This window comes from Canis lupus, chromosome 34 (assembly GCF_003254725.2).
Source record: "Canis lupus dingo isolate Sandy chromosome 34, ASM325472v2, whole genome shotgun sequence".
Classification (NCBI taxonomy): domain Eukaryota; kingdom Metazoa; phylum Chordata; class Mammalia; order Carnivora; family Canidae; genus Canis; species Canis lupus.
The window spans coordinates 32,892,590-34,046,022 of NC_064276.1; the positions used below are offsets into that span (position 1 = coordinate 32,892,590).

The following is a 1,153,433-nucleotide window of genomic DNA, read 5'->3' on the forward strand; positions in this document are numbered from 1 at the left end:
TTGTACCTGGTTATCATTTCTTCCCCAAGAACTAGCACAAATAACAATTCTTAGCTCTTTCTTTAGGAAAAGGGGGAAAATAAAGTACCACTCCAATTAAAGAGAGAAGGAAAGTAGGAAAAGGTTGGGGAGGGCATTTTATAATTCATTCATATAGGCTGGTGCCTCCTAAAATGTTTCTCCTTATGAAAAACAACTGAAGAATAAGATCAGAAATAAGAAATCAAGGACTTTAAAAGATTTACCACTTGCTTTTTATAGCTTTATTGATGATTACCAAGTTTCAAGGTGGTTCAAATAATTAAATACTGCAACTGGGACATTAAAAATACAAACTAATTTACCAAAATAATTGTATTCTGAATATTATGTACAATATTATACATTTTACATTACATAAAGGGTTTTTATACATAAAGGTAAAATTTGATTCATGATTATTGAAAATCCAAAATACATTTGAACAAAACATTCCTATGCATACATACACAATCACTCCACCGGGATAATCAAAACCATACATGAGTGTGGTTATTAAAAACTAACATTACATTCATACAATGGTAGAAATTAAATTTGTCTTTACTAATTTGAGTGTATTACTATAAAAACCACACACATATGAATTATATAACCTAATTCTAGATATTTAAAAATCTTTATGTAAAAAGACAAATATGTCTTGATCTCAAAAGAAATTTTTTATTTTATTTTTTTTTTTAATTTTAGGGGACTTTTGTAGTCATTAAAATGCCATCCATGGGCATCACACAGGCCCGGGTCCCTGAAAATAGAAAAATCATGAGGGTCTATCATATATATCATCATGGGTACTTCATTGTATAGTTTTCAAAAAATAATCCTATTCAATTGTATCATCTGAAATGCCTTCATATTCATACTTGTCATCAAAGAGATTACATAATGAGGAACAGAGCTGATGGGGAAATACATATATTACTGTAGAGAACTAGATATTGAAACAAGGATATCACTAGATGATTTCAGTAGAACTGAATGGGTGTGCTCCCGAAGACCATACCACCCACACACACACACTAAATTAGTTACTAAACAAGGTGTCAGTCCTTCAAGAAGGTTAATACACTGCTGTGTCCCATCTTGTTTGAATACCGGAATATCAAAGTCCAGAACACTGTGGCGCGAGTTTAGGTACCATCTCCTTTTAAAATCCAATTCCTTTCCAGAACGGCTGTGATTTGAGGTAAAGCCAAACATTTTTCTAACTGATATGAAGAGTCTGAAAAACAACGTCTGTATAATCAAAATGCCCTTCCAGTTGTACGTCAGTCTGCAGTGGATCTTATTCCAGAGACAGAGGGACGAAGATTCCATCAGAACTATACGCAAGAACCTCAGAAAGGCAGCAGTTAATAAACTGACCATTCTCCTCAAAGGCTACACAGCGCTTTGCAATATTCCCTATTTGAAATCCTGTATTTTCTTCAAGGCTAACAACCGAACACCTGGAAACTAGAAGATAGAAAAGGAACAAGCTGAAATATACAAAATCGGTGCCCTTTCCAACATCACATGATCTATGAAAATGAGATTCAAAGGCTAAGGTTTGCTTTATTGTTTTTCTTCTCCTTTGTGTTTAGCTTAAATATAAAAGAAGCTCTAAACCTAGGTTATCAAAATATATTCATATAAATGTATGAGCATTTCTAATACAAAAGTTAAAAAAAAGTCTAAATTTTTAATTTTTGTAATTAAATATCCTAGAGTTTCAGTAGGCAGATTTGTTTCTGAGCAGCTTGAAAATAATCCGTTGGCTGAGCACCGTCCGTGAGGTGGGGCACTGCTACATTTCCGCTCTTCGCTGTGATTTCTCTGCAGCCCCAACCCCATCTTCTTCTTCCTCCTCCTCCTCCTCATAGGGTTCCTCTCGGCCTTTGGGGCGGTTGTCATCTCGAACTTCTTGTTCTTCGCCATCGTTGTTTTTTTCATCAGCCTTAAAGATAAAAGGAAAAACAAAGAGATAGGGGATAGAGTGGGTGATATAAATAATTCCTTTTTTTAAAAAAATGTGAAGTTATTCATTTGTAGAGAAAGGAAATGAGTGCAGAAAAATGTTCAGATACGCAGCAGTGCTAGTCTTTCCTAATCCTCATACTGTCACAGTTTTCCTAATTCTAGGTTGGCCTGTTAAACCGCTAGCACGTGAAACGTACCCACTGGTATCTACCCAACTGGCCATACGTATCTCCTACACATGCACAAGCACGCAGTGGACATCTCTGTCCTGTACGTACGTTTTCCTCATTTTCCCCATAGGTCTCTTCAGCATTATGCTCCAATTCCCTTTTTTTCTCTTCAGTCAAATCTTCCTGAGCCTGAAAGAAACCAGAGATACTAGGTGACCCTTTTTATCATTTAATATATTATGATATGAACATATGATAATACGTTCTTATGCAAGAACATATTTTGATTTCTAAAATGTTCGTTAAAAGTAGCAGAAATGAGGAGTCTGGGTGGCTCAGCTGTTTGAGTGTCAGTCTGCCTTCAGCTGAGGTCATTATCCCAGGGTCCCGGGATCCAGCCCCATGTGGGTTCCCTGCTCAGCCAGGAGTCTGCTTCTCCCTCCCTCTGCCCCTCCTTTCCGCTTGTGCATGCACTCTCTTTCTCACTCTCTCAAATAAACAAACAGAATCCTAAAAAAATAAGTAGCAGAAACTAAAAATAAGCTTGAAAAAAAGACAAGTCTTTTTGAATCAGAGACCTGATTTGTCTATTAGCTATGGAGAGATGTGTAATACACCCCCTACAAAAAATCATTGCCACTGATTTAGAGCCTAGGACTTACGTGTCTGAATTTCTCATTTCTTTGAATAAGTGTTAATCCTGCAAGTATAGCACCTGAAGAAATTCAGCTTATAAAATTAAAAACTCCCCTTTTCCAAATGGAGGAACTCTAGAAGTCTCAAGGCTCTGATAGAAGTGAGTTCTAGGAAGGAAAGAACCGTCTCTCTTACACTCAATTGTCTTCCATGCCTAGATGCATACCTGGCACACTGCAGCTGCTTAATAAATATTGATGAATGTATGAGGCAATGAATGCATAAGTGAATGAACACAAAAAACATCTGCTCTGTTAAAGACACAGAAAACAGACACCCTTATTACATGCACATGATGTAGTAAAAAAAAAAAAAAAAAGGTGTACATCTAATCCTATAATTAAGAATATAAAGTTCTCTGGCTAACATATCTAGAACCCAGAACACAAGCATTTCAATTTCTTCTTGAAATAGTTACTAAACTGCCCCAAATCCCTACATCTCTTCATTGTTCTAAGTAGTTTTCTACTTAAGTAGAAATAGTTCTTTTAAAAAATATTTTATTTATTTATTCATGACAGAGAGAGAGAGAGGCAGAGACACAGGCAGAGGGAGAAGCAGGTTCCATGCAGGGAGCCCAACGTGGGACTCGATCCCAGGTCTCCAGGATCATGCCCTGGGCTGAAGAGTGCCCTAAACCACTGAGCCACCCGGGCTGCCCAAGTAGAAGTAGTTTTAAGTAGTTTTCCTTTATGTGTGCTATTACTGTTTTAAGTAGTTTTAAGTGCACTATTTCTATTTTAGCCATTACTATTATGTATCTGTCATGGGTCCCAACTATTTTTTTCAAAACACAGGTCAAAGAAAGCGTCCGAATATTTTTGCAGACTAGTCTCTATTTAATGGTTACATTCCACAAAAATACAAGGTAAAATATTTTCTAGCTTAACCATTCTGAAAACCATATGTATGCCAAAAGACTGGAGTCACTTGAATTTCAAAAAATTGCTGCCCATCCATTAAGCGTCATGTGGAGTCCTGGGACTACAAGAAAATCTAACCTGTCCTACGACAGGGGTGTAAGAGTAGGTCTTCCTGAACAACACAGAGAATTACCAAATTTGGTTGGTGGGGGAGGAGTGTTAAAAATCCCAGAAATGGGCAGGGGAAGGAAAGCACGCAGGTGTTACAATGCAAGAGGAACAAATCAGGGGCTGCCTCAAGGTGTCCAGCCCAGGTGTGACAGGAATGAAGCACAACCCACCGCACAAGCTTTGGCAGGAACCTGGCTTCTTATGAGCTGACAACGATGACCCTTCAAAGACGCCCTAGACAGAGCCCAGCTTTTACGAACTTCTTCTAATCAGCCCAGTGTCGGCCAGACTCACAGCCACTGAACTACAATGGCATCCAATAAATACATTCTGGGGACAGAGGCACAGGGCATTCTTTGTATTTACATGTCCCGGTGGCGGAGCTTAAGAGACAGACAGACCTGGATTAAAACCTTGGCTCCCAAATGCTGGCTGTATAAAAATAAGGTCACTTGTTTCTATTAGGAAAATTTGCAAGCAAGCACAAGCAAGGCAAGTAATTCACTGAACTCCTTACAGCCATCCACAAGGCTCAAAAGTTAGCTCAACGTTGCCACTCCCGCATGACCTATCAATCAGTATTCTTTATGTTTTTGATGACCTATTATTTAAAAATTTGGCGTTGCCAAAAAGAGTTATGGGTGCTTAAAAGTGACTGAAATGCTCAAATATATATATATATATATATATATATTAAGTGACTGCTTGAAAGCCCTGAGTGCTCATTTTCTCCAACTATAATTGGAAATAGGTCAATCTGAACACTCATGGGAGAGCGCGTACAAGGTTATTTGGCTACGTTCAGTGGCACTGGCAGCCTGTGGATGTCTGCCTACAGCATGGACATCTGGACGTCCTGTAATTTCACCCCTACCCACCTCACCGTGTCTCTCTAAAAACAAGGTCGTTTTCTTATATAATCGTAATGCCATTGTCACCTGATAAATAATCCCATGGTACCATCTAAAGTCTAGCTCCTACTTAGCATTTTCCTGATTATCTTCAAAATGTCTATTGACAGCTGGTTTAGCCTAATCATTATCCAAACAAAGGCCATGCCTAACATCAGTTCCGCCCTGGCAAGATGCACTCCCTCCCTAGGAGAAAATGCTGATGGAAGGCATTTTTGCCTTAATGCTATTGACTTGTTTTGCTATAGAATGACCCACACTCTGGACTCACCAGCTTCTTTAAAGTTATGACTTAACTCATTCCTCTAGACCTCACATTTCTTACAAAAGGAAGTTAAAGACTTACATGAATTCAATTTGCAAAGCAAGAATTTTTCAAAGGTGATGCTGCAGATTTATTTTTTCATCACACCAAAAGGCACGTAACACTCGTCCCACTTTTCTTGAGACTGAAGTCGGACAGCGCACTCAGAAGGCAACTGCCTCATCCGGATGCTCCATGATAAAATTCCCTGACCTCCATTCACCTAGTGATATCATCCATTGATGACTGGCTCCTAAGTCACTTGTTTTAATTAGGGGTTACAGAAATGGTGACTCTCTAATTTCACCATTCCTTCTGCATTCACTAACTTCTACAAAGAACTTGCCCGTATCCATTACTTAGTTACTGTGCTTGTTATACTAAAGTACAGTAGCCTCTAAAATCAGACGTGGGGGGCGGGGGGGGGGGCTCCAATCATGGTTCCAACAATAACAAGCTGGTGAGTTCCAAAAACTTAGCCAACCTCTCCGAGGCTCAAATTCCTCATCTGTAAAATAAAAAGGTTTGATAAAACCAGTGATTTTTAAGTTTCTGTCAGGGGGAGGGAGGGCGGGGGGTCATGGGCCCTTTTAAGACTTTGGGAAGAAATGCAAATGTATGTACATAGGCACAAATACACATCATTTTACACAGTAGTTTCAGGAGATTCAGACTCCCCTGAGTCTACCTGTGGCCACCTGTCCGAGGAATGCTTCTCCAAACAGTGTGTTCCTGGAATAATTCCTAGGTTCCTCCACAGGTAAGATCAAAATCTTCAAGGGTAAGGTCTGAGCCAGGAATTTGTGCCTTTCACACACACTCTCCAAGGTGACTCTTAGCCACAGCTAATAGTGAGAGCTACTAGCTTGAGTGACAATGACTAGGGGATTAAGAACGTTTCTGGCTAGAGATGAACACCCTTGCATAAATTCCTTCTTTTATTCCCTGGAGATCTATTTATAGAAAATTTGGGTTGTTTACCAGCTGTCAATAGAATCTGAGGTAAGAAGCCCTCTGTAAGTTACTCTTTAGAGAGAACCACAAATAAAGATTTTGTGATTTTCAAATTTATTGATAAATACAAGATATATTCTTCATGTTTGGGACAAAAGTAATGCAAATTCATCTCACAAGGCACTACTGAAAAGGAACAAAATGATACGGCATTTCTAATTTTCAAAGATACTTAGACTTAAAAAGAGAAGCCAAAGGTTACTCCTTTCTAATGGAGACACACCAATTAGGTCTTCCACATTCGACCCTCCTTAGCATCTTGATAAAGCTGATGCAAACATCTTGTCAGAGATTTACAACACTACTCCTCATTACTCATTTTGAATTCACTGAAATCTAGTGTCTGGGGCATTTTAGAAATGGTCCCTATATGATGCAGCAAAGTTTAACTGTCAAAATAAGACAGATCTACTGAGGCCAAAATGGGCTTTGGTGTTACACATCAAAGATGCCATAGGATGAGACACCACGGACCAGAAGGCTGAACTTGAAGCAATCCAGAATTCTGGGGTCCAAACACGGGGATGGAATGTGACAAAGGAAAGGCCTTCAGCACCAGTGGCTCTCGTGAGGGACACCACTGCTGGCTGAGTCAGGGGTCACGGGTCACGTGTGCGCTGCCTGGCCGGCTCTGTGCCATGGGCACCCACAGGCTCCCAGTCCCACTGAACGTACCAAATAACCTAGTGCGCGCTCTCCCACGAGTGTTCAGATGGACCTATTTCCAATTATATTTGGAGAAAATGAGCACTCAGGGTTTTCAAGTGGTCATGTAGCGTATATATATTTTTGAGCATTTCAATCACTTTTAAGCACCCATAACTCTTTTTGGAAATGCCATAATTTGTCTTGTTTACTCATGAGCAGATAAAAAGTCTAGAAAGTAAGCAACATAGGGATGGGATCCCCACATGAATGTCCCAAACAAGAAGCCACGAACGCTTGTTCATAACCATCATTTTTCTGTCTTAGAAGGGTAATGCTATGGCACCAAGATTAAAAAAAAAAAAAATGTGGGGATAGTGCAAATTTCCAAATGGCACACTCGTCTTGGGTCCTATTCTCTGAGCTCAAGTCACAAGTGTGATGGGCTATACCTCTGAGCAGGGAGGGCCCTGGCAAGACGCACTCCCTCCCTAGGAGCAAATGCTGATGGAAGGCAGGTGACACGGGATGGACGGGAGGGGGACCGTACCTCCCTGTGGTCTGCTGGGGCAGCTAGAAGACTCTGAGGCTCAGTGAAGATAAGGACGCATATGACATGGTGGTGCATGGTCTTCAGAGCATCCCACAAATGTCTCACGTGCATCACTTACAAACAACATGAAATGGGTTTGCACATATTGCCTTCCTCTCTTTCTCATTTTGCTGCAGTCTGGTGAGAACTGCATCTCTATTGTTAGTCCTTAAATGGTATTTGGGAACCACTCTTCTCCCTTTTCCAGGGAAGAACTGGGAATAATGGGAAAAGGTGGGAAGATCCAACAGCTGACCATCTCAGGAACTGCCTGAGGAAGGCAACACAGCCTGTGCAAGGGCCTCTGGGGATGGGGAGGGGAAAGGCAGGCTGAGAGCACCCCTACATGGGAGGGTGCACAAACTTGAGCCTATATAAGAGCAAGAGAGGGTCAGAAAGTGGGGCCGAGACACCAAACAGGAATTCAGAGCAGGGAACCAGAGAAGGAGAAGCAGGATCTGGGGCCCAGTGCAGGGAGAGTAAAGGGCTCTGGTGGGTTCAGCCCACATGAGGGACAAAGAGCAGTGGTCCTCACGTCGACCTGTCACCACTCTCCACCCCTCATGTCTCTTTCTTTTTTCCCCTATCCTTGATCCCTCTCGGATACAGGAGTGCTCTCTTCACCTTAATTGACATCATATGAAGGTAAAAAAGTAACCAGTAAATACTGATTAAAATTTTATGTTTACCCTTCTGCATTTTTAAAAAGAAGCCAAGGTGAACCTCCTCTCTTTTAATCCCTCCCAGATTCCTGGCATCTGACCCAATGAAACAGAATAATATTTGTCCAGACATCCTGTTACAAGAGAAGTCCAGACAAATACCTTTTTCTTGCCAAATGCCTTAATATTCAAGACTGCTAATTTTTCTAACTCTCTCTTGTGACAACATAGCTCAGGCTCTTGATAGGGATGAACAGTAGGATGAGAACAGAGAAAGAACAGAAAGTCCAAACCAGTTAGAGTGCGTGTGACTAGAGCTATGTGTCGCCAATGGCTGTAAAGAGCACCATCCTTTTCTATTTTTCCAGGATAAGTGCAAATTTTAGCATTAGGTCTGCGAAGTGGACAACAAATACGGCAAAAATAAAAAAGCAGGGCTGGTTGGGGGAACTGTGCACACGAGTGTAGTGGCGCATGTATTCTGAGCGGGATCCCCAGGGGTGGTGGGGGGATTGGTCTAGGCTGCCACTTGTCCATCTATTCATGCAGTTCCCCTTCGGGCCAAAGCCCCACAAAGGCAAGAAGCCTGGCTGAGAAACCCCTCTGAACTAGAGTTTGAATTTAGTGGACCATTTACTGGGCCGGAGAGAGACGAAACATGGGGCGTTGGCCTCTTTCATAGCAGGTCCCCAGGTACGGAGCTTCGGTGATCCATAGAGTAGAGCACTGTGACTCACCAGCCACAACCAACTGCACCCATCCATCACTTGCACAGATGTGCCACCCCGATAGGTGCTCTATAAAACTAACAATAATCTGCCAGAAGTTTCCAATGAAAAGGAAACCAAAATGAAATTTAAGAAATTCCATCCATGGGGCGCCTAGGTGGCACAGTCAATTAAAGCAGCTGACTCTGGATTGCGGCTCAGGTCCTGATCTCAGGGTGGTGAGACCGAGGCCTGTGTCAGGCTCTGTGCTCAGCATGGAGTCTGCTTGAGATTCTCGCTCCTTCTCCCTCTGCTCCTTCTCCCCACTCCATGCGCGTGTGCTGTCTCTAATAACATGAACTAAATAACATCTTAAAAAAAAAAAAGAAAGAAAGAAATTCCACCCAAATGCATTTTATTCAACTGAGCTCCTTACATATTTTTCCCTTTCTGTATTGTTAAATTTCATCATGACATGAAATTCTTAGGAGGGAAGCAGCAAAATGTAGAGACTCTAACAATTTTTTTGGAGGCTGCCAAGTGTACCCTGATGGACACTGTAGGGCACCCCTGTGAGACGGAATTATGGCAATGTCTACAGAGCAAGTTACAGGAGTTACACCAGACCCCCCCACAATAGGCAAAGCTTTGCTCTTCTCTCTCTTTTTTTTTTTTTTTTTTTTTTTGCTCTTCTCTCTTTTATAAGGAACAGAAACAGGAGAAAATATTCTTACAAAGATCACACAGACCTAAGTCTACCGTTCCTAGAAGGCCGAATGTCTCTCTTAGTTCAAAATTTCTAGTGAGCACCAGAAGGAAGGAGTCTATGGCCCTGTTTTTGTTACCTCCTAACCAAATGTCTCTACTTCCACGGTCCATTTCCTCTTGAAAGCACCCTTTTCTCATCCTGCCTATGTTTTTCTGCAGGTGTCTACAGAGGCGTGTCAAAGCCGATGCCGCCGCTTAAGGTGAGTGCGATGCACCAAGCAGCCTGATCAGGGGCCTGCGTTTGGCCTCCCTACCTCCTCTTCTCCCTCTTCCTGGTACTGCTCATCAACATTATCCTCCTGCTGGTCTGGGTTTCCTGCCATCTGTTGAAACAAAAAGGGGAAGCTCAGGTTACTGAACACTGGAGATGAGTTTTACAATACGCTCAAAGGGAGGGCAGGCTTGCTGCCATAAAAAATGTACTTTTGATGCATCGGTGGCCAGGAAATGATGACTAATCCTTCCCAACACAAAACCTAGGAGGTGTGTCACCCTCTCTCTCTCTCAGTGTGGGCCTAACATTTCACACAATGGCTCAAAAACCAACCAAAGAGGCAAACCTTCCGTCAGTGTGTGTTCGGACTAACCCTGCATCCACCAAGCAGTTACTACTAAGATGCCCGGATTTAAACCCTCTGTAGTAGCATCTGCTTACCACTAAATGCTCCTCCATTTCTCCGTTCTCTTGCTTTTGACTGCTTTGCTTTGGTTCTTCATTTTCATCTGGCAAATTTTCTTCTCTCACTTGCTCAGCTTCCTCAAATTCATCTTCGCCTTGATTATTGGGGTCATCTGCTGGGTTTATATCCTCTACAGCTGCCCTCTGCAAAATTTTAATAAAAAGCAACCACTACTTCGACATCCAGGATCAAATTTAATGTCACTGGAAAGACCACACACTGGCGGAAAATGAAATCGTCCTTCACCAGACTGTTCAGATCTATCCCTGCCAAGACTGGCAAGTACACATCCCACTGTCAGAAGAGAAAACCTTGGCTTTGTTTGTCAGAGGCTGACGGAATCAGAACAAACAGCGCCTGCTGTCTGCAAGCGATTCTAAAACGGTCCCCCAAATTCGATCACGAGAAATGTGAGCATGACAAACGGACAGCGAGAGAAGTAGTTAATAAAAGCTAAGGGGATCCCTGGGTGGCGCAGCGGTTTAGCGCCTGCCTTTGGCCCAGGGCGCGATCCTGGAGACCCGGGATCGAATCCCACGTTGGGCTCCCGGTGCATGGAGCCTGCTTCTCCCTCTGCCTATGTGCTCTCCCTCTGCCTATGTCTCTCTCTCTCTCTCTGTGACTATCATAAAAAAAAAAAAAAGCTAAAAGACCAAGTAGGAGAAATCATTAAGATGAGGGATGGAGATGGGCAAACTGTAACTCCTTTCGTGAGTATGTTGATTTTGATACAGACACAAGCAATGTTTCACGTGTTAAGTGGGTGGACAGTAGGCAAAGAGCGAGGAGGCCCCACCACAGAGGACCCAAGAAAGCGGCTGTGGAGGAGACAAGGGGCTAAGCCAAATGCAAGCACTCAGTTTCTAGCATGGAACAAATTTCTGTACGACACACACCACCATGAAAGAGAGACACTGCAGCAGCCAGAGACAGGAGGAAACACACAAACACACACACACACACACACACAAACGAGCTAACCCAGTCTTCAGCAACGTATCTTGAAAAACCTCTCCCCCGCCCGCCGTCCCGCACAGCAGCTCTCGGGTTTGCTGTTCCACAAATGCCCTTCACGATATCAACCTGAGAATCATCTCTATTTTCCTCCACTCAAACTCCCAGAGCACCTCTCAAAATAATGCATGTCCTCATAAAGATTCAGATTTTAAAGCCCGAGCTGGGCAGAAACGGTAATGCTTGCGGGAGCTTCTTGATCACTCCAGGGTCACCAACAGGACACTTAACCGAAGTGGCAAATGCTGCCCAGAGAGGAGGCCTCAGAGTGAGATTTGGTCTCCGTCGGTGTTCTCCGGACAACACGATTCTACTCCAATCCAATTCACCTCGGAGCCTTGAACGTGGTCAAGAGCTCAGCGCGCGGTCTCGCTGACTTATTGTGCGCACACCCCCGGTTGTACACTTCTTGCAAGTGCAGATGACACTCTTCTTGGGAATATAGAGTGACAAAGCATCACCTTCACACGACGCCAATCACTCCACAATCTCTTGTTGTAAAGATTTCTTTTTGTGCATTATCGATAGTGCGTGTGAAAGCATGGGGAAAACGTAACACATTCTCTTCAGGAAAAAAAGTACCCAAAGCTTTTGCAAGGGCCCACAAAACGTACACACCAAGTACGTTTGGGTCCAACCCTAACCAAGTAATAAATAAAGTTGAATAGGCAAGGTTGTTCCATCCAAATCAAACGGACGACCAGTTATAACTCAGTGAAGCCAGACAAAATTTTTTTAATTATATAAAAAAATTGAAAATAGATGAGACAGAGAGACAATTAGACTAACACTTTCTAATTAAAAGAAGGAATGGGAGGAAGGCCACCAGTGTGTTCTCCAGAGCCTGTCAACCGCTGACGGGAGAGTCAAGGGTTATAGTCAAGTAGCCAAGGTACACGGCAGGCCCCAGAGGCCGGTGCCTGGAACAGGCGTCCTTTTGCTGCCCCTCCATCCCTCTCAGACAGGCACACCTGCTCCCCTGCCGCTGTGACTACAGACTCTCTTCCTGTCACAGTCTCTAGCTGTGTCCTGCTCTCTGGAGCACCTGCTCTTTCCTGAGCGAACTGTCACAAGCGCGGCTCCAGTGACCACAGAAGGACTGTGCTTTGCCACAGCCTCGCACACGTAGAAAAGTCACCCGGGGACTTGAGGTGGCTATCAGGAAGCTTTCCCAATGACTGTCACAGAGCCATATGGATCCCTCTTTCCATACAAGCAAGACCCATATGACAGCATCGACTGAATTTCACAAGCACAGTAGTTGACTTACTAGCACAAGAGGACAGTAAGTTGTAAAACGCATCTACACACATGCACGAGAACACACTCACTGGACACTTGCTTGCCTGGTCGGGGTCCTCTCCCAGGAAACACAAAGAACATTCCCCGTTAGTAGGTCTCTACCAATTTATATTCTAATTCTGCTACAGCCCCATGGTACCTGAGCAGTTTTGTCTTTTTTTTTTTTTTCATTTCTCAAGCTACACGTCCTTACCGATGTTATTAATTAAAATGGTCCCTGCCTGCTGGGAGATGACAGTCACACGACACACACAGTGCTCCAGCGCGCTGGTCAATGGGCCCCTAATGGTCAGCTTCCTTCCTCCAGTTCTCTAACTCCCACACTTGCTCTTTTTTTTTTTTTAAATCTTTCAGAATGACTGCATATTTCGAGCCTCTCAATATTGCTTTTCTCAGTCTTACTTTTACTAATATAGAAGTTGGCAGAGGGAAACTCCTCCTACGTTTTCCCGGAACAACTTCTGGGCCGGTCTCCTCACACAAGCACCCTCGGTTTACAGTTAGCGACACTGCTTATGCCATCACACAAGCCACCTTCCTTCTGCGCCGACATAACAGACACATCTGCAGCCGGAGCTGGAGCCAGAGGCTTGGTGTCGGGCAAACCTTCGAGTTTCCTTCCCGCCTTGGGGGCTTCCAAGTGCGGTGACCAAGAGAGGGGACACTTACATCTGCCTCAGACTCCGGATCGGCTTCGTGGGGCCCGTGATCTTGAGGCTCACGTCCATTCTCTGGGTCGTCCTCTGCTTCATCTTGGTGATGGTTGTCCCTCTCATAGGCTAGCAAATCGAAGGGATGACATCAGTGCAGGTGAACCGGACGGGACTGTGCCCCTTCAGTCCCAGAAAAGCCCCCAGTGGGCTTTCCTCCAGACCACTTCACCCAATCTCTCCTCCAGAGAGGCTAGTTCACTGCAAAGCATACATCTCAGCTTTTCTGAATAAAACTATGTTCCCTTCCCCAGACTGTGTGTCTCAGGAGATAGCGTGGGTAAGCGATGCCATGCTTACCTTCTAAAACAAATATTTATGAGGGCAGCTGCATCCCCCCCTCCTTGTGATGCAAACGATAACCAGAACTTCCTCACTACAGGAAAGCCCAGTCCACTGGATGCTGCTGCTATTATCAGCTGATTTGGGGTACCATGAGAGGAAACAGCAGGGAACCAGAAGAAGATGGTAACGTCTCAGGAGACGGAAGAAAGAACAACCCCATCTGTGGAGCTCAAAGCCAATCTAGCCCATCCTGTGTGGTCCGATATGGCAACGATGAGGGCGGCCACCACAAAGATGCATCTCGCACACACATTTACTTGCTGCTTAAAGCAAAACGTAATTTTTTTTTTCCGGGGGAAAAAAAAAATTTCCATAAAGGAAATTTAGATAAGAGCGTACAAAGCGAAGAACAAACAACTTTTTAAGTAAGTTGTGAGAGGAAAGGTTAAGTATATAGAGAGTATTTAGCTTACAGAAAATAGGGATGCAAGGTAACTTACCATCAGGTTTCAAGTGCACCAAGGGATTCATTAAATAAATAAGAGAGCAAACTGTTCTCCCGTCTTACTGATAATGGAACAAAAAAGCTTAAAGTGCCGTACAGGGGGACATAAGGAAAACGATTCCTTGACTATAAGGGCTATAAAATATCAGAAGAGGCTATGCAGAGAGTTTGGGTAATCACCTTCTTTTAGGCTCTTTTAAAAAAAGGATACCTGTCTGAGTGTTAGAGTTGCCAGAGAGGCTACTTTCTAGTTGTTACACAGCAAGTGATATTTGATAAATTACACAGGAGCCGCTCACCACCAGTGAAAGCTACTATTGCCTTAATTTGAAAAACTTTTAAAGGCAATGATCCAAAGGCTTTCAAGGTAAGGTGAAAATGGAGCCATTTCCCAGAGTACAGCAGCCCGGGGATAATGTGTCAGAAATAACAGTTCCGTATACAAAAAGCCTAAACGACAGGAAAAACATCAGAAAGGAAATACATGATCTCGAATAGTCTGGGCCACCAACGAGCACCGTTCCGGAGGACTGGCAAACACCTAACACCGACAACAAAAAAAGACACGCAGCACACAGACCTCCCTTGTGTGTACTCACACGTGCCCACTGCACTGGGTTGATAATCTGTATTACCAAGTAATCCAATTAACATATGCATCATCTAAGAAGTCTCACCACCTCCTTCCTCTTCTTGGATGCCCTGGTCCTCCGCGCCCTGGACGATATCATGATCCATAGCATCGTAGCGAGCTTGCTGCCTGTAACGGCACAAACATGATCAGTCCAGTGACAAATTAAGGAGCACAACTGGCCATAAGTCAGTTATATTTAACGGTAGTAATAAATGCATTTTTCCCCGTTTTCTTAAAGAGTCAGATTTTTTTTTTTTTTACACCTTTTGCTATCAGGCTTCGTAAGGATTCCAGATACGATTTCAAAGGATGCCTTGAAAGAGTGAAGACACCTTTGAAGTGATGAAGTAAAACACAGTCATCACCAAACCTGCTAGGTTATTTTGAGAGCTACACTAAGCTTAGAGACCTAACATTTTTAATCGGGGGGGGGGGGGGAGGGACATTTATTTTAAAATGTTTAAAAAAACATTTGTTTTAAAAATGAAACATCTGGACGTTTAACTTTCAAGTCGTCGTCCTGCCCCAGCCAGGGGAGCCCCTCAGGCTCACAGGTAACACACACACAAAGCTACTGCCATCTGCTGATGGGATCAAGGGGGGGGGTGTGCCCAGGTCATGATCCCAGGGTCCCGGGTTCGAGTCCTCCGTGTTGGGCTCCCAGCTCAGGGCGGAGTCTGCGTGCAGAGTCCGCTTCTCCCCCTCCCCTGTCCCTCCTGTGTCCCCTCTCTCGCTCACTCTGTCTCTCTATTAATAAGATCTTCAGAAATTAAAAATAAGTAAGGAGGACACGGGGCGGGGCCAGGAGGCTACCGGAGCTGCTCGGGGGGCCGCGGCCGCCCGTCCTCGGGGCCCGCCTGCCTCTGCCGGGCCGCCCCGGCCAGGAGCTGCTGCTGCCGCTGCCTCCACGCGTGGCCCTGCAGCCTCTGCTGGCGCCCGGCCTCCTGCTGCTCCCTCGGCCGCTGCTCCAGCTGCTCCTCGGACGCCGGTCGGAGTCTGGTGGCCGGCCCGGCCGAAGGACGCACCTGGGGGACAACGAGCTGCAGCTGAGCAAGGCATCGGGACCTCTGGGGCGCCTCCGCCTCGTTTCTCACGACAGGCTCAGGAGGCAGGGCCGGCGGAGCGAACCCCTGGAGTCAGTGAGTAGATGCAAAGGCCCCGGGCGCCTGCCTCCCACCCTCGATCGCCCGGAGTGGCCGGCGTCCCGGCAGGTGTTCAGTGTGCTCCCTCTCACGAGGAAGGGGACACAACAGAAGAACGCCGTTTTGGACCGTAATTAAGTGTTATGTTCGCAAGGCTCTGCCGTAAGCGGGTGCTTGGGGACCTCACGTTAACTGGGGCAGTGCTTCCAGGAAGAGTTGAAGATGCAAGGATGCCAATTAATACTAGGAGTGCATAACCAATCTCAGGCTACCCTGAGCCAAGAAAGAAGAAAAGAAAAAAGAGAAAAGAGAAAAGGGAAAAGAAAAATAAAAAAATGAAAGAAGAAAAGATAAAAGGAAAAGAAAAGAAAAAAGAAAGCCAATTTCAGATATTTGTGGAGAGACAAAGACCAAATTCTTCAGGACGCCAGGGTGGTGGGTGGCTTAGCACTTGAGCATCTGCCTTCAGCTCAAGGCGTGATCCTGAGGTCCTGGGATCGAGTCCCACATCGGGCTCCCTGCATGGAGCCTGCTTCGCCCTCTGCCTGTGTCTGTCTCTCTGTGTGTCTCATGAATAAATAAAATCTTAAAAAAAAAAAAGTCTTCAAAGAAAAAGAGAATGCATGAGAACAAAGTACCTTCCAATGAAAGGAAGAACTGATGCAGGAATCCTTAAACTCTGCTCCCCACTGGGCTACCCACCACTCTCTCCTGCCCACCCTCTCTCCCAACCAACACAAGCACAAGCAATTTTCACCAAAGGAAAGAAGGTGCAGGGGTGAGGGAAATCAAACCGACGGGGGAATTACTTTTGAAGAAAGCTATGAGGGACACAAGGCTGGGAGAGGCTTCTCCATGCGAAGTGTGCAACAATGTGGAAGTACAACAGAGGCCTTTGCATCTACTCAGCCCAGAGCCTCAACCAGCTTGAAGTCTTAGAGTCTGAGGCCACACAAAGCTTCAGAGTCATAAATAAAAGGTGATCAGCATCTATGGAAAGGCCAAGTAGCCCACGGCTAGGTATCGGCTTAGAGACAGCAGAAGAGAGACAGCCCTCTGCGTTCAGTGTTGCTTCCAGTTCTTTTAAAGTATGATGTCTCATAAAAATGGATTTTCTAAAGGGAAAAAGCCTTACTTCTGTGAGAAGGCAGGCTCTGTAGGGGGAGCCAGAGCAGGGACTGGTTAAACATACTCACCCAGTGGGGCATTCTTAAGTGCTAAGATCAGCCTTTTGACAACCTAATAACCACCTTGAAGATGAATGTGCAAAAGCCAACCTACCATTTGATAGTAAATGAACAGGGAGAGGGAGGCTTTTGAGTCTAGAAAATGAGACCCTTCTCGGCCTCAAGATGCTGGTGGGACTTGAGCACGTTCTGGGAAGTGCCCAGTCAGGCGCTCATGCCTCCTCCTACTGCTCAAGGAAGGGAGCGTGATGCTCCCTTGTGATGTGCTGCTCGCAAAGAAAATACACACACCGACAATAGCCTTCTCCTCCCACCGGGCATCTTCCTGAGCCACGTGAGCAGCTAAGCCACGAACATTACAATAGAAAGCTTAAGCATGTGCATTCAACGTTTAGTGAAGTCCCTCAATTTTTATTTGAGAGACTGTCAGATATGGGGAGGCTTTTTCAGTGTTTACAAGCAAAGCCACGTTCCCTATCCCAGCTGACAAAACATCATCCTGGTGGACAGGAAGCGGATGACCTCTTACCTCAGCCGGAGCGTGACCCCCTAGAAGGTTGGCTTCTTCTCTGGCTTCATGCTGTTCCTTCCATTCCCGATGCTGTTCCTTCCATTCCCGATCCTGCTCCTCTGGAGATGGATCGTGTTCCTCCTCCAGATGCTCAGCCTGCCCGACCTGCTCCATCGCTTCCTCTTCCAGGGCCTTTCTGTGCTCCTCTTCCACCTGCCGCTCCTCGGGTTCTCGGGGTTCCGCGTCGTGCTGGTTCAGATCTGCTGGAGCCTGAAAGTCTGCCTCCTTCTGGGTGGGAGGGTAAAGTTTTGATTCTTCTGTTCTCCTGCGAACTGCTTCATGTGTCTGCCACGCATCACTATTTCGAGACACCTAGGCCAAGCACATCACTGGAAATGACACTCTTCCATTTTGAAAACAGTGACATAATCTCTATGGGGTTACAACATAAGCAAAACCCTGGCGTCTAGAAGTAGAGAGTCCTCACTGAAAAGTATGGCTGCAGTGGAATCACTTAACGCTTCTCACTATGTAATCTCACTTATAAAAGAGAGAGAACATAAGCAAAATTTCATCTCAGAAACAATACGGTTAAGTAGTTCAAAAGTAAAGCCTGCACGTGACCACATCTCAGCAGACCCTTCCCTCAAAAGCAATCTAACTCCTGTTTCTCCTTTAAAACAAAAGGGAAAAAATCCCTCAGCCTTCAAGTAATGCAGTGTCTATGTCACCTGCTTCAATGTAAATTCTGTTTTCAATAAGGATTTGAAAGAGTGGGACACCTGGCTGGCTCAGTTGGAAGAAGGTGTGACTCCTGACCTCAGGGTTGTGAGTTCGAGCCCCATGGAGGTGTGTAAAGATCACTTAAATGAATAAAACTTTAAAAAAATATATAATTTGAAAAGAGAAGGACAAGATCAAGTTGAAGATGAATTGGGTTTATTTTTTATTAACTAATAAAAAAAATTGCCATTACTAATAGATGCCCATGGTAGCTGCAAATAGTGCTCATTAAACCAAATATAAGAAAATATTTTTTTTATGTACTAAATAGCATTTCCTCGTAGATCAGAGGAAATATTTTGTATTTTGTATCGCTAATACAGAAAAGTCAACATAAAAAAAGGCATATCTTTTTACAGAGGACTCCTCTTCTAAAATTGGTTGATTTAAATGGATTTTCCTGGATTTAAAGTTTCAGAGATTTCCATGTGATCTTCATTACTTAGAAAAGAGGGGCAAAGAAGAGATGATACAATATCATAAGAAAATATATCACTCCTCCCCTCGTCCAATCTTCTTTGGTCAGACTGTTCTTCCAAATTGAAATAAACGTGAAGCCCTCTTCTTAAATTAGCAGAACTATAACTGAGAAACTGGATTGATTAATTGAATGAATGAATGAATGAGTGAAATGAATGGAGGAAGAAAGCCCTCTCTCAGACATCTGAGGACAACTTCTGGAGATATGTCTTACCAATGTCCTCACATACCTGGCACGTTTGACCTAATACTGCCCTGGCTTTATACGAAATATTTCTCTAAGGGGCCCTAAGTGCTTTCAGATACGTGCCAATTATCTCCACAGCCATTCCCATGAGAAAGGTGACAGCAGAGAACTACCAACCCCACCTCCCAGATGAAAAAACTGAAGGTCTAAGGCATTAAAAGATAAATTAATCCAGTAAACTGGTAGTGAGACCAGGAGAGAGAACAGAACCAATTCCCAGGCCAGGGATCTGGTCATGTCTTCTTAATAGTAGCAGACAAGGGTCCAGAAGGACACAGAAGGTCCCGTCTGTAAAGGAATGAAGGCTTCCATGAGGTCCTCTCACAGCAACTGAATGATTCCCATAAGATGGTAACTCAGGACACAGCTCTCAAACATTCACTGTTAAAAACAACTTCCTTGGGGAGACACATAGACATATTTGCCATTTTTTATGCATGTGATTAAAACAACAATATGTGAGAATTAAAGATAAGGATGACCCTACTTTGGATGTCCCTCTTATAAGATAGTCTTCGGCAAAACCTCAATTTTTATGAAAAGCAGAAATTAAAAAAAAAAAAAGGGTGGATTAAGAGACTAGCACTCATACCTTTGATGGCTTTATAAAGACCTCTTAAATACAACGTTTGGCTTGTTCTGTGTGGACCTAGCAGTGCATCAAGTTCGACTGTATCAGCAACTTCAACACGAGTGGGCTGTCAACACCCTCATGATCATTCAGTCTTCTCACTCCACCCCCCCAAAAAGCCAAACGACAAGAACAACAAAAAGAGGTTAAAAAAAAGCTTCAGACACAACAGCTTCTTCAAACCAATAAACCCACCTGAATAAACAAAGCCAGTATTTCCTTCCCAGAAAACACTATAGCAGGAGTTCTCAAAGCATCCTCCCCAGACCAGCTGAATCAGTTACAAATGCAAATCGTCAGGCCTCATCCCAAAATAACTGAACTGGAAATTCTGGGCTAGGGCCCAACTATCTGCGTTAAAACAGCTCTGCCGGGGGCTCCGATATACGTGCAAATTTGAGAACCACTGTTGCACAGGAAGAGGTGGCAATATATAGAGCCGTTCACCTGGTGACAGCATGACGGGGAAGTGACCCGACCGTGGAAGAGCAGTTGGCGCCTCTTACCTCCCGTGGCTCTCCGGCTGTGTTCTCCCTGGCTGTGTTGTCGCCTCGTGGAGAATGTGTCACCTGGGTCACATTCGGCTGCTCTGCTTGTTCTGGCTTTCGAAGGCTTGGAATCCGATTCAGAGTATCTTTCAACTGTTTATACTCTGCAACTTGCGTCTGTGTATACATTGCACAACCGGATGCCAATTGTACAATGTGAGGAGGGAAAGAGACATGATCGTTCATGGATGGACATTAGGGTTCACTGGAAGCCTAGGCTAAGATATTTTACGTACGTACAAATTAGGAAAAATATGCAGATTATTTCCATGCATTAGCTATTCTTACTTGGACATGCTTACCCATTTTTAAGCACATGCAAATGAGAATTAGACATCAAGGGAACAGAGAAAAAATATCTAAGACAGATGTTAGTTTCTCATGCTATGTTAAACAGTCAGAATTCTTATAAATAACTTTGTGGTATAAATACCATTATTCACAAGGCAGTTTGCAACCAGCGTTATAGCATTAAAAAAAAATCTGTTTAAAAATTCACACAATTATATAAATACAAGCGCAGATATCTTTTACCAAATTGGTCTGAGTAATGTTTTCCAGTGAAAAGGAATCCGAAGTTTAAAATAAGTAAATATATATATAAATCGCTCAGGCCACCCCCTTACTCCCCACCCCCTCCATCAACCTGTACTCAAATAGGGTCCCTCACTCTCCAGAAGGCTTCTGGTATTGTGCTCTGCAGATTTAGGAAGGCAACAGCGTAGGCATGAAATGAGCCTAGATTTTTATTCCTCGTTGTGAACCTTCCCTCTTCTAAGGTGATAAAGGTACTCATGTAAGTATTAAATACAATATACTCATATGGGCGTATCTGTGTATATGTGGTGCAGTGTGTATGTGTGTGTGTGTGTGCACAATATTTTTCATACCAGGAGCTAGAAAGGCAGGGAAAAAAAATCAAATACCTTAACTAAGAAAATCAATAGACACTGCTCATACTTAGCTCATCATATGCACCAACACTGTTGTCCTAAAACAGAGATTCTGTGTGTGTAAACACACACCTACATAGACACACACACAAAAACCACAGAACTCTTTTCTGGACAAATTTCCCAGACAGTGCGCACAACAGAGCAGCTGAGTGGAGGCTGGAATCCAGCTGGCGCTCCCGCTGCCCCAGCCGTGCACCCTGGCATAGCGAGTGCTCTTCCACCCTGACGAAGAGGGGCCTTTTTAAATTCTTTTTCCAACTCACACAAAGGTGAAGAAGTTTTCTTATGAAATCTGTCTCAGGGGAGCGCTTCCTTATAATTCGTACAAAGGTATGCCACATGGCTAACAGTGAGTGGCCCTTATCCCAGAGATCTATCAAAACACTTGCATACCAACTTTAGAGGGTCAAAGGCAATCTTTAAAAAAAGACATCTGTGCACATAGTGACACTTTTCGTAAATATTTCTTCTTTCTCCTCCTCCGAGATACATATTTGAAAGCAGTTATGCTGCAGCTCTCAAACATTAGTGTGCATTGAGAATCATGAAGGATCGTGTTAAAAATGCAATCTCCGGGGCCCCCATCCTAGGAACTATGACTCGGTAGGTCTGGGACAAGGCCCAGCTAACTTGATGCAGGGAAGTCTCCAAAAACACCAGCTTATGAGTTACCCGTGACCGTGATGTCAAGAGGACCTAAGCTCTAACCTCAGTTCTGGTCGCTGATCTTAGGCCAGCTATTTTCCCTTTGACTTCCTTGCATTTGGTTATAAAAAAGGGCACAATGTTATAAAGTAGACTGTGAACATTAAATAAAATCCTGTATGAAAAGTTCTTATGATGATCCCAGACACACTGTAAACTCAAATTCTATTTTGTTCTTGCTTTCCCCCACTCGGCTACATTTAAAAATTGGGCTGTTGCTTAGTCTGAGATTTGTGGCCATCACAGCACACAGAATATTCAAATCGGTTTGTCACAATGTTTGCATGAAAAACGGCCTCAAATAAAGTAATACTTGGTAAAAATTGTATAAAGAAGGTTTTAAGTGAAACAATCTCCTAAAGTCCATTTAATTTGTACACGTGTAAAATAATACCACACAGCTATCGCTTCATAGGGAGATATTATATCCAATGACTACCTTGAAAACAAGTCCCACAAACAGATGCTACAGCCTGTGAGATGGGTCAGGGCCCAGCATGTTATGCTTTTCATAATTTTATAAAGACAAAAAATAATACACGGTCTCCTGATTAAGGACAGATAGCTGGTTTTCCTCTTAAATCTTTCCACAGTAGAAAAGTGCAAACCCAGTGGCTAAGCTAGCCATTCCTATTTACTTGCATCTCCTAGAAAGCTGTAAAACACAGTATGGTATCGCTTTCATAAGCTCTCCGACACCCGTATTCGTGCGCTTGCACATTCAGTGCATAAGCACGGAGGGCCTGCTCTGTGCCAGGGGCTGTTCTAGGCTTTGAACAAACAGAATTTATGACTCCTGTTTTTCCTTCTCCATTGACATGAGGTCTCTTATTTTCCATAATTTGACCAAGAACACCTAAGGCTGGTCATAAAAGGAGCGTGCGTAGGCTGGAATATGGGAGCGAAGGAGGGGGGAATGGAAGAAAAAGTCTGACAGTCATGTAGTTGGGAGCTAGCATCATAAAATCCTGTAGATCCTAGAAGAAGAGTCACCACAGGTCAGAGAGTGGCAAAAGACCATACAGATGGGACCATCTCTGGGATTTAAACAAGCATTAGCCCATTGCGTGTAGGATAGAAGTGGTCACAGGTACCACACTACCGGTGCAAAACCTCATCAAAGACTGATTTCATATTCTCTTGATTGAATTTCGAAAGCATGCATGATCCTCAGGATCAGGAGAGCTGTGTGTCCGAAGGAACTCACTCAAGATTGGCTTGTCAGAGACCACATGCATAAAGGAATTCGGAAATGTTAAGCAGATTGTGACAAGAACCCACAGAGGCGGCTACCCTTCTAACCTGTGCAGCCGCTAGTGCACTCTTGTGGTCTTCCAAAGTCACTACAAGCTGTTCATGCTCCGAGAGTAAATTCTTATGCTGTTGCTACACAAAAAAGAATGTTACATGTTGAGATTTAGCATTCCCAGACAGATTCTTCTTCCGCTGCTGACAGTGGTATGAACACCCAAAGGCAGCTTGCTTGTCTGCTTGTCTGCTGTTCTGGTGACACTTGCTACGTTTAAGAAATCGTCGGAGAGAGAGGACGATTTGCTGAAACCGAAAATGTGCTACACCTAAGTATCACAATCCTTTACAATGAGATCAAAACCAAAGGAATGAATATTTCATTATTAATAAACCTTGGCAAATAAAATGCTTATTACAAGGCAACCACGTAGCCAAAGAATCATTTCGCTACTAATGAAAACGTTTGGATTTTTCAGACCATCTTTTAGCTTACAGGGCAGAAGTGGTCAAAGTACTGGGCACATTCTAGTTTATGCAAAGCCCAGAATAACAGTGTGGATTTGTAATGCAGGTCACTTAAGGGCTGACTGGTCAAGCCATTCTACAGAGTAAAGCAGGTCAATGCCAAGCAAATGCTCCGTCTTGTTTTACCTTGACGTCTTGAAGCTGTGTGTGCATGTCTTGGTGTGCTTTCCTTAGTTGTCTGTTTTCTTCTCTCAAATTGTACACGGTTTCTATTTGCGGGAAAAAAAAATCATGCATAAAGCCTTAGGATTTTTTTTTTTTGGCTTTGGATCCCATTATTTTCATATCTAGAACTTCACATAACTATTTTTAGGATTTGTTTTGAACTCTGTACAGTATGCCCAATCAACGACAACTGTATCACTTTGGGATGTGGCATGGATTCAGCTTGATATTCCAATACAATCTGGTTCGGGAGTTTAAATACTTTTAAGGAAGCTACACAGTGTGGAAGTTAAGAATTTCTAATTAGTCAGGAGTTGAAAATGAAGGATTTCTGTCAATAAGCAGGTCCTCAGGAACAAAGTGTAATGGGCATGGATGCTATAAGATTTGAGTCTCTCCACAAATTAAAAAGAAAGTTTCAAAGAGTACAAATCCTTTTTCTCACAGAACCAATAATCTCCACAGACCCCATCAAGTACTTCAAGTACAAAGACAACTCAAGAAATGAAGAGACAGAGAGAAACTCCACTTACCTGTTTAAAAATTCTAAGTATATTTTCTTATTTCTTACATATTTCTTATTTTCTTTCCTGCCTGATGCAAATTCCCCCTCCAACAGCGACAGGACAGTTTTTTCCAGGGCAACAATGTGAGACTATAGCTGCCCAAGGGAAGTCCTATAATCTCTCCCACCTCAAGCCCACTGCTCAAGGAACAGCCTCAGTGACGTAAAGACGCCAGGCCCACCTCTCTTACCCTCTTGGTGATTTTCTCACTTTTGCTGTTTCTGGACACTGGATGTTATAAACTGGCAGCCCCAGGGCTGAATCCAACTCATTTTCTCTTTTTTTTTTTTTTTTTTTGGCCCTTGCAGTCTTGCAGTGTTGGCCTATGCAGAGTGTTCCACATTTGAACCATTTAGAAATCAAGGATCTGGGTCTACTAAGACCTGGCAACACGAGGCCAATTCTCATGTGACAATACTCAGCAGAGGTTGAATGGTGGCAGGGAACATTCTAATTCATTTTGCAACGGGAGACACCTCTGAAAGTGAAAGGGGATGCTGTTAACGACACTGCTGGGACAGGAGGTCTGAGTCTACACTGCGCTGGGCTAACAATCCCTGAGTGGACGTCACCCCCTGCAGACAAAATCCTAATCCTCCAGCGCGGCACTCAGCACTGAGAAAAGTGTCCGTCACCATCTCTTACCATATTTTCTGCCCACTTTTACTCCTTTAGGGTCCCCGCCTCGCCCCTGAGCTCTGGATTGCTGACTGGGTGTAGGGGAGAGGTCAAGAACAAGTAGGAAAGGTTTCGACTCGAAGGTCAAAATACCACTGGGAATCAAGGGGGAATACCATGGGTACTGTCAACGTGCTGTTGGCTGGATGAGGCTTTAGGACACACACACACACACACACACACACACACACACACACACACACACACAGAGACAGGTGCACTCAACACCCAAACTGCTAGCTTCTAAAGGAGTTTTCCATCATAAACTCAATGGTGGTTTCTTCTGTGCCTTAAATGTATTGCCCTTGAGTAAGTTCTTTAACTTTATGAAGGTTTCAATTTCGTCATTTGTTAAATTAGGCTAAACACAATGCCCAGCTTACAGGCTGTTATGAGAATTAAATAAAATAACCGCATGAAGAGCTTCACCTGGTCCTGGCACATGGTAAACATTAGCTGAGTGTCAGCTATTATTATAACAGGGAAGGAAAAGAATAATTATCTAAGCTTATAGGCTACTGGCTCATCTCCCTAGGGAGTCTAAACTCTCTCCTGGCATCACACTGAACTTTACCAGAGACTACCTGGATTATACGCCTGAGTTGCCACTACTGACCTGCCTCCATCGCAATATGCTTTAACTTACTGTCCGCAGCTTTTATCAAAGGATCATAATTGAACGGAAGTGCTGACGGAGGAACTGCTCATAAAAGTGCCATCAAAGGCATTGTCACACCCTATTGTTTAAGGCCTCTCAGAAACTTCTCCCAAAAACTAACTGATACTGGAAATACTGTTCTCTCTCCCCCCTTCTCTCTCCCTCTCTCTGTTTCTCCCTCCCTTGCCCCACCCACAGGGTAGGTACACTCTCTTTCTGATAAGAGGCCCATAACTTACTGCATTTCCCTTTCTGTCCTGGCTGCCAGGAAATTTAGGCCAGGTTACGAGGCTTAAATTCTCTTAGTACGCAGAACTCACGTACAGGTGTCCTCCTCTTTTCCACGGTTCTGATTTATAACCTCTACATATAATTTGTTAAAATTTTACTCTAAATTGCCCTTTGTTTCAAAGAAAATAATACCAAGTAGACGTAAGAAGACACGCTTTATATTACCTTTGTGAGGACTTTTCTCTGTTATCTTCATGATCTCCACCATGTGCCCATACCACCAACAAGCCAACCGACGGCCCTGCGTGTCCTGCGTGTCTATGGCTCGTGGGTATTATCGGCTGACACCTGGCCCAGATCTCTCAGGACCATGTTAACCCTCTGCAATCTGCCTCAATGGCTACTTAACTCTCATGTGCCTTTTTGTTATAACTTATTATTTTGAAATACTTATAGACATAACAATGCAAAAAAAAAATGTACAGAGAGGTCTAAAGTACCTATCACTCAGATTCCTTCCCTCTATGACGGTATCTTATATAAAATAAAAATAGAGTTTGGCACAGTATAACTAACTGGACCACAGACGTTCCTTGGATTTCACCATTGTTTTCACGAGCACCATGTGACTTTTTAAACCAACTGTCGCACTTCAAACTTATTAAGCACCTGGATAATTGATTGCAGAATATTTCCCTTTCTTCCAGACTTTACATACACTCAGAGTGATACATTTGTTTCAGAATACCATGAAAATACCTCATGCTGACAGTGATCATGTATCAGAAACTGTCCTAGGTGCTTTACATAAAACCCTGCGAGGTTGGTAACTTTTTTTGAATATCCCAGTTTGACAGATGATGACGATGAGGCCCATGGTGATCATACAACTTGCCCATGGTCGTAGAACCAGTAATTGAAGAGGCCAAGTCTCGCCAGGGCAGTCTGACTCTAGATCCTGAGCTTTTCCAAGCTACTACTAGCGATCAACAGGTAGATTTCTTGGCCCCTTGGAGACTAGGAAATGCACGGGGCAATTTTGATCGTTGCACTGAATGTGAAGCATTGATGGCATTTTGTGGGTAGAGGTCAGAGATACTAAATATCCTACAGCACACATAAAAATGGCCCTGCCCGATGTGGCCAGTGTACCCCATCGAGAAACACCAAGTACTCTATCCTGTTTCTCTAAACAAACCCAAAGAGATAAGGATCAATGTGACATGTTACAAAGAAATACGTGCCTATAAATAGCCACATGATAAATGTGAACCAATCACCATGCAAAAAAAAAAAAAAAAAAAAACACAAAAACCAAAATTCTACTTTACTGAAACATTACAGGAGTAGTTATTTCCATGTAAACTAGCTAATCAGACTCGCAAATACCTTTTAGCTTAGAAAGTTCTTGTTCTTTCTCCTGCTGTAGCTGCAGGTATTTCTGCTTATGGTCATTAAATGTCCTACTGAAGTCTTCTCCTTGTCTGCGGTGCTCTTCCTCCAAGTCGCTGTGCTGCTTCTTCAGCTCTTCGTGTTGACTCTGCGAAGATGAGAACCTGAGCAGAGATGCACATTCTCGAAATGACACCCCAGCTGACAGCGCCTCAATCTCTCCCTCCCCCCCCACCCCCTCACCCCCACCCCCGGCCCACCGACAGATGAAGCGGGAGGCTTTGTCTTCCTCAGGCTTGCTGTTAATTTGGGCAGCTCCCCCTCCATTTCCCTCACATTTCAAATCAAGTGTTGGGTATCCTGGCCAAAAATAATCTTCTCCTCAATTTCCAACGTCGGTAAAGACAACAAGAAGTTAGAAGTCAGCAAGGAGAGAAGGGGAGGGGAAGGATCCGGGGCAACTCCCTGGACTCACACTGCTGTGGAGACAGGGTAAAGCTAATGGAAAAACTATCCTTCTATGGATATTCCAGGCTTCCTCTTTCAATCTAATGTTTTCCCAGCAACATTTTTTATTTCCCTTCTTTAAATTTCAGCCCTCTGGGTAACCCAGTTTAAAGAAAAAGAAAGAGAAAAAAAGAACAGATTTCCTTCCCTTTGGGGGAAATAATACATTGTTTATAGAATGATTATTTGCCCTACTTCTGGGTCAGAACACCATGCTGTGATCACAGTTTAGATAAATCCCACGGTCTCCAAATGCTTAAATGTGAAAGGACAGTGTGCCTTAATCCACACACAGCTTTCTGGATAGTAGGAAAGGTTCTGGCTTCAATAAAAAGCACTTGCTCTCCTGATATGGGAGGAAAGACAACGCCAAACCAAAAGTGAGGCAGAGGAGGAAGGGAGGCTGGAGGCCTAGAGATCAGGGCATGGTTTCCCCGCTGTGCAGAACACTGGATGGCATCCACTCCTCTCTTCTAGCTTGACAGAAATAATGAATCTCTCCCCTCCACTCACTCTCTCTCTTTCTAAGTCTTCTTGACACACAATAATGAGTTTTACCCCAGAACCAAGGAAGGAGAATCTTTAAATATAAATTGTGTTCCTGGGGTAGGTGAAAGGACACATTAAGTATCGGTAACATGAAGGAGGCGTTTCATTGTCTGCTGCCTCTGGTGCACCGGGGATCACAGAAACGTCTAAGGAAGACCACTGTGAGACATGAAACAAGCAGACACAAACAAAAAAAGCCTTAAAGGATAAAGAGAAGAATAAAATTTTAAATGAGGTGACCAGACAGACTGATTTACAAGAAAATGTATTAATAAGCTGACCGTGATTTTTGCAACTGGGGTGATTAGAGGAGGGGACACGTCACAATTCTACATCGTGTTTACTGCAAATGTGACTTTAATGTTCCACGTTACCACACAAATCAATCTTCTGTAAAAGCTTTCCCTGATCACTTAAGTTACTCAGTTAATTCTTTCATTCATTCATGAGGAACAACGTTAAATGACTCACTTTCAACATCTGATGCTGCACGTTCAACGCACTGTATCTACTATTGGAATCTTGCTGCAAATTGAAAAGAAAATAGTTAACACGATGATAACGATTCTGGCTCTCTTGCTAAACTAGCTTAAAGCACTTAACAGAAGAATTCCATTTGTTTCACTCATAGAAGCTATGATGAATGCCCTGCTCGAACCAGGACGTCTCCAGGGCCGGCTCTTTATTTAACGGCAGGAATGAAGTTTTAACATTCCTGGAAGTTTGCTAGACTTTAGTTAAAGAAAAAGCAAGGCATGGCTTCATAAACGAGCAGCTTGGCAGGGCCCTGGAAATGATTTATGTCCCCTCTCAAGTTGCGAAGAACCAGGGCTCAGAGGCACAAGGCACTTGTCCCGAGACACAGTCACCGCGCGCAGCTAACACCCTGTGCCAGGGGCTCCGGGGGGCTGTGGCGATGAACCAGCGAAGGCCAGGCCAGGCCTCACAGGCTTTGCAAGGCTTAAGGAAGGGGAGAGAGAAGGCGCTTTCCTTCCCGGGGCTTCGGGGGTACGGCATTCTCCATCTATCACTCCACCCAAATGAGAATCTATTTCACAGACTGAAGAAACTGAGAAAGGATAAGCAATAAGCGGAGGGCAAGCATTTCCTTTAGAAGTCGAGCCAGGACTGAAACTTGAGTCTGGGCCATGTTCCATGCAGTGGGTTCGTCTGTGTCCCAGCAGGACACGGTTACACACGGACCCCCCACATTTCCATTGTCCGCCACGCCCCTCGCTCTATCCCACCTCCAGCCCAAGGACACCCTCAACCCTTTAGAGTTGGGTTTTTTTTTCTCCCCTTTTTTTTTTTTTTTTACAATTCCTAAAATGAACTGCAATTTTGCTCCATCGCTTTATTTTACTGCTTTACTCTTTTACTTGACAGAGAAACTGTGTTACGAAATGCACAACAGAAAGCACACAGTTTTAGTTGGGGCTTTTAAAAGCAAGTACGAGTTGAAAGCGGACAGCCTCCCAGCTATGCAAGGAACGGACCCTTCTCGATTTTAATACCCCCAAGATGCCAATGGTTCACCCAACTAATGCTTATATGATTTTCTTAGAGTAAGAGAAAAAGTTGCTTTGGTCTCCAGTTAATTTGGACTGTGCAAGTGACAGTAATGTTGTGGGATTCTTTTAGCAGCAAAAAATAAATAAATTACACACACACACACACACTCCAGCCCTATAGTCCTATGATCAACATAGTAAAAGATTTTGCCACTATTATTTCCCTCTCTTTTTCATAAAATAATTAAGAAAAAACCCCCAACTTACCCTTCCTTTATTTAGTGTTTCTTGTGCTTCTAACTTATAAACAAGAAAATCTAGAAAATAAAAAAAAATGGAGAAAATGGGGTGTAATTAACTCATTATGGAATTTTTAAACATCTAAAAGAATAAAAGCACATTTCGTACACACTTGTGGGAAATATTTTAGGTTTAAAAACAATCGGCTTGGTAGCCTACTTTGTTTTGCCTCTCAATGCTTTAGAAAGACTAGGAAAAAAACTATTAGATAATTTTCAGCTTTATTTTAAAGCTGTACATCTTGAATAAATAATGTATACATTATAACCAATTAGTTAGAAGTGAATTTATAACGTGCACTCTGTGATTAACTCTCCTTGAAATTAAGGAGGAAAAAAAAATGAGGCACATCTGAAGACAGAGATGATTTACTGCTGTCCACTAGATGGCACGCTAAAATCATTCAGGACTTGAAAAGAGAAATCAAGCCACAGAACCCATCTCTAATGCTCTTAAGGCTTTATTATCCACTAGATGGCTCTATAAAATCACTCTGCATTTAAAGACAAGGAAAATCCAAATCCTATCAAAGCATTTTAATGATGCTAAACTCCTCTTCTTCATACAGGCTTAAACCGAGGGTCAGTAAAACATCCTAACCCATCCTGCCCTCCCACACTCCCTCCCTCCGTCCCACGCCAACATAATGAGACAAAATACCTAACTTATATTTCCTCACAGGATTTCACAATACACGAGCAAATAAATCAAACGAAGAATGTGGATGATTTCCAATCACGAGCTGTATAGAGCCTATGCTTTATAGAAAAATTCTGTTAAAAGTCAATGGGTTGCCCAATGCCTGTGCTAGACGCTAATTTTCCAAATTGAACCAATCAGCTGTGCCAACAAACGCCTTCACAAGATAAAAACAAGTGTGTAACTTAAAAGATACCCTGCAGAGGAAAACAAAAGAGACACCATAAGATGTGATCAATGTGTTATGTTGTAAACATAGATAAATGTCTGTATGCCTGTGTATGTGTATGAATGTATAAAATGTGTCATATTCCGGGCAACACATGCTGTTGCTTCTCGGATATCTATGGCCAGAATTTTCGGGGATGAGTGACATATGTGTGTAATATTCAGAGTTAAAGCTGTTTATTTCTGATATAATATGTGTAACCAATGCTATGAACTGCCTCAAGGTGGCAGTGAATGAAAGATTCGGGATCCAATCTTAAGCAGGAATTACCGTATTGTTCAATGCGTAACATACTGCTTGACTTTCTCTGTCTACTTATAAAACTGACTCAGGGCTGATCTGAGAAAGTTCTTAACAACAACAAAGAAATAGTAAAGCAAGCACGCAATGTTTCAAAGAGGAGTATGATAAAAACACAGAACACAAACTGCATTTCATATTTACCTTCCTTTGCTTTTTTATGTTCAAGTCTTTCCTTTTGCAAGGATTTCTCTAATCTTGATCTGTGTTCATACACAACTGAAAGAAAAAAGTTAAAATTTGTCGGCAAAGAATTAGAAACTCTAAAGTAAAGGTAACATCAAATTTTCCAAACAGGGGGAGGAAAACACTTTGGGGTCTTCACGATTGAAATAAAAATGTATACATGTTTAAGTTCCACGTTCTGGGTTAAAAAAAAAAAAAAAAGTCACAACAGACCTAATTCTGAGCTGACTTCTGCACAGTCCGCACCTTTGAAAACAATACTCTGAAAGAGGCTTCCTTCCACCTTCTTTTTCCAGCTCCTTCTCCTGCTTCTCAAATACGAGCATCTGTCGAATACGAGGCTCCACGTCTTCTCCTGGGCCAATGTGTCCACTGTCTGGACCTCTCCCACCATGTGCCCCACAGCTCTATTTCTAGCTCCCACCTCTCTTAGTTTGCTGGAGACCCCGGGGCTTTTCCACCTAGCTACCCCCTAAGTGCTGCCAAGTCCACGGGATCTGAACCTGAACGAAGGCCGCACCCCCACTGGCATGAAAGAGACCGTGCGTCTCCCCTACATCAAGGAAAACACAGTGAGGGAGCCACAGAAGCCAAGAGGGGAGGGACCCTACAGAGAACCTACAGACGTCAGCTTCACATCTGCAGGAAGCCAACAGCAAAGTGAGGTCAGGCTGGAAGACGCCCCTGGACTTGGCCTGTCCCCACCTGCCCTGTCTACTCTGAAGAGCCAGCGATGCCCGGGGAAGAGAGAGGTAGTCTGGATGTCCTAGAGGGAAAACAGGGACGAGGAGCTCAGCAGAACTCTTCCCCACCTCGGCCTTCACATCTACAGCAAACAAGAGCTGGAGGAGTGGGAAAAGCTTTACTTTGGAACGAATAAAATAATTAAATGGCTATTTTATTTCTATAATAAAATGTATGCAGATGGACTAAACCAGACATAATACTTACTAGGCCGAGACTGTGTTTGTGGATACAAGTTATTAATACTTTTTTTTTTTTTTTTTTTTAAATCTGAGATGTCAAGAAGCATCCAGGTCTGTGCTAAGATTTCATTCCAGGACTGAAAACCCAACCTCACAGAGTGGTTTGTACAGGCCAAGAAGGGTGAGGGGGGGAATGGCAAAAACTGAATTTCTGGTATTTGCTTTGAATCCTCTGTTTGTGCAGCATTATGGTCACATATGACCTCAATCCCGTGCCAAACTAAGCCAAACCTGTCATTTGGTTCATCTACCAGCGTCTGGCTTCCCTTGGCTACCCTAAGACACAACTGAATCACCCATCGCTGACTCGCCAGATACAACACATACAACTGCCTGACACTACTGGCCATCCCAAAGCGCCGAGGTCACAGCAACTCCACCCACCCACCCCCACGCCTGCTCTAACTCCTTGTTACTTGAAGGGACGCCCTGTCCCTCCTGCCCTTTCTCCAGTGTCACAGCTGCCAGTTGCCAGCCACTACTGTCCTCCTCCCAGGGTGCCTGCCATCTCCTGGGAGAAGTCCATCTGCCAGTGTCCAAACCCTCGGGCTTCTCCCTACCCTGCATGTCTCATCTTGTCATCCCAGAGAAACCTTCCACTCTCCAGGCTCCCTCTACCACTACCACAACCCCTATCTCTACTCACACCTCTAACATCTCTGGGCACAACTCTCAGAATGCCTACTACCACCCAAACTGGCTTGGTGTCATCCCCTGGCAGGTGTATGCCTCAATCTCAACTTCCTCGTCCTCCCCAGCCTCTTACAAGTCATCGCAGCAATCCCTGCCTTGGTCTTTTTTTCCACCAGTGTTCTGTTTTCTTTGCCAGATGACCCCTTCCCCCCAGTGCTATGGTTATAAAGGATCTAATACAACTTTGCACGTACTGAGCCCCTATGTATCTGGAAGCACATTATGAGTAGGAATGCGAAATGAATCGCCATGCGCCTTGGCCATAAGCAGCTCAAGTGTAACACAGTGGACAGGGGAGGTAAATTTTAAATAATTAGAGCTAAATACACTTAGCACAATAAAAGCATATTTAAGCCCAAGGAAAGTCAAGGAAGAGCCCTGGATGGGAGAGGGGTGAGGGAAGACTTCTCAGAGGTGGTCATCTCTTGGCTGGCTTTGAGAAGGAAGAGCAATTCGATAGAAAAGTGTGCCACGGGAGACAGGCACCTCTGGAAGACATCACAGGGACGAAGGCACGGGGGTATGAAATTGAGCTAACCGTAGCTGTACTCTAAGCTTGCTTGTAAGTCCATTGTTAAAAAATCACATTTTTTCCCCCAAATAAGTCTCTATGGCAGATAAGTCCATCTGCCAGTGTCCAAACCCTACTAAAACCAAGAAGTTCCTTGAATGGGTACTAACAGTATCATCTGGAATGATGTTTGGAACAAGGCAAGGGAAGAAAAGATTAGCCCTACAGAACCTCACTAAGCCAAGCCCTAAACTGCAGGCGCATGGACTTTGAGAATTTCAATCAGGTGGGAAACATTTACAGGGGAACAAGTCCGTGACGGTGCTATCATGACATCCCAGAGGCAAGAACAGGATGCCCCAGGCACACCTGAGCTCCCCAGTGGGAAGGAAATATCCTGCCTCTCCTCTAATCCACTGGCCAAAGTTCCCAGGTCTGGGTAGAGAGTCGTGGGAACACAAACATGCCCGGTACCCTGGAACTGTGGTGCACTAGCTGGATATGGGGTAGATGATTTCAGCAAGCGTGTGCACCACTTCCAAAGGAAACAACAGGAAGAACTGTCAAGGTCTTTTTCCAATGGAACTGCAGTGGCAGAGGGTGTGGGGAGGTCTTGAGGTTGGGGGGCTGCCAAGGAGGTCAGGACCACTAGAGGGAAACAATTCCAGCCTATAAACACCCGTGAGGGGGCTCCTGGGTGGCTCAGTGGCTGAGCATTGGCCTTCAGCTCAGGTCGTGACCCCGGGGTCCTGGGATCAAGTCCCACATCAGGCTCCTTGCATGGAGCCTGCTTCTCCCTCTGCCTTTCTCTCTGTGTCTCTCATGAATAAATAAATAAAATCTTAAAAAAAAAAAAAAAAAGAAAGAAAGAAACATCCGTGATTTTAAAAGACAGCAGCAGAGCCAACAAGACAAATTCGAGAGGACGGCTCACCACCTCAAACTCCCAAGTATCAGACCTTACTGTGGAATAGAGGGGAAGTAACGGCAGGGGAAAGCTGCACTTACGAATCACAATCCTGCACAATCCTCTACTGCAGCAACCACTGGCAATCACTTTGCAAACTTGCTGTGGCAAAGGAGTCTTGTATGGGACTTGGTAAGTGGGTAACGATGGTCTTTGCCCTGGGAAGCAGGGTTATGTCATCTCCCGGTAGAGTGGAGGGCCCACTGGATTGCAGCAGGCAGAGAGGGAGTCTAGGGGATGGAGTGAGAGGGTGGGAGGCTGTGCTCCACTCCCTCGGTCTCTTCCCCGCGACGCAGTCAGGTAGGTGATGTGCCAACAGCTGGCCCAAAGTGCCCATTTATCATACTGAGTCACACAACCGTCTCTTGACAGTCTGACACTCAGTGGGAATTTACACGTTCCACATCCTATTAGCAGTGTTGTCTCAAGAGCCAGAGAATCCTAGGACACTCCGTTACAAACTTTCATAAATACCCTAAACAGATGCTACACAACGTCCACGAAGCCAGGACGCGTTCGTGGATCACAGTCAAAATTCAAAGGCCGTGAGACACCTGAGCTATTCAAGGATGAATAAAATGGCATCGCTCATCAATAACAAGATCTGAGGCATGAAGAATGTGGTTTTGCAAAGGAAGTAAAAAAATAAAATAAAAAATTAAAAAAATTAAAAAAAAAAAAGATGTGATAAACAGGAACAGAGGATGTACGTACACACCAGGAGGTGATTGTACTATTGATATTATCCAACTCAGAACTGGCCAAGCCCTTATTACATGGCACTCGCTTCTAACCCCAACGTAAAGTAACTTAAGAGTGCAGAAATGGGAAAATAACAAAAATAAGTAAATAGAATAAATGTAAACAATTTTTAAAAATAGCAAAAAAAAAATGCAGCAATGGTTGCAGGCTGAGGAGGAGGCGAGAGGCGGGGAGAAGTGGGGTTCCTTCCCCGAGTTCCAAGAAGGGAAAACCATGACAAGGGGAGCCTTAAAAGATCTATAAGGGAAAGGGAATGGGTCGGTGAAAATTTACCCTCGGGATTGCAAATTCTAGAAAGAATGGGCGAGGGAAAGAGGCAGGTGGCAGCCTAATGGTTGAGAGCAGGATTCAAACCCCGGATCCGTGCCTTCTGGGGCGAGCTGCTGAACCTGCGCTTCGGCTTCCTCACCTGCTGTGGGTGAATAAGGGGAGCATCCACCTGTGAGCGGGTGTCGGGGTTACATGAGTGGGTCACTTGCGCCAAGTGCGCAGAACATGAGCTGGCACAGAGGAAATGCTGGGGCACCCCAAGATACTCACTCTCCTCCCTGTGGGGCTTAAGATTGCCAGGGAAGCAATCAGAGGATTCCCTGAGCCCTTTCAACCCTACAGTTAAATTCTAATAATAATAAAGTAATTACAGATATAGATATATGATTATGCATAGAGGGAGGGGGGACTCAGAAAGGCAATAAAATATTAATCTCAGTTCCCTTTTACTTAAAAGGAATCTTTCCCTTAAAAAAAAAAAAAAAAAAAAAAGATCAGTCCAACGGCTCCAAACTTCAGAAGCCTTTAAAAAAAAAATAATAAAATGCACACACACACATACACCCACACTGCCCTTAATTCTTTTAACATGCATTCTCCCGGCTTTGGAGCTAGTGATTTATCTAGAGAGGTTTACTGTTTCACTTAGGAGGAGGATCGCTAATCAATCCTTGTCACCTATCTCTATTTTTCTATTTATACTCTGAAGTCAAGGGCATCAGTCAAGATGAACTAATACCGCTAGAGGTACATAATGATTCAATCTGGGCATTCAGGATTTTTTTTTTTTTTTTTTTTTTTGCATTCAGGATTTTTAATGCAGAATTAACAGTGCAATGGGGGTAGGATTTGAATCACAAGAACCCATGAGAAAGAGATGAAAATGCATAATACTCATCATCTCCCCTGCGTCCTGAAAGGGAGTTTAATATTTTCCATGCAGTGGAAAACGGAAAGAGGTTTTACTCCTCCTTCAAGAGTTTAAAATCATGCCAGCTTCCTACAGCAATTTTCCATCTCAACTCTGACTTGCTCTGAAAGCCACAAGAGAAATTAGCTGTATACATCCACTATGGGCAAAACACAAATCCATGGCATTTCAGGGCAAACTGCTCCAATTCAGAATTTGAAAGCAACACTCCAAAATTAGACATAAAACACTGCTAAGTGTTTTAACACCTTAAGCCAAGAGAGGGCAATGTTTCTTTGGCAGAAGCAACAGCTCATAAAATTTTGCTTTCTGTCCTGACGATAACGTAAGGTTTTATCTTTATAAAAAAAAAAAAAAATTGTATGAAAGTCACACAATTCAGCTTGTGAAAACATTAAGAATTGCAAGTATCTTTAGAGCTGATAAAAATGAAAATGAACAAATCTGTGCTTTTGACTATTTGGTTGAAGGTTTGTTTTTTGGGTTTTTCTTTTAAAGATTTTATTTATTTTAGAGAGAGAGAGAAGGCAGGGGGAGGTGCACAGGGAAAGAGAGAGGGAGATTCAAGAAGTTGCTGTGCTGACTACAGAGCCGGACCTGAAGCTTGATCTCATCACCCTGAGATCACGATCAGCTTGATCACGAAATCAAGAATCAGCCACTTAACCGACTGAGACACCCAGGCGCCCTGGTGGTTGAAGATCTTCAAGTAGGAGGCAAGAGGGATGACAAAGAGGAAGATAAACTGAAATCACCTTAGTTCCCAGAACATAATACTTTTGAAGATTTGTTTTGTCTTTGTTTTTAGGCCTAGAATAGCAGATATTGTGGTTCTCAGCCACCAGATGTGGGATGGAGGACAGTCGCCCCCTCTTCTGTAGAACAATGACTCAGGAATTAACACGAAGACAGAGTTTTCCAATTCCCTTTCCTTCCTTCCTTCATAATTCTACCTCCTAAGGAGTCTGAGGAAGAATAGAGGAGATCTTGGAAAACAACGCACATACAACAAGGAAGCAAAAGAACAAGGTGGTGGTGACATTTTGAAGATCTCACTGGATCCCCCCCTCCAGCCCCTGGGAGTAGACAAGGGACACCCTGTGGCTATCGTCAGTGGTCAGAGTCTCAGCCCAGCTCTTTCCCTGGTGTCTCCCCGACTCCTGCACCATCTTCAGAAGGTCGCTACGACCTCTCACAGGTAACTCCTCAAAAGTTAGGCCCAGGTTGGACTTCTCGCTCATCCTAGTTTTACGTCTTCCAGCACAGTTTAACCTTTCCAGTCAGCTTGACAATTTATGGTTGAATTCAATTATTAATTAACCTTTCCCTGCGGTTAGCTCCCTTTACTAAATTACATATTCACATTCCAGGCCTGCGGCGCAGAACCTTGCAGTGGCTTCCCATCATGCTCCGAGTGACACCCAACCCCCTCCGCAAGGCTTCGCCAGGCTGTTGGTCCCGCTGCAGCCTGCCCTTCCTCGAACAGCCCAGGCACCCTCTCCCCCCAGCACCTTGCACCGCCTCTTCCTGCTGCCGCCACTGCTCCTTCTCCAGGCACTTGCACAACAGACCCCCTTATTTCTTGCAGACCTTTACTAAAAAGATACCTTCCCCCCAAGTCCTTTCCCGGACAATCTATTGAAAATTGCAACCTGCTCCCCACTCTCAACACTTCTAGTCTCCATTCCTACTTTATTTTTCTCCTTAGGGCATAACACCCTACCAAAAAAAAATTATATATATATATACATACACACACGTGTCTGTTATTTGTCTTATTTATTGCTTTTCTACATATATTTATATATATATTCTATATATTTTTAATATATATACTTATATATATATATTAACACACACACACATATATCTTCTTATTTGTCTTTGTCTTATTTATTGCTTTTCTATCCCACTAGAATATAAGTTTTGTCAGGGCAAGAATATCTGGTTTGCCTTATTTCCCTTCTGTACCCCTGGTACGTTGGATTGTCAACATTCGATAGATAATGAATGAATAAATGAATGAATGAATGAATGAACGAACTATAGGTGCCTTGAAGGCTGGGATTTGCTAGCTCCTTAATCCTCCTCTTCAATATCCCAAACCTTCATTACTACTTCAGTCCTGATACTCTAGTTCCTAATATCTGGTGGTATTCAATAGCTGTTAAATGAATGGGTGCATTTAGAAGATATTTCATACTTTTGCTCATTTGCCTGCCATCCTTTATGGCTGGGCACTTTTAAGCTAAATTTCCACATTTGTTGGCTCATTAGTACTTGCCTATTGCAGAGAAGAGAGAGGTAACAGAAAAAGAGATTAAATATAAATTTATCTGTTGATGTGCAGGCTCATAAGATTAGCATTAGTTAACTCCCAGCTCTGGAATACAGACGCTTTCAGGATGCTGAGAGAAAAAAGGACAGTCTGATTAGGTATTTTTCTACTGCATAGCAATTAAAGTTTTTTTGTTTTTGTTTTTGTTTTGTTTTGCTGCACAATAAAGTTCCTATAATAGCTCACACAAGTGTCTATTTTTAAGTTTGCTAATGCATACAGTTTATGAAGTCATTTAAATGGAAATTTTAACCATGATTTCAATGGTGCTTAACTGCCTTTTTTATTTTGGATAAAACTATACCCAGGCTTTCCCTCATGACACTCTCTGAGATTTGGCTTTCTCAAATAAGTATTACATTAGCTGACTTAAGATATATTTCTTCATAGAGGAGTCTTCTTTCAAGTGGTGAGCTACTAATCATCATTCTTATTATTAGATGAAATCTACTCACTCCTCATGAAAGGATTCTTCTCTTAGCTGCTTAGAGCTATTCTATTACAGCCCGGCAGTGTTCCTTCCAGACATCTTGAAAAACACAAAAGTGTAGGATTGACTCTTATAAAAAGCTTATAATCAATAAATTTGGGCTGTGAGGAGAGGTAAAGTCAGGTAAAACAGTAAGAAGACAATTAGCAGTCACCAAAGGTTACGTGAGCTGACATCATGTATCTGCTGAGCCAACAGATTTTTAAAAAGAACCTCTTTGCAAGCGGAGAGGAAAAATATCCTCCTGCCCCATGAAATGCTACACCTTACAAAGCAAAACTTATATATATATATATATATAATATGTATATATATGTGCATATATACTAAAAAATATATACATATATTTGCATATATATGGGGAACTTAAGAACTTACGGTAATAGAAGCAAAATTATTCTAAAATAGATGTATATAAATAGGCCCTGTACAGTAATATTCTTATTTAGCAGTCAGATATTAGCAGGACAGCATCATAGTGTTTCAGGACACAATGCAGGAGAGAAAGAGAAAGAGGGGAAGAGGCTTCTGGTCACCCCCAATTGACTCAAGGATGTAGAATGCCCTTTAGATGAGCTAAAATATGCAAAAGCACATTGGTTTTATAATAGGACTATGCATTTATGCATATACTTTTCAAAATTGATGTGCTTGAACCAACCATAAGACATTTCATTTTCCTAGGTGATCTGATTTATTCATGGGAACCTGTCTCTGAGGATAGTACCACTAACCCCAGCAAGGAGGGAACAAACACTCAGGTATCTACCTGGAGAGGTTTTTAACTTTGCATAAGCCTGTATCCCAAAGAATAGCCCCAAGAGCAGTAGGCTGAGCCAGCCTATAACACACTTCTTCAAATCAACCCAGCAGCACACAAGCAACCCCAGCTTCATCCAAACTCCCAATATCACATTTTCACTTCAAGATGTGAAAATATACAATATAGCTTGGAGAAGTTTTTCCTAAAATTCTGGCTTCTACAGAGATATTATTTAAGGTTACATCTCTAACGCATCCTGAATACTTCAGTGAACAAATCAAACAAGTATTCAGTGAACACTTACTATGTGCCAGGCACTGGTCCTGATATCCTTGGGCATACGTTATGAGCACAACAGTAAAAAAAAAAAAAAAATTTTAAAATGTCTCCGGGGAGTTCATATTCTGGGAGATATATAAATGATTCGGAACTAATGAGTGTCATGGGGTGGGGGGCAGGGAGAGCAGGGTAAAGGAACTAGAGGTATGGGAAGGATGGGTCACATCTCTAAATCGGGTAGTCAAGGCAGGACTCACTGAGAAGAAGACATCTGAGCCAAGACTTGAAAAAAGTGCAAGAGTTACTACTACAGACACGTAGAGGAAAATGTTCTGGAGAGAAGGAATGGGCAACGCAAAAACTCTACAGGGCAAGCATACTTCGGGACGTTCTAAGAAATGTAGAAAAGCCACTGTAGCTGAGTAGCTGGAAGATCAAAGGGCAAAAGTGGGGAAGGGGACAGGGTGGGATGGGCCTCATAGGACCTAGTGAAGAAGACTCTAGCTTTTACTCCAAAATCCTCTGGAGAGTTTGAGCAGGAGTACAGGGTTCAGATGATTTAGATCTTAAAATAATGATCACTCTGACCGCATAGGTGCAAGATGCCAGCAGGGAAAGAGGTTATTAGCAGGCTTCTGCAATAATCTAGGCATGAGGTGATGGTGGAATAGGACCGATGTGCAGGCTGTGGCAGGTTCTGCATTTATACTGAGGCTAACACCAGTGCATGCCATCAGCTGAGATGGGCAGGCCACTAGAGCAAGAGGTCTGTGAGGAAGATTTATGGGATAAGCAATTTGTTGATTATGGAGTGATTCACTCAGCCTACAGGAGTCAATTAGACTCCTACAGGTAACATCTGGTGTGGATGTTTAAAGATGACAATGGAGGAAAGAACGCAGAAAGATACAGTGGAGACAGAATGTGCGAGCGCACTGAGGCAAAAACAAGAAATCTGCTTATGGTATTCTTCAAACTGAGTAAGAATAACCTTGTTAATAGCACAGATTCCTGGGGCCCAGCCTGCACCTACTGAATCAGAATTTCCAGGGACGATGCCTGATAATTGGAATACTCAGCAAGTGCGCACCACCTGCCTCCCCTGCTGTGTGCTTTCACAGGGGAGTTCTTTTTTTGTTTGTTTGTTTAAAGATTTATTTATTTATTCATGAGAAACACAGAGAGAGGAAGAGACACGGACAGAGGGAGAAGCAGGCTCCATGCAGGGAGCCCAACAGGGGACTCGATCCAGGATCTCCAGGATCACACCCTGGGCTGAAGGTGGCGCTAAGCCGCCCAGCCACTGGGGTTGCCCTCACAGGGGAGTTCTGGAAACATTGTTTAGCATAGGGATGATAGGAAAGTAGGCGGCAGCGTGGGGAGAGAATGGGTGAGACAGGGCTGCGATGGACTTGGCCTGCAAGGTTGCCAGAAAATAAGTTTATGGGTGGTGCAGAAGATAGAGAATCCAAGATAGCATAGAGGTTGATGGATTCATCAGTTAGGAGGTCATTGCAATAACCTGGAACAAAATAGTATGAAGAGTAAAATTTCATATTGCCCAAATAGAAGATGATCTCCAGTTATGCAAATAGGACAATCCAATAATAATAATAAAAAAAAGCTGATTATTTTACCACCTGGAATATACAACATTTTAGAGCAGTGGAAAGGAGTAGGAGGTGAAAAAGAATACAAACCGACACTTAAATTAAATGTACGAAAAAGTGGCCAACTAACTTAATCATCAGGGAAATCAAATTAAAATCAGGTAATACCACTATCCTCCCAACAAAATGGTGAAAACTCTCAAAGACAGACAATACCAAAGGTTGGCACGACGTCGCTGACGGATGTGAGTCAGTACAACCACTTCAGAAAACTGCCTGGCAGCGTCCGCCAGGGCTGACGAATGCAGACCTCGTGGCCAATGAATCCCACACCTCGGCATGCACCCAACCCAATATTTTAATTTATTTACCATTTACCTCACATAGGAGGGTCTTAAGAACAGCACTATTCATAGTAGTCCCAAGATGAAAAACAACAGGATCATGGGGCACAGGAGAATGAGGAGGCGCGGTTGTTCAGGAACCTGTTGGCGTCACCCAGCGGGGCGAAGGAGCGGACTGCGAGAACAGGCGAGTTCCACACACGAAAGGAAAGCAGCCAGACGGCAGGACGGTGCTTCCTAAGTCAGGCTACTCACAAGCAGCTCAAAGCCAGGCGAGAGCTGACGGCGGTGACAGGAGACGGGAGGCCGCGGAGGCGCGCAGGGCCTGGGAGAGCGCGAGACAGCCTTTCTGGGTGCCGGAGACGCCCGCTTTGTGCAAATCCACTGAGTTCTCTACTTAAAGCTTCCTCTACTTTGCTGACTGTGTACTGGTTTAGGTGAAAGGTGAAGGGTGTTTGTTCAGTGACAGGAATAGTGAAATGGAAAACACAGCTAGATGTGTTCCCCTCCCACCCGCCATCCACATCTCTCCCAACACCATGATTCAAACTCTTCAGGCGGGTTTTAGAATTTAGAATTTTAGTCCTCGGAGGTTCCTGAAGCATCCCCGTCTCCCCTGAGAGGCAACATCTGGGGACGCTCTGTCTGCTGCTACTGCCAGAACCGTCCTAAGCTGCACACATCTGTAAAAGCGAGGAGATCCCTCCTCACCCCAGTGAGAATGGGGGAAATGAACAAGACAGGAAACAACACATGTTGGAGAGGATGTGGAGAAAGGGGAACCCTCCTGCACTGTTGGTGGGAATGTGAACTGGTGCAGCCACTCTGGAAAACTGTGTGGAGGTTCCTCAAAGAGGTAAAAATAGACCTGCCCTACGACCCAGCAATTGCACTGCTGGGGATTTACCCCAAAGATACAGATGCAGTGAAACGCCGGGACACCTGCACCCCGATGTTTATAGCAGCAATGGCCACGATAGCCAAACTGTGGAAGGAGCCTCGGTGTCCAACGAAAGATGAATGGATAAAGAAGATGTGGTTTATGTATACAATGGAATATTCCTCAGCTATTAGAAATGACAAATACCCACCATTTGCTTCAACGTGGATGGAACTGGAGGGTATTATGCTGAGTGATGCAAGTCAACTGGAGAAGAACCAACATTATATGGTCTCATTCGTTTGGGGAATATAAATAATAGTGAAAGGGAATAAAGAGAAAGGAGAGAAAATGAGTGAAAATATCAATGAGGTTGACAAAACATGAGACCCCTAACTCTGGGAAATGAACAAGGGGTAGTGGAAAGGGAGGTGGGTGGGGGTGGGGGTGACTGGGTGACGGGTACTGAGGGGGGCACTTGGCGGGATAAGCACGGGGTGTTATGCTAGATGTTGGCAAATTAAACTCCAATAAAAAAAAAATAGCAAGGAGGGCCAGTGGTTTCAGTCGTCCTGTAGGTGAATATTCATGCTTTCTGTATTGTTGACTCGAGTGTACTGGGGTGCTTTTGGCGGGGGCTCGTGGTAAAGAGGCTTGTTTATAAAAACATTTTGCATTTGCAACCGGAGGAGGACACATTCCTGGGAATAAATACACCATTCTAAGTGTTATTTCGTTCTTAAAAAAAAAAAAAAATTGGTCAGGTGCCTTCCATAAATATCTAACCACATCAAACGAGGTCATTTTGGGCTAATGTGTCTTCCTCACACAGTGCTCTGCTGTTTAAAATAAAGCAGTTGGGAAAGCACCCAGAAATAGCAGAGGCTTTGTGCTGACTCCAATACAACAAGACTCCCTCTTTTTCTGAGGGGTAATTTTGCAGAATGAAGGGAACCTTGCCTTATAATATCCAAGGGTATGCAATCATCACTGACAGAGGGAGAGGAATGCCCAGAAGCAAAATATATTTAAGGAAATCAAATCAAAATGCCTGAGTGATGGATTCAAAGTGCACCATGCGAGTGAATCCAGGGATGGTGCAAATATTTTTGACTGAGGCTACCGTGTGCAAGACGGATCCAGGATCAAGGAGGCCTGGGGCGAGGCAAACCATGTCCCCCACGGTGGACAGGTTTAATGTTTGATAGGGATGTCCAGATGGCACAGAGGACCTTAAAGATAATCCAAGAGGGACGCCCGGGTGGCTCAGTGGTTGAGCATCTGCCCTCGGCTCAGGGCGTGACCCCAGGGTCCTGGGATCGAGTCCCGCGTGGGGCTCCCCGCAGGGAGTCTGCTTCTCCCTCTGCTTGTGTCTCTGCCCCAATCTCTGTGTCTCTCATGAATGAATGAATGAATGAATAGTAATCTAACCAGCACTCACGTTGCTGGCAGCTGGAAGGTCCTTGCTGGGAAGGGCCACCATCTCTTACAGGCCTAAGACCAACACAAGGACCCCTCCGGGGCAAACCTCAGCCTATTCCCCACAGCCACTCTTACTCCTCCTGACATAGCTCTCTGTCCACCACCACCAACCTGCCTGACTGCTTATGGTTACAACTGTGGGAACTTACAAAAAGAGAGACAGAGACAGAGACAGAGACAGAGACAGAGACAGACTGTGGGAACAAAATCAGCACTGACTGTCTGAAAGCTACTTCACCAGTTTCGCTGGAACTCTTAATGATAGTCTGAATTCTCTTTTCACTTTTGGCCATTCATTTTCAAGCTTTCCTTTGGGATAAAAATATACTTAAGTATATTTCTTTATACCTCCTGCTACAGAAAATGAATATTTTCCTAGCGGTCTCAGAAGAACACATGTGACTCCAAACAGGAATATCTTCTGCACGGAGATGTCGGGCACCACCAGATGCGGCAGGGGGTGACAGCTTAGTCACTGATCCCTGCACCCGATGTAAGAAGAGTCCTTCAGCCACTAGGCTGGCCTCACTGGGTGAGACCCTCAATTTCAGATGAAGGTGTTATCCCTTCTTCATCCTTTAGGAAAGGGCATGGTGCTTACGAGGAGCTGTGGACTCGAGGGGGGCAGTGAGAGATTTCTGACGACCATACGATGCAAGAAGGATACAGAGGGTTTTGCGGGGGCATATTCTGGTGAGTAGCCCTTGCGATACTTCCATTACGCTGGTCTGGGTCCTGTAAGGAAGGTCATGGGTCACATGACACCCAACCCTCAAGATCAGCATCTGCCTTCACCGTGATCCCTGGAGGCCCAAGGCACAGCTCTACCCACAGTCTTCTTATCTTTTTATATACAGACTTGCCACTCCTCCTGCACGTGGATTCCTCCTGAGAAAGTTGGTCTCCTTGCTGTTTGCACACTAGCCTTGGTCTGGTACAAAGTGGGCACCTGCTGAATGTTTATCAAGCGACCGAACTAAGGCAGACAAATGAATGCCAGGATCAAAGGTTGCACGTAATGTTAATAATGTACCCTTCACATCAACTATTCTATAAAATGCATGTACGTAAAGCTTTAATGATTACATGTCAAGGTAGATTTCCAAGAGTCTCATTTTTAGATACTTTAAATTTGATACAGCTGACCTGCACCAAAAGAAGCCTGGGAATTCATTGGCACCCTCTAAAGCTTCTCTATCAAAAGCAGAGATGATATATCTATATTGTTTAAATTAACAAAGTACACGGGGACTTTTGAAAACACAGAAAAATCAATAAATAGTCCTGATCTGTAGAAAGGAGCATGACTGGATGCTGAAAGAAAAAAAAGAAAAAGAAAAGAAAAGAAAAGAAAAAATCTTTTCAAACTCATTCCATAGTTTGAATTCAGATTAAATCCATTGAAAATAACTTAAATAGGACTGAGATGAATTCTCCTGAAAGAAAAAAGCAAGCAAGAAAAAAGAGACAGGCTGACAAATGGAATCAGATGGAGACAAGAGATAGTTTTAAAAGGATTTTTCAAATAATTTAGGGAAAATAACAGTAGCCTGAGCCAAGTTTCCTGAGTTCCATGCTGCCTGACACTAACCAGTTCTGTGCTCACGATCGAGATACTTCACCTAAGTCTGTTTCTTCAGCAATAAAATGTAGTTGGACAGTTGAGTGGTTATTGCTAAAATTCTAACCATGCATATCTGCAGTAATTACTAGGAGAAGAGTGGGGACATTGACAGTACATAAATCATTTCAAATTGGTATTGTGTATTTTCAATATATGATATTTAAGAATGAAAGGACCCAGAGTTTAGCAGAATGCTGAGAAAGGCTCTGATTTTTTTTTTAAGATTTATTTATTTATGATAGACAGAGAGAGAGAGAGAGAGAGAGGCAGAGACACAGGCAGAGGGAGAAGCAGGCTCCATGCCAGGAGCCCGACGCGGGACTTGATCCCAGGACTCCAGGATTGCGCCCTGGGCCAAAGGCAGGCACCAAACCACTGAACCACCCAGGGATCCCCTGATTTTTTTTTTTTTTTAAGGAAAAAGCTTTTGACAGAAGGATATTATTTCAGATTTATCTCCCATGATTTTCAAAAGTTGAAAACTTTCATACAAGCTAAGACCCTTTGCCATCCTTAAGGTTGTCCTATAGTGGGGTTCTCCTTTTCTATAGGTTTGGCTCTGAGAAATACAACACGTTAACCTTTTTTGACACTGAATGAGTAATAAAAGCAGCAAAGTACATAAAATATAACTGCTACCCTAATCGCAAATGGATCTGTGAAGTGTGCTTGCTCAGTTTTCCTCTGCCTAACATATGTTTCAATTTGCTCTCCCCATACCAACTTTATAAATTCCCATAATTCTTATACACATTGGGACATAATCAGGCATATCTGGTGGACAGCCTGGACACAGAGATGAGAGATGCAAGTGCTAGGTGTTCCTTTGGAGGAAGCAGATTTCTGCTCATGCCTACTTGCATGTATCTGCAGGCAACATGTGATGGTAGAAGGGGCCAAAGGCTAGACGTCCAGAGATTTGGGCTTAATTTTTAATCTGATAAGTATTTATTTAATGCCATATATTTTATCATTTGTAAAGTGAGAGGGCTTACCAACTGATTACTAAAAGCCTCTCCTACATCTAAAATTCTGATGCTCTGATGTGGTTTAGCAGGCAAGGGCACAGAATCAGAACTGTGGCATGACCTGGATAAATGTTTAAGATCTTAGAGCATAATGGTGATGTACAGAAAGCATGCTGGCCTGACTACAACACAGGGACCCAGCAGGGCAATAAAGGGAGATGAGAAGGGGTAACACCTTTTTGGCTGAAGGGCTTAAGGCCCTTTTCTCTTGCAAAGTATCTGAAAATGATTAAAATTATTTTGACAGCTGCAAGTAATTGGGAGGTAGGTGAAAACAGGAAGTTCAGGCATAGAATAACCCCACTAGTTCCAGATTCAACCAATTCAATATTTATAGTAATTTGGACCTAAGTAACTGACATTTATTATTATACTGCATAGTTTTTTCACGCAGCAGAGAACAAAACTAATTATAACCATAGCCTTTAAAATAAGATCCATTAGCATATGAGACACATCGCCTCTGATTTTTATGTTATTTCTCCATTGACAAAGTGTAAATCAGAATTTCTCAGGAAGAGCAAAGTTATTTCACTAAAGATCTCAGTTCTATTCTTTATAATCTTGTAAATAAACCTGTCTCTAAGAGGTTAAAAATATTTGTAGGTGAGTGTCCATTTAATCAAGGATTCATTCGAAACCTACTTTCATAGCAATCATAATAAATTATGTTTTTATAGTCTTTACAGCTTATATACAAAGAGCTTTTACAACCAATTCATGTGTAATTTGTGAGGGAACAAGGTGCTAATTAGAAATTACTTCCATCTATTCATTAGAAGATACAGTGACCTTTCTTTAGCCATTGGTTCATCTTACATTTTGTAGCATTTAAAAGTGCATTTACTTAAAAGGCATTGAACTTTTTGGTGATTTAGTATGGTCTTGTTCCATTATTCAGGATTCCTTAAGAGTTACTTCATTAGAAAAGGAATCCACTTACTATGGCAATTTTGTGAGCGTCATTCAAGAGGCCGGGAGAAAGAAAAGAGACTATTTAAATTTACCTTAAAATTGTTGATACAACATAGCCCCCCCCCCCATAAAGCTGTGTGAATAGAAGTATACAGATAAAAGAAAAAAAATTGTAATTACCACTGAGTACGAATTACCATAGAAAAATTAGGACAATTTTTAGTTAATATTCATGCTTGGTTCTCTCGTCTCTGCTTTAGAATCTTGAGAACACACTCGGTAAATTTTTTGTTTGACATTTTAAAGAATCCACTTCTGAGCACTACTTTCAATGAAGATAATTGTGTGCCTACTTTATTACCTACTCAGTGGTGGTATAAAAACTACAGTACTTACAAGTAGCCAATCCCTTCGGCACCACAAATTTACCAATTAAGAATTCTAGTCCTTGATCCAACGCAATGAACCTAGGAATACACATATTGAGCTGTTATCTAAGCAAATACATAATTAGTAGTATGTGCAGGCAAACAAAAAAAAATAGAATTAAATAGTTATCAGCTTTTCCTCCAAGGCTACCAAACGCACAGACACACACGTGACACAGCAAAATCAAAACCAAAACAAAACCACCTCTGATCTTAAATGGAGTGGCCAGTGTACTGACCATATTCAGTAAATCATCCCCGGACTAACTACACTAGAGATATAATGCAGCCATTCAAGAAATAAGAAAAAGGCCAGGGCTCACAAAAAAAAAAAAAAAAAGGCCTTTTAAGGCAGAAAGGACAATTTACATTATCAATATGGAAATGTACATGAATTTACATTATCAATATGGAAATGTACATGATATTTATATGAGGTGCAGAAAATGAGTATTTTCATCATCTTGTCTCTAGAGTTCCATGAATCTGAAAAAAAAACAGAGATGAAATCTTGACGGGCATGTCAATATTTTCTGGCCTGCTATTTCACCAGGGATATATAAAAATAATTTTGTAATTCCTTAACTATAGAGCTAAGAAATAAAGGATGCTATGAGCTAAATTTCTACTCCAAATTTTCCTCACAAAGTCAATGATCAGGAATTAATCTATGTTAAGATATATTGATAACTTATGGATGCATTTTTCTGGTGAGGCTTAAATTCCCTGCTGTCATACAAAACACTTGAAAGTAAACCAACAAAAAATTACTGTAATGAAATTGCTCATTCAACATTGAGTAAAAAAATAAGGCAGAAAAAAAAAATCTCTTAAAATCTGGCTTCTGAATGGTCCTATTTGTTAGAGCATTTTTCCCCCTGAATTTCCCCCTGAATTCTGAAAGGGATATGTGATTTACTATTTACATATCAACTTCTTGTAGAACAAAAACATGGGGGAGGGGGGTTAGATTTTTTTATTTATTTGAGAAAGAGAGAGAGCAGAGCAGGAGGGGCAGAGGGAGAGAGAATCCGAAGCAGCCTTGCGCTGAGGGCGGAGCCCACGTGGGACTTGATCTCAGGACCCTGAGCTGAAACCAAGAGGTGGGCACTTAACCAACTGCATCATCTAGGCATCCCAGAACAAAAAACTTTTAAAAATAATTTATCTTTTTCTGTATGCCAATTAAGATACAGCAATGTTAAGGACATATTTTTTTAAAAGCATAAAGGAAAGCTTTATTTCTGCTCCTTTTGTCCATTTTTTCTTATTTCTCTAAAACTTAAAATAGAAATAAGAATACATAAAGCAAAACACGAACTTAAGCATTTAAAAAAAAGAAAATAAATAAAAAATAAAAATACAAAAAAGAATTGCACATCCATTTGCTTTTGATTCTGTAAATAAAGACTAAACACTGAAGTTTTATGAGATTGCTCTGGTTATTGAGATTATCAATTACTTTTTCCTTTTGCCTCTTAAAAATTTTCTTTACTTTCCAAATTTCCACACAAACATAAACTACTCTTTCAAGTCCATATTCTATCAATTCTGTTGATGCTCATTTCACCATAACTGAGTGGATTTTTTTTTTTTTCTGGACTCAAGTTCTAGAAAAAAGGGAAAGATCAAAATCCATTGATTAAGTCAGTTCATGGCTACGCTCATTTAAATTGAATCTTCTTTATATCTAATCTACGTTGGAAATTGATGTTTCCAATGATGATCATTTGTACCAATTAAGTAAAGCAATCAGGATAGTTTGGAATGCTTTTCTATAATGTAACTTGAAACAAAAAGGCTCTCCTTTCATTGATTTCCCTTCTTTTTTCTAGAAAAACAAACAAACTTGGCATAGACCTTTCAATATGAACTCAAATTGAACAGAATGCTTCAAATACAGAGACCAGAAACCATATGGGTGGAGAATGTAAGAAGTTTTCTATTTAACATTGACAACGAAATTCACCAGAATATTCCATTTCCTGACTATTTCACTTAATTGAGTTTTGCTGCTTTGATGTTCAAAGTCTCTGAGTAAAATGAATTAACGATTGAAACAGCAGCCTTTCAAAATCATTCCAAAATATGCTTCCTGAGAAAACTAAAAATGCCTGTTAAAAGCATCATGTCTTAATGGGAATCTTAAAAGGGTGTCATTACAGCTTTAGGCCATCTCTGTTTTCACTTTTCAAGTTGGTGCTACATAAAACCTTTGATATAATGTAGCAAATTTTGAACTATGAAGCCTCTGCCACTACCAACTCATCATGGGTAAGGCAAATACTTTGTTTTGCTAGTAATTATAATTTATCAACTAATCAAAATGCTGGACTTTTGCAGTATGTCTACCACGTACTAGGCACAAGACAGATGCTTTCATCAGACTGCTAGCTCCAGAAAAAAAGCAGTGTAGTCCCTATTACTGAATAGGCAATGAAACAGGCCAAGTGCTAGGTAACCTGCCAAAGGTCATCCAAGTCTTTAGTTACAGAGTCCAAATTGGAACCCAGGTCTATATTCACTCCAAATTTTGGGAAAGTGCATAGTTTCCTCAACTTCCTGAGTTGGGTGTTCAATACTGTGGCTTCATTAAAGTCTCTGATGTGGTCTTCAAATGTCATCAAATGCAGATTCTAATGTAAACTCTAAAATCACAATATGAAATGCAAAATGAGTTATTTTTAATATTATCCTCCAATAATACAATTAATCCATACTATCTATTTTTCAACTCACAGAAACCACCTTCATTTTCATTAAGGTTATTTAAGAAATATAAAAAAAAAAGAATGAGAAGGCATATAGCTTTAAAACCTGAAAGCGAATGCTTCCTCAATGTAATAAGGTAGTACCTTTCTACTTTTCTGATTAAAGATTAAATCCATATCCTGAATAAACTGAAATCAAGGAGTTCCCTCAACCTCTTTACATTTAGAAAATTTACTCTTCTTAGTGAGTGGAGGTTTTCTATCCTGAATTGCTAAACCTAAGCAATTTTTTTTTTGTTTTTTGTTTTTGGTTTTTTTTTTTTTCTAAGCAATTTTTTAAGACCAATCTTTTTTTTAAGATTTTATCTATTTATTCGTGAGAGACACAGAGTGAGAGGCAGAGACAGGCAGAGGGAGAAGCAGACTCCCTGAGGTAGCCCGATGTGGGGCTCAATCCCAGGACCCCAGAACCCATGACCAGATGCTCAACTACTGAGCCACCGAGGCACCCCTTTTTCTATTTTTTTTTTTTAATCGATGGTGAGTCTATCTTTCCTTCCATCCTATAGGCCTGGCCCCTGCACATCTGCCACATGCTGCTTGCAGCAGACACCCGAGCTAGAGAAGAGGTGATGGCCAGTGGCACAGACCCAAGCATGACCTAATGAAACTTTAGAGCTCACATCATCAGTGTTTCTCAGCATTGGTCTGGAGGAAAGGGGGGTTGTGCTAAGTCAGAAGTAAAACTGCATTTGGAATCAGCAGATTTGCATTCAAATTCCCACCACTGATTACTTTTGTCATTCTGGACACATAACCTTTTTGAACCTCATTCCTCTAATCCATAATGTAGGTACAGGGACCTAATTCAGTGTGTGGCACATAAGAGGTCCTTTGAAACAAGAAAAAGGGTGAATCTCAGCAGTTTTCTCAGGGCTTGGAGGTAAATGAATACAAAAAGTGCAACACTAGGCAAGAACACCCTGAAGTGAAGAAGCTGGCCATGGTGAGAAGTTCTTGATGGTCGGTGGAAGCCAGTCTAAGGAGAAAGCAAGGAAACATGGAAGCAAGAGGCGGCCCAGTTGAAATGAGATTCTCTGGGACACACCAGACGATCCAGTAGGCCAAGGAGATGACCCACTTTTGCTCGACGACTAGAAGAGAATGCTGATTTCACTGATTTTGCTCCTGAATGAGTCACAAGGGTGGGTAAACTGAGAAAACATGTGAGGGAGTAGAAAAATGTAAGTAATTACAAGGATGCCCCAGAACTTACTCTAATTAAAAAATTCCTTGCTCTGGAAGTGCCGTTAACTTTGAGTGTGTGTACAGTGAGTGATTCATCCTCCCATGAAACCCCCACGTCCTTAATTCTTCTCAAAAGCTGTGATGCCTCCGAGTTCCACTGCTGTAAATCCCAGGGAGGGAGTGAAATACCACATAGCAGGTAACAAATCTCTGGTGGATACCTAAAGAGCATGTTCACTTTTATGGCCAGTCTTGGGGACTGGGTTTTCTCTAGGGTCATGTCCTAGGTACCACTCTGCAGTGAAACTCAACGTTGGATCACTCCCTGAGTTACGCTGCCAACCTCGGGGAACAGAGGTGAGCTGCAGGACTGGGCTTCCTTCCTGGCCCAGCCCTCCACTGCCAGAGATACACTGGGACATCCCTGTCAAAGTGCTCACGCCTTATGGGTGATGCTGGCACTAAGCACTAGGTGATGTCGTGTGAAGCCCCTTCAACCTGGTGGGGAATAACCAGCAAAGGAGGAAAGCAGGGAGCAGATGGCCAGGTAACATTCTAGGGCCTTGCTGTATTCATTTACTCTTCAAACTCCCACCGTGAGGAAGAACTGACTTTTCTTCTTTTTCTTACATGACTCAGAAGGATCCAGCACTTATTTAAGGATGTAAAACTAAAATGTGGTGGACCTATGTGTCGGTCTGACTTTAAAGCCAACTTTGATGATGCTGCGTGAGACAGAAAGTTTAATGGGAAACCCAAGGTAAAATAACCCCCTGTCTATCAAAGGGGGGTACTCAAATAGGTGAGAACTAGAAAGATGTAAAAATGGGCCACAAACGGTTAAACTAAAAACAAAACCTCCCCGAAAACTTCATTACTTGAAAAGCAAATTTTTAAGAGCCTTCTTTATTCTTCTTACATATAATTCTTTCAAGCTTGGGTATTGGGCTTTCAAGTCCACAGCAATTAGGTGAAGCAACCTGAAGATGAGGGAGGCAGAGGGGCTACAGTGAATAAGCTAAGAAGAAAGAAGAAACCTATAAAAAAATCATCACTACTCCGAGAACTAATTCCGACAGTACATTGGCCTGGAGCTATTTGATGGACTGGTACACTGCTCCACATATGACCACATATAATAATAAAACACAATTCCATACGTTTTCAGTCATTTCAGCAAAGCGATTTTTTAAAAAATATATAACTAATCCACCATTTCTATTTAATTCTATTTCCTGATTTTGTTGTTTAGAACATACGGTTTCTTTCCTTCTTACATTCTGAGCGTGCTAAGAGGAACACAGTATTACAGCACAAAATCACTGTACTGACCCTAAGACATCTAGAGGGCACCCCGCTGTGCAGCCTCCTCCAAGGGCCATCGTCCCCCTGGCCCTGTACTCCCCTCTCTTCTGGTTTACCTGTTGCCATGTGACCCACACTGCATCTGCCCTTCTCTTGTGGGGGCAGGGACTGTGTCTTACCTGTGTGTGTAACTTCAGACTATCTAGCAGAGTGCCTCCTACATAAGGTAAACTCAGCGAATATTAAACTAATGAAATTTATGCACAATATACTCAATTTTAGAATATAGAGAGGCACATAGAAAGTTTCTTACAGAATGGTCACCATAAAACTTCTAGGCCTTCGGGGGCAACCAGGTGGCTCAGTAGGTTAAGCACCTGCCTTGGGCTCAGGTCATGATCTCAGGGTCCTAGGATAGAGCCCCGTATCAGGCTCCCTGCTCAGCAGAGAATCTGCTTGTCCCTCGGCCCCACCCCTGACTGGGGTGGCCCTTGCTCTCTAATAAATGAATAAATCTTAAAAAAAAAAAAAAAAAAAAAAAAACTTCTAGGGCTTGAAAAGGCAAACCCACTTTTCATTTATCAAATAACTATTACATTTCAGGCATTGTTGTAAGCTCAAGGATTAAAACAGTGGACATGAAATACCAGTTTCCTGAACTCAAGGTCCTATATAATCTCACAGAGGAAGACAGATAACTTCGAGATACAACATTTCAGCGAGTCATCGGTACAAATAAGAAAATCATGGAGTGAGGCACCTGGGTGGCTCAGTCGGTTAAGTGTCCGCCTTCAGCTCAGGTCATGATTCTGAAGTCCTAGGACTGAAGCCTGTGTCAGGCTCCCTGCTCAGTGGAGAGTCAGCTTCTCCCTCTCCCTCTGTGTCCCCTACCCTAGCTCATGTTCATGTTATCTTTCTCTCTCAAATAAAACCAAGAAAAGAAAGAAAGAAAGAAAGAAAGAAAGAAAGAAAGAAAGAAAGGAAGGAAGGAAGGAAGGAAGGAAGGAAGGAAGGAAGGAAGGAAGGAAGGAAGGAAGGAAGGAAGGAAGGAAAAAGAAAAGAAAGAAAAGAAAAGAAAAGAAAAGAAAAGAAAGAAAGAAAGAAAGAAAGAAAGAAAGAAAGAAAGAAAGAAAGAAAGAAAGGAAAAGAAAATATCATAGAGGATAATGGGATACAGTACTTAGAAGAACTATTACCATTTTTCTGCTTATATGGGGTATGACCCTATATCAAGGAATAGATGTAGTTACAAAGTCTAGAGATTGTTCAGAGGTTAAATATATATATATATGAAAGGTACAGGCTTCTTGAAAGTAACCAGTGAAATCTCAATGGGAGGCAGGGCTACAGTAGTTGCCAGCCTTTCAGATTGTTCCCTGTGATCCCACCTCCTGGTGCTCTAACCCTGTGTACTCCCTTCTAACACTGTAGTAGGTTGGTCTGTGTGACCAATCGCATCCAGCACAAGAGATATTATTTCACTTCCAAGATTAGTTTATGAAAGCCTCCGCCTTCCATGTTGGACTCTTCCTCTCTTAGATCCCTCACCCTGTGGGATGCCAGCTGCCAGGTCACGAGGTCATTCAGGCAATCTATGGACTCCCATATGGAAGGGTATTCCACAGTGAGGAACTGAAGCCTACCAACAACCATGTAAATGAACTTGGAAGCAGACCCTCCCCTCGATGAATTTTAGATGACTGAAGCCCAGCCAGCACTTGGTTACAGGCTCATGAGAGACGCGGAGCCAGAACCATCCAGCAAAACTGCTCCCAGATTCATGAACAGTGTGAAATGGTTAATGTGTATAGACTTGTCGCTTGAAGATGCTAAATTTGCAGGTAATTTGTTATACAGCAATAGGTAACACAGCTACCCTTCTAGTAGTACAAATTGAGCCGAGGCCTGAATAAAGAGGAGCTAGTGAAGGCTAGATCTCAGAGACGAATATTCCAGACAGAAAGCAGCAAGTATAAAGACTCTTAAGAATTAGAATGTGTGCTTGCAGTGTCACTTAAAATAGCTAGAAGGCCCATGTGGCTGGAATCTTGTTAGTAAAGTAAAATAAAGTAGTAAAAGAGGAGGTGAATTTTCCTTCAGAGAGAAATAGAAGATAACATTACCCAATTTATATTTCACAAAGAATAACCTTTATAAACTACTGGACCACCATGTGGGAGGTAAGGGTGGAGGCAAGAAAACCAGGTGGAGGCCTACTACAATTAGTCCAGTCAAGAGATGATGGTCAGCCTAGGATGTTAGTCTACTTGAAATATAACTCAAAATTCAAGAAATAGTTTTATATATAAAGAGAGAGAAAGATTTTATTTATCCATTTAAAAGATTTTATTCATTTTATTTATTCATTTTTTTCATTCAAAAAAAAGGGGGGAGGAGAAAATTTTAACTTAAAAGAAACAGATGTTTTGGGTCACCTGGGTGGCCCAGTTGATTGTGTCTGACTCTTGGTTTTGGCTCAGGTAGTGATCTCAGGGTCACAGGATCGAGTCCTGCCAGGGCTCTGTGCTTAGTGGGGACTCTGCTTGACATTCTTTCCCTCTCCCTCTGCCCCGCCCCCCTCCTTTATATGAATAAGCTTCTAAATTATTTGAGAGAGAGCAAGAGCAGGGAGGAGCAAACAGAGAGGGAGAAAGAATCTGCAGCAGACTCCGCACTGTGCACAGAGCCCAACTCGGGGATGGATCCCACCATCACCGAGATCATGACCTGAGCTGAAACCAAGAGTCGGATGTTCAACTGACTGAGCCACCCAGACACCCCAAAATTTGGAATATGTATTGTGAAACGCACAATCAACACAACTATATGAAAAACGTATCCATGTAGATAACACCACGCAGTAGGTTTCTGAGGCACCTGGGTAAAACCAGAACAGCCCTAGAAAGAAGGGAAATGAGATATGACCTACTTGAATATAACTTAAAATTCAAGAAATAGTTTTAGGTGAGGTAGTTAAAAACTAATCTTTTGTAGTTAAAATTCAATGAGGAATGGAAATAAAGATTTTTCCCTTATAAAAGAATTAATAAGCAGGGAAGCCCGGGTGGCTCAGAGGTTTAGCGCAGCCTTGGGCCCAGGGCCTGAACCTGGAGTCCCGGGATCGAGTCCCACATCGGGCTCCCTGCATGGAGCCTGCTTCTCCCTCTGCCTGTGTCTCAGCCTCTCTCTCTCTCTCTCTCTCTCTCTCTCTCTCTCTCTCTCTGTCTCTCATGAATAAATACATAAAATCTTAAAAAAAAAAAAAGAATTAAGCAGACAATAAAAATGTTCTTTTCAGCATCTATTCTGATTTGTGCCATTAGACTGTTAAAAAAAAAAAAAAAGGTTGTTTAGACTTAGGCAATCAACTAGTGAGGTTAAAAAAAATAAAATAAAATAAAATAAAACAGAGACGAGGAAGACCAAAAATAAAGCCAGATTTTCCTTCCACATCAACGTATTTCCAAAGTATTTCCAACGTATTTCCTTTAGGTTAGAGAATACTTACACTAGGAACATGCAGACTTCTCACTGGTTTCACAGAGCTTTAGAGCTTCACTTATTAAAGCTTAACAAGAATCTACATGTTCCTACTCTGCAAATTTTCTGAGCAGGCAATGTTCACAAAAAGTACATTAATGAACTTGTCGGAAAAAAAACCTTGCCTCTCTTACTGCTGCCTGCTGCTTCTATGTGCACAAAAAGCATGTCAGGACATCTCACAGGAAATATCCATTTCCAAATCAAGACCATATTTGTATACCTAGGGACCAGCTTTCAGCTTCCCATTTTTACTACAGAATTCTGATGTTCTTAAAGCTGAAATAAATTTTAAAAAATCAAGCTTGAAAAATAAAAAATCTAAAGACATTGCTATTTAAAGAAATAGCTCTTGGGATTAGCTTACTGAAGAATGTCAATATAATAAGTAATTACACACACATATATACGATCTTATACACACACAATCTCACATTAAATGGAAATAATGAGCAACTTTTTTTTTTTTTAAGAGAAATTGAGAGAGCCAGCAGAGTGGGGAGGGGCAGGGAGGGGAAGAGCAGAGGGAGAAAGAGAATCTTAAGCAGCATAGAGCCTGACACAGGGCTCCTCAGGGGGCTCCACACAAGGCTCCAGGCTTCATCTCATGACCCTGAGATATGATCTGAGTCAAAATCAAGAGTCGCATACTTAACCTACTTGAGCCACCTGGGTGCCCCATAAATGTGAAACTTTTTAAAAGAAATGTTTAAAATCAGGTAAGTTCTTTAAAAAAACAGAAAGACAAACTGACCAAAAGAACATCTGTATGTATGAATTTTCCATAGTTTTCCCCCCAAGGCTTTGGGTATAAACATATGTAGTTACCATAGTAGGTGCTAGACCTTTTAAATAAATACTAATTGCATATTTTTTTCATTTAATTTTGTTTTCACAAAAGAAACTCAGTAAATATGCAAAAAAAAAAATTTAAGTACTATATATGTTCATAAGAAGTGCACAAAAACTTAAAATCCTAAATTCTATTCACGGGTGCATGTTCTAAATTGCTTTAGTTTTTTTTTTCTTTTTAATCCACATAAATTAACATATAAAAATAATTCTATGTTTTATTACATCTGCTTTTGCTGCTAAAATCATTATATTAAGTGTTGAAATGCTTTGGTAGAGAAGTTCTACTTTGTCAGTGAAAGAGCAGAGTGATAAAAAAAATCCAACAGAAAAGGCTTTAGCTTTACTGGATACTTCATTTACATTCTCTCTCTTGATGGCAGCACCTGTATAATCAAATTTATGTCCCCCAAGAAAGCCTGTGGCCAGTAAGTGCTTCAGGAAAAGTCTGCTGCTTAAAAGAACATACTTACTTATTGCATTTTTAGAATTGATGGGAAGTGCTTGTTCGTTATTAACTTAAGAAACCTGTCCAAGAGATACACAAAAATAACTAACAATATGTTATTTAATGTTACTCTTCTGAAAAGTTTGTATCAAATCACTGCAAAATGATTCTTCAAATAAAAGCAGCTTTCTTCCTTTATCTCACATTGTACCAATTTTGAAACTGACTTATGGTGTAGATGGAACCATTATGCTACATCCTTCATCCCTTATTACTGCACTATAACCACACCCCACTGCTCACTGCTACAGGGAGAGGATGTCCTGCACCCCAACCCACTAATGTTGGGATTGACCATGTAACTTGTTTGGCCAATGGGAATTGCACAAAAATAACAGCGCACCAGCTCCAAGCCCGGGCTTTGAGAGGCATTGTGGGTTAACACTCACTCTCTTGTGCTCTTGTAATCCACTGAGAAGGGAACCCCCAGGTAGATGGAATCTTTTCAGCACAGGTTGTAGAAAGGAGGCATTCAGAGTCTACTTGAAACGAACCAAAAACCTGTTGCCCAGGCCTAGGTTCAGGCATGTCGGGCCCAGCCAAGCCCAGTCCCCAATGGCCAAACCACAGCCAAATTGCAGAACTTGAACATGAATATGTTTGTTATTGTAAGTCACTGAGATTTTGAAATCCACACAAAACAAAAACTAGTGTACTGACTCTCGGTATCGTTATATGGTGACTCGTGTAACATTAGTTGCATGGAACCACACCTCCTTGATCTACCTATCCTAAACTAATAGTCATTTTCTTCAGCTACCTTCCATTTCAGAAAGTCAGATATTTTTCAAATAAAGGAATTTTTAAAAATTGTCATACAAAGACATCTGTTCTAGAACTAAAGTATAATTTCCAGAAATAAACTATAATATACTGAAGAAACAATATTTTAACACATCCAAGTTATAATTTTGTGATCTCAGAGGTTTCTATAATTTACCAGTCTTCCAAGTGAACTGAACATAAAGGGCTTCCCTGAATGTCTGATATACTCTAGAACTTTTTGTCTGTTTTTGCTTTGTTTTGCTTCGTTTGAGCAATTTCTGAAAAGCTTCCCATCAAAACCTCACAAGAAAAAAAAATAAATAAAAAAATAAATAAAAAAATAAAATAAAATAAAAAAACCTCACAAGTGTGAACTAACTTGTGTTGGGAGGAGAAGCCAGGACGAATTAGCAAAAGTTTCCAAGAAAGTTTTAATATGCGCAATTTTATTACTTATGAGTACTAATAGTATCAGGGCCTGCCTGAAACTAGAAGGGAATCATTTGTTAATTCTTGAGTTAGGAGGATATCTTTTCATGTTCCTACATGATTTAGAAATCTATTGTTTTAGAAAGTGGGGTAGATTTTTCTTTACACAGATATTTTATTAATTTTTTCTGTCATAATTTGAATGAAGATAAAGTATAATCTAACAGAAGTTCAGTTATGTTATAAAAGTAACATTAATGAGATTTTCATGGATCAATTCCAAGAATGTCATTGCCCTTTCTGTCATTTATATTTAGTAAGGCAAAGCTATACTGTGAAAACTATGTACTAAAAGGTGGTAAGTAGGAGTCACTATAGGTAATTCTTATTTTCATTATTATTCACTTAACCTATCATCTTAGAATTTAAAAATTACAAAATTTTAGCTTAGAGGAATCCTAAGGCTAGTTCAACTACCCACCAGGTCTCTGAGCTAACTCCATACCATTCCTCCAGAGTGCTCAGTTATACCTTGGCCCATTGCAGTGAGAGGCAGTGTTTCCAAACTAGTGGGACTGCCAATATGTTTCAGGAAATTAATTTAGCAAAAGGCAGTAATTGGGCGTGCTGTAATTTCTACTTTTTAAATAAATTACTTCTAAATGACCCCTTTACACAACACAAATGGGAAAAAAAAAATGTACCAAAATGAGCATGAATGATGGTTTACATGAGAATAGATAACGCCAATTCACATCCAGGCAGTCCTATGGTCAGCTTATACTTGGCTGAACAATGATACCACTGCTTGTGTCTCGAACATTAAATTATAGTTGCTCTTACTTGGGTCATATTTTAAAGTCTGTACCGATAATAGGCCAGCCCTTGTAGACAGGATCCTAAGAATATTAAATTGGCACTAGTAGAGGGGCAATAATCATGATTTTGCAAATGCACTCAAAATTGTCCTTAAGTGGCATTATCTAACTCAAAATAGTCATCAAGCACATCAAGAAGCTGCTAGTCCTAAAAAGGCAAAAGAACCAGAGCCTTCACAGCAGCAGGAATTGGTATTACCCAACTGTCCATCAACAGAAGAATGAATAAATTCTAATGGCATAGTAACAGAAATGAGCAATCTGTAACTACAAGTAACTGCTTGGATGAAGCTCACAAATAACATTAAACAAAAGAAGCCAGACACAAGAGAACATATTGTTTGGTTTCACTTATGGTACAAGAACAGGCAAATTAATCCATGGGGATTATCCACAGAGGGAGGGGCAGTTAGTGACTTGAAAGGGGCTCAACAAAACTAGGGGCTGCTGATATTGTCATGTGTCTTGATCTGGTTGCTGGTTACACAAGCATGCTTGTGAATGTTCCTGAAGCTGTATGCTTACAATATGCGCACTTTTATGTATATAAGTGACACTTCATAATTCAATAACTAAAATGTCAAAAAAAAAAAAGTGTTAGGTTTGATTAAGCAATCCACAAGCCCAATGTTCTATGTGCAGAGTATTTGATTCTTTCTTACCATGCTGAATATAAGAACTCAATATAATAGGTCTACAAGTAATTTTGGCTAATTTTAATGTTACAATAGGTAACTAATTTTAGACTACATTTTAATATACATCTGTGCCAAAATCAAATACAATGTTATTTTGAATGCATTAAACATTGTTCTCATTAAAAAAAAAAAAAAAAAAAAAAAACCTTTTCTAACACAATAATTCAGAAAAAGTTGAATGGTCAGTGTCACTAACAATAGAAAATAATTAAAAATAGTCTTTATGTGTCATGAATATTAATTTTATTATCTTTTGGATTAGCTTTATTATAAAATTGTTGATGATATACAGAGCTGAATTTTCCTTCACATAAAATAACTTCTGTATCACGTACCATGTAAAAATGATGAAAAACACATTTCTGTAGGAAATGAAAAAGATTTTGAGAATTAGAAGGAAAAAAAAGGATACTACTTTAGTAAAGGAGAAAAAATAGGACTAGAACGGTGGATATCTACTGACAAATTCCAGACCTGCCACGAGCAATCTATGTGAACTCAGTCAAATCAGCACTGTCCAACAGAAACACACTGTGAGTCACATCTGTAATTTTTAAATTTCTAGTCACTATATTTTAAAAAGAAGTATTTATGTGCACTGTAATATACCATAATATTTAATGCAACATAGCACTTCACTGAAATGTAGTGTCACCAAAATAATAAAGTCGTTTTCCAGAAAAATATTTCACAACGCTTCTGTTTTATGACTTTTTTTTAAATCTTACTTACTAATTTAGAAAAAGAAAGTAAGTGAGCATGAGCACAGGAAGGGGCAGAGGCAAGAGAATCTCAACTTGTGTAGCTCAACTTGTGTTGAGCACAGAGCCTGACTCAGGGCTCCATTCACCACCCTGAGATCATGACCTGAGCAGAAATCAGGAGCCCAGTGCTTAACCGACTGAGCCACCCCGCACCCCCACCTCCACCGGCTCCCCAACAATGCTTTGGTTTTAACTTTTAAATTTAAATTAGTTAAAATGTGGAATTCAGTTCCTTAGTCACACCAGCTGCATTTTATTTTATTTATTTACTTTTATTTATTATTTATTTATTTTTTTACCAGCTGCATTTTAATGCTTCTGCCACACATGACCAGGGGCTACCATATTGGAAGGTACAGTTGTCAGGTCATTCCATCTCTTGAAGTTTCACTTTCTTCATCGATAAACTAAAGAAGTTATTATTCGAGATACAGAATTCCCAGTGAGAATCTCTGCCAACTGAAGCCCACATGCTCCAATCAATATGTGGGCCAATCCCCAAATTGAACTTCAATAGAAACAAATGAAAAAAAAAAAAAAATGTGGGTCATTCACCATGCAGGAATGTAGACCAGTGTCAAGGAATCTTTGGACTTTTCAAATAAAGTCAGAAATCTGGATGTTTACATGAAATATCTTTCTTTTTCCATGTAGACAACTACCGTGAAATTTTTCAGAGCACGGTGTGGGCCAAACCAAAACATATCCATATGCTACTCTTTGCAACCTGGGTTCTATAAACATTCTTCCCTGCTCTACCAATCTATGATTTATTTAGGAGTGACTTGACATCTACATCTGGAAGCTAAAAAGCACAGCTGGAGAATCAGTTGAATGGTGAGATTCAAAGCCCTCCTGTGAAGTCAAGGTGAAGCTACAGATGCTTTCAGGAGGTGACAGCCTCTGGTCAAAGTCAGCAGGATCCCAGTGTAAGCTTAAGCTCTGTCTATATCCCAGAATGTAGAGGAGTCTTAAAAAAAAAAGATTTATGATGATGATGATGATGATGATGATGATGATAAGGGACAGCCTAAGACTCCAAATTTAAATCATTGGCAATGTGCCAGGGACAGATGGAAAGGATAATGAAGCCAAGTTCATCACTCTTCTTGCCCTGGGACCCAGTCCCTGTGATGCCTGCTTAGATCCTCCAGGACATGTAAGGTCTCAAAACAGAAAAAGGTAAACTTGCCTCTGACCATGAGAAGCTGCAGAGGTGAAGCAGGGAAGTAGCAGTTTGAGCAGCTATTGCTCAACACAAGTTGAGCTACACAAGCTATTGGTACCTTGTGTGGACAAAAAGATGGGGGTGGGGGGTGAGGCTGGACCTTAAGAGTTCAGATGTAAGAATGAACCCTGGGAAGAACCTGACAACCAAGGAACACACAGGCCTAGGCTCAAGGCATAGGAATGCTTGCTTATCATTCAAAGGAACCTGTAGGACAAGAAATTAATCAGCACTACTGAAAACTCTCACATCTAGAACAAAGATAATTCTCAACTTTCAAGTCTCTTGAGATGGAACAGACATTGGGGGGACCAGATGAAGTGGTGCCGTAAGTTGTTAAGTCACATCTCCTAGCATGACCTCATGGGCCTCCAATCAATAGCATCCACCTCCCAGAAGACCTCTGTCCCCAATTTTGTCCTTAAAATCCCTCACATGCAAACAATCAGGGAGTTCCAGGCTTTTGAGCATCAGCTCCCGAATGCCCTGGGTGTTGCCACCCCAATAAACAGCCTATCTTTCTTCACTGCAAAAACCCCCATGTCAGTTCATAGCAGTTTGCTCTGTAGCAGGTGGACAAATGCTCATTGGTTTGGTTACAGTGGCAGGTAGACACCTCAAGTCCAGGTGAGTCACCATCTGGGGATATTCTTAATTTCTTAGAATCTAAAAGGGACAGAGTTCCCTCTGAAGAGAGAAAGTCAAAAACTCTGTTCTGTGAATATTGTTAAGGCCTCGTTTTGGTTTCCAGGGTGAGGGGACCTTGGAAACCTTGGATAACTAAGAGCCCTGAGTTAAGAGTCAAGCAATCTGAACATTAATCCCAAGTGTGTCGCCGTCTTGCTGTGTGACTTCTGCTTCCTCAAATTCAAAATGGTAATAATTTAGCATATTGCTTTTCTCTATATCCTGCTTCCAGGACCAAATGATATCATGAATGTAAATTTGGAAGGTATAAATTCCTCATGTAATTACAAGGCATTTTTTATTATTTACTAAGCAATTACTAGTGGATTCTAGGAATGTAGTTTATGAAGTGCCTTTTAAGTCTCTATTCAGGAATCTCAAATTTGAGAAAGGTGGGGTAGGTTAGGGCTTTTGGGAAATAGCAGTGAGCACAGACTACCCCATTACAAATTCAGCCACTTTCTAGAGGATTCATGGGGTAGGACCAAAGGAGGTCAAATTCCAAGATGGACTTAAAAAGACCTCAGAGGAAGGAATGTGCCCTAAAGCATAACCTTTTTTAGGTCACTGCTGCTTTGAGGATCTGATAAAAGCTAAGGCTTCTGTCTTGGAAAAAGGCACCTATAAGGAACTGACATATATCTTCAGGAAGTTCATGGACCCCCATGGACCCCAAATTGAAAATGCCACCCTTAAAGAAGAGAAGGTCACAGATGAGACGCACAATGTGGCCTTAGGAATGAGTTGTTGCTGCGTAGGAGGCAGTTTTGAGAACAGCTGGAGGCCAACAATAAAACAAAGTAGTATTTCTTTAAAGGCTCAGCCTCTACTCAAAGTATTGCTACCATGGGACCCTCTGATGAAGACTTCTTGGGGTATGCACTCCCAGAAGGATCATTCTAGCTAAATAGGTTAGTAGCTACTGCTTCCTTGGACAGTTTAACAACGGAGTGCATCCCCTACCTTAATCCAAATGGATACTAATCAACCAATGGAGCAAAAGATAATCAGAGGAAAAAAACCAGTATGCAACCTCTAAGTCTCCCTCAGAACCACACTGCACATGTTAATAGTACATCGTAGAACATGTAGAGAATAGGTCACATTTTGGTTTGGGGGACTATGAACAAAGACTGATGAAGGTTAGTTGGAAGAAAGGCAGGGAGGGACAAGCTCCTCCCCCCCAACTCCCTCTCTAAGAGGAAACCACCCTTAAAAGGATTTTATCCTACCCTGGAAGGAGCCCTCCATCCTTTCGCATGTGATAGATGGATGACAAAAACCCATTGGGTGACAGGTTCATGGAGACTTAATCAGATTAAAACAGTCCATCAACAACCCCATAAAAGCCCCTAGACTTAGAAACTCCGATGGCAACCCTCTTTGGTCCCCACCCTCTTCAGGAGCTTTGTACTATCACTCAGTAAACTCAATAAACGTGGCTTTGGTGTCCATCACTCTCTCTGGTCTACCTCTTCATTATTCACAGTGGCATGACCAGGCACTTCGGGCACTAAAGGAACAGAAATCCTGTAACAATGACCACATATCACAAGGGACTTAACTGGATGAATGCGAATATCACAAAGGAAGAGATGGCCACAGCGACCCAGAGTATGGGCGAGTACCACGGCAGCAATCTGGCACCCACATAGGTAGCAGTGGGGCAGGAAGAGAATCACCGATACTGCAGAAATTCAACAGCAACGTTTCATTGACAAAGAAGAGACCTCTTCTTCATTCTTGAATGGAATATGGCCTCAAACACATTTTGACAAGATATTCCCTATCCACGTCCCAATTCTATCTCTTATGGCACTACATTTAGGAAGGTATAACAAAGTTAAATGGAAAACAGAAATATTTGAGGTGCTTGGGTGGCTCCGTTGGTTAAGCAACCGACCCTTGATCACAGCTCAGGTATTGATCTCAGGGTCCTAGGAAATATTTATCTCGTATTTCTAATTACTACAGTATATTAAGAAGGGGGAGGTCAAACCATGAATTTGGAATAATAATTGTTTAGAAAATATTTAGTGATTTGTTCGTAATATATGCTCTTATGATCTATTTTAATTAATAGTATGAAAGAATCCTCTTACATTGCAAACTTTTAAACTTGATTTTCAAAGTAGAGACCAAAGAACAAGTTGAAATCACCAGTCACGTAATTAAATATCCTCGATACAAAGAAAGAATATTATCTTTCTAAAACCAGCAAAACCCATCCTCCCGAAATTTATCTTCTAACAAGATCTTCATCAAGGACAGCAGTCTATAAAATCAGAAGGAATAATCAGAAGTAAAAATATTATATGGGATCCCTGGGTGGTGCAGCGGTTTGGCGCTTGCCTTTGGCCCAGGGCACGATCCTGGAGACCCAGGATCGAATCCCACGTCGGGCTCCCGGTGCATGGAGCCTGCTTCTCCCTCTGCCTAGGTCTCTGCCTCTCTCTCTCTCTCTGTGTGACTATCATAAATAAATAAAAATTTAAAAAAAAATATATATATATATATGAACAAATACGTTACACTGCCTTCCTATGGACTTGCCAAAGAAATACAGTCAATTGTATGAATGAGAGCTCTTCACATATTGTCAACGGATTCTGAAACTCCTCAAGGACATGATACTTTCCGCTGTGGGAATTCCCTTGTTGGTGTGGTGGTTGGGTTTATATTTCAGAGAGTTACCTGGAACTCTTTTCATTTCAATCTTCACAGGTCAAATGGTTTAAATACCAGATAATTTCTCTCTCAACTGCCATGATTTCAAATGGCACTTCTTGCTAATTTGCTTTAAATTAAATAATAAATCACATTAAAATATGTAGTAATGCAGTTTTACAAAAGTATTATGTTGGATTACCCAAGAAAATCATTTAGAACAGTACCTGCTATAGAGCTAGTGCTCAACGTCAGTGTGTGATGACCTTAGTAATGATACTGCCAACAATGACAATAATGACATTATTACCTCCACTTGGTGGCAGGCAGCTACCAAGATGACCCCAATGACCCCCACCTTCTGTTACTCACATACTCACAAACCCTTTCCCTTGAGCATGGACTGAACGTGGTGATTCAATTCTTTTTTTTTTTTTTTTTTTTTTTAATGATAGTCACACAGAGAGAGAGAGAGAGAGAGAGGCAGAGACACAGGCAGAGGGAGAAGCAGGCTCCATGCACCGGGAGGCCGACGTGGGATTCGATCCCGGGTCTCCAGGACCGCGCCCTGGGCCAAAGGCAGGCGCCAAACTGCTGCGCCACCCAGGGATCCCCTGGTGATTCAATTCTAATGAACAGAACATGGCAGATGTGATGGGTTATCACTTTCAAGACTGAGGTTATTAAAATACTTTCACTTTCATCTTAGGTTCTTGCACACTCTCTCTTTAGGTGTGCCTTGGATCTCTTGCCCTGAGAGATACCAGCTATCTTTTTTTTTTTTTAAGTCCCAGGGTGGAACTGTAGGAAGTCCTAGGGAAAGGCCCAGATGAATGAGATTAAAAGCAGATCTTCTGAGGCCTGCCAACAACCACATTAGTGAATTCTGAAGCAGATCATCCAATCCCAGGCAAGTTTTGAGATCACTACAATCCTGGACAGTAGCTTGATTGCAACACCATGAGAGATCTTGGGGGGAAAAAAAATCACCCAGCTAAAACCAGAATCCTTTCCCACAGTAACTGTGAAATCACGTCTGTGTTCTACACCAATTCAGCTTGGGGATAATTTGCTATGCAACAGGATAACCAATAGAGATTTTGGAGTAGGGTGTAGCCATCACCAAAATGTGAAAGGTGAACAGCTTTCGAACTGTGTAAGTAATGGACCCTAAGAAGAGTGTGAGTCGGGATCCCTGGGTGGCGCAGCAGTTTAGCACCTGACTTTGGCCCAGGGCGCGATCCTGGAGACCCGGGATCGAATCCCACGTCAGGCTCCCTGCATGGAGCCTGCTTCTCCCTCTGCCTGTGTCTCTGTCTCTCTCTCTCTCTCTCTCTTTCTCTGTGTGACTATCATGAATCAATAAATAAAATCTTAAAAAAAAAAAAGAAGAAGAGTGTGAGTCAACATGCAAAGTGCTTCAAACAAATATGTATATTGTTGACAGAATTTTGGACTTTGAAGAGATTGCTAGGAAGGGCATGCATGAAAATGAGGAAAATTTTATTGGAAACTGGAAATTACATAGTGGCAGGGGTTTAACAATACCCACGCTTTCATGGAGTTACATGACCTGCACTCACTTGGAGTTCTATGAGAAGTAAAAAATGTGCTGAATGAACTGGGTAATTTAGCTGAGAAGATTTCCCAGCAAAGTGCTGAAGATGCTATCCAGTTTCTTCTTGCTGATTATAGTAAACTCTGAGAAGGTAAATTGAGGGAAGGACTATTAAACAAAAAGGAGCCAGGACTTGACGGTTTTGAAAGTTCTCAGAGTTTCTGGATAGCAAACGATGCTGAAATTAAGAAACAGTTTCTTAATTTCAATTAAGAAACATCAATTTCAGGGAACTGTCAAAGAAAACATGGCCTAAAGATGAGACAGAGGATGTGGCTCCTTGCTAAGACCTTGGAAATGTGGCTCTTTTTTTCTTTTTTGGGAGAGAGAGCATGCATGCATGGGCACATGTGCGAGCAGGGGGAGGGGCAGAGGGAGAAGGAGAAAGAGAATCCCAAGCAGGCTGCATGCCCAACATGGAGCCTGACGTGGGGCTCAATATCAGGACCCTGAGATCATGACCTGAGCTGAAATCAAGAGTTGGAGGCTTAACCGACTGAGCCATCTAGGTGCCCCAGAAATGTGCCTCTTAAAGAGCTGTGGGACCAACGTGTCTCCTAAAAGTTTAAGGGTATGACACAGAGATCCTGTCAACAGGCCTTTGGAAAGTGAAAGAGCACTGCATATCCCTTGTCTCAGCAGAAGCCCCAGGAAGAGATGGATTTCGCTCCAAGAAATATGTGGGTGTGGTTTTTGTCTAATAGATAAACCCCAACATGTTTCACAGGAGACTGACAAAAGTTTTGAGATTTTATCAGCAGAAACTCTGCCAGTTTAGAAAGAAAGGAACAGAGATTGTATAAGTGAAAAGCCATTCATCCCCCAAATTCTACTGGCAGGAAGCAGGCTGAGAAAACCCAGCTGCAAAACACATGCTACCTTTCATGAAAAAGGAAAGATGAGTCAGAGGGTAGAGCCAATCACCCAAGGAGCACAATCAAGAGCCAGGGAGAATTATCTCCAGCTCTGAAATCCTAGTCAAAGAATGTCTGCCTTGTTGGATTTCAGAATTGCTATGGACCAGTGGCCCCTACATACCATGCATCTTACCCTTTTTTGAACAAGAAGACGTAGGTATCTTAGGCCTGTCTCATTGCTGTATGTTAGCTGTACTGAGGTCAGATATCTTGCCTTTTTAGTTTCACAGATATACGGATGATGAGGAACTGTACTCAAGGAGTCTCACCCACAGCCAGATGAAACCTGATGACCTCTGGATTTAGAGCTGATGCTCACCTACATAGTAAAGACATGTTATTTTTCATCTTCTAATGAGAGTGATGCTTGACATCAGTGCAAATTAACAGGTTTTATAGCATCAAACCTTTAAAAAAGGATAAAAAATCCTTTTAAGAATCAACATGTGTTAATAGGTGGAAAGATTACAGATTTAATCTCACTAATGTAAAACTTAATGAACTATTCTACACTAACCAAGTTAAGTGAAAAAGTAATTAGCAGCTGCCCAACTTTAATGTTTAGAATATCCATTATAAAGCATCAGAGCTATTGTTGAGATCATACAAGGCATGCAAAAGCTCTCTTAAACATCTTGATTTGCATTTTTTGTTGCTGTTTATAACAAAAATTCCCCTTAAAGAAGGGGTTTAAATGATATGTGAAATAGGAAATAAAATGTTCCACTCTCCTGAAATGATTATATATTTTTCTTAAACTCGCTCTCAACGAAAAGGAAATAGTGTCATTCAAATGTGCTATGATGCCTTATCTTTCAGAATGACAGCCCATCTTTTACTTTTCCATTCACAATCTATCATATTTGTGACATTTTATATATGAAAAATAGTTAAGGCAATATTTTTTAAAATGTCATACTGTTTTAAAGGGCAATTTATTTCATGCCCACATCCCTCCAGGCCATGAGCCTATTTAGTGAGGTTTATTAGTGAAGGGTGATGACTGGCATGTCCTCTGAATAAGCACTCGCTGGCCAATAAAAACAAAGAACACAAATATGCCATTCAGAAATACACAGCATTGTTTAAAAATAGCAACACCCATTGCTGCTGGAATTAAGAAGAGGGTGCTGGTCTCAAGGGACAGCAGAGCACAGCAGAGGAACGCTATGTTGTACTGGAAGTCAGGATATGTGGGCTTGAGATACACAATACATGATTCACCTGCTTCAGGATTGTTTCTTTGGCTGTCAAATTCAACATCTGTATCGGATTCAATCAGTTAATGCATTCCTGCACCCAGACATGCAGGTACTCAAACACCAGTTCTTACTTTATGCATGCAAAACCTACACAGGTTGCCAGATTTCACTTTTTCCCCTAACATAGACTTCTAAAAAAAAAATCAAAACTACCTGTACACCACTATCTTGTAAATGAAAAACATGACTGACATGGCATTAATGGATAGTGACCGTAAATTTTAAATGCAATAAAACAACAATCAATTATTAAATTCTAGCAATCAAACTGTTGGCTGCCCTTATTCATCTCTGAGAAAAACAAATGAGTAACTAAATCTAGAAGAGAGATTCGAGCAACAAACTGAGAGTTTCGCCTTGACTTGTCAAGAAAACACCAAAAGAGAATTCAAAAGGGCTTAAGGTTTTTATTATGTGATTCAGCATTATTTAATACAGCATCTGACACCACCTAAAATCAACTCCGTATCAACCAAAATTACCTTTTGTAATAGCAGTAAATGTCCTACACTCTGGAAATGCTGCATCAAATAATCACTACTATTACTTCTGATTCTGAATTTTATCTTGACTCTTCATACAACCCACCTAACCTACTTTCTCAAAACCATCAATATTCTCCTGAGACACTCTAAAATAATTTTGAGGGCAATGGAGCACTGTGGAAAGAACAGGGCCGGGAAGTTGCATTACGGTTCTAGGCTCAGTTTCATTAGATTTGACCTTGACACTAGCAAGTTAATTAACCCCTCTGAGCCTCAGATAGCTCACTCACATTAGCATGCTCTTGTCACTGTTAAAAAGAGAAAATGCATTAATGCGCTTAGCACAGCACCTGAACTTGGTAGACTCAACAAATGTTACGTATTTAAAATCATTTAATTTCTTCAAATAAATTTTCAAAAGTCTATCAAAACACATTCACTTTAAATAACAGTGGCTTGAAAGGAAAACACAGTTTGCCACTTTTCTTTTATAATAACGTTATATTTTATACAACTTTTACTTCCAAAGCTACAAAATCCACAAAGCACTGACTGGCAAAAGTAGCAAAAACATTTTGTCCTCAATGATAAATAAAAACACTTACTGGTCAAAATGGAAAAGCAGCAACTCTAAGTCGCTACCATGTAAAGTGTACTCAGGCCTTTTCTTTCCCCCCAAGGAAGCGTTAATACAATAGAAAAGAGTGAGGGTGTCTTAAATCAAATAAAAGTTTCAGCCAAGTTGGGCGCTTAGCTCTGAAAAGAGCCACAATTAGGCCACAACTAATAACACCAATCCCTGCTTTGATGCAGTAAACAGTGAGCAAAATAAAAAGCAGCCCAATGCCCATGCAGCAAACAGAGGTCATGGCCACCTAATAAGTGCAGTAGTGGTGCGCTCCAGGATCCGTGCTAGTCATTTTGGAGGTATTATTTATAATCTACACAAGTGTGCAAAACAGACAGTGTTGTCCCCAATTCGACCTGAAGAAACCCAAGTCCAGAGGTGTTACATGCCTGTTCAAGGTCTCTGCCTGTGAGCACCAGAGCTGTGTTCAAACAGTACTTGATGCCAAAGCCAATCGCCCTTCACTAGTCCCTGTTTCTCTTTCAACACAAACGTGTGAGCAAAGAATATTCCTTGATGCTTTTGAAAAGTCAGCAACTAGTAGCAGTCCCCCGTTCTCTCTCCCTCCCTTCTAGTTTCTCTCAAATCTGTTGCATATCAGTTCCCCAACTCCAAGTCACTCGTCCCTTAGGTGGCTGAAACCTGTCTTGTGCCCCAGCCCTATAAGACACTGTCCTTGGAAAAAAAAAAAAAAAAAAAGACACTGTCCTTGGAGAGGCAGAAGAGGATGAAGTCAAGGTAAGGCTTCCAATTTGCCTGGGACTTAAACCAAAGGCTCACAAATAATGAAATTCTCTTACATGGTCAACCGATATGGGCCTGTTCCAATTTACAGGGATGACTAACGCAGACACAGTGTGTGGAACCATATAAATACGTGCAAGTCATATATATTTAACAGAAGGCTTAATGGAGTCAGATTTTCACTAAGTACCTAGAAGCTTCCGTTACTGTACTATAGGCAGGGAATGCCTTTTAAGGTAGGGTTTTACATATAAATAAAAACTACTGAACTTAAAGAGCATTTACTTCTGTTCTATTTTTTAAATGAAAGTGTCCATCCAATGGACAGTATCTAGTCGATGTGTATAAAGCCTACCTTTGGGATCCCTGGGTGGCGCAGCGGTTTGGCTCCTGCCTTTGGCCCAGGGCGCGATCCTGGAGACCCAGGATCGAATCCCATATCGGGCTCCTGGTGCATGGAGCCTGCTTCTCCCTCTGCCTGTGTCTCTGCCTCTCTCTCCTTCTCTCTCTCTCTCTGTGACTATCATAAATAAATAAATTTTAAAAATAAAATAAAATAAAGCCTAACTTTGCGCTTGAAAGTGAGTGTACCTACCCTCGGACAGCCCACACTCGTGGGTCTTAAAACCACTGTGTCCGGGGAGCCACCCAGTTGTACATCAAGTCCAAACAGTCCAAAATGTAAGCTTATACCCCTAAGCATTGTACGCCAGCTAATGCGATGGATCCTCATGACAACCTATTAGAAGCATTATTATTCTGATTGTTACACATGATGAAAGTGGATCACAGGGAAGTAACGTGTCCAAGATCACACAGCTGATAAAAAATAAGACAGCGAGACTCGAAACCCAAGTGCTCTGACTCCTCAGCCTGTATCCACTACACTTCACTGCCCACCGTATGTGTGTAAGCACATTCCTACGCAGATGGAAATACCACACGGGTATAGACCTACACTCTCCGGAGGGCCTACTCGATGCCAGGCGCCAGGCACTGGAGATGAAGGAATAAAGAAAGCCGGGCCCTGAGCTGAAGGGGACCTTTATTCTTTTTAAAGCAGATTCAGGGTAGGCTGAAAACAAAGAAGTCACCAGTTCCAATGTGTATGGTCATGCTCAGGCCAGCGTGCCATCCTGTGTTAGGGGAACACAATGCAAGGGACAACTAACTTAAGTCACAGTAGGAACCTCAGAAGCACCAAACAGTTTTTACTTTTTTTTTTAAAGATCTTATTTATTTGACAAAGCACATGCACGCTCAAGGGCAAGGGGAGGAGCAGAGAGAGCAGCAGACTCTCCACTGAGCAGGGAGCTCTGTATGGGGCTCGATCCCAGGATCCCAGGATCATGAGCTGAAGGCAGATGCCTAACCGACTGAGCCACCCCACCGCCCACTTTTTTTTTTTTTTTTTTTTACTTCGAATACCTGTAATACCCTTCTCTGGAACAGGAGCACAGGAAACGTAATATAAACCTTTTCTTAATGGTTTCTGGCCATCACTGGGAAGACCAACAGCACTGCAATACTGTGATACGGTGCTTCCGGAATGAGGGGTTATTTGCCCCTAGTTTTAAAAAATATAAACAGTTCTATCTCGATTCCAGATCCTATTACACAAGGTTATTGCCTACCACTAGGGGTTACACCCTTCTCTTATCTGATCTGATACAGATCAGAGTTAATCGGTAACCCTACTTTAATTTTTTAAGTTTAAATTGTCAGTGAAGGTCCCTTCTCCAGAGGAAAGTACTCGGGTCTGTGTCGTCCACCTGTTTCCTTTGATGTTCAATCAGGTACAACCAAAGGAGGTAGCTGATTAGGAAAACAAATCTTGTGAAGTTCAAAACTTACACCCATGACAAACCTGGGAAGAGAAAGACATGAAATATTATCTCACCTCAAACTGGGACCCTGATGATAACAACAGGTCACCTTTCATGAGAGGTATCTACTATGTGCCAGGTATGCGCTGGGAGCTTATTAGGAATTCATCGTTTTATCTTCACGTTAACCCTATGAAATAGGTCATTCTAATCTCCGTTGTATAAATTAAGAAAAATGAGGGCCAAGTTCACGCAGAAAGTTGCAGGACTAGAATTTGAATCACATGCTCAGGGTAAAAGCAACAACAACAAACCCCTCAGATGTCTTTGCAGCCAAGCAAGTAAATGTGTGAAACGGCTTCGTTTTTAGGGTGACAGGGCTGTAGTTCTCAACCTTGGCCACATATTGCAGTCACCTGGGGAGGACACCATCACCCACAGGTTGTGACTTCACTGGTTTGGGAGCTGCCGGTGGGATTCCAATGGGCAGTCAGCGCTAAGAACCACCGCGTATGGACACAGAGACTGGGGCATGGCCCACCTGAAAGCAGTTTTTAAAAAATTTAAGAGGTTACGTAAACACTGTGCCGGTCAAAGGTTGTTAACTACTGCCTCTGCCACCAAGATGTAACCTCTGCCCCCACTGGCTCAGGATAATTAATGTGCAGTAGAAGTGGGAGCTGGATAAGTAAATAGATATCCTGGCTGGCAGACACAGACGTTTGTTTTTACTGGAGAAAAGGTTGCCTAGCCTTGGAGCTTTCCCCAGGTTACCCCTCACCGTCTCCTATTTATGGATCGGGTCTTTACTGCAAAATGCATTTGGAGTCAGACATAACCTACTTTCAAAATAATTTCTGGAGTACAACCCATTCTTAAACTGAAGATGACCTAAATATGCTCACTTAACAAATGTATACCTTCAGATGAAAGGGCTAAACTACTTAAAACATTTCAAGAGTCATAGATATACACACACACACATATATATTTTGAAGAGGGCCACTCATAATTAACTCTGATCTTAATCCAAGCCAGGTCAAGAGATCTCACTTAACTAAACAAGTCCTAAGAATGGAGAGCCTAATGCCCTCAAAACAAATCTATGCAGGTGGTACAACACAGCACTGCTGAGGCAAATGTCATTTGTCATTGGAAGAGGGAAGCAAAGGCTGCATGCCATCAGAAAATCTTCATTAAATGGCCTGCAGATGTAAAATCCAAAATAAAAGCTAAAGGAGTCAATCGTGAATCCATGAAAGAAAGAAGAAAGAAAGAAAAGAAAAAGAAAGAAAGAAAGAAAGAAAGAAAGAAAGAAAGAAAGAAAGAAAGAAAGAAAAGAAGAAAGAAAGAAAGAGAGAGAGAGAGAGAGAAAGAAAGAAAGAAAGAAAGAAAGAAAGAAAGAAAGAAAGAAAGAAAGAAAGAAAGAAAGAAAGAAAGAAAGAAACTGTAGCCTGCTTAGGGAACCACTCTTCATGCATGACCATATTGTTGCAGCACCAAAATTCAAGAGGAAATGGCAAAATACATTAAGAAACAGACTTTAAGGCCACTCAAACTAGCTACATTTTCTTTTCCTCTCCTGCTACAAAACAAATGTTGTGTATTTTAATGGCCTCGTATTACCACTTAGCACCACCAAAAAGAAGGCAAATAAAAGGAGAAAAGAAATTGAGATTGATTTTCAAAATGACATACTGCAAATACAGGCCATGACTCAGAAATCAGGGCCTCATCAATCAGTTCCAGCATTGTCTGCTGAGGAAATGCTCTACTCGGGCCGAATATTTTGTTGTTATTTTGTTTTTGTTTTTTCAAAAAGCAGAGACAGGGAAAAAGCCTGAGGAAGCAGACAAAAGTGCGTAAGATTAATTTTCACATCAATTAATTTTCACTGTTCAGGTAACCGTTTGTTGACTGAACAAATACATATTGATGCCCTCCTGAGTGTCAGGCACTGTGCAGTGCTGAGGATGTATGAACTTGACGGTGAACTTGACGGTGTCTATTTGCATGGGTCACCTAAACCAAGAGACCAAAGCACCAACCTCCTATAATCCACCACACACACCCCTTCCAGCCACAGGGTAAAAATCCAGTCTTGCCCTTGTAGTAGCGGAAGGCAAATTTTCCCCTTTGTCTAACTGCACTGAACTTCACAGGGAAACCACTCATGTCTTCTAAGTAAATAATACATAAATATCCAGATTCCGCATCCCAACAAGAAGTCATGGGTAAATTTCGACAAGTTTAAAGAAAAAAAAATTTTCCCCCTAAGTCTGTATCAAAACAGGTTTTCCTTTTGAACCAAACCCAGCTCCACATATTTTCACTGCCTGTGGCTGTGCAGCTTCAGTAAGCTAAAAATACTTCCCTTTCTTCTAAGTTGGGAAGAGAAAATAAGACCAAGCAAATCAGCCGCATGTCATTTTCTCTCATTTTAATTTTTTTTTTTTTTTACTAGAAAACACTCAAAATAGCCGAAGCAACGAAAAGGCATCTGTTTTCTATTTGTACACGCATACACGGACACCAACATCCATCCAGCTCGTCTCTTCCCAGTAATAGGAAATACGCTTTATTTGCATTATCAGCAAAGACTGTCAACATTTCACTACTCACAGCTTTCGGTCATTATATTTGTGGTTGCGGGGCGGGGGGGGGGGGCGCCTAAGTGTTGAAAACCAGACACAAGTACAAGCTTTCGAAAAATACGTATATAGGATGACTGCGCTCCTAAGACCACATGGTGCTTGCTTTGCAGTCCAAGCGTCATTGAGGTCTCCGAAATGTACATTCAGGGAGATTCTAGAACAGAAGGATGGGAACTTTGCATCTTCTCGAGGGTCTTGCTCAAGTTGTGTTCATTGCATCCCACCAAATGAAAAAACTGTTTCTCCCCTTGGACTTCTGCAGGCTCACTGGAAAACACACACACGCACACGCCCCTACGTCTGTGACAAACGAAAAGTTACTCAAGGAAGAGAAACTCTGCACCCCCACCGCCACCCCCACCAGCCCCCAAAGCAAACTGCAGGACGGTGACCCGGTAGCCGTGGGTGCACTTCTCCAACTCTCCCAACATCCCTAAAGCCACCCTATTAAGTTAACGCAAACTGGCAGCGCCGGGCTCCGTGCGCCTGGGCCGTTAGTCTGGGCAGCCAGGTCCTGGCTAAATCTCACTTCAGAGAAAGAAAAAGAAAAAAGAAAGCACAGCTGGGGGGGTCCCTGCCGAGCAGCCCCGTTTCTCGAGCTCCGGGCCGAGCCGGGTGCAGAGCGCACCGCCCGCGCCGGGACCGCGCGCCCCCGGGCCGCGCAGGCGGACGCGGCAGGACGGGCGCCCGCGGCGGGACCGACCTCGGAGGCCGCGGCCGGGGGAGCTGGGAGGCGCGGGTGTCACGTCCCCGGACCCCGGGGCCCCGCCGGCCGTACCTTGCAGCTGGGCGGACAGGGACTCCTGGTGCTGCTGGTACTTGAGCGCCACCGCCTCGGCTTTGCGCAGCTGCGTCTGCAGCTCGTAGTAGAGCATCGCGCCGTAGAGGAAGCCGAACACCACGGTGAGCAGCAGCAGCGTCTGGAAGATCCGCTTCTGCTTGCGGGAGCACATCCCGTTCCCCATAGTCCCGCCGCCGCCCCGCGGCCGCCCGCCGCCGCCCCTTCCCCCGCTGCGCCCCGAGCGAGCGTCTCAGCAGCCGCCGCCGCCGCCGCCGGAGGAGGAGGAGGGGGAGGGGGAGGGGGAGGAGGGGGAGGAGGCGGCCGGACGCGGCATGGGGAGGGGACGCGACACACAAAGCGGGGCCCGGGGGGAGCGCACACCCGTCCACGCCGCCCGGGCCGCGGCCGCCAAACTTCCGCGGGGCGGGCTGCGGGCGGGGGCGCGGGCCGAGGCGCGGGCGGGGGCGCGGGGGGCGCGGGCGGGGGCGCGGGGGGCCGCCCTGCGCATACTTCCGAGCGGGCCGCGGCCGCGCCGGTCCCCAGGCGCCGCCTGCCTTGTGTGCTTGGGTATTTTTTTTTTTTTCCCCTTTTCCTCCTCCTCCTCCCCACTTTTTGGCTCGGCTGCCCCCGGCGGCGCTCGGAGTCCCGCCCCGGCCGCTCCCGCCGCGCGCCTCTGCCGCCACCCAGAGGAGGGGGCGCGCCCAACAAAGGCCCCGGCCCGGGCGGCGGGGGATGGGCGGGGCGGGGCGGGGCGGGGCGGGGGCCGGGGCCACGGCGGCCGCCGCCTCCCGCCCAACTTACGTGTCACCCGCGGCCCCGCCAGCCCGGCCGCCGGGACTCCGGGAGGAAGTCCCCCTCGGGCTCCCCGCTCATTGGGCCCGCCCGAGCCGCCGCGCCCTCCCTTCGGGCCCCATTGGACGCCCGCCTTGTCCGTCCGACCCGGCGCCGCGCCTCCCCTCCGTCCGCGGGGGCCCGCGAGGGGCGCGGGGGGGCCACGCGGGGAGGTCGGGGCGCCCGGGGCCGGCCTGCGGCTGGGAGAGGTGCGGGGAGCGCACTGCGCGGGGTGCAGGACCCCCCGGGACGCCCGTGGGGACGGGGCAGGGGGGCCACGCGGGGAGGTCGGGGCGCCCGGGCCGGCCTGCGTCTGGGAGAGGTGCGGGGAGCGCACTGCGTGGGCTGCAGGACCCCCCGGGACGCCCGTGGGGACGGGGCAGGGGGGCCACGCGGGGAGGTCGGGGCGCCCGGGGCCGGCCTGCGGCGGAGAGGTGCGGGGAGCGCACTGCGTGGGCTGCAGGACCCCCCGGGACGCCCGTGGGGACGGGGCAGGGGGGCCACGCGGGGAGGTCGGGGCGCCCGGGGCCGGCCTGCGTCTGGGAGAGGTGCGGGGAGCGCACTGCGTGGGCTGCAGGACCCCCCGGGACGCCCGTGGGGACGGGGCAGGGGGGCCACGCGGGGAGGTCGGGGCGCCCGGGCCGGCCTGCGGCTGGGAGAGGTGCGGGGAGCGCACGTGCGCGGGTGCAAGCGCGGGCGGGTCCGGGACCCGGGACGCCCGTGGGGACCCGGCAGTGGGTGCAGGTGGGAGAGGAAGGGGGGCGGTGGGAGCAGCCGCCCGCGCCCTCCCGGGCTCCCCGGGGTCCTTGCCCGCGGCGGGCGCGGGTCGGGAGACTGAGGCACGCTGACACGCTGCGCTGCCGCTCGGCTGCCCGCGGGGCTGGGGAGACCGTGGGGACACCAGCTTCCTTTGGCCGAGGGGAACGGAGTGATCTCATGTCCCCCCACACACACCCATTCCCCCGGGGGCGGGGGGGGGCTCCTAACCGAAGAACTTAGAAAACTAATCTCCAAAATCAGTATTGCCTACGTTTTGTCTCATGCATCTGGCAGCTTGGTGCAAAAATACATGAGTGACGTTGCTAGATCACACAGGGAGGGGTTCCCTACGTGAGGCAAAGTAAGACGCGAGAACCACAAACCTCTTCAAAGAAAATCAAAGTCTAAGAAAACCGTGCTTTTGTTCTTGCACGCGTCCCTGGGGGGGGGGGGGGGGGGAGGCCGGCGTGGATGATGATTCTGTTTCTGCTCTTGAGCTGACTTCGAAGAAGGTAAATTGTTTTCTCAAATGGCTCGGTGGCGCCTTGGGATTTGTTTCGCACTGCGTGGTTTTTAGGAGGCTCTAACCAGGTTTCAGTTATCACCGTCAATAATGGACAGTGAGGGTGGACCTGCGTGGCCAAGTTAGACTTAAAGATGGTCCCTGGTGTAGAACTTTTTTAGGGAGACTCTGGAATTAGAGAATGCCCCAACCGTAAAATAAACCCCATTACCTTGGCCCAGCTAGCCTATGACATTTATACTGCCATGAAAACTTAAGTTTGCCTGGCGTGTGCTTTTCCCTAATACGTAATAACTCACGATATAACAATGATTATATAACCGTAATCCTGTTGTTCAAGATGCTTTCGTTTATAAATATGCTCTCTCACTTATCACACCCAGGTTAAGTATTAGCTTTACGTTTTGGTAAAGAAATGAAGGTTTCTTGAAGGGGCTGTGATAGCTCTAGGACCTACAACGTGCAGAAATTTAGGAGTTCAGCAGGATTAGATCCAGGTGACAGTCCTGCTGATTTTATCTCTTCTCCTAATGGAAGCCAAGTTCTTACTCTTTTTAAACAAGTGACATTAACAAACTGTTGTATCTGGCCTGTTAAAATGAGACCCTAGCTTAAAAAGAGAATGATTTAGGGGATCCCTGGGTGGCTCAGCGGTTTAGTGCCTGCCTTCAGCCCAGGGCGTGATCCTGGAGTCCTGGGATCAAGTCCCCTCATTGGGCTCCCTGCAGGGAGCCTGCTTCTCCCTCTGCCTGTGTCTCTGCCTGTGTGTGTGTGTGTCTGTGTCTTTCATGAATAAATAAATAAAATCTTTAAAAAAAGAATGATTTAAGGAAGTTTTAAGATTTGGTTCTGTCGTATAGATCGTCTATAGCCTTACTTGCGATGCAGTCTACCACTGTTTAAATTTCCCTCTTTCAGTTTTACTCTTAGAAATCCAGACTGGATAATTGCTGCACTCTTGTTAAAATTCCTCATAACTAAAAAAAGTCCCTAACGTCATCAGTGTACAATCTGCTAAATAAACTCTCCAAAAATACTAGCAGAACCACTCTGGAGGAAATGGAAATTTTATAGCAACCATCCTGGCCCAATACTAGAGGAGAAAATTAACTGAAAAAAGAAGGAAGGAAAGGAAGGGAGGGTGGGGAAAGAAAGACAAAGGGAAAAGAGAAAGGAAGGAAGAAAGAAATTGTACAGAGGATTGGGAAATTATTACTCATGTTACATAGTGTGCAGTATTTAGTTGCAGTTCAGAATCTTTGGAAAATTCTTACACTTCTGGAATACATGATTACTCTGTTTAAACCTCTGATTCCTTTGCATCTGATTTCAGACTCCAAAAGTATTCTTTGCCTAAAGCTGCTGGCTGACTACAGAATATAATAAATGTAGGCCATAAAACACAACTCAATATTTTAGTCATAAAATTTGAAAGAGAACAAAAATTATTACCTGGACTTATCCATTATTTCAAATTCAGGAAGGGTAAGTAGAAGTACATAAAATCACTAATGGCAGTGTCTTTATAAAATTACTTTCCAAGGTGAAGTATGCTGCTAGTTTCTTAAAAATATCAGTATAAAGCTTTTGAGAGGCCAACATTGGGGAAGCTATCCAGGGCCTATAAATTGAATTTACATAACATTGCCTTTGGGTAGAACTTGTAATAGATGAGCTATTTCTACTGGTCTTGCGAGGTCCATTGTTAGTTCTATTTTATTTTTATTTATCATTTTTAAAATAGTATTATATAATTATATTTCCATATGTCATATATTTAGCAATATATATATATGTAATTTAAGAATAATATATCCTGAGGTATTTCACCAGTTTAATGTTTTATTTCTGGGGCAGGGAGAAATTAACTTAAAGATTCAAAGTCTAACATTTGAGAAGGACTAAGGTAACATTTGGGAACCTTAGCATTCTTTCCAGTTTTATTAAATTTGTCATTTTAATAAAATGTGTTCATTTTCAAAATAGGGGAAGGCGAGAAAAATATAGTCGGGGGATACAGCCTGTATATAATTTGTGAAAATAGATGATCCCTCCTAGAGTTAAGTAGTTTCCGTTGTGAGTGGAATTTTTCAGTTAAATCTCTTTACTATAAATTGAATTCAATAGTTTGCAAGAGATATCAACATCTAAGAAAAGGTGATGAACATTAAATAATTTTTTGAAAAACTTTATAACTGTAGTAATGGGGACGTCTGGGTGGCTCAGTGGTTGAGGTCTCCCTTTGGCATAGGTCATGATCCCCGGGTCCTGGGATCGAGTCCCACGTCAGGCTCCCTGCAGGGAGCCTGCTTCTCCCTCTGCCTCTGTCTCTGCTTCTCTCTCTCTGTCTCTCGTGAATAAATAAAATCTTAAAAATAAAATAATAAATAATAAAATAATAATAATAAAATCTTTTATTAAACCTGTGTGGTAATGGATGTTACCTAGAATTATTGTGGGATCATTTTGCAGTAAGTATTTATTTTGAATCATAATGTCATACACTTAAACTAATCCATGAAAAAAAAACTAATCCAGTGTTATATGTCAATTATATCTCGATAAAAAAATAAAATTGTAAATGGCGTTTCAGTATTAATAAAGCACAGCTTTGGCCTTTTCATGTAAATATTTCTGGAATCAGGGATCCCTGGGTGGCACAGCGGTTTGGCGCCTGTCTTTGGCCCAGGGCGTGATCCTGGAGATCCGGGATCGAATCCCACGTCGGGCTCCCGGTGCATGGAGCCTGCTTCTCCCTCTGCCTGTGTCTCTGCCTTTCTCTCTCTCTCTCCCTGTGTGACTATCATAAATAAATAAAAATTTAAAAAACAAAATAAATAAATAAATAAATAAATAAATAAATAAATAAATAAATATTTCTGGAATCAACTATCCTTTTTCCTCTGTAGGAATCTATGCTCCCCATCTCTGTCTCTTTACCACTTTACCATTTGCTACACCTAATTAACACACAGGCTTCCTGCTTGCCACTTTAGGGCCACTCTGTTTTGAGAGATAAAGGGAGCTACATTCAAGGTTTTCTGCTTTTTTGAGGACTCTGTGAGAGATGTTTTGAAACTCCTTTTCCACAAAATGTTGCTAATGACCTGGTAGTAATTGGTAGCAGATTAACAGAGTTATGAAAATTACTTAGGAGGCCCTAAATGTGCAGGTGTGTAGCTGAACAAGAACTACCTACCATTTCAAGGGTCTTTAACGTCCTTCTTAAGTAGCACAACTTTGCATACCATAAACTTCCAAATTCTAAGGTGGTGGCACAAGAAATTATTTACGTGTGTTGCTTAATACTTATCATTGCTACATGTCACTTTTAGAAAAGAGTTCCCCAGAATGTTAGAATAAATGGAAAAAGACTGTATGTGAGACTCAAGTGAAGTGGATTTCCCACATCTTCCATTGGCTCTTTCAGGCCACTTTTCACCAGTTCACTGTCTTTGGCAACTCAGACTTCAGACAGACAGACTGTGGGAAGATCAATAGCCAAATGAAACATTACATTTTTAATGCCCCCCCGCCCCGCACAAATGTATAGGTTGTTGGATTCCTTTGCATAAAAGACATGCTTGGTTTATCCATGACCATTTTATAGAATTGGTTTTAAAATTTAGCGTTATGTGGTAGGTACGTGTAGTAATTTCTTAGTTGTCATGAGACATGGCTGATCATATTTATGATGTATCTAATGCTAAATTCTGGGTCAGAAATTCAACATTCAATTCCAGAACTTTTCCGAAGGGAAATCCTATTCTGCTCCATAAATATGTGTTATGCTCTAGTTTCAGGAATATTTTGAGTCAAAACAAAAGGACAATCAATGGTTTTACTTAAAAATTAAGAAGAGCAAACTTAAAAAAAAAAGAAGATTATGAGAGTCAAGTTACCTCAGCATTAAGTTCAGCTCACGTTAAAATTGTGAAATAAAAACACGTTATCTTTCCTCACTCTGCTCCTTCTCATTCTGTTCTGTAGTGCAACTCTTCACATCCTGGCACCCAACATCCTAGTAATCCCCTATTGTTTCCCAGGATCTTTTTTTTTTTTTTTTTTTAAGATTTTATTTATTTATTCATGAGAGACACAGAGAGAGAGGCAGAGACAGGCAGAGAGAGACGCAAGCTCCCTATAGGGAGCCCGATATGGGACTTGATCCCGGGACTCCAGGATCACTCCCAGAACCAAAGGCAGGTACTCAACCACTGAGCCAACTAGGCGTCCCATTTCCCAGGATCTTTGTCTACTACTGTGTCCTCCACTCCCTACCACCCACCCGCATACATTGTCCTTCCCTTCTTGAAGACAGAGGACGAATCTAAAATAATTTTCCTCAAAACACCTATTCCTGTTCTTCATATAATCACTCAAAGGAAAGCAAGTAGGACAATATTAAAGGATGGATTACCTTATTGCTCTCAAGAATTTTGTGAGAAAATACATTAAACCAAAGGACTGAGCTCTAATGGCATAATCCTAGACAGGCTGGTGGGCAGATGAGTCATAATTATGGGTTAAAGAGTTTCACTTTTTGCTACTTACTTCCTGATTCTCCTGCCTAGTTGTAAAGGGGCTCAGGAACAAAAGGTGACACAAGATGCCTACTGCCAGGTTACAAATCCCACGTAAGTTACAAACTATCTCTGAAGTCAGAGATATAAGGTCAGTCACTGTTAGGACCTTAATTCTCTCATCTGTAAAATGGGAGGGATGATCATATCTGTGCTGCCTAGCTTCAGAGAGAATAAACCCATCATTTCAAAAAAAGAAGATAAACTTTAGACTTCAATTTAGATAAAATTGAACGTTGTAGTGATACTTGTCAACCTAAATTTGTACACTTGTGGAAAAACTACAGTTGATTAAAAACAAAAACAAAAGACATCAGCTACCCAGTTTAAAATGATAATTTTCCAATCACAATTATTAACTGAGCTTCTTTCATAGTCGAGAAGGAATGAATTATGACCTTAAAACAAAGGTCTTTCCTTGTAATCCACTTATTCAAGCCAGATTTCTAATTCTTGGGTTATAATTTACAGACTAATGTTTTCATTATGCTTTATCTCAACAATTCTCTTAAGTAGTTATTCTGTGCAAGGCACAATGCGGGGAGGGAAGTGGGGGGTGGAGGATATAATGCTGAGTGAACCATAGACCCTTTCTGTGAACAGTTTACGAGTATGGCCCTTGTTGATTTAAAGGGTAAATCAGGGGCACCTGGGTGGCTCAGTCGGTAAAGCATCTGCCTTCGGCTCAGGTCATGATCCCAGGGTCCTGGGATCAAGCACCTATTGGGTTCCCCACTCAGCGGGGTGTCTGCTTCTCCCCCTGTTCTTGCTCTCTCTCTCTCTCACTCTCTCAACTAAATTAATTAATTAAATATTTTTTTAAGAAATGGCTAAATTGAAGTTCTGGTTGGAAATTAAATAACCCAAGGAGAGATCAGAGCAAGAGAGCAAGAGACGTCATGATGTAATCATGATAGTTCTAGAGAAGGAGGCCTGTTGGACAAGACAATGGGATAGGTTAATCAGTAGAGTGAGCTCAAGCTGGGAAAAAGGAAAGCGATGCCCAGACTCCTTAAAACATATAAACGTTACTTCATTTTTATTCTCTTTTGATGAAGGACAAGGCCTTTGCTCTGTGTGCGGGCCTGTTGTTGGTTGGAGCTCTGCTTAGTCTCTTAAGCCAAACAACATCGTTCAGATTCCAGTTTCGGCTTCACTGAGTGGGGCAAGACCTTCAGGATGTTTGTTTGGTAAGGTCATTCAATGTAAATATGTCTAGATTTGAAGGCGGTTTTATCTTGGTTTTGTTTTTCATCTAACCTGACTGCAATTTTTCTTTCAGATACCAGCCACCATGGAGCTTTTCCAAATCACTCATCTTAATTTTCATAGAAACAACTCTTTTATTTTTTCACTCTCATATTTCATTAGTTTACGTAACAGTTGATTAAATTACATAATTAAAATAGCAAGTGGAATTGCATAAACAGCTTTTAGAACAAACCACTAGTCTGTAGGAGGCATTCTGTTCAGTAGACAGACAAGCCAAGCAGAGATTAAGGGATGTGCCAGGAGTCTTCAGCCCAGAAGTGCACAGGGGAGAGACCAACTAACAGAGTGGAAAGCCTTCCATCATCCAGTGAGTTGGCGAAGTGGAGTCTAGGGCTTCTCCCATACATTGAGGTGACTAGTGAGGTAAAAGGAGGAATTGGTGATCAAGAAAAGGTATGTGAGAGATAATAGGGCCACCAGTGGTGTTAAGAAGAGAACTTTGAGCATTGTTGGTAGAACTACCAAGAGGATGTTGAGATGACACCTACAAGGAGGATGGAACTGTTGTGGGGTGGGTTGGGGTAGAAGATGACAGTGGGTTGGGGATAAATGGGTGACAGATAAATAAGGGAAGAGGAGTGGTAGGGTGCACTCTGCTTTTGATGGTTTGCCCACAAAGGAAGATAGATTGGGTGGAGCTTGAGGAAACAATGCGGTTGAGAGAAAGTTTGCTATGGGGCCTTTTGTTTTGGGGTTAGTACACACAAGAATTTTTTCAAGGAGCTAGTAGAGAGGGATAGGTCAAAGATTTGAAATGCCACATTAAATATATTGGAATGTATGGAACGTTATTTCTTAAGGCAATGCCCTATTATAGTTCATTTTTCATTTTAGAGGCTCAATAAATTATGGAATGAATGGTCTTCAGAGTCACTAAGAGGAAGAAAATTGAAAAGATTGCCTGGCTAATTGAAAAAGAAATTTGTTTGAGGGCCTCAGGTGGTATGTACTTGTGTTAATTTACTCTGATTAAATGTGAATGTCCCCCCAAAATGGGCACAATCGTATGATAATATCCCAAATAGAGAATCTGTTAAACAGTATGTATTTAAGAAGAAAAACAAACTCTGCTTTGAATAACAATAATTGGTCCATTTAAAACCTTTTATGTACAACTGTTATATATGTTTACTAAGCAGTTTATGACATTTACAAATGTTTCATAACATTAAGTGCAAACAGGAGAATGTGAAATTGTATAAATAATATTACTGTAATCCTGTTAAATTACTTACAAAAATAATTTGTTATATATTACTACTTTTAAGGAATTAGATGGAAAGGGAAAAAAAGGTGGATATTTTCAATAACTCATGAAAATCTATTCTCTTCAGGATAATGATGCTTTCCGCTCATTTGCTGGTTTTAACATTGTTGAACATATCCCTGATCATAAGATCTGTTTTTCCATAGGAGTGAGTTGATATCACACCATGAAAAAGGAGAGTAAAATACCCAGCCCTGAGAGACCATTTTCCACGTCTTCCCTCTCTCTCTCTTCCACCATCAGTAATGAATTAAGTCAGCTGTCACTGCGTGACTTTGGGACAGAGAAACTAAAGTAAAAGCAAAACCATGAAAAACTGGTTTTTTGCTCCTTTTCCTGCTTCTATTCTTGCTGGGACCTACACCCCCACCTTATATAAGCCTTATAAAACAGATAGTGTATGTCCTCTTTTTAAAGGTCAAGAAGGTAATGATTTTTTGGAGTCTTCCAGCACAATCAATAACACCTAAGTTGTGACTAGGTGGGGTCTTCATGAAAGTTTTCTAAGACCGCTGACTCATCAGGACCCTTGGCTCCGGGGCATAAGTGACTATTATGAAGAGCACCTAAACACTTGGCTTTGTTCCTGGATCCTGAGAAGACACTACACTGGACCACAATTCTCAATAAAAACCCCACGCCCCACACAAAGTCAAAATTCACTCTTTCTTCCTTTCTGAGGTTCCCAGATGCTCTGTCTGTATCTATACTCTCTCTCTCTGAATCTATGATAAACTCTGTTCTCACTTCCTCTCAGCCCACATTTGATTTCTGTCCTGCACCTGAAGTCAAGGATCCTCTTGGCTTGTCCAGTGGGACCCCTGTAGGTCCTCGGACCTAGCCAGCCTGTATCAACCTCAGATGTGACTTCAGTGTCCCTCTCAACATCAGCCCGTGCCAACAGTGTACAGCACTACGCCTAGTATCTAGTAAACACTGAACACATTTTAATGGAGTGAGCGAATAAACTTAGCATACAATGGAATCTATTTCTATTCTCTGGTGAAAATCAAAAGAAATAACAAGGGAATTTACAAGATAAATGAAAGAGATAGAAAAGAAAAAATTCTGGGGAAAAATATAGAATAAAATTTATCTGATTTTAAAAGTAGTGCAATTTCTAAGTAGGGAAGTGTTACAAGAAATCAGAAATGAAAATAATTAAATACATTGGATTACTTGAAATTCAAAATTGTTGCATCTCAAACAATACTAAAAAGGTTAAAAAGCAGACATTTACAGAATATTATTTGCATAGATTGAATAGATTGCATAAATTACATAGATTCAACTTCATATAATTGTATACACATTGTTAAAACACTAAGATAATTAAAAAATTGCAAAGTTCATAAGCATATAATAGTCCATAAACAGTTCGTAAACAGGTAAACAGACAGTAAATATGTGAGAAAGTATTCAATCTCAGTAATCAAAGAAATGAAAACAATACTAATAATCTCATAACTAAAAAAACAAAAAGCAAGATTTTTTTTTTAAAGTTTAAGATTGGCTTCATGTGATCAAAAATATTTCAAACAAAAATATGCTGCAAAGGAAGCTGTGAATTGATACATTTTCTGGAAGGCAAAACGGCGATTCAGATCAAGGACCATAAAATATTCATACCTTTTTTTCAATAATCTGTCTTCTAGGAATCTAACCATAGAAAGTAGTCTAGAACTCAAGAATACATTTTTACATGCAAAGATAATTATCACAAGGAGTGCCTGGCTGGCTCAGATGGTAGATCATGCAACTCGGACCTCAGGGTTGTGGGTTTAAGCCCCATGTTGGATATAGAGATTACTTAAATAAATAAGCTTAAAACAACAACAAAACAGATAATTATCACAAAATCTGTTATTATAAAAAAAAAAGTAGAAACAACCTAAATGCTGAACTATTGGGAAATAGTTAAATAAACTATAGTATAAATGATATATAAAGAATAGAATATTGTGATATAATAATTTATAAGAAATATACATTTGATCATTCAGATGACCAAAATACATTTCTCAGATATATTTGGTCTCCATCCACATTCCCTGAAAATGCTTCAGAGCCATAAAGGTGAAATAGATGTCTTGTTAAGAATGAAGGTGACTTTTGGACCCCACCCAAGGTCAAGGTCAAGGACTAGGTGCCAGGAGGACCAAACATGTGAATAAAGGACTGAAACTCAGTCCCATCCCCCAGTGTCAGGGAGAGGGGCTGGAGATTAAATCAGGCTATGAGCAATGACTTAGGCGATTATGACTTTGTAAAGGAAGCTGCCAGGAAAAACGTAAGAACGCAGCTTTTTGGTCCTTTATTTCAGAGATCTTCCTGGTTGGTGAACAGGTGAAGCTCTGTGGAGAGTGACGTGCCTAGAATGGGCATGGAAGCTCCCTGCCCTATGGATCTCTTCCTTTAGCTGTTGATTTGTATCTTTTATCATATCCCTTAATAAACTGGTAAACAGGTGTTTTCCTGAGTTCTGTGAGCTGCTCTAGCAAAGTCATCCAATTTAAAGGGGAGGTTGTTGGAACCTCCAATTTGTAATAGGTTGGTCAGAAGCGTAAGTAACAGCCTGGGGCTTGAGACAAGTGTCCGAAGGGGTTAGGAGTGGGGGTGCAGTCTTGTAGAGCTGAGCCCTTCAACCTGTGGAATCTGATGCTCTCTCCAGGTAGATAGGATCAGACTTGAGTTGAATTCTCCAACTGCCTGCTGGTGTGAAAGAATTCTTTGGCGTTGTGGGTGAGAGAAACACAACCCCATGTTGGAATTGGGTCCAGATTCTCTAATAGAAATATTAGACATTAAAACCAGCTGTTTAGCTTAGAATCCTCAGAAAAGGACCCCGAATAAAACTTTCATGTAAGGTTTTTAGGTTATTAGGAAGGTTATTAGGAAGAATTCCCATGAAAAATCAGGATAGCAGGAAGGGATGGCAAATGAGAGGTCCCAAAGTAACTTTTGCTCACTCAGAAGAGCTCTGGAAAAAGTGTAGATCATACCTCAGAGTTGATCCCATAAGGAGCAAGAGAGCTGGCATATCTGTATTTCTGCTCCATGGATTCATTAACTAAGGGTTTGGTTTAGGGGTATAAAATCCCAGATATTTCCCCATCCTCTGTGCAAACAGCAAAGTGGCCACAGCAGCCCGAGTCCCAGATACTGGCTACCACAGGAGTGAAATCACACTAGAAGCTTAGATGCAGGAAAATGGCAAAAGTTCCCCCCAGATATGCATGCGGCGCTGACATATCTGCTAAACATATCTGCTAAAAGAGGGGTATTTGTAAAGAGTACCCAAGATATGATGAATGCTAAATTATGAAAAAAAATAAAAACAAGGTAGAAAATACTGCATAAGGGATCCAGATTTGCACCGCAGCTTGAAATAACTAAAAAATGAACAAAATATATGACACAGTGGTTCAGACAGAAGACATGGGGCAAGAGTGATCCTAGAAAGAGAGGAAACAAAAGAGGTCAACCTAAGAATGACTGCTCTAACTACTGCCTGACGAGAAGGCTGCCATACAGAGAAGGAGGAGCCCAATGGAGCATGGCCATCGCCCCAACAGAAGACAACCCCAGGAGACTAAAGAGACGTTTTGTGTTAGGGAAAGTTGGTAGAAGGTACACGACAATTTGTGCAATTTTTCTGTAGGTCTAAAATTACTTCAAAATAAAAAGTCTTAAAAATCCAAAAAAGGGAAAAAACAAACCATGAGAATGCTAATCAAAATAAAGATGGGGTGGCTATATTAATAATAGAGAAAGTAGATTTTATTTTACTTTTTAATTTTTTTAGAGAAAGTAGATTTTCGAGAAAAAATATGATCAAGAAGAAAGTTAAAAAAAAAAGAATAAAGTTGATCATTTCAGAATGATAAAGGAGTCCATTTATCAAGACGACCTAATAATCCTGAATGATTATGTGCCTAATGGTAGGCCTTCTAAATGCACGAAGCAAAAAGTAATAGAACAAAGAGAAGTAGACCAGTCCACAAGTACAGTTGGAGTCTTCAACTCTTTTCTTCTGGGACTTGATAAAAGGAGTAGCTAGAAAATCTGTAAGGATTTAAAAGACCAGAACAATGTTATTGACTAACAAGACCTAATTGACATTTATAGAACATTCCACTCGACAACAGAATCACATCCTTTTTAAGTGCTTATGGACCATTTACCAATATGGACCACATTCTGAGATATAAATGAGTCTCAGTGCATTTACGCCACCCCACACACATTTCTTTTTGTTGTGGAGTGCTGTTGGTGGGTCAGATAACATCCAGTGCATCATGGGTAGCTTCTGCTGGTTCCTGCTAACAGGTGGGGAGAAAAAGCATCTGCCAAATCAATAGCCGTATATCTGATATCAGGTGATGTGTTAATTTGCTCAAGCAATTGGAACCCATAGTTGGTACAGCAGCTACAGTTAGTTACCACCTGGATAAAGCTTACAAAATCTACCACTATGCTCCAATACCTATCCGTCTCTAGCAGAGACCAAGTAGGTGAGTTGAATGGGATTGTCATGGGATTGCCATGCCTGCGTCCTTTAAGTCCTCGGTATTGGCACAAATCTCTGCAGTCCCTTCATGAACGCAATTTTGCTTTGTTTTACTATTTTCCTAGTTAGAGGCAGTTCCAGGGGTTCCCACTTGGCCCTTCCCACCATAATAGTTCTCCCTCCACAGGTCAAGAAGCCAATATGGGGAGTCCACCTGCTATAATTATATCTATTCCAATTATGCATCCCAGAACTGGAAAAATAGCCACAGGATGGGTTCAAGGACCTGCAGGCCCACTGTGAGAGGTTACCTAGGCCAAAATCCCCAGACTACGTGACGTCCATAAGCCCTTCTTCCAATGGTGGATCACAGTGATATTTCGGGGCTTCTAGAATTAGTATGTCAGTTCAGAGCCAGTGTTCAGTAGTGCTAAAAGTTTTCATTATTTTCTTTCCTCATTGCAGAGCTATATGTCCTTTGGGTGAAGGCTTGGGAAGATTATCAGTTTTTGGCAGTGTACAGGGGCTCTGTCTCAAGGGGACTCAGTGTCTTCTCTCTTCAAGGGGTTCTGGGTCTAAAAGCCAGTCAAGTCCAGGGATTGGCTGAGAAGCCATGACTCTATTTTTTATGATTTAGCTTAGACTTCTGTCCACTTGACCTAAAACATTTCTGTTGTGATAGATCAAGTAAGAGTTTAGCAGGCTTCCTATCTATCTCACTTCTTGGAACACCATGATCGACCAGCCAATGCCATGGTTTTGTGCAAGTCAGACCATTCTGATGGCTGCTTAAGTGCTATCCATTATGGTAACCAGGCCCACCTTGCCTTTGGTGGTTGAGTGCTACCACTTGGCCCTTACTACCCAGGATCCAATCACTCTGATTGCATTTCAGTTTCCTGATTCAGTGCCTATAGTCCGCACTGTAAGGACTGGCCTACAGAGAAGAGTGTCAAATCCACTAATTTGACAAATCTACATTCCAAATTCCTAAGCATTTAAATCTCTTCCTCTGCATTTAAGCAAAGGAGGTCAAGTGTTTCTAGTTTGCTCATAGTAGGCCACCTTCTGGTCCAGGTTTCATCCCATCAACCAAAACTGTTAGAAACCTTTTCCAACTCCCTGAGCTCCAACGTTAAATCCAGATCTCTGCTTAGTTAACCCCATATTGATAATAACGACCTGATCCAATTTTGCTTCTTCCATCATTACCCCATGCCCTCAGTATCCATTCCCATACATATTTTCCACATTTTAGTCTGTATAAGTTAGAAAAGTCACTTCCTTCTTTGGAAGTGTAGCACACCACCTCATAGGTCACATTTTGAACCTCACCCTTAGGAGCCTTCTGGAATTTGAGTCTAGGTGTAGGCCCAGAAGCAAAGAGGGGTAGTAGAGTTGGGTCCTAAGGAGAATCAGTTTTGTACTGCATAGTGTTAGGGTTTCCTCAGGCAATGCAGAGTTAAATCCCTCCAACGGAGATTAAGGGGGAGTTGAAGAGGCCAATACCACTGGGGGTAAGGAGGCCACTTCCACCAGGAAAGAAAACTAGCCAGAATTTAGAGGTTCAATGTCCCCAGTCTCATCAGGCAATTCCAACAGGTCCCCATTCCAATTGACAAGATTCTATTCTTTGCCAAGCAATGCCATCATTTGGATAGTAGACACCCTGTAGAGCTGGGAGTTCAGCTAGTGTGGTAATTCAGCCACAGCAGGATGAAATTCTGTGTTTGGTTTTCAACAATCTCAGCCCTGAGGCTACAGGAGATAAGGGTCTCCTTTAGGGCACACACAAAAATGTTTAGGTCATTTATGTGACACTTGAACTGAGATTTCATAACCCCGAGCTCATCCTTTCTTTTATCACTTTGTCCACCAACATGAGGAGCAACCAACCAACCTCATTAAATTCTCTAGATTTCCAAAAATGTCTGAAATTATCATATATGCAGTTACGAAGCTCTTTACTTCTTACGAGTTGTTGATTAGAATATCTAATGAAGATATCTTGCATATCTCTGTTGCTAGATCTTGCCAGGGACTATCAGTACTCTCTTCACTACTGGAAATAGGGTCGTTTCCATCTTTCAATCTAATGAGATTAGAGAGCCAATGTTAGAAACCTCTGAACTAATTGAGGAAACTCATCCTTAAAATTGTGGTCCTCTAGATCCACTGTTGGTACCAAAATCTGAACCAGTCAGGGTTCTCCAGAGAAGTGAAACCAAAAGTATATTTGTATATTTTTCTATATTAAGAGATGTACTACAAAGAATTGTCTCATGCGATTAGGGAGACAGAAGTTCAAGATCTGCAGTCGGCAAGCTCAAGACCCAGAAGAACTGATGGTAAATTTCCAGTCTTAGGCCAAAGGCCTGAGAAGCAGGAGAGAAGTTGATGTACGTCTCAAGCTGAGTTTGAGTCCAAGGTAGAAGACTGAGGTTTCAGCTTGAAGACATGAAGTGTAAGAATACTTTTTTTTTTTTTTTTTTAAGAATTCTTTCTTACTCAGCCTTTTATTCTATTTAGGCCTTTCATGGATTAGATATGAGGAGGGCAATCTGTTTTATTAAGTCCACCAAGTTAGATGTTAACCTCATCCAGAAACACCCTCACAGACACAACCAGAAATGTTTAGTCAAATATCTGCATACCCTGTGGCCCAATCATGTTGACACATAAAATTAACTGTCACGTACAGGTTGGAGAAGAATCAAGGACACCTCTATGTTCTGTCATAGTACCTTGCCTGAGTGGTGGTTCCATAAAATCAAAAGAGAATATGGAAGGAAGAATGGACCTGAGGTACTGGTAAGAAGTTCAGTGCTGGACCTGTTTTGTGGAACATCTTTGGAACATCCAATTGTAACCATATGGCTTTCGGTCTGGATTGGAGATGTAGACCTGACAGCCATCAGTATATAAGCTTTAGAAGGAATGAATGAACTTTCTCAGATAAAATGTGTATACCAAGAAAGAGTAGAGTGTGAAGGATGGAACCCGGGAGGACTATTAACATGAAAGGACAAGAAAAAGTCAAAGGCAGAAAGGCAGCATATTTCAGACACAATGAAATCAGAAATCTAAGTCAGGAGATTCAAGAATGGAGGAAAGGAAAACTATTATCCACTGTAGAGAGGTCAAAGATGGTAAATACTGAAAACTACCCGATAGAAATCACAAATAGGAAGTTTGTGTTATCTTCAGGGAGAAAAGTTGCGGAAGTGGGATGGACTGAGAAGTGACCGAGTGCAAAGGAGGCAGAGACATGAAGTGTACACTTGCTCCACTGGCAGCCTGGACTGATGGAAAGTGAGATGACCCAGGATGGTTAAGGAATGTTTTTCTAAATGCTGAAGGAAACTCGGTGATGGGAAAAGCAGAGATAGGGAATAAGGTCCTTGAAGAATGGGATCCAGAAAAGAATGGGATCCAAAGCACATGAAAAGTCTGATTTTGTCCCGCTGGTGTCACCGCCCATTTATGCTTTTCTAGTCCAAGTAAATAAAGGGGGAGTTGTCACTAGAATATTACACTGCGCTCTGTCATAGGCAATGCATCGCAATTTCTATATGTTAGACGTGATTTTTTATGTAAGCTCAGGACATTGTTTAATTTCATTATTTCAAGAAGTGTATTTGAAATTACTGTAAAAAGCTATAAAGCTGCCAGCAGTAAAGTCAATGGGAGTGATCTGAAAGAAACGTAATTTTTTTTAAGAAATGTAATTTTTGTCTTTTATTCTTTACCTAAATAATAATAATAATAATAATAATAATAATAATAATGTCCCAGGGCACATATTTCTTTTATAAGAGATTCATAAAATCCCTCTTTCTTGCCTTTCCTTCTTTTTCCTTAAAAACCAATACCAAGCCAAAGCCAAACCAAACTCCCAAATCTCTCCTTTGCATACGGTCCACTTTCTCTGCCCTACTCTAATGATCTTTTAATTGTTCACTATTTGCTAATTTCTGCTCCTCAATTTGTAGCCTAAATTTCATTCACTTAAAACACTGATTGCAACTTCACTATTCTATTCAAAATCCTTCAATGGCTTCCCTAATCTCTCCCTTGCATTAAACACAGAACAAACTCTATATTGCTTAGCCTGGAATTTGAGGCACTCCATAATCTAGTCCCCAGTTTTCAACCTTCTCTTTAAGTTCTACTTAACACCTACCTATGTTCTACCAATGTCAGATTGATGTGTTCTTTGTTTCTTGAAAGTCATCCAGATGGGCCATGTTAAAAAAAAAAAAAAAAAAGAGTCAATTTGAAGATCTAATTGACTTTATTAATTGATTCATGTATCAGGAGTCATTCCATCTAGCAAGTAGAGTTACTCTGAGGAATTGTACAAATTGGAAGGTTTTTATAGGAAGGAGGGTGGGGCAAGAAGTTATTAGCAAAAGAAAAGAAAGGGTTGTTCCAGGCAAGGTCACCTTCCCTTACAGAGAAGGGCAAGGGGATTTACTAGGTGGATTACCTCATCTTCCTTTGGGGGATAGAGAGGGCCCATGTAGCCGATTACCTCATTGGTGCTGACCACAAAAATCTAAATTGACTGGTTTAAAATTCTACTCCTAGAGAAGTTGAAATTGCAATTAGGTCCTCGTTCACAGTCCGGGGGGCAAATGACTTCACCTCAGGTTTGTGGGTTTCTTTTTAATAGCCAGTGTTATAAGGGTTGTGCACTGCACAACCTCAAGAGGCTGCAATGTCATCGGTCTAGGGCTGTGCAGCCCACAACCTGCATAAATGGAGATGTTGGCCCCTATTTCACAGTTGAAATATTATTCCAACTTTATGGAATTGAACCTAATTTTATCCTGACCTGCAGTTTGATTTCCCTTTCAATTCTTCTTTCAACCTACATATAGTGGAAACTAGAACTAGATAAAATTCAAACTTAGAGACCCAGTATCCAAAATCTGCTTTAAGTTGACTTAAGTATAACCATTTTTACCTCATTCTAGACATGAATTATCCATTATAAGTGAGGTGTTGTCTACAATTATGTCTCTATAAATAGATTGTCTACCTCCAGACCATTTAATTTTCTTTCCTTCCACCCTAATTTCTTCCCACCCTCTTCCAACAATTCAAAGACAATCCATTTTTCGTTGAACAAAACAGTTTTCACAATCTGTAAAACCTTCAAAGATTACTCTATTCCACAATCATCCTGTCTTTCCTGAGTTGTTATTTTTATTATTAAGATTTTATTTATTTGATTTATTCTCTTTCTAGAGAGAGAGACGGAGAGTGGATGCATGAATGGGGAGAATCAGAGGGAGAGAGAGAATCTTCAAGCAGACTCAATGCTCAGTGTGGAGCCCTCATAGGGCTCAATCTCACAACCCCAATATCATGACCTGAGCTGAAACCAGAGTCGGATGCTTAGTTGAATGAGCCACCCGGGTGCCCCTCTGAGTTATTACTAAAGTTTCATTTGCGCTGCTATTTTAACACTTGGTTAATATGATGTCTTATATTCACTTATTTGTCATGCATCAGATTTTTTTTAACCACTAGCCAGACTGGATTTCCTCAATGGTTGAGTTTGGCTTCTATATCATTTGCGTCCATTGAGCATAATACAGTTATATACTATGTGCTTGTTGACTTGATATTTTCACTAAAATTTAAAAATGGTAAGGCTAGCCCTTATGCTAGTCTGTATATTCTTTGCAAGTTGATTTGTAATTTTTTAGTGTAATCTTATAGCGTTTTTTTTTTCTCCTGTCCAGCGTGCTTTCTTATCATTTGTCTTTGAGTTCCATTAGGAAACGATGCTTTCATGCTTTATCTGGTGTAACTTTATGAAACCCAGGAAGAGCCAATAGTTCTCTTCCCTGGGGTATGTGACCCGAGGTTGTATGTGCCTTTCTCGAAAACCACGTGGAAAATATCTCCTTGAAAAATGAAGACAAAGAGATATAGAAAAAGCAGAGAGTTGAGGAGAGATAACAGTAATGACATTCTTTGAGCCCCTCAATCCTTTTATACTTGAAGTCAGCTGCATCCCTGGATTGGCCATTTATAGGAGTCAATACATTCCCCTTTTAGAAACTAACCCAGTGTGAATTAGGTTTCTGTTATTTTGCCACTGAAAGTGACCTGCTGCATATATATGTAGTATCATCTGATTATTGTGTATATGTAAAGCACCGTGTTAGGTATTGTGAGTGACACTCCTATAAGAAATTAACTCCTGTTCTGCCTTTAAGGTACTTTACAATATAGTAAGAGAGATAAGATGGATACAGATAACAATACAACACCGTATGTGACGGATGGCACATGGGAAGTACAAAGGACTCCAGAAGTTCAGATAAAGGACCAATCTCTTATTTGGAAGGATCATAGAGGCTTCACAGAGAAGATGGCATTAGAAATGGCCCAAGATCACTGCAAGGCTTTCTTAAGGAATGATGAAATGTCTAATAATGTGAGAGTATAGGTTTGTATAGCGAGGGTAAGAAACTAAATTGGAAAGACAAATTGGGGTCAAGGAGTGGACAAATTTAAAAATGCTGAGGCAATGAATATGAGCTTCAATAGGAAAAGGGGAGCCATGACTGGATTTTGAACAGGCTCAAAGTATTGTAAAATACACCAAGTATTCAAAAAAGAAACACGAAGTCCGTCTACAATGCAGGAAGTCAGGAAAGGAGGCTTTGATGGAATGAATGGTAAGCTTTGCAAATCTCTTTTTGTTCACAATGGTTTCTCAAATATCATTATCAGCATCTAGCAACAAAACGTATTTCTAGCACACTGTCTCCAAGCACACGGACAAGTTTTAATTAGTATGTCTCTCCCAGATATTTTAATTATTCATAGTATCTGTATTCTTCAAAGATTAACTCTTTGCCCGAATTATACAACAATCATTACTCTGACTGAGTTTAAATTATTTTTCGGTACTTTAAAGCATCTTTAGAACCTTTCTATTACCCACTTAATTCAAGAGTGGTGAGGATTACATTTACTTGAAATAGGCATAGACTTGAAGATAGAGAGCATTCTTTGGGTTGTATTGCTCAAGGTATTCTTGAAGAATAGATCATCCTATTCCTTTGTCCTTTATCTAGTTACACAAGGCTGTCTTCGCATTGCACACACATGCTTGGAGAGGAGCTCCGAAAAGTTCTCTTTCACCAAGTTGTGGGCAGAAAATGACATACTGTGCAGTGCAAGCCAAGTAAAGAAGCAAACTTCCCACAGAATCACGAGAGAGCCCCATCTGTAATTCTGGGTGTAGCTACAGTCGAGTGCCAATTCTTTGCTCTGGAGGAGTTAAATAGGACCCTTTCCCAGAACTTCTGAGAACAGTCACGTCGGGGCCCCAGGTAAAGGTCCTGATGCCAAGTATCTGACGACCACTGGCCTTCAACTCACAAGTCCTTCCCACCTGGCAGCTGCCTGGCTCGCCACAAGGCACTTAGGAGAGGCCGTGTGCCTCTTCGGTGAAGAAATGTCCTAATCCCAAAGACCACACTGCACTCTCATACTTTTGAGATTGGTAATGAATTAAATTACGTTGTGTTTACCCTACTGGTAGAGTCATAAAAACTCGTTATGCATTTTCAAAAGATTTCCACTTAAAATGTGTCCAACTAAAACATTCTCTTGGAAAGAATAATTGATATCTGAAAGAAAAAAAAAATAGTTCCTTGGCAGGTGACCAGATACAAACCACCAGATAGGCATTTCTCTACTGAATTTATCCTGCAAGCAGAAAATCTCAACCAGTTTCACGTTTGATCATCATCAGGGAGCCGTGTTATTTGATTTCAGTTAGCAGATGACATATGCTATGCTTCTGATCCTAGTCTTCTGTGTGAGTGACCAGAGGCAGGCTAGTTCACCCTGGAATAACCCGGAACTGGGGAGGGGAGGGGGAGCAGTAGAAGGTGTGAAATTTTAGAAGCAGGGGGGCTTGAGGGAGAAAGCTGTTTCTTTTCTTTCTTTCTTTCTTTTTAAGATTTTGTTTATTCATGAGAGACACAGAAAGAGGCAGAGACATAGGCAGAGGGAGAAGCGGGCTCCCTGCGGGGATCCTGATGTGGGATTTGATCCCAGGACCCCGGGATCATGCCCTGGGTCAAAGGCAGATGCCCAACCACTGAGCCACCCAGGTGCCCAGGAGAAGATTGTTTCTCTGGGCCGCACTTACAGAGAATAGTGGCTTTATTGTTGCTCGCTGTGCCTAAAGGGCTTCTTCCTTTTGTTTATTTCTTTTTGTTCCTATGGACTCCTCTGTGTGAGTATTAATAAATTAGTCTTTGCCTAAGCACTCCAGGTAGGGGCCTATTCTCCCCACGGCTGGGAACAACGCTCCCACTACCACAAGATGAAACAGGCACGCAAGATTGAGACGTGCTGCGGTGAAGCAACATTCGGCTTTATTTTCTTTGCTCTTCAGATAATAACGACTCTGGGGAAGGAAGGGAAAACTCCAGAACTACTTTGTTCTCTTCAAAGCCCGAGCCTCAGGAGAAAAAGAAGACGGGACACCTCACAGGCCAGGGGGGCCACAGCACAAGCCGGCCCTGTGCTTTTATTTTATTATATGGATAATAGGAAATTCAAAAAGTACTCACTTAAAAAAAAAAAAAGGGTAGTGGATGGGTAGAGCCTTCATGGTGGCATTTAAATCAAAAACTTAGTTTGCTCATCTACATTTTCAATTACATTTCCTGTTGAAGAATGTGGAATTTTAATGTCCAAGGGCGGGGGGGAGTGAAGGAAAAGTCTTTGTTCTCATCAGGCAATCAAGAAATAAAATGAGGGTGTCTTTGTAATTGCTGGATGTACACAGATGAGTGAAGAATTGCTGGGATTTGCTCGTAGCTGATGAGCTGGCTGCCAGTAAAAAGGCGAACATGAACCCTTGGGCGATCCCTAAGAGCACCTCAGGGTGATGACGGGCAGGGTGATGGGCACCTGGGCCACAGGGGGAGGAGGAAAGGGAGAGGGAGGGGAGGACTGTCTCCAGGAGTTCAGTCTTCCCAAGTCAGTTTCCTCCCCAAGCTCACCCACGGCCAGCTCTTGTCCTAACCACGGGCTCTTCAGCTTTGGGCTTGCCCATCTCTCACCAACTCTGCACACTCCATGACCTTGAACAAGCAACTTGGCCTCTCCTGTCCTTGGTTGCACACCTGTGGTTATGAACTGAATGTTTGTGTCCCCCAGATTCTCTATGGTGAAGCCCTTCCCATGCCCCACCCCCCATGGCTGTGTTTGGAGGAAGGGCCTGAGAGGAGGCTAAACGAGGTTATAGGAGCAGGGGCCCTACTCTTAGAGCACTAGTGACCTTAGAAGAGGAAGAACCTGAGAGCCCCCTCTCTCTCTCTGCCACATGAGGACACGGAAGTCTACAAACCACTGATGATAGCATCCCAAAATGACCAAGATGACTGTAAAATATGAGAAAAATGCGGTAATCTTCCCTGCTGTTTTCAACACTAACATTTTACCATTGACATTGACGTTTTGAAGTAAATAATTGGATATCATGTTTACATCTCTTCTTAGCTGGATAATATGTGTGTGTGTGTCTCTAGATCATTCTAGATCCTGTTGTGATTCCTCATGATTTCTCTAAATGTCCATATTCTCCTACATATCCCTCCATGTCTAAGTAGAATGTATTGGCCCTCAAACTGATTTATTGTTCAATTATGTCTTTCCCATATTCAAACCACATTAGTCCACTTTAATTTCAGCTGGACTAGTCAACCCTATGAGAGTTGCCATGAAGATGTTCAAGAAAAGGATCTAGTGATCAGGGTATGACAGCAGGAAAGCTTTGGAAGCATGGATGATCTTAGGACGATTAATGAATATAATTGACGTGGCTTAGGTAGCTAGAACTCAAATATTGCTCATGCCACTATATTTTCCTTATCATTTTTGGATGCTTGTTAAACATGAATGTTGCCAGAATTCCCTCAGCGTCCATGAAATACATCTCCTTTTGCTGATGAGGTAGTTTTTTGGTTTTGTTTTTGTTTTTGTTTTTTTTCCAAATTACTCCTGGCAAGATTTGGAGCTATGATTACTTTTCTTTGAATCTTGAATGGACTTAAGAAATCCAATTTAAGGTGTTTTTCTTTTAAATGAAATTTATACCATGAGAAATGCTAGTTGTGATATTAAAACCTTAATATGTGACAGTAAAACCTATAGGTTTTGTTAGGTATCATTAAGTTTTATATATTAAGTATAGGTTTTAAAAAAAAGTATAGGTTTTATTAAGTATAGGCTTATAAGCCCTGTAATAACAGAATTCTTTTCTTATAAGCAATATTTTTAAAAGCAGCCCCAAACCCTTTTTTGAAAATAGGCAAGAATATATGCTTTTGTGCGTTTATTTATACAAACACATATTATCATTATTTCTGTATTTATTCTTGTGTCCTTTTTTTTCTTAACTTTTGGGAAGAAAAAGTGAGCCCTGAGACCGGGGAAATTCGGGTTGGGTCAGGAGGCCGAGCTGCTCCTTGCACGTATGCAGAGTTGCATCTCTGACTCTTTCTGCACTCCGGTGTAGCCTATTTAGAGAATAAACCTTTGTGCTGGGAATTTCAATATAGACTGGTTTCACATAGAGTCCATGAATTGGTTTCTGAAAGAAGAGGGCTCTATGTCACTTCATAAAGTTTTATAGGAAAGTACTTAATCCTTGCATGGAAAACTCATGGCTGCTTATTTTATGAGACTGGAAAAGGTCAAGTCTTCTGAACACCAAGGAAGAGGTCTTTCAAATGGCTAGGTGGCTCCAAAGGAGGAGAGGCGCGAAGAGACTCCATACTGAGTGTGGAACCCTATGCAGGGTTGGATCCCAGGACCCTGAGATCATGACCTGACCCGAATCAAATGGGTTGCTTGATCGACTGGGCCACCCAAGCACCCCAAAATACTGATATTTCTTAAGTGAACCAGTTAATGAGTTAACACAATTGTTTGTTTTACCACCTTTGGAGAAAAAAAGGAACAATTATCAATCAATCATTCTCACTTAATTACAATATATGATAGGTGAGTTTGGGCTAAACTCTGAGAAGATCATGACCAGGTCTGCTTTTGAATGAAGTGATGAATAAATTTATAAACCTCTTAGGGCTTCCTATTCCCTCTAATGATCCTGAAAAATTTTTTCCTACCCCTCCTCTGAAACCCTACCAAGAGTTTTTATTTATTTATTTTTACCTAATATTTACCAGTTTGACCAGAGGGAACAGGGACATTCCTTCTCATCAATCCATCTGATCCTGTTTGAAATAATACCTTTGTTTGTATTGTAAGGTACAGATCGTAAGGGACATTCACATACTTCTCATAAAATCCTCACCGCCACCTCCTACAGTAGCTTATAGGGTCAAGTTATGCCTTCTCTTAACACCTGCCTTTCCTTTGCAGGATTTAGTAATGGCTTATGTAATATCTATCCGTGTGCCTTGCACAGTGCTTGGCACACAGTTACTGGCCAATCAGTCCTTGTCAAATAGATGAATTGATGAATGAATATAAGTTTCTGTCCTAATTTTAGAGTTGAGAATTGAGACTCAGGACATCTGAATGACTTGCCTAAATTTAAAGAGTTAAAAATAGGCTGAGCCAGGGCTTTAGCTCTTCTGGACTTGGAGCCCTTCCTTTCCATCCCACAGCTGCTAGGCTGGAGACAAAGTACTAAGAAAAATTTTGAGTACAAACAGAGTCGATGGAAGCCAAATAGGAAGTATGATGGTGTACTCATTCCCTTGGGTTGAGGTAATAAAGTGCCACAAACTAGGCTTAAAAAAACAGATTTTTTTTTCTCCCAGAGTTCTGGAGGCTATTAAGTCAAAAATCATGGTGTTTGCAGGGTTGATTCTTTCCTGGAGGCTCAGGGGAGAACCTGTCCTATGGGCTTCTCCTTGCTCATGGTGGTGACTGGCAATCCCTGGCATTCTTTCCTTTGTAGCTGTGTCCCTCCCATCTCTACCTCTGTCTTCACTTGGCTTTCTGCTTTTTGTATCCATATATCTCCTTTGTTCATCTTATCAGGACACCAGTGATTTCATTTAGAGTTCACCCTAATCTAGTATGGCCTCGTCTTAATTTACATCTTAATTACATCTACGAAGACCCTACTTCCAAATGAGGGCACACGCACAGCTTTTATTGTTAGGACATCCACGTATCTTTTAGGGGGACCTAATTCAACCCACACCGATTTTTTTTTTAAAAGAGACTCATATATAAATAATTTAAGTATGGCTGATTTATTTCCACTGGTTAACACTTGCCATAGTACTAAGGTTATAGCTTTGTTAAATCATTTGCTACAGCATTTCCTCAAGTGTGTTTTTTGAACATTAGTCTGAAGGATTTTAAGAGATACTGGCTAGGGAGAAAAAAAGGGTTTAATTATTAGTTTTAAGAAACAGTGGGTCAGAGAAAGTTAGTAGCCTTCTAGTTACAAGGCTCCTTGGAGTCTTTAACGTGCCAGAGTGCATTTGGAGGTAGATTAAGTTTCCTGAGCTTCTAAGACAGCAAATCATTTTCTAACTTGAGTGTTATTCTAAGGCACATTCTTTATGAAACCCTGACATCCCAGATAACATTACGCTGTAACTCTCCCTTTACAAATTTGTCTCGTTAGGTTGTAAGCTCCTGATCGGCAGAAACCGTATTTCACTAATTCTTGGATCCCCAGAACTTGCTTACTACCTGGCAGCTCTGGGACCACGTGGTTGTACAGGATACAAGGAAATGACACTCCCTGGGCTAGTGTGGTGCAGTGGCCCTGGCCCCACACACCCGCAGGGTGTTTGATCAATTAGGATCTCTTTCGGCCCCATGTCATAAAGCCTAGACTCTCCCTTGAACACAGAGAGTTTCTTTTTCTCACATAATAAGAAATCTGGGAGGAGGAGGCATAGTTGCTCAAAAGGAATCATGAAGGCCACAGATTATCTTGTTTCTTTCTCCACTTTCTGCAATTAGGAGGTTTTCATCTCAATGTTGCACAATGGTTGCTGCACCACCAGCCACCATGTCTGGACTGCAGGCAGGAAGGGAAAGTTCGTTTGCTCTTTCTTTTTCTTTCTTTTCTTTCTTTTCTTTTCTTTCTTTTCTTTTCTTTTCTTTTCTTTCTTATCTTTTCTTTTCTTTTTCTTTTCCTTTTTTCCTTTCCTTTCCTTTCCTTTCCTTTCCTTTCCTTTCCTTTCCTTTCCTTTTCCTTTTCCCTTCCCTTCCCTTTCTTTTCTTTTCTTTCCTTTTCTTTTCTTTTCTTTTCTTTTTTTCTTTTCTTTTCTTTTCTTTTCGATTTTTCTTTTTAAAATAATCTCTGCACCCAATATGGGGCTTGAAACCACAACCAGGAGATCAAGAGTCATATATGCTCCACTGACTGAACCAACCAGGGCCCCTCCCTCCCTTCTTCCCTTCCTCTCACCCTTCCTTCTCTCCTTCCTTTCTTCTTCCCTCTTCCTTCCCTCCCTCCCTCCCTCCCTTCTTTCCTTCCTTCCTTCCTTCCCTTTCTCCCTCCTTTTCTTTTTCTTTCTTTCTTTCTTTCTTTCTTTCTTTCTTTCTTTCTTTCTTTCTTCTTTCTTTTCTTTCCAGCACTCGGGAAAACAATGGCTTTCCTAGAAGCCATACCAAGAATTACAGCCTATATATTCTATTGTCTAGCACCAGGTCACATGGTCTCCCCCCAAATGCAAGAGGGTCTAAGAAGGTATGTACCTTTAGGCTCATTGTCAAGCCAAAAACAAATGAACAAACCAAAAAAATGGAATCTTATTGATAAAAAAGAACGAAAGTCTTTTGAGTAGCAGGGTCTTGAATCATGTGCAATATATGTTTGTCACTATTGTCATTGTTAACTGTATTGGGCTTGTGGCTGGCTACGGCTGGACTATGGTTTTTATTAAGGAAAGGAAGTTTTTTTGTTTGTTTGTTTGTTTGTTTTAGTTAAATATTGCCAGATTTAAGATTCTATGAAGAAGACATTTGTTTCAGTAATCACTTAGGCTGTTAGGTTACATAACCTATTAGTAATAAACTGTCTTGATGAGAGAGAAGAATGTGCTGGAGAGTGTCCCAGGAGCTCTGGACCCAGAATAGTAGGCTGATTGAGTGATTATGCAATATTTTGATAAACTCACAATACAACTGAACAAGGAATTAAATATGTGACTTTAAAATATTCCATTGATTCCCTGCTTTGGGAATCAGCATTAACTTGCTGCATCTTATTGACTTGGCATCATAAACAGAGCATTTTCCTGGGAACTTTGATGCCATAATGATTCAGTTTCTAACATCTGTAGAATTCTTCAGAAAGCCAGAAAAACAACTAGCAAGACTTGAGCCATGCTGCTATGATGATTTGCTTTACAAAGTCGGTGCCCTTTCCCTCTTAGATACAGCCACGCTCGATGAAAATCATGCGATGCTGGCAAAGTAACGGGGCAGCAACCAATATTTAAATCATGGAGGAAAAATTCCAAAGTGTGTCTGCATAATTGAAAGCAGGAACTCAAAAATAGAAACTGCTTTCTGCTGTGACCCCACTGTGTAGCTGTCAGAGATTTTTCCATTGATTTGGGGGAGCATAGGAGACGCAAGTTAAAAATAGGCAACTGTAGCAGCATTGCTGTGACTTTTTTGGTCACATTTAATTACTTAGAAGTTTGAAAACCTTACGACTTTGCTATAGCTGCTTTATTTGTCTTTCATTATATTTTTAAGCTTCCTATTCATATTTAGGAGGTGGATTTCTGAGATACAGAACTAGCTGCCCTTCAGGGTTTTTTTTTTTTTCTTCTTCTTTTAAATCTTAGTATCAAGGCAAGTAATTGAGGGATGGCTCATGATTGAAGATGATGCTATGGCACCTCTGACTTCTCAGACATGAATCAAGTGGGGCCGACCTCATTCCCTCTCAGATGTCAGCTCATGAAACCTTATTTTAGGGAGAGAATGAAGAAGCTTTTACCTCTGTCACATCTCCCAAAGATTATGAGATGGAAAAGAATATAAGACCTCCAGAAAACTCATTCAGCAGGATCCGGATGCTGGGTGAAACCTCAGCCCCTAACTATGGTCATTCTCAGGAATTCCCTGATAGACACAAGGGTACATCTTCACTGCTTTTTACTTCTTCAGGTTCTCAATAAAGCCCTGTGTATTGTGCAGGCGACGTGCTCAGACTTTAGGCTCCTAAGGGATTTCCCAAGGCCCTTTCTCTGCTTACTCCTGCCTGCGGGCCTTTGCACAGGCTGTTCTTTTTGCCTAGAACACTCTTCTCTCTCCTATTTCCTCTTGTCCTATATCCCTTTCCTCTTTTCTTTTCAGGCCGAAAACTTAGCTTATTTCAGCATCAGCACCGTCTTAGCCATCACAAAAATAAACTCTACTTAGGCCACCAGAAGTCTCTCCAGCGAGGCTAAGGGCTCAGCCAACAAGTGGCGAACATCAGAGGGGTGCACGGTGGGCGGGCACTGCCCAGGCCATGAGTTAGGAAGCCGCAGGGCTGGTGGTGGTGGCAGGTGCGGGCTCGGGCCTCACTTCTGGGCAGGCAAGAGGTCATCAGTGGCCTGGCCCTGCTCCAGCCGCTGCTCCATCTCGATGAGCAGCTTCACACCGTCCACCACCATCTGTACCAGCTCCACCCCCGAGAAGCCAGGTGCTGTGCATTGGAGACATCAAGGATGATACCCGCAGCAGCTGTGTCCACACCACCTGGGCCTCAGGTCTCATTTTACATTTCATTTGTGAGCTGGTGAGTTTTTCCCAGTGATGAGCTCCCTAATACCCTTCTTCTTTGTACTTACCCTATTTATCATTACTCCCTTTGAATTATTTGGCTACTACCTGAATTTCTTCCTTGGTTGCAACTTAATGGGGGCAGACCTGGGAAATGCAGGGGGGCTGTAGAGAGCCATGGAGTATCATGCTTCCATTTCTACTTTAACCCTGAGAATGCTATATTGTAATAACCTCTGTGCATGATGCTTGTTTACTGTCAGGGTCTTTGTGTTCTAGCCCCGAGTACTTACTCTTGTATTCAAATCCTTCCAGGAGTGGCTATTCCCATACCTCAGGAACTGACAACCTAGTTATCTACTCATGAAATATGGTTAATTTTTCAAGCCAGCATATGCCAAATACTGAACAAATCAATAAAGGTGATAAGCTGGTGGTACCCATTATTGTGGCCTCTCGTCATGTGTTGCTCTTAAGCATTAGAAGTGTGGCTAATATGAACTGGGATATGTTGGGCCTATAAAATACACAGTGGATTTCAAAGGCTTAGAATGAAAACAAAAGGAATATAGAAACATCTCATTAATCATTTTAATATTTCATGTTTAAGTGGTATTTTGGATACATTGGATAAAATAAAATCTAAAATTCATTTCAGCTATTTCTTTTTACTTTTATAATATGGCTACTACATTTTTTTTCTTTTTTAGGTAGGCTCCAGCATAGAGCCCAGTGTGGGGCTTGAACTCATGACTCTGAGATCAAGACCTGAGCTGAAGTCAAGACTTGGGCACTCAACGGACTGAGCCACCCAGGCTACCCTGGCTACTACAATTTTTAAATTAGATACATGGTTTATATTTGTGACACACATCCTATTTCTATTTGAAGCAGTTATATATTTCAAAGAAAGTTTCTTTATGGGTAATATTCAGGTAATTTTCATGGGCACTGAAGTGAAAAAAAAAAAAGTGTGCTCAATGAAGAGAGTTAGGGAGGACATTCCCAGGCTGTGTTAACTAAAATCAAAACTAGAGATGTTTGAGCCAACATAGGGGACGTCGCATTGCCTACACATCCAGGAGTGAGGGCTCATGGCTACTAGAAGTAGTAGTGTGTAAAGTTTGTGAGTAGACAGGACAAAGTCAAGAGTAGATAGGAGAGAAAGAATATGACAGTACAGTGGCTAGATTGTTGCTCCAGGATAAAGAAGAATGTTTATCTTGTGTGGCTAAATTTAGCAGTCAAAGCCAAAAACTTGAGGAGAGGTGGTTGGAGAGTTGAAAGAACAGGAATGGCAAAAAGTATCAGTTCTAGGGAAATTTAATTGCAAGGGCAAGTGCTGTAAGGACCACAGCACGCCAGAGTGAATCAGCTGGGATGGGTCAGATAAAGTGGTTCAGGACTAAGTGTCTTGTAGGTTCACTGTTATTGAATATTAGCTATGTGGTATGGAGCAGACCTCAAAAAGCTCAAAGGTTGGGGATCCCTGGATGGCTCAGCGGTTTGGCGCCTGCCTTTGGCCCAGGGCATGATCCTGGAGTCCCGGGATCAAGTCCCGTGTCGGGCACCCAGTGTGGAGCCTGCTTTTCCCTCCTCCTGTGTCTCTGCGTCTCTCTCTCTCTCTCTATCATAAATAGATAAATAAATCTTTTTAAAAAAAAGGCTCAAAGGTTACATGGAAGATGAAACCACTGGGATGTGCATGGCCTTCGATGCCAGATTAAATGCTTTGGATGTAGAGTGAGGGAATTTGAAGGGTTTGAGTAAGAGAATATCAAGCGATTGAAAGTATTGTACACAAAGGTGCACCTGGAGGTAATGTGAATGGGTCTATTAACCAAGGGTGGGGGTAAAAAGTGGAAGACAACAATTTCAGAGTTTCATATAATATTCAAAGTATTAAATGGGCTGGGAGAAAAGTATTAGACAACTGGGCTGGGAGTAAAAAGAGGACAATGAGATAAAGATAACTTATGGAGAAGGTCTATAAAGGTTAGGTTTGAAATATGTTTTGGAAATGTAGATAAAGAATCAAAGAGGGGTGCCTGGGTGGCTCAGTTGGTTAAGCATCCGACTCTTGATTTTGGCTCAGGTCATGGCTTCAAGGTCATGGAATTGAATCCCATGTTAGGCTCCACACAGAGCATGGGTCCTGCTTAAGATTCCCTCTCTCTTCCTCTGCCCCTCCCCTGCAATGGCCCTTGCAGTCTCTCTCAAAATAAAAAATAATAAAAATAAAAACATAAATTAATTAATAAAAAAAGAATAAAAGAAGACTCCAAGGTTTTGAACCTGATTTATTGGAAGGACAAAAGAAGCAAGGAAGTTAGGAGACCTTTTATAAGGGAGAAAAAAAAATCACTTTAAACAAGTTGGATTTGAGGTACTTGCAGGACATTCAGACGGAGGCTATCCATGGGCAGTTGGAAGTATAAGCCAGGATGAAGGTCAACAAAAGGGCAGGAAGGGGAAATTTGAACAACATCTATAGGGAAAAATATAGTAAACATGCATGAATCCTAATGAAAGAAAGTTTGAGTAGCAGATGGCCTAAGTGAAAAGCTATAAATATGGAAGCAGAGAGGGAGAGAAGTCAAGAAAAGAGTCAAAAAAGATGGCCCAGACAAGACAGTGTACAGAGAGCAGGGAGTGGAGATGGTCAGCTTTGAGGGCCGGCCGCCCCTGAGTGGACTGTAAGGTATGGCCATCCCCAAGAGAGCTCCAATTTAACAGAGTAGAGAGGGCCGGTAACTGGGTGGCAAATTTGATGATAGCCTGCAAACATCTCTAATTTCTTTGGGAAGTTATTATATCATCCACGAATTTATCTAATTCCTTCATTAACCAATTCATCTCTTCTCACAAAGATACAAGGGAACCTCTGTCTATTCATAACTTGAAAATAGACCATCTTTGTAGGTCATTCCAAGGCAAAGTGCATGAAAGGAAGTGATTTGGACGGCAAAATGAGATCAGGATTGGGAGTCCAGAAACTAGGTTCCAGTCTCAGATCTTGGATTCATAAGTTCTGTGAAACTGAGCAAGCTGCTTCATTTCTCCGGGCCTAAATCTCCTCATCTATAACCAGGTGGGCTTAGACGACATGCTCAATTAGGTGCTTTCTAAATTTGTCTTTAATTTGTTTCTTCAGGGTACTGTTTCTGGTTATAAAATTTTAAAGGCATACATTTTTTTTAGCGTAAGAATTTTAAAACTGGGCATGTTCCTCAATATTATCACACCTTCTCCTATAAACCACCACCTACCTATTCGTGTTACACCCCTTACCCATGGTCTCCAAATGAGAGGGAAAAGCAACCTGCTTTAGTAGTCATTTGGTGCCTAAAAGGGATGACACGTTAGAATAGAGATGGTAAAAGTCTATAAATATAAATTTAAGTGCTACAGAGTTTGTAAAGCATGTCATAATGACATTCTGCATATTGGTTGAAATTATGCCTCCGAATATCAAAGTTATACACACAGAGTAAAAACTAGAGACTGAAATATTATAACAAGATATGGAAGAGATAAGACATGATATTATAAGGATGCTTGCTATTTTTAGGACTTGCTTGGGGCATAGTCATGTCTCTCAATAATAGATAAAAGTTTGTAAAATATTATTAGCTTCTGAATTTCATACTATGTGAATGAATTAGCTATGCAAAAATAAAGTGAAGAGCAAAAAAGAAAGAAAAATGGTAACATTTGTATGTTTTAACTTTTGATTAACCAATACATCTCTTCAGGTGGATTATACACACATTATTATATTCTTCAAGGATTTTTTGAGGTTATAAACGTATTTTAACAAAGGTATATTTTGAAGGTGGGCTTTGGGAAACCCAGGTAGAAATACGTAGCTTATATGACAAAAGGGATAATTGATCAATAACTAGTACACAAATAAATTATGAAGACTTGCTAAAAGCACAGTTACAGAACTTCTTCCCAGATCCAGTTTCATGAAGTCCTTCCATGATTCTTTTTTTTTTAAGATTTTATTTACTTATTTATTCATGAGAGACACAGAGAGAGAGAGAGGCAGAGACACAGGCAGGGGGAGAAGCAGGCTCCATGCAGGGAGCCCGATGCAGGACTCGATCCCGGGTCTCCAGGATCACGCCCTGGGCTGAAGGCAGACGCTAAAACGCTGAGCCACCCAGGCGTCCCTCCTTCCATGATTCTGTGGCAATTCTGATTTTTGTCATCATTGTTCTATACTAAAAAAGCTGTGTTTTTTGTGTTTTGTTTTGCTTTCTAATAATCTCTATGCCCAATGTGGGGCTGGAACTCAGAACCCTGAGATCAAGAGTCACATGCAATACTGACTGAGCCAGCCAGGTGCCCCAAAAGCTGTGGGGGTTTTGTGAGTTTTTCCCCTTGATCCATTTTGATCCATTCTGTCCTTATTATTCTTCACCCTCCAGTCAGTTTTCCATCTGATTATTTTTTTAGTATTAAGGAATTTAACATTTTAGAAATTTCTCTATGACAGAAATGTTAAGAATATGTCTGTTTTTATAATGAACGTGATGAATGCACATGTTCTAGTCAATATTTCTGTTTTAAAGCCTGGTGGATGTTTTTTTTTTTTTTTCTGGTGGATGTTTAATGCACCTGATGAATGCTACTGATTGCATTAATGTGCTCCACTTAAAACATAACTGCACTTTCTAGTCAGTATAGCTATATTAGTTCCCAAATAAATCCTCCAAACCCCCAAATGAGAAAGTTGAGCTTTCTTTTGTGATACTGCAGAAACACATTTCTCTCAAGACTCATGATGACTTCAAACAGTTTTAAGTTTGTTTTTTGTTTCCAGCTTATATAGAACAGTTGGACGATTCTTTACCAATTTTATGTTGAATGGGAAGTTTCCTCTACTTAGATTGAGAATCCATGTATGAGAAAATATTAAATTCTCAGATTTGCTTTTGTATACTTGAGACACTGCTCTTGTTTGGCTCTTCATGTCACGTGGGATTTCAGTGAGGCAATGTTTGTCGTGGCAGATTTGGCCACTTTTGTAATGACCGTATGCAGGCGACAAAAAAAATCCTACGCAATTGCATTTTAATTAGCTGTAGAGTGTGGAGGTTCACAACCATTAAAATAGTTATTTCTCAATAATATACTTTAATAAAAACACACAGTGGACATATCTTTCAAAACATTATGGGTTACAGTGAAATACGGTTTATTGGTCACTCTATTAACTTTGCATTTCTCTTAATAATGACGCTTGTGTTTTGGAAGTAACAAGTTAAATTGTGTTAATTGGTGTTTATTTTGGTGACCTTGAAAATGCATAAAATTTTAGAATACTGGGGCTCCCGGATGGCTGTCAGTTAAGCGTCTGCCCTCAGCTTGGGTCATGATCTCAGGGTCCTGGATAGAGCTCTGGGTCAGGATCCCCGCTTAGCAGAAAATCTGCTTCTCCCTCACTCTCTGTTCCTCCCCTCTGCTCCTGCTTTCTCTCTCTCTCTCTTAGAGAAATAAATAAAAAATCTTTTTTAAAAAGTTTTAAAATATCTTCTGATCACCAAAGAAAGATTAAATCATATTTTCTAAGTCACCTCAGTGTTCAGAAAATTCTAATTCTTCAGAAGTATTTAATTCATATACAGTATAGACAATAATCTGTTTATCAAAAATACCTTATTCTTAGGCCATGTTAAAAAAAATACCTTGGAATTCGCAGTCATTTTCCATTTTAAGTACTTCTTCACAGCATTTTGAAAATTCCTAACATACTAATTAATGAATAGGACTATGTTTTTTCCTTTTATTCTATTCATATATTCTGTGAAAAGCATACAGTTAAAATAAAAAGGTTTCAATAGTTTTCTGTTTAGGAAAACCCCAAGTGATGAAACACTATTGAGTGACTTGGTTCTCTTAAGAGTATCATTATCAGTGATTTTCTTTCTTCTAACACAGGGACTTCTAACTGAATAAGAAATAATTGGACTTTTCCAAGTGTGAAAACTAGATTTTCTGAAAATTTTAACTGGGGGTAAAGTTCTTTTTCTTCCATGTAGCCAAACCAAGAGGAACATGTTAGGTTCAACATTAAAAGTAGGAAATGAAAAAAAAAAAAAAAGTAGGAAATGTAATCAGTGAATTACATAAATCGGGATATGCAAAGGGTCTCATGGCCTAAAGAGATAGAGATTAAAACCACAGGCCAGGGGTTCTGCTCAGACTATTCTGTTCTGCTCAGACATGAGTAAGTAAATAGATCCAACTTTAGATTCACTAAACTCTGAGTGTTACATCAACCGTCTTTCAGGGCCCTGGATTCATCTTTCCCACTGGGTAAACCTCCTTCACCTAACAGGAGCTCAGTGGCCCGATGGGATTTACACTCATGAGAGCAGTGTTGGCAACTCCAGCAACCTCTGTTCTAGTACAGGACGAAGCCAGGGGCGGAATTCAAGCTATTGGTTGAGTTTTCACCTTGACTTGCTCTGCAGGGCAGACATTCTTCTCCAAACATGCCTTAAAACAAAAGAAGGGACGTTGCACACCTGGCTGGCATCAAGCCTACAAGGCTGGCAGGTAAGGAGGTCGACTACCTTGGTCACGTCCCAGGACTTACCCTCTCCATAAAACTAAGAGGGGGAATGTGTCTTTGGCACAATTTCAGCTGTTTTATATGTTCATTCCTGCTTCGCTTTGCCCTGGCTTGTTAGTTATTATGTGACCTTAAGCTTGATTTTAACTTGAGAAAGCTCAGATCTGGAGGCTCTTTCGAAGTCTGTTTCAGGAGACGGGACTAACTAGTAACAGAATGTACACTGACAGGAGATTCGGATCCCAGCTCTGCCAAATCAGAGTCTGACAAGGACGACCCTCCTCTCAGCTTCCTCAACTGTAAAGTGAGCTTCACCATGCCTTCCGCAGAGAGTGTTACGGGACGTTTACAACTTGAATATATTTGAAGCCATTGGCACATAGTAAGGACTCAATAATGATTGTTTTTGAACCTCTTTTTTTTTCCTTATCCCCCTTTCCCTTTCTTTTTATAAATATTTATTTGTTTAGGTAATTCTCTACACCCATCACGGGGCTCGAACTCACGACCCTGAGATCAAGAGTTGCACGCTCTACAGACTGATGCAGCCAGGCGCCCCTCTCCTTCTCCTATTTAAGGTAACACAAGGCTCCTAATAATGTCAGATTTTCTGTTTGCCTGTTTGTTTGTTTTTGTTGTTTTCTTCTACTCTCTGATGCTTCTCTTCCTTCTTCTTTGGAACTGAGCCCTATGCTTGCTCTGAGAGTGTTTCAGGTTGGGGCGATTCCTTCTTGCATTCTGACGACTCCCCAAAACTTTCACACTCCTCTTTGAAAACCCAATTGTCTTGCTGAAGAACTGCTATCTTAGTGTCAGGAAATAAGCTTTGAACCTTATTATTCAAAGAATAGTGTGATTTTGTGCTGAGAGTTAAGCTGTACCGAGTGTCCATTTGTATCTTCTGGCCAGAAGTGGGTTTTAATCCTTGCAAGTCACTTTTTCTGACACGGTAACATTCTGTATTTTCAATGTTGCAATGGGGCAGTGACGAAAAAGCAGAAAATGATGGGACTGAAGAGTGGCAAGCTGAATTTTTTTCTCTCTTCTGATCTTTTCTTTGCCTATGGATCTAGTATTTGTTTTTCAGTCAAAGGAAGAAAAAATATCTTCTCTTCACTGTTTTCAAGATTAAAAAAAAAAGAAAAATCAGTGCTCTTGACAAATAGAACTGATCCCTTCTGAAACTAATTAACTGAAAAGAAGTATATATATATGTGTGTGTATATATATATATACATATATATATATAGTGTTAATATGTATTGGCTTATTACATGTGAGGCACCATTGTAAGGATTGCACATGAATTAACTCATTAATTTCACCAAAAAACTCTATTGTTATCCCTCTGCTACTGATGAAGAAGTTGAGGCACAAATATGTTAGGATGACTCATGGTCTTAATGGGAGTGTCAGGGCCAGGATCTGACCCAGGCAGTCTGGTGCTAAGGATTACCTTCTCTGCCTTATAATGTATGATGGGAACTCAGGGAAGGCTAGGATCTGCCTCCATCCCCTAAAATTATGCTACCCAAAGTGTCATCGCTGACCAGATACAACTTGAGAGCTTAGTCAAAGTACAGAACCTCAGGCCTCACCACAGACCTGTCCAATTATAATTTGCATTTTAACAAGATGCTAGGCAGATAGAGTACATATGAAAGTTTGGGAAATGCAAAGGAGTCCAAGCCTAATGCATTATTTCTGGAATCATATGTATATATTTTATGTGATATAAAGAGAAAAAAAATCACTGAGTTTCAGATCTCAAAGGGATTAAGATTTAGAGACAACACAGTTCAATCTTTTTTTTTTTTTTTTTTTTGCTTTTTGGATTTTATTTATTTATTTGACAGAAAGAGAACACAAGCAGAGGAAGCAGCAGAGGGAAAAGGAGAAGGAGAAGCAGACTCTCCACTGAGTAGGGAGACTGAGTTGGGGGGCTCCCTCCCAGGACCCTGAGATCATGACCTGAACCGAAGGCAGACACTTAACCGACTGAGCCATCCAGGTGCCCTGATTTTTTACTTTAATAAATGTTGAGAATGAGCTACATAGAGATCCCTGGGTGAATCAGCGGTTTGGCGCCTGCCTTTGGCCCAGGGCGCGATCCTGGAGTCCCGGGATCGAGTCCCACGTCGGGCTCCCAGCGTAGAACCTGCTTTTCCCTCCTCCTGTGTCTCTGCCTCTCCCTCTCTCTATGTCTATCATAAATAAATAAATCAATAAATCTTTAAAAAAAAAAGAAAATAAGCTACATAGTGGTTAAATATGTATTTAAGAATAAATAAGTATTTACTGGGTTCTTAAGAATTCAATAAACTTTTATTGAGGGTCTGTTACCTTCCAGACAATATGCCAAGTGGGACCAGGATATGAAACCATATGAGTCATGCCCTTGGGGATCCCAGTGAAGGAGACAGGTAAGTGCATAGAGTTAACAGGTGCCGTGATGACACCATATCTACATATCAGCACACGGGAAGAAAGAGATTGGAGTGGGGATCAGGAAAGACATCATTACAAGCATGATATTGGAGCTGTGTCTTGAAAGACCAGTAAGTCCTGACCAAAGGTACTGGAATTTGAGCCTTTTCATTTGCAGTTGGGCCAATGAATGTCATCAGTCAGGGCAACAGGCTATTCAGAGAAAGGAGGTATTTAGAGGAGTGGATCTCAACGTTGGCTTCACGTAGAATCACCTGGAGCACTTTGAGACTACCTATCCTTGGGTCCACTTCCGGGGTTACTGATGTAGTGCACCTGGCACCTGGGCACTAGTATTATTATTTTGTTGTTGTTGCTGTTGTTGCTGTTAAATTCTGCAGGTGACCCTAGTGTCCACTTAACACCAGTCTAGCTCTCATGTGCCTACCTGGTTTCCCTCTTGTCTGTATCTTCTGACTGTTACTTCTGGTTCCTGACGTAGCTTTCTGCTCCAGACTTGAGAGCCACTCTTTGCATTAATCTTAACCTTGTTATCTGTTAGAACCTGAACTTAAATCTGATGATAAATGTCATATTCTTGTAACCTCCGTGAGCATGGAGGGCTCTTCGTGCAAATCCCTCCATGCCGGGGCCAGAGCCAGCCCACAGTCAGGGAAGTTAGCTACATAGCAGCCTGAGAGAGGGGCCTCCTGGCGTCTAATAGTCTGCAGCCCTACTCACGGTATTTGAGGTCATAATTAATTTTCTGTAGCCCTACCCATGGTATTTGAGGTCACAATTTTCTCCCCAAAATAAATAAAACATCAAAAGATTTTCCTTTGCAGTTTTGATGAGCATGATTTCCAAATGGATTCAGGGAGGAGGGAATGAAAAATCGATGTCGATGACACAGAGGTCAGAAACATTTGGCTGGAGGCGCTAGTAACCAAGTGCAAAAGAAGGTTTCCCAAAGCATGGCTTATGGGCTACTCACATAAGTACCTGAGGAAGCTAAATGCAATTCAGTTTCCAGCTCCTTCTCTAATTTTACTAAGAATTTGAGAACAGACTCCAGAAGGTGAGTGTTCAGCATCTACCAGCTGTAATTCTGATGGACATCAGATGGGAGGGTGACGGAACCAGTACGCTATTTTATCTGAAATCGTTTTATTCATCTGACAAGTTTATGTTTTTCATTATTCTTTGCGAATTCTCCTTTTAATTATATCCCCAAGAAAACATGTCATAAGCAGTCAGTGGAACACTATAAATAGCCATAAAACAAGGAGTACATTTCAAATATTTGAACAGGAAAATATGCTGCTCATTTTTATGTTGGACATTTTAAAAATGCGTGGTTTAGCAAGGCCTTTGAAGAGTTAAGGAAAATTTATCTTTCTAATGTCTGGAGCGTGTGCTTGACAGTGTGGTTTCATCTCAAAGCAGCAATTTTGTTGACCAAGAGCACCCAACAGAATTGGCAACGAGAAGAGCGTGGCGCAGTACCCGGGAAGCGTTAAATGCTAGAAAGCTCCGTAGGTGATGCTGACAGATGACACTGGTAAGAAGCTCTGCTTTAAATGGCTGGATCTGTAGAGCCCGTAAAAGAAGTCCTACCCTGTAAGCTTGTTAGGTTTTGGGGAAGCTAAGTGAAATTAGACCACCTGGTTGGAGTTAGGGAAGAAAGATCTCCTACTACCATTACCATTCCTCTTATCTAGTTTTTCCCTTTCTCTCGTTGATCTTTTCACCACCAAACTGTTCCTTCCTGCTGCCTGAATTTGGACTCTAGAATATCTACTCTGGATTTTTGCCAAAACATCCCAACTGTTCTCCTGGTCTTTATTCTCTCTATCTGCTGCCCATGTCCCCTCCCTAAAACCAGATCTGTTTCACTATTGAGCTTAACCCTTTCAATGCATGGTTTCTTTTTTTTTTTTTAAGATTTTATTTATTCATGAGACACACACACACACAGAGGCAGAGACACAGCCAGAGAAGCAGGCTCCATGCAGGGAGCCCTGTGTGGGACTCGATCCCGGGACTCCAGGATCACACCCTGGGCATGAAGGCAGGCGCTAAACCACCGGACCACCCAGGGATCCCCAATGAATGCTTTCGAGTTGCCTGTACAGAGTCAAGTCCAAAATCGTGTCCATCCAGGGAAGATACCCTGGCTCCTGCCGACCCTTCCTCTCCTGACTCCAGTCACTGGCTCTCTTACATGCATCCGGAAGCCTCCTTCCACTACACCAGTACACGCAGCCATTCATGACATTTCATCGCTCTATTTCTGCCTCATTGACTAGAGATAGGCAATGCAGCAAATCAAATCCCTCAAAAGTATGCATTTCTGGCCAAGGCTTTAAAGGTTAAAAATGTAATATTTTTCCTCTTAACATCAGTTCATGAGCTCCCAAATTATATGACTGCTATTGGAAGAGAGAGTACACTTTATCTTGATTCCAAGGCTTTTCACCTTGGATTTGTGAATTTGTCCTGGGTAGTCCCTCTGATCTTTGTATGAGCTGCAAATGTGGCTAAAAACAGTGTTTTTAGCAGTGGGGGGACTTTTCTTAGCTACCTTAGCACAAATACCCTCCCCCATGACCAGCCTCACCCCATGGGGACATTATCCGAGATATCCTAGGTCTCACATATTTGCTGGGAGAGAGGGATAGCACTTAAGACAAAGGGAAAGGGTTAGAGCACGGTGTCAGCATAGATTAGAAAACAGGAAGAAAGGGATTTAATGTTATTTAATCTTGGGACATTTATTACTCCAGGCTCCTTATTTTATCTAAGTCGAGAGTCTAGGATACTTAGAATATTCAATTAAAGGACAGGGAACTTTAATATTCTCTCTTCTGTTTTCTTAAGATATACCTAGGATTAAACATTAATGAGACACAAAGTTAATAATTCTGTTCAATTCCTAACATTTCTCCTTTTCTTCAAAAAATCCTCAGCTGTCTGCAGATGCTTAGATGCTTGCTTTCCAACAAGATTCTTTGATGCTTTAGGACAAATATTCTATTTCTCAAACAAAAATTCTTTTATTAGTTTTTTTTTTAATTAAAAAATTATGTGGTAAGTTTTGGGTGCCGCATGTTTTTGTAAGACAGACAGAGACAGGCCAAGAGCAGAATGTGGTTTGAAACAGTATAAAATAGTGCAATTAAAGACAGCCCTTCCCTCCTTCCTTCCTTCCTTCCTGCCTTTCTTCCTTCCTTTCCTCTGCTCCCACTGTCGTTCTCCCTCCCCTCTTCCTTTCCTTTCTTTCTTTCTTTTTTTATTCTCTCTCAGTTTCTTTTTCTTTTTTCTTTCTTTCTCTTGCACCATTTCCTTTTATTTTCTCTCATTTCTATCCCCCTTTGTTTGGTTTTGGCTTCCATGGCATTTATGAAACATTGCAATAGGCCAGGCACCATGCTAAACATTCGAGATAAAAATATGAACAAAAATTCCTCCACTGCCTTCAGGGACCACACAATGAACAATGATGTTTGGAATTAAACTGATGGTTTTTAAGGGAAGGAAGGCTTTGTTCTCTGCTTTTTCTTGATATATATATATATATTCTTTCCTGCTGCAGAATATTCTCATGGGACTGAGGCTATAACTCCTGTAGTTATAGCCTGAGGACTGAGTTGGAGGGTACTGGTAAAGAGCCTAGAAAGCAAAGCAGGAGCAGATAATAATGGCCTTATAGTTCATGGTAAGGAATTTGGCATTTGTCTTGAAGTCTGTGAGAAGGCACTACTGAAGAATCTTAAGCAAGGAGATGAGATTATCATATCACTAGAAAAAACAGTTATCTGGAAATAGGAGAATAGACAGGCAGTAGGAAGGGAGTGGGACACTAGACTGAGGTGAAGGAGACCCTTTGGGGGGGGTGTTGCCACCACCCAGACAATAATAAAAACCTGAACTAGATCAGTAGACACTGGGCCTTTAGAGAAGGCATAGGGTTTTAACCCATAGAAGAAATGGGGGTCAGTAAGGGAAAGGGAGAAGTTCAGATGCCCTCAGGTATGTGAACATAGTAGCATTAACTGAGATAAAGATCACAGGGGAAGAAGGCCTAGAGTTGGGGTGGGTGAGTGTTATTTGGAGTTCAATTTTTATCATGTTGGGGTTGAAGTCTCTTACTGGATATCCAATGTTTATTTGGGGTAGGGGGCTGGGTTAGGACCTGAGAAGAGAGATGGGCACTAAAGGTATGGCTTTGGAAGTTGGCAATCTGTAGGGGCTAATTGAGATCATGGAGGGGGGTTGAATCACTCAAAAGTGGGACAAAGATAGAAGAGGAAAGGGAAAAGACCAGAGTCTTGGGGAACACTAATACTTGAGGAAATAAGAGATGACGACTAGGGACACTGAGACTAAATGGCCTGGGGGCAGAAAGAGTGACTAAACCCAGTGATTTCATGGGAAGTAAGGAAGAAAACGTTCAAGAGACGACCAATAAAACCCAGCAACAGATATTGTAGAGAATTCAAGTAAGAAAGGGCTTGGAGAATGTTAATTGAATTTGCAATAATGTGGTCATTGGGGAACCTCAGTGATGGAGATTCCCATGGAACAGGGCAGGGGGTGGAATGTGAAATTGGCTGAGGAGAGAAGAGGTGAGGGCATTGGGAAGCTGATGAGGGCCACACCGTGGCAACATTGGCAAAACCAACTGACAGTAGAGCAGCTGTGAATTGGGGGCCTGCTGGGATGAGTGTGGCCCTTCTGGGGAGGCCCAGGAGCTGGAATGAAAGAGGACAAGGTTCTGTCCATGCTGAGCCCCCCTGGAACAGACAGAAAGGGCTGGCCAATCTTGGCCAGCTGAAAGCCCACCCCGTGCTGCAGTCCGAGAGCACTTAGGCTGGAAGACCCTATATTCTTGTCTTTTGTAATCCCACTCCAATACTGTAGAAGGATGAGGAGAAGATGGAAAATATGCGGTTGGCTTCTATCTCTGTTCACTTTACTATACTCCTCACATCAAACACTTAAAAAATAAAAAAAAAAGATTGCTGTTGCATAGCCAATTCTACTTTTAATACTCAAAGGAAAAAGAGAGATATGAGCTTATTTATGGAGGAGGATTTACATTAGATTCTACTCCAGGGCACATTTTTATTAGTTTATGCCACTGGGTCAAGAAATTTAAAAACAAAATCTTGTTCTATTATTTCTTAGGGGCATTGGCAAGATTCGAGTATGCATATATGCACAAAGAGAAAAATCCCTCCCTATCCCCCAAGAGGATGAAGGTTCTGGAGAGAAATGGGCTCTGAACAGGTAGGAGGTGTCGGGCACAGAACAGTGGTGAAGATAGGGAGAGATGCCTCCTGAGGAGTTGGAAGAGCAGGGAGGAGAGGCTCAGATGTGCTTGGCCAGGAATTTGACTTCTTATTCATTAGCTCCTAGTTTTCCAGGTGGAAGAGATTCACCTTGGGCCTAAGTTGTGTTTGCGGCTAGGGGCGAGGCATGCCTAGGCATGATGCAGAAATAGGGAAATAGACCCTATGGCATGATCAGTTATATAAGCCAGTTTCTGGGAAAGCTCTATCATTTGGTGAAATGATGAAGAAGGTTTTGGTTGCCCAAGGTGAGTGTGGGATCAGTGGCAATGAAGGTGGGATGGTAAAAAAGAGAAGATACATTAACGTCCAGCCTCTCTGAAGGGATTCCACCAGCGAAAGCTGAAGGATTGGTTTTTCTTGAGATAGGGAGGCACTAGCTGGCACCAGGTAACAGTTTGGTTGGAACACAGCTGTGCCTGTAACCCAGAGGACCCTGGCACTTTGGTTGTTTATTCTGCAATGACAGAGGTATTGGAACCAAAGGGATTCATGAAAAACATGGAGGTCCTCCAAGGATGCCCAGTTGGAGATGCTTGTTGGCTTCCACAGGTCTCAATATCTCTCAGTTTGGGATGGAAACCCCATGGGGATGTCCAGAAAATTAGGTAGCTGGGTTCCTGAGAGAGATGAAGACAAGGGCTCTATGTTAATTCAGATTATATTTTCATGAAGAAAGAGGTTAGGTCCACAGAGAGAAGGGAGGTGTGGGTCTCGAGAAAAGGAGGGAAAGGTAATGAGCAAGAGGACAGAGCCCTGTCTTGGGATAATGAAAGGCTGTTGAATAGTATGGAGGGGTCTAGCTGGAGGTAACGGTGGTGACTTTGTAGTGCTATCATTTATTTTCTTTAGTGTTTATTTAGTAGCTTGAGTATGAAAATGTGAAATAGCAGCCAGCCAGCTAGCTTCATCCATGGCGGAAATAGTTTCTAAAAGAAAGTAGAGGGACAGGCTCACAATAAGATTCCAAAAGATTCTCAGAAAGAGATGGTGGGGGAGGTCGTCTAGAATTTCCATGGGCTAAACAGGAGAACACAGGTGGTTATAAAAGTAGAAAAATCCTGTTTTGTAAAAGGTTATTATGGCTGGTGTGGCCTGAGGGAGATCTTTGTTACACTTCTAGTAAGGCAGCCTACAATAGCATTAGCATTTTTGGCAACCACATCACACCGTTGGCTTGTATTGAGTTTACAGTCAACCAAAATCCCTAAATCTTTCACACGTGCGGCTCTTAAGCCATGTTTCCGCCATCTTGCACTTGTGAAAGTAATGACAGTTTTGGGCCTAAATGTAGGGCTTTACATTTATTGGCATTAAATTTCATCTTGTTACCTTTAGGTCCTTATGCCAGCTTTCATAGAATATTTGACATATTCCTTCAGGTTTTCATACGTTTTCCCCCATCACTTCCGGTAAAATAGAACCCGGAAGAACTTAGGCACATTGGAAAGTGACGGATTTGCCCTGCTATCCTGTTTCTCAGCCCACACCTTCATTTTGTCTGAAAGCGACTTTGTCATGGTGCTTCCGAACACCTCGGTTTGCCAAACTGCACTGGTTAGAATGTTTTTGCACGCAAGGGTGGAACCCTAAATCAACCTGGAATAAACAATAAGGACCTTTATTAGCGCACAGAGGTAGGGAGGGCCCCGGGCACGTACCACCAGGCCTGCAACTCTGTTCTGCTGTTTGTAGTTTGTTCTAGCTTCTCCCGTGTGTTGTCCTCGGGCCAGCTTCCCTTGCGGTTGTATGATGGCTGCCAACAGCAGTGGGGGACAACATGCTGCCTTGTTTGTGCCCAGAGGAGGGTGAGAAGGGAAGAAAGTGTGAATAGAAGAGTATTTTTCCAGTTGGACAACCTCCTAGATCACCTCTGAAGTGACCAATAATCCCGAGTTGCTTGGGAGTGAGGAGTGTCCTGGGATGTGGGCTTGCAGCACCAAAACCAAGGAAATCTGGAGCAAACATGGAAGTGAGTCACCCGGGATCCCTGGGTGGCGCAGCGGTTTGTCCCAGACCGCGATCCTGGAGACCCGGGATCGAATCCCACATCGGGCTCCCTGCATGGAGCCTGCTTCTCCCTCTGCCTATGTCTCTGCCTCTCTCTCTCTGTGTGTGACTATCATGAATAAATAAATAAAATCTTAAAAAAAAAAAAAAAAAGGAAGTGAGTCACCCTAGCACTTATGCCTAGACCAGGAACCATTACCAGGATAAAACCAGATTCTGATTGGCTTAAACTGAGGGTCCCAGCAAGGGGTGGTGTTCTCGTGATTGGTTTCGAGACACGTTTCTGAAGTGTAGTTCTCGCCTACCTTTGTCAGTTCCTCTGGGAGAAGATTCCCGGGCACCTGGACTTACTGACTCAGAATCTCTAAGCACCGAAATAAGAAATTAGTTTTTTTAAGTTTGATTTATTTAAGCGATGTCTGCACCCAACATGGGGCTTGAACTCATGACCCTGAGATCAACAGTCGCATGCTCCTCCAACTGAGCCAGCCAGGCGCCCCAAGAAACGAATTTTTATCAAGCATGCAGATAATCCTATAAACCAGTCCTTGGAGAAACACTAGTTTCGTCTAGTTTAGACAGTACACACCCCTAAAGTTGGCTTCAACATCCAAAGTGGCATGGCTGCTGTGCCATGGGGCAGGGTTGGGGAGGATGGGGGTGAGTCACTCTACTTCCCTAGATTTAGGTTCAAGGAATCCTGCCTCCCAGAACAGAAGGAAGCTGGTTGGGAATTGCTTATTTCTAGAGAAACCATGCTGCTTCCTGGCAATGCCCAAGGGTATTAGTGAGATCCCCTCACTAAATGTTCACAAGCCAGGCTTAAAAGTCACTCTTGCCTTTTTTCTAGAATCAGGGTCAAGCTCTCAAGTGGTTAGCTTAACAGAAGCCATGACCTTCTTCTTAAAAAAATTGTTTTGGGTGTCAGAATAGTATTTCCTTCTATCCGGGTTCTTGGAGAAGCAGCATAGGTCTGAGTGAAGAGATTCAGTTCTGGGAGGCAAACTAAACAAAGAATTGAGCCCTTAATTTGCATGTATTGATTTTGCATGTATTTCTTAACTTCCTGAAATGTATCAGCTGCCAAACAGAGTAATTACAGAACCTGTGACTGTTGGACTGTTGAATTCGATGAGATAAAGCTTCCGAAGGTTTCGCAAAGTGCTTGTCTCATTAAGCAGTCAGTAAATTTTGATCATTAATATCCTGCCTTCTTCATTTATTCCCTGTTCAAGGTATTCAGAGCCCTGAGTAGGGCCAGGCACCGTGCTCGTCACTAAACACAAAAATAAGGAGCTGTTAGGGGACTCATAGTGTTGGCATGAGAGGACAATGGCACTCGGATTGGTTTATATACAAGGTACCAACACAGGACAGAGAAAAGAATGGTCAACTGGGAGGATGATCTGGGTCTCGGAGAATGATAAGGAGTTTTCTAGATGAAGGAGGGAGGAGATAAAGGACATTGTGGAGAGGGGATGTAGCCTGAGCACTAATTAAAGCGTGGGGCATGGAGGAAGGGGGCCCCTTGGTGGACGTCAGTAGTTTAGAAGATTGGAATGCAGGGTTCAGGTCAGGAGGAGGGGTGGATGATGTTACAGGAGGTGAGGGCTGACTCCGGAAGGAGGAGTTTGGACTTCTAGGAGTTGGTTGCACCATCACACCTGTGTTGGCACCAGTCTGGAGGCCGTGGGTGAGGAGTGGAGGGTGGTGAGGCAGGGAAGCGCGTTTAGAGCTTGCAGCATTACTCAGAGTAGAAGAGACCAGGGCTTAAACCAAGACGAGGATATTAAGACTCGAGTGGAAAGGATGGGAGTGGGAACTGCAGAGTAGATCCCCGTGCCAGGGCCAGGTGACCGATTAGGTAGGAGGCAGGGAGAAGGCACATTGGCGATGAATTCCCATGTCCCTGTCTTGAGTGGGTGGCGGTGTCGTTGTCCACCAAGGACAAGGGGGCAGTGGTGGTAGTGGCAGGGTCCAACGCTGGGCTTGGGGAATTTTAGTTCCCCGGGAGGTGGAGGTGGGCAGTAGGTTGTCTGTAGCTGGTGAGTAAGAGCTATTCTAGAAGGATGACTGGCAGTCACCCAGGAACAGCCTGCAGGTACTGGAATCTGGGGTGATTGATCTGCCTGGGATGATGCCTAGAAAGAGCCCAGGAGCCCCAGGAACGGTGACAGTCCACGAGGTTCACGGACAACCATTTAGTGTCTCCCAAGTAGAGGCCAGGAAAGTAAACCTGTGCAGGCTCTCGTCTCCCACTCTCCTCTTCCCAGGATCCTTCTCCTCATCTTCAAGTCCCTGAGATCCGTCTTTGTTTTATTTCTCAGAGAGGGATATTTTTCAATGTTCGAAAAATTTAAGTCATTTTTTTTTTTTGAGAAGCTTTGTTTCCAAAGGAAGGTTTTCTAAGCTGCTCTAGCATCTCTCGTAGCCGTTTTCTGATGTTTTTGTCCGGAATGCCAACAGTTTTAAACAGAAAGCTTTAAAATACGTATTTAAGTCAAAATAGAATGTTACTTCTCACGAAGTAATGGGGGCGGAGAGCACAAAACTGAGATGGGCCCGAGAGACGTATGCAGAAGGGAGGACAATGCCCTAAAGTCTGTGTCCGAAGAACATGTTCCAGAAAGTGCCATGGACCTGTCCTCAGCAGCTGCTCTGGTGCTTAGGTGAGCTGCAACTAGATAGTTCTTTTTTCTTTTTTCTTTTTTCTTTTTTTTTTTTTTTTCCCTCCCTCTGCAGTTGCAGAAGCAAGCTGGGAAAGATTGGAGGGGAAAGCCCAGCAGTTTTGCATGAGAAGAGCAAGTTTAAGTCTCTAGTGAAATAGTCGGAAACATCTCTGCCAACTGTGAACAAGGAAGCACGGATCACAGGGGAGAAAAATCCGGGAGCAACCCGGGAAGTGAAGAATTCCAGATGCTGGACGCCACCTGGTGGGGACCTGGAGGTTTTTGGAAAAAAAAACAAAAAAAAACAAAATAAATGCCTGGATTTCAGAACTGGGGGATGGCTTAAAATCATTATTATGCCTTTTATTCATTCTCACAATAAACACCCATCGAGGACTTGCTGTGCACTGAGAACGTTAGGAAGCTCTAAGTTATAGGAATTATTTGTAGTTGAGTCTACACAGCTAATAACCAAGAATTCTAAGCTTGCTTTCCTGTGACATGATTAATGTCTAGATTAAGCCTCCATTCTGGGGACGCCTGGGGGGCTCAGTGGTTGAGCATCTGCCTGGGGCTCAGGTGGTGATCCCCGGGTCCTGGGATCGAGTCCCCCGTGGGCTCCCTGGGTGGAGCCTGCTTCTCCGCCTCTCTCTGTGTGTCTCTCAGGAGTAAATAAATAAAATCTTTAAAAACCCCACAAACCCTCCACTTTGTTCGGTGATGAAGAGTCATCTCAGCCCCTTGAGCGCCCCTACACTCGTGCCTGGTTAGGCCTGAAGGCTGGGCGTTAGCTGGTGACAGGTGTCCCGGCAGGGCTCTGTGCTGACCTGCCCTGGTTTCTGTCTGCCCTTTGGCCTCGGCCCACAGGTCATCGCTGAATCTGCTCTTGTTCCCCTCTCAGGGTTTCTCCACGTCTGCCTCTGTCTCAGCCAGTCCATTGCCTTCCCAGACCTTCTGCTGCTTCTAGAAGCCTCTCGACTGCGCTGTGCGATTAGGCACATGGAACCTTCGCTTCCGTGCCGGCGTCTTGATGCTTCCCTGGGTTTTACCTAGGAACTGAGTCACCGGTCCCTTTGACCTCAGAGTCTCCAGATGTCCCTTGGGCTTCTTCTGCCCCATGTTCTAGAAGCACGGAAGGGCTGCTTACGTTCAAATATCCCTGTGAGGCTAAATCACGGTCCGCGTGTTGGACAGCAAAGGCAGGTAGGACCAACGGGGTAAACTGAGGCCAGGTGGTAACAGATCTTATCTGTTATGCTAGAGAATTTGTGTAAGTGCATTGCAATCAGAAGACTATTTCAGTCTCTAGCATCTCTCATAGCCGTTTTCTGATGTTTTGGTCCGAAATTCAGGCAGTTTTAAGCAGAAAGCTTTAAAATGTATATTATGGAGTTTATTGTCGCCCATTATTAAATCATACTTTGAGATATATTTTAGATACGTCTCTTATCACATACGGGCTTCATAAATATCCTCTCACTCTCCGTGACTTGCTTTTCTGTTTTCCTTCCCCAGCATTTTCTCTCTCTTTCTCGTTTAACCTGCAGAGATGGCCCTACTCCAAACCTTATTCCAAACTAGAACTTGAAATCTGTCTCTCACCCTTTTCTCCTTTCTTTTATTTTTATTTTTTGTACATATTTCCGTGTGTGTGTGTGTGTGTGTGTGTGTGTGTGTGTGTGGCTTGACTCTGTAATGTTCAGCTCTACATGTGTCTAGCTTCGGGTATCCACCACCAGTCAGAGCACTGCGGTCACCAGAGACTCCAGGTGTGGCTCTTTTAAAACCATATCCACGGACACCCCCGCCCTTACCCACCCCGCCTGGCCCTAGACAATCATTAAAGTTTGTCATTTCAAACGTTACATAAATAGATCCATACAGTAGGGAAACTTTTTTTTAAAATAAATTTATTTTTTATTGGTGTTCAGTTTGTCAACATACAGAATAACACCCAGTGCTCATCCCGCCAAGTGCCCCCCTCAGTGCCCACCACCCAGTCACCCCCACCCCCCGCCCTCCTCCCTTTCCCCCACCCCTAGTTCGTTTCCCAGAGTTAGGAGTCTTCCATGCTCTGTCTCCCCTTCTGATACAGTAGGGAAACTTTTGAGATTTTTTTTTCACTCATCATAATTCTCTAAAGATTGTTATGTATCACTAGTTTTGCTTCTTTTAAATGCTGAGGTTTTTTTACACAATATGCTGGTACTGTAGTTACTTGAACCAGTCACTCATTGAAGGACACCTGAGTTGTTTTCAGTTTGTGGTGATTAGGAGTAAAGCTGATATGGGGCCACCTGGGTGGCTCAGGGGTTGAGGTCTGCCTTCAGCTCAGGGCGTGACCCTGGGGTCCCAGGATCAAGTCTTGCATCAGGCTCTCTGCAGGGAACCTCCTTTTCCCCCTGCCTGTGTCTCTGCCTCTCTCTCTGTGTCTCTCATGAATAAATGAGATCTTAAAAAAAGAAAAGGAGTAAAGCTGATATGAACATTCGTGTGCAGATTTTTGTGTTGATCCAGTTTTCATTTCTTTGGGATAAACGCCAACAGCATAATTGCTGAGTCATGCGGTGATTGCATGTTTCTCCCTATAGGAAACTGTCAAGCTGCCTTCCAGGATGGGTGCACCACTTGCCAGCAGTGCATGGGTGATGCGCTCTCCACGTTCTCACCAGCCTGGGGTTTTGTCACTGTGTTTTATTTCTGTCATCCTGCTGGGTGCATAGTGATATCAGAGTTTTAATTGGTACTTTCCCGGGACTTAGTGATGTTGAACACCTTTTCGGGTGTTAATTGTCATCTGTACATTCTCTTCAATAAAATGTCTGTTCATGCCATTTGCTCATTTTCTAGTTGGATTATTGATTTATTGCTAAGTTTTGTAGTTTTTTTATGTACTCTAGATACCAGGCACTTGTGAGATAAGCGATGGGCAAAATGTTTTTCCTGTGGTGTAGCTCGTCTTTTCTTTCTCTTCACACAGTCTTTCGGAAAGCAAAAGTTTTTAGTTTTGTTGAGGTTTAATTTATGGATTTTTCCTTTTATGGATTATGTTCTTGATGTCAAGCCTAAGAACTCTTTGCCTCATGCTAGAGCCCAAAGATTTTCTCTTTATTTTCTAAAAGATTTTTTTTTTAAGATTTTATTTATTTATTTGTCAGAGAGAGAGCACAAGCAGGGGGAATGGCAGGCAGAGGGAGAAGCAGGCTCCCTCGGGAGCAGGGAGCCCAATGTGGGACTCGATCCCACAACTTTGGGATCATGACTTGAGCCAGAGGCAGACACTTAACCGACTGAGCCACCCAAGGCATCCCTATTTTCTAGAAGTTTTATAGTTTTATGTTTTACATTTAAATCAATGATCCATTTTGAGTTAATTTTTGTATAGTTATGTGGCTCAGTTTGAGATTTTTTTTTTCTTTTGCCTATGGATGCTTAATTGTTGAAAAGGTTATCCTTCCAGGGCACCTGGGTGCCTTTCCTTATAAGTTTTAGAATAAGCTTGTCTACGTCTACAGAAAAATGTGCTAGTATCTTAATAGGAATCGCATGAGATCTATAGATCAATTTGAGGAGAACTGAAACTATACCTATATTGAGACTTCCAATTCATGAACACAGGATATTATTTATTTAGGTCTTTGACTTCTGTCATCAGCATTTTGCAATTTTCAGAGAGGGAGAGAGAATCTCAAGCCGACTTCCCACCCAGTGCGGAGCCCGACATGGGACTTGATCTCATGATGGTGAGATCATGACCTGAGCTGAAATCAAGAGAACGAAGCTCAACTGACTGAGCCACCAAGGTACCCCTAGCTGTAGATTTTTTGTAGATGCTTTTAATCAGGTTGAGACAATTCTCCTTTATCTATAATTTGATGATTAAGGAAGGATAGTAAATAGGATACTTACTATTGGTATGAATTTCATCTATTGAAATTTGAATACTGAACCAGGCTTGAATATCTGAAATAAACTTCATTTAGTCATGGTGTATGATTCTTTTTCATACATTGGTGTATTTGGGTTTGCTGATTTTTTGGTGAGGATTTCTTTTTCATTGAAGTTCATAGTAGTTTTCTTTTTTTGTACTCTCTTTGTCTGGTTTTGGTATCAGGGTAATATCGACCCCATAAAATAGGCTGGGAAATGTTTCCTGTTCTCTGTTCAGGAAGAAACTGTGTAAAATTGGTGTTAATTCTTTAAATGAAAAAAAATTCTTTAAATGTTTAGTAGGATTCTCTAGTAAAGTATCTGAGCCTGGAGAATTTTTTTTTTTTCTTGAGAGTCTTTTAATTACTAATACATTAACTTAATAATTAAAAAATAAATTAAGCTATTTCATCTAGGTTAAGTTTTGGTAGTTTGTGAGTTTTGAAAAATTGGTCCATTTCTTTTAATGAATATATGAATATTTGAATAGAGGAGTTGCTTGCAGTATTCCCTTATTATGCTTTGTAATAGCTTTAAGACCTGTCATGGATATGCTTGTTTCATTCTTTAGATGGAGACTGTGATTTGTATTCTCTCCTTTGATTCTTGTCAGACTTGCTAGAAGTTTATCAATGTCATCGAATTTTTTAAAAGAACTAGGCTTTATTTCGTTGAGTTTTCTCTACCCATTTCCTTTTACCAATTCTATTGATTTCTAGTCATGCTTTAATATTTCCATCTTTTTGCCTTTATTTTACTTTCATTTTTCTAGTTTGTTTAGGTAAGAAATCAGATGATTAACTTGAGACCTTTTCCTATTTTTAAGGTAAACATTGAATGTAATAAATTTTCCTCTCAGCGTTGCTTTAGCCTCATTCTACATTTTCGATATGTTGTATTTTCATTCAACTCTCCGCATTTTTAAAATTTCCTTTGAGATTTTTCTTTCAGCAGGCTTTAGTTTAGAATCCAGGTCACAGGCTACTTTTGTGGGCTGTGGTTCCAATGACAATTCAAGTTTCAGGCACTCTGTGGTGTTTTTTTGTTCTTTCTGTTTATCTGGGGCTCCCACTGGTCTCTGCTGGTGCTGAGGGAGTAAAAGTGCTTCCCCAGGCTGGGCAGGCTGGTGTCTCCTGGTGGGAAGAGAGCAAGCATCTCAGGGCTGCAAGGCAAAGAGGCTTCCAGGCTTGGACAGTTTGTTGTGGCAGATCCTTCTTGCTGAAGCTCCCTGCTACTCTGTCTTACCAAGTTGTAGGAGGGAAGTCTCAGGCCTGGAGGGGAGGAAAAGTGCTTCCTTGGCCAATTATTGTGAATAGGGCTCTGAGATCTAACCTCCTCTCCAATGGTGCCAGGCTCATCCAGACTTCATTTCAATCCAGGTTTGGAATAGGCTTATCTGGGCTGCCTCCCATTGCTAGGTTAGGAGTTGGGAAACACCAGATCTTGATTACCTTCTTTGTTGGGTAGGAAGAGAGGTGAGATGTCCTTTCCCTGTGTCATTCTCCAGTACTATGATCTCAAACTAGTTTCCCTTACTATCTTCCAGGTTTCTCCTTTGGTTGCCTCTTGTATTATTTCAGTGTTTATAGTTGTAGTGTATATGGTTGAGGAGCAGTGAGAAATGAGTCTATGTCATCTTGTCTGGACAAGAAGTGTACAAGTGTCTTTTTATTTTTATTTTTTAAATATTTTATTTATTTATTTATTTATTTATTTAAGAGAGAGTGGGGGAGGGGCAGAGGGAGAAAGAGAGAATCTTAAACAGACTCTGCACTGGCCTGAAGCAGGGCTCCATCTCATGATCCTGAGATCATGACCTGAGCTAAAACCAAGGGTCAGATGCCTATCTGACTGAGCCACACAGCCACCCACCAGTGTTGTCGTTGTCGTCTTCTTCTTCTTCTTCTTCTTTTTAAAGATTTCATTTATCTGTTCATGAGAAACACAGAGAGAGAGGCAGAGACATAGGCACAGGAGAAGCAGGCTCCTAGCAGGGAGCCCGATGCAAGACTCGATCCCAGAGCTCTGGGATCAGGCCTGGAGCCAAAGGCAGACGCTCAACCACTGAGCCACTCAGGCATCCCCTCACCAGTGTCTTTTAAAAAGCAAACATTTGGGATACCTCTCTGTGTTTCTCATGAGTAAGTAAATAAAATATTTTTAAAATATTTAAAAAATAAATAAAAAGCAAACATTTTAAAAACTTTTGATGAAGTTCAAATTATAGATTTTTTGTCTTTTATGGTTTGTGCTTTTTGAATCTTAAGTAGGAAATCTTTGCCTAAACCAATGCTACATGGATTTTCTCTTATGTTTTCTTTTAGAAATTTGATAGTTTTAGCTCTTATATTTTAGTTCATGATATATTTCACAATCATTTTTGTATATGCTGTGAGGTAGCGATCAAGGTTCATTTTTTTGCATATGGCTATCCAGTTGTTCCAGCACCATTTGTTGGAGATTTTTCCTTATTTATTGAGTTGCCTCCAGATATTTGTCAAAAATCAATTCACCAATGGACTCTATCTGTTCTATTGATCTATATTTTTACCTTTACGCCAGCAAAAGTCTTCCAACTTTATTCTTCATTGTATTTCCATATTAGTTATAAAATCACCTTGCCGATTTCAACAACAAAAGCCTGCTAGGATTTTGAGATTAAATCCACAGATCAATATAGGAGGAATTGACACCTTAACAAAATTGAACTTTCTGATGCATGAATATAGTATATCTCCCCATTTACTTAGAAATTCTTTTATTTCTATTAGCAATGGTTTGTAATTTTCATGTGACATGTCTTGCACATTATTATTAAATTTACTCCTAAGTTTTTATGGTTTTCGATGCTATTGCATATGTTATTAAAATTAAATTTTAATTTCCAGTGGTTTCTAGTGTATAGATTATAATTTATTTCTTTATTAACCTTGTGTCCTGCAACCTTGCTAAATTCATTAGTTCTAACACCTCTTTTGCAGAGGATTTAAGATTTTTTTAGAGACAGAGACAATTTGTCTCTGCCTCTCTCTGTCTCTCATGAATGAATAAATTTTAAAAATCTTTAAAAAAAAGAGTGGAGGGATCCCTGGGTAGCGCAGCGGTTTAGCGCCTGCCTTTGGCCCAGGGCGTGATCCTGGAGACCCGGGATCGAATCCCACATTGGGCTCCTGGTGCATGGAGCCTGCTTCTCCCTCTGCCTATGTCTCTGCCTCTCTCTCTGTGTGACTATCATAAATAAATAAAAATTAAAAAAAAATAAAATAAAGAAAAAAAAAGAGTGGAAGTTCATATGCTTGCCTTGTTGGAATTTTAGGGGTGAAGTATTCAATTTTCCACCATTGAATATTATGTTAAATAAAGAAATTTCCTTTTGCTTTTTACTTTGGTGAGGATTCTTTTTTTTAAGATTTTATTTATTTATTCATGAGAGACACAGACACACACAGAGAGGCAGAGACACAGGCAGAGGGAGAAGCAGGCTCCATGCAGGGAGCCCATTTGGGACTCAATCCCGGACACCAGGATCATGCCCTGAGCCAAAGGTAGACGCTCAACCGCTGAGCCATCCAGGTGTCCCTGGTGAGGATTCTAAATCAGAAATAGTTTACCTTTTATTAATTTTTTTAAAAAGATTTTATTTATTTATTCATGAGAGACAGAGAGAAAGAGAGAAAGAGAGAGAGACAAACACACACACAGGCAGAGGGAGAGGAAGAAGCAGGCTCCATGCAGGGAGCCCATGTGGGACCCGATCCCGGATCTCCAGGATCAACGCCCTGGGCTGAAGGCGACGCTAAACACACTGAGCCACCCAGGGATCCCCTAGGTTTACATTTTTAAAAATGCTTTTTCTGTACCTATTAGGATGATCACCTGATCTTTTTAGGTTTGTTAATATTGTACATTCCTGGGATAGATGCCAGCTGTCAAACTATATTATCTTTTTATATATTGATGATTTTTATTTGCTAATATTTTGTTAAAGATTTTTACATATTTTCATGAAGGATATTGGTGTGTAATTTTCTATTCTTATCATCTGTGTGTTTGGTTTTAAGATTAGGATAATTCTGGCCTTATAAAATGAATTGAGAAGTATTTCCTCCTACCTTATATTCTGAGAGTTTGTACAGAACTAGTTTTATCTATTCCTTAAATATTAGGTAGAATGCCTCTGTGAAGGAATCTGAGCCTAGAGGGTTTGGGGGGGATCATGGGAGGAGAGAGGTAGGGGTAATAAGGAAGATTCTTTTTAATTGTTACCTTAATATTTCCTATTATATTTTGCAGCAATCATTAGTGTTAACATTTTCAGGCCCATTAAATTCTTTGAGGTTGAGACCTTTACTACAGTACAGTATTTGTAGACATTAAGCAATTTGCTTTGGTCAGCTTTTCTTTTTTTCTTTTTCTTTGTAATGCCTCATATTTATGGTCTTCCAAATACTACCACACTCAATTTTGTCTTTAAATAAGTCTGGTTTTCCTGTGGCTGGGAAACCATTAAGATCCAAGAAGAAGTTCCCCTTGACAGTTGACTTTTCTCTCCATGACAATGTGGGTGACTAGCCTTCATCACCTTTCATTTTACCCACTGGGAAGTTGAAGTATTTTATTGCAGCAGCAAGATAAGAGCTTACGAGACTCATCTATTCTGAAAAATGAATTTAACTTCTTGGTCAGTTGAATGCTGACCTTTTTCTTCTCACTCTTCCTTCACTGTTGACCCTTTGCAACTTACTCTTTCACCATTTACTTTTTCTGCCATTTTACTTTTAAGTAAAAATTAGAACATAGACTGTTTCAAGATGTGATCACCTTGGCTATACAGGTACTTAAAGAAAATAAATGTCTTTGAATCACAGAATGCTGACCTTTTTCTTCTCACTCTTCCTTCACTGTTGACTCTTTGCAACTTACTCTTTCACCATTTACTTTTTCTGCCATTTTACTTTTAAGTAAAAATTAGAACATAGACTGTTTCAAGACGTGATCACCTTGGCTATACACGTACTTAAAAAAAATAAATGTCTTTGAATCACAGAAACTTTTCTCTACACCGACCTTGAGCTGTGTTCTTTATATACATTTTCACTACCACATCTTTTTTTCTCTTCCTCTTTCATACCCATAAATACCTAAACAACTCCAAATAAAGCTGGAAACTATGGACTAATGCCAGTGACGGAGATAAATCAAAGTAAAGCACAGTCATTTGTTGAGAAGTGAAATTAAACACAATGAAAAAATAAACTTAAGGCCTTAGAAGTTGCTGGAAGTTCATATCAGAGTTTTTATATAAACTATCTGCCAACTCAAAATCCTTAAATAAAACCTCTCTTCCCAAGTGACCAGCGTTCAAGACACATAAAAAGTAATTGGTTATTAACATATATTATTTTTTGTTTTGTTTTATTACAAGAGTTGCAACAGCATCTCTCTCCTCTAGCATTAATTCTAAATCTGCACTTTCAGCATTTCATTAATGGACTAAATAAGTGCTGGAGGCTGACTTCTACTGTAGCATTTTTTTCCCGGTGAAAACTTGCATTTGCAACAATAGTCTCTCTTGATTCAAAACCAGATTTCTTAAGAATCCAATCTATATTTATTATTATTAGATATTCACTTTCCATTCCCTCTGCAACTCATTGCAATTTAATTCCCACACCAATTCCTCCATAGAGTTTACTCTTTTCAATCCTCATTCTCCTTGACCTGTCTTTCCTCTTGACAGTATGGATTGTCTATTCCTTGTAAGAGTTTTTTTTTTGTTGGTGTTTTCATGATCTTATTTCTTCTGTCCTCCTAATACTTTGACCATCTTCTATTTGTGTTTCTGACTACATTTCCCCTCCTTCTGCCTCTTCGGGGCTAGGTTATTGATTTCCTTATTTCCAAGTATATTTTTGTATTTTTGTTCACATGTACATCATCTATTTTATTGGTCTCATTTACTCTCACAAATTCACCCCTCTAGAATTTCAACCCCTATTTTTTTTTCTGAGTTCCAGTCTTATATTTCCAATTGTGAAGTATAACTTATCCTTTTCTTCCTTTCCCTCTCTTTCTCAGTTAGTGACATCATTCTATATCAACACACCCTCTCTTAGTTATCGAAGTATTTGCTAGGGCATTTCAAAGTTGAATTTATAAGTGACCGTGGTTAGTCCTAGGGCTGCTAGAAGTTCACACGATGTCTTTTTGTAAATTAGACAAAGTCACTCCCTTACATGAGGCATTCTACTTCCTAAAACAAGGTATAATAATTTCAACTTGTAATTATTATTTATAATGAAACATGTTACACAAATCTAGTGACTAGGATATAAATGGCACTCTCTTAGATATCACGCTATCTTTTGTCAAGCAGTGCACAACCTATACAACAGCAGAATAATATTTCATATCCTACTGGCTAAGACAGAAATAGTCAAGATGTTATTCATCATGCCTATGGGGCTCTACCAAAATTTAAAAGATGCTCTAAGAAATCTTAATGACTCCTGCTACCTCCCAGTAGTTCATGGAGAAAATATTAGTGTTGTGAATTAATGGGAAGAATAAGTTTAAATAGATAATATAATTATATTAGCAGTATCTTGCCAGCATGTGAATAAACATCTTGGTGATATAACCTCAGTGTTGCTCCTTGAATGATGCCATAAAATATGTAAGATGGTCAGTGTCCAAATAGGTGGTAAGCACAAATCCTAAGAAAATAGAGCTCATAATCTTGCTGCCATGCCCTATAACAAATGTCTGAGAGTTCAAAACATTTTTGAGAGTTAGTGATTTGCTAGGGCTTTCAGTAGCTTGAACTATAGGTTCCAGACAATCAACAAACCATCATGAAAATAATATCTGAAAACAGGCAACTAGACTACTTTAGGGAATTAGAACTTATTATCCATTGGAGCTGTTGGAAGCTTGCAAGCTTTCTTTTTCTATTTTGAGCATTACGTAGTCACTTGAGAATAGTGTCTGATGAAAGGTAGTGGTGGCAGTTTCTGGCAGAAGACTGAAATGCTTAGTAGGGCAGCCCTAGAGAAAACATAGTGGATGTAGTAGCATGGTAGTAAAAGTAGCATATTCCTGTGTACTTCCATACAACTTTCAGAAATACTTGTGGAAAGTTTTGCAGGGGGCTAGATAATACCATATATATATATATATATATATATATATATATATATTTCAGAAATACTTGAATTTCCTGAATATGTATAAGTACTTGAATATACAGATGACCCTTGGACAATGTAGGGGTTAAAAGTACTGACTCTTTGCATAGTTGAAAATCCATATATAACTTTTGACTCCCCTAAAACTTAACTACTGATAGTCCACTATTAACCAGAAGCCTTACTGATGATATAAAGTCAATTAACACATCTTTTGTATGTTAAATGTATTATAAACTGTATTCTTATAATAAAGAAAATGTTATTAAGAAAAGCATAAGGAAAAGAAAATATATTTACAATACTATGCAGTATTTATTGAAAACAAATCCACATGCTTAGTGGACCTGAGCAGTCAAACCTGTGTTGCTCAAGGGTCAACTGTTTATTTCAGAAATATATTTAAATTACTTGAATTCAGAAATATATAGATATATATTTTGGAAATACTTTTAGTATTTTGGAAATACTTGAGGACAGCTTTGCAGGAGGTTGGATAATCCAGTAAAAAATGTATATGAATATATATATTCATTAGAGCTACAGACTAATGAAACATAGGAAAGTCTAGTTATTTAGTGTATGTACATAATACACATCATTTATACATATTAAATATACATTAGAAATTAGATCAAACTTTATGCATTTGCATCTTTGCTTTTCACTTGTGTTATGAGCATTTTGCCCATGTCAATGTATATTTTCAAAATCAATATTTAAAAGTCTGTGTAGCAATTCATTATGTGCTGCAACATGACTTGTAATTCTGCTTTTACTATGCTTGCTGTTTTACCTTTCTAAATAACACAGAATACAAAAATAGAAATATTATAAAAGAATCTGAAATCTAGAAAAAAGACTTATGTACAAAAAGCTGAATTATTTCCTTGGCACATATTTCTGAAGGGAAATTTTATGAGATGGTTGAAATAAGAGCATTTTTGTGAGCCTTGGCATGTACTTCTGAATTGTTTTCTGGAAAGGTTATACAACTTTTTTGACAGAGTAATTTGACTGTTCTATCAGGGGAAAATTGTAGGCACAATGTAAGTGGACTTGAACAAGGATTTGGAAAAGACTTATTTCATTCTTATGGAAAAGCTTAGAAATGCAGAGTAGATACTATTTCAGTATTACTGGATTCAATAAAGTGGATTTAATGCACCCATGGGTACTGATTAAAATAAAGATATCAACCTTTTTTTATTCAAGTTTTTATTTAAATTCCAATTGGTTAACATACAGCACAACACTTGCTTCATATGTTAAATCGAGTGATTCATCACCCACATACAACACCTAGTGCTCATCACAAGTGCCCTTCTTAATACCCATCACCTATTTATCCTTCCCCCCCACCCCCCCACATTTCTCCCCTGGTAACCAACAGTTTATTCTCTATAATTAAGAGCTAAGAATTTCTTGGTTTGTCTATTGTTTTTTTTTTTCTCTCCTATGTTAATTTGCTTTGTTTCTTAAATTCCACATGTAAGTGAAATCATGTAGTATTTGCATTTCTCCGACTGCCTTATTTAGCTTAGCATAGGACTCTGTAGCTCCATCCATGTCATTGCAAATGGCAAGATTTCATTCTTTTTATGGCTAAAATTCCATTGTAAGTATGTATGTATATATATCTAGATGTATGTATACTATAGCTTCTTTATCTACTCATTAATTGATGGACATTTGGGCTTTTTCCATAATTTGGCTATTGTTGATAATGCTGCTATAAGCATCAAGGTGTATGTATTCCTTTGAATCAGTATTTTTGTATCCTCTGGATAAATACCTAGTAGTGCAATTGTTGGATTGTGTGGTATTTCTATTTTTAACTTTGTGAAGAACATTCATATTGTTTTCCAGACACTATGGTACCTGCACAAAAATAGACACATGAATCAATGGAACAGAATAGAAAACCTAGAAATAAACCCACCAACTGTATGGGCAATTAATCTTCAACAAAGCAAGCAAGAATACCCAATGGAAAAAAAAAAAAGACAGTCTCTTCAACAAATGGTGTTGGGCAAACTGGACAGTAACATGCAGAAGAATTAAACTGGACCGCTTTTCTTATACCATACACAGAAATAAATTCAAATGAAAGATGTAAATGTGAGATAAGAATCCATCAAAATCCTAGAAGAGAAGAAGAAATATAATACTTACAATAGGGGAGGTGATAGTACTGTCTTACTCTGTGCTGATCATACCATGCCTGAGCATTGCGTTCAATTCTTGACACAAGAATTTGGAGAGGCTGAGGTTAGAGGTTAGGATTAGATTATATTTTTTAAAAATGTATCTGTTTAGATAGCTGGGATTTTTCTTCCCCAGTAAAATTATTTTGAGGAAAGAATTAATAAAATAAGTACCCTTCATGTGGGAGAAAGAAAATTTAGAGGGCTACAATAACTATCCTTAAGTGTTTGAAAAGGTACCATCTGGACAAGTTATTAAGTTCCTTTGGATACAAGCAATAGAAATTAGGAAAAGATGGAGAATTCACAGGAGCTAAGGAAATTCTGGACAACGAGGTTTCAGTGAGGCAGGAATCGGGGCAGCTCTGGTTTTTCACTCAGCAGCACAGCTCAAGCCTCCTTTTCCTGGGGATTCCATTTGTGAGTCTGAGAACCAACATTCCAGGGTATTCCCAATTCTCTGGAGACTGAATCTGATAGCCAACCCATACCAGGTCCACTCTTGGATCAAGCAAGTATGGCCCGATAGTAAAGTCAGCCTCAAATTTAGGCTCCTAGGAGTCAAACCTGGGAATGGACACTCTTCACATAGTCACAGCTGGGATTGGCTCCCTTTGCTTTCATTTGCTGCCTTCTCTGAAGTCCAAGCAGTTGGAAAGGTTTTTAAAGAAGCTTTATTGACATTCTCATCCTTTGCTTGTGGTGCATTGTCCTAAATCCATTACATGATAGTTGCTGCTGATCTGGACTTAAAGACTGAGCAGAAGGAAATGTTCTTTATCGAGAGATTGCTTTTCCTTTGAAGTTAATGATTAATGTGATGCACCGTAAAAGGTAGGAGACAGTGTTTACAAATCCTTGTGTAAAAAGATGGCTGTTAGGGAATGGATTTATTTTAGATCTGGGCCTTGCTGGCAGTTCCTTTTTAGACTCATATTTTAGGGAGTATGAGTATGTAGTACTTAATTTATACAAGAGATGAGCTTTAGCTAGCTAAAGTTGGCAACGCAGCTTAACGCAGCTAATCTGTTATATGGAAATATAGACACAAATTTTATGCAAAAATATCACATCCATTTTGAGAAAGATAAACATGTTAATATCAATGCCTTTTAATAACAAAAATGGTTGTGTTTTTAAAAAACTCACCAAGGGGATCCCTGGGTGGCTCAGCAGTTTAGCGCCTGCCTGCCTTTGGCCCAGGGTGTGATCCTGGAGTCCTGGGATCAAGTCCCACATCAGGTTCCCTGCATGGAGCCTGCTTCTCCCTCTGCTTGTGTCTCTGCCTCTCTCTCTCTCTCTCTGTCTCTCATAAATAAATAAATAAATAAATAAATAAATAAATAAATAAATAAAATCTTTAAAAAAATAAAAAACTCACCAAGCCAGTAGAGTTTTGAAAATCTTTTAATTGCTGTGATGTTGTAACTCAGGACTTGGCAAACTTTTTCTTACGGGTCGTACTGTCTCTGTTGCAGCCACTCAATCCTTCCCCCATCGTGGACAAACAGCTATAGACAATATAGAAACAAATGAGCATGGCTGTGTGCCAGTGAAACTATTTACAAAACCAGGCGGCAGATGGGATTTGGCCCAAGGGCCATAGTTTGCCACCCCCGTTGTAACTAATTACACATTTGTGTTTATTTTGGCTGTTAGGAAGCTTATCCACAACTTTGCAGTCTACTGCCAGCATGGACCACGCGGTCTGCAGACTATATACCATGATATCCATGATGTCTTTCCTTTATGCCAATGTGCTTAATTGCATTTAAAAAATGGTATTGTGTTGTTTGTGTCTGAAACCATCATGTGAATTTATTTTCGAAAGAAGACTAATATAATTAAATAGAATTAAACCTCGCTTTTAATTGGGAATTGATTTTGTATTACTGTAGATGTAATTCTCAATTTGTAAGGTGTAAATGTGTCAAGCAAATACCAAGACGTCTGTATTTCGCATGGTTTGCTGACTCATTATATCTGTTTCTAGCTAATATTTAAAGTTGTCACACCTGGACTGATGAATTTTGATTGTCTTTATTCATTTTCATTCTAGACATTGGAGAGATGATATCTTTTTCTGTTTATTATCAGTCAGACTACTTGATAGGAACTTAAGAATTTAGATGCACAAAGATAAAAATTAAAATCCAGACACCCCTCCCCGCCAAATCCAGTGGTTCTGACAGGTTTAGAATGTCAATTCACATGCCTAGGACCTCACAGGGTTAGATGTACTTCAATTTAAAAAACTACCTGCCTTCGTAATTGAAATGAATGTTTCACAAACCGGTCCTTCATACACAACCTTTGCAATGTTTGGCACGTTTCATAAAACTTTACCATTTTGTTTTTTTAAATTAAAACTTTTTTCATTTGGTCAGATAAATCTAAAACGAAAGCACATGTCATCAATATAAGTAGAAGGTCAGTATCACTTGTCATAAAAAGGTAATTAAAAATATTAGTATATCATATATAGGTGACCTTAATTCATCTGTTTAATAAGTGCTATAATTCTGGAAATATTGGTTTAAATGATTCCTGCCTCCTGCTCCCCTGCTAAATCATTGCCTAATCAAGCAATCAATCAGAAACTAGGACCTCACTCCCCACAATTTTGTTCTTACACCTATGGAATCAATACCCTTATTAATTTCTTGACACTCAAGATCTAATAGAAACTAGCTCAACTCAAGTTCCCTGCTTAAGGGAACCGAGTCCAGAACTGTTCTGTAGGAATCACATCCTTCTTGTCAACATTACACCTACTTCCATGCAAGTCAAGGCTCACTGAAAACCCTAAGGAAAAGACTTAATAAGAGAAATAACAGTTTCAGACTTGATTGTTTTTCCCTTTGGTATATTGTGTTCTAAAAATCAGATTTTTTTCCCCTTAACTAATTCAAGTCAATTATTTAAATAGAGAGACATTTAATTTCTGGAAACGATGTTAGATTTTTATCATTAATGTACACAGAGCTAATCAGAAAATAGAATTTTAAGGAGTAAAAGATGGCCCTTTCCCCCATTTCACATTAAACAGAGCACATTCCTTTTCAAAAACATGGAGATTATTTAAGATTATATAACAGCTAAGACTTGGGGTCATATCTTTAAATCTTTCTTTATGATGCAAAATTCATTTTAAGTAGACCAAAAACATTGTTTGTATTATGGAGGTGTTGGTATAATTCTCTGTTGGTCTTAAATTTTTAGATGATTATTAAAGATATTTGAAAAAGTGAAATCTAAACTTTGTCAAATCAACAAGTGCCCCTGAATTTTCACTCTCTGCTTGGCAGAGGACTTTATGGAAAAGGTACAAAAATTTGACCTACTTAGTCTGACACAGAAGTTGTCCTTCTCAATTTGAGATCTATCCAGTTGGCAGTGTGACACTGACAGGCTTAATCCCTCCACTAACTGCCATTTCCACAACGAAAAGGGATTACAGGGGGTCACACTGTCCATCTGTCATCCTTTCCAATGAGTAAAATTATTTAGATTTAATTTAAAAAACCATGACCATTCCTCTCAACTAGTGGTAAAGTGCTTCATAGACGTTTGTAAGAACACCTCTCTCCTTCTATTGAGGGTCTACTAAACCCCTTGAGGATGTGCCATGCCACTTTATGGTGTCCTACCTGCACCCAGCAGGGAATAGAAAGGCAGTCCAGAAAGCAAATGTCTATCCTAGGAGTATTGACTTAAACTCTGTTGAAAACAAAAAAATAACTGTCGATACCAGTCTCATTATTATAATAATTCATAGTTAATAATTTTTATGTTGTGCCAGGTATTATAGAAATAATATCTACAATTCTACAATTCTAACAAGAATCAAGCACAATGAGTAATTCTATTGATTTTCTTAGGGAAGAATCTGAGACGAAAACATTAAGTATTGAGCTTCAAGCTGAGTTCCAATTGGCATCATCTCTGACATCATCCTATTTTACCCTATATCTTTCTTTCTTTTTCTTTTTTTAAATCCTCCGTGTTTTTTTAGGTCTACAGACTACTTGATTTCCACCTTTGAAGTTCTTTTCTCTATTCTCTACTTTCTAGGATTTTCTAGAACATCGGGCTTAGTTTTCCTGTCAAAACCATGATTCTAACAGGCTCTCTCCACAGGATTCTATGTCCTTGACTGGGTTTATGAATTTGATGACCTAGTTCAATTCCTTGTCTTCCTAGAAAACATCTTGATAGGCCCCTTCTTTTAATCAAACTTCTATCTATGCCTCTTCTCTCTCTTCACATCAGAATAGAGCCTATTAACTGGTGATGGGCGGGCCATACCCACCCTGACACGTTTATCTAACCCAATATTGTTGTTTATTGTTTTTTAGCATTGATAACATATTTAAAATGGAGTTATTTCAGAAGCCAGATACAAAAGATCACATATTGTATAATTCCATTCGTAGAAACTACCCAGAATAGGTAAATCCACCTATTTACCTATTTGATGGGTGACTGCCAGTTGCTAGAAGGAAGGGGGAATAGAGAGCTGTGTAATGGGCACAAGGTTTTATTTTGGAACGATGGAAATTTTTGGAACTAGATAGAGGTGGTGATTGCACAACATTGTGAATATACTAAATGTTACTGAATTTTTCACCTGAAAATGGTTAATTTTATGCTGTGTGACTTTTACACAAATGAATGAATGAATGAATGAACAGAATTATTTCAGATTTTCTACCTTTTTCTTATACTTACCATGTAACCATTAGCTAGAGCTGAGTGGACACTACTCCTTTAGATGAGAAGATGTGTTTTAAGGACCACCATCACCAGGTTCTATTGTTGACTTACACCTTAGAGTAAGAGTCAGGGACAAGTTTCTACTCATCCCAGCTGTAAATTTTATTATAGCAGAGAACTATTTCTCTGCATGTGCCACAAAAGAAGAAAAAGAAAAGATTTGCTGAAAGATCTATCCCTTTCAAGAAAAAAAAGGGGAGGTTCAGTGGGGAAGGAAGGAAACAGATTTCCTTTCTGGAAAAAAATGTATATTTTTTTATGTGTAATACGTGAACAAAGTATATCAATGTTGAGCCAACCTCAAATGGGAGATTTACTCCTTTATCTACCTCTGTGGACATTGTATAGGCGATCCCTAACTCAGAGTGACATTTTAGTAATGGAAACTAACTGCAGTGGATTGGAGGAAGCCAAGGGACAGAAAGGAAAAAAAAAAAAAAAAAGACAAACAGCAAAAGCATAAAATGAATAGTATCCCATTTCTCCCACTGCCCCTACTATTCTATGATGGCAAAAAAAGACAATTACTGTTCCCTCTTCTAAAATATATATATGTAATATTATGAAATATTACATATATTGTATATATATAATACCGTATATATAATGGAATAATGTCTGAAATCAGCTGAAAGAAAACATAAGCCTGGGTGCTCATACTCTAATAGTTTTTCACTTAGAGGCCTATGTAGTAAAGAATTTAACCTTGCCCCCTCCCCCACAAATTCTGGCCTTTAACTTTGGCTTCGTGGGGATTAATCACTAAGCCTTTGGAATGACAGGTCAGAAAGGAGTGCCTTTGTTTTCCTGAACCTTCGTTCACCAGATGGTCTAACAATACGATGTGTGGTGGAGGCTGGCTGTGCCCAGGAGCTGGCCACACCAGACAACCCAGCAACGTTACCTAGGGTCATGCTGTGTCAGGCCACCTGGAGGCTGAGCTCAACTATGTGGGCAAGGAGCCTATCCATCATACCTACATGATAGAACTCCAGTAAAAACTTTGAACACTGAGGCTTGGGTGAATTTCCCTTGTTGGCAAAACTCCATGTATATTGTCTCACCTTGATGCCAGGAAAGTAAAGTGACCTGACATTCTAGGGGGAGGGCAATGGGAGCTCTGCATCTGGTACTTCCCCAGACTCCCCCCTATGTGCTTCCTCCATTGGGTGATTTTTATTTGTATCCTCGCCCTGAAATAAACTATGAGTATAATGGCTTTCAGTGAGCTCTAAGTCCTAGAAAATTTTCAAATCTGAAGGTGGCTTTGGGATACCCACAAACTTAAGGTTGGTGTCAGAAGTGAGAGCAGTCTTGTGTGGACTATGTGTCCTCTAGTTTTGTAGTTGGCTAAAACTCTTCACAGAGTCCCATTCTTGACTTTTTTTTTTTAACACACATGCATGTGCACACACACATACACACACTTCATATTTTAATTACTTCATGGGTGTAGAATTCAAGGGGACAGAGACAAACTTCACCCATTTTATCCACTTTCTGCTGCTTTAAATTTTTCTAAGTCTACTTTTAAAATAGAAACATTTAAAAAACTTAGAATCTCATCTTTTGACATCATCCTTTTATCAAGCAAGAAATACCGTGGAGAAGAAAGATGATTTACAAAGAAAACAGAAATAGTGAAACTGAAAACCAATCACAGAAATACATAATTAAGGTGAAATTACACAGTATACACGATAATTTATTTTAATCCTTTGCAATATTTTCAAGAAGTATATTGAATTGGATGTATGATGTGTTGATATTGAATAGCAATTAAGTTATTTAAACTATAATTAGAATTTTAAAAGAATTCATCGTAATTTCTCTAAAAATGCACCCTGAGTCATAATATTGCTTTATGGGAACTACATCAAAGAGATTTTTAATACCTTTTTAATAAAACTTGGAAAGTTTCATGAGTTTATGTCTAGGCATGTATTGTGCAAAATAAAGATCAGTTGGGGAAAAAAAAAAAGAACTCCTCTAAGAGTCAAATTGGGGGTAAAATGAAATAAGTATTTGGATTTAGTACTGAAGGATAACAGACTTTAAGAAGCATAGAGAATACAAAAATAAAATAATAAATAAATAAGAATCTGCTGATTTCTCCCCCTCTTCCCTCTCCATTTCAGGAGCTGGGGAAAGGTAGGATCCCCTACTTAGGCCAAAGGTGTAAATGTCTCATGATGTCGAAGACCAAACTGTGTCAGAGATAAATGAGCAAAGTCTGCTTCTTCCTAAACTGGACAAGGGAACCCAGCTGTCATCACTTTTGTTTAGCAGGAGTTCTAAGGTGGCAAAAAGTAGAGTTAGTTTATGGTATAAAAAGAGGAAACAGTCTCTAATTGACAAACATTCTATTCTGGTGGGATTTTTTGGAAGTAGGGGAGACTTTCTATTTGAACTTTAGGAATACTCCGCATTCTTTGGTTGGCCTTAGGGGCAGGTGAGCCAGCTGGGGACATCTCAAAAGAGGTGAATTGTTCAGTGTTAAGGGGTGAGGCTATACCACAGCTGACCATTTCCTGGAACAGGTGGGGACCCATGGAATCCTTTTTTTTTTTTTTTTCTTTTGATGTCAAACTATCATAATGGTCCTTTGGTGATAGATAGGGATGGTGACCGTGGCAGGCAATTCCTCAATGAGTTAGGGTTGGCCAGCGATCAACTATTATTCTAGGCGAGGTCCCTGGCCTTTCCCTTCCTTTCTGCCTTGTTTTCCTGCCACACTCTCCTTCATGCAGTCTGATTTTCCTTTGACCTTCACTTTGAGCCTCACTTTGACATTCTTCCTTGCTTTGACTTTACTTCTGATCCTTAAACACATGACACCAGTTCCTGCCTTGAAGCCTCTGGTCTCTCTTTCCTCTCCCTGGAACATTTTCCTCCTGGGTCTGCACGAGGCTGTCTTCCTACTACTCATGCCTTACTTACCTAATGACCCCACTTAAATCTTTTAAAGGATGGGAAGAGAAAGAATCCATATTCAAATTTGCTTATGTATGCAGAGTGATACTCTGAAAGTTACGTGAGAGTCTAACAGCAGTGGTTACTTCTGGAAATAAGCAGTAAGAACAATTTGGGAATATGGGAGTGAGCATTGGAGGGGGAGTTTTACCATATATATCTTTTTATGTATTCTGATTTTTGAACCATGTGAATTATCTATTCAAAATATTTTTTTAAAACTGCAAATACATTAACATGAACATCTGCCCCCTTAGCTACCATGACTATACCTGTGCATATGTGTGTGTTTTTCTGAAAATGACTTTTTCCATTTTCACAGGTAATTAATGTGTCTGAGTATAGAAGGCTAAGTTGAAGATAATTTCAGCACAGAATTTTTTTTTCCAAGCACAGAATTTTGAATACACTTTTCTTCCCTATTATCTAGTATCCAGTTTCTGATTAGAAATTGAATATTCTTTTTTTTCTTTTTTTTTTTTTTTTGTGGGTGACTTGTCTTTTGTTTTTTGTTTCTTGTTTTTTTTTTTCTCTTTAGGGAAACTTTTAGAACCATTTCTTTACTTTCTATTGTTTTTTTTCCCCAATTTAAAACATCATGGTAAAATACAAATAGCATGACATTTGCCATGTTAGCCACTTTTAAGTTACAGTTCAGTGGCATCAAGTACATGCATATTGTGTACCCATCACCACCATTCACCTCCAGAACTCTTTCCATTTGCTGAAATTTATACTCTGTAGCCACTAAGTAATGACATACTCTTCCCACCTCTCCTCAATTCCTAGCAACCACCATTCTCTTTCTGTCTTTGTGAATCTGACCACTCTAAGTACTTCATATGAGTGGAATCATGGTTTTTTATATCTTGCTTTTTTAGAGCACTTTTCCGCATTTCTTCCTTTATTCATTTGCTTATTGTTTGTCACCTGCATTGCATCTTAGGTTCCGTGAGAGCACCGGGAGTGCTTTCCTGATCATCCCTGTATCCTCAGAACTGACCGAAATGCCTGCAACAGAGCAGGAAGTGAAGAGATGAATGTTGAGGTACCAAATGTGGCAGTTCCTCCTGGGGGAGGAATGCTTTACATCACTTTCCCAGAAGAGCTGTGAACCTGGTGGGTATTTAACATGTCACCAACTGCCTGGGATGTGGGGTGGGCCTGTGTTTGGTCTCAACTGCCTGAATTTCTGACTCATCTTCTGTGTAATATCATAATGGAATAACCCATTTAATATAATTAGGATCCATCTATCACTACAGAAAATTTGGAAAAGTTCTTATGATGAGCAATCCTAACGTGGAGTTTCTTAGTCGGCAAATAACTGGTCTTTCTTCTTTTTCTCTCTTGTCTTGAAGCAGAAGATTATTCTACAGTCATCAGATAAACACCAGCTTGTCCTCTGCCTAATAGAACTTTGCCTATAATCCTGTTAGTGTGCCAATCTCCATTCTTTCTGGGACAGATTTAGGCTGGGGGGGGGGGGGGGCGGGTGTCAGCAACATTTTCTTAAAGGGCTAGATACTAAATATTTTAGGCTTTGGGATCCCTGGGTGGCGCAGCGGTTTGGCGCCTGCCTTTGGCCCAGGGCGCGATCCGGGAGACCTGGGATCAAATCCCACGTCGGGCTCCCAGTGCATGGAGCCTGCTTCTCCCTCTGCCTATGTCTCTGCCTCTCTCTCTCTCTCTCTGTGTGACTATCATAAATAAATTAATGAATTAAAAAAAATAAATATTTTAGGCTTTGTGGACCATATGATTTCTATACTAATTATTCAACTCTGCTGTGGTAGCACAAAGGTAGCCAAGAAAATAGACAATATGTAAGTGGATGAGTATGGCTGTGTTCCAGTAACACGTTTTTAAATGGATACTGAAATTTTAATTTCACATCATTTTCGCATGTCACAAAATATAATTCTTCTTTAGATTTTTCTACCCATTTAATCAAAACCATTCTCAGCTCAGAGGCCATATAAAAAACTGGTGGTGAGCTCAATTTGGTGGGAGTTTACCTACCTCTGGGCTAGACCATTATCACCTTGAAGGAAGAATTATAGGTGAAATGTAAAACATAAACCCGGGTAGTGAAGGTCACCCAGAAGACAATATATAAATACTCATATTTCATGGAGTATGAATGTTCCTGAAACCACCAGGAAAAAAAGAACTCTAGGGCTAAATTTAGACACCAACTGAAAAGCCTACCTTGAGCCAAGTTGAATAAAGTATTACCTTCTTACTAGAAAGGAAAAATATGTCAGATTGGTTGTACCAAGAGTTTGTGCACATATATAAATTCTTCTGCTGGGCCTCATTATTGTCCTTTACATCCTTTATTTTTAATCACTCAGCTTAAGGATTAAATCGGCAGCATTGCACGAGTTTGCACATACATGCCACAGAGTTTAAAGATGAGAAGACTGAGGCACAGAGTTATTAAAAATCTTGCCTAACTGTTGGGGATTTACCCCAAAGATACAGATGCAGTGAAACGCTGGGACACCTGCACCCCGATGTTTCTAGCAGCAATGTCCACAATAGCCAAACTGTGGAAGGAGCCTCGGTGTCCATCGACAGATGAATGGATAAAGAAGATGTGGTTTATGTATACAATGGAATATTCCTCAGCTATTAGAAATGACAAATACCCACCATTTGCTTCAACGTGGATGGAACTGGAGGGTATTATGCTGAGTGAAGTAAGCCAGTCGGAGAAGGACAAACATTATATGTTCTCATTCATTTGGGGAATATAAATAATAGTGAAAGGGAATATAAGGGAAGGGGGAAGAAATGTGTGGGAAATATCAGAAAGGGAGACAGAACGTAAAGACTGCTAACTCTGGGAAACGAACTAGGGGTGGTGGAAGGGGAGGAGGGCGGGGGGTGGGAGTGAATGGGTGACGGGCACTGGGGGTTATTCTGTATGTTGGTAAATTGAACACCAATAAAAAACAAATTAAAATAAATAAATAAATACCACTGAATTGTACACTTAAAGTGAGAGACTTGTCTGGTATGTGAATTATATCTCAATAAAGCTGTTTTTCAAGAAAAAAAAAAAATCTTGCCTAAAGTCACACAGCCACCACAAGCAGAGTCTGCCACAGACCCAGGCAGTCTGACCCTAGAACTTACTCTTTTCACTCCTCTGCTATTTTTAAATCATCATACCTTTTAATTTCCATGCTAATAATATTCTTTCTAAGGGAAATTGTTCCCTCTATAAAGCAGAGTGGGAGTTAAAAATATTTCACCCATTTCAATAAATAAACTGTGATATATAAATATTCAAGTCTTACATATGGGCTATAATAGTCTCATCAGCCTGGCAAAGCAAGTCCTACCCAAGACCTACTCAAGGAAACCATGTGAGTTCTACGTACGAAATCAAAATAGCCTTTTTGGAAGGAAGCATAGGGTTTTTGTTTTTTGTGGGTTTTTTTTTTTTTTTTTTTTTTTGGTAAAAACATAGGATAAAAGTTCATTTGTCTGTAGAAATGCTCACTTTGCTGGGTTTCAATATATATATATACAAAGCATACTTAAATAAAGATTTTATTTATTCCTGAGAGACACAGAGAGAGGCGAGACATAGGCAGAGGGAGAAGCAGGCTCGATCCCAGAACCCCAGGATCACAACCTGAGCCAAAGGCAGATGCTCAACCACTGAGCCGCCCAGGCATCTCTACATAAATATAATTTCAAATCAATGCTAGTAAAATACCTGCAGAGAGAAGTCATTCCATCAATATAAAAAGCTAAGCAAAATCCATTTAAAATATTAATTGTAGTATATATTTCAGTCTCTTTTGAAGGAAGGATTTTGGTCGGTCTGTTCCGGAATGCTAAATATAGGGTCTGGCAGGTAAGATCATATGGTGGTTTAGGTGATTTTTCTCATCAAACTTACCTAGGAAGCCAAATGATAAAGATAGGAGACACTGTAATGATAATAGTTCCTTCTTTCCCAGTAGTTAATATATTTTTAATCTCATAATTTGTCATTGCCAGTGATAAGTTAAAAAAAAAGTGGTGTAGGTTGACCTTGAGTAATAAGGGGGATAAAATTAGAAAGTGCCACTTTTTGATGAGGCAGCTATTCAGTGTTCTTTAGTTAAAATTGCTTCTTATACCTTCAATCCATCCCTTCTGTCCCAAATAAGAAATAAAAATATCATGTAATTTTTTAAAAAAGATTTTATTTGTTTATTCATGAGAGACACACAGAAAGAGGCAGAGGGAGAAGCAGGCTCCCTGTGGGGAGCCCAATGTGGGACTCGATCCCAGGACCCCAGCATCACAACCTCAACCAAAGGCAGACGCTCAAACACTGAACCACCCAGGTGCCCCAAATATCATGTAATTTTTTAAAAAGATTTATTTATTTATTTGGTGGGGGGAGAGTGTAAGTAGGAGGGAGGGGCAGAGGAAGAAGAAAGAGAATCTTAAGCAGGTTCCACATCCAGCGAGGAGCCCCACACAGGGCTTGATCTCATCACCCTGATGTTATGACCCGAACCAAAATCAAGAGTCAGATTCCTAACACGGTGAGCCCCCCCGGTGTCCCTGCATCATGTAATTTAGGGAGTATTTTCACATAATGAAGTAAGTTTATCTGCTGATAACCACTGATAGGTGTTCTTGCTCCTTTTTACAGATGAGCAAATTGAGAAAGGTCAGATCAGATTGCTAGGATAATTTTCTTCATATGTTCTCATTTTTTTGAGGTGAATCACTTTATTACCCAAAGCCTCATAAAAAGACATTGTGGAGAAATGAGACTATGATGAATATTCCATAATTCTTCCTGGTAAGTGGATAAAGATACATAACTGTGGGTGGGATAGGAGAAATATTGCTGTTTGTCATTTGACTTACTTTTCTTAAGAATATGGGACACCATCTACTGAGTGCTCACTCTATGGCCGGCTGTATAAAAAGCATTTGATGGACATTAACACTTTAGTCATCAGGATACTTGAGTGGTAGGTTCATAGAGACGCAGAAACTGTGTAGGTTTGGAGATACTAATTTACCCAAGATTATACATCCTGTAAATGGTTAAACAGGGTTCAACCCGGGGTCAGCTGATTCTAAATCCCAAGCTGTTCTATGCTCTTTACTAATTCTTTAGAATTATACTATATAATATTATATTCTATATTTTGCTTAGCTGCATCATTTTATGGCCCTTGTAGGGAACTAAGTTTCCTACATCTTATATAAAAATTAAATAACTTAAAAAGATCTAAGGTTGGTTGTAGGCTATTGGTTTTTTTTTTTTTTTTTTTCTCAACTTTGTTTTGTTTTCAATAACATTATATACTGTGGAGTTTGGAGAGACGAGGCTCTGAAAAGCCACAGAAGCTTCTAGTCACTGGTGTTCACTTTGGCGATGACAACTGGCAGAGACGCGCGAGAGAGATTAGGGAGCTACAGGAGAGAACATCGAAAAAGTGGGTGAGTTCTCATCAATTAAATTTTAGTGAAATTCTCCTTTTATGAGTCGGCCTTAAGGTAGGGCCAGCTTGCTCCCCTTAGGTGTCATGGGGCCATGTGCTCTCCTAAGACTGTCGACCACAGCTCCTGACCTTAAGCCTGACCACTACGCACGGGTTCCAGCAGCAGGGACAGATTTGGCCAACTTGACCCACTTGGAACGGGGCGGAGGCAAGCCTCAAGCCTCAGGTTTTTTCATTCATTCAAGATTGTATTTATTTACTCATGAGCGACACAGAGAGAGGCAGAGACCCAGGCAGAGGGAGCAGCAGGCTCCACGCAGGGAGCCCGACGCGGGACTCGAACCCGGGTCTCCAGGGTCACGCCCTGGGCTGAAGGCGGCGATAACCGCTGGGCCACCCGGGCTGCCCACATTTTTTTATTTTTATAAAAATAAAACTACCTTCCCCAGTTTGGTTTTACCGAGGGGCTTGTCTGGGGCGACTTGGGACGGGAGGCCCTGCTCCTACACGGCGGGCGGGGGGGTGCGGGGGCTCAGCCGGGCCTGGACCGACCCTGCACGGGCTCGCGGCTCCGCGGGGCGCCGGCTTCCCCCCGCCCCGTCCCGTGGGGCCTCCCTCCGCGTCTCCCTCTCAGATAAACTCACGAATAAGCCCTGTAAGGACTCGGGAGCCGCGAGCCGGCGGGGCCGCTGGGGGCGACCCAGGCCCGGGGGCAGCGGGGCCCAGCAGGGACGGCCGGGCGGCCCCTCCGCGTCCTGACCCGGACCGCGCCCCCCGCCCCGCGCCCCGCAGGGCCAGGTCTGGGCCGCGCCTCGTGACGGTGCCCGCGGGGGGGGGGGGGGGGAGGCTGCACCTGTGGCTTCCGCGGCCCGAGCCCCAGCGGGGCCTCCACCTGGGCCCGGGTCCCGCACACCTGTCCGCGGTGGGTAACGCCTCGGAAGACTTCGTCGTGGTCTTCAGCGGGGGCGACCACGTGACGCGATGCAAAGATTTGCATGTGATGGTTGGGGGAGGTGAGCGGCTGGGGGGTAGGTGAGGGGGTTGGTGGGGGGTGAGCAGGGTGGGTGGGGGGAGGTGAGTGGGCTGAGGGTAGGTGAGCAGGGTGGGGATAGGTGAGCAAGGTGGGTGGGGGTGAGGGGGTAGGTGAGTGGGCTGGGAATAGGTGAGCAGGGTGGGTGGGGGGTAGGTGAGTGGGGTGGGGGTAGGTGAGCAAGGTGGGTGGGGGTAGGTGAGTAGGGTGGGGGTAGGTGAGCAGGGTGGGTGGGGGTAGGTGAGCAAGGTGGGTGGGGGTTGGTGAGTGGGGTGGGTGGGGAGTAGGTGAGCGGGGTGGGTGGGGGTAGGTGAGCAAGGTGGGTGGGGGTAGGTGAGTGGGGTGGGGGTAGGTGAGTGGGGTGGGGGTAGGTGAGTGGGGTGGGGGTAGGTGAGCAGGGTGGGTGGGGGTAGGTGAGCAGGGTGGGTGGGGGTAGGTGAGTGGGGTGGGGGTAGGTGAGCAGGGTGGGTGGGGGTAGGTGAGTGGGGTGGGGGTAGGTGAGTGGGGTGGGGGTAGGTGAGCAAGGTGGGTGGGGGTAGGTGAGTGGGGTGGGGGTAGGTGAGCAGGGTGGGTGGGGGTAGGTGAGTGGGGTGGGGGTAGGTGAGCAGGGTGGGTGGGGGTAGGTGAGTGGGGTGGGGGGTAGGTGAGCAAGGTGGGTGGGGAGTAGGTGAGCAGGGTGGGTGGGGGTAGGTGGGTAGGTGGGGGGGTAGGTGAGTGGGCTGGGGGTAGGTGAGCAGGGTGGGTGGGGGTAGGTGAGCGGGCTGGAGGTAGGCGGGGGGGAGGGGGCTGCCTTTGCAGGTGGCGGGGTGGCCACAGGCCCGGGGAGGGGGGGCAGCGTGCGGAGGCCTCCACAGCGCGCTCCGCTCTCCCCGGCGCCCACGAAAGGCCCAAGTTCTTAAAGCCTGTGTTTGAAAGTAGAGCACCTGGTGCAAGCGGCCCAGTGCAGGCGACCGCAGCGGTTCCCTTAGGACTGGGGGTGTGGCCCGCGCTCGGCCCCGGGGCTCGGGGCTTCGAACACCCGGTGGGAGCCGGGGGGCCTGTGCCGCGCTTGCCTCCGTCCTCGGCCTCTCAGGCGCTTTGCTTTCATCAGTTCGGCAGGTGGCACAGGTTCCACGGGCAACTCTTCAGTTTGGAAGGCGGGGCCCTAGCCGCCCGCGTCAGGGCTCTAATGCAGGTGGGAACGAGGATGCTTGGTTAGCAATCGCCCTCCCCACAGAAACTAATTCTGGATGGTGGGATTCAGTAGTGATATGGGGCTGAGCGCGAGGAATGGGGTATGGAGAAGGACACATCCTTTTTGGAGGGAGTTCGCCTTTGGGCCAGAAAAGTCGGAACTCAATTTGAACCCAGGGCTGTACAATCCCTTAGGCTGTGTGTGTGTTTTAAGATTTTATTTATTTATTTTATTTATTTATCAGAGACACACAGAGAAAGAGAGACAGGCAGAGGGAGAAGCAGGCTCCAGGCAGGGAGCTGGATGAAGGACTCGATCCCGGGCCTCCAGCATCAGGCCCTGGGCCAAAGGCAGGTGCTAAACCGCTGAGCCACCGCACTACCCAGGCTGTGTGTTTCCTATAAGTGATGTCACTTGTCTAATTCCTAGCTTCTTTACCTGTAAAATGGGACCAATAATGAAATCTGTCTCAAAGGGTTGTCGTGTGTGATTAGGTGATGCTAATTAAGTACTTTACGATGATTTGACAAAAAGGCCCGTGTGCACTTCCAGCCCTCCACAACACAGCCACAGCCAAGGCTGTGGCTTGAGCCTAATGGGTCAAAGTATTGCGTGTGTGTGTGTGTGTGTGATGAATCCTCAGGATCTTACATTTTTTTTTAAAGATTTACTTATTTATTCATGAGAGACACACAGAGAGAGGCACACACAGGCAGAGGGAGAAGCAGGCTCCCCACAGGGAGCCTGATGAGGGACCTGATCCTGGATCCCAGGACCACACCCTGAGCCGAAGGCAGACACTCAACCACTGAGCCACCTGGGCGTCCCAGGATCTTACATTTCAAATTTCATTTCATCCATCGAACAAACACCAGAACAAAGCATCTTCCTATCTCTTGTTCAAAAGTCTTAATGCCGTTACCTATCTCTAGGCCTCCCTAGAGTTTTAAAGACACCAGCAAGGTCTTGGGTTTAGGGACACATTCTGAATTGAACTAGAAGTTAAAAGCCGATGAGATGCTTTTAACTCCGTTCAATGACTGTGTGACTTGGAACGAGTCACTTCACGTTTTTGAGTTTTGATCCCACCTTTATTAAACATGAGTCGTTAAGAATTGATGAGACGATATTTAAAACACATGCAAAATATTTAGCGATTGGTGGCTAATCGGTGGGGTAGATACCATTGTATTTGCTGAGTCCAGCTGACGAGCCAGTTACAACTTCTATGTCTGCTAAGGGATCTGGGCTTCCAAACAGCAAGTGCGATCTGAAAATATAGACTCCCATATTAGTTCTTATAAGCCACCTATGATTCAATCCTTGAAGTATTTTGTCCTGTGGAAAAACTAAAAAAGGATGAAGGAAGGTGGTTTGGAAAGCTGGCAGTAGGTTGCTTTTGCTGAGCTGCACTAGTAGCAAAAGCCAGCAGTAGAGAGAATTCTTGGATAAGCAGCCTATAATTAACTGTGAGGGCAACGAATCCTTTCAAACATCTTCATTTTATAGAGTGTTCTTGTTTTCGACACTTCCCTGCTATCCTTTTCTCTTTCGTGGGTCCAGATATACATACATCGAATTACTTTGAAAATTTAGCCAAAGAGCATGGACGCTCCTTTTACTGACAAGTCAGGAGCATTGATACCCAGAGGAAATCCCAGGTTACTGAATTTCTCCAGGTCCCTTTTCAGAATCCTTTGTGACTTTGTCTAGATTTGATCCCATACAGATGGCACATCTGGGATAAAGTGACAGCTTTCTAAAGACTTCTTTTTTAAATAATGTTCTAGGGCCCAGAGAACTAATTACTTTGCCAGCAATCAAAGATGTCGTTTTCAGGGATCCCTGGGTGGTGCAGCGGTTTGGCGCCTGCCTTTGGCCCAGGGCGCGATCCTGGAGACCCGGGATCGAATCCCACATCGGGCTCCCGGTGCATGGAGCCTGCTTCTCCCTCTGCCTGTGTCTCTGCCTCTCTCTCTCTCTCTCTATGTGACTATCATAAATAAATAAAATTTAAAAAAAAAAAAAAAGATGTCGTTTTCACTTGTGTGCTTTGCAACTCCAAAGGATAACAGTTGGCACGTTTGTTAGTGCGTGTGAATCTAGAATACAATTAAAATTCCTAGAACAAATCCTTGTTTGTGTGTAGGCATGGATGCTGATCTTTAATATTTTTGTGCTAATCTACTCAGGAACAGCAGAACAACTTGATTCAGTAAATATTTATTGAAGGCCTACTTGGTTCGTTGCGGAATGTTGAATATAGCCCTTATATCTCAGTGGGAGCAGGTGTGCATTCAGATACCCAGTTAGGGTGTACAAGAATGGAAATGAACTTTCTTTACTAGGGAGAAGTAGCAGACCAAATTTTGAGGGATTTTTTTTTCCCTCCTCACCCTGAATTTTTTCCTCCTGTCATCCAGAAAGGTAGTTTGTTTTGCTTCATCCCTTCCAGGGAGGATTATGACACTTTCCAAAGAAGAAGTCACAGCAAACCTTCCTGGATTTTGTTTCCAAAAGCCTAAGCCAAGGTTAACAAATCCAAACGCTTAGAAGGGTCTGGCAGATAAAATGATGGGAGGAGTGAGCTGGAAGGGTCTGTGGTGAGCTGGAGGGCATGTGGTTTGGATAAAGAAGGCAGCTGTTGCACTGTCCCAACTTTTGTTCTGTGGGATGTGAGCCCAGAAAGGCCAGACTTCCAATTTTTTAAAGGGAAACTGGAAATCCAGCTTTTTTAATACAAAGAAATTCCAGCGCCAGCCCTCTTGGGAGAAGAGAATTAGACAAAGAGATAGGTTCTCCAAGACTAAATATTAATTTTCCTAGACTCAGATATATAACTTTGTGACTTCCATAGAAATAGAGATCTTTAGCCAGAGCCCCATGGCAGCCCCACTTTGGATTGAGAAGGGAAAAGCAGCTTCATGGTTTTCTATGGAGGAGGGATCTCAGGCTTTGGGATTTCCGGGGAAGACTCCAAAAATTTCAGCCAACCAATAAAATGACTTTTTGGTATGGAATCCCATGTTAAGGAAAGAAAAGAAACCATGAGTATAAAAAATTAACTTAAAATGCTTAATGTGATTGTATACAATAATATTATTATTGTAAGTTCAACTACTTACAGCAGAGCAGTTTAACCTAACCTGGTTTCAGGTATTGAGGAAACTTATGTAAACTCTCAATGTATCAGTTTCCTCATCTTTTTAAAAAAAAAATTATTTAAGAGAGAGAGAGAAAGAGAATGAGTGAGAGGGGCAGAGGGAGAGGGAGAGAGAATCCCAAGCAGACTCCTTGCTGAACACAGAGCCCAACATGGGACTTGCTCTCACACCCTTAAGATCATGACCTGAGTTGAAACAAGCATTGGGACAGAACATGAGAGACTCCTAACTCTGGGAAACGAACTAGGGGTGGTGGAAGGGGAGGTGGATGGGGGGTGGGGGTGACTGGGTGACGGGCACTGAGGTGGGCACCTGACGGGATGAGCACTGGGTGTTATTCTATATGTTGGCAAACTGAATACCAATAAAAAATAAATTTATTAAAAAAATTAATAATAAAATTTTAAAAAAAGAAACAAGGATTGGATTATAGCTTAACCAACTGAGCCAGCCAGGTGCCCCTCAGTTTCCTCATCTTTAAAATGGAAATGATGCATAATAATACTAGGCCTACCTCACAGTATTATGAGAATTAAGGTAAATATTAGTGTATATCTGGTACATTAAACAAGCAGGACTCGAGATATACTCAGAAATCATCTTTATTTTAATCTCCCGTCGTCCTTTTCAAATTTATTTGACAGGCAAGTCCTTGCTTGCCTGCTGGTTAAAAATAGAGGTTGCTCAATGAATTCTCTGCTTCATTTTAGAAATTAAGTTTTTCAGTTATTCAAATACTATTTCTTTTTTTTCCCTATTTTTTTTAAAGATTTTATTTATTTATTCATGAGAGACACACACACAGAGAGAGCGAGAGAGAGAGAGAGAGAGGCAGAGAGGCAGAGACACAGGCAGAGGGAGAAGCAGGCTCCATGCAGGGAGCCCGACATGGGATTTGATCCCGGGTCTCCAGGATCACACCCTAGGCCGAAGGTGGCGCTAAACCACTGAGCCACCCAGGCTGCCCTCAAATACTATTTCAATTCTGAAAATGGTCTGATCCCATATAGAAATAAAAGCTCCAAATTTGATTTGAAATTGGATCTTTTCCTCTGTCATCTGGAGGATGGGAAGGGGAAAGGAAAACTGTCTGTCATTTGGTCCCACTGTAAGATGGCATTGTGCCCATTGGGCCTGCAGGCAGCTATATATGGACTGTTTCTTGGCCATTTTCATAGGTCCCTTAGCGGCCTCCACTGAGAGAATCTTCTAGAGATGCAGGCAACACACTGTCCTCCGCCAGCTACATCCTCTCACTGTCCTTGGTTTCTTTTTTCTTTTTTCTTCTGGTGGCCCACAGCGCGGACTGTACTTCTTGCTGTCCTATTACTTCCCCTAGACAATCCTCTAAAGGTAGGTTTTCAAATAGTCCCATGTTGATACAGGTGAAGCATTATTACTAGAGTTGGAAATAATAGCTTAAAAGAACTATACAAAAATGGCATATTTATCTAGTTCCAAACTAGGCATCTTGTATTATAGGTACACTTTAAGGATTTTTCAAATAAAAGTTTCACAATTTGTGGTGTTTTTCCCATGGATCTGTCATAAGTGCCACGTGTGAGTTTACAAAGTGTGAATGGGCTAACACAGGATACCTTAACTAAATATATGTGGATTTTCATGAAAGGGGCATAGGAGACTTCCTGAAAGGAGCAGCATTTGAATTGGGCCTTTGAGGATGAGGAGAGTTTTGCCAGGATAGGCCCAGATAGCTGGGAGGGGGAAGGGGCGGAAGCAGAAGCAAGTGTAACGCGTCTAGACTGATGTCCATGGGACAATGTGTTACAGCACAGTTCAATTATGGGGGATGATAAAAGCTAGTATTGGTGACGGGTTTACTGAATGCTCCATTTGAGCCCAAAGAGACCCGATTTCCTCTCAACTCTGTGAGGCAAGTACTATTATTATCTTCCTCTTAGGCGTAAGGAAATGGAGCCACAGTGAGGTGGAGGTAGTTGCCTCAGATCTCCCAGCTGGGCTTGGACCTCTGGCTGTCTGATCTGAGCAGCACCACGACTAACTACTACATTACCCAGGACTCTTAGTAGTTAGGGACCACAGAGGGCATTCACACACAATACATACTGGATCATAAAGAAGGGTCAGGATGGCCTTCTTAAGAAAAAAAAAATTAATTACATACTTAAATCTTAGAAAAACCTTTAGTTTTTTATGATAGTAATCACATTTATAATTTCCAGCCATTCCTCTTCCTTTCCTTCCTCCCTCCCTTCTTTCTTCCTTTATCGCATATATGTTAAGCCAGAGACTGTGTTAGTCCCAGGATATACAACGGTAAAGCAAAACATATGCAGTCTTTGCCTTCCTGGGAATTATATTCTAATGGTGGAGATAGATATTCAAATTATTTCTAAGAGTAAAATTACAGGTATGATTTTTATCCAATAAGAGGAATTTGGAGCTCCTAGAGCTTAACATGAAGGGCTTTGATTGGAAAAGCCAGGGGCGGATCAGTGACCTAGAACTGAGTTCTGAAACATAGGAGTTAACTAGATGAGGCCGGAAGAGAGGAGTGCCCAAGTGGCAGGAGTAGTATATGCAAAGGTCCTGTGGTAGGAAGAAGAATGGGCAGTAAAGACAGCCTGAGTGGTCAGAGCCGAGTACACCACTCGGTGTGTGTGAGACACACCTGCAGAGTAAGGGAGACAGCGTGCAGAGTAAGATGGTACAGTGGGAGTCTGGTCACATAGAGTCTTGCAGTTCAGGTTAAAATTTGATCTTTACCCTAAAGGGAAAGGGTCCTGATAATAGTATTTTCAGCTGGGGTGGAATCATGGTCAATTTGCATTTTGAAAATACGGGACTGAGAGTAGATTGGAAGTGAGAGAAGTGAAAGGAGGTGGAAGGGTGAAGAGGTAGTCAACCAGGTGAAGGAGTCGTTGCTTGAACCGGGAGGTGGCAACGAGGAAGAGACCAGGTTCAAGAGATACACGGGGGGTGAAATCAGCACAACTTGTGGGATGAAATATGGGGGTGGCATCAAGCTGACCTGGATGGTTTTGCCGTCATTGAAAAGGGGAAACTAGAAATAGGTTTCTGTTTTGTTTTTATTTTTTTAAGGATTAGGTTGAGAGTGGCAGGGAAGAGCATGAATTTTGAGTGAAGGCACCTTTGAGACCTCAAAGATCTTTGGTGATGCAGTTCTAGCTTTGACTTTTCAACTCAGTTCCTGTCAACACCGTGACCTCTGATCTTCCCACTCACGGTTCAGTCCTTGTCACTTGGGGTAACTCGGTCTTCACAGACTGAGCATCAAGGGCTCCTGCCTGGTGCCCTTCCGCCCCTTGGCCACGACTTCTCTCTCCCACAGACCCCACGCCTAATGAACACTCATGGTGCTGATGACATGTGCAGTTTTAAAAATTGGAGTTTGGGGGTTTTTTTCTCCCCCCCACCAAGCATTATTTCAATGACTTTTAAAAAACACACCCCGCACTTTATAAAGTAACACTTTTTCCTGGGCAATCAAGTATCCATCTGGCAAAACTTTACCTGAGGAAGTAGCTATCAGGAGTTATTCTTTCAGGAGGAAAAATGAGTGGGAAATATCAAAAAGGGAGACAGAACATGAGAGACTCCTAACTCTGGAAAACGAACTAGGGGGGATGGAAGAGGAGGTGGGCGGGGGGTGGGGGTGACGGGGGGGGCACTTGATGGGATGAGCACTGGGTGTTATTCTATATGTTGGCAAATTGAACACCAATAAAAAATAAATTTATTTAAAAAAAGGAGTTATTCTTTGAGATTTGCAGATGTGGGCACTCAGTGATGACTTGCGGAGACTGACCATTTATTTCTTCATTCTTCCCTCCTGCGCCTTTCTGCGGCCCTTCCTTCTTGTCCTTTCCTCTTTTTTATTTTATTTTATTTTTATTTTATTTTATTTTATTTAAATTTATTTATTTATTTATTATTTTTTAATAAATTTATTTTTTATTGGTGTTCAATTTGCCAACATACAGAATAACACCCAGTGCTCATCCCATCAAGTGCCCCCCTCAGTGCCCGTCACCCATTCACCCCCACCCCCCGCCCTCCTCCCCGTCCACCACCCCTAGTTCGTTTCCCAAAGTTAGGAGTCTCTCATGTTCTGTCTCCCTTTCTGATATTTCCACTTGTTTTTTCTCCTTTCCCCTTTATTCCCTTTCACTATTTTTTATATTCCCTTTCCTCGGAAACATTTCTTTAGGTTCTTAAGTGAAGCTGCTAAACTGTCAATTATCCACCAGATGGCACCAAAACATTACATTCCAAGTAAGAGGCCTTCTCCACACCTTCCAGGAAAAGAACCCAGACCGTGGAGAAATAAATGCTTAGATGATGACTCTACGTGCAAGTTCAACAGAATTTAAAATTCCCACTCCAACTTCTTGAAATATTTGGTGTTGGATTCTCTCAGGAGACGGAGAGAGAGAATGAGACCTTCTCAGGAAAAGATCATTATTTTTTGAGTTTTTCCTCTTTATATTGTGGCCAACAACAGGCTGTGATGGACATCACATTCCCAGGGACCCTGTCATTTGCACTCGGTGCTTGCTTCCCTGTTCTTTCATGAGCGCTAGAGCTCCACTTGTTACAGAACCAAGCATCTCGAAGAATAGAAACGCAATACCTCCCTCCTATCAAAATAACAATTGAGAAAAGTGAAAACCAATCTATGCATCCGGTGGCATCCTAAACAGAAGAGTAAAACCATTTTCTCCTATTTTAAAATGTTAGTGTCATTTTTCTTCAATTTCAAAAATTTAGTTATCATTGATGTAGCAAAAATAGTATGGGGAGCCGCCTAAATTATTAAGACTATAAAGTTAGAATATACCGTCTCATATCATGTTCTGAGTGCAGGATAGTTGTTTCTTAAAGCAACATCATTAACAATTCTGTTGCTGATGATATGTGCGGTTTAAGAAACTTTGAGGGTTTTTTATTATTTTATTATTACTATTTATTATTTTTCTTTATTATTATTTCAATGGCTTAGAAAACACCCCCAACGCTTTATAAATGAAAGTTTTTTATTGGGCGATCAAGTATCCATTTGACAAAGTTTCATGTGAGGAAGTAGCTATAAGCAGTTTTTTTGTTTGTTTGTTTTTGTTTTTCAAATTTGGAGATGGGGGTACTAAGTAAGGAATGATTTTGCTAGGGTGACTGAAAATGGATAAAGGGGCAATAGGTATTAATTTTTTATTATTTTTCTTCTTCCTTAGAAGGGAGAAATGAATAAGTGAGCATCATGAAGTGAATTTTAAAAAGGAAGGCATGCTAAAAATAGATTTAATGTTATTAGTTTTACGTAGGTACTTTTATAATATTTTATATGTGTACTCTTTTGTAAAATTTTGCCACCGATTGTAACACGCACATACATATACACAAAGTACATAAATATCCGTTGTTTGACCAAGGTGCGGGTGCACGGGGGTGGGTGCTGTGTTTTTCCCACTGCACAGAAAGACACGTGTCTCACTCTAGATCTTGGATGAGTGTTTGACTGTTTCCCTACCCCGAGGAGTCATCTGAATGTCCACAGGTCCCAAAGTGCTTTGGGATCACTTAGGCTAAAAGATGCTATTTACTGTGAAGCTATCTTATTTTATTCCCAAGGGAATTTCATCATTTTTGTATTTGTGAAAACTGTCAATGTGTCTTTCTCAAAATGCAATTATCTGCAAGAAGCAAACCAACACAGAGTGGACCCCTTGTCTTCAAAGTCATTTTATTAAGAGTAAATTAGACTGGAAAAATGATAGTCTAAAATGCATTTTCAATAGATTGCTGTCTAAAATGCATTTTCAATAGATTGCTGTCAGGCTCGCTACCTGTCAAACAGAGAGGCCTGAAGCTTCATAGTGACATATGGATTAGCCCAGTCTTCCCTGCAGCGTGAAAACAAAAGACAATTGGTGATGCATGGGGCAAACTCATCTTAAAACAGAGATATCAACAAAGGAATATGACAGCATGAAAAGACAGAGTGCAGTCTGCTGTCCACATTTGCAAAGAGATTCCTTCTGAATCCATAACTTCAATATGCTGTGAGACAGAAAAAGACAAAATACACATTACGTGTAATTGTTCGTCGGCTACTTCGTTTGAGCAAATGCTGAATTTCATTCTCTAAAGTGAGGAGCAAGTGGGAACAATGGATAAAATAGCTGCTGTTGTAAAAAGTCATTAAGAACCATATGGAATTAGAATTATTCGATTTTAAAAAAGCATCCATCCTTTAGAGACTTTAAAAGAGTGCTCAAATTTCTCGACTACTAATCAACTGCAAAAGCCTGAAGTCACAAAAAGACCTCAAGAGCAAACACTCTCTTCCCAGTTAGAGCTTCTAACTGGACTGGTGGGGTCACTTAGTTCAGAGTTGGTTTGGAAAAGACAGGCATATCAAAGTTAAAGAAAATCATACAGATCTGCTTAGGTTTGGGAAAACACAGTACAGATTGTTTCAGCATCCCATGTGAACAATTACATAGAACACTTGTCTGACCAGTAACTCTCAATTAAATAGAAATGAAAGTTTCTCTCATAGCCATTTTAATCCAGATATCCTAAGGGACTCCGCAAACAAGTGTAATAACACGATGCAAAAGTTAGTGAAGGAAAATGGTGCGTTGAATGATAGAAGCCGCTGAGTTTCCAGGCTTGAGACCAGGTGCTAAAAATACAAAGCAAGGTAGTGTTAGAGTCACACAGTGCCCACCGGAGAACCATGCAGAGCTCACTAGGGAAAGTTCAGGAAAGGGCACCTTTGGGGTACACCGAAGGAGTCTGTCTGTGGCACAGGGGTCAGTGATGACTGCTGTTTTGCCAAGCTATCATCTGTGTGATGGCCTGTTCCTCTGGCGACAGGGCTGGCCCTGCAAATAGGAATAAGCAGATCCCTACAGAGGGTCGTATAAGGGGAGCTGGAAGGCTCATGGGGGTGTCAGGGTGTCAGCTGTGTCCTGATGACCCACCAGAAGCAGCTGTTAAGTGTTTGTGGATACTTTATGTAAGTAGGGAGAAGGGCATATTTTCCAATTAACCCATTAGGGTACTTTGGCACATCCATGCCCTTTCTAGCAAAGTGCAGGGTCCTGGGGTTTTGAAAAATGGGGCAGCTCTGAAAGATGAGTTTTGAGTGCTGTCCTTGCCTGACAGGGCAAACATAAAAGGCACTATGTTAGAAGTCATGATGGGTGCCTGGGTGGCTCAGTCGGTAAGCCTCCGGCTTGCGATTTTGGCTCAGGTTACCATCTCATGGCTCATGGGATCGAGCCCCGTGACAGGCTCCAGGCTCATGGAGCTTCTGCTTGAGAGTCTCTCCATCTGTGCCCCACCCCTCCTTGTGCATATGACTCTCTCTCAAATAAATACAGAAATCTTAAAAAAAAAAAAAAAGAAAAGTCATGAGGTTTGGGGCTGAGACTATTAGAAATTGGTAGAGAAGTAGCAAGAAATTAGGGACACCAGTGAAAGCATTTCTGAAATTCATAATTTTGCCTTTACAGAATTCTGGCCAGATAATTTAGTCTATTGATTTTTGCTTTAGTGGTATGTAGGGTTAAACGTGTAGAAAAATTTCACATGAGTAAAATAAACGTTAGTTGTACATTGTACATCACTTTTTACACTTCTGTTTTCATTTAACGTCTCTTTGTTTTCTCTATTGATTGTATCTCTTGTCAATAAATGTCTCTTTTTTTTTCCCCCCGCAAGCCCATAGGAACCAGCTTTGATTTCTCATTTTTGGAGCATAAACTCACACCTTTGAAACCACAGTGTGTACTCTTCTGATATAATTGCTGTTGATTTTGTTGCTATGAGATTTGCTTTTCTTGTTTTTGTACCAGTGCGGTTACACTATTATGTCGGCATTAGCGCACTGTGTCAGATAAGATTGTTTTCACCCACATAAAACAAATCATAGTCAATTATCCAAATAAGGCTTTCTTTTTCTTTCACAGAGAACAGACTGGGGTTCAGTCATCCAGGACCATTGCAGCGGCTCTTGGTGACATCAAAGTCTAGGTGCTTTCCCAGTCTGCTCCTCCACTTTGGCCCTTGACTTACCCACATGGTCACCTCATGAATCCCACATGTTTGATCTCTGGCCTTCCCTGAGAATTGCAGGTGGAAGAAAAAGAAATCTACAAGGAGAAAGAGTAGTGTTTCTCCTTATCAGGAAAGCAAAACTCTCCCAATTAGTCCCAGTCACCTTACATACATCTTGTTAGTCAGATCTCGGCCTGATGACCACCCCTACTCTGAGAATGCTTGCAAATAGAGTATTTGAGTGGGGCACAAAACCAATGTTCTTTTTTTTTTTTTTTTTTTTTTTTTTTAGAAGAAGGAGAGCTGGATACTGGTAGGTAACTGGTAGACTTGATCCCACACTCAGAGTGTGTCTAGAGTGGAATAGAAGACTGCATTTTTTGAAAGATCCCGCATTTAATTGCTTGGGGGATAGAGAAAATGTATTGGATGGAAACGTAGGCCGATGGAAGCATGGTTGGAAATCTTAGTTGGGGACATAAAGAGGTGTGCTTGACCCAAGTACATCAAGAAACCTTTTTTTTTTTTTTTTTTTTTTTAAGGATTTGAAGTTGACTCGTGTAGAACGAAGCAGGAAAGAATACTGAAGTGAAGGAATAGAAAAATGTAACCATTTTGTTCCTCCATCATGTTTGAAAAATCAAGACGGGCAGAGGAATTTTACCTGTCTACACTGCATATGGGACTGTGAGGATGAAGAGCAAAGGCAAGTTCCAGCCCCCAATTCTGGCTCCTTGACTCTTTGCTACCTGGGTGGTGTAGCCAAGTTGCTACGCTTTCATCCCTGCGTCTGTGAAGCTGAGCCAATGACAATTCCTATCCACTGGTTTGGAAGATTCAGTGTTATAATGCCCAATATCTAGCAGTCTATCAAAGTATGTTAAATATCATCATCATTAATGTTATGACTGTAGGATGGGAATTATTTCATTGATTCTGGCCTAATCTTCATACAGCTGTTCTGGCTGATCTTGGACAAGTGATGTGTCCCTGGGCCCAGATTTTTTCCACCAGCAAAATCAATGAAGTAACACCAACCTCGTGGGCTGCCTGTAACAAGCAAATAACAGAATTATGTAAAAATGCTTTAAATAGGGAAGTGTTATAGCCAAGTGGGAGATATTATTAGTGTCACCATATTGTCTGTACTTCCCACCCGCCTCCTCTTCTATTTGTTACGTCTCTTCTTCCCTACCTTCTACTTACTCTCTCGGATGAAACTGGCACAGGGTGGAGTAGATGATATTTGGGATCTCTCTAAAAATTAGAGTTGACAAGTATGGACGGTATTCCTTCAGTCTGTGGCTACTCGTGCTTGAATATTTATCCATAAAAAACTGAGCCATGGTCTAAAATATTCCTTGTGATTTTTAGCTCAAGTGGAAAAATTGTGTTTTCAAGCTGTGTGTGTGCCAGAGACCAACATATTATTCTGACATGTTACAACTTCAGATTGCTTCCTTTCAGCTTTGAAAAGTATTAAAATTGTCTATCTTTATAATAAACAATTCCCATTAAAAACAATCTCAGCTTGGAGAGTCCCCAGAGGAGAATAGGGCAGATTATCTGCCTGTGATTGTAAGAGTTGTCACGATCTGCATTACCACCAGCCTCAGGCCCTGGGGCAATTTCAAATGCAGTTGGCCTTAAAGACACCACGGTTCCCACATAGATTGTCAGCTGTAGTCACTTTGAGTGGTCTCTGGTAAGTAGTAAAGAAATGGTTTCAGTAGGATATTCTTAATTTTTAGAGCCTAGGTAGATTCCAACACGTTTCTTTTATGCCTCCTACATAATTTTCTATTTGCGCAATATATTGAATTTCTATTCCAATTTTCCATAATTTCACTTAGGGGACACTTAGTACTTGATAACAGCTTTTTCCAAATTGATGCATCAGAACTTTTGCTTTTTTGCCATTAATACTAAACCTTTGAAATGAGACTGAGTAATAGCTGACATTTTTCCTTTTTATGTATTAGAAAGATGAATTCTTTATGTCTGGCTTCAGCTCTCCTTTAGCTTATCCTTCTTTTCTGCTATTCTTTCTCACCCTCCTTAGAGACAAGATCAATATTGTCCAAGATGCCACATAGCACTGAGGCAAATCGGGTGGGTGCCATTGTCTTCATGTGGTCCCTATGGTTTGGATCTAGTTCTCAAGGACACAGGACTAGGGAACTCATGAGATTGCATGATGGGGAAGTGGTTTACAATCAGGAAACCCACCACAAATTTATTTATAAATAAGAAGGCCACTATACTAACTTACAATAGACAATATTTATTATCATGACCAGAATATTTATGACTAAACCATTCCTAGTATTAGCGGGCTCACCTCTAACTTGTATGGAGCCTAGGGCAAGAGTACAAACCAAGGCCTACATTCCATCTAAGTGTTTATAAATGACTAATTAGCATATCATTAATTAAAACATGTCCTGTCTTCCTACTTTGACAGATATACCTTCATTATGACCTAGAGGGCCAGTACAGGATTAGAATTTTTCACTTTCCTTCTGGGAAGGAATCAGCTTCATGGCTCCCAGCCTCCATCCTATGGTCCTCATCCCTGATTCTTTCTCTTACTTGTTAAGGGTCTCACATCCATGTTGGGAAAGACTTCTGCTGACACAGCGTTCAGTCCATCCCACCAACAGTCACTCACTCATTGGCCATTCCTCTGCCTGTCCTAAGGGGGTGAGACCCCAGGGAGAACCGTATAGACTCTTGAAGTTGGAGCCATTTGGGCAGGTAACTCTAGGGTCTTGGGCACCGAGAATGTGATGCTACAGCTAGCCCCATTGCCCAGAAGAGATTTCAGTTGGCTCAGGTTCTTTACACTTGTGACCTGGCCTGAGATCACAATGTGGGACTCCTCCTGACACTAATTAGAGTTTTCAGCTGCTCTGTCTTTGTTTCAGCCCTTGCTAGTTTGGCTTCATCACCACTTACTTTCTCCCTCCCCAGTCCTGACTGCTGCCTCCCCTTCACCTTCCTGCCAGTATTCCCAGCTTCCCACACTCTCCCTGCCCCTTCACTCTGCCTAGAAGTCTTGGCATATACAGTCACATTTTGTTTCTAGAAAAGGCAAAAATGAGTAAGCTGAACCAAACAAATTATAAGTCTGCAATCTTGAAATTCCCCTGAGTCACCTTGCCTGGATTTGGGATGGGCTTCTCAACTCCTCAGTCACCTGTTTTCAGGAATTTTCTGGGTTTATATACCTATTATTAATCTTGCTTATTGCATAAGCTTCCTTAATCATTATCAGAAATCATTAATGGATATTTCACTGGTTACCAAGATACTTTTAATGTAATCACTCCCCATATTCTTAAGTAAATGCAATATAAATTCCTCCTCATTATAATTAAATAAATACTTCAAGTTCATCACAAGAACCAATAGTTCTCAAACTCTAGCAAGCATCAGAGTCATTTGGAGGGTTCATGAAAACCCAGACTGATGGCTGGGGGATACGTGTGTATGTGTGAGAATTTGCATTTCTAACAAATTCCCAGGTCATGCTAATGCTGCTGGTCTACACTGTAAGAACCATAGCTCTCCATGTGGATGGCTCACTTTCTCTCACTCCCTCTCCTCTAGTCCACTCTTCAGTATGGCACAATCCATCTTCCAGTATTACTGTCCACTGGCAGTGCTCTGACCTATGTTCTCCTATGGCTAAATTCAATGGCAAAATCTAAAAATCACTTTTTACTGTCCATCAAATTCCTAGAGAGAATTTCTGATTTCTTTTGATGTGACTACTCCTTCTATATTCCCTCTTTGAATTTTATGTCATACAACTCTCTGGTTCTTCTACTTCTCTGGATGCCATGCCTTTTTTAAAAAAAAAAATTTATCTAAATTCAATTTGCCAACATCTAATATAATACCCAATGCTCATCTTATCATGTGCCCTCCTTAATGCTAGTTACCTAGTCACCCTTTATCCCCACCCACCTCCCCTTTTGCAACCCTTTGTTTCCCAGAGTCACAGTTTGTCTTCCTCTCTAATTTTTCCCCACTCAGTTTCCCCCCTTCCCTCAAGGTCCCTTTCTCTATTTCTTATATTCCACATATGAGTGAAACCATATGATAATTGTCTTTCTCCAGTTGACTTATTTTATTCAGCAATACCCTCCAGTTCCATCCACATTGATGTAAATGATAGGTATTCATCCTTTCTGATGGCTGAGTAATATACCACATCTTCTTTATCCATTCATCTGTCGAAGGACATCGTGGCTCCTTCCACAGTTTGATACCATGGTTTCCTTGCTGCACTCCCCATGTGGAAGTCTCCTGTCATCCTAGACTAGAGTTCAGTGTCATTTCCTCAAAGAAGCAGTTACTTTTCTTGTCCCAGGAACATGAATGACATCCCCGCCCCCATTCCCATTCTACTCTACTTGTGCTTATATCATTCTTCTCTAACATTTCTATGGGATATATTGACTAGTCTCCTTGCTCAGGGAGAATTTTGACCAAGTTTTGTTTTGTCCTCTTAAGGATTGCTAAACAACAGATGTGAAGACTTTTTATGGCCCATTATCACCCTGCTAGGTACCAGTGCCCATCTCATTCTTCGGGATGTAGCAAAGGGGTGTCTATGTGAGGCACATCAAAGGGTGAAAGCAAAGTCTCTGGGTTGGGACAGATGTCAAATGCTGGGTATCCACTTGACAAAGTGCTAGTTGCCTGTGAAGGGAGGCCCTTCACAGATGCAGGTGCCAGTGGCAGGAAGTACTAGTGTGATCTCGGGAGCATGCAGTGTTTTGCAGGCCTGGTAGTTTGAGGATGTAAAGTCAGCCCCCATTCATCTCTTGGATGCCTGAACAATGTCATGGTTGTCTTTCGCTAAGAATACTTTTCAGTTTACATGGCTTTCATGGAGTTGGTGTTCTCTTCTTTTTCTCATTAAACTCTCTGCTCTCATCCTTTCCCCTTTCATCTCTCCTCCCTGCTTCAGAAAAAGAGAATCTGTCTCTGCATCTTCAGAAAGGAAGCAAATGTTTTATCCATTATAGGAGTTCACTGTGTCCTCTAGGCTTAAATCTTTGGAAGCAAAGTCAGGAAGAAGAAAGACTTTTTTCTTCTTTGCTTTTTTCACCCAATTATGTCGCTTTCCTAAGTAATACGCCCAGTGCTTCTCTGTAGGATGACATGAGGGTGAGAAGTACTGTGTCTGCAAAAAGGAAATATGTTGGTTACTATGCTGGAACAGAGCCTATGATTTAATTTATCATGCTGCTAGAGGGCTCGACTACAACCACTCTGTGGCCAGGAACTCTGTGCTGTTCACCCTCATGGTCATCTCGCCTGTCACAGCTGTCTGTGCTGTTCTTGTTTACTAGGGAATCAGGAGACATCATCATCTTACATAAAATGATAGCCTATTGCCACAGCTTTAGAATTTCAAAGAGCACACAGTTAACCCCTTAGTACTGATGCACTCTTGGGGCTTTTAGATCTGCAGGTCCAAAAAGAGCCCCTTAAATAATGATCCCCGCCCCCCCTCCAAAGCCCTGTTTCTCCGTATAATCCAGGGTCAGTAGCAGCAGTAGGAAAGCCAGCAGCAGTCACATATGTGTAAGTCAAGCTTCTCTCCATCTGCTTCCTCCTTAGGGAAAATCTAACGCTAAAATGACTTTCTAAGGGAGGAAGCACAGCTGCTGTCACCACCATCTCTACAGAGTCGCGGGATAAAAAAACCTGCTTCCTCTCCCCCTAAACCCTGGTTTCTTTTGGACACGTTTTGAATGGCAGCGGTGATTCACTTTGCTGCTAGGAGGCTGGCTCCAGCAGCACCTCCCTCGCGGCTCTGGCCCCCACCCATTTGTCTTCTGGCCCTGGGAGCCAGGAAGACAGGACTATTTCTATCTTAGGCATCTGTGTTTCTGATCAGCTGGTGTTTTAGGCCAATTGAAGTGTGAGGAGGAACTGGAACTACTTCACATTTCTCTGAAGTCGTGCTTTCATTTGAGTGAAGGGCAGAGAAGTGTATACTGATACTGAAATGCCAGAGTCACGGGGCAGGGAATTTGGGGGAGACACGACTGCTGTCTTTGAGAATTCTCCTGGAGTTCAGGGCACTTAAAATGTGGGCTCTGGAGGACAACTTTGGACAAATCTGGCAAAGTCTTCCTGTTTCACATCAAAAAATGAAACGGTCTAAATAGAATCACTTCTGATTTCCCTGGCCCTGAAAATAAGATTGCCAGGTGGGCAAGTGATCTCAGGTTTTTACATTAGTTAACCTATCCATGTGGAAGTCCTGATTTTCCAGAAGGGCTCTAACTTTTAATACCAAAAATTTTATATTAACAATTTTTAGCTTCTTTCATTTTTTTTTCATGTAATGTCATTCTTCTCAAGAAGGAACATTTAATCTAATGTAGTGGATTTGAACGTAGGCCCAGGGCATCTGCATTAGTTCTGTCCTCCCCAGATGATTCTGTTGTACAGCAAAGGCAGAGAACCATTGACTAAAAATCTGTGAGATTGTCTCACTCTAAAATGCTACTTCATGAGTCAAAGACTTACTAAGAATCTACTAATATAATTTATTGATTGGTTTCTTGCTCCATACTGTAGTAGTACACAGTTGGCATCTTTTAACTCCATAATTTGTTTTCAGTACAGATGTATATTGCAATTGAAATATGGGGCTACATGGATTGTTTCCTTTGTGACTTAATAATAATACTATGACATCTTACTTTTTATTGTAATTTCCATTTTATCAACAGCTTTTATCCAATCTCATTTTATTCTCAAAACAATTCCATACGGTCAATGTGCTGACATTTGTAATGGGATGGGAGAATTATTTCTGTAATGCTTCATGAGAAATATGCTCAAAAAAGTAGCTTTTCTCTCCATACCCAATCCACTCTAGGGTCCCAGGAAGAGGTCAAAGTCAGAGATGTGAATACACAAACAAAAGGAAGTGTAAATCCTGCCCTTCCACTCCATGTGGGAGTGAGGAGGAAAGGCTAAGAAATGCGGCAAAGCAACTGGTCAGACATGATTACATACCTTCCCTTCTCTGTGTTGGAAACCCAAGAGGGCATCTGGGAGAGTGGTAGTCATTTTGAGAGGAAATCTAAAAGCAGATCTGTACACTGGCCTCCCACTGAAATATAGGGATGGAATAAAAGTGGAAGCAAGACATAATTATGCAAAGTTTCATGTGACACGGAAAAAATGTAGATGTTCTCTTGGCCCCCACAGGGAAGCACAAGGTTGAGAGCCATTGGCCTGTTCTAAGGCAATGTGGTGGAGATGGTAGATAAGACACAGAGAGCCCTGCAGAACCAGCAAGTGCCTCAAAGGGCCAAGTCACCAGGGGAGGGCAACTCTATATTTAGTTTAGTTGTCCTTTAAACTCATGGAAACTACTGCAGACTCCTGGATTATATAACTGCTCCCCCTCCCCCTCATCAAAACTTACCTAATTGTGTCTTTTCTGTGTGAGCACTGGAAGCTGAATAATTTAAGATGGCTGGGTCAAATAGAGAGGCGTGGAATAGAAAGACCGTGTGATCCAGCAGATCTAGTCCAGCTCGAACACTTCCTAGTTTGGTCTCTTTAAACAAGTTGCTTAACATCTCTCAGCTGAGAATTCTTGTCAGCGTCAGACACATACATCTCACTCTTAGAGTGATAGGAAGATTTTAGCTACAAGCAGCAGAAATCCTAACCCAAAGTCCCTTCAAAATGAACAAATATACTGGATAACATAATTGAGAAAGTCCAGAAGATTGGCAACGGTCAGGTAGGATTGAATCGATGGCCTCATTTCTTTGTAATTCTTTAATTTTACCTTCCTGCCTGTGATGACTTCTTCCTCATACCACTATTGAGATGGTTGCAAGAGTTCTAGACCTTATAATGCATAAGGAAAATTCAGAGAAAAAAAGGCCATTATAGGCAACTCTCTGGTGTGAGGAAATATTGCTCCCAGAACTGCCATCAAATTGCTCTTCAGGTCTCATTTGGCCAAATTGTGGCACATGCTTATTTGTGAGCCAAAGTCTTAATTAATGCTTATCACTGAAGGCTTAATGGATTATTCTTACAATGGTGAGTCCTAACAACCCTCAAACAATCTGAAGCTAGCAGTAGGGTCAGCTCTGCCTGAAGCACATGGGTTATGTCTAGGAGGGGTGGATACTTGAACCCAAATTAAAGTGCTTTTAGAAAAGAGAAAATGGATGGTGATGAGACAGCCAATCATTAATATTTACCACAATTATGTAAGCCACATTCACCATATTTGACATGTGGTAAGCTTGCAATCAATGCCACCTCTATTTCTCTTCTAAGCAGAACTTGTACAAAGATGCAAAGAAAGTAAGCAGGTTTTAAGAGGTGGACAGTAAATAGTTTGGTAGGATCGGGGAAGAATATCCGTTAGTGTCCCAATAGCAAACACTTAACACACTGAACCGAGACAACTGAGGACAATTTTAGTAAAAGAGCTGTTTACAAAAGCAAAGGAACCAGAATAGAGACAGACCCACTGTAGTGTTAGCAGTGAGGGGTATGTTATTACTTCTAGGCCTGAAGGGGCAAAGGGAGGGAACTGTTAATAAAACCTGAGAAGAGTAGCTTCCAGTTGTTCTTAATGGTAGGGGTGAGTGAAGGGAGGGCATTTTTTCCTCCTGGGGGACATTTGGCAACATCTGGAAACATTTTGGATTGCCATGACTGAGGGGATGCTATTGGCATCTAGTGGATAGAGGCCAGGGATGCTGTTAAACAGATGCAGGCAACAAAGTGTTATATCTGGCCCAAGATGTCAGTGGTGTTAATGTTGAGAACCCCTTTACTAGAGAAAGCATTGTGAAAACTGGGCTCTGAGAATGTGGTCTTTGTGTATAACTCAAAGGGAGAGGGTTGGGGCAAGAGGTATCTTTCCCTCCATCCTACCTGCCCATATCTCAGTGGCTCTCATTGGGCAAACCCAACCTGAAGCTAGAAAGCAAGGAACTTCATGGATCATAAGACCATAAATGCCAACCACATAGAACATGGTATAAGGTGAAGAAGGGTAGAGGATACACCTGGGAATCAAATGAAAAATATGCTAAAACATGTCTGAAAGAGAGGACAGAGAAGGACAATAGTAAGGAAACATGAAATAACATGCAACTATATATTTCAATAACTGCACAGAATACCAAAAATACACAATAAATAGTGGAGTCTTTCCCTTAAGTCAGCCATTATTGAACTGTTCTTTGTGGTCTTTGGAAACCTATCAGGGGGTTGGAGACCAAGCCTATTGGAGAAAGATTCATCATATGAGTTTTATCTTCCTTAGTTAGAGATAGGGATTAATAGCTTACTTTCATTAGTAAAACACACACTTGAGGCAGACTTCTCTTCCCATTAATAGAGACCTTGTTTTTTGTAGTGACAGATGAATCGGACAGGTGATCCATTTAGTCCATTCTGTTATTGCCAAATATTCATGGATTACAAAGGGTTAGGAAGACTCTATAGGGCATGCATAAGTATTACTGGTAAGCACTTTTTCCATTTCTACTGACCAGAAATTCACCTATAGCAGACATAAGTGTAAAAGAAACTCATGGGTTGACATAATAGAAAAGTTTACAGGTTGTTTTGGCTTTGGGTGAAGTTGGAGTCAGGGGATCAAATGGTGCTGTCAATACTCAGTTTATCCCTTTTTGTTTGCTCAGCCTTCTGCCTGTTGGCTTTATAATCTAATTCTAGCAGTTCCTGTCTCTTACATCCCAAGAATTGTCCCAACAGTCCTAAGTATCACTGTATCTATTGGCTTTGACTGGAACACATGACAATGGCTGGAGGTATTTGAAGCCTGGATTGGCAAGGGCTGACCATATGCTAACCCGGGAACAAGAAGGGGAGTCAACTCCATCAAAAAACACATAGAAGAGAGAGAGGAAGGAAGGAAAAATTCACATGGCATGGAAGCTTGGAGACAAGTACAGCAGAGGTGCACTTGAACAGGTATCTTTCCTAAGGATAGCTCATCACAGTTTAGGGTAAGAGAGGCCCTCAGGGCTTATAGAGTCTAACCTGTTATTACACAGATGAGACAACTAAGAGGTAAAGAAGTTAGCTGGGTTTTTCGAAACTCACAAATCTGCTGGCAAAAGGTAGGTTAAGAAATCAGAGATTCCTAATTTTTAGTTCTGACTCCATTCTATTCACCATTACATTCAACTGCACGAAGGTGAGCGCCTACTTTGTGCAAGGCACCACGGACGAATAGGGTAGGGGCATCACATTTGCAAAACTGTGGCAAAGGAGGTATGAGGCTAGCAAGAGGCCAGATGCAGATGCCTTTCCAACTCTCTTACCCTGAGTTTACAACAGCCCTATTTCCTCACCCTTGTACATTTGGCAAAATATCTCTCTTCATGCTGATAATGCTTGAGACATGTATCAGCAAGCTTGATTAGCATCAGGATATGTATGCCATTAAATTAGGCTTTATATTGCTAATCAGTTAGAATGCATGCCTGTGTAAACTAATTATAGCGGTGGCCACAGAGATGCACTGCCCACTTTATGCAGCAAGGTTCATATTTCTTTTTGCCCTTAGAATAATTTTGTTTGTCTTGGTCACCACAGAGTGCTGATGCTGATATTAGCTTCCTTTAGAATCTTTTATAGTTAAAGCTTAATAGCCAGCTTTGGTTCATCTCCTAGGGAGAAAACATTCCTGATATGATCTTTCATTAGTTGTTTAGTACTGAGTCTCTAGGTAAAAATGACAAGGAATGGAAGCAGGCTCCACTCTTAGAAAAACTGTAAAGAGAATTAAACGATTAGTTATCTTTCATTTCTCTTGCCTTCTGCATCTTCCTCCGTCACCTCTTGTGTGACAGTATTCAATGTCATCTGCATTTGCAGGGCTATCCCTTAAAGCTGAGATTTCTTGAACTCTGTCTGAAGACAAGTGAGCTTTTGAGACTTAGAAAGGCCTATTTCTAACGTATTGCGACAAAACTTACAATTTGATTCTTTCAGGTGGATATGAGTCACCTTGTGGAGATTCAGATGTGCTAAATGCAATACTGATACCTGTTGGATGAGCTATTTTAAACCGAATGTTCTTTGGCCCAAGTAAGAGTCTCTCTCTTCAAATTTTACTCTCATCAAAACCTTGGATCCCTTCCAATATTGACAATTTAGGAAAGGGAGAGAGACCTTGAAATTATCTTAAACTAGAGAGGTAGACCCAAGACATAGCAATTTCTATGATTGCAACTTGCAAATTTCTTTGCAGATTAAGGTGACAGATACTGGTAGGTAAAGCTTGATCATAAATGTGAGTCAGTCTCCTCAAATATGAAATTAAAAGAACAAATTATGTCACAGCCATCTTCTCTAATACATATGTGTTTTCTCTATAGTCTTACATGGTCCTCCAAGGTCACTTGAGATCAACTTCTCTATCTTATGTATAGGCAGATTCGTCTACTTCTCTCTGTCCTGGGCAAAAAAAGGAAAGACTTTCCTATGCAAATTTTTGCCACTCTGGCCTCTAACCAGTGCATAAGAAAATTAGATGTTTCTTTTTCCTTCTTACAGAAGTTTTTTGCCTTTGAACAAGTATGGATGGCCTTGAATATAGTTTATTACAATTATTGTCCAAACTTGTACAATACTTAACGAAAAATACAAATGGAAAATATTTGCAATGCTTACTCCTTTCTTATGCAATGCGGTTTTTTTTGAAGGTGTTCATCCTATTGTACAAGACATTCCACTTTAAGATATTCAATTGGAGGAAGACTTGAAAGAAGATGCTCTGAAACTTAAGCAAATTAAGGTATTTCAAGACCTTGTGGCTTTTGGATAAGTAGTAAAGCATGCCAGATAGAATTATCTATGACTGGGACAATGTTAACATGTTCAAGGCTCTTTTGAGTGAGAATCAAAAAGCATACTTAGGAGTTAAGAAATCTTATTTCATGGTTCTGATATTTAGCTTCTTTGCTTCTTTTTGGAATTCTTAGTATCAGATTTATTTTTTTCAGTATATGAACAAAGTCATCTAACACACTGTAAACAAATATGGACATATTTATCAAATTGTATCTGTGGAATGTCTTGGAGACTCGTAATTATTTTATCTTGAGACTCAAACCAAAACAACTACTCAGTTCATGCTTTTCTAATAAACTGGTGGCAGCATTGTACAGAAGGCCCAGTCTAGAGGAGACCCTTAAAACTCATTTAGGATGTCACCCTGTATGTACAAAATTATGAGAATGACACATGTATCTCCATAGAAAAAATGCACTGACAGAAACATCCTAGACCTGGAAATAACTCTGCAGGAAAACAAATCTGAGAGACTTGTAGCATTTTTTTTTCCTTTTTGGTTATTTCACCTGAATTTCTGTTGTAGTCTTTTTTTTTTTTCCTTAAAATGAATAACAACTTATTAACTAACTACAGACCACGAAAACATCAAGGAAGTATGCAGAGTTCATTTAGCCTGCTGCTTATTGCTCATCTGAAGGAGTATGGTCTCTGTTTTGCTTTTGATATTGCAGGGAATTGAAATTAAGATTTCTATATAAAAAAGAAGCTATAGGGGATCCCTAGGTGGCGCAGCAGTTTGGCGCCTGCCTTTGGCCCAGGGCGTGATCCTGGAGACCTGGGATCGAATCCCACATCGGGCTCCCGGTGCATGGAGCCTGCTTCTTCCTCTGCCTGTGTCTCTGCCTCTCTCTCTCTCTCTTTCTCTCTCTCTGTGACTATCATAAAAAAAAAAAATGAAGCTATAATTTCAGGAGATAAACAAGTAACCAAAGCTGCTATAAAATCCCAAAAGATAAAAAGATGTTCTTTTTAAATGTCATTAGTGCCCCTCCGTTTCCGACCTCCCTGCTGTCCAACTACAACAAAATCCTTGAGAAAGTAGCTGCATGTAAAAACCAAACATAATGCACCACACTTTTTCCTAAAGCAAATATACTAAAAATATTTGTTAAGGTTTTCAAAGAAGAGAGACAGATCGTGACAACCTTGATGGCTTGCAGCGAGAGTTCAGGGATGGGTTTAGCAGAGAACCTCCTACACGACACCCACATGAGCCACCCAAGATGTTTGGTTAGAGGACATTACATTGTGAATATAGATGCCAAGCCTTTACCCCTACTCCCCCATCCTCTTGCAATGGGAAACTTGCTTTGGGCAACCACATACACTCAGCCTAAGCTCCAGTGTTTTTCAGTGAAGTAGCCTATCAGTTCTACACTCAGCCACTCCCTCTACCCCCTGTAACTCCAGTCTAATACCTCTGGTCGCAACGTATGACACTCCAATGACTCCTATACATGCCTGTGTATGTGTAGACCATCCGTGATACATGCTGTTTTAGGGTGGGGATGTTGCTATGGACTCCAAGTTGTCTCAGTGTATTTCATGTGATGAATGAGCTGATAACTTTCTGCTATTATTCTATTTGGCCAGTCACCTCTCAGTATGTCTTCTAAGCTCCCATGGCACATCATCAGCTTATCTCTTACTCATACATCGTAGCTCACCAGTTTAATCCCTGAAACTATGTACTAAAGCAGATTTATCCCCTATTAAATTTTTGCTCTTTTTACTCATTTTTCCTGGACTGGGAATCCTTGAAGTGGCAATCCTGGAAAGCAGGGTAATGAATCACAGGTCCTATGACACATCTGCTCTCTCTCCCGAGCATATAAAAGTGCTTGCTATAAAAGTAGCAGAGTCCTTAAGCTTGTGGTTCCTTTCCTATGGCACCCTCTGTTCCATGCTCAGGTTCTATCTGGCTTTACTTATCGCCCTGTGGAACCTGAAGCTCAGAGAACTGGCACAAATATGTTGATGCTCCTGCTATTGCTTTTGTTGTAAAAGTAATAAAGCACTTTGTGTCTGAAGTGTCTTGTGTCATTTGTTAGCATCCATGGAACTGTGGAAGGCTACTTATTAGATTGTATAGTTTGGTGTTCTAGGGCTTCTGACTATTGTCCACTCTGTCAAACTCTTTAAGTAGGTAGAGTAAAATTCTCCACAGTTGTGAGCCTGTACATTTGCCTAATAATGCCTTTCTTTCCTCCATGCCTTCTTTCCTTTCTTCTTAGTTTCCTACCAGTATTATCTATCATCTATCAATCTATCATCTATCTATCTCTCATCCATCAATTCTATCTACTTATCTATCATCTACCATTTTTTCATTTATTCAACAAATATTGAGCATCTTCTCTATTTCAGGCACTCTTCTTGGTTCTGCAAATGCAGTAGCAAACAAACAAAAACAAGCCAATTTCTCTCTTCTGTCTATATCTTTATTTGAAAAGTAATAGAAACAGAGTTCGAGGAATACATACAACTAGCATAATCCTATCAGAAATAAGTAAAGAAGAGATGAAATACAAGGAGGGAAAGGGTAAAGAAATAAAATAGTGCTTAGAGATGAGATTAATACTAAAAGAGAAAACATTTTGTTTTTGCTGCAAATTTGACTCTAAGGTCTATGCTGAAATCTTCTAAGTTCTATTGGTATGAAAAAGGTCCCTAGAATGGTCATATATTTTAAGAAGGCCCAATGCCGAGGCACATAAATATTTTCCCTTGAGATTGCTTCACAATTGAAAGTACTTTACTATTTTATGGGAACATCTAATCATAAGGACCACATCTAGAAATCACAGAGTAGGAGCCTACTTAAGCCATGTCCATTTCTTTTTTTTTTTTTTAAAGATTTTATTTATTTATTCATGATAGACACAGAGAGAGAGAGGCAGAGACACAGGCAGAGAGAGAAGCAGGCTCCATGCACCGGGAGCCTGACGTGGGATTCGATCCCGGGTCTCCAGGATCGCGCCCTGGGTCAAAGGCAGGCGCTAAACCGCTGCGCCACCCAGGGATCCCGCCATGTCCATTTCTGAGCTTTAGTTCCTCATTCAGAAACTGCTTTGTTTTTTTTTTTTTTAAAGATTTTATTTATTTATCTGAGAGAGATATGAAAGAGAAACAGAAAGAGAGAGAGAGAGTGTGAGAGCAAGAGAAAGCATTAGCTGGGAGAAGAGGGACAAGCAGGCTCCCTGCCCAGCAGGAAGCGCAACTGCCAGGGATCATGACCTGAGCCTGAAGGCAGAAACTTAACTGACTGAGCCATCCAAGTGCCCCGATAAATTGCTTTATTATAAATCTACAGCTTGTGTCTCTTCACTGGTATGGCATTATGTGTGTTATACAAATGCAGAGACATATAAAGGTGAAAAGTGATCATGATTCTAATAAGGGACATGAAACATGACCCTTCAGATAACGGCCTTTGCATATAGAAAATTCAAATTTATTCCTTCACTTGTCCTTCATTGTACCCACGTTCTAGCATTTCAGCTCCTTAAGATTCTAACTTGGTCCTTAAGATAGCTCTCATATATTAAACTATTGCAATAAGGGTTGCTCAGCATGTTACTTGTTAATAAAGGACATCTGCATTTGTTTTAATGCTTATTTAAAAAGAAATTGGGATTTAGTGCTTGTCGGCACTAATGGAATCAATGGTACTTTAATATGTGTTAATGGCACTTCAGTTCCCTTAACAGCAGAAAACAGTAAGGTTATTAACCAAACACACTGTTCTAAATGAAAGAGAAAGTATATGGAATCTAGAAAAGGCAAAGATGGCACATGGTTTTGCTAGCGTAAGGTCGTTTCAACCTAAATGAAATGTGTACATTTTTTCTTTTGCTATATTTTAATTCAAAGAGCAAACAAAATCGTAACAGCAGGTGTTGGTAAATCTATCATGCATCTTAGCAAAACTGAAGGAAAATGAACATGCTCAGTGCTCCTTCTTATGAAATTTCAATGAGCTACTATCAGTTGCTAGCTTTAGGAAGGGATTTTTCCTCCCCATTGATAGAAATATCTTCAAAAGCCAACTGATTAAGAGAGAAGTAAGAGAAGATGTGTTCTGAAAGAACAGAAAAAGGCACTATATTGAGCTAGGCCTTAAGTTACTGTATTAAACTTAATAAAGCAGGAAGGTACATTAGTGGTGAGAGCCTTGATTTGTTTGTATACCTTGCTTTTGGACCACCAAAAGCATCTGTATAGTTTTATTTTTTAGTGTTCACTTCTGGGCGCATTCTGTACATCTGGAGGAAAATTTTGTAATTTAGGCACTGGAGCCTGGTAAGTGCTTATAAGAAAGTAAGCCAAAATTACCCTCCAAAAGAAAGAAACTATTCATCCATTTGATATCTGTATCAAAATGATCCTAAACATTTCCTAAGATGGCTAATCCTTAGCTTTTTAAAAGATTGGTGAACATTTTTACAGTTAAAAGATTAGCCAACCATTTTGAATTAGTAATGATTATGCTTAACTTTCGGAATATTTTGTGTAGTTACTGGAAAATATCTATTTTATTGATCTTTTCTTAACATTCACTTTATTCTTCTATAAAAGGATGAAATAATAGACTTAAATCCTTAGCTAAAAGAAAGTCACTTGAATTCTTATACAATTGATTTTTAAACTTTTACTTAATGGTTTAGAGACTCTAAAAGAAACTTCTCTGAAATATAACCTTTTTCAAGCCTTGTACAGAATGAATAATTTTTGGCATTTTTGGAAACTGGAAGGATGACTAATGATTAAACATTTGAAATACTAGATTAGGAATCGGGAAACTGGTATTATCTCAGCCCAACACATTGTGGTCTCAGACACTGTGCATTGCTGAGTTGTTACAAAACCCAATAAGACAATTTCAAGAAAGTGCTTTTTACTTTTTGGAAGAAAGGTTTTGCATCAATATAAAGCATTAATACAAGTTGGCTTGGAGTGCCATTGCCTGATATCTGGGAGTTCATACTGTATTCTCTATTGCTAGTGTCTCGTTACATAAAACACTCTAGGATTATGCTGTCAATTTAATAGCTGTGCAGGGTTTTGTTAATGCACAACTCAAAGGCGACACTAAACAGTCAGATCAATGAACTGTTAGAAATCACTCTATATGCGGGCAACATTACTTCCTGTATCACTCCTACCAGTTTCCTAAAGGAATGTATCCCTATCTTGAATTTCAACAGGTTATATTTACTTTCACATCACAAAGATAAACGTGCTCCTTAAATTTTCTCGCTTTTGAAGAACAATGACAAATAAATGAACAAATAACATCAGTGGTCTTGAATGTGTCACAAAGGAGGGCAGTAATTCTATTGTGAATCTACAGCAGATTGCTAGACATGAGTCGAACAGCAATGAATTAAGTCAATAATAATACTGCAGCTTCAATCCAGAAAGAATGGATTGCCTAAAAGGCAAGTTTATATATAGCACAATTTCTGCCATAAGACTGTAGCTATTTTCAAATCTTTTAAAATGTATTTCAGGTAGCATTCTTAGCACTTTAATGTGGGGCCATTTTCTTCAATGTTCTCTTCGGGGTGAATAGCTATCATCCTACAAAATAAGAATTCAGGCTGCATGTCCAACTTTCAAGGAGGTGCAATGGGAGGTGATAATGCCCAAAAGATAAATTGGAAAGATACCATGGGTATTAGCTTGTGTAAATGCTGCTTTCAATTTGTGTAGCAGCCACTGTAGTGCTTTCAGAACAAGATAATGAATTAAATGTAATTCTTGGCTGTCCCCTCAAGTCCTAATAAGGACCAAATAGCTGGATTCAAACTGATTTGAAACCTATCTTGGAACCATTCCATGGATGCCTCACTTTCACTCCATAATTGGGCCAAGACAAGCTTTAATATAGCTTAATTTCTACCCTCTTTAAAGCACTGATGGAATGGCTCTTGGATTATACCAAAACCTCATGTGTTTTCTTGCTTATGAAGGACTCACCAAAATGCCAAGACTTTTGTCCTTGGTTCTTATTTCTGAAGTAGTGTAGTATTTGTATTTTAGCCAAAGAAGCACTGCTGTTATCTATGCTTCCCTTTGCTTCCCCTCTGTTAACGGAGGTCATAATGACAATCCAAGTCAGCTCTTTTGTTCCAAAGTGTTCTAGGTTGGCCTTAAAAGAAACTTTAGTTACTTTTTCTTATTTTTTTAAAAAATATTTTATTTATTTATTCATGAGACACACACAGAGAGAGGAAGAAACATAAGCAGAGGGAGAAGCAGGCCCCTAGCGGGGAGCCCAATGCAAGACTTGATCCCAGGACCTCAAGATCATGCCCTGAGCCAAAGGCAAAAGCTCAACCATTGAGCCACCCAGGTGTCCCAAAACCTTAGTTTAAACTAAGACACTTCAATCATTCAACAGACCTCACCCAATACAATTGGGTCACTTGAATAATATAAATAAGTATAAAACATGTTTCCCAGCTTAAGGAGCTCAAAATAAATTTGGATGGGCAAAGGGGACAGTTAAATCAAAATACTTGGATACTAATTTGAAATGATCAACTCGGATTTTCTCTATGAAAATAGAGAAAATCCATTTTAAAATCCATTTTCTCTCTCCATTTTAAGTGGACAGGAAATATAGATATTATTTTTGCATAGCCTTCCCCTGCTAGTTATTGCCAGGAGTATATTGAGAAGGGTTTTCTGTAAGGGAGAATTGTGAGGGCAAGTTAAGAAGAGCTTATCTCCTTTGGAATATGCAAGCTGATATTTTCTAAACTCAATTTTTATTTTAATTCATGCTTTGCAGGGCTTTTCCAAAATTGGTTCAACCAACCAGTAAATCAAAAAGGATTCATTAAAGCATTTCCCTGCAAGGCACTGTTTATAAAAAATTAAGCAGATAGCATCATTTAGATTTGAATGCTATACAGAGAGAATGAACCCATGGAGTCAAGGTTTTCTAGAGGAAGAGGCAGGATAACTCAGGGCTTCTTTGTCCACAGCCAAGTGGTTAGAGCAACTTCTCTCCTATGAGGGCATCCTGGTTATGGCCTTGCTCTTTCTGGAAGCTTTCATTGACCCTGAGGATCACAGGCTAACACTTCTCTGCCTGATGCCTTACCTCCAACTGCTTTGAGGCTTGTCTTCTTGAATGCATCTACACCAGGCTCTAGTGTCTTGTTGACCTCTTCCAGTTCATGGTCCAGGCTCCCAGTGGGATTTCCATAATAGAAATTTCTGAATGAAAAGTTTTCTTTACAGTACACCATAGCCTTGTTTGCCTTCAAACCCTTGATAAATTACACTCTTCAAAATACAAGGGAGACCTTTGAGACTTGCAGAGTTTAGACTCAGGAGCATGATCTCTAATGGGTGAGTCTCCCTTTTGAGCAGTGACACTAAGGGGCTGGCCCCAGTGAGCCGTGCTGAGCTACCCACCGCTAACCAAGGCAGAGTGGGTCAGGGTCTTGTATCTTATCGGAGGGGGAGGGAAAGCTGTGGTGTGCCTCATTCACCAGAGGGCCTGGAGTGCTCTTCTTTGTGTAGCTTCTGTGGCATAAATTGAAATCAGATAGCATTCTTCCCATTGAGGTTCTCACAACCACACACTCTGACAAATCCAGAGCTTTTCTGGATTTAAAGAAAAGGGAGTAATTTTAAGAAGAAAGAAAATTCTCACCTCTGGAAAAGCAGGACAAAAAAAAAAAAAAAGAAAGAAAAAGCAAGGAGATCTGAACAGTAGTGAATTTATTATTTTATTCAACAAGAGGGAAGATAAAGAATTCTTATATACCTAAAAATTTCCCCAAAGCCTAGCTTTTTTAATAAAAAAAAATGTACTTAGTCTCGACTTGTGGTTTGAGACATTTTGTTTTAAAAAATATGTTAAATAAAATGTTCCCTGTTTAAAAAAAGAAGACGAACGCCTTTGCACTAACAAAAGGCATGCTGTAGAACAGAACTTGGCAGAGATGGAGTGGAGTCCAGGCAACAGCAGAGTCGGTTAGTAGAATCTGGGGTCAAAATATCTGATTTCGCATATAGTCTTGAGAGAGGGGCCACGTGAGACAGTGAGAAAACCTTACGAGCAAGCACCAAGCGTCCCAGAGGGAGGTTCAGGATACTAAAATCAAGGGCCAGAGCTGAGTTAACGACCACATGGGAATTCAGGTATCATGAAAAGGAATAGAGCTATCAGGCAGTGGCTCCCAAAGTTTTACTGAACAGATTTTTTTCAGTACCGGCCAGCTTTTACTGGTCCAATCTAATTTGTAAACAGATAAACCAGTGGTGTCTTCAGGGTAGCTCGCGCTTCTGACACAATCACTGCGACAAAATTTCATTATGTGAAGATACTAAGAGAAATATGCACAGAAAAACTAGTCAGATAAGTCCATATATCTAAAAGGCATTCTACATTTCTCATCATCTATTCATCACATGTGTGAGAAAGAATCCTTTCGACAAGAAAAAAAAATCATTTTAAATTGGATATCCATTCCAAAGTGCAAACACCCCGTATCTTTTATGCCTCTGTCTTACATTACCCATCAAACAGCAAATAAAGCCATGTGCGAAGGTTTGGGGAGAGTCCCCAGTGAGGGCTACTGTGAAGACAAATGGTTAATGTCTGCTCTCCCAGCTGCTCAGTTAATTACTGTAATAGAAAACATCTTGAGGGAAAACACTGCATACAGTTATTAGCAATTAACCCACAACTCTAAAAATCACAATTCTTACTAATAATAGAACATTGCCCAGCCAGCCTAATTATAATTTCCACACAAGACTCTTGTATTTTCAGAAAATGTGAAATCTCGTAGGTTACTACTCTTGAAAATGTGAATAGGAAACTGGGATGATGATCACGTGGAGAAATCCAAAATGGAGCAGAGGAGAGAGAAACAGAGGGGGCATGATTTATGTGGTAATAGACTAAATCCCAGACATGCAAAAGACCCAGATATGTTAGCCAGAAGAACTTTTCTCTGAGTGTTTACTACAGTACTGGGCCCTGTGGTGTTAGTGGTTGATGGTACTAAAGTGGTGAAGAAGGCAGGACAGAATTGTGCAGGGCAGGATAAATCCATGAAATAAAATAAACAGATGTGGTATTGCTTTGTTTTTCTTTGAACCACATAATCTTCTTAGATACAGCACACTTTTGAAGTGCAAATGGTTTTCTCTCATTTAGCTATGTCTCTTCTACTGTTCCCATATGCTGATTTTGCCCAATGCTTACTGGTCTTCTTGCCTTTCTAGAACACACCAAGTTTAGCATTACCTCAAAATCTTAACTCTTGCTATTACTTTTGCCTGGAGGATTGGTCCTCGAGATTTGGCATGATTGGCTCCTTCTAAGAGTTCAGATACTCTTCAGAAAAGCCTGCCTCTCCTTTCTTTCCATCCTAGGACATTCTTTTATTTTTCCATACATATACCACCATCTGATAGACTAGCCTATTCTTTCTTTCTTTCTTTTATTTTTTTTAAAGGTTTATTTATTTTAGGGTGGGAGGGGCAGAGGCAGAGAATCTCAGGCAGACTCCCCATTGAACAAGAAGCTCGATCCCATGACCCTGAGATCATGACCTGAGCTGAAGTCAAGAGTTGGATGCTTAACCGACTAAGCCACCCAAGTGCCCCGATTCTGTTATTTCTTAATTTGTCCTATCAAGCTGTGTTTATTGACTTCCTTTTTATTTTTATTTATTTTAAAGATTTTATTTATCTATTAGAGAGAGAGTGAGAGAGTGAGCTCACATGCACAGAAGGAGGGGGCAGGGCAGAGGGAGAAGCAGACTCCCCACTTAGCTGGGAGCCCCACCCAGGGCTCCATTGGAGGACCCTGAGATCATGACCTGAGCTGAAGGCAAATGCTTAACTGAGTCACCCAGGTACCCCGACTTCCTTTTCATTTGGCATCTGTTAAGCCCCTACTTCCACAACCTTCCTTTCTGCTCTCAGTAGTTTATCACAAATATGCATGAATATTTATGTTATTTTATATGTAGCATATTGTTTGCAGCTACACCAAATAATGTCTTAAGATATTTCCTTTCTCATTTGAGCTTTGGTTTTTGTTGTTGTTTTATAGTTAATCATTTTCTTTTATTTTTTTTTTAATTTTTATTTATTTATGATAGTCACAGAGAGAGAGAGAGAGAGAGAGAGAGGCAGAGACATAGTCAGAGGGAGAAGCAGGCTCCATGCACCGGGAGCCCGATGTGGGATTCAATCCCGGGTCTCCAGGATCACGCCCTGGGCCAAAGGCAGGCGCCAAACCGCTGCGCCACCCAGGGATCCCATAGTTAATCATTTTCTTGTGTATTTTTTTCTCATTTGTTGGTAGTTAATTTTCTTCCCAAATGCTCTAATACCTAGAAATAATTGCTATATCCCCCAAACATGTTAAATGACCCTTGCCTTTCATTTTCCAGAGATTTTCACCTTATTCCCCCTGCTTATCCCCAGCTGGTAGGATGCTTTTTTAGTTCTGGCTCACAGCTTATGTTGTAAAAATTCCCTTTTTTGGGGTGCCGGGATGGCTCAAGTCAGTTAAACGTCTGACTCTTGATTTTGGTTCAGGTCATGGCCTAAGGGTCCTTAGACTGAGTCCTGTGTTAGGCTCCATGCTCAGTGGGGAGTCTGCTTGGGATCTCTCTCTCTCTCTCTCCCTCTCCCTCCACTCTTATGTGCTTTCTCTCAAATAAATAAAAAATCTTTTTAAAAAATTCCTTTGCCAACTTCCTCGAGATTCTCTTTGTCTCATGTCCTCATTTTGCTGAGATATTTCCTCTAATAGTTTCCTAAGAAATGGTAGAGGAATGGGTCCATTTTTTGAGTATTTTTATGTCTGAAATTGTCTTTCTTTTATACTAGATTGATAGTTTGATTGAGCATGGAATTCTAGGTTGAAAACATTTCATAATGTTATAATTGGCAAATCACTATGTTGTACACCTGAAACTAATATTGTATGTCAACTGTATTGCAATTGAAAATCATTGTAAAGAACAATTTCTCATCTTTCTGAGTTTTTCTTTTTTATAGCAAAACATTTTTTGGTGTATGCGAATGTCAAATAGTCTCCTTCTGAAGTTACTAAGTATAATTTCAGGGGGAGGGGACATTTTTTCCTTTTTTTTTTTTTAAGTTTCCTTTTATCTGCTCTTTTCCTATAGCTCTCTACATGCTGGAAGCTCTCTTTGCATCTGGTAATTCTCAGCTGATGATGTTAAAGCACAAACATATAAATATTATTGAAATAAAGCTCTGTTTTTGTAGGTAGGAGTATATAAGTGGTAGACTTCACTGGAAGGTTATCAATCACTGGCCTTGCCATTGCGCTTTGCAGGGGACAATCTTCCAACCTCCACATAGTGCATGATATACACTTGAATACAGGTTTTCTGGGGACGACAGGTGACAAGGGCCATGAAGGACCGCCTGTTCATCTCGTAGACTTTTACTTAACATTCGTGTGCTCTTTGCCTCGCCCCTGTTCAGCACTGTGTCACGGATAGACCCTTGCAGTTCAGTTTCTCCAGGAAATACATCTCCTGTCTCTTGAGGGACAGGTGAGGGGAAGGTAACATCAGAGAGTCAACTACTCTCCATACTTCAGAACCAGATTCCTCATTTTAGGCTCACACATCACCTACTCCTTCCAGGTGCCTTCAAGTATCAAGTTCCTTTGCATTCTTTCTGGGGCAGTGGCTCACTTCTCTTCTGGGCATTGCCTTCTGCAGGCACCTGGCTTGTGACAGTTATGACTTTTCTCTACCAAGGCAATTAGGAAAGGATTCATCAGGTTTCTACTTTCCCAACTCTTCTGGATATAGTTGGCTAGTTGTTGTCTCCTCTCCCACTCGTCTTGGTGGAAAATATCTTAAAACATTTCTTTATTCTTCATTTAGTGAGGTTTTCTGAGCGAGAAGAGGTAAAAGACTGTTAAAGTAGAACACTCTCTTGGCTTTTTTCCCCAAGACTCAGTATATATATTTTAAAACTATTTTCTGTATTTATCTAAAATAGTGGTTTTCAAACTTTAATGTGTATCAGAATCACTTGGGCAGCCGGGGGGCTCGGCGGTTTAGCGCTGCCTTCAACCCAGGGCGTGATCCTGGAGACCTGGGATCGAGTCCCACGTCAGGCTCCCTGCATGGAGCCTGCTTCTCCCTCTGCCTGTGTCTCTGCCTCTCTCTCTCTCTCTCTGTCTCTCATGAAAAAACAAATAAAATCTTTAAAAATAATCACTCAAGAGGCTTGTTAAAACAGATTGCAGTGCCTCACCTCCAGACTATATGATTCCTTATTTAAAGGTATTAGCCTAAGAATTATTTCTAACAAGTTCCCAGGCAATGCTGCTGCTGCTGGTTCGGGAACCACACCTTGACAAGCACTGGTTTGCATGTATGGCCTTAGTTAGTTTAATTAACTCTGGTTCTATTCCTCCATATTCCAAGATATGTGCCTGTTAAACACCTACTCATCCTTTATGACACACCTCATATGCATATTCTAGATTTTTCTGACCACATACAAAACACTCTGTCTCAAATAACTTCTTCCTACTCTTTATTTTATTCCTATTTCTCTTGTTACACTCATCACCTTGGACAAGTCACATATTTAACTCCCAGAATAAATTGTTTAAACATGTAGCACCTGTGTGTTATTATTTCAGCTCCTTTTCCCTTTTCCTCCACTTTCCTTTCTTCTCCACTTCTCCTCCTCCTCCTCCTCCTCCAGCTCTTCCTCTTGCCCTCCTCCTCCTTAACTTCTATTACCTGACCCACTGCAAGATATATAGAGGCATGATGAACTAAATTGAAGTTATGTTACCATGTACAATAAAATGTAAGACATAAGTTTGGAATGGTTTCTCTCTGAAATTGTGAATGTCTTAATTCATTTATCGGTGTGTCACGTTTCCAAGTCAGGCATGCAGATTACAGCGGCTTTGCCTAAAGCAGCTGATCTGTGAACTCCTCATTACCTGGCCCCACGGATGATAAGGAGCTTACCTCTGAAGGAGAATCAATGGGCTGCTTACTTCATTGAGAAAGTCTTGCCATGAAAAAAAAAGTCATCTGAGCTAAGCAGAGTGCTTAGTGATGTAGTCTGCTTCCATTGTGGCATAGACTTCTCATCTTGTCAAGGACTGATATGAAAACACTGCAGTTTGGTACTGGTCTATAAACTCAACTTAAAAAAAAAGGGATATAATACACATGTCAGAAAATTCATCCTTTTAAAGTATATAATTCAGTGCCTTTTAGGATCTTCACAATGTTGTACAACTATCACCACTACTTAACCCAGAACATTTTTATTACCTCAAAAAGAGGTAATTTTATTACCTCAGAAAGAAACTCCATACCCTACTTCCCCCTCTCTCCTAGCTCCTGGTAGCCACTAATTTACTTTCTATCTCTATGGATTTCTCTGTTCTGTACCTTTTACTTAAGCGGAATCCTAAAACAATAGGTGGCCTCTTTTGTCTGACTTCTTTCACTTGGCATGTAGTTTTTAAGAGTTCATCTATGTTGTAGCATGTGTCAGTACTTCATTCCTTTTTATGGGTGAATAATATATTTTGTGGATATACCATATTTTGCTTGTGTATTTATCAATTGATAGTTATTTATATCAATGTATCAAGTGGATAGTTTCCACTTTTGGGCTCTTATAAATAATGCTCTTATGAATATTCTTGTACAAGCTTTTGTGTGGATGTATGTTTTCTGTTGTCTCGCAGAATTGCTGGGTCATGTGGTCATCCAGCATTTGGAAGAGCTGCCAATCATTTTCCAAAGTGGCTGCACTGTTTTCCATTCCCACCAGCAATGTATGAGAGTTCTAATTTCTCCCCACCACTGTCAACACTTGTTAGAGTCTCTTTGATTATAACCATCCTAGGAGGTGGGAGGTGGATCCCATTGTGGTTTCAGGTTGCAATTCTCTAGTGACTAAAGATACTTAGCATCTTTTCATGTGCTTATTGGCTATTTATGTATCTTCTTGGAGAAATGTCTATTCTAATTACTTCCCCCTTTATTTCTTTTTACTGTTGAACTGTAAGCTTTATATATGCTGGATACTAGTCCCTTCTCAGATGATGTATGATTTACAAATATTTTCTCCCATTCTGTGGGTTGTTCACTTTTTGAATAATATACTGATGGGACTTCGGATACTGATACTCCATAGCTACATAGTAATCATGCCTACTCATATGCCACATAAAACACACAGCCAAAACTATAAAAAATATTCCAGGTGCAAATGTGCACTATGTTTGTGTGTAAGTATAGAATAATGAGTTTCTAAGTATAGTGGCTTTAGGCTGCTGATTTGGGGCCTTAGCCACAATTTGGGCTTAACCTTCCAGATAACAGCTGACAATGCTTCACATCTTCTTACATGGAGTTGAAACAGATAGGCTTGAGACTGTATTGGGTTTGATCACTTTTCCTTAGGTAGATATTTTTCCTTATTTACAGAGTTTCATCAGCTACTATTTTGTTCACTTACCCACTTTTGTGAAATCTTCTTCTGCCTTAACCATATTGGGTTGGAAAAGGAATGGAAAACTCTACTCTCAAGGACTGTTTTTGATCTTTCCTGGATATGAATGGCATTGATAATGACTGTTTGGATTTGATCAGTTACTCAAGGCATTTAGACACACAAAAAAATAGGAATTCAGAATAAGAGTTGCCAGGGGAGATATTTTGATGTTCATTTTTTTCCTCCGACAGAAAAGATGTAGAAAAATTGTGCCTTACTCAAATAACAATAAGGAGCATCTCTGCATACGCAAATTAGCTTTAAGGGATCCTGCAGGGAGCCTGCAGGGAGCCTGCTTCTCCCTCTGCCTGTGTCTCTGCCTCTCTCTCATCTCTCATGAATAAATAAATAAAATCTTAAAAAAAAAAAGATTATGTGGTGCTGGCAAAAGGATGAATATCCTTTTGTGTGGATGTATGTTTTTTACAGATGAATAGAATAGAGGGCCCAGAAATAAACCTTGTATATATGGCCAAATAATTTTGACAAGGGTGCCATGACTATACAATAGAGAAAGGACAGTTTCTTCAAGAAATGGTGGTGGGATAACTGTATATCCACATACAAACAATTAAAGTTATACCCTTACCTTACACCATATGTAAAAATTAATTCAAAGTAGATGGAAGACCTAAACATAAGCCCTAAAATAAGACTGCAAAACAAAGGCAACAAAAATAAAAATAGACAAAAGAGACAAAAATAGACAAAATAATTACATAGAACTCAAGAACTCCTGGGTATCAAAGGAAACAATCAACAGAGTGAAAGAGAACCTATGGAATGGGAAAAAATATTTGTAAATCATGTATTTGATAAGGGGTTGATTTCTACGCCAAAAAACAAAATAAAACAACAAAAAACAACAAATAACTCAATCAAAAATATGGGCAAAGGATGGATAATTCTCTAAAGAAGATATATAGGAGCAGCCCAGGTGGCTCAGTGGTTTAGCGCTGCCTTCAGCCCAGGGCCTGATCCTGGAGACCCGGGATCAAGTGCCACGTCAGGCTCCCTGCATGGAGTCTGCTTCTTCCTCTGCCTGTGTCTCTGCCATTCTCTCTCTCTCTCTTTCTCTCTGTGTCTCATGAATAAATAAAATCTTTAAAAAAATAAAGAAGATATACAGATGGCCAGCAAATATATGAAAAGATGCTCAACATCTCAACTTATAAGAGACATTCGATTAAAATCACAATGAGATGTCTAACACCCATTAGAATGGCCAAGAACAGAAAATATACAGAAAATAAGAACAGAACAGAAAATATGAAGTGTTGGGAAGGATGAAGAGACAATGGAACTTTTGTGCACTGCTGATAGGAATATAAAATGGTACAGCCTTTATGGAAATCAGTAGGGAGATTCCTCTGAAAATTAAAAAAAAAAAATTGGAATTACCATATGATCCAGCAATCTCACTTCTGAGTATATATCCAAAAGAATTCATAGCAGGATCCCAAAGAGATACATGCACATCCGGGTTCATTGCAATGTTGTGCACAAAAGGCAAGAGGAGGAAGCAATCCAAATATCTATCAACAGATGAATGGGTAAACAAAATGTGTATAATACAATGGAATATTACATAGCCTTAAAAAAGGAAATCCTATGCTACAACCTAGATGAACCCTGAGGACTTTATGGTAAGCAAAATAAGCCAGTGATTCTACTTATGAAGAATCTAACTAATCAAAATCATAGAAACAGAAAATAGAGAGGTATTTGTGAAGGTCTAGATAGAGAATAGGAGGAAGAATTAGTGTTGAATAGGAATAGAGTTTCAGTTCTGCTACATGAAAGATCTGTTGCACAACAATGTGAGTATATATAACACTACTGAATTGTCTAAAATGATTAAGATGCTAATATTAATGTTACATATTTTATTTTAATCACACACACACATACACAAAAGAATTAGCTGTGCAAGGTGTAGTTTCCAAAAAGTACAAGTCAACGTATATCTGGGCTAATCTTCTAAGTATGTTCTCATAAAAATATACAATTCTGATGTTGGTAATTTTATCTTACATCTTATTGGCCAAGTCTTTATGGTCGGTGGGTAGCACAGCACTGAGAAATTACGTGTAAATCACTAGACAGATATCCTAGGAATTTTATGTTGAATTTACCATTTTCCTTAAAAAGAGAGAGAACTATTGGTTTATAGGGACAAAATTTAGTAGCAGATGAAACCAAAGTGAGAACGATTATTCACATCTTGGTGTGACAATCCCAGTTGGTTCCTGGGTGAATTTCATTCTATTTTGCCTGACATCAAGATTTCAATGTACATGGCTCATTAGTGCTTGTAGGCATTTCTATAATGGCAATTTATTACACTTTCAGGTGACAGAAGCTGTCCTTTGAAGAATTACTTTTTGACCTCCTCCTCTTTCAACCCACAACACCTGCCGAATGAAGTGGCCTGCTCTCTTTTCCTGTCCCTATACAGACACTGGAAGTTTTTGTGTGCAAAAGGAGAGCAGGGCTGAAAAGCTTTGGCAGGAAGGCTTTTGCAGCAGCCTGCCTGTCGAACTGCATGGATCAACAATTTCTCAATTAGAAGGAGATAGACGAGAAGATAAAGTATGCGGTGACTGTAAAGCTTCAAGCAGCAGCTGAGGAAGATTTTGAGAACATCTGGTCAGAATCTATTTCTTTTTAGGTAAGCATTCCTTTTTACAACCAGCATACATAAAGCATGAAATTGGCTTACCCCGCCTCCTCCTAACAAGGGAAAAGCTGGTTAGATTTATTACTCCTTTGATGCAGGTCTGGAGAGAGTGGGGTGGCATGTGGCATTCCCAGTGGAGGTCCCCCCAAATCTTTTGGACTCCTCTCAGAGAGAACATTTGTCTGCTAGATCAAATCCATTTTTAAGAGCTTGTCCAGGTTGACAGTGTAAAAAAAAAAATCATTCACAAGAATAAAACGCAATTCATGATGTTTCTATTTTTCCCCCCCAATGAAATTTATGTCTGAGCAAGGGATTCCATCAACACAAAACTTTTCTCTTGATTTAAAAAAATTGTCTCTTTGTGTATTTGGCTCATTCTTTTGCTTTGCTAATTTTAAAATTTCTTGCACTTTAGGCAATAAGGGCCGAGTGAATTGTTTTGTCTGTATCTGGCTTCACTTTATGTGCTCATAGCATCCCCAAGCCACCAAGTGGTGTTGCTCTTTTAATATATAAGCCTGTAACTAACAGGTTTCCTGATATTCCCCTGTTTTAGAGATAAAGCATAGGCAACCAATCAAACCAAATCACCAGGTATTCTTAAATTGTATGAATAGACTGCAGAAGGAGAGCTGAATTAAAATGAGAGTTTCCTAGGTCATGGCAAAATTTTAAATCCTAACGCTGGAAGAGTACGTTTTATTTAATGATAATTGCTTAAATGACATTGTGTTCATATTATTATCCGTGCTAGAATAATCTGAAATCAACCTCACGTCACAGACTATACATTAATCATATTTAGCCTGTTACAAAGTGCTTAAAAATCTTCATCTATAATAAACATGTTTTTAAACTGATGTACATTTAAAAGGAAATTCTCCTAATTGGTGATTTTCAATTTACCGATTCACTTCTCATGTGCCTAAGCTGACCTTTACTAAACAACCATGCAATCAGATACTTTACACATGTTCCAGCATTTCCCCATCATTCTTCAGTTCTTAAAATAGTTCTGAGTTTCAGCTGTGGCTGATAGAAAATTTAGCCTTGTAATAAAGGTGGTCTATTATTTATGCAAGGGTTTCTGTATTACAAAGGAAGAAAATGAGTAGAAACTTTTCACACTCCAGGAAGGAATGAGATTAGTTTCAGATAGAGCCCTGCAGAGTTAAAGCTAGTCCAGAAGCAAAGAAAGGCTTATCGAGTCCTGGGAAATTTCAGGGTACAGATTAATCGATACTGTCATCTTTAGGTGCGCTATAAATTTTCATTGAAACAATTAGGATCAAACTGTATTGAAATAACCTAGAGTCTTTAGGTTTCATGCACAAGATAAACTAGAAATTGAATCAATGGAGAGGATTAATCTTTTCACGGATACTCAAACCCAGAAGGAGAGAAAAACGGCCCCACCTTATACAGTCTTTACACTTGGTTCAGGAGCCACCATCATTGTGAATTATCCAGTTTCCTTTTTTTTTTTTTTCCTTTCCCCACACAGTTCCCTGCCTGCCTTTGGTCATTTTACTGTTTATTAGCACCTTACCAGAAGAGGGAGAGGAAAAAAAGAAGGGGAAGTGAAATTAAGTACTGCACTTTGTTACTTGTTAACAAGGGTGGCAAAGAGATTTAGAGGAAATTATGGGAGTTAACAATAGATTTAAAAATTATCAATGTGTTTTAGCAACACAGACGAGGCCTGCCATTATCAGAACTAGTTAAAAGTTAGCCAAGTGACAATGTAACTCTATGACAGGTATCAGCACTGTCCCCAAGTCCACTCCCTCTGGGATTGGAGAAGGCCTGGTTCATAACTGGTGTTTAGAAAATGAAGAACGAATCCCTCTTTGATGAAGTAAGGAATTTCCAAGAATGATTTCCACACAAATGACTAAAATTCTGTTCTTAAAGACATTTGTTGAAAGAGATAGTATCTTGTTCTGTTTTACATTTATGATTTTTCACTTTGTTAGGCCTCGGTAAAAAACCCAAAATATGTAGCTATGTCTGAGAGCAATAGGAGACGCTGCAGGTGGGTATGAATTCCAATTCAAGGAAGACAGGATCGTAGAAGGGTAAATATTTCAGCAGTGGGATGGATCCATCTCACCCTCATTTTCCCCCCTCTCTTTTCAGAGAAACTCCAAAAGTTTGCTCCTCAGTCCCTCCTTCAGAATGCCCAATTGCTTCTTTAGTTGCAGAAAAAGCAGAAAGAAAAGAGAGAACAAAGGCTCAGAATACTGAAACGAAGCCAGATGGTTAATTCAAATATGAAGGGCAAAAGGGAGCCCAAAAGACCATTTGGGGGATCGTTTTAGGGCTCCTCGGACTGAGGAAATCAGATGTTACCACTTTAAGTTTCGGACTATGAATGAGTCCTTGGAGAGCCACTTTGGGTAAGTTTAGGGACGGAAGGAAAAAAAAAAAGTTGTCCGGCTGCAGATCGATCGGCGTCCTACAGGGGCGGAGCTGCGGACCGCGGCCTCGGAACCCGGGCTGCCCTTGTGGGAGGGCACGAGGCACCGTCGGGTTTGATTTCCGCGAGGCCGACTCCGGAGGTTGGTGGCCGTGGGGCGCGGGCCCAGCCGCGGCGGAGCTCGCGGGGCGTCCCGGGCGGGGGCGGGGGCGGGGGCGCAGCTCCCCAGGGGCCGAGGGCGGCCGCACGCTGCTCCGCGGACACCCGGGGCGGGGGGGGCGGGGGGGTGAGTAAGGGGGCCTGCTCCTCCTTGCACCTCCGGGCCCGGAGGAGCGGGGGTCACCCCACTGGGAGCAAGGAGCGGGGGTGCGGCGGGTCCCGGGCTGTCGGGGTGCAGGAGCTGGGCCCCGGTCCCCGGCCGGGGGTCCCACTTGCGGCGCGGCTGCCCCGGGCCCGGGCGGGAGCGGGCGGAGCCGGAGAGGAGGCGCGGCGGCGGGCTGGGCGCGAGCAGGTCGGGCGCCGGGAGCCGAGGGGCCTGGTCCGCGCGGCGGGGTCGGGCGAGGGCGAGGGCGCGGGGAGGCGCGAGGCGCGGGGAGGCGCTGGGGTGCGCGGGGGCGGCGCGGGGCTCGCCCCCTGGGTGTCGCCCCCTCCGCCCCCGGGCATGCAGCCCCCGCCCGCGGGCTCGGGCTCGGGGGCGGGGGTGGGGACGGGGGCGGGGGCGGGGGTCCCCGCGGCTGGCCCGGCGGGCGCTGGCGGCGCGGCTGTCGCTTTAAGCGCTCGGCAGGGGCCGGGGCGGGCGGGCGGCGAGCGCGTTTCCATGGCACCGAGGCTGCGGGGGCTGCGGGGCCGCGCGGCTCGCCGGGCTCCGGGGCTCCCGGCGGAGCAGGGGCGCAGCTCGGCGGCCGCGGCGCCTCCGGGGCTCGGACGCCGCCCCCGCGCTCGCCGCCGCCGCGCCCCCCTCGGCGCCCCGCGCCCCGCGCCCCGCCGGCCCCGCGCGCCAACTTCTGCCCCGCGAGCCCAACTTGTGCGCGGGGCGCGCCGCCGGGGTCCCCGGCCACTCGGGCTGCGCCGCCTGCGCGCTCCTGCCGCCGCCCGCAGCGCCCTGCAGCTCCGCTCGGCCGGGTGAGTGGCGCCCGCGCCCGGGACGCGGAGGGGGAGCCGGGGCCCCGCGCCCCGCCCCGCCCCGCCCCGCCCGGCCTCGGCCCGGCCCGCTCCCTCGGGGACGGACGGACGGAGGGACGGTGGGACGGAGGGACGGGGGCGAGGGACAGAGGGATGGAGGGGAGGGGACGGACGGAGGGATGGAGGGACTGGAGCGAGGGACAGAGGGATGGAGGGGAGGGGACGGACGGAGGGATGGAGGGGCGGCGGGGAGGGAGGGGAGGGGCGGACGGAGGGACGGAGGGACTGGAGCGAGGGACAGAGGGATGGAGGGGAGGAGACGGACGGAGGGACGGAGGGATGGAGGGGACGGCGGGGAGGGAGGGGAGGGACGGACGGAGGGATGGAGAAGAGGGAGGGAAGGGGACGGAGGGGAGGGAGGGATGGAGGAGAGGGAGGGAAGGGACGGAGGGACGGAGGAGAGGGAGGGGAGGGGACGGAGGGAGGGAGGGGAGGGGACGGAGGGAGGGGGGCCGGGGCTGCGGGCCACCGGGTGCGGGATGCGCGGGCACAGCCCGATCCCTCGGGGAGGGACGGCCGGAGGGAGGGGGGGATGGAGGGAGGGAGGGAGGGAGGGAGGGGGGCAGGGGCCGCCCCCACGCCTCGCACCTCCGGACAGGTGTGCCCCCGCCCCCGCCCGGCCTCGGCGGTGCGCGTGCGTGCGTGCGCTTTCAGGTAATTTCCGAGTAATTGGCTCAGGACAACTTTCCACTTTGGGAAGCGGTTTCAGCGAAATCCTGTCGAGCAGCTAGTTTTCGACACGTTCTTTCGGAGACCAGTGACTTCGCGTACATTTTTTTTTCTTTTTTTTTTTTTTTGGAGCAGCGGGTGCGAGGCGGGCGGAGCGCGCGGTGCCACAGGTTCGCGGAGGGGCGGGGCGGGGCGGGGCGGGGCGGGGGCCGCGGGCGGGCGGAGGGGGCGGCGCGGGGCGCGGGGCGCGGGGCGCGGGGCGGGGGCAGCCGCAGGCCGTGCGCGCCGCCGGGCCCTGAGGCTTCTCGGGCTGGAGAAGTTCCCGCGGTTTTGTGCGGCCCCGCAAGGAGCATCGCCCAGGCGCCCGGAGAGAGGGGGAGGGAGAAGCCGGACCCGACCCCGCGCCTCCCTGCGCCCTGGAGCCGTCGTGCACGGACACCAGGGTATTTTGAACATTTTGCCATCTTGGCTGCTCCGCTGCTTCTTTGCTTCATCTGTGATTTTCCGAAACGGGACTATTTTACAAGAGCAAAATGATGTAGATAAGGGCGTAGAGCCACGTCTCCGTTTTTCTGGGGGCTTTACGGTCTCGTGTAAGAAAAATCCGATTTTGGCGGGGGGTGGGGGTCGCTTTGCATTCCCATGTGTCTTGCTTCTCACTTGAGATTAAATTTGCTACCTGGTTACTGCAGATGCCACTGACTGTGAATCTCGAGACATGGGCAAGGTGTGGGTGGCTTTGCTGAACACCTTGTTTTCTAGTTTGTAAGTCCGTATTGGGCAGAAGTGCAAGGAGTTTCTGGGGAGGTGATTCCTCCTGCCTGGATGAAATGGGTCTTGTTTATTTTGAAGACAAGGCTGATTTATGATTTAGACTCGGCCTCTCCAGGGTATCCCAGAAAACACATCTTTCTTCGGATACCTTTGTGACTCCACAAGGCTTCACTTCTTGGGGACTGCTTTCTATGTAACAAGCTTGCCAGCTAGCTATGCTTTTCCCTTTATTTGCCGTTATTAAAGTTCCAGGTTAGCATATTAGGTAGCCGCAGAGTCATCCATGTGACAGGAGACCGAACGATCCCTTTGTAGGGCCTGAGAAACAATAGAAATGCTATGTAACTTTTTACATTGCTTAACTGTTTTATGTTTTACTCCATGTTTCAATATTGACACTTTTGTGGAAGAGGCTGGAAGGATGACATTGCATTTTTTTTTTTAAAGGACACTGCTATTGAAGCTCATTTATTTAGTAGGTGACATGAGGTAAGATATTAAAACCAAGATGAATTTTGGGGTGTTTAATAGAGATGCTCTTTCTGTGGATTTTTGAGATTACTCTGCTGACTTAGTATCTTCTGAAATCTAGATGGGAAAGACCCATCAAATTTGTACTTTAGTCTTCCCTGGTATTAGAGTTGGGGGTTTCTTCAGGAGGAACCATGTTGGGATTTAGAAGTAGGGTTCTGCAGAGGCCTTTGCGATTGTTACGGGCATGTGGAAGGCAGTCGTGTATAGCACATGGCTTCCATGTACCTGTCCATCTATTAAATTAAGGAGAAATCTTCCTGAGATTTTTTTATTGACCTCTGAGGTCCATTATCAGTGAGAACAGGCTTCTAATGAGGAGAGGACCACTAATGAGAATGCATCATCTTACTGACTGGCACTTATAGGTCATTAACACAGGCAAAACTTTTATGTAGCTGATCTTGTACTTGAGCAGATTTTGGAGCTGGGGTGACAGCTGAAAAGGGGAAATGATTGTGCAGCTAAATAATGGCCAGCCTAAACTTAATGCATTGTATTTATGGTACATGCTTCCACAGGTGAGCTCATTTCCAAAGGAAACTTTGTTATTGGAACAAAAGATGTATGACAAGGGGATGCCCCAACTCTAAGGATATCTGAACTGTTTGATGACCTTGTATTATCATATGTAGGAAACCTTGGAGAAGTAAAGATAGGCAGGTTTATAAAGTCGGTATTCCACAGAGAGGTCCCTAAGGACCTACCATGTAAAGAAACGTTGAGAATCACAGGTTATAATTAATCTGTTTGAATTCTTATTTAAATGTCCGACAATTATTTTTAGGTACTTTACATGTATGATTTCACTTTATTCTGGAAATAAAGTAGGTAGTGCCTACAAGGTAGGCACTATTGTCACCTCCATTTTACGATGAAGAAAGAGACACAGGTTAAATTCACACTCCGAAAATTCACAAGATTTGGGTCAAGGTAGTTTGAATTCCAGCGTTGGAGTTCTTAGTAGATATGCTCCATTTCAGAACACCCAGGCCCAGTATCTGAATTTTTTTGAAGTTCTTTTTATCACTGCCAGGGGTTTTCAGCGGGAGTGGGGCTCATGAGTATTGAGAAACTTTAACCCGCCCCCCCCTGCCAAAGTGGGACTATTTTTATTGTTGTAAAAACTACAAGGTTCCATTGGTACTTTGGTGCTGGGTATGGAGAGGGCCTGGGGTGTTAAGTGTCGAAAAATGGGTAAGATAGGTCCTCACAAAGAAGATCTGATTTCTTTCCTCACTGAGACTTTTCATAAGAAATGCTGCTCTCGCATGGCTGTCTGGTGTTTAAGTATTAAATGATGGGCAGGGCTTAAACTGGGAATTGTGGAATGGAGAAATCCTTGGCAAGTGCATTATGAATTGGAGAGTTGTCTGGTGATGGCATTTTGATAAAGGGATATTGAAGAGTTTACTTATGTTAATGGGACTCTGCAAATGTTTTCTAAAGGATTAAATAGGAGGAAATAAACTCTACTCCAGATCTTTGAGACATCAAAGGAAAATGACTGGCAGTAAGACACTCTATTAAAATTTATCCTTTGTGATGCTGTCTTGTAAACACTTGCATAATTATTGTATGCAACGTGATTAAAAGTAGTGAACTTGGAAGTAAGTATTGTAGGTATCAAGCAAGCAGAAGTGCATAAGGGCAGATCCAGTAGCTTAAGCTCCTGGAACTAGAGATACTTGAATTCCTCTGGCATTTGGGGGAAATTTCAAAAAAGGTGTGGCCACTTTGTGACTCAGCAGTCTCCTAATTGTTTAGGACATCTTGTGATCATTTCCTAACACCAGTATCTGACGTGGGCAGTTTGACACACAAATCCAAAATATGCCTTCTATGATACTGTTTATCCATCTTCCTCCCACCCCCAACACACCTATGGGGAACTATATTTTACCTCAGGCTTCTGTAGTTGATATAGAAACTTGTGGTCTGGGCAGCCCCAGGTGGCTCAGCGGTTTGGTGCCTGCCTTCGGCCCAGGGTGTGATCCTGGGGACTCGGGATCAAGTCCCACGTCGGGCTCCCTGCATGGAGCCTGCTTCTCCCTCTGCCTGTGTCTCTGCCTCTCTCTCTCTCTCTCTCAAGAATAAATAAATAAAATCTTAAAAAAAAAAAAAAGAAAAAAAAGAAACTTGTCAGAGTGCAGAGATTTAGATTTTTGAGAAATCACTAAATTTAGAAGTAGACAAAGGCAGGAAGCTATAATAATCCAAAATCATGAAGGGGAATTGACAAAATCGTCTATGTACCACAACATAATGGAATTTGCTTTATTTTGTTTTGGTTCTGGTTTATATATTTATTTTTTTAATTTTCTCATGATAACGTCCGAAATTGAGCTAACTAGAGTTGTCTGGGGCTATTAACAGTTCACTTTTAAAATTTTCAAAGAACTTAAGCATGGCCTGTGGTCTGTCACTTACTCATTACTGTAAATCAGTCCAAAAATATTTTTCTTTCTTGTGAGATCAACCAGGCCAAATGAGCATAAAGTGTACCAGAGAAGTCTGTGTGTACTCTCTATGGACAAGGCATTATTTTCAGCATTTTGTATTTATTAATGCCTCGAGTCCTAACAGCCGTCATTATGTAGATAACTATCATCTCCACTTTTCAGGTGAGGAATTGAGGTAGAGAGAGGTTAAGTAACTTGCCTGAAGTTTCATAGCTGGGAAATGGTGGGATGGGCTTTGGACCCTTTCTGTCTCACTCTAGAGCTCTGTCCCTAATCGCTGTTCTCTGTGGTGGTCCCTTAGCCCTTGACCTCTCATTCCTTGGCTCTCACTTTACCAGCCTCCCTGGTCTTCCTACTTTAGTCTGAATCTGCTTACCTATATTCAACAGTAGCTAAGTCTTTCTCTTACTTCTCCAAGCAGACCAAAACCTCAGCTCTAACTTGGAGTTTTAGCAGTCAACTTCGTTCTACCCTTTTATTGATTAAATTGACATTATGTTCTGTGAATTTCGTCAGGCTCCCTGTTGTTGGTCTCAAAATATATTTTTCCTATATTTTTGCTTCTTTCTTCTATGTCTCATAGGAATATGTTTCCCACTCTTTTTTTCAAGATACCTTCCCTGTATGTTCCAGATCCCATCCTTAAATTTTTTTTCTATCATTTCTCTATTTTATTGCCAACACTTTCTTTTCTGTTTGCTTTTCCCTTTTCTCCTCAATGTATCCAAGTGTCCCTTTCTACGTCTCTATTTCTCTATTTCGTGTTTATCATATGTCTGTATCTGTTTGCAGATCCGTCTTGACCTTGCTTCTCTCTTTCATCTTCAGTTTCTCAAGAACAGCTCTTGATGCTGCTTCTTTCTTATTGTTGATCAGTTAACCCACTGCAGTCTGGCTTCCTCTGCCAAAATTTCTTCTCAGAGACTGCCTTCTTTTCAAAACTCACCCTACTCTCATTTTTCTGTAGTATATGATATTACTGGCTATTTCTATTTCCTACTTCTCTACTTCCTCACTTACGCTTTTTCATTTGTACCTTGGTTATCACCTGCGGTTCTCCTCGGTTGGCCCCTGTACTCTTTTACCTTCTATCTTCATTCCTCTCCCCATTTTTTATTCTTTACCTGATTTATCTCTTCTTTCCACTGGCTCTTATCAGATCCTCTATTCTGATGAGACTCAGATCTATACATGTAGCTCCAGTCTCTTTGGAATCACAGACTTGCATTTTCAGCTATAGATTTACCACCTCCATTGGCTTCAGACTCAAAATATCCATAAATCATCTTTAGTCTTCATTGCCTCCCTCGCATTTTCTCCTCCTTGGGAATATTGCTCATCTTCCCCTTCCTTCATGTTTGAAATCTTTTATCTGTCACCTTTCTCCCAGTTTACTTTGTACTTAATGATGATGAGCTTTAGGTGAGAGGATTGTGAAAAGGCCTTTGTATGTGTTGACTGGATAACTATAAGTTAATATTAATATTCCCATCAATTGACAAATCCTATAAACACAAGCAATGAAATATCTCTTGAATTAGTTCTCTTTCTTCTTGCCAACACTCAAGCCCAGCTAAACTGTTTTTACCCTTAGACTATTATAGTTGTCTCTTGGTTGGTCTTCTCTTTTATATTCTCTTGCTCCTTATTTTTATTATAAATATGATTTAATTTTCATCAAAGTTGGTTTCCCAAGCAAAAACCTACTAATGTGTATCATTTCCTTCCATAAAACTTTGATTATCCATGAAATAAAATTCAAAGCATCAGAATATTATTAAATAGAACTTCTTATATGCCAGGAACAATTTACGTACTTTACATTTTTTAACTCCTTTAATCCTCACAACAGCCCTACTGGAAGGTAATATTAATAACCACATTTCATGAAAAGGAAATTGAGATTCAAGGGAAGTTAAGGTTTTCTGGAGAAATAGCATAGAAGAGAGTGTGAAGCTCAGGGGAGTTTATGTAGTTAGTTAAGATTTTACTCCACCTACAAGGTAACAAGGTAGTGTGCCACAGTTCATAGCTGCTAAAGGAAGACGTGAGACCCCTGGGTCAAAGACAAAGGACTTTATTAGTCACGTCATAACAGGTGGCGTGGGCTTCGTGTTTGAATTGGTTTCCATTGCTTCTACTTCCCCTTCTCCCAAATTCCACAGGGATAATGAAGAATGACCCCAATGCATACTGTGCACACAGTGGAATTTATGTCACAGCTGCAGAATCTAGGCTTTAAAAAAATGTCTAGTCTATAAGGGGACTATTAGCAAACCTGGCCAATTTTTGCCCTTAGAGGGAGACATCATCTTTATTATCCTGCTCATTAAACAACTCTTTGCTCAGCTCTGGCAGGAGACACTCTAAATCTTCCAAGGCTATTTGCTATACAAACATCCTTCCAGAACAAAAGCCATCTAAGCTTCACAAGATATGTAGAAATGCAAGAGACCTTGAAGAATTGTCTCCCAACGCTCCTAACATTTTCCTTCCCAGTTTCAGCGCGTGAGCTTTGCTAAGGCATCTAGTTTTGTTCTCTTTTGTCAAATCCAGCCCTTGATTTTCCCATTCTTTTTCCATAGGTAGGAAGACTCTGGAACTAGATGAACACATAGGTTTAGTGAGCCGATCCAAGGGATATATTTAAATCCCAAATATGTGTCTTTTTTTCTACTGAAGCTGAAATCAAATCACTAACCCAGTTGCTTAACATGTAGCTGGATTCTTTTCTTGTTACTTCCATTCAACAAATGCTTATTCAGTCTCAAGTACTTTGCTTGGCTTTGGGGATGCAGAGAAGATAGATCTTTGAGCACCTCGTAGGGAAACCAAAAGACAGACTAGAACCTACCTACTTACCTACCTACCTACTTACATAAATAAATAAATAAACAAAAAACCAAACTTGGCCGAGATGGGAGAAGTAACTTAACTCGAGATGGGAGAAGTAACTTAACTCGAGGGAAGAAAGAATCTAGGTCCTCAGTGTCAGTTTTCAGGATTTTAATTTTCTTAGGCAGATTCTTTAGGTAGAGGTTAGATGGTTGGTAAGGGTGGTGCTGGTGGTGGTGGGTTCCAGTTGATGAGAAGAGCATATGCCAGAAGGAAGCCCCATCTCTCTTTTAGGAAAATCATAAGCCATTTCCTTAATGATATATCCAGAGGAAAGAATATGAAAGTGGGTCTCAGTAGAAGATGAGCTTAGGGGAGCTGAGAGGGGATAGCTCAGGAAGGGTCTTTCATATCAAGATGAGAATTTTGGACTTTGCATTGTAGTAGCGAGGAGCCAGGAAGTGACTGACTGAGAGCAGGGGAAGTAACCTCATCATATTTGTGTTTTTGAATGAGGAATGGGCTGAAGAGGGAAGGAGCCAGAGGCAGGGAGCCTGGCCAGAGGGTTCTTTCAATAGTAGAGGGAGAAGTAACATGAGACTATTCAACAAAGGAAATACTGGTGGTAATAAAAAGAAGGAACAGATTTGAAAGATTTTTATAATTTTTTAAAATTTTATTTATGATAGTCGCACAGAGAGAGAGAGAGAGAGAGGCAGAGACACAGGCAGAGGGAGAAGCAGGCTCCATGCACCGGGAGCCTGACGTGGGATTCGATCCCGGGTCTCCAGGATCGCGCCCTGGGCCAAAGGCAGGCGCTAAACCACTGCGCCACCCAGGGATCCCCCAGATTTGAAAGATTAATCGCAAGAAGAGCTGATGAATGAGTGGAAGTCAAGGGGACAGAAGACTCTAGGGTGGCTGGGTAATAGAGAAAATCAGACACCCAGAAGAAGGAGGATGAGTTCAGCAGTGACCACGTAAGCCCTATGGGCTTGTGGAACCTCAGATGGAGATGTTCTGGAGAAGCTCCATGCAAGGGTCTGAGGCCAGAAGAGCCATCTGGGTTAGAACTATACTTGGATGCTGAAGCAGAAAAACACAAGTATGTATAAAAGTGAGGAGACAAGCTTTTGAAGAAGGAAACCTGTCAAATTTTATTTTTCTTATTATTTTAAAAAATTATTTATTCAGAGAGAGAAGGGCAGAGACACAGGCAGAGGAAGAAGCAGGCTCCATGCAGGGAGCCCGATGTGGGACTCGATCCCGGGTCTCCAGGATCACACCCCGGGCTGCAGGCGGCACTAAATCACTGAGCCACTGGGGCTACCCGGAAACCTGTCAAATTTTAATGAGAGGAGAACAGATAAAGAAGGACCCATGGAAGAGATTAAGAAACTGCCTGAGAGGAGAGAGAGAGAGAGAGAGAGAGAGAGAGAGAGAGGTAGATGCTATGGAAGGCTTCCCGAAAGTTAAACAGGAACTTGGCAAGTAGAAAGATGTCATTACTGAAAAAAAATTGACTTAGAGTTATCTAGATCTACCTGATGAAAGAACCTTGTTCTAGTTGAGAGGTTAACTCTAGCAGGTATCACTCTTAATGACAAGAAGTGACAGTGACAAGAAGTGGAGATGTCTAGAGTGGTTACGTGTATTGGAGGTCTGCATTTTTGCATGACTAGACATTTACTATGTATCTGCCATCATCCTCAGCCTCATTATTCTTATGGCCAGAAAGGACAGGGGACAGTACTACTCCAGCAGAGTTGATCACAGATGGGCCACAATTTAAGATCAGTTCACAATCATCAAGGCGTTTTCTGCAGGGAGTGTAAAGATGGGTAAAATAAAGCCTCCACTTCCCAGGAGCTTATGATCAAGTACTTCTTTGTTGTGGATAATTAAGCGTTGTAAAGGACTTAGACCAAAATATTACTATAATTAAAAAGTAATAAGCCAAATTCATGACAAGGAATCATGAAAAGCTTCATGAACATGGTGGCATTTGAAAGTGAGGATTGGGAGCAGAAGAACGTTCATTGCAGGAATAGAGCACAGTATGGCAAGGCCTTGGAGGCTGTTGGAAGGGGACAGTACCTTCCGGAAATGTTATTCACTACCCTTAACTGGTATTGCCACCCTTGCGTCCATGCACCTGCAGCTCTACTTCACCAGGAGATATCCCAGGGTCCCCAAATGCACTCCACACATTCCTGCCATGTGACCTTTGTTCTCAGTGAACTTTCTGCCTCCTTCTTTTCTTCCAGGCTAATCTCTAAGACCCAGCACAAAAGTCATCTATTTCACAATTAATTCTAGGTCCCTCAGATAGAATTAATTGCATGTCTGTCAGTCTCAGCAATCTTAACTGACATTTGTGTTTGACTTAGGTATCTGGAGATCTCTAGTTTCTTTAAAGAAATCTATTTGATAACCATATGATAATGATGGGGACGTGTTCAGAATTAGTAAAAGCATTTCCAATCAGCTTTTTGTAAGTCAGGTCCTTGGCTATAAATTATGTGGCTTGTCAACTTTTGATTTGGGAAGTGTTTTTTTGGTCATTCTTCAGTGGACAGTTTTCAGTGGTGTTTAAAGTTTCTTCTCACCGACATGGACAGTCAAGAATTGACAGTGATTCTGGACTTTTGTGGATTTGGCTCTTGAAGGAAGAGGGAACACCAGGAGATTTACACTTTTGGTTTTCTGAATTATTAAGAAAACTATTTTTATGGTTTAGTGTAGTGACCAGGAGAAAGGCAATCTAATTTTGAATGGTTTTCCTTTGCAGAGCTCAGAGTACTAATGTTCCTTTGCAGTACTTCCAAATTTTTGTTATAGCGGAAAGGATTTTGTTTATAGTTAAAAGTATGTGACAATAAAATAATAGTAAATTATACGGCTTCATTATTTAGTGTGGAATTTAAATTTTGGCTATCCCAGCTTATAAACTCTAAAAGATTAAAAAAAATACTATTCTCAGCATGAATAAACTGCGAATGTATCTTGACATCAAAAATTTATTTTCCAATGCATTTCACGGTTTACTCATGCTGAGAACCACTTCTTATCTTTTGAACTTTTGAACTCTCTCTGAATTGGGATGAGCAAAAATGAACATGAGTTTCCTTTCAATGTACTGGTATACCACATGTAAAATAAAACAAGTAGAAACTCAAGACACAGCAATACACACTGGCCAATTATGTGATAACAGAATAGTATTTGTATTGGGCTTTAGGCATGTTATATGCAATACTGAAATGAATTTTGAAATAGGAAACACAGTGGGTAGCAGCCATTAAAAGGTATGTCTTACATCTCTTGTAAAGCACATCTTGCTTGAATTCAATCGACAGTAACAAGTCGGGGCCAGGAAACAACTCAGTCAGCATTCTCCTTCTTTCATAAATCTATTTACAGTAGAAACCCCATTAACATTTTAATTGTTTCACAGCTCAAGTTGATCTCCGGTGCCACCTTTAAAGGGCTCAGGTTCATTAAAATTTAAGGGACCAGGGAGTCCATAGTCTAATGACCTAGTGATGGTTGTAAAGCCTCTAAATATATTTTTGGCTCAGGGAACAGTTGGGAGATTCTTTGTAGCAGCTAAGTGTCCTCCCAGGTATATTGTTGCATTGTCTCATTTCAATCCCCCCTGAAAACTCTCCCCCTCTTTTCCCTCATCTGAATCCTAGGGTCTCCCAAGGTCCTGTTGAACATTTTCTGCCGACATTTATTTAGTTGTGTTAATTCTACAGCTAGTTTTTACTCTCATTGAGGTCAAAGTATGAAGCCAATGATTGTTGAAATAAAACTAGACACCGATAACTTGCTTTCAACCCATGTTTGTTTGCCCCCTATGTTGTACTCCTGCCCCCAATAAAAAACATATCCAAACTTAAATTATTTCTAACTATTGGGAGTTCTTGTTCTGTTTGTGCCAAAAATTAGCTGGGAGTAATCTCTGTGATGTCTAGTTTCTCATTTGTTAAAACTTTGGTATATGTTTCAGAAGATACATATGCTTCAAGGATCCACCAGCCTTAAAATATGTTCCTAATGTGACTTGTTATATACAATTATTTAACATTCAGCACTTAAATGTAGGGAGCTTTCTGCCCAAGACAACAGTTTTCTGTTTGGCTCTCGTCTCTGCTAAGCTCTCCCTGATAAAATACAGTTAAAGGATCCTTTTAATCTAAATAATATTTCTGGTTGATAATAAACCCTCCCATTTGCTGGTAGAAAAATATTTGGTTTTCTGTGGGAAAACTTGAGATTGGAAAAAGGTAAAGACGAACATCAAAACGACTCAAAAAACCTTACAAAAGCCAGGAATTCTCAAGATCATGTTACTATAAATTGGTATTTGGGGTGTTAAGGATCTATTCTTAATCCTGAGATTTGGCAGTCGTAATAGGATGTAGGTTATACAAAAACAGTAATAACTGGGAGCATGTGTTCACTTATTCATTTTACCATGTGATTTCTGTATATTTATAAACTTGAAGAGTGAGGTGAACTATATTTGTGTGGTTGTCAGTTTCTGGAAGTGCCTTTGTTGGGCTTTGCCCTCCCCGTGTGTTCGATTTCCAAGTACTCTCTTTTCTCTTTGCCTTCACGAAAATGTGGCTTTAGAGTCATAGACAGATTTTGGTTAGTGGCAGGAAATAATGATCAGAATAGATCTGAAGGCATCTTATGCCAAGACAGTGCTTTTACAGGCCAGGTCTATATGAGAGGCTCTTGAAACCCTTTTGTTTTAAGGGGTGCATACTTTGGTTTCACCAATTCTTTTTCGTCTTGTAATTTTCATAAAAGTTCTTTCTATTCGTGGCGGTATTTTGTCTAGATGACATCAGCATATAACCTGTCCTTTTTATCACCTAATTATTTATCCTTCTTAAATTTACACAGTAGACAGGTTTATCTGATAGTGTGTGTTCATATCAAAAATAGTTTCATAATTCCTTATTCATAAGTCTGAAATTAAAAAAATCTCTAAACAGTGGCAGGTACTTTTTTGTTGCTGTTACTTGTCACAGGCTAATTTGGTGGCATAACTCACAGAGCAGACAGGAGTCTAATTATGGACTTTATTTATTTTATTCAATATGAAAATCCTGAAGTTTCCCTGAAGAAATATTCATGTATTTGATTAGGATGTGACTCTTGAGACAGTTCTGGGCATGTATGCATCATATTGCCTTTCTAAAATGTGAAAAATTCTGAACTCTAAAACAATTTGGCCCCTCGGCATTCAAATACTTCAAACCTGTATTTGCAAATATGACATTTGAAGAACATACTGAATTTCAAAGGGTTATTTAAACTTCTAAAAGTTTGCTTATTTGTATGGATTTCTTTTTTAATAAGGCAAATTTTGTTTTTAAGCAACGGAGTGCCTACCGATTTTTGTTTGTTTAAACTCTGGATGTTGGCTGGTGTAAAGTAAGGAAGATTTAGCTTCTTGTGTCCTCCATGCCCCTGCCAAAAAAAAAAAAAAAAAAAAAAAAGAAAGAAAAAAAAGCTGTATTATTAAGTGGATTTTTTAAGATCTAAAATCCCACCATTTTATGACATACCCTGTCAAAAATATAATATATGTACATATAACTTCCCATCCTAATAATCAAGAAATATGGACTAGATGAGTCACTGGGTAATACATGAAACAAGTTCTGTTGTTATTCTCTTAACCCCATTTCTTCTTTATAGAAGAAAAGAATCAGTTGACATCCATTGAACAGGAACTTCATGCCAGGCAACATGGCAAGGGCTTTCTGTATTATTTCATCTGAACACCAATTGTGTTCAGTTGTGCAATTGTACTGTGCTTCCAATGTTGAAAAAACATTATTTAGGAATAGTGATAAAGGAAGAAAAACCCATTTTCTACAGTTTAGATATTTTATTCATTCCCATTCCATTCTCTGTGCAGGAAGGATAAAACTTCTTTGGTCATCATACTTTTTATGATGTTTAATTCCTGAAGGTATATAGTCTTTTGAAGGGTAAGGTGGTCTGGTTAGGATCAGTCTGTTAGATCCCCCAGTACCAGATTCAATATTAATAGAAATAGACTTTGAAGTCTTTTGCTCTCTTCTGATTCACAAACTTTCCTATTTCCTATTTTTCATACATTTTAATTTGTTTTGTGAAATCTGCATTTTGACCCCAACAAGTTGTTATCTTTTTTAGATTGCATTTGTGATCAATCTGTAGCTGTTTAGACTGGTAAGTGATTAGTTTCTCAGGAGAATCAACTGAAATTCCTAACTCACTCTGCTGTAGTTCTTGTATTTCGTATTAAATATGCTTATAATATTCTCTTTTGTACCTGCAATCTGCATGACCACATGTTGCATTATTAATGGCCTCCCCAAGGCTTTGCTTCTTGCTGTGACTACTTCAATTATCTCAAGGTTTAAGCTCTTCATCTGGAGGCATAGGTGGGGCATTTAGATTTCTGGCATGACTTTCTGGTATAGCAGGAAAGAGGCCTATTGTAAAGGAAATTGGGATCCTCTAAAGGTGGGATGGAGTCTCTTGATATGGAGTTCTGATCCCCATGGAGACACACATTTCAAGGGAGCCTAAGGGCCTAGGAAGAAAAGTTAATTCTGAAGTACCCAGAAGCCCAAGGAAGACACTTTTACATTTGACAGAGGAGCCAAGAATTGAGCTTGAAGAGGAGGTAAATATTCTCACAAAGGAGGAGGGTTACACTTGGGCAGGATTGTTAAGTGAGGCTTCCTGCTTCTGTTCAGCGTGGCAACAAGAGATAGTAGGGCTTTTGACCTACAGACAAATTAAATGCCACCTGTCAAAAAGTGAGCTTTATGGCTGACTCTTTGCAATTGTGTGAGATGGAAAACATATTTGTGAGAAAGCAGCTAGGAATGGAAAGTTTGAATTAAAATGAATTATTGCTTGAAGGAAAGATAAATGCCTATTCTGATTGAACCTGAGGCTAGCAGTGAATCTATTACACTAACATAGCATCACTGTCTGTTTCATTGTGTACTTCATTTGCCTACGAAATAAAACTTGTTTTCTCTTGAAAATCATCTTTAAAATTTCTGTGTTAGCAAAAAAAAAAAAAAAAGGGAGAATAGTCTAAATGTCCAACAATGAGGAAACACTTAGGTAAATTATGGCATATCTTTACAGTGGAGCATTTATGCAGCTATTAAAAACGATGTTTACAAAGAATTTTAATGCTCTATAAAATGCTTACATTATAATAAGTCAAAAAAGAAGCAGGATACAAATGCCTATAACAGCATGATTTTATATATAAATGTATAAGTATAAAGATAATAAGCACAAAAGGAGGAAAATACATCAAAATGTTTTAATAGTGTTTATCTCTTGGTGGTGAATTATGGGTAAGTTTTATTCTCTCATCTATAGTCTTAGTTTTTGCCAACTTCTCTGTAATGTATGTCTACTACTATTTTTCTTAGAAAAATGGTTGAAACAATTTTATTTGCTTTAGAAATAGTTTTCTGACCTGTAATATATTACTGACCAGAGCTTCCTGACAACAACTTTGTAAGACCATTATTGAGGCCACCAGTACCACCAAACTTCATTTCTAATAAGAACCTTTTTGGTTCATTTGTATTTTAGTAAAAGTTTGTCAACATGTATTCTATATCTGGGTTGCTATTATTTATCCCAGCGATGGTCAAAAAAATATATATGAAGGCAATATCCTCTGTTTAAAGGCTCTGGAAGCATTCCAGAATAGGGGGGAAGAGCTAACCTTATCACATGAGCTCCAGTCTTGTGACCTCTGAAGCAACTGACATAAGCATTTTGAAGAACAAGTTGCCATAAACATGGCTTCTTCAGATCTGAAGTTAGTGATTCAGTTAGTCTTGTGTTTTATTTACTGTACATTATATGTACTGTAAATTGCTAACTCTTTAACAGGTTTAACACCTCTTTTCCTACTTCTCAGGATGAGAGTAGCCTGATTTGGCTTTTAGGTGACTCATTTCTGTAACCAGTTGCTTATACATAGAAATATTTTGCTTCCCTAGAGCTCAATCTGGAAGCTTATATACCTGGAAAATAATTGAGAATTAGGAAGTGAACAATAACAGTAGCATAAATAATATACCTAACACTAATAATAGTAAAATAAATAACGTACCTAAACACAAGTACTTGCTATTGTTTTCAACTCTCTGTGGAGCACTTTACCTCATTCTTATTTGTGTTCATAACAAACATATACAGTTGTTATTGGTCTCCCTTCTTGTAGATGAGAAAACTGAGGCTCAGAAAAGTTGAGTAGTTTGTCCAGGGTCTCATATCTAGTTGCTGTGAAGCTAGAAGTCGAAGTACATTCCAAAGCCTAAACATACTCTTAACTATTATAGTAAATACAAAGTGCAAACAGATGCCACAAAGTCTGTGTTCAAAAAGCTCAGACTTTACACTTCAGGGTCTCAAGAAAGAAATCACTCTGCTTTTCAAATGACTTTAGCAAATTTACAAATAACATATTTGAAAGAGGAAAAGGAAACTTCTAGAAGCAGGAACTGATAGCAAAAAAGAAGTATGGCTGTAGATTAAATGAGAAGGCCTGAAAAATCTAGACTATATGCTCAAGAATTCTGAAAGCATTAGATTTTGAATTAGTTTGTTAAGGCTCTTGTTAACTTTAAGAGCTTCCAAATGTTGTACCAATGGGTAAATATGGAACTTGATTGTGATAATTTATCTTGTCAACAAAATCTTAAATTCAATATAGTACTATTTTGTTTGCAAATTTCTATTTCTGTTATATAATTTATGCATTTTATTGTGAAAAGATTAGAATATACAGATGAAACAACAAAATAAAAATCTGTCATAATTTCACAACCAGAGATACCCACTGTTAACATTTTGGAAGAGCTAAATAACATAAACACAAATGTAAATATAAACGTAAATATATATGTTTCTGTTTTAACAAAATGGGACTATGCTTACTTTTAAAAATCGTATTTACTTACTATGATATGAATGTATTTTAAAATATTCTTTGATTCTAAAAGTAGAGATGTATATATTTGAGAATGATTTTCTTCCAGAAACGATTAAAAACACCCCTTTATTTGGTGCTTTAAGGACAAATACATATTTACCTAGAAAATTTTGTTATGTGAATCAATTTCTTTCTTAATGTTGCTTGTATCAGTGAGGAGATATTCTACTTCAGTTATCTTCACTCCGTAGAGCTGTCATTACTCCTCTATTTAAACACGTTAAAGTGACCTTTCTTTCTTTTTTATCTTTTTTGTAAAGTAGAAGGGATCAATAATGAAAGTGATAATTTAAGGATGTTTTGAAAGGAAAAGAGTATACATTCCCTGGCTGGAGTTGATGTGATTTAAAGCCATCTGCTTCTTTCACTTCAAATGCAGTTAGCTTTGTCTCCATCTGCCTACTTAATTCAGAAGGAGGGGCAAAACCAGCTTCTAAAAGCTGTGTTTCCATTTGCTATTTCATCTGACAAAGATTTATTGAGCACCTACTTCATGTGAGTCCTGTGTTAAATGCTTATTTAATACATGGAGGTCTAAGATGTGCCCTCTGTATTCAGAGAAGTCCAGTTTAATGATAAGAAAACAAATATGAAGGTGATTCTAATTCAGTATGGTGGGTAACAGGGGACAAGTGGATGGATGCAGGGGGCTATTGGGCAGGAAAGGCTATTTTGGGCATAGTCACTTGAGTGGAGAAACAGACTGAAAGTGAGCCAAAGACGATAGGTGAGTGGCAAGGGGATGAAGGGTGATGGAGTATGTTTCAAGATGAGGGACCACATGTATACAGATTTGAGGACTAGAGGTTAGGACAGAAAGCTACTTGAAAAAGTAGCCATGACCTATCAGGAAGGTATTGTGCGCTGTGCTGAGGAGTTGGAATTTTATCCTGAAGGGATGAGGAGTCATTGGAAATATCACCAGTGGAGATACGAGAGCAGCTGTGGTTTTGAGAAATCACTCTGGCAGCTGTGTGAAGAGGCTGAAAGTTGTGCTCAGGGAATGATCAGCATCTGAACTAAGGTGTTGGAGACGAAGTTGTTAAACTGATGAACTTGCTGATTGGGAGGTGTGGGAGGCAAGGCAGTGGATGGCAAAGAATGGCATCATTATCTTCAGGCTAGGTGACTGCCTGCTAGGTGGTGTCTTCTGCAAGTGAAGAATGCTCTAAATCAAGCACACTGCTAGGGAAGGTCAAAGGTGAGATGTTTGGATGTGTTTGCTGGCAGTTGGATGTGTGGATCTTGCGCTGAGAGATCTTGAGCTGTGGACTAGTACAACAGATTGGGGTTGTCTGGGAGTGTAAGTATGAAACCAGGGAAGGGTAGGATCATGCAGGTAGTAATTGTAGATTCAGAGAGCTCCTTGAGGACTGCCACCATTTAAAGGATGAGCACAGACTAGTAGTAAGGGTGTGGGCTCTGCTGTTTAGGTTCAAATCCTAGTTCTCTCAGGTACTGGGGCAAGTTACTTATTCTCTCTGTCCCTCAATTTTCTCACCCATGCTATAGAGATGATATTTATTTGAGTTGTAGACAGATTGTGAATCATAAAATGAGTTAATATATTAAAGTATACATAATAGGACTGGTTCTTAGTAAAAATGGAATGGATTTAGCTTTACTATAATATTATAACGATTAAAGGGAATTTGGCCAAACAAATTTCACTTTTTTTTTTTTTACAGTGAAGAATGCCGAATAGGTGTTGTCGAAAGGGCAGAGGAGAAGTCTATGAGAGGAGTCGTAAGAATTAAAGTGTGCCAGATGGAAAGTGAGTTGTATTAAACATTATAGGAAAGACAAGCTGAGTAAGTGCTGGGAAGTGTCCTTTTGTTGTTGTTGTTGTGTTGTTGTTATAATACTTTGCTGGTGGCATTGGTGGGGTGGGACTCAGATCCTCATCCAGTGGTCTGAGGGATGACCAACAGGTTAGGGTGGAGTAAGCAGGTGGAAACTACTTGGATAGCTTGGTTGAAATCGGAGTTAGGATAATGGTTGGAGGGAGAGGTCAGTTTGAGGGAGTGTTTGTGGTTGTTGTGAAGGAGGGGTGAGTCTGAAGCATTTTATGTTAGTGCGGGAAGACTAGCTAGTGCAGGGCAGACAGCTGAGCTTTGAATTAAAAGAGCTCCTAGGCGATCCCTGGATGGCTCAGCGGTTCAGCACCTGCCTTTGGCCCAGGGCGTGATCCTGGAGTCCTGGGATCGAGTCCCGCGTCGGGCTCCGGGCATGGCACCTGCTTCTCCCTCTGTCTGTCTGTCTGTCTCTCCTCTCTGTCTCTGTCTATCATGAATAAATAAATTAAAAAAAAGGAGCTCCTCATTTATTCATCACATTTCCCTCAGGATATTCTGTGTGTGGCACTGAGCCAGGAGCTGAGTGAACTCTCAAGGAACTACAGTCTGAGGCTGTGGATAAAGGGAGGTGGCCACGACTCTTCCATCCTTGTACTCTGGCTGAGTGTGACGTGAGGCACTGGGAGGGACATTGCCTCCTGTGGCCAGTCCACTCTCCTGAGAATATTGGTCTGAGTTAGGGATGGTAGGACCCCTGGGTGAGAGGCCAGGCATGGTGTTGGCCTGAAGTATGTGAGGACGTTTCAGTGTCTTCAGCAGGTCAGACCGGAGTCAGCGAGCCTCCTGAGTGAGGCGAACCCCCTACAAAGTTGACTACTCTGCTGTTGTGCCGACCACGCTATTCCCTATGTGACTGTTGATGACACCTCTTATTTGAATTCATAGAAAGAGGAGAGTATTGGAAAGAACAGGGAAGTAAGATAACGGAAAACATATTTGTTTCATTCACTCAAAAATATTCCTTGAGCACCTACCAGACAATATGCTCTAGGCTGGAATTACGATGGAGTCGGGAGAGGAAAGGTGCCTGCCCAAAAGAACTTTCGTTTCAGAGAGAAAGACCAGCAGTTCAACAGTCATACTTCCATCGGGCGAGTAGAGGTCCACAACTCTGCTGAGAGGTCAGGGCCTCTTCCTGGGGGAAGTGATGGTAAGACGTAGCTGGAAGATAGATAGGTTGGCAGTAGCCAGGTGCAGGAAACAGGGCAGAAGAATTTCCTAAGTAGAGGAAACAGCATGTGAGGAGGCTATAGAGTTATGAGTCTGGTGCTTTCCAGGACCTGAAAGAGGTTTGCTTAGGCTGGAATATGGAGAGTGCTGTCCCTCCAACTAGGTGGGGATGAAACTGGGATATGAGGAAAACAACTCTGATCTGAGGCCATAAATAAGATGGATTTGGATACAGGGAGGGCAGGAGAGGAACTAGAATCAGGATAGTCCTTTGGGAAGTTGCGTTGTTGAGACCACTGGCCTGGAAACAGAAATGGAGAAATGAGTGGGTGGAAGAAGAGACCCATTTGCTAAAGAACAGCTGCTGGACTGAACAATTCCTTGGAAGGTCCTGGAAGGGTACTCATTTGAGAAGGATCTCCATAAAGTGATGAAAATAAACTGAATTTACAAAGGAAGAAATTCTATTTATTTATTTATTTATTTATTTATTTATTTATTTATTTATTTATTTATTTAAAGATTTTTACCTTGTCAAGTAATTTCTATACCCAAAGTGGGGCTGGAACCTACAACCCCGAGATCAACAGTTGCATGCTCCACCGACCCAGCCAGCTAGGTGCCCCCAAAGGGAGAAATTTTACTTTTAACTTTTTAAATTTTTAAAAATCTCTAATCTGTTTTATTCATACATTTTTATATTTATGTATCAGGTCATTTTTCTTTTTTTCCCCCCCAAATTTTCATTTAAATTCTAGTTAGTCAACATATAGTATAATATTGGGGTAGAATTTAGAATAGAATTTAGTGGTTCACCACTTACAAAGAACACCCAGGGCTCGGCATAACAGGTGCCCTCCTGAATGCCCATCACCCATTGAGCTCAGCCCCCACCTAGCTCCCTCCATCAACCGAAGGGAGAAATTTTAGAGGACAGGAGCGGGGAAGTCAATGAAGGAGACACCAAGAGGTACACAGCACCTAAGGGAGAACTCAATGCTTTTGTGTCAAGGGCTGTTAGTTAGAAGGGAGTGTTTACAAAAAGTAGATCGAACTCTAAGTTTCCTTGGATAAATGCTCTTTTCAATCCAATCAATTGGGTACATTTTAGGCTTACACAGAAGGAACTCCAGAGTGGTGTTTGTGGCTGGCCAAAGGATACCTGCTAAGTCATAGAGGCTGTTTTTCTAGCAGCTTTAGAGCTGATTTAGTCTATTTCATTTTATTACCAGTTTGTGAATACAGATGCTCCACGTTTCCCCTATTCTGCTTAAGGTCACATAGCAAGAGGCGTTCACGTGCCTTAGTAGAGTAGTTCCCCAGCAAATCAGGGGAGACTTGAATCTTACCTGAAAGGCTTCTGGCAATAAATTTCAAGAGAAGTGCGCGGAAATGTAGTTCTGTGGGTACACGTTTGAATTCTGAAAGAGATGAAAGATTCTGTGAAAATGCAGCGCGCTGGATGTTAGGAAATGGGGTTGCCCGAAAGAGCACAGCCAAGGCCTGGTGCGGGTTCTCTGCTGACCCCCAGGTGCGGCCAGGACGCTGGGCGCAGCCTGCTCCATAGGCAATCCGGGGCGCGGCGGGGGGCGCCTCCCGCCTGCTGCTCTCCCCTCGCAATTCAAGGTTTCCTGGGCCTGCGATGTCCTGTCTGCTTCAGCATTAATACTGCCGGAGAGAAGAAGCTTGGGACCTTTAAAACAAGCCTATCTTGGGTTACTATGATTTGGCTCTGGTTTCATTTTTCTCAGTGGTCAAAGAATGTTGTTTCCAGCCAGAATATCCTTCCTATGTGTCCTTCAAACAACTGATTTATGGTTGCTATGGGAACTGGGTTATCAAATTTTGAAAATTAGTATATTTTAGGCCCTGGAGATTACAACACTGTGTGTGTGTGTTTCTTCCATTTGGGAAAGGAAGGAATATAGTCTTTTTCATCTACTGTCATTAAATAAAGTGAAACTTGATTTTTTTTTTTTTTGTTTTGTTTTTGAGTTGTGAGTGTGTGATGTAGCAGGTTTCACTCATTCATTCACATTTAAAAGCGCGTCTTCACTATCTCATTCCCCTAGACACAAAGCAACAAAAATGCTGGGGAAGAGGGAGGTTCCTTTGATGTGATTATAGCTCTTTTCAAAGTTTCCTTTTTTTTTTTTTCTTCTTTTAATGAGAAGTTAACTGTTTTCCCATGGTCACAGAATAAGTAGGTTCTCTGTGTCTCTCTTGCTTTTGCTCTTTTTCTGCATATATAAATGGAGAGATACACTGTGTGTGTGTGTGTATGTCACCTTATGAGGACTTTTGAAGATTTGATTACACACAATTTTGCTTTCCATCTCCCACTCTGGAATGCTGTATGCTGGGGTTTAGGGTTGGTGGAGCGGGCGAATAGGTATGGACACCAGCTTCCCTGAGATTCTCTTAAAAACAATATAAGATCCTTTTTGCTTCCAAAGTCCTGTCATTGGTTTCCTTCCAAGGATGAGGACATTTTGCATTTGCTTATTGTTTCTTCCTGCCCTTACTACCGCAGGGTATTGTGTCCAGCAACCATAGGGAACTCTGGATTTCTGTTTCTTTGATTGATTGGGATCATCCCCTCTTCCAGTTGTCCCCTCACACCCTGATTCCTTGACTCCTTCACTCCTCAGCACCTTTGATACGTGTTCTTCATACTTCATAAGAAGTATGAATATCTTCTTAACATCCAGCCTCAGGGAAGTGGGGACATCACACTATTGAATATACCCTCCACTTTATACTTCCATGTTTTTTTTTTTTTTTTTTTAAGCTGTGGGCAAAAGGTTATTTTTCAAAAGCGATTGCTATGTTTTGTCCATTTAGGTCCTAGCCAGTAGTCATTCTTCATTCCTCAGAAGTTGCCACCTGCATTTTAATTTCAGAACCCTGTATAACTCATTTTTCATTAAACTCATTCTTTGCCTTTCAAAGTGCATAGACTCCTCTCTAGTTTGCACATTAGATCCAAACCTGTGAGCTCTACCTTCGAAATGTATCTAGACTTTGACCTCTACTTGCCACCTTCACTGTAGTTACCCTAGTCCAAACCATTATCATATCCTAGCTGAGTTATTAATGTAGCCTCCCAACTGGACACCCTATTTATATCCTTGCCCTTTTTCTCCACCGTGTCCCTGGAGTGAATCTGTTAAAATATAAGTCAGATAATGTTAATTCTATGCTCAAAACCTTTTCTTGACTCCCACCTCACTGAGAGAAAAGCCAGTGTCTTTACTGTGGCCCACCAAGCCTTATATGATCAAGCACCCACCTGCTCCCCACAGCCTATTTCTCTGAACTCTCTAACATGTTTACCCTCCTCTACACACTCTTGCAAGGAATTTTGCCTCACGGCTTCGGAATGTATTCTTTCTGCCTAGGATGTTTTCCCCCTAGACATATATACCGCTCCCTCCCTCATCAGGTCTTTGCTCAAATGTCATTTTCTCAGTGAAGCTTTCCAAGATCTTGACCTTTCTTCTCCCCTTTTCTTATTCCATGTTTTCCATACCACTTACAATGATCTCATATATTACATATTTTGCTGATGTCATTTATTTATTATCCATTTCCTGCATTAGGATGTAGACTCCATTAAGGTAGGGCATTTTGTCCATTTTGTTTATTGCTGTATGCCCCGCATTTGGAAACGTACCTAGCAGGCAGTAGTTGCTAATAAATACTGTTGTTGAATAAATTGTTGAATAAATAAATGAGTTTCATGTTGTCACATTAACATTAATTATATTGCTACATCGCTTTGCATATTCTCCACAGTGGTATCGATTTCTTTTGAAAAAAGCTATTCCATTCCTATTCAAGTGTTGATGACGTATTAATCTCCAAACAATGGCACCTAACACCAGGCACTAGGATACGAAGATGTGTAAGTGGAGGGAGGAGTCAGGTGGTTAGAGTATTTGGTGGTGAGTGCTTTGGTGGAGGTGAGCTCAGGTGGCCTTGGGAGAAAAGTACAGCTGTTTACACAGAATCAATCGTACGCCAGGCACCATTCCTTTCTTGATTTTCTAATGAGGAAACCCAGCTTCAGTGAGGTAACATAAATTTCCAAGATCCTACTACCACCTGCAGGTTAGAATGTTCAGACTGGCTCAGTATGGTTCTAAAGCCCCAGCTATAATAGATGCCAATTTGTCTCTTTATGGAGAGGCGTGTTGATCACTACGAATGCCTGTTTGCTTCTTTGCTGGAAGTCCTGGATGTAGGTGACAATGTGTGATTTTAGGAGATTTTAGCTTAAAGACCTTTAAGAGAGAAGAGGTTATGTAAATGTGGATGTTTGAATAAATGTATGTTTATTTAAATACTCCATCAGATGGGGTAACAACTTAAGGTGTTTTTGTCTTATGTTTCTGTGTTCAGTGTCCCTGAAAATGAGGATAACAAATTTTTTTTTTAAGATTTTATTTATTCAGAGAGAGAGAGAGAGAGGCAGAGACACACAGAGGGAGAAGCAGGCTCCATGCAGGGGGCCCGACATGGGACTCGATCCCAGGTCTCCAGGATCACACCCCGGGCTGAAGGCAGCACTAAACTGCTGAGCCAGGAAAACAAATCTATAGGAAAAAATCCACAATTCAATCTAGTCTCTTTTAAGTCTCCAGCTAACATTGCAGGAGTTGGAGACAAAGAAAAATTGTCTGATATTTGTGAACCATCCATGCAGAACTGAACAGTAACAAGATTCAGGAAAAAAAAAAAGGTTTCAAAAGTGGAAATACTGATTACATGTGAAGGAAGTAAAAAAAAAAAAAAGGATTCATAATTAGAATCCATAGATTATAATTAACTAAGTGCTTTCACAAACATTAATTATCACAAAACTCAGCGAGCTAGAGAGTTATAATCCCATTTTACAGATGAGGAACCTTTGGAGAAGTTAAGATAACAGTGAACTTGATCAAGTTACACAAATCTTCCAGTGTACCACGTTCTTTTCAGAATATCAGATTTTTGTGTCATTAAGCCTATGTAGGACTCTGACTTATGTCCTCCATTCACATTATCTACAGAAATAGTTGCATATTATTTGTTTCATATCTTTGTTTTTCCTGTTCCAAGATGCTTTGGTAGACGATTTGATAAGATTCTAAAATATGTTGAACCAAATTTTATATTTTGTTTTCTTCTTCCATTTGTAAGATTGTATTATACCTCTCTGTCTCACTGAGTGACTAGAAGTGCTTTAGAAGAGATAATCTCCAGCAAAATCCAGATAAGCACAACTATTTTATGAATTTAGAAAAGGTTTATATATTTATTTATTTATGAGTTCTGTCTTGCATATCATGACCTTTCAAAGGTTTGTGGTTAAACCCAGGATAACACAGTTCTAATGTTATTTGCCCCAGAAGCTATTAGTATGAGATTTAGAGATGACAGGAAATAGATGTAGTCTTTGCAGATAAATGTTAGTAATATGAAGTAACATATATTAATATGAAAAATGACAATTTCCTTAAAAATATCAAGTGAACTTTTGATGTAAAGTTAATACATCAGGCCTCCAGGGACAGCAGAGAATAGACAGGAAGTCATGTTTCACACCTGTATACTTAAAACATCCAAGTCTGATTTCCCTCCAGCATTACCAATTATATTGATTATAGTTCTTAGTTTTCTTTGCACTTCAACCAAGTTTACAGACAATTCAAAGTAGTTAGATGATCGATCTGTGTATATTTGCAGATTGATTGCATTTATCACAAACCACAATGGAAAAAGTTGTCATAAAGGTCTCGATTAAATAATATACAAACTGCCATGGACAAACTTCTCATAGTTGAATTTTGGCTGAATACACTGGGCTGCGATTTTTCATTTCATATTGATTGGACAGCCTAGTGATTGCAGATGGGGGCTGAAAATCGCTCTCTAGAGAAACTCCATCCATACTGTGTATGTGCAAGTGTGTTTATCTGGGAAGCAAGGGTGAGAGTGCTGGAAAGGTTCATGAATTAACTATTGATCTAGAATCTGGAATTCACTCAAGATGATCTTTGAGGAGCACAAGAGCCTCTGTGAAGATGACAAAATGACATAATCTGAAACACCGGCTACAGTTACTGGTAATTAGTACTACTGGAGTAACCCACACACACTCTTCATTGGTGAGTGCAGAACTAGATTTCTACTTCTGGTGTTAAAAGACAAGAACAATGTTCAGGCCCTTTATGGTGTCGGCAATCCTCTATAGGGAAGCTCCTTACGTGTAAAGGAATCATCCAAAATATGAAGAAATACCATCAGCAGGATGGTATATTCATAACTGCCTTGTTTCCAAAAAAGAGAAACTGAGGGCAGCAGCATAGGAATGTGATGCAAGCACTGGACGGAATTGTTGCAGACATTGAAAGTCAGGAAGCCTCAACAGCATGGAAACTGCTTGGATATGATGCAAGGTGAAAACTAATGTTATGCAGTTAAAATTGTAGGTAGCTTACTGTTGTATTTGGTTTTAAATATGCATTAAAAGTAGATTTGTGGAGAAATAGTATTCATTTGATAACTCTTACGATAAAGTGCCACAGATGGGAAAACCAAGGCTCAGTGCAGTGAAGAAGCTTGTTCTGTTCACATGGTTGCTCACGGACCGAGCGGACCAGGTGGCAGGGTTGTTTGCCTCCAAAGCCATGCCTTTAACATTTTGCTAAACTTGTAATACTGCTTTTACATTTAAAACACACTTATAGATTATAAGGGAAATTAAGGAAAAATCCAGAATAGTATCCATAAAAATGGGCTATTCTTTGAGTTAATTCGTTCAACTTTGATTTTCTTTCCACCTTCATCCTGCCCCTATAGTTCTTCATTAATTTTTCCCTTTCCTTTCTCTTCTTTTCCTCTTCTCTTCTCCTTCCCCATACTTTTGTGGGGGAGGAAAAGGTTTCTTCAACTCTCTTAGGGTCCTTGGCTGGGCCTGAAAATTAGACTGACAAAGATAACCAGGAGAAAAGCACACACATTTATTTATTATCAGTTTTATGTGATATAAGGACTTTCATAAGGAAGAGAAGTCCCAGAGAAATGCTTAGAGCTGAGTTTTTATGCTAGGTTTGATAAAAAGTAGATATTTATGGGAAGATATGGTAGGACAAAGAGTATGAGGTAAATGTAATAAATTGGGAGAAACTTGGTTAAGGACCATGTGTGCCCATCCTTCTTGGTTTCCTGCATCTAGGAGATAAAGATGCTCCTTTTCTCTGGGCAAAGGAAGGGCACCTTCATGTGATGATCTTAAGGGCTGCTTCAGGGCAGAAGGGAAGGTGGGGGGTCAGGTCAGAGAGACCTTCCTGCTTCTTTTGTTTTCTCTCTTTTAGCTTGAAATATTCAAATACCAATGTGCCATATATGGGGGTAGTGCATTTTAAACCCCATCACTTTCAATTTTCAGGCAGCAAGAATCATATTTCTAACTACACTGTATTTTGGTGCAAAATCAAATCACCCAGTCTCCCCCTCCTGTTCCTGACTGGTCTTCTCCCAACTTTGACATTCCCTCTTGGATATCCCAGCTGTCTCAGTTTATTTCTTTTTGGTCGAGACCCCTGGAAATAGCCAAGGGAACTTCAGAGCCCCTTTGGGTCTCATGTATTTTAAATCTGAGCAATTGGAAATTTCTATTCCTGCTCTTTAGCTCTGATTTTAGGAGTTGTGTTTCTTGAGGGTAATGAGTGTATGGAGCAAATGTTAACTGTTTCTGGAGAATTCATACTAATTTGGCCCTTTAAAAGTTTAAAGCAGGAAGACTATTTTCCCTGGCCTCCCAGGGGTAGTGGGTAAAGGTGGAAGATGCTGGTGTTTATCTCATGTTTTTAATTAACATGTTTGTTTTTAGGGTGTCTTTTCTTCTCTGACATTTCTCCCTCTGGACTCAGCAAGTTTTTGAATCGCTGGTTCTCCTGCCATGAGAACATCCTTTGTGAGAGGCCCTAGAGATGTTAAGAGACCCTGGAGATCTCAAGAGATGTTAATTAGTAGAAGTAAATAAATGGCCTGTTTATTTGTATGCGCATTTTAATGCCGTCCTTTCCTTTTTTAAATTAAGAAGTAGAAAATGTGCTTGTGTTTAAATGTAGTGTAAAGTTTCCCATATTCCTTTGGGTGCTGGTGTATTTTCTCTGGTCGCAGAAAATATGTTCAAAAGAGTTTTTATCTCTTGAGAATGTCCCTCCTCCATTTTATTGCCTTATATTGCCACCCCTGCCCTTGCACAAAATGATGTTTGAATAATAATAATATTTTATAATCTGTTATAGTAACCATACTTACTTATTTCCAACAATTACAAAGGGCTAGAGTTGAAGAAACAGAGGTGTGGGAATTGACCATCATTTGCATAAAACTCTTTTGACTCGAAATTGTAAAAATTAGAGTGACTGAGCAGGAAGGAACCTTTACAATGTCTTCCCCATTCTTATCTTCAGGCAGCCTCACACTTAAATAGCTCAAGAAAATGAAATACTGTCTTATTTAGGAAGCCATTAAAATTGTTTTCAAAACTTTACCTGGTATCCTTTTAAAATATAAGTCATGCTATTATAACTTTCTTATTAATATTTTACTTAATCTCTTGCAGCAGAATTCAAGCGTCTTATTTTATAGGCTGTTTCACAGGAGCAATATAGAATAGTGGTTAAGAGCAGGGACCTTGGAGTTAGACCACCTGGGGTCAAATTGTGGCTTTGCCACTTATTACTGCAGGAGCCTGGGTAAGATACTTAACTTCATTTGGTCGTAGTGTTCTCATCTGTAACAATGGGTGATACTAGTTTTGAGAATTTAGTGAGGTATTATACATTCTTAGATACTTAGAATAGTGCCTGATATATAGTATGCACTAAATGATGATGATTAGATTTACCATTAAAAGAGGAAAATGATCTTCAGACTGTGAAGGATAGAACAATAGTTGAGAGGGAATTAAATCTCAAGATGTCAGGGGGTAGTAAGAAAGCCCCAGTGAGGTTTTCAATCCTAGAATAATGACATTACAGATTACTGAAATGCTGTGTATGTTATGATAGAACCATTTTTTGGTAATCTTTCTAAAAGCTTGGAGATATTTATGAAGACAGGCAAGAAATAAGTAGGGAGCCTGACATGGGACTTGATCCCATGTCTCCAGGACCATAGCCTAGGCTGAAGGCGGCGCTAAACCGCTGAGCCACCTGGGCTGCCCAGAAATATTTTCAGAAGGCATCCAACAAAAGCTAATGATAATGTGGGCATGATGGGGCAGTATTGACTTAATTATAATATTGTTAGCTGGGTTTACAGATCTGTACCAGTACAATTACAGTGTTAGTTAATGGCTCATGAACAATTATTATTCCATCAGGAATTTGAAGGAGTTTACAATTAGAATACTTATAATGAAAGAAATAAGTTGTATGTAAAAGTAGAAGTTGGTGCTATGGTGCAACAAAACTCAAGTGTGAGACTTAAGGTCTAACATGTACGTTACCTACTGAACCACAGACTTAGCTCTGAGGTCCTTGGTAGCCAAGATGACAAAGGAGATATGATCAATTTTGTTTCTGTTATTATCCAAAAGAAGTAAGTAAATAGGTTTCTCAAGGGTTCCTAGTACTGATTTTTAAGAGATTTATCATATGAGACCATAAATAATGAACACTGATTTCATAGGCAATTGCTTCAATAATATTTTTTGAAGCAAATGCTCTTTTTAAAAGCAGTCTTAAGAAAAAAAAATCTAGAGGTGTTTAAGAGTCAGTTCAGCAAAGGCACTCTTATGAAAAACTAAGCTAATTTGGTCTGTATATGTAAACTTCATGTGGTCTCATTTGATCCAAAGTATAATTTAGAGATTGCCTATTATATCCTTCAACAATGTTCTTTAAAGTCACTTCTTCCAGCCAGAGTTTGAGAGGAGCTGGATAGTGGGTTCTAGTTCAAAAAAAAGAACAGAGAGGTAGGAATATGTTTAGTTGGGTGTTTTTTGAACAGGACCAGTATGCTTTAGAAATCAGTTAGGAAGCTAGTGAAGTCAGCTTCCTAAGAGGAAAATTATAGTATGTTTCTATACTGAGTCATGAAGCTCTGAGTTCATTAGAGGTACCTTGGGGCACTTGGTTGAGTGAGAGTGGGGAGGGAAGGGAAAGACTTGAGGGGGTAAGATTAAGGGGTTCAGCCTTACTTATTTTTTATACATTGAGGCTCTGCAAAGGACTGAAGGACAAGCAGTAAAAGAAATTATTTTGCTTAAGTTTTTGAAAAACTACTATTTTGCATGGTCATAGTGATTTTGGTCTAATTACTCATCATGGCAATATAAAATCCACAATAAACTCTTGTGGATTGATTGATTTTAAGAAGAGCTTTCTAGCTGAGTGAATTAGTTGCACAGTGTACCACCTGGAAGGAATGTGGAAATGGGCAAATGGAAGAAAGAGTTCCAAAGATACTGATTTTAGTTTCAGAGTAATTAATATTAATCCATAATCTATTATTTTTTACTTTGGATAGAAAACAGAACACATTATATATTCCTAAACCAATCTAGGGTTCTGGGTTCTTAGACCAATCTAGGAAAATGAAAATAAAATCATGTTTTAGCATACAGGAAAATAATTATTTATAAAATTTGTTTGGAAATGGTGAATGCATCCAATTTAGCCGATTATTTACTATAAACTTAGGATACTAAAACACAGCCTTTCTCCACACACCAATAGAGATTACAGTTGATCTTGAACAATGTAGGGGTTAGGGGCACCTCTTCCCCTTACCTCCCACCCACAGTGAAAAATCCATATATAACTTGATTTTCAGAAAACTTCACTACTGATAGCCTACTGTTGACTAGAAGCCTTGCTGATAACATAAACAGTTGATTGACACATATTTTGTAAGTTATGAATGTTATGTACTGTGTTCTTATGATACAGTAAGCTAGAGAAAAGAAAATGTTAAGAAAATCGTAAGGAGGAGAAAATACATGTCTATACTATATTTATCAAAAAAATTCACATGTAAGTGGACTCATGCAGTTCAAACCTGTGTTGTTCAGGAATGAATTGTCTTTGTTCTGCTTTGATAACCTTTCTTTCGGTGTATAAAAATGCAAGTTTTTAAGAGTATCAGTAATTAGGTGGCTGTACTGCTATCATGCACCTGAGGTCACACCTGGTTCCTGACCTTAAAATTCAAGACAATTCGAAGTGGATAAAAGTGATCTCTAATCTGTTCTGAAATGGCAAAATATAGGTAAGTAGAGATCAGGCCTCTTTCTCAATCCCTTCTCTGTTCTTAAAATAGAGCTTCTGCATATCTTTAGACAGAAGATTGGTCATATTTTAGAGAGTGTTTTGTCCCTCCTTCAGCTTTTATATCTCTAATCCTACAATTTTAGTTAGGATAGGGTCAGCATTGATTTATTATATAAACCAGGACACCTTTGAGTATGGAAATGGTTAATGACAGGGCAACAAGCAAAAATGAAAGAAATTCTCTTGGGCAAACTTCATGTATCATCTCCCAAAGCCTGGGTAGAAATAGATAAAGAAATCCTAGTGTGCCAAGGGTTAGGGAGATGGAAAAATTGTTGATTAAAATTAGGAAAATAAAACACATTCACTAATGACCATTTTGAATATCTAAAAATATAAATAATAAAATCTAAATCACTTGTAAACCTACTTCCTAGAGATTACCATTGTTAATATTTGACTTTGCATATAGAATCTTCATGCATAAGAACATATATCTTTCTTGCATTCTTTTTAAAAAAGTCAAGATCTTATTTAATCATTGCTTTGTATCTGTTGTTTTACTTGACTTTAATCATAAACATTTCCCCATGTGAAATATTATTTAAAAATATGCTCTTTTAGAGTTGTAGAGTATTTTATCTGTAGTTGTACTATAACTTATCAATGTTTCCCTATCATTGGTATTTTGACTTATTTCTTTTTTTTAGCATTGTAAAATACTATAAACATCTTTGTACCTTAATTTTTTTTGTACCTCAATTTTTAAGTGGAATTCTCATAATTTCTTAAGAATAAATTCCCAGGGCAGCCCCTGTGGCGCAGCGGTTTAGCGCTGCCTGCAGCTCAGGGTTTGATCATGGAGACCTAGGATCAAGTCTCACATCAGGCTCCTTGCATGGAGCCTGCTTCTCCCTCTGCCTGTGTCTCTGCCTCTCTCTCTCTCTCTCTCTCTCTCTCTCTCTCTCTCTGTGTCTCTCATTAATAAATAAATAAAATCTTTAAAAAAAAAAGAATAAATTCCCAGAAGTAGAATTACTGAGTCACATTTTAGAGGCTCTTGATATATGTGTGTGTAATTTAAGTTTTCTTTCTTTCTCTTTCTTTCTCTCTTTTCTTTTCTTTCTTTCTTTTCTTTTTTCTTCTTTCTTTCTTTCTTTCTTTCTTTCTTTCTTTCTTTCTTTCTTCTTTCTTTTCTTTCTTTCTTTCTTTCTTTCTTTCTTTCTTTCTTTCTTTCTCTTCTCTTCTTTCTTTCTTTCTTTCTTTCTTTCTTTCTTTCTTTCTTTCTTTCTTTCTTCTTTCTCCTTTCTTTCTTTCTCTAACTTGTCCATCTTTCAAAGTATAGCACCTAAAAATACCTCTAGTAATATATTAGATTTCCCTGAAAAGTTGACTTTTTAAAAACATAACATGTATATATTTCCAGTGCCTAAAATGGAAAAAAGAAATGTGTGTATGTATGCATGCATGCATATGTATGTATGTATGTGTGTGTATACATTCCCCCAGACAGATATATCTCATAAATTGCTATGTGGCAATTATTACTTATGAGTAGAAAATAATTACTGAGATAAACTTTGCTTTATTAACTTCGGAGAAATCATAAAATCTTTTATTTTTATCTCAGTATTTTTACAAAATGACAAGCAGTGTGACTGGGGTTGGTTATGAAAATACAAAAATGTGCAGAAGTTTCTTACATGTTCAAGCAGGTTGAAAAATGAAGGGGAATTAGGCTTCTAAGGAAGTGTTCAGCTGGTACTTTAGACTTAAGTGCCAATCGGGTGGAGTATGTGATATGATGGTCAGAATATCAGGGCTTCTAACTTTCATGAACCTTCCAAACAGACTAAGTGGGCAGTCTAATGTATGAGAGCAACATTAAGTTGGGAGTGTTCTCTTTGCTTAGTTGCAGAAGATAAATCAGGTTATTTTTCAGGAGCTTGAGCCTGTTTGACTGGCATTATTCTTTATTGAAAAGATGGACAGACAATTTACAGGAGCTCATCCTCAGGGGGCTACTGTGATCAAAACTCAGGAAGTGAATGAAACATGCACTACATTCTAATGGATTGCAGGAGCTCTAAGCAGATCTTCAACTGCCCATTAATGATTATTATTTGTTTTTTAATTTATGGGTGCCATCTGCCAAGTTTCTTCTCACTCAATTCTAAATAATCTGCTGAGAAAAATTCAGTTCTAGGTAGCTTTGTTTTATTCCTCCAATTGAAGGAAGAGAATTGGATAGTCCACCATTCTGAAAGAATCCATAAATAGCCATGTTACGTCCGAGGCACATAAAACAAGAAAGCTTCTAGATATGGTTAGAGAACCTCCATAGTTCTTTTCACAGACTTCTCTGAGTGCGTCCTCTCACCTTCTCTCCGTGAGGCTTATATCGTGTCTAGGGTTGTGTGGGACAGAGCCTTTAGACTCAGGTGAGTGAACTCTCTATTAGGGCTTGGTTGGTATATAATATAATTAATCGAACACTTTGAGTGTGCTACTAAAACATGTAAATCCTCTAAGCTAATAAGCTCTTTTGGATTTCTCCATTAAAATCATGCATATCTTAAGATGAGTTGGCCACACTACTGTAGTGTGTGGAAGTTGGATTAGCAACCACAATTCACCAAGCTTAGAGCTGACTCTTTCAATCCTTCATAGACTTCCAAAATAGGAGCCATCAGCTCATACAAGATAACTGTGCAGACAGGATAAAAGAAATTGGATGTCATTGGCAGAGACAAATTTTGACGTATTCTATATTTTGACTGGATAAATAATATAAATGGCAATATTGTTCAAGAGCAAAGCAAAGTAATATCAAGAGTTTCTTGGGACAGCCCTTGAACTGGGGGTCTATAATTCCCCCTAATTCTACAGAGGAAAATTATTGTACTCCACATGCACTAAGGTTAGAAAAAGGAGAGAAAACTGCAGTGTGAGAAATTTAGGTTGGGTATAAGGAATTATATTCTGGTAGAGAAAGAGTTACAGGAGAGGCAATGCAGGCCTCAAAGTAGGGTGGAAGAGCTGTGAGCATACCTGGCCTCGGAATATATTATAGTACAAGTCTTTAGAGAGCTGCCGGCAAAGGTTATGTGAAAGAAGTAGACAAGCCGTGGCTATAAAGAATTTGCAGGACTTGTTAGAAAGTAAGAGGGACAGCAAATAATCACTCCTAGGCAAAAAAAAAAAGAAAATCATCTTGGGGGCAGCTGAAGAATGGAGGTGCCAATGCACATCAAAATATAAAGGAGGCACCAAAGGAACTGTATACACAAGCAAACACACTGTGGAAAAAGGATAAAGAAAGGAGGGGAATTAGGACACTGGCTTGCTGGGTTTATAGAAAAGAGTTGGTGTTTGTCAAAACGTTTTGGTTGGGTGGCTGGAAAATATGTATAACATGTAAATATCTTTTGTATTTAAAGTATTTTGACTTAACTATTTTAGGAGAGTACTAAATATTGATAAATTCTTAACTGGCCGAGATATTTTTGTCCTTAAAGATAGAAGGCTTAAAATCAGTTGTTTTCTAGAGTCAATTCTTAAATTATGATTCCCTCATCATCACTGAGATTGTTGGTGCTGAGTGTATGGATACAAGTTCTGAAGGCATATGAGTATCATTAAACAAATGTTTATTTTTATTTTTATTTTTTTTTTAAAGATTTTATTTATTTGTTCATGAGACACACACACACACACACACACACACACACACACAGAGAGAGGCTGGCAGGGGGAGAAGCAGGCTCCATGCAGGGAGCCCGACGTGGGACTTGATCTGGGGTCTCCAAGATCAGGCCCTGGGCTGAAGGCGGTGCTAAACTGCTGAGCCACCCGAGCTGCCCCTAAACAAATGTTTACTAAGCAACTACTGTGGAAAAGGCACGGGATACAAAGTTTAACGAGACGTGGTGGCACTTTTTATGAGACGCTTGCAATATCCTCAGGTTGATTTGGCAGTGACAGATACCATAAAGGCCGCCTGAGAAGTGCAGGGCATTTCTATAAAGGGAGAGAGCTCTGGACATGATGAGAACGTACAAGGCTTTCCTGGAGGCCTGGCCTTTGGGCTGAGCCTTTAAGGGGAGATGGAGCAAGATGGGGTTGTGGAGGCCAGGGACAGCACAGAGGACAGCGGGTGGTAGTACGTACAAACTTTATGTGTAATGTGTGGTGTTTTCTTTCTTTCTTTCTTTTTTTTTTTTTTTTGAAGATTTTATTTATTCATGAGAGACAGAGGGAGAGAGAGAGAGGCAGAGAGAGAAGCAGGCTCCATGCAGGGAGCCTGATGTGGGACTCGATCCCAGGTCTCCAGGATCATGCCCTGGGCTGAAGGCAAATGCTTAACGCTAGGCACCCAGGCGTCCCTGTGTGGTGTTTTCTAAAAGCCATTGAAGGGATCCCTGGGTGGCGCAGCGGTTTAGCGCCTGCCTTTGGCCCAGGGCGCGATCCTGGAGACCCGGGATCGAATCCCACGTCGGGCTCCCGGTGCATGGAGCCTGCTTCTCCCTCTGCCTGTGTCTCTGCCTCTCTCTCTCTCTCTCTCTGTGACTATCATAAATAAATAAAAAAAAAATTTAAAAAAAAAAAAGCCATTGAAGACTTTCAAGGAGGCAAGAGCACCAACAGAGTTAGGTGATAACCGTGAGGGAAAAGTCAAGACAAGAAGACAAGGTGGGCAGACGCTGCAGTCGCTTATGCAGGAGAAGTGGCTGCTGTGCTTGGTGAGAGGCTGAGGAAGCAAAAGTGGTGGAGTCATGAGGAAGAATTTGTGGAGACAGACCTGGATAGAGAGAAGTCAGAACCAAAGACTATAGGATGGTGCGTAGAATACTGAGGCCATTGATAAAAACTAGAGAGAAGGAAAGTATGTCGATAAGCTTGGCACCAAAACTTGCTTCACTTCTGGCTGCTTTTCTTTCTTTCTTCCCAGCCTTCCTTCCATCGCCCACATAGAACCTCTGCTTTGTGCCTGACTCTGTGCAACGTGAAGTAAGGAAGGGGAAAAAAACATGCAGGAGACACCCTCCTGCCCTTTAGGTGCGCACTGTCCAGTTTGGGGAATAGGATCTAGCCATACTTAGGAAATAATCAGCACACAGTTATAGATAATATAACTACTGTGTGAATGCAGAAGAGAAAAATGATGGGTTGGAATCTCTGTCCTGCAGAAGCTAAACTTAGAAACAAATACACAAAGTGTACTGTATTTTAGTTGTGCATCAGGTAATAAATGGGGTCAAGATCCTCAGTCCTGGCTCCAGTTTGCTATTAGCGGATTTCTCAGGTATCCTTGAAGATGTTAGCAGGTCCCCATGTGTTGTCACCCTCATATTCAGAGATCAGAGGAATATTAAATAAGTTTATGACAAGCTATTCCTGCCTTCTTGTTATTTATGGAGATTTCTTTCCCCTAGGAATTACTTTGCAGATGCTTCTTTTTGAAAGCTTTTCTGTATTTCATAAATATTTGTTGAATGAATGGAGTGACTTTTTAAATTAATTTAGCCCAACTTTCAAATATGGCATCGGCAGATGAAGTGAAGACTTCAGATGACTTTAGGGTCAGATTTGTCATGGTAAAAAAAAAAAAAAAAGAAAAGAAAAAAAAAGATTTGTCATGGTAACTTCTTAGCATAGGATTCAAGCATTGGATTTCACATCTGGGAGTTATGAACTTAGATACTTAAACACCACCTAACCACCCTCTATCTTTAAAGGCTCTGTGACTTCAGTAGAAGCTGTAAGAATTCACTTTATTCAAAACTCTTTAAAGAATCCAAAATGGGCTGGTTATTTTGCACTTTTCTCTTAATAGGATCCATGGATAAATACCGGTATCTTTTGTTGCCATCTGTTTTCTAGTTTCTAGGACTATTTTTATGTCCTCTTTCTATTCTGTTAAAAATTCTATTCTATTTATAAAAAAGTACATATAGTTGGCAATAAAGATTTTTTTGCATCTTCTTGTCTTTGATGAGACAAACTACTAGATCATTTTGGAAGACATATTGGTTTGTGAAATTTGAATATGAAAACCAGTAGCAAAGGGAGGAAAAGCAGTCAGGGTATTTGCCAGATGGGAGATGCCTCACTGCTCTTTCGAAGGCTGGTGAGGGCCACTTAATAGGAAAAGACTCACTGTATCTAATCTTTTGGTGTTCACTCGTGGCAGCCATGGACTTGAGACAGGTATTGCCTAGAGAAGGAGTAGATAGGGATCCCTGTGGACACTAGAAGGCATTTTTTTTTTCCCTCTATTTCTACTCTTTTGGGTCTCTGTTCTCTAATTAAAATTGGTGTTTTGGAAAAAGAGAACATGAATTCTGAATACAGTAATAAATTATATCCTTGCCTCAGATGGAATTAAAATGACTGCAGACTTGAGATTTCCCTGCCTCTGAAAACTTAATTTGATATTTTCTGTTACACACCAAGTAGTGATTTGCAGAGGCACAGACTGTAAGATTAATTGAGGCAGCCATCTCTTCTGGCGCATCTAATCTTACATCTAATTATCTGATCATCTGAATCGCAAATACAGTAGTTAAAGGGTGTCTGTTGAAAGGGCAGCCACAAAATGTAAATATTAAAAAGGAACTCTCTGGTTTTCAGGGAGCAGGCGTAGAGAGTTAACAATAGCCATTATGTTATTCATGATATTAGGTCAGCAGGTCACATAAAAATGTGGTTATGTTGTTCGATCACTAAAATGTGAAGATAATTCTGAAGTCTTAGCAGGCTTGTTTTGACAATTAACCTCCATTAGTATTCTAGACCACATAAGAGCAAAACTCTTAAAAGGCTCTCTTTTTTCATGAATGTACTGTCAAATTGACTTCATCATTTAAATAGGACTGTAGTCACAGCAAATGATGAGTTGATATTTATACAAAGCATAGCCTTAATTAAAATATTATGAGCAATTAAACCTAGTGTTCACAGAATTATTGTACATTTATATGTAATAGAATAAAAACATTGCATAGGACTGTTAAGCTTTTTGTATGAATCTAGTTAATTTTGACAGGCTTTGGTCTTTTCTTCCCCTTATCTTTAGAAGTGCTGTGGATAAATGTACTTGCATCTGGAAAACTTCAAACAGTTTTGATCAGCAATTCAGGTCTGATTTAAAATGTATGTATTGAGGTGCCCTCTTAAATACAGAGTTGATAGGCATGCAGTGCACACCTTGTTGTAACAGGAAGGCAGATGTGGAAGGAAGAACAGCTGTAGTCGAGTTGCCAGTGGGTATTGTTTTTGTCACAATTTAATGTCAGGCTGCTACTGCTGTGAGGTCTTTGTATATTTGGCTCTGGTTAATGAAAAGGTGAACTCATACTGCTCGCTCCCTGGAAGGCAATTAGGAGGGAGATATTTCTCCTCACCCTAACACTTCCATAACCCTACGGGAACAGAGGCAGTAGGAACAAATCCAAGTTCCCTTGGAGTCCCGGGGACTTCCTGTGTTTTGCAAATGAGGGAATGAAGTCCTCCTGCAAAGGGTGAATTACGACATTGAGGATACCATAGTTCTTAGTCTACTGTTGATTTCCTAAAATCCCAGTAAGGATCTTCCTCCAGAGGAAGCTAGGGATTTGCCAGTGTAATTTCTGTGGTTCCAAAGTAATAACAGTAACAACAACAATGGTGACATTTTATTTGGTACCAATTATTTAGGTGATTTGCGTGCATTATTTTATTTAATCTTTGCCCACCTTTTTGAAGCAGATACCATTTCCAATTTAATCTGCTGCCCAGAGCGTTTATGTCCTTCTCAAAAGCACATAACTACAAAGTGTTGATGCTGTTAAAGTGCAGTTCTTCTAGGAATTGTAGAAGAAGGTTTCGTAAGGAAATAAATTACGTTACCAGTATTTTTTCTGCTTAACAGTTGCTCTACAAATATAAATATACATTTATATATATAAATTGATGTTAAATATTGAATGAGGTAAATTAAGTGAAATTGTAAAAAAAGCAATATGTGTATAATATGGACCTAGTTATGTAAAAAATAGAAAAGAATAAGTGTGGATCCATCTACCTATCTATCCATCTGTCTGTACACACCCTCACACATGTGTAAGTGCTGATAAAGAGAACCAGAACTGAGCACACTAGACGGCTGATGGTGGTTATTTGAGGTAGCTGCACAGGAGGAAGGAAAAGCAAATGATTTTTTTCACGTTTTTTTCAGGAATCTTTTATGTTGTTTAAATCCTTAATTCATGTGTTGCTTGGGTAATTACAAACTTAAAGATTGAGAAGGGACTTTTGCTGCGCAGGTGAACATTTGAAGTGAAAATCCCTTAAAAAAAGTGTTGGCTGCTCTGATGTCACCTAGAGCCGTTTGACCCCAACATTTGTGCTTTTTCTACAAAACCATGTGGCTTTTTAAAGCCTGTGATCAATGTTTAAAAAATCCCATGAAAGGAGGTGGATCTCCTCAATCCCCTTGGTCCTTAGAAGACCCTGCTTGTGTGCAGCTGAGTTGGGGATACATCAGAATTCCATCCTTTTTTTTTTTTTTTTTTTTTTTTTTTCAGAATTCCATCCTTAATCTATTTGAGCCAATCAATATATATCCAGTACCTATGATGTGCCAGGTGCACTGTGAAGCCTAGAGGGGGCCGTGGAGATGAGTAAGGTACTGGCTCTGCCCTTAAGGTATTTAAGCATCATGAACAGACAGACTGGTATCCAAACCACTGACAGAGCCCTAGTGTTACACCTGTGGTGGCAGTTGGAGGAGGAACATGCCATGGATCATTCCGGAGGGGCAATAATAAGGCTGGGGCTTCCATTACAATTTATTGAGTATCTACGTTGATATCCAGGAAGTAGGCATGATGGAAGATACTAAGATGTAGCCATGACCTCAATGACTATGTATTGTTGTAGGAAAGGGAACATTAAAATATGGGGAAATAATAAAGAGCAAGAAAAGCCAGAAATAATATGTAATTGATTGCTGAGCAACGCAAGTTAGGCCCTCAGCGAAATAGGAATTCAGAAAAGGAAGTGTTCGCTGTGGCTAGGAATTGTAGAAGAAGGTTTCATAAGGAAATAAATTACGGTACCAGTATTTTTTCTGCTTAGCAGTTGCTCTACAAAAAAGCAGTGGCCACTCTTGAAATTTATACTTTGAAATTAGCCTTTGAGTAGACTGTCTTCATTCTCTGACCCTTGTTCAAAAAAAATGAACAGAGGGACACCTGGATGGCTCAGCGGTTGAGCGTCTGCCTTTGGCTCAGGTCCTGATCCCAGGATCAAGCCCTACATCGGGTTCCTTGCAGGGAGCCTGCTCCTCCCTCTGCCTGTGTCTCTGCTTCTCTCTCTGTGTCTCTCATGAATAAATAAATAAAATCTTAAAAAAAAAACTGAACAGAATAACAAATGCATCCATAGCTTTACTTGATGCATATAACTATTGATATATATGAAGGATCACAGATGTCTCTCTTATTTTTTTCTCCCTCCTCCCTTGCTGTCTCTATCCGTCTCCTCTGTCTCTGCCTCCTCCCATCCTTCCCTTTTTTCCTGTTTGTATTTCTAAGACATTGGGCATAGTCCATCACACCTCGGAAAAAAAAAATCTACCATGAAGAATAGGAGAATAGAAGTGTAGAGGAGCTAGCTGTTTGGGGAGTATTCCTTTAATAGACAGTAAACCTGTGTTCTGAATCCTCCTAGTAGTACTGTGCTGACGTATCTAAGTACCTAGCACAGTGCTAGATCATACTAGATGCTTAGTAAGCTTTGCTTCTCTTCTGCACCCTCTTCTCCTACCTCTTCCATAAGCCTTTAGTGATTCAGTTTGGGAAGAAGAAAGAAAAACTTATGTGGGAGAGACTGTAAAAAATAATCTAAGACTGAGGGTTGTGTATTTGGAACAAATTTGATTTTCAGCAGTCAATTCTTGCCAGTGTCTCAAATATTACAGTGACTGGGTCAGTTATTACTGAGCAACTCTGAACTTCTTAGAGGGAAGATAACAATGCAAGTATATTAAAAAATACATATGCAGCTAGAGAAACCACATACACCGTTAAGTAATTGGGATGGCTGTTTTTGAAAAAGATATTTCTATCATACCAACTTTTTTTTCTATCTTTTTTTTTGTTTTTAATCATTTTAAAACAGATAAAAATCTTCCACAGCCAGTCTGACTCATACTTATTTAATTAAAGACTAAAATCGAAACTCAGCCCTTCCATGCATTTTCAAAAAAATGATAATTTAAAAAATTATGTAAGTATGCACTCTCACCATAGGAAGTCTGTAAAATAGATAAAATGAGTATAAACAAACAAACCAAAAAGACATAATGTTACAAACCAGAGAAAACTACTATTAGTGTTTGGTTCCAGGTTCTCTTAGTCTTTGTCATACTTTTCTATAATATAAGCATTACATGTATTTAGTTGGGATCATATTTTCTGGATTTATAATTTTTATTTCACAGTAGTCTGAGGTGGCCCTAGAGAAGAGGCCCGTCTTTGAACCTGGCTGTATAGTCCATGCCAAGGCCTTGCTCTTTTATTGTCCAGAGCGTGGAAGGCCAGCGAGGGGTGCCGGAGGAACTTCTGCTCTGTGCCTGGCAGGGCCGACTGTGGGAGCAGTTGCTCAGGCTGGGAATGGATCATGGCAGCTGCTACAGAGGTTCTGGGAAGGCTGACTGGACAGGGTCAAAAAAAAAAAAAAAAAAAAAAAAAGGAAACACTTAATTGACACCTATCCTGGGATCCATATTAAAGCAAAGTGACAAATTAGGACTTGATGTGACCTGAAGGTGATGGACCACGGGGCCAAAAACAGGCAGGAGGAGAGAAAACATTCCAAGAGCACCATTAGACAGACACAAAACTTTTACCCTTAGCACTCTTTGCTCTTTCCTGGGTGCCTGAATCTATGCCAGGTTGCGGTGGCCCAGAGCTTTTATGTATGAAGGGGTAGGATGGCAGCATGTTTGGAAGGGAGACAAGGTCTTCATACTAGAATTTTTGCGTGCCTATATTTCTTTGGGATAGTTTTGGGGATCTGATGGAAATTGTAGGGGCAGGTTAAAGGCTCCCTCTCCTAACCACCCGTAACTGATTATTGCCCTTATTGATTATTTCTTTGGAGCCCAAGAACCACCCTTAGTTCAGGAGACCCCTTAGCGCCTTGTTTGAGTGGGGTCCTTATTATCTGAACTGACTGGAGATGCCATGCAATGTCCCAAGGCCCATGGTGGCTTAGGGAATCCACGTCCTTCTATGTTGGATAGCTGATAGTAATACTCTTTGATTTAGTGTGTATTTTTTTTTTTTAAGATTTATTTATTATGATAGGGAGAGAGAGAGAGGCAGAGACACAGGAGGAGGGAGAAGCAGGCTCCATGCAGGGAGCCCGATGTAGGACTCGATCCCGGGACTCCAGGATCGCGCCCTGGGCCAAAGGCAGGTGCCAAACTGCTGAGCCACCCAGGGATCCCCGATTTAGTGTGTATTTATTATGCACCCACCATGTGTTGTCAGATACTGTGCAGAATACTGAGGATATAAAGACTAATAGAAATGGTCATTGTGCCCAGGAAACAATATATAGAGAGACAGATTTATAAAGACATTAATATAAATCTTGGAATTAGTGGTAGAGTCATGCTGTTTGTCCAGTTGTGAGAGTTGAATAGTGAGTGGGTCCTAACGGATGATTGTTGAATGATTGTACATTGTAGTTACCTACTATCTATACCTACTAGAGCCTTTTATCAAAAGCTGCATTTTGCACATGACTTCTATTATGTGGAGCATCTCATGCTCAAAACTTGTGTTTTGAATTTGAGCAAAATACACGACTGTCATTTTTTTCCTGCTGTTTCTACAATGTACTTTCTTTGGAACAGTCCCTTTTGACATACTGCTTTCTTCTTAATTCAACATTTTATCTCATTTTATAATCCAGCACACTGGGAACTTGATGTGAGAAATTGCCAATTTTATTATTCCTCCAGTGATCTTTAGAGGTGGGTTCAAGATTGTAGCAGTATTTCCTGAAACTCGGAAACGATAGGCTCACTGAGCAATAGTTCTCCACCTTTCATATTTGACAGGCTCCTGAGATGGTCAGATCCTTGTCACAGTTGGAGAATCCCTGGGGCCTTTGATCTACAACTGCAGATTTTTTTCTGTGCATGTGTCAATAAAATGTTTATTTCAAGATTGCAAATTGTACAACATTGTGAATGTGCCACTTAGACAAAACCAGATCTAGGCTTTTGATCTTTTTAGAGTAAAATAAAAATTTAAAAGTTTATAGAAGTTGCCTAGTTCTCTTAGAGACCATAGGCAGAGGCTGTGTGTGCTATTGACTGGGTTTATCTTCAGTAGTCTTTAGGGTATGGCTCTCAAACTGTAGCATGTAGAACAATCCCCTGGGGGGCAGGTTAAAACACAGATTGCTGGGCTCCATCTCCACAGTTTCTGATTCAGTGCATCTAGATGGGGCCCAAGAATTCCATTTCTAGGAAGTCCCAAGCATTGCTGCTGCTGCTATTTCAGAGACCACACTTTGAGAACCACTGATTTAGGAGATTCCCTTACTATGTAAAACAATTATTACTTTTTAAAATGTAAATTTGAAAACAAAAACCTACTGCAGGTTGAATTCTCATGTGGAATAGCCATGATTCTTCTTAAAAAAAGGGGGGGTGCCTGGGTGGCTCAGTTGGTTGCCCATCTGCCTTCTGCTGGGGTCGAGATTCCAGGGTTCTGGGATTGAGCCCCGCATCTGGGCTTCTCTCTCTTCCTCTGCCTGCTATTCCCCATGCTTGTGCTTTCTCTCTTTCTCTCTCTCTGTCAAATAAATAAGAAAAAAAAAATTTTTTTTTTAAAGGAATAGCCATGATTCTGTGGAAGATTAGAGAATCTGCTGTGTTTAAGTGGTTTCAGGGAGGGAGATAACAACTTTCCTCATCACTTACTCAAATAGCTTTTCAGTGGAAAAAAACATCTCTTATAAAACCTTTACTTGAAACTTACCTCATCTTTGTTGTAAGGTCACAAAGATGCCTTTCTGATCTTGGAAAGATGGCATCATATAGTAATTAAAGATCATTATTAGTCTTCTCTATTTCCTCCTACCTCATGTCCCTAGTCTAAGTAATATATTGCTTTAGGACCCTAATACTGACCTTAATTTAATTTTGATAAACAAAAGGATGTTGAATAGTAAGGCCAATTATCTTTGATGAAAGAAGGCTGAACTTCTTTAACCTATACAAGAAAGATTTAACAGAAGGCCTCCAAGTTACTGGAAGGAAATTTATCGGACCCGGACATGATAAGTGACTTTAACTTAGCACGCCTCTTTTGAGTAAGCCTTTATATTAGATTTACTGAGATGCATTTTGGTGCCATTTATGTGTTCTAGTTAGTAAATTAATACTCCGTGTAACACCTTGCTTATGAAATAGTTGTGCAACTTTTCCTTGGACATCAAGCAGAAATCGCAGTTTTTATGTAGCTGAGATTTACAAAATCTGGGGAGCCTTCTTCAAGAGTACAAATGTATCTTCTAGTTGCAAGTTTTATAAAAATATATGCTAATATGAAAATATTATTTGACTTCTTCTAGGGCTGGAAGTGACCCATGGAAGTGAGGGGGCCCTGAAGGTTAAATTTCATTAGCCTCAAGGACTGTTCACTTCTAAATGTATTCCAGGCCTCTGACACAATTGCTGATACATTGTTGTTGCTCAAGGAAATGTTGTGGAATGGATTCACGAATTCTTCATTACAGTATCTTTAAAGCAGTATGATTTCCACTATTTTTGTGCAATTTATGTCACTATCTAGGACTTGATATTGAATGCATATTAGCACTAACATTGTTTTTTTTTTTTTGGTAAAGGAAATACAGGATCTAAATCAACCAATATTTTTCTGTGTTGAATCAATAATGTATTCATAAGGGGCTGCTTATCATAAGCTAAAGAGATGAGCAATGAAGACAAAATGGTGATGAATGTCTTAGGCCAAGGAAGATGTCAGTTGCATAGATCAGACAAAAGAATGCAAGACTGGTTACTTTGGAATTCTGAAGAATCTATTCTACCTTCTAATTTTTTTTAGAGGAGACAGGGCTGGGGAGTTTTGAATCGTGGAGAATTTGCACTAGTGAAATCCTCAAGTCAAAATGATTTTAGTAGAGCTTTGGTGTGGGAGGCCAGGTTTGGCTGAGGATGGACTATAGTAGAACACATGCAGTCTGACCCTGGGGCATGGTCAATGTGGTCAGAGCTGTTTGCCTCTTTCTCTCTTGAGTATATGTGGTCAGGTGAAGATTCTTGAGTGTTTCTGGGATGAGATGAGATGAGATGAGATGGCAGTAAAAAATAAGTGAAGAATAAATAGTTGTGGCTTTCTCTTGATTGAGGTCAATGCGGTGGCCCAGGTCTTCCCAGAGATTCTGAAAGAAAATATAATAAAAGTAGAGGATTAATGAGATAGGCAAAACAATTTTAAGATAGCCACAAACATGGAAAAGGTTTCTCTTAATGATTTGGTTGGAGTTGTGAGGGGATCATTTAAAAGGAAGGAGGACTACATTATTAGCTCATTATATCCCTGATCAATATAGACCACCCATTTCTTTTAAATAGTTTATGCATAAAAGCTAATAGATTGCCCAGGGAAAACAAAGTATCATTTATAATTGCTATTTGAATATTTTATGTAAAAGCTAATCTTCTGGAGACTTAGAGAAATCATTGTAGATTAAAATAAGAAATAAAGATTTGCATTTATAAGAAATTAATGATCGCTCTGAAATTGAAGAACCATTTAGTGCTTGGAGAAATAAATACAAATTGTAACATCTATCTGATGGAGTTTTGTTTAGATTGCTTCTGGTGATAAACCATCTATAATAATATAAATCAAGGGCTGGTGTTTGCCATAAATTTGCAATGTTTAGCATAATTTTCGTTTGCATTTCATACTAAAGTGACATCAAGAAATATGAGATTAATAGTTATTAAGTGAGAATGACTTTCATGTCTGTAGTCATTTTTAGAAATAGTTACGTGTAATTCATTTAGGGAGCAGAGAAAATTAATTTGCAGCTGTAGTGGGATCTAGTACATTAAAACAAAGAGAAAAGTGACAGTAATAAACTTTTGGAACATAAGGGTGGATTCATTTTTAACCCCTCATTTTGATTTCTCTCTAAATTCTCAATACCTTATGATGCCCTTCAGTGCACCACACTTTTGTTTGTTGATTCTAGAACGTTATACTAACAGCTTGAGGAACATGAGAGTTGGTACTTGTTCTCAAATTATGTCCTAACATTGGAGAGCACAGGCTTATCTATACCTAGGGGGATAGAGGGTCAGATGGTAACAGCAGCAGTATGGTGCCTTTTATTAATTTTAATTAGTGTTTTCATTAAGAAGTGTCATATTAAATTCTGATTTTAAAAAAATGACACGTTATCTACTTTCATTTGTCTCACTGCATTACAAATTGGCAGTGATGTTGAAGTTACATTGTATAAATAATTTTTCTTTGAGAAATCTAGTCTCAGACTTTATGAGCTTAAAAAATATATAGCTAATATTTCCTAAACATTTATCATGTTTTAGACACTATTCTAAATGTGTCATATGTGTTAATTCATTTGTGTTATTGTGATTACTGGAGCCCTTTTTAAGCAAAGTCATGCATTCATTCATTTAGGTTCTTCTTACTGAATACCTTCTTTGTGCCAATCACTGAATTAGGTTGGAAGCACTAATGTTTTAGAAGAAAGTAAAGGAAAAAAGATCATATTTAAGAGTTTATAAAAAGAAGACCAGCTTCTAGTCAACATGGTATTATAAGTTCATATTTTGAGGTCCCTCTGGTCAAAGTATCTATCAAAGCTAGATAAAATATTTTTAAAAATACTCTAATAAAAAAAACAGTATTATATGAAATTTGAAAATTGAACCCCTGGGTGGACCAGTGAGGTCTAGAGATGCCAACCAGCGGGGAGTTGAGGTACAGTTTGGGCTTGCTGGGCTCTGGGTCTGGAAGCATTTGGAGATCATTTAGAGGCTTGGTCTAGCTCTGAGACAGCTTGTTCTCCCATTTCCTTAATAACTCCAGCCCTTCTGGGGTTGGGAAGGGTAAGGAGAAAGGGTGGGGGACTCTTAACTTTCTTATAGTGATGGAGGCAGTGCCTGATGTTACTTAAATTTGGCTTGGTCCTGTCTGAAGTTGGTGCCATTTTAGGTGGTGTGCCCTGTGTTCTTGTGGAAAGAATTCATCTTCAACCCAGCCTATCTCTGAGGATCATCATACAGAGAGGCTGCATGGGTTGCCTTTGGGTCTTTCCAGTGGTACACATGCCTAACTGTTTCTTTGCTTGGATATGTCATCACTTGACCTAGTAGTCACATGAAGCCTGACTTCTTCTTCTCTTCTCATCTTGATGAAGCCAAAGTAACTCTCCTAAATTTGTGGAGAACTGAGAAGGTGTAGGCTTACTACAACTTGGTTCTGCAAGCCCTACTTTCTTCCAGCAGGGCCTTTTAACTATGGTTCACACATCTGTGGACCCGAATCAGGCACTCATTTACATAAGACTTCAAAACATCAGGGGACTCATAAGTACTTCCAAGAAGTACCTGCTAATGTGAAGGTAACCATTAAAATCTAGGAAATATACTTTAGAACTAGGCCAGATATAACACAGAGAACAGAAAGTATAGAAAACATTTCCATCCACCTGACAAGAAAGAGTGGAAAGGAATAAATACAAATGACTAGTATTAGAAGCCACAAAATGAGATGGGAAAAACAAGTACAGTCATACTTGTAATGAAAATGTATGTAACTATATTTACTTTACCTATTAAAAAACAGAAACTGGTGAATTAGCTTTTTAAACAATGCAGCTGTAGATATAAAAGAATGTATATATAAAGAATGTAGATATAAAAGAAGTAACAGAACAAGATATGAGTAAGAAAATGCTAACCAAATGAAAGTAGTTCTAAAAATGTTAAAATCAGAAAAATTATTTTAAGGTAAAACAAAAATCAAAACACATTAGCATGGGTTAGGAGACACACTACATGATGATAAAAAGAGAAATAATACACCAAGTATATGCAATAATCATCAACTTATAAACTCTTAACAATATAGCATCAAAATAAAGAACTAAATAGTTACAGTTGTAAAGAGTAATGTCCAAGATAACTAATGGGAGGTTTCAGTACATCTTTTATGATCCAAAACCAGAGAAAAACATGTAGTAGGTATAGAGATTTGATCAACAAAATGCACAAGCTTAAATGTGTAATTTGTGTGTGTACATACACATGCATTTGCCTATGTTCCATTAACAAAGAATACATATTATTGAGTATACAGGTACACAAAACTTTTAAACACAATTGCACAAAATTTTCCATATACTAAATGATATTGTTATATTTATAGAGTTTGAGGAATCACTATTTTCCAGTTGATAGTCTTTGACATCTGTATAATTTAATTGCAAATCAGAAATACTCAGCTCTTTCATGTGATGGGAGGAAAAACTTGTCCTTTGTCAACTTATATTTGTTTGGGGACCTGCAAATTAACCGACAACATTCAGATTAAAGTTCACTGTTCATACGCGCAGGAGTACTCTAAAGGGAGTAGCACACCAAACATCTGGGGGTAAATTTATATACCAGTTTATTAAGAGAGAGGAGGCATTTAAGGCTTGAAAGCATGAAAGATTCTGATGATGTTCTTTTGCACAATTTTTTGGAATTCTCAGTGCTCAAGGTCAGTTGCATCCCTGACTAGAGATCTCTCTGGAGTGGAGGAGCTGGGGTTTGAGACAGATGACTCTCACCAATCTCTCTTTAGTCATATAGGAAAAGTTCATAAAAGATTCTTTTTGTTGTTGTTGGATGTTTAGCTCAGATGTTTTTACCTTGAAGTAATCTTTACACCATTCCATTAATGGTTGGAGCAGATTCTAAACCTGGTTTCTGAGTCTATACTGCAGCCAGTCGAGAAGATTTTAAACATTAGGTTTGAAGTATTTTTAGGTGGTGGAGTGAGGATGTCAGCGTCAGGTCAATAGGTTTCCTGGTTTGAAGGCTGAGTGTCTCTCGTGATGGCATAGACATCCTATTGTCATGGTTATTTCCTGGGGCAGAGCATGAAAAAATGAAAGTGTTCCAGTGAATTTCCTGAGCAGTCCATACAGCAGTAGTTCCAGGCACAAAGGTTGCCCATATATGATCTGTTGTGGTGATGAATTCTTTGAAGTTTACATCAAGTCATTCAGCTTCAGCTTGAAGAGCTTCTTGAGATCTCGGTGGAAGGGGTGGCGACAAGACAACCTAGAGTTGTCTGGGTTAGTCAGGTTTTAGTTCACAGTGGTGTCCAGTCAGAAGGGTGGGAGAAAAACTGGAAATGTTAACTTAGAGGGACGTAGCCAGATATTGAAGGAAACTAGAAGAATCGAGAATTTGGTAAGGACTGACAAAATGTGTAAGATGGCAGATAGACAGTAAAACCTCAGACAGTGATCAGGACTAGACTCTGATAAATCTACATAAGAGACATGTAGCTGTCCATTGAAATATAACATTTTCCTCCATAATAATATCCATTTTAATAAAAAATAAAGTAAGATTGGTCTTGTTTATAATTTCCTCCATAATAATATCCATTTTAATAAAAAATAAAGTAAGATTGGTCTTGTTTATAAAATAAGTCTTACATTTGGCCTGATTATTTGTGTAAGTGCTGCTAGGATAGTAATTGACTACATAGATAGGCCTTTTAAAATTTTTCTTTGTTGAAATTCTTATAAGGAGTCTCAGATTGGACTTTAAAAGCCTCTCCAGCTAGGAAGCCAAGCCAGAAACCTTTTACCTTCAGTATCGATTTAAGTGGATTTCTCTGTTCTCAAGGTCCCCCAAATATCCTGATTCCTAGGCCAAGAAGTGACCTTTCTTATTCACTTCTAAGGCTGGGAACCCTAAATGCCAGATACCAGGCTAGTTCTCCCAAGAGAGCTTTGTAAGCATTGGCTCCATAAAGTCAGCCTTAGTTCTTTAAACTCTTTGATCGTATGTGCCTTACGCATCATTTAAAAACATGACATTCCAGCCGAAGCCTTGGTTACATAACCAACGTTTCTGATTATGTCCTGTAACAAGGGGAACAGATTCTTATCGAATTTACGCAAATAACTATGTTGCCACAAGAACAAGAATACCTAATGAGCGTTTTTAAATACTGGAGGGGTCAGGCAGGGAAAAAAAGATCAATGTTTTAAGTGTTTCATTCTGTTTGTCTAGTTTATAAAATTTTTGTAAATTGTAGATAGCTTAAGAGAAAAGACAAAGGGGTTCTTTTAATCCTGCAGCAATATTCCAAACAAAAGCCATAATCATCCTTTATCAGTTCATTCAGTCTCCTGTAATTAATTCTTGTTCTCCTTGATCTTGGATTAGTGGTTTCATGAATCTATCAGCTTCTCCGCTAGAGTTTCGGAAATCCTGACTTAGTTTAACGTATGATCTCGAAGTTATTTGAGCAATGCAGTTAGAAGCCTGTACCCTAAAGTACCTGGCATAGTCCTTTTTCATGGGTCTTTGAGAAAATTCTTTTTCATTGAAGATGAGCACTCTGGCCTGTAGCTGATTCCCAGCGCCTGCAGGAAGCATCAGCGTAAAACAATGACTGTGGCTGACAAGAGACTTAGAAGAGCTGTGGTCAAAGATCTGATGAGAGTTCATTATAAAAGTAATACAGCTGATGAAGGCATTTTTTTTTCCCTGTGACATGCAATATTCAAAAAATAAAAACTGGAGGTAAGACTAAGAACACGTACTGTTGTTTTCTAGTATCAGTCAAAAGTACCAGGACGTATCATGGACAGCTCAGAGAACACTGGCAGATTGAGGAACTTCATACAATTTCTGAGTACTTGTATTAATAATATTTACCTGTAAAATAGAACCTAGGGAAGGTTAAGCATCTCTTCTTTTGTGACAATGCTTTTCGTGCAATTCAACGTATCTAATTAATTTTTAGCATCTCTCTTTTCACAAGGTGAAAGAAAAAAAAATCATTTGAGATTTTCCAGGGATGCTCTCAGAAATTTCAAAGTCAGCTCAAGATCAAGATTTTATTTAGGATTTGATTTTGAGGAGGCAAAATATGTATCAAAGGTGTCAAAATGTCAAAAGGTTTGAACACTTGATTAGGTAGGATCACAGGTCAGTATGAAAAAAAATACTTAGCTATCTGTTCAACAGTGTGACAATGAAAGATTGTAAAGGTAATTATAGGAAGTGACATGATTATAAAAAAGAGCTTAGCTTTTTCAGTTGTGAGAAGACTCAGTTCTCTTAAATAGTCAAGAACATGACAACACAGGAACTTATCCTGCTATGACACAGAATCTTTTTTTTTTTTTTTTAAGGCAGATTACTTAAAAGGTAAAGAAAGACCTTAGATAACCCCTTACCAAGAGCAGACCAAGAGCCCAAAAAAAGTTGTTTTAATGGAAGGAGAAAACCAGACTCTAATTTTGCATTCAGGTACTATTAATACTACACAGCTCATTTAAAACAAAACAAAACAAAACAAAACCTCACCCAAACCAACAACCTTATAAATAAACCCATCCAACCTGAACCAGCTTTGACCATGAAGCATAAAATTCTTTTTCTGTGAACCTTCTACAACTATATACATCCAATCAGGTTTATCCTATTCTTTTCTTCTTTTTCATTGTGAAACAACCCATCATTTTACTTTAGGACAAGATTACTCTTATTTTTCTTTTTTTTTCTTCCTTTTTTTTTCTTATTTTTCCTTTAGCAATAACACAACTTAAATTCCTTGCATACTTTTAATATAAAGTCATTTCCCTTCATCATTATTATTTATAGTATTTTCATCTAATTTTTAAATAATTTATTTTTATCATTAAACATGATGTAGAACTCCCTCAAATGCATATGTGGAAACTCTAACTCTCAGTGTGACTGTATTTGGAGATAGGGTCATAAAGGAGGTTATTCGGGTTAAAGGGGGTTATAAAGGTTAGACCATAATATTATAGAACAAAATCCTTTTAAGAAGTGGAAGAGAGGGATGCTTGGGTGGCTCAGTGGTTGAGTGTCTGCCTTTGGCTCAGGGCATGAACCTGGTGTCTGGGCTCCCTGCAGGGAGCCTGCTTCTCCCTTTGCCTATGTCTCTGCCTCTCGAGTCTCTGTGTCTCTCAGGAATAAATAAATAAAATCTTAAAAAAAAAAAAAGAAGAAGAGATACCAGAAACCTCTCTCTGTGTACACACAGAGGAAAAACTGGGAAGACATTGTGGGAAGGCAACTGCCAGGAAGAAGGTTCTCACCAGAAACTAGCCTTGCTGGCACCTTGATCTTGGAATTCTAGTCTCTAGAACTGTGACAAAATAAATGAATATTGCCTAAACTGCCCAGTCTGTGATTTCTTGTTAGGATAGCCTGGATGAGTAACAGAGAAGACTCTTTTACAGAGAAATCTGGAAGTAGATGATTATGAATTGTATGTCATATACCAGCATTTTGTAGCAGATTAGCAAAATTTATAACTATAACACTTCTTTATAGAATAATTTCTCACTGTGGCAAAAAGATTGTTTATTTACAGACTATATTTTTAACCTCTCTGTACCATTTAGAAATAAGGAGCCAAAGTATATATACTTTTACTTATGCTTAGTAATGAATGTGTCAGCATTTGATCTTAGAAATAATGTATCTACTTAATGAATATCTATTACTTAGCATCTTTAGTGAAAAGATGATAAAAACTATCTTTAGGCAGACATTAGAAAATGTTTTTATTGAAATAGAGTTTTAAAAATAATGACTCAAAATTCATTATTTTTGTAATTTTAAATATTTAGTAGACACAATATTAGTTCATTTGACTAGTTAACCTAGGTAAGATAAAATTTATGCTTGTATTATACTTAATGTTGATAAATCAGAAAATATAAGCATTTTTATTAAACCAAAGATAATATTATATTAGTCTTATTTACCAAATCACACACATCTGAAAAATGTTTGGGTTAGTTCCTTTACTTCTGGGAGATTTAGGGGTATTTAATTTTTATAAAAGCTTATTTTTCTCTAAGCAAATTAGAATAGAACTCTTTTAAGGGATTTTATAAATTGATTTTGTAATACCTCTGGAGGTAGGAAAAAATACAACAAACAAACATAGACACAGATGCAAATAAGACTCTTATGGCTTTCCTTCTCAAATTTAGCCATCAGTTAGGCATACATGGCAATGGAAAATTCACTAGTTTATGTAAGAGTTGGTTCTGGTCTTTGCCCCACTTTGCATTTTTATCCTAATTGTGTTTCTGACAGATGGAACAAGTTGTTATATGTTTAGTATGAGAGCAAAAGTTTTCCACCAATATTTACAGAGAAGATTTTTTTTTTTAATTTTTTTTTTTTTTTTTTTTTTTATTTATTCATGATAGGCACACAGTGAGAGAGAGAGAGGCAGAGACACAGGCAGAGGGAGAAGCAGGCTCCATGCACCGGGAGCCCGATGTGGGATTCGATCCCGGATCTCCAGGATCGCGCCCTGGGCCAAAGGCAGGCGCCAAACCGCTGCGCCACCCAGGGATCCCTACAGAGAAGATTTTTTAAAAGAGTTTTCTTTTGCCCTGGTATATCTTATGGAGGCTGTAGTCTAAAATTTGGGTGAAGGATTGGAGTCATCATATGGCCATCTGGGTATCTCCAAATTTATCTGAGAGGATAAAGTACCAGTCTGTTTCAATCAGTGCCCCTCTCCCCCTTACCAGCCTCAGATGGTTGCTTTTGGGGGTCCTTTGGAACCTCTGATGGGGTGAGGGACCTAAAGCTTGAGTGATTTCTGTTTTTTAATTTTGTAAAGGGAGTATTTTAGGCTAAGCCATGATACTTTTTATGTTCGTTTCAGTTAGGTCTTCTTATAGGAATCAATAGCACATTTGTTCAGGATGAAAGCTCTTGAAAAGTCTTTTAAATAGGAAAAGTTTTTCTAAGTCAAAGAATCCATCATTTAGCCATTGGTGTTTAGGATCTGCATAGGTACCCCCATTCCAAATGTGACTCACACCAGTAGGCTGTTTTATGGCTTAGTCTAATGAATGCAATAGACATCTCTGAAGAGAGTGCATAAGATGCAACTCCCATAATCCAAAATCACTATCAGCTATAGCTGAAAAGATGGGAACCATTTCCGTTGGCAGAAGTTGCCATTGGCAGAAAGAATGCTTAGTTCAAACTCTCCCACAAAAGTGAGACACTTCTAGTCACAGAGCTGCTCTTCTGTGATACCAGCAGGGCAAAACTGAGATGAGAAGTATCAGTGCTACAAGGACAATGGGGAAAGACATGACAAGGGTCTTTATGGGCTAAGATCCTTTAGAATTTAGACCTAGATGGCCTTCCTAAAGAGATGGCAATGGCACCATCTCTTGGTGCAGAGAGATTTGCTTGTGCACCTCCTACCTCAGGCCCCAACCTAATGGCTGGCCACCTCTGAGCACAGAACTGACAATCTATACCTGCTGGCAGGCCGAAAATCAGAGAGAGTATTCTCTCTGGTTCCAAGCCAAGTCTCCACACACAAAAGTTAGACTGAAGGGGAAACTCATCTGGTTTCATTGGTGACCAACTCAGTTTGTCCCAGGCAGACATTAGTCTGGCAAGAACCATTAAGTCGCCGGTCTGTGGGAGGCTGGCTTGAATAACAGGCTTATGAGACCTATGCCTTTGTTCGATCCTATGATTCTCCCTGTTATGAAAAGCAACATTTATAGACAGCATGACACAAAACAGTAGCACAAAAGACAGTGACAAATAGAACGCAGTGGCTGTCGTGGGAGATCCAAACCAAGGGTCACAATACCCAGAGAACTAGATTAGTTCTAACCAAAATGTTTTCTACTGCAAAACTAAACTTTGAAAAATTCCTTTTTTGATAAGACGAGAGGTGACCTTTACCCAACTGGACCTGAAGCAGAGACCTGGGATCTGACTCGTAAGAAAGCTTACTTTGGCCAGCTTGGTCAGAGATCCCAAGAGCCATCCCATCCTTGCTGCAGAGACTGTTGGGAGGAAAATATTTTCTTCTACCAACTTAGGTCATGTGTTTGAGGGCCTGCAAATTAACTGACAACAGAAAGATTAATAGAAAAATTTATTACTCATACATGCAGGAGTATTCTGTAGGGAGTAGCTCTCTGAACAGAGAGTGGTAAGAGTTTTTATATCAGCTTAATAAAGGCTGAAGGGCTAGGGCTTCAAAAGATGGACGGTTCTGATGAGGTTTATTTGCATCACTTTGCTTTGAAATGTCCCAAGCTCAGTCTCCCTGACTGAAGGGAGACTTCCCTGGAGTGGTATTTGTGGGAGGGGATAGTGGTAGCAGATGACTCTTAAATCTCTGCTTGAGTCACACAGGGGAAGTTCAGATAAGATTTCTTTCTGTCTTTGTAGCTCAGATATTTTCACTTTGTTGTAATCTTTATACCATTCTATCTGGTTGTTGGCCCCTTCGCATGCAACCCTGGAGAGGTTCAATGTTTAGCATTTAGAGTGAAGGAATGAATGCACAGGGGAGATGGGTGGGGTGCAGAGGGTTGTATGTAAGACTGTAGGTAAAGTTGTTGAAATCTCTAGGCCCCTTCCCCCATGTCGGAGGGCTGGACAGATAGCTCTGCTCATCTCCCACTCAGCCACCATTGTTCGCTTCCCCAGGCAGGAGATTGGGATACTTTTCTGGAAGAAAAATGGCTCTAGAAATCAGATTTTCATGCATTGACATCTAAGAGCTTCTAAAAAAAAAAAAAAAAAAAGGAAAAGAAAAAGATTCACTCCTAATCATCTTATGGTGAGCCTACCCATTATAAACTCTTCCTATCATTCATAGCTTCCAATGAACTTCTGGTGCCTCATGCCTCAAAAAAAAAGGCTGATAACCTGATACTTGAGAAAGCATAACACGTATAGGAGAAAGGCTAGGAAAAAAAAAAAAAATCTGAGCTAGGAGGATGCAGGGGAAACTAATATTTCATAAAATCTAAGAAGAAAAATAATCTGTAATTCAGTTGTTTACATAAGGGAGTTGATATATGAGTTATTTATAGTTACAAATTATTACAAACAAATGCCTATCAATAACGATGTTCAGTAAATTAATTCCAATAAATTTTCTGATAAGTTCATATTCTGGAAAAAAACAAGTTAAAGTAATTCTGTATTTTTGAAAATGAAAAAAAAAATCATACTGTGTTGTTTGCTAGCTTAAAAAAATACTTGTTGCACAATTTAAAGAAAAGTAAGTAGATATAATCCCATTTATGCAAATATGTTTGTATGTCCCTAAAAAGTATCGTGTATGAAGACATCAGATTGTTAGCATATTTATATCTGGGAGCATCTTGGGGGCAGTTTTGACTTTCTGTATTTATCTATTGTTGAGGCTTTGTTTTTTTTACTATTAACATCTATAGCTTTCATAGTTAAGAAAGGAGAGTAATTCTTTTAAAAGTGGAATATACTTAGGACACCTGCAGGATAACCAAATGGCTGACTTTACTTAGCCACATGTGCTTGGGAATCAAGAATGATACTGTTTTACCAAAACAGTCCCCAGAATGAGTTAAACTGAAATAAAAACTCCTCCTAATCAAAACTATCCTGCTTATTAACTATGTGGTGTGGGAGTATAATGTGAATCTCTGAAGTCACATTAATATTTCTTGAGATGTTAGCAGAAAAATTACTTGGTGGCAATCTGGATTACAGGTAGTTCCCTGGAAACTTTATTTAGTCGAATGCGATTTCCTTGTGATGCATAAAACATTTTCTGTGCCTTTCCATGTTCACTAGTGCTGCTGGCTTTGGTTTTCTCTGAAAGTACAGATTTCCCTGGAGGACTTATTTCTTTGTAGGAATCAGGAAAACCCTGGCCGGGGGTGGGGGTGGGGGTGGGGGGTGGGTTGACTCCTCTGGGAATTTGGGGGATTTGGGGCTGGTTGGATTGGGCTAGGCTGTCACTCCTGTTGCCCGGGAGCAGATACAGCCTAAGTCATTGTCAAGAAGGGGAGCTGCAGTTGGTAGCACAGATCCTGGCTGTGAGAAAGGAGGCTAGAAATCAGAATTCTAAAAATGTTTTGTGGCTTCCAGGGCCCTGAGAAAAGAAATCAAAACTTTTCAGCCTGAAAGGCCCTGTCTACCTTACCAAGCATCTCATCATTTGAGCCGATTTGGCCTTCTTTCAGACCCTCTGGAAGCCAAACCTTTTCACATTTTAGAGCCTCTGCTCATTCCGTTTCTTCTGCCTGAATGGCACCTGGGGGCTCTTCTATGACTGGCTTCTCTTCACCTTTTCAGATCACAATGTCACCTCCTCATGACGTTTTTCCTATTTAACGGATGTGAGTAAGCTTCCCCCTCTGTGTTTCAGGTCTCTGCTTCCGTCTTAGCAGTTCATATTTTGTATTTATTTAGGTGCTTTTACTTTCTCTTCTCTACTTGGATCGTCAATGCAAAGTGAATATATGGACTTTCCTTTTGTACCTGCAGCTGGAACCGTCAGTGCAGCACCCATGTCCCCTCTCCTTTATGATTACACACTTGGCAGGTTTTCAACTGCCAACATTTGCATTTCTTTGCCTGGAGACCTACTTTGACTTCTAGAAGCCAATTTTGCTACCTGTGTTTCCTCCTAAAATGTGAGAGAGGAAGTAGCCTTCAACAATCACTGATAGGAATTAGCATATAAATGCCCAAGCTCCCTCACTCATTTGGGGCACTGGTTATCTGAAGTAGTGGCTGGCTTCATAATACATTTTTTAATTGGCTAACTCTTTTCCCCTGTCTGACTTCACTACTCCCTTACTAGTGTTTTCTGCATCTCCCCCAAAAAGCTGCTGATACTCAAATCCTCATGTGGAGAAATGCTTCTGGTACATGTAGATGGCAGTCTTTGTTGGATGGATGGATGGATGGATGGATGGATGGATGGGTGGATGAGTGGGTGGCTGGATGGATAATAGATGAAGGGTAGGTTACAAAATGAAGTTCAAGGCTGCATAAGGTATAAAGTTTCAAACTATGAAAAAACAAAGGCATGGTGAGCTCATTCTAACTGGAGCTGGTTGGGAACTATGGAAAGCCCACATAAAGATGTAGGTATAGGCAAAGAATCTGATACGGAGTTTTTGAAAGGTAAGGTTTTCTTTTCTTTAGGCCCACTACCCAATTCTTTTTTTTTTTTTTTTTGTAAATTTATTTTTTATTGGTGTTTAATTTGCCAATATATAGAATAACACCCAGTGCTCATCCCATCAAGTGCCCCCCCCAGTCACCCCCACCCCCCGCCCACCTCCTCTTCCACCCCCCTAGTTCGTTTTCCAGAGTTAGGAGTCTCTCATGTTCTGTCTCCCTTTCTGATATTCCCCATCATTTTTTCTCCTTTCCCCTTTATTCCCATTCACTATTTTTTATATTCCCCAAATGAATGAGACCATATAATGTTTGTCCTTCTCCAATTGACTTATTTCACTCAGCATCATACCCTCCAGTTCCATCCACGTTGAAGCAAATGGTGGGTATTTGTCATTTCTAATGGCTGAGGAATATTCCATTGTATACATAGACCACAGCTTCTTTATCCATCATCTTTCGATGGACACCGAGGCTCCTTCCACAGTTTGGCTATTGTGAACATTGCTGCTAGAAACATTGGGGTGCAGGTGTCCCGGCGTTTCACTGCATCTCTATCTTTCCACTACCCAATTCTTGATGACATTATGGATGCCCAACTTATGTGCAGTTTTTATATTTATTGCTTTATTTCAGTATCTACTTAAAGCATTAAAATGAGCTATGCAAGCTCATAAATAAAGATCAACGGGAATTTTGTTCAATTTAGGTGAAGTTAATCATCCAAACAGTCCTCTTTCAGAAATATCTCTGGAAGTAAGAATTGCTATAAGTGAAGTCAGATGGTGAGATTTGGTCAGAGCCATGGAAGGAAGTGACCCTCAGAAAGAGACCACAGCTGTACAGGGTGGGTAGCTGGTTCCAGTGTGGGCAGTACTGTCGATGCTCTTATCAGTATCATTATTGTGCTGCTGGAAAGGTTTCGAGCATTAGCTAGGGGCTGACTAGAACTCCTGAATCAGAAATCATTTTGATTTTCAGCAGATTATGAGTATGCAGATTTAGCTAGGTGGTGAGTTTTCTGAAGATAAGAACATCAAAGTCTGACCCCAGTGAGGTCTGTGCATGGAATTCAGGTGACTTTGACTGTATGAGAAGTAAGAGTGTAGTTGGGCCAGCTGGCTTTTATAGTTGGTATTGTTTTCATATGTAAAACAGTCGATATGGACTAGTAAATCATTCATTTCTAAGTAAAGTATTCCTCAAATTAAAAAAAGATTTTAGGGGTGTCTGGATGGCTTAATCAGTTAAGTGACCAGCCCTGGGTTTTGGCTCAGGTCATGATCTCAGGATTGTGAGATTGAGCCCTGAGTTGGGCTCTGTGCTGTAGGAAGTCTGTTAAAGATTCTCTCCCACTCCCTCCTGCCTCCCTCCGTGCACTCCCACATGTGTGTGCTCTCTCTCCTGTCTCTCAAATAAATAAATAAATAAATAAATAAATAAATAAATAACATCTTTAAAAAAGAAGAAAGATTTTAACTCTGATATTCCAGGCTGTCAATGTTATCTAGCTCCACACATTTAAAAATTAATGTTTTAAAGCCTGTAAATTTCTATAAGCTTTCTGAGGGAATATTAATATGATGCTGCCAGTTGAAAAACATTTGTGCTTAAACAAGCATTATGAATGAGATTGCACTACACATGCCAATGGAAAATATCGTTCAGAAATAATTTCCAGGAAACATTTAACTTCTTTTGATAAATCGGACGGCTTTTTTTTTTTCATGGATGTTAAGAATCGTGCAGTTACTTCTTTTTTTAATTTTAGCTACCCAAGAGCTCAGAACTTAATTCACAGCTCAGTTTTTCTAAGCACGAGGTAGCTTATGACATTTATATTTATCTTCAAAATGTCTCCTTGTTTTTTTTTTCGTCTCCTTGTTTTTAAAGTTTATTCTGATTATTCTTTTTTCCCGAGCCTGAATTTTTTTTTATATTGACTATTTTTTTTCTCTTTTTAAAATATATTTATGTAAGTCAGCACCAGCTTTTGTGGAAAATGGGGGAATAAATGATTCATGTATAAAACACGAAGAGACAATCTACTTTTATTACATCATTACTCCTCCCCCCTGCCCCCCCCCCCCCGCCCCCGCCCAAGGCCAAATGTTTGTGAAAAACAGCAACTGAATGCTGTGGAACTCCCACACCTGTGTGTGCAGGTGTCCATGCAGACTGTCAGATCTGGAGGCAGGGCTGTGCTGGCCTCAGGTGATAGGTGGGTCATGAAAGAAGGCAAGTATGCTTCCACTTATTGCCTTTTGATTACTAAAATTCAAAACCAAAGGGTCCACTGCATCTAAAGTTTTCATCTAGTAAGTTTTAGAAGATAGTTACATAATTAAGTAAATGAGCCTAAGATAGACCCTCCAGGAACGTCCAGAGTTATTATATACTTTCCTTTAGAGATGGGATATATTATTACTTTAGTTGGGGCCTCATTTATGTGTGGGTTATTTTGGGTTAGATGCCACTAATTTTACCTCATAGCATGATGGACTGTTGAAAGCTGAAGATCAGAAGACTGAGAAACAAGGAATATTGTGTTGGTTTGCTAAATTTAGCCCGAGTTGGATCCAGGGCATCTCGGGTTGTGAACCACTCTCTGACCTGCCCTTGGTTCTCTTGTAACACTTTGAAACCTAGAGCTTCTTTAACTTTATTATGGCCTTTGAATTAGGATTAACTCGGCAGGCTGGAAGAAGAGAGAAAAAAAGCCAGTACAGTGCTTTCTGAGTGAAGCCTTCATATGGACTTTTTTATTCAAAACGTTATAATAGTTTTACCAAACATCTGAGTACCTCTTAATCCAAATAGTTGCTCATGGATTAAGTTTTATGTAAATGAGTCAACTGGGTCTGAGTTCAGGATATTTAAAATTAAAAAAATATGGTTTTATGAAATTATCGTTATTATTATTACTATGGTCAGGAAAAGTTGGGGACATTTATAAATAACTGGATTTGTCATTGGATAGAAATAGCAGAACACTGGTAATATAGGACTAAATAAAATATTATAAGACTAAATCATTTATAATTGTGAATATGTACGCATACATTTTATGTGTGTGTGTGTGTGTTTAACCTTCAGATAGATAGAGAGATAGTCCTTTTTTTTTTTTTTTTTTTTTTTTTTTAGTCTGCACTCAAGAACTTTTAAGTTTAAATCAGAAAACTTTCCGGGATCCCTGGGTGGCGCAGCGGTTTGGCGCCTGCCTTTGGCCCAGGGCGCGATCCTGGAGACCCGGGATCGAATCCCACGTCAGGCTCCCGGTGCATGGAGCCTGCTTCTCCCTCTGCCTATGTCTCTGCCTCTCTCTCTCTCTCTCTCTCTCTGTATGACTATCATAAATAAAAAAATTATTAAAAAAAAAAAAAAAAAGAAAACTTTCCCTGGTTCTTACGAGCAGTTTGGCCCTAAGCAAAGTTCTTATATTTCTTTGTGCCTTAGTCTGTAAAATTAGAAAAGTAATACCATGCATGGAATTATGAAGATTAACTGCAAACATATTTAGTATATATGGCACCACACTTGGTACACAGTAGGTGCTCAATATGTTTGTTCTTTAGAGTGCTTGCTTTTGAAAATGGCTTTTCATTTAGATTTTCTGTTCTTCCCCCATGGGTTTAAATCATTGTTGATATTAGATTGAACCAAGGAAAATTTGCTACTACATAGACATTCACACTTGGGAAAATGAACACAAATAAGTAAAACATGTTTCGTATTTTTATTCTCAAAAGCCTGGTAGTTTTATATGTTTTTTTTTTTTTTTTTTCAGCAAATACTATGACACTGGGTTTGGAGGTAGGCGGTGTTCAGAGAGGTTTGGCATCTTTGCCAAACTAATATCCCTTTTGTTGTATATATGTATGCAAACCTGTACTTCTATCCCTATTGTAGACATACATATACAAGAATATGAGGTTACACTTCAACATGGTGAATCGTTGTGTCATGAAAAATGGCATGTCCAATAAATTCCATTTTTGAGTGAGGAGAAAGATACTGGCATGGTGGGGAAAGGAAGATTGAAGGGAGTAGGGCTTGGCCTTGGCCTTGAATAATGATCACTTGGGCTGGGATATGAGGAGAGGTATGTGAAGGGAAGAAAATATGTCAATACTTTGGGGATAAAGAATATATATGACATAGGTTTGATGGGAAGAAAATTAGTTTAGAGATATTTGGTATTTTGGACTATTAAGTACTGAAGAGTGTTATGTTTTTAACTCTGTGCTCATTATTGATGCCTTAAGGGGCTTTTGTAAACCCTCTTATATATATTATATATTATATGTATATATAATATATGTTATTTTTAACGATTATTCCCTTCCCCTGTGAAGTTTTTTAACCACAGGTATACTTTTATCTGTTTGTGTATTGTGTATTGTATATAGGGCCCAAACCAATTGCATTAGCTATGATTTTTTTTCACCCCTCCCACCCCCAATTATCACCAATTGGTGAACCAATTATCACCCCCTTATGAGTGATACCAGCACTGCTAATAAAGCATGCTATAGTGGGGCCAACATATGAGGGGCCTTCCCTGTTCAATGGAAAACCTGTACCTTATTTTCCTTCAGGATTTCATTATTCTCTTCATAATTTTGGATTTCATTCTTGATAGCTTGAGTGACACTTTGGATAGCTTATACCATAGGACATGGTGATCCTTCTTAATTTTCATTAACCTATACCTGTTTTGAATCTTAGTTGTATAATCTCGGTTGTATATGTAGTGAGTGATGTGTGTGGGGGGGCATGTGTGTCTGTGCGCGCGCACACACACATGTATAATATAAGCGATGTATTTGTGTATAATATAAACAAATAAATGGCAGGATTTGGATTGGAGGGAAAAATGGTTCAGTGGTCTTAAGATAACAGCTTTGCCTTCAGAGGAAGCATTACTCATCTAGATTCTTGTATTTTGTAGGATCCAGTACTACACCACCTACAGACAAGCGTACCACATGGAGCAACAGCCCGTCTACAAGTGCTGCCCTGGTTGGAGCCAGTGGGACAATGAACCTGGCTGCCTATGCTGTAAGTTATCATCCTTCCTGTCTAAGTCTGTCACTAGAAGTAATGGTTCCCCTGTTTTAGGCTTCAGTCATATCATGCCTGTCAAGTTTTAGGCAATCTTTAGAATCACCACAGATTCAGAGCAACTCTTTGGACTGAAAATTCATACTTGACATATGCAAAAAATGCACAAAAAGCTTTCCTGTTAAGCATTCCTAATGATAGGTCAGAACTCAAAGCCCATAAAACTGTTGCTTTATATTCTGTCTCTTTATTTAAAAGACAGTTTATTTAAAGCCAGACAGGTTACACCTTGACTTTTATCTCCCTTTTCTGTTTGCCCCTTTCCATATCATCAAATTTGTAATCCACAGTTGATTCAAAAGTCTAGAGGGAAATCACTGTACTAAATCTAAATGGGATTTCTCAACTTGTGCTTGTCATGATTAATTGCAGAACTCTGGAGGCAGTTTACTTTTTAAGATGAGGTATGCAGTCCTTTTACAAACCTTGAGTGAGGATATTCCAGAACCTTTGGAGTATGTTTGACAGCACTCAAGCAGCCACCCCAGTAACATTATATAGTTCATTCATGCCAGGAGAAATGGCTCTGTTTAGCTACTCCTTACTCCTTTCCCTATGTGTTTATGGTTATTGCAAAGTCACTTAAAATGCTTCAGTGTGTTGCAATCAATGCAGCACCACAGCACAACCATTCATCTCTCCTGCTATCCTATACCCTGGGGAGTTTGCAGGCATCCGGCTTCCTTCCCCACTGTGCTCTCTGCTCTTGAAATATCTTAGTGAAGTTGCCGCAGGCGCCCCATGTTAAGCAGGCTTAGTGTTGAGTGGTGCACCAAGGGTCAGGTGTATTTGCATGCTCTGTGAGGCCACTGCAGCTGGCTAGTTTAAGCTCAGTGAAAACATCTGCCCACAATGTCATCTCAACTATGCTATAAACTCCTGGAAATTAATGACTATGAGATGAATGCTTTATATTGTTGATGACACCTGTCACAGTCCTTTGCCTCTGGTAAGTATGAGTATTTCTCACTTGACTTTTAGATTGTTTTGGCCACATGATCATCTTCTCTATGGCATTTTTTAGACTAGCGCTATTCAGACTTGAAAGTGAATACGAATTGTATCCAGTTAAAATGTGGACTCTGATTCAGTAGGTCTGGGGTAGAGTCCGAGATCCTGCATTTGTGCAAACTTCTAGGTGATGTGGATGCTACTACATACAGAGTTCTACAGGGCTTTAAACAGCAAGGCCTTAACGATGAAAACATGGTGTCGTCTTGTCTTGGAGGGGCTGGTGGGAATTTCTAGATTGCATTTACATTAGCAATGTGCTAATGAGTATTTTCGTTTTCTCCTTTAACTGCAGTTTGTTCTCTTACCCTCCTTGTCTACCCTCATATAGGCGGTGGGAACATGTTTCAAAGGAAGGAGGTGCTCAGACGGCGAGGCCCAGCAGAGCCAGTATTCAGAGGGTTTTCAAGGCCCCCACTGTCAATATGGTGAGTAGCCAACAAGACTATTTTGTTATGATTTGGAGCTGTCTGCTTTGCTTTTAGGGCCAGCCAATTTTGTCGATTCAGACTAATGGCAGGGTTATCCCTCCAGGGACTGGTGAGCATTTAAAATGAGCCACTAAGCAAAAACCTACAACCTACAGTGTGCTCAGCATCACAAAATATGCTTTGCAGTTTAGTTTTAATTATTCACTGTAAGAGTTCAAAGGGTAGCAGTAAGTACAAAATAGTCTGTTTTGTAAAGGAAATGGCAGCTTAATAAGAAAACCTCATTCTGACCTCAGATGCTAAATCTTTAACAGAGCAATGGTTTGAAAGTGCTGGCATAGTATTTTTCTGTGAGGTATCTGTGGTTTGTGGATGAATAAAGTGGGGATTAACACACTTCCATGTGATGTGATATTTACTACTTTTGTGCCCTTTATTGGGAACAAACAAAATGAAAAACCCAACACTTGCTTAATTCTCAAAGTATCAAAACTTGGTAACCTAATTTTCAAGGTTGGAGCTCTATCAGCTGTCAGTTTTGGACATGTGCGTTTGAAATATTTCTTGTACAGCACATTTTCCAAATGGCCAATGATTTATCTTTTACTGCATCTGCCATGAGATCAGGTGCTTTCCAAAGGATTAGTTTTGACTTGATCATCTGATTCTAGTCTCCAGAGAATGTGAATGCATCTGCATTTATCTTTCCAGGGAAGAAAAAAAAAAAACAAAATAAAATCTATCTTACAGAAGTGAAAGAAATAGGTGTAAAAAGCTAACAAAAATATTGTAGTCATTATCTTTTGTTGATGCCTTTGCCTTCTCTTATCTGTACTTGAATCTTTGTAAATGAAATTGGAAGTTGCTGAGAGCTCATCACTGGTGCCCATTTATCTCCTCTGCTCTTGGCATAAGGTTAAGGCTCACGTTTTTCATGGGTCACCTCGAAGCTATTCTTGCAAATTAGTCCTGAGACTCTTTTCTGGGTTGTTTGGTTTTCTTTTCTTTTTCTTTTTCTTTTTTTTTTAAACAAATCTGTGAATTAACAAAAGCTGATTTTCAACCACAACTTATTCTTTTACTGTGGAACATTGATTCTGAAACAAGGGTTGGTGTACTCTTAGAGCTCCAGTGTATATCTTTAACTGTTCTCATTGTTTTTCAGAAGCTAATAGAAATTATACATTGGTCCATGATAACAAGTTATTTTCCTTTAAATAAATTGTTTCAACAACATCTGTAACACTGGTTTCCTCATCTTGATCAATAGCTGTGATGGGCTAATTGCACATGTCATTGTTTCATTAAGAATTTAAAAAATAATTCATTATTACTTTATTAATTCATTTGTTTCGGCAGAACAAATCTTATAAAACACCATGTCCCTGAGGAGAAAGGTAATTAAAGAGACATATGGTAATGATAATGACCTAGAAATTACACCTGGGTTAATTTATTCCTTGTTTTCTACATCAGTACTTGGATATTTTGATTATTTTAATCTCTTAACTTTTATATACTAAAGTAATTAAAATGCTTTCTGAAATTCAAGTTAGATTTTTTTATTTTTCAATTTTGAGTTGATGAGAATACTGGATTATCTTTTTTTTTTATATATATATATGATAGTTACAGAGAGAGAGAGAGAGGCAGAGACACAGGCAGAGGGAGAAGCAGGCTCCATGCACCGGGAGCCTGATGTGGGATTCGATCCCGGGTCTCCGGGATCACGCCCTGGGCCAAAGGCAGGCGCCAAACCGCTGCGCCACCCAGGGATCCCGAATACTGGATTATCTTAAATGTAGGCAGAGTCAGTGGATTTTTTTCCCCACAGGTTTGTTGGAATGCTAAAAAAGTTCCGGAAGTCATGAGAGACCAACCATAAAAAATACCTTTGCAAAGCCTGCATTTCAATTTTTTGGCATTATTGTCCATATGTGTTTATCTTTAGATTTTGACACATTTCTTCTCTCACTGTAGATCCGCTGTGTTGAATTTAAAAAGAAAAATAATGAACTCTGAGGGATATACAACCTAAAGTAGGAGTTCTGACATCTCCTACGTGGTATCACATGTATCCAGCAACATGAGATATCATAAAGTATGTAGATTTAAAAGGATTTCATGGATGGATTTTGAAAACTTCCTAGGAAATCAAACATTTGGGTAAACAAGTGGAGACTACAATTAAGAAGGAATGACATTAACTAGGTCTTTAGTGGATTAAACATGAAAATCAGCAAAGAATGCTTTTTAAAAGGAATGTAATTGTGAGGACATATACCCTATCAAATGGGTTGAATATAGTGTGGTGGTACTGCCTATAACCTATCTCTTACTCAGCTGGACTTGTGTTCTGATGGTTGAGTACATGATCTTTGATGTGATTGACACTAGTTTTTCTATATCACAATGAAAATAACTTTAATGTTGTTTTCAAATTGTACAAACAATAATTCAAATGATAAAATTAATTCAAATTTTGAAAAACATTAAATTATAAAACATTATCATATATACAATAAAGTAAAAATGCAGTCCTATTGCCCTCAGGTCATTCTTTTATGTTTATTTATTAATAGTAATACACATATATGCAATTTTACATAAATGAGATTATATCCTATATATGGTTTGCTATGAATGCCCCCCCTTTTTTTAAAACTTTCTCCTTTCTTCTCCCTCTTCTCTTCCACCTTCTTTTCTCCTCCCCAGTAACAACCTGCTGAATCCTCTTTTCTATCTTTCTCTGTGCTCACGTATTCATATACAAACAGCTGTATAAATAGTATAGAGGTACCGAACATTTTCAACCAACCATTTTTTAATGACCATTCTTATTGTTTCCAAGTTTTTGACACAATAATATGGTACTTTATTTCTGTGATACAGATTTTCAGAAGTAGAATTGTTAGAGTCAACAAATATGTGTATTTTTTATTTTAATGTACTTAAGTATCAAAATTTCATTTAAATTATTTGTAAAATTTTTGCGGGCCATGGTAATGACTTTACCAACTTATTTGGTTAGGATGGATTAAAATCTAGATAAATGCTAATTATTTACTTATTTTTTTGACATGTTAACAAAATAGGGAATCACTTGCATCTTCATTCAAAACCAGAGATATGATAAATCAAAGTTTCTGGGATCGGGGTTATTGTAAACATGGATTGGGCTTAGGATAGAGTAATGTTAACTTAATTAGAGATGTTTGAGGGAAAAAGTCTAGAAAATGAACCAGATGGCCTATTAAAAATGGAGAAAATAATCTAGTCCTGGAGAGAGAAGGGACATGCTAATAACTGAGAGAAATGCTTGAAGTTAATAATGATTCTAAAATTGCTGATCTACTTAACTCATTTGAAAAATCTGCCTCTAATAAGGAAAAATGAAGAAAATGAATTTGGACAATTAGGAAGTAATGAAGAGCTTTCTAAAATAGTTATTGATTAAAGGAATCAAAGGGAATACTTTGAAGATTTGAACACATGCAAATCAGGCTGGATAGATGGTGGAGTTTTCTCTCTTTTTTAATTCTATGAATCCAGACGGAACAACTTGGAGCTTCATTAACTGATTAATATCACACACAAAGTCACACCTTTTCTCCTCATTTATTCTATCTTCCTTGTCTCTGGTCAGAAGTCAAGTTGAATCATAATGTGCCTAATGGTTGGATGCTAAGACTCTGAGGTCTTCTTGTCTCTTTTATTCATATATTAATTAATGAATTAATTAATTCTTCTAGTCAATCTTCTAGTTAGTAAATATATACCATGCTCTGTGCAAGATACCGCAGCTACCAAAACAAATATGGTGTCCTTAGTGTGGTGGGGAATAGAGACCAGGAAATCAGGGATTATAATGTAGCTCACAAGGGCTATGATGCAGTATGATTCTATCCTAGAACAAAACAGGGGCAGGTCCATCTGTATCATGCCAGGCAATCAGAGAAGTTATTTCAGAAGAGTTAAAAATACAAAATACAACTCATTCTTAAAGATAAACAGAACATGAATATGAAATTGGGACATAGGATATAGAATATTTCCTGGACATATGAAAAGCACAGCAAATTCAAGAAATAATAATAATAATAATATTAATATTATAATTATAATAATGGTAGTTTTCTTGGCTGCAATAAGAGATGTGTGCAGGATATGGCAAAAAGAAAAAAAAAATGAGCCTTGTTTAGAGCCAGGGCAGCAATTCCTTAGCTTTTCTTGGTGCAGCCAAACCAGCTGTTTTGGAACTGGCTGCACAAGTTGCTAATTGATGGGGCTCTGCAGGGACTTTGCCTTCCCTAAATTTAGCATCTGAGCAGGCAGTTGGTATTTATTTTATTTTATTTTTTTTTTAAGATTTACTTATTTTTGCTCGAAAGAGAGAGGGAGAGAGAGAGACAGAGAGAGACAATGAGTGCTTGGGGGAGGGGCTGAGGGAGAGGAAGAGAGAGAATCTCAAACAGACTCCCTGCTGAGCACCCAGTCCAATGTGGGGCTGGATTCCCATGACCCAGAGATCATGACCTGAGCCAAAATCAAGTCAGATGCTTACCTGACTGAGGCACCCAGGTGCCCTGAGCATTTGGGATTTCTTGAGCTTACAACAGTATTCAGTGTTTCTCTACTCCTATGTCAGAGTACCCAATGTCTCCATTACTTCCAAGTGTGATGTTTTTGCACTTTAAAGATGGTGGAATCCTATTTGGTGACATGGAGAGCCTGCAGAAGTTCTGGAGTTGAGGTTGGTTTTCATTACTGACTTCTTATCTTGAGGAAGTCATTTTATGTCCCTGAGCTTTAATATTATCATTTGTAAAATGACATCTCACATTTTTAACCCCTTTCATGTACCAGACACCATTCTGAACAAATTATGTGGATTAAATTATTAATCCTTACAAGTCTATGAAGTGAGTACTCTTATTTGCCCCATTTTTGTACCTGACAAAGAGATACAGACTTGTCCAAGGTCAAACAACCAGGAAGCAGGAGATATGGGATCCATATCCATGTGTTCTATCTTCAGAGCCTGGAAGCTTAACCTTCAACTCATGGTCCCCTTATAAAAGTACTTGACATAATTGCCTGTCTGTCTGCTAGGTTGTTACTTGTGAGAGTCATATGTGATAATGCATGTGATCTGTAATTTGGAAAACATTATCCAAGCATTACTACCTTTGGACTGCAAATTCTCTGAGGTTTTTTTTTTTTTTTTTTTTTTTAGAAGGAAGGAGAAGGGGCAGAGGGAGAGGGAGAGAAACATTCTTAAGCAGGCTCCATGCCCAGTGCAGAGCATGACTAGGGGCTTGATCTCACAACCCTGAGATCATGACCTGAGCTGATATCAAGAGTCAGATGTTTAACCAACTGAGCCACCCAAATTCTCTGAGAATCTTTAGAGAAAGTGCATGAAGTAAAGCAGAAAAGGCTCCTGTTGTTACTTTGCTTCCTATCCTGTGGGAAATCTGAGCAAACCCTAAGTATTGGATCACAGGTATGATTTAGAGTCAATCAGTAGGTTTCTCAAGGAGTCCAGTGAGCTCTCTGCATGATATATCTGTTCTATGTGAATAGGTGGTTGGACCAAAGGATTTTCAAAGTGATTTGTCTATAAAAGCATTTTGAATCTGGGAAGTAGCATAGGTTGGCATAGGTCCCCCTGCCAATTCATATGTTGCATTCCTAATCCCTAGTAGTTCAGAATGTGACTTTATGTGGAAATATGGATTTTGCAGATGTAATTAGTTAAGATACTGGGGTAGGGCAGTCCCCTAATCCAATATGACTGATGTCTTTATAAAAAGGGGAAACTCGAGGGCACCTGGGTGGCTCAGTCAGTTAAGCATCTGCCTTTGACTCACGTCAGGATCCTGGAGTCCTGGGATGGAGCCAGTCCTGCATTAGGCTCGCTGCTTGGCCGGGAGTCTGCTTCTCCTTCTCTCTTTGCTTGTGCCAGCTGCTCCCCCTGCTTGTGCTCTCTCTCTCTGTCAAATAAGCAAATGAAATATTTTTATTTTTATTTTTTTTAAGATTTTATTTATTTATTTATGAGAGACACACAGAGAGAGAGAGACACACACACACACAGACAAGCAGAGAGAGAAGCAGGCTCCATGCAGGGAGTCCGACGTGGGCCTCGATCCCGGGTCTCCAGGATCACACCCTGGACCGAAGGTGGACCTGAACCGCTGAGCCACCCAGGCTGCCCCAAATAAAATATTTTTAAAAAGAGAGGGTGAAATTTGGGCACAGAGGCATGCACTTAGGGAGAACATCACGGGAAGATGTTCAGGCCGATGCATCCACAAGCAAAGGAAAGCCGAGGACTGATAGCAAACTACTAGAAGTTTTCCTTACAGCCCTCCAAAGGAAGCAGCTCTGCTGACAACTTCATCTCAGACTTCTAGCTTCCAGAACTGTGAGACAATAAAATTCTGAGCCTTAAGCCTCAAAGTCTGTGGTACTTTGTTACAGCAGCTCTGGCAAAGTAATATAGGAAGTTTAGAAAACATTTCCTTTTTAACCACAGCTACATTTCAGCAGTAGGCCTAGTAAAACAATGACAATGGAGAAAAAAATGGCAGGGGGTTTATAAAAAGCAAATCATGCTAAGAAAACTTGATGGCTTATTTTAATTGAATTATAAAATTAGTGTGGGAAGGAGATTTAATTTGGAAAAAATGCAAAGTCATTAATTGAACACACTTATTAATCTGCAGTCATAAATGAGCATTGTTAGGCAATCCTATGAAATGGAACAGGTTATATTATGGAGATAAATTGATATGTGTTCTTGACATGAGCTGACCGTGTAAAATCCAGTGTCCTTTTGTTTGCCACATAAAGATGCATTGAATTAGAGCCTTAAGCCCTCCAAAAGGTTCTAGCAGGTTTGTGTTAAGGTTAAGCAGAGTTTCTTCTGCTTTACATAATTTGGCAGGAAGATAGGGCCATATTGACAGGGATTGGGACAAGTGCAGTGAGGGGATGGGTAGAACATTTATGAGGAAAGTAAAGCATTAACTGTCTGACATCTTCTTGTGAGCCGACTAAAAGGGTTTTCTACTCTTTAGAATCCATGCAGGAAATTTACTGCCCTGGCACTGATTTGAAAACAGCAGCTTTAAAAGTGCTTTTATGAGTACACTCTTGCTGGTATGCCTTGCATGGCCAATGTTAGTAAACATAAGATGCAATTTAAAAAAGGCTGCATGAGAATTGCCTGATATTGTGAATATGACAACCTTAGAGCAGAATGACCTAACACTCTTGAGGCTTATATGATTCATGCTAAGAGTTTTATGCATGTGGGCTCATTTAATACAACAATCCTATAAGGTAAGTGCCATGAATAGTCCCCTTTTAGAGATGACACCTCTGTAGGTAAAGGAAGGTTAAGTAACTTAGCTGAGATGCATGTAGTAAATGATGGGGCCAGGGTGTGGACTCAGGCATTCCAGTTCTCCAGTTTGTCCTTTCGACAACTGTGCGTGCTGTTTCTTTAAAGTGTATGTACTTTTTTATTTATGAAAAAAGTAGTTGATGTCCTATTTCTAAAAGGGACTTAATCTTTTTAGCGTTTAAGCCTGGTCAGGATACTGAGAAAACAATCTTCCTACAGAAAGTATGAGCTTAATGAGTCTCTTCAATTAAGACTTTGCTCATTAAATGTGCGTATGTATTGAGTGTTTCTAAGCTGTGTAAGAAATATGTATCTCTATTATCAAAAAGCTTATATTCCAGTTATGGAGACAAGAAAACAAATCATTATAATATGATGAACAGTATTCTCAAAAACACACTAAAAGGGATGCAGAAATGAGGTCATGATGGGGGGAGTTGGACTTAGTAATTGTGGCAAATACAATTGTAGATTAATGCCATGCCACCCATTATTGCCAAGCTAAGTAATTTGGATTGCAAATCCTCAGATATGTAATGCCACTGAAGATTTTAAGAGGGGCATTTCATAGGCAAAGTGTGTCTTAAAGGTAGAGCTACGTGTAGGTATCTCAATTCCAGATTTCAAGATATACTATGGAGTTATAGGAATAAAAATAGTCTGATATTGGCACAACAATAGACTCACATCAATGGATCAGGGTAGAGAGCTCAGAGATATACCCATACTCATATATGGTCACTTAATCTATGACAAAGGAGACAAGAGTACAATGGGGGAAAAGACAGTCTCTTCAACATACAGTAGGAAAACTGGACAGCTAGACACAGAAGAATGAAACTAGACCACTTTCTTATGCCATACACAAAAATAAACTTAAGATGATTTAAAGATCTAAATATGAGCCCTGAAACCTTAAAACCCCTAAAAGAAGACATAGGCAGTAATCTCTTGGACATTGCCATTAGCAGCATATTTTTGGATATGTCTCCTGAGGCAAGGGAAACAAAAGCAAAAATAAACTATTGGGACTACTTCAAAATAAAAGGCTTCTGCACAATAACAAGGAGGGAAATAACAAGACTAAAAGGCAACCTGATGAATGGGAGAAGATATTAGCAAATCATATGTCCAGTAAATGGAAAATACAAAAAATATATGAAGAACTTCTACAACTCAATGTCAAAAGCCAAACAATCTGATTAAAAATGGGGCAGAGGATCTGAATAGGCACTTTTCCAAAGAAGATATACAGATGGCCAATAGAAGAGGTGCTCAACATCACCCATCAGGGAAATGCAAATCAAAACCACAATGAAATATGACCTTGTACAAGTCAGAATGGCTACTATAAAAATACAAGAAATAGTAGTGTTGGCAAAGATGTGGGGAAAATGGAACTTTTGTGCATTGTTGGTGGGACTGTAATTTTGTGCAGCCACTGTGGAAAACAGTGTGAAGCTTTCTTAAAAAATGAAAAATAGGGATCCCTGGGTGGCGCAGCGGTTTGGCGCCTGCCTTTGGCCCAGGGCGCAATCCTGGAGACCCGGGATCGAATCCCACGTCGGGCTCCCGGTGCATGGAGCCTGCTTCTCCCTCTGCCAGTGTCTCTGCGCCTCTCTCTCTCTCTCTGTGACTATCATAAATAAATAAAAATTAAAAAAAAAATTAAAAAAAAAAAAATGAAAAATAGAAATACCTCAGGATCCGGTAATTCCACTACTCGATATTTAGCTAAAGAAAACAAAAAACACTAAGTCAAAAGATGTGTGCACCTGAATGTATATTGCAGCATTATTTCCAACAGTCAAGATATGGAAGCAGCCCAAATGTCTATTGATAGATGAATGAATAAAGAAGAGTGGTATATGTATACAATGGAATATTATTCAACCATAAAAATAATGAGATCTTGCCATTTTCAACAGCATGGATAGACCTAGAGGGCTAAGTGAAATAAATCAGACAGAGACAGACAAATACCATGAAATTTAACTTAGATGTAGAATATAAAGAACAAAACAAAAAAGAGACACTTAAATACAGAGACAAACTGATGGTTGCCAAAAGGAAGGCGGGTATGGGAATGGGTGAACTAAATGAAGGGGATTAAGAGGTACTGACTTCTAGTTATAAAATAAATCATGGGGATGAAAAGTACAATATAGGGAATATAATCAATAATACTGTAATAACGTTTTATGGTGACAGATGGTGACTATACTTATCATGGTGAGCATTGAGTAATAGAATTCTTTTTTTTTAAGGTTTTATTTATTCATGAAAGACACACAGAGAGAGAGGAACAGACACAGGCAGAGGGAGAAGCAGGCTCCATGCAGGGAGCCTGACATGGGACCCGATCCCTGGACTCCAGGATCACACCCTGGGCTGAAGGCGGTGCTAAACCGCTGAGCCACCAGGGATGCCCATACATAGAATTCTTGAATCAATGTTGTACACTTTAAACTAGTATAATTTTGTATGTTTTAATTTTTTTTTCTTTTTTTAAAAATTTTTATTTATTTATGATAGTCACACACACAGAGAGAGAGAGAGGGGCGGAGACACAGGCAGAGGGAGAAACAGGCTCCATGCACTGGGAGCCCGACGTGGGATTTGATCCAGGGTCTCCCGGATCGCGCCCTGGGCCAAAGGCAGGCGCCAAACCACTGCGCCACTCAGGGATCCCAATTTTGTATGTTAATTATACTTAAAAGACAAAAAAGTAAAGATACAGCTACAAGATAATGGAAAGAGGCTGAAAACTCAAAGGAAAAGGAAATGTTATATCATTGAAATGGCCAAATCTTGTATGCACTCATTTCTTCTTTTTCATTTCTTGCTGCCATAAGTGGTTTGTTTCTTTAATTAATTTTTTAAAAATATGAGACTAATTTATTCTAGTAGGTACAAGGTAAGATGTAAAACTTCTCCTTTTTTTTTTTTTTTTTTTTAATTACAAGTTCAAGTCCTATTTTCTCTTATGGAACCTGATGAACATAGTTTGAAAAAAGAAATCCTGGATAAAAATGTTAACATGCTCTACTGCAGAATATGGTTCACTGTTTTTGAAGAATAGTATAGATGAGTTTTTGCTTGCCGTTTGAAGTGTATGATGCGTGTGTGTGTGTGTGTGTGTGTGTGTGTGTCTTGTGAGATTTTACTCAGGCTTATTTATATTTAGGTATAGTGAACTAGAAATGCCCTATCAACATCACTGTCAACAGAGACCATGGGTATGTATCACTTGGATTGGGTAGTGCAACTTTATTTCTTAGTTATTTTTGAAAACATAAATTCCTCAGTTGATAATAAAAGTCTGTTAGTAATGGCTATAGATGGAATGGAGCATCCCACTCTGCTCTGCTTGAGTTTAGGCTGGTCAGTGTTAGAAACTACTGGTATGATAGTCAATTATTAAAATTCCCTTAAGTGATTAGGATGTTTTATGTTTTCCAAAGAAAAATGAAACTTCTCTCCGGGATTCTTGATCTCAGGGCAGTCTGGTGAGTATGTATGTGGAAGGTAGGGATAGGAGACAGGAGGAAGCCCCTGGAGGGCCTACTCCCTCAGGGGTTTTCTCCAGACAAGACAGTACTGGTAGCTGGTGAAATGATCACAGGCTTTTTTGATGGCGATTTAAGGGTGCATTTCCTGAAGGAGACAAAATAGAAGACCCGAGAAGACAGCACCAAACAGAAAATCAAATTCTAGATAAAACAAAGGGAGGAGAGTAGCGATCATCAAGAGAATTGAGAGACTGAGTGTTATCAAAGGTGCAGATTAAACTGCACAGATTCAGACCTTGTTCTCAACAGAAGCATCTGCGTGGAGCATCTTCTTCCTTACTGGTCAAGCATAGTAAAAAGCTGGATGTGCAGAACATGATGCTTTAATATTATATTTTTTTAAACATTAAGAATCAGCTTTTACTGTATTACTCAAAAAATGTGTTTTTTGAGATTTGGTGTCTGATTGTATTTATTTGTTACTCTTAGACAATCTAATTTTTGACTGGATTCAGACTTGGAGGTAGAGGCTGTCAGAGAGGACAACCTCTGACTCTTGGCAATCTGTTGCTGGTGTGTTTCTTCGGCCTCCTTCATTCTCTTGGCCAAAAGTTTAGCATATTCTGCAGCCTCTTCCATGTTTTTCATAGTACATTGTTTCTTCAGAGCAATATGCCAACATTTATGTTGGAGGTCATGCTGAGTAACAGGATGCTGAATCTTGGGTGCTATGGTTCTGGGTTTCTTACCTTCTTTGTTTAAGGCCTTTCTCATAACATACTGGCAGATCACATCTTCTTTAGAGAGATTAAAAAGTTTGCAGATTCTGCTATTTTCTTTTGGCCCCGGGACACAAGGCACAGTCGTATCAGTGAGTCTAGAACATTCTTCTGCCCTCGCCCCCCCCCCCTTTTTTGTTTTACAATGACCAAGTTGGGAATACTGAGGTTGGTATTCACCCTACAACCCTGAACAGATTTGCACCTTCTTTGTTCAGTCCTCCTTGGTCTGTAACTGGAATGCCCCTTACTCAGCAGCAGGTGGACACCCTGCTTCATGGGGAAGCCTTGTTTGTCATCACCATCACTGATTTGAACCCCATAAACCTTCCATTCTTCACCCAGAGCATTAGCTGCAACTTCTATGGCCATATACTTCTCATAAAAGGTATGAAGTCTGTGTTCACCATCCACTTCAGTGAGTTTCTGGCAGCTAGTAGCTGGTAAAGAGATGTTCAGCTTCATTTTAAAGCAGCCTACCACCCCTGAGATGCTATGAAAAACAGCTGGTTTTCTCAAAATTTATTTTTTGAATCACTGTTTCCATTGGATTTGAAGAAGTGTTAGAGGAAAGGAAGTTTCTGTGTTTCAAACAGTTTGGAAAATTCCATATCAAATAGCCTTATATTGGGTTCATTCTTGTAGGACTCTCTAGAGCCTTCAATGTGCTAAGGTATATTGTGATTCTCCCAGAAGAGAATCTAGATTCCTCTGTATTCCCGACCCACGACTATATAACCCTTTTCCCTGCTTTTCCTGGGGCTATCTTGAAGTATTTCTTAAAATAATATTTTAAGTAGTATTATTTTGTAGAATGCAGTTATACACACACACACACACACACACACACATATATATAATCTCAAAATTGGAAATCAAAAAGCTAAAGCTATTTTTCCAATCTGCTCAACTAATAATAACTTATTTATATAGCAGTTAAAAAAACACATTTAACAAGGTGCTTTCCCATATGTTATCTCATTTAAGCCTCACACCCACTCTGTGAGGGGGTTCACATTAATCCCAAATTAGAATTGAGGTGACGGAGACTTAGAAAGTTTGATGTGCCCAAGTCACAGCTTGTTAGTAGCTGAGCCAGGATTTCAACCCAGGTCTTTGCTCTAGTGTTCTATGGTGTTGTTGCCCAGCTACCTGGGGGGTAAGCAGGGCTTGCCATGGGCCCCTGGAAGCCCCTCTTTTGAGGAGCTGAGAAGGGGAGGAGGCAGAGTGGGTTTGGGGAATTCCTTCTCATCTCTCTCCATTCAGGGGCATCTCTCAACTGCCCAATGCAATTTTCATAATTCATATTTTTTTCCTTTCCTCCTTTTCATCCATCAGAATTTAGTTCCATTACTTTTCCCAGCGAACAACATCAAACTATTCATGGATACTACTAGTTTAACATATTTGTTTTTTAGCAGTGACAACACAATGCTTAACCTAAATGATGACACAGTCCTGGCAGTCAGCAGATGGGAAAGTCTTGTAGCGGGAGCTTTGAGGAACCCCTCCAAATGTGTTCATGCTCTTTGCACCCAGAGGTGCAGAACTAGTTGTGTCTGTTGCCTTCCAGGCAGGTAGTAGTAGTTTTTGGCAGTTCACTCCTTCATTATTGCCAGTGAGGGAAAGAACTCTTGTTATGTTTGTTCAAACTCATAATGCCAAGGTCTGCTTCTAACCTGGCTTCATTTTATACCCACTACCCTCCCTTCTCTCACCTGCAGGCATTTCCACTATAAATTAGCTTTCTTAATCTCTAGTTTATTAAATAAATATCCCTTGACCTTCAGAATGCCTAAGGGCATAGTTACAACCATAATGAATATGCTTACCATTGAGATAAATGCTCCAAATCAAAAGCTAATGAGAAAGATGCACAAAGAATTTGACCTTATGTAAAAAGAGTTCTGCCCTTTGACCTCAGCTTCTAGAAGGTAATCTCTCAGCCCTCGTAACAATCATATCTGTTAGGGGCTTTGCGTCCAACTGTATGACTTAAGGTGAGGGCGGGACACACTTGGATAGTCTTTGGTTGGAGTTCTCGCCACACCAGAAAGACTAACAACATTGGTAGGGGCTTTGGGTCATTACTAAAGGGGCTGGAAACTGGGGATTGAAATCAACTAAATGGGCAATCAATCAATCAATCACGTCTATGTAATGGAGTCTCAGTAAAAACTCTACACATGGGACTCAGCTGAGCTTCTCTGATTGGCAGCAGTCTATGCACATGGTGATGCCAGGGGAGTAACATGCTCTGATTTCACAGAGGACAATGGAGGCTTTACTGGTGGTACTTTCCAACTCTGCCCTATGCACTTCTTTCCTTGGATGATTTTAATGCAATAGCTTTTAGTGATGATTGTGAGTCCTTCTAACAAATCGTTGCACATGAGGGTGGTTTTGGGAACCCCCTGAACTTGCAGTTGGTGTCAAGTGAGGGTAACCTTTTGTGGGGGTTGTTCCCTATAACTTCTTAGCTGGCTAAACTCTGTTAGAGGAAAAGTCTCTTCTTGCTTTTTTTCTCCTTCAGAAATAAAGTACTTTGAATCTTTGTTCTGCTTCCTAGTGAGTGTGGGGCACAAGGAGAATTAAGTAGCATTCTAGGGCTGCCCAGTTGTGCAGGATGGTACTGGATGAGGGCTTTCCTCACTGTTGCTGAAGAACAGTAGTGTCTGCATTGCCTAAGTGGGTTGAAAGTAATGGCTTAACTCACTCATTTATTGAATCAGATGGCAAGCCACAGAAGGCAAGTGCAAAAATAACATTGGTTAGTTCTGAACAATGCTGGAGACTGGGGAATGTGGGGGAGTAGGAGGATAAAGTACAAGGGACCTCAAGTTTTACGAGACTTCCTGTATTTTGAATGACTATTTGTTGAAGATATTGTAATGATTTTAAAGACAAATGCTAAAGAATATTTAACAACTGGAGATTTAGTCAGGTAACTCAAATAAAGGCTATGTTTTCCATTTTGACAGAAGAGATGATGATATGTTTGTTCTGTTGTGAGTTCTAGTGACCCCTGCGTAGCTTTCATTTATCACAAATAATCTTCTCTAGGATACTGCAATTGCTGCAATGTTGAGATGCTTATGTTACATCTGACCTTGGAGAAGGGTCAAAATAAATCTGTGAATTAAGCAAGAATATATTACAGCTGGTTGAAAGCATGTCAGGAATACCTAAAGAGAAAACTAAAACTATTTTTCCCCTGGAGTCTACGTACAAGTTGTTGTGGCTACTTTTCCATTTACTTGGACTTTAGTAGAGAAATACTGTTTTTTGTTTTAGTTCTAATGTGAGTAAATGTCCACTGTGGACAGAAGACCCCTCACAGAATGGAGAAAGCATGTGGTTGCTGGCCTTGAGTTACATATACAAGAAGGAAATATTCAGATAAGACATCAGTTGTGATAATTTCCACTTAACTAGAAACAAAAAAAGTACAATGAAAAGCTCAAATACCTGGACTATATAAATGTATAGTTAGCAGTGGGTTAGAGAAAGTCTTAATGTCAGACAATCTCAGTGGTAACTTCCTTACTAATTTAAAGAATTATGTATAAATGCTGATGGCACCTGAAAGCCACATTGCAAAAAGATAAAAAGTAAGGAGTGAGCAAGATGTATATTAAAATTGAAAGGAAACAAATCCTATTAATACTGGAGGAAATGGAAATTAAGACTAATGTGCTATTGCAGGAAATATAAAAGTTAATAGATTGAGTATATCTTGAAAAATGTGATTCAAAGTCTTTTTTCCTTCCTCAAGTTTTTTTTTTTTTCTCATTTAGATAGTCCCACTTTATGACTCAGGCACAGTTAAAGAAGGAAACGTGTTTTGTACAAGTGTCACTTGAAAAAAATGTTCATTACAAGCAGAGATTAAAATTTTATAAATACATTAGGGCAAATATACTTTAGGGTGAAGAAGCCTCTTCCATAGCCAATTAACAAATAAGAAAAGTTAGTTAGATAATAAAGGAATTAAAGCTGAACAAGACTCATAGTTTAATAAATAGGAAATGATAGTTGGTATTTTTGAACTGAAAAAAATGAAGTTTAATGAAGTCACTGGCGTGATGGTACTTAAAGGCTAGTGCTGCAACTCTGTGGGAGGTGCTATATATATTTGTCACTCATCCTTGAGTACATATATCCATTCATTTATTCATTAATTCAACAAATCATTGTAGCAGACGTTTGTACAGGTCTTTTTTTTTTTTTTGTACCAGATCTTTTGACCACAAAAGTGAAATGCTCCAAATGGCTAAGAAATTTTCTTGGTGGTTAAGAGAAATGGTTAAGTGCCCTCTGAAGCTTTAAACAGTATTTGTTTGGCATAAGCTGGTAATAAATGTCTCATTGCCTTCTCAAATATTTTGAAATCCTTCTAAACTGTATGTGACCTTAAGGTAATCAAATTGTTAAGAGAATGAGAACTGTCTTCAACTATTCTGGATCATTTGTATTTTACTATAATGGGATAGTGAAGACTATGTTCAAGAAAAATAATGGCAACAACAGCAACCATACATTTCAAAAATCAAGAAAGGTAGTCCCCATCATATCCAAAGGTCTACTGTTATAATAGTAAAAATATTCCCTATTTGTTTTAAAAGGTATTTTCTGACTTCCCTACCCTGTTGTGTAGAAATAAAGGATTTATTATCCTGGCCCTGTTGAGTCCTAGAAGTTGTTAAGGTCAGACAGAAAATAGACTTTCAGGAGATTTCTTTGTGGCTTTAAACTACATCATACTTCTTCTGGCTTTAGCTTATCTCGGTTATGAAATGTGACCTGTGGGAACCATCTGGGAATCTGTAGGTGAGACTCAATATTGTGATTCTAAACAGGCCTTCACATTAAAGACAATCTTTTGATATCTGATCATTAACAAAGAGAATGTATGTATGTCATTTTCCAAGTTCCAACTTGGAAAATGCAGGAGATCCAATTCTAGAGGCTTTATTAAAACGATTATTTCTTCCCTTGGTTTGTTTGTTGATTTATCTAGTGGCATGACTTTGAGCCCAGCTCTATGTTTTTTTTTTTTTTTAACTTTTTTTTTTTTTTTTTAACAAAAAAAGGAATAACTTTTAGCCAGGGAACTAGAAAGTTTCCTCTTGCTGAAGATACAGAACTAGATTATGAGTGACCACGTGGTATGGTTGGCGTAAAGGAGACTGCAAAGCTACACTGACTAGTGGAGGGAACACCATCCCCAAGATCACTTCAGAGTCTCAGGTTCTGTGATCTCTAGGTGGCAGTTTTGAAGCCAGGATGGAACCTTAGCATCTTTGTATCTGGCTCCCAGCCAGGAGCCCGAAACAAATTCAGCTTTAAAGGTATGTATTGGATGAGTAAATTAACAGAGTGATCAGAAACTTGCCGTGTGGCTGTGCGTTTGAGGCTGCAAAATTAGACTTAAAAGGCAGTTTCTTTTTCTCTGAGTCATTATGCCAGCAGTTTGGGTCCTTGTCTTGGGAGGAACGGCACAGCAAGGCTGTGACTGTCTGATCCGCCCCAGCTGAGCTTTCCCCAGGATGGGTAGCTGTGGCTCACTTTATACCACGTGACCCAATCAATAATGTTCTTTTGAGAAATAAATTTCTATTCAAATAAAACATTTACATCAACTAATCACCACCATTGGCATATATATTTTTAGAGATGTAAAAACTTGAGAGCCAAATCTAAAGAAATATAAATGCCTAATCCAAAGTAAATGGCATCACTCAATTTCAGAAGCAGCTAATCACTACCTAATCCCACTCCCGTATCCTCCCAGGGATTAAGGAACCAATTCATTCCACACTTTTTTTGGAGTTAACAATCTTCCTGGCTGCGCTCCTGGCTCCGCAGTGCTTTGGGGCTGCAGAGCAACTTGGGCATCAAAGCTTTTATTTTCATCTTTGATCCTTCTCTTCAGGTTAGACCTTTTTCTGCCTGCTTGCAATTTCTCAAAGAGAAGGTATTAATAATTTGCCATCGGAAGACTTCCAATTTCATTCTCTTGTGCCTTTGTCTACTCTGCAAGTTTTTTTTTTTTTCCCCCTCACAGGGAGAGACAGCCTTTTTTGACACCATGTGCTTGGCTTCAGTAACTCGGAGGATTGCAGAAGCCTTCCTATGGCTGTCTCAAGTACGACTCCCCTGGGTTAGCAGTCTCACACCCTTGACCTGCTTCTCCTGCCTAATTCCTAACTCCTAGCGGTTATAAAGTTACTATGCATTGAACTGAGAATCCATTTTCACAACTCTTGCAGGTTGACAGCAGTTGTAATGGACAGTTTCAAGCCAGAATCTTTTTTTTTTTTTTTAAAGTCTGATCTCCCTTTGACCTGTAAACATTTACGCAGAATATAACTAAATTTTAAAATGTAGATCTAGTGGATTATGAAATAATAATTTTGGATGATGCTTCTCCCACGGTGGGAACTTAATGTATATTTCTTTATTGAGTATATGTGAGTGAGAATCTCAGATGTCTGCCTTAGTTTTCTTTACTGATTTCAGAGTGAAACTGTTGGGTTAAGAGAGAAAAATATGCATTTGTGGCTTATGCTTCTTTTGTATTTCTCTAGAGGTGATCTTAGTACTTAAATGAAATTGTAATGGACATTTGAAAATGAAATCTTTTTCCACATTGGCTTATTTCAGACTGAAGCTAGTTGGATGCAAATCTGCCTATCTAATCTTCTTAGTATAAATTTGCCTTTGATGTTGTGGTTTCATAGTCTAGATCTGCCTTTCTCGTTATGTCTTCTGGCACACTGGTATTTGGGGAGACATTTTCATTTCCTGTTCTAGCCTGACTAGGGTTGGGGGGGATTGATCTACCAGATGCCCCTGCTTGATAGTTGCTCACAAATGCCTGCCTGTATTGAATGTGCATGTCCATATCTGTGGGCATAAATTTTTGGAAAGCATCTCTTCTTAGACTGTCCTAGTGGCACCTTTTATCTTTAGTTCTGCCCATCTAGGAGGCTTTTCCTCAAAGAAGTATAAGCATAAAACACTTGCTGCTCCTGCCAGCAGTTTAAATCTGTACCAAATTTCTGTAAAGCATTTTTATAAATTCCTATGACATAATGACATTATTGTTGTATTTTCTGACATTTTTCAGGTTAAGATGTGAATGTTGAAGACTGAGATTATAATTATTCAAATTTTCTAAAGTACTAAGATACCAGTTTAAACAGCAGACATCTAGCTCTTCATATGCTTTATCATAAAACATGACTTATCCAGTACTGCAAATACATTTTGTATTTGAGAACAAGAAGGAAACAGACATATTTTGAAGGTAAAACATTTGAAATGAAAAGGAAGCACCAAAAGAGATTTATTTGAAAAAGTCAAAGATAAGAGGGGGAAAAAGTCTGCCAATTTTTTTGTAGTTCTTCAAAGGTATTTCTCCAGGCTGGTCGCAGTTGCAAGAGGATTGATTAACCATGCTGAGTGGCTTTATATTTTCTGTATTGAAATGGACGGGTACTAGGCATAAGCACAAGATTGGATATAATAGAGCCGATCCACTGCTATAGTTCACTTTAATTTAAACCTCTGGGTGACCTCCAATTTCATATATAGGAATTAAAATATATTTGGCATTTACTATGTGCCATACAATAAGTATAAGTCTTTTAGAAAAGCCTATAGTAGTTTGCATTTTTCTCCTAATCAAAATGGGAGAGACATCATGAGATATTTTTTAGCACATGCACCCCTCAAGCAGTTCTATGAAAGAAGCATTTTACGATCATCCCTATTTTAGAGATGAGGAGATGGAGGCAAGGAGCAATTAAATAAATTGTTCAAAATCAGTGTGCACATGGGTGATGGTACTCAAAGAGTCCACGATCTCATCCTAGCATTATTATTTTGCTTAGACGTGATGCTTCTGTGAATTCATGTTTGTTGTTTGTGGTTGACGTGGCTGTGTTTCTCATTCCACAGAGCTCTTGTCATTCATCTTGGTAGAGATCCCATAGTTAAACTGGGCAATGCAAATTCACCTTTTCTCTTGCCTCTGGCTTTTAAAATGATCCCTAGCCAACAGGAATGTCATCTATAGATTTGAAGAGCTGTTTCAGGTTTTTACCACATTATAAATCATAGTTAGTGCCATTCATCAGAAATAGTTTTGTGACTTGAAAGTGCACTTGCCACCCATTCAGATGCTTTGTGGAATCTGTTTAAAAATGAGGAACTTCGGGGATCCCTGGGTGGTTCAGTGGTTTAGCCCCTGCCTTCGGCCCAGGGCATGATCCTGGAGACCCGGGATCGAGTCCCACATTGGGCTCCCTGCATGGAGCCTGCTTCTCCCTCTGCCTGTGTCTCTGCCTCTCTCTCTCTGTGTCTCTCATGAATAAATAAATAAAATCTTTAAAAAAAAAATGAGGAACTTCTGTCACTTTTACTCTTTTGAGAAAGGAAACAGCAAAATGGTGATTGAAAAATCATTAGCTGGCGAAGTTCTGGTGGTAATAGTCCATCTTGAGGAAGCACTCACAAGTTTCTGAAATTCTGCAGCTGTTCATTCAAAGATGGAGGGAGATAGACTGCACAAAATAGCAAACAAAGGCACTGCAGCCTGCAGGAGAATTGGGATTTCATTGTGTGTGTCAAAAGTAAATGAATTCAAGAATAACCACTTGAAAAGGAATTCTCCCTTAATGTCTTTGGTGCAAAAATGTGCTCAGATTGTACTGGCTCTGAAGAGTGAGACTCAAAGAAGTAAATTACTTTCTAGCTACTAGCTTTCAATTGCTACTGGCTCAAAGTGCTAGCTAACCTTGTGAAAAGGGGAGTAGAGAAGAGAGTAGTTTGCATTTTTCTCCTCATCAAAACGGGACAGACTGAGTGAGATACCATAGTGGCACCCAGATTTCTGATGACAGAAGCTTATAAATAGGCATAAACATCCCATTGCAAGCCTCAACAAGAACCACTTAAATGTCCTGTATTCATTTTTCAAGCAATTTCTATTTGGAATAAAGGGTCTAGGAAATGGTTTTGAGGTGTGAAAACTGATATTTATAGAGAGTAAACTGTTTTCTTTGAAGGCTTTTAAAGTATGTATTCTGCAGCCTTGTCATTATGTAAATTTGTCTGGGACAGAACAGTTAGAAGCCAGTACTAATGAAGTGATGGGTCACAGGTTCAACCATGGTCTGGGTCAGTGCGTTCCAGCTAAAGAGAAGTCTTTAGCATCATTGAGGGTGCCCTGCAATTTGTTGGGCTTATTTGGTCACAAGAGGACTGAGGACGTGAAAATCAAACCCCTTTTCTGAGAGATCTGCCCGAACTGCTTGGCAGTTGCATCCTTTGTATCTCAACAGGTAGCCCTGAAAAAATATATTTTTTCAAAGGAGGGAGATGGTATTTTTTAATCTCAAGGGAGGGGTGCCTGGGTGGCTCAGCAGTTGACCTTCTGGCTTTGGCTCAGATTGTGATCCTGGGATCCTGGGATCGAGTCCCACATTGGGCTTCCCATAGGGAGCCTGCTTCTCCCTCTGCCTGTGTCTCTGCCTCTCTCTGTGTGTCTCTCATGAATAAATAAAAATCTTAAAAAAAAAAACCCAAAACCAAAAGCACTCCAAGGGATTTCACACTTTTTTGAATTGCTTCTACTTTGTTCCAATCTGTAAAATGGAGGCAATAACGTCTAGATTCCGGGTTATTGAGATGATTAAGTAAGATAATGGATGGGGAGTACCTATTTCAGTACCTGGCAGATAGTAAGTACCCAATAAATGGTGCCTATCATTGCTGTTTTTACGGATCTCCAACAAATGCCAGCGTTAACTAGATGCAACAAACACAACTTTGAAGCACCTGTATGAATTCATGAAAACACTAACCATCAGGTATACAGAACATTAATACCTCAGTTTTATAGACCTCAGAAAATAGGCTTACCCTACTGCATTGTTGCAGATCGTATGGGCTTAGTAAAGAATTATTTGACCATTAGTATAATGTGGTTCATGCCAGGTATTGAGAAGCCAAGAAGTAGACACATATAACATGCAGTGCTTGGATGAAAATGTGTTAGGGGTCTAAGATGCAGACCCCTAAGAGATGAGTGCTGATAAAAATACAAATGCATTTCAAGAGCCTACTAGAAGCTGTTAAGCAGAGTGTATGAAAGAGCAGGAAAAAGAAATGCAGATTGAATAGACCAGCAAGGTGGCATATCTTGTAGATAATTTTTTTTTGACAGGGTATCAACAGGGAATTTGAGCAATACATTCAAAAGGTTATGGGTTTAGAAGTTCTATGTTCTAGCCCTGTTTCCATTATAAAATCTATGTGTTTTCCTTGGGAAAGTGACTTGATTTCCTGGACATGTCATCCTCCTTCAAATAAAGAAGAAATTAAACATTTATTTTTTAAAGATTTTATTTATTAATTCATCACACACACACACACACACACACACACACACACACACACACACAGAGGCAGAGACACAGGCAGAGGGAGAAGCAGGCTCCATGCAGGGAGCCCGATGAGGGACTCAGTCCCAGGACTCCAGGATCCTACTCTGGGCTGAAGGCAGGCGCTAAACCTCTGAGCCACCCAGGGATCCCCAAAATTAAACATTTCTAAGGTCTCTTCCTGCTCTCACATTCTATGGGTTCTATGGATCTGGGTGAAGCAGACATTAGCTTGGGTGGTTTGTTGTGTCAGAATTTGCAACCTTTATGCTCTTTTCATCATGTAAAGCTAAGTAGTTGATATGCCAGTGATCACAGTGATAAACATTTGGGTTCTCAAATTGCAAAACCAGGGGTGAGGGACTGGTTGCTAGAGATAGCTGAGAACATCTGAAGCTTGAGGATTGAATGGGATATGGTGTTTAGTTGGTTTACTAACAGAAAAAAAAAAAAGAAAGAAAAGAAAAAAAAGAGATAACTTTGTTGATTTTCTAGAAAAACTGAGAAAAATGAGAGAAGATGAGAAAAGAGGAAGAGCAGAGGGAGAGAGTTCAGTAGCTAGTAGCTCCAAAGGAACAACAGAAGAGTAGGAAGCAGAGCTGGTCAAAAAGGATGGAGGTGGGTTCTCCTCCATTCTGCTTCCCTGTAGATGTTAATACCAATTATAGAATTCTTTCTCATCAATGATTCCACATTAGCCTTCAGAATCCTTCTGAACACAAAATTCCACAAAGGCACGCTCAACAGGAGTTATTGCATTGGAAGGAAATTTCATTTTAGGGTTAGAGAATGAGTCCAAGTTTACAGGTTGTGAATTTTTCAGGAGTTAGTCCCAATTTTTATACAAAATCCACTTTGATTTCACCAACTCACTTTTATTTTTCTTTCCTCTTCAGTCTTACAGCATTTGTAAATCTGTCAGTTATTTGGCTTTTCCCCCTTCTGTGGTCAGTAATCTGTTTGTGGTCTGAGTCTTGTTCTTTCAACTAGATATAAACTCTTTAAGCCTGAGATTATGTCTTCCATGCCTTTGCTTTCCTCACAGTATATACACTTGAGACTGAAAATGTCATGGTTTATTTGCGATTATCTTTATTGTATTTTGTATAAGAACTCAAAGATTATATAACTAATTTTGGTAAAGTTTTTATAGATAGTTGAAGTCCAAGTTTAGCACCAAAATAAAATGGTCTAGAATATATATATTTCATTAACTATTCTGAACATGGGCATGTTAATACAAAATGCTGAGAACAGACTAATCAGCAGAGGCAACACTCATTTGCTGAACATTGTAAGTCATTTACTAGTTTCTGCATAAGGCACATGTGCCCCAAGATGCAAGGGCAAACCCATGGGAGATTTCAGGATCTTCTGGCACATCTGAGAGATGATTATGATTAAGTGACATTAAGGGTCACTTAATTAAGCCTTGATCTCAGGTTGCTTGACTTCAAGTATAAGCTTCCTGGAATCCCTGTAAAGTGTGTTCTGATTTCCTTCTGTTATGATGGATTTTCCAGTTGCCAAATTTGTTAAAGAAAACTATCCCAGGCAGCCCGGGTAGCTCAGAGGTTTAGCACCACCTTTGGCCCAGGGCGTGATCCTGGAGACCCGGGATCGAGTCCCACGTTGGGCTCCCTGCATGGAGCCTGCTTCTCTCTCTGCCTGTGTCTCTGCCTCTCTCTCTCTCTCTCTCTGTGTGTGTCTCTGATGAATAAATAAATAAAATCTTTTAAAAAATAAATAAAAAAATTTGTGTAATAATATTGCGAGGATAGCTTTCTTATTTATTTATTTATTTATTTATTTATTTATTTATTTATTTATTTATTTATTTACAACAGAGAGAGAGAGAGAGAGAGAGAGCGCGCGCAGGCTCCATGCAAGGAGCCCGACGTGGGACTCGATTCCGGGTCTCCAGGATCAGGCCCTGGGCTGAAGGTGGCACTAAACCGTTGAGCCACTCGGGCTGCTGCTTTCGTCATCATTAGTGTAGATGAAGCACTAATAGCTTGTTTCTTGAGCTCTTAATATTTTCCAGACACTATTTAGAGCACTTTGCATGTAAACTACTTATTTAATCCTTGCAATGTCTCAATGAACTAAATAGTTATTATCACTTCTTAAAGCTAAAGCACGGAGTAGTTATGTAACTTGCCCTAGGTCACACAGCTAGTAAGAAGAAAAGCCTAGATTCAAAGGTGCCCTGGCTCCAGAGTCCAGACTCTTCACCACTACGCTGTATGTCTCTCCAGGTGAGTATGAGCCCCAGACGGCTTGTCTTTGATTGGCTTCATTAGCTAGTCAACATTAGCTGATGTTCTTTGCTGCTCAGATTGATGGTGAACAGAAAACAACAGTGAATGGGGGATCCCTAGGTGGCTCAGTGGTTTAGCGACTGCCTTGGGTCCAGGGCATGATCCTGGAGTCCCGGGATTGAGTCCCACATTGGGCTCCCTGCATGGGGCCTGCTTCTCCCTCTGCCCACCCTCGCCCCCGTCTGTCTCTCATGAATAAATAAATAAAATCTTTTTTTTTTTTTTTTTTTTTAAAGAAAGCAACAGTGAATAAAATAATTACTTTCTGGAAGGTGACCATATAAAGATTGCTTTATTCTTCAGTTTGAGACAGTAGAGTGTAGTGGTTAAAACAGTGTCCTGGCATTAGATTGTATGAGTCTTTAATGAGTTCTGCAGGTTTCTTGGTGACTTGAGAAGAGTTATTTACTCTCTCTGTAACTTAGTTTCTTTATCTGTAAAATAGAAAAAGAGAAAAGAATCAGTTCTTACCTGATAAAATTGAATGATTAAATGAGAAAATTTATATAAATGACTAGATACTGGTTTTGACATGTAACAAGCACCCAACAAATGCTACCATCATCATCATCATTATATGGTCATTGCCATGGTCCATGTCAGCACCATCATCATCTTCATTGCCATCATCACTGATTTGGCAGAAAGGTAGCTCTGCTGCAATGTCTGACTGCCAGGTACATTTTCCTTTGCTTTTATGTGAAAGGAACAGGTCAGTCATCGCGTGTCCTGATTGAGTGGACTTTTTATAGGCCTGTTATCTTCATAGGACACACTATATGTTCATCTCTATTCACAAGCACATACTGAACACAGTGAGTAGTTAATGACCCAATGATGGTCCTGAGTAGTGAAGATATTATCCAATGTTCACTCAGTGTCTTATATATAAGATTCATGGTATATTTTAAAGTGTTTCTATTAAAACATATTTAATAGGTTAGCTACTTAGAAATATTTTTTTTTAAACTTAGAATGGTTCATTTTCAAAGAATTCTAAATAATATCCACTTTACTTTTAATGAGGTGTCTTTTTCAAATCCAAATGTAGTATAGATTATCAGGTTATAAAAAAACACCCAGGAAGGCATGATTTATCCCTTAGCTGCTCTGACCAAATTAGGAGAAGTACTGTGATAATCTTTTGCCAGAGTGGGGAGTTGGGGAATAGGGAGTGGATGAAGCCACCAGCTCCAGATGTACCTTGCTGGGGAGGGGGACCCAAGTTTTGCAGAGCTCCTGCCTTTATGCTTATTAGCTGTGTAATCTCAGGGAGATGATTCAGTCTTTCCCAGCCTGGTTTATTGCCTATAAAATAAGGACTGTAAGTCCCGCCTTGTAAGGTTGAAAGGAGGATTATGCTGCATGTTGTATGATACAGGAGAGGTTACATAGTCAATAAATATTTACAGAGCACCAACTGTATATCATGTGTTGCCATTCAGAAATGGTGGCTACTCCTGTGATTTAGAGTGAACACGCCATGCATAATGCTGTTAAAACACAACTCTCCCATTGCCAAAAAGAGAGATTTAAAAGATTATTTTGAAAGTGCATGCAATGGAGGAGAGTGTGGCTCTTTGTATGTAACTGTGTTCTAGTAAATAGTTATAGAAATAGCCAAAGTTACTGAGACACAGTGGACTTTAAAGACTAAGCTTTGGAAAACTATTAGTATGGAAAGAGAAGTATCAGGGATTGATGATACAGATCACCGTGACACGAACAAGCCAAGATGAATATGGGATTTGTTCCAATATGGGATTCCGAAGACCATCAGCAGGTGACACCTGACTAAAATGTCAATAGGAGAATAGGAGTCAGAGCAGATGGTGGGAAAAAGTGGTTCCCTGAGCTAGTCCTGCTTAGTGAGGTAAGGTTGTCAGTCCATACTGAACACTGTGACTTTCTCTGCGAGGCTTGCCCTGGGCCGCCTTGTTTGAAATTTCACCCCGTCACTGCTCACTGCTCAGGCTTCCTGCCTCTACTCAACTTTATTATTTTTTTAGCATTTAACACTGTCTAATGTACTGTATATCTTGCTTATTGACTGTTTATCCCACCAGAAGGGAAACTTTAAGAATAGAATTTTTGGCTCTTTTGTTCACTGGGGTATCTAGGCTAATACCCCAGTGCCTAGAATAGTACTTCTCACATAGGAAGACCCACTCAATGAATATTTGCTGAATGAATGAGCCCCATCAAAGTTTATATTTGCATAATTCTTAATTTCTGTGGGTGTATAATCCATTTAAGTGAACTGCAGGTCTCCATTGCCTAGTGCTGATTTTGTCATCTTCAGTTAGTCTCTTCTTGACTTTATAAACCTTTTTGGGGTATTGCTAAAAAGAAATATATTAACTGTTAGATCAAAACCTGATACTTGTGTTTCAGTTTCTACACCGGCAGAATGGCAGAATAGGCACCTCAGACAAAGGCCCCACCCACCAAATGGTACCTAAAGAAAGCATCATTCCAACCGACCTTGATGTTGTACACATAGTAAAAAACTACATATATTTCATGGGATCAAGAAGGATGAAAATTAGATTATAAAGTCATAGGATATTCTCAAGTAGGTAGGAGAATGATTACTGGATGTGAAGTTCATCACCAAGCATTCTGAATATGGTGACATTCTGTTTATGTCACTACATCCTCAAGACTCACAACACCTATGATGGCAGAAAAATGTGCAGCAGACGGTCCTGTGGGACTCCAGATCAAACAGGTCCATTACAGTTTCTTTCTTTTAAAGATTTTATTTATTTATTCATGAAAGACACAGAGAAAGAGGGAGGCAGAGACACAGGCAGAGGGAGAAGCAGGCTCCATGCAGGGAGCCCCATGTGGGACTCGATCCCGGGACTCCAGGATCACACACTGGGCCAAAGGCAGGCACTAACCACAGAGCCACCCAGGGATCCCCTCCATTACAGTTTCTTTCTGTCACTTTCTTCTATGATGTTTAAGTTGTTTTCAATTATGCTGTTACTGCTTTTAATATCATTGTCAGTGTTTCCAAAAAACGATACTTTTTTCTTTCTTTCCTAAAATGTGATTAAAGGAAAAAATAATTTTGAATTATTAAAGGTAAATATTCCTATATTGAGAGTCTCGTACCTTTGGTTTCGGTAACTTGTTTGATGTGAAAATTTAATAAATAGTCACTGTGGTAGACTGTGTAATGGCCCCTGAAAGATGTGTGTGTCCTAATCTCCGGGACCTGTGAATATGCTACCTTACAAGGCAGAAGGGACTGTGTGGCTGTGATGAAAGTTAAGGACTTTGAAATGGGGAGACTATCCTGGATTATCAAGGTGGATGTGATCTAAGGACACAAATCTTTAAAAGTAGAGAACTTTTCCCAGCTATGGTCAGAGAGAAAAATATGGAAAGTTTATGCTGCTCCCTTTGAAGATGGGGGTAGAGGACCGCTGGCCAAGGAATGCAGGTGGCCTCTACAAGTTGGAAAAAGCAAGTGAACACATTCTTCTCTAGAACCTCCAGAAAGAACCCTGCCCTGCTGAAAACTTGAGTTTAGCCCAGTGAGACCTGTGCAGTATTTCTTATCTTCAGAATTAGAAAATGGTAATCTGTGTCTTGTTAAGCCACTAAATTTTTGGTAATTTGTTACAGTAGTAATAGTAATAGCATACTAAGGCATCCACTGACTGTTGAGTTAACTACTTATAATAAGGTCATAGTAATAGTTGTTTGTCTTTTTATTCATTTTAAAAAAGTCTGTAAACAGAAAATAACTGTTGTTGCACTTGTGCAAGTAAACATGTTACTCAGTGCAGAAAAATACTCTTTCTTGCTAATAATGTCAAATGCTAATTACACGGCTTATATTCAAGTGCATTTTGGGCTAAGTACTCATATGATACCATCATTATTTTAAAATAGGTTGGTTTTAAAATATTTGAACTGTGACAGATTTTTTTTATTAATTTTGTTCTTTATTCCTTTCTCATAGGTTACATTAATATAATTTAAGACACAGCTTAGTGCCGACATGGTGATAAATATCTGATTTGTGCTGTATAATTAGCTGCTATATATTCTTTTTTAAAAATTGAGGTATAGTTGACCCACAATGTTACATTAATTTCATATGTGCAACATAGTGTTTTGACAAATCTGTACATTATGCTATGCTCATAAGTGTAGCTATCATCAGTCACCATACAATAGTATTACATTATCATTGACTGTATTCCTTATGCTATGCCTTTTATTCTCACGACTTATTCATTCCATAACTGGAAGCCTGTATCTCGCACTCCCCTTCACCCATTTTTGCCCATTCTTCCACCACACCTCCTCCCACAACTATCAGTTTGTTCTCTCTATTTATGGGTCTGTTATGGGTCTGTTTCTGCTTTTTGTTTATTCCTGTTTTGTTTTTTAGATTCCACATATCAGTAAAATTATATGGTATTTGTCTTTCTCTGAATTACTTAGCATAATGCCCTCTAGGTCCATCCATGTTGTCACAAATGACAAGATCTTTATATATATATTTTTTTCTCTCTACACCCTCACCAATACTTGTTAGGTCTTGTCCCTTTTATTTTAGCCATTCTGACAGGAATAATGTGATATCTCATGTAGTTTTGATTTGTATTTCCCTGATGATTAGTGATGTTGAGCACCTTCTCGTGTCTGTTGGCCATCTGTGTGTCTTCTTTGGAAAAATGTCTATTCAGATCCTCATAGATGTTTTAAATTGGATTGCTTGTTTTTTTGTTGTTGAATTATTTAAGTTCTTTATATATTTTGGATATATTAACCCCATATTGGATATATTATTTGCAAATGTCTTCTTCCATTCGGTAGGTTGCCTTTTCCTTTGTTGACAGTTTCTTTTGCTGTGAAAAAGCCTTTTATTTTGATGTAGTTCCAACAGTTTAATTTTACTTTTGTTTCCCTTGCCTGAAGAGCTAAATCTAGAAAAATGTTGCAAAAGTGAATGTCAAAGAAATGACTGCCTATGCTTTCTTCTCGGTGTTTTATGGTTTCATGTCTCACATTTAGATCTTTAGTCCATTCTGACATTATTTTCAGGTATGGTGTTAGAAAATGGTCCAGTTTCATTCTTTTGCATGTGGCTGTCTAGTTTTCCAAGCACTATTTATTAAAGAGGCTGTTTTTCCCTCATTGTATATTCCTGCTTCCTTTGTGGTAGATTAATTGACCATGTAAGGGTGGGTTTATTTCTGAGCTCTCTATTCTGTTCTGTTGATCTATGTCAACTTGTGTGAGTACCAGACTATCTTGATTACTACAGCTTTGTAGTGTATTTTGAAATCTGGGATTGTGGTAGCTCCAAGTTTGTTCTTTCTCAGTATTGCTTTGTCAAATTGGGGTCTTCAAATTTTAGCATCATTTTTTCAAGTACTGTGAAAAATGCTGTTAGTCAGGATTGTATTGAATCTGTAGATTTCTTGGACATTTTAGATTGTATGGACATTTTAACAATATTAATTCTTCTGATCCAAGAGCATAGAATATACTTTCATTTGTGTCATCTTGAATTTTTTTTGTTCAGTGTTTTATAGTTTTCAGAATACAGGTCTTTTACTTTCTTGGTTAACTTTATATCTAGGTATTTTATTCTTTTTGGTACAATTATAAATAAGATTTTTTAGAAGTTATCTTTCTGCTACTTTTATTAGCGTATAGAAACAGGGCTGATTTCTATGAAGTAATTTTGCATCCTGCAACTTTACTGAATTCATTTATTACTTCTAAGAGTTTTTGGTGAAGTCTTTAGGGTTTTCTATGTAGGATGATGCCATCTGCTAATAGTGACAGTTTAATTCTTCTTTACTAATTTGGATACATTTTATTGCTTTTTCTGTCTTACTGATGTGGCAAGTACTTCCAGTACCATGTTGAATAAAAGTGGCAAGAGCAGCCATCCTTTGTCTTGTTTCTGATCTTAAAGGAAAAGCTCTCAGTTTTTCATCATTGACTATGATGTTAGTCGTTGCTTTTTGTAGATGGCCTGTATCGTGTTGAGGTGTGTTCCTTCTAAACCCATTTTGTTGAGAGTTTTTTATCATGAATAGATGTTGAATTTTGTCAGATGTTTTTTCTGATCTATGGAGATAATACTATGATTTTCATCCTTTGATTTTTGATGTAGTGTATCGTGTTGACTGGTTTGCAAATATTGAGCCATTTTTGCATCGTTGCACTAGTTCTCACTCGATCATGGTGAAAGATCCTTTTGATGTAGTGTTGAATGTGGATTGCTAAAATTTTGTTGAAGATTTTGTATTTATGTTCTTCAGGGATATTAGACTATTCTTTTCTTTTTTTGTGCCATCTTTTTGGTTTTGGTGTTAGGATAACTTTGGCCTCATAGGATGTACTTGGAAGCTTTTCTTCCTCTTCTATTTTCTGGAATAGTTTGAGGAGAATACTTATTAACTCTTTAAATGTTTGGTATAATTTACCTGTGAATCCATCTGGTTCCATCCTGGACTTCTGTTTGTTGGGAGTTTTTGATTATTGTTTCAATTTTATTGCTAGTTATTGGTCTATTCAGACTTTCTATTTCTTCCTGTTTTGGTTTTGGACAATTATATATTTCTAGGAATTTATCCATTTCTTCCAGGCTGTCCGATTTTTGGCATATATTTTTTCATGGTGTTCTCTTATATGTGACAGATTAAAGTTAATTAAAACATTTCTTTTACATTATTAGTTCAAATAATATAAAAGCACTTTGATATTGTTTTAGTGGGTACATTTCAGTGTTTGACAAGTTGGCTTTTTTGCATTGTGAACTATGTCTTATTTACATGTACTAGAGTTAATATTTCATGAGTAGTAAATTGTCGGTTGACATGAGCTTTTGTAATTGAAATCTGAAACTACACCGATAGGTAAAACATAATATTAATGTGTATTGGGTCAAATGGCTAGACCCAAATAAGCAATGCATTGGCACCATTTCAGAATCCTGATGATCTAACTGCAATTCTTTGCACAAATAGTATTTATAGTAGTTTAATTCATAGTATTCTTTAGCTCTGAGTTTTGTTTAATGTAAGGAGGCTAGTGAAGTTAATTATGTTGTCTAGAAATTGAAAAAGAAACCCACCAACAACCACCAAGATTGCTGCTAATGTTGATATGATTGAATTCATAGTAGAGGCAGCTGGATTTAATTATCAGTTTGCAACGTTGTGGTTTCAGCAGCAATTGCTGAGGAATGGATAATGCAAGTAGCCTTCAAAGCCACTCACATTAGAGATAAAAACCTTGTCATTCAGGCAGACAGCTGACTGAACAAGTATTAAAATGAACAAAGATTTCCCAAGGGAGGTTGCAGACCAAGGTTTGGTTTTGTCTCCTTGGCTTCGATTCAAATATGTCAGAGACATAGGATCTTGTTCTTTTTAACTTAATAAAATATTAGCCATTCTTATCATGAAGGGGTGTGTTGGGGGAGAGGTTGATGGTGGGGGGCATTAAGTGGCAATTATAGAAATTCTTAGTTAGCTAATTACTCCATTCCTTATTTGGCTCATTTATGGGGAGAAATGTAGAAAAGAATCCCTAGGTTCTAATTATCTTAGTAGCATTACCTAAGTACCAACTTAAATTCTTTCACAGCTATGACTGAGCTAGCCAAGAACAATGGCTACTGGTAGCAGAAATCTACTATTTTCTCTCTAAATCAGTGTTTCTTAACAGTGGCAAAATTGACATTTTTGGGGGTCAATTTTAGCATTATAGGATAGCCTGGCTTCCTTGCACTGAGTGCTTGTGCTTGTAGCCCCTTTCCCCAGTTGCAAAGACTTAAGTCATCTTCAAATATTTGGGGTGCCTGGATGGCTCAGTTTGTTGAGCAGCCAACTCTTGGTTACAGCTCAGGTCATGATCTCATGGGCCTTGGGATTCAGCCCCATTGGGTTTTGCACTCAGTGGGGAGTCTGTTTGGGATTATCTTTTTCCTTCTCCCTCTGTCCCTCTCCCTGCTTGTGCTCTCTCTCTCTTTCTCTCTCTAAAATAAATAAATAAATCTTTTAAAAAAAAGTCTCTAAATATTTGCCAAGTGTCCTGGGAAGCAAAATTGCCTCTCTTTTTGAGAACTACTGCTATAAATGCATGAGAGGAATATAGGCAAGTTACTTTTGGAAGCTATAACCTCTTAGTTTAACAAGCCGTTGGTGTTGTCAGTTTACTACTCTTCGCTAAGAAGGACAGTTCTTGTGCTTAGTATTCCCAAGAGAGTGGAATACTTGCAGGAAATACTAACATTTTAGAGTCTTTAAAATTTTTAAAATGCTTTTAATCTAACATTTTAGAGTTTAAATGCTTGTGGATTCACACAGACACACACACACACAAACACTAGACCTCTATATATTAGTTCTATTCACTTTTATAGGTAGCATCCTTATGATATTTAGATGGAACATTCAGAAGTGTAACATCTCAACATAAATTCTATAGTTGCTGTTGCTTCTCTGCACAGCAGTACCTCATATTCTGGGAAGCAGCCCTTTAGCTACATAAGATATGAAACAGCGGGATGCAATAAGGAATGAATGAATCTTTAATGAATAGTTTTTAATAGAAGTCGCATTGTTTTAATATGCAGAAGATAACATGGTATTAGTGCTGGCAATTAATTAAGGAATCCTTGCCAAGATAATTGGTAATCATTTTCTTAATTTCTTTGTGTGATTCAATAAATACATTTTTTTTTTTTAAGCGTGATAACATTAGCTGACTGAATCAGAGCTCCCTTTGCATGTAGTTTAGAGTTACCAGATTGAAGTTCACAATTGTTAGGGAATTTGTCCTGCACTGTGTTAACTACTGAATCAAAAGAATAATTAAAATAAAAAGATCTCTCTGTTTTTAAAAATATGATTCAAAAGAAAAAGCCCTCTTAGACCCCATCTGAATGATTTTACTTTGTTATTATATTTTTCATCTCCACTCATCTCAGAACTTCCACCTGAAGAATAAAGAAGACCATAGGAGCTCATGAATCTTGTGGTGTTTGGGTACAGGAGACAGAACCCAGAAATCTGAATTCTGTTTTTGGCTTCCTCACCTGTATGACCTTGAGCAGACTGGGATTCACTACCTATATTCTTATATATAATAGGAGGTAACTCTTCTCACCCCAGCCAACCCTTCATAAAATTTTCTAGAGATTAATTAGGGAAGTCATTTGAGGTGTTTTGTAAACCTAGAAGAAAAGCACTCTCTGTACCATATTACTCAGGCTTTTTTCTTCTTGCACTTCTCTATGCCAGGCAGCCCTGCTTCTCCTGTCTACTCTCATCTATCCATTTAGCTGTTGGGGGTTGATTAAACTGTTACTCACACTCTCCTTCCCAGCTTGCATTAAAGGAACAGTATTAGATTTCATTTTGTGGAGAGATTTAAACCCTACCTTGTCTGACAGACTTTGAATTCACCTTTTAAATGCATTCCTACAGGCCCCAGTCACAGTATCAACAAAGTTGAAAACACCAACTTTATTTCTTAGTCACCTTGAATGAAAATGATGCCATTTATTTTTAACAAGTTTGGAATATTCTGATACAAACGCTATCAGTTGTGATGTACTTCAGTAATGGGAATGGTGTCTGTGCTGTTTTTGTTTTTGTTTTTTTCTCTTTATGGAAAACTTATTTCTAACAGTTTCCTTTTTTTGTAAATCTAATTGCTTTTGGTTCACCAAGAATTCATGGGCAATTGCTTTTCTCACTATTACAAATATATTGCAAGTGGAGCTTTTATATTCAGGGTTGCTGACCTGAATCTGTTTTCCTTCACAGTAATCTTGTGCTGTTTCCAAGCTTAGGGAAGCTGACACAGTTTGAAAGGACAATATTCATCCGTCAGACTATGGGTGCTGCTTTTGCATCTTTTACACATAATTGTCAAAAAATCTTATTAATATCCAACTATGGGCCAATGCATGAAAATATATTTGGAACATTGCAGAAAAGATTCAGAGACAAACAGGAACCCTCATTTTTGACCTCAATTTACTGCTATCCCACACAAATTTGGTATTCTCAATTTCTGAAGAAATTATCTGTGTCACACATGTAGACTTATGGTCCAGAGGTTATAGGAAATGTCACTTTCTATTAAAAAGGAACCTACCTCATACCTGGCTTTGTGCTTTAGTCCTTGTATTACCAATGGTGTGTCTCCAGCCTTAATTCTGCTTTCCAGTCCTGGGCGGGGGGCACTATATTTTAATTTTTTATTGGTTGTGGTAGAGTTTCAGTAGATGCATATGAAGCCCTCCCTATATCCTTCTGGATCCATTCACTCTGCAGAGAACTATATATGCTTCCGTGTGTGTTTGTGTGTGTGTACGTGTGTGTGTGTGTGTACGTGTGTGTATTGGTTGATGAGAAGGAAATGTCAACAGTTCATTTCAATTGAAGCAGCACATTTGTATTCCTACTTTAAGTTGATTCAAAACAGGATATTTTTATGTGCTTAGCCATTTTCTTCTTCCCAGTAGGTCTCCGACTCTGAAATTTGTTGGTAAAATGGGTTAGGAAGATGAAAATAATAAAGAAAAAGTCAGTTTACCAATGATTTAATCTGTACAGTAAAATACATGGAAATTCAAAGCTTTATAAGGTCAAATTTTAGTAAAAAAGGATCACTACTGATATAGTGCAGTTTCCACCCTTTATATGATTGCCTGGACTGGGATTGGCAGCATTTAAAAGGTAGGGCACTGTGTCTGCATTGGCATGTAGTTTCAATTTATCCTCCATAAAATTTTTATGTGTAACTATTTTTTAATTTAAATGTCTAATCATAAAATGTTCTTAAAGGCTTGAAAAACCTCAAAAGACTTAGATGTATGAATAAAACAGAAAATACAATATATATGATAACTTGCCATTTTGAGAAATGAAAGGGAGCTTTTTATATAAGTAATTGTCTGGCTTTTCAGGTGAGGACAGCTTTGTTGCTCATTGGTCAAGTAGACTGAGTTTGTCCAAGGAGTCCATTTTGAATCCAAGTGAAAAATCATCTAGTGGGGCAGAAAACAAATATAAAATGTGTGGTGCAGGTATTTAAATCCAATTTCTAATATTCTTACCTAAGCTACAGTGCATTCTGGAAAAGGGCCTCTGGTTCCCTTCTTTACCCACGTGCATCATATTACTCAATGATTTTATGTTAGATTGGTCCAAAAGGTTTTTGTGACCAGATTTGGGTCCTATTTTCTAATAGAATCTTGATGACTTTTTAAAAAAAATCTGAAACTCTGCTTTTCATGTATATAAGTGGAGTGTCTTTACTTCCCAGACATCCCTAAAGCATGTTTGTGGTATATGTTTTGATATCCAACTTAGAGCTTTTTAAACTTTAGCACTAGCCCTTAATTTTATTCTTGAATCATTCTAACTGTACGAAGTTTGCTTCCTCATAATACAGTGGGAATGATAGAGCTTGCACATGTGATAACCTCTTTGATGATAGGGAATGAGTGGTGTTTAGCATTCTCTTAGGCTGGAATGTTTTAAAAACTGAAATAGTTTTCAATAGCCATTTCCCCTATTTCTGGTTTGTTTTGTTTTTGCCTTTTTTTTTTTTTTTAAAGAGGACTGGACATGTCCAAACTGAGCTCCTCATCTTCCTCTGAACTTACTATTCCTAGGGGTTTCCTCTTCCTTGATGATAACAACTTCCAGTTGCTCAGGCCAAACATCTGGATGTCATCCTTGACTTCTTTCTTTCCTTTATGTCCCATGCTTAATCTTTCAAAAAATTCTTTTGAGTCTATGTTCAAATCATGTCCAGAACAATCACTTTTCACCACCTCTACCGCTATTACCCTCATCCAAACCACCGTCATCTTTTGCTTTGATTATTGTAGTGGCCTCCTTAACTGGCTCCCTGCTTTCACCTTTGCTCTCTTTTCTCTTCCTACAAAGCAGCCAGAGCAATCCTGGTGAAAGCATAGACAGAGCGTACCTCCTCCTTTGATCATATGCTGCAGTGGCTTCCCACTGCCCCCACCACATAGAAGAATCTGCGTGGTGTGCCCCTGCCATCCTGTTGTCTGTCTGAATTCATCTCCTCTGACTTCTCTTCCCTCTCCCCTTTCCAACCACAGTGACCTCATTGCTGTTCCTCACATATGCTGGGTATTTTCCTGCCTCGGGTGTTTGCTGTGACCCTGCTTTACCTCTATCACTCTTAGATACCTTCTAGATATTCCTCTGCTAGATACATATGTTCCTGATGGGCTCCCCCATCTAACGTCTCCTTCCCATGAAAGCGTCTTCACCATCTTTAAAACTACAGCTGTTTCCCTGGCACTCTCTCCATCCTTCTTACCCTGCTTAGTTTGCTGTTTTCCTCTCTGATGCTTACCACTGTCTAGAAGACTTTTACAGTTTACTTATTTTATATTTTCCGTCATTGTTTCTGAGAATGCCAGTTTTCTGAAGGCAGGGATTTTTGTTGATAATGTTCAGTATCATAGTTCCAGCCTGGAACTGTGCTTGTCATATAGCGTATGATAAATAAAAATTACTCATTCATTTCCTGATTATTGTGGGTAGATTTTTCATTTCTATCAGTTAACTTGATTCTCCTCTGTGCTCCCAGGACCATTTGACCTAGAATTAGGTCTTGACTCAAGAGTAGACCCTGAAGAGATAAAGAGAAACAAGAGGCATTTAGGGACCATGAAGAGTTTGCAAAGACACCAATAAGTGAGAGAGCAGTGTGAAGATTTGGGGGATGAATAACTGAAGGAACACAAGAAAGGAAATGGTAGGAGAACAACATTTGAAGGTTTATAGCAAGCATATTATCAAGGGACCTGTGTATTTTGCCAGGATACCTGGATTTATCCTGTGGTCAGTGGTAAATCATTAAAAGATTACACAGGGTTTAACTTACTCAGATTAGTATTTTGAGGGGGAAAAAAAATCACTGCGGTATAAATTCTTTTCAAAAATTGTGAACTTCTCAAATTGATAGATGGGTATAGAAAATGATTTTTCTTACAACATATCATGAAGCAGCATCCTGGAAAGGCTTATACCTTAAATAAGTTTGGATCAAAGTTGCAAACACAGCTGCATTTGCACATCTGAGCATGAACAAGGGCATATGTGACCTGTGTAAAATAAATGCCTTTGGAACCCTTAACACAGTTTTAGGAACTTTGTACCACTGATGTGATGTTCCTCTTTTACCATCACAACAGGCTAGTTATTACTGCACTTGTTATCTCTGAATGTGCTTTGATATTATTTGTAGCTAAAGGGCAAATGGTAACTTTCCTTTAATTAACAGTATTTTCGATTACTTTTCATTCTACATTTATAAAGAAAAATTGACTAAGTGAAATCCACTTGCTCTGTGAAAACAAAGACTTTTCTTAGTGGCAGAAAAATAGCCCCTAGGGGAAGAAATTTTATTTTTGGAGAAGTGTTGGAGGGTGGTATTTTAGAGATAGTATGTGGGTTGCCAACAGTGACTGCACTTTTCCAGGTAAGGAGAGCCTCTACCAGGTGGACAGTCTCTGGAAACAGCCACATGTTCAATTAAAATGTTCTAGCGAATGTAGTGAGAGTTGGGTAGTTTTTCATCTTTATCTCAATTTCCAGCACATCAAAAGAATTTAGCTTTAATTGCCTCTTATAGGAATTAATCTGTATGGAAGCCTATCTCTAAATAGCCAGAGAGGCCATGCCCAAACGTGAAGCCAATCTTCTCTCCACACTTGCAAGTGCCCCAGAGAGATTTGCTCACATGTAAACAGACCCCTATTGGGTTCCTATTAGTAGAGCTAACAGTAACTTACTTTAAATTGAGATTTTAGGAATTCTAATAACTTTTTGTCAGGATTTTTGGTTCCAAGCAACAGAAACAGGCTGATTATTTTAAGACTAAAAGGATTTCACTGGAAGGCTAGTAGGGGAGGAGAGGGACATGCTAATTGATGGGGAGGTAGAAGGTCTGGCAGGGTAAATTGGCAGCAACCAGGGACCTCTAGGGGAAGCAGGAACTATAGTCGGTAGCAAAAGTCTGGTTTGTTGCAAGGAATTTGGCTTCTGGAAATTCTTCTTTACTCATGATTCAAGCTGCCAGAAGCAAGTACCCGATAGACTCTCAGGGAGTGGATAATGGAAAACTCTGTCCTCTTCTACTCCTTAGTAGGGAGCCACAGTTACAATGCAGGCCCTACTGCCTAGACTAAACCAAATGGATAATTTGCCTCAAAGAGAGATCACGGTGTTCATAGGAAATGGGGCTTGGGGGAAGATTGAATGCTATCAAAGTGACCAATATATGTTACTCTTGCTATTTGATTGTTTGTTGCTTTGCTTTTTTTCAAGTGACTAGTATGGTGAGGGGTAAGGGTTCTTCCTTTTCCAAATTGGTTGACTATCCATATATCTATAGCTATCCATGTGTGTGTGTGTGTGTGTGTGTATGTGTGTGTGTGTGTGTGTGTGTGTGTGTGTGTATATATATATATATATATATACTTTTTCTCTTGTGGAAAAGGAGTTGTGGATTTGGATGGAAAAGAAAGAAGGTTAGATACAGGCCAATGTACTGTCTACCTGTAGTAACTCAGGATTGTCTGTAATACTGTAGACTCAAAATTGTTCTGAATTATCCTGGAACTGCTCTATTTTTTTCCTTACCCACTGCTCCTAAATTCCTAACAAAAGGGAGCTAGGGTAAACCAAAAAGTCTTTATATGTTTTTCTTATTTCAAGTCAGGTTGGGATCAAAGGTGACCATTGATTAAAACAGGCAGATGTATGTGCATATACACACACATAAATATTTATGTATCTTATTTAATACTTATTTAGAGTCCATTGTAGGTCTAATGTCTCTAAATGCTTTAGTGTTTATTTCTGAAGAACAAATACGTTTCTTTTACATAATCATAGGATAATTATTCAAAATCAGGAGGTTAACATAGACATAATATTGTAATCTATAGATCCCATTCAAAATTCACCAATTGTCCAAATGTCCTTTATAGAAAAATAAATCTTAGAGCCTGTGTTGTATTTTGCTCTCGTGTCTCTTTGGTCTTTGTAATATGGAAGTATTCTTCATTAATCTCAAACAAAGAGTTTTTTTTTTTAAATAGTGGTATTTTTGAATATTTTGCAGAATGTCCCTTATTTTGAGTTTGATTAATTTTCTTATGAATGGGTTTAGGTTTTGTGCTTTTGGCAAAAGGATAACAAAAATGATGTGTTTTCAGTGCACTATTTCAGAAAGCACATGAGGTCAGTTTCTATGGCTAATAATGTTTACTTTGATCATTTTTCTCAAGGTGGTTCTTAATAAGTTACTGTCCATCTTCAAAAGGTTTACAGGATCGAGTGAGTAATAATGGCCTTGTGTCTGAGGTGTTCTGAGGATGATAGAGAGGTACTCTTTTTACCCAGAGGAGGCTGGTTACTGCGATGCTTTGGAAAATAAATGCAGGATTCGATGTGGTGCTTGATCCCAGGACCCTGAAATCAGGACTTAAGCCAAAATCAAGAGTCTGATGCTTAACCGACTGAGCCATCCAGGCATCCTAAGTTCTAATCATTTTAAATGAAAACAAAGAATGTTATATAACTACTGTTAGGAGTTTGTGAACTTGTTCTGTCTGGAAAACTTGCTCTTTTATAATGAGGTGACATAATGGTTACATAAATGGGTGAAAGAAGTAAAGAAATCTATCTAGAATATTATAAAGGAAAAAAAATAGAATATTATAAAGGCTTCAGTGATTTTTTTATATAATATAATTGGAGGATTGTGGGTTCTTCATAAGGAAAATTCAAAATATATTAAACCTGGTGTCCATGACTCCCTACGCATATGCAAGTTTAATCTTCATGAGTTTATGAAATCCTTTAAATGATAAGCCAACTTTTTGTGAGTTTATATCTTATGTGAATTTTTCTCTCATAGGGCCCATAGCTTTTATCAGACTCTTAGTGGGTCCTTTGAATTCCTCTAAATTAATGGGCAGCCCGGGTGGCTCAACGGTTTAGCGCTGCCTTCAGCCCAGGGCCTGATCCTGAAGACCTGGGATCGAGTCCCACGTCAGGCTCCCTGCATGGAGCCTGCTTCTCCTTCTGCCTGTGTCCGTGCCTCTCTCTCTCTCCTCTCTGTGTATTCTCATGAATAAATAAATAAAATATTAAAAAAAAATTCCTCTAAATTAAGAAGTATTTGTAGAGTGGTATGTTAGAAGTAGAATTATAACCCTAGACCATCTATACTCAGTGCAATCTTAAACCAAGTAATTTAATCTTCCTAAGCTTCACTTTCTTCTTTTATAAGATAAGGGTTTTAATTAAGTTGAAGTTTCCTCACTAAGTGTATCTCAATCAAAAAGTATTTCTTAAAGACTTTCGCGCTCTAGGTGAACACAGGTCAGGTTTTTTGGCCATTGTAGAGTTGGCCCACACAGTGTATTAATAAATCTGGATCTTGATTTTCAATTTACCTTGAAAAAATATGCAAAAATATCTACTCTGGACCCAAATAATAGCACAGCAATCATTTGGAGCAGATCAGTGCTAATGTGTTTGGATAGATGTATGCAGTGAGACTCTCCACAGTCGTCACCATACCCTATAGTCTCATACCAGATTGCTCCACTCATTTATATGGTTTTCCTGCCCCTGAAAGCATTTGAGATCATGTCCTCAGATATATACAACATATTCTTTAGCTGGAGAGGAGAATGGGTCATAGGGAGGTGACACGATGTCAGGAAGGTAGGCCTCTGTGTGCCTTTATTGAGGGAATGCTGAAACTCTCCCTATTTCTATATGTGCCCTGATTATAGAGGAAGACTTAACACTTTTTACAGAAAGGGGCTTCTCTGCACAGAGTGGATGTTGGAAAATTATCACCAACTTGTATTGCACATCTTGCATTATACTCTTAAGTATTTGCTATCCGTCAGTATTTTAGGATGTTATATTACATGGGGCTTACTATATCCCAAGTCAGAGTTGAGATTTCTGGAAAAATTGGAAAGAGTATGAAAAAGCTTCTCAGGCCCTGATTGTTCACAAGTAAGATGAAACCTGAAGTGATGTGCATTTTAGATGACTTCATTGACTAGGTCAGCAAATTTTTCTGTAAAGGGCCAGAGAGTATTTTTAACTTTGTAGGCCACACAGTCTCTGTTGCAAGCATATAAGCTACTTTAGACAATACATAAATATATAAATAACTGATCATGGCTGCGTTCCAATAGAAGTATATTTTAAAAAAAGGCAAATTTGGCCTGTGGGTTGTAGTTTGCCAACCCCTGGGCTAGGTACTCATTAGAATATGGAGTCTGCTCTTAAGAGAGGCTTAAAAATCTTAAAGAGATTAAAGATTAAAATAAGGTGCTAATACAGGAGATATTAGAAAAGATGGCTCATAAGAAAAGCAGACTGGGATTGTTTAACTCCACCAAGAGGAGGTGGTTGGGTGAAATAATTTATGTTTGACATGAAATATAATTTCCTGACAATGAGAGTGGTTACAGTGTTGAATGAATTATTAAGGCAGTTTGTGGACTCTCCCTGAAAGGTTTTAAAAATAGTATAAATTTTCATCTTTGTGAGATGGCTTTCTTTGGAAATGTAAACAGGATAATCTGTAGGTACTGGGAGATAAACAGTGTGGCATGCAGAACTGTATTTGAAAATGAAATTGGAATAAGATTGGACAGAAGCAGACCAACGATTCAGAATTCTGATCTTTATATCAGTACTTGGTTCTTTTGTATTATCAGGTATAGATTTTTATTTTTATTTATTTATTTATTTCTATTTTTTATTTTTTAAAGATTGATTTTATTTATTTATTTATTTATTTATTTATTTATTTATTTATTTATTTATTTATGAGAGACACAGAGAGAGAGGCAGAGACACAGGCAGAGGGAGAAGCAGGCTCCATGCAGGGAGCCTGACGTGGGACTCGATACCAGGTCTCCAGGATCACGCCCTGGGCTGAAGGCAGATGCTCAACCGCTGAGCCACCCAGGCGTCCCAGGCATAGATTTTTAAAACCATTTTGCTAATTTCTGAAAAGCCCAGTGTTCCAGGGAATATGATTGGTTAACATCTAATAAAACCATTAGTAGTGTATTTAATGATTATGAAATGGTATGTAAAATTTAAATAAAAGATATAATATTTCACTTAACAGAATTATCCTTAAATTCTTCTGAAAGCCCACAATACATTTACCCATTCTATTGAGTAACCCATAGAGAACACTATGATTTTGTGAAGGGAGAATAAAGATTGTGCATCTATACTTTATTTATTTGGTCACATTGTGTGTCAGTAACTTAAGGCAGTAATTGAAGCAACTTTAGTCAATTTTGGGTTATTATTTCATCTATATTGAATAGATTTATAGAAAAATATGACAGCATTGTCAGGAACTTTGGAGGATGTCTATTTCAAACTTTTAATATTTAAGATAGAGAAATTATAACCCTCTCTTGGGTTTTATTACACCTCTAAAAAGCCTAGAACTTCAACTATATTGCTTATTCCACAAAACTAACTTTTTCAATTGGTATGCTTTTTCTTTTCATCCAAAAAAACTACCATAAGACAATAAATTCAAGTTTCATAGATCTACTTAGCTAAAGAATTTTTCATTGTGTAAAAACTTAAGTTTAAATACCTAGTCCTTTTCCAGGGGTGAGCTATGATCATCCTGTCACTTTCTTCTTTTATTGTCTTAACATGTGTGGTGTATTATGAGAATCTATGCTATTCATTCCAATAATGGAATAAAAGAAGGCATGATAGTCGAGACTACTTACTATCCCATGTGATGAGTCAAAGATTTATTCTATCCTGTTACAGTCTTGTGGGTGAGGAGTAACTGGGGAGCAAATGTGATCACAGTGTTCTGCATATTAGAGGGTAAATAAAATCTAATAGAGAAGACCTTCCTTGTTAGTAGGGATTAAACTGAATGTAATTGCAAATTAAAATTTCATCTGAGGGATGCCTGCGTGGCTCAACGGTTGAGTGTCTGCCTTCTGCTCAGGGTGTGATCTCGGGTTCCTGGATGGAGTCCCACATCAGGCTCTCTGCAATGAGCCTGCTTCTCCCTCTGCCTGTGTCTCTGCCTCTCTCTCTGTATCTCATGAATAAATAAAATCTTAAAAAAAATAAAATTTCATCTGAAAATGTCTGTGTCTTTCAGACATCATATAATGAAAAAAATATGAAATATTTCTTTTTCAGTCTAATGTATCACAGAATAGATATAATTAACTTATCAGAGCAGTTTTACTCTACCATCCTTTCCTCATGTGATTAAAGTTGCTTCCTTTAAAAGAAGTGAATTAGGGAGGCTTTGCCACTTATTTCAGAGATTCTGCATTTAAACAAAAAGTTTTCAGAATCCTTAAATTGAACCTACCATAACAGTAGGCTGTATTTATGTTTATATTTGTGTTTGTGTCAGAGAAAGCAGTTTGTGAAAAAAAAAAAAAATCAGGCTCATTTAGCTACTTACCACTCCAGCATGACAAGCAAAAGTGTTCCTTTCTGGCATTATCACTTAAAATAAACTGACTTGACCCTGAATGATGCTGGATATTTCGGAAAGTTAATTTCACCCTTAGGAGATTTGCTGCCATTGATATCCAGGAAATGTGTTGTAGCCACTGACTACAGCTCCAAAGGAAGAGTTCCAAAATCTCTGAGCTATATAGCAACATCATACTTGGAGGACTAATCTTCTTAAGATCAATTATGTCTGGCACATATACTTATTTGCTTTTTAAAGCCTGAAGTATAATCTACACACAGTAAAATGCACACATCATAAGTACGCAGTTCAGTGAGTTTTAAAAATTGCACACACCTGTGTTACGCCTATCAAAATATAGAACAGTCTCATCATCATAGGGTTTTTCCTGCTCCTTTCCATCATTCCCTGAATTGACCACCCACCACAACCCAGGTAACCACTGTTCTGATCTCCTTCACCGTAGCTTAATTATGCTGTTCCAGGACTTCTTATAAATGACATCATAAAGTGTGCTGTCTATTGTGCCTGGCTTCTTTCCTACAGCAAAATATTTTCTGAGGTTCATCTGTGATGTTGCATGTATGATGTATGCTGTTGGCAGTTCATTCCTTTTTATTGCTGAGTAAGAGGGCTTTTGTTATAACTTGTGTTTTATGATGTAAGTAACAACATGAGAGAAATGGACTGTCCCCTTGTAAGTTAGAGAATAATGCCACATTCGAGTATTCCATAGAGACCAGTTCTTACTATCACGTATCCTATTATAAAAAGTATTTCTGTATACACAAAATTATTCGATCACAATGACAACTAATGGTTCACATATTTTGCAATAGTTTAGGATAAAATTGTATGAGAGTCTTAAGGGTTTTTAATTGATACCTATCTAATATTTACTAATTTTATTAAATAGATATTAGGTGTCCAATATGTGACAGACATAATACTGTATGATTTGTTTATGTATTTTGAAATTATGTGTGAAACTCTAGAAGAAATTAAATGTCAGTAATTGATCTAAACCTATATGTTTATTTATTATTGATGATTACTAGTTTTGGTACGTATCTGTCACTCTATAGACTGATGCAAGTAAAAAAGAAATGTGAAGATTCAAGATCTGTTAGAAAGTACTGAGAAAAGTGAGCTCTTATACACCATATTTCATACTTCAGTTTGTCCTGAAGGCTTTCTTTGCTGCTTGCTGTTGAAAAATGGACTCCATGGGGTTGAAGCATCATGGAGATTTTAATTAAGTTTTAATTAAATGTTTTCCATGGTTTTGCATAATAAGGAGATAATATCAAATCTAATTCCTGCAAAATCTAACATACATCTGGGTAATCAACACATGAGGAACCTCTAAGCATCCAGATAGCTGAGTACTATTTCTATTAAGTATATTTTAAAAGGATGATCCTTACAATGTCTCTAAATGTGTTTATTAGAATCAGTGAACTTCAGAACTCTCCAGGGGAGAAAATTTTTGTTTTAACTTTTACTTCAAATTTCAATGGCTTACTATAATGACAATTTAATGATTTAATGTCTCTGAAATTAGTGTGTTTTGTGTTTGCTAATTAAAAAAAAATCTTATATAAGCACTCTTTTGGACTTTTGAAAATCTAAGGGGATAGACTATAACATTTTGCATCACTTTCAAATGTGTAAACAGGGTAGGAGTTGCCTAAAGTCTTTGTTGTCTAATTGGGGATAATGATACATCAAGACAGTAAGGTTGTGGTAAGGCTTACATGAGATATTATCTCATAGTATTTCATTGTCACACACTGGCTAAAACTCATCCTTTAGGCCTTATATACAAATGGAATTATAGGAATAATTACAGAGATCAGCTAACAGGAATAAACATTTAAAATATATCACAATTTTATCATTTCTTCATTTTTAATATACCATGAGCTTTAAACAAATGAAAGTAGATCATCCCTCTCTTGACCTTTGGAAAACTCTAGTTTAAAAAGTCTATAACATGCAATATAATCCAGGTGACCAAACGTATATTGAATTTTCCCTAGTTGCCAACGATTGTATTAAGTACTAGGATTACAAAGATGAATAATTCAAGATTCCTCACTTCCTTTTCCCTGTTCAGCTTTTTTCCTTACTTCTTTTAGCTTTTCATTCAATATGTATTTTTACCCTTAATTTCAAGACCTACATTTTAACTGTAAATGAATAGGTCAGACTGGATGGTTTCTAAAATATCTTCCATTTCTGCAATTCTGTGCCTTCTAAATCTATGCCTTGAATACTGACTGAAGCAGGATTTGCTGAGAAATGCAGGAAGTTTGAAATTATTTTATATCCAAATTAAAGAAACTAAGCTTTAGAGTCAGATGGACCCACGTACAAATATTTACCATTTGGATAAGCTACCAAATCTCCTTGAATTTATCTCTATGGAGTAATCAATCCATAAAATAGGGATACAAATACTACTTACTTTATAAAGTGTTAGGAAGATTAAATGAGATAATGCATGTAAGGCTCTTAAACAGATGTGTTCAGAATATAATAAGTTTAAAATAAGTATTACTCCTTGTTATTCAGGCAGTGTAAATATAGGTAATTTACCTATCTGGAAAAGTATCCCTAAATATTCTTAAGTTAAATAAAATGTGTTTGTCCTGGGGTGCCTGGATGGCTCAATTGCTTAAGTGGCTGCCTTTGGCTCAAGTCATGATCTCAGGGTCCTGGAACGGAGCCCCACATTGGTCCCTACTCAGCAGGGAGTCTGCTTGTCCCTCTCCCTCTGCTTCTCCTCTTGCTTGTGCTCTCTTGCTCACTCTCTCTCAAATAAATGAATGAAAACTTAAAAAAAATATGTTTGTCCTCATTTTACAAGAAAAGTAAGTGAACTTGGTAATGATAACAAAATAAATGTGTTTTCTGCTCATTCCAGTCATGTATTTGTCAAGAGCAGCATTCTGACATGCTTTGGTGGCAGAGGATTAGAGCACAGAAGAGCCATCTTATATCTGGCATCCTCATTACTCAGCATAATACTGAACACAACAACCCTAACACATGTTTGCTGAATGGATGAACAAATGATTGATTAGATGAATGGATGAAAAGGATTCCACAAGATAATTTGTCCTTTATACACTAGGGAAAAAGTCTTACTCAAGGCAACATTAGTAAATGGTTGAGTAGGGACCAGAATCCAGATTTGCCTATTCATTGGTATTTTTCTATAATTCTATAGTCTTCCATTTCTTACAGTGATACAAATTCATGCCCATGTTGCATTGTGATGATTTCACAAAACATGTGATACTATCACATTTTTGACTTACCCACAGCAAGAATTTCAAGTACTAAGTGAGGTAGTTAGCATTAGTTTTCCTATTTTATTTTCAGAAAATGTGGGACTAGGAAAAAAGGAGATGACGGAGAATTACAGACCAATTTTTAGTATCCAGTAAATGTTTGCTCCAGAGGAGTAGTTTTGCCCCAATGTTATAATATTATCCCATCTTTCTGAGTTAATGATGGCCTTATGACTCTGAGTAACAGCACTCTGGCTCTTTTGCATTCCACTGGACCTGTTATGATTATGGAATCTTATTAAGAACATTCCCTTTGAGATATTGAGATAAAAGACCCTAAACGTGTATCATTAAGAGTTATAACATTGGGCAAAAGTCATGTTTCCTTTTATGTATCTTTGATCTTAATGATCTGTTTGGGCCAAAATGGAGTTATATGCTCTCAGAACAGCTGCAGGGGTAAGAAAAAAATTTTGAGAAGGATAGAAATTAGGAAATATGAATTGAAATCAGGACTAGTGAAGTCACTTCAACAGTAAATGTGAAGGAGCAATTTGAAATCTAGCAATGTACCAATACTTGGGTGCCAGGTGTTTTTAATTAAACATATCTTAAAGTATTAAAAATTAGAAATGCATATATCCTTCAGGATTTTGTCCTCCATATTTTGTGTGTGGGTTTAGATAGAAAGTAAAAAAATAACAAGGAACTAAAGAAACTGCTAGTAGGAAAATCAGTTGAAATAATCCAGATGCTTCTACCATTTTAAAGGTCAAATCTGGTTTGCTCATAAAGCTCAGAGCAGTATGAGAGGAGATGTTTAATAAATCTTGGAATTTGGTAGTAGAAGAAAAGTGGTGAATTTACAACTTAAGCTTGGTTGTTTGGATTTTCACATTATGCCATCTAAGAGTAGAAAAGATTTCTTCCAGCTGTAAAATTGTGGGTTAAAAGAAATGTCACACTTTCACTTTTTTCCCAATTTAAATGAATATCCATATGTTCTGAATGTTACCAGATTTTCAGGCTTTAGAAACTGAAGGCTTTTATTCATAGGACAGGCTTTGCAGGAGCTACTATAGTACAAATTCGTCCTTATAACTCTCCAACATACATATATTTCTCTTTGGAAATAACAGCTCTTGGGTAGCAAGAATAATTTCATTGTGGCCTTCAGAGCTTTTGGCTTTTGTTTGAAAAATCCAGAAAGTGCAGAGGTTATGATGTATTGCTTCGGTGACACGAACACTTGTCCCTTAGGATTGACATTTCAGGAACTTCTTCATGTGTTACAAAGCCACCTGCAGAGAGTATTTGAAAGTCACTGGATAGCTGACTTCACCCACAGGGAAAGTGACAGGGACCTGGAGTAGAGCCTTTTCAGTGGAAACCTTTAGGCATAATTAGATTATTCTAGCAGGTAGTGGATTCATGTCAATCCAGCCATCTCTGGAGGGTGCTGGGAGTTACCAGCATCACAGGACAGCTTTGACTGGCTGGTTGCCACAGTACTCTGAGTTAACTTCAGGGACCTTTTGAACTGCCTTCAGGATGTGGGGTAGAATTGCAGCAGGCTCTAGAGATATTTTAAAGATTCATTCTTTATCTGAGCTGGCCCTTAGGGATCTGGAGAGAACCTGGTATGCTGGAGATAATTCGAGGGTCCTTTGAAATATGAACTATCTATAAAATACTGGTTTGGCATATAGTGACTTATTCATATAATACTGTAATGCATTATTCATAAAAATATTCATAAAATGCTGTGCTGACATATAGTAAAATATACATAAAATATTGGTGTTGAAACATGATTGATACTATGTGTGATGGTTAATTGTATGTGTCAGTTTGGGCTAATGGATGCCCAGATAGTTGATAGAAAAACATAAGCTCTACGTTTGTCCTTGAAATTGTTTCTGGAAGATATTAGCACTTGCATTAGTTAACTGAATAAGGATCTCCCTCACATGTGTTGGTGGGCATCATCCTGTTGAGGGCCTGAATGGGAGGGGGCAGAGGGAAGCTCAGCTTTCTGTTGAGCTGGGACATCCATCTTTCCCTGCCTTTGGAGAACATCAGTACTCCTGGGTCTTGGGCCTTCAGATTTGGATCAGAGCTTATACCATCAGTTCCCTACCTCCCCATTCTTGTGTCTTTGGAGTCCGAATGGAGGAATGGAGCTTACACTCTTGGCTTCTCTGGTTTTCTGGCCTTTGGACTTGAACTGAATTATACCACCAATTTAGAGGGCAAATAGTGGGACTTCCAGGCCTCCATAATTACATGAGCCAATTTCTATAATCCTCTTAAAAAAATCTGTATCTATCTATCTATCTATCTATCTATCTATCTATCTATCTATCATCAATCATCTATCTCCTGTTCTGTTTCTTTGGAGAACCTTGATGAATATAGATTCAGGTACGAATATTTGTTCTAGAGGAGCAGAATTTTAAGGATAAATCTTCTGAATTGGTTATTGTTCCTGGAATTGGCTCTCTAATTTGATTAGATTAAAAGGCACTAATGACTATTTCAGGTAGTACAGAGAGCATGGACAGTCCATGGTATGAACTGTGTATAGAGATATATAAAATATCAGCACTGAATAATTCAAATCAACCATTTATAAGAATCAAGGAGCCAAGTGATTTTGTATATGATAGATTTAACATTTTTGGAAGACTAAGCAATATAATGACATTGGTTGGCTGCTCCTAATGTCTCTGGACAAAGTGGTGAAAGAAAAGGATGAGCTCAGGGATTCAAATTCCCAGCTCAAGCGCCAGCTGCTTAAATGACCCAAGAGCTTCTATGTGTGCCTTGAAGGAAAACCTTATCTCTTCTAGCTAGCTGCAGGGCTGAAATTGCTGAAACTCAGAGTCTCATGCTGTGGTTGGCCAAATTATAATGCAAGTTGACCTCTCAGCCTCAAGGGGTGTCTACTATTAATGTGAGGACATTGATTGGAAAGAATGGGATCCTGTAAGTTAGGATGAGGATGTGTGGGGAGACTCTGATTAAGCTGGGAACATTGAGTGCCTAAATTCTGATGACTCTTTTTTCCTAGTGGAAGCAGCCTCCTCACCCCCAGTGGCAGCTGCTTCTTTATTCCCAATAGTATAAATCTCTCCACCCCTGACTGAAGGGATTAACCCTGTTTTGTCCAAAGAAACTACACTGGCATCCCCGAAGCAGTTGCCATTCAAGGCAATGCTGATTCTCCTCAGGACACACTCCTACCACTCTTCTTTGTTTCTACACTTAAAACTAAACTCAAGTCCCAGCAGGCCTTTAAAAATGAGGTAAAAGTATGACCTATGGGAAGGAACCTATGGGAAGGAAACTACAGTAAATTAGAGTTTTCTAATTTATGCAGGCAGAAATTCAGGAAACATGGATGGGAATTCATGCTAAAGATGTGGAATAATGATGGAAGAAACATAAAATTGGATCAGGCCAAGTGTATTGATATCTCACTAAGTAAAGATTTTGCATTTAATATTGTAGTTTGGGGAATTAGAAGGGGCTCTAACAGTTTGGTTGGTTGTACTGAAAGATGGCTCACTGTGAACAAATTGGAAATGCCTGACTTCCCTTGGTTTAATGTAGAGGAGGGGATCCAAATACTTAGGGAGATTGAAATGTTAGTGTGGATTTGTCATTTAAGACCCACTCACCTGCACAGGGAGGTTCCAGAAGACAGAGCACTTGTTACTACTGTGGGAAATGAATTTGTGGAGGGATCCCCAGCATCTTTGAAGAGCTTCATGATCACTCTCCTCTGTAGGCCAGAGAGAACCTTGCAGTGAGAACCACAGCCACTCAATTGGAAAACCTAAATGTTATGGGAATAATTGGATCCTGGGATGGCAGGAACCAAGTGGTGACACTCAATTGGCAAAAGCAAGGTGGGCACAGTTACCATGATGGAGAGCAGATACAGTGATCAACAAATAACAGAGGACACATTTTAGATGTTCAGCTTCAATTGTCTATAGTCCCTTAAAACTGATTTTAATAAGATATTTATTTGGACCAAGACTTGGCACAAAGACTAATGAGTTTGAAATACCTCAGTAGACTGTATAATTGCTTTAGAAATGGTTAATTCTACATCTCATAAGCCACTGTCCTGTCTTCAAAAAATCCAGTCTGATGTGTCAAAATACATTTTTCATATCCAGATAAACGCTGGTGGCTATTTCATTATTGCAGCAGGGCCTGGTGTAGGTGAGGTGTTACAAATACCAACAGTGAGGAAATCTGGTTCTTTCAAGTCTGTTTTTGGCTGAGGCTACAGAGTTTCCCAGTGGTGTCTGTTATAAAGCAACAACACAGGACTTGGCAGCAAGTTAGAGATAATAAGACTTCTATCCCAAAGATCATCCAAGCTGCATGCTAAATTTTGCCCATCTGTCACCTGTCTCCTCTGTCCCATGTCAGAGTCAGATTTGGAACTGGTGACACTGGAGGTACTTGATATGCCAAGCAGAACAAAACCCAAAGGTCTTATTGTTCATGACAGTTCAGATGTACTTGAATAGTAATTACTGTTTATATGGATTTCCTTGTGGTATTCTCCAGTTTCATGAGCTTCCATCTTTCCTTAGATGGGTCGCAGTGTACATGGTACTAAATATTAGAATCAGCAAGATATGGTACCACAGAGTGGTTTTTTCAATATTACTTAGAGTGAAAGCCAAAGAATGCTAGTACATATTTGATTGGACTGTATTTGTTATGTATGAACCAAGTAGGTAAGGGTAAGTATATAGAGCTATAACTGTATTTCCAGAGAATTGTGATTTGAAACATGGAAGTTTTATGAATATGTAATTGAAAATATCACATTAAAATGTATCTGTTTACACACAACAATATAGGTGAATTTGGAAACAGTATTGAATAAAAGAACCATACACAAGTAAGTAGGTACAATATGGTTCCATTTAAATAACTATAAAAAAAATAGCGATCAAACACAGGCAAAACTATTGTGTGGTCCAAGAAATTAGATTAATGGTTACCCTAGGTAGTAATATCTGGAAGTGGGGCAAAGTAGGGGGCTTTTGAGATGCCAGTAATGTTCTTTTCTTGATCTGGGTGATGGTTACACGATTCATTCAAATTTATCATTTTTATTGATATTATATTCTGTACTTTTCTGTTTATATATTATTCTTCAATTGGAAAAGTAAAAAAAAGAATTGCCTTCTAAGGTAAAATAACAGTTTTTTGTCACAAAAGTGGAAAGCAAAAGAATGATTTTTCAATATTGTTTAGAATTATCAATGATAATGATAATCATTTACTTAGCGCATCTCCTATGTTAGATATAGTTCTAAGTGTTAGAATTATATTACTTAATGATTATACCAGGTTTTGAGGTTCTTATCTCATTTTTTTGGTTTGTTAAGGAGGAATTGGGGCTTGGGGAAATTAAGCAGCTTGCTCAAGGTCACATAGTAAGTTGGTGGTCATGCATGAATTTAAATGCTTTGTTTAACTTCAAAGGAGGAGGAGCTCTTGTACTCTTTGACTTGATTCCGTTCACCATCCTGGTCGCGCATTGAGACAAGTTGTTAATTTCAGAATCTGGACTGAATTTTCATTTTGTGGACAGGCAGTTTTCTTTCTGGATTTTACTTTCTGTTCCCATGATAATGAATGGTTATTATTACTAACATTTTGTTCTCAATCTGTACTCAAAATTTATAGAACGCAGACAAAATCAAATATTAAGTTTAACCCTAAAGTTCAGAAAAACCAAACCAAAGAGTTAGTAGTATTTCACAAACAAGTCAAACAGGTAGATTTGGGAATATTTTTGACTGGCAGTCTCATATTTATTTTTTATTATTTTAGGAAGCTGTTTCCTAGCTTTGGCCTTTTTGCTTCTTAAGCTTATGGTTAAGAGAGAGAACAAGTGAGAGATATTAAGACAAAAGACTTTGAATTTAAGAAGGGTAGTTTTTAATTTATTAGGGCACTATCAAGTAATTGGATTTTGAGAAGGCTGGTATTTAAGGAGTCATTTCATTTCTCTTTAGAAAACTTATTTGTTCTCCTGGGCCACACATAGTACTGGTATAGGGGCAAGGTCTAGGAAAAAAGGGATATAGAGAGGTATAACCATGCCTTGGGGGATACAGGAAATAATTTACCTGCAAGTCAGAATTAGGAGGTTTTCATAGTCTTCTTGGGTTGCTGTAACAAAAATGTCATTTATTGGATGACTTAAGCAACAAACATTTATTTCCCACAATTCTGGAGGCTAGGAAGCCTAAGATGCAGGTCCCAGCAGAGAGGTAGAAGAAGTGGGACATTTATGTTGTATAGTTTTAAAAGCGCTGTCACCTCCTCCCATTATACTCTCATGATTCTGTGAGATTGATATCACTGTTATATCAGTTTTATAGTTTACAAATCTGAGGCTCGGAGAGGCTAATTAGCACAAACACATTTAGCTAGTAAGCAACAGACTGGGAATGAAGGAGGAGGAGCGATTCATTATGACTAGCTAAATTGGGAAAACTTTATGAAGGAAATGTATGAATTAGGGCTTTGAGGAGCAAGTCAGATTTAAGCACAAGAAAGTAAAGGGACAGGTACTGTTGGTTAGATCAACTGTGGGAGCCCAAAGCATGAGGAAACTTGGCTCTTTTGGTTTGTGGCCAATCATCCACTGTGGGGGGACAGTAGGTACCCAGGCCAGTATAATTTGGCTGCTTATAAAACTCTTTTGTGATTGCATTATGAGGTCCTGGTTCTGTAGATTGCAGGAAGGAGTTCATTTCTTCTGGCTTGTAGGCAAGTGAATGCCTGTCTCCCCCAAGTCATGGGTCTTCCTTCTCTATTCTTCCTTAGGGGAGGAAATAAATGCTGATGTTGTGGATGGCCAGGACAGCGAAGTGATGAAGGAAGAGACCAGGTAGTGAGTTACTGCATTAGTGCAACATAGGCTTAAATGAGGAGAGGTTAGTAGAATTAGGAAACGGGGACATCGGAGAAAATTCCAGCTGCTTCCCAGTGAAGGCCTAGGTGTTCCTGACTTTATGTAACTTCCTATTTGATTACCTTTACTGAGTGATCCTGAGGGATCTCATTAAAAATTTTCATTGTAACTCTGTTTACTCACTGTTTGGAGAAATTGTGGTTCTTTATAAATTTATTAAGATCACAGAAAGAGTAAATGTGGCACTTTTATTATTTTGTTTTCTGTTGTATATACATAAATTATGAAATAGAATTTTGAATTATAAAGCCTTGGCCTTTAAACTATTTGAGGTAAATATAACTGGCTATACTACCTATCACTATGATTTCCTGTCTTCATAGTGGGCATATCTTGCATAGTTGTCACTCAGTGTAGATCAATATTTTTTTTTACACCCTGTCTTCTGTAAAACAAGATTATTTTCAGTAATAATCATGCAATATCAGTAATATAATTATTTTTTGATTTGCTGTTTAGTTTTGAACAATTAAATTGAATACATTTAACTTGAAGTTTTAATACAAATATTATGAAGATATTTACCTTTGTAGTTTATACTCTTTAACTGCTTTAAATTTTTAACACAAATAAAAATTCCATGTAGTTGCATAGAATGCCAGAATTAAAGTAACTCAAGCTCTCTGTTTCTTCTTTACAAAGACTATGCTACTATTATATATTTTGAGTATACTGATTAAATACAGAAACATTTAGTATTACATATGTTAAAGACATGAATTGCACTTGAAGGAGCCTCAAATGATTCTGAACTATTGTATATTTATACTTGAATTGATGCAGTATAGTTCTTAACTATTAGGGATCAGCTGTGTAAGTGGCATTTAGTTGCATGCTGTAAGTTCTCTGAAATTCTATGTGGAATCCAATATTTATGAAAAAAATAAAGGACAAAAGTATGTGATTCTGAAACTTACATATATTATTAAAACTCAACAGTAACTGTCATTATTTAGAAACTAGACCAACAAGATATTTTTTCAGGTATTTTGTCACTGAGTGTTTTTAATTTACAATTAAAAACTTGACCTCACTGATTAATGTTTTTAGAGTATCCACAGGCATTGTAATCTCTAACTACCTGTGTCCAGGGTGGACTGCTTCTCCAGCCTCATCCTTGTACACTATTGCCTTGACTGGTGCCTCTACTTTTCCCCTCACCCAGCCTCCTGCCATATATCTTCATTGTCCTTCTAGTCTCAGTCAGATAACCACGTACATTATGTATGTACATTATGCCCGTGACTGAATGCTGTGTCTCCTCCCTTTGAACTCACCATGCAGTATTATCATTACTTTGTGGACCACCTGGTGATTTTAACTTTATAAATATTGTTATTAAGAGTAGTCGTCACTTTTTATTTTTAAGCACCTAGCATTAGATACTTTTTTCACTTAGTCAAACTTGTCCTTAGACATATCATATTGATTAAACAGAAAGGGAACTATTACAGTGATCACATTTTGTTTCTGTTTTTGTTTGTTGTTGTTGTTGTTATAGAAGCTCAATAACAGGGCAGCCCAGGTGGCTCAGTGGTTTAGCACTGCCTTCAGCCCAGGGTGTGATCCCGGGGACCTGGGATCGAGTCCCACATTGGGCTCCCTGCATGGAGCCTGCTTCTCCCTCTGCCTGTGTCTCTGCCTCTCTCTCTTTCTCTCTCATGAATAAATAAATAAAATCTTAAAAAAAAAAGAAAGAAAAGGATTATCTATCTGGTTCTATTAAAGGGCTAGTTTTTTTTTTTTTTTAAAGAAACTCAATAACAAGATTTGGGGGAATATTAATACATAAAAACCTTTCAATATGCATATTTATAACTTTTCTAGAAAAATTTAAACTTATTTAGTATTTCTTTTTCCAGAACAAGACAAGCAACTCTGTTCCCTGATCTAGCCCCACTGTCTTTTCCTACTATCTTCCTGATGTATAGACTTTAGTTCTATTTACCTTTTTTACTGTTCCAAGTTTAATTTTCTACACTCAATGTTTAATTAGAATTATCAACAATTTTTGTAATCACCTTTGTCATTCTTTTATACAATCTATTCCTTCTTTCTATGCCTTTCTTCTCCCTGAAATATGTCTTTAATAATTCTTGAAGGGAGGGTCTATTGGTGGTAAACTCTCTTAGCTTTTACAGTCTAAAAGAATCTGTTTTACTTTCACTGTTAAAGGTTAGTTTAGCTGGATATGTAAGTTTAGACTGATAGTTACTTTCAGTATTTTGAAATACTCTAGCTGCCGTTGTAGCTGTTGAGATATATACTGTCAGTCTAATTGTCACTTATCTAAAGATTATTTTTCTTGTTTCTTAGGAGGCTTTTAAAATATTCTCTTTATCTTTAATATGTTCTGGTTTCATTAGGATGGATTTATATGAGTTTATTTTATTTATTTTTAGTTTATTCCATTTTCTCCCAGTTTTCACTTTCTGAGAGTACATTTTCTTTAATTCTTGAAGTTTCTCAGGCATGATTATAATTATTTTCATTTGAATATTGCTTCTTTAATCTCTCAACATGCTGCTTTGGAACTTCTATTTTCAATGTATGGGAGCACAGTTTGATTTCTGGTGGTTACCAGTATTTTAATATTTACTTTGTCAAGGGCAAATGAGTGACTATACCTTTTTGCTTCTTGCAGTTAAACAGAACTATGTAACTAATTATAGGCAATAAAATGCAAGCATAAGTGATTGGTATTACTTCTAAGCTGAGGTAGGGAAAAGCCGTTGTGCAACTCTCTGGGCTGTCTTGCCTCCTGCTTCAGCATTATGGAAGAAGGCCTTGATAAATGATAAATAAACTTTTATTAAGCCACTAAGATTTGGGAGCTGTTTGTTACTGAAATGTAGCCTATTCTATCTTGAAGGAGACTATGGAGCCTTTCAATCTATTGCATGTCATATAAAGTTATCTTTCGTAGTTTTCACTCATTTATTAATTCAGTACAGTCTTTCAGGTGAATAATTACTCCTTTAACTATGTTCAGCTCAGGATTAGTGAGCTGGTTTCATTTTAGTAGCTACTTTTTTTAAAAACAGAATTTATAATTCTTTATTCATCCTTGCCATCTGTTCTTGTTTTATAAATGATTATAATTTCTTGTAGTTGAGTTAGTTCAGAAGTAGGTCACATATTGGTATATTGGATCTCTAGTCCTGCAGGGATATTGGTATGTTATACATCTTGTTTCTGAATTAGAGAATGATAAGATCCAGGGTCAGAGAGAGAAGTGTTGGCTCCCACTCATTGCTCTGACTGCAGCTTGATAGAGTGTCATCCTGGGCAGTGGTCACCATTTTATTGAGGCTCCTTTCATAAGTCAGGGAAGCTAAACTCAGTCTCTTGTTTTATAGTCTCTGACCCAGTCCTCTGACACAAGTGGAACACTTTGGGCTCCTGTAACTCCTATTCTCACCTTGAAATTTCTTTTGTGATCCAGGATTCTAGTAGGCTACTGTTACTGTTTGTGTTTCTGTTCCAAGATGTTTATCTTGCTCTTGAGTCCAGTTTTATCATTTCAAATAGCATATATATATAAAACATAACATAAAATTATAAATATCCTGATGTGTGTGTTTCTCTCATTACTATGTATTTGACACAGGAGTGAATATTTATACCTGAACTCACAATTTCATCTTAATAAGAAGTCAAAGCCTTTAATTTAAATGAGATTACACCTCTGATTCATCCTGTGGTGATCTTTTTCTTTTTACAAATTACAGATATTTCATTTTTGTTTAGATCTCTCCCAGTGGTTTTCATTTTATTTTTATTTTTTTATTTATTTATTTTTTCATTTTATTTTTAAAAAGATTTCCAAGAAATAAGTGATCTTTTTGGTGTGAAGTTGGGCAGTTTATTGAAACCAAAAGATCATCAGAACAGCATTAAATACACCATCTTATTTACTAAGCGAGTGAACATGGGTTAACTAAGTTTTTCAGTCTTCCTATATTTGTGTTTCTTTTTACATTTCATTCAGCAATAGAATTAATAATAGCTCAAGAGGAAAAAAAATAAAGAGATATGTGAACATCCAGAGTAAAATTACTGAATATAATGTCAGTGGTAGCTAAGAGAAGAGGTTATGCTACTTTCATTTTTTGTGTTACTCTGAGTGAGATGAAAATCAGACTCTGTTTCATTCTGTGATGGTGAGCCTTTAGGTGCCAGATCTCTGAGATTGCATAGAATATAAAATGCAATTTTTTCCAAAGGATCACCCATAGAGATGGAACAATGTTTACTTTCAAGATTAGGTTTTCTTTTATCCTTCCATTGGTAAGTGTTTGCTATCACACATGTGACTCCTTTGAGAATATTTTTACAGGGAATCAAAACATTCAAAACAATTTCATGGATAATTTTCCACATTATTACAGAAGCCTTTCCTTTATTAAAATACTTAAAAATAAGCTTCCCTAGTGCATTTATTTGCTTTTAAATCATTTTTTAACCCAAAATATTTTATATTACAAAAGATAATAATTTTAGTGAAAATAATTCTAAAATGCATGCCTTGTATGTTACCTGCTGTATAGGTTAAATAGTGTTTCTCTGAAATCCATGTCCACTCAGAAGCTGTGAATATGACTTTCTTTAGACATAGGATCTGTGCAGATATAATTAATTTCAGATGAGGTCATACTAGATTATGGCGAACCACTATAATGGTCATCTTTATAAGAAAAGGGAAATTTGGACATAGGCACACAGAAAAGACAATGCTATGTGAAGACAGAGATTGAGTGATGCATCTAAAAGCCAAGGAATGCCAAGAGTTGCCAGCCATCATCAGAAGCTAGATATGGAAGTATGGAATAGATTTTCCCTTAGAGCCTCCAGAAGGAACCGACCTCGCTGATATCTTGATTTTGGACTTCCAGCCTTCAGAACAATAGAAGAATACATTTTTGTTGTTATAAGCCCACCAGGTTGTGGCACATTTGTCATAGAAACCATATGAAAATAATACATCTTTTTATACCGCATATTCTGAACAAAATACAACCTTTATCTATGGTGTAAACAATTTGAGCTTATCATAATGTTATGATGTTTCAAAGGGCCATTGAAGTGTTCTGGACTAATCTTGCCCCTCAAACAAAATAACTGATGAAACTGATGTTCTTACTGGCTATATTGTCTTATGTTCATCAGCTGTCTATACATATACCAATATAAATATATACGTATATATTTATATATAAAATATATATTTATATAGCTCTCACAGAGAGAGGGAGGGAAATATATATATGTATATGTATATATATATATATTTCTCTTTTTGTCTCTATGTCTAAATATATGTTATACTCTAAGAAGGATCAGAAGTTTTCAGGAGAAAAAACTCAAGCAACCTAAGTTTGTTAAATTAGTTCTTGATTTTTACACACAGTTCTAAGTTCGAAGGCTGGTGTAAGGATCCTCGGTTTCTCAAAGTGTACCTGGCCATGGATGCCCTCAGAGAAAAATGGTGGGTGATGATAAGTGTGGTGGTTGTGCTATTCATGGTCAAAAGTAGTTTACGAAATGCTGCCTACTGTGTATTTCCTTTGCAAATTTTTACTGTTTTGCTATATGTATTAAAGACTCCAAGAAGTTCAAATGTAAAGAAAGAATCTTGTTTAAAGTAGTTCTTGACACCAGAACACTTCTTTGATATCATCTATAAATATCTCAAGATTCTACAGAAATCACTTTGAAGAACACTGTCTTAAGAGAAAAATGTCTGTTCCTTGATAAGCAGTTTTCTCTAAGCTCAGAGCTGAGGAGTTCTTTGTGGGCCTTACACTGTGTGACTTTGTTTAAATATTTGAGGTTACTGAAAGTAGGAGTGTCAGAGACATGAGGAGTTGTTTTAATTTTTTCTTAACAATAATTAATCTTCTAAACTATCCTTTATTTAGATAGGATTTTTCTTGTTTGTTTTTTTTTTTTTTTTTGCATTTATTTTTCTGTCATAATTCAGGTGCTGAGGAAGATTAGGTAAATCTCTATTTGGAAAGTGCTGTCTAAAATTGAAATTGAAGACAATGTTACAAATGAACTAATTTTTTTTTTCTTTCTCATTTCTTTCTGAAAATTCATTCCTTCACATTTTCCATGTTGTCTTGCTTTTGAGGCCACTTTTGAGTTAGTGCCAATGCTTAATTATGTATCATCATGTCTTAAATCTAATTATTTTAATTCGGAAACTGAACAGAGTTGCTGAGGTTGTGTCGTGGCCAGTCTTGTGAGAAGTTAAAACAGTGCATTCAATCAGTCAGTGTAATGAGATGTTTTTGATGTGCCAAGTGCTGTTCTAGGTGCTGATGATATAGATCCTAATGGTGCCCATATCCTAGTACTGGAGAGACCAATAATAATAAATTGGCAAAATTTGTTGCGTGTCAGTCAGTAGTAAGTGTTATAGAGAACAATACAATAGGAATATGGGTGAGAGTAGGTGAAAATTTGTAGTTTGGATGATGGTAGTCAGAAAAGGTATCACTGAGAAGATGGAATTTGATAAAACAAAAACAAAAATACCCAAAGAAGGTAAGAGAGCAAGCCACACAGCTATGTGGTGGGAGAACATTCTAGGAAAAAGGAACAGCCAGTGCAAGGCTCAGTGGCAGTGATGTGTTTGATGTCAGGAACAGCACAGGATTGTATGTATAGACCAGAGGGAACAGGGCATGAATAAAAGGGTATAAGATCAGTGAAATGATGGTGGGCATGGTGTGGAGACCTTGTAGGTCATTATAAGAATTTTAGCTCTTACTCTGAGTGAGATGGGAAGTCACTGAAGAGATGAGAGTAGAGAAATGACATGATCTAGCTTATATTTTAAAAGAGCATGATGACTGTTGAGTTGTATTCCAGCCTTCATAAAGGCATTTTGAAATAGACTGAGGTAGTTTCTCATGGAGAGGAACTCCTACTGTGGAGGCAGATGTCATAGGAACTATAGGAGTGAATTAGACTCTTTCATTTTCTCTTTAGAGAAAAATGACTTAGGGATAACAAAGGAGTCACTGTGGTGGGAAAATGTTTTTAGAAAATCTGAGCTGAGAGCCTGTTTTCTTTTCTTTAGCTTGCTGGTAAGAAGGACCTGCTCAGGTTGATATGTATCACTATCAGTTTTGAATTCATCATTTGTGCTCTGGCACTTAATTGCCACCAGAATAAAAAAAAGTCTTGTCATAAAAAGTTATATGTTATCGAGGATTCTAGGTGATGTTAGAAACCCAAGATATAAGCCTTTGTACTTTTATCTTGTTTGAATTTCCCATCATTAAATAGAATTTTGAAAACTGGCAAGTAGAGAAATAGAATGAAGAATTTGTCCTGTTTTTCTTAAACTAACTATACCTTAGGATAAATAGTTGATGAAAAGAATATTCTTTTTCCAGAACTATACTAGTTAATGAAAAAAACGAGAGGTCATATTATGAACCTTTCCTTAATTAACCAACCACTTATATAAAATGTATCGCCACTCAGATATCCCTTCTTGCAGATGTCTTTTCTTATTCCATCCCATCCCATCAACTGATTTTTTTCTGATCAGTATATTTCATATTGTTATATGTGGCTATGTTGAGTGGCAAAATGCAAATCATTTCATCATTTCTAAATGAAGATAGTCATTGTTCAAAATACCTGGGCTTTCATGCAGACTACAAAAGCAGTTCTAGGGAACTATTTGAATCACTGTTTAAATTATCAACAAACTAGGGTCTGGAAGAGCTATGCCAGTTATTTGAAGAAAAGAAAAAATATCACAGATGATCATAGATGGTGCTATAAAGTGACATTTTAAAAATGTCAAAGATTAATAATAGTAATAGTTATCAATTATTAAGGTATACCATATGCCAAGTGCTATTCCAAGTGCTTCACGTGTAGTCTCAATGAGGCTATTGATTTGGCTACACTTGTGGCAAAAGGTCATAATAATGGAAGTGCAGATAAACCAGAAGCTTATTTTTCTTTAATGCTAAAACACGAACTGATAAATTTGCTCAACAAAATTCTTGAGGCCCAGCTCCTTCATGCTGTTCTCTTTCCCTACAGTGTTTGCTTCATTGGCACAATGCAACAGTTCTCATTCTCTATGCGCATTTCTCCCAGTCATCATTTTCCCTCCTTTAAGAGTCCAGCCTGGAGGTTGCACATGCCATCTTTGCTTACATGCCACCATTGAGTACTTGCTTTTTTTTTTTTTTTTAATTTATTTTTTTATGAGTACTTGCTTCTTGGCCACATGTAGCTTCACTAAGGGTAGATGGTGAGGAGGTGTAGTATTCGTTCTTGCTGGCTACATGTTCAGGTGACCACTGGTAGGCTCTGGCCCTTGGGCATGATTTTATTTTATCCCCATAATAATCCTATGAGAAAGGTGCTATTATGATCCCTGTATTATAAATGACATATTGTAGTCACGGAAAGGTTTGATCGTTTCCCCAAAGTCAGGGAATTCCACAAATGCTTTTACCCAATATGATCTTTGTTATAATCGTGCTGTAAGTATCACAAGGAATGTCATTGTTTTTCAAACTTCCTGTGGTGTTTATGAAGAAGCATTTTTTTTCAAACATCGTAGATGGATACTTTTATAAAATGCAATAAAAATGGAGGCAATTGTGGTAAAATTCCCAAACATCTATTCTCAGTTATGCTCATATCTTGTTGTAGACCAGGAGAAGTAGTCTGTGAGCTAGCACCAGTCCTCAGATCACAACTGTGTAGACCAGAATGAGATTATATATTTTTAACGATTAACTTTATTGGAAAAAAAACAACATGGCTCTCTTACTCTTGGTACACTGGATGTAGTCATTGTTCACTCTAAGTACTATTGCAATTACAATGACATGTTTTTTAAAATGTAAACTTATTTTAATAATTTTTACTGTAAAGAAGTATAAATTTGTGAACCTGATTTTATTTGAATTTGCTGCCAGTTATTTGTGTGTGTGTGTGTGTGTGTGTGTGTGTAAGTACTAATTATCTTCAGGGACTTCTTGTACATTCACAAGTATACTCAATCTTTGGCATTCACAGAACTATGGGATCCTTGAATTTCAAAAAATATTTTGGTTATAGTTATAAGACATATGTCAGTAAATCTATCAAATAGACATAGGACAGATTTAAGAAATTATATTCAGGAGGGGTAGTGAATGTAATTATCATCTAAGCTGGTTGAAGCCATTTCATATCATGTGTAGATATTGCTCAATTGGTCGTGGATACCTAGAATATAATATTGAGAAAGATTCTGAGCCCAAGTGGGTTCAGCTGGGGAAGCCTGTCATGCTTGATTAATGATGGCTGGAAGAGGAGCAGGTGGGGTGGCACACATGCCATGTAGTTTCCTACATTAACTATTATTCTGATTCTTAGCTTCCAGCAACAAAGAGAAAGCATTCAACATAGTGGGTTATGAATTATCTAATGAAAAAGAAATATTTATATTTGTAAGAAAGATTGACTTTTTCTAAGTTCTAAGATAATTTTGTTTTTCTAGATGGAAAGGATATTGAAAAACAAAATGAATATTACACTAAACAATGTTTTTTCAGTAAATGTGCAGTAATATAACCTTTAAAAATATATCAAATCTTGATAATCCAAGAGCATGTCAGTAAAAAGAAACAAGGCTTATGTTTACGTGTGAGAATTTCCACAAATATTGCATTGTACTTACACATAGTAACAAAGAAGGTTAGAATAAATGTATGGAAAGTTAAATGATCAATCGATTATACCCTCTTTTCTCTATATACAAAGTTATAGCTTTATATATTTCTCTTTTTAAGAAATCCTTTCATTTTTCCTTTGTGACCAAACAGATGACTTGACATTGTACTGAAGAAGAAGAGGTTCAGTAATGAGGTGTGGATTGAACATGTCAGGGAGATTAGACAGCTCTGGAAGGTGGTATTTGCAAACTTCCAACCATCATCGATGTCCTAACATTGGTTTTGACAACCTGTAACTATGACAAAAGCAGCAAGGAGATGAGTTTTAATAATGCGCACAGGCAGTAGGTATAATTGTGTATCCTGTGCCCTGCTACTTTCTTCTCTAGACACCTTTTCCACTTCTCACGTTCTCTTCCATTCTTCCAGATACTTTTATCTCTTAGTTCATCCCATGTCTAACATTTTCTCCACCTTTCTCCTAGTCCCGATCTTCCCAGAAGTAGAAAGTTTTTGAATTTTGTACAAGACAGATTAAAGATCATCTCCAGCCTTGTCAGTTGATAAGACTGAGTTTAAGTTGTTAATTGCTTCAGGAATTACTTCTTAATAGTAAAAGCAAGTACTGATTCTGTTTCAGCTTGCTGCTTTTCTAACACTGCAATGCCTCAAGCTTAAAGTAGCACCTTCTTACTAGATTTTCTCTATTTAAAATGAAAAGCCCACTGTTGCTATTCATACAGTAAGTAACACTATATTATAAGTACTCTTTTAAAGGGTAAGTGAATTTTAAACTATTTTAAAATGTTAATTAGGGAGACTTCCAGTTTAAGATAGAGTGGCAAGCACTGGATTTAGGGTCCTACCTGAGATAGTACCCTAAAAATAGGTAAGATGTATGAAACAACGGCTTTCAAGACACAGGGCATCAGGCCCTGTAAGACTTTAATCTGAGTGACGGAGCATAAATGAAGTGTTGCCTATGACCACCCAGTTTATAGCCCTGAGAATTTCAAGGCCATTGCACTGGGAGGAGGAACCCAGGCAGAGCCTGTCAGACTCATTACATTGAGAAGACAGAGCTGAGTATCCAGAGAGACTTAGCAGTCTACTACACAGGGAGAGGATGCTGAACATCTTCAGAGGGCACCCCCTCCAGTCAGAGTACGAATGATCAATTTCATGGGAAAAAGAACCACCTGAAAGGATTAGAAAGAACAGTGTCTGATGCTCACAGGGTAAAATGTCTGTTCCTACCAGCCACACTGAAAAAGTCATAATTAATAGATCATTGAATAAAATACTCAGTAATGAGGGATAATTAACCCTAGACTAAGCAGTGCTCTGAACTATCTAATAAATCATAAAAGCAAGACCTGAAAGAATCAAGCTGTCATTAAATAACAACTTTTCAAGTAGCTCAGAACAGTGAACAAAACACATCAAATTTGTGCCATAAAACAATTCTTAATACACATAAGAGGATTCAAATCAGACAAACATGTTACCTGATCACAGAGGAAATTAATGTAAAATCAGTAATAGATACTTGAGAAATCCTCCAAATGTTTGAAAACCAATTATAACATACTCTTAAATAATCCATAGATCAAAGGAGAAATCACAGGAGGCAATAAAAAGTAGTTTGAATTGAATGCAAATGGAAATACAGCTTAACCAGAACTTGCAAGATGCTGCTAAAGCAGTTCTTAGGGAGAAAATTTTAGCACTAAGTGACAGTACTGGAAATGAAGAAAGATCTCCAATCAATGACTTTAGCTCCCAAATTAAGAAACTAAAAAAGAAGTACAGACTAAACCCAAAGTGAGCAGGAAAAAGAAATACTAAAAGTCAGAGAGAGAATCAATGAAATAGAAAACGGAAAAAAGCAGAGAAAATCAATGAAGCAAAAAACTGATTCATTGATAAAAATCAATAATATTGATAAACTTCTAGCAAGGCTGATAAGAAAAAAGAGTGAAGACATAATTACCAGTATCAGAAATGAGAGAGGTGACATCAGTGTAGATTCTGCACATATTACAAGGACCGTAAGGGAGTATTTTATAAATAACTTTATGTAATACATTCAACAACTTAGATGCAATGGACATATTCACTTAAAGACATGAAACTCATTCAAGAAATTAATAAGCTTAAGAGCCCTTTATAAAGAAATCACATTTGTAGTTCAAAACCTCCAAAAAAGAAAACTCTATGCCCACAAAGCTTCACTGGTGAATTCACTGGTAAATTCAAACATTTAAGGGGGAAATAATGCTAACTCTCACAAACTCTTCCGTAAAATTCAGAAGAATATTGCCCAGCTCATCCTTTGAGACTGGCATTATCTTGATACCAAAATAAGACAAAGACATTGCTAACAAACATAAAGGAGTATTGATGTAAAATTTTAAATTCTAAATAAAAGCATTAGAAAATCAAATTCAACAATATATAAAGAATATTATACATAATGACCAACTGGGGCTTATCCCAGGATTGTAACCTAATGTAGTTCACCATATTGACAAAATAAAAAAGAAAATATATGATCATTTCAATAGATATATAAAAAGTGTTAGACAAATCCAGTGTTCCTTTTGATAAAGCTTTGAACAAAGTGAGACTAGAAGAGAAACTCCTTTTTCTAATAAATGGCATCTACAAAAAATGACAACTAACATCATAATTAATGGTGAAAAAACTAAGTATTTTCCCAGAAAGATGAAGACTAAGAGAAGAATGTTCTCTTTCACAACTTCCATTTGACATTGTATAGAAGGTCTAGCTGTAAAATCAGTCAAGGAAAAGAAATAAAAGATATCTTGATTGGGGAAAAAAGTAAAACCATCTTTATGTGCAGATGGCCTTATTGTCTATGTAGAAAATTTGATAAAATTTATGAAAAAGGTACTAGAACTAAAAAGTGCGTTTAGCTTAAAATGACAAAAACAAAAACAAAAAAACAAAAACCAGGGATCCCTGGGTGACGCAGCGGTTTGGCGCCTGCCTTTGGCCCAGGGCACGATCCTGGAGACCCGGGATCAAATCCCACGTCGGGCTCCCGGTGCATGGAGCCTGCTTCTCCCTCTGCCTGTGTCTCTGCCTCTCTCTCTCTGTGTGACTATCATAAATAAATAAAAGTTAAAAAAAAAAAAAAAAACCCCAAAAACCAGCAACCATCAGAGCCAGCCCATTTGTGCATCAATTTGTAGATCATGCCACTGCTGGTAGACTGGAATGAGGTTAGCTTACATTAAATCATTAGTAACTGTAGTCCTCAGGGATATTATTTGTCCCATGTTATAGATGAAGAACTGAAGCTCAGAGACTTGACAAGGAAAGTGAGTTTAGCAAGCTTGCAGGGTATGAGACTTTTAAAAATTAAATATGTATATTCACAATGAAGCATATAATTAAACTAACAAAGTAAAACCTATACAATTGGATGAAAAATACTAAATACTTTAAGATTAATCTGACAAAAGATGTGAAAGAATTATACACTGAAAATTACAAACCTTCTTGACAAGAATTTAAAAACATCTCAACAAAGGGAAGGATAGGCTTAGTTCATGAGTCAGAAGATGCAGCAGTGCTAAGAAGTCAAATCTCTCCAAGCTGATTTATGGATTCAGTGAAATCCCAATAAAAATCCCAGCAGAGAGGCACCTGGGTGGCTCAATTAAGTGTCTGACTCTTGGTTTTGGCTCAGGTCATGATCTAGCTGTCCTGCGATTGAGCCCTGCATCAGGCTCCATGCTCAGTGTCGAGTCTGCTTCAGATTCTTTTTCCCTCTCCCACTCCCTTACAGAGCATGTTCTCTCTCTCTCTCTCTAAGATAAATAAATAAAATCTTAAAAAAAAATCCCAGCAGAATGTGTGTGTGTGTGTGTGTGTGTGTGTAAATTGACTATTTCTAAAGTCATATGAAGCTTTGCAGTGGAAGACAAGTTGGAAAACTAACATAGCCCAATATCAAGGCCTACTCTCAATGTATAATAATCAAAACAGTATGGTATTGAAACAAAGAGAGACTAATATATCAGTGGAACATAAAAGACAGTTCAGAAATAGGCCTATTCATAGGCAGCTGATTTTCTACAAAGCTGCAAACCCAATTCAGTGGATAAGGGATACGTTTGTCTTTTCCCTCCTCCTTCCCTTCCCTTCCCTTCCCTTCCCTTCCCTTCCCTTCCCTTCCCTTCCCTTCCCTTCCCTTCCCTTCCCTTCCCTTCCCTTCCCTTCCCTTCCCTTCCCTTCCCCTTCCCCTTCCCCTTCCCCTTCCCCTTCCCTTCCCCTTCCCCTTCCCCTTCCCCTTCCTCTTCCTCTTCCTCTTTCTTTCTCTTTCTCTTCTCTTTCTCAACAAACAGTGCTAGAACTTGGATATCCATGCAACACAAAAGGACAAAAAAGAAAAGAATCAAATGGATTATAGACCTATGTGTAAAACAAAAATTGTAAAATTTCTTAAAGGAAGCACAGATGAAAATCTTTGCGATCTTGGGTGAGGTAGAAGTTTGTTAGATATGACACCAGAAGTGCAACTCTTAAAAAAACAAATTGATAGGGATGCCTGGATGGCTTAGTAGTTGAGTGTCTGCCTTAGGCTCAGAGTGTGGTCCCAAAGTGCTGGATCGGGTCCACATCAGGCTCCCTGTGGGGAGCCTGCTTCTCCCTCTGCCTGTGTCTCTGCCTCTCTCTGTGTCTCGAATGAATGAATAATGAATGAATAAATAAAATCTTTAAAAGAACCCAAATTGATAAATTAGACTTCATCAAAATTAAAAACTTGGTGTTGATGTGGAAAAGATACTGTTAGAATGAAAAGTTAAGTCACAAAATGGGATGCTATTTTTACAAACATACATCTGATAAAGGATATGTATCCTGAATATATAAAGGACTCTCCAAAATCAACAATGAGAAATCAACCTAACTTTAAATATTGGCAGGAGATTTAAACATACACGTCATGAAAGGATATATACAGATGGCAAATAAGCACATAAAAATATGTTCGACATAATGTCATTCAAGAAATGCAAATTAAAATCACAAGAAGATCACTACACACCTACTAGAATGTCAACAAAAAGGAAGAGTGACAATGTTGGCAAGAATTTGGGGGATCTGGAACTTCCATATGCTGATGATGGAAATGTAGAATTGTACCACTTTGCAAACAATTTGGCAGTTTCTTAAAAATTTAAACATACACCTGTCACGTCACCCAGCCATTCTCCTGGTCACTGACTCAAGAGAAATGAAAGCGTAAGTTCATACAAAGATTTGTACATTAATGTTCAAAGCCATAACTGTAAAAAGCCCTGAATTTTATTAACAGATGAGTGCCTAAAAAACTACAATGTATTCATACAGTGTAATGCTACTCAGCAATACAAAGGAGAGAACTATTGCTGCACATAACAGGGATGAATTGCAAAATAATTATGCTGACTGAAAGAAGCCAGACAAAAAAGGGATACTGCATACATACTGCCTGATTTCATTATATAGAATTATAGGAAATGTAAATAAATATCAGTCACAGAAAGTAGATTGGTTTTTGCTTGGTGAGGCTTGAGGAATGGTAATGGTGGAGCAGGGCGTAGAGGGAGAAATTACCAAGGGGCTCTGGGAAACTTTCGGGGTAATAAATATATTCAGTATGTTGATTTTGATGGTGGTACCCTGAACATTTCTATATGCCAAAATTTATGAAATGTATGTATTAAATACGTGTGGTTTATTTAAATATGTGTGGTTTATTCTGTTTATCAATTATAGCTCAATAATTCCATTAAAAATGCTAATTGTGAGGGCTCTCTGCTGTCATTTGCCAGCTCTTAGGGAGTATCTTTCCAAACAGACAATTTCAGCTGTAAGTAAAATGGGTAATCAATATTGCTTAGTACCAAGCAGACATACTCTCTGGTGAATCCTTTTTCATCTTTGGAAGTGACTCTGTAACACCGAAAAACTCTGCAAATTCGATTTTTAATCCCAGGTGTAGATGAGACCTTAATGTCCTCAACACCAGCCTTGCCAGGTGCTTTGTCATCCCAGCTCTGCTTGAATAGGAAACCTACCCCTTTGTAAGAGTATATTATGACTTTGCAAAGTTCTCACTCTTAGAAAGTTCTGGGGTATATTGATAAGTTTCTCTGTATATGCTTATTGATTTTTTTTAAAGATTTTATTTATTTATTCATGACGGACACACAGAGAGAGGCAGAGACACAGGCAGAGGGAGAAGCAGGCTCCATGCAGGGAGCCTGACGTGGGACTCGATCCCGGGTCTCCAAGATCACAGCCCAGTCTGAAGGCAGCCCTAAACCGCTGGGCCACCAGGGCTGCCCTGGTTATTGATTTTTAAGAAAATATTAATTGTTACAAAAAATCTTGAATATTTAAAAGCCCAAACCTGGGAATGAGATAAGCCTCCTTAGAGCTGCAGCAGCACCGTACCCCACAGTGACTTCCCTACTGGATCCCTCCTTAACTGCCACCAACAAGAGGATCAGTGTGGGGAGTGTCAAAGGAATGGCCCTGCTGGTGGGGTGTGAAGGGTTCCTGAGCTTCACCTGTGCTTTATTCAAAATCAAATCATATTTATGTGTTTTAATATTCTGTTTTTGTGCAAGTTATCTCTTGACAACTCCTTCTTCCCCCCTCCTCTGGAGCGAAAATTACTGGAGTGGTGGAAAGAGCTTGTTTTTTGAGAAGGGAATGGATTTACATTTTTCTCAGCTATTTCCTAGTTTTTTTTTTTTTTTTTTTTACAAGTTAGTAATGTTGGTAGACCAGGTTAAGGGAAATTCTTAGCTGTAAGAATTGAGTTACTAGATCAACATAATTGTCTTTTCTTTTCTTTTCTTTTCTTTTCTTTTCTTTTCTTTCTTTTCTTTTCTTTTCTTTTCTTTTTTTTTTTTGTTTATATGACATTGTTTCTGTATTAGTTTGCTGGGGCTGCCATAACAAACCACCACAGATTGGGTGGCTTAAACAACAAAAAATTATTCTCTCACAGTTCTGGAAGCTGAAAGTCCAAAATCAAGGTGTCAGTAGGTTTAAAAGTTTCTTCTTTTTTAAAAATTTTTTAGAAGATTATATTTATTTGAGAGAAAGAGGCAAGAGAGAAAGAGAGCACACAGAGGGAGAGAGAGAGAAGCAGACTCCATGATGAGCAGAGAACCCAATGTGGGGCTCCATCCCAGGACCTGAGCTGACGGCAGATGATTAACCGACTGAGCCACACAGGAATCACTGACCCCGCCCCCCCCCAGCCACTGTTTTAAAAATTTTAAAATCTTTATTTTATTTTATTTATTTATTTAAGAGAGTGAGAGGTTTCATTTCTTCTGAGGCTTCTCTCCTTGGCTTGTAGGCAGCCAGCCTCTCACTGTGTCCTCATGTAGTTGCTCTTTTGTCTGCATGTTCTGTGTGTGCCAATTTCTTCCTTTTGTAGGGACATTGCTGGTTGTATTGGATTCAGATCCACCCTTGTAGCCTCATTTTACCTTAATTACCTGCTCAAAAGTCCTATCTCCAAAACAGTCCCATTCTAAGGTATTGAGTGTTAGGACTTCAACGTAAGAATTTGGGAGTGGGATAAACATCAGCCCGTAATGGTTTCCTTCTTTATAAAATGAGGACCTATCTTTCAAGATTCTTTTCAGCAATAATGCGATAATCTATATAAAGCAATAATAAGGCATCTGACACATTTTCAGTACTCAGTGGATGATAGCTACTATAATTGTGAAAAAAATATGTAAATCTGTGCTTCTATACAGAAAATGTTTCTAGCCCATTGATGTCCTGACTGTAAGTGCAAGATTTTCTCTTGTAATTTAAAATGTACTAAGATGTAATAGGAATCTATAAAGACATCATGGAAAATGCTATTCGGGTTACAAGGCATGTCTATTTTTAACAAGTTAAATTCCATAGAAATGGCAAGACTCTACTTTTATTTACACAGCTCTGCAGTCAAATGAAGAAGAACAATAGTTCTCAATACTCTAGAGCTCTTAAATAAAGAAGCACAATGAGAAGGGCAGGGTATGCAGAATGTAAGGGTGGCAGTGGTGGCAATTTATAGAGCTTCCAATCCCCCTCAAGTTTACGATTTCAAAGGAGAAATGATAAATTTGCTCCATTGCATTTTAAGCTGTGGTCATAGGATCATTTGTTTTATTTTTTTCCCCTAGTGAGAAATTTAAGTCTGAAATTCAAATATATTTGTTAAATGCAAATAGTTTTATTTATTAATGGCCACTAATGGCCTGTAATCATCACAGCTGATTAAGTAAATAAGCAAATCACTTATTAGAAGAGTTGGTAGAAATGAATTCACAAATTTTCTAAATGTTTTCGCTTCATATGGATTTAGCAATATCTGATCTTGAGTTAAGGAACCAAGCTTCAAAAGAATACAATTTGAAGGAACAGAGGAGTATCTTATAATTATAAAACATCATGATACTCTTTAAAATTCTATATGTTACTCATAATTTCTAAGTTCAATGATCTGTACTGTTATATTAATTAACTCTCAAAATTCTAATAGCTGAGCAGATCACTTGATTTCGCTTGCCTACACTACTTTATGTTAATTAATGAAAACCATAAATTCGGAGCCCTTGCAAATTGTGTTGCTTCATTGCATTTAGTGCTCTTGTAATTCCTACTCTTAATTAAATAATGAGCCTCCAGAGCACTTTCCTAGCTGTGAGTTATACTATGTTGTAGACATAGCTGGGATTCCCACTAGCCAGTCAGGCCAACCAGTGTATGTCTTTTCTAACGGGTAGAAGAATTTATTATTCAGCCTTGAAGCCTAATGTGGAAAAAGACGTGTTATAGGGTAACCCACCTTTGTTTTGACCAAGTTGCCTGGGTTGGATTTTCATCTGTTCTTTCCTGTTGAGCCCACTTGGACTGGAAAAGGTAAATTCTCTCCTTATGGTTTGTGTAAGTCACACATAGAAAAATGGAGCAATCAGAGATAGTGTACTCTTTTCCTTCTTTGAAGGAACTTCTCTTTGTCATCCAGAAGTCAACACATGTGGATTAATATCTAGTGAGTACCCAGGGATACAGCAGTAAACAGGATTTCCTATGAGAAAGCAGTTAAATCTCCATTTATATCAGTTTCTGAGTCCTGAACCATTTCAATGAAGAGAACCTATCTAGTATTTTGAGAGTCTCCTTCTACAAAGAAATCTTAAAAACACATATTTTTAAGAGGTTGTCATAGTAAAAATGCATGATAATGAAATAATAATTTAAGCAGAAGGATCTTAAAAGCTAGATTTTTGTTTTCACCAGTGCTTATGGTATTTATGCACTTCCTTCCTCATTTCCTAAATACATTTCCTAACCTATTTATCATATTTTTAACCTTTGCTTGCAAGATATTTAATTTTTTTATGGCGTTGTTTAGCACAGAGTGAGATAGGTAGGCCGTGTTTTATTTTTTATGCCATAAGTTACTCATTTTTATCATGAAGAAGCAAACCTCAGTTACAGTTTATTTTTAATAAGTGACCAAGTCTATCTCACATGCAGGGTTTACTACAGAAGAAAAGCAAGTGTTCCACCAGTGACAAAATAGCTCAAGGACCAAAGTAACCCAGAATAGCTGATAGGAGATACTAAATGGCTACTTGGAAGCAAGAAATCTTTAATTTGACGGGCAGAACTCATTCTTGATTATTCGTAAATCATGTCTCAAATAGGTGGATTATCCAATATCTCTCTTTCTTCTCGATCCCTGCCTTTAACCATTTAATTTATTTCTGGCAAAGAAAGTGAAATAGTCAGTTTTACAACTCCTCCTAATTTAAGAAAATATATTTATTATTCATATTCAAAATTATATATAATTAAATATTGATTAAAAAGGATTCTAAATGATATGTAGTAAACTTTGGTTATTACACTATTTAATTGACTCTAACCCAGTGCTACTGAAAATGTGGTTCACAAACCGTTACAGCATGCATTAAAAGAATTTTAGAGAAGCATTTAGAAGTGCTAATAGCAGTTTGCCTTTCTCACACACCCACATGCGTGATGAGTGGACTCTCACTGAACAGAGTAGAGCTATGAAAGAATTAAGGGTAAACAAAGAAACAAGCAAGCATTAGTTCTTCACTGCAGATAGCTTAAGAAGTTCTGTTTTAAGATGTCCTAGATTGCTAAATGCTTTATCAATTTAAAGATGTATCTCAACTCTAGCGATATTAAAATATGAATAAACTTATGTTAGAATGCTTGCTAAGGTTTTAATTATTGATTTATTCCTTTATTTTTCCATAGGGAATTTTTTATGGGATATTCTGAGGATGATTATTTCATATTTTTTGCAGTAATTTCAATATTTTTGTGATGTAGTAGGAAGTATGTTGGCTTTGATGGCAGACAGACTGTCATTTACTGGATTTATGACTTTGGACGAGGCTCATATTCCTTAATGGTAAAGAGAAATAAAAGATATGTATCTTAAGTTGTTCAAACTACTTTCGATCTCAACTTCACTAATGGAAGAGGGCACTTGAAGCATGTTTCTTTTTATTCATAATAAAAAAATAAACCAAGTATGTGTACACACACACACACACACTGTTTGGTTACTTAATAGAATATAAATTGATAGTTTCAGGATGAAGCTATGACATTTTAAATATTTATTCTAGAAAAATTAGACTGTAATTATATGAATACTGGGGTCAAATTTTTAAAATGAGGTCAGGAATTACCTCTCACAATTTTGACTCTTCTGATTCCCATTATAAGTAAGAGCTCCTTGAATAAATATTGGAAATAAATTAAGTTGCAGCATTCTCTTAATTTTAATTAGTTTTTAAATTATTCACATGTTGAACCAAAATATTTGATATATATCTTCTACAGAAATAAAATTTTGTCGCTCTGAACTTTGAATTATTTGGAGTAATTACATAATCCTGATTTCTTGCTAATTTTTACTCTGAGTCTTATTTTTAAAACTTTAATACTGATTATTCACTAATGATTTCTTTGGAGCATGTAATATTTTCGTTAAGAAAATAAAATGCTAGCAAATAGTGCTAAGTAATCTTGACCATCACACTTAAATAAACAGATTTATGTTTAGATAGTATCATTTTGAACTCTTATTTTATCAGCAGAATTATATGCTAACATCTGAGTAAATTAAATGAACTAAATTAATATTATACTTACCTTATGCTTGATATGTATTAAAATTTTGATATCTCAAATTGTAATATTTGAATCATATCACTAAGATTGTTCGGAAATTTGAACTTATATTTGAAAATGAAACAAACTGCAGAGAATAGACTTTCTTTATTTACCTTTATCTTTATTCAAGTAATTTTATTAACTATCACATATTTTGGTGTATTTTTGATGTACAGAGTATGTTGCATATATTTTAACTATTTTTGTAATTCTAGAAATGTATATTAGTTTCTTGAATAGTAAAATAATTAAAATTGACATTTTTTCTGTTGCATGTGACTTTTATTATTTATTTATTTATTTTATTTATTATTTATTTATATTTTAAAAAGATCTTATTATTGAGAGACAGAGAGAGAGAGAGAGAGAGAGAGAGAGGCAGAGACACAGGCAGAGGGAGGAGCAGGCTCCCTACATGGAGCCTGACATGGGACTCAATCCTGGGTTCCAGAATCACACCCTGGGCAGGCGCTAAACCGCTGAGCCACCGGGCTGCCCTATTTTTTTTTATTTTTCCAGCTTAATTCAAAAAATTATTATTTGTTAACTATCATCTGACTATCCACTGAGAGCTACTGTTAACACTATGGTGTATTTTCTTTCAGGAGTCTTTTTTTTTTTTTTTAAGATTTTATTCATTTATTCATGAGAGACAGAGAGAGAGAGAGAGGCAGAGACACAGGCAGAGGGAGAAACAAGCTCCACCTAGGGAGCCCAACGTGGGACTCGATCCCGGGTCCCCAGGATCACGCCCTCGGCTGAACGCGGCACTAAACTGCTGAGCCACCGGGGCTGCCCTCTTTCAGGATTCTAAAAAAATATATTTTTTGCATAATTAGATGATATTGTATCATTTAAACATAATATTACGTAACATTTATTCAATTTAATTAAAATCTCTTAAGAAACATAATCTATCATATGGATGTGCTAGCATTTAGTACACCATTCACCTTTTATTGGATATTTAGATTGGTTTCCATTTTTGAGTACTTTAAATAATGTTCTGCGTGTATCTTTACAATATGTTTCACATGGTCTCTTTTGATTACCACAGTGACTCCGTAGGGTAGGCAAGGACTGGTTTATAATTTTTTTTCACTGCTAGCAAAGAACTGAGAGGCCAAGACACTGACTCAATTCCACAAAAATCAGGAAATTTATGTCAGTAGATAAGCCCAGATGTTTGGTATATAATTAATTGCTTATTCCCTTAAAATGCTGTCATCACTGAAGGGTTTAAGATAGAGATGGTGCTAAGGAGGGCCCTTGAGGGGATGAGCATTGGGTGTTATACTCTATGTTGGCAAATTGAATTTAAATTAAAAAAAAAAGATAGAGGTGTTGTTCATAAAATATGTACAACAGCTGTATAGCTGCTGCCTCTGTACAAAGCTGATGGCAATGTCATGGATTATTCAGCATTTTTTACATGAGAATCCCAGTGTTGGTGGAGATTGTGACCTATTGAGCAATGAGACTGAATATAACATGAAATTAGTAAATGTAGAGAACAGAATTTTTGACAGAATAATGATGACCCTGTGCAGTCAGTGACAATGGAAGGGATTCTATGTAACCCAACCAGGTTAGCTGAAATCACATTTGGTAATCAAACAGATGTGTGCGTAATTCTGACCTCATATACGATTAACCAGAAACAAAATATATGACTCAGAAAGTAATTATGTGTACAAATTGAAGAATTGGCATTCCAGATATGCATTTTATTTTTTACATTTGTTTTTATTTAAGTTTGATTTGCCGGGGATCCCTGGGTGGCTCAGCGATTTGGCGCCTGTCTTCGGCCAGGGCGTGATCCTGGGGTCCCGGGGTCGAGTCCCGCGTCGGGCTCCCTGCATGGAGCCTGCTTCTCCCTCTGCCTGTGTCTCAGCCTCTCTCTCTCTCTGTGTTTCCTCATGAATAAATAAATAAAATCTTAAAAAAAAATAAGTTTGATTTGCCAACATATAGTATAACACCCAATGCAGATATGCATTTTAAATTAAACTAAAAAGGTGTAACTTAGAGATATGTGTATTTAGAGAAACTGAAATATACATATTTTATATGCTTAGGTAGGTTAGCATTGTTATTTTCCCTCATACCCAGTAAAAGTGTAGCCATTTCTTACTATACCATTTCCCCATAATGGTATGGATTTAATCCTATCTTCTATTTTAGGGGTTGCTCTTTAACTGAATCTTGGGAGTTATTTGTGTTTCACATGACAAAATAGGCACACATCACAAGCAGTGGACAAGCAGATAGGGCTATAAAGAGCATATACTTAGCCCTGAGCGAAATGGTAACTGGCTCATTGGGACCTTCCACTTCCCAAAATGCTGAGGGCAGCTGAGAGCATAGCCATACAGAGAGGAGTGATTTACAGTACTTATAAAAGTGGGAAGTGCTGATGTTCTACTGCGTCCCACCCTGACAGCCAAACGAGAGAGCCACAGCAGAATAATACACATACTCATCTCCTTGTGCCCATCTTGGCCTGGTCCCTCTGACCAAGAGAGCTCTCTTTGTTTTTTTCTGCTTTCTGAAATAAGAATTCGGACTTGATTTTTCTACCCCCAAATTTCCAAACAATAGTGCTGTTCTTTAAAGGTATTTCAAGTCAGAATTCATGCTTACTGTCTGGGCAAGTCACAGGTATAGTGATGTGGAGTGATACGCATTGTCATTCTTTTGTGAGTTTCTGATATAATACAATACATTTAAATTTTCCTAAGCCTCAGTTTCCTCTCTGCAAAATGGGAAAAATAAGCCTACCTAAGAGGGTTGTAAGAAAGAAGTGAATATGATTATGTGGATAAAGTATAGTTAATACTCAATACTTGTTTATATAAGTAGTCAAAATCATAACAGAAAGAACACAGGCTTGGGTATCATGTTTTATCTTTGCCACTTAATAGCTATATGATTCACTAAGCTGAAATATTATATTTTTTGAAATTTCTCTTAAGTGTTTTAGATAGCAGAGAAACTGACTATAAGTATTTTGGGGGAATGCTTACAGTGTCAGAACTCTTCTGGAATTATTTAAGAGCAACCTAAGAATAATTTAATAGCAGTTGTTAATTTTTAGAAAGAACATGGTTCTTGGTCATCAATATTTTGTGATGAAGGTATATATCATATGTATCATGAATGGTTGACATTCACTGTTGCAATAATAATTTAGGCTCGTATAGTGAATCAGTTCAAATCACTGAGCATATTTACCAAGCTGTACACATAATTAACATTTTAATTCCCCTGAATATCTTATCTCATTATCCACACTGCTTAGGAAAATATATTAAATAGACTCTGGCAACCAGCAAGCTTAGGCTCTATTAGACCAGAAGACAAGGACATTGAGTTTCTATTAGTGACCATGTGAGTTTGAGTTAATTTTTGAAATGAGGTTAGAGAGAGTTGTACATGTTTTTAGGATTGCACTCACTATAGAGAGCTTTGAAGGAATGGGAGTTGGAATTTGGACAGAGTGGGTGAGATTTGGAAATGGGTTTTTTGTTTAGAAACATTAATTGGTTCTATCTAGTATAAATTAAACATTTTGCCAAGCCAACAAACTGATAATTTTACCAATGTCCTTTCTACTTGTAGTCACCACTTTCACACCCTCTGCACATGCTACTTTTAGTATTAAATAGTTGAAACTGCCATCCAGATTCTAAGCTTTGATTCTTCTCTAGGTATTATTTGCTTTCTGTATTACTTCTTTTTTTTCTGAGACTTATTTTCAAAAGAAAAAAGTCAATGTTCAGCAATAAGACCAAATTGTCAAATATTCAAATGTTGAGGTTAAAATGACAGTCTCTGAATTCCTGCTAAAATTCCCATTAGGACACTGAGGGGGAAAAAAGGCCAACTCATAACATTAAAAGCCAAGATTCACAATCAATGTATTGCCAGGATGTGGGGACAATTTGTGATAATTGGTAAAGTGAAAAAAAATAAACATGTTAACTTGGATAGGATTCATTTCAATTCGCGAAAATGTTGAGAAGATACGTATATTTAGCTACTCACTAATAAAGATTTTGAATTGAAAAGATAAATAAAAAAACTGCTTTGAAAAATTTAATCTCGAGGCACCTGGATGGCTGAGTGACCCTTTGGCTCAGGTTGTGATCCCAGCATCTTGGGATCCAGTCCCACATCAGGCTCCCTGTAGAAAGCCTACTTCTCCCTCTGCCTCTGTCTCTGCCTCGCCTCTCTCTGTGTCTTTCATGAATAAATGGATAAAAATCTTAAAAAAATTTTAATCTCTTTAAGAAGTATTTTTACCAATTGAGAGGCATTAAAAATTGAGACATTAAAAATGAGGAAATCTTTGTTTAAAAAATGGAAATAAATTTGAGTTAAGTTTAATTAGTTAAAGGCTTAAATCTAAATAACAATGGTTGTTCTAAATTTGATAATAAAATTCAATAGAAAAGTTAAGAAATTCTTAAAGTGCTATGGAAATAGAAACATAATAATTTAATTGAAAATAGATTAAACCTACAGATAATATTAGCTAAGATCTGAAAATAAGAGAGCACAAGATAAAGAGAGGTCAAAGTATTCTTAATTCTTTATCTTGTGAAGTGAGTTGTCGATGGCTATGCTCTGTCTTTGGTTTTTGCTAATTTCAGATCTATAGCTTAAATATTTAAAGGTAACTACTAGTGGAGTTAGACTATTCTGCACCTCCTGGAGAATGTAAGTTACTGGAGAATATAATATCAAAGTAAATATCAGAGTAAGCATTTTAAAACAGCATAAAACTATATAATGGAAGACCAAATATAATAGCTCTGGTAATAAAAATAAATACACTGAACTCCTCAGTTAATATATTAATACTTTCACATTTGGCTAAAATCTAAAGTGTGACATTTTTTATTTATCCAAACAGAGAATTGTAAAAAGAATCAATGGTTAGGGTAATATGCAGACAAATGCAAATAGAAAGAGAACAGAAATAGCTAAATTTCAGCAAATTTATTTCACAGGAAGAATTTATTTTTCTTTGATTTAAAGAAAAATTATAACCTTGATAAAGCTGTAACAGAAAAATAAATGTAATCATTGTTAGAAGTACAAGCAAAATTGACAAAAATCAATGACAAAATTAAAAATTGATTATTTTTAGAAGAATTGAATATTCTATTCAGCCAATAAGCAATTAAATAAAATAAACACAGTAGAATAAATTAATCAGACTACCTAATATACCTAAAATTGAACTTTCTTCAAAGACTATATTCTCTTCAATAATTGAGAAACACTGATTTATAAATTTACAAATGTACAAAGTACATTCTTTGATAACATAAATATTAACTGAATGAGTATATAGGATGACAAATGGATTAGAGAAAAAATAATTCTCTAATACTAGAAAGCTATACTTTAAGTAAGAAAATGGGTCAGAACTAATTTAAGCTAAGCTGTGTAGCTAAAACAGAATGTAAGAAAAAACTCTTAACTTTAAGTCCTTTCATGATTTAATAGGAACTGTTAACTATTTGTAATAGTACAAACTATTTGTAATAGTACAAATTAAGTAAGAATTTAAATCACAAAATTAGAAAAAAAATACAAGCCTAAAGAAATTAGATGAAAATAATAAACTTAAAGGCAGACTTCATTAGGTTATTAAAAAATACATTGAAAAACTTGTTTTTTTAAAATTACTTTAAAGAATTTGTTCTACTAAAAATATAATTAATAAGGATAAAATAGATAAAACCAATGTTGAAAATTATAGAGGATACAGATACTATAGATGATGTATTAATTTGTTTTAATAATATCATGTTAGACTCCAAGGTCTTTTTTTTTTTTTTTTTTTTTTTTTTTTTTTACTCCAAGGTCTTATACTTGAAAATATAAAGGAAATATTTCTGAAAATACATCAAGTATCAAAATTAATTCCAGCAGAAATCAAAGATTAGATAGACCAATAATCTTAGCAAAATAGTAAATAAAATTCAGATTATTCCCTCCATTAAAGTTTATAAAATTAGATGAGTTCTGAAGACATACTGTGCATTCCATTGCAGAGCATGGGGAATTTAGAATACTGAACATCCCATTTTAGGAAACAAGCATTAATTTTGATTACTGAATATGATAAATTTAGTATAAAAAGTCTATGCATCTGACTCATAAATGAAAATACAGTAGATTTGGTGGCAGCCATATTACTAATTTTATCCTTGAACTATTTCCATTCCATCTCTTTCTTTGCTAATAGAATTTTTATTTTCTTTGTACCTTAATCTTCTGAGTCCATGGTGATTAATCATGATTGTTCTAACTATAAGAATGACAATTATGTTTCTTTTTGGCAGTAGTTCACTTTCCCAGCCTTCCTTACAGGGTGTGTCCTGCTGATTGACCTGGGTCTGGCCAATGGAACTAAAAAGAAACTCTCCTGAAGAGCATCTGAGAAAAGCTGAATTGGTGTCCTAATATAAGGATCAGATAGAAGAGGAAGGTTTATTGGTGTTAGCAAGAATAGCAGCAACCATTTTGCAAATTTAAGGTGTCAAGTGTGAAAAACAAAGCCTTTGGCTGTCTAGTCCTGAAATAACCTCTTGGATTTTTCCTGAAACCCAACACTGAGATAAAACACCACACATGCGCGTGTACACACACACACACACACACACACACGCAAGCACACACAGCATGCTACTGCCACTGTTACAGGTTTTTTATTTTTGTTTTGTTTCTTTGGCAAAGAAAAAAAGGCATCGATTCATCCAGAGAATCATTCACCACATTTTGATAAAATTATTTTAACCTGGAAAGTTACTTTCAGAAGCAAAGGTGGTCTAACAGTAGCAACTTTATTAACATAATGGCACATCACTAATCTCATGATGCTGCAAAAATTAACACCCATTACTAACTTTTAAAAATGTGAGTAAATTTATAATGAAAGTGTTAAGTTAGAAGAATAAAATTCTAGTGATTTTTTTTCCCCCACTGGGTATAGTTGAGGCAAGCTGAAATTACTCATTATTATTTTAATTTAAATGTTCTAGAAGTTATCGTCAATGAAATATAACCTGAAATAAAGACAAAATTATAAATTTTGAAAATAAAAACTGTTATTTTAATGCAATGTAATTATATGCCTATAAATCCCAAGAGGATACACTAAATTGATAAGAATGCTCATTAAAGTGTCTCTTGATCAAATGGGTATTTTCTAATCTAACAGAATTAACAGAATATACATAGTCCCCATAGAATATGGTAAGGATAGCATTGATATCTAAAATTAAGGAAATTTATCAAGAGACAAAAACTATAATGAGGAGACAGACATTGGCTCTGAGACAAAATAATTTCAGTCACTGTGAAGGTCTGTTGTGCGTATGTTGTAAGGTTATTTTATCATCTTTCGTAAGACATAGGATGGAATATCCTTAAAAGCATTTATCATCTTTCATTCTGATTTCATTTCTGCCTAACGAAATTCTGATAAATTATTTGGCTTCTAGATAACTTGATCCATTGAAGGGGTGTGTGAGTTTGTGTGTCCTCTGAATAAAGCCTTTGAGTGCTATTATAACTAATAAAGGGCCATTCCCATAAATACAGCAGTAAGTTAGAACTTTGATTAACACAAAAGAACAAGGAAAATGTAAATTGTTCAACAAATGATGTTGCAAAAATTGATTATATGATGATAAGTCAAATGATTACATATTCGTATAAAATACATCAAAATGAATATCACTAGGATTAAACAGAAAACTTTAAAATAACTAGGTAAATAATTAAAAAGACTTAAAAAATTAGGAAGAGCATATACATGAATATTTAACTTATTATCCCAGGTTTTAGAAGAACTTCCTAATAGGAAAATTATTTCAGATGTAATGAGATTTTTCCTAGGTTACTAGATAATATTATTTTAAAATGTATTTGAAATTTAAATGTCCCAAAGTAGACCAGTTAGACCAGTTCTTTTGGGAGGAGTGTCCTCTCAAAAAGTTTTTTTAAAAATGATATAGTTCCAAATATGGTTTCTGCTCACTGTCTTTCTGGGATCAGGGAAATGTAGAGGGCTCTTAAGATCTTTTCCTGGCCTTAGAATTCTTTGGCAGCTGCCTTTGTGTCTCCTCATCATTCTTGCTTTCCTCTAGGATTGAGCAAGTCAGGACAAAAATCTCTTCCTGTTCATGACTGTCCCCTCATATCTCCACAGGCTGAGACCAGATAAACCTCAGTTTTTAAACTTCTGTACCAGGACTGGCTAGGTTCCTGGAGCAGGTAGAGAGAGAGAAGGATGGGCTTTCTGGATCTCAGGTTGGGTTGACAGGGTATTCTGTGGTCTTCACCCTACCGCCTGCCCCAGCATTTCCATATCCTCCTGTGTATTTCACCTTTATTGTTCATCATCGCATGCCACCTCGTGGTGCCTTCTCACAATGAAAATGAAGAAAAGAAAGACATGAAGAGAGGGGTGAGGAAATTAAGTATCTTGGATATGATCAGTGATCTTATGTGAAACCCCCCTCCCCAACACACACACCTAAGGATCTGTCCGGGAGAAATTCTGTCCATATATAATGTCACCAGCAGAATCATATCTTACCTGTCCTGCTCTGCCCCTCTGGGTACCTTGTCAGGTACCTTGTCATGCATGAAATGGCTCAGAATTATTCTTTATTGCCTAATGTATAAAATATAGATTCAGGTATAGGAAAGGTATTTTAAGGATATCAATGTACAATGTATGAAAGTATAGGGTGTCTGAAAACTGTACACAGAAGAGCCAAAGTGAAGTATACTTAAAGAAAAAAACTTTTGTAATGTCAAAAGATACCCTAGAAATAATATTAAAAGATAAATGAAGAAATGTGGGCAGCCTGGGTAGCTCAGTGGTTTAGCACCGCCTTTCAGCCCAGGGCGTGATCCTGGAGACTTGGGATCGAGTCCCATATCAGGCTCCCTGCATGGAGCCTGCTTCTCCCTCTGCCTGTCTCTGCCTCTCTCTCTCTCTCTGTGTCTCTCATGAATAGATAAATAAATAAAAATCTTTAAAAAAATAAATAAATGAGGAAATAGAGTATATAACAAAAAAAAAAGGCAGGCAAAAGTTTATCTTAATTTAAAAATCAATAAAATAAAATGTTATGTTGTTGGTGGGAGTGCAAGGCAAACTGTTGTAGCCACTCTGGAAAACAATATGGAAGTTCCTCAAAAGTTAAAAATTGAACTACCCTATTTTCCAGTATACACATTACTGGGTTTTTAACACCAGAATGCAAAAACATGAATTCAAAGGGATGCATGCCTCCCTATGTTTATTACAGCATTATTTACAATAGACAAATTATGGAAGCAGCTCAAGTATCCATCAACAGATGATTGGATAAAGGAGTGGTACATATATACAGTGGAATATTATTTAACTCTAAAAAAGAATGAAATCTTGCCATTTGCAACAATAAGGATAGAGCTAGAGAGTATTATGCTAAGCTAAATCAGTCAGAGAAAGACAAATATTGTATGATTTCACTCATGTGTGGAATTTTTTTAAGAGAGGGAGAGAAGAGGGAGGAGGAGTAGCAGAGGAGGGAGAGGGAGAGAGAGAGAGAGAGAGAGTGTGCAAGAATCCTAAGTGGGATCCAAGCTCAGCATGGAGCCCAATGTGGGGTTTGATCAAAACCCTGAGATCATGACCTGAGCTGACATTGAGAGTCAGATGCTTAATGAATTGCACCAGTCAGCTGCCATTCAATCATATGTGGAATTTAAGAGACAAGACAGGGGCGCCTGTATGGCTGAGTTGGTTGAGTGTCCACCTCTTGGTTTCAGTTCAGGTCATGATCTCGGGGTTGTAGAATCCAGTCCTGCATTGGGCTCCATGCTCAGCGGGAGTCTTCTTGAGATTCTCACTCTCCCTCTGTCTCTCTGCTCCTCTTCTTGCTCTCACACACACACACACACACACACACACACACACTCTCTCTCTCTCTCTCCCTCTCAATAAATGAATATAATCTTAAAAAGAAACAAAACAAATGAGCAAAAGAAAAAAGAGAGAGAGAGATAAACCAAGAAACAAACTTTTAACTATAGAAAACAGATGGTTACCGGGGGGGAGTTGGGGGTATGGATGAAACATGTGATGGGGATTAAGGAGTGTGCTTTTCATGATAAACACCAGGTGATGTATGGAAGTGTTGAATCACTAAGTTGTATACATGAGACTAATATAATGTTGTATATTAACTAACTGGATTTGAAATGAAACGAAATAAAAGCAAGGAAAAAAATGCTATGGACCAATGGCAAAAATAAACATTTCACAAATAAAATCCAAAAGGCAATTACAGATGTTTGAAATTATTTAAATGAAATTGAAAACATTTTTCTCATATTGGGTTAAGCAAAAATGCCTATTTTTCAAGAAAGATAGGGTAAACTGGTAAGATCTTTCCTTTTTTATAAAAAAAAGTGTATATGTATATATGTCTAAACACACACATGCTTCCATATGGTTAAAAAAAACGAACAGTGTAGAAGGGGAAAACGTACATATAGTTCTCTACCCTTCATCCTGACAGTCCCAATCAATAGAGACAATCATTGTTATCAGCACTTTTAGGTTTTTTGGTGATGACTGTTAAAAGCTTAAAATCCTCATATCTTTGTTTATCAGCTTTAGACAGTATTTATCAACTTCCCTTATGAAAAATGAGGGGTTTAAAAGACCTGAACTTCCTGCCAATCTTTGTAAGCTCTTATTTTTCAACTCTTCTGGGTTTCTTGTTTTGTGACATATGTTTAATATTATATATCACAATCCAGAAAAAGAATTAGTAGTCTTCATTACATTCCCCTTCTTTTTCATCCTCTGATTTGTAAAATTTGCTACATTGTTATTATATAGTCAAGTTTTATAATATTTAAATGATCTTATGTAAGAATATTTATTTTGTGCTCTGCCTGTGGATTATAAAACCTAAAAACAAAGCAATATTACTGAAAATGTTATGATTCTGTATACATTCTGTGTATGTGTATATATATATCACTGTAAGTTTATAGTATAATTGAACCCATAGGAAAAGAAGTTACATTCTTTGTCTCCAAAATTTTGTTGTTCAAAGGATACTTTTCCAGACATCAAGCTGTCATTGATTCTTTCAATTCTTTCCTATTTTCTTGCCACTTTCTGTTTTTTCTTCCTCCAGCTGCCCATTTTCTTGTACCTTTGTTATCATCTTTCTTGGAATTTTTTTGGTTTTGATGCATGATCTGGCATATATAAATACACACACACACACACACACACATATATATACATACATACATATATATATATGCACACCCATAAGCACACGTACTATGTGTATGTAAAATGTTTTCAGTGGAAAGCTTTCTGTTTGCTTGAATCTGTAAAAATTTATTTTATTTTCCCTGTATTCCCCTTTTCCACTAATTTGTCAGGGTATGAAATTTTAAATTTAATATAATTTTCCTTCAAGTGAAAATTTTTGCTTTTTCTGTGTTCTTGCATACCTTATTGCTGAAGAGAAACTGTTGATTAATGCCGAGTGTGATGTCAAGTATAATATCGATTCTTGTTGCTTTGTATATATCATTGGTTTACTCTGTCTGGAAGCGTTTAGGATCTTTTCTTTCTTTGTAATTCTGAAATCAACAAGGAGTCTGAAATCAACAGGTGTGTGTCTATGTTTTTTAAAATTTTGTTAATTTTGCTCAGTCATAGTAGAGCCCATTCCCATTCAAAAACACATTTCTTGGGGTGCCTGAGTGATGCTGTCAGTTAAGCATCGGACTTGGTTTCAGCTCAGGTCATGATCATGATCAGGATGGTGGGATCAAGCCCCCAGTTGGAGGCTCAGTTTGGAGACTCCTTGAGATTCTCCCTCCCTCTCCCTCTGCCCCTCCTGCTTGTGCTCTCTCTTCCTCTACAATAAATAAATATGTCTTTAAACAAACAAACGAACAAAAAACATGTCTTTCTGTTTTATTATTATTTCTTTTCTGTTTTTCATTGATTCATTTCTTTTCTACCTGGATGTTGTGTCTCTTGGATTTTCATTTGTGACTATTAACTTTTTATCCTCACTCTCCACTTCTTTGTTATTTTGCTTTTCATCCTGTGAGACTTCCTTACATTCATCCTAGAGACCAACCCCCATTGGTTTTCAGTTATTTTATCATTAAACCAACTATTTTCAAACTCTGGATTATAATGTGGGTCCTTTGGGTTCATGAGTCCTTTCTAAAAAATACATAGAATTGTCACTGAAATTATATGGTTGAATGGGGAGTTATTTGGTGAAACTTCATACATATATACACACACACAATATATCATAATGTTAAATATATTTGTCAAAAGAGTTTAAAAGCCACTGAGTTAGCCTATAATTAATTAGTTTTGTTAAAGAATTTCCAAATCTTTCCCTTTTTGTTCATGAATTGCTGCTCCCATTCGTAGAAGGCTCTTCATGATTTATGGATATAATATCCTTCTTGGCTCTCTCTGAAGATACTAAGAATATTTTTGGAAAACTATTCACCCCCATCCCCTGACTGGACTCTGTTTTCTCCCAGGTTTGTTTTTGTATTTCTTTGTTTTGATTCCTTATTTTCATCCTTTCTGTATTCTTCCAATATCTGATGGTCTTTGTTTGACTTTGTGTATTTATGAATAAAGGACTAGTTTAATTAGAATATCTATCTTGCTTGGAATATTCATATAGTTTTTATAGTTCTGTTTTCCCAACATCTGTTGCATGAGATTTTACTTTCTAACTCTAAAGGATACAGTTTGTTGGTAGGAGGCACCGCACAATGGTATTGCTGCACTGAGCTTACTGTCCCATGATACTTTTCATTGCCAGGTAGGGATCTCACTTAGGGAGTAAAGAATTTTAATGAATTTCATTTCTGAGTCAGCATATTCTTTCTTGCCATATATTGTAGAGGCTTGTTGTTACCTTAAATCCTATTCTTTTTTTTTTTCTTAGCCTTTTTTTTTTATTTTCTAAGATTTTTATTTATTTATTTGACACACAGAGAGAGAAAGCACAAACAAGGGGAGCAGCAGTCAGAGGGAGCAGGAGAAGTAGGTTCCTCGCTGAGCAAGGAGCAAGGAGCTCAATGCAGGGCTCAATCCCAGGACCCCGGGATCATGACCTGAGCCCAAGGCAGCCACCCAGGCGACCCTTCGCTCCGACTTTCACACCCATGTGTGGAGATCTTCCCTGGGAGATGATGACCCATTTTCTGAGGAGGAAAGTTCCTTGGGGTTAATCCTTTTTTTTAAAAAAAAATATTTTATTGGAGTTCAGTTTGCCAATTTATAGCATAACACCCAGTGCTTATCCCGCCAAGTGTTCCCCCCCACCAGTGCCCATCACTCAGTCACCCCAACCCCCCGTCCACCTCTCCTTCCACTATCCCTGGGGTTAATCCTGAGGGAAAAAGTCACTAGCCTCTATCTGCAGTGGAATGGCTATTTGTCTGGTCCAGCCATTCTAAATATAGTACTTTAATTAATCTACTCATATTATGTATCCTGGCTCCCTCTGTCATTGTACTCACTGGCTTTGAACTTGAAGTGTCTACAGAGCTCCCTTGGGAAGAATCCTGTGAATCACTACTGTTTCACACTGATTTTCTCTGCCCTGTATTATTCTATAATCAGATTACATCTGATTTTTATGTTTCAGGAATCCTCCAAATATATGCAGTATGTTGGTACTCTTTCTTCCATTTTCAAAAATGTTATGGTTTCTTTCTTTCAAAAATATCTTGTCTGTATTTTCAATAGGAACTTGTGAGAGAGGGAAGGAAGGCACCTGTTTGGTCTGTGTCTTAAACTGAACAAGCATAACATTCCTTGAAATAAATTTGGCTTTTTTATGGCAAGAACCTTTAAACTCTTCTTACCGTTTACACAGTGATTCCATTTCGGTGAACAAATCCTGAGAGATATGAGTGGACATGCAGAAACAGACTTAAGTTTATGTGGAATTATAAGAATACTGCATAATATAAAAAATGTCATATAGCAAGATAATTTATGTGAGTTTTGATTTACCCATCCAATAGCATGCCATAATATCATTAAAAGTCATGAGTCTGAGGTTCGTTCATATTATTTGAAAACTCTTTGAGATATTATGTTAAGTTAAAAACTGCATACAAATCTGCATATATGTAAGATAATCACAAAGCTATAAATAAAGAATTGTGTATATACAATGATAGAATAATCCAATATGTCAAACTACTAGCAGCAGTTAAATCTGAGTGGGATCCTACTTATTATCCTTTATTTTGTAGTGTTAAAAAATATTTTTTTAGGAGCACATGGGTGGCTTGGTTGGTTTAACGTCTGCCTTTAGCTCAGGTCATGATCTCAGGGTCCTGGGATCGAGCCCTGAGTCAGGCTTTCTGCTCAGCAAAGAGTCTGCTTTCTGTGTTACTTTATATTAATAAATTATTTAAAATATTTTATTTTATTTATTTATTTATTTTTTTATTTATGATAGTCACACACAGAGAGAGAGAGAGAGAGAGAGAGAGAGAGAGAGAGAGGCAGAGACACAGGCAGAGGGAGAAGCAGGCTCCATGCACTGGGAGCCCGACGTGGGACTCGATCCCGGTCTCCAGGATCGCGCCCTGGGCCAAAGGCAGGCGCCAAACCGCTGCGCCACCCAGGGATCCCTATTTAAAATATTTTAAAGATATTTTACATTTTTATGTGCTTGATCCTTGAGAGGAGAGGCCTACCTTCGTTCTTTACCTCTATCAATACTTCTCTATAATGTGACAGCACTTATCATCTTATCATACATAATCTTAAGATACTCTTTGTATCTGTTTCCCCAGCACAACCTGACTGTAAGTGCTTTGAAGGTAGGAGTAATAGTACTGTTTTTTAAAAAATAGTATTTAGCATAGAATATGTGATCAGATTTTCCCCCCATGTTTGTTCCAGGTTTTGTTTTTTTCTGAATTAAAAAAGGGAGATCTCAAAATGTGGTCAATTGACCCCTTGAGTGTTCTCAAGATATTTTATGGCATTTTTTGAAGGGAAATTTTTTCTGTAATAATACCAAGGCTTAGTATTTGCCTTTTTCACTGTGGTGGCAATTGCCCTGGTTGTACAAAGCAAAAATGAGTAAGATACATCTTAGCACAATAATAAATAAGGCAGTGGCTCTGTATTTATAGTTTTTGTATTCTTCATTGCCATTATACACTTAGAGTAAAAGAAAAAAAAGTTTGCCATTTTTATTTAAGAATGTCTGATGAAACTATAAAACTACTAACTCGATTAAATCATAATTCTTGAATACACAATTTTTTAATCTTCTGTGTGATAAAATTGAGTGTTTGCAAAAAGCGCTTCTGCATTGGTAAACGCTCCATTTGAAGGGCAAGGTAGACCAATGGACTGCGGTATAGGATACAAAAGAATTCACTGAAATGGCTTCAGATTATTCACTGCAACTAAGCTTTTTTTTTTTTTTTTTAAGATTTTATTCATTTATTCATGAGAGACACAGACAGAGATAGAGACATAGGCAGAGGGAGAAGCAGGCTCCATGCAATAAGCCTGATGCAGGACTCGATCCCAGGATTCCAGGATCACGCCCTGCGCTGAAGGCAGGCGCCAAACTGCCGAGCCACCCAGGGATACCCATTGCAACTAATCTTTAAGGAACTACCACTTGTCAACTTTTGGTGTAGTGTCAAAGAACAGTATCCATAGTTATCTAAAAAGGCTATTAAAATATTCCTCTCTTTATAGCATATCTATGGGTAGCTGGGTTTTCATTATATACTTCCACCAAAACAAGTTGTTGTGACAGATTGAATGCAGAGGCAAATGAAAGAATTGAACTGTCTTCTTTTAAGTCAGAAATGAAAGATATGTACAAAATTATGAAATATGACAATCTATTTTTTGAACAATGTAGTTATTTTTCATTAAAAATGTACTGTAACATGTAATGGATTTATTATTGTTATATTTACATAAATTAATGACTAAATAGCTTTTTAAATTCTCAGTCCAAATTTCTAATATGATGAATACTGATAGCTATAATCCACATAGAAACTCTGGATTCCTCAATAATTTTTAAAAATGTAAAAGGAATGTTCAGTATTTACACAATGTGATCCTTGTTAAATTATTATCACTATAAAATGTTAAGTGACTTGCCCAAAGCTACATGCTACTGAAGGGCGAGGGCAGAATTTTTTTTTTATAATAAATTTATTTTTTATTGGTGTTCAATTTACCAACATACAGAAAAACACCCAGTGCTCATCACATCAAGTGCAAGGGCAGAATCTGAACTAATATCTGATTGCTCCAAAGCTCTTCATCCTTTCCGCGTTCACTCCTTTGAATGCCACTGGCTTTTTCCAGATCTTTGCCAATATTTAATCTTAAATAATTTCCTGCTTGATTATCACTTTCATCAAGTTGACATCCAGCAGGTTCTGTGTAATGATAGAGTGTATTTGTAAGTAAAGTTTTGAGGAATCTTGCACACGTTTCTGAAATACCCGTGACATCCCAAGCAGTTATCAGCCATTCTCTCTTCAGAGTTGACTTTCAGCTATCACACCTGTGCCTATTCAGGCCTTCAGACACTCTAAAAACAATCTTTTCATTTCTTTGTCTCTTCTGCATTTGGATGTTCTCAGTTCTTAGTGCGCATATTGTTACCACAATCGCTGTTAACATTGCTATTGTAAGTTACAAGTAAAACAGGTATTGTTCAGTGGCTCCTGTAATTTGCTACTAATCACTATTATAATGCATCTCATGCAGTATTAACAATCAGCATTGAAATTTCAAAATTCCTATATGGCGTTCATTGTGACTGTTCAGTGTCCAGCGTTTTGTAATAACTCCCCCTTGTTATAGTTTCAGTTTTCATATGAGAATACACCAAATATGATACCCATCAGTTTGGCTTCTTTCCCAAGCCATGAATCAGGCAGTGCTGCAGCTACTGCTGGCTCTTCTGGGACTACCCCCTGTGTCTTATCCATTCTAGGTGGATCACTTGCTATCTTCCTGCCACCCCCTTTCTCTGCCTGGACTCTGGTTCCGTTCTCCTTTTTGGCCCAGAGCTCTGGCAGCCTTTATGTAATATTTGCCATAATTGGAAAAAAGGGCTCCATCCTCATGGTACAGGTTGTCTTAAAACAGAGACACATGGAAAGGTCCCACTTACCCCACTTGCCAGGCCCTCATGGAGACCACACTCCATGACTCTGATTGACCTCTGAGAGGTCATATGGGGAAACTGGTGTAGAAATTTTGTGACACTGATTTTGAACACCATCATGATGTTCCAAATGCCTTCTGGGTAGTCTCACACTTTTGGCGTAGGAGTGTAAGCTAGTTTTCAAAAGAAAATGTCATCTTCACCATTTGCATTTCTGATCTCTATAGAAAAAGATATGTTACTTTGGTAGAGACTACCTGTGTGTTTCAAGCATTCACCCCCTGGGACTTTAGTCTCTAATTGTCTGTTCTTCAGATTTTTACCAAAAAAAATTTAGATCCCTTATCTTATTTATTTATTTATTTATTTATTTATGAATTTATTTATTTATTCATGAGACACACACAGAGAGAGAGAGAGAGAGAGAGAGAGAGAGGCAGAGACACAGGCAGAGGGAGAAGCAAGCTCCATGCAGGGAGCCTGAGGATCCTAGGACTCCAGGGTCACACCCTGGACTGAAGGAGGCGCTAAACCGCTGAGCCACCCGGGCTGCCCACTTCGCTTTATTTAATTGTCAGTCCAGAGAGGTTCTATGGAACCTAAATAAAGTAAATTTTCTCAGGAAAATGTGGTTTGCTAATGAGCATTGCCTCCTCATCACTTGTATCACTTCTTTAGTCTCTTTTTCCTACTTTTACCCTGACGTATTTGCTTGCTTCTCAGTATCAACCTTTGCTTGCCTGGACCCTTCCCCGTTGATAATTTCTTGACCCTGACTGTTTTTTATCTATCCTTCTGGCCCCTTGATCTTGGATTTCTCCATCTGACAAACTTCCATGGAGAGATCTACTAGCAACCTTTATTCTCACTTTAGGAAGCCTGGTCACCTTTCCTCATAGACAGTTCCTTGTAGACCATCTGTACCATATCTGAATTATTCCTGATGTGAATGTGGAGGTGCCAAATACCCATGTTTTGTGGATCCTCAAGTCTGGGTAAAGTCAGACCTCCAGAGATCTGTATATTTGGACTTTTAATGATTTTACTCTGCTCTAACATAATGCATTTGTCTTCACTGAGAAATTGCAATATGTGCATTTGAAGAAGGTTTCTGCAGCCTTTATTAGCCTATTAGAAGACCTTGACCATTATTATTTTTGGCCATCCTTACATAAAGATCCACATGATACATTTTTTAAAAGATTTTATTTATTTAATCACGAAAGACACACACACACACACACAAAGAGAGAGAGAGAGAGAGAGAGAGGAGAGAGAGAGGCAGAAGCACAGGCAGAGGGAGAAGCAGGCTCCATGCAGGGAGCCGGACGTGGGACTTGATCCCAGGAGAGAGAGAGAGAGAGAGAGAGAGAGAGAGGAGAGAGAGAGGCAGAAGCACAGGCAGAGGGAGAAGCAGGCTCCATGCAGGGAGCCGGACGTGGGACTTGATCCCAGGTCTCCAGGATCACGCCCTGTGCAGAAGGCAGCGCTAAACCGCTGAGCCACCGGGGCTGTCCCACATGATACATTTATCATAAAATATCCTGGGTAAAATTTGTCTTATCTAATGAAATGGTACTTGTGAATTGTGACTAGTGTATCATATTTTGTCATTTGCATCGTCCACTAGGAGGCACAAAACTTTTTTTTGTTGCACTCATTGTGCTGTAAGTCTACTCAGAGTCAGTTTATTTGATACTTACCTACTTATTTTATATTTGTTAAATTCCTTAACTCAAGGTGATGACTTAAATTACTCTCTGATTTTATGTCTTGCCTTATTCCAACAGATACCTAAGCACACAAATATAAAAATAGTAACAGAGAAGAGCCATGTAATAAAAAGAGGAAATAGTTATTGAGACCTTGCAGAGTCCAGAGAAAATAAAGGCAATTAGGGATAATAAAATAAGCTTATTTTATCTGGGCCAGTGATAGGATAACTCCAGATCATGTTTTCTCCAATAACTTGAAGTATTTCCACCAGCTTCACTTTACTTCACTCAGTGGCATTTTATCTTGGATTTGGGATGAGTGTATTCAGATTATGGCTTTTCCTTGAAGTCCTTCTGTTCTGGCCCCCTCCCATTTGGTCATTGGAAGGAGCATTGCAGAAGGAAGAAAGTGGTATTAAGCATTTTCCAAGGCACAGCTCTAATGGACAATGCTGTGGCACCAGTGTGTATAACAATGTATACGAATGATGATAAGTAGAGGGGTTTGGATCTTGTCAGTACTGGCTTATTGCATGGGGAGTGTATAGACCGAATTCATTTTTGTGTTGTCATATTTTATTCATCTTTATTTGTCCTTTGTGATTGCTTTTTATTTGTAGAGGGAACCTCCTCTTTTCTTTTTCTGTATGGTCACATCTACTAGAGGGCTCTGGGAGCTCCCTCTAAGTCCCAGTGATCTTCATGTCACGGCTTAGGTTATTTTTTAATTGATTATTATTTGAGATTAACTGAAATGGGGGAAACTTATTTCTAAAATAAGAAGCTGGGAGACACAAGAGTTAAGTGTTTATCAAAGCTTCCTAGCAAGGAGAGCCAGAGTGAGAAGTCACAGCTATGAATGATGAGTCTACTGCTTATCTCCAGGGACTTGTGGTACAGGTTTCTAGCCTGTTTCTTGACATTTCTGTGGACTTGTTTGTAACCTTGGAAGTCACAGTGTGGGAGGGAGAAAGGGGCAGAGGTGAGCTAAGTAAATAACAGTCTAATACATACCATCTCTCTCTAGATGGAATTTTATGATCTTTAATGTATTCTTATGAAGAGAATTTTTTCTTTAGAAATTGACATAGAAATCCACAGAACCACTGCATGTGAAATTATCCTTTTAATTTCACATATATGTATATGTATATATGTAAACATGTACATTTCCTTTTTATTTACCTGATCCCCCCATCCCTCCCAACAAAATTTAAATTGTATTTTAAGTGTTCTGCTCTTGGTTGTGGCTGCTGCCATTTTCAGAAAATTTTTCATTAATTTTTCTTTTTCAAAATTTGTTGCTTTGAAAGGCTCCCTAGGGTTATGTAGGGTGTAGGTACACACAATTATTATCCTCTGTCAGCAAAACTGAGTAGCTGGGAGGGAATAATTATACACTCCCTGGTGCCATAAGCCACTTCTGAACATATTGCAATATATACTGGATTCATTTTAAAGTGGTTGTAACTAAATGAATCACAACCTTTTGGGGATAGGGTAATAGATAGTATATTAAGACTGTGTAAAGTCTGTAAGAAGTCAGTATATTAAAATCTGTCAGAAAAGGTCATCACTGACTATGGGTTAATATCTGTAGTCAGTGCCTTGGATAGTGCCAATATGTGTTGCCCTTATCTTTCACGTGGCTCAAGGCAGGAAATGAGATCTGAAATTTCAGCTGTAGGGATATGAACTAGATAGCCAAATTATTCTTGTGAAGAGAAGTGTTTCTTATTTTTTAAAAATGGTTTTTGGTATTTTAGTGTTGAGGTATAATATAGGATTTTTTAGTTTTTGGACTTTGGGATCCAGGGAGAAAAAGGATATACCCCTTTTCTGTCACCCTACCCCCAACCAATTACCTTTGGAGAGGTATCAGCTGTGTTTTGCTAATGAGCATTGCCTGAGGATGTTCTGGAAGCTCTCAGAATGCGGGGACTTGTAAGAGTCACAGTGGAATCAGACAACCTGTCAGTCTGTTTATACATGTGCTGGCGTTTTCTTTGCAAGGCATGCAAACCAATTAGAGTGAGGCTCTCTTAGAACATTTTTGAGGGGGTGGACACTTCCTTTAATGTCTGGCATGAGCATCTGTTGTATTGGGAAGAGTGAGATCAACAATTTTTTGATCAATTTTTGGAGGAAAATTTAGGATGAAGGTAGAAGCGAAGTTTTGTTTAACAAGGATTAGCAGAGAAAATTGTCTGAGTCCCATATCTCTGTACAGTTTGAAAGTTCAAAAGAATGAGGACAAACATGTTTCCTTGGCCATGCTTTTCATTAAGTGCCTATTGTTTTGATAATTAGTTCATTAGAGAGGAGAGATGTGAATAGCGACCTCTGTCCAGTCTGGCTCATGAAAAACAAATGGACTGATTTCCTTTGGGCAGTGTGATCAATTGCCAGTAATGAAGCTGAAATGAATGATCCTGATATGCCTTTGCACATTTTATTTTGCAAAGAAACCAGGGTCTTATACAGTTTGAGAAAAGGCGAGGACTTAGTATTAGCACCACGATGCTCTGCCTTCCGACCCGACCCTTCCCAAATCAAGACTTACTGTCACATAAATTCGCCTGGTGCCTTGAGGAAGAAGCAGGTGAATATGGGGCAGAGACAGCAGAATTCCGAAGGTTTCCTACTATGTGAGTAGCAACCAGTTATAGAACAGGTAACTGTCAGCAGTTTTAATTCTTTGCTAGATGGAATCTTTGGGAGGAAATGTTCTTGTATGTAGTGAAGGATTCCTTTTTTTCTGAATTGTGCCATGATTGAAAATTGTAGCTATCGTTGCTTGTACTTTTACTATCTGCAATTACAGTAAAGTGATGGCAATAATATTTAGAAGTTGATACGGAGGATCTATAAACATTTATTGCAAAATCTTGTACTTAGTGTTAGCATTCCAGAATTACTGCCACCGCATCCCATTGAAAAACCAAATAGGATCTGTTACAGTGGATGGAACCTGGGTGTTATCATCTCCTTCTTTGTCAGTTTCCCTCTGGCTGCAAGTGCTGGAGTTAGTAATTGCAATTTTCTACTTAGGAGACATGGGATAGCAGAGATAAATTTTAACTTCACTCTTGTTTTGTGTATCCTGTTTCCTGCCTTTTTTTTTTTTTTTTTTTTATGATTCTACTTATTTATTTGAGAGAGAGGGAGAGCACGAGCAGGGGGAAGGAGAAGCAGGCTCTCCACTGGGTAGCGAGCTCCATGCAGGACTCTGATCCCAGGACCTTGGAATCATAACCCCTGAGCGAGCAGAAGGCAGACGCTTACCTGACTGAGCCACCCAGGCAACCCTGTTTCTTGCTTTGACCAAAACCTACTTTGAAAAATTTATGTATTTGCTTTGTTTATAATAGTGATGAGCAAAAACAAAAGGTGTATAAAGAGTTAACTTCATTATTTACGTCTGATGATCTGAGCAAGAAAATTCTGGGATCTTTTAGTTACTGATCCATCATTATCACAGGGTGAGGAATATTATAGGTATTGGTTTAATACTCTCAATGGTAGGTGTATCTTATTAAAATTGTGAATGACAGTGTAGCAGACCATAGTGTTTTATAGCGAAAAGAGCTTAATAACCCTCAAGAGTAGGCTCATTCTGTGTCTTCAAGACTCTGTCACTTATTAGCTCTGTGATTGTGAGAAAGTTGCCTACCTTTGAGAATGTAGTCTCCTGATCTGTTCCATAAGATGAATATACCAAACTATCCTTAATATGACTTCTAACTCTAATATTCTATCCTTTAGTGATCCATAACTGTAACCATCCATTAATATGTTTGGTAGATGAAATTTATAGTCATCAGGGTCCTGGTACCGGGACTTCACTTGTACCATCTAATAGTATGACTAAGAAGATTGTAAATGAGTAGTAACAAATTATTTTTCAGAAGCTTACAGCTTAGAAGAGAAGACGGCCGGGTAATAACTCACTCTAATACAGTGTGGCAAGTACTGGGTAAGACCCATCTGCTTGTCTTCCTCTGGGATACTTGTTTAAGGAGGCATCTCAGCCTGTGGACTTCAGGGGTCTTCTGGGAAGACAGATTTAAGAAGACTTAAATCCCTGACCCTCTGGCTGTAGGATTCTTTGTGGGACTTTTGAAAATAGGCAAGGAGCTCATCCTGGAATAAAATAGATGCCAGACTTTTATCTTAAAAAGCACATCAGGTAGGGACACCTGGGTGGCTCAGCAGTTGAGCATCTGCCTCTGGCTCAGGGTGTGATCCCAGGGTCCCGGGATTGAGTCCCGCATCAGGCTCCCCACAGGGAGCCTGCTTCTCCCTCTCCTAATGTCTCTGCCTCTCTCTCTGTGTCTCTCATAAATAAATAAATAAAATCTTTAAAAAATTCTCTTTAAAAAAAAAAAGAGTATCAGTTTTCAGAGTTGCGAGACATCTTTTTGTGACCTTGGATGGTATGCCTCTTAAAATGTTCTCCAACCTAACTCTGTGGAGATGTATCCAGTTTTATCAAGAGAGACCATTGAAAAAAAGACAGCATCAACATTGGCAGCCTTTGGAGAACCTACTGGAAGAGCTGCTACACTGTTGGAAACAGCAGGTTCCCTTTTCCATGTGGGCTGCATTGATGAACATAGAAGTGGCATGATTGGATTCATGGCTGTGGAGACAATCCCCCAGAAATGAAATTGAGGTCAGTCTCTAGGTAAGAAGTGGCAATAGCTTCTGCTGGAGGTTTCAGGTACTATACCAGCAGGGATAAAATTAAGAAAATTAATTTAAGAATCTTAAACTTTTCTGTGTATGTGTGCCATAGCCCACTTAAAAAGGCTACAGATCAGGGCACCTGGGTGGCTCACTGGCTGAGTGTCTGCCTTCGGCTCAGGTCATGATCCGAGGGTCCTGGGATTAAGTCCTGTGTCAGGCTCCCCTCAGGGAGCCTGCTTCTCCCGCTCCCTATATCTCTGCCTCTCTCTGTGTCTCTCTCATGAATAAATAAATAACAGCTTTTTAAAAGAAAAAGAACACTCGATACCTTTAAAAAAAGAAAATAGAAGGCTACAGATCTTATGCTCCTCCCATCCCACTGGTTTGCATTTATAAACTTTGCATTTATAAAGTTTGTCCCTAGCCCTTATATTTTATCAGAACTAACATGCCATTAAATGTAGGACATGCCATTATCTTAGATATCACTAAGAAAGAAAAATACACCAAATAAACTAAGGCTTTGTTATCACTCTGCTTTGAATGTACTGAAAGAGTTCTTTAAAGGGCCTTTCACTGCTACGTGACTTTTCTAGCTCTCTCCTACCCAACTTGAAACAAAGAAGAGTCTGTAATGGTTGCAACCACCTGAGTTGGCATATATCATAGACATGCAGTGGTGCAAAGAAATCTGCATGGTCCTACAACATGTTTGCTTGGCATAAAACTCCCAAGTTTACAGGTCAGGGGTTCTCAAGATTGGTTTGGAAAGGGAAGTATGAAAAAAGCAACAGCTCTAATATCACAGGGGAGAACTGGGGAAGTAGTGACAGAGCAATTTACAGGTGCTTGAAAGGGCCAAACAGTTGTAAGATACAAACTAATTTCAGAAATACTAAAATGTAAAAAAAAAAAAAAAAAAAAAAAGTTTCTTAGTGTAGATGAAATAGAAATATGTGTGTTGTGCAATAAATAGGAGCTTTATAATGTAACCAGGTATTGAATGTTGAAAAGCAGCTAGGCTACATAGACTCCTACAGCCAGAGGCTCAGATCCTAAGTCTTCTTAAATCTGTCTTTCCAGAAGACCCCTGAGGTTCACAGGCTGAGATGCCTCCTTAAACAAGTATCCCAGAGGAAGACAAGCAGATGGGTCTTACCCAGTACTTGCCACACTGTATTAGAGTGAGTTATTACCTGGCCGTCTTCTCTTCTAGGCTCTAAACTTCTGAAAAATAGTTTGTTACTTCTCATTTATAGTCTTCTTACTTCTAGTCATACTAGTAGATGGTACAAGTGAAGTCCTAGTACCAGTACCTGGAAACTGATGGAACTGGGCTCCGTAGGTCTTATGGCTAATGGTAAATTCTCCTCTGTGAAAGAGAGGGGAGAGAAAGAGAGACCGTAGAAGCAGAGAGACAGAGAGACTGGCTGTCTTATTTGAGGACAAGTTTGCTGGGTTGATTTTCAGTCCATTTTGGAGAGCCTAATAGTGGTCAAGGATTTGACTTTGATAATCATTTGATGGTTTTAAAGATCACCATGTGCTTAAGAGGCATCTGGGACTAAGTGGTGTGGTAGATGGAGGGTCTAAGTTTAGAAATTATTTTTATTTTTGCTAGAATTCATGTGCTTCATTGACTTATCTCAGGTTTTGCTTGAGCTGGAGAATCATGGATGACATGATGGAGTAAGATTAAAATAATGTACATTCCTTTCATTTCCCTATCAGTTGAGTCAGAATTAGTTGGAGATGGGAAGCCTGGGTGGCTCAGTGGTTGAGCCGCTGCCTGTGGCTCAGATCGTGATCCCATGATACCGGGATTGAGTCCCGCATCAGGCTCTCCATAGGGAGCCTGTTTCTCCCTCTGCCTGTGTCTCTGCTTCTCTCTCTGTGCCTCTCATGAATAAATATATAAAATTAGAAAAAAAAAGGAAAGAATCAGTTGGAGAGCTGGTTAGAAAATGCTCAGTCCTGGCCCTGATCTCAGAGATTTTAGAATTCAGTGAAGGGCCTGGAATCTGTATTTTTCAAAAGCATCCTACCCCTAGTTATTTCTAATAAAGATGGTGTAGGTATTACATTTTAAGAAACATGGCCTCATGGCTATTGGTAAATTGTTTTATTTCGATGGTCTGTCTATCCCTAGCACCCCTCAATTAAAAGTTTTCTTTCTTCTCCAAGAATCCTCAGAATCAGAAAGATTTCCCCACCACCCCCAGAAAGTCTCTTCAGTGGCTCTTTGGCTCAGTTTAAACTAGATGGATATTTCAAAATATATCTATATGAACACACGCTTTCTTTGCACAGAAATACACTTCTTCCTGGAAGTTTTTGGATTTCACATTATGGAGGCAATTAAGTGTCTAGCAATGCCTTTCATTACTCATTGCAGGCAGGCAGTCACCGCTGGGCTGCTTAATTGCGAACAACATCCCAACCTGCAATCCTCCTTAGTTTTGGAGTTTACCAAGGTACCATTTGGTCTATCCTGAAAAAAAAAAAACAAAAAAAAAAACTACAGAAGACCCATTCTTGTGCCCACTTATTTGCCAGGTAATACATTTGGAGAGAAGAAGAAATATATGATGACATTGTTAAGTGGGTGACACAAACATTTGTGATCACCTTCAAGCACCCCATGCAGAGTAACGAAGGTGGACGGGTGTGTGGCGAAGACGGCGGCACGTCAGCTGGCTTTTAGCCCACTGACAAAAGGTTTGGACCATTTGTGTTGGATAATTTGTGGATCGAAGAGAATTTGTTTTCGTTCAAGAAGGAAATGATGCGTGCAATATTCCATACATAATTTGTGGAGTAAGAGATAATTGCTGTACACATTAACCAACTATTTGCATTTAATTAGCAACGGTCTCTGCTGCTGTAATGTTTCTTTTAAGTAAATGTTTGGAAGTATGTTTATTTTATTTAGTGACTTTTTAAAGATGCTGCCACATCTCAGTGCTTCTCAAAGGTTATCTGAATATCCTACTCAAGGAAAACATTTTCCAATTACTCAGTGTCGTGGGCTTCCGTTTCCTCATCTGTCTGAGGGCTTGCACGCCGTGATGTGTGATATTCAGAGCAGCGCTGAGGTACGGTTGCAATTATGTTTATGGTGTTACGTGACGTATTTTAGAACTGCGACCTGTTAACAGTTTGGTTTGCGTTCCTTTTAGGAAGGATGCATGAAAATGTATTGTAAAGGTGGGATGTTGGAGTGTCTGCCTCTGACTCACCTAGGATGCTGGCTGAAAATGTGGATTTCCTCGGTGCTCTGGGCTCAGTTGTGTCCACAGCACCCCTCCCCGTTCATATTTTGAAGCCTTTAGTCTCACTATGCCTGTATTTGGAGATAGGATGGTAATTATTTTTAAGTGGGATTATAAGGGTGGGGTCCTAATCTGATAGAATCCGTTGACCTTATGTGAAGAGAAAGAGAGATCTCTGTTTCCCTTTGTGCCAAGGAAAGGCCGTGTGAGGGAGGACACAGAAAGAAGAGGGCCATCTGGCAGCCGGAAAGAGAGCTGTCACCAGGAACTGAATCATCTGGCACCTTGATCTTGGACTTCCCAGTCTTCAGAACTGTGAGAAATAAATTCATGCTGTTTAAGGCATCCAGCTTATGGTATTTTGTTACAGCAGCCTGAGTGGACACTTGGTCCCACCTCAGTTTTACTAGATCCAAAATGCCAGAAATGCAGGGGCATAAGAATCTGTAGTATAAAGAAGCTCCTACCCCTGACACATGTAGGAGCAACACATGCTCCCCACGTATTGAAGGAGAGGAGGGGGCAGCTGGTGTTACAGCAGCGGGGTAGCAGGGGTTGGAGACCGAGGTTTGGTGGGAGTATTTGGTCTTCAGGTTTAAATGTTCGAGTGTCTAAGGCCCAGAGCAGGGCCAGGGAGGGATTGATGGTAGCCTGGGAGTGGTCTCCGCTCAGTCAGCCAGTCAAATGTCTTGATGGTGTAGGGAAAATCCTGATGGAAGAAGTCAGCCTTGCCCTGAGCCAATCTTGTTACCAGGGAACGTGAGCCCAATTGTGCAGTCATGGAAGCTGGTAATCTCAGGACTTTTGCATTTCCTTCTTCTATTGGGTTTGATACTGCAGGTATCTCGAAGATAACTTTCTGCTCTCTCCTTTCAGGTTCTTAGTATCTTTATATTGTTCCCGACACGATCCTCTTAGTGTTTTGTGTTCCAGACTCTGTTTCCTTTTTCTGTTCTGTAATAACCCCTCTCTCACGAAAATTGGGGCATGTACTTATGTGTACACACTCACTCTCAGTGCTCTCACGGTGAACTTGTCCTGAACAACTGATAAACGAATCCTTCCAAATATATTAATGGATTTGCAGATGATGACTTTTCAGGTAACTTATTTACATTTTAATAGAGAGTCTTCAGGAGGCAAAGCCTGGAAAAACCAAAGAGTTGTTTTACTGACAAAAATTTCAGGCCATTTTCCTCCCAGATTATCATGTAGGCAGCTGTCTCATTGGCTTAAGTCCGGGAATGACCGGACTGAAAGGTATAAATAAAACAGAATCAGACCAGTTCTAATCAAGGTCATTATAAGTGATAAAAGAGACCTACTATCCTCTGGCCCACTGGACACACGTGCTTGGATACTGTCCCTTTCTGTTCCTATTTGTTACAGGACCCTGCTTTATCAAAATTCTCATTCTTTCTCTCTCTCTCTCTTTCTCTCTCAATCTCTGTCCCCTTAGCCCAGTTCCTGTTTCTCTGACAATTTCCATGTAAACTTGTTCAAATCTCTTTCCTTTTAAGACCAGTCCTGCATGCTCTTCTCTCTCTTCTGTATTCTTGTACCAAATGTCTAGAAAAATGGTTTTGTGGAATCACTGTCCCTATGTTTCATCTCCTGCTCCTTCTTTAATCTGGCTTCTGCTTGCAACTCTCACCCTCGATATAGTCCCAGCTAAGGTCATCAAGGACTTCCCCTTTACTAAACGTGATCAACACTTCCTAATCTTTAGACCTTGAGAGACATTGCCTGCTGCTAACCATCCCCACATTGTCTAAAACAATACCCATGCGAACACTCTTAGAAATTATGCGTTCACTACATCCCAAAGAGAAAAGTTCTAGATGAAATCTAACTCTAACAGTTGTAAGAATATACTCCTGATCCCTGATCCCTTATTCTCCTGGGCCCAAATCTGAGGACTGGAAACCACTAGAAGGAATTGAAACTAAATGAGAAGGAAGGATGTTAACATCCCTCCACTGCTTTTAGAGATTTCCAGGCCTGGGGTCCCTGGGGGGCTCAGCGGTGTAGCACCTGCCTTAGGCCCAGGGCATGATCCTGGAGACCCGGGATTGAGTCCCACATTGGGCTCCCTGCATGGAGCCTGCTTCTTCTTCTGCCTGTGTCTGTGCCTCTCTCTGTCTCTCTCTCTCTCTCTCTCTCTCTCTCAGTGTGTGTCTCTTATGAATAAATAAATAAAATCTTTTTAAAAAATAAAGATTCCCAAGCCCAAAGTAAGCTCCCAGTTGGATAGAGCAGCTCATGTCCTAGGACAGTGTTTCCTAACCTTGGCACCACTGAGATTTGGGCACAGATGATTTGTTGTTGTGGGGACCTGTCCTGTCACTGTAGAACGCTGAGCATCAGCCCTGGCATTGACTCACTAGGTGCCAGTAGCATCCCCTCTTTCTAGTTGAGATAGTTAAAAATGTCTCCAAATTACCACTTATTCCTGGAAGACAAAATATCTATCTTCTTTCACACTTTCCCCTGGTTGAGAACCGCTGTTAAGGGAAATGAAGTTGGAGTTTTAAATATGACACATTCAAAGTACTGAAACAAACTGTTCCGGTGACCAAAGAGGATAGGAGAAGCTATAGGATCTGCCAAAATTTCATAGAGTAGTATGAAGTAGTAGAGGAACAAAGCTTCAAAAGACCCATATGAAGAAAAAAACAACTATTTTCAGGATTGCATCCTCCTCTTGTCACATTTTGAATAAAGTTTTTATACCTCTTTCTTTATCTAAAAGGGTAAATACGTGAATGTTGATTCTACTTTGTCCCAGACAGTTTGGCCCCACCTTCATTATTAATAGAATCTTTTATCATTTTAAAAAGTGTCCCAATTTGGATGACAAATTACATGGTAATCAACTATCTATTTTCTCAACTACACTCTAAGCATTAGGAGGCAAGCTAATTCTTTCTTATGCGCTGACGTGTGCCCACGGTGCTGTCATTGTAGTAGTTAATTTTATGTGTCAACTTGATTGGCCCAAGAGTTGCCCAGATTAAACATTATTTCTGGATGTGTCTGTGGGGATGTTTCTGGATGAGATTATCGTTTGAATCTGTAGACGGATAGTACACTTGACCCTTGAACAACACGAGTATGGACTGTGAAGTTCCATTTATATGTGGGTTTTTAAAAAATATAAATGCAGTAGTGTAAATGTAAATTTTCTCTTCCTTATGATTTTCTTAATAATATTTTCTTTTCTCTAGCTTACTTTATAGTAAGAATACAGTATATAATACATAGAAGACACAAAACACATGTTAAATGACTATATGTGTTATCTGTAAGGCTCCTGACCTCAGGCTATTAGTGGTTAAGTTTTGGGGCAGTTAAATGTTATATGCGCATTTCTTAAAAAATTTTTTTATTGGAGTTCAATTTGCCAACATATAGCGTAACACCCCGTGCTCATCCCGCCAAGTGCCCCCCCCTCAGTGCCTGTCACCCAGTCACCCCAACCCCCCCCCACCTCCCCTTTCCACTACCCCTTGTTCATTTCCCAGAGTTAGGAGTCTCTCATGTTTTGTCTCCCTCACTGATATTTTCACTCATTTTCTCTCCTTTCCCTTTATTCCCTTTCACTAATTTTTGTATTCCCCCAATGAATGATACCATATAATGTTTGTCCTTCTCCGATTGACTTATTTCACTCAGCATCATACCCTCCAGTTCCATCCACGTCGAAGCAAATGGTGGGTATTTGTCATTTCTAATAGCTGAGTAATATTCCATTGTATACATAAACCACATCTTCTTTATATCATCTTTTGATGGACACTGAGGCTCCTTCCACAGTGTGGCTATTGTGGACATTGCTGCTATAAACACTGGGGTGCAGGTGTCCCGGCGTTTCACTGCATCTGTATCTTTGGGATAAATCCCCATGTATGCACATTTCTGCGTGCAGGATGGGTCAGTGCCCCTCACCCTCATGTTGTTCAAGAGTCAATAACGTGGGTAGTCCTCATCCAATCTTTTGAGTGTCTAAATAGAGCAAAAAGTCAGGAGAAGGAAGAATTTTGCCCATTTTGTTTCCTCCCTGCTGGCTGATCTGTGTCATTGATCTTCTCCTGCCCTTGGGCTGGAGTTTATACCATCAGCTAGCTCCTTGGTTCCTAAGCCTTCAGTCTTGAGCTAGCATTATGCCACCAGCTTTCCTGGGTCTCCAGCTTACAGGCGGCACATCATGGGACTTTGCAGTGTTTGTAATTATGTGAACCAATTCTGCATAATAAATCCCTTCCCATACGTATATCCTGTTGGTTTAGTTTCCCTGGAGAATCCTGCTTAATACAGTCGTGTAGTGGTCAATCAATAAATATTGGTTGAACCTACAGTAAAAAAAACCTCACTTAATCATGAGGTTTCTATCAGGTAATCTATCAGCAGGATTGGCCAGAGCCCTGGAAAAACGAGGCAAGCATACATACAGGGAGTTTCCCTCTATCAGCATGGTACTGTTTCCAGGTCCTTCTTAGGAAATACCAGGTTTTCTGCTAGATTTCAACCAGAGCACCTTGCTCAAATACAATGAGGGAAGCAGGCTGGTTACACACCCAGGAGAGTGCATTTTATTGCCATTGCTCTACGAGTCTAATTATATTCTGAAAAGATCATCATTGTTCAGACTTTATACATTATAGTTAGGGCAGTTCACATGATTTTCTTCCCAAAGGAGAATAAATGAATAAAGAATTTAGATACTAAAGATAATTTCTCAAGCAAGAATTCAGTGCCAAAGGGGTATGCCTTGAAGAATTGTTCTAGATTAACATCTTTGTTCCTTCATCCTTCTTTCCACCCCTACAGACACATGCATGCTCACAGAAACTTCTACTTTACCTTGGGTGTCATTTTCAAGTTCCTATTTTGAAGTTACTTGCTGGATAAATTGAGAAATACTCTGTATTTAGGAACAAATCAGGAGTGACATGTAATGTGACTGGTAAAATTCTCACCTTGGCCTTTAATTAGAACAAGATGGCATAATTAGGATGCCTTTATCATCTCTTTGAAGAAAAGCTTAACATCCTAAGATTGTAGTAAATATAGATCTGTACTAATACCCTGAAAATTGCCTTAGCACATCTGGAATTACTGATATGTTCCCTTCCAAAAATAATGGTAAACTCCTGGAAGCATTTATGATTCAAGTAGAGAGAGAATGAAATAATATTATTTTCCTCCTGCGGCTGGAAGCTTTTGATTATATTAATTTTTCATGCCCCTGTGAATCAGGTATTATTAGCTTCATTGTATATTTGAGTAAACTGTGATTCTGAGAGTTTAGGATTTAAACACAGATCTTCCTGCCTCTGAGTGATTTTATCTTCGAGTATTTGATTAGAAGTCTTTTGGCCAATATTAGAAGGTAAAGGAACAAATGTTCTAACAAATTTATTGCATTTACTATGCAGAAATCCTCCTGAAATTGGACAAATTATGTAAACACACAAAACATCTATTTTTTTATCTGCAAAGTGAAGATGATAAGAGTTAACTGTCTTAGAGGACTGTTAAGAGAATAAGATTAGATAACATATGTATAGAACTCCTCAGAATCTCTGCACACAGCAAGTGTTCAGCAACTTTGATTTTGATAGATCAGTAAGTGATTTTAATGTTTTAATATTTTTTCATCCAAGTTTTTATTTAAATTCCAGTTAGTCAACATACAATGTAATATTAGTTTCAAGTGTAGAATTCAGTGATTCAGTACTTCCATACAACACCCAGTGCTCGTCACAAGTGCACTCCTTAATCCCCATCACCTATGCATCCACCCCCCCCTCACCTCCCCTCTACTAACCATTAGTTCTCTAAAATTAAGAGTCTGTTTCTTGGTTTGCCTCTGTCTCTCTTTGTCCCTTTCCTTATTTGTTTTGTTTCTGAAATTCCACACACATGAAATCATATGGTATTTGTCTTGTAGTGAATTATTTTTAACATAAGTAGGAAATAATTTTAGGACATTAATAGTTCTTTAAAAATGATTTTGCTTCGTGCCATAATTAGACATTTAATAAGAATCTGTTACTTTTGCAGAAGTATGCTAGACATCATAGAGAGAGAACATAGAGAATCATCTTGTCTGATATTGAGTCATGTAGGTCCTGGCTGTGAGGATAAAATACACACATAAGTTAGAGAAACCAAGTTGTGAGATCCCACCGGTAAGTGCACTAGGAGTTTGGTAAAGGGAGAAATTGTTGTGGGCTCAAGCCTCAGATAGGAATGATGCCATTATTGGCTCCAAAAGAAGTGTAGAATATTGAAAGAGAGAGAGCCCAGGTGTAAGGATGGAGATCATGAGTAAAGTTATGAAGATATGAGGAGCAAGGCCCTTTAGGGAGAAGCAACCAGAAGAGTCAAAGACTCTGCCTTGTTGGAATGAAAAAGGAAAGAACAGTGTTTTCAGGTTGTTATCTGTTAAGTGCTTTATAATTTTCCTTACGGAAATTTTGAGAAGTAAATTTGTAAACTATGCTTATTTGGAAATTGTAGCCCATTTTCTTCATTTCTTACAGCAACCCTTACTGTGGTGAAGGAAATGGGGGACCTGGGGCCAGAAGGGAATTTGAACAATTAATAGTCTTCCAGTATGGATTTTCTCTATGGTAAGGTAACATATGCAAAAATGCAAAGATCACCCTCTGAAATATTTTATATTTACATGTGAAATAGCCTAAATTGTTTGAAAATATTACTTGATTAATATGCACCTCCAAGTAGCATCCCTGCTCATTCTTTGGATATTGCTTTCACCAAACAGATGACGAATCTTTGTTGGACTGACTAGACTTTTTTGTTCCTCTGCCCAGATATTTACCTATCACCAAAGTCTTCTAGTGCCTGTTGCCATGGGTGGACGATTACTTTTCTTTAGATAAAACTTCAGAGAGATTTTTAATAAGTTTTAAACCTTTGTACTTGCATTTATCTTATCTATACCTTCAAGTGTCCTTTCATATCATCTTTTAGCAGCTTTATTTAGGTATAAGTCACATATCAACCTCATTTAAATTCGCTCATTTAAAGTATACTTTTCTGTGACCTTTAGTGCAATCATAGAATCATGCAGGCATTACCACAATCAGTTTTGGAAAGTTTTCATCACCTCAGAGAGAAACCCTGTAGGCTCCCTCATTCCTTCCATCTCCCCACCCAGGCAACCAAAAAACTTCCTAATTCTGTTTGCCTACTGTGGACATTTCATATACATGGAATCATATAATAACTGGCTGGCTTCGTTCACTTAACATAATGTTTTTAAGTTCATCCCTCTTGTTGCATGCATCCGTACTTCATTTCTTTAACATTTCATTGTACAGAGGCACCACATTTTATTTATCTTTTCATTAGTTCTGGACATTGGGGGTATTTTGACTTTTTGGCTATCATGAATAATGTTACTAAGAACATGCAATTTTTGTGTGACCATTTTTAAATTACTTTTGAGTATATTTCTAGGAGGAGTGCAATAGTTGGATCACATGGTAACTATGTTTATCCTTTTCATGCCCTTCTGAGCCTGGGGCTGGCTTCATGATATCCCTAAACCAGGCATGGAAACCAAAGCATCTGCCCTCAAACGTCCTTGTTTGCTTGGCTCCATCTTAGGCCCTCTGATCTTCTTGTACTCATATTCTCCTTTTTGTCTTCATGCAAATCCAGTGGTTAGAATAGAACCCAAATGCATATCCCTAGCCTGGACTGCTTCTCTGGACTCTAAATCTATATATCCAAATGCCCAATACGAGTTCTTTTTGAACACCCCACAGGGACTTCTAAATCAATCTTTTATTCTTCTCCCTGCCACTGTGCTCCTCCTCTTGTATATTCTAAGTGGGTGAATGACACATCCTAATAAGAAATCCAATAGCCATACGAGGCTCATTCTTTCCCTTATATAATCCGTCACCAAACCCTATTGATTCAGCCTCCTAAGCATCATGAATCTGTCCCCTCATTCCGCGCTTACTGTCATCACTTTGCTTTAATCTCTCAAGTCTTCTCCAAGCAGTAACCTCTTAACTTATCACTGTGCAGATCATCCCCTTCTTCCTCCATCTGTTCTTCCGAAGGCTGCCAGCAGAGTTGCTCTGAAGCACACATCTAATCATATCACTCTGCTGCATAAAGCCTCTCAATGTTTCCCCACAGTCTGCGGAATAAAAAAGCAAACTCCAGGGCTTGGTGCCCCAAACATTTCATAGACCCTCATAATCTCTTGAGCTTCTTCTTTAATTATTTCTGTCCTGTGTCCAGAAACCAAATTCTGTAGAGGACTCCAGATGAGCTTGTGGGTATTTTCACTTTCACGGCGTCACATCAGTTTCCTCTAGACTGTCCTGTCTCTAAGCACCTTTGTGATCAAACTAAATTCTACAGTTCTTTGTGGGACAAATAGAAATGTATTATAAAAAGTAATATCTCTTTTGTTCTTCAAGACATCTTGAGCCTTTGGGAACAATTGTCTATAATCTCAGTTTGAATTGGTTTGCTTCTCAAAGCATCTTATACTTTCTTTCATCACAGATATTACTAAGCTATATTTTAAGTGTCCCTTTATTAGCCTGACTTACTTAGTTCACTGTTAGTTCTTTGAGGCATAAGACCACATCTGTTTTATCTTTGTCATCTCAGCACTCTGTACAATAGTAGGTTCCTGAATAATATATTGAGTGAATGCATGAATTCTGTATCTGCAAATATTCCAAGAATCCTCAGATCTTATATGTTGCAGGTTCCCTGCCTGTGTTTCATCTGACCCAACTTCTTCCAGGCCTGGAGCTAGTGACAATATTAAGTACTTGATATGCATTACTGGTAGTACTCTAATTCTGACAGCCTTTTCTTACACCTGCTTTCCTGCCAGCTGCTAGCTTTGCTTTTCTTTCCGGTTCTCATGGATACTCTTGCTGTTTTGCCTCAGATTTGGCAAGGATGGCTGCTTAGAATGATCTCCAAAGGCCACAAGACCTGAAATCACTCTATGACCTAAGAGGGTGCCATGTGTACTTGGTCTTCACGCTGTGACCTTATTATTCTATGCAGCCCTGCAGGTGATTCTCTTTGCACATGGATATAATGGAAAGTGAAACATTTGCCCCTATTAATGGCTATTGCTTTATGGTCAAAAGTCCAAATATTTTTTATAAGCTTTCTGTAGGTTTCTTTGTGTCTTCCTTTAAACAGTTGAATTTACTAGTTACAACTTTAAAAAGAAAAGAGAGTAGAGTGATACAGGAATTCAACCCCTGCATATGTCTCTCTCCACACACAGTTCTGAGAATCACTTTTTTAAACATCTGCTTCTGTTGTAAGGAAAATGGCTTTTATTTCAGTATTTCCCATGGGGCTTTCGAATCCTCTCATTAAAATGAATGTATTTGCAGTTTGGAGGAAGAATTAATAGGGCTGTCCTGTTGAATGTTGAATGAAAGAGTGAATGCATTAAAGGCAGAAGAAGCTCTTGCTTATATTCATGTAAAATGTGAAATATTGTACGAAAAACATAGCTGACATCTAGTTCCAAAAATGTATTACTAGCCAGTTAATTTAACAAAATATTTCAAAATTTTTTGATCATTTGAATTTTGATTGGCAGCTTTATAGTTCTTTGTATTTAGGTATTGGCTAACATGAAAAAGTATAGGATAAAACTTAAAATCTTTTTTAGCTTTTTTACATTTCATACAGTGTTCCAAATAGATGAAATAAATGATTACATTGGTGATTGTGTAATTTAATGTTCATTATCAAAAAAAGCTGTATCCCTGGGAAGTTTATGGTTTATTTATTTATTTTTTTAAGTTTATGGTTTAAAGACATTTGTAAAGATTTCAGACAAAGATTGGAAATCTATTTCATAAAGCAAAGAGAGATAATTATTGTAAGGATTAGTCGTAGTTACTCCACAGAATTGTTTTCAGTTTTAAATACACAATTTTGAACAAAGATAAGTTTTCAAGCCTACCGGCTCTCTCAGACATTGCCAATAAGGACAAGTCTGGGGAAAATGAAAGCAAAAGATATAAAAGAGTAACTTTCATAATGAGACTTTGTTTATTCCAGGAGATAAATGAGATTCACAGATGGGTACGGGAGATATCTGCATTAAATGTAATACGCTGAATGGCTGGTTTTTACTTTGCTTCAGAGGTTTCGTTTTTGAACATCTGAATTAATTCTCAATTCTGAAAATTTCCACAGGTTGTTTCAGAATTGTTTCCTTCATTACTCGTAAATATGTTTCTTGAGATTGCCACCCGGAGAGTCTTAAACTGAGAAAAATCAAACAGAATCTGTTTTCCAAGTCTGTTGAAGAAATCAAACATTCCTCTAAGTTCTGTTTGTACATCTCCCCATCCTCTGCTGGAAGGAGAGTTATGTTAGGAGAGAAGTAAGGATTCAGAACCGCAGATTGATTGCATAGGCCTGTGAACCACCCCTTATCCGTTATCACAGTGGGAGAACATCACCACGCACACCGCAAAGCAGTGGGGGTTGAGGAAGGGTGAGGGGCTGCAGCTTCTTCTGTTTTGTTGGTGATTGTCAAGTGGGAGTCTCTAAGTACAACTCAGGGTACAGAAAGAGTCAACAGGTACTTGACTTTTATGGCGTAACATGTGAATACAGAACACACTGGGAAAGATGTTTTATGAGAAAGTAGTCTTTTGATGGAAGGCATCCCTTAAATTTTATGCTTGGCTATATAAAAAGAAATAAACTGAAAGACCAAATCATCTTCTAAGTTAAGAGCAAAGACTTATTGAAATGACATGGTTTTCCTTTGCTCTGGGGTTTAAGCAATGAAGCGAGGCTCCCAGAGAGCTGGATAAGATCTTTTCCAGGATATTGACAATAGCAAGAGATATTTTGTTTAGCTCCTGAGTATGTTTTCTTCTCTTTTTATGTGTTATTGTTAAATACCACTTCCTGTTTGTTGTATCAGAATGAAAATGAGTTAGTTCTTACCGCCAATGGTTCAAACTTTGATGTAGGAATATTCATTGAGATGAAACAACAACTCTGACTTTTTTTTTTGTTTTTTTAACTCTGACTCTTATTATTAAAAACAACTAATAAGCTGATTATCAGGTATGTAAGTAGTAAACCATGGGCTTGAAGGACGTTGAAAGTGATTCCATTCCCCCCTTTTCCCAGCTAATATTTCACAGTAATCTGAAGTCTAATATTCCCAATGTATTTACTTATTTTATTTATCTGCTCAGTTATGTGACACACTTTTATATGACACTTACTATATGTCAGGCACTGTTCTAAATACTTAAGAAAACTCCGTGAGATAGATACTCTTACTATCATTAATTTGCAGGTGAGAAAAAGGAGGCAAAGTGGCAAAATATTACTTTCCCAGTGCTACACACTGTAGGTATTAGAACTCAGGTAGGCTGACTCTGCTAAGCTATGTTCTACTTTTCCTAGCTGAGAGTTTATATACATGGGCTGTGTTTGAAAGATGAAACTACTATGATAAAACAGGCACAATATATTTAAATAGCCATAAATACTCTAAACAATGTAAAAGTCCTTTAAAGAGTTGACTGGTCTTCCTAGAGGGAAACTGAGATGTAGAAATTTAGTGGAGGAAAGGAGGGGTGGAAAGGTTTAAAACTCAGGCTACAAATGAACAAGAAGACTTTGGAAAGTCTCTAGGTACATGTGGGAAGGGGAGTTCTAGAAAGTCATGTGGGTGCTCAGCGGGGCTTCTAAACGGACTTGGCTGTTTTAGAATACTAATTGCCCTAATCAGTTTTTTTATTTTGCCTACTTGTCATTCCATTTTTTGTTTTCCTCTTCTTCCTCCACCCCTCACTCCCTTACTTCTGTCTCCTTTCCCTTCCTCTTTCCCCTGTTTCTTCTGTAGTTAATGCCAGGGTCATATATTCTAGGAAGTGATCTAAGTGATCTAAGAATCAGATGCATTCTCTTATTAAGCACATTCAGTGTGTTTTACAATTTCTAAAAAAGATTTTACTTATTTATTCATGACAGAGAGAGAGAGAGAGAGAGACAGGCAGAGGGAGAAGCAGGCTCCATGCAGAGAACCTGACGTGGGACTCGATCCTGGGTCTCTAGGATCACACCCCGGGCTGAAGGCAGCGCTAAACCACTGAGCCACGGGGGCTCAAAAAAAAAAAAAAAGATTTTATTTATTCATGAGAGGCACAGAGAGAGGCAGAGACATAGGCAGAGGGAGAAGCAGGTTCCATGCAGGGAGCCTGATGTGGGACTCGATCCCAGGACCCTGGGATCACGCATGAGCCACAGGCAGATGCTCAACCAATGAGCCACCCAGGTGCCCCTCATTCAGTGTGTTTTAGACTGAAAATTGATGGTCCTTTGGTGAATCCTGGCCCACACTGGTGTGTGGATTTCTGTTAATCCACATACTACTCTACTTGTGTTTTTAATTGGGTTAGTAGCTATATCAGCCAGCATAAGCTTTTTATAGCTATCACAATCACACACACACACACACACACACACACACATACACATCTCAGTAGTTTAAAGTAACAAAATTTTATCTCTCACTCATGTAGCACATACATCACGGGAGGACAATTGCATTGAATTGCCTTCACTGTGGACCTGCCTTGATAAAGCAGCCACTATCTGGGATATTATTAATTGCTACAGCAGAAAGGAAAGAGCTTTGGAAGGTCATACACCCATAATTAAAATCTGGCTTACAAATCATTGAGCAGAACTGGTCACATGGCCCCGATCTAGCCACAAAAGAACTAGGCGGTATATACTCCTACTATTTGGCCAGAAGGTGAAGACCCCGTGACTCCTTTAGTTGCAAGCATTTAAAATTCAGAAGAATTCACATAAAAACTGGGATTTTTTTTAAATCAGAGAATTTGTTATTACTCTCCAATCTCTACTAGAACAGTCGGTTAAAGCTAAATAGCAAGTGTCTTGTTGGTATAAGTTATCTGGCAAGTATCTCATTTACTGACTCCCCTCAGTCATTCTGATTAGGTAATATCACCACCCTTAATTGTTCCGGCATGGGTCTTTTTCTTATATAGGGTTTAAGAGGCAAGTATTGTAGCCACATCTATAGAAAGTAGAAAAATAAATGATTTAAAAAAAGAAAAAAAAAAAGCCCAGGTTTGAAGAAGGATGGAATAGCGTGTGCATGGATGTGTGTATTTATTTTTGAAGCCAAAAAACTGTTTCTAGCTTAATATTTCTTTAATCTGAAAAAAGTCCATGTCAATTTTTTTAAATTTGTCCCTTTAAATTATCCACTATCAGTCTAAATTAATCTAAAGATGAGGTACATGTGGATTAATTTGTTCTTAAAACATCTTTTAAAGTTTTACTTGGGTTTAGGTTTAAAGATTATTGTTTAATATGCATGATTTGTTGCAAACAAGAGTTCATGGTAGTTCAGATTTGAGAAGTACAATAATCCACATGGAATTTAAAAATAATCTATGCATATGATGTCATGTTTTTTTTCTACCTGCTATTTTACATATTTTCGAGGATCTTATTTTCTCTAGGAGAATTCATTTATATTCATATTGAAGGGGTTCAGAAAAAGCCCCCCCTAAATGTGCTATTTTGGCATGTGGATTGCTTTGAGCTGAACTCAATCAAGGCCCCAAAGACTCGGGAATAATTTTTATCTCCCTCTCACCTGCCTAAAAAAATTTAGATGGAGGTCCTGGTTTAGGAAGAGAGCTATCACCAGAGGTAACTCCAAGAAAATAGGCTAGGTGGTGGTATATTAGAGAAAAGATCAGAAGGGCCTCGAGATCAAATTTCTCTCTCTGTCTCATTATCTCTGTATGACATGGCAAACATTTACTTACCAAACATTTGTTCTTCCCATTTTCCTGTGAACAGTCTTCCTTCCCTTTGATGTCTCAGACCCCTTCTTAGTTCAGGGTGGCATAGAAGCCTCAATTGCCTGACTGCCTGTGGGTCTCCTATTTTATGGGGCTTCTATAGGTATGTAATTAGCTTTGTTTTTCTCCTGTTAATCTGTCATATGTCAATTTAATTAGTAGACCAGCCAAAAGAGCCTAGAAGGATAAAGAGAGAATTTTCTCCCCCTATATTATGCATTTTATTCTTGACAGTGATAGGGAAAGAATTGCAGTTACTTAATATTTACCTGTCAGACAAAAACAGTTATTAATGTAAATAAACTCAATGTGAGTTTTGTTTAAAACAAAAATTGGTCAACCTGATGTTTTTGAAGTTTAGATAAATCATTTTTGGGATTTTTTGAGTGCATGGTTAGAAGTAAGATGAAAAGATTTTCCAAATGGCTCTGGACACTCTTATAACAAAATACCATTTACCATTTCATATCAGAGGGTGATAAATTCTAAATGATCTACGTATTTGGAATTGGCTTAAAGAGTCTAAAATTTGATATTTCACTTACCATTTCAGTGGGAAGACCTTAACATATTGCAGAGAACAAATACATATATTTTTAACCTTTTACTATTAAACTGGGATGAAATATGCTATTTTACTCTGAATATGAAGTGTCATACTTTAAAGTATATTAAAATTTAGTTGGCTCACTATGTATTGCCAAATCATATGAATGGCCATGAACAGCTGAGTGGATAAGTTTGAGGAATGACAACTCAATGTGTTATTCCCTTCAAATGAAAGCTGTAAAAGCTCATTGCCTAGTCTACTTTTAGAAGTTAATATAAGGTCAATCTATTTTTGTATTTCAATTGTACTGAATTTAAAATGCCAAGTTTCATCCATCTCTTATGGTAACTTTTAAGTATAACCATTTCCCAAAATATTTTCTAAAGTGCATATAAAACCTATTGGAAAAAAAAAAAAAGCAGATTGGCTCTTGTGTAGGTTAATCAAAGTATGGATAGCTAAAAATACTTTCCTTAAAACAAGGTTATTATCATTTGGATGAAAGTACATCTAGTGAAATGTGATAGGTTCTAATTTTCTTTTGCTAAGAGAGTAGAATTGAAATTACAGCATATTCAGGAAAATATACGTATCCATAGTTTCTGGAGGAGAGAGGATTTGGGGATGGTGAGCCCTTTAAGAATTTTTATCATGTACAATACCAAAAAGAAAAACTCTCTATATCCACAACCCTTCTGACACCACATGTGTGGGGCTTTTCCTCTAATGAACTAATTCACTAACTCTCTGAATACTAATTAGGTACCCTACAGGTCACCTCTGGCACTGTCTGGAGTTAGTACAGACTTCCCAGATTAATTTAGGCTCGATTTCACAAGGCTGCTCCTCACTTCTGATGCAGTCTCAAATCCTGTACTTCTCCCTGACCTGTTATAATTTGGGAATTCCAAGATCCCATTCTTGGATTTTTTAAATTTAAATTTAAATTTTTATTTTTTGGATTTTATAGTTTACTAGAATAGCTCACAAAACTCAGAAAAGTGCTTTACTTACAATTACCAGTTTATTACAAAGAACACAACCCACGAACACCCAAAGAGAAGAGATGCACTTGATAAGGTGTATGGGAAAGGGTGCAGAACTTCAATACCCTAGGGAGGAACACCATCCTGCCAGTGCTACATATTTTTATCAACCTGGAAGCTCTTTGAACCCCTATGCTTAGAGTTTTTTAAAAATTTATTTATTTATTATTTATTTATTTATTTATTTATTTATTTATTTATGATAGTCATACAGAGAGAGAGAGAGAGAGAGAGAGGCAGAGACACAGGCAGAGGGAGAAGCAGGCTCCATGCACCGGGAGCCTGACGTGGGATTCGATCCCGGGTCTCCAGGATCGCGCCCAGGGCCAAAGGCAGGCGCCAAACTGCTGCGCCACCCAGGGATCCCATGTTTAGAGTTTTTTTATATAGGTTCCATTATGTAGTCAAGATTGATGAAATCATTGGCCATTGGTGAGTGAACTCAATCTCCCATTTCCTCTCCCGTCTCCTGAGGTCTTGGAGAGGGGGCTAAAAGTTCCATCCCTCTAACAGTGTGGTTGGTTTCTCTGGCAATCTCCCCAACTCCAAGAGTCACCTAGTAGCATTAACTCTGCTATAGGTGAAAGGAGCTTATTATGAATAACAAGAGGCACTACTCCTCTGACCCCTACAGGAAGTTACCAGGGATCTAGAAGCTATATGCCAGCAACTAGAGAAGATAAAATAAACATATTTTTAATTATATCACAATAAGATAATTACATCATCTTCGCATATTAAGGGCAATTTGGCCACAATATAGAGAATCCCTAAGCAAGCATTTTTTTCTTGTTATTTTTTCCACATATTTATTATCATCTGCGATATCCCATGTGCTATTTTTGCTAGGTACTTCTTTGTCTCCATCAAATTTAGTTTCCTAATTTCAGCATTTTGATCTATGTTGAATTTCTTGTGATATACATCTTTGCTAGTTTTGTGAAGTGCACATAATCTCTTGATAGGAACACACCCATTATTGTAGTACTTAGGATATAGTCTAGAAAATCCTGAATCTCTCTTTTTACAACTTTTCCTTAGTTTTCCTCTGAAATCTTAGAACTTTACTTTCCTGAATTTTGGAGCTATTAAGTGTCATAGGTGTGATACACTACTTAAATCCTGTACAATGGTGTGATCATTTTATCCCAAGGTCTCAACTATTTCCTTAACCATCCATTGAATCAGAATGATGTTGAGAGAGATACTTCATGCTTTTTCAACTTCCTGAGAAATTAAGTTGTCAGACTAGGCAAGGAAAGCATTTATCAGATTTACTCTTAGTTGGATGAGAGCATCCAGCTAGTTGAAGGCTTTTTCTACCTGGCGTCATATTTGAGTTAATTTTCTTTTTCACTATTAGGAAAATATTATTGACACAAACTCTTGGTGCTCCATCCTTCAACTGTCTGTAGCCTTGTTGCATAGTGTGGTGTCTGATAAATAGTTATTCAATAAATATTTGTTGAATAGTGTAATAAATGATTGATTCTAGCCCAATCTTTATGTACTAAGGTATCCTCTGTTTCTCGCATTCTTACCTATGTGCTGCCTCCATTCTCTACACTCAGGTTTGCAGATTTCAGTACGAATCTTCTACATGTCACACAGCATGTTGTACAAGGTGCTCCTATTTTTTATTGTTTTGTTGAGTCATGAGTCCTCTCCAGTGTGCTGGAGAAACAAAGGAGAGTTTTACTAATGCCTTGTGTTTTCAACTTAATTTCATTGGTTATTCACATTCTGTATGTTTTCGTTCTCCTATTTCCAGTTTTTAGGGTCCTACTTCTCAGCCTTTCCAGTTATTTGTGCCTGAGAATGGATAAGTTCCTCCCCACATTGTTCTTTTTAGCCTATACAAGTTTCTCTTCATAAAATCATCATACAGTTTTTTTTTAAGATTTTTTTTTAGCCTACACAAGTTTCTCTTCATAAAATCATCATACAGTTTTTTTTTAAGATTTTTTTTTAAGATTTTATTTATTTATTCTTGAGAGACAGAGAGAGTGAGGCAGAGACTCAGGCAGAGGGAGAAGCAGGCTCCCTACTGGGAGCCCAGCGTGAGACTCCATCCCGGGTCTCCAGGATCCTGCACTGAGCTGAAGGCTGTGCTAAACTGTTAAGCCACCTAGGCTGCCCCATTGTACAGTTTTATTTGAATATTTTATCACTTCTCTTCTACACTTCAGTTTAAAAGATCTTATTGAATGTCTAGTTTATAATCTTATGTCTTTGAATTTTAACTTGCTTTTACTAAAGATACTGGATATACCATAAGAATTCACATATTTAAAAGATGTTTTCAGCATGTGAAAATACCAGTGTATGTATATTGCACAAATAGAAAAAACATGTGTGTTGTGGATTTGAACAAAGACCCTTCACCTTAGACTCAGATTATCTGATTATTAAAACACACTCACACCTCAAATCCTCAGTTCTCTTATAATGTCATGACCTTTAACTGGAAGAAGAGATGCAAATACCACTTGTTCTCACAAATATTTAAGCCATTAGAGGAGCATTTTAGTTTTCTTTAGGCTTTTCCCTTTATTCTCAGAGGATTACCTAAATTGATGAGCATCTGATGGCTTACATGCATTTGGGCAGAAAGAGAGCAAATCTCTCTATTAGCTGTCAAGTATGTATGGTGTCTTTCCTGTATTTAGCAGCAATTTACTAAATCGTCACCCAGAATTCTGTTCATCCGCTAGCACCTTGAAGTTATGTGGCATTACAAAATGCTATAGCTTAATCAAAAGGTCAGTGGCTACCTTCTTTGATAAAGGCCAATGTCTATAACGTAACTTCAAAACTCCAAGGATATAAAGCAGTGGTCTTCAACCTTGGCCACACATAGAGAACTTTAATAAAATTGCTGAAGCCTGGGATCCATTCCCAGCGATTCTGGAGTACAGAATTTTGGGCACCTGAAGTTTAAAAAGCCTCTCAGGTGATTTTAATGTGTAGCCAATTTTAAGAACCACTGATGTGGGTCAGTGCTTCCCAATCTTAGTGTGAAAACAAATCACCTGGGGATCTTGTTAAGATTCCTTCCTAGGGAATTATGGGAGCCTAAGAGTCTGCATTCCTACAAAGCTCCCAGAGGAAACCGATGCGTTGGTTCATGGATCACACTGTAATAAGCATGCAGAATTCCCCTTTCTTTTCTCTCTTTGTCATATTCCTCTGCTCTCCAGAAGTTTGACACCAGTTTTACTTCCATACCACCTTCTTAGAATCTTTTTCTTTCTTACTTTGTTGGTGCGTTGTTGCTCACTTTTTCTAAGGATTTGTTCCTTTCTAATAAGCCACGGCATAGAGAAGCATTCCTCGACCCTTGTGCCTTCCTTTCTAGCAGAGAGGCCAACTTACATTTACAGTGCACATAATTGGTGAGTGCCTTAGGCAGGGAGATAAATATAGCTCTGGTCACTGGAAGGTTTCCTTCAGTGGCCCTATCTTCCAGGTCTTGTGTTGAAAAACTGCCTTTTATAGCTCCCCTGGGAGTCCTTTTTTGTTAACTTAGGGGAAAAACTGTATCCAAGTGATCCAGCCAACTGTCTTCCCCTGTACCTAACCTGTGCTTAATTGCTTGTTGTTGATAATTAGCTCTAATTTGCCATAGCCCTCTTGAACTTTGAAAGCAATATTCTAAATTCAGTATTCTGTTTTAAAACTCATAGCCTTATCTGTCTCTTTTGCTCTAACTCACCAAGGTCTAGCTCTCAGCTCTTTGAATCATGGTGAGCGAGCCATGGTGGTTCTCAGCTTTTATTATGTATGAGCATCACCTGGGCTGCTGATTAATAATGATGATTCCTGGCTTCATATTCAGAGATTCTCATTCAGTGAGTCTGAAGTAGGCCCAGGTATCTGGATATTAAGTATCCAACTAGGATGATTCTGTTGTACTTGATCCAACCTTGGGGCAACACGATTTTTGACCTGGTTTCTCAAGATTTATTGTGTATTTTAATCATCTGGGGATCTTGTTACAATGTAGATTCTGGTTTAGTAGTTTGGGGATGGGATATTTCTAACAAGCCTTTTGATTCTAGGAGCCATAATATTCTGAGTAGAAAGGCTTTAGATTAAATAGTTAATATCAGGGGCACCCAGGTGGCTCAGTGGTTGAGCATCTGCCTTCGGCCCAGGGTGTGATCATGGGATCCTGGGATGGAGCCCCACATCAGTCTCCCCACAGGGAGCCTGCTTCTCCCTCTGCCTATGTCTCTGCCACTCTCTCTCTGTGTCTCATGAATAAAAAAGAAAATAGTTAATATCATACGATTCAAACTTGTATGTGTATATTACCTTAAATCTAATTTAATGTGTTTTTAAGATTGTGCCTGTGTAGTTAAAACATAAGCATCTTAAGGGCAAAAGTCCCAAATTATAGGATGCCAGACTTGAAAGAGATCTTTTTTTTTTTGAATTTTTTTTGAAAGACATCTATATAACTAATCCAAAGATTTTTTTTTTTTTTTTTTTTGCCAAGTTTAACCCAAAGATCCAAACCTTCAGCTCTACCTCATTCTGTTTAAAGGAAATATTCTATACGAATGTCTTAAAAATCTGTGACTTGCCAGTTTTCATCAGGCTTCACCTAGCCTCTGAAGGCCTTTGAGTTTGGCAGTCTGCTAAAATCTATTTCTTTCTTTTGAGGTTCCAGAAGAGGAGGTTATTGGTCAATTTCACACTGCTCATTGTTGAAGAGCTGGGGATGGCCTTAAAATGCTGGCAAGCCTGGGTACATATTGGCTGCAGTGCTTCTTTGTTTATTGCTTAAATAAAATCTGCATCATAGTGCTGGTTTTGAGGGTTCTTTGAATCTGTAAATTTATACAGAAGACTCATTCCCTGTTTTGCTTTAGTATTAAAACATTAAAAATGATAGGGAAAAACAAAACAAAAATAAAAACTGTCCTGGATTTCTTGTTGCTGCACGTAAGGTCGGTCTTTGCCGTTGGTTTGTTTTAATAACTTTAACATAAGACTGATCTAAAAATGAGTGGAAATATCAGAAAGGGAGACAGAACATGAGAGACTCCTCTAACTCTGGGAAACAAACAAGGGGTGGTAGAAAGGGAGGTGGGCGGGGGGTGGGGGTGACTGGGTGACGGGTACTGAGGGGGGCACTTGATGGGATGAGCACTGGGTGTTATTCTATATGTTGGCAAATTGAACACCAATCAAAAATAAATTTAAAAAAAAAAACCCATAAGACTGATCTAACCAAAGCATCAATAACATGACATTTCTCATGTTGAAAGGAAGCCTAAGCTTTTCAAAACGTCCCTCTTTATCAGTAAGATGAAATTATTTTCCATCATCTTCTGTGGAATTTATTAGAGTGATGGAAAAGATTTTTATTTAAGAGGAAAACTAAATCTGAAAGCCTTGTGTGGACTGAGCAGAAATTTTGGTGATAAGGGCGAAAAATTGGATAAGGGTGAACTTAATTAAGATCCTGCCACTGGTTGTGTGACAAGTCATAGGCAACTTATTTAGCACTTCTGAACTGATTTCCATCTGTGAAATGGACAAAATAATAGCTACCTGCATACAGAGCTATGTGCAATTAAAAAACATAAGTATCTACAACATAATTCACAGCAAAGAGTAATCATTAACTCTTACTAGATTTGCTTTTTTACATGTTATATTTACTGTAAATTCTCATTGTTTTTACATATTTGCTCTCTGTGAGTCTAATGTGTGCTTTTTGTATATTTAGACTAAATCTGGGAAATTTTACATAGACGACTTTAAAGACATAGATGGATGGAGGGCTGTGGTAAAGACAGTCAATGTTATTTATTGTTACTGAACCTTTTAAATAAAATTCAGGTCAGATGTTCAGAACACAATTTATGAGAGAAAAAAGACGTGATTAGTTTGTACTGAATTATAAAATTGAAGATCATTAGCTTTTTAGAAAACAATTTGCTAAGGTAAATCATTTCTCTAACATTTGCTATAAACTGTATAGTGTTCTTTTTGAAGACATTTTTGGGCCATGGAAAAACTACTAGTTTATAGAGGAGAGTTTCTTATTCTTCCTGTGTCCTTGGAAAAATAGCTTAATTCCTTTATGCCCACTTTTTAAACCCAGGAACTCTGAATTAAGGAAAATTTCTTCCCCTTATCCCCAAAAAGGGACATTTGGCCATGTCTAGAGACATTTTTGTTGCCATGACTGGAGGGAGTGCTGGGGGCCTCTAAGGTAGAGGCTAGAGATGCTGTTCCATAGCCTACAGCATGCAGGACAAACCCAACACAAAAAAAGAATTATTGAATCCAAAAAATCAGTAGTGTTGAGATTGAGAAATCCTACTTTAATCTATAGATTGATTAAAATAAATGGCACAGTGTTTAAAATGGGTAGCTCTACACCATGCTTTCTCAAAGGGAGCAATATGGCAATAAGGGAAAAAAATGATTCTTGGTGGGCAAAAACTATTGATATTATTATGGGTTGTGGCCCTCCAAAAGTCCATTCTCCTCAGTAAAGAGACAAACAGTGTATCTGTGATGTTAAAATTTCATAGGCATGGGGTGGCCAATCATGGAAAAATTGTCTAAATGGGCTTCTTACGTGGGCGCCACTGAAAAAAAAAAAAAGTTGAGAAACATTGCTTAACCAAATGAGTGAATGACCCCAGGTAGGTCCCTTCAGTTCCCCCATGTGTCCTTAGCTCATGGGGTTGTTGTGATGGTTAAAGTAATATTAAACACCATTTATTTATAGAGTGCCCACCATATGTTAGTCTAGATATTCTCTTATGTTGTCAGTAACTGACACAACAACCCACAAGATACATAGAATCTCCATTTTATGAACGAAGAAACTGAGGCTCATGTAACTATAAAAGCAAGCCAGTGGAAAGGACCACATATGATTTCATGTCTGTCTCCAAAGCCTGTTCTATTTCATCTGCCTTTCATTAGCTCACATCATAACCAACACGTGTTATCTCAACATAGCGAGTTATACAAGCACAAGTTCAGGATTTTCTCTGGGGAAGTAAACATTATGGGTAGTGTTTGTGGCTTTTCTTAGTTACCCCCAGCCTCAGGAAATGTATCTCTTCTTCCTTCCAACACTCTCTTGCCATCTTTCTTCTTGATTCCAGCATTTCCCTTCTCCTCAAGGACCTAGATCACATACCAAATGTCTCTCTCCTGAACTTTTTATTCCATCCCCTGGCTCATTCCCCACTGCCTGTAAGAATAGGAGCGCTTCTCATTCCCTAGTGCCTGTAACAAGCTGAAGTCCTTTGAACTTTACAAAACTCTTCCTCAACCCTATGACTCACTTTAGATACTTACCCTGTTCTTTTTTCCTCCCAGGCATCTTCTTTACAAGACTCATTTACAACTTCTGCCTTTACTTCTTCAGCTGCTGTTTGTTCTTCAACATGTCCAAATTATGTTTTCACCTCTTTTCAGCAGGTCTCTTTAGATGACTGTCTCTGGTATTTTCACTGTGGACCCTTTCTTTTACTCAAAAGTCCCTGCTGTCTTAGTTTCTGGGACGTCCTTCTCTCCTTGTATTCCTTCTACTTTTCTGACCATTCCTTGTCAGCTTCTTATGCCCATACCGAAGTGATGGTAGTCCACTGGGTTTCAATCTCATGGCTTTGAATCTCCAGCCAGGTGTCACCCTGACCCATGTATTATCCTACTGAAGATCTTCACAGGACTCTCCAGGTTCCCCAGAGAAATGAAGCTTATCCTCTCCCTTCCCTTGCAAATTCACTTCTCTGGTTCTTATCTTGGGTATTGATACTACCAAGATAATATATGTACCTGTTCTAGTCTAACACATGGTGGCCACTCAAAAATAGTTGTTGTTATTAATTTAATCTTTATACAGCACTGTGAGATAAGTACTATTATTATTCCCATTTTATAAATGAGAAATTGAGGCACAAAGTGATTAAGTGGCCTGCCTAGAGTCATTCTACTTTCTTTTTCTTTTAAACTTTAAAAAAAAAACATATATTTATTTGAAAGAGAGGGAGCATGAATAGGAAGGGCAGAGAGAGGGAGAGGGAATGTCAAGCAGACTCTGCACTGAACATGGAGTCTGAAGCGAGGCTTGATCTCATGACCCTGAGATCATGACCTGAGCTGAAACCAAGAGTCAGATGCTTAACCGATGGTAGCACCCAGGTGTCCCTACTCTTACTTTCTTCTTATCTCTAACAATAGCCAGTTAGTAATCAAGCCCTTTTCATTATATGGCATGTCTCCATCTCCTTCTGAGTACACTCAGATCCTCTTTACTTCTCATATTGATAAAGTTTTGGAATATAGGTGAGGTCTGGAGCTGAGGACCAAGAAAGAATTCTTGAGATGTCTTTGGTGCAAAATTGTGTTTTTATTAAAGCCGGGGACAGGACCCCTGGGCAGGACCCATGGGCAGGAAGAGTGGCTGCCCCAGGCCTGTGAGGAGTGGCTGATTATATACTTGGAGAGTTTCAGGAGGTAAGGAAAAGGGAGATTTCAAAAGGATTTTTGTATGCTAAGGTGGACCTAGAAGATACTGGAGGCCTTGCCTTTATCAAGTTAAAAATTGTTTTTTCCCTCTAGCAAGGCACCAATATTAAGATAAGTGGAAACTTCCTGAGGAATGTCACACATATCCCACCCTGGGCAGGGATCCTCAACTGTGCCTTGTCGTCAGCTAGCCCTGGTCCCTCATTAATGTGACGTATGGCAGTAACCCTCAATGCTATTTCTTCCTGCAACAGTACCTCACCCCCATCAAACCATCTGCACTATGGTCAGATCAGAGGTATCTTTCCAAAAATATTTACCTGTTCATAATACTCCTTCTCTTGAAACTCCTCAGTGGCTTCCATTTCTTGCAGTTAATCCAAAATACCATGTCAGAGCATGATATGCCCTCCTGAGCTAGCCTGTTCTTGTTTCATTTCTCTCCATGACCCTGCTTTAGAACTCATTCTCAGGCCACACAGAATAATGATATAATTCTTTGAAATTTTTATTTATTTATTTAAGACAGAAAGAGAGAGAGAGGAAGCAAGAGCATGCATGTGTGTGCCAGTGGGAGAAGGCACAGAAGAGGAGAGAGAGGGACAAGCAGACTCTGTGCTGAGCAGTGAGCCCAAGTTGGGGCTCAGTCTTAGGACCCTGGTATCATGACCTGAGCCAAAACCAAGAGTCAGGCATTCAACTGACTAAGCCACCCGGGTGTCCCAAATAATGATGTAATTCTTTTTTTTTTTTAATGATATAATTCTTAAATGCATCATGCTGTCTCATATTTCCATGATTTTATTCATACTGCATACTCTACTCAAAATGCCTTTTTCTTCTTTGTCTTCCTAAAGAATCCCCACTCTTCCTCTATGGCTGACATAAAATGTCAACTGCTTTAGGAAGTATTTCTACCTGAAATCTCAAGGGCAAATGAGCCCTATTTCCTCCAGTGAACAGTGTATTTATAGTTAGCATAGTATGTTTAACAGTTAAGTTGTACCCCTTTGGGTTACAGAGGGGTTCAGAGGTTGGACTTTGGGTTTGAACCCTTAGTCTAACTCTTAATATAATGTGTCTCTTGGCAAATTACTCTTCCCCTTATCTACATCTATAAAATGGGAATCAAATATGGCTACTTAGGATCATTTAGAGCATTAGCTGAGATAATTACAGAAAGTGGTACATCAGGTCATGTGACTTTCCTGCTCTCAACATTCTAATGGGTTCCCATTATATGTAAATATAAACTATGGTTACCTTTTCTGCTTTTCAATTTAGATGTATTCAGACGTGATTTCAGAGAGAGAGTGAATTTGGAAGGTGAGGGGTATCAGTACTTATTGATGCCTTTACTATTTTTTATGACCCAACTGTTGGCTCCGGTTTCCTTCACTCTATCACTCTACCCTCATTGATATCCCTGCCCTTCCTTGACCTTGACATCTAAACTCCTGCCTCAGAAGCGTTGCTTCTCTACCTGGAATGTTCTTCCCACTAACCTCCAAATGGTTCCATACAAGCTGTTATTCAAAGGTCACTTAACAATTTATCTAAGATGAAACCCCCTCACTTTATTTCTCTTTAATTTTCTTCATCACAGTTGTTATTGCTTACTGTATTATTCATTTGTTTGCTTGTTTTTGGCCCCATTTGCTGCAATATAAATGTCATGGCTTTGTTTTGTTTACTGCTATGTCTTCAGAACTAAAATGTTTGACTTATAGTAGGTACTTAAATGCATTTGTTGAATAAATAAATGAGTAAATTAGTGGATTATATTAATACTATTGTTATTCTTTAATAGATGTGTCCTGAAAAGCTGAGACTGGATCCTTTTTGTCCTTATATGGCAAATTCATTGTTTTTTAAACTGTGTTCTTCAGAGCTTTAGAGTTTCTATGAACATTCTGCTGGGGGCTGGCTGTCTTGATTTTAGCTCCAATTTTATTTGTGTTACATAATGATTTGTGGTAATGGTTTCATTGCTAAAAGGCTTTGAAATCCACTGGCCTAGTGTATCTCTAACACATTCAGTAAGTCATTCAATAAATGTTTGCTGGATGGATGAATGAAACTGCCATAAATGTCATCTTCAACCGGAAAAATAACATAGAGCTGACATTTTCTTGAATAGCCTATCCATAATAAAATATCATCAACAGCATTAACTTTTATTTGTGCATCCTTGCAAAACTAATTTAGATTTGATTTAAAAATTAAAATATAGATATATTTAAAATATTTTTCTAATATAGCCTAGTGGCCTTTCTGTTTTTGTGGCATTAATTTTATAGTTTCTTCATATAATTCAGCGAATAGCAGTGCTAGATATGGAAGCAGTAGGCACTAATTAAATTATCTACCACAAGATAATTACTTTATTATTAGCAAACTAAAAGAAGAGGATGATTCAACATTTTTCACAACTTAGTAAAATGTTCTACATCTTTAAGATATTGGTAATATTTGACTTGGACAGTGTTAAAATTTTTACTTGTGCTTGATGATTCTTGAAAAAATTACATAATTATGCTTGAGATACATATATGTATAGTAATAAACTCATTTGGTTTGATAGGATTAGGGATGACCTCAATGAAGTAAATTTTTCAGTTTATCTATTTTAACAACTAATAGTGCAAATATTATGGCCATAAAAGGAGTTCCATATTTTAATACAGAGGTGATTTCTGATACTTTTGACTGGAAGAATTCAGATTGTTCAAGGTCGTTCCACCACAAGAATTTTGAAGAAACTGTTTTAAGTCTCCTCATGTCCCACCTTCCCCACTGCCTCAAGAAGTAGTAATAGGGACAGGAAGTAGTAACAATGACATTGAGGATTTGAGGTGTGAGTTGAGAATATACAGAAATCAGGGTAAAGGTAGATGACATGGTCATCACAGGAAGGAGGAACTAATTCTGGCCATGAAACAAGATGTCTGTTAGCCAGAGCTGGTTTGCAGTGGAAACAGGTAGGGGGATTGAGAATCGCTGGGAAGCATTTGCCCCACGTTGGAGAAAAAATGTTACTATGTCCCATGGCTAAAGTAAACTGAAGAAAAATGAGTTGAGGACATATAAACTGCTTATTAATGATTAGAGAAAGTAAAGAAAGATTAGATTAGGTGATCTGATTAAGTAGTAGTATCTTTCTAATCAGATTGAAAAGTAGGAAAAGTGATATGAATGACCTCAGAAATGCATTTGACTGTTTTGCACATTGACAGAAAACATGTTTTGGTAGCTTTGGATTATCTGAATGGGTTGCTAGTGATCTAGATCACTCTCAGATCCCAGTGATATTTTTACTTTTAAATGTTTACCCTTAAAAAATTAAACGCATATTTAAACTATTTTTTTGTTTAGCATCTAATGCTAATCAATATTTATACCTGCATACCTCCTGTGTTACCATCTGCAATTTCACCAAGAGGTTAATAATTCTCTTCTAAAAAATAGTTTTTATTAAAGTATAGCTGACACACAATGTTACATTAGTTTCAGGTATACAACATAATGATTTGACAACTCTATGTTATGCTGTGCTCACCACAATTGTGGCTACCATATGTCACCATATAATGCCATTACAATACCATTGACTATATTTCCTATATTGTACCTAATAATTCCTTTGTATTATGCCTCCACTTTCTTGTATATCTTTAAAATTACCAAAAGTTTCATAAACATCTTTAGAATTAATGACCACATTTATGATGCTTTTCTTTATCCTCTTTTCTTATAGTCAACATTTCTTTTTCCTGGATGAGTTTTTCATTTATTGAAGTGAATTCTCAAGGTAGCCTTTCAAATAATACTTGATTGCTTTCAAAATCATCTTGATTTTCTTCTACCTTGAATGCTAATTTGGTGGGTTAGGGCATTTTAAGCTCCTCAGTATTTTCACTCAGAATGTTAAAGACCTTTTTCAGGTCTTTATAAGTAAGCCAACAGTATTGAAATCTATGATGTAAGTAGAGAAATTCGAGGCAGACAGTAAAGGAGGTTACTGGACACAGAGTCAAAGAGCTGATAGAAGTTAAGTGAAAGCACTGAACTCAAAGGTCACCACAACATCCGCAGGGATTCAGGATCTGACTACAGTCTCCCCAAAGAATATGACTGAGTTGCCAGGTGCCAAGGATCCAAAAGAAGAGCCAGTTAGAGGGATCCCCCATCATTGTTGGGTAGCATTGAAGGGAAAGTTAAGGATCTGGTGCTTATGTATATGGCCTAGAAGTTAAGTTCCTTTTAGAGGTACATCAAATAGCAGACTGTTTCCAGATTGACCTTGCTAGTGGGAAAGATCTGTCTGTAGGAAGCAGGCATCTGACAAGGAAAAGCTAGTTCAGCCAAGCTAAACAGAAAATAATTCAAGAGGAAGAGCCAAGGTTTTCATAATATAATGGCATATTATGTTAAACATTGGAATGCACAGATGAATTAGAAACTGAATTTGTCAGAATGAATTTCTATAAAATTGGTGGCCTAAAACAACAAGAATTTATCCTAGACTTCTGAAGGTCTGAAGTCTGGTATCAAGGGGTTATTAGGGCCATACTCCCCTTGGGAGAATCATTCCTTGCCTCTTCCAGCTTCTGGTGGCTCTCAATATTCTGTGTGGCTTATTTCAGTCTCTGCCTGTGTCATCTTCACATGGCTTTTCCCTCTTCTCTGTTCATGTCTTCTCATCTATCTCTTATAGGACACTTGTTATTGGATTTAGGGCTGGCATTGGTACTTTAGGATGATCTCCTTTTGAGTTCCTTATCTTAATTAATTACATCTACAAAGATTCTTTCTCCAAAGGTCACATTCCCAGATTCTGGGTTGTCCTGTCTTTGGAGGCAGGGAACAATTAAAATCACTACAACAAACAAGTTCATGTTCAAAAATAAGTATCAGCACAAATAATGATATATAAATGAGGATAGGTTTCGGGCTTATTTACACTGCTGTAATGTGAATAATGGAGAGTTAGTAATGAAATGAATAAACATAATGTTCAGTATTTTGCAATTCATATTATATCTCTAGGACATCGATTCTCAAAAATGTAATGTTCATATAAAATCACCTCGGGTCTACAATGAAAAATAAAGACATTTTAGGCTCCATTCCCAGAGATTTGCTTTTAATAAGTCTACATGGGACCCAGGAATCTGCAATTGGATAGGCAGAAAGAGGGGGGTGGGTAGAAATCTAAGTGTTATAGGACCTAAGACAATTTTGAGAGGGGTCTTAATGAAAGAAATAACCTGAACTTCAAAGTATAACCGTAGGTATGATGTCACAGTAAGTTTCCCAGAGGCTTCAACTGAGCTGACTTTTTGGCAAATCTGCCCTGTCAGTCACTCTAAGAATCTAGCATGTAATCTGTAGACCCACTTTATGGAAAACTGTTTTAGTATACTTTTCCAACCTTTCCTTCATTGTTGTTAAGCATCATTTCTTGCTGGAATGCTGGGGCCACAATTTGAACTTCTCTTTAAGATCTTAACTGAAAGTTAGTTATTAAGACAAAACCTTTAATGTTGATTAGAATTATGACCAAATTAGGAGATGGTTTGGTCCCTGGTTTAAATGTAAATCTTACGAACTTCAAAAATTCCTTATTGTTACTGTTAGTATTACATATTTATAGTTTCTTTCTTGGAAGCATTATGAGATGGAAAAGGGGGGGCACGGATTAAAAATCCCAGGTACCTTTCTTTGAGACTCTTTATGCATGAAATGAACATCTCACCAAATTGTTCCAAGGGTTGAATGTGATAATATATGGATACCTGATGTGGGGAATGCACAGATTCTTGTTAATATTTCTTTCCCCACTTTAGTTTTTTCTTCTTTTCTCCTTCCTTACCTCTCCCCACTTTCTCTAACAGCTTTGCTTCTAGATTATTGAATAACTGAAAAAAAAAAACTATAAAGTTCTTTTTGCAGTTTTACATTTTAGTTATTCTCTATTTCATTTATGAAAAGACCAGTGAGATTGTGACTTTTCCTATGTTGATCATTTCTTCTTTTGTGGTGGGCTGAAGTAAGATCTAGTCTTTTACCAACTTTGAAGTTTATAATACACTATTGTCTAAAATCACTATGCAGTGCATTAGATCTCCAGGACTTACTTGCCTACCGGTTCCAAGTTTGTATCTTTAAACAACATATTTTATTTCCTATCTTTACAGTGAAAAAACTGAGGCTTACAAAGCTCTATGTAACTTTTCTCAGAAGACACACCATGAGGAAGTAGCAAAACACAGGCTGACCTGCAATCCTGCTCTTGGCCACTGCTGCAATTCTGAGATAATATTCCTGAATTAGCTAAATCAACTTTATCCATAGCAACCAATTTCTATTACTTAACAATACACTTCTGTGTGTATTAGTAGCCAGTGGTAATAGAATGCTCTTTGCTTTATTTTTTAAATGGTACAGATGTATTGTAGTTGTGGGCACTTTAACCCAGGAAATTACAGAGAATACAATTTTCAGTGATTGGATAGAAATGCTTTTAATTTCCATCTTCCTTTGGCAGTTAAACTTTTTTAATAAAATTCTTTGCTGTACATTTCAGTTTTTACTAATGTGATTATGTGGTCTAACATCAAAAGGGTTCATTGCTTAATGACCAAGAACCAAGCATATGAGGATGTAGAAGTTGGAAATGGTTTTAAACAAATCAATTTCAAGTGAATTAATCTTTGAAAACAGTGCTTGAGCATTTTCCATATGAAAGTCATTTCCATTATGACTTCACAGAGCCATTCAAAGTGTCTTTTTGATGTTTATTGTCTTTATGGTACCAAGAGTAGCTATATTGCGTTATAATAACATGGTTTATTTCTGCCTCTAAATTATCTACGGAGGAGAGTGGATTTATATGGTTGTGTATATTTGCTCAGCATCTCTTCGGTATCCTTCTCGAATCACTTATACATTGCCTTTGGTTGTATATGTATCTTTGTGAAAACGACAGCAAGCACTGAATCAGAGTGATGCACCATTTACTCTGTGGGGCTTTATGTCACTACAGTTGCATGTTCACAGGCAGCTTGGTGTACTTAAGATTTACAAGTCATTTGTTTGCTTCCAAGGAGTCATCTTCCGTGACACTGTATATTAAAGTTGCTAAACAAATTACATATTTTTGTGCCAAAAACTTCAGTGATGCAAGATGAATCTTCCTTCTTCTTTCTTTCTTTCTCTTTCTTTCTTTCTTTCTTTCTTTCTTTCTTTCTTTCTTTCTTTCTTTCTTTCTTTCTTCCTTCCTTCCTTCCTTCCTTCCTTCCTTCCTTCCTTCCTTCCTTCCTTCCTTCCTTCCTTCCTTCTCTCTTTTTTCAAAAAGTGTATCTTTTATAATTCATTGGGTAACTTTAATGAGAACCTGAAATCATTTTTCTTAGAAATCTTCCTTTCTTCCAATTTTTACCTTTGTATTTATAATGTTTCTGTGGCGCAACTTAATATTTAAGTCTCAAAGTAATCCACACTTTTCAAGTGTTCTCTTCATTGGTGTTAATTAAACTTAGATTTTATCTTCTCCCACCCAATCACTAGATTGATAAAATCAAAAGTACACTTATAGATGCGAGGCCTTTAAGAACAAATTTTCTAAGCACTTAGTGTATACAAAAAAAGAAGCTAGGTCTGAGGAGAAAAAAGATGTTAGAAAAATCTAATATTCTTCACAAACTCATAAAATCATTTGTTCAATTTCTGTTTTAAAAGAACACAGGAAATTCTTGTAAATATTTTAGGTAAACATTTACAGCAAGCAGCTCATTATTAAAAGACTACTTAAACTTTTTTTTGAATAATCTTTTTGAGTAGTTTGTTGATTTTATTCAAGCCAGCTTCTGGCATTGAACCTGAAACCATTAAGTATCCATGTTGTAATGTCAGATGGAGATATTTTAAAATTTTTGGCATTTACGTAGGCAGTTCTTCCTCTGTCTCCCAATATGACAAAAGTGTTGCTTATTATTTGATTCAAAGTAAAATTGTGCCATGATGACAGTGTTTTATGTAGAAGAATGCGATGAGTGATAGCCTATGCCGCAGGCTGAATTATAGACGCCTATATCATATTTATAATTTTTTGCTCATGAAATACTTCTAATTCTGATTCTGTATAGTTCCAAGTAGGTAAATACTGAAAACATAATAAATATTCTTTTATTTCTTCTTCCTCTGTTCCTTCCTGCTTCCTTTTATCTTTCCACCACAAATAGAGTTTTGAGTTAGAAATGAAAGTACAGAAGTGATGAGCACCAGTATTCTAGGGTTGCTTTCAGATGTAGACTTCTGGTGCCTATGAAGAACTCCATCACACGATTCAAAGTCTTTTTCAAATTGTATAGGCTTTGAATCATCAAATTTGAAGGAATTTGGCAGTTATTCAGTCCTCCATCTGCCTCCAATAAAAGCTGCTTTATTAAGTCACCCAGTGAGATGGGAATCTATGCTTTCTTTTAGGCTTTGAGAGAAAATGATTCAATAATCTCTTTTATAACTTATTTCGGTGTTTAATAACTCGAACTGTCAAAAAAGATTTTTTCATCATTAGCTTAAATTCTTTTTGTTGTCATTTAAACCCAGGAATCAGATGAACAGCCTCATAGAATTAATCTATGAATGCAACATCAAAGGACACAATAATTACAATCCAGGCTGTTTTGCCTCACTCGAGCCATCCTAATTCTAAAAGTCCAGAACTGGGACTCTTATTAACAGTGCTTAAATTTTAGTATTTAATACTCCTAATATTTATAAGACAAAATCTGTTGGATATGCCTCTGAATGCCTAAAACCATATTAAGAATGATATTTCTTAATAATGTGCATATTGTTACCCTTTCCGTTTACTGTGTCTCCATTTAGACCTGCTTCCTCTGATCAGCTTCCTGAGCTCTATGCTTCCGGTTCTAAACCTTTTTGTTGTCTCCCTCAATTCCAGCCTAGTTCTACAGCTCCAAACCTGTTAGTTCTTCTCTCTCCCTTTGTCCAGTTCTAGGTTTTGCGCCCCCCCACCCACCCCGACTTCCGTCATTATTGTCAGTATACTATTAATTGACCCACTGCCAGTCCTGGAGAACCAGTAGTTTATACTCTCATTCCTTGACTACTTTTATTGCTGCTACTACACTTAATGCCACCTGGTCAATAGGTCCCAGAAGCATGAACAGTGCTGGACCTGATCTTGGAATAAGAACCAGAACTAGAAATGCATATAATATCTGGATGTTTTACTTATATGTATTATCCAAAAGGGATTCGATTATGTTTAAAGAAAAATGAATACCTGTTAGAGTTTACCCAAGAAAAGATAAGGAAGGGAGTGTACTTATCTGATTTTAACATTCATCCCAGAGTATGACACGTTGATGAGAAGTGTTGAGATTCCATGCAAGTGAGAGAAATCCAATTTAGAATAGCTCCGGCAGAAAAGAAGATTGGATTAGCCTGTGTAATCAAATGATGTGATGGAGAAGGTGCATCTGGCATCAGGAACATCAGGGATAAAGATAATAAAGTGATACCAGAATTCTGTCCCATCTTCCTATCCCTTCCTCTTTGACTGAGAGATCTCTTCTCTCAAGGCAAGTGTCCTATACTGGACAGCTCTGGTGCTTCACAACTCATAGCAAGGCTAGAGTACCAGAATTCCTTCCTTAGCTTCAATTTGGAGAATTCTGATTTTTGATGGGATGATTTTTGATGATGTTAAGCAGGAGTGTGTCTTGACCTGTTTTATATCTTAAAAGGCTCATATTGACTGCCCTGTTTGATTGTGGGGAATGGAGGTTAGAGAAAAAAGGAAACCAATTAGGAGGTCATTGCAGTAGTTCAGGTGAGAAATAATGGTGGCTTGTGGTAAAATGATCAGAATAAAGAGTGTGAAAATGGTTTAATTGGGATATATTTTGGAGGACAACAGACAGGTCAGAATAATGGATTGGTAGTGAGATGTTAAGAATCAAAGAGGAAACCAGATAAATCATGTTTTCCAACTAAACAGTTAGATGGTGATATCACTTAATGAGAAAAGAAAATGCCCCAATATAAAATATGTAATACATATCTTCCAGCAAGTATTTGTAGATTTCTTTCATATATTTAAACAAATAGAGAAATACTAGTCTTTATATCTAAAGACAGACTATTATCAACATTCTACGCAATTTCAATTGATACCCAATTTTGCCTTTTAGCAAAACCAGTATGAGTCAGAGTAACTGGTAGGAAGTGCTTTATAAAACACAAGACTGTGCCACTCTCTGCCCACAGATAATTGGACTGGAGGTGATGCCATAGAAAACCAGTACTGTGCCAACTGTATAATTTAGTGTGCGATTTGAAAAAAATAATACAAAAACTATCCCAGTTAAGTTGAGGAAGAAGAAACTTGGGTTTAATATGAGGGTTGAGATGGTATGAGGAGTCTGGAATAACTTAAAAACTGAGTTTTGGGGGAACAGGACTTACAAGGGAGCAAATGAAGTGGCTCTGCAGAGAAAATCAGGACATTGAAACAGACTAGAAATGAGGAAGAGAAAGATACTGCCTTATGCTCTGAAAGAATGATTTGTTTTCACTCCTGAGTTTCCCCTTCAGACCCTCTGTGGACAGCCTCTTCTTGGGTATCAGTGTTTCCTGGCTTAGGTATAGACTTGAAATATTCCCCTTAGACAGAGTTGGGAATTCTGATTCAGATAAAAAAATTATCAGAGATACAGAAAAATATTTATTTATAAAGATATATGTAGCTAAATTATTGAACTGGAAAATAATAACTTAAGCCCTAACTAAGGGGAGATGATTAATTTGTAGTATTCACACAGGGGAATATTATGCAACCAATAAAATTACATATCCAGTGACAATTCAGTTACATATACAGATGTTCATATTATGGTGTTAAATTTAAAACAAAAGCAGAACACAAAAGTGGAAATAGCAGGAACCTGGATGGTTCAGTGGCTGAACATCTGCCTTTGGCTTGGGTTGTGATCCCATGGTCCTGGCATCGAGTCCTGCATCAGGCTCCCCTCAAGGACCTTGCTTGTCCCTCTGCCTAAGTCTCTGCCTCTCCCTCTGTGTTTCTCATGAATAAATAAAATTTAAAAAAATCTTCAAAAGTGGAAGTACCTGGGACCCTAAAATATGATTCTATGTCATTTCTATACATCAGCCAATCTATAAGACTCAGAGTTTCTCATGGGTTTGTCCATGCCTGATAACATGCCCTTTTCTAGCCTTTGTTCTGGCCTTCATGCCTTGACCTTGCTGCTGATGGACTTTGTGAGTTCTCCATGTCACAGGGACTTAATTTTTTTCATCTTGGTGATTGTGGCCAACACTGCTCCCTTAGTCTTGAAGTGGGGCTCTTCTCTTCTTAGAACCCCACAGCACAATCATTCTAGACTTTACTAAAGGTACTGGAATAAGAGGAGAAGAACATGGATTTGCTTCTGTCTGTGGTAGCTCATACCACTTATAACCTAAATGTACCTTATATCTAACCTTCTTAGAAGGTCTCCATGTACTATCTCAACTTCCAGAGACAGGAATTTCCAGATGGCTCCATATCTAGAGTCTCTGTCTTAATGCATAGCAGCCATAGAGAGAGGAGGAAGACTTTTCTATCTCAAGTCCAATTTCCCCTGAATATCCTGATTGAGAATGATTGATAATGAAAATATAGAAATTCAGATATAATGATACAATCTTGCCAATAGAACCGATTTATAAGTGCAAAGAAGACTCAGTGCCTCGAGTATACTGATAACAGTGGAGGGTACCAACCAAATGCCTCATTAGCTAAAAGCCTTGCAAAGTGGCTCCTTGAAGAAGGAAATTTCCCTTAAGGGAAAATTCACTTTTCTACTCTAGAATTCATAAACTACTTATAATCCCAAAAATAATAGTATTGAAAGTAAAATAATTAAATAAGAGTCTTCAGTGGTCATTTGTGAAGAGTGATTTTCTCTGAGAAATGAGAGTATATTTTTAAATAATTTTATATATTTTCCAAATTTACTGTTTTGAACATGTATTATTAAAAAAATAATTTTAAAAAGCTTACATTGGAGTTTACTTTCATTTACTGTAATAAGTAATAGTTGTTTGCCTAGCTAGCTTATTAATGGCTGGAATACCACTGACTTAGAGTTTTAATTTAAATGAAAATTTCTTATTCTAAAGAAAATGCTTCTATTAGTGTGGTGACAATTATGTCTTTGAGGATTGCAGTCAGAATTATTAGCAGGAAAAGAGATCAAAACTTCTAAAAAGTACCAAAAAGGTAAACTCTCACCCCCCTTCAATTAAATCAGAACATTATCAACACCATTATTTTAACTCATTTGTGTGTGTGTGTGGGTGTGGGTGTGGGTGAGTGGGTAGGAAGGTAGGTGGGGGTTCTGTTTTGATGGTGAGGGAAAGCTTTATCCAAATGGGGTTAGTTATTGAACTACCAAATAAACTGTTTTTAAAATATGAAACTAGGGATAATTCTATGGCATGGACTCTAGGGTCATCAAAAATTTTCGGCATTAATGAGATTATTATATCATTATATTATCAATTGTGATAACATTTTATATCATGGGTTTCAGTAACCATCTCAGCACTAATTTTTGAACCAATTAATTTTATATGCCAACAGAATTCAAGTTGAGTTAGTTTCAGACTCAATTCCCTTTACTGTGGTGGAAGTAGGCAAGAAACTTTAATTCAATTTTAAGTGCAAAATAATTAAATGAATTGAGTTTGTGAATGGAATCTTCTGATTGGAAATGCCAAGAGGTCAATCATATAGTTTCATAGGATTTCTGTGAATTAAAATAATATCTCCAAGTAATGTGATAAATATTCACTCTATAGGACTGAAAACATTGTTGATTTAATTGCCTTTGTAAAAAAATTAGTTTGGAGTAGATAATTTCATTAAATTTTACAGAAACCATTAATACTTTTAAAAGCATGATTTCTTAACATATATTTTGTGGGGAAGCCTTTATCATCCCCCTTTTCTTGACCAAAATAGGACTCTTTGGGGGCATTTTATTTTAATTTTCTTTCTTTCTTTCTTTCTTTCTTTCTTTCTTTCTTTCTTTCTTTCTTTCTTTCTTTCTTTCTTTCTTTCTTTTTCTTTCTTTCTTATGTAATGTTTCTTTGGGTTATATTGCAAAATATATACAAACCATGTAGCTTTAGATACTGAGATTCAATTCAAATGTGTATCCTCTATCTACAATGAAATATCTTTTTCATAAATGCCCTGAAAACAATGGTTAGAATTATACTTAAAACAGCATGATCTTCTGATTTGTTTGAGGTATTTTAAAAGAACTCACATAGAACTGTTGCCCTTGGACTCTTAGCTCCTTCCATCAGTTGAAATGTCAACTTTTAAATCACTTCTTAATTTTACTTTCTCACTTTCTTTTTTAGTATGAAACTTATCCATCCTTTTACTGACCTTTATAAATGATTTTCTTTGTTATAAGAACAAAGTGACAGTGCCCTCTTACTTGGTAATTATCAGGAAAACTATTAGATCAAGGAAGGAATAGTAATTTTATGTCTTCTTCTTACTCTAAATCCCCTATGCTCTTTGATGTCAGTCTTTATAGATCAGAAAACAAAACAAAACCTTACATCAGGTAGGGGTATGGAGCATCAAATACAGCTTCTGAATTCTGGCAAGGGCCATCTCTTAAAATAGGAATAGAGTTTTCCTTTAATTATTCTTGAACAGGTTAACTGTTTATTTTTTTTCCATCAAGCAAATGGCAAACAGATCAAATTGAAATTGTTTCTACTAAAATTCACATCATTTTTGTAATAGTATATTGAATTTGCCTATGTTAATTAGCTGAAGACAAGTCTATTTCTTACAGAATAAATATATTAGGCCAAAAACTATAATCCCTGTCTTCATTTTATGATTATCTATACATAGACAGCAAAAGGAGTGAATTCACTGTGTGTGTGTGTGTTTTTTTTTTTTTTTTGTTTTTTTTTTCTAGGTACATTCTTAGGCATTAGGTAGCTATCTGTTCTGCTGGATAATTTCTGTTAATTAAAGTTGATAATCCCAGAAAATGAAGTTCGTTACATTCATCTCTTGAGTCATTATCGCTTCCTCTAAGTTTTGGATAATGAGGTCATCTTCTTTGAAATGCCTCATGACTCTTAGCTGTTCAAAGAGATTGTCCATCTAAAACAGATAGCAGAAGGTAATGAGACTCCTTTCCCACCTCATAGTGAAAGGGAATTTTTTTTTTTTTTTTTTTTTTGCTTAGGAACTCTGTAGAAATGAAATTATACATCTAATATTTTATGATTAACCTTTTTTTTCCTTCAGGGTTACTGTTTTTCATATTTTTACTCTAATATACCTTGCTAAAATGAAACAGGTAACTCTACCATTTGGCTTTAATAACTGGCTTCTGAAAAGTGTAATTATTCATCAAATTTATTTTTTAATTATGGTTCCCTAGGCCATTCACAAATATTCATTGAAACAGTTCATTAGTGTAAAAGTTAATTGTGGTGTTTTCATTGTCTAGGAACCAAGTAAAAAGACCTTCAAAAACTCTTTTTGATGAAAATAAGTAATAAAATATAGAAACAACCAGATCTGTGGTACAATATGTATATGTCTGTGCTAGAATCTTTATACAAATTTGAAAACTTTTTATAGGCTTTTTTTTTTTAGTATGAAAATATGCCAGTACTTTGGACACATTTTTAATAAACCCCTCTTGTCTTCAATCTCATTGGCTATGTTCAATAAAGTTTGATATCTCCTAGAGGACCATTATGGTTTATTGGCTTAATGAAGCAAGCTGGAAAAAGTTTTGTACAGCACCTTTTCTGTGCTCTGAGTGTTTTATAAAATTGCAAAGTATGTTCCATGCTTTGTTCCATAAACAATTCCCAATGATGGGTTTATTTCCAGTGTGGCAAAACTGGACCTGAGGGAGGAACTACATGAGTGTCTTATACCTATATACATGAGCTCTATCACTTCAAATGCTCCAAAGAGAGTATCCTTCAAGCAATGGTGAGCAGAGTATTAATTTCCTCTTTTGGAAATTTGCCAGGATTTCATGGTCAAGATAATTATATGGAGAATGGTTTGGGAATCTGATGATTAACATTTTGTCATACAGGAGAAGATCTCTTAAAAAAATAGATTCATTCTTTATCTTGCAGATTCTTTTTCAGTATACAGATTTTCACAGCTAGATCATTGGTACTGAACACTGAATAATTCTTGTTTTCCTCACCAAGATCAATTTCTAAAACAAAATCTTAAAGTCTATGTCTTAATTTAGAGAAGGGAAATAGGAAAACAATGTACAGGTCTGCTTAGTGTTTAAATAGATTCGGAAAGGTGATCTGGAAAATGTCCTTCCAACAAACATGAGTAGGAATAGAAGCTGTTCCTCTCCAATTTGTTGTTGTGACTTTAAAACACTGATTCCTAGGCTGTCGTTTGTAACATAAAGGATAAATTTTAAAGGATACTTTTTCTGTTATTTTACATATTTGCTTTCTTAGTATATATCAAATAATTATATTCAGGTACAATTTAAGAACTTCAGGTCAGAAAATATATTCACTATTCCCTGAAGAAGTGAGTAAAGTCTCCAAAACCACTTATTAAGTTTGGGACTTGCATGATCTGGCTAGAAAAAAAAAAAAAAAAAAAAGAAGGTATTATTGAAAGATGATTTACAAAAAAGATAAAATTGCAGCTCTCATATAAATACAAAATGAACATATATCAGAGATTTTATTTGACTCATTAATTAGTGGGAAAATTAGTAAGATGTTACATCTAGTTCAAAGGAAATTTGAAAGAAACATCCCTATGAGCAATAAGGAAAGCTGAAATGAATGTACAGGTAGAGGCAAAACTGCTCTATCCACAAGGCAAAAATGAATCACATTTCATGAGACTCAGTTCATTTGCATTTCTATAGATAGGAATGATTTGCATTATTTTCAGTTTCCTACAGTTTACGGGATTATAAAATACCTCTAAGACAATGAAAGGCAAAGTAACTAAGAAAGGTGCACTAAATAGGACATCCAGCTGCCTTTTTGCCCTATTCCAACTTTTCTCAATGTTTCCGGTTAGTAAAAAAATTGGCCAGATGTCATCTTCCTATAAGCTTGCTCACTGGGCGAAAACCATGAATTTTTCCTACTAATTTTTTTTTTTAAGATTTTATTTATGTATTCATGAGAGACACACAGAGAGAGAGACAGAAAGAGAGAGAGAGAGAGGCAGAGACACAGGCAGAGGGAGAAGCAGGCTCCATGTAGGGAGCCTGATGTGGGACTCGAACCTGGGACTCCAGGATCATGCCCTGGGTCAAAGGCAGGCACTAAACCACTGAGCCACCCACGGATCCCCCCCTATTAATTTTTAATAAGAAAATAGCTGGCAAATAATTGTAAATTAGATTCAAGCCAATAAGAACTATGATTCCAAGGTGAATAGAATATGCTTCCTGCCACCCAAGACCAGTTAACCTATTCAATGAGAGCAGCAAGGTGTTGGCATGATATGCACTCTTAGTAAATTATAAACCGTGGGGCGAGTGTTACAGAAGTTTTTACTTAGGAGGATCCAAGAGGGTGACACTTAATGATATTAAATATTGACCTGACTGCAAGTGAAGGGGAATCTTTCCTTATCCTCCATATCTGATTTTCCTCATGTCTAACTGTTGCAGCTGAGAAGGACTCTCCTCTCCAAGAAGGCAAGCTAATAGAGTGTGTTGGTTGGTCTATGCCTCAAACATATATACAAACATTGAGCGCAAAATAGCAGACTAAATAGAGAATTTCTAGATCCAAGATACTATACTCTGAAGAATTAGAAAAAAATTATGAATTTTTGTTGTTTTTGTTGCTAAATCAGAGGTGGAAGGTGAGAAGCCCAGTTTGAACGATGCTGTGCCCAAACCTGGGGATAGACAAGTGGGAGCATGTCTGAAAACCAGTGGGTGAGGCTGTCAGTAAACCTAATAAATGCTAAAGAGTAGAAATTCTTTGAATCTAAGACTATATGTTGTGTTTCTACTCAACCTTGGGTGCATTTTGAAAGAGTTTAGTAAAATTCAGTAGTAACTTAAAATAGTTTTCAGGATGCTGCTATAATCATTGAGTTCATTAGAACAGATGCATATTTTTCTTGCTTTACATAGTTTTTGCCTTGAACGTCAGTATCAAAATATAGCAGACTTTACCCGTGACCTTTCATTTGTTACAAGGATTAAAAGTTTCCTGTGTTCATTTTACTGAGCTCAGGGATTCACATGGTAGCAGATAAAATAGATGAGTCCTGTCCTACTCATTAGAAGGGGCAGATGTTTCCCCAGGACTACTGAGAGGTGTTCTTAGTAATAATAATTATAATAAAAAAATCTCTGCTTTATTAAGATGTACTTCTGAGGGAAAGTCTTTCATTTTAAAAGATAAAGAGCTTCTAACTTGTCCTATTCATCGGAATCTAAAAAATCTAGTGAGTACTAGTAAAGGGTTTCAAATACGATGTATAGGATCACTTTGTCTTGACTGGCATGTGATAAATTACCAAAATGAATAAAATAAAGGTGGCTGATAAATTAATTTTGTCTTTTGCTAAACTTCATGGCAGACTTTAAATAGTGAATTGCATATACTGATTAATTTACACTGTTGCTATTTATAAAATCCTGCAGTTGTTGCCTGAATGTTACCGAAGCATTTTGGTCTAGTACAGAGATTGGATTTTTATTTCTCACATTGCCTTTCCTAACTTTTGCAACTTTCTTCTTGATTGCAAAAAGGACAAGTGTTAGATAAGAGTTTTTTGTTTTGTTTTGTTTTGGGTTAAAAATATGCATTTTCCAGTAGACAAGAGTAGGGCACAAGATTAAAGAGAATTTTTGCATTAGAGCTTCCTTAAAAATTTTAATATGTTTGAGCACCGTAGATACGGCCATAGAAATTACGGGCGCAGTTAAAAATTGTCACCTGATAAAAATAAAGTTAATAAGAATCAATTAAAAACATATGAGATTCACATCTGCAGCTGGATTGCCACCTAAAAGGAGAGGTTGCATATAATTTGCTGATGCTTTTATAGAACGAATCAGGTATCTTCTAAATATCAGGAAAAGATTATAGTATCATTCTGATATTATCTAAAATACCAACAATATGAGATTTTTCTTTCATTGTGAGGAGATGTAATAATAAATGTTTTGGTTGCTGGTAGTAAGGGATATATAGAAAACTGTGACGTTATAAAGTAGTAATTTACCCTTGTGTTGGGGAGACACCCCTAACAGATATAAGTATACGGCACATAGAAAAGTGTACTCTGTAGTACAAAACCGATACTTGATTTCAGAATAAGAAGACTTTTGTTCCAGATCATCTTGCCATGTGTTAACCATTTATCCTTAGAAATGTTGCCAAATCTTGTCCTCTTCCCACATTTTTGAAATGATATCATTTTGATATCATTAAACTTAATGATATCACCACAAGATCATTGTGAGGAATTAATGAAATAAAATTACCTGGCCTAATGCCTGGCATGTAACAAGTGTTCAGGAAGTATTTATTGGCCTGTCCTTTTTTCTAGAATCTGGCTGGAATGACCCATGAAACAATTCACTTCCTTTTCTATGATACTGCGATAGACTTCCTTGTCCGTCTTACTACAGCAGACTTCCTGTCATATTAGTAACTGAGGCACGTGCCAGCAGTTTCTCGAGTGGTACGAGGATGTCTAAGTGAAGTAGTGGGAACCACAGAGATGAATAATTTGAAAAAAAAAAAAAAAGCCTCTCAATTGATTCTGATATGATTTTCTCTAATTGAAGAATTGGCAATTTAATTACAGATCTTTTTTCTGAAGTACACTGATGACAAGCAGAGGGTCTATGAATGAAATGTGTAATTTTTCTGGCTCTAGAAATATACAAAGTAAAATTGTCACATTATAATTGTGGGTTATAATCAGTCACTGATCGTCTTCAGGTGAGCTATTAAGACTTCCATCTGTAGACCTGAGGACCAAGAGCATCCAGGTGCAGTGGCCAGGGAATTGATTTTTTTTTCTACATTTTTGTAGAAACACACTTCTGAGTATAAACACATTTTTATCTACATTTGTGACTAGAAATGGACCGTACTTTTCTCTTAGTAATCTGTGCTGTCTAATCCAGCAGCCATTTCAAACCAGAGATAGTCGTAGGCCCCATTTTTAAATAAGTAACATCCCATCAGCGGCCAGAAACATTTCTTGAAGGCAACTTGCTGGTTTCAAGTAAGAGGGAGAAAAATTTAATAATACAGAATAGACTTCTAAGTAAGTTGTTTTTCTTGGGCACATTGTATATGCTGAAAAGTTAATGCTGTTTTTAAAGTTAATTCATGATAATTGAATTGAAGTGCTTGGAAAGTGCTGTTAGAGAGTCTATTTATGAACCCTGTGCCCTCTTTGTCCATTCAGTAAAAGCACCGTTCAGTAAAAGAAAGGAGAGTGAGCTGGCTGCATGGTGTGCACTTAGCCATATTTGCGTCCTTTCCCTCAAAAGTATCTGTTTTTCTAAGTGCTTTTTTTTTTCTTCTTTTAATCCATCCACCTCATTGAGTCAGCAGGCCTGTGAGGCCCATTATCACTCCACTCTGAAGACTGTGAAGGGCTGATAAAATGTATTTTTGTAGTGATTCACTGCAAATCACTTTTGCTGCTTGGAGGCATAGGTGGGAGACAGCAGTATAAGTTAGGAAGAGAAGAATATGTGGCACAAGTGAATTAAATAAATGATCTACTGCTTAGATGATTACATTGACAAACATCTTAAATAAATACAATGACAAGTCTTTGTTACAGCAGAGGACGTTAATTTTTATCATGAGAGCTGTTGGGAGGTGAGTCATATATGGGAAGGGTATGCTTTTACCTAGCAATTCCATTTTATAATAGCAAAAAGTTGGTAACCACCTTGTATCTTCAGCAATAGAAGGTTCATCGAATTATGCCCTATTTAAACAGTAGAATACTAAATAGGTATTAATACTATGATCTAAAATGATTTAATTACATAGAAAATTATTCTTGATAAATTAAGTCAAAAAGAAAACTATAGACCATACTTTTTGTTTTAAGGAAAATATTTTTCTATGTGAAAGAAAGGAGGCCACAAATACACAAATAATATTAACAGTATTTTTTTTATTATGGGATCTAAAATTTTCTTATTTGTTCTTATTACATTTAATAACTACAAGTTATAATGCATTTTAATAAAGTTATAAGAAAATTATAAATAAATAATTTTTATAAAGAGTATGTGCATGTCTAAAGAACAGAAAAGAAATTAAAAGGCTTGTAAACAAAAAGAAATTAAAAGGCTTATTTCAGGACATTCCTAATTAATTACTTAACTGTATTACATTGTTCAAGAATTGAGCCTTCCAAAAGCCTCTGCAAATAAACCATATTAAAGAAGAAACATAGAAGAACCAAGAACATGTAATTGTGAAAAAAAACGTAGAGACCTCATCAATGTGTAAAGGCTTAAGAATTAATTGAATCCACAATAGCTTCTTAGTCTGAAAATGGAATCAGGTTGTAATTATTTAGAGGTAATAAATGACAGTATTACTGTGCATAAAACTGTGTTTTAAAATATGTGTAATACAAGGGATCCCTGGGTGGCTCAGCGGTTTAGCGCCTGCCTTCGGCCCAGGGCATGATCCTGGAGTCCCGGGATCAAGTCCCGCGTCGGGCTCTCTGCATGGAGCCTGCTTCTACCTCTGCCTGTGTCTCTGCCTCTCTCTCTCTCTGTCTTTCATTAATAAATAAATGAAATATTTTTTAAAAATATGTGTAATACAAGAGAGGAGTTAAGATGGTGGAGGAATAGGGGGACCCTAAGCTTGCCTCCTCCCTTGAACATATCTAGATAATTATCAAGTCATTCTGAATAGTCAAGAAATCAACCAGAAGACCAAGAGAAAAAAGAACCTGCAAGTCTACAGGTAGAAAAGTGACCACCTTCTAGGAGGTAGGAGGTGTGGAGAGTAGATCTGGAGAAGATAAGATAAATTGCTGCAGAGGGGAGGGAGCCTGCTTACAGAGATTACCACAAGGAATTATAAGCAGCAGAGCACAAAATCTGCAGTTCTCATTCTTGAAGCCTACCTCGGCAGGGGTCATGCCTGACTTAAAGGTGCTCAGGTGGGGAGGGGGGACAGAGACCTGGAGTGGACAGCGTGCTCTGAGGAGCCCCTGGGTCACAAGAACATGCTGCATAAGAGCATAGGAGCAGTGACTCCAGCTGAGGGCAGTGAGTTGGGTACCTGCTCGGCCTTGATATAAACTCTGAACCACTGCCCAGTCCTGCCACCGCTTTCTGGGCACTGGTGGGCAAATGGCGAGAGCGTGGGAAGACCCTCCCCCAGAGGATCAGTGCAGGTCCTTGTGGTGGGAGTTGCTAAAATTTGGAGTTTTGAAACCCAGTCGCACACCAGAGATAAACTCAAGACACAGGAAGGGTGAAGGCAGGGATTTGACAGAAGCCAGGGACACAAGAGAGGTGATTGATTGTTTGCTCTTCTGTGAGGGCTTCCTGAAGAGTAGAGGGCGGGAAGTGTTAGCCCATCACATCAGCTGTGAGAGTCTTCAGCGAGCAAAACAGCTCCACCTCGTGGAGGCCAGAGGTGCTTACACGAAGCCCTGTCCCCCTGTGCCCTGCAGGCCCATCTCCACTAGGGCAAGTCAGCCTGAGGATTAGAGCAACAGGCCTCTTCCCCAGAAGACTAATGCAAACACCTCCCTCGCACCAGGCTTACTGATTATAGAGTGCTGCAAAGCTTCAGCTCTAGAGGAAGTAGGATCTAGCTTCCTTTTTATTTTTTATTTTTCTATTTAAAAAATATTTTTTGTTTCTTTTAAAAATTTTAATATATTTATTATTATTGATTATTATTATTATTATTTTAATTTTTGGATCTAGCTTATTTTAACCAGCAGACCAAAACACACCCAAGATCTAGTTTGTTTGTTTGTTTCTTTTTTCCTGGACAAAATGACACGATAGAGGAATTCATCCCTAAAGAAAGAGTAGGAAGTAGAACTAGCAGCTATGGATTTAATCAATACAGATATAAGTAAGATGTCTGAAGTAGAATTTAAAATAACAATTAGAAGGATACTAGCTGGGCTTGAAATAAGCATAGAAGACACTAGAAAATCCCTTACTACAGAGCTAAAAGAACTAAAATCTAGTCAGGCTGAAATTAAAAATGCTATAACTGAGATGCAAACCCTATTGGATGATATAATGATGAGGATGGACCAGGCAGAGGAAGAAATCAATGATGCAGAAGATAAAATTATGGAAAATAATGAAGCTGAAAAGAAGAGGGAAAGAAAGGTTATGGATCACAAAAGTAGACTTAGCTGAAAAGAAGAGGGAAAGAAAGGTTATGGATCACTTAGTAGACTAAGAATTCAGCAACTTCTTAAAATGTAATAACATTCGTATCATAGGAGTCCCAGAAGATGAAGACAAAGAAAAGGGGGCAGAAGGTTTATTTGAGCAAATTATAGCTGAACATTTTCTTACCTTGGGGAAGGACACAGACATCAAAATCCAAGAATCATGGAGAACTCCCATTAAAATAAAGGGAACAACATAAAAATTCCCTCCCAATAAAAGCCAGGCAATGCTAAGGCATATCACAGCCAAATTCACAAAAATATACACAGAATCCTGAAAGCAGCAAGAGGGGGGGAAAAAAGCCCTTACCCTCCAAGGGAAGACAGATGAGGTTCACAGCAGATCTGTCCACAGAAATCTGGCAGGCCAGAAGAGAATGGCAGGATATATTTAATGGGCTGAATGGGAAAAATAAGCAGTCAAGAATACTTTATCCAGCAAGGCTGTCTGTCATTCAGAATTGAAGGAGATAAAGAGTTTCTTAGACAAAAACTGAAGGAGCTCCTGACCACTAAACCAGTCCTGTAAGAAATATTAAGGGATACTCTGAGAGGAGGAAGAAAAGACCAAAAGCAACAGAGTAGAAAAGACCAGAAAATATTGCCAGAAACACCAACAGGTAACACAATGGCACTAAATTCATATCTTTCTATACTCACTCTGAATATAAATAGACTAATTACCCCAATCAAAAGACTTAGAGTATCAGAATAGATTAAATAAAAAATCCATGTATATGTTGCCTACCACAGACTCATTTTAGACTTAAAGGTACCTGCATATTGAAAGTGAGGAGTTGGAGAACAACTAGAGTATTGCTAATGGACATCAAAAGAAAGCCAGAGTCATCATACTTATAACAGACAAACTAGATTTTAAAACAAAGACTGTAATTAGATGAAGAAGGGCATTATAGCATAATTATGTGGTCTATCCCTCAAGAAGATCTAACAATTGTAATATTTATACTCCCAACTTGGGAGCACCCAAATATAAAAATCAATTAATAATAAAGGAACTCATTGATAATAAGATAATAATAGTAGGGGGACTTTAATCCCTTACTTACAGCAATGGATAATCATCTAAGGGAACAAACAATAAAGAAACAATGGCTTCGAGTGACACGCTAGACCAGATGGACTTAACAGGTTCCAAAAAATGTTCCAAATTCAGAACATTTCATCCTAAAGCAGCAGAATACACATTCTTTTTGATGCACCTGGAACATTCTCTGGAATAGATCACATACTGTGTCACAAATCAGCCTTCAACAAGTACAAAAAGATTGAGATCATATCATGCGTATTTTCAGATGAAATGCTCTGAAACTTAAATTCAACCGGAAGAAAAAATTTGGAAAGACCAGAAATACATGGAGGTTAAAGAACATCCTACTAAAGAATGAATGGGTTAACCAGGAAATTAAAGAAGAAATGGAAACAAATGAAAATCAAAACATGACAGCCCAAAACCTTTGGGATGTAGCAAAGGCAGTCTAAGAGGGAAGTATATTGCAATACAGGCCAACCTCAAGAAGAAAGAAAAGTCTCAAATGCATAAACTAATCTTATACCCAAAGGAGCTAGAAAGGGAACAGCAAATAAAACCTATAGCCAGCAGAAGGTAAATAATAAATATCAGAGCAGAAATAAATGATAAAATGGAAACAACAAGAAAAGACATAGAACAGATCAACAAAACGAAGAATTGATTATTTGAAATAATTAATAAAATTGATAATCCCCTAGCTAGACATATCAAAAAAGAAAAGAGAAAGGTCCCAAATAAATTAAATCATGAGTGAGAGAGGAGAGATCACAACCAACAAACAAATATAAATTATCATAAGAGACCTGAAAAATTATATGCCAACAAACTGGGCAATCTGGAGAAGTGGAAAAATTCCTATAAACCAACAAACTACCAGCAAAGACATTGAATAAGTAATCAAAAATCTCCCAACAAACAAAAGTCCAGGGCCATATAGCTTCCCAGGGTAATTCCACCAGATATTTAAAGAAAAGTTAATACCCATTATTCTTAAACTGTTTAAAAATATACAAATGGAAGGAAAACTTCCAAACTCCTTCTTTGTGGCCAGCATTACCTTGATTCCAAAACCAAAGACCCCACTAAAATGAGAATTACATGCCAATATCCCTGATGAACATGGATGCAGAAATTCGCAACAAGGTACTAGCAAATCAAATCCAACAGTACATTAAGATTATTCACCATGATCAAGTGGGATTTACTCCTGGGCTGCAGGGGTGATTCCATATTCACAAATCAATCAACATTATACACCATTAATAAAAGAAAGGATAAGAACCATATGATCCTCTCATTAGATTCAGAAAAAGCATTTGACAAAATACAGCATTCATTCTTGATAAAAATTCTCAATAAAGTAGGGATAGATGGTACATACCTCAACATCATAAGGGCCATATACAAAAGACCCACAGCTAATATCATCCTCAATGGGGAAAAACTGAAAGTTTTTTTCTCTACAGTCATGATATTCTATGTAGAGAACCCCAAAAACTCCACCAAAAACTTGCTAGAACTACTACATGAATTAAGCAAAGTCTCAGGATATAAAAACAATGTACAGAAATCTTGCATTTCTTTACACTGATAATGAAGGAACAGAAAGAGAAATGAAGGAATTGATTGCATTTACAATGGCACCAAAAACCGTAAGACACCTAGGAATAAACCTAACCAAAGAGATAAAAGATCTGTACTCTGAAAACTAAAGAACACTTATGAAAGAAATTGAAGAAGATACAAAGAAACGGAAAAACATTCCATCCTCATAGATTGGAAGAACAAATATTGTTAAAATGTCTATGCCTCTCAAAGCTATCTACATATTCAATGCAATCCCTATCAAAATATCACCAGCATTTTTCACAAAGCTGGAACAAACAATCCTAAAATTTTATGGAACCACAAAAGACCCTAAATAGCCCAAGCAATCTTAGGAAGAAAAGCAAAGCTGGTCGCATCACAATTCTGGACTTCAAGCTGTATTATAAAGCTGTAGTCATCAAGACAGTATGGTACTGGCACAAAAACAGATACATAGATCAATAGAACAGAATAGAAAACTAAAAAAATGGGTCCACAGCTATATGGTCAACTAACCTTCGACAAAGAAGTAAAGAATAAACGATGGAAAAAAAGTGTCTTCAAGAAACGGTGTTGGAAAAACCAGACAGCACTATGTAGAAGAATGGAACTGCACCACTTTCTTACACAAACATGAATTCAAAATAGATGAAAGACCTAAGTGTGAGATAGGAAACCATCAAAATCCTAGAGGAGAACACAGGCAGCAACCTCTTTGACCTTGGCCATAGGAACTTCTTACTAAACATGTCTTCAGAGGCAAGGGAAACAAAAACTAAAATGAACTATTGGGACTTCATCAAGTTAAAACGCTTCTGCACAGCAAAGGAAACAACAAAACTAAAAGGCAATCCGCAGAATGGGAGAAGATATTTACAAATGACATGTCAGATAAAGGGTTAGTAGCCAAAATCTATAAAGAATGTATAAAACTCAACACCCAAAATGCAAATAACCCAATTAAGAAATGGGCAGCAGACATGAATAGACACTTTTCTAAAGAAGACATCCTGGTAGCTAACAGACACATAAAAAGTTGCTTAGAGAGGCTTCACCGCACTGTCTATATAAAATTGTATAGTCTGTGGGCATTGCGTTTGTGGCAATGGAAAAAACAAGTTGAAATGGCTTTCCACTCACCTCATTTGGCTGTGTGACCTGTTTGCACCTTGGTTTGGTAATCTGAAAATTGGGGAAAATAATAATAAATAACTATTAAAGTTGTTAACTAAAAAGCATATTTAAAGTGCCTAGGAAAATGCTTGCCAAATAGCAGTGACTCAATGAGTATTAGCTCTATACTTGAATTTGGAGTCTCCCTTGGTGATTCAAATTTAATTATTGAAAAAGCTAATGGCTTCAAAAGTGGCCATTTTAGAGAATGAATTCACAGTGAGGAGAAAAACTCAAGCAGTTATTTTTATTTTTATTTTTTTTTACAGAACTCCATGAAGAGGTCTTGGGCTAATTTATTCAATATAGTGCCAAATGGCCGTGGAACAGTGAGTTTTCAAATTTCTATTATTTGTTTGGGTTCAGATTTGACTTTGATAAGTTCACAAGTACAGAGATTCTTTTAGCTGAGGAACAAGTTGGGTTCCCATCCTAGAAACTTCATATTCAGTAGGTTGACTTGATTGGCAGCCATTCTAAGGAAAAGATTCAGAAGTAGAATAACAAATCTATGGCAATTAAGGCCTGAATTACTGAATAGGGAAATTAGGTTGGAGTTTCGTCATTATGACATCTATTAACTTCCATAATCTTTACCTCAGGAAAAAAAAATTGGAAAAAAAAAAAAAAACTCTTTTTGAAAGAATGATCATTGTACGGGAAAGGAAGTGCTAAAATAACGATATAAAATTACATATTCTGAAGTGTTTGTATAAAACAGTTTTCTCTAACATGCAATTTGCCTTTAAACAATCCAGAACAGTTTGAAGGGTGATTGTTACCTGAGTCTATCCAGATGGGTGATAGGACAGCACCGAGACTTTGCTATGTGTCTCGTGGTACATCCACTTGACTAAGACCTGGAGGTGAGGTCTTCTTATGAGGTCACATTGATCCGAAAATTTAATTCAGCTTATAAAAGTAGATTCTTACAGGCTTTCAGTTCTACCCTTTTAGTCCGTTTTGTTTAAAATCATTCATTGCAGCCTAGATTTTCTGTTTACCTGTTTTCAAGTCCCAATAATGCTGAAATAATCATTTCACCATCCACCACAAAAATGTGCTCTAAGGCTTTCAGACTACTCTATAAAACAAAGCAATTCTATGATTATTAAAAGATTTAAACATCTGAATATGGTCTGGAAAAATCACGCTGTGTAATATCTCTTCAGACTTGTAAAGCACATAGAAATGGATAGTATTGGACATATGGAGTTGTTCATTTTGCAGAACACTTGCTATCAGATGTTCTTAAATAACAGGATGAAGAACACATGCTTAATTAGCTCGATTGTCTGTGGATAACTGTGATGATGCTCAACTTTTCTTTCAGTTTCAAGTTTACGAGGCCTTGGAAATTCTCTCTGAAATTTGCCATAGTGTTCAATGCTTGCACATTGTGCTTTAATCAAATTATTCAGCCCTACTGAAATCCTGCTGTACTCCATCAAGATATTTCTACTCAGCAATAATATTATCACATAAAGCTACAGCCAGCCCTTAAACTTCAATTCTAGGGGCTGTATTTTGAAGATATAATATTCTAGAATTCTTATTCAACCATGTCAGCACATTTTCCCACTACCTTTTATTTAAACAATAACAAAAACCAGAAAATAACCACACTCCCCAAAAAACTGCAGCTTTTAATATTAGACCTAATGGCGCTAATATTTCTTTTAGCCATCCAGTTATTGAATGCTGTTTAGGAGTCATGAAGTCAAATGCTTATTATGATAACGGTAGGAAGAGGCAGTAACCATAGTGAACTGGGAAGTGTACAGTTACCACTTACTTCCCAGGGTTTGTTGCGTTGTAGCAACAGAGACCTGATGTGTGTATGTGTATTAGTTTCCTATTGTTCTGATAAATTACTACAAACTTGGTTACTTAAACCAACATAAACCAACATAAATGTATTATCTTACAGTCCTAGAGGTGAGAAATCTGAAGGTCTCATTAAGTTAAAGCCAGGGTGTTGGCACAGGTGCCTTTCTTCTGAAGGCTCTAAGGGAAAAATCAATTTCCTTACCTTTTTCATCTTCTAGATGCCATCTGCATTCCTTGGCTCCTGGCCCCTTCAATCTCTAAAGTCAGCAGTCCACCTTGTATCACTCTGACACTAGTTCTTTTGTTTCCTTTTTCCCACAATTAAAGGACTCTTGTGATTGTCTTGAGCCCAGCTGGATAATCTGCGATAATCTCTTTTAATGTCAGTTTATTAGGAATCATATGGTATATAATAATCTCTTATTAGGAACCTTCATTCCTGCTTGCCATGTAATATAACATATTCACAGGTTCTAAAGATTATGGCATGGATTTTGGAGGGAGGGGGATTATTCTGCCTATTTGGAATGTATTCCCAGTTTTAAAAGAAGGTGGAAACCCGTGTTTTAGATGAAATATCTAGATATTTAAATGTTTAAAATAACTATATATATGTTGTGTGTGTGTGTGTGTGTGTATGTTAACCTTATGAGATACATAGCATCTCAGTCTATTTTGACCAGTAGACTGCCTATTTACAACCACTGGTCTGTTGTATGCCTGACCCCATGAAAATCATTGTGTCTCTTTTACGCCTAGTCTTTCAATCTAATCAAGGAAGTAAACATTCAAGAACATCTGTAAAGCAATATCAACAACATAGTATAAGGAACCCTATGTAGGGGCTTAGGGAATGGTCATTGAAGAGTGAAGCAAGATAGGTCTTAAAAAAAATGTGATGGAGCTAGTTGGGAAAGGGGATTAAAAAGATATGATGAGCTGGAACATGACTGTCAGTAGTATGAACAGGAAAAAAAAAAAAAAAAGAAGAAGCTGGTCTTGCTGGAGTAGGAGGGACCAGACTGAGGATAGATTATATGGTGCAGTGTTCCAGTTAATATACAGCTTTCAAATCTTTCTTTAGAGTTTGGCTTTATTTTGAGATGCAATAGTTGTCTTGGTTTCTTGGACCAGAGAAACAGGTTGATATAATATTGGCTAAGGAAGTTATTTTTGAGAGTTACCATGACAGAAATGAAAGCATGAAGACTAGAAAAATGACTATTCTAGTTATCCAGGTGTGCTGTAATGAGAAACCTATACTAGGGTGCTCAGTGTGGCTTGAAAAAAATGTAAAGACATTGCAAAGAAAGGATCAGCAGGGTATGGTGAATGACTGGCAGTGAGGAGCTAATGAGATAAAGGTAATGACAAGATTTGAAGCATGGGGGCTAGGAGGACAATGGAATCAATGGCTGAGCTATATAGATTTGAGTAATTAAAACCATTGAATTAGATGCATTTTATTCCCCAAGGGAAAAGAGCTAAAAGGTGAGAGAGTAGGAGAAGGAAGAGCAGAACCATTTTAACGCAATGTCTCAACAGCCAAGAGAGGAGGGAGTTTTAGGATAGGAAAAGAAAGGATCCCATGATAACAAATACAGCTTTTTTTTTTTTTTTTTTTTGTAGTGTGAGAGTTGTTGGACTGATTCAGAAGTTGACAAAGCAAGACAACGAACACTTGTTCAAAAGGGTTTGCAATGGATTTTGAGGCAGAAATGAAATGCATGGAAAGAGTGAGGTGGTGAATTTCTAGATGTGTTAGTCTTGAAGTGATTACAAGACAGAAAAAGGCCAAGAGAAGAGTAGGGAATAATATTCCTGAAGAGGTAGATATGGTAGACACTTTTGATGTGTCTATGGCATCAGCTTCTTTGTATGAGATGTGGTCATCCTACCTTCAGGATGAGCCCAGGAGACCCTCCTCTACTCCATGACCTCACCCTGTTGGCCACAACGGATTTTCAGAGAGGAAATGAGCACCTCATACAAGTAAGGCCAATCAGAATCTATTTTCAAACACATGTGTTGTTGAGCCTGAGAAATGGGTGTTATGAAATGACAACATATGAACGCAGGCTCGGAAGGTACTACTCAGCTGTGTACATGTACATCATAGCAGTGGGAATCCATCAGGAGACAGGGGAGAGAGAGGAAGCAAGAGAAACAGAATCAAAGTGGGAGCAGAGAGGAGGGAGGGAGAGAAAGAGGCAGAACTTGCCTACATGTCTGCTGTTTTCCTATTCCTTCTTTGAGCTCCTTCTGGTTTTCCCCCTTCCTTAGATTTCAGTGATTATCTCATATTTTTTCTAGACATTCCCTTCTTTGCTTTAACTAGGTTGAAGTGATTCTGTTACTTTTAACCAAAAGAATGATGAATAAGACACTAGGAATAGTTAAATATAGAATACTGGTTGACATTTTGAGGGCACTTCCTCAGGTTAAGAGGAAAGTGGAGAGATTTGGTACCGTGAATATCTGGGAAACCTGAAGACCAAAGGAGGTGCTTTGGAAGCCTCATATTCTTTGTCCTAGGATTAATTCAAGCCTCAGTTACTCAGTACTTTCTCTAAGTAGACTTCCTTAAACTACTGCTCTTAAGTGGGGTGCCACTTTAATATGTCCCCTCCCATAATAATGTCCCCTATCGCAGGATTTATTTTACTGTATTTAATTGTATGTGTACTTGTCTGCAACAGGTTCTAGATGTTAAGTTCTGTAGAGTCAGGGACCATGTATATTTGGTAAAAGAATAGCTCATATCTTCCCAGTAGAAACCAATAATTTTCCATTCTGCACAGTATAAGTTTTATACAATTAAAACAGCTCTTCCCTGAAATGTTTAGAATAGAAACTTAGGGTCAATCCATGCAACATCATGAGAACATGCCTAAAGATTGCAAATATGTTGTTTAATTTGCTATTTCCATCAGGAAGTGCTTAAAATTATTTTGGGAAGTTTTTGATTTCTTAAAGTATTAATGAATTACTTTCACAGAAATCTTGAAATTTTATTACATGATGATTTTGGGGGTCTAGATCTTCTAGATACAAATATGCTGGGAAAGGGAAAAGACATAAGATTCCTAAAGGTTTATGCTTGTTTTATCAAAATAATTTTTAAGTGGTGTAATGTGTATTTAGGGGACATGTAATAATAAAATCAAAGGAGGAAATACAGGCATCTCATAAAATGAGTTGGGCACTTGACTAGTCAAGAAGCTTTTCCAAGCAAGTCTTCAACCCCATTGCTGGAACAAGGGATGTTCACACCTCTGATAATCTCAAAAGTAAAGAAATCAGCTCTAGCCTTTCTTTCCTCTCAATAAGGCCAAATTCCTTTGGTGATAAGAAAATGTGTAATAGTGATGTTACTATGGATATAGTTCAGGTCTAGTGCAGATTATTTTGGATTTTTAAATTGTAGAAGAGATGGTATGCTTAACCATTATTTCTAGGGCTTGATTATTGTGGATGCACATGAGGCATTAGACAAATCTGCCATCCCATTAGAACTAATTTTAGCAGAATTGACTCATGTGTTTGAAGTTGAAGATTCAAAGGCTTTGGCTCTGAAAATAACACATTTATTCATTCATACCCATAGCCTGCTTTATCTTGTACTGAAAAGCAGCCAATGTATAAGGGACAGGACCTCTACTTGTCTCCCACATCATTTGCATCAATGTTGGCAGGTGTCAGGTTACCAGTCCTCTTGGTCTTCCTGCACACACTTGAGCTCTCTGAATCATTCTTTTCCCTCATTGAAACCCATTCCATCATCTTCTGAGCATATTGATCTTCAGTCATGCACATACTCATCATACTCTTCATGGTGTTTCTGCCTTCAGGCCTCCCCTTCTCATTATTTCTATATTGGTCACTCTGTCCTCACAGCTGATGCCAATCACGTTTCTTACAAGTACATTTCAAAGACATTGAGCCTCTCGTGTTTCACTCACAGGAAAATAACACTGAATCTGTCTTTTGTACCTGTATATAGATTCACTTAGCTGATTTAATTTGACTGCTAGTCAAAAATTTTAAGAACTTTTTATAAAAGTACATGCATTTTCAATCCCTCCCCAATACTCCCTTTTCACCCTATATACAAGTAGAAAGAGAAGAATTTCATGTAATGAGCACAGAGAACAATTGTACCACACAAGAAAGAAAGGATCAATATTAATCATGACCTGCAGTCATACTACCTTTGGCTATGATCATCTCAGGTCTCCTAGTTGAGAGGGGCCCAGCTGGCTGCATTTTTTAAAATAGAGGACCCTGTGGGAGAGCCAAGAAGTGGTCAGAAACATTCTGGTGATTCTGTTTGTGGCACCGCATTCTGGTAATTCTGCAACTCTGCTTTTCTCAAGAAGATTGTGTAAGCTCACTGGATTTGTAGTAGAAATTTTCATAAGATTGTTTACTAGTCTACTGTGGTCAAAGTGCAATGATCCTACCTCACATATTGGATAGATTCTTTAAGACACTTGGCTCAAGTATATTCAATTAAAAACAACAACAGCAATAGTGAAACCTGATTGGAAGGTTATGAAACATTAGCTGCTGTGCAGCCCACTTCATCTAATTAAATTCTCAAGAATGTAAATCAGCCTCTAGCCACGTAATAAGGTAGAGATAGGTAAGATGATGTGGCTTAGAGGCACTGAGGCTCATGTTTCATCCATTTTGAAATCCATGTGTCTTGGTCCATTGGGGTTGCCATCACAAAATACCACAGACTAGATGGCTTGTAAACCACAAACACTTATTTCTAATAGTTCTAGAGGCTAGAATTCCAAGATCAGGGTACCAGATCAGGTTCTGATGAAGGCCCTCTTTTGGCTTACAGATTTCCTTCTACTTTCTCACTGTGTCCTCACATGGTAGAGAGGCTATAAAGCTTTGCCGGACCTATAAGGGCACTAATCCCGTTCGCCCTCATGCCCTAATTGCCTCACAAAGGTCCCATCTCCTAATTATAGCACCTTGGGCATTAGGTTTTGAACATATGAATTTGGGGAGGGACACAAACATTCAGACCACAGCACACATTTTTCACATCTTCCAAATTGGTTCAGGTCTTACTATCAGTGTATGTTATAATGGTAACTGGCAGTTTTGTTTTCTTTTTCTGAGTGGCACATAAAATACTAGTTTATCTTACACTCACTGGTGGTTTCAATTTCACAAAATGTGACACATTGTCCAAAGCCATCCAGTTAAAATGTGGTAAAAGCAGACTAGAAATCCCATGCTATGTTCTCAAACATTACACTTCCAAGACAGGAAAACTGGGAATGGGGTAGAGGCACTCTAGCTGATTAAAAGTAGCATGTTCTTTTTGAAGTTATGGCATCCTTTCTGCTGCTAGAGTTGACATCGATGAAATATTTGTAAAGACCTTTACTATTCTGGGCCCAGTTCTTATCAAGAGCAATTATGCAGGTTAAAGGACGTGATCTCAGTGGCCCTGGATGGAGAAGATAATAATCTTGAAAACTCCTTTCAGTTTTCTGTCTTTCTTATTCTGATATTTGATATGAGGATAAGAAGAGGACCTTTGAGTCTCTTTGTTTTTAGAATCTTATTTCTCTGAACTTTTTCTATCCTCTCTTCTGCGTCCTGAGCAGTCCTTGAATATACAGGTTGATCCTCTCAGGACTCATAACCTAATTAATCAAAGACAAGGGCAGCCATCTCTTTGCTTAGGGACTGATAGTTTTCTGTTACACGTTAGGAAATGTGTCTCAAAAGGCACTTATCTTTCTTTACTTGCTGTTCACATTGAAGAGTGAGAGAGTGAGAAGAGCAATAAATGGCTTCTCCTCTTCGAAGTGTTTCAGCATTCTTTGTGTGGCTTCTCATGTTCCCCTGCCTGTGGGAAGTGCTGTTTTACTAGCACTTCAGAATGTCTGCCAGTCTGTTTTAGAGACAGTTTATTGGCTGTGATGCTGAGAAACATGCAACTTATGTTTCTTAATTTTTTTCTGCTCTATTTTCCTTTCCAAATTAATACCAGAAATGGCAACCATTTTATAAGTGGGAACTTGTCAAGAGAACTGGAAAAAAAAATCATCCAATCCCAGACTTTTGTGATATGATGTTAATGAAATATTTTGGTAAGCTGAAACCTTAATATAACACTGGCCCGGTGAGTGAAACTGTCTTGTAATGAGTATCTTCGAGTCACAAAAACTCTTGAAATGTTTCCAGAGATAGAGTTCTGTAACACTAAATTTCATCTCAGGGTAAATCACATAAAGAATTCCAAATATTTAGCACACTATGTCTTAGCAAAGATCAACCTCACTCTGGTTGTTAGATCAAACTCTTTACTGACCTTTGATAAAGGTGAATGCTGATCTTGGGAATCTTCATGTAATTGAGTCATTTGTCACACGATGAATATTCTTAAAACCAGGAATTAGATGCTGAATTTGAATACTCTAATAACAGATTTTAAATCAGAAGATTCTTTTTTTGTGTGACTTGGGGGTTATTTTAAGATATTTTAAAACCGTTACCCCAACTTTTCAACCTATTCTTGCCTGAGATTTGTTTCTTTGTTTATTTATTCCAATTTACAAAAAGACAAAGGTCAAATTCCCAGTTGAAAAAGTTGGGGAATTTCTAATTCCAAATAGGAGAAATTATTTCTTGTTTCATCTTTCTCCTGCCTGTCTGGTACTTTCTCATCACTTGTCTGCCATCCAATTAATGCACATCAGTTTTGTTTTGTCATCTGTGTTGAGAAATGTGATTGAGTGATTAGTCCAATTTTATGCTATTACCTAACACATCACACATACGTAATTGAAACAAAATGCTGTAGATAGACTTGCCTGAGTTTGTGATTTAGTAATTTCTCACAGAGTGTTGATGTAAGCATCACTTTTTCAGAAGCAAAGATAATACATTATTTGTGGAGCTAAGTGCAAAAGTAAAGTGGAGGGGCAAGGCCTCACCTAAGAGTGAGGAAGTCAATGTTCCTTTCCTACAGTTTTGTGGACAGGTGACTCCCAAGGGACTGCATCCTCTAGCACTATACCTGGACTAGGGGTGGACAAGGGTTGACAAGAGATTCTCATCAGGTGGACTGCTAAGTGCATTGTGAGGCCGGCAGTCCACCTGAATGTTGGGGCATACCTGACTTGCCTCCTTGTGCCTACACACAGGTTCCCTATCAGCAACCCTGTCATCCCTGCCCCTGGCAGAGAGCAGCAAAAGCCCATAGTAGGGTGGGAGCTGGTCTTGGAGGAAAAGGTAAAAGCTTATCCAGTGGTTTGCAGGACACTGTGTGATTGGGGCTCCAAGCTTGTGATCCATTGGCCTATTGGATTTCACTTATAAAACACAAGCTCAAATGATAAAATGATTAAGAATTTCAGGATGGCAACCACAGAGCATTAAAGCCATTTGCAATTGCCCTGGTTGCATGCCCTTGAGGCTTTCCTTGAATGATAACCCTTTTGTGAACTACTTACTCCAATTACTGTATTTTTGCTTAATTTTTTGAATATTTATTCACAAGTATTTATCTTTACTAGATTACGCACTAATGAACAATCTCATGGAAGAAGTAGTATCTTTTTGGAATTCCTACTATTATATATTATTAAATTTATGCACATAATAGGTTTATTAATTAGACAAGTAAAACAAAAATACATGACTCGAGGAATATTACTTAGGCCCTGTCTTCAAGTTTATTATAATAATGGGACACTTGTGTATACAATTTTCTAATATCTGCTTATTATTTTTCAGGTTTATAGGTCTAGAGGGAGTATACGGAGATTGGTTATTTCCATCTGAGGGATGTTCATGCTACAAGTCAGTGGTTCTAGCCCTGGCTGCAGATTTCAATTACCTGGAATTATTATTATTATTATTATTATTATTTTTTTAAAGATTTTATTTATTTATGCATGAGAGACTCAGAGAGAGAGAGGCAGAGACATAGGCAGAGAGAGAAGCAGGCTCCATGCAGGGAGCCTGATGCAGGACTTGATCTGGGGTTTCCAGGATCATGCCCTGGGCTGAAGGCAGATGCCCAACTGCTGAGCCACCCAGGCATCCCCCTGGAAATTACTTTATAAACACTGATGCTTGGGGCCTTCACTCAGAGTTTCTGATTTCACTGACTATAAGTGAGAGTCTGATCTTTATAGCTTTTCAAAAGGTTAGAGGGTGAAAGGGGAATAGGGGGAGAGATTAATGCTGGTTGTGGGCCAGGGCTGTCAACCAGAGCCCCTACACAAGCTTCTCCATTTGGCTTGGCAAATGGAGAACCCACAAAGCTGCCTGTGACTGAGCCTCAGAAATCCCAATGCATTGCTTCTGATGTCTTCAGTTTGTCAAGCAAATCACTAAGGCCAACCCAGAAAAAAGAAGAGGAAAAGTTAGACTCCTCTTCTTGTTGGTGGAGTGTCAAGTTCACATTTGAGAAGAGCATGTGGGATGTAAAAATTGTTGCAGTTATCTTTGGAAATACAATCTGCTGCAGAGGTCATGAACCTTTTAAAATCGTTTTAGGCAGAATTGTAATATTAAAAAAAACCAAAAAAACCAAAAAACAAAAACAAGGAGATAGCCCAAGGTGTAGTTTGTTCCCCGTTGGTTTTTTTGAGTTCCCAAGCTAGGCTTTTAAGAGTTACTAACCCATGATTCTTAACTCTGGTTGTAAAAATTCTATTCATTTTTTAAAATGTTATGATGATAAAAGTACATTGCTGATTTTTAAAAATGAAAAATGATAAATTAAATGACAAAACCTTCTAATTCTGCTGCATTTTCTTTCCTAGCCCCAATTCAATAAAAGCAATGTATAAAACCTAGGATTTGGAATGCCAGTCAATACAACTCTCTAGTTTTATATCCACACATGTGAACAAAAAAGAACACTGAAAAGCCTAGATTTTATCAAACTTAAGTTGATACTACCTCTTGGTATCTATCTGATACCTCAATTAAAAGACCTCATAAATTCTTTGTCCAACCTGATGCAAGTCAGCTACCAGGTTTATATGGCAACAAGTGTTCTTCCACACCTCCCTGGCTTTAGGTCTTCCCTGGGCATGGCGATGTCCTGGAACCTTGTGGAGGAACACATTTAAGTTCAGTTTTTAGAACCACAATGATATATATATTTTTTTATGTTATGAATGTTCAACAAAAGATAGAAAACAGTAACATAAAGTTTTCTCATTCAGCTGTATTTATAATGCCCACTGAGCAACCTAAACCCATTTAGGCAACCCTAAACTGAGTGTATGGTGCACAGAATATATAGATATTTTATGAGACTCTAAGGAGTTTCTCTTTGGTGAGAGCATACTCAGCAGCAGGCTACAGAAACATCTGTGCATTCGTTTTATCCTAGGTAAATTTACACTTATGCCATATATTCTTTCCAAGAACTATGAGCTATAATTAGTAGCAGAATTTTTGGAATAGATTACTAGGCCCAAAGATTCTGCCTTTGGCGAGAATCATGAAATTATCTGCACTCCAAGTGGTCAGAGTTACAGATACAGTTCAGCTACTGATACAGTTGGGCTCTCATTAAAATTTGAGCCTTTTTTTTTCCTTTCTTAAGATCTTATTTATTCATGAGAAAAAGAGAGAGAGAGAGAGAGAGAGAGAGAGAGAGAGGCAGAGACACAGGCAGAGGGAGAAGCAGGCTCCATGCAGGGAGCCCGATGTGGGACTCCATCCCGGGTCTCCAGGATCACACCCTGGGCTGAAGGCAGTGCTAAACCACTGAGCCGGGCTACCCAACACTTTTCTTCCTGATTGAAGCTTTTCTTTTTTCTTTTTCTTTTTTTTTTGTTTGTTTTTATTGGAGTTCAGTCTGCCAACATATAGCATAACACCCAGTGCTCATCCTGTCAAGTGCCCCCTCAGTGCCCGTCACCCAATCACCTCAACCCCCCCGCCCACCTCCCCTTCTGCTATCCCTTGTTCGTTTCCCAGAGTTAGGAGTCTCTCATGTTCTGTCTCCCTTACTGATACTTCCCACTCATTTTCTCTCCTTTTCCCTTTATTCTCTTTCTCTATTTTTTATATTCCCCGAATGAATGAAACCATATAATGTTTGTCCTTCTCTGATTGACTTGCTTCACTCAGCATAATACCCTCCAGCTCCACCCACATTGAAGCAAATGGTGGGTATTTGTCATTTCTAATGGCTGAGTAACATGCCATTGTATATATAGACCACATCTTCTTTATCCATCATCTTTCGATGGACACCGAGGCTCCTTCCACAGTTTGGCTATTGTGGACATTGCTGTTATAAACATCGGGGTGCAGGTGTCTCGGCGTTTCACTGCATCTGTATCTTTGGGGTAAATCCCCAGCAATGCAATTGCTGGGTCATAGGGCAGATCTACTTTTACCTCTTTGAGGAACCTCCACACAGTTTTCCAGAGTGGCTGCTCTAGTTCACATTCCCACCAACAGTGCAAGAGGGTTCCCCTGTCTCCACATCCTCTCCAACAGTTGTTTCCTGTCTTGTTAACGTTCACCATTCTCACTGGTGTGAGGTGGTATCTCATTGTGGTTTTGATTTGTATCTCCCTGATGGCAAGTGATGCAGAGTATTTTCTCATGTTCTTGTTGGCCATGTCTATGTCTTCCTCTGTAAGATTTTACCCATGTCTTTTACCCATTTTATGTTCATGTCTTTTACCCATTTTATGATTGGATTGTTTGTTTCTTTGTTGTTGACTTTAGTAAGTTCTTTATAGATCTTGGATGCTAGCCTTTATCTGATACGTCATTTGGAAATATCTTCTCCCATTCTGTAGGTTGTCTCTTAGTTTTGTTGACTGTTTCTTTTGCTGTGCAGAAGCTTTTTATCTTAAGTCCCAATAGTTCATTTTTGCTTTTGTTTCCCTTGCCTTCATAGATGTGACTTGCAAGAAGTTGCTGTGGCCAAGTACCAAAATGGTGTTGCCTGTGTGCTCCTCTAGGATTTTGATGGATTCTTGTCTCACATTTAGATCTTTGATCCATTTTGAGTTTATCTTTGTGTTTGGTGTAAAAGAATGGTCTAGTTTCATTATTCTGCACGTGGCTGTCCAATTGTCCCAACACCATTTATTGAAGAGACTGTCATTTTTCCAGTGGATAGTCTTTCTTGCTTTGTCAAATATTAGTGGACTATAGAGTTGAGGGCCCATTTCTGGATTCTCTATTCTGTTCCATTGATCTATGTGTTTGTTTTTTTGCGAGTACCACACTGTCTTGATGACCACAGCTTTGTAGTACAACCTGAAATCCGGCATTTTGATGCTCCCGGCTCTGGTTTTCTTTTTCAAATTCCCCTGGCTATTTGGGGTCTTTTCTGATTCCACACAAATCTTAAGATGATTTGTTCCAACTCTCTGAAGAAAGTCCATGGTATTTTGATAGGGATTGCATTAAATGAGCATGGAATATTTTTCCATCTCTTTGTGTTTTCATCAGTTTATTTCAGAAGTGTTCTGTAGTTTTTAGGGTATAGATCCTTTACCTCTTTGGTTAGGTTTATTCCTAGGTATCTTATGCTTTTGGGTGCAATCGTAAATGGAATTGACTCCTTAATTTTTCTTTCTTCAGTCTCATTGTTAGTGTATAGAAATGCCACTGATTTCTGGGCATTGATTTTATATCCTGCCACACTGCTGAATTGCTGTATGAGTTCTAGCAATCTTGGGGTGGAGTCTTTTGGGTTTTCTATGTACAGTATCATGTCATCTGCAAAGAGGGAGAGTTTGACTAATTGAAGCTTTTCTTGTATACTTCCATGTGGTCCTTTCCTTACCTTTTTGTTGTTGTTATTCTTTTTAAATAAACAATCAATATTCTTCACCCTTCTTTTATCTTGACATCCTTTGGCTTTTTACAATGAAAGAATGAGCACCTCCCTACTCTCTACTTTTCAGTGTGTCCCCTGGTGAAGGACCACCTCCTTCAATACCACTTGGGGTACTCACAAAAAACATGTGGTTCTTGGACTTACAACAGATCTTATGGGATCAGTAAACTGCCCACAGATCTTCATTTCAACAGGTTTCACAGGAGATTCTTATTCACAAGAAATTTTGAGACCCACTCCCCTAGAGTCTTGTTGCTCAATGGATAAGTCTTGTTGCTCCTAGGACTGACAGTGTGGACATCGTTGGGGGGCTTGTTAGGAATGCAGAATATCAGGCCCCACCCCATACCTACTCAATTAGAATCTGGACTTTAGCAGCCTGCCCCAATAATTGCTGTGCTCTCAAAGTCTGGGAATCACTGATAAAGAAGGCTTAGTTTAAATTCCTAAGCATGCCAAACATGGCTCAACATAAATGTTGCTTGTGTCTCCAGCTCCTTCTTCTGCCTCTTTCCCTCAGGTGTACATTACATTGAGTCACTCCTAAGTAGGAAAATGAGTCTGAAAAGTGTAGATATCTTGCCTTTTTTAGCTGCAAAATAAGTGTTCTATGGTTCAACGTAAATCCTTGCAGTTCCTTGTCGGAGAGTTGCCATTTTAGGATTCCTTGCCTTTGTCTTCTGCTGCAATTACTTCTCTTCTGACTTGGTGGATTGTTATTCACTCTTGAGGCTATTTTGTCATAAAGCTTGACTAATATCTGTAAAGCTGAGATCCTGGTAGTTTTTATCTGCCCATAACCAATTGCAATGACTAGAATATATATAAGGAGTTCAATTACTATTTAATGAATGTTAAATGAATGAGTGAATAAATGAAGGAATATTTCAAATGTTTTCTAACTATCTTTTCCAGCACCAGAAATCCACTACTGGTGATGGAAGCTTTTATTATAGTTTCCCTTATAACAGCTAATGTCAGAAAATAGAGTAGAAATATGTTTTCCATTTTTTAATATAAAAGTGATAAATAATATGCTTTGCATGATACAAAATATATGTCCCTAAAAATTTGTCACTAATTATGGTTTTAGTCAAACAAATTATACCTTTAAGGGAAATGCTCATCTTTCTCAGTTTGAATCCCATCCTTTTTAATAAAGCGTTGATTCTTCTTAAGATAATAATAGTAATAGTCACTTCTAAATTTATCAGTTTTTAACTTGGTTTGTTGCTACTTCTACTGATATAGGATAGGGTTAGCAGGGCACTTCTGATTTCAGAAGAAATAGGAAACTAGAGGACATTTTTACATCTCAAATTTTTCATCTGTGATATGACTCTAGCAAAGAACATAGCTTGGATAAGTTTCAGCTTGGCTAGAGAATATATACTTCACATATGCTCTTTGACTTTGGCAATGTTTTCTAGTGATTTAAGGATTTTCCTTTTGGTTGGAAAGTTTTTCTTCAGATAAATGTATCTTTGATGAAAATGAGATCTTAATAAAATTTTAATTCAGCCATTGTGAAATTAAATACATATTCTATTTTAAAAAAAGAAAAGACATTTTCATTCTATACCAAATACTAACAGATAGATTCCCCCAAATTACTTGCCCAGAGATTACCTGAACAGTTCTGATTGTCCATTTCAATGAACACTTTCCTTGATTATTTTTCTCTGCTTGCAAGACTAATTTATTAGCTTACTATAAAAAAACATGAATTCTTTGGAGATGCAATAGAAAGTTTGAGTCTGTGATAATAATCCCTGTTAACATTTTAACATATATTCTCCCAGATTTGTTTCTCTGTAGATACTTTATATATATGTTATGATCCATAAAAAACGTGGGCCACGGGATCTAAAATGCACTAAAGGGAACCTATGTGTTTCTAGTCCACAACTCTGAAGCATTTTTGATTTAGTAGATCATGCTATAAATGGGCTGTGCTCCTTGAGAGTAAGGGATGTACTTTTTGTGTTTTGCACAAAACACAAATATACGTTTTAAATATTTTATTAATATACACTTAAGGTAGTAAAATATTATAAGTTAATATAGTGCTAAATGAAATGATCACTTGAGTTTTATTTACCTCTTATCTTCTTCTAAAATACAAAGTTTTAATTTTTATTCTTTTTCATGAACAAATGATTAGTGGATTTTGTGAAAAATTACTATTAAATAATTATTTTTCTCACCACTGGGGAACATATCTAAACTAAGAGCACTAATTTGTCTAGGATTCTTTGAAGTATATTGTTTCCAAAGGAAAAAAAAAGGAAACTAATGGTCCCATTCTAGTGGGCTTTGTTAAGCAAGAAACAATGTTAAGTCTTTTTCATTCTCATATTCTGAATTTCATTTATTTTTATTTGAGAATAGCTTATGTCTGTTCAGTCATTGATGTTCTCCAATTGTGTAAGTTCATATTTTTTGTGAGTTCATATTCTAATTGCTTAAATTGTCATCATTATTTAGAAGTTACCGTGAGTGAAAATTTCCCTTTGCCATGTTCTTTTCCCAAATATGTATGACTTATACAAAATCTACTAAATCCACTATGCACACACACACACACACACACATATTCACTTACAAATATTGGAAGCATATTTTGAGTTCAGGGTCAAGGCCTAAAAATTTCAATTGATTAAACTTAATGAGGATAAGGCATTTGAGACACTTGAATAGAGGATACTATTCATAGTTCCAGTGATTATATGATAATTATAAAAAGTAGACCCAATGCCCTTTACTCTGTGGAATTCTTTAAAGAAGGAAAAAAATCAAGTTATTATCCTAGTATGATATTGTTCTTTAAGATGACTCTTAAAATGGACTTTTCATAATAATTACCTTGGAAAACTTTTCAAATATAATTCATCAGTAGCTTTGGGCTAGATTTAAGGCTTGGATCAAGGTCAGAATAAAATCACTTTGCTCAGCAAGAATGTTACCTTTGTGACTGATATCTGAAAGGACATATGCTAAGTATCTGTACTTGATTTCTCTCATGAGTATGAGATTCTTTCTGTTATTATTTCCTTCTATAATTTTAAGAAACTGAAAGGTAACTATTTTATCCTCTCCCTGAGACTGTATGGTCTATATTCTGAAGGGTGAGAGGCCAGATTCACCTGTATTTTGGTGCCTGAAACTTTGAAGAGATTGGATTTTTAAAAATGAAGTGCATTCCGTCATTGGGAGGCATTTCCTTATGAACCTTTACATTTTTAATTGTCTTAAATATTTGCTGAATTTATGAAAATAAGAAATATCTTTGATAAATTGATTAGTTTGTGACAGAGAAGCTAGACTTCATAGTGTTCTGTTTGAATTAGAATTGTTACAGCTATGATAATCCTCTGCTCAATAGTGACAATGATCCCTTGGCATCTTTGAGTAGTCTGGAGATCTGAGGCCAGTACAACACAGGATGTTATGTTGATGCCTTGATAGCTACTATTGAAAAAGGGTGCAGTTTTTAAATTCAATAACCATATATACAAAGCACTGTAATAGAGATGCTTCTTGCCCTTATGGGGCTTTTAGTATGCAGAATTATATATTGAGATTAGGGGGCCTCTGGGTAGCTCAGTTGGTTGGGCATCTGACTCTTGGTTTCGGCTCAGGATATGATCTTGGGGTCATGGTATCAAGTTCCACATCAGGCTCCAAGTTGGTATGGAGTCTTCTTGTCCCTCTCCCTCTGCCCGCCCCCCTCCCCCCCGCAAATAAATAAATAAAATCTTAATTAATTAATTAATTAATTAAATTGAGTTAAGGGTTTATGAAAGAAAAGAACAGGATACTGTGAGAGAAAATAATGGTGTGTATGGATATAGTAGGATGAGTGAGAGGTATTTAAGTTTGGTTAAGAAAGAGCTTTTTGAAAAGGTGTTGTCATAGATTGGGTTCCTAGGAAATAGACTGTACAATTTGAGATCAAGGGATTGATTGACATAAAGATGACATGAAGAAAGCTAAGGGAAGCAAAACTGGGCAGAGGTTGAAATATAATAGAGTTGAAAGGCTCTTAGACAATCTGATGGGAAGCACTTGAGTTGTCCCTGTGTTGAAGAAAAAGGGCCTGGCATGGCATTTATACAACATCCTCCCACTACCAGCACACAGATACTTTACTTGGCATTGGGTATGGACTGCTCTTTCAGAAAGAGCATGATTTCTGACAAGAGCTTTTCTGAAACAGGGATAATGCCTAGTTAGGAACTCAGCTGAGAGCCCTTTGTCACTGACATTCCCAGTGGCATGGGAATAAGCACCTCAGTTCTAAAGAGGAATCTAAGCAGCACACTAGAGCATCTACTACAGTGAGAAAGCCACAACGAAATGAAAATGGAGGGGAAGGGGTTTTTAGACAGATAAAGTACCATGAGTAAAGGCCCTGGATTGGCAAAAAGCTTGAGTTATTGAAGTAACTGAGTGTCAATGGAACTACTGTTCCAGTTCCATTGGAACTACTGTTACTACTGTATGGAGAATGGGTTTAGTAAGAATATGAATAAAGATCAGCACATCGCAGTGACTCAAGGAAAATGAAACTGTGGTGGATACGATAGTAACAATAAATATGAAGACACGCATATATTTTCAGAATATATTTGAAGGTAGAATCAACAAACTTGGTGATGGGTTCAGTGACGCTGGAGTGAGTGAGGAGGAGAGGTCAAGAAGATTTTCCACATTTCTGGCTTAATCAGTTAAATGGTAAGTGGTACAGTTTACTAAGATAGGGTTAATATAAATCAAAATACACATAAACCACAATTATATTGGAACATTTTACAGCCATTATGTTTCTCCTTCCCATCACTAAAACGTTTCCTGAGAAACAGAGGGGTAAATATTGGGAACCACAAGAGAAACAACATACCAATGTCAGGTTTGTATCACTTTAGAAATGTTTATCCTCAGAGATTTCATTGAGCACCTGTATAAGGTAACAACAAGAAGAATATTTCAGATGATTCTGGCCACACTGTATGGATGTCATGACACAGAGCATATCCCTTTGGACACCCACTATGCAAATCATCCCTATTTGATCACTTATTCAACTGTATTTGTGTTTGTGTGTGTGTGTGTGTGTGAGTGTGTGTGTGTGCATGCACGCGTGCGTGCGTACCTACAAGCTGGCAGGGAGTGTCCTAAGGTGTGAGAGGACACAGTTCTGAACGTGGCAGAAAAGGTCCCTGAGCTTCTCATGAAGCTTTCACGGCCTTGTTAAGGGAAAAAAGATGAGAAACTAGTTAGTAACTATTTAAATAGGATCATTTCAGATAATGGTTAATATATAAAAATAAAAAAGGTAGCGTAGTGAATGAGGAGCGCTAGGGGTAATGGGGAGTGCAGCACACCACAGGACAGGCACAGGAGGCCTCTCTGGGGAGGGGGTAGGCAGGCTGAGAACTGCACAGTAAGATGCCCCACCATGAGAGATGTGGGAGATCTTCCGGGGCCAGAAAAAAAGAAAACTTGACTGCCTGATGTGGGAACAAGCTTGGCATAGCCAAGAAACAGGCCGAAGCTCTGTAACAAGGGGATGCCAGGAAATGAAGTCAGACAAGTAGACTGTAAGTGTCTGGAACCCACAGAAAGAACTTGGTTATTCCAAGAGCACTGAAAAGCCTCTTAAAAATCTAAGCAGCTGAGTAACCTGTTCTAATTCTGTTTTCCAAAGGTCATTTTGGCTGGCATGAAGAATGGATTTCCAAGGGGAAATGGATAAAGCAGGAGGAAGCTATTTAGGAGGACCTGGCAGTTGGCAGAAACACAATTGTGACTCAGACCAGGGTAGTAGTAGGGGGATCGAGATGAATGCTTTAAAATACATTTCAGAGGTAAATCCAATGAGTATTGCTGATAGCTCAGATCTGGGGTGAAAGAAAAGGTCACTCCCCAGTTTTTAACTTGAGTAGCAGTGTAGAGAGTACAATAAGAAATGGAGGCTGTGGGGGAAAAAAAACGTTTTACAAATAGAACCCAAACATTCTCTTGTGGAGATGTCAAGGATCCTATTGGACTTTGTCTGGAGATGAAGGAGAGAAGTTCAAGTTGAAGTTATAAATATAGGCACCTTCAATGGATAGGTCTTAGTTAATGCTATGGTGCTCTATGGCATCCAATAAATAAAAGAAGAAATAGACTCCTAGAAGAGCAGAGTTCAGCAAAGACCATATGTACCTTCTCCCCCAAGATGTAGGTACATCTAAGAGTACCTTTTCGTTAGGTAGTCTAGAAGGAAGAGTGCACAGTCACAGAAACCAACTGGAAGAAAATGTTCGAATGAAAAGAAGACTGTTAAAAAGTATTGGCTCCTAATTGAATAATTTAGGCTGGTAATATGCAAGTCACAGTTGGGGATGGTAAAAGCAGTCTCAGTGGAGGAGAGGAAATTGAAACCATGATTGCAGAAGAGTAAACAGCAGGCATTGAAAGGCATATGCCAGTAGACCACTCTTGTGACAGGTCATCTGAGAAAGTGGAGCAGAGGAGGGCAGTGGTCAATAGAGAAGGATGAGAAAACTAGAAATAGGCTTTCTGAAGAAGAGATCTTAGAGCAATTTGCATGCTGGTGGAAATACTCCAGCTGAAAGAAAAGAAATATTAATGCAGGAATGATAGGGGATAATTGCTAAAATGATGTCCCTGGAGGTAAATTTAGGAGAGAACAAGAGCTCAAGTAGAGGGGTATAGCCATCTGAGTAGGGGCTGAATGTGTCTTCCACAGGAGGAAGGTCAAGAAAATGGGTACAGATGCAGAGAGACTGGCAGGTTTGGTGACGAGAAGGTGCAAATGTTCTTGCTGGGTTTCCTGCCATGAACTATGAGGCACTAACAGCCTCACAGGGGGTTGTCAAAGAAGTAACAATTAGTGCTGGGAGGACTAAAGAGGCTGATGTGTTGGAAATGCAGATCAAGGGATACTGAAACTATTCATATGTATATCTTCTGGGAGAAGATTGAAGGGAAACATTTTCAGGTTATCACCAATTAACCACATTTAACAGGTAAGAAAATATGTAATCATAGCAACCTGTAAGAGTGCCTGACACTAATCATAAAGAGCAAGAGATACTAACCATAATAGTGTAGTTCCTTCAGGTCAGACTGATGCATTTCTATTGTTTCTCAGCAGAAGGAAGTATTTTTTTTCTTTTTTTCCAGAAGTAACTATTTCTAATCATTGAAAATTATGGACATGTCCATTTATGTTTAATATGACTTTCTTTTAAGAGAAGTTTCTAAATTTAGTGGGAATATTTTCACTATTAGTTATATTGTGACGTTACTGAAACCAAGAAAATATTTCTTCCTCACAAAAGAGAGTTTTCAACTTGCCTTCTTCTTCCCCATAAATAAGGGGTGAGCACCCCTTTCAGAGCCCATGTAAGGTAGGTTATAAAGTATCTATTCTTAGGGCCATAAAACTCGCATAGAATGATCCTGTATCTCTACATCCTCAACTCATTTTCTTCTTTCAGCTTTGTGTAAAGATCACAAGGGGGATACAACCTGCCCACAGAAGTGCTTTTATGAGCAGATTTTATCATGCTTGACAAAAATCCCTGTTCTAGAACATAGTCTGTCATCATGAGAGCAGATCGTTCTGATGTTATAGTTTCTCAGGCATGGGTTTTGTCCCTTTCTGCGTAACTCTGAAAAAGTAGGCAAGAAGATCAACTCTGACTGGAAATAATCATCTGTCCTGTTTTTATTGTTGTTGCTTGTTTACCTAATAACTGATGGCTGGAAAGCAAGCCTGGGTTTTGTGATAAATAGAAGGGAAAAAAGGGACCTGCCCCAAATTTCTACCACCCACAAATCTGTGCCTGTATTTATATACGCTTGTGTGTATACATTTATGTATTTCTCTTGTCCCTCGATGTTGATTTTCTAAGGATGACTTTTTACTGTGCAGCGTGATTGCTTTTCTTGAGATTATGAGCATTTAGTGGTTCTGTTTATTTGTGTTTTTAATATTCTTAAATTACAGAAAATAACTTGAGGATTTAAATTCCACTTCACCCAATGTAAAAAAGGAAAATGGGTGATAGGGCCTCACTGAAATTGATATTGAGGAAGTACAGATTTTGAACTTAGTAATTTTTACTTAAGTTTTAATATATTTTTTTGAGAGCTGAGGTCTGATTTACAAGGTGATAGTAATGGGAGTTTAGCTTAAAGCCAGTCCTAACTTTGCAGTAATCTGAAATCTGTATCCTCTCGAGAAAAACGGGAGCAAACACCTGAAAAGTTGAAATGGTTCTTGGGTGCATAGGGTAAAGGCAAATATGACCGTCATTTTTAAAGATTTGTGGACTGGAGCCAATTTGTAAAACATTTCTGAGTGTTCAGTGATCTTATTAAAATGCAAACTCACATATAGTGTTTTGTAATGATATGCATTTAAGCGTTAACTTTGTATGCCTCCAAATCTGTTATTCTCATCTGCGAAAGGGTTTAAAATATAAAAGTCTGTTTTTTAATTTAATAATTATTTTATACCCAAGTATTAGAATGTTTGTTATTGGTTAACATTATACTCATCATATGTACACATATTATATTACTACTCTTTGGAGACATAATATTTTATAGGTTTAAGAAATAAATATCTATTATTAATGTATAGCTGCCATTGTATATTTATGATACATGATATTTTTCTTTGCTATTTTAGAATGATTGATTTTTGTCTCTATGTTGCTTTTATAGTTAGATTGAGTGATGATTTTCTCTCTCAGAGATGTCAGTGGAAACATTCCTAACTGCCCGAGGCAGTCATATGCCACAGCTGGCACCGTATTTAAACTACTTCCCCACGTAAGTGCATAATTTTGTCACCTGGTGATAAAGAGCAAAGAGCTACAAAAGGAAATTTTGCAAAAAATAGTCTTATTTTCACTTAGCTAATGCTGCAACTCTGTCAATTAGGCCTTTTTAGGTAGATGAAAACATTTGTGTGCCAATTAAATAACTTAGCAAATTTCAGCAAGACTCAGCAAAATTCAGAATGCCATTTCCTAAAGATGCAGCCCCATTCTTGTTAAACACAGATGATCAGATGCCATCTAGGACATTTAGTGGCTCCTCAGATACTGAAAAATTTTAAGTCAAAGAAAAAGCACCACTCTTAACTAAGGAAAGCCAAAAAAAGGTAACAAGGGAAACCAAAATATTAAAAACATGAAATAATTTTTCAAAAATATGTATACTGGAGGAGAAATGATAAATTAACTTGAAATGGTAAATCTTTTCATTTTTTATTTCAAAGTGTAGCTCTGATTTTCTTGTTGCTAAATGATAAGATTTCTTAATGAAATAACAAATATTTACTGTCTAGATTAACATGGTGTCAATAGTTTAAATCCAAAATAATGATTTAATTAAAACAAAACAAAACAGACATCTGCTTAAAATGACATTTGGGGAATTACCTTTAAAAAAGTCTACTTTTAAAGTTTTGTGCTTTTATAAGACACCTGAGTGGCCAGTGGTTGAGCATCTGCCTTCAGGTCAGGGCGTGATCCCAGGGTCCTGGGATTGAGTCCCACATCAGGCTCCTTACAAGGAGCCTGCTTCTCCCTCTGCGTGTGTCTCTGCCTCTCTCTTTCTGTCTCTCATGAATAAATAAATAAAATCTTTTTTAAAAATAATAAAAATAAAGTTTTGTGCTTTTGAAATCGCTGCCTATTTCTGAACAGCCCCCTCAAAGTATGTTTCTGTTCCAAAGAGAAAAAAAAAAAGAAAATATTTGTGGTCACACCATGCCCAACCACCATTTAGTATGATGTTTCCTTGCTTTACCAAGGCTCTCTCTACTAGGACACCCAAGGCCTGCTTTCATACCATTCCTAAGCTTTTCTCCCTTTCAGTATTTCCCATTCTGGGTCCCATTCCTTAGATTCCTTGCTTTCTGCCTATTAATTTTGCTTTTAATGTAGAATAATGCCCTCATTCAATGGATATATGTTTCATTGAAAAAAAATATCAGCAGACATGTTTGTCCCTGTAGAAGCTAGTGGAATGATTTGCAGCCCCTTTTCCCCTCTGTCCTCACCAAATTACACTGGGTTGGAATCTGCTACTTCTGCTCATGCATCTTGACCCTACATCTTTCTACAGAGAATTGAACTGTCAGCCTTTGAAATAACAGAATAATTTAGGTGATGAGGTTTTATTTTTTTCCCTCAGAGGATCATACTGAAAAACATACTACTTTATAGAGATAAGCCCCAAATATAAAAGAATAGTAAGAACAATGCCTCTTAAAACAGCATTTATGAATAAAATGAGTAGTTCATGCAATTATTTTGGGGTAGAAATTTCTTTCAGAAAATGGACAACAAAATAACTAAGCTTTCTGGGGAATAGGAGTTTGAGAGAAATGGAACAATTTCTGATTCTGGATAGACAAAGAAAATTACTTATAAAAATTATGATTATTTCCATTGGGGAGATAACATACTATATTGGAAGTCACTGAGCAGCGTTACTTTTAGGAAATGTTAATTTTTACTCTTGAGTTCTGGGCAAAGACCCAGAATTATAGTCAGTTTGTTACAAATGTCCTCCTCATTCTCCCAAGCCACCAGTGAGGGTGCATGTCTACGAGTATGGCGTAGCCAGGTTAGCCCTTAGCTGGTGGTTGATACAGTTTCTCTAGCTGGACCGTTTGGTAGCCTAAAAACAAAAAGTTTAGAAAAGTGAACTTTACAAGACAAAGGACTCAATAAGAGTTAATGGGAATTCAAGGTAATGTCAACACTTCAAATATTAAGGGAAGATCAACAAATAGTGCAATCAATGCCAAGTTTGTATAGCACATTCAGTCCAGGCACAAGCTAAGCATTTGAGGCTCATTATTTACATCAAGGGAAATTGAGCAGAGTTTCAGGGATTTGGGTTGCATACAGCCTGAAACTAAGCCAATGCAGGAGAACACACTTAATAAAAATTATGCAAAATTATGAATATTAATTAGTTTTAGTCTTGGAAGGGGCTCATGGAAGTGAGGGGGCTTCAAGCTTACATTTCAGAAACTTCATGTTAAATCCTCCTCTGAGTACAGAAGTGTTGTCCCTTTTGGTTTTAAAGGCAGGTCATTCCAGAGGGAGTCAGAACTGTTGTAGGAACAAGAGTCGACTCAAAATGGAGCAGTAGTAGTTCTCAACAAGAAGTGAATATTAGAGCACCTGGGAGACTTTATAATAAAACCTGCCTTGGGTCCATCTCTACAGATTTCCACCAGTCTGGAACCTGGTGCCAGGTTATTGGTATTATATAACCTTTGTCCTCCATGTAGACCTAAAAATGAAGCCAAGATGGAAAGCTACTCAGAGCTAATAATAATGAGGGTGAGGTGATTTTATTGCTACCCTGTATGGAACATGTACTTTGTAGAAGAAGATATTGCGTCAAACATTTCTCAGTATTCATAACCCTCAGAGGTATATGTACCAACACCATTTTAACAAGAAAGATTCAGAGGCTCAAGGAAGTGCCTTGGATCATACAGAAATGTGAGTTCTAGATGCAGATGCCAGGATCTAAACTCTAGTCTGGCCAGCTCCCTTTTTATTGCCACATATTCTTCCTCCTTAGATACAGCATCTTTGAGGGAACAAGAGAAAGTACAAGACTTCACAGCAGGAGCTAACTGACTGCCACTAGAGAAATTTGTAAGAATTGCCTGCCAAGGGATCCCTGGGTGGCGCAGCGGTTTAGCGCCTGCCTTTGGCCCAGGGCGTGATCCTGGAGACCCGGGATCGAATCCCACGTCGGGCTCCCGGTGCATGGAGCCTGCTTCTCCCTCTGCCTGTGTCTCTGCCTCTCTCTCTCTCACTGTGTGCCTATCATAAATAAAATAAAAATTAGATCTTTAAAAAAAAAAAAAAAAGAACTGCCTGCCAAATTAGGTCTTGGAAGTCCAGGAACATCCACACATCTCCACCATGGAAACAGAGATAACGATTTCTGGATCTTGAAAGAGTTCCTATGGAGGCTTAAGTTAGTCTCTTTTACTTCTTTTCTTTTTTTTCTTTGCTTTCTTCTCTTCTCTCTCTCTCTCTCTCTCTCTTTTTTTTTTTTTTTTGTTCTTCTTCTTACCCCATCCCCCAACTCCAACACTGAGGGTTAAATTCACCATCAGGAATGGTGACACAAGCCTTTCTCACATCTCTTCTCATTCACTGGGTCTCCTGTGTTGCTCACAGAGTATTTCTTGCTTCCCAGGTGATGTCACTGTCCCTGTCCATGGATTCCTTTTCTAGTTCCTGTATTAATGCCTTCCATGCCTCTCTCCTCTTCTCTCTCTCTAACAATTATAAGCTAATGAAGTATGTTCATATCTACCTTGTGAGTACATGGATACATGCCCAGCTTGCCTCCTAATTCCTGGCTGAAACTATTGAGCTCTATTATTCAGTTACCAAAAAGTGGGGTCTGCGGCTATTCTAGATTTCTTATAGCACCTAATTTTAACTTACTTGCTTATGTTTTTAGTAACTCCCTTTTTCCTGACAACTGGACAATTTTGTGTCCTAGGAACGAGGTGAGTCCATGCCAGGCCATGAGCAATTTGAGAAGCCTCATACCAGATTGCACTCTCAGAGTCCCCTGTGGCTACTGACCATCGATCCATGTCCCTAGAGCAAGTTTATACACCATATTTTTTTTCCCATCCAGCTGGCTAATGGCTTTAAAATCAGCCAACAAGGATTCTTATTGGCCAGTAGAATTTATGATGTCCATCCAAGCTTCCTAACTTGCCTGTCTATAGAAGAATCTCCATGGTGAATGTGACTTGGTGATTTGTTCTGATTCTCTTCCTCCGTGGCTAAGTAGGCAGGAGAGATGCAGAGGGAAGGACATGGGAGGTAGAGCCAGAATCCCGGATTCAGGTCTGCCTCCAGTGCTTTCCAGTTACAGGATTTTTGGCAAGTTAATTGCCTCTGTCATCTCCTATATAAAACAGAAATAGAATGACTGTCTAATGCAATTTTAAATGTGGCCATGTGAAAAAACTCTTTTGAAACGTGGTTGGCACAGGGGGATATCAAATGTATTTTCAAATTTTGTTTTTAAATGCAGATGCTTTCCTTTCACAGGAAAGGTGTCTGCTATTCTAATTCCTTCACTGAAGTCCCCTTTCCTAGAGATTTTTTTTTAAAGTTAGATGACCATGGTTATGTTTCTCTTGTGTGATTCCAATGAGCCATCAAAAAAATCAGTGCACATATTTTGAGCGATGAGGTATAGATTTAGAGATTCCAGATATTACTAAGTTTTGTCCCTCCTTACCTGCTGATTTGAGGTACAAAATCAACTCTAATACATAAATCAAAAGAAATCACTAGAAATATCTCAAAGTCTCCTTTCTTGTTAGTGTAACATGTGATCAGTCAGTACTGATTTATACACAGTATTGAACTTCTCTTTCTATTCTGAGAATGTGTTCTTGTATTGCTTTCAGGCAATTGATTAAATTAAACGACATTTATGCTTTATTCTGTATAGGGAGCAGAAATAAAATATACTTTTGTATTAGATATATATGTTTTAGGAAAAAACAGAAGAGAAAGTAACAGACACATTACATATTCATTCATTTATTGCACCAGCAAACTTACTGAGTTCCTATTCTGTGCCAGGAATTATTCAAGGTGATATAGCAATGAAAACCCGAGAGAGAGAAATCCCTGCCCTCATCTAACATAAATTCTGCAATTAAAAGGATAAAACATGACAATGATTTGTTTCTCCTTAAATGGCATACTTATTATAACCAGTTAGCATGTATTTGTTTTCTATTTTATAACATGTTTTTACATAATTTTTCTGATGAAATATTCCTAATAAATTTGCAAGGCATTGATTATACTTAGTCCATTCTGTATATAAGAAAGGGTCAGCTTTGCGTGGCCTATGTTCTCTAGCAAAGCCAAGAGTAAAGCTGACCATGGACTTACACGTTCTGATGCTTTTACAACCTCTATTCTAATATTCTTTCTTCTTATGATGAAACACTATATACCAACCCCAGAGAAAAAGAATGATAGAAATCTATTTCCTTCTTGCTTTGTTGTACTGCAAGTACAAAAGCTGCAATCATATTCATCTCAATTGATGGATGTAGCTAAATCTCAGCATTTTAGAAGAGGAACAAAAACAAAATTAGTTGTATTAGCAAAGCAATCTTACATATCTGGCAGTTGCTTATGTCTGATATGAATTTTCTTTTTAAAGCATTCTGGCTTTTAGTGGTCTAGAGACCACAAGGATGTTATGGTAACCACAGAGGCAATTCAAGCTAGGTTTCAGCCTAGGCTTTTATTTTTCTGTTGCTGTTAGTTTTACTAGGAGTGTCCTGCAACCACTGGCTTTTCCTCATATGTAGCTTCAGTGGCCTCCTGCATTGTTGGTTAACATTGCATAAAGTCTTTATAGATAGGTATAGATATTCTCTCAAGGAGATGATGATATTGGTGGTGGTTGTGGTGGTAGTTGTGGTGGTGGTGGTAGTGGTGGTGATAATTTAGAGGATTTTAGGATATGACTCAGGGAATAAGAACCATCTTCTAAAAATATTTCGCATTATAACATTTTTACATGAAATTGAATAACCTTTTTGTGAACTGCTTCGTAGATGCATTTCAACAGAGAATCTGTGGGTTGAGGGGAGACACACTTTTCTCTCATCTGTAAAACAGTAGTGACTTTAGTTCTTATTATCAGGAGAAATTGCTGAGCAGCTAAAACAGATTCTTTTAAATCGATTTTGCATAACTAAATGCTGATAACATAATATAGTGTTCTTGTGACCATGCAACCAGAAATAACCCTATATTCACTCTCTAGAAAGCATCCTTTAAGAAAGAATGGGAAAATGTCAGTCTGAGAAAGCCAGAAACAAATATTCATAATTGACTACTAAAGAAAATGACTTAGGTTTCAAATATATATACTCATATTTCTATGCTGGCCTTTTTCATGTTACCTGCTTAGTGCCCTAAGAGCCAGTAGTCATTCCACGAAATGTATGGAGGGGAAGTAGAAAAGTCAAGGACGCTCAGACCTTGATTCCATTCTGCTCTGAGCAGTGGCACTCAATATGAAGGAAGGAACAAGTCAAGTCACAATGAAGTGAAGTGAATGTATGGGAGGGTTGCTTCAGAAAAAGACATCAATACAGGTTTGTTTAAATGTTTTTAAGCTGTACACTTGGCATATTATATGACAACTAACATTTAGAAAGAAAAATTATAAACATAATTCCACTATAGTAATGCTTTTATATCATTTTAATCCACTGGTCTCACTAACTCCAACCAAAATTAGAGAGGAGATACCATTCACCTCTGCAACTTTCTTATCATGTTCTTTAAATTATCTTTGTTATCCAGGCAATATTGCTTTTTTAAAAAAATAATCTTACAGTCTCTCCAAAAGTACCAGAGTTCCATAATAATTAGGTCTTCTCCATATCTCTAGGGACTATCAAAATGCCTGGCACACAGCAGGTGCTCAATAAATGTTTGTGGAATAACTGAGTGGAAACATAGCCTTATGTTCAAACTATTTTCCCTTCCAAGATACATTTCCTGAACCCAACCTGCCCTCCCAATCTATGTTTGCTTTCTTTCCTGAGGTATAATTTACATAAACTATAAAACTGACAATTTTGAAGTATACAAATCAGTGATTCCTAGTATATTCAAAGAATTGTCTAATAACTATTACCACCATCTAGTTCTAGAATATTTTCTAAAAAGAAACTCCATACCCATTCACTGTCACTCTCTACTCTCGCCTCCCTTCAGCTCCTTGCAACCACGGGTCTACTCTCTGTCTCTATCGATTTACCTGTCCTTGACATTTCATATAAATGGAATCATATAATACGTAGCCTTTTTCTCTCTGGCTTCTTTCATTTAGCATAATGTTTTCAACATTTGTTTATATTTTAACTCCTATCAGTACTTCATTCCTTTGTATGGCTGAATAACATTCTTTTGTGCAAGTATACCACATTTTGTTTATTGATTAATTTGTTAATGGAAATTTTATTTACTCATCAGTTGATAGTCATTTGAGTTGTTTCTACTTTTTGGCTAGTAAGAATAATGCTGCCATGAACATTTGTGTACGATATTTCGAGAACATATGTTTTGATTTCTCTTGGGAAGATGCCTAGTTGTGGAAATGCTGGGTCATATGGTAACTCTGAACTTTTTAAGGAGCTGATTTTCCACAGTAGCCGCACCACTTTGCATTTCCATTAGCAATGTATGGAAGTACCTAAATCTCCACACCTTCCTCAAAACCTTTTTCCACTTAAAAAAAAGTGTATAGCTATCACAGTGGTATGAAGTGATAGCTCTTGATACTTTTGATTTACAGTTCCTTAAGGGCTAATGAGGTTGAGCATCTTTTCATGTGCTTACTGGCCATTAGTATATCGTACTTGGAGAAATGTCTATTCACATTTTTTGCCCATTTTTTTCTTTCTTTTTTTTAAAAGATTTATTTATTTATACATGAGACACACACAGACACACACACACACAGAGAGAGAGAGAGAGAGAGAGAGGCAGAGACATAAGCTAGGGAGAAGTAGGCTCCATGCGGGGATCCTGATGTGGAACTCCATCCCGAGAGAGAGAGAGAGAGAGAGAGAGAGAGAGAGAGAGGCAGAGACATAAGCTAGGGAGAAGTAGGCTCCATGCGGGGGATCCTGATGTGGAACTCCATCCCGGATCCCAGGATCATGCCCTGAGCCAAAGGCAGATGCTCAACGTCTGAGCCTCCCAGGGTTCCATTTTTGCCCATTTTTCAATTGGGTTGTCTTTTTGTTGTTGAGCTAAGTATTCTTTATATATTCTGGATACTAGACCCTTATCAGAAATGTGATTTGGAAATATTTCTCCCATTGGCTTTTCACTATCTTTATAGTGTCCTTTGAAACACAAAAGTTTTTACTTGTGATGAAGTCTAATTTTTCTAATTTTTTCCTTTGGTGGCTTGTGTTTCTGGTGTCAGGTTGAAAGAACCATTGCGTAGTCCAAGGTCATAAAGATTTATGTCTATAATACCCTCTAAGAGGGTTTTTATTTTTAAGGGATTTTATTTATTTATGAGAGAGAGAGAGAGAGAGAGAGAGAGAGAGAGAGAGTGCGCGCAAGTGCATGGAGGGAGGGGACAAAGGGAGAGGGAGAGAGGGAATCCCAGTCAGACTCCTTGATGAGTGTGGAGCCCAAAATGGGGCTTGATCTCAGGATCCTGAGATCAGAACCTGAGCCAAAATCAAGAGTTGGACGCTTAACCAACTGTATCACCCAGACACCCCGCCTTTAAGAGTATTATAGTTTGAGCTATCTTTAGTTCTTTTTTTAAAAATTAAAAAGAAATTTAAAAAGATTTTTATTTATTCATTCATGAGAGACACAGAGAGAGGCAGAGACATACGCAGAGGGAGAAGAAGCAGGCTCCATGCAGGACCCCAATGTGGGACTCGATCCCAGGACCCTGGGATCATGCCCTGAGCCAAAGGCAGACATTCAGCCGTTGAGCCACCCAGGCGTCCCTAGTTCTTTAATTCACTTTGAGTTAATTTTTGTATATATCATGAGGTACAGGTTCAAATTCATTCTTTTGAATGTTTTGTGTTTCATTCTCCTGAGAGGTAATGGAAACATTGGCTTTTCAGTCTAAATTCTGAGACATTTCACTAATTATTAAATCTTTCAGAACTTTGTGTTTCTTATAAAATGGAAGCCATAAAATCTACCTCATAGGATTGTTCTGAAAATTAAATGAGATAAAGTTATAGTGCCTACTCATATAGTGGGTTACCCAGAGAAATGCAGCTATCATTAATTTTGTTGCATATCGTATTATCATCATTATCATCAAACCAAATATTTTGACAAAACTTAAAGTGCTTAAAAATCCATATATGATGAGAAATATTGGGTGTTCTGTTGATTGTTAACTAGCTCCCTCTACAGATAGTATAAGAATCTTGGCTTTAATGGAAACCAATAACTAGTGTTCAGAATGTACAGATATTGGAAGTGTGCTTGTGGTTCTCCAAAGATGCTTGTTGCCCTTTTCATATTGAACATGATCTTAATTAAATATGTTGGCAACACTGGTTTATATTTTTATTTTTTTATTATTTTTTTTTTAACTTTTTTTTTTTTTATTGGTGTTCAATTTACTAACATACAGAATAACACCCAGTGCCCGTCACCCATTCACTCCCACCCCCTTACCAGAGATATATTAGCTAGAATCAAAATTGTCATGTTTCTTGACTAATTTATTTCTCAAACAAATTGGGTTTTGCATATTTTCTTTGGATTAAGTGACCTACACTATGCAAAATTTGTAATTATATTGTAATTATATTTTTATAGAAGAATTCCAAAACAACTTGCAAACCATGATCCTCTGAGCACAGAGAGATAAGTTGTAGGTATTATTTTGTCACTAATTTTGGCCTAGTACACAGTAAATAATACATTTTATATTACTAGTACATATACATTTTTAATTTAAAAAAGCCTTAACTTTGTTATGTGCAATGCCGGCCTATATTTTCTGATGCGTTCTACTCTATTCAATTTCATTAACCAAAGTCACTAAAGTGGTTTCACAACCTGCTACGATATTGTAACCTGCAATTGGATAAACACTATGCTTCAAGAAGTCACCACTTCACTTTGGACTTCCTTTCAGGATCAGACCAAGCAATTACTTGAAACACTTAGAAAAACCTTAAGAATTAAAGATTTTTAGTACTTTGGTGTTAATAAATCTTTCGTAGCATACATTTTTGTGCCGGACCATTTTCTTTGGTAATATTCCCCTCCTCCCTTCCCTTTGTTTAAAAGCACTCTATATACTTTTGTTTAAAATTAGAGTACAAAAGCATTCAAATGCCTGTAAAACTGTACTCACTTTAAGTACAAAAAAATAATTCCACCGAATCTTTATACTGCTTTCATTTTTTCCTCCATGATTTCTATTTATTTTCCTACATTTGACAAGTTTTACATTTCGTATAAAGTTCTTCTTAACGAGTGATTTGTATTGAATGTCTCATGTTTTAAATGTAAAAAAGAGTATATTATTACAATGAAAAGGAAGCATGTCGAATAAAAGAGCAGACGGACAGGGCTTGATTGATGTTCGGAAGTTATTTTTTCTGTGAACTCCCGTCAGCCTAGAAATCATAAAACAGAAAAGAGGCTTGGTTCAGCTCACACGCCCTTAGGGGATGTATGGAAAAGGATTTAAAATTCTGATAGAGTAACTTCAAAAATGTAGCAGCTGAAATAATTTATTTCACTACAGAGCGACCAACTGAACTTTTACATTGAAATTATTCTTTTTGAACTTGCACATGTTAGCAGGAAGGCTCAGTGGTCTCTGCACTTCAGTGCGAAGGATGCCAGGCTACATAGCTCAGCCTTTCTGCCCCAAATCAAACAGTGGCTGTTCTGGTCCCTCCTGTACTTTCTCACTGACCATTTCCTGAATAATGGGTAAAAATAAGCCAAAGCCCATGATTTCAAAAAAAAGATTGAAGAAGAAGGAGGCTGAGAGTAGGGAAGTTTTTTTTCTTCTTTAGGAAAATTTTCCAAAGATTAGTTTGGAGCATTGTGTAAAAATAACAGAAAAAAAAATATAGGGCTACTCAACTCTTGGACATTTTTACCCATGAAGACTGCTACATTCCATTAGCTGTTCAAGTGTGATCTTTGATCTGGACAGACCTTGAGGTTATTTTAGAAGAGGAAAGACAAAAGTAGTGAACCAGGTAAGGGCCATTGCTAGTTGTTGATACATTGCATTCATTCTTTTTCATTATCTTTTCTCCTTACCAAACTATACTTGGGCAGCATGAAGCTGCTCTTGGTTCTGAGTGACACTGAGATGACAATCACCAAGAAAAATGTCACCTCTGGACAATATTTCCCAACATGACCCAATCTATGATAGTTATATGTTTAATCTTGGTCACTGAGAATATACAGAATAATAATAATGAGGCTAATAAACTGTCAAATGAATTTTCATTGTATTAGTCAAAAGCAACAACCTAGACATTTGGTAAACAATGTATTTATCCTTGTATATGTATGAGAATGTATGGCCTGTCATGCAACCAATATAAAAAAGAATTCAAGCATATTTACACAAAAGAATTTCCAGACTCTACAATCATTCCACTTATTGCCAGTGGTCTAAAACTCACAAGTTGAAAACCATTGCTCTAAAATTTTAAAGATCATTATTCTAATCAGATGAGAAAAATGAAGTCCAGAGATATCCCTGAGTTAATCATTTAATTGATCAGAAACTAAAGCAATAAAAATAAAAGGAGTATGCATAAAGAAAAATGTGTTATCTAATTTGCCTTTATTGGTATCCACACCTTGAGGCAGGTGGAAAAAGCCCACAAGCTTCTTTATTTTTAGATGAACATTTTCCTGGGATCTAGTTGTGTGTGTGTGTGTGTGTGTGTGTGTGTGTTTTCCAGATGAGATTCGTCTTGCTTTAATGTAAAGAAACATCAGAAAAATGCTTAGTATGAATATGAATAGTATTTGTAATTTTAATAAGTGCCTATGCTAATCACTTAAATATGTGTCTTATTATTAAAAATTACAAAGGCAGATAATTGGGACCAAAAAAAAAAGATACCATGTCAACAGTAACAACAAAAAACAAAGTTTCATATATACTTCTAGCAAAGGCAAAAGAATTAGAATTATATAGAGTACTTCTTAAATTTACATTATTGAAATTTTAGTTACAATATATTTTTATTTATGGAAGAAATATTCCTATTCTGAGCAAAGAAGAAAGTTTTATAATCAGGTACAGAACTTGAAACCTGGAAAATACTGCTTTGGGGTGCAGGTTAGTATTGAATCATTTCATGGCTCATAGTTAATTAGCATTTATCTAATGTTGAATAGGGATAGTCCAACTGAAAAGCGATCTCTAGTTAACAAGCTTTTACAATTGAGGATAATTTTTGTCCCCCACCAAGGAACAGCTAGATTGCATTCTATGCTAATGAAACTTTTTCAGTGGAGCATGCAGTGATTTTCATAATTCTAGTCCTGGCTGGGATGTTGGAAAAATGGTGCATGTCCAGAATAATTAAAATGGGATTTAAGGCCATACTTTGGAAGGCTTTTATTTTTCAAGACGGTTATGTTTATGACTGCAGTTACTTCCAAAGTCTCAAAAATTTCAGACCTAAGAGTAAACTTGGTGTCAAGAAAAGTTGTGATCTTTGATTCAAATCCCAACTGTGCTACGACTAGCTCTGTGATCTTGGCCAATTTGCTTAAATCTTAGGAGACAACTTCTTAAACGTAAAATAATGTGGTACTTACCTAGCGGCATTGTTAGGAAAGGTTTTTAAAACATATCTAAAGTCACTGTCATGCTATATTCAATAAATTATTGTTGCTATTATTATCATCATCATCAGGATTATTACCAGTATAATTCACATAGTGATGATTATTATTCCTATATTATTTAGCAGTTCTCCTTTAAAAATATACTGAAAAGAACCTCCTTTGTAATGAAAGCGTCAGATTAAATAAATCTAACAAAATAAATGAGTGGGTCTCTGAATGCATTGGTATGATGAGCCCATGGTTATGAAATTTGGAAATGCTGAATCTAATAAACTGTCTCAATTTCTTTAACATGACAGGGCTGATGAGATTCAAGAGGGATCCAGACTGTCACACACATAGTTGTTTTGTCACCATTAGAATCTGCCCTTTTTTGAATGAATATTTCTGCTTTGGTAATTGCATATACAGTAGTAAAACGTCTGTACATTCTTCTGAATGTTCCAGCATCCCAGCCAGGACTTCTTTCTTAACATTGTCCAGACTGCAGTAGTGATTTTTCCATGCATATTCCAACCTATAGTATTCTTTCCATTGGAAAAATAATGTATTTCCTTTCTACTAAGAAAAAAAAGCAAGGTACATGAAGGTAAAAGGAAGTCCTGGTTTTGTTTGGGAAAAAAAAAAACAAGAGCTTAGGGCAGAGATTGCTTGGATATGGTAGGTCTCTCCACAAGATGGCACTCCTTCTCCCTCCTTTTTTTTTTTTTTTAATTGACAAATATAAATTGTCATTGTTTAATTACACAATCACAGAACAAATATATTGTTGGATTGTGTATCAAATATAGATTGTTTGAAGTTTTTTAAAAAACATATAATCATATTTCTTTTAGTAGTATAATTTTATCTTTAAGGCTCTGTTTGGATGTGAATACACTATTAAGTCTTAAGAGGACATACTTACCCCCACTCCCACTCCCAAATGTAACAAACTCATATGAACCTTTTTTTTTTAAGATTTTATTTATTTATTTGAGAGAGAAAGACAGTGAGAGAGACAGAGAGAGAGCATGAGCAAGGAGGAAGGACAGAAGGAGAAGCAGGTTCCCCACTGAGCAAGGAACCAGTGCAAGGAGTTCATCCCAGGACCCTGGAATTGTGACCTGAGCTGAAGGCGGATGCTTAACTGACCGACCCAACCAGATGCCCTCAGATGAATCTTCTAACAGATTTCCACTGAAACCTCTGTGGAGTGGAAACATTTAAAGTCACAAATGAAGACTAAAAAGAATCAGAATGTCCCTTCATTTTGTTTTTATCATCACTTTCAATTTTAAGTGGATGTATCTTTCCATTTGAAAGACAATGTCTTTTTTTAAAGATTTTATTTATTTATTTGAGAGAGGGCACAAGTAGGGGAGCGGCAGAGAGAAGGAAAGGGAGAACCAGGCTCCCCACCCAGCAGGGAGCCCTGTGCAGGGCTCAATCCCAGGACCCTGGGATCATGACCTGAGTGGAAGGCAATGCTTAACTGGTGGAGCCACCAAGGCACCCCTGAAAGAAAATATCTATGATAATTTTATTTGGACATGAGTCAGAAGCATGTTTGCCTCCAAAGAGTAAGGGACTCCTTACTGATTTAATGATGTGGATGTCACAAATATATTCTTGTCACTTTATGTTAATTTCAATTGGAGTCTGTATTATTATTTCATTTTAAAACAGAAAAGGAAAGCTGATTCATTATAAGATTTTTAAGATCAAATGCAAAGAAACACATGTTACCTATTAAAGCATTAGAGAAAAAAAATGTTAGACGGCTTCATTAAAAACAGAATTTGATGAGGAACCAGTAAATAAACATAATAAGTAAATAAATAGAATTTAATTGACAATTTCACGCTTACATCTTTAGCATTTGTATCAGATTATATTTCCTGTCTACTGGTTTTCTTTCAAGAGAGAAGGTGTGGAGTGCATGAGGACAAAATTACAGCTTACTTGATTTCTTAATGTGGTGATAATGATCTCCTAAGAAACACTTATTCTCATATAGTCTTCAGTTTCTAGATTTTTTTTTTTTGTAAACTTCAGAGAAGCTTAAGGTTTCTATAAGACAAATAGTAAAATTTGTCATGCCTTGGACATAACAACTATTATTTTGGAATCTTTACCTTACTCTTTAGGATACCAACACTGTGTTAGAAGCTAACAGTACAGAATGCTTGCCTCCTATAGCAAAAGTCACACTTGGAAAGGAGGAAGAAAAATTCTAAGAGCGTCCTAAGAAGAGAAAAAGACTACTGCAGAGAGAAAACTAAGATTTATATCAGATTTTTCATAGGAAAGCAAAACTAACACATAGTATTTTAATAAAAATAATCACGATTGCTGTAATAACTTGTTAAAACTGGACACTAAACTAAGCACTTCATATTTCACACTTACTGGCTCATTTTACACTCCCCAAATTCCTCATGAGACCAAAATTGTTATCCCCCTTTTTACAGACAGATACGATGACTGATAACCAGAAAGGTTAAGTGGCTTGGATTTGGCGATAGGATTGAAATGCAATTATATCTTGTTTTAAAGCCTATACCTTTGGGGCACCTGGGTGGTCAGTGGACCAGCATCTTCCTTCAGCTCAGGGCATGATCCTGGGGTTCTGAAATCAAGTCCCACATCGGGCTCCCCAAGAGGAGTCTGCTTCTCCCTCTGCCTATGTCTCTGCCTCTCTTTCTGTGCCTCTCATGAATAAATCAATTAAAATTTAAAAATCTCTCTAAAAAAAAATAAGGGTAAAAAAAAAAAAAAGCCTAGGCCTTTAACCATTGCACATCCCTGCCTCACTGCCTTGTAAGGGCATAGAATATTTAGAATTTGACTACTGGCTTCAAACATAAGTAATGTCTTTATATGAGTGTAGGTCAGTTGTTCCATCCTTTCAAATTTTCAGGTCATTGAAAAAAATTTTTTTCAATGAACTCAGGAGAGATTTCAATTTGATATATCAGAAGAAGTATGTGATCCTCAGGGTGTGGACACAGTAAACAACCTACAAAAGGGGCCACATGGACTCTGAGCGAGAGGTCTGCAACAAGCAAGTGGTCATAACTGCCTGTCCTAGTTGTACGACTCGATCCTCTAAAGGACTTGAGGAACTGCACAGGTATCCCCTCTTGGAGTGTTTATTATGACTGCAAATACCTTTATGTGAAAGATATCTCTTACGTGTTGAACTCAGTCAGCACCCTTCCACATTCACTTCTCTCTATCAGTATAAAGTCCGAGACCTTTAGCTACTTGGTATTACCTGATATGATCATTTTTCTCAATAATTACCTTTTTCACATTTTCATCAAATTAGGCACCTAGTCTCCTTTCATTTGTAGTAGTACCTGAAAGCTTCTCTAGTTGCTATGCCTTAGTTTATTTAGCCATTCATATACTGTTAGGACATTTAGATTTTTCCATTTTTTGCCACTGTGAGTGAGCATTTGCTGTTTCTTTTTGGGAAAGGCAGGGAGGGGTGTTTGAGAGATGCATGCTGGTTTCTTTGAAATAAAGTCCCCAAAGTAAAATGATTATATCAAAGGATATTAATATCAAGGGATATTAATAGATTTTAAACTCTTGCTTAAAATTTCAAGATAGCTTTTTAGAAAGAGCAACTTTTTAGTGACTTTGGCAAGGTGTAAATCATGAATCTCAAACTCAGCTCCTAAGTGAGCTAGGGAAGCTCCCCTCTCCCCTCTCATGATAGAAAAGTGATTGCAGCTGCCCAGACATTTGACAGCAGAGTGTGGGGGGTGGGGGGGGGTGACAGCTCACCTGGTTGGGGACCATCTAGCAGGAACAGCGGCCCTGCTCAGCTCTGCCTAGGTGTTAACTTACAGGAAATACAGTTGCAGTGCTAGCATAGGACTTCCAGTTTTGTTCAGTTTTTTATAGAGACTCTGGAAATCCAGGATTTATATGAAATTTCACAACTTTTACACATTAGCAAGAACTTTAAAGTGTTTTTGAATATTGTGTGTGTGTGTGTGTGTGTGTGTGTGTTGGGGGAAAGTTGCTGCTGGCTTGCTCCTGCCTGTGGATGGGCTTCCAGGTGGAGACCTCTAAGGTCTATATTCTAATTCCTCAAAGCCTCACATTGAGCTTTATCATTTTCTGTCTCATTTGCCATGTTAGTAGGTGAGCAGTGATACCGTAGCATTACTTTAGTTATCATTTTTAGTTGTTCGTAAAGCTGTGTTGCCTACCTCCTCCCTCCCCACTTCCAGTAGTCCTTTCTTTCTTCCTGTGAGAGTTTATCTACTTTATTTATGAGGGGAAGTCTGGACACTGGTGTAAATGGCACATTAATACTTTACACCATCACAAACATGTGTATACAGATGTATATGCACATACACACAGATATATGACAATGTGTTTTCATTAGATATATTTCATGCATGGCCTCATTATGCTGTCTTCTTCCTTCACATGGTACAGTTCAGAGGGACTTAGGTTTACATAATGTGCTCATCCATCTTGCCTCTGAGAAGATCCTAATATACTCCATTTCTTTCATATCAGGAGTTTATCTCTTCTCCATAGCTAGAAAGAGACTCTTCCCCTCTCCTATCTAGTTTTCAATGAAACATTTAATTCTGACTTATCTGGACTTAATACATTGTGTGATACAAGAAAGGTAATTTCTCTATACTAATATTGCATCAGATCAGTATCATTTATTAACTAGCAATTTGTTTTTCTATTTTTGAGGATTCTTATAATAATCATTTAAATTGATTTTACCAGTCTCAGTTGTATTTCACTGGTCTGTTTTTTGTGGATTCTGAATTGTTTCTTACTATGTGATTATTGCTTTGTGATTTTAATCTCTGACAGAATAACATACAGAGATATGTCAGACTTCTTTATTATTTAGACAAGGTGATCCCTACATGACCTCTAATGTTTCCTTTGCCAAAAAAAAAAAAAAAAAAAAGAAAGTGTTAACTTCTAAAATGAACTAATATGGTCAAAGAGAATTAGGTGTTTTGAATGGGGAATGAACGACAGATTATGTGGTATAACATGTTTTGCCAAGTGAGTGGTATCCATTATGATGTTACGATTAACAGTTTTCATTGAGTCATTTTATGAGTCTATGAAATTAGGAACTGAAATAGATGGTCTCTAAATTCCCTTAAAATGCTGGAGTTCTGTGACTTTTTTCTGCCCTGAAAAAACTATAATCATGCAGATGACCCCAATGTCTGACAACACATTTCCTTTGTGAGGTGAAGACAATCTCCGACATCTGAAGAACCTCCCCCAAGGGCTATCACAGCCCCCCATGCTTTAATCTCCGATAGCATCTCCCACTCATCCTCTTTGCCTACTTGACATCCTGCACATATTACTGCACAGGCCCCGAAACAACACTTTAGGAGAAGAATAATTTATTCAATGACTTCAGCCCATGAGAGGCCTGTTAGGGCATTTCTCTCTGTCGGGGGGAAGCAAGAATAAGTTTCCAACCCTGGAGAGTTGGAGATTCAGGCATCTCAGGAGTCTACCCAGGCTGTTTTCAGGAGGCAGCTTCATCATGGCCAAGGCTCAGGTGTTTGGGATCGGAGTGAAAGCTAAAATGAGAATCGAAGTGCCTGATAACCATAGTGACACCACGAACACATGCGGATTCTTTGAGTTATCTTCTTAGTCCAGGATGAAGAGCAGGACCTGTACATATATACAGAATTAGAAACTTAGAATATTTTTGGTTCTCTTTCCAGAAAACCGTAGAGAATATCCTAAAGTTTAAAACAAAGCCACTGCATCTTTGCGCCGTTATTTATTGTTCACTGCCAGTGATAAACTGGCTGTTCCTGTTATAAGAGTGTGCTGTGCTGAGACTCCGGGAACTATATTTATCTAGACAATGATAATATATAACCTAGTAAATAGAAATGAAATTTTCCCATCTAGCATGTTTTCTGATTACATCTTAAAGAAGAACATTTTGGTAAATATATCTAAAATGAAGGTAGGGATATTTTACAACTGTAAACCATCCTTGCATAGCAGGGATGTAGTCCATTAATTCTCAGAGCTCGAGGCAAGGCTGACAATTCATAAGTGGTAAATCCAGGGAGTTATGAAGATATTAAATCTCACATCTGGTGAGAAAATGTGTTATTTCACTGGGTTGATTGATGGACACTTTTCCATTACAGTGCAATTTGGGAAATTGCACTGTTAATTGCTAAGGTTTTAGCAAAGCTCTGTAGTTCAATTCCAATTACTTTCATTTTGAAAAACAGAACAGCTGGATGGTAAAATTGCCTGGAGCTGTCACCAAGGGAGGGTACGAGCCAGCAACCCGACCTCTGTCATTCCTGACTTGGATTTTCTACAGAACTGTTAGTGGAATCAAAGGCTCCAGGCAAATGAGGTCTCCTTACCATGTACTTTCTTCAGGCTCCAGAACATATCAGTTTGCTGCCTTCTCAGGTAGTGGCCACCCTATCAGAGATGTGCACCCATTATTACTCATTTGCCTCTCTCCGTAGGGGAGAGATGAGAAACGCAAATTTCGTCATACCTTGATCCCTTCCCACAAGGTGATCACTTCCTTGCTTTAGAGGCAAGCAGAGTTTTAAATCTTTGCCTCAGAGATTTCTTTTGCTGTCACATTGACCCTTGGGGCCTATGGCTATGGGCCAAATTACATGTCTCCTTGCACAACGTCTCTGTCTCTGGCTAAATATAGGAAGAACAATTCCAGTCGTGATTTGGAAACGACCTGGTGCTACCAGCAGCTAACGAATAAAACTGGATGATTCAGCCCTCAATTCCCACATCTAGCCCAGCTCACTGTTTGAGCCACAGATGGATCAGATGTTTTTTGGTTAATGTCACACAGGCTCCAGGAGGCTCTACTTTGCTTGGTGTAGCCATGAATACGTAAGGGGCTTTCTTCAGTAATTTCAGGGTCTGGGAGGTAAAACGAAATGAAGGCATGGCATGTCTGACAAAATTGTGATGAGGACAAATTTGGGGAAGGATTTCAAGGGGAAATATTTGTGAAGAGAAAGAAAACGTAGTTGTGCAGATGGGAAATTTAGAGAAAATGGTGTGTTGCCTTTCCAGAACCTCTTCTTACTATTCAATATACATTTTTGATATTGTAAATGCAGATTAGTAAATTTTAATGCCTTTTCAAATCTATACTCTTGAAATGTGTGATCAACATATTTCAAAAAATGGGCCTTTCCTCTCTGGTGGTTGGTCCTAAGCAATGCACTCTGGCCAAAGACCTGAATAAAACTCAGCTAAACAGATAACCTGGCTAAACTACTGTTACTCTTAAGGGAAATGCTTTCTGGGCATTACTCCCTCTCCCTACCTGAGAGATTTTGAATAAGTGACTACATATGTATTTGGTCTGTGTCCTGTTCTAACGTAATTATTAATAACCTTCCCCTTAGGATTCTCAAAAGAGTCCCAAGTTGAATCATAAATTATATAGTCACCCTACTTATCAATATATGTCTTCTGAACCATATGTAATATGAACACTGGTAAGTAAAATGTTCTCAGTCTCACTAGATTTCCTGCCATGTTCTTAGCCTTTGTAGAACAGCTATCCCCAGGGAGTAGTTCATCCCTAAGTCAAGCCATACATCAAATCTCAGACTCATAGAAATTTATGTCTGATGGGGCCCTTAAAGCAAGCAAACAAAACTCCTTGGCAAGTTAAAAAGCTTGACTTACTTTCAAAATCTAAGACTTTATGTTGTACAAAAACATGGGTTGTTTTCATTTGTCATTATTCCTTACTTTGTCTTTTGCATTGATGACAAGCCTGGCTGCTGAAATACTTGAAATCTGTTCTGAAGTGTTGTCTCCTGTAATCTTCTTTCCTTATACTTAACAACCCGTTTCTTTCACGCTTCTCTTGTTCCTCTTTTCCATCTTCTTACCCCTGTGGGTCTATCCTGTTACTCTTTCATGTGAGCCTCTAGCTCATCCACCTTCTGAAGACTGAGCAGAGCCCTTTGGACAAAGTCTATCTGGTGTTGGCAGAGGTAAAATTGTTTATGTGTGTGCACCATTTTTTAGTGAACCTGAACACTGCCAACTTCATTACGAACATGCATTTTACCAATGAGGAGCCAGACTCTTTATTTCATTATATCCCTCCAAAGCCATTCGTTGAAGGATGTGATAGCTCTTGTTTAAGTGTATGTATGCACTAAGTACTTTTCTTCACTGAAATTCATTTACTCCTACTCCATTGATTTAGATTCTAGTTTGTGCTCAATCGTGATATTCCTCCAGAAAGTCTCTGAGATTTAGTTCTCTTCCAGTCTTTCCCTCTCTAGAACTGTCGTTGCACAGAAAATTAGGGCCTATTTTTTTCTTAGTAACTTAGTTATTCCTAGTTCTGTAACCATATCCCATGTGTGATTTCTCTGTCCCTAGCTATATTTAAAGCTTACTGGAGAGAGAGAGAAACCATGTCTTCATAACACTTTTTGGATTTCTTACAGAACTGAGCTTCTCCTCAAGAACACACAAAAAAATTGCATTGATCATCTTGACCAAAGGTATCTGCACCATAGCTATTTACCATTCTTGGTCACAGGACTTCTTTTAGTTAGGGCTCTTTGACTGTAGGAATCAGAAACCACTTCTAACCTAAAAGTGAAAGAACACTGGAATTTGTTGAAAGATTATGGGGGTTGCCCAGAAAATTGAGGGGGAAAATCGAAAACTTAATTTTAGAAACAGCAGAACCCAGGGAAGCCCTACGGTTCTACATATAATTATTATTAATGGGCAAAATTTTGATCTTTGTTGTTTGACTGAATATTCAAATTCTAGAATGGAGCTGAGGCCTTCCATTCATTTTTTGAACAAGAAAGGGTGGACTTTCAGAATTGGTGTTGCTTTCATGATGAGAACAATGAGTGGATAAAGGCTTCAAAAAGCTTTTTCACTTTAGCCCTCATTTTTCGGTGTGCTACTTTAGACTCCACACATCTAAAGGTGCAATTACACATTTACTAGTCTAGTGAGAGTCCTTCGTTCCATGCCACTTTTATTTCCTTTATATTTCTTACCCAGGCAAACAAATATGCCCTCTCTACAACTCCACCTTTATAGATCATCCTATGGTTTTTCTAAATTTATAGATATTCTTTAAGCTGTTATATTCCTGTGACATCTAATAGGTTTCTTTGCATGTTAAGGAAATGAAAGAACATACCAAGTTGCTAGTTTTAATAAAATGCTATTAACCAGAGAAAAAAGATTTCTATGCATAATTGGAAACTTGAAGTTATAATATTTTTAAATCCCCTTTAAGTACATTTTCAAAGTAATGTGCTGTCCTATTATTTTTTGTAGCTAAATTTTAATTTTTTAAAAAACTGGATGATTGTGGGTAAACAAAAAAAGAAAGTAACATCTCCTATGTTTTCAAATCACCTCTTCTCAAGTAAGATCAACCTCTTTGTGCCCACAAATTAGCAGTTTCCAGAGCTAATACATAGGGCAAATATAGCCAAAGGTAATCTCTTGGGGGCATTAAAGAGAATGGGTGATAGACTCTGAATTCATTATGTCCTACATAGTAAGATTGTTGCTTTATCTTTGGACCTTCAAGATATTGTACAAGATATAAAAATAGCTTTTATTGGTTCATGTCATATTGTAATGCATTTCATTGAGATTTTACTTATTAATACGCAACATAATAATTAATTGCAAAACTGTCAATTTTCCATGAATAATGGATTTAAAAGAATTTCTGAATATTAAAGCATGATTTAATTATATTACAGCATGGTGCTTTTTTTTTGGTAGGACTTTCCAATTTTTTAAGAAAAAACATAGGAAAAAAGCTAGTAATTAGTTTGTAATGCAATTGTGATCTTTTGAAGTACCTTTATATCTATTACTTCATTGTTTGATCATAATTAGGATGTAAGAAAGACAGGCAATTTAGGATAGGGGCTTTGAATCATATGGTACCACTCAACCAGGTGATAGAAGCCAACCATGTAGGCAATGAATCAGTCATACCATATAATGGAGCCCCAATAAAAACTCTGAACACTGGAGTACCAGGTGAGCTTCCCTTGTTGGCAGCATTCTGTGTGCATTGTCCCATAAGGCCAGGAAGGTAGCATCTACTGAGGATGATGGAAACTCCGTGTTTGCCACTTTCCTGACTGAATTCTTTGTGCTTCGTCCCTTGACTGATACTCATCTGTATCCTTTTGCTGTAATAAACTGTAACCATGGATACAGCTGCTTTCAGTGAGTTCTGTGAGTCCTTTTTGGGAATTATCAAGGAAGAGAGTAGTTTTGGAATATCCCAAATATCCTTGCAATTAGTGTCAGAAGTGAGGGCAGTCTGGGAACTATACTCCTAACTTTGCAGTTGCCTGAACTCCTATGAATTGGCCTAAACTCTGAAAATAAGGTACTTATTGGTACCATTGGATTTTGAATCAATATAATATTGAAATCCTGACGTTATTAATTTCCCTATCCTATCATGTAAATTATTTTGTAAAATAAATGAATTATGGATTCAACTTTGGTGTATTTATCCCCGAATTTGCCGCAAATTAATTATTTTCCGCTTATTAAAATAGATGTAGAAGCTAGTCAGTTGGGACTATAACACTTAAAAATCTTTTATATTCTTTTAAAAAACTGGTTTACTAGAACTTTAAAAAAATAAGTAGAGAAAGAGAAGAAAGGAAAAGAAAGAGGAAAAAAAAAAAGAAGAAAGGAAAAGAAAAACTCCCATATCTAGTAAAAGTGAAATAATCTATAGTAAACCTCCTGTCTTCTTCCTCTGATGGAACTTTTTTAAGTTTCTTAAAACAAGAATTACTTTCCCTCCTCTTCTAGTTTTTACATTTATGTTTTTACTAATGTTAAAGGATCACTTTTAGAATGATTGAAGTCCTTAAGGTTCTATTGTTTGTGTGTGAAATTTCACGCCGCAGATTCACTCACAATTTCTCAGTGTTCTTTCTGTTTCCTTATCAGTAATTAGCAGGCCTCACTTCATTTTGTTTCTAATCTCTATTTACATTGCTGCTTTATTACCCTTCTTTTCATGCCTGCCAGCTACCATTTCTTTCGCCTTTTTGATTTGGTGCCTCTTTTAAAAATATTTGTCCCTCCCTTACCATATCAGTTCAATTAATTGGCTAGTGAGTGCCTACTGTGTGTGAAATACGCTTCATACTGTAAGAGTCACATTTCGGAAAAATCCAAATCCTAGGGAATGAGTCTTTTTACTATGCTCTCCATTATGATGTTAGATTTGGGGTGTGTGTGTGTGTGTGTGTGTGTGTATGTGTGTTGCCTGCCTTTGGGAATGAACTGTATGATCATCTCAGCAAATATTGCCATGTGTTAGCTATACAAAGCTGAGCAAATTAAATGACAGCTAGTTTAAGGCAAAACAGGAACCAGGGTTCAGGTCTCTGGACTTCAGTTTACTGCATTATGATTGCATTTCTTTTTCTTTCTACGTGTTATTAGCTCAAAATAACCCCCAGTCTTAGAACTTTCAAACTGGAGAAATAAATTATCACTCCCCCTGAAACTTATAATACAAAGCTATATATATTCAAGAAACAACAGGATCCATGGCTGTAAATATTTAGGTTACTTAGGAATTGTGAAAACTTCTCAGCTCACTTAGAAATTATGAAAACTTCTTTTTTTTTTTTTTTGAAAACTCTTCTTAATGTTGTTGCTAATTGATCTCTAACAGACTCTCTGCAAGTTCCTAGTTGACAGAATTGAACACTTACCCTAAAACAGATGTAAAAGATTCATACCTGAGCTTGTTTAAATCCGAGTAACTAAGACTACAGTTTGCATTCACAATGACAACAAAATATGTGGCTCCGTGGAAGATCAGTGGGCAAACAAGCTTTCTTTAACGGTGTGTTACTTTAGGCTTCTTTTTCTCTTGATCTCTTTCTTTTTATTTTTAACTGATAAATCCAGATCTGATGAGGTGCTCAAGTTGCCTTGACTGTTGGACATGCCAATTCTTTCCAGGTTTCAGATACCGTTCCTTCTCAAACATTTCCATGGAAATAATCTTCATTGCAGAGGGAGGTGGACTCTTACTCCCAGATGTATGGGTGTGAGGTGGAGCAGCCTTCATCAGCAAAATGCTTTGGAGCAACAGTCTTTTGGTTGTTTTAATTTAAAAATAATGCTTTACATCCTTTTTATTCACTGGTAAAATAACAATAGTGTCATTCCATGTACCATACTTATTTTGTAGTTTTGGGTATTTCTGTTTTATGATAGTCTATCCTTGACTCAGGTAAATGTATACCCTAGTTTAAGAATCACAGAGATAGAATATGTGAATTTTGGAGGCCATTAGACAAGTTTCTGGCTTCAGATATTCTCAGAGTTTTTTTGCATGTTATATAGATTGCGAGTTAAAAAGAAAAGACCTACCAAGCAGTGTTTCCGAAATATGTTTTACCGTACAATGTTTTTCATGCAGCTTCCTGGAATCTTATGGAATGAGTGTTCTAAGGGATACGGTTCGAGAAAGGTTTGTCTACTTCATTGTTACTTCTCCATTTTATTATAGAAATACATTTTTCTTAAAATTATGTTATTGATTTAGTAGTTAAGTACCATAAATATTAATTCTATTGTGATATTAGACGAAATTTTTTTTTTCCAGTTTCTTTCAAAGCTTTCCACAAAACTCCCTCTGTTATTTGGGTAAAAATGTTTAAAAGATCTACTCAGTATTTGGAAAATAGTATCATTAGGTCACTAGTCTAGAAATTAGAAGAATCTAGATTCTGACACCCGTCAGCTCTGGGATTCCAACCTTTCTAATCATATAATTTCTTTGCCCAAATTGCTTGTTTGAAATTTTTGAAAAAAGACAAAATAGCTACCCCTCCAAAAAATAAAGATAGCACCTGTCTTATGCACTTCACAGCATGTTGAGTATTAAATTAGAGAGTTTGGGCACCTGAATGGCACAGTTGGTTGAGTGTCCAGACTCTTGGTTTCAGCTCAGGTCATGATCTCCTAGTCAAGAGTGGAACTCTGCATCTAGCTCAAGCTCAGCATGGAGTCTGCTTGAGATTCTGTCTCCCTCTGCCCCTCCTCCTGCTCACACTCTCTCTCTTTCTCAAACAAATCAATAAATCTCATTAAAAAATTAGATAAATTTACTGTATAAACTGGAAAGTATAATAGTAATGTAAGGTAATATCAGTATTACCATTATTATATGACAATCTCACTTTTATTTAATTTTTTGCAAATGTTGGATAGAGTTGGTGGGATGTACAGCCTTGCTGAAACCATTTGAAATAAGGAAAGAATGATTATTTGAATCAAATGTGAGTTTCTTCTAGTAGTTTCCTCCAACATCTTTTTAAAAGTGCCCGCTCTATATGTTTATATGGGTTAGTTTTAATTTGTTTCTTTTTATTTGCTCTTGGCCATCACAGCTACCGTTCCCAGGAGAGGCTTTGTCTTATGATTTATTTTTAAGCTAGATGGCAAAACTGTTTTAGTTTAATGCATTTTTTTCTTCTAGTTTCTTGTAAGTAGCATTTATGAGCAATTTCAGATTTATTCTGTTATAATGGCATTTTAAAAAGATTATCCTTAGGCATTATGATGGCTTTAGAATAAATCTAGCTAAAAAATTTGTCATTGTTGTGGAAAAAAATCTCCTAAATGTCTTTAAATGTAGTCCATCTTTTTGAGACCTTCTGTTTGGAGACAAGTTTGTCTCCTGAGTATATTGAACAACAGTAATTCATGGTGTTTATTCAGCATTGTGTATTTTCAAAGCAATTTGCAATCATCAATTCATTTAACCACCCAGCAATTCCAGCACTGAGAAGCAAATGTAACCTGACTACCACCTGAGCTGGTATTAGCGCCCCAAATTGCCTCTGTGCTCACATCATCGAGACTTGCTTTGATTAAAAATCACCCTTGGAACAAATGAAAGGCTAAATATAAGCTACTCCCCTCTATTTCTTTGTCCATTATTTGCTTATAAGTGGAATAATCTATCGCTACTTCAGTGAGAGCTGTCTGTGACCCTGATACTCCTTAGAGATGGTTGGCCTGTATAAATATGAAGGCAAGCTGTTGTGGTAAGATCGTTTCAGGGAACTCTTTGTACTCACCCTTTAAGGTCTAACTCAGAGGTTATTTTATAACTGAAATGTTCCAGAAAACTTCTCCTTCTGTCTTCCTACAATTTATTAATGTCCTCTTCCTGTGTTCTCACAGAATTTTATACATACTTCTGTTTATAGCTCTTGCTACAATTTTGGTGTAGCTCTAAGTCTAGACTGGGAGCATTTCTATGGCCTGTAATCATGTCTCATTTATTCATCTGTCCTCATCCCTTATCACAGTTCTGGATCATATAGAAACCCAATCATCTCTAAATCCCATTGTAGTACTTGCCTTCCTGAAGCGGCTTTCGCTGAGCCATCTACGCTTTGCTGTGGTTGATGTAAAGAGTAGAAGAGGGACATCCAAATCAGATGGACTCAGGTCATGCCTCTCCCCGGAGGCATTAATGCTTTGGCTAATTTCTCAGAAGGAGGAGGTGTTATGTTGGTGAAGCAAATAAAAGGGAACAAATGGGGTCTATAAAAGCTCCAGGGCAAGAAACAGCATGACACACTGGATGGATTATGAGTAGTCTTCATAATAGTGGCCATCACATGCCAGCATCCTTTTCATTACCATCACCACCATTGTTACCTTACACTTACCATTTATTGAGCACTTTCTAGAAGCCTCATGCTGTCCTCAGTTCTTACGGACTTTACCTCACGTGACAATCACAGTAGCCATGCAATGTAGGAGTTAGCATTGTCCTTTGTCAGGTGAAAAAAGTCAGATTCAGAGAGACCTAAAGACATTCTCAAGTTCCTGTGGTTAGTAAGCAACGGAGCCAGGATTTAAACCTCATTGCATGAGGATTGTGTCTTTTTGTGTCGCATTGTGCCACTTGGATACCATCTCAGGCCTGCTTGCTTCTTGGAATACCTGCTGATTGTATCGCTTCTTTTTTCTCCGTTGTCTATGAATCTGCAAGTGGTGAGCAGCCCACAGGCTACATTCAGTGACACTTTTCAGTTCTCTGATTCTGTTCAGAATCCACACATCCTCTAAAAGACCTCCTATAGAAGGAGTTGCCATTAACTGCAAATGGAGCTCTGATCACAGGAGGAATGGGGACAGGAGCTGAGACCATTATTCTCTATTCTAAGATGTCTAAAGCAGACCATAACACCTTTTATGTTTTCATTCCTTGCTTTGAGGCCTACACCTTGAAGGCTACCTTTCTTCTCAGGTCCCCCAAATGGTTTTTATTCTCAAAATTATAAAAGGCAATGCTATTAGTTCATGCTCTTGCTGTTTAAGGAAGCAAAAACTTTTCAATTCTTGAGCACAATTACTTAGGGGGTGTTTAATTTAAAACAAGGCAGATTGAGCTCTATTGCTTGAGGTTAAAGATGTGATGTGTTCCTTACAGTGCTTTGGACCATGTAGTGAGTCATTGCAGAGTCAGCAGGAACCATTTGAGAGTTGCCTGACACAATAACAGAGTCACTTGCAATTTACATCAATCAAAGAAATCAATGTAATTTGCAAAACTTTGTGGCTCTCAGAAGATTCAGGTGTTATCTAAGATTCCAGCAGAGTGTAGCTTACTACATTAAAGGGCTCTATTCCATCTTCCATCTCAAACATACTATGTCACAAAATTAGTTCAGGGGGCATTTAATCAATATGAAAAGGATATGGAAGTGTGTGATCTGGGGTGGGTGTATATATGCATGCATTCCTGTCATTTTCTACTGTGGTACAGGCATTGGGAGATTAAGAAAACGTGGTAGGGATTATTTTTTTCCTTTTCCTGTCCTTTTCTTTCATTTATATTTTAATTCTCATCAGTTGCTTACATACTCTTGAATAGATCTTCATCCTTTGGCAACTGAAAATAATTATTTGTAAATTAATCTTACATGATTCATTTTATATATAGTTTGTTAAAAATTTATCATTAAAGATTACACATTCCTTTGATCTTGCCCTATAAGCTCTCTTCTTAGATTGTAAAAGTCTAGGTTAGAGGGCATGGGTAATGGCAAGACACCAATCTTTGGAAGCATTGAAATTCACAAAGTCCTTTACAAGTGATTTTACATTTGGTCTTGCAGGATTTTACATTTGGTCTTGCAAGGTTCCGTCTTCTACTATAAGATGGCATTGGACTAAAAACAGACTACTAGGGAAATAATACAGAGCATTGAATCCATGGCTGCCTCACATTAATGGCTAGAAAACTATTTATTGGTATTAAAATGAGGCGTTGAGTGCTATAAGTTTTGTGGCAGTAACTTGGACATTGTCAATCTGATTAGATTAAAAAAAAACCATCCTGAATAAGACAAAAAATATGGTGGCCTTTCCAAAATATATGGAGGCTCTATGAAATATCAACATGATTTATAAAAGTTCTGCTCGATAAGGATAAAACAAATGAGTGTCTTTCAGGTAATGGCATGTGAAGAGTGAGTCTTGGAAATTTCTTAATTGGGGTGGGAAAATCATAATCTTTTAATACATCAGAGAAGATTTAGTAGAATGGTTGGATTTCAGAAACAATTTAACAAAGGCAATAATGATAAATTACAAAGCAGAAAATATGTGAGACATATTTATCATAATGATTAGGGTTCTGAAAAACTCTTGCGTAAGCAACTTAGAGTTTGAATTATTTGAGATTTAATGAGAAAATAGAGGATTAGGGGACAGAGGTAAGGAGTAATCCACTGAATGCTTTTACATAAATATTTTATGAATATTAAATTAAAGCAATTTTAAGGAAGCACACTAAATATGCATCATATTAATGAATTAAAATTCATTAAAAAATTTACTATATTTAAGAATTTCCATCTACTGATTCCCTTCCCATAGTAAATATTTTACTATCTCCATCCATTGTTTTAATAAAATGGTTTTAAATGTGTTGTGCTCTGTTTCAGTTATGAAGTTATGGCTCCTCCAGCCACCATCCCAAAATTTAAGGGGTTCTGATTGAATCACTTGGAATTGCTGACCCTTTGTTCCAGGTTCTAGGGGTCTATTTTATCTCTCTTTCTCTGTGAGTCTTTGTCCCTCCCATCTTCCTTCCCTCTCCCTCCCTCTTGATTTCTGAAATATATATGTTTTAAGACTTCATAGGGATAAGGGAATCAGAGAAGTCCTCTCATTTGCCTTTCCCCATTTATCAAATGAAGATCCACAGCTCTCCTCATTATCCTCAATTGTAAAGTCATCTAGGCATATTTAAACCATTTTTCATAGTTACTGACCAAATAGTTAAGAATATATTTACATAACTGATACTTGAATTTAGAATAAAGAACTGGTTGGCAATAGATTTAGTACAGTATCTGTGTACCAATAAAAATAAATAAATCTAATTTATTCTCTAGAGCTCTCAAAAAATGATAGTTTCAGAAAAATTTTTATTGTGCTAGGCTCCATATGTTATATTTTTAGACATTACAGAATAACCTTCAAAGGAAGGAACTAATGGTTTGAAAATATATATATATTTTTTTGATTTGTTGATGGGGGTCTGAGTGGCTCAGTCAGTTAAGCATCTGGTTCTTGATTTCAACTCAAGTCTTAATCTCAGGGTCAGGAGTTCAAGCCCCATGTTGGACTCCGTGGTAGGCATGGAGCCTTCTTAAAATAAAAAAAGTTAAAAAAATAAATAAAAATAAAAATTTGTTGCTGATAACAAAAGTAGGCATTCACACCTGTAATTCATTCCATCTTTAAAGTTCCCTAATGCTGGCTTTCTTACTTTCCCTCTACTATCTTCCCTTTCCCATACTTTGACTTGCTTCTAGAGCATAAAGCAGACATGAAGCTTTATGGCCAATGGATGATCACCAACTGCTATGACTCCTCTGAGAAAACATTCCTAAAAAGGTCTCAGAATTGATGCCCAGACAGCCCAAGCTTCAATGGAAACTGTGGCATTACATATTTCTGAAGGGTCCAGTTTGATGTGCTCACGTTTTAGCTCACAATTCTAGGGAGATTAAGGTTGGTGAGGGCCTTTTTAAACTTGTGAAGAACAATAAATTTGTGGAGAAATGACAGGATAAAGAAGAGGGATTTTAGCCTTTCAAAGGTGGCAGACTGTAGGAAGGTAAATATATGAGAGGATACTAATGGAGTTAAGTGTGTCCACAAATTCCTCTGGTGCCAACTCTGGGTTGATAAGAGTCTGTCTCCAGTAAAAGGAGAATTTATTTTTATTTTTTAAGATTTTATTTATTCATTCATGAGACACACGCGAGACATAGGCAGAAAGAGAAGCAGGGTCCCTGCGGGGATCCCAGTGTGGGACTCGATTCGGGACTCTCCAGGATCAAGACCTGAGCCAAAGGCAGTGGATCAACCACTGAGCCACCCAAGTGCCCCATAAAAGGAGAATTTATATCCTGCCTTTAGGTATGACAGGGGGAGGGTGGAAAGAGCTTTTCCTGCATTTACTACCTCCTAATTGTCTTCAGTTCAAAATAATTTTTATGTCAAGGAGGCAGATCTTGAGGTGATATATTTTGGTTTCCTTCATGTGCATAAATGGAATCCCTACTTCAACATACTTTAGAATATTGCACATTTGCTCATCTTGAATTATTAGGGATTAAGACTCCAGGAGCAGGTGATTTCAGCAGTAATTGGAATTCAGAGAGAAAAGATGGCTATTCCCTGAGTCTTTTCCACACTTTGAGTTTTTACAGCGTTGATGTCCACATATAACATGCACTCCCTGCAGCTTTTCTCTCAGTTCATATTCAGGATGAGCAATGGCTAAAAGTCAGGCTTCTGGAGTCTAGTCCCAGCAGACTATTAATTAGCTTTGTGGTGTGTGCAAAGGCACTTAAACTCTCTGGGCTTTAGTTCCTACAAATGTAAAATGACTCCTTCTTCATGACCTTTAAGAGAATTTACAGCTTAAAAGGTCTTTAATTCCATACATTTTTGGTCTTTAGATATATATTACTATCTCCATGAGGCCATGGCTTTTATATCGGACATATCTAGAACAGTGCTGGTTATGATTAAGGCACTCAAGAAATTGAATTCATTCAAAGGAAATAAAGTATTAAAGAATACATTCCTGCTGTAAGCTAAGGTCTATCCATCATATTTCCTTGTTCTCAGTGATGCACATATTGTTGGCATATGGGACAGGGTTAACTCTGAGACTGTTTATGTTGGGACCAGCTTTCTTTAGACGTCAAATTAAGATTGTAATAGTGAATGTTTTAAGCCTATGGGCTATATGTCTACACAGATGAAAAATAGAGAAGAGTGGCAGGATTGGGATGAATTTGTACCATTTCCTACCAAAGCAGCAGAGAAAATCTAAAATCCTCCTCTCACCCTCCAAAAAGTCCTTCTAAAAATAAAAAAAAAAAATAATTATAACTAATCCAATATTCACCAGAGAATTACAATACTTTATTTCACTTAATTGGACATTATATAAATTAAGAATCATTTTCTGGTGAAATGGCAAATGGACTCAGTTTCTGATTAAAGGGTTTTCATTGATTTTCTTCTTTCTTTCTTTCTTTCTTTCTTTCTTTCTTTCTTTCTTTCTTTCTTTCTTTCTTTCTTTCTTTCTTTCTTTCTTTCTTTCTTCTTTCTTTCTTTCTTTCTTTTTCTTTCTTTCTTTCTTTCTTTCTTTCTTTCTTTCTTCTTTCTTTCTTTCTTCTTTCTTCCTTTCTTTTCTTTCTTCCTTCCTCCTTCTTCCTCCTTCTCTCCTCCTCCTCCTCCTCCTCCTCCTCCTCCTCCTCCTTCTTCTTCTTCTTCTTCTTCTTCTTCTTCTTCTTCTTCTTCTTCTTCTTCTATCAAGAGCTCCTGAACTTTGCTAGTTGAAACCACACCTCCCAAGGCTACAGTTAGGTGTGTGGGAATATTATTAAAAGTACATTTTTAGTGGAGGATGTCTCCAGAATGTGTTACTGCTAATCTTCAGGAGCCATTAGTGGTATTCATGTGATAAAATGTTAATGTTTCTCTTCTAATTTAAGTGCATTTCTGAACATACCTCAAAGCCAAGCCATGCTGGGTTGAAATGAAGAATGTGATTGGATTTGATTTTAATAGAACATAACATTGATGGAATTGAGATTGACCTCATTATGATTCTCAATTCCATACTAGATCTTTGCTTTAGGCATTAAAGAGCATATGGTAATAACTTTTTTTTAAGCTTTGCTGTTAAAGATTTAGTGGAAAGATTATCTGAAATACTTTTTATCAAATATCTTATTTAAATAAGAGGGATTCTTTAAAGCATTAGCATTAAAAATTCACAGAACGCATGAAATTAAAAATAGAAAAATCTATTAGGTTATCTTTCCTCTCCCAGAAAAGGATTACTTCAGAGAAAAGAAGCTATGAAAATGAAAAATCATAACTGAAACAATTATAATATTAACATTACAGATGAAAGAGGAAAGGATGTATTGGATTGGTTAGAGAAATCAACTGAAATAAATATTTTATTCTTTGAAAAGTCTTTTACTCCATTTTTATATATTAAATTTACATATCTGGAACATTTACAATTAAGCCATCAGTCCTTTTTGTTGTTTTTAAACTTCGTGATTTTGAGGTGTTTTTATTACAAACAAACAACTGGAATTAAAATTTGGCTGAAAATTCTTAATGCAAATCATCTGCTTAAAGTACCTTGTGAATATTTTCTGCCTTTTTTGGTTTTAGATTTTCAACAAGAATTCTGTATAAGTACACATATCTGAATTTTCATTGTGTTATATAATAAATACATAGATTGATATGACTTGAAGTCTTACATATGTATTATAAAGTAATTATTAGCAGACATATATAGAATTGTTTCTGATTTTATTTTATTTTTAAAAAAGATTTATTTATTCATGAGAGATAGAGAGAGCGAGAGACATAGGCAGAAGTAGAAGCAGGATCCCCACAGGGAGCCCAGTGCGGAACTCAGTCCCAGGACCCGGGATCAAGCCCTGAGCCAAGGGAAGATGCTCGACCACTGAGCCACCCAAGCGTTCCCTGACTTTATTTTTAAGAATTAATAAGCTCTCATTGAACTGAACATAAGGAAGATGGGTGTAAGGAAGGAAAAACTTGACGTTTTCCCCCTCTGTCCATCTTAATTCATTGCCCGGGCCCCTGCAAATTAGACTGACAAAAGATATTGAAGAAACATTGAGTTCATTAACATGTACATTGGACATACACAGAATTTAGTAATGAATAACTCAAAGAGGTAGCTAAAACTTGGGCATATACATCTGTCTTTGGCTCAGGTCATGATCCTGGGATTGAGCCCCACACTGGGGCATGCCTGCTCAATGGGGAGTCTATTTCTCCCTCCCCTTCTCCTACTACCCCTCCCCATAGTCATGTGCGTGCTCTCTCTCTCTCTCTCTCTCTATATATATATATATATATATATATATCACCCGTCTCTCTCTCTCAAATAAATAAATAAAATCCTAAACAAACAAACAAAACCTTGGGCTCATATAGCATCTTAATAGAAGAACAATAAATTTGTAGAGAAGTGTCAAGACAAAAGAGAAGGTCTTTTGAGTTTCTAGAGGTTGCAAACTGTAGCAAGGTAAATATATGGTGAAACGAATTGTAGGTATGGACCAGTTAGCAAGATCTGTTGGTGTAGACACTCTTGACATTATTTTGTCTCCAGTGATGTTGTTATTCTCCTTTCTGGTGTGTGGAGTGAATGGGGAACACCTTCACAAGTGGAATGCATGTATTTACAATCTGCTTTCAGGCATATGTGGTGGGAGAGTGGGGTGGGAGAGAGAGCCTGCAAAAACCTTACCCTATGTTTAGTTCTTCTAAATTGCCTTCAGCACAAAATAATCTTTATGCCAGAGTGATATATTTTGGGGTAGCATGCTCTGAACCCCTTCATGGCTACGCAACAAACTTTAATTTGTCAACTTAGAGCATCACTGATGCTTTCAGGTTTAATGATTTATTTTGGATGACTCAGTATCTTTTAGGAAAATGTTCAATCTTTTAGATACTCTCTACCCCAGTCCTGCTCCTCTCCAGCTGTATAGTTTTGTTTCTTCTGGTGGGGGTATATCTTATCTAGCAACAATGTGGCTGGTCTTGTCTACTCATAGGGTCAGCACTTATGAAGTATGACTGGTCCCACCTAGACATTTGGGGGGAATTCTGGACCCCATGGTGGGAAACTTAGCCTAGTGAAGTGTTAATTCATCTTGATATTCCTTGTTCTATAGTGTTTTACATTTCTTGTTTGATTTCAAAACTGGTCCTACGGATTAGGTGGAATTGATATGGGCCGAGCAGCAGTCTCAGCCCTGGAGAGAGAAAAAATGACTGAGAAAAATAAATCAGATGGCTCTGATTTTTAAAACATTATTAATTTCATACCTGAAAGATATTAAACTTTCTGTGTGCCTATAAACTTACAGGTCCTAGTAAACTATGACCAAGCAACAACAAGGTCCTATAGGTTTTACCCTACCTGTCTCCCGAAACTTGTCTTCCTCACTCTCTGTTGTCTGCTAGCCACCCTGGCCTCTTTTCCATTACTCTATCTTGTCAGACTCCTTCTACACTTGCCGGCTTCTCAGCCTAGAGTGTTCTTTGCTTGGATGGTTCCATTTTATCCTTCATTGTCTCAGGACAAATGTCACCACCTCAATGGTCTGTCTTTGATTCATTACTGTATCCCTAGTACCTAGAATACTGCCTGACATATGTCATAATATAGACTAACTTAATGAAATTTGAATGAATAGAATACCCACCATTTGCTTCAACGTGGATGGAATAACTGAGTATTCAGTATTATGGGTATTATGCTGAGTGAAGAAAGTCTGTGGGAAATATCAGAAAGGGAGACAGAACATAAAGACTCCTAACTCTGGGAAACGAACTAGGGGTGGTGGAAGGGGAGGAGGGCGGGGGGTGGGGGTGAATGGGTGACGGGCACTGAGGGGGACACTTGACGGGATGAGCACTGGGTGTTATTCTGTATGTTGGTAAATTGAACACCAATAAAAAATAAATTTATTATAAAAACAAAGAAATTTGAATGAATAGAGTGATGTCATTTAGTTTCCATAATAACTTGATAAAGTATACACTATTATCCCCAGTTCACAATGGAAAAACTGAGTTTCAGGGAGGTTGGGTGACTTGTCTAAATTTATCATACTAGTGTGAGGCAGGAATGGAATTCTAATGGAGGTCTGTATGAATGCAAAGCTCATCTTGGGACATTAAGCTATACTGTTCGCTTCTGTAGTGCAGATTTTGTCACTTATTTTAATAGCTTGGTTTATATGCTAATAGACTAATGTGTTGTTTTTTTTCTCTATGTGCTACCCATCATAAGCATATTATGCATATAATTTGAAGTAGATTCTCCTCCCTACATCTTATGTGAAAGCAGAACCATATCTGCATATTCATTTTTCATAAAGCCTCATAAAAGGGGCTGTTGAGTTGTGCTCTTAACTGTAAAGCTGAAAATGTCATATCCACTCAGGTATGGAAATAATTTTCATAAATTATTCAAAGAGATGGAAACACTTTTAGGTAACAACTTTCTGCAATCTCAGAAATTTGAAGTTTTTTTTTTTAAATAATATTTGGCTTTTATGTTCAACTCCAATTGGAAAATGCAACCATGTTATACTATTTCATTTCAGTGAAGGAAAAGTTCAGGTAGAACAAAATAGAGTTACTAAGGAATGACCGAAAACTTTGCTGATAAATTAACATGAGTTTATTTGGTTCTGGAAAAAGGTCCAGGTCCTCTTCATGACCATGATTGGACACATGGCTGCTTGCTCTCTAGGCCACTGACACATCTGCAGCATAGATGATGGATAACTCCATCACAAAGATTTTATCACTCTTCTCATAGTGAGGGATTTTTGTGTGTGTGTGTGTGTGTGTGCCTCTACTTTATATAGTTACTTGGAGTACTTCTGGCTGAATACCTCTCCTCTTTTTTTTAGGAATGAGAGAAGGAAAAATATAATTTTTTCCATCAAATTTCCAGCCTTTACATGCTTTGCTTCAACAACTTGTGCAAACAGCAGATAGAAAACCTGAGCAGTTGCTAGGTAGCACGTTTCTGTAGATCGATCCACAAAGGACAGAAGAGAGTGCATTCTGAAGGGGTAGGGACTAGAAAACAAAGCCAAATCAGCAAAACAAAATAATACAAAAAGCCTGAAGCAAATTAACCATGACAGAACCTATATAAAATCTGGAGAACAAGTTACTGTACCTTGAACCTTCAATAAACAAATTCATTTTGAATTTTTCTATGATGGAAAATCTAAATGCAGACTGATTTTAGATGTAAAACAAAGTATCTCAGAAATAGAGAGATTTATTTTGAGAGAAATTAATAGCAATAATGGAATACTATAAGTATTTTACAGTTTAAAGAGAGCATTTACAAAAATATTAATTTTATGTGATCATAAAAGTGACAGACTTTTCCTTAGAAAATAACTTCATTGTCCCTTATTTAAGTGAACATGAGTCCACTAAAATTAAATGCTCATGTTTGGTAAGATCATGATATTTTGGACTTAATTTTTGACATAAAAATCTTAACAGTTTTTACTTTTATGTTGATGAAGAAGAGAAAATCCTATCTATTAAAAACAATCTAATTCTTGTTTTTTACTACCATCCATTTCAGTTTGTAAGAATTTTTCCATTAGTAGAACCAACTTTATTAGTAATCACTTACCCTGGTAACCATCTGTATTGATTGCATGGTAAAGAACATCAGATTTGCTTATTTGTTTGCTTTTACATCTCTTGGTGAAAAACCAACTGCTAAATTATTAGTGACATGCTTGAGGATTCAAAAACGTGTCTTTGTGACATCTTGTTTCTTCTTCTCAAACTAGTAACTGGTTGTAATTAGAGATTTCTCTTTTGAGTGAGAAGCATAGATGCAAGTATTCTTAGAACAAAACTGGCTCATGATAATTCCATGCACAGGAAAATAGGTAAAGATATGAGGTAGAATTTGATGAAATGCCCATTTAAGTAGCGAGGCTAATGACACTTAATATGTGAAAACTCTAAGAAGATATCTTTGGTATTTCTAAAGATATAGGCAGGAAACTGAAGATTTTGGGAGCATGACTTGAAGTTTCATTGTTTCTTTCAGTAAATGGCTGGGACGATGGAAGAGAGAGGAAGGGTTGGGAAATAAATGGTTGGCTCTGAATTACAGAGGCTTGCCTTATCTGGATAAGGATCAAAAGAATAGGGAGGCTTGTATCCTCTCTCACAATAATTCTGTAATAGTTTTTTCTAAAAATGAAATAGGGCTGCGTTAGAAGGTAAAATTCCTTACTTCTGGGAAATGTTGAAACCAGTGAACAACTTCTTGGTCAGAGAATTGTAAAGAGGGTTCAAGCATGAGTGATAGAAACAGATGATTTTTTAAAAAATTTTATTTATTTATTCATGAGAGACACAGACTTAGAGAGAGAAGCAGAGACATAGGCAGAGGGAGAAGCAGGCTCCTTTCAGGGAGCCCAACGTGGGACTCGATCCTGGATCCCAGGATCACGACCTGAGCCGAAGGCAGGAGCCCAACCCCTGAGCCACCGAGGTGTCCCAGAATAGATGATTTTTAAATGTCCATACAGTCTGATGTTTTATGATTTTGTTAATTTTTCTATATTTAATTTTTTAGAAGGATGCAATTTTATAAAACACCATACTAGTTAATAACCTAGGTTACAGGATATGAATATAAATTTCTCTTTTTTGAAAAGAGTTAGGTTGCATCCCCTATGTTCTAATGCAATACACAGAATATAATATTTACAGAATTGAAAGAAAACCCTATTTTATGTAACTCATCATTTCAAATTTAAGAATATTTAGAGAGTATTATTTCATGTGACCCCGCAGTGGGAAATTGTGATATTACAGGTTAGCTCTATTAGCCAACTCTTAGGAGGACAAAAGTAGAGAGCAAAATCTGGAATGTGGAGTAGCATGGAGAAAGGCATAGATCTCCCAGAAGAGAGGAATGACTGATGAGGAAGGGGAATTTTCAGATGCTGGTGAAACCATATGCGGAAAGTGAAGTAAACTGTGAGGCCAGTGTTCCAACTCTTGTGAGGCCAAACATATTCTTCTATGACAATTGTCATAACACTTCAAGTTCAATTCAGAATTTATACAATATTTTAAGCCAATCTAGTATGAATCTACCATGTGGGACAATGCCTTTGATTTATTTTTTTTTTTTGGTCCAATGCCTTTGATTTATAATGAAAATTGATAGAAAATGAGAATTTAACTGGGATTTCTGAGATATATTCCATAAAATTGAAGGATCTTTGTTTTATGTTGCAGGGCTGGATTTTGACATTCCCTAAATATAGTTAATAAGAGTTATTTGAGTTAATATAGTCTAATTTAATTAAACATAAATAAGAATCAAAGGAAGTAAAATATAAGTTGTCTACCATATTTATTTTTAATTTTTTTATTTTGAATCATTTCAAGGAAATCTAAGTTGTCACATGGAAAATGCTATAGCTTGCAAACTTCTCCTCATGATGGCCAAAATCAAAGCCTTTGACCTAATAGGTAAAGATGTGAGGCGACATATTTTCTATTGCCATCAGAAAACACTCACTATTGCCATGGGCACTTAGAACTGTGTTCTCCCTTTTCTCCAGTTTTGGGTGTATCTCTAGCCTTAATGAATTGAATAGGTTATATGACAAAGATCATTCTAACCTGATGTTCTAGTATTCAATTCTCTTTTATGTTCCTTTTCTTGATAATCTGCATATTTTTTCTTTGATAGAATTTACTTTTTTCTATGTTAATACTCAGCTCAGTGCTTTAGAAAATCGTTTTCAAATGGATGCGATCTTATGTGAAATCCTTAAAATTGGGTCAGTTTTTGGTTTGTTGTGTTTCTGTGTTTTTGTTTATTTGTTTTTGCTAATCATTGCCAGCCACCTTGCAAATGCACCTTATCAATTAGTTTTACAGAACACAACTGGGGACATAAGGTGAAAGAATATGACTAGAACAGTATATCCATCAGCACTCCAAGGAAATCTGTTATAAACACATCCTCTCAGGATCCAAGTGACTTCTGCAAACAGAGGAAGCTCTCTTATTCAGTAAGATCAGAACTGTAGTTGGCTGGTTAATGGACCAATGGCTAGAGTATGGAAAGTCAATACATACAACTAAGATTAATGATACATACAACTTTAAGTGTTTATTTAAAGCTAAGACATATAAATATACTTCTGATGATTCATCTTTGAATGAAGAATTGAGGCTTTTTCTTTGAATGCGGGCCCTCTCTGGGATGTTTTGTGTTGTATTTTTAGTATAAACCTCATCCATTTTGTACCCTCTCCTTATCCAGTTTCATTTTCTTGAAAAAGAAGCAAATGTGTAAAGATGTTTATAAAGTTAAGTGAAAAATCCTTCTGTGTTTTTATGACTTTTTTTCCCCATATCTAATTGAACAGCATTTTTTCAACTTTTCACCTTTAGCAAGGCTCCCTAAAACTTTAATTTTATTAAATTTAATTTCCAAATTGCATTTTTTAATAATATGTAATCAAAATATATAATTTAAAATATGTTCTAAAAGAAAAACATAAATTCTCGTAGTGAAGATGTTCTCCCCTCCATTTCCCATACCAAGAAGTAGATAAGAACTTAATCGGTGAAAAAAGATGCCACTGAGAGTCTGTCTACACAAGCAAATCTTACTAACTAGCCTTTACCTACCATTAATGTTCCCATATATTTATCTTCCTGTGATTGGTCACCCTTAAAGTCTAAGCTCCTTTTCCTTCATCTTGTCACTTATGTAAAAAATTATTGTTCTTTGTTAAGATGCTACATAAGCCCAAGTTATAACCACTTCTTTGAGTTACTCATCACTGAGTTTTCCCATGTATATGCTCAATATACACATTAATAAATTCTGTATGTTTTTCTCTTGCTAATCCATTTTCTGCCGGTTTATTTCGCAGGCCTACCTACCAAACCTAAAAGGGTAGAAGAAAATTTTTCCTCCCCCAAATAGGCATACAACTCAGTTGGTGGGCTAAGAAGCTAATGGTGAAAGAGCAGTCACTAGTTTGAGTGTTCAGTATGTCATGGACATCAGTCATTGTGTTTAAAGGAGGAAAATGGCTAGGGAGGGTTAGTATGACAGGTCACATAAATGGAGGTCAGTTAAGAGAACTTCTAGTGTTTTAATTTCCTTGATTTTAAACTTCATGAATGAAATGTCTGCATCTTATGTATCTTTGTATAACCTATTTACCTAGCACCATACCTGGCACATAATAGATGCATTTGTTTCTGCATTTGAATTAATACATTTGACAACATAATTATCCCAAAAGGTAACTGTTCCTTCTAAGGATAGGAGTAGTAGTTGTACTTTGTCTTGTTTTCCCACGTGCTCACTGAGCAATCAGACAATATTAACATCCTGTCTGTATTTCATTTTGACTGCCATTTGGTCAGCTTGAGCCTGAGAAAATTTATGCACAGTGTTTAAGAGGGCCAATTTATGCTGAAAGCTTTGGAATTATCTTAGAGCCATCTTGAAGCTACTGCAAATTACAATTGCAGTCCTAAAAATGCTAGAAATCAAATGAATCAAGTGACATTTGGTATACAATGTCGAAACATGTTTGGATTACTCTCTTCAATACAAGCATTGAAAAGAGCTGGTCATTAATGGATTATAGGGTTTTCACTAGATGTTAACTTTCTATAAAAATGTATTTGTATTTTATGGAAGTTGTACCTGTTCACAGTTTTAAAAGTCAGACTAATACAAGGTCTAAGATTCCTATTTTAACAAGCTATCTGCTGACTCACCACTCCCATTCCTTGGTCTCTATTCCTTAGATTGGACCTAATTTCAACTCTTTCGCAGCTGTTTCTTCCCATGTATTTCTATATTTCTAAATAATATGACCTTATCACTGTTTTCTGATATTCCTATTCCAATTATGGTTCATCTTTCTACTATACAAAATGAGAATTGAGCTCTCTTACTTTGTATCTTTTTTTTCTTACTTCATGTCTAACTCCACCTCATCTTATATACATTTTTCTCTCTTCCACCCTCCAAAACTTATGTTACATGTTGTTATTAAAGCAATATTTTTGGGGGGAGCCAGTAATTGCTTCATTTTTCTTGTTTGTTTATTTTCCTTTGTAACTAACCCTAATTTAGCACAAACTTTCAGAGAAAATTTATAGGCCCTCTTCAGTAAGGCCAAATCAGCAAGAAATCTAACAGTCCTATTTTCTCTTTAAAGACAGTTCTTCTGAGGCCTTCCAGCCACTGCTCCAGTGGGGCTGCTTTCCCTTGACTTTGTCACAGTTGATGCTTGGGATTTCTCTTCATCACTGCTCTGGAAATTGTTTCTGTTTTTTCCTTATATTAGGTTCCCTATTTTCTGAATCTCCTAATTATTTCTTGTGAGAACACTTCTTAGTAACTATCCAGAAAGACTGATTGAGGGGTAAATTCCTTAAAATCCTCACTTTCTCAAAAAAAAGCTTTCTTATACCACCACAGGTAATTGATCATGCTTAAAGAATACTAGGTTGAAAGCAGTTGTTCCTCACAATTTTAAAAGCAATGCTGCATTCTATTCTCATCTAGCTTCTGGTTTGAGAAGCCTAATACCTCTATTGTATCTGATTGGTTATTTTTAAAGGCTTTTCTAATTTTTTTCTTTCTACCTGGTGTTCTGAAGTTTTACAATATTGTATCCTGATGTGGGCCTTTTTTTCATTCATTTGTGCTCTGCACTTGGCTGACTCTTTAATACAGAAATGCATGCCTTCAGTACTGGAAAATTGTATTCTATTTTCTTGGATCATTCTGACCCTCTGTATTGTCTCTTTTCTCTTTCTGGAACTGCCATTAATCAGATGTTGATCTTCTGGATTGATTCTCTACTATATGTAAGTTTTTGATATCCTATTTTCTATTATCTGTTTTATTTATATGCTTTTTAAAAAGATTTTATTTATTTATTCATAGACACACAGAGAGAGGCAGAGACACAGGCAGAGGGAGAAGTAGGCTCCATGCAGGGAGCCCGATGTGGGACTCGATCCCGGGTCTCCAGGATCACACCCCAGGCTGCAGGTGGCGCCAAACCGCTGGGCCACTGGGGTTGCCCCTATTTATATGCTTTGAGATATTTCTTCAACCTTTATATTGGATTTTTTTATTGGACCATCTTTTAATTTCTAAGAGTCCTTTCCTATTTCTAAATGCTTTTGTTATGGTTTACTGATCAAATTACATAGGTGCAATATCTACACATCTTTCCTTCTTTTATGTCTGAGGATACATGTACCAAATATGTGCATGCACACACACACACAGACTTTAGTTTCTTCTTGTCTTATCTGTTTCCTCCGAGGTTTTTGTGTTGTTTTTGGTCCTGATCTTGGTACCAAACAGTACAGAAAAGACTGATGGGAAACTCCATATGTTTGTGCATGAAGGAAGCTATCTTTGGGTAAATGGACAGGGACAGAGACCAGCTTTTTTTTTTTTTTTTTTTTTTTTTTGATGACACACAAATGTCAGTCAGAATCTCTAGTTCTTTTTTCTTGGGCCATTTAATTTCCCCAGAAAAGAATCCTCTGCTCTCATTCCATATGGACAAGTATATTTAAGCTGTTTTCAGTATAGTAGTTCACCCCCACCCCTGCTAGTGTCCCTGAATCTTTTTAGTAAGTCAACTTCCAATTTTCAGTGAAGGTGGAAAAAGGGCAATTAATGAGTGAAAAATAGGATCTGAGAGTCTGAATTTTCTTCTATGTACTTAAAAATAATCCTCCTGTACCCTGGACTTCCTAGGTCCTGGTAACTAATTCCCCAAGCCTAGCAGAAATTGTGCATCTGTGTGTGGTTTTCATCTGACTGGCAAATAGCCTTCCTCTCCCCAGGCAGTGAAATTTCTCTGGCTAACACAGTACCCTGTGTCCATCCATGTTGCTCCTTGCAGAATTGACTGCCATATATTGTCTGCTGATGTCCCAGGTCCTATTTTCTTTGCACTTCTGTGTTTACAGTTGAGCTCTTTGATTTTAGTAAAATTTGCGGAGAGAATAGGATAAAGACTTGAGTTTCTTCTCTCACTAGTAAGAAGAAACTAATATTGCCTTTTAAAAAAATGCTAAATATATTGTATAGTAACTGCTATTAATTTATATTTATTAGTTCTGACCTTTGGTTAATATATTTTGACTTTGGATATTAACTTTCCTAAATCTGTACTCTTAAAACCACTACAACCATTTATTGTTTATTTCCATTACCTGAAAAATAAACAGTCTGAGAGATACCTTAAAATGTGAACAGTTAATTTTCACATTGTTGCTTTTGAATGTACTTTAGATTATGTTCTTAAGTTTATCTTATCTATTCTATAATAAGACATTTTAATGCACATCTGATTTCCTATCATTCTCATAAGTATTTGCATTTAATGCTTTGTTTTCTTTATCTGATTTACTTTATGAAATATTCCCTTTATCAGAGATTAGAAGTAGTTTATTACTTATTCTCTGAGTCAATGAGATTGCATACATGTAAATATTGTAATCTAGTTATATGGTTAGAATACTTCTGCATACATGCTCGGATCATTCTCTGCTAACGTAATTTTCAATGGAAATATATTACTTTCTTTTGCAGATAAAATGTATTAAGGATATCTTCTTTTTAAATAATGTATGAATTATAAATCTGTGCTTATAAGTTTATGATGCTTTCAAGTAGGCAACATTGTCAGTGGAAAAATTATTGTGTGAGATTGTTTTTATGCTGCTAATAAAATGAAACTGTGTTAGGTAAGAATACATTTAAAAAGTGATAGTTAAAGTTAAACAGGAAACTACTGACTTGTGTTTGTGTTGAAATTGAAACAAAAAGCAATATTTACCGAGCATTCTCTGAAGCAACCATTCCAGCTGAAGTTCTTATTGAATTTGGCAAGCAAATGATGACAATCTTTTTTTTTTTTTTTTTTACAATCATATTTTTAAGTAGAATAAGTGGCTGGAAAAATAACAGTTCACCTAAATGACTTTTTAACTAATCATTCTTTTTAACTAGTCACATTTTGACTTTAGATAAGCTTCAGTGATGACTTGATTGTCACTTGGTTTAAGTGGAAAGTTTACTCTCTACCATGTGGGGTGAGTAAACTTAAAAACTAAACTTTTCATTGTTTTTCCTTAATTAAGCTAATTCAACACAAATTACTTGAAGAATCCTGACCCCCGTAGCAAACAGAATCAAAGATAGTGATAGCATAAGTAATGCCTACTACACTCACATTCCAATTTTCCAGACCCCATGAATATGTGGCAGAAGGGACTTCGCAGATGTAATTAAAGATCTGGAGATGGGAAGACTACCTGGAATTATCCAGGTGAGTCCAATGATGTAAGCACAAGTGTACTTACAAGGGGAAAACAGAGGGAGAGGAGACCACAGAAGAGGAGAAGGTGATGTGATGATAAGAGCAAAGACAGACTGGAGATGCTGCACTGCTGGCTTTGAAGATGAAGAAGGTCCCATGAACTAAGAAAAGCAAGGAGTGCAGCTCTAGAAGCTGGAAAGGGCCAGGTGAGGATTCTCTTATAGAGTTTCCAGAGGGAACGTGGCTCTTCCAACACCTTCACTTTGACTCAGGGAAATTGATTTCAGACTTCTGGCCTCTAGGAGTGTAAGAGATAGATTTGTGATGTTTAAGTGTATTTTGTTAATTTCGTTATAGCAGCAATAGGAAATGAATACAGAAAGTTACTCCCCAAATCCCTACAAAAATATATACGTATATATATATATAAAACCAAAAATAGGAAAAGAAAGCCACAAAGCCTCCATTCAACCATAACCTAGGTCCATGCTGAAGGAAGATTCTGATGGAATATTTGCAAAATATTCCAGTTACCACTCTTTTTTGTAGGAATGTTTGTGAGATTTTTTTCCATTAGGTGAAACGGTTTGTAAAAGTTATTGGAGGTAGCCAAGCTTGGAAATATCCTCAGGTTCAGCAACAGAACAATTTTGTTTTAAACCCTCCTGGAATTTTTCTTTTTATACCTTGTTCTCTAAGTGAAAATGAAGTGAATTATATTAGTAATTACAGGGGAACTTCAGGCTAATTTGTTTACTGACTTTTTTAGAGATGACTATGGTAGTTGTTTATTTTCTTACGAGTAATCATGGAAGAACATGAGAATCACATGTTCAAATGTGTGGTATTCATGAAGCTTAATGGGGAGAGATTGAACTGAAAAAATGCTTTATGAAGAGTGTTTCAAAATGAGACTTCAAAAATGTGCTACTTACAAATAGCGTACAACAGAGGTGTATGAAAACAAGCACAGTAGTCATTGATTCTTTGAATATTACATAAACGTCCATATCAGTTCTCTTTTGGTACATGACAAACCACACCAGGACTTAGTAGCTTGAAACCACAGCCATTTATTTGTTAATGATTCTGCAGTTTGGGTCTCTGCTCAACCGGTGGGTTCTCTTGCACATCTTGCCAATGATCCTGCCTAGGCTCACTCATGGCAGTTGTAGAAGTTTGACAGCTTAACCGAGGCTGCAAGGATCCAAAAGAATCTCACTCACAAGCCTGGCAGTTGATGCTGCCTGTTGACTGTGGCACCCTCCTCTATACTGCCTCTTATTTGCTATTAGGCTAGATAGGTTTCTTCAGATAGTGGAAGCATTCCAAAAGGGAAAAACAGAAGCTGCATTTCTCTTAAGGCTTAGCCTTAGAAGTCATACAATGGTTCTTCCATCATATTCTCTTTGATAATAGCAAATCACAACACCAGCCTTTTTTTTTTTTTTTAATCAGCCCATTTTTAAGGGGGGTAGAAAAAGTTCACATCTCAATGGACAGATTGTAAAGTCACATTGCAAAGGATATAGTTATAGGGTAGAGCATTTCTCGTTAGGGGACACTACTGTATTGACCTTCCTCACATCTCTAAAGTACAAGATCCCCACCTTTTATTTTTAACCAAGCAAGGTGGGTTTTTCTGTGTGTGTGTGTGTGTGTGTGTGTTTCTTAATTAATGATGAATAACTGTGGGAAATAGTAGGCATGGAAATTGTGGAAATTTGGTTTGGAAAAACAAAATATTTGAATATTTGAGGGCATGTATAATAGATATTTGTTTTCTATTGTTTTTTTCCCCCTTGTTTTTAAATATGTTGTTTGAAAATAGAAACTACAGAAGTTCTCTTCTGTTGGTATATAGAAAATGCTGTGAGGTTGTTCAAATTACTTGATAGAAGTGCATTGGAAATCAGAATGCTTGGATCTCTCATTCTATGTGTTTGTGAAGGGAAAGTGGTTAGATATACAGTTTGGGGAAATAGGCAGTAAAAACGGATGATGGAGCTACTAGGCGATTGCTTTGGGGCAGTGGTACTCTCAACCTGTCTGCACCTTAGATCACCTGGGGAACTTATAAAAATGTTGATGCTTAAGTCCTATCCCAGCCCAATTACATCAGAATTTCCAGGTATCCATATTTTGTAAAAGCTTCCCAGGAGAGTCTAATGTGCAGCCAGGATTTAGGACCACTCACTGCTTTAAGGGTTAGAGATTTGAGGAATGGTTTGAAATAATGAGGTTTGGGGATATAGTATAGAAAGGTTGGGTTTGGGCAGGGGCCTCCAGCCAGAGCTGATAAATTGGCAGTGCCTCAAGGTGGAAAAATTATTAACCTTCCTGTTTGATTGGATAGGAGAGGAAGTGTCCTAATTTTCTGATGGGGCTACTAATTTCTTAATATATTTATAGAGGGCAAAATAGCATCAGTGAGAGGACATTATTTTGAGCTAATATAAGTATTGAAACTCTGATAATAGAATGGCTAGAGATAAAATAATGGTAAAAGGATTTTCATATATCAATTGCTTTTTTATGTTCTCTGTTTAAAAGAACAAAATTCATAACTAGAGATTTGTAATTTGTACTCTCTTTCCCCAGTGGGATTATTCTTAACTCACTTATAGCTAGAGTTGAAAGTACATTGTTTAAAAGTTGGTGAGGCTTTTCAAAGGAACTAGGGACTATGCTACCTTCTTTTTAATAATTCTTAAATATATTACCCCCAGGAAATGGAAAAACATATTTGCAAATAGTATGCAAACCATTTGTCCAGTTGCAGGGTTTTATATAGGAGAGAATTCTTAGCCACTATAGTTAGGGAATTTACAAGGCTCTAGAGTAATCTGGGATGGATAGAAATGTAGCTTGTATAATGATGCTGTTGCAATTTTGCTTGTTACTAGCAAAGCTCCTTTCTCACTAATATTTTCCATAGCTAACAGAATAAGTGTTTGCATCTGAGCTACTCACAAAAGACTTGAAATAATCGAACTATTTATTTGTTGACCTTCAAAAGTAGCTGATTAAAAAGTGTCGCGATGGCTCAACAGTGTCATCCCAAATCAAGACTTGATTGCGAGTGGGGAGAGTAATCTAATACTGTATCTGAAGTGAAAGATTAATGTCTCAGACTGGGTGAAGCCATCAAATAGGTAATATTTCTTTTTCTCTTTTTTTCCTTAAAAAGTAATTACAGGTGGAGTAAAGAATACATACAGGTATTCAAAGATTTAAGATGACATGAGATCTTTGGCGTTAGAGTTATAAAAGTTGATTTATTCCAGAAGATCCAGAAAAGTGGTTCAATGAAGCCTTCTCTGTATGTTGAGACTATTTGCTTCAACGCATGTCTCCAGGATTTTCTTAAAAAAATCAGCATTGAAATGAAAAATTCCAACTACGGAAAAAACAAAACTCAAAGTTAAGGCCAACGATCAAAAATAAAATAAAATAAAATTATCCCTTTGATCCTAAAGCTAAATCTAAAGTAATCTGCAGCAAAAGGCCTTTTTAGTTTAAGGATTCCAAGTCCTTTTAGGTGAGGTGTGTGCTGTGCTTAATAAAGATTATGTGAATGGTTACTTTTCACATATAATCAGCTTCCTGTGGTGTCTTTTATGTGTATGTGTGTATGGGAGGGTTGGTATATTAAAGTTTTGTTTCTTTGTGTGATGGTCACCTGTTCTTAAAAAGGTATGTATCAGACTTTCCTGGAAATAATGTTAGGTGTCCAAAGCATAATGCAGAAACTGATGAGACTTATCTGCATGTAATCCGTGCAGTACCGTAAATAGCAATGAAGTGGGGAGATTAGAGCCCCCGGCAAGGTGAGATCTGCCAGTTGTTATATTTCTCAAGAATTATACTGAAACTTAATTCTGCTTATGGACAAAGTGCTATGTCCTGAAGTATAGATGATGAGTAAACAAGAACAAGAAAGAATCTTCTTTTCTGTGATGTGTGTGCATAAATGAGCTCTACAAATTTATTTTATTTCCCTAATTGATTTCATGGAGGAATCCTATTGAGTGAATATGGGAAAAGCAATTTTTACACTAAACTTTAGCGTAAAGGAAAGCAAATGATTACTAGAGGTCCTCAAGTTAATTATACTACAGAGAAATCAATACAAAACCATATTGCAATGTTTATTTCAGTTATGGACCTGTATGTGTATGGTTGGAAATTGTTTCAATCTTGCTATAAACTAAGTGGAAGTTTACTTTCAAGATAACAGAAAGGTAAATATCATCTATGTCAACATCAAAAACAGTTAAAAACTGAGATCTGATAACACAATACAAATGCTTTGTGCTAAAGTATTTCTAGTATGATAAAATGACTTCCTGTTGCCTGTGCAAAAGTTAGCATGTTCTTTCTTTTGATTTTTTTCCCCTTTACTTTCTCATTACATTCCATTTGAAGTACCTGTTTTTTCTTCCTCCAGTCATCACTCTGTCTTTACATGTCCTTGGGTTAGTCTTGACTATTACTCGGGGTTTAAAAGCCAGTATTTTCTGTTATTTCCAATTTACCATATTTTAAATCAAGCTATTGCCTGCATTCTTTAAACCCCTTTGTGTTTTCTCTATTGCTCTCAATCAATGGCCTTGCAGCCCCATGTTCAGATGAGCTAGAAACCCGGATATTATCATGCATTCTTCCTCCATCCCAACACCCAGTCTTCAGCCTCAGTGGATGTTCAACATTCTTTCACTGCTACAAATCAAAATTCAGGTTCTTTTTCACCTGAACATTGCTGCTACTTTCTAACTAGTTGCTAGTATCTTACCACTTCTGGTAAAACACCCACACTCTCTGGCATTGTGTTCATGGCCTGTCCCAGTGTGGCCTCTGCAATCCTAATCTTCCACCAGTTTCTGCATCTCTCCCCAGACCCTCCCTCTTCCTTGTTCTCTGGTGATAATGGACTTCTAGGAGCTCCTTAATTTTTCATCTCCCTTCTCCCTCTTCTTGAGAGGCTCATTTTATTTTAATTACTCGTTGGTGAGTCCCTTTTCATCTCCTGTGTCATTAGTTCCACTCTCTCACCCCACGTCCTGTATGAGTGATAGTCTGCGCAATGACCCTGTTATGTGGCCTGTGCCCTTTGAGCAAATGCTACCTTGACATGAAACTTTCTTTTTCTTTTTAAATTTTTTAAATTTATTTATGATAGTCACACACAGAGAGAGAGAGAGAGAGAGAGAGAGAGAGAGAGAGAGAAAGAGGCAGAGACACAGGCAGAGGGAGAAGCAGGCTCCATGCACCGGGAGCCCGATGTGGGATTCGATCCCGGGTCTCCAGGATTGCGCCCTGGGCCAAAGGCAGGAGCCAAACCGCTGCGCCACCCAGGGATCCCGACATGAAACTTTCTACAAAGAAGTCAGTGTTAGTGAAATGCCAGGTGGGAATTAAAGCATAGTGTTTTGAGAAGTAAAGTCCAATGACCTTGTAAAGAACTAGAAATAGTAAAGAAATATATATATATTTATATATATATAAAATAATTATATTATATATATATATATAATAAATCAAGAGTTGTTGTTGGATGTTTACTTGTCACTTCGGGGTATGATGTCTATAACAGAGTCTGAGATCATGGTGTGTTGGGGGTAGAGGGGTGGTGGTCCTGGTGGTTAGAGTGGAGGTGAGAGGCCCAGGCAAGATGGATCTTTCTGTCTCAAGATGCCAGAAAGGTAAAAGCCAAAGAAGCAACCACAAAACTAAGTTTTTAGAGGACACTGAAGATCAAGGTAAGATACAAAGTACAATCCCTAGGTTTAAATGTTAGTGTAAGGCTGATAATGAACTGAAGCTGAGCAGAGAATCAGGTAGAAATGGAACTGCGTAGGAACAGAGAGGGAATGGAGTGAGGGGGTTTCTGGACCATTGTCAGGATCAAGCATGAAATGTCCTTAGTTTGTCCTTTTTTTGGAAGGAACATAAAGCATGAAGCTTGGGCACATTGGACTGACACAGGCCACTGATTTCAGCAACCTCTGGTGTCCCATTTCCAAATTCAGATTAAAATGAAGGCCGATAAATCCTGCTCTGCTGTCTCTAAATAATTGGGATTGGAATTGGATTATGGGGTTTATTCTTTTTTTTTGGGGGGGGGTTATTTCTAAGGTATCCTTTAGCTCAACTGTGTTTCACATCTATGATTTTATTTTATTTGGTTATCTGTGGTAAACCATAATTGTATTTTGCTAATTTGGAAATAAGTCATATCAGCATGCTTTTTCTCTGTAACTTAGTTTCTGTTTTCCTTTTAATATTGAAAGTTTGTGATACATATGTATAATATCCTAAATTAATAAAAATTACTTGAGTCTTTAGAGTTTCTTAAAATTACATGGTATGATTTTTGGAAAGCTCTACATTTTCTAAAATCAGATTCGTCAGGTGAAGCTTAAGGTAGTTTGAAGAGATTCGGTGGACTTATATTTTGGCAATATACCTTAGATTGTGTTTTTATATCTTTTCTCTTTTGGTAGCACATGCGAATGTATGCCAACATTAGATAGACTATATTAAAATGCAGGCCTTGTAAATACAGCTTGGCGATGGAGAAAGTTAGACATTTAAGTTTGGAATGATTGGTATAAAGTATGTTGAATGAAACTGTGTAGTTGGATTTCCCAAATGATAGGAAATAGGCAATAAAGAAATATATATAAAATAAATCAAGAGTTGTTGGATGTTTACTTGTCATTACAAATTATTTTGGAGATAGTACAGATAATCTGAATGGAAAATTGTACCAGAAATATCTTCCTCTGAGCCATTTATACCAGCTGTTTTGTAAAATGTTACTTATCCAATGATTTTGTTGTATCTTCTCTTGCTTTATTCCTTTACCTTCTTCTGCTGATTTTCCTGACTTCAGAGAGCTCTGTAAGAAGTTCCAGATGTGCTCTCCTGGCCCATGAAATCAAGTGTGGGTGAGACCTGGTGCACAGCGGGAAGGCGACCCATACTTGGTTTCAGAGGCTGCGAGAATATCTACAGTTTTGAGATGAGAGGATGCCACACATGTTTATACAGGCCTTTCAGAGAACAAAAACTTCAGGGCGACTTTGTTTTATTAAAGAGAGAGAGAAATAAGAAACAGAGATAAACTCATAATTATTTTATATTTCTGGTCCAATAGAATTTTTTAGAACCTTTTAAATAACAGGAACCGGTTGACACATAATGATTTGACACCTGTCAATGATTTTTAAAACATTGTACAAATACGAAGCTTCTTCCTCCTTAAGCACATACCTCTTCTCCCCACACCACTTCAACTGTGGTGGTCAGTTTGCCCATGATCCTGGACTAGCTCCTTGGGAGTGAACAGAGGTGGACAGAGATGCAAGGGCAAGAGAACAGCTTTGACTGGGGTCCTCATTTATGCTTTGGCATCTACCCACTATTTTTCTAACCACATCTTTTTCACATACCGAGCCCCACTCACAGCTGATTACCTATAGGGCCAAATATACTGAGTTAGTGATTTGCTAGAATTGCATTTTTTTTTCTGTATAAAAGATTGGGATATATATGAATGGATAAATAATTATAGATATAGATATCATAGATATATACGGAATAAATATATATATTCCAATCAATATATTCATATATATATGTGTGTGTGTTTGTGTGATTTCTTTTTTATCCTATACTTTTAAATTTAATTTAATTTTGCTTGGAGGGGAGCACATAGTAGTGTTGATATGGGTTGTCATCCGTTAAGCTATAGAAACCCTTTCAAAATTGCTTTTTAGGGATCCCTGGGTAACGCAGCGGTTTAGCGCCTGCCTTTGGCCCAGGGCGCGATCCTGGGGACCCGGGATCGAGTCCCACATTGGGCTCCGGGTGCATGGAGCCTGCTTCTCCCTCTGCCTGTGTCTCTGCCTGTCTCTCTCTCTCTGTGTGACTATCATAAATAAATAAAAATTTTAAAAAAAGATTTTAAAAAAATTGCTTTTTATTTTTTCAACTAGAATTCTGAAGACCTGGATTCTTGGCATAAAAATTTAAGCTAGAAAAGCAAGTTCTGTTAAGTATATATTATATACCTCCTGGCCATGGATTTTGGTAGGTTTACTTAGAGAAATACGAAATTTGTTTCCAATGAAGACTTCTTCTGTATTGCCTTACTTGATTTTCATGCTTGTAATACATTTTCTCTTTACAAATGGTATTCCTTTGTCTCACTTATGATAATTTAATCTATAAATATGCAAAATTAATAAAGGACACATCTCCATTTTGTTAGACTCTGATACTTAGAGCAAATTCTTTGCTCAGGCTTTTTCTTGGTTGAGAAATGAGTTGGAGCAACTCAGCTCCCTTTTAACTGTCTTCTCAATTAAAGAACCTCTCTTGGATGATCTAGAGAAGTACTGTCCAATAGATTTTTCTCCAGTGATGGAAGTGACCTACCAGATTTTAGGTCTAATATGGTAGCCAATAGTCATGGATTTGAAATATGGCTAGGACAATTGAGGAGCTTTTTTTTTTTCTTCATTTATATAGCTATAGGTCCTTAATAACACTTTATTGGACAGCACAGTTCTAGAATATGTCATTTAGACAATTTCCTTTAGGTTAAGATTTCACCAATGCACCTTTTTTTAGTTTTCTTATGAATATGGTAGGTTTTGATTAGTAGCCTAAGTTTATATATTTGGAACAATTTTAATTTGTCACTAGTACTTATATGATAAACAGTCTACAAAATAGTGAACCAAAACTATTTTCCAATTTTTACGCTATTTCTATGGATGTCACATTATTTTATTTTATTTTATTTTAACTTTTATTTATTTATGATAGTCACAGAGAGAGAGAGGCAGAGACACAGGCAGAGGGAGAAGCAGGCTCCATGCACTGGGAGCCCGACGTGGGATTCGATCCAGGGTCTCCAGGATCGCGCCCTGGGCCAAAGGCAGGCACCAAACCGCTGCGCCACCCAGAGATCCTGTCACTTTATTTTTAAGAAAAACACTCATCAGATTTTTGCTGAATGGTAACAGCTAGCCAATTACCAAACAATGACCACAGAGTAATTGACTTTGTCCAGTATTGCATAAACTATTCCTTAAATTACAAAAAGACGATTTGATGTAATTCCTCTTTTCAACCATCTTAAAGTATTGCTGGAAAGATAAAACTAGCAGGCATGAAATAATTAAAAATCAATCAGTGCTAAACTCTATTATGCAAAATAGGAGTGTAAAAGAGGGTGAATCAGTGTAACCATAGTAGCCAATTTCTGCACTTTAAAGTCTAAAAGATCCTTAGAAATCAAGTGTTCTGAATTTTGGACATGATAAAGTTGTTGTCCAGTGGTTTTACCCACTTAGGATTTCACAGCCAGGTAATGACATGTCCAGAATATGAATGGAAGGTTTTCCTCACCCTCAAACCATTGGTCTTTCCACACTACTGTGCCTATAAGACTGCGGTCCAGAGAGGATTGTTTTTAATAATTCACTAAAAAGAAAGCTTGAGGTCAAGCAATTATAAAGCAAGACCTGTTTTAAATATCCGTTTTCTCTGAGTGTTCCTCAAACTTTAGTTACTTAACGCATTCATAAGTTTTGCAATATCATTCTACTATCTGTACTATCATGTTATTTTATTTGTTTAAATTTAAATTTATTACAAGGAAAATGGAAAACCAGTATCATTTATTGTAAGTAAAGATAACTGGAAAATAAATACCTGGAAAAGAAAAATTAAACTGTGCTATACATTGCCAGCCAGATTCTTCACCTAAGCCAGAGGGGCCTGTTGTCTTTTTTAGAGGAATTTAGCAAGTGCTGGAGAGCATTAGATGTAATAGTCACACATTACTATAAAAAGCAATCCATTCCTTCACTTCCAGTTTTAAAACTGTGAGACTTGCAGGGTCTCATTGCTGAATCTAATCCCTTTCATTCCACATCCCTACAACCATGGCTGTTTTATTACAGCTTCAGGAAGAATTTAGCCAGGGACCCTTATGTCTGTACCAGCATTCATGCATGTTTACATCAGCATAGTAGTTCGTATGTGTGCTGCTTGGTGGTGGGGTTAGTAGTGGTTACTTTTTAAAGTTGTATGGTAATTGTGTTAAGTGTTCTAATTTGTTCTGTTAGCTGAAACAAAGCTTGTTTTGTCTACTGGTTGCTGCTTTTACTGTGGTCTTCCTCCATACGGACAGTAATTGTATTATTAAGTAATTTTATTTTTTAATGTTAAATAGAACTTATATAGATTCTTTATCTACAAATATATAATTCTTATCATTCATTTAGTGAAAAAAATTACAGTTGTTAGTATAGCAGTCAGGAACCCATAGGTAACTGTGGCTTATGAAAGTGGTTTATTAAGGGAAACGATGATACGCATATTTCTTTTAAAAGGACCTGTTGTCAAAGTATCATTAAAATTTTTTAAAAACCTGACTTTCATGCAAGTACCAAATAAGGATACATCATGGTTTATTTAACTCATTAATGAGAGAACTCTTAGGAGGTAGAGTTGATTCAAAGAGCCTTAAAGGAAGAGAGACTATTTAGTTGATTGCGAATTATGTGAAGTTTGCTGAATTTATAGAAAATACTGATGAATGTCCAGTAGGGCAATAAAATCATAACCTTTGAGTATATCTGTTCTACCAGAGAAAAACCATTTGTACCTCTACTATATATATTAAAAAAAAAAACTACAAAAGTAATTTGACCAACTCTTGGCCTTAACAAAAGTAAATAGTATATGAAACAATGGTAAATTTCCCAAGAGCAGTATTTCTTGTACTTCTTGGGAATCCAGGTGATTTTGCTCCAACAGATATTTGGCAAAGGCTGGGGTTATTTTGATCCTGGCAACCTGGAAGGTGCTACTAGCTTCTGGCATGTAGAGTCCAGGAATACTGCTAAACATCTTACAATGCACAGGACAACTTCCTTGCCTCCTCTACACTCCCAAGAAAGGGTCATCCAGCTCAAAATCTCAGTGATGTTCCAATTGAGAAACTGCTCTAGAGAATTGAATAATCTTTGTGCAGTCCTCTTAGGACTCCAGCATGACCCTGAAAGGAACCAAGTAATTTTTCTTGTTTTCTTTCCAAGTTTTGGGTAATTTTTCTCAACACTGCAAAGATTTTCCATGCAATTCAAATTTGGTGTGTGTGTGTGTGTGTGTTTAAATAAACACTTGATTTATATTTTCTGAACATACCTAGAGGAAGTAGACATGGCGAGCTGGTCTAGAGTTCTCCCTTTCACATTTCTTATCCCTTTCTTTCATTCTATGGCTGCTTTCTTACATTTGATTTTTTTTATCTTTTGAAATAAATGGTAAAGAAATGTTAAAACATGTATTATCTGTCACTGTGACCATTTTAATGAATGCTTCATTCCATTTTCTACAGGACAACGTTTTTCTCAGCTGACTGTATCTTTTCCTGATTGACACTTTTGATACTTGAAAAAGAAATAGAAGCTGATGCATAATAATGCAGGATAGGAAAGAAGTACATATTAGTAAAGCATAGATTTTCCTCACTTCTGACTAAATTTCCTCTGCAGTTGGGAAGTTAAGGAAAACTGACCTATTCTCTATACGGAAATAGGGAGTTGAAAGCATCATACCTTAATCTTTATAACACTTCAGTGAATTGAACTGAGGGTCAGAAATCAAGGACAGTCTTCTCTTATACCCGTAATTTAGTGAAAAGTTGAAAACAATGGAAAATTTATTCATAATCTAGTTGATAACCCAACAGCAACCATTATCATTTTTGTATATTAGTTCAGGCTTTTAAGAAGTACTAGCTTCATGTTTTTTTTTTTCCCCTTCTTAATGTGATTTAATTCAACATGTGCTTCTTAGTTGAGACAGAGACACACAGAGATGAAGATGATAAGGATGAAGACATCAAAGAAACTCTTAGGCTAGTACCTCAAGTTGTAGTTATGGAAGAGATGCAATTTTATAGTCTGGTTTTTCATTTAATATTACACTATCAGCATTTTTCATGTTGCCATATTGTTTTCCTGATTATTATTTTAATGCTGTGATTTAGATGGATTTAAAAATAGACCATTTCCCACAGAATATATGGTATAATTTATGATTATGTCTCTATATCAGTCTTAGCAATAGGATCAACACTCTTATTCAAGAGTAAAATTCTCTTCTGAGTCACAGCACAGCACCTGCTACTGGGTAGGTGCTCAGAAAATGTTCCTTATCTTCTGTTCAAATCCTCCAATTTTAATACTGGAAGGAACCTTGAGCATTTTAATTAAATGAAACCTAGCTAAATTAATTAAAATAATGTCAAGCTCTATATTTGAATTGAAAAGAGTGGATTCAAGTCCTATCTCTGCCCCTCATTGACTGCATGATGTTAGATAAGTCACTTTACACCTTGGGGAATATTTCTGTGTGTAAGTGGGGACAGTTGTACTAGATAATGTAAAACCTTTCTTTAAGATTTAACATGTTTTGCTTCTATCCACGATATCATGCTAATAAAATTAAGATAAAGATCCATGGTCTTTTAAAGAAAAATAAAACTAATAAAGTGAATCTTAATCTATCAAACAAGCTTTCCATATAAGGCACCCCAGAATACTATAAAGTAATACACATTCATTTGGAAACAGAAAAAAATAACATTTTAAGAGCCCACTATATATTAAGGAGGCATTTAAATATTTTATGTGGGTTTTCACCATTAGTCTTCAGTTATGCTCTCAGGTAGGTAGTATGCTTCTCAGCTTATCTGAAGAAACTGAGGAGGTTACCACATTGTCCCAAACAACCTGCCAGGTATACTTTACCGTATAGATATCGGCATACAGTATAGATATTGGCCAATATCTAGAAAACTGATGTGTTCATTTAAAAACATTACTTAACCCAGTAAGTAGCAGTATTCCTTACTTCTTAAAAGTTCTGAAAGGACCTTTTGAAACTGGTTTTGTGGACTATGCTTATTAAAAAAAAAAAAAAAAAAACTTCAGAAAAGTGGGAAATCATGTCTTTCTTATCTCACAAGAATTGTTCCTGTAGTAAGGAGACTGTAAAACTCATTTTTCAGGAAAATGTCAGGGTGTGAAGACTAGGTGGATGTATGAACTGGTGATGTAGTGGAAAACCTGCTAGAGTTAAGGCCAGTGTTTTACACTCTTGCTGACTTGGTATGTGAGTTAATTAATTTCCGGAAGGCCATTTATAAGTGAGGGAGATATACCAGGTGATCTCTAAGACTTTACATTCTGTCTTCTGCCTCTTCTTGCACAACTTTCTCTTTCTCTCTGTGTCTCTCTGCTGTTCTATGTGTAGTGGGCTTGGGAGTTTACAGTTCTGTTGGCAATCTTCCGGTTAATCCTCTGTTTATTAGCCCCTATCTGATACTACAAGTCCCAAATCTTTTGTCTGGCAATTCCCCTTTCTGTCTGGCCTTTTCCCCTTTTGTGATCACTTCAGGTTTTGACTTCTACTCCTTTTTTAAGTGTTCTCTATCTACTCATTGTAACGAGAGCTCTCACGCAGAGATGTCCCCTTCTTCATTCTTTTGTGTGTGTGTGTGTGTGTGTGTGTGTGTGTGTTAGGTATTATTATTATTATTACTTATTTATTTCCAATGATTTCAATGTCATTTCTGAACAGAAAGGAGATAAACACATGTAGGGGTACACTATGTTGCAGCCTTGGGAATGTAAGTGGAGAATGGAAATTATTGATAAATTGGGGTAAGAGGCCAATAATGTCACTGGAATGTTCCAAAGGAAATGTGCCTAGTGGTGGTGGGCATAGTGAGACAAGGGTTGTCCATAGATGGCTAGAAAGCATTGAGAGGAGAGGGGGAAATTAGGATGAACCACACAAGAATTATAGGCTTTTATTTTTTCACTGTGAACATCTGGGGGAGCAGGGAAAGTTATTCATCAACTCAACAGATAATACTGACAGCCTATTTTATGTAAACTCCACCCTGGGTACCCATGCTGTGAAGACCAATAGGTACAGCTTCTGTCTTCCATTTGCTCATGGCACTGAGGTTGAGTTAGAGGCTTAAACAAATAGAATAGAAAATGCAACCCAGTAAGTGTTAAAAAGGAGATATTATAATTTAGAAGTAACTAATTGCCCAAACTGAAAGAGAAATCTTGTAACACATATTCTGGTTAATATTTTATAGAGTAGATGCTAATTATTTTTAAACTAATCAGGGGTTTGAAAAATGTTCATCAAAGAGTGGCTTCTATGATATGTACATAAACTAATCAGAGGTTTGAAAAATATTCATTAGAGAGTAGTTTCTATGATACATCCAATCTAAGATTAATATGTGGCACATGATTCCAAGAATCATGTTTTGAGTGTCTAATCATAAGGCATATGAAATGTGGAGCTTTAGAAGGGAGAGTTAATTATGATTGGGATTCATTCCTATTTTGGAAAATACAATAAATAAAAGGCAATGATGCATCATTATGCAGCAACTATAACAGCTCAAAGCATAGACAGTGCTGTACCAGGAGGTACATTTTAGCGCAAAGATAATACCTTGCAAGGGTGGAGGGCACAGATGTCTCTGGCTTTGGAGGAGAACATGGGTTCTCCAAAGGATAGACTCTCCTGAAGTATTCCCAACTGTCATACCTCCTTATATCCAGGCTTTGAAATGATGGGGACTGTAGAAAATGCCGAGATGTAGATGAGAACTCCTGGGAGGAAGAGGTAACTGAATAAACAGACCAATGTTACTAAATTGGGATTTCTCTGCCTCTTGCTATTACATTACCTGCTCACACAATTTCTCTTATCCTGTGACAGGAGAGGGGCCACCAAGGGCCATAACCATGTCCCCCATCTTCTTCAAACTCCTTCCAGTGATCAGGAGAATGAAACGATGAAATAAGAAACATTTACTTTCAGGCACTGCCTTTATTCATTTTTAATAAGGAATTATTAGGAGGCACAACTCATGCTGTTATTAATTTCAAATTAAAACTCAGACTATGTATGACCTCTTTAAATCAGCTATTTTCCAATTCATTTATTTTGGCTGTAATTATGACTGATTGCTCAATTCTTATTGGAATAGCTATAGTGTGATTTAATTTTAGCTGAGGCTTTTACAGTAATAACTAGGGAATCTTTTCCACATAAATGTAGAAGAAACTTTTACCTTATAGCATTAAGATAATAGACTTGGACACCTGACATACTTCTCCCTTCTCAATTGTGGAAAATAATTTATCTGTTTATTCTGTGACTATGTTTAGGTAGCTCCAAAATATGGGACTTTGTTTGATTAAAAAAAAATGAAACGTATCAGCCATGATGTTTCTAAATCTCAGTAGTTAATTTATTGATATTCTATGTATATGTGAGCACACATCCACATATAAGTACACATAGTCACTTATATTAAGATATCTGGAGATTGGAAGCAATGTATTGCTTGATAAGAAATTTTTAAAAATAAAAAAGCTCCATGTCAAGGTCTATGTTGTGTTTCCATTCTGGAAAAAAACAGACCTCACTTTTTTTTTTTTTTTTGCATATTGAACCCAGAAAAGAAGTTTCATTGATTATTTTTTATTATGTTAAAAAGCTCAACCTTTCTATTTGACACTGTGATCTCTTTAAGCTCATCCTTTATAGTCTGACAGAAATCCATTTTAAATATTGTTTTGGAAGCCAGGTTTCTGATGTTCTCCACTGTTACTAGACTTTATTTTTGTGTGTGTGATGTACTGCACAAATTGTCTATTGATATGAAGCAGGCTGTGGAACGATTTTTCAGCTTTGATCACTAGAATGAATCGATTTTTAACAAGCCCTCGATATGGCAGCAGTTGCTGATGTTGTGTGTCTAACAACTTCATTGAAGGGCTGCATTTGATTTGCTGTTGCTAAGTGCTCTCTTTCAGGGAGCTTGCCTGTGAAGACTTCCTCAACCAACGGAAGATCTTTTATCGGGTTAGAAAATGCTGTTAAATGTTATTTACTGATTAAAAAATAATTATAGGCAGTCTCCATTACACAGAATCATCAATTTGCCATTAGTGCTGCTTGGTGTCAGCTTAGAAAATGCAAATGAAACTCAAAACCAGCTTTCTCACCAACATGCTGATTAAAATAAAAAGGTATTTGTTCACTTTGAATGTGCAAGGTTAGTAGCAGAATCTATTGTGGTGTTACTTTCCCTTAGTGCTTGTTATGTTTTGTGTTCAGCCGTAGGGTCATTGTTGTCTTCACAGAAAAACCATGAAATTGGAAGTCTCCAGAAATGTCAGCATCCTAGCATAATTGGAAACAAGAAATTATAAACCACTGATTATTTATGTCCCAGTGGCAAGCTGCACTGTGGACCAGTATGCTAAGCTGAACAATTAACTATTATCATTGGTTTCCTGAAAATAGCAAGATAGATAATATTTTAAATCTGCCAGAGGATTGTCAATCCCCTTTCTTTTAATCCTTATTTGATTTCTATAGTCCGTTAAAAAGCCAAACTAGGTAAAATGTCCATAAAGACAAAGTCTTTATTTTTTTTTAAAGCAGCTTCATTAATATCCCTGCGAGTTGTATTCATCAAAGTACTTTACTCTAATTTTCCTTTTAATCTCCGTTAAGACGTTAATGCATTAGGGGGTTTATGTGTAAGAGTGTATACGTGTCATATTAGCTCTTTGGAGCATAGAAAGGGCTTATTTTTCTTAAAAAAAAAAAGATTTTTTTCCCTATTTGGCAGGTATCTTGGTATTGTCCTTTTCTCGATGGATTCCACTAAGAATAGAATGTCCTTTAAATATTTTTACAACATAATCACAGACTATTCATGATTTCCTCCTTCCATTAAAAAATATAGTTTAGCTTTTCTCGTTAATATTGAGATTTTCATCTTGACCAAAGATTGACAATTTTAAGAGTATTTTTGACAGCTGTGACTGTCAAGAATAGAATAGAATCAATTATTAAACTGGGTAAATCTAGGAAAACCAAACTGACATAGCAAGGAAAAAAAAGTATTTCTAGTTTTAGAAATAAATATGTCAAACTAAAATAATTGCATTTGTCCTAACCCACTTTCCTGAGAAGCTATCACCCACTTCAATGCCATGAAAGGATTCAGTACAGAGAGGGAACAAACATTCTGCAGTTTCAGAAGCATAATCATGTCATTGATCAGCATAAAAATTCACTATCCTATTAAAATAGTGGAAGTTACAGAAAGAATGGAAAGAAGCTAGGATGGTAATAAACTTTGAGTTTTGTTTTGTTGGCAAATCAAGCGTGAATGGGAACCAGAGAGTGGCAAAATTGCTTATAACTTCATACTTACTGCTTTTCTTCTTATCTTTGTGTTTAGTTTTTGTTTTGTGTGTTAAATTAGCCAGAATGAGCCAAAAAATGCTGAATTTTCCTGTTAAATATGGGATGAAGAGCCAAATGTGGTAGGCACATGAAGCACTATTTGTTAATATTTTTCTTGTCAGCTTTCATTTTAAGTCCTCTGTTAATAAGATTGATCAAAAGAAACAATTCAATGAGTTTCTATGTTTATTCTGTTTCCTTGGGTGGTCTCTGGGTTTTGTATTCTTTTAGAAACATGTTCATCTTTCATTCTTAAAAATGTAAAAATAGAGCAAAATTTATCTGCATGTTTATTCTTCAAGTTAGCAGGGCATAAAGGCCCTCAACAGTCTGGCCCATCCCCACCTTTTCTGAATGAAACTTTGTTCAGACCCAGAACCATAAATTTACAATGATTATCCATGCAATTATTAATTCTATGAGAGCCCTTTATTAAGACCTCTTGGTCCTCCCTAATTTATTCACCAAATCACACATGCTTAATGATTTACCACTTACCATTTTTATCAACAACGTAGAGTAAAATTAGACACTCCATTTAAATCTTCTCATTTCCCTTCAGTCTTCTTTGGGAAAGGAAAAAATACTTTGCCCCAATTGCCACATTTGAAAACCATCTCTTCTGGAATAATTTTCTCAGAAAACACCCAAAGTTTCCATCACTTTTCTAAAATGGCAATTCTATCTTTCTCTCTGAACTCATGTTAGAATAAAAGATGCCTGACAGCTGATTAGGAAAGTGACATATATTTTACTTCCTTTCAGATGAAACCTTCTAAAAACATATTTACTTACTAGGGGCAGTGACAGCCTGTCCAGCAAAAATAATTGATATCTTTTCTGGTTATTGTAGAAGGGGAATAATGAAACAAGAAAGACCTTTCTCATACTTTCAGAGATGAAGAAGTCGGAAAAAACTGATTGTCGTTGAATTAAGGTTTTCTTTTAGGCACATCTGGCCACTAATACATTCTTGCATAATTGTAGGAACTCTTTTTGTTCACTAGTGTCAATAATCAGGCTTGCTGTGTGCTGATTTCAAATATGTTTGCCGAGGAAACATGCACATTCTGTCTCTGAGGAAAGGATTAAAAAATACTTTAAAATTTGCAAGCTTATGTACTGTTCATTATGTATCCCTGAAATATTATCCAAGTTAAGTATAGTGCATCTTCAGTAATTCAGATTAATATGCACAAAAAGTCTTTTCTGAATGAAAGCTCATTTATTTTTTAATGAAATTTAAACTGGAATGTTGCTTCTAATATTTATAAGCTAACTGATCATAAGGAAGTTTGTCACACCTTTCAGGATTTTTACTTTTGACATCTAAAAAATAGACATAGCTGCAGTGTCCACATCATAAAGTTGTTGCGTGTTGTGAGCTTCATCCACAGTCATGTAAACATCATTAATTATAATGAAATACCTTTAAAGAAACATGGTTTTGGCACTTATCTGTACAAACAACAAGAATAAAAACAAACAACAAGAATAAAAAATAATTTTTTTTTCTGAGAGTCTGTTCTGCTTTAAGAAACAAAACCTGTTTAATTTTTTTTCACAGCAAAATTTCTTTTAAGCACCACAAACCTTTTTAAAGGAATATTTACAATGTTAATTTTTTTAGGACTTTGTTATAAATCCTTTTTTTTCTTCTGAGCACTTCAACCCAGCCTAGATCAAACAATTGTCTGGAGAGTTATTAATGTATATATTTTCTTGGCTTTTGAAACGCCATCACGTGCTCATTTTGAAGCTTGATGAAGTGAGGTTATTCACTGTTCTGGAAACTACAATAAATCTCTGGCAAACCCAGAGAGCAGGAACTGGGCTACTCTACCAAATTCCATATTTTCTACGCACCCTAGACTATCCTTGTGTCCATATTAAAGCGTTCTTCTATACATAAATCAGTGTGTGGCAGATGCCATCTGATTACAGTGTGGTTGTGGGGCATCTGTAGAAGTCATGCTTTGTTGACCTAATGGGAGCTCTGTCTTCAGAGAAGTAGAAAATTGGTTGTTTCTGTAGGTTATAAATTTCCAAGCCATTGCTTACCACCTGAGAGCATTAATCCCATTATATTGGTTGTTTCCATAGTTAAGGAGTGGCTTGTCAGAATGCTAACTGTCCATGTCTCTTCTCCAAGCCATTAGGTAATAAATTGGATATAATGTGTAATTTCTCAGGATTTTTTTTATATATAATGAAAGATATTATGTTAAAGTCTGTGCACTAAAATGTTCCTCAGCCATCTCTCATATAATCTCATGGGGTTTTTTTGAGCTGCAAAAACTGCAAAAACTCTCAGTTCCATCAGAGACCCCATTTTGCCAGTAGGTTTATCAGTTTTCTCCCCTTAAGAATGTTTGATTTGGAGGAATCATATAGTTGGGTTTTTTTTTTTACTTGATTAGATGTGCATTTCATTATATCTGTCCTTGAGACCTTTAACACTTAAATAGTAGTTCAATTTTTAATGAATCATGAGAGATCAGGAATTTTGCTTAAATTTTGTATTGTTGTGCCAGTAACTTTTTGATGGACATCACTTATAATCTTGAAGTTAAATATTATAAGTTACAAATGTGCCAGTGACTTTTTGACGGACATCACTTATAATCTTGAAGTTAAATATTATAAGTCACAAATTAATTAAAACATATTGAGTATATACATGTTTTAAAAGATATGTATTAAAATGTTTCATTTTTTCAGCATGCTATAATCTGTAAAACATTCAGTTATATTATTTCACTTATTTTTCATTATTGTTTATCTCATCATGAAATTTATACTGTCTCATATCTGAATTGAGGAGATTGAAGTGAGGAGGTTTACTTGACCAGTGAAAGGTCATATGCCTAGTTGGCAAAACAAAGGCTAGAGCACAGATATAGTTGAATATCATGTCTACTACAGTACACCAAAAGTAATACATAATTCAATGGAGTGGAATTTATGTAACATATCAAGATTTCTTTCTCAATAAGGTATGTGGCCTTTCTCTCAAGGTATGTGGCCATACCTTGATATCTGATAACATGAATGAATCATGTCACTGAAGAAGTTCACAAATAATATCTGTCCAATTTATTCACTGCCAGATTATCAGGTTTGGAATATGCCCTAGTGCAGGTACAGGCCTCTGTGCTGGTGCATGAAAAAAAAGGTGAATAAGGACTTCCTGAAAAACAACAACAAATTGCAATTGAACTGTTAGATGCCTGCACGCAAAAACAATGCTATTCTGACACAGACCACAGAGAATTCTAAAGCACCTACCATGTTACCAGTTACAATTCACTTCGTTATTCTTTTTTTCCCTTTCCTTAGAACAATGTAATTTCTATCATTGCAGACTCCCAAAATAAATTATAGCTGGAAAAAAACCACACAGTTTCCAATAAAAATCTCACCACCCTTTTGCATCCTCCTTGTTTTGGTTGAGAATCAAAGAAGAGAAACTGTTCCCAGTGGAGAAGCCACAGGAAGGCTTTATGTAGAAGCCAAAGTTAAAATGATGCCAACAGGCAGATGGAACCCAAGTCTGAATGAGAAAATTCTGAGCCAGGCCTCTCGCTGTGGCTTTAATATAGCCCAGTTGTTCCCTGATTTCACTGTCTTTATTACTGGGATTTCAGTTATTTATGAATCGAATTCCCATGTAGTTATCTTGCTGTTATTGTAAAATGCCACATGATATTTTGTGCTAAGTCAATAAATGCCTCATGCCACCACTGTATTTACTTTGGGCTTGTAATCTCTGTGCTTTTACCCTTTTTCTGACATTTTCCAAGTCTCTTCCGGCAAATCGGCTGGCCACGAAGCAGTGCTTCTTTTCAGCAATTGACAGTCTGCTGCTGCAGGCCTAACCACCAATTCACACCCCAGGGGACTATCCTCCCCAGGAAGAGATTTGCTATCAATCATCTAACACTTCAGTTACTTTAAAAATTACTCCTAGGATTTGGGTTTCTTGAAGGTAATTCTTAGGGAAACATGACAAAATATTTGTTATTTGAAGCTTAAGCTTAAAAGCAAGGAGAAGCAATAAAGTAGGATCATTTGAATTGGAGAAATAGAAGGAATAACAAGAGGTCATGAGATAAATTTTCTCATTCAGAGGCTTCAAACTCTTTTGAGCAAGGTCTATAATAAGAAATGTAATTTACAATGTGGCTTATATTCATTTATATACTATTATTAAAACCAAAGTTTTATAAGCAATACTTATCCACGTGACATGGGATTGTCAAAGTGCAATCTTTTTTAGAGTCAAAAACATGATTTTCATACAAAAATGAACACATGTCAAAGATTTCATTCAGCTCATTAATTATTGAGGGAACCGGTGAGATATTAAGATTGGCTCAAAGATCATTGAGGATCTGGGTATTCATAGGGAATTTAATAGAGATATTAAGATTGATAAGTTAGCTATAAAACTGGTTAAGGTGCTGCAGACAACCAGTCACAACCTGGAAGGCTTTATTTTCTACTGGGCAGAGATTATTTGCATATCTACCGTATGAAAATTTATGTTTGCATGTACTTTCACTAAATCCAGGACCTTCCATGAATAGCGAAGTCAAAGTTTTATTCCCCTATATAATGATTGGTTGAGTCTATTAAAAAATGTACCTATGTGATGTCGAAAGACAACAATGTCCAACTTTCTTAGTCATTTCTCACAAATTTGGTTAATTCTTCTTAATAGGCTGCCTTCCAATATTTTCTTTTGTATTCTCTTTTATTTTTAAAATGTTGATAGGGCTCATCAAATTATTTTCATGTGCCATTAGTAGGCCACAACTCATCATAAATAATACCACTCTAACATACAAATAATGACACCCCTAAACACCCAAGTTTCTTTTGTTGTGAATAAAAAGGTAACAAGGAGAAGGAGGGGTTGGGGAGTGGAACGAAGAAAAAGAGAAGCAAGAGCCTGTTAACAGATAAACTGAGGTATATTAAAAACATTAAGGCTTAGTTGAGCAAAAAATGAATAAATTAGGGCAGTGCCGAACCAAAAGTGGTTAGGAACTCTCCACCAGAGCCAGGGGAAAGACCTATAGAGAAGCAAAGGAAGTTATTTGGCTATATCTTAAAGCCTAGTTGGCAGTTTGTGTTTGGTTGGTTGTCCTTAGTGTTTTGGTTTTGTAACCTTGAGAGCTTTGTAGATTTGGATTTAGGTTTGCTTACACAGGCCTCCACAGCATGAGAGCCGCCTCAGTCTAATGGACTCCTTGTGTAATTAATTTAACAAGCCTCAGCTCTCTGTCTTCAGAGGCCTCAGTATTCTATAAGGTGATAAGACTTTTTATAAAAGTCATAATTCATTTTTCTCACAATGCACAGATTCTTTGTAAGTTGCAACTTAGGTTCCTTTCTTCCTGACTAGAGTAGAATTTGGACAACTCTATAGAGCTTTTATAGCTATGGGTGAAGGTGAATTAGTTTTCTGGAGGCATTACATCACTTTTCAGATAGGGAAACTGAATCAGAAAGCTGAGATGATCTGCTCCATCACCGACATTTCTGTGGAGAAGCCCCAGTGTGAGGGAATCTCATTATGAGTGACAGTCATCAGATGAAGGGTCTCAAGAAAAGCTCTTGTCTTCCTGAGTTGCCACATCTCGAAAATAGAGAGCTGTAGTGAGGATTAAAGGGTATTTGTAAAACTTATTTATTTGTAAAACATATTTATTTGTAAAACTTAAAAAAAAAAAAAAGAAAAATGCTTTGAAAATCAATTAGTTGGGGTGCCTGGGTAGCTCAGTCCATTGAGTGTCCAACTCTTGGTTTCAGCTCAGGTCATGATCTCAGGGTTGTGAGGCTCTGTCCTCAGCTGGGAGTCTGCTCGAGGTTCCCTCCCCTTTCCCCTCTTGCACATGCACTCTTTTCCTCTCTAAGATAAAATAAATAAATAAAATCTTTAAAGAGAAAAAAAAGAAAGTGTAAAGTAGTTTTACTTATTCTCGTTACTTTATCCAGTGTACATTTTTCCGTCCGTGGATACCTTCTAACACACGTGATCTAAATGTTAACCAATTTGCACATATTTAAAAGTAGTTGACATCATAGGTACAAGATTCCCTACCTGAGTCTAGTGAATTTTGTAACTGCTTCCTTTCTTCTACATACAGTTCTATATTAAAATATTTAAAGATGTGACAGTTATTATTGCTAATAGATCATTGCTGTAAAATGCTCTAAAATTTGTGAGTTAAAGAGCACCATTCCGATAAAATGTACTATTATTATATAAGATTTTCCACCTGTGGAGGTTTCTAATTATGCTTTCCGTGCATTAAAAAAAAAATGCAGCTAGGAAAACTGATAAATGGCCAACAGCTACTTCCCTGCTGATTATACAAAATTTCATTATAGTAGAACATTTAACAATTTAATTCTAAGCTCTCTCAGGAATAGTCTGTTAAATGTTTTGCTTAGGTCTCTTTTTAAGCACCAAAGTTTCAGCTTAAATAAAAGGTACACGGAGCCTTTGGCGTAAGCAAAGTTAAGTCATTAAATTACAAGAGGTGAGCTTGAAGATGACAGGTAACAATAGAAGAAATAAACACAATCAAAACGTGCCCAAATGTTTTCTTCTCCCCTTTTTATTCTCAGAGAGACAATAATTGTTGAGATGGAAATGAGGCAGTTTCACTGAAAGGCTACTCTCCTGATTGCTGAGAGATAAGTTTTAAAGTTCCTATAAATATTAAAAAAATATTCTAGGGGTAATTATACCTTTTACAAAGTGCTTCAGACAGTTGCAGTAATGGGTCTCTTGAGTTTTCTTTTTCCAGTGTCTTCTTACACCCCCACCCCCTCCCCTGATTCTCCTGATTCTATTAAAGAGAAGGCTTCATTTAGGCACGAATGTGTCTATTGTACTTCTGGTTCAACATTAGGTAGATGCTATTCTCCCATTTTGTAACTGAAAAAAACAGGCCCCAGATCAGTTGTCTTGGGACCTCTGCAGGCAGCAGGGTGGTGCCAGGGCAAGTAGAGGTCGTGTCTGTATCTGGGAATTAATGACAGTGGAGCCCAGGATGGCATACCAGAGGGTATTTATTCACAGCTTTGAAGCATAAATCCAAAAGGTGTATAGCTATTTTAATTCCAGAAATCTTCCTTTGGTTTTCCATTAAGTAACTAAAAGTCACCGCTTTGCCTACCATTTTCTGCTGCTAAGTTTTGGGGATCTAATTCTCTTCCTGCCTAAGGAAGCTGGAGGAAGAAAAGTCACTTCCTTCATACCTAGGAACACTTCTAGTATTTCTAAAATATTCTGACCCTCTGCTATTGACCCCTCTCAGTCATATTTCTGCTCTACTCTTTACCTCAAGGCCCAGCCACAACACACACCACATACCTTCCTGCTCAAGCAAAGGGCAGAAGATGTTTAGTGTAGAGAAGATCCCAGGTTTGGAATCAGTTCAGTTTCTTCTTGGATCCTGGTGCTTCCCCTCTGCTTGACCTTGTGGGGAAGGAAAAAGTACTTTTTCTTCTACCTTGTTATATTCAGTACCTAGGGGAAGCAAGTTAAAGTGACAAAAGAAATGGTTTAACAGGGAAAATGGTTTATTGCACATGCATACGGAGGCTTCCATAGAAAAATAGTGAAGATCCAGAGAAGTGGAGAGAATCCGAGGCTTGCATACTATTTCAACAAAGAATGGCACATTTGTGGAAAAGTAACAAGATAAAGGAAAGAGGTTTTATGGGAGGCAAACTGTGGAAGGTAAATTTTTGAGGAAACTAGTGGAAGGTAAGGGTTATCTAGTAAGTTTGTTATAGATATCCTTTAGTGCCATCTCTGGGCTGAGAAGGGTCTAGAATTATCTATGGTATAGGTAAATGGGGAAGTTGGTAGAGAAGAGAGATTTCTTTGAGTCTGGTGTTTTTCAGTTTCTTTTAGCTGAAAATAATGCTTCTGCCAAAGTGGTAAATTTTAGAGTGGTATATTCTGACCCCTTCAACCTAAACAAGGTTGGTTACTCACTTCTTGGAGCTTCAACATCATACCTGTAAAGGAAAGTAAAATGTTATGTGACTGTTGTGGGAACAAATGCCTGTTACCCACTGCCTCCGTAGGGCACTGCTCCCTTTTCAAGTCTTCTAAAGAAAGTGCTTCTCTCCTCCTAGTATTCCTGGACTTTATTCTTAATTGTCTTCCATTTCTTTTTTTGTCTGTTAACTCAATATCTTCCAGTTGGGCAATCCTATTTAGAGGTTGGGGTGGAAGGGGGAAGAAGCTGATAAGGGGCAAAGACAGTGAAGTGGTAGGAGACTGAGGAGATGTAAACATTTATCATTTTTGTCCTGCTGCATAAACACGCAGAAGCCATATAGTAACCTTGCCTATAAGTACCCCCTTTATCCTTCGTTCTTTCCATCTACAGATAGTGCAGTTCTGTAAGTCTTTGAAGGCCCAACCTGACTTTTATATTTTTATTTGAGCTCCTTAGCTGGAAGTAACTTTTCTCACCCCAAACTTTTATGGAGTTTTTTTTTATTTTTCTTAAAAATGTTACTTATTTGTATTTATTGTACTGACTACTTTCCACACTTTAGTATAGGTGTGTATCTCAAGTTTCTTGTCTAATTTACCTATAGAACAACACCTCTTCTAGTTACATGAGAATTAGACAAATGACTGCACTTAGTTGACTGAATTTGAGTCAGAAATAAAAGTATTATTTTTAAAAAAGATTTATTTATTTATTTATTTATTTATTTATTTATTTATTTATTTATTTTATGAGAGACAGAGAGAGAGAGAGGCAGAGACACAGGCATAGGGAGAAGCAGGCTCCATGCAGGGAGCCTGACGCGGTACTCGATCCCTGGGCCCTGGATCACAATCTGAGTCGAAGGCAGGCGCTCAACCATTGAGCCACCCAGGTGCCCCCAGAAATAGAAATATTAGATTTAACTAGTCATTACTGATGGACAGCATCCTTTTGTTATTATTATTATTCTCCCATCAATAAATGTTACAGAGAAAAAACAATCTGAAAGATTAATTCTTTGGGCCCATGTTGACTCTTGTTGCCACTGAGATTGCTCATTGTACCAATAATTCAGCAATGTGAGAGATTATTTTTTTTCTAGTTGGTAGCAATTCTGATAACTGCTGATTTAGGCAGAACCCATGCCAGGAACCTCACAGTGAAAGCTGCTATGCCATCACTAAATCTGTGAGCCCTCTCTTCTTCCAGTTTGAAAGTTTCAAATGAAGCTCTTTTTTAAATTTTTCACACTTTATATACACTCTGTTTAAAGATAAAGTAGACCCTCCCCAAATCTGACCTTTTTTCAAAGTTTCAGGAACTGAATAAAAGGAAGTCAGTGACTGGTGTCATTTCAGCTGCATTTCCCATAGAAGGACCAAGGAGAGTTGTGGATCGTGTTTTAGGTCATTAGATGAGAAAGAATCCCTGATAATCTATGATTTAAAGCAAGATACATTTTGCTGTTATGGCAACTGGGTCTAGTGTTAAAATATGATACTTTACTATAGGTCACTGCTTTATTCCTTAAGATTTTTGTTGAATTGCCTTTTGAAAAACAACAAGAACACATCTGAACTGTAGGAGCCGAGGGTATTAAGATTGTTTTAAGCTGAAGGGTATCAAGACGCTGCAGGATCAAGAGAAACTTTTTACCCCTCCATTAACTTCACAGAAGGATCTAAATTTGCCAGAATAATGGTGACTTTCAGAGATACATTTTATGTGAGTGACCCATCTGTATGGCAGGGTGAACAACTAATTACTAAACATCTGTTCTTCTTATTGCCCTGAGAAGTCATTCCTTCCTTTCAAAGTCCCAGACCCTACCCCCACATATACCTCATTTTGCTTGACTGCCTTTGGAATTACCATGTCTGTGTGGATTCCCTGTACATACAAAATAAAATTTTAGTTTCTCCTGTTAATCTGTCTCATGTCAGTTTGATTCTTAGTCCAGCTAGAAGGACCTTGAGAGGACAGGAAATTCTCGTTTCCGGACAGTAGCTTACTTCTTTAATAACCAAAAGGACATCGTGCCCTATATTTAAGAAAAAGACAGCATGTATTGCTTGGTGAGAAAATGGATACACATTTTTGAGATTAAACTATGATTCAGTTATCTAGAAGATTAGCCAATAAATGCCTTTGTGTTACCGTAATTGATTCCATTTGCAAATTGGAATTTTGCAAACAAAACTCACTTGCTACTTTCTTGACACCATTGACTTTGCACAATTAAATTCAGATGTATGCTTCGAGGGGAAAAAAAATGAAAGCGTGTCTTTCTTTCACCATCTATCTCTCTTACCATAGATTTATGTTTTCATTGTGATTATTCTTTTAAGGGAAGGCAAAGCATGAATGATTTTCCTTGTAACATAAAAAATTCTGATTTAATTGTTTTTAAGAGTTGATTCTGGTTTCTGACTTCAATTGTGTTCTTCTTGACAAGCTCCTATTTCCTGATTCCCCTCGCTCAGCTTCCCATCCTGTAGCTTGACAGGAAGATATTAAAAGACTGATGAAAAACTGTATTATGCCTCTAGCACTCTGCATTTTACCTTAACAGTTACTCAATAATTATTTGTTGAATGAGAGCTTAATTTTCCCTTTTATGTAAAACTTGATGTGTGGCAGAAGGCAGTAAGCTAGAGATGGTGGCTTACAGACAGTATAGGGCTCATGGAACCGCACACCAAACACCAGTGAGCAGGGAGGCGCAGAAAGTGGGGAACAGTTTGTACCTCTGACTGTGAAATCTCAAGAACATCATCTAGCCATCCAGAATCACTGGATTTGTGAGACCTGAGATCCATGAGGTTAGAGATTAACCCTTCCTTTGTTCTCATCGCCCTCTATCTCCCGCATCTCACACAATACCTGGCATGGGGGCATAGAAAAATGCCATTAATGTACTTACTATTCATACAAACAGAAATAACATTCTCCACATGCAAAATGGAATTAAATAATTCTCCTTTTAATCTCTGAAATACTTTAGATTAATCCAGAGTGTTTTGAAAGATGATTCTCTTTTAAAAGATGAAAGGATTATGTATATAAAATGTTCATATATAATATAATGATATTAAAGCCTATCTGAATAACTACTATGGAACCAAATAACAAAGTTGCCCATTTATTTTTAATCTTGAGTGGCATAACAGTGACTCACCCTATGCAAAGAAATATTTGGTGATACAGACACAGAAGGACTTTTTAAAATGTCTATTTCGGGAGCAAAAGTAGGATTCCTAATCAGTACGGCACCCTTTAAAATCATTCAATTGATGCCTGTGTATTTAGGGAGAAAAGAAATGAGGAACATGAATAGATTTCCTGAGAGAGTTAAAGTGAACAGTGATTAAGTTTAGAACATAAAATTACCATTTATGATTAGTTCAGTTCAATTAATTCCATCTATCTATCCATCCCTTAATTCATTTATTCAATCAACCAGCATTTATTGAAAAACCTATTTTGTGTCAGGCTCTGGGCAAAGCTCTGGGGATACAGGGATCAAAGACACCATCAAAGAATTCATGGTCTTGTGGTAAAGACGGAGATGTAATTGCAGTACCCGAGGGCAGCACGAGTTTTATGCTGGGAATAACAGGGAAATCTGGAAGCACACAGGCCAGGCAAGCGGTGCAGGCTCTAACTCACATATAATGTGAAAATCACATAGAAGGCAAGAGGATGAGGTGCCAACAGTGACCAAAACCCAGTGCCCACCAAGATAGGAAATGTTCCTTGCCCTCAAGAAGATTATAATTCTTATTTCCCTTAGTTTTAATGCATATGTATATAGGCAGTCATAGTTGAAGTTTTTTTTTTTTAAGATTATTTATTTATTTGGGTGGGGGTAGCAGAAGGAGAAAGAGAGAGAGGGTCTCAAGCAGACTCTGCTGAGCAGAGAGATCAGGAACTCAGCCAAAACCAAGAGTCAGGCACTCAACTGACTAAGCCACCCAGGTGCCCCATCTTTGGAGACATTTTTAACTCTGAGTGGCTTCACTGAAGTTTCTGGTAGTCAATACTGGGTATGTAATCTTAGTTTTCCAATTTGCTTGTTTGCTGGAAGAGTCCTGGTTTGCGCACTACCATTCCCCTCTGCCAAAGAATTTCATCGCTATCATGATTTTTGCTCATTGCTGAATTCAGATTCACCCAGAAGCACAGAAAGAATATCCAACCAACTAATGTTAAGTTTTGTGACTGTGACATGTTTATAAAATTTTTCATATTATCTATGAAATGCTGTAATCCTGTTTGTCCCAAGAAAACTCTTGCATTTCTGTCTTAATTAAATCTCTCAAACCAAGCAGGTTTCTGCAGGATATAATCCATTCATTCAGGTGTGAAAGGCTGGGACCTATTTACATATTCACAACCCTGATAGCTATGTCTGGGATAAAATAAATTTATTTCTGAGTTGTCTGGGTTCTGCAGATATTGCAATTACTATTGTATATTCAAACTGTCTCCTAAAAGACTCATTTAGGACAGTTCTGGAAAATACTGGAAAAGTGAAAATAGACTGTAAGCTCTTGGGGCAAAGACCATGTTTTGATTTTGATTCTCTTTACTGCTCTGAAAGTGCTGGGTGAGCCTAAAGCTCCTTGTAAATATGTAAATAAAAATAAAATGATTAGCTGAAGCTGGAGTTTAAAAAAAAAAAAAAGAGAGACTCTTCCTATAAAAGGACCTTGATGAAAGAAAATAACCAGATTTTAGAAAATGCACTCATTGGGAAAGAGTGTTCTGAATTCTATAGCTCTAGTTTTATTTTCTTATACTCATCACAATGGGAACAATATTTGCTTGAAGATACAGTTTTGGTTTTCAGTGGAAGAGGCTACAAGCACACCAGTAATTCAATATGTGGCAAGTAGAGTAATTATAGTTCTGAGTTACCTTTTCAGTCACTTGTAGTGGGGAAATGACAGCACACTAAGGAAGGAGAAGAAACAGAGGAGCAGATTCAGAGAAGGATAAAACAGACACACGTTTGAGCTTAGCATATTTGAGGGGAATATCCTGTGGACACTCAGAGGAAAAGTGGTCTGAAAGAGTTCTGGGAATTTCTTTAAAAGTAAAAATACGACCATATTAAAGGCAAAGCCTAGAGATAACCATGCAGATGAAAAGAAAGATAAGAAAACCATAGGAGGCTGCCATCTGTAAAGCATAGTCTGTTTTTAAGATCTGAAATGCAAAAAGCAATTATCTGCTGAATAGAACAAAGGCAGATCTGGAAGGACGAGAGTTAGGGAACAGCAGAAGCCTGCGGGGCGGTCAGAGAGGCCAGGACACAAAATGAGTTCCAATTAGAGCAGGTCACCAAGGAGAAGGAAGAAGCCTTTCATAACACATTTGAAACAAGAACAAGGCAAAAGGAAGTACAGGCTCCCCAGTTAACAAGGAGGGGAAACAAATAACATGACACAGGGAGGTCTTAGGTTTTACATCTTTATTTTTATTTATTTTTAGATTATGACCATAAAAAAAAGCATCTGCAATAGGAGATTCTAAATATAGCCCACAAACAGGGGCTCAGAGAGAGTCATTAAAGGAAAGAACAGGCAATTAAATCTTTACCCATTTTAGCTAAGTGCAATAGATTGTCTGTCATAATCTGTGAAGTTGATGAGAATATTATTTCCAAAGACTAGGTTTTTATGGAGTTTTGGGGGTTTGGACAAAATTCTACAAATCAGTCTTAAAGAGACTTTTTAGGAAACCTCACCCATTATTATCGAATAGCTGGAGATGCAATCACTGTAACTGATTTTACATATAGGAGATGCTCGAAATATGTACCTTTTAACAAAATTTCTTTCCATTTTGACAAAGAAACTGGACCATTTCTTCCCAAGTCAAGCATTCATATCTTAATCAGCAATGAACACAGGCTTTCCATCACAAAATTAGATAAATGAGCTAAATGCCTTTCTGAAAATTATAGAACTTTAAGTTAAATAAGAAATGTACCTGTATTTATTTTTCTTTATATTATTTTCAGTTGATAGAATGCAAAGGATAGGGCTAGTGATGATGTTTTCTGTCTAGAAATATAAGAATATCTGAAAATAATAGGATGGATGGTCCCTAGTCCCTTCATAATGAACAAATTTTATTAAATATTTATTAAACCTCTCATATGAATATGTCACCAGTTTATTGAGCAGCCGAGTTCAGTAAAGTAATATAGAAATGGTTTTGTTCTCCCAGTCTTCTCCTTCGTGCACACTTTTATGTCTCCCTTAGAGCCTCTTAATTTGGGCAGGTAGATGACTGTGGTGATTAATACTGAGGACTTGAACTGCCTGGCTCCAGTATTTGCTAGCTGTGTGACTTTGGGACAGTTACTTAATTTTTAATGCATCAATTTTCACATCTATAAAATGGGAGTGATTGTATTACTTCAAAGGAATTGTGAGAATTCATTGAACTACTCTATTGAAGTCACAGAGCCTAATACACAATAACAAATGTTAGCTCTAATAATATCTCAGTCAAATTCCATTTTTTCCAGTCATTTTTTTTAAGGATTTTATTTATTTATTCATGAGAGACACGGAAAGAGGCAAAGACATAGGCAGAGGGAGAAACAAGCTCCCTGCAAGGAGCCTGATGTGGGACTTGATCCCGGACCCCGGGATCACGCCCTGAGCCAGAGGCAGATGCTCAACCACTGAGCCACCCAGGCATCCCTATTTTCCAGTCATGTTTGATTATTGAAAACTCAATCCAGTATTTTCTAAAATTCTAATTGTATCACTTCACTTTTCTCTATTTAGATTCCAGGGAACTGCTTTAAAGAAGAACACAAGATCTCTTTCAATCTTCTCTTAGGTTCTAACTCTCCTGGTATCTTGACAAACATCTGGGTTCTTGGGAAGAAGGCAAGGATTCCCATAAGAAAGCCAGACTTGTGGCTGTTGCCACATAGAGGAGATTGACACCTATAGGTGGTAGCTGGAAATGCAGGAACTGTATCAAAAACCCTTCCTGGCTTTCTCATGGGGCACATATATGTGGTCTTGGTAGAGGTTGCTGTGGAATTTCCCCAAAGCATAGTTCCCTGATATAGATTCTGGCTCCTGCTTGACATCTTTGGTACTGTTTCACAATTCCCCTATTTCCTGTCAACTGGTGAACCCCATAGCTGGGGTCTCCTCAACAGGCAGGCCACTCTTGTGGGAAGGCATTGACCATAGAGCCAAGATGCTATTTTTTTGTCTCTCAGCAATCATGTCACTGCTGTACAAAGTGGTAGAAATGCAAGCTACTCTTCCTATCCTCAGCCTTCTGCTTATCAAGATTGGGAGCCATTGGGTAGCAAAGCTAATGTGATGACCTCTTAAGAAGTCTCAATTGTTGCCAATTCTTTTTAGAACACAGGATACTAAATATCTATTTGGACTTAGTTTGGGGGCTAGTTATCAATTCCAGGGCAATAAGAAAGTCTCCTATCAACTTGTCATGGATACACAGATCCATTTATTTGAGGCCAAGGCTACTAAGTATAGTCTTAACTTTAGAGATTCTCTTAATGTTACATTCCCCTCTGCTGTTGCTCAGTAAGAACATCCCTGTTTAGGTACTGCGTATCTGATTTATCATTCTCCACCTATGAGTCTTATATGTGAAACTCATTTTTAATGACATCTTGGGAATTCCCATTAAGAACAAGTGATGCAGAATGACTTATGTGGGTAATTTCAAAGATTACAGTCTATTACAGTTTTCCCAGCCCACACATGTGGTTTAACTCCATTAAATATGCATGGAGAGCAGATATTTTTTAAAATATATTTATTAGATTTATGGGCAAAAAAGATAAGATTGAGAAGGTTCCAATCATTGGCTCCTCATTCCTGCACTCCTGGCCCCAGATCTCCTCTCAGGTATCTGAGTGCTATGGAGGAAGGTGGTTGATTATGATGCAAATGGCATCTCCTATATCACTCCTTGTTCTTTCCATCCTGTTTTTGTAAGGTGGAAGAGACAGTAGGTTTGGACTCCAGGTTATCAAATTCATGACAGAAATGTAATATCAGCTTGGCATCTGGCATATTAGGAAATAGGACACACATGTTTTATAGTGCTTATCCCAGAACTTTGTTGGTTTGGGGTAGAACCAGCTTTTCATTGCTCCCTCATCCCTGGAACTGATATCCTTGAAACAGGTTGTTTTACCTCTTTTATCTCAACTTCATGTGGAGGAAAGGAGATCTGATACTATATTGTTTGGGAAGTTACATTCAATGATTCAGAAATTCTAAAATCTGGCCTTGATTCCTTCCTTTTAATTTTGAAACATGGGGGTAAATACCCATGAGGAAAAATATCTAATACAGACTGAAATCTGCTTCAGCTTTTGTTCTCTGACAAGTTTCCCTAACAAAAATGAAAACTTTTAGAAGTCTTCTCAGTGAGACACTGCTATTTCTCTGGTACTTTCCCTATTAGTTCATTATACTGATTTTTCCTTTGACATTATTTGGTAGTCCCTTCTCAGTTTAAGTCTGGTGTGAGAAAATTGGGAAATATCCCTTTATTCCTGTAGGAGTGAGTTCCTTAAAGATCTTACTATGTATTGTCGATCCAGCCTTGCCATTTTAAGTGTGAATCAAAGTTAACATTGATGAAATTAGAAGGCAAGTCTAACACAGTTATGACTCTCCGAGGCATAGGACTGCTGAGTCATGTCAAGAGACTCCAATTAGGAATTAAAATTCTTGGTTTTTGCCAATTCAGAAAGACACTCAGTCTCTCTGGACCTCAGCCCAAAATGAAGTTTAGTAGCTCTTTTATATAGCTATTACTTTAGTCTGGGTCTCAACCCAAAATTACTCTTGTATTTTGTTATTTGTGTTTCCAAATAAAATTCATAATATTTTAATAATAGTTGATATTTATTGAATATTTGCTATGTGCTAGGCATTGCATAAATACTTCCTATGTATGATTTTATTTACTCTCCCACACTAAGTGATATCTTATGCAGGAAGAAGCTAGTATAGGGGCCAAGGTCAGGCCACTCCAACATGGGTTATTTTGGCATACAGATTATGCAAGCTGAAAAAAAAATCAAAGACCAAAAGGTCCTGGAAGAAACTTTGACATAACACCCCCCAGACACGCAACTGCCTTAAAGAGTTTAGATAGAGGACCTGCTCCAGGAGGAGAGCTATGACCATAGATAACTACAGTATAATATGAACTAGGTAAAGTAGATAGATAGGAACCCAGCAAGGCCTATTTGATCAAAGGCCTCTCTATGCTATGTCCCATTGTTTCTGAATGACCTAGCAAACATTTATGTACCAAATATTTACTCTTTTTCATCTTTCTATGAATTGCATTTCTTCCCTTTGAAGTCACAGATCCCTATCACCTTCTCCTTAGTTCAGAGTGACACATATACTTCGTTTTTCCTATCTTTGGAATTACCATATCTGTGTGGATTCCTTGTACATTAAATTGGATTTTTTCCTGTTAATCCCTCTCATGTTGATTTAATTCTTAGTCCAGCCAGAAGAGCCTTGAAGGGAAGGTAATTTTGTTCTTCCCCACACTAAAGAAAAATAAACATTTTTTTCTCAAAGCCCGAAAGTTTATAAATTATAGCAATGTATGTCTTTTTGGCTTTTGAGTCCACATTTAAATAGATAACCAATATTGCTACTAAAACTACTTTAACTAAGTTCCATATTCCTTTATCAACCAGGTAATTTATTAGAGAGGGATATAGATAAAGTTGAAAACTTTAATGAAACTTCTCAGTTTTACATTTCAAAACAATCTTTTTTGACTGTGTCTCTCTGATAGTCCACTAAATCTTCATTTTATCTTTGAATGTTATTTCACATATCAGAGACTCAGGTTCTTACATAGAGCAAGTTATTGAACTTGTGGATGACATTTGTTTAATTTATTCAGTTTGAATTCTATTTTATTTTTCTATTTTTTTCTCGGTTTTGTTCCTATTGACATTTTCTGTTTTCTGCTCTTAATGGCCTAGGACTTGATCTGTTTATCTTCATTCTGTGTAGCTTATTCACTTGTCAAACTATTATTAAGTATCTGTGTCAGTTAATGTTGTTAACAAGTGATTGAAAATTACTACCTGAAGATGGTACTTATGTGTTGTTAATGGGGCAGTATCAAACGGAAAGAAAATTCTAATAAACTGCCAATTTATCTTTTGGAAAAATTGTATAATCCTTTTATTAGCCAGGAACAAATATAGACACTACTATTAATAACAAGTGATACCATTCACTATGATCTCATCCAGTGCCAAGTGACTCGTGAAATATTTTACCAAAAGTTGCTGTTACCCTAGGGCTTCTCTTTTTCCTATAGTTATGTTCTTATTTGTAACACAGCAGAAGCTTCATTGCAAAAAAAGAATCAGAGAAATCAGAAGTGGTTTAAATACACCTGAAAGAAAAGGAAGGGAGAGGAAAAAAGACTTCTTTTTGTGAGGATATACTCAACTGGTTAAAGATAAATTTTTCTGTTTCTAGCCCTCCCCAAATACCTGGAGACACCTGAAACCTTGGGGCCCACACAGACAAGGTTTGGGTTAATCCAGATCTGCTAATGTCTAGGCATTTTTAAAGCTGCTTTTGGCTATTCCTGCCATCATTTTGTAGCAGGGATTTTTTAGAATGGATTCAGATTTTAGGAGGATTTTGTGTGTCTTTTAAACAACTGCATGGGATGTGTGCCTCATTTTTTTTTTCTTAACGCAAGTTTGTTAGAGTATGTTTCTAAGTCAAATGAGAAAAGGTGCTATAAAAAGGTGTGGGCACTCAGTGGGAGTTGTGCTTGAGAAATGTTATTAAACAAAATTAACAGTTGTATTTCTAGCAGGATATCACAGAAGATTAAATATACTACTATGTAAAGGGTATTTATGAGACAGATTAATGAGACTACTCTTTTCTAATATTTAACCAAAAACTTTTTCAGAAAGCAACAACACAGACAAGTATTTCTAGGAATGCTCTATGGAAAAAAAAATGCTATTGAAGAAATAGACATTTGAGTAGTTTCCACTTGCTTAGGTACAAAATGTCATATTCCCTTTGCTAGTCTAAATTCTTAGTATTTTCTATATATTTCTGATAGAGTAATTATGGCAACCTTCTTAAAAACCATTGCCAGTATATATAAAGAGCCATTAAAGTGTTCATACCTTTTGACCCAGAAATTCCACTTTGGAAAATATATCCTAAAGAAAGAATCAAAAATAGAGAACATGATATATGACTTATTTTTAGTGTAACATTTTTAAACAACACATTATAGTACTAGAAACAACTTAAATGCCCAAAAGTAAGTAATAAAATTATACTATATATTTTTTTTAAGATTTTATTTATTTATTCATGACAGACAGAAAGAGAGTCAGAGATACAGGCAGAGAGAGAAGCAGGCTGCACGCAAGGAGCCCGATGTGGGACTTGATCCCGTGACTCCAGGATCACACCCTGAGCCGAAGGCAGATGCTCAACCACTGAGCCACCCAGGCATCCCAAAATTATACTATATTAAATGTGAATTATAGCCATTGAAGTTATGATTATAAAGACTAATAATATGAAAATTCTTAAGAGAAATCAATAAAAAGGAAAATGCAAAACTATATATACTGAATGATTTTATAAATTACAAAAGAGGCAAAGGAAAATTTCTCAAGGAAAATGCAAGAAATGCTAAGAGTACTTAGGTGTTTTGTTTTGTTGTATTTTTAGCTGGTAGGTTTATGCATGATTTTCCTTTTTTTTTTCTGATTCTTTATAACAATGTGGTTAGCTAGTATTTATGATAGTACTTCAAAGATATTTTTGTTCAGTAAGAGAAAACTGGAGGCAATTACCCTCCTTTTGTATTCAAACTTTGACTTCTGAATGAGTAAGATTTGTTAATTTTTCTAAAGATAAACAATGCCTGTCCTTTTCACCCAGTGCAGGCAGCCTAACTGTAAGGTGTTAGGGAATTTCTTCAACCAGCCAAGGATACTCCTACTCAGGCCTACACTGATTAATGGGGAGGCTTTAGTATAAAGCTTCAAACATTTGTGCAGACTAAATACATGGACCTCAGCATTCTCCTTTTTGCGCTCTCTGTGAATGATCAGATAATAAAATGCAAAATGAAGAGAAGCTGATGCAAACATTTCTATGTTATTTAATTTACATGAGATTTTTTTTAATCCCCCAAATAAGCGCTTTAGTGTTTAAAGGTATTTCACACAGAATTTTTAACATCATTATTATTGAAATGGAAGGAGGGAAAATCAATGATAAACATCCTGTAGGTGGAACACATTTGATTTCAATTTGCACCAAATTGTTAGTTATTAAATCCATTGTGAAGCTTTCTGCAACTTGCTTAAACTCCTCACAGTCTTGAATGCTGAACAAGTGCTTCTGAGTTTCTGATACTTTTTACAATTTTTCCCCATAGTATATGACTTGTCATTTAAAGATGCACCAGAAACAAAATTTTCAAAATATGTCCACATTCAATTTGACATTAAAAAAATATCTATTAGTTTGAGTTTTGAAAGAGAAGAACAGAATTGAATAATTTTGTAGTAAAACAAAGCTCTCTTGGCTTGTGGTCTTGGGAATATTTGCTTATGTAGACACTTCTCTTCAAGTGAAAACTGAGGTGACTTAGTAATGTACTTTGGATATACATTTTTACTTTGCTCATATAAAACTCTATTCAGCAATTTTTCAGTGACCTTGAGTGTACTTTATAATTCTGAAATCTCCTTGTGGAATATTTTAAGGGTCAAACAAATTTAATCATATTTACCTCGAGAGAAATCAGGTAAATGATACTCAGCTATGGTATAGAATATGCTCAAGTGCAGATAACTAAGAGAAACCTAAACAATTATTTAGTGGTTTGTCTTCCATTACAAGTAATCTAGGGGAAGGCTTGCAAGACTGGTAGTAGGTCAAGAATGCCTCCAGGTACCCAGGTTCTTAACTTTCCCACATCTGCATCTGCAGAATGTTCGCTCTCATTTCATATTTTCATCCACGGTTTTAGGATAACTTTTGCACCTCCAAGTACCTCATCTACATTCCAGTCTAACAAATGACTCACAAGTAGGATGGTCAGTGCTTGTGTTAGGGAATGCCTCCAGAAAGCCTGGCCAGACTCCTGTTTACATCCTATAAGCTGCCACTCAGTCATATGGCCACCACCAGCTGCAGAAAGCTTCCAGGTATCTATAGAAGAAAAAAACAAGGCAGGGATTAGGCATTGGTGTTGAGTGTCCTTGTCTCCAGTAACTGCCACGTACCTCTCTAGGATACTACTTAAACCATAAAATCATCACCAACATTTTTCTCCAGCCAAATTAGATGTCTCAGAGGTTAAACACTCAAAGTTATAAATTTTTGCTCTCACCCCTCAAGTGTGTTGCCCAGTTCTTACCAGAACTGTTGCTAGGTGAGGAAGCAGCCAACAGAGAGCACTCATAGTTGGTAAATCAAAACTGCAGGATAAAGAAATATTAAAACAATCCTTATAGAAGTACTCAAGTCATGGGGTAGCCTGGGTTCATTTAATATATAAATGAGAAGTTCCTTATTGTTACAGTAGAGTACAATAAATAATGAGCTTATCCTTGGTCGCTGAATTCTCAAGAAGAAGGAAACTATGTTGAGTATTTTTTTTCTAATAAGGAGATGGCAAAAATATTTATTTTCTGTGTATTCATAGTTGAAAATGTAACATTATATAGAGAAGCAAACTTAGACCATCTAAAATCCTTTACTAAGTAGAAGAGAGTTTCCAAGACTTTTAGATTTTGTGAATCTCCACTTCTTTTACTTTTTAATGGGGAAATTAACATAGTGGAGGTGTTAGGACGAAAAATCTACCTGTGATTACTATCGTTTTATACATAAGATCATTTTGGTGCCCCCAAAAGGAATGATACAATCTTGGAGTTAAAATTTTTAAGCTGAGGAAGAGCTAAACTTTGTGGGAAAGACATCATACATTTTCTCCTTTAAAAAATTCTGGTGCAAATTAGCACAAAAAACATGGTCGCAGATCATCACCAGTCTAGAGATGGATGTGTAGGGACCACTGACCTATTGTGAAGGATTGTGAATATCTGGGATTGCTTGTTTTTCTTATCTTCTATAAGTATACATGCAATTCATACCTGTTTGGTGGCTGCTGTGTGTTACTAGTCCACTGCCAGTCACATGCATGATGTAAAGTGTTGGGTGTGGCAAATTACTTCCCTTCCAATTGTCTGAAATAGTTGCCTTACTTTTAGGATAATCTGAAATGGCAAACACTATATAGGTGCCATCATTGACCCATCTTACGCTAATGGCAAACTTACTATTCAGGGTAATCTTTACTTCTGAGACCAGAAATGGTATCAGATCTTGTCCTCACCACAATGGCTAGGAAGCCACATTCAATTCATTGGAGCTGACTCATAAAAATCCCTTTGTCCTTCTTGAGTTAGGCATTATCACCAGAAGGCCTTTGTTAAAATGTTCTTGCTATGTGAAAGGGGAGACTTATTGACACATCAGTTCAGATTAACCACCAGTTACATGGCAGAGAGAAGAGTATCAAGGGAATAAAAATAGAAATCAATTATGTTCTAAAGGCAGTGCGAGGAAAGGGCTAGGAATGGAAGAGAGACTTCCAAGGAGCAACACGAAGCCAAGCTCAGAGAGAAGGTGAGGGCACTAGCAAATGGATCTGTTTGAGCTCATACAGTTCCCTTCCTCAGGTGGGAATGAGCACATTTGCAGTGGTTTTGCATGTGCTTGTCATACTCTATCTGGATTTCCACCAAATATGCTGCACAAACTATAAACTCTAGCAAATCTGTTATTGATCCCAGAACATTGATCTATTTGTATCTCTAGGCTTTGATGTGGCTGTTCTTAAGCCTACATGCTAAGTATTCCAGGTAATTGCATTTAGGTAAAACTAATATAAAAATATTGTGGAAATTTAAAAATGCTAGCCATCTCTCAAACATTCCTCCTCCCCCAAGAGTTCTTTCCAGAATTTTTTTTTTCCTACCTCCCAAATAAGATACGAGATTTATTTACTGAAGAAGTAGAACTATATTCTAAAGCAGGCCTGCCTTCCCTATACTTTTATAAGGAATGGTCTCAGGATTAGAATAAACCACACGGTTAAATAGAACAAATTGAAAGTGTTTAAACTGTGATAAGACAGAGACAAAGACATATGTTTATTGAATGATAATTTTGCTTTTAAAAATCAGTTTCATTTAAAATAAAAAGGATCATAAGGACATTAGGGATATGAAAAATAATCACCCATAATCTCACCATACTAATACAAATGCTTTAGCATTTTGGTGCATTTCATTCTGGCCTCCTTGTTTTTTTTTTTTGTTTGTTTGTTTGTTTGTTTTGGTCCTACACATTACTAAAATATGTCTGTATGTCACTCATCCAACAAATATTTATTGCCTGAATTATACACGCCAGGTACACTATGGTAGCCAATTATGGGAATAGATATTATTTTCACTTAATGTGATTTTATATTTATATACTAGCATGTATGTGGCATATATTTAAATACTTGCATGTATGAGTTTTTGAAACCTCATTCAACATAAATGTATTCAAATTTATAAAATATTATTGGTCATTTATGTTGTTATTATTCCATATTTTTTAAAGTGTTTGATTCATACTGACATAGTCTTTTCCAGCAATAGATAGCCATATGTATTTCTACCAGCAATATCTGAAAAAGTAAACATGTTCCCAGTGTACCTTATCTTATATTTTAAATTGCCATCTTTTATAGGTTAAAACAGTCTATATTATTATTGTATCCATTTGCTTTGTTTGGTTTTTAGTGAGGATGGTGTTTCAAAAATGTTTGTTAAAATGTGGAATTGCCCACTGTTGTGAATTGCCTCTGTAGGATTTATCTATTTAGTGATTTCTCCTGATCATTGTGTTTTCTTTAGTGAAGATGGTGATCTGTTATTTTGATATATTTTCAAACATTACACTTTGTTCTTTCATTTTATCAATGCTTATAACATGCAAAGGTTTAAAAATTTTTGTGAGCACAAATTCATTGATTATTGTCTTTGTGATTTTTCTAACTTCTGATTATAAAAACTCCCTCTCTTCAGAGATTTAATGAATTCTAGCTTTTCACTAGCTTGTTTTAAAAAACATTTAACTCTAATCCACTTGGATCTGTTTTGGTAAATGGTGTGAGGTGAGGCTCTAAATGGATTTTCCCCAAGATTGCTTATCATTTATTCAAACACAAATTATTGAATAATGTGCCATTCCCCTGTGATTTGTTATGCTCAATCTATGATTCAGATTTTACAGAAGATACAACTATCTCTGGTTGAAAACATTGCTTTAAATTTAAATTTTAAAAATCAAGACACTTTTTTTAAAATGCAAAATATTGTGATACTCATTTCTAATGCAAGGTACACACATTCCAGGCACTTTGAAATAGCTCTCTGAGGACAGAACACTGAAATCACTATTAAAGTATCGAGTGCAGACTATACTTGCATTATTTCCTTTGAAGACAGAACTTTTAGACCAGCATACAAATGACAGGTTAGCCTCAATTGTGTCTGACTGTTTTCAGCAACATTAAGGAGTCATATTGTAAGCCTGAATATGCACCAATATTTAGCTAGAAGAATGTTGATAGAAATATTACTGATAATGTTGAAAACATAGAAATAAACTGAGCCCCATTAATAGGAAACTCTTTATGTAAATTATAATATAGTTTTAAAATATTATGGAATGGTGATAACCTGGAAAATATTCATGGAATATCATTAAGTTAATTAAACCACATATTTTATAAAAGAGAATGTACAATGTGATCTCACATTGGTAAAACAATGTGCATATTATTTTCTTTGTCTATAAAGCAGAGGGGAAAATGCTTGCAAGAAACTGACATGACACTAATGAAGATTACCTGGCTATCTCCATGTGGATATATTACATGTATACATCAACAGGAGAATTGAGCAGCTCTCTGCACTGGTTGTTTCTTTGACTTTCTCTGATTTTTTTAAAACTATAAATAGACAATTGGTATGAGCTGAAATTATTTTGAGGAGGTTGACTTAACAGCATAAACACCGCATATTTCACTTTCTTAGGATGCTAGGTTTTTGTTCAGAGAGGAAAACAAAACTCTGGCATTAAATACTACTCTTGTTTTTTCTTTGGCTGTGCCATTAACAAAGTTCAGTGATAAAATTTCAGGAAGCATCCTCTCAGACATACCCCAACATCATGCCATCAATTTCTAAGCTCTGCACAAGTAAAGGAAGAGGTTCATCCCAATAAAGAAAACCCCAGGATAGATGTCGGTCTTGAACTATTTATGCAGAATTCTTTCTTTGCTGCTTTTGCCTCGTTCTTACGTCTGAAGAGTTACGTGAGAGATTAGTGGTGACAAGACCAAGCCACTCAGCTACTTCATTTGGCAGCCTTTGAAAATTCTATCCTCATAGAAACTGTGTACTGAGTATAGCTTTGCTATTTTGGTCATTAATTGGTTGGCTGACCATTAGGGACATTGATAGTATTCTATTATGCCAGATAAAATTCTGTGTCCTGCTCTTAGAGCAAAATAGTTTAAAAGAGCAGATTAATGGTGCAAAAAAAAGCCTAATTAGGCTCTGGAGTTCTCTATAAGCACTAAATTTTTCCTATGTAAAGAACCCTAGTGAGCGTGAGGAAGAGAATGCATATTTTATTTGGGCCATGTAAGAAATCTTCCTGCTCAGAAGGCTAGCTTTACCTACCGACTAATATAAGGCATGACTAAAAAGTAATCAAGGAAATCCCAGAGGCCACATGTGAAAATCAGTTTCATCACTTTATAGTCACATCTCATTTTTCCTTTATTTCATGCTGTGCCAATCTCAGAGAGGGCCATTGGAATTGGGGACAATAATTGAAGCTTTGAATTCAGTACCAGATAGTGATATTAATGTTCTCTTTTGTTAACATCATAGGTACAGGTGATGGTGGCGGGGGTGGGGTGGGGAAGTTTACTTTTGTGTGAGGTGTATGGAAGACTGGTATGAAAGGAAAGGTGGTTGTGATGAAGATGGGATAAGAAAGCCAATAGAATTCATACTGCTTCATTTTAAGTGTGGGATATATGCAAGGTGATATTTAAAATTATTTTGTAACTTGTATGTCACAGGACATCCACAAGTTCAAAGCAGATACTAGAGTTGCCAGGTTCCTCAAAGCCCCCTGCTGCTAGACTTTACTAATTTATTATCTGGACTAGGAGAAGTCTACAAGATCCAGGGGAGGCCAAGGGAGCAGTCTAGTGGGTGGGGGCACTCAGAGACCTTAGGGCAGAGATTACTTTCCAACTGGTATGGAAATACATACAGCAAATATCTTAATTAGTGTACATATCAGCAACTAAAGTTCTTTCAGGGCATTTATTTGGGGAGTTTGTGTCGAGAATTTCAGATTCTAAAAGAGCTTAGAATTCAAACATTTTCAATTTGAAGAGATTTCTTCCAGACATTGCCTGCCATCCCTTCCCTTTTCAGTTCAAGGGTTTTGTTCTTTTGGCTGACCTTGGTTGATCATGTTTCCCAGCTCAGGCCCTAAGAGGGGCAATTATCATTGGCCTGGTGCAATCATCAGCAAGATCATGTCCCATGTGGCTTCTGACAGAAACAACTGTCAAGGTGCTGACCCTGTGCTGGAATTGGAGGTCTTCTCCCGTGAACCTCTCCTCTGAGGCTGATCACCTGTGCCCACAGCCACCTTCAGTGTTTCTCTGACTCACTGAGCAACCCTGACAGTTCCAGTGAGCCCCAACATCTGGGCCTGAATTGCAGGAAAGATGACTCAACACAGGCAGCTTTTAAATTATGAATTAAAAATAAAGAAAGAAAGAAAGAAAGAAAGAAAGAAAGAAAGAAAGAAAGAAAGAAAGAAAGAAAGAAAGAAAGAAGAAAGAAAGAAAGAAAGAATTAAAGGTAGCAAAGTATGTATTTGTTCAATAAATAAAAACCCACTTGCCTTGAGAAAACATGTTTGTCATTCCTTAAACTCATTAATGGTTGGATTTTACATTTGTATTTTAACATGTCTTCCCTCATCCAGGATTTGGATTGCTGATTTTTTGTCACTTTTGGGAGCAGAGAAAGTCTGTTTTTGAGTGTACCATTTGTTTTCCACAGACCCATGTCTGACTTCACCTTAAATAACTTGCTCTAGAAAATAAATTTTCTCTTTGAGAAGTTTAACTTTGAGTCACCCAAAACTCATTTTTTAAAAGATTTATTTATTTGAGAGAGAGAGAGGGAGAGAGAGAGAGAACAGGTGGAGGGACAGAGGGAGAAGGAGAGAATCCTCAAGCAGACTCCCCATTGAACACATCACATTAAACTCATTTTAATGACTTTTTTTGTCAAGAAAGCATTCTTATTTTTAACCAAATTGAAAGTATCTTTTACTTTTAAATCTTTATTCAGCATACTTATCTTTTTTTCCTCCCTTATAGAAGTTTCCTATAAATTTGTCAGGGGAAAGAAGTAGAATTGATCATTGGGTGAGATCATTTATGAACTGAGGATTTCCCAGAAAGAAAAAGGAAGGCAATACAATTCAAAAGCAGAGATAGTGGTAAGTTCTGCTGAACTTAGGATAGGAATATGCAAACTTCCATGAGAAAAATTATAGCAGAAATGTTTCTGATCGATTGATAGAGTCTCTTTTTAATTCACTTTTTGGTCCTTCTACAGCTTACCTTCATGAGGTTTAAAACTTCAGAAATAAGCAAAGAATAGGAATCATTCTCCAAAACCTTTCATAAATTTGACATTGATTCATTGATATACAGCCCATTAGCCTAGAGTTTCATCTCTTCATCTATCATTTCAATTATCTCCTGATTTCTCCAGGGGATTTGATAAATGGGAGACCATTTACATTTGGTGTATTAATGACCTTGGTAAATTTTGAAAATGTACCCCTCTACGATATGTATATATGTTTCAAAGCTACCTACTAGGTCTTTGTGTGGCTAAAGGATAGAATGACATACATACATCTTGATTACTTGAAGTTGATTTAAAAATAAAATTCTGGAAACATGGAGTTTTATGTTGTTATGTCCATGATAATAAGTAATAATCTGTGGGTTAAATATAAATAAAAAATAAGTAATTATCTGTGGGTTAAATATGTATCTATAGCAAAAGAGGCAGAAAGGCATTGTTCAAAATAAATATGGCCCTTTGGATTTTTTTATCCTCTTTAAAGTTTATTCTCTAAAGCATTCTTCATCAGATATAATTACAGAACAAGGTTTTTGTGTGTTTGTTTCAGTGGTGGTATTATTTGGCTATTGTTATTTTCTTACCATGCTGATTTGAAAAACTTTTTTCCAAAATCATTTGTTGGCCTATCCTAAAATGTACAACAACCAAAGGCAACACACTGTACATATATCCCAGTTATATATGGGAGATACCTACCTATATGAATATCTATGTATTTATTTCCCTGTTTGTACTTTATTTGTAGTTAGATCTTTTTGGGGAGAGGGGAGGTAGGATGGTGGGGGAACACACCAGTGGACCCTAGTCTACCATTACTCTCACTGCCTCAGATGAAGCACAGATGCTTCAAACATAGCTACCACCTGGTTCTCTGGAGTTTCATTTGGTCCTCAAGACATTTGAATTGGAAGGACTTTTGAAAGAAACAAAAGTCTGCCAGGAAGGAGCTGCTGGTTATCCCTAGTCCCTTTGAAGATTTAGAGAACTTGATTATGATCTATTGTTTATGAAATTTAAATTATATACAGCTTCTTCAGCCACAGAATCTTCTCTCTCCATGAAGGGATGTGGCTTTCAATTCTTCATATTAATTGAAACACATCAATTATCTCCATTAAAAAGAAATTTATATTCTTTTAATTAACCTAAATCAAGTATGAAGAATCATCTGTGCTTTTCTCATCTCATACTAATTTCCTGGTTAGTTTGGTGATATTGTTTAACACATCTTTGATCAAATAAATTCGATAAAATTAGGATAAATGTATTCTGTTAAAGTTTCTTCAAAATTATTAGATAAATAAGAGCTTTGGATTGAAAATTTTAGATGACTAGTAACTAAACCAAATTTCTGAGAAATAGAAGCTATTGATATTTTCCTTTGAATGTAACATTAAGTGTATTACAAAAACAATCACATAATTGGAAAAATCAGTTAATCCACCACTTTACTTCTTTGTGAAAATTGAGATCTTTGAGGTAACACCGGGGGATGATATTTATGATTAGAAAGAAGTTAGCTCCATTATGGCATTATCAAACTCCTTAGGGAGAGAGTTGGATATGCTATAAGGAGAACTCCTTGGGGTTCAGCTCAGACTTCCAGCCATTCAGGGTTACAGCCTACTCTGTTTTGACAGATGGCTCCTTTATGTGCAGGGCTTCTAAGTGGACATGTTGCAGATGTGGAATGTACTTGAAAAGGTCAAAAATTCATTGCTTTATAGCCCTCGGTGGCTAAGTTTTTAGAAGGCAAGGGTATATTTTATTTATCTATATATCTTCTGGCACCTAGCATAGTGTTTAACACATATGAGAAATTTAGTAATTTTTGACAAACGAATGAATCAGTGAAAGAATTAATGAGTTAATGAATGAACACTTGTTTTACTTAGAGGTTACCAGAGCTATTTATAAAACACATGGCAAAGAGAGTAAAGAGAAGGAGACTGTCAGTGAACCACAGAAGTTAAAGGCCAGAGGAAAAATTGCAAATCTTGACATTTATATGCAAAATGTCGTCTTCGTGCAGGTGACTCACATCTACTTCTCTAGTCCCTCTTTTTGGGCAAGGATCATCAGAGCACCAGCCAAATTACAAAGATGAGAATTGGGTTCTTTCTTAAGTCTAGAATGGAGAAAGCAATTCCGCATCAGCTGAAAACTGGATTCAGAGGTCCTGCCTAGCAGAAGAGAAAAGCTGAGGTCCAGATACCAGAAAGAAAAAATAAATACCAGGGATCAAAGGGTGAAAAAAGAGAAGCTAGGTCAAGAACACAGAACCATGACTTTTAAGCTTGTTAGACACAAAGGATCACAGAAAGTAGGTTATTAACAAGCACAGAGGAGGGCAGGAATGGAGTCTTAGCAGTTGCCTCCAATTCCAGCCTGTGGTTGTGTCCCAATTCAATGAGCTCACTGATGAGGTATGTGGAAAAATCAAGCAGAACTGACAAATTTATTCAAACCTGGTCCTTTACGGATATGTAGCCACACATTTCTGATTGCCTGCTGGACTTTCTCCCCAGAGTGTTTCTTTGGCACTGCATATTTAACATATCTAAAATGAAAAATCGCTTCTCCTGTATTTACCGTCAGGAAAAAAAAATAGCGCAAGACTTGGAAATGGGCAAAAGAGATTACAGGGTATCTTTCCTCTCAGTGGAGTGCTGGGCATTGTTTAAGGGGACTCTCTGGGGATTAGATGATTCTATAGGAGTACGTACCTTTGATTGACTTTCTGTTGGCTAGGTTATTTTACAGCTCTGAAGGCACAGAAGTTAAGTCATAAAGAAGTTAAGACTTAAAGAACTGATAGTCATGTAAACGATCCTCTACCCCGTAGTACACAGGAATTTTGTCCCAGAGACAGATATTTGATTGCTGCACTATGGAAACGATGACCAAAATAATTTTGTTGCCCTTTATAAGACTAACCAATTTGACATTTATTAGCAAATTGACTTCAGCACTTACGATTGCCCTTGTTAGGAGTGTGTGTGTGTGTGTTACTGTTTTTTTTTTTCATAAATTAATATGTTGAATAAAATATTTAACATATTCATTCTATACAGAACAGTTATGTTCTTAACTTCACAAAAATTATACTATTATCTTTGTTTTTAATACCTCTACCATGTAAACACGGGGTACCATTGAGCTTTCTTATTCCCTGGCTTTCCAATATATAATCAGTTGCTAAGTTAAATACACTTTACTTCAATTCCATTTTCTGTATCAAAATATTCAGATCCCAGTTATTTTGTACTTGGGCTGATCCAGTGACCAGTGCTCCCCAAACTTATCTTTCAAATTTGTCTCCCCTACTATCACAATCCAAACACAAAAGCCAAATCTTTTTTATCAAAACTCAGGTCTTCAGGACATTTTCAGCTCACAAACCTTGTTTGACTTACAAATCAAATTCCCAAGCTTCAGCTCCTTAAAAATACAGATTAAAGGGATCCTCTTACTCCTGTATTCACTGACACTTATATTAGTTTGCTGTAACAAAAAAACCGGGTGACTTATATAGCAGAAATTCAATTTTTCACAGTTCTGGAGGCTAGCAGTCCAAGATGAAGCTGTTGGCAGGTTGGTTTCTTCTGAGGGCTTCTCTTCTTGGCTCATAGGTGGTTATCTTATCCCTGTGTCTTCACATGGCCTTTCCTCTGTGTGTCTGTGTCCTGATCTCTTCTTACAAAGACATCAATCATATTGGAACAGAGCACCCATATGACCTCATTTTACCTTCATTACCTCTACAAAGGCCCTACCTCTAAGTACGGGTTTGAGGTATTGGGGGTTAAAATTTCAACACACGAATTTAGAGGGATCTCAATTCAGCCTATAACACCTCTATAGGAGGGAAGAAGATAAATGTTTGTTGAATGCCTACCATGAGTCATGCACTGTGTTTTATGCTTTCATGTACATTAAAAAATAGTTGACTTGATGTTTTCCTGACCATATCCCAGCCCAATTTCTGCTTGTAATCTATCACCTCTATGGCACTTCATTTTCCCCTTCTATAGTACGTTCACATTCTATCTGGTTTTTTGATCATTTTGAACTTGTGGTTTTTAATAATAGATTATTAATTCCTTAAGGATAAGATGATTATTGACTCTTTTAGGGCCCACCTGAGGTGTGTGGGCTGTTGTCTAGAATACAGATATTTGCTAAATTAAAAATTCAAAAGAAGGAAAAGGAACTTTATAAAATGAAAAAGGCAAGGTGACCAAGTTTTGTTTTGTTTTGTTTTGGTGTGGGTGGGGAGAGAGAGAGTAGGGGAGGAATAGTGAAAAAAAGGAAGCATAAGAAAAGCGTTATAAGAGGCACAATTATAAAGATTTTAAGTTCAAGGTTGATAATATACCACTTGTGGAACCTGAAGTTCTACTACTTTACCTTTTAATTGATGCTATTATCAGTAAATCATATTCCATTTAAATAGTTCCATGCCTTCAAGCAATGGAAAACATAATTTTTTAATTGAAATTATTTTAAGATTGATCCTCATTCCCAGTGTATCACATTGTTTTGAAGATCTGATTTCAGCTAATTTGTCTCCCACAATCAGCTGGGGTGTGGTTTAAGAGGACAATTTACTGTGTTGCAGCAAATATATTCTGCAATTCAGCCAATCTGGTCTGGTTTTTGAAGCATGAAAAGATCTGAAAGTCTCAGCTAATGTGCATTACACATGTCACATTCCCCAAACTAGGCCTAAGACTTGTGAGGGTGTGATCCATAACTCCATCTACTGCCACCAGACTGTGATATTTATTGCTGTGAAAATTCCCATGACGAATTTGTTTCTGTGGCACATTTACCATTATAAATTGACATGGAGCCATAGACGTGATGGCTTCAAACATAGAAACCCCAGTACTTTATTATGTTTTTCATGTCTTAGATTTAGGCTGGCTGTGAAATTTTTAGAAGTTCCTATTTCTTTGGGTTATTTAAAAAACCCAGGAAATCAGTCTTTTAATAGAGTATTATTATTCAAACCTTCTCTGAAAAAAAAGTTTCATATGATTTCTAAATTTAACAGTATGCTCTTATCTCAAAATTTTAGTCACCATCCACTTAACAATGTATTTTTCTCATTATTAAAATATTCCAGATGCTTCCTTTTTAAAGAAGTCAGGACTAAATATAATAGTTTGTACAGAGACTGTTTGGGAGGGGTGTGTAAATACGATTCCTCATTAAAATGAGATGTTCTAAATTGAGAATTTGGGAAGTTAGATATTTGGCTTCAGTATATGTGAGACTCTGTGCTATGTCTGAGGGACACAGGGATGAATCGCCATTGTGCTGGCTTTCAGGAAGTTTACAGTCACCTGAGGAAAGATGCAAATGACCACGTATAAGTTAACCACCAGTTCTCAACTGGGGGTGATTTCACCCCTACCCTCAACTGTCCTCTATAGAACATATTGCCAATTGAGATAGAAATCTGCATCAGGAAGTTAGATATATACATATAAAGCTTTAGTAGAGCACTGAGCTGGAGATATGGATGTGACAGTCACAACACAATAGTTGTTGAAATCAAAAGACCAGTAAGATTATACAGTGTAGATAATGAGGGCATTGGGTGAGGGACACATTCCTTTAAAAGGAGAGAGAGAAAGTGGAATCACAAAGACAACTAAGAAAAATAATAATGTGATAATATTAGCAAACATTTTTAGAGCCCACACTATGTGCAAAAAAGCTGTGCTAAGTACTTTACTTACATTAATTCTCATCACTAACTTATTATTCTCAGGTTTTTTTGTATAATGATCAAAGGAGGGATCAAAGGTATCAAATGCACAGAAACCTTCTGTACAGTGAAAGCTAAGGTGTTTATAGATTTGGCAATTAAGAGGTCATTGGCGACCTTAGTGAAAGCAGTATCTACAGAGTAATGGAGCTGGAAGCTAGATTCCAGTGGGTAGGAAGGAAAAGGCTGGTGTGGAAGTGGAGATAAAGAAATTTGCATTAAAAAGAAAGGAAAGGTAGTGACAGTGTTTTAGTGAAACCGACTAAAGGGAGGGCATTTTTTAATAAAATATTTTATTTATTTACTTGAAAGAGAGAGACACAAGGGGCAGAGGGAGAAGGACAAACAGATGCCCACTGAGCAGGGAGCCTGACATGGGGCTTGATCCCAGGACCCTGAGATCATGACCTGAGCCAAAGGCACATGCTTGACCAGCTGAGCCTCTCAGGCTCCCCTAGAGGCAGGGCCTTGTTTTAGGATGGAAGAGAGGGAAGAAAGTAAGAGTATAGACATTGTTTGTAGACTTTGAGGAGGACTAGAACGTTTGACAAATAAGACAGCAAAAGACTTGAGAGGCAGTGCCTGGGGCCTGGCTGAGATAGGATACCACTTTCTACAATTCATCAGTCCACCGGAACCCCTGTGTGGAATTTCTTCCCTCTTACCCAATTTGATTTCTCTGAAATCTCTTTGAGAAGGACCTTTGTGTGTCTCACTAGCCTCACTTACCAGGACACCATTTTTTGAAACTGAATCATGTGGATCCTCTACTATCTTCTGCCTTTTGTGTTCCTGCAACCCAGGGAATTCAGTGTCCAAGGGAAAACACACACACTGTTGGACTGCAGCCTATTCCTGAGAGGTGGGGACTCCCCAAATGAGGGTCACATAATTTGCTCATTCTTTGTGATCATCTTACCACAGCATATGAATGCATATTGAATGTCTCTTTCCCTTAATACAACACTAATATGGAATATTTTTTTCTTTATCCATTATTTTTCTACCTTTACATGTAAATCTGAGCAAAAATGTGTTTTCTATACCATTCTAGTCTGTATCATTTATTTAACCAAAAATGTTTAATATCTGCAATACACGAGGCCCTAGTTTGTAGAACATGTACAAGATGGTTCTGGTCCTTGAAGAGCTCACAGTCAGTAGAAAAAGCAGATAGATAAATATCCATTTAAAATGGAAAAGATTAGGGAATCCCTGGATGGCTCAGCGGTTTGGTGCCTGTCTTTGGCCCACGGTGTGGTCCTGGAGTCCTGGGATTGAGTCCCGCATCAGGCTCCCTGCATGGGGCCTGCCTCTCTCTCTGCCTGTGTCTCTGCTTCTCTCTCTCTGCGTCTCTCATGAATAAATAAATAAAATCTTAAAAAATACATAAATAAAAAATAAAAAAATAAAATGGAAAAGATTAAGTGCTTTAATAGAGTAATATATGAAGTGATTATTCAAGCCAGTGCAGTAACTAACTACACATCCCTCCCCCATAAAGTAAGTCTTCTACTCAAATACTGAATTACTTTTATTTTTTCAAATGGGCTTGTCAAGAATGGAAACACCCCCTTTCTTTGCTTGATGGATTTTTCCCTTCTTTCTTTTTCTCTTTTCTCTCTTTGGTTTTTACCCTGCCAATTCTCTGCATGGGCTCCTTTTATATTCTGAAATCCCAGTTAAGGGACTTTCTCACTGATTATAATGACATAGGTCTGTTTTCACAGCTGTAATCTTGAAGTTTCTTAATAATACCATATTTTAAACATTATTCTGAAATGCTAGAAGGTTTGAAGGTGCTCAAAAAGTAAACAGTCGGCTCATATAAAAGGGAACAGTTGTAATATAAAACTTTCAACAATTTGTATCAGATCATTGGCACTTCATTGAAAATCTCAAGCTCTTGAAACAACAAAATTTTCCCCCAAGGGGAACTAATTCACTAGACATGCGTATGCATTAAAACCAGATGAAGGTGATGCAGTGAAATTGTGAAGACAATTTCTGAGCTTATTAGAAGCTGGAGACCAAGCATTTGTATTTCTACTGGATTCTTTGGCCTTGGCAAGGCTCTTTTTTTCCCAGCAGAGAAGATTTTGGGAATTTGCATTTATGTTCATGATCACCTTTGACATCTGAGACTCCGAGGACTTGACATCACATACTATTATTATTATAAGCTGTTAAGCTCAAATTGCTACTTTGGTGTTAACAAGAATGGTGCCACATGGTGAGCATATGCTGTTTGTGAAAGTAAATGGTGCTTTAAGAATGTTTTATTCTCAAAAGGAAGCCTACTAGCAGATAGCTTGTATTCAAACTCTGTGTATGTTCTCATTTGACCATCATAAACAATGTTTAAAGAGTCAAGGTTGTTACTTGAGAATAAATCAGGGAGCTCTTGAACATGTGGGTGGATATATTCGCTGTAAAGCATGACAGACATTTTCCTTTATGTTTATCCTTTTAAAAATGTATGTATTCCACTTCAGGGCTCCATAGATCTTTCAGATGGTATCTTAATAGAGTTTCCTCAGCACAGAAGTCATTTATTTCTTTCAATGGAAGATTTACCTAAATCTACTATTTAGAAATTTAGCATTATTATAACTGGATGTAGAATTCCTTTACCTTGGACAGACTTAAAAAAAAAAAAAAAAAAAACTCCCAAGACTAATTAGGCAATTTAAATGGTGAATAATGCGATTTCCCTATGCATTTGCTTTGTGAGTTAAACTGATGAAGATTTAATCTTCTTTTTCACAGTTTCTTTTGTCTGCAAAACTAAGGATTCACTTTTATAAAAGATTTTCCTTTGTTTTGTTTTAGAAAGAGATTTGACACCTGAATAGTAGTGGTAATGAAATTCTCTGTGGGTTAAGCTTCAAGAAAGAAATATTAACATGAAACTAATGAAGTATTAACAAATAAATTGAGTTCATAATGGTAACCATTTCCCTACATTATATGTGATAATCATAGACTTATGTATGAGTAGCTTAGAGCCTTTGCATCTGATCATTGATAGCCATCAATGCATTCCTAAAAATAAGGCAACTGGGGAAAACTGTAATAAATAATTTCATCAGAATGAGATTATGAACCCCTCAACTATCACAAGCCTTTTTTCCCCTTCCGAGCAATTTATTTTCTTTTATAAGGCCTAAAATTCTAATGTGTCATAACCTGAAATTTGAGATTAAATATGCATACAACTGAAATCAAATGAGGGATCTTACCTCCTTTTTATATCCTATATATGTTCATTCTTCGTGGGGAAGAGCTACAGCATACAAACTGCCAGGTTAATCTTCCTTAAGGTTGACTCTCAACAAATAACTTCTGTGTACAAACTGTTGGAGGACCCTAGGAGACAAGCAAAGGGAGTTTAGATCTGATGCAGTAATGGGCAGGGGGCTCTATTGACAGTATCAGAGCAAAAAAATGAAAATATGCAAATATACTTTAAGGACAATTAATCTGGAAACCAACAAATAAAATGGGCACTACAGACTGAAGAAATGGAGACAAAGAGATGGTATTGTATGATGTGGAGAACGTGGCACCCACTCAGAAACTTCCTTTTTTATCAGATACGGCCCAAGGCAAATTATAGTGGAAAAAAGCCACTGGGCTTAAAATAAAGAGGTTTGGTGACTTTAAGACTGTATTTTTCAGAAAATTATGGAAACAGCTGTCAGCTGAAAGAGAATTTGAAAAAGTTGTTTCTGAAGATGTAAATGGTATAGGGAACGAAGGCTGAGGCAGGGAATGGAGAAAAATGAAAAAGTAGCCAGAGGAAGAAGCAACGTTTTTTTTCTAATTTTTTGAAAGCCTGTGAGCAATTCACTGCAATACAAGATTAATACACAAAGAACATGAGCGTGTTAGCAGTGAAATTGGTAACCTTAGGGAGGAGTTCGAATAGCAGAGAGTAGAGATCCTAAAATGTCAATTCCTCCACCAAGCAGCCCCCAAGACTGGGGAGTTCACTATTAAATGTGTAGGCATATCTTATATTTGGCAATTGAGCAAATATTTTTATTTCCTGATGATAAATCTGTGAAGGAGTCTACTTTTCCAAGTGAGGGGTGTTTTACAAGGGTGGTAAGAGAAGTGAACCGGGAGATCCTTCGATTTCCCTTTATAAAGGCAGAAAGAAACTGGAAAAAAAAACATGAAGGGAAAATAGAAAGTTCATTAATATTTTCATGCATCAAGTTTTTTTTTAATTTTATTTATTTATTCATGAAAGAGAGAGAGAGAGAAAGAGAGAGAGGCACAGACACAGGCAGAGAGAGAAGCAGGCCCCATTCCATGCAGGGAGCCTAACGTGGGACTCGATCCTGGGTCTCCAGGACCACACCTGGGACTGAAGGTGGCACTAAGCCACTGAGCCACCCGGGCTGCCCTCATGCATCAAGTTTTATGGCCATAGTTGTCCCCAGCAGGAGGAGAATTCATAGTATTAATGGCTGTTGGGAATTGGGGTGAAGGGAGAAGGGAGGGAAGGATACAGGTAATTTCTTTGCATACACAAAAGTGAACTAATTGGTTTACATATCAGTAGCTGTTTTTTTATACCAAGAGTTTCTCTGTAATTAATAAGCTTTAGATGCTTAGCTTCAAAGACATACAGGTTGGCCGGTGGTTTAAAGAATAAGAAGTTGTGGGATGATTATCTCAGTCTACCTCCATCCCTTCACACAAACAGAACTCTTAGACCCCTAGCGGTAATTACTTGGATTTAACTTTTAGACACCAGACAGTGGATCATACTCAATAGCAGCCCTGTCATTTGGGAGATGAGGCTACAGGTAAAAGGTGAGAGGTGTTTTCTCTTGCTTCAGAAAAGCAAGTCTATCCCCTAGTCATTAGCGTCATGCTGTGTGTGTATGTGTGTGTGTGTGTGTGTGTGTGTGTACTGTAGGTCCGATATTCTTTTTATTAGAGATCGTTTAAATGTAGTCTATAATATGCTAAATTCAAGTTGATTATGTTTTCGAAAGACTCTGATCCTTAAACTAAGCACAGTATCTCTTTTTTCCTCTATCACAGATCTTTACTCTTTTTGAAATTCTTTTCCATTTTAAAAGTCAAAATAGAATTTCGCTCATAAACAGCTTAGAGAGTTTACTTTCCTGGTCTTTTCTAGTTCTGGAAAATATAATACTTGAAAGACAAGTATCTATATCACAAAGCAAAGTTGATGTTTAAACACAAAAGATGTGGGGGATCCCTGGGTGGCTCAGCAGTTTGGCGCCTGCCTTCGGCCCAGGGCGTGATCCTGGAGACCGGGGATTGAATCCCACATCGGGCTCACTGCATGGAGCCTGCTTCTCCCTCTGCCTGTGTCTTCTCTCTCTCTCTCTCTCTCTCTCTCTCTCTCTCTCTCTCTCTCTCTGTGTGTGTGTGTGTGTGTGTCCCTCATGAATAAATAAATAAGATCTTAAAAAAACACACGCACACAAAAGATGCATTTGCCAAATTGCTGCTTCTTCCTGCTGCTCCTTTAGACATATGAATACAGTAATTGGAAATTCTTATCATATATATGTTTTTCTGCCTTTCTCTGAAACTCACTGTTATATTTTCCTCAAATATAAATATTTTAGCCTTTATTTTTTTCTGGTTTTCAGCTCTAGGGTCTACACTCTTATCCCCCTTCAGTCCGCACCACACCAACTTTTCTCCAGTCCCATTGCTGTGGTAGGAGGACATTTTTTAATTTCCTCTTTTTGAGAATTTAATCTCATTGTTGTTGTTCCTGTTGTCTCTGCTTCTGCCCTGTACTTTTGGGCAAACACACCAGCAAGTCTCTTAACAGTTTGTTATAACGGCACCCTGCAATAACAGGATCAGATGATACTGTGGGAGGTGCTTAAGACTGAGTGGGGGTCAATTGACCACAGATGGCAGGATCAGAAAAATCAGACAAATCCTGATGAAGATTAAAAGGTATATATATATATATGAAAGAATATATATGAGAGAGAGCACAAAAATCTGAGTGCTATTAAAATGCCACTACACTGAGTGTCTGAAAACCTAGTGGGCTTTAATCCTGACTTTTCTTCTACCAGCTAAGTGTGACTTGTGGGGACTTCACCGAACTTCATTTTGTTTTCCTTTGGAATACAGGCATACTTTGCAGATATTGCAGGTTTGGTTCCAGACCATTGCAATAAAGTAAATATTGCAATAAATGCAAGTCACATGATTTTTTTTGGTTTCCCAGCACATATAAAAGTTAGGTTGGCACTATACAGTAGTATATGAAGTGTGAAATAGCATTATGTCTAAAAAGCAGTGTATATAACTTAATTAAAGATATGTTATTGCTCAAAAATGTTAATCATCATCTGAGCTTTTAGCAAGTCATAATCTTTACGCTAGTGGAGGGTCTTGCCTTAGTGTTGATGGCTGCTGACTGGTCAGGATGGCAGTTGCTGAAGAGTGGGGTAGCTGTGGCAATTTACTAATATAAAACAACAATAAAGTTTGTCACATTGATTGACTCATCCTTTTACGAGTCATTTCTCTTTAGCAGGAGATGCTGTTTGATACCAATTTACACGCAGTAGAATTTCTTTCAAAATTGGAGGTGATCCTCTTAAACTGCTGCTTTATCAATTAAGTTTATGTAATAATCTAAGTCCTTTGTTCTCATTTCAAAAGTCTTCATAGCATCTTTATCAGGGGTAGATTTCATCCCAAGAAATCATTTTATTTGCTCATCCATAAGAAGAAGCAGCTCATTTATTCAAGTTGTACCATGAGATTGCAGCAATTCAGTTCCATCTTCAGGTTCTGCATCTAATTTTAGTTCTCTTGCTATTTTTAACACATGTGCAGCTACTTCCTCTAGTGAAATCTTGAACCCCTCAAAGTCATCTGTGAATGTTGGAATCCACTTCTTCCAAATTCCTGTTCATTCTGATATTTTGACCTATTCCCATGAATCACGAATGTTCATAATGGCATCTAGAATGGTGAATCCTTCCCAAAATGTATTCATTTTCCTTTGCCCAGATCCATCAGGGGAGTCACTGTCTATGGCAGCTATGGTCTTATGAAGTACATTTCTTAAAAAAAAAATTCTTGAAAGTTGTAATTAATCCTTGATCCATGGGCTGCAGAATGGATATTGTATTAGTAGGCATGATAACATCATCAGACTTGTCGTACATCTCCATCAGAGTTCTTTGGTCACCAGGTACATTGTCAATGAGCAATAATATTTTGAAAGTAATCTTTTCTTTTTCTCCTGAACAGCAGGTCTCAACAGTGGGCTTAAACTATTCAGTAAACCATGCTGTAAATGGAGATGCTGTAATCCAGGCTTTCTTGCTCCATTTATAGAACACAGGCAGAGTAGATTTAGCATAATTCTTAAGGGCCTTAGGATTTTCAGGATGGTTATGAGCATTGGCTTCAACTTAAAGTCATCAGCTGCATTAGCTCCTAACAAGAGAGGCAGCCTGTCTTTGGAAGCTTTGAAACCAGGTGCTAACTTTTTTTTTTTTCAGCTATGATAGTCCTTGATGGCATCTCCTTCCAATAGAAGATTATTTCATATCATTGAAAAACTGTTTAGGGATGCCTGAGTGGCTCTGTTGGTTAAGCGGTTAAGAGTCCACCTCCAGTTTCGGTCATGATCCCTGTGTCCTGAGATGGAGCACTAGTTGGGCCCCCTCCTCGGTGGGGAATCTGCTTCTTCCTGTCCCTCTATCCCCCCCCCCCTTGCTCTCACTTGATATCTCTCTCTCTCTCTCTCTCTCAAATAAATAAATCTTAAACAAAATGTCATTTAATGTACTCACCTTCATAGCTTAGCTAGATCTTCTGGATAATTGGCTGCGGTTTCTACATCAGCACTTGCTGCTTCACCTTGGATTTTTGTTATGGAGATGGCTTCTTTCCTTAAACTTCATGAACCAACTTATTCTAACTTTTCTTCTGCACTGTCCTCACCTCTTTCAACCTTCATAGAATTAAAAGAGAGTTAACGCCTTGCTCTGGATTGGGTTTTGGCTTAAGGGAAAGTAGCAGGTGGTTTGATCTTTTGTCTATACCACTCCAACTTTCTATCAGCAAAAAGGCTGTTTTGCTTTTTATCACTTGTGTGTTCACTGGAGTAGCACTTTTCATTTCCCTCAAGAACTTTTCCTTTGCATTCACAACTTGGATAACTGGTGTGAGAAGCATAGCTTTCAGGCCATCTCAGCTTTCAGTATGCCTTCCTCCCTAAGTTCAGTCATTTCTAGCTTTTGATTTAAAGTAAGGCATATGGGGCACCTCAGTGGCTCAGTTGGTTAAGCATCCGACTCTTAGTTTCAGCTCAGGTTGTGATCTCATGGGTCCTGCGATCAAGCCCTGCATCAGACTCCATGCTCTTCTTCTCCCTCTCCATCTGCCTCTCCCCTGGCTTGTGCTTTCTCTCTCTTTCTCTCTAAAGAAATGGAAGATAAGGGATCCCTGGGTGGCGCAGCGGTTTGGCGCCTGCCTTTGGCCCAGGGCGCGATCCTGGAGACCCGGGATCGAATCCCACGTCGGGCTCCCGGTGCATGGAGCCTGCTTCTCCTTCTGCCTATGTCTCTGCCTCTCTCTCTCTCTCTCTCTCTCTCTCTGTGTGACTATCATAAATAAATAAAAAATTAAAAAAAAAAAAAGAAATGGAAGATAAATAAATAAATTAATTAATTAATTAATTAATAAGTGAGAGACATGCAACTCTTTCTTTCACTTGAACACTTAGAGGCCTTTTAGGGTTGTTCATTGGCCTAATTCCAATATTGTATTGTAGGGAATAGGGAAGTTTGAACAGAGGGAGAGAGATGAGGATTGGCCGGTCACTGTAGCTGTGAAAACACACATGATATTTATTGATTAAGCTCACTATCTTATATGAGCATGGTTCGTGGCACCTTAAAACAGTTAAAATAGTGATACCAAAGATCACTGATCATAGATCACCATAAAAAAATCTAATAACAGTGAAAAACTGAAATGTTGTGAGAATTACCGAAATGTGACACAGAGACACAAAGTGAGGAAATGCTGTTGGAAAAAATGACTCCAGTAGGCTTGTTCCATGCAGGGTTGCCACAAACCTTCAATTTCTAAAAAAAAATGCAGTATCTGCAAATGCAATAAAGTGAAGAGCAATAAAATGAGGTGTGCCTATATCTAGATCATAACAGCCTGCCAGGATTATGGTAAAGAAAGTATGAATCTTTTTGCAAACAATGCTTTGAATACCATTTATTCTTAAAACCATATTATGCTGTTTCTGTGGAAGAGAACTAAAGCTAGCTTAAGAAGAGCCATGGGGGATCTGATTTTCTTTCTTCTTCCTTCCTTTATAGTTCAGGCTTTGCACCGTAGCACTGGAATTTACCCTTAATTTGGTTTGAAATCAGGTTGCTATTTTTTTAGGCAGAGTGACAATTTCTACTTACTGCTTTTATTAGCTTGACCTTGCTTCCCAATCCAAGTACTCACTTGTTCTTCACTCTCTAAATAGCAGGTTCTTTCAGAAAACAGTTTCATTTTCTCTTACCTTGGAGATGTCCATGGTGTTATTTTTGCCCTTGCTTGTCTTCTAAGTAGAATAGATCTGCCCAACCCATCGTTCCGGTGACCTCATGCTCAACCTGCTTTTGAGCATCCCTCCCTCATTAAGCAGTCCTCTTCAGCCCTCTCAGACTGTCAAGGCAGTGAAATCTGGTCAAGGAAAGCTCTCAAGTGATTGAAAAACTGTTCTTCACATTTAATGGTTGGTTCTACAGGTGGGCTAGAAGGCTTTGTGCCATTTCCCCTGTATACATGCCATGTTCCCATAGCTAAAGGTGAGACTGCTGAAAGACATTGAGATAAAACAGTGTTTTAATTTGCATCCTCATATTTAAACGTCCAGAGGATATCAGTAAAGTGGGTTATTGTAGATTATCAAAGAAATTTCTTACACATTTCAGTTGCCATGTTACTGCACAGTAATTTATGTCAACTCTAAATTATAAACCTTAAAAAAATTATAAACCTTGTTTGTACCTGTGCTAATTTATCAGCTAACAAAATATGCATTTGCTGTGACAGTTAAATTCTTCACATAGGTTTATGTCCCATCACACCCTTTTTCTGGGGCCCATCCGGGTATATGCATGATTTTAAGAAGTCAAAACAAGTGGCCTGAAAATCTTCACTTTGGTGTAAACAGTGCTAGAGTTTGTTCATTCTTAATACTGTTCATGGAAATTTATTGTTTCTCCCTCTGTGATTAATGCTTGATATCTAGTTGTCTGTGGTGAGCTGGTTTTCTTGGGGCCTCCTCAACGGACCAATGTTTCCTGTAACCGTCAGCTTTCCTTGACACCTTTCTCTGGGTAATTCTCGTCTCCCCAAGAGCCTACTCTTGGCTCGCTCAAGTTACTGATTTGGCTTGCTTTAGTTGAAGTATGCCACAGCCCAAGCAGATTTTCTTATGAGGCCATTGGGCGTGGATTTCTGACTTTCTGGTTCCATTCTACCATCATCTGGCCACAGCCTGCCACAGAGGCTCACCCTCCACTTGCTAATCCTTTCAGCAGTCAGAGTACAAGACAGTTTGCAAACTAGTAGCTGGTAGGTCCAATCAGCCCAAAGAATTCTTTGTTTGGCCCATATAAATTGTGTCAACATTTGAAGATTGAGAGATTTCCTATGAAATTCATAGTTTCTGTTAATATAGCTAAAGATCCAACACTTAGGCCTGCTCTCACCTTGTCAACAATCTTACCTTTGTCCACTGCTTATACAGTAAAAACAGGTCATTTACAACCAGTGCCTGCTTCACTCATGTATTGGGACAATTTCCTTGTCCCAACAGGCATTTGAACACCCACGTCATGTACCGAAGTTTAATCAAATAGGTGTGGTTTACGTGTGCATTTTCAGGGGAGAGAGATGACATCTAGTTTCTTTTATGAATAAGTCATGAAAAGGAATTGGGATATCTGTTTTGATGTAAAGAGATCTTTATTAGATGCAAGTGAAAATGGGATATGTTTTCTTCCCATTTTTGCAATGTGTTTGTACAAAAATCCATCTTCTATCAAAGAGAAACTTTTCTATAGTTTAAACTGCAGAATGATGGATTCCTGAATATCTTAAGCAAGATTGTCATACAGGGGAGTGTCTTTGTATTGGATCGGGTTGAGTCTAGAAAAATCATATACAAATGTTAAAGAAGCTACACAAAGTATTAATGTGTAAGGTGTGTGTGTGTGTGTGTGTGTGTGTGTGTGTAAACTTCTAATGATTCTGCTGTTTCTCTATTTTATTATATAGTAGTCTGGTCTCTCTTATCTACGGTTTTGCTTTCCTCAGTTTCATTTACCAACAGTCAACTTTGGTTAGGAAGCAGGTGATCCTTCTTCTGACATATTATCAGAAGTTCAAGAGTAACCTAACACTATGTTGCAGTGCCTATGTCATTCCCCTCACTTCATCTCATCGTGTAGGCATTTTATCATCTCATATCAGGCAAAGATGAATACAGCACAGTAAGATATTTTGAGAGAGAGAGAGAGAAGGAGAGACCATAGTCACATACCTTTTATTGGAGTATCTTGTTATAATTTCTCTACTTTATTATTAGTTATTATTTTCATTCTCTTACTGTGCTAAATTCATAAATTAAACTTTATCAGAAGTAAGTATGTATAGGAAAAACATAGTATACCTAGTATAGGGTTTGTTACTATCCATGGTTTCAGGCATCCACTGGGGGCCTTGCAGCATATCCCCCATGGCAAAAGGGGGACTGCTATACATAAGTGGAGTTTCCAGGGCAAACGCAGATACACTGTCATAATGATAAACTATATAGTTTAATCCAGCCTCACCAATGATAACTCAGATACCTTTTACAAATGTATTGCAAGAACAGCTTTTTCATGTTTGCTCCTAATATCAGCAGAAACCCCTAATTATAGAACAACATTAGTGAAATAAAAAAAAAAAAAGATTTGCTTGGGGAAAAGGCTTTATGAGTAATCAGTGCAAAGCAGAAATCTTTTGCTGGGAATAATGCAGGCCAGCTGAGGTTTCTGTGAGGGTTTTGTTTTGCCTTGTTTTGGTTTTGGTTCTGTACTGCCTGGGTGACCTCTTCTCATCCATCACTTAATCAGGAAATAAAAAAAAAAAAAAAAAAAAACAAGCTGCAAGACAAACTCTTGTTCAAGATAAACCTTGTGACCTTCTAACAGGTTACTGAATCTTCTGTGAGAGGTCAGCTGGCCTAGTGATTTCTTATATGTTGGGACTTATTCATGAACCAGCTAAGCTCAGGCTGGTGTCACAGAACTGAGAGCACTAGTACTGTTCGTGGCCTCATCTCTAGCCACAGGGGTTATATTCTCTTCCCTTCAGAAACTCAGATGAAGGACCATATCTTTAAAACCAAATGTTTTAGATAAAACAGGGCCTGTTTTTTTTTTTTTCCCTGTGAGCATATGCATATCTTCTATTAATCCTGATGAGCTGGGGACATTCTGCAAAGAACAACCCAATAAGGTAAGTACTGAGTATTTTGCTAAGAAAGAAACGGATTTTCTGTGGGGTGTGAGGAAGAAGTACAAAAAGAACAAGAAAAATAGACCTTCATGAAATAAATGGTTTAGAGGTAAAGCTTATAAAATAGGAATTCTTTTCTTCCTTTTGTATTTTCTGAGGAAGTTCCACCTGTGAATCCACAAAATAGCACAAATACAAATACATCACATATGCCTGCTGTGATTAAATTTCTCTAATTACACAACCATACTTGATACGTGGGGCTGATGCATCACCTTTTTTTTCCCTTTTGTAATCATTGTTATATCCGTGCTCTATAATCAACGTTCATCACAGCTAATTAGAATTTCTTCGTCTGTTGTTTCTGAGATCTGATGTTCCTAGGGTTCGATTTGAAAAATACATTTTTAAACATCTGTAGACTCTGGAGCAAAAAAATAATAATAATAATCATTCTAGAGCTGTGTTACTCTCAAATAGCTTTTTGAAATTTTCATGTGCTATGATTTTCTTTTTTTATTGAATTTCAATGATTGCTCTTGGTGTGAAAAACCGAAACTTGCTTATAATTTTAAAGGAATCTCCTGAGATCTATAGATACCTTCCTGTTGGTGAAAGGAATTGTCAGTCTTTGTTTGTTACTATAGATTCTGTGGATTTCTGTATGATACTGGGGATGGTTATTTTTTTGTTGTAGTAGGTGGCCATTAATGTTGCTTTCTCTGATAAAAGGAATGGACTGCTGTGGATTTCCATCATTCACAAGTTTAAAGCTTAGGTTCATTTTCAAATGCAGTTTTCTTTCAGTAAATATTTTTAATTGCAGACACTGTAAATGCTAGATTCCAAAGATAGGAATGCTAGTTAAATTTTAGCTAGCCTATTACAATAAATTTAATCTACTTTCTAGATGTTACTTGGAGGCCAGAGCTTTATACTCACTGCTCTGTTTTCATCTGGATATCCTGCATCTCTTGCAACCCCTTCTTAGGACAATTGTAACCTTTCAGAATTTGACAGAAGAGTAAACCCAAGTGGAAGTCATTCACTATCCACTACATGCCATCTTTATATTTTGTATTATCCTAGCTTGTTTTCACCATCTTCCTTCATCTACATTTCCATTGCTATTGTTTGTACCTGGGCTTTGGACTGAGTCCTTCCCTAAAAAAACAAATCTGTGTTATTGAGCAGCCATTTGTTTCCCTCTCCTGAGAAGTTCACAGTACACTGGAGGATCCAGGCCCATGAACATATAATTACAATAAAATATGAAGTGACGTATTAGAAAAGAGGTAACTTCGAAGCCTTGCTAAGCTTCGAAAAAAGAATGAAAAGTCAGTGAGAGTGTTAGGAAAGGCTCCACAATAGAGGTCATATTTGTGCTGAGACTTGAAGATACTAATAAAATGTAAATAAAATTAATTTAAATTAAATTAAAAAAATAAATTTAGGGAATGACATTCTCTGTGCTAGGCACTCTAACCACTTAAAATGTATTAGTTCCTTTAAATGTAAGCACTTAAAATATATTAGCTCCTTCAAGTCTCAAGAACCCAATGAAGTGACACATATTATAACCATTTTAAAAGTAAGGAAACAGGCACAGAATAGTTAGCTGACTTGTTCAAAGTCACTGTGGCAGATTTTATTTTCTAAAGATGGCCATAGCAATATCATTCTTTCCGTATGCTTTCTTAAGCCTTGCCATTCCCACCTTAAGAGGAGAAGTCTAATTCCTTTGCTCGAGTCTGGTTGGGTTTGGAACTTGCATAAAACCATCAGAACGTGGCCAAAGTAACACTGAGTGACTTCAAGGCTAGGTTAGGAAATAAGACACAACATCCGCCTGGATCACCGGAACACTTGTACTGAAGTCCTGAGCTGCCATGTTATCAGTCATACCTTGAGGGTATCTTGCCTTGAGGAAGCCCAGACTAGCTCTCATGAGAGCCCATCCCAGGAAGAGAGAGAGGTGCCTGACCAACCCCTAGCAGCTCAAGTCCCTTTTGGCCTTTATAGCTCCACTCACACTATTTGACTATAGCTCAGGAGCCAGGACTGCCTAATGACACCTCTCCCAAATTCCTGCTCCACTGAAACTATGAGACAACACAATGATAGTTGTTTTCAAGCTACCAAACTTTGGACTTGATTTGATACATAGCAATACTATCAGTAGCAGTCACACAGCTAACAAGTAGTGAGCTAGAATCTGAACCCATTCTGACTCCACAGTTGCTTTTGCTTCTATGCCAGAAAATAAAGCTGGAGAAGATTCATGGACATTGTAAGTAAATGCTTTAAGTAAAACCTCGTCACATGACTGTGGTGCAAAATCTCTCCTTCAAATCAATATTCTTGGGGTCAAGAACTGTTTGCACATAGTGAGTTTTTTTTGTGTGTGCTTGAAAATGGAATGAGAGAACAGAGAATGTTTAATCGGATCATAAACACATCAACTATCATAATTGTAAAAGGTGGTTGATCAGTGATTGGGTAATGACTTGTAACCATGTTACAAAGACAGGGCAGTTCAGATGGTGAATTAGATGATGAATATTTTAATGAGGCAATATTCTTAGTAGGCAGCGTGGAGTGGAGTAGACTGAAACTATTTTGGAGTCAGAAAGCTTGATTTTAGTGAATTTGAATTTCAGTCTTGTCTTTAGTTAATTTATAGCGACGTGTTGAATTGTATCTCCCACACTAGCCAGTAAGCTTATTTAGCATGGGAATGGAGGTTTACCTTAAAATACTAAGACAAATACTAGTATTAATACCCTAATAATGGGTTTGATCCCCTGGATTCTCTGGGCCCAACATAAAGAAGACATCCAGTAAATATTTCCTTAGTGAATGAATACAATACAGTATCGTTACCTATCATCACCGTGCTATGCATTAGATCTCTAGAACCCACTCATCTTCTACAACTGAAATTGTACTCTTTGAGCAACATCTCCTTTCCCACTCCCCCTTCTTCTCCTGCCAACCAACCGCTATTCTACTCTCTCATGAGTTTGATTATTTTAGATTCCACATAAAAATGAGATCATGCAGTATTTGGGGGTTTTTGTGTGTGTGTGTGTGTGGCTATTTCACTTAACATAATGCCCTCCAGTTTCATCCATGTTGTTGTAAATGAGAGAATTTCCTTCCTTTTTTTTTTTTTAAGGCTGAATAATATCTCAGTGTGTATATATAACACATACTCTTTATCTGTCTGTTGATTGATGAACATTTAGGTTATATCCATGTCTTGGCTGTCGTGACTAATGCTGCAATGAACATGGGACTATAGATACCTTTTTGAGATTCAGATTTCATTTCTCTTGGATGTATACCCAGAAGTAGAACTGCTAGGTTGCATGGTATTTCTATTATTAATTTTTTTCAGAACTTCATACTATTTTCATAGTGGCTATACTAATTTACATTTCCCTCAACAGTGTACAAGGTTTCCCTTTTCTCCACATCCCCTTCAACACTTGTCATCTTTTGTCTTTTCCATAATTTCCATTCTAACAGGTATGAATGATATCTCATTGTGGTTTTGATTTTCATTTTTCCTAATGATCAGTGGTATTGAGAACACATTTACAACCTGTTGGCCATTGTATGTCTTTTTTGAAAAATGTCTATTTAGGACCTTTCCCCATTTTTAAAAGTTGAGTTTTTTTTTTCTTTGCTATTGAGTTGTACCAGTTTCTTATATATTAAATCTAAATCTTATCACCACACACACACATACACATGCATAGTAGTAATTACGTAGAAGTGATAGGTAACTTATTTAAATTAATTGTGGTGATCTTTGCACCATATATACAGTAAGAAACACACATATAGTAAGACTATATGTATTTATAAACACCAAGTTGTATCTTTATACCATATATGTATATATAGAGAGACACATATATATAGTAAGACTATATATATTTATAAACATCAAGTTGTATACTTTAAATACATGCAATTTTTACCAGCAAATATATCTCAACAAAGTTATTTAAAGAAGCAGTAACTTATTTTCTTAGAGCTTCATTTTTCTTATTTCTAAAACATAAATCAATAGTTGAGTTTGTAATCTGGAAATTATCAGCACTTATATCTTGGACTTGTCATTTTTTCTAGGTCATGGTGGGGCTGCTCTTCACAGATAAATAAATAGCTACATTTAAAATTTATCTTCTTGACACATTGGAGAGTAGATCAATGTTATATGCAAAAAAACCCACTATTAGCACTAATGTGACATCTGTTCCTATCATTGTCCTATAGTGATGCATGGATGAAGGAGGATTTGAGAATCCAGCTAAAAGATAGATTTAGGATATCACATTTTACTTCAGGATACAGAGGTTCATGTGATTTAATGCTCTTCTGGGATAGGAGTTTCTCAACCATGGCTACCTCCATTCAGAAAGTTAAATTCTAATCTTATTAATAATACGGCTTTCTCTACCTCCCTGATTTGTGAAGTTCACATGTTACTCTGAATGTGAGAATATGAGGCAAACCTAAAAATGCTAATTATGTGAAAGAATATGTAATTGGTAATTATAATTATTAATCATGACTGATTTGTGTTGTTATAACTTAAGGGAAATATAGACCAAAAGAGCCAGTTAGTTTTTGTTAGTTGTGTTGTAGACTTGTCTGTGACTTTTTGTCTGTATGGATAAGAGCTGATAATTCAGCAAGACTGCATCCTAAAAACTTGCAGCCTTCCACCATATCACACAGTGGAGCTATTTTTTGCAGCTCCTTCGTAAAAGTAATATGTAAATTGCGGAGACTTTGAAATCAAAGTAATTGCATTTGGAAGGCTACCTTGCTATGAATTAGAAAAAAAGGGGGAAAAAAGAAACAAAAGAGAACAAATTTCATTTGTAACTAACATTTGAGAAATAATGATAATAGTAATAACAGTACCATGTAACTAAATGTTTCCATTCATTTCACATGTAATAATTTAATCTTCACAATGAACCAATGATGCAGGTCTATAGCTATTCCCTTCCCTTCTTTTTAAAGATGAGGAAATTGAAGAATAAAGAGTAAGCTAAAGATCTGATATTCAGATTCTGTCCAGACACCATAGTCTTAACCATATCACTACAGTTAGAATGCAATTACTAGTTTTAATGAAAGGTTGTGGTTAAAAATAGCTCTATAGGGGCACTTGGGTGGCTCAGTCAGTTAAGTGTCTGACTTGATTTTGGCTCAAGTCATGATCTCAGGGTCATAAGATCAAGCCCTGTGTCAGACTCCACCCTCTGAGGAGTCTGCTTGAGATTCTTTTCCCTCTCCCTCTGACTGTCCCCCCCAATAAATAAATAAACCCTTAATTAGCTCTATAAATATTCCCAACATATTCCAAACAATTCTTAATTATGAACAGATAAGGGCTATGGTAAGGAGGTGATAATTTTAGAGTTATTATCTAACTTCACCGATTTACTGCAAATTACTATGACATGTTTAAAGTCAACATAATTTTAGTTTCAATATTTTGGCCTTTTTGAAAAGTTCTTAAAAATGAATATATCTCTAGAAACATAGGCTGTATTAAATGAGTGTTCTATAATATAATGGCTTTTTTTCCAGTTATCTCTGGTTTCATTTATTTTAAGTAGCCATTATTTAATAAAAGTTTTTTTTCCTATTAAAATGTAACTTGTTTTTTCCCACAATTCCCTTTGTCAGATAACTTTCTGTTGAATATTTTTTTAAAGTCATCTAATGGAAATATGAAAGAAAAAATAAAGCAACTGTATTTAGTACCAGAGAGAGCCTTTTCAGTGAGTTTCAAAGTTTACATGGCATTTTCTTTCTTTTTCTTTTCTTAAAATTTTATTTATTTATTAATGAGAGATACACACAGAGAGAAAGAGAGAGAGAGGCAGAGACACAGGCAGAGGGAGAAGCAGGCTCCATGCAGGGAGTCTGATGTGGGACTTGATCCCGGGTCTCCAGGACCAGGCTCTGGGCTGAAGGCAGTGCTAAACCTCTCAGCCACTCAGGCTGCCCTACATGGCATTTTCATAGGTATTATCATAGTTTTACTTCTCAATATTTCTATGAAGTATCATTAGATTCCTTTTCAAATGAGTAAGAAGAGACTCACAAATGTGAAGTGAATTGCATAATGGTAGAACTAGGAGTCAAACAGATTCTCTGAACTCTAATATTTTATTGTCTTATACTTGTTTTCCACCTTGTACAGAGGCCATGTAAAGGAATGAAGTTATTGGTTCATAAGGAATGATCTCTAATACTTTCTCCAATAGTCTAGCACATTGCCACATTGACTCCTTTCTTTCTTTCCATAACCAATGATGAATAGCATGAGAAAGAACGTGATTGGATCTCAGGAGACTCATTAAGGTCAAGATTTTTGTTTTGAGGTTCAGAGTTTGTTCTCTAGTGACTAGAGGTTGAATGGATTGCCCAAGCCTTGAAATGAAAGTACATGCACCAATTTAAGCAAAATCCTAGAATTAAAACCATGTACAGAAGTTATTCCTCTGTCATTATGTAAATTCTTCAAAATAAATATATTATTAAAATTATCCCTCATGAGTAATTCTGTAGTCTCAAATTAAAAATCCAGAACGTTGTTTGAATGCATTTCCTAATTATATATGGGGCATATATGAACTTCTCAAAGACATTGATTACTGTCATATCTTATCTTAACCTATAGAGAATTACATTAAGCTTGGGAACTACAGAAAAGTCGACTGATTTGCTGTAAAAGCTAATTGCCATAAGAAGCTTAGGTCATTCACTTCATGAAGCCTATTGATTTGAAAATCAGTATAATACATAAGATGTGTGTGCACTTTTTGGGTTATTTTCACAAAGCAAACACACACTTCTTTAAAAACAAAAATACATACACCAAATTGGACCAAGTATTTGGTTTAGAGAAAGATGTGAGTAAAATAAAACACTTCTAATTTTGCCTCTTTACTCAGCACTGTGGCCACCTCTGTTTAGTATTTGCTTTGACCTGAAAGCAGTGTAAGCTATTACTAAGACTGCATAAAAACAGGCTAAATGGATCACATGATTTTTAGAATAGAAGAATGTTTTAAGAGAACAATCAAGTATAAGGTGCCCAAATTCACAAATTTTGTTTAAAGATAGAAATTAGCAGCCTATTAGTGTAGCTAATTTTATGTGTTTGCAGTTCTGTTTTATTTTGTCCTACAACCAGAAATGCAATAGTGCTCTTGCAAACATCATATTTAATTCTTGAAGAGACTGCAGTATGTCATTACAGATGGATTGATAGCCTTGATGATATCATTGAACTTTTGTCATGCCTAACCTGGAAGACTTGCTATATGTCAGAGAATTTTTGTCATTCATCTTGCTTTTGAAAGGCCAAATTTATTTGCAACCTTGAATGACATTGGACACATGAAACAGCCTGAAATCTATCATGCAGTGAGTATCTTATAAAACTGCAATTTAAAATCCTAAGTATTGACTTGGTTTTCAGAACCATCTTCAAAGCCAATGACTTTCAAATTTTTTACTCATATACACTGATTTTCAGTTGATAACAATAACTTTATATTTTCATTTTTTGAATACATGAAGTCATCATATGTGTGCCATGTTTTATTATTTACATTTAAGATAAAAGTAGAAAACAACAGAAGTGGAAATGCTTGTTTATATTTTATATTTATTAAGGTCAATATGTAACCAACCAATGGAGAAGTACTAGTAATGAAGTCTATCCTTTGGTGGAATTATTCAGCCAATTTTCTTAAAAGTCTCAGAATATATATAAATACAGCAGGGTTGCATGAAAGCAGTACTATCAGAGGAAAAACAAAATCATTTTTGAGCTTTCTCTGTTGTACAAGAAATGTGATATATGTTACTCTAAATTTATTCCATTCATATTAAAGCTGAATTCATGTTAATATAAATTAAACAAGAAAGTCAATTAAATGCCTTCTGTGAACCAGGTTTGAGTTCTCAAACATGTGATAATAATAGCTAATGCTTAGCAAATAATAATAATAATAATAATAATAATAGCTACTGTTTATGGAACTATATGTTAGAAACTGTGCTAAGTATTTTAAATGTATTATTTAATTTGATTCCCACAGAAGCCTTATAAAGTAATTACTTTCTTTTTTAGTGTACAGATGACTAAATTAAGAACTATGAAGTTAGCAACAAACATTTCATGAAGGGTTTTACTATTTTGTTCATGTGTACTTTGGCAAATCAAGACTTAAGCCAAATAAGAGCTACTCTATTTGGAATTTTGTGTCCAGGGAGGTGGCCTACCTCTGTTACATTTTAGCTATCCTTAAAGGGTTTCTGCTTTAGACCTAGCAGGAGGTTCTTGGTATAAAATGTGTGATATCCTTTCCTTTTATCAAATCTTCAGTACATAAGCATGGATCAAATTTTCATGAGAACACATAGTCTCTCTTATAACTTCCACTGCGGGTCTTCTAGAATGCTGCTGTCCTTATCATTTGAATGTGAAGATGCCCCCAGAGACCAAAAACATTGGCACGCATTGCTGCTTTCTCAAGTGTGGAGCATCCCAGTGATTAGATGGTACAGCCTTGGCCATGAAAAATGAACTGAGTAAAATGCCAACATTCTATATGTCATTGAGTAGCTTTTAAGCTCCTCACAAAGCATTTTAAAAAGCAAAATCTTTATTAAAAAAAAGACACTATTTATTCTAAAATTCAAGTACTACACTAAAAGTGATATAAATCTGCACCGTGGCAGAGTATATAAAAAAGAAAAAAGAAGTACAAGAAACATTTTAGCCTTAAATTTAATTTTTTTTGCATGCATTGTACTATTTTTCTCAAAGTATACTTATTACAAAGAAGTTAGGAAACAGACAAATATAGGGCAACAAAAAAAATCATCCACTTCATTCAGAGATAAGTTTGTTTAGCATATTTAAATATATTCTTGCATTTTTTTTCTAATAAGATATATTGATATCTAAGATAAGAAAATAAGGAGATACATATGGGGTTACCATTATATATACACATCCTTAATGTGTTGTGACATTTGAAGAAGTGAATAAATATTTCCCTGGAATGTGATGTTAATTCTTGTATAGTAGTCCTATGTTTGGAATATTACAATTTACTTAAAATTTTACTATATGAAATTCAGCTTCCATTTTTCCTCATCTGATTTTTATTTTTTAAAAATATTTTATTTATTTATTCATGAGAGATACAGAGAGAGAGGCAGAGACACAGGCAGAGGGAGAAGCAGACTCCATGTAGGGAGCCCGGTGTGGGACTTGATCCCTGGTCTCCAAGATCACACCCCAGACTGAAGGTGGCACTAAACTGCTGAGCCACCTGGGCTGCCCTCATCTGAGTAAAAACAAAAAAACCATAAATCATTATGGACAATTGTAATTTCCCTTGAATATATTCTTGAAGTAGAATCACTGAGCAGTAAAGTGTATATATATATATATATATATATACTTTATATATATATTCTGATTTTAAAAATGTCTTTCTTAAGTAAGACACACAATATTATATCGCTTTTATCACTTTTAGGTGTACAACATAGTGATTTGACAAGTCTGTATGTTATACTGTGCTCACCACAAGTATAGCTACCATCTGTCACCATATAATGCTATTACAATACCACTGACTATATTCCCTATGCTGTACCATTTATTCCTGGGACTGACTTACTCTGTATTTGAAAGCCCATACCTCTCTCTTCCCTTGACCTATTTTGCACATCTCTCCATCCTCTTCCCCTCTGGCAACCACCAGTTTGTTCTCTGCATCTATGGGTCCTTTTCTGCTTTTGTTCTTTTATTTTGTTTTGTTTTGTTTTTATGATTCCACATATATGTGAAACCATATGGTGTATATCTTTTTCTGTCTGACTTATTTCATTTAACAAAATGCCCTCTCATTCCATCCATGCTGTCACAAATGGCAATATCTCATTCCTTTTTATGGTTAATTTTCCATTGTATATGTAATATCCCACATCTTCATTATCACTTGAGTTTACTTCCATATGTCGGCGATTATAAATAATTCTGCAATAAACATAGGCATGTATATACCTTTTCAAATTGATATTTTTGTTTTCTTTAGGTAAATATCCAGTAGTGGAATTATTGAATCATATAGTATTTCTATATTTAATTTTTTGAGGAACCTCCATACTGTTTTCCATAGTAGCTGCACCATTTACATTTCCAACAACATTGTATGAGAGTTCCTTTTTCTCCACATCCTCATCAATACTTGTTATTTTTTTTTTATTCTAGCCATTCTGACTAATATGAGGTGATATCTCATTGTGGTTTTTATTTGCATTTCCCTGGTGATTAGGGATGTTGAGCATCTTTTCATGTGTCTGTTGGCCATCTGTATATCTTCTTTGGAAAAATGTCTATTCCAGTCATCTCCTCATTCTTTCTAGTGGAATTAGTATCAGTTTTTTGATGTTGAATTATGTAAATTCTTTATATATTATGGGTATTAACCCCTTGTTTGATATATCATTTACAAATATCTTCTCCCATTCGGTATGTTGTCTTTTCATTCTGTTAAGTCTCCTTCACTGTGCAAAAAACATTTTATTTTGGTGTAGTCTCAATAGTTTGTTTGCATTTCCCTTCCCTGAGTAGACATATCTAGAAAAGCATTGCTAAGGCTGATGTCAAAGAGCTTACCGCCTATGTTTTCTTTTAGAAGTTTATGGTTTCATGTCTCACATTTAGGTATTTAATCCATTTTGAATTTATTTTTGTGTATGATGTAAGAAAGTTGCCTAGTTTCATTCTTTTGCATGTAGCTGTCCAGTTTTCCTAACACTATTTATTGAAGACTGTCTTCTCATTGTGTATTTTTGCCTCCTTTGTTGAAGTTTAATTGACCATATAAGATGGGTTTAATTCTTAGGCTCTTTATCCTTTTCCATTGATCTATGTGTCTGTTTTTTTTTTTTTTTCTTTGCCAGTATCATACTGTTTTGATTACTATAACTTGGTAATATATCTTGAAATCTGGGATTGTGATACCTCCAGCTTTTTTCTTCTTTCTCAAGATTACTTTGGCTATCTGGGATCTTGGTGCTTCCATATACATTTTAGGATTATTTGTTCTAGTTCTATAAAAATGCTATTGGTATTTTGTTAGGGACTGCATGAAATCTGTAGATTGTTTTTGGATAATATGGGCATATTAACCACTGTCCAATTTTTGCTGACACTTGAATCAAGAAGTACTTCCCAGTTTGTGCTCTCACTAGCAAAGTATGCTATATTCCTTTTGCCATACCCTAACAACCCCTACACACATTAGCATTGATTTTAATCTTAGTAAATATAATAGGGAAAAATAGTATTAATTTTATTTCAGTTTTAGTTTTTTGCTTGACAATTAAGCTTAACAACATTGACATTTATTAGATATTTTTATTTCTGATTTCAATTTATTTCATTTTATTAGACCAAATTTCTGTTTGGGAGAGTTATCCTTTTCCCTTTGATATATATTAATTTTTTAACATAGTATAGATTTCTACCCTTTGCTATGTATGTGTCAATGTTTTATTTTTCAGTTCTTATTTTTCTTTTAATTTTGGCCACTCTAAATGGGAGATTTTAAAGTTTATGTGGGGAAGTCTATCAGCCTTTTCTTTTATGCTTTTACTACTGGTATTAGAGTCAAAAGTATAAAGTATATTTGTAAAATATATCTTGCTATTTTGTGTGCTACTAAAATTCTTTCTGAATAGAAGAAAGAGATTTTAAGTCCTTTTTTTAAAAAAAATAAGGTTGTTTCTTTTTTTTTTTTTTTTTTGAGATTTCTATTTATTTATTCATGAGAGACACAGAGAGAGGCAGAGACATAGGCAGAGGGAGAAACAGGTTCCATGCAGGAAGTCCAACGTGGAACTCAATCCTGAGATTCCAGGATCATGCCCCGAGTCAAAGGAAGATGCTCAACCACTGAGTCACTCAGGCATCCCTATATCAATTTTGTACACTAGTCATTTTGACCAATAAAATATCTAATTGTCTTTTATTTTTTATCTCCTGCCAATGTAAGAATCCCATCTTATCAGTTTGATTATGAGTTTTTGAAAGAGCTAAATTTTGTCTGGCATTTGTTAATAGCATGAATCTATTACTAGGCTTAAGTAGACCTATGTGGAAAGGGATTCTTTCACATGATATTCATTATTTTAATATTTCAGGAATTTAAACTGAGTATCTTAATTGACAGTTTTCTCTCATATTATCTCACAGATACATACTTGTTCACATTTTTTAGGAGTAAAAGGCCTTGCCTCTAACTGCCCCATAACCAGATGTAACAGTTTAGGGAAGGAATTTTCAAATATTTTTAGTAGCAAAAACCATCACTTTATTCAAACAAATTTTAAGTTCAGAGTTACCTAATATGTAAAATAGACTAAAGCAATTTTTCACTTATTGATTAGAGACAACATGCTAGGGTACCCCCCTTTTCATTCCTCCTCCTCTCCTCCTGAGCAGGACTTCCTTGAGAGAACTCTGTGAATCCCTAAGAATATGAAACCAAATCTTTCTTTTTTCTTTTTTTTTTTTAAAGATTTTATTTATTCATGAGAAACACAGAGATGTGTGTGAGAGAGGCAGAGACATAGGCAGAGGGAGAAGCAGGCTCCATGCAGGGAGCCCGATGTGGGACTTGATCCTGGGACTCCAGGATCACGCCCTGGGCCGAAGGCAGGGGCTAAACTGCTGAGCCACCCAGGGATCCCCCAAATCTTTCTTATCAGGAAGAGTAAAGCCAGATGTCTTTAGAGCCAGTCAAATGCTATAAGTAAATTAGATTACTCAGTTAGCAGGAATAGATTGTGGAAAAGAGTAGTGAGCTGGAAAACATATAGAAAGTATTTGTTTGGTCCAAAAGTATAAATTATTTTCCAAAATCTTGTTTAGGACAATGCAAACCAAACATTACTTTTATTTTTAAATTCTGTATTTATTTCAGGTAAAACCAAGCAGAGGCAATTTGACTGGATCATATCGATTTGACTTTCCAGTGAGGTAATTTTGTTATGATACGTTTTACACTAGGGCTTACCTTTTAGTGAAGGTCTGTATTAGTCAAAAATTGATAAATAAAATTTTGACACTTTTTGAAAAATTCTGTTGAAGACTTTGTCATTATTTTATCTAATGACCTGTATGTTCAAAACTCATGTAACAAATTTAATGCCAGCAAAAATACATCCTTCCTAAAAAACAAATATTTTCATTTGAACAGTCACCTGAAAATTATATAAACCATTGTTTTATTCTTTGTTCTTTCTTCCCTATTAGAAATCTCAGAACTATTTTTTTAAAAGAATGATGGCATCGGCAATATTACGACAAAAGCTAAAACTTTTAAAGACATAATTCCACCATTGTTATATGTTAAAATATTTAATTTTTATTTTTTTCCAAGATTTCTCCATAAGAAAGTATAGATTTAATAGTTGTAACTGAAATATAGAAATATTTTTAATCTATTTCAATATAACAGTTTTCCATGTTGTTTTATGGCCCTCATAATTATAGCTTGTAATGACTGCATTGGAGTGATATATTTAATGTACATTGATATTCCCGTATTGGTGAATATTTAAATTGTTATAAATGTTTGCTTAATACCTATATCACCTTCAGTTTTCTTTTTAATGACCATACTTTTTTTGAATAAACATAATTTTGTATAACTTCATCAGTTTATTTTTTATTTTTTAATGATTTTATTTATTTATTCATGAGAGACATCATAGAGAGAGAGGCAGAGACACAGGCAGAGGGAAAAGCAGGCTCCATGCAGGGAGCCTGACGTGGGACTCGATCCCAGGTCTCCAGGATTAGGCCCTGGGATGAAGGTGGCACTAAACCGCTGAGTCACCCAGGCTGCCCACTTCATCAGTTTATAATGACCTTTTCATGACATTATGTATGGAAAGGTGTCTAACACAATCATATTCTTTTGGAATATATTTTCGGATAAATTCTTAAGAGTAGAATTAAAAGATTCTTGATATGTGATCTATTCCAATATATATCCTCTTTTCAGCAAACTAAGCTCAGAGAATAATATCCAAACTGGTATGTAAACTTATACTCTAATATTTCTTAGGAAGTCAACCTTCATTGGTTTTCCCCTCTGTGGTATCCTACAGCACAAAGCTCAGGACCTATTAATTGACAAAGAATACAAGACTCTATCATTTCATGATTATTAGTCCTGAATACCTGGCTTGTTGATGAGTCAAAATGTTAAGAAAAATTAACAAGTTTACAATGGCTCAATTAATGGAGCTTTCTTTGGGCTAATTTAAAGAAAACTAAGGAAAATGAAGAAATAGTATGAACAGGAGATCTTTTACTGGCTATGATAGTGTAAATTGTAACAGACCAACTCTCTAACTGGAAACAGCTTAAAAAGTTTCATATAATATAAAAAAAAAATCACTCCTCTGAAGACATCAGAGTATAACATGGCAGCTAGGAAAGTAAGTGAGGTGAGTTTACCCCTTGAGGGGTTAATTCATGAGTAACATAAAGGGACAAGCTGAAAAGGTGAGAAGAAGGTGAATGCTAATAAGGAGAAAAGGTACGCAGGGCTAAGGAGATATAAATTGGAATTCAAAGCTATCATGGAAGTCAAAGTTTGAGAGATCAAGATACTAAAGAGAAGATATATCAGTCAAAGTCTAATAAAAGACAGAAACCACAGCAAAGATTTGATTGGGGGAAATAATACAGATTATTAATTAGGAACTGAAGATAAAGTACTCAGAGGGAAAAAGAGAATGCTGAAGAATATAGAAACAGCAGCAGATGGTAGGGAGCAGCCACATATCTAGGTCTGAAAGGAGAGTACAAGAAAGGAACAGACTTGGAAGCATTCTCCCCCCGCCGCCCACCTAGCAGGTTGAAATCCAGATCTCGGTGAGGATGTGACTATGACCCACAGGATGGCATAAAACTTTGCAGAGGTGTTGCTGGAAGGGATGGTGGGTAGGAGCCTGTTGCTGGGAGTAGCAGTGAGATTCACTGAGAAGCTGTCTGCTGGGGTACTGGTGAGACTTGCTGAAGGGTATGTACCACTAGGTCTCTCAGTTGCCACTGGTAGGGTAGCTGCTTCCTGGTGAAGAAGCTTCCCACTGACACAGAGGCAGCCCACTGACAAGGAGACAGCTCCTTGTACACACCTGCAAAACAGAAAGCACTACCATCCAAGTGATGAGCCCCTTCCTCTTATGGCATTCCTCTGAGCCTCAACAAAGAAGACTTAATATTGCACCATCAGGCAAGGTAGAGATATTCATAAGGTCCAGCTTCAATATCATAAAGCAAATCTAAGAAGAATAGATTTATAAAAATGAGAAAATTGATGAAAATTATGAAATGAGAAAATTCACCTGAGAAGAAGAATTTAGAAAAATAATCAACTGTAAATAGTAGAAACAAAAAAGAAAACTTTAACAGAAAATGAAGTAGATGGAATTAATGGTATATTATAAATAGCTGTGTATCAAATTAATAATCTAGAAAACAGAAATATATCTAGTGCAATATATCTAGATGGAAGTAAAGAAAGAAAAAATATGATACAACAAAACAAAACAAAACAAAAAGCATGAGACAAATGATATGTAGGTCTTACATATTGTGCTATACAGTACTAGGAAGAAAAAAGAAAATAGGGTAAAAACAATATTCGAAGAGATAATGGTAGATACAATTTCTCTGAAACTTGAAGTCATGAAACTACAAAATTGAGATGCACTGCAAACTCCAAAGAGGGAAAGTACAAAATGAAACACACAAAAGCATATCGTAGTAAAACATATGACAAAAAAGGACAATGAGAAAATCTTAAAAGCAGACAGAAAATCATATTATATTCAAAGGGAAATTTAAAGGACAATGGAATATCACTTTTGAAATGCTTAAAACAACTTCCAACCTAGAGAATTCAATTCCATTGAAAATTTTCTTCAAAAATTTTACTTCGAAAAAGAAGTAATAAGTGGAGAAGAAAAGACAAATCTGTGCAGAAGAGATCCAAAAATATACATAGATACTTCATCCTCAAAAAAGGGAAACCATAACTCCCTGCTCCTTAAGTGTGGGCTATGAAAAAAGACTTCATTCAAAAGAATAAAATATGGAAAAAGGGATAAACAAGAATAACCTTATAGTGGAGAAACCTGTCAAACATGTCAACCTGGGGATCAAAGTTGACATCAACAGTCCTAAGTCATACTGATAGTATATATCTTTAATATGATGTCATGAAAATGGCACTTTACCTCTGTGAGATTCCTCCTCAAGACACATAATCCCAGTCTAATAATAAGAAAAACATCATAAAAATCCAAATTGAAAGACATTCTATAAAATACCTGACTAGTACCCCTCAAAAATGTCAAGGTCATTAAAAGCAAGGAAAATAGTAGACACTGTCACAACCCAAAGGAACCTAACCTACTTGACAACTATATGTGATACGATAACCTGGATGGGATCCTGGGACCCAAAAAGGGAATTCAGTAAAAACTAAGGAAACCAAAAAATGGATTTTAAATAATAATAACGTATCAATATTGGCTTATTATTATTAAAATGTACCATACTAATGTAAGATTTATAATAGTGAAATATGGAATATATGGGGAATACTGAAGCTCTGTATTATCTTTGCAGTTTTTTTTCTGCAAAATATAAAACTGTTCTAAATTTTTTAAAGTTTATTTAAAAATTAAGGTGACAGACTATCATTTCTTGGCAAACAAGATCTGTAAAAACAAACAAACAAACAAACAAAAAAACAAACAAACAAACATTGTAGCCAGAAGATCCATATGAAAAGAAATGCTAAAAGCGATTTTCAGGCAGAGGGAACATTATTCCAGAGAGAAGCACAGAAGTGCAGGAAGCAGTAATAAATAGCAGAAAAGGTAAGTATATGGATGTGTAAGTTATTATTGACTATATAAAATAATAATAAGTCTTATGGGGTCTAAGGATCTGAAATTAAAAAGCACAATAACAACATAAAAGAAGGAAAAGCATAAGTGGAGTTAAAATGTAAGTTTCTAGCATTGCCGGGGAAGCGGTTAAAGTACTAATTTATATTAGAATTTAATAATAGATGTTTTAATATCTAGAGCACTCAAAGAATAATAAGGGATATAGAACTGACAATCTAATAGAGAGTGCAAATAGAACAGTAAAAAAATAAATTTGAAAGGACAAATAGTAGAGACCAAAAGTAACATAAAATATAAAGAAATTTAGAAAAAATAGTAAAATGAGAACTTTAATCCAAATTTATCAGTAATTACATTAAAAGTCAAAATATAATATAACAGCTTAAAGATATTGGAATATTTAAAATAACACATATAGATAGATATAAATATATGGATAGAGTTTCTTGAATATATGAATATAAAAAAGGTTAAAAGTAAGGTTTAGAACATAAAATACAAATACATACAAATACAAACCAAAAGAAAATTGATAAAGCTATACTAATATCATTAAACCTCAACTTTAATGAAAGAAGTATAGCGGATCTAAAGAGGAACAGGGACACTTGGGTGGCTCAGTGGTTGAGCGTCTGCCTTCAGCTCAGGGCATGATCCCAGGGTCCTGGGATCGAGTACCACATTGGGCTCCCTGTGAGGAGCCTGCTTCTCCCTCTGCCTGTGTCTCTGACTCTCTCTGTGTCTCTCGTGAATAAATAAATAAAGTCTTTAAAAAAAATTAAAGAGGAACATTTTACAATAACGAAGGTTAATTTCTAGGAAGATATGGCAATTCTAAATTTGTATGTCACTTACAATAGAGCTTCAAAATATATAAAACACAATGTGTAGTCATAAAAGGACAAATGTAAAATCAGATAGGGAGATTGTACTATGCCACTTTCAATAACTGATACATCAAGTATATAAAAAAAAAACCTTCAGGATACAATGATATGAAAAACATGATTAACAAACACTAATTAAATATACATATTTATACATATTTTAAATATATGCATATAAAATACATATATACGTGTTATATATATATGGTATATATATATATACACAGAAAACATAGCACCTGAGAATTCAGAATACATCCTATTTTCCAGTAAACATAGTTTTTTTTTTTTTTTTTTTTAACCAAAATTGACCATGTGCTGGAATATAAAGCAAGCCTTAACAAATTTTGAAGAACTGAAGTCATGTAAGTTATACTGTGTCCACAGTGGAATTAATATAGCATTTCACAATAACAAGATGATTGGAAATGCCTCAAATGTTTGAAAAACTTTCAAAATACACCTCAAAAATAACCCAAAGAAGGGTAATGTGGATTAGGAAATATTTTGATAACACATTAGAACACAAGAAAACCTGTGGAATGAAGCTAATACTTTATTTTTAGGAAAATTTCTAATAGTGTGAGATGCTTTCTCCAAGAAGGCTACTGTCAATTTCTTTCTTTCCTGGACACTGAAATTCCCACATTGTGGGAAGGAATTTCTTTCTCTGCATAATAGAATCTCAACTGGCCTGTGACTGTTTTAACCAAAAGACATCTAAGATTTGGTACTGTGTACTTCAAAGGCTGTGTCATAAGGAGCTTTGTAGCTTCTGTTTGGATCTCTTAGAGTGTCTCTCTGGGGAATGATAAGCACCTTGTAAAGTGTCTCCACCCTGAGATGACCACGCAGTGAGAAAGTAGAAGTTAGGCACGTGGAGACAGAGATCGATGCCCAGACAACCACCCAAATATTCGAACAATCTCAGCCCCAGTGCCAACATGTGAGTTAAAAAGCCTTATGCAAGCTTAACCCTGGCCGCCACTTGACTGCTACCATAGTTGGAATCCCAAATGAGGACCATCAAACTGAGTTCTTCAATCCTCAGAAATGTGAAAGATAACAATAAATTGCCCCCCTCCTTTTGTTTTGTTTTTTTTTTTTAAAAGTAAGCTCCATGCCCAATGCAGAGCCCAAACTCATGACTCTGAGATTGAGACCTGAGCTGAGACCAGGAATCAGACACTTAATTAACTGAGCCACAGTCAATTGCCTTTTTAAATGACTTTGGGAGTGGTTGGTTACACATTCATAGATAACCAGAAATATCTTAAAAGAAGAAAGTCTAAAAATCGATGAGTCAATTTCTATCTCCACCACTTAGAAGCAGAGCAGTGAAAGAAATCTAAAGGAAGTAGGAGGAAGACAACGATAGAGATCACAGTGCTAAAGTAATTAAATGGAAAAATACGGAATACTGAAAAATCAATGAAGCCAACCCTTTGTTCTTGGAAAAGGTGAAGATAGATAGATAATAGATATCAAAGCTGATCAAAAATTAAGGAGAAGACACACATTTATTTCAGGAATAGGAAAGAGGACCTCACTTCAAATTGGACAAACATTAAAAAAATAGTGTGAAAATATTGTGAACAACTTAACAGCAATGTATTTGAACACTTATATGATACGGACAAATTCCTTGAAACACGTAATTTACATGTTTAAATAAAAATCTGAATATTCTTATATTTACTAAAGAAATTGAATCTGTAATTAAAAACTTTGTGCACATTCACACACAAACACACACACGTACACAACCATAATCTAAGGCCCAGATGGCATCACAAATGAACTCTTCCAAACATTTAAGTAAGAAATGACAACACTCTTATACAGATAATTTCAGAGAAGAGAAAAAGAAGAAAAACTCTTCCCACTTGTTAACTGAATCCACGGAAAGCTATGAAAGGCACTGTATCTTGACCACTTCTACTTCAGGGATACAAAAATCAATCAGCTTTATTCATCACATTAGCAGAAATAACAAGAAAAATCATATAGTTATCTTTATAGAGTCAGAAAAATTAGTAAATAAAACTTAATACTTATTTATGATACAAGTCCTAAGGAGACTAGGGGCAGAAAGAACATTTCTTAATCTGATAAAACTAATCTATATTAAAAAAAAAAAAACCTCCAACATCATACTTGACAGTGAAATGTTAAAAAACTATGTACATTCAGAAGCAAGACAAAGACGATCTTCACCAGCCCTGCTCTATAACATTCTATTGTGGTCACCAGGAAGAGAACCAATATTTTAAGAACTGGACATATGGACCAAATATTTGAACAGGCACTTCAATAAGATGTTATCTAAATGGCAAATAACAGGAAAGCGTGCTTAACCTAATTAATCATCAGGAAAATGCAACCTAAAAATTACAACATAATAATATTATGCACTGTCCAGAAGAGTAAAAATAAAACAAAATAAAAGAGACTATCCCAAATGTTGGCAGGGATGCATGAGTAGCATCTGGTGTCTAATATACCATTGGTGGGAGTGTAAATTAGAAGAACTTCTTTAGAAGACTATTTGGCTATAACTTCTAAAGCAAAGCATGTCATACCTCTTGACCTAGCAATTCCAGGCCTAGAAACCTTACCCAACAGAAACGCATGTGTGAGTTTGCTGAAGCCACGCGTGGGAAAGTTTATAACGACCTTCTTTATAATAACCCTCAAATAAGAAAATATCCAATCTCTTATCAGCTATGAAACAGGTCAATTAAAACTGTGGTGTACTTATGGAATTGAACAATATGCAGGAACGAGTGAACCAACTGGAAGCACATGCAGGAACACGGGTGTATCTCCTAAGCAGAGTGCTGAACCAGAGAAGCCAGACGCCCGCTCCCAAATACAGTGTGATTCTGCTTATATAGTTCCAGAAAGACAAGACCTGCAACCTGTAGCGATTAAACATCAGGCCAGCTGTCAACCTTCAGCCAGGCCGGGTGGTTCTTGGGTGCTACAACGTTCTCTTTATTGTGGTGGCCCTGGTAGGTTCCCTATCTGAAAAACTCGCCAAACTGCATACTTAGGATTCCTGTGCTTTTCTGTGTATATGGCACATTTCAATGAAAAGTCAACTAAAAGGAAGCAGAAGCAGTCTCAACACCTGTACAGCCATGCCTCAGACTGAAGCAGTTACATCCAGTCAGGATGTGCCACAGCTCACTCCATCTGTCAGTTCTTTTTTTTTTTTTTTAAGATTTTATTTATTTATTCATGAGACACACACACAGAGGCAGAGACACAGGCAGAGGGAGAAGAGGTCTCCATGCAGGGAGCTCCATGCAGGACTCGATCCCAGGGGGACCAAAGCCTGTCAGTTCTTTAGCTTTGGGATCAGTTCTCTGCTCTCAGGGTTCCACAATCAGGATGATTTAGCCCCTCTTGTTCCTGTGCTTCCACTTTGCCAGCTTCTTCTGCTCTTTCTAACACATTCTCCTTCTCTCTCACTGTCTCTCCCCCATTCTTACCTGCTCCTCCTCACTCCTTCTCTGCCCTTTCTACCCTCCATCTCCTCCAGCCACAGTCATCCCTGCCTCTCACGAGGCAAAGATTTATGATGTCAGCTAGTGAACATGCAGCAGAGGTGCCTCTTTTGAGCAGAGCACACCACTATCAAACCTACAGAGGTGTTGGGATATGGAATTTCTGGACCTGTACTATAAGTCTTCAATTCCAGAAGACTAAACATCTCCTTAGGACACTGCTCAAAAATATCTCAATTACCAAAGGCTGTGACCTACCTTTTCCTTTGCATCGAAATTGGAATGCACCAGCTCTAATTAAAATAAGATATTATAGTGTTATCTCATTTAATCTGAGGTCAAAGAATAATGCCATTCTGCGATGGTGCATTTTTAGGAGAGCCACTGAAGTCTTTTTTATGTGTCGAGTTATAGGAGGCTAATTCTATTTAAATGTTCAATTGCAGATATAAATGAATGTACCACTGACAACGGTGGCTGTCAGAACCAATGCTGTAATGCAATTGGCAGTTATTACTGCAAGTGTCAAGCTGGCCAGAAGCTGGAGGAAGATGGCAGAGGATGTGAAGGTAACGTTTAGGACTGTCTGCTTACAGATAAGGAAAGAGAGAGCATCTATGTAATGCAAAAGAGGGGGTTTGTCTTTTATCCATAGCCAGTTGAACTGCCTGTGTTGAATGTTGTCAAGAGCACAGATCTTCCTCTCATGTCTAGATTACAAAATTGTAACCCTAAGAACACTTCAAGTAGCTTATTATAGGAAACATATGATTATACGCTGGTTTGGTTGTGTCATGTTCTGATTATGGAATTTCAATCGTTCATTTAAATCCCTGGGTAAAGTACACATTTTCGAAAGCATTTCATTTAATTCTAAAGTAAAAATGGTGCTTATCATAAAATACTCATATGTTGCTACAGTGGAGATGGAGGGGCACGAAACTAAGCACAGGATCAGTATTCTTGGTGCAGAATTAGCTTTTTTTTTTTTTTTTCACAAACTCCAATTTACTGTCTCCTTTTAAAATTAATTCCTGCCTTCCTTTATTTATGAATTCATCATTTGGTTCATTTGACAATCGTTGAGTTCCTGCTCTGTAGCAGGCATTATTCCACGTTCTGTGGATATAAAAATTAATGAGAAATAAATTCTGCCCTGAAGGAGTTTACTGATTAGAAGCAAAGATTGAAACAGAAACCAAAACCTTACAGAATGGTGTTCTAAGGCATTATCACATGCGGTTAAATGCACTGGGTTCAGAGACCTGAATTTGAATCTCAGCTCTCTCACTTAATAATTTAGGTAACCCTGCAGATGTTATTTAGCCTTGCTAAGACTCGATCCTCATCTATAATATTTGGGATAATGGTACTTTCTAAAATCACAAAAGTTGCCATGGAATTCAATAAGATAATGTGCCTAAAGCATTTAGCATAGTGGGTGGCATATAGTGGGTATTCAGAATTTTAGTCTCATCTAGGAACTCAGTTATTGCCCATACTGGGAATGTCATGGGGGCCAGAGACTGCTTCCTTTTCTCTAAGAAGGAGATATCCAAATTAAAAGGAACCCTGTACAATGTCTTATTACTGTTCCTTCTGATCCCCCCCCCCCCATCTATTCATATTACTAAAATGCTGGAGCATTTTTTTTAGATCACTTAGAAATGTATTTATTCTATGTTTGCCCATTGACCTTACAATCATGCTCTTTTTTTTTTTTTTACGTCTGACAATGTCTGTTCCTGATGGGACATACGTGAATAACTGGGTAGGAGAAAACAAAATAAACAAAAGACATCCAGCTGAGGACAACTGGGGCTGGGGCTGTGGGTTTGATTGGGACTGCCAAGGTAAGACAAGTTGTAGATGTGAGTAGGTTAGCGGATTTATCAGACCCTCAGGAAGCAGTCCCTTCTGGCAAGTTGTGGCAGTCAGCAACAGGAAGGGCCCCAGGTAAGCCTGCAGATACTCAAAGCCAACTGCATCTGGGCCTTCCTGAGACAGGCTTCACCCTCTGCCAGGAAGAGTATAAATTAATACAGGCAAGCCCTACATTTACACAGGCTCCTTTCATTCAAGGGAGATAATCTTTATACGCTGATGAGATTATCTGTCAGTGGTGTTCTTGCTATTGATTCAATATCAGAGAACAGGAGGACTCAAGGACCCCATGGTGTCCAAATGAAAAGTGGGACAGTGACCGCTGAAGACAGCATGGTCTACATGATGAGAATATTCTTTGTCATGACCTTCCCTTCCCTGGCAGGCAGCGATCTCTTGTTTCTTTTGGCTGACTATTGTTATCACCATCATCCTTATTATAGATATATCTGAAGTGCCCTGCACAGCAATTAGCCATTGGTAGGTATAATAATCGCTATTATGTTTATAATAACTATTAGGCTAACAAGTCATGATAAACTTTGTACCCACTAATTCATTTACATGCAATTATCTCACATTTAATTGAAGTTAATAACTCTTCATATAATCATCAGAACGTTTAGAGAAGTGATTTCTGTGGTTTCACATAACCGATGTCCTGTTGCACAGAGTAAGAGCAAGGTCAGAATTTGTGAGAATCAAGAGTGTGACCTTGAACTAACACTGACTTCCTATTTACAGAGATGAAGCATTGGTGGGGGGGGATTGGGGGGGGTTGCTACAAAGTGGAGCATGCACCACAGAACCGCCTCACAGTCTCCTACTTCTCATACTTCTGACACTCTTTGCCTGCTCATTTCCTAAAATGACTGGTAGACATGGTGATGCTAGAGAACCGGCTTGCTTGATTGTTGAACATACAGATTTGCTTATATACATAATTAAATAAAAAATAATAGAGGTCATTTTGAAATTGGGTGCATTCTAAAGCCACTGCAAATGAGCATTTCAATTCATGTGAGTGCACTAATGAGTCATTCATATTTATTCACTGGATACTAACAGTAAAGGTCGGTTGGTTTCAAAAACCGTTGTATTGAATGTTACAGATATGGAATTAAATAGCCATTTGAAAAGACTTCTTTTTACATTAATATAAATGGATTATAACTCATTTGAATTGCCTTTTAAAATACAGATCAACATTTTAGTAGACATTTGTTGTACTATTAAATAAACCTATAGTCTACTTTTCAGTGGAAATGAAATATTTGTAAATGGCCTTGTTAGCTAATCTTACTTTTTAACCTTTTCTCTGAAAAGCTATAAACTTGTAAAGAAGGTTTCTGATTAGCTCAGTTACATGGTATCCCCTTTCTCAGACATAGTGCTGAACTTAAAGCACTGTTTCTAATTCACACTGCAGATAGGTTTTATAAGGTGTAAATTAAAAAGAAAAATAAAGAGGGGAAAGAACCACCTACTAGTGGACACTGTGGTATATAGTGTACTCAGGTATATATGTACAGGATGCATATATGTATATATTTTTTTGAAAGGGCATAAAGATTGCCTTTAATCTGTCAATGTGGATTATAATATTTATAGATTTTCATATGTAACCATCTCTGCATTTCAGGAAAAAATTCAACTGGATTTAATATTTTATTTACTACATCCAATTTGCAGTTATTTTGTTTAGGATTTTTACTTTCATAGCCATGAGTGAAATAGGCCAGTAATTTGTGTTTTTCATCTGTTTTTTATGGTATTGGTTCTCAACTGGAGTGATTTTGTCCCTCAGAGACATTTGGCAATGTCTGAAGACATAAATTTCACAACTGAGCCTAGGGGTACTGTTGGCATCTAGTGGGCAGAGGCCAAGATACTGGTAAAGATTCCCTTCTTCTGTTACTTTGATTAGATATTTGTTAGACCTGCTATTCTATATCCCAGGCTGCTCTTCTCTGTTCTATTTTCTTTTCTCTCTTTACTGCACATGCTCAGCTAGTTGACTGAGTTTCAGATGTCAATAATTTAACCTTACAGTTTTAAAAGCCTTATTTTTCTCAAATCTGTAAGTTTCTTTCTCTTGTACACTTATGTTTACAACTGTATCCTTTTCCTTTACTGTTTCACACATAGCTACATTGTGTGTCTGATTCCAACACCTGAGGTTCTTGCTGGGGAGTCTAAATCTATTATTTCTTATTTCTGGGCCTTCAGTTACACTGTCTTTCCTTTCATGTTGTATATACTTCTAGTATAGTACTTCTCACAGAGCACTGCACTTATTTACACATCTGTCCTGTCTCTTAGTTTGGGAATATCTTCTGGGACAGGGCCATGTCTTATCATGTCTTCCCACTTTCTTATCCCCAGGTAACAGGTGTCTAGTACCTAGCAGAATTCCATAAATGTTTATTGAATGAATGAATGAGCAGATGAATACCCATCCATTCAAATACAAATGCATACAGCATAAAATCAGTATACCTTTATTCATTTCCTTATCTACAGATTCTAATCATGCTGGGTTTGTCACTTAAAGTCAGGCTAGTTAAACCATTTGGTTATCACCAGGTCTTTGTGTAAATATTTGCTGATAACAAGTCTGTTTCATTTGAAAAAGTAAATCACATTTTTACTTCTAGAGGGCAAATCAAAGTCTTTTTAGCTTAGTTTGAACTTGCTGAAGTTTCTCTATGTGGCTTTTCTAAATTATTGGTGCAGCATTATCACTAATGTGACTCTCTGAGCATAGTAGTCCCATGGAGTCAAAGTTTGTTTGTTTTTTTTTCTTTCTAAGTGAAATAGTAACTAACATTACTGCACTTTTAATAAGTGAACTGATAATAAACATTGGTTGGACATTTGAGATAAATCCTACATTTGGGAGAAATAAATGGACATAAAAGTATATTGTTTAAGCAAATTGTTAAAAATATTTAAAAGTAATCTGGATAATATTTTTAGCCTTTTTTTTTCCTGAAAAACATTAGAAACGATAATATGAATAAACAGAGAATGTAACTTGGTAGGTCATTGTCACGGAATTATAGAATTTTTGACTAAAAATTATATAGGTGGAATCCCAGGGAAATTAAATGATTTGAGCCAGTTGGAAATGCTAATTGGTGGACAAAGTGACACTAGAAGCCAAGCTTTCTTTTTTCCCTGCTATGATATTGATAGGCAACATGAAGTAGATACAGATCAGGTTAATCACAACCATGAAGTCAACTGTGCTCCAAGTGTCCCAGAGACCTTCAACTCACAGAGGCCATGATCTACAGAGGGGGTAAATGAAGCCCTGGAGAAACTGACAGATTTCCTCCAAGTTTCGGACTATTTATAGAGGTAAGCGGTAAAAATAATCCAGTTCTTTTCCCACCTACCATTCTGCTGATCAATCTGGTCGGTAAACATTCACTGGACAATGTCTATGTGCTCAGCACTATGCTGCATAATTCAAGAAGACCGGACGGAGTACTACAAATTACGGCTTCTTCTGTCATAGGGTTTCGGTATCATTATGAATCCTAGATATAAAATTCTTTTGTGATAAGGAAAGTTCAAGTAATTTTATTATATGCTTTGAGAGTTCATGCATGCCAGCTCTTTGCCTCCAAGCAGCCCTGTATCTAAGCCAGCTGGCAGTTTATCCTGATACCAGAGATCTCCAAAGGAGGAGGTTCTGCAAATCTTTTCCACTGTCTGTTTAAAACCCTTGCTATCAGGAAAGCCTTCCTTACAGGTCATCTATATTCCTTCTGTTTAAGTTTAAATTTAAGCCTTCTGATTTTATTGTCTTCTTAGTTCAGAAAGACTTAGCTAATCAGAATCCTCCCTTACAATAATTCTTCCCACACTTATAGCATACTACTGTGCCCCTTTTCGACTTGATAAAAATGTACACCCAATACCAGAGGCTGTTGGCACTTTAAGAAAAAAAATATTATTATGTAGCTAGCTATCCATATGTCATCCATCTATTCATCCATCCATCTATCCACCCACATACATAAATGCATATGTATTTGGTTTTGAGTTCATAAAATTCACTTGAAGAAATTACTAAGGATTTATCTACTTCTGTGCATTGCTTCTCTTAATAGTCATTTATAAAGGGCCTCCTGAACTTCTGCTGGTGTCAGGGAAGATGTAATGGTAGTAGGATTTCCCTGATTTTCAGGAGTTGACAGTCTATTGGGAGGATATAAATGGAGAACAGTTTGATGAAATTCCCATAGAATCTTTTCTCCTAAACTAAAAAAAGAAAAGGTATCCTTTTTTTTCATTTATCAAGACATATCTACAGTATGGACTTCATTATGTTTGAAAGCTTGAATCAAAATTCTTGATATTTATCATCATTGATGTGTAAATGTATGCCAAGTTTCTTCCTTTTCATCCATCCAACCATCCATCCATTCACCAAACATGTATGTGACCCATCCACAGTGGACCATGTTGGACAAAGAGCACACACTTTGGGTTTGAATATTGACTGACATTTACTGTGAAACTTACAGCAAGCTACTTAATATTTATGGACTTTCCCTTCTTCATTTATAGAACCAGAATTACCAGCCCTAACCTGATATAGGTTGAGAGATTAAATGAGATGTTATATGAAAACAATTTGATGGTGGAAAAGCCTCCTTTCCCCTTACTTCATGACCGTAGGAGAGAAGTGTTTGTTAGTCTAACAATCCTGATATCTCCCTGCCTCCTCCTCACCACCTTCTTTCCAGAATATGGGGAAAGAAACCCTGGAGTTTAGCTCACCTTCCTATCTCCTCTTAGAGATCTGCAAATGCCTGCAGAAAGTGCTCATTTTGGTGTCCTCTCTCATAATAATGTTTTAACAAGGGCAGATCCCCACATGGGAAAGAGTGAGGTTTTTCAGCTATACCTATAACCAAGTGAGAGCATTTTCCTAATTTTGCATATGTTTTTAGGACGCCCACTGTTGCTACACCCCTAAATCTTCTCCAGTTTCAACTATTAGAAAATTAAAGCTGATATTTTATTCACAACTGCTTATTTTGGATTAGATCTCAATTAAAGCAAGAGTAAGGCAGGGAACATAAATTTGTTATTGTACCTTTTTATATACTAACGCTTTGCATTTTCCTAATGCATAATACTCAAGAGATTTTCCTTCTTTCCTCATTTTTAATTTTTTCTGATGTCATATGTTGCTGAAGATAAAAATATGTGTAAGGTTATCTGTCTCTCTCCAAGGAGCTTCCAGTTCAATAAAAGATTTAAGATGGATGAACAAACAGCTACAGTCTAAGATAGCGGGAGTAAATACAAGGCAGGGGCAAGTAAGTGCTATGGGAATTAACCAGACAAAGAGATAACCCACCATTGAATTAAAATAGGCTGCAAGGAACAGGGATAGACACTAATCAGTCAGTCCTGGGACTGAACAACTCTTCTTCCATTTCTTTAGTTTCTTTAAAAATTCCTAATCAGTGTACTGTTGTCAGTCTTCTCTTTTGTTTGACATTGGAAAACATCTAAGATTTTAATAGCAAAGCTGACACTGCCACACCCACAATCCTCTTTTGTAGAAAGTCTAAGGGTATTCTTAAGTATCTGTGTCTTTTAGACTAGAGAGAGAACCACACATATAAATCAAATCTGAAACTTTACTATGAAAGGGGAAATCCACTCTATCTCTTTTTAAGTTAATCTTTTAAATGAAGCCCATCATTTCTCCTCTAATAATTCAGAGATCATTTCAACACCTCAGCTTTCTGCTAATACTTCCAGTCAAACCATATTTGGTAGTGAGGCAAACCAGAAGAGACTGTAAATGATACCAATTCTCCAAGATGAGTTGGCTCACTTTCCAAATTTCATTAGGTACCTACAGATTTATTGAAGCAATCTTCAATAGGTAGTGACAAAAGAAAAAGACTTGAGAAAAGAGATCCCAGAAGTCCGTGGCTGACAAGCGAGACGTCTCTTCCAGGGGCCTTGTGTTAGTAGTAGGTCAGGACAAAAATTAACCAACTACAAACCTCCTATTTTCAGTAGCTCCAGTCACTTGCAAAAACAATGAAAAAGAAGCAGCTGATCAGGGAAAATTGCGTGTGGAAGTGTCTAAGAATGGTGGGCAGCAACGGACCTTCTTCCTAAAGTTTAAATCAGGGCCCTTAAATTTTGCCTTATATCAAGATAAGAAACAAAATTTTACTATTCTTTGTTTTAATTGAAGCATAATCGATATACAATGTCAATAATGTTATATTAGTTTTGGGTGTACAACCTAATAATTCAGCAATTCTCAATAGTTTACTACGTTCGCCACAGTTAAGTATAGTTGCTGTCACCACCCCATGTCATTGCAATACTATTGACTCTCTTCCCTATGCAGTACTACTTTTCACCCCAATGATTTGTTTATTTTATAACTGGAAGTTTGTACCTCTTAAACCCCTTTCACCCATCCTCCTGCTCCCTCCCATGTGGCAACCACCAGTTTGCAGTCTGTTCTGTACATTTGTAATTCTGTTTCTGTTTTTTTTGGTTATTTGTTTGTTCACTTGTTTAATAATATAACTAATTCCATATATAAGTGAAATGATGTAGTATTTGTCTTTCTCTGTCTGATTTATTTTACCTACCATAATACCGGTACCCTAGGTCCATCCATGTTGTCACAAATGATAAAATCTCATTCTTTTTTAGAGTTCAGTAATAGTCCTCTGTGTGTGTGTGTGTGTGTGTGTGTGTCTATTCATTTATCTAGCAATGGACACTCATATTTCCATATGTTGGCTATTGTAAATAATGCTGCAATAAACATAGGGGTGCATATATCTTTTTAAATTAGTGTTTTCATTTTCTTTGGGTATTTAGTGGAATTACTGGATTATCCAGTGTTCTTCTCCACAATCTTAAATGACAACCTTCCTAGATAGAGTATCTTTTTTCTTTTTCATTTGAGCCTCAATCAGAAGAACTTGGGCCCCCCATGAATGTTACCAGGGGAGTATTCTTAATGTAGTCTTTTTTTTTTTTTTTTCCTTTCAGCCCTTTGAATATATTATGCTACTTTCTTGTGGCCTGGAAAGTTTCTGCTGAAAAATCAGCTGTTAGCTTGTTGGGGTTTCCTTTATAAATAATTATTTCTCTCTTGCTGCTCTTAAGATTCTCTCTTTATCTTTGATCTTTGATATTTGAATTATTGTGTGTCTTGGTGCGGACCTTCTTGGGTTCATCTAATTTGGAACTCTGTGACTCCTGGACCTGTATCTGGATGTCTGTTTTCTTCCACAGATTAGGGAAGTTTTTAGCTATTATTTCTTCCTATTAGTTTTCTGACCCTTTCTCTCTCCGTTCTTCTTCTGAGACCTCTATGATCTAAATGTTAGTATCCTTGATACTGTCCTAGAGATCCCCTTAACCCATCTTCATTTAATTTTGTTTTCCTCTTTGCAGTTCAGTTTAGGTGCTTCTCATTACACTGTCTTCCCCATCACTGATCTGTTCTTCTGCAGTTTAATCTGTTGTTGAATTGCTGAATTAGTGTAGTTGTCATTTCAGTTACTGAATTATTCAACTTTTAGTGGCTCTCTTTTCTTTCTTCTTTCTTTCTTTCTTTCTTTCTTTCATTCTTTCTTCTTTCTTTCTTTTTCTATTTCTTTGTTAAAGTTCTCACTGAGTTCATTCATTCTTTTCCCATGTCCAGTGAGCATCTTTATGATCATTACTTTGAATTCTTTATCAGGTTAGTTGCTTATTTCCATTTCATTTAGTTCTTTTTCTGAAGTTTTGTGTTGTTTTTTTTTGTTTGGAGAATATACCCTTGTCTCCTCATTTTATTTGACTTTCTGTGTTTGTTTCTGTGAATTAGGTCAAACAGCTACTTCTAGACTTGAAGGAATGGACTTGTATAGGAACATCTCATGTGCCTGGAAGCTTTGGCTGGCTAGCTAGAACTGTAGTGAGTGTGAGCTGGGGGTCTTGGGACACTTCACACTGGGGCCACTCTGGTTGGATAGCTGGAGCTGAAGTGGGCATGAGCCAGCCACCCTAGTGGAACAGCTTTAGCTGAGGTGGGCATAGGCTGGGATTTTCAGGGCATTCTGCACAGAGATGACTATGGCAGGACAACTATAATCTAAGTAGATTCTCTGCACATTGGGTGCCATAGACAATCATCTCAAGCTGAAGAAGATATGGGCATGGAGTATCCTGGGATTCTTTGCACCTGGGTCACCTTGATGAGATGGCTTCAACTGTCTTGAGTGAGCACTGTCCAGGGATAGCCTAGTGTGTGGAATGCTGGGGCTGCTTTATATGGTCCCCTTGAGGGGATAGATGGGGCTGGTATGGGCTAGGGTCCTGGGGTTCACTGAGGCAGCAGGCTGGTCAAGGCACTATACCCTGTTCTCATCTATTTTGTCAAGGTGGAGGGGGGAACATAAACAATGGTGCTTGCCTGCCCCTCTGTGCCCAGAAAGTGTGCCACTGCTCCCTCACCTTTTGGCAGAGCTTTGGGACTGTCTCCTTTATATTCTAGTTGTTCCTCTAAACCTGGGCTTTTTGTCCTATGCTACAGGTTATCTAGGGCTGATGTGGGCTACGGGTCTGGGACTTCTTGAAGTGGAGGGTAGCCAGGGTGCCCAGAGCCTGCTCCTATCTGCACTATCAAGGTGGAGCAAGAGTATAAACCATGCTAGTAGCCAGTGCCTCTGACCCTTCACTCTTTGGTGGAGGGGCAGCTTCTTTATAGTCTGGCTGCCCTTTTAAACTGCAGCTTTTATCTGTGCCTCAAGGCAGGTGAATCTTTCACTGCCCTTCAGTACCATCTCTCCCCAGGGCAGCTTTCAGTGTTAGGGGTGGGGATCCTTTCAGTACCATCTCCATCTCTCCTGCTGTTCTCTATGAGGTCCCTCCATCCTTCGTGTACAAAAGCCGTTCAGTCTGCCTTTAGTTCTTTTTCCAGAGGAATGATTCTATACGTAGGTATGGATCGGTGAATCCATGGAGGAGGCGAGTTCAGTCTTCCTATATTACCATTTTGGACCATCCTCTCAAGTTTAATGTTCTGAAGAATAAAATCTTTTAGTTTAATTTGCGATTACTTTGAGTTTCCTGACTCAGTCATTCAAAAATAAGTTGATCTTTTTATTTATTTTTATTTATTTATTTATTTATTTATTTTAAATTTTTATTTATTTATGATAGTCACAGAGAGAGAGAGAGGCAGAGACACAGGCAGAGGGAGAAGCAGGCTCCATGCACCGGGAGCCCGACGTGGGATTCGATCCCGGGTCTCCAGGATCGCGCCCTGGGCCAAAGGCAGGCGCCAAACTGCTGCGCCACCCAGGGATCCCAAGTTGATCTTTTTAAAATATTATATTGTTTTTCATTTTTTTCTAAAAAAAATTCCCCAACTGAAGCACCCTGCCCTGAATCACCTCAGATTTGTGTCCCCCCTCTATATATAAATAAATAAATAAATAAATAAATAAATAAAGATCAGTATGATCCTATATTGTGAAGAGTGATGCTTTGGACTTATGAAATGTAAGTGGTTACTTCCTATACTTGCAATACTCATATTATTTCCTATTACTATTATAAAAAATAGTAATGGATAATTGATTTAAATTTTCCTTTTGGTATAATAAATACCTTTATCAATTTCTAAGTAAGGGAGATTTTTCATCTTTCAATAAGTACTTATTAAGAGGGACTCTGAATATATATGTGTAATTTTAATCAGGAATAAGCCAGTTAAAATTGGCTTGTTATTTTGCTCTTGGCTTTCATGTGTCTATTTTTTTAGTAACCTTCTGAAGTCCAGAACCCCTTCCATACAACATTTCAGAGAAAGAATTAAAGTCACTCATAAAAAAAAAAAAAAACTGTATGCCTTAGTTCATGAATTCAAGTTAAGTTTCAGTTATTGTTAATCATTCTAGTTTTTAATTTTTTAATAGGCTAAATGAGCACTTCCTTGGATACAATTAATAGCAACATAAAAGAATATCATTTGTTTTGTTTATTGTGGATATATTTGATGGACATATCCTACATGCATTGTCAGTAAAATCAAATACATGAGAGTATGCATATTTATTTTTATTTTTATGTTACATTTTCTATACAAGTGTCTCATTGGGCATAGTATATTCCTAAGAACAGTAAATATGTAAACTGTGCCGTGCTATTACAAACATAAACTTTCATATATTTCACCATTCTACATATGTAGGAAAGAGAGATTTAAAGAATCTTATTCAAACAATTTTTCTAAACAGTGTTGTTCTCTTTTTATCAAGGGGGATGTTTGGCTTCTGGCCTTATATAAAAGTGTGGGCTTCTGTGATTGTTATCAAAATACTCAGGGTACTTGATCATAAATTAATTTTTATTTATAGTCTATCTTGCAAACTGAGAAAAGAAGTAGCGTTTTTTGAAAACCCTTTGATGGCACTCCAGGAATAGACTACCTGACAAAGCTGAATGGAGGAGGCCTTCACTTCTCAGCAGCTTGTTTGTCAGGGAAAAGAGTTAGCTCTGGTTGGTCTGAGTTTATCACTGGGTCCTATTGACCCCCATTTCAGGGTGGGGATGGAAAAGATGCTTCAGGTTTCCCTGTTTGTGTGAGCATGAGATCAGGGACAGGAAGGAAGAGAAACAAGGATAATCCTTGACAGAAATGCATTCTATATGTGTATTTTATGCTGTAATTTAGTGTATATTTCTCAGTTATAAAGTTCTCTAAGTCTGACAAGTTACAGAAGTGTGGCCCTTAAGGCTTACAGCATCCCCAGCAATGGCACAACTTCCTGGGTGTAGCTCTGCAAACAACAACAAAATTTTTCTCTATTTTATGTATATTTATTTATTTTTTGAGGATGACCAAAATGGCTAGGATGCCTCCTAGTAATTCATCAAAAAATGTTGACAATAGTATAGTAAGAAAAAAGGGTGGTTATAAACTACCTTTAATTGATAAGAAAACAAGATGGGGAATGCCTGGGTGGTTCAGTGGTTGAGCATCTGCCTTTGGCTCTGGTTGTGATCCTGGGGTCCTGGAATCTAGTCCTACATCAGGTTTCCCGCAGGGACCCTGCTTTTCCATCTGCCTATGTCTCTGCCTCTTTCTCTGTCTCTCATGAATAAAAGAAAAGAAGAGAAAAGGAAAGAAAAGGAAAGAAAAAAGAAAGAAAAGAAAAAAGAAAAAAGAAAAGAAGCTGGTTTAAAATAATTTGTTCTGTATCTTTAAGCAAGTTAATGGTTAGCTTTTTCATTTAAGTCAATGATTATAAAGATGATATGCCTGTAGAATTCAAGAGTCTAAAAGACCTGAACAAGTTGTTTATTTTATATAATTTCTTATGTTTTAAATAATCATCACATTTTGGAGGCTTGACTGAGCACTGGGAAACATTAAAACTGCAGCTGAGAAAATTAGGTTAATTGTAATTCATTAGATGGTGTCCTTATTAAAAGTGAATTGATCTAATCCCTATTAAAAGCCCTAAGGCATGAGAAAGCAAAATGGCTATATAAAAACTTAGTGTTTTTAACAATTAGAAGATACTACAGTTCAGTGTTTCTCAAACTTCTATGTGCATATGAATCATCTTGGATCCTGTTAAAATGTAAATTCCAATTCAGCAGGTATGAGATCAGCCTGAGAATCTGCATTCCTAACAGGCTCCCAGAGGATGTGATGCTGTGTCCATAGACCACACTGAGTAGAAAGGCTTTTGTTAGACTTCTTTTTTTTTTTTTCAGTTCATTTGTCAGATAATTATTAAGCCCTTGCTTATTTTAACATTGCCACAGTAAAGATTTATAAAATGGTGTGATATGATCTGCTATTCTGGACATTTTTTAGAACTTTTTAAAAAACACTCTTATTGTGGTACACTTCACATAATATTCTATTTGTCCTTTTAAAATGTACAATTCAATGGTTTTTAATATATTTACAGAAACATGTAGTTATTACCACAGTGGATTTTAGAATATTTTTTATCATCTCAAAAAGAAAACCTGTACCCTTTGTTGTCATCTTTTTAACTCCCCCATTTCCCTCTGGACCTAAGCAACCACAAATTTACTCTGTGTCTCTGTTTCTCTATTTTGGACTTTATGTGAATGAAATAATACAATATGTGGCCTTTTGTGACTGGCTTCTTTCACTTAGCATAATGTTTTCAAGGTTTATACATATTATATATATGCTTGTGTCAAAATTTCCTTCCTTTTTAAGGCTGAATAATATTCTGTTTTATGGATACCACATTTGTTTATCCATTTGTCAGTTGTTGGGCATTTGGGCCATCTCCATCTTTGAGTTATTATAAATAATATTTCTATAAACATCCATGTGCAAATTTTTGTGTGGGCATATTTTCATTTCTCTTGGGTAGATATCTAGGAGTGAAATTCTTGGATTGAACTTATATTTAATTTTTCTTGAGCTTTTAATTAAAATAGATAAAATCAGATTTAGAAGTATGGCTACTTAAATGAGTATGCATATGGATAGATATACATTAAGCAATGGTTTCATGAAGAGTATTCCATAGTCAAATAATTTCAAGGACCACTGTATATCAAAACTCTCTTGATGAAAACCAAGCAAAAGAGGAATCATTTAACTTTCTTTAACTCAGGTCTCCCAAACATATTGGGAAAACATATTTGGAAATCTTCAAAAGTAAAATATTTACAACTCAAGGATTTAGTGTTTGCTTTATAGAATGCATTTTGAGAAATGGTTTAATTGCATGTTCTGAAGGTAGAAGACCTATTGAATAAGAATGAGTATATTCCAGGAACATATGAATGATTTGTTTGGGTTGAACTGAGATGGCTTCAACTCAAGAGATAAACTCCATGGGAACATGGGCAAGATCGTGGTTTTCAATGAGAGAAATTTGAATAGAGCAATGATAGGATGAAAATGTGATTTCTGAAAGTTGTTCTGGCAATGACATGTAGGATGACATGAAAATATCAGGGAGACCATTGAGATTGTCCAGCTATTGGCATCCATAAGAAGTATAAGGGTATAAGAGCCAGTAAGTTGTAATGACACCCTGGATTCAGGGAAAGAAGAAATACCAAAGTCTTTGTAAATAAGATGATAAGTAATAGAATAAATTATGGATAGCAGAAATGCCAGATATAATATGATAGAAAAAGGAATGAACAGAGAGATCACATTCCAACTGGATTTATTAGAATATTTATATGAAAATATCTACCATTATAAGAAAATTCTAGTCCATTTTTCATCATTTCTCATTTGAAAATCAGTACTTGATTCTTGTGTGTGACCGTGCCATAGGTTTTGATGTTACCATCTGGTAACATCTGGTAGAGCCTGCTTATTATCTTCATTATAGACCTAGGCTCTTTTTATGCTGATTTCTATTTTTCAACATTAAGTCATAAGTTAACTCAATTTCAAATTAATGAGAAGTAAGATTAAAGATAAAAACTTTCCCTGAATGTTATTATTAATTATGCTGTTAGGGCACAATATTTAGCACTGCTCAAATCTGCTTGTAAATAAGTTCTCTATTTGATGAGATGACCTATCTTTACGTTTGTTCTTGCTCCTGTTTTTACTCTTTTTTCTTCATTGGATGTCATTGGAAAATGGAATTGCCAGATGGTTTGCAAATAGAAGTGAGCAATGACAGTTTTTCTTTTAAAGACTCTTTATATACAAGCAAGTTAGCAAACAAACAAAAAAGAACGTTTGCTTAAAAAAAAAAGAAAAGAAATTTTGCTTAAAACACACAGATAAACTCAGAATCCCAGAGTGTTAATTATATTCTCTTGTTTATATCAGGAGGAATATGACAAATATGGGTGATAGTTCTTAAATTAGGTAGCAATATGGATCTCTAGGAGCTACACGTTGTCAGCGTAACACACACAACATGCAGACACTCCCCTGGCTGGCATTCTTTCTTCATCTATAGCAATTTAAATCTTTATTTTTACAAGTGGTACTCCCTGATATCAGTACAAAGTGGCCCTTGTTGCCCACAGGAGCTCCGACAGTATGAAGATCATCAACATAGACACTGGGAGATTGTATACTTCAGTGTTTGATTATTTTAGATCCACCTCCTGGGAACTTAGAACATACTCCGTCCCTTCTCTGGGCCTCAATTTTCTTATCTGTAAAATGAGACATTTGGAATGGAGAATCTCAAAAGTTGTAAATTCCATAATCCACAAAGCATAAACCTACCACTTCAAACGCAATCCAAAAGCTGTAAATCTATGAAAGAGGTGAGGAAGAAATGTCTAGAGGTTAATGAGGCATAAAGACTTCTTCCCTGAATCCCACAGTCTTTCTTCACTAGTCCTGGGGCTCCACAGAGAAGCTAAGGTATCTTGTAAGATAAGAGATCATATCTAATCGGAGGATGGAAAAAGAGCAAAACATAAGCTGCAACTAAACTGCATCAGATAGGGACACCTGGGTGGCTCAGTGGTTGAACGTTTGCCTTCGGCTCAGGTCATGATCCTAGGGTCCTGGGATCGAGTCCCACATCGGGCTCCCCGCAGGGACCCTGCTTCTCCCTCTGCCTATATCTCTGCCTCTCTCTCTCTGTCTCTCATAAATAAATAAATAAATAAATAAATAAATAAATAAATATCTTAAAAAAAAAAAAAAAGACTGCATCAGACATTAGAAAGGCCATAGAGTCTACCTGCCTTTTAGGTATTGCCCTTGTTTTTCATATATGTCTTGTTTCTGTCTCTCAAGAAATGAAAGTTTCTACAGTTCCAGCAAAATGTTACCTACCTTATAATCAGTACTTCCATGTTGAACTTATTGCCATGCATTATTCACTTCAGCAGTTAGTCTATAGGAGATTTTAGACCAGAAAATAAAACACTATATACTTCCTCAAGTAACTTTTTGAATTGCTCATTTTTAAATTGAGAGGAATAGCTGCAGTCTCAACAAACATTTCTGTAAAAATTATATACAATATTAATAAAAAACGTAAGTTAAGTTCCTTTTGCCCAGTAAAAATATTTGCATTTTATGTGCTGATTCTTAGGAAAGAAATTCTAAATTATAAAGGCATATATGGTTCTTAGTTTAACACATATATTAAGCAAAAATTTTGTCTTTGTGTTTCCTAGATATATTCCCCATACACTCACATAATTCAGTGAGTAGGCACATTGATTAATAAGCATATCAGAAATGAAAGTTACCAATTATTGTTTTAAGGGGATGATGCCTTTTCAAAAGTTGCTTTTCATAGTTTATTTCTAATATGTATATGATATTGGCAAAGTGAGGATTCTAGTGAGGGCAAAGCTCAAGAAGTTGGAAGGAGAAAAATATTAAATGTCTTAAAAAATTAAATGTCTTCTGAAATTCAACACAAAATCACTTGGAGTAAAAATAAACAGAGGCAACTCTCAGCAAATTCTGAGAATCTCAGTTCTATGTGCCTAATGAATAAATTAACTTATCCCATTGAATAATAAGTTTCATTTAACTAAATCCATGTATTAGATTTCTATGATAGATTACAGTATGGTTCCTGTATCAGCCTGGGTCCAATTAGGAGAGAGAGAAACATACAGTGATTTGAACATGGAAAGTTGCATGCAAAGAAGTGTTAACTACAAAAGGAGGTTGAAGGAAATAGGAATTGGACAGTAAGGAATTCAGGGAACTCTGAAGAATACAGGATTACAGTTACTACCCCATGGCTGAACTGGAAACCCAAGAAGAGGATCCTCAGGACTGAGATCCAGACATTGTTGGAGAGAGTGTGGTCATGGTTCACTGGATGGCAGAGCGGCCACTGTGGTGCCACTGCACCAAAACTTGCTAAATATGACCTCTGGAACTTACCAGAAATCTGCTCTCTAGACTACTGAAGAAAACTATTTAGGGAGAGGTATCTCTTCACTGTAATATTGCCCAAAGGGAGTGCTGGTTATTGGGTATTGCTGACCACCAGTCATGGCAGGAGCCAGGAGCTAAGGAAGCTGTCTGTACTGTAGGAGTTGGCACTGGAATACCCGTGCACAAAGGCAGCAACCTAATGCTAGAGAAGCCACCCATGTAATGCCAGACAAGCAGCCTGCATTAGCAAAGCTGGTTAGTAAGAAAGCCTATGCATTGCAAGAATCACATGCTGGTGAAGACTTTTGTGCCACAAGAGCCAGGTTTTGGAGAGGTCGCCTTAGGGCATGCTGGAACAGGAGGAGAAACCCCTCATTCTACAATGTTTCTCCAGTACTCTCTATTGGCAAGAAAAGGGAAAATAATTAAAAGACCCAGATCCATTTCTACTCAGAGAGCAAAAAAGTGAATTTGAAACTAGGAATAATAAATCAACTATCAGCACAATTCCCAGTTATACCCATCCCACCTAATGAAGGGATTATAAATACACATCCTTAGTCATATAGACTTGGGGACTCCCCTGAAGATGGTATTTCTCCTATCCATTGCCAACTTGGTCATTAACTTGCTTGGGACAATTGCATTTGAGTTCTGAACTGAAGCTTTATTTTTAAGGTTTTTTCGTTGTTTTATTTTTTATTTCATAATCACAAATAACTGCAATCCACCTGGACTTGGAGGAGGATATGGAAAACATGGAACCCATAGCATTCAGCAAGAACACAAAGGCTATAGGATATTTCAAAAGGGGTATTGGGGCATTCTCCTCCACTACAAAAGTGTTTAGATAAAACACAGGTCAAATTTATTAGATTTGTCCACAGCAGTGGTGATCTCCTTGCTGATCTTGCCATTTCTGGTCCCAAAGCTGAGAAGTGTTAAATGTGAATGTATAGTTCAGCATCTCCGCCCTCTTCCGTGAAGAAAGTAAGTCGCAGACAGAGGCTACTCTTTCATCTGAGTCCCAGAAAGACATATAGAGATTAGTGCAGCCTCAGCCAACCTACAGACCTCTGAGAGAAGAAAAAACATTGATGTTTATTCACCCCTGAGGTTTTTGGTTGTTGTTTGGTTTGGTTTGGTTTTTAATTACAACATGCAGTTTTCATGTTGACAACTCTGGTTTTGATGTGGCTAGTCATGACTTTGCTGCATAAACTGTAGAGTACAGCATTATGCCATTTTCTGCTTTTATATATTCACTTGCACTAAGAATATAGAAATGAAGAGATGAGACCTGTCCTTGGATTGAGGGAAATACATCTCAGCAGTATCAATCTGAGAAAAGTCTCCAGAGGCAGCTGGCAGGTATTTCCCAGATCTCAGCCTTGCTTGTGTATAACTGCTGGAAGGTTAAAGACAGAAAGGTTAAGGATACCTGGATGGCTCAGTCAGTTAAGCATCTGCCTTTGGCTTAGGTCATGATCACAGGATTTCATGTTGGGCTCTCTGTTCAGTGGGGAGTCTCCTTCCCCTCTGCCTCTCTCCCTTCCCCTGCTCATCCTCTCTCTCTCACACTCTCTCTTAATATAAATAATATCTTAAAAAAAGGATGGAGAGGTTATAGTCAACTGTTATTAATGTGAAGGAGCTACCCTACAACACTATCACTCTCCTGTCTTTAACAGTTTTGATGGAAATGATGTCAAGACTATCATTTACCTCATTTTACTTTATCTTAATCAAATATCCCCAAATCAATTGGGATACTGGGTTGTAGGTTATCTTTGAATAAACTGTTGTCACTAACTAGATTTGTTTAACTTCTACCCAACTTTCTGTGGAGGAAAAAAAAAATTTTTTTAGAAAAAAAATTTTTTGACAACTTCCTACTCACATAGACTCACTCACTAACTAGACTTAGTCTTTCCTAATTGATTTATTAGGAGGAAATAATTTTCTAACTCACTGTTATCCTAGCTACTATAATTATAATCGATCTCCTGGTACATTGCTATTAAAACTATTATTATATTTTGCAATCTCAAAGCACCTCCAAACCACACACACACACATACACACACACACACACCAAGACACACTGCCATTAGGCTAGATATTTCAATGGTTATTCAGCTGAAAAATAATGCTGCTACTCAACAAAAAAAATTTGATTAAAATCAGAAATAAGAATTAACATGCAATGATTTTATGACTGAACATTTAGAAGCAGGGATCAAATATTAACATGTATGTAAAATATATGTATAATTAAAAACTAAATGGCACTAAACTTTTCTTTCACAGCAAGGAATATTACTTCCTATGGATATTTTCAAAAATTGTCCGGAGTTTTCAGACTCTGTTTCTGGAATAGTGATCAATCCCAAAAGTAATTTAATTTGGGGCAGGTAAATGAAAAGAATCATGAGGAGGAGGAAAAATACACAAAGGCTCTAGGCTCTGCCACTATACCTGCAGGGTCTCAGCTTTCTCATATCTACAGTGGCAATAATAACATCTGCCCTACCAAACTCAGGGGAACTTTGTTTTAAGGATCAAATTAGCATGTGTTACTGGAAAGGATATGTAAATATTAAAAGTGTTTGCTAATGCAAAAAAAAATTATACTGTGAAATGAAATTGATGGTATGTTGGAATCTTCCTAAATCCCATTGAACCTAGAGCCTAGACAAGGGAGTAAGATTTAACCAGAAGCATAATCTTCAAAGGATATCCTACTACAGAAAGAAACACAAGATATTGGGATAGCCCTAAATGTAAGAGTGGTAGAAATGTAATTTCTCCTTCTTCTAAAGTCATTAATAACTATAACTTCAACTGCCAGGAAGTATCATATTCCATAAGCCAAAGTCTGACTTAAAAAAAGATGTGGTCAAGCAGTAGAGAAATTTACTGCCAATAAGCTCCCAAATAATTATATAGTGTTATCACTGAAATGGGAAAAGACAGAATGATGAAAAATGGCTTACTGGCAAACTAGAGGTGGGGCTTATACTCAGGAAATATGCTGAGCCCATGCTCATCTTCTCTTTGAACTTGCCTGGACTCCATTTTTTCCAAGAATCAAGTGAACACCTAGTCTCCTTATTTCTCACATGGTGTAATGTATTTATTCGTTAAATTGTCTGTGTCTTCCATCAGACTAGAAAAGCCTTGGAGGTAAGAAGAACCCTGTCTTAATTCTCGAGTAGCCATGACTGATGCTGTGCACTGGGCCTGGCATGTCCAATGAATGTTTGATGAAGGGATGAATGGCTAAAATATAGAGTAGATAATTTAGTAAGGCTGTAATGAAACATTGTACTTCTTAAATATAAAAGAACTACTTGCAAGACACAACACAACACCAATTTTGCATCAAAGTTTAATAGAAAAATTAGCTCATAGGCTTACAGATACTTTTTCCTGGAAAACATGATCAACTTCTAATGTCTGAGTTTCTGTGTTCACATTTAGTTATGTCTTAAAAATAGACTTAAAACAACTATGATATTCTTCTGAAACAGAGAAGTTTTCTTTGAAAAAAAATGTACTTTTAAGCTGAAATAGGATGGAAGAAGAGGTGTTATAAACGTCAGAGGGACATACCCAGTATAAAACCGAACTGCTTAGGTAGGAATCCTTGTCATAATACACAGAATTTATAATTATTTTCTAGAAGGGGAGAGAAAATTTTAAATTTGTTTGAATTGAACGTATTTTAAATTATTAGAATATGACATTACTTTCCTTTCTTTTTCAGGTGTTGTAAGGATAGGTGTGAAACTCCCAAACATTTTCCAGAATTTTTGAGCAAACTTAACTATTCTGTAAATGGATCATCGCATTCTTCCTCTTAAGCATGACAAAAGAGTGTATATATAATCCTTGAATGTGCTTACAAGAAATATTAGGAGATACCATATCTGCCAGGCTGTAGAAATTTGACTTTCAGTGGAAATGTTTCGTAAGGTAAATCTTACTTTGTCCATTACCTTGCCTGCTGTATGATATAAATTCCTTGCCTACTAATCACAAATCTCAAGATCTGGGAAATGGAGTTCCCTAGAAGAGGCTATATATTTTTTATTGCCATCTCGGATCAAACTGATGCCGTTTTTCATGAGAGGACTAATAAAAGTCACATTCGGTATTGAAACATCCCTGTATTTTATGGACCCGTCTGATATACCCTTAATAAAGTTTTAAAACAATCCATAATAGATTTTGCAAGGAGCTCAGATCTGCCGGCACTCTCATTAACAGCCCTATTTGAAGCACTACTTTAGGCATGATTATCTGCAAAATGTTAGTAGGGTTGTTTAATATTAACAGACTAGCTGAAGGGACAGGAAGCTCAATTATTCAAAAATCCAGTTAGATTGCTATTTAGAGTAATTTAACAAATAAAATTGCATTTGTTCTTATTTTCAAAGTACAAACTTCTGTTTATTTCCTCTAAGTGGTAGCTCATTGAAAATGCCAACATTTCTGAGTGATTTTGCATGAGAAGAAATAGTTGATTAAAATAAAAATATCCCTCAGCTTGTTAAAACATAAATGTATTACAAATGGCACCATGCTCATACAAGGTTTGCTCAGTTGACTACACTTTATGAAACAAAAATCCCTGCCCCTCCTAATGTTTACAGAAAGGACAAACAATGAGCAAATATAATTGCATATAATTGTCTTACCTATAATTGTCTTTTTTATTGACTCCTCTATCTAGGGAGGATAGGCCTTCGGGCTTCAGACCTGTTTATAACAGTATTTACCCTCCTAGATGTTCTTGCTTTAATAAAAGATGCTAGCAAATTAAGATTGAGCTAATCATCAAAAAGAATGAGTTACTTTTGTTGCGATGAAAAAAATGTTCTCACTGTATTAATTTTTGCATGTATGTGTGCAAGTGTGTGTGTGTAGAACTGATGCTGAAAAGATCTGAATGAATTTCTGAATTTACTGCCAATTTTATTAAGAATATGGTCGGATACTGGGAGGAGAGAAGACAGCAACCAAAAAGGGACACTTACTTTCAATTGTTACTTCTCTGTACTATATATATATATATAGCACAGAGTAAAATTTTGCTTATATGTTTTAAATTTAATAGGTTTAAAAAAGATTAAAAAAAATTAAAAATAAAAAATAAATAAATTTAATAGGTTTATATTCTATCAATTTTCTTGGATTGAATTTTTTTACTGGATGTAAAAGTTTAAGGAAATTGAGTAATGCCGTTTTGAAAATGTTTTGTTTTGGGGTGCCTGGGGAGCTCAGTCAGTGAAGCATCTGCCTTCGATATATATATATTATATATATCCAAGTATATAATATTTTTAAATAAAGACAAAACATTTTCTTTTTTAAAATATATTTATTTTATTGAGAGAGAGAGTGCACAGAGGAAGAGGGACAAGCAGACTCCCCACTGAGCAGGAAGCCAGATGTGGTACTCAATCCCAGGACCTTGAGATCATGGCCTGAGCCGAAGGCAGATGCTTCACTGACTGAGCCCCACAGCCACCCCAAAACAAAACATTTTCAAAATGGCATTACTCAATTTCCTTAAACTTTTACATCCAGTAAAAATATTCAATCCAAGAAAATTGATAGAATATAAACCTATTAAATTTAAAACACATAAGCAAATTTTTGCTTACCATTAACTACAATGAAAGAAAATCCAAGCCATGGTTATTAGACTACTAGCTCTTATAGGTGACTTAGTGGCAATAACAAAAGCAGAAAGGGATTTCATGCACTTGCTAATACTCATCCTTCTCCACTACCTGTATTAGTGGAATTTCAGTCAATATTTATTCTTTTTTTTTTTTAGATTTTTAATTTTTTTTAAATGTATTCATGAGAGACACAGAGAGAGTGAGAGGCAGAGACAGAGGCAGAGGGAGAAGCAGGCTCCCTGAGGGGAGTCTGATATGGGGCTCAATCCCAAGACCCTGGGATCATGACCTGAGCCGAAGGCAGATGCTCAACCACTGAGCCACCCACCTGCCCCAATATTTATTCTTTATTGTACAATTTAGACATCAGAAACCATTTTTTGTATACTTTTGCATTTAATTTGGCAGCATACTCAGATCTTAAAATGTCAGTTGAGCCATTAAAGCCATTCTGGATCAGGCAGTGAGATTTGGAATTATAGAATTGGAATGAACATTAATAATGTATTCTTTTTCATTTTTATTAGTCTTTAAATCTCATATGTCAAACTCTTGAATCTATTTATTTTAGAATTCCGATCACTTATACAAAATTATTGTAAATTCCCAAAGACCATTAGACCATATGTAGGGCAAAGTTACAAACATATAATATTTGAAGTCATTTCTCCTCTGGCTTTCATTGGCTGTCCTCATTGTTTCATCCCTGATGAGTACCTAATCCTGCATGAGTCAAAGAGGACAAAATGAGATAAATTAACATTCTAGGCTCCTGGGTACAATTCCAGATATGACAGTTTTTCCTGTCCTGCAGAGACAGTCTAGTGTTTTTGGTAGAATCACTTATTTTACTCATAGAAAGCAGTGTGCTCCTCTGCCTCACTATGAAGAGTAATAATTATAAGACCTATTTTACGCTTTGATGTATCTACTTTCTTTTTGGATATTACTGCTGGGTTATTATGGTACCTGTTATATTTCAAATGGGAGCTAATACAGTATATGGCAAGTAGCACCTAGTCTTTTCAGATTATACTTTGCTCATAACTCACAGTATTTTCTTTCTTTTTTTAAAAAAATATATATTTATTTATTAGAGAGAAAGAGATCATGAGCTGGAGGAAGAGGGTGAGGGAGAGAGAGAATCCACTCTGAGTGTGGAGCCCGACACTGGCTGGAGCCCATACCAGAAGATCATGACCTGAGCGGAAACCAAAAGTCAGCCGATTAACTAGCTAAGCCACTCAGGCGCCTGTGTTCACAATATTTCCTATGAACAAATCTGCAACATTTTATTCATTTATTTATTTGTGTTGCTCAGTTAATGCTAATTGCAATTAGCTACTTGCAATATTAAGGGAGTCAGAAATACTCCATTTTAGGTTAATAACACCTTTTCAGGATGATTTGAAGATTTATTTTTGTCTCTAGTTATTCATTTTCTAAAGACATAGAAGAATAATTCAGGATCATTTAGGAGAATCCATCAAACAAGTCATAATTTGGAACCACTGACTTCAGGCATTATTTTTTTATATATACGTATAGATGGTGACATAATACAAATTTTCTAAGAATGTCTTGACTTAATGAGCTTATTGTTTTTAACGAAGGCAATTTATTAAGGACATTACTAAATATATATTTATTTTATTAACATTCATTATATAAATATATTTAAACATAAGGTGATTTGGATTAATGTGTACCAAAATTTGTTTGAGAAAATATAATCCATATTTTCTTCCTCTCTGGCAAGTAGACAATCTGAAATATGATCATAATAAAAAATAATTTTGGAGATTTATTGGCATAAAACCCTACCTTTTTACAGTGAGGTTAATGTGATAGTGGGTTAGCCTTCCAGGTAGCCTCTGGGAGTTTTTCAGTCTGGTTAAGGATGGAAAGCTCTTCTGACCCTGGCTGAAGTTTGGTGCACCAGCTAGCAATTGTTTACTCCACTTAAACATCAAGGGAGAAAACTTTTGGCCTATGGCTGGGTGGGACTTCAAGACTAGATGCAATGATTCTAAGAGTGTAACTGTAGATGGCTGCCCAAGGACACTGGTCCAGATAAGTGTTGGGGTTGCAGTAAGATAATCATTATATTTATTACCCAAACTAGGACACTTTAGGGAATAAAGGGTAGAGGGGTACTTAAATAATTAAAGTTTTATAGTTAAAAAGGTTAAAAAATAAAGTTTTATAGTTATAACTATTAAAACGTTAAAAAATTACATTCTGTAAAATAAACATTATGATTTATAACATGCAGTAAACACCATGTAATAAGGACATTCATACTACTCTCTCTAAGCCCTATATAGCAGGACTTCAAAGCCGTTTGTGAATGAGCCTATAATTTCCTAGGTTATCCACTGACCCTGTCAACTGAGGGCCAGTTGCAGCAAAAAGACTATTGGAGCCGATCTTCTCTAGAATTTTGAGAACAAGGTGACTGTAGTTGATGTGTGGATTACATTTCTATCTCACAGAATTGTTGGGAGGGTGAAACTGGATGGGATGATATGTGGGAATGCCTCCTATCCTGCCAATCTAAGCATCCAAAAATGTTAGCCTCTTTCCCCTTCCTTTTTCCCCACTCACAGCACACTCACACAGAATTCACTCACTTCACTCTGTCTTTATTATAGTCAGTGGTTCACATCTTTGTCTACTAGACTGTAAGCTTCTTGAGTACAGCCTCCTTTTCCATACATCTTTATGTCTATCCAGGGCCCAGGATACCACTGGATCCTAAAAAATACATGTTGGCTAAATTAGTGTTTCCGACTCTGCCCAAGGAAGAGCCTGCTTTACTGCCCATCTTGCTCAAAAATGGAGAAATAATGTATAGTAGAGGATGACAATTCACCGAGATTATTGAGCTTGAGGGCACAAAGTGTTAAAGGCATGTGATTTTCATGGGTCACATCGACAAGGCCAGCTTCTCATCTATCATTTGGTTTCATGAGTAGATCTACTCCCCAGGCACACAATTCATTGTGAAGAACAGTCCAGATTTTTAAACTACTAATATATCCATAAATAGGTATACATTTGAACTGATATGCCCTTGGTCTCTCAGGCCCTCTATGTGAACCAATACATTCAAACCTCTGAATCTGCCATGCTGAGGGTCAGAACATGAATCAGAAAGATCAGGAAACCAGCTTCTCTGAGCCAAGCTCACCTGAGTCTCCCAGACATTCTGACTAGGCACGTTTATACCCTTTCATGAGTTGAAATAACAACACTATGGTGTGTCTTTACTTTTCAAGGAGATCATTAGTCTATGGCAAATTTCATTTTTGTTTTCAGTTGTTTTTCCTCCTAAATTTTTATAGTAATATAAATTAACATTTGTTATTGAATAACACTTTGTAATTTACATAACACTATTTAAGTAGAAGGTATCATTATTCCTATTTCCAGTTGTGAGGAAAATGGGGCTTAGAAAGATTAAAAGATTTGCTTGTGATCAGTAAATGGTGGAACTAGCCTTTTTGTTTGTTGTTTTTTTTTTTTTACTCCAAATCTAACACTCTTTCTTTTTTTTTAACACTCTTTCTACAATGCCACCTGCCTCTATATATATCCTGCAAAGATATTTATAGTCCATCTAATGAAGAATTGATGTTGAAAATGTATTAGCTAATATCCCAGAAATGCTTCCTTTAATACAAACAATAAAAATTTGATAAGAATTTAGTTAGAGGTGATTCCATTGCATTTTCTTTATGTAATTATTGTCTATTTTTTTTAACATATGACCTAGATCCTAGGTTTACTGGACATTTTTAAATGCACATTCCAAACTAAGTTCAAGTCTATTTAAAATTTTGTAGGCTGCTTTGATTTGTTTCTGGGTCATGGCTGATGTTTGCAGACACTCTGAATCTGGAATCATTGAAAAGTTTTATTAATGAATCCTTCCCAAGCTGTTCATCAGTGAAAATAGCACAAATGCATATGGATGTTAGTCCCTGTGTAGCAAACTATGTCATCATGCCCAGCTTTCAAGAAGACCTGAGAAGTTTGGCACCGCCCACACCCATTCCTTGGGGGACCTGTTTTAATGCCATGTAGTTTTTCTATAAACAGACATACGTGAAAAAGCTGCACACTGGAGAAATTAAGGGGACCATTATATCTAGAACAATAGATCAGAAGAATATTAATATTAATCAAAGGCAAACAGAAATTACCATATATTTTGAAAACTGATTTTTTAAATCTTACTTGCTCCTTTGAATCTATATATAGAGGAATCTTGGTCTGTGCTCTGGGGAAGAATAGTACCTTCTTTCCTTTGCTTCTTCACTTTCTCTCCTATGTAATTTTGTTTTCCTTTGTATAATATTTTCTTTTTTGAGAGAAAGAGAGAGAGACAGAGAGAGTGAGCCTGTGTGCATGCAAGTGGTGGGGAGGGGCAGACTCCCAAGGGAAAGGGAGGGAGATAATCTTAAGCAGGCTTGATCTCACCATCCTGAGATCAAGACCTGAACCAAAACCAAGAGTCTGACACTCAACCCACTGAGCCACCCAGTCACCGTCCTTTTTGTAAAATATTCTTAAAACTGTGGATCAGAATATACATTATTATATTCCTTTTTTTCTAAAAATGTCCTTTCCATATATATATGGAATATATATTTCGTACAGAATATTTTGAAAAATGGAGATTTTCAGAAAAGATTGGTGAATTCCCATATTTAACTCCTTCATCCTTTCCAGAGATTTGGTAGCGGTAAATGAGATATGTTTTTTTAAATTAAGTAAGAATAACTAAACTAAAAAAAATTTAATTTGGGATCCCTGGGTGGTTCAGCGGTTGAGTGTCTGCCTTTGGCCTGGGGCATGATCCTGGAGTCCTAGAATCGAGTCCCACATTGAGCTCTCTACATGGAGAGCTTCTCTCTCTGCCTATGTCTCTGCCTCTTTCTCTGTGTGTCTCATGAATAAATAAATAGAATCTTTAAAAGTAAAAATAAAATTTTTAAAGGCGAACTTTTCATTTTAACAAAAAGAAACAGAATCACAGAGTTGTAAGCAGGTGTGGGTGGCGTTAGCTGAAGCTGAAGTCAGACCTTTTGAATTCCAATTCTGGAAATAGGCAAGCACCAGGAGTCGGAGGTAGAGACTAAAAGAACCCAATCGAGAATGTATCTGTTTGCTAGGGCTGTCCTAACAAAGTACCACAAATTGGGGGTTTCAACAACAGAAGTGTATTGTGTCACAGTTTTGATGGCTAGCAGTCTGAAAGCAAGGTGTCAGCAGGGCAGTGCTCCCTCTGAAGGTTCCAGGGAAGGATCTGCCTCCTAACCTGTCATTCTTGGCTGACAATACTGGTGTTTGTTGGCTTATGGAAGCATCATGTCCATCTCTGCCTTCACCATCAATGATTTTGCCTGTATGAGTGTCTTTGTCTTCACATGGCACTCTTTTTCTAAAGATCCCAAAGTGGATTAGATGCCCATCCTACTCTGGTGTGACTTCACTTTAGCTTGACTAATTACATCTGAAATTACTCTGTTCCCAAAAAAAGATGACATTCTGAGGTACTGAGGGCTGGGACTTCAACAAATAAATTTTAGGGAGACACAACTCAACCCTTAACAGTAGGGTATCAAGGCCAAACTGATGGCCAAAAACCAAGGGCAGGGAAAAAATTTTGCCACCTTTGAAAGGAGGCTTGACTCGAGCTGCTTGCCTCAGATGGTGAAGAGGAGACAAAACTAGGCCAAGGCACCTGCTTGTTCAGAGATTGTCTGTGATCGCCGCATTCCAGGAACACATGTGTCCTAATGCAAAATGCAATACTTGTTCTGGACAGTCTCGGTGCAGGTGACCACAAAGCTGAGATATGGAGAAGAACAAGTTCAGAGAGATGGCAGAGAAAGTGAAATGCTTTCATGCTAACTGAAGTTGCCAACTACAGTTCTAAAGCACACAGAAAAGAGTCAGAGGTAGGGAAAAAAGCTTAAAAAAAAGTCACAATTAGAAGATGAATACAGTTTCATCAGCAAACTAATAATATACCAGTTACAAATGGCTTTTAAATAAGTATATTCAAGATCCTCAAAAAGAAAGGAATACTAAAAGAAAATAGTGAAACCAAAACTGGCAGATGTGAATCCAAAAAAGGAAGCCATAAAATAAAACTCATAGAAATTGTGGATATAGTCATAGATATAGCTTAAGAATTGAAAGATAGTGCTAAAGATTTCATTTTGCGCATGAGTAAATGATATGATGAGATGAAAAATATGAAAGAAGAGTTAAGACATATGTATCTATACACACAGACACACACAGAGACATATATATATACACATATCTATATCTTATAATGAGAAGTTCCAAAATATGTATGCTAGAAGTCCCAGAAATATGGGAGAAATTATAGAGAAGTAATATTTGAAGAGATGATGACTAAAAAATGTTTTTCCAGAATTAGAGAAAGATATACAATTTAATTTACATTATAGTGAAGCTTCAGAACATCAAGGGTAAGGAGAAAATTTTAAAAGCAACAAGATAAAAAAGACAGATTACCTAAAATGACAGATGATTTGTCATAGTAGAGAGTAGAAAGAAAATGGAGCAAGATCTTCAAAATGGTGAAGAATATACAGTCAATCTTCATTATCTGTGAATTCACCTACTCACTAAAATTTATTTTTAACCCCCAAATCGATACTCACAGTACTTTCATAGTCATTTTTGGACGTGCACAGAGCAGCTAAAAATTTGAGTCACCCAGTGCACATGTTAGCCCTTGAGGTCAAAGCAACACTCTGCCTTCCTGTTTTAGTTTTCATACTCGAAACTAATGCTCTTTTTGCAGTCTATGCAATGCCATGTTTTTCATATATCTGTGGTTTCTGCTAGTGATTGTGTGATTTAAAATTATCCATATATATGTATATATTAAATACGGTGTTTTAAATATGAACATACTCAAAACAACATTATATATTGATAGATTGGTGAAAATGTTGTGACCAGAGGTTTGCAGAAACCTGACCCTGCATCCTCCCCTTTGGAACAATAATTAAATCTCATCTAGGAATTATAACCCAAAGAAACTGTATTCTTCATAAACTTAAATAGATCATCACACCTTTAACACGAAACCAAACCTGGGGCACCTGGGTGGCCCAGTCAGTTGAGGGTCTGACTCTCGGTTTTAGCTCAGGTCATGATCTTAGGGTCAAGAGATTGAGAGCCCCACATCGGGCTCCTTGCTCATCAGGCAGCCTGCTTGAGAGTCTCTTCCTCTGTCCCTCTCCCCACTCCCACTCATTCTCTTTCTCTAAATAAATGAAATCTTTAAAAAGACAAAAAAAAAGAAAGAAACCAAACCAAAGAATAACTTATCACACGGGTACTATATTAATTTGCTTTTGTTGCCTACTATTCAAGTCTTTTGGGACTTAGCTTTTTTCCCCTACATTGTCCTATTTGTACTGAAGGAGCCTATCTGTAAAAAATGTCTCATTATTTTCACTGACCTTGGGAAGACATCACTTTTTTAGGTATTAATTGTTATTCTAAGACTTTTATGTATTTGAAATTTCAAAGAAATTATCTTAATAAAAATCATTTGCTATATTCCTTTTAGACTGCATATGCCTTCGTTGGCATTTTTTTTTTTTTACTTCCATATAGAATTAAGACTTCTGCAAAACCCGGAAAGAGGACATTTGTTTAGCTGCTAACAAGAAGCAGCTGTTTTCTATAGGAGATCAATCATTATTTTCTGTATTTCTTACTCAATAACCTTATTTTCAACATGTGTCATGGCCTGCTGAGGGAATGTTCAGGGGGCCTGTCATGTAACAGAACTGGACGCAGCTTGAATTTTGAAACAGCAGACCTTCAACTGAAAAAAAGACTCTAACATTTTCTTCTTTAGTGATTTTGCTATTACAATAATAATGGGTTTTACAGATACAAATAGAATGTAGATGGAACTCTATTTGTTGGAAGGAAATTCTGCGTGTTAAGTGGGGATAGGACAGACCTCAGGAGAATGCCTAAGTTTTCTTTTTTACTTCAAGCTCTTTTGTTGCTGTTGCTTCTATGTTCTCTTGACATAATTCTTTCACTTTTATCAACACCTTTTAGAGACTCAGTGGTCTCTACCTCTTCAGAAGCAGAATCAGGGAAGGATATGATATCACTAACTTAATTCCCAGTATTACTGGAAGTAAACTCTCATGGAGAATTTTATTTAATTTTTATCACATTGTCTTCGTTTAAAGGGATTTCAGACATTCTAAGGTAGGGGAGAGAGAGAATCTGGAAAAAAACCCTCCTGAAACCCCTTAATAATAATAAAAATAATAAAAATAATATTGGAAGCTAATACTTCTTGGCTTTTCACTATGTACCAGGCTCAATGCAGTCAACTACTTTAATCCTCGAGACAATCCTACAAGTGAGGCACTGGTATTAGGCTCCAATTTTACACATAACAAAAGCTTCTTGAGCTTAAGTAACCAGCAGCCAGCCTCAGCATCATCCCAGAGGTTGTTGGAGATGCAAAATCTCAGGTGCCACCCGTAAGGACCCAGCAATCTGTTTTAACAAATCCTCCAGGTAATTTGAATACCATAAAGGTTGAGACCCACTGCCCTAAACTCTGTCTTTCCAGTAGAATTTTATATAGGGTCTTTTTGCTTTGTACTAGAGAGCAGAGGGCTATGTCATGTTTGTTTGTGTTCCCGTGTGTAAAAATGTGCTTGATTCAGGCTCATGGGTGGCTCCGTCTGTTAAGCGTCAGACTTAGTTTTCCACTTTTATGTATTTGATCTCAGGGTTGTCAGTGGAGCCCCTCATGGGGCTCCACACGCAGAGCAGAGTCTACATAAGATTCCTTCCCTCTCCCTCTCCTTCCTCCTCTGTTCCTGGCTCATGTGCACTCTTTCTAAAATAAATAAATAAAATATTTCTTAAAAAATGTGCTTGATTCATGAGAGGTGTTCAGTAAAGAATCCTGCATAGCTGTGAATAAATCTGTAATGATTCATTTTATGTAGCTCTACGGAGGGTATCAAGATGATCTGATAACTCACAAACCCTCTTTAACCAGGTCTGTTTTCTTTTGGGTGGAGAGATCTGTAATTTATTTCCAGCAAACATCAGGCTATGGAGACACCAGGTCCAGTGTGCAGTGATGGAGTGTTCGCTTGTGAATTGGAGCATTCTTCTTAAGATTTCAAGGTCTGAACAGTGTACCTGATTCATTGTTTTTTTTACTCTGACAGGATGAGGATAGGAAGTGGAGAGGAGAGAGTATTCTAGGCTTTCAGAGAGTCAGAAATAAGAGTAGCTAGACAGACAAGTCATGAACACATACAGAAGCACCAAAGCCTGAAATGCTAATCTAAAGCAACGAGAGCAGCCACATTATAAAGCAGATCATGATTAATAAAGTAATTTATGCAGATAATTATTTAAAATGTTGGAAGTGTGTCTGGGTGACTCAGTTGGTTAAGTTTCTGCCTTTGGCTCAGGCAGGTCATGATCTTGGGGTTTTGGGATCAAGTCCCACATTAGGCTCCCTGTTGAGTGGGGAGTTTACATCTCTCCTTCTGCACCTTCCCCTGCTTGTGCATTCTCTCTCTCTCTCTCTTTCTCAAGTAAATATTTTAAAAAATTAAAAAGATATTGAGTGTGGTATTGTGTTCAGAGCACCAGAATTGAAATCAGCAGATCAGGACTCCAGTCTCCAGTCTACATTACTTGCCATTTGCTAAAGGATGGATGATTTAAACTCCCCAAGCCTCTGTTTCTTCATCTGTGAAAAAACACTCTACCTCCCTTATAAGTTTATTAAGAAAATCAGAAAGCATACTTTATAGGTCTTTCTGTGGTAAAGTGAATTCTTAAAAAACATCACAGCTCTACAAGTAATACAACTATAAAAATATGAAGGGCATACTACTAAAAACAAATGCAACTTTATAACCAAAGCTCCTTCTAAAACAACCATGCTAATAAAAATATTGCTGTGGTTCCAAAAACAAATTAAAACCATGAAAAAGAAATACTATAATAAATATAGGACCCTACTTTAAAAAGTATGTGTGTGTGAGAGAGAAAGAGAGACAGAGAAAGCAAAAAAGAATATAGATTGGTAAAAAGAGAGTAAGGAAAGGTTGAAGCTTTTGAATTAGAGAACCAAAGTACAAGTGCATATCCCCCAAGAACAAGCATGCGTGAGGCTCTTGGCTGGCTCATTCAGTTAAGCATCTGACTTTGGCTCAGGTCCTGATCTCAGGGTCCTTGGATCAAGCTCTATGTTGGATTCCCTGCTTGTCCCTCTTCCCCTGCTTGGGCTCTCTCTGTCTCTCTCTCAAATAAGTAAATAAAATCTTAAAAAAAAAAAAAAAAGAACAAGCATGTGGCCAATTCAAGCTAAGAGGAAGAATATGGAGTGAGCGGGCATTGCTTTTAGTTCCATAATTTGCAACACCTTGTGTATTTGTATAGTATACATTTAGCTGCTGGTAGGGGGGTGAGACAAAAGAAAAAGAAAAAATAATAATATGCTAGAAAAAATTAGAATCTGAACCAATGCATTGAATTGACCTAATTCCCTTATTTGTCAATGTCGTATCAGCTGATTTGCATTCTAGGAACACTTACAACAAACCAGGCTGCATTTGAAAGTATTGTAAAGCGTAGTAAAAAGTAGGCTAGTTCTATGAGCATTATTTTATCTGGATTCATAAAGAAAGGCCCAAAATAATCAGAATTGTCAGTGTAATCAAGTCTTCTATGAATTTTTTATTAAATCTTTGGCAACATGCAAATGGTAGTGTGCTGAGTGACTTAAGGAATATTAGCCAACTTTTTGTGGTCTTTGATTTCTATCCTGAGTGATTGGGATGTATTTTGGATAAAGCAATCAGTTAATGAACGTACTTCTGTTTATAAAAGTTCTGCAGCGATACCAGGATAAGCTCAGTATCTCCAGTAATTAGTCATTTGGAATAAGCAAGGCTTCTAGAGGCACTTTTTTTTTAGAGGCACTTTTATGTTTATGTACAAAATCTTTTTAATTAAATGGAAACTTTTCAATACTCAGATTATTGGAAATAAAAACAATCCATTGCAATAGTGATGACAATAATGCATTTCTGTTGCCAGGGCCTCAGGGGTCCAGAAAGTAAGAAAGGGTGGCTCCCCCACCCTCGATCCTTCATCTCATCTGCTCTCCCCTACCTGTATTTAGGCACCCCCTTCCCTGAGTTTTGGGCCCACCTGCTTCCTAAAGTGGTTGCCGTGCTGCAGGCTTTGTAAGTCTACATACATGAAGAGAAGTTTATTGGACTCCAGGGTGTGGAAAAGATTCAGGACAATGTTGAAGAGGGAGAAGAGGTGGAAACAGCCTGAGGAGGAAGTGGGGAGGAGTTGCTGGGGACCTGGGGAGAAGATGGACATGTTGGTGTGTCTCATGAGAGCAGCATCATGCCCCACGACGGCATTATGTCCAGGAACATGTCAGAGCCACGGTAATGTGGCCTCTAATGTGCAAAGGCTCCGGGTCTTAACAAAAGAGCCCACTTCATTCCCAAGCCTGGCACATGGGTTGCAGGGATGCTGCCTACAGAGGGCCCCTGAGAGCCCTGCACAGGAGTGGCTGCTGGGAGTCAAAGAGCAGGGCCAGTTCCCAGAACTGGAACGGCCCCCAGGAGAGCCCGCTTTCTCCAACAAAAGGACTGAGAAAGAATTTCTTACCTAATAGAGATCAATGCAGATTATATTTGGTTTAGCGAAGCAAGTAAAAACTGACATGCATTGTCTCTTGTGGAATAAAATATCTAACACAAATGAAAAACACCCTCTGATTCTATAGCAGTGCATGGATTGACGTTAACTTTACCTCTCCATGAATGTAACTTTTACACACATATATCTACTTTTACAAAACAATGTAACCCGGCACTTTCTAGAAGTATGGGGTCTGCTTTTTATAGTTTTACTACCTCTTCTTCACTTTTACTAAATGTCCCTCTGATTTCTGATTTGTTCCTCTTAGTTAGCTGTGGACTTGTAGATAATAAAGTTCATTAGGAATATAAAGAACATATTGGAATATTGAGCAGTAATTTTGAAAATATATTTTCAACCTAAGAAATGTTTATGATGCACTATTCAGTGAAAAAAAAAGCAGAAAACACATACATATTTGCAACATGATTTGAACTAGGGGTGGTGGAAGGGGAGGAGGGCGGGGGGTGGGGGTGACTGGTTGGCGGGCACTGAGGGGGGCACTTGACAGGATGAGCACTGGGTGTTATTCTGTATGTTGGCAAATTGAACACCAATAAAAAATAAATTTATTATTAAAAAATAATAATAAAAAGAAAAAAGAAAAAAGAAAAGAAAATGTAGCAGATAACTAGAACCACAGGATTGAAAGAGACTTGAGAAACTAATAAGCTTGTTATGGGGCTGTGCCAGGTTCAGGTACAGATGATTGGCATGAGATGGAGAACTTTACTTTTTTGTCTTTTTTCCCCCCTTTTGGGGGAAGAAATGAGAGAGAAATTTTCCTGCAAGAATGCCTTGAACAAAGATCCAAAGAAATGGCAGAATGACTTGAGGTTCACCTACTGACTGATATACATATATGTATAGAGAAATTGAAAAATAAATAAAGCAGATATTGAAGTACACATGGATATAGATAGGGATATGAAGTTTGGGAAAGAAATTCATAAAGATAAAAGTTCAGATAAAGATTAGACATGTGAGACTAGAAAGAAATACACCAAAATGCTACCATATTCTCTCCCAATAGTGGTTTTATGGGGTTTTTAATTTCCTTTAAAAAAATGCTCCTCTATAATGTCCACCTTGTCAACAATGATAGTGCATAACTTTTATAATCATAACAATATTTTTTAATGTTTATGCATGAGATAAGCTTGAGTAAGTACAGAGCAGGGCCCTATTTCTTTAGATCAAGAGATTGTGTAAAGCTCTAGGTTTTTTTTTTTTTTTTTATTTTTTTTTATTTATGATAGTCACATACAGAGAGAGAGAGAGAGGCAGAGACACAGGCAGAGGGAGAAGCAGGCTCCATGCAGGGAGCCTGACGTGGGATTCGATCCCGGGTCTCCAGGATCGTGCCCTGGGCCAAAGGCAGGCGCCAAACCACTGCGCCACCCAGGGATCCCGTAGCTCTAGGTTTTAAGATTCTGATTTTTTACTTTTCTTTTTGAAGAGAAGGTTGAACTATGTCACCCTTGATAAAGATACTAATCCTGGTTGATATGTAATGACATATGCATTTAATAAATTTTTGGATTATTAATTTTTCTTTTATTATCAAAATACACATGTTTATGAAGGCTGCTTAAGTGTACAAAATAGTAAATGGTTTCTTCACAATAATTTCTCATGAGTAGTTCCTTTAGATTTCATCCTGGAATCCAAGTCTCTTCTCTCATTGAGCTCATTGACTGACATGTTTTAAGAGTAAGTAAATTTTAGAATGAGTATCCCCAGCAACACCAGAAAGACAATTTTGTTACCTAGAAATCACCCCAAAATTTATCAGCTAGAGTTGTCTTTGCCTCATTTTATGGGAGAGATGGGAAAGAGGAGAAGGAAAGAAAATTAACCCTTTCTGTTGTCCCTTAACATTTCTGGAAATGACTTATCTCCATCCTCTGAGATGTTGCCAGGGTTTTTAATAAAGTCTTCTAAGAGGCTTGTATAAGATACTAATGAGCATGCTAAACTGTATTCACTGAATTCCCAACAATTTGCTTCTCCCTTTTTATGTCTAGAAATGTTTTTAAGAGCAATTGGTTTATTACTCCTTTTTCCCCCATAGTAATTGAGAAAGAGTTATATTTAAGGTCTTGAACATTGTGAGTTTGGTATGAGGATATAAACAATAGCTTTTTAATATGCAAGTTGCTTCTAATTGAAAGAAAAGCTTCCAAAAATTGGTAATAAAAAGATTCAGCATATTGCTTTCAAGATGACATTTTGATAATGTGTGATTTAAATTGGAAAGATGTGCATTAAATTTCTGTGAAAATATTCATGAGAATAGTAGACATACATTCTGATGTAAGAATATTTAAAAGTATTCTAAAGTATTGTTCTGGGCTCAAATATATTTCTGAACAATTAAGTTTGTTAAGCCCTATCATTAGAATTTTAATAGGGGAAAAATGGCATCAAATGTTTAAACTTTCTTTTAAATAATATATTGTAAAAATAAATCTTTAATATCCTTATTCTATAATTTTTATACTTTTAGCAAATGTTATTATTCTTATTTCAGTAATTTTTGAGACAATCTTGAGAGTATTATGTTCAGAGTTGATTACAATTAAAGTTAAACTTTTCTAATGGGTGATTTACATAAAACAATTACCAGGTATTTGTGGTAATTCAAAATCATGGTGATTGTAATAAAGAAAACAATAGAACTCATTACTCTTTGGAATGTAAATTAATAAATAGATGAAATTGAGAAAAAGTATCTTTCCCTTATGTGACTTCCCATTCCGCTAGAAGAATTACATCTCTAGTTAAATGTGCATTCACAGTTTATAATATTTTTGAATACCCTCTTCAAGAAAAGGCTTTTCTTGGGGAAGTTTTACTAAGCTGCATTTTAAGTATCTTGACAACGGAGGCTAAGTATTAATGTTTTGTGTCTTCCACATAACCTCACACAGTATTACTACTAATAACTATCTTTCATTGATTGAGTTAACCAGAAATTGTTACTATTATGTTCAAAATTTTTTTAAATCTACAGTTTTCAATACTAGTTATGTCTATTAAAAATAATCCTTTCTAGGGGTGCCTAGGTGGCTCAGTCAGTTAGGTTAAGTGCCTGTCTTTGGCTCAGGTCACGATCCAGGGGTCCTGGGTTCGAGCCCCTCCTCCTCCTCCTCCTCCTCCTCCTCCTCCTCCTCCTCCTCATCATCATCATCATCATCATCATCATCATCATCGGGCTCTCTGCTCAGTGGGGAGTCTCTTCTCCTTCTCTCCCTGCCCCTCCCCCCAGCTCGTGCTCTTTCACATGCTCTCTGTCTCTTACAAATAAATAAAATAAATCTCTAAAATAATAATCTTTTAAAAAATAATAATAATAATAATCTTTTCTAGATACTGTTTTATGTATCTTTTGGTTAAGACTTTGTCACTTTCTTGCTGTGTTTTATCTTCTTCAATTATAACGCTTTATGGGGCTTTGTTCAGGTTCTTGAATGCAGGCTCCCACCTTCATGACCTTGGCGCTCATTTTCAAATGTATACAATTTTTCACTCAACAGATATCAAGGTTTTTTTTATTATATTTGCATCTCTCTCTATTTTAAATATATTTTGCTTTCACCTCATGAGAGCCTTACAAAGGAAACTCAGTATTTTTCCCCCAATAAACTCCTTCTTAAAAATTGGAATAAAATGTTTCACAGAAATATGATACATGTTTGAAAATATATTAAATGCTCACAGAAACATGAAAATAAAAATTACTTCCAACATGAACATTTTTACCAGATTTTTTTTTAATTTTTTTTTTTTAATTTTTATTTATTTATGATAGTCACAGAGAGAGAGAGAGAGAGGCAGAGACATAGGCAGAGGGAGAAGCAGGCTCCATGCACTGGGAGCCCGACGTGGGATTCGATCCCGGGTCTCCAGGATCACGCCCTGGGCCAAAGGCAGGCGCTAAACCGCTGCGCCACCCAGGGATCCCTTTTACCAGATTTTTTAAAGTTTTTTTTTTTTTCTTGTGAATTATTCTGTTTCAATTTTGATTTCTAGCCTGATTTTTCCATAAACTGTCACCAGATAGGTTCCCAGAAAACAGACTCACAGGGAAATGAATGTGCGTGAATTTTATTAAGATTCACAACTGTGGCAAGAATGGGAGGGAAAAGGAAGAAAATGGTCTGAGACAGTTATGTAAAACTCCAGTGGATCTCTTGGGAAGATCTGAGGCTGAGATGGCCCTTTGATTCTGCTGACTTGGGGCTAGGGGCTGGGCTTCTATACTCTGCACACACCAGTCATTGGATTGGGCTGGCCCAAGAAGGGAACACATCATTGGATTAAGAGGTTGTCTTCAGCTGAGGCACCCTTCCGAACAGGGGTGACAGCTGAAGGCATCTACTGGCAGCACTCCTGGCACCTGGGGTCTAAGTCCTTCACTCCTGAAGGAAGATCTGGGAGACCTAGCAGAATGTCCACCACACTCGTGGCTCACGAGCAGAGTTGGACATGTGCACTGACTCTACATCAAGCTGTTTTGAGCCAAGGCACACTCACAGGCACACTCACCCTGGCTCACAAAATCGTGGAGCAGATGCTGCTTTCTTCTCCTACCTCTTTGCCTCCCTGACATTTTAGCTTTCTTTGCGTATTTAGAAGACCAACCAGTGATATGCTTTGTTTTCCGAGCTTTTGTGTATGAAAAATCAGCATGAAGATTGCAGATAGATTTAACTGACAATGCTTCTGTTATGTTGTTCTGTAGGTGTTGTTCCCCCCTCCCAAATATTTAGTAGATCTTAATATAGTTTCTCTTTTGACCTTGTTTAATTTGAATGGACACTTTTAATTAAAGCCTGCAGAATTTCTAAATGTGCCATATGGTTTGCATAAAAGATTCAGAATAGAAGGAAGGGTAATTATTGTCTGTGGAATAGCTAAAAGAATGTTCAGTTAGCCAACTATCAAATGTAATTCAGATGTAAAAGACAAACTGAAGGAACAGTAATCAGTTCTGAATTACATTTTCTGGCCTTTTTGCTTTATGTAGAATTCTGGCTAAAACCTTAATAAAGTAGTAAAGAGTCACTTACCCACCCCCCACCCCCCCCCCCCCCGCCGCCAAGTAATGTTTTATCACGATCAGATGTAGCTTACTCTACCATGTGTTTGTAGCAGCTATTTGGGAATACATTAAACCTAGAAAAAAGAGCATTTGTTCTCTGATTGTATCAAAATTTTGAAAAATCTTAAATGTGTGGCAAATATTGATGCTCTTTTCCTTAAATTCAGATTTTGAAATGCGAGCAATAGATCTTGCTTGTGATCTAGCTTAAGTTAGTGAAGAAATTAAAAGAAACCCTAGGAAAGGCATAGTCGTAGGCATGATAGCATATGTAGAAAATGAGAGATGTTCCCTCTTTGATGAATAGAGATTAGAAGCCAGGTACCGATGGGGATTTCAGTTACCAGTTTTGGAGACATAATGCATGTAATTTAAAAAATACAGAAGTGATTCATCTCATTATAAAATGTATAAATAATCAAGAGAAAGTGAAATTCGGTCTTCAGTAATTCTTCCTACCCTTTGTGCTTAATCTTTCCTTTAGATTTAACCACTGTCTGTGTGTATCCTTAATGGTCTTCTTATAAGCATTTATTAAAAACAGACATATATGCATATGCCTAAAAAATCTGTGTATACATTCATAGATCCTATAGATTTGCGTAAATGTATATGCATATCTAAGTATTATATGTAAACATCCATATCGCCCATGTATTTTCTGGAACTTTCTCTCTCACTTACCATTATGATAGACATATTTTTATGCCCACACGTTTAAATAGAACATTATTTTAAAACTGTTGCATAGGGCAGCCCGGGTGGCTCAGTGGTTAGTGCCACCTTGGTCCAGGGCCTGATCCTGGAGACTTGGGATCGAGTCCCGCGTCGGGCTCCCTGCATGGAGCCTGCCTCTCCCTCTGCCTGTGTCTCTGTCTCTCTCTTGCTTTCTCTCTCTCTCTGTGTCTCTCATGAATAAATAAATAAAATATTAAAAAAAATAAAACTGTTGCATAGTATTCTGATAAGGTTGACTTACCAATTTTACTTAACCAGTTTGAAGTATAATAGTATACTATAAACACCTATAAATAGGTGCTCTTTGAAGATATCTTTGATTTATTATTTTATAATAAATTATTTTTATAAATAAAATATTAATTATTATATATTATTTTATTAAACAGGTGGATCATTTTGAATTATTTTATTTATTTCCTCAAGATCCAGGTGATAAAAAAAAAAGATCCAGGTGATATCTTTTTTTCTTGATTTTTTTGATGCTTCAATTTTACAAAATTTCAAATATTTTATTCTTGTTCAGATATATTTTAAGACCAGGATATTAATTGTAAAATAGATCTATTATACTTTAAAGCTACCTTTGAATCCTTCTCTTCCATATGTTTCTTTTTTTTTCCTGGAGCAGCCTCTTCTGTGCTTTTTTCTTTTTTGAGAATGTAAGTTCCTGTACAACATTATGTAACATGTAATAGCGAATGCCAGGTTCTTCGTAAATAGGTGCAATACTCTAAATTAAAGTCTACTTCCAAGTAAAGTTTATATTTGGGGTTAAACTTTCCATTTTTGAGACATGCATTATAAAAACCTGACCTACTACAGCACATTCTTCCAATTTCTAATCAATGTCCATTCAACCAGAGCAATAACTGCTTCATAAGCTAAATTAGAGTGCCTTCTTATAGCTGATAATTCTTGGTACAGCCTCTTGAGCATCAAGTGCGAATTTCAAGAGAATCCGTCCCTAGACAAATTCAGTGTTATCAGCCTGAATCCAGACAGCTTTTGCTTCCCTTTGAATGTTACTAGCCTGTACTTTCCTTTCCATCTCTTTCATTTGTGCTCCCTTTGTGAATCCACAAAATCACGTTCAGAACACTAGTGGAAGAAAGAGCATAGGGGCCAGAACACATGTTTTCTTTACTAAAGCACTTCAGCCCCGACAAATTTCTCTTTCTTGTTCAATTCTCATTGAGAACCTCATCTATGTCTTATTTGCCTGCAGTCAGAAACTCTTAAATGATAAACTTGAAAATGTATTTTCCTTACACTGTCACATCAGGTGCTTACAGAGTTCTCTCTTTTCAAATCAGATCTGCTCTCTAAAATGAATGGCTTCAATCTAAGTCTATTCTATGACGCTTAATGGAATGTCTCTAACATTGGTCAACTATATTCTTGGCATTACTGACTCTTTTTTATTGAAGATTTGTTTTTTGATAAGCGAATTGTTTTATTGGATCTCTTTTAATGTTAAGCAAAGTATCTTGTTTCTCCTGAGTATTTTAATTTATATTTATGTATGTTATCATTCATTTATTTAATTAATAAATCTCTCTTGGCTATCTACTATGCCCAAGATATTATGCTAAGTGCCAGGGGTCATATGTCTTTAAACCATATAATGATGACTGTAGGCAGTATTGTCTGAAGGAGAAGGAACACTAGATTTAGCATCAGAACCTGTGGGTTTAAGCCCTGGCTTTGCCATTTAGTTACTCTCAGGCCTTGGCCAAATTACTTAACCTGTTTCAGCTTCAGTTTCTACACACACCTCGGGTAGTGCCAATAATGTATTTTTCATTGACTTCACAGGACTTCAATGAATGCTAAATTACTTTATAATTGATTAATGCAAATGATAACTATAAAAAAGTATCCATGTTTTCTACCCTTAATGAGCTTATATTTTAATGGAGAGTACAGAAGTATTCTCCTAGTCAAAGGTTACCTGGGATTGCCTAGTAGCCAAAGAAAACAGCATGTCATGTCCCTAGCACTTTAGACCTTTCTGTGGATGTCAATAATATTGACAATCTCTCCCTCCCAGTTTTCTCTCCTCCGTTGCACTGACTGTCCTGGCACTTTAATGATTCTCTCTCTTGTCCCTAAGTACTTCTTCCCAGTCGTGGGCATTTTCTAAGGCAAGGTATGTTCAGAAGAGAAAAAGACAGAAAAAAATATTGTAGTTTTCCAGGGAAAAAGTCATTTCCAGTTGTAGCAACCAAGGAAATATTTATGAATGAAGAATTTCAGCTAGGATCTGGAGCATGGTAGTTTCAGCCTGTGGGAAATGAAGAGATCACTCCTAGTTCAGGGATCACAAAGAGCCAGGAGCTAGCAAGCTAGCCAGGAGTTAGCACAGAGCTATCAAACATCCTCTGCAATACTGAGTGACACAAAATGGTTAGGGCCTTGAATACATAAAGCAATGTAATGAGATGGAAGTCTAGAAAGGCATTCTGCAGCTACAGAAGAGCTGACCTGGACTCACATGTCAGGAGGTCGCATTCCATCCTATAAGTATTAGGGCCATGTTGGAAATTTTGGAAATTGCCATTATACAAAGAGCTTCCAGAAAATAACCAGTAATGTTCAGATATTAGTTCATAAAACTCCCCTACATCAGGGGTTAATTTTTTTAAGGGATAATTTTTTGATGGCACAGCACAAGCACAGTTCTTGCCAGTGCATCCAATTTATATGAACATTTCATATCTCAGTCTAAAGTATCTGCATTTGAGTTGCCTCAATGATTTTGAAATTCCTGAAGGATTTCCCCTCAAGGAAAAGAGTACACCAAAGAAATCTCTTTTAGGAAAAAGGCAAGGTTGATTCCAGTGGAGAGTCCCAGTATTCACCCTCAAAAGTACCCAGAAAATGGAGTATTCCAAACTCAAATAAATATGTTAGGATCTCTGTTGGTCATTCTGTTAATTCTCATTCAGTGAGCAATCAGATAGAGCATAAAAAAATGCCCGGGGCTGGGAAGGAGTTCTTAGGGACATGTGAGAGAATGATTAGAATTTAGAATACCAGGACAGGGAGTCCAAGGTAGGAGAGGGAACCAAGAGGGGAGGCTGAACTGCCAGAAGAGTAGATGGCCAAGAAGCAAAGACCCCTGGGTTTTGGAGTTGAAGAATGGTGGAATGGCAGACAGTGGGGGGTGGCAAACACAGGGAAAAATAACCAATGGCAAAGGAGAGAGGAAAAGTTAAGCTGAAAAGAGTTACTGATGTCATGAAGCCTGAAGGTTGGAAATGAAATCAGACTGAAAGCATGTGTAGAGAAATTAACTTTAGAATCCATAGGAAGACAAAGGGATGAGAATAGGAGATATTTTGTGATATGAAGAAGGAAGTCAAAGGAACTCTCATCATCTAGCTCAAGGTTCACAATAAGATCAAGGGGGGAAGCTCTTAGAACCCAAGATACGTGTACAGGGAGACCTACATTATTCTCAGGGCCAGGTGCAAAAATGAAAATATGTGGTCTTTGTTTAAAAAACAGGAAAAGGTATTATTATAAGTACTAAAATATAAAACTTATTTTTCTTTAGTGATCCCTGTCTCATCCTGTCATGGTGTTTTGTTTTGTTTTGTTTTTTATTTGCTATTGTGCTTCCTGGGCATGGGGATCCTAGGGGAACTGCAGATACTCATAGATGACCAGTAGTCCTGCCTTGCAGCTCAGCGTTTGCAAGCCTGAGCATTGACGTAGTGCTCTGGCTGGTGGTGGGAAAGCCTGTCTCCTTCCCACCAGCTCACACCCCTACACACGATGGATGGATGAACCCCAAGGATTTTCTGTGCTTAGACTCACTCAGTACTGAATCAGAGCTGGGTGAGAAGCTAACCTCTGCAAAGTCACCCTTTGGATGGGCTGTCGATGCTATCTGGGGTGAGGCCAGCTGCTGCTATGACTTGCTGAGATGCCGCAGAGACTTTCACCTTCCCCTGATCCTCTCCCAACCCATGTTCAGGTCCCCACAGAGGGGTGGGGGGGGGGCAGAGAGCTGGAGCTGTAACTGGGTACAGGCAGGAAAAGTGTGCTAGGCAGCCTGGAAGAGCCATCCCGAAGAGGAAAGGAGGTGGTTACAGATGGAAGGATGTGAGTGAGCTGAGGCTCCAAGTTCCTGGTTCATGCTGCACTGTCCCACCTGACTTCACTACAAAACACAAGTCCTGAGATAAAATTATTAAATATTTCACGATGGTGAACACAGAGCACTAAACTCTAAACACAGAGCCTTTCTGACTGCGGCCCTTTGCCGTTGTCTTGGTCACACACCCATGAAGCTGCCTCTGAGTGTGTGTGGTGTGCATGTGTACATACGTGTGCATGTGTGTGTGTGATATAAAAATAAAGAAGCAACGTGCTGAATGGGTTGTGAGAATTCTTTCAGTAATGCTATCCTTATTTGATGTCTTCGGGGGTAAAGCAGGGTAAGTGGATGGCAGGGCAACATTATGATTTTCACGGACCCAAAGCATGTTTGCATTAATGGGATCTTTTGTCTACTGAAAAATAAGTATATTTTATGACTGCATTGACTTAAAGTTGAATATATTAATACCATATATTAAAATATTCTCTTTAACCTAAAAGGTAAGATACTAAAACATTTATATGGGTCTTGGAGGATAATAGGCACTATGCCTAATGCATAAGTTGGCTCTGATGGATGACATGTGTTATTCAAAACTGGCATGGTAGATATGGGATGGGATGGGGGGAGGTTCTGGAGAGCCAGCAGAGACAATGTAATATCCTGATTGGGTGGAGAGAGGTACAGGAAGTCTCTAGTGAATGAGGAATTGTTAGATGAGGGCTTGGAGCTACAGAAGAGGAGAAGGAAGTATCAAGAGCAATGGCCTAATAAACAAATGGAAGACTGGAGTCAGGTTGGGAAATAGTCTAGGTCTTATAGTGTTGAAGCCATCAAAAAACAAGAGTTTCAATGATTTGGATTAGAAATGAAGGCCAGTCATGGGTCATATAAATGTATATTTTTATGTCGAATTTTACTCATTTGCTCTGCTATGTATACCAATATATTAAGTCATCAACAGGTAATTCTCTAAGAAATAAGTGCTGAGAGGTTGGAGGTTTTTAGATTATTCTTAATTTTAAGAAGGAAAGATTCGTAAATTATATTATCTCAGTTTTAGTTTATTTGGCTGTGGTTAACAAAAGAAATGAGGAAGGATATATTGTTTTGCTTCAGTTAGGCTCTTAAATATAATCAGTGCACCAGTTTTTGCGAATGGTAACTTCAGGGTGTGAATTCAGGACATTTGTACTTAATCTACAAGTGCTAATGTTTCTGAGATAATTTTAAGCAATATAATATCAGATTATATATGAGCTATTTTATAATAATGGGAGTCACATTTAACTACAGGTTAAGTGACTACATTAAAAGGGAATACAATTATTTTAATGGATTTCTAATTAAATGCTTAAATCTTGGATAGGCTAGAGGTGTGCTTTAAATGAAATTTATCTTTCTTTGAAGTTTGGTTGAAACTGTTGGCAAAGAGAAAAAAACTAAAAAAAAAGAAAGATTCTGTTTTCAGTGTGATACTTAACGATAAATAGTACCTGTTTTGTGAAATATCAACAAGGAAAGGTGTAGGAAAAGAACAGAAGAATGTAGTGTCTGTCATAATGGGGAAAAAAGTTAAACAATTTGTTCAAAAAAAGAGTATGATATAAACAAACATACAATGTTTATTCTTAAAAGTAATAAGGTGAAAATTAAGGAAGCGTACCAATTTTACTAAACAAATAAGGTACCAAAATGTTGCATTATTTTATTTGTACTATTTTGTTTATGATATGTTCTTTGTTTTAAAATGACTTTCTCTGGTGGAAAAAAATATAATTATTTGTCCTTCCAAATGTTTTATAATATGGTAAGGCCACATAAACACAAAAGGACAAAAGGGAGGAGGAGACGTAGGAGGAGGAGAAAGACATAAAAAGGATAATACAGTGAGCTCTCTATAGATGAACGTGTTTAGTCAGAGTCTGAATAGCCATTTGTTACAAATGTTGAAGAAGGGACTCCTCAATATGTAAGAGCTTAGACTAGTTTGTCTTTCGAGGTCTTTTCTAATTCTACAATTGGATAAATCAATTATTTTTAGCATTTCAATAAAAATTTTTTACTAGGAAAGAAATAGAGGTGAGAGTAGAAGTGGCACACAATTTAACGTTTTCACAAAAATGTAAAACAAACTCAAGCTTTATAATATAAATAAAGTGCAATTTCAAGCACCATACAGGAAAGGTAGTGCTTCTTCCCAGGTACCTTGGGCAAAAGTCCTTGGTAAGATGTTATTTTATCTGGCTTGTGTCATGTGCTTTTCATCTGGCTTCGATCACCTTCCTTGATCTAATCATTGTGGCCAGGACGATGGAGCTCTCAGGTTGTCTCAGCCAGGGTCCCATGCCCACCCAATAGTTTGGTGGTGATTGTGGGGCAGCTTACAAGAGAGGAGCTCTGTAATCAGGAAAAAGAGAGATGGGAAATATTTTGTGCAGATAAAATCATTACTGGAGCTCTCCAGAGTCATTGCATCAATTCATCATTATTCTGGTTTCCATCAAAGTTCTATGCATGGTATAAATTGTAGTAGGGTTTCCGAAAGTTATAAAACAGCCAGTTTATTTTAGCTCATCTGACCCCTTAGATAGAGATGTGGAGAGAAAGTCAACTAAAGGGAGTAGTTGTAATGGAAGGGAGAGAGAGGTTGGTTTCTGAGCTTCTTGGGTTCTGTTATTGTTGTTGTTTTTCTGAGTCTTAATTCCCAGCATCTAGATCTCCTCATCTTATTTCCCCAGCTGCCCAGTGACCAAGAGCTGTCCAAGGCCCCGTATCACCCACACTCTCAATTTCTTTGCCTGCTGTTACAACTTGTGGCTCTCCCTCCCTCACTTCCATAAGAGATCTTACTCTTTCGTTGAATCTGGTAAGTGGGCATAAATCCAGTCACAAGCCATCCGGAGTTGAGAATGCTAGCCTCACATGTACTTTCCCAGAAGAGAGTTCCCACTGATAGTCAATGGGGAAGAGAAGATTTGGGCCTGGAGACTCTCCCTCATTCAACTTGCTCACTCTCACGCATTCCCTCCCCCCCCACTTTCTCTTTCTCCAAACAGCAGCCCGCTGTGTTTTCTCTCCTGAATCCCAACACCTGGGAAAAGATATACCTTTCAAGCGGTGACCTCTAGAGTATACAGAGCTCCACTTGCTCATCTCCCATTTGAGACCCTTAGAGTTACGTATTCAAGGATATTCATCAAAAAGCTCTTTGAATAATTTCTGCATCAACCCAGTTATCTCCCATCAAGCAAGAAGTTAGCCAACTATTATCATTACGTGCTTTGATTTCCAAACCCTATGTTGGTTCCCCAATTTCCTATGGCCCCTTTTCTACCTCTCTAGATGTGTCTTTATTCACCATTTGCTTAGGGAAAACTAAACACCATCTATGTGCTAGGGTATGTGAGACCTAGAGAGAAAAGGGGAAGCAGACCCAGTCACCGTCAGAAAGATCAAAATCCCTGGAGACTGTATCATTCATTCTTCTAAGAAATGAATTATGAGCTTGACTCAAGGTTTATGTTTTTCTAACCTAATGCTCAGGGTGAAGCCTTATCCACCCTGGAAATAACATCTTTAGCTCTCAGCCCACTGAGAGTTTGGGCCTTCCTTAAAAACTGGAAAAGAATCAATATGTTTGGACTGTGAGTTGAATTGAACGTAGAGAAAATTAGCTAGGCACAACCAACTGCATGAATTTTTGTTGGGGTTCAGTTTTACTTTCTTTTCCATTGATACTAACCCTATGAAGTACGAAAATAATTTCGTATCTCACTAAGTATATGTTAAATTGGTGTTTGTAGCAAGCTCAGTGTACATGCTTTATTGTCATTGCTTGCTGCTCCTTCACACACACAGACTGTGGTGACAATATTGTATTAAAATAGACTAGAGCCTCGTCACACCATGGTCCTCAGGGATGATATTGGGTCATGTTATAGATGAGGCAGCAATATAATAGATCCATGAAAGCGTGACCTTGGCATCTCAGTTTTCAATAACAAAGAATAGGTTGTTCTGGGCTTGGAAAAATTTTAAAGGAATAGATACCCCAGAAAGCTGACTTGCTATCCACATTCTGCACTATAACAGAAAGATCTTATAATTTGCAAATCTACTAGACTATTTTCGGTCCCCGTTTTATTGGATTTTCAGCAACAGTGATATTGTTGTTCATTTACTTTTTATTTATTTTATTTTTTTATTTTAAGATTTATTTATTCATGATAGAGAGAGAGAGAGAGAGGCAGAGACACAGGAGGAGGGAGAAGCAGGCTCCATGCTGGGAGCCTGACGTGGGACTCGATCCCAGGACTTCAGGACCACACCCTGGGTCAAAGGCAAGCGCTAAACCACTGAGCCACCCAGGCATCCCCCATTTACTTTTTAAAAGACTCCTCCTTGGGGGCACTGCCCTGCTCCTTCCCACTTTCTCTCTCTCCTCTCTCTCAGTCTCTTTTGCTAAGCCCTCTTCCTCTGCAAATTCAGCTATCTACTACTCATTTATCCCCCCTTTATTTTTCAACAATATTTATTGTTCATATGCTATGGGCCAGGCACTGACATAGGTACTGGAAGCACAGTGAGACATACTAATTTTGCCCTCAAGGAGCTAACAATATAGTAAATTTTGGTTCCTTGAATTGGGTATTTGAATGCTCAGTGTTCTTTAAAATCACATAAAGGCACCCTAGCATGACATCTTTTCTTTTATCCCTTCTGAGCTAAAACAAAAGATCAGATTGTCAGATCTAGCTCTGGCAGAGAGGTCCTCCAAGCATCACATTTTACTAATAGTTTCAAGACTACAAGCATTCAGCAGCGTAGCGGAAAGGGTAAGAAGACAGGAACATCCTCTGTCGCTTTTCAGGTTTTTCCGCTTTGAAACATGTTTGCTTTCTCTAACCCAGAGTAACAGAGATGATGTGTGTGATTTCTGTTCTATATACTATCAAGAACTGTGCAGGATCTGGGATTTTACCCTACTTTTACACTAACAAGTTAGCCTTTTACTGGATGCTGACAGAAGACATGAGGCTTCTGGGTCAGAAACAAATGACTTTGTTACTTCTGGCAAAAGCAGTAGCCAAAGCTCCATTTGTGTCAACTTGTGTCCCCCCATATCCCATAATAGTGACACCAATGATTGTTATGAATTCTTGTACATGCAATTGATTGCATTATACAAAGGAAATTCTGAGCTTGGGGATGTCCACCACTTTTATAGTCAGGGGAAACAAGCCTGCTCATTTTCTCAGGAGAGACGTTAACTCTCTGCGTAAACACAGCTCTGAAAAAATGTTTTGGGTGAAGACAGTCATCAGGCATGGAATGGATATTATAGGGATGCTCAATAACCATGGTGGATGTTTTCTCCCAGCATATACCTTCTCTTGGAATGCACTACTGTGATTTGAGATTCTCAATAATTTCAGAATTTCCTCTATTACATCTTTAACACATCCCTCTTTATTGGCCCCTTTCTATCAGTATTTAAGCTACTGCAAGTCTCTTCCAACTTAAACACCCTCTGCTTCTACCACACACTCCTGTCCAACTACGTGCTCCTCTCCTTAATAGTAACATTTATTGCAATACATCTTTTAACGTACTTTCTCCTTTCTTTGTTTCCCATTTCTTCTTCAACCCAACCCACTGTAATCTGGGATACGTATCAGCCACTCCATTGAAACTTTCCTATGTCTCAGCTTCCTCCCCTGTAGGTAGGGGTATAATAGTATCTACCTCACAGGGTATTTTGAGTACTAAGTCTGTTAATATATGTAAAGAGTTTAGAGCAGTACATGGCAAATAGTAAGTGTTCAGTGATTGTCAGGTAGATTATTATTATTAACATCCTCCTCCTCCTCAATGTCATCAGTAAAATTCTTCTTGCTAAATCCAATGGGCCATGGCACTTCCAACTTGACACCTGTGTGTTGACACATTCCCTTCTTAAACCCACTCCCCTTCCTTGGTTTCCATGTTGCCAGACTCTCCATTTCCCTCCTACTTCTCTGAATGGCCTTTGTGGTTAGCTTTGTATGTTCTACAACAGCTTGCCTTAAATGTTGATATTCTTTAGGGTTCTCTATTAGAGTCCTTTTGTCTTTTCTATCTACATGATTTTGCTTAGTTCTCTCATCTACTCCTGTGGCTGGAATTACTATCTATGTGGAAATGCCCAATACACTGTACCTCATTCATTTACATATTTAACAGATATTTATAAAGCATATTTTATCCGTCAAACATGGGTTACTATTTTTTTTTCCATGGGTTACTATTGTGAGTAAAACTTGTCAGTGTTTCTGCTCTCATGGACGTAGTCACTAATGAGGAACACAGATATCAAATAATCACACACATGAATCTACAACTATAGATGACTTAGTGGCTCCAAAAGAAAAACAGTCCTAAGAAAGTATAACACATAAATCCAACCTACATTGAAGGAGAAATACAGGCTTCTTTAAGGTAGTGGTGTTTGGGTGGACATCTGTAGGATGCACAGATATTAGGTAAAGGAGGGGAGGAGAAAATCAAAAGAAGTAGTCTTCAAGAAACTTAAAGAAGATTAGAGATGCTAAAACACAGTAAGAGAAAAAGAATAGCAAGATGGAATTAGAGAATGAGGCAAAGATCAGAGAGTGTGATGCAGGGACCTGCAGACCATGTTATTGCTTGATATAATTCTAAGAGCAATGGAAAGTGATTGGAGGGTACAAATCTATGACATGGGTGAGAGAGTAGGTGACTTTATCTTTTTTTTTTTTTAACATCACTGTGATATAGCATAAAGATATAGGAGGCCCCAATGTGGATGTGGAGGGAGCTTTAGTATGCTATCATAATCATCTGTACAGTTTGGATTGGAGTAATGCCAGTGGAGATGAGAAGTGGCAGATTTGAGATGTTTTAGGAGATAAGTCTGATACAATATATGGTTACTAGATTGGAAATGGGTGAAGGAGAAGAGGGTACCAAGGATGACTCCTGATTTTTAGATTTGTCCAAGTAGATAGACGGTAGCTGAAAAGTCAGCCAATATTTCTCTCCTGATTTTGGTCCACACACTCAGTTCCCAACTTCCCATCTCTCTTGCCCATCAAGTCATTTATGTTCAAAACTGAACTATTCTATCAACTGTTCTTCCTCTTTTGCTATTTCAGTGAATGCCACAACCATCTATCCAATTGCTCAAGGCAGTTGACCTTGATTCTTTCTTCTCCATAATATCTACTTAATTACCAACTCATGTTTTTTTTTTTTTAATCTTTAACATCCTTTATATCTGCCCACATCTCTCTATTTACACTCCTACTTAGATAAAGTCCTTATCATCTTTCATCTGGAGTTTGGTGATAGCTATTCCTTGGCTTTTCTGCCTTCAGTCACCCACTTATCTAATCTGTTCTTCACTCTGCTGATGCCCATTGTCTATAAAGTAATGGTCCTTAGTATAGGAGAAAAGACCCTCCATGACCAGGCCCCAGCCACATCTCTAGCACCATTGTTTTTGTTTTGTTTTGTTTTATTTGCTTTAATCCTTACTTTATAAGACCAAATGACTTACATTTTCTATAAAACATATATCGTCCTATCCTCAGCACAAGGTAACAAGTCTTTTGAGCTTTGTTCCTTCCTAATACTATAATTCTTTTAAAAGTACATATCACCATCCTGTTTGCCTCTTTGTGAACTAGATGGTTTCTTGCTAAGAAAGGCCATTTCTGCTGCTGGGTGAATGTCTCAGCTAGAAAGCTGGTACATTTATTTATTTATTTATTTAATTATTTATTTACTTACTTATTTATTTAAAAAAGGAAGAAGGTAGGAAAACACTAGTATCCACAAAGTTAGCAGCATGCAGCATGTATTTATTTCCTACCAACCGAGCATCAAGCTACCAGAGGTATCTACCTAGAAAGGAACATGGAGAAAGTAGAGGCCAAAGTGTGGGAGAAAAACTTGGGAAGGATCACTCAATGGTGGGTTATAAGGAAACCATTACCAAAATTGTGATAAACCCCCAAATTTATTAGAATCTTGATAGAGTATAATCATTCCAGTAAACTATAATGGAAAGCTACATGACTTTTCCTGACCCTTGATAAAATATAGATTAAAACATTTTACTGATTAGAGGACAAGAAATCTTTTTGATAATGGTATACTGAGTCTTGCACACCATCTTTACAGTATACATATATCAGGATGATTTTGTTTATAAACAATAGAATTGTTTATAACTCAAACAACTCAAAATGCTTAAACAGTAAAAGGGGGTTATTCGATCAATTAACTGAGAAGTCTAGAGGTAGGGAAGACTTCAGGCATGGTTCAGTCAGAGTTGAACTATGGTTCTCTATGAAGAACCATAGTTCTGTTCTGCTTGTTGGCTTTATCTTTAGTGTAGTTTCATTCATGGAAACAAAATAGTTCACACCCACACATTATAATTTCCAGAACAAGAAGACCTCTATGTCCCAGAATTCCCAACCCACACGTTGAGCTTCATGTTGACTAGATCACATCTGAACAAATTCATTCATTCCTGAGAAAGCCATATGTGAATGAGGAGATAAACTTGTTCAATTACTATGGCAAATGGAGGTAAGATAATGTCAAGTAGAGTCTACCTTGGATTTGAGAGAGGAGTTGTGTTCATCAGTCTCATATAAACTGTATGCCTTTTCTAAATTGGAAGAGATAAAATTCCCCAAAGGAAAACTTGGGATTATCTAGTATGAATACAGATAAAAATGGATGAAACCCCTAATAGACAATCAGTAAATATTCACCTCAGGCACAGTTCAAATTTATTCACTTGCAAACTTAGAAATTATTCTGTGCCCTGGATTTTAAAATCTACTTGTTAATGGACAAAACAAATATCAAGCATCCTACTGCAAGGTAAAGAGAGACAAGTGCAATCAGAGTCCAATTCTAAGAAATCCTATGAATGAATGTGGGTAGACAAAAAGACTAATGCTGTGCATGACTCCCAAGTCACTCACTCATTCATTCATTCATTCATTCATTCATTCATTCATACAACATTTATGGAATATTGACACTATGCCAGAAAAGCTTAATACAACAGAATCTTTGACCTTAAGGAGTTCATTCAACCAGTCACTACAGAATTACAAGTGAAAAGTTAGAAGTTTTGATATACTGTATCAGAGTGAAAGTTCTATGGTAGAACAGAGTGAAAATAAAGCCACATGGAAAATCTAGTGAGATCTTTACTACACCCTTCAATATTTCCTCCAACCTAACACTTCTACAATGTAATCCCCATTGTAAAGCAACTGGAACACCCATTTCCAATCAACAGGTTTCTTGGAATAATATATTAAAAGGGAAATGGAAGAATAATTTATCTTATTCTGGTTGTACACTCTAAGAAAATAATATGAAACAGTTTTGGTTGTTTGGAAACAAAAGTGGATCATTGTTGTCTCAGGGAGCTTTTATGTGCAAAATATATTTGATAATAATGTGAATTCTTTTAAGCTATTATATTCTGTGACCATCTGGGGAAATAGTTTTGGGAATAAATACAGCAGAAATATTTAGAGAAAGGACATTGAAAGGAAAAATACCAGACATAGTTGATTCTTTTTGACATTCTTTTATAGTATAACAATCATGAAATCCTTGGTCCATATCACAGAAATAATACTGAAAAAATTCTAATCACTTTATCATTATTCCCAGCAGTGTCTCAGAGCTCCAATTCTAAGGGCAGGGCTTTCTTTAAGCATCTAACATGAAGATATAACTCAGAGAATTTTTGGAGAAATAGTTTCTTCACATGAAGTATACTTGATAATAACATTTTAATGTAATATTGACATTTCTGGTTTTTAACTCTGTTGGGCAGAATCTTGATGGAAAAGAAAATCACTTGTGACAGCTTCAGCATGAGTGTCTAGTATCATGGCAATTTAACCCGGTTTTATCCTATATCAGAGATATTCCATCAGAAAAGAACTAAAGTGCCCTTCATGTTTTAGAGAAGCAAGTAATTTATCATAACAAATGATGCCAAAATAGTCTTGAAATTATTAACTATTATTGAATGAATATTGTGGGAAATATTGGTGGCTTATTTTCAGAGGTTTTGGGTAGATAATTAAAATATAAATCTTTAAAATAAAAATATAGAACATGTGAAAAAATATAAATATATATTACAGAATATATATAGACAAATAGAAAAGTATATATCATTTTGACCAGAGTATTTGTCCACTTGAGCTGAATTGGTATACTTTGGTCAAACAACTGAGAAGTTGAACTGGATCATGACATTTGTGATCCATGTGACATTTATAATTGAATAGAAGTCTGTCTACATTTGTGCTTCTCAGAGTACAGTCCACAGGCCAGCAGCATCAGGATTGCCTTGGATCTAGATAGAAATGCAGCATCTCAGCCCCTCAGCTCCAAATCTATTGAATTAGCATTTTCATTTTAACAAGATCCTAGGTGCTTAAAGCATTAACTACATCAGGGGAATCTCAACTCTGGCTGCACATTAAGATCACTTAGGGTGCTTTTAAAATGTTTTATTCCCAGGTCTCACCCTAGACCAATTAAATGATACTCTTTAAGGGCAGAACCAGGGTATGAGTATTTTTAAATACTTCTGTTCTGACATGCTGCCAGGCATGAGAACTATTAGTTAAACAATGACCAAACAATCAGTAAATTCAATGTATTCTGAGAAGGCATAAAAGAAAAAGGAAGTCAAACCAATTACTTTCTATTTGGTACCACTCTATAAATGATTGATTTTTTTTAACTGTTAATAAGTTTGCTTAGCTCCTGTGTGAACACAGACTATTATGTCTCAACCTGCCTAGAAGTGTATTGTATTGTAAATCAAGAAGAGGAACATTTTGCCAAATTAATTAAAAGGAGTTTTAGGTTTGTTTTTCAACTTTACTTTCTTTTGTCAGTCTTACTCTCCAGCCTGACAGATCTGAATGCTGGAATGCCGAACCTCAGACACTGTGCACATTCAAACCACTGCACCTTTGGATTACTCACCCTCTTCTCCATCCACTTACTGCTCAGTGTTTACCCTTATCTCTCTAGCCCCAAATGGGTTTTTTTTCCTCTGAATTCCCATGTTTCTTCCTGTTTCTATCTTACACTCTTGCTTTATAGTCTTACATTGTTAACTCCCCTATTTTGTGGACGAAAATTGTCTGTGGTTTAATTTCTACATGTAATCTCAATCATTACCAATCTTTTTCAAAATTTTGTGCATGAATAGGGAAGGAAGAAAATCATAGCATAGTACATACGATAATCATTATTATCCCCTTTTATAGATGAGCAAATATAGTTTCAGAGAGCAAAGTGACAGGCTACTAAGTTTCAACACTAAGATATTTTCCAAACAACAACAACAACAACAAAAGATATTTTCCCCAAGATTTTTAACTCAACGTCCAGTGGCAGTTTGGTTGTGCGTGCGCGTGCGTGCGTGTGTGTGTGTGTAATAACTTATAGTACTTCAGTTATAGCTCCAGGGCACATTTAGAATATGAACACATGAAAACATACAGAAAGAAGACTCACTCTCAAAATTGATGTCCATTCTTGTCCGTGGAATAAACCCAATGATTGTTCTTTTTTATATTAATTTGGTTTCTTCTGTCAGAAAATTAATGAAGCTTGATGAGGAGGGACAAAGGGAAGTTGTACTTCTTTAAAACTACTTTTGTACACTAAATGAAATAAATCAAACAGAGGAAGACAAATACCCTATGATTTCACTGACATGTGGAATCTAAGAAACAAAACAAATGGACAAATAAACAAGCAAAAAGCAGAAACAGACCCATAAATTACAGAGAACAAATGGGTAGTTGCCAGAGGAGTGAAGAGTGGGGAGATGGAAAAAATGGGTAGAGTGGAGTAGAAGATACAGGTTTCTAGTTTGGGGATGAATAAGACACAGGAAAAAGAGGTACAGCATAGGGAATATAATCAAGGGTATTGGAATAGCACTAATAATGGTGATGGGTGGTCGGCACCCTGTGGTGAGCGCAACACAACATACAGATTTTTCCATTCAGTATGTTGTGCACCTGAAACTAGTGTAACATTTTGTGACAACTATAGTTTAATTAAAAAGAAAGAAATTACATTTTATTACAAGTAACACGAGAATAACTTTTTCTTATACAAAATTAGAGCACTGGAGATGATAAAATCTCTTTTGTCGAACACCCTCCCCCACACACACATCCTGCACTCCACTCCATCTAGATGCCTTTCATCTGTCCTCAGAAGTAATCATTTTTATTTGTGCACACCCTTTAAGATATTTCTATGTATTTAGTACATATATATTGTATATCGTAATAACTTTCATAGAATTTTTTATGCTTTTATCATATAAAACACATTCTTGGGAATTAAGGGTTTTACTTGTACATCGGAAGTGAAAGACCTGGGAAGGATATCTATCTAATTCAGGAGGTGACAGAAATAAAATTCAAAATTATATCTCAACCCTATCCTAAAGCTAGAAAGATAAATATTTAATAGGCAGAGATGTTAAAGCCCTGTGTAAAGTACAAATAACAAGTGGAGAATTCTGAATCAACATTAGTTTATATGAAAAAGACTTACAGGTTGTTTATCATAGACTCACAATTTAATAAAAATTCCAATATTTTGAAAAGTTAGTAGTTCTTATTTCCAAAATAAGATTCCTTTAAAAATATCAGAAATTATAGCAGGATATTTAAATTTAGAAGGAAAATACTAGATTATACAAAATATGGATTTTTTTTCTTTCTCTCTCATACACACTCACACACATACACACACACATACAGAGAAATGCCAAATGAAAGAAAACTGTTTTTTTTTTTTCCTGCAAGTCAAGGTCTGTAGTTTTTACTACAGTTAAAAGCATTCATTGTAGATCAGATCGTTCTAGTATGAAAAAGTCCTACGATGAGGCACTGACATAGTGTTCCTTGTCAATGCTGACGCCTTCTCACATAAGCATCTTGCCCTGTAAAATTAATCTCACTTGATGTAAAGCTAATTGTCTATCATGATAACACATTTTAGTGACAAATATTCAGACCCAGACTTCTTTGACAGAGTATCAGGGATGGAGGACACGGGAGGTCAGGGACATTTTCTCCCTGAGACACATACTTTCTCACGTTAAATCTCCACCTCTGCCTGACTTTCACTTTGACACTTGCCAAAAGACATAGATTCCAAGTAAAAAGAAATTCTCCAAAACAAGAAAAGTTAGAAGCCCTTTATTCATGGATTACCTGAAAAGTTTTCCCTGCTTCTTTTGGTGTCTTCTCCCCATGATTTTAGATACATTAGTATGGGTTTACATAGGGTATATGGAAGTTGAGATTCTGGGAGATGAATTTATTTTCCTTTCCTAGAGAATGGCTAATATTACATGAATTTATCATGACCTTGACTGATCGTAAGACAAAGGTGACCATGAGTCTTAATCCTTTTCATTTTCTCTACAGTTAAACTTCACATACACATGTTCAGTATTTCGGAAAAATGGAACCCTGAGTGAAAAGGAAGAAGCTTGAATCAATGGAGCAAATGTATTGATGTACTTTTAAGAGCTCCAAACCATGGTTCTATTTGAATTTATCTCTTTGCCTTGATGTCCATCCACCATAGCACACGAGAAGGAGATTCAAGGTCTTAACTCCATTATTGGCTTTATTCGGCAGCATCAGACCAATAATAGGTGTTTATCTACCAGCGTGTGTTGCTCCAGATAGAGTAGCTCATTGAAATTCTCCCCTCCGGTTTTCCTTCCCCAAGGAAATATCTGTATCTCAGATCTGTCTAATTAACTAGTATGTGAAGAATAGAAAACTGTGAGACAATCCCTATGCTCATCGTTGCGGGGCTTTAAAAAGCTCAATAAAGTTTCTATCTACATTTTCTTGTTTACACTGTGGAGCAAAATGGATCAAACAAGCAAAGATTTGTGGCAACAGAGACAGTGCCTTTGTACAATATAACACATACTGTGTATCAAAGAAATATTGTGCCGCTTCTCCGAAGCTGACATTGGAATGACATTGTAATCCTGGCCATCTGTCTTTCTCCTCTAGATGTCGATGAATGTGTGGTGGTGAATGGAGGCTGCCAGCAGTGCTGTATTAACACTCTGGGCACCTTCCACTGTGAATGTGATACGGGATACAGACTCCATGCTGATGAATGCACCTGCATAAGTGAGTAAATATTAGAACCAGCTTGAAGCCATTTTCAATGAAAATCGACCTGCCCACGTAGGAGCAGGAAGGAGAGGTTTTTTTTCTATTGTAAAAATCCCTATAGAAACTGATGGTTTTCAAGTACAAATCTGTCTCTTAGAATAAAAAAAAAATATTTTTGTCTTTTGTCTTTTGCTATCAAAAGACAAAAGACAAAAATGATGGGTGGGAAATATAGAAATTAACATGCACAAGCAAAATTTGAATCCCCAAATGAGTGAATATTTCCATAGGATATCATTTCTCCATATGCAGTGAAGTATGCATTTGTTACTTATTGCTAATACACAAGTACAGCACAGGGCCACAAGGAAGAGAGGATGCCGGACTGTTAGGATCACTAGCTGCAATGTTCACTCGCTTCAGATCAGACTCAGAACTGGGCTCGTGATTATAATGGCAAAAATTACAGCAGAGTATATAGGTCAAGGATCTTGGGGTCACTCAAGAGTAGTTAAAAACTACACACGTGAAATATGAGGTTACTATAATTTGTCGTACATCAAACTGTTCTTAGATACCAGTTTTGAGTGCTTGGGTTATTATTTTAAATCCTCTTTGTGTATTTCTGAATTTTATAGATTTTCTAAAATAAGTTTGTGCAAAGAAAAAAGATAGAATAAACTTTAAAAACACCGTGCTCTTTGTATGATTTATACATGCTCTTTTTTGTTTTTTTAACTAAAGTAACTTATATAAAAGTGGGTTTCTTTTTTTGTTTTTTAAAGATTTTACTTACTTATTCATGAGAGACACACAGAGAGAGAGAGAGAGAGAGAGAGAGGCAGAGACACAGGCAGAGGGAGAAGCAGGCTCCATGCAGGGAGCCCAACACGGGACTCGATTCCGGGTCTCCAGGATCACACCCTGGGCTGAAGGTGGCGCTAAACCACTGAGTCACCGGAGCTGCCCTAAAAGTGTGTGTGTGTGTGTGTGTGTGTGTGTGTGTGTTTTAATTGAATGATGATCCCCAGATGGAATTATGCACATTCCAATTTTATTTCAAGGTCTCTTTTAAATTAAAAGTATTTATTATATTTAAAAAGTAGCATCTTGTTCAGAACAATTTAATTGCTGGTTTGACTTATAAAGGGCTTGTTCACTAGTCCATTTACTCAAAATTATTACTATTTTATAAGTATTCTGTAATTATGAAACTTGAAATAGGAATCAGCCAATTTCAGCTAGTCTCATAACCTGTACTCCCTCTTTCTTTTTCTGGCCATGCCTTATGGGAAATTGAGAGAAGACCAAGGGAAACAGGTACAGATGTCCTGGTTGTAGATCTGATTTTGATATGAGAAAATGAGTCCTAAGAGCAAAAAAGAAGGACTTTGCCAAAGTTGAGTGAAAATGAAGATGGAAGTCATCCCCGAGGGCAGCCTGGGTGGCTCAGCGGTTTAGCACCTTCAGCCCAGGGTGTGATCCCGGAGGCCCGGGATCCAGTCCTACATTGGGCTCCCTGCATGGAGCCTGCTTCTCCCTCTGCCTGTGTCTCTCTCATTCTCTCTGTGTCTCTCATGAATAAATAAATAAAATCTTAAAAAAAAAAAAAAAAGAAGTTATCCCCGAGCAACCAGGGAACTCAATAGCATCATGATTATATCTACAGCAGGCACAAGTGGTGGGACAGCAGCACATGCATATTTATGTAATCCAAATAACCCCTTCTTTTTGCAGAATTACTGGTTTTAGCAACAGGAATCCCTTTCTCATCCACATCCCCAACCTGTGAGGCCTTCAGGGTAACATCCTTAAACTTCTGCTCTAACTTATCTCAGTCACAAAATATTTAGGAGCAGTGGGATTATTGATACATGCAGATGAGGTATTGATCAGTAAAGACTGAACTGGTGAATTTTTATATCCGACATAAAAATATTTGCAAAGTAGTGATTTATATAAACCTATGATATCTAGTCTGTATGATAAGGCCAAATAAGCACTTTAATAACCAAATACATTAGATACACAGGTATATAGAAATTATATTTAGAAATTACATAATTTTCTAAGTTCTGGTACTTAATGGATATTTCTGAGTAAAAACATTAAGTGCTTTCCTTATTGCTCACCACCAATGCCCTTGAATTTTCTAATTTTTTGTTGTAATGACTTCAGGTCAAAAGTGGAGCTGGATCAGGATATTATGGTTTATCTTTTCTATTTATGTTCCTTAAAAGCCAAGTCCTACTGTGCAGATACATGGACACCATGGTAATAGCTTATTTACAGTTCCTTATGCCGATCTTCTCAAGCAGAATTTCAGTATATATATATAGATAGATATAGATACATAGATATATATAGATTTGTTTTACAGATTTAGCTAATGAGAAATATGGATTTCATGGCTGTAATCTTTTTAAAGCATTAACCCCTTCGATGTTACTCTACAGAATGTACTAGACTCAGACCAGCACTTAATCTTTGTGGAAATTCTGATGCCTGTCTCACATAATACACTGAAGGGTCTTAATGTCAGTTGACACAATTATAGCATTCTTGTTAAAGTGATCTCAAGAAGAATTTAAGCACTTGTGTTCAAAGACTAGTAATGTGAGGTTGAGCATAAGAACTATTTGCTTATTTGTCTTGAAAAAAAATGTTAGCTGTAGAGAACTAAATTTCCTATTGGTTTGTATTTTCAGTTATATTGTGGGAAGGGTCAGAGATTTTTAAAAACAAGAAAATTAAATCAGCCCCCTTTCCCTTTGGGATATTTTAACTGGCAGGGGACAGAAAATGGTGGTTGATGCGTACCGCAGAGCTGTAGTAGAGAAGAATTCATCACGACTCATGGTAGAGTCATGAAAGAGAAGACGGAGTTATGGAATTTTGTGATTCCACTACTTTGGAGTATGTGGGATTAATTGCCTCCATTTCTCCCTTCCTCCCTCTTTTTTTTTTTTCCCTCTTCCTCTGCCCCATTCTGCCCATCAGTCATAGGCCTAAGCTAGTATGACTTTTTGAATTATGGCCTCTGGTGCTCTTTGCACTTTTTCTTAATCACAGTTGCCATAAAGAAAACTCCTTGCACCCCTACACATTTACAGAGTTTCAGATGATTTCATTTTTTTAAAGGGCCCCCTCTCTAGGGATTGTATACTTGTGGTGATATATGGCCAGCAGTTACTAGTCAGCCTCTGCCAGAAGTATGAGTGTATGGGCTACTTGGTTCCTTTTAAAAGGTCGCTTGGACCACTAATAAAATGTGATCCCCCTAAAACTGAGGAACTTAGCCCCAGTGGACTTCAGTTTGAGCTTTTGAATTTGTCTGTAAATTTTTGGAATGCATATCTTTTTTTCTGGGGGCTAGGGCTTATTATTTTCATCAGATTCCTAAGGTGTCTGCGACACCTCAAAATATCTACATGTCCTCTTGTCCTTATGATGGCACTTCTTAAGAAGGTGTACCTATGGGAGGATCTCACTGTTGTGCCATGGCACTATCTCATGTTACTCTCTTACAGTCTAAAGCAAAGCTGGTCAGTGACTGTTTCTCCTTACAGCCTCCTTTTTTATAAGATTCCAAGCCAGAGGCCTGGCTCCTTGTCCTTGAGTTCCTGGCCCACTGTGACCTCTCCTGAGAGACAGCATCAAAAAAGCCAGTCTGAGATGACTTACATGGGTAAAGGACCACAATAAGTGAGACTAGCTATGCCTGATGGGGGAAGGGCACAGACACAGCATTGGAAAGCAGACTAAACCAGATTTCTTGCCAGATTTGATTTGCTCTTCAGAGTCTCGATTAACACAGATATTATCAAGCAATTCATATACTTTTAAATTTTCTTTTGTTTGGAAACCAAAAGCTTAAAAAATGGAAACTTTTAGCAGTCATCTTTTGTAGCAATCACCAGATAGATGTGTCGATGTTCTTACCAGCCCACCACTAACTCTGCCTATGGATTAGGGACGGGGGCACAGTGGAAATCGAAATTGGCCTGTGGACTTCTACAGATCATGTAATTTCTCTGCACCCTCATTTCCTTATGTGTAAACTTGGACAAAGTGGCCTTAAAGTTACTGCATCTCTAAAGTGTTTTAATTTTATGGAGCTTCTAAAGTTACTAATTCATAAAAAAAAAAAATCATCTATTAACGTATATTTTTAAGAACTCCTCTGAACTATATATAATAATTACTCTATAGAGCTCTAATTTTACTTAAAAAGTGTTTGAAGAGGATACCTGGGTGACTCAGTTGGTTAAGCATCTGCCTTCAGCTCAGGTCATGATCCCAATTGCTGGGATTGAGCCCCGCATCAGGCTCCCGCAGTAGGAGTCGGCTTCTCCCTCTCCCTCTGCTCCTCCTCCCTCCTCATGTTCTCTCTTAAATTATAAATAAATAAATAAATAAATAAATAAATAAATAAATAAATAAATAATTTTTAAAAAGTATTTGAAGAACTCAGACTTTAGAAAGTCCAAGCATAAAAACAGGGTAGGAATTGTATATCCAGTGTAATAAAAATGAGCGTGTTTCTTCAATGTTTTTATTGAAAAAAAGATATATCATTGCTTTTGTGAAAACACCATTTTTAATAATTTTATTCGAGAAGAATCTAAGAAATAATCTAGCCCAATCTCCTATCTTAGAAATAGTTTGCCCTCTCTTCCCTCCATATGAGACTAAGCTAGAAGGTGGCCATCTGAAGCCAAGAAGAGAGCTCTCACCAGAAACTGAACCCTTCTGGAACATAGGCCTTGGACTCTCAAATTAAATTCTATTGCTTAAACCACATAGTCGGTGGTATTTGTAATGGCACCTGAGAGACTAATATACTCATTGGTGTTCTTTATACATCCCTTCTCTGGCTTATCTTCATTCTTCTCTTTTACTTTTATTTTATTTTTTTTTTAAGATTGTATTTATCTATTCATGAGAGATACAGAGAGAAAGAGAGAGAGGCAGAGACACAGGCAGAGGGAGAAGCAGGCTCCACACAGGGAGCCAATGTGGGACTCGATCCTGGGTCTCCAGGATCAGGCCCTGGGCTGAAGGTGGCGCTAAACCGCTGAGCCACCCAGGCTGCCCCTCTTACTTTTAGACATAAGTCAATACCTGCAAAATACCTGGCAAGTATTATTTAAATGTTAGCTATTATTATAACAGAATATTTTAAAATTGAAGGACTTTACCCAGAAGGATTTTCTTGTTGGGGAAAAACTCAAATGCATTGCAGTATTTCTAGTTTTTGGACCTTTGCTGGTATATTCTCTATTACAGAATATATTATCCTTCAGTAGCTTTTAATTAGTGATTTTCTCATTGTTGAGAGGCAGACTTTAGTAAATATTACTAAATATAAGTAGTAATGATAATGTAGACTAAACTCCTTCTATCACCAGTGGATATTTTTTAACAGCCAGGGGCTAGATACCAAAATAACTTATATTACCCAAATCTTCTCTATTTAGCTGTATAATTTGCATTTTAAGTAAGTTGTAAGGTTTTAGCTATAATTTGATATACCTCACAAAATCTTTCATAAATTTCCATTTTTAATAGCAACCTGGTGAAACACACTCAGCTCAAATCTGCATTCATAATCATGTCCTTCCCCTGATATATTTGTTGAAATCGGCCTTTCCAGAGGGGTGAAATAATTAAATGATTGGAAGTTTTAATGCTTGCATAGTTCTCTTACCTCGCTTTCATGCCTTCAGCACATAGGTTTATTAACGTCTGTGCTCACGAATAAACAAATGGAATCATTGATGTCTGCACACAAAAACCTCAGATCAACAACATTTTAATTATTTTAGTTTTTAATACAAGAATTCTTCATTTCCAGTTGCTGGGAGTGGTCAGAATTTGTTTTTGTTCAATGGTCCCTTTGTACTCTCACTAAATGAGAGGGAACAAAAAGGCAGAAGAAAGGTAACGGGAAAACTGCAAACCAAAGATTTTTTCCATGTGAATAAGTATGTGACAGAGTAAGAGGTCATATTTTAATTCCAAATAAAGCAGAAGTTAGGTGGCGAGAAGAGGAGGGAAGAACAACCTAGAAATTGGATTAAATAAAGATACCCTTCGTAAAACTTTGAGCTTGAATACATTTTCTTATATCAGATTTTTAGGAGTTTCACATTTTAAGTTAATGCTAAACTTAGGAAAAAAATTACAAAAACCATTAGATGTGGTGGTCTTTGCACAATGGATTCTTTTGTTTTGATCTTAGTGTTCTGATCAGGGATGTCTAAGTTTTATCTGAGAGAAGGAGTAGAAGGTTCTTTCCAGGGAATGCAAAGAGATTGCCCTAAAATTGGAGATGAAAGAGGTTGAAGACTTTCATTGTAACTACCTTTCAATTAGTTGCATTATTTATGAAGACAAATTAGAAACAGAATTCATTTCAGATGACAGCTGATGTCTTGAGAAGGGATATGTCAGGTTAAAAAAATTGTTTAGTTTGTCAGATTGATGGTATCTCTCAGTCATGAGCAGATTCCTCGCCCTCGCAATATTAATCACTTTTGTGTGGTAGATGATAAATGTTAAGCCCCCAAAATTGAAGTTAAGGAACATTTCCCCTCTGTCCTCCTCAATCCCCATTCCATAGCCTTGTGAAAAATCATGAACTTTCCAAGTTTTCATCCATGTTGTTGATTATTAACCCAATTCAAAAACTTTCCAACTGCTTGGGTTTTGGAATGCATTTAGAAACTTTCCCTTTTTCTACAGTTTTTCTCCACAGTTTGAAGACTTGGGAAGGTAAGACTGACAATTTTAGACAGTGGCAGACTAAAGACTAAATTCTACTGAATCACATAAGGGTTGTGTGATCTTGGCCCAGTTTCTTAGTCTCTCTGATCTTCAGCGTCTGTATCATCTCTCTCTCTCTCTCTAGCTGTGTCTATACCTAATAAAACCAGGATAATAATTCACGAAAATCAATATTATACATTGTACGAGGACACATATCTTATAAAAAGGAATGCATTTAACACCCTAGAATGGTGGCCCAGGGGGACTGGAAGAAGTTGACAATGAACTCTAGGGTTAAAAGTGAGCACATCAAACAAGGAGGTCCCTCCAAGGACTAGGGGGTGATGAGAATTTTCCTTGAACTGAGCATGATGGTGAACTCTACCTTCTGTATCCAAGGTTAGAACAAAACAGAACAAGACAGTGAAATGTTAGCACAGAGGCCTTCACACTGCCACGTGCCTTTCCTTTCCTTCCTTCTCTCTGTATGGAAACTATCTTCCTTCAGAATAATCTTATGTGTCTTCCTTCAGAAAATAAAATCTTTTCTAGTCACATTTGTAAAGTATTTTTGCAAGTTAGGTTTTTATAATATATATTGTATCAAATAAAGATACATAATTTTGTTTTCTTGTGTTTCCTAAATAATTTCCACGTGCATTATAGAATACCCTACTGTCTAGGATGAATGCAAATATGAAGAGATTAAAACAGTACCTGGCACACAGAGAGTGGATGCTCAATAAATAGTAGCTTCAATCAATAACTTTTATGATGATTAAGTATGTACTTTTACATTATCTTCTCACCATCAGGGTACCTGTCCAGTGCACAGAGATACTGGGAATGGGAGATTTTGGATTTTGTGTAACCAGAAGTACAAGAGTCTAGCTTTAAATTTTTCATTTATGAAAATTCAGCATATAATTTAGGATTGTGGAAAAAAATAAGGCTAATCTGAAAACAGTATATCTTGGGAAAAAATTACCCCTTTCAATGTAATTTGATGACATAAGTAGTCATCCCATATACAAGCTGTGTGACTTTGAGGTAGTCACTTAGCTGCTCAGTAACTGTTTCTCCATATGTAGGGGGCAGTGAGGGAAAGGTACAGGACAGGTGAAATCCTGAGTGCAGCACCTGAAACAGAGCAAGCACTCAACAAATGTTAGCTAAGATTGCTAACATTAGTTTCATACTTGTCATTGGACTACAAAGAATTATGGAGGGTGTGATGCTGTAGATATAAACTCATTTTAGTGATCAGATATCTTTCATTGAACATCTTTGTTGCTGGATTTTTGGTAAATGTATATTCAGTGATTCTTTTACCATCTATTTTGCTTTTTTTAAAAAAATGTTTAATGCCGTTGGCGGTTTAGAGCAATATTCACGACTATATTTTCACTATGCGGTAAAATTTCCCATTCTCATTTATCACTAGGTTGGCAATTTATATCTCCCTGGTTCCAAAAGCACTGGGGACAGCAAGCTTCAAGGCAACTTATGCATTTTTACGGGGCACCAAGTACAAAAAGACATTAAACAAAATAGTACTGCTTCCATCTAAAAGAAGCAGAAGAATTAAGTGCTTGCAACTACCAGATATGAGCATAAAACTCAAATCCAAATCTAGTATCCCAGTATAGTTTTCTAGCTGCTGACAAGAAAAGAGATGCATGGTTTCAGGGTGTGCATTCTCTAATAACAATCATAGAGACATTTTTTAATTCAATGATTTCAAAATATATTACTGAATATATGTCTTTTATTTTGCAGAGAAAACTGAAATTCGCAGCTAAGGGACCTTATAGCTTTCCCTTCCATCCAGCAACTATGGTATTAACTCGCCACTGTGTCTGCTTTGCTCTTCACTCAGAGAAAAAGTGTCCTGCTATTATTTCAGGCTAATCCTAACCTGCCTTCTCCTTAGAACTTTGTTCCTAATATCACGTCTTTCTTTCTACCCTATCACCAACCTCTTTCTCTTCATCTTAACACCAGAATCCTCTCTAAAACTAGCTTTCCCAGGCTTATCCATGAATTACCCATTCTTAGGTTCAAGGAATACTTGTCAGTTATTTTGCTTAATGTCTTGAAAGTAATGACCCGTCTTTCCTTCCTGTCATTCTCCTCCTTGGTTTGTAGGACACAACATTGTCTTGGTTCTCTTCCAACTCTGTGATGATTGATTGATTGATTGATTGGATTGGTTGGTTGATTCATGAGAGACAGAGAGAGATGCAGAGACATAGCCAGAGGGAGAAGCAAGCTCCCCATGGGGAGCCCAATGCAGGACTTGATCCTAGGACCCTGGGATCACGATCTGAGCCAAAGGCAGATGCTCAACCACTGAGCCACCCAGGCGCCTTCTGTGATTTTAAACCTCTTTCATATAGTCTTTTCCCTCTGCCCAACTTTGAAAATTCTGTTGATTTTCAGAGTTCTGACATTGGTCCTTTCTCTACTTTCTCCCGTGTTCTTTTCCTCTTGCATAGCTTTATGTACTACAATTAGCTAGAAGTGAATGATGTCCAAATCGGTATTACTAAGTCAGATCACTTTCTTTGTTCTCATGACCTATAGATCCAGCTACTATGTGAGGCCTTCATTAAGGATGTCCCCAGCATTTCAACCTTAGTGAGCCTAAAGCTAAATATATCTTCCTTTCTACCCTTCTAGAGTATTCTCCTCTGAAGCCACCCATTCTCAAGCCAGCCTAGTACACTGGAGTTGCTCATGGCTTATCTTCTAATTCCACACATCTAGTTCTCCAGTAAGACCAGTAGGCAATCTCTCCATAATATTCTCCCAAAGAGCTGTCTCCAACATGACTATTTCCAGTCAGGTCCTAATAATCTCTTACAGGAAAGTTTATTGAAATTTCCTCTTAAATGTTGTATCATCCTCCCTACTTTCCCCATTCAATCTTATCTAAACTATTGCCAAGACATCTGTTGAAAATGTAATATAAGAAATTATTCTATCATCTTTAAAACTCTTTACTGTCTCTAAGTAGCTTTTAGAATTAATTCAGAATTCTTACTATGGCTTACAAGATGATTCACAATCTGAGTCTTTGTTAACTTCTGTCTCACCTGACATATTTATACTCCATACTTCATACTCCAGGCTCAGAGACATGGAACATTTGCAGTTCCTCAAGTGTACTGGAAGTTTCCACATCTCTACACCATTTTTTTAGTGTCCTATCTGTCAGACACTCCCTACTTCTGCATATTCTTATTCCTGGGTTTGACTGAAAGTCCACATTTTCTCATCTCTCCTTGTATTCTCTCCTCCCCACCTCTCTTCACCTAACTGCTGCTTGTCTTTTAAGACAAAATTTAGAATCATCTCTTCTGGAAAGACTTTTTGTATCTCTTCCCATACTTATAAGCCAAAATTGTCACCCGTTTTTTAAGATTTTAAAGATTCTTTTAATTTTTTTTAATTTTTATTTTTTTATTTAACTTTAATTAGCCAACAAACATATAGTACTTCATCAGTTTCAGATGTAGAGTTCAGTAATTCATCAGTTGCATATAATACCCAGTGCTTATCACATCTCCAGCCCTCCTTAGTGCTCATCACCCAGTTACCCCATTCCCCCACCCACCTCCCCTCCAGCAAACTTCAGTTTGTTTCCTATAGTTTAGAGTCTCTCATTGTTTGTCTCCATTTCTGATTTCTTCCCATTCAGTGTTCCTTCTCTTCCCCTAAGATTCTATTAATGGTAAGAGACAACATAAAGACACTCAGGTGAAAGAAAGAACACTTGGTTACTTACAGCTTCAAATGAGAGAAGGGTCCACTCAGTACTTCATGAGTTACACCCAAGACAGGATAACAGCAAGCTGGAACTATAAGAGGTGGCTTGTTTATGGCAAGTGGGGTGGGGTTAGGTTAAACTCACTGTCTTCGTGGGATTGGGTATTTTGAATGATTTCACAAGCACAAAGAGGAAGGGGAGATTTTGGGTGTTAAGCGGTCCTGGGGACCTCTAGCTATTGGGTTTGTGTGTCTGATAAAGGAAGTATTTGGGGTGGGGGCTTAGCAAAGTGTCTGTGAATGGAAAATGAGAGTTTTGAGCCATGACTTAAAAACTGGGGCAGGATAGCACTCTGAAATATTATATTTTACCACCACATAGAGCTAAAGGCACATCTCTAGCATAGAACCTCTCACAATGGATTATAAAGGTTTCTCTTCTTGTCTACCTCCCCCACTAGGCTTTAATCTTTTTTGTATTCTCAATACCTAGCACATGACTGAAATGAAGTGTTTAATTTTATTAAATGACTATATTCATTCAGCATTTAAAATATAGAGATCCTTGCAATAAATTATGCTATGTTTAGAAGTAGGAGCATTTTGGGTTTTTATGATCTGCTTCTCTTTATAGATAAGAATTACATAAATGCATGGCTTTAGCTCCTAGGAAACCCAGCACTAAGTTAAAGGCTTAATTGAAGGGACTCTATTTAACCTATATTCCTAATTTAGCTACCTCTACCCCATTTCATAACACGGTCCTTGTTTTGCTGCAATGGTTATTTTTATATCTCCCCTCCTCCTTTTACCCTTAGCTTTAGTGGATCTATTATAGATGTATAGATCTATTATAGACTGTACATTGCCTCAAATTCTCTTCGGAAGTAGATGGGATATAAAAGTGAATATAAAACTAAGTTCAAGCCTGGATTTATTACCTAGATCTTTGAAAAGACATCATAGGCCATATTTTAAACGCTAGATGTAGCAAAGATATGAACCTGCCATTCAGATGAGTGGTTGGGATATTGGTTCTCAGCAATGCCAGGTCTCACTGTCAGAGCCTAGGCTTGAGGTCGACAGCAGTTGTTCAAGGAAGACAAAGACTGGCCTCCATACCAGGAGTGTGGGAAGACTACCTAAAGTTTCACTGGAGCCTAGAGCCTAATGCTGAGCAGCCACTTCACAGAGCCAGGATGTATCGTGAATATGGCTACTAATAGGAATCGAGGGCAGAGCTATAGGAAGAACCCAAAGTATCATTTCCAATCAGTGATAAGGCAAGGAGTCAGACACAAAACCTGTGACAGGGCTGGGGTCACTATCTGGAAGTTCAGGCTGAATATTAAATCATAGATAGGGATACGTAGCCATCCTGAGAATTGGAACCCTGAAGGCAAAGTGGAAATGACATCCTCAAGTCTGGGTGCAAGTTAAGATTAAAGTTGGGGCCACAGGTAGGGAGGTAGGCAGAAAAGGAGTTTGAACTCTGACCTTGAAAACTTCAAGGAACATCTCTTCAGTAGTCATAAAAAAATAATGTAACCCATGAACCTAAAAATCAAAACCAAATGTCTCCTACCTCTGTAGGCTTAAGACTGCTGGATTGGAGCATTCCCAGAGAAAGGCGGGTCTCCTCAGGCTTCTGTCCTCTGTGTTGATGTGTCACATGAAGCTGGACAAGCACAGTCCAAGTATTCTGTTCTCAGACATATTAATTGATCCAGAGATTCAAACTCTAGAATGTAGGTAGTTTAGAGTAATTTTGATTGTGACCATTAGTAATAATAGTTACTATGATTTTAAAAACATTATCTCCAATCCTCACAACAACCTTATTAGGAAGATAATTGATATTGTCATTTTAAAGATACTAAAACTGGGATTCAAAGGTTAATATTATAGCTTTGGAATGACAGACTGGGGTTTACAGCTCCATAGATAACTTCTCTGAAATCAGTAAACATCATGACGAAGTCTACTGAAGCTGCTTTATACTTTTTGAAGGAGGAGACAAGTAGACACTTGAGTACATCTGCCATCGTAATCTTTCCTAACTTCTCTTTTCCATGCTATGTGATACGGTAGTTTAGAGTCTCATATCATCCCAAGTTTGGGAACTTAGAGGAAGATTCTCTGCATTCTCTCTTGGAAAATGAAAAATTGGCTCACTGTGTAGATACCCACACTGGATGATCCGGGCTGCTGTGGGTTGGCCTTCTGTCTGGGCAGGAATACAAGTCAGACTCTTAAGCTTTCACAACAGAATGTCAACCTTGCCTCCCCAGTGTCTGGTAGCTAAATCTTATGGCTCTCACTTCAATTGACAATGTAGAAATTCTGCACTACAGGCCTGTGTTGGGGGATCTGACTGTGAACTGAATGGGAGCCAACATTCATCCAAATCTCCCTTAAGACATCTGATACACAGAGTGCACAGCAGAAAGATCATAAGCTTTGGCACCTAAAAGCTCTAAGTTAGAATCCCAGCTTTGCACCAACTAGCAGTGTGAACGTGGGCACGTTGTTAAATGATAACAGTGGCTCATATTTATGGAGTGCTTGTTATCTATCAGGGCACGGTGTTAAGCACTGTCTATTCACTGTTTCATTTAAGCCTCATAAAATCTTGCGAGGTGGGTGCTAGTATGACTATTTTAGCAATGTGGGGGAAAAAAACCCCAAAGGTGTAGAAAGGCTAAGCAACTTGAGAAGGGCTACTCAGTTTACATCAGGGATAGATCCATGATATCCCCTTTGGGCACAGCTGATCAATTAAATCCAGCTGTGTTAAAATAAACATTTCTGCTTAAAAGTAAGACATTTGGATTTTATTGTTAAAGCTCTTTAAGGAAGGAAAACACACCAATTAAAATGTAAAGGGTTCCCATCATCGTGTTTCCTGGAAAATGGGTTAGGCATATGTAGAATCAGAGAGAACCTGTCAAGAGATTATTGCCTTAAGGCTGGACTGGTGAGAAATCCTGTCACTTTGGGTTATGACAGTCAAGAGACTGAATGCCAGGAAGGTGCAGTCCTTTTTCCCATGTATGCTCAGCCATGTGAATTTTATTTTACAAAAAATAATATCACATAGACCAAATAAAATTTTGTAGTATGATTTTTTTCACAGTTTGGAAAATTAGTTGTGTCAAAATCAATATATAATCGTTTGAATATACATTACAAGTGCATGAGTGTTTGCATCAAATTCTAACATTTTGCTTTATTGTTTAATAACAACCCAACGACTTGTAGGAGTAAAAAGAAAAGAGTTCCAAGACTTATTCTAGTTTGACATCGTTTAAAATTTGATTTGAAGGTTTTATATTGTATGGTTTCATATTTACTAGAAGCCTTCATCATGCTGGTCGCTACCAAATGAGATTCATAGATTATAAACCAATAGCAAGAAAAGTGCCTTTGCCTGTTCTGCTCTGCCATAATCTCAGTGCCCACATTAATTTATTTTAGAAGTGAATATAGTATACGACTCAAACTTTTAATAATTGCAATGGAATGGTTTGATTGATTTTCTGCCTCTAGCATTTTCTATATTGTATATTGGAAAAATGTTCAAGATTTCAATATTTCTCTTGGATTCAGGGGAAAAATGCAAATTTGTTTTTATACCAAGCCGATTAATTAGTCCTCTTTTGTCTGGGGAGAATGCCCTGATTCCTACAACTCACATTTTTAAAATTCTTTAAACTTAAAAACAGTCTCGTCTCAACCTGGCCTTATTTCAAAAAAAAAAAAAAAAAAAGATTTAATAAGCTTCCTCATTTCTCATTATAACTTTTATGAGACCCGGTGGTGTAAGAACTACACTATTTCATCTCTTGTATTTCCATGAAACTAGCGATGGCTTCCCTAAGTGCCATATTCCATACAAACCAGAATAATGGATTAAAACTAGAAACAAAACATTGTGTATTAGGCCTCTCCAGCCCTACTCTCAATGTTCAAACAGACCATCCTGCTTTGTTACACAGTTATTTAACTTGCATGGCATCATCAAACTACAAATTTTAAGAGGTAGAAGAATAGGCTCCCCCACCCCATCCCAGTGACTGACACATTTTCTAACCCTTCTCCTCGTAGAAAGCATAAATTAGTCAGTGCAGAGTCTCAAATTCAGTAAGGACATATCCTGCATTGGAAGCACAAATTACGAGATCAAGAATAATTGATATTCCACGTGACCCATTAAAACAGGTTTCATTTAATGCAATATGGTTTAAAACTGTATCTCTTTTAAGTAGGCTAACCTGAATATAGGCCCCCTTTTTTGCACTTGACAGCAAAACTGAGCAGTTCCCACAGCCATTCCGATCAGAGGACCTTGAACTGAGAGCACATGTTTAATGACGCCCAGACTAGCTATTGATTAAACACTGACAATGTTCAGAGGAATTGAGAATCAAAAAGCCTCCCCCATGGCCAGCTCTACCATGCTCACTCCTTAATAGATGGCAAAGGAGGATTCTAAATGAGAGCCGCTGCCCTGCTTGTCCTCAGAACTCCACAGGCAGTGGGATTAATTTCTGCTTCGCAGTCCTTTGGAACTGCCATGTCTAAAATGTCCAGAAATGAATACAGATGTCCCTCCTTTTTTTTTTTTATTTCCTTGTTCCTCCTTTCTGAAGAGAAAAAAATTTCTCATATGAATCGAATACATAGGATGACACCACTTCAAATGCGGAATGAGTGAAAGCTCACCGTTGATTAATACATAAAAAATAAGACAATTCCTGAGGAGAGAATTCAGGCTGAATAAGTCTACAATTCAAGCAAGCAAACAACAACAACAAAAGTTTAAAGAAGATAAAGAATAAGAGAAAATTGAAAAAAAAGAGAAAAAGGATTTGAAGCCAGGACTGATATTTCCACTGCCATTGCTCTGTTGAGTTGATTAGTTTCCAGAGGCTCAGATATTTTTAGGATATTCTTTTGTCTGGGTAGGGGATTGTGACCCAGAACTGTGAAGTAAGGCTGTTTCTACACTTTTAAAAAATGCGATTTTCAATGATGGAACCACCCAGCTGTTTTACCTTCAACAAACATTAATGGAACCCCTAGAGGGTGCCAGGAACATTGCTTGGTGCTTTTCCCTTTTAAATTTATTTAATCCCTCCAACAATCCTGTGAAATACTCATTATAATCTTTTTAAAGATGTGAAAACTGAAGCTTGGAGGAATTAAATAAATCTCCTACTATCAAACAATCAGTAAATAAGAGAGACCCAAGTCATGCTGCTAGAAATTGTCAGAGCAAGGATTAAAATCCAGATATTTTGAATAATATTCTATTGAGCTAATTACCATATAATACCTTACTTAGTTTTATAATACACACTTAATGAAAGGTTGTATGGAAAGCTCAGGGTTTTATTTTTTTTATTGTTTGTTCTTTTACTTTTTTTTTTTTTCCTCCCTGATTTCCTAAGGATGACGTCCTTAGGCTTAAAAAAAAAAAGTGGAAGTACAAAAAAGCATAAATAAGGAAAGAATAGACAACAACATACCACTCAGAAGCAACCATGCTATCATTTGGGCTTCCTTCATTCCAGTCTTTTATTTACATGATTTTTTTTCTCTTCATAATTGAGACGATGCTTTTTATGATATGTTCATAGAGTAGCACACATATACACACACTCCTACATCTCAATATGTATTCATCTAAAACTATTTATAAAGTGCCCTTTAACTGGGGCAAATCTATATATGTAAATAAACATGATACATGTTTTTGATATATGTAAATAAACATCTATATCATGAGTCTTTTTCTCTTCTAAATAATTCTGATGTTCATATTTATTTGCATATGTTATCTAGATATTTTATAATTTTCTAGGTGAGATTTCAAGCAGGAGAATTAAAGTATAAAAGAAGTTAAAAAAGCATATTTTCAAAAGTTCTTGATACCTATTATCAAATGTTTTCTGTTACCACTATGTAACATTTTCTGTCTTACCCCTCCTGGCATGAAATTTTATTGTCTCTTTCAGTGTTTACTAATTTAATAAAACCGTGTACATCGTTTTTACCTTCTTCCATTAAGTTCGGATTCTAAAAATAAATGCGTCACTTGTATTTCCTTTTAGGAGTTTGCTGCTAAGATACTTTGCTAACTTTTTTAAGTGGTGAATTTCATCTTTTTAAAAATGTATATATTACTTTATAAAGCAAGCATAATAAGGATTCTTTAAAATATATATATTACTTTATAAAGCAAGCATAATAAGCATTTGTCATCCTTATTACAAATACATTATACTATTTTTTTCTGAGTATAAAAGCAACATGTGTGTATAGCAATTTAAAAAATATATATATATGTTTGAAAAAAAAGGAAGAAAGTAAAAAATCATCACCAAGACCACCCAGAATTAAACAGTTTTAATGTTTTCTTTGTACTAGGTGGGAATGTGGGTACTGAGGCCCAGACAGGTCCTTAGACCACAACTAGAGACAGTGGTAATAGAGAGCCTATGTACTTCTAGAACTTTCACTATCCATCTATCTATTATCTATCTGTCATCAATAAATCATCTATATGTTTTTGAGAGCTTGTGAACTAGGACTCTCTGCCCTTCTTTCTTAGCAGATGAGACTGTACTTCAGTTCTTTGAATTGAATGGAATGGGAAGCAGGGGACTCCAAGGGAAAGACTCATCAAAGGATTCCAGTACTTTGTACTTCCTAATTCTAACAATGGTACCTGATGGTTGACTTCTTCCCAGCATCCCAGAGCTAGTGTAGAAGAAATTCTCCACAGAGAGCCTATGAACCACAGAAGTTTTCTAATAAGCAGGGACATCCAAGCTACTGTTCAAAAGAAGAATGTCTGACCCTATATAGTTGTAATCAGGACAATAAATTAAGGGCCTATGGTAATACTCATTTATTATATTTTTAAACTTTGGGACAGTAATAGATAATTATTTCCAAGGTGTTATGTAGAAATGTATAGATTTTTAGAAGTGCCTAAATGCATTAAAGAGGAAATTCTGAAGAGAACAACTAAGAAAGCATGGCTATCAACTTTTAAAGAGGAAAATTAAGGATAATACAGACTTCTCTATCTTTATTGTAGATAAGAAAGCATTTGCTTAAGAGAGGCACACCAGTCTTGAGGAGACAGTGTTCTTAGTCTGCCCAACCCATATTTTTCCCACAAGGAGGGAAGGAGGGAAAATGACAAAATTGGGAGGCTTGGCTGTGAGTTATTGTACACTTCTTTGTTGTTTCTAAAAGAAACAAAATCAAAGTTTCTATGATTTTTAGAAGTTCTTTTTTTAAATTTTAATAGATGTCTATGCCATTATATATTTAAGAAAATGACTGATACTCAGTTTTATGATAAATAATTCCTTTAACAATTTACCTGTTAGTGGCCATTTTGTGTTTTCTGACTTCTACTATGGTGAAGCAGTCACTGATGAGCATATTTATAGTCAAGCCTATGAATATCTCTGGAATTATTTCCTTAGAATAAATTAACATACATAGAACAACTACATCAAAAATTATGTTTACTATCAACTTATCCTCTAGGAGGTATCAGTTTAAATTTCTCTCAGTGGTATTTGGAGAAATCCTGTCCTTTTTCTTTATGCCCCAGCAAAACTTATACATTATCTTTTATTACTTTTTTCCAATATGATAGGTGTCATAGGTTGGGTTCCCCTAAAAAACAGCCTTTTAGATTTTTGTTTAAGAACAACACAAGTGAGGGGTTAAGCTTAACCTTAAGCAGAATAAGACGGATAAGAAAATTGAAGTGCAATGCAATTTCAACAAGGGTTTACCAATCTTTAGAGAGGTGAGAAGTTCCTTCAAAATTGTCCAGTCTTCAGGCAAGAGATCTGGGACTTAATACCCTTTAACAATTTGCACACTGCACTGGATGGGGCATGACCTTGGATGAAGAGGTTTCTCTTCAGCTGAGGGCAGCTCTTTTGGAGAACAGCTTGGCCATGAGCAGTACACAGCCAGCATGGCCAGCCGTTGAGTTAGTGTGGTTCTGAACGGAAAAATTGGGCAGCGTGCCAGGACTGTTACTGCAGTCCATGCTTTGTACCTCTCAGATCTACTTGCTTTGTATAATAATTAGTAGGAACAACTCAGGATTCTAATTGTTTCTCAGGAAAATTTGCAAGAGCAAAGTCAATGAAATGAAGTACAGTCCTTGTCACTGCAGCTTGTCTTGAGGCTTGAAACTGGGACTCAGCACCTTTCTTCTCATTACAGTTCTAGGTTTTTTTTGCTCTACTTCCATTACCAACTGTCATGGGTATGGCTTCCTGGGAAACAGACTCTGACATGTGCATGGATGACATTTATTGAAGAGTGCTCTTGGGAACAACACAATGAGAGGTGAGGGAAAGACAATTGGGCAGATGGATGGGTTGCATTGAGATGCAGTTGTCTCGGCCATTTCTGTGGGAATATCAGAACTGGAATAGCTTTTCATATTGGCCCCATCTTTGCACAAGGCAGGGGGACTTTATTATTCTGGAACTGGACCAATTTATAGATGCAGGCTTCTCTGGAGTAGGGTATGTGACCTTGGGCAAAGTGGCTCTCTTCAGTTTTTGACACTTCTAGAGAGGGACTCAGCTGAAATCTGCCAGTTGCTAACACTCCCAGCAGCTGAAGGAATGAGTATTTCAGTTCCCAAATGGAATCTGGGAACCACACTAAGGCACACATTACAGCAGTTTAAATGACATCTCATCATGATTGCTATAATTTGTATTATTTGATATTACTGTTAACTATGCATTCCTTCCTTTTGAATTGCTTGCATGTTTCTTCTGTTTTTCTAGGTAGATAACATTTCATTGATTTGTTTTTTTTGTTGTTGTTGCATACTTTGCAAATACATCCAATTTTTCAATATTTGTTTTTCAATAGATCCACGTTTAAATTTTATATAGCATAATATATGTATCTCTCTCTTTTACATTTCTTTCTTCCATATGATTTTTAAGAGTATTTTATCCAGCTTATAGAGAAATACAGATAATTTGATCTAGTAGCTTTAAAGTTTATTTTGTTAGATTTAAATGCTTAATTTACTTGGAATTTATTTTGGTGTATGGTATAGACTTAAATTATGTGTATTTTCCAGATAATTCAACAATTATCCCAGCACCATTCCTGAGTGATCCTTTACATCTTCAATGAATTTAAGATTTCTATGTAACATATTAAGTATATTAACTTCTTTTATACCAGTTTGTCTATACAATATTCCTTTCATCAATCAACCTTCTTACACTTACATCAAAAAATTGCCTAAGTTTTTATAGTTTTATAGAATGGCTTACCACTCAGTTGAGCTTACCCACCAGGGTGCACAGATGATCGATACAGGAGTAGGTGATCATGGTTAACCTAGATACATAATTTTTACACCTCTCTTGCCTATATGAACACATCTATATTTATTTACTTTTGACCATCAGTCTATGCATTTTACCACTTGACAAATGTTTAAATTCAGTTCGGAAGTGTCATACTCTTCTTTTTTTCTTCATTTTGTTACAGTCAATTTTTGAAAACAGTTATTGAGCTGCGTGTTTCTTTTTAAATTCCTTAAATTTTCTATTTCAGGCTTCAGTACATGAAACAACATAAATATTTATTGAGGGTCGAGTGAATAAGATCATCACTTCCTTTCTGTGTCAACTCCTTGGTTCTTGATTATTCTACACTACAAATTGTGTTTAGAATACCTCACAATGAGGTAGGAGGATATGAAAAAATGTAGATTAGATTACACTAAAATGACATACAGATATGCATTTTCCTTTCCTTTCTTTTTTTCTTTTTCTTTTCCCTAAAGAGATGTCATTGATGAGGCTTTAAATATCTAAGTTAGATTTACTTTCAGGGAAGTTATACGTTTGAAGAGCTCTGAACATAGTTGAAAATTTGGGAACTCAGAATGAAAAAGCTAGGTAGCCTTCCTTTTGTGTATCTGTTTCTATTCATTCTACACATGTAACTGAGTGAAGGACCAGCTATGTAATTTGCAGGAATAAGTAAAACAATGAATACATAGGGTATGTTGTTTAAAAAGTATTGAGAGTTTCAGAATAGTGATAATAAAGTATGGGGCCATTTTGCAACTGCACAGGTTTAACGTCCACAAAGTTGGCTGAACCCCCACACACACGATGCCAGGGATTGGTGTGACAGGAGGAAGGAGACTGGCAGCCATGGCTACTTCCCTGGTGGAGCTCACGGGGTCAACATAGATGAAAGGAGAAAAGTGCCAATTCGTTTCCTTGAACAGTGCTCTATTATCTTCTCTACTTCAGAATTGGCTTTAGAAATGTGACTGCTTTCCACTTATCCCCAATTCCCAACATAGTTTTTCAGCTGCCACATGCTTGAATAATTAATTATTTAGCAAAATTTGTTAAATGACCACTGTGTGCAGGACACCCTACTATGATCTGGGTAAAGATAAAATCAGTGGCTTATTTTTATCATTAAAAATCATTCACAATAAAGCAGTATAAAGGCTCGCTCTTTGCTGAGAGTATTTTCATATCTAGGGTGAGCATGTATGTACTATGATTTGTAGCAACAGCTGGAAATTTTCTTCTCATTAATCTGACTCCCTGAAAGGATATTGTCCTCCAAATGCGAGAAGCACTGTCACTAAGGAAGAAACATCTTATTAGAATAAGAATCTCGTAGATAATGACTGTATGGTTTTGTCTTGATTTGGGGACTGATATATATATGCTAGTTTTCTTTTGGGGAAGGGGATAATATCAAAATATATTAGCCAGAGACCCTCAGGGGTAGGTAAGAAATAGCCAGAAATAGATTTCCGTTAGCAATTGATTCCTCAGCACGCTAGTTATGTTCAAACAAGCACTGGATTTTTTGACATCTGTTTTATTTTGTTTCTTGCCTTTTCCAGCATTCAAGCTGTCAGCTCTTGCTCTGTTAACAATGGGGGCTATGAGCTGGAGTGTGTTCAGATCACTGATGAACACTGTAAGCCCTGGTGCCTTCCACACCACCAGCTGAAATGAGACAGCAAACACTGAGGGAGAAGTCACAGTGAGCACATATTACCTGCTACAAAGGAACGTGTTGAGAGCAATAAAACTTTTTCCAGCACTGTGTACCATTTTGCAAGATTGTGTGTTTGAAACAATCGGTTTTTTATCCCTATAATCTACTTCACATGTTCCTTTCCATAAACAGCTGTTGCCTTTTTTTCTCAGGAACCGTTTACAGCTCTAGGTTCCTATTCACTCTCTTTTAAGGGAGGGTAGCCAGCTGTAGCAATATGATTCATGGTGATGAGCTGTGACAGAATTCAAGAATTTTAAGTGATGTTAAGTGTCCCATTGAGTTTATAAGGAACCCCGAACAAAGATTTCTGGAAAATGCCTAAATGCACAAACAAAGCAAGAGGGGTGAACACTTTTATTCTCCACTGTGCATTTTGTTACTGTGCATCAACAAGAAACAGTTTATAGACTCAAAAAAATCTATATATGCTCATAGTAGTGGTGTTCTTTTTTTTTTTTAATAAAAAGCACATCTCTCATTTTTTATTTAATTAATTAAAATACTCTGAAAAGGCTTGGCATGCTAACCTCAACTCATTCAGTGGGGGTGGCAAGAGGAGGCTCCCATAGTTTTCACTCGTTCCCTAATTCTACTCCCCAAATGATAAGTATCTTCTTTAATACAGGCAATACATTTTTTTCAGTGCTAAGTAAAACGTAGATAAATCTATCCTTTAAAACTTTCATATTCTTATTAATGTCTAGCACGTAATCTAAATGTAAACAGTGCGCTTGCTTCTGTGAAAATGCAATTCTGGGACCATGACTTGTTCATTCACCAGATGGGTAAAGCTCTTTTTTCCCAAGTTACCTCTTTCAGGTATTTTTTTCTTTTTCTGACTTCACAATATTTTGTATTGTTTTGTTTTCCCTTTCTGGTGTCCTCCTCACCGTATCTCCAACTTGGCAACAAATCTCTCCGCATGGACTTCCCTTGGGATCTTCGTACTGTATCACAGCTCCTACATCCCCAAACCTTCTCTATCAAAGACATGAACCCCCTTCATATTCTAGGAGCTCCTGGATTAGGGACATTTCTTAGGCTACTTAAAGTTATGCTAAAGAATGGCAACATTTCATGTACCCTAGGATTTACTTTCCTGAGCAAAAGACAAGTGGGCAATTGGAATTAAGTTTAGTACTCCAAGGTGGTAGGGTAAGGCAAAGATTTTTTCCTCTGAAAGGAAAAAGTAGCATTTTAACACAAATGACAAAGAACAGTGTCCTTTGCAACTGAAGTTGCACATGCTTTCTCTGGGCAACTCTACATGTTTTGACTTGTGGGTTATTTTGGGGAAATCACTCAGCGTACTCATTGGAGAGCAGCAGATGACATTTTGCTGTGCCCCAGTGAAGGTGGGTCTGAATTTACAAGTGCAAGGTCATGGTCTTTTCCTCGTGAAGGTCCTTCACCTATAAGGTCCACAGTTGCCAGCAAAGAAATAGTAACAACTGGCAATTTTAGAAAGAAGTAAGAGGAAGAAGATTATTAATATGTTAAGTTTTCTTGCATTTAGAAATATGTGGATGAACTTAGCTGATGTATTATAAAGTGTAGACAAATTTCCCCAAAACTGTGGGATGAAATCAGGGACAGAGTCATTTTCCTCTGATATCATAATACATTTAGTAAAAAAAATTCCAGTAGTCCCAAAGAAAAGCTGCCTACCAGCAACTATTGACATTAGCAATTACTCTGCTTAATTAAATTCTATATTGACATAAGCAGATTCTCTGTGTACATCCATCTAATCCTAATCCAACAAAAGATGGGAAGACTTTTCTTCATTTGTTCAACAAACATCTGTGGATCATCTCCTTTTTGTTTGGCACTGCTCATGAGAGTGATTTTTCTCCCCCTCTAAGGCTTTCATTCTAAATGCAGTTGAAAGACTAGTTCACCTATAAGCTGAAGTTTGGTAGCAGCACCTCTTTTCCTAAAAGGAGATCATGGAATGCTGAATAAATCGGCAGGGAAGTGGGGACTTTGTCCAACGTATGACTTAGACTATCTCAGCATGATTTAATTTACTCTATTTCAAGTGAATATTTAGGACTTTGCTATTAACACATATTTTTCTACCAAAAGCTATTGGGATTATTTAGATCATATTTACTTCTGCTTCCAGAGGGTTAAGGTTTCATTGATTTAATCACATTGATTTGTCCTATTTTTAATAAAAGTCCAACATCACATAATTGTGCATGTGCAAAGGAGTTGACTTTAATGTTAAGCCCAATGGCATGATTTGTGATTTACTTGCATTTTTAACCCAAACTACCTACCAAAAATCATGTCAGTCAGAAAGACATTGCAGTGTTCACACGGGCTGTGATTTTGCTGACAATGTGTCACTGTCCAAAGCAGTAGAGACAAGTCAAAAAGGATGTGATTTTTTAAAAAAATTAGGTCTCAGAGATCAGAAATGCTTTTTCACCAAGCAGTTTGGCATCATAAAAGGGGTATGGAAAAAAATCATGGCTAAAGATACATAAGGGACACCAACTCTAAAGGTGTTAAACCACTATCTGGTAGCAGAGGGAAAAACTTGGGGGGAGAGGCCCCACCAACTGGCCTCCAGTCTACACACAAAAACACTGGCTTTACAGGGATGTGTGTAAGGCTTGACTTCTTCAGCAGCAAAGCAATTCCAGTATTTTATGAAATGGGCATTTAATCTCTTCATTTCTGGGGTAGAATAAACCAAAGTAAGGAAAGCAGGGAGCGGGTTTCTCTTTTCTCTAGATCTCTAGTGTTTTCTGTATTGTCTATTACTGACTTCACCTTTCATTGTGCCTCAGTTTCTCCTTATCACCTTGGCCTGAGATTTTCTCCATTAACTGAAAATAAGAAACTGCAGACATCTCCAAGCAGGAAGAAAGACAGATGAGGAGAGCTAGAATGAAAAGAACAGCATTTGCATGAAAAGAACAGCATTTCATTTGCAATGAAAAGAACAGCATTTGTTAGGCTTACAGTTCGCTGGGGCTGACACATGGCCACCAGAGCCCAAGAACAAGAAAGTCACTAGTGTCAGCCACACGGCCCTTCAGGGACCTTACTCCCCTTTCCCAGACACAAACATACAACACAAACCTCCCTATAGCTATTCTAGTAACTTCAACACATGCATCCCTTCATTTAACTATTGTTTGAAGTACATACTTCTAACTCCCTTTCATGTTCCTACCATTGTTCTACATTTTCCGTTTTCTTTATTAAACAAATGATAAATATTTGAAGATGAACTATAAAATGCAAATGGGTGAAAAAGAAAAAAAAATAAATTCCATTTTTAATCCCACAGCCTCAACAATAGTAGTTACTGGTTTCACTTTTCTTATATTATTGATTCTTCTAGAAAATATATGTCCTTTTTTTGTTTTGTTTTGCTTTTATCAAGTCTGGCATCATATAGATTGTATGGTTTTTGTAACCTAACCTATTTCTTTTTTCCTTATTTAAATTACATAATAGCTTATGAAATGTATTTTTTGGTGTCAGTTAAGATTAATCTACTACATAATTTCCAATAGCTGCATAATATCTCATTCAATGAATATAGCAAAATATCCTTACTCATTTTCCTACTATCAAATAGCAAAATTGTTTACTCTTTTATTTTTTTTTTCAAAATAATGCTGTAGTGAGCAATCTTTGGTTTTTACAAACATCCTCAATTATTTTTGTAGGCTAAATTCTTGAAAATGTAATTATGCAGTCAATTATAACGCTTTGATATGTAGCCAAACTAGAATCATGAAACCGTATTTCATTCTACGAGGACTATCAAGAGTACTATTTCTTCTCAGCCTCACCATTTGATATGTCCAACAGTATCTGATTATCGTTCCTGTTTACTAGTTATTTTTTATACGTGAGGCTGAAATTTGTTTATGTGTGTCTTGGCCTTTTGAACACATTTTATACTACATTGCTTCTTTATGCCATTTTGTCATTTTTGTATGGGCATGTATCTTTCTGTTGATGTATAGGAGCTTGTTATATATTGTTGTTATTAGTAAGCCCCTTAGAAGTTAATGTGTAAAAAAAAAAAAAAAAAAGAAGTTAATGTGTATTGCAATATATTATTTTTTTACATAGTTCTTGCCATTTTGAAATATTTTCGTTTGTGGAATATATTTTCCTTTATGTTTTGTCTCCAAATAGAATTTTACTCTGAAATATTTCACATTCACCAAAATACAAATTTTAAAATACGAAAAGACTTAATGATAAACTTCAAATACATGAAACCTCTACTTCTAAAGGATAAAAGTATAGGTTTCTCCTAATACTTTGTGCATATACAGTGTTCCATTTTATGGATTGCTATGAGCTTTTTTACTCACAACACTTCTGACACTAAATATGTGGACTTTCCACACCTATGTAATTATTTAATTCTCTTCAGACATCAAGTGCGTGTCCCACAAGTCAATTCAATTGTAACATTAACTATCTGGCATTAGCAGAGACCCCACAGATTTACCGACTCAGTCCCAAAAGACTGCCTCTATTTTCAATGCCAATTACAAGTCCCAGGCCTCCTATTCATCTGGCCAACTGGCTATAAATTGAGATTTCCTATAATCCTCTCCTCAGGTTTAATAATTTGCTTGAACGGCTCACATAACTGAAGAAGACACTTTACTTACTACACACCAGCTTATTATAAAGGATATAACTCTGTAACAGCCAAATGGAAGAGACGTTTATGGCAGGGTACTGGGAACAAGGGGCACAGAGTTTCCATGCACTCTATTTGAATGCCACCCTCCCAACACCTCACTGTGTTCCCCAACTGAATCTCTCCAAACCCCATCATTTTTAGGGATTATATAGAAGTTCTATTATATAAGCATGATGGATTAGATTCTTGGCCATTGAAGATTAACAGTCTTCAACTCTTCTCTGCTCCCTTCCCTTGAGTACAGGGGTAGGGGTGTTAACCGTGAAGGAGTTCCAAGCCTCTGATCACATGATTGGTCCCTCTGGCAACCAACTCCCATTCTGAAGCTATCTAGGGATCACCAAGAGGAACTTCATTAGCATTAACTCAGGTGTGATTGAAAGGGGATTATTATGAATAACAAAAGATGCTTCTCTCATCTCTATCACTCAGAAAATTCTAAGGCTTTTAAAAGTCCTTGTTCCAGGAGCTAGAGGATGAAGACTAAATATATATTTCTTGTTATATCCAATATCACAATTACCATACTTTTTTTTTGACAAGTCCCTGATAAATGGAAACTTCGATTAATGTCCTGGCACATAATCTCTGGACATTTATATCATTTCTTTAGGATACATTTCTAAATGTGAAACAGAGTGTAAAATATGTACAGTTTTTTAGGCTTTTGAAACAATTTACTCATCTGCCTTCAAGAAAACGAACCAGTTTACATTTCTATAAGTATAAAAGACGCTCAGTTCTTCATACCCACCAACACAGGATATTGTCAGTCGTATTTATTTTGCATATGAATCAACAAAAATAATTCTATCAAATTGTCATTGTAAATGTAAAGTTTTGATAGGGAGAGTGGAGGAACCAAATTCTAGGAAGTCTTGGAAGTCAGGTTGAGTTTAGCATTGATGTAGAAAAAAAAGTAGAGTCTATATCTGTTGTTAGTTTGGAAATATAAAGTTGATACGTTAAGAAAATCACTTGATGATTAAGAAATCTGTTGTAATAATTCAGATATGATTAGGTAAGTTTCAGCAATGAAACAACAGGAGTTATAGCTGAGTTGAGGAAGGTACTAGAGAATGTGATGAGATTAAACATAAAGAGAAGGTCTTTTCAGGGTTTTCTTTTTTGAGGCAGGAATTATAGAAATACTATGACAACAGGCAAGTTAATAAGGAGGTTATTGGACTGCTGAGTAAGATGATGGGGCATGAGGGAGGTGAGGGGAATATCTGCATGGTAGATCCATTGCAGGTTAAACAGGGACAGAGCTCAAAGAACACCTCATCTCCATGATGTGCCTGAGAGATCTTCAAAAAATACACTTGCATTTCTGGTGTTGTAAACCAAAGTGTACCAGAAATGGGCTAATGGGCCGAGTTTTCCAAAAGTTAGAACATAAGTTTGTGCTAATTTGTTGAAAGGTTGGAGAGTAAAAACAATAGCTGAACCGTCTTTGTTGAAAGACCTAGACTCAGTAGCTTCCAAATTAAATGTTCCCAGAAACTTACCTGAGTTTCAGATGTTGATGAGTTTGAAGAATGTAATTCAAGGAAGATACTGTGTGTGTGCGTGCACACACGCGCACATGTGTGTGCATATGTGTGTGAAGAGGAGGAGATAGGTGTGGAACTCTTCCAGGATTTTCATCTGCTATTACAGAGAAACTCCACTTTGAAGCATTGAGTATATCAGGATTTTATGTAAGATTTTGCTTAAAATGGGCTATGGTGCCCTTAAAAGATTTGAGACTAGTAATCCTAAATGTACTAATGGAAAAAGACGGAGTCTCAGAGAGACTAAATAACTTTGTTTAAACTCATCCATTTGTTCCTTCATTCAGTGACTATTTAGTGAATGCCTGCTTTGGGCCAGGAACTGACAGAGACACTGGAAGTACCGCAGTGAAGCAGACCAAAGAGTCAAGGGACAGAGACAGACAATGATCGTAACCACCACACAAACTAGTACAGAAACGCTAAGGAATATGGCTTATGAAGCAACAGGCTCTGGATTGGCAGTACCTTCACTAAGACATTCTTCCAGTATTGTGTCCCCTGCCTTTCACCATGGTAGTGGACCTGCCCAGACCCTGAAATGGCATCTAAAATTGAATTGAAAATAAAAATAATTCCAAAGAAAGCACAAAGAAGTTAGTAAATTGAATCGGGGCCTTAGGTATTTAACTCCATGTAATATCACTCTATTCCAGATCATTAGAAACAATTATTTTGTATTTCAGTGGTAGTGATCTTAATGTTGAAATTGCACCTTTTGTGTTTTCCAGCAGACATTGACTTTCTGGTCCTCCTGTCATCAGCCTCAAATGCTCTTACCTTATATTGGATACACTGAGTCCCCCTCCACACTTCTCCTCTCCCTGCGGTCTTTTTGGTGTCATTAGTATCTCTTGCCTCAGGAACTATTGACATACTGATAGCAGCAACTTCTGCTGAGGTCCTTTTAACTTTGTCATGGATCAATATATGCCATGCAATTTATTTTATTGTTATGGCTTTACACTTTCTCTTATAAAAGCGGTGTATGTTCATCAAAGGAAATTTGGAAATGGGTAATAAAATAAGAAGAAAAACAGTCGAAACCCATTCATACCACCATAGAGAAGTAACAATTCTTAACATATTGTTGTAAATCTTTTCAAGTATTTTATTCACGTAAACACACTTTTATAAAATAGGATTATAGATACCTTTTATTATACAATTTACTTTGTTAAAATATTTTAAAAAACATTTAATGCCATCATCTAATTTTCTACTATATGATTTTTAAGGACTGCACTATGATGATAGCTTATATTTATTTAGAATAACCTTTGTGTTAGTTACCTGTGGAAAGTAATTCACGTGCATCATCTCATTTAAGTTCACAGCAATCATATAAAGTAGACACTGTTACCATCCTTATTTTACAAAGGAGGAAAAGGAGCACAGTACAGGTTGGGTAATTGACCCAAGATTTCATAGTATGGAAGTAGCAGAAACAGGATTTGACCATAGGGACTGGAACTCTGGGACCTGAGATTTTTTGAGCTGACCATATAATGCGTAGCGTATCATTGTTTCTTTATAATTACATTATTCCAATTTGTTACATAATTAGATTTGTGCTTTTTAACTATTTTGAAGAAAATTATGATGAATATTCTTGCAGGAGAATATTTATATGTTTGCTCCCATACATGATAATTTCCTTAAGATAAATTTCACTGATTAAAATGCTGAGGGCCCAAAGGTTATTTGCACAATTTATGGCATCAAATTGTTATGCAAGTTTAAACTAAAAACTGGAAACAATAGAACACTAAATTCAAATCCTTTTGATTTCTAGCAAATCATATCACCACTGTGTATCTTGTGGGAATTGAGCCTAACTATCCTGTTTTTAACTTAGTGATATGAAATATTTTAGAAGTCCAAAATATTTAGAAGTCTGATACATATGAATTCATATTTGACAAAATCTTTAAGATGCAAGTACCTTGCATATGTAATGATCATTCAGTAATGACTTGATGACTGATTAGGCCAGACATGAAAATTGTCCTGTGTTTCCTATTTTTGTGATATTTGATTTAACGAACTATTTGCTTGAATCTTTGATAATTACAGAGATCATCTAGAAGCTGAATAAATGACATATTGGGAGATGAAGGTCAAATGGTCTCTGTTGACCTATTTACCTTTTGCAGATACTTTAAGGAGTTATATCTACCATCGCTTTAATAGAATTTCCAAGTGTGCCTGTTCTCAATATTGGTATGTCTGGAAAAGCCTTTATACATGGAGATAATTGATGGCAGATATTAAGCTACAGTAGCATTTTGGAAACAATTTGAGCTTTTTGTATTTTAACATTTTCCAAACCAAAAATTAGAATAAAAGTCCTGGCATCTGTATATATACTTGAAAATTTGACTTCCCTTGAAAAAATTCAGTATCCTTAGTTGTAAACTAGTAAGCCAACATTCCTCCTGCACCATTAAAAGGAAAACTCTTGTGAAATAATTTCCACGTTTAGGAAGGGCCAGGCAGTGAAGATCCTTTTTCATTGCTTTTCTCACTTGAAATGATCCAATGTTATTTGAATTCTCTCCAAATTATTCCTTTACACCCCTCACCTCCAACACCCACCCAACAAGTTGCCCTTGTTTAAAAACTTGCTCGCTACACTTGGAATGAGTTTTCCCCAGCAAGCACTGCACTGGGTCATTGGGGTTGGTGCTACACACATATTTAGTTTCAAATAACTGATCCTCAACTGTTACTGCTGCCATGGTTCTTAATCTCCTGCCTTCCTATATCTCTGCACCATCATTGTGGATTGAGTTCAAAATTCTCAAATCTGTTTTTTCTCATAGGTAATGCTAGGTTATTACAGAAGCAATACAACCCAGTAGTATAAAGGACTCTGGGTTCAGATCGATTTGGGTTAGAGTTCCAGCTTCCCCATTTACTGTGATGATGAGCAGTCGTTAAACTCACTGCTGTTCCTCATCTGTGATTTGGGCATAATACTCATACATATGTCATAAGGTTGTGAATAAAGATTAAATAAATAATGCATGTAAAGAGCTGAGTAAGTTACCTGACTTGCAAAATATTGCTAGAACCCTAAAGCACAGACAGATGCATTTTCAATTGCAGGGTTCCGAAGCTACTTCTTGACATCATCAGGACTGGAATTCAGAATTATCAATGGCACCATATCCTGCACCCAAACTGCAAATCTTCCATCCAGGGCAACCTTCTTGGACCTCACGTTGCTGCCTAACCACTGAGTGCTTGCTCACCGAGTTTTAGAGATCAATTTCTGTACACTCTCAAAATTTTCCTCACCTTCCCCCACGTTCCAAGAACAAAAATCCCCTTAGCCCTTCTGTTCTGTGTATTCATAATTGTTGTCTAATTCCAATTGTCTCTTTATCTGGGTACACCACCCTTTGTAATCCACCTTTGTAAGCATCCCATCTCTATAGCTATCGTGAAAGAGATACAGTATAAGAGTTAAGAAACAGGTACTGAATCCAACCCCCTGGGTTTGAAGCCCTCTTTTTCCACAAATCCAAGTTCTGTCACTTTTTAGCTCTGGGTCTTTATACCCTGCCTCAGTTTCCTTATCTATAAGATGAATATTTAAATTGTACCTACCTGATTGGATTGTTGTGAAGATTAAGTGCATGGATGTGTATGAAGCACTTACAACAGTGCCTGGAACATATTAAGCACTATATAAACACTATTTATAATTTTAATAATTGTTTATCCATAATAAATTATTATTATTTGTTAAATATTTCCAAATGTAGCTCAGAGTCATCTCTTCCAAATTTATCTCCTTGTTCCTTGCTATCATTTAATACTTCTTATCTTACTTGAATGATGTATTGAACATATATGAGAGAAATGCCTGAAACTATGCTTAGCACAAAGGAAGCACTCAAAAAAAAAAAAAAAAGAAAAGAAAAAAGAAAGAAAAAAAAAAAAAAAAAGAAAAAGCAGCCAGCCTTTGTGTTGACTCTCAGACTCTTCAGATACTGACCCAATTTGCCCTTGACCTTGAATTTCTCCTGGGAATTCTTTCTTGGATTTTGAGACCCTATTCTTTCCTGGTTCTGATTCTTTTTCTAATATGTGATCTTTTCCCTATATATCTTTTCCCATATGCACATACTTGTTCATCTCCCCCATGGAGTAAGCCCCTTAAGGGCACTGGGTATATCTTATTTATCTTTGTCCCAGTATCTTACACATAGTAGGAATGTAGTAAATCTTTGCTGACTTCAGTTTTTGTCTTGATTATTTTAACTCCCTACATTAAAGTTTTCTTATTTTTCCAATTCCAATCAGGTTTAGCTATACACAAGCCTGAGTGTACTCTGGCTTTTCATACCACTCACAATTGTTTTACTTCAAATATCTTAAATTCTAAAATATCTCTTTCTGATTTTTAGCTTATTAGTCTTCCATCCATTTTAATTTCTCTTTTTACTATATTCACACTAGTAATGCCTAACATTTATTGAGTGCCTATGATATTCCAGATACTATATTAGTTGCTTTGCACACATTACTTAGTTTCGTATTTACAATAGTCCCATGAAATCGTTGTTATTATGCTTGTTTTACAGATAAGGGACTTAAGGCTCCTAGAAGTCAAGTGATTGTTCCAAGATCACAGAGCTCCTGGCCTTGGCAGCGTCAGGTTACAAATTCCTGTCTTTTTGATCTTTTCTCTATGCCATTTTTTAAAGTTTACCATATTAAATGTCAACATGAATATTCTAGACAATAATTATTATGGCAATTCAGAGGAATAGAATTTTTAAATAATATACTTAACTTAAAAAATGTTTAGTTTCTCATTCCATGGGTATTCTTGTGGCATCTATTAATACTTCACAAAGCAGATAGCCTCCAAGTACCTCAGAGAATGTGGCATTTGACTACCAGACCTCTTGTCAGAGCTGGCTGCAATTGTGCAGGAAATTGGGTCTCCAGCTGGGCTGGACTGCAGTTAGGAAACATGATTGTAGATGGTGAACTGCCACTGCTGGGATGTGAACCAGACATGAATGTTAAGCAATAGCATCCACAATTTGCAACCCAGGAACTGCCAAATTGACAGCTAGACTAAACTATAGCAGCGTAGGAAGATGTGGCTAGTTTCTTCATTCAGTCAATACAAAGTCTTATATTGTACTTTGATGAATACAATCTTACTGTCCCATAAACCGAGATGCTGTCAATTATGAATCTCAGTTAGATTCGTAGTGAGCATTTCATGTCAGAGTGCCCTTGCAAGCCTCATAATGACCCTAACTCTAGTTGGTTTGGATTAGCCTTTCAAGTGCACATGCAGTTTATTAAGCACGTGAAATTTCCAACGGCAGTTGTACTTCTCTCCATGAACTAAATAGATTTCTTGAATTTTATCTAGGACTTAGATGAAAGGGATCCATAATGCTGTGCTAGAAATAAGTCTTGACTCTCTGAGGGACTTCAACAGTTAGAGTGAGTGTATGAAATGAATAAGATTAGTAATGAGCAAAACTTGAAAAGAAAATCTAAAGGTTTGGGGGGATTTTCTGCCTCTTTTTAAAGATCATGTACCAAATGATTGTTTTATCTCACTTTTACTTTGAGAATTTATTTCTTCCAGGCTTGGGATAGCCGTTTGGTATTTTACCAGATGGAAAATCTGCTTATCTTCCTCACCATCCTCTCAGATGCTACTTTGTCATTCATTTCTTTGATGCAAGGGATATTTTTTAAGTTCCTATTACATACCAGGCACTGGATTTGGAAATTAAGGATTCTTTGGTACAGAAACAGTTCCTTGCCCTCAAGAAGCTCATGGTCTAGTAGGGGGTACACATAAATAAATAAGGAGTATAGCAACATAGTGGTAAAAATGAGCATAATATTTTGCAGGAAGCCCAGTGAATAACACATAAGCCAGCCTAAACAGGTTCAGAGAGAGCTTTTAAAAGGAGATAACACCTGAGCTAAATTTTGGAAGAAGAGTAGAAATGAGCCCAGAGATGGAAAGTGTCAAGGTCCCAGACATCTTCTACATTGTAGGATTACTGAACAATTAGCCTATTATATTTTAAATATCAACAATTAAGGAAGCTATTGGGATTTTAGAGTGGATATTTTTTATTGCCATATATCCAAGTAATTTATTTATTAGGGACATATTTCTTGGATCAGAATGTGTTTCCTGGTAAAATGCCACTAAACCCTCATATATGAAGGCGTGCATTGTTTAGCAACATGAGTGCTTTGTAAAACATGGGTTTATCAATCTACCAAGTAAAATCACTATCTTTCAAGTATCTTTGAAAGTTAAGGGCAGCCCAGGTGGCTGGCTGAGCGGTTTAGCGCCGCCTTCAGCCCAGAGAGTGATCCTGGAGACCCGGGATGGAGTCCCACATCAGGCTCCTTGCATGGAGCCTGCTTCTCCCTCTGCCTGTGTCTCTGCCCCTCCCCTTTCATAAATAAATAAATAAAATCTCTTAAAAAAAAAAAAAAAAAGAAAGAAAGAAAGTCAAGAAGTGAGAATCTAGGTGGAGGTAAGATCAAGGGACTCTACCTAATGAATAACTTTAGCAAATGCCCGGGGACCAAAAGGGAAGTACATGGAGATTACCAACATATATTTTTGGGAAAATGATTTTTTTAAAGATTTTATTTATTTATTCATGAGAGACACAGAGAGAGGCAGAGACACAGGCAGAGGGAGAAGCAGGCTCCATGCAGGGAGCCCATGTGGGACTCGATCCCTAAACTGGGATCATGCCCTGAGCCAAAGGCGGGTGCTGAACTGCTGAGCCACCCAGGGGTCCCTATTTTGGGGAAAATGATTTTGAGAAAGTGTTACATGGTTATTCGTGGAGGTAGTCATGCTAAAGACAAAACTACCCATATGTTTTCCATGACATCGTTAATCTGCCTTTAACTATCAAAAGACTGGTCACTGGAAAACCTGAGGAAGTATAGTACATCATTTCCAATGGAGGAAAAAATTCTGGGCTTAAGCTTGAAATTTGTGTCGCTGGTTTTAATAAAATGACACATAGCTACCTCAGTGTACATTTGTACAGATTTGAAAAGAGATTGTTCTTGAATTCAAATGTATAAATTGTTTCATATAGTTTGAAGGTAAGTATGTGTTTAATTTTGCCAATAAGTCAAGAATATATCTCTGGCTATTTATTCAATACATCTTTTAGAAAATAGAAACATATGACAAAGTCTCACTAGAGGTAAATATAATCAGCAAAGTTCTGAATTTTAAATCATATTTTTATCTCATATTTGTTAAAACCTAAGTAAGGTTTTAAATTGTATTGGGAGTACATCAAATATTTTTTTCACTTAAGCATCTTCTAAAATTGTGACTAATAATCAAGTTCTTAGAATGATTTTCAGCCAGAGTTTGAGATGTTCGAGATAAATTACTATGTATTATTTTAAACTGCTGCTAAACTAATGTATTGAGTGAAATTCATGCCAACTCATCCATCTAAATTACCTTCTTATTTATGTTCTTCTCCAAGTTACATAGGAAGTGAAAAAGAAACATCAATTTCTTTTGAATTTGAAATGTCTTAACTGTGCATATGCACGCAAAATACTGAGGGATTTAAGATTGCAATGTCAGTGAAAGATTTTATCCTCGGTGGCTTCAAGGCTACCATTTTGAAGCATTTTTTAGCAAAATGCACATATTTTAATAATCTTTAATAAAGAGGAAAGGATTATTGAACAAAGAATCAGGAGACCCGGGGATTTTGCTTTTGACCCTACCATTTATCCACTCAAAATCTTCAGTGTCTTACTATTGAGTTTAAGTTTCAAAATCCTTACCATGGACCACAATGTTTTACATGTACAGACAAAGAAGTTTCCATATTGTTCAGTGAATATGCTAGGTTTTTTGTATCTCAGTGTCTCAAGACATCTGCCCCAAGTTCTCTTTTCCCATCAGGCTCTCCCCCTCAGCTACTGTCTTTTACATGATCTTATTTTCTTCACAGCACTCCCAGTAATCTGTGATGAATTTTTTTATTTATTCATAAGCTGACTATCTCATCTACTGGAATGAATGTTCTGGGAGGGCAAGAACATGGCCTTATTCACTATTATGCATAAAAAGTCTACCACCGTGGATCTATTGAGTGCCATTCAAGGTAACATGTGATGTATCAACAACTGACAGACCAATAGTTGAAACCAAATTCCAATAGTTATATAGTCTTTCCATCAAAATACAGTTTATGAAGCACCTTCTATATAGATTATAGACAGATGGTTCTATCAAGTTATATGAGTCAGATCCCTGCCTCCAAGGAATTGTAAATTATTCAAAGAAATAAAATGTGCCGTGTTATTTATCTTTTAAAGTTTAAGATAGGATATTATAAGAACTGAATGTAAGGTATCATCCATTATTTCTCATATTTGTTCTATGAAACATTTATTTACAATAAAAAGAATGCTATGGGGGATCCCTGGGTGGCGCAGCGGTTTGGCGCCTGCCTTTGGCCCAGGGTGCAATCCTGGAGACCCAGGATCGAATCCCATATCAGGCTCCCGGTGCATGGAGCCTGCTTCTCCCTCTGCCTGTGTCTCTGCCTCTCTCTCTCTCTGTGACTATCATAAGTAAATAAATAAAAATTAAAAAAAAAAAAAAAAGAATGCCATGGTCAAACAAGCATGACAAATTTAAATACCCTGTTTTGGATGAACATAATCTATTATAGCATATTAAAAGCTCTGAGAAATTCAATGGAAAGCAGCTTTGTTTGCTAATGTATTGTTTGTTTAATTGCTGAATAAACATTCACAAGCTTATTTGGTGTTGGAAACTTTTATAAGATCTTTCACCCCCAAAACCACTATAGTAGGGAACCCAGTTTGAAAAAAAAAAAAACTGTCTACTTTAGTGATGAAAGGTGTCATTGCAATCATTGGTAAAGATTTCATGGAGAAGGTAGTACATAGGACTGAATCTTAGAAAAAGAAAAAGTCTTAGTCAATCATGTAGTTAGGACAATGAGTATCTTCTGGGCAAGGAGAGCAAGATATAAGTGAGGTTATAACCACGCTTTCTTATGAAAGAAAGAAGAGTGTTATTTTTTCACACTCTCCTTTAGAACATTAACATTCATTTGTTTAGCATATATGTTTGGATGGCTTAGGACAGATGAATAAATATCTAGTAGTTGCTATGAATGGAGCTCAACACTTCATTGGAACATACACAAAGACTGGAGTAGTCATATCATTTTACTTGTCTTTATTTTATTTTTTTTAAGATTTTATTTATTTATTCATGAGAGACAGGGAGAGAGAGAGAGAGAGAGAGAGAGAGAGGGGCAGAGACAGAAGCAGGCTCCATGCAGGGAGCCTGACATGGGACTCGATCCCAGGTCTCCAGGATCACACCCTGGGCTGAAGGCAGCGCTAAACCAGAGCCCCCCGGGCTGCCCACTTGTCTTTAATATAAACTACAACCAATCAACAAAACAGTTCTCCATTTTTGTTATTGTTATTTATCTTTTTAACTCAATATTTTAGAGATATAATTTACATTCAATAAAATGTACCAACTTTAATATTACATATTTAAATGTACATGCCATGTAACTACTACCACAATAAAGATATGACTATTTCCATCTCCCCAAAAGTTTCCTTTATTCCTGTCCCAATTACCCTATTCTTAAAATTACTCTATCTACAGTCCTAGCAACCAATGATCTGCTTTCTGGCAGCATAGTTTAGGTTTATGTTCTCTAGAGTGTTATAGAAAATGAATAACTCAGTATGTAATTATTTATGTCTGTATTCTTTTAAAGCTTAGTATAATGAATTTGAAATTATCCATGTTTTTGTATATTAGCAGCACAATCATTTTTATTGTGGAATAGTAGTTTCTTACAAACTGAATACCCAAGTGTAGAGTCGTTGCACCATATGGTAAGATCATATTTAACCTTAAAAAATATTGGCAAATTGTCTTCCAGAGTTATGCACCTTTATATTTCCACACATGAGGATTCTAAGTGTTCTATCCTCTTTTTAAAACTTGGAATTATTAGTCAATGGGTTATGTGGGATTCCTGAATCTGTCTTAAATTAGGGTTATTTTTCTATCATTTTATTCTTTGTAGTTTTTTCTAGTACAGATTAATTCTGGCTTTGTAAAGTGGATTGAGAAATATCCTCTCCTGTCTACTTTCTTCAAGAGTTTGTATAGAATTGCTATAATTTCTTATTTAAATGTTGAAGACAATTCACCAGTGAAGCCATCTGGACCTAGAATTTCTTTGAGGGAAATTTTTTATTTATCTATGTAATTTTCAATATTGCCAGGCTATTTAAGCTTTCCATCACTTCTTGAGTCAGTTTTGATATATTGCTATGTGCCATTTGAGGTGTTTGCCCATTTCATATAAACTTAAATATATTTGCAAAAATTAATCATATTATACTATTATGTCATCCATTTATTCTTTCTTAATCTAAAGGTTTGTCAAGTCGACTGACCTTTAAAAATCAACTTTTCAGGAGCACCTGGGTAGCTTAGCAGTTGAGTGTCTGCCTTTAGCTCAGGTCATGATCTGGGGGTCCTGGGATCGAGTCCTGCATTGGCCCCCCACAGGGAGCCTGTTTCTGCCTCTCTCTGTGTGTCTCTCGTGAATAAATAAATAAAATCTTTTTTTAAAGTCATCTTTTCATTTTATTGATTGTCTCTATTGTTTATTGTTTATTTCACTAGTTTCACTCTATTATTTTTTCCTTTACTTATTTTAGGTTAAATAGATCTTCTGTGTTTTAGTTCTAAACTCTTAGACCTACTTTTTTTCTCATATAAGTACTTAAAGCTATATATTTCTCTAAGACTGCTTTAGTTTTCCCCTACACATAATAATAATGTTTACATTCACCTAAAAATATTTTTAACCCATTTGAGTCATGGATAATAAAATTGTATTTTATTGTATTATTAAATTTCTATTCATTTAGAATAGAATTCATTTATAGAATTCAGAAATTCTATAAATTTCTAAATAAATAATAATTGTATTATTAAATTTCTAAACATTCTAAACATTCTGATACATTTGTATTCTAATTTAATTCCATTTTGATTAGAAAATATACTCTATATCTGCAATCATCTTATATTTATTGAGACTTGGTTTGGCTCAGGATATTTTATCTTATTAAATGTTCTATGTATACTCAAAAAATGTATAGTCTGCAGTTATTGACTGAAATTGTTATAAATGTCAATTTAACTTATTTGATAGTTGTTAATTCATGTGTACAGGCCTATTACTATTCTATCGCCTATCTTATCAATTATTGGTAGAGAAATATTGGAATCTCCAACTCTATGTGTGGGTGTGTCTACTTCTTTCAGTTATATCAATTTATGCTTATGTATTTTAAGGCTCTGCCATTAGGTACATACACATTTAAAATGGTTTTGTGTTTTCTTGAAAAATTGATCACCGGATTAGTATGAAATGCCCCTTTTCATGCTAATCTACTTTGTCTGAAATCACTTGGTGCAAAATTAATACAGCCACTCAAAGATTTTTGTTAGTATTATCATAGTATATATATTTTACCCCTTTAAAATATCTATTTTGGTCTTTATAAAGTGTGTTTATTGTAGATAACATATAGTTGTGTCTTGTTTTTTTCCAAGTCTGAAAATCCTTTTTTTGATGTTGTTGTTAAAACTTTATTTATTTATTTAAGAAAGAGAAAGAGCAGGGGGAGGAGCAGAGGGAAAGGGAGAGAGAGAAACTCAAGCAGACTCTTTGTGGTGTGGAGCCTGATGCAGGGCTTGATCTAAATATGCTGAGATCATGACCTGAGCCAAAATCAAGAGTCAAACACTTAACTGATTGAGCTACCAGGCACCCCAATCCTTATCTTGTCATATGGATTTTTAGAGAATTTATATTTACGGTAATTTTCAATATGGGTTTTGATCTATGAGAATGCTATTTGTTTTCTCTTTGTCTCACTTACTCTTTATTTCTGTTTCCTCTTTTCTGATTTCTCCTTGGTTAATTAAGGATTTTTATATCATTTTATCTCTGATACTGCTTTACTAGTTATACCTCCTTAAAAATAACTGTTATTTTTAAAAATAACTGTTATTCTAGAAGTTACAATTTTTATTATTAACTTATCACAGACTCCCTTGGAAATGTTATTTACTGCTTGATGTTTATTTTTTTTTTTTGCTTGATGTTTAATGTTAGAACCCTAACACGATATACTTGCATTTCTTTATGTTCCATTTCTTTGTAGAATTGTCATATGTAAAAAATACCAAATACATCGCTACCATGTTTGCTTTAGCCTCTACAGATATATATTAGATATATTTTTAAATGGCAAAAAATATCTTTTATTTTTGTCCACACATGTACAATGCCTTGCTTTCTTTATTCCGTTGTATAGGTTCACATTTCCATTTGCTGTCATTTACCTTCTACCTGAATGACTTCTTTCAGCATTTCTTGAGTTTTGATCTGTAGTGACGAATACTTTCAGCTTACTCATTTTTTTTCTGAAAATGTCTTTATGTCTTCTCCATTTATGTCATATCCATTTTGGATATGTACTTCTATTTTTTTCTTTGGTTTGTTTTTATTTTCCCTCAGCATTTTAAAAATGTTCCATTGTCTTCTGTCTTGCATGGTTTCCAACAAGGTATATGGAGTTATTTTTTATCTTTTCTTCTATATGTAAAATACTTTTCTTTGTCCTTGGTTCTGTTAATATTTTCTCTTTGTCATTGATTATCATCAATTTGACAATAATGTGTTATGGATATTCTTCTTCTTTTTTTTTTTTTTTTGTAGTTATCCTGCTTTGGTTCAATGAGACTCTTGGATATATGGGTCTTGTCTAGATCTCATTTCACAAATGTTTGCTCACTATTTTTTCAAATTTTTTTTTCTTTTTGCTATTCTTTATATATATATATAAGATTTTATTTATTTATTCATGAGAGACACAGAAAGAGAGTCTGAGATGCAGGCTGAGGGAGGAGAAGCAGGCTCCATGCAAGGAGCCTGATGTGGGACTCGATCCCAGGAATCTGGGATCAGGCCCTGAGCCAAAGGCAGATGCTCAACCGCTGAACCACCCAGATGTCCCAATATATTATTTTCCATATTTTCCTAGTGGTCACTGAAACTGTTCATTTTGTTTTCATATTGCTTTGCTTTCTTTCATTAAACTCTGTGTGTGTGTGTGTGTGTGTGTGAGAGAGAGAGAGAGAGAGAGAGAGAGAGAGAGAGATCTGGTCTCTCCCTCCAGTTGCCCTGTTCCAGTTCCAGGCCTGGGCAACCAGACCCTCCAGCCCTTTGGAGCTCAGCTCATTCCAAACCATCTACATAACCTCCAGAGTGGAGAGAGCCCTACAGCCAAAAATCATTTTGATGTGGCAGCTTTATGTTGGTAACTATCAGTTCCCAATTAGACTTGGTGCCTGATGGGGTCCAAGGCTTCTTCAACAATCAAGGCTCTCAGGTGTTTCTCTTTTTTTCCTAAATAATGTTTATTGAATGCAAGTTATATGAGTAAAGTCAATTCTGTATTCTTGTCTTTTATAAGAAGGGATTGCAATTCAGCCAAAATACTCATTCATTAACAGATTTTGTTTTGTTTTGTTTTTGGGGGGAGTGTTTACTTTTTACCTTTTAGCCCTTTATTCTTCTGAGATAATTTTAGATTCACATACAATTTTTTTTTTAATTTTTATTTATTTATGATAGTCACAGAGAGAGAGAGAGAGGCAGAGACACAGGCAGAGGGAGAAGCAGGCTCCATGCACCGGGAGCCTGATGTGGGATTCGATCCCGGGTCTCCAGGATCGCGCCCTGGGCCAAAGGCAGGCGCCAAACCACTGCGCCACCCAGGGATCCCAGAGTCACATACAATTTTAAAAGATAACAGGAAGTGATCTCATGTACCCATATCTAGTTTCCTACAAAGGTGACATCTTGGAAAACTATAATACAATATCACAACGAGGATATTGTTATTGATATAGTGAAGATACAGAACATTTTCATCACCACAAGGATCCCTCATGTTCCTTATTAATAGCCACCCTTTCCTTCCATGCCTATCTGCTTCTTAACCCTAGGCAATTGCTAATATATTCTCCCTTTCTAGCTTTTTGACATTTTAGAAATGTTACATAAAAAAAACAAAGAGTATGTGACCATTATAGATTGACTTTCTTCACTCAACATAGTTCTATGGAGATTCATCCAAGTTCTTGCATGTAACAATAGTTCATAGTATTCCAAGACATGGATACACCAGTTTCCTTAAGCATTTCCATCTGGATTGTTTCTGTTTTTAGGCGTTATTAATAAAGGTTACTTTTTCTAAAAGTTTTTTAGAGATAGTTTTATGTTTTACACTTAAGTCTGTAATCCAGTTTTACTTAATTTTTGTGTAAGGTATTTAAAGATTTTATGTATGTATGTATTTATGAGAGAAAGAACACATGAGCAGATGGGGGGGAGGAGCAGAAGAAGAAGGAGAGAGAGAGAATCTCAAGCAGACTTCCCGCTGAGGGGGGCCTTATTCAGGGCTCAGTCTTATGACTCTGAGATCATGACCTGAGTCAAAATCAAGAGTCCTGAGCTTAACTGACTGAGCCACCCAGGTGCCTCAAGATGTGAGATTTAGGTCAAGATCCATTTGGTTGCCTATGCTTTTGTTGAAGGGCTATTTTTGTTTGTTGAATTACATTTTCATCTTCCTCAAAAATCAAGTGGGCATATTTGTGTGGATCTGTTTCTGGGTTTTTCATTCTATTACACCCATTTATGCATGTATCTTTCAACCACTACCAAATAGCCTCAATTACTCTTGAGATCAAATACAGATGTTGATTTCACCTCATTCTTCTTTTTTGTGATTGTTTTAGCTATTGTACTTCCTTTGCTTTCCATATTTTTTGGAAAAAAATTGTCTATATATACAGAAGATTTTGCTGGAATTTTGATAAGAATTGCATTAATCTTGTATATCAATTTTAGGAAAGTGGCATTTTTATTTCGTGAGTCTTCCAATTCATAAGGCAGTACATCTCACCATATGTTTTTTATTCCTTTCATCAGTATTCTGTATATTTCAACATACAAGTCCTGTAGATGTTTGTTAGATTGACACATAATGTTTTATTTTTTGGGTGATTATAGATGTTACTGATGTTTTATTTTCACTGCCCATGTGTTTATTAATAATATATATATAACTTATTTTTGTATGCTTATCCTATGTCCTGCAAACTTGCTGAACTCAACTTTTTAGTTCTAAGAGTTTGTACATTCCATAGGATTTTTAGAGAATGATGCTATATGCAAATAGGAAAAGTTTTGATTTTTCCTCTCTGATCTATAATCATTTTATTTCTTTCCTTTCCTGATTGCACTGGTTAGAACTGTTGCATAGAGTGATGAGAACAAGCATTCTTGCTTTGCTTTCAAACTTAAAGCAAAAGAAATTTTTTTTTTTTTGTCATTAAGTACAATGTTAGTTTTAGGTTTCTTGTATATGCTCTTTATCAAGTTGAGGAGATTCCCACTAATCCTATTTCTTTAATCATGAATATGTGTTGAATTATGTCAAATATTTTTTTTCTGTATTGATTGATATGATCATGTGAATTTTCTTCTTTCTTCTATAAATATGGAGAATTACATTATTTGATTTTTTTGGTAATGTTGAACCAGCCTTGCATGCTACAATAAGCCCTACCTGGTGATGTTGCATAATTCTTTTATATACATTGCACGATTCAATTTGCTACTATTTTGTAAAAGATTTTTGCATCTTTATTGATGAGTGATATTGGTCTATACTGTTTCCTTCCTTCTTTCCTTCCTTCCTTCCTTCCTTCCTTCCTTCCTTCCTTCCTTCCTTCCTTCCTTCCTTCCTTCTTTTCTATTGATACTGTCTTTGCCTGGCTTTGGTATCAGGATAATATTATCTTCATAAAATGAATTTGAAAGTATCCCTTTTTCTATTTTCTGAAAGAAATTTTAGAATCAGTGTTAATCCTTCCTTAAACATTTACAATTACTCAGTGAAATCATTTGAGCATGGAGATTTCTCTTTGGGGAATTTTTAAATTATAAATTCTTATTTTTTCATTATTATAGGGCTATACAAGTTTTCTATTCATATAAATATCTTGTGGTTGTTTATATTTCTTTTTTGGTTGTTTATATTTTATTTGAGAAATTCATTTATTTTATCTAAGTTACCAATATGTGTTTTACAGAGTTGTTTGTAGTTGTTCCTTACTCTACTTTTGATGTTATCAGGATATATAGTAACATCCTGTTTCATTTCTGATATTGGTAATTTTTTTCTTTTTTTCTTATTTTCTTTATCAGCCTTTTTGTTGTCAATTTTATTGATCTATACTATGAACCAGCTCTTTGTTTCAATAATAATTTCTATTCTTTTCTGTTTTCAATTTCATAGCTTTCTGCTCTTATCATTATTTTATTATTCTACTTATGTTGGGTCTATTTTACTCTTCTTATTCTAAACTCTTGGAGTCAGATCTTAGATTATCTTTTAGATAATCTCCGATTATCTTTTTAGATATATTTTTGTACTATAAATCTGTCTCAGCACTGTTTAAACTTTGACCCAAATTTTTAAAAATATTTTATTTATTTATTTGAAAGAGAGTGCATATGAGAGAGACCATGAAGGAGGTGATGGGGGGAGGACATGGGGAGAGAGAGAAGCAGACTCCTCACTGAGCAGGAAGCCCACTTTGAGACTCAATCCCAAGACCCGGAGATCATGACCTGAGCCAAAGGCAGATGTCTAATTGACTGAACCACCCAGGTGCCCCTATTTTGTTGTATTCCTAGGTTTTGAGTGGCTCTCTTTACAAGCTTTTTACTGGTTAACTAGTTCCTCCCAGGTATTACATTCTGTATAACTAACTTACCTACTGGTGGCATCATTTTACCAGTTCAAGTGAAGTGTAGAACACTTAAATTACTTTCATCTTACTTTTTTCCACTTACATATAATTGTTTAAATATTTTTTCTATGTTCATTTAGAACCACATTAGACAAATGATACTTTATGCTTTAGCCATAAAGTGTTAGTTAGAAGACTCAAGAGGGGAAGGAAAGTTTATCGGATTTTTTTCCCCTTATTTTTGCTCTTTCTTTCTGTCTTTCATTCTGATGCTTTACAATTGGTTTTTAATCATTTCTATTTCAGAAACTTCCTTTAGACATTATTCTAGAGTAGTAAATTCTCTTAGTTTTTCTTTGTATGAGAATGTCTCAGTTTCCCCTTCATTTCTAAAGAGTAATTTTGCTGCATATAGGATTCTGGGTTGTTTTCTTTCATTAGCTGAAAAATGTCACTTCCTTCCATTCTCTGTGATTTCTGATGAAATATCTATTACACTTTCTTCTACAAGTAAAGTGTCATTTCTCTCTCATTGCCTTAAAGATTTTTCTTTTGTCTTAACTTTTCAGAAATTTGACTAAAATATGTCTTGGTGTGGATTTCTTTGGATTTAATTTGCTTGGGTTTTACTCAGCTTCTTGGATCTAGAGTTATGTCTTTGTCAAATTTGGGAAATTTTCAGTTTTATTTCTTTGAACACATTTTCAGTCTCACTGTATTTTTTTCTATCCTCTAAGACATTGACATTTGACACAATATTATGCCTTTGTTATATTTCTGTATATCTCTAAAGCTCCATTCTTTTCTTATTTCTCTCTTTTTAAAAATTTTGTTTTGTTTTAATTTTCTTCTAGTGTATTGTTTCTGTTGTTCAGCTGGGTAATTTCTATTGTTCTATCTTCCAATTTATGGATTCTTTCTCCTCTCCATTCCATTTTTTAGTCTATCTATTGAGATCTTTCTTTCTTTCTTTCTTTCTTTCTTTCTTCTTTCTTTCCTTTCTTTCTTTTTTGAGTATTTTATTTATTTATTTGAGAGGGAGAGGGAGCACTACCATGGGGGGTGGGGCAGAGGGAGAGGAAGAAGCAGACTCCCTGCTGAGCAGGGAGCGAGACATGGGGCTTGATCACAGAATTCTGAGAACATGACCTGAGATGAAGGCAGATACTTAACCAAATGAGCCACTCAGGCACCCCTCTATTGAGATTTTCAGTTATTGTGTTCTTCAGTTCTCAAATTTCCATTTGGTTCTTCTTTATATTTTCTATTTCTTTGCTGAGACTCTATTATTTCATTTGCTTGTTTGTAATTGTTCATTAAAGTAATTTTATTATGGCTGGCTTAAAATCTTAGATAATTCTAACATCTCTAGAATCTTGGTGTTGGCATTTATTGATCCAGTTTTTCAATCCTTTTGAGATCTTCCTAGTTGCTGGTATAATGAGTAATTTTCTACTGAAACCTGGACATTTTGTATATTGTGTTAAGACTCTGGATCTTATGTAAACATTATATTTTAGATGCTTTCCTTTGACACTACTTTGGAAAGGGAAAGGGGGTGGGGGGAAAATACCTTTTACTACTCAGTGCAAGTAGAAGTCCCAGTTTATTACCACCTGGCTTCCAATGACTCAAAAATGAGAGGTGCATGCCTCCTTACTTTGTGCAGGATGGGAGTTCTAGCTCTCCATTGGTACAGATTGGCAGAGGTGTAGGTGTGCCTTTTTACTCTTCCCACATGGCGTTCATGGACATCATGTGGGGTTGCCTCATTATCATTGGTTGGTGGTGGAAGTCTTGACTCTCTGATAAGCCTCCTCTGACATCACCTCAGTGGGAAGATGAAAAAACACCTCACTACAGCCTATTGAAGGGGAAAGCCTAGGCTCCTCCTTCATTCTTTGGTGTCATAGGTAGGGGTTAGGGTTACATTTTTTCTATGATGTCTCACCATAGCGAGACAGTAATTTTCTGAAAGTTTTCTGTATTGTTAGGCTGTCTTTTTCCTAATCATTTGACTAGAGAATCTCCTTCTAAAATCTGAATTATTTGATATCACTTAATATTGCTCTACTGGTCATCAGACTTTCTTTACTTAAATTGCTTAGTCCTTTTTTTCTCTCTCTGTTCTTCATTTTGGATAATTTATACTGCTAGGTTTTTAGTTCAATAATTTTCTAATTATGTAATCTGCTGATAATACTATTTAGTGAACTTTCCATTTCAGATCTTATATCCTTCTTCTCTAGAAGTTCCATTTGGTAGTTTTTTATATCTTTTATTTTTATCCTCACTAAATACACATTAGTCTTTAAATCATCAGGCATATTAAATTTATTTATGGTGCTATTTTAATGTCCTTATCTATTGATTTCATTATCTCTATTATTTTTAAGTCTGTTTTGAAATAAATTTTCTCTTCAATATGGGTCACATTTGATTACATTTTCACATGCTTATTAACTTTTTATGGGATGTTGGACATTATTTATTTTATATTGTTGAATGCTAGCTTCGGTCTCCTTTAGAAAGTATTGTGCTTTCTTTCTGGGTGCCAAGTTAAGTTACTTGATCCTGTCAAGTGCTTTTTTGAATCTTTGTTAGGGTAAATCTAGAATAGACTTTACTCTGGGGTTAAATTAGTCCTACTACTGAGTCATAGCCCTTTAGGGATATTTAATGAAATCCCCATATGTTCAACAATACTTTCACAGTCCAGCTGCTAAGAAGTGATTCCTGGCCCTGTGTGCTTTGGGAGTTGTTTGGCTTAGAGCTTCCCTAATTCTTCTTTGTTCTTGCCTGGCCTCAGGGAGACTTACCCTATGTATATATGCAATAATATTTAATCAGAGATTCAAGAGGATTGGCATACAGATTTCTGGAGTGATTCTCTCTGTCTCCCTCTCTCTTTCTGTAACACTCTCCTCTCCACCTCCCCTTGCCCCTTCTAGCACTCCACATATTCTAATTTCCTTGATAATCATGAGCTCTGATTTGTCTCTTTAATTTAGCAGGATCACTGAGCTCTCTTTTGATTTCTCCTTGTGTACTGTAACCCAGAAATGGTCTCCAGCAGAACTCAAAACAGTAATTTAGCTTACTTTTGTTTCTCTTCACTCGGGATTCCCATTTCTGTGCTGTTTGTTGTCCATTATATGCAGTTGTTTCATGTATTTTTACTCTAGTTTTCTAGTTGCTTTGGTAGAAGGTAAGCCCAATCATTGTTACTCTTTCAAGATCATGAGCCAAATTTGAACAGGTGCCATTTAAGTGCTACATATAAAGGATACTGCCTTTTAACTCTACACAAAAGAAGCATTAGAAATTTGACTGAGAATATTACTTGTGTCCCACATGCTACTTTTAAATGTCCTTCTATGTCCTGCAGCTGAGAATAAAATCTGTTTTACCAAATGCTGCATTATAGAAGGTTTATTTTTTAGTTCTTCCTTGCCTAATTCAAATGGGTTAAGACAACAGTTATAATCAGTCCCCAAAACAAAAGGGACTTTTGACAGCAGTAGGACTTGCTGTAGGGAGGTTATATCTAGCCATCTTCTTGAGGAGTAAACCCTCATATTTGGAAACTTGGGCATCAAGATGGCATTCGAGAATAGATAATTAAAGTACATTTAGAATATAGGTTCTCAGAGACAGTGGTCAATGAGAAGAACATCAATGATCATTGTAATTTTGCATCTGGTGTTAGGGACTCTTCACTTTCCAAAGTCTAGAGAAGGAGTTATCTATCCCATTGTCCTGAGAATTGGTAGTAGGGGATACAGATTAAATAAATTAAGTTTCTGATATAAATGTAGCTGTGTAAATCTCTTGACCTGGGACAAAACATACAGATGCAATAAAGAAAACAAAACCAAAAATGTCCATCAAATTTTCTTTTGTGTGAAGTTAAGGGGCATATTGAATTTGCAGACTCAAATGTAAGAGTTTCTTAGAAAACTCATACTGGGAAGAAGTAACATAAGGAGAAAAGGAACATGGAAGGTTAAAAAAAGAAGGAAGGTAAAGATGAGGATAGAAATTAGTGAAGTAGAGGATAGAGAAACAAGAAAGAAAATTAATAAGACCAACAGTTGTTGTTTTTTTTTTTTTAAACAATCAATACAGCTGACAAACTGTTAGATTGGCAAAGGAAAAAAGAGAGATAACTCAAATGACTAGGATCAAAAGTGAGAGTGAACATCACTACTGACTTTAGGAAATTTTTTGAAAAGAGGGAAAAGGTAATACGAGGAACAACTGATCACAACAAATTAGATAACTTAGATGAAATGAACAAATTCCAAGAATGACAATTACTATTGGAATTGGATTCTGAAAAAATTGAAAATCCAGTTATATATATAATAAGTAAAGAGATAAAATTAGTTATTTTGCAACTTCCCAAAAAATAAAAAGCTCAGGCCCGGATGGTTTCAATGGTGAATTATACCAAAAAGAATTTATTTAAACTTAAAAGAACTATTCTATTTTTCAAACAAATTCTTTGAAAATAGAAAAGAGAAGAGAACACTTCCCAGTTCATTCAATGAAATCAGAATCACCCTGATACCAATACCGGACAGCAGTATCACAGGAAAGAAAACCATAGACAAATATATTTTATGAATGTAGATGTAAAAATCCTAAACAAAATATTAGGAAGCCAAAGCCAACAACATATAGAAGGATTATACACTATAGTCATTTAAGATTTATCTTAGGAAAACAAGGTTGGTTCAACTTCTGAAAATCAATTAATGCTATATGCCATATCAACAGAATAAAGTACAAAAATCACATGGTAGTCTCAATAGGTGTAGGAAGAAAACCAACAACACCTGACAAAATCAAGGATCCTTTCATGATATAAGAACTCAACAAACTAGAAATGTTTGAGGACAACTTCCTCAACCTGATAAAGGGAACCTATGAAAAACCCACAGCTAACATTACTGGTAATAGTGAATACTGAAGCCTTTCCCTCTAAGATCAGGAACAAGACAAGGATGTGTGTTCATGCCACTTCTCTTCAACATTATACCGTAGGCTTTACAGTGGTTCATTACAGCCTGGAAGATCTGAACTAAACTCCATCTCCACAACAGCTATGGCTAAGACTCTTCCATGTTGCTTCAGCCTACCTTCTCCTCACACTGTGGTTGTTTATCTAAAGGAAAAAGTGACCCAGGGGAGGTTTTACCTCTGAGAATGATTCCGATGCCCAAAGAAGTGGAAAGGGTTGAGAGAGAAGGGGAAAATGCAAAGGTGTATGATAGAGTTCAAGCTGACTCTGTTGAACTTTGGGTATCAGAGGGCTGAAGGCATGCTTTTGAGAACAGTGAATTAAGCCAATTCTTTTTTGGCTCTGCTCCATGTTTATATTCGTTTATATTTTGGAGTTCATATCACAAAATGGAAACTTTTTTTTGGAAATAGTTCCATCTGAAAGTGGGAAAAGCCTTTTCAGAGTCCTTACCATCTTTATATGAGAATCCCCATGGCCCCAGTGCCCTCTTTACCTTCCCCCCCTTCCACTTTGCATATCTTTCTGAAGTTAATGAATTATAAACTACCACTGCTTAATTGCTTTCAGAGATGGACCCCTGCACAGGTGGGAATGGATATGCCCACATCTGTCAGAGTGAGAATGGTGTGGCCAGGTGTTCTGTCGCCCAGGGTACCAGCTGTCTGACGACAAAAAGGCCTGTGGAGGTAGGAGGTTGAAGATGATGGCTTAATTGTGTAATTGTTTGAAATTTTGTGGTAATTCAGTTTTGAATAGTCAGAACAGCTAGGAGAAAGGCATTTTCATTTATGCTTTAAAAAGAACATTTATATTCTCATTTGATCATTCTGAAAGGTATGTTTGTGAAACTATAAAAACTCAGTGAAATTTTTAGTTACAAAAAATAGTCTGGTATAATTTCAGAATTAATGCCTTTTGTTTTTTGTTTCTCATTATGAAGTGAATTCCAGAATTAATATTCAAAATCTTCCATAACTACACAGGGAGTTTTTTTATTATAGGCTGCAGAACGTGGAGGATAACCTTTGAAACGCAAGTGTGTGCAAATGAGTGTTCTCAGAAGTTAGAAATAATTAAAACCAAAAAGAAAGAAAATATAAATACAAGGTTACATATTTCTGTTTCCTAGAAATAGCAAAACAGACATACTTCAATTTGAAGATGAAAGTGACAAATTACTGCATAACCAGAACTAATAAATGAAATCATTCCTGTGGGACAGTCTTTGTTTTATTAACTTCAGAGAAATCACAGAATCCTTCATTTTTATCATGACATTTTCATGAAACGAGAAACAGTTTATTTGGATTAATTATGAAAATACCAAAATATTTCCTGGCTTATGGGATGGATAAACACTTTGAGAAATTGAAAAAGGTTTAGATATAAAAATTCCCGTTTATTTTTTTTTCTTTAAACCAAAACTAAGATATAATTTTCTGTTGATTGTGTTAATGTGCTTTTCTGACAGAGAACATTTCTGCTTTGGTCCTCTGTTTGCACAGCATTTGCCTAACCTTTCTGGCACAGAATAGGATCTTATTAAATATTTGTGGAGAATTGACAAAGATAGATAGATAGATATAGATAGATAGATATAGATAGGTGATAGATGTGGAGGTGACATGCAGGACAGTACAGGAGGAAGCAGTAGTTAGGAAAATGTTGAGACCTATCAACGTGAAGAGAAGGAGCAGGGACTACTTGAGCTATGGAATGACGTTATACTGAATGGAACTGCCTCTTGGTGTCAGAAGAAAGAGGAGGCATCCTTGTGCAAATTGCACTGCCCCATGGCATTCAGGTAGAGCACACTGTGGATTGCTACACAGGGGGGGCCCCCAACCTGCCTTGTCCACATGTCCTGGCTACCTTAAATCAGGGAGATATCATTTTTGCTTAAGAATATAAGATACATCCTGGATGGCTCAATTGGTGAAGTGTCCAACTCTTAATTTTGGCTCTGGTGATCTCATGGGTCATGGGACCAAGCCAACAAGGGGCTCCTTGGTCAAAGGGAGTCTACTTGAAGCTTCCCTCCCTCTGCCCCTCCCCCCATGTATGTACACATGTGCACACACTCTCTCTCAAATAAATAAATAAATCTTTTTTTAAAAAAGAATGTGATATAGATTCCTAAAGACAAATTACAATGACTTCTACCTGTATTATTAGGGGAGAGATAAAGTATAATTTTTAGTTATTTTCTTTATTTGCTCCCAATTAATAAATACTTGTAGGTTCCCATGGATAGAAGTCTTTGAGAGCATTAGACCAACACTTTAGTTAATATCATTAGCAGTTGGTTTATTCGCAAATATGGTGCCAATGTGGTATTTTACTGTTATGTTTGATGTCTAGGGTTGAGAAGAAGGGAATGCTTTAGCTCATTTTTATAGTTTACAGATAAATCTCAACTTGAGCTCTGAAGACATAGCTGCTATATAACTCTTTCTGCAAATATGAATAAACATGCTGAAGGGCTGGCTCACCGCAGCCATCACTGTTCAAATACAATGGAATCTTTCATCTGTGCCTGCCATCCTGGCTTTGAACTGGGAGCTGATGGAAAACAGTGTTGTGGTAAATGGCAACAAAAGCAGCCCAGGAAACGTGTAGCATTTTACAAATATTAAACAAGAGTACTAAACAAAAGAACCATACTGAATAGCTTGCCAAAGCAGAAGCTCCTAAAATTGTTTTCCACTGGGGTGGAGTGAGAGTGAGATTTTATTTTATTTTTTCAATATTTTATTTAAATTCAATTTGCCAACATATAGCATAATGCTCAACGCTCATCCCACCAAGTGCCCTCCTTAATGCCCATCACCCAATGAAGAGTGGGATGTTAGAAGTAAGTCTAACACCCTCATTGTAATTTGAGGAAACAAGAGACCAGAGTCAATAGACAATAGCTGGCATAATGACCCACAGTGCAGAGAGCAAGGTCTGTCTCAGGGCTTGTGACTTGGGGCTCTTTTGGACGTAAAGCTCTCCTTTGTAAAGAGTCTTCCTACTTTCATCACCTCTGCTATGCAATATTTATTGAACACTAATAACTCTAATGTAAAACTCAATGAGTTTTGAGGTTACCATACCTGACACATCAGATACTCTAATGTGTATGTTTCATGTCCCCTTCCCCTCCCTCTCCCATTTCTGCTCATTTCCATCATGCCTCTTTAAGCAGTTGCTTCTCACTGTATTCTTCACTGACTCATTCCCCTACCCTTTTACTTCTTTTCTTCCCTGAAGAAAAAAGATGATCCATCTCATCTAAGCTCAGCCTTTCCTCACCTAGGCTCAGTTAGGCAATTTAATATATCTTATTATGAATATATTAAAATGTTAAATATGCTAAAACTTTAGCTGTTATTAATAACTGTTACAGCTATTTTTTTTGCAGGTCTTCTCCACTGATCCACTACTTAACCTGTAGATAAATAATACATTTCCTGCTTTACTAAGCTTAAAAATGCCTAATATAAATTCCATTTTCTCAACTTCAGTATTTCCCAAATGCACACATTCTCTTCTTCTTCCCTTTGTTTTCAAATGACAAAATATTTTTTTTCTTATTTCTTTGGCTGATTCCTCCGTCTCTTCTTCTTATGTAGTCATGATGTAATCAACAATACATTTTCTTTCATCTTTAGACCCTACCTTTCTCCCAGTGACTTCTTCTCTTCTTTCCCTACTTCATATTTATGCCTTAGCAGATAAATTTTGTTGTGCTCAAAGCACAACTCTTTGTTTCAAAGCACAACTCTAAGTTTCTTAACTTTAAGTTTTACTTCAAGTAAAACTTAACTAGTTTTACTTTAAATTCAGGATCACAAATCTCAAATGATTATACAGCATGACTGGACCAATCTACACTATCAGAATATGTCTATTTCCATCCTCATCAAAAATGAATACTGACATCTTCTCTTTCTCTTCCAAATTTTTATATTATCCCCTTTTTGCCTTTATTCTTAGCTTGTTTCTTACATCATCAAACAAGTGGATGCAAACTATCAGTCAAGTTAACAATTGACCAAAAATACCCCATAGAATCTTATGAAAAAGATTTCACTAATGTTCATATAAAGGAAGTAGTCCTAGGACTACCAAAGGCCATCTTCTCTACTATACTTCAGATTCCATTCTCTCTTATTCTGTCAATATTTTTGCTATTGCAGTTACCTAACAGATCATTCTCAGCATGTCAACTTGGTACAGTATCTCTTATCTTTAAAGTACCCTCCTATGACCCCACCCCTCCTAAGCTTCAATCTGAACCTCTTCACATTAAAATTTTTCATCTCTTAGCCAATGTTCCCTCCTCATCTTGCACTCTCTTATCATCCCTGACTAATCAGATCTCCATCTCTACCCAAACATGATCACTCATAACTTCCATGCTTGTAAATATCTCTGGTTTTATCCTACTTGACCTCTCATCAGCATTCCACACAATGGACTAATCTCTGTTTTTTCTTGAAATGCTTTCTTTCTCATTCATGTTTTCACATTTTTCTGGTTTTCCTCTCAATCTCTACCCCCTCTTTCAATGTCCAATTTACATTTCGTTTCTCTTCTTCCTTTAACTTCATGTGAATATATCAGAGTATGTACTCAACATCTCCACTTGCTTGACTGGTAGACATTACAAACTTAGCAGGCCCAAAACAGAACTGCTGATTTCCAGTTTCAGTTCCAAAGATGCTCTTCCCAGTTCTCCACATCTTAGGAAACTATCAATTCAGTATTGGACAAAAACTCAAATACACAAAATTAGTTAAGTGCCAGCACTAGGACTTGAACTGGGGTCCTTAGGTTCCAAATATGCAGTCCTTTTAACTTTCTCCTGTACTTGAATATGTCATATATCTACTTAACAATTTAATCAAGGAAGAAGAATAATGATCATGATAAATAAACAATTGTGTGTTCTTCTGTAAGCTTTCTCATGAAGAGACATTCTTAGGGTCACTAAATTCTTCATTCTCCTCCATTGCACAAAATGCTGTTTCTTTAATGCTTGGGTGGCTAGTGTAGCCTTGAAGTCTGATGGTATATTTCTATCGCTTAAACACAAGGCAATTTTACTATGGTGATATTTGTCTTTTAAAGAGCAAACTAAATAAGACAGGAGAGAAGAATTAACTACTAATTAGGATACAACTTCTGAAGTGAATCTTTCTTTCAGTGCCCTGAGGAGTCCTTTCAAGCAGAGAGAAATGTGGATGGGTTTTTCTTTCTTATTAATATTTTGATTTTTAATGTAGCCAGAGGTTTAAGAGAGGAGTATATTTTACAAGTGTCTGAAATAAAATCTCTTGCAATCTGACGGTGCGTTTTCAGTTATCATGACAGAGGGGGCTATTATTGCTAATGACTTATGAGGTACAAGCTTTCTGTAGAATTTATTTAGGAAGGAAATTTGCCCTAGAGTAGAATACATTTGGTAGAAGTGTATTTTTACATTTATTTCCCTTATGTGAATATTTGGCTAAGTTCTTTGTGCAGCTCTCACTAGACCTCAATATTTACTAACTGACACACTAAACTTTCTTGGTGAAAACTGGTGTTTTGAGTTGTTTCAAAACCTGTAGGTGGAGTAAGTGTTTTCAGAACATGGTAATTTTTAAGAATGAATTATGTGTCTTTCAGATAAAAGTATACTTTAGGAAAATATTATTTTACCTTTTCCCTAGGAAAACAATATTTTGTATTTATATAATTTCTCCTCAGAGGCTCTCCAAACACTGTATAGCATAAACATTAAATGTTCCTAGAGTGCTATACATGAGCCATTAGTATTTTGTGATTAGAAATTGGAAGAGTCCAGATCCAGCATGGTTAAGACTTCCTCCAAATTACCAAGCAATATATAGTCGAACTTAAATTCTATATATATTTAATGTATATTTAATATGTTGAGTAAGTAATGATTATTGCTACCTGTGAGAAACTACAAAGATCATTTTTTAAAGTTTTTTTAGAGTATATATTTTTTTAAATTAAGATGGTTGAGAATTATTAATACCTGTATCAAGAACACAAAATCTCAGCTTACTTCTAGTGGGCAGTTATAGATCTAAGTACATACTTGTTTTAGTCCCATGCATTTTTTAATAAGATCACAGCAATGTAATTTATATTTAAATTAAATTACCACCAGCAGTCTTAGAACTTCATTGTCCACAGGAAATAACAAGAATAGAAGCCAAAATTTAAACTACATCTCCCTAAAGAGTATATGCTAGTGTATTGTAAAAAATATATCAGTGTTCTTCATTATTTCAATCTTTGCTTTAGCTTTTTTTTTTTTTTTTTTGCTTTAGCTTTCTAATTCCTCAGTGCTAAAGTAGCTGTTTCTAAACCCAAAGGGGTTCTTATTTTCAGTAACAAATTGATTAGCATAATCCTTCCTTTTGTTTATTCAATCACTTAAAACCTATTTTTGAACATCTGTTGTGAGCTGAGTAATGCAAGATGATGGTGGCATAGAGGGATGAACACAATGACAGGGTTGTGCCCTGCATGCTCTGGGAACACATAAGGCGGCTGCCTACCTTTAACTAGAGGCTGGGGATCAGGGAGGATCTATGCTATAACTGTACAGGAACTATAGCAGAGATCTAGGCAGTTTGAATGATAATATAGGCCTTTAAAGGATGCCACAATCCCAAGTACCCTTGTCCTGTTCTTTCCCGTCTTTCTTCTTCCAGAACTAAGAATGGAAAGAAATGAACCAGTGTAGACACTCTTCATTAAGAGGAAGTGTGCCCAAACAATACAAATGAAGAAGAACCAATGGTGGCCAATGGTGAAAATAGCAGAGTACCCAAATTCCATATTTTAAAAATATTTTGTTTATTTATGAGAGAGAGAGAGAGAGAGACCAGAGGGAAGAACAAAGGGAGAGGGACAAGCAGACTCCCTGCTAAGTGCAGAGCCCAATGCTGGTGCTCAAACTCATGAGCCTGAGATTGTGACCTAAGTCGAAATCAAGAGTTGGACACTTAACCAACTGAGCCACCCAGGCACTCCCCAAATTCTATATTTTAACAGTGATTCAAATCATTATTTATTTCTCATTTCCTCATTAGGAAATGATGGATTATAATGCCTGTGTACTCAGGACAATTAATATCCATATGCTGAGACCGATGTCCCCCCAAAATACTTCCAACTAGTAGCATGTACTGGGATCAGCAAATTGTTTTTCAAAGTAATAGTATGTTTATGTAATAAGTGACACTCATATACATCAAAACTGATTAGCACAGCAACATGATACTAGTCACATATGATCAGCTCATTCATTGCTTTTGTGTTCATGCTTTTGTTCTAAAGCTATTTTTAAAAGTATTTTCATGTACTTATAGCCTCTAAAAAGGACAGATAATAACATACCATTAGCTTGAGAACAGATGTGTCAATTGGCAAACGACCTATTTGCGTTCTGATCATTTGATTCAATATGCATATTTTTTTTATATCCTGAAAATACTATGAATTCCCAGAGGTAACTGTCTTTTAAGAAGAGTGTTAATAATCACTGGTGGATTCATTACTTTTCTGCATCACTTTACCAATTTGACATTATTCATAGGTTTATTAGTATTTTGATATGGTATAGACATTTACAATGCCTAATTGCTGGCAGACTTTTACTTTTATATGTGTAGAGTGTTGATAAATTTCCAATGAAATTTGTCATCTTCCTAACAGAGAGTGTACCCATTATTGACATATATTCAGGTTTCTCTGTTGTTATGCTAATAACTCTCTTTCACTTGTTTTGGAAAGGATTTGAATTGGAAATTGTCAATTGCTGTGAAGAGAACAATTGTAGTTGTTCCCATTACTGTGAATGTGTACTTGGGGCAGGGGGTGGCCATTGTTCCTGCAATCAGAGACATCAGCTTGATTCAGATGAGAAAACATGCATAGGTAATGTATGGTAAATGTCATCTTCAGAATTTGACCAGGATTCATTTAGCCCTTTCCTCTCTAATACATACTTAGAGCTGTAAATATGAGCCATGTCTCTCAAAACTGCAAGGAGAATTAAATTGAATAGTATCTCTGGCTACTGGGCAAATGCAAAAGAAAGATTACTTGGCAGAAGACATCATTATGTTTAGATGGTTACTTTGAAATTAAAGGAGACTTAAAACATTTTAACAAAATATGTGGACTTAACAGTTTTATGTCAAGAAAATATTGCATAGACTACCTAACCATTCAATGTCATTTGAAATTCAAACAGCACATGTACCTTACTTTACCTCAAGCAGAAACTAAACCATGTGCATTGATGTTTAACTTGGTAATGATTTGGGTGAGTGTTCAACTTTGGTATGGCAAATAACTACATTCCAAAAGAAAACTTTAAAAGATATTATTCTTTGGAAATCCCAGCTCAAACCCATTCTTAATGGATAACATTTTCAACATATTACTAGAACTTTTATCAAATGGGAATCTAAGAATGAACTCCACCCTGACATTGCTCTGTATGAAATGTTTAAACTAGAATATCCCTACAAACAGGGATAGTGAGCATCAAACTGTATTACTATGTACTTTGGTTCTGTGAATCTATAAGCCCCTAAAGCAATTTGTCATTATTCAGGAATTCTGATACCATTCTTTTGTGATACTTTATGTCACCTTTCTTAAAAATTATAATATGATTACTGAAAAAATCTTTGGGGCACCTGGGTGGCTCAGTGTTTGTCTGCCTTTGGCTTAGGTCGTGATCCCGGAATCTTGGGATCAAGTTCCTCATCATGCTCCCTATGGGAGCCTGCTTCTCCCTCTGCCTAAGTCTCTGCCTCTTCTCTCTCTCTCTCTCTGTGTGTCTCTCATGAATAAATAAATACAATCTTAAAAAAAACAAACAATTTTGACCATTTAATACTAGTCAATAGGATTAGAGACAAACTGAAGTATAATAAAAGAAGAGGTGAATTTCAGAGGTCTAAGTATTTGGGATTTTTTATTTTGGCACTACAATGTGACAGAGTGAACTTAGAGATTTTGAAGTATTCTGGTTTCATAAATTATTTAACCAAAACAATCACATTACATGTTATTTCTTGATCCAACATTGCTTTGTGCATTTTTCCCAGTTACAGTGATTAACTTAATGAAACCAGTTGTTTCTCTTGCCAATTTTTATGTAATGAAAAATAAGTTTATATGTTTCTATCTTGTTAATGTTTTTATCTCTGAAAAATGTAAAGGGCTTCCTTCTTTCCTCCCTCCTTCCCTGCCTTCCTTTCTTCCTACCTATCTTCCCATTTTGATTATTGGATAAGAGAAACTGGAATTTTGCTAAACCTCTGCAACTTACAATCTGGTGTCTTTCCTTATTCTTTGAAAAGTACAATTCCGCAAAGCTATTATTTATAGCTAGACAAAAAATAAATAAATAAATAACATCTGCCAGGGTCAAAATGTGGAAAAGTGCATATTTATGGTATTTCAGCAGTCAACATGATGTTATATTGTTTATGGCTCAAATTTATTTCATTTCGAACAATAAATAATACTCATTCCTTAAGTCCAAATATTCACTAAAGGCAATGATTTGTTCGGAGTGTACATATGCATACTTCGCTTACTTGCCTGAGAGCAGATTAAGGCCATGTATGCTTTGTAAAAACATTCATACATAAAGGAAACTAAATAATTTTTTAGCTTATTCTAAGACTAGTTTTTTAAAATATATTTGAATATACAAATAGATGTGAAAATCAGTCATCCAATCTGCAAATGTTTAGTCTTACCCAAGTGCAAATTTTATTAGAGTTAAAACCTAGAGATGTGTTAATGTAATTTGAAAGACAACTGTCTAAAACGTGACTATCTGATCAGCAATAAAGTCCCTACATTTTAACAATTTTTAATTATTAGAAAATATTTTTAAGATTTATTTATTTATTTTAGAGAAAGCAAATAAACAGGGGCAGGGGCAGAGGGAGAGGGAGAGAATCTCAAGCAGACTCACCCCTGAGCACTCATTGTTGTGCCTGATGGAAGGCTTGATTCCACAATCCTGATATCATGATCTGAGCCAAAATCATGACCTGGCCACTTCACCAACTGAGTCACCAGGCGCCTCTAGAAAATATTTTTTATTTATACCTTTTGGAGCTTTGTTCAGTGGTTACATATGGGGAACAGATACAGAAGCTCAAGTAATTTTACTATTTACTTTTGATGCTTCTCTGAAATTAGAGTTAAAATGTCAAATTGTTTTGCCTACTTACAATTAACGTTCTGTTTTTTATTAAGGCTACATTTTTATGTGCAGGTGAATTTCTCTGTAATATTGCAATATTTGGCATATTGGCCTATGTAGGAAAAAATAGAGATGAAGAAAGTTAAAAGGGAAAATAAGCAAGCAAATCTCACCAAATAAGATCAGAAAAAAAAAATCAAGGAATTTGGGAAACATATGATGCAAAAATTGGGGAGACAGGGCATTTTAAGAAAGGCTTATAAGGTGGAAAGGATAGGGTTTCAGGTGAGTTCCAGATTGAGGAAGTTATGGATTAGACAACCTAGAACTAGCCCCAGAGGAATGATAATAGAAGAAGAATCCAAAATGGATCATAAAATGATAAACTAAGAAACTAATTTTCTAATTATGTGATGTAGCTGTGCTTCTAGCTAGTTGAGAACAAGGGAATCCTGAGACCTGTATGTTTAAAGGTTCTGGTGGTATCTGAGAAGACCTTAAAAAAAAAAAATCTTAAAATTAAAAAAAACCAAAAAACCTAAAGGATAGTGTTTTAGATGAAATGAAACTGAGTTTTTTTTAAAAAGTTTTGGTCTCCTATATTCATGTTCTTTAATCCAAAGGACAAAGAAGGGTTTGATATTAAAAAGGCAAAAATATCATGTAGAATTTTGTGAGCAGCACTACTTATGACATTTGGCAGGCAGAAGAGTGTTTTGTGTCCAAATGACCCTCATTTAGATATTTTATGGTGACCCTTCACCTTGGCTGATTGATTGCATTTTTTCTCTCTTTTTTTCTTATCTGCATTTCTTACATTAGTACCCTTTCTAAGGTTAATTGAGACACTGACCTTTTATATCTGTGGCTGCTCGTGTAGTTACAGAACAGTGAAATTTAGTAAAGTCAGCACTGCAGGCCACCCAACTTAACAGCTCAACAAACAGACGGGGTAAAACTGAACCAAGGGCAAATAGCCAAAAACCCTGACCACACAATCCCCAGGTGTCTAGCCTAAGGAAATAGTGGGTGAAGAGTCTGATGCTACTCCTCAGCCAATTATGCTAGAAATGATCACCTCAAAACTCAGGCCAGATATCATGTAGCGGAAAGGTTCCAATTTGACATCTTCCAGTGCATGTTTATTTTCCTCCAGGCCATTCTGTCTTAGAAAACAACATTCAGGTTTATAGAATTGTAGAATAATAGGTGTTGAAGGAGACTTAAAGACCATCACTTAGAAAACTGTTTATCTGATAGTCCTGCCAGGCTAATGGTGTCACTGGTGGTGATCGAAGCCCCTAGACCCCCCTCACCCATCCAGTCAAAGCATCATCGAAAAATTCAAGCAAATGCCCTGAAATATTGCCATTTAAAACGTAACATTTACAGTGACTTTCTACCCCCTCTGAATTATGGTTACCACATCTCTTGCCAGTCACGTGGAATCCTTTTGCTTGGGGAATGCTCTTTCATGTGAAGTTCTAGAAGAGTAAACACCTTATGGAGGCTAAGACTACCTCCGCTTTGCAGCTATGAAACGCTCACTAAATGGAATTTTTTTGGGTCTTCTCAAGCTGTTTTTGTTGTTGTCATTGTTCTTCAGGCTCTCTGTTGACTCAGTCAGATTGCTGTTTAAACTGGGAAAATAGCAGATAACTCCTTTCCTGTGCTTATAAATGCATTTGGAGATTATTTACATACTTTAAAAATAAATAACAAGCATAAGAAAAAGCAGGAAAGAAACATAAACCCAAATGTGGGCCTCATTCTTTTTGTGTTATAGTTTCTCTAGTTTCTCTGATGTATGTACAGTGTAGCCCTAGAAACAGAAAATGATTTGTAGAACAGTTGTGACTTGGAAGTGAGGCTTATCGATACTTCCCTAGGTTGGTTCAATTCTTGTCCCTTAAATAACAGAAATGTCCTTTTCCCCTTCAGACCTTGATGAATGTGAGAGTGGAGAACGCTGCTGTGCCCAACTCTGTGTCGTCGTCGACTGTTTAGGAAGCTATGAAGGTAACAGGTAGGCTCTATCAGTCCTGATGGTGGTGGATGTGATGGTAAATTCCTGAGATCTAACATGAAACCATTATGTGATGGGGGCATCAAGGCAGAAGGAACCTCTGAGGCCAAGTGTTAGGGGAAGAAAGGGAACATTTTGACACTCTAGGAACTTGGATTTGTACGTGGTTCTACCATTTACTACTATATGAACTGGGACGACCCTAACTGCCCTGAACCTCAGGTCCTCATCAGTAAAGTGAAGACAATAATAGGATCAGTGGATAAATTAGGTAAAGTAATAAATGTAAAGGGCCTAGTACTGTGATTGACATCAAGAAATCACTCCGCTGAAAGTAGTTATTATTATTATAATATTCATTGGCTCATAATCCCTTTTACCTAATTTAATATATATACAGGCAAGTGAGAGGCCGTAGCACACTGCCATAGGAATCACTCATGGCAAGCTTGACTGGAATTAAACATGGTTACTGAAACTCATTTTAATTAGGGAGTTATAGCAAAATGATTCCCAGTTCATGCGCCACAGTCCAAATCTGTACTGAACCCTTTACATATCTGACATTAATCTAGCTAATCCAAGCTTTAAGATGAGTCATTTTACAATCTTCTAACTTATTTTTTTTTAAGATTATTTATTTATTTATTCATGAGAGACACAGAGAGAGGCAGAGACATAGGCAGAGGGAGAATGAGGCTCCCTGTGGAGAGCCCGATGTGGGACTCGAACTCAAGACCCTGGGACCACAACCTGAGCCAAAGGCAGACGCTCAACCAATGAGCCACCCGGGCATCCCGTAATCTTCTAACTTATTTGTTAAAATTGATTCACTTACCTTTCAGATGCTTTCTAAATATGTATATATATTTAAATATCATAGGAAATTTAGGTGAGTAGGATTAATTCACCCTTTTTAATACTATTATGAATGGCTCATATAAGTCATTGCTGTAATTTATTTCTTAAAGTTTATCTTAAATATACAACCTTTAAATTTTCATTTAGGATCAATATTATTATCTTGAACCATGTTTTCTTTTTAAATAAAAGCAAAGATTAGAGAATTGATATCTATTTCAATAATGGTAAAATCATGTATGAAGGCTTTAATGCCTCAGAGAGAATAGTGTTTCTTTGCTTAAAGAAATAAATTACTGCACTCTGTTGAGGATGATAGATATGTTTCTTCATACAGATAGCCAAGCTTCCCAGCCTTGCAATGTAGATAATAGCAAAGAATGCAAAACTATATCTATATATTCTAAACACAGTAGAGTATATTACCATTTGCCACATTCCATCCAATTAGCAGGGCCAAAAAAAATTGAATTTCATGTACCATCTGCTTTTAAGTAGAGTGAGCCAAGAGATGATTGTATGGCGTGAATGTACATACTTGGGTACACACATCCAAATGGAAAAGGTATCCAAAATCTGAAGCAAAACTTAGAAACCCAGCTTTATAAATGAACTTTTAGTATCATAAACATGCTGACCAGGGTTTGGGCTCAGATGTGGACATATATGCCATCAGTTAAGCCAAATGAGACCAAGGCTGGGGCTCTTTCATTTCTAAAATTCTCCACAAGCCTTGTACGGAATTACACATGGAGTAATGCTTCACCATAGATACTGAATAATTCAAGAGTGATGAACATTCTACAAAGTGGTGCACTCAGACCATTGAATTTTTTTTTTTTAAGTTGTAAATTCTTCATCAAAATCGTGTGATCAAGAATTCAGGAAGAACTTGTCTGTGTAGATGAACTACAGTAAACTTGGAAATGAGTGGAGGAAAAGTAACTGGCAGGGTATACTTGAGGAAGAATTCAGGGACTTTGCCTTCTATACGGCAAACCCTTAGTATATAGCCTGATAGAGGTGACAAGGGGAGAAGAATTATGCCCATGAGGTCATAATGTCTATTTGATCTCTCCACACCTAAAAGCAGACATTATTTAAATTGTCCTAGACACAGAGGAGAGTCTGTCTGGATGTCAGTATAGTCTATGACCAGCTGTGTATTAATTCTGTGGGGACATAAGACTGTCCCCACAGAAGGCTGCAGAAGAAGAAGGCTGCAGAATTGGAAGTGATGGGAAAACTTGCATCTGTAAGTCCCTGTGAAGAATGTTATTGTATTTCTTCTAAACTACTTCAACCCTTATTTTGTTCTTGGAGAGCAACGGAGACCACATGTCCCTTACCTCAACCTGCCCTCCCCCATTCTGTCTTCACAGACTGAGCTCTTCCTTTTCCTTTGGTTCAGTCTGCTGCTGTGGCTTCAACTTCATGCTTGCTGCTTCTCACCTGCATTTACAAAAGACTTTTTGAAAGGGCCTTCTCAAAGAGTTGCACCTTCCAGTCGCCCCCTGCCTCAGCTGTCTGGTTCAAACTCTCTCATTTCTCTCATCAACCACTGCTCAGTTTTTCCTTCTTTTAACCATTGTGTTGAATCCAGGCCTTTTTCTGCTTGGCCTTAGCCTTAGATGATGGCAAGCTGGAGGAAGAGCGGAAGAATTAGAAGTTGTAAGATGTCCAGGTCTTCGATTCAAGAGCCCACCTCAACTGCTTCATGATGCCGCTATCTCTGTGCCTCCCACGCACGAAGATGAAGAAGATGATGATGAGGAGGAAACACATATTTGAGGAGAACTGACTGCTTTGAGCAAAATTAGTGAGTAAGAGAATTTATTTCATTATACCCACCTCTTTATTTTTAGGTAATGCACATAAATTCTCTTAAAGGTAATTTCATTATCAATATTTAATGCCATCGGATGTTTTGATATGTTAGCAAGAAAAGTGGGACCAAAATTAGTTCTTCACTGCTTCCCATCAAATTCACCGTCCTTTATTTTTCTTCCTTTTGCACAAAAAGGTTTCCATGTAGGTATGGGTAGGGGTGGGGGTGCAAGTTGGAGGGGGGACTGTGGAAGTGCATATGGTGAAATAGAGCTGGAAGCTCTCCTTAAATTAGCATAACAGGGAGAAGGATTGGATTAGGACCTTGTGGTTCTATTAAAACTCCACTAGAAGTCATTATTATATAGTTGAAATTTACCTCAAATAGCCTTAAAATCTAGATTCTTTCTACATTTTAAAATGCCAAGAAGCAATTGTTCATTATGCTAAAGTGGACCAAGAAAAATATCTTTAAAAATGTGAGCAGTTTCTCTTATACATCCACGCAACAGAACTGAAGCATCAAATCACTTCTGATCAAAATAAATTAGCATACCCTCTTTCAAAAGTAACAGTTTGCAGCCAGTCTGCTGCCTCTTTTTTCTTTTCTTTGTAAAACAGAGCTGCTCTTTTTGTTCTCCCTCTATTCATGGCATTTTAACACTATCGAAGCTGGATGATTGCTCTAGGAAGAGTTGGTTGAAATGGAGAAATATTTTAATGTTATGGTCAGTCAGTCCATAAGAATAATACCAAAAAATGTGTCTGTATAAAAATGGAAATGTTTTATTGTTTCTTAATTAAACTCCTGATTCTTTGGCCACTCAAAGTCAGAAGAGAAACAGAATAGAGACCTGGCTAAACAGGACAGGCTTTCCATGAGGAAGTCTGAAAGATCTGACCTAGAAACAGGAACAAAACTTAAAATGGAATGTTCCTTAAAACGACTGAAATCAAGTCTCTCCATTCTTATTCAAATTAAAGTAATTTCCCTGAGGAATAGAATGGAAAATCACATTATGGTACATTTATGCAATAGAAAACTACACAGCCATTAAGAAATAAACTAGCATGCACACAATATGGGTAAGTTCCACGAACATTCTACTGAATGAAAGAAATTTGATACCAAAGACTGCATGCTTTATATAAAGTTCATTTATATGAAGTTCATAAGTAAGAAAAATATAATCTGTGGTGACAGAAATCTGGATAGCACTCAATTTGTGAAGCTAATGATCAAGAAATAATCAAATCACCTTTGAGTTTTTGCGATGCCGGTAATAACCTGTATCTTGACCTGGATGGCATTTACAAGGGGTTATTTACATCATGGAGAAAAAAGTATGAAGTGTACACTTGAGTTTTATGCACTTGTCTGCATGCATATTAAATGTCAATATTAAATGTTTTCTCTTTGAAGAGAAAACAACAGCTTTGCATTTTAAAAAGCCTGGAAGAGGGGCACAGGGGCACCTGGGTGGCTCAGTTGTTAAGCATCTGCCTTCAGCTCAGGTCATAATCTGGCCCCATGTAGGGCTACCTGGTCAGCCAAGAGGCTGCTTCTCCATCTCCCTCTGCCCCTCCCTGCTGCTCATGCTCTCTCTCTCTCACTCACTGTCTCTCTCTTTCAAATAAATAAATAAGATAAATAAATAAATAAGTAAGTAAATAAATAAATAAATAAATAAATAAATAAATAAATAAATAAGCCAGCCTGAAAGGAAGAGCACCAAAGTGCCAGAAGCATTGATTCTTTTTGTGTTCAGGAATCAACGGTAATTTCTCTTTACTTTTTTACTCTCTTTTACTCTTTTACTCTCCTAAATAGTGGTTAGGGTCTATAGTCCAAGCTCTGTTTTAAAATATATTATTGCTATTGCTTTGCTATTCTCTTTGTCTGAAAGTGCTTAGGAAATATGCCCAAGGATCTTTTTTCTTTTCTTTTTTTGTTTTTTGAGGAATGAAGCATCTCATTTCCATTTCCAGTGATATAAATGGTATGAACCAACTAAGATGGTATCATCATTCAGAGGGTGAAGATCACACCTTCAGACACAATAGCAGTGTGAGCTGTGAGGACCATAGGAAAGGAGGCAGATGCCTGGAAGGAAGGAGTGAGTGCTCTTGCCCAGATGACTGGGGAGATAATCTTTGCAGCACAGTAAGTCATACTCTGGAGAATTGGTAAAAGGCTAATGAGCTCTCCTTTACTACTAGTAAAGTACTGTGTTGAGTTCTCCTATATGTGTGCTCTCCCTAAAATGTTTTAACAAGGTAAACAATTGATATGATGAGAAGCTAATTTATTTGCTGTGCATAAAGAATGCCTATGAAATGCTGAGGTTTTAAACTGAACATGTGATTAAAAGGGGAGATTTTGTGTTACCTGGGCAACTTGATGTGCTGTATCTTGTATATATTCGGAACATAAAAATTAATAAAGGATCCTAATATTCTAGGCCTATAAAATCCCTCCATTTAAATAAATCATTAGGCCCTGGCAGGCTATTCCCAATGAAGAAAAAAAGGGTTTGTGTTACAAAGTGCAATTAATGGAACTACTTGACTGCTTCATTTTGTCTGTGGTTTTTTTTTTTTTTCTTTTCCTTTTCTTTACAAAAATGTGTTAATGTAAGCCAATGACACTTTTAAGTTTCTTATGTCTCTCAGGAGAAAAATATCAAAGATTTGAAAAGTGATACCTTGAATACATCTTTTCCTTTGCATTTTAAATGGAGGTACTTGTAGGAGAGAAAATTGCCAAGTACTGAAATCAAAATATATGGACTGGTTCCTCTTTGTGTTTAAAATTTCCCTTATAAATTTTTTAACAAGAGGGTTTTCTTTCCTTCGTTTTTGTGATTAGCTGGGAAGATGATATGAGCAGATTTTCTTTTGAACCCCTCGCATATGGGAAGAAAGATGACAAGATAGATGCAAAACTTGAGTCAGAACACAGTGAAGTAGTTTACCCAAAATTACTAGTTAGAGTGTCGAGGATCTTCCTTAAGCATCCCTCTGATCATGTTCCTATGCTGCTCAAAATACTTTAAGGGTGACCCATTTCCTGATACATAAGCACACACTTCTAATATAGTTCTGGCAAGCATCTACAATCAGGCCCTCATAAATCATTTTCTTTTTTCCTAATCATAGCTTTTTGCTCAACTTATCATTTCCAGCAAACTAAACCACTCACTATTTAATGCTTTGCACTTTCAGCTTTGTGTCTTTTGCTGAACTGCTGTCTTTGTCTATTGCTGCTTGTTGCATGAAGCTTTTTTTTTTTTTTTTTTGCATGAAGCTTTATTTGATGACAACTATTTTTGGTGGACTGCAAGTCACCGTCTCTCTCTCTACATTGAATTAGAGTTAGCTATCTCCTATTATATCTCCTCTACTAGACTCAGAGCTCATTTATCAGGTCCTATCCATGTTTCACCAAAGGGAAGGCACCCAGTACGTGAATGGACAAATGAATAAAAGTTGGCATTGAGACACCCAGCTATATTGACCTGCAACTTGATGCATTCAGCTGTATGCAATTAGGATCAAATAAATGTGGTTTGATGACTATTAGGAAGTAAATACTTCCCTTAAATCCATTTCATTGGTAAATATGTATCTTCTAAACCCTTGATTTCTAACATGGCAGCATGGGAAATGAAACTAAAAATCTATCTCAAATACATCAGAATAAAACCTCTCTGATACACAATTAACATAGAAATATTGAAAATAGGGATCCCTGGGTGGCGCAGTGGTTTGGCGCCTGCCTTTGGCCCAGGGCGCGATCCTGGAGACCCGGGATTGAATACCACATCAGGCTCTCGGTGCATGGAGCCTGCTTCTCCCTCTGCCTATGTCTCTGCCTCTCTCTCTCTCTCACTCTCTCTCTCTCTCTCTGTGACTATCATAAATAAATAAAAATTTTAAAAAATCTCTTTAAAAAAAAGAAATATTGAAAATGAATTTGTTGAAATAAAGATAGGATGATTTCTTCCTTAGCTTCAGAAAATCTTGCTGTAAGAATTCAAAAAAACTTACTGCATATAAATCAACAATGTAGGTTTCAACCATGTTCCCAGTTTCTCTTTCCTATCCCCTTTTGTTTTTCTCTTTCCTTTCTTTCTCCATTGCATAGTATATTCAGGCTTAAAAGAAAAGAAAAAAGTCAATAAGCAGCCAAGTTTCCATGTTAGTATCTGGAATGGTGTGGGTAGGTAGATAGAGAAGGTGATAAAGTGCAGTTTTATAATATTTAGCCAATTATGATAAAATATCAATTAAAATGGTTACTTAAATCATCTCAACAGCTGTATTTGCTTAAGTCGCATTTTCCCCAATTTATTTTTTTAATGGAATACTATACACTTCCTAAAAACCCAACAAATCAAAGAAAACAGTTGTTTGCTTGACTTCATCAATCTTTGACAATGCAAAATACCTTGGGACCTTCAAGCCAGTCTTAGCTACATTCATTCCCAGTTAAAAATACATGCCATTTTTTTTCCTACATTTTCTTCCCATTTTTCAAAATAGAAGGTGCCATTTGTTTCTCATTAAGGTTAATGACAGTTTCACAACAAAGATGTCTAGGTAGCTGTGAAAATGTGAGTGTTAGAGTTTAAGGAACAAGGTAATTTTGCATGTGAATCTTGATTGTTCATTTCATAAGAACCTTCGTTCTTCAGTGACCATCATTTTAACTAGCTGCATTTGTAATTCCCCCTAGGAATGATTATGCCATCCAAGCTAGAAGTATGCCTGTGACTCTTTCTGGGTCTGCAACCCACAGAGATTTTTATTACCTGTAGCATTCTGATAGACAAACATTTCTTTCTCCAATTGTATCGCAAGTATATTACGCTGCCTGTTCACCTTCTCTACTTTCTTCAAAGCTTTTTCTCCAGAGACCCATGGAAAAGTATCTAGCAGCAGATATCTGACAATCTCCATATCTGTGATTGTCAGAATGGAGGCACCCATGATCCTCTGGACAGTGCCAGTACTTCCCCCTCCAAGAGTTCCTGGGAAAACCTACTGTTTATAGGAGGTAGCTGGTGCTAGTCACATGACATAGCTCCTTAACTTCTTGAAGCTTCTAATAAGAAATAAACTAAGTGAAAATTACATCTAAGGGCACTTGGGTGGCTCAGTCAGTTGAGTGTCAACTCTTGGTCAATTCTTGGTTCTGGCTCAGGTCATGATCTTATGGGTCATGAGATTGAGTCCCTTGTCTGGCTCCCCACTCAGTGGAGAGTCTGCTTGAGGATTCTTTCCCTCTACGCCTCCCTCCACTCTCATTCTCTCCCTCAAATAAACAAATAAATAAAATCTTCAAATGAAAATTACATCTGTATTTTTCAAGATAGCCTTTTCTGAAGAAGAAAAAACGTGGTGTCTATGGATACAAATGTACAGTTGCTTTGACTGATACCACATATATCTAAGCAGGATAAATCTTGATACAGAGAAAGGCTTTTTCTTCCACTAAGCAAAAAGTTGAGTTTGTGTATATAGGTTTGGACATAGGAGTTAGAATTTATTTGCTCTGCATAATAAAAGGAATAAAAAAAATAGGGCTCTTTGGGCAAACTAGGGAGGAAAAGAAAGATCTGAGAAGCAAAAGAGAGGATAGAGAGAGAAAAAGACAGGAGAAATGAGGGATAAAAATCTCACAAAATGCCTATGAGTGCTGTGTGTGGATTTTACATAGAAACCAATGAAGAGGCCATATTTTCAGCATGAGCAGATAAAGCACAAAAAAGAAACTGCTTGTACAAGCCCAAGAGCTGAATGCAGAGTCAATGCGGAGAAGAGTCTTTGGAGACTGCTAGAAATCCTGGGGAGTTTATTAGATTCTCACAGATCACAGAACTGGAGATATGGAAATCAAGTTTACTTCCCTTTCTGAGAGATGTAGAAAGACTCCTGTTAGCATTCCAGTTATTTATGCCCCTGAACAATGTTTATTCACTTATTCAAAAGATATATATGAAGTAGTAAGGCAACGTGTATGCTAGGTATTATGATACAGTAGCAAAAAAAAAAAGATGGAAAATAAAGAAGATTCTGGTCTTTCCATGTGGAACTTACAGTCATATTCAGAGCAGACATAGGTTACAGATGTTGGTAGGTATTAAGACTTAAATATTAATGTATTAATATGTGTTTGGAGGTCAGACTGGGAGGCAAAAACAGACTGCATGAGCCAGGGAGCAACGTCTGGAGAAGTAACATTTAAGCTGAAGTTAAGCTGAAGATGGAAAAATGAGGAGATGTGACATGGGATGAGTGAAGGAAGAGGGCCCACACCGAGAGGGCCTCCTACCAGACTCTGAAGTGAGAAAGAGTGAGGTTTACCAGAGGAACGTGCAGAAGGTCAGCTGGTGGAGCAAACAGCCAGGGAGATGTTAATACAACAGAAGTCAGCTGGTACAGGGACCCATAGGTCTTGTTAAGATTGGAGTTTCTGATCTGACAGCACAATGGCAAGTCATTGTAGAATTTTAGACAGAGGGTATGGAACCATATCTGTGCTTTTTAAAAAAAATCTCCCTAGCTTCAGTCCAATTACATTGGACACATCTTACCTGTTACAGTCTCCTTATTTCATATAGCAACAGCTCTTGCACGTTTTTGCATGTGGATTAATATTTGCTTTGTGAGTCCTTCTGACCCTCCAGGAACCCCCAAAAGGATTCTTTGGGAAGAAATGCAAAAGGAAGTGTAACTACACCGACAATGGCCATCATCACAGGGTCTGTGGTGCTTGTATGTGTGGGCCAGGGTGCCTTGGGAGGTTTTGTCACCTGAGTAAGTCATGGGCAATAATTTGCCCTCTACATGAAGCAAGAAGGCTAAAAAAGTACCAAAAATATGTTAGAGGAAGAGGGTAAAAAACCTAGCATTTTATATAGTCCTATCATATATATGATGGTTTACGTTCTAGTCTTTGTTTAGCCTCCTGACATTATAGAATCTAGATTTTGATGAATGAAAGAAAACTATTTCTGAATCACTTACTTTTTTTTTTCTCGTTATTTACCTCAAGAGGATTTCATGGGCACCTTCAAATGGACATTTGACACTTTAGGAGAATTGAATATCAAAAGCCCAGAGCTACTTTCTTTTATTTCTGTGTTCTAATGCAAAGCAATATCCTTCCCCAGGATTTCTAAAACGGCTATTCATTTTGCATTTTGACCATCCATCACATTTTGCAAAAGTTGCAAGAAAATGAAATCACCAATAAATACTTCAGCCCATCAGAAACTTTTAGGATTTCTCCTAGTGAATCAGTGCCAGATGCCCACCACCCCATCTTGAAGCTGTGTACAAGTACCTGTGAGCCTACAGAAATCTCTGCCCTGTTCCTCTGCCTGTTTCACATGCCCTCTGGAAATCCTTCCTCAGTGAACCTCAGTAATACCATGACCTGCTTTTTAATAACAGAGACCTTTTGGAATCTTATCTCGTATTTTTACCTGAATGTCCATCGATCTTATCTGCTTTATAAAAGGCACGCCCCTTGAAAACAGAGAGTAAACTGTGAATACTCTAATAAGAGAGTCTGTGAAGGCATCGTAGAAAACTGAACCTGGGTCATGAAGAAAGGTAGGATTGCATAAGCAAAACAGAAAGGGAGGGGGAAAGGCGTGGGTAAATGTGAACAATGCAGGTATAGATGGTGTGTTCCAGAATGTCATATACCTCCTAGAATATGCCAGGAGAAGAAAACTCACCAAGAAACAAACATAGCATTCTATTATTATTCATCTAGGGTAACAAGACACACCCCATTTTTAATAATAAGTTTTGAATATCTTATAAGTAATATCAGATGTTTTGGCAAAACCATTTAAATCATAGTTCATCTGGTCAAAAACCCAAAGAGTAGGTGATGGGGAAGGTGATGGTGGTTACCATTTGGAATGTGACCACCTTTAAAAAAAAATACACATTCCAGTTCTTCAGGATTCTTATTGCTCAGACTCAAGGCTTCATTTATTAATGCCTCTTACCTGGCACTCGGAAGCTAGAATTTGCAACCCCATATTCTCTAGACTTGTAATAAATTACCAAAAACTGAGTGCCTTAAACAGCAGGAATGTATTGCCTCACAGTTCTGGAGCTAGTAAGTCTGGCATCGAGGTGTTGGCTGGCATGATCCCTCTGAAGTGGCTAGGGAAGGATCAGTTCCGGGCCTCTCCAAGCTTCCCAGAGTTCCTTGGCTTGTGGTCATTTAAGTCTCATCTTCACAGGGTGTTTTCCTGATGTGAGTCTCTCCATGCCCAAATTTCACCTATTTATGAAGATGCCAGTCATATCAGATTAGAGACCCAATCTCACTCCATCCTGACCTCATTTTAACTAATCACACTGGCAGTGACCCTCTTTCCAAGTAAGGTCACATTCTGAGGTGCTGAGTGAAAGGACTCCAACATATGAATCTGAGAGGGCACATCTCAGCGCATAACGAACCCTGAGTAGACATTGGACTGCCAAAAGATGTTACTTCTTCCAGATGTCCTTTTTTCCCTCTGCTTATTTTCACGGTTATATCTTCTTAATATACCCAGTTGTCACATTTAAGCATTCTATTATGTCTGGGCTGTTCCTTAAACCACTATTCTATGTGCTGAACCCAGAAGAGTAAAGCACAGAAGCCAATCCAGGGAAGTTAGTGCTGTGCGATGAACAAGGGGAGGCCTATCAAGGAAGACCAAAGCTCTGAGAGAGAAAGAGAGACAGAGAGAGACCTGAGGCTTCGTTTGTCTGGGAAAGGACTCAGAGGCCACAGGAAGTTTGAGAGAAGATCACGTAATTTATCATCCAAATGGGAACATATTCACATGAAAAGAGGTCCTGTTAATAAATTTGTTCTGCTTCAAGGGAACCGTCCCTGGTCACTGGGGCAAGGATCCCCCTACATGGTGGCATTGTAACCACTACTTTAAATTATCTCTGCTAATAATAGCAGATATTAGCAGATGCTAATAATCTCCATCCAGTAGAAAGTCAAGTGGTTTATTTTGTTTTCTCCGAGTAGCTTTTGACAACAAAAGCTCTACAGACACAGAATGCAATTACCTTGAGCTTGGAGGTTACTTGAAGGATCTTGATAAGTCCCTTGGACATTTGTAATGAGGGAGGAAAGAACATGTCAGTGGTTTGGGAAAGGGAATCAAATTACTGGATATAACTCCGCAAAGACAGAACTGAGGGTATGTTTTCCTAAATGCAAAGGTGGAACTTCTTCACATTAGAATTCCTGTGCTGACTACCCCCACCCCCCCTAAGACTCAACAGCATGGGGGAAATATTGAAGGGAAGGCAAGCACCATTTGCCAAAAATGTAGCCAAGAAAATGTTGCTGTCATGTTGAAAGTTGTGTGTAATCTACATGATGTAAAATTAGTTCGGATTACCATATAATGAAAGGGAAAGAAAACAATGGTGAGCCTTTACATCAGTGCTTGTCCATCATCTCCTTGCTGCAGCACAATGAGTATAGGGCCTGGCAGGTCTTAACAGTCCCTGGAGAATATTAACTATAGGCACCAATGGAGCACGTTGAGAAGCAATTTCTCTCCCAGAAGCACCAAAGCCTTTTAAGTAGTTCAGGCTTCACTGTTCACATCCAGTTGCCAAAAAGCAAATGAATTGCCTGATTTGAAAGACATTTGTTTTTCTTTTTCTTTTTTTTTCTTTCTTTCTTTTTTTTTTTTTTTTTTGGCAGTCAGGATGATCCCCTTGTTTTCCCCATAATCAGGCCCTGCAGAACTACATGCCTGTACACTTGACAATGTAAAAGAAACAAAGCATGGTTTTCAGGTGACCCGTTTGCCTCAATCTGCTTGCAGACTGTCCCAAGGGGGTCTATGGAGCTGGCTGCTCTTCAGAATGTCAGTGTGTGGAGGAGAACACCCTGGAATGCAGTGCCAAAAATGGCACTTGCACCTGCAAATCTGGTTACCAAGGCAACAGATGCCAGAAAGGTACAATCTGATGATAAATTTTCTTTCTTCTCTAATAACAATGCTCAGCCTTTGTTCGGCACCATATGATCATTAATTAGTTAACCCACCAGTGTCCTCAGGAGACCGGTAAGCTTTATTAATCCCCTATTTGCAGGCGAGGAAACTGAGACACACGGAAATGAAGTTATTTAACCTTGTCTTCTCAGCTTCTGCTGTTAGCCATTCCCTGGCCAGCTTGAGCAAAAGAAGAAAGATCAAGTTGCAAGAGAATCTGATCTTAAGAAAATTAAAGCCGGCCAGTCACTTCTTTGAGCTGAAGTAATCAACCAAGAGTACTGGTAGCTTCCAGAGTTAAAGAACTGTTTTCTTTATACCTGAAGAGAAAGCGTTCAAACAAATACAATTCAAAGATTCTAACCATGAAGTTTTGGAAAATTTAAACAGAGTTATCAGTGTCATCCTTTTTCAAATATCTTTTTAAAGATTTTATTCATTTACTTATTTGAGAGAGAGAGAGAGTACAAGCAGGAGGGGTACCAGAGGGAGAGGGAGAAGCAGGCCCCTCGCTGAGTGGGGCTCCATCCCCGGACCCAGGGATCATGACCTGAGCCAAAGGCAGATACTTAACTGACTGAGCCACCCAGGTGGCTTCTTTTCAAGGTGCCCTTCTTTTTCAAATTTGTAAGTATTGTAGAAAAATTGTTAATAAATCCATAAATATAAAAGTTTATATAGAGCAGAATTCCAATTATAAATAATGTATAGATATGTAAGTGTGTGCATGCATATGAATTTGGGAAAAGTGTATTCTAAGATGTTAGTAGTACCTGTCTCTGGTTTGTGGACTCATGGAATGCTCCTCCCTAGGTATCTATCTACATGGCTCTCTCATTTTTTCACAAAGTTTTATGTTATGTTTTCACTGAATCTTGTCAGTCCTGCCTTACTTAAACTTGCAAATTGCAAAACTCCTTGAACTTTAAAATTTTTTTCCAAGGTCATCTTCAAACATACTATTCTTTTTATTATTAAAACATTTTCCAATTATTATTATGTCTGATATTATTGCCTTTTCTTCCTGAGCAGCAGTATGTCCATCTAGATTCTGTGGAGAAAGGACTATTTCTGTTGCTGGATTGTGACTTTCTAGGCAAAGAGGAAAATAACTTAGGGAAACAGAAGCCTGACATAACACAAATGAATGAAACACATTTGTGTTTAACATCATATAAGAGTAGGTCCCATGCCAATCTCTAAACCTCCCCCTGTCTTAACTGATATTTAGACCTACCTAGAGTCAGCCCCTTCTTCAATAATTCTCTAAAGGAGTCATGCCCTAGAAATCAACGCATGAGGATACAATGCCATACATACACACCTGGGTAGATTTAATTTATTCTGATAACATTTTCTTTAAGCAGCTGCTGAATATACTATATTGGAAAATGCTTCTGAGATTCCCACTGTGAAGGAAAATGAGTTGAAAGTATATGTAAATTAGCAAAATAGAGAGGTCACCATAATCTCTGGAAAACATATTATTTTTCAATCAGATAACTTTGTCCAATTCTGATATTTTTGTCTAACCACAAAATGAAATTATGAATCAGACTGGAGCGGGTGAATGGGATCGCCATGATTGGCAGTTGAAATCAAGGCAAAAAGAGCTCTCGAAGAGTTGTGCATGATGAAAATCAGGCCTGTTGTTTTTCTTTATCTTTTTTAAAAGAGTGAAGTAGCCCAAGTGCTCCTAGAGCCAGACATATCTTTAAAAATCTTAACTCTAGACCTGTGTCTAGATTGCCGATGAATAGTTAATTAAAGACTGCAAATTGTTTCAATGGCACTAATGAACAGTCCTCTCCACAATCAGCACCAGGCTTTATTTAGCCTATCAGCAATGACTTCTAAGAGTAGAAGAGCTACTTTCTATGTGAATCTGTGAAATAGCAAAAAAAGAGAAAGCGAGAAAAAGACAGCCAGTGTCTTTGCCTTATTTTGATTAGTTTGTAGCCTGTGGTATTTTGGACCTTAACTATAGGCAGATCTCTAAATGTGGAGGTCTCTGGTCCAGAGAGCCCACTGAGTCCATCAAAAGAGACCTAGTCAACCTTTATGGCATCATGAGGATGACAGATTTTTGTTACTATAGTTCCACTTTGGATGCACTTCAAATTGTGAACTCTGGTGGTCTCTAAAATCAAGTTAATTGACTTGAGAGATGCTAAGCACCTAGTATTGTAGCACAAGTTGTGTGTGGTGGCTGAGTTTCAGTTTCAAGGCCAGAAGACCTGGGTTCAAATCCTAATTTTGCTACCTAAGAACTGGATGACCCAAAGTAAGTCACTTTACCTCTCAGAGCTTTAGTTTCTTATGTAAAAAGGAGATGAAGTTGCTTCTATCACATGGCCGTACTTATGGAAATAGGAGCTAATTTATGTAAAGTGCTTGGCACAGAGTAATGATCAATTGATAATCACCAGGAATGGTATGAACATCCCAGAAAATGTCATAATTCTGTTTTTCAGAGATTCCTCCCAGGGGGAGAAGATACTTCACAGCCCAACTTGGACTGATGCAACTTTCCACAATTGTCATATATTTAGGAAAGTTCCCTGGTTTTCCTTGTATTAAAAGAATACTTTCCACCAGGTTTCTAACTCCAGCAGCTTCAATGGTAGTCCAAACACGGGACTGCCTGCAACGGGGCCCCACTGCATCTGCCATCCTTTCCAGCTCAAAGGGCATTCAACAAAGCAGCACATGTTCCTCTTCACTCACGTTATGCATTGCACACTTTTATAAAGTACACAAATTATAAACCTCTGGGGTGATTATTCTGGCTTACAAAAGAAGCAAAGCCTGGGACAGGATTCAGGCAATCATTTGGGGACAACTTCCCGAGAACTACACCTCCCAAGTTTCCTTTACAAATTACATCTCATTTTTAGGTTTTGTTCTGTGCAACTGCCTCCAAAGATATATATCAAAATTGCTTCCATTGTTACTGTCTGAAAAAAACACATTTTCAGCAAAAAGCCACCTCTGTCTCTGTGTTTCCAAAGTGACAAGATTTGGCATCATGTTGATTTCTTCAGGGAATATTTTTGGAAGTGCCATAAATCCATGGAGGCTACACGAATGTGGCTTTCCTTGCAGCTCAGTCATACACAGATACACTCGCATAACACGCACGCACGCACATTTTTCCAACCCTCTTATGTGACAGAAGAAATCAGGGACCATCTTGCGATTCATTATACGTCTTAACTCCTTTCTTTGTCTTTATTTTTATTTCTATTTCGCAAGCCTGTTCTGCTGGCCTCTGGGGACTGGAGTGCCAGCTCTCCTGTGGACCCTGTGAGAATGAAAGTCAGTGCAACAAAAGAACTGGAAACTTCAATTGTCCTCCTGGTTACACAGGAAAAGCCTGTACCACACGTAAGTCATTAACTTAGACAGAATACCAAAAAAGTCAGTAAAGCTGTTAGCTTTACAAATGCTCCTTTTTTTTTTCTCTAACTGCTCTGTGAGATAATATGTTAGGGTGTATTTTAATTATCTATTGTGGTATAACAAACCACCCCAGTACTTTGTGGCTTACAACAATGATTTATTATTTATTTTGATCCTGTGGGTTGATAAGATGGTTCTCATGCTTTTAGCTAGCGAGTAGATCATCTGGGAACTTGGCTTGACTGGCCTTCTCAACCTACCTTTCCTACACACAGCATTTCCACAAGGTCAGCTTGAACTTTCTCGCGGCATGGCAGTCTCAAGACGACAATCCTAGAAGCAACACCCTAAAAGTTCAAAAGCAGAAGCTATAACATGTCCAAAAGCTGAGCTTCAGAAGCCACATGTCACTGCTTCTGCCAAATTCTATAGGCTAAATCATGTCATAAGGCCAGCCAGACCCAAGGGGAGGAGAAAAATTTTACCTTATGATGAGTGAAGTAGCAAAATCTCATTGCAAGAGACCTGCAATGTGGGAGATGTGGTTGGAGCCATCCTTGGAGCAAATCTACCATAGTGCACTGTTTCAAGTTACACTGGAAGGCACTTTCCGGATGGATCTACTAGGCTGTTATTTCTCATTCTTGTCAAAATGGGAGCAGATTATAGACTCTTAAAAAGTGATTAAACTGAACCTGCTTCGAAGAGCTGGTGGAAATATTGGCCTTTCTATTTGTGATCCTTACATGGCCCCTGATAACCCTGCCTGGGTGACCTTCTCCACTTTAGTTCATTGGAACAGTTTAAGAACTGGAAGGGAGTCGTGGACTGGATGATCCAGCCAGTTTTTTTTTTTTTTTTTGGACCTTAAGCAGGGTCCAAATTTTTTATTACAAATGTATCTGAGGGGATCCCTGGGTGGCGCAGCGGTTTGGCGCCTGCCTTTGGCCCAGGGCGCGATCCTGGAGACCCGGGATCGAATCCCACATCGGGCTCCCGGCGCATGGAGCCTGCTTCTCCCTCTGCCTGTGTCTCTGCCTCTCTCTCTCTCTCTGTAACTATCATAAATAAATAAAAATTTAAAAAAAAAAATAAAGTTTAACAAATGTATCTGAGGTTAGCAAGAGTCTGTTGCTTTTGATTGCCTATGATTTTATAAGGTGTAAACAATGATCCTAATTGGTTTTCAGGGCTTAGGACTTTCCATAAACCAACAAGCAAATAAAACCAGAAACTTACATGTAAACATAAAATGTAACACCAGGATAGTATTTAGCACTGAGCTAATCATCTCATCATTTTGGGGTAATGCATTACTACCCCTACAGATAATCTTCAAGCAAGAGCGATAGGCTAAGGTCTTTGACTGATGATTTTTCTGGATATAACTAGATAATTTTTATTTTAGGACTGTCATTCTGGTACTGTTGACAAGCATCTCAAGCAGCATAAAAGTGTGCTGGAGCAGCAGTTGGCTATCCCTAACTTACATTTTTGCTTAAAAAAAAAAAAAGACCTTAAAGGTAAGAATTTACATATTCAAAAGGTAGTTACTAGCTATTTCCACAGCGAAGTGACATTTTCTCTTGTCTAACTCAACTTTAATGGAATAATTATTAAGCAGTTAGTGATAAAGTTTACACTGTTCCAATTGTCAGATGATATAAATAGACTATTTAAAAACAAAGGAAGAGACAGATAAACTGCTCATTCTTTAAAATATTAATTTTGATGGTTATGTTATGACTCTTCCATTGTAGGATTTCAAACCCCATAAGAATATAGCATGATAGTTCAGAGACATTTTTGGTGATTAGTAATAGTATTGAAATGTATTGGCAACCTGACAAATGAGATGATGTGTTGAATTGAATAGACAAAAATATTCACCAATTCCTCGTCCAGTTCAATGTTAGTGTTATATGTTATTATCTGATTTTATACACACAGACACAAACAAAAATTATATAATTACCATAATAAGATATTTAGAAAAATGAGTGGAACCAAAGGATAGGACTTACTAAAAATGCTTCACGCATGCTCCACAAAGAAATGTGTGTGGCATTTAAAAAGGGGTTTGTGCTTGAAAAAATGCATACAACATTTTTTTCTAAATATCTTGTTATGGTGCTTACAGAATTTTAAAATCTAGTTACTTTGCATAATGAACTGTAAAAATACTTAGAAGCTATACAAGGTAGTGTGTTTTCAAGGCAGGAGAGACCAAAAAGCTATTTCTAAAGATCTTGGCTTTATATAAATTCCAATTTTTGGTAGTTATAAATACAAATGCTTGGGGACAATAATTCTTTTTTTTTTTTTTAAAGGGTCTATTCACTGTGCTAGAAAACTATCTGCATTATGGTAGGTTGTAGTTTTCCCTACTTCCTAAGCAGTGTTTGGGGTGTAAGGGGGTGGTAGCTTGGCTTGACAGATCCTCTTATACACTTGATAAGGATGTACCATTTCAGTGAAGGTTAGCCTTATATACCAGGGCTTTTACCAATAATCTGAGAAGAGGTCCCAGTTTCTTCTTTATCCCAGTACCAAATGGGAACAATCTAAATATTCACCAGAAGGAGATAAACTTTTTTAACTGAGTGACCTATTCTGAGGCCATTAAGATTCATGTTTCAGAAGAATGTGTAATGTCAGGAGAATTGACACTAAATTGACATTACATGATGTACATACAGAATGACCCAAATTTGTAAGAACGTATACCCATATATGTCTATGGGCAATTATAGCAGAGAGAATAGCAGTGACCATCTCTAGATGGGGGGCTGTGGGTGACTTTTTCCTCCTCTATACATTCCTGTCTTACCCGTATATACTCTTCACCAGGTTCCCCCTTAACAACTGGGGGAAAACACCAACCATTGACTAAGTACCTGAGTAAGATGGTTATCTGTTCTCTAAGAGTTGTCTGGTGGCCTTCACTGTGTCCACGACAGTAAAGATATATTTTTCCTTCCATTAATTAAACTTGTGGCTCTTTTAATTTGAGGCTGTTTTCTCCTATTTCATGTGACATAGATATTGAGCATAGCTTGACAGCAGCACTAAAACTCTTTTTCTTAAAAAAAGATAAGAACAAATAATGTTTCCTCACAACTCTACATTTCCCTTTCTTCAGCAATCCTATTTTCTATCCTTCTGTCATTTTGTTATGACTTCTCTGAATTCTACTATGTTCTTCATGAGCGTTTACACCATTGGCCCCTTCACTGATGAAGCAGAGAACATTAGAAATAATAGGGGAAAAGACACTAGAAGGAAGATACAAACTCCAACGTAAACACTTTAAATGTCATACGATCAAATATCATGAAATGATTAATCATCATGAAATGATAATTAAACACCATTAAACATTATGAAAACCATATTGAATACAGGTGGGAACCTTCTGGAGCGGTAATCTGATAAATGTTTAACAACTGGTTCTCTGAAATACAAAGCCCCTGGCTTGTAGTGTTGGCTGTTTTCTACAGCGTAAGACTCCCACAGTGGTGATCTCAAGGCAACCAGTGTGATGTCAACTGGCTTGCAAAATTCCTGAAAATTTAACAGTTGGTTTCCCCAAGCTGGTAGTAACAACTCCAGCATACCACTGGCTGGCAGACAATTTTATTTTAAACACACTGAATGATTTCTTAACCTTTATTTACCCTTTTGATATTAAGAAATGATTACTTCTCAGATGCCCATTTTACTTTGCTGTTTCTAAACAGATAACTAGTTTGATCTTTTTGGTTGGATTAAATAAACTGACAAATAGTTCCAGTCCAAAAAAAAAAAAAATTCACTATTTAGCCAAGCCTATTTTATTTTTAAAGCAAAAATTAATTGTTTAGCTGAACTGATTAAAGATTTTAAAAACAAACAAAAGCTATCCCAATGTGTAGACACAGCCTCCTCAGTCTTTTTCTCTCAAATTTATGTAGTTGGAGTATTGACTCACATCTAGAGGAACCATGTGTTCCCTTACAGAACCTCTAAGCTATTTTCCAACTTCCTCTAACACACCTACCACAAATCAGGGCTGGCATTTCCTTTATGATGCAGTATTGTGAACAAGAAGACAGTTATCTAAGGAAAAAAAAAGTATATATAAAACAAAAGAAACAAAAAACTGTTAGAACAATTAAAAGTCTTAAGCCTCCCCAGACATGAAGAGGTGAGATGCAATGATATGCTTCTAACCTCTCTGAAGCAATCTTAAATCTGATTTTTAAAGTTGCTGTAAAATAAATTGTATTTAAATAATACATCTCCCATCCTTTCCAGCAGTGAGATGCATATCCCTTACCAATCTTGTTCTCAGCAGGCAGTCCAGCCTGATGAAGTATCAGCAAAATGTCAGCTCCCACAGAGAAGTGCGACAAAGAGTCTACACTGAAGCAGTGACAGGCCTTTCAAAAAGCTATTGTGCGAATTCAGTTTTAAGATAGGGACGCGGTTGAGGACTGATGGGTATGTCATTACCCATGCGTTCATCTCCCCATTGTCTGTGGGACTGGAAGGGAGTTGCCATGCAGTCATACAAAGGCATGAAATCAAGGAGTGGCAAATCTGGTCTTTAGATTTATCTTCCCCTGTTTTCAAAGAGTTAATATTCAAATTGGCTGTCATTTTTAGCACATATCCGCTGAAGGGCACCCAAGAGCTGCGCTTTCCCCTCTTCTTATCAGTTTCTACAATATCTCAGTTAGATCTTCATAGTTAATCCTGTTATTATGTTATAAACCTCAGTGACCTGCTGATGCCTTCCATGATGGAATGGAAATCCCTTCAAGAGCTTTGGGCACTAAATGACCATCATCAACCTGTCCCTAGCACCATTTTGGCAATTCCTACACATAATCCTGCATACTTATTCCCCCAAGCATCACATACTTTTAAAATGTAGTTCTGTTATTCATTACTCTTCCCACTAATGAATTTTTTCTCCCTCACTTTTATTGCCTGTTAAAATTTTTCAGGGATTTTCATTTTCTGGTATGTGTAAATAAAAACAAACAGACAGAAATACTAAATCCCTTCCTTCCACAGCATCACCCATCATGTGGTATGATAATTGTTTACACACAATTAAAGTAACATTTTTTAAAAATTCCTTAGCTCTTGATATTTAAGAAATACTGATTAAAGATTTGCTAGATTGAATTAAAGAACATTCTTGATAATTTAGGAAAGAAGTTTGGGATTAAAGTTTCATACCCATCAAGTGAAAAAAGGAAAGATGAAAGAAAGAAGAAAGAAAGAAAGAAAGAAAGAAAGAAAGAAAGAAAGAAAGAAAGAAAAGAAGAAAGAAAGAAAGAAAGAAAGAAAGAAAGAAAGAAAGAAAGAAAAAGAGAGAAAGAAAAACACAAAGTTAATGGTACTGAAAAAATATCCAGTAGCCTACACTAACCTGGATTGAATTTTTAGGCCTTTTACAATCAAAGTGACAAAAGGAGAGAAGGGAAGCTTTAGCTACATGCCCAGCACCATAGCTTCATTGGTCTTTATTCCATTTGTGAAAGTACTTTTCAGAAGAAGTGTTTTTGAAAGATTAGAAGACTAACAACCCCAGACAATGAAGTTTTTATAATTCTTTAGCTTCCTCTCAAGATGTTAGAACTATTTTTTTCTGTACGTACTTTTAATGTATGCAATCTTTTCTTTTAAATATAGCAGAGCCACCTTAAGAGAGTGAATAAATAACTCTGACTCTTAGTTTCCTTATATAAAAGGAAGGAGTTTAACTAAACAATGATATGTAATACAAAATATTTATATAATAATATATAAGTCAATGTGTGGTAAATAACAGCACTATATGGTAAATATAGGTGTATGCAATATAGTGAAAATATATTACTCAAAGTTCATGCTAATTGAGTGCCCACTCTATGTTCACTGTGCTACATGTTTTTCATCAATTCACTATTTAATCCTCAGAACAACCAAATGGATTAGTACTATTACTATCCCTTTTTTTTTTTTTATGAAGGAGGAAGCTGAATCTAGAAGAATTAGGGAACTTGTCTGAGACCAAGTAATTAGTAATCGAGGACTAGATTATCAGTGAAGTCCATACCAACAATACATATTGACAAAATGAGACACTAGCTATTGATCTTAAACATTGTATCCAATATTTAATTTCCAAGCCATCTAAATTTCTAGATAGTCAAGAAGTTTGACTAGAGTGTTCTCTTTTTGGCCCCACATCTGTAGGTTCAAAAAGACTGAGTGCCATAGCTAAAAGCATCTTTGAAATGTCAAATGCCATACCAGTTTACGCTCAGTTTAACGAAGGAGAAAGAATGCTTTTGTGTGTCTGCATGCAGCTTGTCCGACCTATTTCTACAGCCCAAGCCGCCTGCTGCACCACATCAGTAATGATAGTTCTCCGTGGGACCTTGATACTCGCCAGGGTACCTGCCTGTCCAACTGGACCCAGCCTGATGACAGATGCTGTAAGTCAGAAGCTGCCTATAATAAGTCCTGTTCATCATCTAACATAAATAATGACCCGAGGAATTGCCTTTGCTTTCTGCAGATGCTAAGCGGTCTCCGTCCTTTTTGTTTTCATAGGACTGTCCAATCTAACTGTTTAAAATTCTCCTTGTGTGTTGGTAAATATAGCTGGCTAGCTGCCTACAGTAATCCATGATTACATTTGTGGCTTGCTCCTCAAGCCTGGAGTTGAATATCTGGCAACATACAAAATAAATTATTATTTCTACGAAGTGAGTCCTCCAGAAGTTGTACTTTCCAACACACACTTCCAATACACATAGCTTTCATTCACACACACACACACACACACACACACACAGCCTTTGTGCATTGTTAGTTGAGCTCATGGTCCACTGTATTCTGGAATTTTTATCTACTTATGGTTGAATATTTATTTTTACTTATCTGACATGTATTCATTCCACTACTGTAATTGTTTAATATTTAAATATAAGGAGCAGTCGGACATGTGGAATGAGTTATTTTCTAATTTGTTTTTTGATACCAGTGTGTCTGGATATCGTTGTTTCTTTTTGAAGCAAAAATCTTACAAAGATCTGCATAAGGTCTGTAGACATCCTGAGAATTTTGCAAATGCTCTGAAAATGAGAAAGGTCTCAGGCCGTAATACACATTATGTTTTAATTGTGTTATTGTTTGTTGTACTTTCTATATATATACATGCCTCATTTGCTAAGTGCTGTATAGGATACTAGACAAAAATAAGATGTCTTCCTGCCCTCATGGAATTCATTTACAATTCAGTGGATGAGAGAGTTGTATAAACTACTAATTTTAATTATATATTCAAGAGAGGATGAGATAATAGATGTGTGAGAAGAAGTAATCAATCTCACTAAGGGAAATCCTTGAGGCTTTATGAAAGAGGGAAGATATTGGCCAAATCCTAAAGGGTGAGTAAAAATCTGAATAATTGGCTGATACGAAGTTTATGCCAGGCAGAGTAATGTGTGGAATGGAGTATGACTGGATTTAGTTTGGTTGTGATGGGAGATAAAGGTAAAGGGGATAGAATAGGGTTAGAAGATGAAAAGCCCCAGATGACACATTAGAGGATTCAGTCCTTCTTTTGAAAATAAATAAGAAGTGTCTAAAAGTTTTTGAGGATTAGCTGAATGTGATCTCAGCCATGAGGAGTAGAACATCATTGCAGTTGTGCTCTGCTCAGCCTCTCTGTGGTTTCATTTCTCTTTGCTCTTAGATGAGGTCCCAGAAAGATCCCAAGACTTTTCGAGTCACTCTCAGTTTTTACTGCGTAACCCAATTAAATGTATAGTTCTCTTATCAAAACTTCAATTCCCAATCCAATTTAAACTTGTTCCCTTGCTAGCTCAGACCTGACTCAAGCTTAGAAATGGGCATGAGAGAAAGGGTAGAGCTTTTCACTCTGTCCTGACCCTGTTCTCATCTTCCACCCTTTTCTTGGTGGATCACTCTTCAAGATGCCCTCTATGGTGTGGGCAGCTGGTCTGTGGGAAAGGTGCTCTTGCAATTTGCCTTTGGTGGCAATGCTGCTCTCTGGTCTCTTATCTTCAGATATGAGTCTGATACCAGTTCATGAGCCCCACCCCCACCCCTTTCCAGAAGGCACATCTCAAGCTCCTGGAGTGTTCTCTCTCAGATCTCTACACTGGGCGTAAGGTAAAGAGAAAGCATTCCATGGAGAGCGGACAAGGAAAGGAACGATTCTTTGACAACTCCAAACATGCTGTACCATGCAGGGAAGACCACCTGACCTCCTATGCTTCTCCACTTCGGCTCTTGTTGCTTTAGATACGTATTTACTTACCCTAGTTTCCTCATCCTTAGAATTGAACTAATAAAAGACTTATCATATTCTTAAGAGTATTTAATAGGCTAATACATATTACACCTTTGTAAGGGCATTTAGCACATGGCTATATTCAGTGAGTTACAGGCTAATAAAGAAAATCTCTACCAGTCTTTAAAGATTAATCCATAGTACTTGTTATATGCCCTCAATGTAACCTAAAGGCTAAGAATCGTAAAACTACACTAACACTCCCTTAGTGAAACCTGAATAAATTGCCTACTACACATTGATTTGAAATCTGTTCTGCAAATTGGGACAATTGAAAAAATTCTATTTTGTATCCTGCTTTCTAGTCAATTTTTCGATCCTCACTATAACCTTGTGAGATAGGTACTTTTTTATCCCCATCTCAGGATGGGGAAAGAGAGGCACAGAGAGGTAAAGTAATTTGCCCAAGGCCACATAGTTAGTAAGTGACGATAAGAACCTAAGTAGTTTGACTCCAATGACTGATCTTAACCACTACGTGATGCTAGCTTTCAAAAATACATATACACATGTATTTGTATGCATAATATATGTATTTATATATACAAATACATAAAATATATTTATTTTATATTTATATGTATTTTATATATGTATTTATATATACATATATGTAAAATATATTTACAATATATACACTAATATACAAAAATAACATAATTATTAAATAATACAAATTTTAAAATATATATTATATACCACATGTTTCAGTAAACAGATGCGGAAAATGAAAAATGACCAAGTTTGACCATGATTCAGTATGTACAGTTTGAGATATGCTGAGCAGGATATGCATAAATAATCATCTGTTGGAAAATCAGATCCTAAGAACTCAAAGGAAAGATCAGAAGCAGGAGTACAGGTGTGAGAACCATCAACGTGGAGACTGATTGTAAGAGAGAACTAAGAAAAAGACACTAAAGACAAAAGCTATGGAAACTATGAGCAGAACTCAATAAATACCCTACATTTAGAGGAATATACAGAAGGGGAAGCCAGTGAATGAGATCAAGATTTGCTTAGAGCAGATGTTACAACTGGCAGCCCTAGAGCTAAATTTGACTTGCAGATGTGTTTTGAGTGGCAAGCAAATTCCTTTTACCATATGATTCAATATTTTTAAAAATCAGATGTGGGAACACTGGGACCATATTCCTGTGTGGGCACAAATGGCTACATTTAGTCAGCACCTACCTCTCTGGGTGGGGCAGGCACTTTCCAGTTGGTCGTGGTCCCTACCACTCCCTGGTGTTCACCTGCTGAGACTCCGTCTATTTACTCCTATATATTTCCTGCCTGGGCTTCAGGGACCTGTGTTTGTTACTCCTGCTTTAGAAAGGTGGAAAAAGGTGATGAGGAAATAGGAGAACTTAAAGACAATTTCAGAAAAAGGATGACTTCCAAGAAGAAAAGATAGTCACTGTCTCATATACTGCCTAAAAAGGGGAGAGGGGGAGGAAGGAAAGAAAAACAAAGGATTTGTGACTTAAGATTTGGTAATTAAAACACACACACACACACACACACACACACACACACACACACACACGATAGCACCTGTAGACTATTCACACAGAAGGCTTGACAATGGAGGGAACAAAATGGTTCACCTGCTTTTTCTCCCCTCCTGTCAACAGAATGCTTAAAATTTTCTTTGTCTCTCCAAGATGCATTATCCCTGTTGATGAATCGTATTCATTCTCAATCCCTCTCACTCTAGAAAGTCAGATCCAATGCAATCATGATAGAAAGGATTCAGGATCCATGAGAGTTATTAATGTTGAAATGACACAAATACCTGGAAATTTGCTTTCACATAAGACTTGCAAAGCATGTATTTAAATCATTGTGCTGATAACTTTGAGAAGTAACTTTTTTAGCTCATTGAAATTCTCTATTGTCAAGTTTTAATTTATCTTTTTCTTCCTCCTCTCTCTCTCACACATATGTCCACATATGCCATATTTATATCATGTATTCTAAGTTATAGTTCTCTTTATATTTTAACATCTCCAATGTTAAGGACAGTTTGCAAATGACAGCACAACAATACTTAACTGTATTTGTAGTTGTCCAATGGTCTAGTTCCTAGGACCACACTAAAGAGTGTCTGTGACTATCTCTTGGGCCCCAAAGGAGATAGAATATGAAAGGAAAGTCAAATGAAATCTATCTATTAATCAATTTTCCAACAGTCTGAAGTGGCTCAATTTTAAATACCTGATTGATCATAATAGTTATTTCCAAATTGGAATGAATAACTGCTTGCTGGCTTTAGAGACAATGGTGAATCTCAGTCTGAGATATCTGTATTTGCTTTTTTTCTATAGTAAAAATGACAGGCCCAAGAAACTGGGGGAAAAGAATCCTTCTGCTATTTTAAGATACAGTCGATCTTACTAACTGTGTTCTTGTGCCATCATTAATCAATTGTCTGAATATAGAGAAGGAAGAGAAGGAAGCCTGCACACCACTTAATGTGCCTCACTTTAGCACAACAGCCAAGAGCTCAGACTTCCTGGATGTCTACCTTAGTGAGAGTCCACATAATTAATGTGTTTTGGAAGCTGAATCTGAAACTTTTCAAATCTTAAGGAAGAAGTTCTGTAATATCATTGAAATTGCCTATGTATTCCCACAAGGGTAATGTGTGTTAGCTATTACCAGGGAATTGTAGTTCATTATATTCTAGAATCTGGAGTATTTTTATTGTAGATTTCACTGTATGCTGCTAAATTTTAATTTAGATTTGAGAGAATATGAAACAATAGTGCCAACTACCCTACCCTATATAGGGTAGACTTAGGAGTTTGCATTTCTATGAGGAAGGTCTATAATTTTAACAATGTTTTTCAAGCAGTCTGATTTACACCTCTAGTAGTCATATCGTGATTAAAAAGTGTTTAATTTTTTATGCTTTACAAAACATTTTTCATATCTGTTATCTTGTTCAAACTTGGAAAATTCTCCAAAAGGAAACAATAATGTCCACTTCAATATCACAGAGCTGTTGAAATGGTAAAGAAGCCAACTCCAATTGTATTTAGTCTCTTAAATTTTTATTGCCATCAATCTTGAATTATGTGTTCTTCATGGTATTTAATGGAGCAATCCTAATATTGTGCTCTCTTGGATTTTATGCACTCTTTTCACTCTTCTGTTTTAAATGTTTTAAATGAAAAGTAGGACAATTCCGTTGAAAACATATAAAAAGACTATGCATCAGATGATGAATAGTTTAAGAGTGCCATGCAAATGTTTGTAAAAGTCATCCTTTATAAAGTGGCACATTCCCACACACTTAGTATTCAAGTACGTTATCCACCTGACAAGATAGTAAAATATCCCACTCATCTGTTCGGGGCTAATTTTTCAAATTTTAATAATTTTATTAATCCCTAGCAAGGCCTTATAAAACTTTGCAAAGAATGTTAATAACTCATTAAAGATTAATTACATGTCAGCTTTGAGGTCAAAGAGTTTGAGTGGTTTTTAGTTATCTGAATTAAAATGTATCCGCTATGAAAAGAACACATAGTATAAGACCACTGCCATCTTCACTAACCTTTAGTTCTTATTTATGAAAGCACATATACATAAACGTGAACTCAAATGTCTTTCACAGTGTTTGAATGAGAAGATGATGGCACTATACATGCTGGTAAAGAAGTTTGGTACAGACGGATGTCCTCAAAGAAGGCAAGTTACCTCCTGAATCTTGGGTAACAGAATTGACTAACTGGAGGGCCAGTGAGGGGCATGTGAGTTATGAAGTCTTCCCTATCCAAAATCTATATGTTGTTTTCATGGAGCATGACTATAAAATTAAGCTCAGTAAGAGCTTAGAAATAAGAAGATAGATTTTTTTTTAAATCAGTTATATAAATGAAGAATAGAGGAATTTTGAGAACTGTGAGGTCATAGAAAAGAAAGAAGAGAAATGGAAGAAAGGTCTAGAGGAGTCTCTTTGGTTCTTAAATGATTCAGATTTTGATGTTCATAGAACCAGCAATATATGAATGATGATAAATACAAAAGGAAACAAAAAGAGCATTAAACTGTTTTAATTCAAAACCGTTTATTTAAATCAGTAATGTATTTCTAATGGGACCTCCGGTGAATTAGACTTCATTTTCCTTATGTTTCAAATTGGAGTAACAATAATATCTCTGTTGAGAGATTGTTGTGAGGTTACTATATAAAAACAGCTATACAGGTTTTCATGTGATAGATCCTCAAATCGGTAACTCGTATTACGGCAATTAATTTTTGTAAATATTCAGACGTCGCTTTCCAAGAACTTTAAGTTTTTTTAAAAAAAAAAGATAATCTGGTGAACTGTGTTTTGTTATTTAGGATGAATGTGCGAATTTCTATAGTTCTTTCACTACCAATTTGGGGAAAATGATAGTTTCTATGTCTTTCAAAGGATATAATACTCTGATCGTAGGTGGTGTAACTCAATCCTCAGAGGTTTACTGGTTTCCTTTCTAAAAAAAATGCTTTGGGGGAAATTATATTTCTTCTTGGAATTCTGTAACTTAAATGAAGGACTCTGGCAGTCAGCATCGCCAGTTCTCCCTTGGTCCTGGCATACAGAACACAAATTGGTTTCCAAGACAAAGCATTCAATAATCTGTATGCAAAGTAGTATTTTAACATAGCTCTGAATGTCATATCCAAATGTAAAGCCGCCTGTTGCCTCAAGTGTGAAATTCACTCTCATTTAAATTTTGTGTTTCTTTGCAACTACTGTTGCTGGTATTTGCGGACAGGGCCATGGAAACACATGTGACTGTGGTTAAAAGTAGTAAGAAGTGCGACTTCCCCCACTGTTGCCTCTGTCTCCATGAAGAGGATTTCATGTTGGAAGCCACCCGGAGGCCAAAACAGTAGTTCTGCAGGGTTCAAGGGAATAGATATTTCTGTCTTGGTATTATTTTACAGTCTCTTCCAAGTTGTAGAATATGTTATGATCACCAATATGTTGTGATCATCAGTGTTTTTAGAGAGACCATGTTTAAAAGTATATAGGTTCTTTTATCATCTGAATTCAAATAATGTAATGGAGTAGATACTAGGTTGTTTTCAGGTTTGCTGAAAATCTGCTCAGCAATTAGGTTTTGGTTTTTAGGAAGAAAGAATTTTAGGATGCTTGTCTTTGCTCATGTACAAAAGATAATTCTGGGTCCAATGTCCCAGTTGATGCCTGCTCATGATGATTTAAAGATATTAGCCATTTTTCTAAATGCATCTCATCTTGAGCTTTTGAGGTTGATTTCAGTTCAAAGTGCCAAATGAGGATAGAAAGGTTACTAGAGAGTTTGGCTATTCAAGATGTACCTCACTTTTCATCTGGATCCCATCACCCCATGTTTGGATCACTTTTAATACTCCCACCACTTTCCTGTAATGGTGCTGATGCTTTGAACTACCTTTCTTTTTTTTTTTTTAGGATTTTAATTATTTGTTCATGAGAGACACACAGAGAGAGAGACACACAGGCAGAGGGAGAAGCAGGCTCCATGAGGGAGCCCGACATGGGACTCGAACCCGGGTCTCCAGGATCACACCTTGACCTGAAGCGGCGCTAAACCGCTGAGCTGCTCGGGCTGCCCTAAACTACCTTTCTAATGCAGAGGGTCAATGACAAGGAACTAGTGTCGCTGTGGTTAGTCAGATCTCCTTTTTAGGAAGTGCATCATACCAAAAATCTGGATTTTTAAAGCCATTAAATGTAGTAATTGTATGAAGTACTGAGAACTGCGCCTCACATGACATAGCAAAAATGATAATAATGGCTGTAATCTACAACTGAAAGGAATGTGAAAAAAAATCTTTTATTTAGAGCAGTAACTTATTCACCATAATGTCAGCCAAGATTGTGTAGCTATTGCTGTGTTGCACATGGCCTTCAAATTTAACGACACAAAACAGTAACTATTATCTCTCATGAGTCCATGGGTAGACCGGGCAGTTGTTCTGGTCTGGGCCAGACTTAGCTGGGCTCTCCAGTGTCTGTGGTCAGTTGGCGGGTCACCTATGGCTGGCTGGTTCAAGATGGCCTAGGACTAAGCTCAGAGCCGGTGCACCATCACCTTTGCAGTCCACTGGCCAAAGCAAGTCACAAGGCCAACCAAACTGCAAGGGGTAGAGCAATGAACTCCACTAGTTGAAGGGAGGAGCTGAACGTCACATTGCAAAGGGCAGGGGTACAAGGCTGGGCGAAGAATTGGAGACATTTTTGCAATTAATCAATAGCAACTGCTTTCTCAGATTCCGAGTTGCGATATTAATAGCCCCTCATGTACTGGATTGTACCAATTCCTTTACTCATGGTATATGCCAAATTTGAGATGTTAGACTTTGTTTTTTTTTTTTTTTTAAGATTTTGTTTATTTATTCATGAGAGACACAGAGAGGGAAAGAGGCAGAGACACAGGCAGAGGGAGAAGGAGGCTCCATGCAGGGAGCCTGACGTGGGACTCGATCCCGGGACTCCAGGATCACACCCTGGGCTGAAGGCAGGTGCCAAACCACTGAGCCACCCAGGGATCCCCGAGATGTCAGACTTTGAATTATCTATAGCCCTCAGTGAAGTTAGCATTTGCGAATCATAACTAAGTTGTTCCATATTGGCGTTTTGCACTAGTTACTACATTTCTACATCGGTTGAATACTGACATAATTTCTCTATTTAATGGAGACTTGATTTTTAAAATAGCCTGTTCTGAAAGGGTTTCTTCATTTTTTTCTTTCTTTTTTCTTTCATATATACGTGTGTATATGTGTGTGTGTGTATGGATATACATGTATATATGTGTGCATATAAATGCATGAGTGTAAATATGGATATACATGTGCATATGCGTGTAGATGTATGTCTGCATATATACATATCTATTTTCTAGTCTGCTTCTGCCACCATGCTTGCTAGCTTCCATGTCATCCTTTGGCACTCTGAGGCACTACCTCGATTACCCATTATTCTAAAGGTTACTGAACAGAGAAGGAGGAGATGTTACCGGTCTCACCGGGGCCAAATAGTTACTCTATAGAAGGCGAAGATGTTAATAAGCATGTTGATACATCCCTTCATGTGGTAGTTCTAATAGAAAAATCCATAGCCTTAGCAATAGGGACCTCAACGTCTGGCCCATAATTTTGCACCCGAGGTAGCTGCATTTATAACCCTCCATCGGTTGTACTGTTGTCATTCGCATTAAGAATTTAATGAGCAGCAACAAGCCTAGCTAATGGACAGAACGCAGGTAGCCACATCCCCTGCCCAGCGAGCTGTTGCATGATTACAGAGTTGCTGGCATACAACAAGGACCTGGGACCTCCCCCATTTTCACTGACTTCGTAAATCTAGACACAGATCTCACTGTGGGGCTCATATTATTAAGAGGAGACTACAGAGGAAAAATAAACCCCATTTGGTAAAGTAAATGGTATGCCTGCTTCTGTAGCTTCCCATGGTTTATTACTGCTGTATGTTATTTCCAGCAGTACTTATAACAGTGATCATAAGGGACCTTTAAAGACTTGCTGATGCCTCTTGGGCAGTTTCAGAATAATACATTTTATAAATAATTCTGCCTACATATCTTATGTCTTCAGGATTCCTTTTGCCTTACTTTGTTTGTTATGAGTATATTTGCATGAAAACAGGTTATTTGGATATTTGTCCTTTGAGAGCTATTGCTTACTTGTCCCCCTAAGTCAGAGTCACATGCTTTCCGTGCCAGAGTCATTTCCACAGCCAAGTAAAGATTTTCAAACTGTAATGAGGGACATGACATAGGACAGATAAACTTCTAAGAAAGCACTGTGATCTTACTGAAATTTGTGGGGTCTCCAACTTGTGTCTGTTAATTAAAGATTCAGAATTGGCTACTTGGAGTGCAACAAGTGTGTACGTTTTGAGCAGGGGTGATGTTCACATTATAGTGACATTTAATTGTACAACAGATGCATATATTTTATAGATATCGCCTCTCTCATGCAACAGAAGTTATAGATTAGAATCAGTAGAATATATGTGATTCTTTTAAATTCATATCATTTTTACTCTCCAAAGGCATTTAAAAATATGAGTTCTTATATTCAGGCTTTAATTTTTGTCTTCCCCCATTTTGAAGAATTTTTTTCTTTTATAGCCACCAAATACCATGTGTATTTGCAGTTAAACTGGTTTCTGTTTGGAATTCTGAAATGCAAGTATGTACTGAGGTTTGCAAAAAAAAAAAAAAAAAAAAAAAAAAGTCTACAATTTTATTTCAGTATTTTGCAAAGTGTTGCACTGGAATATTTGTTAAAAATACAAATTCATGGCCCTTTGTCGATCCTGCTGAATCAGACTCTCTGGGAGTAGAGGCAGTGCATTTCCATTTTAAGTCAATCCCCTAGGTATTTCCTCTGCATATTAAAGTTTGAGAAACACTGCTAAGCTTATCTCAAAATTAAATTTGATTATTAGAAAACTATATACCGGGACCGTATTAATTTAATTCCCTAGAGAATCATCTTCATGGTACAGTGATTCACTATTTTGTGCTTGGTTTTTATCAAGAATTAGTATCAGAAATGACAACATGTAAAGTGATTCTGTACTTTTAAGAAACTGTCATCAAAAAATAGTTCATTATATTGTTCAGAGACCCTCACACTGAAATCATGATACATTTCCTCTTAATCTAACTAAACTGTTTAATTACAACATACATTTAGAAAAGTGTTCAGAATGAGAAATTTTCAAAATGAACACATCCATGTCAACAATACTCAGACCAAGAACTAGAGCATATTGATATTCTTAGAAGCCCCTTCATGCCTCATAGAAGAGTAACCACTATCTTGGCTTCTATCACCATAGATTTGTTTTGTCAGCTTTTGATCTTTATGCAAATGAAATTATAATATATGTACTTTTAAGCATCTGGTTTCTTTTACTAAATATATTTGCAAGATCCATCTATAATGTTGCACATAGTTGTAGTTTGTTCATTCGCATTGCTGTTTAGTATTTCATTTCATGATTATTCTACAATGTTCCATTCTCTTATTGATAGATATATTAGTTACCTATTGGTGCATAACAAATTACCTCAAATTCCTAACAGTTTTGCACCTTAAAACAACAAACATTATCTCCCAAGGTTTCTGAGGTTCAGAAACCTGGGAGCAACTTCACTGGCATCTCTGGCTCGGGGACTCTCATGAGATGGTGTTTAAACTGCCAGCCAGGCTCAGTCTCTGAAGATTTGACTGAAGCAAACTGCTTCCAAGTTCACTTATGTGTCTGTTGGCAGAAGGCTTCAGTTCCTCACCACACCTCTCTTCATAGTATTTCTCTTGATATGGCAGCTGGCTTCCCCAAAACAGTCAGGAGAAAGAGAAGGGGGGAGGTGAAAGGAGCGGAGTAACGAGGGGGAAGAAGGAGAGGAAGTGAGAAGGAGAGGAGGAGGCAGTGAAAGGAGGGGATCGGAGGCGTGGAGAGAGCCTGAGAAGCTCCAGTCTTTGATGAGGAATCCCAGAAACCACATGCCATCACTTCTGCCATAGTCTATTGACCACACAGCCCTGTTATAGCGTGAGAAGAGCCTACAAGAGGGTGGGACTATCAGGGATCCTAGCAGGTCATCCCACAGGCTGGCTACCCCAGCGGCCACTGGAGGAGTCATCAACTTGTGGCTAATGTGCATAGTGCCTCTCTGAGCATTCCTTCATATATTTTGTAAGGATACTGTGCATTTCTCTTAAGTATGCACCTAGTGGTGGAATTCCGGCATCTTATATGGACCTTTATCTTGAGTAAGGTGGTACCAAAGAGTTTTACAAAGTGCTTATAATAATCTGTACTTTTGTAATATTCGAGTCGCTCCATCCTTGAAAATGCCTGATACTGTGCATTCCATTTTAGTCATTCCAGGGTTGTGTATAATGGTACCTCATTATGGTTTTAATTTGCACTCCTCTGATCATTAATGATATTTATTCCTTTTTCATATATGTATTGTCATTCAGATTTTCTCTTTTGTGAATCTTTATTCTAGTACTGTGCCCAATTTTGAAGTGGGTTGCCTGCTTTTTATTTTTGGCCCATAGAAGTTCTTTCCATATTCTGGATATGGTCCTTGGTAGGCTTATATGTATTACAAATATCTTCTCCCACATTGTGGCATACAGTTGCACTCCTTTAATGATGTTTTTCAGTGAACAGAGGTTCTTAATTTTATATGGTTTAATTTGTCATTCTTTATTTTTCTGAACTCTGCTTACTCAAGCTCATGTATAAATTTGCTTATGTTTTTTCCTAAAAGCTTTATTATGTTATCTTTCACATTTAAATCTAGGATCTGTATATATATTATACATATCCTATATATATGTTTATATATATATATATAATATAGATGATAATATATCTTGCCCAAGGAGGTTCATAACAGGAATTCAAAAGTAAAGATGCAATTGAAAATCAGTGTAGTGGATGGACTATAATATTCGGGAAAAATAGAACAGAATTATATGATCTTGTTATTATATGCAGAAAGTTACATCATTAATTTGACATTCATTATAATAAAACACACATACACTCTTAGCAAATGCGGAAAAGAATTACCTATTTTCAAAAATCTGGTTTTTAAAAATATGAAAAAATGAATACAGCAAACATCATACTTTGTGGTAAAATGCTAAAACTACCCTCTTGAGATTGACAAAACATGATAAGGACATTGCTATCACTTCTTTACAATATAGCAGTTTAAGTCCTATCTAGCATAATAATTCAAGAAGAAGACTTCCGGAAAGCAAAGATACAAAACTGCCATTGTTCCTAGATAACTTGATTGTGTGTCTAGAAAACAAAAGAATTTACCTACCTGTTAGAACAAATAGGTAACTTTAGCAAGGTCACTGGATACTACATCAATGACCAGAATAATTGCATTTGTATATACCAGAAACAAACAAATATCAATTTTTAAAACAATTTTTAAAAAGATACCATGTGCATTAGAGAATATCAAATATCAAAAATAAGTTATACATTAAGATGTATAATGTTTCTAACTTAAAACTATAAAATATTATTGGGGATCCCTGGGTGGCTTGGTGGTTTGGTGCCTGCCTTTGGCCTGGGGCGTGATCCTGGAGTCCTGGGATCAAGTCCCACATCAGGATCCCTGCATAGGGCCTGCTTCTCCCTCTGTCTGTGTCTCTGCCTCTCTATCTCTGTGTCTCTCATGAGTAAATAAATAAAATCTTAAAAAAAAAAAACCTATAAAATATTATTGAAAACAATTTAAAAAGCTAAGTAATGAAGGCATAGCATGGCCATGGATTGGCAGATTTATAATACCAACTCAATCAAAATCAAAATCTCTGCTTTTTTTTTTTTTTTTTTTTGAAATTGGCAAACTGACTATAAAATACATTTGGAAAAGTAAAGATCTAAGAAGGGCCAAGACAATCTTGAAGAATAAGAATAGAGCTGGAGAACTTTAATTACTACATAAAAGTTATAGTAAGTAAGATAATATCCAATAGAATATAATAAAAAGTTCAGAAAAGTGACCCTTTCATACAGAGTCAATTGATATATGACAACAATCACCCTCCAGTACAGTGAACATGCAATGGTCATGACATCGGATCTCCTGAATAATCATAGAGGGGAAAAAAGGGATCTTTACTCCTACCTCACCACATACACAAGTCAAAACATTTTAAGTTTAATAGTACAAAAATTAGTGTCTTTTTAAAAAAACTTAGTATTCTTTTTTATCAGTTAGGAAACTATATTCGTTCATTTGTTTTTCTTTAGCTATCTGGAAACTCATGAATAAAGCATGTCTATTTACAGTTATTTTCTTTAATCCAAGGTTTTGGGCACAAATTTCATGTCCCTTTTATGGCATACTTCTTATTCTTTATTTTTTTAAAAGATTTTATTTATTTATTCATGAGAGACACAGAGAGACAGAGACACAGGCAGAGGGAGAAGCAGGCTCCATGCAGGGAGCCTGATGTGGGACTCGATCCTGGGACTCCAGGATCATACCCTGGGCTGAAGGCAGGTGCTAAACTACTGAGCCACCCAGGGATCCCCACTTCTTATTCTTTCATTCTTACTTTAATGATTCCATTTTATGGCTCTCTCTTTTTTGTAAGTTATTTTAAAACTTCTTTTTTTTTTAATAGAGTATAAATAATGAAAAAATCAATCAATGAGGCAACTTAATAAACTTCTTTTGAAATTTTGAAGCTTGATTGAATTGTCAAAAAGAATTATAGCTAATATAGTAATCCTTGTAATTGTACTTTGATAAAATTATAACTGTCCAACATCATATTGCTAGTACATATTATGCATATAAATATTATATGGAATATTCTTTAAGTGCTAATGTGTGTGTCAGTATTTTAAAAAATAGCATTTACATGGAGAAAGAATCTACTTTTTGTAAACTGCCTGTAATCTATACTCGGACAAAAATAATAGTTTTGTGCCTCTATAGTCTTCATATGGAAGGAGTATGTAGGAAAGAAGAAATAATTGTTCTGAAGATAAGAAGCATAACGACTGAGTCCTTCCAAGCTTGTTAATGTCAGTCTTATACAATACCTGGTGCTCCTTATATCACATGCCCTCCTTAATGTCCATTACCCAGCTACCCTATCCCCCCAACCCCCTCCCCTTCAATGACCCTCAGTTTATTTCCTATGATTAAGAATCTCTTATGGTTTGTCTCTCTCTCCAATTTTGACTTGTTTTATTTTTTCCTCTCTTCCCCTATGATCCTCTGTTGTATTTCCTAAATTCCGTATATGAATTAAATCATATAATTGTCTTTCTCTAACTAATTTCACTTAGTATAATATCCTCTAGTTCCATCCACATTGTTGCAAATGGCAAGATTTCTTTTTTCTTTTTTTTTTTTTTTGGTGGCTGAGTAGTATTGCATTATATGTGTGTAAATATATATTTTATATATATATATATATATGGACATCTGGGCTCTTTCCATAGTTTGGCTATTGTGGACATTGCTGCTATAAACATTGGGGAGCAGATGCTCTTTTGGATCACTACATTTGTATCTTTGGGGTAAATACCCAGTAGTGCAATTGCTGGGTTGTAGGGTAACTCTATTTTCAACTATAGAACACTCATGAAAAAAATTGAGGAAGATACAAAGAAATGGAAAAACATTCCATGCTCAGGGATTGGAAGAACAAATATTGTTAAAATGTCTATGCAATCTAGAGCAGTCTATACATTCAGTGCAATCCTATCAAAATATCATCAACTTATTTCACAGAGTTGGAACAAATAATCCTAAAATTTGCATGGAACCATAAAAGACCCCAAATAGCCAAAGGAATGTTGAAAAAGAAAACCAAGACCAATGGCATCACAATTCTGGACTTTAAACTCTATTACAAAGCTGTAATCATCAAGACAGTATGGCATTGGCACAAAAACAGACACATAGAACAATGGGACAGAATAGAGAACCCAGAAATGGACCCTCAACTCTATGGTAAACTAATCTTCAACAAAGCCAGAGAGAATATCCAATGGAAAAAAAGACAGTCTCTTCAACATATGGAAAATCAGACAGCCACATGCAGAAAAATAAAACTCGGCCATTTCCTCACACCATCCACAAAAATAGACTCAAAATGGTTGAAAGACCTAAATGTGAGACAGGAATCCATCAAAATCCCAGAAGAAAACACTTGCAGAAACCTCTTTGACCTCGTCTGCAGCAACTTCTTATTAGACACGTCTCCAAAGGCAGGGGAAACAAAGACAGAAAAATGAACTATTACTTGACCTCTCTTAAGCTTTGGTTTCTTTATATCCAAAGTGGGTATAATAATACCGACCTCATACATACAGGCACGGCTCCGTATATGGCTGAATGTATGCATGAAACTGTGTTGTGGAGTGTAATTTTTCTAAATCTTAAAAAACCTGTCCTTGAATACTCAATCTTGAGATTCTGGAATAGACTAAAACTTGGACACCATATGAAAGAAGCTGGCTGAGTATGGAGTGGCTCGACTAGGAGAGCAGGTTAAAAACTCAAATGATGTGGGCCAAATAAGAAATTCTGAACACCGTGTGCAGCCCATCAATCGCAACGAGGACCCGGGGAGTTGTAACCTCTGAAACTGTAGACGCTGTTGCTGTACTGTGAAGCTCTGCAGTGCTGGCGGGCTCTCTGAGCTCCCATTCCACCTAACACGCGTGGCAATAAAGTGCAGCGCATGTTACCCACATTAGAGCAATAGCTACATCCTCAAAATAACATTTTAATGACTTCTGTAGTCTGCATTTGGGAAGATCATTTTGTCTTTCTCTGGGTTAGCACACCTTTCCCTTCAGATCCCTGAATTTGGGGCAATCTCACTCACAGTGTACTTCTCTGAGAGTATTTTTGTCTGATTTAGAATGCCCAGAGGGCATTCTTTGATACAGAATGTGAGGTCAGCAGCTAAAACCAGAATCAGGATGTCTGTGGTGGTGTGAGAAGTCCTAACATATTCAGGAGGATGGATAGGGATGGATGGTTTGTAGAAACACTGATGTTTCCCTCCTTTCCCGCTCCAATCTGGTTGCTGATGGTTTTAGGCCCTATCATTGTTGGCAAAGGCATATTTTGTCAGCAAACTGGAACTCTACCTCATGTTGTGTGGGCAGTTTCTAAGTTCTTTGTTCCCTTCTGCTGACCCCTATCTATCATCATATTGGCAATGCTCTAACTTGACTGTTCCCATTGCTCAGGGGACCAGAAGCATCATATCAAGATGCACGTAAGGAAGCATTTGTGATATTTAATACTAAGTCATTCCCACACCCCTCGCTCCACCACCACCAGGAACCTGCCATTTCTGCTGATAGTTCAGAATATTTTGTTTTAGGACAGGGAACAGACTAGAGAAATATGTCTTTCACTTTGACAGAACCCTGTTATCCTAAGAATCCAGTACTCCTCATATTCTATTAGTTATATCGATAAAGTAAGTTATTATAAAGTAAGATTAATAGTCAATCAGCCAATCGAAATGCACCAAAGACTTACTCTCCTGTTGCAGTCTCACTATAAAAAGAGAAGGTCCAGGTAGATACTGTAGTAAGCAAATTTAGGAAAGTTCAATTTTACTTGGCTGTATATCTAAAATTAAGCAATGCAAGAGAAGAAACAAATTCACTTTTCAAAAATGATTAAAGTCTAGAAGCAAATTTACTATCACCCAGTAATTTGCTAAACTGAAGCCGGGGTTATTTTGTATTGAATTTGTTACATAGCTCATGCATGAAATGATCTGTTGCTTGTTCTTGTGAAGTTGTTTTCACACTATGAAACGGCAGAGGGGAAAGATGCATTCTGTCTGAGGCATTGTAAAAATATTGAAAGCTCCGACGGAGGCTTTTTGTAGAGGTATCTGACTACAACTTGTCATTTACACTTTATGGGCCAATAATTGTTAAGCCAAAACCGCAGATGCTTAGCTTTCCGAATTATCTCTTAATGTGTAATGGGTTCAGAAACCCAACTCCAGCACCATGACAAGTGTCACTCATGTGATTACACTGCCACCGTGTGGTTTTAAGGATTCCTTTCAATTAAAAAAATACATGTATCAAAAGAAATGATCCTCTGACGGGAAAATGATAAGAATCTAATGATTATCTCTGCTTTTCTCATTCATTTATCCTTAGTTACAATGCCATAGCTAGTCTGTGGATTACCGTAGATGGTAGGGCAGGGGAATAAAAACATAGAGCTGGTCAGTGGTATAGGTATGATCCTAAGAATTCTGGATGATTTATGAAGGGTTCAGCCTCTGCCTAGTGAATGTCATCCAGATGTTTGCTAGGAGGTGCTACCTTCACTGACGTTTTCTGCATAAATATGGCATTTACAAGTGTTCAGAGGAATCTGAAAAATTCTATGTATGTATAGGCAAGTGGATCTAAAACTGAGGTCCCCACACCAGTAGCATCAACATCCCTGGGGAACTTGTTAGAAATGCAAAATCTTTGGCTCCATCCCACGTACTAAGTCAGAAACCCTGGGGCCTGGAATGCTGTGTTTTAATAAGCCCTTCAGGTGGTTTTGATGCTTGCTAAAGCTTGGGAACAAATGTTACAGACAGTCATACCTGTCTTGAGGTAGATTAACACATATTTTCCTAATAGAGCTAAATTTAGCATCACCTGCTCCTGGTTGCTGAAAAAGAAATTCCAAAGAAATTGGAAGAAATTCCAAGAGCAATGTCCCAGGACTTCCCATGAATATGGTTGCTCAGCACCCCGGAGATGCCCCTGGGAAGGAAGGAGCAGAACAGCTGTGAGGGTTCCCATTCCCATCATCTGCTGTGTCAGCGCTTTCTTTCCTCCTTAACTCCACCTGAAGGAAATGCTATAGTCAATCAAGAATAAATCTTTCAGCCTTTTGGGATTTTTGGAGCATACTGGAACAGCAGTCTGATATGAATGGATATTAGATATATAGACACTTTTTCTGGTATTAAATATACAGTTTTAAGAAGAAAAGTTAAAAATGTGAAAATCCTTCAGGATCCAAAAATGTTAGGGAATATTGGGATGGTAGGAAGATTCCCTGCCCTGTCACGGAAGTTGGCCACCAAGCTGCTTCCCAACTCTACTGACTATGTCCAAGCAAGAAGGTTGACCCCCGGATGCCAGAACTTCTCATTTTTAAGAAAAGCCCAGAAATTAGGTTTTTTCTTTTTTTTTTTTTTAAGGAAATGTTCCATTTTTTAAGCATGGGTGTCATTGTAAATGCATGTTTAATTTAAAAAATCAAAACATATCTACCTGTTAAGGAAAATTGTGGATGGCAACTTCCACACATGCACATATCTTGTACTTAAGTAATTTCCATCTGTGCGTTTTTATCTCTGTATGTATAAATATGTATATACAAGGCTTGGACATCCGTACCTCAACACATGAGGGGAAATCCTCTATTCAGGAATGAAGTGCTTCAAACTGAATAGGGATCAAGAATTTAAAAGATGCCTGAATTCAAAAAGTACATCACTTGAAGTGCCACACTTTAAGAAGAAAATATATGATATTTCTACTAATGTGAAGTATGCTTTCACAACATTTTTAAATCTTACAAATGTCACAACATACACAGAATAAAAGTACTGAGGAGATACAAATTACTTGTAGTGTGGCTTTTTCCTAAGAACTTAAAAAATACTTCAAAAATATCAAGCTTACAAATATATTCAGGCATGAATTTGGAACCCAAATCATGTTTTAATGACATATTTTTAAAATTCCTGGCTCTGAAAGGAGTGCTTAAAGATAGCTCCTGAATTAATAGAAGATCAACTATTGTTCCAGATGTCACCCACGTGAATTTTCTTTACCAGGTACCCTCTCTCTGGCTTGACCCTCACTGTTGTCACTGCATCCAAGACTCAGAAAATGCTCCCTTATTTTCTTTCAACTGATAGATTTTCTCAAAGACATTGAGGATAAACCAACTTTAGATGGACTCTTGGTTTTTCCTTGTGGTTGCTTTCCAAATCTAATAAAATTCCAGTGTCTCCCCTGGTGATGATATCTTTAACATTGTCTGATAGGACAACTAGTTCTGGCGGGGCGGGGGAGGGGGGAAGGATAACAATGCTCACTCTGAGCTGAAGACCATTCTAGTCACAAGGGCCAATGCGTAGATGTATCCCCACCCTTTTGTGCAATAAGAGCCTCTTTTGAGGGGCTAGTTCTTCAGATATGTTGGCAGGTTTAATGAAGATTCCCTAACCAAAGTATGTTTCCCCATAGCATACCATTGTGTTTAGGATTCTGACCACAGGAATACTTTACCTTTTCTTCTTAGGGATTTTTGGGTTTCAAGAGTATCATACTGAAATGTATATACTCTCAGTAGGAAAGAAAACGTGATATTTTTCTCATCCATTCAGAAATGTTATTGGGAATTTTGCACTGGAACAGAAGAAAGCCTGATGGATATGTTTAAGACTTTTACAAGGTTCCTGACCGGAAGCACAGAAAACAGGAACCAGAAAAAATAATTGCACGGAAGTATAATTGAAGTTTGAAAAAAAGTGCTGTGAATCCACTGAGCAAAACACAAGAAATCTGTCTCAAAGGATCTAGAATGTTTGCACAAGTAGTATTTGACCTGGATTTTGCAGGATTAATAGGCACTTACCTGGTGAATGAGGAGGAGATAAAATGTAAAGAAAAGCTGGTCGTATTTGTCAACCACTGCATCTTTGAAGTACAGCACATGGTCTCTATAATGAATCTGATAGCTATTCTTTGAATACAGGAGTAAATGAGTGGAAGAATGATCTGTGCTTTATAGGGCAATAGGACTAATGGATAAAATAAGACTAGGAAGATTAGTTAGGGACAAAGACCATGAAGGCAACACTAAAAACTCTTAATTTTATTCTGTGGATTAGTGTCTTTTGAATCAGTGTCATCAAGATCTTTTGAAGTACCTTTTAAAAATGCAGATTCCTGAATCTTTCCACAGTTTGGTTGAATGAGAACCTCTCAGGGGCCGACCCAAGGAATCATTCTGTTCTGCACTCTGTAAAAACCCCAGCTGAAAACAATGACCCAATTTGCAAAACATTTTTTTTTTTTTAGTTTTTAATCACTTTTTTTAAATTGAGGGGATACTCAACATCTTACAGAATCTATCAAAAGCTATGGAAATTCTCCCTAGAAAAACATAGGTACACATTCATTTTTGTTCGTAACTCCAAAAAGATCATGAAACCACTGAGATTAACTATTAACTCGTGAACTCATATTAATAACCCCTGAAACCAACCCAGCTAACAACTAATGTAGAGAAAGTCAGATGAGAATCATTGTTAACCAGGAGTTACAGTGAGGGGAGGCATGTAGATGAAGAATGCACACAGTGCTGCTTCTTTTTTTTTTTTTTTTTTAAGATTTTATTTATTTATTCATGAGAGACAGAGAGGGAGAACCAGGCTCCATGCAAGGAGCCTGACATAGGACTTGATCCCGGGACTCCAGGATCACACCCTGGTGTGAAGGTGGCGCTAAACCACTGAGCGCTGGGGATGCCCCCACAGCGCTGCTTATCTTTTTTGTCTAGGACCCAACTTAACCTCATTTTGTCAAGATTTACTATAAAAGGGACATGTTCTCATTTGAAAAGAGAAGAACTTATTCTGGGAGCCAGGGAGCTTCTTGGTCATTTCCATCCTAAGTAAGATGGTTAACAAAAAATCAGAATGTTTTGAAAGGAAAACTAAGGGGTCTTAATGAGCATTTAAAAACTATATGTTGTTTTGCCCTGTTTCAAATAACAAATCAAGTTGTTGGCATTTTAGAAAGTGTATGAGTTAACTGTTTTTATACTTAAAGCTTCACATATTTAGATCATATCTAAAAATCTCATTCTCTTTCTGATAATGTCGTATTTGGGAACCACAGTATGGTTCTATTTCCTCCAAAATTGAGAGCCGTATCTGCAAATAACAACTAAAATGGTCTATTGCTGGAGATATGTCACATGGAACAAGATAAAGTCTATGAAAACAGCCCTTGAGAAAAGTCATGGTTGAACTCTAATGACCTAGATTATTTAATGTGAACATTGTGTGCAACTTTTGGAGATTTTAGGGCAGCCCTCCCTATAGTCAACGCAAGCCAGCCTGTTTATGTGACACTAAGGTAGAAACAGTTCAGAGACACAACTTGCTATTCTTTGTGAATGGGGTGGAATCACTGAACTTCATCCAAACTCGGAGCAGAGTTGAGAAATAGTCATGTATCAGCTAGGGACAGTAACATTTTGTAAAGTTCAGCCTTGGATCAACAGATAACCGCATGCTGGGCATTTCAACCTACAACCTGACTTTTCCCTCAACTGTTGTTTTGGAAGTTAGTTTGTATTGGTAGATGTTGACTGGCTCCTTCTGAGTGCTCACAAGGCCCCTGCTGCGTGAAGGTGTGGAAGCTTTGTTCTCCACTTTTCTAACCAGAGTCCCATAAGCTATTTTCAATTGTTGAGCGTTACCAGCAGTGTTTCAAAACACATCTCTGTGCCCGTGACCTTGTGTACCTATGGCAGGGTTTATGTAGGGTTTGTACCAGTTGTGGGTTTGCTGGGGCATAGCACTGCATCTTCAACTTTGTTTAATAATGCCCAATTGCTGTCCGAAGTAGGTGTGCCAGTTATGTGAGAGTTGCAGTTGCATAACTTAGTCGTCTAGCTTATGTCAGGTTTTCAAAGGAAATAGTATTTGTATTTGCCTCTCCCTGATTACTAGTGAGGTTTTGCGTCTTTCTATACCTTGTCTCTTCAAGTGCATTCCCCCATGAATTGTTGATTAATGTCCTTTGCCCATTTTTCTGTGGGCCAGGCACTGATGGAGGCCCCTGGTATGTACCCAAGGACTGCCAAAGAGCACGGCCCTCTTAGAGCTTACATTCTAGTGAGAGAAAACTTAATAAACCTCAAAAGAAGTATCATCTGTAGTATGATAGGTAATAAGTACTGTTGGGCAAAAAAGGCAAAGTAGAAGAGGTAAAGTCAATGGAATCGGGAATGCAGGCTAGACAAAACAGTTGGTAGCAGTAAGAAGTGGTCAAGGTGGATCTGGAGGAGCAAGATTGGAGTCCAAGTGAGAGTTTGGGAGCAGTGAGAGGCCAGTGGATCCAGACCCAGTGGAGAGCCAGACCGGAAGAGCTACAGAGATGAAATCGGAAAAGCAGAGGGTTGTTACATAGGTCCTTGTGGGCCATTGTAAGACGTTGGCTTTTAGCCGAATGAAATGAGGGAACCACTAAAGGACTTCGCACAGAGGAGTGACATGATCTGCTGTGTGATCTATAAAAGGACCATTTACAATAAATTCTCCAATGCTTACATGCTATAGTCCCTACATAAAGAGCAACGTGGCTAAATCCCTCCTTCCTGTGGGAACAATCTGATTATAGATCAGCTAAGACTGAGAAACACTGAAATGGATTACTCCTTGTGCTTGAATGAACAACGAAGGTTTAGGACTTGAATAAGCAGGGTGAGTTCTCTGAGTTTTATATGTTTCCCCTGGCAGCTCTGGGCTGTTGCCTTTGACCTCTATCCCTTAGCTTAGCCACTTGCCACTGGGAGGAAAGCTGCTTACCGCTGCTGTTGCCAAGTCCATGCCAGGCCCTGGGCCAGCTGTGGTTTAAACATTATCTCTAATACCTGGCAGCACAACGTACAGAAAGAATTGTCACCTTCGTTTTGCAGAGCTAAAATGGAAGCCAAATCCGTCCAATTCCTTGTCCCCTCTTGCTTCATTACACTATGGAGCCCACTGTGTACAGTAGGGCAGCCCGACAATTGCCCTTAACTAGATGGCAATGAGGCTTAAAACAAGATGGCACTGAATAACACATGAAGCCACGCTAAGATTTTACAAGAAGTAATAATTATTTTAATTTATATGACTTCCAAAGTACCCAGCTTCTATCTTTGAAGCTGGCTTATAACAAGAGCCGTTTCTTCTCTTTTCCTGTTTGTTTTGGCACTTGAAATGAAGCAAAATTTATGCATTGAATTCTGGGTCTCTAGAAAGATTTATCCTTGTCCTTGAGGCAAGTGTAGTTTCAATTTAAAATGCTAATAGGATATGCTAATGTATTATCAAAACCCAGAGTACGTGACTGGTTCAAAGTGTTCTAACAGAGTTAAAATTTTGAAAGGGGAAAAATTTCTACCCTGGCAGACTGTGAGTAACAAACATCTTATTTTCTTCTACCTAAGAACCCTCCGTAGAGTGAGAGGTCTCTTCTCTTCAAGTGTATTTGTGAATCCCTGTGCCTCCTGTGCCAGTACCACCGGAGTCCCAGCCCCAAATGAGTTCTATCAGTTCGCAAATTAAGGGAGCCATTTAGGTCTCCAATCCAGGAATTTTCAAAGGCAGCCTCAGCCAAGGGATGCCTGTGCTATTTTTTTTACATAACTACGTCAAGACCAAATAATGAGGTTTTTTTTTTTTCCCCTGAGCCTAGAAGTGTATGATAGTACACGTTCCCTTTAAGTACACTTCAGTTTTAAACTAACTTCAAGATAGACAGGTTAGAATAAATCATTTCAACATTAGATTGTAATACGTTTGCTAGGTATATCATCATTTATATATATATATATATATATCATCATTTATAGCAAATAAATATTCATGGCTGAACTTAGGGAACCTTGGGTGGATGCGAATTCAACAACCCAGTTACAACAGTGATGTGAAGCAGTCCTGCCCACTGCCAGGTTGACCATCCAGCTAGGTCTGGAAGAGCTCTTTCAAGTTCGCCTCAGTTGGGTAGACTTGGGGTCTGGAGATCAAGACGGTATGCACGTGTGTGGCTGTGTTCAGTTGGAATAAACATTTTCTCCTTGCAGATCGCTTTTTGTAACAACCAAAGAGAGGCAAAACAAAGTACACAAAACAAAGTTTAAAACTACATCTGATGATTTATTTTGAAAAAAATCTACTCCTATACATTCATCTATAATAAAAAAAATAAAAAAAAAAAAGGAAAGAAAGAAACTTGAAGACAAAAATGGTGTCCTGATACATTTCCCCACCACAGGGACACAGCTTGGGAAAGAAAACTAATCAGCCACCTTCATTGCTGGTCTAGAAGAAAGTTTTGCCTCTTCAGGAATTGCCTCTACTGGTTAGGCTGTTCTAACCAAGTTTTCCCTTTGTCACGTGTGAGATTTCACTGGAAATAATAGTGGCCTGTCCTTGCTTGATAGCATTCCTGCACAAGCACTTAAAAGACAAGGTAGTCTGGTCAATTCTTTCTTCGCAAGAGCAAAAACACTAGTTTACTTGTTCAAGACGATAAAGAGTTAAGATCCGAAGTTCAGACATGAACTTATCCCACAACACTCCCTCCCCCTTGCACTTGATGAAAACATGCTCATGTGAAGTGAATTTGGAAACTGAATCTGCTGAACACACTCAGAATTTGGTGCCAGATTTGTACTGTGACATTCAAACTCCTGCCATGGCTGTTGCAATGTAAATAGGAAATTCTAAATGTGATTTGAATTGCCCTTTGGGGAGTTTTACACTGAGAGACGGTACATTTCCAAGGTAGCCGATCCTTAATGCGGAGCAAGCCCAGTGGTCGGGTTGGAGACTGTTCTGCTTCAGAGCGCAGGTTGACAGGAAACTCTGCACGCCTTCAACTGGACCGAGGGAATTGGGCGGTTGACACAGCCATATTATACTTTTGAAATAGTTTCTCTTGTTAGAAATGTTTTAGATTAGCCCATGAAAATAAGTGCCTCTATTATTCACATCCAGTGATTCAGTTTTGAGGTGACAGTAGCCGACTTGGATCCTAGTGTAGAGATTGGCATGAGCAAGGATTGGTTTTTAATCAGCAACAAGCTTCTGTAACTATCAGAAGTCAGCCCTTCCTATGACTGAAGCATCCAGGTTAGCAAATGTACTTTCTCAGCAAACAGACACACTGACTCTGCCCATGAAATGCAACTGAGTAGTGTGCTGTGCTGCACACAGAAAATGCATCATAGATTAAAATTTTATCAGAGGATGTTTCCAGAATTTTTAATGTAAGACTTAAATTCAAGGGCATTGAATTGTGTATGTTTTGTGATATTTCCTGATATAAAATTGTGGTTGGTTCTACCCATAAATGAATTTAGATGTTGAGATTTCTTTAAAATGCAGGATTCAGTAGGGTTAAGAGAACTGCATTGTTGCAATTCTCCACTAGAGGGCCGTAGCTCCTTCTTTCCAGGAGTGGGTTTGGGCCAGGCCTCAAAAAAAAAAAAAAGAAAAGAAAAGAAAAAAAAAGTAAATTCTACATCGTTATTATTTTACTCTCAAATCTGTTGTTTTATACATCTTATATATATAATAAATATATGAAAAATAGAAATATATATTTTTTAAAATAATGGTGCAGAGGTGTGTAGAGTGAAAAAGCTTCATTGCCGGTTTCCCCCTTCCAACAATCCTCTTCAGGGTTTTGTTTTGTTTTGTTTTTACAGAAATATGTTTGTGCCAAATCTTTTTTTGTGTCTTGCTTACTTGTTTATTTACTAAACTATGGACTGTAGTCATCCTTCCCTATCAGTTCATTCATATCTGACTTTTCTGTACAGCTTTAGAATACTCTTTTGTAAACTGCTAGAATGATTTGTTTACTAAATCCCCTAAAATGGACATTTAGGTTGTTTTTATTATTTTTCTATTTTAAAAAGACTGTGGTGAGCCTTCTTGCATTTTTTTTCTTTGCACAGATGTGAGATTTTCTCTGTAAGCTAAATCCCCTAGCAATATCATTGCAGGGCTTATTTATTTAAAACCTAGATGTTGCAAGTGATGTCTGTCTCCAAAAACCACCACTACTACCACAACCACAACAGAACCGGCACTGATTTAGAATTACGCTATGTGTGAAGGAGCCTTTTAGCCCTGACGCTGGCAAACACTGGGTATGTAAGACCTTACAGTCTTGTCAATCTGTCAAAGGAAAAATAATATCTCAGCAGTAGTTTTAAAAATATTTAGGTCTATGATAACCTCAACCAGTGAATGAAATTGAAAATTGAAAAACATAAACTCTTGAAAATTGCTAATACAGATTTTTATCAGAAGATGGAAGCAGGAGAACCAGTTGTTAATAGTAAAAAAAAATAAAAATCATTGGTTTCCATAAACCATAAGCTAGTGATCTAAATAAATATTTCAAATTTTCCGCTATTACTTTTATATCATTTGAAAAAATTTTGTTACAGAATTCTATAAGATGAAGTGAGCAGACATGATAGATGAGAATGAAGAGATGGGAATGAGTCTTTGAACAGTATTCTTGCTGCTTCATCACTGTCACGGTCCAGTCTTCAGGTTAAAGAGCTTCAGTCAGGAATGTTGAAGTTTCTTATCTGAATTTTACTTCACCTCCTCAGCCTGCTTCTCTCCCTTTTCCTTAGAGACTATCTATCACAATTTGCCCATTCTTTTCTCTCATTCTAAACTACAACACCCTCCCTTTCCTCTCAATTTTTAGCAAAGAACAAAATGCCCAGAATTGAAATGTCAAGTATTTTTTTCCCTAACAAAATATTTTTATTACTGGGTTAAATATACACCCAAGTATCAGATTGAAAATAATTGCAACAAAAGTTGGCTAGTTTGTTGTACCAGTTTTGTTCATTTTCCGCCAACAGAAAACTGGTTCTTTTGGTGATAGCCACATATATCCTCCATGACCCAAAAATATCCCATCGAAGGACAAGCCCACCTTGGAAAATTGCAAAGCAGGCAAGGCTTGTCTACTTCCCTTCCCCTCCCCCTGCCATATTTTCCCCATCTGAATGCTCCTTTCCTCCTTCTACCCTCCACCTAGCTGTGTTTAGCTTTGTCCCAGTAATCTACACAGGAAGGGAGATAGTCTGCGCACTTCAATGTTAGTTGAATATGTCTTCCAGGGTGTGGAGAGTGCATATAAATAGAGAACATTCAGAGACTCAAAGGAGAGTTTCTCTCAAGGGGATAATTTAGGGAATAGTGGGCAGGAGATACATTTTCAAGCATACGATATTTTATAGGTGGTTTCTCTGCCTACTTATATGGAGCATCTCTGGCTCTGTAAATGTGAAATTTCAGATGTAGAAAAATAAAATGGCAAGGAACCATTAGATGTACTAGGAGGATCACTATTTCTTTCAATTTAGTGGTTTGCTCTATTTTTCTGTGTGTGTGTGTGTGTGTGTGTGTGTGTGTGTGTATGTGTGTGGTTTGGTTTTGGTTAGCCATACTTCAAGCTTTAGAATAGAATGTTTTTAAATCCACATTTCAGCTTTCCTGGGGATGGGATTGTGTTGGACTCTAGCCGATACTGATTGAGGAAACAGCTCCCTCCTTCTGTTCCCTACTCTCCCTACTGGAGAATAATCAGGTGACTTCTATATCTCTATAATTTCTTATTTTGAAGTCTCTAAATTTTTAGGTTGTCTTATGTATTCTACTTTTAGTTATTAACTAATATATTTGAAATAAAGTTGGTGAAGTGAGTCAGAATTGTTATTATTAGCTGCCAACTTATAAACGTGAAAAATGTGACATTGCTAGAAAAGAAAAATACATATGAATCAGGAAAAATGAGTTAGCTATATACATGGATATGGTTTTTTGTGTGTGTGAAAAATGAGTTAAATATATGGGATGAATTCCTGAGTGAGAATGTTATTTTAAGAAATAATAATTTAATAAAAATGCATTTATACAAACCAGAAAGGAAAGAGATTTGTGTAGATAAACTTGAATTTATTTCTGCCTTGTGCTGTAACTTTCTGTGTTGAACATGTGATTTTGGATTATACAATTCCAGGTGTGTAGCAATTTCTTATCAGTTGTGCATAATAACCTTTGGCCTGAATATTTTGAAATTGTTGTATATTTTCCATAACAGACATTGTGCATAAAATTTTCCATGCTCTGTATTAGAAAGGTAAGGCATACTTTGACAGAGGGTCAAACCCTGTTGAATATAATTGGGGGAAAATTTTTTTTAAATATTAAAAAGTTTTCCAGTGGAGAAAAGTTTATGTCCAGATGCCTAGAAACAGAGTTGGTTCATTTACCAGGCACTGGAGCAGTACAGAGAAACAGGAGCTATGTGGGAAAGAGAGAAAGAAAGAAAAAAAGAGAGAGAGAGAGGTTGGGAGGGATGTTGATTTGTTATTTGTCATTTTCTGCTTGTCCACATGGACTTTCTGGGGTCGAATTGCCACTACATGTGTTACACTGTCAATCCATCTCACGGACATCCTGATGCCTCTCTGACTGGGTTGGAGCCAAAGGCAACTATTGAGGTAAACAGAGCAATTCTATTTCCATACCCCAATTCCACCCTATACCCCATCCCCACTGGGGCATTGCACTTGGACCTGTTGATCTTTAACCTTTGTGTTTCTTCTTTCTTTCTTTCTTTCTTTTTTTAATAGATTCCTATAGTTTAAAATGAATAAAATTCCAGCCAATGAAACATACCCAAATGTGAGTGTTTCTTCCACTTTAGTGTTGAATTGTGACAGTGTCTATTTTCCAAATGTTATCTTTAAATTGTTATGGTGGGAAAGAAGCTACACATTTCTAATCCTTGAATATGATATCAACCCAATTCCAAAACACAAACACAGCTGATCAGCTCAATTAATTCAAAAGGAAAAAAAAATCAGACCAGTTAGTGTAGGCAAAATAACCAGGTGAGTTATTGAATTTTCATGTTTCAACCAGCACTTTTGACAGCAGGTTGATGAGGTCACGGCAAGAGGTGCATGAATGCATTTGTATCCTTCGGCGAGTATGTGTCCTGCCAGTACTCTTGGGTGCATACACATGCTGTTAGCGTCCACAGGGGCACATGTATGCCACTTTCTATTAAGTTGCATTCTCCAGAGACCCAAACAAATGCTTATATGTTTCTAAATAACTAGCTCGTGCCAATGTTGAAAACCGTCAGATTTCACAAGAGCTTACGCTTTGGCAAACTATTAAAAGGAGAAATGTCTCTAGCATTTCTGGGATGTATCATCTTTTCTTGGAAACCCTGAATTCCAGAGCATTCTGGGTAGAATCCTCAAAGAACTTATTTGCTGTTTGTGTAGAAAAGTGCTTTTTGGTCTAGAACGATTTCCAGAGAGATTTTGTTTTGCAAAATCGGCATTTTTAGGGAGATATCAAGAGCAAAAATATTGATTGTCACACATTTCTGGACTGTTAGAGAAGCTTCTCCCCTCCCAGATCCGAAGCGGAAAGTAAATAATAAATTTAACCTTCTAAAATATAAGGATCAGTGTTAACTCATTAATACCAGACCTTTCAACATTTAATTTTAACACAGTCTGTTTTTCAAAACTGGATCTTATAAGCCTTTTTAAAAATTAGATATGCACGTTAGTTGTTACCTCTAGTTTCTAGCTAGAACTCACTGGAAAAAATTGAGCTGGTGTCATATACCAAAAACAATAATGATCTGTTATGATTTGAACTTCCAAGTCTTCCTTTTCCTCGGTTGTGGACACACACTGCCTCAACTCAGTTCAGCCGACATTTAATAAAATTGCAGTCTAACTTGTGACATGATGAGATTTAACATGCTCATAAAATTCTTACTTGATGATCCGTTTGGCCTGGCCTTAGCTCTTGCCTAACCTCACTACACCTCCTTCACTTACCAAAATTGTTTGTCTTGTCGGGAACAAATTCTTTCCCCTTGTCTCCCTGTAGCAGCCTTTTTACTCCCTCTCTCTACTTTTGCTTCGCCCTAAAGCTTGCAAGTAAACCCATTAAAACAATATAATCTACTCATTGGATTCTGTGGCGGCAAGGAAATTAAGACAGCATTATCCATGTTACTACTGGCTAGTGCCCTTTTGTTGTCTTGCTCATAATCTCAGAAAAACTTCACTCCCACGAACTGTGCAGTTAGCAAGCTCTTGGAATTATTCTATTTATTCATCAGACTATTTGAAACCATGGCAAAGTTTGTTCCTCCATATTTTATTAGACTCAATTAAGTAATGGGATCCTTTGTCATCCGTCTCGACTTCATCTTCCAAGGAAAACTCACTGCACTTTACAGTTCCTAAGATGCCAACCATTCATTTCTTTGTGGTGTTGAAGGTAATTTGATTTATGTCTTGCTCTAGTTAAGATGCCCATGTTTTCAAGCATTTTTGACTCGGAGTTAGAGGCTACGGTCAAGTTAACAATGGTAATCTGTCTCTCTGTTTGCAAACAATGAATCACCAGTTGGGATTTTAAGACCATGGTAAGCTTTCACTTGGCAGCTTGGTTCAAAGGTTGTCAGCAAAATGTATGAAAGTGGCCTGTGCCTGGAACCTCTGATCATAGATGTCAAGGATTTTCTAACAAGGCCACCAATATAGTTGTGAATAATTGGTCAGAAGGAGGGGTGGTTAAAGAAGCATTAGTCCCCTGCCTTATTTAGACTGGATTGATTTGATCTAGACTTAATAATATTAAAAGCTCTTCTAGTCATTCCCAGGGCACAAATGAAAATGCTTTCAGATTATTAAGAAGGAATGTGACTTATTCAGGACAATATGTAAGGAGAGAGTGCTACAATGAAGTAGTTCATTTCAGTCCTTTACTTTGGACCAAGCAAACTGCCATTAGGAAGAGAAAGAGCTTCATGGAGAGTTGCAATATTTTATTACTAATTGAATTGGAGTTTGTTTTGGAGAGTTGGCAGTTAACATAGTTGAAGTTGAGATGAACAATTCATAAAAGTTAGGGGCCAATTTTCTTCAAACATCTTTTTGTTCTTATTCTTGAGGAATTCAGACAGAGTGATGACTTTGAAATAGAGAAAATGCTGAGATCTGATCAACTTTGAGTTTTTTTCTAAGTAAACTCAGTGGCTGCCACATTGTAAGATTTGAATTAAGACTGCAAATTGAGTGGATGAAGATGTTGGGAGATGTTTACGAGTGAATATTTGTATCTGTCTTTGAAATATTGGTCTTAAGAAAAGGAATTTGTTTTCACAAGCCATGACCTAAAAGCAATGGTTTTATGATTTGAACTGACAAGAATCTAGTTACTCTACTACAGTTATTTCATTTTATCGTATCGTCCAAAATAATATTAACTGCTTTCCTCGTGTTTCTATTTTGATGCTTCATATTTTTCTATAGTGATAAAACGGGACTAATATTAAGGATGCCAAATAGACATCTGTTTGTCAGGCCAGGGTTTGAGCTGATCACTGATGCAGAAGTTTCATTACTATATTTGAATATCATTTGTTGTTGTTCATTGACCTTAATGTTGATATGAAGAAAAATTTCATTACGGATTCATTTTACGTCGGTGCCCAAAATTAACACTCTAAGATAATCATCAGAAAGCATTGCCTCTCTTCTGGTAGCAAATCTGAAAAAAAAAAAAAGAAAGAATTATGATTAATTATGCTGCCCCTGGATTCTTTAAACCTTATCTTGTATATGCATTTAAGAGAGTATCAACACACTTGAGCAGAAGCATGAACAGTCAAGAATTTTGTCTTTCTGGGTTTCCAACTTACTATGTAAGTGCCCCCTCTTTGTCTAATCACCATATTGCTCATCATCCAATCTGTGAGTTCTAAGTGGATAATATTGATACCTCTCTTTACCGTTACAAAGGAGAATTCTTACATTATGTATGATTTATGCAATCCACTAACTCAGTAGTTTGAACATGGGTGTTCCTCTTTCTGTATACCACTCTTCTCCTTTAAATTCTATGGATCTTGAGAAAAGTGGAAATTGGTGACATAGCATCTCAGACTTAGTATCTAATCACTTCATACAGGCACAGAAGATTATACAATCTAATCTTACTTATAATTTACTGTGGTTTTAAATACAGCATAACCAACTTATTATACATGATGCTAATGTAGAATGTACCAGATTTCCATCATTCGAGATGTTTTACTGATCACTTTCATAATAAAAAGTATTTGAAATTTAAAACTTAGTAGAGTTATGGAAATGACAAAATTCAATATGGCCCTCAGAGAGGAGGTGACTTTCCCAGAGTAATATGGGTAGGAATTGATAACTGCTTAGTCCAGATTTTTTCTCACTGTACTGTCCTGATTTTGTGAAATGAGGTGAGAAAATAGGTCAAAAGTCCTTCTGTAAGGATCCATAAACCAGTACTATATGCTCATATTCCCCTGTTAATGTAGTAACTCCTGGGAAGAAGAATAACATCATGTTTAAGAAAATTGAGTTATCAGTACTGACTCTGGCTATGAGAGCTTTAGGTGAATGACATCGCATTAACTTTCTTAGTTTCTTCTATAAAATGAAAATAATAATAGTTGTTCCCTCACAGGGTTGTTAAAGCTATCAAGGCAATGATACAGTAGAGGGCTTGGAAGAGGTCTGACACATTTCAGGTACTTAGAAAATGTCAGCTCTTTCACCATGACTCATGCCTCAGGCTTCCAAGACGCTCATTTTTTGTATTTGCTATCTGGTCATTCTTATCCTCTCCTATGTCTACAAACTTCTTTATCTCCCTCAACTTGAGTTCCTGCATTCGGAACATCTACTACCATTTAGAGCCTCCTCACAACAATCCACAATATTACTGTGCTATTTATTTTCACCTTTTATTTATTTTTTATTTTTTTTTATTTTCACCTTTTAGCAGCTGAACAGAACACATGAGAAAATTGAAAAGCAGATATGAATAAACTAACTCTCGGTTTTCAGAACAGATTTAATTCTTCTGTGGGTATAATATAATCAGCATTCAATCGAAATGTTCAAGTTCTAGAATTATGATTTATTGTTTGGCTTTTATCTGGAGCACTGATGAAGAGGAAATGTTGTTGCTAACTATTTATGAATACTATCCACACATCCGGTAGATGGCAACCACCAAGTTCCACAAAAGGGCAGTAGTCATCGTTAATGTCCTAGCGCGATATCAGACTGATAATGGTATATACGGTGTCCATTCCAACAAGAAACATCGTCACTTTGACTTCAGCACTGAAACACTGAATATTTCCTTACGGAGTGTGCTCCATATGAGCATATACTCAGAAAGCAAGCCTGAAAGTAATGAACCATGTGGAACTCACTTCCAGAACCTATCTCAGCCCCAGTGTCTTGGGAGGATCTCTCTTTTCTGACCCACAGGGTCATGCTGCTTTCCAATCTGGAGCCCCCAGAGTATCCACATTCTATAGTTCTTGTGATGCCACTGTCCTGGCAGCCTGCCCTCTCTAGCCAGTGCTGTTATTGCCAAGATAAGCTGAAAAGGCCTGGTTTCAAAACTATAAGAATGGCTGCATGCTGATTCACATTTGCTTATTTGCTATGGCCTTCTAAAGTCTGTGTCATATTTTTAACCCCTTCTGTAATTGAAATGTGAGAATACTAGACCATTCTGGAAAAGAGACACCAAATGGTAAAAACAAACAACAAACAATGAAAGAAATGTCTAGGAACAGAAAGAGCCTTACCTCTGGTCTCTTAAACAATCTGTCAGCCAGTACTATCTAATCTACCTAAAAAAAAAAAATATATATATATATATATATATATATATATATACACATATATATCGTGCTATATTTCCTTATCTCCATCCCTTTTCAGATCTCTAATTCAGGCTCTTGTTGTCTCATTAGGATGCCTGTGATAGCCCCCAGTCGGACTCCCATCCTCCAGTCCCACATGCGCATTGTCAATAGTCTGATCATGGTGCTTCTGTGGTCATCTATGAGCACCAGATTAAGCTTTCAATGTAATACAGAAAACACTTCATTTTTAAGGGCCAACAGTTCTTTGACATCGTACTTGTTCCTAAACCCTGCCCTCTAGCTATGAAGCAAAGGTATCTATCACTTTCAATAAAAGACTTTATTCATTAATTTCCTTCTTTCTGACTAAGGAATTTCTACTCATTCTTTTAAGCCCAGTTCTAATGCCACCTCTCTGAGGAGACACCAATTCCCTCGTGATAGGGTTAGCTATTTTCTTTAATATTCTTTAACTTTTTTAAACATGTTTGTAGCATTTGTCAGATTATTGTCTATCAATTTGTCACATCTTCCTAAATTAGTCTGTTGGGTTCTCGCAAACAGATACTAGTCTTGTTCAATTTTATATCACCAGTACCAAGCACAGAACCCTGTAAATAATTATAAGTGTTGAATATCTTTTTTAACAAGGAAGTGAACATATAAACATGCCATATAGGGATCCAGTGTTCTCTTTTGTGTAGGATCAGTCTTTCATACAGTTATGTATATTGGGCTAGAGAAGCTTGCCGGCCTTCCTGCCTTCCTTTCCTCCTTCTTTCTTTCTTTCTTTCTTTCCCTCATCAAGCATTTATAATAGACTAGCTTCTGTGTTCTTGGTTTATGTGAGATGTGAGGCACTTGAAAATAATCATTGTCTCTGCCCTACAAGCACTCTCAATTTTAATGTGAAGAAAGAATAGTAAATTAATAATATAATTTGGGACCCAGTACCCTAATAGGAATCCCCTTCATGCTTATAATTGGGCTGTGGAAACGCCCTGTGCTCTCTAAAGATCAGCATTTCCGTTGAGCCTTTAGTGCCAATGATCACCTCCATATTGTACCCTGACACATTAGCAATTGGCTATTGATAGGACTTCCTCAACGTATCTCTCAAGTAGCTCCTGGAAAATGATATGTGATGCAGAAAATGAAAAGGGCATTGATCTGAGGGTGGAGACCTATGCGTTCTAGTTTCATCCCTGCTACTAAATAGCTGTGACCTTGGGCAAGTGATTCAATCTATCAGATACCTTATCTATAAATTGAGGGCATCGATCTAAATTCTACTTTAATGCTTCTCTGCCAGCATCATAGGAGTTTAGAAATATATATACTTAGTCCTCACCAGAGTCACTGAATTAGAATCAAATCTTATAGAATGAGGCCAGGCCATGTTTATTTAGCAAAAAACTTCCTGGTGATTCTGAGAGGCTCTGACTTGAGCTGTATCTCTTCTTGGCATCTTGATAGCTGAAGTCTGGGGGCCTCTGTCTGGCACCCCCGACTCTGATTGAGACATAGAGACTCTAGACTCACTCCAGTCTTTCTCCTTTAACAGTCTGTGAGAACAAGGAACATTGTTTCAAGAAACAATCAGATCAGTAGCTGACATCATAGGTCTTCCTGAAAGAGAGGAAAGAGATGCAAAACAGAGATAAGACTGAAAAAAAAAAAAAATCCCAAATGCTTGTGGGACACTGGTAATCACAGCCATCACCAAGACTATCCTCGGCTTCTTGAACTTTAAGATGGACCCAGTCATTCTGATGCCCTGACTCCCATATATTTATTCTCTGACTAAGGCACAAAGATTCGGGTGAGCTAATGCATCAACCCATGAAAAATGAACAATTAAAACAATGAAGTTGTCAGTTCTTTTACCAGATTGCAAATAAATAACCTGCCTGTCAGGCTGGCTGCTCTGCTGGACCATTAGTTTAATACAAAGACATTCTGAGGAACGGGTGGGTGACAGCTGATCTATCACCAGGCCTTTGATAAAGACCTGAGCAAAATATGCTGTCATAAGCCATGGAAGGTCAATCCCAATTTGTGAGAAGCAAAGTATTAGATGAAATTTGAATACACCTCTCTGCCCATCATGAGAGCCATAGGCTTTTTATTTTTTCTCGACTAGTGGGATGGTGGATGCTCGTTTTGACAGTATAAAACACTTTTCTGCTTATGCTTATTTAGCTTGTCAAGGACACTGTGCTGGTGTAGATGGCCTTGGAGTTTGTAACTGTCACTGTGGAGAGACTATGATCTTGGGACTGCACAATGTATCTATTTGCCAGGCTCCACAGAGTCTTCCTACAAGAAGTTACTCTGCATCATGTCAAATGCTAAGACAGTCACAAATTTCCAAACAAAAAGTCAACTCATTGCATTTTCTTATATGTATGGCTTGAATTCGAATATGCCATCTCATAAAATGTTTGCCAGCCAGGTATACAGCTCACAGAAAATGATTATTTACAGAAGGTAGTAGGTAGGACGATTAAATAAAGACAAATTCATTAAATTCTCTGGTTGATATCTCATTTTATCTGTAAATTTAGCAGGGATAGTAAAGATACAAATCACCTTTCAGAAGTCACCTTGAAGAGGTTTTTATTTCTTTGAAGCAAAAAGTACTATTAGAAAGTTTGCCCTGTAGTAAAACTATGCGAGGTGTAGTGTTTATGAGGTCATCAGGGCTAACCGTCTTGTCTCTGTAATTGACTTTGTCTCAACCTGAATCTTAGCAAAGCTGACTCCGGAAGTTTTAATAAAAATCAATCAAATGCCTGAGAATCCAACAAATCAAAAATACAATTTTTCCCCTTTCCAAAATCCTCTGGGTGTTTATCCAAATTCAGTTTATATCTTCATGATCAAAGTAACATAAATTCTATCTAACCAAAAAATAGTCACTGTTGATCCATTCTCATTCTTTAGTATATTCACTGGTTAATTCAAACAGTAAAGTTTGATATGGAGCTTTAATATGGAGAATCAGCTTAAATCCCTGTAGAAACCACTGTGCAGAAGCTTTGTGGTCATTTGGTCACCCAGAATAATTTCAGCTAGGAAAAAGTAGGGTAAGGGTACTTCCCAACCGGTTTGACCAGTTCTTCCAGTCTCCAGATGGCTAATTAGTAAACAAGATAAACAAGAAATTTTCAACATAAAATTTTCCAGGCTGATTTTTCTAACTAGTAAGTCAAACCACGACTTGGGTTGTAGAACTGTGTTCTACAGTTAGTCTTTCATTTCTGAGTTTCAGCTCTTGAGAAGTCTCTTCTTCCTGTTTTATGTCTCTGGGTAATCAGACTGCTTCCCAGGTTACTTCTGGGTCCTGATTTTTTCCAAAGAATCTCAAATCAGAAGCTGTACTTTGGATCTATTAATTTTACGTATATTAACAAATATACTATATATATATATATGTTGATGATAGTTTCCTCATATAAATTTTACATAGTTTTTAAAATACAATATTTGTATTGATTTCTAGAAAGAACTGTGCATCAGGTTATTGTTGAAAACATGACCCTCTATGACACCATGGTATCTAAGGAATAAATCAGAAGCCACCCAATTCATTTGGGAATTCAGAGATTTTGGTAAATTGAATAATATCCTCTCAAAGATGTCCATGTTCTAAATTTAGAATCTGTGGATGTGTTATCTTACATGGCAAAAGAGACTTTGCAGAAGTGATTAAAGATTTTGAGATAGAGAGATTTTCCCAGATTAGGTAGGTGGGTTCAATACAATCATAAAGGTTCTTGTAAGAGGGAAATAGCCAATCTGAGAAAAAAAGAAGCTAGGCTGCTGGCTTGGAAAATGGAAGAAAGGGCCACAAGCCAAGGAATGTAGGTATCTTCTAAAGCCAGATAAGACAGGGAAATAGATGCCCCCACCCACCAAGTCTCCAAAAGAACTCAGCTCTGTCAACACCTTGATTTTAGACTTCTGATCTCCAGAACTGTGAGATAAGTTTCTATCGTTTTGAACCACTAAATCTGTGATTGTTACAGAAGCCATCGGGAACTAATACAGAAATGCTTAAAATAAGATACGCCTCACCATTGTCTAACATACCTGCATACTATTGCCAACATCCTATTCAGGAATAGTGTCAGCATCTCATATGTACCTGGATCTTTCCCTCTGGAAATTTTTATGCCCCTTACTCTTTCTTCCCACCCTTTCCCTCTCCTTCTCCCACTGCATATATTCTCTAGTGTTTCAGATCTCAGTTAGTGATCTCTTCAAAGAGAACATCTGGAACTAAATACCCTCCATTCCATGCCTGTCAGTCTAAATTGGAGTCCCTGATGTTATGGTCTCTCACAGCACCCTGCACTCTTATATTTTTAAAGTATATGTTTATTTGATGGTTATTTTATTGTAATTATCTCCCCACTATTGCAAGCTTTATAGGTAGAAGAATGATGTTTAGTTTTGCTCACTGTTGTGAACTGGCACCTAGTAGGTATCCAGAAAATATTTCTTGTTGAATGAAAATATTCCAGAATTCTGCTCATCTTGTAAGATGGGTTGAAAGTATGCTCCATAATGTAGTCCATCTGGGAACATGAGGCAATAAACTAGCACCCCACATTCTCTTTCAGAGGATACGAAGCAGGCTTTACATGAATTTCGATTTTCTCTGAAGTCTTAGTCAAAAATCATAATTTTTTCACAGGTGACAATTGATAGATGTTTTCACAATGAGTATGTAATCTAAGAAATACAACAATATGTCTCAAAAAATCTTTTAAGTAACATTTAGAATACTTTTTCTTGCTTTTATTTCCGTCTTCATTTTATTACTTTGCAATAGAAATTGTAAATTCCTTCAATGACATTTAAACATCCATTTGAGAACTGACTTTATAAACTTTAAGGGGTCAGTTTTGCACAGGAAGATAATTTATATATTCTGTGATTTTGACTCCTCTGAAGTTCAAGAATCAAAGGTAAGGATGTGCCTGAACTCTTGGGATGGAGAAGTGATTAGCATTTGTGAATGGTTTATGAAGCCTCAAAACATTGAACAATTAGAATCTGGATAAATTTTAGCTATATGTGTTTCAGAAACTTCATGGCATGTGATTTTCATGGTTTTAAATTATTTTCTTTAAAAATAATTTTTCCTCATAGCAGACACATGTGAAGATGATCTCTAAATATTAGATATCCTTTTCATAAGTCTATAAGTTTCATACATTCATTATTCTGAATGTAACTATCCATAGCGTTTGCCCAAATATACCACTTCCATTGAATAATTGATTCTGATTTTATATATAAGAATTTCCATGGAAATGAAACAAATTTTATGGAGACACTATGAAATTCTCGTATGTTACTATGTCCACTAGGCTACTCCTTACAACAATCTGTGAGATAGGGTTTATTAATTCCATTGTACAGAAGAAGAAACTAAGGTTCTTAGAGCTTTTATAATTTGTTAAAGCCAGAGATCAGGTCACTGACATTTCTGGGCCAACCTGACTCAAAGCTCACACCATTTCCTCTAGACCACACCCCCTTCAATGGATGCTTGCAGATCGTCACATAGTCATGATGGCAAAAACAGGTCTTCTTGGGGATGGGAAGAGTTTGTAATAACTGCAGCTCTTGGTTTTAAAGTTATTGGAAGCCTCTGATGAAACATATTTTGATTTTTCTGATTATTTGTCAGCCTTCCATGTGAGAAAACTTCCATTAGGGAGCCCCCTTCCATCACGTCACCGCGGAATGTGAGTGATGCCCTCATGTGTGTACTGACGAACACGGTGAAGGAAGGAAGAGTACACAAACATGCATGCTCAGTCATGTCTGAAATGCCATGATCAGTTCTTCTCGCTTAGCCACTTATTAACAAACAAAGTTAATAAACTTTTCAGGTAGTAAAGCCAGATGTGCTTTCTGGCATACCAGATAAATGCTTTATTGATATATATTTGAACAATCGGTGAATCTTAGGTAAAGGAATGTCTAGCCCAACAACAGACTATTTAAATAGTTGTTCAGAGGCTCAGTCAGAGTCCACCTACCACTCTCTGATTTGTACATATCCCAGACAAAAAGGAAGAAACAAAGAAAAAACAACCTTTTTTATTAATTCATTAGTCTCTGTCCTTAATACTAAGCAAGCCACTAATAGCCCTTAAAGTTAGAATTCTTACCATTCCTGTTATTTTTACTTACAGAAAACTGGAAGATGAAATATTCTTAAAGACAATGGAGGCTAAAAAAAAAAAAAAAAAGACAATGGAAGCTAAGCAAACAAGTGACACCACAGGCACACAGGACAGCCAAAGAAACAGGGACGCAGAGAACAAAACAGTCAATGATTTCTCCAGTGGGAGAAGAACCTTCTCAAACAGGTTCGTTCTTTCATGATGCCAAACCCTTCGGGTGATAAATAAAAAGGTTGATCCAGAAACTATTATTCAATTTTAGGTCGACAGGACATATAATAACTGAATTGTTGGACTTCGCTTTTTACTGAATTTGTTTGAATTATTGTCAGACACAACCATGAAACTTAACATGTCTATTTGACTCTGTTTTGTAAGCTGAAAAATACCGAGAAACCTTTTTATTTTCTTAACAAAATGGAATGATATTATTTAGAAGTTGGAGGGAAAGCTTTTACTGCTCGGCCTTAAAAAGAAAACAGCACAACCTAGCAGAGTAGCTGACAAGTGACACAAATACAGTACATGCTAATGTGCAGAAAGAAACAACCTTGAGAATTTAAACCGGCTGCACCAGAAAAAAATATCTTTATCCAGATATGTGGTCCCTCATGAATTATACTATTATTTTAGTTGATTTTACCTGACATCACCCTATGATTTTCTTCAGTGACAAGAAAATTGCAGCCGGCCCTTGACAGTCGGTCACAAATTGACTGAACAAAACAAAATCAAACAGTGAAGTAATCCCCAAGTAAATTTAATGAAACCTAAATCCCAAAGGGCAGCGCACTTCTGTAGGCAATGGTCTTATTTAATAAATTTTTCTCTGCTTTCACTTTTAGAGCTATATTTACACAGACAAATTTAATTCATTGGGTTTACATTTCCTCTTTCCCTTAGTTTGTCCACCAGGCACATATGGGAAGGACTGTAAACAGGTATGTCAGTGTTCAGCTGAGAATGAAGAGTGTCACCCAGTCACAGGGAGATGTACCTGTCTGCCCGGCTGCCATGGAAACTGCTGTCATCTCTGGAAGTGTGTTCTGTGCTTTTGTTGTAATTTATCGAAGAGACACCGGTAGGGTGGGTCATCAGTCAGAATGCTAAAGGGCAAATGTTAATTCAAGGTTCTAATTTATAGCAAGTCCTGACTGTGAGAATGTTTATTGGAATGGTTGAAAACCATATGCTTTCTTGTGTAACGCTTTCTCCTGTGTTGCCTTTTCTAGCCCAAATATCCCCAAGAAAAAGACAAGGAATAGAGAAAGAGAAAGAAAGAAAGAAAGAAGGAAGATAATATGAACTGATTGTTATCAATCAATATACAACAGATGGGAACGTATTTAAAGTGATTCAGAAAGTAAGTTAGTTCCAGGATCTGCTTAGGAACAATCAAATTAAACAAATTGTTATTCTGGAATGAAAACAGTAACTTGCTTAAAGGACAAAATGCCAGTTGGCTCACTGCTATGTAATAAAAAAGGATAGTCCCTAGACCAAACACCTTATATTGATTTGTTAGGACATTTTAACATCGAAAATGGTTATAGGGGAACACATGATAAAATGTCCCAAGGAGCATGTTAAAATGTTCAGTCAGCTACTTAATTTTTAAGCTTGTAATTATTTATAATGTACTTTTTATAGGTTTCAAAATAAAATGATCTGGCCTCAGTTTCATTTTTTCCCCCAACTTGGCCACTGCTCCTCTTTTCTCCCTAGTTGCTCCTGTAGCAGACTACCTTTTACTTTCCTCTCTTAATGCTGCACGTATATGGATGATTTTGGGATTTTCCTTCCACTTATAAAACATAGACGTATGGTCAAGCTATGGATTTTCATTTTCTACAAACCATAGAGTATTTATTTTGAATATTCCTTCTCACTTTGCCCTAATTTTAAATATTATCAGCCAAATACACAATTAAGCAGATATGAAAGTGGTTTCAATTAGTATTTTGTCTGGAACCCATAACCGCTGTGGGTATACAAGCTTTAAACTGAAGAATTAAAATATAAAATTCATAAAATTTCAATTATATTTTTGGTTATGGTGAATTTCAAGCACCCTTGTAATGGAAGAAAGTTATTTCCTCACTTTCAGTTCTGTCACATTTTTCAGGAAAAATTTCCTCTTGCTGTCAAGGATATTTTATCTTAATAAAATAAAAGCAAGTTACATAGAGGGCAGCTCAGTCAGTTAAGCATCCACCTCTTGATTTTGGCTCTGGTCATGATCTCAGGGTCATAAGTTCAAGCTCCAAGTGGGGCTCTGCCTTCAGCGGGTATCTGCTTGAGATTCTCTCTCTCTCTCTGCCCCCTTTTATGTGCACATGCCCTCTCTCTCAAATATATAAATAAATAAATACATACATAAATAAATAAATCTTTAATATGAAACAAACAAAAAAAAAACAAGTTATGTAGATCTGGTGGTACTTCTACAACCGAAGGCAAGCTACCTTGGTCTAAGGAGGGGAGCTCCACCTTGTAAAATCAAGGCTGAGTCGGAGAACCGCTCCCTGACTAGTCAGATGGGCTTAGCTCCAGGCAACACGTGGTTGGGAGTTGCTGCAAAGTTTCCTTGGCAACATCCACCGTAATTACAGAACTACGAAAAAGGGTTCAAGAAAATATCCATAAAAGGTGTAGCTGGCTCAAAAGCAAAAGTTTCAGCAGCCAAAAACAACTGGGCTTTCATGTTCTCGAGTTTGGAGTGGAGAATCAAGATTTTTCTCTCAGCAGAGGTCAGAGGAAGCAGACAACCTTGTAGGAGGATCTCACCACTTGTCCGTAATTTATAATGGGCAGGTTGGTCTCAGCCTGTGGATGGCATGTGGGGGGAAAAAACTGCTCCGTGGATAGAAACTCATCATGCTATGTATTTTATGACCAATGAGAAATTGCAAAGTAACTCCATACTCTGGAAATATTTTATTTCTCCAAACTGTAATACCCACTATATATAATAACTCTCTTTGAGAGCATTTAAGGCATTGGAGTCCTCTAAAAATCATGGGCCGTTCTTTTGACAGTTTTCATAAGAACACCCTTAATATAGAATGTTTTGAGAAGCATGGGCCGTAGAATAGCACACCTGTGCCAGGAGGAAGACATCAAAACATCAGTAGAAGCTTGCCTTTATTGCTTGTAGCAATAAGAATTCAGACAGACCAAATCTTAGCATCTCTTTTGAAGAATAAAGCAAAACTGTTTGACTGTAGCTAGTATATGTGAGTAACCTGGTCAAATACTGGGAAAAGACTGTGGAAAACACATTGATGTTTTTTGTTTGTTAGCTAAGCATCTCCGTATACAGTCACAACCTTGCTTGTTCTAAGTTTCTAATGAAACTACCAAATGTTTACGTCATCACAGTATAGAGTCACCTTTAATATTTAAACCATCAAAACTCTGTATTCATATCCCAGCTTCTTCCAGTCAGTCTCTTTCAAGGAGAAGGGATGGTGCACGGATGGGATAAAGTTGTCATCGCTTGATGGGAAATATCTAAATATCCCTTGCCAGAAAAACCAAGTTTCCCAGGAGAAATCAGTGTAAAGGATAGTGCAAAGGCCAAGTAATGATCAAAATGAAACTTTAGGAAATGAGGGAGGGAGACCGAATTTCACTCAAACAAATCAAATGGAATCATTATGTCCCGGGCCTGTGTTCCCTTGTGAAATACAGTGAATGTTTGAGCAAAGGATGTGTGCATGATCCCAGAAGTCAAACCTTCACATCAGTACAGAATTATAAGAGAAAGTGGAATTGTCAGTAAATAACTTGTACTTGGGGAAAAAAGTTACTGGCACTTTTGTAAACACATACTGTAATCTTGATATAAACTTAATGAATTTCAAAGCTAAGAGATTATACACACATTGTCTTTCAACAGATGGCATACTCATTAGTAGGTAAATTCCATCAAGATTCAGTGTCCCAATTTCAAAAGGATAATTAAGTTGAAGGCTGACACTCAGGTGATTTTTGTTTTCTGTGTGTGAAGAAGGAACAATAAAAGAGGATTCTATCAAACACAAAACCACCATTAAGATAGTTGGCAAAATGAGTATATGTCAGATAGAAATTATGTCTCCCAAGTAACTTCAACTCATATGAAAGTGATCTCAAAATATAGGCATATATGTCTATATTTACATATTTAATAAATATAATAGAAATATATATCAGTTATTTAAATTTATCAAATAATTACAGGTAAGCTTTTTTTCCCTTTAAACTGAGATGATAAGTCTTTTATATCCTGATTACATCTACAGTTTGGCATTTTCCTCATTAATAAGTACATGAATTTCATATTATCAGGTGTTTCTCTTTTCCTTACTTTCACAGAAATTCATGCCAGCTTTCATTTCATAGCAATGTGACTACCGAGTTTTCCGTACCAATCAAATTTCAATTTAACCTTCTTTTGGGAAGCAACATCCCAGCAGTGCAACACAAGACTTCATTGTTTCAGATTCCATACTTTCAGCTTGCTTTATGTGCATTTTCTCTAATATCAACCAATCAAACATTCTTCTGAAGCATCACACATAGAATTGATTAAAAAAAACTATAAAAATTTGCATTCCAAAAGTCTGACCCAAATGGACATAAAAACATTTTATATTTTGGTGAATAGGAGAGAAGGATATGAGGACTTTTTAATCACTAATCTTGTTTTCAGTTATGTGCTGTTGAATTTTTTGTGAGGGTAAAAAGTTCTTAGGAGAACTAATGAATGTTATATACCAAAGAAGAGATGATGAGCTATGGGAACTGACATTCCTTGGGAGGAGGGAATGAGAGAAGACACTGTAAAGTGAAGCTATCATTTTTCATAGAGAAATACAACAGCTATAGCACAGGAATAACCTTCGGTATGAATAACTATAGTGGTTTGCTTTCCATCTCCATTTTGAAGAATTTTATTCTAAAACTGGAAGAAAAAGGAAGAAAGAAGCCATTCTTTGGATTTGAGACTCAAGGTGAGCACTCTAGGATTTAGGACAGGACATATATGGGGATAAACAATCTGAACCTCAATAAAACCCATTCTTTGCTGCTACCTCTAAAACATGCTACATGTGAGGATACATGGGTGGCTCAGTGGTTGAGCCTCTGCCTTTGCCTCAGGTCATGATCCCTGGGGTCCAGGATCGAGTCCCACTTTGGGATCCCCACATGGAGCCTGCTTCACCCTCTGCCTGTGTCTCTGACTCTCTCTGTGTCTCTTGAATAAATAAATAAAATCTTTTTAAAAAAACATGCTACATGTGAAATACTCTTTAAAAAAATGTTCCTTTACTATCTGATTCTTACATAAAAACACAAGATAAAAGGAAGGAAACAAGAACCATTGGGTCTAGTTTGGTCACTTTTAGAGTGATGCTTCCAAATGAAAAGATATTCCAAGAGGAAAGACCTGAGGCAAATACCAAACACTTTGACTCAGATCAAGCAGGCAGGGAAAGAGTTTTGCTACATACCTTGCAATGATACTGCCATCATTAATGAAAATAATGGCCACCACTGACATGGGAGCTAAGTTTGGCGATATACTTATTCATTCTAGTCACCACAACAGGACCATGATTTTGTTATTATCCTCATTGGTAATTAAGAATCAGAAGTTCAAAGAAAAGAGTTAAAGCTACAACATTAATATGTGAAAAATATAGGTTTCAAATCACAGCCTATTCAAAATTTCCTATAGCCTCATATTTAAATATGTGGCAAGGATAAAGATGTTTAACAGGTGACAGAATTTTGTGCAATCTATGTTCCAAGTCACTTCATTCTGTAGGCCTCGACTTTACCATCTTAAAATAAGAATTGAACCAGACGGACATGAGGTCTCTTGAAACTCAAACTTTTATAATTTTAAGACTTGGAAGTACCAGACATTTCATAGAATAGGAGAGTATCACAGATGGAAGTGCTTCAAAGTTAATCAAGTATTTGAATATCCTCTATATTTTCTCTACTGTATACTTATCCTGTCTCTGTTTGAACTCCTACAGAGATGAATAACCATGTCTCCTGAAAAAAAAAAAAAAGCTTATTCCAATCTTGGGCAGCTCTTTCAAAAGTATTTCCTTATTGAGATAAAATCTGCCTTTCTTCTTTTCCACAAGACTGCCTTTTCATGTCTGAAGACATTTCTGTCTTCTTAGCTCTATTTTCTCCTGAATAAACAACCCCAGTCTTTCGATCATTGCACAGATGGTCTTCAGCTTACTCTTTGTCCTGTTTCATTTCCCTTTATCTTGAATTCTGGAAATTTATCTATCTGTTACACAGGTGTCATCATGGTAGGCCATACGTCCATGGAGGTGAAAGCAGGAAAGTGAGAAACTAACTGAAAATGAAGATGCTTTCTTTATGCTTCATGCCATTTTGAGTTTATACTTGTATTAAAACCCAGATCATTCCAAACAAACTGTAACACTTAAACATTAATCAAAATAATGAGCTCATCTCAACTGGAATGAAATAGCCTTCTTTGGCAAATTGTCACCTATTCTGAGCACTCTCTAAAAGCGGGTGGATCTCCAAGGAAACTCAAAGTTTCCTGTGTCTTATTAATGAGCAGCATCAAGAACATTATGCCCCCATCTTTATTACCAAGGCATCTATCCATATCATCTCATCTCTTCAGATAAGTCCATGCCTTGAATCACCACACTAGCTTGAAGTTGATTGAAAATACCAAAGAACTATTTGGAATGTTGAGTTAGCCACATGTCTATGGGCATGAATTTAAACAGTGATTGCTTTGAGTTACAGTATCACATATGGTTTTGTTCGCCTTCAATAGGATGCCCAATGGTACTTAGGGTCTAAATTGCCAAAGGATGTGTAAGTGCCTTAATGGCAGCAGCTGTGACACCGTGATTGGCATCTGTTACTGCCCTCCTGGCTTCACTGGGGCCAGCTGCAGTCAAAGTAAGTCAGTCTACCACTTACAAAGTGGATATGCTAAAGTAGAGTTCTTAAGAACTGTACTTACAGACTAAGTGTTGTTGCAATTATTACTTAATAATTTACTGCGGTAACAGCAAGCACCAACTGACCTACATTCTAGGCGGAGGAGTACTTACATCAGGAGTTTGAGAGCTGAAGCAGTGAAGGCAGCCAAAGAGAACCCTTTGGTCATAACATCTCATATGCCAGCAATGCTAGACTCAAGTCAGGATTAGAAAATCTGTTCCATAAGATAACAGTGGACTGGCAATGCCTGTGTACACAATGTCAAACTCATTGGGTAAAGCTCCACAATTTCATTTGCCCTCAGCGGTCCCCAACTCAGAATTAAGTAGTTCCCCTATTTACCAAAAAGTAACCAGTTCCCTAAAATGTAAAGACTTAACTACCCATCGTAAAGACAACTATTGACATAAAGTTTAAGGGACCAGATGTAAATTAAAGATCCCTGAAAAATGCACTATCCTAGGCTCTATAGGGATATCCTTAACAAATACATTTTGATCTATCAGATTTGCTATTTCCTCAATATTTGAGGACAGTTTGCAAGATTATAATGATTTTTAGAGAGGGTAGATAATGCATGGGCGAGTGCATGATGGGGAGGTAGTTCTGGCAATATTGTGTTCAACCTATTTGCTGTTGAGGATGTTCACTTGTGATGTTTTATTGTGTTCAACCTATTTGCTGTTGAGGATGTTCACTTGTGATGTTTTATTGAGCTGCGCATTTGTACTTTTGTGCACTATTCTGCATTTTATACTTTAGAACTAAAAGAGTGAAAGAAACTATCAATAGATCTTTAATGAAAGATAGAAGTGCTGTAATTGCAAACCTGAGATTACTTCATTTGGAGAATGATAACGAAGTTTGTGATCATTGTTATGCGCTAAAGATATCCAAATGCTTATTTTGCCCAGGCAGATAGTTGCTCTGTCTTCTTTGTATGAGAATAATTTTAATTACCCTGCCTCAGTACCCTGATGTTCTGAAGATAAAAGACAAGCAAGACAAAGTCCTGGCTCCATGTAGTGGAAAATTGAAACATAGTGGATACTGCCTCTGAGGCCTCACCAGCCAAGTTGTCTTTGAGTTAAAGCCAACCCATAAACATCTCCTAAGGAAGGTTCTAACTGGCCCCTTTGTTCCTCAAAGAAATCATTGAGAGAAATTTCTTAATTTCCTCAGGCCAAAGCATCTTCAAGAGTTTTGATTTCCCTGAATATTAGGAGTATTTTTGTCTTCAGAAGGCTGTGATCTTATACTTGAGTACTTTTCTTTCTTTGCTTTGACAGCTAGGTAGGTCAGAGCCAATTTGCAGTCTACCTCTCACAAGTTCAAAGAATTATGATATTTTTTATGTTATAACTATATTTGTTCCTTCACTGGATTCTTACAGATATTTATTTTATCTTTGAGGGTTATCTGTATTTTGGTAAGCATCTCAATGAATTTGTGGAATAAAGTTGCAATGAGGCAAGGTAATAAATGTGTTAATGTATTAATAAATTAAATTTTAATTTATATTAATTAATGTAATAATTTTTAAAAAATAATTTAACAAATCTGTTGATTTTAATAAATAAAAAATAAACTTACAGATAAATTAACAAATACATAAATGATATTTGGAGATCTGAGCATAATAGATTCTACGTTGATACATGGAGGTGTAAGCTGAAATTCCAGAGTGGACTTTAAGAGGAAACATATTCAAGATTATTGCACACACATGCATGCACGCATACACACACACACACACACACAATTTGCTGAGGCAGCCATGTGGTAAAGCAACACTGAGTTTGTAAGAGTCATTTATATCATATATGTAAGTGTTTGACACTAGATATTTGGTTGGAATTCCTGATGTCAACCAAAATTGCACTAAGTAAGCAACAATTTGAACAGTTCCTTTTTTTGTTTTGTTTTTTCAAAGTAACCTTTTAAGTTGAAAACCAAACTGAAGGCAAGACAAGGAAACCTATTTGATTAAAAGAAAGGGTCGTGTATTTACAAGGTTTTTAAAGTCTTGACTGGCAAAACGTTTTAATAAGAAAAATCTGGTTTTGTTTTGCTCCTTCCTGCAGTTTGTCCCGAGGATCACTATGGGCAAGACTGTGTCCAGCAGTGTTCCTGTGGCTCAGGACAGTGTGACCTGGTGACTGGAGGGTGCCAATGTCCACCTGGCCAAATGGGAGCCAGGAGTCAGCAAGGTAACAATGACTGCAGGGTCACCTTGTCCGTCCAGGCACTAACTAAACTACACTGTGAAAGCAGATTTGGTGCCAGGGAATATAATTAAATGGGCATTGTTTAAAACACTTTCTTCTTAAATGTGGATTTAATAACATGAAAGCACACACTTTCATAGAGCCATATAGGAAATAGCCTACTGGAGGGTAAACAAGAATTGAAAACAAAAACAAAAAAGAATTTATGTATACTCTTGACTAGGAGCAAATTTTGAAATAGGTTTAGTTAACTTTTGTAAAACTGCCTAAAATTTTGTTAGGGATGTCTAATTCTAATAACTGAAAAGTTTTATGTTTTCTTCAACTTTCAGAAGCCCATTGAAAGCTGCAAGAAAAATGGGAGACAGAAAGCAAAACATGATCTCTGTTTAAAACTACAAAACTTTCTTGCTCTAAATCATATTATTATCACAGTAATAATCATAATAGAAGAACTCTCAAGTTCAGTGAAATGAAATGCAGAAAGCCACTTCTCCAAAGCACACACAGAGACAAAACCAATGACCTTTTGTTAGAAAAGAAGGGTTGGTAAAAAAAAAAAAAAAAAAAAAATAGAACGGTTGGTTGCATGAGCATCCTGCAGGAGCTACCTTAAACCCTTCTGGACATCACAAAGTTGCAGGAAAAATGGGGTAAAACCAGGCAGAGCACAGACCTATCATCTTTTCAACCCTACACTATTATAGAGGAGAATTTATGGGCAATAAGTAGCCTTGCAGCTAAAGGAAGCTAAGCCTACACAGAAACACACAGACCACAACTTTGTGTCACATGGAGTTTTACTCTGGGCCTAGGAGGTTCCCAACTAGCTGAAATAATTCTTCTAGCCTCAAATCCATACTACCTTCTCCAAAATACCTGGTTCACACAAAACTAACCTGATACAAGAAGATGAAAGTGAAAACAAAAACCTGATGCATTAAAAAAAAAAAAAACCCTCCTCTCATTTTGGAAACAATATATGAAACCATTCAAAGTTTTGGCTACTCTTTTAGTGAAAATTCTATAAGAAGGGTAAAGGAGAAAAGGAATAAGAAAACAAAAAGCAGATGGACGTAGAGCAGAAAAATTTTGCTATGGTGCACATGGAAATATTAACCAGAATTTCTTCCAAGAATTCAATGGACATAATGAAAAAGTGTTCTCTACAAATTGTGAGTGCAATGCAGAGATACAAAGGTTCATGGAATAAATGAAAAGACAACAAAGGGAAATGAAAAAGTAAGCTGGCAGAGCTCAGAAAGAAGTAGAAATGAAAATTAAACCTCACATCATATAAATGAGGACCATATTGAACACAGGTAATAGGAGGATTGAATCTGCTTCTGTGACAGCCAGGTAAATGGAGAAGAAGCTTGAGGAAAGTGGAAACAAATAGACAAATAGACAAATATATAAATGGAAAAGAAAATATTCAAATAAAATATTTAAGATTTTTTTCCTCTGAAATGAAAGAAGATCTGATGCACAGATTGAATACATTCTATCTCTGGAAACTGTAGTTAAGATTGATCATAAGCAAGGGGAAACTCCACTAGGAATAAAAGAAAAAAAAAAGTGTGAGATCTCATATATAGAGAGGGGAAAAAATCAGTCTGGCTCATGGCTCACAGCAATAATCACAACCATTGCTAGCATGTGGTTAATCAATGCCTATGAAGTTCTTGAGAAAAATTTGACTCAAGTGTTTTATACACAGTTAAACTATTATTCAAGTATAGTATGACTGAAAATAAATAGCTATTTTTAATAATAAAAAGTTACTGAGGATATGTAGCCATAAAATATTTTTGAAGAAACTGTAGAAGATAAATTTGAGCAACCAAGCAATAAATGGAAAATCTCTGGTAAAAAGAGTATCAGTGAGTATTAAGTCTATTTTTATTAGAGCTAAGTTTAAAATAAATATGGGAACTATGGTCACATGATATAATAAGTATACACATATTTAATATTATAACAATTTTGATAGTTTAGCAAAATGGACATAAGTGGAAGGAAGGAGAAGATGGAAGAGGAAAAGTATATTTCTTCATTAGAAATTGAAAAGGAGGGACAGATCTGTGACAAAACATTTCGTTTAAATATGACAACTCAATAACCATGTTTAAGTGCATAAAGCTAAATGCTGGAATTTAAAATGCTGGAGCTGAGAATTTAAAAATAAAAACAGCCAACTAAAATCAGGTAGAGGAGAGGAATGAGAAAAATTAGGAAAAAGGAGAAACATATCCATTCCATTACCACTCATGCTGCTGAGCCAATATAGGCTAAATAAAGAAATTAATTATGTTATATAATAATATGTTCACTGTCTAAAGAAGAGTCCCTTAGTTATATAAATTATATCTTTTTAAAAAATATTTTATTTATTTATTCATGAAAGACACAGAGATCAGCAGAGAGAGAGACAGAAACAGGCTTCTCACAGGGAGCTCTGTGGGGGACTCCATCCCAGGACTGAGATCATGCCCTGAGCCAAAGACAGACACCCAATCACTAAGCCACCTAGGCATCTCTATAGAATTATATCTATAAGACTTAACTTAGAGAAAGATGGAATATACTCACTTTTCCACATTCCTCCCTCTAAATAGTAAAAATTCTAGTCACTATATCGACATAAGAATCGACATAAGAATCTCTGATGTGGAGAGAACAAGGCAGACTCTATAGGGAATTCAGATACCTAGGGAACAGGAATGGGGCATTCCTTGGGTTTCCATTTTTTGACTCATATATCCTGGGCTGCATGGTGGAGAACTTACAACCTAGGAGTCCAATGGGTACAGACAAAAAACAAAACAAAACAAAAAAAAAAAACAAAACAAACAAACAAAAAAGAAAACAGTCCAAGATATGCCTGGTTTCTCTAAACAAAAGGTAAGTTAAAGGGTGGCCAAGCAAGAGAGAGAACTCTTAGACAGCAACGGTAAATTCTCCAGTCAAACACTAAAGAATAAAACTGCATCCTTGACTCCAACCCCACTAGCAAAGGCCAAGTGAGGAGCCTACCCTTCAGACTCCACAGGGATATATAAGGTACCCCTGCCCTGCACCAGGATGGTGTGAGAGAAAGTGCTGCGACTTTCATCCCTGGCCGATTGGAATGTATCCCCTGCCCTAGCAATGTCAGTGGAAATTATGTGGAGACTGTGAACTTCTACCCCCATCAGGCAGTATAGAGACACCACTGTTTCATTCTAGGGGACTGTCACAGGAGGTCCAGTGGACAGTCAAGACTTTCACAACCATCAAACAGCAATGAGGCCACTCAGTGGAGGTGAGAGTGGGGAGCCATAAGAGGCACTTCTACTCCTCGGTCAGATAGGTGTTGGGAGAGGTCCCATGAAAGCCTGACCCTTAACACTGCCACAGCAGGAATGAGGCACATTTATCCCCCCTTCACTTATAGGATATGTGGCTAATGCTATCTGAGGAACCTCTTTCCTTGCAAATACAGTATCATAGGAGACCTGCTAAAATGAGATCCAGAATTTTCTATCATAGTATTCAAAATATCCACATTTCATTAAAAAGTTATTCATCATACCAACAACCAGGAAAATTTCAACCTGAATAAGAAAATAATCAACAGACACTAACATTCAGATAATACTGATTATAAAATTATCTAATCAGAATTTAAATAAGCCTTTGTAAATAAAAATGCTTCAATGAGCAACTATGGCCATATATGAAACAAATTTTAAACAAATAGAATAAGAATAAAACAAAGAATCAGAAGCATAAAAAAGAACCAAATAGAAACTTGAGAATTGGAAAATATAATAGTCAAAAGAAAAAAAAACCACACAAAACACAACTCAATCAATGGGATTAATAGCAGAATGGAGAGGACAGAGGGGCAGATCAGTAAATTTGAATATAAAACAGTAGAAAATTACCCAACCTAAACAATAGACAGGGAAAAGAAAAGAAATGACAAAAAAGACAGAGAGAGAGCATCTCAAGGACCTGTGGAACTATTAAAAAAGATTTCTTTTGTCATCCAAATCCCAGAGTGGAGGAGAAAAAGAATAGGGCTGAAAAATATTTAAAGAAATAATGATTGAAAACATTATGAAAATGACAAAAAGAAAATAAACCTATAGCTTTAAGAAACTGTGTGAATGACAAACAGGATAAACTTAAAGAAATCTGCAAAAGACATATCAACATTAAACTTCTAAAAACTAAAGAAGAAATTCTTGGAAGCACTAAGAGAGAAATAGCACCTATATTAGCTTAGAAAAAAAGACTCCAAAATAAAGTGAAAGTAAGAAATGGGTTACAACCACACAAAACACATGAGAGAAAAATAAACAGTAGTCATAATACCAGTATCAAACAATGTTAAATTTTATGGCAACAAGCAACTAATGGGAAAGGCAGTTATAATAATAGAGAATAAAACTGACAATGAGGATTGAAGTGTCACAAATATCTATAAAACCAATAACACAACATTAAAATTCATAAAGCAAAAGCCATAAGCTATACAAGGAGAAATAGCAAGAGCATATCAATAGAACACTAATTCATTTATGTTAACTCATACACATAAAACTACATACACACATGCAGGAAAAAAATAAGTCTATAGAAGTTTGAACATAATTAGTAAAGTATATCTAATTATAATCCAAACTCTGTTCCCTAAAATTTTTTTTATCTTTTTAAATATTCATGAAATATTCACAAAAATTTTAAAAGAAAGCAAATCAATTCCAAAGTGTATGATCTTTGGCACTCTGTGATCATAAAGCAGTAAAACAGGAACTAATAACAAAACTAACTCCCTACCAGGGAAAAATCCCACAACCCTATACTACATGAGCATTTTGAAATCTCCTTCTTAAATAATCAATGGCTCAAGAAAGGCAAACAAAACTGTATTTCAGAAATTTAAAAACAGCAGTAAGGACATTCATATCCCATTATGTAAAGCCACATCAGGACATAGAGGAAAATTTATATTCCAAAATACTTATGTTAGTAAATAAAGAGTGATGAAATAAGTGAAAAAAAATTTAAAGTAAAAATGAGGAATGACTAAAGTAAAACATAGGGAAAATATGAATTAATTAGTAAGTTATATTGAGTCAAATGACCAGCAACCTAGACAAAAGTAACTCTTATAGAAGTAATTTGGTTCACCAAAATTACTACAAGTGTATAAAGTACTTAGAGATAATGACAAAAACTCTGGGAATTAATATTTTTAAAAGTTGTTTTGGAAAGCTATATTATAAATCTTGTTAAAAAATCAGAGGCCATAAAAGAAAAAAAAGTCCATGCTGTTTTGACTTAAAAGAAATAAAAAAAATTCAAGGCATAAAAGACATACAAAGTATCAAAGAATTTTAAAAATGGAAGAAAAGGTAAAAAAGCCTTTTTTTAATTAAGTGTTCTTATGCATTAGTAAGTAAAGAATCTATGACACCAAAAGATCTTATGAAAAGATAAGCATCATTCATAATGTAAGAAATCCAAATTAAAGTTGCATGTAATTAGATTAATTAGATCTTTAGATTTTTATAATATACTATTTTGTCTAAAGAAAATGGCACATTGGTAATCCTTATTACATTTACAAATCTCTTTATAAGGAAATTTGATACTGTCACTAATTAAAATTATTTTATTTTAAAGTCTTCTGGTGACTTACCCCACAGATACAATGGTATATATGAATAAAAACGTCCACGAAGATATTCATTACAGTGTTGCTCATAGTAGCAAAATATTTTAAACAACCTATTTGCCCACCAATAGTGATGTGGTAAAATAAATCTTTTTATATGCAATAAATCCTATGCACCTGATAAAAAACAATGTGGCAGGTCTATGGTGTGTACTAATTTAGAAGAATTTGGGAAATATTATTTATAGAAGAAGGAAAATTCACATGTCTATATTAACCTTTTGGGTTAAACAAGGGTTAAAGGATAAGAGAGATACACATACACATGCTTTACTATGCATGGGCTGTTTCTGGATATATTCAGTCATTTATCCACTCAATTCAAAAGTATTTATTTAATGCCAATGCTCATTTTAAACATATGGAACATATGGATAAAATATATATCAGCCCTGCAACTTGCTTTCTAGTGGAGAAGAGAGTGAACAATGAACATAACTAATAAGTGAGCTATATGTATGTTAAAAGGGAATAAAACCAATGTTAAGAGAAAAAACACAGCATGATGCGGGGCTCCAGAGAGGCATACGAGTTGAAATTATTTTATTTTATTTCATTATTTTATTTAAATTTTGGTGGGTTGATATTTTAAATCAAGTGCTGATTCCATCATTAATTATACAGTTGTAACTGTCTTTTAAATAAACAGAATTCAAACCTTTCTTTTATTTGATGCTAAAGTTAAGTCAAGTAGAGGCAGAAAAGAAAGTGTCATACAGATTAAATTCAAGTATGAACTCTGTTATGTATTAAACAATGTCTTTCGGCAAATAAAAAAATCTCTAATGTCTCTCCCACTAGCTGGAATAGAAAGAATGGTTGATGAGAAGTCAGAAGTCCTAGCTTGGAATCCCAGTTTTTATCTTTCCTGGCTACTTAAGCCTGAGAAAGAATTAAGTTGCTAGACTTCAGTTTTCTCAAGTGTAAATAAGAATACTGTTACCCACATCAGAGGGGTATTTGTAAGCATTAAATGAGATAATTCATGTGGAAAATATCATTATGTAAAAATACTATAAACTGGAAAGTATAAATGACAGGCCTTTGGCCAAATCTAGCCACAAATGTGTTTGAATTGGCTGATACAGTTTTGGCTTCCACAGTGCCGTAAAACAATTTTAATTAGTTGCCAACTTTCAAAGATTAAATAATTTCATATAAAGTATGGATTTTGAGTTTTCCTGAAAAAAAAAATCATATTGGCTGGCTATATTGGACCCATATTCCTCATGGCAAAAGCAACTAAATGTAAGTAGAGCTTATTCTCCTACTGGGGGCACTTTCCATTCAGTCTTTTTCCCCTGATGATGAAGGCGCCATCTTTTTTTTATGTCTGCTTGGCTTTTCTGCACTTGTATCTTACCTCCTCTTCACAGTGCTTTTTGTGTGTGTCACCCACCACTGTAGGCTAAAGTGCTTTTCAGATTTCAGCACAAAGACATTAAGGAATAAACTACGTGTCTGTCTTCTTCATCCATTATGAGTTCAAATATATAAAATCTCCTACGCCAATCTGGGATTGACCTCTGCTTGTTTGATAGGGCATCTCAAGTTCCCAAAGGATACCAAGCATGTAGTTATAAGCACAATAAAAGTGTGTATTGTGATTGAAAACATGAATGAACAATTGTCCTTACTACCTTAAGGTAACATCTGAGTAGTTGCTTTAATTTGAACATTTTCTTATGCTTTTGCTATATACTTACGATGATCTGAAACAGAGAAAAATATTCATGTGACATTTATTCAGTTTGGTATATATATGTGTATACATATATGTTTTTTTCCTACTGTAGGATGTTCCCAAACAACGTGTAGCCCAAATTGTGAGCTAAAATGTACCTGTAAAAATGGTGGACCTTGCAGTCCTGTGGATGGAAGCAGTACCTGTGGTCTTGGATGGACAGGAAATTATTGTGAAAAAGTTAAGATGATTATCATTTTCTTTTATTCAACAAAAATCCAGGACATACTACCGTTGGTTGATAAAATATAGTAGAGACCTGCGAAGAGTCTATTTTCCAATAAGTTCATGCAAGATGTTTATAATTATGACTCCATATCCAATAAAACAAATGTTATGTTAATATTGATTTTGTTACCTTGTTACCAGAATACCACGTGAAAATCTTTAAAACCCCTGAAATAGTATTAATTTTTGTGAAAGAGCTCTTGTGAGACCTAAACCCCATTACCCCTCCAGCTCTGTTGAAGCCTGAAACCTTTGTGGATGGCAGATTTGCTGAAGCTTGAGTTTCTTGGCTTGCTACCGAAGACCCTCAACCACCACTGAGGCATTGAGTTTGCAGAGTGGAGGATGCGGGCCCAGGCAGAGCCACTTCACATTAAGAGTGGGTCCAGCTGCAAGGGACAAAGATGAGAACTCTGGGAACTGAGGTCTCCCATCTTCACTTCATTAAGAAAAAATTAATCATGTACCACCATGATTTTTTTTTTAAATTCATAAGTGACATGCTTGTGCTTTTCAACTAACATCAGGAGATTTAGCGACGTGGCATAGAAGATAGCACCTTGCAGTGAGAGGGGATAGATCCATATGTGACTCTTGCATTCCTGATACAATGCTCTGTGCCTTTGGAACATCATAGTCTCTCCATGATATGGTTTTCCCATCTTGAACTGAGGCTAAAGACACTTTGAAATGACAGCCCTTCTAAATCTAACATTGAAGATTATTTTTTAGGGAATTTTTTTTAACAAGGATATTTTCCCTAATTCGTGGAAAATAGCTTTTTTCTTTTTCTTTCTTTCTTTTTTTTTTAAGTAGACTCCATGCCAGGCTTAAACTCATGACCCTGAGATCAAGACCTGAGCTGAAATCAAGTCAAATGCTTAACTGACTGAGCCACCAGGCGCCCCACATGGAAAACCACTCTTACCAATTTTGTGATATTTGGGATTACTAAATCAGAATAACAGCAGTACTTTAAAAATAGAACCATCATGTTCATATTAGTTTTTTTTTTTTAATTCCAAGTTGGATAATTCTCTGGCATTTTGGAATATGGGATATTTTAACTTTTGATTCTATCATTTAAACTGTTAATACGGAACATTTCAAACATATGCAAGAGTTGCTGAGTCATTGGGTAAATACAAATATAATTTTGCAACATATTATTACATATATATATATATATACAACATATTATAAAATCCTCCCTGTGAGGTTTACCATTTTGCTTACTGACAAGCAATTACAGAATGCCTGTTTCTTCATGGCTTTATTCTTCACGGATTTATCAAAATAATATGTAACCAAAATTTTGGTGAGAAATGTCATATCAATGGAGTTTTAATTTCATTTTTATTATTATGAAAATTCTTATCATTTTCCCTAATGGATCAGGATCTTTACATTTTTTCCTATAAATTGTTCATAACCTTAGCTTATTTTTCTATAGGGTTGTTGCCTTTTTCTTCTCTAATATTAGAAGTTCTGTGTATATACAAATAATACGTATTTATATGAGACATTAACTGTTTGTTGTGAATCATTCACCTTAATTTGGGAAAATTTGTCTTTTGTCTTTTTACTATGCCTATAGTATGTTTGCCACCTGATTGGTTATCTATCTATGTTTAAGAAACCATCCCAAAGCTTAGAGACTTAGAAGTATTTATTATTCTCTCATGATTCTGAGGATTAACTGGGTTCAGGTGAATGAATGACTCTTCTCTCAGATACTAGCTGGGGCTGAAGATTTCCGGACACTCAACTGGGTGGAATAGAGAAGATAGCCTCCTCACTTACACATCTACCACTTCAGGATGTGCTATGTGTTTTCAGATCATGACCCGCCAAAACCAAGAGTCAACATTTAACCAATTGTGCCACCCAGGCACCTAGTGAATTTGTTTTTCAAGTATATTTTCTGCATCTATGGAATAATAATATGACTTTTCTTTTTAGGCTGATAAATATGATGAATTTATTAATGAATTTCTACGTTGAATGAACTTACATTCTTGGAATAAATACTACTATTTATGATAGTCATGATATATTACTTTATAATATGTTGTTTTTTGTGTACTTATATTTTCTACAAACTTGGCATCAATATTCATAGGTAAAATTAACTCTAGTTTTTTATGTATTTTGTCAGGTTTGGGAATTGATGTTATGCTCAATAAAATGTGTTTGAAATTTCTCTTCCTTTCAATGCTCTGGAATAGCGTATACAGTAAGGTGATAATCTCATCTACAAAAGTTTATAGAATTCCATGTGAAACCTAGGACAGATGGGATTTTTGTTGCTGTCGTTTTAATTCAGAAACTATCTTTTTATTTTCTTTATTATTTTACATATAATTAGCTTATCTAAGTTTTCTACCTCAAATAGGAACAATTCTGGTAAGTTGTCTTCTATAACTTTTCGATTTCATTTGGGTTTTTGTATTTATTTGTACTATAATTTTTGTATTTATTCTTTTTGATGGCTATTCCACATTTTTAAAAAGTGTGTATTTATGCTTTTGTCTTGATTAAGTTAGTAATGATTTATCTGCTTTTATTTATTTTTTATCAACTCCACTGTTTGTTTCTGTCTTTGAACTCATTACAACAAATTCAGTTGTCTTAACTAGAACTAATGCTTTAGTGGTTTCTTTTCCAGAATGTTATCCTGGTTATTATGGCTCACGCTGCCATTTTAATTGCTTATGCCAAACAGTGGAGATCGCAATAGGTTTTGTGGAAACTGTGAGTGCCTCTAAGGTTACCAAGGAAGGAACTGTGAACATGGTAAACAGAGATAATGAGTGGGCATGTTATAGTGTTGACAAATTTTAAGCTTTAAAAACTGCTTTAAATCATAAAGTAATACATTCACAGTATATAAAATTAGGTAAACTGTTAATTATATAATGTATATTCTTAAAATGGATGTCATAGCTCTAATTTCCATTCTAAATACTGACAAATGTCACATAATCAGTGATTGAACTTGTTCATTCTTTTTGTAACTCTTGTCCAAAAAACAACAATTCTATGGTTCCATGATCATCTGGATAAACACAGTCAGGGGAGTCAGCTGCCAGATGTTTTGAACAAAGTTATTCTCCTTCCTCTGGCTGCCTGTAGGTAAAATATAGACAAGGAATCTTCTTATTTCATGTTAATCTAGGCTGAACTCTGAAAAATCTGCTTTCAACTTCTCCTTAAACATATTTATATCCTTCTTTATTTGGACTCTATATTTTAATTTAAAATGAAGAAAAGGGAGAATTACACAATAATTTGTTTTATACATCAAGAATTCCTAATGGACAAGTTAACAAATTAAGATGAGTTTATTTTTTTTTTAATTTCTTTTTATTGGAGTTCAATTTGCCAACATATAGCTTAACACCCAGTGCTCATCCCATCAAGTGCCCCAAGTTAAGATGAGTTTAGGCTCTGGAGTTAGTTATAGGCCTAAATCTGTCATATAAAAGATGTGTAAACTATTAACTTCTATAAGTTTCAGTGTCAACGAATGTAGAATGAGGAATAAAAGATTATCCCTAAAAGATAATCATCAGGACTTAATAAGAAGATACATGTAAATACTTAGCGCTAAGGCACATGGCAAAAGCTTGACGAATATTCTAAATATTATTTAGAAGTAAAGAATTTTTTAAGCTTCTGAAATAATATTAATGTTTAAAATTGTTCCCATGTCTTCCAACTTGTTTTTAGGCTCTGGCAAACATATTTCATAGGAATAAATCTTATTAACTTTTTGAAGTTTAGAATTCTTGCCAATTACTCTGTGGTTTCTTGGCTCAGAAAGTATGAAACCAAACATCTTGTAGTTTTTGTTTATTTGTTTGTTTTGTTTTCACAATTGGAGTAGAGTACAAGAGAGGAAAAATTATCTATTTCAGGCCCATACATTTCATACTGCATGCGGTGGGTTATTGAGGAAGATTATCAACAGACAAGAGACATCACTTTAGTGAAACAAATATGTAAAGTGGGTACATTTATTGATTATTGGGAAAAAATAGTCATTAGTGTCAATAATAGTAGTCATTAGTGTCAAGTAGTCAAAAAATAGTAGTGTCTATGTGAGAAGGTTTAATGATAGTCTAGGATTTTAAAAATATAGACTGGGATAAAAATGGAAATGAATGAGCAGAAGATTATTTTGGAAGAACAATTGACTGTATTAGGCAATTGATTTGGACATAGAGATGAGGAAAATGAAGGAATCAAAGATGGCTCCAAAGCTCTAAGCCAGAGAAGCTGGGAGAATAATAGTATTATTTAGAGAACTTTAAAAAGTTGAGCAAAGCAATATTTATGGGCTCAGTTTTATATATAATTAAAATAAAGAAAATAAAAGATAGTTGATTTTGGAAGGAAAACTTCCAAACTCATTCTATGAGGCCAGCATTACCTTAATCCTAAAGCCAGACAAAGACCCCACTAAAAAGGAGAATTATAAACCAATGCCTTAAAACCAGACAAAGACCCCACTAAAAGGGAGAATTATAAACTAATATCTCTGATGAACATGGATGCAAAAATTCTCAACAAGATACTAGCTAATCAGATCTAACAGTACGTTAAAAAGATTATTCACCATAACCAAATGGGATTTATTCCTGACCTGCAAAGATGGTTCAACATCCAGAAGTCAATCAATGTGATACACTCTGGGAAACGAACTAGGGGTGGTAGAAGGGGAGGAGGGCGGGGGGTGGGAGTGAATGGGTGACGGGCACTGGGGGTTATTCTGTATGTTAGTAAATTGAACACCAATAAAAAATTTAAAAAAAAATAAAAGAAAGGATAAGAACATATGATCATAATGGATGCAGAAAAAACATTTGACAAAATACAGCATTCTTTCTTGATAAAAATCCTCAGGAAAGTAGGGATAGAAGGAACATACTTCAGCATCGTAAAGGTCATATGAAAAAGACACATAGCTAATATCATCCTCAATGTGGAAAACTGAGAGCTTTTCCTCAGAGTCAGGAACAAGACAGGGATGTCCAGTCTCACCACTGTTGTTCAACATAGTACTAGAAGTCCTAGCCTCAGCAGTCAGACAACAAAATGAAATAAAAGGTATCCAGATCAGGAAAGAAGTCAAACTTCCACTCTTAACAGACAACATGATATTCTATGTAGAAAACTCAAGAGACTCCACCAAAATATTGCTATAACTTATACAGGGTTTCAGCACAATCACAGGATATAAAATCCATTCACAGGAGCTTGTTGCATTTCTATACACCAATAATGAAGCAGCAGAAAGAGAAATCAAGGAATTGATTCCATTTACAATAGCACCAAACCCCAAAAGGTACCTAGGAATAAACCTAAGCAAAGAGGTAAAAGATCTGTACTCTGAAAGCTATAGAACACTTATGAGAGAAACTGAGGAAGACACAAATAAATGGAAAAATATTCCATGCTCATGGACTGGAAGAACAAATATTGTTAAAATATCTATATTACCCAAAGCAATCCACACATTCAATGCAATCCCTATCAAAATAACACCAGCATTTTTCAAAGAGCTTGAACAAACAATTCTGAAATTTGGAACCAGAAAAGACCCTGGATAGCCAAAGTAATGTTTGGAAAAAAGAAAGCTGGAGGCATCACAATTCCAGATTTCAAGCTGTATTATAAAGCTATAATCATCAAGATAATGTGGTACTGGCACACAAACAGACACATACAGATCAGTGAAATAGAATAGAGAACCCAGAAATGGACCCTCAAGTATATAGTCAACTAATCTTTGACAAAACAGGAAAGAATATCCAATGGAATAAAGACAATCTCTTCAACAAGTGATGTTGGGAAAACTGGACAGCAACATGCAAAAGAATTGAGCTGGACCACTTTCTTATGCCACACATAAAAATAAATTCAAAATAAATGAAAGACCTAAATGTGAGACAGGAATCCATCAGAATCCTAGAGGAGAACACAGTCAGCAACCTCTTTGACCTCAGCTGTAGCAACTTTTTACTACATACATCACCTGAGACAAAGGGAGCAAAAGCAAAAATGAACTACTGAGACTTCATCAACATAAAGCATCTGTACAGCAAAGGAAAGAATCAACAAAACTGAAAGGCAGTCTGTGGAATGGGAGAAGGTATTTGCAAATGACATATAAGATAAAGAGCTAGTATCCAGATCTATAAAGAACTTATCAAGCCGAAACTTATCACCCGAAAACCAAAAAATTCAGTCAAGAAATGGGTAGAAGATATAAACAGACATTTCTCCAAAGAAGGTATGCAAATGGCTAACACACATACGAAAAAATATTCGACATCACACTCATCATCAGGGAAATTTACAAATCAAGATTTACAAATCAAAATTACAAGGAGATACCACCTCACACTGGTCAGAATGGCTAAAATTAACTCAGAAACAACAGATGTTGGTGAGGATGCAAAGAAAGGGGGACCCTCTTACACTGTTGGTGGGAATGCAAACTGGTGCAGCCACTGTGGAGAACAGTATGGAACTTCCTCAAAAAGTTAAAAATAGAGCTACCTTATGACCCAGCAATTTCACCACTAGGTATTTACCTAAAGAATACAAAAATAATGATTCAAAGGGGCACATGCACCCCAATGTTTACAGTAGCAATGTCCACAGTAGCCAAAATAGGGAAAAATTCCAGATGTCCACTGACAGATGAATGGGTAAAGAGGATGAATGGGTAAAGAGGATGTGATATTATATATATATATATAATATATATATAATATACACACATATATATAATATATATAATATACACACATATATATATGTATTATATATATATAATATACACACATATGCATATAATAGAATATTACTCATCCAAAAAGAATGAACTCTTGCCATTTGCGATGACATGGATGGAACTATGGGTATTATGCTAAGCGAAATAAGCCAGTTAAAAAAAGACAAGTACCATGTGATTTCACTCATATGTGGAATTTAAGAAACAAAATTGATGAACAGATGGGAAGGGAAGGAAAAATAAAATAAGATAAAAACAGAGAGGAAGACAAACCAAAGGAGACTCTTAACCAAAGAGAACAAACTGAGAGTTGCGAGAGTAGAGGTGAATGGGGGGGAATGGGGTAACTGGATTATGGGCATTAAGAGGGCACTTGATATAATGAGCACTGGGTGTTGTATACGACTGATGAATCACTAAATTCTACCCCTGGAACTAATAATGCTCTATATGTTAACTAACTTGAATTTAAATGAGATAATTAAAAAAAAGAATAGTTGATTTTTTCTGTGTTTTCAGTAATGATTATATAAGAACAAACAGAAGAAACCCTACACTGGATCTTATTAATTAATTAATTAATTTATTTATTTATTTATTTATTTATGAGAGACACACACACAGAGGCAGAGCCATAGGCAGAAGGAGAAGCAGGTTCCATGCAGGGAGCCCGATGTGGGACTTGATCCCGATACTCTAGGATCATGCCCTGAGTTGAAGGCAGATGCTCAGCCACTGAGCCACCCAGGTGTCCCTGTTATTTATGTTTTTAAAGAGTTATCATGCTATCAAAAAATGGAAAATATATATTATATAAAATTTCCTTATCTCTCTTTTTTAAAAATTTTATTTACTTATTCATGAGAGACACAGAGAGAGAGAGGCAGAGACACAGGGAGACGGAGAAGCAGGCTCCATGCAGGGAGCCCAATGTGGGACTCAATCCTGGGACTCCAGGATCATGTGAGCCAAAGACAGACGTTTAACCACTGAGCCACCCAGGCATCCCTCCCTTTCTGGTTTTACCTTATTTTTCTTCTTCCTGATTATAAGTTTTTCCTAATGTTGAATCTATTCTAATTTCGTGCACGCTGGACAAGTGTCCTACACATGGAGTCTAGGCAAAACCAACTCTGAAGAGGGGTGGAGGACACAGAGAGAGAAAGAAAGAGGAGAGAGAGCTCTAGAAAGGAAGGAGGGAGGGGGGGAGATGGAATTATGGATAATTGAGGGGTGAGGGAATTTCATCCCCTTCCCATTCTTGAGTGGTAAGCCTAGCCTTTAAGAAAACTCAAGATAGGAAATGGCAATCTTTTCTCTGCAGTCACGCTTAGCTCTCACACACCTCTCTCAGGCCAAATCTTCTCTCAGAGCAGCTCTCTGGGCACATGACAATTTTAGCCTTTAAGGAAATGCATTTGCTTGGATTGCATAGTCTCTAAATGTAAACCAAGTACTTCTTCTGATGTTCCACCACAAAAATATTGATCATCTCCAACTCTGGAAGAGAAACAGGTTATACTGGACTTCTTAAAAAAACCTATTTTGTACTTTTTGGTCCATCTAAGGAAAATTTCCAAATATTAAGTTTCACTGACTTTAAAACTTAACTTCCTCATAATATGCTAACCTACTATATATTATATATACACCATATTCTCATTTATTCATTTTCTCCCTTTTCTTTTCCTCCCCTGTTTTTCTCGTACTCACCTTTGTCATACAGTCATACATTCCCAGGACTTCAACTATCAAGAGCTATGAATCACCCTCCACAGATACTCTTATTTACTTAATTAATTGAAAATCCATTCTCACCAAATTTAGCCTGAATCTGAAGTTTGAGAACATCAGTTTGGTAATTAGGGTATTAGAGGGCTTTGATGAAGTCTTTGTAGGAATATAGCACCTCATAGCAAGTAAATTTTATCTACTTGAAGATGTTTTACAATTTCTTATGGTTTTTTCTAGACTACTTATAGAGAATGGCATTTCATATATTCATTTACCTATATAACTAAAATAATGTCAATATTCATGTCCTAATAACCTTTTCTTATTTTCCAATTCTTTTCTCTCATCTCCTTCTTTGGTCCTGGGGGGAAAAAATGACTTAGAGCAGGTCCTTTAATTTTCCCTTTACTTACTCTTAAAACCAAAATACACTTTTGACATTTCCATTTTCTAGCATGCCTTTCTGGATTTTATGGCTTGAATTGTGCTCACATCTGTGACAGCAAAAATGGAGCCAGTTGTGATGTAGCAGGTGGACAGTGCATTTGCCCAGCAGGTTTCCATGGCAGCCAGTGTGAAAAAGGTATGGCCGGGGCATTTTTAGGCATGTGGGAATTCTGCATGACTGTGAGATCTTTCATTCTGAGGGCAAAAATGTAAACTCAAATTGAAAACATGGAATAATTACCTAAACTTCTGACTTGGACATTAAAGAGACAAGAAATCATCCTGTGTTGATATAGTAGTTGTTTCTGATTTTGCTTCTGATTCATCAAAATATTTTGCCTCCCATAAATGAAATTGGTTAATATCTCAAAGCAGACTAAGCTGCTAGTCTTCAATGGACAGAGAACCTCCCTCTGAATGAAAAATATGTTCTTAAATGTTTTTAAAAGGCTGTATTGTATTCAATGGTATTGAAATAAATACAAGGGCTTTATGAAAAACCATTTAAAGATGGGAATTAGGCATTTATCACAAGAAAGTAGAAGCAGCCATGAATGTGGATGAAGGGATAAGAGGTGGAAATTCGGGCTACTCAGTTTGATATAAAATATTGTAAAATCCTAAAAGTCTAGTCAACCTAATCCAAAAATAGTGCCAAACTACAGAGTTCTCAGTAGACAACTATAAGTCCAATTTATCTCATATTATGTACACTCTTATGCATATGGTTACAACAACCATGATGATGATATGATAGTAATAATTTGACTTTATGTGAACTAAAGTTATTGCCTTTAAAAAAGATTCATATATTAGTCCCATATCATATCCTCACATCACTAGAGTCTTATATATGATATTTCTTATCCATCCTTTATTCATTTATTATTTAGTGATTTGATAATGCGCACTTGTTATGTGCCTGTTTTTGCATTAAAATCTGGGAATATAAAACATGAAGCTTTCAGTCTTCTGAAGAGATACAAAATAAATAACATTTTAGGGAAAATATTTTTTTTCATTATAAGGAAAATATTAAAATACACAGCCGGTGGACTCAGTCTCCTTCCTTAAAATTCCTATCTTCAAAACCTTGCACACATTCTAACAGATATAAACCATTGCCAAAATAAATCCATTTTAAGACCTGGTGTGAAATCACATATACAATACAGCTTCTTTCTGAGAATTCCAAAAGTTCCCTCTCTTCTTCTGACCAACCAATATAATTTTACCATCCCACTTTGCTACTTGAGGAAATTGTATCTTAAATATCAATTTAGGTGCATCAATGAAAGCTCAAAGGGTTAAATTTTCAGCATTTCTCTTTCCTTGGTAGAGTGTTCCCCTGGAATGTTTAGGAGACAATTGCCCTCAACTTTGTAACTGTGAACGAGAAAGATCCTGCCACCTAGTAGCTGGAACATGGTTCTGGGAAAACCGGAGCCAGATGTGATACTGGTATGAACCAAGGCACCTCATGACATCCCTGATTCATGGGTTACACAGAGATATATAGACATTTCCGTACTAAAAACATTACTCAATTAGAGAACATTGCCCCACCACTGCTTGGCACTTTGCCTTAGCATGATTAATTGGAGTATGTAGGTATTATATCACAGGCACCCCAAACCAGCACCACAACCAAGAGAGAGCACGTTGTAAGTACCTCAGAGTGATGCAGTTAAACACTCCAATCACAAAACATATTCAGAGAAATAATTAAAATTAAGACAATTAAAGTACAATCCAGATAATGTTCTTGGGAACAAGCTCCCACTTATCTTTGTATATTGAGATTTATCCTTTATTTCCCTTTCCACCCTCAGGAAGAATGACCTAGAATGTAAAGTGCTAACTCTTCGGGGACTGTCTTAAGAAGGGGAAAAAGTATATTGAATTGACTCATCTCTTGCTATTTGACTTCCTGGATGCTTACTATATGAAAAGGTTTTATTCATTTCACGATAGCCCTGAAGGACTGACCCTGCCCCGGATTATGACCCAAAGTAGAGTGTTTAATCTTAGAATTTACTTTCCTCACAGCCAAAAAGAAGAGTTGAAGAGTATTGCTAAGATCATTTCCAGCACTAATCTATGATTATGTAATTTGGAATTTCAATATAGCTGAGAAAACTACAGTAACTTCCCAGGCTATAGGAAAGTGCTTCTTACCCAGCACCATCTCCTTCACCCCCACCTTGCTTCTGAGAAATAGCAAGCAAAGGTACTTTTTTAAAATGCCTGGCCCCATCTTAAACACTTTGCTTGTATTTGTTTAATTCTTACCATCACTGTATGAGGTTGTTGCTGTTTATTCCTATTTGACAGATGAAGAATCTGAAGCACAGAAAGGTAATAAGTGGCAGAACCAAGATTTGAGCCCAAGCAGTCTGGTTGCAGATTTTGGGTGATGCTATTAGTGGACGATACTGTATGTGTGAATATTGATACATAGGCCAGAATAAGGAACTTTCAGTAGCTCATCAAGAGTGTTCTAGCCCTACTAGCCTTTTTTCTTCCCTTTTCACAGACCTGTACAATAAGGTCAGGGGGTATAGACTGACTTGGAACCTTATGGAATCTTCCAACTCAGGAGCTAATGGATCTGGACACTGCTTTTTTTTTTTTTTTTTTTTTTGGCAAAGCTTCTTCATTTAAATATCTAATCCTTGTGTTTCACGGTACCGTAAGTTTGTGAGCTGAATCAGTGTTTATTAGTCTTTTATTTGCCTTTTAGAACAAGGTCTAGCATATGATAGTCTTTAGCAAATTTTTGTTGAAGGAATCCTGGCTTCTCAACATTCTTCATGGAGTCATGGTAGACGAAAGTACCTGAACCTTGTCATACCTAAACTAAATATGTCAGAATAAACATCTACATGACATCTTGGTGAAGCCACAGTACCTATGTCACCAATGAAGTGCTCCATAAAGGAAGAATGCTTGTAGCATTTGTGGTTTCATCTAAATATGAAGAAAACCACTAGTGTTTATTGAATGCATATTATGTGCTGGGCACTTTAATTTATGCTTTACAGTTCTCACCATTTCCATGTTATAGATGAAAGAACTAAAGCACAAAAAGATTAAGAACTTGCCCAAGGGGGGGGCACCTGGGTGATTCAGTGGTTGAGCACCACCCTTTGGCTTGGGTCCTGATCCTGCTCCCTGCTCAGCGGGGAGTCTGCTTCTCCTTCTGCCTGTGTCTCTGCCTCTCTCTATGTTTCTCGTGAATAAACTCTTGAAAAATATAAAATAACACTCACCTCAATCAGGCATTACATTTCAAGTGCTCAGTGGCCACACAGAGCTATGGGCTACCGTGTTTCATAGTGCAGTATAGAGCATTTTTGCCTTTGCAGAAAATTCTCTTGGACAGCACTCAGCAGTGGCCTGACACTAGGCACTAAACCAAGAGAACTGATGGAGAAGCTGGAAATTAAAGGCTCACTTCTCTGGACTGTTTTTGGACTAAATTCTTGCATCACATAGGCTCTTTCATCCCCCAAATAAATTACCACGTGACAATAGATCATGTGTATTAATGTGTCCATTCTCAGTGGTCACCTCAAGGCCCCTCTTGTCATGGGCTCTTTGGGGGTACACACAGCCTCCACAGATGTACTACAGGGTCTTTTATTTGCATTTTTATTTTCAATTAGGCACAGTTCATCTGTGATATTAACTGTGAGCAGCTGTGTCTATGCAGGCACTATAAAGATAAAAGACCTCCTTTTAATTTGAACTCTGGTAAAGGACCTATTAAACAGCCATAATGTTAATTCATAAAAGAATGTAACAGCTTTTTATTGGATTATTTCCCCACCCTCTTGGTAAATTAACATTTGCAGACATTCAAACAGATGTCTTAAATACACATCATTATTAACATGAAAATGTGGTATTTTTATAAATTAAAATCAGATTCTGAACCGCGCAGGAGAGATCCTGATTCATAACTCCTTTTCAAACAAGAGCACTAAGTCTTACCACCAAACTAAGTAATCCTCCCACACACTGGGCAGAAGTAGGTATGTTAGTTTAAATTTGAAATGACACAGATTTTTAAAAATTATTTTAGAAAGTTTGAAGTTTTAAAGAGGAGATTCATTTCAGAGCAGCATTTGCATTCTCCTCCTTTTACCTACCCGTTGTACCTTTAGGAAGGAGTTGAATTGCTCTGTAAAAGTAACTAATTGCAAAATTGATTTCCAAGTCTCCATTTACACCACAAAGTCTAACTCATTAATTCATTGAGACAAGAAAGCTAAACCACCTCTTAACCTATCTTCATTGTCCAAGAGAGGGAAAAAAATCCAACTGCTTGTGATAAACCCAGCAAAGAGAATTTTGAGGCAATAAAGAAATGTTTAACAGAATTTTGCCCACAGACTTAGAATTTGCTGTCATACCTGTATCTTCATATTTATAATTATATGTGTGTATTATATATTACACACATAATTTTTCTAATTTTTCCACTTTTCCATCTTTCTTTTTTCTCTTTTCCAGCTTTCTAATTTATTTTTATTTTTATTATTTCTTTAAAGATTTTATTTATTTATTTATTTATTTATTTATTTATTTACTTATTTATTTATTTTAGAGAGAGCACATGGAGCAGGGGGAGAAGCTGTGGGGGGAGGAGAGGGGAAAGGGAGGGGAATCTCAAGCAGACTCCCCGCTGAGCACGGAGACTAATTCAGGGCTCAATTTCATGATCCTGAGATCATGACCTGAGTGGAAACCAAGAATCTGGCAGCTTAACAGACTGGACCACCCAGGTGCCCCAGCTTTCTAATTTCTTATTTTCATTTTCATATATATAGATATGTATATATATATATTTATGTATATAGATATACATACACATACACACACATACACACACACACACACACACACACTTGATACCTTGTCTTTGTACACAGTAGTGCAGAATGAGTAATGAGCAATAGATGAGAACTTAGAAATCCAGTCCTACCATTTACCTGGGATATAACATTTAAGAAGGTTTCTCAAGCTATCCCAAACCTTGGTTTATCTGCCTCTAAATGAGAGAGCTTGTCTCACAGCCTTGCCTACCTCACAAGTATATGTTAGGACCAACTGAAATAATGTATTAGGACCCCATTTATAAACCACATAGAGCCAGGCAACTTTACTATTGCAAGTTAAATTTCTCTGGTCCTTAAATATTGGTAAATTGAGTTAATTTTCATCTTGCCTGAGTGACTAGGAAATATGAACCTATTTTCTGTTTCCACAGGCTGGGCTAGGTGGGGCTTTCTCCCTCAACTCACAGAATGTGCTAATTCTCTGCTAATTCTTTGTCGGATATCAGACTAACACCAAGTACCCAGACTGGGGTGTGATGCTTGTGGCACTCCTTTTAGTCCATGTTTAGTTATTTTGATGAAGCTAACACTTTTTAATCCTTTCCCTTTATTTCTCTACTCGTTGCAAGCACAATGGAATTCGATTTAAAGATAGTTATATCCCTTTACTACACATAGCAGGATTTTGCGGAGTTGGGTACACAGGGGATCTATGGGCCTTTTGACATATTTTAAGAGATGAAAGAGTTGAATTTAAAGCCATTTCATTTTCAATAACATAAGCTCAAATAATTGTGTTTTCAACTTAAAGACAAATTTCATATATTGTGTATTCTGAGTGAGTGTTGCCTTGTTCTGACCTCAAAACAACTAATCCATTTTCCCTGGCTCCCTCAGAATGCCACTGCTATAAGCTCTACTGAATAATCTAATTCTGAGAAGCCACTTTAAAACTGTACGTTGCTGTCCTACCTTCTCCTCTTTTCAATTTTGTCACTACCTTCCTTGACACTCCCAGTTTCCTCCTGTTTTCCATTAAAGTCCTTACTTTTATTATATAACATTCTAGCATGGGAAAAAGATACCACATGGTTAACCAGAATTCTTTACAAGTCTATCATTATCCTATTCAGTTCCAAGAAACAGTAGTAAAAAGGCTGTGTGATAAAAAGCATATTGGAATTGCCTTTATTTTTATTTTTTCCCTCCCAGGATGCAGGTCAGGCCAGTTTGGACCTGACGGTGCTCCCAAGTGCCATTGTATCCACAGAGCTCACTGTACCCCTTGTGATGGGAGCTGCACTTGCCCCTGGAAGAGAATGGGCCCAACCTGTGAGGAAAATGATTTGGACGATCCTGAACAACCAAATACAGCTTTTCAGTGGGTGAATAGAATTTTGCCAGGGTTCACCCATGGTTCATCATCTTAACTTTGGCAGAGAAATGTACTTACTCAACTATCTTCAGCCCAACTTCGCCTGTTGTGAGGTGAAAAACAGGACGTCTCAACTTTATGGCTTCCAAGTATAAGTTCCTTTCTCTCTACCCTTCCCAATTGCTTTTTGCTGAAGAACATGCCCAAGAAATAGGGAATGTTTTTCCAAGATCCCAATCATAGTAACATTTTGGACTAATAAATAAAACTCTCTCTCTCTTTTTTTATATGCACAGGCGGTATTTAAATTTGGAAGTAAGAACTGCTTTTCAGTTCAGGTTGGACTGCACTGAGATATTCACACCTATTCACTGAAGACCTCAGTGGCTATTAAGTAGCTGGATCCTCTTTAGAAATGTCTAGAATTTCATCTATTTATTCTCAGTATCCTGCTTCACAACTAAGTCTGCTTTGGATTGCTAATGTATTGAATTTCAAACATGATTTTTGGTGTGGGAGACTATTAAGACTTTAGCCACATAAAAATCAGTGTAAAAATATGACGTGCACACTTATAATGAATCATCAAAATGTTTAGTGGTGTTCTCCCCATCACTGGTCAGCAGACAGGAAAAAAGTGAGTAGAAGGGATCAAGACAAGTTCCTAGCCAGCTCTGAGACACACAGAATTCCCAAATAGTAGGGCCTGCTGGGAATCATGTTTTTAATTGACATTGGTAATCTTCACCCAGATTGCTCATTCAGTTCAGTTTGGCTCTACAGCCATTTGTAAGCATGAGCCCTGTGATAAGTCCAAGGAAGATCCAATGATAAATATTATTGTATTTCTTGACTTCAAGTAATTAGTGAATATCTAAAATTTCAAGCTGTTGGTGGGATGCCTGGGTGGCTCAGCGGTTGAACATCTGCCTTTGGCTCAGGTCGTGATCCAAAGTGATCCCAGAGTTCTGGAATTGAGTCCCATATTGGGCTCCCCACAGGGAGCCTGCTTCTCCCTCTACCTATGTATCTGCCTCTCTCTCTGTGCGTCTCTCTCATGAATAAATAAATAAAATCTTAAAAAATGAAAAATAAATAAAAATAATAAAATAAAATTTCAAACTGCTGGTTAATTCACATTAGAAACAACAATTTTCTTGATTGGAAATGTTATTCCTGTTATCCATGCTTTACTGAGATAAAAATAGAAAATATTAAAATTGCATGACTAGATATTTGACTTATGCATAATGTCTAGAGTAGCTTTTTTTCAAAGATTTATTTATTTATTTTAGAGAGAGAGTATGAGAAAGAGGGAAAGGGCAGAGACACTCTTAAGCAGACTCCATTCTGAGCATGGAGCCCCACATGGGGCTCAATCTCATGATCCTGAGATCAGTACCCTGAGATCACCACTGGAGCCAAAGCCAGGAGTCTGGTCTGCTGCCCAACCAACTGCACCACTCAGGTACTCCTAGAGTAGCTTTTAAATCAAAACTGATTTAGGATAGAATTGACTGAAGGATTTATACAAAATTCTTGGCGTTATCAATTCAGTATGGTTTCTGAACTTAATGTTTCCTATATCTCAGTACATTTAATAGATATATGGCATATCTATAATAGGCAGCCATGCCAAATTTGATATTTTTAAATTACATGAAGGATTTGATAAGTAACTTTTTAAGATTTAATCTTAAAAGAGCCGTGATGATCTTACCTTTTTTTCTCTACCTGCAGTATTTAGAATTAAAGTTTTATGTTTCTATTTAAATTCATTTAAGGGGATCCCTGGGTGGCGCAGAGGTTTGGCGCCTGCCTTTGGCCCAGGGCGCGATCCTGGAGACCCGGGATCGAATCCCACATCGGGCTCCCGGTGCATGGAGCCTGCTTCTCCCTCTGCCTGTGTCTCTGCCTCTCTCTCTCTCTGACTATCATAAATAAAAATAAATAAATAAAATAAATAAATTCATTTAAACTATAACAAATCAGTTGAAAACTATGAGTATTCTGAGTACTTGCTCATTTTCCTTGATTTTTTTTTAAAGCTTCTCTTAGCTTCCCCATCGGACCTGCAAAGAGAATAAGACATATTAAAGCATCATTCTCTCTTGAGCTGCCATCCACTGCTGGACTCCCTTTATTTTGAGACTTAAAAAAACAGTGATTACAAAGAAAAGAATCAAGAAACTACATTTCTCTTCCTTACTAGAGATATTATCTCCTATTAAGACAAGAAATCTAGATATGGCAGGGGAAAAAAAAAGAGTAAGATTTCTTTTGATTGAATTTGTTTCCTTATATATTGCTTAACTTTTTATAAATGAGAAGCCATGTGTAAATATTAAGCACAGTTCTTGGCAAATGTCAGGCGGTCCATATATTATCTTCTTTCACCCCCTTTCCCACCCCAAGGTCTAAAACAAATTAGGAGAATGGGCAAGCAAAGTCAAAGCATGTGCTTGTACTTGCACCATCACATGACCCATTAGACAAATTGAATTTCACTTTCCTCCTTAAAACAGTCAACAGGAACAAATGCAAATGACTGTAGCCTCATTTCTTTACAACAATGTTTCAAGTTGTCTTTCATATCAAAAAAAGAAAATAGAGAAATGTTTAAACTCTGAAACATTTCCATTTTACCTTTAGCCACCTTGAAAAATCTTGATTCAAGCTGTACCCTATGAAAGTTAATAGTCATAGGGTAAGTCATCCCTCCAAAATAATTGTCTAGTCCTTCTACTTGAGGATGCTGACAGATGTATGAAAATCACTACAAGCAATGCCATTTCATTTGTGGACCAATATTTAATAAAAGTTTATCTTAAATAATTTAATAGCAAGAAAATTCAGTTTTAGATTTAGAAAATCATATAGCTGAATTTTAAAATTCATTTTAATAATTGCCATGTTAGAATGCTTCAAATTAAGAAAATAATATATATTGACCCACATTTCTGAATAAATAAATAAGGCTTATTTTTTACTTTTATAAGGATTTAGTTGAGCTTTCTACCTACAAAAGCTATTCATGTATTCATGTACAGTGAAGGGTGATTTGGCTTCCAAGAAATAATTTGCACAAAATTTTAATGAATTTAACTACTGTTTAAAATAAAGCATGATTTACTAGGCATACCTTCTTTAAGCTAAAGTCCACTGTCAAATTAGAGTCATTGTCATTGGGAAGAAATGATTTATATTACTGCTCTCATTTTTCCTCCCTGTATAATCTGCCCTTTGAATGCAGAAGTACTGACTCTAAAAGAAATTCATCCACCCATAATACCCGTTCATAAAAGTGCTTGCACTGTGATGGCTCAGGCTCTTTCCCTTGAAATGCAAGATCAGAGTGGGGATTATTATGCTTTTCTGCAATAATATAGCTCAAGTTTAAAGAAAAGTGAGCAGATGTATGGAAGCGTGCTGGCTAATTTGGAGTTTCAATCTCACATGCCTCAATCTCAAATGGATATACCATTTCAGTTTAACACCTAACTCCCTCCCCTACTCTTTCTAACTTCTACACTCATTTATTGAGTTTTCCAGATGAGACAGCTATTTGACACAGGTTAAATTATTTTTAGAGAACTTGGAAATCATTCCAAGAGTTAGTGGCAAGAATGGCATTTCCTTTGTTAGAAATAGCAAAGAGGGTTTGGCTTCTCCTGGGCCTCTTTCACCTTGGTTTCTCCAGGACCTGGTAATACAGATGTAGCAAGAATTTAAAAAAGCATTTTGATGAAGTGAACAAATAATAGCAACTGTCTACACTGTAGGAGTTATGTATGCCATTCAGTTGAAATAACTTTTCATGTTTCTATAATAGAAAAATATAAATCAAAGTAGCTGAGCTTTTAAAATAGATTTCAAAGTGATTCCAAAGTTTTGACCGTTTTAGCTAATCATTTGGAGACTATGTTCTTTTTTTCCTGCTTATATTTCACTTTTTCTAAATAAAAACACAAAATCCAATGATTAATGTCCAGGAAATACATTTAAAAGCAGTAGATACCTATTTTTTTTTACAATCTTCCAAATACATACTCTTTCATCTCTAAATCTTTTATCAAGATTACATGAAACACCATTTGATGATTTGTCATTTAATGTTTATGTATAAATAGCTCGAATTTCAAAGGATATCAATTAAATTAAATAATGAATATCAACATTTTAATTAATATTCTCCCACTGGATATCTTTCAAATACAGAGAAAGTTTAATAATAATGCATCCACTTAAAAAGGACCTAAGGTTAGGGGCTCCTGGGTGGCTCAGTTGACTAAGCAGCTGTCTTTAGCTTAGGTCATGATCTCAGGGTCCTGGGATCCAGGAGGACTCCCTGATCAGCAGGGGAATCTGTTCTCCCTCTCCTGCCCCCCATCCCTCACTCATGCTCTCTCTATTACTCATGCTCTCTCTATTGCTCACTCTCTCTCTCAAATAAATAAAATCTCTTTTTTAAAAATGGACATAAAGATATCTATGGAGTACAATCTTATTGCCCAGACTTCACGAGAAAAATTCAGCAAAAGTCCTTCAGACAAAAAGATTTATGTAAAAAATTGAATATTAAGTGCTTAAGTGTTGACAATATTGGTTTCTTGAAATGTAGAGTATTGGTTTGTGAATAAAATTCCATATGTAGGATTTGGATGGATATGGTAGCAAAGGATTAACATGAATAATGAACTTGTGATGTATTAGATATCTAAATGCTCAATTGGTGTTTTGAATCATTTATTAACTGAGAAGTACTTTCATTAGTGTCACTTTTTAACCATTGCCTAAAAAGCAACTTTCTGTATTTTAACTCTATCTTGAACTTCCTAATTCCCTCAAAAATATTTATTAAGTGTCTACAACACTAGATACTGTTAAAGGCATGAAAAAAAAAAAAACCTGTGGTGAACAAGATGGATGTGTTCCCTGCCTTCATAAACTTATAGTCTAGTAGATGACATGAGCCAACACGAGCAATGGTTTTTCAACATTCTTAGCTTTGCAATGAGTTTTATAGTTCATCAATCCTTTTATAGTTCACTAATCCTTTGCTAAGTCTATTTCTCACAAATCTGTTAATTCTTCTATATTAATACACACTTTGATAAGTCAAATGTATCCCACCTAACCTTAGAAATCTACACGGTAGATTTTACTCTTAATGCCACTACAGGAAATGAAATATTTTTTAAAAAAACTTGTGAAATACCATTTTACATTTTTAGAACACTGTATTATTTTTTACCATGTAAAATGGAAGTCTACTTTCAAATCTGTTATTGCAACTGTAATGGCATGGGAATTTCGGTAGTGGAAGTAGGAGGAAGAAAAGAATATTTCTTTTATTCTGACAGCTGTCGGATCTGTTCAGCATCCACCACTGCCTTCTCTTTTGGTCAAGAGAGTGTTTACCAGGGATAGAGGAAGGCTTTAGATGTTTTTAAGGATATTATTTTATTACAAAGCAAGTAATTCTCTCGAGTATTAAAAAAATATCTTGCTATTTTAGTGGTGCCTTAAAACAAGATTGATTGATTAATTAATTAATTAATTTTTATAGTGTGGCAAAAGACATACAGTGTAAAATTTACCATCTATATGATTTTTAAGCTTCAGTGGCATAAGTACATTCACATTGCTTTGCTAGAATCATCAAGGATTATTTCTTTTAACATAGGAAGACGTCACTGATGCCAACTGAGTAACCTGTAGCATCCTCAGTGCAAGTTGTTGGTCTCCTTAAATGACTTAACTCATGTACTGCCTGTCCTTAGGAAAATCTTCATATTCTGTAAACATTTTGATTATTTCAAAGTATACTTCTTGTAAGTTTCTTCCTATTTGCAGGGCATTCTGAAGTTAATGCATTTTTCGCATTTAAACAATCATACTAAATAAATAAATAAATTAATTAATTAATAAAATAAATAAATAAATAAATAAATAAATAAACAATCGTACTTTTCTGAGAGATCCCGTGACAAGAAGACCAATCATTTTTCACGATGTCTATCACAGTTGTAGCTCATCTACTATATTGTATTTCTAAACATACTGAAGGAAAAATTGACACAGTCAGCAAATTCATTTGACTCGATGAAATATTAATCAAACTTGTAATTCCATTTTGAACAACCCTCATGAATTTCTGAGATTTTGTACCCTTTTTCTATACCTGCTCCCTGGACTGCACTCTGGCCTTGAGGTGGTCATAGCGATGGTGGAAACGCTCCCAAAGCCTTGAGGCCACCAGCAGCATGTCCCAGTGAGTGTTCCATGGGATGCAGATTCATAGCATTTAGCAAGGAGAAAAGGGGCAAGAGAGAGAACTGCTGGCATGTTAGAATGAAAAAAAGCACCATCAGCTAAGTAATTCTAGGTGTCTAATTTCTTAAACAGAAATAAATAGTAGACTCTAATACAATACTTGTTAGGAATTCTAATATCTTGTCATGACTTGTGAGGTTTCAGTAGAAAGATTATGCAAAGAATTCCAAATTGTTTAACTAGGAATTCCTTTCTTCAGGAGTGTTTTGAAAAACTAGTGTTCCAAGGAACACCATTTATGAAAAATGGGAATAAATATATAATCGAGAGATCCCTTAGAAACATCCTTGGTCTAGATACCCTGATCACACATTTTTATGGTGTTTCTAGTAATTGCCTGAGAGAATTCTGAGCAAGGCCTATATTACTTTATAGTTTCCCATGGATTTGCTGTGAGCCAACAAATATTTCTCAGAATGGAGCTTTGGAAATGCAAAGTAAAATGTTGATAAAGCTCTTTTACAGAGGTCTTCCTTTCTTGCTTGTCTGATTAATATGAGAAATTGAGTAAATACTTTTTTTTTTGAGTAAATACTTTTTTAAACATTAAGGACAATTAGGAAGATGTGAAATAAATTGTATTTTTTAAATGAAATATATAAAATTTTTATAGGAATATGTATTAGAAAATAAAAGACCAAAGTTTTACTAACATCTGGGCATTTTATAGTAGTTTTACATACCATATTTTGAATAACCCCTGGGGATTATTTAAATGATTTAAAAATTCCAAAGAGAATGTTTAGTAGTGCACTGGAATGAATATAATTTCTTTTTGAGAATTACTAAATGGTTACATGAGTTGTTGTCATGTCATAATTGAAGTGTGTAAATTCTAATAATACTAGAGTTATTATGATCTAAGTATTATTTGCTAATGATCCTCATATCATTTATTAAGTGCTTAACATAAATTATCTCCAGTTCTACGTGCACGCACACACGGATATACACATACACACAGACCTATTTATATTGTTGGTAAAAGGTTATGGAAAATTTCCTTTTGGATTACATATTTAAGACATTTTTGGTTAAAACTCTATTTAAAATCCCAGATTATTACAAATGAATGTACACAGTGCAATATTCAAAAAATCATCTTTCTCACTAACAAAAACCTCCAGTACTACGTTGACTTTGATATATATATATATATATACACACACATATACATGTATGTATATATATATGTCAAAATACATATATATATACATGTATATATAAATTTTAAAACTAATAAATAGTGGTATGAATCAGTTCACATGGGATCAGGCTAAATAAAATAACCCTCTATTCATACTTGGAGATGCCATTATCTAGCTATGTTACAGAAAAGCAACCAAAACAAGGCAGCAACACTAAAACAGAGTAGAGGATCTTTCATTACTTGGAATCATAGAAGGACAGAGTTGGAAAACAGCTTAAAGCTCCTCTGTCTTTTTGTTTTACAGGCAAGGAAACTGAGGCTCAAAGAAAGTCTTTGTTTTGTTTTTCATCTTTTGCTTTCTGATGGTTGCCTTTTCTGAGACATGTGAGAAATTCTTTTGGCTGGAAGGGTCAGTGAACTTTGCTTGACAGATCCCTTTGAATCCTCACTGTAGTATCACAGAACTTCCAAACTTGCAGTGTCTTCCTTTTTTGGATATTCACATTTTATCTGGGAGCAATAGTTAAGTACACATATAAAGAAGCCAATGAGAGGTACTAATGATTTCACTGTACTTCAAGAAAAATAATATGAATTTTAAAGGTTTTTATATCTTCTTCAGCATATATTATTCAAATTTTATATTTTGAAAGGCTGTTTAGTCTACAAATTTTAAGAGTATCTTATTTTGTCACTGGTACCAATCTCTGTAATGAACGATAAGTATAATTCCTAGATTTAAGCCACATATACATGAATACTTCATTTAAGTTAATCTTATACATGCCAAAGAAACTTATAAGAAATATTTTTGGTTAATACACACACTTGTACCCATAAGGAAAAGTTGCATTAACGTTTTCTCCCCCATGGTGCGAGAGCATCGGGATAGAAACCCCAGAGATACCAATGCATCTCTTCTGTAAAAATGTAACTAACCAAGTACACTGCCTTATATTTACTTACTCAGGAATTCAGAGAAATTTAAATAATTCAATAAAAATGATCTGAATATGTATGTACTTCTAAAGCAATGGTTACCAACTTTGACCAGGAAGCAGAACAACTGAGTATCATAGTATTCAAAGTAGAATTTGAATTATTGCATTATTTAATCATATTACATGAGTTGGAATCAATACTGCTTAGAAAACCATAACTCTATTATAGGTATATAAAACAAAAATCTTAAACATGAATATATAACCACAAAAATTTATTAACTGTTCAATTTAGGCACAATCACCTTTCCAAGAAATTCTATCAATACATATTTTATGAAACTTGGACATTCACTTTGTCAGAGCCAAAAATTCTTGAACATCAATTTTTTAAAAGAGAAATTTTAGTGATCAAAATGTTAAAAAGAAAATCCAATCAAATGTGAAAACTTGGAAATGACTGGCCATATTCAACTAAATGATGGAACCCTTCTTTATGCTTTCACCACACGATCATAGAGTTTGAGAACTGTCACTTCAAGGTCTATATTATAGCTTATGGATCAGTAATTTAAATAATAGGTAAATATGGTGGCTGTATTTCAGTCTCTAAATGTGTAATTTTTTAAAAATAGGGAACCTAAAACTATATTCAATCATGTACTTTTTAAAACCAACTTATGTATCATAAAAATCATGCTTATTTTAAATAAATGTTTTTATGATATTTTGTGATGATGTATGTGAAGAGTCATAAGCGTAACTGAAATATTACTTTTGGAATGAATTGTTTAAACTTGAGAAATCAGTAGCTAGTTATAAAAAAATAAAAGGTTAAATATGCCTGATATTTGTTAGCTCCCCATCATTCGATTTGACAATGTCAGTTCACTGATTGATATGATGTCTTTTCCACTCTGATTATTTGTAAGTATTTACGGTGACAACTCAATCTTTTCAAAGGCTTTCCTTTCTCTCTCTCTTTTTTTTTTTTTTTGCTTTGTCAGTTCTTGCATTTATAGGTATTTTTCTCTTAGTTGTTTCATCCTGATTTCTTTTTTTTTCTTCTTTGTAAGCAATAAGAATATTTTATCTTTTGTAACTCACAGGATTGGTGCCAAATTATTTGTTCATGAGGGAATACTTCTTAGACACTAAAGTATTATATATATGTTATTATCCTTTACATCATTATTTAATCACGCAAAATGCAGTGAATCAACTGGCTCAGTGTGTAGATAAAGTATTTTTAACAGATGTTTTTTCTCAAACTGATTGTGTGCGTTTATCTTTGGGTAATGAAAATAATTATATAATTGGTTAATGACATTTATCACTTTCTTAATATATACCAGACACTGTAATAAGCACTTTTCAAACAATTTAATTAATCGTCAAAATAATTATTTGGTAGATATGAGTTTGCATCTGATTTTTCTTTTTAACAGTTGAGAAAGTTGATACCTAAAGTAATCAGATAACTTGCAGAGGTCCTATGGCTCCTAAGTGGGACAGAGTTCAGGTTTGCCTGATTCTATGAGCCAAGCTCTGGACTATGCTATGCAAGCAATTCTAAAATACTACCATATAGACTGAAAATCTATCTCTGAAAATGTTAGAAGTAATTAAAATTTAGTAAATTCAAATAAGGTTGCATTCATTTTCCAGATGCTGATTCAGACACATGGAATCAGTCGCATTTTCAACCACCATTATTTTCCTGTATCAAAATGCATGTGTGTATTCTTTTTTTGACATGTACATAAGAAATTAATAAACAAGTGGTATCTCTGGGTGACCTTAACTTTTTTTTTAAGATTTTATTTATTTATTCATGAGAGACACACAGAGAGAGGCAGAGACACAGGCAGAGGTAAAAGCAGGCTCCCTGCAGGGAGTCCAATGTGGGACTCAATCCCAAAACCCCAGGATTATGCCCTAAACCAAAGGCAGATGCTCAACTCCTGAGCCACCCAGGTGTCCCTACCTTGACTTTATACAAAAAACATTTACACAAATTTCACCTGTAGCTTGTTTTCCCCCGGTTCTCAACCAGATTCTTAAAAATCACAATTAAAAAAATTCTTTGAGTAATCTAAGATATTGGATTTTTTGGTTCTTTGCTTGCAACAGTATTTCCAGGTGACTTTTGCCCCTATTTATCTGTCCACCTAACTTCAGACATTTGTTACAGACATTCTTTGCTGGGACAAGGGCATTAGGTTTTCTTTTCACGTTTGTGGGAATATAATACTCTTTTTTCAGGACTCACAGGGATAGAGCTTACATTCTTCATTTAAAACTTTTGATGATGGCTCTTTGCACTAAGCAATCCATCATCTCTACCATACCCTTCCCACTTACGTTTCTACATCCATTCCACCATATGCCTTCTAGCCACATCGAAGAATTGCTTTACCCCTGAACTTACCACACCTCCATACCATTCCCTCTGTTTGAAATCCCTTTTATTCTCTACTCAGTGAATTATTCATCCTTAAAAGATCATTCAAAGAGTCTTACCTCGCCCAAACCCCCACCCAAAGGATAGAGAAGTTTTCTTTTCCAACTTCCACAGCACAGAAGCTGGCACATAATGGAGAGAAACAATGATTTATGGAATTGTCAACAGCATTAAAAATGAATTAGAGACTGATCTACCTGTCAGGAGGCCTCTTCTCTCTTACAAAATTTAGAGCTCCTTGTTTAAATTTCAAACACTCATTTCCCTTGTGGCTATAATTGGCTTGGACTAGCAATAGCCAAATGAACATATGTGGACAGTAGATGCCAAATAATGTGATTTTATTGAAATATGCATGTGGCTTTTTTGTTGGCGGGAGAGTATACTGCTATCCCACCATATATACTTAGTTCAAAAAAATGCAGCATAAGGAAAAAACCAGATCCCATCTGCCAGGCAAAATAGCTATAAAGTGGAGAAATCAGATTTTTAATGAATCCATTGAGAGTGACTTGAGTTATTTTTTAATGTAAGAGCAAATAAACTCTTGAGCAGAACTGCATAGCCATGTAGTATTCTTTTAATTTATAGCTAGGCCAAGTCCAAATCCTGGTTTTAGCTAAATTAGAATGTTCCCAGAAGAGAGAATGATTAGACAATGCAAGTGGGCTTATACTGGCCTTCTAAAATCTGGCTCACAGTCTAAGGGGACTAGAATTCCATTCTCAATTCAAGACATGTAAACACTTCTCTATATATTCATGAGATTCACTGCACAACTTGGCTAGATTTTTCTGTTTTCTTTAGCACATTTCCACAAAAACAAGAGTGTTGCTCTTCCATATTCTAGTCTGAAGGAGTGTGGGATAAGGGCAAACACCTGTTCTTTCTTCTTTTTTGGCCAACATTTTCTGTCTCCATTTCTGGACTTCCATTTTATCAATGTTTTTGTTCCCTTTTTTACTAATAGAATTACTTGAAATATAATTCATTCATAGGATTTAATGGCTAACAAAGGAAGGACCTCTACTGATAATGATTAATGATGAGGTACATCATGTAAAGGCCATACATCATAAACAATCAGAGGTTTGGGAACTTATCACTATTGAGATATGTTTCTTTAATATTTCAAAACATTCTTCTTCACAGTAGGATGGAAAATTTTGCAGAAACATGACCTTGGATCTCATGTGTGTCCTGTACCGAGTATCTTAGACAGTGGTTTAACATGTCTGTCCCAAGAGGGAATAGCTGTGTGATTCAAGCAAAATACCTACTACTTTATATTATTTGTTTATTTTATCCTAGTAATGAATTTTATTTATTTATTTATTATTTATTTATCTATTTATTTATTTATTTTGGTTTCATGTTTTTATTTAAATTCTAGTTAGTTAACATATAGTGTAATATTGGTTTCAGGAGGAGAATTTAGTGATTCATTATTTAGATAATACCCAGTGCTCATCCTTAGTGTCTTTCTTAATACACTTCGCCCATCTAGGCCATCCTTCATCTGAACAGAGGACAAAGTGAAGTGAAGATTCAAAGCTACCAAGAAGATTAAACAAAAATGGAGTGCAATACCTGCACCATATAGATTCTCATTAAATGTAAGTGGAACCTGGACTGTTTAGTCTAAATCTCTTAATAGCAATACCATTGACAATAATAATAACACATTCTAACCTAGTGCAGAAATCTGGACTAAGAGGTGCATATATTAGTTCTCCTAATACTCCTGCAATAGCTCTTCTGGTAGTTACTCTTGTAGAGAGCAAGTCTGCCTGTGCCCTTATATAATTGTAGAGAGCGAGTCTGCAGTCTCTTATAAATACTGTCTTGTATAGGACAGTACTTCCCAAATAAAAAATCGAAACATGGGAAGTGGTCATGGAAAGTTGAACACAATATGTTTGAAACTAGAGGCTTTCTCAGAAAATAGAGAATTAAGAATTACAGTTTTCCGTTCTATGGCATATCTTTATATTCCAGAATAAAAGTAAAAAAAAAATCACATTTTATTATTTATCAAGGAAACACATTCAAAGGGCTAAATCAATCCTCTAGTATTTATGCCTTTGAATAGAATAAGTTTTCTAAATATCTAAACTGCCCAGGATTCTAAATATCTATATTCTGCTATTTTTACTAGCAGAAAAATGGCTATTGGTGTTTGGAACAAAGTTTCTAATACTGTTTGGTTCCTAAAAGAATGATATTACAAAAATATTTCCTGCCAATCTAAAGCCAAAGAGAGGTGAGGATGTTACACTCATTAGGGATTGCACAAGGGACAGACTGAACTAGGAGACAGATGTCTGGTAAGCTTGGTCACAGAATCCCTTGGGCCATATTTGAGTAAGATGGTATGGAAATTGATGAAGTGGAGAAAAGAATGGATAATATGGATCATGTATAAATGCATGATCAGATGAGTTGTAGAAATCTGAGCCCATCTTATCCTTTGTGATTTTTCTTAAACCCTGCAAACCCCAAGCCAAGGAAACTCCACCCTACTATTTATGGTACATTATTGATACATCGTGGTAAATTAGACAAGTCACTATATTATGTAATTTCTGAGTCTATTAAAATCAGAAGTGTTATCACAAGAAATTGACTGTTCCTTTAGCATTGTTTCCAAGGGCAATTTGCCCCAATGAGTCCTTGGACAATCCAGCATTTTTTGTCAATATGGGAGGAAAGTGAGAGTGAGGTAGGGGAAAGAAAAGAGGAAAAGAAAAACTAAGACTTCTGACCCCTAGAGTGTTGGGCAAATATGTTAGCAATGTTTAAAGTAATTGACTCCAAGTGTTGAAAGGACTTTAAGAATCCCGTAGTCTTAGTTCTCACTCAACATCAATGCTATAACTGTATGTCTGATATCCATCCAACTTCTTTTTGAATATCAATTTCTTCTCTGATTGCTAGAAAGGTCTTTCTTAAGACAAGTGCTGACTCCATAAAACTTCTAGTCTTTGGAAAATAAGTCTTGATACTCCTCTACCTGAAGAGTCTTACAAATGGTTAGAGCCAGTCTTCATGTTTCATTACTCCTTTTTTCTCCAGGTGAAAAATTGTCAGTGCTTTCCCAGCTCCTGATATCATTTGCCAATCTCTTCTGAAAGTGTCTCAAATTAAGTGAGTATTTTTCATAATTGCCAAAGCTGTAGTTGTTTAAAATATATTACTATGTAAAACTTACTATTTCTCTCATGATTATTTAAGGAATATATATTTATTGAAGCAAATCACCTATAATCTCACCCCTGAAATAACCACCATTTATGTTTTCATGTACTTCCTTTCATCTTTATACATTTTGTATTGTTTTATAAAATAGATTATATATACATTTTGTTTTTAATGCTTTGTTTCTAATGTTATGGTCTGAGCAATTTCCTATTTCCTTTACACTCTTTGAGAAGATGTCTGTAGCAATTCATCCTAAATCCAGTATTCTAAATTATATCCTGATAATATCTTCTTTTTTGACCCTTTCACCCTAAGTATCTTCAGAAATTCTTTTTTGAAGCACTTAATCAACATCAGAACTATGGGTTTAAAGACGTTGTACTTGCTAGGTAATCATTGATAACAAAGCACTTCAGGTACAATAGAAAGCCAATGTTTTTTATTTTGAGAGTTGGTTTAAACTGAGAACACTTCTTTCTTTGTTGACCAAGTCTTCCTTTTTGAAAAGACGCTTCTGAAGCAGATTAAAAAAAAATTGCGCTCTCCATTCAGAAGGTATTTAATCTTTGTATTCTCATGGTGACAAACTGAGTGCCATTAGCCAAGGAGACTCTCCCCTGATGACAGAGGTGGATCCCCAGTGAAAGGAATCAAGTAAAGGTGAGGCAGCACAAGGCTTTGTAACCATAGTTACTTTAAGTCTAAGATTATAAACATATTGCTTCCATTATGAAAGATGCATTAACATTCCTTTATGTCCAGTCTTAGAAACCTTGTTATCAAGGCTAGCCTGTTTACTTAGTTATCTCTTAAGAGATGGCTAGGCTTAATTAACACTTAAACATTAACCTTGAAGATAGTCCTAGAAAGTGGCCAGGGAGTGGGGATAGAACTCTTTGAAAGTGGGATGGAGTGATCTCAAAGAAATACTCAAATTCTGAGAGAAGCAAAAGCTTTATCTTATGAGCCTCTTCAAGAATTTGCTTCTACTGACCCAGAAAATTCTGGAAATGACCTCCTATATCTTTATACATGCACCTGAATGAAGTGAACGGTGAAATGGGAGTACTTTAGAAAGCAATCCTTAAAAATAAAATTGCTATATACTTTGCAGCTAATCATTCATCTAGTTCTAACAGATGTTTTCTTGTAAACGGTAAAAAATATTCACAGTAAACCACTGGAATGATTAATATATTCATAACAATAAGGTAGTATATTCTTTTATGACTAGGCTGTCACCACATTTGGGGAAACTGCTGCCTCAGATTTTTTTCTGCCTTTGTAGCAAACTTCCTGACAACCGCACAATTTTACCATTTGCATGAGAAGAGCCTGGCTATTGTAAATCATTATTATGGATGTATTATTGTACTGTTGCTATTTCCATGGAGTTTTTTGGAGAGAAGACACACCAGGATGAGTTGTTCCTAACTATTTATAATAAATGTCCAGGGTAAGGAGTTTTCAACTGGCTTTCCAAAAATATTCTAAACTCTAGAGTGAGCCTTTTTCGAGATCTTTTCTAAAGTTTCTTTGTCCCTGGTAAAGCATTAGGAGAAACCTAACGCTCTCACAAAGTAGGACTATCTCACTTAATGTGATAATCATCCCCAACTTGACTCCCAATGCTTACTTGACTCCTATGCATGCTGCCGAAATGAGCTCAAATATAATTTTCTCAAAGAAACCTTCTGTTTTTCTGCAATAAATTAACTAGTCCATCACCCATTAACTGATCATGCTTTATACCCTCACAGTATCCTGAATTTCTTCATGTGACCTAGCAAACTTTTAATTCTTACTCAATGCTGGTCTTCTCCCTCACGTTTAAAACTACATCAAAACAGAGACCTAACTATATGTTCTCATTGCTCTCTCCTCACAACCAAAGATAGTGCCTTGCTTAAGGCCAGCCTTCCATAAATATTTGCTGAATTAATAACATTAATGCGTTAGGTATACTGTACTGGGGTCCTTGAAGCATGAGTTTTTCCATAACATCACTTTACTAGTTTTATCTGAAAAAGGAGATGAAGAGTGGATCTCCATATTTTGAAATGCAAAATCTGGAATGTCTGGATTTAGGTACACTCTATGGTTAGTGAAAAAGTCTGCTGTTTGGGGGAAACTCAAGGCTTTCTCCTTTTCTATCCTGTATTCCACCTCAGGAGGAAGATAAACGTGAAGAAAGGGCAGTATTGGGTCAGTATCATAAACAACGGCATAAATTCCTCCATGTGACAATGGAAGAAGTTAAAACATCTTGTGATCCAATAATAAATTTTCTCTGTAATTGGGAAGAAATTTTCATGCTCTTGGTAATTGAGAATACATACTTTAATGGAGAAAAATTAAGACCATATGATTAGAGGAAACCTTTACAAAGTATATATTATTATTTCTATTTATCTGAACCAGGATCCTTGCTTTGTTATAGATAATGTGCTAATACTGTTTTGCTTTGTTTTTAAGAGAAATTATATAGTAAAAATTTTAAGTTACCTTCTATGTGCAGGGTATTGAATTACCTGTCCCAGATAATTACAACACAGACTGGAGAGAAGAGACAACACTCCTTTGTAAAAATAAAACAATAAAAATAAAAAAATAAAAAAATAATCCAAATAATTTATGCAGAAACTCCGCCCCAAAGGAGGTGGAACATTACTCCCCATTACTTAAGTATTGGTTGTGCATAGTGAATTCTTTCCAAAGATATCGTGTGTGTGTGGCAGGGGGTGGGGGGGTAAAGAAAACTTTATAGAGAAATCTTATAAATACCACTTCAGCTAGGTGATCAAGGTTAACATCAGCAGTGATGTCATGTTGGTGGTATGATGTGATGAAAACAATACCTTACTTCTTTAATCTTTCCCAAAACTTGCCATCCCGGTCTAATCATGAGGAGAACATCAGCCAAATGCCAATAGAGGGATGTTTCACAAAACACTGACCGGTCTTCCTAAAAAATGATCACAGTCGTCAAAATCAAGGAAAGTCAGAGATTGTCACAAGCAAAAGAAGCATAAGGAAACATTACAACTAAATGTCACATGGTATCCTGGATGGGATGGGACACTAGTTAAAAACTAAGGAAATCTGAGTAAAAGTGTGCACTTTTAATCAATAATAATTTTTAAGTCTAAAATTGTTCTAAATTGGAAAGTTTATTAAAATGACTTATCAGCCTTAGAAATCTTACTAGATTTAAATTCTTGTGGTCAAAAGTTGAATCTTATTTATACGCGAGTTGTTTTTAAAAGAATAGGGACTGTCTTAGTTTCCTAGGGATGACATAATGAAGTATCACAAACTGTGGCTTAAACAAAAACATCGTCTCGCAGTTCTGGTAGATTGAAGTCTGAGATGAAGAGGTCAGCAAGGTTGGCTCTTTCTGAGGGCTATGAGGAAAAAAAATCTGTCCCAATCATCTTGCCTACACTCTGATGGTCTGCTGGCAATCTTTGACATTCCTTGGCTTGTAGAAGCAGCACCCCAATCTCTGTCATTATCTTCACATGGTTTTCCGTGTGTGTGTGTGTGTGTGTGTGTGTGTGTGTGTGTGTGTCTGCTTCTGCTCAGATTTCCATTTTATAAAGGAACTAGTCATATTGAATTAGGGTCTACCCCAATAACTTCAACTAAAGTTGCTCATCTGCCAAGACTCCATTCTCAAATAAAGTCACGTTCATAGGTACCGGGTACTTTGAAGATTCTTTGGAGGGATGCAGTTTAACTCATAACAAATACAGTCTTTGAAATCTAAATGTCTGTTCATCTAGGAAATCACTTCACTTATTGTGTGACCATATGAAAGTGGAAGTATTTGGATAGTATTTATATTTTCTTATAAGCCTGTAACTGCTATTTACTGCAAGTGATCCTGGAGTTAACAAACTACTGGTCCTTTCATAGGGCCAAAGGATTTGAGTTGACAAAATCACAGCTAAACTACAGACATAACATCCAGCTACTTCTTAAACTGACAAGAATTTTTAAGCTCAAATAAATACAAGTACATTGAATTTGGATATATGCATATTTCTCTCTTATTGGTCCCATTCCACTTCTCCATCTGCCCTATTTCCAACCATGTTCAATAGACAAAGTGTTCAATTATTATTGTAAAACACAAAACTGATCAATCATATAGAAGTTTTCAAAACATAGTTCCAAAAAACCTGCCCAGTCAAGCCTTTTGGCAACAATATGCAGGTAGTCAGGAGCACTGTCAATGAAGTAGATTATGGACTCCACTAATGTGGGCACTTTATCCTATCTCCCTAACCTGTTATAACAGCTATGCTGCTATTATCCGTTTTTAAGGCTAATTCCTCCAGTTGGGCTTTGAATCACATGACTTCAAAGAGACACACATTAAGCAATATAAGTAAGTAAAATGCATTATTTTAGAGAGCATATTAAATCATTCTAAGGGCTAAGAAAAAAAAGTATGGGAAGACAACATGAAATGATGTCAGACTGTGAAATTTTAGATAAGATGTCCAGGGATGATCTCACTGAGAAGGTAACTCTCCACTGGCAATCTAAAAGTGAAGAACTAAAAGAAATGAGAAATTCAAGTATGTGGCTATGTGCAATGAGACAACCAATAATATTCCAGGTAGAGAGAATAGGTCATGTGAAAGCATTAAAGAGAGGGCATACCTGGCATGTTTGAGATCAAGGTAACTGGAACAAAGAGAATGAAGGGAAAAATAATAAAAGATGAAATCTGAGAGATATCAGGGAACCAGATCACCTAGGTGGTTGTTCAACATAGTATTTTGGTTTTTACATTGAGTAATGTGGAAATCTATTGAACTGCTTTTGAAAAGGGGAATAATAAGAAAATAACTATGCTTTCTGGGTAGAAGATAAATTACAGAGAACTAGGGACAGAAGCAGAGAGGCTGAGGGACTGGGACTATGGCAACAATCAAGGAAAGGGAAGATGGTGTCTAGGATGTCAAGAGTGGAGTGGGAAGAAGTTATTAATTTTGGATATAATTTCATGAAGGATGAAGAGAATTTCCTCATGCAATGGATGTGACAAGTGAGAAAGAGAGAGAAGACAAAACATTGTCAACATGTATGAAGGAATTGAATTATTATTTAACTGAGATGAGAATGACAACAGAAGGAGCCACAACTTTAATGCGGAGAGGCAGATGTCAGGAGGTCAGTGTTGGGCATGTTAAATTTGAGATGCAATTATAGTTTCCAGTGGAAGTGTTAAGTAGGATGTTGGAAAGTTAGATTCAGAATTTAGGTAGAAACTGCAGGCTGGAAGCAGAGAGTTTTGATCCATTAGCATACAGGTATTGGAAACCATGAGACTACATGGGATGACTTAGTAAGCGTAGGCAGAAAAGAGAAGTGGTCCAAGAACTAAGCCCTGGATGCTCAAGCATCTACTAAATTTCAACTTTCTTCTGATGTTCCTTTTGTGCATTTTCTACAGTCATCTGCTCTGTAAATAACCATAAATCCTGGTTATTGCTCTACTGTATGTCAAACTTACAAAGCTACAGTATTTAAGAAAGCATGGTATTAGTTTATAAAGAAGTAAGTAGATCGAATGGATAGGATCAAGAGCTCATCAACAGACTGGTGTATATATGGACATGTGATGTACACCATGTGGGGAATATGGCCTTTCCAGCAAATGATATTGGAAAATTGGCTATGTATAGAAAAAAAACAAAAGTAACTTAGCCGTCCTTCACATTTTATATAAACATCGATGAATTCCATATATATTATAGATTTAAATGTAAAAGGTAGTATAATAAAACATGTAGAAGATAATATAGGAGAATAAATTTATAATATGTAATAGGTGAAAATTTCTTTTTTTTTTCTTTTAGCGAGAGAGAGCAAGCAAGCATACAGAGGAGGAGAAGCAGAGGGAGAGGGAGAGAGAAAATCCTTAAGTGCCTCCTAATGTAGGGCTTGATCCCACGACCTTGAGATCACGACCCAAGACAAAACCAAGAGTCAGACACCCAACTGACTGAGCCACCAAGGTGCCCCTATAGGTGAACGTTTCTTAAATAAGAAGGAAAAGTACTAACATAAGGAAAAGATTGATAAATGGAGGTTATATATTAAAATTGAACTTTTCTATTCATCAAAATATACCATTAAGACAGTTTAAAAAATCAAGAGGAAAAGATGCTTTCAACACTTATTACTAGTAAAGACCTTTTTTCCAGATTATATAAAGAACTCTCACAAAAATAAGGAAGAAGCAGACAACCAAATAGGAAAAAAAGGACAAGAAAACTGAGAAGTCACTACATGTACACACACAATGATAGCAAGTATCCATCACATATGAGATATATGAAAAGATATTCAACTTCATTAGTAGTTAGGAGAACACAAATTAAAATCTAAAGAATGGTTAGATTTTAAATGATGATAATAATAATAATAAATATTAGGGGACAAAGGGAATTCTCACATACAGGTATTGGATGGTACAACTACCTTGGAAAAATATATCTACTAGAGTTGACCATATTTTATGGTCCTGTAATTTTGCTCTTTGATATATATTCAAGATAATGAAGAACATATGTCCCAGAAGACATGTACAAGAGTGTTCATAGCATAATGTTCATTATTACCATAGTCAAGACTGGATAAAATGTCGTTCAACGATATGGCTAAATAACCTGTGGCATAACCATGAATGAATGGATGTAATGTTGAGTAAAAGAGGCTAGGAAAAAAATTGTATTAATAATGTATTATTAGTTAGTAATATATTATAAATCTGGTTTATGCTATTTTTAAACTTCATTTAAATTGAATCATACACAGTGTGTATATATATATATAAATTATGTATTCTTTTATATATAATACACACATGTATATGTTACAAGTATGTATATATGTTCATGTATTATATATAAAGGAATAAATCATGTATTCATTCCATATATAATACATGAACATATATACATACTTGTAACATATACATGTGTGTATTATATATAAAAGAATACATAATTTATATATATATATATACACACTGTGTATGATTCAATTTAAATGAAGTTTAAAAATAGCATAAACCAGAGTGCTTAACAATCCATATTTTGGTGGTATCAAGAAAAAGAAGGAAATTAGTATCAGGACCTTCAAAGTATTGGTAATTGTGAGAGAGAGGGAATGATTGAAAGAGGGTGCACAAGGGGGCCTCCCAAGCACTGACAGTATTTTATTTCATGGTCCTGGTGACAGTTACACAAGTATTCACTTTATGATAAACAACTGAACTCTCAAAAAAGAAAAAAAAAGAATTGAATTAGTGAAGTGAAAGAGCAATTATGAGTTTTTGTTGTATTTACCATATTAAAAGAGTCTGCTTACTGCAGTGTCATATGTTTCTTTTGATTTGATGTTTGGGTCAACTCTAGAAATCAGCAGAGCACTGTAACAGAAAATAAAAGAGGGATACAAAGCAGCATGATCATATCAGACCAAGACAAACCTGCAATCAGGGATAGCACTAACACTCTGATTGATAGGCAATGTGATCAATCTTGGAACCACCCCATGAATCAAAAAAGAAAGTATCCTGTAATCAATTATTAATATCTATTTTCTCACTCCATCCAGCCTGCTATAACATGACAGACTAACTTATAACAACAGTAACTTATCACTCACAGTTCTTTATGGAGGCTGGGAAGACCAAAATCAAGGCACCAGAATGGTTGCCTTCTGGTGAGGACCCTCCTTCTGGGTCATAGCACATGTGTCATCATGTGCTGAAAGGGGCTATGGAGCTTTGTGGAGCCTCTTTTGTACAGCACTAATTCCATTCCAGACACTTCCATCCTCATGATCTAATTACCTCCCAAAGGCCCCACCTTCTAATACCATGAAATTGGACATTAGGATTTTAACACAAATTTGGGGTGGGGAACATAGATATTTAGACCATAGCACCTATAATTAGTAGATATTTGCCATATTTGTCCTACATGATACAATTCCCAGGAAACAGACTAGCTCCAAGTCCTGCTGAAAGATGTGTTTGAGGACAGAATGGTTCAATTAAGGCTGGACTTAATTAAGAAGGAGCCTCAAGGGGTGCCAGGGTGGCTCAGTTGGCTTAGAGTCCATCTCATGGTTTCGGCTCAGGTCATGATCTCAGGGTCAGGAGATTGAGCCCTGTGTCTCACTGAACATGGAGTCTGATTGGGATTCTCTCTCTCCCTCCCTCTCATGCTCTCTCTAAAATAAAAAAAATAATAATAGAAGCCTCAAATGTGCATATAAACTCAGCCTGCATTACTTCTTCTGAATAAAAACAGAGTATGTGTATTTTGAGGGTAAGTGTGTGTGTGTGTGTGTGTGTGTGTGCGTGTGTGTGTAATGGGGTGGTGTAGAATGTGAGGTGAAGCGTGATTTCTCAGTAACAGGAAATCATTAAGTACCTACTCAGCAGAGAGGGAGGTTTGTAAAGTTGACTTGGAAACCAAAGATTTCTCTTAGGATAATTTTTTTATATTTGTATATAAAAAGTGCTATTGACTTAGGATAAATATTGAAAAATAACTTGGAAAAAATAATGGAAATGACACCAAGTTGGAATCAGAGCCTCAGTTTCTAATTTCAGCAATGTCACTAGTTAGGTGTGTGAACTTGTGTGAATCACTTTTCTTCTCTGGACCTCTGCCTCTTTATCTGCCAGGTGAGCAATTAGGGCAGAATGGTTTCTACATTTCCTTCCAGCTCCAACAGTCTGTAATTCTCTGACAGCCACCATTTGAGTAAGTAGAGAAACTGTAAGCATTTAGCGTCAGGCTTTTGTGACATGAAGTTTGTTACTTAGCCTCCCAGAACCTCATTTCCTCACCTGCAAAATGAGGGTGATTATATATATATATATATATATATATATATATATATATATATATATACATCATTTCATTGTGAAAGTAAAAAAAGTAAAAAAAAAAAAAAAGATAAAATTGTCAATTGTAATCAATGATGTCCACTGCCTGGACATGAATGAGCTTCCAAAAATGGTAAATTACCATTAGGGCTCAAATCATCTGTGTGAAACTATCTTCCCCGCTTTAGACTCCAGAAGTCCCCTTTCTGTTGATCTCAGCACAATTAGCATCTGAATCAACCATTTGATAACCATGCCATCATGTGACATCTCTTCCACTTATGTATTAAATATTACCTAAATATTATATTATTAGGAATGATATTAGTGACCATTTACCTATTACCCACTATGTGCCAGGCACTGTATTAGGTAATTGCATACAATCCTCAGAGCAGCAATGTAAGGTAGGTGTTTCCTTGCTTGAGGGTTAGGGCCAGGTTATATTTCATTAAATACCCGCACAACACCAAGCACAGTACCTTGACCACAGTAGACACTCATTACATATATTTTTGATTGACTGAAATGTGGCAGTGGGTCCCCTGCATCTCCCTCTAATGTATGTAGTCATTTGATTTATAAGAAATTTCTGTCCCTTGCTGTGGTCAGCTATTGAATTTATGTTTGACAAGAAAACCATAGAGTTTGGCAACTCTGCAGTGATAGGTGATGTGTGATTCATTTGGGGGAAGAATAGACATTTTCTATTCAGACTTTGAATTCCTGGGTCTTATGGTTAGTTAATCATGTCTATAGGAATGCATGACTGAACAGACAGATTCAAAGGTAGGAGACTTTAATCTAAATTACTCCATTGTGTGCTTCCAGATATCATCTTGTTACCCATTGGTAATATTTTCTATAGCCACTGCTCGAATGTATGAGATGAATACAGTCGGTGTTTATTCATCTTAAGAGAAATTCTGTAGTACAGGAAGCACGGTCCAAGCTGGAAGCAGTGGGTACCTAAAACCCAGAACATTATGACCCTTCAAAGCAGCCAGGATATTCCCCCAATAAGTCATATCTGTTTGTGTCCCCAGGAAGCTGCTTGAGTTGGCACACGAATGGGAGACTCATGGGAACATACCCTTCTCAAAAGAAGCTCCAAGGCAGGAATTAAAAATGGTTCTGGAAGCTTCTCAGCAACAGAGGTAACAGGGTGAGAGTTGGCAAACATCACAGAGAGCCACCGTTCCAGCTGCCTCTCTCAACCCTTGCCCCCAGGAGGCTGGCACAGCAGTTCCTCCTCAAGTAATTACTGTTGGCCTCCTTAAATTACCCTCAGGTTCCCAGTGGATGTTTTTCTTCACTTCCTCTTTGAAATCACTTGAGTCTAGTGGTTGAGCCAGGGGAGTAGTATGGTAGGTGCTAAACAATTCCAGTTTCACCCGTGGGAGACGGGGCCCTGTAAATCCTTTCAAAGAGGGCCCACCAAGTCCTTCAGAAGGAAAACAACAGTCAATGACATGAATACAATTATTGTAGTGGAGCAAAATGTGTGACCCGTCGGGATTCTGTTAAATCCAGGAAAAGGGAATGCCACAGTTAGCCCATATCCCTGGGGACCACTAAACCTGAAGCAGACTTATTAATTAGAGCTTCTGAGGGGCACAGAAAATGTGGGGGTAGGAGGCTCTTTCAGTTCCAGAGACAGAGTTCCTTTCTAGTTTATTCCTTTCCGTGGGGGCAACTCCCGTATCTTTTTTTTTTTTTTAAACCAGTTTGAGCTACAAACTCACAAAATCCCCGTTGTGCCAAGAGCATTTTCAATTCAACAGGAGAGCAGAAAAAAAAGTTTTTAAAATGAATCAGTAGGTGGAGCTCTTTCTTTTTGTTTATTTTTCGATCCGAGGTCCCATTTTTAGTGGGGACACAGAGCCTTTGAATGAAAAACATAGGCATTTTAAAAATGAAAACACATATACGATGTGCTTCCCTAATTGAAAGGGTATATTGTGAAATCATTACTGTCACAGAACATTTGTGTTGCATGCGAATGCTAAAGCAAAGAAAATATATAAACCCAAATTGACTTTAGCAATTTGAAAGTGATAGTGGACATCTGTGTTCAATAACTTTTTGCTGGTAACTGGTGTTTAATATTTCATGTCAAATCAAGAAGAGTGAGAGAAGGTTTTTGAACACAGAGACGGCTGGCAGTTTTGCAGCACAGCCTGCCCTTTGTCATACTCACCATAAAGAAACTTGGTGCAGTGAGGGTTGAAACTCCACCAGAGTGACTCCTTTCTCAGAACTTATATAAACTTACAGAATACACTGGTCTCTATTTTCCTGTAGAATGATGTCTATAAGAAGAAAAAAAAAAAGGTTAAAGGACTTCCAACGCTCATTATTTACTTAAGGGAAAAAGGGGTATGTGTGTGTGTCTGTATGTGTGTCTGTGTGTTGAGGGTTGGGGGCTCTTGGAAGAAATTACAGAAGAATAAATCATCTAGAACAAATCTTACCTTTGTGTTTTCATCAATCCTGTTTTTTTTTTTTTTTCCTGATCGGTGTGCAGTGATGTTTAGGAAGTTGGTTGCCAATAGAAACATACCTTCTTAAGGCTCACGATGAAGTATGTCTAGATAGTATTTTAATGTTTATGTAGTTGGGCAGGATGGAGATGGAGAGTGGAGAGTAGGGAGCAAGAGCTTTTAACTTTATGACTTTATAATTTCTTTTTCTACATCATCCTAGATATCTTAGACATGCAATCTTGATTCTAAACACGTGTTTCCCTTAGCAACAAATGTGATAAAAGGAAGGACTGAAGGGGCAGCATTATTCTTTGACTTGACTGCGGAATTAGCACTTAGTCCTAAAAATGACTTGCTAGTCATTTTGGGTCTTGCAGATCTCAACATCTTCCATTCAGTTCTCAGGAGACTGACCCTGGGATTACCTTGAATAGTCTATAATGAAAGTAAAATAAGAAGGCCCCGAGAGTTTGAGATACTCTAGACGTCTGGGCATATTTTATTTATATTCATGGTGATATAAGAGGACTGAATATCTGAGCAAAGAAATATTTCCCTCCCTTTCCCTAATAATAATGTGGTCCTAGAAAGACCAGATTTTACATAGATATATGCTCTTCTTTATTCTAAAGAAACAGATTCTAGTAGTAGAAAAGCAAGATGCAGAAAGAATCCAGAAAATTGGAATAATTTGTGTGCTTAGATTCAAGAATGGAAGGAAATAGGAGTAAGCAAGTTATGTAATTTTCTATAGAAAAATCTCCTCCCCTTTCCCCCCTCCAAATTGTTAGAACTAATAAATGAATTCATTAAGGTTACTGAATACAAAATGAATACACAAAAACTAGTTGTGATTCTATACAGTAACAATGAACTATCAGAAACAAAGATTAAGGGGGAAGAAACAAAGATTAAGGGGGAAGAAACAAAGATTAAGAAAACAATCTATAATTACATCAAAAAGGAAAAAGTACTCAAGAATAAATTTCACTAAGGAGGTGAAAAGATCTATATATTGAAATCTATAAAGCATTGATGAAAGAAATTGAAGAAGACACAAATAAATGAAAAGATACTGCAAGCACATGGGTTAGAACAATTAATATTTGTTAAAATGTCCATATTATACACAGCAATCTACCGATTCAATGCAATCCCTATCAAAATTCCAATGACATTTTTTTCACAGAAATAGAACAAACAATCCAAAAATTGTCTGGAACTATAAAAGACCTTTGAATAACCAAAGCATTCTTGAGGAAAAAAAGGAGCAAAACTGAAGGCACCACACTTCCTGATTTCAAATATCTTTCAAAGCTATAGTAATAAAACAGTATCGTATTGGCTTAAAAAGCAAACACAAATATCAATAGAACAGAATAGAGAGCCCGAAAACAAGCCTACATGTACACAAGCAATTAATTTATGACAAAGAAGCTAAGAATACATAATAAAGGGCAGTCTCTTTAATAAATGGTGTCAAGAAAACTGAAAAGGCACATGCAAAAGAATGAAACTGGACTCCAATCTGACCCCATAGACAAAAATCAACTCAAAATGGAATACAGATTTGAATGTAAGACCTGAAACTGTAGAATTCTTAGAATAAAACAAAGGAAGGAAATTTTTTTAAAGATTTATTTATTCATTTATTCATGATAGAGAGAGAGACAGAGACACAGGCAGAGGGAGAAGCAGGCTCCATGCAGGGAGCCCGACGCGGGACTCGATCCTGGGTCTCCAGGATCACGCCCTGGGCTGAAGGCAGGCGCCAAACCACTGAGCCACCCAGGGATTCCCAGGAAATTTTTTTGACATAGGTCTTGGTAATGATTTTTTAGATTTGACCCTAAAAGCAAAGGCAGCAAAAGCAAAAATAAAAAAGTCGAAATATATCAAACTAGAAAACTCTCGCACAGTAAACTATCTACAAAATGAAAAGGCAACTTACATAGTGGGAAAAAATATTTGCAAATCATATATTGATAAGGGGTTAATATCCAAAATATAAAAATCTCTTACAACCCTGTAGAAAACAAACAAAAAAGTCCGATTAAAAAATAGGCAGAGGAGGGGCAGCCCGGGTGGCTCAGTGGTTTGGCGCCTGCCTTTGTCCCAGGGTGTGATTCTAGAGACCCAGGATCGAGTCCCAGGTTGGGCTCCCTGCGGGGAGCCTGCTTTTTCCTCTGCCTTTCTTTCTGTGTCTCTCATGAATAAATAAAATCTTAAAAAAAAAAAATAGGCAGAGGAACTCAACATTTTTTCCAAAGAAGACATACAAATAGCCAAAAGGTAAATGAAAAGGTGCTCAATATCACTGATCATCAGGAAAACTCAGTCGAAACCACAATGAAATATCACCTCACACTTGTTAGAATGGCTGTCATCAATATGACAAGAGATATAAAAGGTTGACAAGGATGTGGAGAAAATGGAGCCCATGTGGTTGATGGGAATGCAAACTGATGCAGACACTATGGAAACCATTATAGAGTCCCTCAAATTATTAAAAATAACATGATTCAGAATTCCATTTCTGGGTATATATCTGATGGAAATGAAATCACTATTTTGAAGAAATATCTGTACCTTCGTCTCATTGCAGCATTATTTATGATAGCCAAGACATGAAAACAACCTAAGTGTCTGTTGATGGATGAATTAAATATATATATACACATGTATATATAAAATATATATATACACACATATACATATATATGCTTTACATATATCTATTTATACACATACACACATATATCACATATATATGTTATGGGATACTATTGAACTATAAAAAGGAAATCCTGGGTCACCTGGGTGGCTTAGCCAGTTAAGCATCTGACTCTTGACTTCAACTCAGGTCATGAGCTCAGGGTCATCAGAATTGGCCCTATGTGGGGCTTCCTGCTGAGTGTGAAGCCTGTTTAACATTCTTTCTCTCCCTCTGCCCATACCCCCCTGCTAATGTGTGTGCTCTCAGTCTCTCTTAAAAAAAAAAAAAAGAAAAGAAATCCTTTTACGACATGGATTGACTTTGAAGACATTATACTAAGTGAAATAAGGCACAGAGAGAAAGGCAAATATTGTATGACCTCATTTACATATGTAATCTTAAAAAATGAAACTCCTAGAAACAGAAAACAGATTGGTGGTTGCTAGAGGCAGGGGGTGGTGGGTGAGGAAAATGGGAAAAGTAGTCAAAGGTGCAAACTTCCAGCCATAGATTAGTAACTCCTACAGCATGGTGACCATAGTTAACAATATTGTTCTATATATTTGAAAGTTGCCAAGAAAGTAGATCTTTTTTTCTTTTCAAGAAAGTAGATCTTAAAGGTACTCATCATAAGAAAATATAAATTTGTAGCTATGTGAGGTGATGAATATTAACTACACTTGTTTGGGTAATTACTCTGCAATGTATACCATATATCACATCATTATATCGTGCAGCTGAAACTAATGCAATATTGTGTGTAAATTATGTCTCAATAAAAAAGAATGGGACAATTCTACATGTACGACTTTAGAAAAATCTTGGAAAATCTCAGCAACATAGGAGAAAGCAGAGTAGACCAAAGGGTAGACACATGCTTAGTGATACGATAGAGTCTACTGGCAAACCGGGCTCATTTTGCAACCAGAAATACATCTGTAGGCAAAATGAGGTAACTGTACATAATAAATCACATGGAGAAGGTATAAAGAATCTCCTTACTTTGTTTCACAGTGGCATTAACCAATAGCGTGATGTTTTGCATTTTTCCTTATGTTTTGCAAGATCACAATTATCTTGTCATTTGATTGTCATGAATCTCCTGAGGATCAAGGAAATGCCAGCATCTTCCTTGTCGGGGACACAGGAATAAGGGTGGCCTAACAATGATCTGTGACCAAGATTACTGGGAACCTTTGTGAGTACATTTGTCCGAAAACCCAGACGGCCTGGATGGGGCTGCTGGCAGGGGCTTCAGGGCCACAACCGAAGAGCTCCTCTCTCTTTTCCCTTATGGCAGGAAGCTGCATTTGTCTGCCAGACTCAGGCATTCAATGTGCATCATGCACAGGACCAAGCCGACTTCCCTGTGGATGTTAAAATGATAGAAAAATGCAGATAACATACATGGGAAAGTAGAGCCTGCTCTTTCTACAGCTGCCAGGGTGATCTGCCTTGGGGCTTAGTCTGTTTCCCATATATTTCTTAAGTAAAATCCCAGCCATTGTGGCTAGTTAAAAGGGTGAAAGAAAAAAGATGTCATCACTCAAATGTTTCCCATGTAGGGTATGTTTATTAGTCATCAGTCTTATATATCACCATTCAATGGAAAGGCCCACATTTACAGTAACCATGCACCCCTTCTTTTTCTACAAGCTGCAACGAAGCCTGGACAATTTAAATGCCTCTATAAGCATCCATTTGTGAGCCATTGTAGCTTCTTGCCAAGTTATTGTGGCATTGAAGTCCGGAGTATGAACAGAACTTTATGGTACAGCTAGAGAAAATGATCTTTCCAGCAACGTGTAGAAATGCCCCATTTGCCTCTTCACCATCAAAGAAGATCCAGCTCAGTCACGGAATGCTGTCAGTTCAGAAAGTTGATTCTCATTTTCTCAGGAGCCTGCTTTAGCCACCTCATTGCAAGTCAGCATCATCAGCTGCATGTAAAAGTGGGCTTGCTTCTCAACTGTTGGTTCCTGTTGCCTATTTTCATTAATAATCGCTTGCGTTCTTTTCAATTTTAGGCACTAACTGTCTTTTAAATCAAAATGAAATGTGTACTTGGCAACTTCTGACTCAAGCATTTTAGTTCCCCGTAAATCCTGGAAATGACACAGTGTGCACTTCACCTCTGGCGCACCTCTTCAAAAACCAGAGTTATGCAAGGAGGAACACTTGAGAATCGGGGATCCCTATCCCTCAGAGCCCTCCCAAGTTCTGGGAAGTGGTGGCATGTTGAAAATAACAGAAACAAAGCTGCTTAATCACATGGAATTGAGACACACAGACACACACACACACACACACACACACGGTGTGGCACATGGTGTGTGTGTGTGTGCGTGTGTTCAAGTAGGCCAAAAAAAGAACCACGCTGAGTTTCACTTCCTAGCAGTCTTAAGAAATAATTTCCTGGAGTTCGATACTGTTTATACTTTAATGATAATCCATGATTTTAAATTCTGATTTTATTAGAATCCTGTTTCTCACCTTCTTTGTCCTAACCAACTTTTCCATCCAGTTATGCAATTACAGTCTCTTCTCCAAAATGTTCTCTCACCCAATTAAAAAAAAAAAAAAAAGAGGTTATTTAAAATTTTTACTTTTTTCTGACTCTCGGTCTTCTTCCTAAAACAAACAGGATAATTGGGCACATTCCGTATCAACCACTGCAATAATGACAGTTCTTTCACATTTTATCCTTTTAATGATCCCATCAGATAGGAAGACATTATTCTCCAATTTAGAGAGGAGAAAACTGAGACATAAAGGTTAAGAATTGTCCATGGCTCTAGCTGTCCATGGGCAGTAGAGGTCAGGGGTCTCATTCCTAATAAGAACTTGATTATCATGATAATCAAAACTACTATATATTGAACAGTGTACAGGGAACTACAGTCAGTGCTTCACATTTTGTATTTATTTGAATCCTCAGAAAATACTAGAAGGCAGATATTAGAACTGTCACCAGAAAGATGGGGCAGGCTTCAAAAGATCACACAGCCAATAAGCTCAGAAACTGAGGCACAAACCTAAGTCTGCCTAATTTGCAAACTGCTGGAGTCAACTCTGTGCTCTTGAGTCTCCACATACTTCCGGTCTGCAGGCTAATGCAAGGGCTGTACAAGTCATCAGAAATAACATTGCTGACCTTCTCTTGATGAATATCTTTTTTTTTTTTTTAAATTTCCCTAAATTCTCGTAAATATGACTGTGGGAGAAGTAAGAGCTGATAGTGCATTTTACTAACCAAAACAAGGGTCTGGTGATGTCACCCACATCTGGAGAAGAGAGAAACAAGGCCACAAGAACCAGTTTGGAGAATGAGGTCAATTGGCACATAATTCCTGGGTGAGTGGAGATCTCTGTTTTGTATCTGTTCCTGACTCCAAAGAACCCCGTGCAGGTACCTACCACCGTAATGTAAGGATAGAAGACGATGTGATATTCTCAGGCCTATTTCTCCTGTGGATGTCATCTGCCATCTTCCCTTCACGTGTCAAAAGACTTATATGAGAGGGAAGAGAGATCCCAAGCTGAGTAAAGACTAGTAGTTTCTGTCACTATGATCTTATCAAAATAACTGGCCCATGGTTGTCTTTTTTTTTTTCTTTTTCTTTTGAGAGAGAGTATGAGGGGAACAGGGAGGGTCAAAGGGAGGAGGAGAGAGAAAATTCTAAGCAGACTTTACGTATTTAATGTATACAACTCGATAAGTTTAGGAATATAAGCACAAAACATCCCCACCATCAAGGCCATAGATAGATGTGTCCATCACTCCTGGTTCCCCCCAGCCTCTGTATCATTATAAATACCACTTTCTGTGGTATGGTAAAAACAAAACAAAATAAAACCACTTAATGCAAGATTTATCTTCTTAGGAAATTTTAGGTGTTGCTAGGTTCTGAATGTTCTGTTTTCAAATCCATATGCTGAAATCCTAATGCCTAATGGGATGGTATTAGGAGCTGGGCCTTTGAGAGGTGATGAGGTCATGAGTGTGGAGCCCCCATCAAGAGGATTCCTGCTCTTATGAAAGAGATCCCACATTTCTCCCTGGTGGTTTCCCTCCTGTGAGGATGTAGCAGGAAGCCCTTCCACTCCCCTTGTGAATCAGGAAGATTCTGGTCCTCACCGGAATGCAGCCATGCTCACAGCTCGATCTTGAACTTCCCAGCCTCCAGAACTGAAAGAAGGACATTTCTGCTCTTTGTGACTTACTCAGTCTGTGGAGTTTTGATCCAGCAGCCTGAACAGACTAAGATAAATATACAGTACAGCACCTATAGGCACTGCATTGTGTAATAAACCTTCAGAATTTTTTGCCTTATATAACTAAAACTCTGACCATCCCATTTGCCCTTCCCCATAGTCCCTAGAAATCACCATTATACTGTTTACTTCTATGAGTGTGACTATTTAAAATCATATACATAAATGAAATTATTCAATATTTGTCTTCCTTTGTCTGGATTATTTCATTTAGCAAAATGTCTTCCAGATTCATTCATGAGGTCACAAGTGGCAAGATTTGCTTCTTTTTTTTAAGGCTGAATAATATTCTACTCTGTCTTAATATACCACATTTTTCTTTAGCCATTCATCCATCAATGGACATTTTATTTCTATATCTTGATTATTGTGAGTAATACCTGTATGTGAGAGTGCTGATACCTCTGCAAGATAATGATTTCAGTTCTTTTGGATAAATAATCCCCAGAGGTGGGGTTGCTGGATCATATGTCACTTCTATTTTTTTTTTGTCACTTCTATTTTTAATTTCTTAAAGAACCTCAGTGCTATTTTCCATGAAGGCTCTATCAATTTACATTCCCACTGACATGTACCAGGGTTCCCATTTCTCTACATTTCACCAGCAATCGTTGATCTTTAGTTTTTTGTTGTTGTTATTGTTTTTTTTTTGTTATTGTTTTTAATAGCCATTCTAGCAGGTAATATTTCCTTGTGGTTTTGATTTACATTTGCCTGATGATTAGTGATGTGAGCACTTTTCATATACTTGTTTTCCATTTGTACATCTTCTTTAGAGAAATGTTAATTTGTTGGCACAAAATCTTACATAGTTTTCTCTTATGATCCTTTGTTTCTGTGGTATAAATGGAATGTCTTCTCTTTCATCAATAATTATATATATATATATATATATGTATGTATGTATATCTTGTCTTTTTTCTTAAGTTAGCTAAGGGTTTGTCAGTTTGTTTGTCTTATCAACTTGGTAATTTCAAGCAATCTGTCTTTGAGCTCACTTATTCTTTCCTCTCCTTGATGTCTTCTGTTGAAATTCGCTATTTTTTTTTCATTGCAATCACTGTATTTTTCAGCTCCAGAATTTGTTTCATTACTTTCATTATTTTTATATCTTTGTTGAACTTCTCATTTTTCTTCATGTATTATTTCTTGCTGTCATTTGTCTATCCATGTTCTCTTGAGCTTCCTTAAGATAACTATAGTGAATTCTTTTGCAGCAGTTCATAGATCTCCTTTTCTTAAGAGTCAGTTATTATTTGGTTCCTTGGATAATGCTATGTAAGTCTGATTATTTGTGATTTTTATTACCTTGCATTGAAATTGGTGTATTTGAAAAATAGTCACCTTTTCTAATTGCCAATAGACTGGCCTTAGTAGGGTAAGGTAGGCAGACCTGCTTCCAGAGGCCGTGAACAAGTGGGCAGGCAAGTCTGGTGCCTGAGTCCATGGGGATTAACTTGTCATCAGTGTCCACTGTCATCAGGCTAGTGTGTGGGTCTGGAGCCTCTGTTCACCAGGACCAACCTGAAACCTGAGTCTACAAGGATGGGCCTGCACCCCAGGTTCACGGGGACCAACCTGGCACAAGAGTGGGTCTAGAGCTTGAGTCCACAGACAGGGCTAAGCCTGAAGCCTGGGTTCATGGGTCTTGTGCTTTTTTAAACCTAAATTTTGAAGAGAATAATTTTATTTTTAAAAAATATTTTTTTTATTTCTTCATGAGAGACACACAAGGAGAGGCAGAGACATAGGCAGAGGGAGAAGCAGGCTCCCTGTGGGGACCCTGATGTGGGACTCGATCCCAGGACCCCAGGATCATGACCTAAGCCAAAGGCAGAGGCTCAACCACTGAACCACCCAGGTGCCTCCAAAAAGAATAATTTTAAAACCAGGGATTCAAATGACATAGCTGCTGAAATTTATAATGAGTAACCCCTTTATGATCTTAGGGACAATATAACATCTGATCATTTAGTGTACTATTTGTGCATATATCTTTCTTATTAAACTGAAAGCTACTTCAAAAATCAGCTTCATTGAAGTATAATGTACATACAATAAAAGACACCAATTTAAGGGTATATATCTATATGTAACTGTCCTAAAGGTGTATACACCTGTGTAATCACTGCCTTAATAAAGATTTGGAACATTTCTATCATCCCAAATATTGTCTTGTGCCCTCTCAGTGAATCATGACACTACTCCCAGACCTAGGCAACCACTGACCCAATTTCTACCATTATGAATTAAAATTTAATATAAAATGAATCATATAGTGTGAACTCTATGTTTCTGGTGTCATTTGCTTAGCAAAATGTTTTTCAGAGTTAGCCACATTATTGCACATATCAAGAATGTATTCCTTATTGTTATATAGTATTGCTTTGTACAGATGTACTACAATCACCTGTTGGACACTTGATTTCCGGTTATAGAATGATGTCGTTATGGCAGGTCTTCATGTGACATATGTTTTTTCTTCTCTTAGGGAAATGACTAGGTATGCTTGTGCTGAGTCATATAGTAAGTATATATTTAACTTTGCAAGAAACTTGTTTTCAATGCTTTATTTTATTTAAATTCAATTTGCCAGCATATAGTAGAACACCCAGTGCTCACCTCGTCATGTGCCCTCCTTAGTGCCAATCACCTAGCTACCCTATTCCCCCTTGCATCTCCCCTTCTACAACCCTTTGTTTATAAATATTTTCCAATGGGTTGCACAATTTTACATTCTCATCAGCACCGTATGAGATCCCAGGATCCCCATATCCACACCCTCACCAATGCCTGGCATTGTCTTCATTTAGCCATTTGATTGGATGTTTGATATTATCTCCTTGTGGTTTAAGTTTTCGTTTGCATACGAACTAATCAGCTTGAGCATTTTTTCCATGAACTGATTGCCATTTCTATATCTTTGGTAAAATATCTGCTCAAGTTTTTTTACCACCTTAATTGGACTTATTTTCATATTATTGCATTGTACAATGAGTCTTTCTCAGATATATTTGGAGAAGATTTTCTGCCAGCCCATGCTTGTCGATTCATTTTTTTAATAGTGACTTTTGAAGAGCAATTTTTAATGTTGATGATGTCGAATTTACCAACTTTGTATTATTTGTACTCTTTGTGTTCTATTTAAGAGAGCTTTGCTTTCTCCAAGGTCACAAAAATTTTCTCCTAGAAATTTTTATATTAGCTTTTATATTTAAATGTATTGTCATTTGGGGACAATTTTTACATGTGGCTTAGTTAAGGGATGAGATTAATGGTTTTGTTTTTGTTTTCCATGGAGATGTCCAGTCTTCTGGCACTGTATGTTGAAAACACCAGCCTTTCCCCATTAAATAACTTTGGCGTCTTTTTTCAAATTCAATTGGTCATCTATGCATACGTCTATATCTAGAATCTATTTTGTCCCATTGAACTTACTATTTTTTACAACAATATACTATGTCTTGGTGTTGTGGTTTTATAATAAGTAAGCCTTGAAGTCAGATAGTGTAAGCTCTCTAACATTTCTGTTCTTTCCTTTGGCAATGCTACGTCCTTTGACTCTTCACATGGATTTTAGAACTGGATTGTCAATTTCTTTTTTTAAAAGCCCACCAGAATATTGATTTAGATTGTGTCGAATCTGTATCAATTTGAATAATAATGAGTCTTCCAACTAAACCGTGGTGTAATTGCTCTATTTTTTAGGTCTTTATTCTCTTAAAAAATGTTTTATATTTTCTAGAGTACAAAGTATTTTACCCATATTTTATTAAATTTACCCCTAAGTACTTTGTAGTTTTGATGGTATTGTAAATACCATTTAATTCCAATTTCCATTTTGTTTTTGCATGAATATAGAAATATAATTAATTTTTTTATCATCTTAATATTTTGTTTCATTTCTAACCCCTCTTATTAGATCTAACAACAATTTTGTGGGTTCCTTATGAACTTCTAGGTTTATGAATATGCCACAAAAAACAGGTTTATAAATTTCTAATTTTTGTATCTTGTCTTTTTTTCCCCCCTCCCTTAACTGGCTGGACCTTTTTGTACAATGTTGAATAGTGATAGTTCTCAATATTAGGTGAAACATTTCAGTCTTTTTTCAATAAGTAAGTTGATAGGCATAGATTTTTCTTAGATGCCCTATATCAAGTCAAGGAAGTTGCTGTCAATTCTTAATTTTGGTTGTTTTAATAATTAATGGGTATGGAATTTTGTCAAAGGTTTTGTGGGGGTTTTTGCAATTGGTTTTGTTTTGTTTGTTTGTTTTAATAATTTATATACCCAACATGGGGTTCAGACTCATGACCCTGAGATCAAGAGTTGCATACTTTTCTGACTAAGCCAGCCAGGTGCCCCTTTCTGCATCTGTTTTTTTTCCCTAAGTTTTTATTTAAATTCTAGTTAGTTAGCATATAGTGGATTAGCATATAGTGTAATATTAGTTTCAGGAGTATAATTAATTCTTCACCTACATGTTATAGCAAGTGCTCATCAAAAGTGCCCTGCTTAATACTCATCATGCATGTAGCCCATTCCCCACCCACCTCTCTTTGCATCTGTTTTGATGATCTTATAGTTTTTCTTTTTTATTCTGTTGGTACAGCGATTTACATTGATTGCTTTTTAAATGGTAAACCAAATTTATATTACAAATTTATATTGCATGATGTTAGCCATTTTTAAATTATTAGATTTGATTTGCTAAAATTTTGTCAAACATTTTTGTGTTGATGTTTGTGAGGCTACTGGTCTGCAGTTTTCTTGAAAAGTCTTGTTTTGAGCATAAATTTACTAGGAAAACTATCTAGGTTCAGAGTTTACTTTAGGAAAGGTTTTTATTTAATTTTTTTTAAAGATTTTATTTATTTATTAGAGAGAGAGAGAGAGAGAGAAAGAGAGAGATAGAGAAAGGCAGAGGGAGAAGCAGGCTCCATGCAGAGAGCCCGATGTGGGACTTGATCCGGGGTCTCCAGGATCATACCCTGGGCTGAAGGCGGCGCTAAACTGCTAAGCCACGGGGGCTGCCCTAGGAAAGGTTTTTAATAACAAATTCGATTTCTTTAATGAACATAGAACTGTTAAGATTTTCTACATTTTCAGTCAGTTTTGGTAATAAATCTTAAAAGAAGTTGTCTGTTTTACTGAAGTTGTCAAATTTATTACCATGAAGTTATTTGTAATATTTATTATCCTTTTGATATGTATAATGATGTCATTTGTTGAATTCCATATGTTAGTGATTTGTGTATCCCTTTTCCTTTGATCATTCTAGCTAAAGATCTATTAATTATTTAAAATATTTATCATGATTTTTAAAAAAATCTAGCTTTTGGTCTAATTGCTATTATATATTTATCTGTTTTATATTTCTTTGATACCTGCTATTATGTATATTATTTCCTTCCTTCTGCTTAAGTTTACTTTGCTCTTCTTTTATTTATATCTTTCAAGGTGGATACTCAGATAATTGATTTTGAAACTTTTTCTTCTCTTTACAGGAGCTTTTGAGACTATAGTTTTTCCTCTAATGGCAGTTTTAGCTACACCTCACAAATTTTGATATACCTTTTTTCATGTTCATTTATTTAAAGGTAATCTGTTATGGCTTATTTTTGAGTCATAGGATATAAAGAAGTGGTTGTTTATTTTACAAATATTTGGAGTTTGTCTATTTATTTTTCTGTTGTTATTTCTAATTTAACTTCCTTGTTCATAGAGAATGACTAAATTTATGAGGGTTGTAGCTTTGCTATTATGGCTCACTGGTAATAATATTTCAGTGTGTATTTTTTCATATATATGTGTGTGCATATAAATATGTATATATATGAAATATATTGTTTTAAGGAATTAGCAAATATGATTATGGAGGCCAGCAAGTCTACCACTGTGGAGTGGGTCAGCAGTCTGGAGATGCAGGGAAGAACCCATACTGCTGATCAAGTCCAAAGTCCATCAGGCTGGAGACACAGAACACAGCCAATGTTATAGTTTGGTTTTGAAGGCTATCTGTTGAAGAATTCCCTCTTGCTCACAAGAGGTCAGTTTTTTTTTTTTATTTTTTTGGGTTTTTTTTTGTTGTTGTTGTTTTTTGTTGTTGTTGTTGTTGTTGTTCTTGTTTGTCCTATATAGGCCTTCAACTGAATGTGGCCTGCCTACATTATGGAGGGCAATCTGTTTATTCAGTCTGCCAATTTAATGTAAATCTCATCCAAAAACACACTCACGGAAACATCAAGAATAATGTTTGACCACATATCTGGGCACCATCTCCCAGCCAAGTTGACAAACATAATTAACTATCACCGTCTCAGTCACAAAGTGTATATTAAAGACATGAGTGTCAGGCCAAAAACCCAAGTTTAGAAAAAGTTATTTTATTTTCCATTACACCAGGTGGAATGCTAATTTACCCATAGGATTTTGAGTGATTTTTCTATCCCTAGGGATGTGATAAAGATGTTGGTTGGGAAGTTCAGTCATTGAGAAAACAATTCACAGGGTATAGCTAAGAAGTCCACAGCCCCCACCTGGATGGCCTCTTCAGAACTCAGCCTCAGTACCTCTGTGTTTAGATTTAGAATTTAGTAAAAAAAAAAAAAAAAAAAAGATTTAGAATTTACTAAGTAATTCACCTGCTCAAATTTGATGTCTATTGCATGATGTAATGTAGAGCCTTGGTGTCTATTTGAATGAAGAGGAGAAAAAGAGAATAATACAGAGATAAAAGATATAAATTAATATCTCAAAGATTGAAATCACTTTTAGAAACTTCAGTTGTGTAGTTTATGAACTAAATATTCAAAATGTTATGCATTCAGTTATTTAGGCATATATACATTCATTCGTTGATTCTTTCAACATCCTAAGTTTCTATTGTATTTGCATTATTAGACTAGGTGCTAAAAAGTTAACATTAAAGGAGAAAGTATTCTTATCTTGAAGCTTACCTGGGAGAATAAGGAATACAAGAAATGCAAATATAATAATTAACAATAATAATAATAACCATGAGTGGCTAAAATCTGAATTCTGACAATCAGCCTTCTCTACTCCTTCTCCTTTAATGTTCACATTTGATCATTCCTATTGGTTTCACTTCCTAAATATATCATCTTGACCTAGCAGACTTTTCTCTGTCTCCCTTGCCATCATCCTGGTATAAATCACCCTCAGTTCTTGCCTAGACTTCAGACATAACTCCCAAAGAGATCTTCCTTATTCTACACTTTCCCCTCAAATGCATTCTCCACCATAGAAAGGTGGTCTTGTAAAAGCCATGACAATTCATGCAGTTCTCCTCCTTAAAAGTCTTCAGTGATCTCCCAGTGCTGTCATAATAAGTTCAAAATCCTTGAAGGGCGTACAATGCTTTGGGTGATCCAACTCCTTTCTGCCTTCATGTCTTGCCCTCTCTTCCTAATTCACCCTATATTCTCTTTGTCCTTCTCTGTTTCTTGAGTAGAACATGCTCTTTCCCATCTCAGAGGTTTGGTACACTTGTACATGTGTTGGTTCCTTTCTTTGAGTGTTGTCTGTCTCCTTTCTCCACTCACCTAAATTCACCTCTCTTTCTCCTGTTTCATCTGCCTAATCCACTATTTTTTCAGACTGAAAATTTGCTTTATCACAGAGGCCTTCTCTTTCCTACTTGTGACTCTGCATCCTTCAATATAGCACTCAGAGCACCCTTTATGTACTTTTATGTTGTTATAATTACATTGCTACAGTTATATACTTAAATATCTAGCTAATTTATGTGTGTTATTCCCTCTCCATAAGCAGATTGCAAGCTCCATGAAGTGAGAGACTGTTTTTTCACTTTTATATCTTAGGGTCCCTACATAATACTTTACTGTAAAAATGAATGCAAAATAAGTCAGAATAAAAATATCACAAAGGAAATACAAGAGATTTTCAGTAATCAAGTGACATAATCCACTTTGTTAGAAATGATACCATCACCCAAAACCATTTTCCATTATTCATGGAGCCAAGAACACTAGAAAGATCATATGTTTTCCATTACCTTTGACACCATCTCCCTGAACAGAATAAGTCAAGAAGATGTGTTTGCCATTCCCTGGCTTTTATTACCTTTTTCCTGCTTCTTCAGTATTCTCCCTTTCTCAAACATCATACTTTTCTCTGAAGTTACTCCCATTTTTCCTATTATGTGGAAAATGGCCTAATGAAAGCACATTTTCTCTCCCTGAATATTCCCATTTTTAAAAAAGATATTGGAAGAATTCTCACTCTAGTGATGATTAAATTCTGACATTAACTAAGGAAGATACCTATTTTTATAGCCTTCCAATCCATGCTTAACATCCATAAATGATACGGATTCTAGAATGTTGATGGAAGTCTTTCTGCTTTTCATTCTTGGAATCTTTTCAAATTAGTCATGATAAGCTAACTACAAATTCCAAATGTTAGGGCTTAATATAATAAAAGTTTATTCTCAGGTATACAGCAGCATAATGCAATGTTCTGGGTTGATTTAGATTTTCAACCAATATTGTTGCTTATTTCAGTATTCCATTGTATGGATATGTCACAATTTATTTATCCATTTACCTGTTAATGAACATTTGAGTTATTTCAGTTTTGGACTATTGTAAATAAAGCTTTATGAATATTTATGTATAAATCTTTGTGTGCACATATACTGTAATTTCTCTTGACGAAATACCTAGAGTGGAATTGCTGATCGCATGGTAGTTATATGTTTAACTTTTTAGGAAACTGCCAAATTGTTTCCTTAAGTGGTTGTACTATTTTGCGTGCCTATTTGCAGTGTGTGAGAGTTGTAGTTGATTTAAATCCCTGTCAACATTGGTTTGTGAAATTTTTTTAATTGTGGCCATTCTAATAGATGTGACTAGTATCTTATGATTTCAATTTGCATTTCTCTAAAGACAAATGATGTGGAGCACCTTTTTATGCTCTTATTTGCCACCTGTATATCTTCTTTGTTGTATCTGCTTCAAATATGTTCCCCACTTTTTTTATTAGGTTTTTGATTTTCTTATTGTTTCTTACTATTTCTTCAAGTATTTTGTCCACTTTTTAAAAATTATGTTGTTGATTTTCTTATTATTTCTTATTTTTTCTCATTTCGATTAAAGAATATATCAGAAAATTAAAAAAAAATGTCTGGCTTTCCTTCAAAGAAAAACTTGTCTCTTGCGGCTTTGCTCTTGTGTGGCTCTGCCCCCCTCTGGGTACTTAAAGTTCTCAAGATTCAGCCCTCACATGGAGAGGAACAATGTAGAGGCAGAATGAAGGTTTATTGGCAGGAAGATTATACAGGCCAATTCCAAAAATGGCTCACATTAGTTCTATCCACAGAACATTGCAAGGAAGGCTGGGAAATGTAGTCTGCCTGCCTAGGAAAGAAAGATGAACAGTTTGGTGAAAATAGCAAGTCTCAGTCACATCTTTCATTCTAAGGTGAAAGACTATTCCAAATCTTTAAGGTATCTAGAAACTCTCATATGTTCAGATCTGTATTCTTACATTTCTCACACCCAAGTCCCAGGAATCTGCAGTCTTTTGCTATTAACATTTTAATTAAAACTTGTTTTATTGTTGTTAGTGTTACTTTGGCATGAGGAAGGGTGCCTAATGTTAGAAAAAATTATTGGGGGCTCAATTTGAAATCTATTTCACTAAATCCCTTTATCTAAACTCTGACTATCCTGGAGTTTTCAAATAGCATTTGGGGGGAAAAACAAGAACAAAAAACAGAACTGTTGAGTCTTTCCTGATGTACCCTACATTAATAAGAAGTAAAAGTATTATATTTACATAGCCACCAATTCTAGCCATAATGAATACTTCATTTAGAAGGAAAATAAAACTGCTACAAGAGGTTTAGCTCTCCTTGACTCTGTAAAACTTCCCATCTTCAGTGAAAAAAATAGAATAACCAAGACAAAAATGTAGGTAGTTTTAATGAAAATAGAAATTTAAACGTCAAAATACCTTACAGTCATTGCATTATCAATCCTCTAATTTCCTAATTTAAAAGCTTTTTAAGGCTATTATGTTAATTGTCTGATTCCATAAAGAACCACAACCCATATATGGCTAGATCCAAAACAAACACAATGTAGCAAAACTTTCATTACATATATGCAGAGCAGAGAACTCAAGAAATAATTGTAAGTTGAATGTCTACCCTTTCGGATTGGCCTCTTCAGTCTTCTCAGTCATTATTTGTACTGTTAGGCCCATCCAATTATTAGTTGGTCAGCCAATAATTTTCATTTTAAGGGATGGACTTGATACATGCTGAGTGTCAAATATTCCAGTGAATTTTAATTCCTGAAAAATAAAGTCATGACTAGGCTGGATTTGGCTCCTAATACTTTAAAGCTCTAATACCTAGTTGATATGTACAGAGAGTTCTTTCCCTTGCCCTGAAAAACTGTTGGTTTATTTCTTTAAAATGTGTGAACTAAAACCATAGATAAATTCGAGATTGTACTGATTGAATTGGATACAAAATACTGAATGTACCAAGAAGTATCAGATTTTAAAATATTCTTTATTTCTTTTTTCAAATCATAAGCATAATGCATATTTCTCAAGTCCCTTGCAAAAACAGGTTTCTGTCACATGGTTTTAACACATCATTTTAGACTGGTTTTTACAGGAGGAAAAAAAAGTCAGAATAAAACAGTGTGCATTGTGTTGAGACACATTTCTCCTGGTCTGAAAAGTATTTTAGGATCTTTGTAATAAAATATCCTAATACCTAATATCCTACTGGATTATATTTATCTTCTAAATCACACTGGGTTACACCCATCAATAATTCCCAATTAACAGTTAACAGAACAGGGAATGTATCTTACTAATTTTTGTATTTCCAGAACCTTGGGCAATATTAACACATAGCAGACACTTGATAAATGTGTGATGAATACATGAATTAATTTATTTCTATTCTGTTTTAATAAAAACAAAACAAAGTAGCATGACTCAATCTGATAAATTGCATAAAATATATCATATTCCTTTTTTTCTGGGCTACCTTTACCTCCTAACTGCTCAGTTCTCAAATTCCACCACAACGTATCACATGACTTCTAACATAACACATATGTGATACATACTAAATGTCTAATAATATGTATTTACTGAATGATTTAATGAACAAATGGCAATGCTCAATTAAAAAACAATAAAACAGGAGTACCTACATGGTGCAGTTAGCCAGACTCTTGGTTTCAGCTTAGGTTGTGATCTCAGGGTTGTGAAATTGAACCCTACATCAGGCTCCATGCTCAGCAGGGAGTCGGTTTAAGATTCTCTTTGTCTCTCCTTCAACCCCTCCCACTTGGGCTCTCTTTCTTTCTCAAATAAATAAATAAATCTTTTTAAAAAACAATATCATAAATTCTGCAAACTATGAATAGAGTTTAGACATGAAAATGCTCCTTTAGAAAAGGTAGAGAAAACAATTCTATACTGTTGATGGAAATGCTAAAAATATATTAGTGAAAGTTTATTTGACCAATATCATCATGCACTGACTTCTACTTTTGAAAAAACAGATTGTTATTCAAATCTCAATGCTTTTTTACAACATTAAGAAAAATATAATGCTTTGGGGTACCTGGATGGCTCAGTCAGTCAAGCGTCCAACTCTTGGTTTTGGCTCAGGTCATGATCTCAGTATCATGGAATTGAGTCCCGCACCCAGGCTCTGCACTCAGTGCAGAGTTTGCTTGTCCTGCCCCCACGCATGCACACATTCTCTCTCTCAAATAAATAAATAAATAAATAAAATCTTAAAAAAAGAGAAATATACTGCCTATAACACATAGTTTAGGATTTTTATGTATTATCATATTAATTATAAGTTAGTCACTTCAAGGATATGGAAAATTATTGCTCATAAAAACGCTATCATAACTTACTGCATGCTCACTAAATTCCATACATTTTATATACATATCATTAAACAGCCTGTTATGTTACTGCATATCAATTTACTCTGAGAATTTGTCTCAGTTATCTGTATGATCTTCTAACTCTGTATTTCCAAGGCTAGAAATTTTATGAGAGCAAGAAATAAGTGCATTCTGTTTATCACAACATACACAATATTTAGTACAAGATCAGTCATATATTAGTTCAAATAAATATTTACCAATTAGTAAGTGAACAAATAAATTAACACTGCCTAGTAGATAATATTGCTCCCACCATACTTAACAGAAACAACTTAGACTTAGAGGCTGCAAGGAATTTGTTCAAAGTCAAATAACAAGTGTCAAACCAGAATCTGAACCCTTATTTTAAAATCTCCAGATCTATGCTATAATATGCCAAGGTTTCTAGTTCAAGCAAACACCATGTTTTCACTTCTCGGTTTAGTCTGTCCAGGCTGCCACAGCAAACTACCATAAACTGGGTGGCTAAAACAAAACAAAACAAGACAAAAACATTTATTTCTTGCAACTCTAGAGATTGGTACGTCCAAGATAAGGGTGTCCAGTACCAGGTGAGAGCTTGCTTCATGGATCATAGATGGCCCTCTTCCCTCAATATCCTCACAGTGCAGACGAGGGCAAGAGGGCTCTCTAGGGTCCTTTTTAAAGAGCATTAGACCCATTCATGAGGGCTGCACCTGCATGACCTAATCACCTCCCAAAGTCCACACTTCCTAACACCATCACATTGGGGATTAGGATTTAAACATAAGAATTTGGGGGAGAGCATAAACATTCAGGCCATAATACTCCTCATTTATTCTTCAAAATAAATGATATAGCATGTGTTATTGGTTTGTGTGAGACCTAGATAAATGTCTCTAAAGAAATTATATGGACTACAGACTAACTAGACCTGGTTAAGACACATTATTCAAGATGTTTCTGGTTGAAGAGTGGGAATTAACACATTGTTTAACTTTAGATTTTGTTAAGTAAAATCTGTCAAAAAAATTGCAAAGTCCAAAGCTGGGCAAGAAAAAAAGAAAACAATAATAGAAATTTCACTTCTACCAATCAATTTTTAAAAGACAAGACAGGAGAAAAAAGGATAGAAAATCTGAATATGAAAATAAAAATTTATATTAACTAATATGTCAACAGTTATAATTTGTCAGTTAAAGGCCAAATAATTCCAATTGAATTAAGGAAATAAATTTATTATGAGATTATTTATCTCATAATATTTATGTCTCATAATATTTATGTCTCATAAATTCTATTTATGAGACACTCCTAATGCATAAAGATTTAAAAAGGCTGATAGTAAAAGATGTTATTTTATTTTATTTATTTTTAAGAGACTTGATTGATTAGATACAACATATATATTTATGTGAAAGTTTTGATAAATTCGATATAGTAGAGATTATACCCTAAATTATAACATATACATTCCTCTTAAGCACAATTATGGTATTTACAAAAAATTACATTTATTACATTTATAATAGGCTAGAGGCAAGCCTCAACCATCCCTGATGGTCCTCTAAGAAAATAAAAAAACATTAAAGACACCAGAAGGAAGAAACAACACCAAAAGAATCTAACATGAGTTGTTGAATAGAATATGATTATACATACCAAGTTAACAGAATATTAAATTAATATACAGTAATCAGTATTTTTAGAGTAGCAACAAAACTCAGAAAAAAATTTTAAATGCCATTTGTAAAAGTGGTAAAAGCTATAATCTCTTGGGGGAAATCAAACAAAAGATGTGCAAGACATAATGTAATAATATTTTAAAACTTTATTCAAATAATTTAACCAACACCTAAATTAATGGAGAGATACTTTCTAGTTAGATATAGTCAATGTTATAGAGATATCAAATGTCCCCAAACTGATCTATAGCTTTAATGCTATTCTGATTAAAATTCTAAGTTTTATGTAGGATTTTTAAATCAGATTCTAATATTTGCATAGAAGAGAAAAGAGCCAACATTAGCTAAGATATTCATGAGGAAGAATAAAGAGGGGTGATTTGTCCTACTGGATATTAAATATTAAGATAAAGCCTTAATAAATAAGAAAGTGTGGTATTGGCACAATGGATACACAGATTGACCACAGGACAGAATAAAAGAACAGGCACAGAAGAAACCTTGATAAATATAGCATAGCACATCACTGGGGAAATGAAAGGCTATTTGATAAAAGTAGCTTTAAAAAGTCAATTTATATTAAAAAATTAAATTAGGGCCCTCCTCTCATCATATTAAAGCTAATGATTTAAAGATTTCCATATGAAATATAAAACTGTAAGCATTTTTCAAAATAATATAGGAGAGATCACCCTGAAATCAGGGTAAAGAAGACTTTCTTAAATAATGCATAAAAGCACTAACCACGAAGAAAAGATTGATGACTATGATTCCGTTAACAATTTCTGTGCCTCGAAAGAAAATGAAAATACAAAAATACAAGTCACAAGCTCTGAGAAGATATTTGCAATACTTATGACCAACAGAAGAGTATGATTGCCTCCGATATTAAAAAGAAACCTCCTAAGTCAACAATACTATTACTCTACAGGAAACTGGGCAATAATATGAACAGAAGTTTCACAAAAAGAAAGGAAAGATTGTTTTAGTAAGCAAAATTATGAAAAGTAGTTCAATCTCAGTAGTAATAAGAGAAATGAAAATTAAGATGAAATGTGATAGCCATCGTTGTACCCGCTCAATTGCAGAAACTAAGAATTTGACAACACCAAGGTAGTTGACCTGTGAACAATGTGGGGGTGAGGGGTGCTGATCCAGCTGAAAATCTGCGTGGAATTTTGACTCCAAAACTTAACTACTAATAGCCCACCAGCGACCAGAAGCCTTATTGATAGCATGAACAGTCCATTACCACATATTTGGTACGTTCTATGCCTTATGTACTGTATTCTAACAGTAAAATAGTCCAGAATAAAGAAAACATTATTAAGGAATCATAAGGGAGAGAAAGTAAGTATATTTGCAGTACTGTACTATAAAAAACCCTCATAAAAGGAGACCCACACAGTTGAAGCCCATGTTGTTTAAGGGTGAACTGCAGATAGAGAAGATATGGAAAGTCTTAGTCGTCGCTTGTGTAGTATTAATTCTTTTCAGTTAAACCCTTATAAGAATCTCCCCTATTTCTACCATGACTCCATTTCATATACACATTTTTACTTCCATCCTTGTTTGTAGGCTCATCATTGTTGGGCACATTCTTGGGCTTAATAACATATTTCTTATTGTATTTTATATCACCTTGTAATGCATATGTTACACACATTCTTTTGTATTAAAAGGAAAAATGTAAGTTAAAAAAAATAATGTGGCTATTTCCAATATAGCAAGCCAATTAAGAAATCTGTGAACTGTATTTGTGTTTATACTTCTAGGTCCAAAGGCTTTAATTGGATAGTCTCTCTCTCTCTTTTTTCTTTTTTTTTTTTTTTTGGATAGTCTCTTATTAATACTAACCACATTTATACACGAAAGCTTCTAAAGTATTTGAACTCCTGAATTTGTATAAAATGGGCTCCCGAAATTTCCTTATTTCTGAAATTGTGCTGTAGTTCTCCTCAATAGTGACTATAATCAAGAACACATTTCACAGATTTCTAAATTACTTATTGTGCTCTGCAGTTCAAAAGAGTGATTTCAAATCCATTTGACTCTCGCAAGAAGCTTGGGTGGTGGATGGATGGGGCAGTTATTACAGGGAATTTTTAAATAAACAGAAACTAAGTCTTTAAGAGGGTAAATGCCCTGCACAGCTCCACATACTGGCTAGTCGCAAAGTTTTTGTACCTGACTTCCCCCTCTGTCCACTCTCTCCCCTACGCCATCTCACCTCTAAAGATAATAATAAGCTTGTAAGTCTGTGAAATGTTTCACCACTTTCAAAATGCTTTCCATATCACGTCATCTGTTTTGATTCTCACATTCAGCCTTGAGTTCCTTTAGCATATTTCTTTCTTCTCATAACATATATAGAGCATAATTTAAACCAAACATATATGGTATTAGCTATGAAAATATTAGGTCTTTCTGTTAGAAAATTACTTGATAGTCAAATCAAAGTAACAATAAATAATCTTGTTTTTGTTCCATAAACCTCACAGTTATGTTCACTGGTTTGTCTACCAAATAAGTAGAAATAATTATTTTGGAATTTCTCAGTTGTTTTTTTTTTTTTTTTTGAAAATAATGAATGAAAGGATGAATGGATGGTTATGTCATCCAAACATCTTCTGCTATTCTGGGCTTTGTGAAGATGAAAAGAATTGTGTTCCTCTCTCTAGAAATCGACTTATTTTACGCTTAACAAGTACAAAGGAAATCCTAGCAGAGATATTTCTTTAAATGCGCTGTGACGTATAAGGAGCACTATTCAAATGAAGTATTATTGAACGGTATGCTTCATTTTCATTCTTATTGGTAAACATCTGCTTAGATTTTTCTCGCTCTCTGCCTAATATCCATGTGGTCTTGCCAGCGAATGGTAGTCTTGTTAGAGGCAAACTACATTTCACATCCCATCAAACCCACCTGCTCACACTTGGCAGGATTTGGCCAGAATTGCTGCTCATTAGAGGCTCTGGCAGAGAGAAAGGGGTGGGTGGAAGAAGCAATGAAACCAGTGCCTGAAAAGTGAAACTGAGGTTTAGATTTTATATGGGATTTTATTTGGTGAGTGGTTACACTGCTTTTCATTATACCAGATAACAGGTTGCTGGCAGCATATTTAAAAGATATAGAACTTTTAAGGGGCTGAACATGAAATTAAAGCTCGATGAAATGAATTCTAATCTGTGCCCCATAGTCATATGTGTGCCAGGCAGCGTATACCTTGGTGCCTTAACTGTAATCGGGCTGTTCCCCTAAAAGCAGCAACGATACTCATTTTGCTGCACAAGGAGAATCTAGGAAACAATACCATTAGGAGTTTATATGCCATCTTATGCTCCGCTTTCTTTGTAACATTACATCAGTTCTACAGGCATTTTCTGCCCCATTTACCAAACTGGCTCCAGTCAATGAAGTTTTGCATTATATGCCTCCAGGGAAGAAAATAATGCAAGAGTTTTACTGTCCATGTTAATGCCATTTAATACATTACTCAAACACATACTTAAGACCAACAGTTCTGATTACGCAACTTTGGTTTAAAGTGGCTTCCAAACTGACTTCTTAACTGGCAACTTCTCAACAGCTCATGTCTTCCCAAACCTCCTTTCGAAAGACTGGAGGGTGGAAGGAGTGCAGTTTGCGATGCTGTGAACACTCTGGGTTGTTTTCAATGTCGTAACTTCGTGGTCTAAAAAGGAAGACAAAAGGAGCATCCAGCTTGTTTGTTTTGTTTTGTTTTTTAAAATCCATGTGTCTAAATTTTGCTTAAATTGGAACTAATCCTCACCTACCTCTTGGGAGTCTAATGTCTTTGAAAAATGGCTTAACATTCTAAAAATGATGTGAGTCCAAAAGTTAAAGTTTGGAGTAGGAGTGAGTAGTGAGGTAGAACAGCATTCCGTCTCTTTTTTGGAGGACTTGGATTTCACTCCACTCCTTTTGAGTAGGAAAAAACAGATCTGTCTTTTCTCTGTTTGGATAAGAAAGGGAGAGGGCTTAAAGAAGAGAAACATTTTCAATACCAGCTGTTCCCTAACTCAAGCCCTGCATAAATTTATTCTTTCTTGAGCTGGAGATACTAGGACAAAACCCTACAAAGAGTGGAAAATAGAAAGTGAATCAATAAAGCCAAATTTATTATTCTAAGTTACAGTATTTTCTTAGAGAACAAAAATGCTAAGGGACAAATTAACCACGGTTCAATCTGGAACCAGTGATAAGAATATAAGCATCTAGGGGTGCCAGGGGGGCTCTGTGGGTTAAAAGGCCAACTTGGGGTTGTGAGATCAAGCCCCGAGTGGAGCTCCATGCTGGTTATGGAGCCTGCTTAAGAGTCTCTCTCTCTCCTTCTGCCCCTCCCCATCTCTCTCTCCGAAAAAACAAAAACAAACACACACTCACACACACACACACACACACACACAAGGTACAGAGCCATCTAATACAAGCTCTGGGCTTCACTGTAGGGGGCGAGCTTTTAAGGCACCCCTATGTGATAAACTCCAGTTGCTAACTCTTTCTACAAAAGTCTCTAACATATTTAAGCAATCATTGCCAAATATGTGAATCAAATAATGCCATTTCAAGATTATGCAACTAGCTTTCTTATTTTTGGATGTATGGTTTGGGTACCTAGAAATAATATAGCCTTAATATCAGGGTCTTCACTTCAAAACAATACCCAGACTTAATATTTAAAGATTCTCCACCAAGTTTAAGGTCCCACCATAAATTTAACTCATAAACATATCACTAAATTTACAAAGTAAGTCTGGGATGTGTGTGCTTAAGCCCAGCAAAAATGACTATTTCAGTCTGAAAGTCTGAATTGAATACAAACGAATCAGCATGTCAAATAGGAATTTAAAAATAATGCTTCATTACGGCTGCATACTTTATTCATCCTGGCTGTTGACCATTTGTCTGCTTAGAGCTAATATATGGGACCCCCCAGGCAAACCGAAATTCTATCTTGCCTTGGCCCACCCATTCTTTTGTGATAAAATATTTACTAGACAAACTTTCTTTCGTTCTTTCTTTTTTTCTGTCTTACCCAGACGCTCTCCTCACGGAAATTTTCCACTTTTTCAACGGCACCAATTTTTGAGATTTGCTCCAATAAAATTTTTATTTATTTTTTCCTACACTCTACTATGGACTCTGCATTTTTCATCCTACCGAACCATGCTAAACTGCTGTGTGAAAGGTCATGGGTTTTAGAACTCTGCAGACCTGGGTACAAGCCCCATTTCTTTTGCTGGCTAGCAATTGCTCCTTTAAGCTTAATATTGTGAGCGTCTGTTTCCTTATCTAAACAGGGCGACAGTTTTGGAGGGGGTGGTATAAGAATTAGTGGTACTGTATGAAGATAGTGGTCCCCTGCTGTAAGCTCTTAAAGAACCAAGGCAAGACAGAATGAAGATGGATTGCCATATCATTCTAGTGCCTTCCAAACAGAGCCTGTGTGTGCTAGGCCTGAAGAATGTGCAACCAGGCGACAGTTCACAAGAGAGCAGTGAGTCTTCTCTGAGAAAGGAGTCCTTGGCCATGGCTTCACTTCCCTAGTGACTAACTCATCTGGGCAAGGGAAGCGAAGCCTGAAATGTTCGGATTGCTGTGAGGGGAAGTCAGCCCGACAGGCTGAGTTGCCTTTCTTGTCCTTGGCATTGTAACAGTGCACGGTCTTCTGTTGTTCCTGGAACCACTCAAGCATATAATGAATGGAGTACCAGTGATTGGAAACGGTCGGCCCTCGATGATATTTCCGCAAGTTGTTTTCCTTCTACAACTTGGTAATGGATTTTTCTAACCTTAACAGGATGGTTGAAGTGTCTCATGATTTTATACGCTGTTGCCCTCTCTGGAGCCAACTCTGTCCAGTTATCATGTCATTTTTTTCTTAGCACCAAAAATCAACTTCTCTCCAAAATCTGAAATGTTTTCCTTGGGAGGTTACATGAGCCTAAGCAAACAAACAAACTGAAGAGCCATTCCGGGTTTTCTGAAGAAATTTGAACTTTCTCTCTCTCTCTCTTTTTTTTTAATGAGTTGAGTTTTTGGATCTGTAGATTAGGTTCACTGAATTCTGCAGAGGTCAGGGGAGAGTAAGGAATGTTTGACAGTCTTTGTGCCCCGGGGGGGTGGGGAAATGGAGCTCTGTGAGGCTGACCCATTTCTGTGTCCCAACACCTGGTAGGCCAATTGCAGGGTAAGACAGAGGTCCAGCTTGTGAATACGAACTAATGAAGCACTGTGAAGACCGGCTAGCCAGACGCATCTGGGTTAAAATCCCAGCCTGGCCACTAACTAGATGGATGAACTTGCACAAAATTCTTAAAATCTATGAGCTTCAATTTTCATGACTTTGTAGCATTGTGAGGATTAGCATGTATTGCTTATTGAGTGCTTATTATATGTTGGCCAGTATTCTAAGCATTGTGCTTGTAATATTCCAACTGATTTTAACCACAGTCCTTTGAGGTATGAAGCAAATATTATTATTTGGATTCTAAAGATGAGGGGACTGAGAGAAAGGACACCTGGCCGAAGGTACCAAAGTTACTGATGACAAAGTTAGAATTTTTACGTAGGTAATGTGACCAGAAAATTCATATTCTTAACTAGTATGATATAATTAGGTCACCTGACATATTGACCTGCCATATAATTAGCATTTAGTAAATGGAAGAATTCAATATATACTTATATATGTTATTTAAATATTTCAATATATGTCATTTATATTCAAGGCTTGTTTTTGGAAGTTTGAACAACAATCAGTAAACTTGGCTTAAAAACACTGAACATGCTTTGAGGATTTCTTGTTGGAGCTTTAGAGTTGACACACTGGTCACTGGTTGCTGATTTAGGAAGATCTACTCCCTTTTTCATTTTAAATTCAGAGATGATACAGATACTCCAAGGCTGGTTCCAATATTGAATAAGGATCTTTTCCCCTCTGTTCCTAAGGACATGATTTTCTTTTATAGAAAGAGAAAATTTAAATAAACTTACTTTTCATTTTCATTCTTATTCTGTTGTCTTCAGCTTTGCTCTACAATTGATATGATCTTGTGATTCTTTTTTCCTAATTTATTTTGATCCATTTTTTTCCAGTCCACCAGTTGACTCTTCAGCAGTTGAGTTTCTGTGCTCTAGATGCCATGAGGACACAATTCTAATTCAATGGGTGCACGATAGAGCACAGAGTCCCTTCTTCCACTACACCTGACACAAACCAATACATGCCTTCACAGTAAGTCTACATGTCTTCTTTCTATAAACCCCCTGCTGCTTATTCCTCATATCCAGCCAGCTGTATGATGAGAAATGTATTTAAAAGCTTCTGTATTGATTTTAAAATTCAACACAAATGTGATACAATTTAAAATTCAATACAGAATTTAAAGTACCAAATCAACTAACTTTATTTTAGGATTTCAATTCAATAGAATTTCTTTTTTTTTCTTTTTAACACCTTAAAACGTTCTCGATTTTCACCATTGTTTTTCTTTTTTAAGATTTTATTTATTTATTCATGAGAGACACAGAGAGAGAGAGGCAGGCAGAGACATAGGCGGAGGGAGAAGCAGGATCCACCCAGGGAGCCCAATGTGGGACTCGATCCCAGAACTGTGGGATCACGCCCTGAGCCGAAGGCAGATGCTCAACCACTGAGCCACCCAGGCTCCCACCATTGCCTTCTAACATGCACGTCTGTCTCTAGCCTCCTGATGCTCCTCTTTCTAGATCTGCATTGTTTCTCTAGCCTTATGATTGTGCTTCCACAGTCACACATCCTGGACATGTCCTCCTCACCACTGGCCTCTCATCAATCTACCTTCCAACTTACCCTCTCCAAAATATTTTGCTGACAAACTTCACCCTGTAATAATTCTTAGTATCATAAATATAGGATAAGTACTCAAGAAGTTATTGATTATAAATAGTTTGTGAATTCTTGGCCAACCATATATTTAGATGTTTCATGACATGACATGATAGAAGCATGTGGGCACAGTGGACTGTCAAGTTCTGCCACCATTTCTCAGGTTGGATTATGTTCTTAAATGGGCTGAAAAGTTGCTTCGCAAACATCTGTACACATTTCATAAGTGTTTAGTTTCTTACGTTGCCTTGTTTTGAGGAAGGAAATTTGAGTTTTAACTTTCCCCATTTAATTCTGTCATCTGGTCTCCTCTAAAGTTCCTACTTAAATTGTTTTCTGAGATAATAAAAACATGTAAATAGTTTTTTATTATTGAGTCAAATTTCTTATTATCCCTGGTAATTGTTTACTTTTTAAAAATCTGATTTTATCTTGCTTTTTCTACCATATTTAATCTCTAATTAATGTCTATGTATATAACCTATTTCAGGATCGCATCTTTTTTTTTTTAATAACTGTGCTTTTTTTCTAAGTGCTTCATATACCAACTAACTAATCAACCAACAAATAAGTGAATAAATGAAATTGACCAACCAAAAAGGGCCTTTGGAAAAGGGAAACCCAATCCTATTTTGGTTTTCTTGAATGAATTCATATGAGAAATTTAGATCCGTGCCATACATAAACTGAGTTTAGCAACCAAAGCCTGACATTCTGGCAATTTCACCAGACTTGTAAAAGTTGTTATTTTTGACTAACGAAATGAAATTTGCATTGATTACCTAAACAGACTGACATTCATTTGCGTGAACATGATAAATCTACAGCAAGCACACCAGCCAAATAACATGTTCACTGGAAAATAGTTGCAGTGTGAAATTAATAAGTTCTTTTCCTCTTTTCAACATAGGCAATAGGAACTTTTTGGTTTTGCTTGAGTATTATCTCTTCCAGCTTATACATTGTTTACTTTTCTTAATGGAATAATAACACCATGGCACAAATGCATTCTTTCCGTGTGAGATAATTACATAAATCAAGTTAGTCCAATACTTACACCTAGCCTGAGTTCAAAACAGTTTTTTTTTTAATGTTTTGATTATAAGCAAGTAAATGAGCATATGTCCAATTACATTTTGGGTGCAATAGCTTTAGCCACCACATTTTGGCATTTTATTTTATTAGCTAAAAATTCACATATGGTTCCCATGTCTCCAAGCTGTCTTTAAGGATACAAGAGTTGTATAACCTAACATTGTTTTCTTCCCTTTTCCCTCCCCGGCCCCCTCCCTATTTCTCACATATGTTCTCTCACTGAGGTACCTCTCTTCGTTTCAAGGATTATATGTGCAAATTGTGAAAACCTAAAAGTTTGCTGGTGCTTTGAAGAAATGATGAAAGAAATGCTTCCTATCCTAAATTTTTACCTACTAGAAGAATCTGAAAGGAATGCCACAATGTTTACTATAGAAACAGCAGTATTGGGGCACCTGGGTTGCTCAGCGGTCTAGCATCTGCCTTCAAGTCGGGTCCTAATCCCAGGGTTCTAGGATGGAGTCCTGCATCGGACTCCCTGGAGGGATCCAGGGATCCTGCTTCTCCCTCTGCCCGTCTCTTCCTCTCTCTTTGCATCTCTCATGAAAAAATAAATAAAACCTTAAAAAAAAACCCACAATACACATCAGTATTAGTATGCAAAGATAGAAAGCTCACAATGATCATTATTTAGCTGCTTCTTTCCTATGGCTTGGGGCACACTGTAGTTACCACAGTCCCTCCCCTCTTCAGAGCCCTCCCCAGCGTGGCTTTGGAATGAGGAGGGGGGAAGCTAAGGGAAGGAACATCTTAAAAACTAAAATGTGGAAGACACAGCCATGCTAAGGAAGGACACCGGGTAAGGGAGCACAAAGAAACATATTCAACCCCTTGTGGTCTCAGCATTCCTCCCCATGTATCTGTGTTGCTGATACAGTTAATGGTTTGGAAAACTGCAAGACTTGCATATTTTGGCCAAGAGTTAAAGACAACCTTTCTAAACAACTGACTAAAATTCTGTTACTTTTTAAAGCTGTGACACTAACATTTCAAGAGCCTTGGGGTAAATTAAATGTCTTTCTTTCAGTTGCCTTTGCTTATGTATTAGAAATGCTATTTCCAATTCCCAAAGGAAGTGGGAATTTTGAATATATGGTTGATTTACAAAGATTTCTGAAACCTCATACATTTGCAGAATTAAATCAATATTAGACACTCTTCGAGTTCAATATATATTTAATTAAAAAAGAAAAACAGTAAGATCCTGAAAGTCAACTGTGCTAAATATTGAACAGGGCACACTATAAGGGTAGATCTGATCCCTGGCTTTCAGATGTTTAACTTTAAAAAGTTTTCACTATTTGCAAGCCACCTTTAAGAACCAGGACATGGAATGTTTCATCTTCCCTCCCACCCCAAAAGAACAGATATGATGAGTGTAGTGTGCAGCTGCTGAGATGACAAAAGTGTTTGAGCTTCCCTGGTCACCAGGTACCTACTTGTTCAGTTGATTTTCCTCTCTCACATTTATAGATAAAAATGTCTTTTCAGAAGATAGAAAAATCTTTGTTTCTTTTGTGGGAAATAGATTGCAAAAGAGAGCCAACTGCTTAATAAATGGTGTTAGTCTTTTATGTATAAAATTTTAACAATATGAAGGGTTTCTTCAATCATAGTCTTTTGCATTTGAGTTGTGGGACATATTCCGATAATGGTATTTAAACTTTGGGCCTACTAAATTCTATATTTTGACACATCCTGACTTTTTGGAAAGTCGGTTTTGCAACAAATTGCCAATGAAAGTTAAGGTCTACATGTTTGTAGTTGAATCAGAAACTTCAATTTCCTTTTAAAATGGTAGAAATGTATTTAAGACTAGTTGTTTGAATGCAGTGTCTAGAATCTAATATTAATAATGTTCAACATAGAGGATATATCCATTTTACAGTGACTTAAATACTCATATCATATGATATAAAATTCATAGAAACTATGATGCTCTCAGATTTTGGTTAAGACATAAGATAGGCTATTGTTCCTTAGGATAGTTTTGTTATTGTACTATTTCTAAGCTGGCCAATCTTATATCATCATTCCTTTTAACACTATTTAGAGAGAAAATACACAGCCTCATATGAATATTCTCAGGAATAGTAATTATTACGAGAATCATAGAAATAGTAGGTTCCATTTATGAAACACTTACCCCGCCTGGTACTATGCTAGATGTATTACATACGTTATCTAGTTTAATGTTCCAACAAAAACCCTATCTCCATGTTGTACATGAGAAAATAGAAGCTAGAGAAATTGCCACTAATTTCCTCTGAGCCATACTGCCCACAGAACTAAAGTTTTACCCCAAATCCTTCTGTCCATGAAGAGGTTAATAGATTTTTATAATGGTGCAAATTATATGGTAGTATTACACTTTTAATATTAAAGCATTTGATTAAGATGTTATGTGAATTTAGGGGCTCCTGGGTGGCTCAGCAGTTGAGTGTCTGCCTTTGGCTCAGGGTGTGATCCTGGATCCTGGGTTGGGGGATCAGACCCACATCGGGCTCCCCGCAGGGAGCCTGCTTTCCCTCTACCTGTGCCTCTGGCTCTCTCTGTGTGTCTCTCATGAATAAATAAAATCTAAAAAAAAATTACATAAATTTGAAATTTTGAAGAGTTTTATTGAAAAGCATTTTAAAAGGAGGTACCATTTTTCATTAAAATATTTTTGTAATAAATAACTATATGTTGGCAAATTGAACACCAATAAAAAATAAATTTATATATATCAATAAAGTGTTTGGTGGCCACTAGAAAATGCTTATTATATGTCATTAAGGAAAAATTAGGAAATGAAATTATTCATGTAATATAATATCCATACATGAACAAATATCTCCTAGAGAAAAGACTAAAGATATGAGAATGTTAACCATAGTTTTTGGAGGTTGGAGTTATTGGAGTTATCTTTTCCTTCTTTGTCCTTTATCTCCTTTCCTAATCTCTGATAGTAAGAATTTATTATTCACATAGTCATAAAATGTTTAGGTTAAATTCTTAAAAACTAAAATACCAGAAAGAAGAGGCCGCAAAATGAAGTGGATAAGAGAAGGAAAAAAATATATATATATATGTCTGAAGTACAAAATTCAAAAATTATACAAGATTATACAACAAAAGGAATCTCTACTTTTACCTATTTTTAAATTTTCCTCCTAAGAGGAAGCTAAAACCACCTATTTCTTATTTCTCCTCATACATATCCACTGCATACATGTGGTGCACAAGGGCGTGTTCATGCACATGTGGACACATGCATGTGTGCACACAAGTGCACACACAGACACACACACTTTTCCTGCCCAATCCCTGACAATCTCTCCTTCCACATAATGGAAGCTCATTCTGTTCTGGGTAAATATATGCCCAGCTAAAACGCAATATTTCCAAGATGCCTTGTGATTTGAGCAGCTATTCAATACAGTTCTGGCCAATGAGAGGGAAGCAGAAGCTCATAGGGCTTCTAGGAATGTTTTTTGGAACCTTACAGATTACACAATTCCACTTCTTTCTGTCTACAATATCACTAAGATGTAAGAAAATGGACAACCATCTGTAATAAGTAAGTGGTAAGTCACACAGTGAAAATTGAGAGAAAGAAAGCAGCAGTCTGGATCTTTGCTGGCATAAATGGTGTCAGTGCGATAGCACTAGACAGCTTCTGTGTGAGAAAAGTAAAATTCCTAATTTATACCACATCCTTTAACAGCAGCATAATCTTCTACTTTGTGGATATGGTATAATTTATTTCTTGCCGCCCACTAAAGTCCAGTTAGGTTGTTTTAATGCTCTGGTAAAAGACAGTTCTGCAGTAACTAGTGAGGTAATGTCATTCTGTGTGTGAACATGCATATCTGCAATGAATTCTCAGAAGCAGAATTGCTTGGTCAAAGGGCTACACAAGTTTGGGTATTGTCAAATTGCTTGCCACAGAAATTGTTCCAGTTTATTGACATCAATTCATGAAAAAGCAGGTTTTGCTACATTCTTATTAAGACATATCAAGCTTTGAGATTTTGTTTTCCAGACTGAAAAGTAAAAGGCTTATCCCCATATAGTTTTAATTTAAAATTTTGTCATTGTAAATAAGGTTGGAAATCTTTTTGTTAAATAGCCATTTATTTTCCCTTTACCCACAGTGTCTGACATTATTTGCTCCACTTTCATTGTGTTCATTTTTTCCTAATTATTCAAAGGAATACTCATAGCTGAGAAAAAATTATTTATTTATTTATTTATTTATTTATTCATTCATTTATTTAATATTTACTTACTTGAAAGAGAGAGAGATAATGAGTGCATGGAGGACGGAGGGAGAAGGAAAAAAAAAACAGGCTGTCACAGGGCTTGTAGGAGCTGGATCTCATAACCCTGAGATCATGGTCTGAGTTGAGATCAAGAGTCCAATGCTTAACTGGCTGAGCCACCCAGATGCCTCACAATTCCTTTATTTTTATATAATTTATGGATTCCTAGCTTTTCCGTATTTTGCTTTTTTTTTTTATTTAGTCTATGCAGAATTCTTTTCCACTTGTGAAGTTGAATTTGTCTTTTTTTTTTTTTTAATGGCCTCTAGAGTCACATTTGACTTGAAAAGTCCCTTTTCCGCTCTGATTATTAAAACATTCTCCTATGGATTTAAGTGGGTTTTTTAAAAAGATTTTATTTATATATTCATAAGAGAGAGAGAAAGAGAGAGAGAGAGGCAGAGGGAGAAGCAGGCTCCATGCAGGAAGCCCGATGTGGGACTTGATCCCGGGTCTCCAGGATCAGGCCCTGGGCTAAAGGCGGCGCTAAACCACTGAGCCACCCGAGTTGCCCAGACTTAAGTGCTTGATGCATTTAGGAATTCATTTTGATGTAGCATGTGAGGTAGGGATTCAACTTCATTTTCTGCCTGGTGTTTACTCAATTGTTCCAACATAGTTATTGAATAAACCCTTTCTCCTTACTAATTTGCAAAGCCACCTTTATATACCAAATGCATATCCATATCTGAGTCTATTTTTGGCCTTTTAGGTCTGTTCCATTAATCAACCTGTCTAGTCATGTGCCAGCATCACACTGTTTTAATTATTATAGCATTATAATGTGGTTTAACATTGGGCGTGGTCCCTCGTTATTTTCATTTTACAGAATGGTTCCTCCTCCTCTTGCTTGTTTATTTTTCTACATGAACTTTAGAAACAGCATGTCTGCTTCCAGAAAATATTATTTTCTTATGAATTTAACATTAAACATATAGATTAATTAAGGAACAATCTTCAAGATGCTGTCTCTCTCTATTTGAAAATATTATAAACATTTCCATTTATTTAAATCTTATTTTGTTTCCTCAGTAGCATCGTATGATTTTTTTCTTACGGATCTTATGCATCCTGTTAATTTATTCTTCTATATTCATTCTGAGTTGCTATAATTTATCATTGTGAAAAGAGTGTGCATTGTCTTTTTTAACATGCCGTTTTATCCGTCTAGCATGATTTCAGAATATTAACATTTCTTCAACAAGTTTAACAAATGCATTTATTGCTTGTGAAGCTGTTGAATTCATTTTCTTAAACTTTTAAAGTACACACATGATTAACAAATAATCATAATATTTTTTCTTTTCTAATTTTTAAACTTATTATTGCTTCCTTTTTTTCTGATTGCAATGTCTTAAGAAGTTCAAATTCAAGTTTGGACTCTAATTTAGCTGCAAATATATTAATGTACCCTCCCAATTTTGCTCCTTTCCCCCTCATCTCCAATGCTAGTAAATTTATCCTGGCACAGCCTTCTTTTCGAATATCTTAATAATCTGTAGCAAATGTATGTTAAGTACATTTTTTTTTTTTTTGGTGGAAAGCAGGGCAGTAAAGAAAGGTAAAAATGGATGATGAGTTTGAAAACAAATGAAATTTGTAAATAACGAAAATATTTACAAGCCTTGGCTAACAAGTCCACCTTTTGAAATATATTCATAGCAATAAAATTCAATGCAAAGAATAGTGTTGCCCTGGAGTTTAATGGAGGAAAAAATCCACTTGGAAAATTCCTCACTCTAATCAAAATAAATGTTGGCATTTTGATAGTGCTTTATAAATATGTTCAATATTTTTTTTACTGGAGTCAGATTTCAATTATTTAATAAGGGATGTTTTATATCTAAATAACTGGAAAGTTTAAAATGACTAGATAACTTTCTTAAATTAGTGGACTTTCGATAGAATGGTCAAATGTTTAAGCCCTCGCCGTGATTTGTTGTATTCCATGTTTGATTTTCATGAGAAACAGACAAACGGATAAAAGAAACCATCACATCAGAAAAATAGAACATGTAAAATAATGAACTAAATGAGATCAAAGATGATAAAGTCAGTTTACTGAGATGAATAGTTTACCTATTTCAAATGTTGATCTCAAAACTAATTTCACAGCAAATTCTTTCCTTAAAAAAAAGAGAAAGAAACATGTCATGGCCAATAACTGCTGAAAAACTGTGGAGACTGGCACTTCCAAATGCTTGGCAGATTATTAAGCCAATTTTTATTGAGTCCACTCTAGTTGTTGGAGGGTCTGTGATTCCCAACTGTTTCACATCAGAGAATGAAAACAAGTAGGGCCCAGCCAAGACCACATTGGTGACTGCCAGCCCCTTTATATGCCAAACATGAAAGCAACAAGTCCAGATGCTTTGATCCTTGCATTTTTGGACTTAGCCCAAAGTTATAGAAAAAAGCACAACTCATGTTAGGACAACATACATTATAAGTAGAAATCAATCAATAGCACTGTGACCTTCAAACTCAGTAAATGTTTGGAGTTAGTTTCAGAGCATGTAATCTAAATTGGGGATTGGAAGTTGGAACTGGTCCTAAACCAACAAAAAAAAATGTATATTTTTAAAAAAATAGAGATTAAAGGAAGCAACAGATGAAATTTTAATTTATATGTGTATGTGTGTGTGTATGTATATGTGTATATACACATATACTCATTGAAGAATGTATTCTATTTTAAAAGGCCCTGAATGGTAAGGAAAAGCAAGCCACCACCACAATGAAAACCTCTTTCCTGCATATAATTAAAAGAGAAACTACACTGTGGCAGGAAAATATATTGGAAGGAAATTATGAGCTTTCTCCCAATTTAGGGTAAGAGAATAATGAGATAATTTAGGAGGTGAGTCACTTGGTTGCTAGGACACTGTCCTGACTTGCAGCAGAGCTCCAGCCTGCCAACTTATGAAACAATTGGCCCTGGTCTTGGCAGCGTTGTGGGTCTAAATTCCCCAACACAGGTATATTGAAGAACTGGCAATGGCAGAGCTGAGCTGAAAAGTTGATGGTCAATCTGAATTTGGGCACAAGTAAAACTGTAGCCTCAACCCTAGTATTTTAAATCACTGCCTGTGGCCAGGGTAGTTACTTGAAAAAAAAAAATCTTCTGGGACAGAAAAAATAACAGTGAAAAATAGCTTCGTTTAGAGGGGTGGGATCTGGCACCAAGAAATAATTAAAAGCAATTTTGCATCTTTTATTTTTTTAACTTTACAGTAATGATTTGATTGTATTGTCGCACAAGTTCTGTCTAGACCGCATTGTGTTAAAACCTCACCATTTTGTATTGTAAAGCTTTAGAATTGTTCCTGGCACCAAATAGGCTGTTCTAGCACAAAAGCTAATTTACAGTAATGCTGATAATGTTCAAGAACCTATCATTAGGATTTCTTTCTCTTTTTCCACATTTTTAAGTACAACCTTTCTTTGTCAGAAAAGTAAATTAGTGGCAGTGATAATACTTTGCAATCCCTACCAACCCCTCAGAAAGGCAATGTACAGATAGCCTGACATTTTCAAAACCTTCCAGGAACTGGATAAGCCAGTTCCTGGAAGATCTGGTCTCAGGCTGCAAAAACAACTTTTCTTCTTTTCATGCAGTATGCACTTACTCAAAATGCCTCAAAGCATCCCTCAGAGAGCTGGGTCAGGGAAGTTGATCATGCCATCAGTGAGACTGTGTCATCCGGATGTGTTCTGGATGTCGACAAGTGTGCCCATGCACAAGGCACGGCCCACGAGTGTATCCAAATAAGTAAGGGTAAATTAAGGCACAAGAGCAGAAGGTGATCATTTGTAAATGAGCCCATTTACCCAAGTCTGTGAACAGTCTGATTCAAAACGTAGAAATATTGACATGACACAGTGGAATCCATCGTTTGCACTGAGACTTTTAGTTGTTGCTAGTTATTTCTTACAATGATCCATGCTCATATGTTGATCTATGCATTCAACAATTAATGCTCTTGTTTTTATATATGTCATCCATCCTCTCAGAAGACTCCTTTTACTCTGAAGCAAATATCAACTAGGCATATTTCTAACTAGGTGTTTGAATGGTGAGTTGAAAAGACCATCTATCTATTCATTTATCCACTCATTCTTCATGGAGCCCTTACAGCTCATGAAAGACTTTATCAGATGCTTAAAAGGGTTTTAAAAAGTGGAAAAGAATATGCTGTAGTGGAAGGGTCACTGGCTTTGAAGTAAGAATATTTAGTTCTAGTCTGGCTTCTTCATTTATCAAGGATATGGCCTTGAAGAAATCACCTATGCTCCCCGTACTTCCAATTTTTGATCGCTTTGAAAACTGAAATAAGGCCACTTTTCTGCCCTACTCTGGTTTTGAGGATAAGAAAGACAATCTTAAATAGAGGATAATCCTTTGTAAATTACAGGCAGGAGCCCAACACAGGGATTATAAGAGGAGGCTGTTTTCCTGCTCCAAAGGAACTTCCCATCTATTTTTAGAGGCAAGGTATCTTTACAATAAAATGGTTTGGCACTCGTTAAAGGAAGTTTTTTGATTGACCACAATGAGTAACAAAAAAGTGACTGCTTTAATAGTTGATTGACAAAAAAACATTGAGCAGACTGGGATAGGGATCGGACACTCTGAGATTTGGGATTTGAGGTGACCCCAAAGGATGGGGACAATTGCACCAAGCCAAGAAAAAGAGAAAATACATATAGTGAGGGAGTTCTGTGAACCACGATATGAAAGTACAAATATACAGTGAATATTCATTGAGCTGATCATTTATTCACTGAATAACATTTGTTTAGTGTGAAGGGAACAGTTTGGCTGAAATTCTTCTGGGGCAGATCAAAGACAAAATGTAGAGCTTCTGCTCCTTTCTGATACGCTATCAATAATTGTAAAAGCTGAGGCAACTGTGTCATATTAGAGATGGGACAAGTAAAAGATGTATATCTGAAAGGAGAGAATATAAGACAGGCTAACAGGAAATCTCTGTTCCAATTTCTCTAGCCCTAGCTTGCCAAGTGGGGAAGTGACACTCAGGCCAAAATATAGTGATATATTTTTGGAACAACTCCTGGCTTAGTCCTGGTTTGGAATAACCACGGAGGGGTATTTTGGATAGTGTATCTGGTCTACTTTGTGTTGGCACTTCTGATGTTGTTCTGAAGCTAGGTGAGCCACTCTGTCTTGTCAGAATGCAGGCAACTCTGGATGTCAGGCAGATGGCCAGGAACACCAAGAAAGGCCTAAAGGAGGGTCAGAGGTGGAAGAGGGAAAAAGGAGAGCATTCACTCCCCATTTCCAGCTGGAGTAAGTACAAGAAGTGCTGGTAATATATGCCCTAGATCTACAGGCCAACAAGAGTCTAAATGAAGCACGGTGGGTTGCATCCAGTGACTGGGCTGGCCATGAACTTACCAGATGGGTTGATTGAAGTGACAAGAAGTGGCAGGGACAAAAAAGAGATATAACGTAAACAAAATGAAACAACAAACAAACAAAGGTAGCTTCAGAATGAAACTGATCTGGAGACCTGGAATGATCTGTTGTCTCATCTCTGCCATGGTATCTCCTCTTTTTCTCCTTTCTTTCTCTGCCTCTACTTTCTCTTGCAGAATTCTTCATCTTCTTCTTTTCTCTCTTACCTTCTTTTTGATTTCTGTTTTGAGCAACCAATTCTATGACAGAGTTTCAAGGTTAGCATTGGATGTCAGAGCCTCCTGCAAATTATTTTTACAAAATTATTTTAATTGAACAAATTGAATATTTAGGAGTTTATATCAGGCACTTTAATAGTCTGGTAATACTGAGCTACCATAGATGAATCCTCCCACCAAAAAAAAAAAAAAAAAAGGAAAAGAAAAACCAAACAAAATAAAAACTGGACAACGCACAGACACACATAGACATACAAATATATCTTTCTATCTCTATTAGGTAGATAAATTATGGATGATAGATATGATAGATAATTTTTATGTTTAGGAATTGGATAGCTATTAAGGCAGTAAGGATAATAAAATTGAAAATTATTTCCAAGATGAAAGAAGTTCCCCCAGAAATGCAGAGAGGTAAAAAGATGAGTCCAATGTCCTGGATGATTTTTTCTTACTGTATACTGATCACAAGAAGCTAAGAGATGGAGAGGCTGAATAGACTGTTAAGATTGGATAGCAAAAATCGAAGTTTAGGGCTTACCAACAAGGAGTCCTAGAAAAGACCTCTGACTGTCAGTTGGGGCACCCCAGAGGGCCACACTTTAGGTGTAGGGGTAAGTTGGAATTAGATGGGCCTTAGCCATGACTACTCATCTAATAGGGTTAAAATGTCTTGTCCTTATCTTAACTGCCTACAAGATCATATGACCCAAAAATAAGGAGGGAAAAAAAAAAAAAAAGGCAAGAGGAACAAACTTCAAAAAAGTCCAGATAATAGTAGTTATCAAGCACAAACCTTAAAATAACCAATTAGTATATTCAAAACATTATATAGTAAGAGAATTTCAGCATAGAATTGAAAGCCAAAAATGATAAATTATTAAAAAAAATAAATTATAAATTCTAGAAGTGAAAAATACAATAATTGCAATTAGAAACACAATAGATCAAATTAATATCTAACTTGACAGAGCTGAGATGGGGACTACTGAGCTGGAAGACAGATCAGGGCAGCTCGGGTGGCTCAGCGGTTTAGTGTCGCCTTCAGCCCAGGGTGTGATCCTGGAGACCCAGGATCGAGTCCCATGTTGGGCTCCCTGCATGGAGCCTGCTTCTCCTTCTGCCTGTGTCTCTGCCTGTCTCTCTCTCTGTCTCTCATGAATAAATAAATAAAATCTTTATTAAAAAAAAAAGGAAGACAGATCAGAAAAAGAAAATTAGGGGCATCTGGGTAGCTCAGTCAGTTAAGCATCTGCCTTCGGCTCAGGTCATGATCCCAGGGTCCTAGGATCTGTCTTGAATTGAGCTCCTTGCTGAATGGGGAGCTTGCTTCTCCCTCTCTTTCCCTCTGCCCCTTCCTCTTGCTTGTGGGCTCTTGTACTCTCTATCCCTCTCAAAAAAAAAAATCTTTTTTAAAAAAGAAAGAAATGAAAGATAAAATTATATCCAGACTAAAGCATGTAGAGAAAAAAAAGTATTAAGAAAAAAAAAAAAAAAAAACAGAGGGGCACCTGGGTAGCTCAATAAGTTAAGCCCTGATTTGTGGGATCAGGATCGTGAGATCGAGCCCCATGTCAGGCTCTGCTTGTCCTTCTCTCTTCTCTCCCTCCCGCCAAATAAAGATATAAAAGAACAACAATAATACAAAGAAACAGAAACAGAAAATGACCTAAAAGACATTTAAGACATGGTAGAGAACAAAGAGGGAGGAAATTACCACAATTGTAGCTGGAGTCCTGAAAAGGAAGAAAAAAAGAATTTTCTAAATCCTAACAAAAATGTCATTCAGTAGAGTCAAAAGTGCTATGAACTCCAAACACAATAAATATGGAAACAACAACACGTAGGACCATCACAAAGTTAAAACAAAACAAAGAGAGTATCTTAAGGTAATCCAAAGAAAATAGACATATTCCTTACAAGTTAGTAAAAATAACACTGATAACCAATGATGAAGGTCAGAAGCCAAAGGAATGGTATTTTCAAAGTGTAGCAACACTATAAATATCAGAAACTTGTGAAATGCAACAGCTAAAGTCCTGCTTTGAAAAAATACGTACCCTCAATTACATATATTAGAAAAGAAGAAAAGTTGAAAAATTTACGTCTAAATGTCATCTCAAAAAGAGTGAAAGAAAGAAAGAAGAAAAGAAAAAAAGAAGAAAAAAGAAAGAAAAAAAGAAAGAAAGAGGAAGAAAGACCATAGAAAGTAGAAGAAATATAAGAGCAGGAATTTACTGAAATAGAAACAAAAGATGCAACAGCAAAATTCAACAGAAGCAAAAATTATTTTTAAAAGTAGTAATAAGAGTTAGTAACAATAAAGCAACACTGATCAGCCAGGGGAGGCACTAATTACCAATGTTGGGAATCAAAATGGTAAATCATACAATAAGAAAAAAATTTTTAATACTAAGAAAAAATTTAAAATATGTCAATAAATGGGCAAATGTCTACAAAAGATTTAAAATAATACGGTTATAAATTACTAGCTTGATATCAAAGTACCCTAAAGAATAGATTTTAGATCAATACATTTTGTGGATCTAAAAGAAATTTCTTTTAGTACTACTGGGAATACCATTCTAGTCATTTCCTGTCCTTCATATTGACAAGGACAGGCCACTCAGACATCCTTGAACAGCTATTGTACAGAATTATCCTTTATGGTTTGTTACAAAATGATGTATGGAAAGGTTGTAGAGGGTGACATCATAGATTCATAGAATAAATGAACTTTGGGTTGGATGATGACATGGTGAAGGAGAGGATAAAGAAGAGGGGAGTAGAGGATCCTATATCATCTCAACATTTCAAAGAGCTGCTTAGCATGTATTCCAGGTCTTTGCTGAAGTCCAGCAGGCCAAAGTGCTCCAAATTCCCTGGCAATGTGTCTGAATATATATTTTCAAAGAATGAAAATTTTGTGTGCAAGATACTCCTTCCTGTCTCCCTGCAGTGCTTTCTTAATCTTCTCCCATTTCTCTACTCCTTCCCTCTCCTTGTGTGAAAGGCTTTCCCACCCTCCAGCTTCGGCCATGTCTCCTCACATTGAACACAATCATTTGCTATCTCCTGCCTACAATAACAATTAATCACTCATCATGGATGACCCCCAAATTTCTGGAAGTTTGGTTTTGTTGAACTCGAGTACACACACCAAATCATGACACTCTCGCCTCATCCCAGTGACAAAGGTCCTCAATCCAAGACTCAAACATTTCTGCCACTCAGCTTCAAACCACCCTTCCAGCTTTCAGTGACATTGCCCCCTTCCATCCCCATCTTGCAACCAAAAAGCCCCACTCTCCTGTCTCACTGGCATCTGCGATGGTCTGCGAACTGTTCTCTGTGTGCTTCAGTTCACTCTCCCTCTCTCCTCCCCCAGAAATGCCCTGGAATTTCCCCTGGTTTGACCTCTCACACTCTTACTCTTCCTTCAAGTGCTAGCTCAGATTCTATCTTATCTGAGAACACTTCTTGGGTTACTACCCTGTTCCCTCCTTTCTCTACAGTCCCGCAATATTTTCACCCTGTATAGAGACCACTCACTTATACCATTTTTAAGTTTTATAACTGAGTAATTTAAATTGCTTTTCCTACTAGATTATAATGGTGGGGAACACTTTTTATTCACCATTGTCTTTCCTCAACTTTTAGGCCATAGTCTATACAATGTAATTAATAGAATCCTTCTAAGTTTTTACTCTGAACGTTCACTGGTTTTGCTCATGCACATCCTATACCTAAACTACCCCTCTCTCCTAGAAAAAAAAAATCCTTATTCTTTAATATGCAACTCTTCTATCATTTCTATAATGAGTTGTCCCCATAAAGTTAAGTTCACAATTCTATATGTAAAACATACTCTTTTGTTAGAACATCTAAGAAGTGTTTCTCACAGAGATGTGCTTTATTTGGCACTAAGTTTGTGATGAAAACTTGAATTGTATGTACATATGTTTAGTATCATCTCGCATATTTTAAGGCACCTTAGACTACCTGTGATTTTGTGTGTGTGTGTGTATTTAATTAATTTTGACTAAATGTGGCAACCAGCCTGTGTGAGAAAAATACATATTCTTATTAATATGAGTGTCTTAGAATAGGGTTTGAGGGCAGAAGGAGTTTCGACAAAATTGCAAGGTCAAAGGGAAGGTATAAAAGAACAGTGCCAAGAACTTCAATCAATGATTCAGCAAGATTGCTTTAGCTCAAGGTTAACTGTGTTTTGGGGGGAACACTGAAGGGGTATCACACTTCTAATCTGATCCATGTCATTACGCCATGGGAACAGCAATCTACCAAAAAATTTAGAGTATATATGTAGAGTTCTCAAGAGATAAAACCCAACTTATTTAACCAAAGGCAGTATTCTTCAAACGCAGCAAATAATTCCCAACTCACTGAGCATTTTTGATCCAGGCATACATCCAACAGCTGGATGTGTATGCTCAACAACTGAACAGTGTGTGTTCTGTAATAGGCACCTTTAGTATGAGCTAGAATTTGTGTCACTGTACGATGGTTTGATCTTGTCCTGGGCCACATTTCTAGATAGACAATGGTTTGAGATATTTGACTTAGTTGATAGTTATACCAAACAAACAAACAAAAACAAAAAAACCCACAAGAAAACAATTGTCACTTTTACTAGAAATACATTTTAAAAGATAAGTTGTTATATTTCATCCTCTACTGTTTCTACCAAAACTAATAAACCTTGTTCAAAACACTGTGACAGAGCGAATAGGCATACAAAGAAAAATGTCGGCTTTTGCCATAAGAGAAGTCACAGTTGAATTGGGAGGACAAAAATATGCATGCAACTATAAATAACAGTAGGAAAAACTGAAAATTAAATATGTAGTTGGTAAAACTTTCTCTCACATGAGAAAAGATTTAGCAGATTGCTAGGATGGGGAGCAGAGGTAATTATTCTCTGGGCAAGTTGCATACATTCTTAGTCAGGAGGTGGCAACAATCAATATCAGACTAAGCATAAATCAGAGGAGGAACACAGTGTTCTTCATTTAATTTTCTCAGCAGGAATCATGAAACTTTTCAGTTGCTGGGTCAGCTTGGACACTCTATGTCCATGTTGCGTGTATATAATTTGGGTTCTCATCTTTTCTGGCAGTTCTCACAGAAGTTATTCTTTTAACTGGTTGAGTTTAATTCTGCCAAGGTGATCCCATAGGCAGATTTCAATAAAAGAATGTGTGTAAATTATCAGCCGTTTTAGATTCTAAATTTTAATCTGGTGATAATTCTGCACTAATAAAAGAAGTTGAATTTTAATGGGGAAAGATGAAATAGACTTCTTTATATTTATGGAAATAATTCTGGTTAGAAAGCATATTACTCAGTCTAAGTAGGTAATGAGGTATGAATCATTTCAACATAAAATCGAAAATGTTGCTTTAAAACTGAAATGACTGAGGGTTTTTCCCCCCCTACTTTCTTAAGATAGATCTTCAAAGCTAAATACATACCACAATATGCGTCCAACATGAGTGTTTTTGATTGGAGAAATATCTCTAACAGAAATAGGGTGTACCCAGCACTTTTTAAGAAAGGTCATCTCTTTTCTTAAATTGATGTTTAGTTTTTTCCATAGCTAACAATTTGGGATAAATCTGAAACATTCATTTAACATTTTCTAACCACATTATCTGTGGCCAGTTTCATTTATTCATAACTAAAGATTCAATAAATCATCCAGTGTTTACCGACTGCCTGCTGTGTGCACAGCCCTAGGCTCTGTTTTGTGTGAGATTAGAAAGAATGGATTTCTGACCTTGGAGAGACTATAATCCGATTCGGTTAGACAATTGGCACACAGAAATGATAGCAACATTGATGAGGCCAAGTAGAATCAAACTCTTCAGAGTGTGGAAAGACCTTAGGTGTGGTTTAATGAGAGAGAGAGAGAGAGAGAGAGAGAATTTTTGAGGGAACCCCAGAAACTAAGCCAGAATCGAGTAGATGGAAGAGTGTTACAAAGACAAAGAGCAGCACCAGCATCCACCCAGTGTGACTCAGGAGTCAGAGCAGAAGGTAGTCTATGCCCCAGCAACTCGCAGCACATGGCTTCCAGAGCATCCCCAACACCCCCATGGCTCCAATGGCTGTGCCTTAACAATGTGTTCCCAGCCTCTTCTATCATTTCCACAAGCCAGAAACATATTCCCCTCAGGTCTACTTCAGATGCTACCTCTTTTCTTCACGATTTCTGATTGATCCAGTTGTTTTTCTTCAGAAACTCTTAATCTCCACCTTTCTTATTTCAGGACTATGTTTGGTTCTGCATTGCAGCTCTTTGTGTCTAGTACTAAGTTCTTCTCATTTCTCCAAAAGCATCTTTACCAAAAATGATTCTCCTTTATATCTTTGACAGAGCCTAATATGGGCTACATTCTCAAGGATTACTTACCAAATGAATGGATAGCATATAAACAAATCAATAATATGTGTAATTAATCACACAGTTGCTATTGTACCCACCTAAGTGATTCTTGACAAACTAGGTAAAACAGCCCTCCAGGTTTTTGAGCAGAAAAAAACATCTGCAGGCAGATTACATAAAAGAAAGAATACAACACAGTTTAGGGTGTTAGTGAAGAGACTTTTATCCCAACCATGAGATGATAAGGGCAGGAGCAGGCTATTGGTGCTGGTAATAAGGAACAGAATGGATATATATGATTGGATAGATATGGGACATGAAACAACTAGATAATGAACTAGATGTTTTTCTAATTTTTTAAGTTCCATAAAATTTTGAAATTTTGGATAATGTCTCGTGTGCCATTGTAGATGTCTCAATATTTTTGTTTAAGTTTTTATCTATTTATTCATGAGAGACAGAGAGAGAGAGGTAGAGACATAGGCAGAGGGAGAAGAAGGCTCTCTGCGGGGAACCTGATGCAGGACTCGATCCCAGGACCCGCAGATCACACCCTGAGCCAAAGGCAGACGCTCAACCACTGAGCCACCCAGGTGCCCCTCGATGTCACAGTAGTAAGCAGCGATTTGTAAGTGAAAGAGGATTGCAGAAAAGAGGATTGCTGAACTCCAGTCTCAATCTGGGTATCCCCTCACCATGTGATAGTGAATAATTACTTGATATCTCTGATTGTCAATTTCCTCAAAGATACAATAGGGACAGTAATATTGAATTCTTTTGAGTGCTGTGAAGAACCAAAAGAAAGTATAAAAACATGCCCACTGCAGTGTCTGGTATTTTAACTAATTAAAGGTAATTATCACTGAATGTTTGCTGAATTTATGAACAGAAGCATTAGAGTGAAGGTGGAAGGTAAAGAACAAAGAGAGGACACAGGGAAAGAATGAACAAGCCACTGGAAAAGAAAGAGAATAGTTCAGGGTCGGTAGACTCACCAAAGCACTTCAATGTTCTTTGATTGCTTTAAATTGTAGTAGAAAATCATGCCAAAGAGATGAGCCTCTATGAAAAAGGGACTGGAGACAACAGAGGTTGTTGAGATCATGTAAAGCCTACCGCAAATGAACTGGACACACCTTTAGTATGAACAATTTTTAATTATGCTATGTGACCATTAGGTACAAATAGTCTGCAGTTAGGATAAATGACTATACTTGCCATCTGTGGTTGCAAGGCTTAACCAAGCTTTAGGTAGAATTAGCTTTGGAAAAAATCATGAACCAGGTGGAGGCCTTAAGTGACTGCAGTCATGTGAATGATAAGAGCTTGAAGTAAAGGATAGCTATTGACTTGGCCCACTATTCCCAGTGTCTCTCATTTTCTGCACTTCCTCTTTGTTTTGACCTCCCAAACCTTAAGGAATGAAGGACAAGAAGCTTATGGCATGAAATCTTTTAGATTTCCTCAAGATATAGAAGTCAATTTTAAAAATCCCCTAAAATGTGAAGGACAATTTTGGCAAAAGAAAAGGCAGGTGAAATATTTCTGTAGTATGTAACTACGCCCCAGAATATCTCCTGAGTTTTTATACTGTGTGTTACCTTCTTCTTACCTCCATAGTTTAGACTGTGAAGGGCAAATGCATAGCAGTAAAGGCCAGACTCCATCCCAATATGTGTCTGGACTCTTATTCCTGGACTTGAGCAATTTAGACCCTACATGATCAATCAGACTCAGTACTCCTCCGCTTGGAGCTAAACTCAGCCTCAGAATTCACCTCAATGCATTGCTCTAGCCAGTCAACCACAAATGGATTGGAATTAGTTTCTAAGTTAAAACCTATTTGTCATCCTTGGTTCAGATATTTATCTGCCTCAAGGCAGGCGTCTGGAATACATGGTCTCTAAAATTCATGTCTTGTTCTATCAGCCTATAAAACTCTCAGTTCCAATAATCTAATTAGCAGAACAAGGTCATGATTATGTAAGATGGAAACTCTTGAGTATTAAACCTTAAGGTAAATCAAGATTAAGGAAATTTATGTCTCCGGTTGTATGGATAAGTATATCTTCATGTTGGTATCCTTTAGCTCCTTCTAGTCATGCATTCACGTGTGTGTGCGTGTTTATAGAATTACTTCATATATGACTTTACCCATGTTCATAATTTTATCCCATATTTACTTCCCTAATCACTTTTTTATAGCTTTTATTCTAATTGTTTCATGTTTCAGAACCAACTCATAATTTAATCTGAAGTCTTCTAATCATTCCTTTTGGCATTACTTACCAGTCTGAAATATGATGATGCTAAGACACTTTTTAAACCCCTAGTACTTTGAATAACGATGGGCAGATTGCCTTGAAGGAGAGATACCTGGCTGTTTTCGGTGCACTGGGTTTACTGCCAACAAATTTGAGAAGAATAAACGTTTAAACATCAAGTATTCCAGAATTAAAAACTAGCTTATGATTTGTCTATACCCTTGTATATTTTGGATTTTTTTTCCTTTTCTTATTTCCTTCCTTTCCTCCACCATCATCTCTCAAAGATTTCTGACCTTTATTTCACACAAAGGTTTCCAAGCTGTAGGTGTGACTCTACACTTAACATTCTTCCTTGATGCTCTTTTCTTCCCCTCCCTCCATCAAAACATCATGGATTAGTATCTTCGTATTTCTTTCCCATGTTTGCAATAGTTCCCCCTAAACTGAAGTTTAAACAAATAAACTAATATGTGGCTATTTCCCATTTCTCCCATGGCACCAAAATAAACAGAGTAGAAGCCCTAAAGAAATAACTAGAGTAGAAGGTAACCTTTGGATTCTTAAGAAGACATATGCATGATTTTAAGATTTTAGTGCTCTGTATTAAAGGGCCTTTAGTAATTAATTAAATCCACCTAAATCATAGTATACAATTAAATGGTATTTCATATAATTTTACCTTTTGCCATTTTTTTATGGTGCACATTTATTGAATGGCATTAAAGAGTAGTATAATCAAATATTTTAGGGTGAGAGTGAACACGACATTTCAGGGGTTAATGGGCAGGTTAGCCTGGCTGAAGCAAGGTGCTTTAAAGAATTTTAAGGAGGAGTAATGGTAGGCATAAAGTCTAAAATCAACCAATCACCACAGAGTATCATAACTTCAAAAAGGTGGGCACCCCTAACGACAATCTGGGTGTCTTTACAACATTTTAATTTTCGCTCGGAAGGTTGGGGGGGGGGGTCTTGCTAAGGTTTCTCCAATTCATCTTAAAATTAAACACTCTGGAGACCATTCTTTAACAACTCTTTTGGGTCATTCCAAAACACCTCTGTTATGGAGATTAATACTCTTTGATTCGGAGCCAAAAGCATGGTTTTCAGATGTTACAATTACCTGTTCAACTTCTCAGGGGCAATTATTTGAAAGGAGTAAATGCTCTGACTACAATTGCCTCTGTGGGAGCCGCAGTAATTGCCATTCATCAGGGCAGCAACCTGCTGAGGGCATCAATTCATAAACTCTGAGCCATCAATAAACTGCAACCTGGGCCCCGGGTGCCAACATTCTTTACACAATGAAATATTATTACTGGCAATTAGGTAAACAATGAGCCAACCCGGAAATGGAAGGGAGGTTGCCAATGACTACCTTAGTGCGTCATACACAGATGTCTTGATTCTTTTCCTTCTAGAGAAACACCTTGGGATGACTCTTTTTACACCACCGGGATCCCAACTATCACAATAACCCCCACGGATGAAAGGAGGAAGAAAGAGGGAAATGTTAACAGATGGGATTTTGTTTTAATTAGGAACTGTGTTGTGGGGGAGTAGGTAACAGCCTTCCTGTCGTAGATACCCACCCACTTCATACTCTGCCTTTGCAGGTGGTTGGCAGTGGGGAGAATGGGGGGAAGGAAGGGAACCATTTAACTGAACTCAGGGAGGCCACCTCCCCAGCAGACCATTTAACCGTGTTCAGAATATCCGTGTTAATGAGAGCCGATGATGTGTGATGTCTTGGAGAGTTTAAAAAGATTTTGCCACACATGAGATTCAGTCACCGATCCTATCTTATTAGTGAGGTAAACAGGGTGGGAATGAGGGCTTGTGTGCCATTGTTGTTGCTTTTCATAAGGGGAAAGGATGGAGGGTCAGAGACGCTAAGTAATTGCTCAGACCCCTGGGGTCCCTCCCAGACCAGTGCTTTACCCATTCTGTCCAGTTGTCTATCTTGTTCAGATTTCTCCTTGGAAGGTGCTCATACCAGGCTGGAAGTACCAGTACCAGGGTATCCAAAAGGGGCCCCCACCCCTCTCCCACTGAGCAGCTCTTTCCCGGGGCTCTGGCCTGAGGAACCAGGGAACGGGCAGCCAGAGACGGGTGTGGGAACTTATGGGGAAGGCCTGCTTCTTGTTGGGGAGCCAGAAGACCAGGAGTGAAACCGAAGGCACCATCAGCAGCTTCAGACAAACAGACAAGGCTGTGCAAGTTCTTTGAACTGACAAACATGGTGGCCACATTGAAATGCACTCAGAAAGTTGATATATGATGAATGTTGGGGATGTTTTATGAAGTGAAAAAGAAAGTAACTCCACAGCCAGATAATTTCAGTCATTTTTTCTGTCTATGTTGGAATTGATGGGTCCCTCATCTCCACTCCTGTTATTTTTACCCAAATAAATAACGCCACTGAAAGCTGTTTGATGGGATGAGAGTACTGCTAAAACAGGAAAAATCTGTGAGAGCAGAAGTGGTGGGAGGTCAGGAATTTTTAAAAGACACCATTAGAGAAATGCTGTGGTTTGGGGTATGTTCCTAAGGTAATGCCATGCATCCTGGGTCAGGAAATTCTTCTGACTGATAAATCATATTTTATTTTTATATGGGTCTTAAGTTTATGAAATTTGTTTTATATATCAAGCAAGTGTAGGATCGATAAAATGTATTTCTGAAAACTAAGCAGGAAATGTCAGTGCAGTGGTTAGAGCACAGGATGGAGCGCTCAGAGTCCTGTACAGTCCCCGCCACCACGCCACCACCATGAGCTCCCCTGCTTGGTGGGATCTGGACAGGAGAGCCAAAGACTATTCCTTTCCTTCCTTCATCTTAAAAACAAATTTTAAAAATAGACCTTTTCACCTTTCAAAGCACTTGCTCGCTTCATGCTTGCTTACTTCCCTTATTTTTCTTTTTCTCCTTTCCTTTGGTTTATAAGCCAACTCAAGGTTTCAGGGGGACTGCAGCAGGGTCTAGGATAGATATTTTTTTGCAGAATTTCTATCCAGAACTCTTCATAGCAACATTTAAAATGTCAAAGAGAGGGGCCCCTGGGTGGTACAGTTGGTTAAGTGCTTGACTCTTGGTTTCAGCTCAGGTCCTGCTTTCAGGGTGGTTGAGACCAAGCCCCAGGTGAGGCTCTGCGCTCAGCGTGGAACCTGCTGCAGTTTCTCTTACTCTCTCCCTCTACCCCTCCCCCTGCTCACACTCTCTCTAAAATAAATAAATTTTTAAACATAAATGAATAAAATGTCAAAGACAGGACAAGCTCTAATGAAAAGTTTACAATAGTTCTATTTGACCTTTGCTCATGGTAGGAGCAAGGATTGGGCCAAGAGGATCCTGAGAGCCAAGTGCGTATAAAATCCTCTGAAGAATTTCCTCTGAAGTTTCAATAGAAAGCCTTCTAAAGTTTCCCTAACTCCTAGGTGTGGGATTAATTTTGAGACTCAGGAGAGGAAATAAATATTAGAAAATAGCTATTAAATCAAATACTCCCCAGGCTCAAGAATATCCTGGTGTAGCCTATGTCTATAATTAAGCAAGTAAAACAAATCATGGAAGAATTACATTAGATTTAAAATATATATATATATGTTGGAATTAGTAAAATTTTTCACATAAAGATGTGATTTGCCTTTTACTATTTTCTGTGAGTTCAGCTGCCTCGTTGTTTTCTCCCTCGTTAGATTATAAACTTCTGAGAGCAAAGACTATGTGTTTTATTTCTTATTCATCTTCAGGAGGAGCTGATACCATCAATGGACAGTTTTGCATATGACTCTCTCTCAGCTAACGGATTTTTCCCTTCTGGAAGTATGAATTTATTTCCTAAAAATAATGAGAGCATACACATAAACTAATATGGAATCAGAATTATAAAGAATTTGGAATATCAAATATTTTTATGTATTTTACATTTAGATTTTATATATTTTATGTTTACTTTATAAAACCCGTAATTCTCACTGATGCCCAGTGTCTTTACGGTAAGTTGCTAGAATGTGTCCCTCCACTGTTTAGATTTTGATCCAATCATCGCTATTTTACATTAACTCTGGTTAGACATCCAACACACAATTTTAAAAGTCCCTTTGTTTTTTTTTGTGAATCCAGATGCAAATGCCACATACACGAGTCGTTATTTGCATTTTTGGACCTTTAGTGAATGAAACTCCTGGACTGGAGAGAATTTCAGAGACAATGAGACACTAGATTGCATTGAGCACAACTCCTTTATGGGAGTGCTCCCTATGGCACTTAACGTCTCGGCACGGAATGTGGGATTGACTATTCCCAGTTTTACAATTTTATCAACTGCTCACCTATTTCTGAAATAGATGGTAAGGTCCCTGAACTTTGCAACTCTTTTTTTTTTATGTGATCTTTAACATTTAATACAACTCCAAGAAGTAAAAGCAATCTCATTCAGTCCAAGGTTTTGGAAACCAAAGATAATATCGGATAGGAAAAACAACAAATTTTTATCGCATACTAATAAAATGGTGTGGCTTGTGTGTGCATGTGGATGTGTAGCTAATGATCTGTGAGAAGAGATGTGCTGAAGATTTTTAGGTATGGAAAAACAAGATTTTGCAGTGTGTTTTTAAACTCATCTGTTGGAGTCATTTATTTTAATTGTTAGTCGTGCATTCCATTACATGAAGAGAAATGCTTTCAAAATAAGTTCCTGACTCAATAAGAAAATGTTCAAACCTTACCTACTGATTTGTTGTTAGGAGTAGTGTGGTATCATTCATGTGTCACAACGTCGGTGAGCAAAATTAACCTCAAATATCAACGAGTTTGCTGCATTAAGGGAACAAACACAATTCTCTGCCACAAATTTGAACAACATTTTGACTAATGTCTCAATGATTCAAATCACTAGTTAGAAGATTACTTTAAAATGAACCTTGACTATCATAGGAAAACTCTACTCATTCACTCAAAATAGGCCAAAACATTTTTTATAACTATCCACAGATTAACTATAGATATAATTTAAATTTTATGGCAACAGGTTTATAATTTTTTTCCTAATATTATCTCTCCCCACCCCCATATCCCCAGGAAAAGAATAATGCCTGATCCAGTGCTTTGTATTTTCTAAAATCTTATGTCAGAAGCTCCTTCACTAAAGTTTTTAGTTGGGTAACTTTGCAACTTATGGTTCATGAATTTGACTATCATTGTGTTCATTATTGAATCAAGGACTTTGTGGCCTATACAGTCATTTATTTCCACATAATATATTCTCTTTATTTCTCAAGATGTTGTCACAGGTAGCCAGAGTCTTTCACCCATTCTGTATGAATAAAGATGGCAATGGCCACTGGCAGCCATTCTGTGACTGAGAGGAGGTTGGCCGGAGAGAAACATTATATCTATCTGAGCAAAGAGATAAAAACAAACTAGATCTCCGATAACATTGTGAGCTAACTGGCAGCTCAGAAGATTGTCCTAACTCTAACCCTCCTTGAACATGAGTAAAATTATTTTACTATTGTTTAAACTAGTTTAAGTCTGGGTTTCAGTTATTTCGAGGCAAGAGTACACTAAGACAATCCTCAAAGAAAAAGAGATTAAAGAAGTAGCACAGAGAAACTATTCATATTGCAATTTTTCCTGGCGCCATCCATGATTACTGCTAGATTTGACCTAACCTAGTCAGTTGTAGAAGTTAAGATCAAAGCAATAATCATAGATCAAAGACAGAAACAATAAGAAATAACTCCAAATACAGTTGCAAGTGGTAGTCCCAGGTGGCTCTAACGGTGGTCCCGTGCTCATGTTGGTGATGTTCTTATTGCTATTATTGTTAAAGCCTCGAGGTTCCTCTATGATAACCAGGCTTATTAAGCTTTATTGTATGAGTCAAGTGATTTGCTGTCTACTGAATTCAGAATATGGTTTCTTTGCATCATCAAGAGTTGAAACAGACTGTCACTTACTGTTGTTTATTTCTACATGCTTTCCTAAGAACAAAAGGGAATCATTTCTCAGCCCTTGTGCAACACTAACAACCACTCAGATGACTGCTTTAGCCCACCGTTGCAAGTTTTCCCTTGCATCATCACTTGACTCATCCAGTTAATGGATAACACTCTTGTGCTTTGACAATTTCTAAGCTAAGTGTAATCTTCCTGTTTCTGTCACAGGTGACCGATTGCTGTTGCTGTTCAGATGTACAACATTCATTTCTTTCTCTTTTGACTCCTATTCATTAATAAAGTATTTCAATAAGTTTGTTTTTTAAAAAAATAAGACAGCAGCTGGAGCAGTTTGAAACTAGGTTGCCTGGGTTTGAAGTCTCATTCTTACCTACAAGTTCTTAGGTAAGTAACAGCCCTCTAGGTATTAATTTCCTCATTTGTAAAATGAGGTATAAGTAGAATCTATCTCATAGGATTGCTAGGAGGATGCCACGAGTAAATACATGTAAAGCATTTAGAATGATACGTCACATACCTTATATAATTAGCTATCTGCTCATTCATTCATTCAGCAAATAATTCATTGAGCTCCTAATATGGATGAGGTGTTATGACTTATGAGAGTCCAAAGATAAAAAGGCACAGTCTTCTGCTTTTGAGTACTTAACTGTTGCGTATGGGAGAAATGACACGAACAAAAATAACATCAGGGAGTATTCAAAAAGCATCACTAAAGCATGTTATATGTGAAGTGAGGAGACAGAGATGAGCTAATGCTACTTCTCTGCCACAAATTTGAACAACATTTTGTTTATAGTCATGTAATTTATGGAGTGTACTGATTTCATGTTTTTTCTGTTGCTATAAGAATTCTTTTGTCAAAGCTTGTTTGCTTACCTGTTGCCTGTTTTCTTATTATCCATGTGGCAAAGTAGCATAACATAAGGAAGGATACTAAAGAAAATGCCAGGGGACACCTGGGTGGCTCAGCGGTTGAGCTTCTGCCTTTGACTCAGGGCGTGACTCCCAGGTCCTGGGATCAAGTCCCAATTGGGCTCCTGCTTCTCCCTCTGCCTATGTCTCTGCCTCTCTCTCTGTCTCTCATGAATAAATAAAATCTTTAAAAAAAGATACCAAAGCAGAAAACATTATGGTATTCTGATTACTGAGTAGAACTAGCCATAACTTCCTTTGTGACTCATCGTGCCCTGTAAATACTTTATTAACTGGAAGATCAAAGATCATATCCTATTGAGCTTTGAATCCCCATTATCTAATAAAATGTCCCTGATTTCAGAGATCTGGCCAATTAGAATATCACTTTTTCCTGGTTACAATGATTGGTTCAGAAATGGGAAAATCACCCAAATAAGACTCAGAAATTTTCTGCCAGAGCAATTGTTGAAAGACTCATTCTGTCTACGCATTTTGCCAAGCTGTTGGAATATGAGGTGGAATTGTCAACAACCATCTTGCTGCCACCTGGAGAAAGTCTGAGAAGGAAGCAGAGCAGCAGAGGCAAGAGAGCCAGAGACATAAAGAGAGAGAGAGAACACTGACAGCGTTGGAACTCTGTTTAGCTGGGCTTGGCTGGCCACTTGGCCTTCATAGTTAACGAGCAAATACATCCTCTCGTTGCTTAAAACCAGCTTGGATAAGGATGTTTGCTTACATACAAGACCCAGAGTATGTTATTATTATTCACAGGGTTTTTTTTAGGTTAAATCTTTCTGAAACATAGTTTTATTATTTAAACAGTTATGGAACTGAAACAATCAACAACATTCTCACCACCCCATCCCTACCGCATCTCTCAACATTATCAATTGCATAGAGCTTCACAGATTACAAAGCACTTCCTCTGTCATGTTAGATCCTAAATTATAATCCACTCATCAAGTAGGGGAACATTGTTATTAATTCTTTATGTGCAAGGAAACTACGTTTTCAATCAGTTAAGACGCCTGCCTAGCTTAATTCATTTTGTAGATGAGTATCTGTTTTCACAAATTTGGTTTAATAAAATGGAGCAACAAATCCAGATTTACCCTCCCATTTAAAACAACAGAAAAACCAGGGAGAAAAAAACATATATATATATATATATATATATATATATGTGTGTGTGTGTGTGTGTGTGTGTGTGTGTTTTATATATGTCTGGAGAAAGAAATATATATATACATATGTTTTTTTTCTCCAGAGATTGAAAACCAGGCAGCACAACCACAGGACTATAATCTCTGAGAAAAGGGAATCAAAGTGAAATAGAAAAGGGAATCAAAGTGAACCATGCCATCATACCAGCCTAATGCCTGGAGGCAGTTTTCAGGCTGCAAATCAGGGAGGAAAAATCCAAAAGCACAAGTTGAGGAAACTGGGAAAACAGTTCCAGAAGGCCAAGGCATCTAGAATTTAGGGATGGAATGCCAGAAAGGAGGGAGCTGCACATAGAGCTCCTTAGAGCTCCAAGGATCTACAGAGGCAACCTTCAGTTTTTGGCTAAGTACTAATCAGTGCAAGTTGGGAGAAAACGATCGATCGAAGTTCAGAGAAAGAGCCACCAGAAAGTAGTAGGGAGAACAATTCCTGATACTTCCACCAGTCTGAGAGTAGTTAGTGTTCCCACTAGGCAGGATGGAAAGACATTATGTTACAATAATACTGTAGAATCCCCAAAAAGGCCAAGCATTGGTGGTGGGACTGAATTAGCCCTCGATCAAAGGCTCCTCTGCTTCCATTCTAGCAAAATCTAAAAGCAAGTCTCAGAATGATTTAACTGATTCCAAGTAACTTAAAACAAAACCCAACACTATTTACAGGAATACAATATAATCCAGCTAGCAACAATAGATGGATTGTTTAGCGGATGTCTGGCATCCATTAAAAAAAAAACTACTAGACATGCAAATAAGCAGGAAAATATCACTTCTAACAAGGAGAAAATCAATCAATAGAAATAGTCCAGAAATGACAGAGATAAGGGAATTACCAGAAAAGCATTTGAAATGGTTATAAATACGCTCCATATGTTCATGGAGTTAGAAAAACACATGAGTATGATGAAAAGAAAAATTAAGGATATGAAAAAGACCATTTCTGAAGATGAAAAATGAACATTAAATCAAAAATGATTTGGGTCAAATTGGCAGCCTATTAGTCACTGCAGAAAAAAATAGAGCAACAGACCGTTGAAAAAAATTATTGAAGGGGTAGAAACTATTAAGACATATCAGTTGAAACTATCCAAAATGCATATAGGACAAAAAAGATTGAAAAATACGATGAAAGCATCAGTGACATATGAGACAATACTAAGCAATCTAATAAAAATGTAATTGGATCTGAGACAGGTGAAAGAGAAGAATAAAAAATTATTTGAAGAAATAATGCTAATTTTTTTGAAATTTGATCTAAATAATCTTCCCACCATTATAAGAAGTATAAAGATTATTGAACAAAATAAACATTAATAAAAGCATGCTAAGTCACATCACAATCAAATTACTAAAAAAAAAAGTGATAAAGTTTTAAAAGTGGTTTAAAGGTGCGTGGTACGGCATATATTAAGGAACAAATATACAAATATTTTCAAAATTTTTGTCAGAAACTATGCAAGCCAGAAGATAATGAAGCAAATTTTTTAAGAGAAGGAAGGAAGGGGCTGGAAAGAAAGAAGGAAATTATCCACTTTCTTACTAGCTAAAATATATTTTCAGACAAGGAAACAGAAAATTCATTGCCAAAAAAAAAAAAAAAAAGATAGCGAGAGAGAGGTTCAAATTGCATTAAAAAGCAAAACCTAACTATATCCTATCTACAAGAAATTCAGTTTATTGCATTACTCAAGATTAATGCAGGGAAACAGACCAATGGAACATATATAGGCATATACAAATAAATATTATATATATCCATATGTATATAAAATAGATCTCTACACATACAGATATAGATATAGATGATATAGATGTAGATATAGATAGATACAGATAGTGATAGAGATAGATATAGATATAGATACAGACATAGATAGAATTGGCTCACATGATTATGAAGGCTTAGAAGTCTCAGTCTGCCATCTGGTAGCTGGAGACCGAGGAGTGATGGTCATAGAATTTTAATCCAAGTCTGAAGCTTGAGACTCAGAACTGATAGTACAATATCCAGTTCAAGTGCAGGAGAAAACTAAGTCCCAGCTCAAAAACAGGCAGAGAAAAGTTAATTTTTCCTTCCTTCTCTTTTTCACTCTATTTACATTTCCAATTGATCCGATGAGGCCTACCCATATTGAGGAGGACAATCTGCTTTATTCAGTGTACCAATTCAAATGTTACTCTCGCCCAGAAACATCCTCACAGATACACTCGGACTAATGTTTAACCAAATATCTGGGCACCCTGTGATTCCATCAAGTTGGTTCAGAAAATTAACCATCAAAAATACAAATACAGCAATATTAAAAGTAAAAAGATGAGAAAAGATGGACCATGAAAACACAAATTAAAAAAGAAATCTGAAGTGACCATATAATATCAAACAAAATCGACCTCAGAATAAGGAAAATTACTACTAAAAGGACCAATTCATCAAGAGGACAAAAACAAAAACAAGACAAAACACCCTTCTAAATGTGTATGTACCTAATAACAAACCTTCAAAATACATGAAATAGTAACTGAGGGAAAAAGCGTGACAGATAAATAATAAATTTATTGCTGTGGTTGGGGGGAATTCAACACTCTTTCAAAGTAATTCATAGAAAAAGTGGACAAAAAATTAGTAGTGTCATAGACTTGAATACCACTACCAAGTGGCTCATTTTACATGGAGCACTACTTAGAGGAAAATTTACCATTCTAAATGCTTCCAAAAAAATAAAGATCTATAAACAATGATCTGTGCTTGCACTTTAAGAAACTGAATACAGAAGAGAAAATTCAGACAAAGTAAAAATGAAGAAAAGTCTGGTGAAGATAAGAGCCAAAATCAGTGAAAGAGCAGAAAGAAGAATAGAGAAATAAATAAAACCAAAATTTATGTCTTTGAAAACAAAAATAAAATTGGCAAACTTCTTGCCATACTAATCAGAAAAAAGAAAATACACAAATGATCAGTGTCAGAAATGACAGGGAGGAAGGACATCATGATAGACTCTACTGACATGCGAAACATAGGAACAACTTTGTGCCAATAAATTTTAGAACTTTGATGAAATAAATTCCTTTAGGGGAGCCTGGGTGGCTCAGTCAGTTGAATATCTGACTCTGGGTTTCAGCTCAGACCAGGATCTTGCGGTAGTGAAATCAAGCCCTGCATCGGGCTCTGCGCTCGGTGTGGAGTCAGCTTCAGATTCTCTCTCCCTCCCACTCTCTCTCTCTCTCTATATATATATATATCAAATAAATAAATCTTTAAAAAGAAGAAAATTCCATTAAAATGCAAATTGTGCTCGGAAAATTGGACATCCACATGCAGAAGAATGAAACTGGACCACTCTCTCTCACCAGACACAAAGATAAACTCAAAATGGATGAAAGATCTAAATGTGAGACAAGATTCCATCAAAATCCTAGAGGAGAACACAGGCAACAACCCTTTTTGAACTCGGCCACAGTAACTTCTTGCAAGATATATCCATGAAGGCAAAAGAAACAAAAGCAAAAATGAACTATTGGGACTTCATCAAGATGAGAAGCTTTTGCACAGCAAAGGATACAGTCAACAAAACTAAAAGACAACCTAGAGAATGGGAGAAGATATTTGCAAATGACGTATCAGATAAAGGGCTAGTTTCCCAGATCTATGAAGAACTTATTAAATTCAACACCAAAGAAACAAACAATCCAATCATGAAATGGGCAAAAGACAGGAACAGAAATCTCACAGAGGAAGACCTAGACATGGCCAACACGCACATGAGAAAATGCTCTGCATCACTGGCCATCAGGGAAATACAAATCAAAACCACAATGAGATCCCACCTCACACCAGTGAGAATGGGGAACATTAACAAGGCAGGAAACCACTAATGTTGGAGAGGATGCGGAGAAAAGGGAACCCTCATACACTGTTGGTGGGAATGTGAACTGGTGCAGCCACTCTGGAAAACTGTGTGGAGGTTCCTCAAAGAGTTAAAAATAGATCTGCCCTATGACCCAGCAATTGCACTGCTGGGGATTTACCCCAAAGATACAGATGCAATGAAACGCCGGGACACCTGCACCCCGATGTTTCTAGCAGCAATGGCCACAATAGCCAAACTGTGGAAGGAGCCTCGGTGTCCATCGAAAGATGAATGGATAAAGAAGCTGTGGTTTATGTATACAATGGAATATTCCTCAACCATTAGAAACAACAAATACCCACCATTTGCTTCAACGTGGATGGAACTGGAGGGTATTATGCTGAGTGAAGTAAGTCAGTCGGAGAAGGACAAACAGTGTATGTTCTCATTCATTTGGGGAATATAAATAATAGTGAAAGGGAATATAAGGGAAGGGAGAAGAAATGTATGGGAAATATCAGAAAGGGAGACAGAACATGAAGACTCCTAACTCTGGGAAATGAACTAGGGGTGGTGGAAGGGGAGGAGGGCAGAGGGTGGGAGTGAATAGGTGACGGGCACTGAGGGGGGCACTTGACGGGATGAGCACTGGGTGTTATTCTGTATGTTGGCAAATTGAACACCAATAAAAAATAATTTATTATTAAAAAATAAAAATAAAAAAATAAAAAGGTCACTGAAGAAGAACAGATAACCTGAATAGCTCTACATTTGTTAAATTGAAAACATAGTTAAAAACCTTCCTTCAAAAAAGGAAACAAAATAAAACTACAGCATCAGATAATGTTACTGGTAAATTCTACCAAAAATATAAAGAAGAAAGATGATATATTCTAGAAAAACTCTTCCAGAAAATTGAAGAGGAGGAAGTACTTCTCACCTTATTTTGCCAATATCAACCTGGTATCAAAACAGACATAGACAATATAAGAAAATTACAGACCAATAAGCCTCATGAACATCCTAACAAAATTTTAGCAAGTAAAATTTAGGAATATATACAAAATATAATAGATTGTGACCATCTGGGTTTTAATTAAACAATGCAAAATTTTTTTAAAGTCAATCAAAGTGATTCATCATATTTATAGGATACAAAAGAAAACCCATGTGATCGACTTAATACAGAAAAATGTTTATTAAGATGTTTTTATGTTTGGTAAAATTCAAGAGTTATTTATAATAAAAACTCTCAGGAAACTGAGACTAGAAGACAACTTCCTCAACCTGATAAAAGGAAACAACCTATTGCTTTTATCAGGCAAATATTGAAAACAAGGCAAATATTTCCTCTCTGTTCATTTTATTCAATGTTGCATTGCAGACTCTAGCCAATGCAGTAGGGCAATAGAAAAAAATAGTTTAAAGTAGTCTACATAGTCAACCTTAAAGAAGCTGCAAAAATGTTATTAAAACTAATAAGTAAGTTTAGCAAGCTTCAGGGAATTAAGTTCAACATATGAAAACATATCACATTTTATGAACAATAAATATTTATAAATGAAAATTTAAAAGGCATGTCATTTACAATATTTTCAAATAATAAAAAAGTTTAGGGATATATTAACCAAAATAATGAAAATATGTGCACTGAAATCTACAAAATACTCCTGAGAGAAATTAAGAGCCAAAAAAAAAAAAAAAAAAAAAAAGAAATGAAGCTACGTACCATGCTTATCGATCAGAAGACTGAACAGGATTAAGATAGCAATTATCACAAATTGAAATATAAGTATAATTGAATCCCAGGTAACATCACAGCAGCACATTTTTCTTTGCTGGAAATTTATAAGCTGGTTTCAAAATATATATGGAACATCAAAGGATTTAGAGCAAACAAGAGTGGTCAAGTTTAAAGACTTACATTACTGTACCAAGGTTTATTAATAAGCTACAGTTGTCAAGTATTGGAGCAATGATAGACAAATAAAGTCCAGAAATGGATACATGTATACCTGGTCCATTGATTTTTGACAAAGGCGTTATGGTAACTCAATTGGAAAAAGGATAGTATTTTAAACAAATTGTGCTATAAAAATTAGATAGCCACATGGGAAATAAAATAAATAAACCCGGACCTCTACTTTACACTATACAGAAACATTTGCTTAAAATGGATAATAGCCTTACCTGTTAAGAAGTAAAACTATAAAAATTAACATGAAAAAACAAGACAGAAAATATTTGTGACCTTGGGTAAGGCAAATATTTCTTGTATGGAACACAAGTATAAGCCATTACAGAAAAATGAATAAGGTGAATTTATTTTGATTAGATCAAAATAAAATATAACTGCACTTTAAAAGATCCTGTTCAGAAAATGAAAAGGCAAGCCACAGAATGGATGAAAATATCTGCAGAGTTTTTAAAATAAAAATATTTCAATATATATTCTATATTGAAAATATATAAAAATTCTTACAACCCCACGAGAAGACTTAGGAAAGATGAATAAAATTGGCAAAAGGTTTGAATAGAAACTTTGCCAAAAGAAGTTTACAAATGGCTAAAACGTACACAAAAAGTTGCTTAGGATTATTAATTATTAGGGAAATTCAAATGAAAACCAAAGTGATATATCACATAGTAGAAATGTGCTAAAACGTAAAGGCATGTGTCAGGAATATGTGGACCGACTAGAACATTCATCCATTGCTGATGGGAATGGGAAATGCACAATTGATAATGGAAAACAATTTGGCAGTTTCCTATTAAGTTAAAACGCATTTATCATACAACCCAGTAATCCTGCTCTTACATATTTAGCCAAAAGCAATGAAAACATGTTTACAGAAAGGCTTGTTCTCAAAAATTCATAGCAACCTTATGTGTAATAGTAAAAAACTGGAAACAATCCAAATGCCCATCCTCTGGTATATCCATACCGTGGAATACTACCCAGGAATAAAAAGGAATAAACTTCTGATACCCATGACAATGTGGACAAATCTCAAAAGTAAATTGAAATAAACCAAATACATATTGTATGATATCACTTATATGAATTCTATAAAAGACAAAAAACCAAGTGACACAGAGCAGATCAGTGGTAAGTTGGGCTGGGGTGGGGGCAATGTGAGAACAAAAGGTTGTGTGGGAACTTTCGAGAGTGATGGACATGTTCTGTGTCAGGATTGCGGTGCTGGCTACACAACTGTGTACACGTGCCAAAGTCATCAAATTGTACACTCGAATTTGGTGAACTTTATTGTATGTAAATTATGCCCCAACAAAGCCAATTAAGGGAACATTTCTTTAGGCTCTCTTGTTTATAACACATGTACTGAGGAGTGAAGAAGAAAAGGTTGTTTATTAAGAAATTATAAGACCTTCAATTTTCTCTTTTTTTTTTTAACCTCTGTCTTCAGAGGTCTTCAACTGTCTTTCATAATGCCTTTTCTTTTTTTCCCTGTGGATATCGTACGAGCTCTTCAAATTCAATTCATCCGATCTCACATCATCATAGCTGTCCCCATGTATTATGCTTTTGTTTTGTTTTGTTTTGTTTTCTGACTCACCTCTGCATGCCAAAGCCAGAACCCTGGATTTTCTTTTTTTTTCTTTGAGTCAGTGTTATTTCCTCAGCAATCCAAGGTTAACCTGGTATGGTGTTTTTTTTACCTTTGAAATCTTTCTGGTTCTCTGCATCTGCTCTGCCTCCACGGCCTGTAGGCCTCATGGTGTCCCTCTGAGAGGACAGCAACAGCCTCCTAGCTGTGCCTCTGCCTCCACCGTAATCTAATTCCAGATCTGACCTGTCACTTGCCCTTCCAGCAGCCCCACACTGCCGACAGTCCTAATCGCTTTACATGGGTGTATAAGGCCAGCAATCACCTGCCCTGCTTACCCTACAATCCTAACTCTGGCCTCCGCCAGAGAATTGTCCTCAGTTCTTACAGTAGTGTGGCACGTTTCTGTCCACCTCTGGGAACGGTGGACATTTCAGCCTGTCCTCAATCCCCATGCCCCTCTGTCCCAACCTCCCCAATCTATCTGCTTCTTACTCATCCTGCAGTTCTTCAGCTTAGACATCACCTCCTCTGGCCACCATTTGACTTGTCTTGTGTTTCCATGGCACCCAGAACCCCAGTCCAAGCAGTTACCCCAGAGAAATCTTTTTGGAATCTTTCAACCTATACCCCCTTCTAGACTACAAGCTCCACGAGGGCAAAGAACTTTCCATCTTCCTCACCAGACCTCCAGAAACTGCCATGATGCATTTTACATAGAAAACACTCAACTAATAAGGGTTAAAAAAGTTAAGTGATTTCGCTTTCTCCTATTGTTATCAAAAAACATTCAGATTAATCACATTATTTTTTTTTAATTAAATGCTGAGTCATGTGCTTCGCTATTGAGCACATGGTTCAAATACTCCCTATCTCCATAGGCAGCCATTTTTCAGGGTCACTTTTTAATTTAATTTAATTTTTTAAATCTTTTTTTAAATTCAGGATTTACAACAAGTTTCCTTCTTTTATTTTTTTTAAAGATTTTATTTATTTATTCATGAAAGACACAGGGAGAGAGAGGCAGAGACACAAGCAGAGGGAGAAGCAGGCTCCATGCAGGGACCCTGATGTGGGAGTCGATCCCAGGACTCCAGGATCACACCCTGGGCCAAAGGCAGGCACTAAACCGCTGAGCCACCCAGGGATTCCCTTAAGGGTCACTTTAAAAGCATCATTGGATCCCTTTCATTGTAGTAATCCCCCTCATTTCTCACTCATTCTTTAATTTCCTGAAACTTGTGAACATGCGGTGTTAATAAGTGCCCGTAATAAGTGCAGTTGCACCAGACAGCACTCAAGATACTCCATCATTGATCTGCACCTGTCTGTCCACCACTTTTTCCTTCTTACAAGGTGAGAGGGAGGTCTCAGTTTGCACGCAATATGTGTCTTCTGTTTAAAAAGAAGTGGGTATTTATGTAAAAATTTTCTCGTGTTCAGGGCAAAAGCCCACAGATTGAGAATCCATCTTCTCTCTGATAAAATGCATGGTCATTGTTGGAAATATTATGTACTGAACCTCGGCTGGTGCATTTTAGTAGATTCTGAGAGTGTTTAGTGACATTGAAGAAGGTTTATTTTAAGGAGTAGCCAGATAGGGATCGTCAAAGTTCATGATTTATTGGAGTATAACACGAAATAGTATCTTTCTTTATATCATTATATAGTTCGCCATGGTTCTTGTATTTTCTCTTCCTTATGATTTTCTTAAAACCCTTTGCTTTTCTCTGGCTTACTTTAGTGTAAGAGCATAGTGTATAATACATACAACATGTGAAACGTGTAAATTAACGTTTATGTTATCAATAAGGCTTCCAGTCATCAGTGAGCTATTAGAGATTAAGTTTTTAGGGAGTGAAAAGTTACTATGGATTTTGGACCATACAGGGGTCGGCACCCCTAACCTCTGTGTTTTTCAGGGGTCAACAGTATGTATTTATTTATGAAACTTTGGTTATACTCTACTTGTTCAACTCACTTTCTCATGGTTATATTAAATTTGTTCACTGACCGTAATTTATTTAACCATACTTCTATTGCTGAATATTTTTATGGCAGCATAAACAATGCTGCAAAGAACAAAATGAGCATAAATCTTTTTTAATATCTCAAATTGTTTTCTTAGAATACATTCCTACAAGTGAACTTGCTGGCTCAAATGTGTGAATATTTGTAAGGCTTTTGTTATATCACATCCATATTACCCTCTAAAAAGCTATGTTATCTTACATTTCTAAAAACAATTTATGACTGTCCTCATTTCCCACCACCCTTGCCAATACTGATTATTATCATTTTTTATCTTTGCCAGTGTTGCATGTGAAATGTCTTTTTCAATTAATATTTCAATATGTATTTCTTTGATATTGTGATGTAGATTTTCTTATACTGTTTATAACTTGTCTAGTGAATTTCTTGGTATTTTCTTTTAACAATTTTCCTCTTATAATGTACCACATAAATAAGAACAGTTGCTCTTCATTTTTACTTTATTTTTCAATTACTTTTACGGTTCACCTTTGTTTTTTTATTTATTTTATGAGAATAGTTTTTCAAGTTTATGCTTTTGAATTCATTAACATTTCTAATTTGGTTGTATATTTTTCATTTCTACCAAGAAATCAGATTTTCATCTGTACATTTTTACTGATTTTATGAGTTTAACCTGTATTATTTTAACACTTTATTCCATCTGCAGTTTTTAAATAAATATTGTGAGGTAGACATAAAAGTGTTTATTTTCCAACTAATCAACAAATTATGCCATTCCTCCTTCCCATTGATTAAATCATTCTTCCCTATTGAGTAAAATGGATTTTTTATCATAGGAAGCACATGTTCTCTCTGGTAATCTTGGGCTACTTATTCATCCTTCTTATTTGACTTATATATGCAAAACAGTACATTTATGTTCATTCAAATATGGCTTGAATTTCACTTTTCATCATATGATATTCACTGACCAGACATAGTTAAGTAAAGTGTTGAGTGTGTGTTGGATCATTTTCTCAGTTTTCTACTTCTTTCCATCAATTCATCTGTCCTTATATTAGTATCATGCCAGGGAGTCATTATTATAGCTTCAAAAAGGTGATATCTAATTTTGAAAGCTCTTTTCGATATTCATTCTTTCATAACTTTTTTTGTTGCTGCTTTTCATTTATTCTTCCATAGGAGTTTTAGGACCCATTGTATTGAAATTGTTTTAAATTTGTACATTTAGTTGTGGAGATTCACTACCTTATAATATTTGCATTCAGGAGCATGACATATATCTATACAAAATCAACCTAACCCAGTTTCTCAATAAAGTTTTACATTTATGTTGATGCTGTCAATATATTATTGAGTTCATTCTTAAGCACAATTTTATGTCTTTTTAAAAATGCATTTCCTTTTCCCATTTTGTTATTCTACATGGATTATGATTGGTTATTACTCCAGTGAGGCTATCTCTGAAACCTGAAAATAGGCCAGAATCGCTTGTCATAGAAGGGTATCACTAACCTGTGCTTATCGGGAAGAAATGACCACCACAAAGTGAATAGAAAGCAGAAAATATCATATGATGAACTCAGAGGTATTGTCCAGTCTGAAAGGAATGGCTACTCATCAGTTTCAACAATTGTTGCCAGTCAGGACTCTGTCTGGGATTCTGATTTCACAGGGGAATATGGAAATCTAGTTTTATGTGAAATGAGCTCTGAATTTCTAAGTAATGATAAAGGCACATAAGGCAAATTCAATGTAAAAAATAGTAAGATCCTAGTAAAAACAGGAAGTTTTCTGTCTACATTAATTTATTTATGCCAAAAATATTTATTGGTTACCTATTATATATATCATATTCTATAGGGAAAACGAATATATTAGTCGGCTTGGGCTACTATAACAGAACGCCATATACTGGATAACTTAAACAACAAACATTTATTCCTCACAGTTCTGGAGTATGGAAAGTCCAAGATCAAGATCCTGGCAGATGTCTAGTGAGATTCCCTGGCTAGAAATATTCCATATGTCATCAGTTCATGTATATTGCCAAACATTAATGCTAGGAAAGTAATGCATCTCTGAGTCCACAGTAAGAAGACAATGGAAGCTCCATGTTTGGCATCCTATGCCCTCCTTCCCTTGGTTGATTTTAAATATATATCCTCTCCCTGTAATAAATCATTATTAGAAATATAATCACTTTCAGTGAGTCCTGAGATCCTTCCAGCAAATTATCAAAACTGAGGGTGGACTTTTGTGGAGAGTGTTCCCTCTAAACTTTGATAGTTGGCTTAAAAACTCACACTGGTCACTCAGGTTAAAGTCCTAAATGACTCGACCCTTAGTGCAAATACACACACACAAACACACACAGAAAAGATATCAAATCTAGTTTTTTAGTTTTCAGTGATATTGAAATAAAAGCAATCAAGAAAATATTGGATCTTTACTTGGAGCAATTTTTGTAAATGGCATAGAAAAAGCATTTCTCTGCAAGTAAAAAAATTTTGCAGACTGAAATATATAGAACGAGAATTGAATAGATTAGCATAGATCAAAATGATAGTAACGATTATAAGAACACATCACATCCTACACGTCTGAAGTAAGTCCAGCTCATACTAACAGCACTTATAACGGAGATGACAAAACCATGTGGTAATTTTGGAAAATCACATAAAAGTACAAATAACTAGTTTCAAAATGGGGTATGATAAGGGATTTTGTAATCGGTGTGTACATAGGTATTTGTGGAAAAATTAAAAGAGATCAAGTTTTGATTGATAGTCAAAAAAATTTCCTAACTGATCCATGGGATGCACACCAGGCTGTAGCTTAGGTTCATTAATAATGATCTCATTCAGAATACAAATATCTCTCTGTGTGAGAGCTATCTACTTAGTTATCAAAAGTGAAATCTGGGGCTTGCTCTGAGAGAAATATGATTCTATTCCAAATGACCCAGATAACATATTCTGAGCATTAGTTCAAAAGTGATAAACTGAGTAATACTGAGAAGATGCTTTAAAAAAGACAAAGGAAAAGAAGTAGACATTTCTAATCTACATTAAAGGTTTGAGGATAAAACAGTATCTTCAAATGTTTGAATAATCATTATGTAGAAATACAGACACCTGGGCAGCCTGGGTGGCTCAGTGGTTTAGCGCCGCCTTCAGCTCAGGGCCTGATACTGGGGTCTCCAATAGAGTCCCACATCGGGCTCCCTGCATGGAGCCTGCTTCTCTCTCTGCCTGTGTCTCTGCTTCTCTCTCTCCCTCTCTCTGTGTCTCTCATGAATAAATAAATAAAATCTTAAAAAAAAAAAAAAAGAAATACAGACACCTCCACCTGAGTGGCTTGTTAGGTAGAACCAATTCTAGTCTGCAATGATCTCCATGTGAGTAAAACTATCTAATAATCATAGCTGTCCAAGGGTAGAATGAACAAATAAGTATACTTTGCTGTGGAAGCATTTGTCTAAGCATGTGATGGGGACTTTATAGAGAGTACTCAATATAATTTAGTGGTTCTTAATTGATAAACTTTAATCTTCAAAGTGATTTTAAAAACTGAGTCACCTTTAATCACAATCAAACACCTTCAGGTTCCATATCTTCCGATTTGTTTTCCTAGCCCAGAACAGTTTAGAAGTAGTAGGTTAGAAGTGGGGGGAAGCGGTTGCCAGAAATGACCTAACATTTATAGAATTCTTGATATTGTTTTACATATATTATCTGATTTATTCTTTAGGAAAAAAGTTACTATTAAGCCAATCTCTCCTTTTGTAAGAAAAGAGATAAGGTCAGACATTGAAAGAAACCACCCAAGGTCAAACAGCTAGAAAGCAAGAGTACACATTCTGTCCAACCTAGATCCCTCTTCCAATGGCTGTGTTGTTTCTCAAACCACCTCTCTTTAACAGCAGGAAATGAGAGCCAACAATAAGTCAGAGAAGGAATGACAGAGACTTTCTATAAATCAGATTGAATACCTTACAAAGCACAGCTGTCTGGGGCCGTTTAGTGTGCCTACAAACAATGTCTCCTATTTCAAAAAGCTCTCGAATATGTCACTGAATTAGAAGAGTACAGCAACCGAAGTTCATTTGAGTATGCAAGCTCCACAACATCAAGAAAATATGGAGGTGTAGGGGCACCTGGGTGGCTCAGGCAGTTAAGCATCCAACTCTTGATTTCGGCTCAGATCATGATCTCAAGGTCATGGGATGAAGCCCTGAGTGGGGCTCCGAGCTCACTGGGGAGTCTGCTTGAAATCCTCTGCCCTCTTCCCTCTGCCCCTCTCCCAAATAAATAAGTAAATGTTTTTTTTTTTTAAAAAGGAAGGAAAAATAAAAAATAAAAAATTAAAATTAAAAAAAAGGAAAGAAAAAATATGGAGGTGTGTTCAATATGCTATGTCTAAGATCAATGCCATTACCATTTTTCAGGAAAAATTTCATGTAAACTGCTCCTGTTGCTTCAGAAAATTACATTGATTGAGGTTCACATAAAAACCCTTTGATGTATTCTGTGATGGAGTTCAGAAGTTTGCCGGAATCAGCTGCGGACAATACAGATATGTGATAATGGTATCAGGATGGTTTGGTTTCAAATGACAGAAATTCAAATGGAACTAGCTTAGACAATAAAAGAAGTTTATCCAAAGGCTACTTTTCCAGCCTCATGAAGGACAGAGGTAGAGCTGAGCCTCAGAGGCAAGTGGACAAAATGACTGGTCTTGCCCAGGAATCTTTCTTTCCATCTTCTATTTACTGTGGCTTTCCTCAGAGTCATCTTCTCCTACTGAAGACTGGCTTTCTCTACGCTGTGCATGACCTGGCTGCCAGCAGTACCTTGGCTTTACTTTCTGTAACTACTACCATCACTCTAAATTCCATGGACTGTCCTGTCTTAGTCCTATGTGAAAATCATGAATAAGGACCCCAATTACTTAGTTTAGCTCAAGTGTTGAACAGTGAGCCAATCAGTTGCATCCTTGAGAAAGAGTTCACATAGAATCAAAATGGTCTCTGAATGACCAACCTGTATATTAGGACCACGTCCAGACTTGGAAATTATAAGCCAGGGAGACATCACAATAAGCATCTAATGCATTTGGCCTCCATTGAATTAGAAGTTTTTGAGGAAAATTCTACCAAAACATGCACAAATTATTAACAGAAAAATTAGGCAATTAATGGAATAAGCTTCAATGATCTAGAAAATATACTTATTTCAGACATTTCATTGTTTAATGATAGGCGACAAAACATATATTTTAATCAAAGCCTTTTTCCAAGCCTTTTTCGTGTGTGATTGAGGTCCTAATAGAAAACTGCATTTTTGATAAAACGAGTTTCTCTAAGGGATTTTTGTAAAATATTCCAAGATCTGTTTCATCTTCTTCTAGCTCAGTTGTTTTAAAGCATTACTGTACGAGTTGAGGTGAAAGTGGGTAATATTATTCACTTTTACTGAGGCACAAGCCAAAATTCAGTGAGAGCAATGCATGGAAATGTATGTTAATCATTAGAAGAGGCTTAAAAGTGTGTGTTCCAATGACATGGCTATATAGATACAGTTCTTAACTGGAATACTATTTATGTGAAAATTCAAGTTGCTGCCACTGAAAGTTTATGCCGAAGGCAAATTGTCAAATCTGAAATGTAAGGCCTAAAAAGCTGGTCTTGGATAGATTAAAAAACACACAGCAAATAGACTGCATTGTTGCAGGCTGAAGCTCATTTTCAGAAATACATTGCTCAGCACTAAAGTGGACAGTCTAATCAGTTCCTCTGCAGAAACAGCAAGATTTTTACAAATGAAAGAAAATCTGCAGAGATGAAGCTGTGACTGGAAAATTTGATCCACATGGTTGTATTTTTAGATCTGTCAAAGATTGACCTCTGTTTGCAGTTTTCCTAGCAATAGTTTAATGTAAAATTAGCCTATATGTAGCATTTCTATATTTCATGGAATTGTGCTATATATTATACCTTATCTATTATTTCTAGAAGGTCAAATATTCTCTGCGTTAGTTGCAAATATTTCTTCTTTTTGAGCTATGCAAATAATCTTTAGCTTATTGTGCCTACATTTTGTACAGGATTCTGGTTAACTAACCTAAAATCCTTATCTGTGATGAGAAAGCTTGGTGGAAATTTACAGAGGATGGAATGTACTATTTTGTTGCCTTCGGAATATCTAAAGGGTAAAGAGATGGTGAACATATGGGGAAATTCTCACCACTGGAATCCAAACAGGAAGATTTCTTATTTTTTCATCAGTATGTGGGAAAATCTTGGATGTGGAAAAATAGTAACTTCTCCACATTTAAAACAGACACAACCTGGTTGTTTTCACAGGCATATCATTATTATTCCATAGATAAGTGAGTATATAAGTGTGTCAACACATATATACATGTGTGTGGGTACGTAACGGTGACCAGGAGAAAAAAGCTCTAGAGTAAAACCATTACCCTATTTTAAAGCATGCTTTTACTAAACCTATTATTGGCAATTCAGTTGACAATCATATTACTGTGTGACATTCAAATGTCAAATGCATATCTCATTTTCAACTAAGACCATTACATCATTCCTTGTCAAATGCACTGAAATATGGCTAGGTCTAGCTCTGATTAGATAAGGGACCTCATGCTGGTTTAGCAAATCCAACCCCAGGGATTGATTCCCAAGCCGAGGAAATGGCAAAGTTATTATTGATGATGGTGCCAAAGCTAACAGGTTTCACATGTCCTTCATGAACATATGGCTACGGCCCCAACAGCGACACCATTAAGAGCCATTTGTTCAAGTGTCCTAGAATCATTGCTGAAGAAAGGTGAAAAATATATAAATTTTAAAAACCCACCAGTATAGAAGTTTTCCCAACCCATTGTAGGTTGCTTGGTTCACTGCACTTACCAGAATCATACAAAAAATAATCCTTCGTGTATGTGCAGGAGTTTGTCTCATTAGAGAGACCATATAACAAGTGCATTAGAATCCAAGTCTGGGGTTTGAGTCTGGGCTTTGTGCAGTCCTGGCTATATGACTTTGCAAAGTTTCTAATTTCTCTAAACATCAATTAATTCTTCTACCCATTGTGATTACTGTGAAAATGAAATGAAATCACATATAACCAAGAAATGATGGTTCTTCCTAGGATGTTATTTAGCCTTTTCTCAACTTCATGAAATATGTAGGGTATGCAGTATAGTCTTGTTCTAGATCAAGAAACAGACCCAAGGAGGGAAAGTGCTTGTCCAAGTTCACCAGGCTAATATGGCTGAAAGAGATCAAGCCCAGGTCTCTTGATTTGAAATCTAGTATTCTTAAAGTGTCCATGGAAGAACAGAAACCCTGTAAATTAGACTACAATTAAGGTACTACTACACTCACAGAGGCAAAATGAAATAGTGAATTGGTGTTCAATGACCTCAATGATTCAAACCCAAAAGTACCAAAACACTTTTATGTAATATGTCTGAATATATCAGCCAAATATCCGAATAATTGCTCAATTATTCATATAATTTTGAATGTATATATAAACCTGGTCTTTTTGTGGGGGAGGGGATGAGGGTAGGCTCTGAATCATGTCTCCAATCTTTCCAACATAAATAGAGAGTATTATTTTTCATTTTCCCCTTCTAATTTGTTCAAAATCCGGTGGCTTTTTTTTATTATTATTAAATTGAAGTTTGTGGATAAATGGGAAAATCTTTACTGGAGTACAGTACTTCCAACTGAAATTTTGGTTTGAATTAGGCGACAAGGAACACAACTTCATACAAGAGTGACAAGGCATGGCCTTCTTTGTAGGTGTGTGTTGGGGGTAGGGCATAGTTAGAAATCCTTTCAGCTTCTATTGTTAGTGCAGAACCAAATTCTGATCGGGAGAAAATGTTTCAACCCTGTTAAAAGGGGTTACATTCAAGTTAGCCCAAGACAAATCTCATATCAGGAATGAACCAAAATTACAGTTATTTGAAACTAAAAGAAACCTACCCCTTCTTTTTTCCCCCCTTCTGAACCTTATAAACTGCATACCTATTTCAAGATAGAATTAAATTCTTCTGATTATATTTCCTCAGCTACAGCCCTGAACTGAAAATAATATCAGCATTAAAATAGAAATTAGTGTCATTTAGAAAACAACCAACAACAGTTTTTTAAGCCACAGAAATACACATCAATTGAAACAAATCGTCAGCCGATTTTACTAGTTAAAAATCTAGTGTCTGTGCTAAAAACAAATGTCAGCCTACCATCATTTATGTTTTATAATAAATATAGTGCTTAGCAAAATATAGGAATAACATTACCATGGATTGACAAGCCTTTTATACTCTGAATAGGTACTACACAGAAAGTGCGAGAGCAAGTGCCTTTGTTCACTGTGAAGTCTGCATTGTAGAATGATCCCTAGAGATGAGGAAGGAAGAGGTTCAGACATAATTAGGGCCCATTTGAAAGGCTATGTTCAGTACAATGATGTGGGTGTAAGTTTCTCCACAATAGAGAGGGTGCCCCGACCCTCTCTTCCGGCTGCTAGTAAGTTCTCTGTCCCTCTCATCAACCTTCTGGGTTTTGCTCTAAAACCTGTCCAAACTGAAAGGTCTTCTCAAGCTAGACAATGAGCACGTAAGGTGGCCACTCTCCTGCCTGTGACAAGTTCTATCCTTGGAATTTTTAACCTCTTTTTTTTTTTTTTAAGATTTTAATTATTTATTCCTGAGAGACACAGAGAGAGAGGCAGAGACACAGGCAGAGGGAGAAAAGCAGGCTCCCTGTGGGGAGACCGATGCAGGACTCGATCCCAGGATCCCAGGGTCCCACCCTGAGCCAAAGGCAGATGCTCAACCACTGAGCCACCCAGGAGTCCCCAGGAGCAGCACCTTTAAAGAAGAGATTGGTGGGTGAAGCTACCCCACTACCCCACACACAGTAGAACTTACATAGACCTTTTTTGACCAGACATGAAAGGAAGCCTCAAAAGCAGAAAAGAGAAAATCATAGATTATAGGAAGTGGTTACAACGTTTTTATTTTTTTTTAAAGGGGAAAAGATGCCCACTTTTAAATTTTCCTTGCACCATGCACAATCTGAGACTGCTTTTTGTCTCACTTTACTAGAAGGGCCACATTATGAATCAAGTAAGATGAAAAAGAAAAAAAAACATTTTGCCAAATTATGATTGCTAAGATGATTAAATTTTTTTGTTTTTGTTTAAACAGCTGTCCTTTCTACATATTTGCCCCCCAAATTCTACTTCTAGGAATTTTTCCTGAGAAAAGAAAGAACAAATGTGCTCTAAACTGTAAGTCTATAAAAGAGTTTTAACAAAAATTAAAATAGAGTACCGGTTAGAAATACCATGATATTTGCCTGTATACAATGGAATAAAATGCAGCCATTAAAATGATGATACTGAACATTTTTTTTAAGATTTTATTTATTTATTCATGCGAGACACACAGAGAGAGAAGCAGAGACACAGGCAGAGGGAGAAGCAGGCTCCATGAGGGGAGCCCGATGCGGGACTCGATCCCAGGACCCCGGGGTCACACCCTGAGCTAAAGGCAGGTACTCAAACGCTGAGCCACCCAGGTGTCCCGATGATACTGAAATTTTTCATTTAGTCTCTGCATACTTGTTTAGTTCTTAACTGTAGGGCCAGATCCCGGCACATCATTGGTATATAGCGGTATCTGCTTTCAGGAACTTCACAGGTACTTGAGATAAGGGTGGACATATATTTATTGAAAAAAAAACAAAAACAAAAGCAAAAAACAACACAACAAACTAAAGAACATTATACTTTTGATTTGGCTAAATATATGTTATTTATACACACTTATGTTTGTGTATATATACTCATGCACATTATAATATGCATATTGCACCTGTTAGTTATCGCTGCATAACAAATCACCCAAAACAGTCATTAATTATCACTTATGCATTTGTGCACCACTGTAGGCTTGTAGATTGGCTGGAACCGCTCTGCTCCACATGTTTCTCATCCTTTTAGTACAGTGGGCTAGCCCGAGCATGTTCTTTTTGTGGTAGTGACATAGGTACAAGGGAGAGAATGGAAATAAAGACACTCTCTTTAGGTCTAGGCATAGGAATGTACCATGAAAAATGTAGGAAAGGCCCAAGATGCTTAGGCCCTGACATTAGTTATCTGAATGATAGCATTAGGTGTGAATTTTAATTTCTTCTGTTTATTTTTTCTGAAGTTACAACGGAAACTTACTCTTCATAATCTAATCCCAACAAACAGTTTAAAGATTTCACCAAACTGAATTTTCACAGGTTTCCTTTATTTTGTCTCTTTTATAATTATTCACAAAGAAAGGGCAACGACTGGAGAAAGAAAGCCTAATATTTTATGATGTCCTTCCATATGTCAATAGATCATAATTATAACTACCTAATGCATTGCTGGGCATTGACTTTGAATGTGAACACTGTGCCACTGAAAACCAGAGTGGTAGAGAATTATGAAGTTAATTATCACCCCTGCTTATTTATTTACTTTCTTCATTTAAGAAAAACCAAACACTTGCACTTCAGTTGACTTACAAAGATAGCAACCTCCCTAGATTTACTCTCTTTGCATGTACACAGCTGTTTTGATACACAAGGTAACGAGATGGCACCTCACATGCTGTTATTGCTTCTCAAAGGATGTGTGGTCCTTTGCCTCACAACACTCCCCGTATGGCACATAGCAGGAATGCTTTAGGTCCCATCCCCTTTTTTTGCTTTCTGTGCTCAAGTAAGTGACTGTTTTTTTTTTCTTGTCCTATTGACTGGTTTAGAAAGCCTTTCTTCCCCCCTCCTTTTTTGGTGCCATGATTACATTGAATGGTTGATGTTTCTAGTGAATCATTCCACCAATTAGGCTAAAATATTAAAAGACAAGTAACTTGAGAAGGAAACTCGCATTTCTATAGCACTTTGCAGCAGATGTATCCTATTTACTGCTTTATTTTATTGCTTAATGACTGGATCTGAAGTAATTGCACCATTTGACAGATATTTATTTGTAAAATGTGATTCATTCAGTCAGACACTTTTAGAATGATTTTCATGCCAAGTGTTAAAATTGTGTAGGCTTGAGTAGCTCTTTCAAAAGATGCAAACACGCATGTAAATTCCATGCATCAAGCACATCTACTTTCGGCCCTTTTTATTATAGAAATATTCCAGTTGACAAAGAGTGCTAGTGAATAGACGGCAGGGACTTCTGGACTTTAATCAACCGCAATCACTGGCAGAGTTCAGAATTAATTTCCTAACCATGAATCACCTGCAGACAATGAATCACGTTCTAGAGAATTTTGCCAAGCAAAACAAGCCATCATGCCCTGTACAACTTTTGAGGACAGGGCCATGGAAACTCATTTGACTAGCATAGTTGAAATAATGAAAAGAAAAGAATATCGAGAATAGTGGAACAAGCTTTCAAATAGTGTCTGGTGACTTTCAGCTTCACAAAGACAGGGGAATCAAGAGTTGAGCATGAAAACACTCTCCGAAATGGTCTACCCATTGGTTGGATTCCGTTCTTAAATTCTTGTTCCTGAGAATCAAGGTAAAGAATTTTGTTAATACTTTTTTGGCTCCGAAACATTCTACACATCACAAACGCTAGAACATTTCCACCCATTCCTTAACCAAAGTATTAGAAACTTTGTCTTTAATTTCTTGTCCATACACTCTGTGAAAGGAGAGGAACAAGGAGAATTAAATATACAGATAACACAGATTTAAAAAAAAAAAAACACTTTTGAATGAAATAGCCTAAGTTCTTGGTGTGATTGCCTCAATTTTCCATTTTCTCTTCCAGATAGGAAAACAAAGAAATCTATGATCTTTATTTGTTTCTGGACATTATTTAAAAACTGAGATAAATTTGACTTGAAAGACATGCAGCAAAATATTTAGCATCTTACATAATATTGTTAAAATAGAATTAATCATATAAAAGGGAATATTATCATTGTCAAATTTAGGCCAAGTTAATTTCAAACTCCATCAACAAGTAAACAACATACAAGAGTAAAAAATAAAATGACCAACACAAGATATTTGACATGTATGCCGTTGCAAAGAAATCATGCATGCCGTGGCAAAGAGTGCAAAGAATAAACAGAAATTCTTATCTAGAAAGAATAATGAATTATAAAAATTTGTGAGCACATTAGACAAATATCAAAACCTCAAAGACTAGATGATATCCATGTTGATAAACTGGCTTGAGGCTTTTTTATTGATTAATAGATCATCGCCATCAAATAAGTTTGCCTTTATCGATTCATCCAACTTTGGTATATGAGAAAAAAAAGCAGGACTCATGTCATATGGCACAGAATGAAATAATTTTCCAGATGGGCAATCAATATTTCATTTTAGACCATGAAAACAGGTAAATCGAACTATAAAGTATCCATTGTCAGCCACTTGCCAGGTGAATGGAACACATTAACCATTATTATTATTAAGTGAAGCTAGCTGGAATTTTCATCTTTGACTTGTATACCACTCTGTTTTTCACAGTGTGTTGCCTGCAGACCTTCTAATCATTCCCTCTCGCTTACTGATTGCCTTGGCACCCGGGCTTGCAATTCTCTTCCTTTGCAAGGGTTCTGTTATCATTCTGAGTGCCTGGAAAGACATGTGTTCAACCCAAAGAAACCCTGAGCTCTCTGCATGTTGGCCTCACCTCCAGTGACTTCCTTTCCTGTGCAGTGCCCTCAGGTGCCCATCACCACATTGTAAAGCTGGAGCCTTAATCTTTACCTGAAGCTACTCTATCTCCTAAATTGAAAATTTGGACCATATTTAATTATTTGACCCAGAACTCTTATTTTCTGACTGTTGCTTAATTATTTCTGATACTTTCATCTTTAGTCTCATTAGAAATAGTGATGAGAGCCCTCTTGGTACCTTATATTGTTCTAGACATTAGATTTCCTGGAGTAAAGTGAGAAGTCAAAGATGTCTCCTGTCATGAAGCTTACATTCAAAGCCCTTAACCCTCTCTTGATCGGCTTTCCCATATCCTTTCCTACACAGCTTAAATCCCATGACCCATCATTTCAACTCCTCTGTTTTTAACATCCTAAATTCTTTGCTCATTGTTGTTCATCATCTACTGGCAGAAGCCCAAGCCTAGAAAACTCCAACCACCGCCCTTCCCAGCATATCCACCTCGGGGGCTGACCAGAAGTTGGAAGAAATCACATAACTGCAAATTCCATAATAAATTCATGATCTCCCCAACAGCAAGGGGACCCTCACCACTTCCAAGAAATCCCTTTTTGTATGTTTTCCTAGCTCTTTTTTTTTTTTTAGATCCCTTGGTACTTATTTTATTTTATTTTATTTATTTATTTATTTATTTTTTTTAATTTTAAACAAACAAGCAAGCTTACTAATGTTGGCATCCAGGGTGAGCACTTTCAAATAAACCCCTTAACCAACTCTAAATTCATGTTGTGACTAAAAAATCATGGTGATCATTATCAATGCAGGATGTCTGAGAGCATATTCTTTAATCAGCCAGGACTCAGAGACTGAAGCAAGTAGAAATGTTCTGGCTTTCACTGGGGTGGAGCAAATGATTTGATTTGCCTTGGTTTTAACCATTTTGTTGGGCTTAACTTTAAAATTCAGCTTGCAGTCAGCAAGAACACTTAAAGCAGGAAGATTCCAAATGTCATGCACACACACACACACACACACACAAACAAAACAAACAAACAAACAAACAAACAAAAAAACATGTAAGATCTCAGAGCCACTTGACCAGCAGTTGTAGCACAGGGCGATGAAGGGTGCTCCAAAACTTAGTGGGGTCTCAGGCAGTTATTTGACATTTTGCAGGCTTGGTGTTCAGTAAATAGATTAGTTTAACAGGGTTGTTGTGAAAATTGAATGGGAAAGTATGTGTAAAGATTAGCATACTACCTGACCCCTCCTAAGAACTCAGAAAATATTAGCAATTAGTTGCTGATCCCACTTCCATCTCTAATTATGGCTCCATCCCTCTCCTCCTTGACACACCAGATTTCTTTAAAATCCTGCCAGCATTTATAATCTCCATTCCCTCATCTCTCTGCCATCTATTCATACTACTACTCCTCTGAATCTGTTCTCACTGAGGTCATCAGTGGCCTCCTTGACAGTAAATCCCCAAATTCTACCGCATGGTTTTATTTTGTTGACCTGTTGGTGTCACTTGACACTAGTGACCACTCTCCTTTTTGAAACATTCTTTCTCAAGCTTTTATGAAGAGATACACCCCATTGATGTCCTCCTGTATTATGTTACACTTGATCACCCTCCTTTTCAGGATTGAAGTCTATCTACTTTTTCAATGTTGGTGTTCTGTAAGGTTCTATCATAGAGTGTTTCTTTTCTTACTCTACAATTTTCCCTTGTATATCTATACTCTCACAGGATTCCCATCTCTATCCTTTAAGGTAAAGGCTAAGCTACTGGGGGGAAAAAAGAGTGGCCTAAAAAATTAGATTTATCTCTCTCTCCTAAGAGTCAAGATGGACAAGGTCCAGGATGGCAGCAGCTTTGCTCTGCGTGATCACTTAGAGACCCAGCTTCTCTTATTCTGCTCCTTTGCATCCCTACCCCATCTGTATAGCCATTGTCTGCTATTTGAAGCTAGGTGTTTGTAAGCTTCAGGTCTTCAGAAAGGTCAGGGACAGAGACTATTCTTTAAACAAATGGCCTGAAGTTGCATACATTGCATCTGTTCACATTCCACTGGTAAGAAAGTAGTCAAATGACCACACAGCTCCCTGGTGAAAACATGGATTCTAGTTGTGCATAACATCAGAGAAAACAGGGGGTGGGAGGATGGATTTTAGTAGACAACTAGAAGTCTCCACCACCCTCTAAGCCAATAACTAAAAATTCTGTGTCTTCAGATGCATTTGCTTAGCTTCGGACTCAAACATCTAACTGCTTACTGGCCAGTTCCACTTCATATTCCTTCTTACATCTTAGATTCGGTAGGTTCCAAACAGAATTTATAATATTCCACATCTCATGATCCCCAAACTCCATTTCAGTGAAAACCACTCCTTCTTTCTTGTTTCCTATCATAGCTGTAGAAACACCGTGATATTTATCACCATAGTCATGGTTGTTTATCATCCTTCATTCTGCCTTTATCCCTCTTGATGTCCCCCCATATCAAATCTAATCCCGTGGCTTAGTGATGCTTTTTAAATATCTCTATCCTCAGGTCACTACCCTTTTACTACCTTTATTATGTCTCCAGCCTCCATTATCATCCGATTTAAATTTACAAATATTCTTTATTTTCTGAATGGATTTGATTCTTCAGTCTAGACAGCAAGAGCTTAGATAGGAATGACACTCGGTTATCTGACTCTGTCTGGTACAGTGATTAGCAAAAGTTTGGAGAGTGGAAATTTATCTAAAAATTTATCTGAGTCTCACACCTGAGAGCTCCACTCATGAGAATGTGGATAGCATGGAATTCCTGCATTCTCCACGTGAAGTCCAAGTGATCTAAAATATAGATTTACTCTTACCACATGTGTAAGTTTTCACCTGCTTCCCATCGACATTAGAAAAAAAAAATCCGGGATCCCTGGGTGGCGCAGCGGTTTGGCGCCTGCCTTTGGCCCAGGGCGCGATCCTGGAGATCCGGGATCGAATCCCACATCAGGCTGCCGGTGCATGGAGCCTGCTTCTCCCTCTGCCTATGTCTCTGCCTCTCTCTCTCTCTCTCTCTCTCTGTGACTATCATAAATAAATAAAAAAATTAAAAAAAAATCCAAATTCCTAGCATGGCTTAGAAGTCTTACATCTTGGATTTTTACTTAATCTTGCCACTCCCCATGCTGAATTTTTGACTCCAGGCACAAATCATCTCTTTTGGTTCCTTGCATGCATCATCTCTCCTGTGTCTTGAAGCTTTGCATATGGCATCCTATTTGATTGAAACTCTCTTCCTTACCCTCTGACCCTTTATAATGTCTTCCCGGGAGTCATGGAACCCTCTCTTGCTGATGGGATTAGGTGCCTTCTGCTATTTGCCCCTTTAGCACCTGGAATTTACCCTCTATTACACTTACAAAACTTTGTTATAATTGCTTTTTACATCATCTATTTCCTCATTAAAAAATGTCAGCTCGGTGATGACAGAAACCACTCTGTTCACTATTGCATCTGTAGAATTTGGGTACAGTTTAGAATGTGCTATTAAATACTCATTTAATATTTGTATATATGCATAGTTTGGAATGAGAGTAAAAGTACTACAAAAGCATTTAGTGGCAATTCAGAGTTCTTGGTACAATTATAATTAGGGTGAATAGATTAAAGTTATTCACTAGAGCACATTTTTCTTTAGAAAAATAATTTAATAACACTTTAAGAGTAATGAACTAAAATTAATGATGCCAGGCTACTGACATGGAAATGTCAGTCTGCCTGAATTCTTGTTTCCCTCCCTTGACTGATTCTTCCTTCTTGCACAGCCCACATAGATAGAGTTCTTGCTTTTGCCCCTCAGTCTGGCTCCTTGAGGTTTACTAGGTGAGAGACACAAGGAAGTGGTGAGCACAGAGACACTAGCCTATCAGCTGGTCTGACTTTTCATTCTAATTCAAACCTCCCTCTTGAGCACCTGTCCTAGGAAACTGGACTCAGCTATGGTGGCAATAGATTGCGAAGTGTGTCCCCAGTGACTAGTGATAATAAAATACCAGTGCTTACTAGTGTTTTTGCTTGTTTGTTAACTAAAGCAAACTCAGTGCCATCTGGATTATAACATCATTCTTTCCGTTTTCTTATCATTTCATTTTTCATTCTGGTGATTTTTTGTTTTTTGGATTTTTTTTAATTTTAAAAAATTTTACTTAATCCTTTGGGAGAAAGAGCATGGGCAGGGAGAGAGGCAGAGGGAGAAGGAGAAGCAGACTCCCCACTGAGCAGGAAGCTCCATCCTAGGACACGGAGATCATGACCTGAGCCGAAGGCAGAGGCTTAACCATCTGAGCCACCTAGGTGCCCCATTTTCTTATGTTTTTGTTTTAAGTGGAAAAGAAATGACACAGTCTATGTCAGAGCTGACATTAAGAGTTGGTCATGCATGTGATCGATCATCTAATTACCTAGTTTTATTTTATTTTTATTTATTTATTTATTTTATTTATTTATGATAGTTACAGAGAGAGAGAGAGGCAGAGACACGGGCAGAGGGAGAAGCAGGCTCCATGCACCGGGAGCCCGATGTGGGATTTGATCCCGGTTCCCCGGGATCACACCCTGGGCCAAAGGCAGGCGCCAAACCGCTGCACCACCCAGGGATCCCTAGTTACCTGGTTTTAAAAATGGATGTAGAGGTGGTTTTCCCTTTCATGTAAAGAAGGGAACATTTATACAGAGAATGTGGAATCACCAGGTAGGAGTTAATCAAGAGTGAGTCAAATTTAACACTGCTAAGCTAGCTGGGGGCAAAAGGGAGACTGTAGCCTAAGAGAAAAATCTCAGGACTGAGTAAAGCAAAGGGTGGTGTTGTTAGAAGAGAAGGATGGAGTTGTTTTTCTGAAAGCCTGTGCGTCCCAAGGAGCTGTATTTAACAGCTCCAGTTAGGATGAAGCAGCAATTCCACCAGTGGCTTCCAGCACATAAAAGTTCCAGGTAAGCGTCAGTTACCTACAAGAGGAGATATGGATGTTGTCTTCATGCCCCACCCCCCTCCCAGGTATAGTGATAGATTTTTGGCAAAGACATTTAGGGGCTTGTCTGCCCACGTATCCGTAACATACTAGGCTTTTAAAATTTTATTTCTAAAACTAATCACAGTTATATTTCAAATGACATTTAGTCTTACATTCAACTGGTGTAATGTTGCTATATCTAACTTTTAATTTCAGGTCTCTAGACTTAAATTAATTTAGTGGACAATTTATGTCCTAAGAGAAAAAGTCCCATTGCAAAGTGGAATTTACACAAAGTGAGACACTAGGCTCCAAAAAGCAACTATCTCAAGGACCCCTGCCAACACAGCATGTGTGCATCTAAGGGAAAGGGGAAAAAGAAACATCCCTCCTTCATGGTCCCTCTACCAGCAGCTCCACAGAAGCCTCATGGTTTACCTTGACCTATTCTAGCTCCTGATCCTGCCAGACATCCCTGTGGTTTTACACTTGGAAACATCAGGGACACGGTCAGGGAAAGCTGGTCCTGTTCTAGGACGCAAAAGTGTGTGGACTGATAAGTGTGTGGACTGACTCCTCTAAAGATTTGATGGGGAGTATTCTCAATAGTTATGCATTAACACGATCAGGTCCTGCAGACCCAAACACAGACACAGACCCTTTCTTAATTGCCATCTTCTTCCCTTTGGTTCATTTGCTGTGTTGGTCATTGTTCTTGTTGCTCTTACTTGTTTTGTTCATTTGAAAAGTTAATGCTTTAAAAAAATACATTAACAAATTATGTACGCTTGAAGAAAAACTTCAGAGGACCTTGCGTAATGTCTGAAAGAGCTGTGAGTCTCATTGTTTCTAAAAACTTAAGCCTCACACTTGCCCTCCATGAAGCATCTCTAGTCCTTGAAGACATCAATCAACTTTTCTCGTGTTCCTTCACCTTTTGCTCAAATTACGTGTGAAACTACGGCATTGTAGAACTGGCTACTCCCCAGTGAATCCCAAGCTGTCCTAAAGATCATTTTCCACCACCCTGAAGGTTTAACTACAACTACATTTAATTGGCACTGGTGGGCAATTCATCGGGGGCGCTGCAGTGTGACTGCTCAGGAAATGTCTGCCTGCCGTAATGCTGGCAAGCTTATTCCTATAAAGTCTCATAAGATCACTTGTCGAAACATTTTGTGCTGCAATGTTGATGATATGCCCGGTTCAATCAATCAATCAACAAATATTTACGTTAAGTGCCTGTTCTATCACCACCGCTAGCCTGACATTCCCTCACCCCCCGCCTATTTGCCATGGTGCCCACGTGAATGGTGTAAAGGCAAGGGTCAGGGTGATCTTTCTCTGACCCCAGTGGATGCATGCTGTTGTTTCTAGCCCTTCTCAAGTGGAAAAATCAATTAATTCACCAACAACTATTTATTGCCATCTACCATGTGCCCACAGTCATTAGTAGACTTAGATGCCCTCTAGTATGGCGAAACTCTCAAGCTGGGGTCACTCTCTGCTTCTCTCCTTCCTCCCCCTTTTCAATAACAGTTTGTCATAGTAGCTCCTAACATTTGTATAGAATTGTGTCATTCACAAAGTATTTTTATTCTTAACCTTACTGACAGTACTGAGAGGGGGGCTGTTTTTTCCTCTTTTACAGCTGAAGAACCAAGAGACTTGGGTTTGTCTAAAGTCACAGCCAGTAGAGAACAAGGGAGCGTTCCCTGACTCCAGGGTGACTATCCCCAGGCCCCCATTTCTCTCTGCTACATATAAAGCATAATAAGTGCGGGAGTTTGGGAATAAGATTAATAATAAGATGAATAAAATAGGTGTTTTTTTAAGATTTATTTATTTATTTGAGAGAAAGAGACCATAAGCAGAAGGGAATCCATGAGCAGATTCCTCAGAGCATGGAGCCCATCGGGAGGTTCTATTCCACAACCCTGAGATCACAACCTGAGCGGAAACAAAGGGTTAGATGCTGAACCTACTGCACTACCCAGGCACCCTGCAAAAAAATAATTTTTAACTTCAGAAATGTAATATCAGAGTAACCCAGGGATTTCTGTCTCATTGTAAAATAGAACTAAGAGGCTGTACATTTCAGAACACCTGCTTCATACCCAGATAGAGATGACTCCTAGTCTTTGGAGTCTTCCAACATTGACCGGCCTCATAAGAGTCCCACTGGCATGCTTCTATCTGGAGACTGATTCAAAGTATATTTCTCAGAGCCATGCTTCTCAATAGCTGCTTGTCTAGCTGTATCTAAATGCAACACCCATTTCTTCACCTCTTCCTGACCTGACTCTACAATCCACTGTGGTGTGGCTCTTGGCCTTGACCTATCATTCCAGTCAAACAGTTTGCAGTAAGGTCATGATTGACCTTCACATCACAAGTCAAAGACACCTTTTCTCTATCGTCAATGTGTGGAAAAGCACAACGGCATAATGGCAAACAAAGTAGGGAACCCTGGTGTGACCACTAACTTCGACTATTTACTAGTTGTGTGATCTCAAGCAAGAGACTTCACCTCTCTGTGTTTCACTTTCTTTCTCCATAAAATGGGGATAATAATAGTATCTACATCATAGTACAGGTGTAAGGCCTCAAGGAGTTAATATCTGCAAAACCTGGAGAAAATGTCTGACACATCTGAAAGGCAGCAGATGTTAGCTGTTATTGTTTATTGTTACCTAAGCTGTTTGGTACATTAACCATTTGTTTTCTTCATTAGTCCTAATCTTCCTTTGATCTCCGTGGCACCATGTTCCCATGATTTTACTCAATGCCCTCCAATAATTTTTCTCACTTGTCTATGCAGAGTCTCTCTTTTATTTTTTAACTTAACAAATAGATGTTTAAGTTCTTCAGGTTTCACTTACCCTATCCATCCTTTTTATTAGTTTTCTATCCTCGGAAATCTCCTCAAATTCACACATTAGATACCAAGTTCACTCAAATATGTATTTTCATGACAGATGCCCCAATGGATTGTCAATTGACATATCCACCCACCTTCCCACCATCTCTGCTTGTATATCTCACACAAGACCTAAACTCAGTGTTTCTCCCCCAGTTGGTCACCTTCTGGCATTCTGTTATTAATAAATATAACCAGGAGTCAGTGTGTTGTTGAAGCTAGACTCCAAGGAATGATCCAGAAGACTTCTGTCACCCTCACCTCTAATAGCCAATCCATTACTAGGCCTTGAAGATCATACCTCCCATATCCTCTGATGCAGGTATTCCTCACAGCCCATCAATACCCCTGTTATCTCTACCTGGACTATGGCAATAGCTTTCAAAGTGCCGTCTTCTCATCTCTCTGATCCCTGTCTCTCCACTCTCTGCTCATCAAGAATCTTTTCAAAGACTAGGAAATCCTAACATTATCTGCCTAGAGCATCTTGATGTCTTTCTTAAACTTTTGTAATAAAGACAAACTTACGCCTTCACTGAGTCCACAAAATCATACCCCAACAGCTTTAAATCATTTCACCTTTCCTCTTGTTTTCTTACTGTCAAGTCATTGCCTATTATTTCATTTCATTAACATTTTCTTTTCCTCCTCCTCACTGCAGGACCTTTGCACACACTGGTCCTTCTGCTTTTTCTCTCCTCTTTGCCTCATTAGTTCTTATTCATCTTGACATCTTGGTTGTATCATCACATCCCCAAAGAAACCTCATCTAATCCTCCTGACCTCCTGTCCATATTTCTTTGCTTTGTATAATTTACCGTGCTTGTAGTTTTACATTCTTTCATGGATTACATGTTTCATTACAGTAAACTGCAAACTAGGAGACTATGTCTTTGGGGAAGGCGGTTACTGTTTGTATTCCTAGCACCTGTCATGGAGATGCTGCTCCAGTATACACTGGTTGAAGTCACTAGCTCTGGATGCTCTGAGTCCATCTCTGTTTCTATACCATCACGTCTGGAATAGCATGGACCTCAATTTACAGAAGAATTAGCCACATGAATACAGAAATACCTCAGAAACACTGGAAGTTTAATTCCAGACCACCACAATAAAGCAGATATTGTGATAAAATGAGTCAAATGAATTTTTTTGGTTTCCTAGTACATAAAAAAGTTACATTTAAACTATACATTAGGTTATGTTTAAACTATCTATTAATTATATAATAGCATTAAGTCTAAAAACAGTGGACATACCTTAATTTAAAAACGCTTTATTGCTAAAAAAAATTCTATCATCTAAGTTTTCAGTGAGTCATATTCTTTTTGCTGGTGGAGTGTTTTGCTTTGTCGATTGCAGACAACTGGCCAGGGTGGTGGTTGCTGAAAGCTGGCAGGGCTCTGGCCATTTCCTAAGATAAAACAACAATGAAGTTTGCCAAATCAATTGACTCTTTCTTTCATGTACAATTTCTCTGCAACATGTGATGCTATTTGAGAGCATTTCATCTATAGTAGAACTTTCGAAATGAAAGTCAATCTTCTCAAACAAACCCTGCCACTGCTTTATCAACTAAGTGTATGTAATATTCTAAATAGTTGACTCTCATTTCTACAATCTTCACAGCATCTTCACCAAGAGTAGTTTCTGTCTCAAGAAACTGCTTTCTTTGCTCATCTACAAGAAGCAGTTTCTCATCCTTTCAGGTTTTATCATGAGATCGCAACAATTCGGTCACATCTTCAGGCTTCCACCTCTAACTCTCTCTAGCTATTTTCAGCATATCTGTAGTAACTTCCTCCACAGAAGTCTTGAGCCCCTCAAAGTCATCCATGAGGGTTAGTCAACTTCTTCCATGGGGCACCTGGGTGGCTCAGTTGGTTAAGCATCTGACTCTTGATTTTGGCTCAGGTCATAATCTCAGGGTCATGAGTTTGAGTCCCACATTGGGCTCTGTGCTCAGGGGGAGTCTGCTTGAAGATTCTCTCCCTCTAGCCCTCTTCTGATATTCTCTCTCTCTCTCTCTCTCTTTCAAATAAATAAATAAATAAATCCTAAAAAAAAAAAGAATCAACTTCTTCTAAACTGTCCATGTTTGTATTTTGAACTTTCCAAAAATCACAAAAGTTTTAATGGCATCTAGAATGGTGAATCCTTTCTAGATTTTCAGTTTACTTCCCTCAGATCCATCAGAGGTATCCCTGTCAATGACAGCTATAGTCTTATGAAATGTATTTCTTTAAAAGTGCTGACAGTCAAAATTAATCCTTGATACATGGGCTATAGAATGGATATTGTATTAGCAGGCATAAAAACAAGATTAATCTCATTGTACCTCTCCATCAAAGCACTTAGATGAACAGGTGCATTGTCAATGAGTGGTAATATTTTGAAAGGAACCTTTTTTCTGAGCAGTAGGTGTCAACAGCAGGCTTAAAATATTCAGTAAATCATGTTGTAAAGAGACATGCTGTCATTCAGGCTTTACGGTTGCATTTATAGAATATAGGCAGAGTTGACTTAGCATGATTCTGAAGCGCCCCATGATTTTCAGAATGGTCAGTGTGCAGTGGCTTCAACTGAAAGTCCCCAGCTGCACTAGCTCCTAGTAAGAGAGGCAGCCTGTCCTTTGAAGCTTTGAAGCCAGGCTTTGACTTCTTTCTACCTATGAAAGCTGTAGATAGCATCTCCTTCCAATATAAGGCTGTTTCGTCTATACTGAAAATCTGTTTAGTGTGACCACCTTCATGAATTATGTGAGCTAGACCTTCTGGATCACTTGCTGAAGCTTCTGCAATCAGCACCTGCTGCTTCTCCTTGCACTTGTCTGTTACGGAGATGGCTTCTTCCCTTCAACCTCCTGCACCAATTTCTGTCAGTTGCCACCTTTTCTTCTGCAGCTTCCTCCCCTCTCTCAGCCTTCACAGAATTGAAGGGAGTTAAAGCCTTGCTCTGAATCAGGCTTTGACTTAAAAAGAATGTTGTGGCTGGTTGGATCTTCTGTCCAGACCACTCAGCCTCTCTCCATCTCAGCGATAAGGCTGTTTTGTTTTCTCATCATTTGTGTCTCCGCTATGTAATTTCCTTTAAGAACTTTTCCTTTCTACTCACAGCTTGGCTGTTTGGTGCAAGGGCCTAGCTTTCAGCCAATCTCAACTTTCGACATGCCTTCCTCACTGAGCACAATCATTTGTAGTTTTTGACTTAAAGGGAGAGACGTGTGACTTTTCCTTTCACTTGAATGCTTAGAGACCATTGTAGGGTTATTAGCTGATCTAATTTCAATATGGTTGTGTCTCAGGGAGTAGGGAGGTGGAGCAGAAGGAGACAAATGGGGGAATGGCCAGTTGGTGGAGCAGTTGGAACACACACAGCATTACAGATTGAGTCTGCTATCTTGTACCGGCCTAGTTCATGGCACCCCAAAACAATTATAATCATAGCATTAAAGATCACTGATCGCGGATCACCAGAACAAATATAATAATAATGGGAAAGTCAGAAACATTGGAAAATCACCAAAATGTGACAGAGACACAAGGTAAGCAAATGCTGTGGGGAGGAAAAATACTGTCCAAAGACTAGTCAGATGCAAGGTTGGCACAAATCTTCAATTTGTAAAACAAACAAACAAAAACACGGTAATTGTGAAGTTCAATAAAATGAGGTATGCATATATATATATATATATATATATATATATATATATATGCTAATTATGGCAGAGTAGCTACTGATCTCACTTGAAACCTGCCATGTTTGAATAGATGTGGTCATAGGAATGGGAGAGGAATGGAGTGGACAACATCATAACTTGCTGACGATGCTCTGGCCTGGGCTACTAAGCCAGTTTGATTCATCTTGTCTCCTGAAGCCTGCTGATGCTGCCATTTCTGGGCCCTGTCTACCCACGTGCAGTATCACATGGCCAAAGTGTAACGGAATAATGTTCATGCTTAGCTGTGTCTTACCTGTGCTCCAGTGTTCAGCCAGCCGTGAATTATTTTTTCCCACAAAAAGACTGGTTTATATTATAATGACTGAACTTAGAACCTCCTAATATTCCCAAGCCACGGTAAGGGAAGGAGCTGGGATTGCATTATTTTACTTTCAGAATGGCCAGAACTATTTCAATCTGTAGCCTTTTGATGACTTCATAGATGAATCACAATGCGGTTGCTTTCACTGAAATAAAAAGAAGGAATTTGCAGGCCTTTCCTATTCTGTAACCCCATCTCAGCAAGTAGTCCGTAATAAAATGAAGAATTATTCTGTGACCTCGATATTCAAGTGTCAGAGACTCTACATTTGTTACACAGACAAAATTCGATGATTCTGCTTGATAAAAAAAAAATTATTAACATTATAGGATCTGTTAAGAAAAAAAAAAAATCTGGACAGTTCATTTGAATGGCCACAAGAGAGCAGTAAGAAATTAAAGCTTAGGAAGATGACTCATAGTCATTCTTTATGTATTAGGAAGAAGTGAAACACAGAGCTAGTTTTATGCATTCTCAAGTTTGGAAATATGGCTCAGAATCTCTCATTTCTTAGGAAGGACAGTATACATAGCATTGGTAAGATAACTAAAAAGAGCCTGGGATTAAGGCATTTACGAATCTCAAGTTTATATCTGAAAAATAAAAGAAAATAAGTACTTTGGACAAAGGCACATCTTGACCAGTCATCTGGCCCATCCTTTTGCAATATGCAAGCCAAACAAAAAGGTGTGAAACCCACTTGCAAAGTCCCATGAAGGAAGATCTTGACATCCTGCTCTAGAATCTGGCCAACACTTTAAAATGTTAACTATTAGGAAATATATTTTTGTGTGCAATCCAACTCTCTCATGTTGCAATTTAGCTACTATTTCAAATAATATTTTGGATACCCTGGATCTCTCCCTAAGGCCCATCCTATTTCTTGATGTTCCCCCACCCTTCTTTCCCCATACAAACTTGTGCCATTTTTTACTTGAGATTCCAGATGCTGTGAGCTGCTAAAATGAATTTAAAAATCATTAATTTACAAAATGACCAGCAATAGCCCCAATATGCAAGACACTATGAAGAATCAGGCTGAAAAAAAGATGAATGGCCAGTGGAAAAATAGACAAAGGGCATGAATAGGCAATTCACAGAAGCAGAATCTCACCCAACAAACATATGAAAAAGTTGTTCATGCTTAACAGTAAACAAATGAAAATTAAAGTGGGGTACTTTTCTATTACTAGATAAGCACAGATTAAAAAGAATTATAATGTCCAGTGTTCACAAGAGAGAGAAGCCACTTCCAAACACTAGGAACAACTCTTATGAGGGCAGTTTGAAAATATATACCAAAAACTTTTTGAAATATGAATTTCCTTTGACCTAGAAATTTCACTATTAGGAATTAATCCTATGAAAACAGACAATACAATTATAGGTTTTAATAGCAAAAAAAAGAAAGAAAGAAAGAAAGAAAACTTAAATTGTTTAAAAAGGAAAATTATTTTAATAAATTCGAGTATATCCATACAAATGGACTATCATGTAAATCATTAAATATAATACAAATAAAAATGAATGATTACTGGTGTTGAAAGCCTATGGTGTATTTTAAGTTAAAATGAGATTGAAACATCATAGCATGATTTCATTTCGGAGCAAGCTGGGAACGACTACACAATGTCTGGATGATAAGCACCAGAAAGCAATTATCTCCGAGTAATGGGCTCATAGCTGATGTTTTCTTACTTCTATAGAACTTTCCTATAGAGTCTGCATGTGTGTCTGTTTGCTTTTAATCTATGAACACACGTTACTTATAAATCAGTAAAAAACAAAATACCAAAAGCTACTATTATTGGCAAAAAAAATCCTTAGAAAAACTTGGAGGTTGTTTTAGTGAATTTGTAAGAAGTTTGAAGTTTACTCTTCACATAGCAAGTTGCAGTGAAAACAGTGTAAGAAAACGTGATCTAGGTTATCTACATTACCTTAATAATAGGAAAGAAAAATACATAACAACAAGCTACCAGAGTATATGCAGGTTGTGTCTGTATGCTGCTAATATAACTGGGTGAAAGTTTAAAAAAAATTAAAAAACATTCCAATGATTGACTTCATAACATAAATAACCTTGCTTTTAGAGAGAGATCCTTCTTACCCTCTTTTTCCCATGAACAAGCCAGTAACCTGACATCCAAATCATTTTTTCTGGATATCCTAAGATACACTAATTCATATTCTCATTATTGATTTTTCAGACACATATTTAACCTACAATTAATACAATGAGATATCTTTTAAAAGGGTTTTTTGTTTCTTGTTTTCTGAATGTGGCCTCTGTACAACTGAAGGTCTCCTATGTAGTGGTAGCTTTCCCGTTACAGCAGACCTGGAGAAGAATACTGTGTCTCCTACTCTAAGCTACTAGCAATTCTTTGTTTTTGACCCTGTTCAAATGGCCTCCATGATTTTTAAAATTATCAGCTATTGACTGTCTCCTATGAACCTAGTACTAGATCAGACCTCAAAACAAACTTCAAAATAAATAGTATTCTCAAAAGATGGAAACAGGCTCACCGAGGCTCAGTGCACTGTCCTGAATGGTGTAGAGGAATTAGGGGAGTAAATAAACCCCTGCGCTCTCTAAGCCCCACAGTGCGGCATCTTTTTATTCTTCCTTTTTCTTTTTCTTTCTTTTTTTTTTTTCTTAGCATGGAAGAAGCCCTTTTCCCCAATTGCTTGTTTATTTCTTCACAGTGTTTCCTGAACCCTTCCAGATGAAAAGAAAAAAAAATCCACAAGATGCCTTTGAAAATTAACATTTCAAGGCTTTGTCATTTTCTCCCTGCCTATACTTGGAACTGAGAGTTGGGCTGTGGTAGTGGGAGCAAGGCAAAGCAGCTGGGGGCAGGGGTGTGGGGGTGTGGGGGGGGGAGTCCTCTCCCAGCTTACCACCAGTGGCCTAAATCTCTGAGTAATTGCCCATTAGTTGTACTTTATGGTTTTCATTGGTGAAATCAGAACAGGCGTCGTTGCCACCCTTGTTGGTCTGCTATGACTCCACCTCCCCTTAAAAGTGCATTTTATCCTTCCTAGAAAAAGGGAAAAAGATGTGTCATGGAGATGTAAAAGCAGAAAAGGAAGTTAAGTGCCTCTGTTTTATCCATCACATCTGAAAATAAGTCTTTAGCAGCCAATCAAATTGTGTTTGATAGCCAGAGCTTTTAAATATCTTCAGGGGTGTGGCTCATGGAATGGTTCAGAAGCAAGGCATTGCCATAAATGATGAGTATATGCACTGGTCATTTCCGGTCTTCCTTCCGGCTGCCTTTGAAAAGGAATTGCCTCGCCCTGGCCTGGCCTTTGCTCTGGTTGGTGAAGAGGTTTCTTGAAGTTCTGAGATTTCCTGATTCTTATCACAGTCTCTCCCCATCCCCTTTCTTTCCTATTCCCCAAATACCACTCTCTTTCCATTCCCAGGGCTTGCTTTTGTTTGTGGATACTTTTAAATAATGCGTTGAAAACGAGAAAGTAAATTTGAACTTAAAAAAAAAAAAAAAGCCAAAGGGAATCAAATAGCAAAAACATTCAAACAGCAAAGGGGCAGGAAGGTAGAGCAGGGAGGGGTGGGGGGGGCGGGAGGGGGGAGATTAGAAACACAGGTACTTCCTTTACTACTGGCTCACCAGGGCTTCTGGTGAGTCACCTAACATTAATCCTGTCTCAAAAAGGAGATGCAAGAACACTTCCTTAAAGAAATTCCAAGTAAACAGATACAGTAATATGCAAAACCTCTTTGAAAGATGTTCCTATAAAAGCTCCAAGTATTATTTTTATCTTTCAGCTTGCTTACCCTTCACATTTCAGGAATCCTGGAAGTGTACAGTGTTGACATTAAAACAGGGAGAACGTTGTTACTAATTTTACTCTCTTTATGTTTAGAAAATGACTTTTTTTTCTTTCTTTCTTTCTTTCTTTCTTTCTTTTTTTTTTTTTTTTTTTTTTAGCAGAGTTAAGAAGTTACATGGCAATATGAGGTTGCTCATCTTGGTTAAAATAAAATGTCAGATTGCAGTTCTACTAACAATCATAAAATCCCTAGCCTGTGTTGGGTGCTACTAGAAACTAAATGAATAAGAGTGATGGAAACTAAATGAATGTAGGACCCTGGCGAGAATCAAGACAAGTGTAGAAACAAGGGAATGAAAACTAATGTGCCTCAAGTTAGTTGTGGTAGATTAAGACTCTGAAACCAGTCCCAAGCCTTTTCTGGTGAGTGGACTTAGATAAACTCAGTGATTGGTCTTTCATCCATCCACCCAACAACAAGGGTATTGGGTGGCTTTGCCGCACCAGGCAACCAGCCCACCGAAAATAAGATCAAGTCCCTTTTCTCCAGGAAGCACATGGTTCCTCTATAAGAAGACAAAAAATAAACTAGTAAGTCAATGAAGCAACTAGATAATATTAAAGTGTAGTGAGGGCTGTCCAAGAAATAAAATAGATGGTGGAGGGAGACTCCCTCAAAGAATTCTGTAGATCAGAGGCCCAGGAAGAGTCCTCTAAGTGACATGATGGGTCAGCTGAGATCTAAAGGCTGAATGAGGAGTCAGTAGTGTGATGAGGCAGAGAAAGCTTTTTTCGAGAAGAAGGAACAGCCCGTTCAAAGGCTTCAAGGCAGAATTAGGGAGAAAGCCATTGTTGCATAGAATGCAGTGTGCAAAAAAGGACAGTGGTAAGAATTGAGGTCAGGAAAATGGCACAGCCCAGATCATGTCAGGCTTTTGAAGTCACAGAGGAGAGTGTGAAACCTGATCAGAGTGCAGCGAGAAGTCGAGAAGTGGAGAAGTCGGTGGAGGACCCTGGCAGAGGAGAGGAGCAATCTTATTTAAATGCATTCGTTTTTGAAAGAAAATTCAGGCAACTGTGAGGAAGGGGAGGTAGGGGAGTGAGAGTGAAAGGCAGGAGGTGAGTTCGGAAGCTGTCTACATCAGCTTACAAGCTTATGCAAGCTTATGCAAGAAGCTGTGTGAGTCAGGTGAGCAGAGAAAGTGCCATGGACCAGATTCGTCATGCAATATTGGGTAGGACCGGAGGCTTGCACGGTCGATGAAGGTGTTCCTTTGGAAGATCATTCATGCTGCCTCACCAACTGAACTTGTGGTGACAGAATTAAAGCACAAAACAGATGAGCCATGGCTCTTCACGAGAAAAACACTTTTGCTTTGAGTTCCTTACGGTTCTCTTCTCCAGCTCAGGAGCACTGTACCACAACCTGGAATGTGGGTAACACTCGGCCTTCTGTTTTCTCACTATGACCCCTTGGATTCTCAGTCTCCCCAACCGTTGCAGGCAAAGAAGAGGATAGGGTCAATAAGTTGTTCATGTTAACATGGAAAATGAGAGGTGGAAGTGCTTGCAGAACACAGGTACTACGTCTGGGCTTCGGTACGGCTGTAATCAGAACCACATTGCATGGTAACAGGAAATCTGGGCTTCTAAGAACTGCAAAGTGGAGACTTACCAACTGACCTAATCATGCAAAGAAAATGTCAAACTGCAATAACAGATTTTCGTACTCTGGTCTGCTACAGAGCAGAGGTTGGGGCCCCTGCCCAGCATAGATCACGAAGCACACAAATATCCAGGCTCCATGTTTCAGTAAAGAGTTTTGCTTATATGTGCCAGATATTGTTAAAAATACAAAGAACGCTGTTCATAAACACCAGGCTTTCTACTGATCCAAAAGCACATGTTTATTTGTGTGGTCAGTGGCCTACATATTTTAAGAATCATGTAAATAATAAAGTCAAACTATTTTATTTGGTAAGAGTGAAATTGATGGCCCAATAATCAGACACATTCGTGGGCTGTTGTATCTGTACATATGCTATTGATGAGAAATAGTGACTGGATACATGTGAGAGAATTTATAAAAACAGACTTCGAAATTTACAGCTTTCTTTAGGGGCAAAAATGGCCTTCCCTTCTTTTGCTTCATGAACACAATTAGAAAATAGAAATGGGGCAGGGGGCAGGAAATAACTATAATGGATGCTCATGAGCTAAAGCTCCAACTAAAAAGACACACAACAGTTTAAGACCTGGAGTAGAAAAAAATCTTACTAACCACTAAATATAATCAGAATAATTGAATGATTTCTTAGATCTTCGGGGGCAGAAAATAGGTAAGTCTACTTCTGAGAATGTGGAAGTAGCTCTAGTTCTCCCTCCTTGAACCCTAACCAGAAAGAAAATCAAGCTGAAAAAGTCTCCAGTCTCACTGAATCAAGTGCCCCAATCATAACTAGTTTTCTGAATATGTAACTATTTCCTTGAATGCTTTCACATTTGTTTTAGACCAATAAATGATTCTTTTTAAAACCAAATATTTGACCAAATAACCATTTTTTTTATGTCCCTGCTCTTCTGTCTGCAAAAGCCTCAAAACACTGCTCGCTGCAGTTAGTGGAGTCCAATCTAAAGTTATCACCCTTCGTCAGCCAATTTCTAAAAAGTACTAACAGAAAAATAACATTCATTTTTTTATTTATATGTGTATTTTTATGTATAGTCTATTTTTACATGTTTACTTTTCTCAGACCAAGCCAGAGATACATGGAAATTAGCATATACATAACTCAAAATCATTTTCTGATTTTTGGCAGAGCGTAGCTGGTCATTCGCCGATCTTTGCGCCTATGTCTGGAAGGCAGACTTTTCACTTTTGCACTCAAGAGTTGACATCTCCAGTTTGATCAGAGCACACTTTCTCTCAGATCCTGCATGAGATCTCACCACAGAGCTCACCAGACAGCTGCTGCAGAGAGATGAAAGCTAGTGGAGGAGACGAAACCTCTTGGATCTTCCTGGCCCTTGTGCAAATGGAAGTGAATTTTCATGTGATAATAAACGTGCGGGGCAGCTTCTGTAGATCTCATTCGCGGCACACTCTCCCCATAAACTGCCAGAGATGGAGCTGAGAGAGAACCCCCAGGACTGAGAAATACAAAGGCCAGAAAACCCAGACATGGTAAAAAGGAAAGAAGGAGGTGCAGGTGGCTCATTGGTGTCGTGCACGTATTAGCTAATAGGCTAGAAAACGCAGAGCCAGTCAATAACAAGATGGTCAAAATAGAAATGAAGTCGGGATCAAATCCACCTCCCCCAACTCACCATCCTTCTATTGCCAAGTCATGTTACATTATGGCTTTTGTCTGTGAACTACAATGTGGAGGGTGGCAGTTGGCATTGTTTTTAAATTGTAATTTTATGGGAGAGCTGATTAATCGAAGTCACAGACCGCATGAAATGTTTGGCTTCGATATGAATCAACTGCATGGGGATAGTTTTGGGGTATCAGAACTGATAACAAGTAAAAGCAGGAAACAATACCTGTGACTATTAAAAAGAAAAAAAAAAGGAAAGGGAAAATTGCAACTTCAGGTGTGTACTTAAAGAGTTCTGACTCTGCTTATTTGCAATCTAGCTAAATCTTCACTGGAAATTTAAAGAAATCTTGATTGGGAATAACCACTACTTAAAATATTATAATTCATGTTAGCATTCAACAAGATAAATTATCTTAATCTGTTCAGGATCTCTTAAAAACCTCAAAATATACTGTTTGTAACCTCATGATTTCAAAAGGGTCAAACATACACTGTCGAAGGAAGAGAGATTAACAAACAAACCTGAAATTTTTCATTATGTGAGAAAAGAAACTAGTTCTTTCCTGAAAGTTAAGGATGGACAATGTTTGTTTTACCCCAATTAATTACAGGGTCAGCATCATCTTCACTTAATGACAGTATTTAGCAAAAATAATCTTAAAATATTAACTTAAAAGTTACTTTCAAGAATGTATTGCTTAATCTATAAAATCACAGACATTATTTCCATAAAGCATTTAGGTCACTATGACCTATTGTTTTATTTGAGATATTAGGGTAATTTAGATTCCTTTATACCTCGATCCAGTAAATATGTTTATAAATATTATCTTTATGTGAGTCCAGGGAGCTAGAACATGAGTTCTTGCCATGAAAAGGGGGCTGGAGCAAAACCAATCTAAATAAATTGAGGATGAATGGTTCCACTTATATGGTTATCAGTTGTCTTCTTTCCAAGTGAGATCTAAAAGAATATCCTGTTTTACTTCAATGTTTATCCTCAAATAGTTTTGATTACTTTCCTTTTTCCATTGCTACATTCACACTTCTGATTTCGATATTATGCAAAATAAATAATTTGCTTCCACATCATTGTTCAATCTTAGAATTGTGAATGACCTACCTGGATAATGAGTGGTTTTTCTGTTATTGTCAAGTGTCTCCAATGACCCTTATCTTAAACCTATGTCAAGATAAGGGGCATTTGTGAAATAAACAATGGGGAAGAAACAGGAACAATAACTTGTCTTATTTTTATATTTATTTTGTGAAAGGGGGCCTTACTCGCCTAAGAGATTTGGCCAAGGTTTGGATTTACTTTTGAAAATATAGAATCATGTTTTAGACTAGATTTTGCAAGCAGAATGGTGTTTCTTACTACTGAGTCATACTGTCTGGGAGAACTAGAAAGGATTCTTTATATTTGCTGTTTGTGTGTTTTGAGTCTTCTAAATTTTCTTTCCCAAACCAATGGAAACGTACAAATGTTGCATTGTAAAGGCACACAATGGTGTGAGCTAACCTGAAATAATATGACTGTTGTTGACTGTGACTTAAAAAAAAAAAAAAATTTCCCCCTGCAGCTGCTTCTGACTTGAGTTTTGAAACATTATTTCCATGCACATCCATGAATTATTTAGAATTCTTTAGTTTGTAATTCTCCTCTTCTCCTGCTGGTTGTAACGCTGATTTTGAACCATTGTCCTGAGAAAGATAAAGCACATACAAGACGGAATTTCACATAAGCCTCCTATTGATATAGAGTCCCTTATTGCTTTTACTTTTCACATTAACTTCTAGTAAAGTGAATACATAGTTCATTTGAGTTTTAATGTAAACCAATATAAAATGAGAGTTTAGGTAGGTATAGTGTCTGTAAATATAAATAAACAGTACAGAATAATTTTGCATTGTAAGAATTTCAGGTGTAAACGAAAATGTCCAGCTTTTACATAATTAAGAGTCATCAAGGATGATCCAGCTCTCTAAAAAGTCCGCCCCCCCCATATTTTTCAGGTTAATAAAAGTTTTACTCTAGTATCTTTTTTAAAATGTACAAACGCCTGGTTTAGAAAAGCATTCTTTATTGATATGTGACAGTCTTAATTTCTTTAGCAAAGAGAAAAGCATTAAAACATTGCTTTCTAGCTAGAGAAAAAATGAGAAACTGAAAAATTGACCAACTGTCAAATATTCCCAACAAGGGTAATCACATAGAGTATATTATAGGTTGTAGACCAGCTACGGGGAAGGCAACACCATTTGCAGTGGAACGGCATGAAGCAGCATGTCACGGAATCTGTCTTTCCAGATCAAACTTAGCTCTCTTTGCTTTCTCTTTTTATTCTTGTCTCTCCTCCTCTCCTCACTTTTCTTAGTCTTTTCTTTCCATAAATTTTTTCATGTCCCGTCAGAGTTTTGGTCTTCTCACTGTTCAACTCCAGTGGAGCACCTAGGACCAAAGCAGGCTTTCCATTTGACTTGAATTTTCATGAGATGATTTGCATCCTGTAGACACAACACAATTTTTCAAAATAAGATCTGGCAATATTCAGCTGTGGGGTTCACCTGCCGAGGCCAAAAACGCGAGCGGCTGTGATGGAATTTTATAGTGTCTAGTGGAAAAACTTGTGAGTGGAATTCTCTCTCCATCAACTTTCTAACATTAAAAGGATCAATTCTTTAAAATAAACTCAGGTTTATGGAAGAATCATCAAACACAAAGTCTTGGTTCCTTAGGGCAAAGCGTCTCAGTTAAGACACATTTTTACAATTTACTTCTATTCCAAACGTTTGATCATTTTACTGTGTTTGAGGGAGTTAAAACTTCTGATGCTTCTTGCGTTCTCCAATAAATGTTGTTTATGAAAACTGCAAACAAATCTGACTGAAATATGTAAAATCACCATCTAGGAAGATAGCCGAAAATAATCATTTTCAAAGGTATTTGAATAAAATGTAAGGTGGTAGTATTTCAGATCCTTAGCAGAAAACATGTTTTAGAAAGCTTTCCTGATCAGCTTTGAAAAAATATTCTAGACACATTTTAATAATACACCAGATTTCCCAACGACACAGAATAATATGTAATAACATAAAATATATTAAAACTTATTAAAAATTAAATATGTACATTTTATTTTTAAATTGCTATTAAATTTTAATTTGCATTATACTTTTAAGTCAGCAAATCTTAAGGAATTCCATGATACTCTGAAAATGAGTATTGATATAAATATGAATTATTTAAAAGGACATGGACTTCCCCAGTGGTTTTAAAAATCATTTTAAGAATGTTCCTCACTTAATAGTTTGGTATTATCAATAGTATTAAAGTAATTTTAAATTGAAACTTAAACTAAAAAATTATCAGTGTTAGATATTTTAGTAATTTAATTTAGTAATTTAATTTTGACTTGCTAAGTAAAAAATATTTATTTGTAAAAAAAATAGTTCTTTCCATCATGAGGTGAAATAATATGATTTTTGGGGGAAATAGTATTAGCGTTTTTTTCTTAGTTGTATGTATCCCCTCCTCGTTCCATGGTGTGAGCACAAACAGGAAGCATAAAATATATTTTTCTAAACCAGTTTGAAATCTTTTTTCAAGGGCTGAAGCATATTTTGCATGTATGGCTCTCAACTTTTTGTTTGTTTTGTTTTTTTGTTTCTTGGACAGGATACAGTAGTAACTTCCTACAATTTTAACTCATTTGAAAAATATACTTATTCCAAAAGCTTTAATGGCAAAAGATAAAACCAAGAATTATTGACACATTGAAGCAGGAAATTTGAAAATTATAAATGCTTTTTGCAAGGACATTTTGCTTTTTCCCCCAATGCATTTGCAAAAAACATAGAGCTCGTGACAAACAAAATGTCTCCCAAGAAAGATCACATATTAAGTAGGCAATTCACCCCATGTGCAATATTCTCCACCTTTTCTAAATTGTTTGGAAATACTTTCCGATGTCAAGCAATAGCTCCTTCATTTGTGATTTTATAATGTTTAGAAAATGATAATGCACTTTTAGCTGAGAAATTACTAAAGTAAAATTATATGACTTGTGACTAACACTCGTGCTTTTGTTTTCAAAGGAAAAAAAATACAGTTGCGTACATTGTTGGGATGTATTTATAGAGCATTTTTATTGTTAAGTTATGCTTTTAGGGCTTTAGGAACATTTGAGAACAATAATCAGTAGTGTGTAATGGTATTGTTAGTGGAGTCCTTTCTATTGAATTTTCAAGATGCTGTAAAATGAGATTATGTGAGTAGCACCTCTGGACACTTTTTCCCATCATTGTGTTGGTATCAATCGCTGACTTCCACCATTTCTCCGGGTATTAAATAGAAGCACTGTTTCCCACTGCCTTGATTGGAGGGTTTATAATACATGACAGGACTGATAACCCTACTGAGATTAAGCATTGTAACCTTATGAAACCTACAGCTCCAGAGAGTGTCTCTAAGACGTGAGAAGGTTTAGGACAGACCTGAGAAGGTATACTTCCATTTCTTCTAGTAACAGAGCACTGGTGCCAACCCCCACCCCCACCCCCTCAAGCCAAGTTGACCCAGAAAGATAGGGAGAAACCCTGGATTTCCTTTAGCTCCAGCCATGGTCCAGCAGCCAGTCTACTAGAAGAGGCCACCTTGGCCAGATGCGGAGGCTAATGCCTCTCTGCAGAGAGCGTGGCACATGATCACTTACTGCATGCGGACGGATTGCCAGCACACACCGGATCAGTTTGCAATTGGCAGGGCTCGGCCTGGCTGGAAATTGAACTATGTATGAAAAAGGGGTGTCTATTTCTGGCTCTGCCCCTGCAGTCATCTATAACTATGGAAAAAAAAAAAAAAAGCCTTCTCACTTTTGCCTCTTAGTTTCCCACACACACAAAAAGAAAATGTATTTTAACAGTCAGTCATGGACTCTCCTTCATAAGGAGCTGTGGGGATCTGATATTAAAGTGTCACGATCTGAAGTACTGAGGGGGGTGCGTAGTAGCAGTTAGTGAGGCCTGGCTGCAGAGACCAACAGATCTACACACGACCACAGGAATTTTAAAGATCTTTAAAATTTTTAGAAAAAAATCTTTAATTAACGGCAGCCAGGCATGACCAGAAGTACAGACATGGCCTTCCCTCTCCTCTCCAATGCCTGGACTAATCTCAAGACGGCAGCTGGCTATCTCAAAGTAACCGTGGACAGTGCCTTGGCAGCAGTGAACTGCTACCCTCAACTGAACTGTTTTTTTGTTTTTTTGTTTGTTTATTTGTTTTATCTTTCCACCTCTCCTTTACTGTCCTTCCTCATATCATCCCTCTTGCAAAGTCAGCCAGTCGGATGGGGGGCTTGCAGCAACTGAGCGGCTTAGTTCCCCTCCAACTTCCATGAATGGCAGCATGGATTCTGGCTCGGGAATCCTCTTTCCTCTCTCCAAGTGTATAACATTTCATTTTGATAGGGAGGTATCAGCTGACCCACTGGAAAGACAAAAGCTAAGGTTTGAGTAGCTGCTGACAACTAAATGTCATTACCTGCCATGCGACATACAAGGGTACTTTTATTTTACCAATCAACAATGTCTTAACCCAAAGGAATTATCTTCTCGCGGTATTTTTTCTAGAGACTCACTTTTGCTAAACCACAACACAACACAACAAACAAACAAACAAAACCAAAACTCAAATCCAGAAATTTTCCAAAAAGGGATTTAGTTAACTGCAAAGTTGCGATGGATGGCTATAGCCTTACGCTGCTCTGAGCTTGTCGAATCATTCATGAAGTGTTCTGGGCAGTTCTGGGCTCCTTGTTCTAAAAAGGATTGGCAAATCATAAGGTGTTCAGATGAGCATGACGGAATAGGGGAGAGGCCCGAAAGTCAAATAGTGTCAGGAACACTTAGAATAACTGTGGACGTTTTGTGATGAGAAGACTTGGAGGGGAGGCACCCCCTCTTCAGTGGACAGGGGTACAGTAGAGGAATTAGACTGCTCAGCATGGTTTCTGGGGACCCCAGAAGCTGCAGGAAGAAAGATACAGTTCAATGTATAGGAAAAAAATTGTTTGCACTGGATCTGTTAAAAATGAGAACACTCTTCTCTGTGAGACTATCAAAGACCAGCATCAGATGGTTGCAATGAACAAAATCCCACCCTAGCATATTTGTTAAAAAGTGTGATTCTTGGAAGAAAAAGAGAATAAGGAGATGCTGATAGAACTCAACTGCAGTCAGTGCAACTAGTCTTCCTGGAAACCAAAACAGTGTCAGGTATCTCCTCTCTCCATTTCTTTCTTTCCAGAACCACACACAGTCTCTTTAAATTCACCACCTTCTTCTCAGTGAAGAATGCATTGATCCTTGAAATTTCTGGTTTCTCCCTCATTTCAACTTGCATGCAGCCCTGGCTTGCTGCAGCGACCGCTCTATGAACATCTCAAGGTTCCCTTAGTGTTTCAGGTTCCAACAGTATCGCTGTCATTTCTGGGCCTTATAGTTCAAATTCTTCCAACAAGATTTTTGTTGGAGCCTCTTGAACCCAGTTTTTTCAAACCTAATTCAAATGGTTGTGCTAAGTGGGTTGGTTCTACTGGTTACCAGTATAGTCAAGGTTTTTAGCCAAGTGCTGGGACAGGCTAGTAAATTCTTTTAGAAGGGAGGATGGATAAGCAGCAGTATTTCTAGAACATGATTTCTTGCTAACAGTGAAACAGAGACTGGATAATCATCCCCCTGCACATTGTTAGGAATATATACCTTGGGAAGATTACCTGTAAAATCTTTCTAACTTCTAGGTTTTCTGCTTTTAAATTTCAGCATAAAAAGCAGATTTGGGAAGGAAATTGTGTGAATTCTTGGATCACAGAGAGTAGATGACTGACCACACTCCCCTTTATCCAGCCTCGTGCTCTCATCTTACTATGCATGCCCACCATTTAGCCCTTCAGCCATTCGTGATGACACTATCTCTTTCAACGCCCAAATCCAATCCATCAACAGGTCCTGGCAATTCTATCTTCCAAATAACCCATTGTTTCAGAGACTATTCATGCCACCCTAGTCCAAGTCACCACTGTCTCTCACCTGAAATATTTCAAATATCTCCTAAGTTGTCTCCCAAGGTCATATTAACCCCATTTTCTCCCTTGCAGCTAGAGCCACTTTTCCAACCAATTCTGATCATGTCGTTCCTTGCTTAAAGCAAGACTTATCAGGCTCTAAGTTCAAAATCAAATAGTCTTCAAGCGTTTACGTATAGTCTGGGTCTTGTTAATCTCTCTGACTTCATCATCTACTACTTCGCTACTTGCTCCCAGCGCGCCAGTCATAGAGTTTACTTTAAAAAAAATGGAAATATACCAAGTTCTCTATCCCCTCAAGACTTTTGAACTTGCTACTTCCTATACCAGGAATGCTTTGTTCTACCACCCTTAGGCTAGATAACTTCAATTCAGCCTTCACATTTTAAATTAAATATTATGTCTTCAGGGTGGTCACTCTGTTGAATGTTTGCCCCCATGACACACTGTTACTGCTCTTTTTGTAACATTCAACTTGGTTGAATTCACTAGTTCCATGTCTGGCTCAGAAAATAAGATCAGTGAGGACCTCAGAGCATAAGACCAATGAGGACACCTGCTAATACTGTCAAGGCATGACATTGACTATAACTCAATAAACACGTGAGGAGGGTATGAATTAACGGTAAGCCTAGATCTAATACCAGGCATTCTGAAAATGTGAAGTTCTAATTGCCTTACATTTTCAGAGATGAAAACTTCACACTTCTTAAAATCTATGACCATGATTAGGGAAAGCAAAATACTTTGTGCAAAGTCCTAAAATCAAAAGCATATTTTAAAAAGTGTTAGCTTATTTCTTCTCCGACCAGAAAAGCAATAAAAATTTTATGTGGGTTATGTTCATGAAGTTTACATTCTAGTAATATAAATACACAAAAACAGAAAAAGAATGAAAACACTGAAGTGTTTACCCAGACTTGGCCAAATTTTGTAAAATTTCAAAAGTTCTGAAGTTGGAGCAGTGTGAAGAAGAGACAAGAATGACCGACCGAAACCCACACCACGTCATCACAGAGTCCAACGCCTTAGTCCTGCCAGCTGCAGCCACTATGCCCAAGAGAAAGGCTGACGTGAAGGATTCCACAGGTGAAGCCAAGGTGAAGGATGAGCCATAGAGAAAATCTGCAAGGTTATCTGTGACACCTGCCCCTCCAAAGCTAGAACCCAATCCTAAAAAGGCCCCTGCAAAGAAGGGAGAGAAGGTGCCCAAAGGGATAAAGGGGAAAGCTGATGCTGGCCAGGAGGGGAATAACTCTGCAGAAAATGGAGATGCCAAACAGACCAGGCACAGAAAGCTGAAGGGGCTGGAGATGCCAAGAGAAGTGTGTGCATTTTTGATAACTGTGTACTTCTGGTGACTGTGCAGCTTGAACTACTGTTTTTATCCAGTTTTATAAAAATGCAGAATTATGTTTTACTTTTTTAAAGGACGATTGGGAGTTCAGAGTGGGTTGAGCATAGTTTCAAAGACTGTTATCAGAGAAGGTCTCAATGAAAAAATAATATGTAAGTAACCTACTTCGATTTGTTAAAGATTTTATTTTGCTTTCAGTTTTTTTAATTGGTTCCAGTAGATGAATGTACATTGGCTATGTTGTTAGCACACAGAACACTTCAATTTTGTTTTGGGGGAAGGGCATTTACCACTAATAGAATCCCCCCGAAGTTGGACTGATGGGAAAAAAACACCTTTTCCTTCTAATTTTAAGAAACTTCCTCTTAGTTCTCGGAAGGAGGGACTCTTGGATGTTGACACACATTAGCCACCTTGGCACAAATGCTTTGTAGTGTAGAAAAACTAAAATTCTTTTTTTATGCCTCTTCTCCCTCTCTGCCCTCAGCATAGACTATACTCCCTTAAATCCAGACCTTTTGGGATCTGACCCCCACAAAGTGCCTTCCAGCATTTCAGGCAATCTGGACGTTGCAGTATGTCACCATGGAGATGGCATCCCTCAAAAGAGTTTCTTTTTTAGCTTGTGGATCTTTAGATTGGTAATTCTTCCAGTTTTATTTCATTTCCTGAAAGTCAGGGTCGGCTTGTGAAAAGTTGTTAAACCACATGCTTAAATGTGAACTGTCAACCCCTCTCCCCCCCCAAACCTGCTCTGTTCAGAGCATTGCATGGAGACTTCATTGGGTTTTAGAGTGGCTTTCTGATTTTGGTAGTCCAGTGAAGAAAGGAGTTTGAAAATTGTTACATATTACTGATGATTGTCTGCCCATGTTCTGTCTGAAATACCACAATCATTTATGAAAAATATCTTTAATAAAGCTGGATACAGTTTGGCTTGGGGAAAAAATTTTTTTTTCTGAAGTTGACCTATAAGATAATAGTGTTTTCACTCCTAGCCACTAATCTCCTATAGAAAATCCTAGATGCTCCATAAAACACAAGAATAAGACTTTGGATCAAAGCTGAAGCACAAGTTGATATTACTTCTTTGTAGATTTGCCACTACAGAGATTTATGTCTAAATAGGTAAATATTATTTGAACTTGGATAACTTAAACATTTCAAAGCAATAGGAAATCTAAGATTCTCATGTATCACACACTGAATAATTCTACCAAAGAAATTTACAAGGAATAAGTCAATTTTGGTGACCTTGCCTCTCTTCATTTCCTCTGATGACCAGGGTATAAACCTAGGAACAACAAGGCTCGGTGCAGGGAGATCATGGAGAGAATAAGGTGCCTGACAATCCCCACATCAGATTGGTCAGGGGAATACGTGAGAATCTAGATGCCAAAAGTTGAAAAGAAACCATGGAAAATTGGGGTGATATGATATCCCTTTTAATCTCTTTTGTTTTATTCCAAGGGATTCTATGTTGGTGCAAGCTGAACAATAGACTCTGCAAGAGCAAAGGTCACAGCACAATAAGTGTTCCAAAATGGATGTTAATGCAAAAGGAAATCAGGCCACTTAGAAAACAGAATGTTGCCTTTTGTCTTAAAATTCAAGCCAAATTTAACTCAAGAAAAGACAGTTCTGAGCAGAATAGAGTCCTATGGCTTCTCACATTGGTTCAATCAGAACCTGCAAATATGTCTAACAAAGGTCATCAATGCAATAGCTGATAACACTAAGAAGTTGCCAGTAATCCATTCATTCATTTATTTGAAAAATATGTTTGGGGTGCCCACTGTACACCAGGCATCGTTTTGGGGACCGAGGAGAGGAAGAGTCTGAAAGAAACCCCACCTTTAATCTAGTGTGGAAGATAAACATATAGCACACAAATAAAGGCATGTCATGTCTAATAAATGTTAGACGGAGACAAGTGCTATAAGAGAAAATATAGAGAAAAGAGGTTTCCTCTTATAGTAAGGAGATAGAGAGTGCTAGGAGGTGATATTTAGGATGAGATGGACAGAGATGGCTTGTCTGTTAAGGTGACATTTATGCTAGAGAGGAGTGAGTCAAGAGAAGCTTGTTCAGAGAGGAGCATGGAGAGGTAGCGGAATTCAGATCAGGAGGCCACTTGGGGACTATTTCAGGATATCGTGGTAGCTTTGACAAGAGTAAAAAAAGTGGTGAAAGTACTCAAATTCTGGAGGAAGAGAGAGAGAAGGAGATGATAGGCAGACATTACCTGTTTATCTTCCATCCAGGTTCAAAAATAGAAATTTGATGCTGGATCACTGCTGTTCAATTGGCCTTGAGACCTCATCAAGGATGATAAAAACACCAATGAGCCCTGACTTGCAGTAAGGCTGCAACTGCTAAAATATCCATTCTTAATAAACTTAAATAAGGTGTTGTGATAGGCAGCCTCTAAGATGGCCCCCAGTGATCCTCAGCTTCTGATATCCATGCCCTTATGCAATTCCCTCTCACATTGAGTCAAGGCGACCAATATGCCTAACAGAACATTGCTATAGTGATGGTGTCTGACTTCTGAGGCTAGATTACTAATGCATTGAAGCTTCCACCTTGTATCTCAAACCTTCTCTTCCTGAGGAAGGTCTGCTGCCATATCTGAGGATACCCAAGCAGTTCTCTAGAGAGGACTTTCAGCCTAACCCCAACAGCTAGCAATAATTTCCTAGCCACGTAGAAGTGAATATTATAGCTCCAGTCAAACTTTCACCTGGGTGCAGGCCTGGCTGCCATGCAACTCAACCTCATGACAACCCTAAGCCGGAGACCAACCAGCCAAGCCATTCCTGATTTCAAGACTCAAAGAAACTGTGGGAGATAATAAATGTTTATTGCTATTTTAAGTCACTAAATGTGGAGAGTAATTTTGTGTTAGATAATTTGTTGTACTATATAACTAGTACAGATAAGGATAGAAAGCAATATAACAAAAGGTATTTGAGAGGTACTGAGAAAAAAAAGTAATTATGAAGAACTATCGAATGGTATGGCTATTGTTATAAGCAATAGATGCAATAAAGAAAAGAAAGAAAAGACTCACCAGGATCATTCACCACTTAGAAACTAAGTGTGGAAATAAATGGGTCTTCCTAGAAACATATAAAGAGATTGTCGGTTCCTGCAGCCAGAAGACAGGAAAGGTGAGGATCAGGCCTAGAACTTAATAATAAGAATAACAAAGCTCCCAAAAAGATTCCACTTTCAAACATGGCAGGTCTGCATTACCAAGGTGGGGACCCTTGTTGGGAAGCAGTGGGATGCTAAGACTTGGGATAGGGATGTCAGGGTTGATGAATGAATGCACCTTAAATCTCCACATCATCTTGAACCCCCATATTCAAGTCTAATAATTTTCCCTTGCCTGAAAATGATGCGAAGGTGTCTACCTTGTAGGGACAGCCATCCTCTCTCAGGATCAACCTTCTGCTATGTCCTCTAAGCCAACAACTAACGTTGAACCTCAACATTATCCAGAGATAATGTTGGATAATCCAGAGATAATCCAGAGAGCTGGAGTATGCAAAGGGAGGGAAGAGCATATTTTAAAGGCATGGCAAGACCTAACCAACATGTACTCAGCATGTACTCAAGACAGGGTCCTGAGGATGCTAGATGAAGGAAGGTGAAATACAAACTTGGATAAGCCAGAGTTTATTAATATGGCAACATTCTACCATTAAACAGGACTTAAAGCCCTGGCAAATGGAAATTGTATTCCATGAAGATAGCTCTTGGGAATTTGTTGCTAGGGATGGCCCATGCTAAGTGAGGTACATTTACCAGGTTATTATGGCAGACAAGGAAGAAGGAATAAAAATGGCCAGGAGAAATGGGTGTGCTATTTCGTGGGAAGGCCAGAGGACATTATTTCCTAAGATGATGAGGACGGCACAGGTCAGAGGGGAACCAGCACTGCTGAGGAGCTTAGTAGTGGCGGTCCTCTATAGGTCATGTTGATCGCATAGATACTTCTATAGAACTGTGCTCCCTGATAACCGTGGGGATGATAGGATCCAAAAGTATAACAGAAGCAAGGTGGGAATAATTATTACAATGAGCACCAAAGTTGTTGAGCAACTGAGAGCATATTGAACGGTTGTTGAAATGTTTTCTTCTTCACCTTATCTTTTTTTTTTTTAACATTTATTTATTTATTTATGATAGACAGAGAGAGAGAGTCAGAGACACAGGCAGAGGGAGAAGCAGGTTCCGTGCCGATAGCCCAACGTGGGACTCAATCCCGGGACTCCAGGATTGCGCCCTGGGCCAAAGGCAGGTGCCAAACCGCTGAGCCACCCAGGGATCCCCCTTTTTCACCTTTTCTAAATGAATGGTGTAGGCTCAGGTTCATAAATTGGGCACAGATCCTGGAGGATGACAATGGACTATTAGAAACTCAACTAAGTAGTAGCCCCACTTGTAGTTGCCATGCCATATATGCAAAAATATTTGCTAGTACAGATTAATAAAGCTGTAGGTGTATTGAATACGGCCCCAGGTCAGGTAAATGCATTATTTTCTAATCTTATCAGAAAGGAAGATCAGGATCAGTTCACATTCACTTGAGACAGAGATAGTATATATGTATAGTCTTATCCTTGGGGCTATGTTAACTCTCCCACTCCCATCAAAGAAGTTGCCCAAAGGACCTCAACCATATAGATATTCCACAGAAAATCACATTGGTCCAACATACTGATGATGTCATGTGAATTAGACAGAATGATCAAGAAGTGGTAAATACAGTGGACATCTTGATAAACCACATGCATTCCAGGTTGGAGATAAACCTAATGAAGATTTAGAGATCTGGTGTATTAGTGAAGATTTTGAGAAGTGCCTGGGTGGCTCAGATGGCTAAGTGTCTCTTGATTTCAGTGCAGGTCATGATCTCAGGCTCCTGAGATCAAGCCCCACATCAGGGTCCATGCCAGCCTGGGAGTCTGCTTAAGATTCTCTTTCCCTCTCCCTCTCCTCTGTCCTTCCCCCTGTTCTCTCTCTCTCTTTCTCTCTCAAATAAATAAGTAAATCTTAAAAAAAGAAAAAAAAAGGGTTTTGAGATGCAGCGCTCTGGGACACATCAGAACTTTCTATCCAATGTAAAGGACAAATTACTGCATCTCATACCTCTCACCAGTAAGAAGGAAACCAAATGCATTGTAGGCCTTTGGGTTATGGAGGTAGCATACTCTACATTTGAAACACTACTCTAATTCAAATACCAGGATACATAAAAGTTTGACTGCTTTGAATAAATCAAGAATAGGAAATGGTTCCATAGACGGTGTACAAGTGACAATGCAAGTAGCCTTACCTGTTGGGCTGTGTGATACTGTAGACACTATGAGAAGTATGAGAGGTGTCTGTGGAGGGTAGAAATTCTATATGAGTTTTATGGCAAACACCAGTGGGAATATCACAGTACAGATCCTTAGGGTTCTGATGCAAAGCAATGCCATTTTGCAAATGAGAATTTTGTACCTCTTGGATATTGGCTTCTGACTTGCTATTATATTAGGCCATAGTAGATACCTGGCCATGGTACATAAATTGACAGGTGATCAGAACTGTCTACTACAAACTGGCCCTTCTAGACTTATCAAGTCATACGTTTAGATGGGTCTAGCATCAATTTATTATAAGATGGAACTGATACATTTAGGGTTGTAATGACATAAACCAAAGGGCACAAGAAAACTACATAAGCACACGGCCAGACCCCCCACCCCACATGGTATTAAGCACTTGTACATACCTATGTATACACTTAGCTCTTACCTAAGATCACATGGTAAGAGGAGGTAGGTACCCTACAACCCAATGAGGGAAGAGGAAAGTTGTTGTGGTAGGTTCACAGATGGATCAGTTCAAGCTGTTTCTGTATGCTGAAAATGAATTACAACTATACTACTGCTTCACTAATGGATAGTACTAAAAAAAAGAGTGGTAACAGGAAATTCTCCTAATGAGAAAAGCTCTGGGCAGTGGACCTGGTGACTTTGGTCACCAGATCACTCACTTTGTATGAAAATGTAAATAATCATGCTTGGAATGTAGACAGCCTTGTAAACGAATTGATTCGTTATTCTGGCACCTGACAGAGAAAGTTTGGTAAGTCAGGAACAAGAAGGTGTAGGAGAAAGGAACAGAGATGAATTAACATGAACAGTCATGAAGTATGAAGATCTTTGTATCACATAATATCACTTGGAAGGCACTTGCCACAGTAGGGGTCCTAAACAACAAAGTAGAAAGAATGATTCAGTCAGTTGACATCAACCTTCCTATCATTAGCAACCCCAGTTCTTGCACAATAGATGCATGAATGGACTAGCTGATGGAAAGAATGGAGGTTCTACACAGAACCAAAAACAAGAGCTCTCCTTTACTGAAGCTGACCTAGCTACTGCCACTGCCGAACATCCAAACTGCCCTCAGTGGAGACCAACGTAAGTCCTTTATAAGGCACCATGTTTCAAGGGGAACAATTTTGGTGGGAAGTTGATAATAATGGATCTTTTCTACAGTGAAAGGGGCAGCAATTCATCTTGAGTCGAATCAACAAATAATCTATGTGTGGATTTGCCTTTTGGGTTGAAAGCCTCCACCAGCACCATTAGCTGAGGGTATGCAGAGTTTCATCACTAACACGGGATCCTATACATCACATTGGACTAAGGGACACTCTACAGCAAAGGAAGTATGGCGCTGGCCATATGACCAGGGAATCCTCTGGTCATATCGTATACTGCACCACCTGGCTGGCCTTATAGAATGATGAAAGAGTAATGAAAGGGTGAGCTTAGAGATCTGCACTTCGGCGATGGAACACCATCCTCATTCATGCACTATTTAGCCTAAGTCAATGATTATTATATGGTGTTCTGTCTTCAATACATAGAATTCCTGAGTTTGCAAGGAGTAGAAATAGGAATGGCCCCACTACCATGATAACAAGTAAGTTGGGGAATTTGTGCTTTCCATACCTGTAAGTTTAAAGGCCCTGATTCCCACAGGAAAGTGCTTTTTATTAGGGAACTGCTGGTGCCCCATCATTTTGGCCTTGGCATATCAAGAGACCAACAGTAAGAAAAGAGAGGACTATGCTATTAGGGATAATTAGCCCTGATTATCAGGAAGAGAGGGTTGCCATCACACAAGAAGGGCAGAGAAGATTATGTTTGGTGCTCATGTAATCTACCTGGGTGTCTCTTGTTACTTCCTTGCCAACTTTGATGGTAAAAGAAGTTAAACAGCAGAGACTGGGAAAAGCATGGTGACCATGAGATAGGACCTCTAAGATGAGGCCTGAGAGATGAGGGTCCGGGTCATTCCCACAAGGTAAGTCACCCAGGATAGGCATATGTACTAGCTAAGGGAACTTAAAGACGTGATAGAGGTGGGAGAGGATGAATATCAGTGCTGCCTCAATACCAGATGGAGCAGGAGCAGCTGTAGTTCATCCTGCTGACATCTTCTTTTAAGTTTCTCCAGGAAAACATGCCCATCAGAATCAGGAATGAGCTACTCCCAGATCTGAGCAATGCCAACACTGGTCTCTATGGATGCTGTGATGGGCTGTACATATTTTCCCACTTCAGTACTAATTATCCAGTCCTTCTTCTATTGGAAATTGCTCTCAGCTGAATGGAGACTCCTTATCCAAGACCATGCTCTCTTCATAGAATCAGCCCTTGTCCAATGACTGGATGATACTGAATATAAAGGACGAGTCTTCTTGCCACAATTTGGGACAACTCTCACAGTCACCCCAACTCCAAAGCTCTACAGAAAAGGGGCTGAAATCCTTGTCATAATTGCGTCACAGTTCAACATTTCCTTGCCCCTAATCCTACCTCCTTCACTCCCAAAGGTATTGATTCCTAGAACATTTCCTAATAAACTTCACTTTCCAATAAATTTCCTACATACAAATCGTTTTTTCAATTCTCTTTCTCAGAGATCTCAACCTATGCCACAGGATTAAGTATTCTTATTCTTCTTCTAATTATTAGTCACTTAGTATATAATAATTTAATCTTTCCCATGCTTACAAAAACTGTAAGGTTAATATTAAAATAAACCTAGTATAATTGAGGAGAGCAAGACTTAGGTAAGTTAAATATCTTACCCAATATCACACAGTCTATAACTGATGGAGTCAGGCTTTGAACCAGAACAACAAACTTCTAAGCCTGTGAGATATGTGAATGGCTGAGTATTGCTATCAGAGGCAATAGCGTGAACAAAGGTGATAGATGATGATGACAATGATGATGATGATGATGATGATAGATAGATAGATAGATAGATAGATAGATAGATAGATAATAGAAAGAAGAGGACTTGCATGTATAATATTCCATGAAGGGCAATAGTAAGTGCTGGCTGGAGCTTGGAGACTGGAGGAGATGTAGAAGAGAAGTCGGAAAAAGAAGAGTTCAAACTGGGATAAGCCAAAAATGTCACAGCAGACATGGACTTACCCCAAATTGAACCAGTTCTATAAAAATTCCCAATTCTTATCCCCAAAAGAAAAACCAATATGGCTTCTTGATCAAGCAAAAGCTCATGGAAAGTTTGCATTTACATTCTGTTATATCTTTGCCAGGTATGAGAAAAGATAGAGGGTGGAGGGAGAAGTATATGGCTATAGCATAGAGAAAAATCCAAACCCCCCCTCTCCGGGGTTCATGGGGTGAAGGTGCCAGTCGTGGAATGCTGCACTCCTACCCTCCTGTGTTTATTCAGCCCTGAGGCTGAGGTTTGCCTTGGAGTTGTAACCTTTATAAGGGGTTTGCTTAATGACAGACTTATTCAGCTGCATACCTCACCCCAATTAGAAAAAGGCTGTTTGGATTCTAATTGGCCTTGACACAAGTCTGCTTAAAGAGATTCCCCAAGAATTATAGAGCTACTTTCAGAGTTTGACTTGGCCGGGAATATGAAATGTAACATGGTTTTTCAAATTTTCTGCACTTACCATGAAACGACCAAGCCACAGGTATCAAACATGCTTTGTTTTTGTGTTATAATCACATTACAAATTGAACATTTCCACATGTGCAAGTTGGCAAATCTAAAATGAATGATTATGAAGATTGTAATTACATATATCAGGTATATATGGCCTACATATTTTCACTCACACAAAAGTGTATTTTCTCAAGTCCCTAGACATCCATGTATGGTGTGTTTATAGGATGTAAAACCATCATCCCATACATAAGCCAAAAATGTATATTTTTAAACAGTTATCACCAGGTCAGGTGATAAGTCGACATAATATTTGGAAGGTGCAAATACCAGGAAGGGATAGAGATTCTTAAGTTAACCATGAGGAAATGACTAACAATAATAGGTCGAAATTAAGAAGAATATAATTTGGACTAAATATCAGGAAGAGAAAAAATAAGCTTCCTGGCTACAATAACTGTTAGGCTATGAAATAATTCCTAAGGGAAGTGGAGATCGCTCCCTCACCCTGGACTTTGGAAATGAGGCATGCATTCTTGGAGTCCCTTATAACAAGTCGTCTTGCCAGGGGAGAGGAAGGAGATCCTTTCCGTTTCCATTTTCTGTGACTTGATATTAAGGAAAAAAATCTCAAAAATAATCGTGTAATTACCCACTAAATTTTCACCAAACCTCCTTTGAGCAGGATCCTGCATGTACCTTGTAGTGAACATTATGTGTCCTGTTCCGTCACGGCCAAGAAAAATCCCACAGTCATGCAATTTGTAGCAACCTGGAATCCTTTTATTCCAAATTCTTTTTGGTCCTGCCGGCCACTTGGTGGTCTTTCGCTCATCTCTGAGCACCCTTCCCTGCCCCTGCAATGGAGAGTTTTCTAGAAAAGCAACTATATTTATTCATCAGGGTCCCTCTCCTCATCTCCCCTCAACCCTAACCACTCTCTCTTTCCCCATTCACAGAGAAAACGAAAGCACAAAGTGTGAGTGGGATCAAACTCCTTCTCACCTATAAATAAACCTGTATCCAGAATTTCCCTCCCTTCCTGTAGAGTCCAAGGCCTCTTCCTGTCCCTGCTGTGTGCTGCATCCTGACCCCTATTATCTCCTACAGGGACTTGATCGGTCAGTTACTCACACTCTTTTCAAGCTCTCAACTGCTTCCCCAAGGTTAGTTTCTCTCCCCGAGCCTATAAACATGCTTTTGCTCACCTGTTGTTTTGTGTGTGTGTGTGTGTGTGTGTGTGTGTGTGTGTGTATGTACGGGGGTGGATAGGGGTGCTTCTCCAGTCAGCGCTCTAGAGAGCAGCCCATACTACTAGTGGGCACACCCCAAGGGCCAAGGGGTGGCCATGGAGTGAAGGTTGGCAGAGAAAGACGTATGGATGTTTGCCTCCATTGATACTCTTGCCTGGGCCCTGCTAGTGTGGCCCACCTCAAGCTACCATAAACTGGCTTCCTCTACTACTACTCTCTTACAACACTTATTGTTAGTCATCAGTGATCCTTTTCCAGTTCTTTCCATTTGACGCTATTGGCCAATCCCTCCTCCAGATTCTCCTTCCTCAGCATCCCACAACCATCTCCTTGTGTTTCCCCTTTGTCTCTGCCCTTTCTTAGTTGTCTTTCTTGGGTGTCTAGTCTGTCATCACTCATCTAAATGGTAATATTTCGCAGAATTCTGTCCTTAATCTTAAATTTCTTCTCATTCAACGTTTTTCCCGTATCGCAGCCTACACCCATTTTCCTGTGTTCAGACAATTCTTTGCATTGGCAGTATCATCTAAATGTCTCACTTGCACCCTAGACTCAAAATGGCCAACATTGAACTAATTACTCACTCTTAATCGTTTTTTTTTAAGATTTTATTTATTTATTTATTCATGAAAGACTGAGAGACAGAGAGAGAGAGAGCGCCAGAGACAAAGGCAGAGGGAGAAGCAGGCTCCATGCACCGGGAGCCTGATGTGGGATTCGATCCCGGGTCTCCAGGATCGCGCCCTGGGCCAAAGGCAGGCGCTAAACCGCTGCGCCACCCAGGGATCCCTAATTACTCACTCTTCACCCCCCTACACACGTGTCTCCTATTACATTCCTTACTTCTACAAATGGCATTACCATCTACCTGGTTTTTCAAACAAAAATATGGAATTATTCATGAATATTCTTTTCTTTATGTGTCATATCTAATCCTTCACCAACTACTACTGACACTGCTTTTTAAATCCCAATTGCCTACCAGTCCCTTTTCTCCATTCTTCCAGACAGTTCTCAGGATATGTTTAGCTTTTGACACATATTCACCTTTTCTCCCATAGATTATTATAATACCCCCCCCCAAGTTCAATAGTTATCATGCTCTATAATGAGACCTATTAGTGGTTATCAAATTATTGTACTGGATCAGGGCCAGCACTCTTTAAAAAATGAATAAAATAAAACAGAATAGAAAATATCAGGATAGGGATCCCTGGGTGGCTCAGCTATTTAGCGCCTGCCTTCAGCCCAGAGCGTGACCCTGAGATCCCAGGATCGAGTCCCACGTCAGGCTCCCTGCATGGAACCTGCTTCTCCCTCTGCCTGTGTCTCTGCCTCTCTCTCTCTCTCTGTCTCTCATGAATAAATAAGACATTTAAAAAAATAATAAAAAAAAAGAAAATATCAGGATAAAGTACATGAAGTAAGTTCTGTTTATTGAAACTTTGATTCATTTATACTTGTGTATTTGCGCATTCATACGTACAGATATATAGGTTATATGCACTACCTAGTACAATTCTTAATTCCACTCTGTGTTTTGGGGTGAGGGGAAGTTTTCCCACACATCCAAGCAATTTTCTAACCCTAGCTGGGTGTCTTACAATTCAACTCCATCCTGACACTACCTACCCTAACATAGCATCAAATTCCATAGGTTAAGGTCTCAGTCCCACAAGACTGTCCCCATCCCCACTTCAGATGCCAATCACAAGTCCAGGCTGGGACTTGTGTTTCTGACAAAGTGGCTATAGATCATAGGTTTCAGGGACCTTCCCTCCTCACATTTAATCAATTTGCTAGATTGGCACACAGAACTCAGAGAAACATTTTACTTTTTAGGATCACTGGTTTATTACAAAGGGATATAACTTAGGAACCGCCAGATGAAAACGATGTGTGGGGCTAAGTACCGGGAAAGGACACGGAGCTTCTATGCCCTCTTCAAGCTAACTACTTTCCACGAATATCCACATGTTCACCAACCCAGAAGCTCCCCAGACCTCATCCTTTTGGATTCTTATGGAGACTTCATTAATACACACGACTGATTAAATCATTGGCCATTGGTAATTGCTTCAACCTCCAGCCTCTCTCCCCTCCCTAGAAGTCAGGGGGTAGAACCGCAAAGTCCAACCCTCTAATCACGTAGTTGGCCCCATGGGCAACCAGGCCCCACCTTTAGGTGCTCCCTAAAGTCTCCTCACTAATATAACAAAAATACTTTCTCATTCTCATCACTTAGGACAGTCCAAGTGTTTTAGGAGCTCGGTGCCAGAAATGGAGACAAACACCAAATATATATAGTAATATATATATATATATATATATTACTGTGAATCAGAGTATTACACTTGATTTACAATTTAAGTTTTATTTGATTGATTTTATTTGTTTCAAAGAGGGGGAGGTTGTGTGTTTTTGTTTTTTTGCTGTTCATTTTTTGTTCTTTTACTATGTATAACAATTACAAGAGCTTGAGAACGATTAAACTAATTGTTCTGTGAATTTCTAGTTTTGACCACTGCAGTCTTTTCTCCTAGGGAGAGCTTTCTGGATTCTAAATCAGGTCACATTCTGGCACTGCTAAACTCTTCAGTGGCTCCTCATGATGACCTACAGGATAAATCCAAAGTCTTCACAAAGCTTTAGGGATTTAGATCATCTAACTTCTCCAGCCTCATCTGCTACTTCCTCCCCAGCTGCTTCCAGCTCCCTATCCAAACAGTTCTTCACAATTCCCTGAACCCGACATTCTTTCTCATGGCTCTGGACTCTTAGACTGCTGTCTCTTTTGTCATGAATGTGTTTCCCTCCATTGTCTGCCTCACTGAACTACATACCCTGTAGGCTTCATGTTGGTGTCTATGAAGCACCTTGAGACTTCCTGGGGTGGAATTTTGTGCCTCTGCCTATAGATAATTTCATGCTACTGAGTATTTTTCCTCAATGCAGGTTGGGGGATGCACAAATCCCTCCAGGCCTTATATATACAATTAACATTTGGATGTGTTTTCTTACAATGTATATGCTTTTATAAAATTTTCATTACAACTTATATATACACACTTCTGTTTTTGACATTTCACTTTAACGTGATATCACAAAAATTTCCCCCATTGTATCTCATATTTTATTTTGTTTTTTTTTACATGACATTGTAAATGTATTTAAAATATATGATCAGATCAGACATGTGATTTGAAAAAATAAACTTACTGATGAAGGCCTGATGGGAGTGTGGACAGACTGGAGCCAGGGAAATCAGACAGAAGTCTACTTGATCATCCAGCTAAGTGACCAGAAACAAAAAGGACTAGAACAATGTAGAGTCAGCAAGAAAAAAGGAGCACCAAGGTACTGGGTCAGATACAAGAGAACATAGTGAGGAGGAACTGACAGCCTTGGGTTCCATGAGACAGCTGGGGGAGAGGAAGGATGCTCTATAAGATGATTCAGTAAACCAAAATATAGAGGAAACATCATGGAAGGAAGTTTTAGAGAGAACAATAATGAGTGGAGTTTGTACACTACTATAACCAGTTGAGGAGTCTTCAATATAATGACAATAGTTAAATGATTCAGAGTTTAATAAATACGAAAAACAAGTTCAGAGGGAATGTATATGTTAAATTAGAAAAAAAAATCAGTAGTAAGAACTCTCAGAACAGATTTTAAAAGTTTAGAAGAGAATTTAGAGACCTTAGGGTAAGCATTAACTCCAGGAAAAAAAAAAAAGAGTTAATAAAAATAAAATGTAATGCATGGGTCAGCTATGAGTAATATTGATATAGGCATATATAAAATATAGTCATTATTATAATTTTTCAACCCTTAGTTTTGAGGTATCTAGTAATTGTCATAAACCTATGTTGGGAAGATAGGAAGAAAAAGTATGGAGAGATTATATGGGGAAGCTAAATTCTTATTTTCCATAGCAGGAATCTGAGAAAAGCATCTAAAACTTAAACTAGTTATAGTTTATGAACTATAGTTTATAAATTATAGTTTATATAATATAGTTTATATTATTTTTAAATAATACAAATGAGTATTTAAACACCTAAAGGAGTTAAAATGATGTGCATGTGAAAACATAAAAAGAGAGTCAGGAGGCCAGTGGATTTTTAAAAAATATTTATTATAAGGTATATAAAGTAATTTGACTTTTAAAAGTTAATAATAATTCATAATAAGCAGATTAAGGTAAAAACCTATAACTATATGTGTATATATGAATACATATATATCTACTTTTAAATTTTTTTAAAGACTTTACTTACAGAGAGAGAGAGAGAGTATGAACAGAAAAGGGGGCAGAAGAAGAGGGAGAAGTCGGCTGCCCCGCTGAGCAGGGATCCCAATGTGGGGCTGGATCCCAGGACCCTGAGGTCACAACCCAAGCCGAAAGCAGACACTGAAACGATTGAAGCTACCTGGGTGCCCCACGTGTATGTGTATTTTAATGCACAAATAGAAAATGACATATATCATAAGTGTTACCTCAGGGAATCATCATACAGTGACTGCACCCCTGTAACCATCACCCAGGTCAAGAAATAGAACATATTAGCACCCAGAAGTCACTTTTTCCACTTCCCATGTCACGAATCCTTCCCTCCTGTACAAAAGCGACCACCAGTCTCATTCCTACTATCAATAAACAGTAGTGCCCATTTTTTAAACTTACATAAATCAAATAATACAGTAAGTGTTCTCTTACATCCAGCTTCTTTTTTTATAAGGTTAATTATTTATGAAAAAGAAAGAGAGAGAAAGGGTAAAAAGCATGAGTGGGGGGGATGAGCAGAGGGAGGGAGAGACAAGCAGACTCCCTGCTGAGTGGGGAGCCTACTGTGGGGCTCCATCCCAGGACCTTAAGATCATGATCTGAGCCCAGATCGAGAGTCTGAGGTTTAATGAACTGAGCCACCTAGGTGCCCTGCATCCAGCTTCTTTTTCTTAAAATTATGTTTTATGAAATTCATGCATGTTATCCCGTGTGGCTGCAATCATTAATTTTAAACACTAAATAGTATTTACCTATCTACATATACCACAGTCATTGGTCTATTTATCTATTCTACTGCTAATAGATACTTGGACTGTTTACAGTTTGGACTATTATGAATAATGCCGCTGTGAACACATTCGTACATGAATTATGATACATATGTGTACATATTTCTGTCGAGTAGCTGACTCATGAGGAACAGCATATACTGGTTTCCCCTGTTATCTGAAGGTAGAGCATTCCTATAAAACTTTTTGTAAGCCGAAATGAACTACAACAAAAAAGCAATTACCATTAATTGTACTGGAAATTTTTTAGCATTCGCAGACTCACAAAAGGCTTTCAGGTTTTTCTGATACTTTAGGACACCTCTTGGTAACAAACGCACAAAAAGCACAGAGGCTCACAGACACAGTGCAAAGCTATGGCAGCTTGATGCTGAGATGCTGAGTATAGTTCCTAAGGAAGGAGCTTGCTGGTGCCACTCTCACTTCTGGCGGTGTGTGCTGCCTCTATAAGGGCTCGCTGCAAAACAAATAATGAGTCTTATTCAATTTTCACCTTTTTTTGTAAAACTGGAAAATCCTTTCTGGATTTCTTTTAATTAGCAGAAATAGGTACTAATGTAGGTATTTTGAAAAAGCAAAGTGGCCTAACCTGAACTTTCAAAAAGCAGGAAGTATTTGTACTCCATTTTCATAGATAATGTTTAAATGATTCTCTTTTTTTATTTTTTATTTTATTATTATTATTATTATTATTATTATTATTATTCATGAGAGACACAGAGAAAGAGAGGCAGAGACACAAACAGAGGGAGAAGCAGCCTCCATTCAGGGAGCCCGATGTGGGACTGGATCCCGGGTCTCCAAGATCATGCCCTGGGCTGAAGGCAGATGCTCAACCGCTGAGCACCCAGTCATCCCTAAACAATTTTCTAAAATGGTTGTACCAACTTGTGCTCCCATTAGTAACATGTGAAACTTATCATTGCTCCAGGTTTTATCAACCCCTAATAATGTTAGTCTTTTTAATTTTAGTTTATCTCATTAAAGCTTTAATTTGTATTCCTTGATTTTTGAGGTCATTGAATATTCACATACCATCTTTTGTGAAGTGTATTAACTCTCTTGCTTATTTTTCTATTGAGGTTGTCCATCCCTTTTCTTATTGATTATTGGTGCATTATATATTCTGAGCACAAAATATTCTAACCAGTTATCCTTTCAGTTAGAACCCTGCATCCCACTTAAGAAAATTTCTTTACATTAAAGTCATGAAGATACCCCAACTATATGTTATGTCAAGTTTTGTTGTTTAGCTTTTACTTTTAGATATACAATTCACCTAGATTTGATTTTAATTTGTGACATGGTGTAAGATAGACAGTCAATTCTAAATTAATTTGTGAATTGAATGAGTCCCAGTTAAAAAAAAAAAAGGCCAATAAGAATTATTGAAATTCTAAAAGCTGATTCTAAAATTCCTCAAAAAAAGAAAAAAGCAATCAGTAATGGCTGGAAAATTCTGTAAAAGTTAAAAAAATTGCATGGGATTGGCTCATTAGTTGTGTTGGCTATGCCCTGAACAATTCCTGCAAGTGAGAGATAAGGTACCTTCACTAACCCTATAGTTTACGTAAAAAATGATTCTGAAAATGAGCCATGTGCAACTCACATGATTATACAAAATAACTCTGACCCTACCATAATATTTATTAAAAAGCCATATTGATTAAAATAGCATGTTAATGGCTTCTCAATTGATTACTGGAAAGAGTAAAAGCCCCCAAAATAAACCAAATTCATATAGACATCTACTATATGAAAAGACAGCATTTGAAGTCAGTTGTAAAAAGGTCAATTATTGTTAAACGGTGTTGGGAAAACTAAATTGAGTTCCTATGTTATCCCTTATAACAAAAGGAATCTGGATGGAACAAAACAAAATTTAAAAATAATTAGAATGGGAATTTCTATCTATATATGAGCAAATCAAAAAAGAAAAAAGAAAACATCAACGAATTTCACTGCAGAAATAATCTCTGCAAGTTGAAACAGAAGATCCCAAATGATGTTAAAATTATGATTAATATCACAAGTAAAAGGCTATTTATTTAATTAAAGAGCTTCTTAGAAAACAAAATCAATAACTCAATAAAAATCTAGACAAAAGAAAGGAATCAATAACTAACATACTTTTCATAAAAAGAAAAATTAGTAGTTTTTAAACAAACAGAAATTTTATCATCTTAGATTGGCAAAGATCAAAATATTGTATTATTTGATGTTTTGGTATGGGGAAACAATGATGAGAATATAAACTGATGACAACCCTTTAGAGATGAATCTAATGCTCATACTTTTTGACCGTGCCATTTTGTGACTTTTTACCAGGATATTCATTTAAGTTCTCGACAGTGAAATACTTGATAAACCCCTACATGTTTATTCAAATAAACTGGCTGATCAAATTATGATAAAATGGGATATTCCATACTTGAAAAAGGAGAAGAAGACAAAGAGGAAGGGAAAAGGAGAAAAGAAAGAAGAGAACTCTATTTGAACTTGTACGCAACAATCTCTAAGGTAAAGTAAATTTCAAAGATCCAGGAGTATGTAGTATGCTACCGTTCTCTTTTAGGGAGAACTAAAAGGAGTAATATGCACATCTTCTGAAAAGATAATTAAGAATCTTATAACAGGATTCATTTGTGAAGGAGAACCATTGTTTTCTCTTGGACACAAGAGAAGAAAGAAAATTTATATTTTATTATAATTTCTTTTATAACTTTTGAGTTTTTACCACGAGCAGATACAGTCTATGCAAAAAGATGAATAAAAAAACAAAAATTAAAAAAAAAAAACCAGGAGAGATTGCAGTGAAACTCAATATAGGACCATTTACTGTTACTTGAACATGGGTTATGTACCAAACTCTTCATATGAATCAAATATTTGCTCTCCTTTCCCCTGCTATGTAATAACTACTATATCCCCCTCCATAGTAACGCATTAGCTAATAACAGAGCTGCAATCCTTATCTATACGTGTCTGGTTCAAACCATTTTGTGCTGCACTTCCTCTTACTACAACACATTTTACTGCAATTAACTGCAAAGCCAACTTTGATGGTGCCACATGCCACTAGTGAACTTCTAATCCATCTATTTTTTCATTTGCCCCTCTTCGTTCCCTCCCTGCCCCCTCGTGCTCACACAAACCCATGTACACACAGAAATGACTTTGTTTGGAAAGCAACCACCTACCATGAAGTGACCCAGAACCTTGCACTGTTCCATGGATAATTGTAGGAAACCAACAAATAGTTTTCATGCTCAAGACATATGTGAGTAATTGTTCAGAGTTAAGTGGCATCCATCCTACTCTGCATAGCTGGGCTGTTCATGCAACCCTCAACCCTTGCATTCCTCTGCAAAGTATTCTGTTTACACAGGCAAAATCCTAAGCACATGGATATCTTAGGCTGTCTTCGTGAGCAAATTCCAAATATTCAAAACACAAAGAACAGGATTCAATTGATATAGAAAAATGTAATTGCTGGTTATTTGGTGGAAAAGTGAAACAGCATCCCTTGTCATCAGAATGAAAAGTGATAGAGTTCACAGCCTTTGGGGTCAGATATACCTGGGTGGGTTCCCAGCTCTTTTTTGAACTTAATGGTTAATCCGGGGTAAATTTCTTAACCTCTTTAGCTTCAGTTTCCCAGGTGATAAAGTGGCAATGATAATACTGTCTCTCTCATGTATAAGATTATGTGATGGTTAAAAGAAATAAAAGCATTATCCTAGTGCTAAATATATACTAAGAATTTAATAAATGATAATTATTATTTTAGATACTATTCAAAAAACTCCATAGGCCAAACCATCAGTAAGTTTTCTTGACTCTCCCTCTAAAACATAATCCAACTGAGACACTTCACTTCTTTTCCCTAGTTTATCTGGTTTCCCCAGTTCCATTCTTTTGCTGCTCATATCAGGGTGTCTGAGGATTTTTACACAAGCTCCTTCTGAACTGCTACTCAGTTCACCTCGATCATTCCTTCATGGAGGACTTTTCTCCACCATTCAGGTCTCTACATGAATGTCATAAGCTCAGAGGCTTGCCTCAGCCAAGATATGTTCTGTTTCCTATGTCCCCCAGAGCCTAGAACAGCGCAAAATAAATACTTGCTGTTCAAAATATCTGTGTGCTACATTGTATGATGTCATGTAACATTATTTTCCATTATTTCTCTGATCAGGGAAATAAGGATCAATGAGAGCATATTTTGCCCAGTGTATTTCAAGGCATAGGGATAGATTTGAAGTACATGAAAGAAAATCGTTCTTATTTTAATTATTCTTAAATTTTTTATTATTCTCAAGAAGAAAGTCTGAAATTAGAGCTCATATTTCTCTAACATCTTTCATAATTCCAAATATTCCCCCTTTTTAATAAAGAGCAAGTAGACAAAGACACCACAGTCTTAGGCAGGCCACAGTGTTGTCTTAATCAAAATAGGTTAAGACACCTAGAGTCTCAATGTCTGAGCTAATCAAAATATTTTACAGATTTTGTTTATTTATTCATGAGAGACACAGAGAGGCAGAGACATAATCAGAGGGAGAGAAGCAGACTCCCTGCGGGGACCCTGATGCAGGACTCCACCCCAGGACCCCGGGATCATGAGTCAAAGTCAGACCCTCAACACTGAGCCACCCAGGTGTCCCCAAAGTATAGTTCTTAATCTAAGTTCATACCTTACTGGATGTAGTAGTGTTCAGAATGGAAGCAGGTCTGTGCCACTGTTTCTGAAGAACCAGGGCTGAGGCTCTACTATCTTATTGCTGCAGGTGGTAAATCCTACAGCTTTCTTCTTTGCCACATGAGAGGAAGAAAATAGAAAGTACTGTTGTTAAATTATTTGGCCCAGAAGTGCTATGTATACCTCTCTCTCCATTCATTAGATGGAACTAGTTATGTGGACATCTCTAGCAGAAGTGTGGGTTTTCAGGACCCCTGGGTGGCTCAGCGGTTGGGTACCTGCCTTCAGCTCAGGGCGTGATCCTGGGGTCCCGGAATCAAGTCCCTTATCAGGCTCGGTGCGAGGAGCCCGCTTCTCCCTCTGCCTATGTCTCTGCCTTTCTCTCTCTCAGTCTGTGTCTCTCATGAATAAATAAATAAATATTTTAAAAAAGAAATGTATGTTTTTCAGTATGCTCCAGAAGCAATATGTCAACCGCAAGTAACTTGTTAAAATCTAATAATATTATAGGTTTTCATTGTGCTTATTTTTATGATTAAGTGGTATTTATGGAGAGTAGCTTTCTATTGTCATGTTCTCTTAAAAGAAAAAAATGAATCAAGATGGAAAAATGCTAAGTTTAACGATACTGATGGTATAGAGATATAGTGAAAAAGTAGTGATAATGGTTTAAATTTGGGAACCACTGTTCTTCCATGAGATCACACAGCTAGTTTGTGGCAAAAATGCTAAGATTTCCCATCTTTTCTCTCGGTGTTGCTGCTGCCTTTGCAAAACCTGTGGTAGCCAATCAAGCCTAGGAGATAGTTCTGAATCTTTTCTGAATATTAAAATATTAATTGAAAAAATCCCATTTTCCCTAGTTATTCTTTAATTTTTTTATATCTTTAGATGGCATTCTAGGAGAAAATGAATAGAGCTAGAAACTACTTTTTAGTTAATTCTGCAAAATGTATTGGACTTACTGAAAGACTGCAAAGAGGAAAAGTATGGATTTCAAGTACACAAAAGAACAATAAGGAAAGTGTCACCCATTTTTATATAATGATGGGCACTAAATTAGTAATACTAACAGGGGGATGCTTTTCCAAAAAGACCATTTTGAAGAAATTCATAGTTAAATAATGCAAGTTTTTATCCTTAAAAAAAAGACTATTTTTTAAATTTATTTGACAGAGAGAGCCACACAAGAAAGCACAAACAGGGGGAGCAGCAAAAGGGAGGGAGAAGCAGACTCCCCAGTTAACAACTGAGCAGGGAGCCTGACCTGGGGCTGGATCTCAGGACCCTGGGATCATGACCTGAGCTGAATGCAGACACTTATCAAAATGAGCCACTCAGGTGCCCCTACAAGTCTTTATCCATATTTTTTGTTGTCATTGTTCAAAAGAAGTTAACAAACAGAGAGCTAATTGAATATTTCTATCACAATAAATTATTTATCAAAAATTCTTCATTGAGGTTCCCAATTTATTCTTCTGTTATTTTCTTTCTAATCTGTCCAGTGGAAGACCCTAGTTCACAACTTTTGTTTTTAGCAAGTGAACTTTGATGCAAGAATTGGTCCTTGACAAAGCAAAGCAAAACAAAAAGCCTGCACTCTCCACTTGCCCTTCTGGTATCTTCTCCCCTCCCAGGTAAACAGAATGCTCAGACTGCTGCACCCTCTCTGATTCAGCTGACCCTGGCTCTCCATTCAGAAAGAGCCTCCAATCTGTCCCCTTACCTTCTGTTTTCACCCCACTCCCACCTCTTTGGAAAATATCCCCACTCCTTGCTACCACAGAGAAAAGGATCGATTCACTAATTCACAATGATACTGACCAAAATCACTTAATATGTCCTTGCTTCTAGAAAAATCTTACCTTACGTGAAAAGAATGTGACTATATAGACCAAGATGACTTTAATGGTGGTGGTGAGGAGATATTTTTTAACAAGGTCACGACACTAGCTGGCCTCCTGCTAGCCTTGTTAACTTTGCTTCTTTGGGGAAATCTCTGATTCTTTGTTTTTCCAATTTATTTACTCTGATTTAAAGATGCTCCTGGAAGAAGCCAAAATGTTATCCTGCAGAGCAATAATGTAGAGAAAATATTAAAAGTCAATTTTGTCTTCTAAGATGTCAAACTGGAGCATGATTTTGACACAAGATGCCTTTGACCACTCCTTTCTTGCCTATATGGGCTCATCACCATTCACTTAGTTCGAGGAGCCCGATTTCCAATGAGTAGTTAGAGTCTCAAATTGAAATGAAATGAACATTAATCAACATATGGGAAACAGGTACTGTAACTTTAATTTTAGTGTGTAAAAAAATAATAATAATTTTAGTGTGTATTGTAACTTTATAGCCTTCAAGACATTTTTTTTGTGTTATAACACATAAAAAACAAGTTCAAATAGGGTCCAGGGGCATGGTATCGAATTGAACATATTTGGATATAATCTAACACTTGAACTCATTATAAAAACCCTCGAACCAAGCTCCCTGTCAAATACCAGGATTTTACCTCACTGTGTTCATACCCTACTCCTCCTGAGATGATGGTTCACACCATAGTGTTCCAGAAAGCAGTGGGTTTGGACTTCCAACCAGCTGTGTGACCTTGGACCTTGGATAAAACCATCATTAATCTTTGTAGATCTTCCTGTTGTCATTTGTATCTTGGGCAGGTTGACCTCAACCAACTCACCCACGTCACTCTCTTGGATAAGACCTCTTTTTTGTTCTCTTTGTATTATTTACTTAATTTGCAAGAAAGTTTTTTGCTTGTTTTTATAATAATGCTTCTCCTATTTAAAAAGTACCACATTTATTTTTAGATAATGTAAAAATGGAAATAAGAAAAAAACAGGGATCCCTGGGTGGCGCAGCGGTTTGGCGCCTGCCTTTGGCCCAGGGCGCGATCCTGGAGACCCAGGATCGAGTCCCACGTCAGGCTCCCGGTGCATGGAGCCTGCTTCTCCCTCTGCCTGTGTCTCTGCCTCTCTCTCTCTCACTGTGTGCCTATCATGAATAAATAAAAAAAAAATTTAAAAAAAAAAAAAAAGAAAAAAACAGAAGACAAATAAAATTCATGCATAATTCTACCAACTAGTAAAATGTTTCAGCCAACCATAACTTGATTGTTCATTTCATATGTGAGGACTTTCTGTCCAGGTTCTTAACCATGGGCATGCAAACACAGCAGCTGACCTCCACATGTCTCTTTTGTTTGACTTCTATGCTGATAATAACTTTTGATTATTGACGTTTTAATGAACATCCATGTATACAAATATGAGTGTGTAATGCTAACTAGCTTCTCAGGATGAATTTTTAGAATTGGGAGTCTCCTAATCAAGAGGTATATTCAAAAAAAGATTTTTTTTTAAACAGAAAAATGTGTTCTTATTGAAAGCATTAAAATAAAACCCTATAGTATAAAAAATTAGTTTTTCAACTTCAATTTTAGAGGTAACCGCTGACATTGGTGTGATATACATCCTTTCAGTCAACTCATTTATTTGTCCATTAATTTAATAAGATGTATGTAGAAAAAAAAAAACGTATAGAGTAGTCACATTGTGCCATACTCCGTGCTTGTCACTGGAGGTATAGCACTGATCAAAGCAGACATAGTACATTCATGGATCTTAAGATTTTAGGAAGAGAGATCTTAAGTTATTCATGGCTATGAATACAGTTACAAACTGTAACAGGTGCATGAAATATGTAATAAATGGTTTGGTGGGAGACTACCACAGGACTGCTCATTTACATTAATAGAGGAGAGTAGAAGGTTTCAGGAAAAGTTCCTCTGAAGAAGTAACAGGTAAGTTAAAATCTGAAGAGTAAGTTAATCAACTAAGAATGCATTTGTGGGGTGGTTCCCCATTGAGAGACAAGAGAGGAGTGTTCCAAGTTTACAGACTGCCATGTGTGAAATCCTTAAAAGTGAAGTTGAATTTGGTGACTGAGAGTCATTTGGCATGTTTGAGGCAGGCAAGTGGGGCCAGAGTAGAGAGGTAGGCATAAAGAGGAAGGTGGGTCTTGGAGGGTCCTGGAGGCCATGTTGGTATGTTGATAGCCATTCTAAGACCAATGGGAAGCTAGCGGAGGATTTCTCCACTAATCTAGTATGTATGTCCAGTTTAGCTGGTCCTATATCAGATATGGTCTGTTGGTAGTCAGCACCATTCCCACTGTTCCTCTGTTTTACTGGGGCCCGGACGCTGGTAAAGCTCATTCCTCATCTGGCTTCTATTGAGGTGTGGTGGAAGGCACTGGTGGGAAGTGAGAAACAGCAGGAAGGCTGACTCCCTAAGTGGCAGCACCAGAGGTTTCAGCAGCCACAGTGGAGGCGCATTATGAGCTGCACCAGCATCATTAGCTATGCTCCCATGACTCTGGGGGAGAAGAGGGGAGAGGCGCAGGCCACATCCTGGTCTCTGGTTTACATTCTATTCTTCCTTTTGCTCTTTCAGAGCTTCTAGTGAATTTTAATGCAACCATTTGCCTTAAATCCCTCTCTGCTTTAAAAATTTAGAATGGTTTCTGATTTCCTTTCTAGACATTGATTTACTAAGTGCTTTTGATTCAAACACTTCGGGTTCTTACTGACTGCGATTATTGCATGCATCCCATAGAAGTTTGCAAATCCTTTTATGAATCAGTCTGCTTTCATTCTGGTTAACCCATGGCTACTTGGCTACAATTTTATTGGCAATCTTGGTAGAACTGTCAACAGGAGTCATTATTGGAGCATTAAAAACAAACACACACACACACTCACACACACACGACAACAATAATCTTCACGTGAAGAATTTTCTGGAACAATTATTCCTGTGAGGATTGTACGTCCTTCAGTTTTCTGGAGTAGTCCTAATTTTGTACATGCTGTCGAGTTATCCCTCTGATGACGCTTAAGGTTACCAAATCCTGTGTCCATCCCTGAAAATATTGTTCCTTACATATTGGTTAGTTTTCTTATCATCAAGTGGTATGAAGATTGTTTTTGAAATCCTTCATTCATTCCCACTTATTTGTGAGGAGTCTCTCAATTTAGTTACACGGGAACTGGCCTTTTGTGCCCCATACCTTTAGATGCATTTAATGGTGCTCTGATCAAGTAGAGTTTCGAGTAGGGCCAATTTCATGGCCTATCCCTAGAATTTTAACCTGGACACAGAGTGACAAGAAAGACTGAATATAGTGGTAGTTGATTCATCTTGGTGATAACAGCCTAAGAGGTGGCTCACTGACTCGTTCTGGATTATGTCCTAGGCCTGATTCCTCAGCTTTCTATCTCCCTGGTAATTTGCTTCTCTGCAAACAGATTCTTTCAGCTTAAAGAAACTTGTAGGTAGAGCAGGATTTTATTTTATTTGTAATTATAGTAAGAAACACCTCATATAAATTATTTTCTTAACCCTTTTAACGGTACAATTCAGCAGTGGTAAGTGCATTCACACTGTCATATAATGAATCTCTGAACCTCTTTTTATCTTGCAGAACTGAAACTCTGTATCAATTAAACAACTCCCCATTCCTTCTGTCCCCAGCCACTGGCAATGGCCATTCTGCTATCTCTATAAATTTGACAATTCTAGGTACTTCATTTGAGTGGAATCATACAGGATCTGTCTTTTATGGCTAGCTATTTTACTTAGCATGATATCCTCAAGATTTATCCATATTATAAGCATATATCAGAATCTCCTTTTTAAAGACTGAATAATATTCCATTGTATCTATATACCACATATTGTTTGTTTGTCCATCGACAGACACTGGGTTGTCTCCACTCTGGCTGTTGCGAACATGAGTGTACAAATATCTCTTTGAGACCCTGCTTTGAACTCCTTTTGGGTATCTGACCAGAAGTGGGATTGCTGGATCATAGGCAGTTCTATTTTTAATTGTTTGAGGACTCTCCATACTGTTTTTCATAGTGCCCACACCAATTCACATTCCTACCAGCAGTGCACGAGGGTTCTAATTTCTCCACCCTCTCACCAGCCTTTGTTATTTTCTAATTTTTTTTTTTTTTTTTTTTTTTTGGTAGTAGCCATCCTGCATCCTTTTTCTAAATATATGTTGCACCAAGGACAGTCTCTTATAATCAGAAATGGGTTCTGGGAAATGTAATAGACAATTTAATCTCAGCCTAAATCTCTTGGGTAAGAGCTGGCTGGTTCTCCAAACTTCTTCTTCTTCTTTTCTTCTTCTTCTTCTTCTTCTTCTTCTTTTTTTTTTTTTTTTTTTTGGCTCTCCAAACTTCTTAACAGCACTTGCTTCTACATTTGCTTTCTCTCATGATGAGTCTGCTAACCATTTTAGAAAGGGCTTAATTCATTCCATGTTAATAATTTCAAAATGTAGGTTTGGGGTAAATCATTTTTTTCCAAAAGGGTAAGGAGGAAACTCAAGCCACCTGCTACGAATTTGCAAACAAGATTACTAAGGCTCTTCTCTCATTAAGGAAGCATTTAGGACCGTTCAAAAAAAGCACTGGTATTGCTGGTTCTGACTTGAGATAACCTGAATAGAAAAAGCTTGGAACGCAGTGCTTGGCATTCACCTTTCAAACTCTTTACAGCCAACACTCTGACGCCTACATGTCTCCCGGGCACATTTGCATCTCTGACAGCGTTACTCTCTGTGGGCACATTTCTTTGATTTGGAACATTCCTTTTTGGATTTTCATTAGCTGAGCCTAAATCAGGAGGTCTGAGGCCCTTGGCTAAGAGTAGGCCAAGGAGCCAGACACCCTTGGAATCTCAGCCAGCCAGTTCCCAGCTGGTTCACTCTGAGCGAGGTCCTTAAACTCTCCAAGCTCCGGTTTCCTCATCTGTGAAACAGAAGAAATGCTGCCTACTTCAGGCCCATGGTGATGGCCAACTGAGGTCATGGATGTGCACATTCCCAGCAAGACCTTGGCAGAACAGGCAGTTAAAAGACGGATAACTCATTTATTCTGTACAGAAATAAGATTGGTTGGTGGACATTATCTGAAAATAAAAATATGAATATGACTGCTCTTTGAATATGCTTTAACTGTCCTTAAATTTTTTGAGAGCTCTCAACTAGTATACTGAATAGCTCATGTTTTCAAAGGACTGAGCTTTATTTTTCAAAGATGCATATTTATTAAGAAATATCTCATTACTTTTTCTAGAAAACGTCCCTGTCTACTTCTCTATAATCTAGAGTAGATTTGTTACATCCTAAAGTTTTTCTGTTAGCATAGTGTTTGTGTTTGTGGGTCTGTAGACACACATATGTATATGGATATGTATAGATATATGCATATGTGTCCTTAATCACAACTAGGAAAATTATAAAATGATTTGCATGTGCAGAACTTTTACCAAATATTTCCAAAAATGTGTTTTGATTTTTGACATTCACAGAAACCCAGTGCAGTAGCAGCAGAAGCAAATATTATTATCCTGGTTTCATACATGAGATTTTGAGAGCTATGTGATTTGCCTGAGACCTCAGAGCCAGTGGAGCAGTGGAGCCAGAACTCAAACCCAGGCCTTGGGGTTTCCAAATCCAATACTGTCTCCACAGTATCTCACCAGTCCCCATAGGGGCACGTGGTGGAGGACTGCTGGCGAAACAAATGGAAAAAACAGTAGAAATGTAAGGCTTGAAAGCCTTTTTGGAATTTGGAGGGACTAAGTATTAGCAAACAACTGAAATGTCCTGCTCAAAGCCTAACAAGAATTTAGTGGCATTAAGAGGTTTCAAACTGCTTCAAAATTTATAGGTATATTCTTTAAAGAAAGAAAAATGCACAGCATGTTCCAGATCTCCACTTTCCTTACATCCCCATTACTAGATTCTTCTCCCTCTTTATAGACCACATTTATAGCTTAGATTTCCTGAATGTTTTTTCTTGTATATACTTTCTATTTAAAAAATCAACATTTATACTGTATATATTTAATTCTTATACTACTGACATCTATTTAGAAAGAATGTGAGGAGATTCTCTTTGCATCTGGCAGTGTGGCTACGAATGAGTAAATGAATGGAGAAATTAGTTTGGACCTATTTCTACATGTCATACTTATTTATTCTTCAAGCCTTGTTAGAACCTCTATACTCAGCCAAAATGGAATTCCCATATTCTAAAACAATTGACATCATATTTAAGGAGCAAAAAAAAAAATTCATAATTACTTCCTAACCAGAGAATTTACCATATGGAAATACCCCTCCTCACATTTCAACCCTGTATGTACATATATGAACACACAGAAACAATTTTGTGCATCAAAATTAAAATTCCATTGCTTACATTAGTGAATATCAGAAAGCTTAAGTTTTCAACAAAATTGAAATAGTTGAAGAAATTATAGTACACCAAACCTGATGGAATATGGGGCAACTGCTAAATTATTAATTTGAAGAATTTGTAACAATAAGCCTTTATTTTTGGTCACAGTAAAGAAAGAAAACATAACAATATGTCTACACTCTGCTTATAACTGTAAAAACTGATATTCGGCATGTGGACAAAGACATAGAAGGAATATAGAAAAGTTAAAGGGTTTTTGTTTTGCTTTGTTCTATGAATCAGTTAACCGCATTTGTGGAATTAAAAGCAAAAATTAAAATCAGAACAACTTTTAGGATGTACTGTGTAAAATTGAGTAGAAAAACGGTAGGTTGCTCCATGTCCTAACTCAAATGGATGCTGTGGACATGGAGTAAGACCCAGGACCCTGTGGTGTTGCATATGAGCCCTGACTTTGCACCACATGGAGAAAGTTCAGAAGAATGAGTCAGAGCTATCCCAACTCCCTGTGGGTCAGGGTCTATCCTTATGTCATCTCAAAAACAATGTACACACATGTTTTACATTCTATGTATCTACCAGGGCATCAGAGCCCCAGACATCATATCTTTAAATCATTGGATCCCTAAGAGGAACTAAAATTGCACAAGAAGAAAATATCACACAGTGAGAAAAATAACCATTTTTGTAAGTCTTTATTTTTTAGTTGCTCCTCCCATAGTAATGCACTGAAAGGCATAACAGTTTATATTGTACAAAGCATTTGAAGAAAGTACCTCAACTTGCCGATTATTTCAAAATGAGATTACAAACAAACAAACAAAAAAGGAAAAAAAAAAAAGAACAAATCTGGTTCTTCAATAAAGGGCAAAATAACTGAATACAGTCTGTTATTTACCTCTCTTTTAACATAAGGTCTGGAACACTTCATTTTACAAATAGGATTAACATGAACATAACATCGCACAAGCTTGCAGACGACCAGCATAAAATATGGGGTACAGTTTTTAATCAGAAGAATCATGCTTTCAATGAAAGAAATTATAATCGTTTATACAATTGAATCGATTTCAGTATTACAAAAACTAAGTTGCATCTATTCGTATTTAGCTCATTAAGAAGGAAAACAAAACAACAACAAAAAAGGAATGTTAAGAAAAGCCAAACACCATGTGGCACTCCCATACACAGGTCGAGTCACCTTGGTCCTTGCAATTCAGAAAGGGGTGTGCCTCAGACGTCGGAAAGTAGTGGCTGACTGGAACAGTGCTATTGTAATCAACAAACAATAGTTTGCCAACAAATAAATACATGATACACGCAACGCACAAAAAAAATTAAACATTAAAAAACAGTGACATGATTGTCTAAAATTAAGATGTTATTACAAGGATTTGGCAAACATTTTATTAGTGTAGTGGTACAGCGGTACTGGTGATGAACAGGTTACTTCACTGACTTAACCTCTTTGAGCGCTGGAACATCCATAGTTTACAATATACACATACCCTTTTTCCCTAGGTTTAAACAATGTACTTAAGAAGGCAAAAGTTAATGGGGAACAAGTACTCCCTGTTATCAGTTTCTATAATAATCAATCGAGTGTGCATTTCATCCAACTACTTCCATCTTCAAAGGGTTAAATTACATAAAACTTTAACAAAGAGAAAAAAAAATTAAATCTCTAATTAAAAGCAACTGTTCCCAATCATGTGTCAGGTGATCCTGGACAAAACAAGAATTCAGTTTCCATGGAGTGTTCGTTCGTGTCAATGCCGCCCTCCCCACAGCCCTTGCGCCCCCCACAGCCCAGGGCAGGGCCAACCCAGGGGCGCCTCCTGCCCGGCAAGTTGCTCATTCTCACCGAATCGCACGTGAAGTCGCATTGACCTTCCAGAAGTCAGCAGCTGCCTTTGCTGTGCAAAACAAAATATCGAGAATAAATAGTTTCTTTTTTTCTTTCTTTCTTTTCCTTTCTTTTTTTTTCTTTTTTCTTTTCTTTCTTTCTTTCTTTTTTTTTTTTTTTTAAGCATTCAGTTTAAGGTCACCAGACTTTCCATGGGTGACCCTTCAGGTTTCTAAGGCATTCTGCTCAGCAGTCTTTTAAATAGTCCTAGATGAAAGAGCCATGCTACTACTGGACTTGGTCCCACTCTGGTCGACCTTGGTAATGTCATACGTGGCTTATGGACTGGATGGCACTGGATTCCGCTGCAGCCCTTGCCATACTGTGCCACACGTTGGAAGAACTGTGGGACGTAGAATGGAGGGACTCCTTGTCGGACAGTGACAACATCATAGCATATGCCTGGGGTAAAAAGGAGAGACTCAGTAAGTGGCGCTGGAAAACATCACTTTTCATTTGAAGGCTACTGTGCTGTTGGTGAATGTTAGGGAGGAGAAGGGACTCGGAGTAGGAGCGTCGCTCAGGGATGTGTTTGGAAAAGCGTGGGGCACTTTTTGGTCATTGTAATGATGTGATGCTACTGCTGACCTTCAGTGTCTAGGGCCTACAAAGGTACATGTTCTACAGGGGGGAAAAATGAACTGTCCTACCAAAAATGTCAACAGGGCCTCCACTGAGAAACACGAGTCATCCCCCTGCCCAAGCATGAATACACTCTTCCATCCACTGTTCACGCACTTGTTCAACTCGCCAAAAACATTATCGCGTGCTTACGACTGAAACTGGAAATATGGAGAGGATATAGACCTGCCTTGATGGCACTGGGTGGCACTGGAGTCTAGTAGAGGCCACAATCCCACTGATTCGTGCACTTCATATCAGAGCACCGAAGGTGACACCCCTTGCCCAGTCACTCAACTCGATAGTGGAGGGGGCTGAGGTACAACTACTGATTTGGTGCCCAGCTTGTAATCCAATGTCCTTTCTCTGGTTTCCCTCCACATTCGAAATATTCAAGGCTGACACCCAAAGACCCTGAAAGCTAAGGTAGAGCAAGTCAGCCCTACCAAAAAATAAAACAAAACACAAGACCCAACAATGTTCTAACCAACTTGTACTCCAGTGTCTGCCAAACAGAAGGGGCATGGCGGTGCTCTGTGAAGAAGTGCTCTTTCTTCCCTATTATCATGTCAATTCAAAATAACTGTTCAGAGAATCCCTCCTTTGCTGCCAAGTAAAATATTCAAATAAAATGTTTGGTCTTGACTTGTGAGTGAACTTTTCACTGTTGATTTGCTATTGTTGGTCTCATCCATTGCTAAACTTGCTTGTCAAAATGCTGCTGAAGTGGAATCATTAAAGTCCTGCCAAAGACATTCCACTGTCTGTAAACAAAGACAAAATGCCTCTGTTGTTAAGCAGAATTTCATCTGAGAGTCATGCTGAGACATGTGGCCAATCTGTGGTTTCTTCCGTAATCATGGCATTCAGTTAGAAAATCTGCCCTTGTGGGCTGATTCTGATTTGCTGGGTCATTGCTCTAAATGTACACATTTGACTTTTATGTATGCAATTTGCCTTCTGGACCTCTACGAAATCCCAACAGACATATAACAAATATTTCTTAAGCATCTACTCTACGCCAGGCCCTGTGCTAGGTCCTAGGGAATCAATGATAGACAACACACAGTCCTTGTTCTCTGAGGAGTTTCAAATAGGAGTGAGGTGAGCATTGAACTTTATTTTTATTATGTACCCACTTGCAGAGATCACAATAAAGAATGTTCTGAAAGGGTTTTAACAGAATCCATTCCAGTATTTAGAAAAACAAAAAAGAATACACAGAAAATTTTGGACTCCTGCCTTCAAACCTGTGACCTTCAACTAGTGACCTTGGGCAAGTTGCTTAGCCTTTCAAGGGCACTTTCCTTGTATCAAATGGTGATCATAACAACGAAAACATGCTTCCAAGGGCTATGAGGGATTACAGGCACTAACATAGGTTGCCAGACATAAATAGTACCTATTAGCATGAAATTAATTTTTAGGATAGGGTTTTCAAAGAGGATTCTATGCAGAATGCAGCCGCTGTTGTATCGTTCAACTATCTTGGATTCAATATAAAAATCACAGAGGAAATATGTGAGTGTTTTGAGTGAATCATCTGTCCCTATGCAGATTCTAGAAAATGGTAAATACAGAATGTTTGCTTTTTGGTAATCAGAATAAACATTTGCATCCACCAAGATCAGTGCCCTGCACATGGGACTGGCAGTTAAGAACAACTGAATGAATGAATGAAAAGTCTCATGAAATAAAGTCAGTTTGCCAAAAGGCTTGACCATTTGTTAAACTGATATATATAACGTGATCAAGTAACATGAAAAATATGAGTTAGTGCAAAACGCTAGTATTTCTGCTGATGGGACTTGCTGTCACAAGGCCGGTACTGAAATATATCACGTCTATTATCTCTAGGTTCTCTGACCCTTCTGCTTTCAATCACTGCTGACAGTTTCAGGAATTTTTAGGTAGTGTGTCTTATAAGCATTTTGGTGGAATAATTAAAAAAAATTTTTTTTAAAAAAAAACAAAGAAAGCCTGGATCCCCAAGGATCTCTCGGATCAATTAGGAAGAAAGAATGGGATACCAAAGGTTCAAAAAAAAAAAAATGCTAGCTACCTCTAATGGTTATGTCCAGGTAAAAACAAGATGTCTATGATGGTGAGTTTACTTTTAATGTTAGAAACTGAACAATTAATTTTTAACCCCATTGATTCATACTGTAGGAAGGGATCTTAGATATGTCCTCCAGTCACCCCATTCTACAATACCCACAGCCATGAAATGATGTTCTCAAGTTCACATAGCTGGCAACTCCAGTGCTGAGGCTGGCTGCTTCTACTTCAACTCACAAAGAACATTCATTTTACCTATTACCATAGAGGGTATCATAAGAGTTTTACTGAATTGACTGATATTTAAAAATCTGTATTATCCCACTGGCACAATGCTTTTCCCACCTTAGTTGAGAGACGACCACATTTGCTGCTAAGAGCAGCCCAAAACATCTCAGCCAAATAGGAAATCATTTCCAAATGTACAAGCCAATGGAGTCACATGGTTTGATATGTCAGGCCACCTCCAAAATGGGCTCAAGATCAAACAATTGGGCCAAAGTGACCAAAAAATATGGTAATAACAGAAAGTTTCCATTCTTCCTCTTTTTATTTATTTATTTTTTTGTAATTGGCCTGAATGAAACGAACAATCTGGTTGAGTGTGGACATCGGCGGAAAATACCGACTTCCTTTATTTTACAATAAAAGAACTGAGGCTCTCTTAATTGGCATTTAGGGATCTTAAATGGATTTATTTTCATTTCCACAGAATGCCGTAGAGCCCAAGGAACTTGAGTACCATTCATTCATTCATTCATTCATTCATTCATTCAATTCAAACTTAATATGTTTCATTTCCAGATCTGTTGGTAAGTTGCTGTAGACTTTTGGCAACTCGTTTCATCTCTGATCCTCAGTTTGCTCCTGAACGTTAGAATCAGATGACTTGTTAATCAACTAGGTACAGTGAGGGACCAAAAGAAACCAAAACAAAACAAAAAACAGAGGGCAGGATTCACTTTCCAGCAGTCTGAAAACATTGACAGATAATTTGTCAATATTTGGTTGACAAAAATTACAGATGCAAAGCAATTAGAAAATCATTCTGAAGTAATATAGAAATAGGTGCAAACAGTGTGGACTATCTCTGCAGAAGTAAGAGAATTACAAAATAAAGGAAAGGTTACTGGAGGAGGAGGTTTGTCATGGAAGCTTCTGTGCAGAGTGCATCCATGCTCATTACTGTATTGGTTAACCACGTGGGATTCGGTCAAGGTATGAACGTTTTGGGTAAAGCATCTGAACCTGTTCGGATTCTAGAATATTGACAAGGTAGACTCTCTCTGCCTGTTGGCGTCGGAGGCACACTGTCACCGTGATGCTGTGCTGCAGGAAAATATGTACCTGTGATTTGGACTTTCTGTGTAACGGCTGTTTAAGTTCCTCCGGCACATGGGAAGCACTAAAAGAAGACAGCTCAGCTTCAGTATATTGATTATCTTCCAGTTTCCTCATTTTGAGGCTATCTGTGAAGTGCCTTATATGATCTAGAGCAGAAAGTCCAGTTTTATATTCTTCCTCTTTATACCTAAAATGAACCAATGGGAAAGCACAGAGGGTTTTTTTTTTTCCTTCTTCAGTTTGTTATCCAACCAAATCACTTTTCATCGGAATCGATACAGCTGTCAAACTTCATATTATAGTTGCAGTTATAAAGAAGCATGCATCAGTTATTGGGTTCTTTAAAGTGTCCGCAAATATTAGATCTTAAAAACATACTTGTTTTAAGATTTTTCATAACGAAAGCAAGTGTATATAAGAGGCAGAGTTAAAGTCAATGATGTGGAGTCAGCAATGCTGTGGAGACGCAATTTGTAGGTTTGTAATTTCCATTTAAAATAAAGCCAGTTACGATAATAATATTCAGTGAGCATCCACTATCCATATGAAAATATTCCTATGAACGTAACTATTTGGTTAGTTTTTTTCCATTTAAAAACCTACCTATAGAGATTACATATATACCAAATTTAATGAAATTTATCTCAATAATATTTGGCTGATAACGCACCAGATTTTTGAATGAAATAGATAATGTCGAAATCTCTATTTTCCTTTGGGTTTTACAGGTAGAGTCTAAATAAATGTCTGGGTACTCAACTGATTTTCATTTAAACTTCCCATCTCAGGTCAATCAGGGTCCCACAAACACCGACACATTTGTATTCTTGTGGATTATGTTGATGGCTACCTTGTTTTCACCTATTCAGGATTCATCCACTAAATATGCCCTGCTAATTCAAATTTACTGTTTATGGCTAATTACTCATCAACTCCTGCATCCTGAAATACTGCCTTAATGGAATTACACCCATATATGTATCTACTCCTGCTTGTGTACTGATGTCATCCCAGGCGCTCACCTCACTGGGGACGTTTTGCGACTCATCTCCAGGGCACTGGCTTCCTCATAGTCATCCTCAGGGTTTCCTTCATGTAAATTGCTCGTCACTGGTTCTTTTCCTGTTTTTCCAGTAATATCGTTGTCATCATCATCCTCATCTAACAACACTTCATCTTCTACTTCTTCATCATCCAGCAAATCTGAGTTCTGACCGGTCACCAAAGTCTTCTCATCCTTAAAATGACTGCCATTCATTCTTTCAAAAGCATAAGGAAAGAAACAGGCCCAATGATTGGTTTCATTTTTAAACATGCAGTTTGTTCTCTTATCATGTCTTCCCAACAACAGTTTAGAGTTTCAGCACTCTTATAGCACATTTTTATTGTTTATGCCTTATGGCAGCCTTGGGAAAATAATGTAACTTCACAAATGAGAAAATAAAGAAAAAAAATAATTGGGTGATTACTCAGAGGATAAATGGAGCTTCTGGCACAACCGGAAAAACAGTCTCAGGCTCCTATTTCTTATCAGACCTTTGCCTGATAAATGATATCATTATATATAATATAAAAGGCATACATATGTTACATATGTTTTCTCTACGTAATGTTACCTAATTATCATAGAAGTGCCCACCATTTAAAAAAATAGGTTTTTGGAAAATTCATATCCCTGAACAACATTGACAAAAACCTCAACACACATGCCTAAAGTGAATCTAAGGTTCAACGAAAATGTTAAAATAGCTCCCAGGGACCTACCGGTATTTGATATTTCTAGGTGACATTTGTGGTATATGCCACTTAGACATCCTGTTCAAACTTGGAAGTGATTGAGAGCTCACTTATTTGTACTGTCTTCAAATTATCCTTGAGGGTCTGAATATAAAAAAAAGTTCTCTGTTTCCCAGAAGAACATTGAGGTGGGTAGTTATCTAAAAATGCAATTGGGCAAGTATCTTTCGAAGCTTACTTAGCATGCATGTCTGATGTGATACAGAAGAATATTTATTATATTTTAAATATTTTAAAAGTCACTTGTAATACTCTAGTTGGTGGTTCCAAAGATAGTATTATGTGTTTCAAAAGTTTAATTATATATAAAAAAAGAGTTTAATTACACAGAAGTCCCAATTTAACACATTTGAGAGCACTGAGAAAAGTAGGACAATTTTCTCAGGTTTTAAAATAAACATAAAGAATGTATAAATTGAGGGGAGTCTGGGTGGCTCAGTCGGGCAAGCATCCGACTCTTGGTTTTGGCTCAGGTCACGATCTCAGGGTTGTGAGATCAAGCCCCACGTAGGGTTCCACACTCAGCACGGAGTCTGATTGCCCCCTTCCCTCCCCATGCTTGTGCCCTCTCTAAAATAAATAAATAAATTTTTTTTTAAAAAGGAATGTAAAAATTGAATTTAAGTTTCATTGTAATATTTAAAAGTCAAAATTAACTTAGTTCCAACTTGATTACAAATGCATTGGACTAGAGTATCTCCTCCTAACCCACTCTTTTTAAGGATATATGACCTGGGAAGTTAAGGCACTTCCCTAAGTTCAGAAAGCTTGTTGAAATTTAAGTTCTTGCTACAGAAATGTATGCCATTCACATTCAATGGAATTATTTCTCAGATTATGCGAGATCAGCATAATGGAGTATCAGCAATGTACCCCATCCCTTTCCCCATGTAAAAAAATAATGAGTCTGTATGTTGGTAAATTGAACACCAATAAAAAATAAATTTAAAAAAATGAGTATAATTTAATATTCAGATTTCCCAAGGTAAATAAATAAACAAAACAATGTTGGGTGTGACAGATGCACATAGCAAAATCTTAAAAACAGTCGTATTAAAAAAAGTCATATTATCATTATTAATCTTTTTATACAGCCAGTCTCTTAACCACTTTTATCAAAAAATGATGAAAACATGTTTTGCACAGACATAAATTATTAGTTTCCAGATACACTGCCAACTTGCTAGCTTGAATGGATTGAAACTGTTATTTTTTAAAAATGAAAGAAAAAGTAGAAGAACAAAAGAATGCATGGATGAAAACCAAAAGTAACAAAGCCAACATGATTAAGAAAACCTATTTGTTAATTATGCTTTCAAATGTGGCAATTTATGGAGGATAAATTATTCATCAAAAGTAGCCCCGATAGGAGTTGAGGGGGGAGTTAAATGACTCAATCTTCTTACTTCTGTGCTGTTTGGACATGTTGAAGCCAGATGTCGCAGCTACATGCAGGCTCACAAATCTCCAAGTAAGTACTAGAAAATCTGAGAAGGCATCTCAGAACCCAAATGGTGGTTTTTGCTCAACATTTCTTATTTGTATCGTGTAAATATCATTATCAAAATGTAAGATCGTGACTCGCTTCCTTGTTCCTACTACTTTGTACTTCTGATCATCTGCTCATCTTTCATCCTCCGTTCTCTCTTTTACACACACACATATGCACACACACACACACAAATGGGCAAGCAGAGAGGAAGACATATCCAACTGCACAAAGTCATAGCTCTTAGTGGACTTCCTAGAACCCAGGAAGGGTCATGTAATAAATAGGAGATCTTCTCTCCTTTTCCCCCTAAATACACTTTTATATACATTGAAGAACAGACGTGGCCATATAATTTTATTATCTGGGGATATTATGCTTATTTGAAGCTTGGCTTACTTTAAAAACTACCTAAAACAATTACTTGACTTCTAAGAGCATGAAAAAATAGAGGACATTAACAATAGTACCCGTGTGATGAAACGTAATGGAGCCTTCACTAACTTCACGTGATATTACAATCGGCTACGCAACATCCTAATTGAGTAGGGTAGTTATGTTCAAAAAAATTCAGTTCTCAACATCAGATACTTAATTGGAAACAAGAAAAATGAGATCTGGTATTTTTGGTAAAATAATGTTTCATTTAACATCGCATAAGATGTAAATACCAGATAAGTGTTAACTATTATTAGCAGCAGCATTAGAAGTTTTTCTTTATGAATTAAGCCCCATATATGCTTGATGTTGATGTTGACAAGAGGTGGCCAGGGCACCGGGTCACTAAAAACAAGGAGGATCACACCCATTGAAACAAAAATGCCAGAATTAAATGAATATCCACTTGAGAGTATATAGGTAGCGACAGAATTGAATCAAGAAGTCTCAACTGTTTTTAGGTAAAAAAAGATACTTAAATGACATTCAATAGGCATTTTATATATAGGTATGTATATATACATACACAAGTGTGTAGACATAGATGTAGATATGGATATAGATCCCCCCACAGGTACTTGGAGTCACAGGCTACCTGTCATAAACACGTGATGTGTGACAGTAACCACTACTGAATCAACTGAATCCCTGTGCTGGCTTTCCCTCTGCTTGGCAAGTTTTGATACAATATTCTAATTAGTTATCAAGAGAAGCAGAACAGAACAGTGGTAAGAGTCTGGGTTTTGGAACCAGACGGCCCAGGTCAAATCCCATTTATTAATTACTGGCATGACCTCTGGCAAGATATTTAACCTTCGATATCTCCATTCCTTCCCTGATAAAATCACATAGTAATAGTCACCACCTTGTGGGGCTGTTATGATCATTAAATTAACTCATACGTGTAAAGTGCTTAGGATAGCATTTAGGATTTAGTCTGCACTAAAGAAATGCCAGCCATCGGTGGCAGGGGTCACCTTAGTGTCACAAAAGTGAGCACAGCAAATCTATCTGGAACATACTGATTTCAGAAATCAGAGAGTTTAAAAAAAAAAAAAAAAAAAGGAAAAACTCAGCTTTACCTCTCCTCTGTGTTCCTGGGAGACTGGCTGCTGTGGTTGCTATTCCCAATGAAATTACGGATTTCTGTGAAGTAAGCATCTTCCTTGTCATCAAGAATCGCGCCTGTACTTTCCAGTTCGGAGTGAGGCGATGATGTTGCTGTACCTGAGGGGAGAGAGCCCTTGGTGAAAAAGACTACTCGTGGTGTTCAACTTACTCTGAACCTTGTTTCTTCCTCATTGGATCGGCGTTGTTTCCTAAAACAGGCTCTTCTGAATGTTATTAATGGTAACTTTAGGAGGCCAAAGTCTTCCCAGATTACCACATACATCCTAATGAAAGTCTCCTGGGGAATATTTCATACCATTGACATCATGAGGTACGGTCTCCCAAAGATGTTTCCCCCACAGGTTCCTCCCATTCCCACTGTGACATGAGAATATTTTCATTCATATAACGAGGAAGCAAGGTGAGGCCAATTATAAAGAAGCCTTAAATAGATGCTGCCAGAAGAAACCGTATACTCAGTCCTGGCTGCAGTCTGCATGTATTTATTGCTTCTGTGCTAAAGCACGTTCCCAAATAAAGACTGTGAACACACGCCAACAATTCCGTATTCTGGTTTGATGGGTGAGGCGTTGAGTAGACTCAACACACCAGCCCAGAGTCTGAGCTGGGCCAGCATTAAGAGGACAATATGGGATCTGTCGATTATAGGATGATCTTCAGCTTCCTTACCTGTAAAATTAGAATCAAAATACCTCATCACAGGATGATTGTTAAGGTTTTTATAAATTTAAACAACTATCAACCCCTTAAATGTGGTCAAATTTACACCATTTGATTTGAGCCGTTTATCTTTCCCACAAGATATCTACAGTCTAACGGTTCATCCTAATGGTCTAGATGACGAAGATGAGAGGTGAGAACACTTCTCAGTTGAATAAAGTTATAATGAGTCAACAGATAAGTATTGAACTTGGACATGTTACATTTTTAACTCAATTATTTTCCAGAATACTTTTGATTAGGGGCACCTGGGTGGTTCAGTCGGTTAAGCAGCCAACTTGATTTCATCTCAGGTCATGATCTTGGGGTCCTGGGATCAAACCTCACAACTGGCTCCTTGCTCAGTGAGGAGACTGTTTAAGATTTTCTCTCCCTCTCTCTCTACCCCCACTCCCCTCCCACATGTGCACGCTCATGTTCTCTCTCTCTCTCTCTCTCTCTCTCTCTGGAATAAATAAATACATCTTAAAAAACAGAAAAAAAAAACAAAATACTTTTGATCAGAAAAATTAGGGGAACATGCTGTAAGGGTGCATGTGATTGGAAACTGTGGCCAATTTTGTACATTGAATTAAATTTCTGTCTCTAAAATCTGGTATCTTTAGACCACAATCATTTGAATTTTGGCTTAGAGGGAAATGAACAGTATATATAGTTCTATGTCATAGCCACTCAAGATCGTAAGCAATATGGCTCTGTATGGGGGAGGTAAGATTTATAATAAAATAACTTTCTTAGGTAAAAACAACTACTTTGTACAGCTTCAACTTTTTACTGTTTTTGAAATCTCTTTCCCTGAGTCCCATGCTTGCTCCCTCCCTTGCCTCCAAGTCATTTTCAAGATTCTGTAGAAGCAAATCATGGCTGCACAGGGTGGCTCCAAACACATACATCAATTGGTAAATATTAATTAATGATTTATTATCTAACTCTTAGAAGCGAAGGCAAGAAAAACTACCATTTCTTCTGCTAACTATGTGCTGGCAGGTCTGAATGAGAACAAGGCTAGTTTTTTTTTGTTTTTGTTTTTTTTTTTTTGCCACTTTTAACTTAATTCTACATCAGAATCTGTGACCTGAACGACACACCACTATCATTCGCTATGGGTTGCTCTGATCATGTCAACAATCTTCTATCACTAATCTTTGAAAAGTTACCCTGGGGTTGTTCTCTGAACTGCAGGACTTCTGCAAAAGCAGCCATGGTTTCTAAGTTAATATTTGGAGCATGGTATTCTGGGGCTGCCACTTTGGAGCAATCCTGCCATGCCCGGAAGGCCCCATTCTGTATAGGTGGAAAGATTGTTCTCTGCAATTTAGGAAATCCTGATTCATAAGTTTCCTATGAGATTGCGTTATGGTTCTCTTTGTTTGAGATTACCCATCGAGATGAATCCAGGAGAATATGAAAACAATCCAAATAAGGTCCTGAGTTGTATATTATTCAGCAGTCACATCACCCTATAATCTCAAGGGAAACATGTTATAAATTTTAGGATCTGTCTCTGGTCTCAAAGTAGAAGGACAGAAGAAAGATCACAATTATCTCTTTTTTTAAAAGTATACTTGATATGCAGTATTATTCACAATTCTCTTTTAAAGTAAGAAAATTAAGCCATCTTCTCGTAACACAATTGATTACCTACCAGACATGTTCCCATTCTCATGTTTCTTTAGGTGTCTGTCTAAGTTGGTTTGTTGACCAAAACACCTATCACATAAGTGACACTTAAAGGGCTTCTCCTTATTGTGGATGTTACGAACATGCCTCTGCAAGTTGGAAGAGATGCTAAACGATCTGTCACAGTATTTGCATCTGAAAAATAAACAGAGAAAATATTTGCAAGCAAATCAAAAGATATTTCTCAAGACTAGTCAGCCAGATATCCAAAATTATCATCCATAAAACATTTTAGAGAAAAGGCATAGGCAAGAACATTATTTGCACAGTCAAGATTTCAATTCCAATAGACTTTGATTGCTTTAAAGATTTTTCATGACTTTAGGAAAAGCCATAATAAAATACGGCAATTTGGTTGCTTCCAAATTTATTAGCGCCATTTAGTTTTCATGTTTTAGATAAAGCTCACAAAATTAAGGACATTAATAAATAGTAGCATGTTTTATCTTCTGCTTAGGATAATACCAATAAGTCCTTTGTAAACAAACATGAAACAAATTCACATATTCTTCAAATAGAGTAAAAAGATCATTTTTAATTTCAAAATTTCAGAGTCTGATTAAACAGTTTGTTAGAAAATCCACTTTCTGGGATCCCTGGGTGGCGCAGCAGTTTGGCGCCTGCCTTTGGCCCAGGGCGTGATCCTGGAGACCCGGGATCGAGTCCCATGTCGGGCTCCCGGTGCATGGAGCCTGCTTCTCCCTCTGCCTGTGTCTCTGGCTCTCTCTCTCTCTTTCTCTCTGTATGACTATCATAAATAAAAAAAAAATTAAAAAAAAAAAAAGAAAATCCACTTTCTCAATTGAAAATCCTACAGGAACTTCCATTATTTTCTCAAAAAGAGCAGTAAACTCCAGACTTTTTAAAACTGAGGCAAAGTGAGTAGTTTATGACAAACCAAAGACAGTGATTTTCATAATCTCTAGTGATTACAAGCCCCCAGAGCCTTTACTCTGATAACCTTTAAACTGTATTTTTTTTAAACGATTGATTTAAGAGAGAGAGTGCACATGGGGAGGGGTAAAGGGAGAGGGAGAAAGAGAAGCAGACTCTCCACTGAGCACAGAAGCTGCAGGGCTCAATCCCTGGACCCTGAAATCACGACCCGAGCCGAAACCAAAAATCAGAAACTTAACTGACTTAGGCACTCAGGCACCCCCATCTTTAAACGGTTAAAAAAAAGAAAGTAAGGCTTTTTGCTCAGCAGGCAGTCTGCTTCTCCCTCTCCCTCTGCTCATGCTCTCTCTCCATGCCACCCCCCCCACACCATCTCGCACTCTCTCTCTCAAATAAATAAATAAAATGTAAAGAAAAAAAAGAAAGAAAAAGAAAGTAAGAGTGGCACCAAATTCTCCTTTTGGAATAAAATAAAGGTCTTCATTAATCTCTGCTTTTCCAATTCCCCCCCAGTTTTCCATTTCTGTTCTTCTTACAGAGTTCATGGCATTTCTGAACCAGGTCTGTTTTCCAGGAAAACACTTATTATTGGTTGGCTAATTGTTTCTGCCTTCCATGTGATTAAAAAAATATATATCATAAGTTATTTTGAAGTTCTCATTTAATCATAAATAAAAATGTAACTCCCTCCCCCATATCCCCTACTTCCCAGCTCTTATGGATAAAGAAGAAAAGTGGGGTAGTCCATGGGGTTATCCTCCTTTCGCATTCTAAAGACAAGACTGCGTTCGTTATTTGTTTGTGTGACTTTTTGGTATATGTGTTGCTTAAAAAAAAAAAACAAAAAAACAACAACAACAAAAAAAAACCCTTTCTCTAGACAACTTTTAAGTGAAAATTTCTAACTTAGCAGCCAGACAATCTTTAACTTATTCTTCCATATGTGAAGGGTCCTTCTCCTCCCACTTCTGAATGTAGACTCAGTGGTTCAAGTGCTCTACATCAAAAATCACCCCATTCCACTCGAACTGTTTGGGTTTCTACGGCTGTCTCCACGTGATGCCAGAAGTCTAGTTGGTTCAGTGGGGAAAATAAATCTGTTAAACTAGTTACTTTGGCATAGTATCAATAAACCTACTCAAGGGCTGATTTAATTTTTCCCCCTTAAAAAACTGCCCTCGCATGATGAGGTTCCTCAACTTTCCTCACTTATAATATTAATTGAAAAACGTGTGAAACCCCACATTCATAGTCGTTGTAATATTTTAGCCTCTGTTTTCGGAAAAAATGTATATTTGAGTCATGACCTTCTCTGTAATAACTGTTGACTCCCAAGGCCCACTACAATGAGGATAATGATACAATTAGCACAATCGTGTTGTATCAAGCAGAACCACCTAGAAAACACTGCTGGAGAAAACTTACACTGCCACCAAACATTTTTCACTCACAGCATTTTCTACATACAACATGAATTAGAAAGATTTTTGTCTTTGACATGTTTCTAACTTTCTGCTTGCATGTGAAGGGGCTTTTCCAAATCTAATAGGCATCATCTACTCTAATATAAATAAAATCGGCCAATAAGAACATTCTAGGCAATAAGCATCTATTATTTTGTATCTTTCCTCCCCTAATATCCTGGGCAAAAGCTTTGAGTGCTCTTAAATAAATAAATCATTCCAATAAATGCTCCAATAAGTGCTCCAATAAATCAGTAGGTAGTTACGAGTCTAACTTTAAAAAATTCTTAAAATGAATACATAACATAATCATGAGCAATACCCTATCAAGAATTTGGATGTAAACACAGGGGTCATGGGAGTCTTTGAGATCATGGTGTGAGATAAAAACTGACATGGGAGCCCCAAGTCTGGGTTTTAATTCTGGATCTTTTAATACCAGGCTTTACAGAAGGCAATTAACATCTGTGCATCTGAATTTCTTCACTTGTAAAACAGAGGAGCTAGACAAATAATTGTTTAAGATCTCTGGCTATGCCAACATTCTGGCTTGAGTTTTTAAAAATACACATACCATTTATGGGGTAGAATAAAACCATGGATTCAAGCTCACAGTAAAATGAGCATGATAGAGTTGCATATCAGATCCCTGGTTGTAATAAAATGTGAAGTGTTGAAATCTTTCTTCCACTTAAGCAAAATTCCTGGGATCTGAAATTTTCTCAGAAAGGCAAATCACCAACAGCTTCCATTTTTATATCTCTCTGAGACTTATGTCAAGTCCATTCTATTACATATAAGGTAGAAGTATCACTTATGATTAGTAATTTATAAAACATGTAGGAAAGCAAAGAATTTAAGAAAACACATTATTATTTTCTGAGCTTAAGTCCCTCTAGTTTTCTCTTAAAATTTCAATTCTCTTCAAATGAGCATTCATCGGTCTGCCCATTTTCTTAGTCTTATATGTAAAGAAAAGTCTTTGAAACCTAAGAAATCATTTATTTTAACAGGAAAAGTGAGCGTGCAGACAAAAATAATTTTACACATATGCAATGCATAAGAGTTTCAAAGCAGAGTGAAATTACGATATGGCTTAAGATAAATAGCGTTTATTCTTTTAAAAAATATTTATGAGTACCTAACACTATGTACAAAGCAGTGCACATAAAACAATGTAGATTATATTTTAAAATTGAAGAGAATGTTGATAACTTTCATTCTTTAACAAACAATAACATATTAAAGTTAGACACACGTCTCATGTGTCACGTGGCCGATCTTGACATTTAACAGCATAAGTGAAGAGGTAGTTTAGAAATTGTTGGCAGGATTGTTCCTCTTCCTACAATATATTCTATTTCATCCCTTCTACTCCTAGCTCCACATCGTCTTCTTCCTCTCGGGGTTTAAGGTTTATTCCTTAAACCTCTTAATGGAACCTGGGGACAATGACTTAGCTATACTGGGGAAACAAAGTTATAGACGGCTTGTCAACTCCCAGCAGAGATTTAAGACTTGAGAAAGAGAGGTTGTGATGTTATGATATTGTCAATTAATATAGCACCAATTATTGAGAAGAGAGAGATGGCACTAAAATAATTTTTTCAGATACTTTTTAAAATGAAGGCGCCTGGGTGGCTCAGTCAGTCGAGCATCCGACTCTTGATTTCAGCTCAGATCATGATCTCAGGGTCGTGGGATCGAGCCCTCCATCGGGCTCTGCGTCCTGGGCATGGAGCCTGCTTAAGATTTTCTCTCCCTCTTCCTCTGCCCCTTCCCACCTCTCTCTCTCTCTCTATCTCTCTCTCTCTCTCTGTCCCTCTCAAATAATAGTAATAATAATATTAATTTTTAAAGTGGCTAACATTTCTTAAATGCTTATTCTAGCCTAGATCCTGCTAGCCGATTAAACAGTCAGAAGCCCTGATTTCAGAAATTAGGACTCTTCTAATTTTTATCTTAGCCACTAGTCAACTCTTTGACTCAAAATCGAAAGGACAGACATCTCAGACATGCACAAAAGTAGCCTCCTTTAAAATTGTGGCAATACATCCACTCTAACTACTATAATATTAACCAAGATATGTAATAGAAATCATTGTCAAACCTGTAAGGCTGCTCTCCTGTGTGGGTTCTCAAGTGCCGTGTTAGGTTCGCGGATCTTGGAAAAATCTTGCCACAGTATCTGTTATGAAAGATGTTTATAAGAGAAAGTCAGCACAATCGACTTTATTTCACTCAAGCCGCATAGAAGCCAGATGCTTTATTCCTGATTTAATTAATCTTGCATGGAACTCACATGTCTTTGGTATTTAACATTTGCAACAAAGCCATTCTACAGATATAAATAACTCCACGAATAAAGGCTGTGTTATGAGATTTGGTTGAATTTGCTCACGCATAAGCAAGCAGTTTATGAAAACAGACTTTAGTTTTGATGACCCCCGTGTGCCTCTTTTATTAACTCTGTATCTTTAGAGTCGCAAAACTGAACCAGACAAGGGGATAAAAAAATGACAAGAGTCCGTGACTCTGGGTTGATGTAAACAGATTTCAAATGTTTCAACTCATTTTACATGTTAGCCACAGTGACAACTCTGTACATTGAGCGGTATCAGATCAGACAAGATCCGAAGACCTCATCCATCAAGGTATGTTCCTATAAAAGCTTTTCTGGAAAGAAAGTGACACATTTTCCAAAGAGCAGATAAATTGATATGCCTGAGTCAGATGCCACAAATTTCTGAAGACAATTCAGAAATCATAAGCACAATTTTATTTAAAAGAAAAAAAAACAGAAAAAAAAACAGGCTTTGCTGTAATACTGATGGGTAACAAGAAACTTATTAACTAGCTTTCTCCACTTATCGACCTTATTCGTCCTTTGTTAATGGCCTTATTCTTCAATGCCATGACAATTAATAAATGTATGCTTGAAGACAGTAGTATTATACCTTCGGATGAAAATAATTAACTGTGAAAGAAAATTCATAAATATCAAAGTGAAACAAGTATTTGGCCTGTTTCCAACCTCATTTATCACAACCAAATGGCCTGCGCTAAAATTCTCATTTAGTAATAATTTTTTGAAACCACTACTTCTATATCTCCCTAAATAAAGAGTACTTTGAAGTGCTTGAGATCTATCAGGGTCACTATTAATCATCCAATTGGGAATAATTTCTAAAATAAACAGCAGGGCCATTTGAAATCAGAGGGGGGATTTTTGGACAGGCGGCCATAAGGCACTCCACAGTCACCTGCAGGTGTAGCGTTCTTTCCCTTTCCGCAGAAGGTTCTCCGGCAGGGCGTTGGGAGGCGCTCTGAAGTTGAACATGGAGGGAACGGACTGCAGAAGTTCACTGGCCTCTGGTTTCAGGGCACTGAAGCTCTCTAGCTTCTCTGCCATGTTTTCAATAGCTGACATCTGGAAGGCAAGAGCACAAGACCATGAAGGACCAGTCTGACTTCTTTTCTTCTGTACTAATCTCTAGCAAACCAAGAAATCCTTAAGAAAAGGGAAGCATGGACTCTGCTGAATGCAGTGGACTATAGGAAAAGGTGGTAGTGTCCCAATATTAGACAACAAAAGGACTCGTCGATTTAGGAAACAACGAGGGTAGAACCATGCTCGTAAAATGCTGGGTGAACTTCTTCCTAAGACCTTGGTTAGGCCATTTTGTCATAATCTGATATACAACCGAGCAATGAAATACATGGGGCAAAAATAAAACCAACTTGGATTGTTGTTATTCAATTAAGAGACAACTTTAGTGCTACATTATGAACATTACGAATAAACTGGACACCACAGGGGAAGGTCCTGCATACCTTGCCTAGGTAGTAAAAACCATAGGAAGCATGGCATCCCACGAAAGGAACTCACAGCATGAAACACAGCAGGTGTTCCAGAGTTAGAGTTTAAGCCAAATGTGTGTGGGGCGGGGGGCAGAAAGAAAAAAATGAATGTCTAGGAGGTGTTTTGCCTAAGACCAGGTTAACCTAATATCTGGATGTGCGACAATCTTAAATGGCACCATATACAAGGAATTTTGATGAAATATTCATTTTTTTTCCTGGACAAAGACTGAGTTGAAAGGCAGTTCGTGATATATCATCGTGACTTCACGTAATACACCTTGGCACGGGCGCTATAAGGACAGTAGTTAGCGTAACCGCACTCTCGGAGAAATAATCTTCCAAAACTACCCCGCCTAATTCTTCCCTTCAAACAACCTAATTTATGTTGCTTTCAACCTTCAAGTTTCTGTCCACCTGCCCATGTGTCTGACGATCCCAATCGGAGGAGGATGGCATCCACTTTGAAGGGCAGCTTGACCCTTACTGTCCTCAGCGAGAAGGACTCTCTCCTTTCCTTCAACCCTCCCAAAATGTTAAGTTTCCTTAGTGCTCGTATTTTATTTGGAAGCTGCTTACTACTGAATTTTTAAGTAGAAAAGCAAACTCTCAGGCCATCCTGTTAAATCAACTCACCCATTATTTATTTGGTTCTCAGGCACTCTGCCACTGGAGAGCTCAGAAAGCCGTTAAAAAGGTGTTTGCACTCTATATGCACTCTGTGTTTCTCGAAGAGCTGGGGCGGGGGTGGGTGGGTGTTGGGGTTTAGACCGGAGACTCCACGCAAGGACAAGAATGGTAACAACTGCACATTTGAACAACTGTTTAACCCAAGAGGATGATGATTCTCTCACTGATGAGAAGGCAGGACCGAATTGAAGGCCTAATTTTACGAGCTCAGGTTAGAAATAAAAGGCAACACTTTCCACTCAAAAGGGAAATTCAGGAAAGTTCTATTCCGTGGCCAGGCAGCCAAACAGAATGCCACTGACTCCTTACGGTGAAGCAAAATCTTAACAGGGTGGCCTGTCGACGATTCGGTTCTTACGAAGGGAAATGCCCGATTCTTCAAATGACTATTCATGTTATAGTTAGCGCCCTCCTTTTCCCTTTATGGGAACACTGAACATAAGAGCCTGGAGCCTGCCCTCTCGTTTCATGCCCAGACTCCTAATGCTAGCTACAAATTGCAACGTACAGGGTACCACTGCCAATTTGCCAAATGTCTTTCATCAAACATGGTGCAAAAAAATCTCAGAGGAAAGTCAAGATACATTTACTTGTCAGACGACAAATGTGAACGCATTGGGAGGCAGTAGGGGCTCGAAGCTCAGGGGTTTGATTCATAATCACTCAGCTGCTAAAACATTCTCCACAGATGCAAGTGGACAGCACATTTGTCACTATGAAGGATTTTGACACATACTGATCACAGGGCAGAGATATGGAATGATGATGCTGCTCAGAGAGGTTGGCGGAAACTCTGTCCCTGCAGAATACGGTCATTATCCCCCTCTAGCTGGAGCATTAGCATTTTCATCTTCCTTTGGGTTTTATTTATTAAAAATCAATCCAGAAATATTTTATGATACTATTTTATTTGCATTTATTCCTTCTAATTGTTTCCTGCAGAAAATCATTTCGATATTCCACCCTCCGCGGAATAAATTGTCTGAGTGAAAAATGACCTCTGGCCTTCAAGCTGATTAGCAGAAACAAGCAAGGGTCAGGGTCATGATCGCATACATTTATTGGGAAGAATAGTAAGTGCATGGGTGATGATTATTAATGTTTTATTTATGTACATTTAATATTTGAGTAAAGTTTCATTATCTAGCGGTTTTAAATCATTGGAGTGTCCGCCCTGCTGACACACTCAGATTCCTGCGGCGATATATCTTATAGAAACACTTTGCCTTTTATATGGAAAATAGCTTACTCATGACTCTTATTCTCGCCTTTCATCTCTAGCACATATAAACTGCAAGTCCTTCAAGTTATTTAAGAGCAATTGGCTGTTGAGAAATGTGTCTTGCTTTAGTAGTAGCTAATACCTCCTTTTGAAGAAAGATTGCTGTGATTACATTACTTCAAACTACTCCGATCTGGGGAAACCATCAAGAAACAAGAAAATACACGATGGGCTTGATAACTAAACGCTGACACTCTTAAAGATAATAGGCAAAAAAAAAAAAAAAAAAAAGATGATAGGCAAAAGAATAGGGGTGACCCGAATGCTTCTATTAAAAGCCACCCCCACCTTTGGCTTCCAGTGTCAAAGGAAAAGATTAAACAGGAGTGAGGGAAAGGGAGAGAAGGAAGATGGGAAGTGAGCCGAGGGTAGCTATTAACACCACACACACATACACACACACGTGCAGCACTCTCTGTCCAGCTGGCAACCACTGAACATAAAAGCCACCACTGAACCCTCCCTTTCATCTTCAAAAGATTTGCTCTCATCGCACTTGACCTCAGTTGAAAAGAGTAAGTGTCCCCATTAGGACAGATAGAAGTGGCTCCGACATCTGCCAGTTGGGTGGGTTAGCAGTTCTGTGACCAACAACAGTCTGTCGTCTCTATCTTCGGTGAAGGTGTTGGATTAAGATGAGCTTCATCTAGTGCCTGGGTCAAAACCCTAACTTTCTCACTCTCTGGGCTGACTCATAGGATGCTGTTCCTGAAATGACAGGCATTTTACAGGAGAAGCAGCAAGTTTTGACATTCATTTTAAAGTCTGGCTTGGTATTTAAAAATCAACATGCAATGGGATAAATGGAACAGAATCTAGCTACATATATATTTCAATTATGAAAAACCCAATGAAGAGGGCAATGTGTACTGCTATAAAAAAAAAAAGAAATTTGCTGAGAATGGGGAAAATAAAGGAGGAAAAATTAGATCATATATTTTAGAAATGCATTGCCCTGTGTCCTATTAATGTCACAGGCTAATCTCTGATCAGTAAATGACAGGTTTTTTTTTTCCTATGGAACAGTAATTTTTATTTATATATATAATAGTTGTTGATGGTATCTGCAGCCAGATGTCTGGAAGAGGAAGTCATTGTACCCCTTACAGTCCCCAAGAGGCTATTAACTTGATACTGACGCAAACTAATATTTAGACAGAATTCCCTAGATCCTACCAAAAAATGCAGCTATCTCTCTAGTCAAATAGAGTTAGTATTTTTAAAAACATTTCAGCAGGCAAGATATCATCAACTGGGTCCTAAGCACTTAGCTTAACATTTATTATCTGGCAGCCAATAATTGATGACATGAAGAAGTTTCTCATTAAAACCATTAAAGTGACAATCTGATTATATGAAATGATATGTCCAATGGCACCATGAATTATGTGACCTAATGTTTTACAAATTAGATTACACATGCCTTTATCATAAAACAACTAACTTCTCATAAATAACTTATGATGGGAAAGTTTGTAGATTTGGTAGTTTTCTATATTTATTCACTTGATAATCTTAAGAAATCTCAAAATCATGGCCTTTTGGGGGAGAAGTAAGTATTCATGGTTTACGGCCATCTCATTCCATGTATCACATTCAGCAGTTATGATTATCCAATTCCTTAGAATGTGTTTACCACTAAAAATGATAAACTTTAGTATTTTAGTAGCTCCCACTAATATCTGTGTTTTATAATACGAGTAGAAGTCATAGCTCTGAAAGCCCTATGATTCAGGGAATGGAAGTGTTTCCAAAGCATTGCAATGGCAGCTGCTATACCCTTGTGTCATCAGGAAAGGGAGTCTAACCTAAAATCTGACTTGGTTTTGTAAACTGGTGGAACCATTGGACATATATGTAGGGGACAGCGCCTTATGAAAGATGCAGCCAGCCACATAGGTACTGTCAAGTAATATTTCCACCTTAGAAGGGAGGAGGACCCGGAGGCATGATACTCAGGGAGGAACACTAGAAATATCACTAGAAACATAAGCCAGGTAATCAAAGCACAACTCCATCAACTGCACAACTTTGTCCAAGGAAGTCTCTCTCTCTCTCTCTCTCTTTCTCTCTGTCTCCCTCTCTTCCCTTACACTTTTGAAATAAATGAACTTAATCCTTAAACGTCTATCAAAATGAGAAAAATCACAATTCATCACATACTCCACGGAAGAAAGAAAACGGAGGAATTTCTGGTAAGGAAAATCTAATGTCAGAGGAAACAGTAAGTGCCACAGTGCTCCAACTTAACATAATTTATATCTAATTATACAGTGACAAAAAGAATTGAACTGCATTCCAAGATTTTACCCGTATCTCAGAATCAGAATAATCCTGAGTAAAGAAGAGAATGAAAGAGTAAAAGTATATATAATTAGAGTCAATTTGATAATACATGTTATTTATATGGATTTCCATCGACCTAAAGTTTTCTTTGAGAGTGAAAACAAAATAAGCAGTATTCTTTGTGTCTTGAGCAAAAAATAGAGCTGTCTCTTGGTATTATTACCTGACAACTGCCTGTATCTGGAAATAAGAACTGAAAGTTGAGGAAGTGAGACCCAAGGCTGAAAGATTCATTCACTGGTTAGATATGGATTTTTAAACATTTAGTCTTATTACTCCAAATAGCCAGAACTAAGTTCTGCCCTGGGATATACGGATGTGAATTCCAATGTCAGCTTGTGTCTACATGTAAGTTCAGGTTTTAACCTTTTGAAGGCCTTATCAAAAGCATCTTTAACATGCTGATACAGGCTCCCCCAAATAATGGTTGTTTCCACTTAGTGACCCATTTCGAAGGCTCTTTTAACAAACATGCTCCCAAGTGCCGCGAAAGAGTTCTACATCAAGGTATAATTACATGGAATGGGTCAAATTTATAAAATAAACTTCTTTCTGTAAACAATTTATAGCACACTAAATGCCCAATTAAAACGGAAAGTATTTTGCAGCTTGACAAAGCTGGAAAACGATCTGCTGAAGCCGTGTCATTTAATGGAAGGCGGCTCAGAATTCTTCATGTCTGTACAGCATTTTATAATATTAGTTGTTTTCCTTTTAATGCTACATTATTTTAGTCAAAAATATAAGTAGGAAACTTACCCAAGTTCTCTGATCAGGCAGTTGGAACTGGGAGCAAAATTGAAACAAAAACAAAAAATTACTTCTGTATCAGTATCTTTATTGCAATCTATCCTTTGAGAAATTAACATTTATACAGACTTTGTCATTTTTGCTTATCATGTAACTGTACCTTGAGTAAAGGCTTTGGAAATGAAAATTAAATGTTTTTATAACACTGCTGGATTTCCTCTATTTACCTAAATTAAATTTTAGAATCAAGGTTATAAACCAGAATGTTTTTTTCCAAGAAAGCTAAACATTACCTACTACCAAATCTTAAAGAGTGAAGTAGATACTTCCTTATTTGTTTTTACTCACTGCAAAACAAGAGAGTCCTAAACTTTAATAGATACAACTTCAGTAATTTCCTGAAAAAAAAGTCTAGTCTCTTGCATTTGTATAACATTAATAACGAAGAAGATATTTACTCAAACGTAAATCACTGGGTAAGAAAAAAGTAATGTACTTGGAAATGCGCTGCTTGACTTTTATTAGCATGGGATTCAGACCATTAGTGGTCAGAACAAGAAGGACATTAATGAAAACAACTACAAACGTATAGCTACCTATGTCAGCTTATGACAAGAATCACTGGGGAAAATTTCAGTGAGTTGGGAGGTGAACTCTTCCAGGAAGCACAAATGTCGTATCCTTAAAATTATCATTTTGCTTGGTTACATGGGTTATTTCTTGCCCTTATAAGCTATGGTATCTTTAATAAGGAAGATACACAGTTTTTAAGGATAAAAGATTCATTGTGGAGGAAAGCTAACAAGAAGAAACACTTTGTCGAAAGCAAAATAGAAGATGAAGGACAAAAGACTTAACTGATTTTTACATCAATATATATAAATGATAACTTGGAAAAAGACTTTTTCTCAGTTTTTTGGGATATACTAACAGGATAGTCAGACACTTTAAAAAGAAGAAAATAAAAATGAATGAATAAAGGACAGAAACAGAGGTAAAACAGAGTCTTTTTGCAGATGTATACAAGCCAAACATCTGGAAATAAAATGTATTAGCCACCCAAAATATATTTAGAGTATAGGAAAATCAAACCAAGGAGGAAAAGCCAGTTTTACGACAGCACAATTGCCAAATGATTTCTAGGGCAGTTCAAATGAGCCATCAATGTAAATGCCAAGCACCTAAAATGCAAAGTACCCAATGAAATGGACATTCTAGAGATCACAGAACACCATTCCCTGCGTCTCACCTCCCTGTGGCTATCATTCCTTTTCAAAATTGTAATCTAACCAAGACTCTACAAACAATTTTCAATCTATCAAGAAAGAACCTCTATAATACTTATCTCTACCTTATATTAAACTAACTTACTTATAAAAGAAAAATAGAAATCTAAATAGTCCTCTCATGGCCTGACACAGAAAGCATACTTCTTTAAAAAATTGAATGGGTGACGGGCACTGGGGGTTATTCTGTATGTTAGTAAATTGAACACCAATAAAAAATAAATTTAAAAAAATTGAATTAAGTGAGGAATTCAGATCATGAGAATAATAATTAAAAAACTCCACAGCAATTGTCTTTTAATTTTGTATGTGTTCCTATATCTTCTAGATATTTTTGACAAGATTCTAAAAACACACATTATTTTTCCAAGAGGCAGTGAGATGGCCTAATACTCTTCCAATACAATTCAATAAATATGGGCAGCCTGGGTGGCTCAGCGGTTTAGAGCCTGCCTTCAGCCCAGGGCCTGATCCTGGAGACCCGGGATCAAGTCCCACATCAGGCTCCCCACATGGAGCCTGCTTCTCCCTCTGCCTGTGTCTCTGCCTCTCCCTCCCTCTCTCTCTCTCTCTCTCTCTGTCATGAACAAATAAATAATTTTTAAAAAATCAATAAATATCTAAGTGTCTATTGAGGTTTTCACCTTTCATTAGTTAGGAACTGTGCCCTGGGAAGGAACATACTGAGTAGAAATACAAAGACACACACAAATTCTAAAATCAAACTTGCCTAGAGAAGACCACTACCAAGACTTTCTATACCTATATCTATGTTTCCCCTAAAGCAGTAAGAATATGCGGTTTCCTTTCTATGATGATGATATTATTATTATAACTCTGAGAAATACATAGGGAAAGTATTATTCCCATTTGGAAGACAAAGATTCAGAAGCCCCAGAGCGACCATATGATTTGCTCCAATGTACTTTAAATGCAAAATGAAATAATGAATGGTCTTATCCAAGCATTTGTTTAGCTACAAAATCATGGCAAGCCCTGGGAGCAGAGGCTAGGGCTTCCATTTCGGCCTCCGGCTCTGTGCCACCCTTACTTCTGGCCAATGAGGCAGTGCCAAGAACACAGTGAGCATCTTTCCAAGTACTTCTAGATACAGGTGTAGTCCCACCAAAGAAACTGGGCTCAAAGGATGGCGGGAGAGTATTTTACTGACATTCCTTCACATTCAAAATGGAGTACTTCTGCATTCAACAATAATGAAAGCTCTTCTTCATTTAGGTTCTTCCACTTGCCAAGCCCAAGGGGTCATACCACGTATTGTACGTGAACCCTCACAGCTATGCAGGTAAGGCTAGATGGGGTATTCCCAGCATGCAGAGAGAAGGCACAGAGAGATGAACTGTTTTGCTCAAAACCTAAGCATTTTTGCTAATAAGCAGTAAAACCAGTCCTAAAGCACTCATTTCTGGCCCAAATCCTCACAGCTTGTCTCTGTTTGTGTTTATTTATGGGAAAGTGGATCTTGAGGCTATAATGAAACTGAGTGCTAGAAAGAACAAGAATTCTGCTGAAACTTTAGGATATCTGAAGCAGATTTTCTGAGAGAACAGACTCTGGTCTGAAGGCTTGAGGAAAATTCGGTGGCCCAAGCTTATCCCAGGTGACAGCTGTTATTTCATCTGTACCCCAGTGATATACAGCCATTACCCACAAAAAACAGCCACGGTGGTTATAAAAATGATAAAATCTTTCTGCAGTAGCTGGCAAATAGCCTCTGCTCCAAGAACCTTGAACTGTCCTCCTACCAACCTGGCCACATCTCAAAAGACCCTTCAGAGAGCCCACCAGCCAGCAACTACAGCTTTAACAACTGGTGCTGCGAGGACTTTCAAGATCCTGCTTCAGAACGTCAGGAGTGCATTCCGATCGGTCCGTATTCATGATGTACAAGGTGCTAAATATTTTGATTATCCCTCTTGGGTCCTGTTTTAATAGCAGCAGTAGGCAGTCCTTTCCACCAAGACATGACAGTCTGGCGTGGGAAGGAGGCACACACTGCCACTGCGCTCCTGCAGGCATGTTTGCAAGGGCTGTACAGATGCCCCAAGCACTGTCCAGATGCCTCACCTTTTGTGATCCTTCATTCGCTTTGGAAATACCAAGAGATAATAGATTTTCTTCTATTATTTTATTAAAAGTAAGTACATACCAGAACACTTTTTTTTTTTTTTACATACTATAACACTTGAATGCACATGTGGTGCTATTGGTAGACAATAGATTGCCCATCTTATGAACCAGCAAAAATTTACTTTGGCTAAGCTAGAAATCTTTGAATTTCTTTTTTTTTTTTTTAATCTTTGAATTTCAGAAACAATAGGGACCTTACAGCCAACTCTTTCATCTTACAGATAAGGAACTAAGAGCCAGGTAGACTGAGTCACTCAGGGATCCTGAATCTCAATCTCTTTTTCCCTCCGTGATACCATGTACCCATAGCACTTAATTTAGAAGTGATTAGTTGCCAGATTTTAAAGTTAATAGAATATGGAGAGAATTTGATTACTGTAACTAAACGTATATAACTATAGCATCCCCATGAGCAGTTTCTTATAATTAGAAAGTAAGCTATCAAGAAAGATACACCTGTTGTGCAATATCTGACACAAAATGCATGTTATGTTCAGCTTTATTAGCCCATGAGGCCTAAAAGTGCAATTTGAATCAACCTAAATGTAAAATTATAAGTACCTGATAAACATTTACCTATTTTATAACTTTTCTTTTCCATAAAGTAATTATGTAAATAATATCATTCCTTAGCCTTTCTATGTAAAATGCATACTAACTGGAACATTTCTAACCCTTTTAATACCAAATCATATATTTTCTCACTTTGAAATAGAATTTTTGAGCAATGATCGATTTCTCCATCTAACTGGAAGATGTACCTCTTCACTCTCATACTCTGTTGTTCAGGACTTTGAGGAAGTACTTGAAAAGTTTGAAGAAGAAGGAGCAGAGGGGCAGGGAGAGTCGTATCCCCAGATAATTTAATTACCTCATAACTTCCTTTAAGACTGCTTGCATAAAATTCCACCAATTTTATTAGAGGAGCATAACTTTTAGTTTGAATATATTGAAACAGAATCAATTAGTTCACTGATTTTAAGCATTTTCAGAAAAATTTTGCTTGCCATCTATAAAGACCAGAGCTTACATCCTTTAAAAAAAAAATCAGAAATAAAAAACAAAATATCAGGTAAAAAAACACATTTAGGATGTTTATATATTTGGTCTTTCAATACAATTCAACACTCTGCATGTTGACTGATATGTAAACACTGTTCTTAAAAATAACCCAATATGTAAGGTCACAGGGATGAACCCATTAGATGGCACCGCTCTGCATTCTCCCTGCAATGGGAAACTGTATATATTTTGATAAATGGACACAGCTCCATTCAGCAAACAGCTCTGTGTATTGTGGTAAATTCTTGTGCAATTACAGAACTTCGCTGGAATGCCCAATGGTCTCTAGATAAATTCCTTCACCCTCTATGGTAACAACTTGTCAGGTAGACTCATTTCCTGTTTTTTATCTAAGCACTAAAGGAACTTGAAGGCCCTTCATGAGTTTGGGACGAGTCACAGTATGATCTACCTCTCACCAGCAGTCATTTTTAAACACAAAGGACAACTTCAATATTTATTTTCTTAACTGAATTTTGCTCACTCCAAAATACACTTTGGCTCAATAAGCAGTTAACCGCAGACAACAATTTAACACCCAAAACATGTTGTTTTTAGACATACATTAATTTCTTTTTCTTTAAAGAGTTTGGGTTTGAATTCTGCTAGAATTTCCTGTGTCCTTCCACACCAGCGTCATAGGAAATCCTAATGTTCTCAAGATTTCTTTCATTTCATTGCACCTGCTTTTCAGGATCAACAAGTTAGTTTACAAGCTTGAAGTCTCAAATTCAAAATACTTACTTGTGGGTGAAATAAGAATCCTGGAGAAGGTCTCAAGTATTTCTCTTTTAAAGCTTCAAGTGGGTCAGTTAGTTTTCTTTTCTCTACTCTGAAAGGTTAAAATTAGTTTTTGGAGATGAATCAGTCTCATATATCAATCACTGTGTAATTACTGACATTTAAAACAGCTAACAATAAAGCAAACGGTAGGTTTCTAGGAAGCATACTAATAAAAATATAAAGACATCTGTTCAGTTCTTGAAGAATACTCATGGCACTTGTAGGCACTCAAAGAAAGAAGGTCCTATTTATAATGACAAAATCCTATTGAATGACCAGAAATAACAATAGTGAGGAAATATAAAAAATGAAGAGTCATGAAACCAGAGGCGTTGGTCACACATTTGTACCTTTCCATTTCAAACAGGGACGAGAAGGCTGGATGATTTTGAAATCACGAGGACAGAGTTCAGTTTGAAAATTAAAGTCATTTTTCTACCAAGAAAGCGTTCCCCTGGGTATTCATTATATTTCTCCCATACTTGCCAATGCCAGCAGGAGTGTTTCTAAGCATACTGTGCACCCTGCTGTCTACTTTTTGAAATATAGGCGTCTTCTTTAGGATGCCACTGCTGATGAACAGGGCAGGCCAAAGGGGGTGGAGGAAAAAGGAAGAGGAGCAGAGATGTCTAAAACTTATCTGCATATCCCTTTCGTTTTAGAAATGTTTGTCATTCTATTTTCCATTAAGAGTACAGGAAATGAGATCGTGGATGGAATTAATTTTTTTTTACCAACTGTTGGTAATTTTCTTTTAAGGACTGTTGAGTAAGTATGCTTTTAAAAATAGAATCAAAATTAATAAAAACAGCTACCACTTCTTGAAATTTTATATATGCTCTGTTTTGCAAACACTCTCTCAGTTATTGAAATAGGTCCTCTTATGCCCATTTTATGGATTTTTTTTTTTTAAATTCTGAGACACGGGAAAGCTGAGATTTCAACTCAGGCTTTCCACAAAAACTGGTGTTCAGGTCTTTCATGACTTTGGTAAAATGACAGGCCTAAGGCCTTAATTCAGATTGAAATAGCAGAGAGGAGGCTGAGTCTCCACTAAGCAAGAGGACGGTTAGGAGTAATGGGTGTGTGGAGTTTTCCCTTCTCTTATTGGGACTACCACAGGAATCAAGGCATAATAATTGGGGTGGGGGGGGGAGCACCCAAGCATGGTACCAATTGTTCTGAGATATTTTTGCATTTTCCTTTCTAATCCCCTTCATGTCAGGTTAGCCCTCCACATACCGGCACTGTTTCTTAGTTAATGTATTATAGATAATTTGAGGCAGAAAAGTCGTTTTGTGAGAAGGGTTTGCAGCTCTTGTTCCTATTAAGTAATAGGAGTCAGTAAGTATTGTTGAATAAAAGACTAGCCCAAAATTGTCTGTCTGTAAGAGAGAATCGGGCAAAAACATGAAAATAGTCTCATCTTAAACAAGTCCAACAATGATCCAGGCCTTCCATTACTTCTTGACCATGCTCAAGACTTGAGTGAGAAAGTAAATCTGAAAAGGCTTGGTAATGTTTGAAAAACATGATAAGCACAATTACTGTTATTCATACATTTAAAGAAAGCGGGCATTTAAAAACTAAATCATTCTGAATGTCAAGGGAGCTTTACTGAATACTGCCTAAGAGTCTTTTTATTAAGCATATATGTTTCCCCCCTAAAATTTTGGGGTGTGTCAAAGAAAACTGGAGGATGAAGGTATAAACAGAGACATGTTTTTCACAACCAACCATTCACATTATATACAAGACATTTTTGCGACTAATATTTCATTCACTTTGGGCTCCGGGGAGATTTATTTAGAAACTGAATATGAACTGTACTTACTAAGGACGTCTTGGTAGGTTAACAAAGAGAAAACTCACGCTGCTCTATGTCCCATCTCATTCCAAATCTCCTGACCCGTTTAAGTGCCCACACATACTTGCATTAATCCTTCAGGAGCCTCATTCTTCTGCCACTTGACAACTTGCTTTAAATATGGCTTTCCCATATTTTCCACTTAAAAAATGTGTTTAAAAATACATTTATTGTCAAGGGAAAGGACTCTGTGGGCCTCATCCAAAACCCCAAATTCAGAGACATCCAAAAATAAGTCCAAACCTAATGAGTTGACCGCCTGAATAAAGAATGAATTCACTAGATCAAACAACTTTACTCTCTGCCTTATAATCATCACAAAAACACTTTGTTAAAAGCCAAAGCTTTCTGATGTAAAACCTGCCCTCCGTACACACGTCCGCGTGTAACCGTCTCCTATCCACCCTTACCTGTAAATAGGGTCCATAAAGAAAGGAGTGGGTCTAGCGTGCTGCAAGGAACCATCCGATGCTGGTCTTGGGTCAATGTTGGTTCCTTTCTTTTCCCCAAACACGTGGTTTTTACGGGGCTCGGCCAGCTTTGTCCCACTGGCTCTACTCCTACTGCCCATGCTTAGATCGAGGGGCTGGTCTTGGCTTGTGGCAGGTGTTGCTGGAGGCTTGGAGGGTCCTGGAGTCAAGGGCTTCTCGTCCTTTCGCTTAGTGGTGAGATCAAAGGGAGACTCAGAGCTTCCCTTCTGCAGTTTCTTTACTTCACTTGGTGATTGGGGCTCCATTTTCAAAGGTAACGATCTCAAGTCTCTATCAGGAAATGGGTACATTGATTGAGAGAATGCTGGAAAAAATGGGAGGGGAAACATGGAAGGGTAAGGTAAAGCTCCAACTTTTTTGTCTTGCAGCCCCACCAGTCCTGTTGAACCAAAGTATTTTTCAGCAATAGAAGCAATAGCCTTTATAGAATCATTCACAGCTCCTGACACCGCAGTTTGCTCCTCTAAAGATGGTGAGAAAATGGAATGATTGCTGTATTCTTTCTTATTATGTATTGAAGCCAGATTCTGAAGAGGGCTTACTTTGTCTTTGAACATTTTACCATTTTCTTTAAATTTCTCTTTATCACTTTCAATGTCACTTTCCAGATCAGAGCCCGAGGTTGTTTCCAGGTCACTGCCACTTGGCGTACTGACATCATCAAGGTCACTACTCTCTGACTGGTCACTGATTTTCTCAAGGGGCCTCTCTTCAGAGGACCTCTCGGGCTGGAGCTCCACTGGCTTATTGTCTCCTACAGGTGGGTGTTTAGATAGTGCCTTCAAAATATCCTGTGTAGCTGGCAGTATCTGAGGATGTGTCATGAGGGGACTTTGACTTTTGTTTGTCTGTTCAGTACTTGATAGTCCTTTAACAGGAGAACTAGCAGGTATCAAAGGAGGCCTGTGGTACAAGCCGGAAGGAAACAGACCAGGGAAGCTAAAAGAAAATCCAGGAGCTGTTGGAAAGGTAAGACCAGCAGGATGCCTATTGGCACCAAAATAGTCAGCAAGGCCCGGGTTGGCATGACTCATATTAACCATGGACGTTTTATCCATAGCGGGGGTTCCAGGAAGTGAAATGCCTTGGCCAAAAAATCCACCTGCCGCAAAATGGTTCTTGCCCTCACAAAACCTCCTGTGTTTATTTAAGGAAGACGTAGTGCTGAACATTTGTCCACAGTCTTTGCACTTGATTTGGGTTCTGCAATCAGCATGCATGCGCTTATGACGACAAAGGTTTGAAAACTGAGTATAGGATTTATGGCAGACCTCACCTGTGTGCAAACAACAAAAAAGAATCTCAGGCTTTATGGCAATTGCTTCTGAATTTAGCAAGTATCACAATTGGTTTTACCCAGAATTTCAATTAGGAAGCCAGGAAAAGTCGTTGGAGGTACCAATCTGGGCGCTCCAAACACAGAAATCCCCATTTCACTAGATTCCAAAGCAAGGCATCCAACCTGACAAATGTCTTGAGGCAGCACAAATAGATCATATATAAATATACTTAAATAGTTTGTCCTCCCCACTGCATAGTGCTTTGCATCATATTTGTGTATTTAAATAGTTATAGGAAAGTCCAAATTCCAGCATGCACGGATTTCCCACCCACACACGACCCTAACAGAATCTTAAAAATTATAGAGTCTTAGGCACGAATCATAACAGGAGCCCCTTTCAAATTTCAGCCCACTTCCACAATTCTAAGTCGTAGGCACCGAAGCAAAATAAAACAGCCTCTCCCTCAACCAGCAACTTTACCTTCATCCCCTCCCCCCTTGGGGAAAAAGGCCTGTGACTGCTCTACCATTATTTAATTTGCATTATATCATACGCTCTCATCATTCACACATCAAAGCCACACAACAATGCACATTGTGTATTCTGAGACATTTTTAACAATCATTTTCATGATTTGAGAAAGACTGACATAATTTACAATGGCTCTATTTTAAGCCTGCAAAGGAAACTAAATTGAATGTGGCCCATCCTGCATTGCTGGTTCCCATGAACTATGATCACGTCCTCTGACTTCCCCTCACACCAGTGGTTGTGCTAACCTTCCTGCATTTATGAAACCCCCGTCCTTGGGAAATATGTCCACTTGTTGTCATATCTTCGCCGGTTATCTCAGGGCTTGACTTCTATGGGGCTCAGCCAACTATGGTAAGCAGGGGAGAGTGCTCTGAATGCTCTCATCCAGGGAGAACACAGCAGGGTGAGGCTGGGAAAGAACCCTCTTGGCAGGGCCTTTGCCAACAAAGTAGAACATCTTCCTCCTCACAAGGTGTCTTTTCAGACCGAACTTCGGAACCTTTAAAAACCCTTGGGCTGGGTAAGAGTCCCCCTGACTTGGCAGTTCAGCAGACTAGGCCTCCTTTTCCTACGCATCACATTTTTTATCTTGCATTAGTAGAGGTGAATCCACGTTACGTGTGAGCTCACTGTAAACGATTCTGTGCACGTTTAACACATGCAGAAACACGATACGCCTTGTCGGTAATTACTGAAACAAATTTGTGTAAGAAATAAAATTGAAGGCAAAATGCAACATTTATTGCTTTCATGTGATGGCTGCCTTTAAGCGAAGAATGGTTGAGCTCCTAAGTCAAAGCAATAATAAATGAAAGAAAGAAAGAAAAAAAAAACTCGAAGGAGATTTTATAGATGTTCAGTCATGCTGAAACTCACCCAAAAGTTGGATTATCCCACACACCACCAAACAGGAAGTACCAAGTGATTCCACAATATTTCTTTTACTACTACTGATTAAAATGCACTGCTACATATATCAGGGTGCTTAGTAAATAGTAAAGGAGCTTTCCACTGTGGGGTGATTCATGACATTATAGAGGCCGTAACATGCATTTTAATGGGAAGAGAAGATGTGAGTGATTTCTTTTCAAATCATCCTACTGGAATATATTGACCAGAGGCTGCTTTCAAAAGTATGTACTCTTCAACCATATACAATAAATATACACGCTATTTAAATTCTTTGATATGCTAATTAAAACCATATGACGTCGAGGGTAGAAACATGGGGCTTTCACTAGTTACACTAATTCAGCTATGAGCACTAACAAGAAAGAGTAAATAAAATGTCGTTGGAATTCTAAAAGTACACTCATCAAGAAAGTAACACCTCTCCTCTAGGGTATTAAAAGGCGTTGAGAAAATGTCTCGATGGGTCTTCAACCATGGTCTAAACTTTTGAAAGGGTTGCCATTTTTTGGCAAAGGAACGTTGCCCTCTATACCTCTCTAGCTGGAAGGATTTGAGAAATCAAGACCTTCTCTACATCAGAGTAACAGAAGGGACATCTGACTTTCCTGGTTGCACCCTCTGTTACACAGATGAGCGAAGTCTACGTCAGGTCTCAGGGGCATAGAATCTGGGATGTTACCCTGGGCAGGGGCTTTGTTTTTCTCACTTGAAGGTCTGGTCTGGCCCACCACAAACCACCAGGCCTCCAGGTAAACGGCTCAATTGATGTTGAAGTCTACACTCTACTGTAATTTTCTTAGTAATAAGGAATTAGCCAGCAGTTAACATTGCATTTTTCTACTTATTAAACAAATTAAGAGGTATTTTGAATATGTTCAGCCTATTAGAGCATGTGGTTTCTATTTGGGAAAGCTGGAGGTTTCTGTAAAGGCAGTGAGTAATTACCTTAGTGCTGGTGACTTTGGACTCAAGCTTGGCGGTACACTGTAATAAGAGACAGTTGCCATAAACACACCAGTGGGGGTAAATCGTGGTGTGTGGCCTTCTGGTGAGAAACAGATATCAACTCTAGGTGAACCTCCTCCACTCTCAATCTCCACACCAACTCTCCTCTTTTGTTCTGAAATTACATGGCTATTATTCATAATTACCCCATGGTTCTCTGTCAGATTTTATATTTGAAGAATGCCATCTGCTATTTAAATTTACCAATAATTACTGAAAACGCATTCATGGCAAATAGTTGCACAAGCTGATTGGAAAGGGACACCCTATAGTGCTTTAAAATGAAACACTTGACTTCAACGCAATTAAAATTCCAGATCCCAGGACCCTAGATGATAGGAATCTACAATTTCTGACTTTTGGTTTAAGTAATAGAGAAAGCGTTAAAAGGGTGATCATAATTTGTTTGGCCTATTTTTTTTCCACCCAAACACAATAAATGTATCAAGGTCTGTTTCTGAGAAATCAGAAATAAATGAGTAATTTATGCCCGTAACCCTTTGCAAGTACATTTTTTTAGGGGCGTTACGACCTAGAGTCAGAAATGCTTTTATGAGACAAGAAGTCTAAAATTTCTATTGTATGCTTTATTTCCCGTGACTTTCAACAGAGCTTCCCCAAGGGAGACCAGAGCACCCTTTTGTTTATCAGCTAGTCCTCTTCACTCCACCCAGGGAACAGAGGAACATAAGAGCAAAACAAGACTCTAGTGTAAGCTGGAAAAAATAGCCCCCCTGGTGCTCGGAAGCACAAAAGAGGGCTGTGTGGAGGTAAAAAGGAGGCAGGCTAATCTGTGGCATCTCCATGCTGGCACTCAAAATTATTTTTTGCCCATCAGGTCCTGTAGTAGTGTCTCGTACACCTACTACAAACTATTGCATTATTCGTCAAAAAAAAAAAATGTTTTGTAAGGGTTCCCAAATCAGAGGTTTTGCCAACCATGGAGTGTGCTTCAATCACTTCTGTGTTTGGATCCAAAATCAGTCTTGAAGTTGGTAGCACAACTCAGTGAGTCACTGTGTTTGTATGCCCTGCTGAGCAATGGATCAAAAGAAGTCCAGAGTCGTTGCCCAGATGGAGAAAACAACTGCACGATACAGGGGACGGGAGTTGGTGGACAGAAGAAGCAAATGGACAGAGTTTTCCTTTATGTGGAGTAGGTTACTGAAGTGCTCTGTACAGGGACGTTCTAAGTAGGTGGTCAGACTGGGTGTCCTCTGAACATGCACTGCCTGTAAATCTGCTCTAGTGCAGGGAGGGAGCTATGGAAGCAGCAGGTCCCGCATCAAAATGAAAATGTTCTGCTTTTCAAGTCCCCAAGGACTACCGACTGGCAGCCTGTGATTGGTAAAAATCTGTAGATTAAGGGCAAGTTTATCTGCCCCCCTCTCCTCACACACACTCACACACACACACACACACACGTGCACATAAGCCCACTTGCCAAGTGGGGTACACTCCCAGTCCTTTCTGACCCAGAACAGGTTTTTATCACTTCATCTTATTTAGTGGCATCTGCCATTTGCAGTTTCACAAAGCCATGACCATTTCCAGTGGGAGACAAGTCTGGTTGTCTCTATTAAATCCTACAACCTGGGGAGGCTTCCCTTCCATTATTTAATGACTTCTCCTTTCTCTGCTCATTATTGATTGCATCTAAAAGAAAACACCCTGGGGATTATGGACAAAATACCATGGATCTGAGTGTAAAATATTTTCTTGTAACAGAAAATAGCCCTATTGGATTGGACCATAAATAGCTAACGCCCAGACCCTTCTACGGCCATGCGGCCACACTCCTCATCACAATGCCTTTTGGACGAGAGAAGGATGCAGGAAGGAGGGCTGGAGTGTTAAAAACTTACAGATAAAGGGCTTCACACTGCTGTGGATGTGCTTGTGTTGTTTGAGGCCCGACGAAGTGGCAAACGTTTTGCCACACTCCGGGCACGCGTGGGCCCGGGCACCAACATGCTGAGAGCGGATGTGCCGCTGAAGGTTGCTAGGGTCCGTGAAAACCTGCTAGGAAATGAGTACTGATTAATCAAGAAACTTAATTCCAGGACACAAGAAAGAAGACCAGGAATGACTCAAGAAGGAATTTGGTTTATTTGTTTTGGTTTTGTTTATTTGTTGCTCCCTCAAGACCAAAAGAAAAGTCATCTTTCCAAAGCGTGCACTTCTCTAGGCTAGGGAGGGACCGTAAATGATTCAGCTCTGGGTCCTCAGCATGAAATGTCCATCAGTATCAGCCGAACAAAATAATTTATGGCACTATTAGACCACATTCAAGGTCTTTTTGATCCCATTCGGAATAATTAGAGTTGAATCATAAAACGCCAGCCTAGACATTATTAAAACTGGTGTGCTATTTTCATCCTCTAAACCAAGACACACCATGTACAAAACTGGGGGGAGTTTACTAAAGTATCTTACGTCTACTCAAGGAGTCCCCTCAGGAGTTAATGTTCACCCTGTGTTTCAGCAAATTACAATGAAGCTAAAACCATTCCTTTAAACATTGTATTTAAGAAAGAAAGAAAGAAAGAAAGAAAGAAAGAAAGAAAGAAAGAAGAAAAGAAAGAAAGGAAAAGAACAAGTCACCCACACTTCAAAACATCTCTAAAGATAATTTCAAATACCACAATTTCCACTGTCATGAAGAAAGCTCTTCAAATGCTATGAAAAGGTTTTGGAAATAGGAATCAACTTTAATGACATTAGGGCATCTTCTAGTTAATTGAGAACCATGAAAATTACATGATATGAACTACTGTTTTCACATTGTAGAGTCGTGGTCAAGGTGGAGTGCTTTCGCTGCACCCTTATGCTGTTTAGCAGTGGCCACTAAGGCACTACGTTTTTAATTAGAACCAAGTCATGATTTATGGTGGGGCCTTGGGTGGAAAAATCTGCAAATGTAGGAGTCTCCTATTCTTTCTGAATAGGCATTCAGAAACTTTATGTGACTTCCTCACAAATTGCTATTAAAAGAAATCAGTAAATGTGCGTTGGATAAAATTTTCATTCTCCATAAGGCTATAAAACAACCCCACACTGGCAAGCCAGTAGCGGAACCAGGAATTTACCAAGGATGTCTGACACCTAGTTCTGGAACTCACCATTAAGCCTCACTTCCTCCCTTACAAAAATAAAAGGATACCCACTAAGTGTTTTTATACACTGTACTAATGCCTTTTAGCATACAACACTCAGTCTACTTTTCTCAAGATATTTATAGTTTCCCCTCTCAAGGCTTGTTTTTATATATCATAGCAAGTGATGGATTAAGAGAGAGCAGGATGACAGAGAGAGGCCAAGTAGTCTACAAATTCACTGTACCTTGGCACAGTTTTCACATTCATAGTGCTTTCCACTGTCATGTGACATCTGGTGGCGAATTAAATTGGACTTCCAGTTAAATGCCTTGGGACACTGATCGCACTTGTATTCCCTCTCTTCTGTATGTGACAACATGTGTTTCTCCAGGCTGTTAAGAGAACAATTGATTTAATAAGCCATGGTGACAAAGAACACATTCATAAACAGAATGTCATTTTATTAGTAATCCAACTGGCAATTAAAGAAATAAGAAGGAAGAGTCGTTGAGGTGAGGAAGATGAAGAAGAAGAAACAGGCCTGCAAATGAACAAAAAAACATGTATTTCTCCTAGACCGTGACTCTCACTAACACAGAGAAGAACCCCTGTGGTTAGAACATAAATCTGATACAGCTATCGGGGGTTAGCTGCCAATTTAGGGCCACGGTCAATGACTAGTTATTTGTCCAGTTATTTGTCCAGTTCTGAATCCACTACACCATTCCAAGGGCAACGCACAGTGCTCATACCCACTTCATTCAAACACAAACACTCACACAGAAGATCCTCAAAAATGGTTAAGAACATGCAGGCAGGTATCCTATCTAAGGCATATAGCCTCTAGATTCAAAAAGGTACTTTTTTTTTCTACCCATATCACCATATGGGAAAGTGATCTGGACACTAACTGTTCAATAAGCAACTTCCCAATGTAATGGGATGGATGGATGGATGGATGGATGGTCAGTCAGAGGCACCGATGAGTGAATATGTATATACATAGATATAGAAGTGTGTATCTATAGCACCTATGAATTGGGGAGGAAAGAAAAGTGTATAATACTCTAAGCAAATGTACTATTAAAGCCTCTCAAAAGAAAAACATAGAAGTTTCTCGTAAGCGTAATTTCTCTGTTTTAAAGCTTAGACTATTTTTGCTTCTCAAATATTTCCCTGTCTTCTTTAAAACTTGCATATAAAATCTGCCTGAATGTAATGAAAAGCAAATATTATAGATCCTGGATTGCTGTGATATTCAGAAGTTTGTAACAGGTTTGGTAATTAAATACACACATATAACACACTGGGACATACCCCTAAATAAAGTAACCAGAGCTCCTTGGAGAATTAGCCTGTTTGAAATTTGAAGCCCAAGACAGACCTTGAACGTCTAATAATGGCAAAAAGCAAGAAAGTTATAGATCATGTCAAAAGAAGGTACCAACTTGAAAAGACATCCACTGACCAGAGCTGAGGACATTTAAGCATCAACAAAAACAATAATCTTGTCCTTTAACAAAAAAACAATATTCAAAATCACACAAGCAAAACCTCACCCTTGGAAGATCCTGGAAAGACAAATCATTACTCTGAAAACTAGTAAATCAAGGGGAAAACTCACCCACATGTCCTGCCTTTCCTATATGAACTGTACTTCGGGGTGAGCAAATAAACAATGAGGGGAAGTTTCTCTGCATAGAATTAATATAGATAATAAATAATGGAAGAATGATAGAAGTAGAAAACATTCATTTTACAGCACATAAACAATTAATAAATCTAGGCAATCCATAAATAAATCTGGTGCCTCCTGAAGGAAATAAGCCATAACATCAGGAGGTATTCTTCCTAAAACAATGAACCTAAATCTGATCAAGGGTTGGGATATTTTACAGGAAATAGAGAAGATGGAGAAAGATGTTAACACCAAGGAGACATGATCAGTAGAACCCAGACTGGAGGAAATGCTACAGGAAAAAAGGAGTTTCTTCTATAAATAAATTTTAATGAGGGAGAGGGGGAGTGAGAGAGAGAAAGAAAGAAAAAGACTGACTTTGGAGGAACTTATAAATTAAACAAGACATAAGAGATATGCCTACTGATTGCATTGGTGGACCGTATTTTGATCTCAATTCAAACAAAAAGCTAAAAATAATGAGATAACTGGGGGAATTTGAACACTGATTTTATATTTGGTAGTATTAAAGAGTCATTATTTTTTAAAGTGTGGTGTTGAAAGTTGTGTCTTAAAGACTACTTTTTTTTTTCTACAGATGCATACTGAGCTATTTATGAATAAAATGACATAACGTCCAGGATTTGTTTCAATAATCTGAACGAGTGTAACTGAGACAAGACTGGCCTTGTATGATAATTATTGAAACTGAGTCTATGGGGGTTTATTACACCAGCCTCCCTAGTTTTGTATATTTTGAAACTCTCCATAGTAAAAAGATATTTAAAAAAAAAAAAACAGCAACTACTGAACATGTAAGCATTCTTTCTTTCCCAAGTTTTATTTTTCTAGGAGATGAATACTCTAAATTCTAGTATCCAATAAGATAAGATGTCTGTGTGCGTGGAATATACCCAGTAGCCATATAGACTGTGCGCATGGCAGCGTGCGTGAAAAACTATGTATCCTTTCTCATCTCTTGATAAATTAGAGATATCTTTCTCATATTTTTTCTCTTCCTTAGCTTCCTCCCTACAACTCTATGCATATTGGCACATGAACTTACTTTTCCTGCTCCATGAGTCAGTCGACTTTGTAATGCTATTCTATTTGAATAGCACAAATGGTGATATCTCTGTGAACAAAAGGTACCAGGAGAGTACAGGTGTGTGGAGTCACAAGAACAGACCTATCTTTATCTACAATATGTAATCCTCTGTTTGTTACACAAGTTGAAATGTTATTAAGAGAGTTAAGAGAGAGATACCATCGACTGCAGTTAACATTGAACTGAGTCAGGGACATCTCCCAGTCATTGCACAGATGAATATTCTTCCTGACTTCCTCAGCAACCCAGGAAGGCATGCCATTTTGTGACAAATATTATTTTACAAAGGGTATGTCAAGTCGTAAACCCTGAAATCTAGTGGTAGAGACTGGCCTGTACATGGAGTCTTATTCCCCTGCCCTAACTCCAAGGATATGATAAGAGTTTCAAGAATACAGTCCATGGCATTCGGGGCGGGGGGAAATAAATAAATAAATAAATGCAAAAAAAAAAAAACACTTTTCTTTCTTTCTTTCTTTCTTTCTTTCTTTCTTTCTTTCTTTCTTTCTTTCTTCCACTCCAGCATAAAATCCCTATCGTTTCATGGAATTATCAGCTATCACTTAATCAGTGATAGAAAGAATAAAAAGGCAAGTAAGTGGTTCTTACCAAAGCAAATGTGCATTTCTTTCACAAACAGAAGCAAGCCAGTTGGTCATTAGTGAGACGTCTCCACTTTTCACAGAACTTTATCCTAACTTATAGAGCTTTGCCTAGCCTCCCGGGTGCTTTTCAACTTTTGCATATCAACCTTTGTTCCTCGCCCCCCCCCCTTTTTTTTGCTGGGCAGGGAAGGCAAGGGGCATTTTTTTTTTCCTCAACATTTTACAGAAAAGATGCAGAACTGAATAATTACCATGTCAAAAAGGATTTCTCATTTGTTTAAAGTATGAAGCAACAATATAGGATTCAATAAAGTGGAAAATATTTGGGGAATGTAGGTTCTGCACACGGCTAAATTATATAACCAAAAATACCACTTAGATGGTCGACATCAGGTTGCACAGTGACATGCTAGATCCATCTGGCTGAGCTACCGAATAGTAAGTTTTGAGGGTTCATCCAGTACCAGATAATTAGGTTTCCTTATTGTTTTCCACTGAATGTCTGAAGGAACCAAACTGACAGTTGGTTTTGGCATTAAGTGGAGTTGACTCAGGCTCAATCCTACAGCTAGTCAAAGTAAGAATCTCCCTCCAAGTGTCGCCGTACACTTCCAGTGGGAAGTAGAAATTACATTTTAGTGTTTAGTCCACTAATTTTTGTTTTATAAAGCTGTCCATTATTTTTGATAACAAAATTGAGGGACACACAGTTCATCTCTGGCATCAGAGATACTGCTTTACAGTATAAATACTTTCCTTACCCACTGGTATTTATTACTTTCATTTTATTTCTTAATTTGGTCACAGTTACATTTATGAGCCATGCTGTGACTCTATTTTTATTACAAATCTATGTTTTACCAAACATCTATAACAGATTTATTCTCCACATGGATTTATATTAAATAGTAAAGATGAGTTTAAAGGGTACTGGGAAAGCCCTTTTACTCATTCCCGTTTTCACTCTAAAAGCTAAATTAGGCCTGAATTTTCAAACCTAGAAACTCATTCATTTGACTCAGTCTCCTCAAGGAATGGGTTATACTTGATGCTTTTTTAGTTACATATGTGCTAAAATCAAGGGCTACTGTATGGATTCTTTTCCTGTAAGAAGCCTAGCCAGAGAAGAGGATGCAAGGCAGTCTACAGAGGTAAAGAGGAGAGAAAAGAAGAGAAGGTGCTAAGAAAAGAAAGGAAACAAAATAGTCAAAGGCACTAGGTGGAGTGTCCAAGATAAACCATGAGTAATTCACAGTGTTGAGTAAGGCCAGTTGACACACTACCATACCCACTTAAATACAACATTATGCTCATTTGAAATTCTAATTCTAGGTTCCAAGGATCATTTCTGGATTTAAAAGCAAAGAAATGAATGCAATTATTAAAACTGTTTGTGGGCCAAGGCAAAAACCATTAGGTAGAAACAGAAAACCATTCGCTGGTTAGATACATCCCTGATCTGAAAGACTATTCTATAGCATAATTATCAAGGTAGATTTCCAAGGGTAGGCTCCAGGGTTGCTGTTTTCTTTCACAGAAACTCAAAAAAAAAAAAAAAAAAAAAAAAAGAAAAGAAAAGAAAAGAAAAAAGAAAGGTTCTTGAATGAAGTTCAAAAGCCTATAAAAAGTTAATATATTGCTGATATATTATTTTCACTTTGTTAAAAATAAGTATTCAAGAATAATTTCATTTAGATCATGTTTGTTTTTTTCCCTTTTGGGAAACGGAGCATTTTCTTCATTGGGCATGATTTTCTTATTCTTTTATCTATGTGCAGTTTAGATAAATAGTTGAAATTAAATCCACAGGTTACACAGATCAAAAGATCATCTTTCATTAAGTATATTCCAGAACCAATCTTTTTTTTTTTTTAATCATCTAGATGTTTCTAGAGGCCGCTTTACTGTTGGACATATGATTACTTTAATCGGCATCAGTGTTGTTGCAGCAATCTTGATTCTTCCTCTAAGTCATATCTTATGCTGTAAGGTTAGGCTTTCAGTGGCCGATAACGCTGCTTAAATAAACATAAACATATTATTTTCTGTCTAGCATCAAAACAACTAATTCCAACTCCTTTGTCAACATTTGACAGATAACAATTTCCAGTGAAAACCGATTTCTGAACAGGTCACTAACACACTTTGTCAGGCCCATCGCGGTTCCAAATTTTCCATCTGCATCAATTCTGAAAATCCAGCATACCGACCGCATAACAACAACACTTTACTGCAGAGTAAATAAACATGTTCCGTAGCACAACATGCCATTTCTAACCTTTGCAAATCAGGGAAAACTTGGTCACATTCCTTACACTCCTGGATTGCATGTATGTCTCGGAGATCATTTTCGCTTTCGAGTTTTTGTTGAAAGTCCTCTTCCACCATTGAAAATGCTGAGTGAGGGGTGCTGCAGGGGAATTTCTGGTGATCTGCTAGTTCAGCCTTGGACTCAAAGAGCTGGTCACAGTCCTCGCAGCGATATTGCCGTTCTTCTGTGAAAATAATTCAGATGTTACCAGGCCCGGGCGGTCAGGAAGTGTCACCACAAACTGGCAGTTCTTATTGAATTATGGAAGACATACTAGAAATGATTTAGTTGTCATTTCTACCACTTCCATTTTAACCTGAATTTAAAATAATACCTGTAGAGAAGCCAGGACAGAGCCTCGCATGATAATGTGGTTCCTGTGGCTACAGTATAGCCTCCTTACCATAAGGTAAAACTTTATGGCGTTAACCCTCCTAGGGGTGACTATCCACAGGACATTCAAAGTAATAACGACTGCGGACCATGCATTGTCTATTTCCTCAACACTGTTCATGGACTTCTGATATTTCTCCAAATTTGGAAGTGAGAAATTATAGGTCGGATTTTTATGCCATTTTCAGATGAAGCTACGGAATCTCAGAGAAGTTCAGTAACAAGTCGAGGACTATAGAACCAAGTGGTTGGGTCAGGATTTGAACCCATCTCTGTCTCAAACACTTCTCACTGTGCCCATGTTACCTGGAAGGCATGTGGGACACAGAGTCCCCATCTGACTCATGCTTATACCTGGTTAATAGCAGTAGATTGGGATGTTTCATCACACTCGTTACCACAAAACAGGACACAGATTGTTTTTAGAATCCTTGTAGGCTAAGTTATGTTACCCTATGGCCAGTGCTAATTGGCAGGGCCTTGTTAAACAGCAAACATAGCATGAATTTGCACTTTGAATCAGTAAGATAAATAAATGGTAATGGGGGGAACTAGGGATAACAAGGCTATAAAGTGTCAGGGAGTGATGGTATTGTTCCTATTCTTTCCATTTGAATAGATTTTAGCCCACTCGTGAGGCCATACTATGCACACAGATGCAATCACCAAAGTCTTGAAAACAGCTCACAATGCTGGAAAGACACCCAGGGCAACATGATACATAATCCCTGTTTTATAGACCTACAGCCAGGACCTATAGCCAGTTGCTCACTGGCTGAAGGTTTTTGTGGGAATATTTTAGTCACCAACAAATGCGAGGCATTTTGCTAGGGAATGATTATATAAGAAGCTCAAGGGGATACACATGTGAACAAATAGAGTGTGACATATTTTATGACAGATGCATGCATAGGGCCTAGGGGAGCCCAGAGGAACGTGTCTAATCCATCTAATCTGAGGGAGAGAGGTTCCGAAAAGGCTTGGTAAGGAGCAAGCATCAACCAGGTGAAGTGGGATGAGAGAGGATGTTTCAGGCCGTGGAAATGATGTGGAGCAATGATAAAGGCCAGGAAGGGCATGGCAGCTTGTGAAAAGGCAGGGCTGTAGTCAAACAGGGCAGGTTGATAGGGTGAATTTAGAGAAGCAATGGGAAGAGAAGTAAGAGAGCATAGTGGCTCACCAGGGGCCTTGGGGGTCCATGCCAAGAAGGGAACAGAAAGCCAGTGAAAGTCGGAAAGCCTAGCTGGAGTGTGAGAAGTTAAGTGGAAGTCAAATGGGACACCACTGCTATAATCCACATAACAATACTGGTTTCATTCAAACTAAACCAAAAAGAAGGGGGCCAGGACGGTAAAGATCGCTATATATTTTAATATGTGTGTCAACTTTGGATTGTAGAGGCTTAAGGAAAAAGAGGTATTCTCAAATAAATCGCCTCCGCTCTAAAGTCAGGTTTCTCGATGACATTAACCAGGTAATGGAAGCATTTCCTATAATCTGTCACATTATTCACATATTTCAGATCTACAATTAGGGTGCGCCTGGGTGACTCAGTCGGTTAAGAGTTCAATTCTTGGTTTCAGCTCAGGTCATGATCTCAGGGCCATGAGATTGATCCCTACCTGGGTGTGGAGCCTGCTTGGGATTCTCTGTCTCTTTCACTCTCTCTTTCTATGCTCCCACCCAACTCACTCCCACTCACTCTCTTAAAAAAAAAAAAAAAATCTACATTTAGGGTCTCAGCAGCAGTCTGAATACAAACAGAACTTCCAGGCCACAGAATGTATGGAAAAGGCCTAGGTTCTAGAGACAGCAAGACCTTGGTTTGAAAGCTGATAGTGTGGTCTTGGCCAATTTACCTTGCTTTAGGTAGCCTCAGTTTTTCTATGTGTATCATAGAAATGATTCCTCTCTTATGGGTTTAATCTATGTGTAAGACCAAATGAGATAATAAATGGAGAGCATGTATCTGGTATATAGTAGGTGTGCAATGCATGTGTTTTCTTTTCTCTCTCCTAAGCAATGTGAAATCCTGGAAGTATAAACACAAACCACTACTTACACACCATAACCATTACATATAACGCATTGGTGTGTGTATATATATATGGGTATGGGTATGACACAATAAAAACAAAATGCAACTGATGGGTTCAAGAAAGGATGGTAGCCCTAAAAAATATGTCCATTTAGTTTTTTTTTTTAAAGTAGACTAATTGTTTAGATTTCTAAAAATAATTGTTAGAAAACCTTTTTAGACCTAATATTGACCAATGAAAGTTGCCTTGCACTAGAGAAAGCCCAGATTATGTCTCTTAGCCTAGAAGCACGCTCAGCTGTCACAGACCCCACTGGGTCAGGCTCCCTGTTCAGGCTGAAACTCTACCCGGCTGGTTGAAAACCCTGGGTTTCTAAGAAGAAAAGAATTTCCAAAAAGTTCCCCAAAATATAACTGCTATAATCTACAAAAAAGGCAGAATGCAGCCCAGCCAAAGGAAAAAAATGTTCAAGTAAAGAGCCAGCCAAGACTGGTAGCTTCCTTCAGAGGAGCTCTAGAAGCAGAGACTGAGGTTTTCCCATTGGGAATGCCAGAGGGATGGGAGGTGGCTCGATCGCCACCTGTCAGCTAAGTCGGGATGAGTAACCCTTCCCAATGATCCTTCCAACTAAAAAGCACTCTAAAGATACTACTAGATTATATTGAACCAAATCATGTTATATTAAGCGAGAGAAATAAGAAAAAGAAAAAAAGTATTAAATTCTCATCTCAATGATACAAATCAATGTGGGTAGAATTTTCTCTTTATCTGTCCTGTACATACATACATAGTCATTGTAATTGTTTCGGTCCCCCCTTCATTCAATTTAGGTTCCTGGCAAGTAAAAATTTCTCTGGCTGTAAAGTTTCCTCATGTGTCCTTTTGTCCCAGTCCCCATCCTCCCATCTCCCTCCCATATGGTCATGCTGGCTAGGATTTTACTCACATTGACACACTTTTCCCAGGAAGAGAACATTAGATGGGAAGAAACATCCACTAGATTTGTGAGCCCCCCAACCGAGGGCCCTGAAATGACTTCTCTACAATGAAAGGATTCTCACCATAATCTAAGGCCCTGACAAATTTTAACCAGGTGATATCTCAGTCGAAATATTCAAAATTCCTTTGCCCTCCACTTGAGGGAGGACCTCTGCTTGCTTGAGCTCCACAGTTACATTAGCCAGATGTCAAGCCAAGAAAAGAGCCAGTCGCAAGACAGAGTTTGTTAAAACAGACACTGAAGAGCCAGGAAAACTGACAAATGCCATGTGTGATGAACTCATGGGGATGCTTCGCCACAGCGACCAAACCAGGGCAGTGAGGATGGTGGTGTGAGGAGTACTAACCGTGGATATCCGGCGCCATAGTTTCATGGGGATAGTCTTCACTCTTCATGAACAGCAGGAGCTCCTCTCCTGGTGCAATGTCTGTGACTACTCTATAAAATATCTTCAAAAGACCAGAAATGGTTGGGGTGGGAAGAGAGACAGAAGTGAATGTTAAGGAAGAGCAAGATACAACACTAATATCTGTACATTTTCTCAGACCTTAACAAAAAAAATATATATTTTTTATTTTTGTCAAAACAAGTGTGACGTCCTGTTTTGTGTACTGATAATTAGCCTTCTGATGACAAATGGAAAGCTGTGGCACTCATGCCAGTTCACAAATCTCTTCCAAATCCTGCTTCGCCAAGCAAATTGTCTTAATACAATTAAGGCAAACCTTGTCTTAATACAAGGCTTCCTGTGGCATATATACCTCGTGTAATGTTTAGTGAAGGACTTTCCCTTCTCTGAATTCCTCACTCTAGTGAGCCACACAGGAACTCACAGAGCTGACTGTGTCGGGCTTTATCTAGCGGTAGCCTTGCAAAGTGGGACAGGGTTATAGCCACCCCTCAGCACATCCTCAAAAGCAGCACCATCTCAACATGGTTGTTTTTAAGGCAATAGGTTGGAAGGACATGACATAAAGAACTGAGCTTTAGCAAAAATAGTCAAAGAAGAATATTTTGTTTTTTAAAAGCTTAATCCCTCTCTCACCAAGATCTAGGGCTTGCCCTCATGCCCCAGCTCCTGAATCCCACTCTCTGAAAGCAGGCGGTATGCCTTTAATGGATTCATTCACCAAGGTGGTAGGGGGTGGTGCTTATTCCCCTGCTTTCTAGCAAAATGCTGAGAAGAGAAAGAATTTAATAAATTCGTTAATGACTAACTAAAAAGCCATGGCGCAAATGTGTGGACCTATAATTTCTGAGAGCTGCCTACCTTTCCCCCAACCAGCTCTGTGACCTTAGGAAAGTCACTGTCCAACTTACTTGTCCAAGCTTCAGGATGTTTTTCATTTATAAAAGCATTTTAATTCACAATATATACAAGTACCTAATTCTCATGCTGTACGCCTGAAACTAATATAATGTTACACATCAATCATATCTCAATAAAAAAGCATTTAATCATGAAAACATTTAAGGTGCTTATTCATTTTACCACCAAAAAAAAAAAAACGTTCTTAGTTTTTAATTGTAATCTAAGATTATTTATTAAACAACAATTCCAAGACCAGATCGGGGTTGTGGAAGAAAGAATGAGGTTATACAATTAACCGGTGAAAATGAAACCAGTAACATTCATACACACACACACACACACACACACACACGCACAAAACCACCAGAGCAACAAAGACAACAACAAAACCAAGGATTCAATTCTGCTCAATCTCAATCCAATGGGGAAAAAACTCACACAAGTTACCAAGAACTGTGAGAATACATATCTTTAGAGGGCATATTGCTTTAACTATGTTGGTTTCTTGCAGGGTATTTGACATTTCAAACCGAGAAAAACTGAGTAAATGCATATCTTATAAGATCAGCAGAAATGTGCATAACTTTCACGGTATTTATCTATTTATCTTTTGAAAAGCAGAAGACATCAAATTTAAGTATGTGCCTCTTTATTCCAGTAGGTGGCTCTAAAGTCCAATTGTTTATTTTTCTATAAAAAACATCACAGCACAAATTGTGCTAAATCCAAAAAAAAAAAAAATCACTCAGTGAGGAGTGTTTTCTGACTACTTTCTTTCCTGTCAAAATAAAATCTTTCTTTTCCCCAATCAACAGTAATTTAATCACGTTAAATTGGTTTATAGGAAATAATGCCAAATGCAAAATTTTGCTAGAATGCGTTATAATATAACCTAAGATTCTTTACATCTACCCATAGATAGACTCTAGACTGTCTTAAGAAAATTACTCCTTGTTGTGTGTTATTTCTACAAAAAATCGGTGAGTTTGCAGTTTGTATCTTATTAACTCTGCACAGTTTCCTGGTTTTGGAAAGAATAAGAGGGATCCTTTTTTTTTTTTTTTTTTTTTTTTTTTTTTTTTTTTTTTTTAAGAGGGATCCTTTAAGAGGGATAGCTCTGTTCAAAAAGTTTATCAGATTGAGAAAAATTACTGTGCATTCGCCTTTTTTCCCCCTAAACCTTCCAGTTAAACGCTTATAAGCACCCTATTTCATTCTGGAGTTCTGTTTCCCCTTAGAAAACAATGGACTTCTCTCAACAGTTTGAATCACCTCTTTTTTTGGCATCTCTCAAAGGTTTAACTTATTAGCTTCCTTTCCAACAACATGTTGACATTTGAATTGTGACATATTAGAACTTTTCGGTGGCTTCTCGGAAATAGTGAGGTTAAAGAGACAATACCCTGAAAGATCGTCACACAGTACAATTGTCTCTGTTGGGGAACGCTGCTTAGACACACACACCAGGTCATTTTAAGAAAGTATTATGATATCATGATTTCTTTGTGGTCCAGTATTAATCACGTCTCTTTTAATTCCATTTTAGATTTACTCAATCCAATGTGAACAGTCCAAGAAACAAAAGAAAATGATAGGTATGTTGTAAGTACACAGTATAGAGACAATTCTCTTCGCAGGGACATTGATCACCACGGTAATTCCCTGTAAGTGTCCAGACTGTCATGTGAAGAATATTGAGTGCATAAAAAATAAAAGACATGGAAGAGTGTTGATGTTGGCTTTATTTACTGGAGGTAAAAGGTGACATTCCAGGCCACGAAAGGCAAGGCAAAGCAGAGTGGGTTTTAACTTCAGGGTGTTCTTTTCGATTTTAAGTGAATTTTTATGGTGCTCATGAAACTGAGGTTTGAAAAGAACTGGCAAGCACCAGACGTAATGAGGGCAGATTCTGGGCACGCTTCCTCATATAGCAATAAGAATGTGCCTCAAAGTCCCATCTACCACACCCTTAAAGATCTAGTGGGTTTTTTCGAGGTGTTGCTGCCACTTGTGATCCTCTTTATAACTCATCTCTTAGGATCTCCGAGAGATTCGGTAACATTATGTTTTTCCACCTATAATTACAACGACCCAAAAATATAATTTGAATGCTCGAATCCAGAGATGTCTGCATAGGACATTAATTTATGTTCTAGCAATAATAATACACTCTACAAGCCTTTGAGAAGCAAGAGGAGGAGTTTAAACAAAAACATAATGACGATTTGTTGCCTCAAAACAATTATGTGGAGGAATGATGGAATGTCATCTTGGAGGAATCAAGACTTTCAGAAAATAAGGTATCACATCTCTGCTTTTATATGATAAAAATAGGTCTTTCAGCAAATAAAAATATAATAAATAACAGAAGTGATTTAAGTAGCTTTTCCCCACAGGTTTGTACATTAGGTATTCTTGGCCATGCTCATAAAATATATAACCATAATGTCTTTGAACTCAGTGTATTCTCAAAATCTCGGCTCTACTGCAGTCCTATGAGTTATATGTCATCTGAGTTACGTACCAGAGGCAGAGATCCTACCAACGTAACCTCTCTGGTTTTTGTGTTGGGGAAAAATGGAAGGGAATCATTACTCTGTTGAATTCTCCTCTCCCATCAGGGGAGGGGGGTTTATGGAAAAAGCTATCTACATCCAGAATAAAAATGTCCTGGATCTGGGATTTTGTGATGAATTCAAACTCAAGTATGTAAAGAGGGACTCCAAAGTCTCAAAGACTTAGAAAAAGTTCAAATTGATACAAAAGGGCTGTCGGTTTATTATTTTGCTGTATCTCTCTCGGAATCCTTTATAAGAAGGAAAAAACTCAATTCCTCACAATATAAGTTGAAAGATAAGAGGAACGAGCCCTTAGAGAATAAGATAATAGGAAGATATAAAAATTCCATTCTTTTAAAAGTCATGATAAGTATTTTTAAAGTGTGTTAACTCCTCTAGAGTTTTCTCTTTGGTAGCAAGTAACAAATACCAGAAATACACCATGTTATGACCGTGACCTGTGTGTACATTTGACACTTTTGAAAGTTAAGGTGTTTTTTTTATTTTATCATATAAAAAATTTAAATTTCCCAATATCTTCAGGTACTCTTTTTATTCTTCCAAAAAGCTCTATTTCTATCTTTGTAAGTGTGAATATTATATCTTGATCTCTAGAAGACTCATTTATAAGAATAAATATTTATAGTAACTGTTTTAATAGATCATTTCATAGTTTTTAATTTTCTAAATTTGCTAAGATAGCACAGTAGTGGAATTTCTGAATGTTTTTTTTTTCATTCCAAATCATTTGAGCATTTGAAAATAAAACTAGAAATTCCCCAAGCTGTTCACTTTTACTAGTGGTAAAATTCATGATTTAAGGCATAAATGTAATATTATGTACATCTACATAGGAATTACTCCAAACATAATTATTATACTTAATGTATTTTAATCAAACCTTGAAACCAGTTCCAAATGCCAAAAGAATATCCGTTCAGTTAATATTCACAAGGCTAAGCTAGGGATAAAAGGCAGTGGTGATTGGATTTGATTTAACAAATTTTAGACTTCCAAAAGATATATTTTCATACAATGATATATATAAGTATAAATGTGTTTAAGTATGTTATATATTTTTATATATAAATATATATATATAAATGTGGCAAAGTATACACCTTGGGGAAATTTTAAATTTGCATAAAATATGAGCAATCTCATACTTTATGTACTAATGTAAATGAACATTTAATGGCATATGCTTAATTCTAATTATATATCATATAAGCGATGTATAATTATATATTATATACAGAATGTTGTATATAATATATGTTATATATAGTTATATATAGTTGGAATTGGAATTAATCCTATTTTATTAAATATTTCTGTTCTTTTGTTATTTAAGTCCAGGAGCACAAGCACTAAAAAGAGTATGGACGCTTACAAGCATTCCAACAGGAAAGTTAATAGGCTATAAAAGACTTCAGACGAATTCTGTTTTATACTGTCAAGGCCTGTGTTCAAACTAGTCCTCCATCAAATAGACAATGCTACTATTTGTATTTATAAATGGTAATAATGTGGGTTCTTGTTTATTATCCTATAAAATAGAAAAATCTAGAATCTGTCAGACCAGACTTACAGTCTAGTTTGCTATGCTTGGATCAATTTAAAGTATTGTGCTTGTACTATTGAGACAGAAGAGAAATTCAGTGCACAGGGGGGAAAACAAGAAAAAAAAAAAGGAAAACACATCATTTACTTTTAAAAAGATGAACAAGGCCTCATTGTTACAAACCCCGTTTATTTTTCCTGGTCAAGCACTGAAGTTTTATTTATGCTTAATAGACTGCGTTTGGCATGTCTAAAAATGACAGAAGTGTGAATTATGAATGACCTTCAACCTATTCAGGAAGTTGTAATAATTGAAATAATAGAGAAATGTACTCCCTGCAGAATCTGTACTGAGAGACAACTTTTTCAGACTATTGCTGTCTTCTCGCTTTGAAGTTGACAGTTGATTTTTCCCTCTTCCAGCTCCCAACATTCAGCCTGAATGCTTTATTTTCTATACTTCATGCAATTTAGCAGTCAGCAGACTAGGAAAGGCTGAGTGGAGCTTTAACATTTGGAAGCTAGGTGGGAGGGGAGGTAGGTGACAGTTTGCATATCTGAACAAAGTCAACATTAGATATGAACACATCTGTCAGCCTTGGTGCTGCAGAGAGTTAACATCAGGTTGCCAAAGACAATGTGTGCATGTGTTCTGGCTTTAGAAAACACGGTCTGGAACCCATAGCAATGTGGGAAACCCCAATGTTCAGGAGGACAGGAGTAATGTCAAGCTTTTAGTCTCAACAAGAGGGACTCTATTATACATTCTCAGCCTAACTGGTAAGAGATAATGAGAAGTGTCTTCAGGAGACAGAGAGACTGATTACAGAACAGAGAGACATTTGTCCTGCAGAATGGAAGCTTTATCATGGCCAAGTTCTGCCAAAGCAAACCACCCTCAGTTTCCTTAATTTCTCCAAGGAGATGGCTTACCATATCCCTCTTTAAGATGACAGTCTAAAGACTAAAAGATATTTTGAGAACTATGAGGTACCGTCCTCCTACATCCAAACAATATGTATCCACTGGTTATTTTCAGGACAAAAATATTACCGGAGGAGAGGCTTTTTCCTCCATTTTTATCTCTTTATTAATAACATGAAGAGAAAGCCAGGTATAATTTACTGGATGACACAAAACAGAGAACTGACTGTTGGTTTTAGTTTGTATAAATAGAGCAGATGATAAAGATCCACCAATTATTGTATCTGGAGCCTACAGTGTACCCAGCCTGGAAGCCTTGGAAGTTTCCATTAAATGACCTTTAAGGATCACTCTACAGTTCCCACAGAATTATCCAGTAGGCACCTGTCTTAAATGTGGCCATTTCATGTAATTCTATGAAAATGGATCATTCTGAATGGTTTCAGCATGCCTGGGAAGACTTTCATCATTACACGATGAGGAAGCTAAAGATCACATGTTTGGGGTTTTTAGTAGGCTGGAGGTTTTCTTGTGTCCTTAACCAACATGTTTTCCTCCTTGATGGATCTTAATGCATTCTGATGACTATCTTTTCGGCACCATTCCAGAATTAGCTGGACTCTAGCATGGATGTGATGCTCTGAGATCTTCCTGAATGACAGGTGTTCTACACATGCAAACACTAATTACTTAAAACGTGCACAGAATACTTCAGGTTACCCACTTTTTCAACTTGTGTGACGGGTGAATCTTCATAAAACTCCTAGCCTGCATAGCGTTATGGCTGTTTTCTGTCCTGAGCATCATTACTTGAGGGAAACTTTTTTGGGGGAGGCCCTCCCCCCAAAAAGTGCTGTTTGTCTTATTACGTGAATATCAAATGGCAAACTATGCCTGAGATAGTTTCATCTTCGGGTGAAGGAAGTAACTTATCAGCCAGACAACATCCCCCCCAAAGTCAGCCTAGGCCCTGTTCACAAGGCCAGTCTCTGGGTATTGCCAGCTGGCACTCATCTTAAAACAGCAGAGCATAACTTTGGTATAAAAGTGGAACTTGACTTAAAAGGAAAGCAAAGAAAATGCCCAAAGCCAATAATAATTTTAACATCAAAAGAGGTCATAGAAAATGTGGACAGAAATCCTTGTAAAGGAAGAGCAAATTAACAAATTACCTGACAGTTGACGCAAACATTTTTAAAAAGTGGAAAGAGGCGAACAAATTACATTTTGCTTTCTACATAGCTGCTCTTCCCTGCTTTTTCGCCCAAATTGCATTAATTGAATAATTCAGGAAAACATTTTTTTTTCCTCCGTAAAAAGCCAAAGAAAATAACTTGATAATTGAGCCCATAATAAGCTTGCAGTAATAATACTGGCCTAGTGTCACGGCCGTCTTGATAGAACCACTGACGTGGACCTAAGGAGAGGGAAAGTGGGTGTGCCAATTCAGCCACGATCGTCCTGGAAGCAGTTAAAACTTTATAAGGTAAAGCACAAACGAGAACAATGCCTGTTCCAACTGAAAACACTGTCGAGTCTTGCTGCCGTTCATTAACCACAAGAGAGCTGGCAAAAACCCGAGTGAATGCTGACCTTCAGCTCTCTGAGGGGCGCTCGTTCCTCTATATCTTATTTCTTCAAAATATACATCAGGCATTGGATAATCTCTTATTGACACATTTCTTTTTATTCGAAGTGAACAGCAGACTTCTCTTATTCTACTTACTAAATACCAGCTGTCAAGGGCCTGTTTAAAAATGAAAGGACTTATCACCTTGTGTAAATGACAAGATTAATAATGTCTTGGGTTTCTGAGAACTTTATTCCAGTTATAGACCATGTTAAGGGCAGGCCAGGAGTTTGAGTGAAACCCTGTTCCTCTCCAGGATGCAGAACACATACATACATATGAAATGTTACCCACCCACCCCACCCCCGCCCAAGCACACGCCCAGATCATTCTCATGATCAAGAGCGGAAAGGCAGGTCTTAGGTCTAAAAAGTCAAGTTATTATGAAACGTGCTTTAGTGACCTGTCTGATTACAACCAATGTGGTCTCACCGCGAAGAGGTATCAGAGGAAAAACTGTGTGCAAAGAGCTAGCTATTGCAAAAGTACCCCAAATTTGCAAACATAGCATGGAGATAGAGAACTGGCCTTGTTTGAGGTGCATAAGGGGTCTGTGGGTCACCTTGCCTTTGTTCAAGGTGAAGGTACAGAAATACAGAGGTATGAGGGAACTTATCAAAGAGTGGAGGGAAAGGTAAGAGCAAGGTGAGACCAAATCTAAAGCAATGTGCTACATCCACCCCGCAGAATAGTTTGTAAAGTTATCTACAAACATCAAAGGAAAGGACATCAGAATATCCAGGAAAAAAAAAAAAAAGACAGAAAGAAAGAAAGAAGAAAAGAAGGAAAAGAAAAGAAGGAAAGAAAAGCTCAACAAATCAACTAGACGTTTGCCTACTTAACATTAAACACATGGGTGTTTCCAGATGTAAATGAAATTCAAAATAATTAACTGTTCTCACACTTCCCTTACATATTTGGTCCTCCTGAGAACCTATTCTGGAAAGAACTTTCTTCACCCAACTCTCTGCTTTTCCTCCCAGTACCAGCTCTTGGTCCTGAAAGCAACCGGGGGCAATTTCAGACTGTTAAAATGTAAAAATATTGAAGCATTGTCTGTCTCAAGAAAAATTCCCAGCTAAATGCCATGGGCACAGCAGTGTGGCTCTGTAATATTGTACAGGAACTTTGAGGAATATGGGGAAAATAATTAGGACTTCAAGGATAAAGAACCTTGGATATTATTATAGATCTTGTGTTTTATGGCTTGAATGTGATTGGAGCTTAATTTACTAGTGTCTTTGGTGTGGCCTTCTTCTACAAAGATAAATTACTATAGTTAACAGAGTATTTTCCAGAAGGTGGTAAAGGCTAGCAGCCAGGAGCTACAGCTACTTAGAAATTATGATTTTAACCGTTCATTACAGTGTTTTCAGAGTTGCTATCTCCAAAAACATCACTAACAATAATTTTGAAAACATGAAGAAACATCTAAAAACAATAAGGTTGAGTCTTTCTAGGAAGCATTAGGAAAGAAAACTGCCACAAAGCTCACTCTGGCCTGGGGGGGGGCGGGGCAGGGAGGACCCTGAAATAAAATAACTTGCAGAAATCTACTGGAAAATTCAAACTTGGGAAAATCCCCTCAAATAAAATGCTTGTATAGAGGTATTAGGAAAATGTTAATCGCATAGCCTTTGTTTTTATGAGACAAACCAGATGACATCCTTTTTTCAACTTTACTTGAAAATCAAAATCCGTGCTGTTTCTAAGTACTTCTTTACCCCTAAACAAATCAAGTATGGGTTTTATCCAGTCCACATGTTTTGACTGTCTCACTATTACCAACCTGTCTTATCATCAGCAAGCACATTTATTCTCTTTTACAGAATTCCTCCACATCATTATAAAGCTGATCCACATTGATTAATTGATCCACATTGATCTTTAACATCAGAATTTCTAAAAATATCATCTTTGCAAAAATGAGCTATAATTTGTAAACCCTTGTTTTGTTCTGGGCCATCTTTTCCCTTCTTTGTGCACCATCATAATTATTGTAATGACTAGACTACAGTTGAAAGATTCATCTGACATCCTTCTTCCCTGTAGCCCAGGACTTACGCCTGTCTTCTTATTAAAATTCATTTTATGTAAACTTGAGCTCTATCTAAAAATTGGAGCAAAGAGAAACACTTTTTTTTTTTTTATAGTTTCTTGAGAGCGCTTCATCTGCTATTGTGTTGTACAGGTGAGTTGATATTGCTCGTGTCTAGTAATTATTCCTGGTCCAGGGTCTCTCTTTAAGGACATTAAATAATATCTCACACAATGTGATGAGTTGTGCTTATTCACCATTTGGCAGCTCTCATTCCTCATGGAAAAGAGAGCAGAAAAAAAAAAAAAAAAACCCAAAAACAAAAACCAGACCTAGAGAATCTCTTAGGTCAGCTCTTTCTTATATCATTGTACCTGGTCTACCATTCACATTTCAAAGCTGTCTGAAATTGTAGTCTTAATTAACTTTTAGAACTATGTATACAAGCTTATAGAAGAATATGTTTATAAAATATGCATACATTATTTGGGTATCTGTTCTCTTTTGTCTTGTCAACTGGGCTAAGTATGATTGTATGCATATATCGCCTATCATACAAATCTGACTTTTACCTCTGACTTTCCTCTCTCGTTGTTTATGGGTGAACTTACTTGACCATGTAATGTCAATTTCACAATTATGTTATTTGATATGTACTCTGTTACCATCTTAGATTTCTGCCAGCAAAATACATAAATTTAAAACGAGTGCTTACAGAAATAATAGGTATGTGTCTAATATTGGCCTTTTATGTTTTTTCCTGATTAACAATTTCCCCTGATTTCTTCAGTTAAAATAAGTAAACATGCTATTCGTTATGGTCTGAAGCCAGCATATTTTCTTTTGAAAGCAGTATATTTTACAATGTGTGCCTCAAAAGTGACCGTGTTAAAATTATAAATGCCTACCCTAGTAAGCAACCTAATTCATGGTTAGCAATAGCAAAGTAGTTTTGCATTTTTTAATGCAATCAAGATTCCCAATGATGAGTATATTTACTATAAAATAGTAGATGCATAAATATTAAATGAAAAAATGTTTTGGCCACAAGTCCCATTCTTACCCCATCCTTTCATTGGTCCTACAACAGTTTTATCTGTCCAAGGAGATAGCTCCTATTGTCAGTAGGTATAGACAGCAAATAATTATTATGATATAACTACATTATCTCCTCTTACAGCTACCTTTTGAGGTCCGTCAGCTCCTTTATTGTAGGAAACATAACATGAAAAATTCATTCACTCACAACACCTATGCATTTCCCACATCTACAAATAGTGTATGCTCAAAAAGTGTTCGCTGTTGATGTGACAGTAACTCATATGATGGACTTGGGATATTTTCTGCTCTCAATCAATAGCCAATTTAATAATGTTTTCCTTTGTCAATAATGCCTCTTGTTTTCTTGCAGCAAAGGGAAAAAATAATTGATTGGGTTATTATTTTGGATATATGTTGAAGATTTTTAAATGATACCTATTTAAACCTAATTTTACAATTTACTACCTCTTCTACAGTTTCGTCAGGAAAAATTATCTGGTGGCTGGTAAAATGCCAAAGAATAATCTCATAATGATGATTGAAATAGAGTCTTAGACCATATGACGCTAACATTACTTAACAGCTTTCAATTGGAAACATCTAATTTAAACTTTTCTTTTTCTTGGTGGTGATTTTCACAGTAAGTTTGCCAAACAACCATTTTAATATGATCTTTGAAACATATTTGATTTAGGTAACCATTGGGTTAAAAGAAATAAATGATGGACAACATAATTAAATTCTAACCCAACAGTGTTTATAAAACAAAAATTAACAGGCTAAAACCTTTTGTTGTTTTAGTTATTGTCATACTAAGTTACAAGATTCATAACCTAACTTTATTGAGTGCAAAATATGCTTCATGATATTTTCATGATCTTATTTCATAGTTATTGTTATTAAAGTTAACCTCACTGCATGGGCCTCCATAAAGCAATTTCCAGCAGTGATATTTTTTAACTTTTCACATATACAAAAAAAAGGGGGGGGGGAGTATTCTGATTAACCTAAAAGTGTTTCTCATTTATAAATAGGCAAATCAATATAAAATGCACAGTCAGATAAGTCCTCATGTAGATCATACATACACACACACACACACATATATATATATCTACCTACTATTTCAAGTAAAATCTATATAATATTTCAAGTGTATCACTTCCAATTTCTGCACAAATTCATAAAGTGTTATTGAGTTGCTCAATACTCTCTATGAATGTTTCCCTATTATGGTGGTAAAGAAAAAAAGGTAAAGAACAACTAGCAATAAATAGCACACTGTCCTTAAATCATTCAAGCACATTCAGAAAACTGGAGCATTTATAAAGTCACAAAGTGAGTAAGCTACCCAAAAAAGTAGCACTGAAAGAAAGTAGTACTGCAAATAACTTTATTCTGCATCTTACTCATATTTGTGCATTACCTTTCACCATATCAACAAACAGGCCACAAGGGTCTACTGCAGCTCACTGTTATTTTTATTCTTCAGGCTTCACTGATACTTTAGTGCTCTCAAAGAAAGACAAGAAAATCTTTACAACATACCTGGTCATTTATCTGGCATGCAACGAGGTTGTGCTGATCATAACAGCCAGCGAACCTGATGTACTTGAGCCAGCTTCCTACATCTGGTTGACTAGCATCTATGCAGAACTTCACATTGCAAAACTCATCTAAGATCTGGAAGGAAGAAGATGAGAACAATCAATTCCCATATCAGTTCATTCATTAGAATGGTTAATTGCTTGAAAATATTTTATTCGAGTGTATAGTCCTCCTTTATGCCCTTTAAAAAAAAAGTCAGACAGCATGCATATTAATAAAGGAGGAATAATAATAAGTTATCTTAGAAGCAGCAATGTACTAATTTTTAAAAAACAAAGCAATTGTACATTATTGCAAAAACTGATCAATCGGTTTTTAAAAATGCTTGTTTCCCTGTTATGCATGAATGAGTGCTATTGACTTAATTTTATTCAATGTAATTTTTACAAAAAACACAATATTGAACAGCATATATTAACCTAATACTTCTAAACTAAGTAGTCCATGTTTTAGGTTCAGATTGTCTTCCCATGTAAGTGTATACTTTCACATTTTTGCCCTTTAAATAAATTCAATTCAAAAACTTTAAAGATCATTAAATTCTTTTCGCTTTGCATTTCACTACCATGAAACAATTGAATCACATCCTTAATGGAAAAAGATAATAAGATTTGTCTCATAGATGTTTCTGCCCAAACTTAAGAAAAATAAATGAAAACAAACGATTGGTGAACACTCATGCAAAATATGGCAAACTAATGATTTAGTTAACAGCTGCCAATGCATGTTTCAATTTCACATTTAGTAAGCAAAAAGAAAAAGAAAAAAAACTGGCTTGTGAACAGGTAAAAAATATATATAATAATATTGTAATAAATTGCCACCATTATCTATGGCTGTGTACTGTTATTTTTCACGAGATTTTACATTTGGCCTATCCTGAATATTAATCATTACTTAGGACACCTTAAACAAAAATTGAAATGGGAAACGTCCCTCTGTAAGGTTTTCCACACTTAAACGCAGCTATTCTGATTCACTAGCAGCAATAATGTTTTAAACATCAATAGCAAAAACTGCAGAGCTGTTGACCTAATGGCGAGTAACTAGAAAGGGTGGTAATGTTAATGTCAATCAGTTAATGCAAACTTGAGGAAGTTTCCTATCACAGACTAAATAAGACAGCCTAGAACAAAAAATAATGAATTAAATAACTCCCACAGAACCCTGCCGTATTTACACCCATCTAAAAGTAAAAATTAAACTCTTGGATGCATAGACCAAAAGCAATCTTGCATAGAATTCAGGTAATCACCTAGTTGCAGATTCAACTCATTAACTCACCCACAAACTTCAAGAAGAAGCCCAGTGCTCTGAGGGCTCTAGTCAAGAGGCATTATGAATAAGCCTTTGGCCATGAGGCAATTAAAGGGCAATAAGTAGTCCCACGATTTAAGAAAGAAAAATCAAAACAGAAGATAGGGATAATAATTGCTACACACACAGACACCCACACAACACAAATCAGGTCGTTTTCAAAACACCTCTTCACACTAACAACAGAAAGTCTGCGTTTAAATACCCTCTCTAGTGAGAAAGACAAATGTTAACAATTTCTCATTTTTAAAATCACAAACTTTAAGTTGTTTTCCTCAACTCTCAATGCTGAGTGACTCCAATGGCAACTTGAGAAACCCCCGCCCCCCAGATGTCTACGGGGAGCATAAATAACAACAGCAATACACATTTTAAAATAGTAAAAAAGTTGGGATTTTTGTTTTGTTTGGGTTTTTTTTTTTTTTTGACTTGTTTGGTTTCTGGCTATCTTTTATTATTTGTTTTCTTGACTAGCAAAAAAAAAAAAGGCAGTTCTACTGACACACTAGAGAAATATTTAATGAAGGAAATAGGGTGAAGTCAGTGAAATGCAACACCAGTTCCATTTCATATTTGCAGAAAGACGTGGAAAACTTGTTAATTTCAAAGTCAAGCATCATCTATCCCCTTAGCTTTCGAGCATTCCCTTTTGCGGGGGCAGGGAGTTAAGGATTGCCTCTACTGCACATAAAAATCCTAGGTGTAATTTTATTCCGTGTTAACATTATTGCCATTGCCACTGTCAACAGTGGAATTAATTTAAAAACAGGTTCATTTCCAAAGAATGTCTTTTTGCAGATATGTTACATGGATCATTCAACTATTTCCCCGACATTAGTACCTTTCTGACTCTCCATATTCTTGCCCCAAGACAAAAATCTGAACTTTCTCCAGAAACGTTCCCTACCCCACCCCACCCCCCCACCCCCCACCCCAGCCCCAGCCCCAGCCCCAGCCCCCCGGGGGTGAATTATCCACTTTTGATTTGCCAAGAGAACTGCATTTGTCTCCCCCAATGTCTTCATCGTCTCGGAAATCTCGAATGAAATAAAGTAAGAACGCATCTTCCGTCATTTCAGCTAACACACTCCTGTGTTTTTTTTTTTTTTCTTTAAAGCTGTCAAGTTCCAAAGATAGCTTAGAAAGAAGGAAGGAGGGAAGAAGGAAAGAAAAGAAAAAAAGAAAGAAAGAAAGGAAGAAAAGAAAGAAAAAGAAAGAAAGAAAGAAAGAAAGAAAGAAAGAAAGAAGAAAGAGAAAGGAAAGAAAGAAAGAAGAAAGGATAAAGAAATAAAAAAAAGAAAAAGAAAGAGAAAGAAGAAGAAAGAAAGAAAGAAAGAAAGAAAGAAAGAAAGAAAGAAGAAGAAAGAAAGAAAAAAGAAAGGAAGAAGGAAAGGAAGAAAATAAAAAAGAATTCCCTTTAGGTGGACTCAGAGAAAGGCCCTTTCAAGAAACCAACAGCAAAAGGAAAGAAGGGGAAAAAAATCCCCAGGATCCAGCCAAAGGGTCCGAGTGTGACTTTCTCGCGAAGCAGCGCGCGGTGTTGGACAGCTCGGCTGCACTTGGCAAGGTGGCCCCGGCCCCGAGAGCGGCTCCAAAGTCGCGTGGCCGGTGCCAGGAATTCAGATTTTGGCAAAACCCCACCTTCTGCGTCCCTGATACCGACGGACAGACACCCGGCGGGAGGGGAGGGAGGGAGGGAGGGAGGGAGAAGCGCGGGAGGAAAGAAGGCCGGCAGCCCGCGGACAGACCCGCCGGAGGCCGGGCGACCCACCCCGGAGACGCGTCCACACCGCACCGCTGCCCCGGAGGGACGAGGAGGGACGAGGAGGGACGAGGAGGACGAGGAGGGACCAGGACGCCGCCGGCGCGGGCCGCGTAGATGAGCCGCCGGGCTCCGCGGGGCCGCGGGCGAGTGGGAAGAGCGGCCGGGGGCGGGGTGGGGGGAGGCGGCGGGGGGCGCCCCGGGGAAGGGGTGCCAAGGCAGGAAACTCTCCCGAGTTACAGCCTCTGCACATCGCCAAGACTCTTTTTTTCTTTTTTCTTTTTTTTTTTTTTTTGAGAGCGTTCTCTTACCTTCAGATTTCTATGGCCTCAAACTCAGCAATAAAAGGCAATCACAGAAGAATGAAAACAAACAAAATACCATCATCGGCAGCCCCCAGCTTTCCTGCACGAAAATCCTTTCAAACGATCCCGAACCACATTTCGGGATGTTTTAAAAAAAACAAAAAAAACAAAAAACAAAAAAAAAACAAAAAACAAAAAATATAAAAAAAAAAAACAAAGAAAAAAAGAAAAAAAGAAAAAAAAGCCTCGCGTCTCGATTTCCGAATAGGTCTCTCTGATAACTTTGTCCGCCTCTAGGATCTGCTCGCCAGGACCACGCGTTTCAGATTTATTGTCCGCCAACTGTGTATTTTTAAGACCAGAAATGAAGTCTCCTCTCGTCTGGGTGACCCGGGTTTGGTGTGTTTGGGCTTTTTTTTTTTTTTTTTTTTTTTTTTTTTTTCCCTTTCTTTCCCCCTCTCTCCCCTTTCCCTCAATGAGCTCGGAGCTGTTCCTTCTGGTTCACATCACCTCCCTCTTTTCTCACTTTCTCTTGCTCTTATCAGCCCGATGTGTAATGAAAGTTATCTGAAACCCACTAAAACTTCTTCCCCTTCTCTCTCTCCCAGTTCCGAGGGGTGGGGTGGGGTGGGGGTAGGGGTGGGGTGGGGGTAGGGGTGGGGTGGGGGGGGACAGGCAGGAGGAGGGGAGCCTGAGAAGGTGGGGGGGCCCGGGGAGGCGAGGGCAGCGGGAGCCCCCCTGCGAGATCCTCCGCAGCGCCGTCCCCGGTGCGAGACCCTCCCGGGATCGTCCCCTTTCGCAACTCCAAGCGCAGCCGCCGGGTTTCTATTTCATGGACTGTCTCTTTAAAGAGGATCTGCTCGGCCATCCAGAAAGAACCCGGGGCGAGGGAGAAAGGGAGCTATCTCCCGCCGCCCAGAGTGATCGGAAGCCAGACGACGGGCTCCTCTTTCAGTAAATTTTTAAAGTGACAGCAGCCTCCTCTGGCGGGAGAGGTCACAAAAAGGTCGCCGAGACCCAAGTCCTATAGGGACGGACTGACTGTGGATACACCATCCCCCTTAAACATGTAGATTTCCCCGGGTAAACAACCAATGGGGAGATCTCGCCAGGCAGGATTTCTTTCCCTAGGGAAATAGCCTCTGTTTCGCTTGTCCTGAAAGCACAAGTGTAAGTGTGCGTGTGTGTGCGTGTGTGTGTGTGTGTGTGTGTGTAGATGTTGGAGAGGGGGGATGGGAGCGATCGGCTGGAGAGGTGCTTTTGGGGCGGGGGGTGCGAGGGTGTGTGCACCCAGGCTGGGGGTGGGGCGGCGCCGGAGGGGGCGAGCTTGGGGTGTAGGGTAGAGAGACACTGGCTCCTGCTCACACCTCAGTCATTAGTTCACAGGTTTCCCAGAAAACAGCAGCCGTCATGACACTGAAAGTTGACCTGTCCATTTCCAGTTTTCTGCTAAGCATCTTTTAAAAATGATGATTATTGAAATGCATCCTCTGTTCCCTCCAGTATTATAGTTAGGTCAGCTGAAGAGCATGCTACTTTTTCAAGCCATAGTTTCCTTAAAAGAAGTCATTTACAGAATCTGAAACTTTTTTTTTTTTTTTTTTTGGCATGTAACCTGCCCAAAGAGTGTTAAGGTGTTAAGGGCTTGGAGCGATGGACGATTATGAGGGTTTTGTTTGTTTGTTTGTTTGTTTGCGTTTGTTTGTTTGCCAGATTCTGTGATAGGTCCATTAAAACACCATGAACGTTTCTTAAAAAAAAAAAAAAAAAGTGGAATGAAGCAGTTTCACAGCTCAGGTTATTCTTAGAAACTTCTTAACATTATCAACGCTGCTTTGGGGGATCAGTCGTAGTGTCCGGGGTGATGAATTAACTTTCTAATGCACAGGGTCAGTTTCCATCAAAACTTTTCAGAAACGTCCCTGGAAGAGAGAATATAGGGAATGCGTGGCCAAACCCAAAGAGCCTACGGGTGTACCTAGGGCCACCCTTGGAAAAATCTAGTAAAACCCACCGGTTCAATGGAAAGAAGTGCTTGTTATCACAAAACCCCATTCATAAAAATAAACGAACAAATCCAACTCCTGGGCTCGACAATGGGAAGTTCAGCCGAGGGAGCGGGTCGCAGGGACCCTCGCGGGGTCGGGGGCGCGGAGGGGGCGCGGAGGGGCCCGCGGAGGATGCTCAGCTCTGTCAGCAACCGGGGACCACGCCAAGTCCCCTTTTTGTTCTTCTCCAAGTGCAAACAGACGTGTACATCTAGTCGATGTATCTTTCCCCAAAATGCTGATTGGAAAACAAACAAAAAAAAAATAGTAACAAAAGGGAGGGAGGTGGGGGGGGGAGAGAGAAATGACAAGAGGTGGTGACTAATTCGTTTCGGGGGCCTGTTATCTGTGACATTGAACTGTTATTTCAGATAATGGCCATTGTTTGAGGGAAAATCGCACAGCCAGCCGTGGTAGGTAGGACAGGAAAAATCCTTTGTAAATAACCTAAAACCCGGGCAGATATTCCCATGGAGCTCGGCGCTTGAGAACCTTTAAGAGCTCCCGGTTTGCTGCCACGGATTCCGGCCCTTCCTCGACTTGCCCATTGTCGGAGCCCTTTTTTTTTTTTTTTTTTTTTTTTTTAATTTAGCCATAAATTGGACCGGCTCGAGCTATGAGCTGTTCTATTTTCTTCCTGTCAGGATGAGGGATTTGTTTTATGATGCATTGTGTATTAAATACAAGTAATCTGGGGAACCGATTGCTTCAGACAGTGCGGCCCGATCAGGGGGTCTGAGAGCTCAGCGCCCCAATCCCCCCGCCCCGGCCCCCCACCCCCACCCCCTCCTTGCCCTTTACAAAAAAAAAAAAAAAGGCGGCTCTGAAAAGGAGGAAACGTCGGTGGGTAAACAAAAGGTCGAGCAGAATCAGCGGCAGGTCCCGGCTAAATTAGGATTCCGTGGAAAGGGCCTCCGAGTTTTTTTTTTTTTTTTTTTTTTTTCCTTATATTGGGTTCGGGTGGGGGAGGCGGGGCGACTCTGGAAGCCCGGGCACCTGCAGGTGCGGCAGGAGGCCGGTAGATGGCGTTGCGCCCCGAATTAAGGCCCCGCGGCCGCGGCTCTAACCGCCCAGGTGCAGCGGCCGCCGCCTGGGGCTGGGACCGAGCCCGGGCCGCGGGGCCACCGGGCTGAGCCGGGGCCACCTCTGCCGGGGGCGCTCCCTCCTCCAGGCAGGGCCAGAAGAGTGAACGCCTCCTCTCTGAAACCTTGCAGAGATTTATCTCGAGGGATGGGGGGTTACTTGGCCTCATCATTATTATTTTATTAATAGCATCATCATCCGTCTTGCTCCCCACTGAATAACTGGCGACAGGGACTCAAGGAAATCATCAGAAGGACCCGGGCAAACACTAAATATTAATCTCTCTCCCTCGCTTCCCCCCCCCCACCCGCACCCACCACCGCCTTGGCTCCCGCGCTGCTCCCCTTCTCTCCCACCCCGCCCCCCTCTCTTGTTTGATGATAGGAGATGTGCAAACTCCATATAAAGACGGAGTCACCCCGCTTTTGGACCCCGAGGGCGCAGCGGGAAGTGTCAGAGGAAGGTCCTGAAACCCCAGGGTAGGCAGATGGGCCTTGCTTCTCCTGGAAGGAGCCTCTTGCCATCTAAATGACCGTTTGGGAGAAGACCCTGGCCCACGGCCTCCCCCCGGGAGAAGTGCACCAGAGGAGGAGGCCGGAGCTGGAGGCCAAGGTGGTGGCAGGGGGGGGCCCGGGGGCTGGCTTTCCTCCCTGGGTAACTGGCTCTCCATCAGGAGGCTTCTAAAACAATAAATAAATACAAGGAGCCAAATACCACCACCAATTCCCTTTATTCTTTGGGATTTCTGGTGAAATCTGTTTACAGTAGTTCCCAGTTACAAATTAATCTGCAAAAGCCGCTGTCTGCTCAGCAGTAATCAGTAACATGCGTGTTCTGCAGTGTTTAGCGCTGCCCTTGAAATGGGCTATTAAAAATAATGGTTTTACTATAATCTCAAACCAACTTTAATTTGCAAACATGTATCAGGACAAATGATCTAAATATTAAGGGGATGGCACAGAGGCGCCCACGACAGCAAACGTATAGCTCTGGGGGAAAGCAGAAAAGAAGAGTGATTCATCAGCGGTGTTTAAAGAGAGAATCGGACTGTTCAAGCATTCTTTTCCAGGAGGAATTATTGTCTTTTCTCTCTCTCGTTCTGTTAATTGCGGCGTACCAGGAAAAAGGCATCGGAAAATATGAGGTTTGAGTGTGAGTTGATAGATTTTCTGGGAGCTGTAAAGATCCCCCTTTGGCTGATGGCAGGGCTGAGGTGGGAGAGGTTAATGTGTTTTCTTCCTGGTTTGAAAAGGGCATAAACCCTCCTCAGGCCCCTTCCTTCCTCCCCCATCCGCGAGGATTGCAGAATCTTTAAAAGGCTCAAAGATTTCCAATAAGGCCACTGGCTCTGCCTCCATTGTGTAACTGTTTATTTAAAATAAGTCAATATATTAGTTAAAGCAGTAAGAAGTTAGTGCTCCAGTATTCAAGGGATTCCCCCAAGACTGTAAGCTGATGCCTCTTTTAAGCCTTAAACTTCATGGTTGTCCCAGAAGTAAAAGTTCTGCTAATGGAGACCCTATGGGCATGGTACATTCCAGCACGTCATTAAAGGAAAGAAAAGCAGTCCAGCCAAAGCCAGATGAAATGACTGCACTGTCCACTTTTAATAGGCTTCCTGTGGACAAACAGCCCTGTAACGCTCTGCAGAGGACAATATTTAAAAACAAGACAACTTGCTGGCAGTTTTCAATACCATAAAGTTAATAAAGTATGTTCCCATTCACCCTGACATTATGTTTTTAGTTTATAGAGGAAGGCACTTTATAACCTCAGCCTAAGTAGAGTTCCCTTAATTCCGCAGCTTTGGGTTTCTTGAGGTGGCTAAATATACACTGAAGTTCAAGCCTGACATTTTTGTTTTAACACTGGGTGTTGTTTTGGGGTGTTTTTTGTTTTTTGTTTTTTTTTTTGTAGCTTTTCAAGAACGTACAAGTGCATTTTTACATTTCTCAAGTGCAATTTCATTCATGGAGATCCTGTGAAATCTTGTTTCATACAGTTCACGTCCAGAAACATGAAACAATCTGAGAAATTGACATTTGGCCGAACAATAACTGCTTGCTAATTAAATTAGCTTCATGTATAGATATTGATGTGTGTTTAAAAAGAAAATCGATGCTTCCTTTAACACATCGCAATAGGATTTCGTAAAACTTAGCCGAGACGACGATAAGAAAAAAAATACATATGTCTTTAGGATTCAAGAGACTCCCCCGTTGCTTCTCATATAAATATTTTCTCCCAATACAGAAGCTCCAATTTGTCTCTCCTCTTTCTTTCTCTCCAAATTCTCGACCACCTACAAGTTCTTCTCCCAAATACTTTTACGTAAAAGTGAGGCTTTTGATGAAGCACCACATTTAGCAAGAGAAACTAGATCAGAAAGCCATGGAATCAAAGGCAATATTTAGTTTAATTTTTAGTCTATATGTTTTCATCAGGGGAGTATTTCACAAGATGGGCTCACCTCAATTTGAAGGTGAATTCTGTGGTTCTGGGTAGGTAGACCCAAACAAAATAGTCCAGCACAAAAAAAAAATTTATAAACAAAAAGGGCTCTGAATGTCTATAGTCACCAACATACATCATCGCTGCTCAGCAAAGATATTTCTGGTCTCTCTTGATGGATTTTGTCCTTTTTAAATTTTTTTTTATTTTATTTTAAATCTATGGGTGTGGGGGGGAACTGTTGAAAAAAAAAAGAAAAAAGGAAATTAAAGGTAAAAAAAATGTAAATAAAAAATTTCCCTTGGTCTGGAAATGGGCCCTACTGAAAGCATGTTAATCTCCACCTCAGTAATTTGGTTCTCCAGGAGAAGACAGAAGCCCTGCTGCTGTGCCCTGCACTTCATAAATCACATCTTTATGTGGACAAGGTCAGGGCACCTAACAGCTCAGACATGGGCTTTTGCAGTGGCTCGAGGATTCAGGCATGTTTACTCTCCCGCTTGGCTCTCCGAGGAGTAGTCCAGCACGCTTCTAATTACTTTTGATTATTTTCATTTGCTGGGGTCAGTCTGGCTTGCCAGGACTGCTGGAGGGTTGATTTCCTTACAAATCTTGATGTCTTTGTAGGACGGCACTGTGTGCGTTCAGAATTAGCACCCCGTTATTGTCCCTCCAGCATGGGATCCTTCATAACAGATACTGTGATATAAAAGTTTCCCCAGTGAACCATTACCTACTTCCTATTGTATTAATTAACTACACAAGCGTAATCACCTATCTGATCTTTTCTTAAAAAAAAAAAAAAAAAAGGCAGGCGACTTTCTTACCAGTTGAGTATTTTATAGTATATTTGGCCAGGATGAAAGTGAATTTCCTTTTTATTTATTTATTTTGCTTTGACTTTAAATATATTTAGTAATGACTAGCAGGTCTTTGGAAACTAAGATGAAATACTTTGCTGAGACAACAGCTCGAGTGAATAAATTATTATAGTCAAAGATTTATTTCCTAAACTCCAATTAAGACTGCCATATTTAAAGTATTTTTTGTTGGGCTATTTTGATGTATTTCAGTCCTAAGCTATTACGCTGAGTGGTTATTTTGTGTCTAAAGCACAACAACAACAAAAAATTTATACCAAGTTTAAATGAAAACACTGTTATAAAATAAAAACTTTAATGAAATATGTTTGAGTAAAATTTTGGTTGAGAAAAAGAGACAAAATACTATTGTTTTTCTCTTCCTTATCCACCCAAAGTAGAAGTGCTTAATGATCTGATGTGTATGCATTGAAAGAGGCCTTTAAAAAAATGAACAAATAAATATTCACAGAAAACAAAAAACAAATATTCACCAAAAAATACATAACATCGATCTGGTTTGTTTGGACAGTAAGCACTGTAGATCACTGAGCAAAAATTACTATTGTCTTTTCTTTTTATGGATGATAACTTGGATCATGATTATAATTAGTCTCAAAAAGCCAAAGCCCTCACTCTTCCTAACTTTAGATCAAAGAATGAAATGCCTTTAGAATTAACCTCAACTCTTTTGGGAATTAACTTTTAATTACTTTATTAATTTTAATTAATATAATCTTTCAGGACACATTATGCAGTAACTCTAGGGTCAGCTTCTTTCCCGAGTCTATAAAAACACCATTTCAGAGTGCTTCTAGATTCGTAATTATGTGGGGAAAGTGAGTTGGAAGACCTTTGTCTACTCCTGTCTCCACTCCTAACTATGTGCCTGTGGGTAAGTCACTTAACCTTTGAGTTCGGTTCCATGAAAGTTTCATAATATCAGCCTACCACGAGTTTTGGGAAAACAAATTGGGTAATAAGAGTGAGAACCGCTCTGAGTTCATGGGAACAGGTCAAAATACTGCACGTTTCACAGTATTGGTGTTGGTATAATGGGCTGGAAGAGACTTACATACACACACGATGAGGAAGACAGTCTAGTCTATATTTTGAGGAATGGCAAAATATAAGTATTTTTCTACCTTTTTTCTTCCATTCCAATGTCAGTTGCCCTAATCCTTACCCTGACCTACGGAAGAAAAGAATTTTAAGAAAAATGTTGTTTCTCTCTCAAGCTGTGCTGCCCCCGAAGATGTCTGTCTCTGTCTGGCTTGCAGCTGAGTTTGTTCTGTCCCCCCCACTGTGTTCTCTGCCAATCAGTACGAAGGAGACCTCTGAGGCAGAGGTAAAATGCCAAGGAGACTCAAGATCCCTAAAAACCAGGTTAGGAATCCATACACAAACACACACACACACACACACACACACACACATCCGGATGACTTTTAGGTTAATATTTATTACCAAGACCAGGAAATTTATTCTCTACCGTGTCCTCTGGTAGACTTGAAGTGCCAGGGTAGCACAGATAGGGTCTATCATATTTGTGTCCATTGCCCAGAGCCTTATTTAACACCAAGCATACAGTAGGTATTCAGTAGATGTTTGCTGAAAAGAGGCATCAGGACCTTCCTTGATGTTCATTCCCACCTAACTTGGATGCCCAGCTTGGATGCCTCTTAACCTCTTGTCTGAATTATGGCAATGACCTCCTAAAAGATCTCTGACCATGGCTCACCTTCCCACCAGTTTATTAAAGCTCAACACTGTTCATCTTCCCAAGCATCAGCTGTTAATCGCTACCCTGCTTAAAAGTCTTCAATGGGTTTCAGCTGTCTAAACGTTTCAGCATAAACTCATTCCATTTTTTTGAACATTAGATGAAGCCATATATGTAAATCACTTAGAATCATGGACGGTGCCTCGCGTATGGTCAATCAAAATAGATATTATTATTATTGATTACTGAAATAATTGTTACTATAGCCATTATCGCTCCTCAGCCTGTAATTCATTTTGCCTTGATTATCTTGGATGAAATCTTATCTGCCCTTCAAAGACCTCCCCTTTTTATGCCCAGTGATTGCTACCAACCAAGCTTGACCTTTCCATCATTCACCCCAAATCATCCGTGCTTCTCTCCTGGTTCATAGCCAGTTCTATCTTACCTAGCGGTAGTATCTATAATGCTTTTCAGTGTTTATTATTAAAATCATCAAAAATCCTCCTGAAGGGTCATTATAAGATTCTTAACGATGGAATCAAGTTTTATTCGCACTGACATCTTCAGCAGCATCTTTTCATTATGGGCTGAAACCACCTTTGAATTTCCCTTGCAAGACTGAATTAATTATGGCTAGATGTATGAGGAATTGCTGCATTAAATATCCAAGCAAACTAGCCTACTTAACATCCTCCCCCATGGGAACCAACCGAGGCACTGATAAGTCTCTTTTAGGGAATTTAGAGATAGAAATTCCTGCCACTGCTACTTCCCAGAAGCAGCACTTCCTTGCTCCCCATCACTCAAATGTCTGTTACTCTAACATCCGCCCTTTACCTGAGTGCCAGCCCTGGACAGCATCTTGGGCTTTTTCCTTTCCCTTATCCCCAGTAAACAATCATGGCTTTGGTCAGTCCATTCACTTGTTTCCACGGGGCCCTCACCTTCCCACTGGCACTGACCTACGGGAAGCCCTTGTCATTGCAGGCCTGAATTTCGTGACTGCTTTATACTGCAAATTAGCCTTCCTGAAATAACAAAGTTATAACAATGTTTTGTCTTACTTTTAAAATAAGGTAAAAAAAAAAAAAAAACAAAGAAAAAAACACACTAATAAAGATCCCAATGGCTCCTAATGTGTTAGAAAATAAAGCCCCTAATCCCAAATGCAATCTCCTCTCTAATTTGATGTCAAATTTATCTTTCTAGGCCTGTTTCCTGATTCTTCCCTCTAAACAAATCTTCAGCTCTGGTTAATAACTAGGGATGTGAGCAGAAGCTTTTGGTCCTTTAACTGTGTTCATGTGGGCCCTTCACATTTCTTTGATAGTCACAGCATTCAGGAGATGAAACAATAGAAATAATAGTTCTATTTGTCAAGCTCATACACAGCCCCCCAGGCACCCTTCCTTGAAATTCTTACAGTACCCATTGTTAAAATTGTTCACTAGTCAGTCATCCTATCTAGGGTCATTTGGAATATTTCTGTTATCTGCCAATCTACCTGTAGGCTGTTTAATGCCAAGAAATACCCTTCACGTGAGCATTTTCTAATCGGTGCCTGGTTAACAAGTATTCCCTGAAAATGTGTTCTGTGGTTAAATAAGGTGATAACTCCCATTGGGGCTTCACAGTGAACATCAACATGGTAAATGCTCTAGGACTCTAAAAGTCTAAGAAGTCCCTCAGTAAAGAAACCTTTTGACTTGTTTAATGGGGCATCAACAAAAATATTTAAACATGTATGAAAGCCCCTTCCCCCTTCCACTGGGACAAGTAAGGGAAACAATTTTATGTTACTTTGCATCCGTTTCAGCAAAGCATATAAGTATTCTTTTAAATATTTTTTCTATCAGTTGACTTTTTTAAACTCCTGATCAAAAATGTTACTACAAAATTGTAATCAATGAATAAAAACGAAATCAAGCCTCAACTTTTCATTCAAATTGAAAGCGTTCGGAAGGTCTATCAGGCTCACAAGAAAAGTAGGTTATCAGTAAGCTCTAGCCAATTGATCCTCGCCCTGTGAACTGCTGTAATTATATTTGAGAGTATGGTACGAGAACCTTCCAAAGGAATGTGTATAATCTCATCTCGAAATCAACCCACTCTTTCCTATCCTCTTCCATTAAAAGCTCTTCTAAAGCATAGATTTTACCATGGGCATATTTACACACAATGTTATACATTATTTAGGCTTTTCTTAATAAGATTTGGCATTATCTAGATCTGCACTTCCCCAGGAGGAAAAAAAAAGCAGCAAGTCAATCTCAGTTTAAGGATGCCTGAATTAGATGTTTAAGAATTTGCCTTTTTTCCAGTTTTTGATATTGGATTCATGTGTTGTGCCTGCCGATGGCTGCCTAACCACTAAACTAAGTGGACATTAAATCAGATGGCATACAAAATTACAGGAATTTGATCTTTAGATAAACCACAAACCTTGATGAACTAACGTTGTTCCAGATGAATTAACTCATCATCCTGAGGAACAGGCCATTTCACAGGAGCGACCACACAATCTTCTCCGTAAAGAACACTAATGACTGTGATTAATTTGTGATCTATTGGAAGTGCTTGCTTCTAACTAGAGAGGCGTACATGAAACAAAGGGGAGGGGTGGTAGGCCAATTCTGACCCCAGAATTAACACTCCACTCCAAAGCTTTGACAGTACATGCTGGTTATGATGTGTCCGTTACAGAATTATTAAGAAATAATCAATAGGTTAAGCTCTTGTCAATGATTTAGTGAAACATTTATCTTTTCTCTATGTTGGAAAGTCTAAAATTCCAATTTTGTAACATCGATGACCACAGCCAGACCCAATAAAAAAATTTAAAACCCCACAGAGCCAGAAAAGTGTGTTAGGCTTGCAATTCACTGAATGGGTGTCACATCTCTTTTAATACATATCACAGGTAAAATGTCAAAATATTCCAACAGTTGGTTAAAGTACCAATGAAATCTCAGTATCATTATGAATATATGGACATTGAGTTCAGCCATGGTTTTAAAAGTATCTGTCTGTAAATTTTGTTGAGTCAATTCTTTAGCTTCAAATAAAATCCTATATAGCCTGTCTCTAAACTCCAGAATTAAGTACTGGTCAATTTCCAAGATGCAGATTCTCAAAGGTATTTGTGTTTTGGTATGCAATTCTTGGCTGGAAAAACGAATCCAGGCTAGCTAACGCAGTGCCCTACCACTAGAATGGAGAATGCCAGAAGGGACATGAATGGAAATACTTAGAGAGGAAAGAAAAATACGCACCCTGATTCACACATAATTTCTATCCCCATATGATGTAGACTATAAATTTACAAATAAAACATGGAACCCAGTCATAAGATGAAGAAAATTGAAATTAGCCTAGAAAGGTAACATCGAAACTGACTACAGATTTTAAGTTTTCAACTCGTGCTTTTGTGTAATATCATACTACATCTTACACACTTTTATGTTTCTCCTTCCCACTTCCACCCTTGAATCTAGCAAAGTTCATCCATCCTCAAAAATGGGTAGATGAATCAAATTGAGATAATTCATTAAGTACACTTTAGCTATGGAATGTGTTTGCATTAATTTGTGGCTTTTGTTGTTTCTGCAGAAAGCATCATAATAAATGTCTATCATTTCCTGTGCATATCACTTCTGAAATATTTCAAAAAAAGTCATTTAAAGGCTTTATAAAATCTATTTTGCTAACTTTTAATCTTGGGAGGTATAGTGGCAATGTAATATATACGTTGTCAAACTACTGATGTTCAACTATTCTGAAGAGAAAGAAAGGAGAGGAAGAAAGAGAGGAAAGGGGGATTCAAAGAAAGAGAGAGAGAGACTGAATGATCTTTTACCCAGGAAAGAGAATGAGGTGGAGACATGAGTCATCTGTTCCCTCAATAGGAACCAGGAATTAAATGTCTTTTTTTTGATGAGTATCTTGTGTTGAGTGTGTAACTCTCAGGTTTAGAGATCATGTATTTTTCACACCATGCAGTATATGAATGCAAATACTATACATCCGTTTCTCTGATGCTTCACCAAAGCCAAGGTAACTTGCATCAACACTGGTAGTTTAAGGGCTGAGCAAGAGAAATTTTGATTACACCCGATTTCCAATGACTTGCTCACTGCATGATCTAAGCCCTCAATAAAATATAAACTGACTGAATTTGTTTAGGTTTTGAAAAATATTTCATAGCACTGACAAAATAAATAATCAAGAAAATAAATTAACATATCCTCTACCTAGTATTTGCAGAAGACAACTTAACATTTCTTTTCTAACTCTTCCCTGCGCCCCCTCCCCCAATTTTGCTTAATATTGTCTAGGTGATGGAGTGGTTCCTGCAGGACTCACACGACCCAACTGTCACATCACTCACACCTAGGATGTGGTGGCAATAGTCTGTTTCCACAAGCAACCTGCCTCTCGTGGCCTTTAGTAGGGAAAGTGATGGACTGAATGTGCTAAGCTGCCATAATGAAGTAAGAAGATCCTCCCAGGGCTCAGCGGACCACAGGTTTCCTCCCTGCACATAGGAACTCACTTGGGCTCTTGAGCCATCAGTCTCATCCACAGTTTCTGGCTAAGTTGTCACCCTCTGATACCTAAGGCCTCAATAGAGTCTTCATCCAGCTATGTGACACTGAGACAGTTGCTTAAATTTCTTGATGCAGTCTTTAAAATTATGGTAATGGCACCTATATCATAGGTTATCAGGATTAAACTGAAGATAATGTAGATAAAGAACTTAATATATTGGGGTGCCTGGGTGGCTCAGTCGGTTGGGCATCCAACTCTGGTTTCGGCTCAGGTCTGATCTCAAGGTCATGAGATCGAGCCCCACATTGGGCTCTGTGCTCAGCTCAATGTTGGTGTGGGTTTTTTCCTCGCTTTCCCTCTTCCTCTGCCCCTCCCCTTCATGCTCTCTCTCATTCTTTTCTTATATTTTATATAATAAATATATAAAATCTTTTAAAAAAAAGAAAAAAGAACTTAGTATAATGCCTGGTACATAGCAGAGACTCATAAGGCGGAGAAACAATGTAGTGATTAAAAGCACAGACTCTAGAGCAGTTCAGCCTGAATTTAAATCACAGCTTCACTATATGCGAGGCAAGTGACATGTGCCAAGTTACCTATCGCCTCGGCTTCTTCGTCTTTAAATGAGGATAATGATAGTATCTCATAGGGCTATTGAGAAGATTAAATAAAATAATCCATGCATAGTACTTTGCTCAGTACCAGCACATAAGCACCTAATAAACATTAACTATTAGGTGCTATATTAACATTAGCTATCATTAAAAGGAGTCCTAACTCTATAAAATAATTACCTTCGATATAAATGCCCTCATGGCTTGTGTTTCTCATCAACATCCGTATATTAGAAGACAAACATTTTTTTTCTCCTAATGTATTTGTGGTCACTCGGGCAGCAGGTTATTTTGGAGAAATAGAAATGGAAACACGGAGCACCAGAGAAGAATAACCAAAAAAAAGCAATTCAAACACAAATGCATTATGGTCTCTAACAAGTAAGCTAGGAGTCCCAATGCTAGTGAGAGAAATATATCTAAAAAGAAGAATATCTTGGAAATAGGCAAAAGAAAGCACATGAAAGAGAAACAGGAGTCTTCATCATTCTACTAGAAGTTGTACATGTTTTTACAATAAGCCTTGAACAGAAGATCAGTTTGAAGTGCAGTTTGCTCACTAGTTGAAGTAAGCTATTAAGAGACGTAATTCCTCAAAATGTAGAGAAAATGGGGCATGAAATATTCAAGGAAAAGGAAAGAAGATACACAGAATAAGAAGTTGGTGTGAATCCTGAAGATCGCACTATATTTGTTCCATTGGCCAGGTCCTCAAATGAGAGTGAGTGGCCACTGGAAATGGCTCTCCAACGCCAGTCAAATCTTCAGATGACAGGAGCCACGGTCGTAACTGCAACCTGATAAGATCCTGGGTCAGAACTACCCAGCTGGCTAAGTGGCTTCTGATTCCCTAAACCACAGAAACTGAAAATAATGAATGTTTATTATTATTTTGAGCCACTAAGTTTGGGGGTGATTTATTATGCAGGAAAAGATACAAAATACACCAGCCAATGCTCTTTGGTGGATATGGAGAGTTCAGTGCCCTGACCTCTTCTGGTCATGAGGCTCCCAGCCCACACTTAGCAGCAGCCTGCTGTAGCTCCAAAGGGGCGCTTTCATGTTCTCATCTAATAATACTCGCCTCCATTTCTGCTCATGAATTGTTGCTCGATATATACTCATTAGGAGGTCCCAGGAGCCATAAAATTGAGAAGCATTAGTGACTAAGACTTGATAAGGCCAAATTATGGAACGCTTTCCAAAGACTGTTGGAATTTAAGCTATATTAGATTGAAAACAGAAAAAAAGGCAGTTATTACAAGTTTCAGAGTGCTGACATTCTAACAACAAGATTTTGGAAAGATTTGTTTCTTATTTCCAGAGCCATCATATAGGAGATCATGGTTTGGTGGCATGTACTAAATGAGGGTTAGTTGCTGTGCAAATTCAGACTGATTTTTGTTGTCTTTATAAAATGACTAAGATGTTGATCTTTGAACAAAGAAGTCCCTTGCTAACCTGCTTGCCAGGAGTTTCCCCAACTCTAGCCCAAAGCTAGAAGAAAGGCAACATAACCGTATCGGTGCCAAACGCATCAGTGAAAAATAATACTAGCAATTTCTCTTTCTCTCCCCTTCCACTCCTGCCATGGACTAGGACCTTGTCCCTTGCTGGTAGTAGCCAAAACTCTCCCAGGAGCTACAGCCACTTCTGATAAAGTAGCTATTGGCTGCCATCCCCACAGGCTCCCAGAGAAATGGCCAGGTTTGCCTCTAAGTACCAACCAAACCATATCAGATGTGACAGAGAAGCATAGTAGGGATAATACATTATCCTTCCCAAGGGATATACTTTCCACTTAAATTAACTAAGTCACTAATGATACAAAATCATGAAGGGGCATGACAAGTCAAATTATCACCACAATAAAACTGAAAAAGGAGATGTAGACATTAGAGAACTCGCCCAAGGTCCCGACACTAGTAAGTGCTGGCCCTGTGGCTGGAAGCCAGAGCTTTTCGATTCTTAGCAAATGCTTTTCCCAAAGCGCTGGTGGTTCTCCACCTATCCTGGCAAAGAGGCCGAATTTATATTTATTTTTTTTCTCTTACAGAAAAATCTGGTAATTTTATTTATCACTCCACTTCACTTTGATATCTCCTTTGCAGTGTTCATTTTGGAACATTTTCTTTGAAGTCTTTCAAATTACAAAAAGAACACATTTGTTTTGCCAACCAAACTATACAACGTGAAGATGTTTTATTATTCGAAGGTAATCAATATTCAACCCACTGTGTTCTTCTTGTGGTATTGTCTGCTCACACAAAACAAAGAAATGAATATATGTGTATGTTCTGTTTTTACCAAAATAGAGTTATACCGTACATATTATTCTACAACTTCTTTTTTTGAATGTGGCAATAGATCACACAATCTAAAAGTTAGGAAGTCTATGTCAAATCTGAACTTCTTTTTTGAATTTCTGTATGCATATAAACAATCACATGTACGTACATGCACACACACACACACACACACACACATTTTGCATGGACTCTGGGGTTTCAGAATAACTCTGGAATGTGTCCTCTATCACATGCCACTCTCTCCAATGCCTTGGCTCTTGATTCACAGTTGAAAATGACCAAACTAAATCTGCTGTAGGATAAGGTTTAGAAGCCAGAGGAAATAAAAAATTAATATAAACAATTGTCCCTGCTGTTAAGGCCCATGCAATCTATTTAGAGAGAAAAGACTAAGCTACTTGAAAGAACAGCAAGTAGCACAGGACTGTAAGTCATTAAGTACTAAATTATGTGGCTCAAATGATAATTGCTGCAGAGATTCAGACAGGAGGGAGATGTGTGAAGGCTGGCATGGCGGGAGAAGCTTTATGGGAGAAGTGAGACTTGCACTCATTCAAAGGCTTGGCAAAAGTGGAAAAGAATAGTTCTGGGGATTTTACTGTGTGCCGGACTTAAGCGAAATGTATTTTCAATGTTTGCTTAATTGCTTTGATAAAACCTAACCTCCCTATTGTTCCTTAGGTGTATAAAATCATCCCTATATGTTTTTAGAATTATAGATTATAGTATCTTAGGTATGTGTATATTCATGTGTGTTCTAAACAAAGAGATCAATTTTCCTGATGGATTCAAATGTACCAGACAGATTTATGCTCTGTCCGGGGTGAATCTGTTAACATAAATTAGAGGAGCATTGAAAAATAATAGTTCTGGTAAAACCTAAGAGCAACTGGTAAGCTCATGAAATTTCTAGAGTAATTTTTTATTAACCTAAGAATAATTGATAACATACTAAAGGTACATATCCAGGCATAATGCTTTGTAGGTACGCTAGAAACATTTCAGAAAATGGCTTTTTCCATTTTCTTTAACAACCAAAGACGTACTCTATGTTGTAGTCAACCTATTTGCGATAGTAAAAATAACAATAACAAAAATCACAAGACATTTCTAAATTGTAAGTGTAATGTCTAAATACATATGCTCATTGCTGTTTTTCTGTGTGTCACGATCACTTGAAAATCAACTCATGGGGCACCTGGGTGGCTCAGTGGTTAAGCCTCTGCCTTTGGCTCAGGGCATGATCCCGGAGTCCTGGAATGAAGTCCCACATCAGGCTCCCCATGGGGAATCTGCTTCTCCCTCTGCCTATGCCTCTGCGTCTCTCATGAATAAATAAAATCTTTAAAAAAAAAAATCAACTCATGGATTTAACTTTTTTGTAAATTGTTTGGTTTTAATAATAAATGTAGGCAATATAGCCATTTTTAAAAGATTTATTTATTTATTTATTTATTTATTTATTTATTTATTTATTTATGTGGGGGAGAGGGCAGAGGGAGAGAACGTTTCAAGCAGACTCCCCCCACTGAATGCAAAGCCTGATGCAGGGCTCAGTCTCAAGGCGCATGAGATCATGACCTGAGCCAAAACCAAGAGTCGGATGCTCAACCAACTGAACCACCCAGGAGCCTGACATCCATTATTTTTTTAAAGAAAGTGTCTTTTAATATTTTATTTAATAAATAAATTTATTTTTTATTGGTGTTCAATTTGCCAACATATAGAATAACACCCAGTGCTCATCCCATCAAGTGCCCTCCTCAGTGCCCGTCACCCAGTCACTAATATTTTATTTCTAACATTAGTCAGTCTAGTTAATTTTACTCATTTATTCATTCATTCAAGAAAGAAATCAGACATGATCTTTGCCAAATTCTCATCTTTAAAAACCCTAATGGCAACAATGTGGCAAATGAATTTGGCTGGATGCTGGGTGAATAATTAGCAAGCTATTGAAGTAGTAGAAGCAAGAGATGATGATAAGATGGTAACATATAACGATCATAATACAATGATTTATTAAGTGCCTCTTCTGTGTCAAGTGACACAGTTCACTTAATATTCACTTAATAACCCACTAACGGGCTATAAGTGATTATTGCCCTTGTTTTACAGATGGCAAAACTGAACTCGGTAAGATTGAGTAAATAACTTGCCCTAAGTCACACAACTGTTAAGTATTAAAGAAGGGATTCAAACCATGATCAATAATGACTGTCTATCCTGCTATATAACTTTTCCCCAGGCTTTACTACCTCAGACATAAACACCAGAAAGCCTGGCCTCCTAATTTGCCAAAGATGTCATCTGTCTGCCATTGGGAGTTGGCATTCAGGGTCACTCTGAGCCAACCACTGACTGACAGGGACCCTAAGGGATGTTAACCTCAGTTTAACAACACGTATTAGATAAATGAAGGAAGAACCCACTAGGGGCATTTTCAAGGCCAATCTAAACTCCGGAGACATCAGTGAATATATATAGCATATTAGTAATTAATGCAGTCATTTTGCGAATGTGAACATGGAGACCAGAGAAGCAACATGATGTTCCCAAGGCTCAATCGTAATCAGAGTGAGAACAAATTTGTACCAATGCTTGGTTTGTGGCATCATCCCATTTTTTTTTCAATTACTCTCTCATTGATGAAAATATTTTAATTGTAGTCTGTTAGGAAAAAGCACATGGAAAAGAAACTCAGTACTCAAGTCAGAGAAAGAGAGGACTTCTCATCTACTAAGGTTCTCAAACATGACCTTAGAAAACGTATTACCTATCCTTATCTTACATTGGTCACGTAGACTTGTGTAAAAACAGAAAGGTAAAAATACAAGGAAACAAAACAATTTCTCATTTTTCTGCCCACAGCTATGCATCTGTCATAAAGGGATGCTAGTAAAAACAATGAAATTTGATGTTTAACATTATGTCATTAAACCATAATTATGTCTCCTAGCCCACGGAAGGTCGCTTAGGGTTATTAGTGGCAGTTTCCTCCTAAATCCAGCGTGCCTGCCCTGGCTATCGGCTTCCTTATCTGATTATTTACACTGTTTGAAACTTCCTTGTGCTTTTATCATCAAAAACCACTTGTGGTCTGCATCCTGGGTGCAAGGCACTGACCCCATGTCATAGTCCTTGTCTGAGCCAGATTCCCAGTAAAGTTTCCTGACAAGTTTTGTCTACATAATAGCCAACATAAGTTTTGACAGGAAACAAGTTGGTTTATAGAAGTCACTCTTAAAGTGGGTTATAGAAGTCCCTCTGTTTCAAGATAATCTTTTGAAACTGCTTAATAAGAGTTGGTAAGGATTTTAGTGAAGACATAGATGGATGCAGGCATCGGGGAGCAGTTAAGATTTCACCTCCAAAGCTTTGGGTAATAGATAGAAAGTGTTTACCGCACCATTAGACAACGCATTTCCAAACTATGACTATGACTCCGGGAGAAATAAAGTGAAAATGCACTAAGGAATCAAGGTGAGGTTGTAAAACTGATGGATTTCAGTAACAAAAGGAGATAGAGTAGAATCAAAATGTTCAATTGCACCGGATGGTCAAGCCATCCCTAGCATACAAGAAGTTTGTAATTAGTCTATGTTTTTCATCACTGGGAAAAAAAATATGTGGTTTTAGATATCATGTTTAAAGCACCTAAAGAACCCAAAGTTGTCATGCTAAATACAAGAGATCTAAAGAGCTGCTGTTACACATCCATTACATTTACTGAGCTGTCCTACTGGCTTTTTTGAAGTGCTGTATACATGATCTCGCAAGGCGAAACACTTTATGTACCATACGAAATTTGAGGCATAATGTTTAATGTTCACGAGATAAGTTAACAAAACTGTATGCCGGTGACTTTTTTATTTCACTGTTTTATGTCCTTCAAATACTTTAAGGAAAGATAAACAAGAAGGTAGGAGAATAAAATGTGCCTTTTCCTTCTACCTTTTTTCACTCTCTTTCCTAAATTAAATTATAACTGCTGATTTGCACCCAAGGAAGAAATCATGTTAGAATACGCTGGGTTTTTTTTTCCCCCTAATGTTTAGATAACAGCTTTCAAAACACAGCTAAGTAAAATGTGTTTTGAGATGGAAAACATTTGGTCTTTTTTGCAGCTTTCAACAGCTTAAGCGAAGGGATTTTTAATGTTCCCAAACAGCTGGGCCATACTATGTATATCATGAATTCCACTCTCATTGAAGGATCCCATCTCTCTCACTGCGAGGAGAGGTTCCCTTTTTTCTTTCCATTCTTGCCGCTTGCTCCTCCTAATAGCTTCTCATTATTATCACAGCTTTCTCATACGTCATGCTTACAACACTGATCACCAGAACTTATCCTTGAACAAAACATACATTTTTTCTTAAAAACTGTTTGTGGTTTTCCATTTATTGTGTGGTGGCTAGAGAAAGCAACAGGTTTAAAGTACATAATAATAATAATAATAATAATAATAATAATAATAACAGAATGACAGGGAGGGGAAGATTGCATTCTTATTTTCGGGACCTTTCGTAACTTTCTCGAAGGGGCTACTGAACGTTCCAGTACACATAATCTGAATTGCCTAAATTTTTATTAGTCTCTCAACCTCACTCCAAATATGTGTGCAAAAGGAGTTTTTGCAGAACAGCTAAATATTTCACAATCATTTTCAAATCCCTTCCCAGGTAAGGGGCTGTACATAAATAAATCGAAGTATCAGTATTTTTTATGTGACTATAATAAGTAAGGTACTGAAGAGAGTGTGGGTGACAATCACACGTAACTGCCAATTCAATGTGAACAAAAGTAACAAAGGTAAGAGAAAAAGCCAAAATATTGTAAAATAATTATGTAATGCAAATGTACTGAGGTGAGGTACATCTTATATTTCACAACAGGTTTCCTGTTTTATATCTGAAAGAGTCAAAACAATAGTTCATAAGTTTTTACAACTAAAAATGCAAACCATGCAAATAAACTATGTTCATAAATGTACATAAATTATGTATACTGTTTGGCAAGAAAGAGCCAAAATATCATGGTCTACTTTCATAATCTATTATTTATTGTTTGTTTCCTAGCATGTTTTACTTTTCCTCAATTTGTCTCTAACGTAGGGGATGAATTGTATGGCAGTGTATCTGCAGCTACATATTCCACTCCTCTAGTGCTGCTGCAAGCCTTGGGGCTTTCCAGCCTTTTTGGGGGGCCAGCCATTCCTAGGTGCTAAAGATGGGCAGTGAGTAGAGGAAGAAAGCATTTTTCCAATCTATGACACATCCGATTGGCCAGGGAACTCCAGGTCCCACGTGTTAAAATGCTGCGGTATTTATTATCTACTGTGCAGCTCTAAATAATAAAGAGCTCTTAATATATAAATATTTCAGATGATTAACAGTAATTTAAACTGCTTTCACAAATCCTCTATGATTGCTTTTCACCGTGGGTAATCACCCTCCAACCCCTCCTCTGAAGAAAAGTTATTTTGTCCTTGGGTAATTGAAAATTTACTCTCTATGTGTATATAATCTATACTTCCATGAATAGGCGTGCGACCCGAAGGCAGGAAAATGATTCTGTATGCGTGTATGCGCATGTGATTCCAAAATTAATTTAATAAAACATACGTTTTATTAAAACAAGAATGTGTAAATGGCTTTTAAGTACTTGTCCTTCCAGTTTCTGAATTAATAGAGTTATTATTCCCCTAGCTGCTGACTCTGGTCCTGGAAGAGAATTTGCCTTTAACATATTCTGTGAAATGAAATAAATAAAATAAATACAATAAGCAAAATCCCTAAGAAATGAAAGAGAATAGCAGCTTGTCACATGAAGACAGGGATGGGGGGGGGGGGGAATGGTAATACTATTGTTAAATAATTTGATCACTTTTAGAAGAATTTTTGAAACCACTTTTAGACTTTTTATAATGAATTTTGGTTGGAAACGCTTTAGAGTCCAGAGCTAATGCTGATAATTTTCTACCTGATGGTATTATCTTTTTTTTTTCTATGCTGCTTTAAATTAAACTAGTTGGTTCTTTATTAAATTATGGTATTATTTTATTTTGGTTTTTCTGAGAGATATTAGGTTAAAGAATTGTAACTGTGAAATTGGTAAATGTTGCCAGGTTGTAGATTAAAATCCGGCTAGGTCGGATTTGTTAACATCAATTGCATTATAATTAGTTATGGGCAAACCAAAAAGATCCTCAATTCATTTCCTATGTCAATTTAAAGGTCTATGTTGACTCTATATCTAATCTTTTTTTTTCTGTATCAAAACTGTCTTGGAAACCTCATTAGTCGACTTTGTTAGATTCTTGGTGCTTAAAGCTCATAGCTTGGACTATAAATAACCAAATAATACATTGGTTTTCATTGAGATAGCTCTTCTGACTGAAACCAGACAATTGGCAAGTCACACAGAGAAGTTGGAATACAAGGAAAAAATTCAATTTCCATACAAGGATGTAACTTATTTACCATATAGAAAAATTCAAAGAACACAGTAAAAGGAAATTACTTGTGATTTAGAATATTATAGATAAAATTCATCTGCATTAAATGTACACATATATTATTAATTAAAAAGTTGTCATGTGAGTAAAAATAAATTATATTTGCTCAGATTTTGGTTTCTACACTTTGAAGAGTTATGGATAATATTTCTCCCTCATCTAGCACAAATTCAATCCGTAAGCCTAGATTAAATTAACGATGTGTGTTAGCTGATGAAAATAGTCATTAAAAAGAATTTGTTTTCTGCTTTATTATTTAATATAGGGAAAAAAAGTCACACATGCTTTTCAGCAGAAGTAGAGTTCTTAATAGCTTATTCTGGGTCAGAGGGGAAATCTTTCCCTGATTTGAACATGCTAAGTAGAAGACAGACTTGATAGTATGATAAAATCAACATATGGAGTTACCAAAAATAGATGAAATTTAATCTCATTAGTTTGGACTGAAATAATCAACATGCTATAAAAATTATTCATAAATGAAAATGATGGTAATTATACTTCCAAGTGTGTTCTGCTATGTTCTTTACAAACATTCCAGAACCCAAGTGGCATACTTTCTCTCATATTACTAAATGTTTACTCTGACCTCAGAGTGTTAATACAAATAAAAATATTGACATTTTTTCACACTTATTCAATATCCATTAAAAGGAAACTTAAAGTATCATTCAAAACTCAGTACATCTTGTACTTTAAAAAAAAAGGAACCTTCAAAATAGATTTCTAAATGTAAAATAATATGTCCCAGATAGCAAGAGCAAGAAGTAGCCTTTAGTTTCTCTGAACTATTCCAACTTCCTGCTTAACCATCTTATCAGAAGTTTATCTTAATAAACAGAGAGGGGCAGTACGACACTCTGTTCTGTGCAATTCTATATGAGTCCAGTTCTACTTTTTTTTTCCATGGGAAAAAAGAAAATGTCAGCCAGCCAAAATACAAAGGCCAAGATCATATCTTACAACTGGCCCAATGAAGTAATATTTTAGGAAAATTATATTTAGCCATTTATGTATTTCATACTAGAAATGAAATCCCAAGACTATCACAAACTATCTCATATACTTGTCTGACACAGCAAGCCCTCTTGTGATCAAGGCATTCTATTTTTACCTGTTGATTTAGATACCTATTTTAATCATTAAAATTGTCTGTTCCAACTCAGACTTTAAAGAGTCAACACCAAGCCTCTCTGTTCTCTCAGAAGTAACCTTCAAATTATATTGTTTCCCAAGGTACTAAATTAGATCAGGTCAAAAGAAGGCACAATTCAAAGGTATATGCACTTTTGTGTGGGTGCCAAAAAGTATAAGCTAGTCCAGTGTTGTTTTTTTTTTTTCCATTCAGCACAGAGTAGCTAAAGCTCTGATAATTTTTTTATTCTGAATTATGAACCAAGTTCCCTAGTTCTAGAAACATTCCACAAAGTTGCACAGGGAATCTACCCTGCAATTTACCTAGGATTGGAAGACTCAGTGTCTCCTCAAATAAAAGTTGAAGCTGGGGATGTTTTTCTCGCTCATATTATTGAGGAAGAGTACACTGTTCACCTTGGCAGTTAACAAGAAAATAAAAGTAACTGCATTAACCCTTTTTTAAATACCCTTACAGGTGCCCTTAAGTTTCTACCCGTTATGTCCCTTCCAATGAACACTGTAGACTTTTTGATTCTCCATTAGGAGATAACAAATTCTAAACCCAGTGGGCAATGTTTCATAAAATACATAAAATACAGAACAGTCTTTCACACACATACACTAAAACTCCAAAATGAATGGATATTCTTCTTTCCATGTTGTTAAATTAATAAGGAAATTTCAAAATGTACTGCTGGAATTTGTTTTTGTTTTCATATAAATGTTGCTTACAAATGCCTTGCATTATTTTAAGAATATTTTCTCTGAGGATCCCTGGGTGGCGCAGTGGTTTAACACCTGCCTTTGGCCCAGACCGCGATCCTGGAGACCCGGGATCGAATCCCACGTCGGGCTCTCTACATGGAGCCTGCTTCTCCCTCTGCCTATGTCTCTGCCTTCTCTCTCTCTCTCTCTCTCCCTCTCTCTGTGACTATCATAAATAAATAAAAATAAAAAAAATTACATAAGAATATTTTCTCTGAGAATACATGCATAATTTAATTTTAAACATGCCAATTTCCTACCAGAGATACTTTGTTATTATTATTTTGTTTTGTTTTGTTTTGTTTTTAGCAAAGACAAACGAAGCAATAGAGAAAATCTGGAGAAAGGAGATGCTGCACATAAAATGCTATTGTATTTTTCGATTAGAAACTTTTGCTGACATTATAGGAATGAATTAAATTGCTTTAGTTCTCACGGAAAATAATAACCAGTAATAATTTAAGGTAGATTCTTCAGTTTTCCTTCATCCTGAATTCCCTATTAGGCTTTGTTCTTCTTGGAGACAGGGTCCTTGTCATTTTTATATCTCTTCTAATGCCTAGTCCAGTGATTTGTACAAGTAGGTACCCAGTATGTGTTTGATAAAATGAAGCCTGAAATACTGTTTTATAACACAGTTATTAAGCTCTTTAACATTTCATATCATGGCCATTACAGTCCTTTAAAAAGACAAGTGTAAAAATGATGCTAAAATGTATTTAGAAATTGATCCAGAAGAAAATGAAAATAAGTTTAAGTAAAATAAATGATTATTGGAATAAATAATTTGATAGTCATTTGTCAAGTACTTACTCCATGTTACTCTGAGGCAGACGAAGGAAATAAGGAAAATGTATAATAAAAGGGATAAGATGTTACACCATAGCTATTGTAAAACGGAAAAGTCCATTAAGAGAAACAGGGAAACTTGCCTGGAAGAAGTACTAGAGAAAACTATTAAGATGTAGATGAAGCAGTGGGGCAGGGAACTACTGGCCTTAGTTTTCTAAAGGGAAGCCAGAGAACTGACTAGCAAAATAGAAGGTTCCCAAGAGAGTAAACATTAATACAAAAGGAACACCAGGTCACTTGAGAATGAGCAATAGGAAACTAAACCAACATTCAAAGGGCTCCATCCAAAGTGGGGTATAGACAGAGGAAACTCATGTGAAACCCTACATGAAATCTAACACGTGATACTGACAAAGAAAAGACTGAGGAATGAGAAGCAAGAACTCTCTTTTCACTCTAGATGCTACAAATTTTTACTAAGAGAACTATACACGAAAAAATATATATACATGTTTTTAAAGTCTGCCTCTGATTTGACCTGACACGAACATGCTATTCATGTTTAAGAACTGGGACAGCAGATACCTCAGATCACGTAATGCAATCATGCCGCCTCCCAAGGCATGAATTTAATTTTTTTGAGTTGTCTTGTATAGATTATTATCTATTGTATTCAAGATATTTCCCAATATCCCACAAAATCCAGGCAAATATCAATCTCTTTTCTTTCTATCTATCTATTGGATTGCATAGGTTTTAATTTTATTTGCTTCCATAGATAATCCTTGTAGATATAAGTAAAGGCCTAAACTTCTAGAAACTATTCCCCAAATAAACATAACCTCAGAAAAAACAAATTGTAATTGAAAATTCCTTTCTGTGGGGGGAAAATGGAACAGAAAAGAGACGATATAAAAATTGTAATGGGTATTTTAATTATTGCAATTTTATGAATTTGAAGATTTTGGTTGCTAATGAGTAGGAGCAAAGTAATAAACCTGAAGAAAGAATATGAAGATTTTGTGTTTGGATTCCTAACTCGGCGTTATGAAGGCCTGATGGGTCAGGAGGCTGAGGACATACTAGTGTATTGTCCGAGCTCTAGAGCTCACCAGCAGCTAGCCCTGGCAAGTCACTCAGCCTCACTGCACATTGGCTTCCTCAGTGGGAAGAAGGGGAGAAATCCAAGGTCTCAGTGCTTATCTTCTTGGATTCATGTGAAACTAAAGTGATATTGGATATCAGGGCACCTAACAAACTCTAAGTAGTATAATTGTCAATTTAGGGATTGTTATTATAATTATTTTATGTACATGTCAATGTTGTCTCCCCATAATTTACTGAAAGGAAAGGACTTTTTTTTTGTTTTGTTTTGGCCCCGTTCAAAGCATACCTATTTCTATCATTAGCAAACATGGTAAAAAAATGAGCATAGGAATAAACATAAAATATAAATGAAAATTACAACATTTGACACTAATAACTACCTCTTCCTTGAAATGGTTTACTTCTTTGGCATTCATGACTCACTCTTCCCTGGCTTACCCTCTGCTCCTCTGGATTCTTTTTCAGGACCCCCACTGGGATCATTTTCTCCTCTTGCTGAGTAAATGCTGGGTTTCTCCCAGGGTTTTGTCTTCTGCCTGTTTTCCTTTTAACATGCCCGCTAGTTTTCTTCTGACCATTCTCAAAGCTTTAATGGTCCATCCCTCCCTATGCTGGTAACTCCCTGACTCCATACCCAGTTGTCCCAGAGGCATCTTATAAATTCAGTGTGGCCAACTCTAAAAACACTTTGTGTTCATTCTCATTCTCCGCTTGCATTACCTTAGACTCTCTACCTCTCTCTTGTCTCAAACCCAGCCAATCCCCAAGCTTCATGATTTATGTTTCCTAAACATTTCCCATATCAGTTGCTTCTCTCTACTGCTTGTCTTCTCCATCTTTAACGATCACACTCAACTTCTTTCATTCAGATTTGTCCACATTAGATCCATTCTGACTAATGCAGCTAGTGATTTAGATTGTATACAATCAAATAAATCATTTTAATTCTCTGCATAAAGTCTTTCGGTGACTGTCCATTACTGACAGCCTGGGGGCCAAGGAACTTAATATGACATGCAGAATGCTCATGTGACCTCCACCAACCTTGTCAGCTGATGTCTTCTTACTCCCTTCATCATCCTTTGCAGTCTGTAGGTATAAACCAGATTGTAAGTCCTCACATTCACCGTCATGGTTCAGGTTCTGAGCCTTTGCTTTGGCAGGTCCCTCTTTCTCAGTACACACTTTCTACCCATTATTTACCTGGCTTACTCATACTCATCATTTTAAAGACTTCATTTACAGAAATGTGCAGGCAAATCCCCAAACTCCCAAGGGTGGGCATTTTGCTATGCTTCCACAGCCCCGTAGGCAAAAATCTGTGTACCTTTTCTTAAAAATATCCATTTCTATATATTTACCACTAAACTCAAAGACTTCTGTGACCAGAAAAAATGTGTTACACGTATTTTCCCCTGGCTCATGTTAGATGTTTAATTAAAGTGGAAGTAAACTTTGAACAAATTGCTATCGGTCCTTCCAGTAAGAGTTTCCTTCCAACATTATTATATGTTACTAGTGTAAGGGACAGGAATGGAGGCATAGCATCAACATTTTAAAGGTTTCCTTTTTAATGCTCTGAATTACTGCAAAGGACAGGTAGAAAAAGTGATAATTGTAAGAAACACAATGCAAAAAGAAACCTTGAATAAAGATATATTTGTATAAAGAAAACTAAACTTGATAATTTTACACCTAAAGTATCAGTTATGTCAACAACGCTTCAATTATGGACACTTTTTAAAAGACATATTTTACCGTATCAGGTTAATGCAGAGATTTTTTTTCCTAAACCATGGCTCCTTGTACCTTCTAAGGAAAGAGGTTCTATAGAATGGTATCCAACTAAAGGTACATTTGGACAAAGCAATTAATCAGCACAAGACAGGGTCATTCCTTTCTTATCTTCCCTTCTCAACCTGACACATTGTATTTTAAAATTAAACAGAAGAATATGCTGCTTCTCAGGGATTTATGCAACCATCTGGCACATTACTCAAATGACCAACGCTGTCCATTACTTAAGGAATCAAGCACAACTTTATTCACAGAAACCAGGCATGAAGACAAATTTTTTAAACTCGGGCTTTTAAAAGCAGACCCTTTCTCTTCTGGTAACTATTGATTGACTTTTCTATCACCTTCACTCACTAGGATGATATTTACCTTCTCTGGTATAGAGAACAGATACTAGAGTCTGAAATTGGGCAGACCTGTGTCTCAACCCTGACTCTCAATCCAATGCCTGATTCTGTTGCCTTTTTTTTTTTTTTTTTTTTTTTTGCTAGCTCTATGATCTTCAAAAGTTACCTAAACCTTGCCAGCCTTCTCTCTCATCTATATATGGGAATAACAATACGAGCCAGCACTAAACTATGTGCCACCCATCTTTGAATGGCTTTGTGTGTATCATCTCATGTAACTCTCCCAGTGATCCTAAGAAATAGCTATTATCTTCAGTGTACAGTTGAGTAACAAGGGAGTCCCAGTGGCAGATTTGATGGTCCGTCTCTAGAGCTCTGGACTGTTAGTTCTATGTTCTTCTGTTTTTCTGTACTCATTTCGCAATGTTTATATAAAGGTCAAATATTTTAATAAGAGTAAAATATTTGTGATGGATACATACTCCACAAATAATTCTTTCATTTTTTTAAGATTTTATTTATTTATTTGACAGAGAAAGTGAGCACTAGCAGTGAGAGGGGCAGAAAGAGGGAGAGAGAGAAGCAGACTCCCTACTGAGCAGGGAGTTCAAAGTGGGGGTAGATCCCAGGACCCCAGGATCATGACCTGAGCCAAAGGCAGATGCTTAACCAACTGAGCCACCCAGATGCCCCCGAATGATTCTTTCTAACTTGTTTAGAGATTCTTCTCTATGTCGTATATCAGCCCTTCCCCCCAGATAGGTAGGCCTGGCCTTAAACCATAGGAGCTAAACATCATCAAGTGAGTAAAGATGACTGATGAAAACTCATGAAGAATCCAGAAGCCACAGAGCCAAATTAGGCCTTTATAAAGTCTTAAAGTCTAATTTCTACTAGTTTGGTTCTGCTTTATTTCTTTAGCATGTATTAAGAGGTTCTAACCTGGAGGAAGGATCAGGGAAGTTTCCTTCAGGACAGGATATTTAATAAGAGACATGAAATGTAAAAATGAGATAGCTACATGCAACAGAAAAATGGCTTACAGAATAGCTTTTATAGTTATTTGTTCCATTTCTGGCTTTCTGACTAGTTGATAAACTTTGAGGGGTGGGTGGTGGGAGGTACACGCCATATCTATTTTGCCCTCTGACAAATCTCTGAGCAATCAACATGGTGCCTGGCACAGTCCGTATTCAATAAATAATGAATGGATAAATAAATGAAAGAATGTTTTCAATGTGGTTGAGGCTGGAGGCAAGTTTAAGAAACTGAGAGATGGTTGAAGATTGGAAAGAAGTGGTAGGCTGAGGATTTGGCGGGAGTAGATGATGGAGGGCCTCATAAGTGATGATATAAATTTTGAACTTTATCATGACTGAAACCATTGGAGGGTTTTTGACACCAGAGAGACATAATCAGATTTGGGTTTTTAAAATATTACTTGTGAAATTGGTGATATGCCTCTGCCCCCAAATAGAGCAAAGTCAAGGTATGCCCATCAAGAAGAAGCTTGGTCTCTCAGGGTCACTTCTACTGTGTTTCTGGGTGTTCTACAGGCATAATTTCCTGGAGCTCAGGTGGGGAAAACAGTGTATGGCCAGCAAAGAAACAGAAGGTTCTGGCCATGTATTTAGTGGCATGAACGGGTGTTCACCAGCTAAGGTGAAAGTACATATAACTTTAAAACAATAGTGGCCACATGCTAGATGCTCCCTTGTCTGATACTTCAAAATGAATTTTTAAAACATATTCAGTTCTTTCCCTCCGTAGTCCTTAATTTCTGGGTAGTGATAAATCTTAGGACTTGTTACACTAGATATCCAATGCCAGAACTTTATTGTTTCTCTCGTAACTCGTAAGACTTTCAATCTCCTTGGAAACAATCACTGAACTGTCCATTTTGTGAGGTTGCTAACCTTCACTAACACTGAACACCTCTCACTGCACAAAGTTGCACGGGACATTCAGATTAGGCACTATTAATCATGAAATTACAGTTTGTTAAACATCATGAAAAGTTTAGTTTGGGATACATTATACCCATACTATTTATTCAGCAGAGTAATAAAACATAAAAATTAACAAAAACAAAAAGGTGATTAAAATCTCTTCGACATGCACTTGAAAGGCAAAAAATAATAATAATAAAAAAATAAAAAACTTTTTAATAAGAGAAATGCACTCTTAAAAAAATACCTAAGCCTATTCACAGGCTTTCTTTTCCCTGTATACAGCTCTATTTTGTCACCATGCCTTTCTTTGCAATTTATGTTTAAACAAATTTTAGACACCACAGGCAGGCCTTTGCTCCATGAAATAAACTGTGAGATATTAATGCAAAAGCTATTGTGCTGAGAGCTCAGAAACCCTACACTTCCACTCTCAATGTCAGCGTGTTAAAAGAGATTTTAGTAATGGCAGAGCTAGTCAACAGGGAATAATTAAACTCAACTTGTCTGAGATTTGCTGTGATGTGTGGAATGATAGTTTCCAACCCAGCTGCTGCAGAATGTTTGCCTAAGAAGAAAGAGTGCGGTGGACCAGGGCTACAGTTGAGACTAAACGCAATGAAAAAGCTCCTTGACCTCTGAAACAATAGGTGGGGCCTACCTGAATAATCAAATCAACACAGAGTCAACAGTTAAACAAGGCGGTAACAATGGGGCCATCTTGGTAGCCTGCCACTGAAAGTTTTTGAAAGCAGGGAATTACTTCAGGGTAAACTGCCAAACATCTACACCAGGCACTTTTTGCCAGCTAATGAAGGTGTAGACTGTGACCACCAAATCCCTTCAGAAAGACCTCAGTTCCTTTTCCTCAAAAATTTCTCCACATTCAACTCATTAAAAGATCATATTATATTTCCTTTGGTCGAGCAGTTGGTCTCTCTTTTTAAGCTGTCAAGCAAGCAGCCATAAGCCTTCACTGATAGCTCGGAACCTCTTGAGACCCACCTCCCACACCATCTCGGTCCTAGACCTGCAGCCCAGGCCCACGCTAAGCCACGTGAGTATTCCCTGCGCCACTGAGTCGCTGGCAACATACTCAATATAAATCCACAACGCAGATGATGAAGAAAGACAATTGTGAGCCATGATGTTGTTTTACTTTAGGAATTCCTTTTTAATTTTACTAGTTTTTCCATTGTCTGGCATTTATAATATGGTCACAAAGTTAAAAAAAAAAAAAAGGCAACTATTTACCTCTCTTTCCTATCTACAGTACTTTAAACCTCAAGTCTAATATGATTTCCATTTAGAAAAATATTTGTGTAGCCATTTACAGGGCTTTATAAAGCGAAGGCATGCCAAAGTAGTTCACATTTTCAATTTATTGTGGCTAGACTTTGTTGGCACTAAATGAAAGGTTTTACTATCTAATTTTAATGTCAGCCTTAATATACATACACATACACACACAAACAGACATGCACGTACACACTGAATGCGGTGTGCAAGCGTCTGTAGGTGTGTGTGGTTATTTCAATACAGACTGGCTAATAAAAATCACCGAGATGGATTTATAATATGCCTGAGCAGAACCCATTTCCTACTACTTATCATGTGTCCTATTAAAACGCCCTTTCCTTGATCACCCCCTCACACATTTCAAACTTAAAATGGACTTTTTAAGATCATGGGTGTTGGAGTGACATGGGACAAGGGCTGAGGGAATTTTTATTTTTTTCTAAGTATTAGAGCCTCTTCACTTCCTTTCCTTCTCGTTTGTCTTGACAAACAGACTTTTACTTTCCTATTGTATATCTGAAGAAGGGAAGGCGTTCTCTGAGACTCTCCCCAGCATTCTCTCCACATACGCATATCAGTCTATGTATCAAAAGTCCCAAATCAGGGATTTCAAAAACTTAATTCAACATATATTTATTAAGCAGCTACCACGTTATCAGCACTGTTAAGCAGATTTCAAGTCACAAAAAAAAGGCAAAACCTTCAAAATCTTTAGGCAGTTGAGCTGAAAATAGTAATAGTCAAAATAATAGCTACTAACATTGGTGAGCCCTTACTATGTGCTCGGCTTGTGCTAAGAATCTTTACATGAACTGCTCATGTAATCCTTGCAACTAAGCTGTGAGGCACATACTATTATTACTGCCATTTTATATTTAAAGTAATGAAAAAAAGATGTGTCAAGTAACTTGCACAAAGTTATACAGGCTAGTAAGCCAGTCACTTTGGTTCCAGATTTGAATCCTTCATCATTCAACTTTGCTGTCTTGCTGTAGACCCATCTTGGCCTATGCTATCCAATATGGTGGCCACTAGCCACATGTGGCTATATAAGTTTTTTTTTTTTTTTAAGATTTTATTTATTTATTCACAAGAGACACAGAAAAAGAGGCAGAGACATAGGCAGAGGGAGAAGCAGGCTCCCTGCGGGGAGTCCAATGCAGGACTCAGTCCCAGGACCCTAGGATCACAACCTGAGCCAAAGGCAGACGCTCAACCACTGAGCCACCCAGGAGTCTGTGGTTATGTAAATTTAAACATAAATTAATTAAAATGAGAAATTCCTTTCCTCAGGCATGTTGGCCATATAGTTCACTAGCTACATGTAGCCAGTGCCAACTGTATAGAACAATGCAGAAGATTTCTATCTTTGCAGAGAGTCTTCTTGGTCATTGCTGACTAAAAAAAATCAGCAGTGATGCCTGAGAAAAAGAGACTCCACACACCCCAACTGCACACACTGGCTCATAATTAGGTTAGTGAAGTTGGTAAAAACAAACAAATAAAACTCCTACTAAAAATAATTCCAGACTTCAACTATGCCTCAAAGGTGAAGTGATACAATTTACCTATTCTTTTGTAGGATAACACTTAAAAGATGGGGAGGATTCCAGATGTACCACAGACATATGTGCCACAGAAACAGTTCTGGTGACAGTGTTTCCCACAGGTCCGGGATAGGACGCTTAAACCATAGCTGTATGTGTACCTATCGAGAAGGCAGCCAAGTGGTGTGAAGCAACCTGGCATATTGAAGAAAGGTCTGATTACGGAGTCAGGTGACCTGGGTTCAAACTTCAGTTCCAGCTCCCCGCTTCCATGACCTTGGCCACATGAATTAAGCTACTGAAGTCTCAACTTGCTCACATGCAATGAGACTAATAATGTCTCCTTTGCAGGGTCTTCCAAGCAGTAACTGGGACACATGTAGAGCTCCTGCTCAGAGGAGACCCTTAGAAACCTACTCATATATATTTAGAGACAAAAAAATGCAAATCAAAGCTAAACAACAAAATGAAGAACAGTAGGAAGAGGGTTTACTTGGGCAGATCTAGAGCTGCTTGAACCAAGTTAAAACATTTACAGAGCTGATATGCTTGCTATTAATTATCCCAGAAGGTCCCCAGCTGAAAGGCAGTTGGCAGGGCGCAGTAGAAAATGGAGCTGCCAAGGCTAACAGCTATTCTTAAATGTCTGCATGCTGTAACAACCACGCTCAGCACTTTCAGACCCCCGGTATCCCAAGGACCATCGCCATGCTCCTCTTCACTGTGCTTCACTTCAGAAAAATAAGCAGGTTCTCGGGCTTTGCCCCAAAGCTTGGAAACCAGGAGACATGAGGCTAAGTCTGGAAATCTGCAGTATCCCAATTTGTGATGCATGTGGTCCACCGCACTTTGGAAACTATTTGCGATCCCACTGGTTTAAGGCCGTGAAGTAAGTTGTGAGTCAACATCTGTTGGAAGCCATTGAACAACTTCAGTTACATGAGACCTGGGTGAAAACTCACACGTGTAGGAAAATTGCCTTCAATTTGGACGGCCCAGAGGTTAAGCCCACGTGCCAGAGCTTATACACTTTTCTTAAGAGAGAGTCATTCAGTGACAATTTACTTTGATGTGGGACAAGAATCTAGTAAGATTGGCTATCTGGTTTCTCGGAATCATGATTTCAGCAAAGTTTTGCATCCTTTAGGGCAACATTATAGAAGCTACTGGGCTCAAAGAGGTGAGCTTTAGACATCTGGGGGATTTGTTTCTCTGGAACACTGAACTCTCTGGTTTGTATTAACGAAAGAAATGTTACCCGAGTACCTGTGAGTATTGATATAAGATCCAAAAGTCCTTGGCTAAACAGAGCTTGTTGAGATTGAGCAGTGAGTGGAATGGAGGTCAGGCTCTGGATTCAGAGACTTGAGTTCCTACTTTCAACCTCCTGGCTACAAGACTTTGTGCAAGCTAGTTTCTCTCTCTGAGCCTTGCTGTCCTCATCTCTAACGTGAAGGTAATAATAGTACTTAATCTCACTACCTCTCGCGACGTTGTGCATGTAGTGTGGGGAGCACAGTGTTTGGCACGTACAAGGACACGTCACTGTTGCTGCCGCCACTCCAGCTCTGTGATGGAGATGGAGAGGATTAGTAGATCCAAGTGGCTTATCTGCCCTCCACAGAGTGAATACACAGTGGAAAGGGGACGGACAAAAACTCTCATTGCCACAGTTAGGATTTCTAAAGAAAATGAACATCCTTCTTAGTCTTCCACCGCTCTCCTCTGAGATATTTTCTCTCATCTCATCAGTTCAGCAGTTAACCCATGGTAGATTTTAATCTAACTCCTACCATGCTCTTCTGAGAATCTCTGCTAGACCCCTCTCTCCCTGACCCCAGACTTTCTTTTTTTTTCTTTCTCTCTCTCTATTCTGCACATGACTTTGGGATCAATCATCCTAAACATTGAAAGTCTATCCTTGATATTTACTCTTTTTGCTCAAAAATGTCCCTTGGCTTTGCCATCGTAGCAACAGCAGCAGAAGGAAGAGCAAGCAACCAGAGCTCATGTAAACCAAGCAGCACTTTCTGCATCACGGATGCTGGGCTACCAATTCAAAGGTAAGACTCATTCTCTGGGGGCAGCCCCAATGGCTCAGCGGTTTAGTGCCGCCTTCAGCCCAGGGTGTGATCCTGGTGACTGAGGATCGAGTCCCACATCGGGCTCCCTGCATGGAGCCTGCTTCTCCCTCTGCCTGTGTCTGCCTCTCTCTCTCTCTCTCTCTCTCTCTCTCTCTCTCTCTCGGTGTGTGTGTGTGTCTCATGAATAAATAAATAAAATCTTAAAAAAAAAAAAGACTCATTATCCGCCCTTCTAGGAGGCCACAGGAAAAGCAGTCTGGAGGTGGATGAAGTAAACTGATGGGTTAAGGATTGCAGAAGAGATTATGATCGTGCCGACTGTTCTCTTAGGGACAGCTATGAGAGCAAGATTGGAGCTGAATCATCAGGAATTTGCCGGGTAAGAGAATGAAGAGGTGAAGAAAATGGAGAGCAAACATGGGGGACTTCCAAGTGGGAAAATCAGCATAAACAAAGACACGGAGTGGTGACAGAGCACAGTGCTTTCAGGAGAACCATGAGTGAATGATGATTAGGGTGAGGGGCAATGAAAGAGAAGAGATGGAGCTGAAGAGAAAGAAAGTTAGGAATCAAATCACCAAGGGCTATGTGTATCAGGCCACAGAGTTCAACTTTCTAACTTTCAGGAGTTTTTAGCCACAGCACACTGTTTTCCCAAGCAAAATCTTACACAAATTCACATAGTAAACAAGTAGAAAATGACGTTGCATTGCTTGAGGAAGAGGTAGAGACGAGACAGACTCGCTAGACTTCCTCCTCCCCCAGTGCTACTCTTTTTTTTTTTTAAGATTTATTTTATACATTTATTTTAGAGAGAAAGAGAAAGTGAGTACAAGCAGAGGGAAGGACAGAGAGAGAGGATCTCAAGCAGACTCCATGCTGAGCACAGAGCCCCACATGGGGCTCGATCTTATGACACTGAGATCATGACCCCAGCCAAAATCAAGAGTCCTTTGCTTAACCTACTGAGTCACTCGGGAGCCCCTCTCCCAGTGCTACTCTTAAGACAACTTTAAGAGGTCCAGCAACTCAGCAGAATATACTTAAAAACTACTGCTGTGGACATCGGGGAGACAGAGTAGTATCTTAAGCAAATAAAAGATTATCTCAGGACTATCTCAGGGATGTTTAGAAGAAAATGGTCCCAGATGGCAGCAGCACTCTTACATGCAGTTTTGGCAAGAGGTGGTAAAGCTCTGAATCAAGGGGAAAGCAGTGCCATTTGAGAGAATCAAGGAATGTCTCTGAGGTATAGAATATTAAATTTGGCAAATCGTTAGACATGAGTGAAGAGAAAAGAAATGCAAGAAGTCAAGGTAAGCATTCAAGTTCTGGCTTGAGGACCAAGGTGAAATCACTAACGACAATGGGAAATTAGAGGAGGTAGGGGGACTTCACTTCACTTGAAGTAGGATAAGATACTCAAGTATAGATGTTCAACAAGAGAGTGGAAGCATAGGTTTGGAACCTAAGGTCACTATTTGCGGGTCCTTAATGGATAAATAGTATCTTCAGGTGGATATCACCTGGGAGACCAAAGACTACAGGAAGAAAGGCCCAGGTCTGGACACTGGGAAACACCAACATTTGAGGTCTATGAAGGGGAAAATAAGGAAATAGAATTAGAGGGGGACACAGAAGTGAGTGGTGGTCTGGAAGCCAGAGGAGGAATAGGGTCCAAGAAGGAGAAAAGTGTCCTAAGGACATTACAGTGGGCCAAAGACTGAAAAAACACACTGGATTTGGCAGTTGGCTATTGGAGATCGCTACTACTTCTTCATGTGTTGTGGGAAAAATAGAGCTTGTAGTAAAATGAAGACTGAATGGAAATTGAGGCAATAGAAATGGTAAAGACTCTTTGCTCATGAAGAAAAGGGATCCTAGAAGGTACGATCTAGAGATATGCTACTCATCTTTCAAAATCTTCCTTGATACCTTCTTGGCTTACCATGGCCCACAATGACCTCTTTTGCCTCTGAGTCTCAAGAAAAGTTCATAATCTGTATCATTTTAAGGGAGACTTCATCATTCTATCATTCACAGCCCTAGATTATTCCATTATAATTAGAGTATTATCTTGTAAACTTCATAGCTCTTAATGGTGTCTTACAAGCACCTCATGCCTGTTGAATTCAATTTATCTTTAAAGGGAATTCATCCTGGTATTTATCTCACTACTCTCCCTGGCCTCCCATACTCACACTATACTTCTATCATGACACAAATTCCACCGTGCTTTCTCTTGCCTCTGGGCTGATACCTGAATATTCTTTTCAGCTACTATATAGCTCCCTTTCATTGGAATAATCCTCCTTCGGGTATTGGTTTAGACATATTCCCTTAAGGAAACTTCTCTGACTCCCTCTAGATTTGGTTGTCTATCCCTCCCAAGCATCACGCATACCTATTATCCTGTACCTCTGCCATGGCAGATGCACTGTACCAGTTCAGTCAACTGTATCCCTCATTAAACCTCCTGAAGGCAGGGAAGGAGTCTCACCTAATAATGTTTTTTTTTTTTTTTCCAACACCCAGATTAGATGAGTAGAAACTGGCTCAGAATATGGGTTGGAGTATTTGTGGAAGAAGAGAGGAAAGAGGGGAGAGAAAAATGAATAAAGGAAAGGAAAGAAGGAAAGGAAAGAAAGGAAAGGAAAGGAAAGGAAAGGAAAGGAAAGGAAAGGAAAGGAAAGGAAAGGAAAGGAAAGGAAAGGGGAAATGCAAGAGAGAAGAAGGGAGGAAAAGGAGAGGGATGGAAAAGGACTGATTTTGGTTCTAGTCTCAGCACTGCCAGTAACTAGTGGATGGCCTTGGTCATATATTTTGGTTTGTTAATCTATAAAGCCCTGATATTCTTCTAAATCTCTTCTAGCAGGCACCTGGGTGGCTCAGACAGTTAATCGTCTGCCTTCAGCTCAGGTCATGATCCCAGGGTCCTGGAATCAAGTCCCGCATCAGGCTTCCTGCCCAGTGGGGAGTCTGCTTATCTTTCTACCCTTCCACCTCCTTCTGCTCATTCTCTCTCTCTCTCTCTCTCTCTCTCTCTCTCTCTCCACCCCCTCTCATAAATACAAAATCTTTTAGAAAAATAAATCTCTCTAGGATCCTTTCCATCACACAATGGGATTCAAAAAAAAAAAAAAAAAAAGAAGCATTGGTTCACAGTCCTGGATACTAGTTACACGGTCTAGATTCCTAGAGGCAATGACTGCATATCTCTATACAATGGCTCTCAATAACTTTTAGGCCTATTTAAAACAATATTAACTGCTAAACTCTTCTCCCTAAAAGGTGACTATACCAGAAGTCTGGATGAATTTACTCTTAACAACTAAGCGACCTTCACCAGGTCACAGAGCCTTCCTCTGATTCAGTTGCTCTACCTAGGGGGAAAAATGCCAACAGAGGAGTGCATGAGAGAGGTAAGCAAAAATGACTTACGAGCTGCAGTCTGCTTATTTAAGTTAGTCATCAGATATTATTTGTAGATGGCTGGCTTTTCAGGTTGGAGTTTCATTTATGGAATAGCTACCTTGATTTAAGGAAAGTCACCACTTGACACATTAGTCACTGGTGGTGCAGTTCAGATCAATATTCAGTGTGTAGTTATGTGAACAATTTAATAAAAACTTAGAGCTTTAAACTTATTCCCAAGCAATAGGAAGGTAATTTATTTACTGTTGGGTATTCAAAGTCTGACCATACAGTGCCTTTCATGGAAAGCCAGCGCACACCATGACGCTTGTCAGAGTCTTCAGGAGGGACCGTTACCTGGAAAATCAGAGTCGAAGTTTCCAATTCAAGAGGGTGTCTTCTCACCCTTCAAAGAAGTTACATATTTTAAGAGTCTCTTCCTGGCTACCATCAACCTCTCGCCTTCCTGACAGAGTTTCAATTTAACCGAACCTTGCTGAAACAAATGACTGCTGCACCATACTGTTTCTCATTCTTTACCAAGGAGTTAAGTTTCACTTAGCAGAACATTCATCAGTGAGTAAGAAAATGTACACAAATACAAATAAAAATGGAAAAGCCGACACCTTACAGTTTTTTGCCTTATGTAAGCTAAATTTTCTTCCATTGGAAACAGAACTACTTGTGCAGGTGGTTGCTAAATGCTACCAGCTGCTCTGTGGCAATATAGGTTTTGAAACAGAACCCTGAAAAGAAGGATGGAGGGGGGGAAAAATAAAGAAATGGGTGTGGAATAAGGCTCTATATTGAACTAATTCCCTGGGTAATACAGGAGAGGGGAGAGCCACTTCAGTCGTAAACAGTAAGCAGAATTTCCATTCAGCTGGCCTGCAATAAATTTATTTTTCCAAGAAAATGAAATGGAACAAGAGAACAGACATACCTGCTTTATGTTAAAGAAAACCATGTATGAACCTAATACAGGAAGAAGTTGTTTAAGACTGTACATCCTTGAGAAAATATTACCTCCATAATAGTGCCAGGGTCTCTGTTAACTTGGGTTATCAGCTACATAAATTAGACGCACACTGGGGCAGTCTAACTTGTAGAGCCGTCTGCGGTGCTCATATAATGTGTACTTTGCTCCATCATTTGCTTCCTTTGTCCTCCTTTCTCCCCTCTAAGTTATTTTTTAAAGGCCTCGCACAAACACCTTTTTAACTATCTTATTATTCGCGTCATACCAATGGAAAGAATTGCCGAGAAAATAGCGGATCCGCTTAGATTGCTGTAATAGAATTAGCAGTACCGTTACAAGACCTGGAAAAGAATTTCATATTCTCCTGTCACAAGGAATGCTCTTCTCTCCTGATACCAGAAAACCTCTTTCCGTTAAGTGGGTTGCTGATGGGGCCAAGATACAAAGCCTGCGATACTTAATGTCAGCTTCCCTCCTAGCCAGATGCAGAAAGCAAGAAACACGATGAAGGAGGACAAGAAGAGGGGAAAGAAAAATAAAAAGAAAGGAAAGGAAGGGGAGTGGAGATCATAAACAGAAGAGAGAATGAGGAAACAAAGAGACAAGGAAGTGTGGCTCTGGAAGGAGAAGAGACGGAGATGGTAAAGATGAGAGCAGGGTCAACTTGATGCACACATGCACAGCTTTTTAGCTTGCTTTTTTAGCTTGTTGAGAGAGTGCAGGTACTGAGAGAGCTTTACCCAGGTGCAGAAAAATAAGCATGCTATTAGCATTAGTACTCCCAGGAGTATTTCTGAAGGTCTCAGAGAGGACCGATGGGTGCCCACCCTTAGGCACATGGGTTTGTGGTGCCCTTCCTTGCTGGGTCTGCCTCTGCCATGGCTCTGCCTTTGTGCTCATTGTGAACTCAGCATCTTACCAGAAAGGAACCCCCCAATCTCATTTTACCAGCTTTGCATACTAATTCACAATGGCATATAATATCCCCACATATGGGTTTTTAGGTCATCAATGAGGCTGAATGAAACCATTCTCTTGTTAAGTATGGAATTTAAGAACCAAACTGCTGCAAGTTGAAACATCAGTCACAGGCTCTCAAAACATTATGTTACAAAGGCTGTGATGAAGTTGAAGCACTGCCCATATTTCCAAAAGTAATGACACTTCATCTTAAAGGCCCACTCAGTTATGTCATATTTGTATTTGCATCCTATAATGTGAATGTATTAGCTCCAAATTGTTTGGTAATAAATCATCATCAAAGAAATATGTTTATTTTTATTTTTAGTATTCATGACTTGCATGATCCTAGAACAACATATATTTAGTACTGCAGAGCAATGAATCCATAACTTTGAGAGAAATGGCTTTGTAGATCATTAAGGCCTATGTTGCTTTAACAGTTAATCACGTTTTCACTAATAATATGACATAAGTCCTTTACCTAAAGAGTGAAAAATGAATGACTCTTTTGCTTGCACTAAAAAGTCCTCTACTTGACCTCTACCAGGGGCAAAGGGAAATCCAGTCTAATCACTGAAAGCTTTCACTACAGCAGTATCAATACTTTCGTTTAGCCAATAGACTTAGTCTTCGGCGAAGGTATCTTGAGTCCCCAAACCACAGAGGGGAAAAATCCTTCAGGACTCTGCCGTAACTTTGAACCTGGGGTCATGTGGTGACATCTCAATGAGCCCTGCATCTTCTGGAGAATACCTCAGATAGCTGGCCAACAAAGACAAATATTATGGCAACGAAAAATAAATCTGCCATTTTTAACCTTTTCAGGGAAAGTAATTCACTTATTGGCTTTAGTTAAAACGTCTTACCTTTCTTCCCCTTTTTGTTGTATCTGTGAGTAATTTCTCCAGTCACATTGTTTATAGGAAGTGAAGTTATTCGTAATCATGCCTTAAGAGTATGTACACAAACTGGACATCCTAAAAGACCACTATGTATTAAATTCCTGATTGTTTGACATAAATTCTCTCTCTCTCTTTCACTCCGACAGGAATCTTCTCATTTATTTACGAATAGGTTAAGACCTTCGCCTTGTTTCTAACTATGTTCCTAAGTGCTAACATATATTAAGTAAATTTAGAGCCTCTTCTGCATAGGAAACAAATTAAATTGGTTAAACATGGAGAAAGACTGCATGTAACCCATCTCTTGTCATGTTTATGATATCTGAACTCATCTTATATGAATGTTCCAATTTGGCTGTTGTAGCAGATGGGCTGCTTATGATAAACCATAACTACAGACACAGAATGTGATAATATAAATCATAAAGAAGATAAATAATGAAATTCTTTTAAAATAACTCTGGTTAAATATTTAGACAGTCGATTTTTAAGCTTACTCGCACACAAAAATAGTATTCACGTATCTAGGCAAGGAAAGAATGGTACTCAACCATAATATAAATATAATTTAAATCTAAACATTCAGAACTCAAGGTATTTTAGAAATCTGGATACATTTTTAGAGTAGTGAACAACAAAGTAGGAGACTTCTTCCAGAGGTACTCATAACAAGAGAGGGGCACTACAAATATCTCTTCATCCAGACACCCCTCCTTTGCGAAGCCCATTTCATAATTCCAGAATTAAGTAAAGATCTATTTCTCAGGCTAAAGAAAACTCAGCATCACTCTGGGTGGACAACATCACATTCATGACTCACTTGTCAATTCGTATCAATCTGTGACCTCACAGTGGTTAGAATTTACAACATCTTTTCACATGAGTCTAATCATCTCAAACCCCTAAACATGGGTCAGCCAGTCTCCCGATTGCACAGATGGAGAAAGTTCAGTTCGACAAAGTGCTTGCTCCAGTTCACATCACGACCTTGAACAAAGTCAATCTGCGATGGAGTCAGGATACAAACAGACTATTTGGGCTCCTAAACGGGTGTCAATTCTCTTAATCATGGTACCTCAGCCAATTTCTAAAACAGGTTAAGATTTCATCTAAGGAAACTTTGGAGTAGACTTTATGGTACATATAAGCAGTGTAAGACCTCAGCCCATGGGTTGAAGATGGCTAGGAATAAAGTAGTAAGACAAGCAAAGCCAGTATAAATAACCAGTTTGGTAGTTGGGAAGTGGGCCCTGGGGCCAATCATATTGTATATCAATACAATCAAACTTTCTGTGACCCATATCTACTCTTGAACCCTCAGAAATATGTAAGTGGCTGATTTTACAAATAATAAGTATGTAGAAGGCTATTTCAGAATAACAGTAGGGCCTGTGCCCATTGCGAGGGCTGACTCCTTATTCACTTTTACTGCAGATTCCTGGTAGATGGCCATGTTCCATCTGAAGATACACTTAAGAGAGCTTCTAAACTTGGGACACCTGGGTGGTTCAGCGGTTGCGCGCCTACCTTCTGCTCAGGGCGTGATCCCTGGGGTCCAGGATCAAGTCCCACTTTGGGATCCCCACATGGAGCCTGCTTCTCCCTCTGCCTGTGTCTCTGCCTCTCCTGTGTCTACTTCTTTTGGGAGTGCTCTAATACTTTCACAGAGAGTGTGAATATCAATTTTGCAATTACTGTCCAATTTACCAAACCTGCCTAAAAACCCACCTTGAATCACTATTACCTATACTATTACACAAATTTAGAAGATGACATCATGCATTTATCCAAGATACAAGGTAGGTAATACCTTGTTTACTCATTTTACTGATTGGAGTCTGTTGTTTATTTCTGCTCAAGGACAGGCAAACAGGGACAATTAATGGCTCAATAGCAACTTGGAAATTGCCCTATTCCATTCAGACATTTTTTATCAGTGATTTGGATGGAGGGTGGAGGGGATGATAACAAAATGACATAAGTCTGAGGGCAGGAGTAGGCCTGCGGTCAAAGTAGAAAGACCGTGAAATAAGAGAACTCACATGTTAGATTACCTCACTAGGTCAAAGCTATATGTCTAAATTAATTTAAAAAAATTCTATAGACATGGATATCCCACACTTATGACTAAGAAATTAACTGCCTAAATACTGAACGGAGAAAAAGCTGACCTAATTAATACTTCACATGCCACAGACATAGGGATTTTGGTTGCCTGCAAGTTCTAAAGCTCAGGCTATGAGATGATCACCCACAAAGCTGCTACAATCCAAGAGTATTCTTAGACATATCATAAGCGTAACAAGGGAAAAAACAGTTTTTTCACTCTGCTTCTGGTGGACAACCTCTGGCATTAATGACAATGCTCGAATGGGCAAAGTGAATAAATCAAGGACTGAGGAGTTCAGTTCTTGGTGTGGCTGTCTTTGGATCATCCCTTTCTGCTCCTTGGATTTTTTTTTCTCTAAGTCAAAATAAAGAAATATTGTGTGCTAAAGCATTTTATAGAATAAAGAATTATCTAAAAATATTTACAAACACAAGAGGCCTTCAGTTATTACACAAAAAAATATGTGAAAACGGGAAACAAAAGTGAGACCCTTCAATATTTTCACAGAAAAGCATCTGAAGAAACAAATATTAAATAATAAAATATTTCATGTAATTTCCAAGAATAACAAGGCAGAAAAGCTAAGGCTTATCTTGAATTTTGGGAATGTCAATCACCCATTTAAGAAGATTTCAGAAAAAAAAAAAGATTTTATGGGTGCCTGGGTGGCTCAGTCAGTTAAGTGTCTGCCTTCAGCTCAGGTCATGATCCCAGGGTCCCTGGATGAAGCCCCACATTGGGCTCTCTGCTCAGCAGGAAACTGGCTTCTCCCTTTCCTCCTGCCTTGCCATTCCCCCTGCTTGTGTTCTCTCTCACTGGGTCAAATCAATCAACCAATCAATCAATCTTTAAAAAAAAAGATTTTAGAAATCTAAGCCCATTCTTATAGTTTAGACACAAAAAACTAATCAGCATTTGTGTTTATGCATACATCAAGAGAAATCAATATCATTTGAAATTGATCAAACCCATTGGCAATCCTTTTATTAAATCATTTTTTATCTGACTCTGCACTCTGCAAACACATAACAAAGGAATGAAACTTTCTCCTAAAAACGCTAATACTCTATTGGCAAATGGTTGCCTCACTTTCATGTAAAACTGTGTATTTTATTATATCATTACTCATACGTGCTTCCCAAAGATAGTGAGACTGTAGATCATAAAATCAATGACAACATTTCGAGATGAGTAAGCATGATTTGGGAAAGTGAAATTTTCTGATAAATAACCAAGAAGACCTCAACTCTCCTATACGAAGCCAATTCTTCAAAAATACTTCCTTATAAACCTCTCAATAAATAACAATGATAATATGACTTTGTATCCATTTGATTTTTTTTTTCTTCTGAACACACCTCAGGGATCACTGGGGCTACTCTTCTGGGAGGCTCTAGTTGTGTCTTTCTCATGCTGACATCTGTGAAGAGTCTGTGCCATTGGGTGCTACTTCTGAAACCACCAAGAGTTCCAGTGCCTCGCTGAACCACAAATACTCTACTCCCAGCTGCCATCATTCAACCTCAAAATTAACTATGGCATCAGCCAATGTCATATCAGCCTGAATTGTTCAAGTTGCATCGACCATTAAAAACTCACTCGTTACTTACATTCGGAGTGCAAGTATTGTGCCATCATCTGAGGAGGCAAATAAGCAGTTAGCCATGACCCAGAAAGAACACAGTCCACAAAAGAGGTAGAAGGGCATACTGGGAGTGCCCCCAATTGGACCCATGTCCCATCTCAGCCATCTACAGCCATATCATTCTAGCAAGTTATGAAACCACTTCCAACCTCAATTTCCACATCTATTTAATAGGAATCCTTACAGCTCCCCCCCTGTTTGCGTGAATTTCTGGTGAGCATCAAATTGGATAATGCCCGTGAAATCACTTGCATAAATCTTACGAAATGAATACTCTATTTTTGCTGATCCCTGGTCAGACCTCTGCATTGACACTGTTCCGTTGTAATTAAACAAGACTCTGCATATCCTGAGTGAAAATGAGCCTGCTGTCCAGGTAGGTGTTGGCCAGCAGGGCCTATCCTTGCAGGCCGGGGGCCACCGCATGGAATAGCCTGCGATTTTATAAGCAAAAAGGTAGAAGCACAAAAAAAGTACAGCTATGTGACAGATAGTTTTTGACTAGGCCTGCAGTTATTTCTCATCAGGCTGTAAAATAACTTTTGTTAATGCCAATTAATTCCTTTGGGGGGGGGCGGTCACTTTATAACCCTCTGCTTAAAAGAAATCAATTGTATGAGTTCAGCTGAGAAATAACCATCATAATAGATGTTTTTGCTCCTGCCTTTACTTTTCTCTGATAGCCCTTAAGGTGGTCAGAGGTAAAAGCAAAAGATGCATTGTAGCCTGAGGGATGATTGAATGAAAAAAAATGGGGGATGGGAGCAGAACCTACTCGGATAGACCAATTTCCCACCACTGCGAGCCAGAGCAATTGATTGATGAATCCTCGCTCTGTCAAGAGGCAGCCTTCAGATTTGATCACATAAATACTCATTCAACTCAAATTCTGCTTGACAAGCCTCAGACAGCTTTGTTCTGTCACAGATATCATTGGAAGGAAAATGCTCCATTAATCATCCTTAATTAACTTTACCATAGTCTGCTGAAACCAATATGCTCTCTGGCTAAGCCTCCTACTTAGCCAGGATTCTGTAGTTCTCCAATAGAAGAGTCGGTCAAGTTCCTTCTCTCTATTGCTATTAACCAACTATAGGGATTCAGCACGAGTGGCCTTCGCAGGAAGTCACGCCCATTGATTACGTGAGATAGCTTATCGGTGGGTACATTCTTTGGTAAAGGAAACATAATTTTAAATATGACCTGCATGAGATGGCATTTTATATCTGTATCTTACTTGATGCTCATAAGGTCTGTTTCCTTCCCAATTCTCAGGTAGCATATGTCCTGAGCTATCATTTTCTAAGTAAGGGGAGAGCAAAATTTAAAACCAACAATCATCAAGCCTTAGTTTGAAAAATAGAGTCGTTAAAGACACAGTTTGTGATACATACACAGGCATACACTCCTCACACTTTAGAATGCCTCACAATATTTATAAGGCTTTAAAATGAGACGCGGTCTTATTTTGACTTTTGCTTAGTAACACCCATCAGCCAGTTTTCTTATTTTGGAATTACTTATTGGGAAGTTTTGAGACAAGGATCGTACGTCAGTGGTAAGGAGTTGGCAAAAGAACAAAAACGTGGGAAGTGATCACACTTTAAATAAAGTGCGATGTGTGAACTATATATGATAAAAGAATAGAGTCTCTAGGATATCCCAGTTTACTTCAGATGGTGTCTGTTCATCCATAGGCTTCCAGACAGATTTTCGGGCAGCTTTGGATCTTAGTCATGTTCATGTGAATACAAGGCTATTCCAATGATAATGTTAGTGACCTTTTCGGACCATGTGCTTTTAAAGCCAGCTGATCCATGTTAGAGTCCGAGAAACTGAAATCAAATCTCAAAATTCTTTAGCCACACAGGTGCTTCTGAGAATTATCTACAGAAAGAGAATTGATGCATGTTTCAGAGTGATGAGGGTGTGCAAACTAGGAATATCATTTCAGTTTGGTAGGTGATGAGCTCAACAATGACTAGGGGTTGAAGAGTTCTGAAAATGACCCATCCTTTATAAAAACCCTGCTTTGACACTGTGCCATAGCAGACATCATATTTTGCCCCCCATTCCCAAGGAGAAGTAGCGATGTAATACTATGACATGCATTTGATTTATCATTGATCTTTCTATGACATTTCTTACGAACTATAGTTTTCTAAGAAGAGACAGATTAAAAACTCTGTGGTAAAGCACATCTCGGTGGATGACAGATTTGTTAAAATAAATACCAAATCATGTCCCCTTTGTGCAAAATGACACAAAGAACATGTTATCCTGGAAATCCTAAAACACAGATTTCATTCACCAACTTTAAAGTAGATTTTAAAAATATATGTGTGAATGCTAAAAAAAAACAAGACTTGATTTTAAAATGTGTAAACTACTTACGACTTATGACAATAAAAGATGATGTCAAGTTGCTGAGACCAATTCATAACAATAGATGCCTTCTTTTTTACAATGGCTCAGTGTTTCATATTTACTTATTAGGAAATAGGGTTTTACTTTGGGGGAAAATATGTATCTTAAGTCAAACTTTTATATCAAACTCTCCCTTCACTTTGTTCTCTCTTTGCTTAGGGGGAAAAATAAGGTCAGAAATGAAAATAAGTGGGCAAGATCCTCCTTGTTATGTTTTCTATTTTAGAGTCTGGTTGCTATTCTTGTGGATTTTTCTTTGCTTCTCTTTCTGTTTAACCTACTTCCTCCTTCTGTTTTGATGTCATAAATTCTTCCATGGCTTAGGCATGAACGTTGCATTGCAAAGTCTTGATTTCTCTGCCCCTTGTGCCACCCTATGCATCTTTTCCTTTAATTTCTTCCCTTGTCATGGACTCTTTCCTCTGCAGATCTCACCCACCATTCATTACTTTTTCTCCCTTTCCAGTTGAACTCTACTTTCTACCCATTCTTCCTTCTGCACTGGTCAGGTCCACCTGCCCATTGGCCAATCACTGTACTGGGCAGCAGGAACTAAACACCACCCTTAACAGGCCCAGACAGTGGAGGAGATAGAGACACTGAACACTGAATCCCAACCAAATGTGATCAAAGATATGACAGAAATTTAGTGTGCTGTGGTAACAGATAATTGGAACATAATTTAGAATGCAAAGAGAGTCGGCAAAGTCCTTCCTCTGAGATAACAAATAACTGGAAACCCACCAGACAAATAAGAGTTTTCTAGACCAAGAAGAGGAAAAGGCGACTGGTATGTATAAAGGCCTAGAGGGGGTCCATTTATTCATTTGTTCACTACATACAAATTGATTGTCTCCTATGTGCCTGTCTTTCATGCATCTTCTGTGTCACCTGTAGGGCTCTTCCATTTGTTGATTTAAAACTGTTATTTGGGGAAACATGGAGCACACTTTTTAAACTCCCCAAAATATATCTGAACCAGAAATAATTTTGGAAATGATGAAGAACAATGTGAAAACTACATTGTAAGTTAACTGCTTCTTTAGAGCCTGCTTTGGGGATACTTCTGTTCTTTCCCTTCTGTTTCTACCCGCCCCCAACAGCCGAGGGAATTCATGGTGCATGGCGGTTTTCCTTGTCCACACTGCAGTGGTAATTGGTAGAAAAGGAGAAATAATGGGAGGAAAAGGGAAGAGAGAAAAGTCATTCTTCTTTCTGGTTGCAAAACATTGTGATGCAGTTTAGAAATTCCTGCCTAAAATGCTATGTGTCTAACATACACAACAACAGAACTGCACCCATTTCTGGGTCTTATTGAAATCTAGAAGGAGAAAAATCAATGATCTGCTCATAACAACCCCAAGGGGATCTTACCAAACCGTGCCAAAGGGATTTGATTGGTGGTTATTTCATAGAACAAGGATATGTCTCTGTGTGTGTGTGTGTGTGTGTGTGTGGGTGTGTGTTTAAAAGTCAGCTGGTGAACTATATATATAAAAAAGTATGCTCTAAATACCCTAGGAAAAGTTGTTGACAGCATCCATTTAGGGAGAATACAACTTTGTTTATGTTATTCAAGATATTTAATATCAAGCTACATTAAAAAGATCTCTATTTTAAGTAATGAAATGAGTTAAGTAGATTCACATGTATGGAGTGGCAGTCAGAGAGGACCATGAATGTCCTTCCTCATTTCAAAGGTCAAAGACAGCATTAATTATTTTTTAACTAATGTCTATTTAACCACATGCAAACTTAAATCAGATTGGGTCTGACCGATTCAAAGCCATTCTTTGGTTCCCTGCTCTGCTGCAATAATTGACTAGGTTAGACCTTGCAAAGGTCAAAAGAATGGACTCAGTTCATATTATTTTGGCTAATAGCACAGTTCTTAAATCAAAATTTGAGAATTGATCTTTCAAAGTCACTTTTCCTCTCTATACTCATATGTAATTTCAAATTAAATGATAGATGTATCCAAACCTCACTTTTTATTTAATTACTTTTTAGTAACAGAAGACACAGTGGGAGGGTTTTTTAACAAGATCTGTGTTTGTCTTTAAAAAAAAAAATTCAAAAGGGAATTAAGAAAACCATGGGAAACTCAGCATTTAGCGAAGTTCTAATGAATGCGATTGGATGTGGGCAATCTGAAGGAAAAAATTTAGGCAGACATAATGCCAAGCCAGAGAGAAAATGAAAACCGTCTTAGGTGAAGCTCAGGCAAAATGTAGAGCACAGTAGAGTCAGGTATTTTGGCAATTAGGTTTCACGGGACTTTAAATATCACACTAAACATTCAAACTACTGCTGTAACGTAAAGTCTTCCTTAGATCACTGGGCAGCATCTGCCCAGACCTGCACCTCTTGTTGAGACCAGAGCTACATCCTAGCTTTTCCTTCCCTCTCCAGGGATGGCCTGCCCACCCTGATGTTCCAGGCTTGTTGCAGATTGCCATTCAGATGAGACACGGAATCTCCCCTCTACCCAAAGATTTTCCTGATGAGTGGGGGCAGTCAGATGGCAATTTCTCCTCAAGTCTCCCTTATCTAACCTTGCAAGCCCTGCAAGTTGCCTTACTGTCATCACTCCACAATATACTTTTACCCCTTGGCCTGGAGCTCATGAAGTCTCTATTGAATATGTCCATCTGCTCAATGTTTATTCAGTTCCGTGTACATCTTTTAAGCGTGTTCTAAGACAGTTTTGTCTCTCACACCTTAGGCAACAGAGAACGTACTTACCTAATGCACTTTGCATGATGCCAAGCACGTCACCAGGTGTTGAAAATATGCAATAAGCGCATTCGATTATGATAGAGTCAAATGTCTTTTTAGACACATTGGCCGTGTGTGTGTGTGTGTGTGTGTGTGTGTGTGTAGATGAAATAGAACTCAAAAAGAGACAATCTCCAAAATGAAATTCAATTCGTTATCTAGCTATTTTCAAATTGTATCCCAATACCACATTAACAGAGCCAAAATGAAATAAAAATGGAGAATTAAATTATTAGTTATTGTCTGTGTGGGGTCATGTCTTTTTGTCTGAACTCAATGGTTCTTTTTTCCCTAGCTTATTAGAAACCCTTCACCCCCTCAAGCTATAGTCATAGAGACCTGGCCCATTTTAAAAAGGAAGAGTTTTCAAATCAAGATTTGTATAAAGTTTGGGGCACCTGGGTGGCTCAGTGGTTGAGTGGCTCCCTTCTGCTCAGGGTGTGATCCCGGGGTCCTGGGATCGAGTCCCGCATCGGGCTCCCTGTAGGGAGCCTGGTTCTCCCTCTGCCTATGTCTCTGCCTCTCTGTCTGTGTCTCTCGTGAATAAATAAATAAAATCTTTAAAAAAAAAAGATTTGTATAAAGTTTAGAGATTCTTTCAAAACTTAGTTGTAGATTTTCATAATAAATATATCTTATGGTGAATTATTCTTCAATCATTCAATCTATAAGGCATGCTGACTATATTTAAACCTGGATAAAGTTAACTTTTTCCTTGTGTCAAAATGCCAGCTTGGCTAAATAATCTTACACTTCTAACTATGCTTAAAGAAACACAAAATTTATGTATGGGATGAGAAAGACATTCATAGATAATTTTTCTGGCTTCCATACCAAGCACATTTATATTTTTCTCCTAAATCTGAAACCAAATGTTTGGTTTCCTAATATTTTTCCTGTCTACTGGATTTTTCTTTCCTTCTTCTATGTGGTCACTCACAGCCTGGCCCTTGTGTATTCTCCCAAGAAAGAATTGTTTATTTATATTAGCAGTCCTTTCTGGGGCTCCCTGTAGACTCTGTTTCCAATGGCATGTGGAGTTACTAAGCTTTTATTGTTGACAAGTGGTAGGTGGGATCCAAGCTTTTGTGGTTAAATTGTTTATTGATAATTACCTGTTAATTACCCCACTGCCTAACTCCTGTAATTTACTATAATCATTACTTTCCTTTTTCTTGAAACCATGAGCACAAAAACCTAAAAGTGAGGACAAAAAAATATACTTCCTTACCACCTTAAAAAAAAAAAAAAAAAAGAAGCTGGTTCTTTAATTAAAACCATTTAGAGTCAGAACATTTCCTCACTGTATAATATTTGGATTTGGAAAGGCAAACCGGTGTTATTAATGTAATTATAACTATGCCTAGTAATTGATTTATAACTGGTGAAAATAATTTTGGGTGGCAATCATTAAATTAGGTGTCACATAGTATTCTTGAGTCATTAGTGTTTTATTTTACTATAGAATGTTTTCCTTCCCAGAGTTGGCAAGAAAATCTTTGCTAAGTTAAAGGCTTGAAGCAAAATAGACTAAACTCTACATTATTTGTGAAAGTTTGAAGCTTTTTTTATGTCAAGTTTCTAGCATCCAAAGTTTTATTCCAATGCAGTTACATAACACCCTGAACTCCCAGAGATAGTCATGGAGAGGCCCTTACACTTTTTGTAGAGTTATCATTGCTCTGGTACAGTCCCCTCTACCCAGCCATGGTGCAGAAATACATCAATGTCCAGGAAGATAGTGTACAATGAGCTGCTTCAGTTTCCACACATGTCTTAAAATTCCCCTTAATCCTTCCTCTCTAAAGCTCCTTCAGTACTAAGATCATCTGGTAAAACATTTTTTTTTTTTTTGCTAGAATTTAGAGTTCACAATTAAGTGCAACTTTCTGAGACTCCAAATGAGCAAGCTGGTGGATTTATTAGGCACATATTCTGAAGGGTGATGGACAAGGGGCTGCAACAAATGGGCAAATGAAAGTCTAAAATAGCAAACCCAAAAAGTCTTAGAATAAACACAGTCCTCATCCTGCCATTTCTCACCAACTTCCTGTCATGTCTCATCTTTTCACTGTTCTACTAGGCATTTTCTTGTTACGTTGAAGATATGCATGATCAAAAGGAACCCATGAACTTTGTTGCAGCCATTAATTAAAACCAAATTTGAGAGCTGTCTATTTTACAGTACCTACTCTATCTCAACAGGAAGCAACACAGGGATGAATAGCAAGAAGCCTTGATGTGCCTTATGCCAATGGATCTACACCTTCCATAGGACTCTCTGTGCTAAATGCGGCCCTTAAAAAAAAGAAAACAGGCCATTTTAAAACCACAGTGGAAAGAACATGGCATTTAGAGTTCAAATAGCTGGATTGGAGTATAGGTTTGACACTTACTAGCTATAAAAACATGAACAAATCACTTAACCTCAATGAACTTCTTTTCATCATTTAAAAAAAATCAGGATAAAAAAATAATATTGATCCAGCTCATTTCTTGAGGTTCTTATAATGATGGTAATGATGTAATGATATAATAATGCATATGAACACACTTTATCAACTGCAAAGCATGGTATGGTTATGATAATCATTATTAGTCATGAAAATAATAAACACCCTTTTAAATAACTGGTAAAATTTCACTGGGCATAGAGAATACATACAGGGTCTACCTCTATGTATTTTAAATAGGCCAACCCTATTTAAAAATCTAAGTAAGAGTGTCAATATACACACATTATAGCATTTCAAGAACTATTTTTCCCAGGGAGAGATTAAAGGCAGGAGAGGAAATGGACTGGCTTCAGCTGCTGTCATTGCATTCTTAGTATTTTACTTGGGAGAATGAGCCTTGTCAAATGGAAAGACTGAAATGAATACATTTCTCAGCTGCTTAGCAGATATGTTTTCCAATATAAGCTAAACATTTCAACCAACCTCATTTCCATGTGAATATTTGCACTCCGGAATAGATGATGGGAACGTTAAGGGGAATGGGTTGATCTTGGCCTTGGAATTATATGGCCTAGGTGTAAATTTATTCTTAATCTTCAGCCATTATGTTTTAACATTCCTAGCTGAAATTTGGTTGAGCTATCAAATGGTTCAAAGGCCAGTTCATGCCACAAGTCAGGAACCACCGCTGGGAGAAGGTGGAAACCCCAAACCACAACCAAGTCCATCCATAGGGTTTTTCCCCATGAAGGTGACCACAACATACTTAACATTGTTACAGACAAATTGTTACCATTACCAAGCCAAACAATTGTGTTTTTATGTTTTTAAATAGTTTTGGTAGCTCCTTAGAAACTTTACAGCTGGAGAGGAACTACATCTTAATGGAGCTACATTTATAGAATTTTGTTCTGTGCCACTTCTTCATTTGCTTCCTGATCTAAACAATGGTCCCGATTGCCAGCTGCACATCAGTTACTCACAGGCCGGGTCTGGGGCTGTGAATTCAGCCAAGCTCTGCACAATCGTCCCAGCTCCCAATAGTTTATCATCATTGTTTTGTATAATTGGAAACAGAATTATTTATATGCCACTGCTTACTCTGCAAGCAAATTTACAAGGCAACTGTCTCTCTTAATCTGGAGTGGACCTAATGTAAACAGTAATGCAAAAGAGTATTCAGATTTATTACATTGCTTCCTTAAAGATCAATATTTAAAATGAATACATATTGTGCTAATTTAAACATGCAACACATCACAGAACTATCTACAAGAGAAATTTACTGCAGCCTAAGACATTTTTATACTCTATTCCTACTTCCTAAGAGTACCTTTCTTCAAATGGAAAGGAAAAAAAAAAAAAAAAAAGAGTTACAAGTTCAATGTTAATTAGCCTCATTTATAAACTTTCATCTAAACCTGTAACCTCAACAGACAATATATTAAGCTATTAAAAGGAGGAATTAAAGTTGCATTGAGTGTGACCCAGACAAGAAAGTGAAGCCGACTCCACCCTATGCAGTACAAGATGTATAGTTCAGAGTAGACAATGGTGAAGAATTCTATAAAACCAAACCACAACCTGCTGATCTTAGAGCAGTTATTTTAGTTTTACTCGGCAGTTCCTGGATTCTGGGGGCTTAAATCACGCTCCCTCTTTATTTAGACCTCATCTTGGATCTTTGAAATAGTATCCCTTTGACAAGAATCTGAGGTCCTTCAGACCTAGCATCACGTCAAGCGGCCGGGCTGAGACCTTAACATGCCAAGTCCCAGCCTACGATGAATTTTTATAAGTGAGTTATAAACCCCTCAAAAACAGGGCTTATAATGGAAATGCTGACAGACTCTTAACTATCGAGTTTCTAGTGGGTTCCTGTTTAATACACTGTATTTCTTCCCCTTGAAGATATTAATTTACTTTTTGAAATGTTCATTGCTAAGATTAAGCATAGGTTTTTGAAATGTGTTCATAGGCAATTTATGCATGAGTAGAAATGTACTCTTCTCCAGATGTACAGAATACTAATTTGAAAATGATTTATAAGCCACACCATACTGTACATTCCATTCCCTCCTGAAAAGTTAAGACAAGGTTTTCCTCTGACATAACACCAGGATCCTCTATATATTGTAAATACGGCGTATTAGCGATGGTTGCATAAATTCTTGAGATGTCAACCCCGGCGATGGGTCAGAATAGGAAGGTAAGCTGCCGGGACCCATGGAATAAGAGAGAAAAATTGGAAGGCTCAGGAAAAGAGAAATCCATTAAGCACATACTCAAATAGCAGCTTCCCACCTTTAGGGAGTATTTTTGTGTTTTGTCCAAATTAGTCTCTTAGAATCTGAGAATGTCAGAATTGAAAGAGTTTTAGAAATCATTTAACCCAGATGTTGCAAACTGGTGGCCTGAGGGCCAAATTAAGCCCCACGATATGAATAAGGCACATAAAAAAGTTGGCATCTAATGATGTCAATAAGAAGTAATTGGAAAATTTCATCCCAAAGGGGAGACCTTCTATTTCTCTTTAAAAATGGAAATATTTGGCAACACTTCACTTGCATGCTCCCATAGGAACAAGTGGCCGGGCCTGAGCAGAGGGAGTGGGAGGGAGTCCTTCTCTGTGCCAATGTCCACTCCTGCGGTTTCACCTACTCAGGGTTAGCTTCCTAGCCCCTGCTGCGTCTATGTTTGCGAATCCTGTCTGGAAATTATCTTGACCAGGACTCTAAGCTTGTTTGTGGCGGGGCTGGCATGAAGGTAAGGTCAAATGTTACACATTTCCCTCTGGGCACTAAGGGTATACATCATCCTCCAACATAGATCCCTCACTTTGGTAGTTGCCTGTCGAGAAAAACAGTGACTCCAGTGAAAAATAAGTGAAAAACTTTAAAACTTAGGGTCATCAGCAACCACAGCTTTATCTACCTCCTTGCCATTCTGACTTAAAGACTACCTCGTTCTAGACTTCAGCAACTCTTGAGCCGTACAAGAGATCCTCTGTCATTTCAAAGGCTGTGATGTTTTAAAGCTTGCAAAAACTTTTTGCACCTACAACACTGGGCCTCAAACTTTGGCTTCACCTAAGGGTCACCTGCAGAGCTCTTAAAATCATTAAGCCGGGGCCCCAGGACAGACTCATTAAATCAGAATTTCTAAATGTGAGACCCGGGCATAATACTTGGGGAAACAAAGTTTCCTGGATGATATTAGTGAATAGGGAGGGTTCACGGACACTGGCCCAAAAGGTAATTGATGATTTTATTATATGAAAAGATATTCTGGGGTATGAGAATGACGTGTAATAGAAAATGGCCTTAAAAACACTGTTGCACAGGACCCCTGAGTGGCTCAGTCTTTGGCTTAGGGCATGATCTTTGGGTCCTGGGATCGAGTCCCGCATGGGGCTCCCTGCATGGAGCCTGCTTCTCCCTCTGCCTGTGTCTCTGCCTCTCTCTGTGTGTGTCTCTCATGAACAAAAAAATAAATAAAAATAATCTTTTTTAAAAAAAGCAAGTGTTGCACTTTTCTAGAAACACAGAATGACACGACCACAAAGGTAGAGGGTAAAGAACAAAAAGATCTTGAAACATAGTGACCTCTTGCCTAAACAAAGAAGTTATAAGATTACCCAAAGCTACTCAATTCATGGGAATGTGCTCTCATCGTTGAGGAAGAAAGGTCTTCCTAAAATAGCTGGGAAATAAACAGTGAGCGTACACATGATGGGGCAGGCAGCGCTGAAAGGTGCAGTATCTCTGAAGGATGACACAAGATGTATAGGAGTTCCAGGTTAAGAATAGTTCTCAATGTTTCCTGGAAAGGACTCCCACATCCTCAGGAAGAAGCGACTATCTCAGAATATCCCATTTAGATACACAGAGGACGGAAGTCACATTTACAGTAACAGTTGAGCTTAAGCAGAGAATAAACTGTAATTAATAGCAGGTAAAAATCAGAAAAGCAGCAATTACTCACACAAGAAACTTTTAAAAATGCAGATATTATGTATAAAGGAAGACTCTTAATGGGGTAAATGGGGCCTTTTATTCACTTTCAGAATCCTCATTGCACAAGATATGAAGACCTATTTTTCTTAAGGAAAAAAAACCACAATACACAAAAAACCCTCTACCTATTTTTATGTGTGTGTGTGTGTACGTGTGTGCACGGCGTGTAAGGCAATGCTTTATATGCAGGTGAAGATCTATATCAATTTCGAAGAACAGGAGAATGTTTCTTAGTGTAGATGTTATGGATGTCTTTTTTTTTTTTTTTTAATGTTCTATTTCAAAAGCTTAAAAGTCCCAAACTTCACAGAAGGTTTAGGCAATGCCTAATTGTTTATGTCTTCTTCTACAATCCATCAAATGTTGCTCTGTCACCGAAAAGGCTACAGTTTAGGATTCAGAGACACTTCTTTTAACCAACGTCTGCGGGCCTTTAGACATTCAGAAGCAGGCTTCCTGGTTCCCTCACTTCCCACCCATGCTGACAATGTGTGTGATAACAGAAGTAACAACATATAGAATTTCAACTCCATATTTGAGCCCCTCTAACAAGCCAGGCTCTGTGCTCGAAAGTTTATATATGTTATCTTTAAACCTTATAACAAGATAGAAAGGTAATTATTACTTTACCTCTTACAGATAAGGAAATTAAAACCCAGTGAGTAAGGAACTTGCCCAAGCTCACATGGCTGGCTGACAGCAAGCCTGAGACTCAAGCCCAGTTCTCCTGCAAAGCACTCAATCTTTCTATTCTAAGGCACTTTTCTGGATACTATTTCTGTATTTTATAGAATTTTTTAAAACAAGTGTTGGGTCTCGCTTATTGAAAAAACTTGTGCTGCAGCTAATGTAAAAAGCCTCCCTCCAGTTATCTGTCTCTAAAATAAAAGTTCTATTATAATAGCCTCTATTTTTCAATTCAAGAAGTCAGTTATCAGAGAAGAAAAGATGTAATGGAGTTTGCGACGTAAATGACGTCAAGTCAATAGCATGGCTACAGATGTCCTAAGCTGATGATGTCAGCACTTCGAGAACATGTCTAGATACATTTTATGTAAATTACTTTATATGTTAAAGTAAGGATCAAAATAGGCATGCATATGTCTACAGGGATGGAGGCAATACTGCGAAGGATTCTATGGAAAATAATCTATACAATAGACAGTAGATATCAGTAACTGAGTGACACATTGACAGACATAAAACAGTAAAAAAGAGTTCTCGACGTAATCAAGAAGGAGAATATCTTACGAATGTGATAGGAAAATGACTTAGGTCAAAAGAACCTAGTCAAGGGAAACAGTGATCTCACTTTCTCTTCATCAATCAGTCAATTTTATTGAGATATAATTCATTCATTTTAAGGGAGTAGGTCAATAACCTTTGACAAATGTGTGTAGCCACGTGACCACCACTCCGAACAAGAGAGAACAGTTCTATCTCCCCAGAGAGCTTCCGCGTGTCCCTTTCCCTTCTTCCCAACCCACCCCAGGCAATTATTGATCTACATCGATTAGCTTTTCTGTACGAATCAGTATAGATTCATTTCCTTGTTCTAGAATTTCATATTAATGGAATCAGAGTGGCTATTCTCTTTCATGTCTAGTTTCTGGAGCTCGGCTAAGGGCCTGAGAGATTCACCCAGTACAGGGCACATATGACAGTTTGTTTCTGTGCTGCTGAGTGGTATTCCAGAGTGGAAGCTCTCTTTCACACACCTACCGCGATTGTATGTGATCTCCCTCTCTTGAGAGGTATTTTTCTACTTTCATGGGCCTAAATGTTACCCCTTGGGGCCTGGAACATGAACTCGGTGATCACACTGAGATTAGCAAAAAAATAAAAATAAAAAATAAACACTTAAATAAAGACTCCTACCTACCAACTGTCCCAATGCTTTAGTTAGTGTGTCTGCTTGTCTTCTGCTGTCTCGCCTGGCAGGAAAGATAAGGCTCTCCTCCTTGCTCCTGTGTTCTTGTCAAGTTAACCAATCATTGCCCACTTCTCTGATTGTATCTTCCCCGGCAGTGCCACTGGCCACTACCTCTATCTTGAAATGTGCTCTTCCACGGACTTACTTGACACCAGCCTCTTGATGTCTAGTTCATGGAGAGCTTCTACTCCATCTGCTTTGCTGCTTGGACTATCGTGGTATATCTGAGTTTAGATTTAACCCCTCTTCCTTTCCCCATACTGTCTTATTCAGAGGTTCCCCTCAGTTCCAGGACTTTTAAGATCATCCATGCTCAGGACTCTCAAATGTATATTTTCTATCTTAACCTCACTTCTGATTTTCAGGTCTTTAAAAAAAAGATTTTGTTTATTTATTCATTTTATTTATTTATTCATGAAAGAGGCAGAGAGAGAATCAGGTTACCTGCGGGAAGCCCGATGCGGCACTCGATCCCAGGACCCTGGGATCATGCCCTGAGCCAAAGGCAGATGCTCAACCACTGAGCCACCCAGGTGTCCTGATTTTCAGATCTTTATAGCCAGCTGTCCCTTGACATCTCCATCCGGATGGTTAATAGATAACTCAAATCTAGTTTCCCCCACACAGAATTCTTGAAGTACCCCCTTCCCCACCCACTCCCCACTAACACTCTCTTTTCTCAGTCATCCATCCCTGCTCTGCCTGTCATCCATTTTCCCAGGTCAAATATGTGAGAGTTCCATTCAAATCCTCTTTTTCTTTCTATCTGCATGCAATGAATCGGAAAAGCCTTTGAGATATGCTTTCTCTAAAACATATCCAGAAACCAAGAGTAAAATCCAAAACCCTCATGCCATGACCTATAGAGCCCTACCATACTCATGTGCCTACAGAACAGGGTCTGTAGTTAACTGTTAGGTCAGTGACTAGAAAGGACAGGGTGAGAATCATGTGCTTGTGAGGGGGCCAAGCTTAACAACTGACCACTTAACACTATTTTTTAAAACAATGTGAAGACATAACAACACACGCAACACCTCTGCTTTGTGACCTCTACCTTAGCCTCCACTTGGCCATTGGCCTTGGGTTGTTCCACTCTCCATGGTTACTATGCTCCTGGCCTTACTGATGTTCCCCAAATATCCCAAACTTGTTCTTACCTCAGGGCTTTTGGCCTGGGCTGTTGCCTCTGGCCTGAAATGCTCTCCTGCCTGGTTTTCATGTCACCAACTCCTTCTTTCATCCAGACGCCACCCAAATAGCCCATCTCCAGGGAACCGTCCCCCACCTCCTCTTTGAAGTAGCCCCTCAACACCATGCTCACCTGCAGGCACTATCCTGTCACCTTATTTTGTCTCTTTCTTTGTGCTTTTTACTATTTGCCATCTGCTTATTTGTTTACTAACAGAATTTCAATTTTCACCACAGAAATAGAAGCTCCGTAAGGACCAAGATTTTGTCGATCGGTCTGATACGTGGCCTGTAGCCTTTTGTCATAAGTGCGCAAGCCATAGCTCTTTCATTAACGGGTCTCGACAGTAATGAAAAAGTGAGAAATAAGCCTGTGAAAAGTAGAGCCAGGTTTAGTTTCCAACACATAAGATTTAGGAAGATCAAAAAAAAAAAAAAAAAAAAAAACAAACAGGAAGCAAAAAAAAAAAAAAATTAGGACTATATGAGAGTGTGGTTAACTTGATGATGTTTTGGCTTCTTCAACATTTACTTTCTCTTAAAAAAATGTTTATCCCATATGTGCTAATCATTTTTTCCTCTATTTCGACTCTACTGTCTCAACTTTCACCCTATTGAGACAGTGACATGATGGTCCATTTTCAAATCCGGACATACCTGAATAACTCCAAACCAATGAGCCTGAACCAGTTTTAAAGATCATCAGAGAAGAAAATATCATAGGTTTTTTGGTGTTTTAAGGTTTTTTTTTTTTCCTGTTTTTGAATAAACTTCTCTGATTCTTAAAGGAAAAAAAAAAGAATCCCAAGTTGTGTTTTTGAACTCCTTAAAGACTGTCCCAACTTAATGAATTCTTTTGCAATCATGCCAGATTAAATCAATTTATTTGCCTAGAGAAAATGAAGTTTTTATTTGAAAGAGGGTCCTAAAACTGAACCAGAAGTTTCCGTTTATTTTACCAACTGGGACCCCGACTTCAGCAGTAAACACTTCCTGCTCCCATGGCTGAAGGGCTATATATTATCTGAAATAATTTCTTTAGTCTGTGACTGGAGGAAGAAAAGTGACTTGCCCTTATTTATCTTTTTTAGGAGCTACATGGATTTTAGTGTCCTTGAAAACAAGTGATTGAGAACAAAGAATTAGCAATAATACACATCTGTATGATACCATTCATCTAAAGATCTCAAAGCATTTTTGAGTGTCTACCCTGCCCCCCATCTTTCAATTGCTAAAGCATTTTGGTGGAAGGCAGGCAATACAGCTATATTTGTTCCCCTTTGTGGCTTTGTACCAGCCAACATTAAAAAAAAAAAAAAAAAGTAACATGTATGGGTGTCAGTGGGATTAAGCAGGGCTCACTCAGCTTGCAGCTCTAACAGTCGAAACCTAACCTTGCACCCAGTGGATGCCTAATATGTATTGGTCAAATTTAATTTAATTATATAATTAGGTCTTTAATATTAAATAGTGGCAAAGACATATTTGAAGGGACACAGTTTTTTGTTTGCAAACAAGCATAATGAAGATCTGGAACACTTTTATCCTTAAATTAAAAACAACAACAACAAAACCTAACGCAAGGAAACTCCATTTTGATTAAAAACAAACAGATATTTTTTCAGTTATAGCTTTCAGAAACTTTTGGTTACATTTCAATGAGGGAAAACGGTGGTTTTGTTTGTTCATTTTCAGCATGCTCTCTCTCTTTAGTCTTTTTTGTAATTGATTGAGTACCCCAATACTAATAAATGCTATGAGATAAATAATTCAAAGTGAATCTGAAGAAATGCCTGGCGGTGATTCGGAAAATCTTTATCTCTACCTGGATTTATTGATAAATATATTTTCTTTAATTAGAGATGACAACACAATGATTATTATCTTACAATTTTCTACCATTAGAAGAAATCAGTCCAAAAGTTTACAAAGGAAAAATATGCATCAAGACCTAACGTATATATTATATATTTTACAAATCTAGGTAGATTCTCCTCTGCAAAATGCAGAGCACGTGAAGATTCAGAAAACCAAGTGCCCAGACTTCTCTTATAGAAGTTTGACAATAGGAGGGCAGCTTTTAGAAAAACCAGTATCATTTACTGAAAGTAGCCATGTTTGTGTAAATTCGCCTTATATCCCACACTATTTAATTATGCCTTGGACAATATTTTGTGGATTAACGTCTTCCATAAATAAAGCACAGATAACTAATGTGAAAGGAGACTTATGAAGTATTTTCCGGGAGACCCGCTGTCCACCCCTCCCTTTTCCTTTTTTGAAAACAGCAGACTTTCTTCTAGAAGAAGCAATTTTACATGGTGTGTAAAACCGACCTTGGACAAAAAATGGAACACAGAGATTAATCACTTATGGTGAATTTAAACATGAATCCGTGGAAATTCTCCTTTTCTGAAATCCTCCATTTCTTTTAAAACATTCTGGTAATAAATTGCTGCGAGTTTTTGCCATATCCTATGTCCTTACTCACTTGGAACAATTGATGCTTGGCACCCATTCAACGATGGTTACATACACTTGTAAAAACAGGAGCCGGTTCAGTTTCCCTTTAAGAGTCATTTAGTGAAGTTATGCTCATTGATTTTTACCCTCATTATTAAAATTCCTCATTAAACCTGCCTGAAAACTGAATGTGATTCCTTTTACCTGATGCGACAAAATTCACCCTCACCCCTCCCCTGGACCATTTTACTACAAAAGAACAATAGATTTCCTTGCTGGGTAAAGTAAGAGCAGTGTGACTAATGCACTTTCTATCCTACAGAAGGCCTAATATTGTTAATTTACAAAATCAATTCAAGGGAACCACTTTGAAGGCAAACTAGGGTCGTGCATATGGATCTCTCCAGAAATGATGTGTCAGTTCCAAGGCTGGCATCCCGCCTCAGCTGGCATCTAGCAGTTTTCGCTCTTCCAGGCAATTTGGCCCTTGATTTCAAACAAATGCATCCTGAAGGCCTAATGCCAGGAATAGTTTGATATGATTTATGCTTCGTATTTTCTCACAACCCAGAAAATTTTAGAGCCTAAAAGACATATTTTTTCATTATTTAGCATTTGCTGTGAGTCGTATGTAAGCCAAAGTTATTTTAGTGTCAACCTTAATTTTTCTGGACTTCTGAGTGAAGTCAACTCAACAGTGTTTCTACCTCTTGTTTGTTGCACAATAAGAAAGTTTGCTGGCTGCTATCATGGATCCCTAAGTTCCAAGTCTTTCTTTTCTAATGGTGGGATGGCAAAAGTAACATTTGGTTGCCATTGTTTGATGTCAAAATGACCGCCATTTAAACTTTTTTTCTTTCCCCAAAGAATTTACTGTTTCAATCAAATTCACAGCAATACTCTTACTCATTCAGAGCTTATGGGTATGGAAAACTTAGATGAATTTCTTTGGAAAGTAAACATCATCTCTTGGTATCCTACCAACCCTAAATAGAAATCAGTTGTGTTGTTTCTAGCGGTGCTTAGGTGTAGGTACATCTTAAAAGCAATAGTTGAAATGTTCCCAAATCTCTTAAATGACGTTTGACCACTGGCCACGAGGTCACGAGTGGTCAGATGTGTGGTTTTCCACCAGCTTCCTGCATTCATTTTGTTGTTGTTGTTGTTGTCTCTAAATGGAGGAGAAATAAATGCACTACTTATTTAGCAACGCTTCTCTCTCAAGACAAACAAAAATGCACAGTAAGTCATCTCCACATCAACTATTCATACAGACTACTTAAATCTACTTAGAATAAATATATTGCCCCATGACTTGAAAGACATAAACATGCACCATTGATTACTTTAGTCACCACCTACCCACACAAATCAATAGGAATGTTACCATATAGAACCACTAACAGAACATCCCACCCCCATCCAGGAGGGTGGACTATCCACAAGGCCGATACCGGGCCCCACAGATTTAAGGGATAAACTCATGATAGAACAATGCAGACAGTGATGCCAGAGGAAGAACTGACCGCGTGACTCTTACTTCTATTTGATCTCCACAGATCAGATTTCTCACCTCTTGCCCGTGTGAGTAAACTATAGCTAGACCTAGATTCATTTTCCTGGTGTCTCCCTTTGATTTTCGATAAAATACTTCTGTGGATGTAAGAAGGTATAAAACAGAAAACTGGAAAGATTTAGATTTAGGGTTACTTTTTGGGTTTGTAATAAACTAGAACATTGTACCTAAAAACAGTACGGGTCAAGTCCAGATAAAGTAGCAAAATCCTGAGATTCTACATAAATTGTCCACAATTAATGTAAACTCATTTCACTTCCATGAAATACTTAAATATAGTGCCCTTTAATTGAAAAGTTATAAAGATGCCACCATAGAGTTGTTTATCCCGCTCACCCACAAACCTAATAGGTATTTTATAGCCTGGCCCAGGCACTGACAACAACTTCATTATACGACCTAAACTCTCAGTGGTTCTGATTAAATACTTTTTTCTTGTAACAACTGTAGAGTGAAGTTAATGCTTATGACAGTAATAATCTGACCACTGTAAATCACGCCAGGCGAAAACTTTCACAATACAGCTTGTAGGTTGAGGATCTAGGAGAGAACTTCTATTGCCATGATGAAGGAAAGAGGAGTCTTATCATGTGCTTTTAAAATAAACCATTAAAAAATTCTATACATTCAGGAAAGTTCCAGAAGAAATGATCCATGAGGTTGTGACATTCTTAAAAATGCATCATTTTAATATAAGAGGACAAAATTTTCAACAGGGGGATCATGAGAGCGAGGCTGTCATTTACTTGCAGTGACTCTTTTAACCGGTAATGGGGACCGCTGACACCAGGTGTATGCCTACCCTAAAGGCCTTAGTGACCTGCCAGTGTAATGGAAAGTTACTTTAGGCAATGATCCCAACAATACCACAACTTGGGTGGGAAGTTTACAAGGAAAAACAGGAAGTGATGCCAGGGATCACAAAAGGACACTTCCCTTTTGATTGGAATGAGTATTTTAATGGCCCAAGGAGTGCTATGCGCCCAGGGGGAGGCAGGGGGAGGCAGAGCGTCTCTCGGATAAAGCCCACGACCTGTGGTCTCCCAGTGACTTCAAAACCTGTGAAATACCAGGTCACCTTAGGAGAAGTTCCTATTTTGTGATCAAATACAACAGAATGGGGTCTGTATCACCGTTCACTTTTGTTTCACCCTCTGTACCAGGTACGCAAGGGACCTGCTGCTTCTTGCCTCTCGCTCCTTTCCAGGAATCAACATTTTCTCTCTTCTATTACTTTTACAATTTTGTTTTGGCCAAGAATGTTGTGCTGTACTGAATTGAAATGCACTGTTCCAGGGGCTTTGGGTGGGTTTGCAAATTCAGCAGGGTATTTCTTCTTACTCCTTCTCCACCAGCCGCCCTCCCGGCCCCACGTGTGGAGCTGCACATGGGCGTGCTTTCTTTCCAGGACTGAGCGGGGCCAAGCTCTTGGTGTCTGCGCCTGCCACGCCTGGCACTCACCGTGCCTCCCAGGGTCACTGCGATGGCCTCTTTTGCAGCACCTCTAAGACTCAGCCCATTCTCCTCACCTGCTATGAAAACAAACACTCGAGGTCCACAGAATCAAAGGAGTCACTGGAAAATAATTCTATAAGCAGAGGTCCTGAGTTTTCTATTGTTCTGTCTCTACCTGAGTATCATCTATAGCAAGTCTTTATTTTTTTTTAATATTTTGTTTATTTATTCATGAAAGACATACAGAGAGGGAGGCAGAGATACAGGCAGAGGGAGAAGCAGGCTCCCTGCAGGGAGCCTGATGTGGGACTTGATCCCAGGACCCCGGGGTCACGACCTGGGCCAAAGGCAGATGCTCAACCACTGAGCCACCCAGGGATCCTTCTATATCAAGACTTAAAAAAAAAAAAACAAAAAAAAAAAACAACTTAAGGTCATCTCCAATCCAGATTGCAGTGTAAATTTATAGCTCACATTCTTCATAGCATAAAAAAAAAAAATCAGGAGGCTTCATGGAGAATTAGAAAATAAAGCTCACTTGCTTCTTCTCTCAAACATCACCTGTTTAGCGAGACTTTCCTACAGTCTCTACCTGTCCCCTACCTGCTGGCACTTTATTTTCTTTCTTGTTTTATTTTTTCTCCTTAGCATTTATTTCTAGATAATAAACTACGTATGTTTTTAGCTACTTGTTTATTATCTGTCCTTACTAATAAGAGGAAAAGTCCAAGAAGGCAGAAATATTTATTTTGTTGATTAGTATATTTCCTGAGGCTAGACAGTGCCTGGCTAGACAGTGCCTGGCTCATAGTGGGGGCTCAAAAAATATTTACTGAATGAATGAACAAATCGATGAAACTAAAGAGAGAGATTAAGGAAAGACAGTATAAAATAAGCTTAGTGGCGTAGATTCTGGTTTTAAGCTGGCTGGATTCAAAATCCACCTCTGCTTTTTCCTAGTTGCATAAACCTGAGCAAGCTATTTACCCTCCCTCCTTTTCCTCATCTGAGGAATGGGGGAAACTCCAGGACTATCTATCTCATACTATTGTGAGGTTTAAATAAAATAATCAATCCTTGCATAGAAATCAGCACCAAGACTGAGACAGTATTAAATGAATGTGTTAATTATTATTATTACTATAATTATCATCATCGCAACTATCATCCTCATTAAAATTTTACGAGGATGGCATTAGGTGACCGTCATGACTGGCTACGTAAAACTACTTCAGTAAATGGCATTTTAGAGCAAATTCACAATTTGTTCCAGTTTCTCTTTACATACTTTTGTCTGGCTACACAATCAATGATCCAGCTCTCCAAAGAGAATTGCTTCTTCCCTCCCCAGCTTCTTTCTGTGCAAGGAAGAATCTGAATTATGTGCCTGGAAATTGTCCATTCATGGCCTCTGGCCATTTAGGCCGATGGGCTCTCCAGGGGCTGAAAGAGATGTTTCAGGGAGGGTCGGCAGGCAGCTTCTAGAAGTCTCGTGGTCTGGCTTTGGATGGCTTGGGCAGCAAAACACAGTAAAATGAGGATAAACAGTTAAATATCTTGTTTTCCGTTATTCATTCCCCACGTATTCATTGCACTCATTCATGTATCCATTGTCTTTTTTTATACATATTTTGACTCTTTACAAAGGCATCGTAAAGGATACAAAGATAAATCAGACTTCATCTGTGTCACCACGTAGCTTGGCACCAGTCACAGGCAGACCAGAGGCCTGGGTAAAGTGCTTTGGCTGTTGCCATTTTCTGAGAATTCTAGTCTTATCTTATAGTTGCTCCATAGAGGTGCTACCCCAAATGGCACCCTCTAGTTGCACGTCACTGTTTAAATTGATTAATTTAATTAATTAAGTTTAAACATTCATTTTCTCAGGCCATGATTTCTCAGAGCCGTATTTCAAGGGCTCAATAGCCACATGTGGCCAGAGACTACTTGACTGGACAGCATGGGTAGAGAATATTTCCATCATCACAGAAAGTTCTATTGGCCAGTGCTGCTCCACAGAATGTGAGCTACTGATAAATTTTTAAGTAATGAAGAATTTTCTGGGGTCCATCATTACCCAATATTGCTAGCTTATTAAAGCAAATGTAATTGAAATGGCAAGTAATAATCATTAGCAGAGATTCCAAATTAGTTTAAAGGTACCTACGGTTTTGAAATTAATTCCAAACATTGGCTGCCCTCAGCGCCTTGTTACAGCCTCTTATTCCTGCCATTAGACAACAGCGAACCCCACATATGGTGCCCTGACTGGTCACATGATTTTTTAATATCCACATGATGGCACTAAAATGGCCTATTAGATTTACAGTGTCATTAACCTTCCAAAATAAAATGAGAGTCTGCTCTGGCAGGGGGAAAAAAAAAGTGTGACTGCTGTTGGGTTTTGGGTAACCAGTCTGTGAGGAAATGCTGACAGGGGTCAGTGTGACATCATCTTTCATCCGGCCCCAAAGCTGTCAGGTCCTCCCCAGATGTCTGAAACGCAGATATAAATTTTCATTATCCAGCAGCAAAGGGCCAGAGGTACACCAAATGAATTTTTTACCAATCAAATTATAGCTCGTTGCCAGATTAAGTGTAAACGCTAATTTTGTGAAGTTTTCTTCTGGTCATTTATCTACAACTCCACAAAGTAACCTTGCTGAAGCTAGAAAGATTTCTAAATCAAATTATTGTTTTTATAATCTTGTTGTGGACACCACAAAATTGAATAAAATGAAATTCCATTAAGAATGAGTGGAGCCTTCTTCCACGGAACAATTAGATTTTTTTTACATTTTTTTTTCTAAGAAAATGCAAAGCCAGAGAATATTAAGGAATCAGAGAAGACAATATTTTGCCATTCCGGGACTCAATTTCTCCACCTATAAAATGGTGGGACTGAATATGATAATCACTGATTCTGTGGCATAAGAACGGCTATGAGGATCCATGCTCTACACTGGAAGATTTCATGTTCAAAGTCCTATAATTTTAATAGGAGGTCTGGGGACAAAATATCTCCCAATTAAAAGATTGGATAGATTGCATAAATTCACTATTTATTCATTGTTTGGAGATTATAGCTCATTGCCTTAGAAACAATGAGATTATAGCTCATTTTCCCTGAGAAACAATATGACACATGGTACATCATAGTATATTTGATGCGACAGGGAAGTACAGTTGCACCAAAACAGAACAAGTAATCTATCACTTGTAGTAACAATATTATAACATCCAACCACTTGATTCAACAGTAAGTACATTGGAAAAGATACTCATGCTTTATTCTGGGTGTCAGAAGCTGCATCTCTTCTGCTTTCTCTCTTCCTTCAAGTCCCAACCCTCTAGTGGTGACTCCTAGGACCTCGGGTAGGACCTCCAGCAGGGTAGGGTCCACCCAAGGGAAGCACAACAGTGGAAATGGAGGGTGTGGTAAGGGACGTAGGGAAGGGAAGTTCTGAGCATGGGAAAGAAAACACTGAGGGAGACCTGGAACTCCGGCCAGGTATAAAACCCAGAAGCTCTTATCAAGAAATAGAAAAACAGCAATTCTTACAGTTTTCTGAGTCAATAGTGCTCTATTTGATTACTGTGCCTTAGGGGTTCTTTCAGTTACTCTTTTTTCCCCCCAAACACAGAGACATAGAAAAAGACAAGGCCGCTTGTCATGCACACCAATTCTGGGCCTTTCCGTCTAGGATGTGGTAGGATAGCTACACTAAGAAGCATGGTGGGAAGTAGCCTAGAGATAAAGGGGGAGAAGAATCTAAGAGATGATGGAGAATGTCAGCTCCCACAGGGTCCATTGAAGTCTTCCTTCCCCTCCACCCCTCACCACCAGTATTGCTACCTATGTTCATGTTTAGACTGGCAAAGGAGTGTCTATGGGAAAACAAAGGCCCAGCAGTGATGAAGGCTGTGAATAAGAGGTGAGTCGATGGAAATTCAAAGCCATGGTGAGGAGTCAGGTGTTCATCCCACAAGGAAAGCCCAAGTGAATTGGTGTATTGCTTGCAGGGCTTGAGGGAGAGGCCACGGCATCTTAGTGCTCTCCAAACCTAGCCCCAGTACACGTAATAAGTCACTGTCATCCCCACACAGAAAAAGCACAGTTCTACTCTGAGTCAATCACTTCATAGAAAACCCTAGGCCTCTGTCATTGTATCCTGATCTGCCCTAACAAATCTCATAGTAAAAACAGAGTGAGGCCACTGGGGATAGGATGAAGGGAGAGAAATAATTTCCCAACTCTTGCAAATAGTGAGATAGCCCATTGTTTACGGTGTGACTTAATTTTAAAATAGCTGGACTGAGTTTAAAATGTACTATATTTGTGATCCACCAGGGATTGAGAAGCAAGGCAGTGGGGCCTACAGAGAATCAAGAAACCTGAAAAGTCCCATGGGCTGTAAGGCCATCCAGCACTTGGCTAACAGTGCAACAATCTGTTGAGTTGAGCATAAACGAAGGATACAAATTAGATTTCCCCTGAAAGCCACAAGATTAAACATTAAGGGGCAAGTTCTTGGCAAAATATATGCATGTATTTTCCAAAACCAAGTTTTATTAAAAAAAAAAGTTCACAAAGTCTGTTAAATACATTGGTCAGATTTTCACATACTTAAATGTGTGCTTAGCTTAAATGAACACTGTGTTCAGGTAAATCAAGACAGAGATGATATTAACAAATCTAATGAATTTACTGATTTGAAAGACTCTAAAATGAGTTTTATAGAGAAATGGTATCATTCAGTATCAATGTGAATTTTAGCATGAAGTCTACACTACTACCTCACATTCTGAATATATAAACTATGGGGAAAATTCAAAATGTGTTCTAAATATAAGTGGAGAGATATTGGGATTTCATGTTCAATATCCCTTAATCTGCAGGTTAAGAGCTAATGTTAACTAAAGAAGGATTCTAGTGGCCCAGCTGCTTAGGAGTACACGCCTGGACGTCACCATCTCCAAACCACTGAGGACGGGGCAGGTTGAACCATGAACAATGATATAGGGAGGACTGCTTGTGTTTTTGACGCACTCAGGAGAGGAAAAAAAAAGCTCTGGGCTAGTGGTCTTAGGTGTATCTTTTCCCAAATATAAAATTCCAAACTCAAAAAAAAAAAAAAAAAAGACCTGTACCCAAGAGTACCCTATAGATCCAGATGAAATATTCAGTGGCTTACCCTAAAACTATTGCAGGAAGGGCCACAGGTTGGTAAAAGAAATTGGTAGATACAATGGACATGGCTCCAAAAAGTGTATGTGAGATAGAAAAGGGGATCCTCTTTTAACTGATTTCAACATGTTATCTTCTATTCTCTCTCTCCCTCTCTCTTAAAGATTTCATTTATTTATTTGAGAGAGAAAGAGCACAAACAGGGGCAGCAGAAGAGGGAGAGGAAGAAGCAGGCTCCCCATTGATCAGGAAACCTAATTCAGGGCTCAATCCCAGGACCCAGGGTCATGATCTGAGCTGAAGGCAAACACTTAAACTGACTGAGCCACCCAGGCGCCCCACTTTCATTGAATCTTTTCATCCATTCATTAAATTGACAATTTCTGAGCACACATTCCATCATGCAGTTGCCCTAGATGGCCTATTATCTCCTTGTTCTCTTCAAGTGTACCTCCTCACCACTACCCCTGCTCCACACTTCTTTTTTTGATCCAAGTGCAAGGAGAGTGAAATGAACATTATGGGTACCCATGAACCCATTAAAGGAATCATTATAGCTAATTTCACTTGGATAAAAAAGAATAAGGGATAGAAGCACAATGTGATTTTCTACAGGGCCCATAGTCCCTCCGCGTTGTTCTTTTTTCTAGATCTATTATAGAGATGAATAAAGCAATGTGTGAGAAGTACATATAAAGTCTTTTATCTATTTAAATGTCATGAATTACATAGATTCTATTTCCTAAACCTTTCTGTAATTTCTCCATACAGGTCTGTGCCTAGAGCTAACATCAAGCATCTACTATGTGCCAAGAAGGTGCAATTATTCACCCCGTCTTGTACATGAGGGGATCGAGTAATAGAGAATTTAGATAACTCACCCCAAGTCATAAAACTAACACTGTAACATAGGATTGGACTACATTTTTCCCCCTTCAGATATTTGCATACAAAGCAGATATATTCTTTTTATATAAGAGATTATATGCAATGATCAGTAATGGAATCAAAGCGGTTCTCTAGGGCTCACATTCAGAGATCTTGCAAAAAGTTTTTATTGACTGCAGAAGTTTAACTGACTTGTACTATACTCTGAACGGTACTAAAAGCAGCTCTATTTCCCCCATTTATCAAAGAAATGTTTTGTTTTGTTGTATACATGGCAATGAGCAGGAGAATGGATGAGGTCATTTGATTTAAGAGAAGATGTTCTAGACCATAAAAGAGAGCCCCTGCCTTACATGTACAAGGGATCTTAACATCATCTTCTTTAGTCTCCTGACTGTGTGTCCCTAGTCAAGTAACTGCCTGGACAATACAGCTTCCTTCTTTGAAAAAGATTATTTGAACTATTTAGTAAAACTCATTATTCTATCCTATAAAATAGGCCATGGTGATGGACTGCTGGGAGAAGGAGGCAATAGGTTAAGACCATACACAGTACTAATAATAACAGTCATTTACTAATGGGAAAAAGGACTAGATAATTCTCATAGAACAACATAAGTTTTTAAAAATTCTCATGATGTTAAAAAAAAACAAAATGCAAGTCCTCTTTTTAATACATGATTATAGGATAGATGCAGAGAGAAAGGGAGAGAGAGAGAGAGAGAGCACATATAAATGGATTCTGAACTTTACAATTCTTTTTAAAATTCCCTCCCATGCCTGTTGTGGTTTTGGTACAAAATTCTGTTTCGGTACAACATCCAATTTTTCCTAAACCAGAAATATATTTACCAAATGGGTACATTTGTCTATTGGGTAAATGTTTCTGAGAAATTCTGTGCAGATTTTTATTTCTCTATATCAGACCAAATGAACTGATTAGAAGGTATTAGCGCACTTGGTCTTCTGGCTATGGGGACAGAGATGTCACAAACAGGTTCTGACTCCAACCAGGACAATAAAGGAGCACACCTCAGTGTGTGAAAATGAAAATGCTTAAGCTCCTCTCTCTTAGCAACCTGAGGGAAAGTTTTGCCCTTTCTGACTAGCAGGCTAGACGTCACCTTTTGCTCAGGAAATGTGTTTGGGGGAGAGGGTGACATCAGTAAAAAGAATTATCGATATAGATGCAGAACGTGCAAGCCATGGGATAAAATATCTCGTTTTGAAAAGGAAACAAGATGAGAAACACGACAGTGTTTCATGATGAGGCACATTCAAGATACGTTTCCAGAAGCGGCTATCAGCATGCAGGAGGCAAGAGGGCAGGACTGCCAAACCTGGGACTTTGTCACTGTGAACCCAAAACAAAGGGGGTGGGTTTGGAGCAGGGTCCCCAATGGGAACAATGGTCTTCTCATCTGAGATTCTTTCTCCCAGACCTCAAGAACAATTGAGACAAATGGATTCAAAGGTCAAGGGGACAGACAATGCTGGGAACGCCAGAGAACCCAGGGACAAGCCCTTGGGCTTCCGTCACCACAGAGAAAACTGACAACCACCAAAGTAGCTCGAAGCAATCTGATCAGAACAATCTTGCAGCGTTCCTGAGCAATTTCTGTGGTTTTGACTGAGTTCCTCCTCCACTGTAGTCTGTGCCACAAATCTACCACAGATTTGGCTAAACAGATGATTTTCTTAAAAAGAATTATCTATGGTGGTTTAGCCATATCTCGGGTGATACTACAGTGGGAAGTCATAATGGAAATACCAGCACGTGACTCATTTCTCCTAACCTCAGTGTGATACCTGCTACCCCTGGAATCTGATCATTTAAAATCATTCACTGTGCAGGGGGAGGTGATGATCAAGGAATAAAAAGGAACTGAAAAGTAGCAGAGGACAGATTACCATGCTCTTTTAAACTATAATTTATGCAGAGACCAGTTTTTCAAGAGGCTTAAAAAAAAAAGAGGGGTGTATTTTTGTAAGACCGTAGTAGATTTTTTCCAGAAAGTAGTATATTAAAAATAAAAACAGGATAAAAATAGAAGAGAAATTTATGAAGGAAATTCAGAGATGTGATTATAGCATCACACTAATGACATTACAATTAACCTCAAAGGCATTTCCATGCAAACTTCCCTTTCCAACATAAGTCACTCCAGCCAAGGAATAATCCTGTCAGACTGAAATACTGCATACTTGGTGTGAGTCTAAAAGTGTTTCGGCTTTCTTCATTTTGTTTTTATTGCCAAGTTGGACAGCATTAGACAGAGCTGTTCTGGAGTTAGAAGGATACAATAGTCTGCAGTTTTAAAAGTTTAAGGTTGTTTTATGCTCTTAACTCAAACGCACCTTTTAAAACCCGAACTGGGCCACTCGTGGAGCTCACACTATGCACTAATATTTTGGCTCACTGGGTGAGATAACACTGGACACGGTGAAGATGCTAGTCAATGTTTTTAAACATAACACAACATCACTTGATAAAATACACGCTGATTATATGGCCCCCAGCTTTTCACACTCACATATATGTGAGTGTTAACTGCACTGGCTTGAAAACGCTGGTTCTGGCTTTCTGGTCAATGGTCCGTTTACTTATAGTAAAATCCCCCAGAGGGGCTCTATAAAAAATCTTGCTCTTCTTGTTAAAGAAACTGCCAACCTTGCCGGTCCCCTGTAAGGAGCGGAAGAGCTTCCTTAGACCCCTCGGGGATAGGACACGCTCAGCTAGAAGGTGCCATCCACATCTGTGAAATGGTTGGTGACCACGCCAACAGGCATGTGGAGAGGTGGTCAGCACACACCAGAGAAGTGACAATAGCATTCTAGCAAAATCCCTTGGAAAGCAGTGGCTCAGACATTGTGTTCTCCATTGGCCCTGGCATCCCTTGCTTGGCCTTCTGATGAGACTTTCCAGTGACTTGTGGGGGTGGGGGTGGGGGGATCCTGGATCCACAGATAGGCAGAGGACACTACTTCACATCACTGGAGGTCACCACATAGGGAGTTCTGGGAGGATCCTTCGAGGTCAAAGGAGCCCCCTGAACTGACCAAGGCCTGGGCTCTGGATGTGGATTCTGTTTCTACCACTTTCCATGGCTTCTGTTCCCCTCCCGCAGGTCACTATTAAAAGCTGGGCCTCACAATGGTTTGGCTAAGGCGGCTACTCTGGTTATGCCCCCAAAACAGCACTCAGGAATGTGAGATCTAATGTACCCCCCCGGAAGCCTTGACAACCAGGTACGCTCGTGCTTTAAGTCACATGAATTCGAGAATGTTTTCTAATCAGTTGTATGGATTTTCTATTCTTTCAGCCGTGAATTTTTTTCACGTCATAATCCTATGTGAATCAAAAACATTTGCAAAACATGGAGTTGATTAAATACGATAAAACAAACAAAGGATAGCCCCAATAAAAGAAGATTAAAAACTGCTAAAAAAGCTCAACTTAATTACATTTTTGAGTTGTCTTCCTCCACTCCAAAGCATTTTCTGTCAAGGAAGAACTACTTTAGGGGCCTCTTTCTAGGTCATACAAATGTGTTTGAATTTACCTCTCATCTTACAGAAAATTTCTTTGGTGTCTGGAGGCAGCTACCTTTTTTCAGAAGCCACTACCTCAGATAGTCACCTCATTTCCCTCTAGGTCAGACCTTTGTTACTTCAATCTGCCATGTTGGCCTTTCTCAGAAGGTTCTCTTTTTGTGTTGAAAAGAAAAAAAATTCTGTTCTGCAGGCTCCCTTTATCAAGTGTACCAGTTCTTCCTTTCTTGAGATACACGGGATAGGAAGCATCTTGCCTCCTTGATGATAGGACGATGCAGTGATTGCATTTCACACAGAGAACCCTTAGCTTTCCTTTGGGAAACCAGGTCAAAGGTTGCTTTCATGGGAGATGTTATAAATAGACCCATCTTCCTAAAGGAAGTTTGGATGGATTTCCAACGTACCAATTCATTACTAGTTAATTTCTCATTATTTTTAGTGAATCATTCAAAAGATGTTTAATGAACATCTATTAAGTGTCAGGCTCTAAATTAAGGTTTCTCCTCAGAAGCCCAGCTCTCACATTAAGTCTTTTCTAGAACTGTTAAATCCTGCTCAGAAAGGGCCCGTAGCAATAATGACTGGCTGGATTGGCCTCAAAGTTTCTGCTGAAAAGAGAAAGTAGAGCTTTTACATTTTAGGGTTCATAGTCTAACTTTTACCCTAGGCCTACTTGATTTTATTTCCTACTTGGTCATTGTGATGGCCAACCATTGGCTCACATTTACGGTGAACGAGAACGGTTTCAGCTACATACAGAATTGCTTCTCCACGTGCCCCTGCTCAAATAGGATCTTCAGTGACTTCTCCCATCATGAGCATAAATTTGTTCTTAGTGTTAAAATAATGCAATAAAGAATATAGCCTATTCCAGCTTGCCTTTGGAACTTCCACCTTTCTAATTCATCATTCATAGACATTTTCCTTTAAATATCTTTTTTTCCTCCCTTACCCTTCATTCCATCATAAGAAGTATTTACTCTACAATGTATTCTGAAAATATTCTTGGCCAAAATGATATTTCTTACAATCCTGGACATTATTGCATCTATAGTCTTCATAGCTGCAATTTCTTACAATTGTAGTCTTATTTTTCCTTTTGTTGTTTTCTATTGAATCAGATCGAAAGCTTCTCAAGAGAAATACAATGCATGCACTAATGTATGTATGTTTTTCATTCTTTCATTCATTCAATTCTTCATTCATCCACTCATTCATCCAGTCACAAAACATTTATTGAGCACCTACTTGTACAGGCACCAGGCTAAGTACTGAGGATGAGGAAGTAAACAAGACACTCAAGTTTCTGCCTTTCGGGAGCTTATATTTTGGGCGGGCAGGAGGGGAGGAACACACCATAACAAGGAAATACATAAATAAACTAACAAGATACTTATGGCCTATGGTGAGTGCCATGAAGGAAATAAAACAAACAGGATGATGAGATTAGAAGAAACAGAAGTAGGAAACTTTAGACAGCTGTGGTCAGAGAAGTCTCTACTGAGGAAGTGATATTTGAGCCAAGACCTGAAGGATAGGAATGAGCCTTCCACACAAAAAGCTGGGAGAAGCACCCCAGAAAGAGAAATCTTTGAGGAGCAGAAAGGAAGCCAGTGTGGCTGAAATACAGGATGTGAGTGAAGGTAAAAGACAAATCCTCTACGGCCCCATGGCCAAGGGAAGGAACTGGAATATTATTCCTTAGGCAAGTTCTCAATATTTTTTATTGGTTGCTTAATGAAATAATATGCAAATGTACACGTATCCCATTGACTTGGTCCAGTTTGGACAGTGTGCCAAAGTTCGGCAATGGGGGTCTTTTCCCTTCTAAGTTGTTAATCCTGTGTCTGTCTCTTCAGCATGCAACATTGGACATTGGATGGTGCTGCTTTAAAGTTATTCTTGCAAAGTTCTGAGCAGTCCAAGCCCATCGTGTATGGTGCCCTGGTGCACGTGGATGACATTGCCCCCAACCCAATGCATGTAAGTTAAAATGACTGGCCGGGGTAGCCCAAGCTCATAAGAGACTTCAAAGCTTTTCCCCTTCTCTGGTCACGTGAGAAGGAATTCAGTTCCAAGGTTCTGAGAATTTCTCCTTTTTCTCTTGAATTTACCTTTTCGAATTATTCCAGGCTCTGGTGGGCTTTCTGAAAGACCATACCAAAAATTGCCATTTTGAGGCCATTCCACAATGAAAGTGCAAAACGACTTGGACACAAGAGTCATGTCTTTTGAAATTTTCCAGTTCCACTACTGTAACCTATTATTTGCCGTCCTTCCAAGCATGATATAAGCAAACCACAACAAAAGCTTTTGTTAGGAGCCAACTTAATAGCTGAAAGGTTGATCTTTAAAAAAAAAAAAAAAAAAAAAAAGGAAAGCTTCAAAGAACTTATGTATTGTGACTGGCATAAGAACCACAGTGAGCTGTGAATCTGTGGAAAGTAACCTCAGACACATCAATAGAGAGTAAGATGCTTACAGAAGGAAATGAGTCGCAGAGGGAGTATAAGGGACTATGGCCCCATTTTACATGGAAGTCCAGTAACCATTTGAAAAACATATATGCGTATATACATCGTTCTCAACTATGTTTGTGGTGTGGCTTGGAAATGAGGATTTTTAAAAATAAAATTCTTGAAAAGTTTTTTTGAACCACGCTATTCAAAGCTTCAATGAATGTTTGATTCAGGCCCCAAGCACTGCATGTTGCCAGTTTTTCTCAGCTTAAACTCTGGTATGTCCCTGTGCCAAGCTGATTTTAACAACCTCTACCTTTCTAAGCAGCCCTTTCATGTAGATTTACTTGAAAATGGCATCTCAGCCTCTTGTCACCTCATGTTCTCTTCCAGACCATTCACCCAGGTCAGTTTCCTGGCAGGTCCTCAACAAGCAGTTGGGGGTTCTTCGTCGACCGAGCTTGGAGTAATTATGCTCTGTAATTGTGAAGTCAGGGCCTGTCTCCCAGTCAAGATTAGAAATGCCAAGTCATTTCCTGTTTTCAAATCCAAATGAAAGATACTGACGTCTGATACTGGTTTTCCTACATTTCAATTATTGTGGGGCACCCTGGAGCTGCTTTTGAAGGATTCTCTTTATAATACCTGGGTCCCAACGTAGTGCTCAGTCCTGGACCAACACCAGAGAACACAGAAAATGATTCCAGCCATCACGTTGGATAACCCTTTAGGTCGTTTCGCCCACCTTATGGCAACCTGGATCAGATGGTACTGGGTATCTCATCTGGAGACGGACTTATTATCGGGTGCTTTGTAGAAATAGGAGGGCATCTGCACAAGGGGGGGGGAGGTGAAAGGCATTTGGCACATGTTAAAGGGTAAAGCACCTTCTTCTTAATTGTACAGATCCTTGTATTTTACAGCACATTAAACTTTAAAAGGAAAGGTAGCAAAATTGAGCATCTGTTTTTTTCTCATATAAATTTAACTCCTAATAAATACTAAGCAGAGTTTCCTCAGAGCCAGTTGTGGGCAGATAAGCAGTTCCATACACACAGAACTAATTGCAGTGCTCTCTAAACCTCGCTCGACTGTCTTTTTTATTTCTGTGCCAGTGAAACCAGCTTTTAGCAATTGGGTTTTGGGAAAGATGACATCCCAAAAAAGACTCATGGCCAAAATAAACAGGGTTAAGATGGAGAATGATGCTAAAAATTATTCCTATTTATTCCATACTATAGTGCCTTCCATTGTAAAGTGCGTTCTGCATCTAAATTAGTCACGGTAATACGATTTTCATGCTGGAAATGAACCTGTGCATGTCCCCCAATTTCCTGACTTGGAGGAGTAAAATATGTGTTGCTGGTTATCAGATTTTTAAATGTATTTCCTTTTCACATCCACTTATTTCTCTTGAAAGTGACATAAAATCTATAACATAGTAGATAAGGTTACAACCTGCCTGTTACACTTTATACTGACAGCTGTATAACTTCTAAAAACTGAAATGTAAATGTGTCCCGTCAGGTCAACTTCCCATAGAAATGTGTTTAAGGTCTAATTTTCTTCAGAGAAGATGATGAGGCTGATTTTGGGGTGGATGCACAAGCCCTAACAATGGACGGGGAGGTGCCTGGGGTGGTATGCATTTAGCATCCCCCAAAGAGGGACTGGGTGCCATCCAAGCAGTAACCACTGAGAAAGATGTCAAAAGTCATTTGGCCCCCTATCTCTGCTGCCTTCTTTGGGTTGGGAAAAATCTGCGTTTTAGATTCCATCAAGATTCTTCAGTACTTCTAAATGAGGCAAATTGAATTAAATTATCAATTTAGTCAATTATGTCATCGAGGAAATCATGGGAAGAGAAAGAAGACTGGAGATAAGGGATATAAGGCAATGTAGGGGGAAAGAGAAGAAAAAGGGAAAGAAAGGAAGGGCAACAGAGAGAAAGGAAAGAGGAGAATGTGAAAGAAAACCATGTACTGTAGATTCTTAGTTGCACAAAGAACATCTAAGAAACGTCCTAAAAGTCTTTTCATTATTTGCAATCGCGAAGTTGATCTGTTTGTGTGCAAATCACTGATTTGCCATTGTGTAAGTAAGTGAAAACAGTAGCCCAGCTTCCACTTCTTTTTTGTCATTGGCTCTTATCCCTGGCTGTATTTCACATTTCAACCTGCTCACCATATGTGTACATGCTTATGCTTTCTTTGCCACTAATTGCTTCTTTTTTGACAACACCATCTATATGTGCACAGTATATGGCCTTTTTTTATCACTCTAAACCTATTAATGCCCAGACTTAGGGTTCCCAGAGGAATTAAAATTAACCAGCTCTCTAAATATTGTTCATGAGTTGGAAAACTCCTGTATTTTAGAATCTCACTTCAGTTGCTTGTAATTGGTTTGCAATATTTCACCCTTCAGGGCTTGCCCTTAACTTTTCAAAGTATATATTAAAAAAAATTTATGAGACTGATATGAAAAGTAAAACTTAGGAAAAATAAACACTTCTTTTGGACAATGATAGTACTTATTCTATGATTTAAAGCTTGATTTTATAGTTTGGTAGAGACTAAACTCTTATTTGCTTTCCACTGACTTCTATTATCATCAATAAGACTTTTACCTGTTATAAGCTTCCAATCTATTGTGCTGTATCAGCATAGGACTCTATATTAAGCAAATTCTTTTTTGGGGGGGGGAGTTTTTCTTTTAGAGCTGGAGATCCCTGACATATTAATTCACTTTTTGAGTTTGTCATAAAATGTTGCTGTTTATTTCTAGAATATGAAAAGAGACTTCCCTTAAATACTTGGCTTTTGAAGAATGGTCACTTTGTATGACCTATAAAACAAATCACTGACAAAATGCCCCTAAACCACAAGGAGTCATTTATTACTAATGACAAATGCACACAAGAGCACCCCCCCACACACACACACAATTCCCAAGTATATTAATGATGTTTACTATTCCTCAAAAACAAAATAATAAGCCAAAAGTGAATAAATGACAGTATATCCACATTAGAACTATAGACTGCCATGTTTCTGTTACCAGGGCAGAAGAAAAAATTTTCTTTACAGAAAGAATAAACAAATTAATAGTAGTAATATAGGTCATAGTCATGTAACACAGAGATCACGTATATCTTCATTCTTAATTTCCCCAAATGACAAAAATTTACCATCTCTCACTCATTAAAATGGTTCTAGTATCAAACCATTTTGCTTTTTTTTTTTTAAATAGTACTATCAAGGAAGTGTCAATGACCACACAAACCATGGAGAGGCTACCCCCGCCATATTTCAAGCAGAAATTTTCTCCCAAGTAAACTTTCTCTCTCGAGTGGTGCAATGGAAGTTACCAAAGGTGACTTGGCTTTCAGTTAACACTTGTTAAATAAATGAGTGAATGGAGAAATGAATACATAAGTGAAGAAATAAAGCCACGTGGGAGTACCAACCTGAAGTCAGCCCCCCAAAAAAACCCATTCTCAGACTGATTTTAAGTAAGCTTTTTCACACCTTACATGATCTGCTATGTGTCTTTTTCCTACCTCTGGCAAGAAGAAAAAGCTATTCAGAATTTCCCAAATGTGGGTGTTCTCTGTGCATCTCGAAGAGCTCGCACAGGAAAAGAGTCACCCTGACTAATGATAATCAATAAATGAAAAACCTTTTTCACTTAATGTAATGGTGCTTTTCTCTGTGAATAAATAACATATACGTCTATAATAACTAGTGGCACATGATTATTAATTGTGAATTCCAAGGTTACGCACCTTTGACTTCCTGCGCACGAATATTGAGATACTTCAGGGCGCTCAGACATTCAAGGAACACCATTTGCTTTCATCTGCACGGAGTCTGTCACTTGACTTTTGACCTTTCATTTGGCACTGTCCTGTCATTTCTTTGGTTTTGCAAATTTTAGTTTCTCACTTGACCTCTCAACTGTGACCTTTCACTTGACCTGTGATCTCATAAATTCTGAAATCTCATACCAGTAATTGGGGGAACAAATAAACAAAACATCTGGATGAAGCTCCTCCTAAATTAAGTCTGACTAGATGAAACAGAACTAAACACTTCAAAACTTCAGTAAGTAATGTAATATCCACCAGGATGATATGCGAATACTAGAAATAACCTTTTTGGCAGCAACTGTGATACATCAAATTAGCATTAAGATGGTTCATAACTGTTAAACTCAAGCAAAAGACTCAGAATTAGCTTCCATGAGAACATTTCTCTAATCGGACCATTAAATAAACAAATAAAACAAACACAGACTAACTACTATTAAAAGTGAAGCATTGTCAGTGTAAGTAACACTGAATTTTATCATTTCACTACTCAAGCATGGGAGCCAGAGCTATTGCTTAAGTAAAAGATAACCTCCAGAAAAAGATTGCATGACTCGTTACAGTATTCAATATAAAATCGGGTGTATCATAAGTGCTAGCTCATCACTCTTAATCCCTTGCTCTCCGTAACAATTTAATTATATTCATAGCACCAAATTACCATCTCAGCTAATCTTTATTGATGTGCTGTCTCCCCCACCTAGAATATAAGCTTCATGAGAGCAAGAAATTCATCTGCCCTGGTAACTGATGAGTCCCCATCAGGACGTAGTTGTTGAATGAACATATTTGTTGAATGAACAAAAGGATATCTACCATAAATGCAAGTGTCCTCTCCAAATATCACTTCACATAATTGGATAGCAGAGCAAAGGTCTAAAGTAGATCTTACTAGCCAATTTTAAAGTTATAAATATAGTTCACTCATTTTCTTTTAAAGTCCAATACCCTTTGAAATTTATCATGGGATTTTCAATATTAGCATCTAATTTCACTTTTATTGCTCTTTACCATTAAGATATTTTTCTCCTACAAAACAAGACTTCCTCAAGGATCTCTTAAATTAATAAGTGTTGATAATTATCCTCACATGCCAGCTGTAAGCATGAATTCAAGATTTAAGTCAAACCTCTTGCTAATTAGAAATAGTCTTGTTTCTTCCATTAGATGTCTGGATTCATATATTAATAAACTAGCTTAAATTCACAGCGACATAAAAAAGTTATGAAACATTGGAAAACATCATATGTAATAATTTGCTACCTGAAATGACCATAAAAATATTATACTTGGGCATATTCAAGACAAAACTTACAATGCACTTCATATTAAGGTAGGGAAAACCCAAACTAAAACCATAGGACAAACACACCAACCAACTTACAAAGGTACCAACTTAAAAAAGTAATTACTACTTGAAACAATTTGGAGGCAATCTCGCCCAAAGGTTTATAAGCTAGAATATCCCCTGGACTTTGTTATAAATATCTTCATCAGACACAAAGCTGACCCTACCTAACAAATCTGATTAGAAAATCAACTTTCTCTTAAATAAGATCTTCTACGGAAACCAATTAAAGGAATTTTTAGTTTGAATATTAAGAAAGAAAAATGTGAGTTTTCACTTTCAAAATGGCGGTAGAACAACATCAAGATTATCTGTATCCACTATTTAGTCATTTAACAGAATATTATAAACTGACATATGTTAAAATTTAATACGATTGATCCTATAAAATTTTAACACCAAATAAATACCAAGAATGTCTTATATTACTTAAATCTCATTTGAATATATTACATCTTCACAATAATAGGTATGTAATAAGAATCTACAATAAGAGATTAATAATATATATTTTTTGGAATGTAGAGTAATTCTCACCTTTTATGGGTTCTAAAATTCTAAATGAAGTGTTAAGAAACATGAATTGCTGTAAAAGTGAATTTTAAACTAATCACAAAACCAGAATTTTCTAACTTCCTCAAGTTAAGTTGAGTAAATGGTTCAAAGTTTGGCTACAGTTTGAGGTTCTTTCTTGTTTAATCCAAAGCAGTTCATTTTTCCTTAAAGGTAATCAAAATAGTCAGACATGGTACAAATCATTTTGTTGGAGGAGAATTATGTCTGTGGCTTATTTAAATAATGTAACACCAATAAGGGGAACTTTAAAGAATATTAGAGTATTTGAAATATAGAAAGAAATAAAAATGGCAAAACAAAAATATAAAAGAAAATTAAGTACAAGAATTATTTTGTAGATACCACTGATATATTGGTCATACTAACAATATAATATATAAAGAATAAAATCTAGGCAATAACTATCAAAAGGAATAACTTCAAAAGTTCACCTCAAGGGAAAATTATTAACTATTGGGGAATACGTACTAAAATATATTATAATCAAGATTTCAATAACAAGTTCTGGAATTTCAGATAGAAACTACTGTGGAAACCAGGAGATGTTCACATTTTTGGATGTCCTAACAAATAAATTAGCAAAGTTACTCTTTCTGAGTCATATCCTACATTAATCCATTAATGTAATTCAAGAAAAGGTATTTTTCCAAATAAGTAAAGTATGGAAACACAAATTACGTCTTAAAAATTACAAGGAAATTAGTAACAGAAACATTTGTGGATACTGTAAAAAGCAATATGGAAATATGAGGAGAAAAAGGACAGAGTATCTAAATCTATTGTGTTGATATAACAAAGCCCAGACTTAAAAATAAAAGCAAGGTTTGCTGGCTTTACTTATGCTTTAGGAAGAAGCTTTTTACTACAAGAATTCAACTGCTGAAGTTCATTTCCTGTCTTTAATTCTAAACGAGCAATTTGCTGATAATTTCCTGTCTACATTTTCATAAAGTAGAAAGAACATGACTGGTTAAGCTTAATGTTTCAATAACCAAATAAACTTCAGCAAGCATGGTTTAGGAAATTAGACAACTATCTAGAAACTAGTTTTATGATTATAAAATGTCTGAAAACTGTTTATCTCCCCCAAATGTTTGAAAATATTCTGAAAGCCTTTGTGATTGCCTCTTTGACCCCAAAACAAATAGAGCACCATTGCTTTGCCTCAGTGGGCCCAGAGCAATTAAAGTCAAAAGGGTATGAATCCCCCTGAACTCTGAGCTGTTCTAACATAGATGAGGAAGAAATGACCTCTGGCTTGGTTTCAGCCCACAGCCCCCCGCCCCAACCCCTCGCCCCACATCCTTCTGCCTAAAAGTAAAAATTTGTTTAACTGGAACATTTTATAGACCATGCCTCTGGATTCATGATTATCAGCACTTTGGGGTCAAAATTAAGCTAGCGCATCACTAAAAGGGACCAGTCTGAAATCTAAATTAAGTTGTCAATTAAAGATGAAGAATGGCATGTTATTATTGCCTTAAAACGAGGCACCCTCTTTCTTCTACTGAGATGGCAAACGTCTTCCATCCGAAATCTATTATAGCATCTGCAAAAGTGGATCTTAGGAAGTGTATACTGTTTCCAAGGCTCAGAAGAGGGCATAAGCCATAAAACCACGACATTGTGTGTATGGCGGGGGGGAGCATTTGAAAACACTTCAAGAGATGCCAGTCCTTGATGCCACTGCCCACCTCCAGGTGCCAGCCGGTGGTAGAAAAGGAGTCAAATACTCATTACAAAGGGAGATTTTATTAGACAGATTTAAGGGGAACAGATGAGCCCCAATCCCCCTTTTTATTATCTACTGTACACTTAGCTAATGCTTTCTCCTGTGAGAAAGGCTTAAACAGTAAGCACAAATAGCACAATGAAATTGTAATACTCTCTCGGTGTGGACCTGGATTATTTCAGCCACCAGCAATGTGAGTAGCTGCAGGTGTTGCACTAAATAAAGTAATATAAAGTGTCTAAATTGTAACAGTGGAAGTACTGTTTCAAGACCCTTGTCTGCTTTTTATTAATAGTCAGATTCCTTCCTATCAGCAGCCACAACTGCCTTTACCCTATTATTCAGCAACAATATTTTGATAGGCAAAGATCTATTAAAAATCACTGTTGATATTTTGTGACCATAGTCATTTTGGAGTTGAATAAGCGTTCAATCTTCTCACAGAAGGGGAGAACGTAGCCTTGTGATTCAGGAAAAGAGGAAACCAGGGGTTACAAAGGTGGAGAGGCCAAGTAGAATGAAACAGACCCCCTCCATCAAGTAAAAAACTTGGCAGGATAACTAGAAACAGACCAACCCTAAATCTTTGGGTTCATGAGCTCTTAGTAACATAATTAACTGAAATAAAACTAATATTCCAGTGTTAAGTTTCACCTTAACATACATCAGCAGTTATAAGTAATAACACCAGGTATAGAGGGTTATAATCAGAAAGTATTCATTTTGTTTATGGAATATACCTTAAGGTAAAGGGAAACATTCCTTACATTAGTGTAATTTCTAAAACAGAGAGAACTCATCTACACGGAGGACCGTCAAGTTTGTCTTACTCTTCCTATCAAGAAGCATTACTTTGGGGGAAGGTGAGCTGATCACTTATTTGAAATTTCCTACCAAAAAAGAAAAAAAAAATACAGCCCCAGATTTCCAAAGCATTCATTCTTGAGGGAAAAAGAACCACTAATACCTAGACGGGGAGGAAAGAAAAAAAAAAAAAAAAAAACGTTGAACAGGAAATGTTTGACCAATGTTGCATCACCAGATATCAGAAGAATTTCACTTTGGCTACTTCAGTGAATCAAGTCAGGACATTCTTGACTTTTCTTTCTTTCTTTCTTTCTTTCTTTCTTTTTTTTTTTTCCAGTCTCAGAGCTTCCACAAAATAAGTCTAAAAAAAAAAAAAAAAAAAAAAAAAAGCCATCCTGGAAATCTGGCTAAACGTTTCCAATGAGAGAAATCAAGTCAAAATCTTCTAGAATGAAATGCAAAAAAAAAAAAAAAAAAAAAAAAAAGTATTAGCACCGAGACAGTAGATAAACAACATCAGCGATCTGTGAGTAGCATTCAGGAAATTCCATGTATCTGATGAGCTGTTGGCTCCCTGAGCAGTGTTCCGTATGTCACCAACCCAGCCCAGCTGCCCCTCGGGCCTGGAGCGCTCCTCCAAAGGCATTAAAGTTTTGCACAAGAGGAGGTGGTTGCTTTAGACATACATGGAAGACCCAAAGCTGGGAGTCTTCTTCTTCTTCCTTTTATTTTTTATTATTATTATTTTTTGCCTTCCCTCCCCCCCCCTCCCCCAGCCCTTGTTTAATTGCTGTGCATCCGCAGCGCCCAGGGCCACGCTCCCGGGTCTCTAACTGGGGATAAGGACGCGCGGTGAGCCCGCGGCCTTAGTGACCTGGCCCTCCCGGCACCGCCTCCAGCAGGGATGATTTAGCAGAGTGTCTCCCGTCGGTGAGCTGCAGCCCCCTTAGACTCTACCCAAACAAAGCTACTAATGTGTGGTCAGCTTCTTGGCAGCCCCGCTCGCGCCTGATAACGGCCCTGCCTGCTATTCTCGGAGGAGCGGCTGCTGGAAGCCCGCTCGGAGCCTCATCCCCTGCAAGCTCCTGATGCGGGCGATCCTCCGACTGCTCGGCGCCAACCACAACATGCTACCCACCGTGAGAGAGCAGGACGCGGGCTGCTCTAGTCAGGACTTATCGTCTATCATACTGATTGACGAAACCAAGAGTGAGCAGAAAAAATAAACACGAACAGAGGCTGTAGTGTATGGGCCAGTCAGCTGGGAGTTTTAGTATTTGGCCTTGGTGATCCTACTCTCATGGTAGGTTATCTTTTCCTTGTGCTATCATTTATCATAACTTTGAGGGCCGGGGAGAGAAACAAACCTCCAATTTTTCTATTGGTTACATTCATCAGACTGGTGGTGTGGTCTTTTTTTTTTTCCTCCTTTCTTTCTTTTTTTTTTTTCCTCCACTCCTTCCTTTGCCCCCCCCCCCCCATAATAATCCCATCCTCTCCACCGTATTCCCCAAGGACCGGTGAAATTAAATCTAAATACAGTTCTCCCCTTTTACTCCTATTCCAGCATAGATCATTGCAAGTAATTAACCTTTGTTATTCCATCAAATCTAGAATGTGAACCTGCATGTTAATTTACTTAAGTCGGGCCCAATAATAAATCTGCTTCTGTAGCAGCTAAACTCAGCGAAGATCCTGGATGTTGTTCAGTTATTTGGATTCCTCACATCTTCCTAAATAATGGCACTTGACTTTTTTCAGGCACAAACCATGTTTTGTATTGGTCTTGACAGCCACTATAAAGTACTCCCCCAAGTGTCAGTAACAAAGATGATTTGTATGTGGCTTGCAGTCTTCCAGTGTTCTAATAGCTTTCTCATTCCAACCCAGAAACATGGAACACAGGGCAGCTGGTTAAAGCTGATACAAGCATTTCTTCTCTCAGCAGGCTATTCTTGCATAACCATTTATTTTGCAGAGTTTTAAAGTGCCTGAAGGATTTAATTATGTACATAGACAACCCCTATAAACTCTATTCTAGGGTTTTTATTGACTTTTGTGCTGGGCAGCTCTTAGGCATTTCAATTAAGTGTTTTTATAAGAAAAACTACAATATTGTAAAAAAAAAATTCTTTATAGATACTTCCAAACAGTTTTCCCCCTCTGATTGAATAAACTCTATTTAATTGACAAAAAAAAAAAAAATCCAGGTTAATTCAAGGTTTAGTTTTTCCACTTTGGAAAAATAGAGGATTTGAGTCCCACACAGGTTCCAAGAGAATGGACCTGCCAATATCAGCGAAGGAGCAAGGGCAGAGGGAAGGGGACAAGATTACTTTGTAACGTACTCTGAAAAGTCACAAGGCTACCTGTTACTGAGAAGTTTACTCAAAACTCATAAGGGTGAAAACCCAAATGCAAAATTTTACATGTTCCACTTAACAAGTGCAGAATAATAAATTACCAAATTCATTTGGAGCACCCGCCTGACAGGTCTAACCCTCAAAAGTCTCCAGGAGACCCCAAAGCCGCCTTTGTCTGCCTTCTTCAATTGCAGGGCTCAAGTATTTACAAGGCTTCTGCAAACCTGCCTTCATTATGATGTGGGATATTTCAGTCCCAGCAGGTGGCCAACAGGAGACCAGACCTGCCCGTGAAATATGTAATACTTTTTCATATACTTTAACCAGAAATGTGCCCCTCCACAACTCTCCTAACTGTTCTAATTTCCCTTTCTCCTCTTAATCTCCTCAGCAAGCCATGAGCTTGCATTAAAATCTACCTAAAACATTTCACCCACAGGCAATGTAATTCTGAAACAAGCAACCAACATTTCACAGCTCTGGAGTAATAGATTAATTTGAACCTAATGTTGCCGTCGTTTACTGCTCCAAATGTTCTGGTGTAGACATAGCCCCAAGGCATGGTGCTGTGGCATGCACAACTTTGGGAGCCGGAGCTACAGTTGGCTTAACATCTGTGCATCACATTTGCCATGTGCCTCATTATCCTGCACCCCACTGTGCCTACCTGTCCCCCTCAGCTTCTCAGCCACAGGCGATCCAATTTTTTTCCCCTCCAACTAAGAATCTTTGTTCTCCTTCTCACTTACTAAATTTTTGCGAGACCTCTGCACCCAAGCCGTGGGGATTCAGTCCATGTGAACAGCTCAGGCCCTTTAGATTCTTAATTCTCCATTAAGAAGAGGGAAATCACAGCATTAAGTTTCTGACATGCCACTGCATAAATTGTGCCATTTGCAGGATCTACTAAAGTCTGTGACCAAACATGGGAGCATGTAATAAAGCATGGCGTTGTTGGTTTTGACTTTAACAAGTTTAGTCGGTTTCAATTATCTGTAAGCAAAAAAAAAAAAAAAGAACTTCCAATTTCAGATTTAAGAGGGACCAAAGAAAGAAAAAAAAAAAAACACACACACACACACCATCACCTACACACACACACACACACACACAGAAAGAAAAGATTGTCTCACCAAAAATTAAAAGCCAGGGTCTTGAGCTATTTAAGAAGTTTGCATTTCAAAGTATATTGCCACGAATAGTTGATGTATACACACGCATACACAGACCCAAAAAACAAGGCTTTAAAAATATACGTAGTATCCAGGCCAAACAGCTGCTTAAATTTTAATCCTGCTTAAACAATAAAAGAATCTTATGACTCCTTTATTGGTTTTCCATTGGAAGTGTTTGGGACACCCATTTAACAAGACACAGAGTAAAGGTTTAGTCCCGCCAAAGTTACTTAAAATATGCAAAACTTAAATAGTCTCCGTTCCTATCATTATAAAGCTGTAGGTATTATTATCAATAACGCAGCATATAAAATAATCAACAGAAGAGCCGCATTAGGGTTTGAATGTAGAAAAACCACCTTCTTTGCCACAAGATAGAAGAAAAGCCTCAAACCAGAGGAGTTAGCTTCAAAAGACCAAAGCTATGAATAAAGAAATATCAAAACGTGATCTACATATTGCATTTAACAAGCTGGATTTAGACAGTAGTTAACCCATAAGAAAGGTGGTTTAATGATCTTCAATCATTTACTAGTATGATAAGAAAACAATTTACTGTAGGAGATAGGAAATAACTTAGTTTGAAATGGTCATTCTTGTAGAATTAGTAATTTAAAAGACAAATCGGATTCAAACAATTCCTACAACCCATCACTCAGATTTTTAATCCCTAGAGGAGACCAAAATGGAGATTTAGGAAGGGAATTTTTAAAATGCCTTCCCCAAGTAGGAATATGCTTTGCTCTAGAAATTGTATTGGATTTCCACACTTCCCCCACGTAATCCTCAAAACCTACACAGTACAGAGCATTGAGTCTTGTACATTTCATTATATGCTTGAATTAATTTATCCTATATGGAATTTGTTACCTTTACAATAAAAAAGTCGCTATTCATTATTGAGAGTGGACAGATGGAACATGTTCAACTTAAGACATCAATAAGAAGAGAGGAAAAAACTTATAATCCATGTGGCGCAGCCTTCTCCATCTGGTACTTCCGCACTTGTCTGCCAAGACTTTTTTTTTTTCCCCCTGAAATAAAAGTGTGCGTTGCTCTTTGGAATTAATGGGAATTCTTAGATATTGACCCTGAGCCTGATTTATAGATAATAAGCAACCATGCAATTAAAATATGATATTTTCCAAAGATAATCCATATCATGAAGGAAAGTTCTGAGCCTAACAACAAAAAAGAACGATTTATCTAAAAGAGCTATCGAAACGGCTTTTGCTTTGATAAATCATGAAGGCTATTGAACAAGTTATGCCAACCTTTGGAAAACCACAGGGTAAGCTACATAAATATGAAATTGGGTGGTAAGGAGGCTGGAGGCCTCGGGCTGGAAGGCACATCCAACCTGCCCATGATGCCTGATTGGAAGACAAGAGGCTCCTTCGACAGGTATGTCGCAAGCCACAGTTGTCACAGGATCCCTTTACTAAGGTGCAGCACGCAAGCCTATCCCTCTTTGAAGTATGTTAAGTCCTATTCTAGTCCTAGAAAAGTTAAGGAAGCAATCCCACCTACTAACTGAAGCAGGGCATATACACTTTTCTCGTGTTTACCCAACGTGTGCTTCTTATTTCTTCTGTTCTTTGCATTGAGCAGTCTCATTCTATGGAAGGCACAGGGCCAGTTCTTTATTTCGTAGTGTGCTAGCTGCAGGCCCTATGCATGTATTATTAGGAAACACATGCCCATTTCTCAGGTGATAACCTACCCTTTAAAAAGATTCTCATATAGAGAAGAAAGCTCTCTACCTAATTCTTGCATTCAGGGGTTACTGAACACTTTAATGTAACGGTGTTAACAGGTTTTAAGTTCATTCCTTAAAACAATTCCTAAAAAGTATAGCAATTTAGACAACAAACATTGTTTTTAAAGATTTATTTATTTATTTATGATAGACACAGAGAGAAAGAGAGGCAGAGACACAGGAGGAGAGAGAAGCAGGCTCCATGCCAGGAGCCCGACGTGGGACTCGATCCCGGGACTCCAGGATCACGCCCTGGGCCAAAGGCAGGCGCCAAACCACTGAGCCACCCAGGGATCCCCTAGACAACAAACATTGACTAAATACTATGCGCTTAGCCCATGACCCCTAAAATGTGGGCTGAACTGTGATGGATATTCTGTGGTCCTTTTGACACCAAGACATTTTTTTTTTTAAAGTAATAAAACCTACACACATTTGAACTGGATCTTTGGATGCTAAGACTGTGACTATACAAAATGTACTTTTCTCTAAAACATTTTGTGAAAAAAGTGGTGGAGTTCATTTAAACTGGAACCCGGGTCAATCTGATGTCAGCTATCAATTTTGCCCAGTTTGCTCTACTTCTGTGAAATGGGAATTATTATAATGATACCTCAGACATGGATTTCATTGTGAAGATTAAATAAAATAATATGTGTAACAGCTTAATATAGTACCTGGTATGCATAAAAGTAATGTTAGCCATAATTTTTACTGTGTATGTGTTCAGAATTGTTAACAAATTTTAAGCCATATAACATCATTAAAATCACATTAGAAATTATCTGTAAAATTTGCCCCAAACTAATTAATCCGAATCTACAAGAGCAATTATAACATGTAGCCAGAATTAGGAACCTCTGATGGAGATGTGGTAAATCAGAAGATTGGTGACCCCTACATGATTTTCTTTGGCTACTTTGCAAGTCCTCCCGTAAGTAGCAAGGCCTAGCTGGGTGATTTGCATATAGCAGACATGCAATTATCTAATAAAATAGAAAGCTGCTAAATCTACCTCTCAGTTTGCACTGCATAAATTCTTGGTCTTGGAATTAAGTTTGTACATCTGGTGTAACATGTTCCAGGATGCATTTCTAGGCATTGTTCTAGGAATACCCTTGCATTTCATGTCTATTTGATTTCTCTCTAGTCATCTCTTCTTTCAGGGCTGTTAGGAGCTGAACTATTTGCTCCCCAAATTTGCATGTTAAATCTCTAACTCTCCAGTAGTCCAGGATGTGGCTCTCTTTGGTGAGAGGACTTTAGAAGTCACTAAGCTAAAATGAGGTCCTTAGGGTGGGCCTTAGTCCAATCTGACCAGCATCCTCAGAGGAAAAGAAAACTTGGACACAAAGAGAAATATCAGGGATGAACATGCACAGAGGTAAGACCATGTGAGTGCCCAGGGAGAAGACGGCCATCAACAAGCCAAGGGCAGGGGCCCTGGAAGAAACCAAACCTGCCAACACCTTGATCTTGGACGTTGAGTTTCAGAACTATGAGAAAATAAATCTCTGTTGTTTAAGCCACCCAGTTTGTGGTATTGTGATGCTAACCCTAATAAACTGATACAAGTACATTTATCACCCCACGCATTGGCTCTTCCATATGGAGGGCCACAAGATCCTCCTGTCACCCATGTGCCCTACCTTCCAACAAATTCCACAATGGATGTGCTGAAAGTGCACAAAACTAAGATTTCTTAGGCTAGGGACTATCTAACTTATCTTTGACTACCTAACACCTACCATGTACCTGATACAATTGCCGAATGAATGAGTGAATGAATAAATAACCTAACACTGAAGTGGATACCAAGCCAAATGAATGAATTATAAGAGCCTATAAAAAAAATGAAAGAGAAACTACCATAACAGAACCATTTCCGACTGGATTAAAATCAACCCCACACCTGACATGTAGTGCCACCAACTTGCACTACCGATAAGCAAAGCACACAGATGTAAGTATCCAAAGAAAAGGACATAACAACACACAATTCTACAATGTCTGGACTACTATGAGCGATACAGCCAACAAAACCTACAAATATTCTTTACTTAAGATCTGCAAAACTTCCGCGGCACCCTGCCCAAGGCAGAGGTATGTTCACTCTAATTCAGGCCAATGTGTGTCCTTTCTACTTTAAGGGCTGTAAAAATGTTGCTGAGATTTGAAAATCTGGCCTGATATGGCAACCAGCTTTTAAAAACTTTGATCCTAAAAAAAAAAATCTGTTCTTAAATAAAGTTATGTGGTAATAAAATGTGAAAGAGTCTGGATTGCATTGATATGGATTTATGGAATTGTTGATAAGCAATAACATTTTGGGCACAGTGACTTAGAACCTAAGTTTAAAGACAACCAGGGCCCTAGGATGCCACCCCAGTATTATGGGCATTTTATATCACTCATTCATGGCCCAAAAAACCAGAAGGTGGCCCTCAGGGATTATTGGTAATGAAACAAGGGAATTAAGGCAAACCAACCAATTTAAGTTTCACTCTCTCCCCTTCTGTAATTGAATGGAAGCGAGGTCACAGAGCCTGTTTCAGAGTTTATTTTTAAAATACAATAAAACGGTGTGAGCAGACATCTTATTTTTATTGGTACTTAGGTTCTGCATATGATTAAGCACAAACTTGCAAAGAATTAACCATTCCACCAACCCAATGGATCTGTTATCAAACTTGCGGGAGCCAGGAGTGTTTCGAAGGGAAATGGGGGCGGGTGACCTGAAGCCCACTCCCTTGGGTCAGTGCATGCTGGGAGGGGAAATGAGCTACAGAGCAGACAATTTTCAGCTTCAGTGGTTTTACTTTCTTTACCAGGCCTCACGAAAACACACTGACAAAACAAAGGACACAAAATTAATGACCCATGCATTCTGTCAATTGACTCTTAGTAGCAGTGGCCAGTTCACCTTAATTTTTTTGTGCACATTGAACATGTAGCCCAAGGCATTGGTTAAGGTTCACTTAAGAATTCTTCAAAGGCATCACTTGGTTTTCATTAATTTGTTAACTGTAACTTCTCCTTTCTGCTAAGGAACCCACAGATCAAGTGAAAGCCTTTAAACACAAGGCAAATATTTGACCAACCGGCCCTTCTTTTGCCTCTAGAGCAATCACTTCTCACTCCTCACTATTGTTAAATGATATCCATTGGATTTTTCTAGAACTTAAACTACATTCAAACCTTCTGGGTTGTCTCAGAACTCCCAAGAGTCAGCTCTCAGCTGTTATTGAGGGAGTAAGTAACATTGAGGCTTATTACTTGTGTGAGTAATTATTTCCTTATTATTCCTGTGGTCGTTTAACCCATGATTTTCTGTGAAATCGAACTTGAGTACGCATGAAACATGGTAAACTCGGAAGAAAGCAGTTAGAATTGGAAAGGAGGCATAAATGGAACTTAGTACCCATGTATCTGTCCAGGGTATACCACCTGTAAGCTGACGGCAACACTTTGCATTGAAATTTTCTTTCACTGACTGGCCCACCATGGGTACTTTGATTTTAGAATATATTTTTCTATTTGCTTAAAAGCGACAAAGAAGGTTCATCTTTATGAATATTTGTTTTTGTAAAATGGTTAAAAAGTTTAAGCAGTTTTCCAAGAATATGTAAGCAAGAAACACTTAGGCACCAATGGCAGGGTCTGAGTTTTCTTTATCAAACGTAGAACCAGAATATAGGATGAGACAACAGTTGCTTTCAAGCCTCGCACAAAGTCAGTAGTTTCGACACCGCTCTTCATAAAATATATATATGTATGTATTTCTATCAAGACAGCTCTAAGTGTGAAGGAGTCTACCATAAGGGCATTTGGTAGTTTTTAGCAAAGGAAATGGATCCCATGAAGCAAATGTACCGTTCCGTTCTATAAGCTTCTCAGACAGTTATAAAATATGATAGCAATGCTTGGTTGGTACAACTTCACGTTAGTTGCATCTGTCAGCATTTCCATTACAAACCCTTGATTTTCAAGGTTTTATAATTCAGCTGTGAAAGTTGCTTTAGAAAGAAAGTTGGCAAGGCAATCTTAGCCAGGGAGTTTATCAAATTGAACAAATCTTTGTTTAGCTATCTCTCAGTTCTGTGAGCCAAGGTCTACTCCCAGTTAGACATGCCAAACTTCCAATGACTTCAATGCCAGAGAGAGGTTTTTTCTCTCCTTAAATTCACTCCACAAGAGCTTCTCTCATTCTTGTTTCAGAAGCCGCCAGGATCCAGCTCATATCCTGTGTAACCCAGTGGGAGAGGAGCCACATCATATGTAACCCTGTAGGACATATGAATTGAGTCTTGGCCAAGTGTCTCCAGCATGAAATGTGGACAGCACTACAGAGAAACTTGGAACTTTTGAATATGTGTGTAATTAAAATGTAGGCATATCATACTACTGCTTGCAAAGTGAAATGGTGCTCACTTATTAAAAGTCCTGTTGAGGGGCACCTGGGTGGCTCAGTGGTTGAGCATCCGCCTTCGGCTCACGGAGTGATCCCAGGGTCCTGGGATCGAGTCCCGCATCAGGCTCTCTGCAGGGAGCCCGCTTCTCCCTCTGCCTATGTTTCTGCCTCTCTCTCTATGTCTCTCGTGAATAAATAAATAAAACCTTAAAAAAATAAAATTCCTGTTGACTATGGGAACGTGTATGTGTTTCGGGGATGGGAGTGTCTAATTACTCAGAATATGAACTTGCTGCTGCATTGTCCTTGAAGAAACAGACTTGGGATTTGGGGGGGTGGTGGGAAGACAACCCAAACAATGTGTATCATTTATTTTAAACCCGTTGTATAGTTTTTGACACACATTTCTTTCACTGAGATCATGATGTTGGAAATTCACATAAACCTGTTCCTGATCAGAAGCAGGGGTAGGACAGTTTTAATAAATATAAAATTATACTATTTATAGACATATAAGAAATGTAGAAGACATAGGTCTGGACAAAATGGTAAAACAGTTTATCTTTAAAGACTATTAAAATATTTTGTAAAATACTTATCCATGCATGGAACAATTTTCATCTCAAGTTATTTATTTAAATATCATAACCTAGATATCTTTGACACATAAGAATCTACATCAGTCAGAAATTGTTCACAGGATGACTTTTAGTTTGAGAGAGGAGAGAAGCTATGCATGTAGATAACCATAATAAATGATCTACATGGTAGGCATCAGAAGAGAAAAACAGAAAAAGTGTTTTGGTAGATCAGAAAGTGGAGATTTGGGGGATATGATCAAGTGCCTATTAACAAATAAATCTTCACTATAATACAGGAAAATATTTCACTATAGTAACATTCAAATATTTACATTTTATATAAAACAAATATAGCATTTATAATTACGATGTATATTTTGATAAATAATTAATTGGTATATTTAAACATAACATTCATTGAATTAGTAACACAGTCATGTCTCACACCAATGTCTTCCTTCTTAGAAGTCCACCCTGAGACGTATCATCACAATAAATCTGTTAATGAAGTTTAGGTCTATCAATTTGAACCATTAAGGTAGCTGGCCTATGGAGGCACCAGAAGATGGAAGACACCACAGGGCAAATTCAGGTGTCGTTAACAGTTTTAGAAAGCCAGTCCTCCTCAAAAGGTTTTTGTAGACAGCAGGCTAGCAGATGGCTAACACCAGGTATGGTTTGGGTTTGTTCAATGTCTTAATCTATTCTCAAACTTTGGATTTGGCAAAACCAAAACCATATTTTGCCAAGTACTTTCTCCCTTAATTTTTAAGCCCATGTGCATTTTCAGTGAAATTTAATCCATATGTTTCTTATTTTTTTACACTTAACTCATCAAATATTTTTCTGTAAGAGCAATTTGACATTCAAAAGCCTTGTCTTTCTTAAAACGAGAGGTTTTTAAGCTTTTTTTTTTTTTAACTAGGAGTTTTTAGCATTCCCCCCCCAAAAAAATAGGAAGCTGCATTCTACCAAGCATAAGTGAATATGAACGTGAGCACAGTATGCTAATCCAGGGCCAAAAGGTTTGAATTTGGTTGGAAATTGCAACTTCACAAAAGTGCCCACAATTTAAAATGTGTGTGTGTATATGTGTGTCTATGCCTTTGTGAATCTGTCTACATCTAGACAGTAACTGACATAATTTGACTTTAAAATAATGAACTTTAAAAAAATAAATAGATAAAATAAAATAATGAACCTTACTGAAGCTGACCAATGAGAGGGGCAAGACACATCCCTGCAGCGTGTCACAAAAGGAATTCTCAACAAGTCTGAGCACCAGTTCTTCTTTTCTTCTTGAGTTATTAGAGTTCACTTTTTTTTCTTAGAATTCACTTTCTAAAAATTGTTTAGAACACATACCACCAGTATAAAATATGTTACTTATCAGGGCCTTAAAGTTACCTATCTTCACTGTAGGAAGACATGCTACTATATACTATTTAAGAAAATGTTATTGTTCATGGAGCACGTGATAGATAGATGATGATGATGATAGATAGATAGATAGATAGATAGATAGATGATAGATAGATAGATAGATAATAGATAGATATTTCATGTTATTTTCCAAATTTAGAACATTTTTCTCCCAGATAAAAGAAACATTTTGTTTATAAAACATTTTTTTCCCAGATAAAAGGAAAAGCAGGGTTAACTCTTATAACAGCTTAACACACCTTAATGTGAACATATAAAGTCAACATAAACATGTAGAAAAGGAACCCTAATCAAACAACCTACCCTAATCACATGTTACACTTCTTTGCCCCAACCGTATTTAACACAGCTAGTTCATGGTAGGTACTCATTACATTCTTATTAAAGTTTAATTGAATGCAATGGCATACGTAGTAAGTCATATTGTGACGATCCAAAGAATAATGATATTAAAATGCCTATAAAATTTTTAATAATTTCTTGTCAAAACCACTTGTGTAAGTTATCCCTCATAACGATTATGTGATGACTTTTTTGGTCAATTGAAATTCTCTCTTCTGAGTTGCCATAGCCATTAGGGTACAACTTAAGCATATTGTTTTGGGGAGGGGAAGGCAAAAATCTTGAACATCTGTAACCAACCAGAAGATATTGTTGGGAAGCAAAATAAAGGCTAAAATCTATGGTGTAAGAGGTCATCTAGCATAACCCAATACCTTTCCAGGAATGTGTCACCCATGGACTTGATCTCTAACTGTAGGAAATGACTTTTAGGTTTTGCTTTAGCCTCACTGTCTGAGATTCTTAAGCCAAGAGATGTTCCAAGAGTCTCTTCTATCTGATTCAGATACTAATTTATTCATTCAACAAGTGCCGCTGAGCCTCTACTTGGTTCTAGGCACTCTTTGTGACAAAAGCTCTTGCCCACTTGAAGCTTACATTTTAGTGACTTCACCACCCTGACAACCTATTCCCTCAGGAACAAGATTTTGTGTGTGTGTATTTCATTTTATTTTTCATGTTAAGAAAACACAGTGAGAATAACACTTTCCTGAGCTTTCATGTTAAAAAACAGAGGTTGTTTTCAGCGAGTTCTGTTCTCGACAAACATGATATTATTTTCAGATAATAATAAAGTATGAAATAAACGTAAAGTTATGAAAAGGGAAAGAGCTATCTACTGGGTATCACACGGAAAATGAGGGAAAAAGTGGAAAAACTCCAAAAGACTCAGAATGATTTAAGGCAATGAATAAAACTGGAAGTGGGCACAGAAGAACTGATCCTGGTACAGGGCAGAATGATAAATCTAGATGTAGTCTTGGAGTTCATCTAGTGCCCCAGTTGCAAAACCAGAACCCCCGAGTGTATTTCTCTCCTCACAATGCATGGCTCGCACTGCTGCTAGCAAACCATGGAGCCAGACCACAGCTTCTGAAATACTCCAAAGGATCAGAGATCTACCAACAGAGAGCATACATGAGAGTTGAAACCTAGTTGACTTCCCTGATAATCCAGTTCTTTCAGGATTAGATAACTGGCCCATAATCACACAGCTACTATCTCTTCACATTACTTACAGTGGTTTTCATAATGGACAGAGAAGCAGAAGGCCTAAGTTGGAAGAGAAAAGAAAGCACCCAGGACACTAAACCACGGCATCTCACTTAACTAACACGCCAATTTTGTGAACTGAGGAGTGTCACACCTTTTAAAATTAAAATGCAAAAAAAAAAATAAATAAAATAAAAAATAAAATAAAATAAAATAAATAAAATAAAATAAAATAAAATAAAATAAAATAAAATTAAAATGCAGCACAATCTTTCACGGTCAGGTACATCCCTAAACAGGCAAAAACAAAACCAAACAGAAAACAAAAAACTTTTTCTGTCTCTCTGCTCGTATAGCCTCTCCCAGACACCAGGTATGGAGATCTTATCAAGGAGGGGACAAAGATAAGAGCAGATTGTCGAACAGAACACCATGGTGTGGCTCAGAAGAAGTCTCACTGATCAGCCTCTTTATTTTTCTGTTTGCTCCTGAGGTATCTAAGCTCTACAAGCTTGATCTCCTTGGAAGTAAGATGCTATTTTAGAAGCTCAAAATGATGCTGTCTGAATTCATCATGGCCGCACACACTTTATTGGTCAAGTTCATTACAATCATCTAGTCTTTGCAACAAAATCTTGTGCTGTTATGACAAGCATTTTCAAGTAGTGACTTCTGTATTGTGGCTTAAACATGATAAATCCCCACTTTCCGAAGACATCCAGCTGGTGAGGCTATTTCATCTGCCAAGCTGACGCTCCACAATTTCCACATCTGCTTCAGTGACTCTGTCACAGTCTCATTACTAATTTTTTTCCATTTCTTTAAGAATTAGAATAATTTTGTTTTCCTGGAGCAGGCTATTAAGTGTATACCCATGATAGATTTTTATTTATGAGTGGTTTCAATTTGTAGATGAGATGAGTTTGTATCTTATGTTCAGAATAAGTCCTCTCCTGACGTTCTCAATGATTTGACTTTATGACAAAATTTAGTTGATCTCAAAAAAAAAAAAAGAAAAAAAAAGAAAATCCAAAGATATTTAACCCACTTTAAATATTCATTCCCCAGTTTTTCTAGAATTCTGTCAAAAAATTCTTCGAAAATACTTAGCCTCATCTAGTTTCAAATCAAACCAATATAAATAATGGGTAGAATTACTAACCTGCAGGGAATGTCATCCTAAATTTCCTGGCCCTGGCTATGTAACCATAAGCATGACTGGTGTATTTACTGGAGGCAGTATATACTGTATAATGTTCCCTGAAAACTCATGTAACTAATGCAATATGATAACCACTAGGGTGCTACTGTGACGTAAAGGATATATTACAATTTTATCCAATTCAAACAAGAAAAAAAAAATAGTTGACTTTAATGGTCCTGCCCTCTAAACAAATACATCGCCTGTTCTACTGAACTTAAAATTCAAGGTTATATATAAGTTATCCTGAAATAAAAATAATTCCGTTGCACACAGACTCCAGTACCAAGAGGTGATTTTACTCTTTGATCCATTATTTCTGACACTCATTCCAAGGATTAAGTGTCACAAAGGCCACGACTTTTACTGCGAGACTATACGGGGAAAATAAGCAGATTCAATAGTACGGATGTCAAGTTGGCAGAAGATGGAGCTAGTTGTAGGGATGACATGTTTCCACAGAAGGAGACGTTGGATTCTGATATCAAAGGATTTTAAGCTGGACCAGCAGATATGCTCAGTCATCAGCAGGAGGTTCAGAAAGGATAGTTCTGAACCACAGGACAGGAAAGATGGAAAAGTGCATCTAGACCCCCTGCTCTTACCTTCTCAAACCCTCATCTCAGTGAGTTTACAAATGTGGGAACTGAGGGCAAGAACTGTGATTTGGGGGTGCCTGGGTGGCTCAGTATCTGCCTTTGGCTCAAGTCACGATCTTAGGGTCCTGGGATCAACCCCCACATTGGCTCTTCTTGCTCAGCAGGGAGGCTGCTTCTCCCTATCCCTTTGCCTGCCCCTCCCCCTGCATGTGCCCTGCACTCTCTCTGTGTCAAATAAATAAAATCTATTAAAAAAAAAAAAAGAATTGTAATTTGCCAAGGTCCCAGTCCTAGTGAAGCCAGAGTAGAGTCATCTCCTAACTTCCAAAGGGCCTAGATGCTGACTCTCCTAAACTTAGGGGTAGTAGCAAGAGCTGGAGCTGAGCAAACAGAGACAGCTTCACAGCTGTGGAGTCAACCACAATGCTAATGGATGTAAAAAGAATGACTTATGAGTGGTCCGAAAATGAGAATCCATTTGATTTTTTTAAATCTTATGGTTGGTTAAAACTAATTCAATTAAAATGATATCCAGGAAGGAAGGAAGGAAGGAAGGAAGGAAGGAAGGAAGGAAGGAAAGAAAGAAAGAAAGAAAGAAAGAAAGAAAGAAAGAAAGAAAGAAAGAAAGAAAGGAAGGAAGAAAGAGAGCAAAGCCAGAGAAATATAAATAGCTGGTGTAAATGTACCTGGCCTTCAGCTAAGGCTATGATATACATTATAAACACCAAAGAGTGTCAAGAGCATTTTAAGAAATTGGTCATCCCTTTCCACTTTGTGAGTAATACTTGGGAATGGAATAAAAAAAAATAATAATGGCCTCTAGGGAATGTTTAAGAATGAGGTAATTTGCATGTTTCTTCCAGAAAACATTAAGTATATCCTTCTCCTCTGCCAAGATAATTTTGAATTTCTGGCATCAAAGCTGAAATTCTCTACCAAAGTTGATCAATCTCCTGTTACCACTCTATATTTATGTTGGTGTAATAGTCGATTCTACGTAGCATTAGACTGGGGCTAGGAAGCTATTTAATCTTCAGGTTTTTATTCAAGGCCTCATTGAAGAAAATCCCAAATCTCGGTATAGACTAATTTTTGCACAATTTTTAGATTCTAATTCTTCCGATTTGAGGGACATGGCAACTCAGCCAAAAAAAGGGTGAAATGATTAATTCTCCAGAGAAAGACCTTGGATAATTACATTTATTCCCCTCTCTCTTCCTCTTTTTCCTTCTATCACCTAATATTTTGGTCTATTCTCAGTCACCAAGTAAAACCAGCAAGTTGTGGAGAAGCTGTCTGAATTGTGTAGATAATTGCTTCTACTTTCGTTAAAAAAGTACAATATGCCTGAATATCGTATTTTCCTTTGAAGATCTAACCGGCTTTATTAAATAATTCATGAATTAGGCAGCATCTCATTTAGCAATTAGAGGGGAGCTCCCTACCTCTTGCATTTTGATTTACCCTTACCTTTCTATCTTATTTCACGAGAAAGCAACTACTACCTCGTGCCAGCAGTGTAGTGCATTGAAAGAAAAAAAAGTCAATTTCAGAAAACTCATGACAAACACATCATAGAAAGATCTTAAAAATCAGGGTGTTGCAACACCAGGGTGGCTCAGTGGTTGAGTGTCTGCTTTTGGTTCAGGTTGTGATCCTGGGGTCTCGGGATCGAGTCCTGCATCAGGCTCCCTGCATGGATCCTGCGTCTCCCTCTGCCTGTGTCTCTGCCTCTCTCATTCTCTCTGTGTCTCTCACGAATAAACAAAATCTTTAAAAAAATAAAAATAAAGATAAATTTTAAATTAAAACAATAAAAACCAGGGTGTCGAGCTAGAAGGGGCTTTAGAGTTTATTATAATCACGCTTTTTTTTTTCTTTTTTAGTTTTGAAATTGAAGCCCAGGGAAGTGGGCCAACTTGCTCAAATCCCAGGTTATTTTTAATCGCTCATTTAAAAATGATAAATCCATTGGTCTCCCCACTGCAAGTCTCCTAAATTCTGCTGCGTCAACTGCCACATTAAACCACGGATGAACACAGCCTGTGCTCCAAACCCTTCCCCAAATCCTTCTTGGCTCCTTTCTCTGATCTTTGTGCTTCTGAGTTTATTGTTGCTTTGGGTACTTTGTTTGTTTCTTTAAATGTTGGTTGTTGTTGATGATGTTGTTGTGGCTGGTGTTGTTTTGATCGGGTTCTGCTTGGTCACCTTTTAGAGGATACTCACCTCGGGAGTTAGGGCTAGCCACTCTGAGAACACCCACGCCGATTACCTGTAAGTGGGGACTGATCAATGGGCCTGTGCCAGGTAAAGCCACTAAATCACAATTTTGTCACAAAGAATTTTAGCTGCCCTAAATAATTCCAAAATTCACTGAAGTTTAATGATATCAACTCTCACCTCTGTTCAGTTAAAAGTGCCTTCACAGGGCCAGTGGTTGAGTGTCTTCTTTGATTCAGGTCCTGATCCCGGGGTCCTGGGATCAAGTCCCGCATCAGGGTCCCCATAGGGAGCCTGCTTCTCCCTCTGCCTGTGTCTCTGCCTCTGTGTGTGTGTGTCTCTCATGAATAAATAAAATCTTTAAAACTAACTAACTAACTAAATAAATACAAGTGCCTTGCCCCTGCATTCACATGTTCAATCTCATTTAATACTTAAAATAACCCCAATGAAGTGACTCAGCACTGCCATTTTACAGATAAGCCTGAGGCCACAGGTTGAACACCGATAATGGACTGTCTAGGGGTTGAGATCCCGAATCTCAGGCTGTTTCTACTCTCCTGTGAGTATAGAAAAGTCTATTCATTGAAGTACTGAGCTGCTGTGGCCAACACTGTCCTCCGTCAAGGTCTCTGTCATCCCTACCAGGCAGCCCGATGTGGTCAAGGGAGCCAAGTCGGAAGCCAAGACAAGAGAGAAAAGTGTCCTACCCTTTATTGATTTTGTTTTCTTGACTCCTGGCTGCTTTAGAGAAAAGCAGAGAAACAATCCAGGCTGTCCTAATCACTACTGCGCTTCCACTCTCTCTGGCTCAATTTCTTTTTGCCACATGTTTGCAGGTAGCAGGGCTCAAAGCTTATGTTACCCAGTATCACCAACTTAAAGATCGGCCCCATGAACATCCTTTAATCCTGTGTTTAGGATTTCGGGTTCTAGCATGGTCATGTTTTTTTGTTTTTTTGTTTTTTCTTTTCTTTCTCTCAAAGTATCTTCTACTTTTCAAAGAAGGGCCCACTTGTGCCCAGGGCATATGGAAATAAAGTGTCCAACAATGAGTATGGTCACTAGCAATAGTGCAACATATTGGGTTAAGTGCACAAACTCTAGAGCCTGACTCCGTGGGTTCATATCTCAGCTTCACAGATCACTCGTTGTGGGCCCTGGGTCAAGTTAGTGAATTTCTTTGTGTCTCAGTGGTCTTCCCTATCAAATGGGTTCTTTTTTTTTTTTTTTAAGATTTTATTTATTTATTCATGAGAGACACAGAGATAGGCAAAGACAGAGGCAGAGGGAGAAGCAGGCTCCCTGTGGGGAGCCTCATGCGGGACTCAATCCCAGGACCCAGGGATCATGACCTGAGACGAAGACAGATGCTCAATCACTGAGCCACGCAGGCGTCCCTCAAATGGGTTCTTATGAGAGTTTCATGAGTTAATTCATAAAAAGTGCTTAGAATAGTGACTGACACCAGGTAACTAGTTATATTTCCAATTATAATAGACAGCAAGTATAAAATGGGGAAATGTTCATTAATCTCGAATTTTAATTTTTTATTAGTTGATATTTAAGAAGTTTTTGTCTCCTTATTTTTAGAACACATCAGATTCCCTGACACTTGGTCCACTAAATGTTTCATCTATATTGGTTCCTCAACTTGCTAAACTTACTCATCGCATTCTGAAATTTGCCTTTAAAAAGACTATCTGCAGTGACAGGCTTCCAAAGAACTCACACTAAAACTAGCAAATGAAACTCATCTGTTGTGATATGTTCATTTTCATTAAAAAGACATCAGTCTGCTCGGTGCTTCCATTAGAAATAGAACTTAATCTCTGACAGGCGTTTCTCATTTTCCACTCATTCTCTAGGGAGTATACATTGGCATGCTGGCAATGATTTTTTTTGGCTCTGCACTGTGGTTGCAAATGGTGTCATTGTTCTTGGTTAAATCTGCGAAAAGTAAGCCTACCCCTCTCATTTTTTGGCTTCATGCTAAAGTAGCCTTCATGGCAAAGAACTCTACGAGTTTATCGGTCTCTATTCACTGTCCATATTCCAACATGATCAAAGTCTGCTAAAATAGCTATACACTGAGCTTGTTTTTCCCCCTTTTCGGTTTCTGCACTTGTCAAGAATGATAATACATGTTGAAACAAAATCCAGATTTTTCTATTTGTTGGTCAATACGGGGTAGCTGAGAGAAACAAGATAAGATACAAAGTTATTCCTACATTTCCTTGCAGGCAGAGGAAGCAGGCTTAACTATGACTTTTTAATGAGTATTGTTATTGAATATTTTAAATTAACTTAGTCATACTCAGGACAGATGCTTAACAAATCGTTAGTGAAAAGATGGCCTTCACTGTGGTCAGAATTCAGTGTATAGATAGGTGCTTAGTTCTAATGACTCCAAAGATGTGATAAAGGAACCATGATAATGTGCCATGATCCCTGAATACTTTTTCCCTGTGTAGTTTGTTCATTCCCTTTGGGGTCCTAGTCGCATAATAATTGTCCTTTTGAAATGTTCCTTTACAGTGTGAACATGAACAGCCTCAATCGGAAATATTAGCTCCTAAATAAGAGTTAAATAAACGTAATTTTACATTATTGCAAGAGACAAAGAGAGATTCTAGAAGACAAAAAAAAAAAGTTGCTTTATCGACAACTAAATTATTTAAATTTAGGTCAAAATTATATTACCTTGGTTCTTTTTCAGTAACAGATTTTATATGCACGGAGCGCTGTGTTAATTGACTGACTGTACGTCATGTTAAATTACTGATGTAAGATGGTCAAAGTTCCGTGTAGATCAACCGCAGGCAGCTTTCTCCGAAACACATGTTACCAGTTAAGAAACTTAAAAAAGAGGATATATCGGTGGTGTCATGTCTGTGGTTCTAACCCCTTCCTGGGCCGTACCCACCTTTTCTGGTTTTATCTTCACACACATACACAAAAAAAGCAGCACAGAAGGACACATTTACTTCCTAAATACTAGCTCAACACTCTGTCTTTGACTTGTAAAGAGACAATCTCAGTAGAATCTATTACCTCTACTTTTACAGGAAAAAGGAAACGAATATACTGGCTGAGTCCTTTGCAAGTTGTTATTTGTTCATCAAATATTTGTGGCACGTCCCTATCCTGTACCAGGCCCTGCTCTAGCTGCTTGGGTAAGTCAATGAACAGATCAGATGAGAAACATGCTGCTCTCCAGGAGCTTCCATTCTAACTACCAACAGCAACAATCTAAATTCTAAAAATAACACATCTTTGCCACTCCTGGACAAAGAATGCTGCTGACCGAAGGAATTTTCATAATAACAACATACCTTTACTTCATAGCATACTGGCACATATTTTTCTATTTGTCACAACAGAATAGGCCTTTGCGATGAATGTGCCCTTACTTTGACTCTTACTCAAATGCTTCCTCCAGGATGCCCTCTCTCATGCACCATGCAAAGCAATTTTCTTACACAAGATGCTTCTCGGATATCAAGGAAAGCCATTTTCTTACCCCATATTAATTCCTATATTTTATCCCTTCACTTCCCAGCTCTGCTTGCCCTGAGGTAGAGCCATGCAACTGAGTTTGACAAATGGGATATGAACCCAAGACGATGGTGACTTTGGCTTGAGCACCTTAGAGCCAGTGATTCCTCTTCATTTCATTCTTCCTCTTCCAGGATGAATTTAGAAAACTTGTTGCAGTGGGAGCATCACAAGAAAACCAGGATCCTCCAGCCCATTTTCTGGAAGCACCCCCCTCCCGCCCACCAATCAGCACAAAACATAGATTGAGCAAGACTATACCATTGTTGCATTGTGCCATGAAATTAAGGGATTTATCTGCTGAAGAAACAGACATTAATTATCGTGACTAATACAGTGATAGAAAAAAATGAATTTATTTTGGTTTTGCCCCCAAAGAGGTGCACTTTTTATGTGGGAGACAAGGAGTGGCATTAAAGATGCATCAGGTTGCTTCCATCTCTTGCTTCCAATGGGCTGGGGGCAAGAATTGAGGGTAATCACTCCTTTGCTGCAGTTCAGTTGACACTTTGCCTAATACTTTGTCTTTTCTCCTGACCCCAAACAAGAAAACCCATATATTTCCCTGAAACGATAAGCTGGATTTACATTAGCTATTTGTCACTTTTTCTTGAAATAAAAGGCATTTGAGTCCTGCCACCGAAAACTGACAGAGCAGGACCTCCTACATGTAAACCTCAATTTAATAACATACGGAGCATTTTCCTCTCAGATACATGTGCACACGTGCACACATGGTCTATTTTTAAATTTTCTTTTGGTCATGCATAAGAAGGTTGAAGGAAAGGAGATAGGTTAATTCTAGATCCCAGTTAATCTCACCACTGAAATATTAAATAAGATTCTGAGTTTGATGTCTTAAGTAGAAGTTAGACTATCAAAGATTAATAAAGATTATTCATAATACCTAAAAACAAGGACCCATTTGCTTACATAATAATATCTTCCTCCTGTTTTAGCATGAAGAAATTGAGAAATGGGGGGATGTGGGTACAAATCCTCCCCCCTCAACAAAAGCTTATTATTAAGTAAAATTGGTTTTGCTTCTTTGTAATATGTCAAATTTCACAACATGTTGGTAGAAAGAAAACAAGTCAAAATTGATTTTTATTCCATGTGTAAAAACACAACTATTCCCCAGGAAAACAAAATGAATGTTGAGATAGGAAAATGAACTATGGGATTAATTAATAGATTAAATGAGAGCATGATCATTTCCACAGAGGATAGATTCAGAAGTTAGGTATTCTAGGTTCAGGATTAGTAGCTACAGAATTAAAATCTGAAATCTAAGTAGACTATGCCAAGTGCTATACTTAATTTCCACATCTCTAGGGAAAGTATGAATGTAACATGCAATATGGGAAAATAAACACCACGTGTCCTTTATCTTCCATAAACTGGTGTTTTTATTGCCGGGGCTATTAGGAAGCTCAGAGACAGAGTCTGTAGTTTCTTAGAGCTCTCTTCAGAATTAAATATACTGCTCTCTCCCACCTTTTTTACTCATTTTATCTCATGCTGGTTGCCTTTGTTGTTGTTGTTTGTTTGTTTTTACCCCTTTGTACCTATATTTTTGTTGCAAGATGCCTCAAGGGCTTTATGGAAATAGCATAGCTATAAATTAAAAAAATCAGTAACAAAAAATAGCAAAGTATTAAGCACAGGCAGGATTACATTTCTGAGACCTCCTAGCGATACAGAACCATAAGAAGGGAAAGGGTCCTTCCTAGAAGCTATCTAATCCAAAACCCTTAAGAAAGCAGACTCGGAGAAGCATCATCTCATCCGTTTTTATTGTGGGACGTATCTTTCCTTCAAATACAATGTCCAAGCCATCACATACTCTATAGGCTTAAAGTGTGTGTTTTACACAAGTTTTTGAAGCTTTCTATATAGTAAGCAATGAGTATTTAAACCTAATGTGCTATACAGACCCACTCTCATCCTGCCAACCCACCGCAATCCTTTGCACAGACTGCTGCTCAGGCAGCTGCCAAGGGAAGGAGATTATTCCCATGGACTCCTGCCAGGAGTCTGGCTGGGGACTGTGCTCAGGGCTAACTGTTGCTTTGAGTAGTTACATTAGTCAAGAGCTAGAATTGTCAGGATCTCGACCAATTAGGATCTACTTAAACAGCAGCAAAACAAAAAGAAGTTAGAAAAAGCCTGGTTGCCAATATTCTTGATATATAAATCAACTCAATTTGGTGGGGGGGGGGAGATTTTATTAACCTTATCTTGGGCTATGATATATGGTAAATAATGGCATCCTTGAGCTGTTCATTCTAAATCACTGCACCACCGGTGGGATAATTGCTAGGGCTGATCCTGGCCACACAGGTCATGTTGTGGCTAATATATAGGATCCTCTTCACAGGGCTCTGCACTGATAAGATATGGCAGGCAGGCATGATGGAATCCAGACAGACGGCAGTCCACGCCATGTGTGCAGGCGGAGATGGGCTCCAAAGAAACTCTGTTATTTGAAAATCAGTACATTTACAATATTCTTGCCCAAAGGCAAAGATGTGCAACAATTATCTGGTAAAGTACACTGAAGAAGCTCTAATATATTATGAATACTAATATTAACACTGCTGACTTCTAAAATGATGAGTGAGGGTTTGGAACTTGACACAGCAGTAATTGCTCGAAGATTCAGGTTGATTCAGGTTGAATCTTGCCATTAGGGTTTTATGAGGAAAGAGATCTGGAGTGAAGGGATTTGTGACATCAGAGAGCTGGGAGCCCAAAGGCTCTTGGCCAGCCCTGAGTGTGTGAAACACCAGCAGGAGAATAAAATTGTAAGTGAATGAATATCAGGTCAAACACTTTAGAGAAGATCTAATGGGAGAGGATGGGTTCTAGCCCCATCATTGACTACATTTTCCCATGCCAACCAGGTAAAATATCAGGCTCTCATTCTCCACAATTCTTCCCCTTCCCTAGGACCTACAGTACTACAGTGGGCAGGGGCTAAGGCGTTCATAGCATTGAGCTGTCAGGCCATTCTTCACTTAGGGGACATGGTGACACTAATGGATTTCAGGGTGTAAGAGTCTTTCCACATTATTGCTTCTTGAAATCTCCTTGATGTCTCCAGAGCTCTCTAATCTGTGTCCTGCCCAGAACAAACAGTAGACATAGAGTATGTTAGTTATGAGGTAACATGGCTGCCATTCTGAGGAAGGCTTTCACTTTGGCAAATTTCTTACCTTAAATACTTATCTTACACTCAACTCAACATAAAGAAAACAAGTTAACTCAACAAAGGGAACTAACTTTAGTCAAGACAACTTCATAGCCAGACAGCACCATAAATCTCATAACCAATCAGTTACTGGCAAATAAAGCCTCTTCTCTGTTGTCCACAGATGAATCCGCTGGTGAAGTTATATGGGAGTAAGCTTCCTTCCCCTTAGCGGGCCTTGGGAGATTCTTTCTCTGTTAGTCATGGTCCTAAATGACCTACTACAGTTTATAATTTCAGGCCTTTGAAAAGCGTGTGCCCATTATACAGGCGGGGTGAAGTAAACAAACTATTTGCTATTTACTTCTAAATATTTAAATGATCCTCGTTAGTAATCTTTGAAGTGTGCCCCGGTGAAGTCAGCATGGTACTCATTGCCAGGCTCACCTTCAAGCCAACAGAAACAAGGGAACACTGTTTCACTGAACATAGGAAGCCAACGGGCAGCTCAGAGATGACAGTTCCTAAGTTCTTTTCCCGTTGTTTCGCTCACAGAAAGCAACCTGAATTTCTGGTCCCATGCTATGTTTGGTCTTCTCATCCAGGAAATTTGAGGATATGGCAGCAGAGAAAAACATAACTGTAAGATCTTACACTTCCAAACGCAAAAGTAATTATTTAATATGAAATGCAGTGTACGAGGACAAGAAGTTGCCTATCAATATCAACTGTTTTTTATCTTACTGCTAATAAATCCAATTTAATTCAGTGCATTATAGAGAGATAAAGAAGAGGTTGGGGAGAGAAAGAATGAGAGACAGATAGAGGAAGGAAGGAGGAAGGAAGGAAGAGAAAAAAAAAGGAGGACTAAATTTCCCAGCTTGCCTTGAAGCTGGACCGTTCTGATCAATTAGACATAAGCAATTATCACTGGCTGGGGTCTCCCCAAAAAGCCTGTCAGAGGGAGCTGACTTACTGGCATGCACCCTTCTTTCTTGTTGTTCTTGACCTTTTTCTTGCTTAGAATATTCACAGAATGGCTGACATTCTGCAACCGTCTTGAGAACACGAGGATGGAGGTCACACCTAATAATAGTAGGGCAGGAAGCTAGAAGGATCCAGGGTTCCCAATGACATCATGGAGCTGCAGTACCAGTAGCTGGTTTCCAGCCTTCAGATTTGTTTTAAATTTTAAGCCCCTGTTTTTGGAAGTTTCTGTTACTCATTCAGATAAAACAAGGAAGTTGAAAAAGTATTGGCTTGGGGCTTGATTTCCAGTCCTCGCCTCTCCATGAACCCTGTGACCTTTGAAAAGTTCTCCTCCCATCTCTTGACCTTGGTTCTTTTCTCTATAAACTGAGTTGGGCTGGATGATCTTAAGGAAATGTCCTCCATTTCACCAGTTGTGCTTCTCAACTGCTCATCTCTACTTTTCCAATATCATTCCTAAATGCTCATGTGTAAAAAAAAAAAAAAAAAAAAAAATATTGACACTGGGTTGGTGAACTTTAAAACAAAAGAAGAATAAGAAGGACAAGTAGTTATAAACTTTAGAATCCATAAACCAAGAGATGACCACTTAAACAAGTTTTAGTTAAAATATGCTAACATTTCAATAAATGCCATCACTAACAGGAAATGTTTGGGCCTAACTCTCAGAGAAACTGAGTAGGACTGGTAAATGGAGTCAGGAAAAAGCTGTCCTTTCCTGCTTCTAGTTCCACTTAGGAAAGGGATCTCCGGGGTTTGGAGGATGGGCAATAGGGAAGAGATTAACTTCAGCCCAGGCTGGGTCTCTCTGACCCCTACAATGGACCATTAGCCTATTCTGGGTAACCCTGGGTCACTGTTGAGCTCAAGGGGGTTGCAGCTTCACTGCTTTTGGCTGGACAGGAGCCTCCTTTTTTCCCCTTTTCTGGCCTTCCTATTCTTTTTGAGTCACAGAAAGTGACAAAAGAACAGATCTATGGCATAGCTCATCTTTGCAGAGCCCAGCGGTTCTATAAAGGTACACAAATCAGTCTGTGGTTATTAGTCACCTACTGTGTACATGCCATTTTGCCAGGGATTGGAGGCACTACAGAGGCACAAGCAATCTCAGCCCTCATGATCTGGGGCTTCGGGGAAAGGTAGGGTTGGGGGGATCTCCTATAATTTCATCTTACTCTCCCAAGTGGAGAATTTATTATTAACACATATAAACCAGAAGTCACTTATTTCTTTCTGGAAGATTGCACCTAATAGCCTGGTTTAGTGCATATTGCAGATAAGTACTCCCAAAACCTCAAAAATTTTCATAATCTTCCCTCTAGCAGAAAGAATAATGTTGAAAAATTTAAATATATATATATTAACCTCCCCCAAGACAGCCAATCAGTTTATTGTGTTATTCTCAAAACAAAAAAATTATATCTAGTGTAAAGTCTCTACAAAGTTTCCATGCTCCTGTCAGGCACTTACTGTCCAAGCAATCTTTCTGTACCTACAACGCCCTTTACCACATTGAAACTAAATCATCTGGGATGGAAAATCTTTGATATGCCTTTCATACCAACCTTGTGAAAAAAGATATACGTCTACGTTTATGGCGACAAACAGTGTCATTATCTCCCTCCTCTAATATTTAACCAATCTGAACACTCAGGGGGAAAATGTTATCTGAAATCCAACCACTTCATATGCATTCACTTGGTCTTCTTTTGACAATTCAACCAGCTTTTCTCACAAGTATCTCAAATACTTGTTTGGAAAGCTTTTCTCAAGTGGGTGTGCAAACAGGAGGAGGACTGTTCTTTAGCAATCCCTCCTTATAAGCCTCCAACGCCACTATCTTCTTGTACTTTAGTTAATGAAAAGATAAATATGATCTGTGCTATGCCCAGCTGTGTTTTTCTTGCACTGAGGAATTCACAAAAGGAAAATTTTAAATCGTACATTTATCAGTGAACAAGCTGGCTAAAGCAAATAGATTTCAGTCTCCTGAGTTTGCTTCAATAAGAGATTAAACGCTAATAGTGCAACTTACCACACTCCACAGATTTATGAATAATCAAAGTTTGGAAGAAGGCCAGGTGGTTTAAGAACATTACCTACCCAACAGATGCCAATAGCATGTAGACATCTTCCCTGTAGCTAAGCAGCCGTATTTCCTATCACACAATTCAATATTGACTGAATAATTGGCCTTTACAAAACATTTATTAAAACGCACCATTTACCACACACCCAATGCTTGTTTAAGAATTTCAGGCCGGGAGGGGGATGGAAGAGACACACGAGTTCTTTCTAATTACTAAGTGGATTTAATTAGTAAACGGTGGCAAGTCAGGTCTGGAATTGTTAGACCAAGGAGCTGAATTGTCAAGGAGTTCTTTAAAGAATAAAGGCAATAAACACCTTATCATATCCAGTTCTTTTAATAATACTTTGCATCTGGGAGTGGTGTGACTCGCAGTGCACACAAAGTCCTTTCATGTGTTTACTTTTGTGTTCTAATGCGATTCCTCCGTGGTCAGGCTGCCAGGATTTGGTGCTCTCCTTTTCTATATTGATACACTCGGGCATGGAGTTTGTTGAATGCTCTATCTACCCAAGGTAGGATGTTAAGTTAATGATTAAATGAGGGTTGGAATCACCGGACTAAGTTTCTCTTTGAAAAAGATTGCTGGTTTCTCTATAGTATATATGAGAAATATATATTATATATGTATCTAATATAATATATTATATTTTTTTAAGAGAGAGAGAGCATGCCCATGCATGAACGGGGAAGGGGGTTGTAAGTAAGAAGAGTGAGAGGGAGAGAATCTCAAGCAGACTCCCCTCCCTGCTGAGCGCAGAGCCCCCCAGATGACCTGGGCTGCAATCAAGAGTCAGATGCTCAACCGACTGAGCACCCAGGTGCCCCATCCTGTATCTTCATATCCATCTTTAAGAAACATATATATCTGCCCATTGATTCATGGTGCTAGAAGTCACCTATCAAAAAATTTTACAAACAAATTCTGAATACTATATGGATGAAACGCTCTGGTTAGAATGCACTAGACTTAGTTATAATGAACTCAAAACACAGTCATGGTGTGACAAGAAAATAAAAATGATCACCATGTTTTCCAGGTTTACTGTGGCAGAAAACACAACTGGATTCCAGTTAATCTCCTGCCAAATTAGAACGTTTCCTAATTTTTTGGCATCCTGCTCTATAAAAATCCTAATCATGTTCTCTGTAACAAGAATTCTTAATCTACCTTCACCTAAATGCCAGAAAACAAAGGTATCATTTGCCTTTGGCATCCAGCTATATCTCCAGTATAGGTTTTCAACTTATTTAAGAGTTCTCTTACACCTAAAGCTAAGTATTTTAGTTCTTTTTAGTTACATGAAACCTTTGGCTTTTCCAGTTTTACCTGGACTTTAAAAAGAGAGTAGGTTTTCATTATGTCACAGCCTGCCATTAAGTGAATTCAGAAATATATTTGTCTAAATTTTGCCTTCACACACACACACACACACACACACACACATGGGTGTGTTTGTATAAATGTATAAATGGATATAGAAAATAATATACATATATTTATATATACACATATATGTATATATAAAATAATAAATATAATCATAAAGATATGAATATGTGTATATATATATATATATACAGTCATTTAAAAAGTAGTCACTTTGCTATGCACAATCACCCCCAATAAAAATGGACAATATAAAGTGGTTACAAAATCACTGACCCCCTATCAGAGAAGGACAATGTTCTAGCCTCTACTCTGACATCAGAATCTCAATAATGAATGGTCAAGCTTTAAAAGATGAACTGTTTGAAGCATCTGGCCTCTGGCTAGCTTGCTAAGTCAAGTTTATAAAAACTATAATAGAGAGGACAGATGTAGACATTCAAACAAGGGAAAAACAAATTCTAGGTACACGAACAAATTGGTCACCTTCACAGATTACTGAAGCACATCACAAAGAAATTTCAAGGTTCCATGTTTTATCTGTACATAGATATTCAATGTATATCATTTATGTATCTAATCATAATTTTTAAATTTATATATTAAATATATTTTTAAATGCTACACTCAATACAAGTAAGGACACTCATGCTAGAGGCTTTGAAGATTGTTAGAACTCTTTTGGAAATTAAGAAAAGAAATTTTATAATATGTATAAAAATATTACTGTGTTTACACTCCTCTTTATAACTCCATTGTTAGACATTTTCCTCAAATGCATATCAATGAGGAAAAGTTGCACTCATTAGTTTATTTGTTGTGGTATTACACTCCACAGCATAAAATTAGAAATCATGGAAAAACTAATAATAGAGGGAAAAATAAATTACTGTATGTAAATAGACGAATATTTACAATTATAATAACAATTATAAAGCCCATGCAGAAATATAGGCCCACATTTATGATAAAATATTAAGTGAGAAAAAGTTGAAACTATAAGAAAGTTAATTAGGCAGAGCCAAGCAAAACTTGAGAGAGCAAAAATCTTTTTGATTTTTGAAATTTTTTGTAATACTGTTTTTATGTTTTAAAGGTGATGACAAGAAATTGAGTCCTTCTTGGCCACATTCAAGTGTGTGGCACCATCTTCCCTGGCCTAAGCACCCTCTCCATGTAGACAGGGGTGGGGACTAGCGTCATTTCTCCAATGGGAGTCCATCCCCTAGGACAGCTATCCCCAGGTGCCCGTGGTTGCAATCTGCTTCCAAGCACGCATCACACAGGTGCAGACCAGGTCGAACGATGACTTCTGCCCTCCACATCAAAGGACTGTCCCTGGCATGGCACACAGAGGGTGTGCAAGCCCAGCCCTGAGCACAGCCACATCTTCACAGGGTGAAGCCAAACTGTCCTTTATAAGGGGACCCAGTCTCATCACTTGGCATCCTTTTGTTAAAGCATAAACAGCCCAATGTCAAAGTAGTCAAATCATCATTAATGTACCAAGCCCTAGAATTGCTTATTGAGAAGTCCGAGAGGAAAAGGCAGCTTTAACACTCCCAAGTTAGAACAACAACCAAAAAAAAAAAAAAAAAAACTTTCCAAGTTTATAATTTTTTAATGCCTGTGTTTTAAAACCAGATATTTATTAGTCTTTTAAAATGTCTCAGGGTAACATTTTTAGTTCTGCAACAGTGCTGCTAACATTCCAAGACCAGCTATCGTGCAACTGCCCATAAAAAAATTAAGACTACCAAGGCCATTTTTTCTGTGCTGAAGCTCATGCCAATGAAAACTGCCCTATAGGCATAAACTTGATATTTCTGTTCACCACACATTAACCCAGAGTTCCTCAGGGTGTGACGCCCAGGTGACTTCTGTGATGCAGATTTCTAAAAATCTGGCTGGAAACCTGCATGATTGAACACCCCTACTCATGGCAGGCTGGTACAACCATTGATCGTCTCTGATTTTACCCAATCTGCACTTAGTCTTGGAAGATTAACCCTTTGGCAGCATGAATTTACATTGCTAAACACAAAAGGAGTCCCATCCGCCCACCCGCCCACCCTCCCCCCCACCCCCGCCCCAGACTTGTGAAAAGTGCCTTAATTCCCAGAGTAGGACCCCGGGACTTCAGGAAGTCTGATATGATTCATTACAGGCAAAGACAAGAAGAGGCTGAGATGGGAGCTGGGGGGTGAGACTTACACCCTGGAAGGAATAGAATCACAGACTCCTGAAGCTAAAGAAAACCTTAGTGACCAGCTAGCATAGCCCTTTCCATATAGCCCACAACCAGTTAGTGACAGGAACGCCATCTGGCTTTCTTTCCACTGCCCCAGAATATTTTCAGGTGAGAGAAACAGGGAAAGAAGGAATCTGGCTAGAGAGAAAGAAATTATCATTATATATTAATAAACATAACAGTAAAAGGAGACAAAATATTATGTTATCAAGATAATCCCTAAAATGTTCTGATATGGCTTTACTGTAATTTTTAAATTCTCTCTGGATACTGAGGAGACCATCACAGAAGCTGGAGGTAGCTGGAGACGTCACAGTGCAAGTGTCAAGAAAGGGGAAAGAAAATCATTCACACACCTGGCTGGCCCCCCATGACCTTGGAAAGTCAGTGGCTATGTATTTACTTCAACATTTGCTTTTGAGCAACTTCTCTGTGTTTGGCATTGTCATTCCCCACACCCCATCCCTCACACTTTTCCAATAGAGAGAAAAGGGTCACAGGGTGGGCACCAGGTGCGGGAGGTCAGCTTGCCCTTCCTTGCATCTGGCAAGGACAGTAAGGAGGGAAGGCATCTGAAGCATTTAAAAATAATTCAAAATATAAGATTCATTAGTTGTAGTTAAAAACCATTGGAAGTATTTAGTTAATTAGCATTATTCAAATTAACCATTTTTCAAGGCCCCTTAAAAATGCGTGGTGAAACATGCGAGACTTACAGAAAGAATAGTATGTGCAAACTACACTTGAATCCCCAAAGGGCTCTGGTTGTAAAATTTGTACTCTTAATAAAATCCCTTTAATTTAAAAACTAAAAAAAAAAAAAGAGAGAGAGAGAGAGAGAGGAGGCAGAGAGGGCTGGGGAAAGAGCAGGAGCCAGGGGCAGAGGAGAGCCACTGGACGAAGAGATACATCCTACCACATTAACTGCTGCTTGAAACATCTAGCCTGAGACCCAGGAATATGAAAAAAAGGGGTAGCCAGTGGCAGAAGAGGAAAAATTGCTTCCAAAAACATAAGATTGGGTTACTTGTGCTCCTGCTACCCACGTGGTGTTTTAGGTGAACATCTAGGGATTTACAAAAACACATTTTCCACATCATCCCTTTGCCACAAAGGAGGCATCTTTACAATTCAGAACATCTGTCCAAAGAGGAAGGTATACAAAATACACCAGATGACGTTGTACATCTGCCCCCCCTCCCTCCCCCCTGCACATTCAGAATCACAGAGACAGATTTACAAGGGAACATTTCAAAACGTTAAAACCACATACGTTGTAGGTGCGCTCGACCAAATTACCTTTGTCTCCGGCGCTGAAGTTCTCATCCCAGAGAGTGAAACTCATCCTGCCTCTACACTGAAATAAGCAAACTACATCAATGAAACATAACCAGGAAGAGAAAAGGAATATAGCTCCCACCATTAATACTAAAACTAGTCAATAATTATCTAGGCGTTATCAGTCATGTTTTCTGGGCATCCTGGTTGGCCTCTAAGTAAAGAGAAGGACCCTGTGAGCACAGCTTGAGAATGCTGCGGTTTCTCTATAAGGACTATTATCTTAGGCGGCATGTGTGAAGAATGGGGTGGATACAGCATGCAATCCACGTGTTTACTCTTTCAACATTCTACCCACTTCTGGAGAATCATTGCTCATCCTAATCATTCAAAAGCCCCACGAGGGCAGCAGGAAGTTCCTACTTACGGGCAACTTAGTCCTTGGAAGCCCTAGGAGGAAGATGGGCTCCGTCACAGAGTGCTAACTTATGGCTGTGTGGAGGCCACTGAGTCAGCCAGTTCCCAAAACTCGACAAGCAGGAAGGAATGTGTCACACCTCTCCAAAGTTCAGTAAAGACGAGTGAGGATTACTGCTAATTTTAAAATCTGTCTGATTCTCAGGAAAGGAGAGATGAGAGATACATACCCAATAGATACGATTTGTCTAAATCCTAGTCATTTGGATTGTGACAACTAGAAATCCAAGAAAGCCATGCTATGAACTTTTTATAACACGCTTCATGAACTAGCCATCTTTTCCTGTTTCACAGCATTATACCCCTTTCAAATGTAAGGTTTCAAAACTATCTACTTGCTGAAGGTAGCATGGTGGTTGGTTGAACAGGGAAAAAACAAAAATCTGGGGCAAAATAAACCCTGGAGGACAAATAAACCCTGGATTGGAAGCAGGCAAATCATGTAATGGCTTCATTAATTAAATTAAATAATGCCAGACAGAGCCAAAGGGATAGACTTTCACATGCAAAGAGTACAATATAAATGTTGGAGATGTCCTAGATCTCAATGGATGCGACATGATCTATAGCTGCCCTGTCAACGACAATAGTCACTAGCTACATGTAACTATTTCAATTGAGCATTATTAAAGTAAATGAAATTAAAAATTCAGGTCCTCATTTGCACGAGTCACGTTCATTCCAGCACTCAACAGCTACAAGGACCCGGGGCTACCGAAGTGCCATTGGACAGCACAGATTATAGAACGTTCTCATCACTGCAGAAAGTTCCATCGGAGAGCTCAGATTCCAGAGTTGATCAGGGACTTCAAAGTGAGCACAGGTATAGAACAGAAGCTAAAATAAAAGGTTGTGCTCCATAAAGGTGCATAATAGGGAGTGGCATAGTCGAGCCATAAAAAACGTTTATTCTTGCTTTGGCCCAATCCTATTTAGGAAGACAAACTTTCAGAAAACAGGCAGGGCAGTACTGAGGTTAAGTAGCCAAGTTACGGGAAAGCTCACGCTGAAATCCTTCCTTCTACCTGAAAAGGCACAGATGGAAGTGTGTACAGTGTGTGAGTCTGTGTATGTGTGAACACCCTATGGGGAATTCAAAGCATGACCTTACACAGAGAAATGCTCCCTGTGGGACGTGTCAAAATGGTGTGGATACCCCAGAGTAGTGATATTAAGGTAAGGACTTTTAAAAAACCAGGAAGTCAAAACTACCTGCCACCATTTGATCTGACCTCACGGCAGATTGCTATAGGAAGGGTCATTCTTAAACAGAATAGAGCAACTAGACATTTTCTATCTTTACAAGGTTAGATGGTCAAAGAAATTTTCGCCACTGAAATTTACTCAGGATGGCAATGGTGATCCAACTGTCGTCACTGGGTCTGTTTTTGGAAGGTCTCCTGCCTACGATATTTAAATTATGTTATATCTTGTGAGCAGGAGGGCTTGATAACATCCCAAGGTCATTCTCTGTGCTGGAACATTGATATCCTAGTAAATATCTTAGTTTTCCAGCGAAGCACAAACACCAATTTAAAAAACACTCTTTGATTTCACCCTCTTCTTTTTTTTTTTTCCTTTGTTACTGCTCGCATTTGATGATGTGTGTGTCCACACGCTCACACGTGTAGGGTGGTCACATGGTTATAACAGCCGTACAGACCTGAGGCTCCGGAATCTATATATTCAGAGTGAGTTTACATTTTTAAAAGTATAATGAACTCTAATTAGTACACTTGTAACATCAATAAGAGGGCTGGTATATACACATGGTGATTATGAAACTTCAAAACTCTATGTTAATTATCATGTTGAATTAACTCTCTAAGAATGAAGCTTAAATTCTTTTTTTCAGTGTAGATGACATCTTTGTCAAAACCAGAAAACACTCACTGGTATACTTACTCCTTGTGGACTCTGATACTTTTGCTGTTAACTAAAATTCAGATATATTAGAATCAGAGTGACTTGAGTGTATTAAGCCATTTACCAACACAGTCACATTGAACACATTGCATTTGGTCAGCTATGACCACGCATCCAGGATTTTATGGCAGGTGGTATTTTGAAAATAGGGGGACACGATCATATTGATTAGATCATGTGCCTAACACTTCTAATCCCATATTTATTTCCAAAAATTACTTTTAGGCAAACTAGCAATACACGAATGCATTTTTTTTAGAAAGCCTTATGCAGCATTATACGGAAGGCTAAAGCTCCTTTCACCCAACTCAGTTCATATCCCCTCTCCCTCCTCAGAGGAAACCACTGTTATCAGATGATGTGTACTAGATCTTTTCGTCATTTTTCAAGTGCTCACACATAACCAAGAAAGCATTCATAGGGACATTTGATGCAACTTTGTTCATAGCAACAATAGAAAAGTTGGATAACTAAATATCCAACAACTAGGAAATAACCAAATTAACTGTGACTTAAGAGAATGTGGTAAGTCCATATTAAATAATTGGTAGTATCTAAAGTGCTTGGAAAATATACAGCACAGAGTGAGCACTATATGTAAAGCATTTGCTATGACCAATATATCGGGGTGTACATATACGTATCTATCTATATGTCTGTATATCCCCTACATACTGAGGGAAAGACAATTTGCATAGAGATACCCACAGTATAAGCCAATTGCTGTTAAACACACACACACACACACACACACACACACTCACATATACATACTGATACCATTTTTCTAGGAGTTCAGATTCTCTTCATGAGACTTCCTCCTCTCTTTTAGGTCATTGAGGACACTTTCAAACACCATCTAGCAAAACAGGAAACAGGTATGTGCGTCTGTCTGCCTTGGGGTGCTTCTCACCTCCCCATCTCAGAAGCTCCGAGGAGGGTTCACTTTGTCCCTGACTCTATGAGTCAACGGTTGACTCAGACATAACCCCTCCACCAAAACAAAGACATGGATCCAAGAGAAGAAGCCGACAAAATTGAATGAGTGTGAACTCTGCTCTGCCGGGTTCTCACTCTTCTGTTTCCATGTGGAAGCTTCTTGTCAGATAAATCTTAATTTATAGCAAAAGAAAGGAATTGTGCTCTACTGAGCAGAGGATCCGAGAGGCAAATTTGAGTCCCGCTCCATCAGTCTCCCAACTGGGCACAGAGCAGATCCCTTAACCCCCCTGCACCAAAGGCTTTGGACGTAGAGTCTTTCATTATTCTTGCATTGCCTAATGGGGGTCCTTTCTTCACAATCATGCATGTCCTTTACAAATGAAGCTTCCTTTGAAGACAGGCGAGAGATCAGATTAAGCCTTTCAATATATATTACTTCTGTTTCCTCTTGGTTCACTAAGGACTAATTCTCAGAGGGCTCCCAGACGTGAACTCTGCTCCAACTACTAAATAAGACTGTAGCGAGGGAACTCACACCACAGAACATTCTTCTGTACTTGCAACCGGGGTTTCTCCCAAAGAGATGCCCCTGTACCATCTGCTCCAGCAACATTCAAATCCATTCCATTAATCATGTCAGTCTCGGGGTTTCCTTTTCTAACCCTGAAGAAATCTTAATTATTCTCCTGGCGCAAAGTGTGCCTGAGTGGACCAACTCAAGGCTCTCTTTGTGAAGAAGCATCGCAGATGCTACACTTAACAAACACAGCACCAAGCACAGTTCCTGGAGCAAAGTAAACTCTCGAGAAACATTTGTTTAACACACACTTTTACAAACATGATGTATAGGGATCTCGTTTGTGCATCAAATTAGTATTTTTCACCAAGCTCTGTACCAGTATGTACACAAGTGCTCGGTTATTTCTTGCTTTTTTTTTTTTTAAAGGACTACATTAGCCTCAAACCACCTGATATTCCCTCAGCTATCATCTGAATTTTGTGCTCATCCTGAAGCAAGTCTTCATTTTGCCAAAATCTCTGGTGATTTAGTCAGTCTACACATTGGATTAACACAGTTCCATGAATCAGGATCCAATTCTAAGTGCCGGTAACAGGAGTCCAATTTATTTCCAGCACTTGAATGTAAGTCTTAAAGTACGTTATGCCAAATTAATGCAGTAAAAATTTAGTAGACTGCCAAATTTATTTTGAGGATTGTAACATAAAAGTCAACACAGAAAAGAGAAGCTTTTGTATAATTTCAGAAACATTATATCTAAAGGTGGTTTCCAAAGGTCCAATGGAAAGATTTTTTAGGTTCACCCATATAAGAGTATTCATATTGTCTACTACTTTCTTTGATAACCAATATGCTAAATGACAGATAACAAAATAAGCAAAAGGTGAAGCTAAGTGGTCAAATGGAGCTGCTTTAGAGCAGTCTGAGCCAGCCCCATCCAGAAGGCACAATGAGGGCTCCTGATGAATGACCAACTCACGCTCCCTTGCCTTAATCCACTGCTTTAGCGTTCACTTGACCTTGAAAGACAAGTCAAATATTGGGAATTGTCTGATTCTTTCCAGAGGTGTCAAGACACTTAAAAAACACTCAGTACTTTGAAAACACCACATTCCAACCACGAACTATGCTGCAGTGCCGGCTTCCTCCAAACCCTCCCAGGAGAGGGCCGCTGACGCCCTGTCTTGGGCAGGCTGAGTGAGTTCTGAATGAAAAGGTAGAAAAACAGTCTTCACTCCCAGGACTGATAGTACTTTAGATGAAATTAGATTAAGTGATCAGTTTAGGGGCACCTGGGTGACTCAGGTCTGCCTTTGGCTCAGGGCGTGATCCTGGGATCCTAGAATTCAGTCCTGCATCAGGCTCCCCACAGGGAGCCTGCTTTTCCCTCTGCCTATGTCTCTGCCTCTCTCTGTGTGTCTCTCACGAATAAATAAATAAAATCTTTTTTTTTTTAAAGCGATCAGTTCAGAGTTAGTTTTTGTTCACTCCAGCATGTTTCTAGCTTGATCCCTATTTTGGATTTCTCAGCATTTCCTCCAAATTGAGTAGGAGCTCTTCTTCCTACACCACATCCACCACCATAATAATCAGGACTTCAGCAACCTAGAGCAGGGCTGGGACCCAACCACAGATCCCAATCTTTCTTGTGGTTTGACTCATGCCTTTGCCTTGTATTTAGAATCAAGGGTCTTATTCCTTGGCTGGAACATTGGAATTTGCTGGGTAAATTTCTTCAATACCACTCTCTACTCCCTCTTCCATCCATACTTAAGAAAATCAGAGCAGGCTGCCTGTTAAATATTCATGGGGTGGGAAATATGTAATATATATGAGGGGAGGAGAGATAGTAGGTATGTGCGTGGTGGTGAGAGAAGCTCAGAAAGGGGAGTTAGGGGAGCAGAAAGAAGAGAAAAGGAAGAAAAAGAAAGCTCTCTAAATCTCTAATAACAGAAAGGCTAGAGAATTCCATTCTGACAAATTGGAAAGATCTTACATGTTTGGATATGACAACAGATATGCGTCTGTGGGTGTGAAAACACAACTATACACATATAGTTGTGTTCCATGATAACATCATCAAAGATACTTACTCAGTACATCTTATAAATCTTACTCAATATTCAATCTACATTTTAATTAGCAATTAGGCTGCCTGATGATGCTGTTTTGTTTCTTTTCTTCAGCAAAATACAATACTGATGTTCTAACGGAACAAGCTTATCCTTTTGATGGTTGTCATTTCTGTCGCTTGCCAAAAGGCAAAAGTCCTGCTGTTTCCTTTGCGAAACCAAAGACTACCACATCATTGTTGTTATGAATTAGTCAAGATTTTTTAAGTGCCACTCCTTTATAAAGTTCTTCCACGGAGATGTCTTTGAAATGAACAGTAGTCCCACAGATAGAAATTATAGAATAGAGGCAGAGGGGAGAAAGACAAATGGGCCAGTTATCATTATCAGCCATAAGTCACCCAAACTATAACTCTTCTGAGTGAAATAAAGTTGGCAGGAGGGGGGGAAAAATCTCTGGGACATGCCACAGAATAAGGCACAATCAAGAGCTAGAGCCATCTTTCTCTCTTATTCTAAACATGCCATTCACTGGGCGGGACCAGCTAAATCAATGCTCTGCAAGGTCTGCAACTTTCATGCATTTCTTTAATCATAAAATGATTACATTGAGCAACTTGTTGTGAAATCCAGGCAAATATCTGAGCTTAATTAATTCACTTTCTTTTGAGTTTCATAACTAGTGACCAATCTCACCTATTAATCCAACATGACTGTGGCTGTATCAGGCATCTAGGGTATCCATTCAACAAATATTTATTGTGTGCTTATTATGTAAAAAACAGTGCCAGGTAGTGCACTCAATCTCCCTCTCTCTCTCTCTCTCTCTCACACACACACACACACACAGATAGTTTAAGTCCCCATCACTCTCTTACAAGAAGTTTATAAACACAATTGTTTACGAGCTTTTCTCAACCTGAGAGAAGGTTATAAACCAATGGGTATGTAAAGAACTAGAACAGATTTAGAAATGAAATTCCATGGAAGCAAAAGATCAAGCATACTATTCTTGGGAAGTGTAAGATATTTAGGGTAGATTGAGTATGACATATGGGGATGGGGATGTGTGGCCATGGAACAGGCTGTGGTAGGAGACAGAGGTAAAAGATAAGGGGCAGAGTGAAGACCCTGAATCTTGCTATGCTCAGAAGTTGCGATCCATCTTATTGGAAATGGAGCACCATGTGGACCTTGAAAGTTGACGATGGCATAAGATTGTGTTTTAGACAAAAGGACAAGTAGCAGTGAGGGAAGCTGAGGGCAGGGAAGAGATGCTAACCGGAGTCTGGGTTGCTGTGATGGCCCAGCTGAAAAGCATGCTGACCATTTTCAAAACTTTTGCTCTGAGTTTCCTAAAAAGACTACAGCAAGCTACTCAACAAGACCATCTTCAATCATAACACATAGGAACCAGTATGATGCAGAATCTCACTGCTCAGAGTATGATCTGTGGATAAAAGCACCAACCTCAACCAGGAACCTTGTTAGAAACGCAGAATCTCAGTCCCTATCCCAGAAGTGCTGAATCAGAATCTGAATTTTAACAAGATCCCAGGGAAACTGCACTCACGTTACAGCCAGAGAAATACAGATGTAAAGGAAACACCTCTGGGCTTAGACGATCCAGGCCCTGGTCCTGTCACTCAGTTACTTCTTGAAATTTCCATTGTTTTCTCCATGAAATGAGGAAACTTAGACTGATGGCTGTAAGTTAGATGCGATAACCAGTGTAAAAATGCTTCATGACCTCTGAAGTACGATACTCGATAGATGTAAGCTCATTTTATCATTGTGATCATTTTGTTGCAAAACAAAATCCTATGTGTTATTTATTTGTAATAAGAATCCTTTGAAGCCTAAATATAAAAATGGTAAAAGGGACACATTTGCAGGGAAAACGTCAGAACATTCATCCCCAGAGGTGTCCAGTCTGGTGTATTTATTTATTTATTTATTTATTTTGCATATTATTTCCCTTGAACTATATGCTATACCGCCAAGCCTCCCATTCATTCACAAAACCTATATCTTCCTCTTTACTGACACAAATGAGAGGAGAAAGAATGGCTGCATTACGCACTGCTCATTCAACAAGCCCAAGGAGCTTATCCTTACAATATCTTTTCCTGTTGAAAAGATATGCTTTTTTTTTTTTAGGGATTTTATTTATTTATCCATGAGGGACACAGAGAGGCAGAGACACAGGCAGAGGGAGGAGCAGGCTCCCTGTGGGGAGCCTGATGCGGGACTCGATCCCAGGACCCCAGGAACATGCCCTGAGCCAAAGGCAGCCGCTCAACCACTGAGCCACCCAGGCATCCCGATAACCATTATCTTCACCCAAATTCCAGCACTTAACTAGGTTTCTGGGGAAACACGTGGAGATCGTTTAATGTAGAGTAAAAACTCATCTGTCTATATCATCCAGCCTAGAAAGAAAGTGATGACCGACCAGACCAGATGATCTTCAGATTCCTTCAGGTGCTGGCTGCACAGCTCACTGTTTTTAAGACCAAGAATACGCGGCCTACAGTTGCCCATAGGTGTGTTAGCAGGATCACAAGTTTCTATTTCTCCCTCAAGGTTTCCCCTCTAAGTATGGTGCTGCATTGAGCCATAATTAGACTCAAGTCTAGGGAAAAAATAATATTTCTATGTAAGAGTTTTTTTTAAAAAACATATGCTATGTAGCACATTGCTACATGTTACTGAGTTTGTTAGAGCCGGAAGGTTTTAATTCAGTAGCTCTGAAGACAGGAGACAGAAACCATTTGGGGTTTACTTATTCATTCTTCTGCTATTTATTAAGTGCCCAAACAGGCCAGACACTGAACCTTTCACAGTGAAAGGCCAGAAAAGATGGAGAGGCTCTCTGCTTTCATGGAGAATATAATCTGGAACAGTGGCCTTCAGATGTTTTTATCACAAACCCTGTCAAAAAAACTGTTGGGACTCCTGGGTGGCACAGTCAGTTAAGCATCAAACTCTTGATTTCGGCTCAGGTCATGATCTCAGGGTCTTGAGATCAAGACCTGTGTTGGACTCTGCTGGGTGTGGAGCCTGCTTGGGATCCTCTCTCTCCCTCTCCCTCTGTCTCTCCCCTCCCCCCTCTCTCTCTCTTAAAAAAATTACAAAATATGACAGTAAAAAGTAGTAGAAACAAACCTGAATATTTTTCAGCACCCCAATAGATCATCTTCTACAGCCCCTGGCATATGGGCATCCACTTGAGAGACCCCTCTTTTAGAGTAATTCTAGGAGGATGTTTTTCCCCCATAGGAACAATGTTATCTACAGTATATGATTGCTTCCATCACCTCCAGAATCTGAACAAAAGAAATTATATGATTATATGAGAATCAGACTCCGCCTACTTTCTCTTTGTAACTCTTGTCATTTAAATTGTACCTAGAACATAGCAGACATTTAGTACATGATCAAAGAATTGAGAAGGGGAAGAATCAAGAAATGAAGGGAGAGATTTTGTATTTTTTTTAAAAAAAGATGATTTTTACAATAAGAGGAAAAAATAGCTTGTTTGCCGGGGGTGGGGCGGGGGAGGGAAATGAATTATCTTGATTATTAAAGTAATCTCTAGCTCACTTACATTTGGCTGTCTAAAATACCTAACCAATACTCTCATCTCCAGAATCTCTGGGTACAGTTTCACTGGGCACACTCTTTTGTTAACGGGCGATGAATCAATTTTACTCGAAGTGATCACATTGCTTTTAAAATGCACTTAGACGCAGGTTCCTGAAAATTATCTACCTGCCTCACCATTCACTGAAAAAGGAAATGGTGATAGACTACACAGTCGCACGGCCTCACGGCTGACACCTACAACCAGTTCCTTTGTTCGAAATCAACTACATTTTCTTTGTGGCAAATGACTCCTACTGATAGTTGGTAATACTAATATTTGTGTCATGTTATCAAAAACATTTCCTAAGAGTCACGGTTGCAGTGTTATCAATAATATATTTATCTGTTACATCAAAGTTTTGGTGTAATAAACTTATCACCATTTCCACTAGCTTCCCCCATGCTCACTGTTGACTTGGACAAAAGGTGCTTTGTAAAGTGTGTCCCCATTAGAAACAGTTCCTTCAGGTGCATACACCAGTGCCAGGTTCTGTGACGAGATTCCTCTGTTGAATTCAGAGCTCCCCCACCAAGTCTATGCCAGGGGGAGAGCCTTGCCCACTCCCAGGGCGACGCAATAAAGGAAGGTGAATGCTCGCTCGCACATAAGAGGCTGCACTATGATGCCCTAATGCTCACAGATATTACAATCTGGTATGTGACAGGCTTTCAGGAATCCCTGGGTCAGGTTCTGGAAGCCCCCTCCGAGGGCTTGGGAATCCTGAGTGTTTAGATTAGGATCACTGCTTACTCTGGGCGGGGATATGCTCTCGCTGAAAAAAGTCTATTTTTGCCTCAGCTTAACCCTGGTGGTCTCCAAAGTTCCACATGTGCAGAGGAGAGGGATTTTCTCAGGAGCCCTTCTCCCCATCAACAAACAATGAGGCTTCTCTCACGGTCTGCAATCTCCAGTGGTCCCTAAGTCCCTAAGGATGGATGGATCGATCAATGGATCGATCTGTCTACCCACCTAGTATGTGCGGCCTACAGAAAAACTACAAAAACTTGGGTAGTAGGTCCTATTATAAAAACAAGGTTATTACTTCAATCTTCTTATAAAAATAAGTCCCCTAAAAAGTAGCTCCTTTGAAAACTAAGGACATGGGGGGCCCACGGAGTTTACAGGGCTTATCAAAAGCCCCATTGCTAGGACTGGAATTTGCCTCCCACGAATGAAATACCGATAACAAAATTCCCATCATATAATCATATCCTTTTGACGTGAGCATCACTGTCACTTTTGCTGAGTGTGTGGACAGGACACCCCTACTTCCACAGGCACCGGGCACTTCCCACCATCCCCAGCAGTGGCTATCGCTTTCAGGCGGTGGGAGAGGAGGGGCTGCCCTTCCTGACATGACCCACAGTGTAAAAGGAGGTGAGTCCCCAGCAGTGACTCTTTCATCACGAGGAGAAATCTGACCCTTCTTTCAGATGTGCAGAAAGGGTGAAAAAGCCCCCCCCCCTTTTTTTTCTTACCACATATTGGACTTAAATTCCTTCCCAACTAACCCCCCACCCCAAGGGCCCTTGGGAGGCTTCTGGGCCATTATGAAAAGTGTCTGTGCAGCCCCTTCCGTGCCTCAGTGGACAGACAGTGCAGACACAGGCGAACAATAACAGGCGAGCTGCAGACATGCGGCAGGCCCTGCTTACGGGGCATTTTGACAGCGCCTTTTCAACACACCAACATTATTTCTCGGTGCACAAATCCCATGGTCCCTATTAAATTTTCCATAGCCCCCAAACCCCACCACAGCCTTCTGCCCCACCCTGAAGAGCACTCACTCTCTGCTCTGAGGGGCAAACATGTTCTAGAAGGAGCTGACCTCGGGCCACAGCATGTTTCACACTCAACAAACTGCACGGCTGGATGTGCAAGGCATCACAAACCGAACCCCCGACTCGCTTCGAATCTTCTTCTGCACAACCTCCACACAGTGGGGGACTGGAGGAGACAGAGCAGGTTTGGGGGTGGTGGGGGGAGTGGGGCGGAAGGTGAAAGACGCTAAGGAAACCTCCACTCAGACAATCCTGTGAACAATCTTCTGATGGGTTAAGATAAGATGCGCTCGCATTTTCCCGAGGGTCTTATCTCCAGAGCTAGGCCGCACAATCTATGGGAAAGTCTTAGCAATGTGTTCTGGGGTTGGTGGTTACTCTCAAATAGCATGTGCTGTGGTGTTTCCTTGGGGGGAACACATTCCAATTTCTTAATGGGGTGTAATCGGTAACACGTTTGCTTCAGGCCTTATAATGATGATGCCGTTAACTGCGTCCACCAAAAATCCTTTAAAACAGCTGTTTTCAACCAACTTTCGCTGCGAACGTACTTTTTTGTGTGTTTAATGTACTTGGCAAGCCTTTTGAGAAAGCCCTTGCCTACTGTTTTATTTGTTTCCATTTATGAAAACATGCGTTACTGGGAAAATCAGATGCATTTGTAAAGTGATCGAGGAACTCTCCTTGTCATCATCAGCAGTTGGTGAATCACCTCCAGGGAAATCTGCTTTACAGAAACCCCCATGCATGTGTTTCACCAATAGCATGATTAGCAGCTCTTCTTTAGGCAAAAAATGTGGAATGAGCAGATTTCTTGAATTATGTGTGCCAAAGCTGAGAGAGAGAGAGAGAGAAAGAGAGACCAGTAGGGCCAGCTGGATGGACAACATTCAGAAGCAAAAGTTTTCCACTAGGGCAGCTCACCCCTGCTACCTGGGAGACTCACACCTAGTTGTAGACCAAGCCCCATTGTCTCTATCATGCATCAGGCCACCGCTCTGAAATGCAAGAGTGATCCCCGATTCAGAGCCTTAGTAAGAACCCCTTTCTTGCTTGTAACATTACCCAGCCAGGAAACAGGCAACATGCACAAATGGAACTTGAAGTCTGGTCTTTGTTTTCTGTCCTCCATCAGTCCACAACCCTTGCTGCCAGGGAGCAGACCAAAAGAAAACCGCCAACCATCATGTGGCGTAAAAGCGGGAGAAGTTTCCTTGCTACTCTATGCCCACTGCACCCCCAAAGTAGACAGGGTGGTGGCTCTCTCGTCAATGTATTAGCTCATGTTGTTACAGGTACTCGTGGCCATCAGGGCATGCAATTAAAAAGCAAGCCAGCAAACGACAAACAGGCTTCTATCACAGACATCTGTCTGCTAATTTGGTGAGTGCTGCGGCCGGGGGAGTGGGGTCCCCCAACTCCCAGTGCCCTGAGGAGGCCCGTAAGCTGCTTTTCCCCCACTTGGCCTTCCTTATTCTTATCTCCTCATTCTCAGTTATTCCTTGATCCATAATCCCTGGGAAGGCAGATGCCCCAGCAAGCAGAGAAAGCCAGTGCCTTCTATTCCTTCGCCCCTTCCCTGAGTCCTAAACAGGGAAATCTCACAACTTTTCTTGCACTCTGCGTGATGAGTGAATGCCAGCCCCAGTTGGGCAGCAGGAATCCTATTTCCTGGGCCCTCAGAAGATAGAAAATATCACATTTCTATTTCATTCGACCCTTTCACTCTCTCTGCCACGCCTCGCTGCCTTTACAAGTCACCATTTCACTGTGGCAACAAAGCTTACAGGGACTCTAACAGGTGAGGCCTCAAGCAAACCCGGAACAGAGCGGGTCTGGAAAGCAGGCAGAGGACTGCCTGGCTTATCTGCTCCCTATCTCGCCATTTCTTACCACAAGGCCTACGCGATGACAGCCAAGTTGTCCCGAGGCAATGGCTCAGTAATAAGATACACAACAAATAATGGGTTTTTTTGTTGGAAAAATATATACTCAGGTAATTAAATTGTTAACATGATGGATGGCCTTATTTTATATTTGAATTCAAAGTGACTTTCTGTATCATTCAACTAAAATGGCTTGATGTTACAAAAAAGAACAACAACAACAACAACAATAAAAAAAAAACTCACCCAAAACATAACTCCAGAGAAATGGGAATATAGATTTTTGTTCATTTATTTTAAAAACAAGCCTGGGTAGTTTTCGCTGTGCTGGGTTGTAATGTTTACCTAAAAGGCACGAAGCTGGTGTTCCAATTGCATATTCATTATTTTCCATTCCTCATTTCTATGTGCCATATCCTAAAAGGTGAGGCTATGGAAAATTTGCCAATGGCTATGCTTTATTTTATTCAGGAAGAGTAAGAACATATTAGAGAGACCTATTGTTCAGAAGGTTCCAGAAGCAAAACCCTAGTGTCTGAGTTTAAAATGTTAATGGACATCCATTTTGCCCACGTTGAATCCCAAATGACAATATGTTTTGTGCCCAAGGCATGATTCTGACTAAATCAATAAACCACCCTAAGTTTGATAAAAGTTTTACAAAATATCCAGGACATTTAGAGTAATTGTTAACATCTGCTCATTATTCACAGTGTATGCAGGTTTAGACGCCAGATAAATATATTTATTCATCAGCAGCCAGCATGTCACTGCTACCTCAGTGGTGACATAAAACAGTAAGACATCAGAACCTGCCTTAGTCTTGGGTTCAGAGAATACAAATGAACCATTGTGAAGAAAACAGAAAGTTCTGCTTTCTTCATGTTTTAGGCAGAGAGAGAGAGAGACAGGAAAAGGGAAAGAGAGAGAGGGGGGAAGGAGAGAAAAAGAGGAAGGGGCAAGTTTGGGTCAAAAAAAAAAAAAATCCTGGCAATTTATCTGAACTGAAAACCTGGGGAACATGCAGAACAAATAAGTAAATAAATCTACAAAAGTTTAAATCTTAGGGAAGTCATCTGAAGGCATCGATCCCTGCTGCAACACGAAGAGCATTCCTCTTGTTTATTCTCCAAAACACAATTCAGTTTTGATTTCTTCTCTCATTTCACGATGTAGGAAAGTTACGTCTACACCAGAAGGGTAAAATAGGGCCTCTGAAAATAATACTGGAAAGATTCTCTCTACCACAGTGGAGTTAGTTCTTTGAGAACATTCACCGACTTAGAGCTGGCTTGTCCTCAGCCCAAACCAGCCTCTGATTCGTCGTTTAACAGTGCTAAGAAAATATGAACCCAATCACATTTACACTTATTGGTATACTATGAGGGTGATGGGGATTCTCAAGTGGTTTTATGTGGGGTTTTATTGTTGTTTCCTATAACCTGATGTGTGTGTGTCTGTGTGTGTGCTTGTGTTTTCCAAATGCCCTTCCAGTAGCCTCAATGACTTCTAGAGATGCTAATAGATCTCAAGTTATGTGTTCCTTCAGTGTTTGAAGCTGAGTTGATGATTAACTTTCAACTCCCTTGCATTATCCTCAATCACGACTGTGTAAAATAGACCGAATAAAATTGCCTCAAGGTTTACCCCTTTGGTGAGGGAATAAACCTGACACTATGCCATCAACTTTAACACAATCCACTAACTTCAGACCCTAGAAAATGTGAACTTTGCCCACGAAAGGTGCAAAGATTTCCACAGAAAAGGATTACAGTAGAAGAAAGTCACTGGCAAACACCGTGGTTGTATTTTTCTGAAATATAGGTCTGTAAACGTAGTAGCGTGGTTGCGTATGGTCAATGTCACGTGGTGAGCGTTTAATGGAAGTTGTTGAATTGAATATGTAGAACAATACGATGTATTTTATATGTAGTTTCCAGTACAGTCTAAGAGATTAGACGAAAACACTAGATTTCTCTATGGGAACCAGAAGATCAGCAAGTAGAGATGAGAAAATTCACAGAGATGCTATCTAGTTAATTAAAGCTGTAAAAGAAGCAAGAGCCTCTTCATGGATTGTTCTGTTAACTAACCTGTAATTATACTGTCAATTGCATTAACTTCATTGCCCACTAATAGAGTGAGTTTCAAGGGAGGCAGCCAATGTTGAGATGGTTATTTATTTTTATGTCCTAATTAATCAGTACTGACACCAAACCACATCCTTCCTCCTTGCTCATTATTTAAATGACCCATTTATATGGATGAACCTCTTTGCTTTGTGCATTTCATTATCACATTAACATGCTTTCAAAACAAAAAGGGTTGTTTCTGCTTCAGCAAGTTCTTTGAACAAACAGCTACTTGAGCTACTCCTGACAGGCTCTGCAACCCTCCTCTCTCTCTAGGCATTTATATTGGCCAGTTGGGAGTTCGACTAAAATCAAATGATCACCAGTTGGAGGGGAAAAAAAAGAAGAAAAAAACCATGCTGAGTTTTATAGTGCTAGGATAGGAGTTAAGGGCGGGGCGGGGGGGGGGGGCGGAGGGTAGTTAGCTTAAGAAATGGAAGCAAGAATTCTAACTTTTCATTCAAGGTTGGGAAGCTTTATCTAGCTAGTTGCATCTTTGTGCCTCATATGTGGAAACCTAAAAACAAACTCTACCACTGAGTGAGGTTAAAACCTGTTGGCGTCATCGGATCAAAATATACTTTAAAAGTAACTTCGTGAGTCAGCCTCTAGGACATACTTCCCTTTTAGTGAAAGCTCCCGAAGCCGTGTTAACTATTTTGAATTGCTGTGGCCTTGCCCTTTAATGGAAGGTTCTTTGCTTAGACTACACCTTAGAAGCCAACATCACTAGTCTTAAGCATGTGGACCCTGATACCACCTACAAAACAGTTTTGGGGGGAGCACAGATGCCCTTCTATGGCAGAATAGAAGACTCGTCTTTTCCCCCTGAAAATTTCTCTTCAAAAAGAGGAGCTATGCTATACTCAAATGTTAACAAAATTTCTTTATAAGCTGGGGGGGAAAGCTCAAGGTATTTTTGGAAAAACACATTAGCTAGGAAGAAAAACTGAAATCAAAAGTTGATTTGGATGTTTAAAGATGTCATATAATAGAGTCATTTTTTAAGAAGAGTTAATATTTAACCTGGATTTATTAGCTATCCCTTTGGATATGATCTCACAATTGCAATTGCCCCATAATGAATTGCCCCATAATTTAAAAACAACTCTTAAAAGTTGGGGGACTCAACAAACAAACTGTAGGATTGTTGACATTTTCTTTTTTATACAAAATCATACCATGAAAGTGGAATAAAGCCATATCTCTAGATTCATAAATACCGTAAGCATCCTTTGAGAATGGCCAAAAATCATTTTTTGGGTTTCTGGCTGTATGATGTCAGTTATCCCTCTATATTTGGGGTCCCCTGCAATGGAGCACAGACTGTGCTTGGATACGGTGGTGGTTTTCATATTTCATCCTGCGGAAAACTGTTCAGTTTGGAGAATGTACCAGAACAAACAAAACCATAACTTATGCTCCCTGCTTTCATTTACCTTTGGGGCTTTTCTCACGTTTTCAACAGTTACCAGCCACCTTCCTACGACCGCACCCCCTCTGTGGCCTAGAAATCCGTCTATGCTGAATTCCACTTATGACGAGGAAATCCTTCTGTGTACTTTACCTAAATCCTGCATCCTTCGGTTGAAGCTCATTGCATATTATTCAAACTTCTGTGAACGGGAGTCCAACGTCATTCTCTTTATGAGAAAAGCCCATTATTTAAAAATAGTCAATAAATCACTCTTTATCCTTCATTTCCCCCACTTGAATAAGCCTTGCTCCCCAGGGTTTTCTCCATAATACTCAACCTCCAACTCACTATCAAGACATTACTGAGGTCCTGGGAGAGTTAGACATATATAATGACTAATTAGAACATTACATATAAGACTATAATAATTATTAATTTAAATAGTAAATACCATTACCCTAAAACTTGGCTCATACCTTCCTCTGAGCTCCTCAGGAAATTCTCAGATTTCTCCTCGACTACCTCAGCCTGCTTCAGAAATGCTCAATCCTCTGTGCCAGTGACAGGGAGATCAGTTTATATTTAGAAGTAGGCAAATGTCTGGTATGGAACACATTAAATCCAGGGAAATCTGTTCCCTCGTAACCTAAGCTAAGATTTCGAAAACTAAAAGGCAGGTTAATTAACCCATTTGATCATCCTCGGAGCATCGACAGCAGAAGTGGGCTGTATTTGACCCAAAAAGAGTTTGCTTTATTTGTTTTGGGAGGAGATGTCTACTCTGTGTATTTCATGTCAGGCATTAGATTCTGGATTCAAATTAGTGTCACTCTGAATCCCAGGTATCCAATATGCAGATTTTGAGCATGTGACTATTGCCAGAAGGAGCCACATGCTTCAGGCAAAAACTCAAGAGCTTATATTTATTTCAATAGATTTGTATCTTTAAATTTACTTTTTTTATTTTTTTTTATTTTTTTATTTTTTTTAATTTTTTATTTTTTTGTATCTTTAAATTTATTGCCTAAGTTTTGGGTATGGGGCTGAAAGGTGACCCTTACACTGGACCACAAATGCTTAACCAACCAATCTGGTTTCTTGCATTTTAAGGGGACTGAGCTGATGGAAGACGGTGGAAGGATGAAATGCTGCTTTAGTTTCCCTTCTTGAAACTCATGGTTAGAGTTTGTTGATATCTCCTTATTTTTTGTTTTCTAAAGAAGATGACAAAATCCTACTGTGAGGTCTGCGCTAATCCTAGAAGATGCAGGCAAATCCCGGGTAACTCCCCCCTTAAGGTCAGATTCAAGCAAACATTAAGGAGGGCCCTAAGGAAGCTCATAAGAGCCGCAAGCTGCATGAGTTGGGGTACAGAGAACAGAGGGGATTTCGGGTGGGGCCTTCTCTACCCAGTGACCGTTCTTGTCATCAGAGTTCCCCACATGAGTCCGCCCGAAGATTGAAGATCTGAATCTGGGTATTGCAGAATGTTTGCAGGCTCCCAGGGAGTGGAAAAAAAGATCTGGATCAAATTATATTCAATTCAGAGGCATGTGGGGCATTCTAATGATTTCCATTACTCCTGTGGTCACCTTGGGTGGTGGAGCTCATTAAGGTTCAATCACAAAAATTAGGACTCAGAGGATGTCAGACCTGAGAAAGGCTAAACATGGACCACCTAAGCTCAGCAAGGTGAAGTGACTTGGACAAGACCTCAGTACCAGGCCATCTTATGACCAACAACAGATATGACCAGTAAACAGGTGGCTAATGTTTGTCCTGTAAATATCTATCCTGGGAGGAGTTAGCTGGAATGAATCCACGGGGTGTTCAAAGAATCCCAGAGAAGAGTTGCCTGGCATGAGCAGTGTGCACTAGTGGAAGCCACCATCAACTTTGCCCTGGGTTCCCAGAGTAGGCTCCCACCTCATTGCCATGTTTCCAATGCTTGCCCTGCAGCCCATGCTCCCTCCACACAGCGGCTGCCTCTTCCCCTGGACTTGCTTCTCACTCAATCCAAACTCTTCGCCATGGCCTTCAAGGACCCACCTCTCTGAGCTCACCACCACTCTTCCCTCCTTCATTCACTCCAGTCTGGAGATGCTGGTCACTGGTTCTTTGAATTAGAAGCTGTTCCTTCTTTGGGATCTGTGCCCTTCCTCGGGCTCTGTGCCCTTCCTCATTTTCCCTTCACCTGGAAGTCTTTTCCGGCTTCTATCCCACAGTTCACTCTGTCATTGCCTCCAGGTCTCTACTCAAATGTCTTCTCTGAGAGAGGTGATACCTGTCCCCTGTCTTGATTATCAACCCTCTGCATGACACCCTCCCCACTTTACTCTCATTGTCATTTCTCTTTGTAGCAGTTATCCTCACCAGGCATTTTATGTTGACTCACTTTTGTGTTCATTGTCTTCTCTCTCACTAAAAAACTCCAGGAGGACATGAGGTTTATATAAAATCCAGAACACAGCATGGAACAGATGAGGTGCTCAGTTTATACTTGTCAGATCAATGAATCGACCCTCTAACAGGTGAGAGTCACTGAAGTAACCCTACGGCAGTCCTCAGGTGGGGACCTCAGCCTGAGGAACTGAGGCCCTCTTGCCATTACCTACCATTTCTTAGTTACAGAACCTTCCTTCTTCCCAACCACGGACAATTATGTCTCCTGGAAACACATCACTGAATCTGGGCACATACGCAAGACGGTCCTCGACTTACAATGGTTCAACTTACAATTTTTACACTTTATGACGGTGCAAAAGCGATACACATCCAGTAGAAACCACACTTCTGGTTTTGAATTTTGATCTTTTCCCGAGCTAGCAATATGTGGTACGATGCTCTCTTGCGATTCTGGGTGGTGGCAGTCAACCCCCTGATCACGAGGATGAATAACCAACACACTTACAACCATCCTGTTTTTCACTTTCAGGACAGTATTCAATGAATCACATGAGATATGCAACACTTTATCACAAAAGAGACTTTGCGTTAGATGACTATGCCCAACCGTGGGCTGATATAAGTGTCCTGAGCACACTTAAGGTAAGCTAGGCTAGGCCGGGAGGTTCAGTAGGTTAGTGTATGCATTTTCAGCTTACAATATATTCATCTGCTCAATGTTCATCAGGACATAACTTATAAGTCAAGTCATAAGTCCGTATGTATATATATATATTTTTTTTTATTACTTTTACCATTTATTACTATTACTACTAAATAATATTACTATTATTACTTTTACCATTTATTACTATTTTACCATTTATTACTTATTACTTTTATTTTACCTTTTATTACTTTACCATTAACTGTTTCTTGGGTTTTTGTTTGTTCGGTTAGTGACTTTTTTCCTCCCTTTTAACCCTCCACAGTCTTGGTTTCCTGCATTGTTGGATAGTTATATTACTATGCTTACCTTATCTACTTCTCTATTCAAAAGTTATGCTAAGTTCTGTATTTAAAGATATTTTGAGAGAAAAGAATGCTTTTAGACCAACAGCTTCCAGGAGAGTTTGCAATTTCTACAGAGAGGTGTTTCCTGGGCAAAGATAGCCAAAGACAGGAAGAACTTTCTTGTGACTAAGGTATGGATCACGTGGCAGGGAGTTGTTGTGAGGTCACTGACAAAGTAAAAATGTAGGTCAAGACGTGGCCTGCGAGGGGCAGTAGCAGTAGGCTTGGGAAGACTGAGGGCATGGAGTGGGTAAGCAGGTATGTAGGTATGTAGTTTGTGCTGTAAGCTGTCTTCTCTATACTCACCTGGGACAGAAGGCACTAGAAAAACAGAAAGAAGACAAGCCAGAGCTTGATAGTCTGGGGCACCGGCTCCAGCTGGACAGTGAAGAATCTCACAATCTGAAGTTCAGTCAATCATTGACTAGCAAGAGAATCACATCCTCTTGCCCTACTCCTTCCAGAATGTCCTATATGTTCTAACTTTGGTCAAATAGAGCTCGAGCTGTTTGGACAGGGCTCCCAACAGTCTGGGCTTGTATTTCTCCTCATGCCCATTCCTTTTCCTACCACAATACCATGTTGGAACCTGATTGACAAACATCCACCTGGCTCTGAAAAGTGCTTTCCCAGTTTCTCCTTCCTGCTCTAGAAGATGATTATTTTAATAGCTTATTTTTTTTATTTAAAAAAATACTACATATCTCAATCCTAGATAAGATGTGCATATTATCATTGAGATTGGTAGTTTTCAAATCGTGTTCCTGTGGTTCCTCAAAGACCCTCACAGAAAAGATGGGCACAGACATTTGATCTCAAGATTCCTATCTCATTTTCACCATAGTAATTTAGCGGACTTTTATCTATTTTACATAATGGGCTTCTGAGTAAGCAATCATTTAAAGAAATAGTTTTACTATTTTTATCTAAAAGGGTTAAAAAAAAACTTTTAAAGTACAATCACACATGACTCAGAAGATTTGCCACCACCTGGTGGCAGCATACCCAAATTTCAAATACCTACGTTTTTAACAGAATTACATTGAGTCTGCTATCCTAAAATTATAAAGAGGTATCAGAAATAACTCAGAAGATTAAATGTAATTATTCAAGAAATGCATTGAAAAGTATACTGTCACTTGTCGAAATGCCATGTGATAATGTTTGAAAGTTAAAGTTCCATAAAATAAATACTTTGTTGTATGGATCTCCTACAACTTACAGAAAATATTTTTATCATGTAGAATCTTAAAACCAACATTGCAGTAAAGCAAAAATAGACTAGCAGGATTCTGTTTTACTGTTTGAACATCAGTGTTACTCATTTTCAAATACATAGAAAAAATTTTATTTCTTCTTCTTAGAGTCACTATGAATACTCAGTTCCTGGATAAATTTTACCTAAGACATTCCGGGTGCTGCTCTCCCTCTCCACCAAAACAAAACAAAGCAAAAAAGTGAAAACACCTTTCGCAAACCTTTATAAATGACTGCACAAAGAGAATAGAAAACAAGTACTACTCCAACCACAAGCACAGTCGTGGAGGGGTGGAGGAAGAAAGAGATTTTTTTTTCCTTTCCAGGCCTCTCAGCTCTCACATAACAGTAATATATTGGTTTTATCCACCCTAACCACGCTAACCTTACTCTGGCCCGATTCGACAATACTCCCTGCTCAGGGAAAATGCCCTTAGCACCCAGGAATAGGTTCCAGTAAGTGAAGCACCTGGAGAGTGAAAGGAAAATGAAACCCGAGCCGTGTCACTCTCAGTGGCTTCTCGGTCCAGACCCGCATCACCCCCCCCCCCCACTGCAGCGGAATGTGTCCCCCCTTACCCTCTTCTCGAGTGAGAAGACTTGAATTCATGGTCCCCTTGCACCTATCTTAGGTTAAGTTGGCAGACAGGACTGGCTGGGCGGGGGGGGGGGGGGGGGGGGGGGGGAGCTTGTAACACTCCTAGATCAGTGGAGAACAGAGTGACTGGGAGTGGGAGTGGCAGTGAGCATGCCAAAGAATATTTTTGGTAGCAGGCTGAAGGACACAGAAGGCATGTTTACTTGTCCTGCTCCCTCAACAGCTGCAGGACACTTGCTCCTTAAGAGGCCACAGTGACTGCGTATCAGACGTGGATTTGCCAACAAGGTTGCATCCCTGCAGGTTCTCTGCAGACCATCAGTGGGCACAGGACGTTCTGAGTAAACAGCAGTTCGCCAAATTGGCAGAGTTTGCCCTTGAAACCCATGCCTGGTTCCCTTAAAATGCCTTCTAGCATTGTTTACCAGCTTTTCCCAGAGTCAACTTCACGGAGCAACAGATGACTCGATCCATTAATAAAATAAGAGGCATGTGAGAGTGAGGAAGGGCAGCCAACAAGAATCGACTCAGCACTTTTGAAACTTAAGGGTGTCTTCCTGACATGAGCACGAGAACTGACCTGTGGCACTCCTCATATTTATCGCGTGGAGCAAAATTGATTTTAATCATTTAGAGTATGTGTCACCATTCATTCTTTCAGCATGCTAAGAGCATGTCCTAGCAAAAAACTGGCCACTCCAGGGATCTAAACTCTTGCTTAAAACAAGACCCATTGATGACCATTACTTGGCAATTATTGGATGTCACACTGTCATTCCATCTTGGGGATTTGTGTCCCTGTATAAAATGAAACACAGCCCGCTGTGCTCTCTCAACAATTTGGAGCAATATTTAAATTTTCTTGAGTTACACATGCCGTACAGGTACAAAACCAGTTGCATGACGTTGGATATGTTTATCTAACATCTTCAGAAATAGAAAGCTTCAACAAAGCATCCAAACAGACCAAAAAACGCTGAAGCAATGTCAAAGTTGCCAAGAGAGAAAGCAGGTATACTAGTCCACGCTAATTAGTCTTCCAGCTTTGGTTATTATATAACAGGCTACGTTATGACTCCCTGCCTTTGCTCCTGGGCCATTACTGCCTATCTTGAGATCATTCTTGATATTCTTAAGGTAAAGGAACACCAAACCGTAGTCATTTATCTGACAAAAGACCTTGTGTTTTTCTTATTCTATCAATCATTAAACTATAGTAATGTCTTTTTATGTTATTGCTTTGACATTCATTAACACTCACGTCAGAGGAAATCTTTGCAATTAAAAATCCTATTGACTATCTAAAGTTGTTTTTCCTTGGTTTGTAACGACCGACTTTTTTTTTTTTTTTTTTTTTTTTTTAATGGCAGCAATAGCACTGAGATGGATTGGGAACAGTTCAACTTAAGGTATCTCTTTCATGACTCAAATGCTGTTGATACTCCTACTAAAAAAAAAAAAAAAATCAGCTCTTGACACCTCAACATTAACTTTTTTTTTCCCCTGTAGATTGTTTCTCCAAGCTTTTTTTTAATTGGAGTTCAATTTGCCAACATATAGCATAACAACACCCAGTGCTCATCCCATCAAGTGCCCCCCTCAGTGCCCGTCACCCAGTCACCCCTACCCCCCACCCACCTCCCTTTCCACCATCAACATTAACTTTTATGGCAAGTCTGACTGACTTGCTTACAAGGAAGGAATACCTCAGAAAAATAAAGTCAGATAGCGACTGGGCTGCTGTGTTGTCATAGGAATTCTTCCCCAGGGAAAATGCACAGAGCCTGAAGAGAGTTTCAGTTAAACATGTGAAAGACTCACTGTTCCCTCCAATGCTTGAAATAAATTTTTCATAAGTTCCTTGTGATTTGAAATCACAAGCAGAAACAGCATAAGATGAGCGCCTAACATGACAAAGTGAGAACTTTGAGTATCATAAGGTAACACATTCACTCCCAAACCACTCCTTTTGTGGGAACATCACCCATAAAAACTGATTATACATCATCTACAGCCATATTATCATCTGGCATTGAGAGAAATAAAACTGAACAAATACTTTTCTTTTTTAGTATCGAGCAATTTAGAGGGTGGGAGAAGAACCAGTTTCCTGCTTGGAAAATCTCTGTGTTATAAAAACGTCTTTTATTTAAGGAGTGGACTAACCTCATTGTATCTGTATTTATATGCCACCACTGTACAACCAGTACAATGGGATGGAAGAAGACATCAAAGTACTTCCTAAATATAGATCATTTTAAATGTTATCAATATGAAAATCAATATAAAACGTTCCTCTCGTTACGTCTCATTTCAGTATTTGATTTCATGATGCTAGTGATGAACTAAAATCAAAGATTGAATGTGGCCCTAGGGGGCTGCAAAGATTTAAAGAAAGATATTTAGTACAGAATAGTTCACATAGATTCCATCTCCCTTCTAAGAATCGAATTTAGTCAAAACGAGAAGACTTGGGGCAAGGAATTACCTGAGTTTATTCATTCAACAAACACTCAGTAAAGACACCACCTGTAGAGACACCACAGCCGTGCTGAGAAAGAAACACTACACTTGCCTGTACACTCAGGGAAGTGATTTTACCTATAGGATAAGCAAATCCGTGGTTTCAGGAAGTGAACTATAATGAGCTTTCAATGTCCTTTGGGCCTTGCCTCGGCATTGTTCATTTTCAGTAAATGAAAGCAATACAAGCTTTGCAAAGGGATTTCAAACTATTACGAGGGAACCTTAGGAACAAATCCAAATGCCACCAGAGATGTAAGATTCCAAGAACTACGCATCTTGTGGAGATCTTTAATCTGAAGTCAGTGCGGGTTTCATGAATATTTAAGAACCAAACAAGTCAAAAGACAGTTGAAGGGAACTGCTGTTGGCTGATTTTTAATAAATAGATCTGTTTTAGGACTCCTGGTGCTTGGTAGAAATTGCCTCAGAGACACTTTCCACCTATAATCATTACTCAAGGACTAGGACCCAAGACACCACGATTGGGAGGGCTGTTTACTGCAGATAGATGGGTAATGGTTTGAAACGCAGCTCTCCCAGTGTGCAGACAAGACTATAACCTGCACCCAAACTGAGGCAAAGAGGTGGAGCTACTGCTCCCCACCCAGCACACACCCACGCTGAGGCTTCTCAGGAGATCTCTCCCCACCCAGGCTATGGTTGCTTTCCCTTCCTCTTCCGAAATGTTCTTGAGATAAAAATTAAGTGAAGAACTAGGGGTGGAGTAGAAGATTAGGTCCCTGGATTTGGGTTAGGCGACCACAGTGCCATTGACTAGCTGTGTGACCTTAGGCAAATCATTTAAGGTCTCTCAGGTAAAATTCACTCCAGTCAGATCAGAGCTCATCTCAAAGTCTTCCTGAACCAGGAATCTCACCCGCAGAAGCTCTTCTCCGGAGAACCTGCTGAAGCAATGGCCCCAATTGTGAATAAACCAGCATACCGCTGGGTCACTATGGGA

General features: G+C 38.0%; 4 protein-coding genes, 6 long non-coding RNA genes and 1 pseudogene across 50 annotated transcripts in view; 5 read left to right on the forward strand and 6 right to left on the reverse strand.

Annotated features, from left to right (window-relative positions):
- Window positions 1-240: 240 nt before the first annotated feature.
- On the reverse strand, window positions 241-78,349 carry GOLIM4 (golgi integral membrane protein 4). 4 transcript variants are annotated; one of them, XM_025425497.3, is made up of 16 exons: window positions 78,062-78,349; window positions 31,527-31,601; window positions 30,122-30,171; window positions 28,815-28,868; window positions 27,285-27,435; window positions 23,724-23,806; window positions 23,124-23,207; window positions 20,119-20,277; window positions 17,490-17,843; window positions 15,445-15,656; window positions 14,678-14,757; window positions 13,167-13,276; window positions 10,157-10,324; window positions 9,756-9,824; window positions 2,277-2,357; window positions 241-1,975 (listed from the first exon to the last, which is right to left on the reverse strand). In XM_025425497.3, exons 1-16 carry the CDS (start codon window positions 78,246-78,248, stop codon window positions 1,826-1,828), a joined length of 2,067 nt encoding a protein of 688 aa, XP_025281282.1. In that variant the 5' UTR covers window positions 78,249-78,349; the 3' UTR covers window positions 241-1,825. The 4 variants fall into 4 exon arrangements, with proteins under 4 accessions (XP_025281282.1, XP_025281281.1, XP_025281285.1 ...); XM_025425496.3 differs by having other exon boundaries at window positions 14,675-14,757; window positions 78,062-78,343; XM_025425500.3 differs by lacking the exon at window positions 23,124-23,207 and having other exon boundaries at window positions 78,062-78,343.
- A 6,038-nt stretch (window positions 78,350-84,387) lies between these two features.
- On the forward strand, window positions 84,388-88,284 carry LOC112645924 (uncharacterized). The gene is made up of 4 exons (XR_004812093.1): window positions 84,388-85,950; window positions 86,043-86,425; window positions 86,867-86,974; window positions 87,446-88,284. It is a non-coding gene; the product is annotated as an uncharacterized LOC112645924 (long non-coding RNA).
- Window positions 88,285-110,318: 22,034 nt separating this feature from the next.
- LOC112645925 (uncharacterized) lies at window positions 110,319-150,556 on the forward strand. 5 transcript variants are annotated; one of them, XR_003127339.3, is made up of 8 exons: window positions 110,319-110,668; window positions 114,063-114,147; window positions 114,394-114,545; window positions 114,634-114,741; window positions 116,514-116,586; window positions 117,436-117,668; window positions 118,037-118,151; window positions 126,697-126,957. It is a non-coding gene; the product is annotated as an uncharacterized LOC112645925 (long non-coding RNA). The 5 variants fall into 5 exon arrangements; XR_003127338.3 differs by lacking the exons at window positions 110,319-110,668; window positions 114,063-114,147; window positions 126,697-126,957 and adding exons at window positions 148,643-148,815; window positions 150,054-150,556 and having other exon boundaries at window positions 114,237-114,545; XR_003127337.3 differs by lacking the exons at window positions 110,319-110,668; window positions 114,063-114,147 and adding an exon at window positions 121,781-121,882 and having other exon boundaries at window positions 114,244-114,545.
- Window positions 150,557-216,817: 66,261 nt separating this feature from the next.
- LOC112645926 (uncharacterized) lies at window positions 216,818-765,773 on the forward strand. 3 transcript variants are annotated; one of them, XM_049105761.1, is made up of 24 exons: window positions 216,818-217,452; window positions 262,230-262,339; window positions 263,745-263,841; window positions 416,769-416,828; window positions 481,777-481,809; window positions 484,218-484,298; window positions 560,985-561,040; window positions 569,842-569,964; window positions 573,087-573,173; window positions 574,478-574,642; window positions 628,758-628,880; window positions 679,346-679,464; window positions 690,966-691,050; window positions 693,537-693,734; window positions 695,700-695,902; window positions 703,611-703,745; window positions 707,037-707,168; window positions 708,592-708,706; window positions 713,415-713,656; window positions 719,168-719,241; window positions 753,925-754,101; window positions 755,148-755,278; window positions 763,002-763,127; window positions 763,478-765,773. In XM_049105761.1, exons 15-22 carry the CDS (start codon window positions 695,702-695,704, stop codon window positions 755,218-755,220), a joined length of 1,149 nt encoding a protein of 382 aa, XP_048961718.1. In that variant the 5' UTR covers window positions 216,818-217,452; window positions 262,230-262,339; window positions 263,745-263,841; window positions 416,769-416,828; window positions 481,777-481,809; window positions 484,218-484,298; window positions 560,985-561,040; window positions 569,842-569,964; window positions 573,087-573,173; window positions 574,478-574,642; window positions 628,758-628,880; window positions 679,346-679,464; window positions 690,966-691,050; window positions 693,537-693,734; window positions 695,700-695,701; the 3' UTR covers window positions 755,221-755,278; window positions 763,002-763,127; window positions 763,478-765,773. The 3 variants fall into 3 exon arrangements, with proteins under 3 accessions (XP_048961718.1, XP_048961717.1, XP_048961719.1); XM_049105760.1 differs by lacking the exons at window positions 573,087-573,173; window positions 574,478-574,642 and having other exon boundaries at window positions 216,819-217,452; window positions 693,537-693,730; XM_049105762.1 differs by lacking the exons at window positions 216,818-217,452; window positions 262,230-262,339; window positions 263,745-263,841; ... (10 more) ...; window positions 693,537-693,734; window positions 695,700-695,902 and adding an exon at window positions 698,707-701,361.
- On the reverse strand, window positions 275,203-276,014 carry LOC112645871 (40S ribosomal protein S6-like). The gene is given in 2 exon segments (XM_035710342.2): window positions 275,203-275,651; window positions 275,654-276,014. Coding segments are annotated over 2 exon segments (810 nt in total).
- A 62,055-nt stretch (window positions 765,774-827,828) lies between the features above and the next one.
- Window positions 827,829-861,092, reverse strand: LOC125754319 (uncharacterized). Of its 16 annotated transcripts, none has more exons than XR_007408240.1 (10): window positions 860,923-861,092; window positions 859,825-859,938; window positions 858,531-858,611; window positions 857,634-857,695; window positions 851,003-851,147; window positions 847,548-847,594; window positions 835,970-836,148; window positions 835,681-835,866; window positions 828,741-828,886; window positions 827,829-827,946 (listed from the first exon to the last, which is right to left on the reverse strand). It is a non-coding gene; the product is annotated as an uncharacterized LOC125754319 (long non-coding RNA). The 16 variants fall into 16 exon arrangements; XR_007408238.1 differs by having other exon boundaries at window positions 851,003-851,189; XR_007408248.1 differs by lacking the exon at window positions 858,531-858,611.
- A 14,858-nt stretch (window positions 861,093-875,950) lies between these two features.
- Window positions 875,951-910,301, forward strand: LOC112646017 (uncharacterized). The gene is made up of 4 exons (XR_003127429.3): window positions 875,951-876,069; window positions 886,562-886,644; window positions 888,826-888,930; window positions 908,639-910,301. It is a non-coding gene; the product is annotated as an uncharacterized LOC112646017 (long non-coding RNA).
- LOC112646018 (uncharacterized) lies at window positions 888,511-902,104 on the reverse strand. The gene is made up of 3 exons (XR_003127430.3): window positions 901,950-902,104; window positions 899,235-899,389; window positions 888,511-888,918 (listed from the first exon to the last, which is right to left on the reverse strand). It is a non-coding gene; the product is annotated as an uncharacterized LOC112646018 (long non-coding RNA).
- Window positions 910,302-916,658: 6,357 nt separating the features above from the next.
- LOC125754326 (non-histone chromosomal protein HMG-17-like) lies at window positions 916,659-917,659 on the forward strand (annotated as a pseudogene).
- Window positions 917,660-933,232: 15,573 nt separating this feature from the next.
- LOC118353241 (uncharacterized) lies at window positions 933,233-939,694 on the reverse strand. The gene is made up of 3 exons (XR_004811799.2): window positions 939,499-939,694; window positions 937,629-937,741; window positions 933,233-933,388 (listed from the first exon to the last, which is right to left on the reverse strand). It is a non-coding gene; the product is annotated as an uncharacterized LOC118353241 (long non-coding RNA).
- Window positions 939,695-946,605: 6,911 nt separating this feature from the next.
- Window positions 946,606-1,153,433, reverse strand: part of MECOM (MDS1 and EVI1 complex locus) — a 552,756-nt gene continuing 345,928 nt past the window's right edge. For 2 of the 17 annotated variants that reach the window (XM_025425520.3, XM_049105847.1), the window contains 15 exons: window positions 1,006,620-1,006,754; window positions 994,352-994,454; window positions 990,541-990,754; window positions 985,116-985,263; window positions 983,639-983,795; window positions 977,959-979,315; window positions 975,643-975,730; window positions 970,412-970,438; window positions 964,737-964,903; window positions 963,584-963,661; window positions 959,079-959,248; window positions 956,665-956,809; window positions 952,881-953,117; window positions 951,862-952,045; window positions 946,606-948,237 (listed from right to left, as the gene is read on the reverse strand). In XM_025425520.3, coding sequence (XP_025281305.1) covers window positions 948,103-948,237; window positions 951,862-952,045; window positions 952,881-953,117; window positions 956,665-956,809; window positions 959,079-959,248; window positions 963,584-963,661; window positions 964,737-964,903; window positions 970,412-970,438; window positions 975,643-975,730; window positions 977,959-979,315; window positions 983,639-983,795; window positions 985,116-985,263; window positions 990,541-990,754; window positions 994,352-994,454; window positions 1,006,620-1,006,754 — 3,345 coding nt within the window. In that variant the 3' untranslated portion in view covers window positions 946,606-948,102. Of the gene's footprint in view, window positions 948,238-951,861; window positions 952,046-952,880; window positions 953,118-956,664; window positions 956,810-959,078; window positions 959,249-963,583; window positions 963,662-964,736; window positions 964,904-970,411; window positions 970,439-975,642; window positions 975,731-977,958; window positions 979,316-983,638; window positions 983,796-985,115; window positions 985,264-990,540; window positions 990,758-994,351; window positions 994,455-1,006,619; window positions 1,006,755-1,007,963; window positions 1,008,895-1,008,974; window positions 1,009,333-1,009,767; window positions 1,009,901-1,127,851; window positions 1,127,984-1,153,433 lie in introns of those variants that run through there. The other 15 variants (XM_035710351.2, XM_049105850.1, XM_035710349.2 and 12 more) reach the window with 14 other exon arrangements.

Coding starts and splice junctions, on each gene's coding strand:
- GOLIM4 (XM_025425496.3), bottom strand. CDS start 78,248: ATGGGGAACGGGATGTGCTCCCGCAAGCAGAAGCGGATCTTCCAGACG. Junction 23,208..23,723: donor CACAGCTTCAAGACGTCAAG/GTAAAACAAGAC, acceptor TTTTTTGTGTAG/CAACAGCATAAGAATTTACT. Junction 9,825..10,156: donor AAATGGAGGAGCATTTAGTG/GTAAGCAGATGC, acceptor TTGTTTCAACAG/ATGGCAGGAAACCCAGACCA.
- LOC112645926 (XM_049105761.1), top strand. CDS start 695,702: ATGAAGCATCTCATTTCCATTTCCAGTGATATAAATGGTATGAACCAA. Junction 719,242..753,924: donor GACGGATGTCCTCAAAGAAG/GCAAGTTACCTC, acceptor TTTTACTTACAG/AAAACTGGAAGATGAAATAT. Junction 754,102..755,147: donor AGAAGAACCTTCTCAAACAG/GTTCGTTCTTTC, acceptor TGCCTTTTCTAG/CCCAAATATCCCCAAGAAAA.